Source organism: Carettochelys insculpta, chromosome 19 (genome assembly GCF_033958435.1).
Source record: "Carettochelys insculpta isolate YL-2023 chromosome 19, ASM3395843v1, whole genome shotgun sequence".
In the NCBI taxonomy this organism is placed as follows: domain Eukaryota; kingdom Metazoa; phylum Chordata; order Testudines; family Carettochelyidae; genus Carettochelys; species Carettochelys insculpta.
This window is the reverse complement of record NC_134155.1, coordinates 6,444,954-7,513,164: the sequence shown is the minus strand read 5'-3', so window position 1 is coordinate 7,513,164 and position 1,068,211 is coordinate 6,444,954. Positions and strand designations below refer to the sequence as shown.

General features: G+C 42.3%; 6 protein-coding genes and 1 long non-coding RNA gene across 27 annotated transcripts; 5 read left to right on the top strand and 2 right to left on the bottom strand.

The window, feature by feature from the left end:
* Nucleotides 1-1,583: 1,583 nt before the first annotated feature.
* On the bottom strand, nucleotides 1,584-41,387 carry APPBP2 (amyloid beta precursor protein binding protein 2). Of its 4 annotated transcripts, none has more exons than XM_075013847.1 (15): nucleotides 41,036-41,387; nucleotides 26,473-26,561; nucleotides 23,950-24,101; nucleotides 22,121-22,244; nucleotides 15,867-16,035; nucleotides 14,035-14,124; nucleotides 12,888-12,955; nucleotides 12,707-12,812; nucleotides 11,665-11,789; nucleotides 11,332-11,417; nucleotides 9,215-9,405; nucleotides 8,165-8,330; nucleotides 7,154-7,326; nucleotides 4,226-4,369; nucleotides 1,584-2,526 (listed from the first exon to the last, which is right to left on the bottom strand). In XM_075013847.1, the coding sequence occupies exons 1-15, from the start codon at nucleotides 41,174-41,176 to the stop codon at nucleotides 2,428-2,430; spliced, it is 1,923 nt and encodes a 640-aa protein (XP_074869948.1). In that variant the 5' UTR covers nucleotides 41,177-41,387; the 3' UTR covers nucleotides 1,584-2,427. The 4 variants fall into 4 exon arrangements, with proteins under 4 accessions (XP_074869948.1, XP_074869952.1, XP_074869947.1 ...); XM_075013851.1 differs by adding an exon at nucleotides 28,350-28,447 and having other exon boundaries at nucleotides 1,584-4,369; nucleotides 41,036-41,171; XM_075013846.1 differs by having other exon boundaries at nucleotides 1,584-4,369; nucleotides 41,036-41,386.
* Nucleotides 41,388-59,010: 17,623 nt separating this feature from the next.
* On the top strand, nucleotides 59,011-102,708 carry PPM1D (protein phosphatase, Mg2+/Mn2+ dependent 1D). The gene is made up of 6 exons (XM_075013604.1): nucleotides 59,011-59,897; nucleotides 73,580-73,808; nucleotides 76,958-77,082; nucleotides 89,505-89,695; nucleotides 90,689-90,931; nucleotides 101,254-102,708. The coding sequence occupies exons 1-6, from the start codon at nucleotides 59,435-59,437 to the stop codon at nucleotides 101,806-101,808; spliced, it is 1,806 nt and encodes a 601-aa protein (XP_074869705.1). The 5' UTR covers nucleotides 59,011-59,434; the 3' UTR covers nucleotides 101,809-102,708.
* Nucleotides 102,709-109,432: 6,724 nt separating this feature from the next.
* Nucleotides 109,433-658,289, top strand: BCAS3 (BCAS3 microtubule associated cell migration factor). 9 transcript variants are annotated; one of them, XM_075013779.1, is made up of 27 exons: nucleotides 109,433-109,479; nucleotides 111,478-111,565; nucleotides 113,833-113,887; nucleotides 114,747-114,822; nucleotides 117,334-117,440; nucleotides 131,604-131,685; nucleotides 154,781-154,853; nucleotides 202,595-202,702; nucleotides 208,446-208,522; nucleotides 225,709-225,785; nucleotides 227,577-227,660; nucleotides 237,055-237,225; nucleotides 250,982-251,075; nucleotides 271,834-271,967; nucleotides 289,331-289,595; nucleotides 310,434-310,584; nucleotides 318,268-318,312; nucleotides 327,392-327,516; nucleotides 328,229-328,394; nucleotides 330,090-330,190; nucleotides 360,929-361,029; nucleotides 365,923-366,119; nucleotides 367,927-368,024; nucleotides 617,853-618,020; nucleotides 620,515-620,577; nucleotides 627,042-627,107; nucleotides 657,329-658,289. In XM_075013779.1, exons 2-27 carry the CDS (start codon nucleotides 111,495-111,497, stop codon nucleotides 657,475-657,477), a joined length of 2,904 nt encoding a protein of 967 aa, XP_074869880.1. In that variant the 5' UTR covers nucleotides 109,433-109,479; nucleotides 111,478-111,494; the 3' UTR covers nucleotides 657,478-658,289. The 9 variants fall into 9 exon arrangements, with proteins under 9 accessions (XP_074869880.1, XP_074869881.1, XP_074869882.1 ...); XM_075013780.1 differs by lacking the exon at nucleotides 318,268-318,312; XM_075013781.1 differs by lacking the exon at nucleotides 620,515-620,577.
* A 34,984-nt stretch (nucleotides 658,290-693,273) lies between these two features.
* TBX2 (T-box transcription factor 2) lies at nucleotides 693,274-707,561 on the top strand. Its single transcript, XM_075013596.1, has 7 exons — nucleotides 693,274-694,044; nucleotides 695,360-695,627; nucleotides 698,854-699,000; nucleotides 700,502-700,578; nucleotides 700,843-701,012; nucleotides 702,626-703,146; nucleotides 705,715-707,561. The coding sequence occupies exons 1-7, from the start codon at nucleotides 693,680-693,682 to the stop codon at nucleotides 706,159-706,161; spliced, it is 1,995 nt and encodes a 664-aa protein (XP_074869697.1). The 5' UTR covers nucleotides 693,274-693,679; the 3' UTR covers nucleotides 706,162-707,561.
* Nucleotides 707,562-708,987: 1,426 nt separating this feature from the next.
* LOC142023156 (uncharacterized) lies at nucleotides 708,988-764,815 on the top strand. Its single transcript, XR_012648134.1, has 3 exons — nucleotides 708,988-709,133; nucleotides 735,244-735,308; nucleotides 761,860-764,815. It is a non-coding gene; the product is annotated as an uncharacterized LOC142023156 (long non-coding RNA).
* A 6,925-nt stretch (nucleotides 764,816-771,740) lies between these two features.
* Nucleotides 771,741-837,062, top strand: TBX4 (T-box transcription factor 4). Of its 10 annotated transcripts, none has more exons than XM_075013912.1 (9): nucleotides 771,741-771,783; nucleotides 777,948-778,106; nucleotides 781,818-781,912; nucleotides 797,111-797,230; nucleotides 800,759-800,906; nucleotides 823,088-823,240; nucleotides 831,122-831,210; nucleotides 831,972-832,213; nucleotides 835,082-837,062. In XM_075013912.1, the coding sequence occupies exons 2-9, from the start codon at nucleotides 777,951-777,953 to the stop codon at nucleotides 835,699-835,701; spliced, it is 1,623 nt and encodes a 540-aa protein (XP_074870013.1). In that variant the 5' UTR covers nucleotides 771,741-771,783; nucleotides 777,948-777,950; the 3' UTR covers nucleotides 835,702-837,062. The 10 variants fall into 10 exon arrangements, with proteins under 10 accessions (XP_074870013.1, XP_074870007.1, XP_074870012.1 ...); XM_075013906.1 differs by lacking the exon at nucleotides 771,741-771,783 and adding an exon at nucleotides 771,798-772,012; XM_075013911.1 differs by lacking the exon at nucleotides 771,741-771,783 and adding an exon at nucleotides 772,077-772,097.
* A 90,204-nt stretch (nucleotides 837,063-927,266) lies between these two features.
* BRIP1 (BRCA1 interacting DNA helicase 1) lies at nucleotides 927,267-1,067,842 on the bottom strand. The gene is made up of 19 exons (XM_075014013.1): nucleotides 1,067,750-1,067,842; nucleotides 1,066,508-1,066,619; nucleotides 1,063,129-1,063,323; nucleotides 1,061,847-1,061,974; nucleotides 1,058,966-1,059,091; nucleotides 1,035,303-1,035,593; nucleotides 1,027,167-1,027,388; nucleotides 1,025,933-1,026,132; nucleotides 1,022,952-1,023,084; nucleotides 1,015,806-1,015,960; nucleotides 1,014,699-1,014,870; nucleotides 1,014,001-1,014,141; nucleotides 1,013,432-1,013,593; nucleotides 966,903-967,062; nucleotides 960,022-960,143; nucleotides 938,536-938,648; nucleotides 935,238-935,320; nucleotides 932,694-932,966; nucleotides 927,267-931,481 (listed from the first exon to the last, which is right to left on the bottom strand). Exons 1-19 carry the CDS (start codon nucleotides 1,067,840-1,067,842, stop codon nucleotides 930,592-930,594), a joined length of 3,771 nt encoding a protein of 1,256 aa, XP_074870114.1. The 3' UTR covers nucleotides 927,267-930,591.
* Between the last annotated feature and the right edge of the window lie 369 nt (nucleotides 1,067,843-1,068,211).

The window sequence follows — 1,068,211 nt, the reverse complement described above, 5'->3', positions numbered from 1 at the left end:
TGGGGAAAAAAATTTTGTCATCATCAGATCGATGGACCACCATTATTTATTACTACAACTACTTATTGAACCTCTCTTGTCCAGCACCCAACTGGTGCCAAATGAGAGAATTTGCCAGCCACAGGAGGTCAATATTTTCTAGCACATTACCAACATTTCCACTGCTTACTGGGCTCTTAGAATAAGACATTTGGGGTAAATTACAGCTAAACAGTGGCACAGAACAGCAAGAGCCAGGACTGGTGGCTGAAAACAAACTTTATGGGCCCACAGAATACTTGACCTCACCCATGATAAGTGTCCACATGGCTAACTAAAATCATTCTGGGTTACGTAAACTGTTGCATGAGGAAGTGAAGGATTAGAGAGGTTCAACCTGTAGTTGAAAAGAGTGGCGACTCATTCCTGGTTCTTCAGGGTGTCTGTTTAAATCCCCTTAGACATGAAAATGTTTGTAATAGACTGTGTGTGTGTGTTTACACCATGGTTAGCACATTGTAAGTAATAATAAATAGAGACGAGGAAGAAAGAAAAACATGATGGCCTGGAAGCATATGAGTTGTCTACAAAACAGTGAATCCCTACAAAACAAGAGTCAAACTATCAAATTACTCAATATACAATAAATCCCAAGATAAAACTTAAGTTTCCAAGATTTTTTTGCTTTTCTAATAACTGGAGATTTGAGCTTAGGCTGTTGTGACCAAAGAAGTCATGTATAGTAGTCAATACATGGCAGAGGGCATTAAAAGACAATGAAATGTAAGTCACTACCTACAACCAAAATATCTGCAGGACCTTCTATCCAATTCCTTTTAAAAAATTCATCAGCTCTCTGAAGACAGGTAAGTTAGTTTCATTTAGTGTTTTTTCCTGGGGGAAAAAAAAGTTGATTCTACCTAGATGGCCAGTTTGTTCCTTTCAAAGCCAAAATTACTCTGCATAGACATATAGATGGACAAAAGTCATGATCTACACACAACTTCCTGTTCCCCTGCAGTCTGTGGCTCTTTTAAATATCTCTTCCTGTTCCAAAAATATGTACATATAAACACACATCAAGAAGTGTATGCATCTATGTACACGTTCTCTCTCAAGGCTGAAGTCTGGTGTAAGTCTATACAAAAAATAAACTTGAGAAACCCTCAAACTTTATTAAATAAGGCAATGGGAGTTAGATTTAGCTCTCTGTCAAACCCAAGACTGCTCATAGGTCTCCCTTGTTACAATCACAAGAGTTTAAACTGATCAGCAGAGTCACCCTTAAACTTCTCAAAAGAAGATAAGGCCCTTCTTCAAGTCTGAGCCGCACTCATTGGAATCAAAAGAATATTCATATTTTACCTCCCAGGAAAGAACACGCAGCATTATTACACTCACTAGCTGGTTAAAAATGTGCTGTAATGCACCCTTTGGCATCACAGAAGGGTACTGCTTTTTCGTGCCATCAGTGGAACTCGCTTACAAAGCCATGCAATCCACAGGCTGAATATTCAATTTGACCGGTGTCTATGAGGTAGAGGCACAGGCTTTTATGAACATACAATTATAACTAAATTCAAGGCAAATACTAGGAATGCAGGAACACTAGATTTATTAGGTCAATAATTCATTTTAGCAATACAGTTACAGAATATCACAATGCTGGTTACAAACATACTCAGTATGGTTTGATGGTTACAAATAATGTTGGGCACTGCAGTTTGAGAAGTAGGATATGAAAGGTTATTGACACAACAAATAGAATGATCTTCAAAGCCTAGCAATGATCAAGATACGTTCATATAAATTACTGTGGCACTGTAAATGGGGATTGCTGTTTAAAAGGTTCTTTGTCTTAGTATTTTGTTTAAACAGTACAAGCAACATCTCTTCAGAATGCTATTTAATTAAAATCCCCTGTAGTACAATAAAGTATAAAAATAGTACTGAACCTGGTAATAGTCAATAAAATGTAGAGTTCATTCACATCAGAAGGTAAGAAATAAATGGTAAAGTTTTAGTTACCATGGCAACATTGCTTCCCATAAAGGAATATACATAAAAAGAAAGTGTTACACATATGGTACCTGCAACAGTTATTTAGTGATCCAACACTTAACTTGTGCACCACAAACCAAGCTTCTAGATATCTCTCTATATATTTATATAGTATATATTTTTCATCTTAAAATTTACTTTTGAAAAAAAAATGTGCACTTCAACAAATTCACTAAGGCAGAACTGCGATGAAATATTGTGAACAAGATCCTTAAACACGCATCTTGGTATCAGTGAAGGGAAACTTATTTCACTGCCTAAAACACTCCTGAGATTTGGGGACAAAAGCATTACTAGTGACGTCAAGTGTGTATGTAGAGTCCAGATCTCTGGATAAAATCCATCCTCTTCATTCACACAGCAAGAATCTCCAAAAAGGCCAAGAACTTAAATGTGCAACAGGCCGTGCGTCAAACATCGAAATATCCACAACAAAACAGAATATTCAAATTTGCAATTAGAACTTGGCCAGCGACACTTTTTTTCCTAAAATGTTAACAATAAAATAGTAAATACGATAAAGTTTTTGCACAGGCAACAGGACTAGAACCTTTATTTAGAGACCAATAACAGCAACAGCCATCCAACTACCTTTGCTACCATGCTATAAAGTAAAAGCCAGTCAGTTTTAAACATCCAGTAAAGCTTTGTCAACATATTCCTTCATGTTTTAGGCACAATGCATTTTCCTTTTCTGTAACTCCACCAGTATGTGCGATTATAAAAGGTAATTAAATAAAGTGTGCATTTTTTGTACCATAAGAAGCAGCACAATGGCACCATTAGCAACTTATAGATCGCAGCATTTTTAAATTTAATTTTTAAAGTTATAAAAAGAATGTTATTTTCCTAATAAGTTAGAATTCAAAAAAACAAAAACAAAAACACAGCTTTCAAAATTATTTATCAACAAAACACTTGTGTGCAAAAAAAAAAAAAGGGGGGGGGGAGGGGGAGGAGAAAAAAGGAGTTTAAACAATTCGTATCTACACAACCTAGTAGCGAGCACATGTAAAGACTTCTATGAAGGAGAAAGGCAGACAGTTGTTGGTTGCAAGTAACATCCTAAGTGACCACCCCTTTGGAGCACAATAGTTCCTAGCTATTTTACTTCAAGTAACTGAGGGATATGTGTTTTAAACATCTTGTGACATTTTCCCCTTGCCCATCTTAATGTGAAAAAAAACATCCATTCTTACACTTGATTGAGATGGTTTCCAGTTCTAAGAGCAGTGGAACAAAGAATGGAGGAAACTCGGATATCCCTTTCTTTTCAAATTGCCATGTTTGCATAAAAGAAAAGACACAGATAAAACTGATTCACAAAACAAAAGCTTACATTAAAGCAAAATGAGCTTCAAATTTAGAACCAATGTTGAGAAGTTTGGTGCTGAGATTGAAATTCTGTCCTGGACATTCTTGTGTCAAGGTATTGCAGGTGATTTTAAAATACATATTACTTACCTGTAAATTTAGATCTTTGGAAAACATTTCACTGGATTTCCACGTTTGGGTCTCCTCTTCAAGTCTAAGACTAGGCATCAATTCCTCAAAGTTATTGACTCGTTGAGGAACTACCAAGGGCACTTCGCACAAATCAATTGCTAATGCATCAGTTCTACCAGCCCAAGCTGTTCTACTCTGCAAGTAATGTGCTTTGACATGAATCCAAGTACAGACCTGCTAGGTCAGTTAGGCCCCAATTCAGCCATATCCTTAAAAACATTCAAGTAGTTTCATTTATTTATTTGGGGCCATGTCTAGACTGCAGGTGTCTGTCGAGAGAAATTGTGTTGACAGAGCGTGTGTCCAGACTGCAGATCTGTCGGCAGAGATCTGCCATTCGGGACAGTTCTGGTGACATCCCTGTACACCTCATTCCATGAGGAAAAAGGAATGGCTTGACAGAGGTGGTGGGTTTCCCGACATTTGGCCCCAAGTGGATGGGCCAAATGTCGGAAAAGCTTCTCCTGAGAGAACTGTCAGCAACCTAGGTATAGCCTGAGGGTACTCATGGGCTCCAAGTGATGTTTCTCTAGGTCATGTATCTCCTGGCAGAAGAAAAAAATCTGGATAACTTTTAGGGTTTCTGATTGACTCTAGACAAAACCCCCCAGGGCATTACAGAATATAGGAGTTGCTTCAACAGCACATACATCTCCATCTGAGTGATCACATAACGTACCTGTGGCACTGGCTGAAATACAGCCATTGTGTGCTGGAAAGCAAGAATTCTTGATCCAAAAAAGAGATGAATTTTTTCCTTGGTGATCAGAATAAAAGACATTCCTTTACAGAACCATGGTTGTGCATCCCCAACTGCCAATCCCTTCAGGCAAAGAGAAAGGAGATGCTTTACAATTCTAATAAGAAGATACTGTCCATGCTCCCAGAAAGTCTATCACTTAAATTTTAGGCTAGCGGTAACAAGGGAAAACAAGAGTCCTTGAGGCAAAATTAAGTTAATCAGGAGAGGTGCTGGAATGATACTGGAGCAATGGCAGCTGTCAGAAGATGTTGTTGATTGTTGTTAGAAAGGAAATGATCATGGACAATAAACGACCACGAGAAAGGGGCAATGGTGACTGTGCACAGGACATCTACCAATATCTCAGAATAAAAAAACAAGACCTTGAGAACTTGGAGCAACCTCTTAGCTACAAACTAGAAGCTGAGACCCAAGATTAGGAATCCAGAGCCTGTGGGAACTGCAGAGACAGTAAGATTACTTGCTAATTGGAGGCTTCTCAGCACTTCTGCAATACACAGATCACGTTTTTGTTTCAGACAGAATTTTAAGCATTTTCCCTCAATTTCTGAGATTTAAAATAAAAGAAAAGGTATTATTTTAAATAGGTTTAAAAATGATTTTATTTTTTAAAAAAATTAAAAGGAAACAAGATCTAGTAATAGTGGTATCAATTTTAATGCATATTATTTACCTGATAAACCATAATTATTCTTAAAGTGTAAACAACTGTTTAGGGACTAACTTATTTAGCTGCATTTTACCTTGCAAATGTGTTTGGGGACATTATAAAAAGTCTAATTTTCACTGGAACAAAAATTACTAGAGAGAAGTTAATTAAGATGACATAAAATTATGTAAAGTTGGCTTCTGACAGACAGTAATAAATCCTTAAACACTGTTGGAGTCTTAATGCCTTTAGTTATTCTACTTGTGTGCACATGCCATCCCTTATTTTTAAATGAAAGAATCACAGCTACACACATGCTAAAGCCACATTTCCAAATTTCATAATTAATTGTTCAGATGATCTCTCTCCCCCTCAAAAATACCTGAAGGCACTAGTTTATGAACTATTGGCCTGCAACCTTTTAGTTTAAAACCAAATCGATTATTAAAATTACAGAAGTTTGAAGTGTCTGAAATTAGCAATTTCTCTTTTTCTTCCCCCAACTGAACACAAAAACACCCTCCACAACCTTCATCATAAAAAAAAAAAATAAATAAAATTCACTCCAAGTACTGTATGAACTTTGCCATGCTTCAACCTGGACTGAATTTTCACAGCCAAGTTATAAACCCCTGAAAATAGGGGGGAAAAACTGACAGACCCTTAAATATAGAGGCACTGTTTGCACCACTATAATAAGAATTGAGGTAAAAGCAATGACTTATTTCTAGTTTTCTATGCTACGCAGATTTTTCAGTTTTGATTATTACCTCAACATTAAAACAGACTTGGTTCAATTAAACAAAACAACAACAAAATTGCAAAACAAAAATTAAGACAAGCTAGTAAGATAGGCTTTCTTAAGGGATCTTTACATTGGACTGATGCTTTTTAAATTAATATAAAGGAATCAGTTTCTTGTTGTATTATTGTTTAATGCATAAATGAAGCATCACAAAAAAAAAACCTGTTGTGCTTTTTTGGCATTTTCCACTGGCCCCTGCAAACTGTATCATAAGTTGTGATCTTCAGAAACATAAAATTGAACTGGATTCTAATATAAAACTATTAGTATAAACAAGTTACAGCTTCAATTATTAGAGTAAGCCCATTTAAAAAGAAAACAAATGGTTGAAGCAAATAGTTAAGCATTTCTAGTTTTTGCTTATGGCATTGACATTTTAATATCTGTAAAAGCTTACAAGTTGAAAACATGCCATCATATCTGCTAAAGACGTTCAATCCTAATTTTGTATCTATCACATGAATATATTTTTGCATCGTCACTGATCGTACACCTAAATGAAATAATTCTAATGTAGAAGTGAATGCAGGGGCAGAAATATTCAATTAAAGCCACTGGTCCAAAACTCTTTTCTAGACAGGCTGGTCCACTTTATATTCTCCTGGTCCTTTTATGGAAAGTTACTACAGCTCTTGTATTATACCAAAGGAAATTTAGATTGCTGGTCTACTGGATCTTCTCTCACTTTACAGATGAATGCTGGTCCAATTTGGATGATTAAAAAACACACGGTGGTAACTTCCATCACAAACTAGTGTGGTTCACAACATATACATTTCTTTCTGGAGTGGTTCTTTGCCACTTTTCTTCATAAGGCAGCAAACAAAGCAAGAGCTTTTCCTCTTTCGTTAATATTTGTCATTAGCTCTGTTAAAATGCATAAAGTATAAACAACTTTTTCATTTCTTACAATAGAGTACTTATTACTTCTACTTGTTGGAAGAATTTTCTTGCTGAAACCTTCCTTTCATAATAAGGATGCAACTCTTTTGAACTCAAACAGTTTTATTTATGGTTTGTTTTGCAGATTTCCTGCAAAGTAGCTTCTTTTGCCAAGAAGTGGTGGGGAGGGGATTCTGGTGTTTGGTATTCAAATTCAATAAGCCAAACTAAACATGCCATACACATGCTGATAAGAACTTTAACTCATTCATCTGTATGGGCACTTTTCAATGGACTGGACCAGTGTTTCAATGCAAATCCCAGCCCCCAGAAAACTACATGGTTTAGATTTCACAGTATGACTTCCCCTTGTAATCTGGGGGGAAAGGAAAAAAAAAAAACTTAATTGGTTAGTTGAACAAGTTCTCTAGCTATTCTGTCCATCAATGTTCTGAGACATCAGAAAAGACTGGACTACTTCTTCAGTGGACTGAGGGCTGGTGCTTACATCCTCCAGTGCATCCGTAACGGAGAACTGCCGATCCCGCAACCGGTTCCAACTGGCTAAAATATTGTGGTATTCAAATACTTTCTCATAATTGCCAATGGAATTGTACAGTTTAATGAGACCTCTGTAATCATATTCTAGTCCACTGTAACCTTCACCAAAAAGCTTCTTTCCTAAAGAAATCCAAAAAGAAAAACAAAATTGAATATTATTTAACTATGTTTAATTCTTCTTCTCAGCCCATTTTGCCTTTGATAATATGAACTGCATATTCAGTTTTTTTTTTTAAATCACAAATCAAATTTATCACTTAAAAAGGAATGCAATGTCCAAGTTTCCTTGACACTGTTCCCCAGTGTATTTCAGCCCCTTTACTCTAATACCCTACTTAATTTCTGGGGCTCTGTAAATCAGATTTCACCTGTGATCCTAACCCAGCACGAAAATAGGGAGTCTAGAGAGGTTATCTTGTGCCATTTCTCCACCTTCCTGCACCCCAATGAATTCTGAGCACTCAGTGAGCTACCTGATAAGACTGTGCTAAAACTGACATTACAAATTGAATTTTGTCTTAGGAAAATTCACTGCAAGTGGTGGATGACTTGGGAAAGTGGATGCAATATTATAAAATAGCTGCTGGACATACTGGTTTCCCATTTCTTTGAAGCTCTGGCTACAGTTCACACCTGAAATCATGATTAAAATGAACCTCTAAGTAACAGTCAAAAGAGCTAAACTCCAAGGTAATTAACTGGACTTTCTAAAGCAGTCACTTTCCTAAATATTTCAAGACACATTCAGTTTAAAACGAAAAGTTACTGTTTTGTATCTACTGGTAACTGGGTACTCTTGGAACACTAAAATACATGTTTCGCTGTTCAAGCATCACAGTTAGATTGAATCCACATACAGGATGCATAAATTTTACATCAAACTTCTTTTATTCATTTATACATTGTTTTATTCTGTCACCAATGCTCAGTATGGTAATTTGTTCTGAAAATTACACACCAATTGCTATTGATCTCAGATAAAGCTTTTCAGCATTTTCATATTGATTCATGTCATAGTTATAGAGAGAAGCTAGATGTCCCACTGATAGGGCGACTTCATAATCTTCTTGACCAAGAAGTTGCTCCTTAATCTGAATTGCTTTGATGTGCATTTCTTCTGCTTCCTGAAAGATCCAAAGCCACAAAAGATATTACTGACATCCCCCCCTAAGAAAAGACAAAGATTGTAATACATCAAATGCAAAAGAAAGTGGTGTAAGTTACAGCTAATCTGGAGCTGATCTGATGAAGTGGGTCTGTCCCACGAAAGCTCATCACAGAATAAATCACTTTGTTAGTCTTTAAAGTGCTACATTTCTGCTGCTTTGTTTAGCAAATCTGAAGGACTCCATAATATTTATGCTACAGAAGGCTTGAAAGAATCTGCAAAAAACTGGTTATCTTACATTGACTTGCTGTGTAATAAAGTAGTTTTTGTTAATACAGTAGATCCCCAAGTTATGCGAGTGGTGCACCCTCACGTAACTCAAATTTAGTGCAAGCCAGAGGGAAACCAGGAAACTTACCAGCACACAAGCGCTAGTCAGTTTCCTGGCTCCCAGAGTGATGCGGAGCTAGGTGCAGCTTTTCTCTGACTTCCCCCAGCTGGGGGAAGCTGGGCAGGCAGACAGCTGCTGGCAGAAGCTGTGGAGAAGCCACACAGCCATGGCTCCCTGACTGGCTCCCCCAGCTGGGAGCTGGTGTAGGAAGCTGGGGAGGGAATTTCACCTTGCACCAAACTCGTGTTAATCAACTATATCAAGGGTTTACTGTATCTGTACAATCCTTTGGAGAGGAGAAGTGCTAACTATTAAGAACTTTTTCCATCTATAAAGGTAGCAAACATGGGTACAGTCAGGTTAAAACAAATCAGAAGAACACTAAAAAAGGCAATACTCAACTGTTTTTATGGTACTGATAGGCTTTGCTGCCTTTAGAGCTACTTTCTGTAATAGTTACTGATTTATTTATTTTCTAAATGAGAAATTTAATAGCCATCTGGTCTTACCTTAAATTTTCTCATTGACTGATAAAGTCTGCCCAGGTTGCCGTAGTGTTTTGCTGTCTGTACATTAAACTCCCCAAAGGCTTTTTTAGCTAACTGGAGTGAAGATAGGTGCAAATCATGAGCTTCTTGAAGTAACCTCTGCTCAGTTTCCTTATTGTGACAGTCAATAGCAATCTCCTCCAGGATAAGTGCTGATTATGGAAGAGAGGGAGGGATTGAGGAGGGGGGTGAAAAAAAAAAAAATCACACTAATGTGTTCTAGACACACAGCAATATCAGCAAGAGAAAGCAGAATACCATAGGGTTATATTCACAAACCATCACCATATAAAATCAGAGAGATTTTTAGTCAGGCTTAGCATTCCCTCTTGATTGTTTCCCATTAAGATATAGGTTGGGTTTTGTATCCGATAGCTAGAGGATTTTTATATTTTCAGTAATTTTTACAAGGGCTTATTCACACTTTACAAATATTATCTTTGTGCAACAGACAGCATTTGAAATGCCTTTTAGCTTATCCTGTCGAAACTAATACTTCAAAGCAAAACAGAGTGGCAAGAAGAGAGTGGTTTAGGCATTATAAAGAATACTGTGTACAAAGACTCATTTCCAGCAGTACTTCAGTGATAGAAACCCCAGCAGATTAAGACTTTTCACAAAATTTGCTCCCATATCCTTCAGCCAAATTCTATGAAGAGTGTTAATTAAAACTAGTTCACATCTGTTAATGACTATTTCTTAGTGCTAGAGAGGACAGAAGAACTGGAATAGTGAGAGGAAGGCAATGATGGAAAAGGCACCTCCCTCTCAAGAGGTAACCATAGTAAGAGCTACTAGCAGACTAGTTGGTTTCTTTCACTACCAAAGAGTTGTGCAATGTAACTTTTATGTAATGTTCTTGATCCCTTCAGGCTAACCTATTCCTCAAGTTCTCAGGCACAGCATACTACTAAGCCTGTCAATGCCACAGCCAGGACAGAAAAAGGCAATAACAGACAAAAGCAGGAGGCGTTTTTAATCTTATCCCTAAAATCATAAGTGATTCATCTGCCATGCTCCCAACCCAGAAACTGAACTTTTTTATTTCTTTTTCTTTTTTTTTTGGGGTGGGGGAGCTCCCAGGTTGTGCATCAGAAAAAAACTCCTACAGATACCTCCACTCCTAAACTCTCGTCTCTTCCCTTCAGCAGCTACAGGGATGGGTGACATTAAATAATAAGATGACAACATTAAGGAGAAGAATTAAAGTAAATTCACTTCAATCCTACTGTCACAACAGTATGTTTCATTTTCTCATTTTCCCTGCCTTCTCTTTCATAGTAATTGATGAAGTTTATTTTGTCTCCCTGGCTGTAAGCTTAAATTAACATTTATGAGTATATAGAAGCTCTTCTCATTGCTTGAAGTAGCCACTGCTCTAATATCTCTTGATCACTTTGAAGTTTGGTTCTGTCTCCCATGTATTTGATGCTGCCTACAAATTTGATCACAGGTGTATTTACAACAACAACAACAAAAAAGTGTGCTTTGTTGCTTCAGTTAGTCAAAACAAGCCTCTAGATATCAAATGGGAGCTGTGAACTGGTCCGCACCTTGTAAGAACTATTGCCGCTTGAAGACTGACTGTTACCATGGTAACAGAAATCTGCACCAAAGGCAAATGGAAATACTTTGCACACCACTGGTGGCATTCACACTCTAGTCTAAGAAACTCCACTTACAAGTAAATGCTCATTTCTAAAAAGAAAGATGAAACACTGCCCGGAGGCAGAAGACAAGGCCCCAAAGCACTTTCAGGCCAGAGAGAGACATGTCAAACCCGGCAGCACATTGTACAACCTCAACACAACCTGGCCAACACACCAGCTAATTCCCTTTAACTCTACATAGACAGATGAGTGTATATAACTGGTGAAAACGTAAGAACAATTATGTACATCTTGACTTTCTAGGAAAGGACTTTCAAGATACAGTTTGTATTCTCAGACCAATTAACAGATCTGTTACTTGGTAATGGATAGCAATAAGGGAGCACACCAGTATTACACTACCTCTATCGGACAACAGAAATAAATTGCAATTCAATTATGCCCCAGCACTGTAGCTAAATGGGCTACCTTTAACTCGCTTGGAAGAGGCCAAGAGAAGATGATCTTCAGGAAGAATGTGTGTGATAATGCCAATAGCACGTTCAGCATGGAATCTGAAACAAGTTCAAGTGCATACAGTCTTGAATTAATTTTCCTAGTTTTTAAAATGTACTGGTCAAACCACCACCAAATATTAAAACCAGCAATTCTAAGCCAAAAAAGGAATCTATAAAGTACACGGACCCAATTTAAACTTTACAAAATTTACATATATGTAACTGATTTATGGAGTATATTTCTTCCCATTTACTGCACTAAATGAGGGAACAACATTTTGCTTAAAACAACCAGAGTACTCACAGTGCATTGTCAAATTTTCCAGAACTATACTGGTGAACATACGAAGAATAAGCCAAGTCTTCATGAGCTGTAGCTACGTGGATGTTTTTACCTCCAAACACTGACTGTCGAATATCAAGAGCTGTCTGAAAGAGTCAGAAGAAAAGCCCCTTATATGTTGTGAACACTTCCTGAATTTCTATCATGTTTCTAAAACTCAAGAACTATTACTGCTGTACAGAAAAAGCAGGCTGAGAAATTTATAATTAAAGTGGGAATTCAATTTGTGTGTATAAAAGTAAGGACATCTGAAAGATAAATGCAAAATGCTTATGTAAAAGTATAATTGAAACTTCCAAGACAAGATAATTATACAAAGCTCTTTGCAAAACAAACATCCTATGAATTTTATTGTTTTTATTAGGGTACCATATTAAATGCTCCTGCAAGATTAGTTTCTGTTTATTTGAAGGGAAAAAATTTAAAAAAAAAAAAATACTTTTCAGAGATAACAAATACTAAAAAAATACTTTTCAGAGATAACAAATACTTACACAGCAGAAAAACTTCAACATACTCCACTTTAAGAACACTCTACTAGCCTGCCTTAAATTATTGGGTTTAGTTTTTCACCAGATTAAGCTAAACCAAAATAAATCACTCAAATCAAAATGGGCACAAATGCATGCTACTTAACCTTTTCCTACAAACATACTGTAAGAAAGATTGTGATGTGATCTAAGATGCCAATAAATGACCAATACCTAGAGTTCTACATTTGAATATGATCACACCCATTTGATTAGTGACTTCTAGTTCAAAATATTACCGTGCCAGAAAAGGTACATCCGTGTACACATATTCGTACTGCAAAAACCAAATGCTTCAGAACTGGAAAATGTGAAACTACAATATTGAATACCAAAAGCTTTTAACTATTTTAAAAAACCAAACTCCCCTTCCCCAAATTCTCAGATAGCCTCAAAAAACTGATAAGCTCAAATGGAAATTTTTGAATGACTATCGGCATTAAAAAGGTAACAGACAGAACACTGCAATTTACCTGATAGATTGCAACAGACTGGCATATGTTATCTACGTTGAGCAAGTAAAATCCATAGTCTAAGAGAGTGTCAGAGTATTTTGGGTGTTTGGCTCCAAAATGCTCCCTGGAAAGACAAAACTATTAACAAGTGGCAGTAACAAAGGATAGTTTGATTGGTGTTTTGAGCAATGCTACTTACCGTGCTAGATATACTGCATGTTTTATTAACTGTTCGGCTTTCTTAAATTCACGTTTTACAACACAAGCCTAAAGAGACAGGAAATAAAGTTGATGCATGACTATTTTTAAAGCACGTCTGTTCTAGGTATTAACTTATTCATTTACTACAGCTTGAACCTCTCTCATCCAGCACCCTTGTGACACGACCGGTGCCAGACAAGAGAAATTCCCAGACCACAGAACGTCAATATTGTCCAGCACATTACTAACACTTCCACTGCCTAGTGAGCTCTTAGAAGACATTTCAGGGGTGAATTACAGCTAAACAACAGCACAGAACACTGAGAGCCAAGAGTGGTGGCTGTAAACACACTTTATGGGAGCACAGGAAACTTGGCCACACATATGATAAGTGGTCATCCAGCTAACTAAACTCCTGCTGGATTACAGATGTTACCAGATGACAGCGTTCCGGATTAGAGACGTTCAACCTGCAGTACCTCCAGTTTCAAAATATTCACCATGATTATTAAAGAATCTTCAAGTTAATTCAAGAAAATGTTCCCAGACATGTGCCATTACTTCCAGGTAAGTAACAAAGAAGAGAATACGAATACAGGAGGAGTCTGTGCCCTCAACTTGTGAATGGCCCGCTATGTGGAACGCAGGAAGGCATACTGTGCAAGTATGGAACAACAGGCGGTACTATTAAAGAACATCATAAGAAGGGGTTCCGCACCCCCTCCACCATGTCTCCCCATCTAGGGTTGGCTAGGGCTGTGTGCTCCGGGGCACCAGAGATGACTTCCTGGCCAGGGCCCAGGAAGCTGGCTCCGCAACAGCCTGCCCACCTGCTCTGCAAGAGGGGCCCAGGCAGCCCCCCCTTCACTGCTCCCCCATATCTCAACCCAAAATGTTGGCTAATTTGGAAGAATCTGAACATCAGCTAGTCCCAATTTATCGGATAATTAGGGTTTTACTGTACCTGAATTTAGATACTAAACAGTTTAGTAAATTAACTAGTTAAACAAGCAACCACACCACTGAACTGGAACAAGTTATTCAAGCGTTCTATATGCTTTACAAATATGCTAAATTTCATACAAGCTTGCCATGATAAATCTTATTTCTAAATATGCTGTAACTAATCTCAATGTTAAATTCACCTTTGATGCTTGTCTTAAAACATCCACCACTACTTTTATTGGCAATCCAACTTTGATCTCCTTCATAGCTTCTATACACCACTTGTAAGCCTGCAGAATAAAAAGATAAAATAAACTTTGAACTCAACTGTCCTGAAATATGAAGAAAATATAACTGGACCCTCAGAATAAAACACACTGCTTTTATAGCACCATCTGATTTAGAAATTAAATTGCTCTGAAACTATAACATAAGCCTGAATTCTGGAATTTTTCTTAGTCTTCCTAGCTGCAAAAGAAGAGGGAATAAATGACATCCTCAAATTTATAAAAAAAAGACAGTTACAGAGTCAGCAACAGAACTCGGGGCCCTTTGGAAACTGTTCAGTCTTGTATACTAACTATATCATGGCCCAGTCCTGTTCTCTAGACATTCTTTTTCAGAAGGAAGAGGACCGAACACATACATATTTGGTGGCCCTAAGAAAGCCCAACTACAAAATTTTACTTAATTATATAGGATAAATTTATTCAGAGATCAGTTCTTAAAGTGTTTTCTTTGATTTCAAGTGGAGAAAAATCTTAAATAAGCCTAATTTATTTTCAGCTGTACAAATTATGTTATTTACTCTGCAGTAACATTAGAAAGTATTATCCTGCTCTAGGCAAAAGGAAAATGGTACAATGCATATAATATTAGGACTCTAGGTCAGGTTTCAAATATTTATAACTGAAAGCAGGCACAGCTTAATATGATTTTACTGAAATCAGATTTGCACAAAATGGCTTCAATGAAGTAGTCAACTTGATCTGCCATATTCATCAATAAACTTGTAGAGTTTTTTTTTTTTTTTTGGGGGGGGTGGGGGGTTGTAAGAGTAGACCCTCAAAGGTATAAGCAACTTGTGGATGCAAGTTATTCGTAACTCTATATAAAACATTACAGTTCTTTCAAAAGTTTACAACTGAATATTAACTTAATACCATTTCAAGACTTTACTGTACAGAAGAAAAATGCTGCTCTCTCTTTTTATTTTTAAAGTATTTTACGTTTAACGCTGTCCTATACTGTATTTGCTTCTTCATCTCTGTTGTTTCCTCATTTCTGTTTCCAAATTAGGTGTATGACTGATGGGCCAGTTCATGGTGCTGGTGGTTCATAGTTCTTGTGGTTTTACTGTAGTTATTTGTGTAATTATTGCAAAATATGTATCAAAAGACGTTACAGGCAAATATCAAATTTTGCTTTAAGTTAGCAGATCTACAGAAACATAGAAGAGAATTTAAGAAAATGAAGAGGGAGAAAAAAATTGAATACCTTCGAGTATAAAAAAAAATATTTAGGAAGTTTCTTCATTGAAATATTTCTTAAAGCCAAGTCATTTTAATTATTGGAAGCAAACATTTTTAATTGTATAAAACAACATGACATCTTTCTAAATGTTACCAGTAATTGTAGCTTCTGCAACCCAACTGTTGTTCTGGCAAGGCAATTTGAAAAAAAAAAAGAATGCAAGTTTAACTTTACTAACTAAAAAAAACTAATTGGTCCCCTTGTGGTTCATGTTAATTGATTAAAAAAAAGAAAAATACACTACCAGAGTTGCATGCATGTGCCAACTCCCATATCAAATATTGTTTTAACACCAGATGTAAGATTTCTCTCATATAGCACAGAAAATATAAAAATCCCTCAGTAAATAACATTTTTTCTGTCAATCTCACACATATGCACATCCGTGTTTGTTCAGGAGTCTTTGTCAGAATACCATCCCAGACTACCCACTGAGTCAGTGATGAGGAAATCATAACAAGGCTAATGAGAACTTCCATAAAGAAAGAATACAACTCACCTCATCATAATGGCTCTTTGCAAAGAGCAATGCACACAACTCCCCATAAAGTGCTGCTTTGTTTGCCTTTTGACCATGTTTTGCTAGTTTATCCATGTAAGACTGAGCTTGTTTGAATGTTTCTTCTCCCAAGTGGTATTTGCAATTGCCATTTCGAACATGCAACAGCCTGAGGAAAATATAACAAGCAATCATGGAATAGTTTCTTTTATTTCTAAATAATTTTTCCTAATGGATTTCAATGTACTGTAATACCAAAGATCTGTAATCTGATATCCTCATATTGTATTTGGGTTGGGCTATCGTCACCTCACAAAAATAATTTCTGCTTTGAATCTAGTGTTGCCAAAGAAATGTCAGATAGCGTTCTAGCAGTTGTGCTCTGCAATGCCATGTTTTCTGCTGAATCTTATAAAACAATTTTTACTGTTCACATGTCTTAGATATCTCAACAAACGGTTTACATGTTATAAAACATTCAAAAACTTGGGCTTTTTTGAAATCTTATTAAAATCCATTCTGCCCCACAGGGATACAATTCTATCTTCAAAGTTCTATGTTAAAGGAAAAGCTATTTGCTAACTCTCTTTACCACTCCGCATCTAAAACCTCTTCATTCTCTCCAAGTGTATCAATACTCATTTTAAAGAGTACTGTAGCTCTCAAACATGGAAGTTATTCCACAAGAGGCGTGTGTCATATCCCTGACACATTTGAAACCATATTCATCTGAAAGAAACTCTGTACAGTAGTGCCTCAATTTACACAAGGGTTGCGTTCCCATGCACCCTCACCTAACTCAAATTTTGCTAAAGTTAAGGGGGCTTTTTCTCCAGCAGAATGCATATTCTGCAGCTGGAGAAGCAGCAGGAGCACCTGGAGCTCCTTTTGGTAGGTAAGCCTGGGGTTGGGGGGGTGGGCAGCAGGGGAGGGTTAAGCCTGGCGGTGGGTTGGGGCCATGGGGGAGAGGCAGGGAGATTAAGCCTGGGGTGGGTTAGGGCTGCGAGGGGGAGGAAGGGGAGGGCAGGGTTGGAGTTGAGCCAGGGCCACGTGGGGCGGGGGGCTGAACTAGAGCCACATGCAGGGCTGGTGAGCCGCAGCCATGCTTAGCTCATGAGCTGGGCCACAGAAGGTTTGCACTGGGGCTGCATGCAGGGGGATTGAACTGAGATCGGGGGTTGAGTGGGAGCTGGGCATGGGGGTGAGCCGGCCATAGGTGGTTTGAACTGGAACTGGGGCCACGCAACGGTGGGTTGAACGAGGACAGTGGGGCTAGGGGAGCGGAATTTTGACCTGTGCCTTGCTCGCATTAACAGGAGTTAAGCACAACAACTCAATCACACATTTCGAGGATTTGCTATATTTAGAAAGGCAGGAATGACACTGCTCTTTGGTCCAGATCTAGGCTCTGTGTTAAACATGCCCATGATAATGCACTGCAGCCTTTAAATGCATATACTAATAATGATAACAGACAAAAGAATAACTTCTCCTCAATTGTTTTGATCATCGTATCACTAGAAATACACTAAAAAGGTAAAACCATAAGCCCTGAAGAAGTGGGTCTGTCCCACAAAAGCTCATCACCTAATAAATAATTTTGTTAGTCTTTAAAAAGCGCTACATGAATGCTCTTTTGGTTTTGTTAGAATACAGACTAACAACGGCTACCTCTCTGTTACTAGATAGGTAGATAATAATACTCTGCATTCCAAATATTACTAAATGTTTCCCACGTCTGAGAGTTTGAACCAGTTTTGTTAACAGTGCAAGCTACTGAAAAGTACAATGAGCTACATAGAACCCTACAGTGAAAGCTGTGTTATCTGGCATTTGGCTAAACAGGCACACTCTGTTAACTGGCATCTGTGAGGCCAGCAACTGCAGGGCTAGCTGCCCTGTGGGGGCTAGCAGCACCACAGCTGGTGACCACAGGGCCAGCTGCATCACTGTGGTAGGCGACAATGGGGGTGGCAGTTGTGGAGCTGGCTGCCAGGCTGGGGCTGGTGGAGTGGGCCTGCTGCCCTGCTCCACCAGCTGGCACATTTGATTATCTGGCTAATAAAGCTTCTACAGTATTTATTTGGTATAGAAATTCTTTGAAGAGTTTACATACATTTATAGCTAAAAATAAAAATAGTAATGATGATGATGATCTATCTAGTAATGTACAGTCTGAACTCTTATTCTCTAAGCTGCTGGGAGATGGAAGAATTACGCAATTGTTTGTCCTGTTCCGCTAGCATCTGTATCTAAATGACTACAGATGCAGCTAACTTCAAAGTTTACAGATTACTCCTCAAAGCCACTCAGGGACAATCACTAACTGCATGCACGAGTAACAAGTGGTGGATGAAAAACAGTGGTTTCCACATTGAGCCTTTTTGTATGACAATAATCATCACTCTACACCACCAATAGGAAGTGATCATGGTCCTGGAACACCCACCCCCATTAGGGACAGAAGCAGTAGGGGGTGAATAAACGTCTGGGGGGATCCATAAAAAACAGAACAGAAACTCAGGTTTTTCCGCAACTCCCATTCTGGCCCTAGCAAGTTTCAATTTACAAAGGTGAACAAAGGCTTCTGGAGATGAAGATACCAGCTGCAGACAACAAATGTATCAGGTTAAAGTCTCCCCTCTCTCTCTCTTTTTCAAACAGTTCCGGGAGTTACCTATTTAAATTGAGGTTTATTCACCTTTTCCTGTATTAGAGATATGTCTCTCATGTCATCTCCCCAATATAAAAAACCAGAAATGTTTCCTTATGCAATCACAGGCTAAGAAAAGAGACAGCTGTCCTTCCTCAGCTACAAATGCCTTTCCTTCTAGAACACGTGATGAATTTTTGGAAGACGCATGTCTCTGTTGTAAATCAAGAAAATCTGTTATGAGGAAAGAGGTAATATACTTTGACAGTAATATACTTTGACAGATAGCACAACCTATTATAGGAAATATGAGAAAACAATGAAGAAGGTAGACATACTGAAAACAGGGCCTGGCCCTTTTAAAATAATATGCTCTGTCAATCAACTGCACAGCAGCCACATAACACACACACTTTGCATGGGCACATCTACACTGCAGTAAGACACCTGTGGCTGGCCCATGCCAGCTGACTTGGGTTCATGGGCTCAGGCCAAGTGGGTGTTTAGTTATGGTGTACATATTTGGACTGAGGCTGCTCTTACCCTCTCACTTCACAAGCCAAGTTCCACCCTGAGCCCAAATACCTGCACTGCAATTAAACAGCTCCTGAGCCTGAGCCCTGCAACCCTAAGTGGGCTGGCAGAGGCCAGTTGCAGGTTTTTAATTGCAGTGTAGACACCTTACGAGGTTATAGTGGATTTTCCCTTTTTCTCCTGCATGGAATATGAGAAGTATGAAGCTTTTGGCTGGATGCTTCTTCTCCTCCTCTAAATCCAATGTCCTGCGACCAAGAAATAGAGGATTTTAAAGTTATGCTGTAGCGTTTCCAGCAACAGCTATGTAATACAGCCAACTCTACCCTATAAATGCAGGCATCCAGCACAGTTTCCCCCTAAAACAATCTGCCCTACTGAAATGCATCATGGTAAATTCTAACACTAATTCCACACAAACATCTACTTCAAATTGTCATTGAGTCCAAGCCCAAGGCAGGTGTTTTCCAACCATATGAATTGCTACAAAGAAAGAACAAGCCTTATAAATAGATACCAACTTTTCAGCTAACTGGGTATTTACAAATGACAACAACGCTAACAAATAGAAAATGTGATACAGAATAAGGAACACTGACTACATTAAAATCTTAACATCGAATTGGGTGGCAACAAACTTGGCAGCAAAATGAAAGCTATGCAACAAATAGATAACAGTGACACATACCATCAATGCAATTCATGCTACCCAACTTTTATCACCAAGTGTAACAGGAATACCCATATGCAGGGATGATCTACAGAGAAACTTGCACAAATATAACAAAATATGTGAATTAAAAACAATTTATTTTGGATGCTAGTTTGCCAGTAGGCACTTATCCGAGAATGAAAGCGACTAAAGGCAATTTCTCTACAGTCTGAGATAAGAGAAGCTGAAGAACTCTTGCGAATTATGCCCATTAACTAAGGTGGCCAGCTTTCAAACACCCAGTTGAAAAAGGATCATTCTCAGCCCAGTGAAACTGAGTTACCAAGGCTGGGAGAGCAAGTGACTGGGGCAGGGAGAAGCAAACAGTGAGTAGACCAGGGCCTCAGAGAATAGAGGGTAAGGGCATTTGGTTTTGTTTGTTCAGAAAGCTGGCAACCCTAATACTAAACTCGGCTTAATTTAAAATTAAACTCTTAGGCTGTGTCTACAAAAATAACTCTGAAGTTGCTTACTTCGAAGTACAACTTACAAGTAAGCGACTTTGAAGTTGAGCATCTACATACACCCTACTTCTAAGTTAAACTTCAAAGTAGGGCACTACTCCATTCCCAAGAATGGAGTAAGAACTTTGAAGTTGGGCTCCCAACTTCGAAGTTAACTTTGAAGGGAAATGTGCGTAGACTCTCTGCTGGTTACTTTGAAGTAGAGCCAGACTTCAAAGTCAACTTCCAAGCTAGTTCCTAGTGTAGACACACGCTTAGACTCACAGTACACTTCCACTTGCCCGAGAATTTGTTTAAGATCTGTAAAATTATCTGGGTTTTTTTTTCCATTACCCAAATGCTCTGTATCAAAACTTCAGGGTCTGTTAAGTGCTAAAATTAAGCTTTAAAAACTGCTGGTTTGATCCAATAAAAGAATCTACTCTACTCACCTTGGTCTCTTTAAGACTAAGTTACTCTATGACAAAAGGCATAGAAAAACATTAACATTATTTAAATAAATTCTAACATTTATTGTAGGAAAAATAAAGTTCAGATAAAATAAATTAAAACTCATCTGAAATCCTGAAGGCAGGTGAATTTAGCACAAAAACTGGGCATATACTCAAAATATAATGTTGCATTACATATATAGAAATATATGTATGCAATTCCTACTGCAACAATGAACTATAATCAATTATTAGAACAAAGAAGGAAATGCATCTTTGCACCACTTAATCACTGCATTAGATTAACAGTCAACAACAGACTGCTGCGGGAAGGACACTGCAGCAACAGATCTCCATCTCGCAATGTCACCTTATACATTGATAAGGCACAGAGCCAGTTAAAGGAAGGATATTCCACTATTGGCCACTTATTGAGAATATATTTATCCAATTGTCACAAGCCATGGGACAGCTGCTTGCCATCAAAGAACAAGGATGTAATGACCAAAGGAAGGTAGAAGAAAAAATAGCTTGCAGAAGAACACCTTCCAGTCCAGATAAGGCCCAGAGTGACCTTGACAAACTGAAGGATTGGGCCAAAAGAAGTCTGATGAGATTCAACAAGGACAAATGAAGAGTCCTGCACTTGGGACAGAAGAATCCTAAACACAGACTGGGGACCAACTCGCTAAGCAGCAGTTCTGCAGAAAACAGCCTGGGAATTACAGTGAAACAGAAGATGGATATGAGCCAGTGCATCCTTGTTGCCAAGAAGGCTAACAGCACATTGGGGTGCATTAGCAGGAGCACTGCCAACAGCTCTAAGGAAGTGATTCTTCTCCTTTACGTGGCACTGATGAGGCCACACTTGGGAGTACTGCAACCAATTCTGGACCCCACATTACAGAATGGATGTGGACACACTGGAGAGTCCAACAGAGAGTAAGAAAAATTATTAGGGGGCTGGAATACCTGACTTATAGGAAAGGCTGGAGGAATTTGGGCTTATTTAGTTTATAAAAGAGAAGAATGGGGGGGATTTGATAGGGGCCTCCAACTACTTGAAGCGGGGTTCAAAAGAGGATGGAGAGAGGCTTTCCCAAAGGTGACTGATGACAGAATGAGGAGCACTGGCATCAAGCTGCAGTGGGGAAGGTCTAGACTGGATAGTAGCAAAAACTAATTTCACTGGATACATGGTGAAGCACTGGAATAGGTTACCTAGGCTGGTGGTAGAATCTCCATCTCTTGACGTATTTAAGTCCCAGCTTGACAAAGCCCTGACTGGGATGATTTAGTTGAGACTAGTCCTGCTGTTAGCATGGGGGGGACTCAATTACCTCCTGAGATCTCTTCCAACCCTATGGGATTATGATTCGACAATTCAGAATTCTTCAACATAAGTTATATGCAATGTACATTACACAATATAACTCAAAGTAGCTCAAGTCCAACCATACCTTACGCAACATTCTACTGCGCGACACCAGTGGGGCATTTCATCGTGAAGGGCACATAACTGATGGCAGGAATTAAACACTTTCTCAGCGTCACTGTACCAGCCAGCATCTGATAGGAACCCTCCTGAAATTCAAGAGCAAACAAGTCATTGAACACCACTGAATCACTGTAAAAGATTATTATTTTCATAATTAGAACTGCATGTGAACTATGTACTAATGGGCCCTTACACTGCGGATTAAGAGTAAGAGAACAGGAAGAAGTGGGTATCCTGTGCCCAAATTCAAATACAGGAAGTCAGTGCTATCAAAATTCGGAGACACGATGATGCTTCAGTGACATATCCCTATATAACATTACAAAAATATGGTATAAGCATCTATAAAATTGCATCCATATAATGGGGATTCTCTTGAGTTAAAACTCCATTTTGCAATCAACCTCTGTGTAAAGGGGATGAAACGTACATAAAGATGAATCCTTCCACATCAAAATATAACTTACTGGTATTACATACATTTCTCTGCCTCAGTTTTCTGTCAAAAATATAATACTAAATTAACAAACAAACAGTCTTCAGTAACATACAGGCCACTATGTCCTTCTCTATAATTAACAAGGTGTTATTAAAAAACAATACCACTGAATCTGAAGCTAACAAAAAATAAACATATTTTAGAATTGTAAGAGAGAGGAAGCCGTGCTAGTCTACACACTATCAAAACAAAAAGCAGTCAAGTAGCACTTTAAAGACTAGCAAAATGGTTTATTAGGTAAATAGAATAATCCAGGCTGCTGCTCAGACGGTGTGTCCGAGTTAATGAGGTCCCGAGTAGCAGCAGGGAGCTCCTTCAGTAGCAGCAGGGAGCTCCTTCAGTAGTAGTTGTAATTTCCTTTGGAATTCCAAAGTGGGATCAGCGGAGAGAGGTCTGTAAAATGTGGTGTTGGAGAGCTGTCTGGCTGCCTCCTGTTCATAGTCTGACCTATTCAGGATGACAACAGCACCCCCTTTGTCAGCTGGTTTGATCCTTTTCCCTGCAACAAAGCCCACTGCCAGCTTTGTCCACATATCTTCTCTGGAAATACCGTCACTGGACCTAACCAGGTTACTCACAGAATCACGGGCACTTTCTCATGCTCCTCTACTAACATCATATATGCCATCATGTGCCAACAGTGCCCAGATGCTTTGTATATTGGACAGACTTCTAACTCCCTTAGACAAAGGGTCAATGGGCACAAAACAGACATCAAAGCACTCCAGATCCACAAATCACTTAGTCAACATTTTAATGGAATGGGGCATTCTGTCAATGACCTAAAGGTATGTGTGTTACTGAAAAGGAATTATCACACTGTTTTGGAAAGGGAAACAGCCGAGCTGGCTTTTATATTCAAATTCGGCACATTAACACATGGTTTAAATCGTGATGGGAACTTTCTGAATCACTATAGGGGCTTGTCTGCATACTTGCCTCAATCTAATTCTTGACCTTCCCCCCCACCCCTCCACTCTCTGATTTGCTCACCTTGATTATCTTTTTCTGATTTGTCCTCCTTGCTTACTGTTTTTGGTTCTCTGCGCCTTAAATATTGAGTCTGTTCTGGTCTGGCTATGGTCTGAAGAAGTAGGTCTGTCCCACGAAAGCTCACCTAATAAACCATTTTGCTAGTCTTTAAAGTGCTACTTGACTGCTTTTTGTTTTGACATTTTAGAACTGTTTCACACCATAAATGCATATCCAAATGCTCTATTATGCCTTTAATTCAAGTTTAATTTAAGATAAACCGGCATAGTTAATTAGTCTTGTACTTTGTCACTACTTACCTAAAACAAACCCAATCTGGATTGCTTTGTCTTTTACATCAGAGTCTGATTCTGCTATGTAGGAGCACCATCTACTGAAAGAATAAGCCAGTACAGAAGCAACTTTTACTCCATGATCCATCAGAGCCTGAAAACAGTGATGAAGCAAGTGTCTGAAATGAAAAACCAACACAGTATTTAGTATCATTAATAAAAAACCCTATTCAGTTGGTTCTTGGGCATTACAGAATCAAGTGTGATTAGTAAGTAATAAGCACTAAAAAAATCTGACCCCACGCACACTGCCCCTGAAATGGGTCTGAACACTATCTACCTCAAGACCAGTGGTATACAATTGTTATATAGTACATTATTAAGTTGATTTATACAGTTTCCGAAACAGTTCAGGGTGTTTAAAACAGAAGCCACCCACACTTCCCATTAAAAACAGCAAACAAAATTTAAAAACAGGTAACAATTCATCATTCTAAATTTCAACCAAAAACCAATTTCACAGATGTGAAAACATACGAGAAAGCCTGGTTCGAATGTTCTTCATTAAAATGGCATACAAACCAACAGTAAAAAGAAGCTTATTAAGATTCTAAGACTAGGAACATACAATAAGAAAAAAAGATGATCGCGTTAAAAAAAGGAAAAAAAAATTAGGGTTTATTCTGGGTACGGAGCAGACCACAGCCTGAAGAGACCACTTATAAGCCTAACACAATGGGACTGTCAGGAACATGGAGTTCCTCAGCTTGATGAGTTTTTCCTCTCTTTTTAGAAGACAGCCACATCTGGAATTAAACGGGCATAGAGAGACAGATCATTTATGTATCTCTCATATTTTTATTCGTTTGATGTGGATCTTTCAAAAAGGGTAAAAGTGAACATGCATATAGCCTTTCAATTTAGTGCATATTCTGCATTTTAAAAGACAACTAAAAAAAGCTCTGTGTCTTCAATTTAATGCATAATATTATAGGGCTGCCAAAACTACCTCAGAATTCATGTCTAGCATATTATAATTCAGTAAACTAAGAGAATTTGATTGGGGGACCAAATGTTATGAAGATTTTAAAAGACTTATCCAAAAAACAAGACATGACAGAAACAGTTTGATCTGGAATTCAAAAACCCTTGGGCAAAGTTGGAGAAGAGTTCTACTGTTCATCAGTGAGATGAACAACAGAGATGAGATGAGGGGGGAAGGGCATATGCTTCAAATTTAGGAGCAGGAGTGAAGGATAAGAACTCAACAACCAGGTAAGCTGAAGACACCTTAAGCTCTGAAGGATGGCATAAGTCAGCTTACTTATACCACTTTTGTACAACTTTAAGGACCAGCTGATTCATAAAACTAGATTTGTTTCAAACGTGTGCATGCTCTGTGTCAGTTTTACGCTCGCAGTGTATCTGTGCATTTTTTTTTGGTCACATAGCTAGGTAAAGCTCTTATTTTTCCTAGCTTTACCTAGCTTGTCTAAATGGCTGTTACAGTAATTTAACACATGTACCTTATATTGATTCTTCAAGTGCCTCATGAAGACTGGAAATATAATTTTAAATGGAATATTTAAAAAGCAGCAACTTTAACTGTGATTTGCACTCAGCAACATGTTCTGTTCTAGCTGTTATTTAAAAACAGCGATCAGGAAGGATTCCTCTGTCCCAAATGATATAAACACAGTGACAAGGGAGCAACAAGCATATTTTTGGTGGGAGGAAGGGAGGAAAAAGATCTAATTTATTGATATTTTGGGTAATTTACTATAGGATAAAAAACCCTGCCCTGGCACATACAGGTACCTGCTGTTAATGCATAATTATATAAATAAATATATTTTACACTGACTGCATTGTTATACCATTAAACATTTTTTTTAAAAAGAGAGTAAACAGAACCTTAACACAGGATGTGTAAAGATGTGTATATTTACTTAGCAACACAGCCACCCATTTATATTCTTTTTTGGCGAAGGGGAATCTGAGTGTGTTCTGGGGGAGAACTCCCACAGGATATATGGATGGTTTCAGAATACACAGAAGGGCATAGCCCACTTGAAATGGCTAGGAAAAACAGCTGTTTCGATACATGAAATTTTGCCCCTATAGTCTGGTGCAAGGCAACAAGACAAGCCAGATAAAGTAACGACAGGTTTAGAGTCTTGCTAGTCACCTCAATCATTAAGTATGCAATTAAACCTTTTTGTTGTGAGAAACAGAGAGAAAGAAAGAAAGAAAATATCCTGCCAGGATTAAAAATCAGATTTTCTTTAGCATCCCTGAGATTTCAACATCCCAAAATGAGGAGGATGAAAACAAAAAGCAGACAAGTAGCACTTTAAAGACTAGCAAAATGGTTTGATGAGTGTGAGCGTGAGGATGAGGAGATAAATGTGTGTACTAGAAAGTAGCCATAGAAAAAAGATACAGAAATGCATATTTCAATAATTTTTCTGTAACATTCCCCAGTAAGTGTGATTAAAGTAAGACTTTAAAAAAATTAAACATAACTGAGTAATAATCTATGATAATTACCTTTTATCTAAAGCTCGTAACACCTTAGCAAAAACTTCTAGTTCACAAAATTCACTACCCAACTGGCATAAGCGACCTTGTTGGTAAAGCTGGAAGAAGCAACAAAGAAATGACAAATTTTAAGTTATGAAATCTACTAAAATTATATTAATAGTAGAACAAATTTTATATTAGTGGTACAATATTATTCTAAAATCTTTACAGGCCACATGACCCGTGAACTACAGCAGACTAACTAAAACAAGACTGAATAATCACAAGGGAAAGTTCAGTTCCCAAAAACACAACAATGTACCACCACTATATTCTGTACAAAAACAGATATAAAGTTCCAAGAGATAAGGTGATAAGTCACAAAAGGAGTTATCCGGTACTCTGTAGTAAAACATCCCATCTACACTCATCACTCCTTAAACGAGTACTTTACTTATGAGTGTTTGCTTAAACAAGGGACACACGTACTTACCTTTGCTCACTAGATGAGAGAACTCCCCCTGCTAATATGAGCCTTAACCACCTCCCTGCAGCTCCAACCCAACACAGCCTGACCCCTGCTGGCTCTGCAACCCCACACAACCCCACCACCCGGCCCGCTCCCAACACCCACCCAGCCGATCCCCTAACCCACCCTCCCAGGTATGTTAAGAACTGATTTACTGCTGGTGCAGCCCAGAGTAGCTGCCAGTACCTCCAGCTCCGCACGTCAAAGCGGCTCCCGCTGCATGGCGGGGCAGACGCACACTGTGAAGCGGCTCCAGACACATGGCAGGGTGCCTGCAGCCATGTGGTCAGGCAGCTCCGGCCACACTATGCAGCTGCCCCTGTACCCTCTAGCCCAGTCTGCTCCCAACACCCTCCCCCTGGCTCGCAGCACGCCCCAGCCCAGCCCACTCCCAACACTCCCACAGCCCACAGCACACCCCTACCCGGCCCACAGCTCCTCGCACACACCCCAGCCCAGCCCGCTCACAACACCCCCGGGCCTGCCAACCTCCTCCTCCCCCCCCGCCAGGTACTGCTGGTGCAGCCAGGAAGAACGAGCCGCCACCAGGTTTTAATCCTCCCTCTCCACTCATAGGCCCAAACTGCCCTCAGCCTTTAACCCTCTCCAACACTCCCCTCCACCCATTCAAGGTTCACTTAACTTTCAAAAGCAGCGCCACATGCTGGCACTCCTTCGCCGAATTAGGAGCCCCAGGAACCAGAGACTTTAATGTGTATTTAATGGTAATTCAGTGTCCCTCTTACAAGTTTTTGCCTACGAGCAGAAAACTGGGAACCAATTGTGCTCATATAGCGAGGGATGAGTGTACCCTATTGTCCTTGTTCCTTTATTGTGCCAATTATGACCACAAAGACATCAGTTTGCTGGAGAAGGGATGGTCACAGGGCTGCAGGTGGAAGCACAGTGGGCCACGGGAGGGCCGCTCATGTGGCCTACTCACGATTGGTGGTTGCCCATCACTGCCATAAACCAAAATGGAAGTGAGTAGCCATTCTGTGCACTCCCCCAGCCAACTACATTACTTCAGGTTGATAATGTGACTGTTTTTCCTTTGAAGACTATAGAAAGAAGCATTTTTAGATGAAAGAACTATGCTGATTTGAAACCTGACCATTTCTCACTGCTGGGAAAAATGAGTCATTGCTTGCCAATTCTCTGGTTCTTGTGGCACATCAGCAAAGATGGTCTGTTTACTGCCTTATATAGTTTTCTATGCTCGTCAATGCACTTAATTCTGAGGAAGATTAGTTAAGAGATTCTGTTGGGTTCTTTTGGTCCAATATTTAAGTTGGGTTAAAACAATTTTATTTAATGAAACAGACAATGTTTGCATTACATTTTTATATAAGTTATGCAATACACATTTGTTTACCTATATTTTTTTCTGCAGCATTTGTACTCAGACACTTCAGTGTTGATACATAAGAAAAAGAAACCTAATCAAAACAGGATTGATCTTCAGTTTTCAATCTACAAGTGCACATGGAAAAGAAATTAAGCTACATAAATGAAGACTAAATTTAATTTATAAAATTAGCTAGCAATCATAAGAAAAATTCATTTTACAAGTTGTAGAAGTATGTTCAACATCTTTATTAATGACCTGGATGAGGGACTGGATTGCACCTTCAGCAAGTTTGCAGATGACACCAAGCTAGAGGGAGAGGTGGATATGTTGGAATGTAGAGAGATAGGATCCAGAGTGACCTGGATAAATTGGAGGATTCGGCCAAAAGACATCTGATGCAGGTCAACAAGAAGTGTTAGAGTCCTGCAGTTGGGAAGTAAGAATTCCAAGCACTGTTATATGCTGGGAACCAACTGGCTAAGCAGCAGTACAGCAGAAAGGGAACTAGGGATTATAGTGGATGAAAGGCTGGATTTGAGCAAACAGTGTGCTCTTGTAGCCAAAAGGCCAACGGCAAATTGGGGTGCATTAGGAGGAGCATTCTAAGCAGATCTAGAGAGGTGATTGTTCCCCTCTATTCAGCACTGGTGAGGCCGCATCTGGAGTATTTTGTTCGGTTTTGGGACTCCCAGTATAGAAAGGATGTGGACGTGCTGGAGCAGGTTGAGCGGAGAGCAAAAGAAATTAGGGGGCTTGAGCACATGACCTATGAAGAAAGGCTGAGGGATTTGGGCTTATTTAGTTTGCAGAAGAGAAGACTGAGGGGTGATTTAATAGCACCCTTCAACTTCCTGCAGGGGTGAACTAAAAGGGACGGAGAGAAACTGTTCTCAGTGGTGACAGACAGCAGAACAAGGGGTAACGGCCTGAAATTACAGAAGGAGAGAAGTAGGTTGGATATTAGGAAAACCTACTTCACTGGGGGGTCGTGAAGCACTGGAATGTGTTGTTTAAGGAAGTGGTGGAATCTCCATCACTAGAGGTTTTTAAGTCCTGGCTTGATGTAATCATGGCTGGGATGACTAAGTTGGGGTTGATCCTACTTGAGGCAGGGGGCTGGACTTGATCACCTTGAGGTCCCTTCCAGTTCTGCGATTCTATGATCAACACACTTTTAATGGACAGAAATTTAATTATACGCATAGCAGCACCTAATGTTGACTATGAATTCAATAAATCCTCCAACAAACCAAAAAGCTCTCTGCCCTAATAATGTCAAACAAACATTTGAAACAAACATTTTCCTTGGAGTAATTTTTTGTGGCAAAAATAGATCAACCCTTTTTACATGATGTAAAGGTTCATATAAAGTTGCCCGTTAGATACATACTACATTTCTTCTGTACTTCAAAAGGCTAGAATCATCAAAGAAGGGGTGTAACTCATTGCATTAATAAATGTTCCTCTTTTGTCAGAGGGAGGACTTTGTTTCAGAACAAACTTTAAAATAAATGCATAAGAGTACTTCCATTTTTCCTCAGCCTAGCTGTCTAAGTCAATGAAGTAACAACTTTACAAAGAATCTGAAATATATTTTCTGTAATTAAAGAATTGCTCAATCACAACTGGCATTTCAAAAACACTGGAGGTGGATGTATTGCTGAAGCTTGAGGTCATTTATGGCAAAAACTGAAGGAGTCTCCGAACAGCTTTAATACGACCCTAGTGTTCAATATTTACATTGCTCCATTTAAAAAAGATAAGGTCAAACCTTTCCCCCCACCCCCCCAACACCAAAGCAAGTCACTGTTAAGACAGGTTAAAAAGCTTTAATCCCTTCCTTGGTATCGCTTGCACCATAAACTCAAAACCACCACCCCATGCCCGTAGTTCCGCACATCCCTCGTAAATAAAATCCTCTTTGTAATAATATTTATAAAATATGGGCATGCAACCTTATAACATATTTGATGTAAAATTTAATTTGTGTTTTTATTTACATGCTGATTAACAGATGCATTTTTAGTCACTACAGTTATACAGATTTTAAAATTATGAATACATGTATAATTTGGCTTGGGAAAGATACTGATATTTGCTTTTCCACAACGATTCCTGCACATCTCTTTTCCCGTTTCTGTTGTATATACTTACACTCTTGCAACTCAAATGACCAACTTTCATCTTCCCTAGTATAACCAGAAATTATGACAGCTCAGCTTACTTACTATCCACCCATTTTCTGCAAAACAATTTAAAGTAACAGATTAAGTCCATTTAATCTGTGGTGGTGTGAATGCTGCATTTTTCAAACATATGATAACTGATACTAGATTTAGAAAAGAAAGGAAAACTTCAGTATAATGATGAGTGTCAGGCACTTCTTCTATAAGATTCACTCCTTCTAACACACACATGCAGAAATCCTTGCAAACAGGATTTTCACTGTTATACAAGTATCTCAAACCTGAACCATGTGATCCCAGAAAGGAAGAAACTGTTCTCTGTTGCAAAGCCACACAGACTGAGAATTCATGGTTACAAGGCTATCTAGTTTATGTCAAACAAATGCCCAGTTCAACAGAAATATCCATTGTTGAGCACTTCATAGGTCTGAACCTCAGAATATTTGCTTCTTTAAAGAAATACTTTTTTCTTATATAATCTTAAACCATCTGCTGATTAAATGTAAATGCTTTCAGAGGAAAAACATCAACTGGACACAAAAGCATTAGAGAACAATTCCTTCAGAAATTTATATCTTATTTTAGCATACAGTTGCTGAATTTTTAAAATACTGCACCTAACTTTAGAAGACTTACTAGTATTCATTCAGCTCCCATTTACAATGATCAGGGAAATGCAATAGGGCTTGTCTACATTACAGGCACAACAGTGGAACAGCTATGGTGCTGCAGCTATGCTTTTTTCAGCACCGCTGCGTACACCTTTTTTCACAGAGACGGAAAAGACTTTATTGTTGCTGTAGCTAATCCACTTTATGAGCTCTGGAAGCTGGGTCAATCTAATTTTAAAAGCCGACCAGGACCAACTCAGCACCTTTCTAGCTGAGCACACTTACATCATCTCTTGGTACTAAGAAGGTAGGCTGTGATTTTTGTCAAAACTCAAGTTCAACGGACCAGTCAGTACTTGGATATGAAACCTCAGAAGGCTAACGTAAAGTCTTCTCAACAAACTTGCACTGGTTTTATGAATCAGTGTGGTTACTGCAAACCCTCACGTGGGCACTCTATTTAACAGTGGCTTTTTAGTTGCTTTAGCTTAAGACATTTGGAGGCTGCACTACTTTAAACTATTTTAAATTCACACCTGGATTTAAACCAGAGCAACTCACTGTACTGACAACTCTCTGGTGCTGGCAATGCCTTTGGCACTTGAAGGCAGTGATCTAGCAAACTCACTCAATTTTAAGTGCTTTATTAGTTTATTTTATGTAAATGAGTCTACTCATGCACACACTTTCACAGGACCAGAACCCAATTTGGTAAGCCCAGTAAAGTACTGATGGCTACATATGCACTAGCATTTCTCTTTCAAAAGAGGCGTGCAAATTAAGGAAATTAAAAATGCAAATGAGACACAGATTTACATATATAGCACCTCATTTGCACATTCTTCTTTCAAAAGAACAGCATTGTAGACTCAGCTCTTTCAAAAGTAAATCCCATCTTCAAAAGAACCCTTTCGAAGATGGAGTTTACTTTCAAAAGATCCGTGTCTACACTGCTTTTTTCTTTTGAAAGAAGCATTTTTGAAAGAATATGCAAATGAGACGTCAAATATGTAAACATGCCTCATTTGCATTTTCAATTTCCTTCATTTGCATGCCTCTTTCGAAAGAGGAACACTAGTACAGATCTAGGCATTACGTATTCGCTCCAGACACTTCAGTATTCCCATTGAAACAAAGACAACCAACCCAAGGTCAAAACCCAGGATGAGTTTCTCTTTCCTGCCCACCTCAAATAAAAAAATTCCAAATAGCTCTAGTTCTTATTAAATAGTCCACTGTGCTTCTTGTTAGACTATGGTTGTGGCCACACTTGGCCAAAACTTCGAAATGGCCATTTTGAAGATTACTAATGAAGCGCTAAATTGAACATTCAGCACTTCATTAGCATTAGGACGCTTCCGGACGTGGCACTTTGAAAGCGCCGCTTTTGAAAGCGCATGGCTTGGCGCGGCTACACAGGGGTCCTTTTGAAAAGGACCCCGCTCCTTTCCAATTCCTCTGAATAAGAGGATTTCGAAAGGACCGGGGTCCTTTCGAAAAGGACCCCTGTGTAGCCTCGCCGAGCCACACGCTTTTAAAGTGCCATGGCTGGAAGCATCCTAATGCTAATGAAGCACTGAATGTTCAATTTAGCGCTTCATTAGTAATCTTCGAAATGGCCATTTCAAAGTTTTGGCCAAGTGTGGCCACGGCCTATGTGTACTAATTACTAGTACAAAGCAATACTTCTTTCACTCAGCACTCCCCTAACCTGTCAATTGCATCTTGTAGTCCCTTTCTCCCTTCCAACCTCCTCAGGGGATTCTGTATGCTATTAAATGTGCTGAATTTGCCCTTAGAGCTGGCAAAATTAGGCAATTCTCATAAAAGGCCTGAAAAGTACTTTGAGACCCTAAAGGAAGAAAGGGTGTATTTTATAAAATTATATTATCCTATATAAAATGCATAACAATGTAAATTTGCTAGTGTGACCACCATCGCAGATGCTCAAAGATGTGACATGTAAAATACTTTCCTAAAGAAACTGCTTTGTGCACTTTACTTTTTATTGTGACATGATTTAAAAAAAAAAAAAAAAAAACCCACCCACATTATTCAACTAAGCATAGGTAACAGCTAGCATTATTACAGGGATTACACAATTTTTTCTTGTTTTTCTACACCATACACTTCACAGCACTCTGCATGCAGTTTCATTTTTTCCCATGAATAGTCAATTTCCTCTAATTGGGCAAGTGGTCACAGAACAAAGGAGGAGAATCATTTTCAGGGATAGGAGAATGTACTTTTAAAAAAATGGCTGTGGCATTTGAAACTGTTGTACTACTTAATTTATTTTTTCCTTTAAATGGCTAAGTTGAGTTTGGGGTGTTCCTTCCAAATCAATCCTCCTCTATTCATTTCTAATACTACTGAAACTGTTTATAAATAAGACAAAATGGGGAAGAGTCAAGTTAATGACATCTGGCGATAAGGATAGCCACAAACATTTTTACTTTAAGGGCTTGTCTACACTACCACCTTCCTTCGAAGGAAGGATGGTAATTAGCGTGTTGGGAGTTTACTAATGAAGTGCTGCCATGCATAGGCAGCACTTCTTTAAGTAAATTCCCCCCCTCACGGCAACTTCAAAGTTTTAAACTCAAAATTTTGAGGAGTAAGGGGACTTCCAAGTTGCCCGAGCACTTCAAAGTACTGGCGGGTGAGCCATGGCTAGACATGTGCCAGTACTTCAAAGTTTAAAACTTCGAAGTTGCTGCGGGGTGGGGGGGGAGGGATTTGCTTAATGAAGTGCTGCCCATGCACGACAGCACTTCATTAGTAAACTCCCAACACCCTAATTACCATCCTTCCTTCGAAGGCAGGTGGTAATGTAGACAAGCCTAGGAGTAGAAAAGTTATATTGCATCTGTATTTTGCACAGGTATTATCACCACTAAAACACTCTAACCTATTCTGGTGACCACAGTTCAGGAAGGATGTTGAAAAATTGAATGGGATTCACAGAAGTAGAGATGTTTAGCTGGTTAGCCAAGAAACAGTCTTAGCAGTTTAGGTTAAACTCCACTACGACCCAGAGCCTAGGACCTCCATCACCACCCAGTAGGGATGGGCAGCCAAGTCCTAGCAGGAGCTAGAGTAAAATGAAGGGAGCCTGCAGCATCCCTGCACTCCTGGTTCCCTGGGTACTTTTTAACTGGTATTTACAACCTTACACAGAAAAGCCATAAGAATGACTGAAAGATTGGACAACATCATATCGCAAGAGATTCAAGGAGTTCAATCTATTCAGTTTATCAGAGAGATGATTATAGGCTGCTTCCCTCTCACAGGGAAGAGATATCTTGAAATTTGAGGTTCTTCAATCTAACAGACAGGAGTATAACAAGATTGATCAGCTAAAAGTTGAAGTTTGGAATAATTTAGTTTAGATACATCATCATCACTGGACATTACAGAATCAAGAACTGAATGTTTTTCTAAAAGAAGTGTCTTCGATCAAACTCAAATTAATTCGGGGCACTCCCATAGCCTATGGGCCAAGCAGGGGGTCTGCCTAGATGAGCGGTGGGCAACCTGCAGCCCACTGGGACTCCACCTGTGGTCCGCAGACCCTCTAACTGTCCCTCAACCCTCACACGTCTCTTATGAACCATGGCATCCAAGCCCCACACTTCCATGCTCCTTCCCCACCCTCCCAGCACTTTCAAAATCGCCAGTCGTGCCTTGTCCCCACTCCTCTCCTTCCCCTCCCAGAGCTGGAATGCTGTGAATCAGTTTTTTGCAGCATTCCAGTTCTCTGAAGAATGGGGAGGGGCAGGGACAGAAAATAAATCAGGGGATTTGTGGCTCCAAAAGTGCTGGGAGGGAGTGGAAGGAGCAAGGAAGTGTGGAGTTCCAATGCCCTGGTGTATGAGAGGCACCTGGAGGAAGTTGGCAGACTGGGGGCCTGCGGGGCCACAAGTGGAACCCCAGTGGGCTACAGACTACTGTGGCCCACTAAGGTGAAGAACGGATACTCACAGGGACTTTCACTATTCACGGTTGCCCATCCCTGGCTAGACGATAACAACAGTCCCTTCTGGCCTTACAATCATCCGTGAACCCTTCCACCCTAACACTGGTTGCTCAACTGAAAGGTGCTTTTCTTGAACAAGTGAAGAGAAGAAAGGGAGTCAGTCTTTTCCATTTCACACTTGATTACTCCCCAAGAAGTACAGCATGCTAAAACCCCACAAACAAGTTTTATAAAATTTTTTTAGAAAAATCACTCTGAACATTCACAGCGAAAATCCTACAAAAGAAAGCCTCAACTTAAGACTTTTTTTGCTATACCCTAAGATACAGCACTTATTCACAGACTTGTTTATACTACTCTGGTCAGAAACCCTCAATCTAAAGGAATAGCTGCTGTTACTTTTACAGTTTTTGTTTCCTGTCCTCCCTCATTATACTAACTGTCCAGGTGTCATCAGCCCTGAAACAAACAAGATTTTTGTTACTAACATTTTCTAGGAGACTGCAAGGAAAGTCATCTCAGGCAGACACATGATTGAAGCAAACTCAACCATAGGATAATATCACCAGTGCTAAGAATCATTAAACACTGTTGCAAAGACAGAGTTGATATTGTACTGCAAACGTGCTGTTTCAGCAAATTTCTATTTATTCATATTGTTTTGCTCTAGAGAAGAACTGATTAGACACACATAATACAACAGCTTTTATTATGTAGTACATCAGCTACAGTCATAACAAAATTGTGGCAATTCTAGATTAAGTTAAGAACATACAATTTGTTGTTTTTAAATGCTCTCAAGTTTCACCCCATAACTTCAATTAGACAAAGTGATTACCCTCATCTTGCTCTCCCCCAAGTAGCTATTCTGATGGTAAAAATTAATTTTATTGTAGTGCAATTACTGAATGTTATAGGTTTACATACAAAGTGTGGGAGCAAATTAATGCCATTCCTGAGTCACACCTGAGATTAAGGATCTCATCAGAAGTCCTCAAAAGAGTGATTTTTATAAATTAAATTAGTCCAACAACTTCCTTATTTTAAAAGGGGAATTTTGAAAGAACCACTTCAGGCTACATCTACACTACAAGTGCATCAGCATCAATGTGAATACTTGCTAAAGAGACAGACGATTTTCCATCGCTGCAGTAAACCTAACCCCATTTTAAGACTACGAAAGAATCCCTCCATTGACCTGGAGGTGTCTGTAATGAGACATAGGTCATCTTAACTACACAGCTCAGGCACATGATTTTTTCCATACACACAGGGCTTGTCCACACTACTTCCCTACTTCGAAGGGAGGATGCTAAATAAGGTGCCGGGAGAGTATTAATGAAGTGCTGCGCTGCATATGCAGCACTTCATTAACCTAATTCTTTGGAGTTGCTGCATATCCAGCACAGCACTTCATTAATAATCTCCGGACACCCTACTTACCGTACTCCCTTTGCAGTAGGGAGGTAGTGTAGACACAGCCTCAGTGTCATGGCAAGGTAGACCTAAATTTCAATTTTAGACTAGGCCTAAGAATTTGAGGACATTAGCCAATATAAACCACACAGGTCATCCTCATTAATCTGTACAAAATTACTGTCCGAGAATGTAAAAAAAAAAAATCCACAGACAGACAAAAATAGCAAAAACAACAACAAACACAGTTTTCAAACTGTCAAATGCACCAACAGAGCAAGACAATTCAGGAAAAAAGCATACATGGTCAGAAAAATTCTATCTATCATTGCTTACATAGACAATGCCCTAGTGAATCAGACCACTGGCCCAGCATCTGTCAGCAGCAAAGACCAGATTTTTCTGCCAAAAATTTTTAAAAAGTATCTTGTTTTATGGGGTCCCCTTATTTTATAGCTCTGTGAAGAATTAGCAATCCTTACAGTCTTCCAAAGGTTTTAACCAATGTGAAGAATTGTGCCACTGACAAACTTCACCAGCCTTCTGCTTACTTCTACTATCAACCGCTGGTCATTACTGCCCCAAAACAAACCAGTATCAGCTCCATTAACCACTACGTACCAGGACTATAATGTCCATTCCCCAAAATTAATATGGTCACATTGAAATATAAACAATTTTTAAAAATAGTTAAAAGTTTTTCCATGTATGTACATATTCTTCCTCTGCTGCCCCATGAAAGATGCCACAAACAGGGGAAATGGACATAACTAATTATACAATGAAGCAATGAAACTGGGATATGCACACAGTGCTGGCAAGTCCACAAAGGAAACAAAGGGAAAGAAGTAGAAAAATGTTTTCCCTGTAATCTCATGTTATTTACAATAAAATAGTTTTAAAGCTTTTCAAACAGAAATGTGATTTAAAATAAGTAGCCCTTTAACTAGCTTTTAATTTACATTGCCACTCTGTGCCCAAATCCACCATGATTTTGCTTAACAGTCATCAGGGTCAGCATTAGGCATTTTGGCTGCCTTTGAGTTTCAGACCAGCAGTGTGGCATGCGGGGCACAAGGACCAGCTCCTGGCTGCAGAGCCCTGGTGGACCACTATACAGGGATCAGTTTCTGATCACAAGGACTTGATCAGCCATACCTGCTTGACTAGCAGGAGAAGAGCTAGTGTGAGGCCACCACTCATGCCTATGGGAAAAATACAGGTTGAACCTCTCTTGTCCAGTACCCTCAGGACCTGACTGGTGCCAGATGTGGAAATTTGCTGGACCATGGGAAGTCAACATTTTCTAGCACATTACCAAGACTTCCACTGCTTGCTGGACTCTTAGAAGACATTTAGGAGTAAATTAGAGTTAAACAACAGCACAGAGCACTGAATGCCAGGGTTGGTGGCTCTAAACAAACTTTATGGGACCACAGGAAACTTGGCCATACCTAAAATAAGTGGTCATCCAGCTAACTAAATTCAAGATGGATTGCAGCGTTTGCTGGACAAGAGAGTTTTGGGATAGGGAGGTTCAACCTGCAGATGCTAGCCCACTGGGTCAGCAGGGGTGATGCTATCCCATCTGCTATCCCACTTGACGTCAACAGGAGAGACACCATATTGACCACACAATCTATATCGTTTAATATTTACTGTTGTACATATGAAAATTTGTCAGCTAGACAATAAACTTTAAAAAAAAAAAATCCCACTGCTCCCATCCCATCCAGCTGGCCACAGGTTCCAGGCGTGAGCTCACCTGCACTCACTCCTGTTCCAGCAGCCCAGGCCCTCCCAGCTCACAGTGCTTGGAAGGCACCCTCCTAACCGTATTAGAGAGGTAGACGTGTTAGTCTGTAGCTTCGAGAACAAGAAGTCTTGTGGCACCTTCTCTGCTTTGGGTGCTAACAGCTCCCCATTAGACTCTGACAAAGGGTCAACTCCCCCTGTCTGACCTAACTTGTTTTCCCCTCTTTTGACAAGTACTGTTGATACTGGGCCATTTCCACCTTTCCATGAGCAGATGGGAATAAGGGGACTTCAAAGTAGCCGGGGTCCTTTCGAAAAGGAGCCCCATCAGGATGAGCCGCCACGTCAATTTTGAAGCGCCGTGGGCGCCCGCATGCTAATGAAGCGCTGAATATGCATTTCAGCGCTTCATTAGTAAACTTCGAAATGGCCATTTCGAAGTTTGGGGCTAGTGTAGACATAAGCCATAAAACTGCTCTCCAGTTGCCCAGCTCTGAAGGAAGCACAGAAGAAAAAGTAGCAATACTGTGACTCTCATAAAATAATCTTAGTTCCCCTGTAACTCCCTTTCATTCAGGACCCCAGGTTGAGAAGCACTGCTCTTCCCCAGGAAGTCTAATAGTATAGGGTAAAAGAACACAAAAGGCTAGATTTTACGTCCCTAACATGTTTTGCAAGGCTGTGAATTTGGTAGGGCCCCACTCTTTGTATAGGGTACTCTAAAGACATGCATTAAAAAAACAAAAACAGTCATTGCTCCAAAGCGTTTATGGTCTAGGCCTGATTTTGCAAAAGAACCCCACACAAGTACACTTTTGCATCTACATGGACCTCTCCTGCCCTCTGTAACTGATAAGAAGAAGGCTGTGCACGACTGCAGTTTCTTGTCACATCAGACCCTAAGGTAGGCCAGAACCATGGTTAAACCAGGCTTAAGGGCATGAGTAAAAGGCACAAGCAGAAGAACACAGAGGACACCAATACAAACTTCTGTGCAAGACATTCAAACAGCATCATGTACATATGGAAATTACGCAAGTCAACATTTTTAGAGGGCATGCAAGCTATATGCATTTTATGGATTCCTGAGCATCTGCATTTTGATTTTTGATTTTTGATATAACAAAAATACATTATTTAAAACAGATGCAAGTTGGTGTATCAGAACATAAGCTCTCCCATTGGTGTAGCAGAAAAATTATTCTTGAGGTCAGTTAACACTGCAGTAAGACTTGCATGTTCACATTGCCACTTCCAGCAAGCGTAAAATTCATGTATGTGAACATAAATGGGAGACTAGAGAGAATTCTCATCAGTAAGGCAGACTGAATTGTTTGATAATGGAAAAAGACCAATCAAAACAAATTAAGTTCAGCCTGAATACATACAAATATTTTAGTAAAATAAAAAAAACTAAAAACCAAACAAAAACACTAAAATAAAACAAAAAACTAACATGGCTACTTCTCTGTTAGTGTTTAGTAAAATAAGTCAATTACCTATTAACCTCTCCTGCAGATCATATTTCAAAGATTCAGGAATAAAAGCAGCAAATATAACAAAATATTTCAGTAATTCTACCCCTAAAAGCCCCTGTTCTTTGTGTATCTTTAGTGATTATTGTATTAAGTCCACTGCTTGTGAAAAAATACCAAGAGCGACATCACCAGTAAATCTATGTATCGGCAGTAACATCTATTGGCAGTTTAGTAAAAAACCAAAACAATCCTTCACGTTAATCACCAAAATATTTTAAATTAACAATTCACCATAAAACACCCTGTAAGTGAGACCATAAGTGTACACATGGGAGAGACTTTTCCATATCACTTAGCCTAACACCTAATACAGATGAATAATATCTAGCATATGTTAATTTCCCTGCCTGTCTCCTTCTGGTAGGAAAGATTTTCCTGTCTCAAGTGATCATCTTTACCTCTCAATACTGCTACTCTGCTGACAGGAGGGCCGTGATCTGTCTCAAACATATTTCTGAATACATCTGTTTATTTTTTCCTTTACAACACATCAGTTTTCTAACCTGAGAGCCAAAAAGCAATGCCCCACCACAGGTGCCCCCATAGGGCTCCACCACCTCCTGCTCCCTAGGATGCTCATTTGGAACACCGCTTTGATAGGAGCTGCCAATCTAGTGGATGTCGCCAGCGAGGCACAGGTGCCTTTTATAGGGACTCCAGATTTAGGGGAGAAAGAAAAGCATCCTCCCCAGCCCACCCAAAAATGACAAGTCCAAGGTCAGGGAACTGGGGGAATTTAAAGCAAGGTCCCAACCTTCCCATCCGCCTGCAGTCTCGCCCCACCAGGTCAGTGGCAAAAGGAGGGGGCAATGGCTCGCTGACCCTTACCCCCCCCCCACAAACCCAACACACAAAAGACACCCCCCCCAAAACTAGCATCTCTTCCTCCCTAGAAATAAGACACGGCCCCCGCCTCCTCCCAGCACAGGCTCAGTCTTCCGCACAATCCAGATCCTTCCCCCCAAAACTATCTGGGTCCCCCCACAACGCGGGATGCCTCCCAACCAGCCCTCACACCCCCCTACTGCGCCTGCCAGGCAAAGGAAAGTAGCAGCAGCAGCCGTGGGCCCCGCCTGAGACTCGCACCCCGGCACCCTCTCCCCACCACCTCAGCTACGAGCGTCCCCCACCTGGGGCCCACTACCCCGCGGCCTCCCCGGGCGAGGCCCAGGGCCAGGCTGAGGCGGGTAGGAAGCGGCTCGGCACCAGGCCCGGCTCCCCTCACCTTGTAGTACACGTCGAACTGGATGTTCTCGGGCAGGGAGCGGATGTCACGGCGCCGGGCCCGGCCGTAGCTATCCACCACGGCCGAGATGGCCGTGTTATAGAGCGTCTCGGGCACCCACTCCAGCTCCACCGCCGCCATCTTGGGTGTGCGGCGCCACCACCGCCCGCTCCCCCCCTTGCCCGCAGCGCTCTGGCGCTCTCCGCCCCGCGGCTGGGGAGGGCTAGGAGCCGGCGGCCGCGGCGCGCGCACGGCGAGGGGTGAAGGGAAGAGACGGGCGGGGGTCGCTCCCGCTGGGCCGCAGTCGGGCGGCGGGGGAGATGTGAGGGGCGGTGCGGCCGGGAGTTGGAGCTGAGGAGGATTCAGACGGGGGAGGGGTCGCTCCCGCCGGGCACAGCCGGACGGGGGGCGCGGAGGGACGCGCGGGAGCGGTGTGGGGGTGGGACCTGGGGAGGTGTCGCTCCCGCTCGGCCGCAGCGGGGCGGGGAAGGCGGGAGGGGCGAGCGGGAAAGGTGCGGGGGGCGTCAGCTGGGAGGGAGTCGGTCCCGGTGGGCTGTAGTGGGGGTAAGGGAGGAGGGACAAGTAGGGGGTGGGGCTGGGGGGTCGCCCCCGGTGGGCTGCAGCAGGGGGAGGAGGAAAGGGCGGGAGGGAAAGGCAAGGGGGCGGGGAGTCGGGGGGGGGCGCAGGAGCTGTTGTAAGGATGGGGCAAGAAAGGGGGACAATGGGGCAGAAAGTGGGGCTCAGGAGTGGGGAAGGGGGCAGCAGGGATAAAAGTTATGGGGAGGATGTGGGGTGAGTGGGAGAGACAGCACCAGAGAAAGGAGAAGCCAGCTCCTCAGGTGAGGAAAAGGTGACGACTGATTCGCTGGTGGCAGCTGTGCCCAGTGTCCTGACCCCACCCAGCTGGCTTCTAAATTGTTTTCCCTATTCATGCTGTTAGTGTCCCCAAAGCTCAGGGTACAGTCCCTGCTGGGGAGGAGGTGATGAGAGGCCCAACGTTCCTGCTAGTCGTTGCCATCCTTGAACGGATTTCTTCCATCCATGTGTGGAATAAAATTTTATGGACACTAAGGCATGTGGGAGTGTGCACCACACAGAAACAAAAAAACCTACCTGTGGGTGCTCTGCTAATCAACTGGGCAGCACTGGAATCTCACCTGAATAGCCACAAAAGTGCACAGCTTACAAGGAACACTAGATAGGACCAGCATTTTTCCTTGCATGCTGGCTTTAAACATTCAACAACTTCCTAACCTAGTTAACAGACTCAGGGTTGGCAGTAGCCATATTGGCTTGTAGCGTGACAAATAACAAGTAATCCTGTAGCACCTTATTCCTGAGGAAGCGTGTCTTGTCCAAGAAAGCTCACCACCTAATAAATGCATTTGTTAGCCTTTAAGGGTCTACTGCACTGCTTGTTATTCCTAACCTTGAATTGTAATTTCTGTTTTTTGTGTTGTGAGCTAAAATGCAGATCCTGGTACCCTTCAGCTTTGCCTTCACTAAGAGGAGGTGCTTGGGGTTAACATGCATTAATTAATACATAATAAAATTGTAGTGTAAACTAGATTATTTGCTATTTTCGCAGGTTGCGGTCACTGTGCTCACTAACACTAGGGAGGTGCTTAGTTTTAGCTCAACTTGCCAATGTGTTAAAATCACACCGGCCTTGGTCTTACTGTAATATTACATTGTGTAAATTGCTGGGTGTTAGCAAAAACTGGGTAAAATAATAACTCACCACCACCACAGTGGATGCACTTTTATTATGGAAATGATGCTGTCCTGCAGTAATGCTCTATGTGGTTCAGCAGCTTGTCTCTCTCAACATTAGAAGTTAGTCCAATAAAAAATATTACATCCCTCACCTTGTCTCTCTGCTGTCTTTGTCCCGATGCCGTCATCAGGTTTTTTTCAGTTATCCCTAAGTTGCCTTCCTTATAGGACCTATGAATCCCTTTAACACTTGTGATAACAGCTAGTTCTCTGCAACAATTCATAGACTGTAGGAATACAAAGAATGTTAGGAGAAGCAGGTGGGGAACTTGTTTAATGCAGGCCATGAGCCCACAGAAAAAAATCACGAGCCACACATGTAAAAAACAATTTAGGGTGGATTTTTTTTTCAAACCAGAGAGAGAGCAATATAGAAAGTTAACTCACTGGCCTAAGAGGACAAGGAGGGTTGGGTGCTGTCTGCTGCAGTGGGACGAGCTGTTGCTTGCAATCCAGCCCCAAAAGGGGAGAGGAAGGCAAGGAGAGTCTGCTTCCCTCCCATGATGGGGTAAGCCAGCACTCGCAGCTCCAGACCCAACGGTGGTGGTGAGGCTTGCTACACGTAAGGTGAAATTAAGCAATGGACTTCATCTTGACTATGGGCCATAGGTTCCCTACCCTGTATTAGGATCATTAGTCTGAAAAAGAAGGTTCTTTGCAGTCACCTACCAAAGTAGAATTCAAGCAGAAAGTAAGAATATGCACAACAGACATTCTCAGAAATCTACAGAGTAGGAATCTGATAGTATGGCTCATGATTAATGGCTGCAGCTAAATGCCCTGAGTTAAATCATGACTTTGATTTAGGGACTTCTATAAAGTGTTTTTATTGCAAATATGGATAGATAAAAACACAGATCTGTTACATTGTTTGGAAGTAGTGTTCCGCCTCAATCCAGGCTTAAGTCTATGGCCAGTGTGGGATTGCTGCCAACAACAATGTATTATGTTATCCTTTCTAAAAGTTCTGGATGAAGCTTTCATCTATTTCCAATAATCTTGTAATGTCATCATCAAAGGGGTTTGTTTTTCAAAAGCAAGTTGTGACAAGATACTGTCTTTTTAGGATATTTCTCCTTGACAGAATTCTAGTGGCCATTGTTTTCTCTTGTTGTCTTAAATTGTTGGCTAGCCTACTTCTATTTTTGTCTGATGACTCTACAAAGTGGATTACTGGGTATATCCTCTCTGGGTAGGAATGTGTTCCCCCTTAAGAATGAATGAATTGATGAAGGTATAAAACAATTATATACAAGGCCAGCACAATAAGTTTCATAATGCCTATACTTAATTTATAATCTGCTTTATTAATAGTCTGTTATACAAACTTCTCAAAATATTAAACATCAATTAACCCTCGTAAAAGCTCTTTGAGGTATCCTGTCCATTTCACTGATTGAGAGAAAAAGCAGTTGACTTACCGAGTCATAGATTTCAAGGCCAGGAAGGACTACTGAACATCTTGTCCAGGGGTTCTCAAACTGTAGTGTACAGTAACTCCCTTTGGACAACAAAAATTACTGCATAACCCCGGAAGCGGGGACCAAAGTCTGAACCTGAAACAGCTGAACTGTCTGAGCCTAATCCAAACGAAAACCTGAGCCTCATCAGCCAAAACACACGGGCTTCATTGGGTGCTTGAAGCTGAAGCCTGAGCTCCAGTTGGTAAAGCTCAGGCTTCGCCCCAGGCGGTGGTGTTCGGGCTTTGGCTATGGCCCCAGGTCCTAGCCAGTTGAATGCCAGATCTGGTGACCCCATTAAAACAGGGTCACAACCCACTCAGGGGTCACAACCTACAGTTTGGGAACCATTGATCTAGTCTGACCTAGTGTATAATGCTGGCTTTAGATCCTCCCCAAAATAAAGATTACACAGTGAGTCAGTTCGTTTTTTATTCTTTTAAATTTTAGTGGTTATTGACATTGTTAAAATGTCTGCCTGTGGATTTCCTGAATTTGTGTGTTGCTCACCATTGAGAGAGATTTAATTAGGGAAATGCATTTCTTAACTCTCTAGAAGATGTTCAATAGGAAAGGATATTCTTATTTCTAATGATGTTATCTAAGTTTGATTTTGAGCTAGATTTACTGGTCTTAACTCATTAGTATGCATACTATTTCATGTCTATGAATTCTGTTGTTTGAAATTTCTCACTTTGTCTTATTACGTCTGACAAATATGCCTGCTTTCCCCACTTAGCTGGCTTTAATTATAGAAACTGTCTGACCCACTTTATTCACTGTAGCTATTCTGCAATGCATACACTGCGTATCTGTTTCCTTTAGTAATAATCATCTACCCTTCTGTTTGCTAAAAAATAATTTACTCCTCTAATCCATATTATGAAATTATAAGAAGAATATGTGTCATTCAATGAGTTGTTTGATACACATATAGGATTTCTATTATGTTAATAATAACTATGCATTCCCAGGTGCCAAAGTCAGAAGACATCTTTGGGTATGTCAATAGTTTGGAGAGTAGTCTAGCATAGTAGGGAAATTTACATAGGTACTTATAGACTATTGAAGTCACCCCTTTATTAAGCTAAATAGATGTTAATCTTTGAATCTGTCAGAATAAGGCATGATTTCTAATCCTTTATCATTTTTCTGGTTATTCTTGGAACCCTCTCCAATTCATCAACATTCTTCTTGAATTGCCTGCACTAGAACCACAGCTAGTATTTCAGCTGCAGCAGGCCCACTGGAAGTAGGGGCAAAGGAGACAGTTGCCTCCCCAGATCTCGCCTTTCAAAGTAGCAGCAGTTGTAGCCAGAGTTCCAGGGTCCTTTGAATTTGCAGCTCTAGCTGCGTGCGCCAGAAGGGGAGAGGAGACAGTACCATGGTCCCAGCTGTGCTGAGGGCCAAATGCCTTACACCCCGTCACTTCTGCCATTGGCCCTTGCCCCAGGGCCCTAGGCAGTGCTGAGCAGTGGTCACACCCATGTCAAATACAGAGATAAAATAACCTTTTTAGCACTACTTCATATTCCTAGTTTGTGCAGCCCAGGTCAATTACCTCCATCTTGTAAGACTTTTTCACAGTCACCACTTCCTAGAAGAGAGTTCCCCACCTTGTAAGCACGGCCCATCATTCTTTGTTCCTAGACAGGGCCATCCATAGGCATACACAGAGTACACAACTGTGTAGGGCACCACTATATTTTGGAGCACCACCACATTGCACAAATTAGTCAGTGCCTTATGCTGTCCCTGTGTATGCCCAATGCAGCCGAAGGCCAGTGCTGCCTCAAGCAGCCCCAATACGCTGGCCTCCACTCTGCCTCCTGGATGCGACCATCCAGTCCCCCAGTCCCTGGACTTCTAGTCTGCCTCCTGACCCAGTGGCCCAATTCCCCAGGCCCTCAGCCTCCCTCTCTGCCTCCTAGCCCCAGTGAATGAATTCCTCAGCCTCCTAACACCCTGCTCTGATGGCCCTCCAGCTCCACTGTCCCCCCTGCTCTGCCTCCCTACCCACAGCACTGATGGGCTGCACCACTCCCCCTTCCATCTGCTCCCCCGCACCAGCCTCCCTGTCCTGCTCCTGCCTCCACAGCCCTGAGCACAGCCCCTCATCTGCAGAGCCACCGTTCAGCTCCCCAGCAGGGAGGGAGGGTGCAGGTGGTCAGCCTACGCAGGACACCTAAAGTCCTAAGGATGGCCCTGTTTCTAGATGTACACGTTTACATTCAGTAGTATTAAAATGCACGTGGTTTGTCTATACCCAGATCTCTCAGAATCAGTGACCTGTCCTCTTTGTCATTTGCACTTCCCCATTTTGTGCATCATCTACAAACTTTTTTTAATAATGATTTTGTTTTCTTCTAAACCATTGATAAATTCTTAAATAGCATAGGGCCACCAGCTCATCCTTGCGGGCTCCCACTGGAAACACACTTTCTGTCTGACAATTACCTATTTATAATCATTTGAGATGTAGTGGCTGGTGTTTAATCTATTTATTGTGTGCTAATTTGATATCATTCTAGTTTTTTAATCAAAATGTGCAGTACCAGGTCAAATGCACTGGAAAAGTCAATATATGAAGTCAACATTTCACCCAGACTGCTAACCTCATCCAAAAAAAGATATTAAATTAGTCTGACAGGATGTATCTTCCCTTGCATTACCCTTATTTAATTCTTTCTTAATTGAGACATATATCCGCTACTCCATTATCTTGCTCCTGATCAATATCTGCCTAGGTACATTGGCATAATCCCATAGTATAGAGTAAACCAGTGGTTCCCAACATTTTCGGTAACATGGCACACTTCAGTGAGACAAAGAATTCCATGAACAGTTGAACAGTTCCCATGGCATACCAGTGTGCTGTGGCACATGGGTTGAAAACCACTGGTGTAGACAAACTTACTCAGAAGGGGATTTTCCATTGGTACAGGAACAGTATATTGTCAAACCATGCTGACAGAATCATTCCCCACTGGCGATAGGGATGACATAGCTTTGTCATTCAGGGATCTATTTTGTTATAATAAAGCCACTGGAGCTATATCCACACTGCAGGGTTTTTCGGAAATTGCTTATATTGACTTTCTAACGTGGAAATAAGTTATTTCTGAAAAGAGCGTTCACACTGCAAAAGCATTGTGAAATTGAGCATTTACACCAGAAAGCCCATTTTTAAAATAAGAGCAATGATGGGATACCTCCCTGGAGGCCAATTAGGTTGTAATTACCTCTGCTTAGTGCAAACTGAATCAATTTCAAAATCAAAAGGCGGGGCGTGGGGCGCAGAAGTCATTTGTTTCACTGGCATTACTAGTTCAAGTTAAATGCCCTGTTATTCCAGAATAACAAGATTTGCAGTGTGGACACAAGCACTTTTCCAGAAAAAAGGGGATTTTCTGTAAAAACAAACACACCAACAACAACAACATCCAGTGTAGACAAGTCCCCAGTAGTTCTTCTGCTAGCATATCAAGGAGAATATCGATTGGTGATTTGACTGCAGAGCAAGACCCATCTTCAGAAAAACCCTTATATATGTTTGTGATTTGGGAAAAGAGGAAGTGTGATACCTTTTATAGTGCCTGATATTTTAAATTTGTGTGTACAGATGTATTTAAGTAAAGAAAAAGGACATTGGTCATCTTCTGAACATTTTGTAAACAAACTTCCTTTTCCCTAATGCCTTGGATTGTTATAAGTTATTTTTTAAATAATACAATACAAGGAACATGTTTCCTCTCATGTCTGTATTTGGTCTTTCCCTGTTTCAGTTTGGCCTTTGAACAATCAGTGAAGAAACGGATGACCCGAACAGTGGGGATAAAGGGAATATCGTATAAGGAAAACAGATCAGAACCTTCAATTTTTAGTGTACTCTGAGAGCAAGCAAGACCTTGATTGCTACAATATCATTTATAAGCTCCCCTTGGAATAAATGCAGACAGGAAGGAAATATGGAGGCACGAGTTCACGCTGATGTACTTTAGACCTGTTGTTCCTATGGGCTAACTGTGCTGAGATCACTAGAAAGTTATCGCTTCTGGCTAACATTTGACAGTTTAAATTCATTCCTTACATACCTGAACATTGGACAACGTGGTAAAACTGTTAGGCTCAGGTTTCATTTTCTACCACAGCTGGTGTACATAGAGGAAAAGATCACTTTTGGCTGCATAGAGGCAGGTTTAATCATCGTAAACCACTGAATTAATGTTCTACCATTTAGTATTCAAGCCTGAAAAGAAGAGAGGGGGCTTGCCTGAATTTTTTACCTTGACACTGAACTCAGAATAATGTTGCCTGGTAAATTAATTCCACACATTATATTAATTATATTTATTCTATTGATATAATATTAGTTATTACTTCATATACCTGTGTTTGTGAATAGAGGGGTTTTAGGGTTGGTTTTAGGGTTAGAGTGGAGGGAGGCTGGGAGATAATGGGTGCCCTATTCTGGCATCCCTATACTCCTCCTGCAAGTTTAGGCAGCGCTACATGTTGAAATAGCCTATTTCAAATCACCTAGAAATTAGCTACATAATTTGAGTAGCACAAATTGTGTGGTTTATTTTGAGGTTAGGCTCAGCAACCTTTATCACCTCATCACACACTTCAACATGCATTATAATCTCACAGCACACCCAATATATATAACCCACTCGTCCAGACCCAGGCACCCCACCCCCTAATAATCCAGTCCCCCCACCCCTCGGGGTTGGACCCAAGAGTCCTGGCTCACAGACCCTTGCTCTAACCATTAGGATAGACATTCACGTCTGTCCCCAGTAGGGGGAATAAAACCCAAGAGTCTTGGCTCCCAGCCCCCTAACCACTGGACTAGACTCACCTCATTGGGATAGAACCCAGGACTCCTGATTCTCACCCCACTCCTTGAGTCTGGAATAGAACCAAGGAGTCCTGGCTTCTAGCCTCTCTCCACTCTAACCAGTAGATCCCATTCTCCTACTGGTGTTGGGATAGACATTAACCCCTCCCAGGGGGGAATAGAGCCCAGGTAACCACTATGCTAGACATCAACCTTCCCCCTGCCCCTGAGTGGGTGATAAAACCCAGGAGTCCTGGTTCCCAGCTTCCCTCCACTCAACTCCCTGCTGCTTCTGGTGCAGGGGATAGGACCTGGTATTCCTGGCTCTTAGTATCCTGCTCCCACCACTAGGCTAGATTCCCACCCTTCTCCCAAGGCTGGGACAGAATCCAGGAGTGCTGGTTCCCAGGCTCCCTCCACACAACCCCACTCCCCTTCTGGTTCTGACTTTGGTCCCAGGGCTCCTAGCTCCCAGTCCTGTGCTCTAATCACTAGACTAGATTCCAATCCCCTTCCCAGTGCTGGGACAGAACCCAGGAGTCTTGGCTCCCTGCCCCTCCCTCCACTCTAACCACTACGTAGACACACTTTGCCATACCTAACACATGGATCAGCTCTGTCTCCTTGATGTGGACATTGCAGAAATCTTTAAAACAGTATTATGGGGAATTGTAAACTTCTAACAGGAAATCATTAAACTGCAGAGCAGCAGTCTGCTGCCCTCGCTCCTGTAAAACTATACAAAGGAGAGTATTTGTCTGAACGTCACTTCTTTATGCTGACATAATTCTTTGCTTGTTCCAGTTCAGACAAGTGCATTTAATTTTTTCTAGGTTTCATCTATACTGGTCTTCCAATCAAGTTTTGGGGGGAAAAATCAGCAGAGGAGAAGAGTGCATTGATCCTAGGGCATACAGCACAGTCCAGAGTGAAGAAGAAACTCTGAACTGCTGTCCGGAGTCTGCTCAGGGGAAGATCTTGTTTCTCTTTCTGAGTAATTTTTACGTAGGGAAATTAAAACAGCTAAATCAGTTTGCTCTCAAACTTCTTGTGATTATTTTTCTATCTGTAGATGAGCAGATAGGTACAAGGATGGTGCCTATGGCCCTGTATCTTGTGTATGTTTAAACCAGTGAATTACAACATGTGATTGGTACAATGCCCACAGCAGGATGGCACTATTTTATCCAAAGAACAGCTAGTACACACTGCCCCACATTCATGTAATTAGTGTACTTTATCCCCATCTGTACAGGAAAGAGTAGCAAGGGGGAGGTCAGGAAATTTGTAGTTTCTTCAGGGAAGTTTAACAGTAGGGAAGGGTGTTTGTTGAAGAGGGAGCTGTGACTAAAAGTGTGCCTATGTGGCAGTTTAAGGTGTTACAGTGGGCATATCTGATCTAGATTTAATTTAGCTAGTGTAGGTAACAATGGCAGTGATGATGCTGTGACAAAGGTTACTTTGCTGTGGTGGGCAGCCCGCAGGCCATCTACAGCCCAGTGGGGGTTCTATGAGTACCAATGGCCCCTCTAAATTTTACCATGTGTGGAATAAATTTTGTTGTGGGTGCTGAGGCATTCATGGATGTGCCCCACCAGTAGAAACACAGGCTGCCAGCTGTGGGCACTCTGCTAATCTCTCCTGGCTGGCTGCCCAAGAGCTCAGCTTACAGGGAACACTGATGACCGGCTCGCAAGACATTTTGTTTTACCGTTGCCTCTGGGTTCCATCTGCATGGGGTTTTAACTAATGTAACCCACATGCCCAGGTGTGTGCTTCACTGTCCCATGTAGTGGCACCTAGACCACTTAGAGAGAGAGACAAAGAATAAGATCTTTCTTCAGTGTTAGGTGAGAGGCAGATGGATTTTAGCTCAAACTGAAAAGGCTGCTGCATGACGTTCCAAAGGAACCACATTTAAGCCCACCTGTGGACAGTTACACTGTTACTAAAGTATTACTAAAGAGACATCCACATAAAGCAAAGGCACTTGAAGGGACATGAGTGCTGACTGCACAAGATGTTGGCTGTGAAAGCCATGTGCTCCCTCTGCATCCAATCAAAGCGCTGCTACAGATTCAATCTTACACAAGCACGGTTAGCAATACTACCCTATCCTGGGAGCCTGGCTTGCTTATGACAATTTTGCGGCCCACTGAGATGAAGGAAGGCCACTCGAGCAGCCCGCTCACTCGCCCGGGTTGCCCATCAGTGCCACAGTCTGAGCTACCTGCCCCACTTCACGTCCGCCAGGGACCCTGGGGATGGACTCAAGTTGCTACTTATGATGGGGTCTGTGCAAGCCTGCTGACAGGGTGGGGAAATGGACCCGGGGTCTGGGGATTCAAAAGGGCCAGGGGTTCCTAGCTGCGGCCGCTGCTACTGCAGCATTGGAGGCAGCAGCACCGAGAGCCACCGCAGGCCTGGGGCAAGGTGGGAAAGGGACCTGGCTCCTGAGAGGGCCATGGGCAAAAGGGGAGGGGCTCAGGGCACACAGCCCTGCCCCCACCCCACACTCCCTCAGAGCCACACATGGAGCAGTGGCACAGTGCTCGGCGGCGTTTCAAAGGGACCTGGAGCTCTAGCACCACTGCTAGTGCTTTGGCAGAGGCAGCAGCTGGTGCTCCAGGCCCCTTGGAAATGCCAGGCCTAGGGCCAACTGCCCTCTTTGCCCCCTCCACTGATGGGCTGAATGGTGGCCTTCAGAGCCCCGGGCCACGGAAATCACCACTGGAGCCCCGCATGGCACATTCCAGGTGGCTCTGAGGGCTGGCTGCCCTATTCCAACCCCCACCCCTTCTGCCCAAAGCCCCACCCTTTCTGGGAGTGCAGAGAGATCCCTCCCCACCTGACCCTGGTGCCAGGCAGGTCTACCACCCCCACCCCTGGGCCACGTCTGTGTTGTTGCATTTTCACAGCTATGGTTATCCACGTCAACTGTATAAAAGCTAGAATAGATTTGCCTACCATACTGCAATTACACCTCAATGTGCAGAGTAGATGTACCCACAGATCCTTCCCACTAGCAATTCTACTGAGACTGCCAATTCCCTTCACTTAAACCTAGCAACAAGCAGAGGATAAATAACCTTTGGCCACTCTCAACCTGGTTGGATTTCACACTTGCACGTCACGTTGTCAAAGCACCGCTTGCTAATTAGCTAACGTGCACAGCAGTTTTGCAGAGGTTAAAGGCTTCATCTCCCTCTGCAAAACCCTGGAGGCTTTGAGTCCCTCATTAATTTTAAATTAGCAACAACACAAAGTCAAAATGTTTATATCTTCTGTCTCTCTCACTAGAGATGGAATCAGGTGAATGAGCGTTGAATGTATTGCATACCACTGAGCATATATAATATGGAAGACTTGGAAAACATTTCACCAAAGAGGACTGAATTTATTTACCAATTCCTCCTTGAACTAGGGAAGGAGCAAGTGTTTAGATATTTGGAACATTAAAGGGGACAGTATATTGCACATGCCTGTGCCTCCACTGAAAGAATTCCAGTGAGTTTACCCTCCAGTTCATCAGAATTGGGTTGGGACTGAGAGAGTGCCTGGCCCTCTGTTGGCTCTGCGCTGGCCATGTCCCTGCTGCTCAGTAAGTTCTTCGTCCCAGTGCAGTTCGAGCTTCACAAAGGGCCCACTGCCACTCATGGGTTGGTGGCAGAGATGCTGCCCAGTCTGGCATGTAGTTCTGTCGCCTCAGTAGCTCTGAGGAGCAGCACCCGATCTGTTTGTTGCCCTCCTTTTGGTAGGACTTTGCCCAGCTTTGGAACTCATCCCTGTTCTAGCCCCACCTCTGTATCTCCTTGGCACTGTTCAGATCAACATCTTCGTCTTGTGGGAATTCTCCAGCTGTGCTTGTGCTGCTCCTTTCCCCAATAAACTGAGAAAATCCAAGATTTCCCTCCTAGAACAGGCAGAAGCAGGAGGTCTAGCTGCAAGGTTCAGTTTAGCTTTCATTGGAGAAATACCTGTGGGCTTGCAAAGATGAGCGAATAGGAAGAGAGGTATTTCCGAAACATGCCTGGGATTTAAAAGTGTGTATGTGCATAGCTTCTGGTTGCTGTGACCCCCGTAGGTTAGGGTTTCCGATAGTCAAATTAATACCTTTCTATACTGGAAACCCCCTGATCTGCACTCTTACTTACATGCTTCCAGCTTGCATTGAGGACACATCACAGGATCCATTGTTTACAGTCAAGCTCTAAGATACACCGCATCTGCTCCAATCCCACTGACAGGGATAAAAGACTTAGTGATCTCTACCATGCATTTGTAAAACTTAATTACCCACAGAGAGAAGTAAAAAACCAGATTGACAGGGCCAGATGAATACCCAGAAGCCAGCTACTTCACGATAGGCCCAAGAGGGTAAACAACAGAACACCGCTTATAGCCCTCAACTTTAGCCTCCCCAGCACATTATTGACAATCTATAACCTATACTGGAACATGATACTTCACTCTCACAGGCCTTGGGTGACAAGTCTGTTCTCTCTTACGGACAGCCACCCAACCTCAAGAAAATACTCACTAGCAGCCACAAACCATACCACAGAAATACTAACTGCGGCACCTTTCCTTGCAACAAACCCCACTGCCAGCTCTGTCCACATATCTATATCTATATTAGAGACAACATCACTGGACATAACCATGTCAATCACAGAATCAGGGGCTCATATTCCTGCACTTCCACTAGTATGATATATTCTATTTTGCGCCACCAAAGCCTCTCTGCCATGTACATTAGGCAAAGTGGACAGTCCCTACACCAAAGAATGAATGGATACAAACAAGACATTAGGAATCTGAATACACGTAAACCTGTAAATGAGCACTTCAAACTCACAGGACACTCTATAAAGGACTTTACAGTTTGTGTATTACTACAAAGAGATTTTAGCAGCAGATTACAAAGGGAGACGTGAACTGGAATTCATTTGCAAGTTCTCAGTTATCTTACATGTTACAAGGACAATTTTCTGACTTTTGATATTTGCATGGATGGGTACCCATCCCGCTTAACTTCAGAATTTTCCAGATCTGACAAAGTAGGTCTGTCTCAGGAAAGCTCATCACCTAATAAATTATTTTGTTAGTCTTTAAAGTGCTACAGGACAGCTTTTTTGTTTCACCTAATTTACTGTTCAATGATTTTCTCTCCTTTTTCCCTTTCCCTCTCTTATTTTCTCTCTTGCTTTCCCATCCGTCTCCCCCCACCCACACCTTACTTTCTATTTTTCACTGATTTCTCAGTTCTGCTCCAGAATCTGAAGAAGTGGGTCTTTCCCAGGATGTCTTGTTGGTCTTTAAAGCTATGTCTAGACTGCATGTTTCTGTTGGCAAAACTTCAGAAGTTTTGTCAACTGAGCACATATCCAGAATGCAGATCCGTCACAAGACATCTGCCAGTCAGGAGTGTTCTGTCAACATCCTTGTACACCTCGTTCCACAAGGAAGAAGAGATGTGTCTACAGAGGTTTTTTTTCTGCATCTGGCCCTGTACGGATGGGTCAAATGTCAGAAAAGCCTCTCCTGACAGAACTGTTGGCAAAAGATACCTAAATGCCTTGCACAATCTGTGTATCTTTTGCTGACAGTTCTTGGCAATCTAGATATAGCCTAAGGTGCTATAGGACTACTTGATTTGTTTTGCAAAGATACAGACTAACACGACTACCCCTCTGAGACTAAGTAAACAGAATTAAATCAGAATAAATGGCAACCTTGATGTTGCTATTTCAGTTTAAACAAGGCTTATTTTGATTTTGCTTAAATCTATAAGGAATTTGTTAAAACTAAACTGCAATCAGTCAGTCTTAAACCAAATTAAGTGTCAAGTTTAACTACCTTGATTTAAAAACCAATTTAGAATATATTGGTGCTACTTTTTTCCATGTAAACGAGCCATTTTTTGTTGTCTCCCCCCAAAACAAAACAAAACAGAAACACCAAAACCAAAACTACTTTAGCTATAAGAAGTTAGGTGCATGAAATATCTCAGCTCTTTTTCTTTATACATACCTCACAAAGCTGGAAGGAACCTCAAGAGGTCATCAAGTCTAGTCCACTTCTCTATCAGCAGGACCAAGCTCCCGCCCTGTCAGTTTTTTTTAAAATTCCATTTGACTCACAACTCTGGGTTTACAAGGCTAATTAATGCTCAAATCACTGAGATATGCCTCCCTTCAGTTAAGAAGAGAGGGCACTAGGAAAAGGAAATACATCCATCTGAGTGCCCATAGAAATAATTAATTACACTTGATATATGCAAACTATTTGGGTCTTTCAGTGGGGGGATCTTCATTAAGCATCTTTCTCTCCCCACCCACCCACACTTTGTATTCAAATTTAAATCATAACAAGATTACTGTATCTGGTAGGAGTGAACTGAGCTTTTTGGAAGTATACAAGAACTTATTATACCAGACAGAAATGTATTTTATCATGCTGCATAATCCTCAGTAGCTCCACACCCAATACATTTTATAGAGTTTATTTTTGGATTGTTTTGTGCCTGGTTACAAAACTAGGGTGTGGTGTTTATACAGCAAAACCATACCCACTTCACTCTAATGTGGTTCAATGGTCTATGTGAGATAAAATGCTTTCATAATAATTAATAATATATTTAATTCCAGTCACAAGACACAAATCAGTTTGGCCCAGATATAACATCACTAATGAATTATGAAGTGTTGGAATTCATGTGGAAGCACACATCAGAATCTCTCAAGATCATTCAGATTCATTAATGTTTGGAGAGCTTTGGACACTATGGAAGTTAAGTATCATTGGGAGTATCACTGACATTTTGGCTACATCATATGGACATGAAGCTGTATTTCTCATTTTGAGATGCCATCAGCTTTCCTCATGTGAAAGAAAATTCCAAACTTCTTAAACTACTTCTGCCTAATCATTAGTCATCCCTATTTTAGTGATGGTTTAGTGGTTAATTCAACAACGTTTTGAATACTCTGAGATCTTCTAGGTGGAAGATGTGACAGCAATTCAAAATGGAAGAATAAAGTTCCTGGCACAAGTTGTTTTAAAGAAAGGTCTTTCTGGCAATGAGCATAAATTGTTCTGTTGCATAACCTGGGAGTAAATCCAGCTCTAGCAGTTCTGTCGGTCAAGGAGGACCCTATTCCGTCAATTCCGTAGGACCTGCTGTCACAGCCAGGAGACTCAGAGAGGTAGCCATGTTAGTCTGTAGCTTCACAAGTAACGAGCAGTCCTGTAGCACCTTAAAAACTAAGAAATGTATTTAGTGGGTAATGAGCTTTCAGGGTAAAACCCACTTCCTCAAATTAGTGAAGAGACAGTCTTCCAAGTGAGGTGAGCTAAAGTCAATCAGGGACAGTGGCGTATTAATATAAGGGCAAACAGGACAGTTGCCACAGGGCCCTGGGTAACTGACATCCTACTGAGTAAGGCTGCACACCTTGGCTGTAAAACATTTGTCCATTCATTGTGCTAGAGCAATCTTCAGTAAGATTAAAATGTAGGTCTTAATAGAGAACTACAGTGACCCTATGAGAGAGGTAGCCCTGTAAGTCTGTATCTTTGCAAAACAAAGAAAGCAGTCCTGTAGCATTCTAACTTGCAGGACACTCAATTAATGATTTACTGGTCTGTGTATTACAACAAAGAAATTCTAACACCAGATTACAAAGGGAGATATCCGAACTGGAATTCTTTTTCAAGTTTGATGCCTATCACCTTGGACTCAACAAAGATTTAAATTCTCTTACGCATTACAAGGACAATTTCCCCACTTTTGATATTCACAGTGATGGCAGACCTCCCACTTAACTGGCACTTGGCAGAAGTTTGTTTTTTTTTTTCTCTTCCCCCTGCCTTCTTCCTCCCATTTAGCTGATTCTTTGGTTTTCTCTGTTTTTTTTCTCAATAATACCCTAAATCTGAAGAAGTGGGTCTTTCCCATGAAAGCTCATCACCTAATAAATACAGTGAAATCTTTCATATCCATAAGCCCAGGGACTGGGAGTTTGACAGATAGTCATATATTCTGGAAAATAGAGAGGTATGCCTAGCAATGCATAACACTAAAGACAAACAAGATTAGCTATTAAGAAACAAACACGAATGTATGCAGAGTACTTCATTTAACTCTACCATGAAGACACTAGGGGTTCCATGCCAGGATAAAAGAGGAGGGTTGGTCAGACGAGTGTCGATGCGCTGATCGTAAAACAACAATATGAATGAAATCTGATGCCAGTATGACTAACTGATAAAAGATGCCGGCTTGGACATTGCTCAAATAAACAAGGTCTGCAATACCAATCGAGAGATAGAGGTTGGGTCGAGAAATTGGCCTCTGAAAGAAAATTACAACTAACACATGTACTATCAATCAGAACTTGGAATGCCTGAATGCTATGGGTGACTGGAAAGCTAGAGCTGCTGCAAAAGGCAGTGGAGAGATACCGATGCTATATACTCAGACTGGCACATATGCATTTGACAGCACTGGGAAAGATGTGCAGTTGAGAAGTCATTTGGTCAGCGAACAAAACAAAGCATGAGTTTGAAGTCAGATTCCTTCCTAGCAGAAGAGCTAGAGGAGTATTGTTAAGACTCAAACCGGTGAGTGTGAGAATGATCAGGATTACTTCATTTACCAACCGAAGTATTGTACACTGTAAACTTAGACTGTATTTGCTGTATTTATTTGTACTTACTTTCACTGTACTGTACTTATGGAAAATGTAATTAACATTTATTTTGGTTAAAATGATGGTTATTTGAGAGTTCTGGATGATGGAATGCCAGATATGAGAGAGTCTACTGTAATATTGTTAGTCTTGGAGGACTAACAATATAGTCAGGACTAACATCGTCAGTACAGCGGAAAGGGACCGAGGGGTTATGGTGGATGAAAGGCTGGATATGAGTAAACAGCACGCCTGTGTAGCCAAGAAGACTAACAGCGTATTAGGGTGCATTAGGAGGAGCATTTCAAACAGATCTAGAGAAGGAATTGTCCCCCTTCATTCGGCACTAGTGAGGCCACATCTGGAATATTGTATCCAGTTTGGGGCCCCCAGTATAGAAAGGATGTGGATTTGCTGGAGCAGGTTCAGCAGAGGGCAACAAAAATTATTAAGGGGCTGGAGCACATGACCTATGAGGACAGACTGAGGGATTTGGGGTTGTTTAGTTTACAGAAGAGAAGACTGAGGAGCGATTTAATAGCAGCCTTCAACTTCCTGAAGGGGAGCACTAAAGAGGGTTGTGAAAAACTGTTCTCAGTGGTGTCAGACGGCAGAACAAGGAGCAATGGTCTGATGCTAAAGAGGGCGAGGTGTAGGTTGGCTACTAGGAAAAACAACTTCACCAGGAGGATGGTGAAGCACTGGAACACGTTGCCTAGAGAGGTGGTGGATTCTCCATCCCTAGAGGTTTTTAAGTCCTGGTTTGACAAGGTCCTGGCTGGGATGACCTACTTGGGGTTGATCCTGCTTGAAGCAGGGGGCTGGACTAGATGACCTCCTGAGGTCCCTTCCAGCCCTATGATTCTATGACTGTAATATGAGCAATATTAAACAGGACTGCTTTCTTTGTTTTGGGAAGATACAGACTAACTCCCTGAGACTACTCCCCAAAACTGTTCTTGGACCCAATCACCCCACCCCCAATGGTTCACGGATTCCCATCAAAGCTCTGGCCGCTACGTACACTTAATTAAATGAAAAAGCAAAACCACAAAAGCGATTGTCCGAGAGCGATTAAAAACACTCTTGGGAGAAACCGAATTTTAAAATAACAGTCGATTGTAACTTTGCCATTTATTTAAAACTTATTTTCTAGAATCTTTTTACATTATCTTTTTTTTTTTTTTCACAGAGCCCCCTGGAGGCCCGCTCCGCGGACCCCACGTTGCGAACATGCCCTATGCTGACCTATGTGCCTCGCCTCGTCCCGTTGCCCTCAACCGCCAGAGCACCGCACAGAGCTCTGCAGCTGCGCCGGAGCCGGGGCCTGGCGCAGGGGGCGCTGTTCCGCAGAGCAGCGCTGGAGGTCCAGTGAACCTGGAAGGGCGGCAGGGGGCGCTGTGCCTCGGAACGCTCAGGTTCTGCGGGTTCCATCGGGGATTGTTACAGGCGCGCCGCGTTCTGTGTCCCGGACATGCCCAAACAGCGCTTCGAACATAAACAATAGTCACCAGCCGCGGCTGGCGGGGGAGCGCGCTACAGCCGCTGGGGCGGAGACTCCGCGCTGATTCCTGGGGGGCCTGCTACAGTCGGAGAAGAGGCGCCAGCCCCTGCTCCGGGCCCCCCCATGGAGGCTCTGTACTCGCTGGGGGTGAGCGTGTTCTCCGACCAGGGAGGCAGGAAATACATGGAGGATGTGACCCAGATCGTGGTGGAACCGGAGCCGCCGGCTGAAGGGGAGGAGGGCCCCCCTCCCAAGGGCGGCTCGGTGCCTGCGAGCCCGCGGGTGACCGAGTCCAGGGCCAGACAGGACCCCCTGCCCGCCGGCTGTCGGAGGAGAGGCGCTAGCCCGAAGGCGGCGGAAGAGGAAGAGCAGTCCGCCGGCTCCGGCCGGTGCGTCCGCAGCTCCGTGGCCTTCTTCGCCGTGTGCGACGGGCACGGGGGCCGGGAGGCGGCCCAGTTCGCCCGGGAGAACCTCTGGGCTTTCATCAAGAAGCAGAAGGGGTTCCGCTCCGCCGAGCCGGCCGAGGTGTGCGCGGCCCTGCGCAAGGGCTTCATTGCCTGCCACCGCGCCATGTGGAAAAAGCTGCGTAAGTTACGGGCCGCTGCCGGCTCCGCTCAACTTCTCCGCCTCGCTCCCCTCCAAGCAGCTAACGGGGCGGTCGCCTCCCCCCGGGGAACTGGCTGGGCAGGGATCGGCGGCTTCCCCTGTTCTCCGCTGGGAGCAGGGCAGCCACCTTTGGACTTCTCTGCTTGCTGCTTTCCCCCGATCCCTCCAGTTTGCCGCCCTCGTCCCCTCCCCCCGCTTTCCTACTTCACCCCCTTGGAAACAGGTCAGTGCCCTCCTCCAGCGAGAGCAAGACCCCCCTTCCCCAGGCGCCAGTTCTGAGAATGGGAAACACCCCCCGGTTTCAGCCATTTCTTTCTTAGCTTCAGCCCCCCCCCCCTCCTTTTTTGGTACACTGGGGAGTTAGAGGGTTGCAAAGCTTCGTTCCCTGGCTGCTGGAAGCAGGACACCCACTCTTGTCATTATAACCCTTTCAGTCCACATGTGCTCAGTGCTTTTTTTTTCTAGGGAAAAAAGTGCCAAGACTCAAATCCTGCTGGCAGGCCCAGGCCAGGGGTGGGGGAGACCCCTCAGTCCCATGGCTGGGAGCCAGCTGGGGTGCAGAGCCCTGCCAGCAGCACCAGCCATGGGATCCCTGGTTGGGGGGATGAAAAATGGTGCTAGAACTCGTTTCTGGTGTGTTGCACCATAAAAAAAGCCCTCTCTGTGCTGTAAATTTATGGCAGGCGCGTTTTTTTTGTTTTTTTGGGTGGGGGGAAAGGACCCCGTCTTGTGAGGAGACATTGTGAGGGGTGAAACGCACCACAGGTTGAGACATGGGATAAAGGAGGCTGGTGTTTGTGAAGCGGTGTGTGGCTTTGCTAACAGAACAAGTTGGGATCCTGCCTAAATCTGCTCTGTGGATGCTGTTTCAGGGAGTTCTGCATGTGGTTACCTCCAGTCTTTCCTTACTCTTTATGCCCTGTGAGGGCGTGGAGGGGGGACATGGTTTAATACAATATAGGATCCCTTCTAAAGGACCTGGCTAACGTATTTCCTCCATTGCCCCATCTCCAGTTTTGCCCATTGACTCCTGATGGAAGGATTCCAAGCATGCCCAGAGTATTATTGAGCATTGCTTGGTTTACTATTGGCAGACCCAGGAATATGCTCAGTGCGTTCCAAAACAAAGAGCAGACTCTCTCCCCTGCCGACCGCACAGGCTAATAATACAACATGACGCAAGTGGGTGTCCCAAACAGGCAAGAGCAGAGGGAAAGGCTTCGGTGACAAACAGTATCATGCTCCCTCACCCCTCTGGTAGGGGAAGGTACATTTCATTAGGCTTTTGAAGGTGGTGAGGGTTGTGGCTTATTGATGACTTTGGGGAGGCCTGATGCCTGTGGGACAGCATGGAAGAAAAGCAAGGAGACAAAGGCAGTGTGGAGGCTGGCGTGGAAAGGGAAATACACAATGCAACCTCGTCAAAGAGTGAATATTGGGCCTTGAAGTCGTGAATAAATTAGGATTCTATTCCAGCACCCTGGGGAGCAAATGAAGTGATTCAAAGGGAAGGACGTGTTTGCAGAAACAGTTGAGGCGTTTTGCAAAAAGATTCTGGAAAGAGCAAGGTTGTCGGGTTAAGAGAAATTCTGGAAAGACCCTGAAAGAACCCGTTGCCATAGTTGCGGGGGTGGGGTGTGATTAGCGTGTGGGTAGTGGCTGTCGGGGCAGAAAGGAAGGAGTGGATTTTAGAGCTATTGTGGGGTAAGAAGCAGCAGAATTTGATCACAGCCTGCGTTTTTGGGAAAAGAGGAGTGGCAGCTGACCCCCAGATTATGGGCTTGCATGAGAGGGAGCAGGATGGAGATAGTGACCCAAACAGTGAGGGGTGGGTGTGGAGGTGAGAGATTAATGAGCTTGGTCTTCCAGTTGTGTCTCCGCTGAATATAGTAACCAGGGGGTGTTTTTCATATCACGTGGAAAACCTTTCTCACCCCCTCCTCCATAACTGTGGGTGTGATGTAGGACAGGATTTCTTAATCATTTTGAGACCACAGAACACCAAACAATAGTATTTAGGCAGAATACCTATTGTTGTTGGACCAAAAAAACCCAAACGGTTACATATCCAGCAAAACCAAAAGGAAGTAATTTAATTAGGTACCATAGCAATGAAGAAGTAACATCGTATCTGGTTTTAATACCAGAAAATCTGTACCGTCAGCTTCTGATATCCAAAAAGTGTCCGATGCCCGTGGGACACCTGCGAGTTGTTCACAGAATACCAGTGTTCTGCAGAACATAGTTTAAAGAACATTGATATAGGAAATGGTGTGAGCGACAGCAGGTCAGTAGTAAACAAAGCTGCTGGTGTAGTATGATTTAAATTTTTTTAAAGACAGTTAAAATCAGAGCACTTTCTACTTGATGATAGTTCTGTAGTTTTTGTGTAAGGTCTTCAGTCAGCCTCTCTCCAGTTTCTGGAGCGCATGCTTGCTAACTTCTGCAGCAGGAGTAAGAAAATTTGAGGTTTTCATTGGATAAAACATTAAATCCTCTATAGTGAGGTTGACTTAACTCCAGGGGAGGCACATCAGTCTAGGCTCTCAGAGAGGTGGATTAACAACACTGAGTGGGGAAAAAAACCTTCTGTCAATACAGGATGAAACTAAGCTACTGTGGAGAGGCTTACCGCTGTAGCGCTCCTAATGTACGCATGCCCTGAGTGACTGTCCATGGATACCATCAATAAGCTATTGACTGAGAGATTTCCAAGCCAATGACCAAGGTCCGATGCAAAGAATCTGTCTCTCATTGTGCATGAGGGCAGAACAAAGTTGAGGTTGAGAAGCATTAAAGTGGATTATACTGCTGGGTTTAAAGCAAAGACTTTGTTGGTTGAAGAGAAAGCAGGGACAGAGAGCCAGTTTAGGGGGACTAGAAACCAAAACTGTAGGTATGTATGTGCTTTTAATACTCTGCCATGCATTTGCACAACTATAATAACAGTTAGTTTTTCTTTCACTCTTTTGCTCATTTAAAAACAAATGAAGGAAAAACTGTTCCACAAGAGTGCAGGATTTTAGTGATATTTTATGTGGAAGGAAAAAGGGCTTGCTGTTTGTGTGTGTGTAGAATTAAAACAATACTTTCTTCCTTGTGTTTTATTAAACTCCTTGTTGTACAGAGATTACAAAAAGCTTATGTGTAGTTTAATGGCTGGCTTAGAACATTAGTGTTTCCTAGAACCAGCTGTTTCATTCCCAAAAGAGTTGATTTACCTGGTTCTACCCTTTCCAAGATAGGTGGATTGAGTTCCATATAATGCTCTGTATGAATCTTTTGGAGGAAACTTAAGAGCAGTGTTTCTTAAATTACGTTCTACAGAACACTGGTGTTCTGTGAACAACTTGCAGGTGTGCTGCGAACGTTGGACTCTTCTTGGATATCACACACTGATGTTATATAACTTGTTATTAAAGCCAGGTACAATGTTACTACTTCATTGCTAGGATACCTGATTAAATGACTTCATTTGTTTTTTTTGCTGGGTATGTTGCTGGTTGGGTTTTTTGCAGTCTGACAATTTTTATTTTTGAAGAACATTTTCATAGGTGTTCCGCATAGAAAATAGTATTGCTTTGTGTTCCATGGTCTCAAGGAGTTGAAGAAATGCTGCTTTAGACAATGAGATCCTGCTGAGTTGGAATGAAAGTGTTTAAAAAGCAAAACAAAATAATTCTGAGGTCCTTTCTACAAGAGAAGGGCTTTATTCTATTCTTGTTCAAAATTCTTCCGTTGCCCACTAATGCTCACATTTGGCTGGCTTCCTCCATTTCTTTGTAATGTGGTGTTTCATTCCTCAGCGAGGGGGGGGTGTTGATGTTTGTGACACCTGTGTAGTACTCACTAGCAATATTGCGTGAATTTCTAGCTTGCAAACCCTGAAGGATTTTTGCAGGTGGAAAGAGTAGGTACATGTCTTAACATGTCTCCAAGCACTTTTTCAGCTTTCCCATATAAAATTTGGCAGGAGAAACGTTCCAAATAGTGTTACTAAATTGCTCTGGATCATGACTGTAGAGCAGTGCTCAGCAACCTTTATCACCCTGTGGCACATTTCAGCACTTCTTATAATTTCACAGCACACCCAGTATATATAAGCCAATCTCCTCCCCCTTGCCCAGAGCCAGGCACCCCCGGTTCCCGCCCTGCTCTAACTCGTTGCCAGTGACTTACCAGAGCCACTGCTGCCATCGCCCCAGAGCTGCCAGCACTGCTGCCGCCGCATGGGTCTCCCGCCAAGCGGTGGGGCGCGTGTGCAGAGCGGTGGATGGCACTCAAGGCACACCCAGCGCCGCTGCTGTGGAGTACTTTATGTAGCCTTGCATCTGGAAGGGCTAGTGAAGCTTTGTTCGCCCTGTTAATCAGTTTATGCATTTCTCATTTGGACTCTGTGTGCACCAAAGGTAGTGGAACTAAGGTAACACTAATAAAGACCAGCTCAGGGTTACGCTCAGCTGTGTTTTATTAATGCCATTGTTGTACTAAAGGAAAAGAGGAACTAGCTTTCAAGCACTCGTCCATACACACTCCTAGCCTCCTGCGCTCATACGCTTGCACAGGCGAACTCATGCAGATGAAGAGTTGCATAGAGACAGCGGAGAGAGCCAAGGCAGAGTGGGTCCAGTGTGTCTGCCTGCAGCCACAAATCCAGGGTGGTGAGTTGATCATATGACCCCCTTGTCAGCTTGTGCTCTTTTGTCAGCATAGCATTCAGGAGCAGTCAGTACTATCCATCCTGGGGCGAGGGGGATGGGCCCAGGGCCAAGGCTGCCTCCTGCCTCCCCAGCCAGCCAAGACTAATTCCTGTACAGGGTGGTGGCGAGAAGAACTCCTGTATAACTTTGCACCCATCTGTTATGAGTTTTGGTCCATAGCTCTCATCCTGTCCCACTGCTCCTGGATGATGTATGACCGTGAGTCATCAGCCAACAGCAGATAGGACCTTGATTTTTCTCTTCATGGGGCCTCTTTGCATTTCTTGGCTAGTTTCTTGTGCCAGCTCAGCTGGTTGCCCAGACAGCCTGGCTTCCAGGCTGATTCCATGGCTTGTACTCCCACATCTATACTTTCCTCACGCACAAACAAAATATAACTATACATGGGAAAGTTAAATCCATAAAACAAAGCTACAAGACTTATTACCAACTGTCAAGGCTGTTCCCCACTCTAACACTCCGAGTGCAGAAGGTGGAGACCTGCAAGAGACCTTAAAAATACCTTGACTTCTGCTTAAAAGCTTCTCAAAGTTACAGATTTCCTGACCCTGGGAGGGAGCTACCACCACCCAAGTGAGGAAAGGCCCCTTTTTAAAATCCAGGAAGACACACTTGGGATGTCTCCTGTGGGCTAACCCCAAACTTTTACCCCTCCCTTAGGACAGAGCTTAAAAACAAAGAGGAAGAAATTAAGCTGCAGTCTGATAGCTGACCTCTCAGTCTTAAGCATGCATCTGCACAAACCCTTCTCTAGGACACAGGGATCAAATCAGTGCCTTATGAAAATGAAAAGAGATGGTTTACTAACAAAACAAAAGAAGGATGTGATAGTGTACTTGCTTACTAGGTGTTGCAGAGCAATTAAAAAGGTAGATTTAAAGCACAGAGAATTGCTTCCCTGGCTTTCAGTTTAAAAGTGACAGTGTACATGGGGGGTACATCAGCCAGTCTGAGAAGTCCCACATCAAACCCAAAATAAGAAAAGAACCTAATTGCATCTGACTAAACATTTCCTTTCTACTTATATATCTGTATGCTCGGATTTCTTTGATGCCTGGACATTTGTTGACTCCTCCAAGCCTGCTCAGGCTTAAACCATCTCTGTTTCTCTCTCCTCCAGACACACTAGGGAGACCCCCTCCCTCCAGCAGGTAACTGATTCCATTCAAAAATCCCCCTTTCTCTTCCCATTGGCTCACCTGGCTGCTGGCCAACAGAGAGCCCACTGTCTGGGCTTAACCCTATACAGGCATTCATTCATGACACCAATGTACTTATATTCTTATTCAAGTGCTAAAATACACACAGCGCACAGTCAACCTGTGGAACTCCTTGCCGGAGGAGGCTGTGAAGGCCAGGAGTCTATTAGGGTTTAAAAAAGAGCTCGATAAATTTTTGCAGGTTAGGTCCATAAATGGCTATTAGCCAGGGATAAAGTATGGTGCCCTAGCCCTTAGTACAAGGGCAGGAGATGGATGGCAGGAGATAAATCACTTGATCATTGTCTTCTGTTCTCCTTCTCTGGGGCACCTGGCATTGGCCACTGTCGGCAGACGGGATACTGGGCTGGATAGACCTTTGGTCTGACCCAGTATGGCCATTCTTATGTTCTTATGTTCTTACATCTTGGCTCCATTATTTCTTACAGAAATTCACACTCCCTGATCATGATCACACTACCTGCCTCAAAGGTTATACAGGCAATGACTGCTACAAAGCTGCAGAAAGTTACAGGACTTAAAACCAACAGTGACTCAAAGTTGCAGAACTTACATCTGTATTGTACTAGGCTGCATGGAAGCTTCCTACAACAGTTAGCATATTTGTCTTCTGCTGTTAAGGACATTCTGAAATTAATGTTTAAAAAAATGTTGATTCTCTGTGGGCAAGGGCTATATGAAGGTTAACTTTTAGGCAGATCGTGGTGTTTTTGCAAAGTCAGAGATGGATGCTAACACTGAGAGTATCATCACAGGACAGTAAATTTAAAGGTTGGGATATAGACCCCCAGAAGCAAGTAAACTCTAGTTGAATAACATTACTTAGACAGAATGGCAGCTTCTCCTAATTCCTGTTGCTGAACATGTAGGAGAAGTTACATTTCTTACAGGTCATGCAGGTATAATTCTGAGTGGTGAAAGTAGCTGTTAGTACGTTGCAGTCTTGCCTAAATGTTCCTGTTTTGACCACTGTGTTCAAGCAGGCAGTAATTTATTGTGAATTTAATGATGTACAACTTTGCCTTTAAAGTTGAGTCATTTTGATCTTGCTTTGCAATAGTCTTCCAGCTGTCAGGAATATCCGTACATATCAAGAATCTGACTGACAGTCCCTTAGTCTTAAAGGAAAATTACTAACACCATGGGATGCGGGCGTTTGTGCGTGTTTTTTTTTTTTTTTAAAGATCAAGAACATGAGCTTGTTAAGATAGAGTAACGGAGTGAAAGCTCCTTCTCAATGTCCCAGTAGGGTAGAGGACCGTGTTCTCCATAAGCTGAGCTCTTGGGCAGTCTTCCCAGGAAAGTTTGAAGCACTGTCCAGCTGATAAGCAGAGCAGCCACAGCCAGCATCTGTGGCATATTTCTACTGGTGGTGTACGATCACGCATGCCTCAGTGCACATAAAAATTTATTCTGCACATTGATGGGAAAAAAGTAGAAGGACCATTGACAGAGGAGGGAAGATGCAAGGAACATTTGGAAGCCATGGCAGTATTTTGAATGAAGAGGGACAGCTGTAGCTGGAACCAGGATCTTGGGAAGCTTTTGCAGCATTTTGGACAGGGAGAAAACTTAATACTGTCCAGAACAAATTGTGACTTTTAATTGTTGAAGTGGCAGGTGTTGCTGGTGCCTCTGATTTATGAAAAAAGCTTATGTCCACCATACTGTGTTGTCTAGAATATTGGAGTCTGGTATAAAACCAGTAGGGTGCACTGTATTTATTAAAAGGAAACTTGGTCTTATGTTTTACATGTAAAGTTGGTGGAGGGAAAAAGCTTGAAAGATGCATTTTGCTGGCTTGAGATAATACTGATTGTCAGGTTACTGAAGTCCTGTTAAGTTATCCCACTGAAACAAATACTGAACTTAAGCCTCAGTTCCAGGTCACCAGCTCAGGTGTGGTTAGGTTTGTGCCTCAGCATCTGGCTTCTATGCACTGTAGAAAATGTGAAATTACTGGGATCATTGCCAATTATCTTACACAGCTGTTTCGTGGCCATGTATCCTTTTAAGACAATGAGCTGCAGCTCAAGAGTTAGCCACAGAAGAACAGTTGGGTAATCAGTGGTAGAGACAGCCTGTTATGTAAAAAAAAAAAAAAAAGGCTCCAAAACATTAAAAAAAACCTACACATGAATAGGAAAACTTAGGATCATTTGTCTGACCATCTGGTGCGGTGGTTGTAGACACACCTGTAACAACTGGTTATGTCTGTAGTTTGAATATGGCAGGAGAAAAAATAAATTTTACATCTTTATATTTTAGAGTAAATAAAGTGGGGTCTGTATAGTCTTGGCTTGACCCTTGTTTTTGAATCAACACAGATACAATTTATGCCAAGAGTCTTTCTTTATTTTGGAAGTAAAGGCACTTACCTGACTACTCCTGAACCTTTTATTTAGTGTAAGAAACCAGAATAACTACATTGGTGTTTAAATTTGCGTTGGGGTTATGAAAAGCTTGATATTTTTAAAGTGGTTAAATCAAGGAAATGAGTTAAAACTGCTGCTCTTAACTCTGGGCATCATGTGGGTCTTAAAATAAGGAAGGGAGAAGGGCATCTGTTGGCCAGCTTAAACTTGGTGATCTAAATATGAATGAGGTTCCGTGTGAAATGGCGGGTAAAATCCTCCTTGTGTTAGTTAACAACATACCTTTGCCCCCTTCTTCCAGTGACAACAAAGTCAATGTCTTTCACAAGCATTCAGCATGATTGCACTTTTCTCACATATGCAGATTGCCTCCTTTTCGTGTAGTGGGACAGTTGAGGCATCTAAGTGCCTTCCCCAGAGTTGTGTAGTTTTGAGTAATTGATTTGGAGTTTTGACTCATCTACTGATTTCTGATGCAATCTGCATTCTTTGAACAAGGGTTATGTTAACAGAGAGAGTGTGGAATAACATCAAGTTGTACAGCCACACCAAAATGCAACTCTACAGAGCCTGCATCCTCAGCACCCTCCTTTACGGCAATGAGTCTTGGACCCTGTACGCCCACCAGGAAAAGAGGCTGAACCTCTTCCACTTGCGCTGCCTCAGGCGCATCCTTGGAATATCGTGGAAGGACAGAGTGTCCAACAGCGCTGTCCTTTAGCAAGCTGGAATCCCAACTATGCACATCCTCCTCAGGAAGTGGCGGCTCCGCTGGCTTGGCCACATCCACAGGATGAATGATGGAAGGATCCCAAAAGACACCCTGTATGGCGAGCTAGCCTCTGGCAAAAGACCTCCCGGCCGCCCCCAATTCCGCTACAAAGATGTTTGCAAGAGGGACCTCAGGGAGGTAGACATCGAGCCGGACAGCTGGGAGGAGCTGGCAGATGATCGCAGCAGATGGAGGCAGGAACTACATAAGGGCCTTCAGAAGAGTGGGATGAGGATCAGACAGCTAGCAGAGGAGAAGCGAGCACACAGAAAGCACAGTAAGGACCTGCCAGACACCCATTACACATGCAGCAGATGCAGCAAGGACTGTCACTCTCGTGTGGGCCTTCACAGTCACAGTCGACGCTGCAAATGATGATTCCAAATGGAACTACGAAGGGCGCGATCCATAGTCTACGTAGATTGAAGGATGCTTACAACTAGTAGTTCTTTGTTTCCAGCTGTGTACAAGTCACCGAATGCTGCATGACAGACCCATTTTGGGCTAATGCTTGTAGATCTCCGTTCGCACATTTGTTTCAGCTTTGTAATCTATAATCTCTTTCATAAGAATGGCAATACTGGGTCAGACCAAAGGTCCATCTAGCCCACTATCCTGACTTCCAACAGTGGCCAGTGCCAGATGCCTCAGAGGTAGTGAACAGAACAGGCTGTCATTGAGTGATCCCTCTCCTGTCATTTTTTTGCTCTGTGTACTATACTTTAGTCCACCTTAACACAGTGTTGGGCAACCTAGCCAAGTGAGCAGGCTGCGAGTGGTCCTCCTTCATCTCAGTGGGCTGCAAGATGGTTATACCCAAGACAGTCTTCTGGGCTCGGGTAGTTTTACTAATTGTACTTGTGTCCCTAGAGCTTGAGGGGTTTGCTGAGTGAATTGGAGCAGTGCTTTGAGTGGATGCAGAGGGAGTACATGGGTCTCACAGTCAGTTCCCCCCAGCTGTGGCAGAAACCTGCATGATCTTTATCAGAATTCTTAAAACTTAATCACCTACCTGGGGAAGTAAAGAAACAGATTGATAGAGCCAGATGAGTACCCAGAAGTCACCTGCTTTGTGATAGGCCCAACAAGGAAAGTAAGAGATCAGCGCTTCATTCCCTCCATGGCATCAATGACATCCGACAGCTAATACTGAAACACAATCCCTCATTCTCAGAGGCCTTGGGTGAGAGGCCAGTCCTCTCCTACAGACAGCCACCCAACCTTGCGCTTCCACTAGCGTAATATGTGCCGTCATGTGTCAGCCATGCACCTCTGCCATGTACATTGGCCAAACTGGAAAGTCTCTGCACCACAGGATGAATGGGCATAAATCTGACATTAGGAATTAGAATACACATAAACTTACAGGGGAACGCTTTAGCCTCTCTGAACTTTCAATGATGGATTTAAAAGTGGTCATTTTTCTAAAAAGGATTTTACCACAAGATTACACAGGGAGTCATCTGAATTGGAATTCAGTTGCAAATTTGACACATTTAACCTAGGCCTGAACAGGGATCTCCACTACCCAAGTGTAGAAACCTTTCTGAAAACCCAGGAAGGCATTCCAGCCCTTAACCTGCCCTTAGGAGATAGCGTGAAAACAAACTGCAGTTTGTTAATAACTGTCCTTTCAGTCACTGGCCCCTGCACCAGAACCTCCTGTGTTCTAGGATCACAGTCTTAGGCTATGCCTACATGAGACTAAGTCATCCGCAGATAAGCAATTCTAACTACGCCAATTGTGTAGGTAAAATCAGTGTATCTGCGCTCAGCTAACTTGGCTGTCTATACAGGGGAACGTTGATGGGAGAGTTTCTCCCATCAACCTCCTTTACTCCTTGCGTCTCACTAGGAGTGCTGTGAACCTGAGAGGTCAATTTTTCAAGTCCAGACTTGGCACGCAAAATCAAACCCCAGAAGATCGACCCTAGTGCAGATACGCAATTCTAGCTACGGCAATTCCATAGCGAAAATTGACCTATCTGTGGTCTACTTTCTTAGCTGAGTGTAGACAGCCTCTGAAACTTACCCAGCAGCAGCCAGCACACACACACTCTGTGTCACTGTCACACACACACTGCAGCTCAGACTCAATCTGTCACAAAGTCTGTCTCATGCACAAAATGTTTCATACACTCGCTTTGTCTCTCTCTGCAGCCCCCGGCCCTTCTGCCCAGGGCCCTGTCACTTCCAAGGGCCCCAGAGCCGGCCTGTGATTGATACCAAAATTCATGGAGTGGCCTCTCTGCAAAAAAAAAAAAATTTTACCTGCCCCTGGTCTAGATGGTACGTGGTCCTGTCGTTAAGTGCAGGTGACTGGACTTGATCAGCTCTCGCGGTTCCTTCCAGTTCTTTGAGTCTGTGATTATAAAGTGGTGCCCTAGGAAAGTACATACTGTATTAGGGTATTGACTATACTATGGTATTTCTGATATGTAGAATATATGCTGGAGTGGAGCATGTTGTACTGTGTAAATGCAGGCTCTCGTTAATGGTAACCGTAATTAGTGTAAATTGTAGGACACAATACAGCGAACTCTTTCATATCCAGCATTCTATCGTCTGGAACTCTAATAACCGACATTTTAACCATAAGTAAATTTTAGTGACGTTGTCCATAAGTACAGTACAGTGAAAGTAAATACAAATAAATGCAGCAAATACTGTATAAGTTTGCAGTGTACAGTAGTACTGGTGTTGGCAAATAACATTTTTGTTGGCACACATTTTTGTTTTTCTTCATATCTAATCTTGGTTGTTTTTTTTTTAGTGTTATGGATTGCTAGGTATACCTCCTTGTTATCCGGAATATTTCACTATCTGGCAACCTCTTGGTCCAGGGGCTGCCAGATATGAAAGAGTTTGCTGTAAATGAAACATTCCAGATAAATCAATTCCTTTTCTGAAGAGTTTACAGTATTGAGTAGGTACGGTACAGAGCCGGCACAAGATGAGGTGGCTCTTGACTGCTGTCTTCATGGAATCGTGACCTATTTGATATTGTTTGAAGGAGGGAGAGAGATTGTGGGGCTCATTGCATCTGAGCCATGGAGCTGCCCCAAACGTTAAAGGGGCTATAGGAACAAATCATGTCAGGGAGTGGAGATGAATTAGATTAAGGGAACAGTTAGGAGAGAAATTTGGGTACAATATTTGGAGCAGGAGTAGAGCGTAGGAGGAGATGAAGATAAATGCATGAATTTAATGTGAAGAGGCATGAGTTTAATGGGAAGTGGAGGAGGAAAAGCGTGTGTCGATATTTAATGTGTGTTTAGTTCTGGATTGGAGGAGGACCACTTTGGTTGTAAGTTTGACGTGGGGTTGCGGGATAGCAAATGTAAGAAGCTGATACAGTTCTGTTCTCAGTGTGGACCTGTGAATAAATTTCCCTTGGGTAATAAAGCAAATCGACAATTTATGTTGAAACCCCATTCAGAGTATATTTAAAACCAGCATATGCTCAGTTGTGAGTAGCTTTAGCCAAGAGCCGGCTGGCTTTTAGCTCAAACCGTAGAGGCTCCTGCACTAAGTTCTAGAGGTCCCAGGGTTGAGTCCATCTGTTGGCAGTTACACATTTTAGGAGAAGTAATACTTCAGTGATTAGAGTCCTGGTCCTGGTCAACCAAGGTTTTTGAGTTCAATCCCTGTTGGGGCCTCAAATGTATTTCATGATAACAGCTGTCAGGTACCTAAGGGCAGGTTAAATGAGCATTGGTAAGGGATGATATGGATGGTGCTAAGTCCTGCTGTGAGGGCAAGCGACTGGATGTGATGACCTCTTGAGGTCCCTTCCAGTTCTATGATTCTCCTCTATGAAGGCCGGCATTCTGTTCCCTTGAGGGACTGTAATATCTAAGTGACGTGATTTGTCTGACACTCCTACAACTTTTAACCTGGAAGTGAACATGAGGCTTCACTGAATCTTGGGAGACTTTCTCAACTAACAGCCCATCTCTTGTTTTCCACACTTATTTCTTCCAGCAGCGGTCAGACAGACAAACCCTGGGAGATACCTTTCACAATCCCAACTCGGTATTCTGTCCTCTGTTTCGATTACTTTTTAATCTGAAGCTTTTTAATGTTATGCTCCAAGAGGAAAGGGTCTGAGGGTACTGATGTGAACCATCCACAATGTGATCATGCACAGACTTCGCTGTAAATATTCAAACCTTTCTGGCATGCTCCCCCGCCCCTGCTTGTGATCTGCCATGCCCCTGCTTTCTTGGTTTTTGTTTCTTTATGAATGGAAATGAACAAGTGTGCTAAAACGTGTGGGTTTTATTTAACAAGGACGGACGGAGACTGTGAAGGCTATTTTCAGTCACTTGTGGTAAGACTGGAAACAGATGAAGAGGAAATACCTAATCAACCACTTCATTTCCATTAGTGTGCCTGACACTGGCATGGGGGTGGCCTGAATTTTAGTTATTAATCTGTTCTTGGCACTGCAACGAAGTATTTTTTTCAGGTAGTTGTAATAGTTTGGGGCTTTATTGGCAGGTTTCTGAAGGGTGAAACTAGTGACATGTTTCAGAGAACAAAATTGTAGATGATATTATTTCTCTTTGCAGCAGAGTGGCCGAAGACCATGACTGGCCTCCCAAGCACATCTGGGACTACCGCCAGCGTGGTAATTATCCGTGGCTCAAAGATGTATGTGGCGCATGTTGGCGACTCAGGAGTGGTGCTGGGAGTCCAGGATGACCCCAAGGATGACTTTGTTAGAGCTGTGGAGGTGACCCAAGACCATAAGCCTGAACTTCCGAAAGAAAAGGAGCGAATCGAAGGGCTTGGGGGCAGGTAACTGTGTTTTTGTTCCTTATTTCAGTCTTTCAGCTCCTTGTCCTGTTCCTGCTGATTGAATGGGTTCGTGTTTACTTTTTCATCAACAGCTTGGAGAGACTGTTTGAATCTTTCTTGTGTTTGGGCTCTGACCATCCAACTGGTTGGCTGTTGGGAAGTAGCTGTGTTATGTTAGTGTCTGGTACCAGTGCCATTTTGCTGGTGGTTTATGGGATGGGGCAATTTCTGATGTCCATATGCAAATCTCAATGGAATAGAAGGATGGAATGGAATGGATGGATGCAATGCAATGCAATGGAATGAATGTCCAAATGGAAGCCCAATGAGATCTCCAAAGTGAGACATCTATTTGGGGTCCTGAAAGAAGAGAGAGGGAAAGGAAATGGGTGAAGGTGGTGTTGCCAACTGACCTTGTCCTCTTTGGATTAAGACTATTAGAAAGAGAAATATGTCTTCCCGTGTAACCATGAGCTGTAGAGCGCTGCTTCTATCAGTGAAGAAAATACTAAGGTTTTAGCAGCTCGGTGGGTCTTCACTGAAATGCAGGCATGCCCTAAGGTATGGACATCCACACGTACAAACAAAAGCTCACCTGCACCCTCAGGCAGGATTGTTCTTAAGATTTACTCAATGCTATTAAGCCAGTGCCCTTATGCCCAGTATCAGAGAGGTAGCCGTGTTAGTCTGTATCTTTGAGAACAACGAGAAGTCCTGTGGCTCCTTATAGACTAACAGATGCTTTGGAGCATAAGCTTTCATGGGCAAAGACCCGCTTCATCAGATGCATGAGTCATGCATGTGATGAAGCGGGTCTTTGCCCACGAAAGCTTATGCTCCAAAGCATCTGTTAGTCTATAAGGTGCCACAGGACTTCTCGTTGTTCTTATGGCCAATAGCAGCCTTGCAGGGTGTGATTTTTTTTTTGAGCTGTGATTTCATAATCAATAACACATTAATGAAATATTTTTAAAGCAAATTTTAAACTCAGGTCTTGTAGACTAACACAGTAAGTTTCAGAAACTGACTGTGTACCTGGGGTTGGCAAATGCCTGTTAAATAGATTCATTACCACTTGAATAGATCTTCCACAGGGTTTGGTGTTCTGCTAATAGGCTGGGCAGGCTCTTCCTTGACCTGAGGGGGGCAGGCAAGAGGCACAGGTGGTGGCCAGAGGGGTAGGGGGAGGAAGAATGTGAGGAGGGACAGTGGCCAGGGGATGCACAAAAGTCCCCTTCAGAATCTCCACCTACCTCCTTCTCCTCTTTTAATTAAACCTGCCTTTTCTCAAGCACCAGCATTCAAGGTTAAATAAAACAAACAATTTCTACCATTTTTCATTGTAAAAGTACATTATTTCAGGTACATAATGGAATAAATAAGCCTTCGTGGGCTAGCTTGGGACCCTAACTATCATTTGTAACATGGGAAAATGTGTTTGGAGTTCCAAACAACCAACTTGCAAACCAGCTTTTGAAACACAACCTGTTTGTAAGCTGGGGTCTTGTTGTGTATTACCCTGGCAGAAGATGGTATCTTCCATAGCTAGTTAGGATCTACATGCTCTGTAAAATTAAAATTTCTGAAGCATTTTGCGTTGCCCTTGAGGTAACGATACTAGTTGCTAAACAGGCATGGAAAACTCTTCTTTAAAGAAAATGAAGCTCACAAATTAATAACAGGACATGGATGTATATTTAAACACTAAAACAAAACATGAAGTCAGAGCGTTTGAACGTTGCTACCTCCTCTTCTTGCTAGAAATAACTTCTGTGACCTGACAGATGTTAAAACCTCCCAAAAAGACTTGAATTACAGTTCACACATGTTTCCCATAGCTGGGGGGCAGGGGAACAGGCAGGAAGCCTTGTCCGAGGCCACCTGGGCTGTGAAACCAACCTCAGGTCTCAAATCTGGCATAGTATCACAGGAGCCCTGTACTCCTTTGTTCAACAGTCCTGTACCAGATGGATTGGCCCCATTCCCTTCTTTCAGCAACTTGGACACAGAGATCATGGAAGGTTTTCCTGTTGATGTTGTTTGCCCAAGAACCCTGTCAGCTCTTCAACATTCAGATATTTATGTCTTTAGCTGGTGGAAGCAGATCAGCTGGCTGCGTTTGGGATAAGAGGCTTCTGAAATAACTTTCTTTTCTTAAGCTACAACTGCACTTCCGGGAAGATAGACCTGGTCAGGGTCTGTCTTCTGGAGCTTGATTTGTTGCGCATGGTAGAGAAATGCGAAATCAAACTGTCTGAGGTTGGCAGTCGTGAGGAATATGGGAAGTTAATGGGAGGTTAACAAGAGGGTTTCTCCCTCTGTGAGGATGGCAGGTAAGTCCATTCTAGCTACACAATTGCCATAGCTAGAAGTGCCTGTTTGCAATCGACTTGCCTGCCTAGTGAGGACGAAGCCTCAGTAGGTTAGTGCCCATAGACAGCAGGGACAACAACTGCAGGCCCAGGGTAAGGGGTGTGTGGGGCCCAGCTCCTTGCTCATGGAAGGGGTGGGGCCTCTGGCAGAAGAGGAAACTCCTCAGGGTTTGGAATCCTAAGAGCCAAATCACATTAATGGTCTTTTTGCCTGGAAGAAGCTCCCATGCCACAGTGATCTCAACAGATGACTTTTTGACCAACTGCAAGTGGACAGGTCCCAGAATTTCCTTTTTTGCAGGGGGTTGTCTTGTTTGTGGTCCTCCAGTTTTTTCCAGGGTTGCTAACAAAAGCGGGTGGTTGGAATCGAACCTGGGACCTATGGAGCTTAGTGTACAAGGTCTCTATCGCTTGAGCTAAAAATTACCTGGTTCATTCTCTCTCAGGAAGTGGTCTAAGTGCTGCTGTATGGGACAAGAAGATGCTTATAGGTGCTTTGTCAGGTAGGGATCTTTGCCCACAAAAGCTTATGCTCCAAAATATCTGTTATTCTATAAGGTGCCACAGGACTTCCTGTTGTTTTTGAAGATACAGACTAAGTCGGCTACCATGCTGCTACATGGGACAGTGAACAACAACCAGTAGGTGTGCGGGTTACAATAGGATTAATTCCGAATGCAATAGGAGTAACTGTTTCTGCCATGTAAACCACATCAAATCAGCTGGGTTGCAACTAACTTCTTTTAATCTCCATCTCTTTGTCTCTAACACCTCTAGCGTGATCAATAAGTCGGGTGTCAATCGGGTTGTGTGGAAGAGGCCGCGGCTGACTCATAATGGCCCCGTGCGCAGGAGCACAATCATAGACCAGATTCCATTCCTGGCCGTGGCCCGAGCACTTGGTAAGTGGAGCCTGGGCACAGCACAGGGGAGCAAGATGTTGAAGCCACGAAATGAGCAGGGTGTCTTTTTTTAGAAAGAGAGATGTTAGTGGAGACCAACATGATCCTTCTTCAAATTATAGTAGTACCCTTCATGCAACACCTTGCAAGTTCATGATTCTCCAAAACCCTCGTGCGAGACATTATCCTTGTTTCATAGATGGTGAAACAGAGTCAGGCTGTCTAGACTAGCCTGAGGAGCGTCCAGATTCCCAATGCATCCTGTCAACAGTAAATTGACAGAATTTAGCATGTTTGTCGACAGCCTTATCTCACTCCCCACGAGGCATAATGCCTCTATCGACGGAGATCTGTTGACAGAAGGATGGTCTGGACGCTCTAGAGGGCCTTCTTTCGACAGATATCTTGCAACGAAAACTTCTGTCGACTAATGGCTGTAATCTAGACGTAGTCTCAGAGAGGTGAAGTGACTTGATCAAGGTTATGAGAAACAGTAGAGCTGTGGAGGAGCCCAGGAATCATGACTTTCTGTTTTGCACTATAGCTACTAGGCAAAACATGAGTTTGCTCTCCTTTCTTGCAAGTGGGCATGTATTGAGACAGTAAAAGGCAGAAGGAATTTTTAATTTGGTTACAGGTGCATTCTCTCTTTTCCTTCATTCTTTTTGTGGCTTGAACCCTGTCCTGTGAATTTTCCAGAAGGCCCAGTGGTGTTAGGGTCTGATTCCTCTCATTAAGTTAGACAATAGGGATTTGGCTGGCGACTGTGTGCAGATGGGGATTCAGGGAATGATTCGTTAGGCACGTATTGTGGCCTTTACAATCTCATGTGGATGAAAAAAGATAACTGGAGAGTCTGGGTGGAAGAGAGGAGAAAATGAGAACATTTGTCCTGTCACAGCAGATCTTGGACTCAAAGTCCAGCATGCGTGGATCTTTGCAAATGTTTGTTTGTGACCAGAAGATGCCAAGTTCATACTGGCTTGAAAGACTATGTTTTGGTGCTTGCTTGCTGGGTGCTGCAAACTCTTCACATCCTGTCTTTGCGTGAGATATGGCCAACCTCTTGGGAAAAGGAACACAGCTGTGTTCCCTTCCCTGAGATTCAGATGGTGCACAGATGCTCCATTTGGAAACCAGGATTTCATTCCACAAGGGGCATTATAGCTTCAAAAGCTGCTTATGCAAGATCTACCAGAACTAAAAACATTGGTATTCACGCTACGAAACCCTATTTCACCACTTGGCTGACACCCAGAATTGCTGCTCTAATTGGCACCACTACTTCGTTCCTTGGAGAATCTCCAAGCAATTCGGTTTTCTCTGACATTAATAACCAGGTTAACCCTCACATAGTTTTCTGTTACCAGCACTGTAGTCAATTTCACTAGTTACTTGTACAAGGAATGGCTCCTCTGTGCCCAGAATTAGGAATTACACTATTCTTTGCAGGATGATTGTAGCATAAAAGATAAATACCAGGTGTCTTGGTAGCAAAATGATCTTCTAGGCCAAGTTTTTTACCAGGGAATATCAGTCTGTTAAATAGTTATTCCCATCTGCCTCCAACAAGCAATGGTACAGAAGTGAATCTGCTTACATCATTAAAGTGAGCAGATCTGGTAACAGACTGGGAGTTTCTGAATACAGGCAAGGTAATTGTATTTTGTGTGTGTTCCAAGCTTGTGCTCTTCTGACGCTCTACAGTGTGTTAATGGGTCTTCCCATCTTTCTACAGCTTGTGTGCTCTTTAATATGGTTTTATTATGATATAAAAATGGGAACATGTTGGTTTTGATTAATGAATGCTGACCTATTGATTTTTTTCCCCCTTCTCTAAACCTGGTGGTTGCTGTAAGGAATGCAGTGAATGTTTTAACTATAGCCAATGCCATAGAAAATCAAATATTTGTTTGGCAAAGATGAGCTGGCATAGTAAAGGAGCCACCTTGATGAAATTAATTCTCTCTGAATTCTCTTTATTCTTTTTCTTGGACACAGTAATCTTTTGCCATGACCTACTCAGTGGTGCTTGTATATTCTTAACCAGCATTTGCTGGCTACTTCAGGGTATTTGTAATTAAGTAATATTTGTAAGATATGTATAGATTAGGTCATACATCACATAGAGGGGTTTAAGTTTTTAATTAGTTACTTCTCTGTAGAGTGCCTACCTAGCATGTTCTTGTGGCTATACAAGTGTGTATAAAGTAGCCTTTGATCTTCTAATTACATGTTATAGAGGTGGAAACTACTGTAATGTCAACAGCTATATTTGCTCTTCACTCTGCTGAAGAAGTCCACCTTACAGTGGATTGTGCCCAGTTTGGTTTGTAATGGCTAATAATGGATGGTACACAACTCTAGGAAACTGTCAACTCCTCAGGTTAGTAGCGCAGTCTCAGAACCTGGCACCACCCAAGTGACTCCAATGGGAGTTGGGTTTTCTAGGCTCTACAGAACCAAGTGTTTGTGTCAGATGATCCACAGCCGCCTCCTCCCTGCTGTGGATTTACAAGCCCTTTCCATTTCAAGAACCCTATTGCAAAGCCTCTGTTGACCATGCTCATAGCTGGCTCAAAGTCGTCGTCCCCCCCCCCCCGTCCCCCCCCCCCCCCCGGCAACCTCCTGTGTGCAGGCCTGGCCTGAACCTCTCCTGCCCCCCTGCTTGAAGCCAGCATGATGCCCCCCTCTGCTCCCTGCAGGTGGGTTGGCCCAATTCCACCCCCCCCCCACGCTAGTTGCCCACATGGGCTGGCCTGGCTTGAGCCGCTGGCCTGAGTACGTCCTTCCGTGCAGCAGTAACATTGCTGCTCGCGCCTCCTCCCTGCATATCCCTCCACAGCCTGCGAGGGGTCACACCTCACTTTCTTGGAAAACGGGACACATGTCTTGTTCGCTCTTGGCAACTGATGATCAAGTCAGCAAGAGAAAAGGATGGGCTGGGGCTAAAAAAGTCAGGATGGCTGGGTGAGAGCTTAAAGAGGGGACTGTCCTGGCCAAAACAGGACCTATGGTCAGGCTGTGGTAGCTTCTGGCATCGACAGTGACTGGTGTGACTCAGCATGGCTGCCTTTCAGTGTTCTGTGGTGCATAGGAGGAAGTTCTGGGGTGCAGCTCTTGCTCCCCTGCCCTTGGTTCAGGTGGAGGAACTAGAAGCTTTGGTATTGAAGTAATAATACTGAAGTCAGTTCCTGGTCTGTTTTTATGTTTGGTTTTTTGGTAGTATGCAAAGGCCCCAGTCTCTCTACTGTGTTATATTCAGCAGGGCCAGTGCTCCTGTGGGGGAACAGAAGATCTGTGCCTCAGAAGGGGCGGAGCCTCAGGTGGAAAGGCTGGGGCCAAAGGCAGTCAGCACTTAACGCCACCTGGAGTACGGCGCTGGGCCTTAGAATCTGTGCGGAGTGGCAGGGTGGCGCACCTGCGACATTTCAAAGGGGCCTGGAGTGCCTGGCTGCTGCTGCTGCTGCAGTCCAGTGCAAACCAAGAACGAATGTGGTTTCTGCTGTGACTAGCTTATGTTCTATTCAGTGGTTTGAGCGTTGGCCTTGGAAACCCAGGGTTCTGAGCTCAGTCCTTGAGGAGGCCATTTAGGGGTCTGGGGCAAATAGATTAAAAAAAAAAATCTGTCGAGGATGGTGCTCGGCCCTACTGAGAGAATAGGGGACTGGACTCAATGGCATCTTGAGGTCCCTTCCAGCTCTATGAGATATGTATGTATGGGAAACAAGAGGCAGTCACAATATGACAACAGTAAGAGAAGAGATTCAAGCAGTGATAAAATAATGCAGTTACACAGGCCGTCTTGATGCTTAGGAATATTTCTTTTGCTGGTGTTTTTCTCCATAACCTAACTAAGATTAATTGGCTAATATTTTGTGGGCATCGTGGCGGGAATGGGTCTTGAAAAAGCCTTGCAAATCCAGTTGGCAGTCTCTTGTTGGGGAAGTGGCTGGGGTCTGAACCTGGTTCTTCCCTTCTGTAGGACATCCTTTTTTTTGGGCCCCACTGGGGTCTGGTCCAAAGCCAACATCAGAGGCTGTTAGAATACCTAGCATGGGAGGCCTTGGTTCACTGTAGGTGAATAGTCTGTCAGCAGAAACATTAGCAAGCTGTTCTAAAGGAAACCCTCCCCCCACACCATTGCAGCATACTCTTATCAGTAGCAAAAAAGCAAACTCACCAGAGGTGCCCTCTCCAGCATCCAGGTTTGCCTCTGAAGTTGCCTCATCAGATAAGGAGACAGGGTAGAAGTCTAGAAACATGTCCTGGCTTGTAGGATCTGTTTCTGTAGTAGACTCTACCTCGCTGTTGTCCACCTCTTCTTCACTCAGCACGTCAGACCGCTCTTCCTGCCAAGGAAGACTCTTTAATGAGGAGTCGAGGCATCTTCTGGTGGAAGAAGTTGTGTCTGTCCCTTGAATAGAGTGAAGCTCAGCATTGTATCAGCATTTCTGGGGAGACGCCCCAGGCCAACTGTTTGCTTCTTTGCATTTCTGGTAATTTTGCCTTAGCTCCCTGATTTTTACATGGCAGTGCTCAGCTTCCTTGGCACAGCCTTTCAGAATCATGTCTTGCAATACTTTCGCATAAATATCAGGCTTTCTTTTGCTGGCTTTGAGCTGAAGGAAGATGGCATCCCCGCCCCCCACACTGCAGTGGAGTCGAGGATCTCCTGATGGCTCCATGGTAGGGCTCTTTTGTGATCCTGGGAACTTGTGGCTGTTAGGTTTGCTGCAGAAATGTGATCCAAACGTCTGCTCACCACACTGCCCAGAGAGGAAAGGAAATGGAATCAAAATTCCCAGGCTGATGACCACAGCTTCCTGTCACCTGTTTCCGGCTTTCCTGGAGAGCAGTGGAGGTGGAGTGAGGACCAGAAAGGACACATCAAAGGGCATTGTGGGACATTTTTGAAGGCTAATAAAATTGATTTTAATAATGCTGGTATCTGCACTTGCACAGGTTGACATTGTACAATCGACTTTCCCGCAGAATTCCCGGGGAATTCGGCATTACAAAAGTTGACCTTAGAGCCCCTTAAAATAGATGAACATTTTGGTGTAAATTGATGGTTTATAAAATTGACCCTAGACCTTTAAAGTCGACTTAATCTCTCAGTGTAGACAAGGCCTGAGTGGTGAAAACTATTGTCTAAGAATAGCCAAGAGTGCCGCTTACTGTCCCTTTATAAGGCTTTTTTTTCCCAAACTGAGACTCTCTTAATATTTAATTGATAGCATGAGGATTGTTCATCCAAGGTGAAACCAAAGTACTTAACACATTTGTGTGTATTTGTAGGTACACACTTGCACACCAGGAGGCAAAAAGATTTGTGCTCTGTCTCTGGTGAAACTCAGCATATCAATCATTGTAAACAAAACAAAGCAGCAGAAATGTAGTAATTTAAAGACTAACAAAATCATTTATTTGGTAATGAGCTTTTGTGGGACAGATCTGATGAAGTGGGTCTGTCCCACGAAAGCTCATCATTGAATAAATCATTTTGTTAGTCTTTAAAATGCTACATTTCTGCTGCTTTGTTTTGTTGGAGTACAGATTAACATGGCTACCTCTCTTACTGTGGATTCAGAGGAAAGCCATCCAGATTATTTGAAATTAGCACATTCTTCTCTCTCAAGAACTATGATGTCTTTCAAGCTTGCATGTCTTTAAGTTGCAGGGAAAAAAGTCAAGAAAACCCCCCCTGAAAGGCTGAAGTTCAACAATTCTAACTTTTCGGACTATTTCTGCTATTGACTGTGACTTTCATTTAGCTCAGGACATTTTAAAACAACAAGGTACCATTGTTGTGAACCTAAAAGAAATCTAAAATATTTTTATTTTCAGAAAAAAAAATTGTCAAAGAATTATGTTGTCTTCCTGTCATTCTTAGAGCTGTCATCCATCAGTCTCAGGAATTCCCCTTTGCCCCGAAAGTTTTCTGTTGAAGAAGATAGTGTAGAGCTTTGTATAAGGTGCAGAATTAGGCATTTCAGTTCCAATCTGGTGACAAGTCTGTGCTGTTTTATTCGAGTTCTTTGATTCATGATGGAGCACATGTGGATCTATTTACCTTGAAAGAGAATTATTTTTCCTTTGAGGTCTCCCTGGGGTTCCCTGTGCGTGACTCTCTCTCTTCCTTGAAGTTGTACTAGAAACAATAATTGTTATTCTTAAAGACAGAATCTCTCCATTTTTGGCCACTGTGGTACCCCTTGTGTTGTTGTTTTTTCTCTGTTCGCACAGCTGGCCTAAATACTGTGGCGAAGTAGCTGTCCCTTTGGGGGACGCAATGCCTTCTTAGTGCTCACCCAGGGATGTGATGCCAGGCCAAAAGTCACAAGGCAGCCTTTCATAGTCACTTCTTTTGCTCCTTTCTCCCATTTCCACATCATAATATGTAACTTTAATTTTTTTTTAACTAACCTCTGCTCCCACCCCCGTTTTCAGAGTTCTTTTTAGGAGAGCATCTGGCCAAGTACACCTCTGTGGCTTGTTTGTTCTGCAGGTATAATAAAATTGTTTATGTCTCACTGGTGTCTGTGTAACTTCCCTCTTGGCAGTAGCTACCTGATAGCCCACCTCTTCCTTTTTTCTTGTTTTAATAGGTTAGGTTGTTTCCCCCTTGTAAAAACACATTATGTGGCAGTTTCATGACCCCTACCTCCCAAGACTGTAGTAAAGATGCCCCCTTGTGGCTGTAGAAGAAATAGTTAAGAAATAGTAAGCCACTCGTTTTAGTGACAAATCCGTTTTCCATTTCCGCATGAGTTATATGGTTACTGTACAAATTCTAGTAGAGATTTAATTCCTAGTAAGGTCACCTCATGGAGCGTGGGAAGAAGGAATTCTGTAGCTCCTTTGCTTGCACTGGTGTAAGATGAATAGTAACAAAGAGATAGTCTATAGGCTAGCATGGCTATCAAAACAAAAAAGCAGTCCAGTAGCACTTTAACAAAGTAATTTATTAGGTGATGAGCTTTCTTGGGACAGACCCACTTCAGATCAGAAGAAGTGGGTCCCTCCCACGAAAGCTCATCAACTAATAAATTGTTAGTCTTTAAAGTGCTACTGGACTGCTTTTTTTGTTTTGATGGTATAAGTTCAATTCATGTTATTGTGGGAGAAAAGAAGTTGAGGTTGCCTTTGCTTTTAAAATGTTTTTAAGTAGGAAAGCATTCCACATACGGAAAGGGAAAGGCTGCGTTTGAACACTTTTTTCATGTCATGTTTTTGCTTTGAGGGAGATGGGAGGACCAGAATGGATAGAAGTCTGAGAGCATTTTTTTTTAAATCACTTTCCTAGCCACAGTTGGATGTGAGCGGATTTTAAAATGTGATCCAAAAATAGAGCAATAAGCAGGGAAGGGGCGAATACACTACATTCATACTTTTCTGAACGTGCTGGGTTAAACTCACTGATTGCATAGGGCAAAAAAGAGTGTCTATTTTAAGGTTTACTGAGTACAGATGAGTGCATTTTGTAAGTGTGCCCTGAAATCTTATAATATTAATATAGTCTAAGCATCATCATTGTGCGTATTGTATATACAAACATACCGGCTTAGCTCCAGCCCTGGAAACTTAGGTTTTGCCTAAAATGCAGGCTTTCCCTACCTGTATGCCACTTCACCACCACCCTAGCAGATGTTCCAGTATCCAACTGGCTACTGGAAAATACACAGTTAATGTTCACATTCTGTCTGTGCAGCATCTCTTATAAGCATTGGTTTATCCTCTGTTATAATATGGTGCTCCAGTTGCGCCCAGCGTTATTACACAGGGAAGCCACATGACCCTAAGCACTGGGACCAAAGAGATTCTGCATTTTTAAATGAGATTTAAAGTCACCTGTGTATTCACTTACATCATAAGTTCTGGGGCAGGAGGGGGGAGAATAGCTTAGTAGTTAGAGCATTGACCTTGTAAACCCTGTGTTGTGAGCTCAATCCTTGACGGGGCCTTTCAAGGGTCTGGGATGGTGTTAGGTCCTGCTGTGAGTACAGGAGACTGGACGTGATGACCTTTCATGGTCCCTTCCAGTTCTATGATGCGATTCTGTTGCTTGTTTTAATAACTTACATGCAGGATGGTTTGTTAATGTAACTAACGTGATGTGTTGTCTGCACATGCACCATTTAAAAATAATAAACCCAAACACATTACCCATTGATAAGTACAGACTGCAACCACTGGACACTAGTTATGTGGTTAAATAACCTAAGCTGAAATACAAACCACTCATAGCAAAGACATGCTAAGACTGGTGCTCCACAGTAATTCATCATCACATCTCTTCTGTAATGTAAATGAAATGGCAAATACAAAAATACCTATAGGAAATTCACAAATATAGTGTGAAGGTGCATTATAGATACAATAAAAATAAACTATTGCCTTTCTGTAGTGTCCTCTTCTATCTGAGGTGCTCAATGAGTTTTATAAGCGTTTAGTGATAATATCTCTGAGGTAGGGAAATATCCCCTCAGTTTCCACCTCCATAAAGTTGGGATAAGTGACATTTCCAAGCTCACAGAATAGATCAGAGATTGGAAACTAGAATATGCAAGTATTGAAACACAGAGTGCTTCTCTAGTTTTTAGATGACACTGCTTTTGTAAGTGCCAACAGGCAGAACTGAACCTGGGTCTTCTGGAGCTTAGTGCAGGAGTCTGTACATCATCATCGTCAATAACTGTGGGCTCAGCTCTCATTGGTGTCTGATGCCTCTCTCACTATTTCCTTCCATCTTTCCCTATCCAGTGCAGAGTGGCTTAGTTTCTGTAGACTAGCTCCGTACCAGTCTACATCGTCTATCCAATTCTCTGTGGGGGTCTGCCTCTCCTATTCGAACCATCCATTATGTCAAATACTAGGGTCTTGATTTTTCGTTCATCGTTCCTTCTGCAAATACATCCAAATAGTTGTAGCTTCCGTTTTATAACCTTCTGCAGGAGGTTCTCTTTTGGATGTATCTTCCTATATAATTCCTCATAAATTCCTATATAAATATAATTCCTATATAAAACCTTCTGCATCCATCCTATTCTCAGAACCTTTCTATAACAAGTCAGTTGGCGTTCAGCTAAGGCCAGAACAGACTCATTCTTTTTCTGTTGAAGCGATCTGAGGGCAGGTCTACACTAGAACTGAAAGTCAATCCTAAATACACAATTCCAGCTATGGCAATTGTGTAGCTGTAATCAATGTATCTATGATCGACTTACCTGGCCGTTCTCATTGAGGGAGGTCGACGGGAGAAACTCTCCCATCCACCTCCCTTATGCTTTGTGAGATTGAGGAGTACAGGGATTGGCTGTGGAGCCCTGATAATTTGGTTTTCTGCATCCCCACAAGGCATGCTAAATCGGAACCCTTGTGTCTCCTGCTATTATGACACACTGACCCTTGTGGCTAGAGAAAGGCGGACTCCTATTTGTTAAAATGCAAAGTTCCAACACACTGCTGTGTTACCTGCCACACACACAAAAATGATCTTCAGGACAACAGCGCTAAGCTTTTGTACCCTGGGAGAAGCCATGTGCTTTTGTTGTTACATAATAAATGTTCAGTGTTTAATAGCTCTCAGGTCTTCAGATCCCTTACCAGTAGCAGGCTACCTTTCATAAAGCACAGATAGGGTACATATTCTAAAAGGAATACTTCTTCAAAACTACTTAGAAATCTTTGGCTTTTGTATGCTTCTTGCAAGTTTCCTGGGTGTGCTGTTTTACTACATCTCTCTTTGTCTCTGGCTTGTGTTGTTAAAATATATTTAAGAAGGGAGACTAATGTAGCTCTGTAACAAAGGTAAGCTGGCTGAATCCCAGTAAATATTATGCACCTTGTTTATGTATAGTTAAACTTGCTACACACCTGGCTTTGCATTTTGTGTCTCCACCTTTGAAAACCAGCTTACTGCCAGTAAGTCACAGATGTAGCTAGACACAACTAGAACAGGAAAAACTAGAAATGGGATTGTTAAGAGTAAGATGGGCATTCTTAGTTTGGCCGTACCCAAACACACCTTCTCTGTGGCTCCAACAAGGGCCATTGTGAACTAATATGCCCAAAGTTGGGGCCAGCCACCTTACAAAATTGTTTTGACTTATCCATGACAGATCACAAATGTTTCTGTCATTACTGGTTTCCCTCCTCCAACGAAACAAGCAGTTATAATAAAGCAAAACAACTACAGATTGAACCTCTCTAATCTGGAACTCTCTTCTCCGGCAACATCTATAAAACGGCATGATTTTAGTTAGCCAGACAACCAGTTATTCTGGGTGTGGCCAAATTTCCCAAGGTCCCATAAAGTTTGTTTACAGCCACCAGGCCTGGCTCTCACTTTTCTGTGCTGTTATTTAGCTCTAATTTACCCCTAAATGTCTTCTAAGAGCCCAATAAGCAGTGGCAGTGTTGATAATGTGCTAGACAATATTGATCTCCCCTGGTCCAGCAAATTCTCTTGTCAGGTTCCGAGGCTGCCAGATGAGGGACGTTCAACCTGTATTTCCATCTTTCAGTCACCTGCTGCCATTGACTTCCATGGCAGGACTTCAGTAGGAGGCAGGAATGGATCCTGATGGAGCTATAAAAAGATTCCTAAATAAGTCAGGCGTTAAGATCTTATCTCTTGTAGCTATGGCAGGCAAGATTTGAACAAAAACTTCTGTTCTGTGGTAATTACATGGACAATAATTGCTGTGCTGGAGCTCAGCTTGACTGCTACAGGGTTTATATTGATCTTGTTGCCAGCTGATGAGCTTTGTTGTGCTAGTCTGCTGATGGAGAGAGAGTGCCTTTATTCAAGTAGGCAAGGTTTTAATTAGCATTTACTAGAAGTGTATGCATGTTATCTGCTGCTGCTATGAAGGTGAATTGGCTCTTTTAGGATAGCCCATTGCTGTTTGCTGCAGTGAAGTGGCATAATTGATTTGAAGTATTTCTTATTCTGTTTCTGAAAACCTTTTTTTGTACTGGTTGATAGCACTGAGTGGAGCTATAGGAAAAGTCTGTGATTCAGGAAGCAAGAAAACAAAGAGCTTAGTTGTATTTCTTTAAAGGTTAGGGTTACCATATTTGACCTTTCAAAAAAGAAGACACCCCTGAGAAGTATATCTGTATCAGCATCTACCAACTCACCTTTTATTAATAAATTACTGTAGTATACTGTAACACATTAATACAAGGTGAGTTGGTAGATGCTGATACAGATACACTCCTTCTCTACAATTACTTTTTTTTATATTGTAACCCTATTAAAGGGGCATGGTGGGATGGGGAAAGAAGTCAGAAAGAAAGAACTGTTAAAAGCAAACAGTTACATTTCTTGAAGTCCCAAGATGAAAACTTTTTGTTTTTTAAAATGGAGTAGTTGATCTTAAATTCTTTTTCACTCTGGCGTGGAATGAATTCCATGAAGAGAATTGCCAGTCTGTGGGAAAGGGTATAAAGATTATGTTGGATTCTCTTTTAACTCCTTAGAAAGGCAACTGAAGGTTTGAAATTATTTAGTAGACTCAAGTGGAGGATGCTTTCTATACAAAAATAATTTTTCATTTTGTTTCTACAATTGTAGGGTGCTACAATATAGGGCAGGGTAATGTCCAAAAGACTGACTTGTGGAATGTGTTCCCTCTAATTTTTTTTTCCATTTGTGGGTGGACTAAATTTTGTGTGCACCAAAGCTTGGGTGGATGTGTACCACCCCAAGCAACACATGCTGATGGCTGTGAGCAGCTTTGGGCACTCTGCTAATCAGCTGGGTGGTACCGGTACCTGACTCTGTCCTGGGCTGCCGCCCAAGCACTCAGCTTACAGGGAACACTGCTTTGTAGAGGTTAGTCTTGTAGAAACTGCTCAGGTCAGGTCTGGGAGGAGAAGGCAAGAAAATGTTGAAATAACAGCATAATGGTGCCCTTTGATTTAAAGGGGCCAGTTGGAAAACTACATTTGTGTCTGAAAAATTTACTGGTTTTACAAGTAATCTATAAAATTATTTTAACTGAAAGAAATTAATGAGGAAAATGCCCTTTTCTGTCTCACAACAGTTTTACTTTGTGTATTTGCCAGTAATGTTGAATATAGTCAGTTTCATTGTTTCCTCTGTATTGAGTCAGCTTTTCCCCCTTCCTGAAAAGACCCTAACAAACATCAACAGGGGACAGAGAATTTCTTTATAAACATGTTTTCCAAAACAAAGCTTATAAAAAATAATCAGTCCGTATTATTGAAAAAGTGGACTACCGGAAAACAGCAATTTAAAAAAACTTTTGTCTTGCTAAGGGAGTTGCATGGCCAGATTTCACAGAAATTTATTTCCTGGAAGGCCAGTGTTCAAGACTGCTGTAATAAAAGGACAATGATGACCCTGACTGAATTTTATTAAACATTTTCTTTGTTTTCCTCCTCCCCAGGTGATCTGTGGAGTTACGATTTCTACAGTGGTGAATTTGTTGTATCGCCTGAACCAGACACTAGTGTATATACGCTTGATCCCCAGAAACATAAATACATTATCCTAGGTAGTGATGGACTGTGGAACATGATTCCACCTCAGGATGCCATTTCTATGTGCCAGGATCATGAGGAGAAACAATGTTTTATGGTGAGACGATTTTCATGCTGTGAACTTGTCAACTCGCTTTTTTGCTGTGTTACTCTATTGCAGTGTACTTTGAAAGCATATTCCGTTGTGGTGTCATCAAGTTATTACTTAATCATACCGCCACCACATATATGAAGCTATTACAGTGGTGGTAAACTTACTGGCACAGCATGTTATCAAACTTGTCGGTTATGATGTGCATCAAGGCCACTTATGAAATGTCAGTAGTAACCACCCATTCCTGTTTTCAGATAAATACAGTGGCTATACCATTGGGGAGACTAAATAGCAGGATGCTGTATTTTTTTAAAATATTAGAAGCCTGATGCACAATGTCTCCAGATAAAATATTGTTTGTTAGATCAGAACAATATCATAGATCCAAAAGAGGATTTTATGTGGCTTATTTTAAAAAATGGAATTCATTTCAGTGCAGCTTTGTTATAAACAACAGAGTGAATACCTGTAGGTGGGAGCCCTTGAGCATCAGTTTGTTGAGGATTTGTAAAACACCTTGAAAATGTTTGTAATGGGAAGGAAGATGGGCCCTGCATGGTCACAATCATGCTGTAATATACATAGAAGAATAAAAACTGGTCATCCAGTTTTCATAGATCTCTGCTTCACTTGAAGAGTTTAAAGCATTGTATTTTTTAAATAACGCCATTTTGCGTTAATCTCCAACACTTTTTTGTTTTAAGTAGGTACAAATGTACAACAGTTTGTTACTTTTTTAAAAAAATTGTTAAAATGGATTTCCTGCATGTGATGTCATTATGAATGAAGTTCCACTGTAACTCGTGTCTACACACTAACTCATTCAAACAACTTTTGACTTCCGTTCTGTTTGTTAGATGCAGATTTGTCTGAATTCTGGTGCCTTAGCACTGTGATGGAGAGGGAGAGAATTGCAAACTCGGCTATAATTTCTTCACTTCATGATCACAGTTAAAGGGTGATGGATTTTCTGTTTTATTCCTCTTAAACCTTAAGGGAGAACACAGACAGTCCTGTGCCAAAATGCTGGTGAACAGAGCACTAGGTCGGTGGAGGCAACGCATGCTTCGTGCAGATAATACTAGTGCCATTGTAATCTGCATCTCGCCTGTGCTGGACAGTCAGAGCAACTGGGAAAATGAAGAGGAACTGTATCTCAATTTGGCAGAGGGCCCCTGCTATAGCAGCCCTGATATGTGCATGATGACACCCTCTCGCTGCTGTACCCCTCCTATCAAGGTAAAATTATTTAGAATTCTAAGTCATTCCAATTTTAAGAATGAAATCCACAAAATTTATCGCTGATTCTTCCATCCCTCTCCTCCTCCTTTTCCCTAGAGCAGCAGTTCCCAATCTTTTCACTAGTCTGGAACCCCAACCTTCCTGAAAACCATTCATGGACCCTATCAAAGCCAATTCTAAATGCTGTGTACACTTCATTAAATGAAAAAGGAAATCCCAACTTAGATTTTTCGGACAGCAACTCATAACATTATTGGAAGATATTAAATTTTAAAAATATAATTGATTATAACTTTCCAATTTATTTAAAACTTTTCTATGATTGTTTTTAGTTTTTATTTTCTTCATGTACCCTCTGCAATACCACAGACTCCAGGTTGGGAACCACTGCTCTACAGAGCCTTATGTGACATAAAATGTAATTCAGGGAGCTGAATTTGTGACTACTTATTGTTGTGCCCAACTATTAAAAAGGTCACACGCTTTCTCCTCTTGTCATATGTTCTTCAGTTGTTTAGTCCTGGGAAAATGAGGCAGGAGTGTAAAGTATGAGTTCAGAATTACTGTATTGGAGGACATTTAAAGTCTCTGAATAATCTTAACACTTTTTGAATTATCAGTTGAATGTTAACAACTGCATTCCATAATCTTAGAATGGTGGTAGGTGTATTTTTAGATTCTCTACAAAAGGCCAGGATTTAATTTGTGCGTACAGCATCCTTTGTGTTTAGTCACATTTCCCCATGCTACTTAACCAGAGAAATGCTTCATTGTTTAAAAAGCACTTTTATTTTCAGGTTGGGGGAGCTTATCTGCATGTATCTGCCCATTTAAATTTCATCATTAAAAGGCCTTATTTTACAGTATCTTCCTTTGACTGAGAAGCTTGTCCATTAGCACAGAAGGGAGGTTCTTGGAAGGTCTTTACCATTTTGTTCTCAATGACTAGGGTATAATTGTGAGTGGATGTTTGTTTCGATAATTGCCAGTTTCTGTGTACTTGAATAGTTCTATTGCTTTGATGGTCTCTAATGTCTTTGAATAACTATCCTTTAGGCAAAGTAAAATGGAAAAAACAAAGATTAGCATGAGAGTGCTTAGCATATGGTTGATAGAGAGACAGCTAATAAAACAGCAAGTGGGCTTTTTCCATTGAGGAGAAGCAGAATGCATGAAAGGAACCCAAAATCCACTGAAAGGAGTAGAAATCCCAAAGTGTTCTGTGGCAAGAGATCATGTGAACTGTAATTATTCCTGTTAGTGGATTTCTTTGTAGAGCTTCTGAATTATTTCCATCCTTTTGTCAAGTATGTTGATTGAAAATGTCCCAGAACTAGCATTTGAAGTAAGTACTCTAAATATTCTTCCCACCCCATTTCACTCATGTAAACAAATTCTGAACGTTTGGTGGGGTGTAGAAATCTTTGCGGCAAGAATGAAACCAATACAGAAAGCAGTGGAAAAGTTAGGTCAAAACTTCAGAAGGGGCATGTCATTCCTTTCATGGCAATTTTCAATCTGCTCTTCAGTTCTTTGCTGGGGCTGCAGGGCTCTTTTTTAAAGAACTGCAAACGCCCTCCTTGAATTCTTCTTCCTGCTTTAGAGCATGCAACGCATGTTGCATTTGCCTGGATGATGAATCTTTCATCTGGAAGATCAGCACTAAATTGTTACTTTTAAGAGTTCAAAGTGGTGTTTAGCACTGATAGGAATGTAACTTTTTAAATTTTTTTGAGGGATTGTCTCTACAGGGAAAACGACAGGAACAGCTGCAGCAAAATAAGCTATATTGCTTGAGCTGTTCCAGAGTAGCTCTCCATGTGATTGTGTTCTGCAATAGAAGTGAGTATTATAGAATAATTACTCCACTTTTCCCGTGAAGTAATTATTCTGGAATAAATTCTTTTATTCTGGAACAATGTGTTCACATGGGGAGTTGTAGCAGAATAGCTTGGTTTTTTTGGTTTTTTTTGTAGTCAGTACGGTCAGTTCCCCACATAGGTGAGGTCTTTTGTCTTTTTTTTTCTTAGCAGGACCCTGATGGTAAAATTCAGTTGGCCACAGGCTTACTACAGTGGTTACTGTTAACTCTGCTGGCTCCATTTTTAGTACAGGTAGAACCTCTCCAGTCTGGAACTCTATCATCTGGTAACATCCATAACCCAGCATTATTTTAAGTTTCCTGTGGTCCCTTAAAGTTTGTTTACAGTCACCAGTCCCGGATCACAGTGTTCTGTGCTGTTATTTATCTGTAATTTATCCTTAAATGTCTTCTAGGAGCCCAGTAAGCAATGGAAGCATTGGTAATGCTGCTAGAAAATATTAACCTCCCATGGTCCAGCAAATTCTCTCATCCATCACTGGTCAGGTCCTGTGAGAGGTTAGAGAGGTTCTACCTGTCACCTTTTTTCCTCTTGTTCTGCTTTACAATTTTAGCTTCTCATTTTAGAAATATGTATTTATATATTTATTTTACTAAATTCATTCTTGACATGCTGCATTTCTTTTTAAACTGAAATGACTTTTGGGAGAGGGGGAGCCTATACAGGAAGTATGGGCTCCACCTAAATCAAAGGGGATCCAGACTGCTGGCACTGAACATTAAAAAGGTTGTAGAGTAGTTTTTAAACTAAGAGATGGGGGAAAGCCAATTGGTGCAGAGGAGCACGTGGATCGGACAGAAACTCCTCTTAGAGGAGAATCCATCAGTAGAGATACTCGAGGCTTTAGTGAAAAAGAGAGGGGAGATATCAAACAATGAGCTAGATCAGACAAACAATCATGTATAAAAGAATCTAATACATCTGGGATGGGAAGACAAATAAGCAGAGGCAAATCTTTAAAATGCTTCTGCACAAATGCTAGAAGTCTGACTAGTAAGATGGGTGAACTAGAGTACCTTGTATTAAAGGAGGAAATTGACATAATAGGTATCACGGAAACCTGGTGGAATGAAGACAATGTATGGGACACAATCATGCCAGGATATAAAATATATTGGAAGGATAGAATGGGCCATGTGGGTGGTGGAGTGGCACAGTATGTGAAAGATAACGTAGAATCAAATGAAGTAAGAATTTTAAAGGAATCAAAATGTTCCCTAGAATTACTATGGATAGAAATTCCAAGCTCTACTAAGAACATAGCAGTAAGGATATATTGTCGACCACCTGATCAGGACAGTGATAGTGATGTTGAAATGCTAAGGCAGTTTAGAGAGGCTACCAAAATAAAACATTCAGTAGTAATGGGGGATTTCAGTTATCCCCATATTGACACTATAATAAAGGCACAACTTAAATGTATACCCCAAATTAAAAAAAACATACTAAGAGACCAAAAAATGAGCCACCATGGGTTAACTCCCATGTAGAAGATTTTTGAGGAAGCTAGTCAGAAGCTCAAAAAGTAATAACAAAATGCTTTTTAAATACATTAGAAACAGGAAGCCTGCTAAAAAACCAGTGAGTCCCCTTGACAATACAAACACAAAAGGAGCAATCAAGGACGATAAAGCCATTGCAGAGAGACTACATGATTTATTTGCTTCAGTCTTCATGGCTGAGGATGTTGGGGAGATTCACAACCTGCACGGCTTTTTTTGGGAAATGAAACTGAGGACCTGTCCCGGATTGAAGTGTCCTTAGAGGAGGTTTTGGAACAAATAGATAAACTTAACGTTAACAAATCACCAGGATGGGATGGCATTCATCCAAGGGTTCTGGAAGAACTCAAATGGGAAGTTGCAGAACTGTTAACACTAGTTTGTAACCTGTCCTTTGGATCAGCTTCCGTACCTAATGATTGGAAGATAGCTAATGGGACACCAATATTTAAAAAGGGCTCTAGAGGTGACCCTGGCAATTACAGACCAGTAAGTTTAACGTCAGTTCTGGGCAAATTAATTGAAACAATAGTAAAGAATAAAAGCGTCAGGCACATAGAAGAACATAATTTGATGGCCAAAGTCAACATGGTTTCTGCAGAGGGAAATCATGTCTTATTAATCTGTTAAGAGTTCTTTTGAAGGGGTTAACAAACATGCAGACAGGGGAGATTCAGTGGATATAGTATACTTAGATTTCCAGAAAGCCTTTGACAAGGTACCTCATCAAAGGCTCTTATGTAAATTAAGTTGTCATGGGATAAGAGTGAAGGTCCGTCCGTTCATGGATTGAGAACTGGTTAAAAGACAGGAAACAGAGGGTAGGCATAAATGGTAAATTTTCCGAATGGAGAGCGGTAACTAGTGGTGTCCCCCAAGGGTCAGTCCTAGGACCAATCCTGTTCAATTTATTCATAAATGATGTGGAGAAGGGGGTGAGCAGTGACGTGGCAAAGTTTGCAGATGACACTAAACTGTTGAAGATAGTCAAGACAAAGGCAGACTGTGAAGAACTTCAAAAAGATCTCATCAAACTGAGTGACTGGGCAACAAAATGGCAAATGAAATTTAATGTGGATAAGTGTAAGATAATGCACATTGGAAAAAATAACCCCAACTATACATACAATATGATGGGGGCTAATTTAGCTATAACTAATCAGGAAAGAGATCTTGGAGTTATCTTGGATAGTTCCTTGAAAACATCCATGCAGTGTGCAGAGGCAGTCAAAAAGGCAAATAGGATGTTAGGTATTATTAAAAAAGGGATAGAAAATAAGACAAGGAGTATCTTACTGCCCCTATATAAATCTGTGGTATGCCCACATCTTGAATACTGTGTACAGATGTGGTCTCACCTAAAAAAAAGATATCCTGGCACTGGCAAAGGTTCAGAAAAGGGCAACTAAAATGATTAGGGGCTTGAAACAGGTCCCGTATGAGGAGAGGCTAAAAAGATTGGGACTTTTCAGTTTAGAGAAGAGGAGATGGAGCGGGGACATGATAGAGGTATATAAAATTATGACAGGTGTGGAGAGGGTGAATAAAGTGAAGTTATTTACTTGTGCCCATAATACAAGAACTAGAGGACACCAAATGAAATTAATGGGTAGCAGGTTTAAAACTAATAAAAGAAAATTCTTCATCACCCAGTGCATAGTTAACCTGTGGAACTCCTTGCCAGAGACGACTGTGAAGGTAGGACTATAACAGAATTTAAGACAGAGCTAGATAAATTCATGGAGGTTAGGTCCATCGAAGGTTATTAGTCAAGGGTAGGAATGGTGTCCCTGGCCTCTGATTATCAGAGGCTGGAAATGGATGGCAGGAGACAAACCACTTCATCATTGTCTTTGGTCCACTCTCTTTAGGGCACCTGACACTGGCCACTGTTGGCAGACAGGCTACTGGGCTGGATGGACCTTTGGTTTGACCCAGTGTGGCCAGTCTTATGTTCTTATGAATGCATATATACCACAAAGAAAATTGTTAGCATTAATATAGGTTGCTGCTTTAGTAACAAATACCATCTGTTCTCACAGAATTCGAATAGAAGTGGAAGGAGAGGAAAAAGTGGAAGCAGGACGTGGAAAAAGAGAGAGAGAAAACAGTGCAACTGTCCTATCAGAATAATCTTGAAACATTTAAGGAAAAGCAAACATCTCTAGGCAGATTAGAATAAATTGAATTACTCTGCATCTGTGTCCCCTTGTGTATTTTTGTGAGAGTCCAAAAAGGAACTTCCCAATACTTTCAGGTTGTTGTTCTAGCTTGACTAATAAGTAACCTTTTTTATAACAGGAAGGGAAGCAGCTTTCCGTTGCAGTCAGGTGTAATGCTGAAAAGAGCAAATTTCCACACTTGGATTAATGTAGTGGTAGGCCAGATGGTTTTTCTCTTTAATTAGTAAATGTTTCTAAATAAATGTTATGGGTAAAAATCAAGTGCAGGAGTCAGATCTGACTCATTTGCTTTCTATGACATTTGAATGACATTAAACCTAAAAGTAAGTGGCATGGGACCCAGAGAGTGGGTAAATGAGGGCTGCATTATGCCTTGCTTCAGAGATAAACAGCAGCCTTTTAAAAAGACACCAATTCAGTTTTGGAGAGAGAGTTAAAATAGCCCATGAGGGACACAGTTTTCTTCATTGGATCAAGTTGTCAGAGCTGGACTTGGGCCTTAAGCACTAACTTCTGGAAAAGGCAACCTCTGCTGCCCAAACCATACATTATATGCCCTTGTTGTATAATTCTGTACACAAGGAGGAGGGAACAGAATTGCTTCCTGTTCCCTGTGATGATCATACTCTGGCCTTTTAAAAAAACGCATTATTTGATTCTGATAGTGAATTCGGCTGGATATAGAGTATTTTGTATACTACGATATATCATGTATTTTGTTTGGTGTGTTACGTATCTGGCCTTCACTTCAAGTCACTCGTTTCATCCTTATGAGACACCGAATTTTTTTTACTGTGTTCTTTAAAATTTAAAATCTCAAATATTCAGTCTTAAATGAAAGTCATTTGTATAGATTCACCACCAGTATGTCTGGCATGTCAGGAGCAGACAAAACCCTCTTTTCTACAGTGTGTTTTTTCAGATGTGATCTCCTGTCACTTTTAATCAGTGTGTTGGTGACCTAACCTTTGCAGAAGTATACATAATTCCGGTAATGTTTGATTTTTGACTTTTCACTAATTCCTCCCAAATAGCTGCAGAATTGCTTTTAAATACTTGTTTTCTTGTGAGAATTGTATGCAGGGAAAATATTAGAGAGGCAGACACAGATGATCTAATTTAATGGATTTAAAAATTGGAGCCTTCCTTGTGCAAGGTAATGTGAAAGTAAGGGAGGCCATATTCTTCCCGGGATTCAATTTATTTGAAAGAAATCATATGGTACAAAATATGAACCTGGTGTGGGGGGAATCCTACGTATGAATATCTTTGTGTGAAAAAAGTCTAGTGGTGGTCATATTGTCTCAAAATTTGCACTTCTACCTCATGAAGAACTGAGATGTCACACTGGGAATTCATGTACAGCTTATTTCTGTCCTTTTAAGTAAGAGCTTCTTTATGTAAAGAATCTGGCATTTTCATGTATGGAGAGAGCTTATAATTACTCATCCTCCACATGAAAAACATCTGTCTTTGCTCCCGTTAATAACCACACCAGGAGGAAGATCAGTATCACAATACCTAAAACCAGAGGGAAGTACCGCAATCCCAGTTTGAGACCTATCATCAAAACTCTGCATGTGGGTGGGTAGTAGATGACAGCCAATGGTAAAATGTTACCAATGATGGTTTTTTATGCTCCTTTTACTCCTGTGGATTAAGCCTTGGGTGAAAGACTTGGCCTTTAAAACTGGAGCGTATAGATTAAAAACAAACACCTTTCTTTGTTACCTTCAAAGAACTACAGAAACATTTGTAACCTGGAGTCTTGATCTCAGGTCTCCTATGAGCAGGTCTCCATTAATGTCAGCTTAAGGTATGCAACCCCAGCTACGTGAATAGCATAGCTGGAGTCAACATACTTTAGGCCGAGTTGCCACAAGGTCTCCACTATGGAAGGTTGACAGTAGAGTTTCTCTTGTTGACTTTTTACCCTTCTTGTTACAGTGGAGAGAGTGATTGGTGGTCAGTTTAGCAGATCTTTAGTAGACTCAATCACCCAGGAAAGTGATTGCTGCAGCACTCATCTTTGGGTTAGAGTAGACCTGCCCTAAGTGCACCACTGAATAAAATGACGGCCAAAGCCAAGTTCCAGATTAAATAAGAGTATGTATCAGATCTTTTTGGTATCAGTTGTTATTGATGCATCCTTGAGATATTTCTAAGATTTTAAAAATAAAGAGACTCTCAGTTTGCAAGTGCTGTCAGTGGCTGATTGTCCAGGAATGGATTTTGACTGGTCCACACCCTATATCCCTTTTTTTCCCTCTTGTTACCTGACTCCATCCCCAATTCCCTATACTGTCTCCTAATTCTCCTATTTAAGTGCCCCAAATCATTGTTGCTTAAACTATCTATATTGAGCAAGGGGCTATTGGTGATGAGAACCATAGCATGGAGGATTTGGCTTAGCACAATGGACTGGATTAAAAGTCTAACAAAGAGCCAGTCTCAAAAGTGTCATTAAGCATCTTAGGCAACAGTTCACAAAACATGTCCAAATGTGTAACCTACATGGCTTTTTTGGGTTGTTGCTAGAACTAAGTGAAAGAACAGCTTCTAAAATACTGTCCATAAATGTCTGTCAAATTTATTGACAGCATCTCAAACAGTTCAGTTCATAGCTATTACAAGTTTCAATTTGTCTTTGTCCAGTAACTGTGTAAATTTGATTTACATTGGGTAATCAAAAATACAATAATCTTTTGGTGATGTCCAGGTTTTTCACTGGAAAAAAATATCTTTGATATCCCAGGCCATCTTCTGAAATGCATTTTTAAAAATAACTTAGAATCTAATTTTTCAGATGTTCTGAGGAACTATACACGAGCTATGGTTCCTCAAGATTTGATTTCAGATAGATCTGTATTTCAATGAATTCAGTTTCATTTGCAGTAACCACAGGTGTATTTAGTCTACAGTATAATACAGCTTCTGGAATAAGATAGTTACTGGGTTATTTTCCTTACATTGGCAGTACATAAAACGATGTGGCCTTGAAAAATCACTTTGAAGAGTTCTCATTGACTACATAGGAATTTCTCCACAATTTGAATCTTTAATTATTGTGCCAGTGCTTTCATGCAAAGGGCACTGCATTAACAGCTGTTTTTGCAACCCTTCTGTGAGATAGTGAAGTCTTTCCTGATGGAGAAATTGAGATAGAAATGAATTACTGAAGGCCACAGAGCGCAATAAAGCCAGGATTAGAATTGGGAAGTTCCTCGCTTCCAATGCATTGTACCATTCTCTCTTCTCAAATTACAGAGTAACTTTGCTATGCAGAACACAGCCAAATTTACTTTGCTGAATAAAGAGAAGTGTTAAAACACTAGGTCCTGGCCTTTTATTCAGTCTTCCACCATTGTAAAGAAAAAGGGCGCCTCTAAGCTTTCCTGCATCGTCTATCTACTTCAGCTACATGGCATCTTTTGTGTGGCAAGGTTGATGGGCGCTGCTCTCCCATCGATACCGGAAACTCTTCCCATCTTGGTAGAAAACCAGCATTGATAGGAGTAAGCTCAGAGATTGATTTATCACGTGTATAGTAGCTGTGGTAAATCGATGGCAGGTGGCTTGATCCTGCTTTGTTAATCCACCGTGTAGTGGAAACCAGGCCACAAATTCAGAAGTTAACATATCATCCTGGGGATGTCCTTATTTCATCGCCTTTTACATCATTTGGGCTATGTCTACACTAGCCAAAAACTTCAAAATGGCTATACAAATGGCCATTTCAAAGTTTACTAATGAAGTGCTGAAATACATATTCAGCACCTCATTAGCATGCAGGCAGCCGCAGCACTTTCAAATTGATGCGGCTAGCTGCCGCACAGCTCGTCCTGATGGGGCTCCTTTTCGAAAGGACCCCGGCTACTTCGAAGTCCCCTTATTCCCATCTAGTCATAGGAATAAGAGGACTTCGAAGTAGCCAGGGTCCTTTCGAGAAGGAGCCCCATCTGGATGAGCTGCGTGGCGGCGAGCCGCATCAATTTCAAAGTGCCGCGGCCGCCTGCATGCTAATGAGGTCCTGAATATGTATTTCAGCGCTTCATTAGTAAATTTCGAAATGGCCATTTCGAAGTTTTTGGCTAGTGTAGACACGGCCTTGAACTCCTAAAGCAACAGAGGATTGCTTCAGGCACCTGATATCTTATGCAGCAGTGATTAGAGAGTTTAAGTGTAATACGGTTCAGGAGAAAGTGCCTGTTCTGCTGTTTGTCGGAATAATACTTGGCAATTCAATGACATTTTTAATCTTCAAAGTGCTTTGCAAACATCTTCACAAAAATATCTGAAGGAGAGCAGCAGTATCTTCATTTTGCAAAGGACACTGATGAAGACTGGAAGTGTGTGGCATTCGCTGCAGACATCTTTCTCAGTGTTGGGGTTCCAAAGTAATGAAAGATGCAAGTAGGTCCCATAGTTTGGTGATTTATTAACTCTGTGCCAGTGAGAGTGAAAAACATATGCTAAAAAAGGCCAGACGGGCCTCTGAAAGATCTAAGGGCAGACATAGCATCGTAGACTTACTAATGGAAATTAACAGGCTTTCATAAGGTTGGAAGGCTAAAACTGCTCAGTATCAATCCAGAGCCTAGTATCACTCCAGAATTAGACCTGTCTCTTGAAAAAGCTGTAGTATCTGCTGTCACGTATAGTATCTCACCCACATACTTGAACCATGGTTTGGGGTAACAAGTGGAATAATGGTATTTATGGATAAATAATTCCTTCTTTTTTAATCCCAGCTGCTGGAAGAGGATCTGTGGCCACGACTGAACTCCTCTGAGCCTGTTCCTTCTCTTGTGCATAGCAGTGCAATCATGGATAAATATTCTGAGTTGTCCAGTGAGATTGCTAAAAGCAGTATACCATTGGCAGTAGCATCCTCTAAGGATCCAGGCCCACAGGAGGAGAACTGCAGCAAAGCACTAGCTTTGAGGATTCACGAGTCTTATAGCAATGGTTTGTCAGGTACCCTCTCTCCAGCCAACTCAGCAAATTCAAGCATAGACCAAAAAAGCTTAAAGATGTCTCCTAATGGTCAAACAAAATCCCAAGAAGCAGAGAAGACAACTACAGGAAACTTCAAAAGGACATTAGAAGAATCTAACTCTGGTCCAGCTTTGAAGAAACCGAGACGTAGCCTGAGTCGAAACATTAGTGTCCAATCAGAAAGCCTGTCTACATCTCCACAGCGCAAAAACTCAAACAAGCTCACCATGCGGCGAAGCCTACGGGGGCAGAAGAAACTTGGCAATTCATTGTTCCACCAGCCCAGGAAAGCAGTGTGCGTTTGCTGAAGGGTTTTTGTGTGAGGGAGCGCATTTTGGTCTGATTAGAATTTTGAAGTTGGTGCAGGAGTTTGAAATTCTTCCTGTTTTATCTTTTTTTTAAAGTAGAAAACTTTTTTTGGTATCGAACAGTTTTATTCTCAGCCTTGTACTGCTTGTATTATAACTGTGAATTTTGTAGATGTGTAGGGTATAAGTTGCTGTAAAGTGTGTGTAAATTTGTATTCCTCCATACAAAATGTAGTCTTCTCCCCCTTGTATAATTGTTACAACAGGGCTAAACTTTGTTTTAAAAGAAAATGTTTAATCTCTTTGTTAATTTACTAAAGTAATGAATTTGTATAAGCTTCTTGTGATGAATTTCACAACTTTTTAACGAAAGTAAATTATTAAATAGAATGGAAAATACGTATTTTCGTAGTACTATATGTTCCACCTCAAGTGTGTCTTTTAGAGAATACTCTAGGCCTATTTTTTGTTTTTAAACTTGAGATTTCTGTATTCAGAAATGAAATGGAAGCAGAGATGTTATTTTACACAGCTCAATATCAATTTCTGCATCTTATTAAAATACTATGCAGTATCTTATTCAGTTGTATTTTTGTAATCCTAATTGTGAAAGTATTTAGCAAAAAAAGTGTGTATTTTTTTTTTAAATTTCTGAAAACCCCAACCCTTTCTATAAAACCCATTTTCATCTCCTGAAGTAATTTATGGCATTTTTATCCAGGCACTTGGCAGTGGTATTCCTTTTAATATATGTGCCCTATAAAGGCATTTTTTTTGTTATTCTAGTAAGTGATGGTACCGCTAATTTCTTTCTAATGTAAGTCATTAAATTATTTTATGATTTACAGTTTTCATTGCGTATGTGGACCATATGTATGTTCACCTAAATAAAACAAGTGAAAACTTGCTGGGTGTGCCTTTGTTCTTTAAGCATGTTCAGTGTCTTGAGATGAAGTTCTTTAAACATTGTGGTTTTCTGTAATTATGACGTGGCTCCTTCCCTGTCCTTGGAAAAAATGTTTTAATCAAATGGTTTCCAATGCTACACTTCATTAAAAGTGGGGGACTGTAGAAAATGTGGAGAACAGCAGAGGGCTTTAGGAATGACAAACAGACTAGATTAGAAGTCTACTACTTTTCTGCAGGCTTTGCCTAACCCGTGTGCCTCTGCAAGAAATTGATCAGGAAAGAGATGCCCACCTGGTTTTTTACAGTCTTTAGTCAGTGCTTCACAGGGAGGTAGAGAAACCTGAAAGATTTATGCCAGCATAGTGTTGGGGAAAACTTTCTTTACTGCAAACATTTTGATCCTGTGCATGTTGAGTTCAAAAAACAAATTGATTTAATGCCATTTATGGTTATTATCATAATTATATCTTGATCAGTAAAGATTTTAGCCGCTAATAGCAAGAGGGAGGTGGTTTTAGTCATCTGGGTAGGCTGCAGTTCTATACAAAGCTGTATGATTTATTCAGTCTTCTATTTTATGCAAATTATGTGCAGTTTTTATGAGACCTCAAAAGCAAATTGAACAAGTTAAAACCATTGAACCAGGCTTATTTTTGTGCCCTGTAAGAAGTTACAGACCAGTTCCTCTTAATCTAGATGCTTTAAATTTGATCAAATGCCAATGCTTAATCTTGAATATTTACTCAATTTAAAATGGACATTCTACAGTGTCTTTTGACAGAGCACCTCACAGGTTGCTTTCCAAATTAATGCTCACAACACTAAATGAGGTAATTACAACAACTTTTGTTAGAATACATATTTTGTTAGGTCTCTGCAACCAATGTTAGTATTAAATTAGCACTTTTGAGCTGAACTCAATGAGTCATTAAATATATTGATAGTACATAGATTGACTGACTGGATTTGTGGTCACATATAATTTTCCTGTACGCTCATCCCTCATTAAATGAGTACTTCATTTACGAGTACTTGCTTAAATGAGGGACACACTTACCTCCCCTAGTTCACTCAACAAATGAACTCCACCCGCTAATACAAGTTATTCCCTCCCCATGTCTCCAATCCACTGCAGCCTGACCATCCCGCCAGCCCCCGTGCACGCCAAACGGCCAAAATTTAAACCCCGCCCCCCCCATGCAGCCCCAACCAGTGAAAAGTAAATGCCTACCAGCCCCTGTGCACCCAAACTGCCAAAACTTAAACCCCTCCCACTGGCCTCACAGACCCAACCTGCAGCAGCCTGAACCCCCGCCACCATGTTTTAACCCTCCATCCCACTCATGTCACTAAACTGACCCCAGCCTTTAACCCTCCCCAATCCCAGGCTCACTTACCTTTCAAATGCAGCACCATCTGCTGCCACTCCAAGTGCATGGAACCAATCAGAGACTTTTACAAGTAGTTTAGTAGGAATCTAGTGTCCCTCTTACGAGTTTTTGCCTATGAGCAAAAAGTTAGGAACCAATTGTGCTCATATAGTGAGGGATGAGTGTATCTGCATTTTTCAGTTGGAGGATAAAATCTGTATTGTTCCTATAATCCTTCCTAGAATTTTTAAAGGGACACAGGCAAATGCAGTGTCAATCAACTTGCTATATTCAAACAGCACATACTAGTGCTGGACACTTGACTTGATGACTTAAAGTACCTTCCACCTTTAATTACTATGCAAAATTAATTCCATAGTAACATGTTAATTTTGTCTCTTTTTAAGGCATTTACAGTTAAATTAGGTTGGCTTTATTTCCGTCTCAAGCATTGGGCTGTGAGCAAGATCATACTTTAGAAATAATTTGCGTTTTCCCTAAAAGTATCTATTAAAGCTAACTATCTGTCTTTGAGGAGTGTCCCAGTTTGATCAGTATTTTTATGGTCATCTGACAGACTTTTTTTTTTTTTTTTTGGAAGAAGGTATGTTTTCCTAATCTAGTCAAATCTGTTGTCTATTTTTTTCATCACTGACTTGCTTTATCTTTATTCTAATACAGGTTGAACCTCTCTAGTCTGGCACTCTGCTGTCCAGCAACACCTGTCGTCCACCATGATTTTAGTTACCTGGGTGTCTACTTACCATGGTTGTGGCCAAGTTTCCCGTGTCTCATAACGTGTTTACAGCCACTAGTCCTGGCTCTCTGTGTTCTGTGCTGTTATTTAGCTCTAATTTACCTCTAAAAGCCTTGTGTTGGTAATGCTGCTAAAAAATCTGACTAGTTGTCTGACAAATTCTTGTTTGGCACCAGTCAGATCCTGAGGGTGCTGGATTAGAGAGGTTTAATCTGTATATGTTTTATGATACAGAACTTCCCAGGTGCTGGTTTTGCTGAGGACTCAATATACATTATGGCATTTTATACTAAATGTGTTTTGTGTTAGGTAGGTATGTTAAGGTCAGAAGGCTCCTACATGTGATTTCTTTTAAATGTGTAAGGAAAAGGCCAGCATTCTAGAACTATATCCATGGCCAGGATTGTATTTTTGGAACCTAATTCTTTAACAGTGGAACAATAAAACCATGGGCTAAAATTAGCTCTATCTACATGTTACTATGGCTACAGAAACCTCAAATGGAATCACAGGCATTCTGAAAATGTATAATTCTCTTTCATCCAATGAACATAGTAACATCTCTTACAGAAAGAAATGTGTGGTCCACTAGACCAATAGGTAACAGTGTTTAGTACAAAACTGAAGTCCTAGTATATACTGGCACATGCTGAAGCAAAATTTGAGTGTTCCATCAAGCACGTTCACTCAAAGTGCAACCACTCTTCCCTGGCCTTCCCCTGTTCCCAAAGTACTTGTCTGATGCTGCAAGATTTTCTCCATTTGCATCAGGTGACATTAATTTTGAATAGCTAAGCAAACAATTATTTAAAAGGAAGAAGTGTAGTACAAATAACTTTTACAATTACAGATTTCCCACAGCAATCATTCCCTACCATTTTAAAAAATGTTTTGCCAGCAACTGTAAACTGTCTTTGCCTATTTTGATGTCCTGTCTCAATGTAAATGAATCAGCCAGGGTAAGGAAAAAAGCAAATGTACAGCTGCCAGTCCTCCTTAACTGGAAGCACTAAATCATATTAGGTCTGTTGAGTCAGAGCCTTCACTCACTTCTCATTGTGAAACAAAATTATGGTATGTGCAAGGGGGAAGTTGTGTGTCAACTAGTGGTTTTAAGGAGATATGTGGTTCAAGTCACAATTATGCAGCCTAGTCAATTTAACTGAAACCTCCAGGTTTTTTCCTATAAGAGCAACTCTCTCCTTCTATGGTGAGGCAGTTAACAGACAGAAAAACTTGGCATTTGAAATTTTGTTCAGACTGGGAAAGAAAAGAAGAGTCTGTGTTATATGCGAACTCAAATTGTAATTAATATTGTTATATAGCAAGGAGTGGGGGTGGGGCAAGATGTGGCCTGCAGTTAAATATGGTGCTGGGAACCTCAGGCACACAGCAGAATTGGGGTTACCAAATAAAAAGAGGACACCCCTGAGAGGGAGCGTCTCTGTTTCATTGTCTACCAAGTCCCACTGCCTTAATGCATTCTAGCTGGGCTTTCTGTCTGTGGGAACACAGTGGAACTGAGTTCTGGCACCTTTTTCTTCCCACAACTGGGGTTCCCACAGCTGACGCTGCTGGCCAGGGCTGCATGCCCCAGCTGGCTCCCAGCCATGGGGTTGCAGGTTCCACCACCATCCCCCAGTCAGGGTTCCCACAGCTAAGGCTGCTGGTTAGGGCTCCATGCCCCAACCAGCTCCCAGGCATGGGGCTGCTGATCCCTACAGGCAGAACTTGAGTTCTGGCCTTTTTTTTTTTTTTTTTTTTTTAAAGAAAAAAAGCACTGTGTTCTAATATATATAGGACATTAACACAACGTAAGTTGATAGGTGCTCATACAGATACACTCCCTCTCAGGGGTGTCCTGTTTTTTGAAAGGCCAAATATGGCTACCCTAAGGAAGTCACTTAAAGCAGCACGGGACTTGGGGGAGCAGCGTGTGAAGCCTCACTCTGCTCTTGGACTCTGAAGCAGAGAGCCACATAGAGCAGGCTTGACTGATCAGGGGCTATAGCAGGCCTAGGGCCTGTCTTAGAGGTCTGCTGGACAAGTGCCTCCTTGCTGAGCACCTCCTGGATAGATCCTAACTCTGCACCTCTCTCACATAACTCCCTTCTGGACTTTGCACCTCTTCTTAGGCACCTGCCTCAGGCCAGAATCCTCTCCTGCACCCATATTCTGCCTCAGGTCACAAGCCCTTTCTTCACTCAAACTCCCACTCAGACCTCCCACTTTCTCTGGATCCCAGTCCCCTATCCCAAGCTCCCTTCTGCACTCGACGTCCATCCAAGACCCAGCACCACTCTATAGAAAAGTGCATCCCTTGACTATGTTACCAAAATCTTGGAGGGGACCCCCCTCAAAACTTACTGTCCACCCTGCAGTATAATAGGTTTCTTAGAAGCATTGCCCCTCTCTCACCTGAGTGTCTAGTCCAAGTCTGGGGTATTGGGGACATTGTACCTTGTAACAAATGAATGGTATTTTGTTGCATGTAATCTTGGTTTGTTTAACAATAAATCTATACCATTCTGCCTTTCTGAATGCAGGAAGAACTAGGAACAGTACATTAGCTTACACTTGCCATATTTTAGTAACACAAACACACCCAAAAGGTCTTTGTCTAGCTATCTTCCATTATTGTGCATATGTGTGGTTTCTGATTACCTGCTCCTGACAATTGTTAATTGAAGGACATGCTTATAACCAACCTCAAAGAGCCTTGTGATTACAGTCCCCAGTACCTCTTAGCTTAGCAGGTTGAGTTATTCAATTAATGCTTGTTGTTGTTGTTGTTGTTGTTACTGCTTTGATACTTAATTAAAATTTCTTCCAGTTCAGGATCCTGTATTCTTCTTTTTCTGCTAAGTGCCTAACTCATATCAACTCTTAACTAACAGTGTAGATCAGTTATCACGCTGTTGAATCCTTCCAGATGATTGAAACTTGTGGTGCTGTCACTGACAATTTTTGAGTATGACTACCCTTATTGGGGACAGGTGGCTCTACAAGAGTTGCAGTCATCTTGTATGAGTAAAGAAAAGGGATGCCAGTGCTTACTCTGTGCATGACTTTCTCCCTCAGACAACACAGCTGTCTGATGACGTGACTGTGTTGGAAGAAAGTTATAATACGCCCTCTGATAGCAGTGCTTGCCTAGAGTTTTTGTTTTACACACAGCAAGTTTCCAGTGATTCCAGAATTTATGTATGTAAGGAAGGAGGACACTATTTTCTAATTAATCAATCCCCTTAACAGGACTGGTGCCAGGAGAGTGGCAGTCATAGGCCTGCTTTCCCCACACCCTGTTTTGTTAATATTCATCCTACAACAAAGAGACTTTAAAAGCAGATTACATAAGATTTGTTAACTGGGGTTCATACTCAAGTTTGCCACGTTAACACTTGGTATGAACAAAGACAGCCAGTATCTCGCACGTTACAAGGACTGCTTCCCTTCCTTTGATGATCCCAATTATCCCCCACCCCCTCTCCTCTAGTTCCATGTATTTGATTTGTCAGTTTTCAGCGCAATTTTTCGACCCCTGTGCTATATAACTGAGTCTGGACTGGAAATGCTACAGATCTGAAAAAGTGGGTCTGTCCCATGAAAGCTCATCACCTAATAAATTAATCTTTAATGTGCTACATGACTGCTGGTTTGTTAGGATACAGGCGAACGGGGCTACCCCTCTGTAACTAACCCACGTGTTTCCACGGTCAATTTTTGTTTGGCTGCACCCGGGCGCCAGTTACTTTGGGGCTCCTCTTGAGACAAAAGGGCCGAGAGTTGTCGAATCAAACTGTAAACCTTGAACATAAGAGAAACCCCTTTAATCCTCCCCCACATGCCGAGTGCCTGCTCCTATGAGTTCAGGCCCATTCTGAGGCCGCCACCTCCTCCGCTTACCAGCGAAGCAGTTACCACCGCCCGACCCCGTCCTGTGCTGCTCAAGCGCCGGGGCCTACGGCGGTCTCCCACCTCGCCTGCTTTCCTTTGCCTAGCCCGCTCCGCTCCGTTACCCCTCCCACCCCTACTGAGCAACCGCCTCCATTACACCCCCCACCCGTCCGTTTCGGTCCCGCCCTCGCGCTCATGTGCCAGCTGCCTCCCCCACTCCGTGACTACCCGCTCCAAGCCGGAGATGAGTGTCCTTCCTGCGGGTGGGCAGGGCGGCCCGAAGCGTTGCTATCCTCCTTCACGCCACTTCCGCCTGACTTCCGGGATTACATAACGAAGAAGCAACCGGTAACGTAGGAGGCGAGTCCCTGGATGGGGGCGGGGCTGAAGACTTTTTTCTGATTGGTCCGTGACTAACGGGCTGCTGGGTTTTGCCTCTATGCACGTGCGTTGGGGTCGGTGTCGTTCGTGGGGGCTCTCGCGAGATCTGGATGTAAACAAAGCTCCGCAGCGGCGCTCTGTTCTCTCAACCTAATTTGACCAGGGGGCGGGTGAGTTATATCAGCGGAGCCCCGCCCACGGCTCTATATGGGAGAATGGGATTGGGCGACAGCAGAGCGGGTCCTGCCTCTCCTGCCTGGTGATTGGATATGGGTGTAAGCGTGGTCTGGGTGACAGTCCCCGAGAGGTTCCCAGACACTGTCAGTGAGGAGCCAGGGCGAAGGAGGAACGCAGCAGGTAAGTGAGGCCGGAGAGGGGCAGGTGGGAATCGGGAGCGGGAGGGATAGAAAGGGAGGAGACTGGAGGGGGCGGGGGCGAGGGAAGGGGGGTGGGGGGGAAGGGGCAGGGGTAAGGGGGTGGGACGGGAGAAAAGGGAGGGAATGGGGCAGGGGAGAAGGGGTGGGATAAGAGAGAGGGCGTGGGAGTGGGGTAGGGGAAAAGGGTAGAGGTAAAGGGGAGGGTGTGGGAAGAAGGGACAGGGGTCGGGGTGGGGTGGGGAGGGGTGGGAGTGGGGCTGGCACGGGGCAGGGGTTGGTACAAGGGTGGGTCAGGGAGGAAAGGGCAAGGGCGGGGAAAGGGAGGCAGGGGCAGAAGATCAGGGGATGGGGGCAGAGAGGAAGGAGAAATGGATGGGGAGAAGTAATGGGAGTAGGGTGGAAAGGAAACAGCCAAGGTAGGGATGGTAAGAAGGAGAAGGGCTAGGAAGGAAGGGTGGAAGGTAATGGGGCATGGCAGGAAGAGGAGTGGTCTGGGTAAGGTCGATGGAAGAGTGGTGGTGTAAGGGGAGGAAAAAAAGGGGTGGGAAAAGAGGGAGGAGTGGTGGGAGTTGGGGGAGGAGGGGGAAGGGTCTGGGAAAAGGTGATGGGGTGGAGGAGGCTGGAGGGATTAGGAGTGAGGTTAATGTGAGACAGAAGGAAAAATAGAAGATCTCTGAGTAAGGAGGAGGAAGACAAATTGTACTGGTCTGGTGAATTTCTGTACCTGAGTGGCAATTTGGAGATCACAAGTGGGTGAGAATAGTCAGCAGTGCATTTGTACAACTGCTCAGAAGAGATTCCATTGCCACCCAGCTGATTAGCAAAGTGTCCACAGCTAGGCTTGTTTCTCCTGGGGGTGTACATTAGCATATGCCTCAGTGCACATAACAAAATTTTATTCTGCAAATGTATGGAAAAAGTTTGCACATGAACAGAAAATATGAGAGGGAACACTGCTGGTCACATTCAGTCTCCTGCCCCTAGGATTGCCAGTGAGGATTCTCCAGACTAAACTGGTGATTCCCAAAAGTCAGGCACTTCAGAGTCTTTTCCACTTTGGGACTCTGGTGACACAAGAGCCCGAGTTTCTTTGCAGCTAGCAGTGCTCATGGCTCAATGATAGATGTACCACTGGGCTAGGAAGAACTCCTCTCCTCTGTCTGTGAGATTGTAAAATTTTGGAGCATAAATCCTGATTATACTTTAGTCAAAGGTGTCAGGCTCTCATCTTATGATTTTATTTCCTGTACGAAGTACCATGTACACACAAAACACTACATAATGACTACTTCCTCAAATAATGTAGTTGCAGGACCTGAATCTGACTTTGTTGTTGTTGTTGCTAAGTGGATGATAGAAGCTGTTGGGAGGTGGACTTGTGATACTTACTGGTGTCTGGTCAGTGCCTTTTGACTTGTGGATTAAACTGTTTTGTTTTTCTACCCCAGAGAACTGATTTGAATTGTTCTGAACAACTAAAAGCAGAATGCTTTTGTTTTATGAAATCTTATTCATTGGTTTTAACTTCATCCTCTGTGATTACCTCCTGAATGTCATGTTTCCCAAGAGCATATTCAATGTCATTAAGTCTGTGTGTCTGTAATTTATGTGTTTATTCTTCCTGATGAGTTTCTCCTCGTGTAATGCAGTTAGTATGTGTGTAATATTTGTTGTTGTATTTATTTTTCCTATGATGTTGGTGTATATATGAGTTTATATAGTATGTAGTTACTTGAAATAAAACTAATTTTATCATGCAAGATTTTGTTTTCCATTTTTTCCCCTTTGGTTTAAACTGGGATATTGCCCAGTGTAGAACACTGTTTAAACAATGCCACTGGTGGGTATAGTGATTTAGATGTATCTGAGGGAACGGCTCTTCCTTGTGAAGAGCTTACAGTTAACCTAGATAAACTTACTAACATAAATTAATTATTTCTCTGTGAATGATTATTTAAAAAAAATCTACTGCCCATAGGTATCTGCAGAGCAGCAATGGCAACAGAATCTCCTCGCCGCCCTAGCCGATGTACTGGGGGAGTTGTGGTTCGTCCACAGGCTGTCACGTAAGCACGTTTTTAGATGACCTGTTACCTTTGTTTGAAATCCCTAGCATGTTCCTTTGCAATATGTGTATAGCACTAATGAAGTCTTCTCAAAATCAGCAGCAGCTTCCTGTCATAGACAGTACAATGTTGTTGTGCTTAGTATTTTCCAGCAAAAGAAAATAAATACATCTTTTGAGATTTACACGATGGTGCACAACAGGCATTCTCTTTGAAAGGGATACATTTAAGATTGGTAGGCCAAAGTGTTCCTCAGTCTTACACGTTACAGGGTTGATGTGTGAATAGATTTACCCTATTTTAACTTTCAAAAAAGAAAGCACCTGACAGGTAGTGTAGCTGTATCAGTATCTACCAACTCACATTGTATTAATGTGTTATAGTATAGAGAGGGCATTAATACAAAGCGATTTGGTAGATACTGAAACAGATACACTCCTTTTCAGAGGTGTCCTCTTTTTTGAAAGTTCAAATATGGTAACTCTATGATTGAACACTTTGTAAATCAACAAGAAAAGATGGTAAAACGTGTTTTGCTTGCTAAACAAACTGCCTACGAGATACAACTGAATGATTTAAAAAACACTTGTGGTTCATGGACATTTGTAGATTTATTTTTCATCTGCTGTCTCTGTTACATTCTTCATATTAGAAGGTAATAAAAGATCCTGTTAGCTGCATTGCCTCATTAAGGCTGCAGCCACACTGTATCTGTAACTCAAAATAACTTACACAAGTTGCACAACAAATTGCCTAATTCATTTCAAGTTAAATTATTTTGAACTTATAAGTGGCTATTTCAATGTTGCTGCTACCTCTCATACAAGGTATGGTGAGGGGTACCAGAACCAGAATACCTTGCTCTAAATAGCACTGCTACTTTGAGCATGGTGTTTAGCCGTGGAGTTCCTATTTTGGGATACATTTGTGTAGCTATAGCCTAAGTGGGTTGTTGTGGATTTCAGTGTATGGCTTGCTCAGGAGAACAGAGAAGACGAGTACAGAGAAGGTTAAAAAAACCAGTGTAGTTACATGTGTTCCTCTAAAATAGTGTACGTAATAGTCTTTCTTGCCTTTACTAGGTCTCATTAAGTTTTCCCTATTGATATGTGGTGGAACTTTTTCAATTGTAGTATCTAGAAAACTTTTGGAGTCTTGCCTTTGCCTGTCATAAGTTCTTTTGTAGAAGAATAAGTGAAATTTTCTCAGTGGTGGCATTATGTTGCTGAATAGTTTTTGTGCTGTGGTACTGCATTGATATGTTGTGTAATTTTTTTTGCAACTTGTACTTTATTTGTAAGAGCTGACAACATAAACAATGGTAGTGATGGAGGTGGCTGTCTATTTAGAACTCAAGATTCACTTGATTTTAGCAGGAATAAATAAAATACAGCTGTTTCTGTAACTCTGAGTTGCATAAACAACTGTGTCTTTGTAACTCAAGCTAAAAGAGAAATCCGCTATAAGAATATTTGATTATGTGCTTTTTGTGTGGTATTTTCTAAGTTATGTTTGCCCAAATGCCACATCTCAAATATGGGTACATCACTCATCTTTTATCTCAGAACTGAACTCTTTTTTTTTTTTTTTTTGTTTGTAGCTTGTTACAGACTTGAATCGCCTGTTCTCATTTTCAATTCATAGATAATCATCAAAATGGCAGAACATATTAAAAATCCACAAAAATGACAAATGTGTGCAACAGAGGAGCTATCTTCAGGGGTACTTCTACTATTGATTTACCAGTTACCCTGCTTTAAAAACTAATTTGATGTTTCAGAGGGTTTTTTTTTTTTTAAATTAAGTGCATCAAAGAAATTCTCACAGAAGTTCTTAGCCTTCAGCATTCAGCCTGCTAACTATTGCTTAATTTCTTTCCAAGAGGTTCAGCGCACATAAACGGAAGGAAACATTTCCAAAGCATGCCTGCTTGCTTATGCATTAAAGGTATTCTTTGGAATGCATCAGCACACGTTTATGCAATAAAGATATTACCACTTTGTTAAAACTGTTTTACGTAAAGAATGATGATATTTTAATTATCCTGTGGAATAGAAAAGTTTACAGAGGGACAGAGATCATGACCTGGCCACCTGTCAAGGCAAATGTAATTTTCTGTGCAATTACCCATTTAGTTGCCAATCATTATTTTACAGATAATCTAAACCAAAATATAGCCAGAATAATTTTTCCTCAGTGTTATGTAGCAGTTAATATTTTTATGTCTGTATTTAAACTTCCATATTAATTATGGATTTCTTTTCCAGGGAACAGTCATATATGGAAAGTGTTGTTACATTTCTTCAAGATGTTGTGCCACAGGTGAGTGTAAACTATTTCACAGAGACTAAAAAACAAATAAACAAAAGCCAGTACTCCCTCTTCACAGTGCTAGTAATGCATGTAGGTAAGTAGCCACTAAATAATGATATTCTGGTTCAATTTACACACAGGACAAAGACGAAAAACCCTGTTTTGTCAACAAAACTGTCTAGTGTGACCGTAGCCAGAGTGTTTGGAAACATCAAGAAGATTCATTCCAACATCTCTTTGTACCTCATCCCTTGTAGGGCATCTGTAGAATGTATCTAACTTAAGTATGGATTTGTTTTGCTTGGGTTACAGTGCATTCTCTTTCAAACTTAAATCTGTTGGTTGTATTAAAATCATCATGTGTACAATTTAAAATGTTGCAGTAGGAATGAGCCTCTGTATTTGCAGCCATGCTTCTAAAATTTTTAAGAAGGTCAAAAAGGAACTGAAAGAATAAACATAGCTCTCGGTAAAGATCTTCTGTTTTAAAAATAATTTAAACTGACAAAACCAAGGATTACAGAAAAAACTGTCTTCTGTTCCAGCCACTTTAATACAAGGCTTGTATTTCTTAGAAGCCAGTTGGTTTTTATTTCTTGTATCCAAAAAGTCTTTTGTTGTGTATATCTTGCCACTTTTGGTTTAGTAAGTGTTGCTAGACTACTTGAATCATATTTAATATTAAATGTGTTGAGAAGGGAACCACTCATCTCCTAAACCTCCCAGAAATACTGAGAGCATAAGATATGTGCAACAAGTGGTGGTGTTTTTTGTTTTTTTAATTACCTGATGTTCTGCACACAGAAAGCAAAAAATAAATGTTATACTTTTTTTTTTCTTTTCTCCCTTTCCCTCTCTCTTTGTGCAGGCATACATTGGTACTCAAGCAACAGAAGAAAAAGAAAAAATAGTCTGGGTCAGATTTGAAAATTCAGATTTAAATGGTATGGTTTCATTTTATTTTTTCAGTTTTAATTTTGTATCTTTTGGGCCCATATAGAATATTTTTAAGCTAGCAAAATTTAAAAAACATATACTACAGATAAAAGTTGACTCAGACAGAATTTCTTTATCCCTCCTTACTAACCAGTTCTTGTATCAAATCCTGAGTGAAAAAGACAGGTCTTTACTCAGCTGATTTCTTGAAATGTGCTTTGAAGGTGAGCAGATTCTGGTTTTGTAGGCTTTATGAGATAGAGCAAAGCCCCTGGGCCTCTCACAATCAAGATCAGTTAAAAACCAGCCATGGGGTTGAGCGTAGTGCATGTACTCAGAGGTTTGTAGCTTAAATCGCCTGATTATTTCTCACAGTGGCTTCATGCATACATACTGCATGGCTGCAGTGTCAAAATAGACCTTTGTATTACCCAGCAGTAGAGCGTTGTCAAGGCAGATGAGCAGTAACCTAACTCCATCTTTTATCTTGCTGAGAAGGGAAAAAATTGAATATGGATGTATTTGCCTCTTTTTTTGGAGGCTGTTGAATCAGCTTGGAGAACTGACTTGGACTCTCACACAGTCATTGCAGTCTTTGTGCCTTACTTAAGCTTATAGCCATATTAAAAGGTGCAGAGGAAGTTAGCTTTTCAGTTAAGACATCAGCTGTTTTGCCTCCATCTTCTCAACAACATTTGTCAAACAAGGAAGATTAGAAACTATGTGGTAGGTGATGGGACTTCAGTATGTGGTGAATGAGGGTCATATGACCACTTGCTTGAATGAATCCAATATCTTGGTCTCCCCATGTGGAGCTGTTAACAATGTACATGAATGGTGGGCAACCTGCAGACCGCATGTGGCCCATCAGGGTAATATGATTATGGGTCCCAAGATATTTTATGGATGTTGACCATCCACAGGCACTGCCCTCCCCCCCCAACCTACAGGTCCCACTGATCAGCAATGGGGAACTGTGGCCACTGGGAGCTGCAATAGGCAGTGCCTGCATGTCGTCAACATCAACAAAAGGTTTCTCGACCACTATCAAATTACCCTGATGGGCCTCCCGTGGTCCGCGAGCTGCAGGTTGCTCACCACTGATGTACATCAGTTTGCTTTTATTAGCAGTGGATATCTAAATCTGTCCTCCAGGCCATAGGCTGCAGCTCTTCAAATGCTTTCAGAAACTCCTGAGGTTTGCTGCCACCTCAGTGTCCTCCTCCCTACCCCTGTGGTAAAGGCTTACTCTGATCCAAGATGGGACATGAATGAGAATCTTTATGTCCTGGCAAGTCTTCTGACCTATGGTTGTTGGAATAGCACAAAGGTTTCTAGTTCACAAATTTACCAATGTTTGAGATGGAAAAACCCCGTTAAATTAGCTTGTATATCTCACTGCTTGATGCTCAAGGCCAGTGTGTGATTTTATAGAGCATTCACTACTTCCCAATGTTTGCTGCAGTATAATGGAAAATGTAATGCATTCAATCAAACCTTTACTTTTCATATTCACTCTAATTTAACCTTTGTTCAGTTTAATCTTAATTGTTGTTATACTCTTGTCCCATCCTGAAGAGGTCTTCCCTCTACCCGAAGTTTACCTGTTTTTAGAAGGTTGTGCTTCTTTCTAACGTTAGGGTAGAGCAGCCTTAGCCAAGATACAATCATTTGTTTGTTTGAGTCTGTCTTGATATATTTTCTTTAGCGACTTCATATTTTAATGGGAATTCCTTTTTTCAGAGGGGCATTGTGAGCATTGGACAATATGTGTAAAAAGCTTAAATCATCAAAGGGCTACATAACCATAATCTTTGTTTATATTATTTTGTTGCTCCTTTGTGATTTTTTTTTTTCTTCTGATTTATCCATGTACCGTTACATGAGCTGTAAGCTACACTGCTGTCAGTTCATTTAGTTTTCCTAAATAAAAAGACTTATCTCTACTTAAATAGACCGGAGTGTTTCTGAATAAGTACTGAAGAAGAAATTACTGATCCCTCTATTTTCTGTCTGTACTCAGTTGCTCCATCTAAATTCACAAATAATTCCTGTTGCTAAGTAATCTTTCAATTAGCAGAATACTGTAGACTGCACGAATTTTTGTAAACTTGGGTTCAGAGTAGTAATAGTGAACTGTGAAGAGGCGCATTTACAGAATTTCATGGTGCTTATAGAAAAATCATTTGATTGTTGCTAATAATCACAGATTGTAGGCATATAGATACCTCTGAGTCCGCTCATCATAGCCTCCTTTTTATGTTGTGTAGGAAGTTTCCCATCATCACTCCCTCTAAATTGGTATTTTATAACCTCTCAGATAAAACACTCTATTTACAGAGAATATTTTTGTATGTAAGGAACATTTTTCATGAGTTAAAGATTAAAAGACACATTACTTCAGTTATAATATGGATTTAGAAAACTGTATCCAGTATTGCAGATATTAAACATAACTTGTCCTAACCGAATGTTTGTTTTGATTTTTTTTTTTTTTTTTTTTTTTAAATCCAATTTAGATACATCGAGGAATATGGAGTTTCATGAGATACATAGCACCGGCAATGAACCACCCTTGCTGCTAATAATTGGGTACAGTGATGGAATACAGATCTGGAGCATACCTGTAAGTACATACTAACTCTGTCTTCAGAAAACAAGCCTCTTTGAGATGCTGTTTTTATGCCATTATTTAATGTTTCGTAATAGGCTAAATTACTTTAAACAATAGGATGCAGCATATTTTGTGCCTGTAAAATAGTTTAACATAAGAATAATATTTGCTCACACTCTTAAATTTAAACTACCTATTTTAAATTTGATGTTAGTTTTCTTAATTTGGACACTTGCTGAGACAGTCATTTTTCAGAATGTGATTCGGAGAAGTGTGTAATATTATATAGCAGTTATGAATATAAAGGTGTGGGGAGGAAGCCCACCCTAAGACAGAAGGGTAAATTTAACTATTACATAAAAGATCATGAAAAGGTTTTTCTTTTCCCAGGAATGCAAGCATGACAATATTAACAGCATTTTACCATCACAATGTGTGTCTGTCATGTACATGATTTGCAATTATAATTTTATTAAAGTCTATATGTGCATGTGGATTTAATTTGTTCTGTCATAAGCAGCATGCAGTTTGTGTTTCAGAATGGTTTGAGCACATGGACTTAATTTGGGAAATTTTCTCCAAATTTTTTGAACTCAGAAAAAAGTTCAATACTGTATGTGATAAAATACTTAACTCATAAAATCTCCAATACCTTGTACTTCAGAATAAATCCAGTGAGCAACTGAGATGAAATTTATCTTCCTTGTAGAATACAGTGCCTTTCTGGAAAATATTTCTCTTTTTGTATTGCTCCCCGAGTGTGAGAGAGAGTAGTTTTTATGCTGCAGGCTACCTTTTAGGAAATGAAATGGAATTTTTTTTTTCTTTGAAAGTACTTTTGTGTTCCATCTTGGGAGCTGTGTTAAGGACTGACAATTTTGATTTACAGAGGGAGGCAGAACTGGAATTTTTCCTCACAATTTATATCTTTCCTGCTAAAAAGGAGGAAAAAAATTTTAAAAAGTTCAGCGACAGCAGTTTTGGGGATAAAATTAGAGACAATAATGAACCCTAATGTACTATATGTGGAATTTGGGGAACTAGCATATTATTTTAGATTTCCTGAGGAACTATAGTTATTTCTTGCATTCAAGCCTAATTGTGACTGGAACATTTGGATGCTGCTACTTAATTGTCTTTAAACCTTTAAAAAAGAAGTATGTGGTTATTTACTTGTTGAGTAAGGAAGTTGCTGAATTCTTATCAGCTATACTACGTGCAAAAGATGTTTGATACAATGAAAACTTGAAAAATCTTTGCATTCTTATACAAAACTTGTTTAAACCTTTCAGAAAAAAAATCACTGTGCTTTGTTCATCATGTGTATTTCAGAGAACAAACATTAGGTGTCACTAAGATATCAAGCTAAAATATAGTAGTGCTTCAGTAGTAGCAGGGATTCTAGCAGAACTCTGAACAAACAAGATAAAATAATGTACAGATAATGGCCGTGATCGCAGTTGATGATTTTCTGTAGCTTAACTGGTTTGAGCTTGCTCTGATGTATTTATTTAAACAGATAAGTGTTTACTGAAGGGTGTACAGAGGCATACACCTGGTTATGTGACATTGGACTTGTATGGGCTAATTTACAGTAGAATAGGTTAAGAGTTTGGGTCATCATCTGGCATGGGATCAGCTCTCTGCAGAGGTAGTATATTGCTGCCTTGTGCGTGAAGTGAGAGAGTGCCTTGTTTTCTTCTCAGCTGACCGTCTGTAGTTGAAGAAATGATTGTCTATGAAGGAAGCCATCTGTGGCTCATAACCAAAGGGTCTTATGTCTGGGGTGGAGGGGAGGGCAAGAGGGGTAGCATAGAAATTTCTTGGAGAACTCCGTTTTCCCTCTTTTGTGGGGGAGGGAGTCTATTTATTTTTGCCTATAGGTATCTGTTCAATCAATGACACATAACTACTAATTTCTTGTCTTTTGTGTCAATAAAGCAGTCTCCACAGCAGCCAGTCTGCATGTTTTTTCCAATGTATTTCACTAGTGAACATTTTCTATTTCTTTTTCATGTTAGTCTACTAAAAAGAATAAGAAAATAAAACTATGAAATCATAAAACCTATTGATATGGCTTATTTTTGTATAAGGAAGCCCTTCACTAGCTCAGAAATAACTTGTTGAAAGCTGGAGACTGTATCCAAGTTTATATACAAGGTGTCCAGCTTTGAGAATGCTCAGCTTGGGGCAGGGCACAGGCTGTCAAAGTAACACCTGTTCTAATACTGCAAACTGTGTTCTGACCATGTATGAATTTAGTCTCAAAGTGAGGATATTCATTGCTTTGCAGACTCGGGTAAGTGACCGACTGACTCTTTTTGGAGCATGTTCACAATGAGTTTGAAATCCGTTACCTGGAAGTGGTGTTTGGTACATGTGTCTTGGCAGTGTGAGTCACTGTATCTGGGACAGATGTCAGGAGGCTTGCAGTGCTTCAGGGTATCAGCTCTCCAGCAGCATTTGAGGCCACTAAGCAAGAGAGAAATATTTTGGAACAAATGTGGAAACATGTATTATTTGTGTGCTTTGTGAAGGAGAGTGGCACCACTTGGAAGTTTCTAGGTCTTAGAAGTCAGAATCCAGAGGCAAGCCTTTCCTGACTAATTGATTTGTGCTTTGAGGTGCTATAGTGACCCATCATACATTTTGGTACATAGGTTAGATATATTACAAAAGAGAAGTCCAGTGTGGTTTCTTTAGGATCAGTCATTGGCAATTTGGTCAAAAAGGTTTATATGCTATGGAGATAGAAGGGTGAGTGTTATACAAAGTTGAGGTGGAATTTGAAGAATTACATCATTTCTTTAATTGGGCAGGTGTCAGTGGTATGTATTCTTGATTGAAATTAAGTCTTCACTGTTGTCGGGGAGAGGCAGGGAAGAGTACCAGCTACTGAATTATCATCTCTACTTCCTGCAGCAGCTATAATTTTCCTTTGAGGCGTCCTCTTCATACATCTTGTGAGATCTGATAAGATCACACCCAAGGATCATGTAGTTGCAGATCATATGAATAATACTGCCCACTTACAGATGTTTGACAATATAGTGTTGGTATGCTTTTATTCCTTGGTGTTCATATAATCCATAGTGTGATTCTTCCCTCTTTCCCCTGCCCCCAGTTTTTTGCAAACTTTGGTATTCTGTGGAGTGGGGATTTATGTAGGAAACTTGCAAGAAGAATGGGCGCAGCATAATCTATGCTTGCTTACCCTCTTCCCGCTGCTTTTTAGGGTCCTGGTACAAAAAGAATGGGCAGTTAAGTGTCAAAGTGGCCTTATACACAAAGTTATGCCATTCCCTTGATGAATGCACGTGTCCCGTGTATTTACCATTTCTACATCATCTTAGGGCTTGACTACACTGCAGTTGGGGCACGCCTCCCAGAGTGGATGGGCAGACATGCCAGCTCAGCTTCACGTAGCATGCTAAAAATATCAATGTTGACTGTGGTTTGGTTGCGGGTACAAGCTAGCCACTCGAATAGGGCCCTGGAGGGTCAGGCTGGCTTTTACCGGGCAGCTAGTTTAGCCTCTGCTTGTGTTGCAGTGTCCGCACTTCAATTTTAGTACTCTAGCTCCAGAAATCTGAAAAGAGAAATCAGTAAGATTTTAGTATGTAGAACCTCTTAGATTTAAGAAGCAGTGGTTCCTAGCTCTAAGGCTGCATCTACATTACCTTCCCCTTTCGGAGGAGGAATGCAAATGAGGGGAGATCAGAAATGCAAATGAAGCACTGATTTACAAAATCTGGCACCTCATTTGCATAATCTCTTCCCATCATGTTTCCGAAAAAGACTTTTCCAAAACCAAAAACAGCGGTATAGATGGGGTTCCTTCAGACAAACAAAACAAAACAGTTTTTGAAAGAACCCTTCTTCCTATTTTGTTTCAGAGAGAGGGGTTCTTTTGAAAATGGGCTTTTTTGTGAAGGAACCCTGTCTACACAGCTGTTTTTGTTTTCAGAAAAGTCTCTTCCTGAAACATGATTGGAAGAGATGCAGATGAGGCATGATATTTTGTAAATCAGTGCTTCATTTGTATTTTCAATTTCCCTCATTTGCATTCCTCCCCTGAAAAGGGAATGTAATGTAGCTGTAGCCTAGTGAAAACCTTCACTCTGAGGCTATCTTATGTAAGACTGTGCTGTCTTTCCTCAGTTAGCTGCACCCTTATTCGGCACATAATAAAATAGCATGCTGCAGGCAGCCCAGTTTGTGTCCGAGTGATTATGAAGTGTTTATGACAGCTACTAAGCTGACACTCTCCATAATGGTGTTACATTGACTTCTAAACACCTTTGCAGTCTGCCTCCAGGAGTTTGTGTATGTGTCTGCAGTGTGAGTGGTTTTACATGAACATTTCCTTGGAGTAAGATCTTTGACTACAGAAGTGTTACTTGCAAATGGAAGATCCCATTTGATCTGCTTCAGAGTACTGAAATAATGTTTGGACTGCTGGGTGCTGAAGTAATGGCTGGAGTTCTGTGGTGTAATGTCTAAATCTGTCTCGCATAAGATGCGGAAGGTATCCATCCAGACTAGCTGTCTTTGATCTTTTGTTTTGAAATGGGGGTGGGAAGGTTAAAAGTCTTTTTGAAGTACGCCTTTCAAAATGGGAAGAAATCTGGGATTATACAAAAGTAATGAGTACAAGTTCCTATTCAGTAATTGTGCAGTGTGGTTTTGTGTTGTGTTTGGAATTTGTTTTCCCTTTGCCCCTAGTCTTGTATTTCAAATATAGTGTCAGAACCAGAAAGCAGTTGGAATTGGTTTCTGCTTAATGTGGTTTACAAGAATCTGTTTTAGATAGTTGTTCCTATACACAGAAATGGATTTTGGCTGCTTTTGTGGGTGATAACTTTTATTTATTGTACACAAGAGGCTTCAGAAGTAGAAAGTGACATGAATTGAGTCTTTTCTCTTCAGTTAGAACACAGTTATTGGGCTTTAATTTTCATAAATGAGGAATTTTATTGACTGTTCAAAGGGTACTGCGTAATAGCAAACATAACATTTAAATAACGCTGTTGAAAAGGTTGTGGTACAGTGCTACTACTTCAAACTCTTGGTATGGCAGCTCATGTAGATTATATCCACTGATTAGACACCCTTCTGTGAATTATTTTCCATTTTTTCACTTCTCCAAAAGCTGTACATGATGGTGGCTGGGAAAACAAAATCCATTCCTCCCCCCAGTTTACTCAATGCTGGTAAAAGGGTGAATTACTTATGAGGGAGGATACTAATTACAAATGAAATGCTTTCTTGCCAGCTTGTTCTGACCGCAGGCTCTTGGGACCTGAACAGTCTTCCCCACTGTGGAGAACATGCTGCAGGTTTTCAGCAGACACATAGTCTCACATTTTTCTAAGATATGTAACCCTTAAAAGCACTAGAAGACTTGGAGGTGGGCATAGGGACAGGGTCTGGGCTAATAATTTTCAGAGGTTGTTTGTTTGTTTGTTTGTTTTTTCCATACAGCAGCTTTTTTGAGCTATGTAAGGTTTTAAAAGAGTACTGGTTCTAATACACAACTTGCCCAGCCAGTTGTGTTCAAAAGCTAAGTGACTTACAATGTAACATCCCTACAGCAAACTGTTTGACAGATGGAATGGTAGCATCAATAGGTTTTTGTCTGTGCCTCCACTGCTAAAAAAGGCTCTCTGTAACTGAAGTAACAAACACACGTGAGCCATCTCAAGGCCTTCTAGTTTTATTGGGGTGCAAGGCTTCCCCTAGTTGACTGTGGTGAGTTTACCGTTGGATAAAACTGTAGTGCCCGCTTTTAACTGTTTTAACCTCGGGATAGCTTGAATATGTTAGCTACTCCAAGGTAAAAAACCTGTTTGAACAGTGAAAATAAAGTTCAGGGACTCCTCCTTGGTTAGAGAGCAAAGCCAGAAAGCAGAGCCTTGAAGTACCTTTTGACCTGTATCCTGATGGCTCCCCGCACACCTGTTTCTTTTCTTTTCTTCTTGTAGGTAATGAGGGAAGGGGTAAGGAAATACTGTTCCAAATTACAGCCGCGTATGTAGTGAGCAGGTTGAGCATGTTACACCTCCTCAAAACATGTTACACTTACGAGGGGAAGGTTGATGCATATGTCACCAAATACATTAGCAAATTGCTTAACTACTCTTCATACTTCATTTTGTATCTTTCAAGGAGGATGCATTTTTAACATTTCATTCAGTGAACAGCATAGTATTGTGTACTGTGTTTTGGAAATCACTACTGTTCCATTCTCTAAGCAAAGGGAGTACACACACCTGGCATAAAGAAAGTTTATACCGAATGGGGCAGATGAGAAGGGTAGCTTCACTCCAACTGACTGTTGCAAACAGCTATTGTACAGTGTACATTTATATTTACGTCACACATCCTTGCAGAGTCTCATGTTAAAATGTTAATATGCCGAGGAGAAGTATCTGTTTCTCCAAAGGGCTGTGTCTGGTGCAGGGGGATGGGAAGGCAGTTTCATTTTAAGACACAAACGGTGTCTGGATATGTCTCCACTGGATACACCTAATAGTGATGCATACCATACTCCCACTGTATGCTCCTTATGTAGTGAACTACATAAATAAGCAGCACCTCTTCATCTACTTTCCTGCTTTTAGCAATGTAGCATCCCTCTGCCTCCCCAATATTGGAGCCTTTCCCTGCCACAGGGAGCTGCCGGAGCCTTTCCCTGCCGCAATGAAGGACTCCAGCAGTGGGGAAAGGCTCAAAAGGGTGGAAACAGCAAAGAAGTGTTCCGGCAGCTCCCCGTGGTCGTCCCATGCCAAAGCCTTTCTCTGCTGAGTATAGTTTCACACTAAAGTGTGAGCACAGCTTGTTTTGTTCTATAGCGTGCAGCCACACGTATCCTGGACACCACTGCCAGGAGTGTGCAGGGCAGACATGCCCTTTGTTACTAATCATGGTTTGGGTTCTGAAAACAAACAAAAATTTTACAAATCTGATTTAATTTTGCATCCTAAAGACTTATTTGTCCACTTACGCAAGAAAAATGAGTAGTAAGTTTCCAGCTTTTTTGCTTTCTATTGCCATACTTTTGCCTGAGGGAAAAGTAATTCAGCTGTTATCATTAGAGAGATCAGTTATTTTTCTGAAAGCTAAAATCCTGGCTGCATTCTCCCTCTCCTTTTCAAGTATCTTGTTTGATAGTATTCTTCTACTTGAAGTGGATTATGTCACAGAGTAGTTCATAGGGATCTCAATAATAATTCAGGTTTTCAGAGAAGGTGGAGATTCATTTTCATACAAAATGATCATAATTCAAAACAACATACAAAACCAAAAGGGTAGATTTCTGATACCTTACCCAACATTTTCACTAAGCATTAGTATAACAGTGCTGTTGTTATATACAAACAACTTGCCTTTTTATTTTGTGTCAAATTTCTAATTAATTTTTTTTTCTCGGTCTTTTTGTTTGGTGTATGTTTGGCCCTTTTTTGGTAATTTGAAACCTATTTTCTGTGGTAGGAAAACATTCTTTTCCTTTAGAGTTTAACAAACCTTTTTGTTTTGTTATGGGTTGAAACTGGCATGGCTTAAACAGAAGTTTGTCATCAAAAATTAAGTAATCGTCCAGATTGACTCTTGCTCTGCTGTACTTACAAAGTAGTAGCCCAAAATGTCTAAGGGAAGAGGGGACGGTTTCACTCCCTTTCCTCAATCTGTTCTCCTATCAGGAGAAAGGAACCAGAGGGAATTGAACTCAAGTCTGATGGATTCTTTGCTTGCACTCTTGTGTAGAGAAGGGAGGCATTAAAAATGCAATCAACCTGTGTCTTGACTCCTTGGACTGTGGAAGCTGCAAAGTCCCACCACACCAGCTTGCTGCCATCATTTTTGATTCACCCTTTCAATAGACAGAGTACCTGAGGCTGCTTTTAAAGCTTCATTTTCAATTCTTAAAACCTGTTTGGAAATGTTCCTGGCTTTTGCAATAGGAAAGATAACCTTTAAGATCTTGAAGGCTGCCACAGGGACTCACTACTTAGCTGGAGCAAATCCACAATGGCAGCCACAGGCAAGGTTTCTGTGCAGGTGCTTTTTGAAGTATTTAAAGTCTATTTATATTTTGTCTGTATTTGGAAGACTAGGTTGCTTGGGGGATTGGTAATGGGATGTGTAGCCTTTCACTTTCTGGTGTACAGCTCACAGCTAGCCTCATTTGGTGGTGAGAAAGTTAGCCATTCAGTGACTGTAATGACTTATGTGATGGTTTGTCTCAGTCTAGTTTCTAGCTGGATAGGTTTCCAAGTTAGAAAATCTTGTTCCTCTTTGTTGGCGAGGAGATAAGGAATTGGTGGGGATGTGCAGCGGCAGTCAAAAAAACTAACAATGGTGGGATATCATTAGGAAAACGGAGAGGTAAGACAGAAAATACCATATTGCCTGTGGGCGAATCCATGGTATGCCCACATATTGAGTATTGGTTGATTGTCCTATCTCAAAAAAACATATTGGAATTTTAAAAAGGCACAGAAAATGGCAACAAAATGATTAGGAGCATGGGACAGCTTCCACATAGTGAGAGAGTAATAAGACTGGGATTTCTCAACTTGGAAAAATGGTCTATACCAGTGGTGCCCCAGAGGAGTTCAGTGATCTCCACGCTTGTGGTTGTTGTCATCTTTCTATATTCACCACATTATATTATACAAACTTTGTAGAGCCAGGTTCTCCCAGCCTCTCATTTCCCCGACTCTAAATATATGCCATTTTCCAGAGCTAGGCACCCCTAGCCTTCCCCCCATTGTAACTCAGTGACGGCGACTCACCAGAGCCCCTGGAGCTGCCGCTGGGGCTGCTGCTGCCACCATGTGCTTCTCCCACCAAGCGGTGGGGCATGCGTGCAGAGTGGGCAGATGGCACTCCCCACGTGTGGCTCTCAGGTGGAGCCGCACTTCACCAAGAGCCACATGTGGCTCAAGAGCTGCGGATTGGCCACCACCTGTCTTATGAGTTAGGTATGCATGCATTCACCACAATGCAGTGTCCTATCTGCCACATATGGCGAACGTATTGGACACCCCAGTCTGTACTGTCATGGCTTGTGTGAAGAAAGTAGATAATAAAGTTTTATTTACGCTTTCTCCTAACACAAAAACTAATGGCCACCAAATGAAATTAATAGGCAACGGATTTAAAATCAACAAAAGGAAGCATTTCTTCACGCAGCTCACTGTCAACTTGTGGAATTCTTTAACAGAGAATGTTGTGAAGCCCAAGACAATAACTGGTTCAAAAAACCTAGGTAAGTTCATCAATGACTTTTAGCTAAAATGGGCAAGGATGCAAAACAATGCTGTGAAATGTCACAAGCCTCTGTCTGCCAGAACCTGGGAATGAGTGACAGGGGATGGATCACTTGATTATGTTCAGTTCATTACCTACGAAGCTCATGACATTGTCCCTTGTCAGAAGACAGTATACTGGGCTGGAAGAACCATGGTTCTGACTGAGTACAGCTGTTATGAGACCATGCAAATATCACTTTCTTCTGGAGATGGTCCCTTCTGGTTAGGATTGACATATGTTAGAAGGGCAAGAGTGATAAAACTTTTACCTGTTCTGTGGAAAAATAAAAAATATTGATCTCCAGGGATGTTGAAGCAGGACCTTTTTACAAAGTGCAAAAACAATTAAAAAAGGTGGTTTTAGGTGGGACTAATCTGTTTGGAAACTCATTTGTTCTAATAGATAAATTATAAACTGCAAAGAGACCACAAAGGTTCCCCCTCTAAACAAACCTGCAGAGCACCCAGAATTTTACTGTTCTGTCATACATAATAACAACCTTCCTCTTGTACAACATCTTGGTTAGTAAAACACTTAAGTTGTTTTCAGCCTTACAGTTTCAAAGAAAGCTAAGGATTACCAACATTTCTGAAGTATCATGTGTCTATATTGTATCTGATCTTTGTGCTGCAATATGGTTGTTTTTTTTTTCCCCAGTTCTTAGAGAAACTTAATTTCAAATAAAAGATGACCAGGGTTTGACTAAACAAGGTGACTAATTTGTCATCTGTAATGGCATGACAAAATGTACAGGAAGGTGGGAGGACATTTTATAGTCAACCACAACATTTTTTGTTCTTTTTCCTCCAACCAAATTAGTTGAGCAACACGAGACCTGCCAAGTATGTGAACTGCACAGTGACACATATTTATCTAAACATTTTGATACTGAAAATTCGCATCTTCATCCTGTTTAAAGTAGGAGAGAAGGACATGCTGTGGTGTGGCGTGGGAGTTGGTAACATCTGAGTTCTAATGTTGGCTGTGCCGCTGACTCGGTGCCTATGAACAAGTCACTTCACCTTCTTTTGGTTTAGTTTTCCTTATCAATAAAATAGGAATAATACCTGCCTACCTTCCATAGTTGTGGAAGACTAGTAAATAAATGCTCATGCAACATATCAAAGAAAAAAACAGCATACCCATGGGGGATTTGGGTTGGGATTTTCAAGGAAGCCTAATGGATTCATGTGTCCTGCTACAAATGAGTTTAATTGGGATTTTGGCACCTAATTCCCTTATGCGTCTTTGAAAATCTTAGCTTTAAGTTTTACCCTCTCTTCACCATCCTAGACCAAATATGTACATGCATTTTGTAAATGTGTTATAGCTGAGAGCAGAAACTAAGTGGGTTTGGCCTCGTTAACTGTTTTTCACTGTTGGGTCTCTTAGGCTGTGTCTACGCTAGCTTCCAACTTCGAAGGGAGCATGGTAGGTAGAGTGTCGGGAGATTACTAATGAAGTGCTGCGGTGCATACACAGCACTTAATTAAGCTAATTCTCCCCTGCAGCAACTTCGAAGTGGCAAACTTCAAAGTGCCGGCCTGCGGGTAGCCCAGGCACTTCGAAGTACTGGTGGGTTAGCTGCAGCTACACTCAAGCCAGCACATCAAAGTTTGCGGCTTCAAAGTTGCCGTGGGAGAAAATTAGCTTAATGAAGTGCTGCGTATGCACCACAGCACTTCATTAGTTATCTCCCGACCCTCTAGTTACCATGCTCCCTTCGAAGTTGGGACCTAGCGTAGACACAGCCTTACTTTGTTCCACACTAGAGCTGATGTGCTGGCATGTTCAAAAAGTAGCACAAGGTGACTGAATTGGGTTATTATCATATGTGGATCACTTCTTCTGTGCTTATGTTAGTTCTTTCCTTTTTGTTTCATGTGTAGTCATTTGTGTGCATACTCATAAGTGAACCACTCTTTCATGGTTTTGGAAATAGAAGAAAACCCTTAACTGCCAATAATAATAGTTTCAGAATCTTACACTTTTCCACTTTTCCCTTTTTATAGAACTGGTTTGTTCCCACAGATACAAAACCTACTCCTACCTACATCTCTGTTTTTTATTTCCTCCCCACACCCCTCACTTTTTTACTTTCTCTAAGCTTCCTTTCTAACCAGAGGCATTGGTGCATTCTTCCATCTTACCTATTATGCTTGGGATAGGCGCTCCCTGTTCTCTCTTCCTTTTTCGTGACCCAAAACCAGAAACCTCATGACTCCTTAAAGAATGTAAATCTGAGGAGGAAGTAAGGAGGAGAGGATAGCTGCTCCAGTTTTGACTTTTGAACATTATCCAATCTGTTTGTTTGTATATAACTTGATTTCCAAGCTCTTCAGGGCAGGGCTCATGTCACGTGCTATAGGGGAAGCAGCACACTGTCCTCAAATAACTAATTGGTTAAATCTGAAATTATTCTGAATAAAGTAGAATAATTTAAAAATGTATTGTACAGGTATTGCTATTAAGTGGCAGAGCAGAATCCATGACATTGATAAATCTACACAGTAAAAAGAGCAGGAGAGATTAAAGATCTGAGTCTCCTCTTGTGAGTTTTATAGCCATCTAGTTCAGGAATAATGTTAATGACATAAATTGGTATTATTCTTGACTCATTCAGTGTGAGACTGGAATAGACCCCATGTTCCTGGGAAGAAAATATATGGACAAATATTTTTCTAAAATTTTGTCCTGTCGTGAATGTGATTTTAAATTGGAGAATAACAGTAAGTGGAAAACTGAAATTAAGGTGTCTGTATGTAATGCTTAACTATAAAAGGATGGAGTACTATCGGAAGCATCATATTTGCATATAAGAAATAGATGCTTTAAGGTTTCAGAGACGTAGCTGAGTTAGTCTGTATCTGCAAAAACAACGAGAAGTCCTGTGGCACCTTTACAGACTAACAGATTTTTTTGGAGCAGAAGCTTTCATGGGCAAAGAGTTACTTCGCCAGATTTATTCATCATGAAGTGGATCCTTCCCCACAAAAGCTTATGCTTCAATACACGCTCTAAGAGGGTAAGCAGCAGGTGCAGCAGTTTGTCACACACAATCTATAACAGTGGTGTCCATTAGAAATGTAAAGATCACCACAACCCCTTCTCCCCACCCCCTCAAGAGCCAGGCAGTCCCCACCGCACAAGCTGGTAGCAAATCTCCAGATCTGCCCCGGCTGGAGGCACTGCTGTGCCTGGGGCTGCTGCCACTGCACAAACCACACCTGGAGTCCTGCCAGCCAGGCTGCGTCGTGGCTGCTGGAGGAGCCGCCGCCGCCACCATGCACTTGTCCCACCAATTAGTGGGGTGCGTGTACAGAGCAGGCAGAGGGTGCTGTACGTATGCACCTCTAAGGAGCCACATTTCGAAAGCGTATTGGAGACTGCAGAGCTATAACAATGGTGACAAGCTGTAGTTAAGCAGTTGCAACGAAATGTGTGTCGGAGGTACTGGTTGTGATTTGTTGCTCAAATAGTAGTGGATTTTTATTTTTCCAACTTGTCATCTAAACTGCAGGAAGTAATTGAAGACATAAAAAGACATTTTAAAAAGATTGCGTTAGATTTATGGTTTAATATTTATCAAGTTATGAGGTCTTTCTTTCAAATTGTATGCATTTCTGATACTGTAAAATGCTTGTTTGGCAAACTGTCTTCCAAATATAGTATGCCAACATGTTGGTTAAATTTTTAGCTTCATTACATCTGTTTTAAGTTCTTAGTTATTTGGAAATGAGTTTCATAATGTTTGCCATTTTCCTTAAGTTTGACATTCCATATCGGATCCATTACCAAGCAGTTATGAAAATACATTGTGACCGACCATTTACAGGAAGTCTGGAAATTCTTCTTAAGTACTTCTGATTTAATCTTTTCAAGATTTCCATTAGTGACTGACAATTAGTTTGACTTCCTACTTTTGAAACAATTTTAACATTAATATTTCAAGTTCTCTGACCCTTTAAACCCAATATTTGATTCTCTTAATCAGAGATTAATTTGCCTCTGCTAATAAAACATGCAATGTGTAGAACAAACCCTCTGTTAATCTGTGGCCAAGTTGAGGGCTTGTATCTCCTGAAATGTGTACAGCATTCTTCGGAAAGTTGTATCACTCTATAATATTTTACATAGCCTAATGTAAGGCATGCGTTTCTTGATGTGAAGGACCTCTGTTACTATAATTTGTCAGTTACTTTTAAAGAGCTCTGAAATGTCTGCTATTGAGTAAGGGTATATAAAATTTAACTTTTGAGGGGCAGAGGTGGGTTTGAGTGTGCTTGGCTGGAAAGATCATCTCATTTCTATTCCAGCTTGCTATACAAAGTCTTGGGTAAGCCAAAGTTTAACTTAGTGTGTGACACATTTTAAGTTTGCTGAACACATATGGAAATTACTAAGGAAGTAAGAAGAAATGCTTCCCCTGAAATTTATTTCTAGTGAATTCCTTTTTGCCTCTGATTTGTTAATCCATGCCTAGCTCAGAAGAAAAGCTACAGCTCAACTAGGGGATCAACACACAGTTCTTGCACTAATTTAACTAAGTTTTTGAAAAGGTAATTAAATCAGTCAACTGCCTAATGTGCATGCAGTTGTATTGTTGCAAATGTGATTACATCCTAAGTATCTGTATAGTAATTAACCTGCAGACCCTTTATAGCTTCAACAACTATTAATAGGACATCATATGACACAAGAACCCCTTGAAACTCTGCAAAGTGGTTTAAACAGTGATCTTCGCAAGGCATGGAAAAACTTACGAAATGATATTTAATGAATTAGGTGTGGGAAGATGGAGGTTTTTATCATTTATTAAAACTAGTAATATTCTTTATGTTGTTTATAATTATTCAGATTAGTGGTGAAGCACAGGAACTCTTTTCTGTTCGACATGGTCCAGTTCGAGCTGCACGAATATTGCCAGCTCCACAAATTAGTAAGTATGTTGTTGTGACACAGTTCACAGCTATATGTATGGTTTTTTTTTTCTACCTATTGAATGAATCAAAATTTCTCTTCAAAAGCTTTACTTAAATTGATGTTTTACACTAGTATGTTAGTTTTCCATTTTTGAGAAACTTAGTTAAAAAGAGTGAATGTTTCAGAATAGTTTGTTTACTACTGTCACTATTCCTTGATTTTCTTTTTTTTTTTCTTTTCTAAGTCTGTTTGTTCCATGCTCCAGTTTTGACTTGGGGTCTGTTTCCCAGACTTCTTTTGTTACTTTGGTTATCTGACATGACACAGGATTGAAATATAATTTTGTTCACTGTTAAGAACTAATCAGTTGTCAGTACTAGAGACGCATAGGAGATGTTCTGTGATCTATGGACTCTTTTTTTTTTTTTTTCTCCCCACACTAGATTTTGGTCTCAGCTCTCAAAAATGTATATATCCTTTCCTAAATGCTTTTAATTTTCCATAACTTTGAAGCACTTTAGTTTTTAACTCCTGTTTTTAAGCTCGTGTTGCTTTATTAGCTCGAAGTGGGCTGTATTTATCAAATTTCATAGAACACTTCAGAATCTCTTCTGCTTTTCTTTTAAAATTATTAGTGGTAATCTAAAATACTTTTGGACGAGTGATTCTAGATAGTGTTTGTTTAAAACCACATCTCACATCATCTGAACAATGTTAGACTTAATACACTTAGGCTAAGGCTACACTACAGTTTTGAGTTTTGAGCCCGGTTTCTATTTTGGGATACAAATAGCAGGGCTATTTCATACAAAAGTTACCCGAAAGTTGGAAATAGCCCCTTATTTTGAACTGTGATGCAGTGTAGCCTGCACTTGGTTCGAAATAAGGTAACTCAAAATAAGTTACTTAACTTGTTTCAAGGTAGGGCCTTAGAATTATAGAATCATAGGACTAGCAGGAAGGTGGAATGGTCCCTTGCACTCAAGTGAGAACTAAGAATAATCTACACCATCTCTGACAAGTGTTTTTTCTAACCTGATTTTAAAAATCTCTGATGATGGAGGTTCCACTGCCTTACTAGGCCATTTATTGCAGTGCTAACTAATCTGGTGGTTAGAACATTTTTACACATCAATCCTAAACTGCCCTCATTGCAGTATAAGTCCATTGCTACTTGCCCTCTCCTCAGAGTTAAATGAGAAGGTTTGTTTTTTCTCCCTCCTTGTAGCAACTTCTTATGTACTTGAAAGCTGTTACCGTGTCCCTCTGTCTTCTTTTCTCCAGACTAAACAAACTCAGTTTCTTCAGTCTTTTCCTGTAAGTCATGTTTTATGGATTTTAATCATTTTTATTTCCGGACTTTCTCCAGTTTGTCCACATCTCTCTTGAAATGTGGCACCCAGAACTAGATTCACTAGTCCAGTTGAGGCGTAATCAGTGGGGAACAGAATGGAAGAATTCCTTTTTGTGCCTTCTTACAACCCTCTTTGCTAGTACCTCCCAGCATGATTTTTTTTTTTTTTTTTTTTGCCACAGTATTACACTGTTCTCTCATTAGGTTGTAATTCATTATGACTTTCTGCAGTAGTCTTTTACCATTTTATATGTGCACAACCAATTGTTTCCTTTTGAAGTGGAGTACTTCAGAATATCGCTCCAGTTAGTCCAGGTAATTTTGAATTGTAATCCTATCCTTTAAAGCACTTGCAACCCTTCCCTGTTTTGCTGACAAAGAGCATATAGAATGATGTGTAAGAGTGGAAGGCAGGGAAAAGTTTTAGTCAAGGACACTGAAGCAAACTCTTAGGAAAATTACAATGGGATTTTTAAGACCTACATAAGGGAGAAAAGAATTTTATTTTAAAAGTCTCATTCATAAAAATGCCACAGTTTTCAGTGAAGGAAAATTGAGAGAATATTTTTAAACCATTGCAATTTTGTACTTGTTATTAATAATAATTATTTATACAATTGACCTGGGATTAAATTGTAATCATTTACTCCAAGTATCCTTTTGTTTTCCTTGATGAGATGGTGGTTGCTAGTAATAAAATTAGAAATGCCATATTCATATTGAATATGAATGCCAGATTCATATTGAAATATACTGTAAAGTTCATTCATAATTTGTGATTCTTCCGTTCTCAAACTTTTCAAACGCTTGGAATGAGTAAAAGATCTTAAGTTTTCTTTGTCATCAGTTCAAGAGGCAATGCTGGAGAACCAACCTAATATATACAAGGAAATAACTTGTAAACATGTAGTGCAAATAATATAGCATGCATTAAATTCAAGAAGGCGTTTTGTTGTGTCAAAAATAAGTAGGTTTTCCTGAAATTCAAAGATTTTTTTTTTTTCATTTCACATATGGAGAAAAATTGCCATTTTCTACATCTTGTAATATTATAGCAGCCCACCAAGGAGCTCCTGAAATATCAGCTGTTGCAGCTTCTTGTAGCATTAAAACACAATGCTACTTTCCCATCCCAATCAGCAAAATAAGCAGATTTTGAATTTTTGACAGTTTCTTCTAGTTGGAGGGGCAGTAGCTTTTAATTTGTTCCTCTTTTTTGTTATTTTAACTAAACAAATTAATTGACCTTTTCCGTGTTTGAGTTTTTGACATGTCTCTTAATGTACAAATAGCCACCTCCTCTCTTGCAGATTACTTAAGCGTGGTTTTATCAAGTTCTGAGACCAGCTGCCTTGCTTGCTCAACTCAATTGTTTCAGAAATTCTGAGTAACTCCTTGGAAAACATAAGCCACTATACATAAACAAGCAAATCCTCTTGAAAACTCAGACTATTCAACCCAAATACAGGCAGTTCCCAAATAGCAGGCCAGTTCACATTTGTTTATAATCATCTCCAGTACTTTGAGAGTAGATCTACTATGCTCCTAGAAGAGAGAACCAGCATATTAGCATTTAACTTGCTAATAGCCAAAAGAATGAGATAGTTTCATGAAAATATCAACTGCTGTTTCGTTGTCTTAAAGTTTTTCTGTTTATTTGTTAATTATTGGTTAAGCAGTCCGGTACAGAATTAAGACATGGACAGTTTCTCATCCAGGATCCCACTGCACTCCTTTTTAAAGAGCATGGGGAGTTATTCTGTTAGTGTCTTGGCTGAACTTCAGTTTGGGCCATGTTTTCTTTGTCCAAAACTCACCCTGTAACATCAATTGGGGAAGCTACTCTCCTGCTGTCCTCCTGCGTACAGCTGTGGAGTAATGTTTCTTACGTAAAGTGCCTTCTGTGCTGCACTGCCCTCTGTCTAATTTGAACCCCTATTAATTTTCTTTTAAATTTGGGGATTAAGTGGGAAAGTCCTATACAAGTTAGAAATCTATGCAATAGGATTTTTAGATCTATTTTTCGGAACTGTTAAGATGAGCCTGTCCTGCACAGAACTCTAAACTAAAGTGAGGTTTAAGTAGATCTTAAATTCAGTTAAAAATGGAGTGGAGTGTGTTAGAGTAGTAGCAACCTACAGTTAGAAAAAAATTGCCCAAACTTTATATTTGGTATATTAAATTCTAGGTGTTCACTTGAAGAAAAATTGGCAACTCTTTTTTTCATGGGAACATGGTCAATTTATAAGTAGCAGACAAAATACAGCTATTTTTGCTCTTGTCTGTGTCATTTAAATATTAGCTCTCTAGGGCTGCTTGTATACTAGCAAGTTCTTTTGGAAAATGCAGCTCTTATTCAAATGAGCACATGGAGTGTCTACACACAAATGCACTCTTTTGCTCTGAAATCAAAAGAATGTGGCTCTTCTTCCAGAAGCCTTCTTTGACTCCTGGATCAGGAAGAGCTCCTTCTTTCAAAAGCTTCTTTCAAGAAAAAGCATGTGTAGATGCTTCATGGGCCATTCTTTTGAAAGAGCAGTCCTCATGGTGCTGGATTTTTCAGTTCCTGGCCCATTCTTTCCAAAGAGCAGGAGCTATGTGTATGCTCTCTATCTGAAAAGCAGATCAATCTTTCAATCCGCTTTTTTGTGTGTGGATGTGATCTTTTGAAATAAGGTTTTTTTTGGAAGAGATCTCCTGGAAGAATTTCTTTTGAAAGCTTGCTGCAGTGTAGACGTAGCCTGGCAGTTGTCTTATTTCAAAATTGGTAAATCTCATTCTGAGGAATAGTGCCTTTTTCAAAATAGCTGCTGAAATCAGCTATTACAGAATAAGCAATTTCTAAATAACACAGCTATGCAGAAAATATATTTTGAAATAGCACTTAACTATTTTGAAATACAACATCTACACACACACACAACCTATTTCAAAATGGAGCGATTGGACGCACTATGGCTTATTTACAAATGGGCTCTAGTTCCTGTCTTAACAACACCTATTTTGAAATAACAAGAAGTCCTGTGGCACCTTATAAACTAACAGATATTTTGGAGCATAAGCTTTCGTGGGCAGAGACCCACTTGGTCAGATGCATGAGAAATAGGCACTATTTTGAAATAGACACTATTCCTCAGAAAATGAGGTTTACTAATTTTGAAATAAGCCAACTGCTATTTGAAATTATTTCAATATAGTGGTTGTGTTGTACAGGCACTTGAATAGTTATTTTGAAATAACTTTGCTGTGTAGACCTACCCTAGGCTTTTTTGAAAAAAGAAAAATAATGAAGAGTGGTGTAACTGCAAGTGAAGGAAGCAATGGTTAACTTTCCAGTAAGTTCTGTTTTTTAATGATGGTAGAAAAATGCTTTGTGTTGTAGAGTCTAGCAAGCAAACTACACTACTACTTTATGAATTCTGTTGGGCAATTTTTCTCTCTATAAACTGCTTATTTTTTATCATTTAACTGAGATAGTTGCTGCATCAGAAAGCTTTCAAATTGGTTCATGTTAAATTAGGTTAAACTTTCAAAAACATGTTTTGGTCTCTTCTTACATGGTATGTATAAAATAAACCTTTGATTAAAAATATACAAATGTATAGTTGACATACATAGAATTGGACTTAGGTAAAGCCAGAATAAGAGGCCTTAGATAACGAACGCACGCAAGCTTTAGTGATTTTTGAATAAAATAAAACGAATCTGTGAAGGCGAAACTGATTTATCGGTAATTCTCCAGCCCTGTTTTACTGTCAAGAGAAGATTATTGAATGTGAGGCTCATGGTGGATGAATTTGGCACAAGGCTAGAAATAGATCTCGGTTTGTGACAAGGAATTCGTTCCCAGGTGTGAAAGGAGAAGTTCATGGTTTTTAAATCACTATTCAGCAGCATAACTTAATAGTTTGAGGAGTGTTTTGTTAAAAGTACTATAATCCTTTGAAGTTTAGTGCCCTGCTGCATCATGTATTTCACAGTACAATGTAAAAATATTTTCCAAGAATGAAAGAAGACCTCATGAAATCTGATTTAATAAGTTGCATAGTGGTATGGACCTGTGCATTTAAACATTTTCTATTGTTTGAGGACAGGAACAAGTGGTTAGTGTCAAATTTATTTTGTTATGGTGTTTTCAAACTTTGAGAAGCCTTTGAAGAAAATAGTTTCTTGAAATAAAAATTTAAAATTTTTTTGGTTTAGTTGATTAACACATAAGAAAATTATTTATCTTTAAGAAAAATTGGCCCTGAATTAGAGGGTAATAAGACTTTTCTCCATTTTGTTATTTCTGAAATGTATAAAAATACATTGTCTGTATTAATTTATGCTATTTTTCTTTGTACATATTTTTAAAATTTAGTATCTGAATCCTCTTTATATAATTTCTCTTTGCCAATTACGCAGACATTTACCATAGTCTCTGAACCTGCAGCAGTTCAGTTGCTAACTTTAAAGCACACAGAGAAAAATCTTGTGCTAGTAATATATACCAGGGGTATCATTAACTGGAAACCAGGATGCAGGTGACTTATCTCATGTTCAAAATGTGGCAAAGCTTAAGCTTAAATGCCTTTGAAATATGCTCTTGGAAATACAAGCATCTACTATTGCAAACTTTTGGTTCTCTTTTGAGTCTTGCCCTTGAGGTAGACAAATGAACTGTGAATGGTGGAATATAGGAATTGTAACAGGACCGACTGGAAGAAGTCAGAGGTCATACTACTTTGAACTTGAGCTAGAAATGAAGTGATCATCAGTGAAGTATGTGGTATACATATGCAATGAAAATGTACTTTCCAAGCTGAACTTGCCAACAGATATGCAGATACAGTCTGCTGTAGTTGAAGCTTATGGGTAACCTTGAAGGTTTCGTTAGTTGAAGTTCATGATGGTCATTTAGCCTTGAGATAACAGAGGCATGTATATGTCTCTTGGTCAGCTGGAGGGCAAAAATGTTCTTGACCAGTGCTGACTGTGATAACAAACTTCCTGATCCCTAGAAAGTGACCCATCTTCACAATAGCTCAACCGATACTGACAAAGAAGGGAGAAGTTATAAATGTCATCTGTTCTTCAGAATGCTAATTTCATCAATGAGCATCATTTGTGTAAGGTAAGAGGCTAGGTTTGCCCGGCCAACTCTATTTTCTAACAGTGAATACTCTTGGCTGGAGATACAGTAGTGAGCTGATGAGTTTCTTGGACAATAAGACTTTCTTGGATGAGCTTCTGTTTTCCTATCTTTGTACAGCATGTCTAGCACGTGGTGGACACTCATGATAGAAATCACAGCTAGGCCAGAACCAGAGGTTAGCAGTTGAATATGAAACACAAGATGGATTGTCTTTCAGTGATGCTTGAGAAGATGGAGATAAATTGCTTACAAGAACCACTTTATGCACTTGAAAATTGTGATAACCATAAAGAAGATTGTCTATTAATCTTTTTTTCCTTTTTTTAATCCACCTATTTACACTAGGGATAGTGCTGAGTGTAGCCTTGCTTTATCAGAGTGGTGAGTCTGAATATGTATGTAAACTAGTCCAGATAGAGTTAGTTTGGGATTTACCTTCCTGTGCGTTCTTCAAACCATAAAACAAAATAGGTAATATATACTTAATAAGTGTGGTTGTGATTATTCTCTGCACCTTAGAATACAGAAGGCTTTTGTGGAGACTGAAACGTTGCTCTGACCAATTTTAGGCTTACAGGTGAAAGCAGAGTTGCACGTTTGGTAATCAGGCCTCTTCCTTGATGCCGTCAGTTTTCAGAATATGAATCCTAAGACTCAACATTTTGCATGACTGCATTCTTCATTTGACTTCTTAACCAACCCAGTTCCTCTCTGGTTTAATCCTAATGCTGCAGTTGATTTGAGTACTTATTTTGTATTTGTAAAGGTGCTTTGTTTTACCAGGGCTCTGAATTTCTCGTTGTCTCCTCAAACATTCAGAACATTTTTTTGTTTGTTTTGAAGACATGTTTGTTGAGGTGTGTGTGTCTGCGGGGGGTACTCTGCCAGTTAAATTCCAGTGAAACAGAAATAGTTGGTAACACTGTCACAGGTTGGGTAGCCTGGGAATAAAAAGCAAAAATCAGGGAATACCATAAATCCTCAAGATGCGTGCAACCAAGCTGCATGTGTCTCGAGTTAATGTGACTTCTGCCCCTGACGGAGCAGGGTACCTGCTCTTGTCAGGGTCGGCAACAACTGGGCTGCCACCGCTGACAGGAGAGGTTCCCCTGCTCCTGTCAGGGATGGTAGCTACTCTTATCAGTGGTGGCAGCCGAGACTCCAGGTCTCAGCTATCGTAGAGGTAACCATGTGAGTCTGTAACTTCGAGAACAAGAAGTCTTGTGGCACCTTATAGACTAACAGATATTTTGGAGCATAAGGTTTCCTGGGCAAAGACCCGCTTTGTCAGATGCATGAGTGGAGGGGGGGCGGGGTTCAGGGGGGTATTTAAAGAATGGGGTCCCAGAAAAAGGGAAGGCTAGAGCTGACAATGTTTATTCAGCAAGGTGAAAATGGCCCATTTATCAACAATAGTAGGTATGAAAAGAGGGAAAAAACAAGTCAGATCAGACAGGGCGATATGAGTCGTTGTCAGTCTAATGGGGAGATCTTAACGCCCAGGGCAGAGAAGCTGCCTTTCTAAGCTGCGAGCCACTCCCAGTCTCTGTGTAATCCTTGGTTAATGGAGTCAAATTTGCAAATAAATTGCAGCTCAGAGATTTCTCTCTCCATTTGATTTTTGAAATTTCTTTGTTTCAGGACTGCCACCCTTAAATCTGCTACTGAAGCTACATCTACACGTGAATGCTACATCGAAATAAGCTATTTCGATGAATAACATCTACACGGCCTCCAGGGCTGGTGCCGTCGACGTTCAACGTCGACGTTGGGCAGCACCACATCGAAGTAGGTGCTGCAGGGGAGCATCTACACGCCAAAGCGGCAGACATCGAAATAAGGGTGCCAGGAACAGCTGCAGACAGGGTCACAGGGCGGACTAGCACTTCCGGGGCAACAGCAAGCTGCTCCCTTAAAAGGGCCCCTCCCAGACACACTCAGCCTGCACAGCACGCGGTTTGCAGCTCCATAGGCATGCACACCTTGGTGAAGCAGTTATGGACCCCCAGCAGCAGCAGCAGCCAGAGGTCCACCCAGCTGCCCCTGCAGGAGCAGTGCTTGCCCTGCTCAATGCCATGCAGGAGGCAGCTGATCACCTTTTATTCATGGAAGAGGAGCTGCCCCCAGGGGAGGAGGAAGCAACCCCAGACCCTGCTGTCCTCTGCTCCCCCCCGCCCGCCCCCGCTGCACATGGCGCCGGCTGTGGAGCTACCCCACGAGCACCGACTGGTGGGAGCAGCTGGTGCTCGGCGAGTGGGATGACGACCGCTGGCTCCAGAACTTTCGCATGAGCTGGCAGACATTCCTGGAGCTCTGCCAGTGGCTCACCCCCACACTGAGGCACCAGGACACCTTCATGCGGCGTGCCCTCAGCGTGGAGAAATGGGTCGGCATCGCTGTCTGGAAGCTGGCCACTCCAGACAGCTACCAATCCGTGGGGCAGCAGTTTGGCGTGGGCAAGGCCACCGTCGGGGCTGTCCTCATGGAGGTAAGAGGACCCATGGGGAGGGGGAGGCAGCCCTGGGGGTGGAGGGGAGCCCTGGGAGGAGAGGGGAGGGGAGGCGAGCCCTGGGAGGGGAGGGGAGCCCTGGGGGTGGAGGGCCAGACACACCCTGCGCACCCCTCACTGGTGCTCTCCCATGTCCTTCCCCTGCAGGTTGTCCGCGCCATCAACGTCCTGCTCCTCCACAGGCTTGTGCAGCTTGGGGACCCGGATGCTGCCGTCGCGGGGTTTGCCACCCTGGGCTTCCCAAATTGCTTCGGGGCTCTGGATGGGACCCATATCCCCATCCGTGCTCTGGAGCACAGTGGAGGACGCTTCCTGAACAGGAAGGGCTACCATTCGGTGGTCCTCCAGGCCTTGGTGGACAGCCGGGGCCGCTTCCTGGACATTTATGTTGGGTGGCCTGGCAGCACCCACGACGCCCGGGTATTCCGGAATTCAGGCCTGTGCCGCCAGCTGGAGGCGGGGACCTACATCCCCCAGTGGGAGATCCCTGTGGGGGACACCACCATGTCCCTCTGCGTCATCGCAGAGGCGGTGTACCCCCTCCGGCCCTGGCTCATGCACCCTTACACGGGCCATCTCACAGCCAGCCAGGAGCGCTTCAACATGCTCGTGAACCATGCGCGCCAGGTGGTAGAGCACACATTTGGCCGCCTCAAAGGGCGCTGGAGGTGTCTCCTCACCCGCCTTGAGGCGGGCCCCACCACCATCCCCCAGATTGTGGGAGCATGCAGCGCACTCCACAACCTGGTGGAGAGCAAGGGGGAGGCATTCTTTCAGGGCTGGGCTGTGGAGGCTGGCAGGGCTGACGTGCAGCCACCCGCTGCCCCCAGTCGCCAGGTGGACTCCGAGGGGATCCGGGTCTGGGAGGCCCTGCGGGCCCATTTTGACCAGGCCATGGGATGAATGCTGGCAGGCCCCCCACTGCACCCCCCCATCCTCCACAACATTCCCTGCCCCTACGCCCACATCACAGAGCACCCAAGAGCACCCCCCCCGCCACGTTTCTTGCAAATAAAAATAGACCTGTTGTTCGTGAAACCACAAAACAGTGAATTCTCTTATTATATTATTACTACAAATATATTATATATTCTATGATAAACAAACAGTGGAACACAAGGAAGGGGAGAACTATTTACATGGGGGGGCAGGTATCATAAAATAGCAGGGGTCTAATACAAACTACATACAACATAATGGGGATATGTACAAAGCAGGGGGGCCACGTCCTGGGCCCCGCACCCCGTAATGTTCATTGCTGGGGGTTGGTGGGTGCGACCCTCACCTTGGCCTCAGCCCTGGCCGAGGCTGGCTGGGGTCTGGGCGAACCAGCAGATACGGCTGGTGGGTGTCAGCAGGCCCCAGGTCCCCCTCGGCGGAAGGCCCCTCGGTGGTGGACGGTGGTGGGACGGCGGGTGGAGCAGCGGGTGGAGCAGACAGGGCAGGCAGAGCAGCGGCCGGCGTGGCATGGGGGGCCAGGTAGTCCGTGATGCACTTAAAAGTGCGCATAAAGGCCCCCCCATGCCTCCTGGCACCAGGCCAGCGCCTGCTCCTGCAGTTGGAGGTGCCACTCGTCCATCCGCAGGCGCTGCTCCGAGACCTCCAGCTGCCGCCGGAGGGTCGCCAGCAGCTGGGGGTCCGTCGCCGTCCGGTGGTGGTGCTGGGTCCGCCGTCGGCCCCGCCCTGGGGCTGGTTGGTGCTCCGCCGAGGGGCTGGCCTGCAGTGATGGCCCCAGTGGGCTCTCTGGGACCACTGACACCTCGCCGGCGCTCTCTGGGCCCTCTGATGGTGCAGCTGCGGAACACGGGGGGAAGAAGAGTGGAGACAGCCATTAGTGTGGCCCCTGAGCCGTGGCCCTTGTCCCCCCACCCGTCTGCTGCTGGTTCCCCATCCCCGCCCCCGGGAGATGCTGCTGCTGCTGCTGCTGCTGCTGCTGCTATTGCTGGGTGTCCCACCCCCTCCCCCCGGGGGACCCTAGGTTCCGCTCCCCCCATCCCCAGGGATGGGGCATGGCACTGTACTGCTGGCGGGGCAGGGGCTGATGCACTCTTCTGAGAGACATGCTACTGCTGTCCTTGGGGCCAAGGTCATCTGGGCATGTGGAGGTCCCTGGTCATGTCTGTTGTCCCCACCCCTCAACCCTGGGGGTGTGCACCGGGGGGATACATACCTGACGGTCTGCTCCCACGGTCAGGGGACACCCTGTGGGCGGACACCCTGCTGGAGCTCCGGGACGGCAGCGTGATGTGGAGCCCCCCATCGCTGGAGGAGGATTCCCCCTCCTCCTCCTCCTCCTCTGGCATCCCAGGGGTGGGCTCCTGGGTGGGCCCCTGGGGTGCGGGGTTTGCCTCTGGGGCAGACTCTGCCTCTGGGGCCTGCTGGGGCTCGTCGGCTGAGGTGTCAAGAGTGGCCGGAGGGGAGGAGGTGTGCCGGGGGCCCAGAATTTCTCTTAGCTCCCTGTGAAAGGGGCAAGTGGTGGGGGCAGCCCCAGATCGGCTGGCTGCATCCTGGGCCCAGGCGTAACCCTGCCTCAGCTCCTTGACCTTACTCCTGACATGGTCAGGAGTGCAGGCAGGGTGACCCCAGGCGGCCAGGCCCTCGGCCAGCCGAGCGAACGCATCCGCGTTCCGCCTCTTGCTCCCCATTACCTGGAGCACCTCCTCCTCACTCCAGAGCCCCAGCAGGTCCCGAAGCTCGGCCTCCGTCCAGGAGGGGCCCCACTGCCTCTTCCCCAGCTGGCTGCCAGCCTGGGAGCCCTGGCTCCCCTTGGGGGGGGTGCGCTTGGGGGGCTGGTGGGCGGCCATCACAGCGGGGGCGGTGTCCCTGGGCTGCAGGGAGGCATGCAGGCTGGCCGTGTGGCTGTGCTGCCACCTGCACGCTCTCTCAGCTTCCTGCACAGGAAGGCGGGGGGCGGGGAGCTTTAAGGGGCCGCTGCACACGGTGACCATAGAGCTCAGGGGCTGGAGAGAGCGTCTCTCAACCCCTCAGCTGATGGCTGCCATGGCGGACCCCGCTATTTCGATGTTGCGGGACGAGGATCGGCTACACATGCCCTGCTTCGACGTTCAATGTCGAAGTAGGGCGCTATTCCTATCTCCTCATGAGGATAGCGACTTCGACGTCTCACCGCCTTACGTCGATGTCAACTTCGAAATAGGGCGCTATTTTGAAGTTGGCGCGGCTACTTCGAAGTAGCCGGCACGTGTAGATGTGGCTTCAGTGTCCAGGGAGATTGAAGTGTTCCCCCACAGGCTTCTGTACGTTACCGTTCCTGATGTCTCATCTATGTCAATTTATTCTTTTGCGTAGGTCCAATTTCTTTTGCATTAGTCCAATTACTCAGATTCTGTATGAAGCATAGATGAAGTGTTTTTATCACTTTTTCCAAAATTGTTACTCATGCCTTAATCACTGCCTTTCTGAACTATTATAGCTCTGTTAATTGTTTTCCTGTGATTTGGGGAACATTTGCATGATTTATACGTTCTGGTTGATATGGTGTTATTAAGAAGCTGTTACAAAAGATTTTATTTCATTAGGTTCTGAATTTCCATGAGTGTTATTCTTTGTCTGTCTACTTATTTTGAGGACTGTAGTGCTAGAGTTGTAAATATTGACAGTTGAGCTAACATAAATGGCTTCTTACTGTTCTTGTAACAGAATCAGAATATTATGTTTGCTTTAAGAACTGAATTTGTTTGGTAGAATATCTTGTTTTTCCTCTTCTGACCTATCTCAGTGCCTGTGGCCGCACTTGGCCAAAACTTCGAAATGGCCATTTTGAAGATTACTAATGAGGCGCTGAATTGAATACTCCAGTGCCTCATTCGCTTTCGGACGCTTCCGGCCACGGCGCTTCCAAAGTGGCGCTTTCAAACGCCCGTGGCTCTGCACGGCTACATGGGGTTCCATTTCGAAAGGACCCTGCACATTTCGAAATCCCCTTTACTCCGCTCAGCTGAACAGAATAAGGGAATTTCGAAATGTGCAGGGTCCTTTCGAAAAAGAGCCCCGTGTAGCTGCGCCATTTGCATGGTCATTTGCACGGCCATTTCAAAGTTTTGACCAAGTGTGGCCACAGCCAGTCTGTTACTCTTGTCACAGTAAATACAGGATTTTCATTGTATCAGCTTAAATCCTGTGACTTCTATAGGTTTGCACAGGGTGCAAGTCTCATCTGAGCAATTAGTATTCCAAAGTATTGAAAGTTTGGAGCTCAACACTGGAATAGCAGAGGGTACTATAGTTTAGGACTAATGTGTGGTGGCTCAGTTGTGTGTAGGAGTTATCTTGAGCCCTTGGCTGTTACACATATTCCTAGCCCTCGCTATTATAAAAAAACAAATTGAACAATTGAGTTCAGCAGTTTTTTTTACCAGTTTCTGTATCATGCCACTTGTATGTGGGTTTTTTAAACACTGTGCAGAATTATTATTTGTGGTTCATCAAATTTACCACGAAAAATAAAAAATTGTTAACAAAGAATAATGGAAAGTATTAAGCTACTGAAGTTTTAAAAGAGAGATGAACCAAGAAAGACTGTAGAGCAAACCCTTTAAATTAGAATTAATTTCAGAGTTAAAATTGAGTTACAAACTAGTTTTGAACTTGAAAACCACTTCATTATGCAATTCAGGTTTTTTTTTTCTGTTTAACACCTTTTATCGGTATCTCTGTCTTCTGTTTACATTTTTAATTTTATTTTCATTCTGAACCTCAAAAGCTGACGTGGCTTAATCTGCAAGAATACTTAAAGGACATATGTAATATTTAGACTAGTCTCTAAAGGAAGGCAGATGTTAATATTCTATATATTCAGCTACTTGGGTGGTTTTGTGGTTTTAGGTCTCTTGAGACAAAAATACTTGCCTAAAGTGTACAATACAAAAACCCACCCTACAAGCTGACCAAACAGTAGCAGTTTGTAGTTAGAATTGACTAGAGCTTGTGCAGGTGTGCTTTTAAGCTTTGCTGTCTTCTAAGTGGTATAGGGTTGATTTGTGGTAGAATGAAGTCTGATGCATGTGGGTTAGAGAAATTATAGAACAGAATTCTGATGTACCAAGTAATCCTTTCATAGACTTTGTAGAGAAACATTGGAATGCTTTCTGTGATTATACCAATTTTAAAATGATTAATATTCAAAAGAAGACTGGTCCACCAGACTGCTTCCTGTTCACTTTTAGAAACATTGCACTGGTGCATTAGGCCCACAGGGCTCCAACTTTATTGGCACCACGCTCTTGTGACTCTAGCTTTGGCAGTACGTAATGTGAAATTGCAGACTATTTCCTTCTAAGTTTCTGTTTCTTAAATAATATCCAATTCTTTCCTCCAGCTAACAACATTAAGTTATCATTAATAAATATTTCAAATATTTGTGTTTTGTTGGAAATTATTTGCTGTATTGACGACCAATAAAACCGTTGTTGCAGAAGAAAAGAGCAGATATCTGTGAAAGCTTGTTTGGTTTCTTTGTGATTAAGATTTGACTTTGAATTCAGAACTAGAGCAGGTTAAAATAGTCTTCTCTGCCGTGATATATCCTTTTGACTGCTGGTTGGCTTCTTTATGATGGTCTTTTGGCCAGCTTGTCTAATGCCCTCAACCACCCTTAGTCTGTTCCTTTGGCCTTTTTATTTGCTTTCTCTTCACACCACATCTTAGAAAGGTGAAGATATCTGAATAAAAAGAAAAAAGTCCTTACATTCCTAAGCCATTTACAGCACTCTCTTTTTGCAACTGACTTTTATATTCTCTTGGTTTTTAGAAATGTCTTCCAAAAATTTAGGCTACTTCAGCAAAAATGCATAGAAATCAATCCTTCTGCATAAAACTTAGCAGTTTCCACAAAGGACTTTTTCCTTTTGTAAATATTTTCTCTTGTTCATTTTTCAGCAAGTCTGGTGGATATTAAAGGAAAGAAACTTCCGGGCAGTGAACATATTACAGTGTGGTGTGGTCTGCAATCTTTTTTTAAAGTAATATTCATTTGCTGCTAATGCAGCTGTGGCCGAGAATATGAAGAAGATAACGTCTGGCGTGAAAGACAGATATGATGTGGGTAGAAAAATCAGTTTGTGGAGAGCAAGTTGACTTCAGTATTAAGCTAGTCTCAAGAAAATCAAAGGAGCTAGAATAATATCTTCCTCACTGAGGGAGTCAAAAGAGTGTCATCCAACTGTACCATGTAGTAAACCGGAGTATTGTCAGTGAAACCCTTGTCTTCAGTGGAAGGAACAGGCAGACTGGCCTTTTAATGTTTTGAGTGCACAATTTCCAAGATTGGAAGGCAATACCTGCTACAAGGAGGAGTCAGTCACAGAATATATTCTATTTGTACAAAAGAGTTTTATAGATGCTTGAAGAATTGCTGATGCTCATGCAATTGTGTTTTAAGTACTTTGAAAGCAAAGATTTAAGGTCAGATGTGTACTGTGCAGGATATCTTTGGGCATAATTTTTGAGTCAGTCTGACTGAGCAGATGCAGGTACTTGTCAGAGAACAAGAATTGCAACTTAATATTGCTTAGAGGAGTAGTTTTACTACAAACTATTAATCTGTGAACTGTTAAATTTCACAGTTTTAAAATGTGTAGCATTTTTGTCCTTTTTAGATGAATAAGGTTTTAAGGTGCCAGAAATCTAACCCACTTATTAGGTGAAATTAAACAAATCAGCTAAATGAAGATGAATGAGCTGAAAGTTAATTAAACATGTACACAGATACTGCATACAGGCAAATTTTGCAGGTATCTGTATTTGTGAAATGACAATGTATGCTAAATGTCTCCCTATCGTACAATTTTAGGTATGTTTTTCTTTTTTTTTCTTTTTTGTATTTTTTATGTTCCTTGCTAATAGAATGCATTGCTATTTGATTTTCTCCTTTATTTCAATATTGTAATGTAAATGACCAGTTTTAGAACTATAAAAACTTTCCTTAAGTATGCTAGTCTAATGGGTGGCCTGGTATAAATAAGATAAAATACTAGATTTCCTTTTTCTTTGGTGACTATATTTCCTTGATTAAACAGCTTTCCCAAGGAGAGTTGACTATCTGAAGTAATCTGACAGTCTCAGTTATTTTACTGGGGGTGTGTGTGAGAAAAGGTTTAGGAAAATGATTTAAAGACTTTCTAGATTATTTTTGGTTTCTTCTATTTATATTATACAAATTTGCCAGAATCAGGTTTAAATACCTCAAATGCGTTTTTGTGTAATAAATATTAAAACTGGCTGCTTAGAAGACAGTGGATTGGGATGTTTAAAATAAAAAAAAAATTATTCTTTTAGGCGCTGGCAGAAATGTTTGTGATTTAACAAAAAAGCCTTACTATCATGGGTTTCATACGATGAAGTATTTGGTTCATCACCAAGCCTTTATTTTGCTAGCTAAATATGCCATAATACATAAAGGAGTTTGAGGTGCAGAAAATGTTTGGAAATTTTTACCATATGTTCTGGTTCTATTCCTCTGTAATTAGTCTGAAGTAATAAGTAAAAGTTGTTTTGTACCTTTTTCCAGAATTTAACATATTTTTTACCTCATGACTCTATTGTGGCTGGACAGGGATCTACATCTGAAGAGTTCAGAGAAAGTGTTATTTAAATTTCTGTTTTAGGCCAAGAAAACCATTTTAAATTTGGATTAAAAGCTAAGCGTAATATTTGATTCCCTGGAAGAAGAGATGTATATACCGAGAGATTTTAAAAAATGAGGCGTCAGACAAGTTTCTGCATATTCCTGTTAGGAGACATGATTAGATTAAGTTTAAATGTGTTTGGGGCCAGTTGTTTAAATGAAGGGTGAATGTGCAATTGTGTTATACACCCTGGGAGAAGGCTACCACTGTTTCCCTAGGTACTAAGTAAAGTGCATGGTTATTAAGGCAACTTTCAGCCATGTTGTCAGTTCCTCTGTAGACTCGAGGGTTTATTTGGGGTCTCCATATACTGCTTTCTCCAGAGCCCAACACACAGAAAAAGGACTTTTGGATTTAGAGCTCAATTTTAAATTGACTTGGCGCCTTTGTTCTGATTCAGCAAACAGAAATGACCTTCTGCCCAGGGACTTTGGGACAGGGGTGCAGAGTGTCAGGGAGAATCCTTGTTTAATGGCTGGAAGAACTGACGTCTACTAGAGTTCAAGGTTGGAAGCTCTTTAGTGTGCATATATGTTTTTATTGTTTTAAATGCATTATTTCCATAAAGCTTTCAAATTAAGAACAGATGACTTTTCTTACAAGGAACTCTGGCAGTTTATAGCTGTGAACAATTGATCTGTTTGTAGCATTTGGAGAGAGAGCAAAATACAGAATGTTGGCTTATTTAGGCAGTCTGACTTGCTGGAGATACAACAGTAACAGGGAGCTGTGCAGCCTAGGAAAAACCTTGGTCAGCAGGGAAGGGGATGTGGGCTTCTCCCCAAGAAAGGTACTTTGTAGAGTAGACGAGACCCTAGAGTTACCGTTCTTCATATTTGCTGAAGTTGAATGTAATCCATATAGCACCTTGGAACAGAGAATAAAACTGGAGAAATTTTGAAAGATGGGACTTATACTGACTGGTGAATATTATTGTTTAACATACATGTGCTCGATGCTATGCAAGAAAAACAAACAGATATTTGTTTTATTAGTCAAAGGTAAACTTCCTATTAAATAAACCCAGCTTCCAATAAGTACTAGGGCTTGTATGGAAGATGTGTTGTGTTGAATTTTTTAATAAAGGAAAAAACCTCAAGATGTTTAACTTCTGTGCCATTTGCATCGGTGACCCCGGGGATGAAACCTTAGGAAACTCCAACTAGTACTCAATGCAGGAACATATTGTTGTAACGTAGGGCACTGTGTGAGCACATGATTTATGCTTTTGTATTGCCATAGCACCTAGAAGCTCCAGTTGTGGATCAAGGCCCTGCTGGGCTGGGCACTGTATAGCACAGAACAGAAAGGTGTGATTCATGCCCCAAAGCACTTGCAGTCTGAACATGTCAGGCAGGTCCTCCACAATATTCTGCGAAAAGCCAGTATTAAAAAAGTCAAATTGAAGAACTGTAATTTTTAAGATGTTTAATGACTTGATCTCAGTATACCTACCAGAAGCTCAGGGATGATAACTGTCATCAGTAGTTTGAGGATAGGTCTATACAGCAAAGTTATTTCAGAATAACTATCCTAGCACCTACACAAAGCAACTGCTATTTCAGAATAATTCAAAATAGCAATTGGCTTACTTTGAAATTGGTAAACCTCATTCTACAAGAAATAGTGCTTGTCGTGAAATAGCCATTTCAAAATAGGCTCTGATCAATGTCATAACAGCACCTATTTCAAAACAAGACAGTGCATCCAATGGCTCTATTTTGAAATAGGCTCTATAGCTGTGTCTACACTAGCCACCTCCTTTCAGAGGGGGCATGTTAATGAGGCAGTTTGGAAGATGCTAATGAGACACTGATATGAATATGCAGCACCTCATTAGCATAATACCAGCTGTGCGTGATTCGAAAGTGCCACTTTCGGAACACTGCCGCCCGTGTAGACAGGGGCCTTTGAAAAGGATCCTCTTGACTTCAAAAGCCCCTTCTTCCTATTTGGTTTAGCTCTTCTGCAGGTGCTTATTTCAAAATAAGGCCGCTGTGTAGACATACCCAAGCTCATTTGACATGGTGAAACTCTTCACCAGGGGAGAGCTAGTCTGTGCAAGAGACGGTATTCTTAGGGACTGGTCTAAGGCTGAGGAATAAACTCTCACAGGTTTTAAGAACCACTGCAAACCTTATCAATTTCCTTTATAACTGTGAGGTGCACTTTTAAATCCTGCATTCAACAGTAATATGCATAGCACAGCAGATATGAAACAAACATAAAATAAGAACAGATCATGTCAGTTACCCTTTGGAGGAAAAAAGGGAGAGAGAATGAACCGTGTGTGATGAATGCTAGTCAAGTTCCTTAACGCCTTTATTTCAGGCGGTTTCTGGGATACTATGCTGATGAGAGTAATATAAGGACCAGAACTAAGCTGCGGGTTGAACCTCTCTCATCTGGCACCCTCGAGACCTGACGGTGCCAAATGAGAGAATTTACCAGACCATGGGAGGTCTATATGGTCTAGCAGCATTACCAACACTTCTGCAGCTTACTGGGCTCTCAGAGCACACGTAAGGGTTAATTAGAGCTAAACAACAGCACAGAACACTGAGAGCCAGGACTGGTGGCTGTAAACAAAGTTAAGGAGACCACGAGAAACTTGGCCACACCCAGAGTAAGATCATGCCAGGTTACGGATGGTGCCAGATGAGAGAGTTCCAGATTAGAGAGGTTCAGCCTGTAGCATCAAATAGATAATGTAGAAATAAGCATGAACTTATACTGTGTATTGTCAAAGCATACATGCCATTGCTAAGGAGACTCATACTTGGCATTATATAGTGCATTTCTCACTCAAGGTACAGTTAAATGCTTTACAAATCAATGGGGGTAGGTGAAAGCAGTGAAGTGACTTTTGGCAAATCTGATCATGGCTGTATACTCAGGGAAAATATATTGCCCTGTTTTTATTGGGAGAAAACATTCACAGATGCCAATGTTCTAATTTTTGGAGGTGCTGAGCATACACACCACTTGAAAAAGTTCCAGGGAGGCACAGAGCTGAACTCCTTCAAAAATTAGGCTGTGGGTTATGCTGCTTTATCTCTTGAAAAAGCGTACTGTTGTTGTTAAGGTGCTAGCAGGACTTCCATCTCATTGAAAGTACAGTACATGAGGTCATCTGACCAAGTCAACATTATTACTACGTGGAAAACTTCTTGATTTCCTGGAGATCTGGAAGTTGCTTTATATTAATTTCCATCTAGATAGGGAAATATGTTTTGCATATTTTCAAATAGACTGATGACTTTTTTTTTTTTCCTCCTTTCCATTTAACTAAATAGAGTTGCAGATAAGGTGGTGCCTTGTTGGCAGGAAAGGCAGTTTTCATTACTTTAATTGAGTGATTTATCAGGATTTCCAGCTTTTTATAAATGCTGTAGTGTTATATGACAGAATTAAAAGGATTTAGAATAAAAGGAGTTTAAGAAAAGGACTTTGCAACAGGATTGCAATACTTTTTATATTTGATGGATTTAGCTAGCTGTTTTTCATTTCAATCATCAGACTACATTCTGTTAAACACTGTGCAGAGCAGGTGTGTATAACATCAATATATTGCACATGTGAATAAACACAATTTTATATATAAAAATTAATCCACCATAACTTGAAGGATTAAATGTCCCCCACCCAGAATGACAGGGGAGTACTGATGCATTAAGCATCATGGAGAACAACACATGTTGTTGCTTGCAATCTCATGAACAGGACTGCTGTTAACCTGATTTCATGCCCTGGAAGGTTCTTATACTAATGATATTTCTAGAGTATTAATACTTGCATCCTAAAGTATAAATTGGAATTAGATAATGGAAATTTTTTGCACATTAGCTCGAATCCTAAAATCTGAAAGTAGAAGTTGAAACACCCATTGTACAGTTTTTACAGATATGTGCAGATAGTGATGATGATATGCCTGTTGATTCTGTGCAAATGTTTTCCTCCGTAATCCATTTTTTTTGTATGTTCTGAAATTCTTTCCCTTGTAATTCTCCTTATTCAGATAGAAAGTTTCTACTCCAACTTAGACTTGGACTGTGTATAAACTTGTGAACTGATGTCGCTAGTATTTGTGTTTATGTTGAAATCCTGGCCCCACTGAAATCAATGGCAAAACTCCCATTGGCTTCAGAGGAGCCAAGGTTTTTCCCTTAATGTAATTTCTATTGAGCCTGGCTGGGTAAACAGAAACAAATGGAATTCATCTGTTCCACATATTGAAGGCAATGGGGGAGGAGAAACCAATAGATTGCCAGGTTTTTAAAAAGACTTTACATGTTTTGTATATTAGTTTACAGATCAGTAAAACAGTACAGGTGTGACCCATAATAAACCTTGCAAAATGCAGAATAAAATGAAAATACATTTGACTGTTTTAAGTAACTGGTAAGCCTGTTGTTGATGGTGGAAACTTATTGATGTGAGCCACTTACCATTATGCATACCCCAAACATGTAGGAGGGAAGAGTTAGTCATGTATAGACAAGATTGCTGAGTAGTATTATGTTATAAGGTAATTGCCTTCGCTATTAATAATTAACAGAGACTTTTAAGTGAAAAAGTATATTGTTGTACCTTTCTGATGAATTCACATAGTACAGCTCAATAATTAATTGTGAATTAAGGTTTGAACAGAATGTGTTACCAATACTTAAGATACATCAAAGAGGTGTGGTGTTTATTTTCTTAAAAAAAAGTTTTCCTGTAATCTGGAAATTTACTTAATTGAGATGTGTGTGTTGTTTAACTTCAGTAACAAACATGCTGGCATTCAGCAAAGGAGTAGTACTCTTAGGGGAAAAAAATCACAAAGGCAAGAAATTAGGTGGTTTTTGTTTGACTTTATTTCTACTTACACACTGGGTGAATTTTTTTGAAAATGACTATGCTTCATTTTTAAAAGTGACTTGGAGCATAAGTCTCACTGAAAGTCATTGTGACTTACTTTTCCTATGTCGCGCTTGAAAATGGGACTGTTGCTGCTATATATGAGAGAGGTAGCAGTGTTAGTTTGTGTCTTCAAAAACAACAAGAAGTCCTGTGGCACCTTACAGACTAACAGATATTTTGGAGCATAAGCTTTCGTGGGCAAAGACCCGCTTCGTCCTTGCCCGCAAAAGCTTACGCTCCAAAATATCTGTTAGTCTATAAGGTGCCCCAGGACTTGTTGTTGTTGTTGTTGCTGCTATGTTACTTGTGGAAGAAATGGGATGTAAGCTGGGTATGACTATGTTTTAGGCAAACATTAGCATCCTGCTTGTCATTCACTAAAGAAAGAGAATAACTACACTTATAGGCTGTTTCTACACATGCCACTTTCTTCAAAAGTGGCATGCTAATAAATGACCCGAAATATTCTAATGAGGCACAGATGCAAATTCCCCATGCCTCATTATCATAAGGTCACGTGAGTTAGAGTCTGGAAGACATTCTTGTGGACTCCAAAAGGCCGTTTGGAAGTGTGGCCCCCAGGGGGTCTTCCAGAAGGAAGTCCTTCTTCCGGAAGACCCCCGCCCCCCGGGGGCCGTGCTTCCAAACGGCCTTTTGGAGTCCAGAAGAACGTCTTCCAGACTCTAACTCACGTGACCTTATGCTAATGAGGCACAGGGAATTTGCATCCACATCTCATTAGCATATTTTGGGCTGTTCATTACCATGTCATTTTTGAAGAAAATGGCACATGTAGAAATGGCCATATTGTGCCTCCTTACCAAAATAAATCGGGGTTGCGGGGATTGTGAAGTCTTTCAGACATAGTACCATTCATATTTTAGAACAACTTTACAAAATACAAAAAAGCTAGTATTACTTGGATCTTAATAAGAAATAACACTCTGAAAAGACTAACAATTTTATTTATTAGGTAATGAGCTTTTGTGAGTAAGACCCACTTCATCGTTACCTAATAAATAAAATTGTTACTCTTTGAGGTGCTACAGGCCTGTATTACGAAGACACAGACTAACACAGCTACCCCCTTTGAGAATCTCTGAAAAAAGTGGGCAATTAGCTCAGTTTTCTGGCCAAATTTTAGTGTTACTTTACACCTATCATGATGCTTCCAGGAACAATTGTTCTAAAGTTCCTGACTCTGTTATGAAATGTGTTACTGATACTGACCTTGTTGTGGTTGCTACTCTTTGTCTATATAGCCACTGGCCTTCCAACATCTTATCCTTTGCTTTGTAAAAAAAAAAAAAAAATTGAGGACATACTGATTGCTCTAAGTATTCAAATCTTTTTCCTTTCCTGCAGAAGAGTTCTTTTCAAGTTAGTGATATGTGATTTAAAAAAAAAAGTATTCTGAAATGCGAATAGACTTTTGAAAATATAATTGCTATACCTTGTCAACTCATTTTATTTCCATGAACTAGTAAAGAGTATGGTAAAAAATAAAATATAATGAATACTTTTTATTGAGATTTTTGTTGCTGTTTTTCTTCTAAACAGGTCCTCAAAAATGTGATAATTTTTCTGAGAAGAGACCTCTTCTTGGTGTGTGTAAAAGCATTGGATCTTCTGGGTAAGGAAAATTTTCAACTTTATATACTTGACAATACATTTTATTTTACAGAAAAATATTTTTTCTGTAACTTTCTCTGCTCTGTATTCAGTGCTTTTTTTTATGTTACAAAACTGTGAAAAGTTCTCTCTGTAAGCTCTCAATCTGCCAGTACCTATTTTTAGGATACATGCCTTTACAAACAAAACAAATCTCTGTGCTGAAAGACCTATGTTATGAAACCCAGTATAAAATAACTGAGGGAGTATTTTGAAATTGTGTGGGATTATTTTGTTTTAACATAATCTCATTGTCATGTTCACTGTTTTCAAATGGTAAGGGAAGAAGTTATCAAAACAGGCCGCTGTGCCTCTAATAACTAAAAGATGTTTGTGAGAGATGATTCGATATTCTATGTATAACAGTGTCATTGACTGTTCTGATGTAAACATTGACCAGGTATTGGCCAAACGAATATTCCTCTTTTTGTTCAATTAGAAGAATATCTGGAGAGAGCTCGCAAGGGATCTGAGCTCAAGACCTACATTCCTTTTCTCACTTCTGTCTTGGCAAGGACTGGTCTCTCCATTGGTAGATAGTTTTAGTGGTCCATATTAAAGTAGTCCTTGGCATACATCTAAATAAGTTAATACCCATACTCACACAGAAGAACCTATTCTAAGAAGCAGAGGCTGAAATAAACCAGGGAATCCTAGGTGACAGTAGGGAGTTTTAGCATGTCTGTTTCTCCTGTTTCTGGGTCCACTGTGGCTTATATGGAACACTGAACCTAGTAAAGATTTTAGTGCTCTTTTTAAAAATCTATAGAGTATTCTTTTTGTTTGGTAATGAATGTGTATCAATCTCCCTTCCCTGAAATGTGTTTTGCTGGTTTCTAAGTATTAGCTGGACATTCTTCCTCATACAAAGAAGTTGTTTGTCTATGTTATGATGTCTGTGTTAAATGTGTTGACTCAGACTGCACTTTGGGCTTATACCCCTACCTAATGGAAAATACCTACTTCTTAAGGATAATCCAGCGCGCAGAGATTCAAAGGCTAAACTGCTGAAGCAAATCTTCTTACAATAATTAGACTAATTCTGTGCCACACCTTTTTTAATTAAGAATTTAATCACTTTGGGTAGGAGTGAAGGTTAATAAGTAAACCCAACAGAATTCCTCAGAATGTTGTTCAGTGTGCACTGTTAGTTTATTAACAAAGAATATTAATATTATTTTAAAGAACATAACCACAAATAAGCATGTCTAAACTTCTTTTATGCAGAACTATTCACAGTGCATTATGTGCTGTCAAAATGTTTATAACCTTATTAACCAGTTCTTCTGCCTAGAACTGCATGTACTATTTGATTATAAAAACTGCATTAGAGCAGTTATCTGGCAGTATTTCCTCTCTTAATCCAGGTCATTGGTTTGTGTGTGAAAAATATGCTTCATAGAACTTTATTTTCATTGATGGTTTTCTGGCATAAGTGAGATGTTAACAAAAATAGGCTCGAAAAGCAGGCCACTGCTTTCTCATAACTGAGGGGCTCCAGTAAAGCTCAAGACTTCAAAAACTATTTTAAATTTTCTGTCGAAAAGGCTTTACATAAACAAAAAATGAGCAAAATCATGTATTCTGCTATCGAGCCATTATTTAATTAACTGTAAAGACAATGCAAGCTTTTAAATCAGTTCTGTAGCTTTGACCACATAGTAAGAATCTGATTAAAAGAATGGGACTGTTATACCGGCTCCATTTTCCATTTTTTCTGTCATTTGAAGGAAGCACTGATTTGTATTTCATGATGACTCATGGCTTGAAGAGTCTACTACTAATAACAAAAAAAAAAAATCAATCCTCGTTTTTCTGATCTGGTAATTATTTATAGATGGACTCTGTGGGGCCCATTGTCAAGTACCTTTCAGTAGCCTCTGAACTGAGAGTTTCTGCTATTGCACAATCTCACCACAGTGGTTCCAAACAAATTGTGATTTGTAAGGTATTGTTTGATGTGCAAGCGACCCCAGGCTTACATACCTCTCTCTTTCTGTTTAGTAAGTGCATCATGTATTTGAAACAACAATGTAATCACCATTAAAAACCAAAAAGAGCAAATATCAGTTTGGATATCAAACTTTAAAATTTGATAAGGGGTGGGAAGAACTGCAGGGTTATAACTTGAATTCTGTTTTTAATTTGTGGTTTTGTGCTTTGCAGCAACAACAGTAACTTTTTTAATACGTATCTGCCTCTGGACAGATAGTACATCTGGTTTAAATCTAGTTCAGTGAGAAGGTGTCTGCAGAGAAGTCCTACATTTTTGTAGCATCTTTTTTTTTTTTTTTTTTTCCCATCAAGGATCCCAAAGCACTTGATAGTATCTCTGTACAGTCACCCCTCCTCTACTGCTGAAATCAGCCTAGTTCTAGCGTGATATACAGGAGCAGTCTAGCTGTGCTGCTGCTGTGTGCTATTAAACCTTTTAGGACCTAATGTAGGACCACTACTCTATTATAATTGAAACATGAAGGAAAATTAATAATAACAGCACCGACACATTTTTCCAGGAATACATCTCATAGCACTTTACAAATAGGGGTTAACCTGTACCCCATTTAACAGAAAATAAGAGGGTTGATTGAGTGAGGGTGTCACCTGCATGTGTCTGTGCTCACTTGGTGTGCTACAGTACCTCTCCGCTGGTATCTAACCCCAAAGACCTCAATGATCTGACCCAGAATGATGATAAATTTTGTTTCGTGATAAAGGTACTCAGATAAATGTATGGTTAATGATGCCTGCTTCTTATGCTCCAGATGGGCTTTGGGTACGTTAAATGCATGTTTACCAATTACAGTGGACCAGCTCAGTCGGCAGTCAGGCTGTTTGCTACTTCCTATGCTGGACAGAGATTCCCTTCTTGTGATTTGCGTATTACCTTTCTGACATAGTCACCAACCACCCTACACCTTGCTGCTGTTGGTTCAAACAGAACATCATTTATTATCCTGAGTTTTACCTTCTAAAGGGTCGGTGCGTTCCTGTGCTGCCTTCAGAGAGGGTGTTTATGTAACTGTTCAATACCTAGAACTTAGGGGTGCTAGTTTTTTAGCAATGCTGACCATGGTTTTGCCAACTACATGTATCCAAGAAACCACTCGTAAGCAAGTGTCTGCTTCATAGCACAGACTTGGTTTGGGTCATACTGACTTTAATTTGAGAATCAGGCCTTGCACCAGACCCAGTGCACCATGCCTTCTCTCTGTACTACAGGTGGCTGAGTTTATGCCTATATTGCGGCAGTGTATGTAGAGACCATATCTATAGTCTGGACTTGCACTAGAACACTAAAAACAGTGTAGATTTTGTGGCTCAAGTGCTGAAGCCTACCCTTCTCTCCAGGCTTCAGAGCCCAAACAACAACATCTACACTGCTGTTCTTAGTATCCTAATGAGAGCCAAAGGGTGTGCCAACACAAGAGCTCCTACAGAGGCACAGTTGAACTTCAGCAGCTGTGCTGCTCTAAGGTCTCCCGAATAACTGCTCTATGCCAACAGGACAGAACTCTCCCTTTGACATATTTAAATCATCCCCAAGGAGCTGTGAGAGCTATATTGGTGGGACAGCATCCCACTTTGACACAGTACTGTCCACAGGGAAACTTATGTCAGTCAAGGGTGTGGTTTACATTTTTGCATGCCCCCGGCTGACAAAAGCACAAGTGTACACAAGGTCTAAATTGTTTTCCTGATGGCAATGATACAAAGACAGAGCTAGGAATAGAACTGAGGTTTCTGGATATTCAGTTTGTAGCACACATACGTTGGACTATACTGTCTTGCTTTAACGTAAACCAAATGTAATAGGAAAGCATTATCAGCGCAGCCTTGTGGTGGGGTGAGGAGCTCCAGCATCTGACACTGTCCCTCTTGGGCCGTCATGTTCTATGTTCAAATCCTTGTTATAATCCAGGCTTCTGGGTGGGTTCTTAATAGTCTTTCCCTTTCTTGGTAACAAGTAGCTGGAAATTCTGTCATTCTAAGGGGTTTAGACAGCCCTAGATCTCATGGGTTTTGAGTTTGGTTTTCTAAAATCCTTGGTTCCCTATTCAGAACAGCCAGAACCAATCCTTTTCTCTCCTTCGCTGCTCAGTGATCTTCCTCCCACCTCTGCTCCCTTAACCTTCCCCAGCCTCCTGCCTCACTTCTCTCTTTTTGAGCATTGGCTTCTCAGGCAGATTCATATCAGTCTCCTGAAAGAGCCCTCCCTCTGCGTTCCCGCTGTTTCTGTGATACCTGCTGTTCTCCCTCAGACTTCAGTTTTTAACCTTTTATCAAGCCCAGATGCTTCCCTGGTTAATTAAGGGCCTCCCAGTTACCCATTGAATCAACTGTGCCCAGGTGAATCTTAGATCCCTTTTCCTCCAACCTTTTCTGAAGGCCAGCTACTCTCTGGCAAAACCAAAGGAGTTTGGATCTGGTTATGAAAAAGGGTGCTCTTTTCTACCTTTGCAAAATGAGGTTTAATGGGGTCACTCCAAAAGACAATGCCTCCGTCAGCCTTGTACTTCCAGTGCCGTGCTAAAGCATCTGGTCATCACCTACTTAAAGGGAAAGCAGTCAAGTAGCACTTTAAAGACTAGCAAAATAGTTTATTAGGTGAGCTTTCGTGGGATGGACCCACTTCTTCTGAAATATTGATCGTGGTTACTTCTGTGAGTTCTGACTGGATCACAGTCTGAGGTAGCATGGATGTAGCTGTTGTAAAAAGAAAGAATTGTAACTTCTTTAGCTTGGACCAACCTCTGCCTTTTTCTGGTTCTTTAAACCTTCTGGCTTCTTTACTGCCTGTGTCTGATGCTCCCCAGGCCCTCATTGTTCTGTCCTTGCTTCTTTCCTGGCACATTCTACCATTTCCTTGGCTGTTTCGACTCTTCCAAAAATACGGAATTTTGTAATACCATGCTTCCCCCCCCCCCCCCCGCACCCTCAATGAGGGAAATGCCCTTTGTTTTGGAAGGGTGAATGTCTGGTATAGTGGTTTTCACTGCAGAGGGGGGAGTACTGTATGGTGTGTAACATCACACATTGATCTTGAATCCCTGCTGTCTCCAGACATAAGTATCTTAGTTAAGCTTTCTTCTTCTCAGCAATAATTTATGTAGCATTCATTTTTCATAGCTCTTATAAAACCTAGCTTGAAGCTATTAACTTTGTGGGTGTAAGGCAAAGAGCCAGCACATCTTACACTTGACTCACAATAAAACCTCAGTGTGTTACTCTTGTATTACAGTTCAGGGAGGGGGGTAATGTAAGCTATTACACATGTTATCATGGAAACTTTTGAGCATGGGAAAACTTTTTTAAAACATCAGAACTGCGTGCACACATTCCTATGTGGTGTGTGAGAGATTGTATTTACAAACATGGTAATATACAATGTAACACTCACTCATGATTCCAGGAACTTGTGCAGATGCTCTTGAAGGCACAAAAGATGTGTCTGACCCATTGAAAGTCCAGTATGTGTTAGAATTGCATTTAGAAGTTTTAGACTTTACCGAGACACTAGACTGTTAAACTAATAAAATTTTGATAGAAAGCAGTTCATACATAAATCCACACCTGCACAGTCATTTCATAATAGCACTTTATAGCACTTTATCTAGTAGGACTATATCAGAGAGATATTGACACATTTAAGTTAAGGGCTGGAATTTCCTGATTTCTAACCTCTAATCTGCATTAGTGGTTAGTCTCAGGAAATTCATCTGCACTCCTGTTGCTATAAAGTAAATATAATACAGTGAAGGAGCTGTGATAGAACGGTATTTTTATTGTATTTTGATATAGGACATTCTGTGTTATTGGAATGTGAAAAATTCTCAAGTTATGAATGAGTGATTTAAAACTATAGCTTTACCATACCATTAAGAAATTCATTCTATTGTGATATCTCATGTGCTGTGGACATCCAGGACTTGTTTCCTTGATTATGAAAGACATAGATGTTGTGTATAAAATCAGCGTTGAATTAATCTGTGGATTTATTTTTGAATCATGGCATCTTTACATTGTCCTGCCTGTCATCTGTTTGGTAGCCGTTAATATATGCAAGCAACTTTATACTGAAAGCCCTAACATCTAGCTGTACTGTAGATTGTCCATTGACCCAAGAATGTCTTATTAAATGTAAACCTTTTGCTAAGAACTTTTTGGTTAACAGTAGGAGAGTATGGAGAACTGAATGAACATTTACTGTAATATGGCCTAACAGGTAGGTAAAGCAGTTTTTAACTCCATTGATGTAATGTACTTTTAATTTAGGAAGCTTTACTAAAATACAGGTTGAATTTCTCTAGTTCGGCACCCTTTGGACCTGTCAGGTGCTGATCGAGAGAATTCACTGAACTATGAAACGTCAATATTGTCTAGCAGCATTACTAGCACTTCCATTGCTGACTGGGCTCTTAGAAGACTTTTAGCAGTAATTTACAGCTAAATAACAGCATACACAACTGAAAGCCAGGACTGATGGCTGTAAACAAACTTTATGTTGGCCACACTCATGATAAGTATGTTACTCTTGTATTACACCCGGCTAACTAAATAATGCTGGATTATGGATGTTGCCGGACCAGAGAGTTCTGGATTAGAGAGATTCAACCTGTACTAAAGCTGTGTCTATGCTAGAATAAAAAAGTTGACCACAGATGCACAATTCTAGCTATGTCAATTGCATAGCTAAAATCGCTGTATCTACACCCGGCTAACTTTTGTCTATACAGGGGAAGGTTGACGGAGAAATTTCTCCTGTAGACTTCCTTTATTCCTCGCATCTTGCGAGGACTAAAGGTGTTGACTGGGCATGTCTACATTAGATGCACAGAATTGAATCCTTGAAAGTCAGCCCTCAGCAGGTCGATCGTGCGTTATGTTGTAGATGTAGCCTAAGATGCTAAGCACCTACTGATGTAAATCATCAGTTTTCTTATTGGTTTAATCATGTAGCTTTAAGGATAGTCATGATTACAAGACTGCTTTACTAATTTTATCTTGAAGTTTAAGATTTCTGACACACTTCAATAAAACAAGATAGAGGTCTGTTCCCATTTGGAGTAGACACTGTTTATTTTGTTGATTATTCCAAATGGTTTGAACAGTTACTGAGTTCACATTTGAGGAGGAGTTAAGTTTAACCTTTTGAGCTTGGCATGGAGGCTCTGAAATTATACATTTCGGCCACATTCTTTAGGGTTTGATTCTGAAGTTTCTGTGAAATTCTGAATGTGGCAGAGGGCAACTTTTCCCACCTCATCCATAACAGCAACGAAGGGTCCTGTGGCACCTTATAGACTAACAGAAAAGTTTTGAGCATGAGCTTTCGTGAGCACACTCACTTCTTCAGATGCTCTGAAGCATCTGAAGAAGTGAGTCTGTGCTCACGAAAGCTCATGCTCAAAACTTTTCTGTTAGTCTATAAGGTGCCACAGGACCCTTTGTTGCTGTTACAGATCCAGACTAACACGGCTACCCCTCCGATACTTGACACCTCATCCATGTTCAGTGCCCATCTACAGTTCAATGTATGTCTTTTTCTATATCATTGTACTCCACTGCACATATTTTAAGTTCTTCGATATTACTACAGATGGTGGGTTTGTTTAACTCTGATTCAGTACTTCATATTTTTAATGAAAAGGCTTAAAATATTACCACAATTGGTAGGAGGCCAAATAAGTTTAAATTTACACTTATTTAAATATGAAAACCTGGACTACCAGTAATTGTCATATAACACACCACAAATGTAGCCTCCATCTGAATTACTTCTGGCTTAAAAAGAATCCCTGCTGGCTCCGAAGGGCTAGAATTTGGCTTTAATAAACTTGCCAGAGAGCCATTCAAGAGTGTAGGATGGAAAAGCTTATTCAAATAAATATCCTCCTGACAGCCCACTCTGTTTATAAAAAAGTAAAATAAAAAAAAAAAAAAAGCTCTCCTGGTCCAGCTACATGTCTTTTAAATAGGTCAGCCAAAATTTGCGGCCTTTCACAGTATAGAATCTGACAGATGATTTTAGATGAATTGAACCCTCTGCTATTAGGAAAGTGGTAATTTGTTTATATCCTCTAAGGAAGCTCACATTGTGTTGGGCAAAACATCAGAAACTATTTAAAAAAAAAAAAAGTGGCTAGTGCCCAATAGGCAAAATACATCTTTTTGTAATGGGTCTCTTTGAACTGAAGTGATTAATTTACTTTTGTACTAAGCTGTAGTGGAGACTAATTTTGGTGCTTTGAAATACCCTTCTGGCTCAGTTTTAGGTGACATCAACTGCACTGTTGACACTGAATTCATTACAAAAGTTTTGCGCCATGCCAGCTCTACAGCTTACCTAAATAATTATATAACTAGAGATGTACTTACATGTTCTCAATTCAGTCTTTTCCTACAACGTGGGTTATGAACTGGTTTTCTAGAAACCCATTTTATTTTCTTAAGTCAGTTTTTCCATTGAGAACTGAATTCATAAAATTACTAAAGGCTTGCACAGTTTCACTGTATAATCATTTCAAAATAACTGTTTTTTTCAGCCACCAAAAAGGATGCAGTCCTGACACGTAAATGGGAAACAGATTGTGTTTTTTGGCTGATATTGTGGTGCTGGTTTAGATGTTGGTTCAGTCAACTTTAGTCTTAGATTACAAGATTTGCAAATTAAAGGAAAACCAAAAAAGCACGAACATCTGCGTAAATTCTGTCTTAGTGGAATTTCGCATAGGCATACTCACTGCGCTTCTGGTTATAGGAGGGACAATAAAGTTGTTACACCAAAAAGAAAACAGCAAGGGGCCTGAGAACATATTAGAAGACAATTTTAATGGGTGTAAAATCTAAATTAGAAATGTATGACATTAATGCATTAATTCTCTATCCTCTACCCATTAATATATTTTCCCCCATAATAGGTTTATGTCAAAGAATGGCAGTAATTTGTACTGGGGAGGGACGCTTAGCTCATATAAAGACCAGATAATTCTTGCCAGTTGATTTTTGCCTGTTCTGTTAACGTACACTGTGCTTGTGTGTTTTACATGTATCAGGTTTTGAAATCCTGTACTGGAATTCTGACAGCAGCAGCCCTATAATCTGTAAAGACACCTCTGCACTACAGCGCTCTTTCGAAAGATGCTCTTCTGGTAGATGTCTTCCAGAAGATCTTCTTTTGAAAGATCACATCTACATGCAAAAAAAGTGGGTCAAAAGATCGATGTGCTTGTTTGATAGAGAGCATCCACACATTTCTCCCCCCCTACTTTAGAAAGAACAGGCTAGGGATCGAAAAATCTGTCACCATGAGGACTGCTTTTTCGAAAAAAAGGGCCTGCAGAACAATCTACGTGTACTTTTTGTCAAAAGAAGATTTTGAAAAGAGGAGCTCTTCCTGATCCAGGAGCAGGAGAGGGCTCCCGGAAGAAGAGCTGTGTTCTTTTGATTTCAGATCGAAAGAGCACATTTTGTGTGTGGATGCTCTGTGTGCCCTTTTGAAAAAGGGCCTGATTTTTCTGAAAGAACTTGCTAGGGTAGATGCGACCTAACAGGAAAGTGCTGTTGCCTCTGTAGAAAGTGTATCTCTGCAAGTATAGTGATTTGTTAAAACATTTTGGCCTTGATTTTGAATGTATAGAGTCTATGGTGGTGCGCAAGAACTTCACTTTACCTTCTAGTGCTAAATTTTGTCGCTTTTAAATGTTTGAGGTGATATTGTACAGTACAGTGATAGGAACTACTTTTAAAACAAGTAGTTGATTTTTCTTGTACTTGTAGAGAAGTACTGCACAGCTCAAAGTACAGGGTGCTGAGCCCTTTGGTTGTCTGATATTTCATTGTGTGTATAAATCAAACCACAATTCAACTTCTCAAATGACTACTCAATAGCACAAGTCTGTGCTTCACCTGAACACAATACCAAGATAGGGCTAATTAAAGATGTGGCCACATTGGTAAAAAAAAGAGTGTGTGTTCTTTACACTGACAACTTTTTGCTATATACAAGTAACAAGAAGGTTGTCCCCTCAAGTGTAAACTAACTTGTTTTCTCAAATGAGAAGCTGTCTGTGACAGGGTGATTTGCCCCAAGGCTGGGGAAGTTGGGCCTAAGCCAGCACTCATTACAGGATGAGCCATACCTGGTTTAAATCAGGTGATGCCAGAATAAAAAAAGCAGGAAGTGAGGAGGTGTAAGAAACTACGGTTAAGCCTGAATATGTGATCCAGGGAATAAGAAGGCTCCTGAATCAGCAGGGAAGATGTGCAAAGAGCAGGAGAAAACTGTCGAGGTCAGGGAGGGCTAAAAGACACCTCACACAAAAGGCAAGAAAGCAAGAGCATCAGAGAGATGTGTACTGTGCCGGCTGAAACTGGGGTGAAGACTGCATGAGTCAGTGCCGTCTTTTTTTTTTTTTTGCAAGACTTTATATTACTGTAAGTTTGTGACATTTGTGACTTCAACATTCGTGAATTCAATTATTTGTGAGCAGGGGGATCTCCTGAACCTGCCATGGTAGTGGTGGCGGGAGCTGCGCTGTTCCTTTCCCTCCCCCTTGACATTGGGATCTTGTGGGCCTGCTGCGGCAGCTGGATCTGAGCAGCTTCTTTCCCTGTCCCTTGAGTAGGGGATTGCCTGGACCCACCGCAACAGCAGTGGCTGGAGCTGAGCAGCTCTTTTCACTTACCCTTGACAGGGGGATCACGTAGTTTCAGCAGCATCCAAGAGTTCGGGTGTGCTTGCTGACTGTGAGTGAGGGAGCTCTGGAGCCAGGCAGAAGGCAGCAGCTTCCCCAGCCCAACACACATGTGGGAGTGCCCAGCATATGCTCACTAGAGACATCTGGGGTTTAGGAGCAGAAGTGAGGTGGGCACCTCAGACATCCTGGGGCACTCCGCACAGGAAGCCTGAGCACTGAGGTAGCCTCCTCCCACCTGGCCACCCTCGTCTGCACAGTGATACTGCTCCTGTCAGGAGCTGGGGCTGGAGGTTCTGCCACAGAGATGTGCATGCATGCATCTTGAGGGTTTACTGTGTCTGGAACATTCCCGAATTCAAGTGTCCCCAGCCGCTAGCATGTAACCCTCTTCATCCTGCCAGACAGCATTCCAGGTCTACACGGTCTTGTCTTGCAGAAAGATGGCCTCCAAAAGAGATAGGAGAGCTAGTGGTCATGGGGAAAGTGCCCCTAAGGAGAAAAGGGGCAAGCATGTGAATAACATTGACGTGAAAATTGAAATTTTAAACTTATTAAGGAGAGGTGCCGCTCTGGGAAGGCAAGGAGCAGCTTTTAGCCTTTTAGGAAGATAATGAATCGGGAGCAAGTCAGTTTTCTTATTTTAACCTGTAATGAAACTGTGATGGGGGGGCAGGAAATGTGACACTGCCACCAGCCATAATTAAATGGTGCGAAGTAAACCCTAAATAAGCTTGGTTTAAATTAAACTGCAGACATCAGAGGAGATTGTCCAAGTGCTAGGACAGTTAGCTGCAATTAACATGGGTTGGTGGGGAGGCTAAGGTGCCACTGATGCTGGCACTGGCGCCAGGCAGATGGGGAATTGCACTCTCTCTCCCTCTGTCATCCCCCGGGGGCCAAAGACTGCAGGCTTTCTGCAGAGGCTGGGCCCCAGGCAATCCCTCTGGCAAGTGGGAGGGGAAGAGCCGCTCCGTTCCAGGTGCCACTGCTGCAGTGAGTCCAGGTGGTCCCCCATCAAGGCGGGAGGGAAGAAGCTGCTTAGCCCCAGCTGTCGCTGCTGCAGCGGGTCCAGGCGACCCCCCTGTCAAGATTCCTGTCTCCCCTATGGCATAAAATGCTATTTGTGAAATTCAACATTTGCGAGGGTTCTCAACGCTGAACCCTCGTGAATGTCAAGACCCTACTGTACACTGTTTTGGGGGAAGAGACACTGAAGTAGAGCTGAGGCCTGGAGGATGCACTTGAGGACTACATAAATGGGATCTTCTCCAGGAGCTTTTGAATTACTCCGGGAGCTGAGTTCTTGAAAGGTCTCTGAAGGGATGGGATGACTAAAAGTCAGGAGTACAGAAGTGAGCTCAGAGGTGCTTAAGAGCTAATCAGTGACCACTCTGCTCAAGTACCCTCCTAGCTTCTGCCACATTCTAAAACAGTGGAAAAAATGGAACTCTGTGGGTTTTTGTTTACAAGTAGTCATTTTAGTAGGTTGCCAGAGGTGGTTATTTGCTAGATGAATAGTCATTGTAGTTAAACATGTGCCTACGTGGGTAAAGGACTAAGCCAGTAGAGTTGCTTCTGTATATCAATGGTGAGTGTTTAGTCCTTACTGTACCAGTTGATCCATAAGCAAACAATGAAATAGTGTAAACAGTTTACCCGGACATTGGTGTTTATCGTCAGACAATGACTCATTCCACGCCAGACAATAATAGTTTTCTCAAAGAACTTTGCATTCTACAACAACCAAGTTCTAAAGCTCTATATTGATGCATTGTAAAGCTACAAGATTTCACAATTACTTTTTAAAATGGTAAATTTTAAAGGCAAAAGGTATTTTATGATCAACTAGCCTGACATCCTGTAAAACATGGACCAAAGAACTTCTCAGAATAATTTCTGAGTCTGGAGTGATTTGATGAATGAAATGGAGGTCACTTAAGTTTATGACAAGCAAGAAGCACAGGATGTGGCATTAGATAAGGTTGAGTTGGAGGAGAAAGTGATGGAAAATATATGACTTAGATAATTAACATTTCTTTTGTTTCAAGAAATCTGTTTACAAGAGTAAACAGTACGAGCAGCTTTTCAGGAAATATGTAACTTATATAGTTACTTTGGATTGAAACCTACTAATATGTTAATACTGGTTTTATTGAAGAATATGTTTAGAGAAGTGTTAATGTTGATCAAAAAGCTGTTTTTCCTGGAATACAAATATTATTAAAACTAAGCTTTAATAACCTCCTACATTAATATTATTTGAAGATTTTATGGGAACCTGACATTTATCTGGCAACAAGCTTTTCTTCTAGTTGATGCTAGAGTCAAACATCCAATTTGCAGAATTTGTGGTTTGTAACTTTAAAATTAGCTAACTGTGAAATTATTTGGAAGTGACAAACAACATAGCTTTTTTTCAGGATCACCCAGGAGAAGAAAATTAACTGTGCTGAATGAAGTTCTTGTTCATAGTTTTCACACTGCTCTGAGTAACCCTCTCTGAAACATTTTAACTGGAATGCCAGTGCAAATGCAGTGGTTATGCCTTGGAGCCATTAGGTGATGCCAGAGATTGAATCAGGGCTGGATGTGTGAGGAGAGTCTAATCATCAAGAAGATAAGACAGCATATTTTTTACCTTTTTAAAATTTTAAAATAACCCATGAAATAAAAAATAAATTGGACACATGGTGTTATGATGTTCGATTTTTATTGGACACCATCAAGTAGATTTCATAAAATTTGTAAAATATTAGCTATGCTTTGTGTTTGTAAGACTTTTTGTGTGATTCACAAAGTGCTGTAAATTCTCTCTTGTCACCACCATTGTTTTTTCACAGCCATCATGGTGGTTAAAAAAGTTTTAAATTAAAACCTGCTTGGAGGCTACGTATTTTCTTTATTTAGGGCCTTGCACAAGTCCAAAAACAGACAGCAAATGTCAGCCCAGCCAGTAGCTTCCTCCCAATTCACTGTCTTATATGATTTTAAATATGATGAGTAGAGCTCTCTGAGGGAAGGCGATTCCAATTTGTGACAACTTTTGAGGCTTCCAAATTTGGAGTGAAAATATCTTTTGAATGTTTCTGGAAAATAAAATTGTTGAAACTGTTTTCAAACCGGAAAGCAAAGGCTTTTGTTTCAGCTCCCTCTCTTCCCTGCCTAACTCCTTCTGGTCAGAGGTAACCAGAGACCCTGGGACTGCAAAAAGCTTTCTTGATTAAACATGCCATCTAATTGATCTGTGTCCATGAAACGTGTTGGCAGTGATGAAACAGCATATTCTGACAAAAGTCATAAAGGCTACGTCTACACATGCACGCTACATCGAAATAGGCTATTTCGATGAATAACGTCTACACGTCCTCCAGGGCTGGCAACATCGATGTTCAATGTCGACGTTGGGCAGCACCACATTGAAATAGGCGCTGCAAGGGAACATCTACACGCCAAAGTAGCACACATCGAAATAGGGATGCCAGGCACAGCTGCAGACAGGGTCACAGGGCAGACTCAACAGCAAGCCGCTCCCTTAAAGGGCCCCTCCCAGACACAGTTGCACTAAACAACACAAGATCCACAGAGCCGACAACTGGTTGCAGACCCTGTGCATGCAGCATGGATCCCCAGCTGCAGCAGCAGCAGCCAGAAGCCCTGGGCTAAGGGCTGCTGCACACGATGACCATAGAGCCCCGCAGGGGCTGGAGAGAGAGCATCTCTCAACCCCTCAGCTGATGGCCACCATGGCGGACCCCTCTATTTCGATGTTGCGGGACACGGATCGTCTACATGTGCCCTACTTCGACGTTCAACTTCGAAGTAGGGCGCTATTCCCATCCCCTCGTGAGGTTAGCGGCTTCGACGTCTCACTGCCTAACATCGATGTTCACATCGAAATAGCACCCAACACGTGTAGCTGTGACAGGCGCTATTTCGAAGTTAGTGCCGCTACTTCGAAGTAGCGTGCATGTGTAGACACTGCTAAAATGTTGTCGTATTGTCACAAGCAATTCTAATCAATAGAAATATGGGATTTTGTTGTGGGGGGAAAAAAGGGGGTTGATTGTATTGAATTTTCTTATGAGAGTACAAGAAAGTCCACAGTTTCTCTAAACCCCTTAGCTACAGCTTTGGACACTAGCCTTGGGGGGCGTTTCTGAATTGTCACCAATTCCAATTAGAAGAGCATCTTACCTCTATAATGCTTCCAGCCATGAGGGTTTTAGAAATAAGTCAAGGATCCTGTAGTTTCTAGAGCAACTACTAGACCTCTCCTCACCTTTTGTTCTTTTAAAAACTTCTTTGTACTTCTAGAAGTGATTGGAGCTTTTTCTTTCTGTCATCTGAAATATAGACGGGCCTCTTGCAGGTAGAAGTGAAAGTCCTCTTTTATACACCATCATCACTTTGAGGGAATTTATTCTAAAGGGATTCACTTGGTACTGCAACAAACTGACGAATCTCTGTCTGCTGTGGCATGTTTTGTCCTATCATTTGACCCCTAGAGCTCTCTTTCAGTCCTAGTAGATGAAAGTGATGTCATGACTGGTTATTGCAGGAAGTTTACTTTTTTGTCTTTACAGCTCTTGTGGCAGTTTTTATATACTCAAGAAATACAGTAATGTTACATTTTATTGTTGCAATATGCAATAAAGATAGCAACCTTTTATTTTATTTTTTTTTAAATATTTAAGGCTGGATTAGGGTTTTAATTTATTTTTACAATTTCATATAATTCCCTTCCCTAGCAGTTGTGATAAATAACATAAATATAATTATTTAATTATTAATTTAATTAAGAAAAGGAGACAGAGTTTTGAAAACATCTCTTAAAATATCTTTAGTGGAATATTTGGAATGTTGATGGTGAGGGTAAGAGAGCGCTGAGGCAGTGACATGCTACAATCAATGTTGGAGGCAGGTTCAATCAGGTAGAACTGGCTTGATCTATCATAAGGAGTAACAGTTGAATTAAAATATATTACGATGATGATCCAATGGCAAATGTGCAAGGAAGCAAATGAAAAATTTGGGGTAAAATGTTGACTAGTAAATAACCCTGAGTGTTTCTGAATTTTGAAATGTCTGATGTGTGAAACTGCAAATAAGCTAAACTTTTCAAAGTGATTTTTTGGAGGACGGAAGGAGGGGGTACAGATGCTTTCCAGATTAGAGTATCGTTTCATCCAAGCACTGGTTATTGGTTTCCTCCAAATGTATTATGAGAAGGAGGAGAAGTAGTTTGCATTAAGTGCGTAGCCAAATAAAAACAGCTGAAGTGCGTACCTTACCTCACTTGTCAAAAGAAGCGCTGCAGAGGAAAAGATAGTTCAGAGTGCCATGACATATACAGCTGCTGGTTCTTGGGCCACTTTAAGTGCCACTTTAAATTATTAAATAGTGTAAATGTTATAAAGTTAATTAGAAGAGGATCAAACTCTACAAAGATAAATGTGTTTTCAATATGGTTCTCGGGGAGGGTACAGTAGAAACCAGTGAATAAGAGGAAATTTATTTCTGGCAGCACTCTAGACATGGAACTGTGGTTGAACTTTTTACCCTAATTACGTCCCCGCTAATGCCTGCAGCGGTCTGGAATCAAAGCGGCCCTTCAGGTCCTGGAAAGTCTCTGATGTGGCCAGCGTTTGTTGTGTGTGATGAGGGTTACTTAAGAAAAAAATGGAATATTGTGACAGGATTTTTCAAAATTTCTCAGTTACCACCCACCTCACTTGTTGCCTACAAAAATAGAGTAATTGTTTGCATCTGTGTGTTTTTGTCTCTCTTAGAAATAACTGTTATAAATCAATGTGACATACACCCAAAGAAGCTTTTCTAGGATAGTGTTTTCTTCACTTATGTATTCTAGGGTCATTTTTCGTGTAATATTACCATAACCTGTAAGACTAACTAAAAGTGCCTTGTAAAATATCCATGCTTGAAATCTCAGAGATGATACCAACATTTTATTCTGTGACTACTAACATTAGTATGTGAAAATTTTCACAGAGATAGCCATGTTGGTCTGCATCTGTAAAAACAATGAGGAGTCCTGTAGCTTGCTACACACGAACAGACTTCTTTTTGCAAACCCTATCTTGGGTAAAATGCACTTCTTCAATGGACTGGAGTGAGGAAATTAAGGCAGATATAGATATTTATGAGTTCACTCCCTAGGGAGGTCATTTAGAGGTCTGGGTCAAATAGATAAAAAAAAAAAGTCAGAGATGGTGCTTGGTTCTGTCAGGAGGGCAGGGGACTGGACTCAATGACCTCCTGAGGTCCCTTCCGGTTCTATATGAGAGAGAGAGAGAGAGGGAGAGAGAGTGTGTGTGTGTAAGAAAATTACTGCAAAAAAAAAAAGGTTACTATCCATTGTAAATTATTCACATCTCCCTATCAGCTAAATTGAATGGCCACAATCACCCTAATTTACAATGGATAGTAAGGTGGCTTTTGTTTTTGTTTTGTTTTTTGGCAATAATTTTCTTACATATATATCTGCCTCTTTATTAGTTTGTGCCTTAATACATCAATTAGTCTCTCAGGTGCTACAGGACTCCTCATTTTTTAATGTTGTTGTTGTTGTTGTTGGTTTTATTAATAAGTGATTTAATTTCTCAAAATAATTTTTAAAGAAATTGGAGAATGCTTTTTTGCCTATAAGGTAAGTGTTATTTTTTACCTTTTTAATGGGTCTGTAGTTAGTGAGACACATGAATTTGCTGTGATTTGCGCTATATTTATCACATAAATAAGCTCAGTAGTAGCTTAGGTTTTTGTTTCTGTCACTACTTTGTGTTTTGTCTCCTAAAGCAGTGTCTTTTGGCTTTCAGAATTATATTCAATTATACTAAGGGTTTTGCCTAGCAGATTAAATATTCATTTGTAGATTAAAACTGCACTGTTTAAATCAGGGGTCTCAAACTCTATTTACCTTTAGGGCCAGTGGCAGTCCTCGAATCCTCCCAGTGGGTCCATGGGCACCCTGCTCTGGCAGGGCCCCAGGGAAGCACAGGTTTCCGCATACTTGCACACCTCCCCCTGTGTATAGTTCCCTGGCCCCATCTGCCACCCTTGGGTCATTTAAGCCCCCCGAGGGGTCTGTACAGCAGCACATAGGGGCTAGAGAAGCTTCCAGCTGCTAGCCCCATGCCACTGCTGGCACATCCTTGTGGCCTGAGGGGAGGAGACTACAGAGCTGTCCCATCCATAGGACAGTTCGGAATGCCACCCAGAGTGCCACCTCCCACAGTTGTACTCATCACTGTAGCATCTGCATGCTTCACAATCTTTAACTAATTTATTTTCCCAGCATCCCTGTGAAAAGGGGATACTTTTACTGCATAGATGGGTACCCGAGGCACAGAGAAAGTAGCATTAAAAGTTGCCACTAATTTTGGGAGCTCAGTTTGAGAGCCCTTAAGACTTGATTGCTTAGCATTATATTAAACTTCATGGCTGCATCTACACTAGAAAGCTCTTTTGAAAGAGCCCATGGAGTGTCTACACACACAGAGCATTCTTTTGAAAGTAAATCAAAAGAATATGGTGCTTTTTTTTAAATCACTCTTCCTTTCCCATTTCAGGAAGTGTTCCCCCTTTCAAAAGCTTCGTTCCAAAGAAAACGTGTAGACGCTCCACAGAGCCTTTATTTTGAAGGAACAGCCTTCATTTCCAATCCCTGGCCTGTTCTTTCAGAAGAGCAAGGGCTGCGTGGATGCTCTCTTTCGAAAGAGCAGATTACTCTTCTGAGTCGCTTTGTTGTGTGTGGATGAACACTTCCAGAATAAGTTCTTTTGGAAGAGATCTTCCAGGAGAGCTTATTTCGAAAGATCTCTGTAGTGTAGACGTAGCCCATATGTTCAAAGCACAATTCCCATTGAATCCAGTTGCTGCTGTAAGAGGAAGTATTTTAAAACGATACTTAGGTGCCAGACTCACATTGAAATTCATAGAATCATACAACAACAGAGCTGGAAGAGACCTAAAAAAGCCATCAAGTCCAGCCCCCTGCCCTAGGCAGGACCAAACCCATCAGATCAGCCCAGCCTGGGCTTCATCAAGGCGAGACTTAAACACCTCCAGGGATGGAGACTCCAGTACTTCCCTGGGTAGACCATTCCAATGCTTCACCACCCTCATAGTGAAAAGTTTTTCCTAATGTTCAACCTGGAGTTTCCCAACCACAACTTGAGATAATTGTTCCCTGTTCTGCCATGCATGACCACTGTGAACAGCCTCTCTCCAGCCTCTTTGCAACCTCCCTTCAGTAAGTTGAAGGCTGTTTTCAAGTCCCTCCTCAGTCTTGTCTTCTGCAGACTAAACAGTCCCAATTCCCTCAACTTTTCTTCATAGGTCATATGCTCCAGCCCCCTAATTATTTTGGTTGCCCTCTGCTGGAGCCTCTCCAGCATATCCACATCCTTCCTGTAATTGGGGGCCCAGAACTGGACACAGTACTCCAGATGTGGCCTGACCAAAGCCAAATGAAGAGTAACTATCACTTCTCTGGATCTATTGGCAGCGCTCCTCTTGATGCAACCTGATATGCCATTAGCCTTCTTGGCTGCAATGGCACACTGTTGACTCATGTCCAGCTTCTCATCCACTGCAACTCCCAGGTCCTTTTCTGCAGAACTACTACCAAGCCATTCAGACCCCAGCCTATAACAATGCTTGGGATTCTTCCAGCCCAAGTGCAGGAAGCTTAGTGTCATCCGCAAATGTGCTGAGGGTGCAATCCAACCCCTCATCCAGGTAATTGATAAATATGTTGAACAGAACAGGACCCAGAACCGAACCTTGGGGCACTCCACTAGAAACCAACAGCCATCCCGACATCAAGCCGTTGATTACTACCCGCTGGGCCTGACCTTCTAGCCAGCTTTATATCCATCGTACCGTCCATTTATCCAATCCACATTCCTTTAACTTGCTGACAAGCATATTGTGGGAGACCGTATCAAAAGCTTTGCTAAAGTCAAGATAAATCACACCCATTGATTTTTTTCCCCTATCCACAGAGCCAGTTATCTCATCGTAGAAATTAATCAGATTGGTCAGGCATGACTTGCACTTCATGAATCCATGCTAACTATTCCTGATCACTTTCTCCTCCTCCAAGTGCCTCAGAGTGACTTCCTTGAGAAGCCCCTCCATGATTTTTCCAGGGACTGATGTAAGATTGACTGTCCTATAGTTCTCTGGATCATCATTCTTCCTTTTTTTTAAGATGGGCCCTACATTTGCCTTTTTCCAGTCATCCAGGATCTCTCCCAATCTCCACGACTTTTCAAAGATAACAGCCAATGGCTCATCAACAACATACGCCAACTCCCTCAGAACCCTCAGATGAATTAGGTCTGGGCCCATGGATTTATGTACGTTTAGCTTTTTTAGATAGCTTTTGACCTGTTCTTTCCCCACCAAAGGCTGTCCACTTCCATCCCACAGTGCATCACTTATCGTATTAGTTTGGGAGCTGTCCTTGTCCATAAAGACAGAGGCGAAGAAAGCATTAAGTACTTCAGCTTTCCCTACATCTCTCACTGGGTTACCTCCCTCATCCAGTAGGGCTCCACACCCTCCCTGATCATCCTCTTCTTGCTAACATGCCTGTAGAAACTTTTCCTGTTATCCTTCACATTCCTCGCGGGGCTGGTTTGGGGCTGAGGCGGGTTAATCCTGGGGATGCAGGGGCAGGTTTGGGTCTGAGAGGGGTTAAGCCTTACATAAGACTGTTATTAGGGAGTTCTGCAAAATTCTTTTGCGTTTAAAAGGGTTCCATGGCCAAATAAATTTGGGAAACTCTGAACTAGAGAGTATTTAATCTCCCATAGACTGTTCTAATGCTGATGTAATGCAAAAGAAAATCCGGTGATTTAGTTCTAATATAAACCTTGATATTATGTAGATCTCATAAAGGACATGGCAATTAACGTTCTAATAATACAGGAAGTCCCCAACTTACAAATGGGCTGTGTTCCAAAAGTTCATTTTGTAAGTAGATTGTTTGGAACTCTGAATGCATTTTCCCATAGAAACAATATTCTAAATGGTAGTTAAGTTCCCATGCTAGCCCACAAAAGCCTATTTATCCCATAGTGTAGCTGAAATATTGCATATGTCCAATGAAAAAGAGTGGCAATAGTTTCTTATTTAACCTTGCAGTCTGCATCCAGCCCCTACTTAACAGGAAGCAGCTAGCATTGCAGATGCAGGCTGGAGAACTCCTGAGGACACAGGACAGCTGTGCAGCAGGCAGCTGGAGAGAAGCAGTAATTTCCCCATCAGAGTGCCTCTTCACCTGTACTTCTTGCCTGCTCTGCTGAGACTAGGGCTGTACTCACCCATGTGCAGGATAGACAGCTGACTTGGGCACCTGTAAATATGAGTCATCACTGGGTCTCACTGTCCACCATACTCTTCCGATCCCTGTTCTATCCCTGTTCTGTGCCTTTTCTTCCTCTGGACAGGATCTTGTTAACCGAAAAGTGGAAAAGCCTGCCAGGCCAATTAGCAGAACACACTGAATCTGTGAAATCACCATTCAAGTGGTAATGAACCCACTTAACAGGCATTTGCCAACTCAGGGTGTATATTCAGTTTCCGAATTTACTGTGTCAGCCTACAGGACCTTAATTGAAAATATTTGTTAAAAATATTTCATTACAGGTTGAACCTCTCAGGTCCAGCACCATTGGGACCTGACCCATGCCAAATGAGAGAATTTGCCAGACCACAGGAGGTCAATGTTGTTTAGCAGTATTCCCGATGCTTTCACTGCTTGCTGGGTGTTTGGAAGACATTTGGGGTAAATTAGAGCTAAATAACAGCACAGAACACTGAGAGCCAGGGTTGGTAGCTAGAAACAAATAATGGGACCACAGGAAACCTGGCCACACCCTTAAGAGGTTGTCTGGCTAACTAAAATCATGCCACATTATGGATGTTGCCAGATGAGCGTGTTCCAGACTAGAGAAGTTCAGCCTGCATTATATTGCTGAATATTATAAAATCCCATCTCTAAACAGTCATTAACACTGGACTGCTGTTAAGCATGGGGCACCAGTTCAATAGTACTGCGTAGGGTCCCATAAATCCTGAGGAGATCCCTGATTTAGTTCCATTGGTGAGCCATTGTTTGTATGTGCAAATATTTGTGAGTTGGATGTTTGTCACTTGGGGAGTGCTTGTAGCTGTAAAGAGTTAGGCAGGATTTTGATGAGAACTGAAGTCAGATTGCCAAGTCCCACAGGTTCTCTTAACTTTTATCCTTTGTGCTTTTAGAATTATAGTTCTGAAAGTTTAAGGTGGGGTAGAATTGTAGCTTAGTCACTGCATAAGAAGAAGTAATATGCAAAATACAAAGAATTAGTGTACATGTACTGTGTTTATCAACAGTGATATATACTAATTCTCCCAGTCTCTCGAATCCTTCTCAGATGTCATTGAGCAGGAAGTATTGCCTTTTAAGGTATGCTTCAGACTAGCAAAAGAAATGTGACTATTGATTTGCAGTGTTATGTATATTGGCAGACTTAAATTGCAGTGCCCAACATAGCTATAAAACTTTAAGTGGCTTCACAAAATGCTGTGCTTGCTTGGAAACGTAGCCTCTCATTGTGATCTTTCATTATGAATTAGAGACAGTTTTTAGAGCTGCAGCTTCCAGAAATCCTGTATTTTCCTATTAAGCTGTAACATGTGGATGTCTTTCAATATACAGGAAGTTTCTACATTATGTTTGTCATATTCATCCTATCCTGTGTGTCATTAGAGATCAGGCTGTCATTCTGTAAAAAGAAATAAAACATTAACATGTTTGTTTATATGATGGAACTCTATCTCTTGGATAGCTCAGGTTACATTTTAGTTTAATGTTTTCTGCAGAAACTACTTCAGGGTAAAAAAAAATTACAATTTTTACTACCCCGGCTTAATCTTTAAGAGAATCAGACAGAATCAAGATCTCTCAAATTTGAGCTCTGTATTCTAGCCATCAGACCATCGTAGGTCATATTCCTAGAAGAGTTATAGAAATATATACACAGACACATGCTCATTCATGTAATGATCAAAGGCGGCCAAAATCTGCTCAGCTCACACAGAAGTCTGGTCTGCTTACACTCAAAGAGCAGAACTTGGTCCACTGGTTATGTCCTAAAGCACCATAAAGAACTAAATTTTTATGTTGGATTTTCCAGATACATTACAATCTAAAAATTGAAAACAAAATATTTTGTCTTGGGAGATGGTTATCCCCAAGTGTCATTAGAGACACAAATGTAATTGGAATATGTTAAAATATTGTTCTATTAAACCACTCGCATAACCTGACTCCCCTGCTCCATTTTACGTACTTGTGATTTAAATATTGGCCAATTTAGAGATCAGAGTGGGTAGGGTCACATTGTTTTGAAGGACTTTGAGTCCTCAATTTTTTTTTATTTTGATCCATATTAAATTGCTTATCGTCCTATATTAACCAATCCAAAACATGATGAGACAGCAGCACTTTGTGACATGTGGCATGTCTCAGTCGAGTGGAAAGCATGCTGCGCTCAGGGTTTTCAACTGAGGCATGCCACAGCTGAAAGGCCAGCTTGTGCTATACTTTACACTTCAGTGACAGGCATACCACATGTCACAAAATGCAGTAATACAACACTATCAAGTGCTGCTATCTCAGTGGGGTATGAAGTATTATTTGGCTCTGTATACTTTCATACACTGGAATAATCCTGTTTTGATTTTGAGCTATTTGGTTAAAGAAAATGGCTAGAAAGCCTCTTCTGGGTCAGGTAAGAGGAATGAGTAATACGATGGGCAGAATACATGCTAACAGAAATGCACATGTTCGTAGAAACACAATCTGTGTTGTTGAAAGGGTAGAATAAGAGAACTTCCTTCCTCTCCTAAAATGGAGGAGTGAGTTGTCCATGGTTTGCTTCTCTTGGAGCATGGAGAGGAGCTTGCCCCTAAGACTCCAAAACATCTTTTGTGGCTGCTGGTGAAAACTCTGTTTTAGGTTATGTGGCTGCTGTAACTTGTTTCCTCTTCCAAAGTCTTACCCTTCCTGCTGTTTCCTCTTCTTCTTCCCTTTTACGAGCATGTATTGACTTAGTATGTAAAGCATTAGCACCTCTCTACTGTTATGGCTACATGCTTTCCAGGGAAAACAGGCTACATATATATTTACACTTTTCAAAAATGAACAAACCCAAAAAAAAATCACCTAGTAGCAAAGATATATACAGTATATTCAAATGCCATCCCTAACATTCTACCAGCAGGTGGCGGCTGGCTGTGCCAGGGTTACAAGAGAGAATGAGGCTTCTGCTCTACCTCTCATACTTGTTGGTAGGTGCATAGTGTTAATGAGAATTTGCAGAGATAACATGTCAGAGGGTCACCCTATCCTCTCTTAATCTGTCCCAGAATCAAAACCCCCTTTTTTTAAAAAAAAAAAAAAAAAAAAAAAAAAGGTAGCTAGGCCTGGCACCTACCCATTTCCCTCTCCCAGATTGGAAACTGGTCAGTGCCATGGTTCGCCCTCACCCCTGGGTGTTTATACTGCATCCAACACAATGGAATCCCAACCCCGATTGGTGCCTTTTAGTGCTATCTTAATATATGTATGTAATGACAGTAAATTACATAAACATTTATTTCAGTTCATCTGAGGGAAGAGGGGAGAAGATATCTTTTTGGTACAATAGAGCACACACTAAAATTGTGACAAAGAGGGAGATTTGAAATTGGAGGACAAGTTGCTGACTGGTTCTAAACTGTGTAGATTTCACAGAGATTCTGGTTAGGTGGCTGAAAAAAACCTGAAGTTATCTGTTGTGATGGGCAGTAGTTGATAGCGTTAATATTTTTCGTTTCTCTAGGGCCTTTCCACTGAAGAGCTCAGAGTTTATAGGGGTTATTGATTTAAACTTTATAATCTCCCCCAGCAAGATAAACAAGTTTTTTATCTCCATTTTTCAAGTGAAAGAAATGTAGGCAGAAACCTTAAAGGTTCAAGAGTCTGGCCTTCATATAGAAGGGCCACCTTTACTTTCAATCTCAATGACGTTTTGGAGACCCGAGGGAAGTCCATTCTGCCACAAGTGACCACCATCCCTCTTGGTCCTTTATGATTGGTGAAAACTAGTGGTTCATGTCTGGGCCTCCTGTTCTTGTTGACAAGTTACCAAACACTCTAGTCTGAAGCTTGATGAGAAATGAGCACTCAGGGTCAGCTACTATCCTCCACTGCTCTATGTTTCTGAAGTTATCGGCTTTCTCCAGTGTTACGGAGTACTTCTGGTTACACCACAAATTTTATTGTGGCAGTGAATGTGCCCTGGTGGGTGATTACCAATTTTCTATGGATAGTGGTTGTGTATCCTAGTGGAATTAAATCGTTTTTGACAACATGAATCACAGAGTTCTGCTATCTCATCTCTAGGATCTGACGAGGAAAGATGAAGTGCTAAACTGGTCCAACAGTTTTCTCTTTAATAGATCCTACACTGCAATAAGAGAAGCTGCTTGTTTTGTATGAGGACTCTGAATGGAAAAGTTCTGCAGAGTTCAATTTTGATCTTCGTCCATCAGTAGCTCAGTAGTACTTGTGCTTGTGACTGATAGGGAAGGTCAGAAGATGCTATGATGCTCAGCGTGAAGTCTCTTTATTGCAGAAATTCTTAAATTATTTATTTTTATGTTTAAACTTGTTTCATAAAATCTTCTACTTTGCTCAATGTGACATACAAGGAGCATTAATTGTAAGTATTGTTTAGCACAATGAGAAATTGCACTGCAAGTATAGATTTTTTTTTGTAAATGCTCATTCTTTATAAAACTGTCACCTTTGTGATACATAGCAAGCTGAGATTTTTCAAAATTTCTGTGTGTTTAAGCATTGTGGTACATTGTACAGTGTGACCCTTTCTGTGGGTTACATTTGTTTTTTCTTCTTTAGTATGTTGTATCAAACTGAACGTTAATGAACAATTTCAGTGTATGTGTATCTCCTGGAAACAGAATCTGCCATGCTTTCTAATTGAGAGAGCAGGTAACCCTACCTTTTACAATTGGTTCATAGGTAATGAACATTTTTAAATGTGTAGAAGCTGTGTCAGGTTTGGGTGGATATACTGATTGTATAGGGTGGAAGATGGCAGCCTTTATGGGGCCATTCTGTTAAGGGGAATTCACAGCAAATGTCATCAGCTTGGTGAGTGAATACTGCTGAGCTATTCCATGGTCATCAGAGCAGCAACCCATCAAATATTATAAGTGCTTTTCAGGGCCACAAAATGTGCCAAATAGACCATGGAGCAAGAATCCTGCAACTTAATGTGGAAGGGCTTTCACTGAACATTTTGAGTACTTTAGAAATTTGCTGAAGACTTACATCATCAATATTCTCATGTGGCAAGAGACCCATGTTGGGAATGGCTATGGTCTAGGTCAGTTTTTCTCAACTGGGGGTACACCAAGGTCTTCCAGGGGGTACATCAATTTGTCTACATATTTGCCTATTTTTATAACAGTCTACATAAAAAACACTAGTAAAGTCAGTACAATCTAAAAGTTCATTCAGATAGTGACTTTTTTCTATTGCTTTGTATGCCTTATGCTGAAATGTAAGTACAATATTTCTATTCCAGTGCATTTACTTGATAAGATGGTAGACAGCAAGTTTTCAGCAGTGTTTTTCTGTGATATTTTTGCATATTTTTGTAAGTAAGTAGTTTTTCAATGAGGTGTAACTTGGTATGCAAAACAAATCTTAGTCCTGAAAAGGGTACTGTAATTTGGAAAGGTAGAATGGGACCTATTTCAAGACCTCAGATTACCTTAGAAGCATGTTTCTCAACTGGTAGTACACATAACCTTAAAAGGGTACTTTATTTAAAAAAAATGTTGAGAAACAATGGGCTAGGTGTTATATCAATGGATACAACTGAACGACTAGCAATCATCATTCTAAAAACGGCTTGGCAATATACCTCAAGGAGACCATCACAGATGTTAATGTTATCAGTGGAAGAGGAGATTAGATTTACCACAACTGTCAAAGTCTGGGCAGGCCTCATTACCAATGGCTATAGAGCCCTAGCACAACATGGCCAAAACCAACTAGCCAGCATTCTTAGTTCAGGTGATCTGAATAATCATCACATTATTTGTGGCTGTAAAACAAAGAAACCGGTGACAAAGATTTCATGGACTGGATATTTGCGCAAGACTTAACTAATTTGTGAACTGAAACAACAGTCAACATTCCATTCAGTCTGCTGGCAACATGGGTACAAGGCAAACCTAATATTCATGATTTAAGGCCAAAGAGATAAGGCTCACATTGTAACATGTGAAGTACTGTCGACATTTCCAAACAGTCAGCACAGGCTGATCAATATTAATGATCTATGTGGGCATTGAAATTCCTATGTTCTTTCCGAAACAGGTGCCATGATGGAATTTGCTAAAGCTGATTGGGGTGCTGTGGAAGAGTCCGCACGACTCTGCTTTGACAATATTATGGCTCTGTAAGCATTGGTCCTGCTAAAGTCTGGTGCAGACGTGCAGAGGCAGGACCTCAGTGAGCAAATATTTGAACATCTAACCTCTTGCCCTCAGTCCTTTGGGTAAGACATAACTATAAATAACGAGCAGAGCTAAAATTTTCCGGAATCTTGCTGGCAAAATATCAGACACACCTTGCATTTTATAAGACATGCCTGCCACAAATGGGCGAGCAACTTCAGATAACTCTGGATGCTAGGGGCTGTAAAGATAAGGTAGGATAAAAGTCAGCATAAACAGAATTTGAAGAATAGGGAACTAATTTTAGTATGTAACATGTGGCAGTTGGAGGTGTAGATGACCAAGTCCAGCTTTGCTATAAAACTAGTCTTTACAAAACACTTAATTGAGAGGGCTTGAGCAGGGTAAATCCATGCGCCTTACTTGTTGCAGCTAGAAGCTGAACCATCCATCCCAGCAGGCGTAGTGCAGGTGTCTCAACACGTGTACACCAAAGAGGCCATGACCTCTTGTCTGGCATTGTAGAACTGTGTTACAGGTGAGCTGTAAGCGAATGAAGTCTAAAGACTGTAGTGATTGGCTTGCAGTAAGAAATATGCTTGAATAGTGTATGAAACTTTACATTACTTGATCTTGTATTGTTTTCTGTTGTACTAATGGTTTGTAAGGCGTATAAGTGGTAAGTGTAAAACTGTATTAAGACCTTTAAAAATTGCAATAAATAAAGAGTTCTTTAAGTGTCTCTGGTGTGTCCTGATTCCTCCAAGATTGAAATAAACATGACTATGCAACATGCCTACATACAGACTGTTATGAAAACTGTTCCAAGCATTCCAACAAGACTATCAACAGTTTTCAGGGCTGCTGAAAGTAGTAGGAAAGAAGAACATTCCTTTACGCTTCTGGAAGTTGCATTCTCCCTGGTGGACAAGAGAGGCACGAGTTGCTCCATCGATATAAATAGTTCAGGAGCTCTCATAGTGCCAAAACCCTGCTACGTTCCTTCGACACAGCAAGACTCCAGTGCTGGCTTGATTGTGTGCAAAACCTTTATTTATTTAACATGTTCAAGTTGTCAAGCCTAAATGCTACTATGTTGTTTTGGGGCCACTAATCCTACAGCATACCAGCCACCAAAAATGCAGCTGTACTCAATAGCCTACGAATTGGTGAGGAACACAAAAGGGCCATTTGATAAACACAGAAGAAGAGGAGTGTATCAGCAACTCCTCTGAACACTTGCATCAATCCCATGAGAACCTTCCACTGTCAGCATTGAGGAAGTGAAAGACATGACGGGGTGGGGGAATAGAGGGGAGGTTGCAGTCCTGAAGGTGTTCTACCAGGATTCCTACACCATCTGAGCTCCAGGGTCTCCAGTGGCTAGCAGTGTTGTATTCCATTACCATAAGGACAATATGGATCCTTAAAGTATGCCATGAGGCAATGGTAATTGACATTCCAAAGCCTCGAAAACCTCTAATGAAGCAGAAAGCTATAAGGAAATTTTTCTACTATGCAAGACCCATAAACTTCTTGCACATATTCTCCTCCAAACAATACACCCTTTTACTGAGCCAGTTTTCCCTGTCCAGCAGGCAGACTTCTGGCAAAAACCTAGCTATTGTGATCAGGTTCTGGCACTCACAACTCATGTTGAGTGGGGTCTATTAAAAAAAACCCCTAAAGGCTGACATAGCATTTGTTGACTTGTCATTTGGATATGATTCTGTATGGATTAAGGGCAACCTGATGCTGAAGCTTGCTAAAATTTTATCTTGCTACCAAACACTTTGCCTGTTGTAGACCATGCTGAGTAGTAACATTTCAGAAATGGAGACTCAAATCAAACCCTGGTAAAACAATAGCAAGCACATTTTCATCATGATAATTAGAGTTCAAAAAACGCATCAGAATAGCTTTCTGTGGTACAAATGGGCAATGCATCTACACTCCTAACATAGCATGGAGTGGAACTCAACTACACCCTCTCCTTTCATGATCATCTTCAGACAGTAGTTGCAAAGGTGAGAAAGGAGAGCCAGAATAATCCAGAAACTAGCAGGTACAACCTGGGGTGCATCAGTTTTGAGAAGATCTGAAATAGCACTTATATGTTCAATAATGAATATTGTGCCTGGTATGGAGCAGATGCCACCACACATGATTTATGGATACCTAGCTGAATACAGTGATGCAGTACATTGTGGGAACTCTTGACTCCAGCATCCTGGTTTCTGAAATAACATTGCTCCCCCAGTGATATGCCAAAGCTCATCGAATCCAGGAAAACAGATGTCTTCTTGTTCACCAAGACCTTCACAGTGCCCTGCTAGAAGTTCCTCAGGCCTTTCTCGGAACATTGATTTAGCCTCATGTAATCAGGTTATGATCAGAAGCAGGCTAGGAAAGCAGATTGGGTTAAACAAACATACAAAAAATGAGCTCCTTGTGCCAGATTCCATGCAGAAGATTCCTGTGTTTGCTCTTCTGTGGGCGTCTTGGGTAACTCTCTGAACTGAATTCAAATCAGTCATTGTACATGGGAATATTTAATGCACAAATAGAAAATCATAGATTGTCCTGTGTGCGAGTTTCTGGTTCCTTATGACAGACCATCAAACCTATCACATCTACAGCCCAATTTACAAACATGAAGGAGGCATTACTGCAATAAAATCTGCTATTCCTGAAGTAGCTATTTGGCTCAATCAGTTTCAGGTGACATTGTACTTGATGGTGTATGCCAGCAATACAAAAGAAGATAAGTGATTGGACCTTATGGTCCATTTCATTGTCTTTTACAAATAAAAAGCCATATTTGCACTAGCTGAGGATCTGACCTGTAACATGTTGCTTCAGATGTCTGAAATGTGTCTGATTCATAGATCTCAACTATAGCATATCCCAGCTGGAGTATTGTGTCCGGTTCTGGGCTCCTCAGTATAGAAAGGATGTGGAGGCATTGGAGAGGGTTCAGCAGAGGACAGCTAAAACGATTAAGGGCCTGGAGCACATGACCTATGAGGAAAGGCTGAAAGATTAGGGCTTGTTTAGTTTGCAGAAGAGAAGGCCGAGGGGCGATTTGATAGAGGATGGAGAGAGACTGTTCTCAATAGTGACGAAAGAACAAGAAGCAATGGTTTGCAGTTACAGAGGGAGAGGTGTAGGTTGAATATTAGGAAAAACTATTTCACCAGGAGGGTAGTGAAGCACTGGAATGTGTTATCAAGAGAGGTGGTGGAATATCCATCCCAAGAAGGTTTTTAAGTCCCGGGTTGACATAGTAATGGCTGGGATGATTTAAAGTCCCTTCCAACCCTAGAATTCTATTATACTATGATAGCATGTTACAGTGTGCTAGCAGCCCCCTTGTCTCACAAATGAGAGACCTATGTATGGCTAAATAACTTTGATTTTTTGCCTGGAGATGATCCAATTTCAAATATTGAACAAACACAGGTATCCACCTTGCTTGCTGTATTATTGATATGTGGAGTCTTCCCCGTTCCCCCCTTTTCCCTCCAAACTGTTTTTCCCTTTTTTTTTGTTTGATCTGAGTTTAGAATGGATTCTTTTGGTGTAGGAATCTGCTTTTTTTGTGTTTTATAAAATGTCATTTGTGGTCACCAAATGGTGCGTATATGTTCTGTGCATGTTGTGTTCTACTCTTAAAGTAAGTAGATGCACTTGATCTTTTTTAGGAAGTGCTGGCCTGGTCACTTACAAGCAGTACTTGGCAACTGATTCTTGGAAGGGTAGTTACAACAACTTCACAGGACTCCATACATCCAATGCTCTTGACTGAAAGTATCAGCTAGTTCATTATGGATAGCGATAAAACTATGAGGGGAAAAAAGCCATCCTTGAATTACAAGTACAAAGTAGTTACAGTTCACTATACTGTCTACATGGAAGGACCATGGCAGGAGGCTGTTTGGGCATAACATATATAATTTTCTGTAATTGGGTAGAAGAAAAAATAAATGCAAAGTTGACTTTAAAATCATTATTCGTGTTAAATAAGACAAATATATGTATATGCATTTTTATATGAATTCTGCATTTCCACATTTGCTGAATTCCAAACACAGGTTCACTTATTCTATCTTTACTATTGGAGTAAAGCAGGGGCATGCAAATTTTTATGCCAGGCCCCCCTTTTCATCCCCACAATTAGCAGGGCCCTTCCGACCCATCTAATGTAATCCAAACTGATGGAAGTTTTGGTTATGTTCATATGAAAAAAAAACCAAAAACCTTTTGGCACATGTAAGAAAATGAGTATGTAGAACATAAAATGTTTATTAATTGATGTATAAATGTAGCAGTAACTTATTACTCACGTGAGAACGTTGTGGTTGACGCATCCCTCGATGCCGTCGAGCTCCTACCAGTAATGGACGAACTGGATCAAGAACCGACTGTGGATGAACTGAAGAGAGCCATCGACAGCATTGCAGCAGGAAAGGCGCCTGGTCAGGATGGTATACCACCAGAGGTAATCAAATGTGCCGCGGACACACTCCTGGAACCCCTACATGAGCTACTGTGCCTGTGCTGGAAAGAGGGTGAGGTTCCACAGGATATGCGCGACGCTAACATTGTAACGTTGTATAAGAACAAAGGAGACAGAAGCGACTGCAACAACTACTGTGCAATCTCCCTCCTAAGCGTCACTGGTAAACTGTTTGCTCACGTCATCCTTGGCACACTCCAGAAGGTTGCTGAGAGGGTGTACCCCGAATCACAGTGCGGATTCCGCGCAGAGAGGTCTACCGTTGACATGGTCTTCTCTCTAAGGCAGCTGCAGGAGAAGTGCAGGGAGCAGAGAAAGCCACTCTACATAGCCTTCATCGACTTGACCAAGGCTTTTGACTTGGTCAACAGGGATGGTCTGTTCAAACTGCTCCACAAGATAGGCTGTCCTCCATGGTTACTCAAGATGATCCAGTCGTTCCACGAAGACATGAGAGGAACCATCCAATATGACGGCGCATTATTGGATGCTTTCAGAATCAGGAGCGGCATCAAACAAGGATGTGTGCTTGCTCCGACATTGTTCGGGATCTTCTTCGCACTCCTCCTGAAGCATGCCTTTGGATCTTCAACAGAGGGCATCTTGCTGCACACAAGATCTGATGGGAAACTGTTTAACCTTGCAAGGCTGAAAGCTAAGTCTAAGGTGAGGGAAGTCCTCATCAGAGACATGCTGTTCACAGACGATGCTGCTGTAGTGTCTCACACAGAAGACCAGCTTCAAAAACTGCTGGATCAGTTCTCCAAAGCGTGCAAGGACTTTGGGCTTACCATCAGCCTAAAGAAGACGAACGTACTCAGTCAGGATGTTGCTGAATCCCCATCAATCAGCACTGACAACTATACGTTAGAGATCGTCCATGAGTTCGTTTACCTTGGGTCCACCATCACTGACACCCTGTCATTGGACACTGAGCTAAACAGGAGGATCGGAAAAGCGGCCACAACTCTGTCCAGACTCAGCAAGAGAGTGTGGAATAACAACAAGCTGTACACTCACACCAAAATGCAAGTCTACAGAGCCTGCATCCTCAGCACCCTCCTTTATGGCAGCGAGACTTGGACCCTGTATGCCCGCCAGGAAAAGAGGCTGAACGTCTTCCACTTGCGCTGCCTCAGGTGCATCCTTGGAATATCATGGAAGGACAGAGTGACCAACACTGCCGTCCTCGAGCAAGCTGGAATCCCAACCATGCACACCCTCCTCAGGCAGCGTGGACTCTGCTGGCTTGGTCACGTCCACAGGATGAATGATGGAAGGATTCCAAAAGACATCCTGTATGGTGAGCTAGCCTCTGGCAAAAGACCTCCCGGATGCCACCAGTTGCGTTACAAAGATGTCTGCAAGAGAGACCTCAGAGAGGTAGACATCGAGCTGGACAGTTGGGAAGAACTAGCAGATGACCGCAGCAGATGGAGGCAGGGGTTACACAAGGGCCTTCAGAAGAGCGAGTTGAAGATCAGACAGCTAGCAGAGGATATGCGAGCGCACAGAAAGCACAATAAGGACTTGCCAGACACCCACCACATCTGCAAGAGATGCAGCAAGGACTGTCACTCTCGTGTGGGTCTTTATAGTCACAATAGACGCTGTAAATGAAGTCCTCAATTGAAACTTTAAAGGGCGCGATCCATAGTCTATGCAGACTGAAGGATGCCTACTCTAATCAGCTGGATGAGCCTGAGACCAGCAGCTGATCATGCTGCATTCCCCATTTGGAATTTCATGGCCCCTGGGGGCGCCTGGCCTCCACTTTGCCCCACCCCTGGTGTAAAGAGTTCTGAGACAAAAAGTACAGTAATTCCTGGCATCACAAAGGTTTTTTATTAATAGTAGTTCATAATCTCTTCCAAGGATGCACTTTTGTGAACTCTTTTTGCTAGAGGTAGGCATATCCTTTGCTATATCCCTTTAACTACATTCAGCATGTAAAAGGCTAACTCATAGCATAAATATATGTCTCTGACCTTTAAAATGAACTTGCAAAACGGGGAAGAGTAAGAAAGAGGAGAGCAGATTTAACACACAAGTACATATGTACATTAATTTTATATTAAAACATATGTACACACATGGTTTAAAACCTCTGATTTAGTATCTTCTGTACATGTTAGGAAACATATTCTAGAACTTGCTTTTTAAAATTATTTGCAAATTGCATTATCTATGTGGTGTTTCTGTCTTTAAAACCACTGTAGTTTCTGTTGTTATTGATTTTGGTAGTGATAGAATGTACATTAATTACATCAAGTATCGGAGGGGTAGCCGTGTTAGTCTGGATCTGTAACAGCAACGAAAGGTCCTGTGGCACCTTATAGACTAACAGAAAAGTTTTGAGCATGAGCTTTCGTGAGCACAGACTCACTTCATCAGATGCATCGTGGTAAATAAACATAGTTTTCTTCTGTGTACTATATACTTGGAAGAACTTGTCTGTCAGTCTGTCTGTCTGTGCATTTGTTTGTTTGTTCAAGAACTCCTCCTAAACTTTAACAGCAGTCATGTAGCACTTTGAAGACTAACAAAATGATTTATTAGGTGATGAGCTTTCGTGGGACAGACCCACTTCTTCAGATCTATAGAATTTCTAGTCCAGATCCAGAATTTCCAGTCCAGACCCGGTTACATAGTACAGAGGTTCAAAAAATTGCAGTAAAAACAGTAAGAACTGGGATCACCAAATTTGATACACAGCTTCCTCTTATCCTAACTTAAAGCAAGGTCGGGGTTGCTTGTGATGCGGGGAAGGGCACCAAAGCTCCCCTGCTTCCAGATCTGTTGTTTGTTGTTCCCTTTCTTCACTGTCAGGGAGTATGGGAAAAGCGCATAATGTGCTGCATTCCTCATTCTGACTGGGGAGGGCAGGAGGCAGGCAAGTTGGACACTTTGGTTTCACTCCCTCTCAAGGTCAGGAGGAGGAACAGCAAGTGGTTGGGGGTGAGTAGGAGCTTAGGGCTGAGAGCTTGGTTGGCGGGGGCTCAAGGTAAGCAGTTGGGGTGTGTATGGTGGGGAGCAGGAGTCAAGGCAGAGGGCTATTTGTCAGGGGAGCTAAAGGCAGAGAGCTTGGGGGGGTGCAGAGGTTGGGGAGGGGTCAGGAGGGCCTCTCGGCAGGGGGCTGGGAGCGTGAGGGGGTTGCAGGCTTTGAAAAGTACGCTCATTTGAGTAAAGCATGTATATTTTCCTTTTGTTTTCCAAAAACAAACATGCCCCCAAACCACACATATTGTTATTGACTAAGGACCCAAGCAACCCCAGATAAACAGAGCAGTTAATCAGCAATATAATAATTTGCACATCTCTATTAACTGTGGTTACTTTAATCTGAGAATGGATAATATTTTACAGACAGGGGAAAGGGGCACAGTGAATTTTTCAGGAGTATATGATGAGCTACCATTTGAGACTGGAACACAGTTTCTTGCTCTAATTATTAGCTGTGCTGTCCTTATGGAGAAATGACTTAGCCATGAAAATTTAGGAAGTCAGGGTGTTATTTTGCAACTCAGTGAAAACATAAAATGTAAATTGACTGACGCTGCATAGCTATTTGTGTCAGTCCATATATAAGGTTTAACACCTTAAGAGTTGCCTTGACCTGCCTTGTGAATTGTCAGCTAAGGACATGGACAGCAATGTTACACCTTCTCCCCCAGTCTCCCTTACTGCTTGCAACTGTGAACATAAACTGGTGTATGTAAGCATATCTCTGTGCCTACTTCATTCCTTGGCTCTAGAGGAACAGTTTTTGTGAATACTGTGCACGTAATTGCTCATATAGTATGAATCAGGATATGAGCAGTTGGGGTTTTGGCTAAGACACACCACTTCCTTTTATTTTGCAAACAAATACACACACACAAAAACAGAACAGTGTTGCTTTCCCATATTTTATTTTCCTAGCTAGAACTCAGGTTCCTTGTTTACCTGTTAGAGAGCTGTTTCTGTAGAGCTGATGACTGGTTCTAATAATTTCCCAATGTATGTATGGCTATAAAGGCAGGATTTAGCCCCTCCTTCCTTTTCTGGAAGGATGGAGGAGAGGATATGGAAGTTTCCATTTTACTTGTGTGTGAGATTTGTTCTATTTAATTAGTAAAGATAGATACAAGTATAGCACTTGATCTTTTTGGAGTCTACTGCAAATAATGTAATGCTAAATCAAATATGTTCCCTTCTTGTATTTAAAAAATTGGATTTAGTAACATATGCCTGTTTGGTCCAGCTTTTTCTTATTTAAAAATAAGAAAATTGCTTCCATGCTTCTGCAATTTGTGGTAGGTTTAAAATGTCTCTGCCGTTTTGTGTTTCCCTGATACGTGCACATTCTTGGAAAACGTCATTTTTTTTTTTTTCAAATACCTTGTTCCATTTTTCACAACATTGAATGACTCTGTTATATAGCATGAATGGAAGTAGTAAAATCTGTTATGTGTTGGGGAAAAAATGAAATCAGTAACTGGAATAAATTAATTTGGCTACTTGCAATTTTGATAGGTGAGGCTTAAGCTATTGCTTGGAAAAAAAAACACAAACAAAAAAAAAAAACGATGTAATAGTTTGTGTCATTCAGCAGTATCTGAAGAAAGTGCCCCTCTCCATAAATGTGTTGAATCATAAAGGTTGCGTACTAGACCTGAACATGTATAATTTTACTTTTGAGGTCCTTTAAAATTTGCCATTCTTTGAAGCACTGTTTCAGTATAACTAGTATTTGCAGTGCTTTTTTGTGCTCTTGTTTGCTGGTACTGAGTACTGGCACCTCAGCAGCCCCAGCTGATTGACTGAGGGGAATCAGTTCCTCTTTTATTTAAAAAAAAAAAAAAAAAGTCACTGAGTATTTATATTCCTTGTTTAAACAAACAGAAACCATCAGCAATACAGATGTTGTACATAGCAGTTTCTGAGTTGAAGAAATTTAAATTAGTGCCACTGACTGTATTAAACATGTAAAATATCACTAAAAGAATGAAATTTAGTCATTGAGTGCTAGTATTGTGAAGGCTGTTGGCAGAAATTTGTTCTTAGTAGAAGAGTAGTTTACCAAAAAAATTCAGCATGTCCAGGAAGAGCTGGAGCAGTGACAGACATATTCTAATAGTTAGATTTTTTTTTGAACAGAAACAAGATTGCTTTGCTGAAAATTAAATTGTGCTTCAAAATAGAATAATCAAATAAAGCCACCTGACATCATTTTGAAACAGTGCAATGGCAAAAGAGCTTTTTTTTCCTTTATTATTATTATTGCAAAACAGACTTTCATAGACAACTGCCAAATGGAAAGAATAGTTTCCAGATTTTTTTTATTCATACGTTTCTGGTTTTGTGTGAATTATTAATAGATATGTCATTACTCTGTGAGAGAAATGACAAAATGTCTGATGCTTTTAACTGAAAATAGCTTTAGAAAGTTGTTTCACATGGATAGTTTTAAACTTACAGCCACTGAATGTACCAAGTCACACAAAATAAAATGTATTAATCCATCTCTGTTAGTTGCTCCAATTTTTAAAAAAAATATTTCTCAGAGTAGTTCCAATGTGTGAAATACTTCAGTAGATATCAGTGGTACTACTAATTAGTCAGGCAAGCAGGATTTGAACTTTTAAGTACAGAATGCTACTATGGGGTATTATATTTACAGTTCTAACTTTTCATTATTTTGTACAGAATGTTAGTAAATATACTGTTACATTAAAAACTAAAATTAATTTGTTACAATAAAGAATCTAATTACACTTGGTGACACACGTCTGCTCTTTTGTTGTGTCTACTCACTTAGATCAATCCATTATCATTGAAGTCAGTAGGCATGTGTCCATTGATTTTGGTGGAGATTACGTTGGGCCTCTATTAATTTTCACACACCAGTTATCTGCAAATGATGGTCCGTTTACCTCTGGAGTCATGATTTAGTCCATTATTTTTGAATGTTGGTTTCTATGTGTAAAACTAAACATTATTAAAAAAAATTGTAAGATCACTTTTGATTGCAGTGTATTATTAGAAGAGTCACACTGAGTAAACATCAATTTCATGTTTATTTGCCATGGATGTACTTGCTGGTAGAATTGCTTTTTCTAGCTGTACAGAACTCTTTCTGCTGTTTATGCTGCCTTGCACATTAGTGCATAAAATATAAGGTCATTATATGAAGAAGGGAAATAGCCTCTTTCCAGCTGCTTCTTGTAAACCGATACTTGCTTGAGGTGCCAGCATAGATACACTACATGTCCCTCTCTGTATCTGAAATACCATCATTCTGAATTACATTACATTTAGCTCCATCTTCCCTTAATTATGCACCGAGTTGCATTACATCAGCCTTGCTGTATGCTTGCAGGTGACCTCTTCCTTCATTCACTTAATGGATGATGCACAAGCAGCTTCTGAAAGGGATCTATCCCCAGAAAAGGATTTCTCCTTTTCTCTTGTGGCCTGTAGGTTTAAACTGTCCTCTGGATTCCCAGTTATTAAGGTCAGCTTCCTCTGATAGATTTTTGTGGTGGGATTTATAGATAATGGTGAGATTGCAAAGAATCTGTCCAATACACTTGCTGGGAGATGCTGGTCTTGAATTTGCCAATTGCCATAATTAATTTAATGAAATTCCAGTTGTTCATTCTCAGAAGTGCCTCTTTGGAATTTGTCTTCCTTTGGGCTAGCTGTGTCTCAATCGCCTTGACGAGTTTGCTGATTTATGGTGTACTCACACAACTCTGTCTAACAAGTATTGGTAGCTTTCGCTCCTCTTTTGATTCCCTCTAGGTAGAATCTGTGGCATTTAGTGAAGGGGTATTTCGTAGCACCTGCAACTTTAAACAGATTCTATATACACTTGAAATCTTTCTCTCACTTTGGTTCTGACCTACTTAGTCTTCTGTGGATTTGCTAGATATAAATTTTGTGGCCTTCCCTTATTCATCTAATAGAGTTTTTCCTGTGCTTCATCCCTTGCGTTTTCACTCTTGTTGTTTAAAGTTCTGGATCTTACCTCTGACCGTAGTTTTTCCTTTTCCTCATTATGTCTTTTGATTTCTTAATAAAGAAAACATCTGCCTGCATTTACAGTTTCCGTTATATTTTGTTTGATCAGAACCTGTTCTCTCTCATCAAGCATCCTTGTTGATCACTGATTTGTCATGTTGACCTGACCTATTTTTATTTTTTTTAACTTTTTGGTTCATTTTGAGATTGTGGTAACTAGGTCAAAACAGTAAAGTATTCATTCATTGGGAAGAGAAACTTTTAGTATGCAAAGGTAAAGTTAAATACATCGTGAAGATAAACTGTAAAGTTGTTCACAGGCATCGTATTATTATGTGATCTAGTTACCAGACAGGAGAGGGCATGAGTTAGTTTGCAGTTATTAGGAGGTAATATTGTACCATAAAAACCTATTATTATTATTATTATTATTATTATTGTGTTTCCCATTGAAGATTCTTTCTATGTAATGTAGGTTCATCATCATTTATACGGCTTGCACTCTTGATACCCCAACTTCTGCTTGCTGTTCCTCAGAGCTATCACTGTATGTCTTGTCAATAAGATATGCAATACACCTGTCTTGGGGCAATGGCTAAGTCTGTCAACAATAGAAACAAAAAGTTGTGGTCCTGAAGTTATATTTTGACACATGCCTGGATTTTTAAAAATTCTGGTTACTTGACAGTTTTCTTTGACCTTAGTTTCTGAAAATCCAGACTCCAACCTTTGCAATGACCATACAATATTTAAAATACAGTAAACCCTTGATTTAATGGACTAATGGGGGAAGGGGTGTCCGTTAATGCCAAAGGTTTGTTTAAATCCGAATGGCGATACTGTGTGATGATGCACTGACCTTCCCAGCCCGTCACTCACTCCTGTCCTCTGCCTCCCCTTTCCTTTCCCCTTCCTGCCCCATTCTTCCCCTCACATCTCCATCTCCAGAAGAGTAGCTGCGTGCCACCTCCCATGGCTCTCAGCCACTCAGCATTTTGGCTTCTCCCGCCCTAGTGGTCCCAGCCGCTCTGGCGGCACCTCCAGCCCAGCCAACTCCAGTGAGTCGCTGGCATTTATGGGTGAGAAGGGTCTGGTGGACAGTTTCCATTATTTCTGAAGTCCATTAAATCAGAGCCTGTTAAATCGAGGGTTTACTGTCATGGTAGATGGTGGACTATTAACTTCGTTTTGGAAACAGGAATTTTATTAAAACTAGACAGTTAAGGAGAGAGGTCTCCTGTAAATAGAAGCCTTTCTGAAGTGGTCTATTAGTTTTACAGAAACTATGTATATTCAGATTTTACTTACCCAAAAATTTGGTTTTATGTCTCTAGACTTGTTTCATGTTTTCTGCTTTCCTTGTTGTTTAATATGGATGGTCACACTTGTGACATGAGAAAGTTTGCCTATTTGAGCAGATTATTCCAAGTCTTTCTGTGCACAAGATATGGTCTAAAGTCAGGTCCTTTCATCTGTTCTCAAAGAACATAAGATCGCTGACTTTAATTTTCTTTCTATTCACATATAAAAATGAGGATTCCCGGTAGTGTTTTTAAGAAGGTTGCCATTACATTTTTATAGCTACAGAAATATATAATGGATGGTATATTTGCTATATGGCAAATTTGTGTGTGTCCATTCATCTTTCCACACAACTTATTACAAATTAAGCGATACTTATATTTTAAGAAGAAAAACCTGTGAGTAAACAGTACCTCTACGATGATCCACATGCCCAGATACATTAATTTTCCAGTTGTACAAGAAACCTGTTGGATTTTTTCCTCCCGGTATCTCCACATGGCAATGATGAGTCGGAGAAACCAAACCAAACCAATCCAAGAGCCTGATGGAATCCTTACATTTTATGTTTACTAAGGGAAAACTTTTTAAGTGCTGTTGGTGAATTTGGGGCTCACAGTCTCGAATGGTTCATTTCATATCTCTGTATTAAACTTCTAGATGGACAGCTAAGATACAATAAAATATGTATCATCTGCAGGAACTACTGTTAGTGTTTTATTTTATGAGAGACTTATGAATATTATTACCCCAGGTAAGTTTCTACATTCCTGTTTAAAGATCTCCATTTGTCCTCTTGGGTTACTTTATATAACTATCTTTGGGACACTGTATTATGATTGATCTTCTAACCAAGGAGAATTGGATGAGCTGTTATCTTTTATAAGCTAGAGGGTTTTCTGTTTATCTGAAACTTCACTTGTTTTATAGTTTCTTGGGGACATCAGCTTGTGTTGTCTTAATCCAAAGTAGACCTTTAAGTAACCAGTGTATTTTGTATTAATTAAGTAGAATAGGGAGCATATTTGACCTATTGGTGATTGTCTGGCTATCCTGAAAAAAGGACAGGAGGCATTTGATACAGGTTTAATCAGGCTGCAACTTTATTAGTAGATGTCTGGGACTACCTGGCAGATAAAATGTACAGTGCAGGTAACCCTCACCCCAATTTTCTATAATTAACCGGGGGGAATGCTTTTACTGGCACCTTCCGTTTTTCATCCATGTCCTTCCAGCATATCCATTGCCATGAGTTTACCAATCCCTCTCCCCAGCCTCATAGGAGGGTTAAGATGGGCTATAATAATGGGACTTGGCTCCCTGCCATACCAGTCACAGGAGTCACACACAGGCCCTCAGTTCTCTCAGATACAGACCACCTCTCCTCAAGTCCTTTCCCAACACATTTTTCTGTTTACTGTATATCTTCTTTTATGGAGTACCAGTACCTGGACCAGACATCCACTGTACACTTAAATAATGAATTCTGACACATGACCTGTTTCTTCTCATGTCATGCACAAACAGAGCCCATCTGAACCTGCTGTGAGGAAGGAGAAAAAAAAAACATTGCTGCCCCTAGGCCAGCATCGTGACAAGGGAAAAAATTCCTTCCTAGCTCTCCCTCAACAAGACAGCAGGAAAATAAAGCAAATAATGTGGTATATTTTATAATATGAATAGAGCTGGGAGTGGGTGCTACCTAGGCTGCTCCCTGTGAGGAGGGGAGAATCAAGGCACAGTCTGACATTGTTAAACCCCTCATTCCTAAATGGTGAGTCAGCCACCATGTTGAATCCTTTTTAGCAGGCTTTTATGTCTCCACTCCACCCTCCACCTCCAGGGTGATTTTATTACCTTCTCAGTTTTGTGCCATGTTGCATTCCATATGCTCATCAACTTCGTGTTTTGGTTTTCAGTCAAAAGTCCTCAAATTCTTTTGGAAAAGATTGTTTCCATGCAGTGAAGTTTGTAATGCTGTTCCACAGTAGTTGAGATACCTCTGTTTTCCTTAATACAAATTTAAATGCACCGGTGTTAATTACGTGAACATAATCAATGTCATTTCAGACACCTTCAAAGTTTTGAGCGTGTATCTGTTTGGGCATTGGTTGCTTAGCAGAGAAAATTCCTACATAAAGAATATTTTGCCTAACTACACTTTCTAAGATCCTTAGAGCCTCTGGTAAAGGGTATTGTTTTTCAGTGATTACTGTGTATCCTGTTTATGTCTTATTGAACAAACATTAATGATTTTTAATATGAATAGGCATAGTATATTAATATTTTCTCTCCATTAGTAATAGACTCCAGTAGTAAAATGATGTGCTTGCAATAAATGAGACAGAGGGGAGAGATTAATGTTCTTAAATCTCTACCTCTGTAGGCCTGAATTTAGCCCATTAGCTTATTCCTGATCTTCAGGGCATCTCATCAGAGGTACACATCTTTTTATAGAATTAGTTGCAAGATGTAGTGGTTTAACAAAAGTTTCTAGGCACCTGGATGACATTAAGTAGCTGAATATGGTAGTAACCTAAAATAACAAATGTAATTGTAAATGTGTAAGCTGAGTTTTAGAATGGTAGCAAAGGATATGTAAATGTTAACATTTTTATATGTAACATTGGGGTGTGATGTACAAAACTTGCAGAACACTTGCATCTCTCACTGACTTCACTTGTTGCTGCTCCTGTTCAAAAATTCTGATGATTGGGTTTCAGCATCTTCAGATTTTCATTGTTCTAAAATATGACTTTCCTGTTTCTTTTGCGGAGAGGGTGTCAAAAGTAAAGAAAAAGTCATAGGAACAACAGCCAAGCCATCTGCAGCAATGTAATATGGGCTTAGAAGAAAAGTATGGTTTGCAGCATTGGTGAAATGATATTGTCATGATGCACAAGTAAAAGAAGTAGAGAACATTTAGACATCGAGGAGACAGAGAGTCTTAACTCACTAAGTTGCCAGCCTGAGGGATATATATTAGAGATTGTTCTGTTTTTGTTCCAGACCGTTCCAGGGATACCATACCTGAACACCAATATTTCTGCTAAGTCTGTGTCACCAGATAGTAGGCTTGAACCTTTGCAGCAAATTATTTTGACTGCTTTACTTACTGCCTGTAATGCTGAGAATCCCAAGCATGAACTCCAAATGCCATTGTCAAGATGATAGGGCTGGTGTGCAAACAGATGGCACAGAAAAAAGAAGAGGTGTGACTTCACCTAAATCAACCTTAGCCACTTCTTTTCTGAAATCATAGAATCATAGAACACTAGGACTGGAAGGGACCTCGAGAGGCCATCGAGTCCAGCCCCCTGCCCCAATGGCAGGACCAAGTACTATCTAAACCATCCCTGATAGACATCTATCTAACCTGTTCTCAAATATCTCCAGCGATGGAGATTCCACAACCTCCCTTGGCAATTTATTCCACTGTTTGACCGCCCTGACAGTTAGGAACTTTTTCCTAATATCCAACCTAAACCTCCCTTGCTGCAGTTTGTCCATTGCCTCTTGTTCTATCCTCAGAGGCCAAGAAGAACAAGTTTTCTCCTTCCTCCTTATGACTCCCTTTTAGATACCTGAAAACCGCTATCATGTCTCCCCTCAATCTTCTCTTTTCCAAACTAAACAAGCCCAATTCTTTCAACCTTTTTTCATAGGTCACATTCTCTAGACCTTTAATCATTCTTGTCACTCTTCTCTGAACCCTCTCTGGTTTCTCCACATCTTTTTTTGAACTGCAGTGCCCAGAACTGGACACAATACTCCAGCGGAGGCCTAACCAGCGCAGAGTAGAGCAGAAGAATGACTTCTTGTGTCTTGTTCACAACACACCTGTTAATGCATCCCAGAATCATGTTTGCTTTTTTTGCAACAGCATCACAGTGTTGACTCATATTTAGCTTGTGGTCCAATGCACAGACTTGTACCAAAATAGCTAAATGGTTTCTTTACGAAACCAATTTAATTAGATCAGGGCAAAGTGGCATGTAGATCAGCACTGGCTTTCCAACACTTTCTGGTAGTAATGGTGAACCACGAATTGAAGGCGGCTACTCTTGTGTCCAATCCTTTGACCTCATAAATGGTTGACGCTGAAGGACGCCCCCCTGCCCTTAATTATTAAAATAGGTTAGGTATGTGCCTGGGACAAACTATTCTTTCTGAACTAATTTCTGTGGGAGCATCTTATGTGTATTTTTTTAAATTGCAATGTGTATATTGGTTCTCGACACCATCTTGGTAATTTGCACACCATATGCTTGTGAGATTCTAGATAGAAATAGAAATTTGTGTCTGTAGGTCTCCAGTCTGGGTCCAAAACACAAGCAGGCATTGTCAGGGATTGTGTAAAATGCTGTAGAATAAAGCAGATCTATGCAAAAGGAAACACACACTTTTACCCATACTTAGTATGTTTATTCAGCTGGCAATTTATGCTGCTTCATATTCGTTGACCTAGAAATAGCCATCATTTTAATGCACTCTTGGAGGAAAAAAAGGTGTTATAGAAGAGAACTGCCACATCAAAGCCTCTCTCCAGCTTGTAAAATGGTATCTACCCCTACCCTTCGCAACTCTGTTGTAACACTCAGCACTTTTTTTTCTATCTAAAGAAAGTTCAGCCTTTTATTAAGAAGCAGCTGTACAGTTTTATTTATAGTGAAATGATAAAAGCAACACAAACTATTTGAAAAGATCTGTACTGTTTAAACACGAGTCTACAATAAATGTAATGTGGGTTCTACCCTGACTCAACTGTTGCCATATCATACAATACGTATCCATTTAAGTAAGTGTGAGAGAGAAATCCTATGTAAATAGCTAGACGAAGTTTAGAACTGCATACTTGTCAACTGACCCATATTGTGTGGGTCAGGTCTGCTGTTCCAAAGTTGACTTTGGAATCAGTGAAATTAAGCACTTGGCTGACTGTGGTTGTACAGAAGATTTTTGTAGCTATTGATTATGTCATGGAATCAGTATAATATTCTCTCCCTTTCCAAATACAGGAAGCCCACGTCTATCCTTTCCTTCTGAAAAATTCTGTGTAGAATGTTGAAAGAAGACCCCTTAATGACACCCTTCTTATCACTGGAGCTTTTAAATATGTTTTAAATCTGTCCCTAATAACTCGGGGGCGGGGGGGCACACACCTTTTTTTGCCCTGTGAGAATTAGACTTTAATTTGTTTTAAAGGTGAATATTTCTTTCGACTTTTATTTCACTTGTGTAACATACTCTTTTCTCTACTTTTTTTCAACTACTTGACTGCGAAGAACAGTTTGTTTTGTACAACTTAGGAACGTTTGACTATACTTAAAAAAAAATCCAAACTAAAAGATTTTAATTGTCTTAAAAATACCAATACAAAATACCTTGAATTATGGATTTTTTTTGTGGAAGTTTAACAAATATATGAAATGCTGGTAGAGTTGAAAATAATATAAATTTCTTTATGGCAGGGCAAGGCTTTAGGAAGGCTGGGGAAGCTGAAGCCCCTCCCCCTCACTCCTAGTGACACTTGTTGCTTACTCTTCCCCGTCTGTCACTGTCAGGGAGTGGGAGGCAGAGTCAGTCTCATTCCTGGGCCCCAGGTCCTCCATTCAGTCCACTGGCCCCACCATATGAACCCCGTCACCCTTGCTGGGGCAGGGGGATGGTCTGGGGGGAACCTGGTCCCCACACACTCATTCTGGGTTCCGGCTTTGGATGGCCGCTACCGGTAAGGGCTGACTTCCTTTGCCCTTGCCCCTGTAGTACTTCTCCCTGGGCCACTTCCCCAGACGATTCCTCCTGGTACCTCCTAGTGACAGTGGTAGCCATGGCATCAAGTCCCCTCCTTTGTTTGGCTCCTGCTGCTGACCAGTTCCCCACAGTCGCTGGTTGAACTTCAGGTCCCCTGGACTGGGGCAGCCTAGCCCCTGGGTTGCTGCAGCTCTTCTTCTCTTTTACGGCCTCTGGTGTTCCTCCAAGTTTCCTTTCCTCTCCTCACTCACCTTCCAAGCTCTACTTAACCACCCTTCCTCTTGCCCTGCATGGAGAGAGGCTTATAAAGGTCTCCCTGAGTGGGATCAGCAGGCCCTAATTGATTTAGGGCCACCTACTCCTCAGCTCCTCCCACTCTGATTGTCAGCTCCATCTCTGCCCTGTTTATACTCCTGTCTTTCCGCCCCGGCCCCACCCTGCCACAGAGGAAAATGCATAGCATGGGTCACTCACTCCTCTGCCCTCTCCCTGCATCAGGCTAAAGGGAGAGGAATGCCAGGACACTCGGTTTTCCTCTCGGTCCCTGATAGTGATGGAAGGGGAACAGCAAGCAACGAGCAGTGTCGCTAGGAATGGGGGATGGCTCCAGCCCCCTTCCTACATCCCAAAAGGGTGCCCTGGGCGAGTAGGGAGCTGGGGCAGCCCCAAACCATTGTGGGGGGGTGCCTCCACCAGCCCCTCTCACCTGCTTGAGGCTTAGCATGGCAGCCTGCAGGAGAGATGTGGGAACCTGGCTGAGAGCAAGCCATGCCTCCTTCTGCTGCCGAGGGCCCCAGCAGGCTCTTACCAGAGCGATGTGCTGGGGCATGCCATTCCATTTCCATCTCTAAATGCTGGGAATGGACCTCATGTTATTCATAAACAGTTTGATTTAATAATCTGTACGCATTGGGGAGAATCTTAAAAAAAATTGAGACACAGATAAATTTAGTTGAAATCATTTCATTACTGAACCATGAGTGGAATGCTGTTGCCTGGCCTTTGGGCTAAAATCCAGCATAATAAGTTTAATAGCACTGTTCATGGCCTAGAGTTGATATCTTTCCTGTGCCATATCTGGGGGAGAAGTCATGTTATGTCGTGTCTGTTGCTTCATTCTGTGTTACTAGCATGTTTGAAATGGAAGCAAAATCTTGCCTATCAGAGACTGATTTGTTCAGAGAAATAAGTTGTGATGTGCTGTAGCTTTCTTTTCATGACATCTGTTTTGTAGCTTATTACAGTAATGATATAAATAGCCTGTATTTTTGTGTAACTTAATTTAAATGTTATAAAGCTTGTTTTTCATTACAATGCAATTACAATGTAATTACACTGTGGTTATAGTTTTTGAAATCTATAATTATCACTGCTTCTTATAAGTGCTGAATTTATTGAATCATTTATCATTGTCCATTTAGTTTCAAATTTGAAATGATGATAAATTTTACGTTATTCATTTTATACCTTTAGCTAGACTATAACCAAATAATCCCAGGAAGTTAACTACCTGTGTTGCACTGAGCCCTAGTCATTGACAGCACATTGTACTGGATTGTGTAGAATTATAGGAAATACCTTCTTTCAACACTGATGTTTGAGATCCTGGAATTTCACTGCGAGTCACACTATTATAATAAAATCCAAAAGAGCTAGATAAGTAAGGAACAGCTTATTTGTCTAGCTACTTTATCAATTTTATTTTACAAAAGATAAAAAGGTTGAGCTTTTTTTGTATAGCCTTCACATACTTTTCAATTGATCAGGCCTGAAGGTGTTAAGAAGGGGGAGCAGAAGGCCAAATCATGAGTAGTTTGGTTTTAAATGTTTTAAAATGTACGGTATCTAAACGTCTCTTTCTATGATTCTTTTCAGCACAAGCCCACCTTACTGCTGTGTGGACCTTTACTCTTTACGAACAGGAGAGATGGTCAAATCCATACAGTTCAAAACTCCTATTTATGATCTGCACTGCAACAAAAGGTAGAAACTTTCTTTTGCTTTCTCTGTATGTTGCTTTTTTTTGCTAGTAACATACATGGTTTTATCCAGGTACTGGCTTTAGAATTTTAAAACATCATGCAGCCATCTCAGCTCAGTTAAAGTGGAGCTTGGGTTTTCCCCTTTTCAAGGAATATTTTACCTTAGAATTGAACAATAATACTTTTATCGTGCCTTGTGTAAGAGAGTGCAGTATCTTCATTACGAATTGGGAATCTGGGGTACAGCTCTGTTAAATCAATTTATATCTGTAAGTCGGAGTCTGAGTTGTCAGCAGCCTCGTATCCTGATACCCAGTTGTCCTAAGCAGTAGTACATGCCTCCTGCCTGTATATAGAATGTATATATGAAGATCCCGTATGTATTCTGAGTTGTATGAATAATAATTGTACTCCTTTACATTAGAAGGTGTGAACTGGATAAATCAGTGTGTTTCATCTGGAATAACAACACATTGAATAACTAAATCCAGAAAGAGAATGGTTTTGAAATATTTAAGCATTCGGTCTAAAAGACCATGATTGTCTGGAATCCTAGGTTCAAATCCTGTTAGGGTTAACTCAGCCTTCACATTTCTGATATAGATAAAAATGAATATCCAACAGTGTGTTTTTCACCAAAAGACTCTAGAAGTGCAAGGTCAGTCGGTCGGTCGGTCGGTCTGTCTGTCTGTCTGTCTGTCTGAGGACAGAAAAGATCCCTTTGTGCTTTTAGTAAGAGAGTTTGCTCTGATGACATTTGATCAAAATTTCCTTTTTCCTATTGCCACTATTTTATTGCTTGCATGGATGGCTACTTCCTTCTATTTCACATTATTATTTATAGGTTTTTATGTATTAACTTTTTCTTTGCAGCACCCTTCACCTTTGTATACAAAGGTGCTTTATACAGGAAGGAACAATGCCATTTTCATGTTATAGATGGAGAAAGTCAGGCACAGAGAAATTGCTGCATTTCAGTTGTGCTATAAGTATAGCTTGTGATATACCGTGGGATCCTTCAAGGTGTCAGGTGCTATCAAAATGTAATTTATTATGAAATTTAATATGTTTTAGCAAGAAAACTAATTTTTAAACAGATAATGGGGTGTGGTGCAAAGTGAGAACTGAGAAAATGAGAGATCATCAGGTGGGAACGGTCCAATTTTATTTTGTATGTTGCATAAAAAATAAATGACAGGGTTGAACAAAATATCAGTTATAAAGGAAGAGAGAATAACAAACTACATCGAGGAGAGATGATGATGAAATTATTAAACGAAAAAAAGAGTGCAGATTCTAAGGGCACTAAAAATTTTAAGACATGTTTCTCTAGCATGGCACCATACTTAAAATATCAGTTTTTAAATTAGATTGAAGATGAATAGTGGAAGGAGACATTAGGTTATAGAACAATTCAACAAACAAGTAGTTTCATAACACCAGAACTTCATATAATTTGATGCTATTGTAGAGTTATAAGACTAAATAGTATGTTAATATTAACTAGCCAGAATCAAATTCTGTATCAGTGGGACAACATCAAACATCTGAGTTGAACTGAAGAAGTTAAACTGAAGAATAGAAAGAATTTCACAAAATAGGTCACTATTCCTTTAACAGTCTGTCAAAAAGAGTTCAGTATGTATCTGTGCAACTGTCTCTTTAAAAATTTAGAGTTCCCTTGCGGACAGTGTGATGATAGTAAATCTTTCCAGTCTAGCCTTTTTTAGCAGAAGAAAAATCCAATTGTAAAAACAGTCAAAAGGCAAAACATCATTCAAAGTCTCTCAGCTAAAAAACTCTCTCCAGGTGCTAATGTTTCTTTTTTCTAAGTGGTGAAAATGGAAAAGCTACTCAAAGTTGTAGGGCTTTATCAAGGGTAGTTGGTTTTTCTGGAGGATGTCAGATTCTACTCTCATCCAAGGAAAGTTCACTGTTTCAGACTGAAAATTAATGAAAAATGGCCAATTAAAGTCATAATGGAGCATTAGCTATACCATAGACTAATGCAGTATAAAAATTGAAGTTCAAAATAAACTTTGAGTTGCAGAAGAGCATAAAAGCATTTATTACTTATATATTTGCATTCCAAAAACATCCACAATCTGTTAGGCGCGATCCATACAGGCAAGTACAGTCTCTGCCTCTGAGAGCAGAAGACGGGAAATATTAGAAGAGTTGGAGAGAGTGTTGTGATCCAAACACATACAGTTTTAGATACACTGTGCTAAGCCTTCCTCCCCCACCACCATACTTGACTGTCCTTCAGTCTGCCCACGATTAATTGGCTACGTTCTTAGTGCCTCCCTGGAAGAAGTTACTTAAAATTGATACATTTCCGTGTTGTTTTCCTTTCCTGTGATTTAAATAGGTGGAATTAATTTTGTTAAACTTAAAATAGTTTACGCTAGAAGCAATTAGCTTTAGGATTCAAAATTACTATTCATTTCAAACAAGACCAAGTTGTAAATTATTGAGGGTCAAAAAGAGCCTGTTGGAACAGAAACACACATGGACCCCGAACTATAATTGTCCTTCATGACATTGCCCATGTAGATTCTTGCTGCGAGACTGTACATCCTGCCATTTGGCAACAGAACTCATTTCAAAGAAGTTAGCCAACGCGGGACTGTGCGCATACTTTCCTGTTCCAGCACTGTAAATCTCTGGCCATGAAAGCCCTCCCATCCCCAAATCGTCCCTGAGTTCCACTTTTTCCATCATCCCAAGATGACGCAAAACCCAATTTTCCCCGTTGCTTCTGGATTTGTTTTAGAATTAATAAATTTCCTATCCTGGTACAGTAGTTCTAGACTCTTCGCCCATGAGGGTTTTGTCGACAAAATTTGTGGAGCGTCCACATGCAAAATGCGTTCTTCGACATACGGTCGACGGGACTCAGCACTTTTGTTGAAAGCCTCTTCCTCCCACGAGGCAGAATACCTTTCTTGACAGAATCCGTCAACAAAAAAGCCACGTGGATGCTCTGGGAGGCCCTCTGTCAACAGAAAGGGCCTCTCGATCAGTGGGCAGCTCTGTCTGCTGTGCTTCCTGTCTGCCATTCTGCCCAGAGAGTGCTGGGCAGTCTGGCCACTCTCTGTCGGCAGAGTGGATAGCTTTTTTGATCTGCTTTTGTGTGTGGATACACTCTGTAGACAGAAGTTTTGTTGGAAAATCTCTTCCTATAGTATCTTCTGTCAACAGATCGCTGTAGTGTAAACATAGCCAGAGGCATAGAGAAAAAGATCCTACTCATCTGGTGTCAGCAGTTTTTTTGAGTTTTAACTTACCACATTTAGCAGAGAATGAGCCTAACCATAGCTAGGGAGAGAGGAAGCCGTGCTAGTCTATACAGTATCAAAACAAAAAGCAGTCAAGTAGCACTTTAAAGACTAGCAAAATAGTTTATTAGGTGAGCTTTCGTGGGACAGACCCACTTCTTCAGACCATGGTTCTGGTCTGGCTATGGTCTGAAGAAGTGGGTCTGTCCCACGAAAGCTCACCTAATAAACTATTTTGCTAGTCTTTAAAGTGCTACTTGACTGCTTTTTGTCTTCATAGCTAGGGAATTTCTCTAGTCCATCAGGACAGAAGTTTTTTGGATCTTTTGCCTAAGAGTTGAGCAGCTCGATCTTCTCAAAAGGAGCACCACAAACTTTCACAAGAAGTCTCTCTGCTCGTAGAAGAAGAGGCAACGTTGGGACAAACAAGCACCCATTTATATGTGATAATCCTCTGGAGCTAATACAGGTTGATATAAAAGTGTTTGTTTTTGATTATGTTCCAGGACAGCCAGCCCCCTTTGATCATAGAGATCCAAAGATAATAGAACTTAGGTGGATCCAAATTACTGAGATCTTTTGTTGGGATTGGGCCTAAAGCACTTGTCTTTACAGATCCAGATTGCTCAGATCCTTTGTCTCTTTGCTTGTGGGCTCAGCATGCTCAAAATGGACTCTGCAGAAGGATTGGTTAGAGAAGACTCTTGGACTAGGAACACAGTAACTACCCATTAAGGGCCAAGGACCTTTTGGTGGAACACCTTTTTCCCAGAATTGCCCAAGACTTAGAATTGAAAGGGATAATTAGTCTGGAAAACAAATATTTTGTAGGTTACGAGAGATGTGGGCTGATATCTTTGTCCAACCATGAAGTTATCCCAAGAATTCTGTGTCAGATTCTTGGATGGTGGTTTTGGGTTTTTTGATTCAAATAAACCACTTTTTACAGCCAATATCTTTCCTGAGATTCCTAATGGTTTGTTTAAAGGTTGTTACTCACTTTGGACATTGAGGACTACTAGGCATGTTCTCAACAGGACAAACATTTCAAATGGAAATTGATATAACAAACATTATAGCATACACATACATACACAGTGCTGCCTGTCATCAATTAAACAGTAACTGTCATTTTTCTAGCTCTGTAGTAAGAAAATAATCAGATTTAAGAGAACCATATTTCTATATTTGAGGAAGGATTGTATTGAAGTGAACAAATGGGTGATAAAGCTTACAAACTCATTCGCCGGTGCAGCTTCTTTGCAGATTGTTTTTTTTTCCTTTTGAAAATAAAGTTGAAATGATTACAGGGGCCTTTTCAGTCTGAATGATGTAAATCTTAATTCTAAATTTTGTACATTTTTAAGCTGCACTTTTATGTTGTGTTGAATACAGTGTACCACTGCCTAATCATTTGCCATATGACCTATCTTTTGCTTCAAATAATGAACCAGTACAAGATATGTAAATTTAGTGGGTGGAGAGGGTTAGAGTTGTACACCCTCCAAAATATATGTCCTTTTATTTTAAAGGCTTAAAAATGAACGACAGCCAGCTTTTTTGCCAGTCTGCAAAACTGCTGTGTATTGGTATTTGCATGTAAAGCACTGAAATTTCAAAACATAACTGAATGATAGCTACCTCCTTGAATTATTGTCATTGTCCCTGCATTTAGGATGCTGGCAACCACTGGCATTGATTTTTATTGTATAAATCCTGTTTCCCTCATCTCTTAATTCAATGGTGATATGCTTTCATCTACGGAATACAATTCACTGTTAATAAATACTAAAGTTAATAGATGGGTCTAGTACAGATTGAGCCTCCCTAGTCCAGCACCCTCAGGACATCAGTGGTGCTGAACGAGAGAATGTGCCGGACCACAGGAGGTCAATATTGTCTGTCAGCATTTCAAACACTTCCATGCTTACTGGGCTCTTAAAAGACATTAAATGGTAAATGTACCGCTAAATAACAGCACAGAACAATGAGAACCAGGACTGCTGGCTGTAAAAAAAAATTTTATGGGATCATGGGAAACTTGGCCACAACCCATGAAGAGTGGTCATCTGGCTAACTGAAATCATGCCAGAATATGGATGTTGCCAGAGGAGTGTGCCGGACTAGGGAGGTTCAGCCTGTAGTTGGACAGATTTGCAGTGAAATAAACAATGTGATTGTTTCCAGAGCAAAAGACTTCCTTTTAAATTAGTCTGTGTGCTGACTGTGGATTTGATTGCTATTTGTGACACTGAAGACAATACAGGATCCTTGTGCTTGTTTTCTTTCTTACTTAATAAGCCTTTTATTACAAGAGTTATATCACAGCTGCTGCCCTGCTCTGTTTTATTTGTATACTACCTGAACAGCCGGTTATGTGGTGGGAATGAAATTGTCTTTAGCAACTGCCCATTATTGGAGAATTCATGTTTCAAGTACATGTTTTCATTTTTGTGTTTTTAGGATACTTGTTGTAGTCTTGCAAGAGAAAATTGCTGCCTTCGACAGCTGTACATTCACAAAAAAATTCTTCGTTACAAGTATGTATGATATTAGATTCAATTTCTGTTCTCTGGTGAATAGCTGTAGTCCCATAAAATAGACTTGGAGTTGTCAAGAGGATCAAACTGCAAGTCAAAAAAAAAAAAAAGCAAAAAAAAACAACCTCACATTGCAACAAATGTGAATCCCTAAAGGCCTATTTTTCTCCCCAAAATGCTAAGTGTCTGCAATTCTCAGTGACTTCATTGAGAGTTGCAGGTGTTCCCTTACGCCCCAGAATCTACTTCCATTACCTCCGAGTTGTGAAGTTTTGCATATTTGTCATTATCGCTAAACTTTTATTTATAGTGAAAAGTACTTTTATTAATGATCTTTTTATTATCAGTCCATTAAATTCTGCTCTGATTACTTTAGGTGGTCTGTGTTTTCAGCTGTAGATTTTATGTGGAATCATCTGTTTGAAAATGTGATCCTGTAGCAGTGGTCTGTCAGTTTTTTGGTTGTTCGTTATCTGCAGTCTCAGATCTGTTTTCTCTATTAAGAGTGATATTGCACCTCCTACAGACTAATGAGGTCAGAACTACACAGTGTACTCTTCAGTGAATTCGGTGCTTCTGCACAGTGCAGAATTTTGCAGTAGTGAATGTTGTGCATCCCAGATTTCCTTTCTCCTTCAGAAATTGCTGCAGTGCTGTTGGCCTCCACTTGGGGCTCCTGGATCTGGTAGAGCCCAGGTCATACATAGAAGATACTGGTAGAGGGAGGGAGCCAGAGGGTTTTTGGCAGCTGCATGCTTTCAGGGAAGGAGATAGGAGGGTGTAGGGTAGACTGTGCAAACTTCAGACCAACCAGTATCAGGCTGTATCTCCCTTTAGATCCCTGTGTTCTGAAGGTGGGAGAGTGTTTGGTCTGAAGGTCATGGCTGGGCTCCTGGGGTGAGAGGGAGGAAAGTGCCTGGGCAAGAGGGACTCTGCAGATGGGTCATGGGGGGGCATATAGCTGAGCTGGGGGCCCCTACAGCCAATCTCGGGGTGGGGGGTGTTCAGGTATATTGGCTGGAGAGGAGGTGTGGCTGGGTTCTGAGAGGGAAGGGGTTGTATGTGCGTGGCCCCCTGGCTTGGCTTCAGGGATAGGGGCAGGGAGATGGCAGAAAAACAGGAACTGGGTGGTCAGAGGGGTTTCTCTAAGTCTCTTGCCTTCTGATTAATTTTTGTGTCTATATTGTTACAAACATACTTGCCTACAGGTATTTTGAAATCAATTACCAATATAATTGAAAATGGCAAGTTAATTTTGACACTATTTGCAGAATTTTGCAGAATATTTATTTTCTTGGTGCAGAATTCCCTCCTTTTTCCCTGATGTTGCTGATGCCTTTAATGCCATTTTTCATTATACACATTGACGATTGATCCTAACTTATAAGGTGCTCTCCTTTGGGAGGATCCATTTGTCTGACACTGGTGACTGTACTAGAGTAATTCATAGGCTGGTTGGAAAAACAGGAAATCAGGCAGATGTGGCTGCTGATTTGTCTGTGGAGGTTACTTAAAATGATACCTGGTACCCTGACCTGAAGATTGAATATATAACGTATGAAACATTAAACTGTTCTGAGTCCCAGAAGTGACATGTAATCTTTCCAATGTGTTGGTGAAGATTGCTTGGGATTGTTCACTAGGATGGTGTCTTCACATAACTGTTTCCTGATGTTTCCAGCGTCCGATTGTATCATAATTACACGGGTGGTGTTCGGTGTTTTAAAGGAAAGCATTAAAATACGCTTGGAATTCAGATGGAAAAAAATCCTTCCTTTTAAGTACTCATATAACGAAAAAAAATTAAAATCTCAATTCCTTTTATTGAAAGTTCTCCAGGTATTAGAAATATTTCTTATTCCTTTGAGGGAAAGTACTATTTTGCAGTAATATTAAACTTGCCAATAGGTGTCAGTTTCTCCCTACATGACGGACATACCCGATTCCTAGGACTCTACTAACATTGACTAAATAGAACTTCATGGAAACAAGCTTTCAATTAAGGTTTTTTTGTTGCTCCTCTTTTACCCTCTAGAATCAAGGAATAAATTCAGCTTTATTTTGCTCAGGGCTTCAAACATAAAAGCTTTTCAATAGGTATTTTACTAAGTTCCTCTAAATTTTTTTAAAAGATAATCAAGTTTTGATTATTCTCAGGAAAAACAAGAATTGATGGAAACTTGTTTCTAAAATTTAATGGGCTGGTTGTGTTAACCCACAGAAAACCACTCTATGATAGTTAGCACTGGAACATCTATTTCTGATGTTGAAAAACATTGCAGCTGACAAGAAAAAAAGGTTACGTCATATTAAACCAAACAACATTTTAAAAAATGCCTGAGAAAGTAATATTTTGTTTCTAGAAAGCAGAAATGAAACAGCTCAACCCCCTAAATCCCTAGCTAAATATTTTCGTTATGATTTTGATATTGTTATATGTGTATACAATATATGCATAACTATTATATGCTTATTTTTTTATATTGAGCTTGATTTTTTTAAAACTGTGCTGTTAATGAAAGGTAAGGGGAAATGGGGACCTTGTTTGTCATTTTGAAACCACCTGAATAAGCACACTTGCTGCTCTGTTCAAAAACGGTAATTTGATTAACTAAATTATTTAGGGTAGCTTGTAGCCATGTTATTCGCAGGATTTTAGAGAGACAAAGCGAGTGAGGTAATATCTTTTATTGGATCAACATTTACTTGTCTCTCTCACCAGCCAAAGTTGGTCCAATAACAGGGACTACCTCATCCAAATTGTCTCTCTAATTAACTGTATTACTCACTCATTAAGAATATGCGAGATAGCAGTTTGTCATATTTCATCCTTAACCCTTCTCCAAAGCCATTGGATGCCTGAAGCATTCCTTTAATTTTCCCTGCATTTTCCATGGTAGTGTAGCAGAACCATTTTGTTATGAAGACAGGAGATAAAAATGTGAACGTTTTGTGAATGTTTACTGAGCTACTGGAAACTGAAAATTTTGAAACCTTGGAATCAGCAGGATTTTTCTCCAAATATAAATGGTTTACAAGACATATATACACCATACGTTTTAGTTTTTAATGTGAGATGGATAAAGTTTTTCACATCCTCCATTGTATCTGAATGGACTTTGGTGCCATGCAATTTTTTTATATACACTTGGTTACACTGAGGACTCTAACCAGGGCTCAGAAGCTCTTTGCTCTTCATAGTGTATATGCTTACTACAGCAGATAGAAGTCCTTGCCATATGATCTAACCATAGAAACATTTCAGTTATAACCTTCAGTTTTCACATGCACTCAAATCACAGACAAAAATGTTTGGGGCTGATGCTTTTAGCAGTGAGGGGATGTAACTCACCTGTGAAAATCAGTCGATGTAAGGTGCCTCTCATTGTTTTGCCTCTGAAAACATACTTCTTGGTCTATACTCAGGATTTCATTTTTTAGAAATTTTTCTCAGAATTTCTTATGATGCTTTTTAGGTGAACAAAAAGAAGGGAAGTACATTCCCCTTGATAAAATGTCTAAACCACACTGTTAAATAGAGGGCAGCAGAAGGCATGGCTGAAGTTTTGGAACTCGCTGTGGAGAAAGTTCACAATGAGGACTAGCATCTTGGTTTGATCTGAGGGGAAAAATAAAAAACATTATATTATTGGAAAATCATTAATAGGAATGCACAATGGGTATTTTAGAACTTAAAACCTTCCTCCTTTTGGACATCACTAGACATTGTCCAGTCTTTTATTTCGCAAAGGCTGAGTTAAGGATCATCTCCTGCTAGGATAATTTTGGATGAGGTGAGATTCACTTGAAAAGCCCACAGCAGAATCATTTGCCTTTTTTTGGTAAATAATTTTATCCCTCACACACCCCAAAAATCTGCTTTAACATCAGGGACAGGAGTAAATCACTGGTGTAGGGAAGAAAAATTGTACATCTAGTAGTTCTAGGGTTTCCCTGCCTTTTCACTGGATACCAAAATATTTGATACCGTCTACATTTTGAAACAGAATGTTTGTTTGTGGTCCTAATTCCGAGCAGTGCCCTACAGGAGGTGCAGCTCAAGAAAGGTTGGGGGCCAGACAGAGGTGGGCTTTTAAGCCTTCTTTTGCATTTTCTGAATTGTAGCAGTTGACGGTGACCATCTGTCCTGTATTGGATGGGACAGCCCTGTATTTGGTACAACAAAAAGGCATCTCAACTTGTTTTTTAAAAGGGATTCATTGTCCCATATTTGGGCTGTCCCCCTCTTCTCCCATACTTCCCTGAGCCCTGGGGAAGCAGGGGAAGCATGGGCAGCTGCCACTTCCCCAGGGCTCAGTGAGCACTGGGGGCTGCCACTTTCCCGGGCTCCCAAGGAGCTCTGGGGGCTGTGGCTTCCTGGGGCTCCTGGGGATTGCCAGGGGCTGCCACCTCCTTCCTGGCTCCCCGGGGCTTGGAGGAGCCAACCCTCCCCCCATATCTCCCCGTATTTGGGACAGGGAGATATGGTTGCCCTGTAGCAACCATGCATTGCAGTGCTTCCACCATACCACTCTGTGCCACTGGACTCCCCACCCCACTGACACAGTCTACCCTGGGGGCTGATGGAAAGAGGATAGTGTGGGGTTGCCGAGAAAATCTCTTTCCTAGGAAAGTTCCTAGAAAAGGGATCCAGCTACGTGCGATCTCCGTTATGATGAAGGAAAGGCATAGCGGGGGGAGACCAAAGACCAGAATTAGAGCTCCAAACTGTCTGAAGATGATGCTGTCGTAACATAAACCAATAAAAATTGTCTCCAACTCAGGAACAGAAGCTGCAAGTATGGGAAATCACCCATTTCATCTCATTAGCGTATGAACCTCAAACGCTGATTGAAACCATTTAAATGCTAATATCATTAAACAGAAACAAAGTGTATCCTACTTCTTTAATTGATTTTATACTCTGCATTTAATTTAAATAGTTAAGATCGTAAACTCAGGAATTTAGAAGTTTAGGCTCTGAAAGCAACGTTAGTGCAGCTATGTTGTTTATATATGTAGTACTTTGTATTTCTGTTTTTTGGGGTTGAATATAATACAGTTGTAATAAATGCCCCATAGAATATTCAAAAAATACAACATGGTCTTGTTCATGCTGCTGTAGGAATATTGAATTCTGCATTTCCATGTTTTTTTTGAATGAGGTTAACTGCCACTTTAACATTGCATTAGTACATTTTTTTCATTTAGTTTCATGTCATAGGGGCTACGTCTACACATGCACGCTACATCGAAATAGCTTATTTCAATGCAGCGACATCGAAATAAGCTATTTCGATGAATAACGTCTACACGTCCTCCAGGGCTGGCAGCGTTGACGTTCAACTTCAACGTTGGGCAGCACCACGTCGAAATAGACGCTGCGAGGGAACGTCTACACGCCAAAGTAGCACACATCGAAATAAGGGTGCCAGGAACAGCTGCAGACAGGGTCACAGGGCGGACTCAACAGCAAGCCGCTCCCTTAAAGGGCCCCTCCCAGACACAGTTGCACTAAACAACACAAGATCCACAGAGCCGACAACTGGTTGCAGACCCTGTGCATGCAGCATGGATCCCCAGCTGCTGCAGCAGCAGCCAGAATCCCTGGGCTAAGGGCTGCTGCACACGATGACCATAGAGCCCCGCAGGGGCTGGAGAGAGAGCATCTCTCAACCCCTCAGCTGATGGCCACCATGGCGGACCCCGCTATTTCGGTGTTGTGGGACACAGATCGTCTACATGTTCCCTACTTCGACGTTCAACTTCGAAGTAGGGCGCTATTCCCATCCCCTCATGGGGTTAGCGACTTCGACATCTCGCCACCTAACGTCGATGTTCACATCGAAATAGCGCCCAACACGTGTAGCCGTGACGGGCGCTATTTCGAAGTTGGCGCCGCTACTTCGAAGTAGCGTGGACGTGTAGAGGTATTCCTGTTTCTTCAGCTGTTAGCTAAGTAAAGACACACTATCAATTTGCAAAGAATTTATGTCTGCAACTTTCCTATGGCATTCCCCTCTCCACTGTGCCTACATTTGCAGACAAGACAGCTTCATCACAAAAAGGCCTGCATCATTGAAAGGGGGAAAAATAACTTCAGAACCCAGGAATGGCTGCGAAGTCAGTGATTTTGGAATATTTCCTTGTAGCCCAGCCCCCTGAACTCGGCTTGGCACTTACATTGAAAATGTTCCTTTTGCTTGGTGTGAGTGCTGAAGTGGAGATTTTAGATCATTGGACTTGTACTCTGGTACAGATCCGTTTTGGTTCAGAGACTCTCTTTTTGACTTTTTTGCCTGCAGCTGCAAGATAACAAACTGGCATTCAAAATGATGTGCTGGCTTTTTTTGTTTTCTTTTGGTAAAGAATAAATGTGACACAACCGTATTTCATTGATTTGTATATCATTGATACTCCCAACAACTGACTCTCCAAAAATGCTTAGTTTAATTTCACACTGATGATTTCAAACATGGCACTATGGATACTTTAGGCTCTGTAAAGAACTTCCTCCCTCCACCTGAAAAGAGATGAGTATACAAAACCTCATACATGTAGTATTAGCTTTGCATCCACTGCTTGCTCAGTCTCCCTTGCCCTTCCACTCCTCATATTGATATATTCACAATCCATTATTCTCCATTATCTGGCACCACGTTTCTATTGATGCTGTCCAGCTAGCCCCTTAAGAGGTAATTTTCCAAAGAGTTCAGCCAGTCTGCTTCATAACCCATAAAAGTCAGGAAGAATTTTGCGTTAACAGTTGGGCTGAATTTATTCCATATATACTGAATGTCTTTCTACCCTTCGGATAAAATAAATACGCATGTTCTTTGCAGTTGATACTCTAATCTGTGAAATCATGGGTTACCTTATTTGTGTGCGGTGTTCATGTTCAGGAAATGATCTATTGGTTTCAGCCTGCCAGAGGTCAGCTCACTTAGACTTTTTTTTTTTTTTTTTTGTAAATTTGTTAGAATTCCTCATCACTGGTAAACAAATCAACCTCTGAGGTAACCTCTTTCCTACACAACAGAAGTGTTTGATGAAACTCACTAGAGAATTAGGCTTTTAAAGGAGTTAAAACAAGGATTTTTTGGAATAGAGTGACTCTTGTTCACGTCTTGCATTCCTTTCACTTTGGAATCAAAATTGGTGGATATTGCTACTAGTAACTGTCTGATCTGGGAGAATGGTAGAGTATATGATATGAGTCCAGATTACAGGAAACCCCACTTCTCCAGAATGCACTGCTCTTACTCAGTTTTCTTTGAACACCGAGAAATGCTTCTACCAAATAACCTGTTGACATGTTGCTTAGTCATTGGTATGTGGACTCAACTAACAGTTTGAACGTGAGCATTATCAAAATTCTTTCTGTTGATTGGCTGCCTGTACACGTGGCAGCCAGGAAACTCTTTTGGTCCAGGACAAAGATCTGAGTTTCAAGTGAGCATTAAGTATGAGGTTCAAAATGCACTTTTTGACTGTTAAAGAGCAGCATATACTTTTCCTGTGACAAGTCCATAGAATGTTTGCAGCAGTTCTTCTATTTTCACATCTATAAACAAGTGTGCAAGATAGCTTATGTCTGAGCTGTGACTGCGTTATGTGAGATATGCTAAAAAGCAGTAGGGTGATTAAAGCTGGTGGATGGTTTACAAGGTTTATGCTGCATCTGGAAACCTGAGCTATCCTACCCCATCAAGATAATTATTCCACTTCTTGGAAGGTCTACAGAACATGCCACAAGAATTGCAGAGACTTAATATTCCGTCAGTGTTAGTCTGTTACAAGGTACTACAGTGAAGTATAGGTACAGCATGGGGGAAAAAAACTTGCATAAAGACAAAAGGCCAATTTCTAAACCCAGATTTCTCAGTTAAACTGATTGTTCTTGGCACATTTTAAAAGGAACGTATAACATACTGAGTGCTGTTATACTGTTATCCTAAGTATTGGAATACAGAATGTGAAACCTACAAACAACAGTATCTCACTCACAGCCAATCAATTTAAATTATACAACCTTTTGAATTTCCTGAGCACAAAACAAAAGCAGAAACCAAAACTGAAAAAATCATAACTAAGCTTTAAATCCAGCATAGTGTTCTGAAGGGTACCACATTTGTGCCCTGGTTAAAGTGACATGTCTAGCAAATTTTAAAGGCCAAGGTCCTCTGTGGCAAAACTTGGTCACTTGTCCTGTAGAGCTTAACTCCGATGACCCACAGCAAAATTATCTTAACAGTTATATAAGTTGGGTAATTCAAAATGATGCTGTTCAGATCCTCCAATGAGCCTGGCCCGGTGGACCGTGCATCTCTGCCCGTCTTTGTAGTGTTGGGGTATGTGTGAGAATAACACACACTGACTGATAATCTTCTGCTTGAATTGTGAAGAGGAGACCTAGGAGTGGTGGATGTACTGCTTCATGATCTTTCTGGGCTTATGTTTTGATAGTGATAGTTTTAAAAGGAAAAAGAAAGCCATAGTTACTAAGCCTGGTTTCACAGGAAGGGTCTGCCCTGTCCTCGTGATCTTTTGCTAGATTGCATGGTTGATATTTAAACAGAAGGAAGTGAAAGAACAAGATGTGAGCTCAGTGAAGTATGTGACAGTATGAAAATAATAACTTTCCTTTAGAGCCTTTCATCTAGAAGGATCCCAAAGGAATTTCTAAACAATGTTGTTTTATACAATATATAAACAAATAAATTTGGTTTGCCTGATGATTCTAAAAACCCCTAAACAAACAAATCTTAGACAAAACAGCTTCTGTGATTTGTTTTCCTTTGGATAAACAGTGTTCCTGTAACTACAGGATCACTGTCTATTATTTATTTTCTCTCTCCTTGCTACAGTCTCTGTCTACTTCTATCTACTGTCATTTAGCTTTTTATCTGGACAGTTTAGGTTCCACTGTTCTGTAGGGGAAAAAAATATTTTAATTTTACAGGATTGTGAAGCTCTACGTATGCTACAGGACTCTAGAAAAATTCATATATTGATTTATATAATATAGGCTATCTATAGAAGCTTTAAGCAACTGAAACACAGCTACTTCTAGAGTAGATTATTGTACCTAATAGTGTACAGCAGTGCTACTTAACTTTTGATTTTTGCGAAAAGGGAATACTTTGCATAATTGCTATAAGACAAACATTTTTAGACAATAAGGGAATTCTTCACTTTGGACTATGGCCTGGAAATCCAGTTTAAATCATTAATCTTAAAAAAGTGTCTCAACAGTTTCAGTGCTCCCAAGAAACCAGAACCCCTACATGCTGAAACCTGTACTCCTGGCAGAACATGCTCGAGCAACAAGTGGGGCAGTTGTTCAAAAGTAATACAAAGGGATATATGCCACTTACTAAATCATAAGCACAATTTTCTGCAGTATTTAAATTATCCTCTGAGGTCTCCTGTAAATGTACTGACCAGTCTTGACCCTGGTTATCTTATCAGCTCTGGCTTGATCTCAAACCAGTGTCATATGGCAGATTCAAGTCCAAACAAATGCAGTTCAGTTCACAGTTTGGGATTAGAGACCGACTGATGCTGTACAGGGAACCTTTCCAGTAGTGCTAGTCAGATATTGTATAAAGGGTAGGAAAAAGGGGTAGTCTGAAATGAAACTGTCTGATACAGTACACAATCCTCACCCTTACGTGAATATGATGCATGGAACAGCCATTAAAAGAAGGAGGAATGTCTGTTATAACCATTATTTGAGGAGAATCTTTGCTATTAATAACAAAACGGAGTGGGGAGAGAGGGAAGGAGGAAATCAGAGAGAACCTGGGAAAGGAAGGCAGTAAACATTATGAGTAAGAGGAGATTTTTATAGTATGGTCACATAAAAAGGATTGGCGAGGCAACTTACTGAAGAGGCTTTCACTGGAAACCAGAAACCAGAGCTAGATGGTGGAAACAAAAGACCAAGACTGATAGATGTCATTACCAGACATTTTTAAAGACTATAAAATGGCTGTAGATTTGGAGTCCCTAGTGTATACTATAAAAGTCAGAACATACCCAAGGTGTCTTGAGATAACCCTATGGGCTCAGTTTGAAAGAAAACGATGATGTTGACATGGACAAGTCCATTCTTTTCCTCTTAAAGTTTTATTCTATTGCACATAAATCTGAAACCGTTTTAACAGCCTATCCGCTTACATTGCATGTACAAGGGAGACAGAAGGGCACATACCTTATCTCTGAACATGGAGCCATACTTAATTGTCCAAATGCCATTTGTTTTATATAAAAAGTACAAACTAAAAAATAAGTGTCTGTGGCCATTAGAAATGCCTGGTCTTCTAGAGCCAAATAAACTTGTGTGCCAATTTATGTTTAAATCCAAAGGCTGCAGTGAAAGAGCTCTGTTTAGTGCTCTTGACTCTGATTTTGATAAGAGTTTCGTATGAGTAAGAAGCCGCTGAAGGGGAACCAAACTAAGCTATTACTTGCTTAATCACAATAAGCCCTTGACTGTGAGGGAAAATTGATGTTGGAATGTTGCCCTGTCACATACTTACACAACTATAAGCACTGACTCTGTGGGTGCTCCACGGCTGGAGCACCTACGTGGAAAAACCAAGCTCCACCCCACCCCACCCCACCCAGTGACCAGCTCTTATTCCTCCCAGTGTCTCCCACCTGCTGCAAATAGCTGTTTGACAGCACTAGGGTCTCTCTGGCAGAGTTGTGGAGGTGTGGTGTGCTTAGGGGAGGAGGAAGGGCAGGGGCTTGGGTGATGTGGTGGAGTGAGAGCAGGGCAGGGGTGCATAGCACCCCCTGTTAGAAGGGAATTCAGTGCCTATGTATACCTGAATTTTTCAGTCAACTATGCAGTGTTATTCCTCTTACTTCTGAGAGTGGGGAGGGGCGTGAGGTAATATTTTTTATTGGACCAACTTGTGTAGGTGAAAGAGATGGTTCACTCCCTGCATCCCATTTTTCCAAAACCTCTTAGCGAATAATCCTGGAACTTAATGGAAACTTACCTGTGCTGTAGGATTAAGGAAAATAAGAATGGCCATACTGGGTCCAATTAATGCTCCATTTCAGCTTGTTACCACTCTCCTGATGGTGGTAGGTGCCAGATGCTTCAGAGGAAATAAACAAAACAACAGTTACCAAGTGAGCCATCCCCTATTACCTAGTCCCAGTATGTGGCAATCAGAAACTTAGGGACGTGGAGTGTGTGATTCGTCCCAGACTACCTTGGCTAATGGCAATTGATGGATCTGTCATCCATGAACTAGTTCTTCGCTGAACCCAGTTATACTTTTGGCTTTCACATCATCCCTGGCAATCAGTTCCACAGGGTGACTGTGTGTTATGTGAGGACATTCTGTGTTGTTTGCTTTATACCTGCTGACTATTAGTTTAATTGGGTGACACCCCCCCCCCCGGCCGGTTCTTATGTTTGTGTGAGAAGTAATTAACACATCTCTAATCACTTCTTCTGCAGCATTTATTATTTTAGAATCATAGAAATAGAAATATAAGCCTGGAGTGGGCTTGAACCAGTTATCTAGTCCAGTGGTTCCCAACCTTTTCACTAGTGGGGAGCCCCAATTTCCCCCCCCCAAACTGTTCATGGACCCCCCAGTCGCCCACCCATCCCGTTGACGAACCCCCATCAAAGCCACTTCTAGCTGCTGTGTACGCTTCATTAAATGAAAAAGGAAACTGCAACATAGACTTTCAGACAACAATTAATAACAGCATTGCTGCTGTTTATTGCTTCAGTTTTGAAGTTTAGCAGAAGTCGAAGTTAATCTTCAAGAGAGTCATGCTTATAATGATTGGATAGCAAAGCCTGACATGCATCTGATGAAGGGGGTCTTTGCCCATGCAAGTTTATTCTCCCAAAAATCTGTTAGTCTGCAAGGTGGTACAGGACTTCTCGTTGTTTTTGCAGATACGGACTAACATGGCTATCCCTCAGAAATGTCAGTTGTGTTCATATGAAAAAAAAAAAACCCTTTCAGCAAGTGTAAGAAAATAAATAAGTAGAATGTGGAATCTGTTAATCAGTGTGTAAATGTGAATACACATATGTAAAAATAGAGCATTTTTAACAGGATGGGTGATCCTGAGACGCAGCAACTGATCGTGCTGCACTCTCCCCCATAAGAAATTTCATGCCCCACAAAGAGGGCCCGCCCCCACTTTACTCACCTCTGTTCTATAGAATGATTCAGACTTTAAGGGTAAATCTGGGAAGCTGGATTAGTTAAATTTCTATTATATATTGTGTGTGATTTACTTCAGAATGGACCTGTTCTCCCATTCACTGATTGTGTATAAGTTGAATGGGTGGAGAGGTGGGTTTTACTTTCTCCTCTGAGCACCCTTTCTCTAGTCATGCTACTGTTACTGAAGCTGGAAGAGGAACTTTTAAAACACAGTTTAGGTAAAAGGAAAAATTCTTGCTGAGAATGGACGTGCCTTCCTTTTTTCAGGATGCGAAAACAGGAGGGAGATAGTGTGTGAGAGTAGTGGGAGTTTGTGGATTGCCATCATGAGAAGGAGAGGTGGCTGCATTTGTGTGTCCAAGGACATGAGATTCTTAATGCCAGTCATCCTGGGAAAGCTCAGGGTTTTAAGAAATAATACAACTTATTCCCCTTTCCTTGTTGTCACTCCATGTGCAGGGATTTCATAATTGCCAAGAGGTTTACAGTACCTTATTGGTTTAATCAGCATTCTTGTACTATGGTTGAGATCATGCCATGTCCAGCAACATTAAATGTATAAATTTAGTGTAACAGTAAACAGACTAAACCCAGCTTTGGGCTGAATGATGACAGTTATTTTGAGTGTATATTTTAAAATAAGGTAGTTAAGTCATTAAAAAAAAAAACAATTTGACATATGTATATTGTCCTTTTTGCTGAAAATCTTAATGGATTTGGCTTCTGTTACCATTGTGAGGTAAGTTAGTATTCTTACCATTTTACTGATGGGAAGAATGAGGCACAGACTAGGTAATTTGCCGAAGTTGGTGCAGGAAATCTGCAGCACTCTGAGCATAGAGCCTTACTCCTAAACTGAGATGTTTAAAATCTGGTTCTAGTCTTTTGCCTTAGCCACAAACGGCAAACTAATATTCTGTGTCAATTAATTTAAGCAAAAAGAGAGTATTTGTGTATTTAGAACTATTTAAATTGGCCTCTCTTGTGTGCTCACCTTCTATGGGGGGCGGAGGGAGTGGGGAGGCAGTGCAGTGCAGGGGGAAGTAAACTTCCCAGCAAAACTTGTTACAGGACCTTGTGTTGCTAAGTGCTTACATGATTTTCTGTACTTCTGGAAGGGCTTTACCATAGTGATCTTTCCTGGGTGACCTCTTAATACCTTCATTAAAACTTGGAAACTTTGGTCTTCTTGACAACTAGCACTGCTTTCTCATTACATTAATTTTCATTGTAAACATGAAAGCACTGCTGCTGTTATTGGTTCAGTTGTTTTGAAGTTTAGTTGAAGTCAAAGTTAATCTTTAAGAGAGTCATGCTCATAATGACTGGATAGCAAACCCTGACAAGTCACGCTGTTTGTCTTTACATTTGCCTAGTAGAAGATGTTCTGCTGACTCCAGCTCTTAAGTGTTCTTTTGGATAGCAGAAAAACAAATTGCATTTCTTCCCATAAAAGATAAACTTTTGTTTATTCTTATGGTGCAATCAGATTTCAGAACACATGGAGTCACAAAGGAAATGAAATGAAATGAAAATTACTGCCTTTTTTTAAAGCTTCACTGAGAGAAGAGAGTTTAGTATTGAGATGAAGTGCTGACTTCAGTGGAGGTCATTATTGGAACTAATGTGCGAGTAGAAATGTATTAATTTGACCAAAGCTAATTCGCTTAGTGTACTACCTCTGGTGTGATGCAGCTAATAATGCCTGCTACTAGATATGCTTTAAATTTTTTGTATGAATTTATTTCAACTAAAGGAATGAGGCTTTTTACTTTACCTTATTTACTTCAATTCATTCAAATGATCTGGAACAGCTTTCTTTTTTCAAAGGAGAGTTTGTCATTAAATTGCTTACTTTTTTGCTAGGGGTATGTGTTTTTTGCTATCAGTTTCATTATCAGGTTAATAACAGTTTGTTCTTTAGGTATCTACTCTAGAGTAGTTGTGGAGTTTGAGAAGCACAGGGAAAGACGTATGAGTCAGATCTTAACAATTAACAGCTTTTCATTGATATATAGGAGACATGGAATTAAAAATTCAAAGGACCTGCATTTTTTTATGGAACCTGGTAGCAAATGTACGAGCTGAGGTCAGCATTCATTTCTTACTGGTTTAGAACAATAATGCCTTTGGAAGAACACATTTGTATTTATAACCTTAAGAAGGATTTTTTCATTCTTCCCTTAAGAGGCTCTGACTTACCCATGTTTTATGCCCTTTCAGAATGTAATAATAATTGTGGCATCTTACTCTCCTCTTTCATTTTCCTTCCTGAGATCAGGAAGGTGAAAAGGCATCTTTTAAAATGCTCAATTGGTTTTGCTTTCCTGGCTTGAGATAGGTTTAGTGGGATGAATTGCTACTATTTCTGTTTCCATGGTTTCATGACCTTTTGAAATGACTTATTACGGTTTTTTGAACTTTATAATACTCCAACTGCTACTCTTAAAAATTGATACTGAGCATAATTTAACCCATGTAGCATGAAGAATCTCATGTCCACTTTTGCATGTGTCCACAAAGAAGTGTCTTCAAATACATATTTGACATTTGTACATAAGATATGTGTTTGAGATTTTTAAATCTCACACTTTGTTTATAATGTAGTATAATAAAAAAGTTTAATCTATGTGTGCTAATACATTACATTTAAAACTCTCTACGCACTGCATAGTCTAGAAAATAACACCATAGGCAAATGTACTGGCCAAGTGGCTGTTCTAGAAGGAGATGATAAGGTCTTCAGCTCGTATGAAAAGGATGGTGTACTAGGGTCATTCTTATCTGTAGTCCCCTTCAACCTTAGACAAGGAATAGACTTGCTTGTTCTTATTGTAGTTAACTGATCAGTATAAAAGAATTTGACCCATGAAATAAATGGGTCAAATAGAAGTGTAGCTATATTTAGCTTCCTCTTTGTATGTCACTTCTCCACCAGCAACTGCAGCACACGATATTCTGCAAGTCCTTCCATTCCTTTCTGTTGCTAAATGTGTCCTATTTTAAAATGCATTTGACTGAGCCTAGTCTACCTTTTATGATTTGGATTAACCGAACCGCCAGTAAATGACAGAGGCTTAACATTTAAAATGTAATTGCTGTTTATCTTTTATTTTTGGTCAGCCAGAAAGAAAAAACACTCAACTTACATAGCGTGAATGATTTTTAGGAAGGTAATTGAGGAAACTATGAATGGTTAATCCTTTGATAGGTTTCATAGTTTAGACACTGCCAATGAGATTTCTTCTTAAAACTGATGTGTAGTTTTCATATTTTGTACTCCTTCCCCACCTCCAAGATTGTGGAACATAAATAAATCTCCCTTTGCGAGCCAGGCCCATGTTTAGGTGCTGTGTTATATAGTAGCAGTCTCAGTCCAGCAAATCGGACTGTTTACATGGTTAAATGTGCTTTACTGGCTTGCAGCTTTACTTCATTAACCTTTCTCATTTGGTCATTCAGAATCAAATCATCTGTCAGGTCCCAGTTCTGCAAATAACTGAGCTAGAACTACTAATGTCTATGTGAAATCCCATTGATGATAGTGGCAGAATGTATTGGAGTTAGGGTAAGCACAGGTATATCTATTTGCAGGACTGAAGCCCTAACGGGTGAGCAGAAATGTTAGGTATTATTTGTGGTGTTGTATTACTTAATTGCCTCAGTTGGGCTGTGGTTGGATTTCATAGTACGTGTGTGTTCTGCACAGATAATAAGAGAGTCCCTGCCCCAAAGAGCTTACAGTTTAAAATGACCATGGGAAAGAGAATAGGACAGAATATACAGCAAACTGACCCAAGTGCAATCGTAAGAATGCAGCTTTTAGTTCCTGGTTTTTTCCTTTTAGGCTTTTTATTTAGGTTTTGCTGTTTCCTATTTCTTCTTTTGAAATGTTCAAAACTTTGTCTTTATAATATTTATTTTAATTCCATTTCTTCTAATTTAACACCAGCATTGTCTATATTTGTTAACTTCTGACTCTTTCTGTTAGTTACATTTAGCAGCCCTACATATTTTAAGTGAATTTTTAATTTTAACTTCTATTTAGTACTGTTATTTTCTGTGGTGAGGTTTTTTAACTTTTAATTCTGGCCTTATACATCTGTATTTTAAAATTTTAAGACTTTGTGTATCTGCATGTGTACTTACTCACCTATTTTCCTTGGTAACACAGACAGGGAGTAACAGGTTAAACCAAGTGTGGTCTAAATATACTTGATCCTGCCTCACTGCAGGGGCCTGGACTAGGTGACCTCTCAAGTTGCCTCCCAGTTTTCCTTAACTATGATTCTGTGATTGATGGAAAGATTTTATTGTGAAGCTAACTGGAGTTCTGATGCTGAGCTTGAGTAAATGAAGGTGATAATGAACAAATAATGTGGCAGGAAGAAACCACGGTTTTATTAACACCCCACAAAAAAGCATGCAGTTGGTCATAATAAGCAATCTGAGAGAAGACCTATAAACACATATATTAAAAACAAAGAAATAAAACCCACCCGCAGACTCCTAAAATGATTTTTTACCTCATTTCAGCAGGCATTCAGTGAAATGAACTTAGTGAGTGTGTAAATATATAGAATTCAGTGGTTCAGTGTGGAGAAAACCATTTTCAGTACACTAAAAATACCAATAATTTCAATTTAAACTTAATATCTCGTACAGTTTTGAGGGATGGATTTCTTAAAGTTTAAAACTTTATTCTCCATCTCTTGCCTTCCCAAATGATAGTTTAAAAAATAAGAAACTCAAACATGAGGAAAAATTAGCATTTTCCCTTCATTAACTATTAGTTAATAACATGGTTCATCTAGCCACAATCTTATCTTCAGTTATGAAAATGTGAGCATGTGCTGAGTGATATTAGCATTTGAAGGCTCTTTGTTTAGACGTTTTGTTTTCTTGGCAAACAGTAAAATTCTTTGTAAGAAGTCATTAAGATATTTCTCAGTGCTGCCTTTTGAAAATTTTCAGGCTGCTATCCTTGTCCTGGGCCAAACATGAATCCCATTGCTCTTGGGAGTCGTTGGCTTGCTTATGCTGAAAATAAGGTAAGGAACGGTTTAAATGTTGTTTTCTGTAATGCGGAAGCCAGAATGGTTTTATCTAAACTACAGGAGCAAATGTGCTTTAAAAGAAAAAGTTTCATTCTTTAGAAATACATTGACGATGATGGTAGGCCAAAAATTAGGCCCACCAGCTGTGTTTTGTTTGCAATTATATCATCCCTCTGCTCTGTGTATTTTATTCAACTGTGTGAGTTTACAGGGGCGAGATATATAATAGTGCAGGCATAAAAAAAGGAGAGTTTTCAGTGAACGATTGCATCATATAGCTCACTCAGCAATTAACATCTTAAGTTATCTCTTTAAACAGCAACTCTCAATACCCCTGTAAGACAATGCATGCTTTTTTTACAGTTAGGGGAAACTGAGTCACAAAGTGGTCCAAGAATTTGTCTAAGACCACACACAGAAAGTGAGTGGGTAGAGCAGGGATTAGAACTCAAAAATTCCTGACTGACTCCCTCCAAGTTCAACCCATTAGACCACAGCTGTCTTCAAGAATATAAAATATTAAATTAGTTACGAATGTTTTCAGAGTCAAAAGAGAATGTCAAGGAAAGTAATTAGTACTCTTTTTATCCACTGTAGCCCTAAAAAATAATGTCAAATTTAAAATAAGATGTGTTTGAAAATTTTGCCTTTGGTTACCAGAGTATAGTTTGTATTTGAAAATGGAAGGACTTACCTTGTTCGTGTTCACCCTGGGTTACATTACTGTGACAGGAATAGCTGCTTGTAAGAACTGAGCCAAAGACTATCAGAGAGGCAGCTTTTACTAATTTGCCTGTAGTTGTACCTCTGTCCAAATTTAGGTCTGCCTCTTGATGAAACACCACACCCATCGGTCAGCTACAGTGTTGTTCAATTTACAGGCTGAGTTGTAACTTTTGCAAGTGCTGCTGCAAATTTAAACAGCAAATTATTAAATAAATACATCATAAAATAACTTAAGCTACTGACGTTTCCCTCAGACACATTCATTATTGCCCTTTCCCAGTTTCAATTTTTCTTTTTTATCCATTTGAATAGAATTATAAAGAGATGTTTTCAAGAGAAGATATAGTTTAGTGTCATTTTTAATCTCTCCTCTTTTTTTTTTCCCAACAAAAATGATAGAAGGGAGCATCTAGAGAGTTCATGTTTTCTGTGCGGGAACAATAAGCATCAATGGCTCATTTGCCATTTTATTTAACCAGAAATCTTCATTAGTTGTTTGTTAGGGACTAGAGGTGTCCTGTTTTGGTCCATTGATAATAATGAAAAGGCAGTCTAGATGCAATGTAATTGGAGACATACAAAAGTTCTACAAAGCCCAAAGAATTAGCAATGTGTGTCCATCTAACTTTTTTCTTTTGTCATTTTTCTGCTCGCTGGAGCCTGTATAATAATAATACTAATAAGAAATATAGGAGGAGGAGAAGCCACATCCAAATTCTTAGGATGTCAAATATTTAAAGTTACATAGACATAGCTAAAGCCGTTGATTATGTTTATTTAAATTTATTTGCAGTAACGCTGCCAGACCCAAAATCCCACCATTTCAAAGTTTATGAATTCTTAGCAACTACTCATCTTGTAATTGAAAACCAAAGCTGAGCATGCGACAGTCTGGGTGGCACCCAGAAGATTATAAAAAGGGGTTAGAGTCTCAGCAGGGCTTTTTGCTCTTTGTATGAAAAAACACGCCATTGTACATGATAAATAAGAACTATGCTAATGGGTTATGGGGTGTATAGTTTAATAATAGTGACTTGCTGGCTGTCTTTCTTCTTGCAGCTGATCCGGTGCCATCAGTCCCGTGGTGGAGCCTGTGGAGACAACATTCAGTCTTACACTGCCACAGTCATTAGTGCTGCCAAAGTGAGTACATCAGCAACCGCTGGAAGAAGTTATCATGTGCAGTAATGATCAGATTCCTTTGCTGAACTGAGAGTTCCCTTCCCCTCCCTTTCTCATTCACAAAACAGAAAAGAATCTATGAAAGATATTGGAAGTGCTTTAATAATATTAAGACAAAATATAGGGGCCAGATCCTGCACATTTTTGTATGGCCATTGCTCAGTGTCTTTCGATAGGCACTCAGCGACATTTAGGATAGGACCATTTATATTTTAAACCTTTATTCATGCTGCCAGCTCTTGTTCATGGGTTCATTTTGCAGTTAAATCTACTCAGGCAGGACCAGTCTCTTCTCATGTTGATACTCAGTTTATAAACACAGTAGTACCAGTGCTTTGTGGGGTTATTTGCTTCAGTACTTTTTTTTTTTTTTTTTTTTAACATTTCCTGTATTTCATGGGTGATAAAATTGTACTTCAGGGATAGAAGAGCTTATTAATTACATACTTGTTAGTACAGCTGGCTGGATTTCTTTTGCCAAATTGGTATGAGCTGGCAAACAGTTTTGTCTGAAAAAACTGAGGAGAAAATACTAAAAACATTTAAATGTTTCATTTCAACATTTTCATAATTAAACAATTAGACTGTATTTAGAAACAATATTTGTTTGGAATTTTAGTAAGATTTATCGACCCTCGACCCCAAAAATTTAGTAAAAAAAAAAAAAATCACAGTCCTCTTCAGCCCCTGAAAACTAATCATTTCAGGTTAAAGGAAACATTCTGTTAGACCTGAAGTTACTTTTTTGTTGTTTTTTATTGGTAAGAAGAACATAAAAAAATTGTTTCAGGTTGACACAAACTAAATTATTTTTCAGCTTTTTGAGTACAGTCACCAAACTAAAAAATCATTTATTCACCCTGCTCTAGTTATTGTAACCTAAAAAGGCTCTCAGTGGTGTTAATAATGTTTACATTTAGATATGAGTGCCTTTGGTTTGCGCAGTCGTAACTATGTTCTGCTGTGCGTAGGGAAGCTTTTCAGTTTTCATGGAAAAAATCATAGGCAAGCCAGAAGAGCATGTTTTGTTTTGTTTTTGTTTTTGTTTTTTTTCCTGGAAGTTTTTACCTCTCACATTTGGCCAAGTCCATTCTTTTTCACACACAGAAAAGTGAGTTTTACCGTTGGCTGGCAAACTTCATGCTGATTAGTAGTTTTTCTTAGAACCACAAGCCTTGTGATTTGTGAAATGCACAACAAAACCGTTCTAATCATAGGGATTACAAAGAGAATCTAAATGACAGCATGGAATAGAAAGCACAACTGCGCTGAACAAAACAACAATTTAAAGAACCCACAAAGAGAAGCAAAGGTCATGGCGTTTCATATAAAAGTGAATAAAACAAAAATGAATGCATTCCACCAAGATGGCTTTAGAACCCAAATGTGCTGTGGTCGGAGGGGGAGAAAAATCACAGGTTTTTACATTGCTGAAGGGAAACAAAGTTCTTCCTTCTTCTGCAGATACCAGGTTAAATCTGTAATATCTACTTGGAGTTTCTTCACACTCATTGGAAAAAATACTTTCCCTCTCATCAGCATTACCATTAAAAAAGGGAGGGTGGGGAGAATGGGCTTCAGTAGCGTTTGGTATAATTGCGGTGAAATAGGCTGGATTGTTGTTTATAGGAGGGTCACTTTACACTGCCATAGCAGTATAAAGTGGCCTTGATGTAAGCAAGAGTCTGGTCTGAGATGTCATTAGAAAGAGCAGGCTGCAGTGTGGTTAAACCCTATGAATGACTGAGTAGCACACATTCAATAGGTCCTGCAGATCAAAGGCTAATTTTTTTGTTTTGTGTTGAAAGAAACAGCCAAAGAGTGTCTTTTAGAGACGAAAGGGTTCCCAGATAGGACCATATATTAATAGTTTATAAGGCCAGTAGGGATCTTTATGATGATCTAGTCTGACCTGGATCATAAAAGCCAGAGAATTTCACCCAATATATACAAACCCAATATATTCAAACTTGAAAATAAGTAGGTATTCTGGGGAAAAGATTAGTATAATCTCAGGAAAGGAAAATGTAGGCGACCCTATAAAACATCAAGGAAACAGTCAGCTGTAAAAAGGTACAAAGCCATTACCTAATATGCACTAGTGCATGCTACTAACCCTTGGGGAAGGACAGTCGTACATCGTGGATAGCAGACTAATATGGTTGTTGAAGGATATCAGTGACAATGTGGAGGCAGTGATGAGAACATGCAGGGAATTGGGAAGTTGGTTTAGAACGAGTAGAGGTGTGAGACAGAGATCTGATATCGCCAAGTATCTTCATCACACACCTAGAGGGAGCGATGGACAAGCTCAAGAAAGAGGTAGAAGAGATATCTGTGCATGGGAAAAGAATTGACTACTTGAGGTTCGCAAATTATATAGTTACCACTGAGGAAGAAGAGGAGAAGCTAGCCAAAATGGTGCAGGTGCTAAACAAGGAAGGGGAGCGGTACAGACTGATTATGAAAATTGATAAAACAAAAACAATGGTATTGGGAGATAATGAAATAGGAAGGAAGATCAGTGTTGATGGGATTGAACTAGAGAAGCTCACATATCTGAGGAGCAACATAATGTATGATCTAGACTGTAAGAGGGAAATAGTGACTAGAATAGCGAAAGCAAGAGTGAGTTTGAAGGCAATGGATAAGATCTGAAAAAGCAAAGTGATTAGCTTAGGAACAAAGCTGAGCATCTTGAAAAGGTATGTATTCAGCAGCATGTTGTACGTTTGTGAGACATGGGTGATAACGAAAGATATGAAGAGAAGGATATTGGCGTTCAAAAGGAGTTGTTATAGAAGCATCCTGAGAATAGGATGGATGTGGAAGGTCATCAATTAGGAATTATATAGGAAGATGCAGCCAGAAGAGAACCTACTGCAGAAGGTTGTACAATGGACATTACAGCTATATTTGCAGAACGAATGACAAGTGAAAAATCAAGACCCTGGTATTTGGCAGAGTGGATGGTTTGAATAGGAGAGGCAGACCCCACAGAGATTGGGTAGATGATATAGTAGGTTGGTGCGGAGCTAGTCTACAGAAACTAAGCCACTCCACACTGGACAGGGAAAGGTGGAAGGAAATAGTGAGAGAGTCATCAGACGCCAACGGGCGCTGAGCCCATGGTTGTTGATGATGACAATGATGATGATTGCAGGGAATAGTGGAAATCTTCAGTTACATGCAAATGCCATGATGCTCTTGTCAGTTGTTAGGGTGCTTGGTTATCTGTGGCCCCATTGTGTAAATAAGAGTGGGGGAGATTGAAGAACACTTAAATACGGTATATTGGTGGTGGTTAGGCCTGCATTTAAATGAGGCATCAATGTGTAATGTAGAGTTGTAGTATGCCCTGCTGGCAAGCCAGAGTGGGATTGGTGTGGGATTGGGAAGAGTGGAGACAATCTTCTGGGGCAGGAGATTTTGGCCCAGGTGACTTAAGACCGTGTTCATCATCCTTCCTATTCTGTCCCCTCTTTTTTCTGTAGTAGATGGGGAGCTGCTGCTCCTCACTTTTGCCCCCTTCTTTACTTCATGCTACGTGGGTTGATAAAATCACAGGCAGAACCTGGGTTCAGGCTATGGGGCTTATTTCACCCACAGCAGTTGTCACTAGGCAGCACAAGCTGCGGATCCTGGCTCTTGCCTGTTGCTGACACTGGAGTAGCCCTGCATGTCCTGTCTTTCACTAATATGATGGATTTCCGAGAGTACCAGGGGCTGGTTACATCCCCAGTTATGGGGCTTGAAGGTGCATTTTTCATGTGTTAGGAAACTGGCAAATAGCTGTGTGGATTTTTTTCACATTTTATTTGGCATCCAGGAGGTTTGGGTTTTGGAACTTTAAATTACAATTCTCGTAACTATGCTGGGTTCCAGTGCAGTTGGTGGGTTAGAAGTCATCTTCAATTGGACCCTAAAGCCTAATGGGTGGCTTGGACGCAAGTCCTGAGGACTAATGAGCCATAATGATAGGGGTGTGCCTCTGCTGTTGCAACATTTAGCGCTTCTCATTTATTCTGTCTCTGCCAAGGAAGAAGGGAGGAGATTGGGAGTGTGGTATCCAGTCAGAATTCCTTGGTTGGTCTGAGTGTATATACAGAAGGCATGGCGTTCACATTAGCTTTCCAGATAGAACCTCAAGGTCTATTGGTGCCAGTTCAGATCACTTGAACGTATGTGTGGGAATCATTGGGTGTGATATTCCAGTTTGCTGTTCATAATATTGTAACCTCCTTGTTGAACCATATCATTTCGTTATTTCAATGTCCAAATTGATGGACAGTAAATATTTTCAATCTGAAATGTTGATAGTCAGGAGGCTTCTTTATTGTTAGTTGACCAGGGTCCAGCTGATTAGTACCAACCCGATACAAATATATGCCCCAGTTTTGCAATACGTATGTATGTGCAGAACTTACATCAATAGTCCGAGTGAAGCCATTGGCATTACTTAAGTGAATGAAGGCATGTACATGTGTAAGCATTTGCTGGGTTGGTGTTTGATTGTGATTTTGCTTTTTCTTAACAAATGTTTAACTTCTCTGAATCTGTTAGAAAGTGTGGAGGTATCCAACAAAGTTAATAACTTGAGACTGGTTAAGTCAAATTGTATGTTTGTGTCATAGTGAGCAAAATATCGTGTCCTGGCAAATATATGTTACGATTATCTGTTGCCTTTTGCCCTTCCCATTACCTCACCATCAACCTTACTGCTTGTTCAAGTAAGCTTTCTTTTACAGGCCTCAGCTTCGATTATACCTTATCTGTATAAAACAGTTTAGGATTCATCCCTTTCATCAGTGGAGGTGTTGGCTACTTTGAAAGTGGATGTCCTGTTTTTATTTCCCACTCTGTCACTTTTGAATTCAGAGTGGGCCCATAAAAGTACTTGTTTTCTTGAATGACTTGAAATTTTAACCTTTCTTGGGTCTTGAGTCCAATTTTTAATTGAGGGAAGTGGAGGAACCTTTACACAGAGAAGGAAGATATTTTGCAAAGAAGTAGTGGCATTGGGACCCAATCTGAGCACTCCCACTTTGACATCCTCAGAGAAAACATTCAGGAGCTGCGCAAGATGTTTGCTGTAATGACATTTGATATGTTAACTTGAAAATTGCCTTGATAGCTAACAGCTTTTTTCTTCCTAATATGGTTCAATGAGTTTATCATATGAAGAAGGCCTCTAGTTTAATAAACAAATTCAACCAGTTATCCTTAAATCCTCTCCCTGGCAGTGCTAGAGCTACCGTGGTTAACGTTTAGTGCCAAGTTCAAAATCACAGTCACATTAGGAGACATGGACTCCTGATGCCAAAGGGTTAACCTCTCTCTTTTTAGCCTGACAATATTGAAGAAAATCACAATGTTATGGCTCTTGTATTTGATGATCTTTATTTTAGAAGTCTAGAAGAATAGAGTTTTGAACAGAGTAAAGTATTCACTAATCCCATTTGAGGGAATTGACAAAAATTTCCTTTTCTGCTGTTGCTGACTTTGCCATGTATCATATTGCCTCATTGGTCTTATTTTCATTTCTGTTCATTTTTTGGAGATTCTTACTATCGTGATCTGCCTCAGAACACAGAGATAAAGATAATTTTGGTAGCTTCACTGAATGCAGTACCCCAGCAAAAGAAAATTAGCACATTTTAAAATTCTGATAACTCAGTAGAGTGGATCAGCAAAGTTATTAATGTTCACAAAGAAGATAATTGCTTTGTGTGTTATCCTTCATGTCCCTAGGATCTCTCCACTGCCAGTAAAGTCAATGAAATGGGGCTGAAGGTAGTAGCATCTTCCAGGAATGAAGCTTATTATTATTGAGTGATATTAGTGATTGGTGAATTTCCAGGGGTTGAGTTTAACTACACATCCAGATGTGAAGCTGCTTATCTGCAGTGTTCATGTTTTGAGGGGGCATGACACATTTTTCCATCCCCTCCTTTGACTTTTTCCCATTTATCTGAAGAGAGACCCAGCTTTTTGTTAACCATTGTGTGTTCAGAAGGCAATCAGCCAGGCCAGCTTGTTCTCTAGTCTGTTTTAGAGGTGTCCAGATATGCCTTCTGTCTCCTAATTCAATCTTCCTCTTCATATCTCATGAGGCCATTTTAGCACATATGGTTATCATCATTGCTGGAGAAGGGAGATGCCAAAATTTCATATCAGAACTTCGTTGAAAGTTTTTGGTTCAAGTTTGGATTTAAAATTGGTTGAATCAAAGAAATTGTTCATTTTTTCAAACCATATTTTCAATTTAATTATTGGTTACCAGTGTATCAGTAGAAACTTTAGTTCTTTCAAATATTCCAGCTTCTCTTTTCAGAGAAACAGTTAAACTTTTAAACTTTTAATTTTTAGGTCTATTGACTTGTTGGGAGAAATAACAATACATCATTTTATCACTAAAGTGACATAAAACCTTTTAAAACTAAAAAATTCAACAATAATTGGATGATGCATTTTAATTTTCTCAGTTAATTAAAAGATGTGGTCTTTTTTAGATTAGTCAGTGGATAAGTGCCTACATTTTAATTTAAGTGGTCTGTTTGTATTTGAATTAAGGTGAACAGGGTTTTTTTCGTCTAGTTTAATTGCAGAAAGTTTGAGGTTTTGCATGTAAATATTGTGCAGCTTGTTTACAAGAAAACATTGAATGAAATGGTGGATTTAATTTTTAAGAAAATGTGTTCACTCACTACCAATTCCAATCAACAGTGAAAGAAGTTGAAAAGTGTGAACTCCTAAATTTATTTAAATTTAAAACGTTTTTTGATGGTCTGCCTAATATCTAACATCAAATTATAAACTAGTTTTCTTGCCACCTAATAACTGCTTTAGTTGATTCTTTCTTGGTGTCTCTTAATCCCAAGGTGGCAAAGTGATTTAGCAAAAACTGCATCTGTTTTCTCTTGTTACCTGATAACTTCTTAATGAGTACTAACAGCTAATGTGAGAGCAAGGCCATTAGCACTAATGGATAGGGAGGACAGCTGATATGGCATGGGAAAGGTTAAAGATTACCAGGGAAGTTTTTTTGCAAAGATACACATAGCACAAGGGAATAAGTACCATAATGGTTTTGCACTGATATTTATGTACTTAATGGACTGGGCCAAATCTTTGTACACCTATTATTTTTCAGAAGTCTTGCCATCACAGTCTGTTATAACATATGACAGTAGTTCAGTTTGTTAGATAAACATGCCACATTTGTTTCATGGAAAGATTAAATAGCGTGCTTGTCACTATATAATCTAAGTTGGTATAATATTGCAATTACTTTCTTAAACGAGGCTCTTTCTAACCTGGTCTTGGCCACATAATCTTTCTGTGTATTTTACAGCTTCTGTAATGCTTATATTTTCCGGCTGTATAAAATACCAGTGCATTAGAGTATGCTCTTAATTACAAATGTATGACACATCAGCACTGGTCAGTTTTTTTTTTTTTTTTCTCCTGAAGGCCTGTGTGTTGTGATACAGTAGCATGGTATTAACTTTTAGGTCTTTGCCTTCAGAAACCATTGTTTGTTTGTTGTTGCATATTATTTTTCATCTTCTGGACGAAACACTACCTGTTAAAATTTGTTTTGTCTTACTAATTGGTATGAAAAGAGAAGATTAGCAAATATATCCTGCTGTTTGCTTCTTAAGATATTAAAACCAAAAGACATTCTGTTGCTAAAGGCATGGCTCAATTTTAAGTGGTATCATCTCCATTAGCATTAATGGGGTAAGTACATCAACGGAGGCATCTCAGAGGTTAATCAGGCTTCCTGGCTAGATATTGCCATCAATACAGTGTGGCGCCTAATTCTGTTGGTCCTTCAGAGGCTTTCCTGACAGCACACTAACAGACTTTGTGTAAGTCGTTTCCTATGAATTATTAAAACAAACGTTTGGCTGCTAATTGATGAACACTAATGTGTTTTCTAATCACTGCAGTTTGAGTTTTTAGCACTAAACAAAGCAGTTACAATTGATTTGTGGCTTAGTTTTGGTTTCAGTTTGCAATCTGTATTTTTTTTTCCACTTTTCAATTTAGCAGGCAGCTTTGCTTGTCATTTTAGTTAAGAATGTGTTTGTTACAATGTCATTGTGTGCTGAACTCCAATTATATAGTCCCTGGGTCCAAGAAAAGACATTTCAGAGATGTAGCTTTTTTAACTTATCTTTTCCAAACTGCTCTGTTCCTCACACACCTGCAGGTAAAGAATATGTGAAGTATAAATCCCTGGTGCAAAGCCAATGAGAAGAGCTGTCTCATCTTACAGACTAACAGATTTTTTGGGGCATAAGCTTTCATGGGCAAAGACTCACTTTGTCAGATGCATCTAGATGCAAAGCTTACACTTTCAAAACAATGTCTGGGAACCATGAATAGTAAGTCCTGTTACTGGTAGTGGGATTTCTTGCTGGAAATTCTCCTTCCCACCTCTTTGAAGATGTGGCCTTTTAATGTTACTGGTTTTGCCTCTTTTATTCAAATAGCATGAGAATTCCAAAAAGAGAATTCTTGAGCAATACCTCTTTTATATGCATCAGTGAGCGCTACTCTTCCTGTCTTACTCATCTGGGTACCATTGCCTTCAATAGGTCTGTTAATGTCTGAGTAAGTCAAGCAATATTTAGTCCAAGTCCGTGTTCTTCTGTGTAGTGGAAATGGGTGATGGGGGGGATCACTCAGTTCTCTCTGAGGAAGCTGGCATTGGCAACATATCAGATAGGAAGACAGGATACTGGGCTAGATGGACCTTTGATCTGACCCAGTATGGCCATTCTTATGTACTGAATGTGTAATGCTTTATTCGTCTCACTGCAGCTGCAACATACATTTGATTTTGGAGGTGACATATCATGTGAAATGAAGGACAAGATTTGTATGTTTTTGTAGTTCATGATCATGGAGGATCATAGTCATATGATAATAGAAATGTGGTGTGTGTACTCATATTGTACTTTTATAAGTGGATTCTAAGCACCTATCCCCTTTTATTGCAATACCAAAGTCTGGTAATAACATTCTAGGGAATACTTCTTTCTAATGAAGCCCCTGGGTAAAATATGTGAAATTGTTTTATTTTCCAAGGAAAACTAGTTCACCAGATAGATACAACTCTACTGATAGGTTGCTAAACCTTTTAAATAGCATATTATCCCATGTGGCATCCCATTCAATTAGTATGTCAGTTACAAAAAACATTTAGTTTTGTTTAGTGTGTTTTCAATACATGGTGATAAGCTATCTAGTCAACCACATTCTTTGTTCTGAGCGAGAAAGTTCAGTGTTGATCTGAAAAAAACAGCCCTAATACTGTATTTATTGGTTCTCTTTCTTTTTATAGACAATAAAGACTGGACTTACAATGGTTGGAAAAGTGGTCACACAGCTGACAGGGACATTGCCTTCAGGAGCCACTGAAGAAGAGATTGTAGCTCATAGCAATACGCGCCGAAGTCCTCTGGTGCCCGGGATCATTACTGTCATTGATACTGAGACAGTTGGAGAAGGGCAGGTAATATAACTTGCAATAAATAAATAAATAAAGCAGAAGTGCCTTAAGTATCACAAGGTTTTTGAATTAAAAATGCATTTTGTACTTTTCCATTTCCAAATGAAAACTGTAACCCTGATTTTTATAACGTCAAGCAAATTTACAGATGTACATTGTTATGGCATAAGAAGTGTTATTTGGGACTGAATTTAAACCAGCATGTGTGTAACCTGTAATGCTCGTTTACATGACATTTTGACAACATCAAGTGTGAAGTGTTGCATTCTGTCCCTTTAACACTTGATTTATGTTGACCAGTTGTATGTGTGTATGGTCAGATTACATTTAGTAATACATAATGTAGCAGGAAATTTTGACTGTGCTCTAGAAATGTGGTGGATTGTTTGCGATGGTGTAAAATAGTAATAATTATGAGGCCATGGTTAGGTAGGCACATGGATAATTTGGGTACAAAGTTTGAGATTACCCAACTTTTCAAAGCAAAAGTTTGATAGTCCTAGCCTCCTCTTTAATATTGTTTTTGACAAAATAATTAATTTAAAGAATACCATTGTACCCTGTAAGATTATCTGTTGAAAAACTGATGTTAACCATTTACAACAGAAAGTGATGTTCCAATTAAGTTTCTTTATGAAATAAAGTTGTCAAAGGTTTCTTACTGATTTGCATCTATTAATAATTTCTTTAATAAGGGCCTGATCCTAGTGTCTCTACTCATGCAAGACCTTGAACAGATTTAATTACTTACAACTGTTCTGCAAATTGGTGTATTATAAAACAGAAAAAACAACCCCCCCAACCCTCATTTCTTCCTGTTTCTCCCAACCCCACTATTGTTCAGGATGCACCAAGTACAGATTTATTATCTTGGTAAGATTTTTTTGAAAGGACTAATGTTATGTGTGATTCCTAACTCATGGTAAAATATTTTCCTCTACAGGTTTATAATATACTGTCTGATATTTCAGCATTAGCAAAAATTAATGTAAAGATAATTAACTCCATGTAGTGTTGTCAGTAATTTGATATTGAAGTCTCCTCTCTTTTAAAACAAAACCCGTAGAAAATAGAAAATAGCACATTTTATTTGATTTTTTACAAGAATCTATTAGTAAAATAACACCACTGGCCTGTTGGGATTCTTTTTTGTTTCCTGGAAAACCTTCTGTTGCCTTTTCTTAGAATACCAGAAAAAAAGAGAAATTCTGCTTCATAAATTTCTCATGAAGCCTTGTTTAATGCAGTCATTATATCTGCTGCTCTTGTCTGTGCATTGACTATTCTGCATAAGCTCAGAAATAAAATGATTTATCCTAGGTTTTTAAGTCGTCTTGTTGATTTAGAGGTTTTTATGAACTTGTCCTCTGACCTTACAAGTAGCAGGGAATAATCAAACCAAAAGGACATTGTGCAAAAGTAGTTGTAAAAATGATAACAGTTGCCTTGCCCAAATAATACTGCAATATCATAAATAAGGCATTATTGGTAGTGAACATTTTTTGTCTTAATTCCCTGAAGTAACAGGCTTTAAGGAATACACTGTCCTGAGATCATTTGAATCCTGAAATAACTTTATGGTGTTTGTATTTTTGTGACCTGTCATATGAAAACCCTGTTGGGGCTCATAATTCATTTTCAGTGTGGTGGTTGGGTGTCAGAAGTTTCAGCATTATTTTTTTCTCTAATAAGGGGAAAATAACCTTTCTTTTATGGTGCTGTGGTGCTTTTTGTTTTTCTGTTTTTGGTTTTGTTTTATTTTTGGCCACTAAAGGCCTTTTTATAACATCAGGGAAGAGTCTAACTCCATCAGTGAGGAAGTTTGATAAGCAAAAACTTAGGAGATATTTTTAATTTTTCATGTGGCTTAGAAAAGTATGTTGTTGTACAATGTTGTCCCTGTTAGGGTACTAAGGGTGTATGGTTTACAGCTGTCACTCTTTTGGGTCATTGCCAGATGCTTGTGCCCCTCCCCAACCTCCACTTTGTTTCCCCCTTCAGTTAGTTGAACTAGCATATTTTATGCATTGATCCAGTCTTAAACATGGCAGGTTCAAATTCTGATGGCTGCATGAGTTGACTAATTCCAGAGTGGGAGCCGGTAGGAATAAGTGTCATTTGATGAGATATTGGGAGTGTTTCTTTTTCTCTCAAGCTGATGGGACCAGGTATGTCCATGGGAGGTGACAGATTACAGCTTAGATGACATAGGATTCATTTGCACTAGATCAACGAGCAATGGATAGTTTATCACATAATTAATTCAGGCTCAAGTTCATTCACACTTCAGCACATCCTTGGCTTGAAATACCTGAAGAGTATCTCACTGAAGTAAACAGGAGACTGCTCAAATCCTTAAACGTACTAAAGATATTGGTACAATAGAGAACAATACCTTACCTGCCTTGTCTCTCTCATATTGTGGGACTGACATGGCTACAACTGTATTGCATGGTTAATCAGTTTGCTCAGTTCTTCCTAGATGCCTGTCTGAGCTGGGTAGATCCTTCCTTGTTTTATTAAGTGTTTGGTAGGAATTGACCCTGTCAAGGCAAATTGATTTGTCTTGGTGGGTTTCACCCCACCTTCACACCTGCCCCAATCTCCAAACCTCTGCTGGGTTCACCCAGGTAGAATGGAGAGTAGTTGAGCCAGACAGTCAATGTGGGTCTAATGGAGTAGATGGATGGAATTTTGTGAATGGATGGATGGAATAATATTGTTCTACGTTTCCAGATCACATCCCTTTTCTACTTTTATCTACACTTTCAAGACTGAGCTCCTGGCAATGATTAAGTGGATGGGCACAGGACGCAGTTTCCAGATCTAGACTCAGATGGGGAAATGAATGACAAAGTAACATGGAGGCGTCATTGGGTAGAATCCCTGATTCCTCCCAGGTGGAAAGGGAAAGATGAGGATTTGTGGTTTGAGTTATTATATCTCTGTTGACTTGTGTTGGATGTGCTCAAGTGGTAGCTTGGGTCTTCCTGAGTCTCATGGAAAACAACGGGAAATTCCTGAGTCCAGATAAATTTGTATTTTGGATTGAGTTGAGCCTTTCCAGACGCTGTAGCAAAGCCATTTAATGCTGGGATCTGTGCATTTTGTGTATGGGTATGTAGCAAGGCCGTGTGTGGCTCTTATTGGGATAGTCAGAAATAATAGCAGATTTGGAGGCAAGTTTCAGAGACATGAAGGGGAGTCAGGTGCCCAGCTTCCAATAACTTTCACTTGGGCACCTATTTGCCCTTTGTGAATTTGCAAATCTCCTTAATTAACCATGTACCACTAACCCCACCTCTGACAAAGAACTTGATGCATTGTACTATACAATATAATGGAATGAAAACAATTACCGTATAATAAAAATAATGAAATGACATCTGTAAGAGGGAGAGATGTAAAAATAAATGATGGGTCCAGTTTAAAAAGTGGAACAAAAAGCATTAGAAAGGCAGATGATAGGTATAAGATCAACAGTGGTTCTCCTGGAAACCTTTTTGAAAGGGAAAGATGTTGGTAAACGTTGATTTAAAAAAAAAAAAATATCACTGGGAAACTAGTTCAATACCATGTAGCCTCCAACAACTTCTTGACTGTGGTTTTGATAGTATAAACCTTTAATTTTGTGTGTGTTTGTGTTTGTGTTTGTGTGTGCATGAAAACTTATGTTGCAGAATTAGTTTTAAGGAGAATGTATTGAACATAGGCAAGAAGTGTTAGAAAATTAAATTGACATTAATCTCTCTTTTTAAAAATCAACTTACCCCTTTTCGGTAGCCAGTGTAATGAATGCAAGATAGTACTTGGTGCATTTATGAGATATATTAGCCTAATATTGCTTAATTTGAAACATTATTAGCTTTATGCAGAAATATATACACGTTTGAATGCCTAAGAAATCTTTGTATTTAACCACACAGAGATGTAATGTTGTAAATCTCTGGGGAAAGTATTTTTAGAAAATCTTATTAATGTAGCTATATTAGTGCAATTTCACCTGTGGCAGTTGTTTACGTGCTAGTTCCTTCTTTTAAAAACAGTGTTACTTTGAGAAAGTTTGAACTGTAGTGTTATTAAAAGAAAAGTGTGGAAATATTGAATTATTTGGTTATTTAGATTATATTTTAAAACTGAATAAAAATAATTATCAAGAATCCCAAATAACTTTGTGGTCAACCAAAATATGTTACCATGGTTCATGTGCTTGTTTAAACTTCGCTTTAATGAAGTGTTACCAAACTTTTCAGTTAACTGCAGTGGCTCTTTATTTGGATCTGTTAATTAGTTCAAATGGATAAAAACGATCCTATACAGATGTCCTCTTTTTTTCTCTAATTGGAATTAAATACATAAACCTTTAGTGGTTTGCGTTTTATAGAAAAATTATTTTCTTTTGACCTTTGATTCTTTATTCTTAATTAATTCATCAGCTAGGCCACCCACATTTAGTCCCCAATAATGACCTTTTTCAAAAGCCTGAAGTTTTGTGACTATATATAAATCTGTTAAACATCTAACATGTTTCTTAATGTTTTTGATAGAATGATGGGATTAATAATATCTCATGGTTGTTACTCATTGATCATTCAAAACACATGAAAATATTTGAGGAAAAAATTCTAATGTTAACTTCTAAGAATTAGAAGGTAGAGAATATGTTGGTCTTTTTATGTTTTAAAATGTGATTTGTGTTTTTTTCCTGTTCCCTATTAAATTTTTATTGCATTAAAGAGGAATTCTCAAGGAAAAAAAAAAGCAGACTGCTGCAGTTCCATAAGTTTACTTACATTTAGTAAGGAGTTGATAACAATTGAACCAAATAAAGATGCTTATCAAATAGTAAGAATCATTGTGAAACCCTATGATAAAACAAAAGGCTTAAAGAATAGAGGGTATTCACTAGTTAAACTTTAACGGCATATGCAAGTCCATTGGGTATTAATGCAAATACTTTTACTTACAACAAAATACAATGTTTACAATGGTTAATTTGATAGTCTAACACTCATTACATACTTCACTTCATATTGAGAAGTATTAGAAAAAAGTGTGTGTGTGTGTGTGTGTGTGTAAATAAAATATACCAACAGGATTCCCTCTAAGCATAATACTGTCTGCCTTACTTTTATTAAAGGGGATCTGTTTTTTGTCAAGAAGACATTTTTGTCTCAGATAAATGATTCAGGCTGAGCGCAAGGCTGTTTTGAGTTTATGCTGGATTCTATTAAAAGGAGTGCAGTAGTTAATGCTGCAGATTTATCACTTTTAGCCCTTTTTTACTGAAGTTTGACCTTAGCTATAATGTGTTTTTTCGTTTGCACATACATCTTAAGAGCTAAAGCTGACAATGCACTCACTGACTTTAGCTATTTAAATCCACTGAGACTTTAATGAAGATATTTCTGTATGTACAGTAGTTCTAGAGGATTTTATTCATATTTTTGTTGCTAAATTGATTAGTTTGATTTTTATGATGATGGGATCATTCTTTCTTAATTGTGTTATGAATAAGACTGACTTAATTAAATTTGTGTCCATTTTTATTTGTGTTACTTTCATATTTTGTTTAAAAGCATGTCTCTACTGGGGTAAGTCTTGTAATTTACCTTTAAAGATTAAAATAATTAATGTCATAGTTGTCAATGGTTTCTGTTCAGTAACATGGAAAGGTACTCGAAGTAAAAACCAAGGCAAGCAATAAAAAGGCTTTTGCTTAAACTATCTCTTGCCCTCAAAACAAATGCTGTATTATAATAGCAAATGTAATGATCCTTTAGGTTTTCTGTTTTTCTCTGTTTAAAAAGATAGAAACTATTTTATTAATCTTTCATCCATTAGTATTCTGTTGAACTTCAGCATTGCCAGCTTGATGGAGCTACAACATTGGTTCATCATGCTCACTTAAGCACTAGATAGACTGCTTCTTTTGAAAACCATATTGCAATTGTCTGGTTGAGGGGCTGGTTGGGTCTCTTGACGGAGATGAGTGGTGATTTTGAAGGCCTTGCCGGAAAAGGCCTACAATTATTTTTGTGGGATTCTTGATTTCTGGTGATAGGGATATCTGCAAGGAAGTTATTTTGAGTAACTTCGAGGTACTGAGCCACCATGGATTTGTGAGGACTGGCCAGATTTGTGAATCTATTGCTATAAGTGACTTTGTAATAGACATTTAATCTTAGCATCAAAAATAGTGTGTTTAGAGGTCAGTGCCATGGAGATTCAAAGAATTCCACCATAAAAATAGAGGGGAGAGGAGGAGTTGTCACACAATCTCTGTCGGCTTCCTTATTCTCTGGCAGCAGGTGAAGACATTATTTGGCAATTTGTGCCATCCTCGGCTGCTGACAGGAGATGGGCAAAGGAGGTGGTTGCCTTCAAGTCTGGTGCCACAAAAGAACCCGGAGTTTCTGGCTGCCATTGCCACTACTGCAGCTGAGTTGTCAGCTGGAGCCCTGAGCCCTTTAAATCATTGCCATGCTCAAGGCAGCACTGAGGACTTAAGGGGTGGGAGGAACTGTTGTCTGAATGTCATTGAGGGCTGGCTGCCAGCAGCCTTACCCATTTCAGTGGTGTGGAGCAGGCCCTCACATCACTCCATGCCTTGACCTGGAGTATGGTGAGGCTGTTGGCCCCACTGGTACTTCCAGTATCAAGAAAGGATTCTCACTTTGACCCTTCCTCAGTTGCACATAGTATGAACTCGTGGAAACGCATCACAATGTTAGTGTTGATTTGACATGCTTCCTATTAAACCATGGATACTCCTCAACCTACATCAGCTCTTCCAGGACTCTTGCAGACTTCTTTCACTTCACCATCAGCATGAAGTATTCTCATCCCATCATCTGTGAAGCCTATGTAGAAAAATTGTCTGTGTTCCAAATACCTTCTTCATTGCTTCAGAGCTGCAGCCTTCAGCCTTGTTTTATAAATGCAAATTGTATCTCTTGAAATATACCCATATAATAGTACAGGACACCTTTCCCCTAGTTTAGTTGTGTCCACACTAGGGCTTTTACTAGATCAGTAAAACATTTGTATCTAACTGAAAAGGTTACATGGGCACAAAATCTTCAGGAAGACCTTCATATTTTGCTTTTGGGAGTGCTTTGAAAAGACTGCAGCCCAGAGTTCATTGCTGGGCCCTTTTTTGGCTGCAAAGATTTATCAGGACACTGCGGTAGAACCCTTTGCCTCTATCTTCAATTGCAGAGTAGAGATGAATATAGGCCAGGGGTCAGCAACCCCAGGCATGCATGCCAAGAGTGGCATGTGGGCCAATTTTCATCCACGTGCGAGCTGAGAGCTCCACCCCTCCCCACCTCACTTATGCAGCTGGGAGCTTGCTCAAAGCCATGCCACCTGTGGATTAACTAAACACTAGCTAATGCTACCAACCACCCCCAAATGGTTACGTTCTGCATCTTTATTTATTAATTAAGCTGGTGTATGAAGGACTATTAACTAATTTAAAAAGTATCACTGGCACTTGGACCGTACATAGAAATCAAAAGGTCAAATTTTGGCACTCTGCCTTGGCAAGCTTGCTGAGCCCTGATACAGGCATTAAAAAGGCCTTTCTGTAACTTACCATAACTGACCAATCAGCCATGGAAAAAGGGGTGAGAAATAGTGAAAATTTTAGTTACAGCCAGAAGATTTTTAAATAAAAGTAAATGATAAACAAAACACCTCCCATTTCATTTTCCTACTAACCTCCCTTCTGCATTCCAAAGTAAGTTCCTTTTTATGTTGACTTTAAAAACATGGGGGATATGTCTTTAACTGCATTATTTCCCCCACATTGGTAGGTAGGTGAGACCACTAATCTCATTTTGTTTGTGGCTGCCGTGGTAGGGAGTGAGACATATTAGATGGAAAGACAACGTGCGGCTGAGAGCTTTGAGAGTTGAAAGGTCACTTGTAGGAGCTCTCCACCTTCTATTAATGCCTATATTTTGAGTCACAAAAATTTGAATTCTTATACTCTATTAAGCTACCCTGTGATGCTGACGTTTCTGTTTGAATAAGACAACTTTCCAGAGAGTCAGACCTTCTAGCATTTGGGGTTTTCAGTCTTCGAGGCCTGTTATTTGTTTATGAATGTAGAATGGAGACAATAGAAATCAATTCATTCTTATTTCTTTTAAAAAAACCACAAGGCGTAAAATAGTATATTCAAGTAAAAAGATTAAAGGGTATACCATGTTATATGTTTGTAAGGCAGTTTTCTGTGAAGAATCAGGGATTATTAAGAGACTGATTTTTAAATCATTCACAAATTAAATCCTTCCAGGAACAGCATTTTAAGAAAGAGCTGAAAAACTTTTGAAATGTGGACAGCATTAACTTAACCTATGAATGATAAATTTTCGGCTTTCTGGTATAATCAAATTAGGGTTCCTAAAGCACTTCACAATAACTAATAACAGAGAGGTAGCAGTGTTAGTCTGTAGTCTATCCAAACAAAAAAGCAGTCCAGTAGCACTTTGAAGACTGACAAAATAATTTATTAGGTGATGAGCTTTCGTGGGACAGACCCACTTCTTAGGTCTGTCCCACGAAAGCTCATCATCTACTGAATTATTTTGTTAGTCTTTAAAGTGCTACTGGACTGCTTCTTTGTTTTGATCACAATAACTAATGATGTTGTGGCATCCCTGTTTGTCATTCTACTTTAAGACCGAAAGTGTTTGTTTTCCTAATAACCAGATGATCTTTGAGCATTGAACAGAGACTTTTAATTACAGAGATAATGACCTTGGTGCAGTTTTCATTGCTTTAAAAAGAAACCAACACAGTATTAATTATGTTTGCTCTTTATATAAAAATTTACGCATGCAACAAATCAGATAATATATATTGCCGGTTGAATCTCTCTTGTCTGGCACCTGGGGACCTGACCGGTGCCAGAGAAGAGAATTTGGCACATCGTGGGAGGTCAGTGTTTTCTAGCACATTACCAACACTTCCACAACTTACTGAGCTCTTAGAAGACATTTAGGGGGTAAATTACAGCTAAATAGCATCGCTGAACACTGAGCACTAGGACTGGTGGCTGTAAACAAACTTTATGGGACCATGGGAAACTTGGAAACACCCGTAGTAAGTGGTCATGTGGCTAAGTAAAATCATGCCGGATTATGGATGTTGCCAGACAAGAAAGTTCCAGATTAGAGAGTTTCAACCTGTAATTTGTTTTAACTGAGCTTTAGATGAATAGTGATGTCTGCAAATTTCATGTTATTAAAAAGTTGTAACATGAGTGGATTTAACAATTGGCGGTTTCATGTGTAATACTGATTTAGGGTGCAACTGCTATCTTTAATTCTGATGAGGGAGTCTAGAGTAAGACTACATAAAAGTGGAAGCTGTGAAAAGATTATATAGGAGTTACTCAGTGCAGTTTATATAGACTGAGAAAAAGAACACAGTTTCTTTGAAATGCTCTTCAGAAGATCTCCAGACCCTTTGGTTAGTGGTTCTGGAATCAGTATGGAATGCTGACAATGGAAAGCAAAGCCATAATTGTCCATATGTGACCATGCCAAGTAGTTTGAACATTTAAAATAAGTCAGGCACAAGTCTCCTCATCTTTATTACGTGTCTTCTTAAAACTTTTTACAATGATTTCTCTTTTGAAGCATATTTACAATAGTTTTTTTCAGATTATCCAATAATTTAAGGACAGGATGTTTGAAATGCCTTCAGATTAGTTTGGAGCACAACAAATTAGTAGAAACTTAATGTAAAATTGTTTCTTCCATCTTGTTAAGAAAACTGGAACATTACATATTTAATGTAGATGCCATTCACTTAACATGGGATACATTGTTAATAAATGGTCAAATCTTTTTCATTAATGATCTGGGGTTATTTTGGTTTGGTCTGAGTTTTCTATCTTTAACATAACTATTCTTTTAACTTAAGAATAAAGTACCTCTCTGCAACATGGTACACTCACAGAAGACCCATTGGGATGTTCCCTGATGTGATGATCAGACCACTGACACCTGCCTTCTTGCTTTCTGGGGCTCCCCACCATTCTGCTTCTCTGCAGAGTGATGGAGACACTGATTAACCACAGCTCTGGCAAGATGCAGTTCTAGGGCACGACACCTGGAAATCCAAAAGGGATCAAAACCCCAAATAAATTTCTGTCTCTGTGCAAAATATTTGCACAGGGATGGCTCATTAGGTAAGCCCCCTTTGTAAATGAAAGGAAGATATGTACAGTGGTAACCCTGCCTGGAAAATAACTATTTACACTGGGCTTGTTGGTAAACTGTTGGTAAACAGTTGGTAAACTGTTTGTTTATTAAGCAAAACAGTAGGAGTTAGGTAGTTAGAAGTAGAACAGGCAGCTCAACGTGAGTTATCAAATTAAAATGAAAGAAAATGCATAGCTTGTTCTATTCCACTGAGACTCTAGTTACATGTGAGTTCTTGCCCTAAACAGCTGTTCTTATATCAGGTGAAAGCTTCAAGTCAGGAATGATCTTATCCTGACCTGGGTCTCCAGTTTACTTTAAAACTCTTTCTCCCTCTTAAGGTGTGTCAGGCAATTTCCAAGGCAGGCTGAACTCAAAGTGGCTGAAACATTCCTATTGCTTAAATAAACTTTCCTTCTGGGCAGGAATCCTCTGTTTTAGCATCCCGCCCTCCTCCATGGAAAAAACCTGAATTCAAAAATGGAGGGCCTGTTTCAGGTAGCATGATCACATGGCTTTGTAGTATTAACCATCTCTTAGGCTTGCAAGACAAACAATGCTGTTTACAAGTCATTAAGCTGATTGCTCGGTCATTTGGGTTGATAACCCAGGTGTTTGCGTTGATCCAGGAGCACCAGTAACTGCTGTCATTAGCACCTTTAAAGACATAACAGACATACACTTCATATTTTTAACTTCACATGGAAAAATGATATATGCATAAAACATGATATACAAAATAGGCAGATTATAATATTAAAATGATAGGTTACAAATAGTGTTTTGTCCAAAGCATCTCTGAGTTGCTGATATTTACATTCATAAGCCATTTTCCATAAAGGCATGGGGGAGGAGTGTCTGTCACACTCTCCACTTATTCTTCTTGCATCTTGTAGTGAAACCATGCAGCATTTTAATTCCATTTTCTGACACTTAAGAATGTATTTTCATATATTCACATCATGAGTAACTTTATGTAACAGTTTCAGCCTGAGAGATTGGTTCAGCTCTTATCTGAGGCATAATTTGGTCCCTGATTCTGTTATGTTGCAACATAATAATTCAGTTAGAAATTTTCCATGTCACAATGCAGGTTCTCAGTATTGGCATTGGTAGGCTAAAGGCAACCCTCGACAAAAATAAGATTCTACGTATAATACATGCCAACATGTAAGCACATCTCCGTTTGGGAGACTGAACATATAGGACCTGGAGTTGGTCAAATATACGACTTTTAAAAGCAGCTGACTAATGTTGATAGTGAAGTGGATACTTAGGAGGATTATAGGCCAAACCTCCTGAGTTTCTCCAACCTAAGTAGTCCTGTGGTAGGATTTTTTTTATTGTGCTGTAATTGAAAATCCATCACAAGGAACTTTCAAGATGGAGAAGATCACGCTACTAAGAATCACAGAAATGTAGGACAGCAAGTGATATTGAGAGGTCAGTTGGTTCAGCACCTGCCCTGAAGCAAAATGATTCCTGACAGGTGTTTGTCTAACCTATTCTTAAAAGCATGAAGTTAATGGGATTCCCGAATCTCCCTTGGAAATCTATTCCAATGCTTAAGTATTGTCAGCAACTAAAGTTCTGAAGACGTTGTTTTAGTGTACGCTCTGAGCCCACCTCTCCTGCATGCTAGGGTGTCTGAACCACATTAAGCCCTTGTCATTCAAGGGAAGGACACAAATCACAAAGCTTACAGATGGGAAGGACAGAAAATTGACAACCAAAGTTCATTGCTCAAAGTACAGTACAAGCTTTTTTACTCAGCATGCAGGGGGAATGGGAGTTGCCAGTTAATCAAATGTGCTGGTCACTCAAGCTTTTTCACCAAATGCAAAAATGTTAAGACTAAAATAATCTTACTTAACATTACAGCCTGTAACACTAGTACAGTATATAGTACAGGCTGAACTTCTATAATCCAGAACACTCATCCAGCAACATCCGTAATTTGCCATGATTTTAGTTGGCCAGATGACCATTTATCGTGGGTGTGGCCAAGTTTCCTGTGGTCACATGAAGTTCATTTACAGCCACCAGTTCTGGCTCTCAGTGCTCTGTACTGTTATTTAGCTGTAGTTTACTCCTAAATGTCTTCTAAGAGCCCAGAAAGTGTTAGTAATGCTGCTGGACAATATTGACCTCCCACGATCCAGCAAATTTTCTCATCTGACACCAGTCAGGTCTCGAGGATGCTGGGTTAGAGAGGTTCAACCTGTACTGTCATTTACTGCTCCCCTACCGCCTCAGGGCTATCAAGCAGATGAGCCTTTCAGAAATTCAGGAAAATGATGCTGGATGGCCATTGGAATTTTTCTGCTTAAATTGAGGGGGAAATGTATTGCTGTCTAGGGCAGATGCCAGCCAGTTAACCGAGTTTTCCAGATACTGAAATACCAGATAACAAAGCTTGTACTTTTGATACTTTATACTCTATTTTGATATTTTAACTGGCTTTTGGTAAACAAGATTATACTAAAATAATGGAAATATATTGCACTATTAGGGAGTTGAATCAGATGACCTAATAGAAGTTTTCCAATTTTTTTCCCTTTTTATAAGCAGTCTCTGTTTCTTTCTTGTTGACTCTTCTGCCACATATACTTTAAATATTACAAAGGAAGAGGTTTTCCCATGTCATGATTAAGTGACATCCTTCACTTTACAAGCCCCAGTAGTGCTACCTGTTCTTTTTCTCTCATTTTTATATCATCTTGCTAGAGAAATTACATGTAGTTTACACTTAAGATATTATGGACACTTTTTGGCTGGAATTGTCGCTCATCAGTCTCTTTTGGACTGGATGAAACAAATTGTCTTTGTTCAGGACAAAGTCCACGTACCATTCTGAGAAAAATGTGAGACAGTTCCATGGCTTCTCTGCGGTTACTGCTTGGGTCCTCTGGATGTAACAAGATTGTCTATTCTGAAATAGGAGGTTGCCATTGGATCCTCCTAATCATAGACCTACTGGCCGTACTCCTACCTTAGCCTGCGGCAATTTAGACAAGCAACCCAGCTTCATAATACCCAGGATACTGAATCCTATACAAACCTGTTCTGCAGCTACCAGCACTTCATGAAGGAGAGGAACAGTAAAGTTAGTTACATCTGTAAATAATAAATTAATGGGATCCTCATGACTCATGTAATATGTCCAGTTTTTCCTCTATGGAACCTGTATGCTTTAAAAAAATCCCTCCAAATCACCTACAAAATAATGCAGAAAACTTAGCAATACTATCTGAATTGTTCTGTAGTTTTACATATATTAATATATTCTCATTCACACTAGTGTATATCTTTTGCAAAATGGATGTTCAAATGTTTGTAATCCCAACATGAATTTCCTCTGCTTACATAGAGGCCAGTAGATTTTTTTACTCTTCAGGGATCAATCTACGCAATCTTCAAAATTTTGTAGAAAAGTACAGAAATGTTTGGTTGTTGAATGTCTCTGCAATTTTGATTGCATAAATATTGTACCACGCAGAAGTACCTAACCTTTCTTTGTTTCCATTCATAACATGCAGGTGCTTGTTAGTGAGGATTCTGATAGCAACGGTATTGTGGCCCATTTCCCTGCACATGAAAAGCCTATTTGCTGCATGGCTTTTAACCCAAGTGGTAAGTTTCTTTGCCATCATTAATTTTGTATCCTATCGTATGTGAAGAATAAAAAATGTGGTTCTTGTGTATTATGTTTTTTGTTTTCAGGGAATTGAAAATTACGTAAGTCCTTTAGTAGTCCAGTATGGTACAAGTACACGATAACTTAGTAACCACTGGTATTGGAAGTCATTTAGTTGAATGCTGAATATCAGTTGACCGAATCTGCAATTAAATTTTTTCTGGCAGTGTCAGTCTTAAACAGCTATAATGCATGAAGGAAGAGTATGACTACTATCTGTAGTAATAGATACAGCTGGAACATTAATGGAAATTAACTGGTTATGTTTCATAATACACTTTCATACCAGGAGTTAGGGACCATAACTTTCTTAAAACGTTTCTTTATTCTAGATTTGAGACTAAAATGGGTAATTTCAATTCAATTAATATTGTTAACATAGTTTATGGTCACAATTGATGTTTGTTAATATGTAACTCAAGATTCAGCCTTTTCCTTTCTTTGGCTGCTGTGAGTCATGATCTGAAAATATTTTAAAAACCTCAAAGAAAGTACAGTTTCCCCCACCTTCCTCTTTGCAGGTGAAGAATGGTTGTGGGCGGGTGCACTGTATCCTGTTAGTGAATCTTGTCCAGTTGACAAGTAATATGTTTATTAATCTTAAAAGCAAGAAATAACTTTTTGATTGACTGCACAGTGGTCAGTAAAAGGGCCAGGGAATGAACATCTTCCGCTTGCCTAAATGAATGAGTTTGAAAATGTAGTAAATGCCCTGAAGACCTCAAGGATGAAGTCACATTTCAAAGAACTAAAACTGAACGTGTGTCTTTTATATCTTCACTTGTGGTGACCAGTCGGACTGATTTTGACATCCCATCTGTTATGTCAAACCTGCTTAATAGTAGTGTGTGGTTCAGAGCATCCTTACCATTAGTGCTTTTGACATAAAAAGCTGTATTCTTATCTCATAGTTTGGGGCTTTCCTCCTGTAACTGTCTGCATTAAGATGAGAATGTACTCTGTACATTTTGAAAAGGTGATATTTCTGTGCAGTGTCTTGTGTGTTTGATACAAAAAACAATATCTAGAGCGTAGGTGGTGCTGATAAATTGAAATAAATCACTCTTATTGTTGGAATGTAATAAACATTAATTAAAAACTCTTTTCAAAAGGGTGTAAACTGGAAAAAAGGAAAGTATTTATGCAACAACACATTTTGTGTTACCTTTATAATTCAAGATATCAATGTGTATATATACTGCAATGTCTCAGCTTTTTTCTCTTTATGTCTGGTCATACACTTGAAGTTGTAATCTTTTGTCTGTGGATCCATAGTTAAACAAGGTGCTTTGTGAGGAAAACATTATTTTCTAAACTGAATTATTGTCTGTCCACAATAGAAGAAAGACATGAGACCAAAACTTTTCTGTTAGTCTGTAAGGTGCCATAGGACCCTTCGTTGCTGTATGAGACCATAGTGTGTTAAGTGGTTTAATTAGCCTACAACTTTATTCATTTACAAAATCTGGGAGTACCAGTGACATATCATTCAGTGCCTGGAAGAAGAAGCAGCTCCCAGCTGATCCAGATGTGGAAGCTCCAAACCCCCTTTCTCAGCTCCGTGAAGAAGGCTAGGAAAGGGAAGAGTGTTGGCTCCTCACCGATTTGACTTAGGAGATCCTGTACTGTGCTCTCATAAGGGATGTTTTCCTTCAAATCCTTTTCCCATCCGTTTTATCCAATAATCATTTCCTTTCCAGAGTACCTGTACTGGACATCCACCACAAGGAGTTGCCAGAAAAATGGTTGGCCCCCTTCCTCCTAACCCTGCTGGGTTCCAAGATAGCCACAGATTCTGTACCTGGTTTCTGTTTCTAGGCTGCCAATGAGTATACAAGTTGGACAAAGACCCACCCACAGTAAGGTTGCAGTGGGCCCAATGCTGTGTGTCTTGAAACTCTTGTGGAAGTGAATGTCCCCCAGCAAGATATTAAGTCATGCTGCCTGGCCTGTGTTTTTCCAGTGAAGTTCAGAAAAGGTTCAATATGATCACTTCAGCTCCATACACGATGGAATTACCACTTACCGCCAGTAACCTGGATTCTTTATTTAATATCCAGGTGGGGTTGTATTTGATGTCAGCACTATGACATCATTTAACCCAGTTACAAAATTAGCATGTTGCCATTTAGATTAGTATTGTTACAAAGCATAATGAAAACAAGAAGTGGCTTTTGCTACCTGGGTCATCATCTGACTATTACATAACAATAAGCCACTAACTACCCATCATGTTATACTATGAGACATCATACCTCTACCTAATGGCTAATGTTCACTAACCTGTGAGAGTGATAGACACTGAACATATTTACATTTAGATTTATGGCTAATCAAATAACAATCTGTAGTGGCTCGGTACCAACACTCTTCTGAAAATATATTTAAAGTAACTCAAGTGTTGTGAATCACAGAACACAGAATTGTTATACAGATCTTCTGAGTACCTCTAAATAAACTTAGCAAATCACCAAAAGTTAAAACATACAGGAAGATTAATAAGTTACATTAGTACAGTTTCTGTGCAGTTAAAGCTGATTGAGTTAAGCAGTGTAGTGCTTATAAAGAATTCTTATGCGAACTGGATTGCCAGTAGAATGTATTTATGGTCTGGCAAGGATATCCACTTCAAATACAGGATGAGTCTCTCTAGTCTGCCACTTTCTCATCTGGCAACATCTATAATCCAGCATGATTTCAGTTAGCTGGACAACCACATCATAGATGTGGCCAAGTCTCCCGTGGCCCCATAAAGTTTGTTTACAGCCACCATTCCTGGATGTCAGTGCTCTGTGCTGCTGTTTAGCTGTAATTTACCTCTAAACATCTTCTGAGAGCCCAGTAAGCAGTGGAGGTGTTGGTAATGCTGCCAGACAATATTGATTTCTCATGGTCTGGCAAATTCTCTTGTTCAGTGAGGTCCTGGGGGTGCCGAATTAGACACCTTCATCCTGTATTTGTAATGCACTCCTTTGTGCTGTACAAGGCACTAGTTTGTGAAATTTAATGAAAGGTGATAGAGCAACAACTACCAATGCTTAGAAGCATCACTCCGTAAAAGTTTCTGTGATGTGTAGCTAGCATAAGTTTGGCTTCGTTATAGAACAATGATTATTAAAAAGCCTTAACGAAGAGGAGCAGGAGGAGGAAGAAGCATAGATGCCAGTGGGTTAGTGCTAGCATCTTATTTGACCTAGTAGATTTTTCTTTATTACTGAAAAAGAAATACTGCATCTTTATCTTTCTAGCCATGCTGAATCTCGTTTTGTGCCTGATTCAATGGATCAGGCACCAAAAGTGTGTCTGCTTCTGATTGGCCTTCGCCAATGTGATTTTTTTTTTTTTTTAAGTTTGAGGCAAGTCTATTTTGTGCCCTTCTCTGCCCCCCCTTTCCCATTTGTACAAGTTACTATGCTCCTCATGCACGAAACACAAAAACAGGTGATCTTTGAAAGGAAAACTTGGAATATAATTAGTGTTTATTTTAGACTAAATCCCCAACCAAGTTTAAAAAATTAGTTGGCTAATACAGTAATAAGCAACTGACTCAGCACTATGGGGTATGTGAAGTGGGCTGCTTAAATTTTAGCAGAATCTGAAATATCCTAGTGTAACTTCCCTGGATCATCCTGGTAATAGCAGGCAGCCACTGGAGAAGCTAGCATTGTGGCCATCTTTTTTGCTGTGTCCCTATCTCCTAATAAATCTTCTGTTTCACCTGCTGAATGAGACTCACGTCTGTCTGTGGATGGGGTGCAGTGCCTGGTGACCCACACACCTGTGATGTCTCAGGAGGTCTGCACAATCCACTCGGAATAACAGCTCATTTTGGCAACAGGATTCACTGGGTTTGGGAGAGTCCTGCCACTTCCCCTGCTTTGTCTGTCCTCAGCCAATCAAGGAGACAAGGCCAAGGAACAGGGTGTCTAAGGGTAGATCAATCTAAGATATGTAACTGTGAAGTATGAAGCTGGAGTTATTGTACCATAGATCAAGTTGCTGCGGGGTATCCAGTGTGGGGTGTGGATGGGAGAAACTCTCCCACTGACTTCCCTTATTCTCGTTCTGGTGAAGTATTACAGTTGCTGAATGATTCATGATCAATTTAGCAGGTCTTTATTAGACCTGCTAAATTGACCCCTCCTGGTAAGTGTAGACTGCACTAAGCCCCTTTGTACTTTGTCAACTTTGCTGTCATTCAGTATGACTAACAAGGCTCACTAAAGGGAACCCAAGATCAAGGAGTCTGAGTGTATTCAGGCACCAGTGAAGGGGAAGTGAGCCAAGACGAGAGAGCTCACGTATGTTTGTATTTTGCGAATCTGCACAAGTGCCTCTCTGATGGGAAGAACTTGGAAGAGTATCCTTTTTTTCCCTTTCTGTCTCTGAATTAAAGACCTCCAGCTGTAACAAAATTATGAAAAATATTTTAAACTCGTGAATAAATTGTGTGGTGATGTCACAGGACAGTCGCCTTGCTGAAGCAACGCCATCTACCTGGGTTTTTCCTTTTTTGAAGACTGTTGTTGATTGTTGCTCCATTTGTGGTCTCCCATTCTGTGCATAAACAATGTCCTTAGGCATCAGGTTGGGATCAGGGTCAGCATTAGCTAGACTATCATATCAGTGACTGTACCAATGATAACAGCAGCAAAGAGTCCTGTGGCACCTTATAGACTAACAGAAAAATTTTGAGCATGAGCTTTCATGAGCACAGACTACCTTCATCAGATGCTGGTCTTGGAAATCTGCAGGGCCAGGTATAAATAAGCCAGAGCAAGGGTGGGGTGAGTCTGTGCTCACGAAAGCTCATGCTCAAAACTTTTCTTTTTAGTCTATAAGGTGCCACAGGACCCTTCGTTGCTGTTACAGATCCAGACAAACACGGCTACCCCTCTGATACTTGTACCAATGATGTGATCCTTTCGTTGCTTAGACTGTATAGACATAAATACTGAAGTTTGAAGTTTTAGTTGTGCATAGCCAGAAATTTACTGTTGTGCTGTGTAAATTCACTGCTGGGCAGTGTAGGCAACAAGTAGGAATTCTCAAATGCATCCAGGATAAAAATTCTCACAATTCTTTTTTTCACTGCAGAATTTTTTTTCTGTGAATTTCACGCAATATGATGATGTACACTAAGTTTTTGTTAGTACGGGTTAAGCTTGGAATCTTCTTTTATAATGAAATATTTAAATAGGTACAAACAGTTTATAAAATGTCATGGTTATTATAATACCATGGGAAAAATGTTTGCTACGTAATGTAAATTGACAAGAGCTCATTAAGTAAACTGTATCAAGGCATCTTGGACTCAATTTTGGGAGGTCACAAACAGAAGGAATACACCATAGGGGGCTATGTAATTTAAGATGTTTATGAAAAAGCCTCCAAGATTTTAATGTGCTGATGATTGTCTGCCAGGAATTGTAATTGTGTGTAAAGTTTAAAACACAGTGGAGAAGAAAAAGGATTACCAAATAGAATATATTTCTCCATGATGATCTGGACTAGACTAAACTAGAGATTGTCTAGACTAGAGACTGTAGGGGCCAAGCAAATTTCCCATTTATTCATGAAGTTACATTATTTGATAGGTTATAATTTAGGAAAAAATTACCCAATTAAATGTCAGCAATAGCCTAGTAAACTAATTGTGTTTCATCTTTCCATACAGATGTATTAAAAATCTTATTTGCCACTTTCGGGCTACGTCTACACTAGCACCTCCCCCCCTTTCAAAGGTGGGATGCTAATGGGACATGTTGGGATATGCTAATGAGACTGCAGTGCCCCATTAACATAACGGAGGTGGCTGCGGCACTTTGAAAGCGCCGCTTTTGATCACACATGGCTCGTCTACATGGGATGGTTTTCAAAAGGATACCACACACTTCAAAATCCTATTTCCTATTTCCCCTATTCCTGTTTCAAAGTGTGTGGACCCCATGTAGATGAGCCACATGTGATTGAAAGTGCCACTTTCAAAGTGCCAGTGCTACCATTATGCTAATGAGGCGCTGCATATTCACACTAGCACCTCATTAGCATATCCTGAAGTGTCTCATTAGCATCCCCCTTTAGAAAGGTGGGGGCTTGTATAGATATATCCCAGTATCCTGTCTCTGAGGCCAGATAGACCACTAGTCTAATCTGTTGTGGCAATTCCTATACTTCACTGTTTGAAAACTTTTTATTTTTCTTCTGATGCCCCCATCACCCTGCCGTATGACTTCAGGTCTAAAGCATTCACTCTGCCACAATTGTTTTCATGTGATTAGACCGCTGGCCCAGACCTAAGACCTCAGTATGTGTAAAAGAGAAGTGGTTTTCAAGTTTAACAAGCTTACAATAAAAAACAGTGTTGAAATTTGGAAGGTAGTGCTGGCATGCTTCTTTTTGTTACAAGTCAGCATGGAGAACTTAGTGCACATCTTACAGGTTGCTACTCTTCATTCTTTCATCTGCTAAGTCCTCTCACCTGTAAATGGGCAATGAGATTGTTACAGATTTACAAAGTCCATAAACTTGCATTGCTTCATCTCCATCAAAATAGTAATATTGTCATTTGCACTGGGGAAATTTCTTAAAATCAGTTCCAAATTCAAGTTTTAGAGCTTTTTTTTCCAGCTTTATCACCATCTAATTTTTAAGCTCCTTCAAACCTTCAGTGTTTGGCTAAGTTCTCCCACACCTACCGACAGTCTCTCTGTTCAGCATTTCTGAATGGATTTCTTTCAAGATCATTGAGGGTTCTAATGCTGTAACTACTTAGCCTTTAGTAACGAGGCACATTCTGGCAAGCTATTTTCATAGGTTATATAATAGACCCATTAAGAACAATAGTACTTGTTAAAATGTATTGCAATAAGTTTGGGGAAGTCTGTAAAATAACATAAGCAGGCCACTTTACTCCTTACTTATACCTAATTCTCTGTGATTCCATGAAGCGTTCTTCATAGAACAGCAGAGTGTACGCGTGTGTGTTTACATGTCAATGATCTCGAAACAAATTGTGCACCTTTGAATGAAGGTAAGACCGAAAGATCATAGAAAAATTATGCAAATACCATCCATTGCTGAAAATGAGGCACAACCAGCAAATAATTGACCATTGTTTTGCAAGCCAGAGCTGAGAACAATCTCCAGGGAAAAGTTAAAAATACAGTAAAATTAACATGACGGAGTAACACTGCAAAATGAATTGGAGAGAAAATACTGCTTCGTTGACTCCCTGGCATGCAATCTGTGCTGTATGGTTTCTATTCATAGAAGTGAAATTAAAGGATGCAGTTAAACACAGTTGTGAAACGTTCAGTCCAACAGCTGCATTTAGTTTGTTTTTCAATTTCTCGTTGCCTTTCTTGTTTATTAGCTGTGACTCTGAGGTCGGAATTAAAACAAATATTTTAATGGCAGTATTTATGATGTTGGCAAGGAGTGTGATGGCTTAGTACTGTGATCTGGACAAGACTCGATATGGGTGGTGTGAGGTAGTCCCTTCAGGCCTTAAACAGTCACGATTGGTGAGACTTTTCAAAGTGTAATGCCTGTAAATCACGCAGCTGATAAGCATCATGGAATCTGTACTTTTCAGTTCATTAATGACCTGGGCATGCTTAAAGGAATTTTGAAAGGGCCACAAAGGGAAGATTCGTTATGGATATTTGCATGTGAAAGGTTACAAAATTCCTTGTTTCGTTTTGACAGCTCTGAAGTATAAAAGCCTTTTATGAACTGTGATAATTAAAACCAACTTAGATGTAAATTATGCATATTTGTTTAGAATTCAAATATTGTTAATGTGCTTTTAAGAGCGCTTTCAAAAGCATGGTTTCCTTTCGAATTAACCCTATGTACACTGCTTCCTCCATCCCCCCCCGCCAAAACAGCACTTCCAGAACAGTGAGTGGCTGCCATTATGCAAATGAAACATGTGATATGTAAATAAGGGCCTCATTTGCATTTCCAATTGGCCGCATTTGCATTCCCCTTCTAAAAGGGGAATATCGTGTAGATGCGGTCTAAGTGCTTATAAAAATAATAATGATATAAGACAAAGGATGTTCTTTAATTTGTTGCCCAGTATTTATACTGTAAATAACACCAGGATGTTAAATGTGACAGGAAGCAGTTGTATCACCCAGTGTATGGGAAGTGGTATGAGCAGGCCGAGCTATAGCCAATAAATGTGTTCTTTGGCTCTGTGCATTGAATTTTTGAATGTGAAACTACAGTGTACACAGTGAGATCTGTTTTTATGTAATGCACTCCTTAACATGAAACCAAGTTCATTAGAAAATTGTCGTTTGGGAAGAGAAAACACTTTTCTGAGTAAGAAAATATTTGTATTCTTTGTTGCGCACAGCTTTATTGGTGCGTGTTATAATCTAAAACTGGGATTTTTAAGAATTTTGAAGCATAAAAATGTTTCAGTTTGAATTAGCTCTGTATTTTGGTGATGTGTTTAAACCAAAAGCTGTCCTTTGGCATTTTGGATTGAAACTCTCTTTAAGGAAGCTAAACTGGACTCTTTGGGGGCATGGCAGTTCAGAATTCTTAATCTCTACCCCTACACATATCACATGTAAACAAAGAGTTTGATAAAATCAAGCCTCCTTTAACAAGACATAAAATAATTTATGGTCATATAATTTTTCAGGCCTTGGATTTGGTTGGCTGCCTAGACAAAATAAATCATTGCCAACTTATAAGAATCAAGCATTTTAGCCACTCAAAGTGCTGTAGTGCTGTCCTTAATTTGTTTATACTTACACCTTAGAATAACACAAATATGTCCCTTCTAATTTGCTCACGGAGGAGCACAGCTAAACGTTTTATTAATTATTATAACACTGCTTTCCCACACAGATCTCAAAGTCCATTTCAAAGGGAGGCATGAATCATTATCACCAGTTTACTGAAGTGTGTAGATGTTAGTTTGCTTTTTAAAAATTACCCTCTAATTTTGGGTGCCTTGGTTTTTAGATGCCCAACTAGATTTTAGGTGCTGAGACCGCTACAGCACCAGTTGTCTTTTGTGGGAACAGCTGGTGCTCATCATCTTTACAGTGTTGCGTAAAACCTCTGGAGGTTTTCAGGGGCAAGTTAGACAAATATCTGTCAGAGATGGTCTTACATATACGTCATCCTGCCTCAGTGTGAGGAACTGGATTAGATGAATTCTTGAGGTCCCTTCCTATCTAGCCCTATGTTCTTATGATTTAATGGAAATAATCTACTTCAGTAGGACTCACCATGTGGTCATCCAAAATTAATGGACAGTTTTGGAAGCTTAGGTCTCAGTAACTTCTCCAAGTTCACATGGAGACACAATGGCAAAGCTGGGAACAGAACCTATTCTTAGTTCTGTGTCCCCTTTTGTAATGTCTTTTCTCCTGTGATGCACAGAGGGAACAGTCACTGCATTCCAGAGAGGGCAGGGATTGCAGTTCTACTTGGCTCCTTCCCGGGAGAGAAGGTTGGGGAGCTCCTTATCGCCTTCTCTCTTACTTTCTCTTGAACATCCACATAGCGTTTGGGACCCGACAGTCAGGGCCCTGAAACATTTTTTTTAAATGTCATAGAAGCATGATTTGTTGCTCTGTTGCAATACCGCACAGGACATCCTAGTTCAAGATTTATGCTCTTGCCCTCCATTTCTGAGCTGACAAGCTTGGGAACATCATGGTTGTGTAAGTGGAATCTACCGGAGAACAGTGAAGCTTTCATTTGCTTAATGCAGCTGAAAATGTGCAAGGCAAAAGGTCTGTGTGTGAGCTGATTCCTCGGTATGAAAAGCCTTCACACAGTCCTATCCATAAGCAACGTTCAAGATAGAAATAGATTAAAAGTGAAAGGTGTCCCCTTTGCTAATGTTTGCACCACAAATATCCAGTAGATGGCTGTGGGTAGCCAAGGAGGATGAGGAAATTAAACTAGGGCTGATTTTTTTTTTTTTGGAAAACATTTAAAACGGGTATACTAAAGAACTAACTGGGGCCTACAGTCTCTGCAAATTGCATAGGTTAGGGGATACTTTTCCCTAGAAAACTTTCCATTCGGTCCCTTGTACATCTGCTGTAGAGGCATTGGTTTCTATATTGGCCATTCCCCATTGTGCTGGCTTCAACAGAAGTTGTTCAGCACAAAGGCTTAAGTAAGAGCTGGCAGTGTTACCATACATTTAAATACTAACGTTGCAGTAGGTAAGCACTCTTTCAGTTCGCCATTAGAACTAAATTTGGAATTCTCTATATTTTGCATTAATTTGTATTGATAATTATTGGGTATGAAAGTATAAATGTTCACAGCAATTTTACCAGTTTAGAATGGGACATATTTCTAACATTGGTTAGTTTGTTGTGTAAGACAGACAGGACACAAAATAGTTTGAAGTAAGAGGTTGTGGAAAGATTATTAAGGTGGAGAAGAAGTTAGCAGAGCTTCCTGGAGGAAATTGGTATGAAGAAAGAGAAAGAGGGGTTCTTGGTGAACAGGAATTGGGAGAATGTTTCACATGTAGGGCCGCATGAAGCCAACAATACAAGGAGGAGAAAAGGGAAGAAGCAAAAATAAAATAAAATAAAGCTGTTCAGGGAGCAACAGGAGCAATATATGGAAATGAAATCAACTGTATACTTGGAGATGAAATTAAATTGGATTAGGTAAGAGAGAGGAAGCCTGGAAAAGGATCTGATGGGACGAGAGAGGGGTTTAAAGGAACTTTGAACTTGCAGAAGAGTGACATGCCAGTGTAAAGATAAACTGAGAAAAAAGGAAGATGTGACTTGCTCAAGGGCACAAAGTGAATCAGTGAGAGGGAAGAAGAGACCCCAGGAATCCTGATTCCAACTTCACTGCTCCAACCAAGAGATGACACTCCAAAGTTATTTAATTCTTACACTTTAAAATGGTGTTGTTAATTATGTAAATATAGGCATTAAGAAACTTTTTCAGATGGGAATTAAAATCATAAACTTCAACTCACTTTTAAAAAAGCCAATGTTTTACAAATATCTGTTTTTCTCTCTTTAATTTAGTAAATAATTGATCTCTTTTCTGAAGGCGTTACCTCTTCCAGCTGAGCAGCTGAGAGCTGCGAAGTGCAACACATCTAAATTTTAAATAATTACCCCTCCTTGGCTAGGAAAGAGCTTTTCCATCCATTAATAACAAGAAAATTAATGTTGGGCCTGCAGTAAAACAGATTAAACTGTGTACCCCTTTGGATGCCTGACTGCACTTCTAACGGGCCTGAAATTCCTTTGGTTACTTAAATGCTGTATATTGAAATGTGATGGTGGTCTTGGGTTAATAGTTAAAGAGGTTTAAATTGGACTTTCTCTACAGAAGTTTCCTCCATTGATAGAGCAAGTGGGCAGAAAAATGCCTTGCTTGACTGTTGAGCAGCATTGATAATGCTTCACAGATTAACTGAGGTGTTCTTTTTCCCCCTTCATCTGCCTAGTGTGTAAAATCTGAGTTTTATTAAACAAATTGATTAGCTACTATTTGGGCATCTCTTTTAAAATGGAAATTGCTAAATAAGGGCCACCTATTGCAGCTCTAATGTGAATGCAGCCAGCTAGTTTTTTCTTGTTTGTGGTTTTAATAATGAAGAAACTTCCTTCATATAATTTGCGCAATTAATCTTGACCTTGGAATCTCTCAAATGTCATGTCATTTAGCATAGGTTGACCTCTAATTATTTAAAACTAAAATCATTCTTTGCTTTTCCGCTCTTTACTCTGGCTTTGTTTTTCAACTTTACCCGTTGTCTCTGAAGACAATGATATACCATATACAGCAGATTGAAAAAGCTGAGCAGATGCTTTTTTATATGGCATACGCTGTGTATGTGAGAAGTAGGGTTGCAAAATAAGGGGAGATATGGGCTATTTTTGATTAGCTTATTAGGGGAAACTTACCTAGGAACTTATTTTTAAGAAGAACAAAAAAGTTATTGTAAAAATAAGGTTTAAAAAATCAAAAAAGTCTCCTCTGCTGAACTGTAGCAGCTGTGGTTTGAATGTTATCAGTTTAACTGCCTCTTCATGTTAATTAACTAGCTTGATACCAATGAGAATGTAGTATGTGGAGTACAAGATGTAATTACATACAGCGGGGGCGGCTTGAGACAAGGGGTGGGGGGCTGTGACTCTGTGCGGGAGCAGGACCCCAAATGGCAGCAGCGCGGGGATCCTCTCCCACTGTAAGTTCAGGAGGTCTGTGAGTCTCCAGATGGTGGCGATGTGGGCCCTCTGGAGGTCATCCTTCCCCCCCATCAACAGACCCTCCAGCCGCAGGCCTGCCCTTGCTGAGGTGGGGTGCTGGTTGGTGCGGGTGTTTGTCCTGGGCTGCCTGGCTCCAGTTCCAGGATGGGGCTGGCTAACCCTGGAGGTGAGGTGGGGCTGGCCCAGCTTTCGGATGGTGCAGCTGTATGGAGGACAAGGAGGCGAGACAGCCATTCCTGCAGCACAGCCCGTGAGGCCCTGCCCCCCCACCCACCATGGGCAGCAGCCACCACCACCACCGGGCCAGTGGCCGGGGATGTTCCAGGAACACTGGCATGTATGGTCTGCAGAGGAATCCCCTGTGACTTGGGGACCAGCCTGACCACTGCACATGCCACCCCCTGCCCCCACAACTCCTGCTCGATGGGCTAGCAGATGAAGGGTGTGTCCAGCCACAGAGGTGTCCCCCTATGGGTGGTGGCTACTCCGGGCATAGTCAGACTCTCCCTGGGGTCCCCCACATGCTCATGCTGCTTTGTAGTGCTGTCCGCCAGAGCGGGTGCTGATTGTCGCCTGCGGGAATGCCCATATGCTGGGAGCTGCGCTCCTCAGTGTATTTGGGGTCAGGCCGTCACCCATGTTGCTGGCCCGTTTCCAGACAGGGCAGGGCCTGCCCCCACACACCCTGGATGTCCCCACCCCATTTGTGTGATGCACAGGGTACGTACCAGAAGTCCCTCAAAGAGGTCTTGGGACGCTCTGGACGAGTCCTGGCTGAAGGGGCCTGAGTCCAGGGTGCTCACCAGTGTGCTCTTGCTGGCCTTGAACCGGCTGGGTTCCAGCATGCTGCTTCTCCTCCTGTGGCTCCAGCGGTGGGAAGGGGCCCCCTCAGCCATGTCAATGGCAGTTGTCAGGGGGAAGGAGTCCTTACCCCTCAGGAGGTCATGCAGCTTATGGAAGTAGGAGCAGGATGTGGGTTCTGCCCTGACCTCATAGCAGAGTCCTGGGCCCTTGTGTACCCCTGTCTAATCTCCTTAACCTTTGCCTGGATTTGCTCCGTTGTCTGGGTGGGGTGGCCCCAGATTGCCAAGGCAATGGGCAGCCAGCCAGCTGTAGGCAGGGGCATTCCTCCTCTTGGGCCTCCTCAGCCTAGAGGCCAAGGAGGTCCTGCAGCTCATGTCTGGTCCAGGATGGAGCCTGGTGTTTTGTGCACCAGGGTGGATTCTGGGACCCCTCCGGGTGCTCCCTTGAGGGGCTCAGGTGGGTCTTGTGTTCCCTGCTGGTCTGCCATGAGGAATGGCTTTCCAGCAAGGTGTGGCTGTGAGGGTGTTTTAACAGGAGCTTGTAGCTCTGCTACTGCCATGCTCTCAGCTTCTTGTCGTGGGGTTTCTGGAACTCCTTGCAGCTTTAAGACTGACCACAGGCAGGGAGCATAAAGCTGTGCTCCCTGTGGAGAGGGCATCTCCCAGGACCAGCTGGTGTCCATGGAGGACTTTTCTGTCGACAAAAGGCAAACCCCCACCCCCGGAGCATCCACACTTGATTTCTGTTGACAGAATCTTTCAAGAAAGGCCTCTGCCTCATGGGGGAAAGGCAAAAGGCTCTCAATAAAAGTGCCACATTCTGTCAAATTACTGTTGACAGAACGCATTTTTAGTGTGGCTGCTTCCATGAATTTTATTGACAAAATGCCGGTTTTGTCAACAAAACTCTCTAGTGTAGATGTTAGCTAAAGTGTTCTGTTTACCAGTGTGATACAGTTTTCTAGGTATTTTGCTCAAATCATGTAGTCAAGAGTACAGAAACAAGCTTAATTTTTTTAAACTCTATGAAATTGGGAACAGGTGAAGAAAAGTCATTAAAATATTAATAACCTTAAAGATTTGACTGTATATATGCAAAGACATCTTTGTTTATGTAGAAATAATTGGCCACTTTTGAAATGAAGTAGATTGGTTTAAAGGTTAATCAAATCAGAGAGGAGACAATTGGCCCAGCAGATATTTTTCATTGGAAATGTCTACTAGGAGGATAGCTTAAAAATATTCGTGACTCTCAGAAATAAACAAGTATATGCACAAAAGCAATAAGACGTCCTGTGGCACGTTATAGGCTAACAGATTTATTGGAGCATAAGCTTTCATGGACAAAGACCCACTTTGTCAGATGCACGTGACATCTTCAAAAAAAAATCTGTTAGTTTGTAAAGTGTCACAGGACTTCTTGTTGTTTTTGCTAACATGACTGCCCCTCTGATAACTGTATATAGTAGCTGAAATCCTGGTTTCATTGAAGTAAATGGTAGAAATCGTATTGCTTTCAGCTGGTTCAGGATTTCATCCTCTCTCGTATATGCTTACCTTGATGTTATTCTAATATATAAGGAATAACATAATATACATGTTTCATCCATAAACAAATGTGCATACTGTTGGCTGTAAGCTTTTGCAGTAGGCAAAAACCCAGAATGCTACCTCAGTGGTAGTGACCATGGATTTGTGATTCTTTTGGAAGGCAAATGTGGGCAGAATTAAATGAACAGTTCGTTCCCTTGGATCTCTTGCTGGGATGTTCTCTTGGATCGCTTTGCTCAGCTGTTCTTAATGTGCATTCAATTTAGGGAAGGAGAAAACCTGATGAAGATGTAAACTTTACTGGGCTGTCAACTGTAGGTCACAGTAGTTGAGGTAAATGTTAGGTAGTGTTCTAGTGAATAAAGCATAACTTGAACCATGTGTTAATCAAGGCAAATTCACCTACTGTTTATTTCCAATTGTCCAGCTTATCCAGTTTATTTCATACAAAGTTTTATTTCTTATAAAATTGTCCAGTTTATTTCAAATTGTCCACAAATGGCCACTTATGCTTCTGAGTAGTCATTTGCATATGCAGATAGATAAATTGCATGCTTAAATTACACATGTTGTAGGATGCATGTTTTACTTTTTCAGTTGTGTCCCTGACTTTTCATTTGGTCCTCAATGTTCCTAAAAACAGCTCTGGGGGGCCTTGGGTGTGTGGCATTGGAACTACAGGATGATATTATTTTTTTGGCAGGGAGACCTTCTGTTACATTCAAAGATGCCATTGTTTAAAGTGAATTTACTCATGAAACCTAATCCAAGATGAAATTGTTTTTATCTCATTTATGTGCCTGTAATAAGCAGCAATACAATTAGATAGGTGTTAAAAATAGGATGTGGTGGAGATGCTTAAATTACTCAGGTTTCCTAAATTTTATAGCAAGTACCCTACTGAGATTTGCTGCTCTTTAATTTTGTCTTTGGGGCTAACCAGCTGACGCCTAGTTGAAAAGACTTATGTTCCTACAAGGCCACAGAAAACTTAGTATTCAGTCTTCGTCTCCTTGGATTTCAGAGAACTCTGCGTACCATCAGCAACTTCAATCCCACCCTCTAGACCAACCCTCATCTATCAAACCCAGGCTGAGAGAGAGAGAGAGGAAGCTCCCAGATAAACATACAGCAGCGCCTAAACTCCTAATCACTCTAGTCTTCCGCTTCCAGGCCCTATAATTAGAAGTCCTTCTTTTCCTTGTATTCCCAGTTGACGCAAATGCTTTTTGTGGCTTGGCACCTCGTTTAGGGCGTGGGTTTAGTTTATGGCCAGGCCAGAGTCTGGTTTAGTTTTCTGATACTGTATAAATAGCTCTTCAGCCATAGTCCACATCTGCACCAGTTTTTCCTTTTATGTATGTATTCGCTGTACTTCTTAAATTCTTTTTCCTGAAAGAAGTTGATGGTTTCCCAAAGTTTATGCACAAAAAATAGGAAGCTGTAAATAAAGGCAAATGTATCTGTTAGCTAAAACAAAGATAAACTACCTTTTATTTAAAATCAAGGATATCAGTTCCTTTTCAACTGGATTTTTAATCTTCTTGGTGGATTTCAGAAACCACAGAGTAAAACACAGTCGTTAATTTAACATAGCAATTTCTGTCATGTTATCGATAAGAAAATCAGAATGTTTGCAGCGAGATGCATATAAAGTTATATCTGGTTGACACACAAATTCTCACTGGGTTATGTGTATGCAAGAATTTGAATTGGTTTCAGATGTTATCTGTGAAACAGGGATTATTGCCAGCCTGAAAAACAAGCAGGAAATCCTGGAGAATTATTCACTTTTTATCTGTGATTATTCATACAAAATACCTCCATAAGAGAATATACTTTTGGAATTAATTTAAGACAGTGCTAACCTATATTTCCATCTGAACTCAATCTTTGAGATCTGTTAGAAAACTACATTTAAAATTGGCTGTGTTTGAAAATGAAACTAAAAATTAAGATTCCACTTCATCTCTTTCTCTGCTGGGATTGTATGCTTCCCATGTGGTGCTAGGGAATTGCACAATGTACTTCTGCTGCAGGGAGCTAGAGTGAGAAACTAACTTGCTGAGCTGTGGGAACTGGAAATTGAAACTCCTTGCTATGAAGGCGCGGGGGATGGAAAGTGCCATGTGCTCACATGTATGTGCACACCAAAAAAAGCAAACATTTAAACCTCAGTGATGTATTGTTTGAATAACAATAAGGAAGATATTTTAAAATATTAATTGTCTTATAAAAATGTACTTTGGTCTAGCATGTCTGTGGTATTGTGTCTGAGACAAACACATTACTGGGGTTTAGAGAAGCATGAAGCCATATATCAAATGTGAATGTCGGCATGATGAAAGAATTTTGTTCACCTCCTGAAAAATGGTACTAATACAGCGAAGGCTTGTGGCACCCGGTAATATGCATTCAGTCCATGTGAAGACATACAGCAGAATTGGAGATGGAAGAAGTGAAGTGCCAGATCAGATAATCTCTTTCTTTCCATTTTAAGACACATTCCTTTCTTCCTATAGATGTTGTATTATCTTTCACTTCTCTACTCTTCTGTAAGTAAATAATACAAAAATTAAAAGACAAAAAAGAAGGAAGGTGGTATTGGAAAAAATTACAAGCTGTGGATCTGATTATAATTCCAGATATCTGAGCACATTTCCCTGCATAATTTGTTCAAATAATATTCACACAATTCAAAGAATGCACAGATAACCCTGTCGGAGTGCATCCTACATTAATTTGCAGTGATTTTTAACTGATTTTCTGACCAGCAACTACAGAGGCAGCTAGGGATTGGAGGTTAGGATTAGACATTTGTGAGAAAACTAGCCCAAGTAGGAATTTTGGACCAGCATAAACTTTGTTTTATTGTAAATGGAACTTTTATTGATAACATGTAAAAGCAGTTCTTTGCTTCAAGTGAAAGATTGGTGTGCAAATCATCATTTTATACCCAGTTGAGGACACACACTAAGTCCTTAATTCTGTTGCTTTAATGGATGGATGACAATCTGTCCTGGATTAGTTAAATTGTTCCCGTGTACTGAGAAACTGTAAGAAGATGTATGAGCGTGTGACAAGGTTGCTGCCTAGGCTGTTAGCTATTTTTATGATCCTTCTTAAGCCTATAACACAGTAGTGGGCAACCTGTGGTCCACAGGCTGCATGTGGTATACAGGACCCCCCCAGTTACCTCCCCCTCATGCACTTCATGTGCACTGATGCACTGGGGCCCTGCACTTTCTGCTCCTCCCTCTTCCTTCCAGCACTTGCAGAGTGTGTGCATTGCCTGATTCACACTCCGGCCCCACGCCTCTCCCTAAATCCAGAGTTGGAACGCCATGTATCAGCTTGTTTGCAGCTGTTCCAGCCCTGGTAGGGAAGGGGAAGAGCAGGGATGGAACGCACTCGGAAAGTGCTGGGAGGGAGGGGGAAGAGCTGGTAAGTGTGGGGCTCCAGTGCCCTGCTGTGGGAGAGGCACGTAAGGGAGGGGGCAGCCGGGGGGCTATGGGGCTGGAGGTAGAACCCAGCGGGCTGCTGGCTGCTGTGGCCCACTGAGATGGAGGGCCACCCATGTGGCTCACTCACAATTGGTGGCTGCCCAACTCTGCTCTAACAGGTGGTGATACCAGGAGTCGGCCTTCTGGCTGTCTACCTCAGATAAAAGGTTGTAGGCAGCCTTGTAACTCCTGCTTTCTATTCTGAGGGATCATATGAGGTTGCAACAGCAGTTCTTCCAGACAGTGGTTGTTCTGAGCAGGACTTTTCAGAGAAATCTCAGGACATCTATCTTGACACGGACTGGGCTGTAATGACTGTACCCAATGTGGGTGGACCATCTAACTGGCCCCCAGACTGTGAAGGTGATACTGGAAAACAGAGTAAATGGGAATAAAGATCAAGACAAAACAGAAATCTGCCTGATCTCTTGATCCATCAACAATCTCTGAAGCAAGCATTCCCCCTTATTTCCCTGAGAATAGGGAAGAGGTGAAGACTTCAGTCATTGGCAATGCTAGCCTGGCAGCTTGCTACTATCCGAGAGACTATAGCAGCAGCAAGCTCTGTGACAATGCTACTCCATTGACTGGTTCCCAAAACTAGAGTCACCGTTTTCCAGCATCTGTGAAAAATATCACAAGAATCTAAAGTAGAAGAAGTTCAAACCTCTTTTCTCTTAGATATCTTACTTCCCCCCACCCCTTAATTTTGTTTTTCAGTTTTATTCATTTATTTTACAGATTAGGCAAACAATTGTCAGGGATGGGCTAGAATTATGGTGCTTGATGCTGCCCTAAGTGCAGCGGGATGGATTTGATGACCTCTTGAGGTCCCCTCCAGCTCACTGATTCGGTGATTGAGTCATAACTTTTTTCTGTTTAACAGTACATTTTAAAAAAGTGGCCTATATCAGTGATGGTGTGTACATATGAGAGGCTTTGAGCTTGTGGTGAATATGAATGATTAGCCACAGAAGAAGGGAGAAATACTTTTGTGGTGAAATAGTTATTGACTTTCCCTGAGAAAACAGTGACAGATAATGCACATACCCTTTGAACAGTGTTTGAGCTAAATTTGGAGACTCAGATTTAATCACTGAAAGTGGAGAAGCTCAACCTTAACTCTGGTGTTGCTGTAAACGCCTTTGAAATACATCATTCATCTCTTTTTTTCAAGTGATGCCCTCACCGTGAAATGTAACCTTCCTCTTTCTGTAGGTACATTAGTGCCTTTTAAATAACGATGAAGATATTGTAGCTATTAAAAAAACCTGTTCAAGTAAACTGATTTCCACTTTAAATGTGTTTAAACATCAGAATCTCACTGTAAGTGATAACTTATTACATTACTGTGATAAGCAAGATAATACAGATTTACTATAGAGGAGAATGAATGTGAGGTATTTTTTGTACAATCTTCTCAAGGTCTTCCATAATGCCTCACTTTTATATAAGCAAAAAGCTCTCAATTTTAGTGTAAACAACTGTATTCTGATAACAAACTGACCCAAAATATGTGCTTGCAAATGTCCAAAAACTGGAGTATAGATTAACCTGTAGAGGGAGAAAAACATAATTAGTATTTACAATTTACTATCATTCTACTGATCTTCACTCTGAATAATTTCAGCAACATACATTAGAGCCCGTTTTCTGCTAAGGCAACATAATATTTAACATGTAAACTTGTCCTCTGATTTTCTAGCTTTTCATGCAGTAAATCAGACCATTTCTGCAATACGGCTTTATGAGAAAGAGGCTCCTTTTGGATAATTTTATGGAGGGCAGTCTTTAGTCTGTGCTTAATGTGTTTTCATTTGCCTGAAAGAGGGGAATTGTGTCAGAAACACCAATCTCCATTATATTGACTATGAGCAAATGTTTACTTTCCCAATGGAGAGATGTAGGGAGGTGAACTGCAGCTTGCAGTAACTGTTGCGCTGCATAGGCTGAGTCTGCACTTGCCCCCCACTTCAAAGGTGGCATGGTGATCACGGCCATCGGAGATTACTAATGAAGTGCTGCAGTGAATAAGCAGCACTTCATTTGACTACTTTTGCCCTGCAGCAACTTAAAAGCTTCAGACTTCGAAGTGCTGGCATGCATGCAAATTTTGAGGAGGAAAGGGACTTCGAAATAGCATGAGCAGTTCAAAGTGCCCGTGGCTACACTCATGCCCGCACTTCAAAGTTGCCGCAGGAAAATTAGCCTAATGAAGTGCTGTATATTCACCCAGCAGTCCATTAGTAACCTCCCGTGGCCCTGATTACCATGCCCCCTTTGAAGTTGGGGGCAAATGTAGACAAGCCCATAGTGATCAAGAGAGATATTAACTTTCAACTTGAGTGTCTTGACTTATAATTAATTGACCGTCCAGCTTAGTTGAATGGTGTCTGATTTCTAATAAGCTTCTGCTTAGATATGAATTATTATCATTTGTGTGAAATTAATCCATTTAGAATGAAAAAAATTTCTGGCACCATTTTTGTGTCCGTGTCTAGAAAACAAAGTGAAAAATTTGATAGATATTTTAGACCCACATCTTTAAACTCCTTTCTCTGCACTGATTAATCCATTGTGCTATTTCTTGTCTTTACTCAGGGATGCTACTGGTCACTACTGACACCCTAGGCCATGATTTCCATGTTTTCCAAGTACTGACACATCCTTGGTCATCATCTCAGAGTGCTGTACATCATTTGTATACGCTTCACAGGGGAGAGACTGAAGCCAAAGTAAGTTAAAATATTAAATGAAGATTAATCTTCAGGTAGAACGAATTATATATTTTATACGTGGTGGCACTTTTGTGTATAATGTTGGTTTTAGCAAGGAAAAGAGTCTTCCTTACATTACGGCCACAAGAAGAGAGAAGAGGACAGATTTTAATTGGGACAATAATGCATCTTTTGCACTTTACAATGAGGTGATGTCATATGTACTCAAACATGCTGTCACCTGCAAAGAGTCCAGATTGCATTGACTGCATTTAACCTTTCCTCCTGTTGCGTGTTAAACATTTTGCTTAGGGAATTTGAGGCAACTGTTAGTTTGCTATGCTTTAGTGGGAAAAGCCCAAGAAATGTAAGAAAAGTTGGGAAGGGGGAAAGGGAGGGGAAATCAAGGTTATAGATTTGGCATAATGCCATGCATAATAAGTGAATTGGAATGAATTTGAATAAGAGAACTTGAGAATAAAATAAAAATTTAAAAGTTTAATAAAGCTTATTTAACTTCCTAATTTCAAGTTTTTTTTCACAGCTTCTTTTGTGATCATACTCCTGGTTAGAATCAATCTAGTATAGGCAGTACCCTACTCCCGAGTCCTCCACAACTAACTTTCCAGGCCTATGTAACTATTGAAATAAAACATTTAAAAATTAAATTGAGTTAAAAATCTCACCACATATAGGGAATAAATTTCACATCAGCTAATACCATAACTCACAATATGGATTTTTAGACTATGGATGTAACCTGGACTGACCGGGAGAGACCTTAGGCAAGACCTTTTGTGGCCCTCATCCTGGAAGCTAGGATCGTAATACTGCCACAATTGTTGTTCCTTAGACAATGTTTTTTCACAGGGTTTTTGTTTATTCTCTTCCCATCTCTCCTGGTCACAGACAATTAAAACTGTAATAAAGAGTGTTTCATAAAAGAATTTTTTCAGAAAATAAAATTACAATCCAACTAAAAGTCTTGTAGATCTATAACCAACATAAAAATGAAATATGCAGTTAATGTATTTAGCTCTTTATCTGTGTTTTTGTTGTGGATTCATCAAAGAACTATAAATATATTATAGTCAGCTCCACATTTTACCAGTAAATCATGTGTGGTACATTCTTATGAGTACTTTATTAGCATATATGCTAAAGCACTGTATTAAAATGTTTCAGAACCAGAGATATGTTTGAAAATTCTCCTTGTTTGTAACATTCTAATTTAAAGCATGGAGATATTTCTCTTGGAGTGGGTGTAAAGTACACAAAAGTCTAACCAGCAAGAGTCATACTGGTGAGTTTTATAGCTCCCTAGATATTAAAACAGTCCAGCAACAATATCACACCGGCGCCTGTGATTGCTAAGGCAATCCTATCATTTGAAACATACATAATTTGAATGTATATGTTCTATCTCTGGCTTTGTGAGTAATGTAGAATTTTTAGTTTTATGGTGAGAAAACTGTTGTGTGTTACTGTTCTCTAGTCTTTTGTTTGGATAACTGCACATATGAATTGCATTTAACCTATAAGTATTTTTGAGGCTGTTTGATTTGTAGCTTGTAGTTCAAATGCAGATATTTTAAGGCACACATTAGAAACTGCCATACTTTCTTGACTATGATGGTATTTATACACTTACAGCGTACGCTCTTTTTTGTGCTTGAATTAAAACTGGCTGTGAATCAAGCCAATGGTCTGAAAGATCACTTTCTGTAGGCAGCTATGAGAAATTCTAATTTGTATTGCTATATACCAGTGATTATTAGAGTGACAAAATTATTTTAGTTTTTACCCATTGTAAGTTGATCCAGCTGCACCAGATGCCTATTTACTTAGTGTGTTTTTTAAAATTTTGGCTTTTTTTTTACCTTTATTCATATCAATATCATCGGCTTTTCTTTCTAGGATATTGACCAAGGGTGTTTACCCATCCCCAAGGAAGTATCCTGGTGTATGACTGTAGTGAGCAAAATGAACAGTTTAGGTCCAGTGCAGCTTTGTTGATCAGTTAGGGTCTGCTCTTGCACTTGCTAGCTAGTGAGCTTAGTGCTTACCACCTGGACTATATGACTTGCTAAGGGTGGACCAATAGATTCATACACTGCTATAGATAATATGCATAAAGGCCCACTGTGTAACTTGATTCACCTGTGATGGAGGACAGCCAGCATATTGCATCCCATTCTGTCTCCCTAAGGGAGGTACCAAGAAGGTCCGGCGATCCTTCATTGGTAGAAGAGGTCCAGGCTACATGTTGCATTTTCACTGAGAAAACAAAATAAGCAATAGCAACACATATACCCCATTTTCTGTGTGTGTCTGCCAATCACTGTGCCTAGAAGAAGGAAACTAGGGCTTCGGTATACTTCTCCAAAGTACCTGGATCCCTACCTGTAGTAAGTTGTGTCTCTAAGAATAGTCATCTGTCTGTCCTGATCCTTTAGGATATGTCTGCACTGCAAGATGGAGAGGGGACATGGTAACAGCTTTCAGGTACCTAAAAGGATATTACAAAAGGAGGGAGAAAAATGATTCTTAACCTATGATGATAGGAAAAGAAGCAATGAGCTTCAAATGCAGCAAGGGAGGTTTAGGTTCCTAACTGTTGGGGTAGTGAAGCACTGGAATAAATCGCCTCGGGAGGTTGTGGAACAACCATCATTGGACATATTTAAGGGCAGGTTAGACAGATATCTGTCTGGGTTGGTCTAGATGGTGGTTGGTCCTGCCATGAGTGCAAGGGACTGGGCTTTATGACCTGTCAAGGTCCCTTCTAGTTCTAGTATTTTATGATTCTGTGTAAACAAGCACCAAATCTCAGAGCCTAAGACAGCTGACTTAGACTTATGAAGCTTATACTGCAAGGCTAAAAATAGTAGTGTAGGTGTTCTGGAGCCTGGGACCTGAGGCCAGGCCCTTTGCTGGGTTTCGGAGCCTGAGCTCCAACCCAAGAAGGAATATCTACACTGACATTTTTAGCCTCATGGCACAAGCCCCACAAGCCTCAGCCAGCTGACCAAAGCTTTAAGACTTGCTGCTTCTGAGTATTATTTATAGGGTAGGTGTACTCTTATGGTATGAGCCAAAGCCTATTGAAATCACTTGAGTAGCTTTCTAATGAAAAAACATTAGAAGTCCTGTGGCACCTTATAGTCTAACACTTCATCTATAAAGTGCCACAGGATTTCTCATAGTTTTTGCGATACAAACTGGCATGGCTGCCCCTCTGACCCTTGTCACGATGCAAGGCTTTGTAATGAGTCAACATCACCTATGCTCTACCTTTGTGCCTGTAAGGGAGTGAGAGGACGGTTGGGCAAGGCAGGGTTAAACAGGGCCGGTTTGCCCAGTTAGCCCCACCCTGGTTCACCTTCAGCCAGTGTCAGGCTTGGAGGCAGTATGAAAGAGGAGAAGCTAGCCCAGTTTGGGGCTGACCAGCCCAGGGCAGGAGCTGGCTCTGGCACATGCAGGCCCTGAATCAGAGCTACCACCAGGTCGGTCATCAGAGGAAGGAGCCTCCAAACCCTTCCCCAGGCAGAGAAGAGGAAGAACCCCAGAGTCCAGAGGGGAAGCTAGACTCTCAGGGCCATGCCCCAAACTAAGACCACAACACTTAGGGGTGGGCTGCACACCTATGCCCTGGGCCTCTAGGCTCTGCAAGGGGCCTAGCCACTGGGCCACCCTGCCATCAGGGGGAACGGCTTATAGTGCCTTAGCGCATTTAAAAAATATTGGGATATCCCTTCCTGTTTGTTCATTGTCCCAAGTTTTCTAGAAGGCCAGCTCTGCTTTTTGAACTACGAACTCACATGAGAAACTTCAGCCCCAAAGGCAGTTTTCACCGAGGGAATATACTAGGGCTAAAAATACTGTCGGAAAAGGTTTGTTCCTTTTTTGTATTGACTTCGGTGGGAATGAGACGGTGCCCTTGGGGAAAAAAAGATTACTGCCCCAGCTATGCATGTAACAGCAATAAAATGATACAGTAATTGAAATGTTGAAAGTGAGAAATTGTTAATTTGATTTTTATAAAAGCAACCTAACACTTTGTGTCAGTGCAGAATGTTGTGGTTATGTCTAGTTTGGATGGACTTTTAAGAGCAATGAGTAACAATGACATATGGTTTCCCACTAGAGTTTTGTCCTTTTTTTTTGGCATAGTCTTATTTGAAATAGTCACCCTTTATTATGAATGTAATCCATTGGTTTCTACTACTGTACTTCTTGCCACATTTTTTGTTTGTTGAGTTCAATCAGTTTTAGTTTCTAAGGAGCGAGAACTTTTTTCCAGCATGTCTGTGTGTCTGTATATCTGTCTAATATATCTATAGCAATATTTTTCTAAAGGCTTTTTATTGTTTTAAAGAAGGAAATAAAAGAGCTCAGTACATTTTTCAAAAATGGAGGAGTAACTATCTTTAGTCAGTGTAACATAAATATTATACTTAATATTGGAAAAGATTCTTGCTCTGGTCAGCTGATGAAGGTCTGTCTTCCCTCTGGGTATGCACTTGCATATTTGCATTTTCAATAAGGATTCTGTCATGGAGTCATTAATCTTTTAGAAATATAGTTTGGAGGAAAAGTTACTGTACTTTTTATTTGAAGTTTATTCTGAAATTTGGTAGCGGTACATTCAAATGCAGTCTAAAAAAAAAGTTTTCGGTTAAATTAAATCCAGAATTATCTGTGTCTGAGTGGAAGATGTCCTTTCTCTGTAATCTAGTTCCATAGTTCATTTGAGGTACATAGGCCCCTGGTCTTGCAAAGATTTAGGAATGTACCTGACTTGAGACTACTCGTGGGAATAAAATTACATACATACATGAGTTTTTACAGGATCAAAGCCTTTTGTTTCCTCTCTTACAATGGACTAACAGATATTTTTTTCTGCTTTAAAGAGCTCATGTATCTTCAGTATATAAGAATTAAAATGATATTTACACACAATCTTTTAAAGTATAAATGTGATTAAATATTAAGATTAAGGGCAGGTCTACACTACAAAAGACATAAGGATCTAAGATACGCAATTCCCAGCTATGAGAATTTGCGTAGCTGGAGTCAGTGTACCTTAAGTTGAAGTTCTGGCATGGCCCCACCATGTGGGAGGTCTGTGGGAGACTTTCCCCCATTGACTTCCCTTACTCCGTGTGACAGCAAAGTTGATGGAGGTGCCTTGTGTGTTCAATTTAGTGCATTCCTACAAGACACTAAATTGAACTGCAGAAGGTGGACCACAGTAGTGTTGATCTTCCACTTAGTGATGACAGACCCTAGGTGACCCAGTCTGAATGAACTAGACCTTTAAACCAAAACCTGGAACAACACCCAGGTTCAAAAGGTTTGACTCATATTCTTTGTTTTCCTCACCACCTCTGCACTGCTGGGTTTTGAGCAGAATCAACACAGGCAGTATACAAATCCTGTATTTAAAACAAACACCAACTAAAACCAATCCCCCCCCCAAATTAGAACAAATGAAAATCAACAACTTCAATGTCTGTAACGGTGTTAATTGCAAAGATCAGATTGGCCAGGAAATGAAAGTATTCTTCCAGGCTTAACTCAGATAATACTCTCCCACATGACATTCCACTCACAGGGTATTGTGGGACGTGCAGCAAATGTCCACGTGCTCTGAGCTCCTTGGGCTTAACTAGTCTTCAGTGGGGTCCAGATACACCCATGAACTCCGTTGGTCTTCCCTCCTTGCCTTCCCTGGGGTTAGGCTATTTTTTCTGCCCAGTTTTTTGAGGTCAGCTCTGCCTTGCAGGGGGAGACTCCAGTGTCTTGCTGGGCTCTGCTAGGCTTCTTGGGTTTGTCTCCTTCTTGATGTGGAGAGGAGGGGCTAGAACATAGTGGTATTTCCCAAATCCACTTACTCCTGTTGCTATAATGAGCTGTCACAGTAAATTGTTCACTTCTTTATACAATGAACCTCCCTTTCCTTTCTTGTGTGTTTTCAATAGTGAACATGGTAACAGTGCTGATATATAGGGTTGCCAGATATCCCGCAGTATGAAGGGCAGTCCTGAATCTCCATGACAAGTTCTGCATCTGGCATTTACTCAGAAATGTCCCACGGGGACATTTTTGTGTAAGTGCTGCAAGCGGGACTAGTCGTGGAAATTCCTGGCCCCCATCTGGGGTTCCCACAGTTGGGGCTGCCAGTGGGGCTCCTCACCCCAGCCAGCCCCAGCTGTGGGAACCCTGGCCACGGGGAACAGGGGGACCCCAGCAGCCCCATGGCTGGGAGCTGACTGGGGCACAGAGCCCCCCTGGCAGTCCAAGCAACAGCAACCTGGGGCAGAGGGACCCAGGCAGCCCCGCAGCTGGGAGCCAGCTAGATTGCAGGGTCCCTGCCCAGCCCCCAACCATGACAGCCTCCCAGCTGTGGGGCTGCTGGGGTCTCCCTGCTCCCTCAACTGGGGATCCCATGGTTGGGGCTTCCTGTCCCGCAAACATTCCCCAAAAATCTGGCAACCCTATTGATATCTGAAGTATTATCATTGGTCATTCAAGTTACACCCAGAGAGATGAATGAGGAATGTAGGAAGAAGGATGGTCTAGGAGGCTCATTGTATTGGCGGAATTTAAGAGGTTTCAGTCCAGTTTGTGGCTCAGCTGCTGGTTTCCTGTGTGAGTTACAAAAACTCCCTGAGGTCTTGTTTATGTGAGGAGTTTGTACATGCCAAGCTGAGATATAAATCAGCAGTGAGCCGTTGTCTTGCGCACTGTCTGTGTAGACCTTACTACTGAGTACTTCACATCTCCAAGTGTGTGTTGAGCTATAGCTGTTATGAGCATGCTGCAGTGCTGTAAATTTCACCTCCGGTCACTGAGTACTAACTCCATCATATAGACTGCGTCTGCTGCCTTGATTTCTGGGGATGGTACGTCTCCAGTGAGTTGGGAGGATTGAGGCCATTTAAGATTTGTGAGGTGCTCAGATGTTGTGGTGATACAGGCTGTAGTTTGGTCAGAACCTTTCAGAGTTATTGTTTTGGGTTCTGCAAACAGATGGCTGTTACTACATCAGTTACCCTCTGCGGAAGTTTTGGAGACTATCTCAACAACCATTTGAATTAGAGTTTTTAAAAAATTAAATCTTAGATTCTGGAAAACCTATACTGGAACATGATCCCTCACTCTCACAGGCCTTGGGTAGCAGCCCAGTCCTCTCCTACAGCCACCCAATCTCAAGAAAAAATACTGACCAGCAGCCACACACCATACCACAGAAATCCATCCCTGCAACAGACCCCATTGCCATCTCTGTCCATGTATCTGCACAAGTGACACCATCACAAGACCTAACTATATCAGCCACACCATCAGAGGCTCGTACACCTGCGCATCCACTAATGTGACATGTACCATCATGTGCCAACAATTCCCCTCTGCCACGTACATTGGACAAACCAGATATGTGCCAAAGGATGAATGGACATAAATCAGACATCAGGAATTGGAATACACATAAACCTATAGAGGGAACACTTGAACCTCTCTCTGGCCTTTTAGTAATGTATTTAGAAGTGGCCATTCTCTACAAAAGAATTCTATTACAAGATTAGAGAGGGAGTCATCTAAATTGGAATTCATTTGCAAATTTGACACATTTAAATTAGACCTTAATGCAGCGCTCAGCTGCCTTATGCATGACAAAAGCATTTCCTGCAACTTTTGATATTCACAGGAACGGGACACCTCCTATTTGTTTCATCAAATCGTTCTCCTGGTGACAGGTAACCCCCCCTTTTTTTTTTCCTTTCCCCTCCTTCCCCTCGTGCTATATAAACCCTGGATTCTATTTTTCTGCTGTAGTCATGAGGGAGCAGGTCTTACCCACAAAAGCTCGTGACCTAATACATTTGTTAATCTCCAAGGTGCTACAGAACTGCTTGCTAATATGAACCCTGGTTATTTAAACCATTGCGGAAGGTAGCTTTCAAAGTCTTAGGAAATCTGTGCTCAGCAGAGTCCGTTTTCCGATAGTAATCTTGCCATATCGCCAACTGTTCGCATTTACCCAGAATGAATCTATGTTTACATAATACGGTAGAACTTTTTACCCACATGCATTTTGGATCGTAGGAACCGAAGATGCAGTGTGTTCTGAGATGAGCAGTTTTATTTGCTTGCAGATGAAAGTGAGGTTGTCTACACTTTCTCTTTGATCTTAAAGTGTAAACAGAAAAAAGGGCCTGAAAACAGCGTTATCTCAACCTAGAACAAATAAGTGTGGTGATAGCACTTGTGGGCTGATGGCCAGGGTCCTGTGTAATCTTTCAGGCTGTCGGACTTTCGCTAGTTATGACTCACATACTGCTGTTATAACTGACCTCAGCCAATGTATGTAAATAGAAAGAATGATAAAAATATACCTGCTGCCAAAAGATATACACTACTTTGCATATTTACAGGGAATGCAAAAATGTCTTTCAAACATGATTTCAGAAAGTATGCTTAAGGTTAAGTGACACTGTGTCCAGAAAGCCAATCATTTAAATATTTTACGGACAACTACCACACATTTAGTATGTCTGTTTTTTTTCTAATATAGATATAGTGTAGTCACAAATATTGGATCAGTCTGTTGAAGGCAATATTTCTGGGAAATAATCTTGCCTGGGAACAGTCTTGAAATAGTAAAAATTGATTTAGAATCATTAATCATTCACTGGTGAAACTTGCCAGTAGATAAAAATGCTGTCAGCTGAATAGAAGGGTCTGTGTTCCACTTCATAACTAGACTGTGAAGATAGAGCTGTAAAGCAGTGACCTTTCTGAATGTACTTGCACTTTATTATTACTGCACTAACTACTTAGACTGAAGAGATGTGTAGGGTTGTTCTCTGTGGGCTTAAATTTGCCATCATTTCTGTCCAAGTTAAAATCAGTGGCATTCGTTGAAGTGTAAGGTACTATTTACAGTGACAAAAGAAAAAGCAGTCAAGTAGCACTTTAAAGACTAGCAAAATAGTTTATTAGGTGAGCTTTCATGGGACAGACCAACTTCTGAAGAAGTGGGTCTGTCCCGTGAAAGCTCACCTAATAAACTATTTTGCTAGTCTTTAAAGTGCTACTTGACTGCTTTTTGTTTTGATAGTGTATAGACTAGCACGGCTTGCTTTCTGTTACTATTTAGAGTGAGTGTGACCAGGCCCAGGGATTTAAAGGGGCCTTCGGCTCTGATCTCTTTAAATCACCATCAGAGCACTGCTGCGGTGTTCTGAGCAGATCTTAGCCTACTTGTGGAAGCAGGAGCGCTGCATGGTGCGCTCCAGGGAGGGCTGGGGAGTCGGGTGCCACAGTCCAGAAGGCGCTGAGGGCCAGGTGCCTTTGGCCCTGCCCCTTCCGCACTTGGCCCTGCCTCTTCTGGGAGCAAGGCACTGTGTCTTTCCCACCGTGCCAAGGGGCCTGGAGTGTTTATCAGCCACCCTGAGAGTGGCAGAACTGAGACCTATGCGTCTAATAAAATTATTTTTGGTGTCCATGGCTTTATATTTTTCATCTACACTTCTTATACAGAGTCTCCCTTTATATTTCTGGTGAAAAAAATATAGACCAGGATTTGCTAATTTTATATTAGCCCTGACTTCATCACTGCTGTGTCAGTGCCTTCTTCCTGTGTAAAATAATAAGATCCCTTGGTCATGTAATTCAAACGATGATGAACATTATGGTCTGACACTTAGCTACAGCTTTACTAAAATATCTCTGAAACTGAGAACAACTGGGAAGCCAGTAGCTGAGGGAGAGAATTGCAGGTTAAATGCCTGTTGAGATAACGCTGATAATGCTTGTCTGTTGGTTAACTTCACTATTCAGGTAGAAGACAATTTAGTAAAGATTGTTGAAACTTTTCTTCCCTTTGCCAGCCCTCTTAGAACTCACTTATAAATACAAGGCTTCAGATAGCACTAAGAAAATCAAAAGGTGTTTTGATTCCTTGTTTCTTTTAAATGTCATGAAAATATATATGCAGTATTGTTATAGCAGTGTTGGTCCCAGGGCGTTAGGGAGACAAGGTGAGTGAGGTAATATGTTTTATTGGATTGACTCTTCTGTTGAAGAGACAGACAAGCTTTTGTGTGTACGAAGAACTCCTTCAGGGTAAAAGGTATTTTCTTGCCCACCCTCAAACCCACTCGCCAACACAAAAAGCCATTATCAAACACCGGACTGTAAGTTTAGTGTATCGAGTGTTGTCTTACACTGAGTATAGAGTCTACTGATTTGTTTTTAATTAAAATAGTTGATTTAAATATAGCTGTAAGTTCTGTATGCACAGTTAGTACAGTATTAACTTTTAAAAGCTCTGGAGTATCTGGGCTAGATGTGAGCTGCCAGTCACTTTCAAGAGTAGTGGTAAACAAGGTCAGCATCTGTCCATGTGATCATTTGTGTAATTAGCCTTACCTCTTCACTGTTCCTCTTTTATCAACTGCTTTGAAAATAAGCAATTTTCCAGGTGCTGCAGTAGACTTCCTTTTGTTTTATTTCATATTAGAATTCTGATCTATTTAGTCTAATTAAAATTGGTTTTAAATTTCCGAGGAATAATGGTAAGGGGGTAAACAAGGAATGGTGATAAGAAAGTTACCTAGCTTCGTGTTGCTGGGCAAAAGGAAACCCAGAGAGTATGATTATTGTGTATGCCAGTTAGGATGCCCCAGAATCCGATAATTCTTTATGGATTTTCATGAACCTGTTCATGTGACATTACCCCCAGTTACTGCATTTTTGAAGCATTAGCTCTAAAGGGTCACTGACAAATCATATGTGATCAAATTCCAGATATTACAATATTCATCCTGCCCCATAGTGTTTCTGAACCCATAAGCAAGGTTTCTGCTTCAGATTTCAGAAGGTTGTGCGGTCAAAGTACATAAAACACAGAAAAATAGATGGGGGGGAAGTAAAAAAAATGACGTACAAGAGAGGGAACTGAAGAGAGACAGGAAAAGAGAATAATGATGGAGAGAAATGAAGGAAGGTGAGACAGATATGATTAGAAAGATGTTACAACATGCAGAAATAGCAAGGATGGGGAAATTGTGTAAACAAAAAGAGTGAGTGAAACGAGGAAGAAGAGGAGTCACTGTGTAATGCGTGGTCATTTAAAACTTTCTTCATTATGTATCAGTTAAGAAACCAATTCACAGACTGTTGTGCATCCCTTCCTTTGCAAACACTAGATTATTTCCTCCCGGGGGCTCTCACAGTGTACCAGAATATTTGGAAGCGTTGTTTAAGTGACTGGGTTTGGGAAAGCAGTCTGCAGACACTTGAATATAAACCAAGAGGAGATCTAGCTGTTCCATAAAATGACTGATTGCTAAATGAATAGATGTTTCTACAAATATTTAACTAGAGCAGAAATAATTTTGTCAGAGCCAACTTCAGTACCTCAGGGTTTGATTTAGAATTACTTGGACCAAAGAATGGGAAGGATTCCATTGGTACAGAAGTTTATTCTGTGTTCTTCACAAATTTAAAAGACTGAGGAGTGTGAGCAGTGGTAATTGAAAAGTGTACATCATCATGACTGCAGTACTGTCAGTGCTGTGTGTGTGTGTGTGTGTGTGTGTGTGTGTGTGTTAAAGGTGCTGATACTCAGCCAGCTCCATGGCTGGGGCTGCTGAGGTGCAGGTACTCAGTACCAGCAAGTACCAGCACAAGAAAGCACCGACTGTTATACTAGTACTTAAAAAAGGTGAGGGCAGTTAAGCCCAGACAGTAATGTAGTCCTTTCAAGAGATTACAGCCAGCAGAAGCACCTTCAGGATGCTTTGCAGCACCTTTATGGGTTGATAAATTAATGGTTTGGCTCTTAAAAGGTTCTGATGCTTCAGCTGCTACCAGATGTGGAACAGTGGCTCGGCCTCAAGTCTGTACTCCAAGGCTATGTCTACACTTGCCCCTTCTTCAAAGGGGCATGGTAATCAGGCAGATGAGGGATTACTAATGAAGTGCTGTAATGCAGATGCAATGCTTCATTAGCCTATTTCTCCCCCACGGCAACTTCGAAGTGTTAAACTTCGAAGTGCCAGCATGCCATGTAGCCAGGGGCACTTTGAAGTGCCTGCAGCTCTATGGCATGCCAGCCCTTTGAAGTTGCCGTGGGGGTGGATTAGCCTAATGAAGTGCTTCATTTGCATCACAGCACTTCATTAGTAATCTCCCGTCAGCCTAATTGCCATGTCCCCTTTGAAGAAGGGGGCAAGTGTAGACCTAGCCTAAGAGAAATATGGAAGCAATCTGACCAGGGAATTCTGTTGATAAATCAGCAGGGTTCCAACGGATGTGTGCAAGCTGGGTATTCCATGAAACAAATGCAGGTGTTCCAGGGCACATGTCCTGAATCAAGAATCAGTGAGAATAGTGGAGTACTTTCTTGACGTGATGGAGAGTGGGGGAGCTGTGCTTCATCAAGCGTTCTGCATCTATTTCTGTGATTAAGCCAGAAATGGAATGAGTCTCTCTCTCTCTAGTCACCATTTCATCTGTCTCTTGCCCGTTTTTTTCAAAGGGACTGCTCAGCATACAAGAAACGTGCTCCTCAGTACCGTAGGCTGGGATCTCACTTTATTCAGACACATAACAGTGTGGGAAACACCCATTAACTAAACAAGAACCAGGGGAGGGTTGAACATGGCACTGACCCTTAATACTTTGAGAAACCCTGTTAATCCCTTGATGATCACTTTGCTACACCCATAGTGGCTACATTCCTTTGCCTTAAAAAGCTTTGTATGTTACTGACCAGGGAGAAGGGTCCTTGTGTACCCTCCCACACAGTGATTTCAGTGGGAATTTGGGATGTGCAAAGCATGCTATTGGGCCCCAAATGACTGAGAGATCTAAGCCAAATTGGCTATGAAGAAATTGCATTTAAGCCAGAGGAAAACCCTGACATTCTCATAAAGTGCATTAAATATTGTAGCTGATACATTTCAAAGCAGCCTTGGCTTTAAAACTACCTGAACTAGCCCCAAACCAAGACATGTACATTTCCTTTTTGGGAAGAGAGGTATCTGTGAAGATATTATGTAAAATTTAAAACAATAGGCAACTGTTAAATCTGATGCTGACTTTGAGTTACATAGTAAGCCCCATGAGAGGTCGACTGTACTTTTTACTTTGTCATGTGTTAATAGAGAACTGATTGATTTTCAGTATCCAAACATTACATCATAATTAACAACAAATGTAGAAATATATTATAAATACATGGAATAGTAGTACATTAACCTAAAGAACAGCAATAAATTGCAACGCTTAGCATAAACTTGCAAACCACTAATGGGACACTGTGCACTTTGTTTATACTATGAGCAGTCAAAAACTCTGTGTAATGTACAGTAACAGTACAATGGATAACAGCAGGCGCAACATGATAATTTAAACTTCTTTCACAGACACATACAACTGATCTTTGAAGTGATGTGGAAGGAGATGATGCTTAGCCCTAATAGTCTCCTGAGGTTACCATGGTCCTTTCCTTTCATCCAGCACTTATTGAAAAACAGCTGACTAAAAGTTCATTTAAATTGTTTGCACACAACGATTTGTGACCTTGGTATGTGACCATAATGTATGTAATGCCCACAAATGAAATTACAAACTGAACAATATTTAATTCTTCTAATTTTTCAGTGTGCTGTTAGTTGTCTTATATATGGTAAAGATGCAATGCAGCTCTTAAGTTACAGGACAGTCACATAAGCAGAAAATGCAAATCTGCTGTCCAAAATATTTGCTTTGGTTCCTGGAAAATAGGCTGGCTGCAGATATTTTCTTTGCATTTTTGATAATTCATTTCCATTTCATATGTGAGTATCACTTCATAGAAAAGGCAGCTGTGCTCTTTGCTACCTCTTTCTAAGTTTCCGTGCTTTCCCAGCCTCACTTGTTCCAGCTCGTCACCACTATACAATTGAGATTGAAAGTAGAGATCATTTGCAGTTCATTTTAAATGGAGCATTTAGGATGGTGCGTGCTGTAGCTTCTCTTCCTTGAGTTTAGGCACATTTCCATTAGAATCTACAGTGATTACTTCCTGATTTTGTTTTCCTCCATGTTGTCATGTGTTCAGATTTTTGTGTTATTTGGAATATTTTTTCAGAATATAAAATGGGGAATAAATGCTGAAAACCATTTTAGTATTAAATTGTACATTTTCCCCTTGTTTAGAACAGTGATGTAAAGAGTTTGTATGCTGAAATAAGTTATACCAGATACCAAGTGGGGAGGGAGGGACTGAAAAGACACTTATGAGGGGGAAAGTGTGTTTTTCTGGTGACAGTGTGAAGTATGGCTATCCAATTCTCCGGTATGTTAACAAAGTACTCCACTATTTTTTTGCTGATTCTTGATTCACAGTGTGCACCCTGCAACTCCTGCACGTTTTATGGAATACCTAGCTTGGACACTTTCTTTGGAACACTGCTGATTCAAAAAATAGAATCCCCTGATCTGATTGTTTCAGTATTTCTCTTGGAATACTTGAGGACTAGCCACTGTTCCAAAACAGTATCTATTTGGCAGAAAGGAAGTAGATTCTCAGAAGCTGCAGAGAAGAGCTCTGCAGAGAAGAGCTGCAGAGAAGACTCTCTCGTACAAGGAGCATGAGACTGTAGTAGAGCAAGGCTGGGAGATGGTTTTGTATGTGTGGAGGGAGTGAACAGAAGAGTAGAGAGCAAAAGTATGGATCCTTTTGGAAACAATGAGAGGGACTCTGATCTGAGTCTGAAAAAGAACGGCAAGTGCATTGAAGGTGTTAAAGGTGGGATTGATCTGCTCTGAGATCTGCTTGCATAAGAGACCAGGTATCATTGGGCCTACTGGAGACACGAAAATTAGGTTTGGGAACAAGTGATTTGGAATATAGACTTGCTCTGTAAATGAGCATGTTAGTCTGTAGACAGTTTCTGGGATTCTGACACATGGAAGTTGTCGTCTTTTCTCATCCTGTGATTATGGGGTTTTTCTTCTTTTGGCTCTTGTTCTTTGGTATTGGGCCTGTAATCCATTCTGAGCATTCTATAAAGATGAAGCTCTTTAGACAAACTAGGAGCTTTAAGTGCTTGTGGAATGATTTTATAGCAGTAATATTAGAGTCACTGAAAGTGCTAAACCTGTCAGATTTTTAGGACCTTGTTTAACTATATTATCAGTGGATAATTTGGATATGTCACCATAACTGAAAAGAGCAGGTGTGTAGTGGTGTTTTTTGGATTATCTGTGCAATGTTGGTGAAACATTTTTGAATACTGACCGTCTGTCAGACAAATATCTTGTCATGTGTCACAAGACTTAAATCCCCCCACCCCTTTAACTTCAAATGTTTCAGAGCTCAATTGCAAATGTTCACTTTGGGTGTGTCCACACTTGCATTCCTCTTTCGAAAAAGGTATGCAAATGAGGTAAATCGAAAATGCATATGAGGTATACATTTGCATATTAGACACTGCATTTGCATATTCTAATTTTGAAAGAGCTTCTTTTGAAAGAAGAAAGCCAGTGTAGATGCTGCTCTTTCAAAAGTAAACCCATCTTTGAAAGAATTTATTTATTTTATTTAGTGGGGTTTATTTAACTTTATTTAGTGGGAAGAAGGTTCGGTTTTGGTTCTCTGTGCCTTAAATATTGAGTCTGTTCTGGTCTGGCTATGGTCTGAAGAAGTGGGTCTGTCCCACGAAAGCTCACCTAATAAACTATTTTGCTAGTCTTTAAAGTGCTACTTGACTGCTTTTTGTTTTGATAGTGTATAGACTAGCATGGCTTCCTTTCTGTTATTATTTTGCTTATGTTTAATAGTAAAATGGAAACCTAGTTCTTCACCTTCATGTTTGTGTGCCATGTTAAATCCCACTCATATATACTTTTTTACTCCAACATATAATTTTTAAAACATTTTTACGAAAATTGTTTTAGGACTTTTCTGTAACAAGTTAAATTAAATATCTTGTTTTCATGATTGTCTGACAATATGGTTGGGTCTACCCTAGCACCCCCCTTTCAAAAGGGGGATGCTAATGAGACACTTCAGGATATGCTGATGAGGTGCTGCAACGTATGTGCAGCCCCTCATTAGCATGATGGCAGCTGCAACACTTTGAAAGTGTGTTGTAACCAAATAGGAATAAGGGGATTTCGAAGCGTGCAGGGTCCTTTTGAAAAGGCCCCTGTGTAGACGAGCTATGCATGATCGAAAGTGGCACTTCCGAAGTGCCGCAGCCACCCTTATGGTAATGAGGCACTGCATATTCACTGCAGTGCCTCATTAGCATATCCCAAAGTGTCTCATTAGCATCCCCCTTTTGAAAAGCGGGTGCTAGTGTAGACATAGCCTGTATGTTTTTCTGATGTCAAATCTGGAGGTGATATTTAAGGAAGAGGCTAAAACCAAGACCCAGGCTTCTCAAAGTGTCCACATTGTGAGAGTACTCCAATGCATAAAAGATATTTGAGCTTTCCTTTTTGTTTATGGCATGCGTTTTATCAGTTGATTCTTAAAAGGTCATTTCTCATTTTATAGCAAAGCAATTTTAACCACAATTGAAATAATTTTTCAGTGATCCCACAAACTGTGGCAGTGGTTTTAGGCCAAACATTTCAGAAATGCTCTAGGTTTTTGAGGGCCTCAGTTGTGACAATGGGGGCCTGATTTTCATTGGTGCTTAGCACTTGCTGCTTCCATTGACTTCAACTGAACTTGGGGGTGCTAGTGTATTTAAAAATCAGGCCCAGTATTTCTCAAATTCAAATTCAGTGACCAATGGTGACTAGTCAAAGCTCATGCATTTGGGGTCAAAGCCAATAAGTCAACTACTGACACTCCTAATCTTTTCTTCTAACTGCTAGACCACATCAAAATACTTGGCATGAATATATGGTTCTGTTGGTGATTTACTACTTACTTATCATATTTCTTGAGACGTAAAATGAGCAAGGAAATAACGTGTGTCTTGCCTGCTCTCAAACAAGCAGTTACAATGGTTTTCTGAATCTTTTTGTTTTGCGTGGGAGGCGACCAGATTTAGTTAAAAAATTATACCAGGCTCCTATGGTTTTGTGGGGGATTACACAATTTGTTTTGAGTGGGGCCCTTAAAAGAAAAGCTTTAGAACGCTTTGAGAAATCCTCAAGGTGTGGAATTGTGTTAAACAGTATTAAAGCAAAGATCTTCAGTTGCTGTTCACTAGATATATAAAATCTAACTACTGATTTTAACTTGAAACTTGGTCGTTATTAATGTTTTCTGTTCAGAGTTGTCTCCTTGGTTCTAACTCCACTTGTTTCCATAAATTTATGAAACACCACATACCTATCTATGTGATTTTGCATTTTTTCAGGTCCAAGATATCTCCTTCAGCCCTGACTGTCGCTGGGTGGTGGTCAGCACCCTTCGTGGCACTTCCCATGTTTTCCCCATCAATCCTTACGGTGGTCAGCCCTGTGTTCGCACACACATGTCACCCCGGGTGGTCAACCGCATGAGTCGTTTCCAGAAGAGCGCGGGGTTGGAGGAGATTGAGCAGGAGCTGACGTCCAAACAAGGAGGCCGCTGTAGCCCTGTCCCAGGCCTATCCAGCAGCCCATCTGGCTCGCCTCTTCATGGTAAATCCCATTTCTCTTTTCTGTTGTCGGGGCACGTACTGTGTTGTGTTACTAAGCTATTGGCATTCAGCTTTGATTTCATTGGAGATTTCAGTAACGCTGGAGTCATATAATTTATATTTGCACATGCAGGTGATGCTATTGGAAATGCTACTCTGCTTTGTATTGAACTGCTGCAGATACAGTACTTGCAACCTGTGTTAAAGTATAAATTTACAGGCTATCTAGATATCAAGAGGATCGCGGCCACTCCCAAATGCTTGAGACACGGAGTTTATTACTTTAGAAATTTCTTAAATAAACTATTGGAAAGTGGGGATTTACAGAGTCTCCATTGTAAATTTAAAATATTAGAGGCTTTAATATTTCAGATTTTGTTTCACAGCTATCCCAAGATCAGTAATCTGGCATACCATGTAAATGCAGTTATTTAAATAGCTCATTGTTCGTCAGCTCACTGGTCATGGAATACCTTTGGTCATCCAGAAGACTAATATTTGTTGCTTGTAGGGAAAACTTAAAAGGCAGGTGCAGAGCAGCTGAAGTGAAGGGCGAGTGGGGAAGGAGGCAGTTGCCCCAGGCATGGTGATTTGAAAGAGCCCAGTCTCCAGGCTCTCTAAATTGCCACCAGAGCCACATGCAGCATGGTCCAGGTGGCATTGAGTAGTGGATGGGCAAGGCGTGGCGTGGTCTGGATGGCTCTGATGACTTGCTGGGGAGGCACAGTGCAGTCCAGGTGGTGCTGAGGGCTGGCTTTCCCTAGCTGCATCCCTTCTGCCAGAGGTCCTGCCGCTGGTGGGGGCCCGCAGCCAAGCCCCTCTCACATTGCCCAGGGCCCAGTGAAGTCCATCGTCAGCCCTAGCCAGGTGTGATGAACTTGACAGGACATTCTTGTTTTTGGTTTTGGTTTCCTTTTAACTGTGCAGTTAATAAATGTACAAAGAGGAAAAAGGCTTCAAAAATTGGCTTTCCACATCTACTCTGATGCTATGTTGCTCCTGGGAGCCATGACCTGTGAAAGCAGACTCCACCACCCAGGAGATCAAAATTTGGGGAGTGAATTTATGATGCTATCCACAATCCTAGTTACCCTCAATTTCTTCCTTTCTTCTCTAGGCTTTGGGAGCATCTGTTCATTTTGCCCTACTCTCTGATGACCTAATTTGTTAGTGTGCTGATTGTTGTTTGGATTTAGAATGATTGCTGTTTATTCCAGCTGGCCTGCTGTAAATTAGTGAGGGTCACAGGTAATTTTAATTTACCCAATCCCAATATCAATCTAATTTTAGAAACTATGGCCTGTATAGGGATCCTGTACCTCCATTATTCGGAATAAGTCCCCTTCGAAAGGACTCCTCTGACTTCAAAAGCCCCTTCTTCCTAACACCAAATAGGAAGAAGGGGCTTTTGAAATCAGGGGGTCTATTTGAAAGGTCCCTGTCTATACGGGTGGTGTGCATTACAAAACTGGCACTTTCAAATCCACATGGCCACTGTTATGCTAATGAGGTGCTGCCTATTCATGTCAGCACCTCATTAGCATCTTCCAAACTCTCTCATAAACATGTCCTGTCCAAAAGGAGCGGGCGTGTGCAGACGCAGCCATTGTGATCCTGATGTTCTGGGACAGTCAAGCAGGGTCCAGGAATAACAGAGCCGCCTTATTCTCCCCAGATATTTTTATACATGCATTGGTATAACCAATTCCTCTCACTACCCTGCAGGAGTTCAGTGTGACATGCTTGAAGCAGACATCAGATTGCTGTAAATAATTATTGTAACACATCCAGTAATTTTTAACAATTGATGTCACGTAGCGAACAGGAAGGAACTCTCAACTTCTGTAACTTTCATCCATCTGAATCTGTTTCTTGTCAAGAGAAAGTACAGTAACTTGCGCCTTTACCAGTTTCCTAAACACATTTGAAATTTAAAGGAGATTTAGCATTTGATATTCAGAAAGAAACTAAGAGGTTTCATTTGGCTTTGATTAGTTTGGCCAGAGATTTCTGTAATGGGAAGAATTTCTGATCTGGGGAAATAGCTAACACTTTCACACCACAGCGTGGTAGTATTTCCAAAGAAACAGAGGCCAGGTGTTTCAAAAGTGACTCCAGAGTTGCAGTACTTTTGATTTTGGGGTGTTTTTTGTGAGGTACATTTAATAGGGACTGCTTTACAGGGTCTGGGTGTTTGAAAGTTTGGCCCTTTCAGGCCTCTTCAGTTAGGTGCTCAAAATCGAAGGACTCAAAAAACTACTAGTTTAACAATTCTTAGAAGCCTCCAATTATGGATTCACAGGAAAAGTATGCAGGTCCTCACATACCTGATTTGAAAATGTTCCATGAAAATGATAAATGATTGAATAATAATTATTTGGTGTTTTTTTGTTTTTTTCTGGTTTTTTTTTTTTTTTTTTGTTTTTAAAAAAAAAAGGAATTTTTCAAACTTAGAGGAATGCTGAGCTGGTAAGATGTTTTTCATGTATTTGAAAGAGAAGCCTTTATCATAATGCCTTGTCTGGGTGTCACTGCTGTCAAAGCTATGGCAGAGTCAGTCAGTTGGCAAAAGATCAGCAATTTGTATTGCCACATGGAGAGTCACATGGAGATCCCAGTGTGGTCCTTCACTCCTGAAGTTTAACAGCAGAAATGAAGCACTTTAAAGACTAACCAAATGATTTACTTGGTGTTGAGCTTTCATGGGACATACCCACTTCGTTTGATCTGATGAAGTGGGTCTGTCCCACAAAAACTCATCACCGAATAAATCATTTGGTTAGTCTTTAAAGTGCTACATTTCTGCTGTTTTGTTTTGTTGGAGTCCAGACTAACACGGCTACCTCTGTGTTACTACTCATGAAGTTTAGTTAGGGATGGGGAAGGTAATGAAATGGGAATTGGAAGGAGGGTGACTGAGGAACTGAGGCTAGTACATCCTTAGCCTATTTTTGTAGTTTGAGGAAAGAAGCATGACAGTCTGCAGAGAGCCACGTTGCTTTTCTTGTGCATAAGTGTGTGCTTTAGTTTAGGGTCTGTCTAAGGAAGAAACTAGGGATACCATTAATGCTGAAAGGTTAGTGGTGCATTGTATTGAATTGGAATAGTGGGGAAATGTAGGAATGTGGAGAGAACATTGTCACCTTTTTCACAAAAGCTACAGCTTTTAAAAATTCCTGTGTTCCTCTTCCTTCTCTACCTGCCACCACCCATGCCACCAGCTGCTTATATTCACCTAATACAGTGAGAGTTTATGGTAACTGCTATGCTGGAATATGATGTTCAAAATAAAAGGGGGGAAGTTGGTGTCTTTCAAAATTTCTGGGACTCATCTTGTTCTGCTTCAAACTTAGATATAAAATTTCAGACCAGAAGCAAATGTATGGAATTTAAAAAAAAAAATCAAGTCCTTGAATTAAGATAAAATTTGTTTAGTTCTAAATTATAGGACTTGGGAAACCAGTGTGTTATTTTATATGTTTTTGTTATGCCTATTTACAGTTTGAAGAGTACTTAGGGAGCTGAAAGGATACAGATGGTTGATCTGTATTATGTGCATTAGCTTTTTTTTAAGACTTTTATCATATACTTTAAAAACATAATTAACTAAACTTCACAACGACTTTCATTGCAAAATTTGGTGCACATGTGCAGCAGCTGGATTAACAGGAAACTGTGATGACTATTTTAATCCATGAACTAAGAAGGATTGACACAAGATTGTAACAGCTCCTTGGTATTGTATATGGTTAAATAGGCAGATACTATGTATGGTTTTCATTTGAAAAAGTTATTGTTGCCTTGAGGCATACGTGAGGTCTAGTGGTGAGAGAAGAGCAGTGGCTTTTGGGTTTTACAGGAAGCTTCTCCACTAATTTGCTGTGTGACCTTGGGGGAGTTACTTATTTGTGTGAAAACTTCCCCCACCTATAGAATGAGAATAATAATCTCTGCTTTAAGGGTGTTGGGGTTTAATTAATACTTGTAAAGTGTTCTGAGATCCTCTTCTGAAAGAGAGGCTATTTAAATTAAAAATATCATAATGTATTTAATTGTGTGCGTTTGTATCATGATGTAGCATGGGAAGTAAGAATGCTTATTTTCTGTTTGCTCAAAATCACAGTAAATTATAAATTAGCCCTCTCTTCTTATTTTATGTTTGTTATGTACTGGGTGAAGAAGTTGTCTGTGGTGAGCATTTGGCATAGATGCTCATGATAGCTGTCTCAGTTAACGCTGTTTTATGTATTGTTGATCAAATGATAAATGGGCTGGCAGCTTGGTGTAGAATGCTGTCCTTGTCAGTTGAATTTTCTTCATTGTACAATCTCGACATTGTGATCGTAATAAAGGACCATCTGCAATTTTGGAAGTATTTCATTTAAAGTGTAGCAACGTGCGTTGCACTTGAATAAATTTTTAGACCTTGTTCTTAATTCTTCTGTTAATACTTCTCATATATTAGAATGATATTCATATAATCCTACTCCGGAAGAATGGATTTTAGTGACCAAAAAAGATTTATTTTCTGCTCACATTAGCGTGAGCTTACTTTTTATGGCTATAATTATTTTCTGAGTGTAGTCCTGGTAATTTTTTTCCAGCTCTCTTTTTCATACTAGTGTCAAAGTCAAAAACCAAAACCACCCTTTGCCCCAAAACAAAATAAAACAACTTGTCATATATACAGTGGAGAAACAATCTGTTTACAGTTTATTTAGGAGATGTACAAATTGTTTATCCACATAGTGTAAACCTTTATCAGGGTGGGATTCATCTTGGAATGAATCATTTTTTGGCTTTACTGTTGTTTGCCTGTACTCCTTTGAAGCAGAGTGAAGCAAAGGAAACTGTTAACTCAGAGTTGATAAAGAGATACTTCCTTTGCACCTTTTATAGTCAACACAGATTTTGTTTGGGTTATTTTATCTGTTAATCCACCCTAAGTATATTTTTGTCATTCAGTTGGGTTGCCAGAGAGCGTTGTCAGTGATACCAGTGTCAAGTTGGTGTCCTTTTATGGGCTTTGACTATTATAGGACTCTTGTGAGATCAGTGGATTTAAAGTTAGAGCAGAATTGGGCCTTCCACGGCTGTTTTCCATGTGTGAAGTGACAATAGTAGCCCTTACCTGTCTCACAGGCACACCATGGGGATTATGTCATTAAATAGTTAAGAAGGACAAATTCTGCACTTGATTACACATGTGCAGTGCCTGTTAGCTCCAGTGGCAGCCGTGTGTATGTGCCCAAGGGTAGCATTTAGCCCTAAAGTGTTAATGCTTGTTTTGAAAATGGAAAGCCTTATGCAGATGCTCAATATTTTTATCATCCAGTGTAAAAATTACAATACAATGCAATGCATATTTCATTTTTTCACTCTGCTGACAATAAGTGAAAAGTCTTGTTTAACCTACGTGTGGCTTTTTGTTTTTGTTGATCAGCAATTTTCCTGTGAGTCCACATCACAAATGTAAACATAAATTAACCACACATTTGAACCTTGTACTGTGCAGTTCCACCTACTTAGAAAAATCAATAACAATATGATGATTCTTGAACTTGTTTTTTCTGTATCATTTAATTGTGTATTGAAGTTTTTATTTGGATTTTGTAGTTTTTGCCAAAAAAATCAATCACAGACAGATTGGTTCTGTTTTAAATTTTATGCCTCGACTGAAATACAGTACATACACTTTGAACTCAGGAAAACAAGTCTTATACACAAGCTGTGTCTACACTAGCCCCCGTGGAGACAGGGGGCTTTCGAAAGGAACCCCGAGTCTTCGAAAGCTCCTTCTTCCTAACACCAGATAGGAAGAAGGGGCTTTCAAAGTCCAGGGAGTCCTTTCCAAAGGCCTCCGTCTCCACAGGTGGCGCATGATTCAAAAGCAGCACTTTCAAATCATCGTGGCTGATATTATGCTAATGAGGTGCTGCATATTCATGGCAGTGCCTCTTTAGCATGTTCCGACCTCACTCATTACCATGCCGAAAGGAAGGGGATAATGTAGACACAGCTATAGTGTCTTTGGACGTGGATTTCACTGTATGGAAACATTCTACATTTTGCAGAATAATCCGTTTTCCATTGTAAAACCTTTTTTTGTTGATTTACAGTAGGTCTTCCTCCACATCCTTGTTCCTTCTTTTATTTGTAGTGGGTGCTGTATCATTAAAGGCAAAATCCAACAGTTTGATAAATGCACACATCTCAGATGCTTTAAATATTTTTCATGTCACTTTTCACTTTTTCCCACAGAGAAACTTCTTTTTATTAGAAGAATTCTTATGGGAAAGAGGAGTTGAAAGGAGTGACGACATCAAGCCTTCCTGAAAAACAGATTGGTTTCCCTTAAGTAACACTCACTTGAGAAACCACCTATTTAGAGAGAGGCAGACAAAAATAGTTTCAAAGAAAATTAGCTGTAGAATAACTTAAAGCACTGGAGGGCAGTTCCCTTCTAAGTTTAACTTAATAGCCAGCACTAAACATGGATCAAAATCAGGCTATCTGAAATGTCTCATGCTGGCTTTTATTTTGCTTTGTTGTAAATTGTAGGCTTTATCTGGTACAAACAGGTTTTCTAAATTCACAAATAGGCTGAAGGATATCATTGTGTGGGCCTGACTCTTTCTTTATCTGTTTGAAATACCTGCATTCATTTGATGAATGCAAATAAGTCTCTTTAGAAAAGTATTGTAATAACATATTTTCCTCTTTAAATATATTGACAATTAATTTTCTAAGTTTGTCTATGAATTCTGATTTGTTTGTTTCTTCACACCACTGTTCTTTACATTGAGCAGTGGAAAACAAAAGACTTCCTTTGAACTAGTCACAGAGAGGTAGCCGTGTTAATCTGTATCTTCACGAAATAAAAAAGCAAAAACAAACAAACAAACAAAAAACAGTCCTGTAGCACTTTAAAGACTAACAAAATAATCTTTTAGGTGATGAACTTTCGTGGGACAGACCCACTTCTTCAGATCTGGAAAAATTCCCTTTGAACTGAAATGGTTAATTGGACATCCCTCTAGAGGGCGATGTTTTCTCAACTTTATTAAATGCAACAGATCCAACTTCTCTCAGTGTAATTGGGTGAGTTAGGCTGATGGTTTATGTTGTGATGACATAGGAATAGTCTTATTTATCATCCTGTTTGCCTTGCCTTTCTGTAAAGTTGGAAACTTAGTTACATCCATTCATTGATATCTATTTGCAAAGTTTTAACAGAAATTACTTTTCAAGCGCCTTAGGAAGAATTTGCATCAGATTATAGTTCATTATTTTATACTGGCAAAGACTCCAGGCAAACTACTCTTTTAAAATAATGTGCTCTTGGTTATCTTATATCTTTAGTATTCTGTATGTCAGAAGAGTGGACTTTCTTTCCTTTCTCGTTAATCCAAAGGGGATTCATGTTGCAGTTGGTGATGTTACCCAAGTAATTCTTTAGTGTACAAGTTGGAGGATGGACTACTTACAATGCATGATGATTCAGTTCTTTTCCAGTCCTGTTCTGAGTGTGTCTGTAGACGTAGCTTGATTCCTCTTCCTCCCTCTCTTCCTCCCACCTCCTCCTTATTCTGGCAGTCTTGAATCATGTTGTAGGCCATTCTGTTCTGGACTGTAGACTGTACTCCAGCAGGCTGGTGCAGGCCATTCCATTCTGGAAAACTCAATCTCATGCCCAGCAACTTTATACAGAAAGCTCACAATACTTATCAGTTACAATATGATGGTGGGTTGCAAATGTGTAGAGTACATGAGAGGATAGATTAGGAGGTAAATGAACGGTTGTTCATTTGGACACCAACCAGCAGTTTTACTGATTGTAAATAAGCTGCATTGTAATAACAGGGGAAGAACCAGTGAAGTAGATAAGATTTGTAGTGTCTGCTGGTGAATTTCTGCATGGTAGAAAAAGATTCATTGTACAAACTAGAGGACAGGAGACCAAAATTTAGCATATCAGAAAGTCCAGTAGGGAAGTAGGCTGAGGAATTGTACCATGGGGAGCAGGATCATAAGGTGCTTGAGTGGGGGAGCTTTGTAGTTGGTACAGATGTGCTTGGGGGAACAAACGTAGGTTTCAGAAAATGGGACAGATGTTTCTTTTGCACCTACATTTAAAAAAGGCATGTGTTAGCATTCCGAAGAGGACATAGCTTTGGATGACAACTACTTCAGGAGGGAATTGTAGATACTGAGGCAGGAAGTGACAAACACATGCCTGAATGATTTACCAGAGTAAGTGTCAAGGCAATGGCTGATGCAAACAATGTTTTTTTGGAAATTTTTATATGTGGACTGGCAGAGGACTAATGGCCCAGCAGAGCCAGCAGTCAGTGGCAGGCTAGAGTTCAGCCTGAAAAGGAATGTTCTATAGTTATGAGGTCCTCGTTGGAGTTTTCTTGCAAAGGTGGACGATCTTTTGCGTTGGTGACATAGCAATGAATAGAATTTCTATAGGATCAGGTTTTGATTTGTCAGAGGCAGGTGGAGGAGGGACTCGAGTAAAAGAGATCAATACAGCTCTACTCTGAAAAGTAACCCAGTAAAATGGCATTGCGAGGTTCTTTTATTTGCACAACTCATAAATTAAAAGATATTTTTCCCTCTGCAAACCCTGCCAATGTGAACTGAGCTGTGCAAGTCAAGTTTGATTGTTCTTCTTGAGCATCACCAGTGATGAGCTTATCCCACTGCTGATTTAAGCCCTCAGTGGCACCTGTGTTATCTGATTGTCTCTGATGGGGTTGCACAATTCATGTTGATTGAAATTAGGTGAACAATTGTATTGGTGGTGCACAAGAAGGCATAGAAGCCACTGATTTAGATACTCTGTAGGAAAAAAAAGTAGTGAAAACTTGTAGTTACTGTGGACAGCAGAGGTGACTACACAAAGGGAGGAGATGACTGATTGCATTTTTGCATAGCTGCTTTTCAGAGCAGAACTGCATTTCAAAGGAAAGAGTTGTGTGTCATTAGAATAAAAGCCAATCACTAAGTTTAAGCTGAAATAATGTGCTTGGGTAAAAAGAGCTAGCCTGGGGCAGAGGGTGGAGTACAGAGCCAGGGGTCGGGGGTACTTCGACCAGTTGGTCAGTATCAGAAGTATAGTTTACCACCAGAAGTAAAGAAACAGAGATAGGAGTAAAACCAGGTGAGAAGAGCAAGACAGCATGTTCTTGAGGATAGCGTGGTTGGAAATCTCAACTATTGGTTGGAAGTCAAGGAAGATAAGCGGTTTGAGAGAGATATGATCGGTGAAATTAAGAAGGTTATTTGGCACCTTGGGAAAGGTGGTTTCATTGTTATGAAAGATGTAGAAGCCAATCTGACAGGTGGCTGCCCAGGACATGAGAAGGCTGGTTCCATCGTTTTGGCTTTGTTTAAAGCACAGCAACAGCAACAGTGAAAGCACTGGGAGAGAATTCTTCCAGCGCTCTGTGTAAACCACCTCCACGAGGGGAATAGCCAACGGGGGTGTGGGTGCAGCTCCCAGGGCTGTAACCTGGTTTACACTGGTGCTTTACAATGCAGTAACCTGCTGTGCTTTTGGGGGCGGGGGGTTCACACCTCCAGAAAGTTACAGTGCTGGAAAGTGCTAGTGTAGAGTTAAGCGTGGCCTGCACCAGGCAGGTAAGTTGATTGTGACTACGCAGTTCTAGCTATGGCAGTTGTGTAGCTAGAATTGATTTCTCTTCAATCAGCTTACCTGGCTGTCCTCACTGAGGGAGGTCGACAGGAGAAATTCACCCATTGACCTCCCTTAGTCCTCATGATAGTGAGGAATACAGAGATTGACTGCCAACCCCAGAGAGATCGATCTCTTGTGTCTCTACCAGTCAGGGTTGATCGAGACATAACCTTAGCTGTAGTAGAGAATGGAGTAAATCATGTGAAAGGATATGAGGTGGTGATGTGACAGCTGAGGTTTTGACGAGTTAAAGCAATAGATTTTTATGTACCTGTTTGTTGATGGCGGTGGCTAGAATGGGTGAGTTACGATTAGAAGTGAATAGAAGGTAAGAGTTGCAGGAGGTAGGTTTTAGTGCTGGAAGCCAGAGGAGGACTCTTCCTGCTGTCCCTAGTGATGGATTCCTCTAGGAAACTGCAGCTGCCACTGTTGTAGGGGGGAGATGGGCAGTATGGAATATATAGCCTTGTGCCTGGGAGGCTGAATCAAACCCTGTGTATTTGTAATCAGTGATGGATTATGCAATAAAAGAGGTGCATTTTTTTTTTTCATTCTTAAGTATTTGACTCAACTGTGCCTTATTTGGTTGCCTAAAAATTTTAGGGAAAGAATGTAATCGTTAAGACTAGAAATAAAATATGCTTGTATCTGTTAAAAGGTATATCTTCGCTCTTCTTAAATATGCTGATTTGGCGTATTTTATTTGCTGAGTCTTTGCAGGCAGTTGAAATCAGTTACTGTTTTCCCATCTGAAGGAAATGCATCTTTGACACTTCTCATGACCTGAGTCATGCTGCTGTCACAGAGCCAGAAAACATCCTTAATAGTCATGGGTAAAAAAACAGAGCCAATGAGGGCATGTGTGGGGGGGAGAGACAGAAATATTCCTATAACCCCCCACCCCCACTTTTAATATTCTGTGGGTTTTAGACAAGTCCTTTTTTGTAATTATTTTCCACTGATGACAGGCTCAAGTTCTCATATGCAGTGGTTATCAGAGTACATTATTTTATATCACTTAGAAGCACTAAAAGATGGGCTGTCTAAGTTAGATATCTGCCTAGAACTACCGTAAACATAATGTTTTTGCTAATTGCTGCAGATGTGGACATAAATACAAGGGAACACAGCCACAGCTTTATTAACATGCAGCCATGGGCTTGGCAGAATTTGATTTTTTAAAATAATTTTGACAGGTAATCTTAAGGTTTATTTTTGAGCATCTTTTAGTCTTGATAGATGTAAATTTTTACATTTGTGGGAAATTCTGGGGAGGCTGTCAGAGAATCATTTAATGACAATCAACTTTGAGATTCAACAAGCTAAACCTTTTAAAACCACGAAACACCAATTATCATCACATACCAGCATATGCAGAGTACATATCCTGAAGTTTAAACTATGAGCCACATTTTTCTCACATTGCCTACCTGTAAATTTTGCTGATTTTATTGATGGTAATAGTTTTGTCAGTTTGTGTGTGCATGGTGAAATGCATGTTTACCAACATTTTTCAGTAAAAATCAAATCCTCTTATACTAGTATAGGAGTAATCCTTAATATTAGGTGCCTGCAAGGTAAAAATTGGGGAGAGCATGCTTTTATTTTTCCTCCCTATACTGTATCCAATAGTAAGAGAGAGGTAGCCGTGTTAGTCTGTATTCTAACAAAACAAACCAGCAGTCATATAGCACTTTAAAGACTAACAAAATAATGTCTTAGGTGATGAGCTTTCCTAGGGCAGACCCACTTCTTCGGATCTGGTGATCCAGAGACAAGGTTGTTCTCTACTGCACACACACAGGTCATACAAAAGGCTATCAAGCCAGTTACCTACATCTTCTTATGCAAAAGTGACCCAGAGCTCATGATGAGGGATTGTGTTTTCAAACAACCAAAACTCCTGTAGTTTCTGGCGGTCAGTTTGTTTTAATCCATGGGACACGGAAGCCCCTTGTTTGACAGCACCACAATTGAGGGCCCTCCCTTGTCTGAATTACACCAGTCTCTCCAAATTTCCTGCAAGTATGCACCAAGACGAAGAGGTCATTGAAATTTGCATGTGGAGGAGGAGGAGCAGCAACAGCATATGCCTGTCTCCCCATGCCCTGCACCACTGATTCTGAAACGCACTGCATGAAAACATCTACAAATGGACACTTATTAAGAAAACTTAATAAACGCAGTGATTATGAGCAGCCAAGCCTGGAATCCGTGACTGAGCAGAATGAACCCCCGAGACCTTCCCTGCCTGGCACAAGCTTTTACTAGACATGATTCAGCCCATAGGAGGCCGTTTTAGCCAATTGCTCTGGCAATCACCATTTGGGGTGAACCTGCAAAAATATCAGTGATACAGTTTGCTCCTACCTCTGCAGGGAGCCATGGAGTCCACAGCTGGCTATTAGAAGGAGTAATTTCTTTTTGTTTTCATTTTTTTACATCAGTGTAAGTTTTGCCCTCAGGATTGTAGGTTTGGCCCAGCAATATTTTCAGTGAAAGGGACCTTGAGAGATGATTATGTGGTCAGATTTTTGACCTGTTTCTTGATTTACTTTTAAACCTGTTGCTAATTCAGTGCACGCTTTAATTTATATTCTCTCTCTGTCCAAACCCAAAGCTTCAGTGCTTTTTTATCCTTGCTGCTTTTACCAGCAACCTTAGCATAACAAAGTGTTCTTGGTGCACGGGAGGAGGCAGGGCAGTTGACATGGGAAAAGATCTTAGTTTCAAGATATTTTTTAAAACATTAGTTAAAATCATGGATGTTTTCCCTGACAAGGTCTCATAGCTGCTAGAATGGGACTTCACATATATGCTCAGGAGGCTCTCTGCCAGATAACCAGGGCGACTTCAGGCACAGCTGCCTATGTCTCCACCCCTGTGATCATGTATGTGCTGCCAAAGATTTAATTTCCTTCTAAAAAAAATGTGTAGAATTAGGAGCATTGTCTAGCTGTATATCACCAGCAGTTTTTACAGCTTCTCTGGTGGTGAGTTCTAATTCCAAGCAAAGCTAGAGCTTTAAATATTTCACCCATAGGATATGTCTACAAGACAATGAAAAACCTATGATGGGTGCACTGTCTTACTGTTTAATTGCAGTGTAGATGTTCAGGATGAGCTGTAAGACCCTGCAAGGCTTTAGGGTCCCAGAGCTTTGTTTGCCTGCAGTTCAGCATGTCTGTATCATAGTTAAACAGCTCCTTAATCTGTGCATGGGCCAGGGGGAGGAAATAGTGAATGGTATAAGTTCCTCTGTCCCTACCTCCAAGGACCGGAGAGGATTTGAGGGCATCAGAGTATTTAGTGGTTGGGGCCAGTGTTTCCTGTAAGTTGGGCAGCCACCTGGGAGAGATTCAAATGCTGCCCAATTGATTAGCTGGCAGCATGTGTTTCTGTTGGTGGTGCACATCCATACATGCTTTGGTGCATAAAGCAATATTTATTCTTCAGATGGATAGAAAAAGTTAGAGGAGATCCTGGTTGGGGCAGTCCAGGGTTTCTTGGGAGGGAAAGGAAGTAGTAGAGGCCACAGATGAAGAATGTGGAGAGGTATAAAGATGGGTGTGGTGTGAAAGACTGAAGGGATGAAATCCAGGGCCTGAGGTGAGACTTCCCTCCACCAAACAAGTAATTGAGGGTAGAGAAGTGTTCCTTTGCCCTGTGTCTGGACACTTGGACTATTGCATGGCTCTCAGGGTAGGGTATGGTTGTCAGCACCCTGGCTTGCCTCTTGGAATCAGATGTTTCTTCTTCCTCCATAGAGAAAGAAGGGGCTACTTTCCCAGTACACTCATGAGCAGATGCAGCCATTTTATCAAAGATGAACAAAAAAAGTGGTTTTAAACTTCATGAAGACAAAAGGCCAAATTCTGTTCTCATCAGCATAAATATTTCTGACTTCAGTGATTACTTTGGATTTACATTTGTGTAATTTTGAGAAAAGTTGGCCTAATCTGTACATAGACACTGCAGTTATAACTATATATGTTGCTCTTGAAGCAGCTCTTCAAAGCATTGCTACAAATATTCAGGCCTAAGCTGTGAAATAACTCTTGTTATTTGCAGTTTGCTACATGAAGCAGTTCTGCAATGGGAAGAGGTAGAGGTTATTTTAATTAAGGACTATAAGGTTTCCTGTTTTTGCATATCCAGTTCCCAGGGAAAATGTAACATTTTGGGGAGATTTAAATATATCTGTATGGAAAGTATTGTTTGGCAGTAATCAGCATTGGTGTGTTAAATTAATTAACATACTATTGAAAGATCTGTTACACCCTCCTAAACGATTTCTGTGAGCCAACATTGCTTTCATAGAATTCTCTATTTGGATCACAAGGCAGGGTTTCTCACCAGGGCACTGTTGTTTCCTCTTCCGACTCTAGTAGATTACACATTATACTGGAACATGTCTGAGGAAAGGTCAGCAACAAGGGTGAAAGTCCTGGAACTGTATCTGGGAAGCTTTTCATTCTCATCTATGAAACGTCTTGTGTTGACTAAAAAACAAAACAAGCTGCCACATGCATGATTTTTTTTAACAAGACCCTTTCTTATATTTAGACAGGATTTTATTTGTCTTTGCGTTGAATAATTAGCGAGTATTTGGTTGAAGAGTCTTTTACAATAGGCACACATGAAGGCTAAGCATGGCTTCGTTTTCTCATTGCCTGCCTGTGACTGTGTAACTCAAGTTAGCGTGTGTTTTACGTACAGTCAGTAAGTTGCACAATATCTGATGTTAACTCTGTTATAATATTTGGCGCAGCTTGAATTTCAGTCTATTTAGTACAGTAGGATATTAAAATGAGACCAAGTGCTTTTGAATTTAAATGACATAATATATGACTTATTAATTTTATTGGAATAAAACAAGGAAGAATGAGATCACAAAGAAATATAGGTTTTTTTTTTCTAAATCTTATCTTATTATGTAGCTAAAAGAAATTCAGTTCTCGTTTTTTTCCCAGAAACAATACAGAAAATGTTGAATGCTTATTATTCCCAACCTACTAATATAAAACCTTACACAGGGCCAAAACCTGCTTGTCTTACTTATGTGTAAAGTGAAATTTCACAGTGCTCACCACCATCCCACAACAGCTGACATTAGCCAGTGCCAGAATACCTTATCCAGTTGAAATTGCATGGGGAAATTTGATAGGTATCATTATATATATGAATTTGAATTTACCTGGACTTTGGTGTTTTATACCCCTTCCTGTATTAGAAAGTGCACCTGTGATTTTTAGAGATTGGCAGTGAGTTTACTGGGTATCTTCTTCTGTAGCTGATGGAAGCTGGTGATAATCAACACTTGGTGAGATTGCTCCTTGGGTAGCCAGCACTTTTTTTTGTCTCTTCTAAAAGTGATGTTTTCTACCACGAGGTGCACCTAGGTATACCACCTGACTGCAGGCCAAGCCCATATCTGTGTTGAGTTCATTGTCAAATGATCAAGCATTTGATCAATTTGGTATGCTGCTTGTTTTTATGATGTATTGCAAGCTAATCCAATGTGTTATGATCAAAATGCAGTTTTCTCATATATCTGGAAAACTTCATTCTCAAAATAGTAGAAGTGTGCAACTTGCTCTGTCATTTAAATCTGACAGATTAGTTCTTTACTGTATGTTATTCTAGTTTTTATTTTTTAAAGTGAAATTTTAAAAAAATTGGAAAAGTTCATTTGTAGCAGTCATCAACCCACTGCCCAGTTTCCAGACGTACGTAGGTCCTGGTCGTTTGCCACTGTCACATCTTCTCAGTCACTGCATTCAGCAGCTAAGAACCACAACTCAGTATAGTCTGCTTTTCTTTTTTTTGAAAAGGGTGGGCAAAGGTAAAACTGAAACATTAGCCTTGCAATGGCATTACCTGGGAGTTGCGACTGATGTCTTTTCCACAAATGTCCAACTTTGTCAAAAACCAGTAAATCTTGTGAAGCTTATTTTCCTTATAGCATCTGTGTTTTATAATGGTGCTTTTAATTTGTTTTTACTTTGTCTTTGGGGATTTCTTTTGTCCGGCGCTTTCAGGCCTCCCTTTTTTAGTGGAAGTGAGTATGTTAAGGATGACTGGTTTGGGAATATACCCCTGCAAAGTTGACGTGACAGCTTGTTTGCTCTGTGTAATAACAAAGCCCATTGTTATTTTCTCTCTTCACTTTTATCCTCAACTTAATCCATTTCTCCTGTGAGTATTTGGGGTATAAAATGCATGAAAAAAGCCATGGCTCAGAACACAGAATGGATAACAGGAGGTTTTCTTATCCCAGACTTTATGTCAATAGGCACTCAAGATAGAACTAATGAATTATTTTTTTTCATGCCTCGGTAGGCAGACTTTATCCAATGAAATGTTGTTCTTTGTAAAAAATGTCTACTGTGAGAACACTTTTTAAAAAGGCAAGAACATCCTGTGATTTTCACCTCAGTTTACAGCGTGTTCTCTGTCTATGTGCCTATGTATAAACAGTCATAGATAAAATTCAGTAGCAGCTTCAACCAAAACAAGAGAACCAATTTCAATAATAGAAACCTGAAAAAGCTCATTTTGGATTTGGGGAAGAAAACACTTAAGTTTGGGATTTGGATTTAGAACAAGAGTTTGAATGCTTATCCCAACTGTCTTTTCCTCTTGAACCTGTAAAATTTGGCTCAGAGTTTTTGCAAGAGCTGCTTTTTGGGTGGTGTTCTGGCCCTTGCCTGGAGCCTAGGAATGCCAAGATACAGGGAAGTGACACGATGTACAAAAAAACCCACCTTAAATTAAAGTGCCCACAACAGGCCATAAACGCAGCTCCTCCTTGCACAGCCTCACAGAAGAAAAACCTCTCCAGTGACATCCCATAGACAGATACTTAACACGTGTCTTCCTCTGACCTCTGGAGGTCAGTGAACTCAGACACTGGCAGATCACCAAGGAGGAGAGAGGCACGGCTAAGGACACTCTAGTGAAAATGTTCTTACGGGGGCATGTCTTTCATGAAGGTGCCGGTACCCTGCCCTGTTTACATGCAATTATCAGTATGAAAACAAGCTTCTAAAGTTAGACTGTCATTTCAAGCTAAATTTTCAACACTTAGGGAAGCTGTTCTGTTAGAACTGTAGTCCTGCTTTTTGTTACATAGCAGTAGGTGAATCTGAAGTGTTGATGTATCCTTTGCACAGGCTGCAAAATAACGTACTATGCTAAAGGATTCTTTATGGTACATAATTATTTCGATATTTCTGCAGGACTTAAACTTTATCGCTGTGTTCTTTGACAATGAATCAGCAACTGCTTGAACTGTGGAAATAATGTTGATGCTTGACTGCATTCTTTATGCTTTTTTGGCCTGATCCTACTGTCTCTTGCAGAAAACTCCCATTTGCAGCAACGGGAGTGGCATGCTTCTGTGGGCTAGAGGACACACGGAATGAATTTTTAGTGCGTTTTTGGACAGATACAATAGTATACACAAAGTTTTAGAAAACCCTGACCTGTTAAATGTAATCTGTGGAACACGACTTCATTCCAGTAGTGGATGTACAATGTAGGTCTTGCTGAATGCGTGATAAAGAAATCCTAGCCACAGAGTGCATTTACTGTATCCCTACGGCTATGCAATTAAGAAGTCAAGGTTATATCTTTATGATGGGACTGAGGCAACATTGTCCAGACAATAGAGCTACCACTTTATAGAACATTTCCATACTAAAAGTATCTAAATATAATTCAAATGAAAGCTATTATTATTACTTTTTCTATATAAAGTTGCATTTTTCTTAATGTGATTCATCTGCACTAAGTAGACCTTATTTAAAAGTCAAATAATCAAACAAATTGCTCACTCCAGAAATAACATTTTTCTTTTAACCCTTTTGTACCACTCTGATTTTTAATTAGATTTGCACTGTAAGAGATTAATTTAATTTTAAAATTATGCAACTAAATTTTGCTTAAAAGAAAGTCATGTAGATTGGTAGGTTTTTGGTGGCAGATTAGATGTTTAAAATAGTTGCATCTGTTAAGTTTGGATCTCTTACTTTAGACTTCATTTCTGCTGTGAAATATTGAGTTTTATGATGACCGTGTTGGTTAATTTTTAATTTAAACTACTATCCTGTCAGTCAGTAAAACTTTATTTTTAAAGTTAAGAACTGAGATGATACATCTGTCTTAGAAATTATGAACAAGCAAAACATCCTCCTCCTCCTCATCATCAACAACCATGGGCTCAGCACCCATTGGTGTCTGATGCCTCTCTCACTATTTTCTTCCATCTTCCCCTGTGCAGAGAAAACATTCTCCTGCTTATCCACATTTAGTTACTTTATAACACCCTCTTTTTACCCCAAAGGGATAATCTCTGTTATCACAGTCTGAAGCTAGTGCTTGTGAGTAATTAAACTTCGAGTCTGTTAATACTGTTATTTTTAAAGCAGTTTTCAACTGAAGGCGATGAATATGTTTCTGCGGAGAGTATCTGCAATAGGTTATAACAAGAGCATCTTAGCTCTAGCATAGGTTTAAATAATGTTGGTGACATTTTAAAAGGAAAGTGTTTTCATGAAATATCAGAAATGGCATAGTGTTTTGTTAGAAACAACAGAAAAGAATGCATGAAGGATTGTTTTTCAAGGTGGTTTAAAGATTCTGATGTCACAATCTTGAAAACAAACCTCATATATTCAAGTATCATTTCTTTGTTAATTCTGACTGGAAGCGAATTACAAAGGGATTGCAGTATGATGTAGGCAGGAATTAAAATAGGATTTTCAGCAACAATTTTTTGTACAGTGCTTCTGAAAAGGAGTAAATAAATAAATGCTGCTTTAGTGCATTCCTAAATCACAAATGAACAAGTACAAAGGAATTTTATGTTTTGTTCTAATTTATCATGTCTGAAGCATCTTTATTTCCCTTTATACATCTTTGTTCTTTCCTTTTTCCTTCTTGCCTTCCTTTGGTTGTCATTAAAGACACACAAAAATACTTCCCGTAAAAAGTTAAGTAATATATAATGTATCAAACAACTCAGAAAAATGTTGCTCCTCCTTAGATCCTTCACTCTATAAAACACAAACGTGACAGCGACTAATTGGTGTGTATTGGTATCTTTAAGATTCCTAAAGAAGGCTCTAATCCTTCAAACTGCTGTGTCCTCAGCTGCCCCACAGGATCCCTCAACTTTAATGGGAGTTGAAGGAGCTCTGCATCTTTAAGCGTAGATCTAATTTATGATTACTCACTTTTTCTGCACTCAGAAATCCTATTGAATTCAGTGGCAGCTTCGCATTGGGAAGGCTAATTAATTGCTGCATGGTACTGAGATTTGAGTGCATTGACTAATTGTGGATTCATGGTGTGTACTGTATACAAATTAGTGCTGCAACAGGCAGATGGGATTCGGAACTTGATCAGGGTGGGATGACAGTGAGCCATCCAATTCCTAACAGAAAAAAAGCAAATAAGGTGTAGATATTTACAAGCACTTTTTTTTAGGAATTACTGTTTTCCTGTGTTGAAGATCTCTGCATATGTTGAATACATAGAGAGGAACATTTTATTAAAGGAGATTTGATGACATATAACAGTAACTAAGTACACAAAAATGCAGGAAATCTTTATACACTCTTTCCTCATGAACAAAGAATGAATGTTCAAGGAAACTAATCAGAATTTAAAGGAATTTAAGCTTCGGGGTTAATTTAAACATCAGGGATTTTTGCTTTCTTTCTTTTGTATTTCCTTTCCAAGTTAGTTCAAGAAAATCTCTATAGTTATAAATGAAGTCTGTACTCAGAGCCTATTCAGTAAGCTGGTTATTCATTATAGTTGTGCTGTTTCTCTTAAAACATATTGATTAATGCTCAGGCCGGATACCTAACATAAAATACTCTTTGTAATTTCTTCTGGTTTTTGTTGTTGTTGTTGTTGTTGTTGTTGTTGTTGTTTGTGTGCTTTCCTCAAACACAGAGTTTTACATACTAGGTAGAAAAACAAATAAAGAGCCCCCAAGCTAACGGTTATATAGTAATAAAAGGAGGGGAAAGGAACCTCTGAGCGTCTTTAGGAAGAGATGACATTCATTAAGATTTTTCCGCCTTCCTTTTCCTATCTTCAATCCATCTGAAGTACCATTATAGCTTTTCAGCCTGCTTCCTGTGAGAAACTCTTTTCTTTGCTGTTATTCTTCCTTGAAAAAAGGTGGCTGCACTTCAGTCAGGATTGTATGGATTTGGCCTGGGATTTGTGTAATATCTATGTAGAATGCATTGGTTGTTTAGGAACTTAATTCTCAATATGGCTTCCTTTTTATTAAGGACAAAGCCAGCATTTCACAGCATTATAGGAACACAGAAAAACAAGTTAATGATCTAAACCTTTTAATTCACAGTGGCTTGTCTATTTCAAGTACTTTTGATTCTATTATAAACAGACTGGCTCCCTTTTGTTTAATTTCTTTTTTTCTTTGGCTTCTTTGGTTTCTTTCTTTCTTTGGTTTCTTTTTCTCTTTGCTTTCTTTCTTTCTATGGATTCTTTCCTTGTTGGCCCTGAAATTTGTAACTAGCTTCCTTTTCTAACTAACGAATGAAAGGCTGTGATTGCAGAATGATACAGATGTAGGGAAGCATAACTAAACTAAGCATATGTCCAACACGGGCCTTCTGTCTTAGTAATTTGAAACAAGTTTAATGTGCATGGGTGGGGGTGGGGGTTCATTCCCTTTTTAAAATACTATATTGTGGCTCTTTTATTTCTCTTGTTTTACAGGACAGTAAAGTTTTTCTTTTCACAATAAACTCTTGACTTTTCTGTTATTTTAGCTCAACTTTCCTTCATTTTATTCTTTATAAATAAGTACCGTGCATTTTTCTATCCCTTCTCCAGTGCAGCCTCTTGTAGGTACCATGCCTTCACTCATGGAGACAGCAAAAATGTTCTGTTCAGAACTTCTTAATGTAAAGCATAGAACTGCAGATAGTTCTGTAGTTTTAAGGTGAATTCTGTAAAGATTTTTTCTTCATCAGTAGAAGGCTATTATCGTATATTTAAAACTCTTAATTTTAGATGGTTATCTGAAAGGATAAATGGGGAAATTTTTCCAGTAATACATTTCTTAACTTTTTCCATCCCTTCAAGGTAAACTGAATAGCCAAGACACTTACAATAATTTTACTAATAATAACCCTGGGAACCCACGACTCTTGCCTCTTCCAAGTTTGACTGTGGTGGTACCTCTTGCACAAATCAAACAGCCAATGACGTTAGGAACTATCACCAAACGCACAGGGTAAGTGCATCTCCATGACATTTGTTGTTAACCTTGTTTGTGGTGGTTCAACAAAATACTCAAGGAACTAATTCATTTGGTTAGTGATGCTTTTCTGATTTATCCTTTGTGTTTTCGGCGTGTGTGTGTGTGTGTTTGTGTGTGTGTAAAAAAAAAAAAATTAAGTGGCTCAAAACTAGACAGAAAGGAAGAATAACAATGCCAAGTATTAAAAATACATAAAACAGACCTGTCTAAGAATTCAGAAGCATAAATATTTGTTTGTTTGGGTGAATCATTTTCTTGCAACCGCTCTATGGTCATATTCTACATTGACATGGGTAGAGGTTTTGTATAAGGAAAACTATAAAATATAAATTGGTTTATATTGAATCATATACTTTGAGCTCTTGAATAATTTCCACTTTGAATAAAACTTACTTGTAATGTGTTTTTTGATTTCTTTTAAATTATTCAGGCATATTGGTAGCTGTCTGTCACATACGGAAAGGCAGCAAGCCAGGGTGAATATGATATAGAAAAATCATATGCATATAAGTCTATGTTTCTAATGTTTTGCTGACAGCATAATTTGGTTGGTGTACCCTATCGAGTCAAGCTTTTAATAATGATTTTTTATAAAACATATGTCGTTGGTACTCCGAGAATCCTCCTCATTTTCAACAGCTTTTACACAGTCCAGGGCCCTAGTGTTAAGGTAAGGAGGACTAGACTAATTTTCTGTGGATCTCATTGATCAGTCACAATGGTCATTGCTGGGTGTTTGCAAAGGAACTGTCTTTTTTTCCTCTTTGTGCAGCACCTAGCACAGTGGAAAACCGGTTCACAATTAGGGCTGTATGGCACTGTGGTAATTCAAATGATATTAATATCTCTTATTCAGTGGACTACCTCCACAGCACTTCTCATCCAATCTCTTAACTTGGTACAGTTAGCTAAGGCTTGGGTTTGATGTGTATACATCTGGAGCCACATGTTTAAATTCTCCTTTTGATAGCTGTTATTAAATAGCATATGGAATTTTTCAAAGATGTGAAAGTTTGCTGCCATGTCCTTGATCAAAATTTTCTTTTCCATTTATTGTTCTACAGTGTGCTATTCGCTTCTTGATTTTTGCCACCCATCCAAGAGTCAACTACATTTTAGTAGTTTTGTCTGTATAGTATATAAACCACTTCAGGATCCTTTGGTATGAAAAGCACTACTACTAAGTTTACATTGCTATTATTTCTTATTATTTTATTATTAGATAGGACACTTAATAAATCCTAGTAAACCAACCACACTTAGAAGAGAGACACAAGGTCAATTCAGCTTTCACAGATTTTAAAGTTTTGAGGTTTTTCATACCTGAAATTGAGCAGCATCAGTTGACAGTATTTTGTATAGCCACTTGTCTCTGAAGAAATCAGAAAACTTCTGCAGTTCATGAGCAAACTCTCTCAATGATAGATTTCCCCACCTGAAGGGCTGGCATTTTATTTTGAAAGTTTGCCTTAGTCATTCCATTATTGACTGAGGCTTTTATCTGTAAGAGAAGCATGCTTATGTGGATACTTTACTGTAGCTTCGCCCACATCCTATTCATGGAGTTTGGGCACTGGTAAGTAAGCACCATCTTGTCATCCCTATTAGGTTCCCTGCTCAGTGCCCCAGTACTTAGATTTCAGACAGGAACTAGTGAATTTCACCTTCGTGCCCATCAGTTGGAGTAAACACAAATAAGGATTTCAAGATTGTGACCTTTATTCTGGTTAATTATTCATTCTCTGATGTGATATCTTATATTTATTTTTATACTTCATATAGTTCTACAGATGTGCCTTCCAAGGCCTTAGTGTCATATAATCTCATCACCCAGTTGTGCTCTGACTGATGCGAATGGGAATTTTGTTAGGCCTTTGTGCCGACTTACGTGCAAAGCTAAACAAGTGTGCTATCCCTTGCTTTTGGTAGGAGTGTAAGTGCTCGTCACCTCAGATAATTTGCCCCTAGACTGCACAGAGAATTGTAGAACTAATGTGTGGAACAACAGACAAGACACGGATAACGGAAAACTGTAGTTAATTCCTTCCATGCATACATTGTAAGTGCTTGTTACCTTTTTTTCGCAATATAATCACAGATAAGGAAGTAAAATGGAGTGTGGAGGTGAGTGCTGGATAGACAGTGAGCAAGGAAGAGGAGTAGGAGGGAAGAGAAGTGTCCAGGAGGAGGGAAGGCATAGAGTGTGCATCAAAAGAGGAACTAAGTCATGAAAGGGAGAAGGAGACAGGAGTTCAGCAAAAGGACTGGGAGGAGCACAACAACAGGAGTAGGAGGATCTGAGAATTTCCACTCTTGAAGATAAGTCCAGGAACTGTGAACCACAATGATAGGCCTTTTAGTACCTGAGAATAAGAGAGATGGTTGAAGGAGACAAGAAGCCAGTGGAGACTGGAGGAGAGAATGATATGATTGGAGTGACAGAAGAGGAAGGTAGTAAAAGTCAGTTTTGCACTTGTGTTAGACCCACTTATTTGTTTGCAGCAGTTATATTCGCTGCATTTTCTGAGATTGCTGATTAGAAAAAGTGCTGATGATGCCATGGAAATTCAGTACTAGTAGTGAAAAGTAATGCCAATCTTTCATTTTAATTCTACTTATTATTTCTTACTTCTCTTACATGTTTAGTCCATGCTCAGGTTTTTCCACATGTACATTTCCGAGTTACAAATGTTGCCCTATCCAGTTATTTTGTGCAATTTTTTAAATGAATTAAGTATAAAGTATTCAGTGACACTTATGTATGTACAATAAATGGACATGGAAAGGAGCCCCAGCTATGTAAGTATACTTCTCATGAATGGGCTGATAATTTTCATCAAATCCTATAAATGTGTAATACTAAGCTCCTGGCTGCCTTCTTTTGTTCTTTGTCCAAAATATTTGATGAACGTACACAAAATTAACATGAAAAGCCCTGTTTACAAAGCAGAGATTTAAGAGGAATGCCTAGGATCCCAGAAGCCTGGCATGCCTAAAATGGCCACATTGAGACAGCAGCCTTAACTTAAACCTCCAGGGGGCAAAGCGTGTGTTTGACATATTTAACATCTGCCCTCATATTTCTAGAAACACACAGCAATGTAAGGCTGTACAGTGTAATACTTAGACAGGACAGGGACCATCTGCCTAGATGTGGGAAGTGTAGGAGGCATGTATTACTACAAATGGCAAAAGACAGATGTATTTACACCTACATGGTCAGCACCTTTAAGCAGTGCTTCAAGGAAACAAGGCACTCTTTGGAAGCAGCTGTGTAACCTTGTGATTGTGCAGTCATCAGGGGAGGAGGAAAAGCTTACAATCAATTGGATTTTACAACTGCTGTACAGTGGTCATCAAAACAGATTCTCTTTCCATGGATTTTAAAAAATCAGATTTTTAATCTGTTATGGGACAATTCCTGAAAAAGGCAAGATTAAAACATAACTGATAACGCCTATGGTAATAGAGTTTAGCCCCTCTTTGATTAGAATTATAGCTGGATTTATCAAGCAAATTGGTGTTTTTGTTCTAGTTATTCCCAGGACAACAAAATGCAGGTTATACCTCTAGTATTGAATATGTAAGAGTGAGCTTACCAAGAAAAATGAGATTCCTTGTTTCCCAAAACTGTTCTTTGCCCCCTTCCTTAGCTTCTTCCCTTGACTTTTTTCATCCCCCTGCCACTTTCTCTTAAACTGTCTATTCCCCCATCTCCATTTGGCACTTCACTCTTACCCAATTTTTATAAGCCTCTTGACTCACTTTCCTGCAGTTTTTCCTGTCAACACTTTAATACCGCTAAAGGTTCCCCAAAGACTCTAAACACTTTCCAGGAAGAAGGACGATCTAGTAGTAAGGTATGGGCATGGGGGTTGGGAGGTGTAGGTTCTGCCACAGATTGCCACAGTATCTTTGGGGAACTGAGTGAACCTCTGTCTCAGTTTCCCTATTAAGAGAAAGGAACAGATAATACTGACTTCTTTTGGAAAAGAGGTGTGTGTCCTGATGATTTTTTTTTTATCTGCAAAGTGCTTATAAATCATAAAAGCAAGGTTGCTATATAGGGACAAATGATTTATTTCCTGAGAGAAGCAATAGAAAACTGGACAATCGAATTGTCTTGGGACCATTAAAAAACACTTGAATGTATTAATTGGAGGAAAGCTTTGTGTTTGCAGTTGGCCTATTATAAATATATCCTGTTTCAGTGGTGTGGAATTGTATGTAGTTTCAAGTTCATACAAATGTAGCAAAATGCATGAGCTGTAATAGAGAAGAGGAAATAAATGATAAAGTAATTACTACAAAAGAAAATTCTTGTAAATGTTTGCTCTTTTGACAGAAGCATTCATTTTAAATTTCTCAAGGGATGGCCATTTATGTTAGTATCATACTTCAGTCACAAATATAACATAGCTACATTGAAAACCTAATATGTCAATTTCTGTAGTAGATTCTTGTCAAAACAAAGACTTATAGAGTTCCATATAAGACCAGGAACAAATCTGTTTTTTCTTCTTTGAAAGATTTGAGTTCATGTATTTGAAACTTTATCCATATCCTCTCCACCCACTTTTTTAAATAAAGAGAAGAAAATGTAGATAAAGTCTCTGATGCTGAAAAGAACTGAGATTTTATCATTTTAATGTTTCCAATCTTGTGTACTATTTGTTCTGAAAATCACTGATAACCGTTTGATGAATTTGACTCCTACGAGTTTAATTTATCCCAGGTTAAGTTAATGATGCAAACAGAAGTGAGAAGAATAATGCCATGATCCAATTATGTAGGTAACAGCAACTGAAAAAATCAAGTATGCATTAAAATGCTTTATTGAAAACTTTCTATTTTGGGCAAGTTTTTAATTGTGGTCGTATATCATCTGAACAGTTAATATACTAAACTTTGGTAATAAAGAAGTAGCTCTAACGCTCTGTGGTTTGTATAAAGTATTGTGATTTATCCTACATTTTGCTCAAATGTCACAATTTCTTTATGCAGTATCAGTGAAACCTGTTAGTACTGGGGGGTTAGGCCAAATAGATATTATTGTATTTATTAACATGTTGAATAATTGCATATTTAAAAATAAGATATGCTAATGTAGCAAATCAAATCAAAGCTCATGATCAGATAGAAAATTAGTCAAAGAAATAAAAATACTGTTTCAATTTTGAATGATAATCACTGTCATTTCGTATTTTTTGCCATAGGAAGACAATTACCAATATACTCTTATGTGCATTTGGCATTAGAGACATTGACACATAGAACTTAAGTGGCTTTTTTCCCCTGCCTTGACATTGCTGTGTTATTGTCACCCAGCACAGCCATCTGCTGCTGTCAGTTCAAGGACGGGTTATCTTGTAATATGTACATTGTCTTTTTTATTAACACACCAACCATGCTGTGCGAAGCAAATTGTAGAACATGTTCTCTTACTCGTGCAAAAGGTCACAGAAATGAATTGGAAATTAAGGAAAGTAGGGAACTCTTGAACAAAAAGTGCTGTGCCTTCTGCCATATATACAGACTTTGTATTAAAAATGTAAGCTATTTTTAGTGTAAGTTCAGTTTGTCTTGCAGGAAGAAAGTCAAGCAATACTGAAAATGTGCAATTTGAGTTAAAGCAGCACCAGACACTTTTATTTATTGATTGATTGATTGATTGATTTAAGGACAGTGGTAATTTTGACGGTTAAAAAAGACCTCATGGTAACATGTTCCATTTAGTAATAATTTATAAAAAAAAAAAATCACCAGATATTTAATTGTTTCACTGTCCTTCTATCTTAGGTAAATGGAGAAACTGAGGCAGAGTTAAGAAAACTGGTTTGCTGTAGGTAGGTCTCAGCCAGGATTACAACACAGAAATTCTTAGCTGCTTCTCTCATGGTTAGACCACTGGCTAGTGGCTTTCCAGTTTTAGACCAGGAAGATCTTTGGCTGTTGAGTATGTTGGTAGAGGATCGTACGGAGTAATGGAGAGTTCGGTGGGAGGGGGGTGTATTTGTTTGTTTTTTGTTTTGTCAGAGTTTTGTTACCTGTAGCACCACTTTATCTGTTCATGAATCCTTGAGTGGCTTTTGGATCAGAGTGGCAGCAACTTGCTGTCTGTCTTAGAAGTCAGTTGATCCAATTGAACTGGGTTCTAAACTGGTTAGGCATTTTCTGAAGAGCAGATGGTTTCACTGCAGTGGACCTAGATGTAGAACTGGGACCCCAGTATACAGGTGTCTGAAAATAATGTAATCAAAAGAGATGTTACTATAATAATAAAGTTGCAGAGCTTGTAGTACCTTTAATTTGGTCATGGACATAGATAAGTAAAATGGAAAAAAAATAATGTATGGGTTCCTTCTTTGTCCCTAGAAATTTTCTTGTCTTTGGATAAGTATGTCGTCAGCTCAGTAAGTGTGCAGGTATAACATTTTCATTTTCTTCACTTCATATAGCTATTTTCTTAAGAAGACATCTGTGTTCAGTGGTATTGCTCTTGTGTCAAATTGGTATAAATTTAAGTGAAACCCTACAGCTGCAGGCCTAATGCTCCCATTTTTGATAGCCTTTCGTCTTATATGGGTGGCTGAAAAGATTTCACTTCAATTTCATTTAGGATTTATTTACCCTTAACTCAAAGTATAGGAAAAAATAAGGTCACATCTGCATTTCAATTGACAGCAGCAATTATACAGGTAGTGGTAAACATCCAAAATAAAAATTATAGAAGCCCCAAGCATATAACTAACCTTAAATTTACCATCTTCTTTTTTCATATTGTATACAAATATTGGTATGGTTATGGCTTATGCTGAGGTGATTTAAAACAAACAAGCAAACTGATTAAAAACTGGTTATGTGGGGGGTGTTGGTTTTAAAAACTATACTGAACATTATGAAAAATAATGTTTAAAACTAATTTTGTGCTGTGGAGAACATTTTAATGAGCGATCAAACATATTGTGCATCAGTCTGAGATTTTTTGCTGTATTCCAAACTGGCTTGAAAGGGGAGAAAAGTGCAACTGTTATGCATTTTAATGTCCGAGAATGTATTTTTATAATGGGGGAAAGAGGAGGGAGAACTTCCCTAAAATAGCGTTGTTCTACCTGAAATTTATTTGTTGTAGGGACCGATCTCTTTTTTGGTTTTTTAAATTCTCATCAGGTTTTACACATTTAATGACAAATACCCAGACATCCACTGCTGTTGATGCTAATTGACTTTGTTAATCTGGTTATTAATGTTTACTTCAACATTGTTTTGAGGCCCTCAGCTTAAAAATATTTCCTGAAGGAAAATGATACTATCTAACTTTTCAAAATCTGTCCACATTAAAACTTATAGCAGCATGTGGATACTGTATTTACAGCAGTTAAGTGCATTGAAGGGGCTGATTCTGTAAACAGCTGCTACCATGTGTAGTCACATTGATCTCAGAGAAGCTACTTACATGAGTAAGCGTTCGGAGGATCTGGTCCTCAGCATCATGTTTATTACATGAAAAGTCAACATACCTTCAGGGGCCTTGCAAACAGTGATGAAAATTATTTTCTTTACCTTTATCTTAAATCTTAATAGCATGATATATATTGTACTTGTTAATAATGAGTTTTCATCTAATTTTTGTGCATTTTTCCCCTTTACATGAAGACCTTACCTGTTTGGAGCAGGATGTTTTTCCATAAAAGCTCCATGGTGAGTTCTGAGTTCAATCCCAGCATGCCTGTAATTCATTTGCTGTACTCACTAAAAATAAGTTTACATTCCAGTTGTTTTTGACTGCATGGGCTGGTACATAGGCAGAAGCACTGCATACTTATCTCTTTTTTAAACTATGGTTAAGTACCCACCATCGAATGCTCAAGAAACAAACGTGCACTCTTTTTCTCTCCTGATATTCATTATTTTAAAGGAGCTATTTTAATTAATATTTAAAGTAGAAAAATTTAGTTTTTAAAGTAAACTGCGGTGTTAGGAAAGCTAAAAAATTGTCTGGTTAGGCAGAGTTGAATACAATCTGTTCTAGAAACATATTCTCTCTCTCTCTCTAATATACACAGATAGGTACGTGCACGCAACCTTTTCATACCGTAGTGTCTACAAACTTTCTTTGCTTTCCGATAGAAAACGCCCACTACTGTAGACTTGTGTGTAGTAAATAAAATTAGGTAATCATAAAATATTATACTAAGAGGAATGAAGTTACAATATAATCATGACTAATCCTTTTCCAGTCAGGAAACCACTTTAAATGGTGAAAGATTTTTATGAACAGTAAACAAAAAGACGTTTGCAAGTTCTTATCACTGTGTCAAAAGACATGTTGTTCCTTAATAGTCAGCACATTTTTGTAATAATACAGTATATTTTTAAACATTTAACATTGCAGCATCTTGCCACAACCAGGTTAAACAATACAGTATAGCTATGGGGGAAAAAAATAATTATATGAAGTTGTTCCATGCAAGAAAATGGTGCAGCTGCTTTTGCAGTACTGTGTACCCTTCTACTTACCTTATTATAAAGAGTCTGATGGGGTCGGTGCAGATTTAGATAACTAGAACAGTATAGGGCTGTTAGTGTCTTAGAACGTTTCAAGAGCTTTTGGGGACTATGTACTTCAAGTATGCAATGATTTATGTATGCAGCTCTCCTTACCATTAATGGGAATTGTTCTCATACATCTCTGTTGCATCTAGGCCAGAATATTACCCCTCAGTCTATATTCAGTGGAAAAGTGGGGCTACTAAGCGAATGGAAAGGATAGATGCCTAACGGAACATTTGAGCTAACTCAAATACAAAAACAGTGCGGCACGAATTTCTGTTAAATAAGGACTAAGAGCAAAAGGAAATAAGGCGTAATTTCTTTATAGTGGGCATCGTTCCTATGGGTGGTTATCCTAATGTGTGTACTGTCACATCAAAGTAGTTTTTAAAATATAAATAAATTATGAAAGCAATTGTACTGCAGATATTATGTGAAAAAATAACTCAGAGTACTGGACAGTTGAAGATGGGGTAAAATAAGCTGCCTTTTTGTGTATGTAACAAAATTATTTTTCTGAAATTCATTTGTAAATGCAGTTTTCCATGTAGTTGACCATTCCATCTCATCGTTTTTCCCTGTTAACCATAGAGGCGTCAGACAAAAAATTTTGAGTGTGGATTATCTAGCAAATGGATGCGTCCGCAGCCTAGATTCATAAAGCGGGCTCCCGTAGCTTCAACAGAGACAATCATAGATGCTTGTCAACCAGAAATGATTTTAGAGTGAAACAAGATTAAAAGACTTAGATTAAAGAGAGGAATATATGAAATATAATAGACTTTAAAATCGTTGCTTGTCTTTTACAAGACTCTTTTGTGGTCTGTTTGATGCCAGTGTTGGCTCACGAGAAAATAATGTTTACTTGCCTGTACGGACATTGGGAGAAAAAAATATACTGGGGCAGGGAATGAAAAAGACGTGAGGCATGTTGTTTCTATTAAAATTTTAATGAGACTTAAAATTATGTCAGCAAAATGAGCTAAGATTTGACAACTTATTTTCTGTAGAATTTAGGGGCCAGTACATTTTTTCCTTATTTTCTCCATGGAATGGGAACTGGAATCATGTCGGTATTTACTTGTTGTTAGTCAAAACAGTGTACATTAATTTATTTACTATAATTTTAATTTAAAATCATTCTGGTTATTTGTGAGAGATATACAATTTTTTAATATTCTTGAACATCTAACTGTAAATTTCATGCAATATTTTTGTGTTGGCACTTAAATTAATTTTAAATAATTTAATTTAATTTTGAAAGAAAAAGATATATCTGCAATAAATTAGTTATTCTTTCAAAATTAATTAGTGGTTTCAGTTGTTCACCAGTTTTAAGTTACAGATAACAGTTGTCACTTAATATCTTTGTGAATGTGGCAAACATAAACATTTATTCTGTGGTAATATAATTCTAAACAAGTAGAATGAGATTAATTAATCCACATACAGTGTAATGTGTAGCTCAGTTCTATTGTATCAATTATATGTAATTTATTTCTTTTACCTAATTAGTAGATATTAATCTCCTAGATTGAAGCTAAAAATACAGTAGTGCAATATGAATGTCTAGCACTTTTTCTTTTTGAAAATGAATTTTAAAAAACTTAATGTAACTGTTTAACTTATAAAACCACAGTTTTACGACTCATTTGAAAGGGTAGAATTTATTTTTCAGACAGATATAGCTGTTTGAGAAACCTTGTATGCCTGTTCTTTGGTACTGTGTAATTTTATGCTTAGATTAAAAATAAGTTAATACTTTTAATTCACCTTACATTTCATGCAACAAAGACAAATAAAACAAAAACTTTAAATTAGTATCACTCGTATAATGCTTTTATAGACACTTGTACAGTAAGGCAACAAAAAGACATTAAGTCTAAGTATTTTGTATTTGTTACAACAATCAGCAGTTATCTTAATTTCTAAAACAGCATTTTTCCTGTAATAAAGTAGGTATAAAAAACCCTACATGTTTTCTCCAAGTCTCTTCTTCGGAACATCTGAGGAAATGGGACCTTTTTCTTGTATATCAACTGTTTTGCTTTCTTAAGTCCCTTTCTACAGTTTGAGCCTCTCTATTCCATCACTCTTCCGTCCAACAACATCTGTAATCCAGCATGATTTTAGTTAGCCTGACGACCACTTACCATGGGTGTGGCCAAGTTTCCCATGGTCCCATAATGTTTGTCTACAGCCACCAATCATGGCTCTCAATGTTCTATGTTGTAATTTAGCTGTACAGTAGACCCCTGACTTACACTGATGGAACCCCCATGTAAATCAAATTTCAAGCATCTCGGGGGAGCCAGGGCGCCTGGTCACTTTGCTGACTCCAGTGAGTGGAGGGGAGCCAGGAGCCAGGCGGCAGCAGTGCTGGTCAGTTTCCCTGCCTCTCAGTTGCGGTAACCCAAGATACGTGCAACTCGAGTTGACGTATTTCGGGGATCTACTGTAATTTACGCCTAAATATCTTCTGAAAGCCCACACTGTGCAGTGCAAGTGCTACTAGACAATATTGACCTACCATGATTGGGCACATTTTCTCGTTCGGCACCAGTCAGGTCTTGAGGGTGCCAGATTAGAGAGGTTCAATCTGAAGTAGCAGTTGCTTTTCACATTTTCCCAGAACATGTGCCAACCTTACAAGCATTTAAATAAGTTATAGGCCGTCATTCAGGAACATGTAGATTTAGAAAAGCATTGCTGTTTGAGTACAGAATCTTAAGCATGTGTTTAACTTTAATAGAAGCTAATGGGACTTAAGTACTCTCCAGAATAGGAATACACTTAAGTGTGAGCTTAACTGCTCCCCTGAATCAGGACCTAAATGTAAGGGGATATGAAATATTTATTGTGTAGTTTTGACACCACACTAAAAGTAGGGTTCTTATTGTTTTTTGACATTTTAACTGCTGAACTCATGAACATTTTTAATTTTAATCTTATAGTAAGTGTAATTTCTAGTGGTTGGAGCATTGGACTGGGGACAGGAATTCCTATGTTCTGTGCACAGCTTGGTCACTGTCTCAGAAAAAACTTGCTGGCATTTCTTTGCTTCTCTGTAGGACAAATTTGGTTTTAATAGGAGGTTTGCTGCTGCTTTTCAGTTGGACTAGAAGCAGCCCCACTGCATGGAGAATACTCCAAGATGTGGCATTTAGGGCTCTGTCTTGAACTACTAATTCAGACAAAACTTGCGGTGGAAGTGAAGAAGGGGGAAGCCCAGAGTGCTAAATGTTTTATTATTATTCAGCTAAATAGGGCTCCTGAGATCCATGTGCAGAGGGGACTCCTGTCCACATAGATCTCCCTCCCATTCATGAAGTCACTGTCGTCCTCCAGACCTTTAGGTCAGACCTAGGAAGGGATTTGTATGGTAAGAGGTACAGTCCGGAGTACGTCCATTATCTCCCTGACTCCGTAGTGCCTCACACTACCCCATCTTCTCCCTTTCCCCCGCTTCTGGCTTCTAAAGTGGGTCCATTGGATTCAGAAAATGGTGAAGTGTTGTGCGGGCTGGGGACAGGAACAGTGTGGATGAAGGTAGGTGGCCTGGCTCTCCTGGAGATCCCAGGGATCTGTAGAGTTTGTGAGTTGGGCCTTGAGCCTGTTCATGGGGAGGGGACGGGAGGGCAGAGGAGGAGAGGGGAGAGTTCTCCGTAGTACCACTAATTAGAGTTAGAAAGACGTCTCAGATAAAGCCTCTTAGAGATGTCTCCCACTTCTCTGTCCTTTCCCGCCAGAGAGTGGTATGGGTCCCATTGTTATTAGTTGTGTCCTTTCACCTTGCTGGGTCCACATACAGTAATTTGGAAAGACCCAGACCTAGAAAAATAGGATCTTTGAGCTTTGTGGTAGCTGTAAAATATAATGCAGTCATTTATCAAGGTGACACATTGACATAAGGACAATGTATACTTTACACCCATTAGTTTCCATTCTTGTTTTAAAGTGATTGATTCTTTGTTTTAGCTTTATCTTATTGCAGTATATCCATTGTAGTAAAACGTATGGTTTAACGTGTTGAAAGTTTTTATACTTCAAATATTCATTTAATTTTTTAAAGTTGATGCCAATTGGCTTAAAATTCTAGTACTCAGAGAAATTTATGAGGTGTTGACAGGTTAAGGGGGAGTAAAGAGCAGAAGTTCACAGCAGAAACAAGTTAGTCACCACCTATCGTCACCATTACTGTTATCATTTATGAAGCTTGAAAAGCTGATCAGGTACACATAATAATTAGGATTTCTATTTTTCAAGAAGACATTAAAGAATTCTTTGTTACAATTACATGGCAATGTATTTCTTTAAAAGTTTTACCATGTGTGTCAATTTTGAAAACCACTGGAAGTCGTTTCAGGGAAAGTAGTTTGGGAATGTATTAATGAGAACTCTCTGGTAAATTAGGATGTGGGAGGCAGGTGGGAGAGGGGGATAGTAAAGATTTCAGTGTTGTTAAACTTTCTAGTGTGGATTTGTCGACATCATTGTATTTTTATTTTCAGAAATATGTCTAAATCAAATCCGATACGCACTTTTTTAACAGTACTAAATTTAACCACATGAATAATCTTGTTTTACAAGGTCTCTGCTTTCTATGTGCAAAACAACATTCTTGAACAGAAAATGTTTTGGCACTGAAAACCGACACTGAAGTGCATGGCTTGAAAGACATATGTTATAAAGATATGGTGTAAATATAATGCAGTCTATACCATTTCCTTTAAATATGTTTATATTTGTATTTAGATAAACATGATTCTTTGGCCATTGGGATGGAAAAGCTCTGATAGAGGTTTTCATTTGTAATGATTAGAGGACCAGATATATTTCTGTAAATTCATAAAACGCTACTGAAGCCAGTTAAGTTAGTCCAGAGTTTTATCAGTGTAACTGAGCAGAATTTAACCAAAAGTGTATATTCCTGTTTTCCTATCTTTTTGATATATATTCCCCCCCAACCCCACCAATATTTTTTTGTTGTTCTCAGATTTTACTATAAAAATGTTCATAGTTATCTGTAAAACTGTTGACAGGAAAAAATTAAAAATCTGGATCGTGCTCTCACTCAATTTTTGCTTCATATTCTACCAGTCATATGCAGGTTGCTCTTCTAATAGACCCTCCCGGCTCTCTATGAAATAAAATCATTTACTAATTGAGGTGCATTTCAATACGTAACACTATTCATATATGCATACATTTAAGCTTTTATTTGTGCAGGAGACGCTAATCATGTTTTGTTAATCAGATAGGTTTTCCTTGGAAGTTAAGGAACTAAAAAGAAGCAATTGATACGTTGTTATGGAAATGGTAGGAAATCTTGCTTTTATAGCGGAAGCTATTTTTTAAAAAGTGTAAGAAAATGTAGCAAATAGTTTAAACTTCCAGTGCCAGTTCTAATATTGTAAGGTAGAAGTTTCACCTCCCTGGGTGGGACCTGACCAGCCGCGAACATGAGAATTCGACAGACCATGGAAAGTTCCCTGCCACTGGCCCCTAAGCCTCCACCCTCTCCCCAGCTGGCTGCTCCTTCGCCTGTTGCTGTGCTGCTGGACGACCACCCATGTTGCCCCACTCCCAGTCCCAGAGGCTGCCAGGAGAAGCCAGGTCCGGCCCGTGCTGGAGATGCAGCACCAGCCATGTGTGGCTGTCTCCTGCCCTGCAGGACTTCTAGGGGAAGCTGGCTCCAGCTCTGGCCCTACAGGGCTGCCGGGAAGAGTCAGCTCCAGCCCTAGGGGGATGTGGGCTCTCCCACAGCTGCCCTTCCTCCCACCCTTGTGGGCCTGTAGGGGATGCCAGCTGCAGAGCCCCACGGCGGCCTGAGGATGCGGGCTGCAGTCTCCTGCCTGGCTCTCTGGTCCAGTGACATCCCTGTTCCTGCCAGATGAGGGATGTTGCTGGATTAGAGAGTGCCGGTTTTAGGAGTGCCAACCTGTAGATTGTATCAGAGGGGTAGCCATGTTAGTCTGGATCTGTAACAGCAACGAAGGGTCCTGTGGCACCTTATAGACTAACAGAAGAGTTTTGAGCATGAGCTTTCATGAGCACAGACTCACTTCATCAGATGCTGGTTTGTTTGCTTTTGGAAACAAGGCAGTTGAATTCTTCTATAGATTGGAACCTTTTTACAACTCAGATTTTTGACCCAGTAGTCTGTAGTTAGAGCTGTAACTGGCTGATGGATCAAGGGCTTTGTGACAGTTTAGTATTGGGATTATTGATACAATACATTGTGGTTGCTGTCTTGGGACATTCTGGTCTCTCACACATGCGAGAGCGCTAGGGTCCTGCTCACAAGCCCCCTGAAGTCCCCAGGAATCTTTCCATTGACTTCTGTGGCTTTGACAGAGGCCCTAAGTCAGTGTGATGAAGAGTTTTTTTCAGAGGGTTTTCAAAACAAAACACTCTCATGTGACCACTGACATGCTGTGGGTGACCTGCAGCAGACCATTTACTCTGTCTGTGCCTCAGTTGACCCATCTGTAAAATAGTCATAATGCAGTCTTCCCAGATGTGTTGGGTGGCTGTCTTACTGCTGTCTAGGAAACCTTTTGAAATGTTTGGCTGAATATGCAGTAGCCTGGCAAACTATTAATCCTTTTTCTTAATCTTAAAAATGACAAAGCCAATTTCCCCAGTGTGTTGTAGAAAAAAACATTCTCTCCTTAGATGAGTTCTTGCTGAAAGTTTAAACAAGACTGTTTGAGTTACAGGAGAATGAAAATGCCTTTGGGAGGGTAGAGCCTCTGCAGTCAGGGTCAGAGAAGGCTGTTCAAAGCCCAGCTCAAGGAATCCTTCTCGTTGTTATATTTACTTTTGTTTATGGTAACTTTTTTTTTTTATGATGATGATTTAAAAATTTTGTCCTGTTGAAATCAATTCTTGCTGTCTGTGGTTGATTGATTTCTGCTGAGCCACATCACCAACCTGAAAGTGGTTAATTATACAAAAAATGCCAACTGCTATGAAGGATACAAGTGCCTTGATAATTATGCACCATATTAGGGTTGTTTTATTATCAATTGGTTTTCTGTTTGGTTTTCTGCCACTTGAGCCCATGATAATGTAATAAAAATATGGTCTTGCTTATACCTATGGGGGTTGAAAATCACATTGTACAAAAATGAAGGGGAATGAGAGCAGGGAATATGATTGATTCAGCGCTCACAGGGAGGGGATAGTGTTTTGTGGAGTAGCTAAGCAAGCAAAGAACATAAGCAACTTGGGGTAGGTGGCAGTGCAAAGAAACAGAGGAAGAGAGGGATATGAAACAGTCAGACGAGGGAGAAGGGAGACTGTGGTAAAGGGAAAATAGCATCCCAGGCAGCCCTTTTGTTTTGTGGTTAAATTAATTGAGGAAATGAGCATTGCTCCGAAAATGATTCTAAATGCATGTAAAACAGAACATAATCCTCCAGTGTTTGTGTTTTAATTAATCTCCGGTTTCCTGGGTTAGATTGGCCTTTGATCAATTTCACTCAGGCAAAATGATGAAAGCACAATTTTTTTAAAGGACGCAAGAAGGAAAATAAAAGTTTGAATGGTGTTGTCACTGAACATAATTACATACCATTGGATCTTACATATTATCATGCACTCTGTGGTGTCCCCAAGGACAGCACTTCTTAATTTCATTCTGTGCAATTTTGTTTTTTTCCATAGCATTATTACTGCACATGTTGTCTCCATTGCCTGGTATCCTCTGCATGTTCCTCCCTGCTCCCCATCTCATTTCTCCCACAGCGGAATTGAATATAAACATAGGTGGTCATTCTGCACTGCAGAACTTGTTAGGGTTGTTTGTAAGTGTCTTCTCTTTAAAAATGCAAGAAAATGGCAACCAACTAAAGTGATTGACCCAGAATTTAGACTGACTTTCCCCAGAGACTCAATAAAAAGATGTGTAAAAATGTTTGCACTTGTTCTTGGCTATTGGAGACCTGCAATACTGAGTCTTTCCAACACCTTAAACAATTCTGCATTATTAGACAGTCCTGTTCTTAAAGCCCAGCAGTTAAAGAACATTTGGGGCATGATTTTCAGAAGTGAAGTTCTCTCAACTCTTGTTGAAGTGGGTGGGAGCTGGAAACGCTCAGTAATTCTGCAAATCAAGGCCATGGGACTTAGAATGAAAGTTGAATGAGAGACCCCTTTGGTCACTAGCAAATATGTCTTGGAGAATTACCTTGCGTTAATTTTTCTTTGTTTTTATTTTAAGCAAAACCAAACCAGCTCCACAGATTTCACCTAGTAAATCAGTGGGAGGAGAGTTTTGTGTTGCTGCAGTCTTTGGCTCCTCGAGATCCTGGTTTGCAAACAATCCAGGTTTAAAACGAGAAAAAGGTTGGTTTGTTGGAAAAGAATTAGGTTTGCTCTTTTGTGTTTATCTTGGTTTTGATTTCTTTCCCATTTTAAAATAGCCCCTGACTAAATACAGTGTGCCTGTTCCTTTTTTAATTATTAATTATCTTTGCAACTGTATATGATGTGTTTCAAACTTCTGGAAGCCATTGGAAACTGAGGGTATCGGGAGTGTGCTCTTATGGCACAGGACCAAGTTATAACAAAATCAAAATTGCAAAATGAGCCAGTTTATATAATTATGACAACAAAGACACTTGTGATCCTATATGGTACTGTTCAGAGATGCCTTTGGCATGCTATTCAGGAGTGCTCCTGCAGCCATTTGGGAAGCTGCTCTATATTTCTAGGATGAAATACCTGTCAGAAATAGCTAAGTAAACATAGATTTGGAAATATGTGACTATCCAAACATTCTCCATTCCCAAGAGGCAGTCAGAGACTACACCCCATATTGTTGCCATACATGCTAATTGGGCCTTGTGAATTTCAGTGAAGAAACAAGTATGTTCTGTGCTTTACTTTCCCATACCTGTCCAGAATCTCCCCTCATGATGTTAATTGATGTGGTTAACCAGGAACATTTATAAAAAGTCCTAATGCATTTGTAAAATTTGAAAAAGTCACTGCTGTTGAAGATTTTCTTTCTACCTCTGCTATTCTGCTGTAATAACAGATATTTTCTTTCCCATAGATCAGTCAAAACAGTTTGTGGTGGAATCGTTGTACGTTATCAGTTGTTACGGTACCCTGGTAGAACATGTGTTGGAACCACGTCCACTCAGCACAGCTGTGAAGATTAGCGATGACACGCCTTTGGAAATGGTGACCTGTCCGAGAGCCAGCTGGACCTTGGTTAGGTAGCTCATCCCTTTGAATTACTCTTTACTTTGTCTTTATTCTGTAGGTGGCGAGGCCATTTTAGGAAGGGCTAGAATGACCTCAGCCCATATTGACCATAGTGGGACATGAGGGTGCTGAGCTGCATTCACCACACTGAGTAGGGCTGGATGTCTGGCAAGGACCAAATCCAGATCTTTTGGAACTCAGTAGCAAAATCTTACGTGAGTGCACTCCAGATCAGAATTTGGTGCTATATTTTTGATAAAGCATGAAATTTTGCCACCCCTGTAGACACACAGACATTATACAGTAGAACCCCTATGTACTCAACTTCGACTTGTGCACTACTTGGATTAACATGAATCAAAATCATGAGTGGTGGGGAGCTAGGAACCAGGTGGCTCCCAGCTTCCCTCCGCTTGTGAGAGCTGGGCAACTGCACTACTGCGTTGGTCAGTTCCTCGTCTGCAGGAGTGGCGGGGAGCTGGAACCAGGTGGCAGCCTGACTCCTGGCTCTCCCCTGCTCCTGACTCCCCTTCGCTTGCGGGAGCCAGGAAACTGACCAGTACAGCAGTACTGGGCACTTCCTTGGCTCCTGCAAGGAGGAGAGCTGAGAGCCAGGCTGCCGCCTGGTTTGTTGCTCCCCACCAGTCCTGGGAGCCAGGAGACTGACCAGCGCAACAGCACTGGTCAGTTTCCCAGCTCCCCTGACTTGTGCAAAATTTGACTTGCACGTGGTTGCCTGGGACCACAACCTATGCATAAGTCAGGGGTTTACTGTACACAAGTTTAGAATTAACTGTCGAATGGTATAGAAATCAATGCTAATTTCCTTTAAAATAATCAGATATAATTTAGCTCCTTTTTCGTTATTCGGACGAGAAATAGTTAATTATTGTAGCAGTAAAAATATAATACTGAAGTTCTTCACTGAGATGTGTGGTTGGAGCCTGCAACATACAGAAAGAAACTAGGCAAGATTTCCTGTAAGTAGTTGAATGCAGAATCATATCATCCATAGCTGAAGAAATTAATTCTGACTTGTGGAATAAAACAAACAGAAATTGATGAGAAAATGTTGTCAGTGCTTTCGACGTTTTAAAATATTTTTCCATTGATTTTTGTAGGCTCCGATATTCTTTAGTAGTACTCATTCCTGGACTGGACTAATCAATACTTGATTTACCAAGCTATTTAGGAGTGGCCAGCCATAATTAAAATTACAACACAGTCTTCTAAACCATTATTGTTGAAATGAGCAGGTTGAAATGGAATTGCAAATTCTAATTGGATCAATAGTCCATAACTTTACACAGCTCTGTTTTCACAGTTTCGTCACTGCTTGATTTCCTTTAGAGAACAGTAGAAACAGTAGTGTAAGAAAACACAAGTGTTCATCAGGTTCTGTTGTGTGTTAATATTAAACAGTGCTAGCATGACCTAGAATTGTTCCAACATTCATTCACCAACATATTCTAAGCTGTCTTGATCCCTTTGTGTGTTCAGTATATAATACTGTCAGCAAAAACATGTCTCCGATTCCCAGATTGTATGGGTTTGTCACATTTTTTCAGCTAACTGCTGTGTATTTCAGTGCTTGAATAAGCTCATTTAAATAATTATAAACATTGTACAAGCTTGCGCTGACACAGACACTGATTTACGTTCTCCATATTAGCTTAAATATTAATATTCTTGTCTTGTGTCCTCAGAACTCCTCAGTGGAATGAACTGCAACCACCATTTAATGCAAACCATCCATTGCTCCTAGCTGCAGATGCAGTGCAGTATTATCAATATCTGCTCGCCGGCTGTAAGTAGTTTAGAACTTTTTGTCTTTTTTATATGCAAATTTAGTGTAACTTACTAAAACAGTTTCTTAGCTTATGTTTTTAAAGCAAGATAGCATTGATATCAACAATCACATATGCAAATATTCGTGATTGGGAAATTTTTATTTTATAAAGCAATAGATGTGGAATGAGTGATAATTTAGCGGCTTCTTAACATGAAAAATTTTAAAAGAAATGCAATTTCAGAAGTTTAGCACCATAGTGGAACTTGTGTAGTTCAAGACATGCCAAATGCCTCAACATTTCCATTACAAGTTCATATTCTAATGAAAATAGCTGCTTATGTCTCAGCTGGAAAAAGTTACTATGGGTTAAAAATGTGACATAAAAGTAGGGCTGCCAATTAATTGCAGTTATCTCAAGCAATTAATGTAAAACAAATTAATTAAATAAAAAGTGGTGATTAAATAGTTTTAATCACATATTAAAGAATTATAGAATGTTCATTTAAATTATAATATTACTGGTTGTTTTTCTACATTTTTAAATATTTCTTTCAGTTTCAACACAGAATTTAAAGTGTGCAGAGCTCTTTTGCCACTATTTTTATTACAAATATTTCCACTGTAAAAAAGATAAAGAATAGTATTTTTCAGTTTGTCTCATACGAGTACTGCAATGCAACCTATTGTCATGAAAGTGCAATTTAAAAATATAGCTTTTTTTTTGCATAACTGCATTCAAAAACTAATGTAAAACATTAGACCCTCAATCCTACATCTTAGGCAGTTGCTACGACAAATATGTTTGTTTACAATTACAGAAGATAATGCTTCTGGCTTCTTCTTTATAGGGTCAACTGCCAGTGATAATAGGAGTTTGCATGGCACTGTTGAAACTGATGTTGCAAGGCACATTTAAATGTGACAGGGCAGTTCCTAAATGAGCCACCCCATTGTATCTAAACACAGGAGAATGTATAGTGCATCTGATCCTGAATAGCAAATATTCTGTTTTCAACTTACCATGTGACGGTCTTTATTTACTGGTGCATTTCTTTGGGTGGACCCAGAAGAGAAACTGGGGAGAGGACTTCTGGAGTTCTGGTAGCTTAGAACTGAAGGACGCAGTGCTTTGGAAGGAATTTGCCAGGAAGGTACTGCGTACTTCAGTATGGGATCACTAGTAGAGTTTTCATACCACCAAATGTACTCACAGAGTATTTGTTAGGGTTTCATCTAGACTAGAACTGAGATACTAAGAGAGAGTTCCGTGCAGCCCTGACATGAGCAGAATCCAGAGAGAACACCATGTGGTCTTCTAAGATCCTTAGGCTCCTGTAATGTCTTTCCTTTTCTTGTTTGTATTATTTTCCCTGATGAATCAGGTCTTTGCCAACTATTCTTCCCACTCCCGTGGAATTCCTGATTGCAGGGCTATTTGTAGCCCACATCTCAAGTGGCTGCTTTGCTCTAGAATCTTGGCAGCATTTCCAGAGATGTCTGGCTACCTGCTACAAACCGTGTGAGATCCATGACCTCATTGCAGGGAGAAAATACATATTGCATTATATGTTAAGTAATGATACATACAATTTCTTTTCATTAATATAATATCAAATTTGGGGATTAGTATGGGAATATAGTGAGTCTCTGTTTTCTCAATTGGGCAGCTGAAATTGAAATTCTGTAATTATCATCTGGAAGTCCTATGAAGAGGAAACTCTTTGCATAGGTAAAGACGCTCATGGGGAAACCAGACCCTCTGCTTAATTGACAGTGCAGACAATGCCAGTGTATTCGAGCAATTAAAAATGGAAAAAGTGGACATCTCGGTCAAAAGATTGTAAGCCTGAAACATGATGGATAAAAGCAACACTGGCACCAAGTTAGGGATATTACCTCTACCTGTCCATCTGTTGCACACTTTCTGGAACTCAGAATATTGGAGAGGCCTACAAGCTTAGAAAATATTTTGTAGTTACTTAGGAAAATATTCAGAAGGTGTAGTAATGGTTGGTTTTAATTCCACATACCTTGTATTCTGTACTTTGTACTGTATTTTCTCGATGCAGTAAGCCTTTCATATTTAAGATGAACATGTTTTAGCTCTACTAATTCAAAATGTTGCTCACCTATAAAGGATGTGTTTTCTGAGTGCCCAGTTTTAAAAACCCAGTCTAAAGTTATGGAGTTTCATTTTCTTTATATATGGGAAATGATTGACATAGACAGTGAAGGCACTTAGCAGCTTATAACAAGGGCGAGGAAAACAGTGATGTAAAAGCAAATAGTAAAGAAATTGTCCATTCGGGAAAGGAGAGTGAGAGGAGGATGCAGAGCCACCTCATAATTCACAAACAGAATAAATAAGATGCAGACAATAAACAAAATTCTACCTTTGTTACACAGAAAACCCTCATCAGAGTCACTTTTGTGTACACTTCTGTGGCTGGTAAACACAGACGTTAACTTTTAGCTTCCCTTTCTTGCCAATAGAGTGTCTTCCAATTAAAGTCCATTTTACTGTTCTCTTGTAGTGGGTCAGCACAAGTCTTGTACACTTCTTAAGTCCCAGTTCAGCCCTCAAAATAGGGCTTACATTGAATTAACATAATGCACAGGTTTGTGCTTGCTTTCTATAGGTGTGCAATTAAGGAAGAATTAATAATGCTTTTATGAGAACAGTCTGGAAATCTGCATCATTGAAAGTCATTAGAAAAATCTAGAGATTGTATTGGTAAATTCTATGTCTAATTTGTACATGAAAACTGAAAATGGACCAACTGTAATATTTTTGCAACACAGTGAAGCATTAATTCAATGCAGTGTTTTGATAGCAGACCCACTGCAGTCTATTTGCAGCAGACATCTTTGGAATTATCTAGTGGAGGTTGCTATGGAAAGGATGACCAAGCTGTAAATTAGTACTGTTTTTGCGAGAGCAGAGAACAACATAAGACCTTTTTTGCCAGCCAGAGAAATTATGCTGAATATGATTTTGTAATAGAACAAACGACAATGAACAGAAAACGTGAATTTGCGGTTTGTGAGAACCAAAAGGTTTGATTTAGTCCATTTTATGTACCGAGGGGAAAATGGTTAATTTTAACAAGTTCTATGTGAAATAAAAAGCTCTGCACAAAATAAATTCATTGCCCTAGTTACTGTAAAAAATTGGGTAATAGCAAATTTCAGACTAGAGCTACCAACTGCTACTTAGGATACTTCTATACTTACCAGAAGATTGACACTTTCAGGGTTGATCTTCTGGGATTTGATTTAGCATGCGTAGTGGGGACATGCTAAATGGAAACATCAGGGCCAATAGTTGGCCATGGTACTCCTTATTCTTGAGAGGAGTAAGGGAGATTGATGGGAGAAACTCTCCCGTCAAACACCCACTGTGTGGATCGCCTGATAAATTGATCTTTGATATGTTAATTCCAGCTATGCAGTTGTTGTAACTGGAATTGTGTATCTAAGATCAACTTTTGGGTCTAGTGGACACCAGCCCTCAGGTGATTAGATCTGATCATCTTCCTTTGGACAACATTCCTTTTTCTTAAATATCGTTGTGGGACTGCAGTGCCTTTAGACAAATTACGGGCGTATGTTGTGCTTCATAAAATAAAAACAAAACCTGTAGAAATAGGTCAAAACTACACAAAGACAAATCCAGTAATCATCTCTTTTCAGCCATGATGACTTCCATAATGCACAAGCAGGTCTTTTTGCTGGCATTTGACTATGGATGTTTTCAAATAAAAGTACATGCATTCTCATTTGTTGGAGTTTGGGGGATTATTGTGAGGGTGCATGCTATGCAGTATGGAAGGTATTAAACATAGAGAGAGGTCAACATTTTTAAATGCAAATATGAAAATTTAGGCACCAAGATCCCTACTTAAGCACGCAAATAGTCTTACGTGCCAGGTACCCATAGCTCTGACCGAGATAAAAAAGAGATGTGGATAATGGTCCCTACTGATAGTCGGGCTATTCATGTGGATAACTATATGTGAAGTTGGATTCCTAGCTCTGGGAGACGTGTACTTTTGCTCCAGTAGTACATAGGTCAGAGAAACTGGTTTGTTTCGTAACACGGTGAGATAATTGCTGAGACTCCGTATACTCATGCTGCTGTTGATTTGTTACAGTCCTGATACCTTTCAGTCTAAGTGCTTGTGCATCCTGTGCTGGTCTTGTCATTTCACATCTTTTGGGTAACAGGACCAAAAAAAGAATACATTAGGGCTTCGACTGCCAAAGTGAGGAAAAATAAATGAGCGTGCTCCAAAGAAGTAATATAAGAGTCTCATCTCTATTTCATCCTTACGAGCAGGACATGGTATGCTGTCCCATATTTTGCCTCTTTCCTAGGGAATAAGTGTTCCAGTTGTACTGTTAATAATGACCATGGTAAAAAGCAACAGCTCAAGAAGACTTCTTTTGTAGAATAAATGCAAAACATTTTAAAGTTCCTTTTTATGTATAGAGATTGTTCCATAACGCTTTCAAGGTTAATGCCTTGTTCAATTACTTAAAAATTGGAGAACAATGGTAGCTGCTGGATGCTGAGCCAATAGAAATCTGGCCAAGAGAAATTTTAAGTTCTGTTTGTGAGTTTATGCAGCTTGACTGTCTGGGCCAGACCTACTCCTTTTCCAGTATTTTCCATTCATTTGTAGATGCACTGAGTTACAAGTATTTCCACTGCATACTTTTATGAATATAGAGATTTTTGCATTGCATACACTTATTCTACAATGTGTCCAGAAATACAGAAGACTGATCTCTGAATTTAGGTAACTTTATGTAACAGTTATAGTTATGTAGTTTTTCAATTTCTGATTAAATTAGGAGTAATATATAAATATGGTGAAAATAAGATCCTTTAATGTTACACAAATATCTGAGCCAGATTCATCCCTAATCTTGAAATTAGGGAAGAACGTAGATACATTGTTTGCTTTAGTAAATGCCTAAAAAGCTACGCCACTCAAATCACCGCTTCTACTGAGAGAGCTTTTTTATATTTTTTAAATAAAATAAAACTCCACATTGAGTGTATTTTAATATTTGACATCTCTTTCAAATCCTTTAGTTGTTGTAAACATTATCTATTATTTTATAGTGCACATTTTGTTAATCTAAAAATGCTGGCTAAATGTTTATTTAAAATTCATTTGCATTGTTTGAGTTACCATGATTATTTTTAAAACAATCAAGTTTTAAGTAAGAGGGAACAGATTTAAGAGGAAAGATCTATAGGGGAAAAAAGAAAATCATAATATTGCTTGATTTAAATCAAGAAAATGGACAATAAAGAATACCATTAAACGAGAAAGTCTTGTATGGCATCTCCTGTTCTAAATTTTGTTTGTTATGGTTTCTTTCTAGTTTTGTTGTGCTCTGATGTTGAAGCTATACTGTAAAGTCCTAAGCAAGTATATTCCATTAAAAAAAGCAGGATTTTTAAAAAAAAAAAAAACTCTCTTGTATTTTCCTAGGAAACATATGCTAAAATGGAATTATCTGGCTTTGCTTACCTGCAGTAATGTAATGGGTTGACATTAGCTGTAGCCTGTGGTTTGATGTGCTATCACTTCCGTCAGTAAGTTTAATTGCCAGCAAATGGCTAAATGGGAGTTTAGGGTGAATGCTACAGCTGTCTGCCATGTTCGTGGTAAAAGGAATTCTGGCGCCGTTTCAGGGTCACTATTTGTATCTGTCCATCAGAGTTAGAATACAGCAGTTTCTCTCAGTTTCAGTCTTCTGTATAGCATTTCTGCCAATTGTTTGGCTCCATTAAGTGTGCAGGAGAAACAAAAGCCTGAATGACCAAGTCACAGGGGGCTATGGATAGACCCTTTCTTTGTCCACACTCAGAACATTGCATTAGGTCTCATTATCCATTTATAATAAGTGACCTTTGCCCTCAGGTCATTGAAAAATACTCACTGTGCTTTTCTAACACAGGGTACCTCTATCAGCAGACGGATGCAACAATGAAACGTCTGGTAGTCTAGATGAGGGGTATACTTAGCAGCTTTTTGTAAATACACAACTTGATGCCAAAGCGGAATAGCAAAATCTTATGCTTTAATCTTTGGAAAGTTCAAAGTAGGCCAGTAAGATCTTGGTTACAGTAGGACAAGATAATGGTTTTAAAATATTGGATTTAGTTATTTATGTTCAGCTTTCAGCTAAATTTTTTAAAAAAGATTTTAAAGCTATATTCATAGTTAGCTAAAGTTATAAGCACAGTTAAAAGGAACCATTGTTTGAAGAAACACTTTGTTGAACAAGTGTCCACGACCTTTATCCCAAGGGTAGTTGCAAGGGAGTTTGCACAGCTGTTTGATTGCTTTGAGGTCATCTGTGACATCTGCTGCAAAAACCTTGATCCTGACTATATGTGGTGCACTTCTACCTGTGCTCTCTAATAAGCAATGTCCGTTTTATCACAGCATCATAGATGAATGGGGAACCTGGGTGAGGAGGGAACTGGATCTTTTTACAAGTTCATGGCTCCTGAATGACCTGCGTTTTAAATTCATAACCTGCTGACCTAGAGGAAACGTCAATGTCCTGCTGATCACTGCTTCAGGTCTCTTGTACATTTGGTCAAAATGGAAAATTGTGGTTTTTCTTATGGTTCACCCTCAACAGGGTTTGGACCAGTTTGATTTCACAGGCTTCATTTGAAACTTTGTTTGAAAGGCTGGCTGGTCATAACACATGCCCTTTTCCCCTCACCTGCTGCTACCAACGTTGCAGCTACCACAATTGCTGATAGCAAAAAGTACTGCTGCCCACTTTATTTTGCAGTGACCCTCTCATTCCTTCTCTTTCAAAACCAATCTCACTACAGCAAGAGAATTGTTATCAGTATCATTCTTCCTATGTATTACAGTGAAGAAATAGTAAGAGAAATAGAAGTGGGTGGCAACCTGGACTGCAGTGATCATGAGATGGTAGATTTCAGGATTCTGACAAAAGGAGGAAAGGTGAGCAGTAAAATACATACCCCTGATTTCAAAGAGCAGACTTTGACCCCCTGAGAGAACTGAAAGGCAGGATCCCCTGGGAAGCTAATATGAAGGGGGAAGGAGCTCAGGAGAACTGACAGTATTTTAAAGAGGTCTTATGAAAGGCACAGGAACAAACTATCCCAGTGTGCAGTAAGAAAAGCAAATATGTTAGGCAGCCAGCTTGGCTTACAAGGGAAATCCTTGGTGAGCTTAAACTCAGAAAAGGTGTGTATAAGAAGTGGAAACTTGGACAGATGAGTAAGGAGGACTATAAATATATAGCTGGAGAATCCTGGGGAGTAATCAGGAAAGCAAAAGCACAATTGGAATTGCAGCTAGCAAGGAATGTGAAGGGCAACAAGAAGGGCTTCTACAGCATGTTAACACTAAGAGAGTTATCAGGAAGGTTGTGGGACTGTTACTGGATGAGGGAGGTAACCTGGAGACAGATGATGTGGGAGAGGCTGAAGTACTCAAGGCTTTTTTTGCCTCAGTTTTCATGGACAAGAGCAGCTCCTAGACTACAACACTAGGCAACGCAGTATGGGAAGGAGATGGCCAGCCCTCGGTGGGGAAAGAACAGGGTAAGAACTATGTGGAAAAGCTAGATGCACACAAATCCATGGGTCTGGATTTAATGCATTCAAGGCTACTGAGGGAATTGGCAGATACCATTGCAGATCCTTTGGCTATTATTTTTGAAAACTCGTGGAGATCGGGAGAGTCCCAGATGATTGGAGAAAGGCAAATGTAGTGCCCATCTTTAAAAAAGGAAAGGAGGACACTCCAGGGAACTATAGACCAGTCAGCCTCACCTCAGGCCCCAGAAAAATCATGGAGAGAATCCTCAAGGAATCCATTTTGGAGCACTTGGTAGAGGGGAAGGTGATCAGGAATAGGCAACATGGATTTTCCGGGGCAAGTCATGCCTGACCAATCTGGTTAGCTTCTATGAGGAGGTAACTGGCACTGTGGACATGGGGAAGTCAGTGGATGTAATATACCTTGACTTTAGCAAAGCTTTTGATACAGTCTCCCACGCTGTTCTTGCCCATAAGATAAGGAAGTATGGATTGGATACATGGACTGTAAGATGGATAGAAAACTGGGTTGACAGATGGGCCCAGCGGGTAGTGGTCAGTGGCTCACTGTCTGGTTGGCCATCGGTTTCAAGTGCAGTGCTCCAAGGATCAGTTCTGAGGCCAGTACTGTTCAACTTTTTATTAATGACCTGGTTGAGAGGGTGGATTGCACCCACAACAAATTTGCAGGTGATGCTAACGCAGAGGGTCATTGGAAGGTAGGGATAGGATCCAGAGTGATCTAGACAAATTGGAGGATTGGGCCAAAAGAAATTTGATGAGGTTCAACAAGGACAAGTGCAAAGTCCTGCACTTCAGATGGAAGAATCCCAAGCACTGTTACAGGCTGGGGACCAACTGGCTAAGTAGCAGTGTGGCAGAAAAGGACCTGAGGATTACAGTGGATGAGAGGCTGGATATAAGTCAACAGTTTGCATTTGTAGCCAAGAAGGCTAATGGCATATTGGGGTGCAGTAGGAGAAGCATTTCCAGCAGCTTTAGAGAAGTTACTATTCCCCTCTACTCAGCTCTGGTGAGGCCTCATCTGGAGTATTGCATCCAGTTCTGCCCCTCACCCCCCAGTGTAGAAAGGATGTGGACGCATTGGAGAGGGTTCAGCGGAGGGTAACAAAAATGATTGGTGGTCTGGAGCACATGACCTATGAAGAAAGGCTGATTGGTTTGGGCTTATTTAGTTTGCAGAAGAAAAGACTGAGAGGCAATTTGGTAGCAGTCTTCAACTTTCTGAAAGGGGGCTGTAAAGAGGACGGAAGAGAGACTGTTGTCAGTGGTGACAGACGACAGAACAAGGAGCAATGGTCTGAAGTTACAGAGGGAGAGGTGTAGGTTGGATATTAGGAAAAACTGTTTAACCAGGAGGGTGATGAAGGACTGGAATGTGTTACCAAGAGAGGTGGTGGGAGGTTTTTAAATCCCGGGTTGACATAGTAATGGCTGGGGTGATTTAGGTGGAGTTGATCCTGCTTCAGGCAGGGGGCTGGACTAGATGACCTTCAAAGGTCCCTCACAGCCCTAGAATTCTATGATTCTATGTGGCTAACAAATGCAAACTGTGGAGGGAAGCTGTGGAAGTGTGCTTACTTCCATGACAGTAAATTGTAGTTATGAAATTAGAGCAAGTTTCTGTGTAATGAGTAATTTTTGTTCAGTTACTGGTGAGAAAAGCAATTTTTCTCTTTTGTGGCATGGCTGAAGGATTTACTCATCTAACTTACTCCTCCTTGTATTACATGCTTACATGCATATAGATAATCCTGCATTGCATTCCATTAATTACTATGGCCATATGTAATCCTGACTACGGTCAGAAACGTATATCTCCTCTTCCTCAGTCCCTCACCTTTCCAATCACTGTATAACATTACTGTATGGGATGAATATGATAGTTTCAGACCATTTTGTTAATCCGTTCATGCATTCTGGGTTCCTTGATCTGGATCACCTTTGATAAGGGATCTCAACAAAAATAAGACAGCTTATCAGTGCTAATATTCCTGGCTTCTTTCAGCTAGCTAGTAGCTTAGGGATATACCTTTTGGAATATCCCTGCACATCAGTGGCTAGTTTCTAATTTTGCCATCAATGAGTTGTCAGGCAAAAAGAGAGATCCTGCACTATTTATTTATTGCCATTCATATTAAAGCATCCATTCATTGTCCTAGGTGTTTTTACTGTGGTTAACACATAAAAAAATAAAACTTATGTAGCTTCAAGAAGCAGTCATCTGCCACAATAATGGTAAAGAGCACCCCAGCATTGTACCGATAATCAAAGCAATTATGTGCTGTTTAGTGTGTGAATTTTTTTCATCTCTAAATCCTGCTTAAATCAATTTCTGGTCATTGTTATTTTTGACCTGAATACTTTAAAGCAATTTTATGTGTGAATTTAATAGTACTACCAATGATATTGTGCATGGTAATTTCTAGGTTCTTGAATGGACCAAAGTGATCTTGGTTTTTTGATATGTATCATACAAGAGTGTAAGTGAGAGTGTTTTCCAGAGCCTATAGTAAAAAGAGTGGTTTTCAACCTGTGGTCCACAAGTCCCTGAGAGTCCAAAGGCTATGCCTAAGATTTCCAAAGTGAGGTCTGCATTTCCATCTGAAAATTTTTAGCAGTCTGCAGGTAAAAGTCTGAAAACCACTGGTAGAAGCCTCTTGGGCCTAAGAACACAGAAGCTATGTAAAGAGCATCCTATGGTAATGATGGCAGAGTCTTGTTCATAACTTAAGCAACATTTGATGGCATAGGACAGATTCAGACTGCTTGTTTTTTGTTCATAATGATTCTTGTTATTGTAGGCAGTTTATGAATTTCCCCAATGATTAGCAATTTCCTCCACTAAAAATATATTTTAATACAATATTGTACCCACTAGATCCAACCTAGGCTAGCAAGTGGCCCTCCTTCATCTAAGTAGGCCACAAGATTGGCGTAAGCAAGACGGTCTCCCAGAATAGGATACACTGCGCTTGTATACCTACAATTTGTGGGGCAGGGGTGCTGACTGAACCAGAGCAGCACTGTGATTGGATGCAGAATGAGCACCTGGCTCCCACAATGTTGTGTGCAGTCAGCACACAATGACTTTACGTGCCCTTGTTTTAAGTGTGCAACTTTTTTAATAACAGTAGGGTTAAAAACTGTGCGGATAAAACCAACCAGAATCGGGCAACACTGTGCATAGGCAACAGTGAACAAAATGTCTCGTGGGCCACACCTAGAACCCCAGTGGGCTGCATGTGGCTCTCGGGCTGCAGGTAGCCCACCACTGCAATAAACTGATAAATCCACAGCGAACCTGAAACTGAAAGCTTAGTTTCAATCTAGTTACCTGTGATTGTGGAAGCATGGGATAAAAATAACTCCAGACACTTGACACACCTGGGCCTAACATTTAAAAATAAGCTTTACTCTAAATCAGAACAAAAATAGACCATACATGAAAGTTGTTTTTCATCTACAGTTTTGTATAATTTCTGTCTTGCTACCACAGCATGGGGCACCTTCAAGTTCCGGGCAACAGTTTAGGCTCATCAAGAACAATTTTCTGGAGAGGCTCTGCCGTTGTCAGAAGCAAGTCTATGACAAGAATTAATATATTAACTGGTCTGCAGCACTTTTTGACAAATTGCTTACTAAATACATCAAAATTGATTGGACGTTCTGTGTTTAAATTGACAAATGGCTGCATTAGGGGAAGGAGGGAAATCCATTAATTACAGCTGCCCTCAACCATAGGAAATGTAATCATATAAATATAGATTTTGTTAAAGCAAAAATCTCTACTTGATTGTAGTGTTGCTCGTAAGTGTACTTGCACCTCTTTGCTATTAAACCTCTAGTAGGTGGCTTTGGAGGCAATTCTTACTAAATGACTTTTTGAATAATCAAAGACCTTTTCTGTTGTGTTAAAAAAAATGACACAGTGTGTAGTTATCTCATGACAGCCACTTCTGAAAATATGTTTATTCCATAGATGGGTAGATGGTGACTGGAACCATTGAAGTTGGTTACCGTTTCATTAATTGTTCATCAAGGAAGGCTGTTTGATTTACATGACCCTGACTCTAGAATTCAAAGGCCTGAACTGGGTCAGTCCTCCCAAATGCTTTGACCTCCTAGCTTTCAGTACTGGATTGGTTTGCATTACAAGGGTAATCTCCCCACCATTAATATTTGCAGGAAAGAGAAACATCCATCTTAATTTGCTTTGTTAACTGGTCCTGCTAGTGACAGGTAACTTCCCTCCCCCAGCCCTGGATTCTCTATTATCCCATCTGATGAAGTGGGCTTTTCCCAGGAAAACTCATGACCTAATAACACATGTATTAGTCTTTAAAGTGACATAGCTTGTTATTTGGGTTAATTTGTGCTTAAGTTATTCCTGAAGCCACTGAGGTTTGTAAACTCTATAAAACACACCTTAGATCAGTCAGAGGATTTGCTGCACGTGAATGATGTTGCATATCATGATTTTCCTCCAGTTTCAGCGGGGGTGAAGTTTTATCTATACCAACAACCTAAGCGTTGCCGTCCAAACCAAGGTTCTCCTCCAGATCAAAGTTCTGTTAACATCAGTACTGTCTGGGCTCTTGGATTATAACACCACAAGCCATTTGCACCTCCACCCTACCAAAACACTCTTCCGTCTTCAGAAATGTGGAGCCCACAAAACATCATCTGGTGTGGGATGTTGCTTGCCTGCTGCAGGAATCCTGTCTACATTGGAGTGATGCTGGACTGCATTCTCTCCTTCAAGACACACACAGAAAAGTCAAAGGCAGCGTTACTGCTCCGAACAACATAGGAAGCTAGCATATGCAAATAGAGAGCCAACCCATCATCACTAAGAATTACAATTCTAGTACTTCGCTATTTGGTGGCCAAATTTGCATGTCTGGTGTGGGAAAGATGTGGTTACACAAAGAATCTGGACCTGCGCTAAACAGCAGTTACCACTATATCACAGGTGTGCGAATAGGCTCCATGTGCTTGCTGGAATGGCTCCACCAGAAACTAGGAGAGCAATCACAAGCAAAACTGAATGATTATGATAGGTCATAGATACCAGACATCTGCCATATGGCCACATTACTGTGGTTAGCCACCCGACGTCATGGAAGATCTGCCTGCCTGTGACAGAACTTGTTTAAAAAAATCACTGAAGTCTACATGATGAGTAATGTGGTGCATTTGGTTCAAAATACTCAACAAGGATGACAAAATGCACATCATCATTGCTGAACACCTTCCCACAGAGAAGGACTGGGCTGTACAAAAATATTTAAACTGCCTCTGAAGAGGAGACATGAAATTAAAAGTTGATATGTGAAAGTGAGGCTGTTCCAACAACTCAGACAGGTGAATCTGAGACCACGAAAACACAGAGCAGGGAACATCTGTTGGTCTCTCAGCTTCTGGAGGAACAATGCACTATGGAACATCTCACTGGGCATACAGAATGGGCCATGTCATGTGCCCAACCCTGCGAAAACCTGTGAGTGTGGTGTAAAGATGAGCAAGGTAGCAGCTAGAGTGCCATGGTTAACCCTCTGGTAGTTGCTCCTGTAAATGGCTTGAAGCTAGGGGATCACATTACATCAGAGTTTTTGCATTTCACAAAACTGGTCAACAGTTTGGATTAGATGTACTTACCAGCTCAATAGATACTTAATTTTTCCAGTCAAAGAGGAAGATTAAATACTCATATTTTCTAGAGTGTTCCTTTGATGTTATGTTTGTGTTTGCTGAGAAGCATTGCCTTTACCTAGTGTTGAGTGCTTTTTCTTGAAATTACACTTCATTCCTATAACATGAAAAGTACAGTAAACTCTTTTGTAGCCAGCATTCTGTCATCTGAAACTCTCAAATAACCAGCATTTTAACCATAAATAAATTTTAGTTATGTTTTCCATAAGTACAGTATAGAGAAAGTAAATACAAATAAGTTACAGCAAATACAGTGTAAGTATACAGTGTACAATACTACTGTTGGTAAAGTGCTCTGCATACATTGTTTGTTTGTTAATATCTAATCTTGTGTTTCTATAGTGCTGTGCATTGCTAGCTATACCTCTGTATTATCCAGAATATTTGAATATCCAATAACCTCCTGATTTACCATACAGAACATTCCATAATTATGATTCCTCACAATAGCTACAAGTTGTTTTAAAGTAAAGCTCTTTCTAAAGCTTTCCTTCTGTAAGGTTAAGAACTCTTCAGAAGCAGTGTAACTTCTAGATTCTGAATTATTCTGCATCATTCAGAAGCAGCCTAAAAATCCGAGGCATTCTGGAATTAGTTTAAAATTCCTCTGAAGTCTAGAGAGGGTGTGTATTGTAAACAAGCATGGTGAGAGTTATTGTCCTGATTGGCATATCCCGTTGCTACCATAATACAAATACAGTAGAAATGAGAGTGGAACTGCATATATCATTCTTTCTTTTTTTAAAAAAATAAATGTTCTAACAAAACTTAAAGTGAGCTTAAAAGACATCTGATTTTTGGAAATTTGTTTATACGTTTTAAAACAGAAATTGAATTTTAAGAGTGCTTTGTTTACATGAGTATATTTTTTTTTTGAATTTCCAGATTAAGCAGAGCCTAGATACACTGTTCCTCAGAAAATTGATAGCTGGGTTGGCTTTTTTTTTTTTTTTTTAGACCTTCTGTAGTAGTTGATACAATACTGAGCATTTTCATGATTATAGCCCAGCCTCCTCTGAAGCAGTCAAGAGATTAAAGAAGAGCCTCTGCCCACAGGTAAAATACTTTGTTATTGTTTCCTGGCTTCTGTCTACTGCTTATCTCTGCCAGGGTATTTATTTTTATTTCCATGGTATGTAAGCGTTCGTCATGATCACGTTTCTCTCCTCCTCTTCATTTCACTTTATCTTCATCGTGTCTTTTACAGGTGTCTTAGAGCCAACACCTACCGCAAAGAGTACTGATTGCATCACAAGAGAGCTAGATGACGCTCTTCCACAGCTAACAAACCTAATCTGCTATAGTTAACATTAATGAAGGGTCCTGTGGCACCTTATAGACTAACAGAAAAGTTTTGAGCATGAGCTTTTGTGAGCACAGAGTCACTTCATCAGATGCTGGTCTTGGAAATCTGCAGGGCCAGGTATAAATAAGCCAGAGCAAGGCTGGGGATAACAAGGTTAGCTCAGTGAGCAAGGGTGAGGCTTACTACCAGCAGTTGATCTGGAAGTGTGAACACCAAGGGAAGGGAAGCTGCTTTTGTATTTAGCTGGCCATTCACAGTCTTTGTTTAAGCCTGAGCTGAGGGTGTCGAATTTGCAGATGAATTGTAGCTCAGCAATTTCTCTTTGGAGTCTGGTCCTGAAATTTTTTTTGCTGTAGGATAGCTACTTTTAAGTCTGCTACTGTGTGGCCTGGGAGATTGAAGTGCTCTCCTACGGGTTTTTGTATATGGCCATTTCTGATATCCGATTTGTGTGCATTTATTCTTTTACATAGAGACTGTCCAGTTTGTCCGATGTATATAGCAGAGGGGCATTGCTGGCACATGATGGCATAAATTGTATTGGTAGATGTGCAACTGAATGAACCCACAATGGTGTGGCTGATTTGGTTAGGTCCTGTAGTGGTGTTGCTGGTGTAGATATGTGGGCAGAGCTGGCAACGAGGTTTGTTGCATGGATGGGTCCCTGAGTTAGAGTGACTGTGGTGCTAACTTTTTTTGGTCTCTGTGTGGAATAAATTTTATTATGTGCACCAGGAGGTGTGGATATGCACCAAACTGTTGGACAAGGGGTTTTTTAATGTGTAAACCAGGAGTTTAAGTAGTGTTATTTTCAAAACACATTTTTTATATCTTTCTCATTTACCTGATTATTCTTTTACTTTGTTTTGTACTCTCAAGTCATAGCCAATTATGGGTTGCTGAACAAGTGAATTCTATAGCTTCTTGATGAGTGTCTATGATAATAATCACAAGAAGTGTGGAATGAAGCTTGGTACCCAGTCATTTTCAGAGAGTTAGGGTTTTCATGTTTGCTTCCTTAACCATTGCGTGGCGGGGGGAATAAAGAGTACTATTTTCTTATCCTCACAAAATGGTTTGCATGGTAATCTAAATCATCTCTCCTTTCTTAAAAAAAACCTTTTACAGTGGAAATGTTAGTTTATGTTTTGTGTGAGTGGAAATTAAATTTCCTTGGTTCTCTAACATTGTGGTGGCATGGAGCTCACATTTGCATGCCTCCTTTCAGTTGTGCATGGCTCTGCAGGTGGGCCTTGCCTCAGTTTCCCCTCTCAGGAAGCCAGTTGCTTTGCTCTCTGCTCTTAACTCAGGCATACACTGTTTGGGGCTCATTTATTTTAAGCCTTCATCTAAAATAATTGCAAATATCAGACATTCTATATGAGCATAGGTTCATCTAGCTTTCATGGTTCCTGTGTAGCCTGCCGTCTGTGAGTTCTGTTCCCGGTCCTCTCAGGCTGACCTCTATCTCAGTCTCTGTCTCCATGTAGCAAGAATCTCAACCCTCCTCCTGGAGATGGTTAGTTCAGGTCAATTGTACCTCTCTCTGTAGTCCAGAAGTCCCAGCTTTCCTTCTGGAACAGGATATACTTTAATGAGACAGTCCCTCTGTCTCTCTTGATGATAGGAGACCTTGTCCTCCTTGTGAGAAGGGGTAACTGGGACAATTATTATCCCTCTGCTTAGACCATTAGTCTCCAGCTCTCTCCCAGAGTTGTTATTTAGCTTAGTGCAGACAGATTTTTCCTCAGCTGATCCTTTCATCCTTAATTAGTCCTCAGAGGCTCAGGGTTCAGCAGGCCCATCTTCTCTTGTTGGTGTCTGCCCTGCAACGAGAGGGAGTCAGCTTTGATGCTAGTCTCTTTCTCCGAACTTTTTCCCAATTGGCTAACCTCTAGAAGGAAAGGGGAACTTTGCCCTCCCTCTCTGTGCTGGGCTCCTAGCCATGAGCCCTTAAAGACACAGCAATGGGATTTCTTCTCGAACATTTCTTACATTTGGAACCACTTCCTCTCTCCCATTGTTTCCCAAATCTTGCTCTGTGTGTATGGGAGGATTGTTTCAAGTCTTAAAGAGCCCTGTGGCATGATGGGGGAAGCTCACCACTAGACATTACTGCCCTTAAAGGGCAGTCTGCCCCATGACAATCTGCTTTTCACATTTACTGATCAGAACAAACCTAAGTGGTAGAAGGGCAGAAATTCTGTTCTTTTGCTGAGTACAGGTCTGAACAGGATAAGTACTAGCAAGGCAGGTGCCATTTCATAGACATTATCTTACAAGGAAATGAAGCTCTTCCAAGGCAGACTGTAATATGTTTAGCCCTTGATCAACCTTTCTTGTCATAATCCTGTAAAAGTGGACAAAAATGTACTAAATTCAGATTAAATTCTCCAAGTCCATCAGCATTATTGGGGCAGTGTATGCATGCATAGATGTATACCCGGCCACATCACCCTAGTGAATATTTCCCCATCGCTGCCTGCTTTTCAAATGCTAAATGCTGGAAACAGCAGCATGTATAAGAATTAAAATCTTTCAGATGTGTACAAACAACAATAATGAACAAGGGCACATGCTGAAACATTTCTTTGCTGTTCTTGCATGGTCATCTGGAACTTCTTAGAGAGGGGTCCATCAACACCCAGGGGTCAGTTTTCAAAGCGGTGTATAGGGATTTAGCCGTGCGACTCCTATTGACGTTAATGGGAGTCAAACGGGTAAATCCCTCTGCATTGCTTTGAAAATTTACTATTAAGCCTCTTGACTTCTCACTGCATGCTTTGATTGTAACAGTAATCCATGGTTAACATAATTTTCCCGACAATAATGTCAATTGTACTTTTGATGTCAGTGAATTATAGAAATAGTTACCTCTTCCATAATTCCTTTAAGATGGTCATCTGATGGATTTCACAGAAGGTCTTTGCAGCTGAAATTTATATTTTTAATACAGGAAAGAAAGTATTTATTACTCATTGGTAGAGAATTGATAGTCTGCTGCAGACCCTAAGTATATAAAATTGTAGTTCCATTCCAGTGCAATATTAATACATTGCAAATGGTACAATATATTCTAGGTGTGCCCAGAAAGTGTTTCATCTCCTTTTGCAAGAATCTGGAAAAGGAAGGTGGAACCAAACATGGTGAAAATTACTTGTGTTGTAACACAATTGAGAGAAACATTGAAGCCTGATTACCTAATTTTTTTAACACAAAAAGTAACAGGGGGTAGCCAAGACCACAGTCAACACAATCACTGGAATTTAAAGAGCTTTTAAAATATATAAATATTCATCACAGATCTTGGGAACTTCAGCGCTTACTTAGCTATTTTCTATAGATTGTAAACTGTGTGGTATGGGGATCAAGTCTTTTGTGTCTGTACAGTAAGCTTTTGTTTTCATATAAATAATGAATAAATAAATGCTTTTATAAGCCAATGAGTGTGGCACGATAAATGTGTGTTGCTAAACTCCAGGGTTACAGAATTTCTTTACGTAATTGTATTCTCTTTGTGTGTAAAATAATTGAAAGATCATTCATAACATGGAAAATGTTTTGTTTGCTTGCAACTGGGGATGAGCTTTTCATCAAGAGACAAAGAAAGGAGATATTTGAGGTTGCTTGAAGTGCCTTTTTAACAACTCTACTGGCTGAAAACTCAAAACAGATGTTTGGTTCCTTTACAGGGACATTTAGTTGTCATTAATTTTACCTCTATAATCAACTAACATACAGTTTATACCATATATTTAAGGTTTTACAGATAGTTTTTCCAAAAGGGGAAATCTAATCCTTGTTTCATTATAGCCGCGTCTACACGAGCCGGCTACTTCGAAGTAGCCGTGCCAACTTCGAAATAGCGCCCGCCCTGTCTACACGTGGCGAGCGCTATTTCGAAGTTGAAATCGACGTAGGGCGGCAAGACATCGAAGTCGCTATTCCCAACCGGAGATGGGAATAGCGCCCTACTTCGACGTACAACGTCGAAGTAAGGCACGTGTAGAAGATCTGCGTCCCGCAACATCGAAAGAGCGGAGTCCGCCATGGTGGCCGTCAGCTGAGGGGTTGAGAGACGCTCTCTCCAGCCCCTGAGCTCTATGGTTGCCGCGTGCAGCAGCCCCTTAAAGCTCCCCGCCCCCTGCGTTCCTGTGCAGGAAGCTGAGAGCGTGTGCAGGCGGCAGCACTGCCATGCAGCCAGCCTGCACGCCCGCAGCAGCTGCAGCCCAACACCCTCGCATCAATGGCAGCCAGCCAGCCCCCCCAAGCGCCCCCAGGGCACCCCTGCCAAGGGGAGCCAGGGCTCCCGGGCTGGCAGCCAGCCGGGGAAGACGCAGCGGGGCCCCTCCTGGACGGAGGCCGAGATCCAGGACCCTCTGGGGCGAGGAGGAGGTGCTCCAGGTAATGGGGAGCAAGAGGCGGAACGTGGCTGCATTCACTCGGCTGGCTGAGGGCCTGGCTGCCCGGGGTCACCCTGCCCACACTCCTGACCATGTCAGGAGTAAGGTTAAGGAGCTGCGGCAGGGTTACGCCTGGGCCCAGGATGCAGCCAGCCGATCTGGGGCCGCCCCCGCCACTTGCCCCTTTTACAGTGAGCTCAGGTCCATCCTGGGCCCCCGGTACACCTCCTCCCCCCGGCCACTCTTGACACCTCGGCTGACGAGCCCCAGCAGGCCCCGGAGACGGAGTCTGCCCCGGAGGCAAGCCCTGCACCCCAGGTGCCCCCCCAGGAGCCCACCCCTGGGATGCCGGAGGAGGAGGAGGGGGACTCCTCCAGTGACGGGGGGGCTCCGCATTGCCCTCCCGTCCCGGAGCTCCAGCAGGACATCCGCCCAGAGGGTGTCCCCTGACCGTGGGAGCGGACCATCAGGTATGTACCCCCCCCCCCCGGTGCACACCCCCGGGGTTAAGGGGCGGGGACAAGAGACATGACCAGGGCCCCCCACATGCCCAGATGACCATGGCCCCAAGGACAGCAGTGGCATGTCCCTCAGAAGAGTGCATCAGCCCCAGCCCCCCAGCAGGACAGCGCCATGCCCCATCCCTGGGGATGGGGGGAGTGGAACCTAGGGTCCCCTGGGGGGGACACCCATCATCAGCAGTAGCATCTCCCGGGGACGGGGATAGGGAACCAGCAGCAGAGGGGTGGCGGGGACAAGGGCCACGGGTCAGGGCCCACACTAACGTCTGTCTCCACTCTTCTTCCCCCCCCGTGTTCCGCAGCTGCACCATTGGAGGGCCTGGAGAGCACCGGTGAGGTGTCCGTCGTCCCGGAGAGCCCACCGGGACCATCCCAGCAGGCCAGCCCCTCGGCGGAGCACCGACCAGCCCCAGGACGAGGCCGACGGTGGAGCCACCCGAGGATGGCCACAGACCCCCAGCTGCTCGCGACCCTCCGGAGTCAGCTGGAGGTGTTGGAGTGGCGCCTGCGGGTGGAGGAGTGGCGGCTGGAGCTCCAAGAGCGAGCGCTGGCCTGGCGCCAGGAGGCTTGGGGGGCCTTCATGTGCACCTTTGAGCGCATAGCGCAACACCTGGCCCCCCCGCCATGCCACCCGCTGCTCCGCCTGCCGTCCCTCCACCGTTAGCCACCCTGGGGCCTGCCGCCGAGGGGGACCAGGGGCCTGGGGACACCGCCACCCAGCCGTATTTGCCGGTTCTCCCGGCCCCCACCCAGCCTCGCCCAGGGCTCCAGCCGAGGCAAGGGTCGCGCCCTCCCACACCGGGCGGTGGACAATAGAGTGCGGGGCTGAGGACGTGGCCCACCCCTCCTTTGTACATATCCCCCATTTGTATATAGTTTTAGTTGGACCCCTGTTTTGTTAGCTGCCCCCCCAAGTAAATAGTTCCCCCCTTTTTTTCTAAGTTATTAATAAGAGGTTGCACTGTTTGGTTTGAAACAACATTTCCATTTATTTCAAAGAAAAGTGGCGGGGGGGGTGTGCTCTCGGGTGCTCTGTGGTGTGGGCGTGGGGGCAGGGAGTGTTGTGGAGGATCAGGGAGTGCAGTGGGTGGCTCGCCTGCAGCTGGCCCTGCCAGCGTTCACCCCGCAGCCTGGTCAAAATGGGCCCGCAGGGCCTCCCGGACCCGGATCCCCTCAGGGTCGACCTGGCGACTGGGGGCAGCGGGTGGCTGGACGTCGGCCCTGCCAGCCTCCACAGCCCAGCCCTGGAAGAAGGCCTCTCCCTTGCTCTCCACCAGGTTGTGGAGTGTGCTGCACGTGCCCACAACCTGGGGGATGTTGAGGAGGTCTGCATCCAGGTGAGTGAGGAGACACCTCCAGTGCCCTTTGAGGCGGCCAAAAGTGCACTCGACCACCTGGTGCGCATGGTTCAAGCGCGTGTTGAACCGCTCCTGGCTGGCTGTGAGATTGCCCGTGTAAGGGTGCATGAGCCAGGGCTGGAGGGGGTATGCTGCGTCTGTGACGATGCAGAGGGGCATGGTGGTGTCCCCCACAGGAATCTCCCCCTGGGGGATGTAGGTCCCCACCTCCAGCTGGCGGCACAGGCCCGAATTTCTGAAGACCCGGGTGTCGTGGGTGCTGCCAGGCCAGCCAACATAAATGTCCAGGAAGCGGCCCCGGCTATCCACCAAGGCCTGGAGGACCATGGAGTGGTATCCCTTCCTATTGAGGAAGCGTCCTCTGCTGTGCTCCGAGGCACGGATGGGGATATGGTCCCATCCAGAGCTCCAAAGCAATTTGGGAAGCCCAGGTTGGCAAACCCCACGATGGCAGCATCCGGGTCCCCAAGCCGCACAAGCCTGTGGAGGAGCAGGGCATTGATTGCGCGGACGACCTGCAGGGGAAGGACATGAGAGAGCACCAGTGAGGGGTGTGCCGGGTGTGTCTGGCCCTCCACCCCTGGGCTCCCCCAAGGGCTCCCGCCGCCCCCCCGTGGGTCCTCTTACCTCCATGAGGACAGCCCCGACGGTGGCCTTGCCCACGCCAAACTGCTGCCCCACGGATCGGTAGCTGTCTGGACTGGCCAGCTTCCAGACAGCGATGCAGACCCCTTTCTCGATGGTGAGGGCATGTTGCATGGAGGTGTCCTGGTGCCGTAAGGCAGGGGTGAGCCACTGGAAGAACTCCAGGAATGTCTGCTGGCTCATGCGGAAGTTCTGGAGCCAGTGGTCATCATCCCACTCGCTGAGAACCAGCCGCTCCCACCAGTCGGTACTTGTGGGGTAGCTCCACAGCCGGCGGCGTGTGCGGCTGGGGGGCGGGGGTCGGAGGTCAGCAAGGTCTGGGGCTGCTTCCTCATCCCCTGGGGGCAGCTCCTCTTCCACAAATAAAAGATGATCAGCTGCCTCCTGCATGGCACTGAGCAGGGCAAGCACTGCTCCTGCAGGGGCGGGTGTGTGGACCTCTGGCGGCTGCTGCTGCTGCTGCTGCTGGGGGTCCATACTGCTTCCACGGGGTGTGCGTGCTTGTGGCTCTGCAGACCGCGTGCTGTGCAGGCTGAGTGTGTCTGGGAGGGGCCCTTTAAGGGAGCAGCTTGCTGTTGCCCCAGAAGTGCTACTTCGCCCTGTGACCCTGTCTGCAGCTGTTCCTGGCACCCTTATTTCGATGTGGGCCGCTGTGGTGTGTAGACGCTCCTCTGCAGCGCCTACTTCGATGTAGTGCTGCCCAACGTCGATGTTGAACGTCGACGGCACCAGCCCTGGAGGACGTGTAGATGCTATTCATCGAAATAGCTTATTTCGATTTCGCTACATCGAAATCAGTTATTTCAATGTAGCATACCCGTGTAGATGTAGCTTATATGAGTTTATCAGCTAGGAAGCTAACAATCAGGATTTGGGTGAAGGAAGACAGAATTTTGGAACGTGGATTCACTGTAATTATGCTACAAGGATTGATCAAGTGTTAATAGAATTCAACTACTTGACAAACTTGCATTGTTAAACTCTGGGGCTCATGGAGCCCAGTACAAACTGCTTATTGCAGGTGAGAGATGTTGAATTCAATGTAAAGTTGCATCAAGGAGACCTGTATAAAATTTTCATATTGGCTCTTGATTGGTATTCATTGTGCATAACTTAATGTCGCTCATGCTGTCAGTATCAAGGGTAATAGTGTTGTAGATCACCTGAAACACATAGCTGAATCTTAAAAGCAATCGTACTTATGAAGAATTGGTTGAGGAGTTTGTGATTTGTTCAGCTCTCATCTTGTCATTGTCTGTTATAACTCAAAATGCAAAGACAATCCTTTGAAATCAGATTAAGGGCCATTGTGCACACATCTCCCACCTGTTGTTATCAGTAGAGTTTGCTCATGAACCAAGCGTAGATAAATGCTTTTGGAGATTAGTTATGAGTAAATTTTTCATGTCTTACAATCTTTTTGTATTAGAATCTTTCGTATTAGAATCTGCTGTAATCCGTTTAAAATTGCAAATGACATGAGTGCAAGTGAAATAAGAGGAAGGCTTTTAGGTGGCATTTTTCCATCAAACCTTTTTGTTTGAGGTTAATTTGGATGTATTTAGCTGGACAACTTTCTTGCACTAGCAGTTGCACTTATTTCTCCACTGTGACTTAAAATAGCATTACCTTCGTACAGTAAACTCTATCATATCCGGCAGCCCCAGGCCTGGGAGGTTGCCAGACATTTAAATATTCTGGATAATAGAATATACCTAGCAATACATAACACTAAAGAAAAACAAGATTATATATTAAGAAACAAACAGAAATGTATGTAGAGTTCTTTATTTAATAACAGTTGTATTGTATGCTGTAAACATATACTGTATTTGCTGTATTTATTTGTATTTACTTTCACTATACTGTACTGATGGAAAACATAACTAAAATTTACTGATGATTAAAATGCTGGTTATTTAACAGTTCCAGGTGATAGAATGCCGGATATGAAAGCGTTTACTGTATGTGCCATAATCATAAGCCTGTATCTCTTATAGGGAATCTGTATGAGGTGTAATAAATATATATATGGCTTTTCCAAAGTTAATTTAAGAGCAGCAGCTGTTTGTGATAACCACCTGTGCAACACCTGTCTTGAATGATCTATTCATACTGTGGATCTGCTCAGGTAGATGGGGAATGGGTAATTTAAAATAACCCAAGAAATGTACTGCTGCTATAGGCTGATAGGCACAGGTTAATTATTCCTGAAGCAAGTTGAAAACCAGGACCACAGTGTGGCTCTGAATCTTAGTATTGTCCCCCCAGTCTGCTCCTGAGGCAAAAACTATCCTTATGGCAGTGGGAAGGGTTTTAAAAGAGTAACCACTGTACATGTGCAAACCCATTCATTCTTGATTTGTGCTCATAAGCATGTCTTGAAGAGGCAAGGTCTGTCATTGTATACATGAGGGATTGTGTCCTGATGAAAGCCATGTGTGCCAAATTTGGCCCCAGATGTTTAATGCCTATGTACTTTCCATTTTACACATTACAATAGCTTGATATACTAGAGCACACAAGCTAAATTTCAATCTGGTGTAGACTTTGAATTTATTTGAACTCAAGATTCATGTAGGTTTGTTAAAGAAATAGGCATAACTGCAGCAAAAAGTTAAGATTATACATGTGCAGAAATAGTATGTTTTGTTGGTTTTAATAGAAAACGAAGCACCCACATCTGGGATGATATCTCTGTGAAGTAGTGAAATGCCCTTTTCACACTTACATATTGCCTGTGAGTGTTCTTTTAGAAAGCATAATGTGAGTAAAGTAAAACTAGGTACAAGTTGTGAGTTACAGTTAGAAAATTTAGTTACCGAACATCCTCATGTATATTATCTTGATGCAGGAAAGACCCTTGACTGATTTTATAAAGAAAATGAGCAAAATATACTCTTTATATCTGATATTGGTGCAACCTTGTTTCTGAAGAACTCAGAAAGCCATGTTGTTATAGCACAGCATTAGCTGAGCTATTATTAGTGCTGTATCATGCTTCTCTGCTCCCTGCACTTCTCCTGCAGCTGCCTTAGAGAGAAGACCATGTCAATGGTAGACCTCTGTGCGCGGAATCCGCACTGTGATTCAGGGTACACCCTCTCAGCAATCTTCTGGAGTCTGCCAAGGATGACGCGAGCGAACAGTTTACCAGTGACGCTTAGGAGGGAGATTCCATGGTAGTTGTTGCAGTCGCTTCTGTCTCCTTTGTTCTTATGCAACGTTACAATGTTAGCATCGCGCATATCCTGTGGAACCTCACCCTCTTTCCAGCACAGGCACAGTAGCTCGTGTAGGGGTTCCAGGAGTGTGTCCGATGCACTCTTGATTACCTCTGGTGGTATACCATCCTGGCCAGGGGCCTTTCCTGCTGCAATGCTGTCGATGGCTCTCTTCAGTTCATCCACAGTCGGTTCCTGATCCAGTTCGTCCATTACTGGTAGGAGCTCGACGGCATCGAGGGCTGCGTCAACCACAACATTCTCGCGTGAGTACAGCTCAGAGTAGTGCTCAACCCAGCGCTCCATCTGTTTGGCTTTGTCAGTGATGACTTCACCAGATTTGGATTTCAGAGGTGCCATCTTGTTCTGGGTGGGTCCTAATGCCTTCTTCATACCCTCGTACATTCCTCTGAGATTACCAAAGTCAGTACAGGTCTGGATGCTGTTGCATAGCTGGAGCCAGTGGTTGTTTGACTTGGTCAGCAGGGATGGTCTGTTCAAACTGCTCCACAAGATAGGCTGTCCTCCGCGGTTACTCAAGATGATCCAGTCGTTCCACGAAGACATGAGAGGAACCATCCAATATGATGACGCATTATCGGATGCTTTCAGAATCAGGAGCGGCGTCAAACAAGGATGTGTCCTTGCTCCGACCTTGTTCGGGATCTTCTTCGCACTCCTCCTGAAGTATGCCTTTGGATCTTCAACAGAGGACATCTTGCTGCACACAAGATCTGATGGGAAACTGTTTAATCTTGCAAGGCTGAAAGCTAAGTCTGAGGTGCGGGAAGTCCTCATCAGAGACATGCTGTTTGCAGATGATGCTGCTGTAGTGTCTCACACGGAAGACCAGCTTCAAAAACTGCTGGATCGGTTCTCCAAAGCGTGCAAGGACTTTGGGCTTACCATCAGCCTAAAGAAGACAAACGTACTCAGTCAGGATGTTGCTGAATCCCCATCAATCAGCATTGACAACTGTACGTTAGAGGTCGTCCATGAGTTCGTTTACCTCGGGTCCACCATCACTGACACCCTGTCGTTGGACAGTGAGCTAAATAGGAGGATCGGAAAAGCGGCCACAACTCTGTCCAGACTCAGCAAGAAAGTGTGGAATAACAACAAGCTGTACACTCTCACACCAAAATGCAAGTCTACAGAGCCTGCATCCTCAGCACCCTCCTTTATGGCAGCGAGACCTGGACCCTGTATGCCCGCCAGGAAAAGAGGCTGAACGTCTTCCACTTGCGCTGCCTCAGGTGCATCCTTGGAATATCATGGAAGGACAGAGTGACCAACACCGCTGTCCTCAAGCAAGCTGGAATCCCAACCATGCACACCCTCCTCAGGCAGCGTCGGCTCCGCTGGCTTGGCCACGTCCACAGGATGAATGATGGAAGGATTCCAAAAGACATCCTGTATGGTGAGCTAGCCTCTGGCAAAAGACCTCCCGGATGCCCCCAGTTGCGCTACAAAGATGTCTGCAAGAGAGACCTCAGAGAGGTAGACATCGATCTGGACAACTGGGAAGAACTAGCAGACAACCGCAGCAGATGGAGGCAGGGCTTACACAAGGGCCTTCAGAAGGGCGAGATGAGGACCAGACAGCTAGCAGAGGAGAAGCGAGCGCACAGAAAGCACAATAAGGACTTGCCAGACACCCACTACATCTGCAAGAGATGCAGCAAGGACTGTCACTCTCGTGTGGGTCTTCATAGTCACAGCAGACGCTGTAAATGAAGTCCTCAATTGAAACTATAAAGGGCGCGATCCATCGTCTATGCAGACTGAAGGATGCCTACTAACATGCTTCTCATTAATCTAGCTTTTTATAAGATTACAACTTCAATATAAAAATTACCCCAGGCTCACATTGTTGTAAACTTTCCCCTGGACTTAAATGATCTTGGACTTGCCTTGGAACTGTGTATTTCTGTAAGTAATGTGATGCACAGATGCACAAACAATACATTTTATGTTTGTAAGACTTGTTATGCATTCCTACAATTCAAAGCCTTTTGTTAAAATAGAAGCATTTCCCAATACTTATCTGTCATGAGGGATAAAAGAGGCAAATCTCCAGTAAAAAGATCTACTTTGTTAGAATCAGCTCTCAAAAGGGGGTTACATGCCTCTACCTTCCCCACAGGGTTGGAGAAGACACATTGTACTTCATGGGATCAGTCCTGCTGTTAGGGTATTCTGCTATCAAAACCAGATTTTTTAAGTGGCCACTTTAATTATGTGTTTGGAATATAAATGCTGTTTTATTAAACAACAAAAAATGACAGACATTTGATCATAGTCAAGGTTTTATCACTGCTGCCCTTCTGATGAACTCTGAGGCAGAGTGGCTTCATTGAATTCATTATGCCATCATATATGTTCTTTTAAAGCTTTGTTCTGAGGTATACTAAAATTTGTATTGTTCTGTGTTTGCTGCAAAAGGAAGAGTCAGCATAGTGGATGAGCAAGACTGTGTGTTCATAAGTTTGACTGTTCCTTTTTCCTTTCCAAAATACAGGCTTCTGAAGTCCCAGATAAAATACATGCTCAGTTTTCCATCCGAGTATTTTAAGTGGACTAATATGATGACATAGCAGTGTTGCTGCTGCTGGTTAAATCAATATTTTTGCTGTTAGCCACTGAATAGCAACTTCCCTGATCTTGACAGCTCTAGCGGTTGCCCCTGGGAAGGAGGAGGGGGAAAAACAGGCCATAAAGTTCCCATTGGTTTGAAAGCAGAAACATCTGCTGGAGTTATGAACAGTGCGTTCATGAGTTCCAAAACAGGAAAGCCTGCAGTTGGTCAGCTGTGCCCTGAAAACAGGCATCACTGTAGTCAATAGAATTTATTGCAGTGAAAGTTTAGAAGATATGGAGAAGATTAGGGCAGGAGCAAAATCTGTAAAAATATGTTTCTCTCTCATTGGCTAAATAAATAAGGAATTGCTTGCCATTACTTGGTGAGTTGTGTAGCTATTGCAATCTACAATAGGTGTCTTAATTTATTAACATAAAATGTGGTCTGAGAGAATTAGAAATCAAATTTAAATTAGAAATGAAAATTAAATGAATTTGTGATCGTTAGAATCATGCCTTCTTGATTAAGATTTACCACTGTGATAATGGAATAAATAAGTGAATAAAGTTTTACTATAATATCCTGAAAAGGCATGCTGCTTAAATGATATTCTTAATTACCTACTGACCATTATATTGACTTGTGGCAGATGCTTACCCCCTCATGGAAGAATCTCAGCACCTTGCACAATGAACTCCGTAAAGAGTATAAACTGTATGTAATCTTTAAAAATTAGGCGCTGGATTTGTTTGTTTATGTTCCAGCTTTAAGAATGAAGACGTGGTATTGTGAGGGTGTCTGAAGAGATGCACTTAAAACTGCATTGAGAGTACTGTATTTCACATGGTATTTAGATTTATGAATACCCTGTGCTGTTTACGTTATAGAGGCGCCGCTCTCTCTTTATGGTTACAGTTGTGTCTGCTTTGCCATTATAAACCCCTATTGTTAGGGGTTTACAGCACGGTTGTAAAATTCTGAAATGTGTGGAAGCCTGGAACATAAATTTCAACCCTTAAGCGATATTGTAAATCCATTTTTTTAAAAAAATATAATTTTTGATGATGCAGATATAAAAATATTAGTTTTAGCTTTAATTAAGGTTGTTCAGTGAGCCTTGATAGAATTGCAAAGCTCTTTTGTGTTACCAAAATAAAAATATTTTTCAGTTACATGGGCTATGTCTACATGGTGTGCTGCTGCTAGCAGGGTCATGCAAATGAGGGCACTCGACAATGCAAATAAGGTGCTAATTTACAAATCATGTGCCTCATTTGCGTACTCTTGCATGATCACTGCCCTGGCAGAGGCTTCTGTCACCACAAAACAAGCCATGTAGATGGGATTCTGGCAGCCAAACCCCCTTTGTCAACAGCCCTTCACCATTCATTTCTGTCAGGGATAAGGGGCTGTCAGTAAGGGGGGTTTTGATCAATAGAACCCCATCTATATGGCTTGTTGTGTGGCGACAGAAGCCTCTGGCGGGACAGCGATCATGCAAGAGTATGCAAATGAGGCATGTGATTTGTAAATTAGCACCTCATTTGCATTGTCAAGTGTCCTCATTTGTATGATCCTTCCAGCAGCAGCGTTCCATGTAGACATAGTCGTGTACTTCTGTGTTTCCACAATTTGCTTTTTCCAGTGCCTTCTGCTACCCTTCACCACCCCACGGAGGGTATAATTCCCCCGGTGTGAACTCCAGTGCCATAACTTTCAGGCCATTATTCACAAACAGGTTAAAGAGAGTGAAAAGCTCCCTGTCATGTTATTTGAGACCCTGGTGTTTTGCTCCTTTAAAACCTTTGGTCCTTCCTCCTCCAGTAGAATAATGTAGGATAATGCTGCTGATACCAGGAGGTGCAGAGAAGAGGTCCATATATTGACCAAAGGAACATCGTCATGAGATGCTATCATCCTTGCAGTGGCTGTCCCTGTGAATGATGAGGCACTACTGCAATTCCTTTTTGGCGCAGGCACACTGTAAATTATGTACTCTGCAATTATATGTACAAAAGCGTTAATATTGATGGTGTGAAAATTTCTCCAAATCAGTCAGACGTGGTTGCAGTGTGGAGAAGTGGGGCGTCCCATTTTTTTTTTAGCAGCCTGCATGTGAATGCTATTAGATTGGAAAATGGTTATGAAACTATTAATAAGCTGGCAAAAGGCCCTGTTATCCTCCCTGTGTCAGAACAGTTCTGTTGTTTCTGTCTTTTGGATGACAGAGACATAAAACTGAAGTATTAACTCCTCTGCAGTAATGGAAGAGCCAGTGGCACTTCTCAGAAGAGATACTGTCTTAATTCTAATGATGTGGTCAAATTCCAACTGAGGTGTTCTGCCTACCTAATTTCCTGCAATAGTTTCAGGTGAATACCTCATTCTGTACAGAACATTAGGCAGTCTTACAGCGCACTGTTAATCAGTGGTCACAGAAGTCGTATTTTACTGGCAGATGAAGCACTTTCTAGCTGTGTCTACATTTGCATTCCTCTCTCAAAAGACACATGCAAATGAAGGAAATCAAAATGCAAATATGGTACTGATTTACATATACGGTGCCTCATTTACATATTCTTCTTTTTGAAAGAGCTTCTTTCAAAAGAAAAAAAGCTGTGCATTTGGGGCACTTTCAAAAGTAAACTCCATCTTCAAAAGCACCCTTCTTTCTGAAACAAAATAGATACTTACAATAACCAATACGTCACGTTTTCCATGAACAGATTATTGGTATTATACAATATAGTACTTTTATAGAACAGCTGCAGTCGTATAAGTCATCTACTCCAACCTGATTAAAAAGAAATCAAATGAGTTGCCAAGTCAGCATCAAATTAAGTGCGTTAGAGCCAAGATGAGATGATCATATTCGTTCCTGAAGCCACGGTAAAAAACCAAGTATTCAAGGTTGGTATGCATGCCAGTGCCTCAGGATAGGTTTTGTCATTGTAGCTTAACATGATTCAACTTCTCTTAAAAGTGGACCATATGAAAAGTTGGTGCAGTGAGCTTATATCATTGACTGTGGCATATTTGTCAGTGTGAAATCCCTCAAGACGCATGGAAAGCTGTCGTTTTTATTGAAGCTATTTTGTCTGCTTGTGTAGAGCTTCAGGCTGAAAGAAGAGCAAGTTGGGTTATCGTAATACGTGCATAAGAATAAATCATATAAATGCTTCTTAGTTTTCAGAAGAGGAACTTCTTTAGCATTTTACGCCATCTGAATTCAGACAGAGCTTTCTCTTTGTTCCAGTATAAATAGCCAAAGCTTTGTCAAAGTATGCATATTATCATGCTATCACCTATATGAGAAAGTATATTTTAAAAAATTGGACTGAGAAATCTCACTTCTTTCTTTGCCCAGTGGTTCCACCTGGGAGTCCTGGACCTATTACACGACATGAGTCATATGACAGCTTAGCGTCTGACCACAGTGGTCAAGATGACGAAGAATGGCTTTCCCAGGTATGGAGTTCAGATTTTTGGCGGGGTTAGAGGTTGGTTCTGTGGCCAGTTCTGAAGAGAAATTCATTCTATCCAGTAGAAGTAAAGTCTAGCTTTATTTTATTTGTAAGTTTGGAATGTGTGGTATAAGGTTGGGACCATAAACATTTAAAACAAATTTAAGAGAATAGAAAATGAATTTCTTTGCAAAACCTTTCTAGGTTACATTTAAGTCATGACACAGAAAAATAATTTTGTTATTTTCAATGCATTGTCTAATGGCTGACAAACTCTGTTTTTATAGACTATCCTAATTCAAGACTGGAAGGTTAGTTCACTGTAGTACTTTATTATGATCTCAGTATGAATTAACTACTTTGCATACTAGCCCAAACCTTTAAGTTTTTACTTGGGGAATATTCTCATTTTACTCAGGGAATATTCTCATTACATTTAGTGGACATTTTCGCTTAATAAGAACAGTGTAAGTATTTCATGTTTTGCTCAATGCGAATGTAATGCTTACGAACATGGAATACAAACAATAAAGTGAATTTTAATTTCTGTGATTTTTTTTAGATTGACCTTTCAGATTTATTTTGTGCAGCTTAAAATGGTGAAAAAACATTAATTTACCAAAGCAGTTATCCAGCACTTTCAGAATTCATCCTGACAGGCAGCCTGAATTTTCTTCTTGTTGCCTGTATTACATGCTTTCAGCACTTATATGCAGCTTTCACATTTCAGTTTGGCACTATTTCAGATACATTGCATTGTATTGCTTCGTGGCTATGTTGAGGATCTGCGGTATCCAAGGACTTTAATCCATATCAAATGAGATTTCAGCCTTGCAATGGGTCTACACAGATATTTCTCATGGCACTCCCATGACTCCAGGAATCCATTTGCAGTGATCCAATTACAAATCCATGGCCTAAGATTTCAATTTTGGTTTCCCTTTTAAATGTCAAACCAGGTGAAGCTGTATCTATCTGGTCAAAGCATAAAGACAAAGGGGCCTTTCCTGGCAAAACCGGGCTTTTGCTGGAAAAAAAATGCAGTGTCTACACGGCAAAAGCACTTTGTCGACTGTTTGTCAACAAAACCCGGCACATCCGTCATCAACGTCATACCTCTCCTGGTTCAGGTATAAAGCCTTTGTTGACAGACGTGGCTTCCGGTTTACCAGGCAGCTCTGTTGGAAGAGCTTCCAGTCAGCCATTCTGTTGAGAAAGCGCCAGGTAGTCTGGCTGCTCTCTGTCGACAGAGCGGATTGCTCTTTTGATCTGCTTTTATGTGTAGATGTGATCTGTTGACAAAAGTTTTGCCAGGAAATCCCTTCTGCCAGTCACTTCTGTAGACAGAGGCTTCTTGTGTAGACATGGCTAAAGAGGGAAGTCCTGCCCCCATTGAAGTCAGTGTGAGTTTTGCCACTGATGTCAATGGATCTAGAATTTCACCCAAAGATTTCATAGTTTGTCAAATACTGTAAGTACGATACAAATGTTGTATCATGAGCCCCATTCCAACATTTTTTAGTTATTTTATTACTTAGCTCGTGTTACTTTTTAGGTTTTTTTCAGTGTAGCAGGTGGCTTGCAGAGTAAGAATAAAGTGGGCATATTTCCAATGGGATTGTGTGTTGCTGATACAAAGATTAATCTAAGTAGTAATAGGAGCCCAAGTCTTGTCATAAATACTCTGTAAGAGAGCAGCAAGTACATTTTATATGAAAAAGATTTCTGAATAAGGTTTCTTATTTCATGAAAAGAGAAATCAGGGAGTACACCAGGAAAGGTTAGTTTTTGCTAAGTGAAAAGAGAGATGATATCTCTTGTGAACATGAAGATCCTAGCTTTCCTTAAGCAAGCCACTTTAGATTAACCCCGAAGAGCATGTATGTTTTTCAAAATTAAAGTGTTGTGATCAACAGTAACCGCATGCAGTGAAAAAACACTGCCCTTCACTTCAGCTTTTCAATTAGAACAGTGGGTAATGTGTGCTGTCAGTGTGAAGTAGATACAATATGTTTGTCCTGCACACAACAGGAGAGTGAATAGGAACATCTGGCCATCGCCTCGGTAAAATTTCATAGGCATCTGTTTACCTCTCGGCTCTGTGACACTGATGGTTTCAAGCTTAAAATATACAGAATGCTTTATCTGTGGCCTAATTTACGTGGCTGTATGAAAGCTACTCAAATTATAAACTTTTACAGTTGATTTAAGTTTACCTGGAGATAGAAGGAAAAATGGAGGTACTACACAGACTATGTTTTGGTCCTCCAAGGCTTGCAAATAATTGCCTTAGAACAGTATTTTCTAAGCCTTTAAAACTACCTTGTGTAAGAATCAGAAGTCCGCTGCAGCACAGAAATTTGATATTAGTTAAAACAGCAAGATGTTAAGCAGCAAGGCACATCTATGTATAACAAAGCTACTGAAAAGTATAAATACAGCTGTCTTCAGTGTTCTGCATTCTGTTTGTGGAGTTATTATTTTAATTGCTTACCAAATTCCAAACATTTTCTGTTTTAGTTTGTGGTTTTGAAAATATCTGTTCCCTGAAGTTTAGAAATCAGAAACTCTGACAGGAAAAGAAAATATTAAAGGTTCAGACTGGCCATGGATTAGTGTCTCATTAAGAGCAGGTATCCTTGAGTTAAAGGAAGAAATGTGTTTAAAGCTCTTTGCAAACATCAGAAATTTGCACATTCTGCATGCGCTTTCTACACTCTCTTCCCCACTTTAAAGTATGTATGGAAGTATGGGGCCTCACGTTATGTATATATGCCTTATGTATATATATACCCTTTTGCCTTTTGAATAGCAAGCAGTCCTGTAGCACCTTAAAGACTAACAAATGTATTGGGTCCTGAGCCCTCACGGGTAAGACCCACTTCTGAAAAAAAGCTTTCTTACCCATGAAAGCTCATGACCTAATACATTTGTTAGGACTGTTTGTTATTTGTGAAGCTTCAGACTAACACAGCTAATGCTCTGAGACCTTTTGCTTTTGTTTAAATTGTCAGACTTTCAACTATATGCATATGAGATAAACATTTAGCTGTCCTGCCAACATGTATGATATATACGTGATTGTATTGTATGTACATAACATTGTATGTATGGCTGGAGCACTATGATCTGTTACAACTGGACTACGTCTACACTAGCCAAAAACTTCGAAATTGCCATGCAAATTGCCATTTTGAAGTTCACTAATGAAGCGCTGAAATACATATTCAGCGCCTCATTTGCATGCGGGTGGCCACGGCACTTCGAAATTGATGTGGCTCGCCACCACGCGGTTCGTCCAGACGGGGCTCCTTTTCAAAAGGACCCCAGCTACTTCGAAGTCCCCTTATTCCCATCTGCTCATAGGAATAACGGGACTTTGAAGTAGCGGGGTTGTTTCGAAAAGGAGCCCCGTCTGGACGAGCTGTATCGATTTCGAAGTGCCGTGGCCACCCACATGCTAATGAGGTGCTGAATATGTATTTCAGCGCTTCATTAGAGAACTTCGAAATGGCCATTTGCGTGGTCATTTTGAAGTTTTTGTCTATTGTAGACACGGCCCTGATGTTGCTTTTCAGGAAGATGGTCTCTGCCACAGCAGCTTCTGAAATGCCAGCAGTTATTATCAACTTTGTTTTAATATACTGCTCACACTTCATACATGTGAAGCAGTGTTTTGTACAGTGTGAACTTTCGGAATGATGCACTAAACAAAATTATAACAGCTTGTTCTTAAAAGAGGTCTCCCTGACCTGGTCAGGATTAAAATTGCTAACAAAGATGTATGGGAGAAGGTTTTGAGTTGCTTCATTGGTTCAGTCTTTGTCCATCTACAACATGTTCTTGTTGTTAACAAAAATTTTAAATTGTTACTCTTGAGTGTGTGAAATTAATTTCACAATGGTAAAAATAAGGTGCATACTCGATCATATGAAATAATAGTGGTGATTAATTTCATGGGATACAGAACCATTTAAGACGCCACCAAGATTTTGTCTCCTAGAAATTGAAATTATCAGAAGTTATGTTCTGATCTTGAATAACATATAGGCCTCAGTTTGCTAAGTCAGATGCCTTAATAACATTTCTGACTCCTTCATATCAATATTCAGATTAGCAGACAGGTGAATAGAACAGGCATTTGAGTGCCTAAGTGCCTGTATGAAAATCCAGATACAAGAATTAATGTGTAGGCGCCCAAATTTGAAAATGCGATTCACTGTAAATTTTTATTTTGAAAGGTTAAAATCTTACTGATTTCTAAAATTCTTTAACCCTGAATCCCGTTTACACTTATTTTTTCCTGATCATTTGCTGTATCCTGCAAGGTACAGGTTGAACCTCTCTAGTCCAGTACCCTCAGGACCTGACCAGTGCCGAATCAGAGAATTTGCTGAACCATGTGAGGTCCGTATACTCTAGCAGCCGCTGACTGGTCTCTTAGAAGACAGTTAGGGGTAAATTACAGCTAAATAACAGCACAGAATACTGAGAGTCTGGGCTGGTGGCTGTAAACAAACTTTTTGGGACCACGGGAAACCTGGCCACACCTCTGATAAGTGGACATCCAACTGACTAAAATCATGCCAGAATATGGATGTTGCCAGACCAGAGTTTCAGATTAGAGAGGTTCAACCTGTACATAGTGTCTCCTTGTACATCTCTGAGTATCTTCATTTCCCCCCAAGCCCATGGGGTTAAAGGTTCTCAAACCTTTGAAGGCCACCCTTTACAGGATCAGATCATATATAAGCAAAGCCGTTCTGTATTTTGCTCTCTTGAAATGTTTTCTAAGGAAATGGAGGAAAATGCCTCTCTCATATTTGGTTGTCTTGGGATTCTAGAAGCTTCATGAGATCAGGGGAATTGCTCAGAGTTATGTGCAATATTCTTCTAGGTTGAAATAGTGACTCACACTGGACCTCACAGACGCCTGTGGATGGGCCCTCAGTTCCAGTTCAAAACAATTCATCCCTCAGGTCAAACAACAGTGATTTCATCCAGTTCTTCTGTGCTGCAGTCACATGGTCCAACTGACACACCACAGCCTCTTCTAGACTTTGACACGGATGACCTGGATCTCAACAGTCTCAGGTAACACTAAAATTAACTTTACAGAAAGGTTGCGTTATTTACATGCAGATTAGCCAACTGCTCAAGTAAATTCTTCAATATAGGTGCATAGCAGTTCACATCCAGCTTTCCTGGATCAGCGTCTGAGATGATCATGTGCCTTGTTAATGATAAAAATTCATCCAGGACAAAGTGATGGTAAAAATTTCTGTCCAAATGTCTTTAGTGGACTCCTAGATTCCCTTCTGGTTCCACTTCTTGCTTGACTAGCACAGGAAGATGTGCAAAGTCCAGTTGTCTGTTCTGCTGCATTTAATCCCTAAAACGTTCAGTGCTTCATTGCCTGTCAGTTTCTGCATTGCTTAGTAACTTTGTTTGCTACAACAGGAGTAGAAGCATCAGGGTGTAGATTTATCACCTGCTGACTGTTAAGGGGTCAGCGTGTTGGAACACTGAGTGAACTGCTGGAAAGCCTACCCGCTCCCCTTTTCTATCTTCTTTTCTTTCCTTGTTAACTGTATTATGTAAACTTCTGGTACTAGATTTCAACATAGAGATACCTCAAGTAACATTTATGCTTCGTCTATCCTACTTTTTAATCATGGGCAAAACAGCGTTGTATGGGTACTTTTTTCTGCCTCATTACCGACTGCAATAACATTTCAATACAACAAAATACAAAAATTGGAGCTTGAGTTGGTTCATGACTTCTGCTTCTTCTTAAAGAGTGAGTCACACTCTTGCGATTTTTCAATTTACTTTTTATTGGTTTTGCTTTGTTTTCCTCCATTCTTATTTTTAGACTTCCTAACTTTATTGACCTTTTTCTCAGAGCTCCTGACTTCTTTGCAGTGTGTCAACAATTGCTGTTAGATTATCAGAAGAGGCCAAAGTGAAACAGTGCTTTTTCTTCCCAGAAAATGAGGATAATAAAAGAACCAAGTAGTTTATCTCAATATGTTTCCCAAAAACTTTTAGATGTTAGTCATTTTCAGTTTCATTCATTTAAAGTTATCAGTCTTTAGTGTGGTTATTTTTTCCAGGGGGTTAAGGGGGAGGGGAGTATTTATTGGTAGAAAGCCTACATCTTTCAGATGATTCTGGAACCCAAAGCTTTATGGCTCTCTGGGTTTCAGACTGCATTCCCATCTTCCATGTGTAAAACAGTTGAAGTGTTGAAGATGGCCAACCCTGCTGAAAATTATGCAAACTCTCCTGGTGCATGAAGTTGATGTCAATAATCTTTGCTCATGTGAGTAGGTCCAATGACTTCAACATTGCCTCTCTGAAAGGATATTCCAGATTGGACTCTTGCACTGTATACCTGGCTTTCTAAAATTCCTTGGATCCCAGGTAGCTGATGTCCAGATGCCAAATTCTTTTGTGAATTATCTATATAAATATAAAATCATTGATTAAATGAAAAAAGATACAAGCTGGGAAAAGCAGAGGTTGTTAAAAACACAACTTTCCCTCCCCACACAAATCAGATTTTCACACCAAGTCAAAGAACTTGAACCATATCTGGGAATAATAAGAGGAATTTGTGGAGCTAAGGTTTTCTTTTTCTAATTTTTGTCTGTGACTTCTAAGACCACTAATCCTAAGAAAAATATAGACACATTTAATTTTCATGATTTTTTTTCCTCTGAGTTATCTCATCCGTTCCTCAGATCCACATGCCAGGGAACAATAAAATCTTTCAACATTTGCTTGATTTTAGAATAAGTAGTTCTTTGATTGGACTTGTTCAGCTTTCTTCATTTAAGAACAACTTAAATGAGCATTGATTTTGATGCAGGTGACATAGAGATGATTTAAATTTTAGGATCCAGCCTGTTCGCTCTGAACCTGTTAGCATGCCGGGATCATCGCGTCCAATTTCAGATCGCAGAGGAGTTTCAACAGTGATCGATGCTACCTCAGGTACACAACACGTGTTGATTTCATGTTTTGATTGACATTAATGGCATCCATTTAACGTCTATTGATTTCTTATTAATATGTTGTTAACTAACCAAAACCATTGATATAAAGAGCTGTCAACATTTTCAGATCTACGATAGGGTCTGTGCTATCTTGCATTTAATGAAAGTATATTGGAAGTTATCAGGGATGGTGACTGGTTTTGCCTTTGATGACTTCAATGTGGAGTAGCAGTACTGACATAAAATCTAATACATTCTATTATGTGTTCCGTTTACTTAAAGAGAATATCTAAGTGCCTGATCTAAGGAAACAGAAGGTGTGTCAGGGCTAACACAGGAATGCTTTTATTAGTGAAAACAAAGTTTAAAAAATGATTACACTCATAATATCTGTCTGTCATGGTTATAACTTATCTATTGTTGAAATATATCCCCCTGTATGTTAGCAGTGTCTGTCTGTGAGTTAACTCTAATTATTGGATAAACTAACCAAGGTTTCTTTAGCAGGAATATTTTTTCACTGACTCCTTTTGCAATGGAGAACAGCCTCAAATAAACCATGGTTATTTCCATACCATCTTAACAATATATTTACTATAAAGTTTTCTCTCCATGTCTCTTAGTGCCACAATATACTTTGTATAAAGAAACAAGGGCAGTGGGGTTTTATACTCCAGTACAGCTGTATAGAATCGGACAGTTCCACACAGCAGGATTTTGTCAGATAAAATCTCTCACAAGTAGAATTATTAAACACACGGCATTAGTCAAACAGTGGAGTCAGAGAGGATTTTAATCTTTAGTGATTTGAAAATCCCTGGAGACTGCTGATTGGATTGAGGTTTAAACTGTAAAAGGAAACTAACACATACAGAAACTGATTTGTGAAGGTTGTTTTAAAGAGAGTTAAAATAAAAGCTCCTGTTCTGGACTCTGTTTGCTGTAGATATTAATTCTGAATCCAAGATGTTACTTTTGGTTGCCACATATATTTATTTTGATGTCTTTTTCCAGATCAGGGTAGTAATTATATTCACTCTTCGTAGTTAAGGTTGTGTCATTACTGACATTATAAATCTCTATTTTCAGAAATTTAAAAATTGTTAAACTAACTCTTCTTGAAAGTAGGCAGACATCTGGTGCTGTCTCCTGGGAATATATTAAATAAATGTATGTGAGATTTTGAGAAAATTGTCCTGGCTGTAAAGGGAAACCTACAAGTATTAAAAGCGGTGCGTTCTTCCAACAGTTCACCTGAAAAATGTCGTCTTTTAAAAATATAACAGACTTAGAACAGAGTGGTAACCCTGGTCAGTATATTTGAAATTTTGAATACCAAATTATTAATGTTTTAAGCTATTTCACTGTACAGTTTCAACCCAGACAGCTGTCCAACATAGTTAGGGACATCTACAGGGTAGCTATAACAATGCAATTAAGGAACTGTGACCTAAGTCCTTAGCTAGTCTGTAACATGATTCTCCAGTGTGACTCTTTAATCAAATAGTTCCGTTTACATATGGACAATAAACTCTGCAAGAAGATGGCTACCTCTCCATGCTAAGTAACCCTTTGCTGTAGCGAAAACTTTGTGTAAATTGGTTCATAGGAATGTGTTAAAGCTTTTTTTGTTAATTCTTTTAAAATGTGTGTCCACATTAAAATTACTACATATTGTTGTACGACTAAAATATATTGCAATATGATGCCGTTAGATTCTTATACCTCATAAGTTTCTTCCAAATACCATACATGGATTTTGCCAATGATATGCTAATAGCAATATTTTATTTCGCTCCACTGCCACAGTTTGGATTCAGAAACAAGAAATCGTGTGTCACCTTATAGACTGACAAATATTTTGGAGCGTGAGCTTTCGAAGCAGATCTTTGCCCACGAAAGCTTATACTCCAAAATATCTGTTAGTCTATAAGGTGTCACAGGACTTCCTGTTGTTTTTGAAGATACAGACTAACACAGCTACCTCTCTGATACAGTTTGGATATAAATTTTAGAGTTTTAATCTCTTTTTGAAGCTGTTGTATTAGCTGAATGCTGGTTCATTTCTATTTAGAAATTATTACTCGTTAGCAAAGATAGAAGGGTTTGGTGGTTTAGTGATATGGTCACTCCTGAAGGGTTAAGGAGACACAACAAGACGCATGTACTTTTCCTCAAGGTTCATTTTGCACTTAAAACAGTGTCCAGAAGATGAGGGAGAGAGTATTTTGCACTCTCTCTCATCTTTTCATTTAAAAGAAAAATGCTTAAAAGATGTGCAGCAATTTACATTAAACTCAGCTTTGAGTTTAAGGGTTTCATTTTAATTACCATACTTGAGCTGCATGACATTTTTGGTCTCAAAAGTCCAGTACTGTAACTATTTTTATGTCCTGGTGATCTTCCCAGTGCACGTCCTAAATGGCTTATGTGCTTTACGACAACAAGTTTATTGGAAAATACCTTTTTAGGTTTGAAGCGCCTTTTTTTTTTTTTTTAAGTAGGCCATAAATTTTTATTACCTAACCTGAACCAGGAAGTGATTCTTCAATTCAGACCCATACATTTGAGTCTGTTGCACTTTATGAAGATGCTTATCTGGTGGTTTGATTGCCTGTTGCTTAGTGATGTGGTCAGTGCGGCGCCCTCTTATCAAGCTCTATCACTTGGTCTTGCCATCAAAAGATTGTAAGCACATGTTTATCATCTTAAGTTGTTCTTGCAGCACATTCAATAGCACACACACACACAACCCCACCCACTAACCCCTTTCAAGGGACAGCTCTGTCTTTGTGTTTAGCCCGACAATAGAGTATTATCTTTATTACAATAACATTCATAGCTGAGGTGGCAAAACCATGTTATCAAGTAATATATTCTGGCACAGAGGAGTTAAAATAATTCTTAATTTTAAAAAGTATAAGCTACTTGCACCGATGTAAGTCAGGAAGAAATCTAATGAGAGCAAGGGAATTATAGCAGAATAAAATCAAAGTTACTGAGTATCAAATCAGACTCATTTCTGTAGTTAAGACAAGAGATCTAAGTATCATCTTAGACAAAAATCAGTAAATTATGTCTAAATTATGGAAAGGCTACTTTTAACAAGGCGATTTGAGGTAGGTTTCATTTGGTTTCTTTAATGAAAATGACTATACATGTTCAAGTTATATTTAAATCCTTTCTATTGGGTTAATGTTTTGATAGTTACCTTGGGTAAAACTAAACATTTGAGTTTACCTTTTGGTAAAGTACAGATGATTTTTTTTTTCAGTGTGCAGCTGAGTTTGCACGCATGTGTTGATTTCAGTCTGATGTTGGCACTTGTTCAAAGTTACTGCAACATGATGAGGATATTTTGTTTCTGAATCACTTGTTTCTGTGCTTAGAGAAGATTCTGGGTACCAGAAATTACAGAGAGCTACCACCAGTCTAAATCTGCACTTAGAGCAGACCAGATACTGCCTTTACCTGAGAGTACCTCCTTATTGTAGAAGTCTGGCTCATATGGATATAGTTATCAGTCTGGGTGGTGTGCATAAATAGTCTTGTTAATTATCTTCTTCTGCTCTAGAGACCCTAATTCGTGCATCAAATTATACTGTGCTCTGGGGGTACTCTATAAAATCAGTCTTTGCAACTTACCCCACTAGAAAAGCGTGCATAAAATGTATATGTTGCCTAGTCTAGCCATTAAAAAAAAAATATATATATATATATATATATATCTCCTTGCTGATTTCCCTCAGTCTGTGCTCAGTCTGTAATTTACAATGTACTGCCTTTGTGGGACTTAGAATAAGCATGTATGTAGCACAATGTGATTTCCATGGACTCCTGAAAACGGAGGGGAGGTGTGAGTTGTTGTGAGGTATACAATAAAGAATTTCCAGGCTGCGATTTAGCTTGAGCCAGATGGAGGGAAGTTGATGGATGTGGGTCTAAGAAGAATTACAAAAAGCTTTGACAGTTTCATGTGATAGTTTTTAAAGGAGCAAAAGGAGCTTGCCTGCTGCACAAGGAGCATATGCAAGCCTATATGATTGTGAATTTTTTCTGCAAAATACAAACAACACAGCTGGGCCTTAGCGGATTATATAATGAAAGGAATCTCTTCATTTTCCAATGTCTACGTTCAAAGACTTTCAAAGATTTATATCTTCTCTTTAGAATTCTATGATAATGTTTTCAAAAGCACCTAAGTGCCTTAGCAGCCTTTAAGTTATGTTTTCAAAAGGGACTTAAGTATTTGGGACCAAAGTGCCGTTGACTTTGTTAGACTTAATTCACATGCTTTTGAAATTGTTACCCCTAGCTCACAGGTAGTATTTCAGAACTGACAGTTGAGCCAGGAGGCAGTACTATATGTGATCCTCATATTGTATTAGATTATGATTAAATAGATATAAGAATTTTAAAAGAATTTGTGGAAAATTAAAGATGTAGATGAAAAGCTTAGACAACATTGCTGTCATAAGCAATGCATTAATTTATATAAATTATAAATCAACGGTGGATGTTCAGAAGGGGCAGTCTACCAGGGTTAGTCCTGCACCTCCACAGATATCAGGCGATTGCAGCTCTCATTGGCTGCGGATCACTATTCACGGCCGATGAGAGAGGTGGGAAGCAACGTGGACCAGGACACTGCTTCCTGCCACTCCCATTGGCCCTGAACGGTGATCCACAGCAAAGGAGAGCTATGATCGCCTGATACCTGCGAAGACGCAAGTAAATATAGAGGTGGTGGCCTGCCAGAAACAAACCATGGCTGACTGGATCTGGCCTGTGGGCTGGTATTTGCCTGAAAATTCCTAGGGAACTGGGTAGAAGTAAATGAAATAAATCAAACTGAAAGTAGCTAAACAAACGATCCTTCAATGCAAGTGGTAACCTCAGAAAAGTACGGTAGTATAGTTCATGGAATCAACTATAAAAAAAATTGATATTTTGTATAAGGATATTAGTTTGTTGCATTCAGATATTTATATTAATATTTTGTCCTACTGTAAAATGTTGTAATGCAACAACTTTGGTTCCCTGAAAAAAATCGTAGTGTAAAAAAGAAGATAAAATGAGTGATGGTGAGCATTATGTGAGTCAAAAATAGAAAAACAGTATTTAAATATGAGTGTTATCTAAATGCAGATGTGAATGGTTTTATTTCTTCTTTATTTCAGTAGGGCCTTTTTAGATCAGTGAGTCATACAATTGAAATGTAACTAACTTTATATCTTTAAATAATAGAAGAATTAGCAAAGGTGTTGTCAGTAAGATGTACCATGTGTTTGCCTGTGAGTACACATATATGACTCACATGCACCAGGAGGAGAATGTCCCTTTAAGAATTTAAGTGCCCTATAATTCCAGATTGACAGTGACATTTAAACTCAGTGATAAGACTTCAAAAAGGAGTAGAGTTTAGCCTAAATTTTCACAGAGTGCATAGAAGTGTTTAGGAGTATACAACAACATATGTTAATATAGCCGTCTGCAGTTATAAATAAATATAAACATAGGAAAAACAATGTATTTTTTTGCCAGAAAAAAATGATTGTTTCAAAATTTACCCATGGTCCATGAAACAATTTTGTTGCATTACCACTTGAGCAACAAAATAGTGACAAGAGAAAGCACTTGGCACATTGTAACCAGCTGAGTCGTTTTTTTCTCCCCGGTGAAGTAAGGGAAAACTTTAATTCATTTGATCTTTTATTATTCATACTAACACCACTGAGGTAACAACCACATGGCAAACTTGTACTGTCCAGTAGTACTTTCCCTTGGAATTTAATAAATGCCTCTGTTGTCACACCTTAAAACATCCAAGGTTTTTTCCGTTGTGTGCGATCAAATATTTATTCCTGAATACCATACACCTAGGAGTTTCTCTGTGGCGTAGCAGAGTTCATTTATTCAGGTAGTAAAGACGTGTGAATGCAGCTGGCAGATGAAGTAACCCACATTATGAATTCCCAGTCTGTCCTCCTTACCAGAGGCAATAGCTGACAGGCCTGAGTGGTCACTGGTTTCCTGTTACTGGCGTTGATAGGTCCCGAGGAAACCTGGCGGCATAGATACCTAAGCTATCCTCCTGCATGAGTGGAGACGGCCGGTGCTAGAGGGTCCTTGTTGCACAGAGATGTAATCAATATGTGCTGGAGTCCTTGACCTGAATCTGTAATTACCTGGATGGTATAAAGGTAGTTTGTTGTTACTGATAGTGATTTCATTCAGGTCCTCTGATTGTGGTACTGATCTTTGAGGTGAGGTGGGGAATATTTGGCTCTTTTTCTGTTCTCCACAGTAATCAAGAGGTTTTAATAATGATCGTATAACAAGCTATTCTTATAAGGGACATCACCTGTTCACTGCCAAAGAAAACATTAACCCAGCAGAGCACTTTTTGCCATTTTACCTTCTGTTGCTTCATTAAAAGGGATGCCTGAACTGTGAAGTCTAGCTCTTCTAAATAATACCTTTTAGAAAAAAAATGTTAGTAGCACAATAACTATTTGAATAAGTGCTTTAGTATGCCATTATTTGATAAGTATTTTTCTATAGTTACACAACAGAAGTCAGAAGCCGTGGGGTCTAAGCAGTTTTTAGTTTTTTGTTTACTGAAATATGCTTTTCTTGAGCAATGAGGGGTTTTTGTGTGTGAATTGCTAAGTGCACAATGGGGGCACTTAAAGGGGGGGGGTGTTTCAAACATGATGTCGTTGATTCAGTTGGAAAAAAATGTTAACTGATGATTTTTTAAAGACAGCCTTCAGTCAGAACTGACTGCAGTGAGGCCAGAGAAGCCAGTGCAGTATACATGATTACTTCTAGGAACAGCGATGCCCTATAGACTATGGAGATGTGAAGAGAAATTAAAATGACTTGACACTACTGAATGGGCACTTGCTGTTGGATCAGTGCCTGGCTTGGAAAAGACTCCGCTGGAGGGACGCATGAAGTAACATTTACATCTTGCAACTACTGGTGGGCGATACGCTAGGCAGCTGTGTAGAAGGAATAAATTGACAGCTGGGACTTGAGTAAGTGAGAGACTAACAAAAATAGATTTACTTTTTGCCTTTCTAAAAAAAGGGATGGGTGTGATGCTTATGGAAGGTTGAAGGACTGAAAGGCTGCTCCTGAACACAGAATGAGTTTCCTATGCATCTTGCCCGAGGGCTGTGTGAAAATGGAAGGACTCTATCTTTATGGGACAGACGGTAGTTAATCTCTGTGACACTTAGCACTGGCCATTTCTACTGAAACTGCCAACAACTAAACAAAAGTCTCGTTTATCCTTGAGGTGCAGGTGCTACTCAACTAGAAAACACTGTGACATTTCTACAAGTTGAATCTCTCCAGTCCGGTACCCTTGAGACCTGACTGTTGCCAAGCAAGAGAATTTGGCAGACCCTGGGAGGGGCAGTATTGTCTGCCAACGTTACCAACATTTCCACTGCTGACTGGGCTCTTTGAAGGCATTTGGGGACAAGTTACAGCTAAATAACATCAAAGAACACTGAGAGCCAGGACTGGTGACTGTAAACAAACTTCATGGGGCCACAGGAAACTTGGGCACACCCATAAATCGTCACCTGGCTAACTAAAATCATGCCGGATTATGAATGACAGAGTGCCGGACTAGAGAGTTTCAACCTGTAGCTAATTTCAAGCAACTAGTAAAATAACACATGGCCACAACTTCTGGTAACTATTGACTCTGGGACGTGATGGTTTAAAGGGAAAAATTCCGTATTGCGAAAAATCACCTGAGCCGTTCAGGTCTCAGAACACTAATAATCTTGCTCACTTGTTGTTAGCATATGGTAGGCGTTATTCTTCAAAAACCTATTCTCATTTTGCTTGCCGCTATAGCGAATGAACATGTATTTTCTAGATGCAGAGAGTACACAACCCTTTTACATCTTTGTGAATCACGAGCAAATGACATAGCCTCTTTTGTGAACAAAGGACTGCCACACATAAGGGAAGGCTGCTCCTGGACAATAGAGCTTGTGATGCTCATTGAGGCACGAGAAGTCTGACGTTCCTTTTACATTTCCTTTCTGGACATTTTGAAGCCCATTAACTGGTAAAAAATATAAATCATATACACAGTGAGATTTGAAAAAAGTCTTTGATTCCGTTATTAGCAGCTTGACTAGGCCCCCTCCAAAGGTAATGCCATGTTAGTCCCATGGCTATAAATGTTTACATATGCAGTTCACCTTCTCTGAATTTAAGTAGATTTAAAGACTGTAGAATATTGATTTCCTCACCTTGTGTAATTGAATAGATAAATCAAACTAACTAACTCCAGAACAACTTTGTTTCCATAATATGTGTATTCTTCTGATATTTTCTAAGTAAATAATAGGGTGGGTAGCATATAAAAAGGTAAAGAAAATCTAAAAGGGGAAGTTTATCATAGTAAAGGCAGTGGAGAGTTCTTCTAGCTTTTATTAAATAAATTAAAATTATTTGCAGACATAGAATATTGTAATACGTGTGTTTCTTCTTCAGTCGTTTTGTTTAACAGGTCTTAGACCTGAGAGCAGACATACAGCACAGACTTTGGTATGTCTACCCAGCAGGCTAATTTCGAAATAAGCTATGCTGGAAGAGCTTACAGGAAGGTCTCAGAGTATGTGAATCCAGAGTACGTGACCCCGCTCCTACCCGGTTGACCCCCAATTCATACGGAAAGCCCTCACTTTAGGTGGCTTCACGTTCACACTATGGGAAGCTGCTGGGCTCTCAGCCTGCCTAGCCAGGCAGGATAAGTGTCCCTTTCCCCTGCATTCCCAGATCATCACTAGGCACTGCTCTGAGAAGGTAAGGAGAAGGCTCTTAGCTTGCCTCACTGCCTGCCCTTTGCGGGCAGCCAGGCAGGCTAGAACCCCCTTACCCATGCTTCCCAGAGCAGCGCCACTTGACAGCCACGCTGGTTCATCCCCCGTAAACTCCCCACGAGCTCAACCCCCCCAATTCCTCCACCCACATGGCCCCAGCTTCCCTCAGCAGGGGGCTCCAGATGCATACCCGGGGCTCCCTTCCAACCCCCGTGCCCCAGCTCCCGGCACACCTGGGCCTCAACCCCTCATGCCTGGGCTCCAACCCCCTGCAGTTCCAGCTCATCTTCCCCGACCATGTGGCTGGCTTAGCGTGTGCAGGGCTCCAAACCACTCCCCTGCTAAAGCACCCTGCCCTGGTCTACCCCCATTCAACTCCTCTCCCTGCCCTGCTAAACCCCCCTATGGCACCAGCTCACCCCCCCCCACCCCCTGTGCACACAGGGCTCCAGCTTCAGCCCACACTCAGGGCTCTGGCTCCCAGCCCCCCAGTATGCTGTGGGGGGCTCCAACCCCCACCCCACTAAACCACTGTGCCCTGGTGCTCCACCCTGCCTGGCTCAACCGCTCCCCCCCGTGGTCCCAGCTCACATCCCCCCGACACAGGGGGCTCTGGCTGTCAGCTAATGGTGGCAGGCACAGGGGCTCTGCCAGCTCAGACCCCAACCCCCCGCAGCACCAGCTCAAACCCCCCAGCGCACGGGGCTCCGGTTTCAACCTGCATGCAGGGCTCCAGCTCCAACCCCCATGCCCACCACCACTGCGGTCCTGACTCCACCCCCCCGGCTGGGCTCAACCCCCTTCTAAACCTGCTGCTGCACAGGTCCAATCCCCTGCATGCCCCAGGTGAACTGCGTCTTCCCCCCATGCTGCCTTAACCTACCCCAGGCTCAACCCCTCCTACCCCCTCCAGGGCCCCAACCCAGCCATCCCAAGTCCTTCCCGACTCGTGCAAAATTCAAGGTACGTAAGAGCTGCATGGAACGCAGCCTCGTGAACCTCAAGGGATTACCGTATTTCAAAATAATGCTGCTACACACACAGGCTTTGTCTACACTAACATTCCTCTTTCAAAAGAGGCAAGCAAATGAGGAAAATCGAAAATGCAAAATGAGGCACAGATTTACATATCTGCCACCTCATTTGCATATTCTTTCAAAAGAGGAAAAGTCATGTAGATGGGGTTCGTTCTAAAGTAAACTCCATCTTCGAAAGAACCCTTTTTCCTAAAAGGAAAAGAATAGGGTGAAGGGTGCTTTCAAAGAGGGGGGTTACTTCAAAAGAGCTGTGTCTACACTACTTTTCTTCTTTTGAAAGAAGTTATTTTCAAAGCATATGCAAATGAGGTACTAGATATGTAAATCTGCCCCTCATTTGCATGCTTATTTTGAAAAAGGAATGGTAGTGTAGACACAACCACAATGCATTTTGAAATAGCCCTTTTTGAAATACAGCTATTTTGAAATACAGCATCGACACACACAGAGCTTATTTCAAAATATAGCCATTGGATGCACTATTGCTTATTTAAAATAGGCTCTATTCCCTGCCTAAACAGTCTTTATTTCAAAATACTATTGCAAAATAGGTGCTATTCCTCATGCAATTATTATTATTTCAAAATAGCAGTTGTGTTGTGTGGATGCTCAGATAGTTATTTTGAAATAATGGCTGTTATTTTGAAATAACTTTGCTGTGTAGTCCTGCCCTTTCAGACATACATGTATGTGCAATATTGTACAGTTAATCATCTCAATCATCCTTTCTGCTGCCCTATATCTTGTCATATTTACTAAATTCAGGGTAATATTGCCTCAGTCTGAACTACTGAAAAGCACCCAAACTTTATACTGTGGCTTTATTATAGTAAAAGCATCATATAGTTTCCTTAAGACAGATCTTCAGTTAAACTAATAATTGTTTTTAGAAAGTAAGATTTATGCGTTTTATTTTGTAGTTTGTGCAGTAACTTGGAATTATTTTAATACCGTGATGCATTGCTCTCTTTTCACAAAACAGGCATAATACCATTAATAATTGATTTGCAGTTCAGTGCAACATAAGTCAAGAGTTCTACATAAGTCAAGAATTCTGAAGATAATAGCTTAAGCAGAGTTGTGCAATGCTGATTGGATTCACAGACACTAAGAGAACTTTTTCCCACTTTCAGTTAAATTTCACTTAAAATTCTGTATCTTTCTACATATATCCCATTTTGGGGTTTAATTTCAGAAGATTAGCACAGATATATAAAATAATGGTGAGATGTTGAAACAAATTATTATTTATTTTTTTTGTCCTCAAAATTCTAAGAAAGCAGCGAATGATCTTAGTTAAGGGTCAAGGGATTAGTTGTCTTTTTTTTTTTTTTTTTAAAGTCAAAATTCCACAAATACAAGCAATAGAGCTTCAATTTTGTTGTTTCTACAGGAAGTAAAAAGGCTGTGCTTTGAAAACAGTAAATGGCTTTGGAAGTGGGAGTTCCTGACAGTAATGAAGATGTGTAAACTCAGCCTGCCTCTCAGATTTAAAAAAAAAAAAAAAAAAAAATGTTGCTATTTCTTATCAGTTTTCTCATTGCATATCTCCTGGGCTAGTTCTTTGTGTCGCTGCGGTATTATTCCTGGGCTCTTGCTCTCTTTTAGCTGCCCGCGTGCTGCAATGATAAGGCTGTCAATAACATTTGTTCAGGCTTCACCATTAGATGTCTTCACCTCACATTTCTCTCCCGGACTACCAAGTCTCTTGTCTCACTCCACAAATCTTACAAAGTTGTGTGTGTGTGTACATGTGTGTATAGTATCTTATATCTGGGAATTCATGATTCTGCAGTAGCTGTGAGACAAGTTAAACCTCAATTACTTTGAGATGAAAGCTTGAATGTGATTTTTGAAAAGATCTTAACCCCTAAAGGAAGATTATTTATGTTCACGCCTACCTTTAACCAAAGGAAATCCCAGGAAAATAGTGCCTTTTAATCAAGAGGTCACAAGAAGCGGTGATGTGAAACACGTCCGTAAGGCTTTCACTGCATTCTTAAACATGCTAAAACCCTCTTCTTTTCCACTGTCAGTTTTCTCCTTTAATAGATAATTTTTGTAACAATTACTAGACAAGCTCAGTTGGCTGCATAGTACTGGAAACAGGGGCTTCTATTGTCTGAGCATGGGATCATAGGTATCTGAGCTTTCTCAGCTGGTAATTCATGTAGGTGAATAATCATGGACAGATTGCTTAGCATTGCTAATTGAGCATTTGTTGTGTTAAATTAATAATTTGAGGAAATCTGATTGTCTAATTTTACTGTTCTTATGACCATTTCTAGTCATTTAACTTGGAAAGAAATGTGCAGCTTTCAAACTTCGTGTTGCACATTGTTTTTAGTTTAGCCTGTGTATAAGTCATGAGCAGGTGTGGGGGGGACGGGTGCACAGTATTTTGTTTATTTTCTGATTGCCTGTACCACAAAGCACCATCAGAACACAGGACGGGAACCCAGATCAGCATTTTAGAAATAAGAAGAAATGTATAGAAATGTTTCTTTCCCTTTTGTATAAGCTGCACATCTTTATCTAGAGACACATCCAGACAAGTTGAATGAAATAAAGTTTGAGGAATCAACGTTCTCTTATGTTTCAGTTCATCAGTGTTCTTTGTTAGACATTCTTCTGTTTCTTGGAGTATTGCAAAAAGCATAAAATACAGTTTTAATATTTTAGATATTTTAATTATCAACAATGTTTTAAATGCAGACTGCATTCTATAATATGTATTTTATTTGCTGACATGAATCCTGTAGATTGTACCAACCATATACATTTTGCATCTCTCCCATTTATTATGCCCTTTAATGTACAGTCATGTTTGATGGGATCATATGGATAGTTCCTGAGGCTGAATTCAGTGCAGTTCTCCCATAAAAGCTTAATGCTTAAAATGTAGAAAATTCCAGTCTCGTTGCCCTAAAGAAATGGAATTAGTTGGGCCTGGTGAGTAGCAAACATCCTGAGATGAAATTCAAAGGATTTCCAGTGAAGATGGCTCATTAAAGAGAAACAGAAAGGAAATTTAAAAAAAAACACACACATCCATCATTGTTCCTTACACAGGACCAATGACCAAAAACATCACAAGATGAAACCCTGGCTCCATTGAAGTAACTGGCAAGATGCCTGTAGATTTCAGAGGGTCAGAATTTCACTTAGTTCTCTTCTGTAGACCCTCTATGATCACTGCATTGCCTGGCAGTCCTGTACTAATAGGACTGTTCATTGCTATTCTGTCCATTTTACTATGTATCTATCATCATTTCTTTGCTGTTAACAGCTATATTGTTTATATTTCCTATCAGCAAGTTTACTTCCATGGGCTTTTTACATTTTTTATAATAGGTTTATCCAAGTTACCTGTGATGGGGCGACTAGAAAAATAGTTTAGTAGAGGTGAAGAGAGGCAGGATGCTTACATATTCATTCAGTACAAAAGTTTGATTTCCCATTGTTAATAGTGATTTTATACTGAGCCACTATAGAAATATGTAGCAGACTACCCTGCCCCAAAAAGCCCCGAGAAGATTTAGACAGTGAGAGAAACCTCTTGTCTGATTCTCCTTTCATTTACTGCAGTGCAAATTATCCGTAAACCCACTGCTGTCGGTGGACTAACACGGGTAAGTGAATGGAGAATCAGGCCCCAAATCTCCAAATGAACATATGTGGGGAAAACTTGATTTTTTTTTGTATCTCTCAAGCACCATACTCTCTCTTATGTGTATTTTTAAATACACAAAAACAGAGTGGCTAACCGGCTGAGTGTGCCTTTAATAGCCCATCACAGCTATGATAAAAAAAAAAGAGAGAGAGGTAGAGAGAGAGAGATGGATGGAAAACCACAGTTCTGAATCAAATGGACCATCTCTTTTTCAATACCCAGGGAAAACAAATGGCATGAAAAGAGCTGTTCTAGGTGTTGGAGAGTGTATTACTCAGTATTTAAGCTCTAACTGTGAATTGTTTTGTGGTTTTCTTTCATGATAATGTAGTTTTTGTTCACATACTTGATTTATTTGGATAGGAAGAGGAGGATTCATGCAAATCTGTGCTTAGCTCTGTGTATTAGCAATACTAAATTATGATCAGCGTCTTATTGGAAGTCCACAGGACAGCCCAACCTATTATTGGGTGTATAAAATCAGATTGTTTCCAGTGGAGATGATCCAGTGACTCTGGAAGTCTGCTAAATTTGAATCTAAAATATGCTATCGTTAAACTGTTTAGATTCGCTCTCAGAGGCAGTTCCTTCCAAACTAAAGTCTGGGGGAAGTCCAAATATGCTAAGGTTATTTCTGTCTAGTTTGGTTGACTTCTTGAATGTTGATCGTACATTCCAATGAAAAGTCTTTGAAGGGAAGCATTAGTGTATTGAGGTAATTGCCTTCAGTCCTTTCCAGTATAGATGATTTATTATAGTGGCAAGTTAAGGTAAACATCCGTGTAACATAGTTCTCTTTTGAGATGAGTGAAGATGAACCTCTCACCTGTTCTTCTAAGTACAGTCCCCACCAACTGGTGTACACTTAGTGAAACTTGTCTTAACATAAATAATTTATAACTAGATAATAAATATTATCACCTATATCCTGAATGTACAAGAGCAAGTTTTTTCAAAGCATGGTTACTCTCAGCCAAGATAAAAATCTAATCACCTGATTACATCACAGGAGTTTGGCAGTCATAAATCCCATGGAAGTCAATGGGGACTACACATGATTAGCACTTTTAAAAATCAAGCCATAAATTCCTGCAAAAATATGGAACAACAAAAAGGCAAATTGAGAAAACATATCTTTAGTGTTGGTCCTGCTGTTAAAAAGGTTCCTGAGTTGATTTCAGTCAAGATTCAGAGAAAAAAATTGGAGTACCAGGCCGAGAAACCACATGTTGAATTAAAGATGAGAAGAAGTATTTGTGGCAAAGATATAGCTGCTAGGAAAATAGGGAAAATTAGAAAAAGATTAGCATGAATGTGCTGAACCCAGTGTGGACTTGCAAATGTGCTATTAAAATGAAAGGTTTGCTCTGCACTCAAATAGGCTATGTCTGCATTGGCAGGCAGTCAGCAGAAGTCACTGTCAACAGAGAAACCTCAACAGTACCTCTGTTGGCAGATTGCATCTACACATAAAAGCAAATTGAAAGAGCAATCTGCTCTGTCGACGGAGAGCAGCCACATTGCCCTTCCCTCTCTTAACAGAATGGCTGATCAGAAGCTCTTAATGTAGGGCTGCCAGGGAACCGGAAGCCCTCTCTATCAACAGATCTGTCTACACAGCCACTCTGTCAACAAAACGCTGTCAACAGAGGTGCTATTCCTGATTGGGAACCAGGATAAAATTGGGGACTGAACAGCTGAGTTTTGTTGACAAACACTCAAGAGAGCACTTTAGCCATGTAGACACTTGGCAAGTTTTGTTGACAAAAGGGCTGTTCTGTCAACAGAAGCTGCCTATCTAGCATGGCCATATTATTTAACCAAGAGGTCTAGTCTGCTTAATAAGAGCACACATGGTTCTTTACGATTTGCTTTGTGAATGTTACCAGGGGATAGTTTTTTAAAAGACTTGCAAAGATGTGAAAAAATAGTTTGCACTTCTGTGGTGATAAAGGAAATTAAAGTGCTATGTGATACAAATAAAATACTCAACTGGTTGGGAAATTCAGGCATACAAAGGAAAACTATCAGAGCTGGGAAGTGACAGAGCCAGCCTAAATTTCAGAATGCCTCTCTTCCATTCCTCTGATGCAACCACCAGACCATGTTCCCTAACTTGTGACTTTCGCAGGTGAAAAATGTTCCATATTGAAAAGGTTAACAAAGATTTCATTGTCCACCTGTGCCAGGAGGAGGACCGAAAACATTGGGTGTGGTTTAATTAGGCTGCAGCTTTATTCCTAAACGTCTGGGAATATCCAGCAGATAAAATTGTACAGCGCAGTTAATTCTATAATCATTCACATATGCTGACTGGGGGGAGCTGCTGGCATCCCTCCTTCTCACCCATCCTAGTCCTCAACCAAGGTACTTGCTGGGACATCACCACCCTTCCCTTCAAATGAGGGTTAAGCGGGTTATGAAGACAGAGGTTTGCTCCTTTCCATACCAATCATAGGAATCCCAGCCCACCTCTTTCTGCTCCTTTTAAGAATACCTCCTTTAAACTCTTTCTCGCTCCATTTTATCTGATGGCTGTCTCTGTTCCCCATGGAACTTCCTGCACTAGAAAGCTCACCCTGTGCTCCAATAACGTGTTGTGACATCATTGCTAACATCCCTTCCCCCGTTTATGCATTATCCCTTCAAGTCCCCCACACCGGCTCTTGGCCAGTGTGGTGGTGAGAGAGAAATTCCTTCAAAGCCTCCCAGGAAAGGAACAACTACCAAAATGCTCACAGCAGATCATAATGGAACTTTGGCATTTCAGCTATTTCCTTGGCTGGGAGTGTGGGCACAGCTCAGCTTATATATGTGTGAAAAAGAGGGGAGGGCTGTCACTGCCCAAACATGAGCATCCATAGTCCCCTTCTCCTCTGCTCACCTGCTGGGGGAGATGTAAGGTAGCCAACTGTCCTTTGTACCAAGCGACATCCCTCATTTTTCCATCTCTGTACAACAAGATTGGGAGTTGAGTGCTGCTTCTTATTGTTGATGATATCAGGAGGGTGGATGGCGTAGGGATGCGAAGAAAACAGTCCTTTATATTTTAAATGCGATGTCCCTATGGAGCTGAGTCAGTGTCCCCACCATAACCTGGGATGGAGTTTCCTCCATGCTGCAGATTACTCACTGGCTCTCCGGCTACCCTTAAAGGGACAACACACCATCTTCGCCACGTGAGACAAAGCCCCCCACCACCACTTAACATGCAGGGAGGTCCTTACTGAATAAATCACCTCACAAATGCACTTGCCACAGAAATGCCCTCTTGTGTTGTCATTTATATCAATGGAAAAACTTCCTAAATAATACAAAGCTGATCCATGGTTAGAATACAGATTAAAAACTGACAGTCTCAAAAGCAGTGTTTGATCATTCTTCAGTTTACATCGTGACCATAAGAAATCATGGCTGTGACCTCACTAGCATAATAGCTAAATAAAACATGATTGGGGATTCTACTTTCTGTTTTACAGTATAGTGACACTGAGCCCTTCAGGGCATCCGCTAATGGTCATTGGAGCAGTTCACTGCAGCTTGAAGACAGTTGTTCTTGTGTCACACAACTCATCTGAGGCATGTACTGGTGGCCCGTTAATGCAAACTCTAGAGTGTCTTACTGCTCAAGTGATACATATTTATTTTCATCTGGGAAAGCCACCTTCAGTTTATATAATGGTTTTGCCATCTGAAAAATAACAGTGCATTAACAGATGGTGACTACCCAGTCATATATTTTAAGAAGAAAATATATACTATAGGTGACTTGTATATTGGTAGGAAAAACACAGACTTCTCTTGAACTCAAGGTTCATCTAAGTTCTGATGTCTGGTCAACTATTAACAGGTAATTGTTTTGTATAGATTGGATTAAAGCTTAAAATAAGTAAAAAGTGTTGATTTTAATTGGATCTGACACCTCGATCTTCAGTTGTGGAGCAACATGTGAGCAAGGATTCCCAATGGGCTCCTGTAGTATGAAATATTTATTATGTTCAAGATCTAAGAGCTCTTAGCTACTGTTAGATTTACGAAAGATCCTGAAGCCCCATTGTCCTTTCTTGTATTTTTATGAATTGCACAGACAAAAAGACACTATACAATGTTTGCAAGGATCAATGTTTATTGAGGAGATTTCTGTTCCTTTTATGTAATTACTCTGAGGAATTAGTTTTGTAAAAGCTAATTGGTTTGTTTTTTAATGTTCATGACACCTTTATACTATTTTAGATGTTTATTTTTAGATTTGCATCAACTGTGAAAGTTAAAAAGAAAGTTATCTATTTGCTTAGTTAGTTTTACATGCCATATACATATTTTTATGCATAGATTTGATTTAGATGTGGTTTTCAGTTTACAGAAGACACATTTTCCTATTCCTACGTCATGCCTAGAGAGGTGGTGGATTCTCCATCCCTTGAGGTTTTTAAGTCCCTGTTGGACAAGGTCCTGGCTGGGATGCTTGAAGCAGGGGGCTGGACTAGATGAGCTCCTGAGGTCCCTTCCAGCCCTATGATTCTGTGATTCTGTATTCAGCCATCTTCTTCTCTTCATCATCCAAAAAATCTGCCCAATCTGCTCCCTTCTCACCTTGAAAACCCCTATCCAGACTCTGATTATATCTTGTTTCAGGTGTTGCAACATCCAGTTTCCACAGGAAATTTTAATTCTTTGTCCTCCTCTTCAAGGACCTTCACAGCATTAACTCCTCTGTTTCCACTCTCTTCCTCACCAAGCTCCACCAAAGCTATCCTTTTTGTCTCCTACTACACCCTTTGTGGTCCTTCTCCCAAAATTCTTTTCAGGTCATCCTGTATGTGGCTTCCTGGCATGTGATTGTACCTCCAATCTTCCTTCAAAATCTATCCCTAAAACCAAGTATTTGAGTCACTAAATCATAATCCTACACCTTAAATTTCACATATTTTCCAGTGGTTGCTTCTTGATATATGGGAGAAGGCTTCAGACTCTGGATTTAGAACATTTTTAATGTTTATAAAATGCCATATGTATAGGTATAAAAAATTTTAAAAATGTTATTTTTGTTTGATAGTAGTTTCTTTGTGAGGGACATACATCAAACCACAGAATCCCAGGTGAAAGGAGGATGCAGGCTCTTAGAAGTTTGGGCATTACAAAGAATGGCATGTAAAAAACAATTATTTTCGGGAAGATTTGCTTTCTTTAACCAGCCGTGTGGTACACATGGTGTTTTACCTCAAAAATTGTCCAAAGTACAATCATAAGGAAACAACTCATTTAATTAAAATATAGCTTTTTGCTTATAACCATATTATAAAATAAATATGATTTTACTTACAAAAACCATTTGTAACAACAAATTAGTTGCACCAGAAATAAAACATTTCCTAAGCTTTTTTGTTCATTTGCTCTGGTATGAACATATTTTTGTTGAAAACCAAATATGGAAAATAAGGTAATATTTGGTTTAGAAGGGGAAACAAGGAGAATGTCCAGCAAGGGACAAAATTTGGATCTTGCTATAAACTTCCATTTTGTTTCTTCTGTTTAAATGCATTAAAAGGGCATCTGTCACTACACAAATCTGTCTGCATGGTAAATAAATGATACTACTTAACATTAATCTAGTATTTTTTTTATTCCTTAGACCTCAGAACCCTTTTTCAGCATATTTCACAGCAGTGTGGAAATAAAAAGAACAATCTGTTTCTAATTCCATGAAATGGTTCACTGTTACAGTTTGATTTTTGAATTTGTACAAATTAAGAAAAAAAAAAGATGGTCAAGGTGATAGCACTATGCAGTCTGCAAAGTCACCCAGCAAACTCTCTCCACCAAGATTAGCCAAGAAATGTCTTTAAACTTGTTCACATTAATGAATAGTAGGCTTTCAGGAATTAAAATGTATCTGTCATCCTCCTTTTCCAGATATTTTTCATTGCCTTCAAACTCGCTCTTGCTTTCACTATTCTAGTTGCTATTTGTTTTTTACAGTCTACATCTACCTTAGGAGTGAAGCTGAGCGTGTTGAGAATGTGTTTATTCAGCAGCATGTTGTACAGATATGAGACATGGGTGATAACGAAATATTCGAAGACAAGGATATTGGCATTCGAGAGGCGTTCTTACAGAAAGATCCTTTGAATAGGATGGATGCAGAAGGTCACCAATGAGGAATTATATAGGAAGATACAGCCGAAAGAGAACCTGCTGCAGAAGGTTATACAATGGAACTTACAGCTGTTTGGGAATATCTGCAGAATGAAGGATGAACGAAAAGCGAAGACCCTGCTGTTCAGCATAATGGGAGGCTCAAATAGGAGAGGCAGACCCCACAGAGAATGGGTAGATGATATAGTAGATTGGTATGGAGCTAGTGTACAGAAATTACACTACTGGACAGGAAAAGATGGAAGGAAATACTGAGGGAGGCATCTCATGCCAATGGACACTGAGCCCATGGTGGTTGTTGATGATGATGTTGTCCTCTTTACATCAGCTAAAATAAAGGATAGATGCTTTTCAGAATCAGCTGACACCCGTGAAACAGAGAGCAGTAGTATTGAATCTGCTGAATGAACAATAAACAGCCAATTGCATCTCTTGGAAAACAGTCTTCTACTAAAGGGATGAAAGGAAGGATCCTGAAAATATAACCCATTATACAACTCTTGGATACATGCACTCATCATGATGCATTTCTAAATTTTATATCAGATATATTTATAAGTTTATTCTCATTTTTATAATAAATGTATTCTTTCTTGGAGGAGGATTTCATACTGTATTTGAAACCCAAATTATATAAAATTTCTCCCTATTTCCAGTTCAGCCAAAATAAAAACCACAGTTCTGTTCTTTTCAAACAGATACTGTAATGTTGGATTACCTCATAAAAACATTGTTTTATGATGACTGTTAAACACAATTGCAAAGGTAATTTTCCATTTCAAAATTCATGATTCGTAATCCATAATAGATTATACTTTCTCGAAGGGAACATCTGTACTTGTCCAGGGTGGCTCTTCTGGGGTTCAGTTTAGTGCACTTAGTGAAGATGCACTAAATTGAACCATCAGGGCTCAGTCATTCTCTTGTGGCATACAGAAGGTTGACAAGAGAAACTTCCTCTGTGTGGAAGGCCTGATAAATCCATTTTTGATACCTTGATTACAACTATGCAGTTGCCATAAATGGAATTGTGCCTCTAATATCGACTTTCAGGTCTACTGGAGACCTGCCCTGAGGCTGGAACAGGTTTGAAATATGTAGCCTGTTAGTGCAATACTTACCTCTAATCACTCAGTAGTATATACCTGGCTAAAAGCAAAGGCTAGCAATGGCCATATATCCAGATGGAGGATCTCTTTTCTCTGCTAAATAAAAAAAAAAGTTCTTAATTTATTACTGAAAATATGCAATAGAAGATAAATGACAGTGATGCGGTCTCTCAATATGTGGAAAACAGTGGAGGCTTGTATTAGGGCTAGAGTATTTAGCACTTTTCCATGGCATAAGAAGAAACTGAAAATTGAAAACAAAAAGGAGTTACTGGCCTTCGCAGCTTGAAATTCTATAGCTGTGCAGCTGTAATGCAGAATATTAGGAACTGGTTTATATTTTACAGAAACTCAAAACAACTGCCGTGCATGGCAAAGCACTGGAGCAACATCGAATGCTCCTTTCTTCTTTCCAAGCTGATTTATGGCAAAGACACTTTGCTCCCTCGGGATATCAGACAACATCCTATCCAAGGGCCTACTCTGAAATGTGGAAAAAAGCAGTCAGGTTCCTTGGTTTAGTGCCAAAATTCTCACTGACATCCTGGATATGAAGGCTTTCTATCAGGCTGGGAAGGTGCTAACTCTGAAGAACAAGTATCTGAGGGATAGCCCTGTTAGTCTGTATCTGCAAGAACAATAAATCCCATGGCACCTTATAGACTAACAGATATTTTGGTCTCTAAGCTTTTGTGGGCAAACACCCGCTTTGTCAAATGCATCAGCAGATCATTGCCCATGAAAGCTTATGCTCCAAAATATCAGTTAGGTTATAGGTGCCGCAGAATTTTTCCCTTTTCTTTTCTTTTCTTTTCTTTTTTTTTCCAAAACAAGAACCCAAAAGACTGTTCCAAATCCATAGGAAACTTATTACAGGGCAAAAGGCCACTTGGGCCATCAAATTCATTAAATCTGTGTTGTGGGGGTTTGCATGTGTTCTCCAAATTAGACCCTTTTCTGGGCGTGGTTGCTGAAGGAGGAATGCCACAAGTGGAACGGAAAACAATTAGAAGAAGAACTCATATAAGTGCCTGACCTAAATGAACTTCCTATTTTTCACTGCACAGCTTCCTCAACCATAAACATTTGGGAATGTCTGCCTCAGGTTCTGAATCTGGGACTCCACATATTAAGAAGGCTCAGAAGAAAAGCCAGTGCCTCTCCAAAACCTTCATAAGCAAGGTTTACAACTACCGAGGTCCTTTATTTTGAACGAAATGTAACCAGAGCTGTACTGAAGAGTCCCTAAATGTGGTCATGACCCACAGTCACTCATATATTGCTTATTGCACTGTCATTTCATGCAGCAGCTAGCTCATTGATACACCATTTCATGTGTTCCAAGTTGCAATTGATTCAGTATTTAACGCTCCCATCAACCTCTCTCACTCATGAGAAGTACAGGGGTCAACTGCTGACCCCTGATAGGTGGATTTCGTGCACCTCTGCTAGATGCATGAAATCAAAACCCAGAAGATTGACCCTGAGTGAGTTGATCTTCCAGGCTAGTGTAGACATAGTCTTAGATCAGAAACGGGGTGTCTGAGGCTTTACTGGCTGAAACTCTGGGATACTCTGGTGGGAGTGGTCTCTTAAAAGTGGAGTAAGATCAGGGAAAAGATACAGGTGACAGTTTAACTAGCATATGATTTATGCACAATTTCATCTACAGGTATCAAGGTTTAACGTGGATTCTTGTGACCTTTTGTATGATATACAAATGTTAACATGGAAATCTTTCCATGTGCATTTCACAAACATTTTGATTATGATCATCCCGTCACAATCCTATGTTGCTAAAACAAGTGGGGTGAAGGCTCTTCCCTTTTGATACTCCAGATGTCCTGCTTGTCCTTTTGTCTGATCTTTTTCCCCCCACCCCACCCCTTTTTTTTTCCCCCCATGGAACCACCTTGAAAAATGGGGAAGAGCCCCTTGCTGGCACTTGGTACATTCTGAAGCATGCTTGTAGGACGTAAGCTTAGCTTATGTGCCTTTCTGAAGTATCCAGCACCAGGGTATTCGCACAGATTCACACTTGAGTCCTGGGAGAATGGGGCATACACACACCCCAACATTCTCTCTCCATTTTCTGGGCCATTGTCCCATATCCAACTGGTTGTGACTATTAGTATGACTACTTAGGAACTACAGGTGGAGATGTGTTGCTGTAGCTCTTCAGCATAGCCTCCACTTCTGGCAACAGGAGGGTCCTCCTTTCAGTGTAGGCAATCCACCTCCCGGAGAATTAGTAACTAGGTTGATGGAAGAATTCTTCCAATGACTAAGTGTTGGCTACATAAGGTCTTAGGTCAACTTCAGTACACCACTCAGGGGTGTGTATTTTTCACGTGCCCTGACCAATATAGTGAAACTAACCTAATTTTCTAGTGTAGACCAGGTCAAAATGTAATTGTTTGTATTTCTGGGTAACTTGTAGAGGTGCGTGGACACAACCTTTGTTCTCGTGTGGGCTGATGAGCCTTTGCTTGGTTTTGGGGGGTTAGAAAATCTTTAGTTTGAACTAACTTTTTATTCATAATAGGTACTCATAAGCAATGTTCCCTATAAGCTGAGCACTTGGGTGGCTGCCCAGGAGAGAGTCAAGTACTGCCCTCAGAGCACCCACAGCCAGCAGCATGTGTTTCTGCAGGTGGTGCCCATCTGCTCATGCTTGGTGCACAAAGCAAAATTTATGCTGCCCATGGATGGAAAAAATTAAGAGGGAACACTGCTCATGAGAGCTGTGTGAGGCTGATGGCACTGTCTGCCTTTGGTATTGCTTCCCTTGTCTTTCCTCTAAATTATAGCACCAAAGAGTGGGAAATAAACTACTTAATTTGTGAAAATTTTGAATAAATAATTAAAAGTATTCTGTCCACGCAAAGAGTCCTGTTAAAACAATTATGCCAACTACTGGAGGTGACACCTCCAGAAGGACAGAACAATATACCTGTGATAAGATACTCCAAGAAATAAGAAGCAAAAGAATGAATAGAAGAAAATAGTCTTACTAGATTTTTGCTATCGTAGAAATTGGCTGAAGAAGGTATATTTTGGGGCGTAACCCTCGGGTGCTATCCCCACAAATATTTGCAAATCTGTGAAATGGGATCCCATTTGGTCATGATTTTTTAAAAAAACCAGTTATTTAAAAGAAACCTATATTCCTTTTCCTAATCTTATTTGTGGGTGACTGACATAGTGACTGCAAGTAGGGCGTCTAGGTTTGATTTTTAAAACTCAAATGAAAGTCACCATAGAACACTTTGAGTAAGAAAGGATTCTCAGCACTCTTGTTTTATTTTTTAATCTTGCTTTTTTCTCTTTTAGTTTTTAAATATAGTATACTGTAAAACACTGACATGGAAATATGTTTTACTGTAGAAAACTTAGATAAAATATTCACTGTATCATAAGTGAACCATTTCCCCCTTGATTTGTGTCCAAAACAAGAAGAAAAACATTACAGATGCATTATGCATTTTACAAAAGAACATATGCATACATTTAAATCATTTAGATTTCATCTTTGCTTTCTGTTATTTTTAACCAACATGGTAGTGAACTACAGTGTGTTCACAAAAACAGAGGTTGAAAGCATAGTTTAAAGTTTTATGCACAATAAGATAAACTAAACTGCAATTGATGTTCACTATTTTATGATTTTATTGCAAAGTTTCACTTATGCCTTTTCTTCCCCCCAATGGAACATGCAACTGGAACTTTTAAAATCTGTTGGTGGCTAGATCAGGTTACGTTGTGGATAAGATGTACTGTCCCATAGTGCCTGGTGAGGAAAGCGAATCTGTATTCACTGAAGATCTGATTCAGGAACCGTTTTCAGGCAAAGCGCTTAAAAGCACATGCTTAGATGCTTTCCTGAATTGGGGCCCAGTATGGGTATGAAGAATGTGAGCTACAAGGTGCTAGAGCAATAATACAAAATTTCATGTTGTTGAAGTCTTTTTGATGTGACTGTGAGAGTCAGTACACCATCATTACTGCTTTTCAGCATTACTTGAGGAGTTTGTAAAAGCAGTGTCTTTCAACTGAGTGCTGAAGCAGACGTGAAAATTTCAGCTCTAAAAGTGAAGGGTGCATTTTTATCTTTTTTAAATCTCTGCCTGCATGATTATTAAGAATCCCTCCCACACTGCAATCAGAAGGCAAATAAAATTCAGCTTGTTGTCCTAGTCGCAGCTTGTACGGGTTGAACCTCTCTAATCTGGAACTCTCTCATCTGGCAGCGTCCTTAATCTGGCATGATTTTAATTAGATGGATGTCCACTTATCTTGGTTGTGGACAAGTTTCCTGTGGTCCCATAAAGTTTGCTTACAGCCACCAGTCCCAGCTCTCGGTGTTCTGTTCCGTTAGTTAGCTGTAATTTACCCTAAATTTCTTCTAAGAACCGAGTCAGCAATGGAAGTGTTGGTAATGCTGCTAGACAATACTGATCTCCTGTGGTCTAGCAAATTCTCTTGTATGACACCAGCCAGCTCCCAAGGGTGCTACACTAGAGAGGTTGAACCTGTAGTAGCATTTCTCTTTTGCTTCACGGAGGGGCAATTTGCATACCATGAAGCTTCTGTCTACAGTGAACTGATGTAATATTTATTAGTCATATATAATATTAAACTTATATTATTATATTTATGTTGACTGTCAGAATGGAACACATGGTAGCTACCAAATGCTTAATGATATAGGTTCATGGGCCTACATGCGGTTTTTGCACTGAATTTAGGCTCAGTGTAGCAAGTGAGTAGTGTAGCACTTAAAATGATTTCCATGAGCGGCCAGCAAATGTGGGGCTTACTGGTATTGTGTTTCTAGATGCAGATCTTAAAATCCCTGCTATAGTCAGATCTGCTCACACATTTATTAAATACAGAGGTCAGAAGTCAGAGTAACTTTGTCCTTCCCAACAGCCAAGGGAAATCCACCTAATTTGTTTTGTCTTAAAGATGTCTGTATTGTCAAAGGGCAGAAACACAGCCCATTTTTTAGTTAATCAATGCTGGATCAAAGCATACAGGGTATCACTGGAAGAGCAAGTGGGTTTTTTTTGAATACTGACACCCCCATGTTTAAAATGCAGCAGTAAATAAATGGTTATAAAAATATTTCTAATACTGCACTATAGCTGCAGAACATATGCTTTACTTTTAAATTTCTGCTTCTGAAAGGTGACAACTCCTCTGTTTGTCATTTACTTTAATATTCTATATATTTTTAAACGGTTATATGGTTGGAAATCTCCAGATGCAACCTTTTATGCTAAATGAAGTCGACAGTTCAGTGATGTGGAAGGCCATTATCTCACCTTTGTGCTTCTAAACTACAGCCACTTGCCTTTTCCTGTTTCATAATACATTCATTGCACTAGGGTAGAGGAACTTTTTAACACCTACTGGAAACATTAAATAATTAGATATGCCATACTGCTGGTCATTTTGAAAAGAAAGGAAGGTCAAAATGCTTTCCTGCTTTTACTTTTTAAAGGCTGTTTTTTATATTCCGTGTGTGTATGAATACATATATGTGTATATATTCCTGTTGCAAGGATACTCACCTAACCCCCAGGGGTCATAATCTAAAGTCAGAATGGGGTTAGATCTGTGAATCTTCAATAATTAACTTAACTCACATACTTTTGGACTCTGAAAATAATAAATGAAGAGCCACTGGATTCTCATACATGCCATGTAATACTGTATCTCAAGTATCATATATCTTTCATGTTAGGGTTGACAGTCCAAAAGGAGATGACTTGGCCAAAAAAGAGATGGTTGTGGGACAATACAGGAGTAATTTGGTATGTTCTGTCTTGATAAAGGGTTTACAGAAACGTAATTTACTTAGAAGACTTATTCTAATCTTTAGGTTGATCAACCACCACATACAGCAGCCTCCTCTGACATGGAGTTTCTATCAGGAGAACTGGTTACATGTATTTCACATACTTTTGTTCGTGTAAAGGTCCCAGTGCAAAGATTTGGCAGACAAAAGCATTATGTAGATTTGAGAAACACTATGTTTTTTTTTTTATGTGTGGGCTTGTTATAATCAAATTCTCATGTATTTGGATCTCTCAAACAGAAATTAGTCCAGTTTCCTCAGATTACCATAGTGAAATTTCCAAAGACAAGAATTGCCCTTGAAAAATGAAGCCCGGGCTGTCCCAAACTCCTTGTGCTGTCTCATCAAGGTGCCCTAACCCTGAGCTTGTGGTATGAGGGATCACGGCTAGTTCAGTCTCCATGATGATTCTGACCTTTTCCTGGTCGCTAAGAATACCAAGGACTGTAACATGTACAGCCAGTTTTAACAGCAGGTTACAGCTGCCCGCTAAGAGTCCGACTGAGACCAGTTCACTTCATGTTAGTCATTTAGCAGTCATTGGTGGCTTTGTCTGCAGCAACATAGGTCAGATAAAAAGCAAAAAAGTGCAATTACACATTTGTCTGTCTTATCACTATTCCCCTGAGACATGAGGTATCCTATGGAACCATTTATCTGTTAATTTAGAACTTGTGTAATTCATCATTTATATCTTAAAATTCAACCAGGAAGGAAAAAAAAACACCCTGTAGCCCTCCAACTAATATGGTCTTTGATCACCCTTCTCTCTTTTTCTTCAGCACCGGGACCTAACTTTTCAGTTTTCAGTGTGACTAGGTCAGATTTTGTACCCTGTGTTCTTTCACATCTGATACTTGTGCTTATGTTCCATGAGAGTTAGATCGGGGTCAACAACCTTTCCGAGGTGGAGTGCCAAAATTTGACCTTTGAACCTCAATGTACGGTCTGAGTGCTGGGGATACTTTTAAAAGTCACTAATAATCCTACTTACAACAGCTTTCTTAATAAATAAATGAAGATGCAGAGCTTTACCAATTAGGTGGTGGTTGGTGGCATTAGCTGGTCTTTTGTTTATCCACAGACGGCCTGGCTTTGAGCAAGCTGCTGACTGCATGGGGGTAGAGGGGCAGGGCTGAGCTGCCGTGTTGTGTGCTGGTGAAAACTGGCTCACGTGCCACTCTTGGCATGCGTGCTGGGGTTTGCTGACCTCTGGGTTAGGTGAGTGCTTAACATTTGCCATCCACATATAGCATGAAGACGTCTGGATAAAATATTCTTATACATTTTTCAAGCAGCAGGGTCAGAGAGGTTCCTAGATTCTGAATTTTGTTTTATTTCCTTATGCTTGCTCTATAAGGAACTTGTAAAAGAGTCTGTATATGAGGGATGGAAGGGAAGGAGGAAGCCTTTTGTTGTGTAACTTTGGGAGTACCATGCATCTTGGCCACCTTCAAATCCTGCCACGTATTCTTCCACAGCACTTCTCAGAGCTGAACTTTTCTTTCTGCCCCTACAAGTCAAACTCTTTTTCCACTCCCCATGCTCATCTCCCATCTTGATTACTAGAATAACTTTGTTCTCTCTTGCTTCCCTGTCACTCAGAATTCCCTCTCCCCTCATCTGTGCAAACCACAGCTGCTAAAATCATCTTTCTTGTCCATCATTCAGGCTATGTCTAGAGTAGAGGGTTTTTCGACAAAACCCGTGGAGCATCCAGATTCCCAAGGGTGTTGTGTTGACAGTAAGCCAACAGAATGCAGTACTTTTGTTGACGGCTCTACCCCCACTCACCCTGAGGAAGAACCCCTCTGTCAACAGAGATCTGTCAACAAAAAGCCAGTCTGGACACTTTGGGAGCCCTTATTTTGACAGGTCTTCTGTGCTTCCAGTTGCTGTGCTTCCAGTTGGCTGTTTTGCCGGTAGAGCGGCTGGGCAGTCCAGCCACTCTCTGTCGACAGAGTGGATTGCTCTTTCTATCCACTTTGGCAGTCTGGATGTGATCTGTCAACAGACGTTTTGTCGCAAAATACCTTCTGACAAAAACTTTGGTCAACAGGTTATACCAGTCTAGATGTAGCTTCAGGCCATGTCACCCTGTTCCCCATCACCCTAAATCTCTCTGTTGGCTCCCTCTCTGCATCACAGCAAATTTAGTATCCTTGCCCTTGCCGTCAGACCTCTGCGTATTTGCGCCATCCTTGTTTATCTTCCTTTGCCCCAGTGACCCTGTAGTGGCGCTTCCAACATGCTTATCTACAGGTGTGTGCTACTGGAAACGAGTATTAAACAGTAATTATCATTAATCAATAAAAATAGTTAAAACGTACCTTCAGAAGATTTCCATACAAAGCTACTTTCTGGCTATCCATATCAATTCCAACTAAGACAGTTATTTCTGCATCATGTTGACAGTCCCCTTCATTTTGATGGCTCAGGATCTACAGGGTTTTTTTTAAATAATTAGTTTGATTTCACTTGTCCTCACAACATTTGTGAGCTGCTTGCCAAATGATCCCAGGTGTGGGATTGCAGCAGGTAATTTCCTGCACTATATTTGTACGGATGACTTTCTGTGTTAGAAGATGATATCGCCTCACCTGGCCTCTCAGTGACAGAGAAATCCTTTGTTTATTCATTTAGTAGGCAGATTAACCCTAATGAATACGGCTTCCTGGAAATAGATACATGGGACAATAGCGAAGTGAGGTCTGGGGAGAAAAGGGGCAAATTCCCTTTTCTTTCTTCACTTTTAAATAATGCCAGCTTTCAAAGCAGAGTGTTTTAAATCAGAAAGGAACGCAAAATATGTCAACCAGAAATTCTTGATTTTTTTTTTTAAAACAACGTCCTTTCTTTTATGCTTCAAAGAGGTACCAGGCTTTTCTGTGACTTTTTTTAAGTTGGCCTCTTGCAATTTTATATATTTAGCCTTCTAGTTTTCTGTGAATTTTCTCCATTTAAATGGAGCACCAGAAAGCATTTGGCAAAGTGTGTAAAAATAGGCTTATGTAGAATGCTTGTTAAATCCTCACTTTGGGGGGGAAATATGAGTGCATGTTTTATTTATCCTTCACTGTGTTTCACTCTATAATATTTTTGTTTTCAGGAGATATTAATTTATCATATGATCTGTACCCTAAATAGACCACACATTGTAATTCCTAACCAATGGAAAAGTGTATTAGAGTGTCCAGGCTATGTGATATGTTTAAAGATGAGATTACTTTTTCTTGCTGGAATTTTTATGCAATGGTCTGCATGTTAATGGAGATAACATTATGGCTGTAGAGCATCTGTATTATAAATGAGAAAATGTTTGCAGATATAAAGAACATTTATGTATCTGATTTTTTAAAAACAATCTCGTGTTTAAGGCTGATGCTGGAAATGGGCTTTATTTTTCAGAAACAAGTACAGAAATTATAGTTGTATGCCCAGTTTTCTGTCTGTTTCTCTCTCTCTCTCCCTGCTGTGACTGTGAGTGGTTAACATGGGTAAAGAGCGCTAAAGATGGCCTGTTTCTGGTTTCACTGATGGCAATGAAGTGACTCTGGATTTACAGTGGTGTATTTCAGATGAGAATCTGGGTGGAAGAATACTGTGATCCAGACCCAAAATCTGCTGAAGTCAATGGAAAGACTATCAATTAATTTAAATGGATTTTATTCAGACCCTGTATAAATACTTGACTGTCTTATGCCTAAGGCTTGGTCTATGCTAGGGAGTTAAGTTGATTGAAGATATGCAGTTCTAGCTATGGCAGTTGCATTGCCAGAATCAACTTATTTGCAATCGACTGACCTGGTCATCCACACTGAGGAGGGTTGACAGGAGTACAGGGGTCAAGTGCTGACCCGTGGTAGGTCAATTTTGCGCATCTCCACCAGGCATACAAAATGGAACCCTGGAAGATCGAACTGAGTAGTCCGTTCTTCCGGATAATGTAGATATGGCCTTAATATATACTGCCACTTTACGGCACTGCAGCTGTCTGGCTCAGGGGTATGGAAAAACACCCCACTCCGGACCTTAGCAAGTTACCATGCCATAAAGCACTAGTGTAAACACATTCCCAGCACTGTTAACTACTCCCTTTGTGGAGGAGGTTTATGTGGCGTGCTGGGAGAGCTCTCTCCCAGCGCTTCTGCCATGGCCACATTTTCAATGTAAAGTGCTCCTGCGACTGTGGTTTAATTTTGGAATTGTAGACAAAGTCAGGCTATTTCACTCTTTGTTACTCCAGTCTTATACCAGCATACCATAGTGGTAAAACGAATTACACTAGACTCCAAGTAGAGTTACGGCAGTTTTGAATGTGTCGAATGCACTGGGAAACGTGCGGCGGCTAGTTCAGATGGTTTATATGTATTTATACATAATGTTATGCACATACATATTGAATATGAAGTATTTTAACATTTGAGGAAAAACGTTTTAGGCCATTACCTCAGATTGTAGTGCTTCGCTGCTAGTCAAACTGTAGTCATAAGTACAATGAATGGTTTTGCTACATTTGAGAGGAACATTTTCTCACATTTTTATGTGAATGGTACTTGAAATGCATTATTCCCAAGGCAAGGATGTGTAGACACAGATGTGAAAATCTCTTAACTTCCAACCAAACTTTTCCAGATCTTATCACCATAACTTATTCTTTATTCTCCAAAGACTAGAAATATGTCTTCTTTCACGCTGGAGGAAAAGGGAAGGTCTCTTCCACCACATGCTAAGTGTTGAAGATAGAATATTGTTTGCATTAGCATGCTGGCTTTTGTAGTTTTTTCTAAAAACTCTAGAGTTTCAGGAGAAAAATGAAAAAAAAAGAAAAACAACCTTTTCATGAAGAGTAAAAGTTTAAACGTTTTCCTAGTTAGATGGCTGAAAATGTACATGTGCAATAATAGATAATTTTCAAAGACATGCGTGTGTGCGTGTGTGTGTGTAAACGCATATGTATGCATACACTGAGAGGGAGCAATACATTCTAAATGGATTTGTTTGCATTATATGTAGATTGCTTTGCCCTTCGTAAAGCTACTGTTTATACAACCTTTAACCAAATGGAGAGACTAGCCAAATATTTTCAAGGGTGAGAATTGTGTTTCTGGCCAATTTGTATAATAACTTAATTCAGTCCAGTTGTATGGTATAGTGTATGGACATGTTGTGTGGTAACTGACCGTGGTGACATTCAGATATTTTGCCAAAGATATTGTATGCATTTCTTAGCTCAAAATATGTATGTGTTGCATTTGCCGTAAAAATCAAGACTGAGGTAACTGAACAGTGAAATTCAGTAGTGTTTAAATGCTTTGAAGGATGGTAAAATAATTAAAGTTGAGGAATGTGGCAGATTACATTTGAAAGCAGTGCGGACTGTCTGGGCTAACTGGATTTTTTTTCCCTGTTTAGTCAAAACCAAAAGGACAACAGTCATTATACGATTTTGTATTTTAAGTATTTTCATAATCCAACATAAATTGGCCCACCCAAGGATTATGTCTGTCTTATAAAGATGTGTTTATATAGCCATTGGGTGAAAGATTGCAGAAGTTGAACCACTAGTTTTGAAAGTTGAGCCAGACCAGGAAAAATCAGGATACAATTTGGCACTTATGGAGACTAAATGATTTCCTTTTTAGCTGCTGATTTCTACTGGGAAATGTATCCTTGGACTGAAAATTGCATCCGGAAAAATGTTTATGTAGTGTTTTTCAAATGACTGATTATTCTTCTAACCTTTAACACGGACTGTGTGTAATTTTGCTCCTTATTAACTCTTTCACAGCCAAATGAATTCTCTTTTTTTAGTTAGTATCAATTTTTATTTCCAATGTATGCAATATTTTAGTTTGGTAACACTGCACACAGTAGAGAGAGCAGAAGTTTTGTTTTATTTGCAATAAAGCTAAGAAATCAAGTGCACCCTTTCTACCTTGTCGTCACAGCAAGATATGCAGAATGAGCTGAATCCTGCCCTGACGATCACAGAGAAGGGGAGAAAAAAGTGCTGCCCATCCTATGTGTGGACAAGGGTTCCTGCCAGACAGAAGGATTCCCAAGGGCAGTATTATTACACTGCCAACTACTGGCTAGTGGTGGCTGCAAAAAGAATCTCCTGCCCTGCTAGAAATGACATCCTGAGTGAAATCCACATGGATTCAAAGAGAGCGCAGCAAAGTTAATATCTGTATTTGTGCCAAATCATCCTCTTTAAAAGGAACAGTTTGTGGCTGAATGGAAGGTGAGCGTGAAACTCCACAGGGAAATCATGTTCTAGCCCTGCAGATGCTGATGCATCCATTCAAGGACTGCCCCTCTATACTGCCTTTTGGGCCCCACTCCAGGAGGTAGCTCCCACTGCTGTTGGATGCGATCTCTGTGCATCTGGCACAGACTGAAGGGACTAGAATTGCAGAACAAAGACTAACATTGCTCTGGCAGTGTTAAATTTAGCTGAGTTTACAGGCGGCAATATTCTGGTTCCTGGCAAGGTGAGGGTGAAAGAGAGTTTGGCTTGGAGATGGTTTCCCCCTTCTTACAAAGCATTGGAATATTTTGCTCTGAAAACTTGTGTTATGCTACAGTTTAGGAATGATTTGTATCTTTTTGAGCCTACATAAACTGGTGGTACTTGCTTCAAATAAGTACCTAGAAAAAAAGAGTCATGTTTTCCAGACAGCGGGCTGCTGTCTTTTCCTGTCGTGAGGTAATAACTGTTTTAGGAAATTCTCTATACTGGCAGTCAAAGATCTTTTAAACAGCTATTTATGGATAGGAATTTGATGAATGACAAGAGAACGTTTAGTTTTATTCTTTACATTCTAAATAGTTTGACAGATGTGAAGAATCCCCGTTTCTTATGAGATTTGAATGTTGGTTCAGTTTTCTTTACTTTCTTTTTTTTTATAATGTGGAACTCAGCACTCTCTGACGGAAACTGTTGACCCTTCTTTGTGCTGTTTCTGTACAGTCTGGTCAAACATCTGGAAATCAGCATGTCTGTAGTCGTTTCACAACATAATTTTGCGTTTACATCATTGTGTTTTCTGGTAAAAGTTTTCTTGTTTTCAGCAAGAAATAAAGGAGAAAGGGAAGAAGAAAAGAAGGAGAGACTCCTAGAATCCTAGGGCTTGAAGGGACCTCAGGAGGTCATAGAGTCCAGCCACCTACTCAAAGCAGGACCAACCCGAACTAAATCATCCCAGCCAGGACTTTATCAAGCCACGACTTGAAAACCTATAGGCATGGAAAAAGAAAGGAAAGGGATGCAGAAAGAAAAACAATCTAAGCAGTCATGAGGTCAAGTGGTGAGGGGTGATGCTGCCTGTATTAAACATATGTTTAGCTCAGAAAAGCTAAGGCAGATCCCAAAAATTTGGTAACCATTACAATACTTCCTAAGTCAGTTCCGGATGTCAGGCCCAAGGTGGAGCGGGGGATGGGGCTGTGTTGAGTTTTCTACAGCTTTCCACAAAGGGATTTAGTCTGGCAGCTGATTCAGCCAAGGAGCAACTCACGCAAGGCAGAGCTAGACAGGAAGTGCTTCTGAAAGTGTTGTTTTGATAGAGGATCATGAGATCAGGCAAGAAGCTGTGAACTTTACATGCAACCAAGGCCAGACAGCATTGGACTAGCCACCTGAGGGCTTAGAAATAAGAGAGGAAATTAAAGGATCATTTCAGGCGAATGGGGCCAGACAACTTTAACGACAATTTTCATCTTTCAGAAAGGAACAATGAAAAATACAGAATTCTTTGAAGTAAAAGATTGTGATTGAAGTAGAGGAATTTTTTTGTTTTGCATTCCATTCTCCAATTTAACAGCATCTCTAGTACAATTTCTGTACCTAATTCTTATCTCTGATAAATCACCTATTTATAGCACTCCAAGTATTTGATTTACAAGCAGATTGTAATTATCTGCATGGATTGCACATTGTGTTTGTTTTTGTATGTCTGTAATTAGTTGCTATACTTCTAAGATTGTTTTAATTCAAAATGCATAAAATATTAATGAATGTGGTTTCCAGAATATTTATTTTGATTAATGTAGAGTAGTGAGTGGCTTCATGTTGTTTCGCCCTGACCCCTAAAAATGTGGTGTGTGCTCTTTGGTGCTTAGGTGGAGTCCTTGAAAACCTCACTGTTAACTATCTGTGGGGTGGGAGGGTAAATCTGTTTCCTTTCACCCCATTTGGCCATCAGCACCCAATCTTCCCTAGATTGCAGTTAGTGCAGTTTCATGAACAGTCTGCAAGGGGTACTGGAGAAAGTAATGTTGGCTATGCCTTTCTTGGACTCGGAAGAGGTTCACTCGATGGCATACCAGGGGCCACTCTCATACCAGAATCTCTAGAAAAACAATACAGAGCTGCTGAATTACTGGGCCCCTTATCTTTTATTATTCATGTATTTAGAAGTTTGGATACAAACAGTGTATGTGTAGTCAGAAACGTACAAAATTCAGCAGAGGAATGGCCCTGTGCATCAATGGCATCTAGATACTGACATATGAAAGTGTTCACAAGTGTCCCACTTTGCTTTTCTAATTCCAGTTGAATCTGAATAGTAGTTTGCATTGTCCATAATTTCTAGAAGATATGTAGCTTAACAGGCATTTTTATATGTTTGTTCTTATGCCGAGTGATTTTTCTACACTATTTTATGGCTATTTTCCTAGGCATTGGAGTCCAAACTTAGAGGATAAACTGGAAAATTTGGTCTTTCTTGTGCTTTGCAGTGAGAACAGCAAAGAAATTTCTTCCTTTAGACTTTGAGGCAACGTCTTGCCCACATACTCCCTTTGCCTACACAGGCCAGGTTTCATGGAGATGAGCCTTAACAAGGAAAAAAATGTGTGAATGGTTGTGGATGTGGCCTTGGAAAAGTTTGCGCCAGGATTTTTGTTTTTGAACTACTGGATATGAGGGCGCTTAGTTTGCTAATTTACATGCCAAAACTAAATGTGGTTTTACAGCCACAGTTATTTCATAGCAGTGCCGGTGTCCAAACTATTTGGGAACTAGCGGAAAAAAATTGGGTGTGCGTTTGTGTGCTTTTTCTACAATGTGCTTGGCAAGTGTTGAAGGAGACTTGGGAATTTGTACAAATTTAATATACACTGATACTGAAATATTGATGATTTCTGCAGTTGGAACGTGGAGCAGTAATAATAGAGGTAGCAGAAGAAGAAATAGAATAATGGGAACAGGATGCCCAACATCAGTATTTGGCTTTTAAGATGGCAATTGTTTTAAAATACATTTTAATTTTTATTAATACCCTTAAATACAAGTTGGACATCTCTAGTCCTGCACTCGCTTAACAACATACATAATCCAGCATGATTTTAGTTAGCTGGACAACCACTTATGGTTGTGGCCAAGTTTTCCATGCTTCCATAATTTACTTAGAGCCATTAGTCCTGGCTCAATGTTCTGTGCTTTTATTTAGGTGTAATTTACTCCTAAATGTCTTCTGAGAGCCCAGAAAGCAGTGGAAATGTTGGTAATGTGCTACACAATATTGACCTCATGTGGTCCAGCAAATTTTCTCATTTGGCACCGGTCTGGTCCCAGGGGTGCTGAATAAGAGAGGTTCAACCTGTACCATTTTTCTTGAAGGCATTTCATTGCAATAACTGAAGGGGGGTGGAAATATGTCTTATAACTATTGAATAATTTCTTTATTTACTTCTCTATCTCTTCATCCTCTTGGCCACACCCCATAACAATCATTGTTTTGTAATTTTTCAGCATTCCAACAATAGGTGTCTGTTACAAAGCCTGGTTTCTCAGCAGGTACTAGGAAGTGAAATTCCCCAACTAAGCTCATCATTCTGTTTAAACATAAACTGAATTAACAGAATCAGGCTCAAGGTTGATAGTGTACTTGCATTTATCAATAAAGTACTTTTAATACAGTGAGAACAGTTTGTGTTTGAGGAGCTTTTAAATATTTTCTGAGAATGCAAGTCCTATTAGCCCAGAAGGTGTAGTGATGGTTCACTGACTTATTATTTTTATGTATGCCATTCTTCCTTGAGGCCACTAAGTCTTCAGGTTTCTCCAAGCCTTTAGCGGTCTGCACTTTGCTGTTATTCTTTCCCTGAGAGTGCTGATTAGTGACTTGCGGTGTGGACGCTGATTTATCGCAGCTGAGAGTTTCCCCTGGGGGGCTGAACAGAAACACTCATGAAGGAGCCTTGATTAAAAAGAGTGGTAATGAAGACAAATGTTTCAGAGGGAGTCAAGAGCAAACCAGGCCTTGGCATTCCCACTGATCCTCCGAGCTTTTGGAGAGGAGGTAATGCTGGCCAAAGGAAATATTTCCCCCCTTGTTGTTTATTTCTCATGGCACTGGAAAAATTTTTCTTTTCCTCCTGGGTGTTCTAGCTCTCACTTGTTAACTGCTTTTCATGCAGAGTTGCAATTAACCCTTGGCAGATATTTACCATGTTCCCTTTATACTCATTCTCTACCTAAAGAAGTTTTTTTTTTCCCCTATGTTTTGACCTGTTAGCCATTTTAAGATCCTTTAAAGTTGACGGTTTCATCTAAATTGTACTTAGTTTTCCAACAATCCATTCACACACACTTAATCTTTGATGTCTCAAAGCATCTTTTTTTGTCCACTACTTTTGTTAATAGAAGGAAAAAAGAGTGAAAAATAAAAAAAAAAAAAGTCTTATTAACAGCTTAGTTTGAAATTAGGTGAGAAGGTTCCCATCAGATACTGGACATGTAACTAAAGACAGACGTTGAAAAACTCATCTCTTACACAGATAGAGTCTGGCAAATCTGAGATGCCTTCTACTAAATCATCTTCTGAAAGGTACATAATGAAAATAATGATTTCACCCTATCACAGTTGTACAAATACAGGTTGAACCCTTCTAATCGGCACTCTCTCATCTGGCAAACTCAGTAATCTGGTATGATTTTAGTTAGTTGGACAACATCATGGATGTGGCCAAGTTTCCTGTGGTTCCATAAAGTTTGTTTCCAGTCACCGCTCCTGGCTCTCAGTGTTCTGTGCTGTTTATCTGTAATTTACTCAAAATGTCTTCTAAGAGCTCAGTCAGCAGTGGAAGTGTTGGTAATGCTTCTAGACAATACTAATGTCCCATGGTCCAGTAAATTCTTTTATCTGGCACTGCCCAGGTCCCAAGAGTTCCAGATTCGAAAGGTTCACTCTGTACTGCTATTTCATTTTGAAAGAATAGCATTGACTGATCTTAGGGCGTGAAACAAAACCAAGTTAAGCATCTAGGAAGAGTCCCATTGACTTCAATGGGCTTAGTGTCAGGCTTTTGATCATACCTAATTAGAATCTGTTCTGAATCTCCACAGTTACTTTCTATTCAGCTTTTAGTTCATGCCAGTAAACACATGTATACACTGTGGTGTTTGTCAGCAAAGGAACTTGTGGCAATGAATTATACCATAGGGCCTGATAAGTGTCATAAAAACATAAGAATGGCCTCACTAGGTCAGACCAAAGAGCCATCTAGCCCAGTATCCTGTCTTCTGACAGAGATCAATGCCTGATGCCCCAGAGGGAGTGAACTGCCCAGGTAATCATCAAGTGGTCCCTCTCCTGTCATCCATTTGAAATGTCTGACAAACAGAGGCTAGGGACATGATTCCTGTCTATCCTGGCAAATATCCACTGATGGATCTAATCTCATGAATTTATATACTTCTTTTTTGAATCCTGTTGAAGTCTTGGTTTTCACAACCTGTCAGTCCTTTTACTGTGTTCCTTTTTGCTGGATCTGAAGCGCAGGTGACTATTGTTGAGTGCAAGTTTGCCTTGTAACTTTTGGATGTCCTTGCCACTCTGCAGAAATTGAAAATTGAGTCGGTAGTATCACTAACTTCTGAGTGTTTGTCTTTTGGAAAAGGGTGATGGTGGTTACAAACAATACAGAACAGCAACATGGAGAAGAACAAACTTAATCTTGGATCTGAAGCACCTTGAAAAAGAAGGTGCTATTGGCAAGTAGGACTGTGATCTCTAACCTCAAACCAGTAAATCCGATTTAAAAAAAAAAAAAACAAAAAAAACCTAGAGATGGGAGCATTAGGGAATGTGGGAAGCATTTATAAGTAATCCATGCAGCTTTACTAGAAATGTTATTTCCCCCTCAGGAAAGGAATGGTGAGCTGAACCCTTCTCAGGCGGTTAGAAGCACATATAAAGTCAACCTATTCTAATCAACATCAAAGGTTAAAGATCAGAGGATTTGATAATGCCTTTTGCACTTGGTGCCCCACTTGAAGATGTGAAAGCTGTTAGAAGGGCATGGTTCAAGCACGCTTGTGTTGTGGCTGCTGTCGAGTGCAAGGTCTCTAGGAGAGGTCAAAAGTTGTTACAGTTCCTCTGGCATAAGATGAAGAGGATTTAGGACTCTAGATTTATTGCAGAAGTTTAGGATATTACTTAGAGCTGTATACCAAAAGAAGAGAATTCTGCTTCACGTTGGGCAGTGGGACTGACTTTTTGCTGTTGAATGTAGGAAAAAATGTTTGCTACCCTGTCCAAGAAACTGACCTTTTGGGGGCTCCATCACAGTACCATTGAGGTTACTGAGAATTTTGCCATTAGCTTGAGTGGAAGCAAGCTCATGCCTTGTTTTATGTTTCAATGTAGAAAATGGGCTTTTTTAGGATTTTGTCATGCTCTTGATCATTCTTGTATTATACTCTAACTTGGGGATGGGGCTGTAGAGGGAACCAAATAAAGAAATAATTCCTCAGTCATACAGTACCAGAGCATATATGGCAATGTATCCCAAAATATGTGCTACAGATTATAGCCTCGTTCCTCAAACAATTAACTTTACTAACATGAGTATTCATGTTGTCATGAATGGGACAACTCATTTGTAACATTAACCACATGCAGAAGTTTCTGCAAGGGTCTGTGTTTGATTTGACTGTTAACAAACCATTTGTGGTCTTTATTGATGATATGCCTATTTACGTGCCTTAAGGTATGTCTACGCTTACCGGGGGATAGACCTGGTCAGGGTCGATCTTCTGGGGTTCGATTTCACGCACCTAGTGGGGATGCGCAAAATTGAACTATGAGGACTCAAGAGTTGACCCTTGTACTCATCATCGCGAGGAATAAGGAAGGTCAATGGGAGAGTCTCTCCCGTCTTTGAGGGAGGCCAGATAAATTGGTCACAGATACATTGATTCTAGCTACGCAATTGTTGTAGCTTGAATTACATATTTAGGATTGACTTTCTGGTCTAATGTAGACCTGGCCCCAGTTAGGGATGAACTTTTCCATACTTAGTGGTTGTGAACTAGAGGATTTAATGTTTTTCTCTGCTGCTTTTTCTGCTACTGGTGGAACTAGCTGTAAGTGTGACGTTGTGGCCACATGAATGAAAGCAGAAACATTGTTTTCCTTAGTGAGCATGTTATGACTAACCATCGCAGAGAGGGTTGCCAAGGCTAGATTGAGCAGAAGTACAATTTAGAGAATGAAATAATGACACTGTGCATCTAAATAAGGATCTTCCCAAATTGTACTTAACCTGCTTACTCTAAGGCTGTGTCCTACACATCCTCCCTACTTCAAAGGGAGGATGGTAAGTCGGGTGTTGGGAGTTTATTAATGAAGCGGTGTGGTGCAGATGCAGCACTTTATTAAGCAAATTCCCCCCGTGGCAACTCCGAAGTGTTAAAGTTCGAAATGCCAGCTTGCATCTAGCCGTGGCTCACCTGCCGGTACTTCGAAGTGCCTGGGCAACTTCAAAGTCCCTTTACTGCTCAAAACTTTGAGGAGTAAAGGGACTTCGAAGTACCCCAGGCACTTCTAAGTACCAACAGGTGAGCCACGGCTCGACACGAGCCAGCGTTTCGAAGTTTAACACTTCAGAGTTGCCGCGGGCGGGGGAGTTTGCTTAATAAAGTGCTGCATATGCACCGCAGCACTTCATTAATAAATTCCCAACACCCTACTTACCATCGTCCCTTTGAAGTAGGGCGGTGGTGTAGACAGAGCCTAAGAGTTGTTCAATCCATTTTACAGATGGAGACACTGAGGAAGAGACAAGGTAACTTGGGTTAGATATGGCTCTTAGTGACCCATACTCTGTGCTATCTCCTAGAAGTGAACTATGTCCCTCTGAAATAGAGTAATGAAGGAACAGAGCACCACAGGAGAATGGGGGGAAAATTTAGATTTACATGTGATGGAGGTGGTGAGTCCCCAGAGGTTATATTGAATATGTTTGTTAAGCATAGAGTTAAGTCAACCCTGTCAGTAGTTCTACTCTAATTCTTCCATTTAGTTCTTGCTAGTTCAGATTCAACTAAACTCACTTTATTAGAACATATGTGGCTTTTATTAATTTAGTTCTGTTCTTCTAAGGAAGCAAAATATAAAAATATGGCAGCTTTTAAAATATAATTAGAAATAAAACAAAAATTAAGAAACGGTTGGATGAAATAATCAAGGTGCAATGTTCTGTGTAATGGTGAAACTTGATGAAAAATATCTTAAGCCTGAGTATGCAACCTGCAAGGAATAAAAGAAGCTCCATAAGTGCAGTGGTAAAGTTTTCCAAAGGACCCAGTCCTATTTTCAGAAGAGACATGGGCACTTAGTACATAATTTTAAAAGTAAATAGGTGTCACTCTGCTCAGCATTGTAAGGCCTAAGCAACTTAGGAATCTTGGTTTCATTTTCAAAAATGACTAAATCACCTTTGAAAATGCAAGTTAGGTTCCTTAGTCACTTAGGCCTTGCAATGCTGTGTGGAACAATGCCTGAAAATACCTTTAAAAATCTGGGCCTTAGGCACATATAAACATTTGTCACAATTATTTTTGTTTTTCTACAATGCAGGTGTTTTTAAAATGAATGCATCAGAGGAGGGTGCTTTTAGTATTAATAAAGCTTTCTTTTTAGCAGTAATATAAAATTAATAAATTACATTTGAGTGAGAATTGGAGTAGAATGTGTAAGATTCTAACTGTTGACACATCGCCAGTTGGGATATGAAGTTAGTTGCTGGTGGAAACCAGAAATGGTCAAGTACCAAGGTGAGTAAATCTAATCAGTAATGGGAGTGTGGAACATTGAAAATTGACCACAGCTGGTGACAATTGTATAGCAACGCCCTTTTTCTCCAACTCCCAGAGCTGTTGTGCTGTTCAGAATTTGGGATTTTTTTTTTTTTTTTTTTTTTTTTTGAAATCTGCACAACTTGTGGGTGTTGGAGAGCTAGTTTGAGGCTGGCGTGCTGCACTAGTCAGATTGCATCACTGTCAGCCATCCACTAATTATCAGGAAATTTATAGCTGCATTAGGTAAATGTCACTTCACCGCAGTGGCCTGGAATAAGAGCGTTTTCTGCTCTGAGTTAGCACCATCAGCACGTCTCAGTGAGAGTCTATCCAAGCAAGCTAAGGGCTTTATTTATGCACAAGCATATTAGTGTTTTTCATTAACCATAATATATCTCCACCAGAAGAGCGTGCCTGTTTATTCATTCCGTAGAATGTCAATTTAAAGTTTTTTAAAATATGGTTTGTGAATTTCACCATGGTTGCCTGTACACTCAAATAACAATATTTTACCTGATTGTAATCTGTAGTGATTTTACAGAAGTGCATGCAGAATGGCGATTGTTCAGGTTATGTTCATTTTGGTAAGAATATTTGGTACAATATTTTCCATGCCTGACTAAATGGCCTTGGAAGGTTTGGATATAGTAGCATCTCTTGTATTGCATTGTCACGATTATTAGAATCTCATTTCTAGGCTACTATGTACAGGATGCATTTGACTGTGGTTCTGGCAAATTCATAGTTACCATTCTTGTTTAGTCATGTATGGAGAAGTACTCACTAGTCCATTTCAAACTGCAAAAGCCTTTAAGTTAAAACAAGCTGAACAGACTTGCTTAAACCCCATAATAACAAGGTCAAGAACATTACGAGTTAAAGATACAATTTCATCCATAAATTCAATGAGAGTTCGGTGCTTACCCTCTGAAGGGCTTTTTTAAAAATCCTGTTCTAAATCCTCTGTGATTCAGCATTATGCCAGCATACTTAGGAGAAGAATATGGCACTGTGAAGTTATGATAAATGTCACTATGAACAATGATGCTGATGCACACCAGCCATTGTTCTTTAAATATTAATATCTCAACTCAAAAGGTTTTATAGCACACACGAAAAAAGAGCAGGTTGCTAAAAGAGTTTCTGACCACACAATAGGCTAATCAGCCATCATATTTTACATATTGAGTAATTTTAGTGGGTTGTTTTGCATTTTTGTAACTTAAAATTGAGCACACACTTGAACATTTTTTTTTCCATTGACCTCGTCTTGCACAGAGCCTGGAATGAATTTGTATAGCTAGAAGTCCCTTTTTGCAGAAGTCTATGTGAAGGATATTTAAACTCCTGACTGTTGTGCTGCTTGCTTGCAGCACTATTTTAAGTGTTTCAAAGATGAGATTCATAGTTTATCTCCTTCTGTGCCATTTCTGCTTACTGTCACAACCTAGCATCACACATACTTAAGTATGTGCATACTTTATTGCATCCACAGCTCTAATCTGAGGTATTTCCCTTTTCCCTTTGAAAAAATGCTGTGATTTAAGAGAAAAACAAAAATGCAAGACCTTAATTTTATTTGCTAATCCCCAGTTTACTTGTTTGATGTTTGCCTACAGAGAGGGGATTTAGCATAGGGTGTCATAATACCTTGGATTCTCTGTTTATACAAGGAGGAAAACATTAAAGAAAGCCGCTGTCCCAACATTAAACACTTGGCAGCTATCCCATTCTTGTTCTTAGGGTCCTGTATTGGAGTATACAAATTGCAGACTGGACAACACTGGGTTATCAGACTAATGTGGGGTCTGATGGCCTTATATATTTGGAGATATATGTATCTCATAGAGCCGGAAGGGACCTTCACAGGTCATCAAGTCCAGTCCCCTGTCCTCTTGGCAGGACCAAGCACCTTCCCTGACAATTGGTTTTAAACCTATTTGTCCCAGACCCCTAAATGGCCTCCTCAGGGACTGAGCTCACAACCCTGGCTTTAGCAGGCTAATGCTCAAGCCACTGGCTGTCCCTGAGTCTGCCCCACTGCACCGGCAGGAGATGTCAGTGTTGGAGAGAGCAGATTGAAAAGGACAAAGCCAGATTAGTTAGTGGCAAAGCATTCTTTGCCTCAGCCTACTCTTCCATAAAGGGAAGGGAGGACCTGTTGTGTATCCCCTTATGATGGGGCTAGTCTTTGCCACTAACCTGTGAATTTAGAGTGTGAGCTTTTCTGCAGAACTGCTGCTTAGCTACTCAGTTTCCATCCTGTAGCAGTACTTGGGATTCCTCCATCGTAAGTGCAGGACTCTGCACTTGTCCTTGTTGAACCTCATCAGATTTCTTTTGGCCCAATCCTCCAGTTTATCTAGGTCTCCATGGACCCTATCTCTATCCTCCAGCTATTAACTCATCCCACCCCCCACCAGCTTATTGTCATCTGCAAACTTGCTGAGAGTGCAATCCACCCCCTTATCCAGATCATTAATAAAGATGTTGAACAAAACTGGCCCCAGAACCGACCCTTGGGGTCTGCTGTCCGATACCAGCCAGACATTGGGCCATTGATCACTACCCATTGATCCTGACAATCTAGCCAGCTTTCTGTCCACCTTACAGTCCATTTATCCAATCCATATTTCTTTAACTTGCTGGCAAGGAAATTGTGGGAGACGGTATCAGAAGTTTTGCTAAAGTAAAGGTGTATTACATCCACCACCTTCCCCAAATCCACAGAGCCAGTTACCTCAGCACAGAACACAATCAGGTTGGTCAGGCGTGAGTTGCCCTTGTCCAGTCTGTGAACAGGCACTTCCCTCCTGCCCTGTGCACTCATATTCAATAAAATGCTTGTGATCCAACTTACTTATTGAAAAGGTTGTGTCTTACTGGTGGATGATTCACATTGCTCTGTTTTTGTGGTCATCTTGTTAGCTCTGCCCAAATCTATTCATTCTAAAGAGAACTCTGCAAAGGCACCATTTATAAGAAATTATCCATTCCTGCAGAAGGTCACATGTCCCCTAAGGATATCATTGACAAGAAGGTTGATGTGGCTGTGAGTTATCCATTGCAAGACTGTGTTGATCTGTTTGTATACTGCAGCACACTTGACCTGTCATATTGATGAGGCTTTGCTGTCCTTACTTTCTTCCCATAGAACTGTGCGTAAAAAGAAAGGGGAAGAAACCAGATCTGAATCTGCTTGCTGATTCCTTTCTTTGCTTTTCTTGTACAAGATTCCTGGAGATTTCGGCTTAGTACCTAGAAGGCTGTGTTTTATAGTGGATAGGAGAGCCCTCCGCTCATTAAAGGTCTGATACAAATCCCATTGAAATAAATGGCAGTCATGCCAATCTATCAGGGGGCTTTGAATCAGATCCCAAAAGGCAGGTTTTCCTCTGGAGGACATTTGTGTTATTTCTCATTAAAAAGGCAGTATTTAGGGTGAAGATGTGGAACAAGCCCTGAAGTTGTCATCTGATTCTGTCTCTTGGGCTTGAGGAGCTAAGTGTAACTTCAGAAAAGTTTGCTAGACAGAGAGAGACCATATGGGGCAAGGAGTGTTTCCCCTATGTCCTGCGCTTCTACCTGTCTGCCTTTGGTAATTAGAATCCTAGGACTGGAAGGGACCTTGACAAGTCATCTAGTCCAGGTCCCTGCACCCATCAGTTTGGTATCTAGGTGCTATTTGGGTATTTCTAATTCTGTACAGTATAAATGGCAAAGTTCTCATAGCGTCTTGCCTTGTTTGATGTCTAGATCTCCAGGCTTTTGCAGTGAACAAACCAGCCAAGAAAAGTTTTTGACTAGAGTGCAGCTGGCTTCTTTCCATCACTTTGGTTTGATTTTGTTTTTTCAGAAATTTTTCTAAAGGTGCTTGCACAGCTGGGATGCAAGTGGATGGTTCATAGAGGAGCATGTAAGCACGGAATGTGTGTGCAAATAAGATACAAGGATAAAGTATATGGATCTTCTGTTATCCTATCAATATATCCTGTTAGATCAGGGGTGAGCAATGGAATGATGGCAGTTTGCCAGGGTTAGTCCCTGGCAGGACAGTGCTGCTGTTTTTACTTCTATCTCTGCCTATATGGCTGATTTCAGCCCGTTGTCTGTGGATCGCTGTTCCCAGCCAATGGACACTGTGGGAAACAGTGTGGACCAGGGCACGCTTCCCACATCTCCTGCTGGCTGGGAATGGTGATGCACAACTAACAAAAGCAACAGTCACCCATAACTGCAGAGACACAGGTATATACAGTGGTAGCAGCCCACCAGGGGAAAACCCTGGGGAGCCAGATCCGTGGATCCATCCCTCAGTGGGTGTTTGCCCACCCCTTCATTAGACCCTCCCCTTTGTTCTTACCTCAGCACTTTTAATATCCCATAGAAATATAGAAATCCCCATAATGAATCAAACTGGTGAGAGATCCATCTGAGTATTTTGTCTCCTACAACGGCCAGCTTTGGAGAAAAGCGCAAAAAACCTTATAATGTAAAACTACCAAATAATCTGCTCATGGGAGAAGTTTATCCGTAAAGCATCTGCCCTGAAGAATAGTAGTTCCAGCCCTTATGGTTTTTGTATCCTTCATAAATTCTTAATATTCCTGTAAATGTCTAATAATTTTTAATCAATCCTGCTAAACTTTTGGACTCTTAATCCTACTGACCCCTTTCCTCTGCCCAGGAAGGACTCACTGCCACTCCTGGAGTCTTTTAGGCCCTTCCTTCAGACAATTTTTTTATTCTTTGAACAAAAAACACATGCAAAATATCAAACAAAGCATCACTTCTGCCCACCATAGGCTACAGCTCTCAGAGCCTTTTCTCCTTGTCTCTCTCACTGTTGAAAGGAAGATGCTCCTTTCCCTGCAGTCAATCCCCTCCTGCAGCTCCCCTGCAACTGAGCCACTTCCTGGCTTTTGTAGTCACTTGCTCCTTTCCCAGATGGGTCTGACTATGGAACAGGGCTGGGCGGCCCTTAAAAGGGCAAACCATCCTATTACAGCCTCCATAAAATCTCATGACAATGAATTCCACTGATTCATATGGAGTGTAATTGAAGTATTTCCTCGTGAGCTATAAATATGTTACCTCTTAATTTCTTTGATGGTTCCCTTCCTCTAGTATTTTACATTTCTTTTGTAGAGTATTGATTAATTTATACGACTTGTTGACAAAATAATTTTATTTTCTGGACCACCAAGAATTTTCTTGAGAAGTGAGGGTGATACAAAACACAGGCCCTCCCTATTGATACTGCCAGCAGGAAGATTATGTTCTCTGGGTCTAATTGTTACCTGTGCAGCCCGCCTTGGCTATTCCTTTTTATCCTAGATTTATAGAGTTCTAGCGACTGGACATCACCGTGTATTCCTTATGCAAACCAAGATCTTTCTGTGTCTCAAAAGTTAAAATATGCCAGAGATGGTGAACAGATTTTCAAAGGACCCTATATACACATGTTGTACAATGTGGACATAGGGTTCGTGGAAATGCAAGTCTCCTGGGAGAGAGGTACATACAAGACAAGCGTTGTGGGAAGAAGATAGTGCTTCACATTCAGAGACAGAGAGAAGCTCACAGTTTGGCTCCATGCAGTTTGTGATCCTAATGACTAATTAATGTTTTGTGAGCTTTTTCTTGAAAAATGACTTATTGCAAAGTACAGCTTTTGTATGACTTTGGAATGCAAAAATGTATTGCATATGTCCTTATAACAATCAGTGAAGAGCTTCTCATCTGTGATTTTAAATTAATAAACAGCCAGACTGTTCTTGCGTAAAACTTTTATAGTAGTACTTTTCTATAAGAAATGACCTTATATAATTCCGTACATTTCAGTAGTATAAATTTATAATATATATAAATAAAATTCAGCATTTGGATAGTGCATGATTTAAAATACTATTATGTTCTAATTTGAAAGCATTGTGACAATTGCTGACGGAGCAAAAAGCACTTTTTCCTCTAAATTTAATCTGATCCGTCACTTTGAAGATGTTTTATCCATTCACTGCAAGCAGAAGACAGACTGAAAATGAGAGAATACTGGATAAAATAGTTCTTTTCATACAAAATAAATGCCCTTTTTTCTTTGCAAGTTACTGCTAACTTTTAGGATGCTTCATGTAAAGTTGCCTAGTGCTTTAAGAGTATCCCCCTAAAAAGTCGCCAGATCTTGTGTAATTGGGAAACCCCTTTATTTATTTTCATCTCTTAGTGGGTGGTGTATTATAGTGTATTTGTTATGTAGCTCTGAGTATCCTGTGCATGCAAGCAGAACAGCTACTAAGCACTCAGGATTAGTTTGCACTCATCCTTCAACATTCGAACCTCATTTACTGGTTAAAAGCGGCATTACTGAGACACTGAGCTTATTCCCTGTTGTTGTTTAAAGGTACCTTGGGATCTTTAATTGCCACCAGGACACCTTTGAGAGATGGTTAGAAAATGTGTCTCTATTTTGGTTTGATCTTTTAGGTTGTCGCCTCTTAAGAGCTCTGCATTCCACTCGATTGTTTCACCAGTGAGTACGAGTTTGAGTTCCAGTGTGGAACTTAAGTATTCAGCCTTTACGTAAGAGTGTTTTTAACCTGAACAGCACACTCATGGCACTTAAATCTGGTTTAAATTATATAGACAAGTGAGCCAGTTTGAAAAAAGGGACCAGATGTTTCGACAACTTCCAAAACCTTCTTATTTAAAACAAAAAAAAGTGTTGGTGCTGGAATAGCTCTCTTTCGACAAACCAATGTATAGAATACAAATAACTAGCCTTAATGTAACCTTTTTGCTGTGAGACACAGACAGCTAAAATAAAATAAATAAATCAAAGCATGACAATAGGCTAGAGAAAGATAGATTGTTTGTGTCATTTTCTTACACGTTAGATCATCCTTCACATTGAATTATCATTTTTGTTTGTGTTCTTTATTCTTTCAAACATCTCAGTTGCAAGCAAGAAAGCATTCTAGTTAAATTCAGTCTTTCCTTCTAGGTGAGAATTCTTGTATGTTCCATAATTATAAGTTATTTAACATTATTGCTTTTCCAGTGCTGAAACTGAGGAGTGGGGGAGTTGGCTGCAAGAGTTGGATGATTTATCTCATTTCTCTTGCAAGTAACTTAACTTTGACATTGTTCATGAACTCAAAGCCTTGCTTGCGTTGTTATTGCTAGTAGAAAACATAGCTAGGATGTAGTTAGTAATTGGACCCAGCTGTACTAAAGGTTGCTCAGCCAGACTGTTATTCTAGCCTACACTAGTACGTTTTTAAGACCAGTTTGACCTTACTTTGAAACATTCTCAAAATACCATACTTTAATATCAATTTATACACTTTGGTATTAAGACAGGACAAAGTCATTGGGGGAAAAATAATGAAACACTTTCTGCTCATAAATATAGTGATGTTTTAAAAGCTCATATATCTATTTGAGCAATAAGTTGTACAAGCTGCCTTTCCACTAGCAGTATTATCATGTGCATGTATTTAGGACCCTTATTATCGAACATCAGCAAAACACTGTATTTGTCAGCTTTGTAGTAAAGTTCTCAGTAGCATTTGTCTGCACTTAAAGCAAAGGAAGATATTATATTAGTATTTTGGTACATATGCTATACAGATTTATGACCAATGGATTTTAGTAAAATACCAGAAACAAAATTTAATAACTGCAATACGTATTAATCTTAAAGGTTTTTTTAATGTGGTGCAAATGTTTTGGTATGTTTGACGCCCCATCAGTTACGTGCGCCAGAAATGCATGCATGCTCTTTCAGAAATGTTTGATTTAATCTATATTACTGTAGATATGGTTCCAAAACACGTGGTGAACACTTTCCTCATCTGCGTTACATGTTTCCTAAAGGTGGAACTGCTCACGGTGACACATATGGTACCTATGAAAAGCTGATATTGTTTCCCTAACTGATGGGAAAACTTTCAAGACCAACTAAATGAAAATAAAGTGCTTATATAGAATGAAATGTGTTTTGAAGGCAGCACATTGCTTTTCCCAACTAATGGAGAAGCGTTTGCTATAAACAGAATAATTCAGTGAAAATTTGTTTTCTATGTACACTTTCGGTATCATGTCAATGTGCCAAGTCAATTTTTCATCATGACGTAATAACATAATTAGTAAAAGGTTTGAATTTTACTTCAGTCTCTCAACAGCTTAAAGTAACTATTTGAGTGGGTCTTGTGTTACATGCTTAGATTTAAACTTATGTAAATTAACCCTTTGTCTTTTTTTAACCTTTTTCTCTCCAGATAATGTTAACATGTCTTTTAGAGGTGCTGAAAGGGCTAATGTTGGGTTTGTTTGTTTGTTTTTTTGCCTCCCATTAAAGTACTAATTTATCAAATGTTCATGTAAAGTAAGTTTAATTAAAATACTGTTGTTATTTTAGAACTATTGTTAGATGGTCACATTAAAAGGAAGCTTTAATCAGACCGATGGTGGCAAACTGTTCTAAACCTGTTTGGCTTTGGGCTGTGCAGCTTAAAATATAAAAGCGAGAAATTAAAAATGGTTTAGTGCTTTTCTTTCTGTTCTCTTATCAGAAATGTTCATTCAGACTATAACAACTGTTAGAACAAGATAACAACTTCAGGCCAGCTGTCAAATGTTTACCGTTATCAAAACTCTCCCTAGGGTAAGATGCGACTTTGGCTCGCCTCACCGGCAGTAATTTAATTTTTCCTTCATTCTAACTCGGAAATGGCAGCATTTTTCAAAGCTTCCTCCCACTGATGGCTGAAATTTTCCTTGTGAAATGATTTCCACCAGTCTTGAATCTTTCTTGCTTCTGCCGTCTTCACCTTTACTGATGGTTCTGCAACTCATCACCAGCTATGCAAACTGACAGTTCACATCCTGGGGCAGCAGCAGGGTCTGGCCTGCAGAAAGGAGCAGCCTGACCAAATTTACGCTCACAAGATCTCTTAATTCACAAAAGCATTTGCTCTAGTTCCTGTTCTCTGCTGCAGGGGCTGTTGGGGGGGCTCGCAGGAGAATGTTCTGAGGGAGAAGAGAGGCTCTCTTCACACTCTACTGAGTACAGAGTCTTTTGAGATGAAAAACAGACGGAAAGAGACATTTCCAGCCATCTTGCTGATCTATGCAGGGGTTCATTGAACTGTGCAACGGAGCACCAGACCCTTGTCTCATGTAACAGGCAAAAAAAATTTTTTTAAAGTGGGGAGAGATTTTCATTTTGTTGATAAGTGTATAAAAATTAAAAGTGGAATCGGGTAAAACAAAACTTGAAATATAAACACTCTGTCCACTGGTTATTTCCTACTTTGTTGTCCAGAGGAGAGATCTGCTTAGTTTGGAAATCCTCTAACTAATGAGAATAGTCAGAGTAAGTTTTGCATTTGATCTGAACGGCATGCATGGAATGAATTTTTTTTTCCCCTCCCTCACAAATTGGAACACATGCATAGCTTGTAGAAATGCCAAAACCTTTGCCATGCTGTATTGCAGGACAGACATGAAATTTTTGTTACATTCTTTCCACAGGCAAATATTTTTTGTTACTTTCACCTCTCAGCTGCTCCCTCCCACCCAGGGCAGTTTGCAGCCACAGCAAGTGATGCTTCATTTTAGCAGTCCATTAATGCAGCCATTAACACAGCCAGGATGTTGTGGCTCAGTAGCAGTAGGTCACTGAAACACCTTCTTGGTATTCTTTGACTCTCTGTTGGAAGCAGCTCCTAAGAATAACCCATTTTATATTAGTATGATTACTTTGGAGAGAAAATGTACCGTAACACCATATTAGAAATTTTTCTTTGGAGAGAAAAATAGTCCATGAAATTTGATTTACTTGGTGCTTTCTTATCCTTGTTGAGTCAATTGTTTTACGGGTAGCTGCAAAATTTGGTACGTATGTTGTGTTCAAAAGCTTAGACCTAATTAAAAATTAACTTGTTGAGTTTTAATCAACATATATTTTGATCTTTAGAGCTGTTAATTTCTTCTAATTGGATGTATTTGGGGGGGGGGGCGTGTTTCACTTAAAGAGTGGTCGTATCTTTAAATAATAGTAAAGATTTAAAAAGACAATAGATTTGTAAGGGTATCTTGCATTCTTAGCATTAATTTAATATGCATTTTTTTGTTCTGAGCCTTCAGACATTTTTGAGAAACATATGAGAGATTTGCAAACAGGGGCAAAGAGGGGTCAAATGTATCAAATGCTTGGATTCCAGCTAACATAGGATTTCAGGAAGAGCAAAGTAGCGCACATGTTTTAAGGAAACTAAATTTAAATAAAACTTGGGGTTTTGCAGAGGTTTTTTTTCAAATGTGCATAAAGTGGGAGTAACTCTTTTAGGTATTTGTCTTCTTAATAAATTGACAAAATATTAAAATAAACATTAATCTTATCAGCCTGCCTTTTTGTTCAGGATGAAAGTGTTTGAAGAAAAATCATAAAGGACTCCATAGTAGCTCAAAGAGGTTAAACTCTACAGTTGTTTCCTTTGAAGTGTATGGCCATGAGGTTAATTGCCAGAACTGCTTGTGGAAAAGGTGGTAACAATTTAACAAGACTGTACAACTGCAGCAACTCAGATGAATATCAGGTGTTTGCAGATGTTTTTTGCCTAACAGGAAAAAAGAAAAAAACAGAATGAGAAACAGGGGACAGAGGAGGCAGAATAAAAGCCCAACTAAACAGCCAATAATTCTTTGTTTGCTTAGCCAATCACCCTGTAATTGGCTGGGAGGTTAATAGGAGCCTATTGATTGGTCAGAAGGACTGCTGACTGCTGCTATTTTTACAGTACGCTACTAGACAGAAGATTGCAATTGTTAGAGCTCTTGCTCTATTCTTCAGGCTCACTTCAGGTCTGATTTATTAATCATAGAAAGATTGCTGTGAGCAGTTCAACTTTCCAGCATTGCTTCTTGTACTTTTGCTGTTTACAGTTAATTTTGAGTATCCAGAGTTTTCTTCTCATCTGTTGAAAAACTGAGGCATTTATAGTTTATTGAAACTGGCACAGTTTAGAAATATTTCTTTAGGAAACAGAGACAAAGTCTTTAAACCAAGTGAGTGGAAACAGGCCCCATGAACAGATTTGACATCTCAACCCTTCTTCTGCCCCTTCAAAACCAGTTGAAATAAAGACTCTTATCAATGGAAGACACGAGCATTTAATTTTATTTATATCCAGTTAGCAGGCTTACATACTTTGGTATCCAGATTGTAAGTGATACAAATTAGGTTAACATCCCTGATCTCTCATCTTTGTACTTTCATTTTACCTTGAAGGTACTCTGAGTCACGTAGTGACTGACTGCCTGTTAACAGTGTTTCCACCCCCACTGCTTTACAAGCATATCTGTAACAATTCAGAGTACTTGGGAAACATGGTTTTCCACTTTTGGCAAAATCATTCCTGAGACAGGAGAGAGTGTCTTCTATAGAAGTTCTATCAATGTGGACTGACACTCCGTATCTGTTAATGTTAAAGTCCCCATACCTCAGACTTGATGCATTCCTTTTCATGTATTCAACCAGTCCAGCAAATTTTTAAAATTCCTTTGAAAATTTAGGTTATCTAACTATTTTGTGCTTCCAGACATACAGGAATTACCCTGTATACCTCTAAGAGCCATTTTCCTCATAGTATTTCCTCAGTTATTCTTTGGGGTTAGAGGAGAAATTGCAGGGGCTGAAAACGAAGAAACAAAATTAATGAAAACTTTAGGAAGAAAAATTCAATTCCCTTCATTTCATGCACATCTGCTCACCAATCACCAGTTCATACATATTTAGCCTTCTTACCATGAAATAACCTAAGTGAAGTGCGTGCATCTGTCATTCTGTCATTCAGAGTTCTCAAACAACTGGCATTTTAACCATAAATAAATTTTAGTTAGATTTTCCATAAGTACAGAATAGTGAAAATAAGTACAAATAAACACAGCGTTACGTTTACAGTGTACCATACTACTGTTGTTAGTAAATAAAGTACTCTGCGTATGTTTTTGTTTAGTTCTTAATATCTTATCTTGTTTTTCTTCGATGTTATGCATTGCTAGGTATACCTTTCTCTTATTCAGAATATTTGAATATCCAGCAACCTCCCAGTCCAAGGGCTGCCACATATGAAAGAGTTTACTGTATTTGCTAACAATTCAAATATATATGCAGCAAACGACCTTTGTGACTGCTATTTTAAACTTTCCTAATACAATGTGTTTGCATGTCTAATTGTAATGCCAAGAAAGCAGCATGAATCCTAAATGTATTGCATACTATAATTTTTCACATCAAATTCTGCCTTTTTCGAATTCCTTTTATCATGTATTCAAAGCACAGTGTCAACAAAAGAGTCCCATCCTTTCATAGTGGTCAAAATTTACTTTCCAATGGGAGCACAACATTCTGTCATGGCAGACAAAATTTATTTTCCTATGGGAGTACCATTGCGTATATAGCTAGCTATCATTCAGAGTAGGTAGAAAATTTTGTTGTCTCATCTATGTGGTTAATTTAGATGATCACATTGTTCTTGATGTATTTAAGCCTGATAAGTTTGGCTTATCACCGTCATCCAAAAATGACATTTTGAAGTACCCTCTTTGACCCATCGTTTGCATTTTCTGAAGGGACAACTCAAACCATGGAGAAAAGCCTTTAAGATCCATGTTTGACAACTCCAAGAAGTAATAGCAGCTAAAGAGCACATCCTGTAGTATTTAGAAAAGTCTCTAGGTTCATCCTTTGCTACGGATTCCCACAGAGTGAAAGATTTAGTGTTATCTGTAAAACATCTGAAAAGTTTCCACTGACTTTCCTGTCATATTTTTGAGTTGATTGTTGCACTTATGCCCTTCATAGGTGATGGATCACAGATTGCAACTCCTTCCCTCTGTTCTATGTGTTTCACTGTATAGGTAACCCATCTCCTTGCACTGTATATGGGTACTCTATTTAGTACTATAAAATTTTAAACTATATTAAACTATAATCATTTTTACATTAATAATTCACAGTTCTCAATTATCTGGTCATAAAAACTCAAAGTTCATAAACATACTTTAGTAGCCTTGAAGTACCCACTATAATGTGTGTATAAAAAAATTAATTTTGAAAAGCAATGTGCACATAGTCAAAATACAGCCTGGCCAACAGTGTCTCCAGAAGCAGCCACTGGGCCAAGTTAACTCTATTTTGTCCCTTTTAGTGAGGTTCTTTGCAGTGCTACAGGTTAGCCATTAGGGACTGGCCCAAGCAAGACTGTTGGAGAGCCAAAGTTTGGACATACGTTTCTTGACTCTCATTTCTGGGGGTTTAACCTTTGGATCTGCTTTCAGCCTGTGTCTGTTTTAACATTACCACAAAAATGCAAGTATTTTGACAATCTGCATATGCAAATCCCACAGTTTGTCACTAGGCAAGAGGAGATTATAGCTCTTGGTAGGTGTTTATGTTCTGAACTGGCAACAGATATGCAGAAGAGAGAATGTTCAAATTACTTCAGCTCTCCTTTTGCCTTCATTATGTCCGGCTAGCAGATCACATATGGCATTATGGAAATCAGTAAATGAAAACCACATTGATCAGCATTGAGAACAAATGTAAAAAAGCTGGATTTGAGGAGGAGAGGTGGAGAAGTGTGCTCTGCTATTCAACCTGATAGGCCCTTGTTAAGGCCTTTAATCATTTATTAATGTAAACCCCCCTTTAACCCTCCACTCAGATTACCTCAGCCGTAGAGCATCCTGCTCCATTTATCTTTTAATGTTTCCTTTATTTAATTTATTTTAAGCTATACATTACACTTCTATGACAAAGTCACGTTTTGCCTTTTTTAGAAGAAATATGTAGCAATCAGATTTGAGATAACTTTCCCAGCAAGCTTGCCTGAGAATTAGAAAGAAGACCAGTGGTTGAGATTTGCTTTTTCTCAAATAGCAGGGTTGATGTGCAACGTGGCTGAAAATGAAGAGTGAGAATTTCCTCCAACTTCTCACTACAGTAATTAAGACTCTGTCAACATTTCCATATAATTCAGCTGTTCAAAATTGCTTAAAATTTAAAAGAGAGGATTTGGCACATGACGGTGGTGCTTCACAGCTAAAGATTGGATTCCAGCCTCCCCTCCCCACCCTCCATCCGCTTCAGCTGTTTCTCTAAAACATAAAAGTTGAAAAAGAAGGAAGTGGTGCCAGGCGGGTTTGTGGAGCCTTAGTGGGTTAGCATTAGTTATTGGGGCAGGTCCTGATCTCACTTGATTCTGCAACCTTTATGAGGATGAACACCACACGTCTGACTACATGCGGTATTCTGCATGAGAAAAGACTGCAAGATCTGAACCCTCTTTTTCAGTCAGTCCCATTAAAATCAATAAAGTGTGCTTGAGTAACACATAAAATTTAATCTCTGTGTTGTCCCTCTGGTTTCTAGTCAGTTTCCCTTTGATATAAATTGCAGCAAGGAAGGTTTAGATTGGACGATAGGAAGAATATCCTAATGATCAGAGTGGTTAATTACTGGAATAAATTGCTTAGGTTGATTGTAGAATCTCCATCACTGGAGATATTTTAGAACTGGTTAGATAAATATCTAACAAGGATGATATAGATGGTGCTTGGTCCTGCCGTGAGTCCAGGAGACTGGACTTGATGACCTCTTGAAGTCCCTGCCAGTTCTACTATTCTGTGATTCTATAAATAGGGAGTTCTCCATAAGAACCAGGGACATTTTGTAAGTACTTCAGTGTCTGACCCATTGGACATTCCAGTCTGCATTTCCATTGTCCAAGATAAGTTATTTCTGCAGTTACTAATGCTTTCTCTGCACTGCAAGTCCCGAGACCATATGCTTTCTTAACATAGAAATTGCACTGATTTCTTGCTATCCATTGATCAAGGAGGATCTAAAATCGTCAGAAAAAAAGCAGTCATGTGACACTTTGAAAACTAACAAAATACTGTATTAGGTGATAAGCTTTTGTGGGCAGACACACTTCTTCAAATCTGGAAATAGGTATTTGAGAAAACAGCAAGTCTACAGCATAATAGGAAGTTCATGTAAAAATGTTTAAATAACATAAATGTTGGGTCAGTCTTCACCTTACCAATGCTATGATACTCAGAAGTAAGGCTGATACTGTATTATTGACATGTCTCACTGTGCCTATGTTTTGGCTAATACTACATGCCTTATGGGCTGCAATGCCAAGGCACGGCTTGGTACAGGCCATTTATTTATTTATTTATTTATTTATTTAAAGAAAACCTCTAAGCCATAGCTGTGAATTTCTGAGGTATTGTCTGTTTCAGTTCAATTCCTCTCTCTTTAACTTAGTTGTATTCTATGTGACTTTGGATTTCTAGTCTCAGTCGTGTAGATGTCTCCTGATTGATATGGGTGTCTGACTGCCGTATGTAGATCTAATTTGTTTTAAATGGTATTCCAGATTTTTGTGGGGCTATTCCTATGGGGCTACAAAGATCCACACAGTGATGTATCTATAAAATATGTGTGTAAAATGTATTCTGTCCTTCCTCTTTCTTGCACACTCACTCACTCACTTCCAAGTTCTTTTCCTCTTTGACTCACATTACGATTCTACTTTCCTTTCTCTGCTCTAAACATCAAACAGTATATAAATTACAGCAGGAGTGCTGTCTGTGGCAGAAATACAGCTCTTGTTTGTGGCAGAAGAGCAGAGCATTAAACAGTGAGTGGACTATGCAAAGAGCTCTCTCTCTCTCTCCTTGTTCCCAGTGGGAGTGTTGTTTATAGAGCATTATAATTTATAACTGAAGAGAGTGGATTTAATTTCAGTGGAGGGGGCTCGCCAGCAGGGCGCCAGCCTGCAATCATATGAATCAGCAAGCTGCAAACTCTATTGAATGGAAAGTATTATCGCTGGCCACAAACGGACACTGTTTCTCCTTAAACAACTCCCTTGATGGAGGAAGACGTTGTCTTCATTCATCTATTTTACATATCTACTCCTGTTTTAATTTTGCTGTTTCCTAAAAGTGTTTTCTCTTTAGAATGCATCTTTTCTTTAACTGCCTTATTTCCTGACCTAACATTGGAAACTGATTATTCTATGTATGTTGCTGATTTTGTAGATCTTAAATTGCCCTCTTCCTTTGAGGGAGACAGATTTGGTTTTTCAATTCCATTTTCTTCTGATCCTGTATACAACAACTTTTATGGGAGCTGAAGTTAAACATGCAAACAAGAGTATGATAATCCATTAGCATTAATATTGTAAAATGGTAGTCAGATTCAATCACAGGAAGTTTTATTTAATCATGGATGTTTTATGTATACTTGTTTTTTTTTCCCTGCACAAATGGAGAAATCTTTGTATCCTTTCTTATCTGTCAAAGTATTTTTGGTCTTTTAAAATAAGATCAGTCAGATCCATGATTAAGCTTTATAATCTGTTGTTGATATGCTTTAAAATCTTTATTTTTATTATATTTTGTACCAAATATTTTTGTTTCATTCCATACAAGGTCCTGTATGTAATTAAAACTGGTGTATCTTCTATCTAGGGGTTTTATGCAGCTGGTATGATTCAATGGATATTTTAAAATAGAGCCATAACACAGTGCATTAACATCACATGTCAAAGATCAACATAGTTTTATCAAGTCCCACTTTTTTTTTCATCTGACTTCATTGTTGAAGAAACAAGTTAGAAGAAGAAGAAGAGGAATGCATAGCAGATTGGATGGTGTCATGGACCTGTTCACTCCAGGTTCTTGGTGGATAATTGCCGTAACAAATCCCTTGATAAGACCTCCCTGTCTTACTCCCATAAAGAAATTTCTGTTGGGGGGAAATATTGGGGAAGGTTATCCCCAAAACCACAGGCGTCACAAGGGTATTGTTGCAGAAATCTGCCACACAATTGTCTCCCAGGCCTGTGCACGTTTCTTGATGTTGGAGCTGTGCTGTCAGAGTTTCTCCTGGCAGCAGCTCCTTCTTGGACTCCTGCCACACCCTCCAATGGGAGATTTCCCTTGCGGGGGGCGGGAGGGAAGATCTGCTCAAGAGTTCATTCAACCTGGGCATATATTAACTGCTGAGTGGGTGTCTCAAAGAGATGGGTAAAGATGATGCCTTCCCTTTTCTACCCTTTCCTTACATGTTGATCTCGAGATCTGTACAGGGAGTGCCGCATGCCCAGCTATGGTGACAGACACAGGTGACGTTTCCCTGTTCCAAGCCTGTACTTCCAAGGACAGATCTCTGCTTGGAGCTTATGCAGGCCGCGGGGAGAGGGCTACCATCATATCCATTGTTTAGTAGATGGTCTAATCCCATAGTCACTACTCTTGCAAACCTGTTCTCTTGAATCGTACATTTGCCTGGGTAAGGATTTGCAGGTTCAGGTCCTAAAAGTATTTCTTAGACTCCTGTGAAAAGACAACCCCTATTTTATATTCCACAGTGTGAAGCAACTTATTCAATTTATTTCCTGCATTTGTGGCTCTTTCATTATCTTCTATATTTTTTCAGGTAATCATTGTTTATTCCCCTCCCCCAACTAAAACATGTCTGTGGCTCTTCTGTATTTCTGCTGTAAACATCTAATTAAATGACTATCCACTGCTCTCCCAAGTAAAAATAGTACATGTCTTTGTTTGCTTTGCATTGTATTCATGAGCGTAATAATATGTTAGTTCTCTTTATTTTCAAGGAGAGGTTATACTGCATTAGCAAAGAGAGGACATAAATTATTTGCAAATGAGTAGTTTGATTTTGCTTATTGATTTCCTACATGTCGCAAAATGCTTTAGCTTATGTTCATGACTGGTTATAAACTGTAAAATGTGTTTTCCTCTAGAAGTGTTGACACAAAAGGGTAAGAATTGTGAAACTCTTAAAAACTTTCTTCTTATACTCTCTCTTTCACAACCTTTGAAGCAGTCTGCATGTTTCTCTCAGCTAAGCTCTACATTAAAATTCAAATAAGTGAGATCATGAAGTTATGGATGACTACGTAATATATATCTCTGTATGTAGAGCTCTTTGTATCTTTGGTCCCCTAAGGGAAAAAGAGTAGTAAAGCACAGGTCTTTGACCGGGTTAGAGTGACATAGCTATGCAGCTATTGGTTTCACCTTGCTACCTCTTTTTACTTAGATGAGAAGAATGTCTTACACTGCAGAATGACATGTTCTTCACTAGCAATTTCTGCTTATTTAAATCTGATTCTATCTGAACCTGGCATTGTAGATATTGGTGGCATACCAAAGTTTTAACTTGTAGAAAACAAGTACATTCATAACAAAGATATGTAGAATCTGATGGTGTTTCATTTTAAATGTATCAGAAATCAGTTAGATTTGTCTTGTAAAGAATACGTGATCAGATAATTCGAATCAGCTTTTTTCAGACTAATTTAGTAAATATATTTTTAAACTTTTCTTGTCTGGTCCATTTAATCTCTGAAATATCTTTTTGACCCTGCCAAATAAAATACTTTACATTAGCAATAACTCCAATTACAGATGAGGCTATCTTTTTTGATGGACATCTTTAGTCTAACATGGCTGCAGCATTCACATGCAAGCAGAGAGATACAGTGTGTTGGAAACGAACAAGAGGAATGTCATACAAAGCACAGAAAGCAGTAGAATTTTGCAAGCAGAAAAAAAAGATCCTTTTAAGGAAGTGCAAAGTTAGGGAGGTCCATTTGTTTTAATGTAGTACAAAATTAATCATAGAGTTTTAATTAATAAAATTTAGAAGTAAGCTTTACTGCAGATATAGGCATAGTTTACTAGGTAACTTGCTGTATATGCAATACTGCTTCTTTTCAGAGACATATTCTCCTACTGTAGGTCCTTCTGTAATGCAAGACCTTTTTGGTTTGGCTTTGATGAGACTTCACAAGGCCTGCGAATGGAATAAACACAGCGTCTTCTCACCCCCCGCTCCTCCAGTTTCATGTACTCTGTGGTGCATTTGACACAGTTAACCAAGTCAAATGAACGGCATTCGTGCGATCTGACTTTGTTGTACCAGGAGCTAATCAGTGCAGTGCTTTAAACTTTTGCCTGCTCGATTGTTCAAATTTGCTGCACAGCTCTGCTTTTCTCCTCAGACGGTAAAATGAGGTAAGAGCAGTTCTGGGGAAAGCAGTCGGTACAGTCCCTCCCTCCCCCCTTGTATGTACCTCAGAAAGAGGTCATGTCCTTATCAGTGATTGTAATTGATAACAATGTGGTGGTTTCAGTCAGAACTGCGACCTTGGTACCACAGGGGGGCCTCTGCGCTAGTTGTTGCTTTCCTCACTTACTAGCGCTTTGATGTGTTCCGGCAGCTGATACAGATGCACGTAGGTCAGGGAAAGGCAGCTGGCCGGCAGCGACAAATTAAAATATTTTTGACCCACAAAAGTAACCAAATGCCCATATTTCTTCATTTAGCATAATTAATACCTTGTATTTCCATTGACTTTGATAAACAGGCCTTTTTTCCTTCTGCTTTTTTCTCTTTTTCCCCCTGTAGCCTTAGTCGTGATTGCGGGAGATCTGTAGTTAAAATGCTTTACAGACGAAGAAGAATACCATGTCTTAAAAAGCTAAGATCAAAAGTCTCAATTAGGTCACAGCCTAGCAGGAAGCTTATAACCACATTAAAATGGGGAAGTTATTTCATTTTTAGTGTACTGTATTTCAGCAACAAGAGTATTAGTCCAAGAGAGAAGTGAAACATTTTAGAGCTGCTGCCACGTAAATCCTCAGACTATCATGAAAGTGTAATTAGAAAAAAAGGATCTAGTAAATAAAGCGTTAAACTTACATTACTGCATTTCCTATGAGGGGACGATTTGGCGTTTTTAAAAGGGCATGTGAAGGGATTATGGAAGCATTTTTATAATTTTCTTTCCTCAGCTGCCCTACCAATAAAGTTTGCTTTGAAATATCTTTGTTAACAGCCATGTTTAAAAGGGAGTTTGGCGATGACTTTCTATTGGTTTCTGCATTAGCTCCAGTTATTAATATAACTACCAATAAAATTTGGAACCTGAGGGAATCTGTCTCAGGATTGACATAACCAATGATGTCTTTAATTTTATAAAAAATTAAGAGAAACAAAGGCTGAAGAAGCCATCTAGAAAGGTGGTGTCTTCTGATGCTCCTGGCTAGTGTTCTTTTTTTATTTTGTATGTTTGTTTTCTGGTTTCGTGACAAAAAAAAAAAAAGTTGTTGTTCAGTTACCTGAATGTAGGTATTTGATATTTAACTACATGTTAACCGCTCTAATCTGTCACACTCAGGACATGAATAAGAGAATTTGTCCGACCATGGGAGGTCAATATTGGCTAACACATTATTGACATTTCCACTGCTTACAGGGCTCTTAGAAGACATTTGGGGTAAATTACAGATAAATCACAGCACAGAACACTGAGAGCCAGGACTGGTGGCTGTAAACAAACTTTAAGGGATCACTGGAAATTGGCCACACCCATGATAACTGATTTTTCAGCTATCTGAAATCATGCTGGATTACAGATGTTGCCAGATGACAGTGTTCCGGATTAGAGAGGTTCAACCTGTACTCAGTTTCCGATGTGATAGTGCGTTAGTCTGTGATCTCTGTAAACAAAACCGGTGGACAGAGAGAGACAACACTAATGAATGGAATTCAGTTGTGTTCCTCTTGCAAACGGGAGTATGTTTTATGCTATAATGCCGCTGGATTCCTTCCTTCTAAGAAATTTGGAATTGCACTTAACAGCCAGATAAATGTTGAGCTGCTTTACATGTGAAGGCTTGACGTTACGTTCTGTTTAGTCACATAAATAAGTAGTTCCATTGAACTGCACATAACAGCTACACAGCATCAGCACAACAGGTTTCTTTCTGTATCAACAGGTAGATTAAAGCTGGACAAACTAACTCTTTCTTAGAGCTACTGTAAAGCTGGTTTTGTTAAAAAGGAGAAATATTTCTCCAAACACTGGAAGTGAGCAAGTGTAAAATAGGCTATAAAAATGCAACGTGCAAGATTTATATTTCACAAGGTGCCACTTAAGTGATTTTGCCATGCCTGCAGTGTTCTCTTGTAAACCGAGCCCTTGGGTGGCCACCCAGAAGAGATTCAAATGCCTCCCAGCTGATCAGCACAGTGCCCACAGCCAACAGCACATGTCTCTACAATTGGTGCACATCTACTCATGCCTTGATGCATGTAGCAAAATTTATTCCACACAGGTGAAAGAAATTAGATGAAGTATTTCTTGCCACATTATGTTTGCCAAAGCTAATGCACTGCAATGGCTTTGCCACAGCAACTGCAGCAAAGTGAAACTTTTAAAACAACTTTCATGATATGTCCCTAATCATAGAGAAAATGAAGAAACCTGTACTAGGACTAGAAGGCAAAAGGAGAGTGATCCTACGGGGCCAATGGGCTTTACGGAGTAGATCCTAGAAGTACAGAGAAAAGCATTCTTTCTTCTTCATAATAATAAATATATTTCTCAATGCAAATATAACTCAGACATCTAAAATGTCAGGCCATTCCAAAAGAAAAAAGAAACATTTACCATTGCTGCGTCGTGTGCATAGAGGATCATGCCAAGGCCCACTCTCCTTCTCACAGGGATATCCCTGCCATTTAACAATGTGTGAAGGACTGGGTGATTGTGACGAGGGACATAAACGATTAACTAGTTGGTCCACGATAGCCTGGGGAGAACTGTGGGCAGGGGATCGCCAGCCCAAAAGCAGCCTTTGCCCCCTTCCCTTTTCCTTACAACCTCCCCTTTAAATTTGTTAACTGTTTAAACTTAATTGTGACATCCCCCCTCCCTGACATTTTTTTGGCCCCCTGGAAGGTCACAACTTCCATCCAGCCTGAGAAATCTGATCTAATGGATTCTTACAGTATCGTATGCAATGTTTTGCCATGTTATAAATATTCTCAGGAATATTCAGTAGTACCAAATGGAGTTAGGTGACCAAATTGCATAAGCACCCCCCCTCCTAGGTTTTGGTTTGTTTGTTTTTGAAATGACTGCCTTTGCCCTATAGTCCTGCTCCTTTCTTCACCAGGTTCCGTAGATGGTGGTGCCATCACCAGCACGACGTACGTTAGGTCAAAATTCACTTTGGAGGATGGTAATCTGCAAACCTGGAAAAATATTATTGGGATGAAAGACCTTTACATTCCTATGAGAGCTCCTGTTCTGTTAGGCTCTACACTAGCTAATTTTTTCGAAAAAACTGGGGTTCTTTCAAAAAAATCCCATGGAGCATCTACACACGAAATGCATTCTTTTGATATTAAATCCATTAAATTAAATTTAAAAAATTAAATTACATTAAACTGATATTAAACATGACACTTTTCCTGGTGGCCCTTCTCTGTTTCCGGATGTGGAAGACCACTTTTTTCCAAAAGTTTCATTCAGAAAAAAATATGTAGACACCCCAAGGGCCCTTTTTTTTGAAAGAGGAGTCCTCCATAGTGCTGGATTTTTCAACCCACAGTGTTTCCTGGCCTGTTCTTTTGAAAGAGCAGCCAGCGTGCGGCAGCTCTCGATCAAAAAAGTGGATCGATTTTTCGATCTGCTTTTGTGTGTGTGCTTGCAATCTTTTGAAAGAAGTTTTTTCAGACAAAATCTTCCGAAAGAGCATCTTTCAAAGGACCGCTATAGTGTAGCCGTATCCTTGAATTAAATGGGAAATTTGCCATTAGCTTCAACAAACTCAGGATAAATCTCCTAGTGGCTGAATAGCTCCATACTCAGATTTCCTGTTGGCATTCAGCATGTTGTACTAAAGCTGCTTTTTGTGTGTTATTTTTGACTGTCTTTTTAATCAAGCATGTGTCTGTTTTAATAGCGGTGCTAGCAAAGAGGCAAGGAAGTACTGTTGGGATATGAGTTATGCTCTGTGAGGGGTCTGAGTTCTAAGCTGAATTAGTACAAGACTTGGGGGTTGGTTACAGAAAAATTAAATCCATTCTTACTAGACTTCAGCTGCATTCAAATTGGACCTGGAAAATAGGGTCTCACATCTTTTTTGGAACCATAATTGTGGGTAGGAGCATCTTGAGGTTCATTAGGAGGCAATCTCAAGCTAGACTGAAGCTTAATTGACTACTCAAACCTTCAGGGATGCGCTATCAAGAATATCACGATCTTCTTCCATCTCCCTTGGCTGAAGCTGAGGGAAAGTGGGTTCCATGGGGCATACAGGAAGCGTCATGATGTTCTTCTCCCAACAGGAATATTTGATCAACCAAACAACATCTGCAACCCAAGATGTTCAATTATGATTCTAAATTTTGCTCCCACTGCATTGGAGAGGATGCTACTTGTGCCACACCTTCCTTAGTTTGATTTCAAGGCTTTATATCTTGAGTAACTCAGTGTTATTACGACCACAAAATAATTAAATGCAGCGAAACTAAAATTTTCTACTTTAGTGAGTTACTACATTAGCCCTGTTCTTTAGGTTATATAAATGGTATCTTAGAGAAGTCATACATGTCTCAGATGTTTTCTTCATAAAATCTGCTCTTACCAGCCTTGTTCCTGGCTCCTGAAGTTGAATCTTGGACCATCAGTGAGATGATTCAGACTCTTAAGATTACTCCCAATGATTGTATGTGAGATCTCAGGTTGCCAGGCATGAAGACATAATGCAAAATTCATTGATTGGCGGCTGTTTTTCATTTTCTCTTAGAACTTACCTATTTTTGCCTTAAGTGAGCTTTTGTGAGCCAGACCCTTCGAGGTGCAGAGTGCCTCCTGGAAGGTGCTGTGTACCTTCATTTGCTTTGGTTCTGCAGTTAGTGAAGGTGTTAATTGCCCTGAAAGATCATTCCTACTTGTAGTCTTTTCCATCGGATGGGTATTAATCTACTACACATTAAAAACCAAATGTACAAGAGAAGACTTCAGCATTCCAAAGAGAAGAGTATTTTGTCATTTGTTAAGACCAAGATGATAAAAAAGAGCAACCTTCAAGTAAGGCTCCTCCATGCTTAGACATTTCCGTAAGTGACCTGGTTTTGAGATGTGCTAAGGACCTTCAATCTTGCAGGAGACAGTGGCATATTAATAGTTATTTCTTTTGAAAATCAAACCCACCCTAAGTAAGTGCCTAACTGTGAATTTAGTACTCTAATGTTAGACTCAAATCTTATTTATTGGTTTGTTTTTTAGACCTGGGAATTTTCTGAGAGTAAGGGTAAGATTTACAAATACACCAAGGTGATTTAGGAGCGTGAGTCACTTGGGACTCTTGAAAACCCAAGCCATTTTTATGTGTATCTCTGAAAGAGAGTATATACAAATGGGCAGCCAATTTTTTGCTATTTTTTTTTTTTAGTGGCAGCACTTTGCTTATGTTCACAGGGAAATTTGTCAATATATGTATTGCTATAGTAATCATGGAATAGTTATAGCCTTGTAACCCCTTGTATGGACACTTGGAATAAGTATATTTTTTGCTTGAGTTTATGTGACTTCCAAAGTGATGTGATATGAACCAGAAAAAAACACTTATTTCAGAATAAGCTATTACTAATGTAACTATAATGATACAATTATACCTATGTAATAATTCTAGTAAATGTCCTTCTGGAGACAGGCTCCTTCGAAAATCCTAGCCTAAAATATTGGCCTCATGTTTTAACCCTCTACACAAGTGTCATAGTTTTGCTAATGTAGTGACAGCAGGTTTGCATGTTAAAATAAAAAATCTGAATAGGATGGAAGAAGAGCAGTGCCCTGCCCTTAGATAGGTACAGCATTTTCAAAATACAACAAAAACTGCAGAGGAAAGTAAGACTTTGGCAGTATAAATATTGTCTCTTTAGAATCCCCATATGTTTTGTGTCTCCTTTACCTCTCCACCGACTACAGTAAGTCTGAATGGAACTGCATTCCAGGATGTTGTCTTCATGTTTGAACATTAATTTTGAAATTATTAAATACTTAAAAAAGAAAAATAAAAAAGAAATAAGCATTTCCAGCTAGTCCTGATATTTAACTAAATTTACAGCAGAAGTCCCTTATAAAATACTTTTATGAATGATATGCAGTAGACCATGATACATTTGAACGACTGTTGTTAACATTTGAGGAGTACCATAAATGTAGATGTTGCACTAAATATGGCACTGATCCTGCATCACATATTTTAAGCACTTGAGTAGCTTAATCAAAGTCAGTGGGGCTACTCACAAGCATGTGAATAAGTGTTTGCAGGTATAAGGGCAAACCTAGAAGAGTTGTCCAACACGGACAATATAAAACACAGGGCAATGTTTCAGCAAAGGAATTTATACACAGGTTGATGAGGAGTTCAAAATAGAAAATGTTGAAGGAAGCAATAAGTTTTAAGGGGAAACTTCATGGATCCTCATCTTGAGCAGCACAGCTTTCTATAACTAACTTTTTTGTTTATACTGAAGCATTAAAAACTAAATCCATCTTGGGTCCGCTATTCATATAGTCAGCATTTCACTATATTCTTGTGCTAATTCTTTTACGTCTGCTTTCTGAGCTGTCTTCATTCAGTAATTTAATTTGGATGTGGGGTCTGAGATCTGGTGGCTGATTAGAAAACATGATCTGCTTGAGCGATCAAGAAGGTAAATTGATAAATGTTGTAGCAAAGGTTGACAACACTGGAGAGGGTAGAAGCTGCCTTGTGTGCTGGGCTTTGACACTGAACAAGGTCAGCTCCAGTTCATTAAAATGTTTTTAGATTCAAGTTCATTGTAAATATCGCCACATACTGCTATATGTGTATTGGTTGTTCGGCAGCATTTCATGTTGTTTCAGGTGTTTACTGTGGTATTTCTCAATATTATTAGAATACTAGTGGTAAGAAAAATATTATTCACCTGTGCTTTGTTGAGTAACAATTTCGGTATTGTGAAGACGTTATGATTAAACTAGTAAATGAATTATCCAAATTAAGTGTCATAATGTAGTAAGAAAAGCCAAAAAAGATTTTGAGGAACAGCTAGTCAAAAATTCAAAAAACGATAGTAAAATGTTTTTTAAATACATTAGAAGCAGGAAGCCTGCTAAAAAAGCAGTGGGGCCCTTGGACGATAAAGGTATAAAAGGAGCGATCAAGGAAGACCGTGCCATTGCAGAGCGATTAAATGATTTCTTTGCTTCAGTCTTCACGGCTGAGGATGTTACAGAGGTTCCTAAATCTGAGCCAGCCTTTTTAGGTGACAAATCTGAGGAACTCTCTCAGATTGAAGTGACATTAGAGGAGGTTTTGGAGTTAATTGATAAGCTGAATAGTAACAAGTGTCCAGGACCAGACGGTATTCACCCAAGGGTTCTGAAAGAACTCAAATGTGAAATTGCGGAGTTATTAACAGTGGTTTGTAACCTATCCTTTAAATCCACTTTGGTACCAAATGACTGGAAGATGGCCAATATAACGCCAATATTTAAAAAAGGCTCTAGAGGAGACCCTGGCAATTATAGACCGATAAGTTTTTAACATCAGTACCAGGCAAATTAGTAAAAACACTAGTAAAGAATAAAATTGCAAGGCACGTAGAAGAGCACGAATTGTTGGGCAAAAGTCAGCATGGTTTCTGCAGAGGGAAGTCGTGTCTAACTAATCTATTAGAATTCTTTGAAGGGGTTAATAAACATGCGGACAAGGGGCACCCAGTGGACATAATATACCTAGATTTCCAGAAAGCCTTTGACACGGTCCCACACCAAAGGCTTTTATGTAAATTAGGCGGTCATGGGATAGGAGGAAAGATCCTTTTATGGATCGGGAATTGGTTAAAAGACAGAAAACAAAGGGTGGGAATAAATGGTAAATTTTCACAATGGAGGAGGGTAACTAGTGGTGTTCCCCAGGGGTCAGTCCTGGGACCGATCCTGTTCAACTTGTTCATCAATGATCTAGAAAATGAGGTAAGCAGTGAGGTGGCAAAGTTTGCAGATGACACCAAGTTGTTCAGGACAGTCAAAACCAAAAGGGATTGTGAAGAACTACAAAAAGATCTCAGCAAACTGAGTGATTGGGCAGCAAAATGGCAAATGAAATTTAATGTGGGTAAGTGTAAGGTAATGCATGTTGGAAAAAATAACCCAAATTGCATGTACTACATGATGGGGTCAAATTTAGCTACGACAGATCAGGAAAGGGATCTTGGAGTTATAGTGGATAGTTCTCTGAAGACATCCACGCAGTGTGCAGCGGCAGTTAGTAAAGCAAATAGGATGTTAGGAATTATTAAAAAAGGGATCGATAATAAGACAAAAGATATCATACTTCCCCTATATAAAACTATGGTACGCCCACATCTTGAGTACTGCATGCAGATGTGGTCTCCTCACCTCAAAAAAGATATATTGGCATTAGAAAAGGTTCAGAAAAGGGCGACTAAGATGATTAGGGGCTTGGAACGGGTCCCATATGGGGAGAGGCTAGAGAGACTGGGACTTTTCAGTTTGGAAAAGAGGCGATTGAGGGGCGATATGATAGAGGTATATAAAATCATGAATGGTGTGGAGAAAGTGAATACAGAAAAATTATTTACCTTTTCCCATAATACAAGAACTAGGGGACACCAAATGAAATTGGTGGGTAGTAGGTTCAAAACTAAGAAAAGGAAATTTTTCTTCACACAGCGCACAGTCAACCTGTGGAACTCCTTGCCCGAGGAGGCTGTGAAGGCCAGGACTCTATTAGGGTTTAAAAAAGAGCTTGATAAATTTTTGCAGGTTAGGTCCATAAATGGCTATTAGCCAGGGATAAAGTATGGTGCCCTGGCCTTCAGAACAAGGGCAGGAGATGGATGGCGGGAGATAAATCACTTGATCATTGTCTTCTGTTCTCCTTCTCTGGGGCACCTGGCATTGGCCACCGTCGGCAGATGGGATGCTGGGCTGGATGGACCTTTGGTCTGACCCAGTATGGCCATTCTTATGTTCTTATGTTATCCTCCTTCCCTTAACTTTCTGTGGCACCTTATTTGTTATCATTGTCCTAGGGAATAACAGTGTGAAAATATGTGGAACAAATTATGTGGAACAGGCCATGGAAATATGTATGGCTATATCACTAAATAATATGCTATTGGAGATCTTCTAGTCAGTGCACAGAAATTGTTTTTTGTTGTTGTTGATCAAATACCTTTCTTTTCGGCTTTCCCAGGCTCTCATCTCTTGCCATGAGGTTAAATTATGTTAAATCAACAAAAAAGTGCCTACAGAAATAGTTCCAAAGTGCTTTTCTTGAAGCATAACTGTGAATCATTTTGAGCTTAATGGTTTTAAAAAATCTAGAACAAAAGAGTTTTTCCCCACAACAGCTGTGCAGTTTTATTAAAAATTTAAAGAAATCTTATGTGTCTAATCCTTTGAGCGGATGTGTAATTACTTGGCTTGGGCTCTTACACATGGATAACTTAGCTGTACTGTGAGACAAGATTCTTATGTTTAATTTAAAGAATCATGGGTGTGCTTTGGAGATTATCAACACCAAGCCTTGTACAGGAACACAAAACCAGAACAACCGTTATACATTTTCATTTGTTATACAGATGTTACAAGCCATCTGACTAGCAGATAGTGGAATCTGCAATAGTAATAGCAAACAATGGCATGAGATGTAAAATGAAAATGAAAATCTGTCTTGTATTGGTAGTTTTCACTTATTTAGCTTTAAATGGCTTTTTTTGCTGTCAGTTTTTCCCATTTGACATAGTCTTCCCGTAGGTAGACCCGTCATTTATTCCATTGGTTGCTAACATTTTCCTCTGTATGAACTTTACCAGCAGCCACTCCCTTCTTTTCCACCTTCAGCGTCATTTGTTAGGAAACCTGAATCAATAAAATTCTGAAGTTGGAACAGACCACTGTCAAAGATGTGAGCTCATGCAGTAGCTTTGCTGCATTATGGAGTATTCTGTCTGCAATTGTTCTTCATCTATCAGAATAAAAATTTTTATATTTTAAAGTCACCAGAACATAATTTTGCAAAGACAGACATTAAAAAAGGAACTGTTTATTTTTAAATACTTTCATCCGGATACAGCATGCTTAATATTAAAGATTTTACAGAGCTAAGAGGTATCAAAGTCAAAATGTTACTATTCCAATATAGTCTGACAGACTAGTCAGAATAAGGTGCAACTCCACTGAAATCAAAACCAAGCCTTACTTTGGCCAATGGATTACAGGTTCTTTTTTCCCTTTACAGTTCCTTATATTAATAGCATTTGTGTTACTGCATTTGGTGATAGTCACTTTGGTAGGGCAGACTCATATCATGTCATGTCCTTCCACCGACATCGGATGTGGACGTTATTTTCAAAATCTGTATTTCAAAATCTTTTATCCCTTTATTAGTTTAGTACTTAAGCCTTAGACATAAGAAAGAAGCCTATCAGCAAAAATCAATTGAAATGCAGTTAGATGAAGATCTGATGTACTGTGCAGGAGGCTTGGGCTCTGCACAATGAAATCAATTAGAGCCTTTCCAGCCCCATACAGTTTTACCCATCCAATCACTTTTCACACATTCCCTGCATTAGCGTGGCTAAGGTTTTTTTCATGTGAATTATGATGAATGAGAGCCTTGTTATAGATAGATGGATCGTTACCCTGTGGAAGCCAGACTGTATTGGTGTTCAGTGATTGAGGTGTGCTGCCGGACCATCAAGAAAGTCCAAATTCATCTGCTTCAATATGTGATAGGAATGCTGTAGCCATTGTTGTCTCACTTACTTGCAAAGTCATAAGTGTGATCTGTTTTATGTTTGTCACAATCTATATAAACTCTGTAGTATTTGTTTATAATCTGGTTTAGTCATCAGGCATAAAAGGTGATAGATCAAATAAGCAAAGTTGAAATAAAAATAAAAATTAAGGGACTTTACATGGAACAGATATGAAGGCCAGCTTAAATGTTAGTTGGATACAGTGCCTAAAAATGAAGTCATTTGGACCTAAAAGCTGAAGACATTAGAAGGTATGTTCAGTTAGATTATGTGAGTGAGGTATATGAGTTTACTGTCTGAGCTCTGCTGTAATTACTTCATTACTAGAAACCTAGTGACTTTTTTTCCCCCCCCTCTTCGCTGGAGTGGATTGCTTAATTTAATTTGAATTTGTGTCATATGACTCAAATATTAACCAAGCAAACAGGGACAACTGGAATGGCAGCTCTGTTATGTGCAAGCTTTATGCAAATGAAGATGCAACTAAAACAAGGCTCCTTGAAAAATCTGCCCTAGTAAATTAGTGGAAAATGGGCCGCCATAAACAGCTGTTGCATTTTAATCAAGCATCTGTAGAGTATATTTTGCTTTGCATTTAAATAAAAACAAAAATAAAAACAAACAAAAATCCACACCCAGATTGCACCAACCCCATTTTATATTCCAGAATTAACCTGTTCTTCACTGATAACATGTAACATTTCCAGCTCAGTGCTTTAATTTTGTCAAGGGAGCTGGGTCGGGTATGTTTAATTGATATTCTTATAACACGGTGGCTTTAAAAGCATATTAGGTTCAGAAATAGAAGAATAATCCACTCCTTTTACTTCAGCATAATTACTATGTCCATTTTGATGTTGTATGATATGTAGTTTGAAGAATATTGTAGGATGACATTGATCCAAACTGGTTTAGAGATTTTTTTATTCTTCAGGTGTTATAATTTTGTGATTAAAATAGAATTAACCTTGCAAAATAGTTGAGTGGTCAAAGCTAGTTAGAAAAGTTCCTTTTAATTCTTGTGCAGAGATACCAAATCATAAGTCTTGTCATTTAAAGAGTTAATAAACACCCTGAGCTGTCCTGATCTTGTAGCTTTAGTGAGCCTTAATCTGTAAGCTTGATTACCTCCGAACCCTCAGTCGCCTGCCTCCCTCCCTCCTAACACAGTGGGAGTTTTACAGCAGCATTAGTGGCATTTTGCCCAGCTTTGGCTTTAGGGAAATCATTCAGTGAGAAAGAAAAGCAGAAGGACAGGATCTGTCTACTGCTGCGAGGTCATTAACACAACAGTATGGCAGGACAACACTTGAGGGGTGTGTAAAGTGGCAGTCCCTACTGCTAGATTCCATTGTGTCTTTCAGTGTTGTATGTGCATTCTATTGTGGACTGATCAGAGGGTTTTTTGGAAATGATGTACTGAGGCTATTTCAGAAGAAAGTGTATTTTCATTGTATCTGCAATGTGTGCATGTGTGCACGTGTTTGTTTCTCAGTAGCAATATAACTATAGATTTATGTGCACTCCATTTTTTGTGAGTACAAGAGTAGAGATGGATGTTTAGTAGGTGTGCTTGCACTCCAGGAATACTCACAAATAGGAGCATAGCCATCTTACAAACTGAGTGCTCTGTATTTGTAAATCTGACCAAAATTTGCAGCCTGGTTCTAACTACTTTATTTTCACTTAGGACCTAACTTCACATGAAGTTCCCTTGTGTTAACTTGTCCAGTTCCACTGAATTGCTCATGGACTTCATTGTGATAATGCTCAACGTGAGTGAAGAGAATCTGACCCTTGTATAATGGATGTTACATTTTAAGTACTGATTAATGACCACATAGGTCTTCTAAAAGGCCTTTGTGCATTTTTGTCGTACTGTTTAGGGGGATCCTGCCTCCTCTGTCCCTTTCATCAGGATTCTCATGAGAACTGCAGATGGATACTTCTGTTTTGATGGATTATTTATAAAGCAATGGCATATGCTCAGCTGGTATAAGTTGGCAGGGCTTTCATATAAAGTTAGTGGACTTATGCCTATTTAGGGTAGCTGAGGATCTGAGCCCAGGCATTTTGTTGATGAGAATTCTGTATAGGTCAAGGAATACATGGTCCATATTGTTCCTGTGCAAAAGTGCTACAGTGGTCAGATGTACAGCACCTGAGGAATTTACTGGGAACCATTGGCTGTACAATATTGAGGCAAGGACACACTATCTGCTGAAACTCCCCAAACTAGAAAAGCAGATGTAAGCCTAGCTCTGAGCAAATGGTGCTTGCATGTGTCATGCCCAAAATGTTCCAAAAGAGTCATTGAGTCATTTGGCAGAGGTGGCTGCCGTGTAGTTGGTTTGAAATAGTTTAAAGAGGTAGGAAGTACAATGGTTTCTGCAGCTGCTGAAGAACCATATTGACCTGTGTAAACCGCTGCCAACTTGATGACCAAGGAGATAGGTCAGGATGCTGGATGCGTATGTCTGATAATATGGTTGAAAAAATAACTGCAAACCTGACAGACCTTGGTTTAGCAAGAGTTTCATAGATGCTGCTGGTGGCAGCAAGTAAGGCTATTTTAGAATTAGCTGTATCAGAGACTCTTCATAGGAAAGCCATGGACTTGTCCTGTAAGTTCTTGAGCATCTTAGTGGTTCTCAAATTTTTTTTTCATTTTGTGAACTATGTCTTTCTTGATCCTCCCTGGGCAGCTCCTGTAGTTCTTAGTTACAAAGAAAAGTAACTGAAGAGATTGGTAAGAAGTAACATGAAAAGAAGTTTACTTTAATGCAATGCATGTGACCAGGTTTTGGACCAGGTTTTGTCCTTACATTTTGTAACTCTTGCCCCTTCTCTCACTGTAGGTCTTTTAACTTATTTGTATAGAAGGTCTCCTTGTTGCCTGCAGCTTCTACTTCTCCCATCTCTGCAATCCTGTGTTGCATTTTTATTGTTTTCGTCTGTATTTTTGCTGTCATTCTAATTTTGATGCCATATGTAGTCTTCAGGTATGACTGTGTATGCACCAGATGATCTTGGGAAGCATCTGTATAGGTCTCTGGAATTCTTAAAAATCTCTTGGACTGTCCCTCGAGTTACATAAAGTAGCAACATGGCATGAAGGCAAAGATGCTTCAGCACTGTCACAGAAAAAGCTCTGAGAACCACTTGTTAGCAAGGAACAGAGGAGACAGGATGCTGAGCTGTGATGAATAGGTTAGGAATTCTGTTACTGGATTCAGGTGATTTTAATTTCACATTGTACATAAGGAGAATGACCATACCATAGTTAGTAAAGATGAAATGCTGTCCCCACCACCAATATAGTGAAGATCACTGATTACTAAGAGAATGAAAAATATATACTTTTCAAAAGTTTCATATACTCTTTATTCATTTTACCTATAACACACTAATTTCAAAGTTATGTGAATTTCATGCACACCCTGAGCCTATAGCCACGCTACCACAGAAGAGCAACTCGCTCAGGATTGACCTTCCAGGGTTTTGCACATGCGCAAAACAATGCATTCTGCAGTCACAGTCAGAACTCCTCGGGAGAGGTGAGGAATAAGGAAGGTCAACGAGAGAAATGCTCCCATCAACCTTCCTCTGTGTAGACAGGCATCAGAGTCCACTGTCAATATGTCAATTTTAGCTACTCAATTGGCGTAGCTAAAATTGTGTATAGGCGGTTGATGTCTATGTCTAGTGTAGGCATAAGCAACATAAGGAATGCAAGCAGTTCTCTCCTTCATTTTGGGTATTAATATCACCAGCTGTGGAAGGAGAAATTCAGAGCTATGAATTCAGATCTACTGTGGAAAAGGAACTTTTCTTCATTTCATGGAACATGTCGCCTTGAGTGCTGGTCCTAGCAAGTTCAAAATAACCTGAGGCAACTTGGATCACTAAAAGAGAAGAGCAAAAAGAGGCTAAAATTGCTCAGGGACTGAAATCAGAAGAAATTGGGATAGAAGAAAATAGAAAGAGGTGAAAGAAGTATCCATGTAAGATGTAGAAGTGAAAATCCTACTTTAACTCCATTGCACTTCTTAAGAAAAATATATCACTCACAGGGAAATACGTCTGATAATCACAGGTCTCAAAGCTTCATATTTTGAAGGGTACAGAGCAGTCTCAACTTGTAAAAGTGTCTGCGGCTACCAGATTGTCTTCTTTCCTCAGCCCCAAAATATCTAGGAATAGGGACAGAATTGACCAGTCTGGCCTGAGAACAACTAATTTCCTTGATAATCTTTCTTACAGGTCTCATATTGAACTAGATTATTCTTTTGCTGCCATTAAATACAGGTCATCTTTAGATCCTCAAGGGAAGTGAAACACTGATGTATTTTCTGGAGAACATGGTATGTCCTATACTGCCTTCTCTGCTTTAAGAAGTGGAAGCCTCGAACATGAAATGGCACATTCCATGCAATATTTTGAATATCATTCTGGTGGTTGGCTGAGAAATCCTTCCCTGACTCTTCAACACTTGTTGAAGTCCTCCCTGCATCAGTAGTTAGTGATGGAATAAAAATGGATGAGCTCATTTCCAGTAGCAAGTTTACAAGGCAATTGTAGCCTAGTGGGAGGTGGTTCTAATAGGCACATTCTGTAAAGCCCCACAGTCCTGCAGAGCTGCCAAGCATATGGCATCTCCAGGCTGCAACCAGCAGCAACTCTAACCAACTTGCACTCTGCTTCCCATGACCTCTTGTTTACATAGACCATGGGATATTCCACCTCGAGGGTTTCACAAACTGCAACCTCCTGGCTCCTGATTGGCTCCCTGCCCTATATCCAAAGGCCTTCCAGGAAGTGTCTAGGCAACAGTGTGGATCTCCTATAGCTGCTTCTGAGTTCCTGGGTTTTGACCTCATTTTGATTTAGATCTTGATACTGAATCTGGCCTGGAAGCCACATGTAAGCTCCTTTGCAACTCACACCCTTGAGTTTGCCTCTACTCTGACCTTTGACCTTGAGTGCCCTTGTTGGGATCCTAACACATCCTGTTTGTAGAGAGTATCATTAATCAGCATTAGGGATGCAAGCCTTTATCCCTGCTGTCATTGGGAGATAAGACTTTATACTCCCTTCACATGGATTAGGAATCATCCTAATAAATCCCAATCTTAACTTGAAATTTGGCAGTCCATCTGGCACCTGGCTGCCTTCCCTGTGCCAGACCATGAGTGGGCCTTTGGTGGTATTACATCCTCAGGACAATAGGATGCTCTGAGATACTGTTTGGTCCAGGATGGGGTCTTCGGCTGCTGGTTACTGTGTTTCTTTAATAAAAGTGCAGCCTTTTCTGCCATCTTGAAACACAACCCATGTGTCTGCCCTCATTTGAACATGCCCTGGGCAAGCATGTTCTTACAGGTGGTCTTCATTCTAGTTCCTTCCTCCATCTGCCTTAATATTTCCCCTGTTAAACAATGCAGCTGAGAAATGCGTTATGCAAACTGTGGTAGAAATGCATTCTCACTTGACAGGCGGTACACTACATTAGTGCATGTTGCCTCTGGAATGTCTAATCTGACATCCTTACTAAAAGGACAGCACTAACATTAGAATTAAATTCATCTTGTGTTATCTGTCCCAGGTGCTCATTTACCACGACACTAGCAAGGTCCTTACTGTATTCTATCACTTGAATAAATGGCACAAAAGTGTTAAATACATAACCCCTTTGATTCTTCCACTGTGTCTCTTTAGCAGTGAAAAACTGGTACCCGAGGGTCAGAATCCTGCTCTGATGATTCTGAGGTTTGCTGTATGGAGAGCCAAGTAGTAGCTGCCAATTTCAGGGTCTCAAAATATAGGTGAAGGAGGTTTGTGGGGTGAGAGAGGGTGTGCTTTGGAGAACGCTCTATGGCAACTTAAGAAAAACTAGATAATAGCCTTCTGCTTGTAGTGTGTAGGCATCCTTCAGTCTGCATAGACGATGGATCACTCCCTTTATAGTTTCAATTGAGAACTTCATTTACAGCGTCTACTGTGACTATGAAGACCCACATGAGAGTGACAGTCCTTGCTGCATCTCTTGCAGATGTGGTGGGTGTCTGGCAAGTCCTTAGTGTGCTTTCTGTGCGCTTGCTTCTCCTCTACTAGCTGTCTGATCCTCATCTCTCCCTTCTGAAGGCCCTTGTGTAACCCCTGCCTCCATCTGCTGCGGTCGTCTGCTAGTTCCTCCCAGTTGTCCAGCTCGATGTCTACCTCTCTGAGGACTCTCTTGCAGACATCTTTGTAGCGCAACCGGGGGCGTCCGGGAGGTCTTTTGCTGGAGGCTAGCTCACCGTACAGGATGTCTTTTGGAATCCTTCTGCTTACCACTTCTTTAACATCTCATTCCAGGGGTACAATGCATCCTGTGTACCTGTGCACATGTACATGGTGGATGGCTGCTCTCTGTAGCATCATGGAAAGCCACAGAGCATGTTAGCTGCGTGTTAGCCAAGTGTTCAAGAGACAGCTGGAGATTTTATTCTATCAGTTTTTATATTGTACCCACCACCGTGATACCTGAGCACCTGTTACATGCCTGATTGAGCTCCCCCACCCTCTGCCTCTTGTGGTAAGATGCCAGGTTTCTGGTCTGGATTCGATCTTTCAATCCCTTGTGCATTTAGTCCTAATGAGTCTGAGTAGTGATGAGAATTTACCTCAGTCCAGCCTTGTAGCATGCTGCTTGTGTGTGGGCCCCTTCTCTGAACATGGGACCGCAAGGTCCAGCTTCCCTAGGCTCCAAGACCAGTTCTGAATCCCATCTCTTCCTCCCTCTCCCTCCACCCAATGACTTAAGCACTCCCTTCTCTAATTTCTGCCCTCACAGGTGTTGTGGTTTACTCTAATCCTTTGGACCCTTGTAATGGTTACAACAAAGGAACAGACTGACTTTGCAAAAGAATTTCTAAATCAGACACACAGAGCCATATGAGTTACAGAGCTAGGCGAAAATAACAAACACATGCATCCCAAACCTTACCCTCCAGTGTCCTGACCACTCTGAGAACATTTTGGCATCAAGTTAATGGCCTTTCAGAATCCCAGGATCCTTTTGCATGGTGCTCTCCTGCTTAGTCTTTCTGCTGTCACTTACTGGAAAGCCATTTAGAGCCTAGATTGGTGACCACCCAGAACAGTTGCAAAACCCTTGCCAAGTAATCTGTTGTTGAATTCCAGACCAGTTATCCTAGGGACCAAACAAGGAAAAGTTATTCTCTTGGACTGCAGCCTGCCTGTTGTTCTAGGACAAACCCATTTGAATGGAGATGAACTTCTGATGGCTTTTCCATTTGTCAGCCCCTCTACCAGTGTTAGGTGTTCTACTAACACTCCCTGTGTGACCCAGCTGAAGATGGATATTATGGTGCAAAAGTGAAGGGTACAATACAATTTACAGTCAAATGGGATTTCACAAAAATAACATTTACAGATTGGTGTAGATTTATGCAGTGGATAGGAGAGATTTTTTTTTCTTTTTTTCTTCATTGTACCAGCTTCTGTTGGTAAGAGAGGCCAAGGCTTTGAGTTTACACAGTTTCTTTGGGGCAATGATTGTCACTAATCTATTTAAGGGCTGGACCTTCTTCAGCCTGGGTCTCGTTGCTTTCCCTACGGTGAAGAAGAGCTCTGTGTAGGCATAAAAGCTTGTCTCTTTCACCCTTGGAAGTGAGTCCAATCAAAAATATTACCTCACCCACCTTGTCTCTCCAAATTCTGGGATTGACCCAGCTACAATAACTCTGCGTAGATATTTGCGAACATACCCTAATCCATCATAGAACCTATGTATCCCGCAGGCCTTGTGTCTGTACTGGGGTTAAGAGGGAAATCTTCCCTTTCTTTCCCTCCGCTGATCAGAAACACCCCAAATATGAAGCAGTTACTCCTTAATTTTGTTCCTCTGGGATTACGCATATAAATAATCACAATGAACACTAGAAAATGGGGGATATAATCTGGATTATTGTGTAAAACCATACACATGGGCATGAGTCCCTCCTACAGAATGCCACAGTGTGTCTCCTCAGCCATACTGGTGATGGGGGAACACTACAAATCTGTCTTTCGCTCTCTTCCCATAGAATATCAAATCAAGTTCTCAGTCTGTCCTTCTCCTCAGAGAGCTCAATGACCTGAATTTAGGATATCTGAAAAGCTGTCTGACGTGCTAGAACGAAGACCTGGGGCAACTGCTTGTCCACAAAGGAATTTTCTACAGTAAGAGTCAAGCTCACCTGTGTGAGAGACAGAACCTTTGTGGTGGACTGACCGCAAAACTAGAATGAACTCCCCCAGCAGACTTTACCAGGTCCCAGTGCATGTACAAAACACATTTTTTTTACTTGCTTCTTCGAACATAAATGTCTAGCATGCGGCGGGGTGTGTGTGTGTGTGTGTGTGTGTGTTTAAAAGCCTATCAAAACAGAGCACTCTTCCCCCTGGAGAGAGGATGAGAGAGCAAACAAGTTGTGACAGATTATAGTCACCTCACTTGATGCAACACTGGAAGGTAGTAAGATGATAAGCACAGTATAAATACATATATAAAATAGAATCGAAGAACCTTTGACTATTATATCTTTTTGAATGGGTGGGCATATAGTGTAGACTACAGTTGCATTAAACTAAAACTTTGACATCAAGCCATATAGATCGCCAGAAGGAGGTTTATAATGTAATGTATATATGAATACAGTCTTTGCTATAGGCCTTGCACTGTGGTAAAATACTTGCCATTTAATATCCTCTCTATTTTCGATGACCATACCATGACCTTTTGAAATAAAAGTTGCAGCTCGGAAGTAACTGGCTGAGAATTAGTGGTTGGTATAGTTCAGTTTAAATAGAAATGTCCTCAGTTAAAATATGGTTCATTCATCGGTCAAACTGTCCTTACTTCCTTTAATTGAATTAAGATGGGCAAATGAGAGATCTGTGCAAGACAGAAAAAAATTCTTTTGCAAATCACTGTTATCCTTCTTTGGGTAGTGTAAAACGAATCAATTAGAGGCATGTCAAAGCGTCTTTTACACATACACAACTTTGAAGCAGACAACACTTCATAAAAGTGGAAATTTAAATTGGAAATAGGAGAATAAAAATTAGATTTTACAATTACACCTAATTTAATTTTTCTTTTTGAGAAAGATAGATGACTGCATTATTTGATCATATTTTATAGGCTGTTACATCTACTGTAATCATTTTTATAACTCGTACATCTCCAAAACACATCCACATATTTTTCCTTTAATTAAATTATAGTGGCAGCTACAAAAAAAGAGAAGAAAGTCAGTCTCCCACCATTAAAATGAAGGCTTCTGTTTTTTAGTTAAAAGATGTAGCTCAAAAAACAGACACAGACACAGAATTTAATTTATAAAGCAACAAACTCAAAATATTTATTCACATCTTGACTTTCTTCTCTTATAAATTCCTTTTTAAGCTTACTAGCTCATCAATAAGCCATTATTTTATTACAACAGAATTGTACGTTTTTTCTCCCAGTTGGATCAGGTTGTTGCTCCAGTATTTTATTCAGATTTCTCTCAAGTTTTTTGTTTTGTTTTGTTTGGGGTGGTGTAGAGGTATCGAAAAGGATTGTTTCAACCCTGTAATATTTTCAAACACTCCAGTGTTATTAAAACCACAGAGTGTAAATGTATAGCAGATGTATACACAGTAAATAAAGGGCACTGTCATCTAGGAGGAAAACTCCGGTACAATACAAAGGGCTGGGTCTATACTGGCCCCAACTTCGAAGGGAACATGTTAATCAGGGTTAGAGGAGATTACTAATGAAGTGCTGCGGTGAATACACAGCATTTTGTTAGGCTAATTCTCCCCTGCAGCAACTTCAAAAGTGTCAGACTTCGAAGATGTGGCATGCGTGTAGCCGGAAGCACTTCGAAGTGCCTGTGCTAATTCAAAGTGCCTTTCCTCCTCAACATTTTGGGGAGTAAGGCACTTCGAAGTAGCGTGGGCACTTAGAAGTGCCCCCAGCTACACGCATGCCAGCACTTTGAAGTTAGACCCTTCAAAGTTGCTGCAGGGGAGAATTACCCTAATGAAGTGCTAAGTATTCACTGCAGCACTTCGTTAGTAATCTCCCGTCACCCTGATTAACATGTTCCCTTCAAAGCTGGGGGCAAGTGTAGACAAGCCCTGGGAGTCACAACAGGTAAATATAGAAACAAAATCAAAGTTTTGCTTGTGTAAATAATATCACTAAGATATAATGTTCACTGAGAGATTGCTTTTAGAGAAACAATTGTAATATTTAGGCTCCTTTTATTTAAAAAAGATAAAAAGCTTTGTGTAAACACAGTCATGCATGTGGGCATGCATTTTAAGCCCTTTAGCAAAAGAAGTATAAATTACAGGGGTTTCTGCTTTGGTATATTTTGCATGGGTATATGAGATTCAGATATTTGGAGTTTCATAGATGTGTATTTATTTTAATCTCGGATGTATATGGAAACCAGATAAGAAACTCCTTTTGTCATTTGAACAACAAATGATAATTTATTATAAAACAAAAATCCTATAATTGAGTAATAAATATATATTATCTGAAAGGTACATTCTATCGACTCATCCTATGTCAAAAATGTTTTTTTTTTCTTGAAGAAAAAAATATAGTGTTTGCTTTCAGGAATCTAGCACCTCACATGCATTAAACATAGTTTTGATGTTTCTTTATGGCTGCAGTTAATCTTTCATAAAAATCTATCTAACTGATTGTTACATATATTTATATTTGAAGGTCCATAGAAAAGATACTGTTTTGTCCATTGTGTTTTCTAGCATATTGATATGATATTTAGATACTCAAAAAAGTCTGTCTGAAAGTGAAAACACCAATTACCGAGTAAGACTAGTGTCAAATCTGTATCCTGTAGTTGGTTTTATGCTGTGCTGGCTTGCCCAGTGAATTGCTTTTTAATTGGCCTGTAGCAGACAAAATAACATTCTACTACCAAAAACTGAATGATCATTGGTAGAATAAGTTTCAATCACATCAAGGAACAGATTTTGAGTTATTTATTGATGTTTTGCCCACTGGCAATGTAAAATGTGTGTCGGTTGTCATTGTCAGTAACAATTTCAACACATTATGTTCCTTTTCCTTTTGTTTACACCGGTGGCAACATGCTTATAAACGCCATCACCGATGGTGGGTCAGAAGGTCACTGCTTGAGGTTAAGAGTGGTAAGGGTCATCTGCTATTAACCTGAATTTAGCAGCAAATGGCCCAATCATGCTAGGCGCTGAGTTCCTTCGACTCCCACTGAACTTAGTATGATTTGACTCTAACATATTTTAATGGAATTTTTCACTTAATCTTGTGGAATTTAACTATTTAATTGAACCTCTTCATTTTTTACACTCTAAACTGTGTCACTTTTGACTACATGATCTGTTCACCAAAGACTAATTTATTAAGGTATGGCTTGATTTTGCTGGTTTTGGAGTTCGAGCATTTTTCATTGACATCAGTTGAATCTGACTAATGCAGACATATTACTATGTTCAAAGACTTCAAGAACAGGTCATTCAGTCATGACTGTGTAACATGATGTGAGTTAAGTAAAAACAGTTAAATATATTTGTACAGGTTGAACCTCTCTAATTTGGCACCCTTGGGACCTGACCGGTGCGGAACAAGAGAATTTGCCTGACCATGGAAAGTCAATATTGTCTAGCAGTATTACCAACAGTCCCACAACTTAGTGAGCTCTTAGAAGAAATGTAGGGGTAAATTACAGCTAACTAACAGCATAAAGCACTAAGCCAAGACTGGTGGCTATAAACAAGCTTTATTGAACCACAGGAAACTTAGTCACACCTATGATAAGTGATCACCTGGCTAACTAAAATCATGCTGGATTATGGATGTCGCTGGGTGAAAAAGGTTCAACCTGTATAAATTTGTCCAAAAACTGAAGTTTTGAATTGCTCCCCAGTTTTCATAGGCATTTGGAAATCCTGGAAATAGATGGTATCCACAGCCAAGTTTTTTAAAAGTGACTCGTGATTTTGGGTACCGAACCTGATGTCTTAAAGGTAAGAGGCTAGACTTTCAGGGACTGTTACGCTCCAGAAATCATACCCCTTTAAGGGACTTCATATCGGGCACACAAAATCACTCAGCAGTCTTGAAAATCTTGTCATGAGTGTGTTTGCTAGGAAATACTCAATAGTGCTTCATTTTTTGAAGCCATGCATGTAATGACAGTGCAAATGCCACAGGTAAGAACTTTCCTGTGAGATGTTCTTTTTAATGTTTCATTGACAGCAGCGTCTCTTCATATAGTAAAGTTTGTCTTTATAGCTTCTGATCATTTTTATGTAGTAAGATTTCTGAAACCGCTTAGAGCTTTAAAAGTTTAGAAACATATCAGAAGTACAAGGCTTCACCTGACAATTTGATTCAATTTTTCATAAAACTGCTTTGAAATCCATCACATCTGTTTAGGGACAAATTGTTCCTATTAAAGTACCCTGTATTTACAAGTTACATTGTGTTTCTGAAGCACATACATTCTCTAACATGTCCTCTTCATCATGCACTCAGGAAGTTTGTGTAATTCATTAAAATTCCGTGTTCCTATTCCTTTTGCATACGCTTAACACAATTCCCTTTCTCTGGGAACTGTTTTTGACAAGTTTGCCTAACAACCTCTACTACGGTGTCAAACTCTCTTCTATGTATAGGCTCATGTGAGAAAAACTGAAAATTTACAGTTGCAGTTAAACTGTCCAGCTGAAAATGTAAATGATGCCCAGGGGATTTGGATGTGTAGTTTCTCATACGTGTTAATAGAAATATACTTTAATGATGTGAAATACAGAAAAATTGTACATCTAGAATTGCAGGGATAAAATATTTAAATAAACTTCTTGAGAACACAGGGGGTCTAATTTGCACGGTTTTCTTCAAGTTACCTTTCTCTGCAGTTAATTATGTTCTTATCGGGTAAGCACTATATCCGGTATGATTTCATAGATGCTCTTTGGCTATGTCTACAGTAGAGAGTTTTGTTGACAAGACTAGTGTTTTGTAAATCGACAGAAATGCGGCATTTCTATCAACGGTGTACTGTCACTCCCCAAGGAGGAGGCAGAACAGCCCCATCAACAAAAAGCTGGTCCAGATGTTTTGGGAGTCCTCTGTCAATAGACAGGGCTTCCAGGACGCAGAGCAGCCCTGTCTGCTGTGCTTCCATTTGGCCAGTGTGTTGACTGAGTGGATCTCTCTTTTGATCCACTTGGCAGTCTGACCCTCATCTGTCAACAAAAATTTTGTTAGAATGTATCTTCCAACAGAAACTGCTGTCGACAGATAGCTCTAGTGTAGACATAGTATTTATGTTAAATAGCTCTGGACATTTTCTTTTGCAGGGGGAATCACATTCTCCTAAGCATAGTTATTAAGAAAATTGGCTGAGTGATCAGTGACCTTATCTTGTTATAGTTTAATGATCTGATTAACAAATATGAATATTTACCTGCCTGCTGTGTGGCTCTTCCACACAGAGGCCAACATCTGTGGTGTATCTGTTTCTAAAAGAAAACTTAAATACTTATGATAACATATTAAGTCATGTAATGTCAGTCTAAGGTAGGAACGAAGTTGCAGACAAAGCTTAGGTGCATGTGCTATATGATAATAGAAAAGTATTCTTCTTCCTGTCACCTAAAGGATTGAGCTCAAATGTACAACTTTCAGTCACTTTGTGCACTTTTTTCAGTTGTGAAGACACATTAGTAAATAGATTTCCTGAGGAAGATACTATTTCGCAGTGCCTTGTTCTATCACCTGTTCTGATAGTCATAGCAGGGTTCTTTTATCTTAAAATTTGCAGTAAATAGTTTAAACAAAAATGATTAAGGTACAAGTTACGGACTCTTAGTTTTTACATGCACATTAAATAGTGAATAATTTATTTCATTTTATTTAATTTGATGGATGAGGATAATACGTCATAGGCACATTTTGACTTTTTGTTGTTTGTTTTCCTTTTGCATTTGGGGGGGAATAGTTCATGGTATTGCAAAATCACATCATTTAATTGTGTAACAAACCTATATTTCTGGTTTGTTGCAATGTGTGCACACAAATGGTGTTGCCATTAATTTTCTGAATCAAATCCTGTGTGAGGAGACAGATGGTTTGGCAGCATCTTGTCATCCCCACTATTACAAACACATCTAGTCAGGAAAAAAGGAGATTGAATTGTGATTTCACAGATTTATCATTAGTTAATCTGGGTTAGAGAGGCTTCAAAGATTCCATCAGTTAATTCACTCAGTACTTGTGGAAATTTCTGGCACATGGTGCTAAAGCTAGTTTCAAATCCAAGCTGCACAGCGCTACTGAAAAATAGCAATGTATTGTATGGTTCGTGCCTGCATTTTAAAAACCTATTAAATATATGCGTAAGTGAAACATTTTCAAAATTATTTAAGTCTAACAGAAAGGAACTTGTTTGCTACAACTGTAGCTTTTAGCAACCATGTGCAGTAATGACTGACCCTTTCTTGAGCTTGCATCCAGGTTTTGCTCTTCATTTTAATGGGAACTGCTGAAGTCCAATTCTGTAATATAGAGAAATTGTGAAAGAAAATTGAGAATTTTTTTTTGGCTTGCTACAGTGCCACTTTCACCTTTGCAAATAGACATACTAAATAATAATCAGCTGCAATCTGTGAATTTCCCTCCTTTTGTCAATTATTTAATATCATAAGCCTTCTGTTTGGATAATCTTGGCACCACTTTAAGTGTCAACACTAAATTTATTTTTAATTAAATCTGTGCATTGAGAATAAAATGAGGATCTTCTGCATACTGAACAGAACACATAACGCCATCTTTACTTACTTTCAAACCTGATAATGTTTTTGAAAGTTCTAAAGAGCTACAGTTAATTGTCTGTTCCATTTAACTTAAAATTAAATAGTATCGATTCAAGAGAAGATGTCCATAATAGATCATTTACGTTTCATTTGGCAATGTTTCTGAAAGTAGTTCCCCACACTTCTTTTTTTCCATGTATTTCCTCAGCTACATTTATCAACTTTCTTGGTTCAGGAGAGCTACAGGTTTCCAGGAACTAAACATCCTTAAGTCTGATGGATGTATTTCTGAAGCAGGGAAAAGCAGTGATCTTTCTTTCTTTCTTTCTTTCTTTCTTTGTAAGGTATATTTGATGTGAAAGATTTAATTTATTGCAGAATTAGTTTGTGATTGATCTGTGCTTTTTAAGTTCACAATACAACCGGAGAAGTTTTCTAAAAAACCTTATGTACAGTATAGTAATTCAGATAAAGAGAAGACACTTCCTGTAAATGTTCTACTTGAATTTTTTAAAAGTACAATTTAGGAAATTTTCTTAAATTGATAGGGGATGTGGACCAATAAAAATTGTGTGTATGTGTATTTTTGTTAACCTTTTGCTAACACGAACAATATCTGAAATCCCCAAGTGCTTATTAACAGGAGAGGAAGCCACTCATAAGTGTTGTGAATCTCATAATTTATTTTTTCAACTGATACTTCCAGCTCTGGATTCTGTGACATTAGCCCAAAGGGAAACACCGGTCCCTTAGATTACACTGTGCATCCATTGTCTTAACTGTCACAGCAATAATGCGTAAAGCTGTTTGCATAGCGTGCTAACTCTATCAGGGTCAGTTCCAGTCTGTGGCCGCTAAAAATGAAAAACATGCCCCAACTGGGACAAGAGCAGGGTCAACAGCTGGCAAAGGATATGGCAATCATTTATATAAATATGCTTTCTCAAGCCCTCAAAAACAAAAAACCCAAACCTAACAGCTGGGAAGGGTTGGAAGTAGCCCCAAGGCTGGTTAGTTCCCTTCCAGATGGGGAGGTTAGACTGGGGCTAGCCAGACTGCTCCACATAGACTTCCGATTCGCATTAGAAATAAAAAAGAGTGGAGGAAAGGAAAAAGGAAGAAAAGCTACAAGCCTGACTGCTCTGTTTTTCACCTAACATAATCAAATAAGTGTGGAGTTTCCGAGACGGAAGGCTTGCATTTATTGGTATTCACGCTCAGTTTTGTGTGTTTATCATGATGTCTGATACACTCTTTAACTGTTCAAAAGGGAAGCATATTTGCAGTACATAATAGTATAGGTGAAACTTCATGGTCATTTGTAGAGAGATTGAAGCATGATATAAAGATTTATATTACATTTACTTCTGCTGCACGTTTATGAAGAAGATCCACTGGAGGGGAGGATAAATATTGTGATGTTGGCCTGTTCCATGAATTTTAAACAGAGAGGTTATGATTAATTTATGTAATTTTTTTACCTCTGTAGTGTGTACTTATATCGCATCTCATATGTATTTACCAAGGAGAGAATCCTATTCTCTGGGTTCACTTTAAGTTACATGTCATAAAGCAGAAAAGTATTTATTTCAAGAATTAAATGTTAGAAGCCCTTTTTTTCCCCACTATCCCACAATAGTAATTGAGATATAATGGTACAACAACAGATACCGATTTGGTGATTGAAAAAATAGTGGAAGCTATGCAAATGTAGCAAAATTTTAAAAATTAATATGTCTACGCTGCAATCATAGAAAACAGAGAAGTATACAAACACACAGTCACACTGAGTGGAATTATGTAGTCTAATGTAAGCATCGAATAACATGTTCATCAGTCATCTAGAATCCCATCCTGAAAGGTCCTGGGCACCAGCATTCACTGTAAGCTGAGTGCTTGGGCAGCAACCCAGGACAGCTTCAAATGCAGCTCAGCTGATTAGCAGAGCACTCACGGCGAGCAGCCTGTGTTTCTACTGGCAGGCCATAGCTACACATGTCTCAGTGCACATAACAAAATTTATTCTGCACATGGATGGAAAAAATAGTGGGAACTTCTCTCATGGGCTGTGGTACGATTTGTCTCCTCTCTGCATTTTGTAGGAAATGTTCTGCAACTTGTTCAATCAGACCCTGTTTTATTACATCATTAATTGGACAACAGTATCTCTTTAATCAATGCTTAAACATACCAGCATTAGGAAACTGGGAGTCTCAGATCTGCCTAAGGGAGTTTGGTGCATAGCTTGGGTGTCTAATTCCTCCTTTAAAAATCACGGCCTGAACTGTAATGGAAACATGGCAAAAAGTTCTCCGTTTTTCAGGGACTGCTGTTCATACAATGAAAATTGCAAAACACTAGCCGTTTTTGTAGCTAATGCCCAATCTATGCGTGTTTTACTTAAAAACAAAAACAGTCCTTTGTTTAGTATTTTGCATTCTGGCGTGGAGGATGATTTTTTCCTGTAATGGATTGAGAGGGCAAGTTTCAGTTTTCAGTTGCATCTGACAAAGCGGGTCTTTGCCCATGAAAGCTTATGCTCCAATATATCTGTTAGTCTATAAGGTGCAACAGGACTTCTTGTTGTTTTTTTCAGTTTTGTGTTTCCAAAAAAACAATTTACAAAACTTTCTGGAGTTTTTTTTATTCTGTAGTATGTGTTTTTTTTCTCAAGACTATTGTTAGTACAGCTAAAAAAAGAAGTATCTTTTCTGCACTGCATGGCACTGGTAAGTAACAATTGTCATTTCTTGTCCTTTACATTGACCTCTTCTTCTTCTGTAAGAAAATAATCCAGCACACTTCAGTTTCTTCACCAACAGACAACACTTATCTCCTCCGTGATATGTTTGAATCCACTAGCATGGGGTCTAGAATACTAAATCTCATCTTTCTGCTGAAATGTCGCTGCTGTCAGACCAGTACGGTGACATGTTAAATAGACACCTATACAATATGAACCTTTAAAGAGTTTTCCTTTAAAAATGATTTGGTATTCAGATGTGTATTCTGGAATCCTGCTTCCACAATTAGTTGTAGATGTTTTGTACTCTTTAGTTTGATATTCAGGTGGTGAAATAGGCCCTTTATGTCACCTGTGATATCAGTTCTTGGACAATTATATTATTGTTCAAGCAATAAAGGTGAAATTCTGCCTTGTGGAAGTTGCTGGGAATTTTGCCATTCACTTAAAAGCAGATAAGGTGTCAGGATTTTTTCCCTCTCCTTACTGTTACGTAGCAAATAGAATGTGCATAAACAATACTCTTCTGTCTGCAGCTCTTTTTTCCATATGCAATATAATATATTTTCCATGATAAACAGCTTACTTTCATAAATTTAAGCAAAGTAGGCAGTCATGGTATAATAGGGGAGTGTCCTCTCATGGATCAGTAACTACTTAAGATGGGAAACAAAAGGTAGGAATAAATAATCAGTACTGGGACCTTTGCTGTTCAACATATTCAAAAATTATCTGAAAAACTGTGTAAAGGGTGAGATGGCAAAGTTTGCAAATGATACAGAATTACTCAAGATAATTAAGTCCAAAGCAAAGTGCAAAGAGATACAAAGGGATCTCACAGAACTAAGTGACTGCACAGTGGATGAAATTCTGTGTTGAGAAATGCAAAGCAATACACTTTGGAAAACAAAGTGTGAGTCTGAATTTGGTGTCACTGTTCAAGAAAGAGATCTTGGGGAGTATTCTGGATAATGCTCTGAAAATATGTTCAGTGTAAAGTCACAGTCAAAAAAACTAACAGGAAAGAGATGGATAGATAAGACAGAAATGCCACTCTATAAATCCATAGAACCCACACACCTTGAATATGGCATGCAGTTTTGGTTACCCCATCTCAAAAAAGGTACGTTAGAATAGGAAAAAGTCAAAGAGAGGGGAAACAAATGAGTAGGAGTTTGGAATGCTTCTCTCTGGGGAGAGATTAAAAAGACTGGTATGGTGGAGGGGGATATAATGAGTCTATAAAATCCTGAATGCTGTGGATAAAATAAATAAAGACGTGTTTTTGCCCCTTAATGCATGAACTAGAGTCACCCAATGAAATCAGTAGGCAGCAAGTTTAAAACAAAGAAAGGTAAATACCTCTTCACGCAATGCACACACTACTAATAGAACATATTCCTCAGTGATGTTGTGAAGGCCAAAAATATAAGTAGGGCCAGATAAAGGAATTAGGTGAGTTCATGGAGGACAAGTCCATCAATGACTTTTAGCCAAAATAGACCAGGACCTAACCCCGTACTCTGAGTGTTGTAAACCTTTGACTGCTAGAAATTGAGCCTGCATGAAAAGGGATGGATCATTCAAATAATTGCTCTGTGTTCTTCATGCCCGAAGCATCTGGCACTGACCTCTGTCAGAAGACAGGACACTGGGCTAGATGGAGCAGTGAGGTGATCCAGTATGGCCATACTTAGGTTCTTATGTTTTAACAATACTATACAAGCAACTTATAGATTCATCTCTTATTTTTGAAGATAGTCTTACACATGCAAGAAAAAAAGGATGTCTTGGTTGATTGTTTTCTTCTGATTGTGCAACTACTGCACTCAATAAAGTCACAAATACGTTGTTAAGAGAGAAATATATTTTGTGTAATATTTTAACATACAATATACCCATTTACTCTATAATCAGAAGACAGTCATAGACTTGATTTGAATGCATACATGTATTCATGTATGCAATGTTCATCTTTAATGTTCGATGTTATCTCTCTTCCTCTTGGAAAAGACCAGTAAAATGAGGTAATTTAAAACTACCTGAAAAACATCCTTCCACCTTACTGTTGGGCCCTGAAGTCATAACCTCTTGACCCCAGAGGTTATAGGTCTAGTGCTTTTTTATCCTCCTTGATTCCTCAGTATCTACCCACTTCCTCAACAACATTAGAGCCTTGTTATATAAGGAAATTGGAAACACCAACAGGCCTGTCTAGGGCAGCATTCTCTTTCTGAGATAAGACTTGTCCTCTACTTTGGAGTAAGAAGGAGTGCTGATTTTAAATAGAACTAAGTATGAAGGATACTTTACAATCTAGTAACATTTCCTGGCCAGTTTGTAATACATCAGCTGAAGAACTGGATCAGATTGAAGGCTGTTATCCCACTTTCCTTATATTTATTTTTTTCCTGTAAAATATTCTTTTGATGTTTATTTTCTCTGTAAGACTTTTGGTTTGACATTTCAGCTTATTAAGAAAAAACTTACAATGCCACAGTCCTTCGAAGAAATTGATAATGGATTAACAAAAGTCAATTTTCACTGGTTTGAAGATTTTAAATATTTCTCTTAATTGTTGCTTAGTTATCACAAGTCTTAAGAACTCTCTCTATAAAGACAGAAATCATAGCTTATTTCAGGGGAAGGATATTGTAGCTGTGCTCTGCATGCCATCCCACTAGTCCAGTGGAAATAATTGAGTATGGAGGGGAAAAGAAAAGGAGCCAGTTCAAGCCCAAGCAGTGTCATCTATCGCAAAAGCAGCTCTTAGTTGTCTGTCCTGACAAAGCTAGTTTTGATTTGTGAAATGCAGAGTTTCTAGGTGCTGTAAAATCAAATTAATCAAAATAAGAGGAATGAACATTATAACGACAGACTACAGAGGATATTTTTAAGCAAAACACTGTTACTGTCTGTTAGGCTCAAAACTTGACAATATATTTTGTGCAGAAACATAATCAGCTGGTAGCTTATGCAGACATGAAAATATTTGCATTAATGCAAATACCATGCAGAATAATAATGCACATATAAACTACTCTTCCATTTTAGTATTTATTGTCCAGGAATCCTGGTATGCGTGAGAATAATGCCAGTGTAAACGGCAATCTCATCATTCTAAACCATCCCTTAAATGTTTTGATCGTCTTTATTTCAGTTTACTAACTGATGCAAACTTTTTTTATTTGAGTTTATAGTTTGCCAGCAAGAGACAGTATAATGAAGGAAGTAATATAGCAAAATTATTTCTAGCAGCTGAGACTGAAAGCATGGACTCTCGGAGACATGTTTAAATAACTTCAAATCCAGGGTTTAAGTCGAACAAATTTATCTTTCAGGGTACACTATCTTCTTTGCAAAGCCAAAAAAAGACATTTTCTACTTTAATTGTAACAAATGGGGTGCTTGAGAAGAGGGTTGACTAATCGCAGGAGTGGCCAGTTTTCTGGCCGAGTAAAATTTAGCTACTCAAATTGCGTATGTTTCACATTGTTACGTTATCTGAATTCCAGTAACAAGGCTATATATGTGAGTTTGTGAAGAAGTGAATTTCCCTTTAGAATAAACTTCAGTCCTGCTTTCCTTTACTTCCCCAGCAAGAGAAACACTAACCCAGAAACTAGTCACTGCTACAAACCTTGCTGCCAACTTTGTCCACACAGTACTCTAGTAACCCTATCATAACCACATCAGCCATACCATCAAAGGCTTGTTCAGCATCACATCTACTAATGTGATACATGCAAATTCAAACACCTCAAAGCAGCAGATGCCGCCATCTTGGCATGCCATCAGTTAAGCATGGATTGACATATAAAAATGTCAGCTAACAAAAATTCCTCAACTTCTCATATACAAAATAAAATTGCAATAAAATTAAATGGAAAGCATATTGTCTGTTAATGAACATCTTCATTTCTTGGGTATTCAGTAAGTCAGAAGAATTCTAAAGTACATTAGGAAAATTGAGGACAGTAAATTTTAATCCACATAATGGCTATTCAGAGAATATTGTTGACTTAATCTCATTAATATTCTGAACTGCTCAGCAAAAACAATTCATCAGATGACATGGGAAGTTGCACAGTAAAGACCAAACTTCTAATTAGCTGAGATTTAAAATACTCTAGGTAATGGTGGGGGAAATAGGAATTCACAAAAAGAAACAATGATTCCTTTTCTAGAAAATAGAACAAACAGTTTTTCTCTCCAGCATGCACATCAGGTTGATCAATACTCAAGTCCATGTTTTTTTTCTTTATATTGAAAAACAAAGATATGCATGTATCAATTTGAATGTACCAGTGTATCAGAGGGGTAGCCGTGCTAGTCTGCATCCACAAAAACAATGCAAAGTTCGGTGGCACCCTATAGACTAACAGGTTTATTGGAGTATAAACTTCCATGGCCAAAGAGGGGAAGGGAGCCCAATGCCAGGGTCTAGGCAGTGGTAAGGGTTGACTACTTTTGGCCCCACCTGTTCTGCAGGTGCAGAGCCGGGGGCCCCTCCCATCTTGTCCCAGGGCACACTGTGACTGTCGGACCCAGCTAGTTCAAAGTATCCAGAGTTTGGATTCAGCAGCTTCCACAAATTAAATATCTGCTTTGAAAAGGAAGTAACTGAACTAAAGCAAAAGAAAACTCCCATTGTGTGAAGAGAGAATATTTTATTTAATAAGATGCATAATCTCCCTGCTGTACTGGCCATCTGTCCGGTTCTATTCCTTCCTGCTTTTAACACTGGAATTCGTTAAGAACTGTGTGTGGTTTACCTTTTCAGTTAATTGGTTTGTAAACTTTATATTATCCCATTTATCTTGATTATATGGAATATGTGGGTATATATGTAATCCCATCTGATGAAGTGGAAAGTTCATGACCTAATAAATGTGTTAGTCTTTAGAATGTCATAGTTGTTATTTGTGAAGTTACAGACTTAACACAATTACACCTCTGAGACTTGTAATATGGATGTGAATTTTTGAGTAATATTGTTTCTTTCTCTTGACTGTCCAATCTTGCTCCAGACTCCTTGTTCCACTGTAGATCACAGCTTCCTATAGAAAGGTGGAATCTAGCTTGCATCAGATTAGTGTCAAATATGGCATGCTTGTCCTCAGTGAGTGAGTTAGACTGCTAGCACATTTGTCTTCAGAGTTCCATGCAGTATTCCCTATAGGCTGAGTGTTTGGACACAGGAGAGGTTCAGGTGTCACAGCACATGCACATGGCTGGGTACACATAACCTTTATTTTGCCCATGGGTGGAAATAGATCAGTGGGAACCCTGATCACAGCCCTCCTACAGTGTGTGCCAAGATCTTCTCTCACGTTCTGTTTCTTTCCCTCTCCCTTAGTAAGCTCCCTGCAGTTGAATGCATGGTTGTCAGCCCACTTCCTTAGTCTGGCTCTTTTCCTTCTCCTGTTTAGTGCACTTTGGGCCTATCCAACCTGTCTCTCTTCTGTTGATTCCAAGCAGAATGGTAAGTTTCACATCTCATGGCACAAATCAGCAGTCAGGGAGAGTTTCCAGCAGTAGAGAGGAGGATCTAGGCACTGCTATTCCAGGAAAGATTCTCTCATGACCACCTGTCATCCACAAAGTCATCCTCTACAAAGCAACTAGTCATTTGGTAGTGGCTTTGCTGAAGAGCTGTTCAGTCATGGACACAACAATGAATGTAAATGGAGAAGCCAGCTCTCAGAATCAAATGTCCGGAATTTATTACTTAGGCCAGGTCTACACTAGGAAACTAATAGTAATATTAAATATACTAAAGTATTTTGTTAAAGTGCTACATGACTGCTTTTTTATTTTGTTAAGTTGATTTCAAATATGTGATTCTAGCTATGCCAATTGCGTTACTAGAATCAAGTTATCTGAAATCGAGTGACCTGTCCATCCTCAGTATTGAAGGATGGTAGTGGAGAGGGATAGTTAAGTGGTAAGAGCAATCTGTCAGAGATGGTGATAGTTCTGCTGTGAGTGGCGAGGACTGGACATGATGACGTAGGAAGGTCCCTTCCAATTCTATGAGATATGCATATCTCTGGCTATATGTACACTAGAGAGTTTGTAGACAAAACTAGTGGAGCATTCACACACAAAATGTGTTTTGTTGATGGAAACTTTCCACAAAAAAGCCATGTAGATGCTTCAGGACGCCCTTTTATCAACAGAGTGGATCAAAAGGCCGATTCACTTTTATGTGTAGACATGATCTGTCGACCAGTTTAGTTGGAACATCTCTTCCAACAGTGACTTATGTAGACAGATGCTTCTAGTGTAGATGTAGCCTTCATGCTGCCAAAAGAAAAACTGTCCCATTGATCTCCCTTACCCCTCACGTCTCATGAGGAGTACAGGGGTTGATGCTGACTCCTGGTAGGTTGATTTTGTGCATCCCTAATTGAACCCCAAAGGATGGACCCTGAGTGGGTCAATCTTCTGGGGTAGTGTTAGACATAGCTTTAGTCATTGGAAGGCCTGACTCTGTGCTCTCTCTTGGGTGTCACTTGAGTGAAATTACTCCTGATTTACACCCAAGTGCCAGCAGAAAATCCCTCACACTCAGTGGAGCCTTGTTTAGGGCCCAGTAGGCTGCTAACTTTAATTTGTCATTCAACACTTCAGCACATACCAGTAATCCCGCTAACATCAACATCCACAACAATAAACGGGAAGCATTATGTTCCAAGGCTTCTCCCTGAAATAATGAAAAAGGTAAAAATGATACAGCAGCAGGTGAAATACTGATGAAGGTCATAGCTGTGTCATGGGAAGGCTCAAGGGAGAGAGAGATTTAAAAATATCATTGATATAACTCATTAGTGTGGTGGTTTTTTTAAAACATCAGTAAGACTTAATTTGAAAGGAACTTTCTCTTGTGTTATTTCTACATATAAACCCCATTCCACCAAAGCACTTCAAGCAAATATTTATCATTAAGCCTGTAAATAAGGTTGTTGAATTTAATGAAACTGTTCACAGGCTTAAAATTAAGGATGTGCTAATGGGCCTACTTTGCCTTAGTGCTTTATGGAAGGCCACACGCAAATCACTGTGTGATTCCACTAGTCTCTGAATTCTGCAACAGCATGTGATTTGCATTATAAATCCAATAGCTACATATCATCTTTTAAAAAATCGTAGCTTTTGTAAGTACAGATATTCACTAAAGTATAAACATAATGCTGTAAAGTATACAAACATTGATTATAGTACATGAATATGTATATTTTATATTATTTGTATCTTATTACTCTCTTTTTAAGCTAGTTTTCAGTATCTGTGGACTTTTCTCTCTCAATATGACTTTGAATCTCCTGCTGGAACTTTAAACCTTGCCACCCATACGAAGAGGTCCATCAGTATCAACCTTTAGAAAAATCAGTCAGACTACAGATAACTATAGTGTTTTAACATCTTGTGACAAAACTGAACAAGGAATTAGTTACAGAATTTTACTGCAGTGGCTTGCATTGCAGTGCACACAGATCTTATTAACTTTGAAATCTCTTCGTTTTTATTCTGAATAGGTTTTAAAGAATGGATTTTTACAAAAATTAAAAATAGGATGCGAAGAATAAATGAGACACAAAGCCATGTAAGTATTCGCCCTTTCACAGCTGGGGTTTTGGCAAAGTGTCCCTCCTGCTGTTAAACATGGTGACCTTGCTGTCCATGATTTACTAACTGTTTTACAAACATTTCCTCACTCTGTGAGGTTTGATATGTTCTCCATCCTCAACAGCTCAAGAGTTACCCAACTACTGAGCCAAACCTGCCTTTGTTTATAGTTTTTCCGGAAATTTTCACAGAGAAAAAAAAAATCTCTTCTTCCAATGTTTTATTTTTAAGTCAACACTTTCTTTAGTTTATTTGTGCAAAACAGCATTTGGGTACAAGGTATTGCACTGTATCCAAATGGGAATTACTGCCTTTCTAAAAATAAAATGAAGGTCATGTGAACCAGTAGAGAAAAATCAAGAGCTACTGAATTTTACAGGAACTTTACATTTGATAGTTCTTTTTTCCAGTCCTGGATTTTTGTAAATGGTTTTCCCACATCAGTGTCTATATTGGAATATAATGTAAAATGTTGAATCACAGGAAAATATCTGCTTTTGGATAAAATTATCAGTGTTAAAAATAACTAAATCTGTCTTCCCCCCAGCGTGCATTCTTATAAAAGCTTTGTTTAGTAGGCTTCAGACTGAACATATCCAAAGAGTAAAATATGTCAATGTTGTATTTATTTTTGCTACAACTCTGTTTCAGTCCAGAACTGGATTGGCTAGGGAACCTTAAAATTCCATTCATTTCACAGTGAATTTTAGGTGTTCTGTAAACGAAAACTCAGTGGCTGCATCTACACTAGAGGGTTTTGTTGACAAAACTGGCATTTTGTCGACAAAACATAGGGAGTGTCCACACAAAATGCTTTCTGTCAGCAGAACTCGCCTCTCCCCCGTGAGGCAGAATGCCTTTCCCGATGGAATCTGTCGACAAAAGAGCCATGCGGACGCTCGGTTGGGGGGGCCCTCTGTCGACTGACAGGGCTTCTGGGTCACCGGGCAGCCCTGTCTGCTGTGCTTCTGGTAGGCTCTTCTGTCAGGAGAGCAGCTGAGCAGTCTGGCTGCTCTCTGTCAGCAGAGTGGATCGACAGAGCAATTTGCTTTTGTGTGTGGCCGCAATCTGTCGACAGAAGTTTTGTTGAAAGGTATCTTCCCACAGTAATGTTTGTATTTTGTTAGTCTTTAAAGTGCTACATGACTGCTGGTTTTAATTTTGTTTAGGTACAGACTAACACTGCTACCTCTCTGTTAGTGTTGGTGTGTCAATGGATCACTAGTGTAGACATAGCCAAAGGGGAAGGGATGAAGAAAAAGCAATCCGTGTGTCATGAGTGAAGTATTTGAAATGATTGAGTAAAAGCTTAGCTCAAGTCAGGACCAACTGACCTACATTTCCAGGATATCTTCAGTTTTGATTATGGAGCCCAGTTGCTTTGAAACTTGAGATGGATGAAACACTGTTGAGTGTTTATTGATTAAGGGTCTTAACCTAGAAATACTTAAGCACATGAGTAACTTCAGTCATGGGCTTTAATATAAGTTTGACCAGAGTTAAGCATCCTTGGTGAGGTATATATAACCTGAGGGGTCTGTCTACCTATTTAATGCCGAAAGTTTATATCTAAGTTTTTTTTCCCCCTAAGATTTAATGCTTCTGGGTTCTGAAGTAATACAAAAAATCATAACAGTGATTCTTTTGCAAAATTAACTTTTTAGTGATCTGTGCTTAACAGGTACAGAGACCCCAAAATGATCTGAGTAGGACTCCTTGTCTTGAGAAAGAAGAACATGAGTTGGCCAGTCCTAAAGCCATCAGTGTTTCATATATCCATATCTCTAGAGGTGGAACTGATCTACAGAATTCAAATCCAGATCAGCTCTTCCCAAGTTAGCTAGTTCGACCATTCCATACTACATATTTAGTTGTTGCCGGGCTTTTTTTCTGGACAGGTAGTAATTTAAAATAAGCCCTTAGAAGGAGGTCACAAACCTCCTAAGCACAGATCCCAGGACCCAACCAGTTCCCTGCTGCAAACTCAGGCAGGAGAGCCCCACCCCAGTGTGCACTAGACCCCGCCCAAGCCGCCCAGCAGGGAGTGGCTGGCAAGGAAAGGCAAGACCAAGGACAAGGCAGAAATAGGTGAAACAAATTAACTATTTTATTAAAGCACACTGTTAAATAACAAACTAACAATACTGAACTAAACAATAACTATAGCTATAAACTTACGATGAACAGTGTTTGTTGGATCGTAGATTCCTTGGTGTAGTTATAAATTTTTATTTCTCCGGAAGGCAAAAATTCAGTTTATTAGTGATGGAAAGGTGAGAGGGGTGAAGGAATTTATATTATCCCTGCTACCAACTTTTATAGGCGGAGCGAGGGGTGCTAACCCCTGCTCCTGGCCGGGGGCAGGGCGCTACGCCTGCCCCAAAGATAGGCCCTTAGGGGTCAGTCGAGGGTAGCTCCTCTATTTGTGTAGGGTAGCTCCTCTATTTGTGGGAGGCCCTCCGATACCCCCTTTGTGGGCACTGAGGGCTGGCCTAAGGGACTCAGTGGACGCTGCTCTCACAGCCACGCTTCCCTATGTAGGAGTGCAGAGTCCTGTCTGCACCTCCAGGGGCCGCAGAGTGCTTCGCAGCACCTGCTTATATTCTGTGTCCTCATGTATTATTTATCATGCCATTTACATATTCATGATCTGAAGGTGAGGTTTTCAGCCAGGTCCTCCTGGGCATAGAAGGTTCTCAAAGGTCTTACCTTCACCCAATAGGAGGCCTGGAATTCAAATACCTGATTATGAATTATCCATGAGTTCAGGTTACCGGGGAAACCAACTGTCAAAAAGTGACCGTTGGTAATGCTGCCAAATGGCAGCCTGTGAGACTTTGGATTTTTCAAGTGCCTGCACTGATTTTTCATAGCCAAAGGCGTGTATTTCCTGGCCCACAGGGACGATAATGTCCTTAGATGTTATAAAATCATGACAGTTGTAATTAACATGATGCATAGAAGGCGTATTCAAAATCACATTTCTGATATATCTACAGACGTGGGTGGTTTTAAAAGCTTTTTTTATATCCTGTACTTAAACTATCAATACATTAGTAATTAGCATTGCAAGACACATGGAGGGTACCTATAGTAACTAGACACTCTCTGACAGTTGCCTGCCTTACTCTAAAGGCTAAAAAAGATCACTTTGCACATTTAGTAAGATTGCAGAATAACAGTATACAATTAAGTTCTTTACGAAATAATTGGAATTTTTAATGAAGTTACAATACCCTATATGTGTTAGTGAGATAAGTTTGTTTCTGGTCCCAGTCACTTAACAGTGGACCAAAGTCATAAAAGATTAATAACCCATCACATGATATGGGTCAGTGTATTATAGTAAGAATTTTTTCTTGTACAGTGTACACTTACAGTACTGTATGCTGGTCAGTGTACCATCTCAATGATATACTGTTCAAAGTGTGCTTTCAAAGCCATTTGAATAAAAAAGCTAAGCATTTTCTTTTCACTTGAAATTTTACAGCTTTAAAGTTAAATGATTAAGTAAAATTTAAATGATCTAATAACTTATTCACATTGAAGCAATATAGGGAAAAAAAGGACCTGGACAAAGTACCTTCCTGATGAAAGAGTCGTGTTTTGGCACAAAGTGTTCATACCCAGCAAATAGGTAGCCTGCTAGATAATAATCCAAATAGCAACTGAATCATAAATCTAAATTTGTCATTTTAATTGCTTTTTAAGTTTAATGTTGTTAAAGAAAGTACCATAAATGGAATTACTCACTTTTTGAAAGAATCATTTTGAGCTCCTCATGCATTAACATGAAATTTTCTATCAGCATATCAAGAAGCAATGGCAGAATCTTTGCAAAGTTAGAAACTTTTAGAAATTAATAAACTAGTTTTAAAATCAAGCAAATAACCTAAACAAGGGGCACACTTTTAATTTTAATATATACTCTGTGATACTTAATATTTGTTACTTAGTTCTAAGATTTAATGAAAACCTGAAGGACACCTCCTTGTTTCTCTTGCATATAAAATATTGAAACATTGTAGGGTTGATTCATTTGGTTCTAATCCACTGGAGTCCTGCAGAAACTCAATACAAGTCAGGGATAAGATCTCCGTGGTTTATGGCAAAAGACTTCTGCAAGCTCTTTGTCTTCCAGTTTCCTATCAGGCAGTAATGTGGCAGCCCTGGGAGCAGGGAGGAGGGGAGGAAGACCATCTGTGTATGCTTTCATAGGACGTTTCTTCTTGCTACCTGGTACTATGTAGTTTGCCCCAGACACAATGGGTGGTTCTACAGGAGCCCCCTTCTTTCAGAAGGGGCGTGTTAATGAGGGAGTTTGAAAGATACTAATGAGGCGCTGACATGAATATGCAGTGCCTCATTAGCTTAATGGCAGCCGTGGTGATCTGAAAGTGCTGCTTTCGAATGGCACGTCACATGTGTAGCTGGGGGCCTTTCAAAATGACCCCCCGGTCTTCAAAAGCCCCTTCTTCCCAAAACAAATGGGTTGTTTCGAAAGGCCCACAGCTATGGGTGGTGCACCATTCGAAAGTGGCACTTTCGAATTGCTGCAGCCTTCATTATGCTAATGAGGCACTGCATATTCATGCCTGTGCCTCATTAGCATCTTTTGAACTCCCTCATTAACATGCCCCTTCTGAAAGGAGTGGGCTCATGTAGACACACCCAATAATATTAGATCTGAGTTAACCCCCCTAGGGATGCTTCCAGGTCCAGCGTGGATTACTTTAAAAAAATTACTTGAGTGTTTTAGCAGAAAAGCTTTTTCTAACACTGGTCTTTTACAAAGGGAAGGTCATTCTGTGGGTTGTCTTTGGAAATGCTCTTCCATATCCTCCAAACAAAATCAGATCTTTGCCTTTTCCATTCCTGAGTTCACAGAATAATTCACCCAGGTCTTCTAAGCCATCAAGGAACTAAACTGCTTGACTGCAGTGCTTCCCAGAGAGCTCATGCAGTTTTACATCTGACACTTATCTACTGCTGTAATTGTTATGTTAGAAATGCCTGGAATAGATGGATGGACTTAACTGGGTTTAGAATTAGATTCATGAAGTGGTAGAAGTCTGACTCTCAAACAGGGTAGTCTATTAGAATTAAGGTTTGATAAGTCAGTGGGTATTTTGCACATCAAACAAGAATACTTGTATATTTATCTTATCTTAGAAAACCCACCTGATGTATTGTAATTCGATCTACCAGCTCACTTGTAGCACACACTGCATGCTTTATGGTACTAAATTTCTTTAGTAAATCAATAGTAATAAAGTTAATGAGTATAGTTGCCTTGCTGTACAAAGAATGCCACCAGTTTTATGGCTGTTAGAAAGCAGAGGAAATATGGTAATTTTGTATAAGCAACAGAGAACATCCCCACTCTAGCAAGAACCATATGAGGTCACCTGTTAATTATTTCAGTTTTTCGTAAATTGAGGCTTGAAGAGTAAATAATTACTGGTCAAATCCGCACTACAAAATAACTTCAAAGTTAACTTCAAAGTAAGGGGCTACTTCAAAGTAGCCTGCAGAGCCTCTACACATAGGCACCGACTTCCAGGCCCTGCCAGCCGCCACCCACCTGGCCCTGGTGGAGTGGCTGGTGGCCAGCGTGACGGAGGGTGATCTGTCCCCTCCTGCCGCCCATGGCCCCCTGCTGACCCCGATATTGTTGCACCCCTTCCACACTCCTACCTCCCCATAGTTCCAGTCCCATCCCTGCCCCAAAAGGGTCGCCAGACCCAGGGTGGCAGGGGCTCCCATCTCCATTGCAGCTCCCGGCCCACCACCCTGGTGGATGTGACCCCCTCATTCAAGCATCCTCTCCCAGTTCAGTCCCCTACCCCAATGATGCCCCAGGTTCTCTGTTGTACATAGTTCCCTCATATAAATAGTTTCACACGCTGACATAGTCATATGTTTTCAAGGTTTATTTTGCACAAAGTAAATCTGCATTCTTGCACCCCTAAACCTATGTCTCTCTTGTTTGGTGGGGGAGGGGTGTGCAGTGGGAAGGGTCATTGTGGGCCCCAGTCGAAGGTCTCCCGCAAGGCCTACTTGACCCACACCCCATCCCTTTCCACCTCACAGCATAGGACACTGGGCGGCTGTTCATACCCAATGGTGGTCTCGGCAGCCCAGGGCTGGACAAAGGGTATCCGTTTGCTCTCCAAGATATTGTGGAGAGCACAGTGGATCGTGGCCATGGCCAGCAAATTTGGGAGGCATCTAAAATTGCCCCTTCAGCTGCCTGAACACCTGCTCCAGGGCACTCCTGGCATGGTTCAGGTGCACATTGAAGCAGTCCTGGGATGGGTTTGTGTATTCAGTGTAGGACCTCATGAGCCACATGTGCAAGGGGTATGTGGCGTCAGCCACAATGCAGGAGGGGCATGGTGATGTCTCCCACCAGAAGCTCTGAGGGGGGAGGTAGGTCCCCTCCTGCATTCTGTGGCTGAGACATGAGTTCCTGAAGGCCCAGGCATCATGGCCCTTGCCAGACCATCCACATAGGCATCCGTGAACCGACTGTTGGTGTCCACAAGAGCCTGGAAGACCACAGAGTGGTAATGCTTTTTGTTTATGAAGGCCCTCGTGTCATGTTCTGAGGCACAAATCAAAATGTGCATGCCATCCAGTGTGCCAAAACAGGTGGTAAGCCCCAGGTCTGCAGAGCCCACCAGGGCGATGTCCAGGTCCCTGAAGATGGCCACCCAGTGGAGGAGGAGGGTGTTGACTGCCTGGATGACCTGCATGGGGTGCAAGAGAGATGCATCCATGAGTGTGTGTCCCAATGGTCCTTGGCCCCATACAGGGCTCCCTCCCAGCCCCGTGCAGGGCCACCCCTTGCTGGGTGCCCCCCATGGAGGATGTGTGTCTTTCTCCTGGCTTACCTCCATTAGGACTGCTCCAATGGTGGCCTTGCCCACCCCGAATTTATGTCCAGTGGAGCAGTGGCTGTCCGGAGTGGCAGGTTTCCCGAGGGCAGTGGCTGCCCTCTTACACAGGAGGAGTGTGGGCTGCATCCTGGTGTCCTAGTGCTGCGGGGGCTGGGGCGAGCCAGTGGCACCGTTCCTCAAGTGTCTGCTGGTCATCTGGAGGTTTTGCAGCCAATGGTCATTGTCCCAGTCTCCCAGCACATGGCGGTCCCACGAGTTGGTGCCAATGGGAAAGCGCCAGCATCGCTGGATCACAGGGATGTGGTGCAGCCACTCCCCCGGCAGAGGATCTGCAGGGTGGGGGCTATGCGGCTGGCCCTGCACTGCTGTTGCATGATGACCACCAGCAGTGCTACCAGCAGGCTGGCCATGATCTACAGGAGATCCCCCTCAGAGAGCTGCTGAGGATCCATGCCGGACCCCACAGTGGCTCAACTGTGTGCGAATGGCATGCTGTGCTGTGCTGTGTGCAGCCTGGCACCCCTGCGCACAAGCAGGGGGGGAGATATTGGGAGGGGTCCTTTAAGGGAGCAGCTGGCTACGAGCCCAGAAGGGCTTGTCTGCCATGCGACCTCTGCCCGCGTCATATCTTGGCCTCTTACTTTGAAGTAGGGGCTGTTGCTGTGTAAACGCTTCGCTTCAAAGTAGAGGGACCCTACTTTGAAGGAAGGGAGGGTTGCTTTTTGTGTGTAGATGCTCTACTTTGCAATTGCTTATTTCAAAGTAAGCAACTTCTAAGTTATTCTGTAGTGTAGACGTAGCCGCTGTGTACTACTTGAGGAGTAAGTAACTACTGCTGTACAACTACTATGTATTGTAGAATATGATGTTGAGAGTTTGCTTAAGTCCCTGAACATATTTCAGCAGTCATGTGCTGTTTTGAGGGCTTTCTTAGCACCTGCCTTTGAACCCATGGAGACTTCTGAATTTAGGTTCCTGTCTTACAAAAGTCATTCCTTTTAGCAGTAGCAGCAGTGGGAGTGGAAGAGCAAGAAGATTATTCATTGATTCTCACTTTCTCCCTAGTCAGATTGTGTATGTGTACAAACATTAAAAGTCTAAATTTTTTCATTACTATTCCAAGACTGGCCTACATGCCCTAGACAAGAAACCTGTTTTTTAAACAGTTGCAGGTAGTAAACCACACCAAGGTGCATGCAGTGAGGCACTAAATTGACTAGTCAAATGTTCTGCAGAATCTAGGCCAGAAAAATGATTTATTTAGGATTTGCAGCTTTCCCTCACACATTTATCGTGTGAGACAATGTTTTGTACATGACTGGAATAAACCAGAGCGTATGAGGTATTTTCCTTTATTATACTTCTGCCACATACACTGAAAAAGATGGCTGTCCTGGGAGCTGAGCTGGGGAACATGACAAGCACCTTTCTGAGTTCATCTTACAGGACATCCAGGAATTCCTACAAGATACTTAGGGGCTGTTCTGGTTTCCAGTGAAGTAAATGGAAATGTTTCTCTAGACTTCAGCGAGTGCAAGATCAGGTCTGTTGCTCATATGGCAATGCCTTCATCCACAATTTGACATATTGGACTTTATACTCCAGGTTGAACCCTAGCTACTCTGGCAACACCTGTGGTCCAGCATGATCTTAGTTAGCCCAATGTCCACTGATCATGGGTGTGGCCAAGTTTTCTGCAGTCTCATAAGCTTTGTTTACAGCCACCTGTCCTGGCTGTCAGTTTTCTGTGCTGTTGTTTAGCTGAAATTTACTCTTAAAGGTCTTCTAAGAGCCCAGTAAGCAGTGGACGTGTTGGTAATACTGCTAGAGAGTGTTGACCTTCCAGGGTTCAACAAGGGTCTCTGGTTTGGCACTGGTCAGGTCCTGAGGCTGCTGGACTACAGAGGTTCAACCTATAATGTGAACTTTTGATAGTGCTTTCCAGATTTGCTTTCAGTATGTCCAACTTGGGCAAGAGGAGAAGGGTTAGTCACCATAAAATAAGAAACAGCACATTGTAGTTTAGGAGCCATATGAAAGTTGCTAATGCATTTTTATTGACATTCAAATTGTGCCTCCATAATTAAGGTTGAGGTGAGTTATGCCCTTAAATCATGGGTATTGGTCTGAGTTGGTGTCACTATGTGGCCCATCTGAAAGTGGTGTGGAATTGATCTCAGAGAGAAAAGGGTTAGAAAAAGCTGGCAGCACACACAGGCGCATCCTGGTCTTCTTAGCCGCGTCTACACGTGCCGGCTACTTCGAAGTAGCCGCGCCAACTTCAAAATAGCGCCCGCCACGTCTACACGGGGCGAGCGCTATTTCGAAGTTGAGATCAACGTAAGGTGGCGAGACGTCGAAGTCGCTATCCCCATCAGGGGATGGGAATAACGCACTACTTCGACTTTGAATGTCGAAGTAGGGCACATGTAGCCGATCTGCATCCCGCAACATCGGAAGAGCAGGGTCCGCCATGGCGGCCATCAGCTGAGGGGTTGAGAGACACTCTCTCCAGCCCCTGAGCTCTATGGTCGCCGCGTGCAGCGGCCCCCTAAAGCTCCCTGCGTTCCTGTGCAGGAAGCTGAGAGCGCGTGCAGGCAGCAGCATTGCCATGCGGCTAGCCTGCACATGCCTCTGCAGCCCCAAGCCACCCCCCACCTGCTGCGATGGCCGTCGCCCACCAGCCCCCCAAGCGCCCCCAGGGCACCCCCACAAGGGGAGCCAGGGCTCCCAGGCATCCAGCCAGTCTGGGAAAAGGCAGCGGGTCCCCTCCTGGATGGAGGCCGAGATCCGGGACCTGCTGGGGCTCTGGAACGAGGAGGAGGTGCTCCAGGTAATGAGGAGCAAGAGGCAGAACGCGGATGCATTCGCTCGGCTGGCCGAGGGCCTGGCCGCCCAGGGTCACCCTGCCCGCACTCCTGACCACATCAGGAGTAAGGTTAAGGAGCTGCGGCAGGGTTACGCCCAGGCCCGGGATGCGGCCAGCTGATCTGGGGCCACCTCTGCCACTTGCCCCTTTTACAGGGAGCTCAGGTCCATCCTGGGCCCCCGGTACACCTCCTCCCCCTGGCCACTCTTGACACCTCGGCCGACAAGCCCCAGCAGGCCCTGGAGGCAGAGTCCACCCCGGAGGCAAGCCCCACACCCCAGGGGCCCCCCAGGAGCCCACCCCTGGGATGCTGGAGGAGGAGGAGGGGGAATCCTTCTCCAGCGACGGGGAGCTGCACATCATCCTGCCGTCCCGGAGCTCCAGCAGGGCATCCGCCCAGAGGGTGTCCCCCGACCGTGGGAGTGGACCGTCAGGTATGTACCGCCCCGGTGCACACCCCCGGGGTTGAGGGGCGGGGACAACAGACATGACCAGGGCCCTCCACATGCCCAGATGACCATGGCCCCAAGTACAGCAGTGGCATGTCCCTTAGAAGAGTGCATCAGCCCCTGCCCCCCCAGCAGGACAGTGCCATGCCCCATCCCTGGGGATGGGGGGAGCAGAACCTAGGGTCCCCTGGGGGGAAGGGGGTGGGACACCCAGCCGCAGCAGCATCTTCCAGGGACGGGGATGGGGAACCAGCAGCAGAGGGGTGGGGGGACAAGGGCCACAGCTCGGGGGCCACACTAACGGCTGTCTCCACTCTTCTCCCCCCCCCCCGTTCCGTAGCTGCACCATTGGAGGGCCCGGAGAGCAGCGGCAAGGTGTCTGTGGTCCCGGAGAGCCCACTGGGGCCATCGCTGCAGGCCAGCCCCTCGGTGGAGCACCAACCAGCCCCAGGGCGGGGCCGATGGTGGAGCCACCACCACCAGAGGATGGCGATGGACCCCCAGCTGCTCGCAACCCTCCGGCGTCAGCTGGAGGTGTCGGAGTGGTGCCTGCGAGTGGACAAGCGGCGGCTGGAACTGCAAGAGCGGGCACTGGCCTGGTGCCAGGAGGCATGGGGGGCCTTTATGTGCACTTTCAAGCGCATAGCGGACTTCCTGGCCCCCCATACCACGCCGCCCGCTGCTCTGCTGGCCCTGCCCACCCTGCCCACCGCTCCACCCGCTGCTCCGACCGCCATCCCACCGCCGTCCGCCACCCCGGGGCCTTCCACTGAGGGGGACCTGGGGCCTGCTGACACCCACCAACCTCGGGCGCCAGACAGTAGAGGGGTGCGGGACCCAGGACGTGGCCCCCCCTCCCCCTTTGTACATATCACCCATCGTACCTATTTGTTGTATATAGTTTGTGTTAAACCCCTGCTCTGTTTTATATGGTACCTGCCCCCCCATGTAAATAGTTCCTCCCTTTTGTTTTGCTCTCCCTCTATCTATATATATATATATATATATATATATATTTATTTGTACTATTAATAATAAGAAAAATCACCAGTTTTGGTTTCAAAAACAACAGGTCTATTTTTATTTGCGAGAAAAGGGGGAGGTGTGCTCTTGGGTGCTCTGTGGTGTGGGCGTGGGGGCAGGGAGTGTTGTGGAGGATGGGGGGGCGGTGCAGTGGGGGACCTGCCAGTGTTCACCCCGCGGCCTGGTCAAAATGGGCCCACAGGGCCTCCCAGACCCGGATCCCCTCGGGGTCCACCTGGTGACTGGGGGCAGTGGGTGGCTGCATGTCAGCCCTGCCAGCCTCCACAGCCCAGCCCTGAAAGAATGCCTCCCCCTTGCTCTCGACCAGGTTGTGGAGTGCGCTGCATGCGCCCACAATCTGGGGGATGTTGGTGTGGCCTGCATCAAGGCGGGTGAGGAGACACCTCCAGTGCCCTTTGAGGCGGCCAAAAGCGCGCTCAACCACCTGGTGCGCATGGTTCAAGCGCCTGTTGAATCGCTCCTGGCTGGCTGACAGATGGCCCATGTAAGGGTGCATGAGCCAGGGCCGGAGGTGGTATGCCGCGTCTGCGACGACGCAGAGGGACATGGTGGTGTCCCCCACAGGGATCTCCCGCTGGCGGCACAGACCCGAATTCCTGAACACCCGGGCATCGTGGGTGCTGCCAGGCCACCCAACATAAATGTCCAGGAAGCAGCCCCAGCTGTCCACCAAGGCCTGGAGGACCATAGAATGGTAGCCCTTCCTGTTCAGGAAGCGTCCTCCACTGTGCTCCGGAGCATGGATGGGGATATGGGTCCCATCCAGAGCCCCGAAGCAATTTGAGAAGCCCAGGCTGGCAAACCCTGCGATGGCGGCATCCGGGTCCCCAAGCTGCACGAGCCTGTGGAGGACCAGGGCATTGATGGTGTGGACGACCTGCAGGGGAAGGACATGGGAGAGCACCAGTGAGGTGTGTGCAGGGTGTGTCTGGACCTCCGCCCCTCAGGGCTCCCTCCACCCCCAGGGTTGCCCTCCCCCCCCGTGGATCCTCTTACCTCCATGAGGACAGCCCCGACGGTGGCCTTGCCCACGCCAAACTGCTGCCCCACAGATCAGTAGCTGTCTGGAGTGGCCAGCTTCCAGACAGCGATGCTGACCCGTTTCTCAACGCTGAGGGCGCGCCGCATGAAGGTGTCCTGGTGCCTCAGTGCGGGGGTGAGCCACTGGCAGAGCTCCAGGAATGTCTGCCGGCTCATGCGGAAATTCTGGAGCCAGCGGTCATTGTCCCACTCGCTGAGCACCAGCTGCTCCCAGCAGTCGGTGCTTGTGGGGTAGCTCCACAGCCGGTGGCATGTGTGTTGGGGGGGGGGGCAGGGGCGGAGGACAGCAAGGTCTGGGGCTGCTTCCTCCTCCCCTGGGGGCAGCTCCTCTTCTGTGAATAAAAGGTGGTCAGCTGCCTCCTGCATAGCATTGAGCAGGGCAAGCACTGCTCCTGCAGGGGCGGCTGTGTGGACCTCTGGCGGCTGCTGCTGCTGCTGCTGGGGGTCCATACTGCTTCGACGAGTGTGCGTGCCTGTGGCTCTGCAGACCACGTGCTGTGCAGGCTGTGTGTGTCTGGAAAGGGCCGTTTAAGGGAGCAGCTAGCTATTGCCCCGGAAGTGCTAGTCCGCCCTGTGACCCTGTCTGCAGCTGTTCCTGGCACCCTATTTCGATGTGTGCCGCTTTGGCGTGTAGATGCTCCCTTGCAGCGCCTACTTCGATGTGGTGCTGCCCAACGTCGACGTTGAACGTCGACGGCACCAGCCCTGGAGGACGTGTAGACGCTATTCATCAAAATAGCTTATTTCGATGTAGCATACACGTGTAGACAGCTCTTCAGTTGTAGATATTCATTTGGCAACATATGGAAGCACTATCGCTATCCAAGGGTTTTGGCCAATGGTTGTTCTTAGCCATGCCTCCTGTGACTGTAACGGAGAATAGATGGCATGCTTTGTTTCAGCATAAATGTGTACATTTTTGCACATTTAATCATTTAAGGAATTGCCTGAAAATGTGAGATTTCTTGGGCCATGCTTATTTTACCAAAAGAAAATATAGTAATTTTCCTTTTGTGTTGTTTTCTTTCAGCTACTGTGTTTAAAGCTGTGGTGATAACCCTTTCTAACTGATTCAGTGAGGTAGTTAATTTTTTTTCCTCTGAGGCTGTGTCTACACTAAGACAAAACTTCGAAATGGCCATGCTAATGGCCATATCGAAGAATACTAATGAGGCACTGAACTGAGTATTCAGCACCTCTTTAGCATTAGGATGCTTCTGGCTGTGGTGCTTCAAAAGGACCCTGCACATTTCAAAATCCCCTTATTCCCCTCAGCTGACCCCCTTGTAGCTGCGCTGAGCTGCATGCATTCGAAAGCGGTGCTTTCGAAACACCACAGCTGGAAGTGTCCTAATGCTAATGAGGCGCTGAATATTCAGTTCAGCACCTCATTAGTATTCTTCAGTATGGCCATTAGCATGGCCATTTCAAAGTTTGTCTTACTGTAGGCACAGCCTAAGAATAGCGTTAAAATTTTTTTATGTATTTTGGAGGGTGTGAGACTTCATACCAGGAAAAATAATACTCTCATACCAGTGTGAGGGCATGCACGGTGCAAAAATTCTTGGGGGGAGATTGCCTTGACTCTCTCATCAGTTATGTCTACATATCTCTGAAATGTGCCTGTTAATTTTGCAATATTTTTCAAAATAATGGGTGTGCTGTTTTCAGCATCCCTCTACTCCTCATTGCAGGAGGAGTAAGAGATGCTTCAAAAAATGCAATATTTTTACATTTGGCACTGTTAAACTCAAAATAAGATGTGCAGTTTGCATAGTGCAAATTTCATATCTTATTTCGCGTTCATGGTGCCATGTCAACATAGTCTTGGTTTAATTCTATAGTGCAATGTTATTCGTCATCTCAAGTAATCAGGAAAAGAGCACAAACTCCCTATTTTGGGGATTATATCAATGTTTTCATTCCAGTAATGGAATTTTTTTTTGCCTTTGCTGGATTCATGTCCCGCATGCTACTAAAAACTTGTTTTTATGGCACAACAAAATTGATGAAGAAATTGTGTTGTGCTTAGTCTTGGTTTTTGTTCTTAAGAGAAGTCCCTGATGATACACCCTTTGACAATTTAGGTTAGACGCCCCCAGATCAAGAAGGCAGGTATGAGTCCTGGCTGTAGATGCTTCTTGGAGACAACTCAGGATGAATTCCCTTCCAGGCAAGGGAAAAAAGGGTATACTTTTGCATCTCTTCCTGTTGGAAACACAGCAAGCCCCTGAAGGGCCGTAATGCAAACTATAGCCAGCTCACCGACGCTCTCAGCATGCTTGTGGTTCAAGTATATGATATAAGTAGTGTAGAGTGGTTTTGTTGCTATGGGAAATGTGCTAAAAAAGGCTGTATCTCTTGTAGAGCTTAGATTCTTTGGGTATTTAATGTACAGTTTCTTCTAAGGACACTCAGAATTATACCTCTGATTCTAAATTGCTTAAACATTGAAACATATGGTCTTGTGTTCTGTTCACTAGGAAACAACTGTCTGTAACCAAGCTGCCAAATTCAAATAAACTCGCCCTATATAAAAAAGGAGTCTGATGCAGCTCAGCAAAAATACGGAAAGTATTTTTAACAGAAAGCAACCCTGAAGATATAGAAAAGTCCTAACTAATCCAGTGTCATATATCAATACCAGATAATTACATGTTAATAGTGCTGATGATTTTCAATTAAAAATGAACTGTGTGTGTCCTCTAGCTTTCTTCTATGGGCCAGGTTCACACAGCTGTCATTTATTGTGTTCTCTGTTACAGTAATCATTTTAATAAAATGCAATTATCTGCATAATTAATTTCTTTGACTGCTCTCCTGTGTCCTCCTTTTTCAGAGGCCAAAATGTCAAAGATCAAGTAGACTGGGGGAAATAAAAATTCACATTGTCAATGGATAAAAAAAAATACTTGGAATTTCAAGGCATTGGCTTCTATTTATCTCAAATGTCAAGGGCAGTGTAAAATGTATTTTTAAAATGTGTTTTTGTATGGTTTGAGCCCATTCTTGGCGTAGTTGTGAATCAAGAGGGGCCATTGTTCTTTGAGAGAGTTTGAGGGGGTTTCTTTGTACAAAGTGACAAAAAGAAGACTGAGAGTACTGGGCTTTCATTGTTCCTGTGCGGCGCTGTAAAATTTGATTTGAAACTAGGACCTCAGGGCAGGCCCTTCAATAGCCAGTTTTTATTTTCTGCCAGCATTTTAATCACTCTTGGGTTTTAAAGAGGATGACCAGCATAATGCCTCTATGTTTAATAGAACAGCTCATATCTTGAAGGCCAGTTAACTGAATTCAGGGATCTGTCATCTGCCCAACATTAGTCTTTTCTGCTTCCTGTCTATTTTTGAAGATCGCTGTCCATTCCAGCCAGCGTTCAAAGCAGCGCAACTCTTTGTGTTCTCAATTTCTTCATTGTGGAAACATCTCTTTTACCCATCTCTTAAAGAATTGGAGTAGCCGTGCTGTCTTGCAAACCTGGGTCAAATCTTTGCACTGACAGCAGCCATTAGATTGTATTCATAAGACAGTTGACTGTTCCCCTAGCTGAGAAAGAGAGAGAAGAATTGCATTTAAGAGACATGGAATGAGAGGAAGAGAAAACTGATGTGCTGTCTTAAGCCTTACACACCTCATCAGGAGGAGCCTTGTAGAGATGTGTAAGGAGAAAAACAAGTGACTGTGGGAGGAAAAGTACAAACAAATGTGCTAAGGGAGAACCAATACAGAAGTCTTAAGGAGAAGGTAGTATCAGACAGTGGCACATTCCAGAATAATGTAGAAGAATTGTGGTTTAAATGTTTTCCAGCTCTCTGTGTCCAAGTGTGTACTTGGATTATGTGAGCAATATCAGCCCATCCATCCTGCATTATAGGAAATTCCTCAGTGCTGTAGATAAGATAGCAAGCTAGTGGCTTAGCTTTATTTTTAAGTATGTTAACTATAGCGAATAAAGTAGAATCCTGAAATGGCAAGGATCAATGGGATACACCAGTTTGGCTTGCAGGGATATATTTGACTGTAATTGTGAAACAGATCGGATTCTGAGGGGTTCATAAAAGAAGTTCAGTAAATTGGCATTAGTAAATGTGATGTTCTTTTACATTTAATTTTTCTTCTCTGGATGTTTAGGTCTTCCTTTACAGTCCTCTGTTAATAGCTGTGTCTGACATGGCTGATTCCCTTGCCTTTAACCAGATTTAACTTTCAGCTTTCCTGCCCCATAGCGATGATGTCATTTCGGGAGGACGGAGGGTGCTGCAGCTGCATTTATCATGATGCTGCTTGCTCATCTTCCCTTTCCCTTGACTGTCAGGGAGTGAGGTGGAAGAACCCAGTTGTGTGCATTCTCCTCCCTCGCAGCTGTTGAGGGGAAGGGGTAGAGGAGTAGTTCACACAAGCTGTGTACTTTTCCCTCACTCTCTGACAGTCAGAGGAGCGGGAAGAGGCGAAGCAGCATCCCAGTACGTGCAGTTACGAACCCCTGTGCCCTCCTGAAATGGTACTCTTGCCCTGTAGCACCCCTTCCTCTAAGCTGTGCTGCTCTGACTGGTAGTGTAGAAGTGTTAGCACTTGGCCGTCTCTGTCTAAAATGAAACATGGAGTTTGTAACTCTTCACACTTAGGTTGACTTAAAAAGTAGGGATCCTCTCATGGGTTACAAGCTTTATATGTCTTTTCTGGTGTTGTACTGAAAGACTTGAAAGTTGGAACCCATGTTTATTGGATGGTTTAGTTCACCCATCCTTAATCTCATGTCCACTGCCCACTGAGTCTGTGGCGTCTAAGCTGAGATCACTAACAAGACTACAATTATGATGGTGGCATTTGTGAATAGGAACAGGGTTTAGACCACCCAGTGATTTCATGTAAATCATTAAACACTTCACAGATGGTAATAACTTCTGGTTAAATCTAAACTTAGTATGATTTCAAACCAGTGGTCTAGAGTTGAGGTGAAATACTTGCCACCACATAACCAGTTCTAAATGGTTGTACATTATAACAGACTCTTAAGAAGCAAAAAAATTATATGAGGGTTTTAGTTATCCAGAAATGGAACAGTTTTCAAACACATGGAAGAATTGTGTTAATTTATTTCAGCCATTTTCCTATGTTTCCTATGTAGCTGCTCAACACTTTTCCCCAACACTGAGGCAGCATGAAAGTGGCTAAGCTGAGCTGGCACACAGTAACATGTTACCATATACATCATCTTCTAGCACAGCCTTTCATTCACTTTCAAACGTAGCTGTGTGGGTGTCGACATAATGTGGGAAACTCTTTTCATTGAAGAATCTGAATATTTTGTAAGGAAATGAATAGTCACAAATAATCTGCTCTGTAATACTGAAATAAAGAACAAACGAGCTATTCTCAGAAAATACTGAAGCGCTATTGTCTTCAGTCCTTTTACAAAACTCCACAGGAACAAAATATTCCAAACTTGACAGATTCATATCCGAACGCTTTTGCTCGTTCATCAGAGAACTGTGTGGTTTGGACAGCAGAGCTCAATTAAACCGGTACCAATTAAAGGAACAGATCTGTTTACAGTCTGTATTTTCTGTGTGCAGTGCTAAACTTAAAAAAAAAAATAGAATGAAACTTTCTAAAATGAATATCTGTAAGAGAAATGAGCCTGTTAAAATGACTCTCTGAAAGGTCAAATGCATTAGAAGAGCTGGCAGAAACCAGAAATCTAATCCATTAATTTTTCAAGATACAAAGGAGTTAATATGATCTCTCACGTTATCCACATATTCGTCATTTGACTGAGGTAAAACCTCGTGTTCCCTTTGAAGGAATACACCTCCTATAAGAATAGTAACAGAGAGGGAGCCGTACTAGTCTATATACTACCAAAACAAAAAGCAGTCAAGTAGCACTTTAAAGACTAACAAAATTATATTAGGTGAGCTTTCACCTAATAAATTATTTTGCTAGTCTTTAAAGTCCTCCTATAAGAAGGTTTTTTTCTGACAGTGAAATTTTGCATTTATGACTGTGCTGCTCTGTAGGAGTTCTTTGCTCACTTGTTATATTAAGAGCTTAACGGCTTGTTTCATATAACGGGCTGAGCACAGAGCTGGACAATAGGTACCCTGGAGTTTTAAACATCGGCACTGCCAGTGAGTTGTGGTCTGGTACAGAATAGCCCCCACTGGCTCTGGGGAGCAGCTGCTGGCTGGGCAGTGCAGCCCCCACTATGCTGGCCAGCCCTGGGCAGTGCAGCTCACACCATCCCTGGGAGCCCTCCCGCCCTAGCTTGCCCCAGAGAGTCCCCACACCACTCCACACCCCCTGCTCTGACTACAGAACCCCACATCCCTGCCCTGACCACCTCTACACCCAACCCCTACCCTAACTCCTGCGTTTCCTACCCCTGCCCTGAGCCCTTCCACACCCAATCCCCTGCCCTGAGCCCACCCCCCCAAGGAACACCAGGTAAATTCTCTCGTTTCCATTGATATCATACTGGCGTCAAGAAGTGTGAATTACTATTTCCATACTAGTTCAGTCATACGAAAGATGAAAGTGCTCTGTGTTATTTATCATAGGGTTTTCTGTACCCTCTCATCTGTTATGTGTGTGAATATATAGCATATATACATTGGTGTTTGTGTGTCAGCATGTAATTTAAACCAATTAGTCCTATATAGATAAAACTTGCAGTAAGTAAGAAGGCTCTCCAAGAAAAGCTTGAGTAGTCAAGCATTGCCCCTAACTAAACGTGATTAACTTTACACATCTCCTGACACAGTCCTTCCTAATCCACTCCAGTGCTTGATTTAATTTTCGCTTTATGTAAACTCAGATCCAGCGACACCAGCATGATTTCAAAGGCTCACTGCATATGGACTATTGCTCTCTTTATCCCTCCTGGGTTTTCTTACCAAACTCTCCTCAATCTATTCAGCTGGAGAAATATTTAAGAACTCGTTGATATAATACTTGGATCAGAGAGTAAAAAATGTAGTTGTCTTAGTATGAATGTTGTCAAATAACATGAGCCATGTTGCATGGCATTACTGTGTGGGTAAGATCCTCAGTATTTCAATGCTGAAGATTAATCAAGCTACATAGCTAATACTAGGTTGTATATGGCATTACTCCTAAGTCGTACAGATGAAAATATTTAGTGGGATTCAGACTGGGTGGGTTTTGTGTCTTTTAGACTGAGCAGTATATATTTAAATGCACTCAGTGGGTATTTTGTTTAAACATATGCTTGTTACAGACAGTGCCAAGTAAGAAACGGTCATGTAAGGATTAATAGAGAGCAAAACAACGTAATTATTCTAGAGAAGATAAATAACATTGTGCTAGTTCTGAAATAATCAGTCTGTTAGGCATCAATATGAGTGCGTCTTCTGTTTTATCAGGTGGCATTTGTTTTTGGCTTTTTATAAAATGTTTAAAAACCAGTCACAGTTATCTTAAAATTTTAGCAGATTAAGATTGTAGAGATATTTTATCAACTCATTTTAAACTTTTTCTTATCAAAAAGGGGAATTCTGTCTTTTTCCACAGTATTAGGTCTGTGATATCAGAGGTCTTTATTGAATATTTTATTGACCGTCTGCTTGCCCAATGCTAACCTGCCTGACATCCTAAGTTTCCCTCTCTCTAGAGATGCCATGTCAGTTCTGATTAAGCAGCAGTGCGTGAATTTTCTCTTCATATTTCCTGTGAATAAAGTTCATCCCAGCAGGCAGACACTCAGCCCAAGTGCATTATGGGAGTGTCCAGATTTTGAGCAGAGAACAAGGCACATGAATGGATTTAAGGTGGTATAGACGAGGGTTTGCTTTACAACAGGAGTATTTTCCCTGTGGGGCTTACATCAGCATTTTGTATAATTTTGCTTTAAACAAATGTAAAAGTATTGAAGGGGAAAATTTCTTCCTCTGGCAAGTTAATTATTTGACATCTTTTAGAACAAAGGCTTGAAGCACAAACTAAAGTGAAAGTACATCTTTTGTTTACAATAGCAACAAGAAGTCCTGCGGCACCTTATAGACTAACAGGTATTTTGGAGCATAAGCTTTCATGGGCAAAGACCCGCTTTGTCAAATGCATTAGTTGTATCTGACGAAGCAGGTCTTTGCTCATGAAAGCTTATGCTCCAAAATCACCTAACAAATTATTTTGTTAGTCTTTAAAGGGCTACATGACTGCTTTTTTGTTTTGATAGAATACAGACTAACATGGCTACCTCTCTGTCACTATCCAAAATATCTGTTAGTCTATCGGGTGTGACAGGACTTCTTGTTTTTTTGAAGATACATATTAACTCAGCTACCTCTCTGATACTTTTTTACAATAGGTAACCTATCTAAAAACAAAGATTTGATTTGTAGTATAATTTATTATGAATACGTTTTACTTAACTTAATTCACCTCCCAAAATTAAATGCTTGTTCTTCTATCCAGGATATTACATGTTGCCATTTTGTTTTGGTTTCCATATGCCTTTCTTTTGTGAAGACATTTTATATTTTACATCTCCTCCCTTCTCTTGAAAGGCAGAGTAACAGAATATCATGCTACACATTTTTATGATCATATAAACACTTCCATTGCAAAATATGTTGTTGTTGGCCTTTGGTTACAAAACTTATTTGTGTTTTGCACCCTTCCTGACTCCTGCACAGTAACACGGCCAGCAGACACATGGGCTCCAGGACATTTGCAAAGTGATTTTAATATGACATAGGTATAAATACAGCATAATTCAATGGAAGGTTGACAATTTTATTAATTGCGTTTCTCAGTATATAATGCTTTCTTGGCAAACTAGTTACAAGTATCTTAGTAAGGTTTCCAGGGCTAAGGGAGTTAGATGTTTATTCTCAAGCCATAAAATATTTTTTTTCAGTATAATTATTTCTCTTTGTGTTCTCTTTGAATTTTTGAACAAACTTTCTCTTAATAATTTGTGTGTTTTTTCTTTGGGAAATAAAAATTAAAAGCAGACACTCCTGAAAGAAAGACAAAGCTTTCAGATAATAACTTGTGTTTGAGTTTTGCTAAGGTTGTAAATCTCTCCGGGGTGAAAATAAAATTTTGCAAAAATAGAAGATAGCTTTGTATGTTGAAAACCATATTTTTATCGCTGTGGGTCTAACTAAGGAGACACAGTTAGATTAAATTTTACTGCCATGACACCACAGCATGACAAAACAAAATGCATTAACTGCAAAGTATTTGCTATGCAAAGTTTAATTTGGAAAGAAAGATATTAAATATTGTGATTATACAGAACAATGTATGTGACAATGATTACGTAGAAAAAGTGTGAAGATGGGAAAGCATGGTTCTCAGGTCTCCCATTCTTGTTAGAATCATGGTTTTGCAATACTAATATCAACAGGCAGATTACTTGCTGTAATGTATTTGTTTCCTTTTTACTGTTTGCTAAAGATCTGCCTCTATAATTTTGAAGAATTAACTAGCAATTTCTTTAAGCTCTCTTAACAATTTCCTTGCCCACAGAACAAAATGCATTGTATTACAGAAGTGCCAAACTATTCTGAAGATTTTATTGCCTCATGAATATCACACATTCTTTAAGTGTTAGCACAGCTATTATGTGCCACAGTTTATTTGCACTGGTTATTGACTGCCTGAGTTGTTAAAGTTATTTGATCCCATAAAAGTTATGCTCATCTTAAAATTGTTGTGATCTTGTTTATAATGTAGTTGTATGGGTTGTAATCTTTATCGAGTACAGGCAGAGAAAGCTGGGTGAATAAAGACACATATTTAATTTCTGGGCTTGTAGGACCAGGGTGAATGTATCACCCATCATGTGTTGATTTCTGTGCCCTAATGTTGAATTGTTTTAAACTTTTTTCATATAGGATAAAAAGACTAAAGGCCAGATTTTCAAAAGGTTCCTCAAGATCATGTATATGTACCTAGTGGGATTTTCAAAAGCACCTAAGCAGGTTAGGCACTTAACTCCCATTGATTGGTCGTAATTGCTGTCTGATGTGATGGTAGTCCAGTGGCACTGAAATAATGAAGCTAACACCAATTCCCTGCAGAAGGATTGAAGAGCATAGTCTCATGTATAAACTCTTTGCACATCAAGGTGAAAATATACCTACCAGGCCTCTTCCGCCTAGAAGGGATTGCTGAGGCCAGCACAATGGCTTTTTAAATTTCACAAGAAATCATTGGTTCTACACTTCATAAAGAAATTACTCTCCTGAACAGATGAGATGTCTTTGTGACTGTTTTCTCTAAGTCCTGAGTCATATATTCCAGTAGAGTTGGAGGAAGCCATGGGGTGAAGTAAAATGTAGATTATTTTATCCGCAAAGAAAGAGAGGAAGGAAGGAAGGGGCAACCACAAGCCAGCATCTCTGGTGTGGTATCATGCCATCCCAACTTGCATTGCCAAAAATTGTTCCCCAGCAAAGCTCCACTGTAGAATCCAGATTTGCACAAATGAAGTCAAGTCGTGGCTGAGAGTATGGGAAATGAATCAGAGGAAAACCAAATTATTATCTATAATGCACTGAGCAGAATAATGTACTTTACAGTGGAAGACACATAAAGTGAGTGGGATTGATTCTGTAGTCCTTTTACTTTTTTCTAAATAGGGACTGCCAGTTTGGTCCAAATAAATCATTGTTGCTTTTGGATGCAGTAATGTGATCTCAGCAGAAATCTTCAGCTCTTTATGAAAATGATACAAGCATGCTGACTGCACGCAGGGCCATTTGCTAATGCTTGGGGTAAGTGCACAGAAACTCTTTACTGTAAAAGTGTTGGATTAGCCACTGAATATTAAACAGGGAGCTTCTAATCTGACCCTGTATTTTCAATGGTGCTGCATAGTTCTCTGCCCTGTCCCCACCAAGATCCCCACATCTTTCAGCTCTCTGCATTGGGTGTTAGACTGCATAAACATGACACTGGTCTAAGGCAATGAATCCAGACATTTCACTATCTTCTACATTGAGGTCCTGAAGAGAACATCCAAGGAACAATGTCGCTGTTGATTAATTTGCATTCAGGTTCACTCCACTGAATTTTTGTCATGGTTCATATATAAATAATTAATCCATACCTACCACAATTATTTTTCAATGTTCTTTAAAAATGGCTGTCTTCAGTTAAAGTTGGAAAACCAAGCAGTGGGTAATTCAGTTATTCTTGTCATGAAATTATAGCCAAGATACTAAATTCACAGTTCAGCGTGTGTTCCTTGGCTACTACGTTGTAAGTAATTCCTTATGTGCTCTCTGTTTCTGTTGCCATTACTTAGCAAGAGAACATATTCATGCAAATAATAGCATGGAAGTAAATGGACCAGATTCTTCTCTCTTTATTCCTACTTAGTAACACCTTGTTTGGTGATTAGCACTTTGCATTTCAGCATAGTTGTGCTCTCTTAGCAAGTAAGGCAAGAGCCAAACTACAGGGAAGATTGAAATGATGCTCCCAGGGGTCAACGTTGACCCCATTCTCCTCATGAAAGGCGAGGAATAAGGAAGGTCGAAGGAAGGTTGACCTTCTGCCACGTAGACAGATGTGGAATTTGACTGCGGATAAATCAATTTTTAGCTACGCAATTGGCATAGCTAAAATTGCGTATCGGTTGTTGACTTCTATGTCTAGTGCAGACATAGCCTAACAGGCATACACTCTAGCCCAATGGGTCTACAGGTGTAGATACTTCAATGGCTTCTGAATTAGGCCCTTTTTAACTCAGTGCATAGAAATGTGAGAAGAAATGCATGTATACTACATTTATAGATCAATAAAGTTGACATTTGTGTGTGTGTGTATTAAATGCAACACTTTAAAACATGTATATATAAATATACATGCTCATTCATGCACACACAAAATTGCACACAGTGTCCATCTCATTTCTATATTTATGTATTTGAAAAAATTTTACAATAAATATGAGGATGGTAAAATGATTATGGGTATTTGATTAATGGACTTTCCTGTAACTGCATTTACTCTCCTTTAGATGCTGACTTACACACCATTGGTTTCAGAGCATAAATTAACTTAAAAACCTCAAAGGTTTTGGAAAAGATTCCAGATCAATGATCAGCTTTCCTGAATGATCAGCTTAGTCATGGTTTGCCCACATCTCTAGTTTCTACCAGCTCAGGGAGTTTATGAAATTTTGATGGAGAAATTAGGTTGTTGCTCATCTTGTACCTTCTTGCTCATAGTATTGACAGTACCACTGAACTGCTTGAGGCAGATAGCATCTCAGTGATCACTGTGCTATTTCAGTTCTCCACTGCTGACAACATCAGAAGTGTTTTAACAGGGTTTTAATGGGCAGCCTCTGTAGCTCCTCGGAGGGTTGCAAATAGCTGCTGTGAAAAACCTTTTCTGCCGCTCTGAGCTGACATGCCCTCCTTTTCTCATCCAGCTGCTGCTTGTTTATGTGACTGCAGCACTGGTGATAAGCACTTCTTATTTGTGCTGGGCACCATTGAGACTGCAACCTAGACAAGACTCTGCATCCTCAGAGTCCACTCTGAAGAATAAAGCCATAGCTACAAAATCACTGGGGGGAAATGACATTCTAAAAGGAGAGCTCAGCATTTCATTCTCTCCAGCAGCTCATTTGCAGATACATAGTGTGGGTTATTTAGATCATTCTGTGACCATGCTCTAAATATAGCTGTTGATCAGATCTGTATATTGCTGATGACATTGCAGGACTATCATTAGCTGTTTTTGAATCATTTTGTATGAAGGTTGATGACAACTGTCTTTATCCATTTAGCAGAAGACAAAACTTGTTAAAAAAAAATCAGTACTGCCCAAGGCAGGCAGTTATTGGCTTGTGCCAGTTTCTTGTTGACTGATTGCACTATTGGTTTCATCATCAGAAATGATGCCATGAAAACTTTTTCTGGGAATATGCATAGACCGCCTCCTTCTCATTAGGTCTGTTGTAGCTGGACTGTGACATTGGTCACACATCAAGATGAGTTAAAAAAAATAGTGTGTACATTTTCCATGGGAATTATAGAAACCCAGATTAGGAAAACTGTACAAACTAAATTCAGAAGGCTCACTGAAATGAAAACTTAATTAAAAAATTGTAGGTTTTCATTGAAGGTTCATGTTCTCAGCGAAAGAGTTTCTGTGACTTCTTCAGAACTAATGTTCTGTTGTGCATTCTTGAGAGATAATACCCTATAAGAGACTCAGTTCCCCATAAATTGTATAACGTGTCACTTTTGTGCAAACAAAAATATACTTTGTGTAAGAGGTTGAAATCTCACTAGCGAGGACACAATAAAGGGTTGTTTGGGGATATTTTTTTAACCAATTCATGAAATATAATATCTTTGTTAGCCTACATCACATGAAAAAATATATCTTAATTCAATGTTCCTTTATCTTCTTTTGTTCTTCATGGAAACATATAAGTTAAGGTTTGGATTGCATACATTGAAGGAATGTGTAATTATGTAAAGTAACTAATAGTGAGTATGCTGAAGGAGAGCTAGTCAGTACAAGATGCCATTGACTGAGAAGCACCAAATCAGTCAGAGACTTCGTATGAACAAGAAGGATTTCTAAAATTTTAGGAAATGCTACATCCACAGAATATTAAAAAAAAAAAAAAAGAAACAATAAAGTCCCACTCTTCTTGGCAAATTTCAGGTAGCATGGGAATATGGCATCACAGTCCTGTGGTATGCAGTTATGTTAAGTGAGAGCTGTTACCGATGGTTATTGGATGGAGAAAGTGCCCTGAAGCTCACAAGTATCTAAAATACCTGGAAATTCTCCTGACAGCCTTGGGTCTAAAACCATGAGTTTAATGTTAAAGTTAAACCTTGTATATACTAGAAGCTACAAATGAAATTTAAGGGTCATTTTAACTTACGAAGATTAAACGTTCTCCCTTGCTGAAGTCTTCTGCATACTCTGCTTACAGCAAATCTCTTCAAGAGTTGAAACGCTTAGATACCAGTGTATTATAGAAACCACTTATACTTAAGACCCATTATTTCAGTTTTTAATTCAGTGGAGCCAGTGTTTTTCACAATATCTTATTTATTTCCAAGCACCAAATCCATGGGTCAGGGCAAAGAGAAGAACATCTTTTCAGCATGGAATTTCCATGACAAATGGAGAAGCTTTTTGGAGAGTGAATTATGTCTAAATCCCAAAGTTCTTTCTGTCTCTGAGCTTGTAGTGTCTTTTTGTAAACCGTGCGGACATTGAAATCCTTCCCTACTTTTTTGATTCTCTGAGGTAATTTGTTAAAATGATACATCATTTATTGGCTTTTTGTTTGCAATGGATTTTTACATGGTGAACCTATTTGTTAAAGGGATTCTTTTAAAATTGTTGTTAACAAAAGAGCAAAATGAGACGTCAAACCTGGTAGACTCTCTGACAATCTTCTTGTCTCATGCTGGCTTTTTCAAAAGATTTGTGTCCAGAAGTGCCCTGTTTTCCTGATGTACACTGATCTCTGGCCTAAATTAAAAGTAAGATTTAAATATACCTTAAGAGCAATAGCACAATACAGTTGTAGAAAGTTTACAGAATCCTTGCTGAAATATACAAGTTTCAGGACTTATCTAGTTAAATTCCCAGTTTTATAATATTGTCTAAAATACACTATTACTTAGTTATGACCATATGTCTGAAATAACTGAATTTATCTTATTCATTTAACAATAAAACTGAAATGAGACAATGATATGATCTTTTATGTGCTAAAGTGTAAAGCTAATTTGTGTATCACGGAAATCAGACATTTACAGTACAAGCTTTATCCAGCATGCATGGGGACTAGAGATTTCTGGTTAATCAAATGTACCTGTTACTCAAACTTTTTCACAGAACTCGAAAAATGAGGCGGTGGGATGGGTCAGATAATATCTGATGACATCACTGTATTATACTGAGAGGCAAAATAAGAACAGCCTTTACTGCTGCAAAGTGACAAGCACAACTTCAGCAAGCAACAAAAAATGATGCTGGAGAGTTGTCGGAATGTTTCTGGTTGACAGAAGGGGGAATTGTATTGCTGTCTATAGCTGAAGCTAGTTAGCTGAGTTTTCCAGATATTGAAGTGCCAGATAACAAGGCTTTTACTGTGTTTATCTGATCACTTAACCTGTTTTGTTTTATACGCCTTTATAGATATAATGAGATCACATGTCTGACTGAAAGGCAGCATTGCCCAGAAAATTGGTATTTCGAGTCAGCAAATGTCTTCTATTCCTGGCTCAGCCACTAACAAATTGTATGACCTCAGACACTGCTGTGTGGGTCTGGTTCCCCTCCCATCCTTTGACTGTGTTGTCTAATTCGAATGTAAGCTCTTTGAGACAGAGATCACCTCTTAGGGTATGTCTACACAACAACGTTATTTTGAAATAACAGCCATTATTTCAAAATAACTGTATGAATGTCTACATGATACAAGTGCTATTTTGAAATAATTTCAAAATAGCAGACACCTTGTTTTGAATTTGGTAAACCTCATTGTACAAGGAATAGTGAGCTGTCTAGACAGGGAATAGGGGCTCTTTTGAAATAAACTATTCCAAAATAGTTTATTCCAAAATAATTCTGCTGTATAGACATAATATTTCAGATTAGAGCTGTGTCTGTAATCCAAAATAGGATCTTTTGTGTGTAGACACACTATTTTGGAATGTATTGCTTATTCCTGGGCTTCCCTGTAGTGTAGATTCATTCTGTAACAGCTTATTTTGGAATACCCTTACTGTGTGTATGTACCTCTGGTTTAAACAAGGCTGCAATGGGACTCAGTTGGAACTTTTAAGTGCTACTGTAATACACGTAATAATCCTAAACATTATTAGAGAAGCACACATGTTTTTAAAACAGTTGTTGAGTGGGATAAGGGAAGAACTTTGGTGACTTTTATTAGCATCTTTAATAAAAGTCGCCTGCACTATGACCAAAAACTCAAGGCACTAATTCTCAAAGCATAGGTCAACTGACTCAGCCCATTGATGTTTGAGCTGCAGAGCTAAAAATGGCAGCATAGCTGTTCAGGCTTGGTCTGCCTTTCCCCCGTGGTGGGTTCTCAGAACCAAGGCTCCTGCCTGAGATCGAACATCTACACAACAGTTAGATAGCCCTGTAGTGCAAATCCCATAGCTCCAAGTCAGCTTTCCCAGGGCTTTTATTGTATTGTAAATAGAGGGGTATTACATATACTCTCCTAAATAAAAGTTTTTAACTGTGATGCTGTCATTGCAGTATGAGTCAGTGGCTACGTCTACACGTGAAGCCTACTTCGAAGTAGCTTATTTCGATGTAGCAACATCAAAATAGCCTATTTCGATGAATAACGTCTACACGTCCTCCAGGGCTGGCAACGTCGATGTTCAACTTCGACGTTGCGCAGCACCACATCGAAGTAGGCGCAGCGAGGGAACGTCTACATGCCAAAGTAGCACACATCGAAATAAGGGTGCCAGGCACAGCTGCAGACAGGGTCACAGGGCAGACTCAACAGCAAGCCGCTCCCTTAAAGGGCCCCTCCCAGACACAGTTGCACTAAACAACACAAGATCCACAGAGCCGACAACTGGTTGCAGACCCTGTGCAATGCAGCATGGATCCCCAGCTGCCGCAGCAGCAGCCAGAAGCCCTGGGCTAAGAGCTGCTGCACATGATGACCACAGAGCCCCACAGGGGCTGGAGAGAGAGCGTCTCTCAACCCCTCAGCTGATGGCCATCATGGCGGACCCCGCAATTTCGATGTTGCGGGACGCGCAACGACTACACGGTCCCTACTTCGACGTTGAACATCGAAGTAGGGCGCTATTCCCATCCCCTCATGGGGTTAGCGGCTTCGACGTCTCGCCGCCTAACGTCAATGTTAACTTCGAAATAGCACCTGACACATGCAGCCGTGACGGGCGCTATTTCGAAGTTAGTGTCGCTACTTCGAAGTAGCGTGCACGTGTAGACACGGCTAGTGAGAGTCTTTTCATTGGCCTCTGTAGGCTGTGGACCAGGCTCCTTGTTCAGGATTCTTGCTTCCATTTTTCCTTCATATTGGAATAAATGATGCATTGCTTAATGTTTCCAGCCTTCATGATGATGCTGACAACGTTTTGTGGCTTTAGTTCGAATTCTGTGTTGATTTTGGTGACAGGCCGGAATGGCAGGAAATGTTGTCCTAGGTTTATTATAATTCCCATTATTTTGTCACCTCAGTTAGTTCAGTCGGTGCTTTGAAATTACTCTTCCATTGGTGTTTTGCCTTGGGCTAAATTGTTTACTGCTCCACTGTTCATGTTGTTATTTCCCTTGCTTTTATGGTCACTTCCATTGTATACTTTTGCTTCGCTAATTTGGCTGTGATTGTATGAAATGTCACTTTGGGTTTTATCCTGACACCTTTACTTACATGAGGAAGCCTTAAGCATTCAGGATGTTATATTGAGGTTAATAAGAATATTTGTGTGAATAAAGGCCATGGAATTAAACTTTGTGATTAGTGAATTTCCCATTTACAAATAATATTTTTAATCTTTATTCTTGACATGTCAAGAATAGAAGCCTTCATTTGGACAGGCCCAGTCTTAAGGCAAGGCAAGTAAGGCAGTTGCCTGGGGCACTGTGTCTTCAGTGCCTCATGCCCCCCTCGGCTAGACCCTCTTGTCAGCATGCCACTGTGGCCCCACAAACTCTTTGGCCCAGATTGCTCTTGAAAGGTCAAAAATTAGCTAGTCAGCCAGGCCACATTAATTTAAGAGACTGAGCTTAAATCTGTGGCCTGTGTGTGTTACATAGGTGCATTTTATGATTTCATAATTAGGTATTTCTGTACATCTCTTTGAAGGTTCAGTAGTGGGATCCTTGCAGTAACATTTTTTTCCTAAGAAAATGCTATCAGTAAGTCCCTGTTTCTCTAATGCAACAGAACGAAGACTGTGTAAAATGGTAGTTTGTGATCCATCTAAAATGATATATTATGTCAAAGTTGGTTTGGGTTTGATGTTTTTTAATGATCCAGATTAGATTGTGCTTAAGGAAGGAAGGTATCTAGAATTCTTTGAATCAATTAAGCCAACTTTTGTCATTTTTCTCTGAGATCAAAATGAAATGGGGAGGAGGTAGTGTTGAAAGCCACATGAGACTGTTGGAAATTCTGTCATACACTGGTAACCTCGACATAGAGACATCAGAGGCCGATTGCTGGTTTGCATTGCTCAGTGAAAGTGTGCGGGGATGGAGAGCTAACTGTGAGAACTTTGCAGGATGCTGCAATGAAACAAGTATATCTTTATCCTAAGTGCAAGGTACTGAATATCCAATAAAGGATATTTTCATAGTCCTTCATATGCACACTGTATAGTATGCCACTGGTCACACTGGAAATATTTTCCCAGAGTTGTTTCACGGTAGAAGACTGACAGGATTAAACACATCAAAAAGATTTCCGAATATCCTTTTCTGAAGTTGTTTTTATGTTTTCTTAACAGATGAAGGAAAATGTAAGATTCATAGCACTAACTTAATAATAATAATAATAATAATAATTCCCCCCTCCACACTCATGCAGTATAATATATATGTTTACATTTGGCCCAATCCTAAGAGAGTTCGAGCTCTTGAAAAATTAGTTGACCGAATGATAGTTTTGGTTTCTCGGGATTGTGCCCATATCACTGATTTGCTCACAACTGTTCTCTTAATTAATGCTTTTGGGCCTGCTCCTAGCCCCACTGATTTCATTGGTTTATCAATGTTTCCTGTCTCATGAAGTTAAAATTTAGGATGGTAGTTATGACCCAGTAGCCAATTATTCAGCATTTAGATATTCAGAATATACATGTTAACAATTACTTGATTAATTACGCTCACAGTTTTAGAATATCAGAACTTTTCTTTGCCCATGGAGCAGACAACAATTAACCCATCTGGACTGGCATTCAGACTCCTTTTCTTCTGTTTGTTACTAGGCCAAAATGAAATACTCTACCATTGCTGTGAATTCATTAGGGCACAAATGAAAAGATTCTTCTTGCAAATATTTGTAGTCACATGCTGCAGAGGTTTTTTTAGACAAATTTTATTAAGCAACTGATGGATAAACCCCTATCAAGACTAATTTTATTTCTATAAATCTCAGAATATTCGTCATTCGTTAACGGGGGTGAAAAGAATCATGTGTATCAAAGCCACACGTGTAATTTTTTGTGCTGGGAAATGAGTATCATCTCTCTTTCATTTACTGTCACTACTATATTTTCCTTTGTTTCCACATGCTAAGGTTTGGCAGTAGTCGGATTATTTATTAAATATAATATTTACCCTCTACTGCTTGTTACAAGTCTGCATATTCAGCGACAGAATTGATTGCAGTTGTTGCTGCTGCGCTTTTAATGTTACATTTTATGTTCATGTTTGTTCCAACCGCGTGGCCACTAGCACAGACAACATGAACTTGTATCACCCGCAAACTGACAACACTGGAGCCATCAGTTTGTCATTATCCCTGCTAGTGTATCTGGTTTAATTTTGCTACAGTGGATTAATTCTTAAAATTGCAGTGCTTTTTGCTCGTTAATAGTCAGTAAATGATTCTGGTGAATGGGGGAATGGAATTCATCAGTTTTGTAGTCATTTTAATTCTTCCAGTTTTAAGTTGTTCTATAAATATGTCTTTATGGATGTAGTTTTACTAGCTTAAAAACATCTAATTGAAACCAGTTGCTTAAATCTCTTTGGATCGAGAAGGCAGTAATGAGAGTATCTTATCCCTACAATCCATACTTAGTGACTGGTATTCTTGATGCATGTGTAATCAGTTTACTTCCAGCTTTTTGTTTCATCTAAACCCTTAGCTCTTTTGGTGTGATCTAATACTGAAGTGAAGTGTATGTTTGTTCTTGTCATTAAGATTGTCAACTAGTGAAAAAAAATGATGAGGGCGGTAAACAGCTCAGGATGCTGGAAGGTTAAAAAGCATCATATTAAACTCATTGCATCTTCCTTTGTGTCATGCATGTGCTTTAGAATATTATTGCATTTCCCAAAAATTAACAATAGGTTTCATTTGTGCAGATTATTATTTTGCTCCTTGCTCTTACAGGAGCCTTTCAGTACAGGAACTCTGTTTTCTGTGGTCATATGGCACCTAGCATAATGGAGCTATAGGATTTTGGATGCTATCATAATAAATAGTTTGCTACTTTTACTATAGCTAATAATAATAATAGCTCAAGGGCAAACTCCAAAGGGGGAAAAATTGTACTTGTACCCTTTTTTGCTATTTCCTGATCTACAAAGAAGCACTTACACACTTGGGGGGGGGGGGTTCCCTCCTGTTTTATAGGTTAGAAATGTGGGTGCTGTCTAGCCTGGAAGATATAATGGCTATCGAACTAATAGGAAGGTGACATGAAAGAGACAGGAAATTGAAAGTTGAACAGTTAAGAGGGGAAAGGATTTTTAGTCATACTGTTTAAAAATTTCTGGGTTTGGGTTTTTTAATGTCTTTTTAATGTAAGTGACTAGTGAACATTTTGGACAAAGGAAGGCTTTGTTAAATCTTTAACGCCTGTGTCTCTCCCATTAAAGTGTATGTTTGCTAACAATGCTTATCTTATGTGATCCCCAACAAGTTCTCTAGCAAACCTAGTGGACCTGGTGGTTGACATTCCTGGTATTTCTAACCAGGAAAGCAAGCAAAAACCAACTTACCAAAAATAAAAAGACAGTCACAACAGATGAACATCCCCAAAATTTTTAGACCTTTCTTGTAAATAAAGAAGGAAAACATTAAACGACACAAGCCCACTTTTAAAACATTCTTTTCAAGTAAACTTTCATAGTCTGATCTAGAAGCAAAACAAGCGCAAGACACAGGCATTTTATTTTGCATGTATGTGTGTATATAGCTCACTTACCTAAATGGGCAAGTTGTGACATGGACCTTTATGTAAAAATTATGTAACTTGGAGAGCTTTAGATACAATTCAAAATAAGCAACTCACAGGTGTTCTGTTCAGTTTTAAATATATATCTAAAGGCAGAGTTACTGTACGTGACCTTATTACTCTTAATGTATTACATTAGCTATTGCCACATAAATTTTCAGAATGTAATAAATCTGGAGCTTACTTTTTGACATGTTGCCTTCACATCATGTGTCTTAGACTGAGTATATGCCTTCTGTGCAGAAACATCTTATTCTGTTTTGTAGTGAAGAAGCAGAATGAGACTTCTAAAATACCTTCTTTTAGGATTCCAAGTAGACAAAGAAGTTCACATTTCACAGAAGCCCTTTCTCAAAAATCAGTGGCGTTTGCTAATTTTAAACCTATACACACACATATGGTTCATAAAAGAACCATCCACTATAACAATGATCAGAGATCTTTTTTCTTGTATCTTTCTGACATTCTGCAGATCCGAGGCATTCTGTGTACCAGGGATAGTAGACTTTGCTTTGGAATCATATGTTTCACTAAAAGCCAGGGACATATTTGTTACAGGAGGCCTGAGTTGACCTGTAAATAGAAGTTCCCATATCCTTTTCCTGGTTAGCTGGATTATCATTAGAAGAAAACTGAAGTATGAGGCCATACCTCATGATAATGTAATAAATCTAATATATTACAGGTTGAACCTCTCTAATCCAGAACTCGCTGGTCTGGCAACATCTGCAATCTGGCATGATTTTAGTTACCCAGATGACCTCTTATCATGGGTGTGGCCAAGTTTCCAGCGATCCTATAAAATTGGTTTACAGCCACCTGTCCTGGCTTTCAGTGTTCTGTGCTGTTATTTAACTCTAATTTACCCCAAATGTCTTCTAAGACCCAGTTAGCAGTGGAAGTGTTGGTAATGTGCGAGACAATATTGAGCTCCTGTGGTCCAGCAAGTTCTCTCGTCTGGCATTGGTCAGGTCTCGAGGGTGCTGGATGAGAGAGGTTCAACTTGTAGGAACTTTAACAGTTTGTGTAACAGTCTCCCTGTTCAAAGCACAAACCTACCCACAGTCTACCTGACAAACTTGATTTCTTACAACTTTCTTACGAAGGGAAAGTAATCAGTTTCCCGGGGTCTGCAACCTGCAGCTCTGGAGCCACGTGCAGCCCTGAAAGCACTTCTTTTTGGCTCCTGACACTATGATTGCAAAGTTTTTAAAAAATGGTTATTTTTGATAAACGGTGAATGTCTAAAAGCCCAACAATGAACAACTCATATCTAAATAGCAAATGATAATATGTGATCTCAAAATGTTGGGTAACTCCCCCTTCAATTTGTGCAGTGCGTTGTGGGATATGATACTGTATCTGTGTTTTGATCATGTTGCTAATAAAGTCTTGATTTTCTTGGTCCTGATGGGGTTGAGGATCACAGAACTGCCACAGTCCATAACAGTGAAGAATTGGAACCTGAGTCAAAAATAACTACTTAGAACATACTTTAAAATAACAAACTTTTTCAAAAAAAATTAACTGTAAATATGGGCCATAGGAACCCCAGCAAAAGCTGACAATGGCTAAATCCCACCCTTAACTCTTGGTTTCTTGACCTCTTCAGTCCATAGATGACATTCATGGTGGGATAGTATTATGTTATCAGCTTCAGTGTCTCCTCCTAATCCATTTTAAGGCCAGCCATGCTCGCTACTTGCTTGACATGTGACTTTTTGGCCAAATGGAACTGCATTAAGTACAGCATCCAAACTCACAAAAGTCAACTAAGTAGGTACATCTGCTCCTGCTTGGATTCGCAAGGGTCTAGGAAAGCTCGCTGTGCTTTCTTTTCTGTAAGGCCTGGTCTACACTAGGGATCAAAGATCGGTCCCAGATACATAGTTCTAGCCATGCCGTTAACATAGCTTGAATTAACATATCAGGATTGACTTTACCTGGTGTCAATCAGGGCTCTTCCAGCTCGCGTGCGATGTATCTTACACCATAAGGCAGCATGGTGTACCAGGGTCAACGGTCAAGCCCAGAGAGATTGATTTTGCTGCGTCATCACTGATGCAGCAAAATCGAACTCCGATGAATCGATCCTGGCACATCAAACCCAAAGTAAGCACAGACATACCCTTAGCTTCATAATATTGGGTCAGATTTGGCTTAAGCAAGTTTAGGATCACTGGAATTAGTTTTTAAAAATACAGTGTAACTGTTCAATTGTAATCATAGATCCAAGAAATAAATAAATATCATACTTTATATTATACAAAGCTCTGACTTTGTAAAATGTAATGTGTGCTCTGCTACTATATGTTACCAGATTTAACCCTCATTACAGAGCACAGAAGTCCTTAAAAATAAAGGGGAAATCTAAAAAAGGAATGGAAAAATCTCATCAACTAACTCTGTCTCCTAGATGCTGCTTCTGTGCCTTTGTTCTAGCATTACTTGAAACCTTGATGTAAGACAAATAGAAATGTTTTCCTAACGGGATGAGATGCAGTGGACTGTTTCAGCTGCAAAATGATGTTTCCTGTAACAGTTGGGAGTTTTGTGGAATTTGCTTCCATGTGACAGTGTTTCCAGATGGAAATAAACAACTGCTCTTTTTATTCAGTGGAATCTTCATTTAGTTTCAGGGTTGTTTTGGCTTTTTTTAACCTTGTGCCATGAAACATTATTCTAGTGGATCTGGAGCTTCTCATTCATTTCTGCAGTTCTTTTGTAACTGTTCCAATTGGATCTTCGCACCTCGGTGTCCCAGTAGAGAAATCAGAGATTGAATTTTTACAGGTTTGGCTGTAAAAACTGATCCTGACAGAACTTTTCATGACTAATGGATTTTGCAGAAGTGATTTTACTGCCCTAGATGTCCATTAGCAAGTTGGGCTTATTTCTTTGCTGAAAAAGCTTAACTGGCTGTTACTTGCACTTTTTTTGGACTTCTCATTGTTTCTGGACTTTTATGTGAGTTAAATATTTGCATTAGATGCCATGTGTAATTGTGGCTTATAAATGTACAGCCAATTTCAAGAGTAAAAATGAAAGCGAGACAGAAAATTGTGAATATATTTAGACATAACGTCTTTTAACTGTGGCTTAAAGCATGTATCATTACACTTTCTAGCTGCACTCATGATTTCAGAGCAAACTGCAGGCAGTCCTGTAATATCTGCTGAATCCTTTTACGTACAGCTTTGGTGGTGGTAAATTTTATTCAACAACAGCTCTGTTGTATTAAGTGTATGTTTCTGTGCTTTGTTTATGTATCCTACTTTAGCATAGGTGGTAGGATTTTGAAGTATTCTGTAAATCTAGGTGGTTTTCTGTTTGCTTGTTTTGTTTTCTTTGTTTTTGTTGCTTTGCTGTGGGGACGAGTGATTAAATATCTTTCCATCTTACCCAAACTAATCCTGGGTAATAGCCTGCTTTGTTAGACTGATACAGCTCTTGACCCTTACAACATCCTAGTGAATGAAAAGAAATGTTTATCAATACGTAAATAATATTTTATTGATGTAATTGCATGAGTGACCATGACATGTTGCAGCTAAATATGGAGTCCCTGCCTACACGGCTGTGCTCTAAAATCTAGAATGTTATTTCCTGCTTTATAAGATGATACTGAGCGAGATCCTGAGCCCAGCCTTTTTAACACCCAGTGCAGTTCATCAGTGATGTCTGAATGCAAATGTAGCTTTAAAATCATTCTGGCATTCTCTGAATCTTGGGGTCATCAGATAGTAGTTCAGGTCCCTAATAAAATATAGAAATTCCTGCAGGCTGCTCTACATTATGTCAATTGCCCTGGAGGCTAAGGCCATAAGTATGCACCTTATTCTGTGTTTAAATTGGGAAATTGGTCAGCAAACCTATAGCAGAATAGTTATTCAGGAATAAAGTCACTTTTGTTCTCGATTAGAGTGTTTAGTTGGTTGAGTTATACCAGTATAACTGTTTTAGTTCACTTTCTTCCATTGGAACAATATTAGTAAATTTCCCAATGTAAACAAGCTCGTAGGATGAAGGTGATGTTGGAGTTGCTGTGGCAGACCCTACATCATTTAAAGATTTTCCTGTGCTGGAGACATCTTAGACCGTTTCCTCTAGTCTTAAATCTGCTTTGTGCTGAGAGGCAGGCCTCAAACAGATGGCCCTGTCAGGGACCGGGGTTCTTGTTTCCAAAATGAACTTTCTTTTTTAGAACCATGAGGGTAGCATTATACGCAAAAGGTATTTTAGGTACATAGGTAAGGGCCAAATCCTGTAGTTTTTACTGAGGTAAATATCTCCTAAGAGTCAATGTCAACATCAGTCTCTGATTGATTCAGATCTGTTTTTTTTATTTGCTTAAGCAAGAGAACCTCAAATAAAGAAGAGGGATGAATATTATGTTCCGAAGAGCTGTACAATAAAATCACCTTCTGGTGATTCAGTTTTTGGGTGGAGGTTAGGAAAGTAGTACCTTTTTTCAGATCAACTCTCCCACTTCCATCCACACTGATGTCAAATGTGTTTTAAGTCACGATCACTCTGTCAGACAAGGGTTGAAGATCTGTTCAGTCTAACTCTCAAGTTAACAAAGTCGGTGGCGTGTTAGCTTGAACTATCATTAAGCTATAACTTGAAAGTAATGAGTGTTTAAACTTGGTGAGCACCTGTGTAGTTAAATGTATCTATATATTATTATTATTTCAAGTCAAGGATTCCGTGCCTTAAAAATCCTACAAAGATTTACAAAGGTCAGGGACATGAGCAAAACATGGAGCAGTAATTCAGGGAAGGAAGGGCAAGCTGAGATTATAGGTGAAGAGTAAAAGGGAGAAGGATTTTTAGATAAAGTTGGACTGTAGGAGAAATAATTGGAAACTGTTGGGGAGAAATAAGAGAAGGTATGAAGGGCAAGAGAGGAAGGGAAATGAAGGGAACAGGTAGACAAGAAGCACAAGTAGCAAGTGAGGTGAAAAGAGGCCAGTTATATATGGGAGAATGAGTTTATGAGAAGCCCAAGACAGCAGATTCTCCGCTGTTGAGAACTGTATTTACTGTATATATAACAATGATAGCTTACCCCGCTGAGGATCTGCTTCAAGGAATTTGAAAAGGATGAATTGAGGTCACATTTCATTCTTAATCTGCCCCTTTTTTGTTGGTTTTGTTTTTTTCTATTGAAATTTGAGCTTTTAAAATAGATTAGTAATTGATTTGAAACAAGTGAAAAATAAAACCAAGCATTAAACCTGTGGCTGAGCGTTTAGGGGAAAATGATAGAAGTTAGGCCCACTGCTCACTACAGAATTATCTTCATGTCAAGAAATGTCCTAGCTCTTAGCTTCTGAATGATAATGCAGTCTGGGATGCATAAACACAAAGGAATCTCAAATAGGAGTACAGAGGCACTATGTTTGGTACTAGATATACCATTACAGGTTGAATCTCTCTAATTTGGGACTCTCTCATCCAGCAACATCCATAACCTGGCATGATTTTACTTAGCTGGATGTCCACTTATCATGGGGTGTCCAAGTTTCCTGCAGTCCCATAAAGTTTGTTTACAGCCGCCAGTCCTGGCTCTCAGGGTTCTGTACTGTTGTTTAACTTTAATTTACCTCTAAATGTCTTCTAAGAGCTCAGTAAGCAGTGAAGGTGTTAGTAACATGCTATACAATACAAACCTTCCATCCTTTGGCAAATTCTCTCGTCCGGCAGTGGTCAGATCCTGAAGGTGATGGACGAGAGAGTTTCAACCTGTACTATATTTGGCACTAGCAACTGAGTCCAATTCTCTGACCACAAGTCAAGAAGGACATTGATACATTGGAAAGAGTTCAGAGAAGAGTCATGAGAATGAATAAAGTCTTAGAAAGCATGCCTTGTAGCGATAGACTCAAAGGGTGTGTCTACACTAGCCAGCTACTTCGAAGTAGCCAGCACAACGTCGAAATAGCATGCGTCGCGTCTACAAGTGCCGCGTGCTATTTCGACGTTGAAATCCATGTTAGGCAGCGAGACATCGAAATCACTATTCCCATCTGAAGATGGGAATAGCACCCTACTTGGACGTTCAGCGTCGAAGTAGGGCATGTGTAGATGATCCCTGTCCCGCTACTTCTAAATAACGGGGTCCTCCATGGCGGCCATCAGCTAAGGGGTTGAGAGACACTCTGTCCAGCCCCTGCGGGGCTCTATGGTCACCATGTGCAGCAGCCCTTAGCCCAGGACTTCTGGCTGCTGCTGCTGCAGCTGGGGGTGCATGCTGCATTCACAGGGTCTGCAACTGGTTGTCGTCTCTGTGGATCTTGTGCTGTGCAGGCTGAGTGTGTCTGGGAGGGGCCCTTTAAGGGAGTGGCTTGCAGCTTTGCTGGCCCCTTATTTCGATGGGGAGCACTTGTGTGTGTGGACGCTCTGCATTTCCTTCCAGGGCGGCTCCTTTCGACATTCTCCATTGCTACTTCGACGTTGAACATCGATGACACCAGCCCTGGAGGACGTGTAGACAATATGCGTCTAAGTAGCCTATTTCGATGTCCTTACGTCAAAATAGGCTACTTTGACGTAGTGTGCTAGTGTAGACGTAGCCAAAGAGTTCAATCTACTTAACTTAACAGAGAGAAGGTAAAAGGGTGATTTGTTTAGCAGTAAAACTAATTAACTCTTGGGATGATTTACCAATGGTCATGGTGTATTCTCCATTATTCTTTTTAAATCAAGATTGCATTTTTGATTCTAAAAGATGTGCTTTAGGAATTATTTGGGGCAACTTCTGTGGCCTGTGTTGCCCTGGAGGTCAACTGAATGATTACAACGGCTCCTTCTAGCCTTGGAAGCGAAGAATAATGAATAAGTGCTGTACAAAGTTGGTGGAGTAAGTCCTCCAGTTGATGTAAATTGGTAAAGTGACTGCAGTGGGATTAGGACAATTTTCATCAGTGGAGAATCTGGCCTAATATATACAGTAAGAACCACTTTACTCAACAGAAATACAACCATCTTGCATAGAAATGTTAGTCAATGATTCAGGCCCACCTCAGAGACTATTGGGAAATTTTAACATGGATCAAGTAATGTAATTACCCAACTTGGAATTTTGCCAAGGCGTACTCTAGGCATGACACCTTCTCTCCCTAAAGTGTCCAGTGGCATACATGATTTTTAGAAGAGGCCAAGGGATTCAATTTTAAGTCTCAATAGAAAATAGGACTTTCTGTTGCTCCTTGTTACTCAGAGTACAGAGAACCACCTACTGAGTAACCAACAAAATTTCTTCCTTGACTTACCACCTCCATTGAGCTGAGTGGGTGTCTGCAAACATATAAATAATGTAGAATTTGGTGTGCATTAAATGGCTCATTCTGTCTGCCATTTTTCTGGCCCTTGTATTGGCATTTTCTATTCAAATGTAAGGTTTAGAGTTATTGTGGCCACATTAATGTGGGATCCACATTCTGTTTGTCTCAAGACTGAATCCCTGGCCCTATCTCCTCTTTGTCTTTAATAATGAGTATTCTTGCACCTCCGGGTCAGAACTTAAACCAGAATCAGCCCTTCAAACAACTCTGGCATGACTTGGATGTGGGTGAGGCAAAGCAATTTGGAAATCACTCCCAGCTGACAGAGAAATGACTTCCAAGCAAGCTGGGTGGTTCTTGAACTGTTATTCCTCAGCAAAAATGAGATTAAAAAATACATTGTTGCTTTGACAAATAGGCTAATCAGCCACTCAAGTTGCTTTATGTATTGAATATAGTTGCTTGACATGTATTACTATTTTATAATTATATTGTGTTATAAATTATTAACAAGTGTTTAATTTCTATCTAAACAGATCAGACATAAGGGATCGTGCACTTAAGAATTGGAGCAAAATATAAAATTGTTGAGCCCTTAATAGATGCAAACTCAGAGACCCAGGTTATTTCTACCTCTTTCAACAGCCAGCTATGAAACTTCCTTGACCTTTTCACCTTTAAACTTTATTTGAACTTGGAGAGAAGACTTGTGAATTGTAAGGCAGTGAGCAGGGGGGAAAGGAGGACTGATTATATGTTACCGTAACAGTAATACTAGCAAAATAATCCTCCTCTTGTGTATGAGTTGCTGCTACTGCAGGCTTCAGGGTAATAAGCTCACATGACATGCCTAGAAGCTAATGCTGGCCCATGCTTTTTTTTTTTTTGTCCATATTTAAACAAAGGCTGATTATCCAAACAAGAATTTGGACTGCATCAACTGGACCAGCTTAAATTATAGTTAGTAAAACTTGGCGCCTTTGGAGCTTGGAATGTTACAATTACAGCTGGATCCTCATTTGTTAGGCAGCCTTGCAAAATAATAAAACTGGAGATTTGTATCTTTACTGGACCAAGCTTAACTCTTTGAATGCAGAACTAAGTGCCAAGTCTTACAGTTACTGCTTGGGAAATGGTTCTCCTTTACCACTGTAAATATGATTTTTGTTTGTATTGTGTAGTACCAGAGTCCAGGAAAAACAAGGAGCCGTTTTAAATCTTGTAACTTGTGTGCCAACCCTGGTATGCAGGCTGTGACAAATGTCACACATTTTGTGGGCAGTAAGGCTATACTTACACAGCAGTGATATTCCGAAATTATCTGTTCTCCACTAACTATTCTAAAATAGTTTATTTTGAAATAACACAGCTGCACACAAGAATGCTTTTCAAAACAGCACTCAGCTATTTCAAAACAGCATGTCCAAACACATGGGCTGTGTCTACACTAGCACTGAGCTTTCAAAAGAGGCATGCAAATGAGGAAATCAAAAATACAAATGAGGTGCAGATTACATATCTGGCACCGCATTTGCATATTTTCCTTTCAAAAGAAAAAAAGCAGTGTAGACGTGGCTCTATTGAACATAAACCCCATTTTCAAAAGAACTTTATTCCTAAAATATGTTCCTAAAAAAATTAGGAATAAGGATCTTTTGAAAATGAGGTTTACTTTTGAAAGAACCGCGTCTACACTACTTTTTTTCTTTCAAAAGAAGCCCTTTTGAAAGGATGATATGCAAATGAGGTGCCCTATATATAAATATACACCTCATTTGCATTTTCAATGTCCTTATTTGCATGCCTCTTTTGAAAGTGCAGTGCTAGTGTAGACGCAGCCTTGTGCCTATTTGTAAATAGTACCATTGGATGCCATCATGGCTTATTTCAAAATAGCACTCTTCCATGTCTTAACAACACCTATTTCAAAATAGGCATTATTTCTCCTCCAGGGAGGTTACAAAATTCAAAATAATGCATGTGCTATTTTGCATTTATTTTGAAATAGCATGTACGTAGTGTAGGCACTAGCAGAGTTATTTCAGAATAATGGCTGTTATTCCAAATAACTTTGCAATGAATGTTAGCCCAGTTGTCGTTCAGAGTTTGAGCTGAGTAAAGAGAACATGAACATCTTGTTGCTTAATCACCTTCATCTAACTGCTTCCTTATTGTAACAGTGTTGATTGTTTTTCTTTACACGTCATTTCTTCAGAGGGTTGCCAACTGCCTAAGTGTGCGAACTCTGGCCCCCGTGCATTGTTCTGCCTTTTCCTCTTCCCGTTTTCTGAAGCTGTGCTCCCCGCTCATTCCAGCCCTCTCCTTCCATCTTTCACTCTTCCCCATCTTCACTTCTTTCACCAGGCTGGGGTGGGGAGATTGGGGTGTGGGAAGCAGTGTGAACTCTGGATTGGGGGTGGGGCCAAGAGGTTAGGAGTGTGGGAGAAGTCTGAGATAAAGGTTGGAGTAGATGCAGGGGTGCAGGCTCTGGAAGGAAGTTTGGTGCATGAGGGGTCTTAGGGCTGGAATAGGGGTTGGGATGTGGGAGTGGGTGTGGGGGACAGGCTCCAAACAGCAGTTATCTTGAGCGGCTCCCAGAAGCTACCAGCATGTCTGGCTTCTAGGCTCAGGGGCATCCAAATAGTTCTGCATTCTGCTTCTGCCTGCAGGCCCAGCATCTGCAGCTCCCATTGACCTCAGTTCCACTGTCTCTGCATCTAGGAGCCAAACATGCCAGTCACTCCTCCGAGCCGTGACGTGCCTAGGCAGGAATAGAGCCCCACTGTGCCACCAGGAGTTTCCTAGATTGTTTTTACTAGTCATCAGGATATTGAGGCCGATTTCAGTATATTCTTGGCTTACCTGGGACAGTTGGCAACCTTGCTTCTTGACATATTTATGCCACTGAAACCAAGACTTGCACCTGTGCATATAAGCAAGTAGTGCGTCAGTGAGGTATGAATCTCTCAGAGGTTCTTTCCAGCAGAAAACATTTTGGAATTTTGGTCTTAGGCGAGCTCCTCCTTAGCCAGACACCTCTTAGGCCTTTCTGGTTCTTTCTTCTGTTATCTGTTGCAATCACAGTGGGATTGATTCTGGAATTAATAACAGGAAGTGTCAGGGTTTAATGTTAGCAAAAGTGGTCTTCACCATTTCAGTCTTAGTTTTTATTTTGTTTAGAGTGCAGAAGTCAGTTGCCTTTGGGTTAAGTCAACTCGGGGTATGCCCACACTACCCTGAAAGATCGACCCACTTCAGGGTCAATCTTCTGCGGCTGGATTTCGTATGTCTAGTATGGACATGCAAAATCAACCTGTCAGGGGTCACAGTCAACCCCTCTACTCCTCATGAGACGCGAGAAGTAAGGGAGGCCGATGAGAGAAATTCTCCTGTTGACCTTCCCCAGTACAGACAGCCAAGTTATCTGAGTGCAGCTATGTTGATTTTAGCTATACAATTGCCATTACTAGAATTGGGTATCTGTAGTCGACTTACTTCCCCTAGTATAGACACAGCCTGAAAGACCTACGCATATGGCTCACAAAAACAGTGTATGTGGCTCTTCCTTCATTAAAAATGTCACGATTTTTCTGAAACTAAGCATATGTAACTAGATCATTAGCTTGTAGAAGTCAACATAGTTTCATTAATTTATATGGACCTATTGCATTTTTCACCCACTACAAATCTGTCCGGGGGCTTTTGGCACACAAGTGAACTGTTTATTTTTAAACAACATCAAAATTATTTAGTATATGCATCATTCAAAGAAAGCATTTGTTGAGTACTAAGGACTCAGTAACCAAAACTTGACTGAATTATTTGAGGGCCTAGCTAACCTCTGCTGTACCATGTTACACCAGATATTTAATAGCAGAGCTTTATTTTTCATTGTAAATGCAGAGCATATAATCACTGCTTCACATTAATATGTGAACTTTATTTTAAAAGTTCTCTCATGTTTCAACATGCTATTTCAATTGCAGTTTAAGTTCTGAGTTTTGGTGTATTGAAAGAAGGGAGTTAGCTTTCTCTTATTTATAACTGAGAAGTTAAAGATTTTAAATGGAGATTAACTTGCGGATTCATAAAGTGCAACTGATTCTGGGAGAAATGGTACCACTAGAAATAAGAAAGACCTAAGGAAAAGTTCTGAGTTAATGTTTACTTTTTTATTACTATTGTAATGAAATGACTGTACAATTGACCTTTTGAATTGTAGCTGTTTTACACTCGTGTTATACTTCATCCAGTACAGAACAAGTCTGCCACTCGGCACAGTGCGAGCTCATCACATAGGTGCTCTGATCTCTGGACTGGTTCCTTGCTGAATAAAGTCCAATTCATGGTCTCTAAATCGGGGGCTGGTCTACACTATGGGGACAAGTCAATCTAAACTATGCAATATGAGTTACGTTAGTAGCGTAACTTCAGTTGATGTAGATGAGATCTACTTATTAGATGACAGAAGAAACTCTCCCATCAACTTTTCTTACTCATCTTGTTCAGGTGCAGTACTGGAGTCAATGGGAGTGATCAGCAATCACTCTTACTTTGCTTAGTCTTCGCTAGATCTGCTAAATCTAACCCCAGTGGACCAATCGCTACAGTATCCATCCGTTCAGTCATGGAGATAAGCCCTTATATTCAAAGTCTTCCATGTTATTGGTTCTAGCTGCCTGAGAGATCAAATTGATTTCTGCATTCATGACCTTCTGTAGCAGTTGTGTTCTATGGAACTCTTGACTGCTAGAGGAGACCTCTAAATATAAGGAACAGTTGGATCTAAAATTTGAAATGGGCTGGTTTTTGATTGCTTAATGGCTAGGAATTGGATGCTTTCTATGATATTTTACAGTTCATGCATAGGGAATTGGGAGAAGGAATTTCTCCTCTTTCCTCTCACAGTACATAGATTCCTGGTCTATGTTCCCCGTGTAACTTGCTCCCTTGTTATTAGTTCTTGCCATTGGACAAACGGGCTAGAGAGGAAGGGGAGGTTCCCCAGATGAGCTTTTCTTGTGAGCAGGATTACTTAGTAACTCAAATTTTAATTTAAAGAAATGCTATCAGACTTCTGGCCAAAAAGAGTCCTTACATCTTCACTGAATTGTCTCAACTTATGCCAAAGTGAGATGATTAAAATAGTGCTTTGATGATTTAAGAGGTTTATGACATAAGAACAAAAGTCTCTAGCACCCAGAATACTCATCAAGAAAATACCATTGGTAATAAAACAGAAATAAGATTAGCCTGATCAAATTAAGTATTGTAGATGAGATGATGATGACCTAATTGTTGACAGAAGGAATCTAAACTTTTACAACTTCTCTTCAGATGTAAAATCTGTAATATAAAAATCTTCCCAGCTGCCAAAAGGGAGTTGACAAATGCAGTCAACATGTAAATGAAAGCAACTTACGATCTCTGCGAGAAACTAAGTGTCAGTCCAACAGCCATGCTTTTAAAATTCCTCCATTCCACTTAGTAGCAGCTCCTGGATTAGACCTTCAGGAGCCAAAATAGTGAGTGTATTCAGGAATCTCTGTTTCCATTCTCTCATCTTTTGTCTCATATAATTAATCTTCCTTTCCTCGTCTCCCTTCTTCCTTTGGTAGATTTATCCCAAGGTCACTAAGGGAGGGAGAGGACATGAGATGAGAATTATTCACCATGGTAGGAGTTTCTCTGCCCCTCTTGCTCATAATTCCCACCTTATAATTTCCTTCTCTTCTTGCCCCATGGAATTATTCAATGTTAATTTTCACTTTAATCTTTAAAAAGCTCGTACTCAATAGCATGAAAAAGAAGGAAGAATGTGTATATTCCATGCTTTATCAGAAGTAAGAGGAGACTCTGGCTATGTCTCCACTAGGCAAAATAGGTTGACTGCAGATACATAATGCTAGCTATGGCAGTTAAGGAGCTAGAATCAGCATATTTGCGCTCGGCTTACTTGGCCATCCCTACTGAAGAAGGTCAACAGGAAAGTTTCTCCCATTGACCTCCCTTATTCCTCATGACACATGATGAGTATAGAAGTAAACTGCAACCCCTGAGAGGTTGATTTCATGTGTCCCTACCAGATGCATCTAGCATGGGTCAGTTTCTGTCCCCAGTCCTACACCACTGTGCTGCAAGGTGCAAGGGAGAAATCCCCTGGTTCAAGCACAGTGTAAAGAAGCCTACTGGAAAAAAATATTTTAAATCAACCCATATAAATTTTTCCTGTAAATGATACATTTGGCAAAAGTGCCTGGTATATAATAATATTATTTCTTGGTACAAGTTTTATTACTACAGTTGCTCCTGCACTCATAATTATAACCATCTTAAAATCATGACTGCTTTTTTGAAGTCTGTTGTGGGGGGCGTACTGTTGAAATACTAAGAATACTCTATTTCTGTCCAAAGTTAAGAATTCACATCATGGCAAATTTTATTTATTACTACTTTGGGATTCAGATGGGGCTGGAGTGGAGGGAGTGGGTGCTGAAGACCATTCATTGTACCGGAAATGAAGTTGATTGAACTTGGTACTTTTCCAGAGGCTCCAAAGGTTTTTCCCAACCTGCGGGTTTTACACGTGCACTGTATTTTCTCTCATCCCCTTGTTTAACATATTAATCATTAATTATATGAAGAACAATTGTCTCCTAATACTAGCTTATTATTGGACTCTAAATATTGATAAAACATGGTTTGGTTTCTGAAATTTGCACCTGAAATCTCCTGTGCAGATAGAGTGGCAGAGAGAGCTTAAAGATGAATGTGTACTGTTTGAGATCAGCTAAATATAATTTTTTGCATTGGTTTTCACATGCTGCTCTATAATCTCTTCCTTGAAAGAGGAAACACTTGAGGACTAATGTTGTCTATAGGAACTGTTTAATCAGAATTAATGTGTGGAGAGGTCACTTGTCAGAGACAGATTGTTAGAAATACTTATCTTTGAAAGGTTTCCAGTCTTTGAACAGAACATGTCTGCCATTCAAAACTATGAACGTAGCTGACTTTTACAGAACATGATTGGTTTACTTTTTGCTAGTCAGCTAAAAATAGCAAATAAAATAGAAGTCCTTTGTTCATTTATTCTCATGAAATTCTCTGTAGTAATAGCTGTTGACCACAATACCACCTACTGGTGAGAGCAGAGCTGATCGTAAACCAGCTGCTTTATTGCTAACCACAGCTGCTCTTAACTTTAGCAGATGTTTCTCCTTTCAGGCTGGCCAGTAAAACTTTATTGAAAAGCTCAACATCAAGAGCAACATGTTCTACCTAACTGGCAGCCCCAGATCTTATTGGGTTATAATGCCAATAAAACTTTTCAGTATCTATTTTTCCCTTCCCTCACTCTTCTCCCTAATCTTTCCATTTCATATACCAGTCTTTGTGAACCATCCAGTGATTAATTTATCCCAAGGTTGAGCCCCACCACCTTTTGGGCTAGGCAGTTCATAGTCCCTGAACCTCTGGGCTTGCCACGTTAGTTATAAAGCTAAAAAAATTGCTTGAGCCAAGGCATGTCTTTCGTTACAAATTAAGCACTGTAATCATCAGCAACAACACCCCCAAAGACTTGTGAAATCTACTTCAGCTGTTGCTGCCCCTATAACAGAGCATAAGGAAATAATGTCTGAGGCGTAATTTCTACAAAGAATATTACATTTGGTTATTTGAGAATAAAGACTTCCATGTTTATGTTTTTATTTCTCCATTCTGGCAAGTGTAGTTCCTTTCCACTCCTAACCTTGGTTCACAGCCAGTCCAGTGGGGCCCAGACCAAGGCGGCATGCTGTGAGTGGGGCCCTGTCAGTGGGACAGCCGGTGGCACTCTGACAGGAGACCCAGCTGGTGGACAAGGGACCTGAAGGTGTGAGCCTAAGGCAACTTCCTTGCTTGCCTTGCACTACAGCCTGGCCTATCTAGAGTAGAAAGTTTAGACGTTTAATTCCAGTGCTTGTCTAGATTTCTCTCTGAACCTATTTAATCTATAAATCAGACTACTAGGAAATCTCATCAGAATGGGCTTTCTTGTGAGTTGTCCAGCACTTTTTGGTTTTGACAAAGTCAAAAATATCTCAAGAATAGCTTTCTTTGAGGTATTGCTGATTCCTGTACCAGCCTAGCCAGGAAGTTCAGAAACAATGATCTTACTCTATAAACTGTTACCAAACTTTTCAGACCTCAGAAATTTGTACTGACGGGATGAATAAAGGTTTAAACCAGGTCCTATTTTATGAGAATCTCTTCACAGAACCATTTGTCCCATCATTTCTGCGAGTCCTATTCCTCCATTTTTGGTCTACTGCATACAGATGTACATGGATGAAAGTGTTGCTTCCATAATGTTCACCAGTGTAGGATCAGATAATATGATCATCAAACTAGTCTCTGAGTAGATGAAATTATCCTGGTAGTTATAGCAGTCTCACCTTATGCTGTGTTCTTTCTTCAGCAACAAACATATTTTGACCTCAGTCACTTTCATAACACTGAATGGAAGAATTGAATTGGCACAGTATATGTATATTAAGATTCCTGATGATACCACTTCAAAAGGCTCCTAATTGCTTAGAACCCCATAAACTAAAAAGAGGAAAATCACTCTCATGCTCCCAAAGTTACTACTGTTGGTAAAAAAAGAACACTAAACTCTACCAGTTACTACGTATCTTAGTGCTTGTCTACATGGACAATTTTCATACCAGTGTAACCTAAGGTGTAAATTTAAACCAGTATAGGTCCACTGATACAGTCCCTCACAGGTGGAAACTCCTATTCCATTATCAGTGGGTCTTTTTCTGTCGATTTACCTGATATCACTTGGGCGTTGAAATAAACCAAAAGAGCTATTCTTCTGCTACAGTACAAATGCTGACCAACATAGCTATACTGGTTTAACTATACCAGTATAATAGTACTAGTATGTCTGGTAAAATGTTCTTGTGTAAACAGTCTTTAAAGGGGCATTTCAGAAAACCGCAAACTTGGGTTTGGAACTGTGAACACACCAGAAGTAATGAGGTTTGGTTTTTCTCAGCATCGACATTCATAAGTACAGTAGTGGGTCACCAGAAATGGGTGGGTGGGTGAGCGTAAAAATGTGTGATATGCAATTTGATTTAATGTTAAAGCATGTTGTGGCGTGAATCCTGCAGTGGGCATTGAGTGTCATTTTAAAAATAACTTGATTTGTAATCCAGGACTTGAAGTACTGAAAAGCTGAGCATCTTTGACTTAGTTGCTTTTCGGGATGCGACAGGCAATTTGCAATATCTGGCCCAAAAGGAGTATTGATTCTTTTCCATAAATGTGCTGGGATACCAGCTGGCACATTAGGTAAATCAGCAATTTTTAATTGCAGAGTATACATTAAACACAATACTAGGCTTCAGAAGATCAGAGTTCAGAGTATTCAAAACAATTCTCAGTAGAAGTAATAATTACCAACACAGTTTTTTTTAAAAAAAGGTTGTGAAAGGGGCTTGGGGAAAGCACAAGAATAATTTCACATGAGGAGGGAATTCTTTCTGCATGCTCTATAGCGCTCAGTCAAGTTCTCATGTGCAGCATTATGAAAAATTTTGCTTAATGATTGCTTGCACTGATCTTGCTTGATGCAAAGCTTCATCGCTCCCAGTCCATTAATGTTCACAAACATATGTTTTTAGTGAAAAATATTTTTAAAACAACTTTGAAAGTAGAGGCGCTGATAATTTTAAAGCTAAAAAGTCAGATAAACTGTATTTCACTTACATGAGTCCCAGACTACTAGGTGAAAGAGACTTTCTTTGCTGTTTAAATATGTTTGGTATGAGTGGGGAAGTTTGAAAAGGGAATTGTTCTCCATGAAATGACTAGAGTTGCAACTGAGAAATACCCTGTCCTGTATGATATCAGGCAATAATATCCCACAAGTCAAGAAGGTATTAGGTTGGTGACACAGACATCACAGGAGGGGTTGGAGTCACTGTTCGAAGGGGTGAGGGGGGAGGTAATTATGATTAAAGAAATGAAAATTGGAAAGGATAAAAATATTCAACATTTGGAAAACAAACTATTGCTATTGACAATGTGGTGACATAGGTATAGATTGAGTGATCTGTCAGTGCTTCTCTGTCACATATATTGATATTCCACAAATAATTGTGATGTGAAGATGCTCAAATTGTTTAAACAAACAGCTGCTTGAGAGTCTAATAGCTCATCCTTGGAAGTTCGTTCAGTGAAAGCAGCAGTTTTAATGAATCCAGGTGGTTACGTAAATTAGAATGTCTACATATTTTAGCAAGTATCTTTGTAAACAGAGAAGCCCTGGAAAGCATCTCCAATTACCTATCTACCCCTCGCTCATCTAGCTATGATGTATTATTTCCGGGCATCGTCCTATAAAGTACTCAGCACTAGTGTTCCCTGTAAGGCAAGTGCTTAGGCAGCTACCCAAGAGAGATTCAGGTTCCATTCAGCTAACTGCCAAAGCACCCAGAGCCAACAACTTATGTTTCTATTGGTACTGCATATATGCACATGTATTGGTGCACATAAAAAATTTATTCTTCCTGTGGATGGAAAAAGTAGACAGAACACTGCTCAGCATTTTCAGTTCCCATTGCAGTCACTGGGAGATCAGGTTCTGAGCGCCTTGCAGATTCAGCTCCCTGAAATACTGATATCTGATTGGCCTACGGATTCTTCCTGTGTTTAATTCATAGTCCCGAATGCTTACTCTCCACTTGCAGTCTGGAATGGGGAACGCTGTGGTTTGCTTACGGCACACTTCTGATTCTCTATGACATACCCTCTAGCCTGAGGGATTTGAAAGACTTTCTTGGCCCAAAGGGCTGTGGTTGTGAGAAAGCTGGGGTACCAGCAATGGGTAAAATACAGGCAACCTAAGAACTCAGTTCAGAAAAACAGTTATTTTTGCCAGATGGGATATGAAACTCTTGTATAGAGCAGCCTCAAACTATGGTTGTTTCCAGAATTGACTTTCTAGACCCAGGTATTTAACAATGAGGTAAGGACTGTAAAGAAGCTGCTGAGAATGGAGTTTATCTTCAATGCAAACTGTTTGCCAGCCTTACAGAAATGATCTTAAAGAGCCTTACAATAGTGGCTGTTGAAGAAAGCAGAGTGGGAGGAGGAGAAAAACCTAATAAAAATAGCTGAGATCATTCAACAGTTATCAAGAAACAGATACTGCAGTTTTATAACAGAGAGCACTAAAAGTATATGCACTCTTAAAAGGCAATTAAAACGTATACTCCAAAACTATAAAACATTTTCTTTTCATCTGGAACGTTGAGGGCAGATTACAACACATTAATAATGTTTTGTTTAGAGTTCAGTTTCTGACGGCTTCCAAATGCAGTCTGTGTAGATTAACCAGAAGGAGTCCAGTTCTCTTTTAAGAGAGCTTGTAAAGGAAAGCAATGTGGTAAGATTGTTATGAAAAGCTAGTGTATTTAGGAAATAGCACTTAACAGGGTCTCTCTGAATGGCTGCCAGGTCAGGAAGCTGAAGTGCAAGGCTTGGCCCTCATTCAGGCCCCCCAGTTCCAGTTCCTTGACCACACAGTACGTCAGGAACATGTCACAAGCAAGCTGGGGAGATTTTGCCACGCCTACGGACCAGCTTGGCACAGACATTTTCACATAACCCAGGGCTCCAAAGGGGAGGGAGGCAGGCATTCCAGGGCCAAGGGAACATGTTGCTTTTTTAAAATAGAAATGAATAAATAAAAAGCATGGGAATCAAACCTTTGTTTAGTCCGTTTGCCACATTTAGCAGCATCCATTCCACAGAGCAAAACTGGCCATTTTCACAGAGGACTCCTCGCTGGTGCCAAAACTGAGGGAGCAAAACCACCCTCCTTTTAAGCAATATTTGTCCTGTCCTTTCAGTTGTTCTGTGTTGCAAGAATTGTACGTTGAGCAACATAAAAATGCATGAACTACATTATTATCGTGGATTTCTGCAGCACCTCTAAAGGGCCTGGTTCTGCAGAGTCCTGGAAAGATCCTGGTCCCAAGAAACTTATAGTTCAGTATAGAATGGTAATTGAATGCGTAAAAACAAGGAGTCCCATGGCACCTTATAGACTAACAGATATTTTGGAGCATAAGGTTGTGTGGGCAAAGACCCACTTCATCTGATGCATGAGTGCGGGAGCAGGGGCGTTCAGAGGAGGATTTCAAGAGGGAGTCTCGGTAAAGGGGAGGGCGAGAGATGACAAGGTCTATTCAGTCAGGTCTATTCAGTCGCCCATTATCAGCAATTAATGTGGAGTTGTGAACATGAAGCCCGTTTCTACACAGGCTAATACACGGAGCGAAAGATGCTAATGAGGCATGGATGCAAATTCCCCGCACCTCATTAGCATAACGTCACGTGATTTGGAGTCCGGAAGACCATTCTTTCTGAGTCCAAAATGCTGTGTAGAAGCATGGCCCCCAGGGGGGCTTCCATAAGGAAGTCCTTCTTCCAGAGGCCCCTTCTTCCCAAAAATTTTTGGGAAGAAGGGGCCTCCAGAAGGAGGACTTTCTTCTAGAAGCACCCCCTGGGGCTGCGCTTCTACACAGCGTTTTGGATTCCAGAAGAACGGTCTTCTGGACTCCAAATCACGTGACTTTATGCTAATGAGGCGCAGGGAATTTGCATCCGCCCCTCATTAGCATCTTTCGCTCCGTGTATTAGCATGCCACTTCAGAAGTGGCCTGTGTAGAAACGGCCCAAGAGAGGAGAAAACAAGTCAGTTCAGTCACAGGGGATGTGGCCCATTGTCAGTTGCTAATGTGGAGGTGTGAACATCAAGAGTGGAGAAACTGCTTTTGTAATGGGCCAGCCACTCCCAGTCTCTGTTCAGTCCTTGGTTGATGGAGTCAAATTTGCAAATGAATTGCAGCTCTGAAATTTCTCTTTGCATTTTATTTTTGAATTTTTGTGTTGTTGTATTACTGCTGCTTTTAAATCTGTTACAGAGTGTCCAGGAAGATTGAAGTGTTCTCCTACAGGTTTTTGTGTGTTACAGTTCCTTATTTCTTATTAATGTAAATGTATTCTTTAATGTAGAGACTGTCCAGTTTGGAAAATGTAAATTGCAGTGGGGCATTGCTGGCACCTGATGGCATATATTATATTAGTAGATGTGCAGGTGAAATTGCTGTTGATGGTGTGGTTGATGTTAGGTCTTGTGATGATATTGCTGGTGTAGATATGTGAGCAGAATTGGCAGCGAAGTTTATTACAGGGATTGGTTCCAGTTTTAGAGTTACTGTACTGTGGTCTGTAGTTGCTGATGAGAATTTGTTTAAGGTTGGCAGGCTGTCTGTAGGCAAGGACAGGCCTGCCTCCCAAGGTCTGTGAGAGTGAAGGATCGTTGTCCAGGATGGATTGTAGATCACTGATGATGTGCTGGAGAGGCTTTAGCTTGGGGGCTGTGTGTGATGGCTAGAGGTGAATGAATACAAATGCCAAGCAAGGGGTTCAAGTAGGATTCTTTGTTTTGTTTTCAAAATTCAGCCAGTGTCAAGCGCCACTGTAGTGGTGGTGGTAAATATATGCAACTTCTAATGGGGAGGGCATCTAGTTGTTGGAAAGACCTGGCCTATAAATCCAGGAGCTGCTCAAGAAATTTTACCTAGAACCATCATAACACTGAAAAAAGTTAAAAAATTAATGTTGTGGATTTGCCCTTAGAAGAAAATATTGAGCTGTAATACTTTCTAGATACGATTAAAAATACTTTAAAATAAAAACTCAGCGTTGATGGGTTTTGTCAGTTTGTTTCCTTTCTTCTGTCCATTTCTGTTCCCTTTTGTCTGTTCATGTGAGAGACAGTCCTGTGCTGTACCTCTTTCGTTTTTAATGGAAGTTGTGCTGACAAATCTCCTTTGCACCTGTTCTGTTGTGCAAAGTAGCTTCATTCATATTCTGTTCACATTTTTTCCAATGGCCCAATATTAAACTTTTGGATTTTTTCAGGGGGACCTACCCAGAGGTTCAGAAAAAGCTTTTCCCTCACTAGACCAAAGCATGGGAAGTCTTGGGCTATGTCTACATGAGCAGCTTCTGTCGGAAAAAAACCCCTGAGCATCTACACAGCAAAAGCACTTTGTCAACAAAACCAGGCACTTCCACTGGCAGCATTATACCTCTCCCCATGCAGGTATAACGTCTCTCTCAACCATGTTCTGTCAACAAAACAGCCGTTTAGATGCTATGGGGTCCATTTGTCGACAGACAGGGCCTCCAGTTCACCAGACAGGTCTGTTTGCAGAGTTTCCTGTTCATCAACAGAGCAGATTGCTCTTCTCATCTGCTTTTATGTGTAGATGTGATCTGTTGACAGAAGTTTTGCTGGGAAATTCCTTCTGACAGTAACTTCTGTTGGCCAAGGCTTCTCGTGTAGATGTGGCCTTGGAGTCCTCATTCCTTATTTCTGTACTTACCACAAAACTCCTCATCCCCCTCCGAATATTGCCAGCTCTAGGCATCCCCAGCGCTCATGAGCTTAGTATTTCAATGCTCAAGTGTGTTGCTGGTAAAGTGGTAGCGTTAGCACCACTGTGTAAAACAAATATCATATTGCCAAGAATTAGCACTTGAAACACAAGGGCCCTGATTCAACTAGGTATGTAATATTTTATATAATGTTCCATGTTTGAGATCCCACTGAGTTTGATAATATGCTTATGCACCTAAAGTTACACACATGCTTTGATGAATCAAAGCCTAACTAGCTTAGATTACTTTACTTACTAACAGTTTAGATGACTTTACTTACTAACACATTAGCCTGATTAATTTTTATTACTACATCATGTCTTGAACAGGTCATCATTAATGTGCGTCTGATAATATATAGTTCTGCAGCGTGTATATTGACCAGAACTTCTCTGATCCCACCATGTTATGGCTAAATACATTTATAGAGTGAACATAGTTTTCTGTACCACTGCAGACTTTTAGTTTTCTAATATGCTTTTTCATTATTTGTTATATGTTGATCATCATCATTCTTGGCTTGCAAACTTTTACCATTTGAACCTTGCTTTTGTCATCGTAGCTTGGGCTGGCTTCTAAGCTGTTAGCCATCTGATGGCTCTTTGGCCTTTTTAGAAATAAGTTGATGATCTCCATCCTTTTCATTGTCATCAAAATCTCCTCCACTGTTAATTGCTCAGCCCCTTATTGACACCTTTAGAGAGACAGTAAGCGAGGAGGTGGAACTACAGGTTGAACCGCTGTAGTCTGCCTGACTGCTGCTGAACCAGAGAATTTGGCAAACTATTGGAAGTCAATACTGTCTAGAAGCATTACGAACACTTCCACTGCTTTCTGGGCTCTTAGAAGAAATTTAGAGGTATAATTACAGCTACATAACAGCACAGAAGACTGAAAGCAGGCCTGATAGCTGTAAACAAACTTTATGGGACCACAGGAAACTTGGCCATGGCTAAAATCTTGCTGAATCACAGATGTTGCTGAACCAGAGAGTGCTAGACCAGAGAGGTTCATCTTGTACTTTCAGACGGATCCTCCTGGTCAGAGGTATCTGTCTTTCACATGCACTTAATAATAATACCTTTAAAAAGAGAAGGAGAGGGCTTAAATGAATGGTTACTTTAATCACACTTGCCTTTTTTGGAAGCAGTGCTTAATATATTACTGAAATATAAAGCATTGATAACACCTGCATTGGATGGACTATGTTGCTTGAAGTAATTTCAAACTGAGCAACTGTGTACGAAATTGAACATGTGTGAGAGTGCTTAACTTGTTTTGGTTCCAGACAATAAATCATTAAGCCATCCTATTGTTTTCTACATGCAGCAGAAGACTATCTAAATGTTAACACTTCTATTCTCATATCCATGCATAAGGATTTGCACACATAATTCCCTGAGATGAGACTATACCTCTTGATTTGTATTTATAAATATGTGCTGAACTGGTAGATGTTGGGGACTAGCTTCTAATGCATGACATTTTTCATTTAGTTTCTGATTAAAAACGAGTTTTGTTCCCCTTGTTCCCCCTTAACCCGGCAAGACAAATTATCAAATGCAAAAATCTTCAACTCTCTTCACAAACATGCCGCTTTAAGGCTAGCAGCAGACATCTTGAGATCTGAAAAATTACAGTTGCTGGAGGATTCTGTATATTTCTAAATCTCCATTAGAATGGTACTTCTGTTTTTCATTACCAAGGGCAGGGTAGGAGAGTGGAAAGTTCATGTGGAAAACTAATCCGTATTATCTTCTTGTGGAGGTAGGTATTCAAGTCCTGTTAGGGTCAGCTAACTGCCTTTGGCACACAGTTATGGTCATTGTTTCAGGTATGTGTATTCTTCTCACTTATTAGACATCAGCTATGACTTCAATATCTCTTGCTGCTAGCTCCCATCTATAGGAATTGAAGGAGCTGTGTGATGAGTGATCTGCTTTTAAGCACCAGGCAAAATGAAATGGCTTTGCTAAGCTGAGACCATATCTTATGTTTCAATCCAATATAATTTCTGAGGTGGCAACTGGCTATGTGCTTGAAAACTTGCAACTAAACCATTCAGTTTTCCAATAGTTATCATTCATGTTCTTTTCTGCTATTCATTGTTTCCAGCTGTAGTCTTTATTCATTTGTGAAGCGAAAGGGTCCTGTGCTGACCAGATAAAAATGTTGGATTTCTCTGCTAACATCCCTGTTTCATTCCACAGTTTTATGAACCCAGTTCTCTTTGGTTATTTTTGACGGTTAATTATCCACAGTGCATTATCTCAAAGAAAAATTTGGAGACGGAAAAGCACCAGGCATAGTTTAATCAGCTGATCTATCATGATCCAATAGCTTTATCTTTAGCATCTTTTTTGCTGCTACCTTGTGAAGAGAGATCACTCCCTGCTTCCTTAGAAAATCATACAGGCCATTTCCTGACTAGAATCTTCTGTGTTTATATGTGTTGTGCTATTTAATCAGCAATTGGAGGTAGAATAATAGTGTTATAAAGATCCCTGTAGTTCACATACAAGTTGCAAGATCATTAATAAGATTTCAAGGTGCAGATGTGTGGATGGCTCTTGTTTATGTGAGTTCTCTGTTGTTTTTAAATGGAACCCAATAAGCCCTAAATATGCAAACTTCAATGTAAAAGCCAAACTAAAATTGTTCATTTAAGGTCGTCTGTTTTTACTGACACAAAGGTCTAGAAAAACAAGTGAGCAAACATCATATTTCTTAAATACAAAATTTTACAGTGGGAACGTGTTATAAAACATTCTGCCAGTGTTGTTTCCCTAGGGATTTAGAGTGAGAGACATGAAGGCTGACAACTCTCTTCCTGTTGTAGGTCAGAGCTTCAAGAAACTCTGTAATCTTCCCACCAGCTTTACTCTCTCCTGGAAGTCACGGTTAAAATTAGATGCTGGCTGAACTTTAGTAGTTCAGTTTGAAAGCTTTCAGAGGCAAAGTAAAACAACTGCTGAAAAGACAGCTTTCTCACAGTGCCACTTTGAGAAGTCACTTTATACAGAGTAACGTGGTTTGCTGACCGATGGGTCTCTTACATAGATGTTACCATAAATCACGATAACAAGAAAGCCCCCTGTGGAGCGTGGAAGTAATCTGTACGTGTACTGTGTCTTGAAAAGAGGTATCCTTCTTTAGGAGATTACATTACCATTTGATTTGATTTTGTTCCTGATATTTCACCTTTTGCCCCAAAATTTGTCAGAGACGGAAGTCCATGAGCAGTTTGCTTCCTTAAGAGGATGCAAAGGATCAAACAAACACAGGAAAAATAATGAACAGCAGGGCTTTACAGTATTTGACGTGAATTATTAACTATTGAATCAAAAATTAGGCTGGTGTAGCTACAACATGAGGAAACCTGCATGTACAGTAAAGATGGGAGAGGTGTTCTGCTTAGTCTCTGTTGCAGGGTGCTTCACCCTGCCCCGTTATAAGTCAGCCTGGCTTGATTACCCTTTTTATTCAGGACTTGAAACAGCTTGTAATTTTTTTTTTTTTTATCATTCCTTACCAAGTTGTTTGTGGTGCTCAGTGGCATTCGCTCTCTTTTGCCCACATCTGTTTTCCAAACTTGTATGTTGTTTACATTCCATTTTTTAAAAACGGGTTTGTTTCCATCCCACAACTTAATTTTTATCATTCAAAATAATGAAATTGCCACATCAAATTATTTCATGTTTACATTAAATGGTTACCGCACAACGGTTTAAAGGGGTAACCTAACATTGGCTTTGTTAGTAGCCTGCAATCTGATGTGTTGTAAAGACTGCTTATAAACAATATTGTGCAGAAAAACTCCCTACCCCAGGCTAAGTCAAAGGGTACCAGTCTCTGCACAAAATAATGCTGTTGCTCATCTTCTGCCTCCTCTTTTCCTTGCTATGGTTTGTGGTATTCCCTTGTTACAGTGGCTTTTTACTACATGGTAAGCTCTCTGAGGCCAGGAAGGTGTCTCATTATTTGTTTATACAGGTTGAACCTCTCTAATTTGGCACTCTTGGACCTGACCGGTGCCAGATGACAGGAGGTCAATACTTTCTAGCACATTACCAATACTTCCACCAGTTACTGGGCTCTGGGAAGACATTTAGTGGTAAATTAGAGCTAAGTAACAGCACAGAACACTGAGGGCCAGGGCTTGTGGCTGCAACTGAACTTTGTGGGACAGCGTGAAACTTGGCCATGCCCCTGGTAAGGGGACATCTCACTAAGTAAAATCATACCGGGTCACAGATGTTGCCGGATGAGAGAGTTCCAGATTAGAGAGGCTCAATCTGTATGGCGTTTAGCACAATATGATCCTTATCTTCTTTGTAGCGTTGCCACAGTATTTGTAAAGGTCCGTCATAATTTGTTAAAACCTGATTGTTCCAATAATTGTCTTAGAGCTTTATCAACCCTGATATGCGTATCACCATTGCTTATTACACAGGTTTTAATTATCTAACTGCTACATGGTGCTCCTTCCAGACTCTTTTTTCTACCCACCTGTTGTCTCTCATTGTAGGCTCTTTGGGGCACAGGGCTTTTTCATTCTGCGTTTATACAATGCCAGGCATAAAGGGGCCTTGATCCTTTATAACAATATGCTACCCCAATGATAATTGTACATAATAATTATAACGCCCCTAGATAAGCCGCCTGCTTATAGGGGCAATGGAATTCTGATGGATGTGCATTACAGGTAAGAACAACAAAGCCACGCATTCTGCTGTGTCTTGTTAATTTCTTATTTTCCTCATAATACAGAGTGCTAACTAGAGCAACAAGGAGAACAGTGGCCCAGGTATAAGTAGTGATCCTCAGAATGCCATAACTCACTTTGATTTTATTACAACAGGGTATGGAAATAGTGTATTGTCCCCCTAGATTCTTTTGGGGGACTCAAGGTAAAAAAGAAGTGTAGTTTAGGGCATATCTACACAGCAGCTTTATTCCGAAGTAATCTATTCCGGAAGAGCTTATTTTGAAATAACACTGCTACACACAAAAATGCATTTTGAAATAAAATTTAGCTATTTCAGAATACAGTGTGTACACACTGGCTACATCTGCATTCCTCTTTCAAAAGAGGAATGCAAATGAGGCACTGATTTACATATCTCATGCTTCATTTGCATAATCTCTTTTCAGAAGAGATTCTTTCGAAAGAAAAAAAGCAGTGTAGATGGGGCTCTGTCAAAAATAAACCCATGTTCGAAAGAACCCTTATTCTTAAAAAAAAAAAAAAAAAAAAAAATAAAAAATTGGAATAAGTGTTCTTTCAAAGATGGGGTTTATTTGCTCCAAAATATCTGTTAATCTATAAGGTGCCACAGGGCTTCTTGTTGTTTTTGCAGATACAGACTCACTCGGCTACCCCTCTGATACTTATCTGCCTCACATAGCTATCCTGTGGATTATTTTCAGCAGAAGCCATTAAAAACATAGAGCCTGACTTTCTACTGCCCTTCACTCAAGGAAGTCATGTTAGAATTGTATCATTTTTCATACTTTGCACTGGTATAGCTAAGGGCCATAGAGAGTATGGCCTGGAAGTATTTGCCATTCATTACTACACAATTGTCTCAGACCCCTTACCAAGCAGAGGGAAAGCTGTAATCACCTCGAGTACCTGTATGTGATAATGGTAGGTGAATGCTGGCCTTTTAATGCCTGAACTATGAAAATTAAAATGTAAAGCTACAATACAGATGTTAACTATTGCCAGCATTTACATTCCTAGTATGCCTCAGTTATTAAATAGAATTAAAATAATAGGTTTCAAGCACATGATTCTTCCTTCCATGGGAAACTGTTTTTCTCTTATGCTTTATTCTGGTTATCCTTAACAGGAAAGCATTTTAACAAACTGAACTAGTGTCAGATGGTGAAAAGGAATTAGCTTTGTACATCAGGCCATATATTTGCATTTCCATTTTCGGTGGCCTAACATTAGTACTGATGCTTCAGACTCAAACACTTGTTTAGATTTTGTAACCCTTTACATACAGATTTGAGTGTGGCTGGAGGTATTTTTCCTTCTTCGTGTTTCTCAAGCTGTGTTTCTCTGACACCCTGAGAGCAATAACGTTACTGGTTGTAGTGGAGACCTGTGCCAGTTTCTCTGATCCTGTCCCCACAGCATTCCCGACATCTGCCTCTCCTCACCCCTGTCTCCCGCATGTTTTTGTGTAGTCCTGTTGGCTGCAGCAGGATTAATTCAACCAATAAACACAACTTTATTTTTTAATTTTGTAGCATGATCAGCCATCAAATGATCTTTATTAAAATAATATTTGCTACTCTGAATCAAGACAGAATTTTGTTAAGCACAGAGGGACTTCTATTACTCAAGTTCAACTAAGTATAATATTAGTTAACATATTTTACTGAGGTGAAGAAAATACTCTTCTGTGCTTCAGAAGCTATCATTGGCTATGGTATTCATTTTGCAATAATATATGGGTGAATGCAGATGCGTAGTTTCATAGCTAGCATAAGAATTCTGACTGATTCATTCTGTTTTTCATTCTTTTTAAATCAGGGTGGCAATCATTTGTTAAAATGTACCAAGTACAGTTACACAAGGGGAGTTTGGTTATATCACCATATTTTTAATGACAGGAAGTAACCGTTGACATAGCTTTCCAAGACTGGGGCTATGTGTACACTACCCCTGAAGACAGACACACTCAACATTAATCTTCAGGGGTTCAATTTCATGCTTCTGGTAGGGACGTGCAGAATCGGCCTTTCAGGGGTCATAGTCGATCCCTGTACTCCTCACAAGACGTAAGGAGTAAGGAATGTCAATGGGAGAAACTTTCCCATCCACTTCCTTCAGTGAGGACACGATTGCATTTTGTAGACAAAACTCGTAGTGCGTCTACACACAAAATGTGCTTTGTCAACAAACACTGTACACATAAAAGCTGTGTAGACACTCCAGGGGGCCCTTTCGCCGACAGAGTGGACTGAAAGATCGATCCGCTTTTATGTGTAGACAGGATCTGTTGATAGAAGTTTTGTTGGAACATCTCTTCTGACAGTATCTTCTGTAGACAGATGCTTCTATTGTAGACATAGCCATGGGTACAAATTAGAGCCCTGCAAATGGATGGATGTCTGCTGATACTCACATCCATGTATCAGGTTCTAATGTTTGTCTTCTTTGCGGTTCTGTTGTGGATCCAAATTTTGATACCCACAAGGCTGTAAGTAGGATGTGGATGTGGATACATATGAAAGGTGGGATTCAGATTGTGAATAACTCTCACAGATGGGGATTCAACATTTGGTATCCAGGCAAGGCTCTCTGCTAATTTCTTGTCACACAACATTTTCACTGGTGTAAATCAACTGACTTAATGGAGTTCCTGCAGATTTGCACCTGGTGTAATGGCTTAATTCAGTGCCAATGAAAGACCTGCTACAGAGCTCAGTGGGCTCAAAATGAGAAGAAAATTAGAATCTGAGTTTAAGAAGCTGAACTGACTAACCTTGTAAGTATAGTACTGATGGGAAAATTTAGTCCAAATTTCTGGAAAAGAATTCAGGTCAGTGAATTGTCTGAGATTGGTGATAGAGGCCTCATCAAGTGAGACACGTAAGACCAAACAAAGTATTATGGTATGGAGCAATCCTGCATTAGCAGGTCGGCTGAATTAGAAAGTCAATAGGGCTTGTCAGTCTGATTTTGATCAGATGCTTGGTTATGGGACCCCATACACAAAGCTAAATTTATGACCAAGTTTAGGGTTTGAAAGGAACATTCCTCAAGGCACAGTAGGTGGGGTTTAAATATTTCTTCCTCTGCAGCAACTGTTAGGAGTAAGTGAACATATCCTGTGATGGCACTGGTGGATGTAAATGCAAAAACTTTGCAAGTAATGGCTCTGTATTATGTAGCCTTTTCAAAATCTCGACAATGACTTAATTGTTCCAAGAAACATGACTCACAGCGGCACCATTCCTTCAGTTCTTCTGGTGCTCACCATCATCTATGCGTGGTTCAAAACTCGTGTTTTGATCTAGCATCACCCAAACATATTTGGTCTGTACTTTATTTTGCTTTGTAAACATGTTTTTTTTCCATAGCTGCAAATGTTTTCCTAATTATTTGTTTACATTTGTTTATAATTGAACAAAAGACTTCAATAAACAAAGTCCTGGCGCAGCCTCTCTTCAGCTCGTAAGGGAACACAAGCTATCTCATCCAAAGCACGGTGTCATTTGTGACCTGGGAATTCTCTGTAATCAGCTGTAAGGCAGTTTGGGGCCTGATGTAGGATTCAGAAGATCCATTTTACTAGTTAAGCAAAATGTTTAATTTCTATACAGTAGCTTTCTGACTATAAGCACTAAACCTAAAGAAGTGTGGATGCCGGCAGATGGTTTCTGGCTGTGCAGGTGCATTCACTAAAATAGCTCTCATCTGGGAATGACGGGACTGACAGCCAGGTCTGGGGGACTTTAGCAGTGACCTGCAAAAGCACTGCTGAAAATTAAAACTTTGTTTGCAGCTGTTGCATTGCATTTTAGCAGAAACCGAGGCAATCGTTGCCTCTTGAACCTGAGGAATTTGAGCTGCTGACTTACTGGTCTCTTTGTCAGAGTAAGGGCTGTCAATTCACAAGCACCGTGAACCTTGTTTAAAACATTCTGTTGCACAGACATGTAGGGCCAGATACTTTATGGGATCTTTTGCATATGAAGGCACACTTAGTTGCAGGAAGAAATTAAATCTACAGCGTACATCAATGATACTGCAAAAAGGGAAAATATAGCTCTTGGTTCAATTCATATTGTCACCAGGAAGGTCCTCCTCAATGATATATAATGAGTTCACATGATTGGAGGAAGAATGTGAATTTAAACCTCAAGCACATCTGAAAAGAAGTTAGGGATGCTGGGCTAGACTGCTCTGTGATCTGACCTTTTAGCAAGATTCCTGGATTAAAGAAATGCAAGTAGGAGAATAAGAGGCAAGAGTTAGAAGTCATAGTTCATTGGAAGTCCACAGTGGAGACTTTCTCTTTGGAATAAGGTCTGAGATAACCCAGCTCATTTTACACAGCTTCTCTTGTTGTTTCAATGAGGGCGAGCTTTGTGAGTTAAATCCAGTTGAAAGCCAGAAGATCATATGTTGGCCTTCTATTCAGCGGAAGTTTGGGATATTTCTCATTTAGGGAGTGCCAAGTATTATGGAAATAACTATCAGACTACCTGGAGGAGTGCAGAGTACTGGCATTCATTACCTGCATGTAGACATACAGAGACAGCTTGAAAGGGAGGCAGTGTTTCCTAGTGGACAGAGCTCTTGGAGTGGGACTTGACTTCTGTTCCTGAACTTGGTTGCTGGGTGACCAGAGGCACCTTTTTCCTTATGCTTTTGGTTCTCCATATGGAAAAGGGAGATAATGACACCGAATTCTTTTACAAAAGTACTACAGTGAACAGTGTTGTATAAGAGTTGTGTATTCAAAGGAAGCAGAATATCAGAAACTCCCATTGGTTTACCTGCGACAATTATTGTTCTGTGTAGCACAAAAAACATGCCTAACTGCGATGAGGAAAAGATATGGTTGTAAGTTTTCAGGGTAAAAGATCATTGTTATTCACAATTGTGACATTAACTCATGTAACTTCTCAGCTGTCTCCCAGTGATGACTAGTGTTTGCTACTCAGGTTTCCCTGGCTTCTTGTTCAGAAGACTGCTTTTCATATATCTTCCCATTAGCAGCTGACACTCCATGCCATATAAGCCATCGTTATCAGAGTCAGAAGCAGTGTCAGTCTAGGGAGCAGCAGCATCTCCCAGATGAAAAATGCCTTGTTTACCTTGAAGAACGCCAAGAAATTCTGCATTTTCTGGATGTGATGTTCGCTCGATAACAGTATCCAGCTGCACTGATAGTGGGTCCAGAGTGAACTCCAAAGGAAGGAAGGCTTAAATACCGTAAATCACAACAGGCTTGAGAACCCGTAGGGTGATCTTTTGACACTTTCAATGTTTTTTCATGTAGCTGTCCACTCAGAGTTAGGGATATTTTGTGGCTTGGCAGGGGATTTTATTTTCACAGTACAGTATGGGATACTGTTTAGCTCTTGGTCACCATTGATAACAGAAGCTCTGAGAAGAAGCGGTTGATTAAGACTGGGAATGGCGAACCCTTTTCTCTTTTGATCATTGCTGGCTGACACAACATTTAGATACTTCCTGATTGTCACTGATACGCAATAAGGCTACAGTGGCTATTGATAAATCTCGGATCTGGTGACAAAGCGCAGATGTAATGGGAAGGATTCCTCTGTACACTACTGTTAAATTGGTACACAAAACATCCATCTGCTTGAGAACACCAGTTAATGATGTCCTTTCTCAAATCTTTCCCTGAGGTTTGAAATTGTTTCTCAGAAGATAGCAGTGAGGGTTTCACTGACAGATCACCAGCTGGTTTTCAAAACCATAACCATAACCAATAGTAGACATGTATGGTTTTGACTGCTCCCAGTGGTCTTTTCAGCTTTCATGTTCTATTTCATGTGCTCATCCTATAGGTTGGGGGCTGTAATTTTTTTTTTAATTTTACAGGCTTTGGTGTGTGAGAAAATGTGGTAGAAATCATTGCTATATTGGTATCCTCTGTTGGATGCTACTTTCTGATTCCTGTGCACAAAGGCTCAAAGGCCATGTCTATACAGCATTCCCCTTTCAGAGGAGGAATGCAAATAAGGGAGATGGAAAATGCAAATGAAGAGCTGATTTACAACTCTCCTGCTGCATTTGCATAATCTCATGCGACCATGCAGCCGGATAAGAGGAGGTTCCCTCAGAAAAAAAAATGATTTTCAGAAGAACCCTTCTTCCTCATTCATTTCAGGAAGCCGGGTTCTTTCAAAAATGAATTTTTTTCTGAAGGAGCCCCACCTGTAGGGCTGTTTTTGCTTTTGGAAAAGTCTCTTCCAGAAGCACAGTCATGTGAGATTATGCAAATGAAACACAAGATTTGTAAATCAGATCTTCATTTGCATTTTCGATCTCCCTCATTTGCATTCCTCCTCCAAAAGGGGAATGCTGTGTAGAAATGGCCAAACAGTGTGCCATCTCTGCTGCTCTGGGGGTTTGGCTTTGGCCTTCTGACACTGTGTTTCTACTATGGGCTTCATTTTTGGTGCTAATAAAACCATGGACAAATTTTGATGAATAGGATGATTGCATTGACTTGAGGTTTCAACTTTCATGTCGTATCAGCTGCTGTGCATAATCTTTGGTAAACCAAAGATGAGAAGGGTAGCTGGTCCCTGGCAGTCACAGGCTTTTCAGAGTGACAGTTGGCAAATGGTGACTTTTGCACGGTCAAGTATTCGTCCACATATCAGTTGTTTCCTACATATGTTTACACTCACTCCGTTTTGTTTTACTAAGCTGGCTAGAGTGTTTATGCTGTGGGTTACAAAATACGTTCCTAAGAGTATACTAACCCATGGTGCCACAATGGCTGGGGGTTGTGCGAACCTCCTGGTATGCAACAAAGAGTAGGGCAGGTAACCACAAGCCATGGGGTTGGCCCTCTTTTCAGGAGACTGAACGATTGTGGTAGTGCAGGACTTTGCTTTCCGCTCAATGGTCTCCCTCAAAGTTAACTGTTTGCTTGGTTTGGCTGGTGGGTGCTGGCAGAAACGCTGCCTCTTGCTGAGATATGAGGCTCCTGTTTCTCAACAGGCTCCCCTCTGAAACTGTCACTGCCTTGTTACAGCAATTTTGCAGCGTCAAGATGGTTACTAGGCTTGTCGTGACTCATTCTTTTTGGCTGATAACTTTTTGTTTAGGCAGTGGAGGGCCGATGGGACTGCCAGGTCCCTGGGCAAGGTGGGGGGAGGGTTCCCCACGCTCACAGAGAGGGCTGGGTCTCTGGCAGAAGGGGTGGGTCTGGGGGCTAGGTCCCTCCAGCCCACCAGCCCTTCAGCCCCATCTGGAGCACACTGCTCATGGCTGCAGTGGTGATTCAGCCGGAACCCTGGTCCCATTTGGCTTGCTAGGCCCCAGGGCAGCAGCTGCCATCTCTGCCCACCCTTCTATTGGCAGGCCTATCTTTAGGCCACCAGGTAAAGGTGAATTTCCTGGTATCACAGCAACATACAATATTCCTTTTCATCACACCCCTTGTAGGACTCCCCCTGTCTCTAGCACAGTGGTTCTCAAAGTGAGGCCCATGGGCTACTAGTGGCCCATAACCATCTTGCAGGTTGGCCATGGGCTCATGACTTCCCCCCTCTGCATCCAGAAGCCCGTGCCGGCTCTCCAGCCCTGCATGTTACAGCCGCATATCTACATTTATATGCTCCAGTAAACTCATATGAATAATGTAGCATTTAAGATATTTAGAGGTAAACAAAGGCATTTTGTCATCAGGGTGGTTGGCTGGTGGTCTGCAGAAAGGTTTGCATTGACTAGTGTGGGTCATGGGCCAAAAAGTTAGAGAACAACTGGTTTAGCACATTAGAGTTGTGTGAGCTTCCTCAGATGCTTTACTCAGCGTGTGTTTGTGTTGAGTCTTGTTGAGAAACAAATACCTCACCAAGAGGCAGCGTGTCTGCCAGCACCCACCAGCCAAACCAAGACGCGGCACCTATTTTTCTTGTCCTCAGACATCTCTGACAACAAGATATCTCTGTTTCAGATGGTGTTGCGTGTTCAAGAGCTGCTTAAGTCATCTGTGGTCAGCTATAAGGGTTGTGCGTTTATCAACTATTTTAATCAATGAAGATTAAGAACCAACAGCTTTCTTGTTAAAAAGCATTTCTAGCGCCTGTCTTCAGACCTCCAAGAGGCAGAACACTCTGGGGAGACTCTGTTTGAGATAAACAGCATTTTAAAAATGTTTTGTATGATGCAGTAAAATACCTTTGTAGTTAGCACTCTCTAGGTTAGGTCTGGTGTACATCATATGGTCACATGAGGAGGCATGATTCTAAAAATGATGAGATTTCCCGTCATTAGAAAAGGAAGCTTCTTTGCATTTTGGCTTTTCCTTTACCACTATTTATTATGTCTCTTATGATAGTACCTATATGCCCCTCTCATTGAAGAGGACCTCCATTGTGCTTGGTGCTTTGCGGATACAGAACAAAAAGACAGTTCTTTCCTCAGAGCTTTGAGGCTTAATAAATCATCATGCCAAGATAGTAAATACATGCACAGCCAATAGAGTTTTATAATCACAGAATCACAGGGCTGGAAGGGACCTCAGGAGGTCATCTAGTCCAGCCCCCTGCTTCAAGCAGGATCAACCCCCATTAAGTCATCCCAGCCAGGACCTTGTCCAGCCAGGACTTAAAAACCGCAAGGGATGGAGAAACCACCACCTCTCTAGGCAATGCATTCCAATGCTTCACCACCCTCCTGGTGAAGTAGTTTTTCCTCATATCTAACCTACACCTCTCCCTCTTTAACTTCAGACCATTACTCCTTGTTCTGCCATCTGACACCACTGAGAAGAGTTTCTCACCCTCCTCTTTAGAGCTTCCCTTCAGGAAGTTGAAGGCTGCTATTAAATCACTTCTAAGTCTTCTCTTCTGTAAACTAAACAAGCCAAAATCCCTTAGCCTATCCTCATAGGTCTTGCGCTCCAAACCCTTAATAATTTTTGTTGCCCTTTGCTGAACCTGCTCCAGCAAATCCACATCATTTTTATACTGAGGGGCCCAAAACTGGACACAATATTCCAGATGTGGCCTCACCAGTGCTGAATAAAGAGGAATAACTACTTCTCTAGATCTGCTCGAAATGCTCCTCCTAATGCACCCTAGCATGCCGTTAGCCTTCTTGGCTACAAGGGCACACTGTTTACTCATATCCAGCCTTTCATCCACCGTAACCCCTAGGTCCCTCTCCATCGTACTGCTGCTGAGGCAGTCGGTCCCCAGCCTGTAACAATGCTTGGGATTCTTCCACCCCAGGTGCAGGACTCTACGCTTCTCCTTATTGAACCGCATCAGATTTCTTTTGGCCCAGTCTTCCAATTTATCCAGGTCCCTCTGGATTCTCTCTCTACCCTCCAATGAATCTATCTCGCCCCCTAGTTTTGTGTCATCCACAAACCTGCTGAGGGTGCAATCCAGGTCATTAACAAAGATGTTGGTAATAACACCAGCCCCAGAACCAAGCCTTGCGGCACTCCGCTTGAAACAGACCACCATCCAGATACTGAGCCATTGACCACTACCCGTTGAGCTCGACCATCAATCCAGCTTTCTATCCATCTTCTAGTCCAAGGATCCAATCCATATTTCTTGAACTTATGGACAAGAATGTTGTGGGAGACCATATCAAAAGCCTTGCTGAAGTCAAGATATATCACATCCACTGACTTCCCCATGTCCACACAGCTTATTACCTCGTCATAGAAGCTAAGCAGATTGGTCAGGCAGGACTTGCCCCTGGTGAATCCATGTTTAATGGTTTAATTTGTTTCCAAGGTACCGCATGACTATGAATAGGAAATATACATTGTGTAGTATTTCACTCTTCCCTGGTTTTTTTATTAAGTGCAAAAATAAAATGGGTGTCAAACAGCGTTTCTGGTAAGCTGAGCGCTTGGGCAGCCAGCCAGGAGAGAGTCAGATGCTGCCCAGCTGATTAGCTGAGTGCTCAGAGCCACCCACAGTGCGTAGCAGGTGCTTTCATTGGTGCCATACATCCGCACACACCTTGGTGCACATAACTTTTGTTCTGCTCGTGGACGGAAAAAAATAGAGGGAACCCCGGCTTAAACATAATATGGGGATGAATGTTCAGTAGGGATTTGCGGGAGGAGAGTTTTTCTTTAGGTCAAAAGTGTGTTAGTCCTGTGGCTGTGTAAAGTACAGACATTACTCTGCCAGCAGGTGCAATTTCAGTATGTGATCTTTGCATAAATAATGTAAATCTCACTGTCTTGGGTGAAGTGCAAACTAGGATTACACCTCTGAGCTAGAGCAATTTGCATGACTAGGTCACTTAAGTGTAGGGTTACTGATAAGCCTTGTTTACTGCCAGATTGGTTTTTTGTAGACCCAGAGTGCATGAAAGCCTAAAGATTTCAAAGCTGATTCCCTATTTTGTGCACTCTGTAACACGCCTCATAAAATGAGGAAGAAACACAAAATGCCTTCCGTCATCTCCTTCGGGTCTGCTGGTTTAAAATTCCTCTGTGAGATTCCTTTTCACAGAGCCACTATTAATGAAGCAGCATTCTAGATACACCTGTAAAATACTGAACATTTTTTATCAGAATAGTTAAACAGCTCTGCATGTCCACAGATCTCTTTAGAGAAAAGGAAGCTGAAAAGGGAGGTTTAATCTGCAGAATCTGCCCACCTATCATGGCTGCTTCTTTCTGCCACCCCTGTGCTTACTAATCCTGCCAAGAGAGCTGACCTCCTATGGCATCCCAGTAAATCACCATGACCCAGATCAACCCCCTCCCTACAGAGAAAAACACAGTAAGGGTCCCCGAGCATGGACTCCTGTTAGGCCTGTATGAGATCTAGAGTCAGGGACTGCAGAGGCAGCCAAGCCACCTTTCCCCCTTTCATGCCTGGATCTAGGTAGCATAGTCTTTTGCCGTGATCCTGCCATACAATTGAATACATATGTACATATATAGCAACAGGGCACCAATTGACAGCTCTGGCACTTATCTGTCTGTGCCACAGCAGGGCTGACCGCCACTGTGGGAACAGCAGTGAGGTGTGGGAGGGGCTCCACACCTCCAGAAGGGGCAGGGCCTTGGGAGGAAGGGGTGGGGCCAAGGGCTATCGGCCTTTAGCGCCACCCAGAGCACGGCACCAACACACACACCCCGCTGCCCTCACAAGCTGTGTAGAGCAACAGAGCAATGCTCACATTGTGCTTCAAAGGGGCCCAGGGCTGGTTGTGGGTGGGAACTCCGGGCCCCTTCGCAACGCCAGGCCCCTATGCAGTTGTCCCCTTCCCCTCCACCATCTGTCTCTCATTGTATCAGCTATACAGCAATGCTGGTCTGCAGCTATCTTACAACCAGCAGTAAATGTATTTATTCTCCAGCAGAATCCAAATGATTAGTACTTAGCAGAACATTACACCTCAAGTGTCACTGGAAACTGTGGTTAGGAAAAGATACACTCCTTCAGAACCGTCCCTCCTTATTTACCCAGATCTTAGTTGACATTTGTAAAGCTTCTCTTAAACGTCTCGGTGCAATCTTGGGCAATTTTTAAAATGCAGCAATATTCAAACTGCTGTTGCCTTCTGAACCTGCAACTACAGGAAACATTTGTGACACTTGAATTATTTCCTGTGTTTAGCTTGTCTAGTACCAGTCTTTTTTATTTTTTTCCTTAAAGCATCAACATATGCCAAATTATGGCTACTCACTAGATTAAACAGAAGATGTTCTGAATAAAAATGCAAGATTATACATTTGCCCAAATGTTATTTCCCTTATGGACAATCATTGCTGGTTTGCATGAGCCATCATACTATTTATGCAAAAATCCTACTCTGTGTCTTTGCAGACAGTATTTGTCCACGTGCGGTGGGGCTGTCAGTCACTGCAGGCCATGGGGCAAGGTGGTGGTGGGGCCTGGATCCACACCCCAGAAGGGGCATAACTGAGAGCAGTCAGGAGTCAGTGCCACCTGAACCATGGCGCCACCCCTGCTCCCAACAGCACTTCAGTGGCAATTCAAAGGGGCCTGAGTCTCCAGCTGCCACCTCTGTCACGTCAAGAGCTCTGGTCCCCTTTGAATTCCCGAGTCCTCTTGTCCCCCTCCCATCGGAGGGGAGGGCCTGTCTATGCGTCAGCACAGCCAGTTTCTCATACGGCTACTTTACAGGCACCCCCCTACACACACACTTTTCTTTACAAAGGCAGGTGTAATGCTGGGAGAATCTGTGGCAGTAGGAAAGGCCTGAGCTTGTCTTACCCACTTTTCCAGAAGTGGGGAACATGGTCTCTCTTCGTGAAGTGATTTCAGCCTCACTGAGTGTAGTGGCAGGACAGAGGGCAAGGGATGAGTTAGTTTGCTCAAAACAAAATACAGCCCTCTAGCTAACATGCAAATGCCAATCGTTTGGATGGACTGCAATATATTTGCTGAATGGAGACTGGTGCATCCATGTTTACAGTCCCAGCAGTTTATAATGGACACTGCAGGGCAATTTAGTACCAATTCGAAAAGCTAAAAATTATTTCTGCAGGGAGAAGTACAACTCTGTGGAGTCAGACTGTGTTGGGCTGAAGGCACCCACGCCAAGTAATCATGGCCCAACAGTGTAATAACCCCTTCCAGAGCACTAAGGAAGGCACAAGCAGGGGTGCTTTGTGCTCCACCTGTCCCACAGGTGTGTCCAACATTGCCCCACTCCAGAGGAATCAAGGCCAGCTAGTGCTTCTGTCAGTGGTAATCCGACTGCCTTGTTCTCGTCGGTGCTGGGAGATGGATAGTGGCTGAGTTCCAGGTGAGGATGCTAGAGAGGGGGAAAGGCTCAGGCATCTGCTCATCTGTGCAGGGAAGGCTTATTCATATTAAACCATTGGTGTATTATATAGGGCCAGATATAGTCGTCCCCTTCCCTTCACATACTTGTCATTCCAACTGCCATCAGTGGGAGTTATGGGCACGTATCTCAGGGCAGAGCTGGGGACAACAGCTCAATGACATTTTCAAGCTTCTAATGCAGTGTGTTCTGCAGTGTTGACAGTGCTTGGAGGGCAAAGTACGGTGTCAGCCCTGTCTTGCCATACCTTCCATACAGTGCATGATGCATACTGTCCCTTGGGGAAAAGGACTTTTCTTTGCTGATTGAGGTTTCCTTCGGGCAAACGCTTACCCAAATGCTCAACTTGGATCCTCTGGATAGTCCCGTGGATCTCAGTATGACCATGTGTATGAATAAGTATTTGTGGGAGAGGGTCTTAAAACTATATCCTATCCAATTCAAGTCTGTTTGAACCAACTGAGTTCTTCAAAGTTCATCTATGAACCTTATATCAAGCTTGCATTAAAAATACCTTTAAATTTCTGAAATGACCGGAGATCTGTCCAACGGTTTTAACTGCAAAAGACATGCTCAAGTAACTTGTCATTTTTCTAAATTGTAGTATATCTGCAACCCAGTGAAATAGCTCATTTCTGCCCTGTGACATGAGTTTAATACTTTCTCGGGGCACTGGTTAGAAGCATATTCTTTGTAGTTTTGTGTAACATTCTACCACAGCAAGGCTAACATTCTTCTCCAGTTGGTGATAGGCTGTCTGCTATCTGTAATTCAGCTATTTAGCTTTAAAATGAACTGTATACATATGTGAGTTTCTAATTAAGATGTGTTTCTCCTCTGTGCATTTCAGTGCTTTTTCAGATGAGCATCAAACACTACACTGTTTGGGTCTTTGCTTTGTGCTTATTAGCTTCTCTTTCTCTGCTTATAAATTTCTGATGACAGACATAAACATTTACCTCCATAGCCATTACTTAACTCTGAGCTCATTTTGTTCTATAAATACAAACAAATAAAGACCTCTTTAATGGGTGCATTGTATCCCAGCAGCGAAATGGTTAAAAGTTTTAGCAGACTGGCCAGCAGGAGTTGGCAGTGCAGAGTAAGGGGGACGCCAGGCTGTCTCTAAACTTTTTGGCCCTCCCCAAGTGCAGAGATGAAGGAAGAGCCCTCTATAAATCACTGGAGATTAGAGACCCTGTTCTTGCCGACTCTGCAGGGTTGCACTGCTTAATGTCAAAGCCTCACGTATTACTTTAACAGCACTCCTTTTCTGTATTAAATCCACTCTGAAATAAAAAAATGATGATCTTTCCAGTAAGGAGGAGAAAGCCTGAAAGGATTTAGAATGAATCTGTTACGTTACATTACTGAGACTAATAACTGTGCAGGGAGTGGGTAACCTTTTTGTACCACTTCTGAAACTCAAATGAAAAGATGTAAAGGTTTCTTCGTTCGACATGTTCATTGCTTTTGACTTTGCCTGGTGTTCCCAGGATTCTTAGCGGAGAGTGACAAGAGTGTGAACACTCACTGGTGTTGGCTTTAAGGTTTGCAAAATTAAGTTTGCGGCTTCGTTTTTGCATAGTTTTCAGCATCTGGTTTTAGATATTTAAAATGTTTTGTTATAACTTTGAATTTATTCAGTCTGATCTTTATTCTGTCTTTATCTCCTTCATGTGACTAGGATGAAGACATATTTTAAACAGCTGTATCTGTGTCAAATGTCAATGTTTGCTCTTAGTTTCATCTTGAGGGCATAAGAAGGTCTCTCTGCTCATTGAGTTTTTGTCATTACGGCTGTATTTTCCTCTAGCTTTTAAGAACCTACAGAGACAACATGAAGTAAGAAAAGAAATTTTAGCAAAACTGATTTTAAAATCCGCGTGGTTGGGATGATAGTTTGGATTTAAAATTTTATAGAGTTAGTTTATTATTTATAAATTGATTATCTTGGTGTCTCTGTGTTTCTTTTTTGAGCGAGTGCCCCATACACACTTTCTGAATGTAAAGGAATTGCACATATGTACTTTTTCTGCACTTAAATGTTTCAAATCCTCCAAGTCATTTAGTATCCATTAGAGCCTAAAGCTTCTTACTGTTTTCTCATTAGTAGTCAAGTCTGTTACTACAGCAAACCAATTTCTAAGAGACAGGATTCTCTTATAAACATCCTTGATGAAACTCCTAGAAATCCGAACAACAAATGTTGGCAAGTTAGGCTGTAACCATGCGTTTCTTTTCAATTTTCTTTTTAATTGTGCCATATGCAAATGTAGTTTTGTCTTTTAGTCTTAGGATCTCACATACAACATTGACACAAGCCCCCTTAAGAGTAATGATTTGTCAACTTACATTGATGCATTATATTTAAATGGGGAGGGAGCTGAATGGTGAACATATTTTCAGTCTCTAAACATATTCAGAAGTAAACTGATTGTTTTAATTTTGTACATGTAGAGTTAGTTTCTTTGTTTTTACTCCCGTTCATTGTGTTTTTGTACCCTTTCACAGCTCATTTAGGATACAGTTTCCATGTGTAGTTTGACGTTTGAAAATAGTTCACACCTATAAAATGTGGCTTTGCATTTGCCAGGGAAAATTAATATTGTTTTGCAATGTATCTCGTCCAAAAGTTGACAAGTAACAGCTTTTCGTCGAGTTTATTCTGACAGCTTGAAGATATCACCTTCATAGGCATCTTTCACAATGAATTGCAGATACTCATTTATAACTCTGTGTGTTCTTTCATGTGATCAGGAATATTGCCCAGTTTGCAAATATGAGCTCTTAAAAGAAATGGAGATGGAGTTAAGATACTGTATAAACAGGACAAATATCTGGGACTGTAAATGTGCATATTTAACAGTACAGATTCGGTGATTAACATTTCACAATTGCAGTTTTTAGTTGTAAAAAAGAAAGGAGCACAAGGTTATCCTAAGATTGTAGCCAATGGTCCTGAAGCAGACTCATAGCCCAGCAGTTAGTGTTTTATTAGGAGAGAACAACTCTATAAAAGAACAGGAGATTCAATCATAATACAGTGGGGTGACATGAAGGCAGCTGACAGCATGGCTTCAAAAACCATTTCAGATCCAAGAAAAGTTGCCACAACTAATACACTGCAGCTGGTTAAATCATTCTGGAAAAAGCAGAACCTTCCATAGGCCTGTGGGTTTGTCCTGTGGAGTAGACCCGTAATGTTCCACAGAACGCTCAGGTTAGGAGTTCGTTGCCACACACAGAGTCAAAACTGGGAACGATCACTCAACATGTTTTTGTGTTCTCATTTCTGAAAGTGGTTTGGGGGAAAGTAGGAACTAAGAACCAGATCAGCGGTTCAGGTTGGAAAGAAAGTGAATAAAATGTTAGCTATGAAGTGAGGTAATCTGTATTTATACAGGGTGTTTGCCGTTGTAAGCAAATGTTTCCAAGAAAGGCCATTTTGAGAAATTGGAATGCCACGATTCACAATTATTTTAAAACACAACTCCAAGCAAACAAGAACCTATTCCTCCCCTCCCAGAATTCACACTAAAACTCACTAATTTTGCCACAGTCAATAACTGAGATTTGAAAAATCCCCCATTTTTCTCATGTAAATCACACTTCAACTATGTTAGACTAAAAATAAGGAGCACCTTAGAGACTAACAGATTTATTAGGGCGTAAGAGTATGGAACACTTCACAAATTTGTGTGTCATACTTGTACAGGCTGGACTAATCTTCTAGAATACCTACTGTAGTGTATCCTTTATTGGATAGTTCTCTCAGCTTTCTTTCCCTGCCACTAAAACTGCAGTTCAAATCTTGAGAGTTGCTGAGCATTTGCAAAGCTAATAGAAAGGGTGAAATATTTAGAAACTGCATTTTGGAGTATTAAGGACTTTGGTCTGACCGATGTTAGTCTGAATCAGAGTAACTACTGAAGGCAATCAGATCAGTATAAATGGATCTTTCTAGGGATGTAATGCATCTCAGAATGTTTCATGCAAGAATAAAACAAAACAAACAAACAGGCTGGGGAGGCCAATGTGTGATAGAACGTTGAGTCTTGTCTCTCCAAGATCTGACATAAAGATCTCCCAGTTAGACAAAAAGATCAGCCAAATATGAAAGTAATGGCACGTTCCCTTGTTCATGATCAAGATTAAAGATGATAATGGCTGAAAATAACTTGTCACTTGCAGAACGTAGGGTTATTTCCATGTAGAGGAGAAAAGAGAATGTTAAGTTGGGAATACAGCAAAATATTTAATTTATATTTTTCACTAAAAAGTTGTTACAGCTGAAGGGAAAAGTGTTACAAAAGAATCTCCAACCATCACTAACCAGAGAAGACTTATTAGCTTTCCTCAGTAGAAAGCAGAAATATGATCTCTCCTTCATGTCCCCTGGTGCAGGGACAATAGAAATATGCTGTAAAAGACCCTGATTCAGAATTAACCTGCAGGCTTTATTGCTTTCCAGTGGCAATGGGGAAGGATCAGGTACTGCAAAAATCACCAAAAAACAAGCAAATCTTCTGCGTTTAATTTATCTCTACCAGGAGCAGAATCAAAAGAATTATAGTATGTGTTTGGAATTCCTTTTGTTATTAAAAAATTCCAGGCTGATTATATTTTGCGAAAAAGTACAAGCAGGAATGACTTTAGGAAATCCAAACTGCCACTGTCAACTACTGTGTTGTAATGAATTAACTTTACCGTACCTACCTGGTGATATTGACACAGATGAATAAAGAACACACTCTGCAGTGTGACAGGGAATTTTTCTCCCCATCTCTTGTAGTGGAATAAATGGCTCCAAAGAATAACATTTGGCGAGAGAGCCTGTCATGGTAACACTGACATGGTACAGAAGCCTGAAATACCGCCTTACCCCCTAGAGCATGGTTTCCCAAACTGGGGAGTGTGGGGGCATGAAGAAATTCCAGGGGGAGCACAAGGCGACCCAGTCCCCCCCCGCAGTTGTTCCCCCCACCCAAAGAAAAGCCTTTGCTTCCAGATCTCAACCCCAGCCATTTTACATGGGCAACCCAGTGCAGCCGCTATGAAAAGCGGGCAGCCAGCGAAGACCAACATGGAGCTAGCTGCCTCCTGCAAAGGGGAGTGAGTGTGACTTGGAGAGGGGAGCAGGAGGAGCAGAAAGATGGGGTTAGATGGGTACTAGGGGTGCATGGCTTGCAGGAGGAGGATGGAGTGACTGGGGAACTGGGGGTGCCTGGCTTTGGGGGAGGGGAGTGGCTCGGGCACGGGGGCTCGCGGAGCTCAAGCAGCCAGCTTGCAAGGCTCGTGGGACTTGGGCGGCTGGCTGCGGTATTGCAGGGCTTGGGCTGCTCAGGCTGGCAGTCAGGTGGCTGGCCCTGGCAGTGGGGGGCTTCGTCAGCTTGAACAGGTGGCTCTGGCAGCATAGGGCTCAGGCGGGCAGGCAGCTGGCACAGGCAGCTCTGGTGGCTGGCACAGGGCTCAGGCAGATGGCCAGCTGGGGTTACACCAGGCACCTGCAAGGGGTCAAGAAAACTATTTGTACTTTATTTTTAATTTCAAGTAGCAGTTTTATACCAAGTTTTTGTGTTTATTTTAAATTACAAATTGAATTGTTTTGTTAAAAGTGGGGTTGGATGATGGTAAAGAAGGGGGGGGTCACGAGGGTTTCTCAAAAATCAAAAGTGGGGCAGGGTGCCGAAAAGTTTGGGAACCACTGCCCTGGAGATAGTCCCTCTAGCTTTGGGCATGAGCACATTCTGGGGGCAGTGTGGAGCCAGTTTATACTGCACAGGTTGAACGACTCTAGTCTGGCACCCTTGGGACCTGCCCGGTGCCAAAGCAGAGAATTTGCCAAACCACAGGAAGTCAATACTGTCTAGCAGCAGCACTTGCACTGCACACTGGGCTCTTAGAAGACATTTAGGGGTAAATTACAGCTAAATATCAGCACAGAACACACAGAGCCAGGACTGGTGGCTGGAAACAAACTGTGTGGAACCACATGAAACTTGGCCACACCCATGGTAAGTGGGTATCCAGGTAATCAAAACTGTGCCACACCATGATTGTTGTTGGATCAGAGTGTGCCAGACTAGAGAGTTACAACCTGTGCAGTGTGCTTGTTTTGTTACGTAACAGAAGGCTTGTTAACCAAGCTGTCAATTAGACGCCTTTTATGAGTGCTATATTCACGCAAGTTTATTTTTTTTAAAAGAGTGAATGAAAGAAAAGTATTTTTATGTTTCTGCTCCTCTGTCATCTGATTTTTTTCTTCTCCCTCTGGTCTTCCTTAGTAGCTCTAATACTGTGATGGTTCTGTCTCTTGCAGCAGAACTTGCATGCACGTTCCTTCTCCCACCATCTTTTGCATGCATGAGTAGCAAATTTATCCACATGTTCATTTTTTGCTCTGTGATTTAGCAGGTGTTATTGAGTGCTGCTTCCCAGTTTGGTTCATTCTGAGAACAGGCCTGCAAAAAGGTTAGGTTAAATTACAAAGAAAGTGTCTGTCATCCTGAAAACAAGATGGCTTGAGGCTTATATACCAATTTCACACATAATGTATGCCTAACCACTGCTGGTAGGGAAAATGTTGGCGAATAAGCTGACCCCTGATTTGCACGTCAACCTTCAGATGGGTAATGTCCTAATAAGTTGGCTGAAATAGGATATCTGGAAAATGAACTAATTTTTAAGTGGATCACAACATCTGTGATTATCTTGTTGGGATTACTAGATGGTCATGCTGTGGTATCGTTTACTCTTTCCTGTAGACCTCGTCATTCAGTGCCGACGTTTGCAATGAGTACATGTAAATGGCCTCTGGCTTGGAGTGCACTAGTGAATCCTGCCAGAACCTACAATTGCTTGCCTCCGTGGGTGGAAAGTAGAAAAGAAAAAAAAATCTATCCCTGTAGTCTCTAAATATTGGAGGTATATGAATCTAAATTCATCCCTGGTTTACCAACATTGACTTCAGTGGAGTTAAATGAGAGATGAGTTTTGACTCATTATCTTCTGGCTAATTATTGTAGAACACCCCTGGAACTTTCTAAACTTATGTCCTCCTGTCCTTCCACCCTCAATTTTCAAACCAGAGAAACAATTAACTTACTCTCCAGGGGACATTGAGAAGAGCAAGACTGAAACTAGGTTTGAAAAAGAACCAGGAAAGTTCTTGAAGGACAGATCCATTGAGGGCTATTAGCCGGTATAAGCAGGGATGCAACATCCTGTTCTGCGTGTCCCTAGCTTCTGTTTGCCAGAAGCTGGGAGTGGATGACAGGGTGGATTGCCTGTTCTGTTTATGCCCTCTCTAGCACCTGGCATTGGCCAAGGTCGGAAGAGAGGACACCGGGCTGGTTGGACCCAGTACAGCTGTTCTTATGTTCAGAGAATGTCTAGCAAATGACAGGCAGTTTATTCTGCTAAGGAGTTGGAGTTGTGGATTAAAGTGCAGGATGGGCCTTCCTCTGTTTTCAGTAAAGTCAGTGTAGGAGCTCCTGCAGATTTCAGTAGGAGCAGGATTGGACTCATTGTAATTTAGGGGTGGAATAAAACAGCATTTCCACATGCAGTGCAGACAACAGTCTAAATGGCAAAATTAAAGGAAAAACAAACTGGCAGTCAAAAGCCTTCCAAGCAGCAAGGCTGTCCTTGGGCCTGGAGATTCTAAAGGCCCCAGGGCTCCTGCCAACACCACAGCCCTGGGCCCTTTTTATCACAACCAGTACAATCTGTGCTTGTGGGGGAGGGCAGCGTGGTGTGCTTCAGGTGGCACTCAGGGCTGGCTGCGCTGGCCCCATCCCTTCCTCCGGAGTCCCCATCCCTTCCAGGAGTGTGGAGTCATCCCCTTCCCCACCCCCACCCACCGAGGCCTGGTGTGTCTGTCAGCTCCCCTGCATGCAATAACAGTGTGAACTCTGAGACAGAAGACTGAATTTAGTGGTAGTAGTTTTATTATTTATTTGTTTTAAATCTGCACTCTTGCAGCAGTTACACTGCATATTACGGGGTAGGAAACAAGAAGTATATTTTACTGTGGCTATTCTAAATAATTTGAGTATATGTAGGGCATCTTTGCTTAAGCAACACCCACATCCCTGCCCTCTTTAACCATTGGCACTAGATTGCTTTTCTCTTGAAAACCAGTCACCTCCATGCATCACCTTCTCATTCAGTTGGCTAGGTCATCCTGGTATGTGCAAGGCTTCTGACAGTCCCCCATGCTCCTCAGGTGGAAAGCCATGTATTGGTCAATTTGGATTTACACATAGGATTTTCTTGCTCAATCATTTCCTCTGTTGTATAAATCAAAGGACATGATTCTTCTCCATCTTTGGATTCTTCCTTTCTCCTGTCTCATAATCTCTCATTAAATTTCCCACTTGGGCTTGTCTTTGGGACAGATTACTGGGGTGTCTTCACTTCCACTTCACTGTGGTGGAGCTGTGCCCAACAACCTTTTCAGTTAGGGGCCTACCTTGTCAGTGCAGATTATCAAGTCCATTCCCACCCCAACCCCTATCCTCCCAGAGCTTCAGGCCATATGCCTACATCTCCATCTGTACCATGTCCCTGTGAGTTGTGAGAACTGGGTGGCAGTGGCCTACATGAACCAGGATTCCTCCAAAGCCTGGGCTGGGAGCCTCATCCTGGGCAGCTTATGGTTATCTTAATGGGCTGGGTCAGCGTGGGCCTCCTATACGTAACAGTTCTTGGCAATTCAGGCTCACATACCCCATCTTTTTTCAGATGTGTTAGCCTCTGCTCTATCATCTACATTTTGATTTGCCTTCACCCAGTCAGTAAAACTGCCTCATTCTTGCTCATGATCCTTGAGATCTGGGAAAAGCTGCTTTCTCATTAGGCAGAGAAGTAAAATTTGGCTTCCTTTCCCTAACTTCTGATTGAACAGGTGCAGGACAGAAAAAGAAACAGAAGAGGATGGAGGTGGCCTTGCTGTCCCCAAATTGTCCCAGCTCCTTCTGTCTAGTGAATTTGGCACTCCTCCATTACTTCTGTCTGCCTCTTCGGTAGGGCAAATTGCAGACTTGTCTGTTATCCCAAGTAAAGTGACTGTCTTAATTTAAATATAAAGTTGGCTGAAAAGGCTTAAAATAATATATAATAGCCATACAGAACAAACATACTATTTGCTACATTTTTATATTTTCATTTCTCATTTTCTAATCTACATTGAACATCTCTTCTGTATTACATTGGTTCCCCTTTAATGCCTCAGTAATTCTAATTTACATTGGCTGAATGTAGCTTCCTTAAGCAGAATTCATGTTCAGGCAATCCTGTTGAGTGACATTCAGTTGCTGTGATATGGCTGAATGGGCCCCCATTTTAAATAGATTGTTTTGTATATGCAATAGCAATTGACTTCTCAGTCATCTATAGGTTATTTCCCGTCACATAGGAAGATGTCCAAACATCATTGTTTAAGGTGAGTGCTAATTCTAAACATCATTATGCCCACAAGTGATTGTTTAGTTAACAATTTTTTCTTTATTTTTCATTTCATGCCACATGACTGTTTCTGTTCAGGCTCCCACAGGATAAAACAGGAAATGGTAGAATAGATAAGAAGAAATAAGGAAAAAATACAAGAATGAGGAGGAAAAATTAATTCTGGCTGAATCCTGGGAAAAAGTCAAGTGTATGCAAAGATTTATCAGAACCACAAACCCATGAGCCTTCCAAATGTAATGTATCAACTTTGAATACAATAGGCTTTTAATTGCTTAATTGTTTTCAATACCTGAAATACAATACCGACAGGCGTAGATAGTTGCATTATGACATGAGATTTATGAAGGAATGGTCTGAAGAGAGTTTAATCTGTAGTCTATAAAAGTCATCCATATGTAAATCCACTGTGTTATCCACAATAACCCAGAAAGCAGAGGCCTTGTCATGAAGCATGACAAAGCAATTATTGATCTAACCTAGAGAGGTTGTGCCAAAGGGGAACAGAAAACAAATGAGAGGAAGACACAACATGAAAAGGGAAGAGAGTAAGAGGTCAAGGACAAGTTACACAGAGAAGTCAGCCTGAATCAAAACCATAGATCCAAATACCACGTTTGGTGAATGTGGATCAGGATCAAAACTCTACAGCTGGTCTCCTGTTTCTGTTAATGGGATAAACCAAACCCTCAGATCTGAAAATGTTTGAGTTTGGAGAAGTTTCGATGGAAGTATGGAATCCTGAAGAAGTAGATTTGCAGGGATGGCCTATTTCTGAAAGCTGTCATCTTTGGCTTAGCTCAGTCTTCTGTCATCTCAGAAAGATTTGACATACCCCAGGTTTTAAAGTAAGAAAACACGATATGAAGCTAATGGAAGAGCTAGGGCTTTCTGTATAGAAAAGACCTTTCTATTACTAAAAATGCTCTGGCGATCATATATGAATTAGTTTATGGACACTATCTAAGGCGGTGGTGGGCATCCAGTGTCCTGTGGGCTGCATGTGACCTATCTGAGTTCAATGGATGGCCTGCACCATATTTGGTTTACTGTTGCCCACAATGAACAGTAGCCACATTCTGCTGCCGCATTCCCCTGGTTTCCATTAATTTTTTTTTTCCTATCAGCATTAATAAAATGACACATACATAAAGCAAGGGCCCATCAAGTGAGGTGTGTGCTAATTGCACAAAACGACTGTGAGGGCCCTGCACTCCCTGTCGCCAATCAAGATGCTGCTATGGTTCATTCATCCCACCATGCAAATTCCAGATACACAAGTGCAACTACCAAGCTATTCTATTTCAGAAGACCATTTTGTTTACAACAGTCTTGCAGCCCACTAAGGTGAAGGAGGGCCACTCTTGTGACCCCCTAGCCCAAGTTGCCCATTGCTTATTTAAGACACCCCTTTGAATCTTCCAGTTTCCCTGTCAGATATATATATGTTTTTAGCTTTGTAGCAATACTTTACTCTTTCAAATGCTCCCATTTATGCAGGATACATTTTCAAAGGCAGAGAGAGTCAATTCCGCCCTTGGTTTATGTTTGAACACAATATTCTTGAATATCAAAAAAAATGCCCAGCACATGGTTAACTTATGAATATCTGAAGTAGCAAACTGCATCTATTTGGTAGGAAGAAAAATGGACTAGTAGTGATCACCAGAATCAGAAAAGAGGACTAGGAGGCAGGTGGCGTGAGTTCTGTTCCCTCTTGTGGTGCTATTATGGGATTATAAACAAGTAATTTAAACTTCTTTGCCTCGATTTCCTTATCTGTAAAATGGGGGTCATAATCATAAAGCACATTGACTAGAACACACTAAGTGCAAAATATTATGTAGTATTAGAACAAATCTTATGTATGCATTAATGCACCAGCTGTTCTCAATTATTTGAAATTTGATGATGTAGAAGCTTGCATGAGATGTCATTGAACATTTGACAAACGATCTCTTCCTGATCCAGGCTTTATTATTCTTCAGCTAAATTTAGGAAGTCTTCACATCAATCCATCTCTCTCTTGTGGTTCGATACAATCTGCAAATCAAGACACTAAATGTTCCAATTTGTTAATTTCATGTTGTATTAGAGTAAGAGCAGGAGCTACTGATCCTTGTCTCATCATCTGGGCTTCTGAGGTGTCATGGTTTTTCCGCAGTGGTCTCTAAGTCTCAAGAAGACAATGAAGCGCCCTACATTTGGGTGCATGTTACAGACTAAGGAGTCTTTTTCTTCTCCTTGTTAAACCAGTATTAAATCAGTTTGCAAGTTGATTTACAATCTCTTACATAGGGCTCCCATGCTGCCAGCCTTCCAGATTTTTAGTCCAATCCTGCAAGGTCCTGAGTGCCTGTCACTTTCTCCCATTGACCTTAATGGTTAAAGTTTTCTCTTAATTCACCACCGTTACCCTCAGTGGATTAGTTTACATATAATAGATTTTGTGACTGTCACTATCTATTTTATGACTTGTCACTGTCTAGTAAAGTCATCTGTACAGCATCTGCCATGAGGCAGCCAGATACGCAGGCTTTCATAATGCTTTGTTTGAAGAGCTTTGGCAACGGTATGATGGAGAAACTGAAAGCACACATCTCTGATGAGCTGCGTTCATAGGAAATAAAAGTTTTACTTGGCAATGGAGGCAAGGGTGTTGAAACCAGATACAATTGGTAAATGGTCTTTGTAACCTGGTACCAATTAGCTAGCTAGATAACAGCCTTGCTGCAATGTAAATTCTCGTTTTGCAAAATGGCTCAAGAGCCAAATCCTGAAGACTTTATTCAGGCAATGAAGTCAATTGGAGCTTTTCCGGAATAAGGTCTCTGGGCTCAGAACCTAAATTGCAAGTGTGCGGCTTCCTTGTTGTGCTTTAGCTTTAGAACTTACAGGATAAAATCAGAGCTACGTGTAAGTCAATGGCAAAATTTCCATTGACTTCAATGGGACTGAGATTTCAGCCCATGGCTTCACTAGATAGGGACTATATTACATTTTCTTACAGCAATATCATCTGAATTGGATTGAGAAAAGTTTTATTTAACAGATCTTGACATAGAACAAAAAAGATGCACATTTTTGGTGGTTGGTCTCTACTACTGCGAATCTTGAAGCAGCATTTCTTCTATGCACCATTTATGTCTTTAATCTGTAATTTCATAGAGTCCAAAACAGACTTCCCTGTAAGCTGAGTGCTTAGGCTGCTGCCCCGGAGAGATTCAGGTGCCGCCCAGTTCATTAGCAAAACGCCCATAGCCACTCACAGTGAGCAGCATGTGTTTCTGTTGGTGGTGCACATCCACAGATGCCTTGGTGCACATAACAAAATTTATTCTGCTCATGCATGGAAAATATTAGAAGGAACATTGATCCAGAATGCCAGTTTCTTCCCGGGGAAGTGTTATGGTGTTTGGTCTTTGAGCTCTTGGTGATAAAGTTCACTGAAAAAGAGAGAGAACTTTTAGACTTCCGTATAGAGCTGTCATTGTTCAGACATTAATGTTATTGTCTTACCAACATCCGTAAAGAAGGCTCTCTCTCCACTTAAATGGTTAGCAAGATTTCTTTAGTCACAGGTTTGCAATAAACACTTAAAAGATATTTTGTCTTTCATTAGTAAATATAACATTTAATTTTGTTTCTGCTTCAGATACATGTAAAATAGTAGACAAGGAACACATTTATACAGCCCCTTCTTTCAGAATCCTTCTTAAACCCAACATCAGGATATTTTTCCTTCCTTGCTATCGCTAACAGTCTCTCCTTTATCTGTTGTTCTATGTCCTAGTCTCACAGTCTTCTACTGTAAGTTCTCTGGGGCAGGTGGTATGTCTGCTCTGCTTAACTTATGCCATATAAATATGCAGTTTTATATAAATTAAATTAGTAGCAATGCCTTTAAATAAAAAAAATCCCTATCTTATACTTTTCATCCAGAGATTTGAAAGCAATTTACATTATCCCCATCTTACACATGGGTAAACTGAGGCACAAAGAGATGACACAACTATCTATATTTACAAAATTTACATGTCCTGATTCTTATGTCTCACCAGAGTCATCTGGAGTAACTTCCTTGAACTCAGTGCTGTTACACTGGTGTAAAATTGGTGCTGAAAGATTCAAAATGAGGCCCATAGTTTTATATTGATCATAAGTTACACATAGATACATATATAAATATACGTGGAAGATTAGAGAACTGGTAAATTAAAATATATGTAGCAGTGTGTTAATCTGGTATCCTGGAGGTTTTGACAAGTCAGTTTATTAGACTAGAAAATGTAATGCAAAACTTTTTAGAGTAGAGAGCACTGATTTCTTTTCTTTATGTTATATTTAATCATTTCATTATTAGAGGTAAACACTGCTTGTACTTAGGAACACAACAGCTGGCCTTATGTGAGAAGGCAATCCACAGATTAACTTGCCAAATGTATTACCAGTTCATTTCACTAGACTGAGAACCTAAGGGTATTTTAATAGAGATTTGACCTTGATCGGACAAAAAATGCCCTCATTTTCAAGTCTAACCTGTAATTTAAACATTATTGTGTTCTTCTGCTGTTTAATGTCTGCCTGTTGCAATACTTCACAAAACAAAAAAAGCAGTCCTGCAACACCTTAAAAGCTAGCAATATTATTTATTAGGTGATGAGCTTTTGTGGGATAGACCCACATCTTCAAATCTGAAGAGTAACTGAAAAGTGAGAGAAAAGAACTGAAAGAAAAAAAAACTGATAGGAAAATAAAGAAAGAAAAATAATTTTTATCAGTTTTTTTTCTATCAGTCTTTTTCCCTCTGTTTTTTCTCTCAGTGATCAGTTATTCTCCAGATCTGAAGATTTGGGTCTGTCCCACAAAAACTCATCATGTAGTAAATAATATTGTTAGTCTTTAAGGTGCTGCAGGACTGCTTTTTTTGTTTTGTGACTATACAGACTAACACGTTGTCTACTCTGAGACTGTTGCAATTATTGTCAGCTTCAGTGTGAGGCATGCTTTAGGAGCCAAGCGCTTTACAATCTCAGAGTGAGATTATCTGTTAAAAGGCATGATTATGATTCATGCAAAAAAAGACAGAGCGAACCTTTGACTCTTGATTATTATTTCATTATTTTATTGTCTTCCAGCTTTAAAACTATCTTGCCGCACAAATAGAAGAGAACTGGTACCTTTAAAATGTGAATTCTAAAAAGGGATGGGGACTTAACAATGCAATTTTCACAGCTGATTTCTCAAACTGAACTATGCATTCATGCTGTTTCTTGCATAAGGAATTTCCTTGTTGCGCTTAAAACTGAGATGAGAAGAGAAGGCTCTGCAGTTCAAAGCCAGTTTCCTTGCCACATGCATACAGATTTGTTGTCCGTGTTATAAAGGCCCAATCTGATCACAAGTCCTGGGTGCCAGATTTTCCCAAATATGAAATACACATGCTGGTATGGGGACAGATACCTGTAGCAAGAACTGTGGGAACTATGATTAAGATGAAAGTGCAGCTGCTGTTCAGAAGAAAAATGTATTTCATGGACTGCCTCCAGTCCCTTCCTCTAATTTTTTCCCTTCTGTTTCATGGTAGCCTCCCTTGCAAGTAATCTCAATGCTGAATCTTGTTTGTCTCATGACAGCTGGCAAGGTCACACCCTTTGCTGTCATCTGTTGCTCTCATAGAAGAAAGAAATCTGGCCTATTGGGTATTCTCTTATTGTCACCCATCTGCATATTAACCAGGTCCAAACTTGCATAGCTTTCAAAACCAGGCAAGATCAGGCCTATTCGGCTAGGTAAATCCAACAGTTTGGCATCATCCAGGTGTAGTCCCTTGAACTGTAGCCTCCTACGACTCTTAAGTATCTGGCTACATGTCATGAGAGCTACTGAGCAGCTGCTGTACTTCACTGGAAATTGCATGTGCTTTGTCAGCTTCTGAGTATTTAGGATGGGATTTCAGAAGCATTCAACATTGGCCTAACTCTGCTTCCACGAAAGCCAGGAGGAATTTTACCATTTACTCCAGTAAGAGCAAAGAGGCCAATGCGAGGTGTATTTAAAATTTCACCCCTGGTTTCTGCTATTGAGGAAAAAGGATACCAAGCTAACTGATCCTGAATCCAAGCTGTGAGCTCTTTAGATAAGTCCAAGAAACTGGTCAGGTTTCCTTTCCCTCCCTGTTTTCTCTTCTCTGATTTCCCCCGTGTTCTTCGTAACTTCTTCCTTCTGAGTGTAAGGTTGATATAATTTATGAATGCTAAGTGATAAAATGATAAACATTGAGAAGCAAAAGTCCTTGCTGTGGGTCACATCAGCCTCTCTCACATGCTGTGTCTGATCTGCCTCTATGATTTTATTTAGGCCAAAGGATGACCATATTTTAATATTAATTTTTTTTTCACTTTTATTTTTAAATCAAATATTTTTTCAAACATGTCACTTTCACCTGCCTTTATTTTTCTTAATTGCTTGTCCAGATTTCTTGAAAATTCCCCAGTAAATTTGCCTTTGGGTTGAGATAAAACATGACACATATGAGGAGTTTTTGTTCTTATTAAAGCATATAAATGCGATAAAATCGGGGTTAGAGTGCTGCACTGTTTTTGACCTCAGACAGCTAACACAAAATAAGGTTCAGGACTCCTTGATAATTTTTAGTGTATTCAGTGGCTTAGTTCTTGCCAGAGGAAGACAGATCCTTGAACTTAGATATTTATAATACATAATATAATTCCATATTAATTGTTTGGGTATTGTCTACATTAGGCAACACTGTGCATTAGAGGGGTGTGATTTCTAGAATCCTAGCTGGTGCATATAGACCCTGCTAAAAACTAATAACATTTTCCTAGTGCACATTAATATGGTGCTTTATAAAAACACAGGATAATTCAGAATATAGGTTTATTCAGTCTTTAGGTTGCACTTTATAGGATGAGGCAAGTATATTTTTTCTTACTGTATTATTATTGAAGCGTGTTTGAACTGATTTGTTATTGACAAGGGTGTGTATGTCATTAGAATGTCAAGGTGCTTTGTGCATCAATTGATGTTTATTTATGACCTATTTTTACTAGTTTTGGTGTGTAAATTCCTGGTTACAGTGACATTCTATTCTTCGTAGCTATTTTTAAGGGAAATGTTATTTCACCAAGACAAGTTTTCATGTTTGTTTGGTAAATCCACTGTTTGATTCTATTAGTTGGAGGAGGGACAAAATCAGTTTGCATTATCAGATTGGATCAATAAATCTGAAGGAGAAATAAGAGAAAAACTCTGTTCAGGGAAGTCCAAGGCGGCAAACACTGCCTGATAAAGAAAACACTCGTATATCTGACACGTCATCAGCTCCCAGTGTTTGCTTTCTCCCAAAGTGCTTGTCACTACAAGAAGAGACTTACTGCTACTGGAGCTGTATTTCCAGAGTCTCCCTGAGAACAGCTTTTAGTCAGATCTTTGTTTATGATTCACTGGGTGAAGTACAGCAAAGTGAAGACTGCTGCTTTTTCAGGGAACGTTCCTCAAGTCATCGACTACCTAACAGGACCCTTTCAGAAGCCTATGTTAATTTAGGACACACGACAAAATCTCTTGGATGGTAATTATTTTCAACTAATAGTTTATAGAAAAGCACGATTATTGTATTGCAGACATCTTCTAAAACTGCACAGTCACAATGGTTGGAACACTTAGCAAAAAACCAAAAAAAAAACCTCCATACTTATATTAAAGTGTGTTTGATTCTCTTACTCTATCATTGCACTGTGACCCCATGTTTCACACCACCATTAGATTTAGGAACTTGTTAAAGAATAATTGTGGAGATGGAATGGGACTGTTTTGGGGAAGAAAATCATGCAAGTAAAGAATGACCCTCATAATAATATAGTAATACAATAACATAGTCCAGTCAGCATCTCATCATAGATACACTGCAAATAGTCCTTTAGTCTTATAATCCAAAAACTTTGGAAACAAATCCAAAACTACCATTAACGTCAACATCACCTTGGTCATAAGGTCTGCATAAAAGACAGTTTAACAATTCTTTGGGCCTGTATTTAAGTATGCTTGGGTTGGAATTATTTGTGAAGGAAAGAGAAAGGTCATTTTGCTCATTTTCAACAGTGTGTTTGTGTAACTGTTCAGGCATACAACTTCCTTAAGAGAGGAGAAGGCCTCTTTTTGTGACTCTTCTTCTTTCCTTCCTGATATTCTGGCAGTTATGCAAAATATAAGCATTAACTGTTAAAACGCTAACAACTGTGTAGGTTGTTTCCTGTTTCGTACAAAGGCATTCATCCAACATTCTTTTAGTTTCAATGTTTATCTAAATCCAGAAATTAACTAAACTAACTAACTTTCTTGCTTTCTTGTTTCCCATTTATGTGGAAAGACGGCCTAGCCAGCTGAGTTTCCCCCACTTCCCCTCTTTTACTGAGTTATTTTTATTAAATCTTATTATATTATCCATCCTTTATATAGTTTTTCAGGTCCTCTCTGCACAGAAATTTGAAGTCAGGTTAGTTTCTCTCCAGACAGAATCACGTTTAAAGTTCTATTCCTATTTCATATCTTCTTAGAAAGGGGACCTAACAGTTTTATAAAAGAGTTTACAGGTAATGTTACACCTTACATAGAATTTATAATATGTTTCTGTGTATTTTGGATAGTCCCTTAGGCCAGCCAAACTCGATTAGAATTTTCTAGCAAGCAAGGATAGTATTTGCACGCCATTTTGTGAAAAGGAGGCAATCATGGCTTCATATCTAAATTCAATTACCGTTGAGGTTTTACCTATTTTAACTTCCCTTATTTTAAAGAGATTTCCTATGTACTGTGATTTAAAGCCTCCCAGAGTAATTTGTGTAAAAGTCAAGCTCTTCCCTCAGAAAATTGTAGACCTCCCATACACTGGCGTTCCTAGTGTTTGTTCCTTATTTTTGCAGGCAAATAGAGATTTATCTTCGTTTATCTGTGGGATTAGTTGTTGGCATTGGCTTGGAAGCTGCAAGGATTATATTATTATGTATATGCACAACACTTCAGAAATCTTTGCAACCCAGCAATTTTTATAGCCTGAGCTGCCCCGGAGGTTGAAAATTATAAGTGAGTATAGTGAAGATAAATATCAGGCTGTGGGCCCTGGAAGATGAAATGTTCCATACAGCCATTGCAGCATGAGACGCTTTCCCACTTCATTCCCTGCAAAATGTTTCAGGTGGGATGTGACGATTCCAAGTGTAAGGAGCAAAAAGGCAGTTTGTCCTCTCTGTCATTTCAGTCCTTGGCAGAGACTGTCGGCTGAGACAGATCAAAACTGTGAGGTGTGCATTTGTCCAGTCAGAACGAGATTGAGACCACCTACCCGTTCCGCAGAGGCCACTGCTTTGACAGATGGTAACCACTTTCAGTCACTACTGACCTCGTCTGGATTTAAACTAGTGATTTAGAGCTGAATGTCTCTGCATATCAGTACCCCTCCCCTGAGCCTTCAAGTCCTCTCAGCACACTTCATCAGTTTGGAGTGCGGCTTTGATTCTGCAATTTTGCCACATTCGTCCTTTTTGATCCTGTTTCTCTGAGAACTCTGTTTGATGGGATTTGCACTGTCAAGCTGATTTGAGATTAAACTGGTAATAAGAAGGGTCTTACTTTAATTTTAGGAAGTCTGTGTTCCATGCAAAAAAGCCCATGATGAGCCTGCATGATGTGGAAATTAGACATATTTCTTCCAGAACTGAGCTCAAGGTGAACGGTTGCTTTCTAGAGGCATGCTATTTTACATGCAGTTGCATCTTAAACTACTGTGGTTATAGGGCCATATGAAGACCCAAAGTAGATAGAGCATCGCTTGATCTGCTTAGGTGCACAGGGCAACACAGAACCCCACATCTAGGGATTTCCAGAAGATTTTATTGAGAAAGTTACTTAGACTGATGCTATCAGTTTCAGTTCACCTGAGTTTTGCAGTTGAGGTTGAATCTCACCATTTGACACTGTAATCATGTGTTGAACGGTATGTATGGCTGTGTAAGGAACCAACAAAACCTATTTTCTGTTGACCTAAGTGAGAATGCACCTTGCTATCCCAAGGAGTAATACTTGTTACGTCACTACGGTTAGGTAACATTTACACACTCAGATCAGCACTTAGTAACCAATACTCCATAATACAATCAGAATTAAGGTCAAGACCCTAAAATGTTTTTTTCAATTGAAAACGAGCCATTAGGCTGTTGAGAACTGTTACTTAAACCACCGATAGCATCTGAGCTAATACTCTAATAATTTCTTAAATCACAGCAATAGGAATGGCCATATCCATTTGGGAATAAGTCCAAACAAATCTATCTGCTTTACGCCCCTAAAATGATTAAAAAAAAAAGAAAAACTTAGTAACTAAGCAAATGACTTTTGAGATTTTTTTTCCATGACAATCTTCATATTTGTGACGTGCTTATAGCATTGCCCTATTTTGGATTTCAGTGTTTCCTTTTGCCGTGCTTTCTTCTAGGAATGATGAAAACCAAAAATACCACACATTAATGAGAAGCAATAGTGTACAACACTAACGTCACAAGCCCATTGCTGACCTCAATAACATGTTTCAACATTTAGTTTTCATTGTAATGAAACTTTTTCTGCATATTTTAACGTGAACTTCTGAAAGAAAATAAATGCTGGAGCTTTCAAACCATACACACATTGGAAGATACACAGGGTCTTCTAAACACAGTTTTACACATATGCTAATTACTTTTGCTGAATGTATGGTATTAATTATTTCTGAACACAGCAAAGCAGCTTAAAAACACTGAGTGAACAAAATTTATCTCTGATGTTGAAACAGGCACATCCCATGCATTCTTTGAAAGTGTGTGCTGAATTTCAAGCTATTTTGCCCCTTTGAATGGTGAAACAACGCTCTGTTTTTAAATTCTAATTGTGAAAAACATTACTCGCATGGGCCTTAGGAAAAAATAGATAGAACAGTTTGATCTGTAACACTATGTGCAGTCTGTTTTCTATCAATGATTCCTAGCCAGCTTATTAAACAGATTGATACAATGAAAGAATCTAATAACAAAAAACATTCACCTCCTTTATTAGTTGGCATTATTTATGGCTCATAGTTTTTTAGCTACCTTTTTATGTATCAGAACTTGTCCAGATTATATGTATAAAGTTGGGTTGGGATTGGAGTTATTTTGCATTTCTTTCTTCTAGAAGTTTTTGTTACCAAATCCTATATGCAAAATTTTATTAGTTCAGAAGAAAAACAACATTCTGCACATGTGATACTGCGATCTCTTTGTTGTCCTTTCATTTTACATATTCCCATGTTCTTAACCCAAACAATCACATTTATTGTGGTGTAGTAACAGAGAGGTAGCTGTGTTAGTCTGTGCTCCAACAAAACAAAGCAGCAGAAATGTGGCATTTTAAAGACTAACAAAATGATTTATTCGCTGATGGGCTTTCGTGGGACAGACCCACTTATTCAGATCAATTTCATTTCCAATGCAAACCGACATATATAAGTATTTATATATGTCAGTCTGTATTGGAAATGAAATTGATCTGAAGGAGTGAGTCTGTCCCAAAATTTATTGTGGGGTTATTATTTGGCTCTACTGTGTTTTGTGGTTCCAAGAATCTTGGTGCTCCAGGGATTGGACGATCAGGAAATGCGTAAATGCTGGGAAATTAAAAGGTTCTCTTCTATGGCACTATCCATTGAAATCTGTAAATATCGCCAATTACTATCCAAAGAACAAATTTGTCCTGAAGAGGTTCCTTTCTTTCTTTCTTCCTTCCTTTTTTCTGACTGTCTTAAGGCAACTGAGGCTACAATGAAGTGTTTGTCATTTTTAGATAGAAACTTAATGAGAGTCATCAGACCATTTCGCTTGATTCAAAAATGCCAGTTCTCTGCTTACACATTTACACAGCAGCATGTGGGCAGGGCTGAGCCTGGCACAAGTACAGGCATGAAATAAATATAAATTCTTCCTGTCCCAGAGATTGCTCCTGCCTGACAAGGAGCTTCCAAAGAGGCCATAGCATGCTCTTTCAATAGGCCTACACAGGAACACGACATCCTGGTTCTAAGAACCAGGCTGGATCACTTGTATGCAACATAAAATACCTATAATTCCTCTGAACAAAACCGGACAGGCATAATAGGCACATATACTTGGTAGGTGTTTTGAATCCAGAGCACTCATTGTCTAAGGGGAAACAGTAAGATCCCTGTGGAATCTCATAGCAAGCCTAGCAGATGATTGGACCCTCCCCGCAGATATAAATAACTGCAATGAGTAAGTGGAAACAATGCACTAGGGAATAGGAAACACAGTAAAAAAGCGAGACTAAAAACCACAGGATCCTTTTTGCTGAATTCACATGATTAAAACCTACTTTTCACCTGATTAAAACCTACCTTTCAGAGCACACTGCAACAATGTTTTCTCAACAAGGTGCTCAGAAGTAGGATGCATGTCATGTGGCTGAGATAAGTATCTTTTTGTTCCCCACCCAAAAAAATTGAGTTGTGATGGGGTTCAGGGGTCCCCCTGCACTGCACCCCATCTGCTGGCAGGAGAGACTCTCACTCAGCAGGTACAACAGCAGGTTTATTAGGCAACAGATGTCCAGTTTCTCACAGAAGCAACAGCATAGCAGCCAGAGACAGTCCTTCCAACCTGTCCTGGGGAGAAGACCCCGAGGGATGCCCCCTCTGGTGTGTAGCTTCCCCCTCCTCAGGCTGGCTGCCTTCCAGCTCTCCCTTTTCCTAGCCTCTAACTGCCGCCCCCGATTCAAAAACCCAGCTCAGCTCCTCCCTCCTCTTTGTTCAGGCAGAGGTGTCACCTGCCAGTTGTAGCCCCAGGGTCATCCTTAGCCACTGGGAGCTGCTGCTTGCCTCAGACATCCAGCCTGACTCACACATGCACTCCCCCCACTCCATTACATGAGTACAAACATTAACAGTTTAATGAATTTTCATATGACCTGCTAGAATAGACGTGCTTGTTCCCAGCTGTCAGTTACAGCTTTGGTTCCTGCCTACCACAGTGTTGTTTCTTGAATGGGAACATTTCACTTAGTTCAAAAGGAAAATCTTTTTCTGAGGTGAGCCAACCCTCATCCTCTTTAGACGTGCCGAGCAGTTAGGGCCAATGTATGCTGTAAATAATATTTTGAAATTTAATTGTAGTAAAATATGAGTAAAGAAACAAAATAATCTGACTTCTTTTTTCATTGTAAAAAACACTGAATATAAAGTGGTAAAGAAAATGACTTGTTTTCCAGCAATTAATTTTAGCAGCACTGTTTTTCATCCACTATGTGGTGATGCAGAGGAAATAATGTGAATCAGATCAGATGTTTCATTGAAATATGTTGCCTGCCTGTATTTGTGTCAGGATGGGAAATGCTTTTGGAGCACTTCACATGATGATAAATTAGAAACACGTAATTAAGAAATTCAAGAGTTCCAAATAAGGAGGTCATGACTGAAAAATGTTGGCAATGAATTACAACTGCCTTTGAGTTTAAGAGCTTCAAATATAAACCTAGGCTTGTTAAAGGGAGTCTTTACCTTTAATTGTAAAAAGCACTGGGAGGGGCAGGAAAGAGGGGGAAGCTGATTTTAATGCCAAGTCAAAAGGAAACAACACTTTAAGAAATCTTTGGTTTTCTTGTAGGTTGTAGAAAATATATACGCATACCTATGTTCACACCTTACAAGTAGGGTGTGTCTACACAGCGAAGTTATTTCAGAATAATGGCTGCTATTCCAAAATAACTTCGCAAGCATCTACACAGCAAAAATACTATTTTGAAATCATTTTGAAACAGCGGGTGGCTTATTTCAAATTCTGTGAGCCTCATTCTACAAGGAATAGTGCCTACTCCAAAATAGGTATTTTGGAATAGGAGCTGTATAGACAAGGAATAGGAGCTATTTCAAAATAAGCTACAGTGCTTCCAGGGGCTCTGATTCAAAATAGGCTCTATTGTGTGTGGACGCTGTATTTCGAAATAGCTGAATGCTATTTCAATTCATATTTTGTGTGTAGATACGCTATTTTGAAATAAGCTGTTCCGGAAAATCTCTTCCAGAATAGCTTATTCTGAAATAACGCTGCTATGTAGACACAGCCTTAGTGACAAGGGAAACTTTTATAGGCCATGTCTACACTAGCAAGTTCTTTCAAAAATTTTTTTGAAAGAAGGGGGTCTCTTTTGAAAGATCCCATGGAGCATCTGCACACAAAAGAGTGTTGTTCCGAAAGTAAATCAAAAAAATACAGCGCTCCTTTCGAAAGCTCTCTTCTACTCCCATTTCAGGAAGAACATCTTCTTTCAAAAGAAAGCATGTGTAGACATTCCCTGGGGCCCTTTTTCAAAAGAGGAGTCCTTATGGTGCTGGATTTTAAAATCCCTGGCCCATTCTTTTGAAAGAGTGGGCACTGCATGGATGCTCTGTATTGAAAGAGTGGATCGATCTTTCGATCCGCTTTTTTGTGTGTAGATGTATTCTTTTGAAAGGAGGTTTTTTTCGGAAGATATCTTCCAGAAGAACTTCTTTCAAAGGATCTCTGTAGTATGGATGTAGCCATACAGTCTGTAACTCCTTACCGTAGCTAATAATGCTCATTTCTTCAGGTGCTGCATTGAGTGTTTTCTCCATCTTGTGGCAAATTTTGTTGCTTCATAACTGTTGATTTAAATCATGGGTGTCCAACCTTTTGGCTTGCCTGGGCTGCATTGAGTAAAGAGGAATTGTCTTGGGCCGCATATAAAATATATAATATAGTTAATGTATATAAATCACATAATAATGTTAAAAGTTTACGATCTTGTGGGGCCGCATTACTAGCTGTCCAGGGCCGCGGGTTGGACGCGCCTGATTTAAATCAAATTTGTATTTTCTCTCCCTGGCATTTGTAGCATGCCACAGGGCACTTCTGTGCTATACAGAAGGCTACCAGTCCGAAAGGAACTTAGAAAGTGAGATGATCAGTGGTACTACTAATCACAAATAAGGAAGCTGAGCAAGTTCTTGAAACATCTCCAAAATGTCAGATGTCCACGTTAAACCTTGTATGAAGGCTGGTTTTATTTGTGCTGCTGGCACCTACACAGCCAAAAATCCAAGCTGACACTGACCTTGGCAACATTATTAGGGCAATCTTAATTTAAGGATGATCTATTCTTGAACAATTTCTCCACTGTGTCAGCCACAAATAGGCTTTTCTTCCCCACCAAACACAAGTCTTCTTGCTCCAACTATTTTTTTCTTGAACAAACATATGTATTGTAGCCAGTGCAAGGAAAATCCTACTCACTATTTATGTCTGAATTCCCTGTGTTCCTTTGACAATTTTGCAGTATATTGACAGCAACACCGGATTTTATTCCAAATCCAGATCTACTTCCTGGATTCCCTTCTGGAGATTTAAATTCCAGGAAGCAATTGGTGACCTACACCAGTAAGTGTCATGTGGGTGGGTGGAAGTTGGGAATTGAGATTGACTTCTCTTCCTTTTCGTGATTTTTGTGAAGATCTAGAGCAGTGTTTCCTAGAGTATGTTCTGTAGAACACTGACATTCTGTGAACAACTCGCAAATGTGCCACAAGCATTTGGAAAAATGCACTGATGGTCTGTATTTTGTTACTAAAACCAGATAAAATGTTACTTTTTCATTGCTACGATCCCCGATTAAATTACTTCATTTTGGTTTTGTTGCATATGTTGCTGTTTATTTTTTTTTTAGTTCTGACAACCATTTTTTTTAAAGAAAATTTTCACAGGTGTTCTGCTTAAAAACAATATTATCATTTGGTGTTCCATGATCTCAAAAAGTTTAAGAAATATTGATCTAGAGCACCTCTCTTAACCAGATCACTGAAGAAACAGCGCACATCACAACTAATGACAGAGCGTGTGCATTCAACAAACCTGACAACTTCTGAAACTTTATTGTTCTGAAACTTTATCTGCACTATGAAAGCAGTTCCTCTACACTGCATAGTGTTGGAAGGTACCGATAAGAAAGGGGTAATTTTTTTCCTTAACCTAATCGCATTATATGAAACTGGATGTAGTATCTGAGGTGCAGCTAGACCCCTAAGACTTGAGAATGGCCTTGATCCTGCAAATATTTATACAGTTCTTTCAAGGTAGTTAAAGTGGGAGCAGAGAACACGTGGAGATTCAAGTAAGGTTAAGTGCTAGGCATAAACCTTCATGCTGAGTGATTTTTGGTTTTGAATAATGCTATGAATAAAAATGAATAGAATGACATGTTTATGATACAGTTTTGCCACAAGTTAAAGAGAAAGGTAGATACTTAAAGTGCAAAGTGTCACCCTGGAAACCGAATCCAGGTAAAAATCCTAGTAGAGTAATGGTATTCATGCAAAAGCAAACTCATTCAATTAGGCTGAAGGCAAAACAGAAACATGACTTTGTACAGAGTTCTATAAATGAAATAGAACCCAAAATCTACCAATTCTGGTTAGACAGTGTCTGTCCCAAGGATTTTGCCATCTCTCTTCCCTGTATTTTGGCTAGTTCTACAGATCTCTGAAATAAAACTAACATTTTCTTTCATCATTTGAGAAACTCCCTTCTCCGCATTCAGATTCCAGTGACAGTGTTTGTTTCACGGTCAGAACTCTGAAAGGAAAGCTTAGACCTCCTGTTAGCATCAGATTCCTTCTGTTCACTTTTGATTTTTGTGGACACAAATTGATTTAGTTGACTGTGACCTCCAGACAATACAGCCAGGCAGCTCCTGGGTGACTGTTTGAATCCTGTCTGACACCATGAAACACACCCTTCCCTTTCACCTCTTTGACGGCAACAGAAAAGCTTGGATGCACTGCAAAAGATTTGGTGACACCAGTCAAAATGTTTTCAATTGAACATAGCCCAGTAACAACCCCAACAATAAAGACAACATGAAAGAGTGATGCTAAGATCAGACACAGCAAAGACAGCAGTTAACCTCTGGACCCCGACTGTTAGGCTGTCTCTTAGCAAGAACAGGCTGCTGTATTTCAGCATCTAACAGTAAGAGATGTGTAATTAATATCCTATTTGGACAGCCTTTCATATATTGTCCTTATTAGCCCAGTGACCTAACAGTCATTTATACATATAAAAAAAACTACTGGATTATATCGTAATAATCTTACATACTGTAATTACCTTAATTGTAAAATGTAACATTTTGGTTTCTTATAGCAAAACACACTAGTGTATTATTACAAGGCTATACCAGGAATGAGCAACCAGGAATAGTGGGTGGGCCGCACAAATAGCCCTCCTGCGCCCCGGTGGGCTGCAGCAGCCCTTGGCTCACTGGGGTTCCATCTGCAACCCCACAGCCCCCACCCCAGTTCCCCCTTGCTGAATGCACTTCTCACACACTGGCCACCAGAGCCCTACACTTGCACTCCCTCCTGGCACTTCTGGAGCATACAAATTGCCTGATTCCCACCTGTCCCCATTCCCCTCCCTCCCTGAGCTAGAACAGGGTGAACAGCTGATTTGTGGTGTTCCGGCTCTGAGAGGGAGGGCGAGGAGCAGGGACAAGTGAGAATCAGGTGGTTCACGCCACTCTAAAACAGCTGGGATGGAGGGGCTCCTGTGCCCTGATGTGCAAGAGACATGGGGGCAGCAGGCAACCAGGAGTTTGTGGCACCGGTGGGGCTCTAGTGGCCCTTACGCAGCTTATGGGACACAGCTAACTCACCACTGGGCTATACTGTTGAATACAGCATGGCTGTTTCTTTTTATTAGGATTTGGTTATAAGATGTTTAAAAACTACCTTCCATTTTCTATTCTTTACACTGGATTTATCCAAAATGTTGTATTGTCACACAACTTTGATTTCTGTGATCTCATTCTACACTGTGGACAAGCAAGCGTTTCCTAGCTGCTAAAAACAGCTGGCCTGATCTGTAATGGTTTTGGTTTAGTGGCCAATTCTCGGTCATTGCACTATTATAACATACACATTAAATAAATAATTGTTTTTGAAATGGCTGTAATTCAGCCCTTCTTAGGAAGGATCATGGTGTTCTTCATAAATAATTTTTTGTTTTATTTTGCTGTTTAGGGAATAACAGTACTGTAGCTGTGCAGTTGGTTTATGAGGTAGTAATCTGGTTCCTATAAGGATAAACCATGAGGCCAAAAGCAGAGAAGTTTATTTCTCTATTAGCCAGTTATTGCTCATGCAGTCACTACAGAACATCAGTCATCATCATTGCAGTCCAAGTTATTCAAATGATAGTGTTCTAAACTGTCGTGTCAAAAGATACTGGCCCGACAGTGGAGAAAAACAAGTTCTTTCATACAAGTAGACCATTGAGCCAAAAGTAATCAGACGGACAATTCTCCCTTGAAATTAGTTTGGGTTGTTTTAATAAATGTTTATATGAAACTCACAAGCCCAAACCTGCAAAGAAGAAGAGCCATTTTTTCCAATTTGGTAAAAAATCTATTAATTCAAGAGCCACGATGCATGTGAATATGAGATGATCCTTAATAAATAACGTCAAACCATACTTTTCGTAACCCCTGTTTTGAGAACAGTGCACATGCAATGATTTGTAATGCGGTACACGTTTACTGCAGAATGTTCACAGACTTTTTACATTTTCTATTTCCTCACACTTTATGTGTGTGTTTGTACCACTGTTGTCGTGAATTTCACTCCCGAACCTTCTCTCTCTCTGGATGATGCTAGGGGGACTTATCCAACATTTGGAGATTATTTGCTATTTAGATATGAGTTGTTTATTCTGGGGCTTTTAGAAGTTCACCATTTATCAAAAATAATCAGGAGGGTGGGTTTTGTTTGTTTGTTTGTTTGTTTTTTTACTTTGCAATTATAAGACCAGGAGCCACAAAGAAGGCCTTAAAGAGTGAGGCCTTAAGAGTTAAGTGAATCAAAGTCTGATTTGGCTCTCTGTTAGTGAATTAAACTACAGCCACAAAAATAAGGTAAAATGGAGACTGAAAATTGAGAGTCTAAGGGAATTATGTTGTTAGAAATAAGTTTGTTTAAATCTTTATAATTCCTTTTATGTACAGAGGCAATTTCAGGAGTCTTATGTCTTTTTTCCTGTTGCATAGCCCCATTGGAGTACAGTCTTTCAAAATCTTCAGAACTCCAAAATGTTCAACAAAGTACCTTGCCCAGTGTTTTTGCAAAGGTGCAAAAGATTAGGCTGTAGCCCAGGACAGCACAGAAATGCATAGCTGAACTAGGACTTTTCTAAATACTCACCTAGACCTGCTTGTGAAGTGAATGACAACACATCTGTTGACTTCAGTGGCAGCAAAATCAGATCTTTGTTGTATAGTCAGTGATAACAAAACCATGTGCATGATTTCACATCCATTCTTAACTCACTCCATTATTTCTGAACATAAACCTATGAGATGAGGAAAATTACCAGTCTGAGACACCTTTGACATTGGAACTACAGAATAAATTAAAGATGGAACAGCTACCTTAACATTGAATTTAGTTGCTTTTGTTTTACATCAGGCCAATAATCCTATTTTATCTTGTTTCTTTTAAAGAAAAATTTTGAAGGTATTCAGAACAGAGGACCATGCTGCAATAATCATAGAGCTAGATTTGAGTGCAAAAGGTAATTGAGCTATTAGTGTACAATCTATCAAGCAGAAAGCTTATACTAGTTTAGCAAACACACTTTTTAAGGAGTGCCTATCACTCAAATTGGCTTTAATGAAAAGGTACACATACACTGGTGAACAGTTAAACAGACTGCATTGGTGCAAACCAATTCTCTGTGCTTAAGAGGTTTATTCAATTAACAGTTTAAACTTTCATTATATTTTGCCATTTGGCACAGAGGATTCTCATGCATTTAATAGTTTTATGCATTTAACTGCTAGTCCTTTAAGTGGACTCTGCTGGATATGGCTCTGCCATTTTCTTACCTTCAGGAAAAAAAAAAACCAAACCCAGTCATAACAGACAATGATACATGGCATGTGTCGGGGTTGTTTGTGTTTTCCTGACCTCCTGGATCTGCCTGTTTGGATGTTAGTGTTCTTTAAACCTGTACCAGCTGCTGTATCTGTCGTTCCAACCAGTGTTAAGTAATAGGGCAGGTGGCAGAAGGTTCACTTAGACTGTTCACATTTGAAGATACAGAGTAGCTCATATTGGCAAGATACTTTCATCAGGGCAGAAACTTAAAAGACAATTAAATATATTCTTTAACCCAAAGACCTCTGATCATTTTAAATACTCTAAATTAATCCATCTTCTTTTGTTAAAACTGTCATCATCCGCTTAACCACTAAGATTATATCATTTTGTACTAGGAAAAAAAGCAAACCCAGACACTGTGAACATTAGACACATTGAAAAATCTTGTATTCATTCAGGGTATGTTTACACAGCAAAGTTATTTTAAAATAGCAGCCACTATTTTGAAATAACTATGCAACTGTCTACACAATGCAACTGCTAATAGTGAATGCCTTATTTTGAAATTGGTACACCTCATTGTAAGAAGACTAGCACCTAATGTTGAAAGGGGGCTGTGGAGAAGGGGCTGCATCTACACTAGCAAGTTCTTTTGGAAAATCAGGCCCTTTGGCAAAAGAACACATGAAGCATCAGAAACAGAAACCAAGTGAGTTGTGCTATGGCCAATCAAGTAGATTGCTATCTACTTTAGACATAAGCTAGGAAAATTATTGAATTGTTAGGTGAAATATAGGCATGAAGATTGTGGGGAGAGAAGATTTTTTTATTTGTGATTTGTTCCTTTGGAAATGTGCTTTTGTGCAGTTTCTACTGAGGAGTTGAGAACACACTGAAATGTTGAATATGACGACGGTAGATTCTGTGTGGTTTTCCTGATTGTGTTTTTCAGTTCACTCACTGTTAAAACAAGAAAACCTGTTGAAATTCTTTGATTTCTTGGAACTGGTGATAGTTTTGTCGACTTTGCCCTTGATCCCTTTGCACCATTTTCTATGTGAACAAAGTTGACTGAAATTACATTAGGGTGCATTTAGAAGCAGTGGGAGAGATATGTTCTGTGTTGTTTAAAAGAAATGTGTCATTTGCCCTAAACATTCTGCCATTTGACTGTAACAGCAGCATTATGTCTCGCATTGCTTTATAGCAGAGTTGGTCTTCTGCAGATGTACTAAATCCAGCCAAATATGGCCACCTGCAAGTTTGCACTGGTGTTAGCAGTTTCGTCTCCCATTATTTGAATCCAGCTGGCTTTCCTTTGAAGTTAGTTCCATAATGTTAACTGTAATTTCTCTTGGCCAAAAACAGTGTGTTCTTTCCTGTCTGTATGATAACAGCCCCAAATGTGCTGGCTGGATTTTGTCTAACCCACCTCTGTAACTAGTTTCTTTCCCAGAGCAAGCAAAATGAAAATTCTGCCTCTGTTATAAAGAATAGACTTTAAGCTACAAACATTCAGCTTGGAACAGAAATTGAGTAGATTCTACATACCCGAGAGGTCAGAAATGTTTAAATTTAGGGATTTAGAATAAACACAGGAGCCTCCTGCAAAACTCATATCCATGCTTAAATTTTGAAGAACCCCAATGTTCAGCATTTTATTCAGTCCATGGTTTTGATTCAGACATAAAAGAGGCAAGTGATTTGTTTTTATCAGCCGTAACAGTATTTTCCTAAATATCTACTGCTTATCCTTGCATTAGGTAAAATAGTAATAAAAGGGGAGTCTTCTGACCATTTGAACTTGAAATCCCCAGAGAGCTTTTTATTCTAATAAAACAGCAAAATATTGGATACATGACACCCCCTACATCAACTTCTATCATATTAAGGAAACCTTAGAACTCTCATCTGCAGCATGGCCTGATACATTACAATTCAGCTGGGATCAGTATAAGGAATAATTGCATCTATTTACTTATTCCACTGTCAGAATGTTGACACTAGTTTTTCATATTCTCTCTGTCAATAAGAACCATAATTAAATAACATGTCAAATGCATTGATCATACATTTATAAATTTGTTTGATATATCATAGAGGTCTTTTGTTATTAAAAGAAATCGCAAGATTAAAAGAAAAGTTTGTCAAACCAGCTAGCTCACTTTGCTAGAGAGATTTTTCCCTGATTAACCGCAAAATTTTGATGGCTTGTCATATTGACATTAACTAAAGTAATTTCTTCATTTTTTTCTCAGGCTCAATATACCATATACTTTAGACCAAAATCATACTGGATGCATAAAATTATATTAGACTGGAAAATGACATGTGATTTCTTGCATTTCTGATTTTTTCCTTTCTCATTTCTAAACTTAAAATGTTCTATCTTCTCACAAAGAAGGTCACATTATTTGGGTTTTCCATACAAAGCATATGAAGGATTTAAAAAAAAAATCTTTGCTACCATACCTCATTTCCCTAGCACATAGTCACACACACGAAATAGTCCATGGCAATTGGTGTCCGTTTTAATGATACCACGAGTGTACCTCTGATAGCCCCAGTCCTCAAACACCATCTCACATTTGGGAAAAGTAGAGTATATTATAAAAATGACATGGCTTAATAAATCAGTATCACATATGTCTAAATGATACCTTATCTTCCAGATCACTTATAATTTGAAAAGAATCATATTGCATATGTGTGGGGTGTTCTATTTCAAGCTAAAAGTGCTATAAATATAAAAAGGATAAATATAAATAGTCATTTGTAGTCCCTTTTTGAAGTATCTTCTCTCTGTTTTCTGTTAAGAACATAAGCTAGGAAGATTTTACTCAGATTTGGTGGCAGAATACATGCATTAAGATTAAATTTCTTTGTAAAATTTGTGTTCTTTGCATTCTGTGTTTCCTAAATGGGGCAAGAGGGTTTCTTCTCTTAGTCCTCTGTATGTCTTAGTATTAAAATCTAAAGTAACAGACCTTCATTCTAATGAGCTTTGTAAATCTGACCTAAAAAGTGTCGCCTAGAGTCTGTGAAATGAGTTTCCTACAACTTCCTCTGATCTGATTGTGTGTTTTAGGGGAGGTTAAATGGGTTAAGATTCTTAGCTGTCCTAAAGCCATTGGAGTGATTCCTTATTAATCTTTTTCACCCCCTAAGACATCATCTACAGATCTAGGCGGATTTAGTACATAAGATAACATAGTCAGCCCTGCCATAACTATCCACGCAGCTTCCGAAAGAACAAAAGGGTGACAAAAATATAGAGAAATCCTTGTAACGTTTGATTATGAACATTAGTTTCCACTGATTCCATCACTTATACTCTGCTCTTAGCTGTTGAGTAAGACAGGTTCAGTCGTCATCAGATGATACCACATGTAGCTTGTGACCTTCATTTCAAAAGAAGTTTGTTATGTTCTGTCCCCTATGGCAAAACTTGTGAGCACAAGATACTGTCTCCAATTAGCCTTATTACAGATGATCACCAAAAGGGCCTTGTTTTCATGGTACAGGGTACAGCTACAGTTAACAACAGCTGCAATTCCTAGGTCATGTAGTAACACCCCACAGCAGCTTTTACTGTGACTGTCTTGCTCCTCCATGATTGGTAAAACTATTAACTCCAAGAATGAGCAGGAGTGCCGATGTGTAAACATCCTGGAATGTTAGTGCAGGGAGAGAAATTTCCTTTTCAGCAAGTGAATATCAAAAAAGTGAAAATCCAGAGATACTTACATTCATCTAGATGACTCAAGCTTCTGTCTTTCAGACATTCTTTGACATACTCTGACTGTTCAGGGTCTTTGCTTCTGGTGGGAAGGTCACATAACTGTTATTAAGATACCAGCTTCTCACAGTAAAGTTTGTCTTCTTTTTCCTAAGAAGAATCTAGTTATCCATTGACTCTGACAGTCCATTTTGCATAATTCCCTTTTTCTACCTTCAGGCAGGCTAGAGCCAAACTACAGCAGAAGATCGACCCACTGAGTGTCGATCTTCTGGGGTTTCATTTCGCACATGCGCAAAATAACACTCCTAGGAGTCGACGTCGATGTACTGCTCATGGGAGACAAGGAATAAGGAGAGTCAATGGGAGAAACGCCACTATAGCAGTGACTGTGGGGGAAATAAGATTTTCCTCTTCAGGCCTCTTGTTCTTTTATTGGCCTTATTTGTTGATAACCATTTGCTCAGGGTTGAAAGTTTCATATGTTAGGTCTCAGCCCAGAAGTAATTTTATAAATACAGGTCCTGATACAATGGGAACCTCTTCCTTGATGAGAATGTGAAGTATTAATTGTGCTAGAAATGATAAATAGCACATTTCACGGATCAGCTGCTGTTTAAAAATATCAGACATTTTCCCATATACTGTAATATCTGTGCTTATGAAAATGCAGAGTGATCTGCAGTTAAGAACAAAAGGCGACAAGACATGAGTTTCTATTTAATCCCTGCTGGGTTTCATAAATTGAAAGCAGAAACATTGAAATATGGCAGTATTTTAAAATAATTTTCTTTGGATTTTAGAGTCCTTGCCTATGTATCAAATTGCCTGTTTACGTACATGTTTCATAACCAATTTGCAATTGCTACTGTAGCCTTGCATGAATCTTGCAAACCCTTTCCAGTGTTTCAGTTTAAGTAAAAATAAATTAAAATATTGAATGGCTTCATCAGTTCTGGACCTTCTCAATAAGTAATCAAAGAGTACAGATGTTCATGTTTTAATATTAGTTAAAATGTACAAACTCCCTCCTGCAAACATAGGCCTTAACATTTACTGTCGTGAATAAATCCATTGGTTTCTCACAACAGTAAATATTTTGGCCCCAATTCAAAAAAGCACTTACACACATGCTTAGGTCTATCTATATTTTGAAAATTACTTAAGTACATGCTTCAGCCTCATATATGCTTAGGTCCCCATTGACTTCAACTTAAGCCGATGCTTAAGTGCTTTCCTGGATAGGAATGTTCTCCTGAATCCCTGCCTATGTCTGATGATTAGTGTTTGCAGAATAGGACTCTAAGAAATTAATTTGCATATGTTAACATAAAATAAGGTCCTTATGAGACGGGTGTGTGGATTAGTCATTAGAGCAGGGAATTAAGATGCCCGATTCCCCTTCCTGGATCTTCAACAGACTCAGTTTATATCTTAGGGCAAGTAATTCAGTTTCTCTGCACCTGTTTGCCCATCTGTAAAACGGGATTAATAATAAACATACTTTCATATCACACCAGAGGTTGCCAGGACTAATTAATGTCTATCAAGCAGTTTGAGGTCTTTGTTTGAGAGTCACTCTGTAAGAGTGTGTCTGCACAGCAAAGTTATTTTGGAATAATGCCCGGTACTCTGAAATAACTTCGTGAGCAACTACATAGCAACCCTGCCATTTTGAAATAATTTTGAAATAGCGGACAGCTTGTTTTGAATTCTGTAAACCTCATTCTATGAGGAATAGCACCTAGATATTTGGAATAGGGGATGTATAGACAGTGAATAGGGGCTATTTTGAAATAAGTTATATTGCTTCCAGGGACTCTAATCTGAACTAGGCTCTGTTGTGTGTGAACGTTCTATTTCGCAATAGCTGAATGCTATTTCGACATGCATTTTATGTGTAGACACTCTACTTTGAAATAAGCTGTTCTGGAAAATCTCTTCCGGAGTAGTTTATTCCGAAATAACACTTTTGGGTAGACGTAGCGTAAGTGTGCAGTATAACTTCTAAATTACGTACATTTTATAATGGAGCTATAATAGAAAGATAGCACCTCCAAGAAGTGCTCAGCTGATGTTTCTCCTCATTAGTAATACTTGAAGGGAAGCAATTAAATTATACTATTATTTAAAAAGCAGTTAGACCTATTTGTGGCAGGACATTTAAAAAAAACCCTCCAACTTCTTTTTTATTTTTTGCCCTTTCAAGGAAAAATGATAACTCCTGCACTCTGCCTAACAAAAACGTCCCGCTCCCATAATCCTCCTGCTGGCCTTTTTGTCACTGTCACACTGGGGACTTTTGTCTCCATGGAGAATTCCTCTGAGTCTCAAGATATTTCAATCAGGACCCGGAAGTGCTGTGGAATGTGCTGCATAGTAAAATATATAGGCGACGGTTTAGATATTCAGCCTCAGAAGCATATATGTGTGTCTCTTAATTACTTATAATCTGACTTTTCTTTCTAATTGGGGCTCCCAGCATCTGTCTAGCGAGCAATACTCTTAACTACTAATTTACATTGCAGTTGGCACCTGACCTTACATGACACACATAAGACTCTTAGACAGATAATCCTGGCTTCTTCTTGAGAATTATGTCGCCACTGAAGGGTCGGTGGTGTGAGACAACACAGCTTGAGGTGCGAAGTGCAGCAATGGGTAACACACTTTACCTAGCTGAGACTGGGAATCTCTTAAATGGCTGATCCGGGGTTTTAACGAGAGAGGCCTCCTGCTTCTGTCCTGGTTAGGCGTTTCCTGGCCTGTCATTTACAGGCCTTTAAGCAGCATGTCCATGTTAATTAATTCTTCAACATCAGCAGACACATTTCACACTAAATCCCACCCTGTGGGGCTGTGTCTAATTGGACAAATTTGAGCAGCAGGCAGAAAAGCCACCACAGCATGGAGCACTGATATATGGACATGAACAAATTCTTAAAGATACAGTGCCACAGTTAGGCAAGGCCCGCCTAAAACATGAAGCAGAGCTGGCCTCATGAAAGAGATTTTCATACCCATATTGATAAGATTACTTTGGTGATATGGATTTTTATATAGCAACGAACATCCGATTTCTTTTTAAATAGGCACGTTTCTGTCTTCATGTTCATTGTGTGAATGTAGAAAGAAAGGAGTGAAAGTATTTGCAATTTTTCAGTATGTAAAGGTAATGTTTAGTCTGGCTTAAACCCTTTTAATTAGAGGCTTGTGCAGCTTTAAACTTTACAGCTGTGCTCCACATTATGATTTCTCTCTGTGCGTTTCCTGCAATATCTCAAAAAGTGGAGGAGAGCCAGTGAGGCCTTGTCATTAGCGAAAAGCCTAAAAACTTCAGAACTTTGGCAAAGTAAACCAAGTGAAGGGTTGTGTCTTTTCTATTTTATGTTTCTTATGTATAATAAATGTCAGAAGATTTGAGTAGCATTTTTAAGTGGATTTGGGGCTCATGAAAGGATCTCTGATGGACAGCAGCGCAAATAGAATTTCTCTCTTTCTCCAGGAAAAAAGCAAAGTGGGTGAAGTGATCCCTTCTGCCTCAAGTCTCTGGCCAGGAGAAACCACCCTGCAGAGTTGAGAGTATAGCCTTCAATCCTTGCTCATATTCAGTTCTTGATGTCTCTACTGAGACCACCAAGAGTGTCAGTTAGTTCCAATTGTGACAGTGGGTCCTGAGCTTTACATTTGGAGATGGGGGAAGGGTTGTGTTTTGGATACTTTTACTAGGAACTGGACTGAGGCCACCAACTCTCTCATCATGGAATGGCCATCAGATGTTAATGTCTTCCCGTCATTACTGATCTGGACTGGACTTAAACACCTGACCTAGATGACTCATGAAAAATCGGAACCCTAAGTGTGTTGTTTTGGACTCCTGTGCTACAGGATATTTAATGTAACTTGCAAAGTTTTAAAGCAGTGAGATAATAGATAGAAGTAGAATATGTGGGCTTGTTTTAGGCTATGTCTAGATTGTCAGCAAAAGATAATGCAAATTGTGCAACACGTTTGCGTATCTTCTGCCAACAGTTATGTCAGGAGAGGCTTTCCCAGCATTGGCCCATCCACATGGGGCCAGATGTTGGGAAAACCCCCTCTGCTGACACATCCCTTTTTCCTCGTGGTACAAGGAAGATCGGGATGTTGGCAGAGGGCTCCTGGCACAGCAGATCATAAAAAAATAAGCCCTCCTCCTTCATGTGGTCAGGAGCTTGCTCAAAGCCATGCTGCCTGTGGATTAACAAAAGACCAGCTAATGCTACCAAACACTACCTAAACAGTAAAGCTGTGCATGTTAGTTTATTTATTAATTAAGCTGTTGTAAAGAGGACTATTAGTGCTGTTAAAAAGTATCACTGGCACTTCGACTGTATATAGGGGTCAAAAGGCTAAATTTCAGCATGCCACCTCACAGGGGTTGCTGACCCCTAATATAGATGGTACTTGGTCATGCCATGAGGTCAGGGTACTGGACTTGGTGATTTGTTGAGATCCCTTGCAATTCTAGTATTCTGATAGTTAGTAATTCTAGTAGACAATATTGACCTCCCAGAGTTTGGCAAATTCTTTGGTTCAGCACCGGTCAGGTCCCGAGGGTTCCAGACTGAAGAGGTTCATGTATTGCTGGATTTCCCAACCTATGGGTCGGGACCAGCATCTGATGAAGTGAGGCTGTGCTCACGAAAGCTCATGCTCAAAACTTTTCTTTTAGTCCATAAGGTGCCACAGGACCCTTCGTTGCTGTTACAGATCCAGACTAACATGGCTACCCCTCCGATACTTGACCCAAACATGGGTCACCATTAGATTTTCTGAGGGTCACTGGCTGAGCAGCTCTGAGCCACATGTGGCTCTTTAAAGAACCATTTATGGCTCCCACTACTGCCGCCACTCACTCCTCTGGCTCCCAGTTCCTGCCCTGCTGTGCAGAAATGGAGCTCAATTTAATTGGTTTAACAGCCAGCCAGAGAGAACCAGCCATTAAACCAATTAAATTGAGTCCATTTCAGCACAGTAGGGTAGGGAACTGTCCCACCTGCAGGTGGGGAAGGGGAGTAGGAGGGGTGGGGGGAGCCATGCGGAGAAGGCAGTGGCCCGGCAAAGGAGCAGCAGGGGGCAGCACCAGTGCTCATGTGAAGGAGGTGAGGGGGTGTTTTGGGCCTGCGAGGGGTTTAAGCCTGGGAGTGGGAGGGCAGTTTGGGGCTGAGAGGGGTTTAAGCCTGGGGGCAGGGGAGACAAGTCAAGATTTATAAAAAAAAGTTTTTCCCAGGGGCGAACCTCCCTCCTCCTTGTTTTGAATTACCTTGGGTCACAAAGTCTTACTGAATTGTCAAAAGGGGTTGCTGTCTCAAAAAGGTTGGGAACTGCTGATGTATTGCGTCCCTTTTTGGGTGGGTGGCAGAGAGAAATACAGACACTTTTTATTTAAAATTGAAGACTTATAAATGACCTATACTCCACGTGGAGTACAGGGGTTAAGTAGTAGTAGTAGTACTTATTTGTGCTTGTATATTTTTCTTTATCTTCCACCCCTTTGATTTGTTGAGGATACAAACTGGAAGAGTGGAATAAAAGGCTCTTTTCCATTGGTGATATTACGGATCTGCCTTATTAGACCTTTGAGGCAGGAAGGCTGTGAAATGGGAACAGCAGTATATGCAAGGAGAGTTTCAAATATCACCTTTCCATTGGCTGAGTTGTGTTCGTACTGAGGAACAAAACACCCTGAATTGTCACCCATAGGGGGAGTGCCTCCATCTCTGGTTTGAGCGTCATTGGCAGGGCAGCATAGAGCAGTGATTCCCAACCTTTTCAGTCACATAGTAACAGAGAGGAAGCCATGCTAGTCTATACACTATCAAAACAAAAAGCAGTCAAGTAGCACTTTAAAGACTAGCAAAATAGTTTATTAGGTGAGCTTTCGTGGGACAGACCCACTTCATCTGAAGAAGTGGGTCTGTCCCACGAAAGCTCACCTAATAAACTATTTTGCTAGTCTTTAAAGGGTCCTGTGGGATTGGGATTTCCCCTCACAGTGGCTCTGCAATGAACCACTGCAGGGTGGGTGAGGGAGTGGGGAATTGATGAACCCAATGCCAGCTGGGATGGAAATTGGGGAAAATTAACAAAATTTCATGGCATACTTGGACAGTTCTCATGGCACACCAGTGTGCCGTGGCACACTGATTGAAAACTTCTGGTATAGAGGAACAGTGAAGTGCTGCTTCCTATTCCTAACCTGTGCTATCGCTAGAAACCTTTGCACCTGAGGGCTGCCAGTCCAGTTCCTACCCCCAGCCGTGGAGTCAGCTCCAAAACATACATGCTTTTAAAATGGTGGAATGCTTTAATGACAGCTTAAAACACTGGTGTCAGCCCTGTTAAAGAATGCCTTGTAATCTCTTTACATGGTCCCTGGTATTTACCTGTTAGAACCTCAGCGTCTCACTGACAGCAGGGTAAGTTGGTTACTGTAACAAGATAAAGGCTATTTCTTACCTTTAATTTAAAATGGGAGGGAGAAAGAGCCAAGCTGATGGCATCATGTAATGGTACCAGAACTGAGGAGGGTGCGAAATGGAACAAAAATTATGGGGCAAAAAGTGTTCAGGATGGTTTTTTCCATTTTTGGTCAACATTTGAAATGTTCTGAACTGCTCCAGCTAGGCTTAATAGAAACTATCCATTGAAAAGAATCCACTGATTTGTTTCTGCAATAGCAAAACATACACCCCAGCGATCCGTGTTGCGTTTTGGAATTGATATGTACATGGACTTTAAAATTTTTTTTCCCATTCACTTAAGGCATCAGGAAAGAAAAATGGTGAAAAGTAAGTTTTTAGGAATAATGGGCCAGATCTTCAGCTGATGTAGATCAGCTTAGCTCCAGTGAAGCCAAGAGAGATGTGTGAGTTGACATCAGCTGACGGGATGGGCTGTAGGACATAATTCTGCAAGTTTTCTAAGCTTACTAGGAATGGATTTGAGTGCAAGTTAATCACTTGCTGAATCAGATTCATAGGCTCCATCTACATTACAGTGATCTGTTGACGAAAGTTACTGTCAGAAGACATCTTCTAACAAAACTTCTGTTGACATATTGCGGCCAAACACAAAAGCGGGTTGCTCTGTCGATGGAAAGTGGAGAGCTCTCAGGAAAACGGCCGGCTGAAAGTACAGAAGGTGTCCTGGAAGTCTGTCTGCCAACAGAGCCCCCCCCCCCCCCCCGAGCCCCCGGCGCATCCACACTGGCTTTCTGTCAATAGATTCTGTTGAGAAAGGCGTTCTGCCTCCTGGCGGAACGGCAGAATGCCACTGACAGAAGTGCCATGTTCTGTCAATTTACCGTTGACAGAACACATTTGTAATGTGGATGCTCCACGAATTTTGTCAACAAAACGCCAATTTTGTTGACAAAACTCTCCAGACTAGGCGTAGCCATAGTTACACGGATGGTGAATTCAAGCCCACTCACTGCTCACAACACCTCTGCAATATAGTGCTAGGCTTCAATATGTCAAAGAATCCAGGAATAGTTCACTGAATGCAGAAATTTAGTCGACCTGCATTGCGTTCTACATAGCAATGAGATCAAATACATTGCTCACCTATTTATTTTAAATATCACTTGAATATTGGTAGTGATGGCTATGAAGTAAACAGACTGATATTTAAAGAGCATGGTGCCTGGTGAATGTCTGACCAAGTATTTACCGAGCACAGGAAGCCCTTTAGTCTATTAGCTGGGCTTTTCCCCTGTTGTTGTGACTGGGTGTAGCTTGTGGCTGATCTGTTTAAAAATAATTAAGTGAACATATGAAGAAGCAACATGGAATCATAGCAATGCACATAGTACACATTAGATGGAAGAAAATAAGCTCTGTTCCATATGTGATCTGGACAGCTCGAAACTTAAATTGTCCTCATAGACAAATGGGTACAAATAGCTTTTTTAAACTGCATGTTGTGGATTAAGACACTTGCTAACAAGCATGTAAGGAAGACTTCCCATAGATTGGAGTTTGTTGCTCAGTGGGGAAGCAGCATGAGCTAGTTCAGTGGTACCCAACAGAGATCTACAAAGGTATTGCAGGAAGTCCATGAAAAATATAAATTATAAGTAAAAATGATCATAGAAAATAAGTTTTAAATACATTGCGAAGTCACACTCAAGTGTTATTTTTAAATTAAATATCTTCCAATAATGTTATTAATTGCTGTCCAGAAATATATGTTGCGGTTTGTATTTTCATTTAATGATATGTACTTAGCAGCTAGAATTGGCTTTGATTGAGGTCCATGAACAGTTTGGGGGGTGGTTGGGGGTCCACGAATGGTTTGGGGGGCAATTGGGGGTCCATACTAGTGAGAAGTTGGGAACCACTGACCTAGCAGCTACAGCACAGGACCGAGGCACCTCAGTCTTTTCTGCCACTAACTCACTGGCTGGCCTGAGTCAAGTCATTTAACCTCTTTGTTGTACTTCTACTATCTGTGCGAAGGAAGGATGCCTATATTCACTTTACTTTCTTTGGGTTAAAGGTAGTATATAAGTACAAAGGCATTTTAATAGTAACAGAGAGTAAGCCGTGCTAGTCTATACACTATGAAAACAAAAAGTAGTCAAGTAGCACTTTAAAGACTAGCAAAATAGTTTATTAGGTGAGCTTTCGTGGGACAGACCCACTTCTTCAGACCATAGCCAGACCAGAACAGACTCAATATTTAAGACGCAGAGAACCAAAACTGTTTTTGGTTCTCTGTGTCTTAAATATTGTCTGTTCTGGTCTGGCTATGATTTCAGTAGTAGTACTCCATTGCAGACAATGAGGAGTCCTGTGGCATCCTGAAGAGTAACACATTTATTTAGGCAGAAAGTTTATAAGATGCATCTGATGAAGTGGGTTCCAGCCCACAACAGCTTATGCCCAAATCAGTTTGTTAGTCTCTAAGTTGCCACAGGACTCCTCATGGTTTTTGGTGAAACAGACGAATACAGCTACCCTTCTGAAATTCAGTACTCCACTAGGTTCTTGTTCACTTGTGTGCTCTGTTGAATATGATTGTATCTTTATTCCTGGTATTCCTTCATAGCTAAGCAAAAACTGAAAGAGGAGAAACTTTTTAAACAAAAAATTGTGGGTACATAAAAAGTCCATTAATCATACTTAACTACAGGTTTGGCTTTGATAGATTGTTTTGTGTTCTTTCTTTTCTTTTTGAGCAGCAGAACAGCATGCCATAGTATTAACAAAAGGAATTTAGTTGCTAGTGTAGACTTAAATGTTGAAGACACTGTCTGTAAAGTCGTACGTTATTTGGACAGCCTGTCTTTGTAGTAATCATCCTGACCGTGTCTACAGTACAGAGATCTTTTGAAAGAAGTTCTTTGGAAGATCTCTTCTGAAAAAAAAACTTCTTTCGAAAGAGTGCGTCCATGCACAAAAGAGCAGATTGAAAGACTGATCTGCTCTTTTGTTAGATTGCAGCCACACAGCCCCCGCTATTTCAAAAGAACTGGCCAGGAATCGAAAAATCCAGCACCGTGAGGACGGATCCTTTGGAAAAAGGGCCCCCAGAACATCTACACATTCTTTTCTCCAAAAGAATCTTTCGGAAAAAGGTGCTCTTCCTTATTTGGGAGAGAAAGGTAGAAAAACGCTGTATTCTTCCAATCTGAGAGCAAAAGAGTGCATTTTGTGTGAAGACACTGCATGTTTTCTCAAAAAATGGCCTGCTTTTCCAAAAGAACTTGCTAGTGTAGACGCAGCCCCTAGGTATTAATGCAACCAGCTGACGCTTTCTAGATAAGACTAAAAACGACTTCAAGGCAAAGAAGAGCAATTCTGTGGGTAATGTGAGGAAGTGTGTCTTACCCATGAAAACCTCAGTTGGGGTGTGTGTTTGCGTCTGATGATTATTAGTGTCAGTTTGGCTACATCTACATGGCATTCCTCTTCATCATCATCATCATCATCGTCAACAATAACCGTGGGCTCAGCGCCCATTGGTGTCTGATGCCTCTTTCACTATTTCCTTCTATCTTTCCCTATCCAGTGCAGAGTGACTTAGTTTCTGTAGACTAGCTCCGCACCAATCTACTATATCATCTATCCATTCTCTGTGTGGTCTGCCTCTCCTATTTGAACCATCCATTCTGCCGAATACTAGAGTTTTGATTTTTCATTCATCTTTCATTCTGCAAATATGTCCAAATAGTTGTAGCTTCTGTTTTATAACCTTCTGCAGCAGGTTCTCTTTTGGCTGTATCTTCCTATATAATTCCATATTGGTGACCTTCTGCATCCAACCTATTCTCAGAATCTTTCTATAACAACTCCTTTCAAACGCCAATATTCTTCTTTTCGAGTCTTTCGGTATCACCCATGTATCACATCCGTACAACATGCTGCTGAATACACGTTTTCAAGATGCCCAGCTTTGTTCCTAAGCTAATTGCTTTGCTTTTCCAGATCTTATCCATCACCTTCGAACTCGCTCTTGCTTTCGCTATTCTAGTCGCTATTTCCTTCTTACAGTCTAGATCATACGTTATGTTGCTCCCCAAATATATGAACTTCTCTATATTTTCTAGTTCAATACTATCGACACTGATCTTCCTTCCTATTTCCTTTTCTCCAAATACCATTGTTTTTGTTTTATTGATGTTCATAATCAGCCCATACCGCTTCCCTTCTTCGTTTAACACCCTCACTGTTTTTGCTAGCTTCTCCTCATCTTCTTCAATGATAACTATATCATCCACGAACCTCAAGTTGTTAATTCCTTTCCTGTGCACAGATATCCCTTCTACCTCTTCCTTGATCTTGTCCATCACTCTCTCCAGATGTGCGATGAAGATACTTGGCGATATTGGATCTCATTGTCTTGTACCTCGACTTGTTTTAAACCAGCTTCCCAGCTCCCTGCATGATCTCACTGCTGCCTCCGCATTATCATTGATATCCTTCAACAACTGTATGAGTCTGCTATCCACTCCGTATGACTACAACACCACCCAAGTCACTTTCTGATCTATACTGTCAAATGCCTTTTGAAAATTGATGAAGCAAGTACATACATTTTTGTTCTTTCATCAAGCTTTCTCCGCTATCAGTCTTAGTGCCAATATCTGCTGTATGGTACTTCTGTCTTTTCTAAAGCCTGCTTGCTCATCTGCTATATGTTCTTCTATCTGAGATCTTAATCTCTCATTCAGTATCATCATTAACACCTTACCTAGAAGATTCATTAGGGCAATTGTTCTGTAATTCTTGCACTCCAAGGTACTTCCTTTCTTGGATGTTATCACTAGCACAGATTTTGTCCATTCCTTAGGCGCCTTCCCTTCTTTCCATACTATATTACATAGTTGGTGTATTTCCTGAATCATGCTTTCTCCACTGTATTTGATCATCTCTCCCATGATTTTATCATTTCCAGGGCTCTTGTTGTTGTTTAGTCGTTTCACTGCTTTTTCTACTTCCTCCTTCGAAATATTGGTCTCGCTCTTGATCTCGGGGGAGATATCTCTTTCAATTCTTCAATCAGTCTCTCTGAGACACTCATGTCCAACTGTGCTCTGTATAGATTGGTGCAATATCTCGTCCATCATTGCACAATCTTCTCCCTGTTCATGAGCACTTGTTTGTTCTCATCTTTGATCATCATCTCCTTCAGTTGCCATTTCCCATTAATATTCCTAATTGTTTTATACACCTCCCTGGTCTTACATTTGCTGTAATACCTCTCTATATCGTCACATTGCTCTTCTAACCATTTCTTCTTATCCTTTCTGGCTGCTTTCCTTACCTCATTGGATTTCATCCTATATTGCTGTTCTGTCATCTCAGAAACACTTCTTCTGATCTTCAATGCTCTCTTCTCTTGAATTAACTTCAATGTCTCCTGAGTAATCCACTTCTTATTGATCTTTTCTTCTTCTGGAACAGTCTGCTCAATTGCCTCTCCTATAATGATGGCTATCCCTGCAACTCTCTTATCTAGGTCTTTCTCTGTGGCGATATTCTTAATCTTCTCTTTGAGCACTGTTCTGTATGCATTCCCTGTTTCTTCCTCACATAGCCTCGCCACATCTCTTCTTTTCTTAAACGGTCCCTTACATTTTCTTTTGAGTTTTATCTTGATGTTTGCAACCGCTAGTCTGTGGTCTGAGTCTATATTCGCTCCTTGGAATGTTCGGCCCTGCTGTACTGATGTTATCCATCTTCTTCTTATCAAAATTGTATCTATCATGTTCTTGGACTTCCCATCATTTCATCACCTCGTCCACTTCCTACAGTCTTTTTGTTGGAATCTCATGTCGCAGGTCACCATCTCATGCTCTGTAGCAAACTCTAGCAGTTTCTCACCTTGTTCGTTTCTTTCTCCATATCCAAACCTTCCCATGACACTCTCCCAACCTTCATTATCTGTTCCAACCTTTGCATTCCAATCTCCTCCGATGATCAACACATCTTTCTTTGGTATCTCCTCCACCATCTTTGTCAAGTCTTTATAGAATAGCTCAATCTCTTCTTCCATGCTGTCCGACATGGGTGCATACGCTGGAATGACTGAGATGTTGAACGGTTTTGCTTCGAATCACACAACCACCATTCTTGCACTCACCACTTTGTATCCTAATAATGCTCTTCTAGCTGTTTTGCTAAGAAGGAATCCAACTCCTGCTTCATGCTTCATTTTGTTTCCTCACCAAATGACTTCGCAACCACATATCTCTCCTGATCCCATCCAGCGCATCTCTGCCAGTTCAAGTATATCACCTCAGTATCTCTCCATCTCCTTCCAAAGCAGCTCTAATTTTCCAGTTGCCCACAGTGTTCAGACATTCCATGTTCCAATGGATAGCATATGTGTTAGCTGCAATTTTCTTTCATTAGACAACTTACTGACCCAACCCCAATCGCTCAATTGGTATCGTGGACCTTGTTTATCCAGGTGATGGCCGAGCCGGCATCTTTCAACATTTAGTTGTACTGGCATCAGATTTCATTCGTATTGTTGTTTGACAGTCAATGCATCGACACACATCTGACCAACCCTCGTCCTTCATCCAGACTTGGGACTGGCATGGAGCTCTCAGTGGCTTCATGGCGGAGTTGGCATTCCTCTTGTGAGAGAGGAATGCAAATGAGTGTACCTGACATCGCAAATGAAGCACTGATTTTCAAATCTCATGGTTCATTTGCATAGTCTCGCACAATTGCGCTGTTGGGAGAGATTTTGGCAAAAAAAAAAAACAGCCATATTGTCAGGGTTCTGTCAACAAAAACCGCCTTCATCATAGCCCCCTTATCTCTGAAAAAAATGAGGTATAAGGGTCTGTTGACAAAAGGGGGTTTTCGCTGACAGAACCTCATCTGCACAGCTAGAGGTTTTTCTCCAAAATCTCTCCTGACAGTGCGATCACACAAGATTATGCAAATGAAGTGCAAGATTTGTAAATCAGCACTTCGTTTGCAACATCAGCTTCCCTCATTTGCATTTCTCTGTCACAAGAGGAATGGCATATAGACATAGCCTTTGTGTTTAGTTAACTTCTGTCTTCAAGCAGTTTGCCGCAATTGCCGATCCTGCAGGGTTTTTATCATTTGAGAATTTATGAGATTGCACTTCAGAACACAAATACCCATTTCTTTGGCATTCCTTAGAAATGTATTGGTTAACATATGCACACTCAGTAGTTTTCCTTTTAATAAGCTTTTGCTGGTACCTAATCACATTATCCCAAAATTCACCTCAGAGCATAAACAAATCCAAATATGTAATCGTATGGAATGCATCTAAACTCCTTTTAAACATTTGGTTATATTATGTAGATCATATCAGTGCTCAGATACCAAGGTGACAGGCACCTTATAAATACCTATAAAACAGCTCGTACTCTCCTGGCCACAGAAAAATAAACTGTGAGATGCTGTAATCAGCATGAGGAAGCCTTTCCAGAAGAACTGGGAGCACTGTTCCCTGTAAACTGAGCTCTTGGGCAGCCACCCAGGAGAAATTCAATGGCCATCCAGCTGATTAGCAGAGCACGCACACCCACCCACAGCTGGTAGCATATGTTTCTCTGGTAGTGCACATCTGCACAGGCCTTGGAACACATAACAAAATTTATTCTGCCCAGGGATGGGAAAAAATAGACGGAACATTGACCAGAAGTAAGATATTTGAATTTTCAACCATTATAGGGCAATTTGAAACCTCTGAGCCAAATGTACATTTCATAATTGAAGCCCAGCTGACCATACATTGTTATAAACCTAAATTCAGAAGGGCTATGAGATGCCTTGGAAGAATAGCCATGTGGGTTAAGGAACTGGGCTAGGACTCTGAAGATGCAGGTTTTAATGCCAGCTCAGCCACGAATGAGCTTTTGGGGGGATGTCACTTAATCTTGATGTGTTTCCGTTTTTCCATTAGTATCTGAATACATGAACCTGCTTGCAGAGAGAATTCCAACACCTCCCAGGCATGCTTTGAGGATAAATCAATTGTTTTTGTGAGGTGTCTACTCACACGTTACATTACTGAGCCCCACAATAAGTCTAACATGGTAACTCTGCCAAATGAGTGTGGTGTGTTTTCTAAAGAGACAGAAATTGCGATCTCAATCTTGTAGACTGTGTCCACACTTGGCCAAAACTTCGAAATGGCCGTGCTAATGGCCAAATGGAAGAATACTAATGAGGCATTGAACTGAATATTCAGCACCTCATTAGCCTTAGCATGCTGCCAGCCGCAGTGCTTTGAAATTGCCACTTTTGAATGTGCGCAGCTCGGCGCGGCTACAAGGGGGTCCTTTGCTAAAGGACCCTGCACTTTTTGAAATCCCCTTATTCCTCTCAGCTGAGCACCTCATTAGTATTCTTCAATTTGGCCATTAGCGTGGCCATTTCGACATTTTGGCCAAGTGTGGCCACAGCCGTACAGTTTTGTTCCCCTCTCTCCAAACATTTGTAAAAACGAATACACCTCTGCCTCACTTGCACAGAGTGTCAGGCAGAGGTAGCTCATATGGACCTTTAGATGGAAATTCACATCAGCAGAAGGCTTTGTGGACTTTATCTGGCCTGAAATATAGTAAAAATAAACCAACATCAAAAAAATCGATAGTATATAAAGCCATCCTAGTTTTATCTGCTGTCTTTATACAGCCATCTGAGTAATTTATTGGATGAGGCTGAGGCTTTCCCAAGTGCATCCTCTCAGGCCAGCCAGGCAGCTGTTGTTTACTCTTGTGAGTTGACATTGTCCTTTCCCCATACTGTAGTCTTCAGGTGGACAATGCCACGTTTCTTTAAGATTCTGTGGAAAAGAAGCATATTTCAAAGCACCCGTCCAGAAAGAGACATTTCTTAGTGATGTGCAGTAAGCTGACTAGTCTTGCAGAACTGGGTCTGCTCCTCCTAATGTACCCCAATATGCCATTAGCCTTCTTGTCTACAAGGGCACACTGTTGACTCATATCCAGCTTCTCATCCACTGTAATCCCCAGGTCCTTTTCTGCTGCGCTTCTGTTTAGCTAGTCGGTCCTCAACCTGTAACAATGCTTGATATTCTTCTGTCCCAAGTGCAGGACTCTGCACTTGTCTGTGTTGACTCTCTCAAGTTTTCTTTTGGCCCAGTCCTCCAATTTGTTTAGGTCACTCTGGACCATATCCTACCCTCCACCATATCTACCTCCCCTCCTAGCTTAGAGTCATCTGCAAATTTGCTGAGAGTGCAGTCTCTATGATAAAGTGTGGAGAGTAAGTCATGAGTCAATCTCACTATTAAGACATTACCCATACTGAAAACAGTGTTGTGAACCCTGCTAAGGTATAGCACAGGCAGTAAGTACTGCGTCCAACTCACAGACTGCACCATTTCACACAGGAGAGAGAGAGCAAATTGTTCTTTTGTGTAAGAGGGGGGATTCTTACATAATTATACTCTTCATTCTTTGCCACACTTTCCTTTCTTTCGTCTTCAAGCAGATCCACACGTTCAGATACAAAGCTGGAAATTACACACATCTGGATGTCCAGAAATGATAACAGGCTTTTATTTGCTGTTTTTGATATATAACCAAAGCTTTGTACCTTGCCAATTGAAGAGGTGGACTCCCAGTAACATTTTTCCTTACCGAAATGTACTTGTCTATGTGCCATCATCTGATTCCAATATCTGATCTGTCAGGTCCATCTCCACCATGTGTTTGTTGTAATCTAATACACGTGTAAGCTGTTTTTTGTGTGTGTCCTGATCCACAGTGAGAACTGCAGTTAGACTTCCATCATGGATAATGGTGAGGAGTTACGGTGTTTTTAGCCACTGGCAGTTTCTCACGGTGCAGATCACTGATCTTGCCAAGCCACAGGATGGTCATTGTTTAGGGTAGTTGTTTCTGTTTGCATTGTGGTACAAGATGCTATTTTTTCAGTATATTACAGAGTCCTAAGTATAAGAGAATCCATACCACAGATAGAAAGTGTTTGGATACATGAAATCTACAGCCTCACCAGGAGAAGCTACTTTCCCAATGTTTTCTAATTTGAACTGAAACCTAATTGACGTTAGCCCTTTCCACTATAGTTACTAGTCTTCTCCAATATACAGTGTGTACAAGATAGATTTTGCAAGGTGCGGTTAGATACCAGGATCACTTCAGTCTTCAGTGAAACACAACCTTCTCCATCACAGGAGACAGCAGGCTTCAGAAGGTTTACTGCAACAAGTCAGAGAATATCTTATTGCCTCTGTATATATCTGCCTCTGCCTTATTGTCTCTATATAAATACTGCATACAGATATGGTCGCCTCATCTCTAAAAAGATACGTTGGCATTAGAAAAGGTTGAGAAAAAGGCAACAAAAATGATGAGGGACACAGAAGGGCTAAACTGTTGCACGATCTCACACTTGCCTCCTGTGTACCGAAATAACATTTCACAACTGTGGTGTTTCCTTCCTGCGGTAAATAATGGAACAAATTCCTTATACTTTGCCTACATTCATCATCAAAGCATTTATTTACAGTTATTGTTTTGTTTCATTGTGCTTCCTTTCGCAAGAAGGCTGAGATGGTCCTTTTGGCTAGCAGTGAGGTGGTGGGATATGCTACAACATATCTGGGGACTTTTCTGTGCCACTCTATAGCTGTATGACTGCACTAAAATTACTAATATTTATACCTAAGGGAAGAGCTGATGCTGGTTTTGTCTATGAACACACTGTTTTCTCTAATGTGGTTGAAAACAAAAAAAACTATCCTTCAAGCCTTTATTGTGTACCAGATGCGGTGCAAGGCAGCTTTATCTGTCTGTGGGTCCCCATCTCTTCCTTTTGAGCATCCTCATGTACAATTTTGAACAATGTGAGATTCAATGTTAAGCCCTTCCTGACCAACTGAGGAATGATTCCTAATGTTGGAATTGTTTTAACAAAATTAATTTAAAATTATTATTCATAAATGCACATCTTACCGCTTCATTTGCTTCGTGTCTTTCTTTTACAGCCCTATAAATTGCATGAACAACACAGAGGCCTTATTTCTCAAATAAATGTTTTGCAGCTGCCATAAATTATCTTTCTTGCATTCATAATGGAATAAAAGTTCAACTGTTTGATGTTTTATGGTCCTCATCTCTAAAATGTAAAATATGGTAGTTGGAGCCAGATAGTATCTCATTTGAAAATAAAAGGTTCATGTCCTGCAAATTTGCTTTTGGAGTCCTGTGTTTAGAATTGTCATGAAATCCTGTCCAACCTGCTAGGCACGTGATATTATAATAAACTTTGTGTTAGCTGAGCTTTTGTATTTGAATTATAACACGTTTTAATGGTTATCATCATAAAATGAGTTAATGCAACCTGAGGTGTTTTCTTTAATGCAAGTTATTTTTCATCTCTTTCCACACACCCTGAGCCCCTGCATTTAAACATTGTGCTGTTGAACTTTGTGTGTGTTATACCTACATGGGTCCTGCCCCAGCATTGCTGTCCTGGAAACAGGCCTTACTAAACTCCCAGCTTGCTGGTTTGCAAAGCAAACTTCAGCCTTGTACTATTTACCTTGGCAAGGGCCCGACCAGATTGATGATCTGTAAAGTGGATTTGTTATTTGGCTGTTTTCTTTGGCAGCTCTTAAAAGCAGTTTGCTGATTACAGTCCCAGATGTCATTGCATACATTACTGTTCAGTATAAGTTTCTTCTGAAGTTTTCATTTCAACTACAAATACTATTAAGCTTTTTGCACCTCTCTGTCTTTAGCTCATGGATATTAAATCCGGAAAACAGACAGCCTTGTTTTCCCTATATTGCCCTTATATTATCTTTGTCTGCCTCCTCCAGCATCTCTGTAGTACTAATAGCCAGGAAGAGAAAAAAACAGGTATTCCAACAAGATCCGTAATATGTCCTCCTAAGGCATCGGCCCTTTGAAATCTGGGAGATACTGGCTTGCTTTTCTAATAGCAGGTAACTTTGACTTACTCTCTTCCTAAGGTTTCATATTTAAATGGCCAAATGTATAAAGCTGTGGTGCTGAGAAGATTGACAACATCACTGAGCGAAGCCAGCTTTATTCAATGTTTCTATTTGTTGGTACCAGGGGTATGTCTACATACCCCTTATTTCAAAATAAGCTATTCCGGAAGAGCCATTCCAGCATAGCTTATTGTAAAATAAGGCAGCTACACACAAAATGCATTTTAAAATAGCACTTCGCAGTTTTAAAGTACAGCATCTGCACACATAGAGCTTGTTTTGAAATAGAGCCATTAGATGGACTATGACTTATTTCAACAGAGGTTCTATTCTCTGGCTAAACATCCCCTATTTCAAAATGGCTATTTCAAAATAGGTGCTGTTCCTCATGCCGTCAGGTTTGCCAATTTCAAAATAAGCAAACTGCTATGCTAGCGTCATAATTTCAAAATAGCAGTTGCATTCTGTAGCATGGTTATTTTGAGATAATGGCTGTTATTTCCACATACTTTTACTGTATAGACCTACCCTTGGAGAGAGAGAGAGAGTTGCCTTCAAAGCTATTTTTGTGGGTTATATACAATATCCCTAAGCTATTAACTTGTGTACTAAGCGTTTTCAAACCTGGGATGTGATTCAGTAGATTGACAAGATGCAGACACAATATTCAATTTGTTTCTAAGTAAGAGCTTTGGCTGTAATGGTCCCAAATACCTTCTTGCCCTCTTACTGGAAATTCTGCTTTTTACAAGCCTGTATGTTCTGTCCTGCCCTCGGGGTGTCAACATTGCTGCGGTTTGCTCTCCAGTAGTACATTGACAATGCTACCTGCGCCTTCGCGTCTGCCTTCTTTGTTCTCGCATCCCACCAGACGCCAACCTTTGTGTGCGGTAGGATTAAGGGAGAGGGATACCTGTATGTTTTATCTCCCTGGTGCCTCCGTGTAGTTTTCCCTCCTGATGTACAATGAAAGACATAACAAGCTTTGCTCTCTGTTTGTTATTTACCTAACTCAGCAAGCATTACAGGAAGTGCTTCTAAAGGAAGCAAAATGGGACAGGCCTCAGTGCAAAGCTGAATATGTTCTCTGGTGTGATTTGGACAAGTGGTTCTTTAGTGCTGGATTTGAACAGTTAAACCTTTGTTGGCGGATGGGAGCAGCTTGTTGGGGGTGGGAGTACTTTCAGCTATGAAATATTGAAGTGGAAGAAGCTAATTCACTTGAAGTTTATTTTCTGAGGGGAGGCTGTCGAAGTATTTTGGCCACTGCTCTAAAATTCCTCTAACCCTTTTTCTCTAATAAGCAAACTGAGCAGATTAAAGACATATTAGGCTGCCAAACGTCTTGTCTGAGCTGTTCGAAACTACTCAGGGTGACATTTTTTTTCTCATTGAAAAGGTTGTGTGGGTTTTGTGAGCCACAGTGCTGCTTTTAGCACTTCCTGTTTTATTGTGTTTGAACTATCTTTGTGGTGGCCTGTTCGGGTAGGATTCTTCCATATGGAAATGTTTCTTTGACTTTTTAATCATTTCTTTTTTAAAAAAATGATCATTAAGCCATTTTGCAGATGTTTCTGGTTTTGTCTGCAGAGAGCTACTTCAACTCACTACGGTATTCTGCAAAAATTCTGCTACTTAACTCTGAAGAAGTGAGTTAACTCACGAAAGCTCATGCTCTAAACTTTTCTGTTAGTCTATAAGGTGCCACAGGACCCTTCGTTGCTCTACAGATCCAGACTAACACGGCTACCCCTCTGATACTGTTCAACTCACTACGGTATTCTGCAAATATTAGTCATGATGAAGCGGTCATGTAAAGTTTCGAAGAGGGTGTCCAGACATTTGTGTCTGATACAGTTAAAATGGGTGTTCACGAGTGGTCCCTTCACTGTATGTTTAATGTTTTTCATTTCCAGGAAAGGAGACATTCCTTTCATTAAGTACATTTAAAGTCTTGAGACCAAACCCTGGCTCCATTTAAGTTAATGGCTAAACTCCTAAAGGTTTCATTGGGGCCAAATTCATCCCTGGTGTAGCTTCACTGAAGTCAGTGAAATTAGAATAAGGACCAGTTTTGCCCTGTGTCTTCCTGGAGAAATTTTTTTCTGTATTTACATGTGAAGGACTAATGAGATGTGTGTTTGTTTTAAAATCCACAGAACCAAATTCTGCATTCATTTAAACCTGCATAAATCTTAATTACAGTTACCTTGGACTTATAGTGTACAAGTGGACTTATATCTGACAGCAGAACCTGGAACACAGTATTTGTATTATAGATGCATTCTGTTTCCTATTAGTTTTGACATCAGCATCTGAATTTAAGATTTCTTCTTGTTTGACTTCAATTACTCAATTGGTATATTCAAGGGACAACTTGGGACTTCTTTGCAATAGTTTACCCTTGTTTAGGTTGCAAGGGCAAAAGTTGGCGTCTGCCTTAACAGTCCTGAAGCATCACATATATTTCGGTTGGTGGAATACAGAATGTGTCATTATAGTAACAGCTGGTGTTGTCTGTCAGACATGTCCAAGACTTTCCCCCAGATCATACCCTCAACATTTTAGCCATAAGAAAACTGTCTTTGACAGTATTTTTGAGCCCACATGTGAATACCACATGTTGAGGTTTCATGTCTGTAGTTTCACTCCTAATTCAGTGTAGATATAAGTCATGGGTACCTTATTGCTCTTAGCAACTCGCCACAACCATCTAGTTTCCACTTCCTTTGTCCTGAATCTGTTCTTTATATGTGAGTGGTAGGTGGACTTGGTTGTTCTAAGTCTGCGGGATTGTCATATTTCTGTTTGCCACATTTGGTTTAAAGTCTTTGAGAAATTTGCTGTATCAGCTCTTGCTAGAGTGGTATGGGTAACATTCCTTCCCGGTCAGAGGTCTAGCCCAAGCCCTATGCACAACTAAAAGGATAGTTAAGCCCCCATAAGTGGTTTGTATGCTCTTTGTTGACCCTCTGGACTAGGGTGACCAGATAACAAGTGTGAAAAATCAGGATGGTACCTGTATGAGATAGGGATGTTAAACAGTTAGCTGAGGGAAGGTAAAAGGTTAACTGGTAAGCATGAGGCTTACTGATATGCTGACTATTTTACTGACCCTTGCTAGTGAACTCTGGTGGCAGCCACTCCTGCTGCACTGGAACAGCTCTGACAGAGGAGGGACCCACCAGCCATGGCAGGTCCTCATACTAGGGGCAGGACATTATGGCCCCATCATGGCTGTGGCTGAGATGAGGCTGGGCGGAAGGCCCTGATTTAAAACAGTAAGCTAAGAATATCTCTAGGGAGGTCCTGTGAGGCATTCAGAGCTAGAATTGCAACCTTAAAAGACCAGGTATGTGAGGAGTAAATGTGCTCCTCCCTGGGTCACCACGATGGCAACTAGAGAGCTGGAACTCCTACCGTTCCTGCTCCAGTTTCAAGGGAAGAGGTGATTAGGACCTGCCAGCTGACCAGAATGTGATGCCCTGTAAAGTGAGATTCTGGGCCAGAAGACATCCCCTGCGTTCCCCAGAGTGCAGTGCCCAAATGATTCTGAAGTTCCACAAACGAGCAAGCCAAAGAGCAGATCCTGTTGTCTTAAGTAGGTTTCCCTGGTGACCCCTTTTCCAAAGTAACTATGGGAATGCTGGTAATTCACTAATTTCATTTTCCAAATGGAGGAGACAGGCGAGTGGTGGTAAGGGACCTACCAACTGAAATTCTAAGTAATTCCTACCCCAGAGCACAAGGTATCACCCTGGGTCTGTAAAGGTGCTTGCATAAACTTTGCTGCCTGAAAGGGAAATTCTAGCTGCACTGCATCCCCTGGTGAGAGGTTAGCTGACAATGTGGAAACTGAGTACGGGGTGAACCTCTCTAGTCCGGCACTCTCTCATCCAGTAATATCTGTACTCCAGCATGATTTTAGTTAGCAGGACAACAATTTAACATGGGTGTGGCCAAGTTTCCTGCGGTCCCATAAAGTTTGTTTACAGCCATCAGTCCTGGTTCTCAGTGTTCTGTGCTGTTATTTAGCTGTAATTTACCTCTAAAATGTCTTCTAACAGCCCAGTCAACAGTGGAAAAATTGTTTTTGTTCTAGACAATATTGACCTCCCATGGTCCAGCAAATTCTCTCATCTGGCACTGGTCAGGCCCCAGCGGTGCTGGACGAGAGAGGTTCAACCAGTAACTCCTACAGTTAGTGGTTCCCTAAAACAATAGCAATTACTTCTCACTTTGAGAGTTCATGAATAACCTTTGTTGAAGGAATAATTTGGGGTCATATAGGCTTCATTGTTTGGTTTTTGATTGTGTTGAGGAAGAGTTTTGATCAGTTGTTGATTTCAGTTCATAGTCCTAAGTTATTGATTCACACTTATGACAGTAGGCATCCTTCAGTCTGCATAGACTATGGATCGCGCCCTTTATAGTTTCAATTGAGGACTTCATTTACAGCGTCTACTGTGACTATGAAGACCCACATGAGAGTGACAGTCCTTGCTGCATCTCTTGCAGATGTGGTGGGTGTCTGGCAAGTCCTTAGTGTGCTTTCTGTGCGCTCACTTCTCCTCTGCTAGCTGTATGATCTTCATCTCGCCCTTCTGAAGGCCCTTGTGTAACCCCTGCCTCCATCTGCTGCGGTCATCTGCTAGTTCTTCCCAGTTGTCCAGCTCGATGTCTACCTCTCTGAGGTCTCTCTTGCAGACATCTTTTTAGCGCAACTGGGGGTGTCCGGGAGGTCTTTTGCCAGAGGCTAGCTCACCATATGCCTCATCTAATTATTTGATCAATTCATCTGATTCCCATTGTGGGCACCATTGTATTATAGCATTGTTTTAGTGTTTTAGGGAAGTATAAGAAATTAGTTTTTATATTGGCTTGTTTATGTTGTCAGTAAAAAAAAAACAAAAAAAACATGCATTGGCTTCTACTCAGCTGCTTGGACCAAAGAACCTCCACGTGTGTATAAGGGCCATTGCCATCCTTCTGAATCAAGCCTCATTATTACTACTTCTTGCTCTTATAAGTCGTAGGACTATTCTTCAGTTCAAGCCTCTGAGACTTTGGCTCACATAAAAAATTGAGGGCTTCCAGACATGGTGATTGGACAATGGGCTTGTTTGAAAGACACATGGTATTTTAGTTGATGCAGTGGGGCTGTAACAATCTGAAGAATGGGAAAGCTGAGAACCATTGACCCAAATTGTACACCCTGGATGTAATGGAAGCCAATTCAAGACAGTGGGTACAGCAGCATCCCCTGCAGTCCTTGTTCCATCCAGCACCTACACGACAATGGGCACAAAACAGACATGATATGGATGGACAAACTGAGGCACAAAGGGCATATCTGTGCTGCTAAAAACCTTCATGGCAATGAGTCATGGAGACCAGTGTACAGTCTCAGGCATGTGGAGCTCATGCTCTGGCAGTAAGAATAGTGGTATATACATTCTGGAGCTCAGACTCTGAGACTCACACCTCTTCCCCAGGTTTCAGAGCCCAAGCTATTTTTGTCAGACTTGCTGCTATGTATTTGGGGTTTGTTTGTTGTTGTGGTTTTGTTTTGTTTTTTGCAGTTTAGACACGCCCAGAGGAATAACTTCCCTTATATGTCACAGTGAGTCAGTGGGAGTGTGAGAAATGTAACATGAGTTATTTTACTACATTCAGTAATATTCAGAGACAGCTTATGGGCAACAATTCTGCCTTGCATGGTAACGGAATCGTCAGCATTGTTTGGATTGTGTTCAAGAGTGGTAGCCAGCTATAACTTCTTCCGATATTTTTGTTGAATAATGCTTTCCTTGATTCACTCAACAAATGTAAATATTTAGATATGAGATTAGGTTTCCACCTGACCTTCAGAATTAAGAATAAATACTTATTATGAGTGGACTTGTAGCTATGTAATGAAACAGGACTTTTCCTGGCCTCTTGGTTTGTGCTTCAGGGTTCCCTGGAGAGCCAGCGGATTTTTTTCTCAATGACAATTCTCTGCTTTAAATATTTCAAAGAAACAAAAAAATTGTAGTTCTCATCACTCATCTTTTATGACTTCCTGAGCAACAGAAAATGGGGTTTTAAGTAGTTCATGCCAAAACTATGCTCAGACTAGCTCATTTCTAAGTACTGTAGCCAGTGTTTTAGTTGCAGAAGTACAATAGTCTCTGTGAGGTCTAAGGTGCCAAGATGTTAAATCTTTAACTTGGGGTAATGTGTTATTTTTCTGCTCAAATGAGTCAGAGATTTAATAGGCCTTAGACATTTTTATTTGTGCTTCACACTTTGAATGCAACTTAATTAATTCTCATGTAATTACAGAGAGGATAATCAGCTTCCTGACAGAGTAATGTTTGCATGCTTCCAGCATGGTTGCATGTATTTTCCTAAGATCAGTTATGATACGGAGCTGTGTAGCAGCCCCACACAGGCTGAAAATGTGCTAAGGAAAGCACTTACCATTGCCACAGACACATCTTTCACAGATTCCTTAAATCTCCTCACACACCACTTCCTGCACCTTCTCTCTTGCTGTCTTTTTTCCCACCTTTTGGGGGTTGCTGAAATACAAGCATGTAAGTATTCCCAGCAAGAATGCACAACAATCCTCACACGACTGCACTCCTTATCTGAGGTGCCATTTTCTGACAGTTCCACGATCAGCACTTCTGGGGCTTACAGAAGGGCTTTTTATAAAGTGTAAAAATGGTGTTGTGCTCTGTGTTTCCAAACCCTGCTTCACATCATTAGTGAACATAACCTGAGTAGGCAAAAGGGCTACATTGTCATTTTCCCCATGACCTTAAATATACTTTGAAATCCCCTTTGAGCCCTGTCTCCATGAGGATATTAAATTAACTAAAGGTGTGGCACTGTCATAAACTAGCTAACCTATATTCTAACCCTGTGTGAATGCTTTCATTCCAAATTAAAGTGGCCTGTAGCACCTTAAAGATTAAACGTTTTATTTAATAGGCAATGAGCTTTTGTGGGTAAAACCCACTTCACTTTGGAAGTGAATTAAACTAACCCAAATTATGGTCACTTTAGTTCTGAATAACAGCATCCACACGTGGATTTAATGTGGTGTAACTAATCCACCTTTAGTTAATTCAGATTAATTTTCCTGTATGCCCCTGTGTAGACAAGCCTTACAACTATTCATAACCCTATTGCCGTGTTTTCCAATTGTATTTGGCCAGTGAACCCTTTTAAATGTGAAAGAATTTTGTGGAAACCCATTCCCAGGTTCTATCCCGCCTCAACCACAAAGCCCCCCATCTGCAGGCTTTACCCACCTGAGGCCCCAAATCCTACCCCCCCTCCAAGCTTTGCCCCTCCCATCCCTAGGTTTAACCCCTCTTGGACACAGTCCCCTCCCCATCCCCAGGATTAACCCACCTCAGCCCCAAGCTGGCCCTCAAGACGTACGGAAGGAAGGCTGGCATGGAGGTGTTTGACTGGCAGGGGGTGAGCCCAGCCATGCCCACCGGAGAGGTGAGGTCACTCAAGTAGCAGAGAGAGTGAGGGGCTCTCTGCAGCTCCCTGCCCTGCTTCCGCTTAAATACTGGAACTGAATTCAGCTGGTTTATCTGCCGGATCTCTCCTGCTGCCCTGCCAGCCGTTAAACCAATTGAATTCCGTTCTACTGTTTCAGGGGCAGCAGGGCAGGGAGCCACAGAGGAGTCAGCTGCTGTAGTGGAATTTTCTTGCGGAACCCTGGAGTTCCATAGAGCCCCATTAAGGAAGCACTCCCCTATTGTAATCTTAATGTATGAAATGTACACGTCTGGGTAAGAGGACTTACTTACTCTGTCTTTATCCAATAGTATAAACTATCTGTTTGAGGAATAGTAAATGTCTTTAATCACTGATTTAGAGGTCATTGTGTATGCCTCTGCGCAAGCTGTGTTCATCATATTGAATAATTGGTTCACTCAGGTGCTGTTCTCCATATTGTCCGTGTGTTTACAGCTGCCTCCTGTGCCTCATCAAATGTCCCACTTCCTCCTCCTTGCCTTCCTTTAAGTGAGGAGACAAGTTTACTTGGGATCGGCAGATACGCTCCTTCCCTTCTAATGTTTTTTTTCTAGTTTTGTAGTTCAGTACTGAAATGATAGGTTGACGTTTGAACAGGCTATCTGTGTTTCAGAAAACTGTTGTATTTGTTCCAGATATTCCTGCACAGAATTTCTTTCCGTATTGATCTTTCAGCAGAACACCGACACATTTGGCAAGTGTTGTGGTGCATTCTTTGCTGCTATCCAGGTTTTGAAGAGGTTCCCCTTGGACAGCTTCCACTTTTTAGCTTGCCTACTGTGGAGAGTATTTTCGCTTATTTTTGTGGAATTCTTATAGCCATGTCATAATACTAGATACTTAGCTCTCTGATCTTCATTGCTAAGTATCCAGTCCCCCACTTGATCAGGGCTACAAACTCGATATCATTAGAAACAAGTTTTTTCCTGCCCATACTTTGTCGCAAGTATACTTGTAAACACAATGCTGCTTATGAAAAGACCGTTATGTGATTGGTGCTTTCTTCATCATTCTGCTATCCAGGAGCAAGACAATCCGGAGCTCTGGCAGGATCTAGGCTCTCCTCAGAGGGATGAGTGTCCAGCTTCACAATTTTGGATAGTTCTGAACAACTGAGAAGGTTTATACTCTGCTTGTGCCTGAGATTTATTTTCTTGCTTAGACAGATTTCTTTTCCACACTAAATTGAGCGGGAATTCTTGATTAATCACACTGTCATGCATTCAAAGCAATTTAATTCTACTGTAAACCTGTCAGCCATGATTTTTTTGAAAAGACAGATTTTGTTGGGTGCGTGTATGTGTGTGTGTGTGTGTGTATATACATATATATACACACACATACCTACTCTTTTCTAAATTCTGACTCAGCCAAACACACTTGGCCTCTTTCAACCACAGTTTAATTCTCTACAGCCAGGATAATAAATTCCGTGTTCCGATTCTTGCATGTTAGACATAGGCTTTCATCATCCATGGTGTTCTTTCTCATCGTGCACTGAAGATTTTTCCGTAGCTTTTTTGGTGTGAAAGCTTTTTTGACTCCTGAGCATTACTAGCAGGTTTACCCTCTTAAAATATCTGCAAGCTCTGACTTTAATAGCATACCTCTTGTCAACAATGCTAGAAGAACTGCAGCTATGGTAATGCATTTTGTCCTAGAAAGCAGCTTGGCTGCACTCGCTGTGCCATTTACACTAATTCAGTTAGTCATCTTCCTAGCTAAACTGTTAATTCACAGTTGCATCTTGGGTTTCCTTGCCTCGCTGCTCACGGGAGAACACCTCCTTGGCATCAACACACAAATTGTGGATTTAATTGGAAAAGAAAAACACATCATAATTATAACAACTCATGTCTTGTGGTTTTGGTTTATGTAAGACTAATAGATGTTCGCAGTTGTACATAAATAATGCACAACTACTTTTAAAGGACCATAAGACATTTCCCTTCTTCAAAATACTTCCGTAAATCTTCTCTCCTTGTTTGATTTCTCAAGAAGTTAATTTTCTAAGTGATAGGGAGAAGGTCATTCCAATAACATGTACGTTTAAAGGTTAGATCTTTGACTGGTATAGATTGGCATATGCTAATTTAGATGAAGTGAGTTTCTGGCATACAGCAGTAGGGTTTTTCTGTGGATTGTTGCCTCAAGACATAGACAGGTAAGATTATAATTATAAGGTAAGGCAGTAATGACGAAAGCCTACAGGCCTCAAAACCTGTAAAAACAATCTCCTTGCCAAGTCGAATGTAAAGACTACGAAGTGTAAAGCATTAACCACGAGTAACTTTAGATCATAACGTATCCTAAGAGAGAATGCTGTAATAAACAAGTATGAAATTGCTGATAGGTAACTACAGAATGCCAGTTATTACTAGCCCAGCTTTGGGTATTTCAGGATGAGGACATCAGGAGATGGTCAGCCACAAGAATGCCCTGGTAACCAGTAGACATACGTTCCGGCAAGTTTGGGCTAAATGATGTAATGATCCGTGAAAAGAGCATCCCAACTTCATTAGAATGAGGAAGAGTAGCTGTGGAGAGAAGATAATGGAAATCCTTTCAAATATTTCATGTTGGCCATAGAATCTCATTACAGGGCTAACCACGGCCTGTGCTGTTGAGCTCTTTTCAGCATGCCACCAATAGGACTTCTCATGGATACCCTGTCTCCCTGCTTATAAATCTCTGCAACAGATGGTGTGACTATGCAGGTGCTCAACAGGCAGAAAGTCTTCAGCAATTGTGAAGACGGGGTCGGAGTGTGTGCTTTTGCTAAGTTTGCTAGTAAAAGTGTTACAAATTCCAGGGGCCTTTCCGGAATGTGAGACTCTTTCTCATGCATATCAGGGTTCTTATCCCGATAACTTTTACAATTCTGGGTCTGGTACTAAGGCAGAACCCTGCCAAACTATAGAAAGTTAAATTGGGAATTCTGATTTAAGAGGTCAGGCAACATAATCTAGGATCAGATCCACGAAGCCGCATTATTCTATTGGAGTCCAAGAGGCTATGCCAGTATAGCTGAGCATTTAACTTGTCTTTTTTTTTTTGTTGCTTAAACTGTGAACGAATGGTCATGTGCCTTCTTATGAAAATCTGTTCCATGCTGTCTTTATTTCTACTTTGCAATCAGATGAGAGAAGACAGCAGAAACACTCATTAAGACAATTAATTGCAACTGGAAAATATACCAGTAAAAATAAAGAATTATAAATACACTACATTTGTAATCCTTTGTATTTCCTTTCCCATTTAGGGTATGTCTACATAGCAGCCTTGTCTTGAAATAAGGTATTCCAGAATAGCTTACATAGAAATAATGCTAGTACACACAGAATGCATTTCAAAACAGCACTTAGCTATTTTAAAATACATTCTCTACACAAATACAGCCTATTTAAAAATAGAGCCATTGGACACACTATAGCTTATTTCAAAATAAGCTCTATTCCCTGTCTCAACAACCCTTTATTCGAAACAGGCACAATTCCTCAAGGTTTACCAATTTCTAAATAATTTTGAAATTATTTTCTAATAGCGGTTGCCTTGTGGGTGTGCTAGGATAGTTATTTCGAAAGAACAGCTGTTATTTTGAAATAAGTTTGCTGTGTAGACCTAACCTTAGTCACTGACTAGCAGCTGTCAGGTAAAACAATAGTGTAATTATTCAAGTGGGTTGCATAACCCCTGTATATTTTTTAAAATTCACATCCATTCACTGAAGCTTTATATTTAACCATAAGGAAAGAACCCTTGATTCCTAATCCCAGTTTGCATTTGGCATTATTATCCCAAATTACCCAGTGCAAACATGAGTCATGTAAAAGGGTAAATTTCCTGCCCTTTGAGTAGAGTCTGTTCTAAGGATGAGAGTGAGATGAGTTAAATGGCTGAAAGCCTGAGGCCAGGACATGCCAGCTGCAATAATTTTTTCACTCAATCATCTCACCTTGCAATGCCACTCTGCCTTATACAGCCACCAGATGTCTGATGAATAATATAAGTGACAAGGGCGAAACCTCTTGAATGTATTCAGAAGGAAGCTTGAGACAGTGAGCACTGGTCTGTTGGCTCAGGACCAGCTGGGCTTTGTGTATAAGCTCTGTACCATACATGGTTGGAATGAAATAGCCTGTTAGACGTGATTTGGTAGGAAGTAAGTGCTTGATCCTGTAGGTTGCTGAACACGTAGCAACCCAGCATCCCATTAAGCACACCCTTAACTTTAAATGTGCATATTGCCGTTGAAGTCCATGAGGCTATGTGTATGCTTAAAATAAAGCATGTGCTTAAAATCTTTGCTGAACCTAGGCCAAAATGCTCAGCAGGCTGCAGGGTCAAGCCCTAAATTCAGAGCTAGGTGTTCAGTAGGTGTAACTCCAAACTTGCGGTACGGTGCCATCAGGACCTGGACAAAAGATTGAGACAATTTTTCTTTCCTGAGCCGGGAAACTCCATGTTAGCTCTTCAGATTGCAGGCAGATTGAATTTCCAGGGAGAACAGGTATGGCACACAGGTAGTCTGTGTTTGAGCTAAGGATTTCGTGACTGACCATATCGCCTTGTAAGTGATTGGAGAATAAGAGCAGGAATCAGAAAATCTTGATTCCAGTGGTGACCTTGCCAATGACTCTTCTCTGACCTTGGACACATCACTGTAGCCACTCTGTGGCCAGATCCTTGCCTGTTGTAAATGATCATGCTCCATTTATTTCAGTGACAATGGTCTATTTATACTAACTGAGGATCCGGCCCAGTGTCAAGGGGTACTGAGATGATTGCTGGGCCCCTTAGCAATGCGGGGGAGGGGTGCCATCTCTCCACTCTTGGAAGGCGTGGGGCCTTGGGCCGAAGGAAATGGGGTGGGGCAGCCAGCCCCCCGCACCACCCGGGTCATGCAGGGCCCCTCCGTGCTAGGTCAGTCAGGCATGGGGCTCTGGAGGGCACCACATGGCTCTCCAGCAGCAAGTCTGAAGTGCCTGGGGCTCTGGATGCTGCTGCAGTAATGGCAGCAACCAGGAGACTTGAGCCCTTTAGAATCACCAAGGCCCCAGGAGAACTGCCCCGTATCCACCTCCACATTGGCCTGTGTGGTTTGCGATCTGTAAAACGGGTGAGACCTACTCAGTTCGCTGATGTGTTGAAGCTTCGTAAACAAGCTAATTTCCAGGACCTTTACTGCTCTTGACTTGAGTACCTTCTGCCTTGAACTCCAGCTAAACTGCATTTTTTTTTAGTTTAGCTCTCTCTCTCACTATTTGTGAAGCACTTTATTTGAAAGTTATTGCTGTAAGAGGCTGAGCGAAGGTCATTAGATACTTTCCCAACAACATTACATTTTAACTCATGAAGGTTTGCTACAGAAGGTGTCAAGGGAAGACCATTATCTCTCCAGGGTTCCCTTAGGAAAATAATTATAAAGCATATGCTGGTAGAAATTGTAGAATTAACAAGAAAATCTCTGCTGTGAATGGCTGAAAATATCCTAATGTCTATTCAGCTAATGAAAACACCCACAGTGTCCCAAACTCTGAATGATATATGGCTGGGGAATTAAATTTATTCTGGGAAATTGCTACATGGGTTGGATGTAACTACAGTAGTATAGACTGTGCAAAGAGAGGGGGCCATTTTTGTGACTGTTGTCATAATGAAAGTGAGAATGTGAGTGAGGTTAAGATTTGGACCAAGGTATTGGACCAACTCCTGTTGGTTGGGGAGAAACACTTTCAAGCTGCAAGGAGCTGTGTCTTCAGGTCTGGGAAAGGTGCTAAAAGTGTCGCAGCTGAATATAAGATTGAAAAGCCTAAATAATTAGCACAGGCCCAGCCATAGGGCAGGGTGAGCAAAGTGGTTGCCATGGGTGCTGTGCCTGCTGGGACCAGTCTACTGGCTGTGCCCTGCTGTCAGTGTGCCATCTTGAGTTCTACAAAGACTTGGACGAGGCCTGGGTTAGCACATATTCTAAGGGACCATTCAAGGTGAAGTGGCCTGTTAACAGCTTTACAGTCATAGAATTAGCAAGGATGCTTATTGGGATACAGGTTGTTTTAAGAAGCCATAAAGCCAGTGACTTTATTAAGACCAAGTTTTTTAGTGTCCAGCAGAGTTATGAGTTTAAGTAATCTCTCATCTCTTAACGGTGATGACTGATAGGTCAGACGCAGGGTAATGGTATCCAGCGCCAGGTGATTGTGGTGTGTTTTGTCTTACTATTTTTCTGTGTGAATTCATTTGAGGAGCATAGTGATTGTCTCATTTCTCCCACATTGTTGTGGGGGCAATTCGTGCACTGTACGAGGAAAGCAACACGTGACAAGCATGCATGGGACTCGGGGATCTTGAAGGAGGTGTGTTAAGGGGAGTGTTTGTTGTTGTAGTAGTGGAGATGCAGCTGCAGGTTTTGCATCTGTTGTTCTGGCAGGGTTTGGTCCACTTTGAGATGATGTGTCTTAGGCCAGGTCCTGAAAGTTGATCTTAGATACACAGGTCAATCTTAAAACAAAAAAGCAGTCCAGTAGCACTTTAAAGACTAACAGAATAATTTATTTGATGATGAACTTTCATGGGACAGATGTACTTCTTCAGATCATAGCCATACCAAAACAGATTCAATATTCAAGGCTCAGAGAACAAAAAATAGTCATTTTTGTTTTGAAAGTATATAGACTAGCACAGCTTTCTCCCTGTTACTCGGTCAATTTTAGATGTATCCAAGATCGATTTATCAGGCTGTCCTCACAGAGGCGGGTCAACAGAAGAAACGTTCCTATTGACCTCCCTTACTCCTCTCGCGAATGAATGGTACCGGAGTCGACTGTCAAGCCCTGATGATTCGATTTAGCATGTTCCCACTTAGTGCACTAAACTGAACCCGGAAAGATAAACCCTAATCTTCCAGTCAGTATAAACATACCCCTAATGCATGGGGAGCTTGATACCGATGATGACCTTAGATAGATTGAGGAGTTGTTTGAAGGCCAGACATGGATGTTCAAGAAAGATTTCTTTCAGGATGCAGTTGTAAGTAGCATTCTTAAATAGCAATTGGTTTCAGACGTTCAAGTCCTAAAGTTGTATTATGGGCTCTGGCAGAGACAGCAGGAGAAACAGAACTCCTTAGTTGCTCATCTCCTCTTGCCCCAGTTTCGAATGCACACCAATTGCATGGTTTTTATGAGTATTTATCTGTGTGCTAGCACTTCTTAGGCTACATCTACATTGCTGTGGAAGATCAACCACTCACATTGACCGCATATGCAAAACAACACTTTTCTGGGGCCATTGTTAACCTCATACCTCTTCACAAACCTCAAGGATTAAGGAGTTCGACAGGAGGAGCGCTCCCATTGACCTGCTATGAAGACAGCCACAGAAGTTGCTGGCTGCAAAGTTGATTTTAGGTACACAATTGGCATACCTTAAATCGCGTAGCAGCTGTCAACCTTCCAGGCTAGTATAGGCCTGGCCTTAGCCAATAGCTTGAAACTGAAGCATACGTTATCTCATAGTGAAGTAAGACCAATAAATTTTAAATTTGGGGTCGTGAGTGGGATTAGTGGTTCACCTTAAAAAACTACTTTAGTTTCTATTTCTGTATCAGCTGGCTTTTGGAAACCTTCGGAGTTCAGAAGTGAAGAAAAACTACAGTAATGTGACTTCATTGTTTCATTTACTATATGTATGTACATTATTCTCACAGTGAATGCCTGGCCAAATAGCCTACATTTGGTTAATAATGTAGTAAAATCATTCTGATTGGTAAATACCTTAGATTGGTTAATAATTAAATCACACCATGTTTTAGTATTGCAAGGTGCAGGAGACACGTTATAGAGACATTTCCAGCTCCTGACTTTCTGTCTAAATGTCACTTAGGTATTCCTACATTGCAAAAAAAAATTTGTTTTATTGTTATCTGATCGTTACTGGTATAAGACAACCATCACAGTTCTCCTGGGTACTTGCCTGCTTGTGTAGTTCCTTCTTCTGTTTTACTTGTAGCAAATTCTAATACACAGATGATATTCTCTTTTCTGGTAGGAAACTCTTTCTTTTTCTCTTTGCCTATGGACACAATATATAAAAATGTAGTCTGTTTTTTTCCAGAGAGAATTTTTTCCAGCAAAGTTCCAAAACTTCATTCATCTCTAGTGCAACTGAAACGTGAGGAGGATGCTAGCTACTATTTTATCTCAGCATCATCTACCAAATTCATCTCTTATGTAATGCCATTGAGATCAGTCTCTACCTGGGAAGCTTTCTTACTGGTGTTACTGCAGTATTTAGGATCTCTAATAATGGACCAGGATACCACTGTGCTGGGTGCTGTGCTAAGAAAGAATAATAAGACTGTGCCACAGGTGGCTGTCATTCAACAGACACACAAGCTCGTTATTAATATTATTGGCCAGTACTTGCGCAGTCACAGTCTTTGGGCTTGTCTCTGTTATGCCAGGGATCGACACTGCAGCAATCGATCCACCAGCAATTAATTGATCATGTCTGCTTAGACTTGATAAATTGATCTCTGAGCGCTCTCTCATTGGCACCGGTACGCCACCAGGATGAGAAAAGTAGCCCGCATCCACAGGAAAGCAGCCCCCACCTATCCTACCGCACATAAGACACCGCGGTAAGTCATTTGCATAGCTGAAGTGATGTACATTAGATCAGTGGCAGGAGTTAGTAGACAAGGCACTGGTATTAAACTCCATACCAAGACAGCAGTTTATCAGGCAGTTGTCCTGAATATCCTGCTGTGTGGTTCGGAGTCCTGAACAATATACCAACTCAATGTTTTGTAACTCAATCAGTTCCATATGCTCTGTCTGAGGAAGACTGCCCACATGAATTGGAGAAACAAAATTCCTAGCACAGAAGTTCTTAAACTGTGTGGTGTCATGGGCGCAGAACCAAAACCCGTGAACAAAGAGGTTTGCTGGAGTGGTGATGTTAGGAGGATGGATGATACACGGATACTAAAGATGGTCTTCTATGGCCAGCTTGCTCATAGAAAGTGGTCTATCAGTGGTCGGTATAAGTGCTATAAAGACATCTTAAAGGCCAATATGAAGTCATGTGACATATCTTCCAGTGATCTGGTAGCTCTAGTTCAGGATAGATTGTCCTGGTCGCAAACCGCTGTACAGTCTTCTAACTGCGCTGAGAATCAGCGTATCCAAGCGCTACAGGAAAAGTGCAGGATCCGAAAAGAACGTACAAGACCGGCAGTTGGCATTTTTATATGACATCTCTAATCAGTTCTGCTCATCAAGGATTGGTTTCGTCTCTTGCCAATGGCATCGTAGAAGATGAGATCCATCAATCGATGACTCAGTCCAAGAAGATAAGGCCAAAGTTCCAGAATTGCAAAGTATTCTTGGATCCTGTGCTAGGGAATTAAAAGTTAGAATAAAAATTAAATTAATGTTTTATTAACATTAAAATTTCATTCCACAGCACAGAGCAGCTGATGGGTCAGCACAAAACTCCTTTACAATCCGAGTGGCACTGAAAAGTACTTTGGGCAGTAAAGTTGCAACCTGCAGTCTCCACGCAGAAGAAACTGATTATACTACATTGCTCTTAGTGAGCACCAGGGTGGAAAAATATGCAAGATGTGGGAGGAACCTAATTTAACAGCAAAAATTGAGCTATGGTGTCCCAGTTTGACACTAATGGCTTTAAATCGGGGTGAGCAATAAGCAGCCTGAAGGCCAGATGTGGTTTGCCAGGATTAGTCCCTGATGCATTGCTAGCCACTCTGGCTGCTCACAGCTTCTGTTGGCCACGGTTCAGTGTTCCCAGCCAATGGGAGCTGGGGGAAGTGGTGGCCCAGCCTGCCCCACTTCCTGCAGCTCTCATTGGCTGGGAAACAGCCAACGGGCGCTGTGAGTGGCCATACATGATCTGGTGCAAGTAAATAAAGCGTCTGGCAGTTTGCCAGGTTCCAAAGCCACCCCTGCTGTAAACCACGTTCCACGATCTTGAATTCAAATTTGCAAACCCAGTGTGTACTTTACATGCTACATTGCTAGACACAAGGAGTATCCTGTTACAGTTTGAATGGTGCGTTAATACATAACACTGCTCCATTTTTTACAACATTTTTTAAATTTAAATGAAGCACAATCAAAATAAATTCCTTGGCTCCAACAAAGCCCATTAAGTCTCAAACAGTATGACAAATCCATGCTTGTGTCTCAATGTGTAATATAAGAGCTCAGGTATCCAAAAAATCTGATGAATTGACAGATCTTTCCTTACCTGTGGGTAAATACAATCCCCTTCTAATCTATTATGTGTGCTTCTCTCATACCTATGTGAACTTGCACGCACTAGAGGATTGGTAATGAGATAAATCCTTTTTTTTTCTTAACTGAAGTAAGACAATATGTTCAATTATGTGCAAAAGAGTTGACATTTTTTGATCCTGTGCATGAAGTCACTAAGATAACGTATACCTCCAAGCCCTTTTTGAGTAAATTAAGACATTAACAGTAAAGTAATCAGCCTGTAAGTGAAATTGAAAATGGCATATTGTCTTATAGTGGTAACAGACTTATTCTCACCAGTAGGGGCCAATCAAATCCACAGTCCGTTTTAGTCAATTTCACAGTCATGAGATTTTTTAAATTGTAAATTTTACCATGTCTGAAATTTCACAGAGTTGTAATTTTAAGGGTCCTGACCCAAAAGGGACTTGTGGGAGGGGTTGCAAGGGTGTTGTGGAGGAGTTACTACTACTGTGCTGCCTTCAGAGCTGAGTAAATGGCCATCTGTGGCTGCTCATTGGGAGGCCAGCTCTGAAGGCAGAGCCACCACCAGCAGCAGCACAGAAGGAAGCACAGCATGGTACGGTATTGCCACCTTTACTCCTGTGCTGCTGCCCAGAAAGCTGAGTCCTCAGTAGCCGCCACTCTCCAGCTGAATAGCTCTGAAGGCAGCAGTGCAGAAGAGTGGCAGGGTATGATATTGCCATCCTTACTTCTGTGTTGCTGCTGGCAGGGAATTGCCCTCAGAGCTGGATGCCTGGCCAAGAGCTGCGGCTCTTTAGACTTTCCAGCTTTGAATGCAATACGCACCTCAAAATAATCTTGTGGCCCTTCTGCAACTCCCTTTTGGCTCAGGAGGGCCCCCAGTGTGAGAAACTGGTTTCCCCCACACGCGATGAAATCGGTGTAACAGAGGTAAAAGTACACAAAAGACCAGATTTCGCCAGGCTGGGGGAGGAGGCCCACTCATCACTAAACAGCAGCACTGAAAATCTGCACACACCCTATGCAAATAGCACTGCTGAAGTCAACGTACTTGGACCTATTTACCGCGGTGTCTTCCATGCAGTAAGGTCAGCACATAATGTTCTCCCATTGACTCCACCTATTGCTCTCATCCTAATGCAGTACCAGAGTCAACAGGAGAGTGCTCGGAGATCAATTTATCACATCTAAGCAGACACAATCAATCAGCTGCCGGTGGATCAATCACTGCAGCATCGATCCACAGTATACTAGAGATAAGCCCTGTCAAATACTTTTCGGAGGAAGCATCACAACTTTTATACACCACAATTACAGTAAACCCCCAGTTTAGAGAGCCCCAGTTCAGCAGACTTTGGGAACAACAGACATCCATCCACCCCCTGCCCCCATTGGTCCTGAAGTCCACTGAATCCTCCCCTCCTCCCCGCAAAGAAGATACTCACTGGACCCTCCACTGGCACAACTGCGGCTGAAGCCACCACGTGCTCCTCCCACAAGGGGTGGGGTGTGTACATGAGTGCTGTCTGCCAGCGTATGCACCCCACCCCTGGTGGGAGGAGCACATGGCAGCTCGTGCAGCTGCGCTGGAGGCTCCTGCGGCTGGGGTGTCTCCTCCAGCCAAAGCGAGCCTTCAGCTGTGGCAGTTCCTCCGGCCGCGGCGGTGACTCTGCCTTTGGCTCCGGCAGCTCTGATGAGCCACCCATATATCTGGGGGGGTCTGGGGAAGTCTGGCTCAGGGAACACTAGGACGAATACAGTAAACCCTGGCATTTAATGGATTTTCGGCATTAATGGACCCCTTCCCCTCATTATTCTGTTAAATTGAGGGTTACTGTATTGCTTTAAAACATCCAGTCATCAGTCAGAATTAAACGTGATGGGACAATGCTCTGTAATGTTATTCCCTGTTGTTTCTTATTACCTTCTCTGCCTATTGTGTTCTTGTGAGAATGGAAACCATTGAAACATTTGAGGATCTTGGTGACTCAAATGGAGGTATGTAGCTGCAAAATGCATCTACATTCTTTTTTGGTTCCACAGAGTAAAAGTCCCTGCTGGTAATAGATTCATTATAAAGATATATTAGATATTTAAAATAACAATTGTGATTTCCAAATAAAGTATAATTATTATAAGACTTTGCCTTTTCTTTCTTCAGTAAGGGATAACAGAGATTTGTTACAGAAGTTTGTGTGCCGTATTTCTTAAAGGTAGTTTGTCTTTAATATGTGGTACTGGCTTTCAGGTTACATGAACGGTAGCCTTTTTCTAACTTTGACATTGATTTGTGATTGTATAGCACAAAGGACAGGTGTACACCAGTTAGAAGAGTAAAGACCTATTTAAAAAGGAAAAAAAAAAAAAAGGCCTATGCAGCATTCTGGGCCAGATCCCAGACTGATGTAAATTGGTGTAGTTCCATTGATTTCTATGGAGCTCTAGTGATTTACATCAGCTGAGGGTCTGGTTCCCACCCTCTTCCACTCTCCTATATCTTTAGCTATTTTCAGTTACATAGATCCTTGCCTCTAACCTTTAATTGAAAATAAAGGATGGAAATCCACCTGATGAGGAAAAACAGACACAGGCTGATTTGTATAACATGCTCAATAAGTGTTGCTTGATCCCCTCTCCTAGCTGGTGCTTACAGAAAGTAAAGGCTTGTGGACCCAGAGTAGCAATGTACACAAGAGGTGTGTGATTTCAAAAATGCACCATCCTGTTGTGCACTAACTGACCCTTATGGACCTTGCTGGTGCCAGGTAAATGTTCCTTCGTGCACATTCATGCTTGTTGGTTCGTATTAGAGATCATTCCCCTCTAGTGCATGTTTCTGCCCCGCATATAGAAGCATAACCTACTGCTGCTACTAGGTCATGGAATTGCTCTTTTAGGCAGTGTGGCAGAAGCCCGTACGTTTGGGTCTCCACTGACAACCGCTCAGGATTGTTGCGTTTGCATGTTTTCTTTGAAGTCGTTAAGCCACCTACTTCCCTCCCCTGTTTGTTCTTGTCCTAATTCCAGATTTCCAGCCTGGAGGAGAGAGAAGTATGGACTCCTCAAGGTGAAATCACCCGGTTTGCTGGAAGGGCCGTACCTCTGGCCCCTTTTATTAGATTGTATTAGCTGTGTGGCTTTGCTCAGCCTTCATAAGCCTAAGACCTGGTCTCCTATGTAACAACCTGGGTCCCTCATTTGGTGACTAGATGGTATTACTACCAATGTGGTGTGAAACTGCAGTTTGGTGGAGTGCAGAAGAGCTGCAGAGAGCATTCGAGGCAAAGGCAGCTTTTAATAAAGACTCTTAATCGTTTATATTTTGACCTTAACCCAGACTCATACTCAGACATAAAAATCTGCAAGATGAAAACATACTTTGTCAAGGCTTCTTTGGTTGATAGTGTGGCAAAACAGGGCAGCCTTGCTTTGAGGAAATCCAGATCCTTTAGAAAGGAGAGTAAAAGGTCACAACTAATCCGAAAGGACAAGCAGTGTATGTCTGTGTGTATATTGGGTTTCACATATGAAATCCAGTCATGATAAATCTGATGGCTTTAGAAACATCTACTTTGATTAATGAAAACATAGTTGTCATAGACGATGGGTTTCATACTTCAAAGTTCTCCTGGATTTAGAACCTGGGGTTTGCTTATTCATATAACGTGCAGGAAACTATTTTTAAATGAATGGGGTTGGGGAGGGTGTTTAAAAATGGCAAAGCATTTCAGCCTCAGTGCTGCAGATCGGCTGGGCAAGCAGGAGCAAAATGAACAAACAGCCGACCTTTTATTGTGTCTTTTACAACAATGTTTACATTCTTTCCTCTGTATTTGTTTTGCCTTGAATGTATAAAAGGAGCTGGCTGCTTCAGCTCTGGGAATTGAAGTTCGCTCACACTAGAAGAGTGGGACGGTCTCTGGGATATCTGGTTAGTTCACAAGCTAATGTTCCAAAGCATCTGCCATGCTTGTCTAAGACGAGATCCTTAACCCCTTTCACTGCGTAAATGGGCTTTGGGTCAGGGCCAGTGTTCCCTGTACGCTGGGCGCTTGTGCAGCCACTCAGGAGAGAGATACATGCTGCACAGCGGATCAGCAGAGCACCCCTTGCTAAGTTTTGATTTCTACTGGTGGTGCACATGCCAGAGGGCACATAAAAATTTATTCCACAAAAGGATGGAAAAGATTAGAGGGAACATTGCTTAGGATTCTCGTTCAGAGGAAGGTGAGACAGAACCAGCATATTCACAGCTTAGCCCCTACTGTTGTCAGAGGTCTTTAACATCCTTAGTCCGTGGACTCTCCTTTGAGGGAGTGTTTTGGCCAATGGAAGTGTATGGTCTCTGAAGCACCATGTGTACAAATCCATATGGATTTCTCCTGCTAACCCTGCTCCCTTCCCTCTTCCATGGAATCACTCAGTTTCTGCAGTGGTTTGGGCTCCGCTGTGCCACTCATGTAGGCCAGGTTTTACTTTTGATCATGCACATTCTCTCTTTCATAACTGTTTTTCTCTTGCTTATAATGAAATAGGCAACATAATCTGCTGAAAGGGAACATATGAGCCCAGACAGTCAAACTGAGCAGCCTTAGTCTCCCAGGATTTCAGAAGGATTTGAAGGTACTCAGCACCCAATAGAATTGGGCCCATAGTCAGTAAAGTATACATAATTAAAGGTACAGGCATACTGCAGCAAGGGTGAGTCATGCCCTGTTTCCAGCATGAGTGTGAACAATTTTAGAGAAAGACAGTATGGCAAAGAGAATGGAGTAATGGCCTTACCTTCATATGTAGCCCGTTAGTGCAACCATAGCCAGAGCTGCTCATTAACACTCGAGCCTTGAGCTATTAAAACCATACAGAGGGTGAATTGTTTCTGAAGTTTGTCAGAAACAACTAGAAGTGCACATACCACATAGTGAGTTAGAAAGAAATATATGAACCATACTCCGGCTACAGCCCACATAGCATGCGACTGAGCGTGGATCCACATATAAAAGTCAGATATTCCGCCGACTGGGGAAGGCTGCATTTCCTCCACAGCTAGCAGTGGAATTTGGACAGGTCCCTGTTCGAGTAAACTAAATGCTGCTGCTTTCTGGCAATGGAGTAGTAGAGTTATAGCATGGAATTGAATTGGCAAACACTGTAGGAAAGTTCAACCGTTGCTCTTTAGATGTTATAATTTGCCTCTTTATTTCAGGCAGGGAGTTTCCACACACACGCGCGTGCACATACATACCCCCGTGGGGGTCTCTCCCATAACTCAGTGGTACAGACATGTTGGTGATGCTTACATTGTGGTCACCAATATTTCCGGTCCAGAATGGGATGGGACTGCCTTCAGAGCCCATCCATACTGCTTAACCAGCTGATAGTATAGTGAAGGAGAGCATACCCTCTCCCTCAGGGACTGTCTCAATAACACTTCCAGACTTTGCCATTTCCAGTACAGTCAAACTCATGTCTCTTTCATGGGAAGAAAGCATCTTTTCTTGATTAAAATTGTCGGGTCATTTCCTTTCCTATTTACTCTGTTATTTTTGCTCATGTGTGTGTTGCAATATGCAAGGTGAGGCTTCGAACTGTCAAACCATTACTATATTTTTGGACGATGTATTATTTTTGTTTGACTTTTCCTCAGAAGACAGGAAATGGAGCTACTTGATTTTATATTTTAACTAAAGCCATCCTAGGAGTTTAATGAAAAAAAATTCCCCTGGCTTTTGAATTAAAGGGCCACAGTGAAAGATATAGCGTAGCAATTTTGACTTAGAAAAATAACATAGTAGAAACATTAAAATACTTTTAAACATTTTCTTAAGCCCCAGGTCTTTTTTTCCAAGAAGAAATAAAGCTGGCCCAGTTTTCTTGGGCGTTAGTGCTGCTAAGTGTGAAAATCAAGAAGGTTTCCAAGGATTTGAGGCTTTTTCCCATTGGTGGAATTTGATTTAATTTTTCTTTTATATTAAAGGCCTGAGACAATTATAATAATAAAGAAAAACATGCAGGAGAAGCAAAATGGTCTCGTTTGAATAATAAGAGAAAGTCAGGCAGTTAGTTGAGAACTGTTAAGCAACAGATTGTGTCTGGTTCTGATTTCACTTTCACTGGTGTAAACAAGGAGTAACTATAGTACAAGGTCAGCATCAGTAGAGTTGCACAAAGGTAAAACTAATATAAGAGAATTAGGCGTTCTGAAGAAAATGGTCTTCACAGGTGCCTATGTATTAGAATCAGTCAGAGTTGCCTGGGGCTGTCTGAGGGCAGAATTACTCCAGAATGTTTTTTGGGTAGTGTGAAGATAAACAAACTAGAGTTGCAAAGCAAAGTACTCTTGTTAAAGATGGACCTGAGCTGAAATAATTGAGAATATTGATATTCAGATGTAGGTATTTAGCTGCAAAATGTATCAACGTTCGTTTTGGATTTTACAGAGAGTCTTTCCTGGCAATAGATTTTATTATTAAGATATGTTAGATTTTTCAAATAACAATAGTAATCTTCAAATAAAGTATAATTATAGCTGTGTGCATTTTGTGTAATAAAGCATATCAGGTGCAATGGCTGGGTTCAATAGGGGCCAATCATCAGCACGTGAAGAGAGAGGTGAATGTGCTGTTTGTGTCAAAGGTATCTGCCCAGAGGTTCTAAAATTCTAATTCCATTGAAGTGAATGAAATAAATGGCAAAACTCTCAGAGCGACCAGAACCTCACCTATAATCTTTTGTGGCTAAAATGGTACCAGATTTTGTTTCTCTCTTACACTGTTCTAAATTACTGTAACTTCTCCAGCTAGATGGCAACTTGTTCACCAACAGAGAAAGTATGTTAGTAGATTAATACAGCAGAAAAGGCTGATTTCACACATCACAGTCTTATTTTTGTGGCTGTCAGTAAGATTTCAACAGTTGTCAGTAAACACGCCCTTCAAAACCTGCTCTCTGTCAAATGTTTTGTAGACTGTTAACCGGCATCATGCATTCCCAAACCATATCCCTGTTGCCATAAACTTCTGGATGTTTTCTGTGGATTTTGAGAGCAGAATGGTGCCTTAAATCTTATTCCTAAGCCACAACCTGCCCGGTGATGAGAAGTTTGATGAACCTAGCTCTTCAAAACCCAGACCTTCTGGTACAAGTACGGGAAAGGGGACATTGGAGCAAACAGTACAACATAAAACAATTTCATAAATAGCTAGGATGCTACCAGTTTGTATGGAATTCCATGGGCTTTCTTCACACACTTATATTAGTGTATAAAAGGCATAGAACATTAGAAACTGTTTGGAAATAGCCAGCCAGTGATTTCACACACTTTAGAAAGCTGTAGTCCTAAGTGTAAAAATATCCAGTTCCTAAATCTGCAATTGGAGAATCATTTCCCTTTAATAAGCTTTAATGTTGTCTGCTGACCCAATAACAAGGCATATTTGAAGCTACATGGCAAGGAAATCTTAATCTTCCTAAGGGAATTCAAAAGAGACTTTTGTGTGAAGGCCAGCAGAACTGGTGATTCTGGCTGAATAGTACAAAATAATCCATTTGGTTGAGGGTTAGGTTCCATTTTATCTGACTTGCTGAGGATCAGGGAGTGTGTGAGTTATATAAATGGCAGCAGTTATGACCCATCTTTACTCCTTGCTCCATTGTGTTTCCTAGATAGTACTAGGATTGGTGCTATGGTAACAATGATAAATGGGTGGATAATGGAGTACCTGACCTACAAGGAGAGGCTGAGGGATTTGGGCTTATTTAGTTTGCAGAAGAGAAGAGTGAGGGGCGATTTGATAGCAGCCTTCAACTTCCTGAAGAGGGACTCTAAAGAGGATGGAGAGAGACTGATCTCAGTAGTGACAGATGACAGAACAAGGAGCAATGGTTTCAAGTTACAGAGCAGGAGGTGTAAGTTGGATATTAGGAAAAACTATTCCACTAGAAGGGTGGTGAAGCACTGGAATGCATTACCTAGAGAGTTGGTAGAATCTCCATCCCTGGAGGTTTTTAAGCCCCAGCTTGACAAAGTGCTGGCTGGAATGATTTAGATAGGTTTGATCCTACTTTAGGCAGGGGGCTGGACTTGATGACCTCCTGAGGTCACTTCCAGCCCTAGGATTCTGTGATGCTATGATAAAGATGGATGGATTCCATTTTTTATTAGATTATGAATAACTGAGATGCTCACACGCTCCATAGTACTGTTGCTTTGCAGCGTAGCTGTGTATTGCTCTGGTATACAGACAGTTAAATAAATCAGTGTTTATATAATAAAGGAAGAATACGTTGGTGGAGCCTAGTCCACCAGGCAGCGCTTATCTGCCAGCACAAAGCCCCTTTGCATGCCCACTTAGTGCTATTCGCAGACAGACTGGTAATCAAGTTTTGGGCCTATGGCTGAGGAGGCTGAATCGTAGCTCGTTGTCCTGACATGAAATTTATGACCAGACTTGTGCACGTAATGTGGAAAAGGAGTGAAAAGGGAGGAAAAGATAACACGGGAGTGTCACAAGCCATTCTGTTTATTTTACAAGAAAGCATTCGCTGCAGTTAATCCCCGTAACCTGCATTTACATTAACACTTGCACCTCACACATTGCTGCTAAGAACTTCTGGCAGCTCTCGGGGCCCTGATTTCAGAGGTAATGCTACACTTGTCTCCTTTGCTCTCACTCAAGTGTCTCTGGAACTAAAGAGGAGCACTCGGTGAAGTTTCGACTTGTGCACGTAGGCAGTCGTCTTGGCATTCAAAAAACATTGGCTTTATTTTTCAGATGTCTGCTTAGAGGGGCAGAAAGTGTTTCACGTCTTGCTTTCAGAATAAGAACTGATGCTAATAAAGACAAGATCTCTTATTATCATTCTCATGCTCAGTGGGGAAAACCTGTGGGAGTTTCTGAAAGTCCTCCCTGTACCATATTATTTTTGCTTTCAGTAATAAAAGTCCCATAATGATTGTCCAGGTATTTACACAGCCCTAACTCAAGTTATTTAAGTCAGTGCGGGAGTGACTGAGGTGGAGCGGAGTGAGAGCCTCAATATTTGGCCTCCTAAAGCAACATATGAGCATTCCGAAAAGAGAAGTATTTTTACAAAAAGCCAAATCTTGCTATTTCACAAACAGTTAAGGAAGTTGGCAACATAGAAGTGATGCATAGATCTGACTTCTCCCACCTCGCTGCAATTTTTTCAAAGGGCTTTCCTTCAAAAACAAACTAAATGCCTGGAGAAGCCAAGTAAACCCATTAAAAAATCCCATTAAAAAGCTGAAATATTTGGTTGTCCTTCCTATAGATTGAACCTGGGATTCATCCAGAGTTCAAGTGCATGTGTCACGCAAGAGCCACGTTCCCATTCTGTAGAGGCCCGTCGCAGTGTTGATGGTTTTCTAGTGCCAGGAATCTCCTCTGCAGCCAGTCAAAGAGATAAATCAAAGCTGTAGGCACTGATGAAATTCAGGAGCCAGAAGTCACCACTGCAGCCCATATAAATCCCTGAATGCCATCCTCTGTGCTTTTGTCCAGGCTATTAGAGTTCAAAATTATCTGCCCCTCTTTGCTGATGTATGGATTAACTGGCTCCCCGAGTGTTTACTAACGGTTATCACCCAGTACTTTGGATGTTATCAGAGGAAAGGACGCCTGCCACAGGGCTTGGTCTCTCACCCTTTCTATTACCACCTGTCATTGGCAGAGAGTGTGCTATGAAACTGTACAGTCACAGTGTACAAGTGTAGATAGTTTCTGACGGCTGATCAAAGGGGAGAACCAAAGACCTGATAACAAGGACGTGTTTCATGTACTTTTAACTTTGAGAAACTTTGGCATTTGCATTTTTTCTCCTCTGTAGGCTGGCAGAAACCAAGCACAATAAATGCTGCATCTTTGGTTTCCTAATAGTTGAGTAAATGGTATGTGCTCGAAGCAACAAAGCGTAACTGTAATCTTGCTCCAAGTGGGAATGATTTAAAGTAAGCCTTCACAGAAGCCTTGCTGTATATTAAAGTAGAATCATTTTAATTTGTACTTTGAAGTGATCTTGGATTCAGAAGCTAATCTTTGCATTCACCAGAACATCATGTACTATTACGAATTAGGAAACAACTGTAAGTTAAGGAATTAGTTTAAGTATCTTTTCTGGAGACTGTATCGTTGCACTCTGTCACAACAGCCAGCAACTCCAATATTGCGTCACTGATGAAAGAGACACTGTTTAGATCTGTTTGGCCTAAAATGCCATTTTTGTAGAAACACATTCACACAGCAACTTAGATCAATAGAAACGCTTTTGTGTTCCACTGGAAGGATTTTTTAAAGATAGCATTCACATTACACACTGCCCTCAAAAGCAACCATCAAAGTCCAAACATCAGAACATTATTCTGGTGCAGGAGAAAATGAAAATGAAATTGACTAGAAATTTTGATTGTTCGCAAAGAGAAAATGAATAGTCTGTTTTCATTGTCCAAGATAGGAGGAATGGAAAAAAAATTAACAAATATATAGTAGAAGAAAAGTCATATGTTTAAAAAAATAATTTTAATTGTCTATGGTGCTATTAATGAGATAGACATGGATTTTTTTAAATGGTCATTTACACTACCTTTACACCATTAACTTTACTGGTATTGCTTTACGCTAGTGTGAGAACAAAACCTGGCCCATGATTTTTACCCTGATAGTTTTGCTTTTAATTGATTGAAGAAACTATTTGCTTCCTGTTGCTAGAAGCTACTAGTTGAGGCTGTAACTAATTATTCCTGCAATGATTTGTGTATGTTAACATCACAGTTTTAATTAATATGCCAAAATGGGTTCTTCAGATACATTGTGAAATCAGAATCCAAACAGTTCTTCCTCTTCTTTGTAAATTATTACAAAGTTCATATCGGTATGGAGATAGATTAATTCTGGTGTCTAAACTAGTCAACAAGCATTTCCCGTCTGTTTCTTAAAGGTGCCTTTGATCGGAGTGTGACGCTGCTGGAAGTCTGTGGAAGTTGGCCTGAGAGCTTTGGTCTCCGTCACATGTCTTCCATGGAGCACACTGACGAGGGTCTTCGGGAACGGCTGGCTGATGCAATGTCCGAGTCACCCAGCAGGGACATAGTGGGATCAGGAACAGGTACAAAGAAGAAGTATGATCAGAGATCACATACATCTCACCCAATGGTGATTTCTTTTAACTCATTAAAATTTTGGCTTACCTTTTTTCTCCACAAACCCACACACATGACACCTCTGAGAAGATGTGGCTTTTGAGAGAGTCTTCCTCCCAACCACAGGAACAACCTTTAGTAGGAAGAATATATTGGCAGATCACAGAATCTTGCAATCCCCAAAATGACTTATAGAGAAATATTCACCTTTTAGGCTCTTTTTCTGTATTGCTCTGGAGACATGGACCCAAAGACATGCAGACAATGATCAAAATGACATTCAAATTAGTTTCTGTGCATGTTATTATCTGTTCTCTGTAAAACCACTCTAAAGTGCTGGTTCTGTAATCCAATTTAATCCATCTTCATCACTATCCATTATATTGATAAATTATACAGCGTATTTACCTAAATGGAATGGCACTTCAGAGATTACACTGCTCACAGTAGCTGTAGAGACAGGAATCGCTCAGAAATGCTAGTGCTCAAAGTAATTGTGGGGTTTATATCTCTTGTTAATTTCAAATTGTTTTAAAATACCCATTAGTAAAAGGACATAGCTGTCTATGATCTGTGCAATGTTTGTATTGTGACCACCAGCTCATATCAGTGGTAGCTTCTATTTCCATATGGCCACCCATTAGTCACCATATCCTTGTTTTGACGAGATGCCTGGGAAGGAAAAAAGAATGCGCTATAACAGTAAGGCTACATCTACATCTCCTCGTGAGACACAAGGAATAAGTAAGGTGGAGAAACTCTCCCTTCAACCTTCCCCTATATAGCTAGACAAGTTAGCCGAGCACAGATACGTTGATTTTAGCTACGCAATTGGTGCAGCTAGAACTGAGTATCTTCAGTCAACTTTCTTAGTCTAGTATGGAGAGAGCTTAACATCCGAACGAGGCAACATTATTGTCGTTGCGTAAGGCAGAGTAGATTAGAAATTGTTTTTTTCTCTTTCTGCTGTATCCTGCTGATATTCCCCTTTCCACTGCCCACTCCTCCACCCCATTCAGTGCTGGCCTTAATTTGCAACAGCGTCACTGCTGAGTGACACAAGATGCTCCGCCCTCATCCCAGGGCTGCCAGCTATTGCTGTCTCAAGGAAGAAGGGGCTGGTAATAGGAAACCTTGGCCTTCTACATGTCACTTCAAATAGCTAGAAGCTGGTTGTTTGCTTGGTCCAGAAGCAACCTTTACATCCTGCTCTGGTAATCTTGGCCCTGTTTGGAACCCCTCAGTCTTTTTCCGTTGCTGCTAAATGCAGCTGGAATTAAGCGATGGTTTAAGATCAGCAGCTAAGAGAAAGAGGGAGCTGTAAGCACCAGGCCTGAGTTCCAAGTCCAGCTCTTGTACTTATTCCCATTCTCGCCTGGGACAAGTTACCTAACGTGTCTCTGGCTCAGATCCCTCCTCTGTAAGATAGATAATGTCGCCTCTCAGGCTGGCTGTGGAGCTTAGTCCTCTCGTATTTGCCAAGTGCTGTAAGAATGCTCTGAAAGTGCTGTGTTTATTTTGGGCTGTAGCGATACCAGCTAGGAGGCACTGTGGAAGGGTATCTTCTGTATAAAGCGATGAGCCAACTTCCTCCCACCCTGTGTGTTTTACAGCCTTCTTGAAGGGTAGTGGATATTGTAGACTCTTGCTTGCTGTTAACAGCTAACGCAATCTGGAGATGCTGATTTAAATGAGTAGTGACACCGCGGTTTGTGGGAGCTGACTCTTATCCTTTAGCTAACCCTTACACAGGCCTCGAGTGCCCTGACAACTCTTGGGCCAGACCAAAGTTCCCTCTAGTTTTCTCCATCCACGTGTGGAATAAATTTTATTATGTACACCAAGGCACATGCAGATGTGCGCCACCAGTAGAAACCCGTGCTGTCAGTTGTGGGCGCTGAGCTCATCAGCAGAGCAGAATTTAATCTCTCCTGCATGGCCGTCCAAGCACTTACACTGGGCCACACCCTTCTGCATGGCCACTTTGCACCACATCACCAGGGTAATGTGGCCGTAAAGTTGCTTTAAGTAGCCCAAGGGACATCTAACCCCAGTTTAAAGAGGAACTGATAGTGGGTGGTTAGCTCATATGTCACGCAGTCTTCCTGTTGCTGCACAGCAGGAAAAAGGAGGACTGGACAGAGAAAATGGGACACCTTTACACTATGCTAATCCTCAGCTGTGGTTTCCAGGCTTAGTGGCTACCACAGCTGAATAATATTTAGAATAGCCCACACTCTGCAGAATAAGCAAGGGACTCAAGAGGCGAGCTTCAAGCCACTTTTACAGACACCTCCTTGCCTGCAATCTTTCCAGCTCAGTCAGGCCCATTCACCTTCACAAGAGCCTCAAGAGCTCTGGGTCCAGTACCTGGAAAGAAGTTTGGTTTGGCGTTTTTTAAAAAGTCATCTACCCTCAGAAAACTTGCATTCTGGCAACAGGCTTGCTTTGTTGTTTCAGGTAGTTCTTCCAAAGAAGTTGGAATTTCCCCTTCAGAAACTGATGTCTGTTCTTCAAATATTTGTAAGTGCACCCAGAGACTCTGGTGGTGGCAGATCAGAAATGAACAAATAAGAAAGGAACGTAGAGCTGTTATTTCCTTTCAGTTTCACCAGTGCATCCCCATTGATTGTAATGGGCCTCAGTTTCGTTGGGGGGTTAAGCTCATAGAACACAGATCATATTTAGGGCTCAGTATTTAGCATATAGAAAATGTATATGAGTGAAAAACAAAGGTGAGCAGTTTTCAGGGAGATGTAATCACTGCATTAAAAGTCTTACAAAAAGACCGTTCTCCCCCCATACACATACATCTTTCCTACGAGTCATCTTTCTACAGTGTATATGTATCATACACAAAAACATGAACTGTAGGTATCATAGTGCAGTAGTGGCATTACCTCAGCTGTGCGTAATGTGCGTAGTAGCCCTCTACTCTCTTGGTGGTGGTGTTTATGTTATGCTCCGCACATTTTTCTGCTTATCTCAGGGCTCTGTCTTGTCAGTACCACTTTTTTATCTCTGGAACTGTGATTCCAGGCTCAAATCCTGGCAGGAGTTGGCTTAATACAGACGATAAAACAGATTCCTCAGGCCAGGTCTATACTAGGCGGTACAGTTGATTTCAGATACGCAAGTCTACTATGGCAATTGCGTAGCTAGAATCGATGTATCTGAAATTGACTTACCTGACTGTCTTCACTTAGGAAGGTCGATGGGAATGTTTCTCCCATCAACCTCCCTTAGTCCTCGTGATAGCAAGGAGTACAGGGGCCGACTGCCGACCCCAGACAGATTTCGTGTGTGTCTACCAGCCGCATGAAATCAAACTCTGGAAGATCAATCCTGACCAGGTCCGTCTTCCCAGAAATGTACATGTGCCCTAAGGTTCTGAATGCCTGTTCATATCCTCCTCTTACCCCATAATAATGTCTGAACTCAGCCCACTCCTTTCATAAGATCCTCTTTAGCAGATGACCTTACTAAGGATCCTGTCTTACTCTGCTGAGATGTGAAAGATCCACTTGCCCAGGGAGTCACCCAGCATCAGTACCATGGGGTGGTTTTTCTCAGACAGACTGGCAGCCAGCCATTTGCCAAACAGCTGCGTGTCACATTAAAGTGTTAGCAGCTCTATACTGGTGAGGAAATCAGAAAAAGATAAATTGATGGTGTATCACCCCAGATCAAACAGAGAAGTGCCCTAGTTGGCTTCTGGTAAGTAGAATTATTTTAACCCCCACACACATCCCCAAAAGCTAGCTACGTCTTGGCAGTCTATGGCTGAATTAGCCATTTGTCTCTTTTATAAAAACACACAAACTTTTAGCCCGGCCCTCGCTTCTTAGAATTCCTCTCTGCCCAGCCAGCCGGATGAAATGACAGCAAAGACATCTGTGTTGAAGAACACCATACATTTGCTTTCCCCTCCCCCATCATTAGTTTACGTATTGCTACTGACTCCAAATGCAGTATTTATAGTGCTGCGTTGGACCCAAAATGAGCCACTTTATAATCCGTATCTCTAATTGTCCTAAAAAGTGACTGATTATGATTTAAAGTGCTGTGTGGCTTTAATCCTCGTTTATGCGTCCTGAATACTATGCAAAGACAGTGTTTAAAGGCACCTACAAAAATGCAAAATGTAATGTGAACTGCAGTGTAAAAGAATAAAAATGGCTGGCACTGCGTTGGCACACGGGCTGTATGCCTAGTGCACAGAACTGCTGGATGGATAGAAGGATGAATGGACAATGGAATGGACAGGGAGACATTATCAAGTTTTCCATTGGCTCTGACATGCTCTTACTGGCAAGAGATATATAGATTCTTTTAATGCCTAAACAGTTAGGCCATAGTTGTCATGTGGATTTGTGTTGTAATCAGGATTGATACTTATAATCGTACAGATGAAACACATGCTCATAATTCAAGGGTCCATTTTTTGCAGTAGGTATGAACTAATTAATTCTTTGTTTCTGATTTATGCTGTGACTTGGAAATGCAGCTGTAGCTATGTTATTTTATCAGTTTTCCTGTTTTAGAGCTAAATATGCTGAGTACCATAGGGGCAAATTCCATCCCCTCCTCTCTAACTGTTCCTCAGAAGCAAAGAACCCAGGTCAACTGGATTCTGTAGAGGACAAGATCCAGATGACACCACATGACAGACACGCCCTATGCATACAGTGGAACCCAAATCTATAGGGTAAGGGGTCAGCAACCAAAATAGCAAGAAGGGACATTTTTTTTTGAATTTGGTAAAAGACGCAGTAATTCAATAGCTGCAGTGCATGTGAATAAGACTTTATTAGCAACGTGACCAAAAACAGATACAGTATCATATCCCACAGTGCACTGCAGATATTAAAGGGAGGCGATATCCAACGTTGGAGATCACATATCATCTGCTTTTTGGATATGAGTTGTTCATTTTGGGGCTTTTAGATATTCACCGTTAAGCGAAAATCAGGAGGGGATTTTTTTTTACTTTGCATTTAGAGTGTTAGGCACCACAAAATCCTTAAAGAACCGCATGTGGCTCCAGAGCCAGAGGTCACAGACCCCTGCTATAGGTGCTCCCTTCACTTCCCTGAGCAGCTGTGGTAAGGGATGTTAGGAGCATGATGAGGCTTCAATGGCCATGGTTGGCTTTGCTGCAGCTTTGCAGCAAAGTGGGGAGGCAGGGGGAAATTGCATCTCGGCCCCTCCTCCACAGCTTTGGCTTGAGCAGGTGGTTTAACCTGCAGACTGAATTGCCTCTGCACCATTGACTTGCATGCGCCTTTGCAGCATGTGAGTAATTCTCAGCAGTTTTGCAGGTTTACCGTTGTTCATATAATGTGCAGAGATAATTCAGTGAAAGGTACTTTCAACAGAGTTAACTCACTATGACGTCTAGCAAGGAGAAACTTGTCTGCAAAGAATAAATCACGAATCACCTGTAAACCATGTGTGCACACAAAGACCACAAGTATATTTCACACTGATTTGGGGTATTTTCCTAGAATGGGGTAAGGGAGTCAGCCTTCAGGCTGCTTTACATTGATTGTCTTGATGCTGGCTGTGCCGGTATCCCCATCAAATGCAGTACTATGAGCATAATGGGACTTCCTGTCTGACTCACTATCCTCAGATGATTCTAAAGTCACGTTACTGTGCTATTCTACTAAATCTTCTTTAATAGGCGGATGTTTAAAACAAACAAAAGGAAATATTTCTTCCTGCAAGGCACAGTTAACCTGGGGAACTCCTGGCCAGAGGATGTTGTGAAGACCAGGACTTTAACAGGGTTCAAAAAAGAACTGTATAAATTCATGGAGGATAGGTCTATTGGTGGCTATTGGCCAGGATTGGTGTCACAAAAGCCTTTATCAGAAGCTGGGAATGGATGACAGGGGAAGGATCACTTGATGATTACCTGTCCTGGTTACTCCTCTCATGCACCTGGCATTGGCTACTGTCAGAAGACAGAACACTGGGCAGGATGGGCCTTTGGTCTGACCCATTATGGCCATTCTTATGTTCTTATGTTTCAAATTATTGTGTGCATCTCACCCTCAGTGTTCTATCGCTACCCGTATAGCTACTTTATTTTGCAAATAAGACCAAAGTGCATATTATTTGGCAATCTTGGAATACTTGTGTTGCTATATGCTTGTCAGATTTTTCTTTGTAAGGATTTTTCTTTGTGCTTTCTTACTGATCATAAAACTTAGAGTCTTATGTTAAGTCAGTTTGCATCCTAAATCATACAGCTGAATAACAATCTGCTTCTCTAAAGTAATTTGGGTCAAGTGTCAGGAGTACAGATGTATTCCAGGAAAAATCCTGTATTCCGACACTGCAAAAAAAAAAAAATCCCAAGTGTTTACAGGTTGGGCTCACCTCTAGCTCCCAGCAAACTTTTATCATTGCCATTATCATGATCAATGAACCAACCTGATTTGTATAGAGCAGTGAGAACAGGAGATTTATTATATTGGAAACCCATGCAAAAACACATCTGTTAACTACCAGCTTTGGAAGTTTAGGAATAGAAAAGGTCAAGGAGTCAAAGTTCCCCCAAGATGTGGTTAAGGCACAGCTGTTTCCTAGGCAGTGGAACACCAGAGCATGAGGAGACCAACAACACATCAGACCTTCTCTGGCTGCCTTCACCCTGTGGATCAGGTACCCGTTTTGCAGTTGAGTAGCTGTTCACTGTGAGATCGAGCAAAACTTAAAGCCACAGTCTTCAGGACTGATATGAGAAAACGCACCATGTTTTTATACATGATCCACGTTAGGATCTGTTGTGGAGTCTTGCTGACTTTAAGGACCAGGCTCATGCTTTGAAGACTGAAATGCATTTGATGGAAGCTCCTGATCTGAAACTAATCTGATGAGTGGAATGTAGGTAGATGTGGCTAATTGAGCTTACTTCTCAGAGATTGGCCTAAACTGGATCTAAAACCTGGATCTGAACCTGTGAACTTTAGGAAAGTTCGGAATCAGCCTGCGTGTAGAACCAAATGTGACATCTGGTTACCATAATCTTACCCTGGGCTGAAACAAAATCCCAGACCTGAATATTTTTGTGTTTGGGGAGGAGAAGTTTTTAAATCCTTATGTGATTTTTGTGGTTTGTGCCTATCTCTTGAAGTTTCATGAGAAGGAAGAAGGGACACAGTGTGGGCATTTATTGACTTCAAAAAGATGTTCATCAGCCCAAACTTGAGGGATGGTTGTATCTCATTCTCATTGATCGCAGCTGCTGTTGATCCTCTGCCAATGCCGAACAACTTCCATATAGAAAATATGCGTAAGGTCGAAAGCTATGCATGTGGAGCGCCAAGATGACTAGACACCTATCTTGGGATGTTTACTCCATGGAACAGAGTTAGCCACACAGTGACTGTCAGAGCCTAAAATGAATTGTAAATAGTTAAAAAGAAGAACGTCCCTTTCTTCCTTCCTGCTCTTTCCTTTCCTTCTTCCTTTATTTTAACGCAGGGAATGTTGGTCCTTCTCTTCTGTGTCAGTCTTTTCTCAGTTCCAATCTTGAGCTGGGTGGTGGACAAAACTCTGACATAACTTATTTGCTCTTGGAAGTGCATTTTAGGCAATCAGGCATATGCTCAGGTTTGATACAAAGGCAGCTTGGGACGCAAACACATAGACGCATAAGATGGAATTTCTGCTAATAGTGGCCTTTGAATGTCTGGGACATTCATCTCAGGCTCTGAGACCAAATACTCCACTTGGAGAACTTCAGGAGCACCAGACAATTTCTATATCACAAGATTTATCTGACTAAAATCTCAGCATTTTCTCAAGTTATAAGGGTATTTCAGAGGTACTTTTTTCAAAGAACTGCATGGGAGAAGCACACATTTACCATCTTTATCACATTAAAAGATTCTCATTCAGTTACCTCTCACACAGTGTACGGCAATGCAAGTTCCTCCAGGTACATTATGAGCACAGCTCAGGGATATAAATGTGTATCTCCCATCAGTAGTGTCAGCCATCACACAGCAGTTCCTCAGTTAGTGAAATTAATGCATCTTCACCATTATCCATGGAGCTGCACTGATTTACACTGGGAGGGCATTTGGCACTGAATGCCACATTTCCTGTATGTCACACTGCAAATGTACCCACGACACATGGTATTTAGTGTTGTCTGTTCACTTTTAAATTTCACCCTGTCATTGGTGAGATCTCACTCTCTGAAATTTCTTCAGGATAATACGTCATTGCCCTCCCTCCAGTTTTCTTCTGCACTGTGTCTGTGGATTCTTATCTCCTTTCTAACGCACCCTGCATCTGCTTTCAAGAGCTTCGTCTCTTCATGTGCCATGTGTGTATGCCTGTCTTAGCTGGTAAACTGTATACATCCTGCTAAATACATTAGAGGCCCTAAACTGGGGTTCCTATGATCTTTGTCCCTGCACAACTTCAAGCTGTGCACAAGCGTGCATTTTATGTGACTGTCCATAAACTTTTCCTTAACAGACAAATGATACACACTACGGGGCCAACGATGCATTTTTAACTTTATAAGTATTACAAAACTCTTGGAATGTTGGCTGTTAGCCCCTTTTAAACCTGCACTGTAGAGAAACAGCAAAGGTCTTCAGTTTTATGCCACCAAATCAACTGTTTCCCCCTTAAAGCTTCTGTTAGCTGCACAGAGCTTCAAAAGAGCGACTACATTTTTCACTGAAGTTTTTATTGAGGGGTGCTTTGAATAGAGATGAGGATGCTGATGCTAAAAATATTTCCAGTATGAATTTAGGTTCATTGCCATTTGTAGAAAAAACTGCAAGTCTCATGATGTTTCCAACGGGAGTGGACGAGCCAAGAGCCCAATCTGGCTTCATAGCGTTCGATAACCAGTTGGTTGATCTGCATTTATTTATAATCAAATGTTGTGTGGGTAAAATCCTTCTTCTTTTTATTATTTAAAAACAAATTAAAGAAATATTTTATTTTTGATACAGACACAGCCGTTGAAGTAGCAGTAAAAAGCATCTCCACAGAGAGGCACATGGCTTTGAAATGTTTTGGTATGTAATATAACTGCGTTGTTATCAGGTCTTTAACTTTTGCACAGAGAATATTTCTTATTGTTTCAAAAGCAAAACCTCTATCAGATTTGAAAAGGTTTTCAGAAATGTCCGGTACACACATAAGATGGTAACAAAGGGAAAAAAAATGTAAAATGCTTTAAATCTTTTGACAGACAACATTGGTTTATCTCTCTTCTTACCCAAACAAGAGTTTCTTTCATTTTTTAAGTCAAATTTAGGATTCTGCTGTTCAGAGCAGGGAGGTCACAAGGCCCTAATCCATTTAGCATTGACTGCCCTCTCTTGTAGTGCGTCTATTAGTCAGTAATTTGATTTGTACCTATTCATTTGCAGTCCCTGCAGGAGCTCTGAGCTGGCCCCAAGTATAATTGGTGCTGTCTCTATTTTTACATCATTAGATTAGCCCCGACTCCTGGCCACTTGTTGTCTGCGCTTGTCTGTCCATTTATACAACCTAATGTAACACAAAATTCATTACTGATCACATTACTTTCAACTCTGAAACCAGCCTTGTGATAAACATTTGGTTAACCCTTTCTTCCCGGTGTGCCAGCTTAAAGGACAGATGCACTTTCACTGTGCAGGAAAATCAATATAATAATAAAACAAAGTGGAATCACATTTCTAGACTTGTCATTCCTCTTGGAGGAAGAAATGGAAAAAATGCATGAGGTGATTAAATAATTACCGCATCCATGCATCAGCCACGAGCATATGTGAAATGAGGCCAGAGGCATCCTTTCTGTCATAATATGAAGAAATGGCACAGTGTAGGAGCAGCACTTAATTTGAAACTTAATTTCTTACTCATTGTTCTCCAAGTGTTTTAAGTCTACTGTGCAGACTGTAATCAAGTTATGAGATTATTGGAACTGGATATTTGCTCTGTCTCAGAGCAGTTAGCAGGAAAACAATTGACTTTCTCCTTAGAGATTTGTTGTTGTTGTCTAATGATTAAGTAGATTAATTCTCTTACAACGATACACTTACTCCTTATGAAATTCTGAACTACACTTCTTTTTAGCATGGCTTTGCTTGCATTTTTCTGTCCTGTGCACTAGTCTGCTTTTAAAGAAATAGCGTTTTGGATCACTGGGGCTTTCGCCATTGATTTCAGTGGGAATGGGAGCAGGCCATTGTCCACCTGATCCATCAAAGAGCTGAGTATCCTTTTGGCTTCTGTACTTGGGGGCACTCAGGCACCATACTGTGTCATTCCCCCAAGATAGTGTTTGCTGCTTAATGGCATATAGGTTGGTACCTGCAAAAATCTGTTGGTTTTTAACAAGTTTGAGTCATTTTCTAATTGCTTTGCGTGGTTTGGAGCACTGTCAGTTGACTTTTTTTTAATATGTTCATTCCTTTATTATATCTTCCTTTTGAAAGTGAAGGACAGACCTCTAGAGCATCGACTACAGGGAACAATCCTGCACTGGCTAGCCAAATAGGACTCCTTAGTCTCTAACTTCTACAATTCTGTTGTTCTTTGTGGTTTGGGTGACCATCCGTCCCATTTTTGGCAGGACAGTCCCATATTTCAGGTGCCAAAAAGGCGTCCCAACTTACTTTACCAAAGGGACTAATTGCCCCGTATTCGGTGCCCTCCTGGCACGCAGGCGCAGCTGCTGGATGGTGAGCACATACTCACACGCCCTCCAGCCACCAGAGGGAGCCAGCAGGGGCTCTGCAGAGGCAGAGGTACCTTGGGTTGTGGGGGGTCAGGGTGCTGGCTGCCTCCTCCTTCCGAGCTCCCCAAGGCATGGGGAAGCCGGGAGTCCAGCCCCGCTGCTCTGGCAGAGGTGGCCAAGAACTGGCCTGTGAGGACAGGGTGCACCAGCTGCTTTCTGTGGCTCTGCACTGCTCAGCAGCCCCACAAGCTGCTCAGGGTTTGAAAAGACCAGCACCCAGCCCGACGCAGAGCAAGGGCCATGTGCTGCCCAGGTGTCCCTCAAGCCATGGCTCCTGGGGCCCCGCACATGTGCCCTGCTGAAGCTAGGGCCTTTCCCATGGGGGCAGCTGTGGGGTGTGACATGCCTGGCCCATCCTGCCCCGCCCCACACATGGACAGCAGGCAGCTATGCCCTGGGTGCTGCGCTCTGCTGAGTTGCCAGGCTCCCAGAGGTGGGTGGGGCACCCGGACCCCCAAAACCTGTGGGCTGTGCGGGGCCAGGGGGCTGGCACAGGCAAAAGCAGCAGAGCTCCAGGCCCAGCCAATGGGGCTGGGGCGGGGCACGGGGCTCTGCTCTGGGCTCTGGCAGGTCTATGAGGATACCCGCGCCCCCCACCCCCACTGGCACCCTGACGTGGGACAGCTTCTCCTGGGCAGGGCAGCGCTGCCGTGAGCTTCCCAGGAGCAGTGACACACCCCTGCCCCCCCGTGTGCTCCAGGCACCCCATGGGATCCAGCCCATGGAGCATTCAGTAAGTGCCCCTCACCTGGCTGGGATCCCTCGGCTTCTCCTGGGCCCTGGGGAGCAGCTGCTCATGGCCCCCTCCCTGCTGCACTCCAGCCACCCTTGCCAATGGCCCCCTGCCCGCCCCCCCATCCATGGCTCAAGCTGGTCAAACAGCTGGGGAGCCACCCCCCAACCCCCATATCTCCCTGTCCCGTCTTTGGGATAGGGAGAGATGGTGACCCTATTTGTAGTGGCCGTTGCAGCTGTTTGTGCGCAGGCTGCAGCTTGGGGTCTGACTGTTTCTAGGGTGGTGTAAAGGCCCCCACTGTCCAGGATCTGATGGTTTGCCAATACTTTGTGAACCAAATCCTGCTCTGCCTGGTGCTGTGATAGCAGAGGGAGGACAAAGGCATGTGTGTGGTCTGTCCCAGAGTTGGCAGGCCAGGGCTGCACCCCAGGAGGAGGTACATGCGTACCTGCAGGTTTCAACATCCTGTGCATACACCATCGGCGGGCAAACATCTGCTGCTGATAGCACTGCGGCCTGGCATGTGGCGTCTCAGAAGACCTGAGTTCCCATTTCAGCTGTGCGATAGACTTCTTCTAAGTCCCCCCAGGCTTCTCTTGCATACCCCTAAGGGCATGTGTACCACCAGTTGAGAAATGTGGTCCTAAGGTAATCTGAGGTCTTGAAATAAGTGCTGTTCAGCCTTCCCAGATCACTCTCCCCTTTTCAGGAGTCAGAGTTGGTTTGCATACCACCAAGTGACACCTCATTTAAAAACTACTTACTTAGGAAAACATGCAAAGCTATGACAGAATACTACTACTGAAAACTTGTTGACTTTCCTCCACCTTATTATCAAATAGATGAACTGGAATAGAAATATTGTACTTTCATTTCAGCATAAGGCATATGAAGCAGTAGAAACAAGCCACTGTCTGAATGAACTTTCAGATTGTACTGACTTTACTAGTGTTTTTATGTGCCTGTTGTAAAACTAGGCAAATATCTAGACTAGTAGATGTACCCCCTGAAAGACCTCGGTGTACGCCCAAAGGTACTTGTAGGTACATCCAGGTTGAGAAACACTGACGTAGTAAAGTACTTTGAAAGCAGTGGGTGAAAGACGCTACGTAAGTGCCGTAGAACTGAGTCACCACTGTGCTACGCCAGCTTTACGTCTGTGTAAATATACCAAACTTGTCCCATCAGTAGAATACTGGAGTGCAGCAGTGAAGAATCAAGATGAAGGCATTCGTTAGTATAACACCCAGCTGGCTTGGAAACAGGAGCAGCACTTCATGTAATTTTTTCCATCCCTGTGCGGAATACATTTTATTTTGTGCACTGAGGCATGTGCAGATGTAGAAACACAGGCTGCCAGCTGTGGGCACTCTGCAAATCTCTCCTGGGTGGCCGCCCAAGTGATCAGCTTACGGAGAACACTGGACAAGGAGGCACAGGGTAGTGTACTAAATTAGGATACGCCTGTGCTTTATGTCAGGGTCCTGCCCCCCTGCTTAAAGAAGATTGCAGAGCCCTCTCACCTAGCTCCTTGGACACCAGCAACTGTGGTTTGGCACCATGGGCTCTGGGGCAAGGTGGGGGGGACCCATTCACTGTGCCCTGGAAGGGGCGAGGCCAAAGGTGGAAGGGGCGGGGCCTAGGGCATTCAGCCCTCAACAGCATCTTGACCACCATGTGGGGGCATCCTTCCTCCTTCACAGCTGTGCACAGCAGCAATTGAAAAGGCCCACGAGCTCTGGGCCCATTTGAAATGCCAGACCCAGGGGCAATTTCCTCCTTTTTCTCCTCACCCCTTCCACTATCAGCAGGCCTCTCATAGAGACCACAGCAGGAGATTGTACCTCCCTTCCATGCCGCAGAGACTTCAGGGCAAGTTATAGCAACTGAGTCTGGATCACCGATCCCCTGGCCAACGCCCCTGCATGTGCCAGGCCACCATTGCTGTTATAATCCAGTTGGTAGGAGAGGAGGGAAGGGCCGACAAATAGTTGCCCAAGTTAGGAAAGGCACTTAGTCCCTCTGGGTATGTCTACACTTCAGTTAAACACCTATGGCTAACCCAGGTTGGCTGACTCCAACCCTCAGGTCCCAGACTGAGGGACCATTCCATTTCAGTGTAGGCTTTCAGGCTCAGGTTGGACCCTGAGCTCCTGAATCCACACACACACCCTCACGGTGTCCAGTGCCCCAGCTTTGCCCACACCCCAAAGCCTACCCCACCTCTAAACAGCCCCTTAGCCTGAGTCAGCTGACATGAGCCACTCACAGTTTTTAGTTGGAGTGTAAACATACCCTGCTGTGCCTCAACTTACCACCTGTAAAGTGGGTATAAAGCCCTGTTCTTCCTCACAGGGTGTTACAGGGGTAAGTATGTTGTAGACTGTGAGGCATGAAGGGAATCACCTATAAGTATTTTAGGTAGATGGATGGGTGCTGATGCTGGAGTAGTGGCAACAGCATGTGTGGAGAAGGGCTGATCAGGGTCCAGGTTGGTGAGGGGAGAGGATTCCCCCTTCAGGCTCCCCTTTATCTATCTTAATGTTCTATACTGTTGCCCATATTCCTAGTATCTGAGCATCTTCCACTACTGCAGATTCCAGCATGCATTTTATTCATGCTTTGAAAATCTATCTCCTTGCTTAATTTGAAAGCATGCGCTAACAGAAGCTAAATCCTTGTTCTGGCCTCTATGTAGCATGTACGCCAGCCTCTGGTCATTAATGTATTGCTGTCTGGGTTATGAAAGGAAAAGACCCCAAGTTATTGAAAAGCCCTTATAAAGTATGCATTGTGCTCATTAGGGGAAACAGGAGGAGGAGATCGAATGGAAACCATGTAAGCGATGCATTGTTAAGCAGAACTGTTAAATGAGCACTTCTTGTTAGAAAGATACAGGAAAGCATGAGTCACATTAAACAACAAAATATACAGTAGCACGGCGAAATCCTTGTCAGTAAAAAGGAGGTCAAAGATCAAACAAGTTAAAATGCATCCATACAGGCCAGTCTCCATGTCACGCAGCCACAGGGGCCTGTGCTTCGCCACTGTGTCCGGTCTGTTGCTCCTCAGACCTACGGCCACCGGGAGGGCTGCAGAAGCAACTCAGCTCCTGAGAGCAAAAAATACCTTTGGGAATACTGCGGCTGGCTCACGTCAGTTGACTCAGGCTGGTAGGACTCAGGCTAAGGGGCTGTTTAGAAGTGGGGCAGGCTTCAGGGTGTGGGCAGAGCTGGGGCACTGGACACCGTGAGGGTGTGTGTGTGGATTCAGGAGCTCAGGGTCCAACCTGAGCCTGAAAGCCTACACTGAAATGGAATGGTCCCTCAGTCTGGGACCTGAGGGTTGGAGTCAGCCAATCTGGGTTAGCCATAGGTGTTTAACTGCAGTGTAGACATACCCAGAGGGACTAAGTGCCTTTCCTAACTTGGGCAACTATTTGTTGGCCCTTCCTTCCTCTCCTACCAACCGGATTATAACAGCAGTGGTGACCTAGTACACACTCACTATGCAGGGGCCTTGGCCAGGGCTAAAGCACCATGTAAGCCTCCTAAGCCCACAGGGGACAATAAGGGTTTGTGGGGTGGAGAGAAATCACAGGAGGTTCCAAAGAAGACCCTACTTTCCAGTTTTGGTGCACAGACCCTTTTCTGTTCTGGTTTCACGTTGTCGGCTGCCTGGCTTTTAACTGGGTGAAAGTTGGATGTCGATCATTTCCCTAACAGGCTTCTCAGGAAGGCTGTCAGATCAATAAGCTGAACTTGCCAACAACCTGGTCCTGCTAGCCAAGCTCGGCATTCTACCGCAGTGTCTAAGAACAACAGGGCCTCACTCTGATGACTTGTTTTTTCACCCCACTCTTGGCACCTGTTCTGGATTAGGCCCAGGGCTCCATAACTCCATTTTGTTTAAACCATTCGCTTTAATGGAACAAAGGAAATGTGCCCTGGCATTCTTATCTTAAAATGAATTGAAGTGTAGTTTTATTGCACATCATGAGTAATAACAAGTGTGAATAGATTTGAAAGCATAAATAATGATGTTGTATTCATATTTTAATCTGCTGTGCGGGGGGTGCCTTGGACTGTGTCATGCCAAGGCCCCACCTGTTCTTAATCTGTCCCTGCTTGGCGCGCTGGCTGTCATTAGACACAGAGGTGACTGGTGAGGTGGGACTTGGGAGACCGTCGGTCATGTGACTCCCCTTCCAGCCTGGGGAAAGGCTGGGACAATCTCCCCTCCACTCCAGACCCGCCTCTCCCCATCCCTGCTCTGCCCCGTCCCCTTCCCCTTGCAGTGCCTCACCTCTTCCCCCAGCCATATGGCCTGGGGAACAGGCAGGGGTGTGGGTCCCCACTCTGTCCCACGCTCCCAGGTGGCAGCGGAGGAAGCGGAGCAAAATGGTCCCAACTCACTCTGCTCCTCTGGCTGCGTCACTCCACTTCCTGCCGGGGAGTGTGGTGGGGCTGGACACCTGCTGTGGGTGCCAGACTCCCCCACCCCCTACTAGTCCCTCTGCTGGCTGCTGGTTGCCCCTTTGCCTCTCCCACCCATGGCATTTGGGGGCATGTGAGCCTTCATACCGCCCCCCATGTGTGGTCTCTGATTAGAGGGGAATTAGTCAGGAGGCATTAGCCATTGGCAAGGGAAGTAAGGAAGGATCAACAACCGAATGAGGGGGAGGGGAAAAGAAGAGTGATTTACCTCAGGGGAAAACCTTATTGTCTATCACTTCAGCCACCTCCTAATGCTTGGGACTGTCTTTCAAGAGGCCACACTTCTCTCTGTAACCAGCAGGAGGTATATGAATCTAACTAACCCACCTACCTACCTAACTAACCAAACCTCATAACTAACCTAGCAGCCACGCAATGCAACCGCTACTTCAGAATAGTTTCGAAGTAGCATTTGGCTTGTTTTGAAATAGGTAAACCTCATTCCAAGAGGAATTGCCCCTATTTGGAGATAGCTATTTCAAAATAGGTGCTTTTAAGACAGGGAATTGAGCCAATTTTGAAATAAGCCACGGTGCATCCAATGGCTCTGTTTCGGAATAGGCTCTGTGCGTGTAGGTGATTTTGAAATGCGTTTTTGTAGCTGTGTCTACACTACAAAAATAACTTGGAAGTAACAGACTTCAATGTTGAGCATCTACACACACCCTACTTTCAAGTTAAACTTGGAGGTAGGGCACTACTCCATTCCCGGGAATGGAGTAAGCACTTCAAAGTTGGGTTCCCTTAACTTCAAAGTAAGGGAAAATGCATGTAGACTCTCTGCTGGCTACTTCGAAGTAGTGCTTAAAGTCAAAGTTAACTTCAACGTTAGCTCCTAGTGTAGACACACCCTGTGTGGAGCAGTGTTATTTTGAAGTGAGCTCTTCCGGAATAGTTTATTTTGAAAGAAGGCTGTTGTGTGAGTGTACCCTATGAAATAAATGGTGGGAGGTGCTAAGTACTTTTTACTCCTCTGGAAGTCAGTCACTCATGATCTGAAAATATTATCCTTCCCCACTACCCCGTTCCTTTCCTTTGCCATGCATAATCAGTGCTTTTTTTGAGCCGGTACTTGCTGGTACTCAGTACTGGCGCCTCAGCATCCCCAGCCATGGGATTGACTGGAGATGGGGGTAGCAACCAGCTGAGTACTGGCACCTCTCTTTTTTTTTTAAACAAAAAAGGCACTGTGTGTAATACATAAATCAATAGAAAAAGCAGTCAAGTAGCACTTTAAAGACTAGCAAAATAGTTTATTAGGTGAGCTTTCGTGGGACAGACCCACTTCTTCAGACCATCAGTTGGTCTGAAGAAGTGGGTCTGTCCCACGAAAGCTCACCTAATAAACTATTTTGCTAGTCTTTAAAGTGCTACTTGACTGCTTTTTGTTTTGATAGTGTATAGACTAGCACGGCTTCCTCTCTGTTACTATAAATCAATAGACTTTTAGTCATTAACATTTATGGGAAAATGTTAATATTAAACTGTAAGTGCAAAGCTGTATCTTATTGAATTCTTCTGCTGTGTTATTGCGAGTCTAATTACATTTTGCATTTAAATAGAAAACAGATGACTTTCTGGACACTCAGGCAAGCATTTTGTGAGTGAGAATTTATCTTGCCATCTAGGTAAACAATGTCTCATCATTTAACAGCTATTATAAATAATGTGGTTTGAAGCACTTTGCTGGGAGTTCATATTGGCTCCACACGGGTTGCACTAAGAGGAGGAAGAATTCAGTGACATCTTGCAGGCATCCGGTCAGAAGAGATTATGCCCTTAGCTCTCTCCTCACGCTGCAGCATTTTTCATCCTTCTCTGTTTATAGTTGCTCAATACTCTCTGCTGCTACCCTGGACAAAAACAATGCAGATCTAATTTTGTTGTCTGTCTTCTTTGAAGATGGACAAAATCAGCCAACCCCAAGGGCTGCTCAGCAAAAATGGAATTTGGTTAGGAGCACAGCATCATTCCAGACAGGTAGATTTAGAGGGAACCTTCAAAAGAAACGTTCTTTATAAAAGTTTGTTAGGTTGGAGAGCTTCAGCTTTTTTTTTGCCTGAGCTAAAGGGGCACAGAGACAAAACAGCTGTTTTTTAAAATAATTTTTATTTGTATTGCTTTCACCTCCTTGACGTATATCAAATTCTGCGATGATACCAGGCAAGAGAGATAGGGCGTTTAGAAAAATTAAATCTAAATGACTTCCCCTATTTTTGCTCTTTATTTCCTCTTTACACTTTGTTGTCAGCAATGACAAGAGATGAGTCTGGTTTTCATTTATTCTTAGCCAACTCCTAAAGTTTTGCTTTATGGTTCTCATTCATTAGCAGGATTTTGATTTCCCAACATTCAGTTACCAGACTAGCGTCACTCAAGGGACCTACACAAAGAGGAGAGGAGGGCCACTCCATCCGCAGGCCCACCAATGGGGAGAGGGCAAGGGAGACAACTGCAATGGGATGGGTGTTTCAAAGGGCCCCAGAGCTCCTGCAGGCAGGGCCTCCAGGCCCCGTTGAAACACTGCAGGGGCGTCCTCGGCTGCTCCGCACAGCTTCTGAGGGCTAGGGGGCATGGCCAGCGCCGTGCTCCAGGCAGTGCTAATGGTTGATTGCCCTTGGCCCCACCCCTTCTGCCCAAGACTCCCCCACTTCCAGGGCATGGAGCTGGGCACCCACATGCACACCTTGCCCTCAGGCCAGCATTGGTTGTTGGCCCTACTGCCCATGCCCAGCCTCACCTCCAGCCTGGTGGCAGGGGGAGGGATTGCCTGAACCAGGTGCCTCTCCCCGAGACTGAAGGCAGCCATGGCCTAGCCGTAGGCTCCCCTGCTACAGCTGAAGTATCCCAGCCCCCAAACTCCCATGCGGTAGCGGAGCAGGCTGAGTGGCCCATTTCTGGACCCTCCTCTCCCCCACCAGAGCCCTTTTCCAGCCTCACCCGGCTGAGGCCCCTCCTCAGACACACACACGCTGCTGCGGTAGAGTGGCCCAGGCAGCCTAGATCCCCCCATTCTGCTGTGGCCCCAGCAGCCAGGCCTGGAGCCTCTCTGCCATGTCCTTGCCCCAGCCCCACCCCAGAGACCACACCCCCAATCAGAGCCTTTGCGCCCCAACCCTTTGCCTCAGCCCCTGCCCACACGCAGAACTCTTGGCCCCGCCTCCGCCACATGTCTTTTGTTGTGTGCACCAATACAAATGCAATGTGTTTCACGTCACCTCCACATCACACGTTGTCACCACACCAGCGCATGTAACAAAATTCATTCTGCTTGGGGGGTGGGAAGAATTCGAGGGCACACTGGTTACCCGTGGTACTTTTTGCTCACGAATTACAAAGCCTCCGTGTGGTTATGTTGCTTTTCGTACCGTGCGTCCCAGGAGAGAGGGAGCTGGTTTTCCTCTGCTGATAGAACTAAGCGGATAGACATTTTACAACAGTTGTTCACAGCTGCTAGACTAGAGAATGGGTGAAATTGTGCCCCAGTTGGAACCCTAGGGGAGTTTTGTCATTGACCTTGTTGGAGCCAGCAGCCCCTCTGATGGCGGGAAGGGAGGAAGGAAGTGCACGGGGACAACTGCACAAGGGTCTGGAATTTCAGAGGGGCCTTGAACTCCCAGCCCATTGAAACACCGGAAACGGCCACCATGCTGGAAGAGTCACCCAAGGCTCTGCCCCTTCTGCGGGGCGTGGAGCAGGCCCCCCTCAAACCTGGCCCTTGGGCTCACGGTGGCTGTCTGCGAGCCAAAGTGCCTGATCCAAAACCCTTTACATTTTCTGAAAATCTCCCATTGTCCTCAGTGGGCCTTGTCTCAGGCCTCGATGTGTAGCCGTTCAACCCTACTGGCTGCCTTTTTGTCAGTGCTGCTTTACACACTGACAAGCCAGGAGAATATTACAGCAATTTCAGTTCCAGAAAACTTGGAGAAGGCCCCCTCAGCGAGTGCATTCCTAGTTCAGTGCGTGGGATTTCCCAAACCCTGCTAATCAGAGGCCTAGGATTTCCAGCAAATGTAGCTGCCATGTGACTCTAACTCAGCATCAAGAATTGGCTGGACTGGGTGTTTTAGAACATCCACAGAAATCCCTTCGCTGCCATTGGCACAGCAGCGTTTGGAAACACACGCTGGTTAGAAAGCTCTGTTTCCTCCTAGGAAGTAGTTTGTATTATTTTGCCTTGAAAAGCGTGTTAGCCCTTCTCCCAGGAGCACTACCAGAGCTAATGGATTATCAGCAGCGCTGTTGTTCAGTAAGGGTTTTCAAGATCTGCCCAGCAGTTAGACATTGAGTCTCATGCTGAAGACTATGCTGTGGCCTTGAAAGGGCCACTGGCAATGGGACACGGCACCTACAGCAGTTCCTGCCAGCATGTTGTCTAGGAAAGCTAGCGGCGGGAGGCGTGCTCCCAGCAGGCTGCTGATGGAGAGCACACAGAATTAGCAACTGCTCCATCCATGTCACGAGGATGTGCACTCGCCCTGCTGGGCCCAAACGCTCCAGGGTGGCATATGGCGGGAAGGTATGAAAAGACGTCCTGGGGAACAATGAAAGCAGAGTACATTACAGAGCTCTAATCTAGCAGAGAATGGCCGTGTCTACACATGCACGCTACTTCGAAGTAGTGGCGCCAACTTCGAAATAGCTCCCGTCACGGCTACACATGTTGGGCGCTATTTCGAAGTTGAAATCGACGTCAGGCGGCGAGACGTCGAAGTCGCTAACCCCATGAGGAGATGGGAATAGCGCCCTACTTCGAAGTTGAACGTCGAAGTAGGGCACGTGTAGCCGATCCGCGTCCCACAACATCGAAATAGCGGGGTCTGCCATGGCGGCCATCAGCTGAGGGGTTGAGAGACGCTCTCTCTCCAGCCCCTGTGGGGCTCTGTGGTCACCGTGTGCAGCAGCCCTTAGCCCAGGGCTTCTGGCTGCCGCTGCGGCAGCTGGGGATCCATGCTGCATGCACAGGGTCTGCAACCAGTTGTCGGCTCTGTGCATCTTGTGGTGTTTAGTGCAACTGTGTCTGGGAGGGGCCCTTTAGGGGAGCGGCTTGCTGTTGAGTCCGCCCTGTGACCCTGTCTGCAGCTGTTCCTGGCACCCTTATTTCGATGTGTGCTACTTTGGCGTGTAGACATTCCCTCGCAGCGCCTATTTCAATGTGGTGCTGCCCAACGTCGAAGCTGAACGTTGACGTTGCCAGCCCTGGAGGACGTGTAGCTGTTATTCATCGAAATAGCTTATTTCGATGTCGCTACATCGAAATAAGCTATTTCGATATAGCGTGCACGTGTAGACGTAGCCAATAAGAGCAGGTGTATGGCAGACCTGCAGGTAGATCCTAGATATGTGATTCCAGCTATGGCAATTGTGTAACTGGAATCCACATATCTACGATTGATGTATCTTGCTGCCCCTCACTAAGGAAGGTCGATGAGAGAAACTCTCCTATCAACCTCCCTTACTCCTGTGATAAAGAGGAGAACCAGGGTCAACTATCAGGACCTGATCACTCGATTTGGAACATCCCCCCTAAGTGCACAAAATTGAACCCCAGAAGATCAATCCAGACTGGATTGATCTCCCGGTGAGTGTAGATGTACCCTAAGAGATGGGTAGCTGTTTGGAGAGAGAGAGAGAGGTGGTAGCCTCCTAGCCAGCCTTATAGCTCGTGCAAAGCCTGCAAGCTCTCAGGCCTAGTGCAGAATCCAGAAGCTGCTTTCTCCCATGTGCAGAGTAGGAAGTCTCACAGAGTCCCATGCTGAAATGCTCCTTGTTCCCTTTTGCTGTCCCAAACAAAACAACACACCCTACAGCTTCCTTTTTCCACTGCCAGAACACTTTGTGCGTGGCCTGGTCGGGAGACCTTCACATAGGGACTCTGTTTATATAGAATTCCCTGGTCTGGCATTAACTCCTCTAAACTTCAGGCAAGAGTTATTTTCACTCAGCCGCATGCTTGTTCAGTCTGCAGGCCACGCCACACATTTGGCAATGTTTTAAAATGTGTATCTTTTTTTAAAAAAAAGCCTAATGCGTTAAAATCAATATTTTAATTATTTTAAAATAAGATTTTCTAATAAATGGATCCTTATTTTAAGCAGCTGGCAGCTGCCTTTTACTTTCACAAGAACTAATACAGGTTGAACCTGTTTTGTCTGGCACTCTCTAGTCCGGCAACATCTGTGGTCCGGCATGGATTTTAGTTAGCCAGATGTCCGCTTATCATGGGTGTGGCCAAGTTTCCTGGGGTCCCATAAAGTTTGTCCAGAACCACCAGCCCTGGCTGTCAGTGTGCTGTGCTGTTACTAGCTCCCCTTCCTCTTGGCGGTCACTGGATAACAGGTAGGACGTCTTCAGGGCACTCTCCTATTTGTGAGTCTGTTGATGGCTGATCAGCCCAGTTCTGGAGCCACAGATCATATCACAGAAGGGACAGGTGTTGATAGCTGTGGGAGGGCCTGCGGAGCAGTTTTTGATGTTCTTTTCTTCTTCTCCACCACTCCTCATCTGCACTGCAGTGGGACCTCTCAAATTGTGCCACCCCCTCACAGATTACCGTTCTCCACTGGGGACACTTTGGGGCAAGGTTCTCCCAAGTGTCGATACTGATGCTGCACTTTTCCATGTGTGCCTTCAGCATTTCCTTATATCACTTCTGCTGGCCCCCAACGCTCCTCTGTCCTTCCTCTAACTTGGAAAACCGAATCTGTTTGGGGAGGCTCTGATCAGACATCCAAACCATGTGATCAGTCCAGCGAAGTTGGTGGGGAATGATAATGATTTCAGTGCTGGTCATGTTGACTCTTCCAGGACACTAATGTTCGTGCACCTGTCCTCCCCAGCGATATTTAGAATTCTCCTGAGGCAGCGTTGATGATATTGGTCAAGTGCGTTCAAATGACACTTGAATGTTGTCCAGGTTTCACATGTACAGTAGCATTGGAACAACCACTGCACAGTATACAAGGAGCTTTGTCTTGGGATAGATGTCCAGGTTCTTGAAGACCCTTTGTCTCAGGCGGGTGAAAGCAGAGCCTGCACGGCTCAGACAATACTGGATTTATCTCTAATTTACCCCTAAATGTCTTCTAAGTGCCCAGGAAGCAGTGGAAGTGTTGGTAATGTTCTAAATGATATTGACTTCTTGTGGTTCCACAAATTCTCTGGTTCGGCGCTGGTCAGGTCCGGAGGGTACTTTTCTAGAGAGGTTCAAACAGTATGAATATGCTGGGCAGAACAGAGGGCCGCATGATGCCTGCAGAGATAGCTGCTGTCAAAGCTCCTTTGCACATGTATTTCCAAGGCCAGACTTCGGTGTTATTTGGGTCAGACACGCCGCAACCTGTAATTTTTGTTTTAAAACAGTCCTAAGCCAGCTTTTGACTTTGTGCCTAAAAATAACTGAATCCATGGGGTGCAATTATTTCTGGGCCCCCAAAAGTGAAAGGGTATTTCTGAAACTCAGGCCTGTGTTGAGAAATTCAGCTGCTTAAAGCAACACTGTTAAATCTAATTTGGAGCAAATGGACTCGTTTTTAAAACGTTGAGCTGCTGACACAGCGGATGAGATGGGTTTATTCTTCTTCTATCATTTCCTCCTGCCCCGGACCCCAGGGATTCATCTCGACTTTCTAGCAATGGGGAAACTTGTTTGGACAGAGTATGTGCATAAGCGCCAGCCTCCCAGCCCCAGGCCTGCTGGTGGGGGTGGGGGGCAAAGATGGCAGTTGCCCCAGGACCCAGTGATTCAAAGGCAGTGACAGCAGCCAGAGCTCTGGACCCTTTAAATTGGCGCTGGTGCATTCACAGTAGGCGACTCTAAGGGCTGGGGAGTGGGTGTGCTTCAGGTAGTGCTGAGGGCCAGCTGCCCTGGCCCTGCCCCTTCCACCCAACGCCCTGCTCCTTCTGAGACCACGAAGCCACCCTCTTCCCACCTTGTCCAAGGTCCCAGGAAGGCTGTTGGCTCTGCTGCCCAGCCCTCTTGGAGCCTCTTTATAACCAATCCAAGCGGAGTCCCTTTGGAGGTTCTTTGCAATGCTTGGCTACACACCTGGGGTTTTCTGAACTTTCTGTTCCTGGATGGGCCTGAACCACAGTGGTGGAAATACCATTAAAAAACAACCCCTTTCCTCCCAGGGGATGTCTGCCTTCATTTTTTGGATTCAAGGAGCTAAGATAGTTTAAATAAGCACCAAGGGCAGCTGGATCTTCAGCTGTTGTGACTCCATTGACTTCAAAGGAACGATGCTGAGTTTCGCCTGATGCTTAGCTGGCCTCAAACTGTTGGTCCGCTTCTCCACATCAAAGCCAGAGTCAGGCTCGTTGGCGCTTTCTCCACCGTGGCATCCTCTACCTGTTCAGGAGACCAGCAGCGACTCCTCCTGTAGCTGTCCCAAATGGTCCAGAATGGTCACTGGATCACAGCTCTTCTGTAAGTAGAATCTGTACCAGGACGCGTTTGCTGTGTGATGCACCCAAATGCATTGTCGAGGTGTGTTTTTGGCAGAGGTGCGCAATTTTCTCTAGCCCACGGACACAGAGAAAACAAAGCTGTAACAGCACGACATGCCCGTCTCCAGAGTTACGCAGCTTTGTCTTTTTCTAAATTAGGATAGTCAGGGAATCCAATTATCTGGGGGCAGGGGAGAAGCAGGTCTTAGACATGAAAGAAATTGCTATGGTTTTGAGGTTTGGGCATGTCTGAACTCTCTTGTTCAGCGTATCAGTGAAATGATGCCCAGACTGTGAGGTAATCTCCATATTTATTATGTTGACATTCAAGAAGCTTTTTCCATGGTCAGATTGTTTCCTAGGACTGCAGAGGTGGGGATGGAGTAGCAGGCCGTGTTCGTCTTCCCACCCCTTGATTGACACGAGCTGCTGTGGTCAGAGGAAAATAGGACAAGCTGTGGTATTCCTGGAGGACACAGGGTCCCAGTCGCACAAGGGGCGAAGTATTTTCAGCCCTTCTTGACTTTGGTGAGGACTGAGGGTGCTCGGTGCTTTTAACTATGAGGATTATATGGAATAGAAATGCTTTGGGCCCCAAGTTGAGGGGAAAGTGGTGTTTCCGCAAAGGCTCTTGAGCACGGCCAGGGAACCTGGAGGTCTGCTTCCAGTAAAGTCATGGGACAAAGTTTTTTTTAATAGCATGGAGTTGTTAAGAGTTGGGAATCTCCCTGGCAGAGTCCATGTCTGGGAGAAGGGTCACTGATGAACCATCAGAGGCACTTCCACAACCCTGGGAGCAAGAGAGCGGAACTGGTAATTTTAATATAGCATTTTCTCTTTAAACATTTTTGGTCTCAGATACACAGACTGGATGCTTGTGTAATTGAAGATAAAAGATAATATTGCTTCAATACATTAAAAACATATATGCACACTGGCTTGCAACAGGAAAACACATTAAATATGACGGTACATTGTAGATATCAAGATCTGAAACTAGTTGAGATGCTTTTAGAAGCAGCATTTTGTAACTTTGAAGTACAGGATTTTGGGTTTTTTTTTTCCACTCCTCTTAAATCAAAACAATTACATCAACTTCTTCATTTACAGGGGGGAAAAAAAAGAACACACGGTTCTGGAAATCTTTCATAAACGGTACATTTCACACTCTGTCCTTCGGCTGCAGAAATCTGTTTTCTATAACCTTGAGATTAGATTTTGAAACGTCACATACATGCTAAAATGGGCAACTTCTCTTTTGAAAATGCCATTTATGTACCAAAACATCCTAAATCTCTTTATAAAAATATACAGCTGTATGAAACCTGAGATTATTTTTTAAAATGTTACAGTCATCATGAAAGTGCCTCTAATGAAGAGTATTGTCTCTCTAAGTGCTTAGTTCTTTATCTGGTGCACTTTTAACCTTCCATAAAATGTTGAGAGTTGAGTCTGGCTGTATGCCAAAGATTTGGGTATCTTACTGTTTATGTACCTGCTTGTTGGGGGTTTTCTATGTTTTTCTTTTTAAAGAAAACACAACACGCTCCCTGTAAATATATTAAAGGGCCACACATGAAAATGTTTTGTTCTTGTCCAGCAATCTCATCCAAGCATTTATGTAAGTTCAGATGTCCTCTTGTGTTCTGTAAGTGTTACTCATTTGGCATTTCAGCATTAAAGTAATGTACTACGTAATAATTGCACAATCTGAGGGGATTTTGGATGTTCAAAAGATTCTGTCTTCAGCCTTTGAGTTACATGTTGTCTTCCAGATTTCCTCATCCGACTTGTTAAACCTGACCACATTTTTCCTGACACACCAGCTTTCATCTCCAATGCCTTACATTATAGATAATTCTGTATGGATTCAACATTGAGTTGTAAGCTAATTCAACAGTCACTAGCATTTTGCATAGGCCACTGATTTCCAGTTTCCTAAGCAGTATTTACAAGTCTTTTCTACTTTGCAAATATAATGTCGCAGCTTCTCCTGGTCTCTGCATCTCTCTTGTTGGAATTGCGTGAAACAGATTCAATACTGTGTTCGAATTTCAATATTCGCGTATCAGATCTCTGCATTTCAAAGTTATCTGAAGTACATTTTCTCAAAGGACTTCTTGTACCCAGAGGCACCGAGACCTCATCTGGGGTGAGTGAGGTCTCTGCTCTATAGCCTCCACTGAGAGCTGCTTGGCCTCTAGCTCACGTGGTAGAGTGCAGGGCTTTAGACCCTATGCTTGCAGGTTCTATCCCTGGGGTCAGCAGCCCAGGTCTGTTGGCATTACAGACTGATAAAAAATTGCTACAACCTTTAGTGCTTAGGAGATCTTTGCACATGCTGCAACCACCTGGAACTTCTTTCAAGCAGATATGGCTAGTCACACTCTGGTCCTGCTTCTCCAACTTGAGCTCAAAGAGAATCTTCATTAATGGTTGTCAGGCCTCTGACATAAATTTCAGTAGTTCTCATTCTGTCTAATAGAGAGCCATGGTGCTCCTGGATGCTGCCAGTTTCCTTGCAGTAAGAAAAAATCTTAACACCTGAGAAGGCTACAAGTTTTACTCCTTTTAAGCTTTATAATCTGATGAGAAACATCCTCCTTTCCTTAACTGCTGATGAATTTAACACAAAATAGCTCAAATAGATCTGAAAAAAAGAATGTGCCCACCATCTGACTGTGTGGCAGCTATATAAACACAGAAGTGACACAAGCCCTGTGATCTCCAGATTGAGGAGCCGTACGTGCTACTAACACCAGAACTGTAGTTCTGGTAACATGAACGGCTGGAGCTCTTCGGGGACATATCTTCCTTCTTGAACTGACTTCTCTTTGGGTTACGCCACTTCTGTTTTTAGCACACTGGTTCAGCCAGAGCTAGCGTGAGTATTTCTCAGGGAGGTGGAATTTACACCCCCTTACTTATGCCTGGCCATCCCCTGCAAGTAGCTAACCCTGTAAATGAGAACAGATGCTGGTCTGTGAGGCTTCGGGAAAGTTCTCTTAAGGGAATGTTTCCCCTTTAGTAATTGTAGCAACGTTACAGTACAAATGCTTTACTAATCCTTGTGTTAGGAAGAAGCATGTTGTTCATAAACATCTGCAAAAGCTGGTCTTCAAGACTTCCGCTGTGTTAATATAAACTGCCTTTTACCCTACATTATCCATGGGGCTTTTTTAGACGTATGAACCCAGATGGCAGAAGTCGCCTAATTACTATTTATTGTTTGTCATCAACAGCGCTTTGAATTCAGACGTAGGTGACCCATTGTGACAAACACTGCACAAGCATGGATTAAAACTGTCCCTGCCCCAGGCCCGCAGATGGGGGAAGAGGGGAAAGGAAAGGGAGATGGTTGCCCCAGGGATCTCAGTTGCCACCACCACTACTGCTGCAGCTGGAGCACAAGCCATTTAAATCGCCACCAAGTGCTACGCTTTGCGCTCAGAGCCTCTGAGAGAGCTGGAGAGGGATATGCCACACTCCTGGCGGTGTGAAGAGCTGGCTGTTCTGGCCCCGCCCCTTCCACCTGAAGCCCCGCCCCTACCAGGAGCCCAAAGTCAGCTCCCCCTCGACTTTGTCCAGGGACCTGCGCAGGCTGTCAACTCCCCTGCCCTGCCCCAAAGACTTTACAATCTAGATCAGTAACAGGAGCATTCCTACTGTCGAATACTTGGGTAGTCTCATCCAGAGAACATACACAGAAGAGTTGCCTGTATTCCCCAAGAAGTGTCATCTAAAGTTCGGGTGACCATATGTCCCATATTGGGCGGGATGGTCCTGTATTTGGGATGCCAAAAAGATGTCACCAAATTTTTTTTAAAGTGATGAATTGTCCCGTATTTGCCCTGTCCCCCAGCTTCCGGGAGGTTAGGGGAGCGTGGGCAGCTGCTGTTTCCCTGGGCTCCCAGGGTGCGCCAGAGCTGCCGCTTTCCCAGGGCTCTGGGGGATCACTGGTTGCTGCTGCCTCCTTCACGGCTCCCCAAGGCTTGGAGGAGCCACCCCTTCCCTCCCCCTATTTCCCTTTTGCTTTGGTCATCCTATCTAAACTTATTTCTCTTATCCCAGGGTAAGATCAGATACCGGTTTTGCATTCAAATTTTGCAAAAAGCCAGTGAGTAAATTCCTGGGCTTCTGAGCACTTTTCACTTAGCTTTGGCTCATAAAGGACCCTGAGAAATTATCTCAGGGTATGTCTATACTTACGGGGAGCAGGGGGCAGTGCGCAGCAATTGATCTTCTGGGGATCGATTCTGCTGAATCTGTGAAGACAGCTAAATCAGTCTCTCAGCTGTCAACCCTGTCAACTATTGCATGGAGCAAGGGACATCAGTGTGAAGAGCCCCGATCTACGCAGGGGCGAGAAGTCAGTCCTAGTACGCTGATTCTAGGTACTCTAATAGTGTAGCTAGAATTGTGCATCTGGGATGAACTTTCTGTCCAGGTGTAGACCAAGCCTTAGTGAATGACAGAACTGGAACCCAGAGCTTCAAAGCTTAGTTGTAATGCACCAGACCCCAGCCTTGCTTTCCTATCAGTTGAGTAATTTCTAATGACTCTTCTGCTGTCCAGTAGACTTTCTGGTATACACTAATTCTTGCACTAACCTCTCTTCCCCCAACAACACAAACTCTTGCCGGAGACCTTGTTCCTTTAAAGACGCCCTTTCTGTAACTCAAAAATATTCAGGACAGAAGAAGAAAAAGGGAACTTGGCATTAGTTGAGCTTGAAAGGTTTGGTTCTGTGAAAAGTGACTGACGTGTGAAAAGAGGCTACAATTAGTTCTTTCCCCGAGCACTCTTCCATTCAGTCCAGGGTCACTCCTCCAGCAAGCAGAGGGCTTGAGTTTAATGTGTTGTGACAGCTTGAGATGATGAAGAATAATTCTTGTATTCAGACTTGCGACTACTTCCCCACTACCCTGACACATCAGGCTGGCTGGCATTGTATCATTTATCTGGGCTGCATCTCTGCCATGCCGTACAGGAGTCTGTGCAATTCTCAGTAAGGTAGACTAAAGGGTCAGCTCTTCCAGCAAATGATTTTTCAGGGTATTCTGAAAACTGCTTAACAGCCTGCTGTAGGGGATGTCAAACAGAGAGAAAGGAAAAACCATTAGGAGAAATAATGCACTAGAGATGAGATTTTTGAGTAGACATAAAGGAGATACCGGGGCTTCAAGTGGACCACTACAGAGAGCACAAATAAGAAAGGCAGCATAATTTATGAGTGTTCCGGGCAAAAGGGGGCTATATAGATTTTCTCCAGGCATCAAATTAATGTGCCATATAAAATGGCTTCACATTTAGGCTTGGCAGGGCTTTCTGGAGTTGCTAGCATCTTCTGACAGTTCCTGAAGCTTTTCAGTGTACAGCAACCTGGCTTGGACTGGTGCCTGACGACGCTTGTTCTGCTCTGACACTTACCTAAGGACAGGGCCATTTCCCCTTCCTTCAACCCCCATTGGTTGCAAAGCTTAATAAAAGCAGAGGATTGTTTCTGCAGACAGATGGGACTGCAGGGTAGGCTCAGGCAGGGTGTTTGATAACTGGAGCTAAGCGTTAATGGGAAAGAGGAGGTAGTACCAGTTTCTCTCGGGTAGCTTACTAATGCAACAGCCTGCAGTGTGACCGTATGTGCTGAGGGAAACGTATCGTGGATGCAGTTTTCAGCCTTTGGCAGAGGGTGACAACGGACGGTGAGGGAAAATAGTTACTGGACCAGTCAGAGCCGTGCATTTGAGTTCCCATTGCTCCGTTAATCAGGTGTAGGTTGCTAAGCACAGAGGAGACAGGCCCTGGTGCCTCAATGTGAGCCACTCACTCGCTGCAGCTGGCAGATGGGCTCAGTGGTTGTCCTCTCGCTAAGCATTCCACAGCTCTTAGGCCTAGTCCCCAGTTTAACCCGGCTGATTCAGCAGAGCGACAACACGAGTGGCAGGGGACTGGTGAACAAAACAGATACCTTCAGAGGCCAAGCCAAGCAAGCCTCTTCTACTCCTAGATCTTGGAGCATAGGCCACTGACGACCATTCACCAGTGTCCCGTAACCTGGGCGATCTTTTCCATTTCTAACAGGTGTATCCCATCCTTTCAGTGTCTACCTTCAGGTGTCTACGCCTGGTGTTTCTTGGGCGTCCTCTTTTCCTTTTTCTTTGTGGGTTCCAACTTAGGGCTCACCTTGTGATGTTGGTGGGTGGCTTTCTGAGGGGATGTCCAGTCCATCGCCATCTTCTCTTCCTGATTTCTTCTTCAGCAGGAAGTTGGTGAGTCAGTTTCCACCGGTCTTGGTTGTTGATGGCGTACAACCGGTGGATCCAGGGGATTTTACAGAGGCAGTTAAAGGCCACCAGAAGATCATTATTGTAATGACATGCCTCTCTGAGGCACCCATTACCGTGCTGTTATCTCTGTATATACATGAACATGGATGTGAACCAAACACTAAGGGAATGCCTGTAACCCCTTGCTGGCCTGGGCCCTAATAGAGGCAGCCTATATATAAATGAGAGTGGGGAGCTCATTTCATTTACTTGTGGACTAGAGGCCAAGATGTCATCCAACATGTGACTCCCTGAAGGGCCCTAATCTCCAGAAAGCACTGGGGCCCTCACCCTTCGGAAGTCAGGCCCTCTGAATGTGTCTGAAATTGAGCATCCAGAACCAGACTTTTCCTAAACCCTCTCTCACTTTGAAAAGCCTGGCCAGAGTGAAAACAGAAAGAGACCTCAACACAAGTGACCAGGCAAAGGGGGCAGTGGCCCTGGGGTCTGCTGATTTAAAAGGGTCCAGGGCTCCAGGCTGCTACTATTCCGGCAGCAGTTGGAATCTGGGGCCCTTTAAATTGCTGTCTGACCCGCCTTTAGCACAATCCAAGCAGTGCTGGAGGCTGTTGGGGGCATGGTCTGGTCTCTATCTCCGCCCCTTCCACTTAAGGCTCCGCCCTTTCCATGGTGCCCAGAGCCAAGCCACTCCTCCAAACAGGTCTGGCACCATCTGTTGTCCGCCCTGCCTCTCAGCATCAGTATAAAGTGAGGTGAGGAGCCGAGGGATTTATTCATCTGTGAATAGTCCTTTATGAGCATCAGCTGGCTTTTCCTAGGAACAGATAATCTGTTATAAATGACCACTGACCAAACAAATACCTGGTCGGGGGGCGGTATACAGGCTTTCCACCTCATGCCACTGTGTGTGTTAGTCAGTGTCAAATCTGGGAAAATATCTGCCATGTCAGTGTGTCTTGTTCTGCAGGTCCGAATCTTGCTGTCAGCGTTTTGGTTTTGCAAGTCTTGAGTGGCTGCAGAGATAGCTGTATAAGGAGCGGTGGGAATTTGCTGATCTTTTTAACTCAGCATGAGGAAATATGATACGGTTCTTCTCTGAAGTTTTACAATGAAATAAATCTCCCATCCCTGTTCTAGCCATGAGGAACGTGGCTTCCTGGAGCATTTAGACTTATGCCTCTTCAGTCCTGTAGACTTTTTTCCAGGAGAATCTAATTCTCTCTCTCCTTCTGTGGTGGGAAATATTGGTCGTCATCCTGGTCTGTTCTACACTAGCAGGACTTACTGATTTCAGAGGAACATAATCCTGATTTGCACAGGAGAAGAGCTGGGAACCAGTTCCTCAGCCTCCCAAGGCCTCAGCAAAGGAGGTATTAGCTGATAGAGAGTAACTGTTGACGTTTCTCAGAGGGGTAGCCATGTTAATCTGTAGCCACAAAAACATTGAGGAGTCCTGTGGCCTCTTAAAGGCTAGTAGATTTATTTGGGCAACACCTTTTGTGTGAGTTTTAGCCCATGAAAGCTAATGCCCAAGTAAACCTGTTTGTCTTTAAGTTGCCACAGGACTCCTCGTTGTTTTTGTTGACATTTATGTCTTTCTTCTCTTGTTCTTCGAGCTCGATCAGCCCTTTGCACTCTGGTGGCTGTGTAGCTCTGGAGATGAGATTTTTTGTCGTTTCTCTTGGTACAGTTCAGCTCACATGTGCCCCGAAGCTCTTATCCTGTGGTTCCCATTTACTCTGCTGGTGGCCATGACAGCGAGCGTCAGAAGTGAGGGGAGGGCTGTGCTGAGCTCCCCTGAACTGGCTGTCGTCCTCATCAGCTCAGCTGATGTTTCTGCCCCCCCCCCACCTTTTTTTCTTAAGGCCAATCAGAACTTTGTGAGTCATGTCCTCTCCGGACATGAGTGTGTTCTAATATTTATGTTCCAGTATTGCTGTTTGTTTGTATTTGTGTTTGTTTTTCACAAGCTGTTTAATGCCTCAGGGAGCCATTTGTGAGGCGGGAATCATGCAAGTGCCGGTCTTCTCACAGTTTCATTTCCTTGATGGTGTATACATATACATACATATCTCATGGAGCTGGAAGGGACCTCAAGAGGTCATTCTCCTGCACTCACAGCATGACCTACCACCATCCCTGACCGATTGTTTTTTATTTATTTATTTATTTATTTTTAAATCTAACCCAGAACCTTTAAGGGCCCCCTCAAGGATTGAACTCGCAACCCTGGGTTAAGATGGCCCATGCGCTAACCACTGAGCTATCAAAATGCTAGGAGATGAGCATATCCTGAGCTATTTCAACCTCATAAGTAACTCGTGGGGGTTCCCATCTTCCTTCTCTCCATTTTGTAGAACCTGAAGTCTCAGCCCTGGCTTTTTTACCTCAACAGGAGCAAACTGAAGTTATCGCAAATAGCCAGCAAATCTCTCAGACAGGATGTGTTTTATGTGAGACCCAGTTTGTTGGCTAATGTACAGGGCCATTCAAGTGCATCATAAGAAGTTGTTTTACTGCTACATTTAAGGAAGTTAATACGTCTTGGCAGTAGATACCTGCAGAAATGAACCAAGTTCATTTCTTGGCATAAATCTTTGAGACGAAGTTCATTGCTGGCATAAATCTGTGCAAGCCAACAGAATCACACCCGTGACAGCTACGTCTCCCAGGGTTTGAGCAATGTAAGCTTGTGACCTCACACAGCCAACAGAAGGCCATCTGCCCTTCTGCCCTCTTCCTTTTGCAGGCGGACTTTAGTTTTGGGTTTAGTTGTGAGTTGAACTTAGACCTCTGTTTATCCACAGAACAATCCCAGCCCAGGCACCAACTGTGCTCTTCCAACTCTGGCTATGCAACAGCACAGCTGTAGTACTTTTTCAGTGAAAACATTACTTGTGCTGACAGCAGATGCCCTTCTGCCCTTGGCCCTGCCCCTTCCAGGGCACAGACCTGGGCCCCTTTCCCACCTTGCTCCAGAGCCTGTGGTGGCTTTCGGACCCGCTGCCTGAGAGGTCATCCTTTGACCTAACGCCGTGGTCACGTGGTGTTAGGTTGGTTTAATTGCATCTCTCAGGGGGTGGATTTTTCACACCTCTAACCAGCATTGCTATTCCATGACAAAGTGGGGTGTGCGAGGATTTTATTCTCTGGGTTCGGATGCATGTGTTTCCTACTGTCCTGTAGTAACCTGAAGTGTGTGCCTCAGTTTCCCTAGGCACAGCACCAGGGCATAGTTGGTGATTGGAGTTTCAGTGGGTTAACTTCTCCCACGTACACAGTGGACCTCCTTTGTCATTTGTAACTCCGGCAGACGAGTGACACCTTTCCTGCCTGGGAAGCAAGACACAGGAGGGAGGAGGGGCCTGGCTGGTTTGAATTGGAGCTGGGCTATTGAGTGGGACAGTGTGGTCTGGCTGGAGAGGGAGGAAGGAGGGCCAAGGCCCTGGCTCAGGAACCTCCTCCAGGCCTCTCTGCTGCTGAATAAGTGTCTGCAGATGAGGCTGGCTGCAGATGAGGTACAGGGCCTAGTGAACCCCCCCACACTTGTGACATATACCAGCTTTATTTCCTAGTGTAGACAAGGCCTGAGACTTGACCAGCGTCACATAGGAAGGCAGTGGCTGGGTAAAAAATAGACCCTAGGTCTCCTGACTCCCTATCCACTCACGATCCTCTGGCTTCAGCATATAGGCTCACACCCCTTCAGTGCTTCAGCTTCCTGCTGAAATTGCCAGCTAGGCCCGCCTGTGAAAGTGGATGGTTTTTATTTAACCATGATTGCTAACCATGCTTCACATGGGCCACAGGATAATGGAGATCTCCCGGCACCACCAACTTGGGCTGCTTTTGAATTGGCAACCTAGCAAAGCTCGCCCCCAGCATGATGTCACTTTTGAGGTCTGTGCCTGTCTGAGCTGTGTGCTGCATTTACACCTCCCTGCCCCGGCTGTGTCAGCAGAATAGATCAAAACAGAACTTTAGGGGAGAAGTTCTTCAAAGGTGCAAAAGCACCCAGTTCCCAGCTGTGCCCTGGGAAATCTCCCCCAATTCACTGGCTTTCCTTGGCTTGGGTCACACCCTGAACATCACTTACAGGAGTTTTGGGTTTAATTTCTTAGTATTTGTCTAAAAGTCCATTTTAAAATGATGAAAAAGGGAAATCCCCATTTAACATTTTTCCCTGGTTCAGTCATGAACATCTAATTTTTGAGAGAGTAAAACAGTCTCAGACTAGGAGCCTTTTATTTTCTTTAAAACACGTATCAGTTAAAAGTGTGTCTGTCCTTGGATAAATGAAGTCCCACGCTAATGCCTAGTTTCAAGGGTTTTTCCCCCTGAACTGTATTTATGTGAAGGAAAAATGTGGTTTTAATGGACATGTTGAAATTTATTTACATAGACACTTAAGACTGATTTGAAAATTGTTCTAAAGGAGATCTTTGTGTGCTCATGATGACTCATAGAACATTTGAACCTCTTTAGTGCGGCAACTGTGGGCAACGGGATATGCCAGATTGAGGAATTTTTCAGACTAGGGTGGGAGGGAGGATGGGTGAGCAGGGGTAGGGGCGGGGCACTTATCTGGTGCCCCGCTGCCACGGACGCACACAGCTCCATGCTCCCCGCTGCTGTCATGCGCTGCCCCCTGCCGCTCTGGGATCAGTGGGGGAAAAGAACTCTAGTGAAGCAAACCGCTGTGCTGCCGTTCCCCCAGCTGGGGTGGGAGGGAGATGGTAGCACACAGAGCCGCGTCTTCCCCCTCTGCCTGGGTCCATACCACAGGCGTTCACAGGGATATACAGAATATGGAGGTTCAGGGGTTTTCTCCTTGGAAGCTTAAGTGGCTGTTTCACCAAATTCTGATTTTGGCTCTAGTACAGCTGCACTTTGCTTTTGTATGGAGGGTTCTTAATTAGCGCTTCTCCAATGAGTATGTACTGGTTTGCAGTGGAAAGGGCTTCCATCTCATTGCATCCCATCCCTCGGGGGCCTAATTTCCAAGGGGCTGAGCCCTTTCCCCTCACATTGAGAGGAACATGAACTAGAGTCACAGGGTGAGCAAGATTTTTACGCTGAGCCCCGCATTTCATCCCTGCAATTAGCAGTCCCCTCCCCCACAGCCTATCTAATGTAATTCAACCAGATGGAAATTTCAGTTTTTTTCTTAAGGGGAAAACAAGCCCTTCTGGCACGTGTAAGAAAAGAACTATGGAGTATGTAAAAACGTCAATCGGGCTATAAATGCAAATACACAGACATAAAAACCAGTAAAGTATTTCAATATTTTTAATGAGATGGACAAGCCTGAGATGCAGCAGCCAATCATGCTGCCCCTCCCCTGGGGAAATTTCCTGCCTTCCAAGGGGGTCTGTGCCACACTTCGTGCCCCCCTGCAAATCGGACCCTTCAGATGTGGATTCTCAGAAAAAAAAAAAGTCCCACTTTAAGGTCGTACGTAAATCCCGGAGGAATGGCACATATATAACCTCTGCTACTAAAAAAGGCTGGAGTTATGGCATATCTCAGCCAGAATCTGTAGTAGTCATGCACTGCACCGATAAGCTTGCATTCTGCTGCTCTTTGTTTGGGCTTTGGGCATCTACAGTGCTGAGGAAAAATAAATGCCTCTTCTTCCCTTTTTTTTTTTTTTTTCTAATGTTACTGAAAATGCAGCACTTGCCTGAAAACCAATTAGGGTTTTTAAAAAAAACGAAAGAGGCAGGAGAGAGCAAAGTAACCTCAGAAGGAGTTCAGCAGCCCTAATGACGTTGGATTGGAGCTTGCCCATGTTTTCTCTTATTGGTGATGGCAAGTGTGAGTGACAATTCTGACATGAAACATTTAACCAAAGCCAGCTGTGTGTGAGGGGAGATAAAAGCACAGAGTCAGACAGGATCAGCATGGCATTAATGTGGGATACACTGCTCATTTCTGATTTAAATGATTGGTTTTAGCTTCCTGCGCTCAAGGGGCAGTCAGTATATGAGGGAAAATGAAGAAGTTCGTACGTTGTATATTTCCTAACAAGATGCTGACGAGAAGCTCAAGTCATGGTCACAGCTTCTTACAGGTTGACAAGCTTCCTCCAAACTTGTTTTCTGGTGTAACCCAGGGCAACTGTTTCCACCGCAAACTACTTCCATGATCAAGGACTAAATGAGCCACATCTGTCTTGTCGAGGTGTCAATTTGAATGGCCCTAGGAGTGCACATGTACTTTATATTAATGCTAAGAGGAACTATGCAACTGTGTAAAAAGAATTGGGGGGGTTGTTTTAGTAACAAAGCTTGTCATGGGGGCTGCTTCCATGTCTGTCCTTATCTCTGAGTCTGTGTGCAATGAAGGGACTGGTGTCATGTTTGTAAAGCAGTTAGAATCCCATTGGGAGCTGAAGCCTGCAAATGGCAGAGGTACCTTAAAATTTGGCAGGAATCAAAATCTAGAATCATTCACCCAAACCCTGTAGTCCTTTACTCGCTACCTGTCCAATCCTTCTTCTAGAAAAAGCTCCCGTTGAAGTCAATAGGGAAAACACTTTGTCCATCTGCATGCCCATACGTTTCTCCTGTAGCCATTACCATAGGACCCTGAGTGCCTGTCAACATTACACCAACTAGTCAGTGGCCAGCAAATGGTGTGAGATTTATTTTCCTCTCCCTTCTTTCCCACAGCTGACTTGTTAGAGGTTTCACATTGTTGGTCTTACCTGGGTCAGGCAAGATAGGCCTGTAGGCTCAATCTCGCCTGCCAAGCCGTTTAATCCAGCCCATGACTGGAGGGGGAGCTTTGCATGCTGCCCTGCCCAGGGCAAAATCTGTCTGCTCCTATTGGTCAGAAACTGGCCAGTGGGAGTTGAGTGAGTTTGCTGGGTCAGAGGGAGGCAGTGCAACACAGTTTCTCAGCTCCAATTGCCTGGAGACCACCCAATAGGAGGCAAGAGGTTTACCTGGGGGCAGGGGCAGCGTGCGAAGCCTCTCCCACAGCACAGGGAGCCAGGCAGTCAGGAGCTGCTGGCAGGCAGGGAAACCTGCCTTAGAGCACCACTGGCCAGGAGCTGCTTAGGTATGCACCTCCTGGCCGGAGCCTGCCTCTGGCACCCCACCCATTCCAGCATCCCAGCTTCCTCCCTGGCCCTGCATCCCTCCTCCTTGTCAGAATCCCCTCCTGCCCCCATACCTCTACTAGGCCCTGCACCCTAGTCCGCTGCCCTCTTTCACCCAAACTCCCTCTCAGACCCCACACCCTCTCCTGCACCCCAGCTCCCTAGCCCAAGCTCCCTTCCACGCCCAACCTTCATCCCAGACCCCGCACCCCTGCCACAGAAAACTGCAGCCCTCGATCACTCACCAGAATCTTGGAGCGCCCCCCCACATCAAAAATTATTGCCCATCCCTGGCGTGACCCTTATTTCATTCTTCCAGCTTGAGTACAAGGTGAGGAGAAAGAGAGTATGGAGTGTGGGCTGTGGCCCTCACTTTGCAACTCACCAGAATATTTGTTCTAATGTGTCACTGAGTGGCTGGGAGAGGCCGCTCGTGCTGTCCCTGTGGCCCTGCCTAATATCACAGCTGCGTTCCATCGCTGAGTGCTAGAGAGTGTGATATTGCCCAGTTGCCTTGCCTGCACACTGCCACTGAGCCAACATTTGGATCCCTGTGGGTCCCACAGACTCAGAACAAGTTGTGATGTTCTGCCCACACACACACAAAAAATGTATTAACGTTTCAAGAGCAAGACATGCTTGAAAGGTTGTAATACGTGTGTGATTGCCAGCGGGAAATAAATCATGTCCAAGGGTTGGTAACCTTCAGTCCCTGGGCCTGTTTACAGGCTCTTCCAGCCCTCTGCAATCAGCACAGTTTCAGCACCTTTTTAGTGAGGTAAATTAAACGGATGCTAACCACGATCCTTTCTGCTTTGCTTTGAGGCATTAGTCCTAGCAGACAACGACACAGGAAAGTTGGTTATTTCTGTTTGCCTGGGAAACCCCAAAGGTGCCTTCTGCTGTGCATACAGCACAAAACAGTTGTGGAAAACCCTTATTTCAATAGGCTGTCGAGTTGCGTGGGTTGAGTGTGATTTTTGCTACCAGTCACCCTTAGCAAGTGTCACAACTGAAGTCTTGTTCTAATCCCATCGTACCACCAGCTCTGCCTGTTAAGTGAAGTTTGTCCATAGGACTTCTCTAATTCTGCTTAGTTCCATCTTGCAGATCTCCAATTTTGAATCTTAATATATTACGAGTCGATATATTCATCCCAGTGGACGTGATTGCACATCATGTCTGCAACGCAAGGTTTAAATGCCTTAAAAAGTCTCCATTTTTATTCAGACTGAAATATTAGCCTAGCAGAGAAATATATGTGATGTCTCTGGAGTGTTTCATCAAATCACCCAGTAAAAAGGTAGACGACAAGTGAATGCAACACTAGACCAGCAGTACAATAAACAGATTTGTCAGTAAAATGGCCGTCTAATGGCAACCGTCGTTCTTTTATCTGAAACATTAACCAGGTCCTGTTCTCTCGTTCTATTTCAGAGCTTCAGCGAGAAGGAAGCATAGAGACTCTCAGTAACAGTTCTGGTTCCACCAGCGGAAGCATTCCACGCAATTTTGATGGTTACAGATCTCCCCTCCCGACAAACGAAAACCAGCCTCTAAGTCTTTTCCCTACAGGATTCCCTTAAATTAGCCAAACCTGTGAGCAGAGATTCAGACTGGCTAACCAAATGTCGCTTCAGCTAAACCCGTTTTGATGTGCATTTCATCCACCAGTTAGCTGCAGTGCTGGATGGTTTTCGTTACACTAATAAATATTGACGACTCTTCTGCTTAAAATCTTCCTAAAATAGATTGACAAAATATTGTTTTCTTGTGCAATATTGATAAGAAGAGACTCATTTCTTCAGTCCGGTGGTTTCTTTTTGGTGTGTTCAGGAAGAGGCCGTTCAGAGGAAAAATACTTTTAAGACTATTTTTGGTTGAGTGCGTGATTTTTCCAAACATTGCCTACTTTTTTGTGTTTCAAAAAGGACATCCACATAACTTTGGCAGTGAATACGCCATTCAGCTGGTGGATTCTGCTATTTCCAAAACTGGGAAGCATTGAAGAATGACCTCATGGGAGTGAAAACTGGAGGACTGTCTACAAGACAGATGGTGAATAGGACTGATACGTTATTACTTTGTTTTTGCATCTCTTTGCTGTCCTCCTTTTGTTCCCTGCTGATATTAATTGATGCCAGGAGTATTACAAATAAAGAAGGGTTTTTTTGTTCTTGGGAAGAATTATCTTTCTTGCTCCAGTTTTATTCTATTCATGTATTTTAGAAATGTACTTAAATTGACTAAAAGTCATAAATAGCTCATATTTGGTTATAAAAATTGTTCACTGGAACTTGAATAGCTGTCCAAATGTGCATGTGTCATTGAATAAATCTAAGTTTAAACAAACCCGTTTTAGTGACATTGTTCCCGTGATGTTAGTAGGCTGTGTGTAGGCTCCATACGTAGTCCTGTATCAAATACTAGGTGCATATTGACCAACATTCAGACCTTCCAGGCCTTAATTAAGTGCACCTACAAGCACCAGACTAGATCTGTTGCCTCCTTAACTGTCAGCCATTTATGCTGCACCAAACTTTTCAAACTGGATGGCTTAAATTAGGTACCTATCATCAAAATAAATGGATGTCACTTTTGAAAATCAGACTAACGAAGTAAATGCCTACATATGGGTTTAGGTGCCTAACTTTAGACTCCCAGGTAAAAACATTTTGGGCAAAGTTCATTTTCTGTTCTTTTTTGTGAAAAAGTAAGTTATTTTTTAAACATAATCTCAGTGGATGCATGTTACAACCTGATATGCTGTTATTCCTGGAGATAATATTCAGTGTTGACTGTACAGGATACAGGTACCTCTTTTACACTTCCATGAGATCTGAGTCGCAGAGCCCAGGAAACTCCATGATGAGACCTTTTGTGGAGTCTCCATTGAATCATTCTCTGTGTTCGGAGACACCTGGCATTTGAAGAGGTCACAGGCCAAATAGACCTGCTAATCTTTACAGACTGGAGAAGCTTCCACAAGAGAGGTCTTTGTGAAGAGCCTCTGCTCTCACCTCGGCTGACTCCTGCTGGTTTCAGCGTAGGAGCTAGGACTCATACAAGCTGAGGATTTGGCCTGTTGAGTATGCTGATATACTTTAGTTGTAAGGGCCTGACCCTTTGTGTTTTGGACTACAGGTTGAACATCTCTAGTCCAGCGCACTCTGGTTCAGAAACATCCATGGTCTGGCATGATTTTAGTTAGTCACATGTGCACTTGTCGTGGATGTGGGCGTGTTTCCTGTGGTCCCATAAAGTGTGTTTACAGTCACCAGTCCTGGCTCTCAGTGTTCTGTGCAGTTATTTAGCTGTAATTTACCCCCAAATGTCTTCGAAGAGCCCTGTCAGCAGTGGAAGTGTTGCTAATGCTCTTAGACAACATGACTTCCCATGGTTCAGCACATTCTCTAGTTTGGCACCAGTCAGATCCCAAGGGAGCCGAACGAGAGAGATTCGACCTGTATTGACAGCACAGCCATTCCTCTATTGTATTTGATTAAAGCGTTAAGTATAAAGTGAAAGAAGCTGTAAACCAATATAGTACACAGATATGAGTAGGAAAAAATTCTAGTAAACCAATAGCCACATAAACCTCAGTATTTCAACTAATTTTTTTTTTTCAGAATTAGAAACCCAGAAGGGACTAAAAGCTTATGAAATTTCCTTCTGACTGCTTTTTTTTAATATAACCCATTTTGAGTCATGGAAATGAAAGGAAATTATCTAAACCCACAAATCTTTTTTGCACTCTTATAGCTTAAAAACAACCACATTGACTGATGCAAAATTGGCTGTCATTTTCCTTAGCCCCAGCCCCAAAATGCCAAAAATCAAATTCACACTCAGGCTCAATTTTTTTCCCTGACTGCCAAACCTCTGGTTCTCAGCAGATGTTGAGTTTTGGTTTTTGTTTTGTTTTTTTCTCCATCTGTCTTAGAAACAACTATAACCAATGGGAGTTTTCAGAAAAAATTCAGGTGTTTATCCAGATTTTAATGAGTCTTTTTTCAGGCAAAAACACTCACTAGGCACGTGCCTGTATCGTTGGGGAGGAAGTCCTTGCAGATCTAGCCCAATAGCGAGAGCTGCGTTAACAAGCTCTGCTGTACTGCTGCATTTGTCTGTAAAATAATGGATTGAATTACGCGAATTAGGCCAGGCCTGGCTTTGTGACCCAAAGGACCCACAGGGTCAAGTCAGTCCACACCCGTTCAGATTTTTAACGCAGTTCAAGCCAAGGTCAGTTCCAGACTTTCAAACAAAATCCAGATTAACACATACTGAAGGGATCGTGTTATCACCGTGATTCTTGCTTCCTTTCAGTCTATCTAAAGAATGGCCCTAAGGGATAAGGGTCTCTTAAGGAAGACAACTGCTGTAGCCTCCAGCAGCTTGCTTGTGAGGTCTTTCTGAACACGGATTTGTAGAGTGGTTTCCCTGGAAATGTAGTTGTTGTTAGCAGGCATTAAGTCGCTTTTTAGAAGCGCTGCCTTACTGCCATGTGGAAATTCCCAGTGTGTAAGGAGCACCTTTGACTTGGGATGTTCTATTTAAAGAGAGGGTGTGGGAGGGAATTACAGAGCGGTATCGTGTCAAAATTGTGTCAGCTTCGTTCATTGCGAAGATTGCAGTGAATGCCCCATTGGCTATTGCCCCATGGCCAATCAGAAAAGGGCTAGGTCTCTAAATTGCACGAGTGCCTTGTTTCCTCTTCTAAGTTAGGCTTCATACAGCTGCTTTCAACATCGACAGCAGAGTGGCTTTTTCCCCAGTGATATAGTTAATCCACATCTGTGAGAGGCAGGAGCTGGGCCCAGGGAAGAATTCTCACATTGACCTATAGCTGCAACTATCTGAAGTGTTAGGTGAACCTAACCCCAGTACGCAGTATGAATTTACCTCTCGTGATGTAGCTAGGTCAATCTAATTGTTAGATGTAGATAGGCCTGCCAATGACTGGGACCAAAGGGACAGTTGCTCAGGGACTGGTGCTTCAAAAGGGCCCGGAGTTCCTGGCCATTGCTGCTATGGCAACTGGAGCCCCAGGCCTTTTAAATTGAGGGCTGCCTTGGGGGTACATGGCAGGGTGCACTCGAGCAGTGCTGAGGGCTGCCTCGCCTCAGCCCCCTTCCTTCCACCCGAGGCCCCACCCCTTCAAGGAGCACAGAGCCAGGCCCCACCACACACCTCATCCAGTGAATAGTAACAGAGAGGGAGCCGAGCTAGTCTATACACTATCAAAACAAAAAGCAGTCAAGTAGCACTTTAAAGACTAACAAAATAATTTCTTAGGTGATGAGCTTTCGTGGGCCAGACCCACTTCTTCAGAGCATAGCCAGACCGGACCACACTCAATATTTAAGGCACAGAGAACCAAGAACAGTAAGCAAGGGGGACAAATCAGAAAAAAAATGATCAAGGTGAGCAAATCAGAGAGTAGAGGGAGGGGGGGAGTCAAGAATTAGATTAAGCCAAGTATGCAAATGAGCCCCTATTCTGAGTCGCTATAGGGGCTCGTTTGCATACGTGGCTTATCTAATTCTTGACTCTCCCCCGCCTGCCCCTCTACTCTCTGATTTGCTCACCTTGATCATTTTTTTTCTGATTTGTCCACCTTGCTTACTGTTCTTGGTTCTCTGTGCCTCAGATATTGAGTCTGTTCTGGTCTGGCTATGGTCTGAAGAAGTGGGTCTGGCCCACAAACGCTCACCTAATAAATTATTCTTCTTCGAGTGTCCCCGTGGGTGCTCCACAATAGGTGTCGGGCTCGCCCAGCACCGCAGATCGGATCTTCCAAGCAGTTTCTGCTGGACCGCGCATGCGCTGGCGCGCGCCGCTCCCTTGCACACTCCGTGCGCGATCCGGTCCCCGCCAATTCCTCTTAACCGCCGTCGGCTGCAGACGGAATCCGAACTAGGCTAAGGCCAAGTTAACGTATTCAATGGTTTTAACTGTTTTTTGTTTAAAGTTTTCAAGTTCTTAGGCTACTGCAAGTTAGCCAGTTGTTATTTTTCAAAAAAAAAAAAACAAAAAAAACAACAAGCGGGACGGCATTCAGTCCAGTCCCAGTAACAAGCGGAACACCAGAGGCCAGGAGCCGAGGGCCATCAGCCCTCCTGCCGTGGCAGGCTATCGGAGAAGGGGAAAAACAACAAAGAGAAGGTGCTAAGTACCCATTAACAACTGAAAGACTCACCAACAATGTCCTCTTCAGGATTTAAGAAATGTGAGTCCTGCCGAGAGGCAATGCCAGCGTCTGATGGGCACAGTCTCTGCATAAGGTGCCTGGGGGAGTCCCATGTCACGCAGAAATGCTCCTTCTGTGCAAAACTAACAGCCAGAGCAAGGAAGGACAGGGAGATGCGGCTTAAAATGCTGCTCTTCGACAAGGCCCTCCAGCCAGACGTGCCGGAGCGGCCGCAGCAGGAGGGACCCTCCAGGGCCCATAAAAGGAAAGCCGCCTCCCTCACCCCATCAGCGCAAAAACGGAGGAAAGCCTCCCCAGCCCGAGCCCTGCCGGCAGCAACAGCGAGTGGGACGGGAGGAGCGCGCAGCCCCCAGCCGCAGCAACAGCTGATCGGCGGTGGCACGGAGAGCCACGTGGAAGCGGCTCAGCCTCCGATAATCAAACAGCCGCCCCGCACCACAGGCAGGGCGGCGGCTAAACAAGCGCCGGTACCGGCGGCACCGCAAGCAGCGGCACCGACCCCCGGGGAACCGGCGGTGCAGAGCGCGCAGGCACGCAGCCTGCAGGCACCGGAGGACACCACCCGTGCGGCACCGCCCATGAGCGTGCCGAGCACGGCGCGGACGGGGCTGAGATCCCCTACACGCCAGGGCGCGGAGTTACCTCCTCAAGGGAGGGGGAAGGCTGCACACGAAACGAGGCACCGCAGCCCCTCTCCAGACAGGGCTGCGGAGTTGCTTTCTTTCAGCCCTCCGCTTATGCTGCAGACTCCAACCAGAAGGCAGGGGTCCCCCCTAGCCTACCCGGAGCCCCCGTCTCCATTTTTACAACCAGCCTCGCCCTGGCTGGGACCACCTTCACCCTTCCTGGGGTTTGAGCTGCCGGAATACTATCCAAAATCGCTCTCTCCAGTGTCCCAGATCTCTTGGCGATCTCGCTCCCCCAGACGCAGAGGGTATGCACCAAGGAAGTGGTCTAGGTCACCTTCCCAAGAACAGTGCCTATACTGCCATGGTCGCCCGTATCACACGGGGCATAGACACCACCGGCAATCTACCAGGGAAAGATCCCCACAGACAATCTCGTATCCCCGAGGGCAATCGCGAACGGGGACAGAGACTCAAGCATCTCAGGGGGGACTGGTTATGGAACCCCGAGATTTTCCCTCGCAAGCCTCTAGCGAGAGGGTGTACCATCACCAACAGGAACCGGAAGGGTCCAGAGAGGCGTACCCCAGTGGTTCCTCGCTCTCCTCCCCGGACGAGGCTATGGCCCTGGGGGACGTCCATCCTCCGGACGATCTCAAACAGTTTCAAGAGCTGTTTAAGAGGGTGGCCTTCACGCAAGGCATCCAGACAGCAGAGGTGCAAGAGAAACACCATAAGCTCCTCAAAAATCTGAGACCTCCGGCCTCCTCCAAAATAGCAATACCGCTTGATGAAGCAATCTTGGAGTCCGCCACTACGATATGGCAGACCCCTGCGACTATTCTGCCTGTCCACAAGAGAGCGGATAAGAAATACTTCGTGCCAGCGAAGGGCATGGAGCTCCTGTTCAGCCACCCACAACCAAATTCCTTGGTGGTGGAGTCGTCGCAACAAAGATCAAAGACATCTCAATTCAGGACAGGGGGAACAGACAAAGATGCCAAGAAGCTAGAGCTGTTCGGCAGAAAGGTCTACTCCTCCTCCACTTTAACGTTGCGAATGGCAAATTACGCAGCGCATTTAGCGAACCATAATTTCGACAACTACGCTAGGTTAACCTCCCTCATGGACTCGCTTCCAGAGGACAAGAAACCGGTGCTCAAGGCCATTGTGCAAGAAGGCTACGCGGCCTCGAGGACGGGAGTTCAGATCGCCCTGGATGTTGCGGACACAGCAGCACGTTCCACAGCTACGGCAGTGGTGATGCGAAGGGAGTCGTGGCTCCAGACTTTGGGTATACCGAGGGATCTGCAGGCAAAGATAGTCAATCTTCCCTTCAACTCGCAGAAGCTGTTTGCTGAATCAACTGACTCGGTCCTTCATTCCAGTAAAGATTCAAGAGCCACACTTAGGACCCTGGGGATTTACACCCCTCCATACAGAAAGAAAAAGTACTACCCTCAACAAAGACGGTACCAGTACCAGCAACAGCGTCCCCAGTACCACAGGGGTTACGAGCAAGGGCGACATCAACAGCACCAACAGTACAGAACTCCCAGGTGACGTTCACAACAGAGCCGTGCGTCCTCGGGGCAGGGCCAAAGGCCACAAGTTTGACACACAGATCCAGGGCTGCGCCATCACTACCATCGCACAAGGTCATCCGAAGCGGCTATTCCACCATCGCCTCCGACCATTCTACGACCAGTGGCAAAGGATCACCACAGACAAATGGGTGCTGGAGATCATAGCCACGGGGTACGCGATCCCCTTCCAGTCACTCCCACCACCACGACCTCCACCCAGGCCCCACCTCCAGGAGGTCTCCCATGTAGCGAGACTCAAGCAGGAGGTAGACCATCTCATGCTCATAGGGGCAGTGGAAAGAGTGCCGGAGCAACTGCAAGGAAAAGGGTTCTACTCGAGGTACTTCCTCACGGAGAAAAAGACAGGAGGCTGGAGGCCCATCTTAGATCTTCGAGGCCTCAACCGGTACCTGCGCAAGCAACGCTTTCGGATGATCACAATCGCCTCCATCCTTACGGCACTGGACGATGGAGACTGGTTCGCAGCCCTCGATTTACAAGACGCGTATTTTCACATAACTATCCATCCGGCTCACCGGCGATTCCTCTGGTTCATGGTAGGCAAAGAACATTTTCAATACAAGGTCCTACCATTTGGCCTCTCCTCGGCCCCCAGAGTCTTCACCAAGACCTTGGCAGTGGTGTCAGCCTACCTGCACAGACAGGGGGTATTTATATTCCCGTATCTGGACGACTGCCTACTCAAAGGGGCCTCGAAGGAGGAGGTACTACGCATGATACGCGTCAGAGCAGGCACGTTCTCTTCGCTCGGCCTGGTTATCAATCTGGCAAAATCAAAGATAGACCCCACACAGGACATAGAGTTCATAGGGGCACGCATAAATTCTATTACAGCGAGAGTATATCTACCAGAGACACGCTTTCGGGCCATCGGCTCCCTCGTGCAGGTCATCACCTTCAGCTCTACGGTGCCGGTCCTGACGTGCTTACAGCTGCTGGGCCACATGGCAGTGGCGACGTTCGTAGTACAGAACGCCAGGTTACACATGCGCAGCATGCAGCACTGGCTGGCGAGCGTATACAAACCGGCAGCACACACCGTTCACAGGGTGGTGTCGCCCACAGCAGAGGTGCGCAAATCCCTGCAATGGTGGTTAAACCCCAAGAACTTGCTAACAGGGGTACCCTTCCACCAACCACAAATATCGGTTTTTTCTTATTACAGATGCCTCCCTCGTAGGGTGGGGAGCACACATGGGCGAAGAGGTGACCCAAGGGCTGTGGTCCTCCACGGAGCAGTCACTGCACATAAATATACTGGAGCTCAGAGCAGTGTTCAACGCCTGCAGACACTTTCGAGACCATATACAAGGCAAAGTCGTCGGGATCAGTACAGACAATACCTCCACCACGTTTTATATAAACCGGCAAGGAGGAGCTCAGTCCCGTGCCTTATGTGCGGAAGCAGTCCGGTTATGGAACTGGTGCATCGCCAACAATATAATCTTGAAAGCCTCGTACTTACCAGGCACTCACAATGTGAAGGCAGACCAGCTGAGCAGGCGTTTCGCACTCACGCACGAGTGGCAGATCCGTCCCGATCTGCTACGACCGATTTTCCACGCATGGGGTTTTCCCCAGATAGACCTGTTTGCCACTCAACACAACAAGAAGTGCCCACGATTCTGCTCCAGGGCAGGACTGGGACAGGGGTCCCTGGGGGACGCGTTCGCGATCTCATGGAGGGGCCCCCTGCTTTACGCTTTTCCTCCCACAGTGCTGATCCACAAAGTCTTGCAGAAAGCCAGGAGGGAAGGAGCCCGAATGATCCTGATAGTCCCAACGTGGGATCGACAGCAATGGTTCCCCCTACTCCTGCGCATGTCGGACCGTCCACCGATGCCCCTTCCGGTGGCGCCGGATCTGCTCACGCAAGCCCAGGGGTCCATAGTGCATCCGCACCCCCAAGGCCTGCGACTACAAGCGTGGTTAATCCATGGCTCAGCTCCCTGGAGAGCACATGCACAGAGGAAGTGCAGCAAGTCCTAGAAAGTAGCAGGAGGACTTCCACCAGGAAGACCTACAAGCAGAAATGGACTCGCTTCGTGACATGGTGTTCTACCAAACAGCTGGCCCCCCTTTCGGTGCCTATACCTGTAATATTAGAGTATTTACTGGACCTCAAGAGAGGAGGACTCTCACAATCCTCGTTAAAGGTCCACCTTGCCGCCATTTCGGCATTCAGACACGAGGAGGAAGGGCACACGGTGTTCGCCCATCCCATGGTTACCAGGTTCCTCAAAGGGTTGGTAAACCTCTACCCCCCTTGGAAACCGCTTCCACCTTCGTGGAACTTGGACCTGGTGCTTAACGTGCTAACGGGACCACCGTTCGAGCCCTTGGCCACGGTTTCCCTCCGCCTCCTTACGATAAAGACGACCTTTCTTCTCGCAATTACGTCAGCTCGCAGGGTGAGCGAGCTTGCGGCAGTTATGGCAACACCACCCTGCACTGTTTTTTCCAAGGAGGTGGTAACCATACGGCTGCATCCAGCCTTTGTTCCCAAGGTTTCTTCTGAGTTTCACATTAACGAACCTATTGTTTTACCCTCGTTTTATCCAAAGCCTCATAACTCTAACAAAGAGGCGCGCCTACACCTCCTGGACGTGAGGAGGGCGCTAGCCTTCTATGTAGACAGGACCAAGTCCTTCCGGAAAACGGATAGACTCCTAGTCTCTCTCGCTCCCAAATCGAAAGGAGAAGGTCTCTCTTCACAGAGAATCTCGAAGCACATCATATCCTGCATAAAAATGTGCTACGAATTCAAAAAGACTCCTTTACTGGCCACTCCCAGGGCTCATTCCACTAGGGCGGTGGCGGCATCAACAGCCTTTTTCAAGGGTGTTGCGCTAAAAGACATTTGCAGAGCGGCGACCTGGTCATCCTATGACACCTTCGCCAAACATTACGCCCTTCACAGGGTATTCCAAGAGGATACCCATCTCTCTGCAGCAGTCCTCTCGGGGACAAGCTGCACATAATCCAATTACCCACCTCCTATCTTGGGTTACTGCTGGGTAGTCACCTATTGTGGAGCACCCACGGGGACACTAGAAGAAGAAAGAGAAGTTACTCACCGTAGTAACGGTGGTTCTTCGAGATGTGTCCCTATGGGTGCTCCACCACCCGCCCATCCTCCCCGCTTCGGATCTCTGTTAGTGTTTTGCAGGAGCATCCGAGGCGGTTGGTCGAGGAACTGGCGGGGACCGGATCGCGCACGTGGCCAGGAGCGCGCAAGGGAGCGGCGCGTGCCGGCGCATGCGCGGTCCGGCAGAAACTGCTTGGAAGATCCGATCTGCGGCGCCGGGCGAGCCCGACACCTATTGTGGAGCACCCACGGGGACACATCTCGAAGAACCACCGTTACTACGGTGAGTAACCTGTCTTTTTGTTAGTCTTTAAAGTGCTACTTGACTGCTTTTTTGGTCTCAATCCAGTGACTCTGTCAGCCCCGCTGAATGCAGACCAGGCCCAAGAGGTTTCTGGATCAGGCTCTTAGCCTGTAAGTGCAGGAGGACTGGGACTCTTCTTGGTTGGCCCATTTGATCCACTGGACAACGGAGCCCCCAGGGTGAAATCCTGGCCTCCCTCAATGTCCAGGGACATCAGAATTTCACTGGCAAGGCCCAATCCAAAGGCCAGGAAAGGAAAGTGGATAAATGCCCTTCGGCTTCAGTGAGGTTTGAACTGAAGCCTTACAGCGCAACTCTAAATAATGGACGGCACATTGTCGACGGGCTGTGTTTCCAGACAAAGCGGCTCGCTGACTGTAACATGCCAAACCGCTGTGTCACAACCTAAAATACCATCGCTAAAGGAGACCACGGGACCTGCTGGACTTGCAGGTTTTTAAACAGCTTCCAGTAGTAGTAACCAGCGGCCCTCCTGCTGAGTTCAAAAGGCAGCATGTCTCATTTAAAGCAGGACTGACGGTATATCATCCTCAGTATAAAGCAAACCCCTTCTATTAAAGCTGGGGTTGGGTTTCATGAATTAACCTGAAATATTGCTTTCTTGTTCTGCTCTGATTTTTTTTGTAATAAACAGAATTCTGTATTGCACGTCAATCAGATCTGGGGATCATTTCACGGCAGACTCAGTGCAAAGAAAAAGATTCTCCAAATGTGGGCATATGAAGTTCAAATTCATGTTGTTTTGGATTCAATATGAGACTGAGGCCTGGGCGTAACCAGCAGAGACAGTACTACAAACCGTAATGTTTAAAAACACAGCCCATGGTTGTGGAAAATGCTTTCTTAGAATAGCGAATCGTTAGGGCTAGATTCACTGATTTGCTTTGGCTGCCTGATGATTCTCTGGCACCACAAAGCAGACAGAAACCCAGCTTAATTGGGTGGTTAAACCATGTTTACGGCTGCTTGCGTTGCTGGAATGGCACAATGCTGTTAGTAACTTCGGCCTTTAATATTCAGCTCTAAGAAATGGTGATTTCCGAATACTTTGCTCCCACCCAGTTAAGGAAGCTGTGTTAAACACGATCACTGGTATTGGGGCTTCGAACACCTCAGTCGACAAAATGAACTGACCAAGTATGAAGAATCTCAAAAATGTGTACATAATGAGTTGGAAATAACCCATCTAAAGTACTCCTGAAGCCGGAGCTCTGTTTTTAGGGGGAAAAAGTAGTAAAATAAATGAATACACACCCTTCCCCTGTAAGCACTCCAACAAATGTGCACTGATAATCAGTTCATTAGGTTATGATGGGTGTTTTTATACCTATCAAAACTAGGTGACTGTTTCACTGGATTTTGTGTTTTGCTGCTTTGGAAAGTAGCGAGACTTTAGCTTGTTATCACACAGGGTTTCTACATTTCCTGTTGTCTTTCTCTGATGCTCCTGCGCTATGGGAAAAATGTTCGGCATCTTCCTCTAGGTTGTAATCATGCCACCCTAACAGTGCACAGCTGCTAAGGGGAGCTTTAAACGGACCCATCTGAACACTTGCAATTAGCAAGGAAGGGAAATAGCTGTGGCTGAACATTAAAACAACAACTAAATTTGCTTAACTTTGGCCAAAGTGGGAATAAATGTCTGGAATTGCAATTCCCTTTTTCTTTGGTAGACCGCTAAAATTATTCGAATTTTATATAATGGAGAACAAAAAAAAAAATGGAAAATACACAGACTAAGTTGACCATGTGTTTATTTACACAAACAAATAAAAAAAGACTATTGGGTAAGTCCATGTGTCTCTAACTGCAGATTCTCACCTTTCTGAAATGTGCACTAAAATTATGCTTTCCAATCATCAGTGTTGCTTTCAATCTACATCACTGTCATTGGCATTAAAAGCCTAGGAGATGATTTAGTCCCTGTTTTTGGTTGTACTTGTCACCTATCCCTTCCTCAGCTGCTTTTGAGCTCATGAGTAATAATACTGAAGGGCAGTGACTGCTGGTTTGAATTTTTCATGCCATTGTTACACCAGTCATAGGCTGGTACGGTGTCAGGCTGGTTTTTCTCTTGCTGCAGTACCAGTTTATGGAAGTGTTGTTAATACCTGTCCATAATGCATAAGAGTAAGGAACTAGGAAATCAAGGTGGTACGTGCCAGTTCTCTAGGGAAGCAGGCAGGTAAGCAGAAGAAATGCCAGAAAGAGCTATTCACCAAGCATAGTGGCACATACCAGGGCTGAGTATCTGTTTGCAATGTGTCCATTATTACCCTCTGAATAATCTGGACAGTGTGCAAGCTAAGCCTGGCCGTCGTCAATTTACTTGTAAATCACACCAGCCATCTGGAAAGTCTCCAGCCTGCTCCACAGGTAAAATAAAGTCAAAGATGCACTGTCTGGCGGGCTGACCTGTGTTTGGTGAGCAGATTTTATGCAAAGATGTTTGTAAATTCCTCCTAGCCCTTCTAAAGAAATCGTGCATGGGCAATATAGTAAATGTGAGTCCTTAAGCAATAATTGACTAAAGGTGAAAACTGGGTCTGGAAAGCCATCACTGATTCAAGTAGGCCAGCCTGTACTTTTCCAAAGCTAAGACTACGAGATAAAGGCATATATTTAATTGAGGTTAATTCTGTCTTTTTCTGCCCCACAGATTTTTAAGGTGAGCAGATTACAGTAATATCAGAAAATAATATTACTCCCAACAAAAGTAAAGTATGCTTGTTTAAAATGGGGCTAAAGTGCAAACTCCAGAACTGGATTGTCTCCCTGCCAGAGCATGGGAGTGTTTCAGTTCACATTCTCCATGAATCAGTCGCAGAATTCTGCTAGAGATGGAGGTTCAGATCGGGCAGTTCAGATCTGAGATTTTGATTCATTCCCATCTCCCCTTAAAAGTCATGGTTCTATTAACTTCATATGTGTACAGCCCTGAAAATCTCCCGTTATTTTAAAGCCATCAGTTAATAAAGCTTGAGCAATACCCTTGTGAGCCAGGCAAGTATTATTCCCATTTTACAGGCAAGCAAACTGAGGCATAGTAGTGCCTTGACTTGCCTATTGTCACACTGGAAGTCAGTAGCCTGATTCAGGTTAAAACTCAAGTGTCCTCACTCTCAGACCTCTAATATAAGACCTAGACCACTTGATCACTGGTTCCAGGGAGTGGTACAGGTGTTATAAGGAAGCTTGGTTTTATTGATAAAATTTGGAAAGAAAGTATACTATAGTGCCTTTGTCATTTTGAGCTTACATATCAGTCCTTCTTCATCCATGGTCACATATTTTCACTGACATTTAAAGGATGATTATAAGTTCCAATTTAGTCTTCTACTTAGCGTGTTAGAAGCATCAAATGACATAAATCACAATGAGTGTATTAGTGACAAAACCAACCAAACAACCCCAAATCCCCTGGATTTAATGTTACATTAATTCCCGGGTGCACTTCTCTGTAGGTTACTGGGCAGATAATCTCCACTTTGATGAGGGTCCCTGTAGAAAAAGTAGGGTCAGTAGATAACTCAACCTGAAATTTGTGGCTTCTTGTGCTCTCTATGTGAGTAACAGGCAGGGGTTTAAACCCAGAACAAGCAGAAAGTGCCGGTGAAAATGAATTGCTTTGTATTCTTTTTATGTTCTAAAATATATTGTCAGAGAGGGCAGAGTTTCGAGGCAGCAGATTATTTATTACTCTTTCTTATTTGTTTAATATTTATCTTGCTGGATCCAAAGCTCACTGAGTAAGTGGGAGTCTGTCTATTGACTTCAGCAGGCTTTGGATCAAGGCTTAAGAGTGGATCTGTTTGGATTCAGTCTTACTCTCTGTAGCTCAAGAGAGTCAAGCATTCTAGCTGCAGCACAAGTGCAACACAGCAAGAACTGGTGCTAGTTCCTTGACCACTGGTTCCTTTAACAAGGTGTCTCAGCCCTGTCCTGGAGAGACCACCTCTAAGGAGTTTAGTCTCATGGAACATTTTAATCCCTAGCTCCTCTGCAGAGAATGAAAACAAAGGTGCCAGATAAAACTGTCCACCACTACAGCCCCTGACCAGGCTTCAATTGGGCTTTATGTTTCTGGGGCATTTGTTGATGAATAACCCTCTAAGACATGAGGATAACGCAATTTTGCAGTGCAACCTAAGAGAAGTAAATTCTGTATTGCACCAAGATACTAAAACCTCTCTGCAGATCGAAGAGAGGGAGAGAAAAGGGTGTAGACAGCACAGGAAGACCTTCTGCTCTTGGATTAGGTTGTGGAGAAATTGGAGAAAGTCCAAAGAAGAGCAACAAAAATAATTAATGCTCTAGGAAACATGACCTGCAAGGGAAAATGGCAAGAATTGCATTAGTCTAGAAAATAGAAGACTGAGAGGGGACATGATAGCAGCTTCCAAGTACCTATTACAAGCAGGAGGAAGCTAAATTATTCTCCTTAACCTCTGAATATAGGACAAGACGCAAGGGATGTTTAGGTTGGACATTAGGAAAAACTTCCAAATTGTGAGGATTAGGGTTAAGCACTGGAATAAATCACCTAGGGAGGTGGAATCTTCATCATTGGAGATTTTTAAGAGCAGGCTAAACAAACACCTATCAGGCATGGTCTAGGTGGTATTTGGTCCTACCATGAGTGCAGCAAAAGACTTGACCTCTTGAGGTCCCTTCCGATTCTAGTATTCTATGTACCAGCCAAGAGCTAAGACAAACAAATGTAGGACTACATCCGCTAAGTCAATGGAGCCTGGTCCACCACCTATGGGATCTGGCCCAATGTATTTAATCATCAATGGACTTTCCAGCACAAGCAACACAAATGATTGTCTAGGTGTGCACGCAGACTTATCACTCATTTGTCAGACCAGTGTCGTCATCCTCCTGGAAGAGAGGGTGGGAGTTATTGCTCCATTATCTCCCCATCTTCCATTCCAGCAGTGGTACGAAAGGTGGTAACTGTCCTAGCAATGGCACTGGATGGGAACGGAGCTCACAAGAGGCTCCACTTTGCTGGAAGCCATGTGCAGGGGAGGGCCTGCCCTGCAAACTGCTGTGGCAAACTTTAGTCCCAGGAAGCAGAGTTTCTCTGAAGTTGCTGGAAGCGGCAAATGCTCAGCCCATCAGAGGAGGCACGCTCAGTACCTTGCAGAATGCAGCTCTTTGTGTGATTAAAAAAAGGCTTCCCTAGATAGCCACGATAACAAATTCAAGTTCTAAGGCCACCTCTTATCTGGAGCTACATGTCATCAGTGTATGGCAAAGCACAGCAGAACAAATCCAGCCCTGCCCTAATCAGCTAAAACGCCCGCTGAAGTGAATGGGAATGGTGGCCTTTGACCAGGACGGTGTTTGGCCCATCAGAAAGCCGGTCCTTCGTACTGAAAAAGATCATGCCATCCTGCAAAGGATCAGGTGTTTAACAGGCAGCCAACGTGAAGCTTTCATCACAGGGGATGTATCCTGTGAAAATGTTGTCTGAGTGATAAACCTTGCTCCATGGAGAGCCTTCTGGAGTCTGGGTTATCTAAGAGTCCTGCAAGCGCAGCAATGTGAGCTAGCTAATCGTAGCTTGGAAGTGACAGCCCATGCCCTTGTAATCAGTGGAGTAACAGCAATCACAGACAAGCAGTGAGCCTGGGGTAATAAAGGGTGGATTTATATTAACCATGGAAAGAAAGCTTGGGTCATGGATAAGGCCACTGACCAATGTCCACAAACAGCCACTTGTTCTCACCAAAGGAAGGAAACCTAACTATCTCTGCTGCATTTTGAGTCCAAAGGAGCTGATTCACCTGAACACCTCTGCTGTGCTGCTCAGGGACCCCGTGCATGAGCGGGGTGGTTTTGGTTCAGCAGCCACACTGAAAAAATAATATGAAGTTCTTTAAATTGGTTCAGGCAGCGCTGAAATGAAACATGTCTACACAGTGAAAGCCCTGAAAACAATTTGTTTGGGGCCGAACAAAACATTTTGTTTCCATCTTGAAGGTGTTAGAACCTTTGCAAAGGGTTTTCGAATAAAACAGAGCAACAGTTCCAAAAACACACCTGCCTGAAATGAACCGTTGCAGCATTTCTTTTTAGAAATACCCAGATGAACTATCTGCCTAGTTGCAGCTGACAAAGTGGGTACTTGCCCACAAAAATGCAGGCTCCAATAAATCTCTTACTCTATAAGGTGCCATGAGATTTCTTGTTTTTATGGAAGGACTATGGCCCAATTTTTTTTCTTTCGACTGAAACCTTCAGCCAAAATCAACCCAGCTTCACAAACTGGTTCAGTTAACCCAAAAAAGTACTTGCATGAAAAAAATTTTCCCAGCTCCAGTAAAGTTTACCTTGCAAGATCAGGGAATCTGGCTATCACAGGTGCATGATTGTTACTATGGTACAAAATCTAGGCATCAGAATGACAATGCAACACAACTTATTGTACTGGTATCTTGTGCACCCACGCCAACGCCCTCATGTGGTTTCCTTGTCCCTGTTACACGTTCTCATAACCTAGATTGTGGATGCCTGCAGGCAGCGGCTTCTTCCTGGGAATCTGTGCAGCTCCTAACACAATGGGGTGGCATCTTGGCTAGAATAATACCTAATAAGGGCCCACATAATCAGCAAAGACTTTGAACTATCTGAGACACTTTGCGATAACGCCATGGAAAGAAGAGCATGTGGTTCAGCAAGAGCTGGGCGGTGGGGGGCACTGTGCACCGTCTGCCTCTGCTGTGCCTCTACCAGGCATGTCAGCAGCTCTGTTTGCTGCCCCATGAACCTCAATATCTCCTCTTGGGTCTTGGCTTCTCCCTCCCTGAATGCTCTCCTAACCTCACGCTCCATCCTCCTCTCCTGCAGCGTGGTTCTCCTCCATTCACTTAATTGTGCCCCGGCCATGCAGGCAGCTTGCGGTTGCTCAGGGAACACGGCATCCCAAGTCCATTTTTGCCTGTGGATCTGCACAAGCCGAACAGCTGGAGGAAACAAGGGAGCAGGCAACAGGCTCGCAGTTTCACCTGCTGTAGCGAACACGTGAAGGGGAGGAGAAGCATTGTGAGCGTTATGGAGATGTGCCAGGAGGATTCCCACTCTGTCTCCAGACACATTAACAAACCGTTCTAGGGAGCCCCTGCTGTGGAGGTGGAGTGTCCCCACAGATCAGACCCAATTGTCTTAACCCACTTGTAGAATCCCATGCAGCTGCTCATAGAAGCAGCAAGTTTGTGTCGATGACCCAAACTGTCCATTTGCCTCCTTGATTTTCTGGTACGCCTGCCTGAGCTCCTTTATTTTCATGCGGCACTGCTGTGCATCCCTGGTGTATCCTGTGTCCACCAGGCCCTGTGTCATCTTGGCATGGATATCAACATTTCTTTTGCTGCTTCATAGTTCTGCCAGCACAGCTTCATTCCCACTGCCCCAGCAATCAGGTCCAAGATGGCTTGCATTCTCCATGCTAGAGCTCATCTGGACCCTGGGCATTCGTGGCCTGGTGTGCTGCTAGCATGTGCTGCCTGCTCCGTTTGCCACACTGGCCAAATCGGAAATGAAAATCTAACTTTCCTGGGCCTTTTCCTTTGCACCTGCAGAGCAGCAGAGTTGAAAGTGCTGGCCAGAGCAGTCAGGTTGGAGCACTGTGGGACATCTCCAGGAGGACAAAAATGTTGACTTTCACAGTGCTGCATCTGCACTTTCCTAAAGTCAATTATGCACGGTCATATTTAGCATTACTCCGCAGGAAAAGCAGGAGCACCCAAATCGACCTTAACAGCCCTTAAAGTCACTGAAACAAGCTTGGTGGTGTGGACACATTGTTAAGAAAATTGACTTAATACGGCTAACTTCAACTTAAGCTCATAATGTGGACCAGACCTTAGATCTCTGCCATGTGGCAAGTCACTTAATGTCTTCCCGTCGTCCCCTGATAGTGAACATGTGAAAATTCTGGCTTGTGTCAACTTCCTTGTTGTGTGATGTGATAACCAGACTAGCCCATTGAAACAAAACAAAAATGTTTTCCATTTTTGAGCCAGGCGTCATACAAAGTCATGAAAATACCGGTTTCTCATTTCTGTGATGATTCCTGTTAAACATTTTAAAAGAGAAGACGTGTCCCTGACTTTCCCTCTCAAAGACATTAAGAAACCAGTAAACTACTCTGACCGTATAAAGGCTAATAGTTGTATTAAATTACATTAATTCTCAGGATTTCCCTCGATATTTGATATTCAATCATGTAAGCCAATATGCTAAAAAGATAAGTGAGCATATCAACATTTAGACAATCTGGGAAATGACTTTGGCAAGACTTAGCGAAGCCTGAAGGTTGTGAACCAGATTCTGGCCAGCAGCTGCAGCACCTGCAATGCATAGCAGAAACCTCCTCCCTAGGTTGTGGAGAAAACTGCTTTGAGGGTATTCCATGGCTTAATCATGGAGGGATCTGGACCCTGATGAAATGAGGCCTTTTCAGCTCCTTCACTTCCATCCTCTTTGTAAACAAACCTTCTCTGAACTTTGGCTTACATGCAACTCCCTTGTGCATCTCTGCGAGTCCGGCAGCTTAACCAATAAAGGGGGGAAGTCATTTCCCCACATATCCAATTTCCAGGAGCATGCAAGTTCTCCTTAAATTATTCCTACATTACAGTGGTCAAGTGAGTTTGTGTAAGCCCCACCATAAGCCCTACCCCTTAAAATCAGGAGACTGGCCTAAAATTCAGACTTTTTTAAAAAAACTGGGGGCGTCTTTATTTGCCTGTTCGATTATGAGCTTTTAAGCTGCACATGGGTCATATATTTCAAGTCCTGCATACATCTGAAAGTTAGAACATGCTTTTGATTTTTTTAATGAACATTTAACCCCACGATTCCCAGAGCCAGCGCTTCAAGACAAAGCCCACCTATTTTGAGACAAGCCCACCAGGTTGCAGCCCCTATTCCTCCTCCTTCAGAACCTCCTCCTTAGATTCTGGCTGCATTTTTTCCCTCATCTTTTCATTTATACGTAACATCCATGGCCCCACAACATCCCTGGATCACCCTGTCAACCCTCTGCTGGCCTTGGCTGAGGTTGCCGTCTGTAATACCAGGAGGAAGATGCTGGATGAAGGGGCACTCTGTGACTATGGGGCCTATTTCCACTTCTCCCTCGTCTCACTTGGCTGAACAGAGTTCCCCTCAGTGTCCACTGGCTTCGAGGAGCAGTGGGCGCTGTCTGAGGGTCTCTGCTCGGCATCCCCCTCTGGTTCCCACATTCTGAACCTGTGACCTACACTCCTGACCCTGTTTTTTTCATTAGCTGTCCCACAGAATGGGTTGGTCCCTAGGTCCACTAGCCCTTCCCACTAGGCAGGGGGAGGGGACTTAGATGTGGGTGGGCCTATGCCTGTCTACCCCCGGGGTCTTTATATAGTAGGAGGGTGTGGCGGGGGCAGTATTAAAGCCGTGAGAGTTGGTGACATTGTAGTGGATGAAGACATGAGGTTGTTACTTTTGCAACGTGTCTGTCAGGAACTCACTTGCACTCTCAGCTTGGTCAGGAGAACCAACCAATGACTACATCAGCCCTGTAACGACAGTAGCACAGCGGCTGCTCGGTGCAGTCCCTACCTGCAGCTATACCACACCTGCTTTCTTTGCTCGCCCTAGTCCAGCCCAAGTCCCTCCTTGTTACAACCTGGTATGTATTTGAAAAGCTATTTCCCCTCTTGGTCTAATATTTCCAGACTAAACAAACCCAATTCTGTCAGTCTTTCCTTCCTCGGTCGTGTTTTCTAGAACATTAATGCTTTTTGTTCCTCTTCTCTGGACCTTCTACCATTTGTCCATATCTCTCCTGGAATGTGGTTCCCAGAACTGGGGCCAGCACTCCAGTTGAGGCCTAAACAGCACAGAGTAGAGCCGAAGAATTACTTTGCATGTCTTGTGTGTGACACTCATGCTAATACATCCCAGAGTGATATTCACTTTTTTTTTTTTGGAAGCGTTAGGCCAGGCCTACACTAGGGGGGAAAAAATCAATTTAAACTACGCGACTCCAGCTACGTGACTTGTATAGCTAGAATCGACATATCCTAAATCAATGTTTCCTACCATTCCCACAGCTGGAGAAATTCTCCCCTTGACTTCCCTTATTCCTCGCGACGGCGAGGCATACCAGGGTCAACAGTAGAGCCCTAATTGTTCAATTGAGTGCTGCCCCGCTAGGCGGGCTAAATTGAACCCCAAAAGCTTGACTGCAACCATGTTGGTTTTCTGGTAAGCATAGCTATAGCCTTACACTATTCATTCATTCCAGACCTCTTTCTTCCGTACTCCTTCCCAGGCAGCCATTTCCCACTGTGTACATGTGTTGCTTACTAGGTGGCACACTTTGCATTCGTCCATATTGAGTTTCACCCTGTTTACCCCAGACCGTTTCTCCAGTTTCTCCAGATCCTTTTGAATTTTACTCCCATCCTCCGAAGCACTCGCAACCCCTCTCAGCTGAGTATCACCCACAAAGTGTCCTCTCTGCGCCCTATGCTAAATCACTGCTAAAGCCACTAACCAGTACAGGACCCCAAACAGATCCCTGCAGGACCCCATAAGAACAGCCATATTGGGTCAGACCAAAGGTCCGTCTATCCCAGTTTCCTGTCTGCCGACAGTAGCCAGTGCCACATGCCACAGAGGAGGTGAACCGAAGACAATGATCAAGCCATTTGTCTCCTGCCATCCATCCCCTGCCTTCGACAAAAGGCTAGGCACCATACCTTACCCCTTGCTAATAGCCATCTATGGACCTAACCGCCAAATATTTAAACTCTGTTAGAGTCCTGGCCTTCACAGCATCCTCTGGCAAGGAGTTCCACAGGTTGACTGTGCACTGTGTGAAGAAAAACTTTATTTTATTAGTTTTGAACCTGCTACCTATTAATTTCATTTGGTGCCCTCTAGTTCTTATATTATGGGAACAAGTAAATAACTTTTCTGTGTTCACTTTTTCCACACCATTCATGATTTTATATACCTCTATCATATCGCCCCTCAGTCTCCTCTTTTCTAGACTGAAATGTCCCAGTCTCTCTAGCCTATGGGACCCTTTCCAAACCCTTAATCATTTTAGTTGCCCTTTTCTGAACCTTTTCTAATGCCAATATATCTTTTTTGAGGTGAGGGGACCACATCTGCACACAGTGCTCAAGATATGGGAGTACCATAGTTTTATATAGGAGAAGTAAGATATCCTTCATCTTATTTTCTATCCCTTTTTTAATTATTCCTAACATCCAACCCCACTCGTTATGCCTTTCCTGCATGACTGTCCCACCGCGAACCACTCTCTGGGAACGGTCTTTCCAAGCAGTTTTATCCCCTCTCAAGGGGCAGCCGGGATGCTCCCAGCATCAGGCCCTGTGTAAGACAAGACAGTGCTCATGCAAACAGAGGAGGGATTTCCTGACTAGGTAGTGTTCTAAGGTGAGATTTGAAGGCTACGAGACAGAGAGTGGTAACTAGAGAGGCCATCTGCACCAAGGGCAGGGTTTGTTTTCAACACAGAGGAAGACAATAACAGAGAGGCGGTTATCGTTGGTTATAAAATCAGGGCTATTAATCTGTGCAACGTTTAGAGGTTCACCTTAAACTCAGCAAGACCTGATTCCATGTCAGGAGCAACTGCAGACACCACTGCCATTTACAGCGTGCGAGTCTATTTTCTCAGAGGAGGCGACGATCTGTATCTGGTGCTGAGTGCAGGCACCCAGGAGGGTTATGACCAGGTTGGCTGCCTGACCTAGTGCCGTTTGCCTTTTCTTCCCTTGCTTCAGGTTTTCAGGTACCAGTTGCCCTGGAGATTAGTGACCCATCTGCAAGGCGAGCTCTTGATTGGTGCATAGCACTTGGCAGGGCATCACTGGGAGCCTGGCCAAAGGAAATGAACTCTGTGAGCCGTCTTGCCACGTTGCATCACAGGACAGCTGAGAAGCCAGATACTTGGAGCAAAGTTCTCCTTAGTGCAGGGGGGATGTCTGTGCCAAGATGGGGCTGTCTGCAGATGCTTGGATTCAAACCGGTGCCAACGGAAGATCCAGGGACATACACAGTAGCTGGGGGGAAAAGGCAGATGGGGGGAAAAGCTAATGAAACACAATGCACCTGGTTCACTCGCCCTGATCTCCCATGGCCTGTGAATAGCACTCAGGGAAGGCGATGGGATGCATTCCTAGATCACAGAGGTGCTTTTGAAGGTGCCACTGGTAGCAAACACCCAGGCACAGTAATAGACAAGGTAGCAGTTGTACAGTGAATACCAGCAGCAGAAAATCCTGTATGCCATTCAAGTCCATCTTTCGCCAACGAACAGGGCTCTGGCTGCACAGGTGTATAGTGCAGTCCTACTGCCAGGGCATTAAAATGGAGCTCATTAGCTAGCAAAAGAAAGACGAGTTATTCTATGAATGCTAAGCCAGTGCTCCCTAGGATATGTTAATAGACGAGGCAGGAGCATAGAGCCCTGGACTGGGGAGCCAGGAGACCTGGGTTCTGGCTGCTGACTTGGCCAGGTATCTGGTCTTGGTCCCATCACTTCACTTCTCTGTGTTCTCCTCAGCCTTTGTGTGTTTGGACCACACGCTCTTCTGCGCAGGGGCTGTCCCTGGTCTCGCGGGGAGCTTGTGGGCCTTTTTGAAACGCAAGTAACAATCTCCATCTGATGCCCTCACCCCGATCAGCACAGTCCTGAGCCAAAGAAAGGACAGACGCTGAGCTTGAGGGGATGGGGCAGCACAGCTGGAACCCTCTGGCTCCCCCTGCAGCTTTCTGTGTAGCCTGAGCTGCTTTTTATCTGCACTCCGTTGCACCGGGTGGGCAAAGCAGAGCCCTGGGGGTGGCCGGAGAGCTCCTGCGGGGCTTGGAGCAGGAATTAGCTACTTTCACCCTGGAGCCAGAGTTAACTGGGTGAGAAGGAGACTTGGGCAGCAGGGTGGGCGCATGGAGGGCGCCCCTGAGCCTTAGACCTGACCACTGGCCCCCCCTGTGCCTCCCATACACCTAGCGCAGCACGTTTCCATAGGAAACTGAGCGGAGTGCGCATCTCCCCTTGGTTTGCCTTGTCTGCGGTAGTGAAGTGAGGGCGGGGTGTGAATGGCTTTGGGGTCAGATATTTCACACCGAGCCAATGAGCTGAACCTCTCGCTCTCTCGCACAGCGGGTGGGTCCTGTATTTCCTCAGCTGGAGTCCTGGTTCGCCAGTTTCGTTGTTACAGGGATTGACCAGGGACACTGCGAAAGGGCTGAATACCGACGCCCGCGCTCTGCGCTGCTTTGCGTGGCCAGCGGGGTCAGATGGCAGGACTTGTGTTCCCGGTTGGATGTGTTGTACAAAGCATGCCGGGTACAGATACAGCCGGGACAGGAAATGTTTGCGGGCAGGGAGGGCGTTTGATAATTCGGGCACCAGGAAGTTGCGCGCTATTTTCAAAAATTCCCTCCTCCTTAGAGTTGGAGTTGGGCTTCAAAATTTGGTGTGTCAAATAATTTCCGTAGGGCAGGGCAGGGCAGGCGCACCTTCCCCAGCGTCCGCAAGATCCAATTTGCTGGCGCAGTTATTGGGGGAAACGAAATTTAAAGCGAATTGCTCCCACTTCCCCTGTTCGGGAACGCCGCGCGTTATCTGCCCTCTGCCGACACAGCTGACGTGGAAACGCTTCCTGACCCGCGCAGAGAACTGAGAGACTCACGCACACCTTCCCTGGTCGGCTGATTAACGCGGGCGGGACTGAACCGAACCGGCTGCGACTCTTCGCGCAGGAATTAACCGAACCACCTGCCGCTGTGACCCTTCGGGCCGGGCTTAGCCAAACCCGCTACCGGCTCTCTTCGCTCAGCCCTGGAAATCAGCCCTTTGCTCCCATTCCTGTGTGAGCTCGTTCCCCGCGAAACGGATTTGAAGGTGGGACACGCAGAGGGGCAGCAGCCCCTGCCGGGTCCGTCTCAGCCCAGGCGTTCATTGAACCCCGCCGGGCGCCGTCCCCTCCCCGACCCTCTGACACACAACTTCCCGGGAGCCTCTCTGCACCGCCGCTTCGCCGGGGGTTCGGGGCTCCGCGGCCGCGCCTGGTTCGGGCTCGCCCCACGGCACAGCGCGGGGGGCTCTCGCGCAAGACTGTTCCGCGGTAGCTCCCGGGGGGCGCCCGATTTTCCTTTGCAGACATTTAACTGACCGGGGGATTGTATTTATTGCTATAGCTGACGGGACCTGGGGGTTAGAGCACATAGAACCGTGCTTCTGTGGAGAACCAGCCATACTAACGGGCCCCACACCCACCCACAGACCCACATACACCCATACACTCCCCCAGACACACACACACACACACACACACACACACACACACAGGCCCACCCCCCCCACAGACCCCCACACACAAACAGCCCCCCTCCCCCGCTTTTTAGACCGGGAACACGTGGTGGGTGTGTTCCAAACGGCTCCCCCAGCCGGCAGAAGCGCAGGAAAAGGGGCGCGCGGCAGTTCACCTCCTTAATTAGTCTCATTACGGTTCCTCCCCTCCCCCCCCTTAGCCAGACCCGCCGCAGGTTCGGGTGTCGGGGCCGCCGCTGGCGGCTTTGCAGCCCCACCCCAGTTCACCCGCAGGTAGCGGCGGGGGCAGGTGCCGGGGGGGCGGGGCTAGCCGGGGAGGCGCAGTGTGTTCTCGGGGGGCGGGGTCGGTGCGCCCCGTTCTCAGCGGGGCTCGGGAAAGGGCCAATAACGAGGCCTGATCCCGCGCGGCGCCTGCCCTGCGAGATCGCGAGCTGGTGAATTGCGGGGGGGTGAGTGTATCCCCCCCCGCAGCTCCCCGGTCATTCATAAGTTTGACCCCCGCCCCCCGGCAGACAAGAGGCGGCGCTCCACTTCCAGCGCCCGGCGGGGGAGCCGGACCCCCCGGGAAGCTCCGGGGCCGCCTCTGGCTCCTGTCCGGGTGGATGCAACGAAATCCCGCTCTCCGCACCGGCACGTGCACCCCCCCCGCGCTGGATCCGTGCGCGGACGGCTCCCCACTCCCCGCGTGACCGCGACACTCTCCGGCTGTCCCCGCGTGTCACGTCGTTCGGCTCCGGTCGTCCCCCCACCCCCACCCCGCTTTTGTAGCCACCACGAGGGCGGCCTCTGCTAATTGTGACTTGCACGCGCCAGCCGGGTGACCTCGTGTGTGTGCGTGCGTGTGGTGTGTGTGTGTACGTGCGTGTGCGCGCGCGTGAGTGTGTGGTGTGTACGTGCGTGTGCGCGCGTGTGGTGTGTGTGATCGTGTGTGTGTGTGTGTGAGGGATTTGTAGGCCGTTGCTGAGGAACCGGTGTCTAAACATTTATCCCCAACACGCCCTCAGACACCCCGAATGACTCCACGGTACTTTTAATTATTATTTTACTTCATTTTATTTTCATTTAATTTTTTCTGACTCCAGCAAAATCTTGGGCGTCCGCCGGCGCCGGCGCAACCGTGTGGACGCCCCTGTGAATCCGGGCAGCGGCGCCGGCGAAAAGCCGGCCAGAGGCAGGCGGCGTTGAAAAGCTGGCGCCGAAGTTTGCACGCGCGCGTGTTGCACGAGGGCGCGCGTGCAAAGGCGAACGCTCTCGGCCGACTTCGACGCAGGTGTGCGCGGGAAGTCCCGCACCTCTGGGCGGGTGGTTGTGTGAATTGTGTCTGGATCCCAATGAACCCCTCAGCCCCGGGCTGGTGCTGCTGGCTGGGCTGCGATCTTTCGAAAGAGGGGGGGAAACAGCCGCTGCTGGTTCACGCCGGCGGCGTCCCCCCCCACCCCCAGCTCCGCGCCTGGAAAGCCTTCGGGAGAAGCGGAGCCCTGGGGATCCCCCTGTCTTTGGAGGGCACGCGCCCGGCGCGTGGCTGAGGCCGGCTTTGTCCCCCACGCGCGGAGCGGAGCCCCAGGGAGGGATACGCTAAAGGGGGTTCATGTGGCCCCCACGCGGGGAAGACTTTTGTAACTGACCATCAACCTCCCGCTGCGGGCGGCGGAGCGGGTCGGAGCTCGGGGGTGAAAGCCGAGGAGGGGCGGGAATCCCGAGACACGGGCTTGGCCGCGTTAACGGCCGAGTTTGGTCCGCACCGCGCGAGTGGGGCAGATGCGGGCGGGTCCTTCCTTAGACCCCCCGCCCCCAGGCACCTGCCTTCTTCCCGGGGCTGCCCCGCTCCGGGAGCGAGGGAGGACTCCGCCGCCGAGGGGAACAAGCGGTTGTCTCCCTCCCCCTACCCCTCCAGACTTGGTCGGGTCACACCACAGAGCAGCTCCCGAGGCCCTGCGGCACCTTACGGCTAACGGGTGTTTTGGAGCATGAGCTTCGGTGGGAATTTATTTTCTAGAGTAAAACACCCTCCCGAGAGGGACGCCCCGACAGAAGCAAAGCCCCGTTCGAAACCCGCGTCCCGGCACAGCGCTGCCTGGTTCGGATTAGCCCCGCTCCCGGGGGGTCCAGCCCGAAAGAGCCTGGCCAGCTCCACACAGGCAAAAAACCGAACAAAAGCAGCCCAAGCAGCAGCCCTGGAGCGCTTCAGTGACTCGTGAGCGGCTGAGCTTTCCCAGGCCAGAGTCACTTCTTCAGAGCTCTCACGTGGCCAGGCCAGGGTCGATTATATAGTACAGCGGGCCACACAAAATCGCAATCCAAAGTGACAAATCAAATACCTGGGGGGTGTTAAGTGCTTTGCCTGAGATAATTAGGAACCTCAAAGGAAGGGAAACAGGCCTTGTATCGAAACAAAAAAGCAGTCAAGGAGCGCTTTAAAGACTAGCAAAATAATTTATTAGGTGAGCTAAAGCTCACCTAATAAATTATTTTGCTAGTCTTTAAAGCGCTCCTTGACTGCTCTTTGTTTTGATGGTGTATGGACTAGCACGCCTCTTTCTGTTGCTATTCAACGCGCAAGTCCTTGTAATGTGTGAGATATAATTGCTGCCCCTGTTCATACCAAGGGTTGACGTGTGTGATTTGAGTGCGAACCCCAGCACACAACTCCCTGTGCAATCTGCTTCTCAGCTCTCTTCGGTGCAGGGCGCGTATTCTCAGGTCTTTGACGGCCCACTCCGCTGACCTGCTCGCGTGCATGGAGATGGCTCATGCCTGCTCTGTGGCCGTTCACCCTTTGGTGAAGGGTTTGCCCAATGTGCATTGCAGGGGGGCATTGCAGGCACGTGTAACATTGGTGGGAGTGCAGGAGAGGGAGCCCCGGTCTTGTCACGAAGGGGGTTAGGTCCAGAGATGGGCTCTCCAGAATAAATACGTGGCCAAAGCTGGAACTCAGCGGGGCTGTAGGGAGGAAAAGTTCTGGCTCCGCTAGTTGGGAATTATGGCCAAAATCGTGGCTGCCTTTGAAAAAAGCGCCGTGAAGCTCACGGGAGGAGCGGGACGGCCCCGCGGCTGAAATAAACTACCCCGCCTAACGGCTCTGTTTGGAGGGAGGCTCCCCGGGTGCCGCTGCTGTGTTTCCAACCCGCTCCAGGGCTCTTGGACGCGCGTTCCGTGCCTAGCGGAGCTATTTTTCTGTTTCGGAATAAGCGCGCCTGGAATATTTCAATCCGGAGTCGCACGGCTGCGCCCGCCGCCCTGCGCCTGCCCTGCCGCAAGTCCCGGACCCTGGCAGGCTGCGGGTCACTGGGGTATGAGCCCGGCCGGTCTCCGCCTTGCGGGGCGCTCTGGCTGCGCCTCGCCTGACTTCCGCCCCCACCACACTCGACCAGCCTCGCGTTTACACGAGCGGGGCCGCGCTCCCGCTTGGCCCTGGGCTCCGGCGGGCGGAGAAGCCCCAGCGGACCCAGCCGAGGGGTTTCCGTGCAGCTTCGGTTCTGGGACAGAGCGTTGGCCCCTTGCCTGAAAGGCGGCGGAGCCCGGGTCCGCCTAGCTCCCGCCGAGGCTGGGCTGCGGGACACACCGCCCCGCCAGGCGGGACAAGACCTAACCGGGCTGCACAGCGGAGCGGGGGGTGAAAGAGCTGAGGCGCTTTCCCCGGCAACGGGGCGCAGCGCCCGGGGGCCTGGAACAGGTGTCCTGGTCAATTTCACAGCGCGGTGCTCCGGGTTCGGCAGCCGCCGCGGCTCTTTCCAGCGGAGTCGCCCTTCCCCGGCCAAGCAGCCAGGGGAGCGGGTCATTGGATGCCACCTGGGCCGCCGGGTGGGGGGCTCCGCGGCCTGGTGCAGGCTCCCTCCCTGCCTGGCTCTCAGGCATCACCACAACCCTGCAGCCGCCCCGGCTCGGGCCTTGCAGCCAGTGCGGTACCCCCGCTCCCCTCCCCTCCCGCAGCTGCCTGGGCGAGCCCAGACCGCACAATCCTCCGCTGGGCCCACGTGGTCACCCCCGGTCCAGGAACAAACTGGGGAGGGGGGTGTCACACCCTGGCCGGTGAGAAGGCCCCGGGTAGAGGCAGCCACCTTCATCCCCCACGCAGCGGGTCCGGGCCCTGCTCACGGGTGGGAACTGGGTGGAGCCTGAAGTGGCTCCTGTTTTATCCTGGGTTTACAGTTTGGTTCCGCAGCTCTCAGCCGCCCCAGCCCCACCCCCGCCCATTATACCAGATTCCCCCCGCCGGGGCAGAACCCAGGCGTCCGGGATCCCAGCCCCGCCCCCCTAACCACTAGACCTCCCCCCCATAGAACCTGGGCGTCCTGCTCCGGCCCCGGGGAGCGATCCCGGTGGCCACGGGGCTGGCGGGGGCGGCTCGCCCGAGCCTGAGCGCCTTTCCCAGCCCGTGCTGCAAAGCTGTGAGCTGCTGAGGCGCGGCTGGGCCTCTTCGCCCCAGAGGATCCGAGTTCCCGCCAGGCCCGTGTTCCTGGGGCGGGTCCTGCTCTGCCCAGGCCCAGGTGAAACCCGCCAGCGCCGCCGCCCGCCTCTACCTCCCCGCGGCGGCGAAGCCCGCTCCCAGCAGCCGGCGCCGTGTCTCGGTGTCCGGGGGATGGGGGGGTCCGATGGCTGCCCCCCCCTTCCCGCGGGAGAGGCGCCCTGCTGAGCCTGGGGCTGGGGGCGGAACCGAAGCCGGTGAGCAGCTGTGGGCCGCGGCTCGCAGGGAAATGCGATTTCGGAGCGCTGGGTCTCGGGGGGGGAGCACGCCGGGGGGCGGGGAGATACCTGGGGGCGGGGGACACCTGGGAGCGAGGGACACTTGGGGTACGGGGCCACACCTGGGGGCGGGGGACACCTGGGGCGGGGGGGACACACCTGGGGGCGGGGGACACCTGGGGCGGGGGGGACACACCTGGGGGCGGGGTTCCACGCCTGGCTGGCCCCCAGCCGATCAGCTGGCGCCTCTGCCCTCCCCTGTCTGCCGGGATCGGACCCGCGGAGCCCTTTGTGCCGGGCCTGGGGACGAAGCCGAGGACGGGGAGGGGCGCGGCCGGTCTCAGCCCCCCGGAGGGAGCCAGCAGCCGGCGCGCTGCCCCGCACCCGGATCTCTGCGCCGCGGCCGCTCTCCCAGGAGTTCCCCGCGTGCCGCCTCCCCGGCCGGCCGCGAAGGAACCGGGTTACCCCGCGGGGGCCGCTGGCAGTCACCCCGGGGCGCTCGGCTAAGCCGGGCACCTGCCGCCCGCCGCCCGTGGCGCCTCCGGGGCCCAAGCGCGGAGCGACCCGGCCCGACCAGCGGCCGCAGGAGCTCGGGCTCCCGGGGAAGCGGCTGCGGCGGGCCGGGCAGGGAAGCCGCTCAGGTCGGGCGGTCAGTTCCCCCCGTTGCCCTGCGCCCCCGCGTGGGACCGGCTCGGGGCTGGGACACGCGTGGATTGCCGCCCCCTGAGCCCGCCCTCCCCCGGCCCCGAGCCCCACCGGGGGCAGAACCCGTCCTTCTCCCCCACCTCTGCCCCGCCCCCGCGCCTGGGGGCGTCCGAGCCCGGCCGCGGGGAGACGCTTCGGTTCTCAGCCGGGCGCTGTTGGGCCCCGGAGTTTTCTTCCAATCGGCTCCGGCTCAGCCCCGGCTCTGCCCCGCTGGCCTGGCCGCTCCTTCCTCGCCCAGCGCCCGGCCTCCCAGTTAGGGGCGTCCGAGGCAGCCGGCAGCGCCGGGGGGGCCGGGACTCCTGCCCCGCATTGTCCCCCCCAGCCTCAGCCCTGACCCCCAAGCCCCCGCGTCCGTCCTCCCCCGACTCGCCCTCCTTGCCCACGCCCCCCCAGCCGCAGCCAGGATCCCGGTCTGCCGCGGGGGCCGGTCCGAGCGCCCCCGGTGTAAATCCCCGCGGATTATCGCCGCCTGGGCCAGCGGCTCCCTGGCTCCCCTGCCGCAGCTGAGGGCTCTCCCCCGGGGCCAGTCCCGGCTCCCCGCCGCGCTCCGGGACGCCCAGCCGCCAGTTCCCGCTGCACAACTAGCTTCCCCGGTCCCCTCCCCCCAGTTACAGGCCGGGTCCGGACTCCTTCCACCAGCGCCAAGGCCGGGCTGCAGCGTTCCCACTCGCTGCCCAGCGCGCCGGGGCTGCAATCGGTCTCTTTCATCAGTCACACTCCCTCTGGCTAAGCGCGCAGGACGGACCCCCCCCGCCAGCCCCGCAAACTGCCCCCCCAAGGCCCCGAGCCAGGGCACGAGCTTGGCGGAGAGGGACGCGAGGCATTAGGCGCCAAGGCCTGAGTCTGGGACCTGGGACTAGCAACAGGACCGGGGCGGAGACGGGCAAAGAGGGGCCAGAGGCGGGGAAGCGGCTTCAAAGTTCAGGTGGCTGCTTAAGCTTGGGGCGAGGCCGAGCGCTCCCCCCGGCAAACGGGAGGGGAAACTCCTGGAAACCCAGAGATCCCGCGGCGGGACCTCAACCCTGCCCACCGTCGGCAGAGTGATTTCCAGCCACACGCAGCCTGCGTGCGCCGGAGCGGCACCGTCCCCCCTTTGCAAGCAGCGAGCGCTGGAGGTGCGGCGGTAACCTAGAGACGGCCCGTCCGCTCACCAAACAAATCAGTTCTTAGGGGACACCCAGAAGTCCTGCGGCACCTTGGAGCCCAACAGATTTTGCAGCAGCAGCTTTCGTGGGCAGGTCTTTGCCCACGAAAGCTGATGATCCAAAATATCTGTTAGGCTCCAAGGTGCCGCAGGACTTCTTGCTGTTTCTGAACATCCAGATCTGTAGCGCAGCCCCTCCAGACCCGGTGACCCAGCCCAGAGGTCTCTGCCGCTCTCTCTTTGATCGCTGCAGGTCTCTATCTCAAACAACAAGCGGTCCTGGGGCACCTCATAGGCGGACAGATATCCGGGGCATAAGCTTTCGCGGGCCAAGAGCCGCTTCGTGGTTCTACATGAGTCCATCTCGATCTCTATCTCGCCAGGTCTCCTACGGGGCTGGTCCAGGAATGCGGGGTTGTTTTGGAAGTCACCGACTTTGTCTCCTCTCTGCGCGGCGCGTCTCGGCTGGTGAAGGCCCTGACCCGCGGGACGGGCTCCCTTAGCGCCGGGGAGCTGGTTCAGAGAGCGCCCGCGTGTGAGCCCCGCGCCCTGCAAGCCGGCGGGTGCAGCCCCAGGGGCAGAGGGAGAGAGGAGACGTGGGAAGGAATCCAAGCCCGGTAAACAAGGGGGGGCTTTTCCCCTCCCGATTCCCCCCCCCCCGGCCACGGCTTCGCCCCGAGACTCGCCGCTGCTGTTCGGAAGCCTGGAGGAGCCGGCAGCCTTGGAAAGGGACAGACCCCCTGAATGGGCCAGGCGCAGGAGCCCCACCCGCAGAGGGGAAGCTGACACTCCCACGGGCTTCCGAGAGCCGGTCCTTCGGGGGCGGTCAGCCCAGCCCCTGCGAGCGCTCCGTGAACCCGGCCCCAGCCAGAGACCGGGCTGGTTTTCTCGGCCTGCGACCCAGCCCAGCTCCCCGCAGGCAGGGGCAGAGCCGTCCCCGCCGGCGCTCCTGCGCTGGGCCAAGCAAGTCACCCGCAGGCCCACAGCCGGGGCGCACGGACGGGGGGAGATTTCTGCAAACGAAACGACGCGGGAAAGGGGCGCTCCTGGCTTGCCCCGGCCACGGGCAGCCCGGCCCCGGCGGGGGCCCGGCTCTGCAGCCCCGCAGGCGGCGTTCAGCTATTTCCAGAGGAGTTTCCCCCCCCGGCTGAAACGCACGAGAGCCACCGCTCTGCCCTGCGCGCTGCAGCGCTTCGGCCCGAGCAGGGAAACCACCCGGGGCGGCCGAGATTTTTAGCCGCCTTCGGTTCGCGCGGGGAGGGGGCGCGCAAGCCCCGCGGGGCCTCCCGGAGCAAGGGCGCTTTGGTGGGCGGGGCGGTTGCTCGGTACAGCCGGGCGCGGAGGAAAAGGTCGTTTCGAGGCTGGCGCTGGCACGGGGCCGCCGCGCTCTGCGGCTGCTCGGCCTGGCAAGGGGGCGCCGAGCTCTGCACGTGCTCCGGTCAAAGGGCCGCAGAGACGCGGCGCCGCCGGCTTTGCAGCGGGAGTGTGGACGCAGCTGGGCGGCGCCTGACCCGCTCCTCCCCCGGCGTCACTGACCAGCTGAGTGAGCCGGGCGGTGCGAGGGGCCGCGGCGCGCTCCTGCGCTCCGAGACGGAGCGGCAGCGGCACCAGGGCGCGGGGGGCCCCGTGAAAAGCCAGCCCGGCGCGGCCCGGGGCTGATGTCCCCGGCGCCAGGGGTTGCGGTACCCGGGGATCCGCCTGGCCCGGCTCTCGGCGCGGGGGGGGCGAACGCGGCAGCGGGCTCGGGCTGAATTCACGCCAGCTGCGGCCCTCGGCCCGCCCGGACGCTGCGCGCTGCGGAGCAAAGGCCCGGAGCAGAGGGGGCCGCGCTCGTGGTGCGGGGACCCCCGAGTCCCCCGCCCCGCACAGCGGCCGCCGGAACATTTCCTCCGAGTCGAACCCCGAGTCAGGTGTCACCGCGCCCGCCCAGTCCTCCGCCGCGCCCCAGGGCGCCCTGCACAGCCGGGGCCGGACCCCCCCCCGGGGTAACCGGCGCGGCGTTTGATCCGGGTCCGGTGTGGGCCAGGGGCTGCCCAAGGGCGCTGCACGCCCCGGAGCCGACCCCGCGCGGCCCCGCTGACAGTTCACCCGGCAGGTGGCAGGTACCCAGCCCCGCGGCGGTGCCTGCGCGCCGGCCGCCGGAGGGAGGAGGGCAGGGGCCGCGCCTTACCGCCGAGCCCTGCGGGAGCCAGTGCCCCCGCGGTGGGCAGGGGCTGGCGGCCGGACCGGGCCGGGCCAGAGGCGCAAGCCGAGGGCTGTGATGCGGATCCCCGGGGCGCGGAGAGGGGGACCGGGCTCCCGAGCGCACGGGGAGCGGAGCGGAACCTACCCAGCCCCGGGGCCCCCTGCTCCACCCCGCGCTCCCCGGGCTCGGCTCAATCCTCCCCGCTCCCCTCCGGGCTCGGCGCTGCGGGGTCCCACGCTCCCGCCCGCCCCGCCGCGGAGCGCAGGGGAGAGGCCTTGCGCCACGGCGCCCCCCATTCCTGGGGATGGTGCAGCCACTTCCTGGGCTGGGAGGGGCTATGGCCCAACCCCCCCCCAACGGGGTAGCGCCCGGCCCCCGCTCAGCCTGCCCTGGGGGGCGGGGGGCTGGGCCGGCTGACGCTTTGGGGGCAAATCCGAAGTGACAAGAGACGAGACTTTCTTGTGGCCTCTCAGCCGCCTGGCGCCACGTCCCGCCCGGCCGCGGGTCAGCGGAGCCGCTCTCCAAAGGGGCCGTCACCCCCCCGGCCCCCAAGCGCCTTTAACCCCTCCGGGAAACCCCCGCGGGCAGAGGCTCTCGCCGGCGGGCGGGCCGGGGGGGCGCGGATGCCCCTTGGCGGAGAGAGCCAGGATTTCCCCTCCGCACCCGTCTCCGGGGGGACAAACCCGAATCGGCCTTCCTGGGGGGCCACCCCATCCGGGGGGCTCGGGGAGGGCAGAGCTGCTTTCACCTCCCGCCTCTAGCTCAGCACCCCCGGGGGTGGGGTGAGTTCTGGGAGGGGCTCCCCTCCCACGGGCGGCTCTGACCCACGGAAGCGGGAGCGCGTGGCTCTCCCCGGGGCTGGTCTCTTTCGAAGGTCTCTCGGAGGCGCCCCGCCATCCCTGGGGGACCCCGCCTCGGCCTCGGCGCTCGGAGCCCCCCTCCAGGGCGAGAAGAAGGGGCAGGCTGCGCCGGGCGCTCGGTCCCCCGTGGGTGGGGGGGCGAGAAAAGGTCCACGCAAGACGTGACTCCTTTCACAAGTTAACAAAACCAAGCAGCCCTGGAGCCCCTGAAACACTCACCCTTTTATGGAGTGGGTCAGGAGCTTTCGTGGGTCGTAAGACCCACGAAAGCTCCTGACCCACTCCATTATAGGGTGAGTGTTTCAGGGGCTCCAGGACTGTTTGGCTGTTTGCAAAGCTGCAGCTAAACCCAGCCCCCCCCAGACGTTGTCTGCTCCGGTGTCCCCCCTGCCCCGGGAAATGTAGGGCCCCTCGGGTGCGTGGTGGACCCCCCCCCGCAGCGTGGGGGAGGTGGGCGCGCGGGGCCGGGGGAAGGCAGCGTGGCCTGCACTCACCCCAGGGCTTGGCGTGCGAGTCTGCGACTCCATTCAACTCCGGCCCCTCTGCAGCGCCGCGGTTCCCACTCGGCCGTGCCAGGGACCGCGGGGAAGGGATTTAAAAGGGCGATGCGGAGAGACTCCGCTCGCCACCCCCCATCACGCCGAGGCTTTTCGGGCCGCCCAGGGGCTTGTTCTGCCGCCTCCTGCTGAGGTCCCGGTGCGTTTGGCAGCGCCTCGACGGACGTGCCCCGCCGGCGCGGGTGGGCCCCACCGGGATGCGCCTTACAGCCTCTGGCATAAGGGCTTCAACCCCGAGCGTCTCTCCCTCCCGGCCCCGTCTCCCCTCCACGTCCCATCCCTGGGGGGGGGGTTGCAAATGAGAGCCGAGGCTTTGCACGAGGCCTCCCTGAACTTTTATTGGTGCCTGAGGTGCTGGCGAGGAAGGCGGAATCCAGGCAGCTCGAGGGCAATGCACACGCGTGTGTGTGTGTGTGTGTGGCGCGTGCGCGCGCGCGCGAGCATGAGCGCGAGTGTGTGTGTGTGTGTGTGTGAGTGAGCGCGCGCGCGTGTGTACGGTGCTTGCACGTCTCTCTCCCCTTTGCACACGCCGCTCGCTGCCCCGCACCTGCCCGCGGGCTGCCGGGCCCTGCACCCCGCAGGTCTGAGCCCGGCCGTGCGCACGCCCCGCCCCGCCCCGCCCCGCGCCCCCTGCCCCGGCCGGGCCACTCCCGCCCCGCCAGGCGCCGGGGGCACGTGCGACGCTCGCTCCTCTCCGGAGGTTTCCACGCCGCGGGCCGGGCGGCCCCGAGCCGCTCCCCGCCGGAGACGCGCGGCCGGGCGGCGGCGAATGGGGCGCCGAGCCGGTGCGCGGAGCGGCGCTGCGGGGCGGGGTTTCGGGCCCTCCCCTCCGCCATTGGCTCGCGGGCCCCGCTGTTGACATGTTTGCGCCCCGCCGGTGCTTCCGACACCTTCTGCTTTCCCCTCCCCCGGCCCTGCCCCCGGCCCGGCGCTCGGCCGCGGCTGTCAAAACCCCGCCTATGGCGAGCCGCAATTGGCCCGAGACGCGTAAAATCGGCAATCAAGGGGGCTCGGCTCATTAGCGGGGCGATCCGCGCGGGCAGGACATGCGGCAGAGTCCCCGGTTCCCAGCCAGCCGAGCAGCCGCGCGCCCTGCCCCAGGCCCGGGGCGGGAGGCCGGCGGGCCCTCCTGCTGACTCCCCGGCGGCGAGTGGGGGGCGCCCGTCCCCCCGAGGCTGGCGGAGGCGGGGGGCGCTCGCCGAGGCCCCCCCCCCGGATCCCGGGCGCCGCCGCGGTCCGGCGGCTGTTGCTATTTCGGGCTTGGCCAGGGCTGGGCGGCGCGCGTTCGCTCGCTGCAACAACAGGGGGGAGGGGGGAGAAAGCCAAGCCCAGGCCAAGGAGCTGCCTCGGAGCCCGCTCTGCCTTTTCCTCCTTCCGAGGCGGGCGAGGAGCGAGCAGCCCTCCGTTCTCCCGGCCGGCGGATGCCCCGATGAGAGACCCAGCCTACCCAGGGACTGCGATGGCTTATCACCCCTTCCACGCGCCGAGACCCGCCGACTTCCCCATGTCCGCCTTCCTCGCGGCCGCCCAGCCGTCCTTCTTCCCGGCTCTGGCTCTGCCTCCGGCGGCGCTGGCGAAACCTCTCCAGGATCCCAGCCTGGCTGCCGCGGCCGAAGCTGGGCTGCACGTCTCGGCCCTGGGGCATCACCACCAGGCCGCCCATCTGCGCTCCCTCAAGAGCCTGGAGGCGGAAGAGGAGGTCGAGGACGACCCCAAAGTGACTCTGGAAGCCAAGGAGCTTTGGGACCAGTTTCACAAGTTGGGGACCGAGATGGTGATCACCAAGTCGGGAAGGTAGGAGCCCGCCCCGCCCCAAGCTCACCCCGGGCAGCCGCCCCAGGGCCCCTGAAACCGCCTCCGACCCCTCCAGCTGTGCACCCCCTCCTGGCACCTGTGAAACTGATCCCCCTCCAAAGAGAGCCCGTTCCCAACGCGTCAGTTTCACCCAGCGCGCAGCCCGGCCGGGGGCTTTTCCTCTCTTCTTTCGTTCCTCTTTCCTGACCTTTCCCCTTCCCCAGCTGAAGGGGGAAAGTCGGGCTGGGGGGACTAAGTCCAAAGGGGCTCTCGGTGCAGACGTGGGTGCTTTGGGCTTCCTGGACTTTTGTTTTGGATCCACTTCTATTTTTTGTCGAAAGAAAGTCCCAGCGCCAGGCGTGTGCGGAAGCGGGTCTCGGAATCTCAGCCTGCCTCGGTGGGCCTTTCGCTGCTTTAATTTCCTACCGCGCAAACCAGGGGGGAGAGATGGACTTTCAACAATGCCTGCGGTGCCTGGCTGGCCAATATCGACAGTTCACCCCCCCCCCCCCCCGCATTTCTCTTTACTTAACTCGCATCCGCACTTTTAACAATAAATCCGTGAGCTGCTTAAAACGGGTCGGCCACAGCTCTGGTAGCCCCTTCCCCGGGGCTTCAGGCGTTTTCCCTCTGCGTTAGCTCCCTTTGATTCGCCTTTAGGGTGGGCTGGGCGGGGGCTTTATCCTTTCAACCCGGGCGCAGATTTGGTACAGATCGGACCCCCTTGCTCCGGGAAGGCGGTGGCAGGCAGGGAGGGCAGGGTGACGTTTGGACCCAGAGCGTGTTTTCTAACCTCTAAGCTCAGCGTCCCGAGGAGCCCAGCCCCAGATTTCCACCTGGGTTTTGCTCCTTTTGGCGAAGGAAGCGAAACCGGGGATTGCAACCGGCGGGCGGCGAGAGGCGAAAGGAGCAGCCGGGGGGTGAGCTTGGCCAGACTCGGGCCGCCTCCCTGCTCCCGGATTTAACCTCCCGAGGGCTGACACCCCGCTCTCTTCCCAGCGACAGTTCAGCCCCGTTTCCTCTGCAAACCGCGGCTCTGTTTGCCCCCTCGCGCAAGCGGAGGCCCGGGCTCCCCGCCCAGGTACGGGCCAGTCTGACTCCAGGGCCTGGGCCAAGCTCATTTCGCTGCGGGCACCGGATGGATGCGACCCCGGGGAGGCGGCGCACGCTGTCCCCACCGCCTCCATTGCCCCCCGGCTTGGCTGCTGCTTTTCCCAGGCCGTGTGGGGCCAAACCTCGGCCTCCCCCGGGGGCTCGGGCGTCTTCCTCACCCGCAGCTCCTCTCCCGTTTTCCCCTTGTCTTGGGCTCTCGCAGGCGGATGTTCCCCCCCTTCAAAGTGCGCGTCAACGGCCTGGACAAGAAAGCCAAGTACATTTTATTAATGGATATCGTGGCTGCGGACGACTGCCGCTACAAATTCCACAACTCCCGCTGGATGGTGGCCGGCAAGGCTGACCCCGAGATGCCCAAGCGGATGTACATCCACCCGGACAGCCCGGCCACCGGGGAGCAGTGGATGGCCAAGCCGGTTGCCTTCCACAAACTGAAGCTCACCAATAACATCTCGGACAAGCACGGATTTGTAAGTTTCCCCTCCGGGAAGGGCGCCGGGGCGGCGGGGGGGTGGGGGGCGTTTGGAGGGTGATTGTGCAAGGGAGCTTCGTGTTTTGCACAAAGCTGCCTGGGAAGTGTATGTGTGTGTGTGTGTGTGTGCGCGTGTGTGAAGGATCAGCAATGCACAAGCGGAACAGAAATTGATGGGGGGAGACAGCCGCTCTCTTTTCCTCGGTGCAATCCTATTTCGCGGGGGGGGGACCTTTCCAGCCGCATCTCTCGGGCACGGGCAGCTGGAGGGAAGTTTTAAAACGCCAGCAAGAGTCAAAATTCTGGGCGCCCCATAGCCCCCCCCCCCCCGGATTGTCCTTTACCGGTTGTCCATTGACTCTAAAATCAGACCCAGAGCAGGCGGAGGTGGACAAACCCGAGGCAAACCAGGGGCCCCGTGCCAGGACTTTCACCCCAATTTTCAATCGTCAAACGCCCCCCCCCCCCGCAACCAGCGCAGGTTGAATCTGCGCGGATCCGCCGCGAAGAGTAAATCACCGCGCGCTCCTCGGGGGGGCTCATTCATAACACACATCACGGGCCTGAAACTGCAGCCCCCTTCCCGAAGCTGGACCGCCGTGCGGCGCGTGCGCACGGCCGCCCCGGGCAGGCGGCCCCGGGCCTTGGGGTCAGAGGGAGTGAATGGCGCATCTCAGACGCGCAGGGCCAGGGGCCGGTGTGTCAGGCGCAGGGTCATTTCAGCGCCTCGGCTGGGCCCGGGGCGCGCCTAAGTGGTTGCAGATGGTGGGTGTCAGGGGCTGGGAAGCGGCCGCGGACCCTGATGTCTTCCCGAGCCAAGTGCCAGGGTGAGTTACGCAAAGTCAGGCGAGACCAGGCGCTGGGGGTCTGGGCGACAAAGCCACGGGAGGGTTTAACACGGGGCCGTGGGTTCGATTCTCGCCCCCGACGGCTAGGGCGGTTCCATGCGGCTTCCTCCAAATAAGCCAGGTCAATGCCCTTCGCGGGGCCCGATCCTGCTGGTCCTTAGAGCCCGGCTTCCCGCGTGGGCTGGCCTGGGAGCGGGAATCATTCAGGGCCGGGGCGAGGGAGTACGTGTGCTGATATTCGTAAGTGCAGAGGCCGGGGTGATGCCTGGGCAGAGCCCGCGCCGGCCCGGGGGTGTTTAATGCGAGTGGACAAGTGGCAACGGAGCTGTGGGGTCCCTCGACTCCCGAGGCGGGGGAGTTAATTACCCTGCCGGCCTGGGTGGGTTTTGCTTCGTTCCGGAGGCAGAATCGCCTCCCTGGAGCTGCAAGGGAAGCGGACGGCGGGGCAGAGCCTATGAAGCAGGTGCCAAGTAAGGCCAGGTCACCGCGCGCAGGGGCCAGGCTGTAACGCCCACAGACGGGCGCTGGTATATTCCAGCTGGGAGCTGGCTGCAGCTGCCCCCTGCCCGGAGTTTCCCCGGGAGAAGGGAAGGCGGATTTCGCTGCTGCAGGAGACGCGCTCTCCTGGCAGAGGCGGATTTTGAGGGCAGCTAAACGCCCCTATTTATTTGTTATTGATCTTCTTCCTCGCCGGCTGCGGCAAGAAAAAAATCAAAGCGCCTTAGCGCTTCGCAAATCCCCGCAGCGTGCGGCGGCTCGGGCGGAGGGAGAGAGACGGTTGTTCTCCCCTGCCTGCCCGGCGGGGGGACTCCGAGCCCCCAAACCAGCCGTCTTTAGCCTTTGGACAGGCCTTCGGGGCGCTAAAGCGAAAGTTCAGCGTCCCGGGGCTTTGCTATGGTAGTTAACTGGGATCTGGAGCTGGGGCGAGGGCAGGCCGGCTGACTCTGCGCGGGGGCTGAGGATTGCAATGGGGGGAAGGAAAAAATCTCACCCATGAGGGGTCAAGGAGGATCCCTGGGACTTGTCCCAGCTGGGGAAAAAATGGCGTGTTAAATAATTCACCTCTGGCTGCGGAGAGAAGGCCGCGGAAGCCGCAGGCTGCGAGCGTAATCCCCAGCTCCGCGCCTTCAGGAAAAGCGGCTTCGGTGGCACATTTTTAACTGTTCACCTTCTTGGAGTCAGTGGGTTTTGCTGTGGGTTCTCCCGAGGCCGGCGTGAATGAACTCGGAAGGATCCGGGTTTAGTCCGTGCCATCTGCTTCCAGAAGGGGCGAATTTTGTTCAGGGGATGCGGATTCACACGCCTGAGTGGGAGTTTTTGCCCCATTTCCTTTACCAGTCCCGTCTAGATTACAGCAATATAATATTGATCTGACGGGTCAGCGGCAGGTGACCATGTGAGGATTAAACCTCGGATGCGTTGCGAAACGAAGGGCCAATTATTTCGCCGCTTGGGAGCTGGTATTTTTACAAGAACTAAAATAAAGATTTCACCATTCCGCAGCCCTTTGGGGTTTAGGCGATATTGGGATTAACCCCGAACATTGGGACTTGCAGAATCGTTAAAGCAAAGGCAGGGAGGGAGCTGCTTTCATTGTGCGCTTTAAAAGGGAGGGAAAGTTATTTCAAATTCGCACCGCGTTCTTCTTCTTTTTCCAGAGCAATTTATGTTGCTTAAAATGTGTGTTTCGGAGCCGGTTCGGCCCATTAGAAACGTCATTGGATTGGATGAGTTTTCTTGCAAATTGGGGTTCTGGTTTAAGAAATCCTCCCACCCGCGCTGAAGTAGCTACACTTGCGAGTTAAGGAACAGGGAATTGTTTTGACGGCCGGCGACGTTTGAGACGCCTGGTTGAGGAGAAAACGCTTGTTCGCCTGTAATAGCTTAATCTCAGACATAAATTACCCGTGGGTCGTGGCGTGTAACCATTTTTTTCCCGCTGCGCCGCTAGCTGCTTGGGTCAGGAGCGCATTTTCTGTTGCGCTCTTCGGCAGGGAGCGAATTCAGCGCTGCGCGGTGTCAGGTGATTTTAAAACGATCTTGCCGGCTGGAGAAAATCCCAGTGGCTAGAAAAACGTGCCGGCAGCCTGGGTTCTCCCTTCGTTATAAAAAGCGGGGGAGAGCTACTTGGCCTGCCCAGCAGCATCCTGCCTTTCTGGAGAGGGCCGTGCAAAAAGCGGCGGCGCGACCCCCTGCTGCCGACTGACTTGGTCAGGAGAGGCCAGCTTGGGGCGCGTTACGCTAATAACTTGGCTGGGAAAACGCCTCTGGGGTGAACTGGGCCTGGCAATGCGCTGAGAGCCCGGCCCGAGGTTAGGCTTCCTCCCCTCGCCCCGGGCTGGGATTTGAGAGCTTCTCCTCTTCCCTCACCCCCAGACCATCCTGAACTCCATGCACAAGTACCAGCCCAGGTTCCACATCGTGCGAGCCAATGACATTTTGAAGCTCCCCTACAGTACCTTCCGCACGTACGTGTTCCCCGAAACGGACTTCATCGCGGTCACCGCCTATCAGAACGACAAGGTAGGGCGGGGCCGGGGCCGGGGCCGGGGCTTTTTTACGGGCTCCTTGTGCGGGATCCGATCCGGCCGCTGCTGAAAGGCTGGGCTGCAGCCTGGGCTCGGGATCGGCCCCAGGGGCAAGCCGAGGGGCGTGGGAAAAGCCTGCGGCGGTCCTGCCACACCCCCCCACAAGTCCGCTTAGCTCGCGGGGTTCCCGTTCGTTGCTCCCACGGGTTGCGCCTCGGGCTGGCTGAACTCCGGCGGGGGATCGGCCTGGTTCCCGAGCCCGCCTGAGCCAACGGGCGAGACAACCCCCGGCCCGGGGGAGCCGAGGAGGGGGTATTGCTTCACCCCTCCAGCCAGCCACCGGCCTCCCCGGGCAGCGTTTGCTGCGGCCCCGCTTCGAAGGACGGAGGGGAAGCGGCTAATTCAGTGTCTTTTCTCCAGCGGCCAGGCTTAGCTCTGCACGGGGAGCCGGAGGGCACAGCCGAGCTGCGGAGGGGGGAAGGAAACCTCCGGCGCAGGGGCTTTCCTGGGGGTTTGATGTTCAGAGCTCCCCCGCCCTGAAAAATGAGCCGCGCCCCTGAGCCGGGCGGCGGATGCTCAGGACGGGGCCGTCGGGGGGTCCGGCCGGGCTTGTTTCCCTCGTAAAGTTTACGACAGAGAGTCCCGATGGATTAAAGGTCACTGCGGGTTGCAGCTGGCCCGCTGCGAGCTTCTCAGGCCAGCTCAGCGCTTGCTCCAGTCCGGGTGGGGGGCAGCAGTGAGGCACGTCCTGCAAGGAGAAGAAAGGACCCCCCATCACCCCTCCCGTCTAGCGTCCTACACAAGCGGGGGGGGGGAGTCGCCCACCCGTCCCCGGCTGCAGAGTGACCCCACGCGCGGGAGCGGGGATTCGAGCGCAGCAAGGGGGATGGAGACGGGTGAGTGGGGCTGGAAAGGTCAGAGCTGTTCCACTAGCCTTGATGGCAAACAGCCCCCACCCCACCCGCGGGCTCCAGGTAAAACCCGCGGGCTGGGGGAGCTCCGGCGGCCAGAGGGGACCGAGCCACGCGGCGTCTCCTCGCCAGACTCAGGCGGAGAAGCGCAACGCTGCGCTTTTAAGGGGCCCGCTTTGAGAAGCATCAATTATTGAGGGGCCGCTGTCGCCAGGCTGGGGCGGGAGCCGAGCAGTTTTTTACCCAGCGCCGAGTCGCCAGCTTCTCCCCGGGGGGCCGTGAGAAATAACTTCCTCTCGTTAAAGGCCGATGAATAATTCAAGCCAAACCTCAGCATGGTTTTTAATAACGCCTGCGGTGTGTTAAAGCGGGGGCGGGGGGCTCCAGCCCGTCCCGACCCGACCCAAAGGAGGTCCGGCGCGCAAGCTCCGGGCGGATCCTGCTGCTTTCCCACAGTCCGGCGACCCGGCCCTGCTCGGGCGCCCGGGCGTTCCCACGCCTCCCTGCATGAGCTGCGGGGAGACGAGGGACCCGCTCAGCCCCGCTCTGGGGGACCGCTGAGCCCGGCGCCTGTCTTGCTTCCAGATCACCCAGCTGAAAATCGACAACAACCCCTTCGCCAAAGGCTTCCGAGACACCGGGAATGGGAGGCGCGAGAAGAGGTAACTCGGGGAGCGGCTGGGTCGGGGGAGTTCCTGGCCCCCTGGCTCATTTCACCCGCCCAGCGCGGCCGGAGCGGGTCTGCCCCGCGGCAGCGCATCGCCTAACTCAGCGCGTTAGGGTCTAAAGCGCCCCATGCTCCCCGGGTGGGGTTTGGGCTCCCGAAGGGAGAACTCGGACCCTGCGGGCGGCCACTTAAAGGCGAGTCCCCGCTCCCTCGGGAGGCGCCCGGGGGAGCGTGCTGAGAAACCGCTTTGCACCCGCAGGAAGCAGCTCGCCCTGCCCTCGCTGCGGATGTACGAGGAGCAGTGCAAACCTGACCGTGACGGGGGCGAGTCGGACGCTTCCTCGTGTGATCCGGCCCCACTGCGGGACAGACTGCGCTCCCCCCTGGGGACAGCTCCCAGCCCCCTAAGGCACAGCCGCAGCAGCCGAGGTAAAGGGCCCCTTGGCGCCCGGGCTGGGCGCGAACCGGGGCCCACCTGCTAGCACAGGAAATCGGGGATCCCCTCCCCCACTTGCCTTCTCCCCCCAGAACCGTCCGGCCTCCTCGTGTGGTTTGCAGCCCTGCTACGGAGCCAGCCCCGTGCGCGGGGGTGTAACTGACATCCCCCGCCCCAGCCGGGCGCACCGGGGGAGGTTTAAGCCCAAACCCAAAGGGAAGAGGAGGGAGGACAGCCTCGATTCAGACCTTGATATTGACCTGACTTTCTTGCCAGGTGCCGGGGAGGAGGTCGGTCCGGGCTCCTTACTCCGGCAGCGCCCCTGTAAACACCCAGTGCAGCCGGCCCGGGGCTGAATCCTCTGCCGCTCCAGACTGATTGCTAACTCGGGGTAGCCAAGTGAGGCGCCCCGGGGTTCCCCCCGGGAAAGGCACCAGAGGGAGCATGCTTAGACACCGCTTTTCCCTCTGAAGGAAGCAGCTCACCCTGCCCAGCAGGGCGGGGGCGGGCCAGGACTGAATACCCCCGGGGTGCCCAAGGACAGCAGTGCAGCTGGGCTGGGATGCAGGATCCCACCCTGCCTTCCCCCTGCTGTAAATTGGTGCCAGCAGCCGGCTGGGCCAATGCCCTGAGCTGGTGCCGCTGGCTGGGCCTTCCTGGGCTCAGCTCTCCCCACCCGGGCCTTCAAGCTCTGCGGGAGAATTGAGGATTTTGCCAGGGGAGAAAGTCAGGCCTAAGCGACCAGACCGGCCTGGACACGAGGCGGATCCGATTCAGCCGCCCCCTGGCTTAGTTTCCACACCCGGCTGGGCCCTGACGCGCTGTCGGTGGATTTGCTGCTGCTTTGAAAACAGAACTTGTCCGGTTAATTTAGGCTCCTGCCTTTGGCTGGCAGCCGTGGGATTTCCCTAAGCTAGGGCACCGCTCCCTCCCCCGAGGCGGCCCTGGCTGTGTACCCCCAAGGCAGGAGCTCCTTTGCTTCCTAGGGTCCCTGGCTCGCAGAGCGGGGCTGAGTCCGGCTGTGTGAAAGTCAGTGCCAAGGCCCCGAGATCTGTGCAGGGCTGAGGGGCCTCTTTCTCGCCAGGAAAGGGAAGTGCTTTTACCGGGCGTTCTCTGTCCCAGGTGTCTTTTTGTCCGAGCTTGCCGGGCTGGGGGGCTTTGGTTTCGCCGTAGGGCCCATCCTGGGCCAGGCGGAGCAGTCTGGGGCTCCAGGGGGGCGTGGGAGGAGGCTGCTGCTGTCTGACACTGGGGTCCCCCCAGCAGCCCTGCTTGGACAGCGGGGCGGGCGCCCGGCGCTGCGCTTGAAAAGACTTAATTCTCTTCTGCCGAAAGAGATGCGGGTTCTTCAGTTAGGGACCAGGGTCCACCCAAGGGTGGAGGTTTTGGTACTTCCCCCCCGGCTGGAGAAGGCAGGAGGGGGATGGGATACAGCGGGGGGGGCGTCGGAGGGGGGCGCGGGGCGGAGGTGCCGGGCCGGCGGGGGGTGCGGGGCGCAGGTGCCGGGCCGGGGGGGGCAGGTGCGCGGGCCGGGGGGGGCGCAGGTGCCGGGCCGGGGGGGCGCAGGTGCCCGGGCCGGGGCTCACGGCCGCCCCTCGCTGCCTTGCAGAGGAGAAGTCGGAGAGCGAGCCGGAGCTGGAGAAGCTGCCGGAGGAGCGGCCGGCCCGCAGGCCCAGCCCGGGCCCGGAGGAGGGCAGCCCGCGGGCGGAGGAGGAGCGCGGCCGGGGCCGAGGCAGCCCGGAGAAGGCCAAGGCGGGCGGCGCGGCGCCGGAGCGGGCCAAGGCGGAGGCGCGGCGGAAGGAGGCGGAGGGCGGCGGCCCGGCCAGGGAGCCCTTCTCGCCGCTGCTGGTGCAGACGGACAGCCCCCCGCAGCTGCAGGGCCTGGCGCTCTCCGGCCTGCCCGGGCCGCAGCTCTTCCACCCGCTGGGCGCCGGGCAGCCGCTCTTCCTGCACCCGGGCCAGTTCGCCATGGCCCCGGGCGCCTTCTCCGCCGTGGGCATGGGCCACCTGCTGGCCTCGGTGGCCGGCGGCGGCGCGCTGGAGAACGGGGCCCTGGCCTCGGCGCAGGGGGCGGCCGGCACCGCCACGCCCTTCCCTTTCCACCTCTCGCAGCACGTGCTGGCCTCTCAGGTAGGGCCCCCGCGCCCGGCCCCGCCCTGTCCCCCCTCCCGCCCCCTGCAGCCCCTCCCCATCTCCCCTCACGCCTCCTGCAGCCTGTCCCCCTCCTCCTCCCGCCCCCACCCCCCTCCCCCCACCCCTACAGCTTGTCCCCACTCCCACCTCCCCGTCCCACCTCCCACCCCTTACAGCCTGTCTCCCCTCCCCTTCCCCCACTCCCCCTCCTGCCCCCTACAGCCTGTCCGCCTGCACCCCTCTGCCCCTCCCCCATCCCCCCGCACCCCGCTCCCCCCCCTGCACCCCCCAGGCTAGCCCCTGCCCCGCAGCTCTGGGAGTGTCAGGGCAGCGCCCCCAGCCCCTCCTGCGTGTGAGATCAGCCCCCCCCCGGCAGCTGGTTCATCCCCTATGGACCCGCCCCAGCCCTCTTTGGGGGTTCAGTTTGATACCGACTTGCTCCCCCCAGCTCCCGAGTGCAGGATGGTGCTGGTGAGAGCAGGGCACCGGGGATGGTGCTGGTCAGAGCGCCCTTCCTGCGGGGTGCCCGGCCTGAGTCAGGAGGACGGGGGGTGGTAACCCACACACCTCGGGGAGGGGGTTACTGGCCCATGTGGTGGCGCTTCCCCCACGTCAGTGAATCGCCTCTGTAGTCAAGGGGCCTTTAGCCCAGTGCCGGAGGCTCCTGCCCTAAGCTCCAGCAGTGAGAGGTTGGAGTCCTCCAGCCAGCATTTCTAGCTGTGCTCAGGGGGGTCTTTGCTATCCCCACTGTGGAAAAACGTCCCAGGCCCCCTGCCCAGGAGGGCGCTTCTAAACCTTGACCAACGAGAGGGTGCTGGTGTGGCTGGCTGGCTTATGGAGCAGCCCTTGCTCACTGCAGTGGTTTGGAGCCAGCTGGGAAGGGGGACCTTGTTTTAAAAAGCCCCCTTGCCAGGGGCCTTTAACGAACACCGGATAACACCTGCCCCACTCCAGAGTGGTGGTGAGAGCGAGTCTGCCAGGGCGGTGGCAGAACTGACCTCCCCGGGCAGGACTCCCAGAGGGTTGACGCTTCCCCCGCAGGAGTTGTTACTTTCTGGCTGCTGGCGCCAGCAGGAGTTATGCAGGAATTACAGGCCTCTCCCGGAGCAGGGAGGATGGACGCAAACCCAGCTGGGTTGGCTGACAGGCACTGTAGGGACAGACTGAGTGGCTCTGGGGAGTGGAAAGGGCCTGATCCTGCCCAACAACTTCCCTGGGCCTGAGAACCAGCCAGGAGCACTTATGTCCATTGGGCCACAGCAGGGTGGTACCAGGCACCAGCTCTTTGTGCAGGTCCTGCCCAGCCCGGGGAGGGAAACACACCAGGAGGGGCTCTGAATTCTCTTAACTTATCCACCCTGCTTAAGGACGGCCTCCCTGGGGAGGATGCACAGACCTGGCAGAGAGGCAGAAAGGAGAGGGCTGACATGCTGCTTGATGGGAGAGCTGGGAAAGGTCTCGCCTGGTTGGCTTTTTAGCAGGGCTTTCTCTGGGCAGGGTTTCAGGGCCTGCCTCGGTGCCCAGCAGATGTGCCACTTCACTTCCTTTGTACGGGCCAGGTCTGAGCATCCTCTTCCCTACGGTTATTACAAGAGCCTTGTGGAACTGCACAGGTTCTTCTCCTCCGTACCGATCCCTGGAGCAGCGGCCCGGCCTAGCAGCCAGGGCGTTGTTTCGGTGCCCAGGACTGTTTTTACAGAGGGATTCCTTCCAGGGTTCCCTGCCGTCGGGATCTCCGGCTGGGGCAAGTGCTTTGGGCTGGTAGTTGGGTGTGAGTGGCTGCAGGCTCTGAGAGCAGAGATGTATTTGGAGACAGGAGGCACAACTTGGGGGGGTCTCTCCTGCCTCAGGGGGGTGGGGGCAGAGAGTGCTGAGCTAGGGAACAGCCTGGAGGGAGAAGGGCGTGTTTGAAGAAAGCATCCCTTTGCCACAGGGGAAGGAGTTTGCCTCCCTTCCCCTGGCTGCTTGTGGAAGGTCATAGATGCCCCCAGAGGATGGAGATGCTTGCCCAATGACAGACAGAAAAAACTCTGTCTCTTGGGCCCTGCGCGTGAAGTGACACATAGAGGAGTTTAGCTTCTTTGCCTTCCTGGGCTTAACCGCCTGCTGCCCTTGCTGTGCGGCACTGGGTGGTTACCCAGCTCCCTTCCAGTGAACTGGGTGCAGGTGTCACCCAGTGTTGCCTCTAAGCTGAACGCTTGGGCAGCCACCCAGGAGGGACTTAGGTGCTGCCCAGCTGATTAGCAGAGCGTCCCAGGCCGACTGCATGCGTTTCTATTGGTAGTGTACAACTGAACATGCCTCGGGGCACTAACCAGATATATTCCACACATGGATGGGAAAAATGAGAGGGAACCCTGGTGCCAGCCCCCTTCTCACAGTCTGCCAGCCTGGCCTCTTCCCTGGGCAGGAGATTCTCTCCAAATGCCTGGATTTCCAGGGCCCCAGGGGCGCTCACCTGCCCATTCTGGCTTCCTGGAATTCTGCCTCCTGCCCCAGGTGTGTGATGTCACCACTTTCTGCGCCAGGCCCTCTTGGAACGCCCCTCCTTTGTCTCTCTTGCAGGGAATTCCGATGCCCACCTTTGGCGGACTCTTCCCTTACCCGTACACCTACATGGCCGCCGCTGCCGCTGCCGCCTCCGCCATGCCAGCCACCAGCGCAGCCGCTGCCAGCTCCCTCTCCCGGAACCCCTTCCTGAGCAGCAGCCGCCCTCGCCTGCGCTTCAGCCCGTACCAGATCCCCGTCACCATCCCACCCAGCACCAACCTCCTCACCACCGGTCTGTCTGCCAGCCTGAACCCAGCCTCGGATGGCTCCAAGCCCGGCAGCAGCAGGGAATCCAGCCCCCTGCCAGACCTCCCGTTGCACAAGCCCAGCAGCCAGAGGGGCTCCCTGTCCCCGAAAAGCTCCCTGAAAGATTCCATCAACGAACTGCAGAATATTCAGAGACTGGTCAGTTGCTTGGAGAGCCAAAGGGAGGTATCACCCGGCAGGGAGTCCCCCAAGTGACTGGCGGAGCTGCTAACACGCCAGCCCGAAGGGCTGAGAAGCACTGGGATTTTGTACAGCACAGTATAAATATTTATTTAAAAGACAAACCAAGGGGGGAAAAGAAGCGGAACAGGAGGGGACAGGCAGGCAGTTCAAGCCAGGGAGACAAGCCTGATCCCGACAGACACCCAGACAAAGCAGAGGCCAAGTGAATGATAACAAACAAAATATCCCATGGCCAGGAGATATTATGGCAGATGAGTCCTTCTCCTCCCCACTGCAGCTCCACTCCAACCCAGGAGAATATAACAGACAGGATTTCCAGGCCCTAAACCCAAATCAGGAGGAAATATGGAGAGTATGCGTCCCTCCTGCTCACTGCCTCGCATTTGGACTCAAGATACATCTGGAAAAGCAAAAGGATGCCCACGCTGTAGGGTAATTTCCTTGATCCGTGGATTGACCAGAGCATGTACAATTCTGGGATGGTACCAGCCATTCCTTTAACGAGACTGTGGACAAGGTGACTGACGTTTTCTATAGGGACTGACTTCTGAAGGGATGAAGTCGCTTCCACACTCCCACGCCTCATCCAGCGCAGACAGTTTTGAGAGGAAAATAATAACTCTGGGAAAACCTAATGACTAGAAACCTGTGTGGCACCTGATTTGTTCCGGGGGGGAGGGAAATGGAAATAAACTCTCTTCAGGGTTGTTGCATCCGCCACTGAGTTCCAAGGCCACCAAGACTCAACATTGGTACCAGCAGTGTGACATGGCCGTTTTGGAAGCTACCTGTGTACCAGAAAAAAATATTTATGAAATAAATGCTAATTTGTGTAAATAAGCTATAAGGATCCCAGAATATGCAAATTGGTATTAATTTATTCAGTTGTACATTGCGTGTGTACATAATATTTAGAGTTTAACTCATCGCAGTTAATTTTTTTTCATTTTACATGAACATATATATTGTAAATGGAAAAAAATATTTAGCTCTTTGTGATTGAAGGAGATATGGATTTCTTTAACTGTTTCAAAATGTTGTTTATCCCGCCTTTTCTCCAGGACAATCATGTGCCATCCGTTTACACTTTGCAGTCACTAAAATCAGAGTTTGGTTCTTTAAGGAGTTTGGTTCTTTAAAGAAAAAAAATATCCAAAATGTAATGAAAATCTCTGTACAGTGTGCGGTATAGGAAATGCAGGAATAAACCTCAGGTTTTTATTTTTCACTCCAGAACAAAAAATATATATATATATATATAATAAATTTAAATACCACAGGGCCTGTGTGCTCTATTTGTTTTAAAATAAAAATATACATAATTTGAAATGTGCTGGTTATCCGGGTATCTATCTGTTCAGTTTTTTTGATGAATTCTCTCACATCTTTCAATAAAAAAATATCCTACCAAGCTTTACAAGTTTGGTGTTTTTCATCTCTGCTTGCATTTCAGAATGATTCCATGGGGTATATTTATTTTAGCCTAACTTTTGGGAATAGGATATTCCCAAACTTCACCCCTGAATAATTTAAAGCCTTGTAGGTTGATTTCTGAGTGGAGCTTTGGAGAAATCTACACCACTCTGTGGGGGCTAAACGCAGCTGGGGGAGATTCTTGTTACCAGTAAACCTGAAAGCCTTCAATGCCCTGCTGTAGGGTGGATTCAGCCCCTGAGCCTGTGTAACCCACACACCTATGTGCGATTCATTGTCCCACGTTGTGGCACCTAGAGCACTTCACAGAGGAAGAATAAGGGTTCTGTCTAAGCCGACCAACGGCCTTTTAACTCACGCTGTAGCAGCGTCTGCATGAAGCCCCAGAGCCGGAGGTTCGAGACCCCCTATGGGCAGTTTCACCAGCATTTACGCACGCGCATATCTAGCCAATCAGGCGCTACCCGCTCCCCCTCCAGTTTGCAGGGCCGGGGGTCTTGCTTGTGTTGCAATGAACGCAAACCCTTTGTGGGGTGGGTGCGTGTGGCTCTGAGTCACCCGCTCTTGCTGCAGTCGGTTTTAAACCATTACTAGCAGCCATCTAGCTCGTCTCTCTTTGGAGGGCCTATTTCCTTGCGTTGCGTATTGCCCATTGCAGGCAAGGCCTAGCACAGGAAAGAAAATCCCCCAGCCCTTAAGAGAAGCCTTAAATTACCCTATAAAGAGTTGGCCTCCGCAGCGTGGGGACTTGGTTACGTTCGGCCCCTTTAACAATGAGTTCGCTGTTGTTGGCAGGTGGAGGATGCGTAGGGAGGCGGCGGAGCTGCCTCTCACTCCGCTCAGGAAGGACGAAAACGCTCCAGTGCCTATAAACATCCGCTTGGCGTTATGGGGAGACCCAGGAGGAGAAGCCCCCCTTGGATTTAAAGCGGCCGCGGCTGGGCTCGGTCCGGCGAGCGCCTGGCCACGTTTTGTGGCACTTTAACTCCAAGCACACCCCCCACCCCCCGCGGCGGCGAATCGGAGCCGCTCCGCTTCCTGCCCGTGTAAACGGCCGCCGGCGCCTGGTGCATTTGCGATCCCGGTTCCCGGCTGCGGGGTGTGGGGCGTCGGGGGCGGGGTTAGCAGGCAGCGAAACGCCCCGTCCCCCCAAAAAAGAAACCATGGGCCGAGGGGCAAGTGGGTGTCCCCCGTACTGCAGCCCCCGGGCCCTGCAAGCGCGAGTTTCTCCCCGGCCCGTTGCCGCCCCGCCCCGAGCTGCGGGCGATTAATCATCGATCCAATTAGCACTCGGAGCTCCCGCTCGCGCGGGAGAAGGGCGGAGCGGGAGCTGCACCGACTCTTTCAAGCCGGGAGAGCGGGAGTTTCCCCTCCACCCCCCCCCCCCCCCCATTGCACGGGGCCAGGCCCCTCGGAGCCGGTTTGCTAACAGGTGGGAAGCAGCCGGGCCGAGGCAGAGGCGGGGGCCCAGCCGTGGCTGCAGCGGGGGCCCTGCTGCCGGCTAGAGACTGGCAAAGGAAAACTCGAGCGGAGTTTCCAGCGGCTGCCAGGTAACGCGTTACGAAGCCGCGCCCTGCCCCTGGCTGCTACTCGGGGAGTTTCACCGACGAGCCTGGGGGCGCCCCCGAGCAATCGGGTTCTCTTTCTTTCGGTCCCGGGGCTGGTCTGCATCCCTGACCTCCCTCCCGCCCAGCTTTGCCCGCTAAAAACAGCCCCACCCCTAAGAAATGTTTCGCTTCAGCCTCCAAAGAGGTCAGCGGGTCCTACTGCCGCAGTGGGGGGAAGAGAACTTCAGGGCCTTAGCGCTTTGCCATAAACAACCCCCTTTTCTTCACCAATTACCCTCTTCTCAGTCGCTGGGAGATTTATTACCCACGTTGTTTTGTTAGGGCGGACGTGGGCAGGGCTGGGGCCGCCGGCGGAGCGGTGTTGTGCGGAGGGCGCCCTCTGCTGGCGAAATGGGTGAACAAAAGGCAGGCTTGCCACCGAGCAGAACTTTCGGCTTGGATATTGGCCCTGTTACAGGTCCTGGCGAGTTTTTGTTCTCATTGATGCAGTTGGTGATGGTTTTTCCTTAAAAGTAACTGCCGCTCCCCCATTTTATTTCAGTTTATGTATTATAATTGAAATAGTCTCTGGCCTGTGTTAAACAATTTCTAGCAGAGTCGAAATAACTGTTCAAAACCAAGCAGTCCTGGAGCATCTTAAAGACTAACAAATGCAGTGCGTTTTTTGTGGGGAGAAAAGAAGAAGGAGCTGGTACTCCTCTCCACTTCCAGTCCCATGGCTGGGGCTGCTGAGAGGCCAGTACTCAGTTTTCTCTCCCTCGCTCTCACACACACACACAAGGCGTTGGGTTATGAGGTGTACGAACCACTTCATCAGATGACTGGAGTAGACACTTACAATACAGGGTTTGTATAGCATGTCACTCATGGATTTCAACTCCATAAAAACATACTCCTTTAGATTCACCTTCCTTTGGCTACAGTAATCTTGCCATCCCAGTACTGTCACATTGGTTAATTTGATTATCCTGAATTTAAACAAAAGTCTTTCTTTAAAACAAATGCAAATGGCTCAACTGATAAAATATTTAAAGCAGAGAAATTGGATGTGTGGCTAAGATAATAGAATGGTGACGTTGCAAGCGCAACCGTGTTCGTGTGACTAATGTACACTGTAACAGGCTTGGTTCTTAATATATCTACAACTGAGTAACAGTTCTCACAGCCTGGAAACTTCTTTTCTATGGAGAAGGAAATGAAGTTACTGACACGGGCGCTCTCAGTTATTTCTGAAGAAATATAATTCAGGATGGGCGATATCTGGAGTCTGCCTTTAGGAAGTGGAAGGGATCTATTATAAAGAGAACCACTTCCCAGGTAAATAGTTACAGAGTGGTAGCTGTGTTAGTTTGTATCACAAAACAAAAAAGCACTCATGTAGCACTTTGAAGACTAACACAATAATTTGCTAAGTGTTGAGCTTTCATGGGGTAGACCCGCTTTTTCGGGAAAGCAATGTTTCTAGTCACATTTAATCAGAGAAGCGCTGGCTGGCAGGAGGGACAAGGAAGGTAGGTTTAAAATAAAATATCTATAGGGAAAAGGCTCCTAGCCACATCCCCAAATTCAAGAATAGAGCCATCAGAGCTATTCTGAGGTTAGGGCTGGTAAATTGTTTAAACATTTGCTTCCTTTTTGCAGTGTGTTTGTCGAGTGTTTGGGGTATAAAGCATCAGGGCTGGACAAAGACTATTTCTAGACTGGCTGTGTATCGCAGGAAGTTCCTCTGTATCCTTTATGCAGGAAAGGAATAGGGTGTCCTTTGTGCTTTCCTTGTAACAAATCAGTTTAGTGGAGCCAAGCTAAAAGGAATTGTGCTGCTTCGGTGATGGAGGGACACTATCGTGCAAGGCCTGGATGTAGCAGGGAAATGTGTGGTGGCAAAGCCCCACTGAATTCAGGGGGCTCTGTGTGGGCCCAGTGTCTGCCCACATGGCTTGCAGTGCAAAATGATGAGGGGTACGTGGGGCGTAGATCTTGGCTGGTACAGGGTCTGGTCACGAGGTGCCATCAGACTCTAAACACGTGTTTGTTTCTAAGTGGGTGAGTGCTTGGTACTTCTGCATCAGGCTCAGCCTCTTCCTCAGGCTGAAATCGGTGACCAGCTCCCTCTGACCACAATGAAAGGTGAGTCTGTCCTTTAATGCCGGGGCAGCTATGGACAGACTCTGACCCCAGGTGCATGAGGACTCAGTAGTTATGCAGTACTTGGGTAAAATTCCCACGGAAGCTCAGCATATAAAGACTAGAGAAGCCTGGAAGTGTGACCCTCCTGGAGCAGCCTGATCTCAGTGCTTACCAACAGAGGGCAAAGGTGCGGCGGGGGGTGGGGGTGTGTGTTCTCATTTGTGGCAGCAGAAAGCGTTCCAGCAACAATAAATCTCTCTCTCTCTCAGCCACACAGAATGGGAGCCGCTGATACATCCTACATTTAAGGAACTTTAACATCATCAGTAACCATTGGCCACATACTACCTCTTTTTTTAAATAAATGGATACGTGAAATTACTCTGGTCTGACACACCCTGTAGTCTAATCTTGGTATAAAGCGACATGGAAGATGCATGTAATTCTGCACATCTCCATGCCTGTGGCAAAGCTGGGCTGGGCTCCACCTCGCTCTTGCTCACAGTAATAAGGTGGTGCCTGTTCTGCTGATCATCTACTGTCCTCAGGTGTTTTGTAAGATCTAGTGGTATTTAAGCATCGTGCACAGGAGTACTCCTGTATGCCCCATTGCATTTGGTGAGGCCAAAAATGTCCAAAGAGGCTTTGGATGACTGAATGTTTTAGGGGGTGTTCCACTTGAAAAACGGTAAAGGGGCTGATTTTTCTTACCACCCCCTGCAGAGGGTGAATGCTCAGCACTGGCTGCAAATCAAGCTCAGGTAACATCTCAAGTAAGGCTCCTAAAATTATTAATGGCTCTATATCCTGGCAACAGCCAGGAGGAAGAGATGCCAACCCTTGTGGGGGCTGTCGGAGGGAAGGGACAATGGTGTGTGACTTAAGAGGTTGGTAAATGGAGTCTTCTAGCATTGTAAAAACTTAGTGACATAATGTAAAACTGCATATACCTGTGGTGGGAAAACAAAGGGCGCAGGCATGACTGAGATGGTAAACTGGCTTCAGACAGGCCGTAAGAGGCTGTGTGGCCAGAGGTCTCCTTAACAGTGTTGGAGAATCAAAAGCTTTGTATTGTTGGGAGGGAAAATATGTCTTATGTTTGTGTGAAAGAGAGACCTAATTTCAGGGTTTTAAAAAAGCTGTCTGGTGTGTATTCACAAGAACAGGGCACAAGGCTCTTGTGAATACTTATTCAAAGGTTTGAACAAATCTCAGGCACCCAATTTATACTCCTCCATCTTTTCTCTATCTGTGGACACTTCTGCAATCAAGTTTTTATTACTGCAAATGTTTATGGAAGGTGAATTTTAAAAGCCTTTCCCTTGGAGTATTCCTCCCAGAAATCTAATTGCCACACTCCTCCAAGCAGAAACCGGATCACGACTTTTAAACCCTGGCAAGAGCTCACATTTTGTCTGGCAGCCCATGGAGTAAATGAAATGCCCAAAAGGACACTGAGAAATCTGGCATGAGGAACAGTTAAAGAGAAATCATACCTGCTTTGTGTAGTGAGCAACAAAGGACAAAGCCATTCATCATGTTATTACTGGGCTCTAATAATGCCTTCTGGTAAAATTTACCCACTTGAAAATTATAATTTTGCAGAAGGCAGCAGGGATCTGGAAACGTGAGCAGTGGTGGTAGTCAGGAGGTAGTGGGGTAATTTAGATTAGGAGGTGGTGAGGGTTAATTCCAGCTCTGACACTGACTCACTGTTTGGCCTTGGCCAAGTTGCTTTGCCTTGTCTAAAACTGGCCCTGATGTGTGGGAGGTTTTCTGGCAAGCCTGCTGCTGTTACTCATCTCACCTGCCTGCCCGCGGGGGTGCTGGGCAGGGTATTGGCATCCTCCAGCGTTTTCTGCTCTGAATGCAGGAGCCAGGCACTTGATCTGGGTGAATTCACCCCAAGGTTTGGAGCAGGAGGCCCTGGGCTCGGCTGCATTTTTAGCCCTGGAGAAAATAAACTTCCGTGGGAAGTAGTCTCAGAGGGGTGGCCCTGTTAATCTGCAGCTTCCCCAAACACAAGGCGTCCCCCTAGCGCCTGAAAGACTAGGCATTTATCCATGAGGGCAGCAGCCTGCCCGGCTAAGGCTGGAAGGCGCTACCAGGACTGTTCGTCTTCCCTGGGAGGCGGGTGGGAACTGGGAGCTACAGGAGAAGCCCCCGTCCCAAACGGAGTGGAGCCGATCGCAGGGCCCTGCCCAGGGCCAGGCCTGTCTCCACGCCGAGGGCCTGCGCCCTGGCGGGGCCGCGAAGGGGTTAAGGCTGGCTGGGAGCTGGCCGCCTGGCTGCAGACAGCGCTTTGTCCTAGAGCTGGCGCCTGACGCCTGCCGGCCGGGCACAGCGGCTGCCCTCCGCGGGGACAAAGGCAGCGCGGGCCGGTCCCTCCAGCTGCGGCTCCCCAATTAGCGAGGCGGGCCGCCGCGCGGGGGCTTTTGTCTGCCGCGATCAATGGCTGATCAATGGACGGGTCAGCTGCCTTTAACCCTTCGGGCGCCGGCGGGAGCCGCTCGCCGGAGTCCCGGCCGAACTGCAGGGCTCCTGCCAGCGCGGACCGGAGCCCCTGGCCCTGCAAAGGGGGAGAGTTTAAGGGGCGTTAGGGTTCGGCCAGATCTTCGCGGGGGGCGGGCTGGGGGGGTTATTATTTTAATTAATAATTTTAATGATGCTCTGAAAAAAAATGCTTTGGCTTGAGAAGAATAATGCAGCAATTGTTCTTCTGCTTCGTTTTTGAGCCTTCATTGTTCAAGCCAAGCGTAGCCGTCGTTATTTTAATTAATAATTTTAATTATTCTCTGAAAAAAAATTGTTTTGGATTTAAAAAAAAAACATTAATGCAGCAATTGTTGTTTTCCTGCTTCATTTTTGAGTCTTTACTCTTCAAGCCAAGCTTAGCCTGCCGGTAGCCAAGGGCCGGGAAAGGCAAGGCACAGGTGGGACCCTGGGACATCAGTGCCACAAGCCCCCCGTGTTATAATATTAAGGCAACATCAGCATTTGTGCATTAACATCTAATCGTGCTGATTATTCATGATGCATTGTGAAATTTCCCTTTGATTGATTTTAAAGCAAGAATTCAAGTGACTGGTTGACGCAAGCCAAGCCAGCAGTCCTGCAGTGCTTTAAAGACAAGCAAAATGATTTGTCAGGTGGCGAGCTTTCCTGGGACAGACCCACTTCTTCAGATCTATAACAAAATGGAGTTATGGAGCTGGGGGATCCTTCCCCTTTTGCCTTTAGGTTAATCCATCACTGCATGGGTGGGTAGCATGCCGCCCTAGCTCCTGGAGCCTCTGCCCCATAGACACAGCCCTAGTGTGTATGTTGATGGCCCAGCAGTTCCTTTCGCTAGTAAAAAGCAGACCTGCTGCACCTTAGCGACCAACAGACTGATTTTCCTTGGGTAAAACCCACTTGTTCCGATGAAGGTCATTTGTCAGATGAAGTGGCTCTGACCCACCAAAGCTCAGGACCAAATAGATCTGTTAGTCTCTCAGGTGCCACAGGACTGCTTGTTATGTGTGAAGCTAGAGGCTAACAAGGCCGCCCCTCGGACACCTTCAGCTGGTGCAGAGGGAGCCGCTTTCTTTGGAGAGGCGAAGACCAGAGTCTTGTAATGCCGTAGAGGCTAAGGGAAAGGCTGCATCTAGATTTAGCTTGAAGGTCAACAGCTGTTATGCCAATTAGGTACCAAAAATTGACTTTGCAGCTGTCAACTTCTGCGCCTGTCTTCATGGCAGAAGGTCAACAGGAGCGCTGCTCCCGTCACCCTTCCTTACTACCATGCAGCAGTAACAGGGTCAATGCTGACCCTGGAATGTGCCTTTCATGCATGCGCAGAACAGTGCCCCCGGAAGATCTACCCGGAGCAGTCGGTCTTCTCCAGTAAGCATAGAGGAGGCCTAGGTGGATTTCAGATGCGCAGTTCTAGCTATGGCATTTGCGTAGCTAGAATCACCGTATTGGAACCAACCTACTTCCCTAGTGAGGCCGAGCCTCTTTAGTCTCACATCGACCTCCCTTAGGCTACGTCCAACTAGACGTAGCGGTCGTTGGCTGATACGTGATTTTTAGCGACGCCAATTGCGTCACTAACATCAACTTTTCAGCCATCGACTTCCGTAGCTGTCTTCATGGAAGAAGGTCGACAGCCACGCTCCTCCTGTCGACCGTCCTTGATCCACATGGCTCGCGAGGCGTTACGGGGTTGATGTTGAGCCCAGAAAGCACCGTTTCCCATGCACGTGAAATGGCTCCCTGGAAGATTGACCCTGAGCAGGTCTATCTTCTGAGGCAATGTAGATGTAGCCTTTCTCGACGCAGCCTGGGCTACAGTAGGGAACAAAGTTGATTCCAGATATGCAGTTCCACCTACATCATTCTCATAGCAAGAATCAATGTATCAGGATTAACTTTGTTCCCCGGTGTAGATTGGGCTCTTCGGCTCGTGATGATGTCCCTACTCCATGCGATAGCCCAGAGAGATCAATTTTGCTGCATCTTCACAGATGTGACAAAATCAAACTCCAGGGGATCAATTGTGGTGCGTTGAACCCCCTGTACATATAGACCTACCCCCAGATAGCATGGAATACCAGGGTCCGCAGCCGAGCCTAGAGCAGTCCATTTTGCTGCATCTTCACCAAATGTGCAAAATCAAACTCTGGAAGATCGACCACAGTGTGTTGATCTTCTGGTAAGTATAGACAAGGCTTAAGGCAGCGTTTCCCACAGGGTGGTCTGTGGCCCAGTACTGGTCCTTGGGAGAAAAAAATACCAGTCCTTAGAAAATTATGGAAGTGATCACTGTGTACTATTATTATCATGATTAAATAATAAACAGTAAAAATTTATTCATTTTTCACTCTTTTTTTTATATGCGTTTATGTTTTTGGACCGCAATAAAAGGTACTGAAAAAACTGGCCCCCAACTATATAAAGTTTGGGAAACCCTGGCTCGAGGGATTTATTAGGGCATGAGCTTTCCTAGGCAAAACCTGCTTCTTCAGACGGAGTGGAGAGGAAATAAAAAGGCTCATATCTACCTTAGAAAAATGACTGGGGGAAAAAAGAGTTTCTCTCCATTGTAAGTAAGGATGATCTGTCAGGGTGACTGTGGCCACTCAGTGTAGCTGATGGAGAGATCTGAATATCTGCGGAGGGGAAGTTGCCTCTATAGAGTGCTCATCAATCGAGAGCCTTATTAAGGCCTAACTGTAGTGTTTTGAATTTGCAAATGAATTCCAGTTCAGCTGTTCTCCTTTGTAATGGAGTTCTGAAGTGGTGTGGTTTTGTTTTGTTTTTTTTCAAAATGATGGTTACTTTTAAATCCTCTTCAATGTCCAGGGAGGAGGTATGCGTCTCTAGGTAGACAGGCCGGTGCCTACAGAGGCATTAAAACAGGAGTACGTGTTTGCAAAGCAAGTAAGCGTGCAGAGAGCTTTGGAAGCCAGTTCAGCTTCTGTAAGGGACGCCCACAGCGTGTATAGGCAAGGCAGTGCCTGGACTGAAAGCTTTTTTCTGCTCCAGTTTGTGTGTGTCAGACATGTAGCGCACTTACAGATGGCCTATAGTCAATGGAAGCCCTTGTGTGTAGTTAGGCAACATACAAACACACACAGGGTGAATCAGACTTTTTTATTGTGTGTGTGTGTGTGTGTAAAATATACATGCACCCTATGTAGCCCACATAGACAGAAAACTTCTGTTCTGCCCTGTATATGTTGTTTACACACACACACCCTACTGCTGATTGTATGTAAATTTGCATGTCCCACAGAACACCTGCATGTGCCTTTGCAACTAGCGTAGACTGGGGTAGTTGTAAAGAGCAGACCACCCATAACACACCTGCCAAATTGCCTGACTTTAACCAAGCCCCTGGCTTTCTTCACCTGTGTGGGATGCTTTGGCCCCCTTTGGCATCCGTTGTCTGTGATTTCAGAGGATACTGGGATTAAATCGGTGTGATCCAAGGTGAAGGGAACTGGAGACAGCTTGGGGTTTGAGTGCAGCTGGAAAGGGGGTGGTGTTTCAGTAGCCCTTGCACTTCGCTAATACCCTAGGGAGTGAAACTGACCACTGATGACTTCTGCAGCCCAATTCATACCTTGTCTTAATTCCAATCCATTCCCTTCTGATTTCTCCTCCTAGCTGGAGAACTTGGGGGGTTCTGCTGCCTAAAGTGTCCCCCTCTTTTTATTTTGCTGGGGATTTCTGGGATGCCTGGAAGAAAGGAAAGTGAGACCATCAAACCCCACCAGTAAGATATGGGATTAGAGAATGGAATTCACTAGCAGGCTATGTATGTAATATGGAGCTATACCTGTCTCCTAGAGCTGGAAGGGACATCAAGAGGTCATTGAGTCCAGTCCCCTGCCCTCTCAGCAGGGCTAAGCACCATTCCTGACAATTTTTTTAAAGCTATTTGCCCCAGGTGCCTAAATGGTACCCTCGAGGATTGAGCTCCCAACCCTGGATTTAGCAGGCCAATGCTCAAAGCACTGACCTATCCATCCCTCACATGGGTGAAAACCAAAAGCTGTTTCCAACATAGTTCTGCTGCCTCCTCCCCCATGATGGATCTTACCACGCCCAGGAGGAATTTGGACTGAAACTTTTTTTTCTTGGGCTGTTCCTTTTAGGAGTAAATCAAAGTTATTCCAGGGCCCCAGAAGGGCCCCCAGTGTTTGCCACAGCCCCTTCTGGCTAAAGCAGATTTTCTCTTTTGTTCCCCAATTACTAATCCAGGGACAAGGTCATTAGGTTGAGATGCTTTAAGATTTCTTTGGTCTCCTTTAAAAATAATGGCCGTTCCAATTGGCTAGCAATTCATCTAAGGCAGAGCTGCATGCTCAGCCAGCAGCCAAGGAAGGGGATTTGTAAACGCTTACAAACATTTAGGGCAGTTAGAGAGAGCTGGCCGTGCTCCTGTCAAAAAAGGAGATGGATATTGCCAGCCAATGACACAGCCTGAGCAGAGCAGAGCAAAGCAGATTAGAATGGTGTGTGTGTGGGGAGGGTTGGGTTACATTGATATGGAATTAGTCAATTGCAGTGAACACCCATTTGGCCAGCTGTCTGGTAAATTCCACAGTGTTTCCCCGTGTTCCCCCTCTCCTCCTTTGCCACTGTCTCTCTCCATAAAGACAGTTATTGCATCCTGCTCTAATTGTGGCTGAAAATCCAGGTAGAATCCAGGTGGGGGGGTTCTTTCACTCTGGCCCTGTGCCACCCCTGACTGGGCACGGGAGGCTTTTGTTGAGCGCTGGAGATTTTACATGGTGGTCACTATTTTCTTTTTGCCTCTCTGTAGAAGTGTCTTGGGCCAGCGGTGTTACCTGGCAGCTGGCTTTGTTTGTTTTTGCTATACCCTTTACTTTACTCCTGGTTGTAGGGCAGCTTTGACTTCAGACCCTAATGGCTTTGCAACCCAGTTAGTAAACCCTAACTTGGCTTGATCATTGTGGTTTTATTTCTTCAGTGTCAAGGCCTCAAAGGGCACCTCAAGTATAGACCAAGGCATAACAACCAGTGGTCTGGAGCTTATTCAAAGCCCTGAACTCTTGCATTGGTCAATATTAAACTGTATCAGCCTTTTCAAAGGAAAACTGAACAAGACTGTTCTGCTTTCAGTGCTCATTGGGCTATGTCTACATGGCAGAGCTATTTCTGGCCTCGGTATTCTGAAATAGCTGCTCCGGGTATGTCTGTACTAACCAGGCATTTGACGCACCACGATCCATATTCCAGAATGTGATTTTTGCCTCATTTGTGAAGATGCAGCAAAATGGGGCTTTGTCTACACTAATCATTCCAATTGAAGGCAGATATGTGATTTTAGCTATGCCAATTGCATAGCTAATCAACTTTTCAGCCGTTGACTTCTGTGGCTGTCTCCACGGAAGAAGGTCGACAGGAGTGTTCCTTCTGTTGACTTTTCTTAATTCTTGCAGCTTGCAAGGAGTTACAGGGTCCACGTTGACCCCAGAAGGCACCATTCTGTGCATGAGCAAAACGACACCCCCAACGATCGACCCTGAGCAGGTTGATCTGCCACAGTAATGTAGACATAGTCTTGATCTCGCTGGGCTTAGCCATTGACCGTGGTACTCCACGCTATCCGTGGAGTAAGGGAGGTCAGTGGAAGCCGGAAGAGCCCTGATGTTCTCCAGGGAACCAAGTCCATCCTGATACCTCGATTCTAGCCAGGATGCGTATCTGGGATGGATTTTGTTCCCCAATGCAGACCAGGCCTACGAAACACTCCCGCTATTTCAAAATGTTTTTCGAATGATGGGTGCGCTAGTTTGGCATCCCTGTAGCACCAAATGCCGAAAGAGCCTATTTTGAAATAAAGTTAAAATAAGACACTCTCTCAGTCTGTGCAGCAGGAGGCCCTGCTTGGTGCTTGACCTGCTCTTGTGTCATTGTGGAAGAAACCTGGGCTCCAGGAAGAGGGCACAGTACCTCCTAACCTCCATAGCCCCATTGGCTTCTCCTTAGCATCAGCCACTGTTTGGAAAATCTGAGCACCTGGCTTTCACAGCCGCTCAGCACCCAAAGCTCCAGCTGTACTTGGTGGGATTTTAACTCTCTGGCATATGCACCCTGGGGCATGAGTGCAATCTTGCTCCTGTACAGGCGTGGTAGCCTATACACGTGCGGGTGGATGGGTGTGTGAATAACACAGCTGTTTGCTTGCAGACAGAAGAGGATTTGAATTCCCCGTTGCAAGCAGCTGAATCTACTGCAAGACAACAACTCGGTTTTGATTCCCAGTTGTAAGCAGGATCTGGGCTGCAGAGGTAGCAGCAATCGCCACTTTGATCTTGTGCTCATGACTTGGGATGGGAAGCAAAACCACTGTTTACTTACAGGCAAAGCTTATTCTAGCGAAAAGCAACATGGGCGCTGAGAACAGGATGTTTGAGGGGAAAGGGGAGTCTCTCAGTTTATTGAAATGATTTATACATGCTGGGGGCAGTGAAAGAGATCGGTATCTTTTTAGGGCTCAACTTATATATACTGTATATCTCCAGATTAAACAGGAATTCCTATGAGCTTTCCCAGGGAGAGCCTGCTGCTAGGGCGTGTTGTTTAGAAAACGAAAACTTCATGTTCCAGCATGAGGAGCGAATATGTCCCAAGAGGGGCTTTTTTAAACAGCAGGAGGCTGTCTGTGGGTATGAACTCTGAGCTTCTCACCTGAAACAGCGAAGGTCTTGCGTGCACTCCCCCCCATGAAACAAGAGGCCAGGCACAAACGTCTCGGCTCAGCACGGGACAGGCTTGTGCTGATACAGAAAAGGAGGTGATAACAGAGCCTTAATAAGAGCTAGCGTTCTGGATCCGAAAACCCAGGATCTCGCCCCTCCTGTCAGAGGAGTGGCGCTTACGGAAATGAGATCTCTCTCTTTATTCTGCCTCGAGCTCTGCTTTTAAACAGGCGCTGTTTGTTCACCCCCAACCCACTTCCCAGCGATCCTGCATCTGTGGGGATGACCTCGCTCTGGGCTGAGGAGAAAGTGGCTTTGCAGCCCGTTCTGGGACAGCCCAGCAGGAAGCAGAAGGATCCCCCTTGGAGCTTGGTTTTGAATATTTAGCCCCTTGGATCCTTTTGTCTTAACTGTTCCCAGTAGCACCAGAGGACACCTCCTGGCCTGACCGCTGCAGGGGCCATTGGAAGTCACGTAGGGAACTTTGTTACTAAGCAAATATGTGTGTGTGGGGGGGTGTCCAGCCCCTAGCACCACCACCACCACCACCACCATCATCAACAACCAGGAGCTCAGTGCCCCTTCGTGTCTGATGCCTCCCTCACTATTTCCTTCCATCTTTCCCTGGCTCAGTTTCTGTACACTAGCTCTGCACCCATCTCCTACATCATCTCCCCATTCTCCGGGAGGTCTGCCTCTCCCCTTCGAACCCTCCATTATGCCATATGCCAGGGTCTTGACTCCTGGCTTCACTCTGCAAATATCCTCGAATAGCTGCAACTGCTGCAGACTAATTCTGCAGAAAACAGTTCCGCCTTTGCCCACCAGATGTCGCCCGACGTCAAAGCCCGAAGGGGCAGGGCTGACTCAGGCGCACCTGCGGTTGCTTCTCTGCTCACTGCCCATAGACACAGTCCAGTCGCTGAATGGACACCAGGATCCCGTCGGGGGAAGGTGGGAGGGGTGTGATTTCTCTTTCACGGCTGGGACCAATCCCGAGCTGTAGCACTTGGCTTTCTTACAGCTGTCGACATTATTTAAAGAGCCCTAGCTAGCCCTGAAAGCCCTTTCCTAGGGGCAGAGAAGCAGCCGGGAGTATTGGTGAAAACTGGCCTGGTCTGTAGCCCAGTGAAAGCCCAGCACTCGGAGGCCCTTGTGAAATGGGTTTGTTGAGTCTCAGTGTTCCCTCTAATTTTTTCCATCTGCAGGCAGAATAAATTTTATGTGCAGCAAGACAGGTGCACCACCAACAGAAACACATGCTGGTGGCTGTGGGTGCTATGGGCACTCTGCTAATCAGCTGGGCAGCATCTGAATCTCTCCTGGGCAGCCTCCCAGGTGCTCAGCTTACAGGGCACACTGGTCTCAGCCCAGTTCCTAGTAGATATGAAAAAGCCGTGGTCACGACTGGGCCGTCTGACTGGCAGTCTCAGCAGAGTTAGAATGCAGGCGTCGGGAACGCCGATGTTCAATGTGATCCCTCCAGTTCAGGGAGGAACATGATTACGAGGGCCAGCACTTGCAGATTTTGTAATGCCGTTGTTCTGGCTCTACCTCTTCTGTGCATGAATAAGGCGCTTTAATTTCCATTGCTGTCAACCCAAAGCCCTTCAGGAACAGTGAAGTCATTTCACAGTGCATTTCAAGATGATTTCAACAAGCAACACATCATGCATGTAGTGTAGCTCAGCCAAGGTAAAGATCCTTTTGGCTCTAAACTCAAGTGGTTTTATTCAGTGAAGACAAATAAAATTGGCTGTGGAGGTGTTTGATGCTGTGATGTATTGGAATACCACACTTTAGACTTTATAACCCCTAAGGTGCATGTGGAATTAGGTGAACAAAACTTTTTGTTCCCCATTATAAAGTCACCCCTTCTCAGATGAAAATGATTTGCTGTTTGATTATTATTAGGGTGTGATGATAAAACAATGGAATGGCTTAAGATGGGGAATGAAGAATTGTTTCATGAATCCAAAGCAGAAGGTGAGCAGAGTTAAGACTGGAATTTGAAAGACCCTCATTGGCTCAGCTGTTTCAGCCTCAGATGCAGACATCTGTGGCTTCCTGCCTGTGGGGTTTTAGCTATTTCTGAACTCAGTCTAACTCATTCATAGCAGATCTTTCTGGAGCCGTTTTCTCCCTCCTCCATTCTTTGTCTCGCTTCTTTCCAGCTTTGGGCCCCTCAATGCATTTTTCTTGAAAGCAAAAAATGAGATCCATCAAGATCCATCCCCCAGAGCAAACCAACCATACTTGTTTCAGGCTTATGTTTTATATGCCACTCTCAGAAACATCCACGTGTCTAGCATTCACCCACTGTGAGGGTGCCAGAGTAGTACAGGATAAGGGGAGGCCCCGCTACGTGCCATTGTGAAAGTCACCAGACTCTGAGATTAACTGTAGGATCCTCTTGCTTTCCAGTGTGGCCATGTGATTGTCCAATGCCCCATCTAATTTCCATAAGTCTTTCTATATACTGGGTAGTGAATCATAGGCAGAAATAAAAATGGAAATAAAGAAAAACAAAAAGAAAACTACGACCCTTCTGTAACTGATCATTTGGAAAACAGTATTTTAAGCAAGGGTCCTCTATCCCCCCGCAGTGTCCTGGCTGGCTTTTTAGGTGTTTCCACCTTTGGATTGCCTGGCATTTCACTTTTCTCTCTCTCGAGCATGGGTGTCAAACTTCAGACTGAAAATTAAGGGCACAGAGGAAAAGCCACTAGATTTAAATAAACAAACACATAAGCAAAGTACTGTTCAGTTTAACATGGATTCCCACCTCCCTGCCTTCCAGATACCTCTCACTATTTAACTTCTACAGGCTGGAAGTGTTTTGGAGTCACTTCCTCCCTCGAATTCCACTGATTGCAATGAGATTTCCTGGATGGAGGCTTACCGCAGGTGTTGGTCCCTTGAATGGAACTAAAAATGAGCACTCAGAAGCTTTTGTTAAATTTACAACTGTTACCACTAGATGGAGCATGTGTTTTCTCCATTATTTTCTGGTAGAGAAATGTGCCCCCCAGTTACTAGCCAAGATGCAGGCCCGCCCATGGTAGCTGGCCTATGTATATCTGAAAATATTGGGGTACGCAGGATCTCAGTGCAGGGCAGCAGCTAGTTGGTAACATACTAATGTGGGTTTTGCAAGGCATGCAGGTGTATGTAAATAAACAGCTCTTTGCATTTGCCTGGGAAGGAGGATGAATTGTACTGAAATCTAACATGCATGAAAGCTCACTGGAATACTCACTCTTGCTTTTGCCTTGTCTTAACACTTGAGACTCATGCCAAGATCAAGTGACCTGCCCCTGGGCTTTGCCACTGGTCAAGAGGGCCAGTGTTCCCGCCAACTTTTTCCATCCACGAGTGGAATAAATTTTATGTGCACCTAGGCGTGTGCAGATGCGCACCACCAGTAGAAACACACACTGCCGGCTGTGGGCGCTCTGCTAAGCGGCTGGGTGGCACCTAAGTCTCTCCTGGGTGGCTGCCCAAGTCCAGTCCAGCAAGGCTGGGTGCACTGGCCCAGTACATGTTCTGCTCTGAAGGCTGGTGTGGAACTGCAGAGATGTCTCTTAGTTGACAGGACGGCCCCTGGCTTGGTTGCTACGGTGTTAAGGTTGCGGGTGCTGTTGTGGGGCAATACGGTGAATTGCGGCTGTTGATCGTGTGCGTTTGGGAGACCTTTCTACGCGGACAGGAAGGGGAGAAGGAAATGGGGAGATCACTCTCAAAGTGAATGAAAAATAAGCCTAGAGGGCCCCAAGTGAGACTAATAACATCTATTTCCAGAGGCATTGAGAAGACTAATCAGGGTGAAGGGAACAGAGGTTACACCCTGGAGACATTCAAATGCCTCCTATCTGATTTGGCAGCATGCCCACAGCCGGCAGCATGGTGGTGCACATCCACGCATGCCCTGGTGCACATAACAGCATTTATTCCACACGGAGATGGGGGGAAACAATAATAGAAACATTGGTGGGAACATTGGCAACGTACTGTCCTATCTCCCTGCTTCATTTAACCCAGTCTACCTCACCAGGGACATATCTGAGCTAGTAATCGATAGGCTGGATTCTGCTCTCTCCTGCTCCCTGGGGAAGTTGAGGGAGCTGGCTGGATGCAGTACAACGGGGCATACATCTGACACGTAATAGGCTTCCGATGGCACAAAGCAAAGAAGAAGTGAAATGTGACCCAGAGTAGCTTTAGAATGGTACAACAAGCTGGTTCCTATTCAACAACTGTTGTTCATATGCAGCACGTTACGTGGGAGGGCTTCCCACTTGTGCTCGGTGACCCCTGTGAAAGGAGCGAAGGTACAGATCTGCCATCGGCAATAACAGACCTCTGCGCCACAGCGTTCACCATTTCCATGGGCCCTAACTGAGCCTATGCCTGTGTTCCCTGCAACCGTACAGGCACACTGACCCCAGTCCACCCAGAGCAAGGCTGCTGACCGAGTGGGAACACCACACCAGTACAGTCAAAAGCCCACCGCTGAGGACCAGTGTCTCCCGGACCATACAGAAGTAGCGGGGTGCAGGGCAATGTAACCAGATGGACTGAGGGTGTGTTTGAATGACTGGGGATTTGTTACGACATATATCCATTCTCAGTTCGGCCCCCTTGATTTAAGGATTCAAAGCAGGTTGTTTTCCCTTGCAACGTTTTGCAGCATCCTTTCCCGAATGTGGAGCATGCTTTATTGACACACCTCCCTTCCTCCATCTCCCAGTGAGAGTCCAAATGCAGATGGAGGAGGAGGAGGGTGTGGTGAGGTGAGAGGCTGAGCTCAGGCGGTCCAAGAAGTTACGTAATGCCTACATGTGTCAAAATCATCTTTTACGCCCAGGGACATCTTAGATCACCAAGTTTTTCTCCTTGGAGCAAGGGCCGGATTGGTCCCTAATGATGTTTGTGGAGGTTTTCCCAGTTGAAGTTTCAAACATCCCCAGTGATGGAGCTTCCACCACAGTTGGGGAGATTTTCCAGGTGGTTGACCTCTCGCTCTCATTCCAATCAGCCTTCATGTTTTCCAGACGTTAATTGTATACGCTTCCCATCACTCAGTGCTTCAGTGGCCTGACCACGAGAGCGAGAACTGCCTGTGGTCAAATCCCCGTTCTGTCACTGCCTTGTGGTCGATCCCTGGGGAAGTCACGCTGACCCTCTGCCTCCCCTTGCCTGTTACATACCATCCAGGGAGGTTGGGTGGGGACTGTGAAGCCCTTTGAAGACGAAAAGGCCTGTTTGAAATGGCCTACTAAACACCTGATCCTCCTCTTCTGCTGTCAATGGGAAGTGGCCATCAGCTCTGCTGGGTGCAGGATCGGGCCCCAAGCAGGCTGGGTAGAACAGGAGGAAAAGGACCATTATAAATAATTTAGGGCTTTCCAGGAAGGTGGAGTGAGTGGCCCAGAGGGGAGGGGCTGGGAAGTAGTTTTTCTCTTCCCAGCCCTGCCACGGCCCCCACCCCCTCCCTCCAAGGAGCTCCTCTGGAGCCTAGCACAGTCTGAGCACGCCTATCTGCAAAGGGTGGAGCAGATTATCAGCAAATGCTTCCGAGATTAGAGACCCATATTTATGTCTGTCTCCCAGAGAGCGAAAGTTCTGAGCCGAATTTGATGCAGACTCCTTGGCACCAAGGCCTGATTACTGGGGCAACCTTTCCCTTTTCTGGTAGCTGGTTGAGGAGGCTTTGGAAAGATTACACACACAAAATGGAGTGGCATCTCTGAACTCTAAGCCAACTGCTGCAACAATGAAAGAATTAGAGTCTGCCTGACACTGGGGGACTGTGCAGTATTAATAGGTCAAGGCAGTATTTTGCCAATGTCTCTATTTCATAGTGAGGAAGAAATTGCAATATCATCTAATTCCTGAAGACCCAAATCTCCCAGGGTAATGAGCTGCATATGTACACATGCCACAGGTTGTCAGTAGGATTTGAAGGTTTGATCTTCACCTGCCCTCCCAATGTTCCCTCTATTTTTTCTATCCATGTGCAGAATAAATTTTATGTGCACGGAGGCATGTGCACCCATCTGTAGAAACACCTGCTGTGGGCACTGTGCTAGTCAGATGTGTGGCATTTGACTCTCTCCTGGGTGACCACTCAGGTGCTCAGCTTACAGGGAACACTGCACCCTACCCCTGCACCTTGAGTTACAGAAGTAACTTCCTGGTGCTATAGGGCTGTCTCCTGACTATTATAAAAGCTGCATGTTTGCAGTTAGGGTATATTACAAAAAGTGCCTCTGATGCCTCCCCAGGGAGGAGATGAGATCACAGAGTTACTGTTGGGCTCAATATTAAAAACTTTTTGTTTTTGTGTGTGGAGCGTCCTTATTTTTATCTTTCCCATTGGCCGTGGTCTCTGTCTGCAGGTGGCCATGGTTCATCGCCTTTGTTCATACAACACATAGACAGCTCCGGCTCTGGCGCTTGAACCACTTTTCAGACCGTTGTCAGCATGGGATGAAATGACTCCTGTATAAACCGCACCCCTCTGATAGGACGCAGCTGCTAGCAGAGTGCAATGAGCTCTTTGAATGGAAGAGGTAGCAGAGGAGCAAGTGTTTTACCACTGTACGTGATTGTTCGCTTGGATGACATGCATGGCTGGGCTTCCTGGAGCAGGCTGTGAGCAGCTGAGCTGGTCTGTACTCTTGCAGCTACACACGGATCGGAAGGCAGCAGCTGATAGCCCAGACAAGCTTTCGTGGCTGTTACTGACTTCATGCAGAGTGCTGTTTAGGAGTGATAATGTGAATTAGTCCAAATCTCACGATGGGATCGTTTCTCCTGGGTGCTGCTTCTGCTGATGGAATAAGCACCTCCACAGAAGAGGTGGAGATGTGATGCAGGAGACGCCTAATGATGTTCGTCTTCTGCAAAGAAACCTCTCTCCTTAACATAATCCGTAGAGTTGGAGGATAAATATTGAGCCTTTATCAATGCAGTCTTCACAGCAAATCCATGAATTCTGCCTGACTTGCTTCTTTATGCTTAACGGGCGGCAAGACAGAAATCCGTTGTAATTAAACATACGAACGCGGCAAGAGATTCAGCAGTCTTGCTGGGGGGGTCAGGTCCTGAGTGGATATTGGTTGTCCTGTCTTTGTTGCAAGTGGGTGTCACTCCACTGATTTCAGCAGGTGAGGAGCTCTTCCTTCTCCCATACTCAGGGTAGGTTCTTCGATTGCCTTCATCACCATGTTAGCTAAGTGCTTTCCACCGGCGGCGAGTTGTGGGAGGGAAGAAGGAAAAAAACCTCCTGTCCTTGCTGAAAATGAGGTCTCCTGTTTATCCTGCCTTCGTTCAATTTGTTTGTAGCAGCCATCAGCCACTTAACCTGGTGCTGAGACTCCCACATTGTGCAAATTGTGAGCTGATTTAGGATGAATTGGGGAATAGCTGCTGTAAAGTTCATATAGCTGCTGAGATTAAGAGCACTAGATGCCACTGAGTCTAGCCCTGGGCCCTGGGTCGCCCAATATCATTGTTTCTTCTGGGGAAAGTTTGTATGCTTCAATTGTTTCCTGTATTGTGCCACGCGCAGTGCGGGCTGCCAGTTTGTGGCGGTGTCCAGATGGTCTTTAATATTTTACATTGACAGAACTTCTCCATCTACTTCTTCACACAACGTGCACCCAACCTGTGGAACTCCTCGCCAGAGGATATTGTGAAGACCAGGACTTTTTAACAGCATTCAGAAAAGAGCTAGATAGGTCCATCAGTGGCTATTAGGTAGAGTGGACAGGAATGGTTTCCCTGGCCCCTGTTCGTCAAGAGCTGGGGATGGGTGGCAGGTGATTATCGATGATTACCTGTTTTGTTCATTCCCTCCGAGGCACCTGGAATTGGCCACTCTCAGAAGACAGGATCTTGAGCTAGATGGGCCTTTGGTTTGACCCAGTATGTCCGTTCTTATGTTCATAGCCCTTATAGGAATGGCTTCAATCCTCACTGAAATGCAGCCATTTCTGTGGTGGAACACTACCCATAAGTCTTTAGGAATACCCTGGAGAAGAATCCCCTATCCGTTTCCAATTAAAATGAACTAATTACCTCAGGTGGAATTTGGCCAAGCCACTTTGGTTAACATCCATACTCTCAGGCATGGCAGAGAAACACAATGCATGGGTCATGACAAAAATGCTCAAGACCTTGCTTGCATTTCACCAATGAAAGCTGATCACAATTTTTATGTCTTGACTGAGCCAAGATAGAAGACTGGAATGGTGTCTGAGGATGAGCTTGAGAAAGCTCATCCTCTGGGAACCTATCTGGGGTGAAGAAGCTCAGCATAAGCACACATGAGAAAATCCGGCCCCGGTCACCCCTTAGATGTTTTCTGCTTCTTTTCATCTCGCTTGGGCTTCACCAGGCCTCTGAGCTGAGGCACAGTATCAAAGCCAGAACTTCCCCAGGCAGTACTGGAGGAAGAGCCAGCAGATCGGAAGAGTTGTCTTGTGTCGAAATGCAGCCAGGAAGTTCTTCCAAGTGAAACGGAATCTGATCTCCTTTGTGTCGAGTCCCTTCCAGATGCGAGCCCAAGTTTCCAAAGTTGCTTTCAGGAATAGCAACACTGATGCAGCGCTGGAGTGAAAGTCTCGCTTGGGGCTTGGTGGCAGGATGGGAGGCAGCAGAGCTTATGGGAGCTCTGTATGACCCTGCTCCCCCTTATCATGGAGGGTATGTCTGAGCGATATCACAGTATGGTGAAGGCTGCCTTTATCGGGTAGGTTTTCCTCGTAATGTCTTCTCTGGCACTGGCGTTTACTTAATCTCTGTGGTGCTCACTGGAGTAGTTTTGAAATCCAGGTAGCTCACACACACCCCACCTCAACCAGGGATCGTTAAATATACGATTGATTTACCTGGTGGTGCTCAGGTCCTTAACTCAAGTTTGTGGATTTTTTTTTTTTTTTAAATAAAAGGAAAATGTACAGGTTGAACCTCTCTAGTCCAGAACACTCTCATCCAGCAACACCCACAATCCAGCGTGATTTTAGTTAGACGAATGACCGCTTATGGTTGTGGCCAGGTTTCCCGTGGTCCCATAAGGTTTGTTTACAGCCGCCAGTCCTGGCTGTCAGTGTTCTGTGCTGTTAGTTAGCTGTAATGTATACCTAAATGTCCTCTAAGAGCTCAGTCAGCAGTGGAAGTGTTGGTAATGCTACCAGGCACTATCAGTCTCCCAGGGTTGGACAAATTCTCTCGTTTGGCACTGGTCGGGTCCCCAGGGTGCCAGACAAGGGGTTTCAATCTGTACATGCTTTATTTAAATTACATTTTTAAAAAAATATTATTTATGAAGTTTATTTTTATTTGAGGTCTTTAAAAAGGTATTGTTAAAATTTGCCCCTTTTTAAAATTATTTTTAGTAATTTTTTAAATCATGAATTCCATCAAGAATATTTTTTCCTCCATCCCTATAAACTTTTATCATTCGTCGTGTTTTAACAAAAAGGGCTATAGTCTATTTGGTCTCCAGTAACATTTTCTTCTCATTTTCAAATCTTAACGTAACTTAAGCTGTGCCAAAAACAGAGCACTACTCCAAATTTCTCAGTTTTATCTTGTTTCTGTAACATTTATGATAAACAATCCTATTCCAGGTTCATCCTATTTTTCTGGCTCATCTTGGTTCAGTCTCTTTTAACATATGCTCAGTTATGTCAGTTTTGAGGCCTGTACTTGATTTGGTGATTGTCCCTTTAATGTCTGGTTTTTTTTAATCACAATCCCATTCCAGGCACATCCCATTTTCCTGACACATTTAAACTGTTATGTTGCTTTAAGTTATGAGAAGAGGAGGCTGTATACAGAATTTGGTGGTGCTAGCTCTTACTGTTTTATGAGGAGTTCTTGATCAAACAGACAAACCCTCTAAAACATATAGTAGATTTGGGTTTTGTCTGCTCCACGGTAGAACTTCAGAATGTTGCCAGCAGCAAAGGTCTGAAGCCTGTCAGGTCAGCACATCTGAAGATGTTAGCTACCAATCGAAGAAACCAAGATAAAAAAGCTCCAGGTGAGTCCCAAAAGCATTAAGCAGGACCAGGCAGCACGGCCAATGCAAAACCGACATACAGATCACCAGGACACATCATGGAAGGGTACGAATTAATGGAAAATACCCATAATACAGTGACTTTTCAGCTACACACAACAGCAGTTAAGCACCATAGCTTCTGTTTCAACGGTGAATTCTGAAACCATTTCTACTGAGGGGAAATATTGCCCAGGATATTGAAGCTGCCCGTAGTCTTTATGTAAAATGTCATGGGACCTTTATGTTGTCATGGGATATACCTGCATGACTTCAATTTAACATGCCTTCCACAGGACAACTCTTCTGCCAAGACTTGCTTTCGTAGTGTGAACTGAAAGACTTGTGCCTTTTAGCCTGGAGACCAGTGAGTTCTACTGACTGTGACTTCAGCGGGGCTTTGGATCAGGATGTTAATGATCTGGCTCAAGTGCGGAGCACCAGGTGTTTAGGCCCCTTTATGACCAAAGTGCCATCATCTTACCCTTGGGAATAGCTTCCCACTTGCAAGGCCCGTTCATGGGAGACAAACGTCCTCCCGGTCATTGAAATCTAGAGGATCAAAACTGACGGGATGTAAGTCCACGGGGGTTGGGTGCCCTGGTCACCTCGTTGGCTCAGTCCCTGGGCAAAACGTATGAAGCACTAATATGAAAGGTCCCTTTTCAGTGGGAAGATTTAAAATATGAACGTACGTTTGTCCAGAATTGTGTTTGGCACAATGGTGCTTGTGACTTTATTTTATTTAGTGCACAAATGTGCCTGCAATTTTTTTAAGACCATTTGCTTCATAAATTAACAGTAAGCATGCTTATTAGCCAATGATAAAATGCACCTGGAGATGGAACAAGCAGTCTTCAAGGAAAACCTGATAGTTCATTGGAAAAGTAACTGTAACCTTTCTAATGTTAAAGCTATGGCTTGGAATGTTTCCACGGGGCTTGGAAATCGGAGCTGAATCGTCTGTTTGCCAGATTTAATTACATGCTCTTTACAATTTCAAATTAAGTAGACAACATCATTCTGCCCTGATGGATTTTGCCTAGATTGTTTCCAGGGCACACGGCCCTGCTCTCTTCTTCTCCCATAAGTGGACTATAAATACGTTTATCATAGGAATTTTACATAGACATAATAAATGGGTTCTGAATTGATTTACATATCCTTTCTTGCCTCCCATTATTGCTGTTTACGGCCCTTAATTCTCTTCGTACACATGCTTCCAATAAATATTGCCATCTATGGATGTTCACAAAGTCGTTTCATGCGTCGTCGTTTGTTGAGTAATTTGCCACTGTTAGTTTAAGCTGGCTTTATGTTTGACGGGTATTGGTGTGTTGTTTTTTTTTAACCCCCACCACCTCCTGCATTTTCAATATTTCCAGCCACGGCTCCATGCCCAACTGGGGACGAGTCCACAAGGAAGTCAAGTGCCATGCTGCTGCGCAGCCTGTAGGGGGAGCACGAGGTGGTGACGGTTAGTTTGAAACACTAATTTCTTTTGAGAAGAGTGGATGAGCAATATAGCTATTGCCCTTGATTATTCCTTCAGCAGCAAAGTGATGGATAAAGCACACGAAACAGACATAAGTTGGAGAATATGCTCCATTCACGTTCTAACTCTTTTCAAGATTGATTGTAAAGTTTTTACCTGCTAAGACCTTTTGGGCTTTTTACCTGCTAAGAGTTTGGGGCTCCACGTTTCTCTTGCATCAGTGCATGCTGTCACTGACACCTGCAGCAGAGCCGAGAGCTGCGGTCCTTAAACTGCCTGAAGCGTCACTGAGAACCGCCACTGCAGCAGGGGAAACGGAGCCCCTTTCTCTCCCATCAGGTCAGGGATGGAGGAAATTGTTTTAAAATACTGCACTTGGGAGCCTGTCTTTCTAACAGAGTGGGGATGACTCTTTGTGGTGGTGGGAGGGCAAAATGCAGTGACGTCCAGGGGAAAACTTACCTATGAAAAGCCTTTGTCCTTTAAAGATGTGAAACAACGGGCCCCATTCTCCTTTCTCTTATCCCAGTACGAACTGGGAAGAAATCCACTGATTTCAGGTGTTACACCAATCAGCGTAAAGGTGAGGAAAGTCACATCCCTGATTGGTTAAGCTCCCTTCTCTTGGTCAACCTTGGGGCATGCTAATTGGCTGAGCTCTTTTAACCTTTATAAAAGCAATTAATAGGACAGGCCCGATCCTGCTGAAATAACTCCCATTCCAGCCAGTGGTGAGAATGCATGAGTAGGAGGTGGTCCTATCCTACTGTAGCTTTATAACTATTTCCAATAGCTCTTTCCCCAGTGCACCTTCAACATCTCTTGGTCCAGAACCGGGAGATCCCTTTATGATTTGTATTACAGTAGCACCAAGAGCCCCACCCGAAATGAGAGCTGGTTGTGCAAGCTAGTGGACAAACACCAGCAATAGAGTTTGACAATCTAAATAGAAATGGCAGCCGGGGGGAGCAGGGACAGGGGTAGGGGGAGATAATTATTATCCTCTTCTACAGATGAGGAACTGGGGCAAAGAGAGAAAGTGCCTTGCTTTGGCCCAGGCCTGCACAGCTCTGAGGGAAGGAGGGGGAGCCTCAGCCCCACTTTTTGAGTGGCACTGAGGGCTGACTGCTCTAGGCCCCACCCCTTCCACTCTTGGCCCCACTCCTTTGGAGGGGCACAGAGCGGGGCCCCATCCCTCCTTGCCCTTGGCCTTGGGTGGCTGTCAGCTCTGCTGTTCTGGGCAGGGGAATTGACAGATTCACTATGCCCCTGCGCAAGGTGTGGGCGGGGAGGGCTGGGGGTTGCTCGTGCTCCCGGTAGGAGCAGAGCCTTGGGAAGAAGGACAGAGCTGCTGGCAGCCGGCCCTCAGCACCACTCAGACCACCCCGTGATCCTTTTGCTCCCCAGCCAGCCCTTGGAGTCTCCTGCGTCCCACTGTGCAGCATTCCAATGGCAACTCAGAAGGCCTGTGGCTCCAGCGATCGCTGCTCCTATGGTTGCAGCGGTGGCTGCTGGACCGTAGGGCAACTACCCCCTTTACTTTGTCCTCCCAGTGGGCCTGGCTGCAGTAGGATGGAAATGGAATCTTATCCCAGCCCAGAACCTTGATCACAAAAGGCTTTCAACTTCCTGAAGCGGGGGCTCTGAAGAAGATGGAGAGAGGCTGTTCTCAGTAGCGATGAATGGCAGAACAAGGAGCAGTGGTCTGGAGTTACAGCAGGAGAGATGTAGGTTGGATATTAGGAAAAACTATTTCACTAGAAGGGTGATGAAGCACTGGAATGCGTTACCTAGAGAGGTGGTGGAACCTCCAGTCTCTAGAGGTTTTTAAGTCTTGGCTTGATATAGTCCTGGCAGGGATGATTTAGTTGGGGCTGATCCTGTTTTAGACAGGGGGCTGGACTAGATGACCTCCTAAGGTCCCTACCAGCCCTAGGATTCTATGATTTCTCTTATTCTATGAAAATCAACCTTCCTCTCTAATCCAGCAAAGCACCTAATAGAAAGAGGTGTTTACATTTGTTTAAGGGGAGGGCAGAGGAATATGTGTCTGGAGGCTAGTGGTACGATTTTGGGGGGTGGTCCATTGAAGGTCAGAGAAAACATGTTAGTGGAACAAGGCCCCTCCCCTAAACAAGGTAACTCAGCACTGCTGCAGAATGATGGATTTTAACCAAACATTTTCTGGCCAATTAACCCATTACCACCACGTGTACAATTCTGAGAAACGATCTTCTCTCAGATGACCATGTCCAGCGTAGAGAGAAAGAAACCCTTGTAAATTGGAAAGCTAGATGAGGAAGGACTCCGTTACATCATTCAACAAAAGAGCGTGTGGCTTTTGTAAGGTGCCTTCCAGGTGGTGGTCCAAAATCTCGTGACAACCGTTAGGAAATGCACTTTGTCTCGATGACCTCTGGTGGAGATCTGGGGCCCACGGGAGCCAGTGGTAGAACTGGGAATTGTACCTCGATTGCTGGGGTGCCAGTTTTGTGTTTTAACCATAAATCCATCCTTCCTTCCCCCATGTAGTGGAGAGGTGCTGGAGATGCTCTGTGTGCCCACGGCTCTTTCCCAGGCAGATGGCCATGTGGATGGGGAGGAGACGATGGGCTTTCAGGAGCCTGGGCCAGGGGACTACATGCATTCTGTGTTCCTCAGCTTTGCTTTTGGCGCGCGCTGCAGCAGAGCTTGGCAGGGGCAGGCAAGGGGGTTCCAGTACATCCAGCGCATCCACAGCCTGTCCGTGAATTTGCGAGCAATTCTGCCACTGTGGAGAGTGGGCAGAGGTTGCCTTCACCAGCTGTACAGTCTGGGATAGAGAGGTCCCTTCCCCCCATCCTCATTCTCAGCTGTGGGCCCCAGCACCCAGCCCAGTTGTCTGGCCCGTGGGAAGTTGGGGCAGGCTTTTGAGTCCAACACTGAGTTCTACAGCTGCTTCTCCAGGAAAATCCCCAGCTGAAATCAGACCCTTCACGCAGGAGCAATGATGAAGACCCATCACTTTGATGGGGATGTACCCCATGGCAATATACGGTCCAGGCTGGGATCCCAATTACAACCAGAGACAGGCTCCCCGGGACCCTGCTGTAGAAGTTCTTTCTATCCTGGTCAGAAAGAGTTTTCCAGGACTGGACCAGAAGAGTTCTTTTACATTAGTCACTTTCTTTTATGCTGTAGGTAATTTCTCTCCCCCTGCCTGCCTGACCGAGCCTGGGCCAGGACTGAGCTCATCCACCGTCTAGGTATGTATTCCATTTTTCAGCCTTCTTTCTGCATGCTGTTCCACACTGCTCAGAGGAGAAGCAGTAGAACGCAGAGCTGTCAGCTCAACCATCACTGTTTTTGCTACCCTCCTTGCTGAGCTGGTTTAGGCTCTATGTACTTCAGGGCAGGGAATGGATTTTCCTTCCTTGTAGTGTATGCAGTGCTCCTCTGCTGCCCTGTCCAAGGGGCTTGATTTGGAAATCCTTGAGGAATTAACCACTGGCACTCTAGGCTTTGAGGATATTTTCCTCTCTTCATCATTCAACTAAACATGGTGATGGCTCTGTGCTCCAGACATGAGCTTACCCAAAGGGGTGACTTAACTCTGGGGAGGATGGGGGACCTCTTTTCTTCCAGGATGAGAGGGAAAGCAGCAGCTCAGGCTTATGTGGTTGCTGCTGCGGGGATCAACCAGTAGGGGGAGAGCTGAGAGCATCGTGCCTGTAACACAAGCCTCCAGTGACCTGGCTTGGCCAGGAGAGATTTTAAAACTCTCTCTCTTCTCTTACTTCTCTAAAGAATGTAGAAGTGCAGTTGGTTTGGTAGGTCCCACACTCTGGACTGCTGCTTGTGTGAGTGCTCGTGTATTCACACCACACTTTCTTATTGGTCGAAGCAAGGGCTGGGAGAACTTTTCGCAGGAGGTTTTGAAAAGTTTGCAGGGCTCAGCTCCCCAGTTCCAATGAATAAACACATGCGATTTCTCTCCCCCCGCCCCACCAAGTAGGCGGTTAGCATCTCAGAGTCTTATATTCTTCTGTATCAAGTTTGCAGGTTACTTTGAAGTTTGAGATTCTATTAGCTTTCAATGTCCTCTTTTTGGAATTAATAGCAATAGGCATTTCCCTCTGGGGATCGCTTTTGGCCAGGAAGCAGGGGACTCCATGCCAAATTCTGCTCTAAATGCTGGTTTTGAGAGAGTTTAAAACTGTTTGTGATTTAAAACTATATGGTATTTCAGGCTGCACCCGCTTATTTGCCAAGTCATTTGGATGCCTTCCTTTGATCACCCTGATTACTGAGCCCCACTGTAAAAGATGTACATGAGTTTAATGAGGACAAACTGTCCGGCTCATAAAAGGTAGCCATGGTGAGTGAAATATCTTCTGTCTGTGACAATTGGAGAGGCTGCACGAGAGGGACTGTTGTGCCTGAGCCATTTGGATGTGGCAATGATTCTGTAGAGTTTGCCTCTCAAAGCCAGTAAGGTACAGACTCTTGGCTAGAGGAACAAATTGTATATTTCTTCTGCAAAACCGGCAGCCTAAACAATTCAGCCTTGTTCTAGCTCTCTGTGTTAATGAAGTAATGCGATTGTCCTGGCTGAAGCTTTTGCAGAGGACTGTTGGGCCATAGACTTTTGTACAAAGGAATAATCTTGACTTGGGTCTTCTTTAGACTGCAGAGCTCAAAACGAATGTCCTCTTATCGGTTTGAAACAAACGAATGCTCTACACCGCACCCAACAGTATGCTGAGTGCTTTAGAGAACAAGCAACAAGACCCTGCCTTAAAGATTGTACAGTCGAAGGCCCCAGTCGTGCAGCTTAATCCAAACAGACACGTTCCTGCACTGATAGGGAACCCGCTGGCTTCAGCCGGCCTTTGTGAGTGTGCAGATCCTCCCGTCTCACAGCTGTCCATGGCAAATCAGGCTGCATGATTAAGGCTTAGTTTTAAACATGAGATGAAGAGTGACTGGTAACAATGGGAAGACTGAGGACAGGGCTGGGAAGGAGAATGGTTGGTTGTACCATTGTTACTTAAGGTTATTTAAGATAAATACACACTTTGAGGACTCCCTATCAGCGTTTCTTCTCTTTTTCCATCCATGGTGGAATAAACTTTATGTGCACCAAGATGTGTGGATGTGCACCATCCACAAACACACGCTGCCCACTGTGGGTGGTTGTGGTCGCTCTAATAATCAGCTGGGCAGCACCTGAATCTTTCCTGGGCGACTGCTCAAGTGTTCAGCTACAGGGAACACTGCTCCCTCATAGAGCTTTGTAGGAAGTAAGTGACAAGGAAGAAGTGGGTTAATCAGCTCCTGCTTTCCAGAGACGTTGAAGCAGGGAACATGCATGTTCTCTTCTGTCTCTCTGCGATTGCTCGTGGGCAGGTATCATAGAATTCGAGGACTGGAAGGGACCTTGAGAGGTCGACTCCAGCCCCCTGCCCTCGTAGCAGGACCAAGTACTGTCTAGACCATCCCCGATAGACATTTATCTAACCCCTTCTTAAGTATCTCCAGTGAGGGAGATTCCACAACCTCCCTAGGCAATTTATTCCACTGTTTGACCACCCTGACAGCTAGGAACTTTTTCTTAACGTCCAACCTAAACCACCCTTGCTGCAGTTTAAGCCCATTGCTTCTTGTTCTATACTCAGAGGCCAAGAAGAGCAAGGTTTCTCCCTCCTCCTTATGACACCCTTCTCGATACCTGAAAACCGCTATCATGTCCCCCCCCCCCAATCTTCTTTTTTTCCAAGCCCAGTTCTTTCAGCCTTTCTTCATAGGCCATGTTCTCTAGACCTTTGATCATTCTTGTTGCTCTTTTCTGGACCCTATGCAATTTCTCCACATCTTTCTTGAAATGCGGCGCCCAGAAGTGTGGGAAACACCTGGTGAACAAAAGGATCAGAGAAATTAATATTGCACGGCCCAGTTAAAAATGGACACCCAAGAACTAAAATGGACACCTGAAGAATTTTGATGCTACCTCATCACAGTGATGCACTGAGCAGCGTGCAGGTTAGACAACGGGCTAGATCTAAATGTCTACTGTAAATGTTCCTGTACATGTAGAAAGACTATACATCACATGTACATTTAGATTCAGCTCCAAATCCCACTGAAGTCAGTCGATGGAATCCAAACCACCAAGTGTCCTGCAATCCAAATCTGGCCCGTTAGCCGTTAATGGCGTAATAAACTCCGAATAAGTAATGATTCATAAGCTTTTTGATTCAGCTATAACACTGTGGAAGTTGGGAGTTTTGTGCCTAGGCTAGCATTCCAGTGGAACACAATGGAATTGTGGACACAACTTGTCCTAGCCATAGGTTGAGGCAGTTGAGTGAATATGCCACCACACTGGGATTACCCACAGAGCCTAAGATTTTTGGTCGTATATCCATACAATACGACAGAGAACCTTTGAGAACCATTTTTGTTCAAAATCCCAGTCTGGTGACCAATCTGCAAAACTGCTTTTGTTCTGAATATTAAGCATAGCAGCAAGGAAATGCATCACCCTCCTTTGCTCGCAAGAGAAAATCCTATAATTCGGTGGCTAAGCAAAACATGAGCTATGGAATAGCTCAGAGCTCAGTGGCTTTTTACCAACAATCTGCCAAAGCCAGAGCTGTAATCCCACAACTCTCAACAGACACAATGCTGCGCATAAATTCAATGCAATGGCTTTAAAGAGCTTACACTGAGAATTTTAGACTCGCCTTCCTGAGCGAAGTGGGACCATCTAATGTAAGACGTTTGTACAGAACTATGTGGGTCTCCCAGTATTACAGGATCTTGCTAAAATGTACATTAAAAAAGGAGACTGACTTTATACTCTTCTCCAAAGCAAAAAAACAGAAACTTCAATGTCTCAAAGATGTGCTTGGAAGCCATATATTGTTTTCCACTGGTATTTCAGTGGCATTTTTGGCATTATTTTCACTGCGATGTTGTTATCAAAGATCACTTTTGGTGGACAATGCACTTAATATTTCTGAAGAAATACTCATCTGTATCTAGCGGTCAGTCATCGATGTTGCTTATAAAACATGCCAAAGAATTGAGCTACCAATCACAGCGATGTACACTGACAGCAGAAAGCCTGTTTCCAATTTGTTAATGAAATGAAAAGATTTGATTTTTGTCTTGTGAAGATGGAAGATGGGAAGGCTGTTACAGGACAAATCTACAGTATTGTTGATCCTAATTTCAATGTTAGTTCAGATAGCAGGTAGCAGCATTTTGAGTTTGAGAGACTTTTAAATCAGAGTTCACTTATAATATGCTAAGAAGTTTGGTCCATGGCATGTGGTGCTCATAGAAGGTCTAATTCAAAGCCCACTGAAGTCAGTGGAAATATTTCAGTGGGGTCTGAACCACTGTTAACCTCCACTGAGAAGAAACTCAGCATGAGAATCATATTTAGTTCTGTCTTACACACATCTAGCTTTACTCTTCTCAATTTTTTTCAAATTATTGGCTTTGAAGCTTCGGAAGAAAATGAAATTGTGGACTGTGTATGTGTCCCATAGAAATTAATTCCGGATCATATCTCATGTTTAAATTTGAGAATGCCAAAGGAAAGTCATCCCCGTACACATACGTTAAACCTACTCCAATCTTAGGTTGTGCTTGGGCCTTCCGCATGTTCTGTGGGAACCGGCTCAGCAAGTTGCAGTGCAACTAACTTCAGACACTGGACTTTAGCATGAGGAAGTATCTCTTAAGTTCAAAAGAAACATCCCAGGTGCATTGGATGATTTCTACATGCTACCTTGAAAAGTGAATATCCCCGTCTTAATTTCTGGTGATTGTTTTCACTGAAATAATCTGAACCACTTTTGTGTATAACTCACTGATACTTGTATCTTGTATGATGCTGAATGAAAGTTCTCTCTCTGCTTTGGGCTTGATTTAGTTTGGTCTGAGGTATCTGCTTTATTCTCCTCTCCAGTTTCTCCTTTTTGGTATCGCTGAGACAGAATTAACTTCTTCTAATGAATTTTTCTTGGTGCAATAGCTGAAATGTTCTTGCCCTTATGGTTTCTCACCAGCCAGTTTATAAACCTGCCCAGTGCATTAGTTCACTGAAAACTGGGAACTTCTAGGACTAAGTGAACCAGATTTTTTTTTTTAAGATGAGACAGGTCCCAATTTACTGTTCTTACGCCAGTCCTTCTGAGAGTCCCACACCACTGGTACGTAGCCTTCCTTACCTCACTGAACAGCAGCAGTGTTCATAGCTTAGGCCGTCTACACAACAGCGTTATTTTGGATAAGCTATTCTGGAAGAGATTTTTCGGAATAGTTTATTCAAAATAGCACATCTACACACACTATGCACATCAAAATAGTGCTCAGCTATTTTGAAATAGCATCCCCGCCCAAGCCTATTAAGGATTATAGCTCCTGGAAGCAGCTTATTTCAAAATAGCACCTGTTCCAAAATACCGGTTTCAGAATAGGTGCTATTCCTTCTAGAATGAGGTTTACAGAATTCAAAATAAGACATCCACTACTTCAAAATAGCAGTTTTGCTGTTAAGACGCTCACAAAGTTATTTTGGAATAGTGGCCATTATTCCAAAATAGCTTTGCTCTGTAGACACACCCTTCATGTTACAGCCTGCTTGAAAGCTGCGTGCAATGTCATGGGATGTTTCTAATCGCCTTATTTTTACTCTGTTATGCTGCTGTCCAGTCCTTTTGTGACTTCGCTGCTTTCTCTTTCTTTTTTTCCCTGACATTCCTTCCACCCCGCATCTTGGGTCATGCAATTATATAGAGCTCAGTTCTTTTCCTCTTTCATTCAGTCTTGATCAAAGTACATAGGCTACGCAGAAATCAAGCCACAGAGTATGATTTTTCCTGGAAGACTTTCAACTCTCGGTTCTTACCCCGGTCCTTGGACAAATGTACACCTCCAATCTGCTGGTGTGTAATGGCACAAAATGTACCACAGAGAGGTGGCAAATCGGAAAACTGGCTTTTTTTTTTTTTTTGCTGACTCAGTTGACTGTGTTGGACAGGTTTCTCGTCCACAAAAGATCCCCATTTTTCTCTCTCATCCAGAGCCGAAAAGTGCTTTGAGATCCTTTCATAAGAGGTGCTGCATGCAGTACTCTTCGGCTTCACGCTCTACTACAGCTGTAGGTCACAATATATTTTTAAAAACCCAACAACAAGATTTCAACGAAACTGATTTATACTGCCATTTAAAAGTAAAATTGGAACAGGCTGCCAAAGCTTTTCCCTCTCTCTTGGGTGCCTTTTTCCCAAAATATCTGAGTGCTTCACAACATCTATATGGAATAGGTCTGAACTACTATCCCCATTTTACAGACAGGAAACTCAGGCATTGAGTGACCAAAGTGGCTGGCCCAGTCTAATCAGTGGACTCTCCTTCCTTTATATACTTGATGTCTCATCAAGGAAAGTCACGGGTCACTCGGGTGAAAGTGGGAGTCACACAGAGAGAACTTCTGCAAGACCTCCAAATCTTGCAAGCCAGCCCACAGCTGATGGGTTTTACGAGTGATTGCTGAGAGGGACAATAACCATTCTTTGCGGGCTCCATATGCAAAGCCTGGACTGTAGGAGGTAATGTTATTCAAGGGTTAACCCAAATAACTGTCAGATGAGTGTAAAATTATTAGTAAGGCTGCTGCAGTTTTTCTAAAATTAGAATTTACTGTAGTACTCACAGCTGAGCCATCGGATCACTGCAACATCCCACCTTGGAATGAAAAAATAAACTAAACAGACTGTCTTAAAGAGTGTACGGAACGGAGTCCAATTCCATTTATTGCATTTAATCAAAACTTGGTTTGGTTAAATGTATTCCATATGATCGCCAGATCAATTCCTAGCTCAAACCAGTTGGGAGGCTCAGTAAATACTTGGCTTTTAAACAGAAGGGAAAAGACACATGTTGTGATATTACACATTAGCCAGCTGAGCGGTACTAATTTGCATATGTTGTAAACGCAGCATATACATCCGCAGGGATGTTTACTGCATGGAATGAATGTGTGTTTAATAGCTCTAGATCGTGCTCCACTCTGAACCAGTTTTAGTCTGTTAGGCACTGAGTGCGAAATTCTCTTTTGTGCAGAGAAGCAGCCCAGCGTGCAGGCATCCGCTCAGGTCCCCCTGGAAGTCCTAGTTTGAGGGTTCCAATAGGATGTGAAGAGGGGCAGAGGCCTCTTGCTGGACTGTCTGCACAGGGGGAGACTTCACCCAGCAATCAGCTCCCTCTGAGCAGATCAGATCAGATTGCCATTGAAATCAGCCAGTCCAGGCTCTGGATGAATGGGCCCAGTTGCAAGATGGAGGCTGAAAGGAGTAAATCCCTGGGGGCGGTGGGGGGTAGAATGCATACATGGAGCGCGTGGAAGAAGAGGACTGTCGTGAATTCTCCAGGGTGGGGTGCCGGGAGATGCCACTTGAAACACAACGCTCTGTTCTGAGCCAAGCCTCTTAGCGCTGTTGAAACATGGATTCTGTGCTCTGACAACAGCAACATAATATAAATTTCAGGCTAAACTTCCCCCCTCAGCCTGTCTATTCCTACAGAACCTTTTTGACCCTACCATTGCTGTAGGAGAGGCTTCTGTGCAACTTGTATCCTTCTCTGTCCTAACAGAGCCTGTCTGATTTGGCAGTCTATAGGCCAGGTGGTTCAGATGCCTCATGGGAGTCCTCGCACGCTCTCATCTGGCAACATCCATAATCTGGCTTGATTTTAGTGAGCCGGACAATCACTTCTCGTGGGTGTGGCTAAGTTTCCCACGTTCCCATAAAGTTTGTTTCCAGCCGCCAGGCCTGGCTCTCAGTGTTCCGTGCTGTTATTTAGGAGTAATTTACCCTTAAATGTCTTCTAAGAGCCCAGGCAGCTGTGGGACCATTGGTGATGCTGCTAGACAATATTGACCTCCGTGGTCTGGCAAATTCTCTCATTCGACGCAGGTCCAGTCCCAAGAGTGCTGGCTGAGAGAGGTTCTGAGTGTGCTAAGTGCAGTTTATCCTCTGGCAGGGGCTCCCTCCAGCCCACTTCAGCCAAAGCAAGGCCTCAAAATGAGAGGCAGGGGACAAATCCCAAGGCAGCTTTTGCAACCTCCTATTAACTTGCCTGTAGAAGTCTTGAGGACCCCAGGAGCAGGCTCCCAAGGGAAGAAATTAGCAGCAGTGGTAGTAGCCTCTGTGGCATATTCCCCATGGAATCCCTTGTAAACAACCAGCAGAAAAGGATCTGATGCTGGTGAGATGCTTCTGTGTCCGAAACATGAATTTGCACAGCAAATGAAGCCAGACCAGCTCCTCTAGGAGAGTTTGCAGAGCCCAACTGGAAGAAAAATGAGAAAATAATGAATTGCCCAGCTTGACTATTTCTAAACATGCCCTAGATTGATGTGCAAAGTCTTCTCCATAATGCAGAAGGCATGAAATAAATCCTGCCCTGCTAGAATAATGAGGGAATCAATAGGATTATGAGGTTAGGGCTGGAGTGAACCTGAATGACAGCTGCAAAATAAATTTTATTTGGAGGACATGACTGAGGTTAAATGAAACATCATAAATAATGTGAAGTATTTGGAGCGGGAGAAGGAATAGCCCAGAGAGGTGAGGTCTAACGGCAGTCCCCCCCGAGCGCTACATCTGTCCAGTTTATACCAGTTGCCTGCTTGCTTAAGCAGCATGATATATGTCGTGCCCCAGACTTGATTCTGTTTTGGGGGAGGCTGGGCTGGGGGTTACGTTTGCTAGATCTCTCCTCTGCCTGTCTGCCATCAGCTTGGAGTTGGACGAGCTGATGCCAGGTATAAGGACCAATTTTCCCTCCGTTTTCCATCCATGTGTGGGTTTTTTCCATTTGTGTGCAGAATAAATGTTATGTGCACCCAGGTACGTGCCAATACACACCACCAGTAGAGACAGACAAACAAATAAAATCTAACTTTAGCTGCTCTGCTAATCAGCTGGGCAGCACTGACCTCTCTGCTGAGCAGCTGCCTAAGCATGCAGCTCACCGGGAACACTGCTAAGGCTGTAGGAAGAGGGTGGCAGCACTCCAAACTGTCTGTGAGCCTTCCTGGGGGCTGCTCTGTGTTTTCTGCCTGTACAAGCTGCCCAGGCCTGGCCACAGCAGCAGTGTGTATATGGAGGTAGGCCTTGGGTGTCGGGTCTGTTCTGTAAATACAGGTAGTTGCAGCCCTCTGGGCTCTTTTATTGCTCCTTTGTGATAGTATTGTTGGGTGAAGACAAAAGACCCCAAGACTGGTAATGCAGCAGTTGCTAGAGAGAAGCTGAGGTTCTGGGGTTCTTTGTCTCCCATCTTCACTCCTCCACCTTGTCTGGGGAGATCTGCTTCCCCCACACTGGGAAGATGCACATATCCATTTCTCCTTTCCTACCCTGCTTCCTTACTTAGCTGCTGAAGCAGCCATCCACAGCACACACGTTTCCTGGGCTCTACAAAGCCCAGAGCCTGTTGCATGTTCTGGAGTTGTTTGGCCCCACCTCATCTGTGGCCTATTTACATACCTAGTGCTGTCTCTCTGCCTCCTGTATCGCCCACTGAGGTAAACGGCCCATCAGGAGAGACCTGCATACCAATGGGGGCTTGGGACCAGATCCATGGAGATACACATCTCATAGAGCTGGAAGGGACCTTGGGAGGTCATTGAGTCCAGTTCCCTGCCCTCTTGGGAAGGCCAAGGAGCATCCCTGGCAGATTTTTTTTTTTAATTTATTTGCTCCAGACCCCAAAGTGGCCTTGTCAAGGATTGAGCTCAGAACCCTGGGTTTAGCAGGCCAGCGTTCAAACTACTGAGCTATCCCTCCCCCGCTTAGCCTGCCCTCACACAGCCACTGTCTGGCATCACTATGGCACTGAGTGATCCTTTGGGGAGGTTCTCCCAAGCCCCAGCCCTTCTGCCTGAGGCTCCACCCCTTCTGGGAGCATGGAGCAGCCCCTCCCCCCTCGCCCAGGGCCCTCGCAAGACGCTTGCCCCACTGAGCCCTCGTGGTGGACCACAGCACCATGGTGCCGGCTGCTGTCAAAGCCCAGAACACAAAGCAGAGCGTTGCTTGAAAGAGCTCACACCGTAAGCGAGCTCCTAACTCCTGAGCCTGCTGCCGTTCACGTTACAGACCCCCTGAGGCTATGTGCTGTGGAGAACTTGCTGGGTGCACCTGGGGAAAATTCACCAAGCTTCCCATGCGGGGGCAGAATCAGAGCTCCGGGCTCTGCTTTGAGGGTGACTTTTCCCGCTTCCCACTCCGGTGTGCTGTATGGCAAAATAGATGCCAGCTCTGGGGTAGTCAGGGACATGTGCAGCCCCCTGTATTGAGGACCAAGTCCTTAGGCTGGCACCTGAATGCAAGTGTGGGTGTCAAGCTGCTCCTTAAGGCCGTCTTTAAGATTTTTGCTGCTCTACACTGCTGAGCACCTGCACCCTCCAGCCCCTGCAGGCAGCACGCCTACTAATGCAGCCCAATGCGCCGTTAGCCTTCCTGACTACAAGGCTGCATCCAGCTTCGCGTCTCCTGCAATCCCCGGGTCCTTTTCTGCAGAACTGCTGCTTAGCCAGTCAGTCCCCAGCCTGTAGCAACCAGCAGTACACGGGGTTCTCCCATTCGAAGTGCAGGACTCTGCACTGGTCCTTGGTGAGCCTCGGCAGATTTCTTTTGACCCAATCTTCCAATTTGTCTAGGTCCCTATCCCTGCCCACCAGCATGTCCACCTCTCTACACCTCAGTATCACCTGTGTGCTTGCTGAGAGTGCGCTCCATCCTCTCATCCAGATCATTAGTGAATGCTGGCTCCCTGTCCGCAGGGATTATGCTACTTGCAAGGGCTCGTCCTCTTACGCTGCAGTCTGAGTGTGAGGTGCTGTGCTCTAGGTAAGACTCGCTGCCTCTGGTTTTCTTCTCCTTAAGCCATCTGACCAGTGGATCTTCTAGCTGCACAAAGCCAGCTGACGATAGGTATTCCTGAGAGGGGAGAAGAAAAGGACTTTTAAAAACTCCCTTCTGTTAGCAGGAGGGGTGTTTTCGCTGTGGGTATTCGCCTCTGCACACTGGCACTGTTGGTAGACTTGGAGGGTAGGAGCCTGGGGACATGCTGACTTCTCTCCTACACAGTTAAGCCTCAAAGGCTGGATTTTTCTACCTCAGTTCAGTGGTGGTGGAGTGTACCCAGCAACATGCAGTTTCAGGTGTCTGTCTGAGAGGGGCTGGGGTTCCCCGCACAAGATCTGCCAGTTTTCTGAATGTGTTGCCTCTAAAGAGGCCTCGGGTTAAAAATTGTTCATTGATAAAACCCATTGTTGTGATTAAGGGCCAGATTCTGATACTTATTGTGCTAACACCCAGCTGTCAGGGTCGTCCCACTTAAATCACCTTCTGGAGGAAGTTGCTGCTAAATTTGTCCCTAAATTAATTGATGAAAGTCATGGATAGCAGGCTTAAAAGAAAAGGAAGAGTTTTCACACAGCTCATGGTCAGCCTGTGGAACTCCTCGCCACAGGGTGTTGTGAAAACCAGGCCTGTAACAGGGCTCAAAAAAGAGCTAGATACATTCATGGAGATGAAGTCCATTGATGGCTATTAGCCAGGATGAGTAGGAATGGTGTCCCTAGCCTCTGCCAGAGGCTGGAAATGGATGACAGGAGAGGGATCACTCAATGATGACCTGTTCTGTTCACTCCCTCTTGGGCATCTGGCATTGGCCACTCTCAGAAGGCAGGACACTGGGCTAGATGGATCTTCGGTCTGACCCAGTGTGGCCGTTCTGAGGTTCATAACTGATTTTCGATATTAATACAGTGTGATAAGCAGCGCAGAGATACAGCTTTCCTCTCTGGCTTTGCCATAGTTTTGCTGTATGATCTTGAGCTGAACGCTTACGTTTCTTAACTTTTTCCACTGGTAAAAGTCAGATAACACTACATACTGTGAACCATTGGGATCCTGTGAGGCAAATCTCTTAAAAGATACAAAAAGCTCATTTGAGACTCTCTAGTGGCAGATGCTAAAGCAAAAGAAATAGACATGTAAGTTTATAATTGCAAAGAACGTTTGAAAGATTTCATTTGCTTTTCATTACTGATGCTGCTAATTTACTACTTACACTTTATTCATCTCGGGTAAGGAAAAATGAGTACTTGGCTGTGGTTTTCAAAGCAGTCTGGGATACTTAGTCAGTAGATACACAACTGCTATTAATTTCGAGTTGTGTTCTCTCCAATTCCCCCAGTTTGCTTTGAAATTCTCTTCTTTTGCTTTCACTGTTGCTTGTAGCCAGTTTATAATTACAGGTTGAACCTCTCTAAATCCGAAACACTCTCGTCCAGCAAACTCCGTAATCAAGAATTATTTTAGTTAGCTGGATGACCACTTACCATGGGCATGGCCAAGTTTCACATGGTCCCATAAAGTTTGTTTCTAGTCACCACTCCTGGCTCTCAATGTTCTGTGCTGTTTATTTAACTGTAATTTACCCCTAATGTCTTCTAAGAGCTCAGAAAGAAGAGGAAGTGTTGGCAATATGCTAGAAAATATTAATCTCCCTTCATATGGCAAATTCTCTCATCTGGCACTGGTCAGATCCTGAGGGTGCTGGATGAGAGAGATTCAACCCATACGTTTGCTTCCTGATTATTGTGGACCAGAAGAATGTGCCAATGCGGTTTGGGCCTCAGACTCTGCAAGGGCAAAGCCCTACAACTCCCTGGTCTTTTCTGAAATTTTGGAAATACACAAACTTCTGGCGTCGCTGAGATTTTGTTGTGTTACCAGATTACCATGTAAAACTATTCCTCCCGAAATTGAAAAATCTTAGATTTGGTTCTGTAAGAAGAGGTGTGAGTTACATGAACATTAATGAGGCACTAGATGGTGCTGAGCTGGAAATGGGATATCTACAGTCTTTCGGTGCATTGACGCTACCTGGGAGTTGGACCCGGTTAGGGTCGATCTTCCAGGAGTCTATTTTACATGCCTAGTGGGATGCACTCCTCAATCTCATGAGGAGTAAGGGAGGTCAATGGGAGAGTTTGTCCTGTCCACCTCGCTCAGCGAGCACGGCCAGGTAAGTCGATTGTAGAGAGGTAGATTCTAGCTACACAATTGCCATAGCTGGAATTGTGTATCTACAGTTGACTTTAAGGTCTAGTGTAGACCTGCCCTTTGATATCTTTGTTGCTGGCATGAGAGCCACCCAGGTCATCAGTGGCCAAGCCTTAATACCATCTGACAGCTGATTGGTGGCCTCGGTGAGAAGGGTTCACATAGGCCCATGGCAGTTGATGCTAATTGATTCTACAGCCCCTGTAAACCTGAACAGGCCTTGGTGAATGATGCATCCTCGGACCTGCTGAGCTCTTGTCTGATCAGGATCGAGGCCTGTGGTGAGACCCCTGCACGGCCGTGCGGCCTGTGCTGTGCTTTGTGGATAAACAGAGCGCCTCGCTCTGCAAGTTGGTCAGGCCCAGCAGCGTTTTTTATGAGCAAATGAGTTGTGCGCACAATGGAGCAGAGTGCTGAATATCACAGGGGAGTCAAAGGTGTGAACCATGGCACATCTCACACCGGGGGGAGGGCTTCAAACTCGCTCCCCTTCCTTGCATCCTTTCCTCCCCTGCCCCCCACTTAAATGACATTGATTTCTGTTATCCAGTATCAGCAGAAAGCCTCCTGCTGCCCAGCTTTGGCCTCGGCTCTGTCTCTAGGTGTATATGACTGAGTCAGGTGGCCTTCTGTGGGCGGATGCATGTGCGCATTGCAGAACCAGCACTCCTGGCTCCACTCCTTGTGATTAGCAGCCTCTGCTGAGAGAGGCCCCTAATGGGAATAACAGGAGGTATTGCAGGTCAGGCTGAGGTGCATTACCAGATCTGTGCGGGGAAGCACCTGCCTGGAAAGCATTTGCCCCCAGCCAGGGCTGGCTTGATCCCATCTTGTTAGTCTCTCACTTTTTCACAAGCCCCAGGTACACGTCGTACAGGAAGGAAATGCACAGAGTTCTTCTGTATCCCTGAACCATCTCCCCAGCGTTGGCGTCTTCTCCGAGTTCCACACCGGCTGTTTTGAGAGGACAGAATAGGTCTGACGTCATGGAAAGCAAATTAAAAGGGCCTTGGGGAATAACAGAGACCAGTAGACCAGCTGGGCAGTAATGAGTTGAACTGCATGGTGAGTCCATTCTTGTGCAGCCACACCGGGTATTCCTGAGTTGGGATCTGCTCCAGCGCACACCTAGACTAGTGGTGCATTGTTTAATTGAGGTTCCTGGGGTTTGATCTTTCACAAAACCCTCCACAGGCCTTTTCCCACCTCTCCTGGGGACATCCGCAGGTATTTCCTTCCTTCCTTCCTTCCTTCCCTCCTCCTGTGTCAAATGCCCTCTTCACCTGGTGGGTGCTAAAATGGTATATGGGAAGGGTCACCGGTTTTTGGATCCTGAAGTGTGCAGCCTGCTCCAAGAACAAGGGAAATTGTGATGCTAGAATTCTCTCAGACAGCAGCAATGCCTTCCTTGCTCATCTGAGCCTGAGCCAGCTCGGTTGAGGTCAGTGAGCCTTACCCTTGGATTCAGTGAGGATAGGTTTGGAGCGCTGCTGCTTCCAAGCTACAGAGCCCTTTGCTACACTAGTTGTTGTGTTTGTCTGCTACTTTAATTAGACCAGGGGCTTTTCTCTGTCTTACCAGTGAGTCCAGGCTCCTGACGTGAGCAGCCAGTTTCCTGGCATTTTGTTCCTTTCCCAGGCTTCAGGCAAGAGATTGTGCTCAAACCCAATCTAACTTGGCACCAATTCTTGGTGAAATAGCAGGAGCTACATATATATGAAGAGGCTCGGGAAGGGCTAAAGTTTCTACTCTGAGAAAGTGTCATATTAGGGCCAGTTTTGATCCTCCTGAATCCAGTGGGCATTTGACCATTCAGTTCAATGGGATCAGGACCTGGGCTTTAGGGTTTGTTTTAACACATGAGAAGTCCTGGTTTAACTGAACTTCATGAGGTTAAGCTGGAGCAAACTCCTGGTGAGTGAGACCGAATTTTATAGAAGCCACATTTAAATTGAATTGGGTGTCCACATGTGGCTTTACACTGGTTTAACTTAAAGTGGTATAACTCCGTGTGTAGACGGACCCTTTGAGGATGAGGCCTTGTTACACTACGTTCAGAATAGGAAGTGCAAGGCAGTAGGAAAGAAATTTTTACCAATATACTTCCATGTACTTGATTAGGTTTGCTAGTTTGTAGCTTTAACACTGGTTCTTTCGTTTTGTTTTTTTTTGCCCTCTCCCATTCTCCACAAATATGAAACTGTACCTGTGTATGTCTTGCAGTCGTGCATGATTGTACAGACATGAGAAGGTTCTATACATTCTCCTGCACATCCATTCTGATGCATGCATGTATGTATCTCACACACATGAATACCCACATGCATGGTCATGTGTTATGCAAACCCACAGGCATGCAAGTTAGTACAAACACGTGAACACTCCCCTGTGAGATCTTTGTAAGAGGAGATAATGCAGAAAATGGTTTGCAGTTTTTTCCTCTAGACATAGACTGATCCTGCAAAGCTTCGAGCTAGTTGTATTTTACGTAAAAGTTGAATATGAAATGTTTAAAGGTGATAACAGCATTCAGGATACGTTGCTTGGAAGAGTCAACACTGGTGAATCATTTGTATAATAGAAAGCTCTGCACAATCCAGTTCTAGTCCTGGGGCCTCATCCTGCCAGCAGTCACGTATGTGAGCAATTTAACTTACCTAAGTCTTGCCAACTACCTAATCAGCAGGATGTAAAACCATCAGGTGCATGAGAGTTTTCAGACTTGGATCGTTAGTGATCAACATTCTACACTCTGATATTCTGTGCCGAACACGTGTCTGCAGAAGAACAGTGGTGTGGTTAGTTAAGGTAATTTCCTCTGCTTTACAATGGGAGAAAAAGAAGAAGGAATCAAGCAGCAGAAGGAAAGGGAGGGATGGTAACTCCCTTTCAGTGCCACTCCTGCTTTGGGAGCGCAGCAGCAGCATGGGAGCAAAACAGGGGTTCCTAATAGAGCGTTACATCCTCTGGTCCTTACAGGTGCGTTGTGGGAGAGAGAGTGCCATGGTTTGAGCATTGGCCTGCTAAACCCAGGGTTGCGAGCTCAACACTTGAGGGGCCCATTGGAGATCTCAGGCAAATAGATTTTAAAAAAAAAAATGTCTGTCAGGGATGGTGGTAAGTCCTGCTGTGAGGGCAAGGGACTGGACTCCATGACCTCTCGAGGTCCCTTCCAGGTCTGTGAGGTAAGGCTACACAGCAGAGCTCTTTTGGAATGAGGGCTGCTATTCTGAAACAAGTCAGCGGGCGTCTACCCGGCAAAACTGCTATTCTGAAAGAATTTTGAAGTAGCAGATGCCTTATTTCAAATTCGGTGATAAATAGCACCTATTCCAAAATAGATAGTTCAGAACAGGGGCTCTACAGACAGGGAGTTATGGGCTATTTTGAAATAAACTATTCAGGAATACGTTATTCTGCGATAACGCTGCTGTGCAGACATAGCCTCAGAGTGCTTCCAGGGGCTCTAATCTGAAGTAGGCTCTATTGTGTGGGGACAAGTTAGTTTGAAATAGTTTTGTTTATTCCAGCACTTCTCTATAGTGTGGACGCATTGTTCTGGAATAGCTTATTTCAGAATAATAACTCCAGAATAAGCTATTCTGGACACTAACTCTGTAGTGTAGACATACCCTGCTACAGCACATCACCCAATGTAGCCTATGAGCTACTGTCCCCGTTCTTTGCCCTCAGGAATGCCCAATTGACTTTCAGGATGTGCAAGGGAGACTTCATTGGAGTGAAGGCTGAACAAGCCTAAGGATCCAGATCTTGAAGTCTTTGCACAGAGCTTCCCTGACCGTTTTACCTGATGACCCTTGTTTAGTCCATTGTACAGGGACCTTATGATGGTAGAAGGAGAACTTGTATCAGAGCATGAAGGCAAGTTCTGCCAGAAGCACCTACATGGCTGTATAAACCTTACCCGCTATGCTGCATGTTCTTGAAGATGCTGCACATTCATTGCACATGTAAACTGTCTTAAATCCCACCTCTGAGGTCAGTGGAGAACTGGCCAACACCTGCATTCTGAACTCAGCTCTGCCTGGTGCATGAGGCTTTGTGCTGTGTCCCTAACTGAAAAGTTTTGGGTTGGGTTTTTAGACACGGTGCTCTTTAAGAGTGAGCTAACGGTGGAGGTTTCATACAATAAACAAAATCTCAGCTATAAAGTTATCTATCTGGGGCTGTTTTCCACTGTGTGGAATATTAACAAGTTATTATGCACGCCTCCTGGGGCAGCTTCTAGGTTAAAATGTAGACATCGATTGCACGTTAGGCTGGGTAACATACTGGCAGGAAAACACATTTAGTCTGTTAATTGGAAAAACATACACCTTGTTTTATCACCCAGAGGTCTGGACTCTGCAGAACGACAGTCCAGTGCAGTCAGTGAAGCAGAGTGAGAATGTCCGGGAAGCACTTGACAGTATGGTGGGAAGAGCATTCGGAGTTTGATGTAAACACACAAGTGAGTGGGTTCCCAGTTAAGGGTGGAAATTGCTGATCCCTCTTAATTTTTTTTTCCATCCATGGGTGGAATAAATTTATGCACACCAAGTTGTGTGCGTGTGCACCAGCAATAGAAACACACGGGGCCTGCTGTGGGTGGCTGTGGGCACTCTGCTAATCAGCTGGGTGTCATCTGAATCTCTCCTGGGGCACTTCAGTTTACAAAGAATGTTGGTGGCAATCACACCCTCTGTTAGCATGTGCTGTGCTTATCCATTGGCGTTTTTTACACACACACACACACACAAGCCATCCTATAGCACCTTAAACACTAACAATTTTATTTATTAGGCCATGAGCTTCCATGGGTAAAACCCACTTGATCAAATTTTTACCCATCATCCAATAAAATTGTTAGTGTTTCAGGTGCTATAGGACTGCTTGTGTTTTTTTTGTGAAGCTACTGACTAACAGCACTCCCCCTCCGAGACCATCATTGGGGTTAATTTGCTGGAGCACCCAGCCCTGTGTTCCACAGGGCTGCTCAACTCCCTGCTAATATCTGAGACTGGGTCCATCAGCTTCTGCATGTACACATCACTCCCTCTAACCAACCACCTTGTCTTCAAGACCTCCCTTCCCAAACCGAGGTGTAAGCATGTGGGACAAGCTGGGGGACCCAGGGTGACAATGCATGGCATCTTCTTGTGAGGAATGTCAACAATACAGCAAAAGGCTGGGGATGGGGAATAACACCCTCCTCAATAGTCTGGTTCTAGGTCTGGCTTGTCCCACAGACGTTCACCCAGGCCTGAATCCAAGATGGTGTCAAAGAGCATCTTCCCAAGAGGAGAACTAGAGTGGATGGGCCTGGAGTCTGACGGGAAGTGCAGGTGGGGCTCCAGCTGAGGAGGCCAGGTGTGTGACTGTGGTGTGCGGGTCCTTGAAATGCAGGACTGCGCTGGCCTTAGTTCTTTGCTGCTTGTGGCTTTGTCAGGCTGGTGCAACCTGGCCTAGAGCGTGACCTTCCTGCCTGTTGTGATGTTGCACCTCCACAGCCACAATATGAGAGCAGGGAAAGAACTTGCTTCTTTTTGCTCTAAAATCCTCGGGTCCAAACAGCTGAACTGAAGGAGACTCCCTCTTGGCAAGTCAGAGTAAAGGTCATATGCCACACAGTTAAGCAGTTCTGTTCCATGTCGCGTGTCTAGGTACAGTAGAGAGTGTGTATATGTAAGGGTGATTGATGGGCATGTAATTTTTGCATATATACATTCAGTTAAATAGAGTGGGAAATTACTAATAACACCATCTGAAAGGCATCTTTTCTAACTCTTGACGGCTACGTCTACACGTGCACCCAACTTCGAAATAGCTTATTTCGATGTTGCGACATCGAAATAGGCTATTTCGATGAATAACGTCTACACGTCCTCCAGGGCTGGCAACGTCGATGTTCAACTTCGACGTTGCTCAGCCCAACATCGAAATAGGCACAGCGAGGGAACGTCTACACGCCAAAGTAGCACACATCGAAATAAGGGAGCCAGGCACAGCTGCAGACAGGGTCACGGGGCGGACTCAACAGCAAGTCGCTCCCTTAAAGGGCCCCTCCCAGACACACTTTCATTAAACAGTGCAAGATACACAGAGCCAACAACTAGTTGCAGACCCTGTATATGCAGCATGGACCCCCAGCTGCAGCAGCAGCAGCCAGAAGCCCTGGGCTAAGGGCTGCTGCCCACGGTGACCACAGAGCCCCGCAAGGGCTGGAGAGAGAGTATCTCTCAACCCCGCAGCTGATGGCCGCCATGGAGGACCCCGCTATTTCGATGTTGCGGGACGCGGATCGTCTACACGTCCCTACTTCGATGTTGAACATCGAAGTAGGGTGCTATTCCCATCCCCTCATGGGGTTAGCGACTTCGACGTCTCGCCGCCTAATGTCGATTTCAACTTCGAAATAGCGCCCAACACGTGTAGATGTGACGGGCGCTATTTCGAAGTTACTGCCGCTACTTCGAAGTAGCGTGCACGTGTAGACGCAGCTGACATCTTTCAAGAGTGTGAAGAGGTAACTCCTGAATCTGTACAGCATCTCTGCTGGGAAGGAGAGGAGAGGAGAAGCAGTAGTTCTCTTTCTCAGCTGGAGAAACTGAGACCCTTAGGCCAAATGACTTTTCCCAGGCCACAGAGATGAGTCAGTATCAGTCCTGTGGTCAGACCCCAGCCTTGACGCTGCTCTCGGGCCAGCTGAATAATGCACGTGGCTGAAGGTGAGGTTGAAAGCTTTGTGGAGAAGGTACAGTCTGAGGTTTAGAAATCACAAGGTGTGAAATGAAGCCACAGATCGAAAGAATCACCACAACTCCTGCAAGGTGTTCCTGAAGCTTTCAGAAAGTCATCTTCCCGCTGGCCATTGGCGAGTACCTGCGTAATAGCACGCTGTGACTGAAAGACCTAAAGGAGCCGTAACTGGGAGGAGAGAATCCCTTGCAAGCAAACGGCCCACCAGCTACGCCTGTCAAGGTGAGTTCTGTTGTACACGGCCCAATGCTAAATAGACCAAGCCCTGTAACAACTGCAGACAAGGCTGCCAATGCTGGGCAATCGTTCATGGACAGAAAGGGGAGAGAAAGTACCTGGGTTGTGCAAGCTTTCTGCAGGAGGGGGAGGAGGGAACCAGCCTTTTTTCATGTAGTTGCAATTGAGGAAAACCTCACTGTGCGAGGGCCTAGCTCCTCATAACTCATCTGGGGGGCAGTCCAACGAAAGGGAAACGTGCCATTCGCTGGGAGGGAGGCACAGCCGGCTCCAGGGCACAATTTATGGCCCTTGGTTTCAGAAAGAGAGCGTTGCAGAGCGCAGCCAGCCCCCAGAGTAGGCCTGGTTCCCATTTGATCTCTGCAAGCTCGTAACCCCCGCGCTGCCTTCGTGAGTCGCTCTGCACCGGGCACCATAGCAACCCCATCAAAAAGCAAGACCCATGCGCCGCCACCTCTGAGGCACTGCGTCGTTTTCTGCAAGGCATATGCAGGCTTGATGCTGGAGGCCGTGCTTCTGCGTTCCGGCCCTGGCCCTTTGCATTTGCTAAGCAGCCTCTCTGAAGGCTTGTCTACACTACCACCTTCCTGGGAAGGAAGGATGGTAATTAGGGTGTTGGGAGTTTACCAATGCCGTGCCGAGGTGCATAGGCAGCACTTCATTAAGCAAATTCCCCCCGTGGCAACTTTGGAGTTGTAACATTGTGAGGAGTAAGGGGGCTTGGAAGTTGCCCTGGCACTTTGAAGCACCGGCGGGTGAGCCATGGCTAGAAACGTGCCAGGACTTCGAAGTTTAAAACTTCGAAGTTGCCGCGGGGGGGAATTTGCTTAATGAAGTGCTGCCTATGTACGACGGCACTTCATTAGTAAACTCCCAACACCCTAACTGCCACCCTTCCTTCCAAGGAAGGTGGTGGTGTAGACAAGCCCTGAATGACCAGGGAAGTGAACTCTGATGTCCCAGGCACATTCCCACTTGGCTTGGAATTAAGCGCTGCCTGTCTGCAACTGGCTGAAGTTCCCAGCCAATCGACTGCCGCGCCATGTTCGACTTGCTCAGAGGGGGCTGTACAGCCGTCCTGGGTACATCACTTGCCACGGGATTGTAAGCGATCACAAGCCAGATCTTACCACCAGCACCACCCCCTGCATCTTACCAACTGCTCTACATTGCTCCGGGAGGCAAGCTGGGTACTTGTGGCTTCTCCAGTGCAAGGGGTGTAGAGCTCTTTGTTACCCATGTTGCTGGTCCCCAAAATAGTGGGGGGACACGTGGCCCCTGGGAGATTTCCTGACCAAACGTCTGTGGACGGAGGTGGCCACACACAAAAGCCAATCGGGAGAGCGCTCGGCTCAGTCGACAGAGCGGCCAGACGGCCTGGCTGCTCTCTCGACAAAACAGGCACCTGGAAACAGAGCAGACGGGGCTGCTCATTGTTCTGCGTGCCCTGTCTGTCGAGAGACGGCCCCCCGGAGCCTGCACACAAAATCTGTCGACAGCAGCTTTGTGCCTCCTGGCTGAGAGCCCCAACGCTGCTGGCGGCAGTGCTGAGTTTTGTCGACAAAATGCATTTTGCGTGTGGCCATTCCACCGGTTTTGTGGGCAGAACTCACTCATGTGACCACAGCCGTAGCGTAACTGAGGAAACCCAGGTATTGGTTTGAGGCTTTTTGAGCACCTTTGCCAGCTCCTGGGCTGCTCAGAGGAAGCATGGTCGGCTGATAGGCTGCTGTCCTGGGACTTTGAGAGCCCCAGCTTTGATTGCTGCTCTGTCGTGGCTTTCTTGCCTGATCTTGGGCAATTCCCTTAGTTCCCCTGTCTGTGAAGTGGGATAGTGGTATTTTACTCCCTTGGGTGGTTCGGTGAGGATACGTGCACTGAGGTCTGGGAAGGGTTGAGTTGCCATGACAACGGGGTGGGGAGAAGGGGCAACGATTCCTCTTCTATCCCAAAACTCCTCCACACGCAGGCAGGCCCGAGACATGTCTGGGAGCGGGAAAGGAGGGCAGGTTGTCCACGTGGCACTGGGACGCACCAGCAAAGCTGTTGCTGCAAATTGGCACTGCTTGCCTCCAACTCTGCCTGGTGCCAAACTCTCCCCTTCCATGAGCGCTGCAGTCGGCCTGCAGTTAAAAGAATATTTGTGGAAGGAGCAGGCCCCTGAGTGGGTAGCCTGAAGCTTATAAAGCTCCAATTCTTTTAGCTTCCCACAAACCTCTTCTATGCTCTAGCTGCCTCATTGCTCTTTGTACCTGGGAAACGTAGACCCTTGTCAAAAATGCCCAAGGAAGACCCCATGGACAAAATGTTGCTTTAATTTAATTTCCTGTTCCTAATGTGCCCCAATTAATGTCATTTTGTTTGATTTGCTGCCAACATGCCAGGATGGCCCTTACTTTGTTTCTCAGCCTTGATGGGAATCTTGCAGTAATAAGATATCAAGTGTACACGTCATCATTAGTCACATTTGAGCCTACTGCCACAAGAGCCTTGGCTTTTTTTCCTACGGTAGGTGCTAAAACTGTAATATCCCATTGACTCCCCTGGGACTGAATAATCAGGACCTCTGTCCTCAGGAGGGAAGCATGGGTGAGGTTTTTCACAGTGCTGAATAGAACAGTGGGTCCTAATCTGGGGTCTGCAGACCCCCAGGGCATTGAAGGGAGTCCCTGGAAAAAAATTAAATAAAAATGATCATAGAAAATAAGTTTTAAATGAATTGCAAAGTTACAATCTATTTTTAAATCAATGTATTCCATTAATGGTAATTGCTGTATGAAAATCTGTATTGTGGTTTTAGAATTGGCTTGGATGGGGGTCCGTGAATGATCTGAAGGTGTGTTTGGGAGGTCTGCAATAGTGAACTGGTTAGGAGCCACTGGCCTAGATGGTGGTGAGAGCAATCTAATATGTGAGAGGTGTTGGGTCAGTGAACTTGATTTCCACTTTACAGAGGGGAAACTGAGGCACAGAACGGTGACCTGCTTTGTCCATGGGTACCGAGTGAGCGAGGGGCAAAGAATAGCTCCGAGGACCATGGATTTTCCAGGGCTGGGCTCCAGCTTTCAGGGATTAGTGTGAGGGCTGCAAAACCCCAATAAACTGTTCTGATGGCTTTACCGCAGACCAGTGCAAAAGAATCTGAAAAACAAGGGCATCTGCTTTCCCTGTAAGGGCTGGTGTCTTTTCAGATCTTGCTCGCAGTGAAATCAGGCGAATGGCATGGTATGAAAAGTCACTAGCAGGTCATACAGAGCAGCAAGGAACCCTGCTGCATCCCTGTGAAACAGGGGAGCATCCTCTCATCACTGTTACCTTTACAGGTGCAGCTGTGGACACCACAGGCTCATTAGTCAAGAGCAGCCTCTCCTGCTGTAGCGTCTCTGCTGAGTCACTCATCCACTAGCCCGGGGTGCACAAACTGGGGGGCGGGCTCCCTCAGGGGGTCAGCACGGTCGGCTGCTGAGTCTCGGGCTCATCCATCCAATAAAAATATTGAACTATGGTACTGGTTTTGTCTGTAGATTCACACTTATGTATCCGTTCATAACATTTTTACGCATTTTCTTGCACGTGCTGAAGGGGCTTTTTTTCCCGTATGAACACAACCGAAATTTCCCTCAGTTTGGATTACAGTTTGGGAGGAGGGGCTGCCAGCTGCAGGAAGTTTGCTCACCCCTGCACTAACCTCACCCTGTTTGTACCATAGACGTGTCAGCAGCTGCCATGGGGTGGCCAGCTCCTTGGCCGTCCCTTCTGCTTTTTTTGCTGGGGAGTTCACTCGGTTTCCAGTCCCAGGTAGGAAAAGCCCTGTGGCGGCGGGTGGTTTATCGAAACGTCTGCTAGAGGACCGTTCCCTGCAGAGCTGCAGCCCACGGAAGAGGTGAGCTTTTTTAACTCTTCTGACCTGAAATCTCTGGCACCCTGCTTTTGTTTATCTCTTCCACCCTTTCTTCTCTTGTTAAAACAAAGTGGAGGTGTGAGAGAGGAAGAACTCCCTGTTCCAGCACTTACCTCACTCCCTTTCCTCTGTTTTTCCCATTCTTGCCCCTCCTGTAACTTACAGGGAGTTTCGGATCCCAACATAAAACAGCTTCCTAAGGCTAGGAGAAAATTCCCAGCCTGTGGGTCTGATCCTACCATGTGAGAGGCACCCCAGGCTGCCGCTGAAGTAAAGCAGGGATTTGGAGGGGCAATGCCTGAGCCTAGTCTTTCCTGAGAGAGACAATCCACCTTAAACTTGGTCCATAAAATTAACACTCATGCTCTAGTCTCTGACCTGCAGCAGCTATGACTGGGGAGGAACACCCTCAGGCTGGAGAACAGCTCTTCTTTCAAGACCTGGCCCTCCACCGCTGAAATCAATCAGAATTTTAAATTGCTGTCAGTTTCACCAGGACAGGACAGAGAGCTGGGGGGTGTTCCCTTGGTAGGGAGAAAGGGCTGGCACCTCTATAAATGGGAGTCCATCCCTGTGACAGCGCCAGCCTCGGTTTGGCTCCGGAACTGTTGGAGTAGCAGGTTGGATTCCTGTTGGACTCACATTTGAGTGGTCCAAATGGTGAAAACTGCTTGAATGTGGTTTTGTCCCTTGCCTCTCTTGGGTATGTCTACGCGAGAGGAGTTGTTCCAGATTAAGCTGTTCCGGCATAAAGTGTCCACATGCTACAGGGAAGCCCCCAAAATAAGCGAAATTTAGGCTCTATTGCATGTGGACACTATTTCAGGGGCTCTGATCCAGAATACTATGTCTACACAGCAGCTTTATTTCAGAATAAACTATTTCCAGAATAACTTATTTCAAAATAGCCCCTATTCCCTGTCTACCCAACCCCTAGTCCAAAGTATCTATTTTGGAATAGGCACTGTTGCTTGTAGAATGAGGTTTACCAAATTCAGAATAAGCTGACTGCTATTTCAAAATAGCGGTTGCATTGTGTAAATGCAAAGTTATTTCGGCATAAGTGGCTGTTATTTCAGAATAATTTTGCTGTGCAGACAGACCTCTTTGTACTTAGTCTTTGCTTTGTCCAAAGTCCCTGCAGAGATAGAATCGTAGGGTTGGACGAGATTTCAGGAGGTCATCAAGTCATGTGCCCTTTTCAGTTTCAATTACATTCATATGAAAAAAAAACCAACCTTTTGAAATGTGTAAGAAAATAAGCATGGAGAACGTTATTAATTTGTATATAAATGTGAATACACAGGCAGAAAAACAGTAACATAGTTCAATGCTTGTATTGAGATGAATGAGCCTAACACAGAGCAGCCAATCGAGCTGTGCCCACCTTTTTGAAATTCCATGCCTCCAGGGGGGCCAGCCCCCCACTTCGCTCACCCCGATAAACAACTTCAGCTATGCAAAGAGAGTAGCTGAACTTGACATACTTACTGCTGTCTCTTCCATGTGGTATGGTTGGCAGGGGGTTGCTCTCCCATCCACTCCAGCTACTCTTCTTGTCCTGATGGAGTACCATAGTTGACAGGAGAGAGCTCGGGGGTCGATTTATCACGTCTACACAGACCCAACGTGTTGTAAAGACCAGACCTTACTCATCTCGTTCTGCTGGAGTATTGGAGTCAATGAAAAAGTGACTAGCAGTCAATTTTAGCGGGTCTTCTCTAGATCTGCTAAATCAACCGTAGCATCAGTCCATCCTGAAGTGGGGACATACCCAGCAAAAGTTCTCACGTCATTTTGACATCAAATATTTATTTTATGGTTGGAGATTTGTGTGCAGCAGCCCTCTGGATGAGGGCTTTCCTCTTTATGTTCCATACGACGTTGTTACATATTCGTTCTGGGCAGCATCTGTTGTTTTTAAATCCAGTTTTCTGGTTGATGATTCCTACTTGTTTATGATCTTTTCCTCTCTCTCATCTTGCTCCTCCAGATGGAGGTGAAGAATCTATCCTAGTGCTGGCAGACAGCATGAGAAGACAGACCAGGGTAACTGGTAGAAAGGACGATATTGTTCTCTGCCTTTCTCTTCTGCTTTTCCCTGGAGGTGCACGTAGATGTCTCTGTCCCAAAGACACTGAGCATTCAATAGTAAAGCTGAAAATCTTTCATGCTACTTTTTATTAACATAAAATTGTGCCTCTCAAGCCTGTCTAGCTTTTGCATTTGGTCAGAGCATTGAATTTAGGCAATTTGCTGAAATTCAGGGCTGAATTCTGACCAGGGTTATACCAGTGCAGCTTCCCTGGGACTGGGCAGGTATGATTGTGAGGTATCCTACTTCAGTAAAATGAAACATTGGACTAGGACACGCAGTATGGGTCTGCCCCTTTCTGACACTGATCTGCTGTGTGCCCTTGAGTGAGTAACTTTGCCATGCTGTGTGTGGTTCCCCCCCACCCCGCCTGCCCCAGCCTGCAACCTGTCTTGTGTATTTAGATTATAAATTCTTCAGGACAGGGACTGTATCTTATGCCATGTATATTACCTACCATGATGGGCCCCCAGCCTCAGCTAGGGACCTCTAAGTGCTACTGTAACACACATACTTATTACTATGAAGTTATAAAGTGCCTCTATAGTCCTGTTATCTCACAGCTTGCACCTCATTGTCATGGAACAGAATTGAGGTTATCATGCTGTAAAATGTCCATTTTCTCCCAGGCTGTGAGGCTTAGGATAACTTTAGCTCTGTTTCTCCAGTGCTTTCAGCAGATGTCGGGAGCTGAGCAGACAGCACGAGGTTTAGAATCCTAGAACTGGAAGGAGCTTTGAGAGGTCATCAGATCCAGTCCCCTGAACTCATGGAAAGACCAAACGTCATTTGGACCAGGGTTCTGCGTCCTGCAGCTCCGGAGCTGCTAACGGCTCTGTAAGGACTTCTTTGTGGCTCCCAATGCTATAATTGCAAAGTGTGTATAAAAAAAAAAACAAAAAACCTTCTGATTATTATCTATAAATGGTGAGCATCTAAAAGCCCAACAATGAGCAACTCCTATCTAAATAGCAAACGACGTGTGATCTCGAAACATTGGATAACTCCCCCTTGGATATGTACAGTGCATTGCGGGATATGATACTGTTCTGATTGTGTTGCTAATAAAGTCTTGATTTTGCAAAAAGAAAAGGAAACTTGAGGCTTTCCTGCTGTGAAGGGCAAAGTGTATTTTGAGGATGAAAACAAATGAAATGGGAAATAAAATTGGCATAATTAAGGTGGGGTTTGAATGGCTTCAAAAAGAGGAAAATCGACGATGAAAACAGAATTTCCAACTGAATGGACCCATCCCTTTGCATTTATATTGAGTTGGTCTGGGATCCCTTTGTCTCATTTGCAATGAGAAATTTGCCAATATCAAAAAATACAACTTCGAGAGACTATGTGGAAAGTTTGTAAACATGTATTGCATTACAAGTCATTGCGTGTGTGCGGTTTTTAAAATAGGGGTTACAAAAAGTATGATTTGATGTTATTTATTAAGCACTGTCTTGTATTCACATGCATTGCGGTTCTTGAATTATTGAGGCTTTTACTGAATTCGAAAAAAAATGGTGGTTCTTGCTATTTTGGTTGCCGACCCTTTATCAAGACCATCTCTGACACCGATGATGGAGATTCCGCAGCCTCCCTAGGCAATTCATTCCAGTGGTTAACCACCCTGACAGGAAGTTTTTCCTAATGTCCAACCTAAGCCTCCCTTGCTGCAATTTAAGCCCATTGCTTCTTGTCCTATCATCAGAGGTTAAGGAGAATGATTTCTCTCCCTCCTTGTAACAGCCTTGTAGGTACTGGAAAGCTGTTTTCATGTGCCTTCAGTCTTCTCTTTTCAGACTAAACAAACCCAATTCTTTTAATCTTCTCTCTTTGTCGTGTTTTCTAAACCACTGTTTCTCAGCCAGGGTTATGAGTACCTTTGGGAGTACACTGAGGTCTTCCAGGGGGTACATCAACTCATCTAGATTGTTGCCTAGTTTTACAACAGGCTACATAAAAAACATTAGGGAAGTCAGTACAATCCAAAAGTTCATTCAGGCAATTTACTTGTTTCTACTGCTTCATATGCCTTACGCTGAACTGTAAGTACAATATTTCTGTTCCAATTCATTTATTTGGTGGTAAGATGGTGGAAAGTCAGCAAGTTTTCAGTAATAGACTTCCGTGACATTTTTGCATATCTTTGTAACCAAGTAGTTTTCTAGTGAAGTGTAGCTTTGGTGGTATGCAAAACAAATCTGACTTCTGCAAAGGGTACGGTAATCTGGAAAAGTTGAATGGCACTTGCCTTAGGACCATGTTTCTCAACCGGTGGTGTGCGTACCCTTAGAGGTACATGAGAGAAGTCTGTGGGAACTTATAATTTTTCTTGAAAAAGAAGTACCTTATTTTAAGAGAAAGTTGAGAAACGCTGTTCTAGACCTTTAGTCATGGTGTTTGCTCTTCTCTGGACAACAAAAATGATTACAAGTCTAGCAAACATGACCTAGAAGGAAAGCTCACTTTGTTTTGTAATAGACGCTGGTGGCTCTCTTATGTCTCTGTCATGCCTGTTGAGTTGCTGCCCTTGATGGCATAGTTTGTAAGAAGTCATCATTGGGTATTCCCTCCTCCATGTACCCAAAGACCGTTTCTGGAACCAGCGCAAAATCTTTGCATGTTGAAAAGAACCTTGTTGTGTTTGTGCAACCCCCATGTTTTCCCATATAACACACACACACCTGAGAGAAACTTAACCTAAAGATTTTCTAAGTCTTCCTCCTGTCACCTGGTGAGCTCTACAAGACACTCAGTTGGCCAGAGTTGAATGATTGCTTCATCCACTCCCTCTTTCCTGCTTGCAGCCATCAACCTTTTTGAACATCAAGCTTTTTCTTCTTAATGACTCCGGAAGTCCCTGCACTAGCTATATAGCCCTTAAGGGCTGCTCAATTCAGGAACTACTAACTCAACTGTCTGAGCCTACAGCATACCTAAATCCACGATTCCTCCTCTGCCCAGAGGAGGGAGAGCTGTAACAGTTGACCCATTGACCTGCCTCTAAGCTGTAACCCCAGCAGAGGATGCTGAATGGGAGTTTCAGCAATGTCAGGGTCTGGTGTGATGTTTCTAGAGAGACACATCATTCAGATTTCATTTCAGAAGTGTTGTGAACCCGTGGTCATTAATGTTTGTGGATCAGTCACAGGAAAATTCATTCGGTGCCTAGAGTTTTGTTTTTAAAGCTGCTAAAAGATGTTCCCTGGTTTTTGTCTATTTCCAAATGGAGCCCCACGTCCAGTTTCACATCCCAGTAAACTGCAGTTTTCAGTTTATTTGCAGAGTGAAAATGTGATTGTAAATATCAGGCAGATTGCAAGATTCTTTTGGAGTGTGTCTCAGTGAATCAGGCTTGTAGCTGGAAAGAAGGATTACGTGTTTCTAATAAAGGACAATGTAAATCTGGCATTCACTGGTGTAATGACCTCTAGGCTTTTCCTTCCTGAATAAGTTGTTTCAAAATTCTCAATTAGCTCTTTCATTTTTAAGAGTCAGTTTACTCACAATATTTCATGTAAATGATTTCCTGCCCATGATTTAAAAATAATTCAGTGACAACCCAACTTTAACTCCAGAATGGTCTTGTCCAGATTGTTAATTTCAAACATTAAAATGAATTCTGATGTAAACATTATTTGGAAAACCTTGTGGTTTGTTTTTTTTAATCTCTAGACCTGTGACTTTTCCGGATCATGTTTTCATGAGAAAGGTTTGCTAAACTACAAAAACAAACACCCCAAAATTTGGATCTACGTAATTTTTACTTGAGACTGGATATATTTAATATATATGCCTCAGTTTATAAATTCTTAAAATAATACAATTGCAGTTAGAAACATCCTTGTGAATTTGATTATCCTGTTATAGTGCATGCTGTTAACCAGCTTGCAATTATTGCATGAATAACATGTCACTATGTAATAATCACTCTAAATTACTCATTTAAATATTCCTTCAGTAGGTCTGTATCAAAACAGCTCCAATCCTGCAACTATTTGCTCACATGAGAAACTTTACATATGTGAATAGATCCATTGTGCATATAGTTACTCGCATAAGTGTTTTCAAGGTCATGGCCATAGGGAGTATATTTTACATTTTCATGAACATGCGCTGGAAATTAGAGAGCTGCTTATCAGATATGATTTATCAGTGCTCTAAATTTGTCATTTCTCTCTGATTTGTTTTTGTGGGAGGGTTTTTTTTTTTCCACGTTAGCCTGGAACTCTCCGTTACCTAATACAGGCAAAACTCGCTGAGGAATGAAAGAGTATGCACAGTGAGGTGTGGAAACCCTTGTATGTTACACAGTTTCTATTAATTTGGCAGAGTTAAACTCCAACACATGGCATTTAGTATGTGCATTGAAAATTGTGACACAAGGTGACGTTAAAGGGTGTGTAATACCTGTGGAATACAGGAGGATGGTAGTACATGAGGATTATCTTTGAATCTCTGCTCCTGACTCAAATCTGTACCCTTGACTCAGTTCTCACCAGCTCAGAACTCCCCCTGGGCAGGAATCTGAGTGGCAGGACTTTGGGGAAGTTCCATTAAGCCCATTGAAGCACATACACACCCGTGGAAGCTCTGTTCAGTTCCAACTGGGGTTCTAGGCCACACCTAAAACCTGATCCTCTTCTCACTAGCAGTGGTGTAAATTGAAAGTAATCAGAGTGACACCTAATGCAAGTGGAGTTACACTGAAGAAAAACTGGGGTGAGGTGAGAGGAAGGGTTTTTTTCGGTATACAAACATAAGGATTTTACCCAAATACTTTCATGCGGGTTATTTTAAATGAAGGACTGACTCCTGCTTTAGTCTGATGAGGAGGGTGACGGCGGAGGGGAGGGGGGTGATGGATTCTCCCTCTCTGACAATTTTTTAAAATTAAGGTGGGATGTTTTCTAAAAATTTTTGCTCTAATTCAAGCCAAAATTTGGAGGACGGGGAGCAGGGAGACCTGGATAAACTATCCTATACTAAACTCCAGATTTCCCATAAGGTAAGTAGATATATTCTGTCCCCACTTACATACACTCAGCTGTACCAGTGATTTCAGGGAAGAGCTCTGAAGTGGGGTTTGCAGGAAGACACAGTGGGCAAGTGGTCTCTCCTGCCTTTAGAGGCTCTGAACAATAGGGCTACGGCTACCTTAGAAGCATCAGAGGTTGCCATCGGCAGAGATCTTCTGACAAAACGCCGGTCGCCGTCACGTTGTTCTGTCTGTCTACTCTGCAGCGAACAGCCAGGCTGCCCAGCCACTGTCTCAACACAACAGCTAAAAGTGGATAGGGCTGCCCGGCTACCTGTGAACCCCGTCTCGGCAGAGGACCGCCAGGAGCCTCTAGTGGCTTTTTTGTTGACAGATTGTCAACAAAGGCATTGTTTGTCCTTGTGGAGGGGCAGAATAGGGTCAGCAGAAGTTTTGTTGACAACTCGCAGAGCATCTACACACAAAATACATTTTGTGGACAAACTGTAGGCAAAAAGGTGGTGCAGATGGTCTGGGGAGGGCCCTTTTGTCGGCAGAAGTGACCAAAGATCGATTCACTTTTTATTTACAGATATAATCTGTTGACAGAAGTTTTGTCGGCACAGCTCTTCTGCCAGTAACTGCTGTCGACAGATGCTTCTAGTGGCTGTAGCCTTTGTGTGGAGCTGCTCTGCAGGTTTTGTCAACAACACTCCAGCTTTGTTGACAAAATCCTCTAGTACAGAGGTAGCCTAAGAGTTTTACCCTTGCATTTAGCCAGGGCACAATTTGATCCAGTGTGGGCACCTTTGCTGAGCCCTGAATTTTCGAAACCAGTGAGCTCTTGAAGCAGGAGCTTCTGTGGGGCTTGGTGCTCCGCAGTTTCACAGACTGGAGGGAAGGTTGATAGGGTTTCTTGAGCAGGGGGGAGAGGCGAGCCCAGGCAGCGGTGTCACGCACTTTGCAAGGGCCAGGCTAAATGCCACATCTTGGAGAACATTAAAACATCACAGCGGGCCCCTGGCAGCCTTGATCCTGTTTATTTTTCCATTCCCAGCGCCTGCGTGTAACTGCAACTGTTGGAACAGGGCAAGGCTGGATTTGAATTCCTCGCCGGCAGTGAGGGCCGAGGCTGACTAATAAGACCTGGCCCCGCTGAGTGATTTTTGACTGCCTTTCGCTGAAAGGATGACCCCCGCGCCGGGAAGGCCCTGCTGATGAGCAATGAAAGATCCCCGCCCGCCCTGTGCATCTAACACGTTTTATCTAACGGGCGCTGAAAAGCCAACCTGAGGATGGATGGCTGCAGCCGGCGGAAAGCAGCCAGCGGCTGTGCCGGCCCTTTGGGCGGCGGGGGGCCGGGGGCTCTTTGTTGGCTTTCCAACCCCTTCCCGCTTCACGCGTTTAGCAATCGCGGGCGCCGTTCGGCGCGGGCATTGCAAAGGCGCAAACCCAACTTCCAGCCGCTTTGCGGGGCCTGACTCCTCCGGCCCCAGAGCAAATCCCGTCTGTGCTCCCGACTCGCGCTGAAATCACGGCGCCCTTTGCAGGCGCCGGGCGGCGCGTCTCGGTGCATGGGGGAGCCGGGGCGCCCCGGGAACAGGCAGGGCCTTTTTGTGTTTCTTCGTGTGTTTTGTGTTTTTTAACGGCCGAGGATTTTGTGTGTTAAGCGAGGAGTTTTCCTGGGCAAAGACCCGCGCCCTGGGGCTGCAAAACACACCTCGGGCTGCGGCGTTTTCCGGCGCGGAGACAGCGGGTCCTTCCCCCGTTGCCCAAGAACTGAGATCGCTGGTCTGAAAGCTGCCCCCGGACCGGCGGCTGGTTTGCCTGGAGAGGTTCTTGGTGGTTTTCTTTGTCTGTGACGCTCCAGACTAACCCGGCTCCCGCCTAAGCCTGCGGCCTGGAGCTGGTCAACGTGAAATCTCAACAACCCCTCCGCCTGGGAGCTGGGTCACTTGGCCTGTTCCCCGACCTTCTGAATTAGCAGCGAAGGTCCTGCACCGCGGGAAGAACCAGCGAGTTGTCCCCTCTGTAACAGCGTCCCGGGATCAAATGGGGGCTTATTTACGCCTCAGAAGTGAGGTTCCCCCGGGGAAGCGCGTGGCTAGGCCGGCTCGGCCTGCGGCCTTTGTGCAGTTCGCAGTATTGGCACAGAACCCGCCTCTCTTCTGAGCCCCAAATGAAACAATGGCCCGGGCAGCGCCCGATGCGAGGGGAAAACCCCGCGCTCCTGCTCCGAGCGCTCTGCCGCACGAGTCAATTTCGTTCCCCAGCTGGCGCGATCGTTCCAAAGCTTAGGAGCCGAGTCCCGGGACCGCGGGGCAGCGCGGGGACCCCGTCTCCCTGGCGGCCCTTCCTCCGGGTGGGGTGTAACCCGGAGCCGAACGGGAGGCTGCGCTTCAGGATCACCCTGGGGTTATTTTGTAGAAGAGGAAGTTTGGGTGCGGGGCGAGGGGGGATTCGCGAGCAGCCCCGAGTCCGTAAACGGCCGCGCCCCTACTTCTTTGCCGGCCTCTCAAAAGCCTAGTTCCAGCCGGATCCCCCCTCCCCCGAAATCCTTCCCTGAAACTCCGAAGGAGGCAGTTCAAAGCCGCGAGCGCGGCCCGGCTCCGTGCGCCCTGGCTCGCTGCGCTGACGGAGCCGGTCCGGTTTCACCGCTTTAAAAATAGTTGGAAAGAAGTTTTGAGGCTCGCGTTTTCGCGGCTTCAGACCCGCCAGCTCGGGCCGGAGCCCCAGCATGGGGTGGGGGGGCGGGGAGCCAGGCGCCAGGGGAAGCGACTTTGCAGGGCGATGGTGCTAGAAAAAAATAAACCCGCTCTTCAAAAGCTCGGAGCACCAGGCGCTTCTCACCCGGCGCGCGTGAGACTGGAGGCGAATGTGTCTCCCGTACAGAATTAATTTTTTCTGATCGCATCGAGCTGAGAGCGCCGCAGGATCCATCCGGGGGCTCCTCCGGGTAGATGGTTCACCGCCCGTGTCAGTTGCAGGCGGGGGAGAGCCCCCTGGGTTCTGCGACCCCCTGGCACGTGCTCCGAGGAGCCGGCTCGGCTGTACCGCAAAGCGGAGCCCAGCGCCGAGACCGCTCGGTCCTAAGGCGCAGGGCGGCGACTTGCGCCGAGACGGCTGTGCGGTGGGGCTCGCTGCCTCGGCTGGGCCCTGGGCGGAGCGGGCAAGGCAATCCCGCCCGAGCGGTGCTCCCTCGGAGAAGCCAAAGGGGTGGCTTTGCAGAGGGGAGCGGGGCTCGGCCCCAGAGCAGCCCCGCTGGCTGCCCGCTCGGGACGAGGAGGTGCGGGGCGCAGGGGGCTGGGAGCGGGGCGGCCGGATTGGATTCAGGGGGTTCCCTTGTTTCTCAGCAGCCTGCCCAGTACCAGCGCTGGGCCTGTCGCCGGCCGTGTGGGCGCCTCGGGGCCGCCTGGCATCGGGAAGACGCGGGAACGACCCAGGAGTGAACCCAGCAAAATCAAAGGCCCCTTCGGGCGCGGGGCCCAGGCGGCTCCGGTGCTCGGTCGGCGGCAGGTCGCCGGCTGGAGGTTTGCAATGGGGAAATGCGCCGGGCCCTGCCCTGAAGGACACCGGGGCTGGAGCCCAGCCGCCAGGACCGCGCGCGTGGCCCCCCCCCGCCCCCCAGAGCTCATGGATGAACCGGCAGGGCGGCCGAAGCGCGGCTCTAGCCCCGGGGCTGGCTGCGAGGCTGGGCGGAGACCCCGCGCAAGTCCCGGGGACGAGGGCGAATCTATAACCGCAGCGGCCCCAGGAGCGAGCCGGGCCGGGGGTCGCCCCCCCCCACGTGGCTGGTTTGATTCGGATCCATTCCGTGACCGGGCCGCAGAGCGCAACAGCGGCCTGGCGTGGGGGGCGGGGGGTCCCGGCGCTGGCCCGGAACTGGGGCGACTTTTCGTTGCAATGGTAAGGCCGAGCCCCAGGCCTGCTCCGCAGAGAGGTGCCGCCCGGCCCGGGCTCAGCTCAGCGCCAGCGGTGGGAACGTGGGAAGTCGACATAAATGACACCCTGGAACTGGGGGGCTTCGTCCTTCCTGGGGGGAGCGAGACAGAGGCGCCGGTGGGTTTTCCCCTCCTGGATGCCAAAAGTTTCCAGCCCAAGCCCAGGCGTCCGGGCGCGGCTCACGGCTTCCCCGGCTCGGCTTGAATAAGGGTTAGCAGTTAGGAAGCAAACCCCCGGGCTAGGGGGGCGAAATGCTGCAAGGCCAAGCCCCAGCGGCCCCTGTACGTGTTCAACAGTGCGCGGTGCAGCGAGTGGAGACGCTGGCGCGGGCCCGGTTGACCACACGAAGCCGGGACGCAGCACACAGCCAGGCGCTCGGCTCCACCAGATTGTGGACGGCGCAGCAGGTCTCCACGACGTCGGAAACATGCGGGGGGGGGGAGGGGAGCAACCTTTTCGGCTCTAGCCCGGTGGGTTTGGCTGCGCGGAACCGACGCTGTTCTGCAGAAGCAACAGCAATGGGGCACAACACACTAACACCCCCGCGCCCCCCAAAATAGCTCGGGACAACTAAGTCCCTCTGGGCCCGTCTCAACTGGAAAGTTAGCGTGAGCTCTGCACCCCCTCCCCCAAATGCCCGGACAGCTCCCCAGGGCCAACCTGACCCCTAGGGGTAGGAAGGCTGGTGCTTTATTCCGGGATCGGGGGGCGCAGCCCTTCCCAACCCCCAACCACTCGGGCTCCCCTAAAACTCCTCTGACCCTGAAGGAAAATCGTGAGTGATCCAGGCCCGGCGCAAACGTCAGTCGCGGCGCGGGGGGAGGCGAGGGGCGCACACCCTTGTTGTGCCTTCTTCCCCAGCTGTCAGCAGCTTGCGGGGTGAGCTCGCTGCGGCGGGGGGGGCATCACTGTGTGGCCCGCCAGCGAGTGGCATTGGGGGAGGGTCCCCGCGCTGCGCTTTGCAGGGAGCCGGGACGAGCAAGTGATTTGGACTCGCTGGACAATCACTTTTACCCCCGGGTTTAGCCAGGGCCAGATTCGCTGCGACCCAGGGCGGACCCGTGCGAGCTTCCCACGGGGTCGGCTCTGGTGCGGGCCTAGGGGTCGCTTCGCTTTGCGGTTGGACTGTCGCGGGTCCCAGCGCCCCAGCCGGCCACTCGCCCTTCCCAGGCGCTGCCCAGCGGTCCCCGACGCGCTCCCCGGGTCCCCCCCCCCGCGCTCTGCTATTCCCACGGCTGCAGCGGAGCCCTCGCCCTGGCCGCTGGCATCCCCTGGGCATGGGGAGCCGTCCCGGCCGCGGGCAAAGCTCGGCTCGGCTCTGCCTGAGCATCACATGCGCCCGCCTGGGCCTTTTTTTTTTTTTTTTTTTTTTTTGGAGTGGGAAAAGGGTTCATCGCGCGCCTGACCCCGTCGTTTGCCTCCCGCTCCTGCTCCCAGTTGCGGCGTCACGTGACGGGGGGAGTGAGTCGGGGGTTTAAATTCACTTTCAAGACACCCCTGATAAAAATCTTGCCCCATAAAGTAGCGGTAGTTTTATGGCGGCGGCTTTTTTTCCAGCCCCGGCTGCTCGGGCATAGAGGCCATTTGGCAGAGTCAGATTTTTTTTTTTTTTTTAGGGGGGAGGACGAAAAAGGGGGAAATCTCGGAGCCCTGCGAGGACCCGCACACGCGACTGGTAAGCGGCTTGGGGGGTTCATTCCGCAGCGGTTTGCAGCGACGGAGAGCCCAGGAGGTGGCTGGACGGGGGCTCTTATTATTTTTTTTTCAACCAAATAATTGAATGGGGCCGGCGCGCGAGCGGATCGCTTTGCACGGGGCGTGATGGAGGCACCGGTCCGCGGGAGAATTTAAGGCACTGGGGCGTATTCTGTGCGTTCCTGCAAGGCTCGGCTCTGAGCTCAGAGGTGCGTATACCAGGAGCCGAGGTGGGGTTGGGCGCACGCTAGATGCAGACGGACCCAACGCAGAGCCGGGCACATTTGCAGCTGGGTAACCTACGCCCGTATCGTGGAGAATATACACCCGGGTGTATATTTCCGAACACATCTGGGGCGTCGCCGCGCGTTCTGACTGCGGCTCGCGGTTCGGTGGTTCCCTTTAGCCGATCCGTTTGCAAATCGCGGGTTTAGCTCAGTTCTGTTTCTGCAGCCGCGGAAGACGAATTAATTGGAATTAAACCGTAACCCTCAGCTGTCGAAAAGCCCAGCCCGCACCCGAGGGGGCCGGTGTAACTTTCCAGCAGCTGCTGCCCAGCCTCTGGCTTCTCCGTGGGATTGAATTTGCGGTGGGGAAAAAGAAGAGCAAAGTTTCGGAGCGTTTGTTGGCGGGAGGGGAGTTCCCTGAGCTTTCTGTCCTCCGCTAAATTCAGAAATAATCTGCCGAGGAAAGTTCACCTTCCTTTTGCATCTGTCTGGGTATTTAACCAACCAGAAGCTCAGCGGAACCCGGGGGCTGGTTTAATTGGCCTGCACAGCCGATTAAAAAAGCGCTAGAAAAGGCTTTAAACCGGGGGTATTTGTTACAATCCGGCGGCCGCCGAGCCGCAGGGATTTTTCTCTCCCCCTCCGAAAGTGGGACCTTGTCCCCCGCTCCAACACGCAAGGGCCTGGGGGTGTTTTTTCTTGCAAACCACAGAAGCGCTCCTCGCCTCGCCGCTGCGTGTTACCTCCAAATCGGTCTTTCCCCCTCTTGCGCCTTCCCTCCACCCGATCTCCCCGCCACACTTCGGGGATTTTCCCCGCTGGCGGGTGCTCCTGCAGGCCATGGGGTCGCGGGGGCCTTTCTCTCCCCCTTACAGCCCTCGGGGTCCGCCCCCGCCCCCGGGACCGGCTCAGCTGGCGGGATTGGAGCCGGCGGTGGTACCCGGGCCCGTGCGGGATGGGGAAGGTGAATTTCTTTGGGGCGTTTCAGGCTCGGGGACCCCAGGGCGAACCTCGTGCAGAAGAACAGGAATGAATTGGACAATAACCACGGGAACCCGCCCGCCTGGGCCAGCCCCAGCGCCCGGATCCGAAGCCACCTGGCGAGGCGGAGGGAGGGGGATCCGAACCGGCACCAAACAAAACAATCCGCCCCCGCCTTCAGCCACCAAGGCCAAGGACCACGGCCGACCCGCGAAGGGCGGTTGGCAGCGCAACCCCGCCCGGTGCGCTCGGCCCCCGCGGGAACCGCAGGGCGCCCGTCCCCCGGGCGTGGCGTTAAAGGGACCCCGCGCCGCGCCGCGCCCCACCCGCCCCGGCTCCACGTGTCTGCGGCGCGGCCCGGGCCGGTGCTGCGGGGCTGGGCTGGGAGGGGAGCTGGAGGCGCGGGCGAGGCCTGGCCGCGGGATTTGCACGTGGCTCGAGCAGGAGCTCCAGGGGATCCGCGGCCTGGCCCCTTCCCCGGCCATTCGCCCTCCCTGCCAGCCCCCCCGGCGATGTCCGCGCGGTTCTCGGGCTCGCAGCGCGGGGGGGGTCCGCTCCCGGGCCCGGCGCGGGGAGGAAGGGGGGTCCGCTGCCCTGGGCGCGGGTTCCAAGGGGCCCTGCTCGCCCTCGGCTGCCCGGGCAGAGCGGCCCGCGGCCCAGGCGAGGGAGCCAGGCGGCCCCGGGCCGAGCTGCACCTGCGGAAGGTGAGCGCCGGGCGGGGGTCGGGAGGGCCCCAGGCTCGCATTGAGCCCCGGCCGGGGCTGGGGTGGGGGGCGGGGGCCCGGGTGGGGGTGGGGGGTGGGGTGCTCCCCGGCCAGGAGGGGGCGGGGGCGGGGGTGGGGTGCTCCCCGGCAGGGGCTGGGGTGGGGGGCCGGGAGGGGGCGGGGGCCCGGGTGGGGGTGGGGTGCTCCCCGGCAGGGGCTGGCTGGGGCTGATCTCGGGTGATTGACAGCAGCGTCAGCGCCGGGGGGTGGGAGGGGGCGGCAGGCGAAAGGCCCCGAACTGGATTTTCCCGGGCCAGTTTGGCGACAGCAGCCCGGGCCGGTGAAGCCGTGGCAGGGGGATGGGCGTCCCGCGGCGGCCCCTGCGGCCCGGGGAGTCCGGCTGCCCCGCCTAGCGCCCAGCCCAGCCCCAGGGCTGCAGGATGCGAAGCACCTTCGGATGCTCCTGAGGCGGCCGAGCGGGTATCCGGAGCCCCCCGCCGCCGGCCAGCAGCGTAAGTGCCCCGGGGCTCCCCCTGCCCACGGCCCAGCGGGGCCGGGCTCAGCCGGACACGCCGGTACCTAATTCCCCTGGGCCCCGGGGCCTCTGCCCGGGCCAGGGGGAGCCGACGTGCCGAGGTAGGACAGCTGCGTTGGGGCCCCGTCGGCCCGGCCGGGGGAAGGGGGTGGGGCCCCTCTGGGCCGCCCCGGGCTGCGGGCCGGACCCCTCCGAGCCCTGAGCCCCGCAGGGCGGGCGCAGAACGGCCCCAGCTCGCTCCCTTTGCCCGGGGGCTGTTGGTTTGGACGGCGCTACAGAGGCCCGCGGCCGGGGTGTCTCCCCCCGGGGCTGGCGCTGGCGCTGGCCCCGGCCCCGAGCCCTGCGGCAGAGCCCGTCCGACGGGGGGGGAGCTGGCGGCTCGGATCCGACCCCCGCGGTGCTGCTCCGATTCAGCCGCCCCCGGAGCCCGTCTCGGGCCGCCCCGAGGAGTGAGTCCGGCTCCCGGCGGCGCCGGACGGTGGCCGCGAGGTTTGTACCGCGGTGGGAGCCTGGCCGGGGCTCGGGACGGGCTGGGACCCCCGCCAAGCGCCTGCCCCCCCACCAGGCCTGCGGGCGTGCGCGGTGCTTCAGCCCGCTCCGCTGTCTAAACGCGCAGCCCTCGCGGGGAGCCCAGCCGGGCAGGGAGCCGTCGGGCAGAGCCGGGCTCGGGGATGCCCGAGTCCGAAGCTGTGGCCGGTTCCCGGGGGCTGCGCTGGGGCAGCGCCTTCAGCCAGACGGGGGCGACCCGGCTGGACCAGGGAACGGACCGACCAGCGCCGCTCAGTGCAGGAACCGCCCCCGCCCCATGTAGGATCCAGAGCCGCTTAGGCTGGTCCTGGAGCGAGAGAAACTCCTTTCCCCGGAACAGCTCCCGGGCCGCCCTCTGCCAGCTCCCCGGGCCCCCCTCTGCCAGCTCCCGGGCCCCCCTCTGCCAGCTCCCGGGCCCCCCTCTGCCAGCTCCCGGGCCCCAAGGCAAAGGTCCCGGGGCCTGGCTGGGGGATGCAAGCGCGCGGATTTCCTTTCGCCTGGTCGCTTTCCCCCTCCCCCCGCCCGCCAAATGTCCAGAGGCAGCTCAGGCAGAGCCCCCCGTTTCCCAGAGGGCGGCTTCCACTCTGGGCCGGCGCCCCCCAAAAGCCACAGGCCGGGCGCCCATGAAGCGCGTCTTCCCCGCCGCCGGGTGACCCGGGGTTTCCTGCTAAGTCGGCCACGCTCCGCGTTTGAAACGCCCGGGTGCCTGGCGGAGACGGGCTCCAGAGACGCGGGTCCTGTTCCCCGCCCCAGCCCCTCAGATCCCCGCGGTGCGGGGCTGGCGCTTCTCGCCGGGGAAGAGGAGACCAGCCGGGCGCCGGCGGGGAATGGGAACGTCGGAAGCCGGGCAGAGAGTCTCAGCCGTTCTCCCCCTGTCCCCGGGCCTGGCCTGGCTGTTGGGGCGGCGGCGGCTTCCCGAGCTAAGCGCGTTGCAAACGCCTCTCGGGGGTCCCGCTCCGGTCCCAAGGCGGCGGACCTGTGCATTGCGCGGTCGGGACTCAGGGCGCCCCCAGACAGGCAGTCCCGCGGCACCTCCGCTCCTGAGCCCCTCGTGAGCTCTCGGGGGCCAGGCCCGGGCTCCCGACGCTGGAGCGGGGCAGCAGAAGGACTGAGGGAGACGTAATGCACTAGCCGCGTGTAGGGACCGGCCTGGAGCCCCTTCGCCAGCGGACACGCGGTCCTGGAGCGCCTCCGAGACTAGCCCTTGTCCTGGGCGGGGGAGCTCCGGGGTGAGCCAGTGGCCAGGCATTCAGATGCTGCAGGGCGGCTGGTTTGCGCCCCGGCCCGGCTACCCGGGCTCCATGTGCCAGGCAACCTTTGGCCGGCTGGAGCTTTTACCGGGCCCGGGCGGGATCCGGCCTGACGCCTGTTGTGCGGGAGCTGGGAAGGGCAAAGCCCCCGGGGAGGCGGACGGGCGCTTCGCAGCGATCGCCCGCCCGAGTGAGGCGCGGGGCCCGGGCGGCTGGTTCCGAACGCCGCAGCCTCGCCAGGTTCTCTGCCCCGGGAAATTGACGAGAGCCGGGTGGAAACGCGCTGCTCGCTCGCGGGGCGCCGCGCAAGCCCCTTGGCCCGGAAAAAGTGCCGGGGGATGCGCGGCGGCCTCGGCGGAGCTGTCAGGCCTTATCTTTATGGGCTTTTCCCAGCCTCCGGCCGAGCTGAAGCGAGGTCCCCTTTTATCTCAGGGAGTTTGCACTTAGCAGGTTGACCCGGCGCAGCCTTGTGCTGGAGGTTGAAAACAGACGGGAGATAAGGGGGGAGCGGGGAAGGAGGGCCCGCGCGGCCGCTTCCCGCAGCAGCCGGTGCTGGAAAGGAAAACCCAGCTGCGACACCTCCTCCTGGCGCGGCGCGGCCCGGGAGACGAGGAAGGCGCGTTCCCCGGGCGAGCTGGTAAAGGCATTTCGGTGTCGCGGATCCCGGCCCGGGTGCGAAGTTTCGGAAAACACCTGGCGCCAGGGCCGGGCTCGGGGGCGGGAGCGTTTGTGGAGCTGTGAGTGCCCCGGCTGGAGAGACCGGGTGAGGACGGCCGAGGTCCATCTCCAAGCCCGTCTGCTTAGTTGGGACCAAGCATGAGCCTGGAGATCGAGCTCAATGGGGGCCCGGTCTGGCGCTGGTGCTGAGTGGGGACTTTCCAACCAAGTCAACGGCTTTCCTGGCTGGGGAGCAGCCGCTGCAGCTGCTTGGTGCTCGGGTCGGTCTTAGCACCGGCGGGAACGAATCCGTCCTTCCTTCGTCCGTGAACCTCCGGACCGGAGGCTAAAAACACCCCCTGTTCTTTGTGCCGCTAGGCCGAGACAAGGGGAACTGCTGCTCAGTGGAGCCATCGGGGTTCCCAGCCAGCCCTGGCTGCGGGGAAGGGTTACGCTAAACAGCGAGGGGGAAACGAAAGGTTTTGTTCTCTAGGACGCGATCCTGGCGTGCTCCGCACAGGCCCTGCGCCGGGCCTGCAGCAAGGAAAGCGCCGAGCTATTGCCAGGGTGCCGCAATCCGGGACGCGGGGCTTTGAATCCGAAAGTTGAATGCAAGAGCCAGTCGGAGGGGCTTGCACGCGGGCTTGCACGCGGGGTTTGCACGCGGGTTTGCACGAGTGTGATGTCACCTCCCGTGCCGAGAAATGGGCTTCGTTCGAGATGTCTGTGAGTTGGGCTGTGTCACCAGCTAGGGAAACCTCCGGCCCCGTTTACCAGCCGGCTCAGGGGAGGAATTAACCACCTGGGGCTCCAATCCAGGGGCCAGCGCCTCGCCCTTGGCAAACCAGCGGCCGGGGGGAGGCCGGGGCGGCGGCTCGGCTTTTCCCGGCTCGGCATCTGAAAGGACGGGTACAAGATCGCCCGCGCAGAATCGCACCCCCGGGGCCCGTGTCTCGCGGGGAGCAGAGTCCCACTCCCGGGATCGGGCCCCCCGCTCGGGCTGTGCCGCCGGCAGCGCGCTGCGGGGGTGGTGCTACCCGCCCGCCTTCGGCCCGGGTGACTCGGCTTGGCCTGCAATGGGCCCGATCCCGGCGGGAGGAGGCGGGCTGGGACAGGGCTGCGCTGGCACGGCGGGGCCAAAGGGGGACAAGTGTGCGTTGCCGCGGGGGGACCCCCGGGAAGCCAGCGGGTGTCACCCGGCGCCGCTGCGCTGCGCTGCGCTCCGACGTGGCACTAACCCCGCGCTGTCCCCTCTCGCAAAGGAAATGCTCCAGGAGAAAAGCCTGTCTGAGACGGAAGAAGGGTTCCCAGCCGCCCCGGCCCCCGGTCATGCCGAATCCGCCGCGGGCTCCCCGGTGCTCGCCGTGGCAGGAGTCAGCGGCACGCCGCTGAGCAGCCCGCAGGGCCAGGATCCGGAGCAGGTAGGCGCCGCGTTTACACGACAGCCCGCGCTCGACCTCTCCACATCGCCCGGGCAGCGCAGCCCCTTCCCGGCTCCCCCGGGAGCTCCGATCGCTGGAACCTCTCTGGCCCGGGAGCTGAGCGAAACCCTGTCCAACCCCCGCGCACGCTCCATTTTCATTTGCAACCCCCGTTTGCAAGGGGCCGCGCAAGGGCTCCCCAAACGCGGTGCAAGCGCGCAGCAAAACCGGCCCCTTTCCCGCAGCTCTCCCCTGTTTCGCTCCCCCCGGCCGCGCGCTTCCTTTCTCTGCCTCGCTCCAAACCAGTCATTCACCCCCACATTGGCTGGCCCTAGCGGGCTGGTAACCCCCCTGCAAAAAGGTGATGCGGGCCCAGATTTTTACACCGTCATTAAACACAGTGGTGCTCCTTGGGCCCAAAAGGTCTGATTGTAAAGCCGGTTGCAGCCCAGCCTGCCTTCTGATTGGCTCGGGGTATTTTTATAAAGTGTTGACAACTTTCCCATATCAGAATTATAACCTGCCAGGAGGTGGGGAGGGGAAGGAGAGATGTAAAAGGAGGTAATTTGTATTTGTTCTTCAAGCTATTTGTTTTAAACCTGTCTCATCAGAAATGCATTAATAGTCGTTATGCCTTGGGCTTTTTAGCTCCATTTAGATCAGTCGCTGGGCTTGTCTTCAAAACCCTTTTTTCCGAACAAAAATAAATAAATAAAACTCCACCCCCACCCCCTTGCGTCCACACTGCAAAGCCCCTTATTCTGGAATAACAAATAAGGGCATTTAACTCCAACCAGTAACGCCGGCAAAAAGGAAGGAATTTTGCTGACCCCCTTTCTATGTCGAAATTGGCTCGGTGTGTACTGAGCAGCGGCATTCCGACATGGGGCTTTCTAAGGTGTGGGCTCAGTTTTGAAAGGCTCTGGCAGTGGAAACGTTCTTTTCAGAAAGAAATAATGTGGACAGGAGAGCCTCAATATATAACTTCTAAAAGAGGATCCTGAAGAGAAAGGTAACCTGGCCATGAAATGCAGACGGTTACTGAGGGGTTCGAGAATACTGTAGTATCAACAGAAAGAAAGATAACAATGTATGTGTAACCCTCTGCCTCTCCTCCTCCTAAGATCTGACTTGAAGTCCTCAGCTCAGTTTCTTTGTCAGATGCACTGCCCAGTGCATGGTCAGGGTTTCGCCTTTAGATTTCACACCCAGCTAGGGAAGATTAGTGGGATTAAGCAAATAATAAGAGGATTCCAAAGAAGAGATAGGAAAACTGCTAAAGTCAAACATCGAGGGCTTGATCCTGTGTCTATCCGCTTCAGTGCATGAAAGCAACCTAAATGATGCCGGAGAAGGTAGCTAATACTGAGTTCCTGCTACCTAAACCTCACTGTCCAATTATTTCCATTAACTCTGTTCTCCTTCTCATCTGTTCCCTTTTAAGGAATGCATCCCCCAGCCCTCTGTTGTGTGTTTAGCTTGCATATGTACCTACAGACCTATTCCAACCTTCTTGTACAGGCAGCTGAATAAACACTAGTCAGGAATTCTCTACCGAGAAATTATGTTCACTGAAAGTGTGTGTGTCAGATATATGTGGGTTTTTGTTTACCGGATCAATTCTGCTCCACCTGAAATAAGTGGGACTTTTGCTGCTGATTACATTAGGCGTAAACTCACTCCCGGTATTTGTAACCTAACATAACAGAAATATTTTCAAGTCCGGGTGGTTTTGCTTTCAATTTTTTCTGCTATTTACAAAGTTTGACTGACCGGGCTAGCCCATGCCCTGCCTTATTTTTTTCTTGTATTCAGGGCCTGATCCTGCTTTTACTGAAGTCAGTGGCAAAATAAACTAAAGAAGTCAGATTTGGTTTGAAGTGCACATTTTAGCATGGTGGGCTACATTTTTTTTAGTTAGATTTTTAGGAGAAAAACTAGCTTTTAAAAACGGAAATAAAAAGAATGTAAATATGACAGGTGAGCTATGTTTCAGCAACACAGTTATTCTGTTATTAAATTGCATATTCATTGGCGTTATTTTTTTTTCTGGAGGATGCATTTATCATGAGCTGTATTCATAGCTCCTTTTACAGTTTATTACCTAGATAATTCAGATTTGTAAAAATGAAAAACACTTTTTAATCTGTAGTTCTGTAAACTCTACTTTCAAAGCAATACTGAATGAAGCAATGGAGGAGTAATGTAAAAGTAATCTAACAGCTGATAAGACTGGATTATCCAACATGTTTTTATATGGGATTGATCATATAAGAGTTTGACTACGTGGGGAGTTATTTTAGACAAGCTAGTTCCCACTTTTATTCTGGAGGGCGAGCACGTAGGACTGAAGTTAGAATCCCTTATTCCTAATTATCTCAATCCCCTTTGAACATGGATTCTGCACACAAAGTTAAGATGGAATGGTTAATCTGCTTTCCAGGCACACGTTCCTTTATTCTGGATTACTGCTCAAGTATAGCTGAGCCCTGAGTGTGGTTTCTTGTGCATAAGTATTTGCAGGATCAGGCCGATCGTGTGGAATGAAAAATCACAGGGCATTTCAAGAGGATCATTTATCATGTATACCCATCATGTCATTTATCATTGATCTCACTGTAAAAATCATAAACTATTAATGAACTAACTTGCTGCTAGGAGGTGGGGGTGGTGGCTTGCAGGAAATTTTTTTATGTCGGGCCCCACTTTTCATTCCTTCGGTTAGCAAGGCCTCCCCAATCTGCCTAATGTAATCCAAACCGAGGAAGATCTCCGTTGTGTTCATATAAAACAAAAACAACATTTGGCACTTGCAAGAATATAAGTACGTAGAATGAAAAAACTTTGTCAATCGGTATATAAATGGGAATATACAGTCATAAAAACAGTAAAGTATTTCAGCATTTTCCACGAGATGGATGAGCCTGAGACCCGGCAGCCGATCCTGCTGTTTTCCCCTTATGAAATTTCACACACCCCATTCCCTGGGGGCCCTCCCCTGACTTTGCTCACCGCTGGCTTACGGGACAATCGTGTCACTGTTTCTATGAATTTTAACACTGTCTGTTCTGAACAACGGAAAAAAAGCAGATTTCTTTTCAACCTGAATGTTGTGCAGTCGTCTTATGGATGACTGAGGAGCCACCGGGGTGGCTGCTGGTTTTTTTGACAGCTAATTTAAAATATGCACATAATAGGTAAACATTTTCCTATAGACCATCACGCTCCCTTGCTATTCCACCCCCCCATTACCAGACTATCCTACAGCAAAACATCTGTCTGAATTTAATTTAATTATTGAGGCCAAGCATTTTTCTCACCTTGAACTGAACAGACAAATAAAAGTCTGGATTTTTCTTTTCTTTTGTTTTTACCTGTACCTCATCTTACAAGGTGGGGCTCTATGTACTGATACACTGTTATATGTAACATTGTCAACAACTCTTCGAGACAGTATTCATATGTCTTTAAAAATAATAATAAAAATGTGGCTGCAATATCCTCGCTGAATACAAAGCAATCTGCAGTTAAACTGGGTTCAGTTTGTTTCTCTCATTTTTGCCAATAGGCAATGGACTCTTTAGAGCGTACTGGGGTTTGTCTTTCTTTCCCAAAGAACGTCAGCTAGCAGCTTTGGCTTGAGGGGAGGGATCGCAGCCCGATTGTGCTCCTTGTGACGGCGATTTTGTTTTGTTTTTGGATTCTTTTTAGACAATAGAAAACATCAAAGTCTATCTCCATGAGAAGGAACTATGGAAGAAATTTCATGAAGCTGGCACCGAAATGATCATAACCAAAGCAGGCAGGTGGGTGGAAATACATTTTATCCCTTTGGTGTCTCTGTTCTGTATTAAATGGCACTAGCTGCCTACAAGAGAAGCTTTGTAAGGACTGGAGACCTAGTGCAGATGACTGAATTGTAAGAAAGCAGGCCTGGAGTTCAGACTTTGTAGGATTACGCACACGCTTAAAGTTATGCACCCCTCTAGTATGCAGCTGAGTATGGTCAGAAGTGAGCGGGCACTTTAAGGAAAGCAAAGGTTGTGTCTTAGCCCATATACTCAGGTCACCTGGTAAGTCTAGTTTAGTTCTCATTCTCTCTGCTAAGATTTCATCTGATTGTTTGTATTGCTGATACCTTAATGCCCATGGTGATGCTAGTTCTATGCAAGACAGTAAAGCCTTCAGATTACCTGCTCTGTGTGGGACAGCAGCAGTGCTCTGTGGCTTGTGGACGGTACGAAACTTTTGCAAACAGAGACGTGGTTCTGAGCTGCAGGTGTTGAGTGGAGGGCAGAAGCTGCCATTTGGTGCGGGGGAGGGATGGCAGGAGGCGGAGGGCTGGGCAGGTGTGAGTTAGCACAAGTCCGCGTTAGGATGCCTGCCGTTCTTTTGCATTAAATGTGATCCACATGTCAGTAAGCTCGATGGCAGTTTTAACTACTGGTCGAACCTCTCTAGATTGGCCCCCTCGGGACCTGACTGGTGCTGAACCAGATACTGTGCAGAACCACAGGAGGTCAATATTGTCTAGCAGCATTACCAGCACTTCTGCTGCTGACTGGGTTCTCACAAGACATTTAGGGATCAATTAGAGCTAAATAACAGCACAGCGCATTGAAAGCCAGGACTGCAAACAAATGTTAGGGGCCTGTGGGCCATGCCCACGGTAAGTGAATATTGGGTTAATTTAATCATGCCAGACCACGGATGGTGCCAGACCAGAGAATGTCTGTTTAAAGAGGTTCACCTGTACCATCATCTTGGTAATGGTGAAAGAGGAATGCTGAGTACTCTCAACTCTCAGTGAAGCCACTGGGATTTGAGGAGGCTTGGCATCTTGCGGGAGCACCCAAGATTTATTAGGCCAGGGCCCAGAATCTGCTTTACCTTTCGCATTTTACCCCACACAGGTTAGGTGGCTCTCATTGTGTAGCCAGAATGGAATCTTGCAGGCTGTAAGGCCCCGGTCTCAGAAACCAGGCCACCAATGTGCCATGCCCAGCAAAGTTAGTGGAAAAGTTGCCTTTGGCATCTAGGGAACTGGATCAGGTTCTTGTAAAGGGTTACCATAAAGATGTTTGACAAAAACCTTTTAATCTGTTTTAGCGCACCCTTCTAGAGCAGCCTCTGATTCAATCAGAGTGTCATAAAGGTGTACAGAAGAGCACCAGAAGTTGTGTGAAATCACTAGCGGGGGGGGGGGGAGCTTTACAGTGGTAACTGTTTCTTCTAGGAGGCCTGATCCCTAGTCCACTGAACTAAATGAGAGGCTTCCTCTAGACTTCTGTGGGTTCTAGATCAGGGCCAGGGTTCACGAGGGCTAAATGGGTCTGAAAACTCTGCTCCAACGTGGCATATGAGCGGGCTCTGCAGGGCAGTATCATTCAGCTCTCAACCCATATGGAAGTATTGTGTGCCTGTGTCCTTGTAGGCAGCCTTTCCTCCTTGCTCTTGGAGCACTGAAAGGCTGGTTCACTCTTTCCCCAAACCTCTCCCTCCAGAATGGTGCTGCTCCTCCACAAGGGGGGCACGATACACTAGACTCTTGCTTTGGCATAAGGGAACCTATTCCACCAGGGAGACAAGATGAACCTGTGTTTGTAAAGAACTTTAAAGACACTCACATATATGTACAGTGGATCAGGCCTATGACTGGGCCTAACAGTTCTTACATAGGTTAGGATCTCCCCTAAGACAGAAAGTTGCTGTATAAAGGCTGGGGGTCAGCTATTGAAGCCTTTATTTGCATTCTGACTCCTATTAATTTTAGGGGGTTGCTCCGTACGAGAAAAACAGCTGAAAGACCGGGATTGCAAATCCTGGGCTTTTCATTGCGGGGGGGAAGGGACGGGAGGGGGATTTTTACTAAATTCTAGAAACTAGACATCGCAAATGTGTATGTTATCTCCCTGTCAGTCCTAAATTGTTTAAACAAATCCATATGTCCAGGACCCCGTCCTGCATTCTTTGGGGGCTTAGAACTCCAAGTAAAATTATATTCACGCTTCAAAGTTGCTCAGCGGGGACAGGGTAGCTCTGGTAATTGTCCCTGGTATGTGGGGCCTTTCACTTCCAGAAGACCAGGGCCAAAATCTCTGCTGGCAAAAAAATGCAGTGTAGCTCCATCAAAGTCAATGGAGCACTGCCAGTTTATGCCAAGCAGAGAATTTGGCCCTCCCAATCTTTGTCATGTTTGACCCTTTCCTGGTGAGAGGGGGGCCAAAGGGAGATTTTTTTATGTATTAAAAGATTCGTCAAGAGATACAAAGTTTATTTTAGCAATGTTCCTTGAACTTTGCTCAAAACTCTTTTTGCCGCCTTGGCAGATAAAATGCCATAATTCGTTAACGAACTATATGAAATAAGGTCACATCTGTTCTGCGTGAATGACTGTGATCAACATCAGCCCAAATGGCAACCATAGCGCAGTCCTGAGAATCTCAGCAGTGAGGCCAAGGACTCAGTGGACCTTGTTACTTCACTTCTGCGTAACACATGGAAGGATAATGCACTCACTGAGGCACTGGCTGCTACAGGTGATCCCTCAAAATTAAGGATGAGGCCTTTTGGCAGGGATGTGTGTGTGTGTGTGTAAGAGAGAGAGAGACATGGATTGTGTGGGTGAGCGTCATCTGCCAGCGCTTGTGCCTGTCCTGCAGTAAGAGGAGATATCTGTCTCCACTAAGCCTGTTCCTCTGTCAATTCTCACCAATGCGGAAAAAAAATACCAGTAACAGGTAATGAAAGAACTGGTCTTACAACAAGGAAACAACACAGTTAAGCTACATAATGATGCAGCTGATTTAGTTGCACAGGTCACAGGTCCTCAGCCCTAAAAACCTTCTTGAATTAGAACAGTCCAGCAGCACAAAAGCAGACTTTGGTTCATTTGTTGTTGAGACCTTTATTTCTCCCAAACTATTTAAATACATATTAATACGAAACTCAGCATACCCCAATGACCCAATTTTAATAAAGACGATACAGACACTGATGTTTAAAGGGGCTTTATAACAGGCTGTCATTCTGGGTCTGCAAAAAATACAGGCACAGATGGTTGGGACTTCAACTATGGTCCTGATCCTGTGACAGCCCTTGTGGTTGAGATCGAGTGAAGGGAGGCCAGGGTCTACCCGGGCAGAGAGAGGCACTCCTGTTCACTCCATTGAAGGATCAGGTCACTTAATTGTCTAATTATTTGATTTCAAAATTTAAACAGGAGTCTGGGGTTTTTTTTCAAATTCTAACTTGAAAATGTAACTTTAACGACCCCTTATTTCGGACGAGGGTGAAAAGCAGGATCAGTTGGTGATCTAGTTCAATGGTGATCTCTAATTATCAGCCAGATCCCAATAACTCAAGACGAGTGTGTTTATTTCATTTGTTGTCAATCTGTATCACTCCTCAGACCAAGTCAACTATAAATTACCAGGAATTTAGGACGGAGAATTACTTTGGGGGATTATGACTCCCTCTTAGGGCTGATCTGTAGGAGACATTTAGCAAGCTCAGTACTGCAATAGGAAAGATGTTGTTGCCAAGAAAGTTTGATTTATAAAGTGGAAACATCTTTAAAATGCACTCACTATCTTTTTAATGTTTGACTCTTTCACTGTGGGAGAGGGCAAAAGGGAGATGGTTTTATATTAAAAGGATCATCAAAAGATAAAAAGTTTATGTTAGCAACATTCCCTGAACTTTGTACAAAACCATGCGCCACCTTCATATATAAAATACAACAAAGTTTCAGGGCCTGTTTGCATCACAGGGTACGCAAAGCAGTCCTTTCGTTGTGTGCAAAACTTGGTTCTGTTTAATCCGTATTGTATTGGTTATTGTAAAGGAACACATTCAACATCACCCAACAATCACGAAGCCACCCTGCATTGCTTGAACACTTGCAATTCCCAGGCATTTTTTTGGGCAAATGCAGGATCAGGCCTAAAGAAATGACAGAAAATTAAAGTCAAAGTCAGGGCAAAAAGAACAAATCAAGATTTGCATTTTATTCAGTGTAAAAGGAATACATCTGATCTCACGGTGGAGGAAATGCTGCCCTCATATACACACAGTTCCACTGATTTCAGTAGTTCAGACTCTGGAAAGAGAAGCTCTTAAGGGGAACTCTATTTGCACAGAGACCTGGGGAAGTGAACGGCCATGTGTCGTGATGTGGTTCTTTCTGCAGCATTATAGCCGATAGGTGTATCATTGTGGTAAATGTTACACACCTGCCATTCACCCCATCTGATAGCTTTAGTTGTTGAGATGTAATACAATTTCTTAGAAAGATAAACCACGTTTTCTGACAGGAAGATAATCCCCAAACATAGCAGCCGTATTGGGAGGGGTGAGGGCGAGGGCGTTTGTCTTCCTTGTCTATACATGTGCTCTAGGATGTATTACTGTTAGGTGTATTTATGAAGCTTGCTCCCAATTAATAGGCACTCCTCACTTCAGGAGTAACCTTTGCTTCTTTTGTGTTTAAGGCATGGAATAGTCACACACAGAAAAGGCCGCACAATGTATATCAAGAGTAAATTGTACAACTTCATTATAAATTGCTTTTCTATTCTGTCCCCATGCTCTGTCCCGAATAGACAAGTCCCCTCACTGTAGCTATCTTTGGGGCCTAAATCAGTCTCACTCCTCCAGTGGGTTTGGCCCTCCAAACCCGCATTTGCTCAAGCAGTCTTTATTCATGCACGTAGTCCCATTAGGTTCAGGATTTCCTCTCCCCCTTTTCCAGAGCTTGTGTTCGCTATGAGTGGGGATTTTTACTCTCTTGAGGTGCTGATCTTTACGGTTCCTGCCCAGCATGTTTCCATGGCCCAAGCGAACAGTCACACAGCCACACCACGGGCAGTGTTAAAACAGCTAATCAGCAGGGAACACCAGTCCCAGGGCATCTGACCTGCTTCCTGTGGCTTATAAATGTCAATTTCTCTACACTGACAAACACCCAAATGAGGAAATTGGTGGGTTTATCGCCCTGGGGTGGGGTACAGAGCAGAATGGATACAGAATCAGCTTCAGTCTTTACTGGAACATCTCTTAAAAACTGCATGATTGAGGAATACCATCTTAGGCTCCTCTGCGAACCTTCTTACCGTATACTGCACCAAACATCTTTCACCCCAGTGTACCAGGACAATTTGAAAACAGCAGTGTGATTTTTAGATTTCAGGTTATGAATGGCTTATTTCAGGTTAGCTTAAATATGTTCACAATTGACCTGCAGTAAACTGAAATCCTTTACTTAAGATCACAAGGGTTTCCACCAGTTCAACGAAACAGGTTTATATTGACACCGTGGATTAAGCTGATGAAACTCGTCTTATGTAGACAAACCCTTGCAGGTTAAGTTTTTGAGCTACAGATGCTTAGTTGTCATTAAAATGACAGGAAATGCCAGACTCTTTTCAGGCAGTTTTGAAAAGTTCATCCCAAAGTATTAAGTTTAAGAAAGCAAACCAGATGGCACCATCCATTTAAAACCTGGAAATAAATTACAAGTTGAACCTCTCTCATCCAGCACACTGACCAACTGCTGGGTGAGAGAATTTGCCGAACCACAGGAGGTCAATATTGTCTAGCACATTACCAACACTTCCATCTCTTACCGGGCCCTTAGAAGACATGGAGGGGTAAATGACAGCTAAATAACAGCACAGAACACTGAGAGCCAGGATTGGTGGCTGGAAACAAATTTTATAGGGCCAGGAGAAGCTTGGACACACCCATGATAAGTGGACATCCAGCAAACTAAAATCATGCTGGATTACAGATGTTGCTAGATGGGACAGTGCTGGATTAGAGAGGTTCAATGTGTAGTAATTCAAAGAATGTTCAACCTACAGAGCCCTACATTCAAGGTTCTGCAAGTTTCCTCTGTGGATAAAATCAGGCTCCCAGTGAAATCAATGGGACTAGAAGAAGGATCCAGCTGCTCTTGGCTCTGTTGCTGGAGATGCCAATGACTCCAGGAGGGAACATGCAGTTTCTTGAAATTGGAACAAGCCAGGGAAGTGTAGGACAATATTTTTTTAAGTCTCCTCTTCTTTTCTGTTCAGGATTTGCAATGTTAGTAGTTAAATGTGTTCCCTAAGCATTTGCAGTTCACTTTTTGATAATGCTCATGCTAATAATCCCTGGCAAGGCCGGGCTCCAATACCCAGACTGCTTGTGAGTCCTTGCTTTCATCCTTTATGCTACACGCATGAGGTGCCAGCCCACCCTGAGCAACAACATCAAGTACTGTAAGCGGTCAGCGGCGTCAACGTTATAGGTCAGATCCGTTCTTCTTCCTAGTGATCCAACAGAGGGTATAACACTCAGAGCGTCCTACATAGGCTAAAGTTGGCTTTCTTTGGAAAAACATTTCATATCATTAGCAACCGGCGCAGAGTTAAGTGCCAGCATTCTTGTGCAATTTCTTTATGAGTTACCTTCGTACTTTGCTATGTGGGCATCAGTAAATGTAATTTAATTTTAGCTCACCCATCCTCTGTTATGGTTTGGCCCTTTACAAAGGAATGCTAGAAGTTTTTAAGCTTTCATGGTGGGGAATAGGGAGGAATCAACCTGGAGGTAAAGCATCTTGTTGCAAGAAGTTCGTCTAGGTTTTCATTTGTTATGGAGCAAAAAGAGGAACTGATACTAGATCATTAAAGCAACTGCATAGCTCACCAAGCTCTCGAGCGTGTGAGAAACAATGTTTTATTTAAAACTTGGTGAGTTAGCCAGGAAAATTTAAAAATAACCTCCATTTACTAAACTAGAAAAATTCCCTAACTGTCTGACCCCCCTCATCACTGGGTCATGGTCCTGCCACCAGATAAATCTCTCCTATCTGTCCGTAGACTGTGAGTTCAATGTTGCTTGTGTTAGTGACAGTGAATTTGGGGCTGAAAAATGAACTACTGATGAGAACTCCTGTTGAACCTGTATTGTTTGTTATTCTGTAGCAAGGATCTGGCCTGGGCTAATCCGGCACTTCAAAGCTAACTGCTCTTACTTTGTATACAGAGCGTCATAGCCGAGTGGCGCGGGTGATAAGAGAAATAAGGGACTGGAGAGTTCGGATTCACTGGGAAAGTGGGACCCTGCTGAAGAACTCTTTGATCTTTTTAAACTATTTTCTGAAAGGAGGAATCTATCACAAAGGAAATGCCATTAAAAATGGTTTAAAGAAACAGTTGACATGACCAAACTTGTATTCATTTGCCCCTGGAAAACATTTTTTAAAGATGCTTTATGTTGAGAGGGGAATTTATGGGGGATAAACAGAAGAATAAAGGCAAATCATTAAAAAGAAGAATGGCGTTCTTGCCGTAGCTACACATCGTTAGTTCATCTTCCGGATGGTAAAGACAAAATATAAAATTCTCACACACGCCAAAGTCCTACGTCTCAAAAAGGCCAGATTTCCCCATCAGGGATGGGGGCTAGCTTGCCCTGCAGAGGTGCTTTTTTTCAGAACCCATTAAGTCCCCATCTGGCCTAAGTATTTTTTGAAAAATCTGGTACATTAGGCACCTAAATCTTAGTGAGAGAGCTTTTGAAAATGGCATTTAGGCCCCTAAATCACCTGGGTGCTTTGGAACATTTTACCCAAATGCAAAGACTGATTTAAGTGCTTCATGGCAACTGGGATGTCTTGTGAGCCAACCAGTAATGTTAGTAGGGCCTAATCCAAACCCCAATGGAGTCAGTGGTGTAAGACTCCCATTAACATCAGTGGCTTTGGATCAGACCCTTGGTGAACAAGTTATTTCTTTCCAAATCTGCACAGAAAAAATTGGTGCTACCAGCAACGTCATGCTGTCAGGGTTAGACTTTTGCTTCCATTCACTCTTCCCAGAGAGAATGAGAGGTAACAACCCTTCATGATTGTACTACAGCTTCCTTTTCAGCATGCCACCACAGGAAGTTCAGAAAAGAAGGATATCTTTGCTCGAGAGCTGCCTAGCATCTTCAATGATGAGCCACTCTTTGTCCTGAAAAGCAAGGTTAGATCAAGACTCTTAATGGGTTAAATGGTAATTAAGAGTCAAGGGATGTATAGAAACCACATCATGATTCAGTCTAGACCAAACCATGATGTGACATCGTTGGCAGAGAGCCACATCAAGCTTCTTGGCATGTCTAGCATCAGCACGGAGTACACAAAGGACAGCCAAGCCTCACATCACTGTTTCCAAACTGCTAGGTCCTGTACTGATACTGGTGTGTTGCGCCCTGGCACACAAGGTTCCACTTTGCTACCTCATCAATAAGACACTACAAGCTCTTAGGGCACTCAGCTATCCCTCTCCTGTTTTAATATACGTACTCCTCTCCCCGCCTTCCCCCTGTCTTCCAAACACATTGCATCACCCCAGCTCCTGCCACAAACGTCTTCCAAACACGTTGCCTTATGGGAACATGCAACAGAATACATGCTGGGGTGCCTGGCTGGTACCACCAAACTTTTAAACTAGTGCAGTTGCCTAAAAAGCTGGGAAGTCCTGCCTTAGAGGAATGAGTCAGTCTCCCTCTCCTTCAGTGGCCTAACCAACAAACCAGGCAGTTCAACACCAATTAAACTTTGTATGAGCATCAGAAGTTCTGGCTTTGTGACAGTAACTGCTCATGGTAAAAGGGCTTGGACTGTAAACGCATAAATAAACAAACAAAGGGTGCTTCTGCTAACAGCTCTTTTGAAAACAATTTGTGAATATCACGTAGAGATGAAACGTGCAAAGCCGAAACTGAGTTAAGCAAAGGCTGTTTCATTATTGGAGCACATTATTCACCAGCATGTCAATGCGAAAGCTTGTGCGGGCTACAGCATTGTGCTGCTTGCTTATTTTTCTTGCTCTTGCTGATTTTGTTACACTTCAGCTGCGTAGCACCACAGGGAAGAATTTAGCTGGGGCTCTGCTGGTGGCCTCCCAACCTTTTCATGGCGGTTCCGAGCCCTGCTTCAGCTTCCAAAAGCAACATGTGCCGTGCTAGCCCAAGCCTCCCCAAAGAACATCGATCTTGCAGGTTATTTGTTGGCAATTGAGAAAAGGGATAGTATTTTAACATAAGGTGCTGGACTGCACCAGGGGTGAGGCAAAACGTTGACAAGTCTTCTTTCTTCGCCTCTTTAGTCTATTGCCTGCATTATAGGAACAGAAAGACAACTTTAATTCTTCACCACTAAGCCATGGTGATTGCTATGGTTGTTACAAAACAAGAGCTTCTGCACATGTGCCCATTGTGCGAAATCTACAGAGGAAGATTAGAATTTAAAATCCATTCATAGGCCAGAAGCAATTTTTGGACGGAATGAAAAGGAAGAACAGTCTGTACTGGACCAAAAAGACTGGATTGTCCCTTCTTAGGTGTATGGGGGTAAGAAGGCACGTGAGAGTCTTAGGCTTGGTCTACACAAGACCTTACAGTCAAATGCAGATATGCAATTCTAGCTACAGCACTTGCATAGCTAGAATTGCTGTATTTGCAGCTGAGTGTAAGGTCTGTCTGCACTGAGGGAGGTCAACATGAGCATGTCTTCTGTCGACCTTCCTTACGTCTTGCGAGAGGAGTAGTACGGGGGATGGACCGCGGACCCCGGAAAGATTGATTTTGCGCGTCTTTACCAGACACAGGAAATAGAACTCTGGGAGATTGACCCTGAAATAGAGCGTGAACATTCCCCCAGTCTGGACTTCTTGGGATCTGGGTTTTATTCCACCCACTATAGAGAAGTTGGGAGCTTCCTGCGCAGTTTTGCCATCTCGAAGTTCAGAGGGGTTGGCGCTGGAATTGGCTCTGAAGGGTCCCTTAGACCCAGATGTGCTTTGGAGTTGGCTGCCATTCTGGCTAACACAGCAGGCCTTGAACCGATGACATCTGGACCGACATGGATGAATGTCCACAGTGTGAGCTAAAAAGCCATGCTTCGTAGCTTGGGACTGTCGCAGATTCAGGTCCTCCGTGCATCCCAAACCAAGGGACCTGCTTGGCAACCACTGACCACCTTGTTGCCTATGAGGACGCTGTGCAGAGGGGCATTCAGTGGCTGTGTTGAAAAGGGATAGCAGAGGTCTATATGATCCCATGGTCTTAGCAGCCATCCCTGGGGATAGTAGATAAAGTAGTCCCAGAACCTCTTGAATCTCTTAAGGCCTTGCAGTGTCCAGTCCACTTTGCTTTGCAACACGCAGTCTTCGGTGTCTGTCTCTCTCCCTTACCCCAAACTTTTTGATCTGTCTCTCTCTCTTGTTTTGGGGACAAGAACAGTGGGAAGTTTAGGACCTCGGAGGTGTAGAAGCTTGGTGAAAGGGCAGCTGCCACAGTTCTCTTGGTGCTGACATTTCACGGGGCTGCTTTGTAACAGCAGCAAAACAGCAAAACAGCACACGCCGGCCTCCTACGCTGATGGAGAAGGAGCTGGGACTCTGGACGCCTCATGTTTGGGATGTGACTGGGAGGCGGTTCTGCAGTTTCTTCTGTTTCTGGAGCCATTATGTTGACAAATGCACTAGGCCTGGTAATGCAGTGCCCTGGAATCAGCCTTTTGATGAAGCACCTGGTCACAGAAGCGCTGGGTTAAAAAACAAACAAAGCAGCAACTAGCCTCCTCCTGAACGGGCAGCCCATCCGCAATGGCAATGAAGGCTAACGGACATGAAAGGCCGTTTCATTGCCCTCCCGGAGCTGTAACAGGGCTGATGTTCAGGCAGCAAAGGGTGTGAAGTGCAGCAGTTTGGAATTTCTGCATTTCCTAGCCACAGATTTTTCTTATCTTGCAAAAATCATGGCATTTACGACAGATAGGTGGAATCCATTGGCCTGCGCGCACAACTCTGAGGATACGGACTATGTGGCATTACTCCCATGTCTGATATAGATTCAATTTGTGGCCTCAGGGGACTTATGAATAGCCACTTTATACAGTGTTTGTAAATTCACTTCATCTTGTTCTCCAATCTGTAAGCTGCTTGCAGCAGCAACCGTCTGTAACCCATGTGCCTGCTGGGTGAGGTTCACTGGCCCATGTAGGGGGACCTCAACTGCTTACACAGAGAGGAAGAATGAGACCTCTCTACAGCCTTAGCTTTTAATTCAAGCTAGAGAGGTTCATGCACTAAGCTCTCATATCAGATGTTCACGGCCCACAGCTCGGGCACTGGAGTGCTGTGGTGAAATGCGTAATAAGCGAGAATAGAACCACAGAATATCAGAACTGGAAGGAACCTCTGGAGGTCATCAAGTCCAGTCCCCTGCCCTCATGACAGGACCAAGCACCAGCCTGATGCTCCCTGTTAGATGTTTATCTAACCTTTTCTTAAATAGCTCCAATGATGGAGCTTCTCCAACCACCCTAGGCAATTCATTGCAGTACATAAGCACCCTGACAGTTAGGAATTTTTTCCTAATGTGCAACCTAAACCTCCCTCCCTGCAATTTAAAGTCAAAAAACAAACAAACTACTCTTACTCCTTCTTGGAGAAAGTGTTCCTTAGTATTAATGCCTGTCACTTGTCTGCAGCCCTAGCCGGGAAAAGTTCCCAACAAAGCCAAGGAGCCTGCGTATGCACCGTCACACGGGGTTCCTCTCTGTTCATGGCTTTCCAATGACGAAGTACAGTGTGAGCGAGGGGGCCAGCATGGATTAAAATCCTAATCCGTCTGTGTCTTCCTCCAGATCTCAAACCAAATTCTCCCTGAGCCCTTTTTAGCATGGCGGGAGGGGCGTTTGTGTGCGTGCATACCCTGATTAAGCAGCTTCTGCTTTCGGCGAGGCCAGGACCTGAAAGCAACGGCATGAGGTGTTCCTCACTGTGGCAAAACGAATGTGTCCCACAAAACAATCTGGAGAAAGCCAGGCTTGCTACAGGGCCACAGAGCCTCTCAGTCTCCATGTTCAGCGGTAACTATTTGCAGGATCAACCCCTCAGCCAAACCTTGTCGGACAGAAACTCTCCTGAGGATAGGCTGTGCAGGCAGACTTTGGACGCTTACCAGGCCTTGCAAGCGGCCTACGCAGCCTCACTGTGAGAGAGGCCTCTGCACACAGCTCTCACCAGGCGTGGGTTCCCTTTGTTCACACACAAACTGACCAGCCAGCTAAGAACTGGAACAAAACTGCACAGCTTGAAGATCCACTCGCTTTAATTCTTGACTCCATACGCTAAATTTTTGGGCCCAGTTCCTTGATTTGCTATGCAGCTGCCCCAGAAACACATGGCCCGTGTTTGCTGAGTATTGCACGGCACTTATTTACTAAACTTGACTTTGTCAAGGGATTGAGAAATCCATTTTCATTAAGAAATTTAAAGTGACAAGTCCCTGGACAGCATGTTTGTTGCATATTTTTTAGTGCCAAAATGCAACAGCTAATAATGATGATGATGATGATGATGATGATGATGATGATGAAACGTCCATGAAGAGCCAGAATTAAAAACTAAGACTCAGTGCTTTCCTGGAAGCATAGGGTGGGAGTTGGCAGATCCCACCATGTCTCAGTCTGTTGACTTGTGAAATGTAAAACAACCACTGCTAGATGCTGAACGGCTTGCAAGTTAAGCAACATCTTCAATCAGATGAGTTCCCATTTGTTATCCTTAAAGAATTTCAGCTGTGTATATTATAGTAGTACTTTGTCCCTTTGTATTTATTTTAGAGGGCTATTCTAAAGAACATTATAAACCGAGGCATGTCTACACTCTATGAACTCCATATGCTGATGCTTAATTTTCAATGCCATTAAAAAGCACTTAACATTTACAGTAGATCAGGCTGGTTACTTCAGCAGCTCGGATGTGATTCGGTATGTGACATGGTTGAGGAAAAAAGAACTTCAGAAGCTGCAGGTTATTTATTAAAAAAGCTCACCTTCTACAGACGTCTTTACAGAAACATCTCAATACGTAGCTAGATTCCTATTGTTCTCCTTTCTTCTTTCAAGTCCATTTTTTTGCTTTCATTTCATTTGAACGTATAAAGTTAAGACCTAATGTTAAAAAAAACTTGGCGTTCGGCTCGGCTTCCTTGTGTAATTTTTTTTTTTTTTGCAAGTGTGAATTGGGCTGTGTATTCCCAACCTGAAATGTCCTACTGTCTTTACGCCGTTGCTTACCTGTGTGAGGAGCGGGTTAAGAGAAGTGCACAGGCGATGAATGAAAATCAAATATGGACCTTGGTAAACCACCCTGGTTAGTCCCAGCTAAATACAGAATTAATATGTGGAATTTATGCAGGATGTTAAAAGAGTTGATTCAAATGAAACCTAACAGGGCCTGGTTTGTTGCTTTTTCCCTCAGCCGTTACAAAATGGTGGCAGGGACAACAACTGCCACCCATCTCACAGGCCGCGACTGTTTGGCTGTCCTAGCACTTGCCACCTTCCTTAGCCACAAAGACAATGGGCCCTTTTATTGGCTGGAAGAAACACGTTCATTAAAAAAGAGAAAGGAGGTTAAAACGCCAGGTCTATCCAAGGGCGGGGGATGGCTCGTTCTGCCAGCCAACCTATTAATCCGGAGTAAACACTCATTTAAGTTGTGAGGCGTGTTGACAGCGTAATGCTGTCCAGATTTGACCCACCATTGCTAATGCCGATCGTGACGATGGTGCCTCAGGATATAAATATTTTCATCCACTCTCCCCGGATTTCTTTTATTTTTTCTCATGCAAACGGGTCGCTGCGGATGTTGATGGATTGGCTAGGTTTGCCTTCTTGCTTAAAGCCCACGGAAATAAGCTAGTTTGCGCAAAGAACTTATTTTTATTGGATCAGGAGAGGCTTGGTAACGTGCAGCCAACAGAAAAGTTATTGAAGCTGCACGGGCCTGCAAATTCTTAGTGTGTCCTGGGTGTTTATTTCCATGGAACCCAATGGAAACACTCACCTGGATCAAAGCTACCAAACCAGAAAGCACTTACGTGGACTGCAGGAATTAATTTCCCTCTCCCATCGAGCGGTTTGTGTTCACACTGTAAATACCGCACAGTAATGTAACATCTTGGGAGGGGGAGTTTTCTCCTTTGGAAATTGGCACAACTGCTACAAAAGTATTGTGCCAGCTGACACAGGCCGAGAACTGGACTCAGGCATGCCGTTCTCGGCCATTTATTCAATGCCTGTATGGTAAAGTCGATGGAGCTACACTGCTTCACAGCAGCAGAGATATTGACCCTTAAACTGTCCTTCCCTCAGACAGAGGAAACATGGGGTCTCTGAGGCATGGCTCAAGGTTGAGGCAGTATCAGTTAGTAAAAGGTTTTTTACCATAGTATTGTTTTTATTGTCATAGCAGCCTGGAGCCCCTGTCGTGGCCCATCACCCCATTGCGCTTGGTGCTGTACAAACACAATCTAAGGCTCGGATGGGCATAATTTTTGATAAAAATTCAGTGCATGGGGACTGTGTGTACAAATTCTCCTGAGATAACTGGCCCCTTTTATTTCATTAACCTGAGTTTGGGAGGCAGTGATCCCTTCCCTGGGAGACTGCAGGGTGCATTGTTAGCTAGTTCCTTTGCTGCTCTCAAGCCCATAGTTGTTGTCAGCACTCACTGTGCTTGTGCCCCTTGGAAGGCCCTAAGCCAACCAGACGCATTCCCTGATGAGCCAGAGAAGCTTTTAAAATCGGCTAGTACATCAGTTTTTTAGGGTGATCATCTCTGGCTCCCAGGGTTAGGCTTGCACAAGACCCAATGCACCAGTTAAAGGCCCCTTACTGCCCTGAACATGCGGTTGGGATTATGTACTGAAAAACGGTCAGCGCAAGGCCTATCTCCCATGTAAGCCCTTAGTTTGCTGTAGGTGGTGCCTAAACCTGGCGCTGTCTCTCTTTGCAGAGATGAACGTTATTTAAGGGGTTCAGGTGGCCCACAAGGTGACTCGTCGTCCTTGGGGTGAATTTCATCTTCCGGCGTTTGCACTATGTCAGTGAAATCTGCTGTTCCATTCATGTGTCAAGTGACGGCCTAACGTATTAACCCTTTGCTTTCCATAAGGAGGATGTTTCCTAGCTACAAAATTAAGGTGACCGGGATGAACCCCAAGACCAAGTACATCTTGTTGATCGACATTGTCCCAGCCGATGATCACCGATACAAATTTTGTGACAACAAATGGTAAGAGACTAGTTGGTCTTGTTACCAAAAGGGATATATGCGTATCTGGGACAGCTGTTTGCAGTGAGCCAGTGATGCTAACAGCTGCTGCGGGCCTGGAGGCAACATGGGAGTGGGGCCTTCCCAACTATCCCCAGAAGCGGCAGGGCCAAGGGCAGAAGGGGTGGGGCCTAGAGCAGTCAGCCCTAGGGCCCCTCCCACCCTCCCTCAGAGCTACCCACGGTACAGAGACTCGGCGCTCTTCAGTGTTTCAAAGAGACCCAGAGAGCCGACCACCATCGCTGCTACTTCAGCAGCAGTAATGGCTGGAGCTCTGGGCCCCTCTACCCATTCCCCCCTCAGTGGGCCTGCTGTGAGCTCTGAGGAGATGACAAGTTAGGACTCCGATTGGGAGAAAATGCCGAAGTGCTGATTAACCTATCCAAGAAAGGCAGAATTAGAATCAGTGGCTGGAAGTTAAAGCCGGACAAATTCAAATTAGAGATGAGGTGAAAGTTCTTTAATAGCAAGGGCAGCAAACAAACTGCTAGGGGAAATGGAGGCATCTCCATTGCTTGATGGCTTTGAATCAAGGCTGGATGTGTTTCTGCAGGACATGCTTCAATCAGACACAAGTTATTGGGGCCACTCCAGGGGTACCTGCATGGACCTCTGTGGCTTGAGAGCTACAATTTAGACTGGATAATGGAATGGTTCCTTTTAGCCTTAAAAATTATATATCTAGAAAACCTTAGTTTTGAAGTGGATTGAACATTGACCATTTCTTCTCTAATTCTATTTTTTCTGTGGGAAAGAGCCACAAAGTAAAGATTTGTGGGACGACCCAATGAATCTTCCTTGTGTATCCAAACTGGTGCAATTTCTCTTCAGCACCTGCCAGCTACTCCCAGCAGAGCTGTTGATGGTGGCCATCTTGGATGTACATCTTTTGAGCAAAAAAACACTTGTTGTCACTCCTGGGACATCATTATCTCTGGGAAGTATCCTACGTGGTTTAAAATAACTAACAAGCACACCACCACCAGAGAGTTTTTGAGGCACCTGCTCTCCTTTCCTGTTGCCATTTTGGAAACACCGGCGTGACAGAGAGCTTGCTATTCTTGTGGTGGTCGGGGCCCCGTAAGAACTGAGGCCTATCCCAGATTGAAAGTCACAGCCCCTAGAGTCTGGGTAGTTTAAAACATGGGACTTCCTTGTGCTCTCAAAATCAGGGAGGCTATGCAGAATAGATCAGTCCAGTATAGCCCAGTTCTGAGCTATTTTTCATCCTCCCCCCACTTTTTTTTTTCTTTTTTGCTCTTTTTCCAGATTTTTTTTCCCTTTGGGCAGGTCTGCACTAGGCCTTAAGGTTAATTGTAGGTACATAATTTCAGCTGCTGCAGTTGCGTAGCTGGAATCAATGTATCTACAATTGACTTACCTGGCTGTCCTCACAGAGGGAGGTTGGCAGGAGAAACTCTCCCATCCCTCTCCCTTACTCCTAGGAGAATGAGGAGTACACAGGTTGACTGTTGACTCCTGCTAGTTTGATTTTTCGCATCCCCACAAGGTTGGTGAAATCAAGCCCCAGAAGCCCGACCCTGACCAGGTTGATCTCCCAGGAAGTGTAGGTGAACCCTTTGTCTCTCCTCTCAGTGACAGCTAGATGACACAGCACGGTCATGGGAAGCTCATGCATTTTGTCACCTGAAAATCCCTCCTTGCTGAAAATATGCCAGTCCCTTTCTAGAACCCTCCTGCTTTCTTTGTGTGGAAGGTCATCTGTGCCACCATGTGTCAACGTTGTTTCTAAGGGCATGGCAAACATCCCATTGACTTGGAAGGAAACAGAATTGACTTCTCCACAGTGAGGTTCCATACACATGTAATCTATGTGCACGTCTCAGGGAATTGTTCTAGTTTCTTAATTGTCCCCGAAGTAATGCTTGTGTCTGGCGGCTTTGGAGGATGGGAATCATATTAGCTGAGAACCTAACACGACCCATGGCCAATTTGTTGCTGTAGCCCTGAAGCCCTAAATGATGTTAACTCTTTTTTAATTTAACTTTGGCCAGTCACCGGAACTGTTTTCTCTTTCAATTTTTTATTGCTGCTGGAAAAGCGCCACTGGTTTTGGTAATACTGCTTTTACTGATGTTTTATAGCATCAAAACAATCCACAGCAAGGGGGGAGTTGCTGTCCCATGCTGTGCGAGAGTATTAAATCCTTGAAACCAAAAGGAGCTTTGGGTATGTGAACAAAGGTGGCTGACGGGGAAATTGAGGACAGTCTGAGAACTGGGCTTCCACAGCAGCTGGAAGGGGAGAAGTCATTGTCCAAGAGCTTCTACTGATCCGGCATTGAAGCCGCAGCACTTACAGTAGCTGTTGTTCTTGTTGCAGCCCTTCTACGTTAGACCTGTCTCCTGGACCCCTTTTCCAGATGCCTCTCTCCTCAGGAGGTCGCAGGGAGCGCCCCCCCCCCCAACCCCCAAGAGCGGTGCTGGCTCCTGCCTCGCTGCAGAGTGCAGCCATGTGGCTTCCCCCATGCTCGAGGCCCCTGAGTGGCAAAGTGAGGACTCGCCCATAGCTGGTTCTAATACTGTTGCCTTGTAGAATCACTCAGGCAGTACTATGTGTGTGGATAAAACCTTGCCCAGGCAATGCAAGGCTGCCCCTCCCCTTGCTTCATCTTCACCAGATCCAGCAGCAAGACCCTCAATTTTCTTGTGTTTCTCCACATGGCCCAGCCCCTCTTACAATACAGACTGTAGCTCAGGACTTGGGTCAGGTGCGGCCGGTAGGCCAGAGCCAGCCCACTAAGCCTTTTAATTCAAGCTACTGCTGGCCCCTAGGGCTGCAGAATGGAGAGCGCTTTGAGTGCTGCCTCCACCTCTGGCAAAGTCTCTCAGCTCCCATTGGCTGGCTTCACACACTGTCCCCAGATGCCAGCCAATAATAGCTGAGAGCTTTTGCTGGGGGCAGTGGCAGTGTGCAAAGCCCTCTGCCCTGCTCATACAGAGAACCACATGGACCAGCCAGTGGGCTGGACTGCTGGCAGGCAGGGAAGCCTCCCTGAGAGGCCTGGTGGCCAGGAGGTGCTTAGATAAACGCCTCCCAGGCAGAGCCTGTTTCTGGCACTGCACCCCAACCCCTTCCCAGACTCTGCACCTGGTCCTACACCCCTCCCCCAGGTCAGACTCTCCTCTGGCACCCCAGCTTCTCCTGGACCTTACACACCAATCCCCTGCTCCACATCACAACTTTTTCCTTCAACCAAACTCCCTCCCAGACCCCACACCTCCTCCAGCACCCCCATCCATTATCCCAAGCTCCCTTCTGCACCCAACCTCCATCCCAGACCCTGCACCTCCTCCATTAATATCAGGGAAGAGTGCGGCCCTCAACCACCTTCCAGAGTCGTGGCGTGCCACCCCCACCAAAAATTATTGCCCACCCCTGCACAAGACAGTTACTACGCTCTATTAGCGGCTGACTTGCTCTGAAGTATTCACTGGCCAGGAAGATGTCATCCATCTTTGTTCACAGGATGGTGGCTGGGAAAGCAGAGCCGGCGATGCCTGGGCGGTTGTACGTTCATCCAGACTCTCCCGCCACAGGAGCTCACTGGATGCGGCAGCTGGTGTCGTTTCAGAAGCTAAAGCTCACGAACAACCACCTTGATCCATTCGGCCACGTAAGTTCTGGACATGTTCTTGCCAGAGGTGGGCGCAGGCGGGGTCTGAAACTCTCGAGGCCCCTTCCAGTTCTACTATTCGATGAGTCTGTGACTTCCCGGCTTTGATGCTGGATTCGCTCAGGTGTTCCATTTAGGTGTGGCCTCAAATTAATTAATTTGTGCAATGATTAGTAACATTTCTTTTATTCTAGTAAGTTTTCGAGCACGGGGGATGTTTTAATTACATATGATCAGGCGCTCCCTGGTGAGTCCATTTCTTCATCGACATACTGCTATTGGGCATCCATTCGCCACGATGGAATTTTCAAGTCAGTGTTTTCAAATGGCTCAGCCAAAGCCTTTGATCTCTCTATGGTATGTAGAGTGCCCAGAACCAGGTTACATAAACTCGTCTTTTTCCAAGCTGGCTTCTGCACGCCTATAAAAGCTGAAGCATTTTATGTGGAAACTCTTAATTCCTGTGCATTGCAGATGTAGGAGCAGGCAGTCCAACATTATCTACCCCAAAACTTTAACTTGCTTCAGACACTGGCCTTTCCAGCTGGCCCATCGTGTGCGTGCAGGCGTGTACATAAATGCAAGCCATTGAGCTGTCCGGTTTTCACTTTGAAGTTGAATGATGTGTCAAAATAAGCCGTGGTGGCTAGAAAAAGGTGAGGTTTTTCTAGAAGCCGAAAATTCTTTTAAATTTGAGTGCTCTTGAGCACTTTGTCCCACAGGTAAGATGACTTGCTTTGGAGAACGGCCTCTGATTTTTACCTGCTGCTCTGTGAAATAGCTGTGGCGATCTGAGGGGCCTCACGGGGAGAATGCAAAGTGAAGGCAGGGTGGGTCTGAAACGGAGCACATAGGGACACACTAATGAGCAGCTATTCAGCTGTGGTCAATGGTCGCAAACATGAGCTATGCACAGTGTTAATTGCCAAAATTACATCAGACAAGGAGTTGCCCGGGAGGATTAAATTCTGGACACAGACAGTCGTTTTCAAAAGGATCTGCACGGGCAGAACTCTGTTCCCATTTAAGTCAGTAAGAGTTTTGGCATTAACTTCAGCAAGATCAGAGGCTCGTGCTAATGCTTTGTCCTTCAGAGCAGTGTTTCTTACACTATGTTCTGCAGACCACTGGTGTTCCATGAACAACTCGCAGGTGTGCTGCGAGCGCTTTTTGGATATCCTACATGGACAGTATTGATTTCCTGTTATTAAAACTGGATACAATGTTACTTCTTAATTGCTGTGAGACCTGATTAAATTACTTCATCCTGTTTTTGCTGGATATGTTGTTGTTTGGGGTTTGTTTGGTTTTGGTTTTGGTTTTTTTTTTGTTTTTTTTTGCCTGACAACAATTTTTTTAAAGAAAATGTTCAAAGATGTTCTGCATAAAAATATTATTGTTTGCTGAGCCGTGGTCTCAAAAAGTTTAAACAACACTGATTTAGAGTAAAAAGGAAGAGAGTAAAAACCAAAAAGACCCATCCCATCCCCAAAATCAAGTGCTCTTGTTAATATATTTCTTCCACAATATTTGGAGAGAAAAATTACTTTTAAACATACTAAACAAGAGCATTTTCCAAAGCCTGTTAAAGTCAATAGGAACCTTTCCAATGACTTCACTGCATTTGGATTAAGTCTATGGCATGCAAGGTTTCAGCAGAACCTAACAAAATTCTTTGCAAAATCAAATTTTGCACGTTCTCCCTGAGCGGCTTGAGCAAAAGTGAGTGCTGCTCCTGGGCTGTTCTGCATCGGGTGATTGTAAAAGTCGAACAGAAACGCAATAAAATTCTAAACCCAAACCAAATCCGGAATAAGCAAATTCACTTTGCAGAGAGCAGAATGTGGCAAATCCCCATAATAGTGCAGACCCTGTAATTTTAAGGTCTGTTTGGAATTTCTTCTGCATTTTATGGCTCTATGCAAATTCTAAATTATCTTCCTGTTTCTCAATTTCAGTGTTGTAAAGATCCCAGCCACCCCAGCGTGAGGCTTGGATAACCCAGCTTTACAGAAACCAGTCAAGCAAAATTGGGAACTTGACTCTCTTCTCCAACCTATTGACCCCAATGAAATGTGTGTGAACTTCAAAGACTAATCAGGGCCTTTTAAATGCTTACGTTATTAAGCTCAGGCTTTCTCCCCCAAACACACTCTCTTCTTAAGGGGGGAAAAAAACCCACCACCATGGAAATTAAATGCAAGCAACTATGCTAAAGATTGCATGGCGACAAATGTCATCTTCAGAAAGTACTGAAGTTACTACTGGCTCAGTGGCAGCGGTAACTTGACTGCTTTGAACACTTCAGGTTGTGTCTCCTGTTTCTTCCTCCACAGTTAACCGTGTATTTTAATATATTACTGTTTATGTCATAAAATGTATATGTAAAATGTACAGGACATTCAATGTGGTCATAAAAAAACTCAAATATCTTGTGTTACTGGTGGGACGGTCAAGTATCTGCTTTTCCTGCTTCACCACCCCCAACCTTTTTGGGAAGTGCGGGAGTGGTTATTTTTAACTTCAATTTTAACAGGATATTTAACACAAACTGAGTTGATGGTTTTTTCATTTATGAGTCATGCTCTTTGACGTTCTGAGGACACGCTGATAATACAAAATGGATTCTATTTAGATTCTCTGGGTCAGCTCCTCAGCTCGTTTACGCCATCGTGACACCACTGACTGTAGTAACGCTCAACACCAGCTGCACATTTAACCCTCTCTCCTCATGTATTCTGTCCTCTAAAGCCGTATTTCTTAAACTTTTTAAGACCACAGAATACCAAACAAGACTATTTTTTAGGCAGACCTCCTATGAAAATTTTCTTCCAAAACAATTGTTGTCAGACCAAAACAAACTCCCAAACCGCAACATATCCAGCAAAAAAACAAGTTGAAGTAACTGAATCAGGGCTCATAGCAATGAAGAAGTAACATTGTATCTGGTTTTAATAACAGGAAATACAGACCATGAGTGTGTTTTTCCCAACGCTGCATATCCATAGGGGTATGCTCAAAATTCTGCCTTTTAGCTATGATTTTACCATGGGGAGTACATGTAAAGAAAAATGCCTGGAGTAAAATTTTCTAAGGTCCCTAGGTACCTTTTTCAAGTGGGATTTAAATCACTTTTGAAATAGGAGTTTTAAGGAAGGCAAGACTGGGCCAGTTAGGGTTTTCCTAGCTATGCAGGATATTTGGAGAAGAATTTGCCTTCATTGACTCTATTACACCTTCACAGGGCTTGTCTATCTCAGGAGCTAGCCTGAGCTAGCAATTCCCTATTTAACTCTTCCTGATTCACTCCAGGTGTGGGCGCTGTTATTCCGGTGCTTTATTCCAAATGAGCTTCATCAGGTTAAGCCGCTTTGAATCCACGCCCTAATTAATTTGCACAATTATAGACAAACCTTTACACCATAAGCTCTTCGGGGCAGAGGCCGTGATTTTGTATGGGTCTGTAGAGTCCTGGTGGTAATCAGAGGCACCAGTTTTGAGTGGGGTCAAGGGATACTCCTCCTATTTCTAAAAAAGTAAAAATAGAGTTTAATTTTGAGGACCTTGCTGTCAAAGTATTCACACACTGTCTATTAATGCCCCCTAAAAACCGGCCAGAACCCTCCCCCTCAGCGTGCTTGCCTTCCATTCTGGCTCTAGTGAAGCTAGCCTGCCACTTCATTTTGTCTTTGATTTTTTTCCTAAAACCTCAAAACCACAGAGAGCGGTTTCTCCATGCTGTGATTACTTCCTTTTTTAGTTCACAGAGAGTGACCCAGAAAGAAGCTTCTACAGAGGCTCTCTCTGGCAGCGTTAGGTCAAGGGAACCAGCTAGTGGCAGCTAGGAGCGCTAACGTGGGGTTTGTTACCTAGAGAGTCATGCCACCAAATCTCAGCATGTGGCGAGTGACTTGTTTAAGTGAGCAGTCCTAGGGTATGTCTACGTAGCAAAGTTATTTCAAAATAACAGCCGGTATTCCAAAATAACTGCGCTAGCGTCTACACAGCGCAGCCACTGTTTCGAAATAATTTTGAAACAGCAGTTGGCTTATTTTGAAATTGGTAACCCTCATTCCAAAAGGAATCGCCCCTATTCCCAATAGGGGCTGTATAGCCAGGGAATCGAGCCTATTTCGAAATAAGCCATAGTGCATCCGATGCTGGTAGTTTGAAATACGCTTTATTGCGTGTAGACGCTCTGTTTTGAAATAGCCGCAAGGTATTTTGAAATCCAATTTGTGTGTAGCAGCGTTATTTCAAAATAAGCTCTTGTGAGTAGCTTACTTTGAAATAAGGCTGCTGTTCAGCCATATGCCTAAATGTACTGCACTGTCTGTTGTGGAATCTCTGTAGCAAGGCTACTGTACTCTCCCCTAGCCAGTAGCTTTGGTATACGCATCAGGCATCCCTTTATAACTTGCTTTAAGATGCAGTACTCCTACAGACTCCTTGCAGACCATTTTTGTTCTCAGGGCGGGGGCGGTGGGGATTTGCCACCTTTAACGACTCCATTTCTGCATGACCCTTTTCTGGGTTTGTTTTGTTTTGTTTGTTGGAAAACACATGATTGGAAAAAAAAAATCCTTACAACTCCCGTTTTGTTCACTGAAGAGCTAAGATTGAGGGGTGCTAGGGTTTTTCCCTAGGTTTAAATCACGTAGGCCATTGTTTTGCGCTCACAAGCATTTTCTGGGCATCATGCCTGATCTTTATAGGACTGTTGTAGTAGAAACTCATGAGGCACGAAAAATTGTTCTGCTCCCTACGTCCCTCCCCAGCCTCCATTTGTAATTGTTTGGGCGACATATCTTTGGGGGAGGCGGTTCAGGGTGCAGCACACATCTGATCATTTAAAGTGGCAACTAGATACCTTCTAGCTAATTTTTTTTTAAACATGCATACGCAAATCATGGCGGCCTCTTGCTTACTTCCTCAGTAAGTAAATCCAGCCCCTGACTCAATGCACTCCACTAGCTGGTTAAGGCCTAGATCTTGCAACTACTTGTGCATCTGTGTACTGTTACCCATGATTGGCCCACGGAGTTCATAAAGTCACCCGTGTGCAGGAGTGCGGTTTAAGTCAGTACAGTGATTCATGGTAATAAAACGCGCGGAGTTGCAGCATGGCGCTTGCTTGCTGGACTCAGTGAGGTGTGACTGAAGCTTACGTGTGCTAGTGAGGCTTTATGGGCTCAGGACCGGAGCATTTGCTCTGAAAATGTTGATTTTGACCAGGGCCAGCCTTAGGTATATGCAGCGCACACAGCTGTATAGGGCATGCATCAGTGAGGCTCCAAATTTAATCATGTCTTGTGCATGCCTGGTGCCACCACTGGCAACAGGCAACACCGCCTCCTGTGGCCCAGTCCCCCAGCGCCTGCTCCACCTACCAGCTGACTGGTACATCTCAGTCTGTCTGGCACCCGCTCCGCCTGACCTCCTCCTACCCATTCACCCCAAACCCCCCCCCACAGAGTCGGGCACCAAACCTCTGAAGGACACCCCTGATTCTGTCATTCACTCACTCAGTAGGAAGTCATTCAACCCCGGGGAAGTCTTGGGACTTGTCACACACCTTTGGGGGGCTAGGCCTGAGTGTGCTCTGCATTGTGTGTGCGCCTCAGCCCAGACCCACGCAGCCAAACCACTGGGCACCGGCTTTAGTCTGTAAAGCGCACAGAATGCCTCAGCAGCCGCCTCTCCACTTGCAGCCTCTGTGCGCCCAGCTCAGTCAGTGCTGAGCTCCTGGGGGGTGGGGGGGGTGTGCGCCTTAGGGTACATCTGAAGTTCTCCCACCATGCCACAGTTTGTAGGCCACAACTTGTAGTTCCCCATGCTCCATGACTACGGCTATGAAACAGCTGATTGGCTAAAACATTCACGGCTGATCCTAATCAAATCCATACATTTGTCACTGGTTAATTATCTGCTGTTGTTAAGTCTTTGGGCTATGACTAGGGACAGCAATAAATTAGGGCCACGGTGGCCAACACGCTCACCACTAGCAACATGTGGTTGTTTGGCTGGTTGTGTGTGGCTTAGTGGCTTGAACACTAAATATATTTTCAGAATAATGTGGGTAGTCCACAATAAGGGAAGCCACATTATTATGGTGGCTACTACTTCAGAACTAGTTGGCCACCATTGTACAAGATGCTATCCAGGCATAACAAGGTATGGTTGCTGCCTGAAAGAGGGTCACAATCTAAGGGCTTGTCTGCGTAAGAAAGTTGCACTGGTGTCACTTAAACTGCTAGAAGTCCATTTGTGGGGACATATGTAATTGTGAGGGGTTTATTTCAGTTCACATAAGCCTGGTTTGAGCTGCCGCAGGAATCCACACAGGAAGCTGGGACCCTTTAAAAGCCCACCTTTAGTTAAATCCAGTGTAAGTTGCTCATGCAGTTGAACCCTGAGATGACTGTGGGGAAGGAATGGTCTGTGTTATACCTCTGGCTTTTCAAGTGAAAAATTTTCATGCTGACTGGATTGAGAAGACTTTGGTCACTCAGCTGGAGAGAGCAGGGGTCTGATATGCACTGGGTGGGTCTGGCTCTGTGGCCTAAGAGATCAGACTAGATGCCGATGGTCCCATCTGAGTTTAAAGTCAGTGAGTTATTGAGATGCCATCAAGTGTCTTTGCTTTTCAGCCAGAGAGTTGATCAGATCCCGAAGAAACCATTTTAAGGCACTTACATGGAAAGCCAAAACCTCTCCTCTTCCAGTCAGACCTTAATTTATGTGTTTCAAAACTTTACATGCACAGATAATCAGTCTGACAGAACTTCTGATTTATAAGCATGTCCTGAGGCTGTTTTGTCATATACCAAGCTAATTATGTTGACAGATTTGGGGCTTTGCCTACCACGTAAGTGATTAGCAGCAATGTACACTTTCTTAGACAATATTTTCCACTTTCCAAATGTGAGCGTCAGAATGCTGACACAACAGTAACGTAGCCATTAGAATTACTGATTTATTCAGGCTACAGTTCCCATCCAGCTACTGGTTCCAGTTGAGAATTACTTCTTCAGAACACTAACCATAAGCTTTAGGGGGATATGTTAATTAATTTAGTAAATATTATCTGTATCTCCTGATAATTTTACAAAAATGGCTGTATTGAAAAAACCTACACCATAATCGTATTTCTTGCATGTTTTTACAGAGCATGAAGGGAACCCTGACAACTATTTCTGTCAGGTTAAATTCTTGTGAATGGAATTCCATTGTCTTTTAAAGACCATGTATCAATTCTCGGAGTCCATGTCTGTTCTTACAGAGTGTAACAAAGGCATTCTCTTTCAGGTTCTCATTCACCCTGAATTCACTGGTTTTTGGATCAGGCCCACAGTGAATTTCCCACCCCCTCAGAGACCAGTTTTACTCTGTGCCAAGGCCTCACTACAACCAGAGCTTAAATGTGCAGGGTATTGACTTTCTTTTTGGTTGGCTGTTTCCACAATGATATTTTGATTGTGAGCCCCTTGGGCCCAGGACAGTCTGTCTGGTGTGTATTTATACAGCTCCTGGCACAGTAGGAGCTCTGGGTCCTACCACATACAACTAATCCATAATAATACCAGCTCACAGGAAACAAAAGCCCCGTCCCAGAGTACAGGCTATGAACTTGCTTTCGGTTCCTAGTGCAAAAACCAGGCAAGTCTCTTCATTTACTTGACTGGGCTGTGAATCAGGCCTTGGGGGGGACAAATCTTTTGGGAGCCTGGATCTTCTTAGTATTAATCCCACCACTGGCATCCACCTGACCTCAAGCTTCAGTTCAGCCGTTTGTAAAACTGGGGTGACCTTATTGCCAGAGTACTTTGCCAATAGTAGTAGCCAGGACTGAGTGTTAACATTTGGATGGTACTTTGCAGTGGAGCGCTAAGTATTTTTCTCAGGGTAAGGGATGTATTTTCAAAGCCCTGAGTGTATTCATTCAACCACAATGTACCTATTATTAGTATTATTTTAATCTGTGCAAATAGCCTTTGGGACATTGCGGGTGAGCTGGGCGGACTCTCTTCCATGCAGTGGGATATTAACATTCGTCAAGGGACACCCTATGCTTTTAAACTATTTTTTTCGTGGTGGTTTTGGACCTATCAAGGACTCATTTCCCTTGAGCGCTGTGAAATAACCATCTCTAGAAAAAGCCAGTGTGGAGGCAGATGCTTATCCTGGTTTGCTACAGCATGTTTTCAGATTATGTGTCTCAGCATGTAGGACTTAAAGCGACCTTTAAGTGGCTCTTTAAGATGCTGATGTGATGAGCACAAGACCTCCTGAAACCAGACAGCTCTGGGAGCAGGGTTCCCTCTATTTTTTTCCATCCATGAGTGGAATAAATTTTGTTATGCTTAACAAGGCATGTGCTGATGGGCACCACCAGTAGAAACACACGCTGTCAGCTGTGGGTGGCTGGAGGTGCTCTGTTAGTCAGCTGAGCAGCACCTGCATCTCTCCTGGGTGGCCACACAGGTGCTCAGCTTACTGGGAACAGTGCTGGGGGAACCTTCCACAGGAAACAGGCTTTGCTGCAGACACACACTGGGGTTGGCTTTACTGCAAAGGCACAAGCATAGCTCAGGCTTTCTGAGGCTATGTCCACACGAGGGAAAGTAAGTCTATTGCAGATATGAACTTCTAGCTATGCCAGTTCCATAGCTAGACTCTACGTACCTGCAGTCAACTTGCCTGGCCTCACTGAAGAAGGTCAATGGGAGATTTTCCTGATGCTGACCCCCTGATAGGTCAGTCTTCCAGGGTGGTGTAGGAATAGCCTCAGTGTTTCTCACCCATTTCAAACCGGCTCTGAACACAGGCCCGTGGCAGGCTCCCTTTCATGGGCCTGTAGTGAAACTGGAAAACTGCGAGGAGGACAAATGCATCACATCACAATCGTTGGTTGTTCTTCTTGTGATTAATAAAAGAACTCCACTGAAATTAAAACTACCCCAGGGTTTCTTACAGACCTCCCTGCCAACTACACCAGCACTCCGCAAAATCTTCAGGTGTAACCAGCTCAGTTGGAGGGTCTTATTTTTAGACAAGTGTCATTACCCACAGAAACACCAAGCAGTCCTGTGGCACCTGATAGGCTAACAGATATACTGGACTATAAGCTTTTCTGGGCAAAGAACCACTTTGTCAGATGCAGCTTATGCTCCAAAATATGTTAGTTTACAAGATGCCACAGGACTTCTTATTTTTAGAGGGTGGCTAACATATTCATACTGCATGGAGACAACTGAAACAGGAAGATCCCCAAAATGCAGGCTGAGAAAGCTCAGTATTGTGGAGGTGCATTTCTTCTTCATATGGTTCGGAATTTCGCCTCATTCTTGTATTGTCTCACTTGTGTCTTCTGACTCCAAGGAGCTTTGTGCACGTCTGTTGCTTAATCCCTCTCTGGTGGCTTGTTGCGCTTTAATTCCAGTGTCATGGTTTTATTTTAAATGCACGTTACTGTGTGAGGAGGGGCCTGTTACAGTTTGATGCTCTAGGATGTTCTAGGTGAGTTACCATTTGCAGCGGTGCTTCTGGTTTCTTTGAGCTGCATCTTCTGGGACGTCTTTAATGTGTTTTGCTGTTTGCTTCCAAGAGCTCCTGTAATTTTGTCCCAAACTTACTGCTCCAGATTCTATTTGCCTCTGTTTGAAAAGCTTTCCTTTTTCTTACCTTAGAGGTATCTTGTTTTTCTAGTCAATTGTTTTTTTCATTTTCTGGCTCTTTGTGGGCCAGTGTGCTCAGCATTTTTAACCATGTCAACAGCCTGTTGAGCTTATGAATGACTGAATCTTTTAAAGTTTCATGGTTAATTTTAGCAGTTTGATTTATGATCCATCAGCGGTACGTAAAGGTAGGTGCATATTTTACCAACACCATTTACATGTTCTTTTCTGGAGTACGGGCACCATTCAACATTTTTGAGGGGCTTAGTGATTAGCCTGTGAAAACTTTGGTCCAAGTTCCTGGCTTGTAGGAAAGATTTGTCTTACCCTCTTAACCAGGGCTGACTGTGTCCTGCTGTGCTCAGCAGTAGATGCGCCCAATGTCCTTGGTCGCTGGTAATTTATGGCTCAGTTAGATTCACTTTTCCAAGATAAAGATAAATTTTAGTCTAGCACTGTTTTTTGGCAACTCATCTGAGGCTTTTGGATTGCTTGTGATAGGTTGAAACTCTCTAATCTGGCACTCTCTTGTCTAGCAACAGCCTTAATCCGGCATGATTTTAGTTAGCCAGGGGTGGGGCCAAGTTTCACATGGTCCCATAAAGTTTGTTTCCAGCCACCAGTCCTGGCTCTCAATGTTCTGTGCTGTTATTTAGCTGCAATTTACCCCAAATGTCTCCTAAGAGCTCAGTAAGCAGTGCAAGTGTTGGTAATGTGCTAGACAATATTGACCTCCCATGGTCCAGCAAATTTTCTTGTCCAGCACCAGTCAAGTCCCAAGGATGCCAGACGAGAGAGGTTGAACCTGTCATTTGGCGCTGACAGTAGATATATCTGGGTGAGCAGCGGCACCACGGGGTGTGGGGGAGGAGGGAAGGACAAAGGCTCAGGTGCAGCCCCAAACGCCATGGGTGGGAGAGGCCAGGGGCTGGCCAGCAGCTGGCAGGAGCAGAGCCTCTTGATAGACTAAGGACTAGAGAACGGGCCTGGTACCTGCACCCAGGGCCCACCTCCCACCCCCTGCCCTCTGGGAAAGAGAAGCAACACAGCGCCAATTCACTCTGCAATGCCAGCATGTCACTAAGGGGAGGGGCAGGACCACCCCTGCACTCACAGGCGGGAAGTGGAGCAATGCAACCAGAGGTACAGCGCAAACTGAGACGATGTTAGCCTGTAGCCTCTGAAGACAGGACGAGAAGCAGTGAGCATAAATTGCAGCAAGGGAAGTTTTGTTTGGACATTAGGCAAATTTCCTTACAGCCAGGATGGTTAAACGCTGGAATAAATTGCCTAGGGAGGGTGTAGTATCTCTATCATTGGGGCTATTTAAGACCAGGTTAGACAAGTATCTAACAGGGATGATCTAGGTGGTGCTTGGTCCTGCCATGAGGGCAGGGGACTGGATTCAATGACCTCTTGAGGTCCCTTCCAGTTCTAGTGTTCTATGAGGCTAAGCTGCCCCCTTCCCACAGTGCTGCTGGGGAGTGCAGGGAGCTGGACCCCCGCCCCCTACTGCTGGGGCCAAATCCTTGGCCCTGCTAGTTTTCCACTACATCAGTTGGAGGCAGAACATGGGGCAGGGAAGAGCCAGGGAGAGGGTGGACCAGAGGCTCGCAGGGGGCAGGGCAAGGCAGGATCTGGAGCAGAGTGGGTGGGAATGGCCTGATCCTTCGCTGGGTTGAATGAGGGGGTTGGTCAGGTGCCCCCACCCTGTCACCAATCACCTGTGTGCATAAAAGGTTTTATTTTCAGCCTCCTTTTTTGGGTTGAAATTGACTGGATCCCCAGGCGTGCAGGGAGACTGAGTTATAAAGGCCTTTGGATTGTCTGAGTTGTGCCTGTAGAAAAGACCCTAGTCTTGTGCTGATATATTGTATGGGACCTATAGAGATGAGTTAATGCTAATGCGACATGGATAAGAAATGGCTGGTGTGATTCCTGATGGAGTTTAAATTTTATGGGCTGGGGTGAGGCTTAATAGTTGCTGTTTCTGTGCTCACACTTGAGTTAAATCAAGCTAAAGGAGGGCAGTCTTCCCCCCCGTAGTACAGCATACGACCCTGAAGCCTTCATTCTGGCTTCAAAGGAAAGTTTGCCTGAATAAGCAGTGAGTGGACTATATTAAGATTTGCTTTGCTGTGGGGAGTGACATAAGCCCAAGTTCTAGCCATTACTTGAGTGGAAACTTTGCCTGAGTATGGCCCTCCACATTTGCTCTGTTTGTGACCAGTATGGGAAAAAAAAGGACTTCTGTTGGTGAAAAAGTGAGAGAACTGTCTGCCCCCAAAAGCCACACACCACCATGGTCAAAACTCAGGTGTTCTTCAGGGAAGATTCCTGTGGACTGCCATGGAAGGTAACGGGAATAAGGGCTAAATGAAGACTTCTGGATTTGACCTTTGAAAACAGCGATGGGCAATCTAGGCTAGTGAGTGGGCTGCATGAATGGCCGTCCTTCACGGCAGTGGGCCCCAAGATTGTTGTAACCAAGACCATCTCCCAGGATAGGGTAGTTTTGCTAATTGCACTGGTGTAGCTAGAATGTGTGGGGTGTGCTGATGTAACCCACGCACCTATGTGTGGCTCACCGGCCCATGTTGTGGCACCTACACAACGGCACAGGGAAAGAATAAGTGTCCTCGATGGCTTAAGCTGAGAACCAGCTGGTCTTTAGCTCTAACTGTAGCAGTGCCCTGCACCAAGGTCCCAGGGTCAAGTCTGCCTGCTGGCAGTGACACTGATTGCACCATAGCAGCACTTTGATTGGCTGCAGAGGCACCTCCCAGCGCTCAACCACTGTTACATGCACCTCACGTTGCTTGCCCTTGCTTTACGTGTGTGTGTCACTGGAGTACTACTGGTGGGGGCAAAACCCTACATGGACAGAAACCAGTGGAATCTGTTAACCCTGCACGTGGGCAACAATAAACAAAAATGTTTCATGGGCCACATACACAAAACCACAGGATGTCAACCAGTGCTCTACAAGGAAAATGTGATTGCTTTCTTACACAATCTTTTCCCCAAGGTTTTCTACTTTTCCCGCTCTCTCTCCCTAAATTGTCAGGTCACGTATATCATTCGGAGCTGCCGTCTCCTTTTCTGCTTGTCCCCGTGGTAGCCTGCAAGGAAACAGCACAGAAGGATTCAGGGCTTTGGCCATGTGGAAGAGACAGAGTGCTCATGATTTAGCAAGGATCTCCCTTGCATTAGGTCTCTACTCTCTGAGCATATGGAGCCCATAAGACATTTGCTTTTTATGCTGGAGTATATTTTATCCCAGCTCACCTTTCAGGGACATTTCAAAATAACTGTGAGGTCTACAGCAGGCCAGGGAAGCAAAGAGGCCTTTGAAAGAGGGGAACAAAAGAAGAAGGGGGCTGGGGGCACACATGTTTCAGAAGTAAAGCAGGCGACAGGTGATGCTTATTTATAGCACTTAAATATGGACTATAAAAACTTCTTGAGAGGAAACGTGGAGTTTATGTGCAGTGGCAACAAGGCTTGGTGCTGTTATTTGGGGCAGGAGGGTTCAGATCAGGGTGAATTTACTGAAACTAAAACCTTCACGAAAATCATAGACCTGGAGGGGTGAAAGAGGTCTTGTGAGTCATTCAGTCCAGCCCCTTGTGCTGAAGGCAGAACCAGGGAGACCAACACCAGTGGATCCCAACCTTTTCACTAGTGTGGACCCCGCCCCCAAAGCCAATTCTAGCTGCTTTGTGCCCATCATTAAATGAAAAAGGACCACAACACGGAGTTTCAGGCAGCTATTCATAACACTACTGGAAAATATTTCATTCAGAAGTAATAGTGGATAGGAAATTTGCAATTTATTTAAAACTTATTTTCTATGATTGTTTTTATTTATCTTTTTTGTTTTCCCCATGGACACCCTGCTATGTCCTTGCAGACCCCAGGTTGGGAACCACTGAATAGTGTGTCCTGGGCAGACATTTGTCCAACCTGGTCTTTAAAACCTGCGATGACAGGGCTTCTGTAACTTGCTTTGGAAGATGACTTCAGTGCTTAGTGCCACTTACAGTAGGAAGATGTTTCCTGCTAACTAACCTAAATCCAGAGGTGACCGGCGACCGGGATATGGGACCTGGGGGAGGTGGGGAATGAGCCATATGGTAGGGGATGAGCCTCAAATACAGGACAGTCCCAGCCAAAATGGGATAGATGGTCACCCTACTCAGAGAGGGCGTGTATCTGCATCAGTATCTACCCACTCACATTGTCTTGAGGTACCTTATATACTATAACACATTAATGCAACATGAGTGGGTTGCTACTGGTACAGATACACTCCCTCCCAAGGGTGTCCTCTTGTTTTGGAGGTTCAAATATGATAACCCTAATATTTTTTTAACTTAGCAATTTGTCCTTGGTTTCCATTTTGAAGAATTTATTATAGATTTCATGTAATTAAAAAGCATCTTCAATGAGTAGAATTGAGAGCTTGCTTAGTTTGTTTCAGCAGGAGTTATTTCATGAAAAATCTGAACACAGTGTCTGTAAACACCTTGCTTAGGCATATTTCAGGTCTGCAGGCTCAAGAGCAGTAGAAACAGCTCCTACCCCAAGGTGAATGGTATTTAATTTCCAGTTGGTATGTGGCAGGGTGAAGTAGATTGAACTATAATTGTGGCTGGTTCATATTCTGAATGGCAAAGCTGGGGACTTCCATGGAACCAAAATTCACAATGGGCTGGAAGCTAAAAGCTGTTGGCTGTCTGTAGAGACCTGCTGAGTGCTGTTAATAGTGAGATAGATCAACATTTCTCAAGAGGCTCTTGACACCTTGCAGAATCAGGTGTCATAAAAGCCACACTAGTAGCTGGTAGGTCAAATGAGGACTTGAAAAGGCAGCCCAGGAGGCGGTCAAGCATAGCCTGATATTTTGGTGATTGGTTTTCTTAGTTCTTTTTTCAATAAACACTAGAAAGATCACTTAAATAAGCAGCTCCCGAAAGCAATCCAATTAACTTTCACGCACCATAAATATTCAAAAGTGACTCGCACTGAATGATTTAAAAACCACATGACAGCCATTCTCAAGCGTGCCATGCTCTGTGAGGCAAAAGTGAGTGAGCAGAGGGAGACAAACACCTTGTTTTCTAGCAAATATGTGGGCTATAGATGGACTGAGTTGAAGTGTATCACCTGAAGAGCCAGCCACAGATTCTCCCCAGTTACTTCCAAACCTGGGGGCCACAACCTTTTTATCATTCTTGGGAAGCACTCAGGTTAAGGAGGGACATGTTAAGTTTGGTGCAGCATTGTGGCTCATTTTGGCCATCTGTACTTGACCTGCTCTGATTTGTTTAGACACATTTTTTCTTTATGCATGATTAAAAAGGGCTGTCTTTATTACATACCTGCTTGAGGCCTCAACTTAAGTGGGCAAAACCATCGAAGACCAGATCCCTCCTTTGTGCTAAAGCTCCTTCATCTGAAAGGGAACAGACAGAAGAAAATACATTGAAATGAAAGATTTGACATAAATTGCAGGATTCCCCAGGGACCAGCCATAAAATGATGTGGCTTTTATGTAGCTATTTACTATTCAATATAAAAAAGCTAATTGCCATGACAACCCCTGCATCCCACGATACATGATATCTTGGCGACATAGCACACACTCCTAAATCAACCCCCTCAAAATGTCATGTGAAAGTTATTACGCTTTACAGTGATATGAGGGAAAGTTTGCATTATAGGCAGTGGGCCCCATGTATGTTTTCACGGTCCTGCTAAGCGCTCAAGCCTCCCAAGCGCCAAACACCTTCAAGTGTTGGTACTGGTGCTCCACAGCATCTTGTGAGACTCAGCCCCAAAGCAACGTTTTCCTTGAGAAAAATAAAATAACTGGAGCAACTGATGCCATTTGGTGCCGATTAGTGAAAGCAAGAAACAGATTATTTCATCAAGCCACATGAAAGTGTAAATTCCAGCTTTCAGCCATGTGATGAGTGCAAGGGAGGGTTTAAAAAAAAAAGACAATCTGTTTAAGCGCCTATTGTTTTTAGAAGTGGAAACAAAGGCTGTTTGTCACTAAAGGCTCACTAAAAGAGCAAGAAGTCCTACAGCTCACTGAATGCTAGGCTAGGAGACTGGAAGAGTTACACGACTCTGGACAACATGTGTGTAAAATGCCCCCCCCCCTTTAGCACGTATCTTAAGCACTAGCACAAAGGGGAGTGCAACTCAACAGCATTACTACACCCTTATAAACCAAGTACGTTTCTTTTCTTTCTGTAAATCCTTGTACTTCAGGTGGAGCACAGGTCATCCACAAGGCTCCTCCACTTCCCTCTGCCTCATGACAAAACTTCTAGCTGCCCTTCCAAGTACCCCAGTTGTTGTCCTTCAGTCGCAGTAGGGCTTTGCCATGGTGTCCGATGTCTCCCTTGTGTGGCCGTTTGAGAGCCTGACGGACTGTGTTGGATGATGGTTTTTCTGAGAGTGTGGCCTCGCCGTCCCCACTTTTTTCTCGAGTCGAACATCCATTGAAGAAAATGGCTGTAGCATACTGCCCACGTGACAGACAAACCTATTTGGCATGTGACCCACTTTCAGCATGATTCTACATTTCTGGAAAGATTTTCTGTTGCCAGTAATTGGTCTCATACTGAAGAACACAAGTCACTGTGGCAATAGACTCAGACTGGGGAGATAATTGGTCCTCTGTGCACTATTAAAAGATATAAATAGACTATATGTACCAGTAAAACTCTCTGCATAAGAGGGCCTGACTCTGGTCTCACTAAAGGCCCAGCACCTGCATGTCGCATCAGCCATTTTGTTTTCTGAAAGCATGATGCACAGGCTGTGCAACCAGCTACCTTTTTTTCCTGAGGTTTCAACTAACCATGGACATTACAGTGCTGAGGAATATGCAAGGCCCTAAATAAGTAGACAGTACATTCTATTAGTGAGTAAGATGATCTGTAAGAAATAAAAGCTCAATGTGCAGAATTTAAGAAGCATTTTCAAAAAAATCGCCTTTGTGGTTCTCTCTTAATAGGGCTAAAAAAAGTGCCTGGTCACTTAGCACTCTCTCAAGGTACCACTCAGAATCTTTTAAATTTAGATACTGAACTAAAAATGACGATTTTTTTTTTCACAGATGCTGAGCAAATGAGGTTCCATTGTAAGACCAAGGCATAGATAATCAGGCTAAGCTCACATGGCCAACTATGGCTTTAGTGTTTTCAAGAGTTTGTTACCCTTAGTCTATTAAAAAAAAAAAAACAGTTCAGTAAATACAGTGGAATGAGCGGCAAAATAATTTTTCAAACATATACGTTACTGTTTTATATTTTACAACTATTAATTTTGCAACCTATTTACAAAATGCAAGTGAAGGAAAATATAAAAAGTTCAGTATTCTCATCCCTCCATTTGGGGGGACTCGGCACGGCACTCCTAAGTGAGTTGTCCAAGCTCATGCTCAGCATTGGAATGCAGGCAGTAAAAGGCCTGACTCTGTCTAGTGCTGAACACATAGAGAAAGCTTCCTATGTGCGTCCTGCAGTGTGTCATATGCTCTATCAACTCAGGTATGTCTCATCTGGGCTCTGACTGTTTAGGTTAATGTTGCCATTGATACTGGTCAGAGGCGCAACTTTTCATGGCCATGTTTGTAGTTTTAGCCAATGCCACAAGCTGGTGGTTTCAACAGAAACCTCCACTAGCATGAACTTTAGATTGCTAAAGGCTTGTCGGCACATGTCGTTAGCTTTACACCCCAGCTTGCAATGACACAGCCTGCTGTGCACCCGTGTTCCCTCTCATTTTGTCCATCCGTGGGGCAATACATTTTGATATGTGCATCAAGCTCTGGGCAGATACGCATCACCAGTAGAAACACAGGCTGCTCACTGCGGTTGGTGGTGGCACTCTGCTAATCAGCTGGGCAGCACCTAAATCTCTCCTGGGTGGCTGACCAAGAGCACAGCTTAAAGGGAACATTGGCCGGGGGAACTCTACGAAAATGCACAAGAAGTACCACGGTGTGTAGGGGAACAGCTCCAAGCAAGTTTGGGCTCTTTTATTGCCTTGTAGCAGAAGCCACACAGACAGCAGGCGCGGTGTGGTAGCTTGAGGCCCAGTTTGCCATGTGCTAATGTCGGGTAGAGGCAGGCTGTGAGTTTTCACATGTAAGTTGTCAGGCTTTAGAGGAGGAGAATCCATATACCCTAAATCAAATACAAGAAAGGAATGTTTGTGTGTAGGGATGTGCAAATAGAGGTTGAACTTCTCTACTCTGGCACCCTCGAGCCCTGACCGGTGCTGAACCAAAGAATTTATGGTCTGGCAGCGGTCCCAACACTTCCACTGCTGACTGGTCTCTTACAAAACATTTAGGGGTCACTTACAGCTAAAGAGCAGCACTGAGAGCAGGACTGGTGGCTGTAAGCAGAGTTTTTGGGCCCAAGAGAAACTTGACTACACCAATGATAGGTGGCCGTTCGGTAAACTAAAATCATGTTGGATCACGGATGGTGCTGAGCCAGGGCATGCTGGACTAGAGAGGTCCAACCTCTATAACGTACATGCACAGCTCCTTGCTTTTGTACATACAAACCATTTTGATGACGAAACCTCATCAAACACACATTCATGCACCGCTTCAGGCTTACGTCTACACAAGGGGGGGACTTCAAAATGGCCATGCTAATGGCCAAATCAGAGACAACTATTGAGGCGCTGACATGAATATTCAGTGCCTCATTAGTGTGCTGCTGGCCACCACATTTCACTTGGCTCGTCTGCACAAGCGGCGAAATTCCCTTATTCCTATCAATAAGGGGATGTGGATGTTTGCAGGGGCCTTTCGAAAAGGATCCCCATGTAGACGAGCCGCATGCAAGTGAAATGCAGCACTTTCAAAGTGCCGTGGCCGGCAGCATGCTAATGAGACACTGAATATTCATTTCAGCTCCTCATTAGTATTCCCCACTTTGGCCATTAGCTTGGCCATTTTGAAGTGTTCCACTAGTGTAGCCTCAAAGCATGATAACGATTGTCCTTCTTTACCGGGGGCGGGGGCGGGTGTGTGTGTGTCTATAATTTGAGCTGTTAACTATTCTCTTTCATGGTGTCATCATCTACATGTGGACGGGGTGCGGGGGTCATCTTCCTACAATCCCAAGTGGTATCAGCTGGAAATTTGGCATGTGAGAACAAGATGGCAGGCTTTAAACCATTTGACTGACAGGAATACCACCAGTGTTTGAAAAGAATACAGGAAATAAGGCCCACTCAGAGCTCTCAATGGCTGGAGCATTCAGCACTTTGTAAATTCTGTTAGGGATGGTACAGACGCATCAGAAGGCAGACAGACATCAACAGACTGGTTTAAAATATACATGTTTCAAGGAAGAGAGTTATCTGAATTCATCTTCTGGGGCACCAGCCATTCACAAACACCTGCTTTTCTACCAATTCCTTATAATTCATTGTGAAATATCTTTGGGGACTCTCTGGTGATATAAGCTATCTTCCTCCATCACAACATGAGAGAGCGTCTTTACTAAATGTGCTTACGGCTAGAGTTATGCTTGAATGTATTTTTTCCAGTGGTGGTGTAATCATAAAACTCAAGCGAGTGAAAGAGAATGAAAAGACATTTTGCTAGCCTCAGATTTTTGGCAAACACAGATGGCGATTTTTTTGCTGTTGTCCTTTGGTCATGAAAAAATGCTTTTTTTAATTGCCTTTTTCATCAAGAAAATGGCACATTGCCCTTCTGGACTGTTGGAGTCTGTGCTTTTCTGCTCTCTGTTGAAAGCTGCTCTTCAGTCATGTCCATGGCCGCTGACTCAATCAAGTTAACCTCCGTCCTCTGTGTTTCTCATGTATATTCATCACACTTCAGGTTGAGGGCTCATCATGCTGCTTTGATGTGGCAAAGCTAAGGCTGTGTCCTTTCATGTGCTCCACACTATACTGTTTGTGCATTTTCCTGAGCAGCCATGACGTTTCAGTTTGGTGCAGCAAGGGACAAAAGTAGGAAAACCTCGTATGGAAGCTGGGCCGTAATGCTAGTGTTTGTGTCCAGAACGAATCTCTAGACAGATTTACAGTCAAACCTGTGTATCCTTTAGTGGCGCTATAAATTATCCGTCTTGGGTCAAACGCTGAATACTTTGTAAGGGCCTACACAAGAGTAATATGGGCTTCAGCCAGATGTAGTCCTAGTTGGGGGGGTCAAGCAATGCACTGAAGCAGGCATCAGAGGGGCAGGAGCCGTGCTTGGCAGTGGCTAAGGCACTGGAGTGGGCATCAGGGGCTTTAGGCTCAGCTGTGCCCAGAAGCTGCCAGTGAGCTTGTGCAGCCCAATGTCATGTGAGTCGGGTCCCTAGAGTTTCCCTTTGAAAATTATCCTAGAGTCAAGTTCTAGTCCTGGTTCCTCCACTGACCCACTGTGCAATGTGGGCAGGTCACGCCCTCCCCTATGTCTTCAGAACCCAGAACAGTTTCAGAGTCATTCTTTGGCCTGGGTTATCCAGGAACGTGGGCTAGATCAGGTGGGGGCAAACTATGGCCCACGGGCTGGACCAGGCCTGCCACGCCGCTGGATCTGGCCCCAGGGCTGCAGGGGAAATGTTGAGGTCAGCCAATGGGAGTTGCCTGTTTGAAGAAAGGGGCAGTGTGTGAAGGCCCTCTGGGCTCTCCCTTAGTGCTTGCAGATGTTTAACATTAAAACAGAGCCCCTCACCCAGCCTGAGTGGCTTTCTGGGGCATGGAAGGCAGGGAACCTGCTGGGCTTTGGGCCAGGAGTTGCCCTAGTGTCGTTTGTCCAGGGCCTGCCTGTGGCACCGCTCTCCTCCAACCTACATAACCTGAGCCCCTCTGGCACTTCCCCCACCCCACCACACTCATACCCACCCCCAGGCCATGCCCCAGGTCACAAACTGCTCTGTCATCCAAACTTCCACCCAGATCCCACACCCCTCCACCTCCCCCCGCCCTGTCCCTTACCCCCAAGCTCCTGTCTGCGCCCTACCTCTCCATCCCAGGCCATGCAGCTCCTCCATTAATAGCATAGAAAAGTGTAAACTGTGACCTCTTACCAATTTTTGGTGTTGTCCCTGCACGCGCCCCCCCCCCCCCCCCCCCCCAAAATGCACTCCTGCATTAGATGGTTCTTCAGGACTAGGAGAGGCTGATGCTGTAAAACAAGACTAATGAAGTGTGACGTGAATGGAACCTCTGACCCAGGACACGCTGGCTCTGGGGAAAATGCAGCTCCGAACTGGATTTTGCAGCTTGGGCTCCATACTGATGCTTAATAACTAAAAAGCTTCTCCTCATGAAAGCCGCTGATCTCTGCCCGGGCTTATCTATGACTTTGTGCTGCTGGGGTTGAGTCCTGAAAGGGCAGTGAATCCTACAAGCAATAAATGACCCTCTTGCAGCTTAGCCCTGCAACTGAACAGCAGCAGAACGGTTAAGCGAAAGACGCAAAGCTGATAAAAATGCCAAAAATTCCTCCTTCTTCCCCTTGGGGGAGGGGGAGGAAGGGAAGGCTGTCTGGAAACCGTCAACAATAAAAATTGCATTTCAATCAGCTATAATGCAGCCAGCTACTGTGGGTAGAGGGATGTGCAGCCAGATGAGGAGCCTTGAAAGCCTCAATGCTGCCATCCGGTACCTGCTACTTTGTCTGAACTGCAGCATTTGCTTCTGGTGCGTGTCAGTCCTGAAGGGCACTAAGACAGACAATTTTTGCTAACCAAAGCCGCGGATTTCCCCAAAGGTGTGGAGCCCCCCTTGTGTTGCCATATAAACCAGGCCAGGGCCTTGCCTTCACAGGCAGCTTTGGGCACCAGTGTTTGTGGCAGGGGATATGGAGTTTGAGCAGACTGGGGCAGAGGTGGGGAGACTGCGGCCATTAACGCTGAATGGGCCTCCTGGGACACCGACCCTGAATTGAAGCAATACCGGGAATAAGCCCAGCACCAGGAAGCCAGATGAGGGTGGGTGGAAAGCAGAAAACAGAGGAGGGAATGTTTGGGCCCTAAAGACAGCAGCCAGTGCATGCCCGTATTTTTGCAACATGAGCAACTAGATTGTTTGTGAAGGTCGAAGGGGCTGATAACGCAGGCCAGAGCCCACTGTAGAGGCTGGCTGCTGAGCTAGCTTTGGCAATATAACTCAGTTCCAATCTGCACAAAACTGCGATTCTACAGTGCCGGGATTCCCCATACACCTCTGTTAATATACCTTAGTTCTGGCCCACAGCCCTCCTGTTTCCTTCATCCTTCCCAGGCAGGTCCACTGATACAGCCCAGTCCTGGCCATTATTAAGTAATGTATGTCTAAAGCCTGTTTCTGGAAGTCCCCCTACTCTGGTATATTTGTTTCTCGCTGAAGGCAAATCCCACCGCTAACGTGATTAGTAATGTTTTATTGCATTCAGTGAGTCCAATGGAACAGCTCTGACGGTTTCAACAAACTTGCCATTTTTTTTTAAAATTCGTTTTTCAGATTATTCTTAATTCAATGCACAAATACCAGCCGAGGCTGCACATTGTGAAAGCAGATGAAAACAACGCCTTTGGGTCTAAGAACACAGCCTTCTGCACGCATGTGTTTCCAGAGACATCATTCATATCGGTGACCTCCTATCAGAATCACAAGGTATGGTGCTCTTCCACAAAAGGGGCTTCAGCTTTACTTAGGATGTGTCATTTTTTTGCAGCTCTTCACTGGTGACTGAAATGAAGTAGGCTAGCCACAGTACTACCAGGATGGGCACTCTGCTTTAAGGCACAGTTCTTCATGCAGTAGTTCTGCACCCAGAAAGGCGTGCTCTAAAAGCAATATGTTCCTGTCCACGCTCAGTGATTGGCTAGCAAGAACAGAGAGGCAAAGGAGACAGTTAAGGTGGTGCATGAAAAATATATTGGGTAAAAATATCTTGGCAAGCTCCACTAGTATAGTATCTAACGAATCTGAAAGCTCATAAACTCTCAAATGTCATTCACAACAGCAAGCACATCTAATAATGACTGGTAAAGCTTACTCATAAATCTACATGGAAAGCAATTAGAGGGTATATATTTAGTGGGACGTACAAGGCATGTGCTGGTAGAAGTGCCGTTTAGAGCCTGACTTGGGGTTAGGCCATGAGGGACGGTAGGGTTTGTGTGTGTTTTGGGGGCAGGATATAAAATTCTAAGGACTAACTGCAGCAGCACATAAGGGCTTCCCACACCTTGGCAGACTTGGTTTGGGGCATTGGATGGAGTTGTTTATGGGACAGGGTTACAGCAGGAGGGAGGGGTGACATTTTACGTACTCCCATCTGAAAGGAAGAGCCGTGTAAGGTGCCAGACAACCTGTGAAGGAGGAGGAGGCGAGAGAGGTCTGGGGAGGGGGAGAAAAGAGAGAGAAGCACGTGACCAATTACTTAGTACACGTTGTCTTCCTCTCTCTCTCTCCCCCCCGCTACTCGTTTAGCCCAGACAAAAGATGCCAGCACAAGATGCAGCTGTCCAGAGACAGCACTTTTTGGCGTGGGGGGATCATACGTACCCAAATGACCCAGCAAGTTAGTTCAAACAGGTTTTCCCGGGGCTGCAGGAATGCACATCCTTGGACAGAGATGGTGCTTCTGGGGGGGAGAACATGGGGCAGACTCATTACTGGGTAGCTGAGGATGTCTGCTCTCCCAACGAGGCCAGCAAAACAAGGGGGGAGGAGGCAACAGATTCTGCAACTTGGGGAGCATGGTAATTGCCAGTATTGTCAGGCCAGATAGACAACACTGTAGCAGGTCAGCTGCCATCTTCCCATGGCTCTTCAGAGTAGTTCTTGAGAACAGTGCTTGGGCTGTAGAGACAGGTAGAGCTGGGGGATTTGGGCACCGAGGTTTTACTCATAGGTGGGGTGGATTAAGAACACGTGGGGCCCTGGCCAACACAGGCACAAGGGGCCCCCTCAGTATATTATAATGCTAATGTAACATTATTTATGCTTTACAATCTATTCATGCTTATTATTACTCGATGCATAATAAAATTACACTTCAGTTAATTTTAAAGTAAGAATGACACAACACATTTCTTTTGTTCCATGAAAGCAAACAGTTTGAACAAAATGGACTTATGGAGCTGGGGGTGGGGTGGCCCTGGGGCAACTGCCCTTGTGTTAATCCACTGCTGCTCGTCGTGATCTGCTTCTTCTATATTATATTAAATAATCCTTCTTAATTAGGGATGACAGTGCTTATCTTCCTCCATGAGTTCTGGTAAACGCTTGAACTCCTTGTGTGAAAGTCGCCGTGGAAGGGCCAGGTCTCGTTGCTAGGGCTGCCTGAGGGGGCCCCTGTGAGTGCATGTGAAAAGCACACGGTATGACAAGACAGAGACTCCTCCCTTTCCTGTCGTATAAAAGTAGATTGCCCCAAACCTTTGTGAAATTCCTGCCCACCTTTGGCCTCTTAACTCTTTTTCTTACAGGAGTAGGAGTTTTAGTTTGCCCTTTGAAGGCCAGAATTCTGTGCTGATTATTAGCTGAAGAAGTGGGACGGCTCTTTACCAAAGGAATAAATTGGTTAGCCTTTAAGGTGCTACAGAGCTGCTTGCTTTATGTGAAGCTACAGATTAGCATGGCTACCCTGCTGAGACTGACTGTGTGGTGACTAACCCTGGGAGAAGAATTGCCATGGAAACCTGGCTGTATGTGTCAAAGTAAAACAAGCAGAAGAATGCTAATATGGATGCTAGTTACAATAGCACAAGTACAGCAGTACACTCTGGGTCGCCTATTACTGGGCTATTTTTAGCTGGTATAGTGTAATGGAATAAAGCAAGAGGGGCCAGCTGCCCCCCTCACATCTCCTCTCTGGCATGGCTGTATGCAGCCCTGCCCTTCTACACAGCTGCTGCTTTCCGGTACAGAGCTGAGGCTGGGGCTAGGAGCCCCATCCTTGCCCTGCCCCTCAAGCTTGTGCTCCTGTCAGGCCACACTGCTCTGCGGGAGAGGTGGACCCACCCCCTGACTCCCACCCCACCACTCAGTGATGCAGTGTGGCACTGATAACGAGTGGGGGAACAGAGAGGGGGTGTCCTTCAGGGCACATATGACCCCTCACACAGCCCCATACATAGCTGCTGGGACCCAACAAAATGCCGCAGTTGGAGGTAAATTCAACAGGACGAACCGCTACTGTTAGGAAAAGACCTGAGGGATCGCAAGGGCCAGATTTGCAAAAGGACTCAACACGCAGCCTGTATACGGAGCCCTACGACAACTGCGGGGAGCTGAGGCCTTCAGAAAAACAGGCCACGTCACCTTGGTGCCTGAATGGGAGCGGAACTCTTTTGAAAATCTGACCTCCACTGCCCCGGCCACTGGCAAGCGTGTTGTTAATGCTGCCTCTGAAATGTCACGATTGCATAAAACAAATGGAATTCCATGTGCCTCCCTAAAAGGCTCTAGAGTTCCCTAGCACGGCCCAAATTTTAACCTGCTCACTGCCCCCCCCACATCTAGGAAGCACAGAGGTAGAAGACTGGGCCGCAGTGACTCCTGTGAGTCAGTCTCAGCCCTGCCCTGGACTCACTGTGTGGCCTGGAACAAATCACCGCCTCACTGTTCGAAATAAATAATGAGTTCTTTATAAAACCATCCTATCTGGCAGAGATAATGAAAACCACAGGAATTGCACATCATCTTGAGAAAGCTCCATTTTCAGCCAATCACCAAACACCTTGGCTTAAGCAATATCCAATTAGCCAGTGGTGCACTTATCAATAACGGCAGCCTTGCTGAAGGAGCCTTGAGAACTTGATTTAATGGTTTAACAGGAAGCTGAAAGGAGCAACAATACTGGGTAAAAGCCTCAGCACCCCACACAGGGCAAGACAGTAGAGCTTTCCTGGTCTATTTGCCTCAAACACCTCTTTTGGGGCAGATGCCGGCAGGGATGAAGACCTGATGCTGTGGAAGTCAGTGGCAATATGCACCTCAACGTCAGTGGGACCAGGATTTTACCCTACATTCAAAGATTTTTCACTACGGTGGGTGAAAATTTCAGCACCAGGACACAACTGAGCTCCCAAAAACACTCTCAACTGACGTAAAAGTAAAGGAAAAAAAAGACAAACAGGCATGCATTGGAAAAGGTTATTTCTGCGGCTGCAGAAAAGAAGTTTGTGGTGCATGTGAAGCACAACCGTGTCAGGCAGCATGCGACAGCATCACTAAAGAAATTAAATTAAGGCTTACGTGGCTGCATATTGGGGGGACGCAGGCAAAGTCCCAAGCATCTGGTGGTGCCGTAGATGATTGTTAGGCTACCACAGAATCCGCTACTGAAGCAAAGTGGGGGGAAAACCGAGCCCTGACTCCACCCAAAATGGAGCCAATAACATCAATGCTAGGCTCACTTTACAGCCTGGCTAGAGAATAGCCTGACAGAGCTATTGAAAGCTGGAGCAGATGCTGGCTATGTTCACATATTGACATGGTCCTTCTTTGATAGCTCCTTTATGACAAGGAAGAGACGCTTGTTTATAAAAATTTTCTTAAAATAATTTAATTTTAATATTTTTTTCTAATGCCATTTTAGAATACTTCTATTTGGTGAGGGGGTTTTTTAAGTGTTATTGAAAGTGCAGATGCAAATTGAAGTAACATTTTTGCAAATTCACTGAAAGAGGAGCCAAATGCTGGCTGGTACAGAAAACCACACAGCCAGCTGCCAGTGGACAGGGGAAGATGGGAGCTGGCTATACAGGTTCTGTCCCATGTCACAGAGAAGGTACCTTGTGGGAGAGGCTGGAGTTCAGGCCCACAGTATGTGTGGATGCTCCCTTCCCACCCTCAATAGCCTCATCATCATCGCCTTGCTATGGAAATTAGTCATATTTTCATCTGAAAGCAAATGCCTGGGGAGAAGTGATTGATTGTGGCTCTGCTCTTACCACAAGAGCACATTCACCAAGGGCCAGCTATCGATAGTATTTCTCAGACGTTGTCTCAAAGAGTGTGCACATATGACCTTTTGGAAAGAGCTGCAACACCTACTTCCAAGCACCAGAGCTGGGTCAGTATTCTGATATAAAATAAAATATCACTTTTAAGTGAGAAGGAAGCAGAGGAAGAGCATAGAATTGTTACCAGGTTTTCTGGAGGAGCTGAGGGGGCAGGGGCCTGGGAAGAGATGAGGCTGGGCAGGTTGAGTAACCCCAGAATATTATTTTCCAACACTTGCTGCCTGCCATCGGAACGCATCAGGAAAAGTACACCACAGTAACTCTTCCTTGGGTTTGACAAACACAGCAGCAGACAGGAAGAGGTCACCCGACAGCAACATTTAGCGGTCAGGAGCATGAACAGTGTGGCTTTAGAAACTACTTTCTAAAGGAGGGCCCTGGAGGCGGCCACCTTGGAAGGCTAGCCATATGAACGGTACAGTCAACAACAGGAAGAACTGAAGGACACGCTACACAAGAGAGCAGAGAGAAGAACAGCGCACGGGTAGGGAGAGAATAGAATGCAGAAATTTTTATGGAATGAGGAGAGTGAACTTTATTGCAAGTGGGGAAGGTCCATCAATAGTCAGCGAATCTAAGCATATTATAGAGGACGGGAAGCAGAAAAATTAAAGGCCTGTGGGAAATGCCCTCATAAGATCCAAGTGTTCCATGTCAGGGCAGGAAATGAGCAGAAACGTAGAAAGTCCAACTGGCAAGTGTGAACAGCAAGCCCTAATGTGAGCAAGGACATTATTGGTGAAAGCTTTATAGCCTTGTAATTCACAGTTGTCTAGCATTCAGCCTCTGTTGCTTCGCTATTTTGTTTCCTTGGTATCCCATTACATAGGAACCACAAGAGAGGCGCTCCTGAGCTCTGGGATGGAGCCATAAACCCTGAGATGACATTGCGAGCTCTACCTTACACCTTTTGAAATCACAGGGTGTTTTGCCATTGACCTGAGAGCAGCAGACCCAGAAGCTTTCCCATTGTTTTATGTGGCTGGGCTGTCAGTTTTGAAAACACACATACATCTTCAGAGCCAGTAAAGATGGGCATAGCCAGAGTGGTGTGCGTGTCACGGCTTCAAATCGGTAGGCAAGTTATTAAAAGCTTTTACCCATGCACTGCATCCTGCCTTGAATGTTCTGCTGTATGTGCGCATGGGCACACAAAGCTGCCAGGGGTGTGTTTGGTGCTTTATTGTTCCTGGAAACATTTAAGCAACTAGCATGAAAGATACTGACAGATGACTTTGGGGTAAACTCAGATTATGGGCCAACTTTAAAAAAAAAAAGAGGCTACTGTGGCAGGTCAAATGATTCACACTTACAACAGCAGTATAGATGTTTGAGTTTGGTCTAGCCAGTTAATATGGGCTCTGAGGCTGTGCGTGTTTGAGGTTTTTGTTTTGCTGTATGCGTGTACTCTAAGGTCCGCTTTAACCTAGACTCAGTGAAGGCTGCTGTGCTCAGTTATGATGATGTAAAAACCAAGGAAGACAGAGTTATTCTGAGTTTAATGGCTCAGAAGCTGGCCTAGTTTCTTTATCAAAGGCACATTCTCACTGATACCTTTGGCACGGGCCAGGTTATGATTGTTTTTAATTAAATTAAACTTGGGTCTTTACTGCCATTGCAATACAAAGGGGCAGAAACATGCCTTTGAGAACTGAAAAGCCTCTTTACTTGCTAATGGTTACGGTTTTTTAGCAACCAGAACAAAACTATAATATGGATATGAAAAAAACAATAAAATAGTTTGTACAGAATTTCTAGTGCTCCTGACTGAAAAAGTGGATCGTGGCACTTTTGAAACCAAACAAAAAAGTCCAAGTAATAACTGTAACTCGCAGAAGTGCTGAACTAAACCATTAACATCAGTGACTTGACTCCAGCCAAAAAGGGGACAACTGCTTCTGAGTACAAGGTTGGGTTGATCACCTGGCGCTTTATCAGGTGTGAGTTCAGAAAGGAACCATGGCTGGTCACTTGTGGGCTCACCAAGGAAAATGCTGGATGCTGCAAGGAGGCGGTTTGGTGCCTCCAGAGATATTGAACCACCCTTGGAACAACTTACCAGGGAAGATAGCGCAGGTGGAATCAGTCTTTCAGTCAGCTGTCTGTCTCAAAGACAGCCTTTAGCTCAACCACAGGCTGCTTGATGAAGAAACAAAGTGAAAGGCTAAGACCTATGCTAAGGCAATGTAGAGAACAATAATGGTCCCTTCTGACAATCTATGGAGCTCTGTGTTCCTTCCCCTAGAGGTGGGCTTGGCCCAGCATTAAGCTAGAGGAGATGTCCTGTTTCTTGAGAAGTAAAACTGAGGACCCGCTCATTTCTAGGCCTTAAAGATTCCCTAGTGCTACGCACAAGGATAGAGAGAAGCAGGATTGCTTCCATCTTTGGTAATGACAGTCTGTCCCCATAACCCCTCCTGCTGGAGAGCCTCTTCACTCCTCTGTTGGACAGCGATATTGTATAAACAGCACAGCCTGTTTCTGCATATTTGCATTATATGTTGGGTATATTTTTAAGTACGTATAGTTCATAAAGGAGACATTAAATAACATTATTACTAAGGTCTTAAGAAAAAGGGAATTGAATGGATTTGCCCTACTTTTTCTATTCGGATGAGGGCTCATGTGACATTTCCCAGCTTCTGAAGCCCTTCCTGCATTCTTTTCATATTCTTCTTCTCAAAAAAAAAAAAAAGCCACATTTGTTAAAAGCGATTTTAGAGACCTGCCTTGCAGCGGAACACTTTCCTCTGTCTCTGCTTGTACGTGGCTTTAATTTTATGTGTGTGTTTGCTGAGGTGGGGGGGAGGGATAAGCAAACAGGTTTAGTTACTAGTGCTGTTAGCACAGTGAAACTAGGGAATGTTTTTACGTTAAATTTTACACAAGTCCCCCTAGCATCCCTTTATTTTTTTTTTCAAAAATTTCGTAACATTATTGAATTCGATCTCAGTCTGAAAGGTTTGGCTGACTGTGGTGGACTCAGTCTCTGGAGAAGGCTAGCCTATTTCTAGGTAACAGTAGCCCCTCAGGGCGTCTTTTCAGGGTGAAGCAAACATGGTTAAAGAGGGTGTGGGGGAGAAGAATAATCAGCCAGGCATTTGTTCTGAAGAACTTTGCTTTAAGCCACAAAAGGCACATTTTAAACAATGATAACATTGCATAAAAACAGTGAGCCCGAACGTGGGGCGCAGCTGCTATTTGGTGCCCTTATCTCACCAAAATTGAAGCCGAAGTCTTCTGCCTTCAATCCTGGAACATAACAAAGAAGGCCTTTGGGGAAAGTTCAGCTTAAAAGCCAAATTTTACACCTCACATCTCTCTGGCATTCAACTTATCCAGCGCTGTCTGCTGTAACATCTTTAGGTGACTGACACTGTACAGGAAATAGCCTTGAACGCCACTGGAGAACACACGTAAAAAAGCATCTTAGAGCTCCACAACCCCTGTCCCACAATCAGACACGTGGTTCTGATCCACCATGAACTGACTCCTGTTTTGTTTCATTCTTTTCAAGATAACCCAGCTGAAAATTGAAAACAACCCATTTGCCAAGGGATTCAGGGGAAGCGACGACAGCGATTTGCGGGTGGCACGACTGCAAAGGTGTGGATAAAAAGAGCAATGAGATGGCAGCTGTGTAGAATGCAGTGTATCGTTTTATCACCAGGTCTCTCATTTGCCATCTGAGGGCTTTGAGGCAATGTGTCTGTAGGTATTAAATGCACTATGTGTTCGCATTCAGAAAGAGAGAGAGGTTTCCAATCCAGTGATATATGATAAGAGGGCAAATGTGGGCTTTTGATTAGGAACAAGAGGCACCACCATTCTAAGGGCAGGTCTACACTCGACCTGAAAATTGATCCTAGATAGGCAATTCCAATGACAACTGTGTTGCTGGAATCCATGTATCTAAGACTGACTTATCAGGACTTCTTCACAGAGGGAGGTCAACAGGAGAAACTCTCCTGTTGACCTCCCTTACTCCTTGCGAGACTGAGGAGTACCAGGGCTGACTGTAGACCCCTGATGGTTTGATTTAGCACATCCCCACTAGGAGCACTACATCAAACCCCTGGAGCTCAACCCTGACCAGGTCGATCTTCCAGTCAGTCTAGACATACCCTAAGCCTCGCTCAGCCACCAATTTGCACTTGTGCAAGTCTCAGCCTTGCCGTGGCTCAAGCTGTAATAAAGTGGTTATAATTTTTGCCTACCATCACATGGTGGGTGTGAGAGTCAGTTAATTCTTCTAGAATAAAACACCTTGAAATCCTTGCCTCTAAGGCTATGGGAATACTAGAGTAGTAGTAGTTTCTCCTGCCAGGCCCGCCTGCTAATTAGTCTGTAACATTTCTCTCCTGCAGCAAAGAATATCCAGTGATTTCCAAAAGCATCATGAGGCAGAGGCTGGTTTCCACTCATGGCCAGCTTTCAACAAAAACAGACGTCAACCCTCTCCACGGGAATCACCAGACACTTCAGCATTATCAGTACGAGAATGGCGCTCACATGCAGTTTGCTGCTTCCGACACGCAAGATCTACCACTCAACACCTTCGCAGCACAGAGAGATTCAGGGCTCTTCTATCACTGTCTGAAAAGAAGAGGTAAAAAGCTATTTACAGATGGGAAAACAAACCTCCTTCCACGGACAAAACACACGAGTCGATTTTTTTGATACCTTTTCCTGTCTCCCCAGGAACTGCAGAGCCATGCCGGGCTATTGCAATGCACATGTGACACTTCTGATTGGCTAGTATTTTGAGCCCAATCCTTCCCGATGCTCTGCACCCGTTGCCTTCAGTGCGAATTATGAATGCTGAGTGGTTTGTCGGGTTATACAAACCCCTGTAGGGTCAGGTCCTGAGAGGACAGTGCTAAGCGAAGCAATATTCTTACTGTAGGAAACTCACATACTAAGTTATCTGAGTTCAAAATATAGTCTACAAGCAAAACCATCTGTATGCTAAATCTGTGCCTCAAGCTGCCTTTTGTCTGCACTTGTAACGTGTTCTGTGAAAAGCACTAATTTTATAAGAAAGGAGACTCTAGAACTGGCAATTATGATGAGGACCCTACCAAATGCACATGCTGTGGTAGTCAAGTTCATGGTCATAGGAGTTCTACAACGGTAAATGTCATGATTGCAGTACTGCTGCCTTTACTTCCGTGCAGCTGGTGGGGTACTGCACCCAGCTAATGTTACACCTACAGCTCTCCAGTTGCTCAGCTCTGAAGGCAACAAAGCAGAAGTAGTTGTGGCAGTACCATGACCCTTTTGAAACCACCTTGTGGTCCACCTGCAACTCCCTTTTGGTTCAGGACCCGCAACTGGAGAAACTCTGGTCTCCCCCATGACATCTGTACAGAGTAAAAGCACACAAAAGGCCAGAGTTCACAGGAATTCATGATCCTTGGTGCATTGTGCATGGCCATGAACTTGGTAGGGACTTAATTATGACCCACTAGGGACCCAACTCTGCCATTGTTACACTGAGTAGCATGCGTGAATGGTCTTGTTGAAACAACCAGTATAAGGCCCATGTCATCATAAAGGAGATAGGCTATTGCTCTATGTGACTTAAGTCTCTTTTTTCTAGTGCCACAGTGGCACTGGTGATTTACTAAAGTCACATTTACTTCCCTGAAAAGCCATAGGCATAGGAAGCTGGGGTGCAGGGGTGTTGCAACACCCCCAGGTTTTTCTACCCAGCTTCCCTTTGCTTGGGGGTGGCACACTCCATCTGTGTCATCCCTGGGTCCTAGCTTCTGAGAGACCTCCAGGGGGTCCTGCCAGGCCTCCAGAGTCCACTCAGCCCCACTGGCTTTACCTCTGCCCACCAGCCTTGTGGACTCCCTTGTTTCTGTGGGTTCCATAGCTATCTGGCTCTGGAAGCCCCAGGATCCAGGCCTCCAGACCTGGAGGCATCACTGCTGCTGAGGGTCCCACCTTCAGCACATGGCTCTGCTCCTTGCTGTGGCCCAGTGCTCAGCAGATGCCTCCATCCTCTGGGGTCCAGCCTCTGGGCAGCGAGGGGCTAGAGTTGCCAACTCTCCAAGACCATATGGACCAGACACTATTGCTGCAAATGGCATCTGGGTGATCCAGTCTAGGACGGCTGGCAAGCATTAGACAGGCACAAAACCAGTGTAAGAGAAGGGGCATAACTCAGCACCCCACCAGCCTAAGAACTATCCCAGTGCCACCAGGAAGAGTAGGGCAGAGCCCGATCCAGAGCCACTGAAAGCAGCACAAATCTTTCTGCCAAGTTCAGTCGGTTATGGGTGAAACTGAAACCCTGATTCTGTAAATGCTAGTGAGAGGTGCACTTATTACCCTAGACCCAGAGAAGACAGACTAAAACAGAGCAAAGCAGCTAAGCAGAGCATCACAGCCTGAGTCTAACGGGGTGAGATTGCAGTGGTAAATTATACAAACAGTTACAGGTGTCTATTTATAGCCAGTCAGCAGTTTATTCAACTGAGGCCTGATTCTGAAATGTGCTGAGCTCCTCTAGCTGCCACTGAGATCGCTGGGAGTTGTACGTGCTCAGCACTTTTCAGAACCTAGCCTTTAGTGTGTTTGTTAATATCTGGCTCTCTTTGGTTTCAGTTGCTAACGGGAGACATTTTCTTTGCTTCGAGCCAGTTTTTAAATATAATCAACCTTTAAGCACACACTGCTGCCCTCAGTCCGGTATCAAATGAGACCATGGCATCATCTTTTGTTTGCCAGTGAAATGGAAGGGCTTTGCAGAGAAAACTCCTTATACTACCCTGTCTCATTTGCTGCTAATGCATCTCAGCCTTAATAATCCTTTGTCCATGGCAAAGTTAAAGGCACAGATAAGAATTGCAATGCAAAACTTTAATAATAGCCTTCTTCTGTGGATGCTGCTGTTGTGTCTCCAATAGTGACCGGCCCCTGATGATAGAACGCTGGTCAACAACACACTCAGCACTCCAAGCCCATTGAAAGGAGACAGTTTTTCAGCGCATAGAAATCCTTACCAGAGCACTCCCTTTGGCTTTATCTTGAAATATTTCTGCAGCCCTTGACACAAATACCTGGTAAATGTATAGCAATTTTTGCGAGGCCAGGAAGAAAGGTTGCGATAAGACATTTTAAAAGACTTCTTGAATTTGTCAAGTCGTGGTCCTCAGTTATGTGGAGGAATAAAAAGGCCTCTCTGGCTCTGACAGTAGTAGCCCAACTTTTTTCTTTGATCTGTGGCCAAAAGTGCTTGAAGGCTGATTGGCTTAGACTAACATTAGAAATGTAAGGCCTTTTTGATAGTAAATAGTGTTCTTCAAAATTAAATGATTTGTTTGGCTTAACCAGAATAACAATACAAGCACCTAATACTGTAAGTAAGATTCACTCACTTTGTGAGCTTTTGGAGGGCTACCCCAGGTCATGTTAGAGGCTGTTGTACCCAAAGCATTTCCCTCAATGCATGTTTCTTTGTTTGCAGAAAGTGCTCGACATTTAGACCTGCCCTGCAAACGTTCCTATCTGGACGCCTCCTCTTCTGTAGGAGAAGACCATTATTTCCGCTCGCCACCGCCATATGAGCAGCAATTATTAAGCCCTTCTTATTGCAGCGAGGTGACACCCAGGGAAGCTTGTATGTACTCAGGTTCTGGGGCTGAAATTGCAGGGGTCTCAACGGTGGATGACTTGCCACCTCCTCCCCCTTTGAGCTGCAATATGTGGACGTCTGTTGCACCTTACACCAGCTATAGTGTTCAGACAATGGAAACTGTGCCTTACCAGCCTTTCCCTGCTCATTTTACTACCACCACCATGATGCCAAGACTCCCCTCTATCACAAGCCAGAGTTCACAACCGCCAGGTAATAGCCCTTTCAGCGTCTACAATCAACTGTCACAGTCTCAGGTCCGGGAGCGTGTTCCTTCTTCATCCTTCCCCAGGGAAAGGGTGCACCCATCGGTTTGTGAGAGGAAGCCCCCGTCCCCGCACCTAAACACGGCGAACGAATTTCTGTACTCACAGAGCTTTTCCCTCGCGAGGGAATCTGCGCTACCATATCATTCGGGAATGGGGACTGTGGAAAACTGGACGGACGGATGAGAGTCTGCTCTGGAAATAGCTAGATTTACTGCTCCTGAACAATGTTACTTCAGTGTTAATCCCTGTGGGTAACTTGCACTTCAGTGAAACCAACGCAAATGTACATTTCCGAAGGAGTTGGTGTGGGTGAGGCATTTGTAGCTTTACACACATGCAACTGAATGGAAATAACAGTTCTGTACACTCTTGGCTCAATGGCCTGGATTCACCAATCTCTTCTAAATTAAGGCGGTCCTCCTGGCTCCAAAGAAGCATCCAAATGCTTCAAGTATGATGGGGGTGGCTTCTTTTTCTATGTTTAAAAATGGATTTGGGGGGCGGGAATCATTACCCTGCCTTAGTGTGCTACACCAAGTCACAGAGCCATAACACTTAAAGACAAGCCCTTCAATTAGATCCAAGGTTGGCAACAGTCACAGCTCTTTTCTGTAGAGCTCTCTTTCATTCTCTGTCCTCAGCAGTGGATAAGCCATTCACTTCTCTGAGATTCCCAGGCTGCATATGCAATTGCAGAAGTAGGACCAGATTCCCTCACTCCCGGTTGTGTGTCACCTAGCCCCCATACTGATTCCTGGCAGTATAGTGGCTTGAGATTTGTCCAGTCCATTTTTAAATTTAAATGGCTTTAGAAATGGGGTTGCCATCATTCCCCTTTAGGGATGCTATTTCACAGCCCTTAAATACATATTTTCTTTGCACCAAACTCAAAGTTGTCATCCTCACAATTGTTTCCACAATGGCGGAAAGAGTGACCATTCTTCTTTCCCCTCCCCACCCCACATTTACATCTTTTTTCAATTAAATTCTCAGTTGTCACATTTTGCAATGGACAGAAGTATCAGTGGAAGCAGGGAAAGCTGTGACCAGTATATTTATTGCTAATGTTTTTACTGTGGAATAACTTCCAGGTGACAAATAGAAGGATGCCTCCTTCAGTGGACTGGATGCTCGCAAGAATACGACCATGGATCAGCAATGGATTGAATGATTGCAAGAATTTGTCCATCCATCCATTCAATAAAAACCAGAGAAATGGACACTTGGGCGGGGGCGGGGAGGGGGTAGGAAATGCTGCATTCTTCATTAAACAAAATTCCCACTGATTTCAATTGAACACTTTTGTTAGGCAGAAATTGCACCTTCCTCTATGTACATTCAACACAATGGCTCTCCAGTCCCCTTCAGAATCTCCAGCTGTTACTGTAGCACAGGTACATAGAAATAACAGTTTAAGAATCAGTTCAGTTTAAGAATACAGAAGACCCTGTAATAATTTTTTGCTGTTTCCCAAGCAATCACTGAGTAGGTGAAGAACCAAAAAAAAAAAAAAAAAGGTCACGTCTGCGCCTTGCTGAATCCATTCCAATGATGAGAGACTGCTAAATAAGATGTTTAAGCTAGACAAACCAAAGGGTACTGAAGTGAAGGTTATTTTTAGCCATGATGGTCATATATACCTATTCAACAGACAGTATGTGTGGATTTTATAACCAGAGTTGGGAAATCACTACAATTTTTGCATGCTGAATAGCTATTTATATATATATAGATATATATATAAATATAAAAAATATATATATATATATATCACAAATGCAGGCCACCTGTCCGATTCAGCTTTGCTTTTTCCAAATGAAATACATAATAAAAATGAATGTTGCAAGGGTTTTTTTTTTTGGAAAGACAGCTATTTAAGATTTTTTTTAATGACACACCTTGTAAAAATTAAGAATTGGTTAGAAAAAAAGCTATGTACGACAGATGAAACCACGTAAGCTACAGGTGGTGTGGAATTTTTAAATGTTTTGTTACATAGCATGGAAATCTTATTTTACATATCAGAACATAAAGCCATTTTATTACTATAACCTGTCTCTGGGTGCATTTCAATCATTATTATAAAATGAGCTGTGATGAGTCATTGGATAGCTGATCCCCCCTCCCCCACGCTGCTGCAAAATAAATCTTACTCTTTCCTAAGCTGCACACTTGACCTTTTTAACCAGCTCAAAAGCCACTCAGTAATATTTTTAAATGTCCATTTAAGGTTTTGTGTTTTTTCAAATTGAGACGTTTGTGCTCGAGAAACAAAATGTTGATGATAATATAGCCCATGCTGTGGGAGAGAAGAATCTTTATCCTCCGTGGCAAATGAAAGCACCAAAAATGGGTGTGTTTAAATGGCATTTTCAATAAAACTCAATATCCCAGGACTTAAGGGGTAAAGAAGACAACGGAGATGCCACCAGGCATAGGCTGAAGGGCACATTTTCATTTGTCATACTGACACTGAATCAACACTAAAAGAGACTGGTACTGCCACCGCTGCCTAAGATTTATGGGGCCATGAGCCTACAGTCCCCAGTGACCATCTATTCTGGATTCTTATGTCTGTTTTACAAATTAGATTTTTTTTTTTTTGGTAGAAACAGTGCTCCCCTCTCCTGAACCACTGTCCTTTCCATTTTTAGAGCAGTTCCGTGCCTCCTGGTACTTTCAGTGCACTGTAAAGAATCTGCACTACTACACTAAGTGGAAGATGGACTCTTTGGGTGTTTGATTTAGCGTGCCTAGTAGAAATGCACACAACCAAGCCCTGAGAGTGCTCCCCATTGGCTGCACTACTGCTTGCTGTCACAAGGAATAAGGGAAGTCGATGAGTGAATTCCCACTGTGGGGAAATTTGACTTAAGGTGCATCGACTTCAGCTACACGGTTCTCATAGCTGGAGTAACATATCTTAAGTGGAATTTCTTTTGTAAGCGAGGCTGCCCTCAGTGTGCTACTGTGCTGGGGGATGGAGAAGAAGATCAATCTAATGTTGAAAAGTCCTATCATAGTTAGGAGGTGAGCGTATTGTGGAAGTAATGTGGTCAGCCCTCTTGTGTAGGGGCTTACATTAAAGTGAACATTGAGCAGGGTGGGGGGAAGCTAGATATGTACTGTTGTGTGATTTCCATTGATAAATTAATAACATTTGCATGACTCCCATTACCTTTTTGTAAAGGTTGGTGGTCCAAATCTATATTGACGCAAACTGGGCTGAGTCTTCTGGCCTTGAACAGTGCTTATATCAACAACGAGTGTGGCCCTCACTCTAGCTATATTAGTATTAGTCTACAAATTGATCCGAATGTCAGAAATTAAACCTGCTAAAATTAATCCATGCCAATACCTCACTAGTCTGGGATTATCAGCAGGTCGTATACGCGATAGAGGCCGAACATTGGACTAGCTGGGGTGATGTTGGTGCATGCACATACACAGTGTTCCCCCCCCCCAGCCCCAAGCTCAACTGCATCTCCACAGTTTGGAAGATTTGGGCCTTCTGTTTTAATTTATGAGGTCATTAAATAATTCTTTCTGCTGCTTGTATATAAAGAAAGTTTCTTTTGATGAGAAAGCCTCTCCCAGTGATGGTTTTGTGGAACATTCCATTCGGAGCAAAAGTCATCTCTTCACTAGCCAGTCAAGACTGCCCATGGATTATGACCCGCGAGAGCTGGTAATTTTAGAAAATAAGGGCCTGATTCAGGCTGATGCTCTGTCCCTCCTCTAGCACAGTGGCTGACAAACGCAGTGGGTGAAAAAGGTACTCAGACTTTGGTGGACAGAGCTCTAAGAGTGCTTGAGGATTTCTGGGAAGCCAAAACAGGGTCAACCTGCTGGTGAGGAGGGTAAGGCTTTTAAATCTCTCTCTTCTCCACAAGCTATCCCATGAAAAGTGGGAGGGATAGCTCATTGGTTGGAGTATTGGCCTGCTTAAACAAGGCTTGTGAGCTCAATCCTTGAGTGGACTACTTAGGGATCTGGGGCAAATAGATTTAAAAAAAAATTTTAGGAATGGTGACAGGTCCTGCTATGAGGGCAGGGGACTAGACACCATGACCTCTCAAGGTCCCTTCCAGTTCTATAAGATAGGTATATCTCCATATATTATTTAAAAAGGGGGGACCAGTAAGACAATCCTACTCAGTAAAGAATGTATCGGAACCTCAGCAAGACACTGGGAGTTCTGTCTCTCTCTTTCAGAAAGAATAATTTTAGAATCAAGTTGTGGAGTCAGGTAAGAATCAAATAAGAGTTTAAAACAGTGGTTCTCAACCAGGGGTAAGGAGATACACAGCTCTTCCAGAAGGTACATGAACTCCAAGTTTCTGAACCTTTTTTTACATATACAAATTGGAATTATTTTATTTTCATCAAATTTTATTTAGCCTTTTGCGCAATCATAAGTATGACGGCTAGTTTATTGCTTATGAGGAATGTCTCCCACCCAACCAGTTACCATTAAGCTGTTTAAACAAATGTATTGGAATGGTAGAAAAGAAATGTGTCTGACAATTGTAGTTACCGGGAGGTACTGATAATTTTTTTAAAGGAGTACTTTGTACAAAAAAGCAGTTTGAGAAACACTGATTTAAAATACCCCTCTCTATCTGCATTAGGGATCAGCCTCTCATGCTTAGTGGTGGCTTTTGAATCCTTGTTCTGTTTTCTGTTATAAGATTGCAAGCAAATAGCCAGCTGTTAAAGAAGTAGTAGGTAAGTGGAACGGGGATTACAGCCACTAAATAGTGGGAGCTATAGAGGGTCGGTATAATCTGGTTGCCGTTTATCTTCAGCCTCGTTTAACTTGAAATGTGATTTTTAAACAGTTTTATGTAGTTGCGTTAGAGCAAAAGCCTGACACCATTATTGTGATTTAAACCAGGCTTATCTTGGGTTTACTTAGGAACTTGTTGAAGACAAACTGAAACAACCCACTCAGATCAAAACAAATATCCAACAAAGCTGATCACGAGAGGGTTTTGTTCCAGGAAAAAAGAAGGGTAACAAAATGATTTTTTTCTCAAGCTTGATCTGCAGAAAGTAACAGGATTATGCCCAAAAAACAAAAAAAGTTTTCAAAAATGTTAAAAGAAAATATTCAATTTTTAGCTTAAAAGTTGGTTTAATGAAACAGCTGAAAATTTCCATAAAAAATACTGTTCCCACCCATATTTCTATTCTGATAAAAAAAATAATTTTTTGTCAAAACACTTTGAATGCAAAAATTGACCTGCTGTAGTAGCCATACAGGAGTTTGCACTGTCTTCCCTAAGCTCGTTTAATTAAATCACTCCAAAATTGTGCATAGCCAAAGCCTGACACATTGTTCTTAAAGATGGGGGCTAATTTAGTTATAGCCACTCAAAAGAGCGATCTTGGGGTCAATGTGCATAGTTCTCTGAACTCGTTAAAAGGGATAGAGAATAAGACAGAGAATATCTTCTTACCTCTATACAAATCCATCGTACGCCCACATCTTGAATACTGTGCACAAATGTGGTGCCCCCTCAAAGAAAATATATTGGCACTGGAACAGGTTCAGAAAAGGTAAACAAAAACAATTAGTGGTTTGGAATGGGAGCCATAGGAAGAAAGATTAGAAAGACTGACTTTTCAGCTGAGAATAAAGGAGATGAAGAGGTCTATAAAATCATGACAGGTGTGGAAAACCTGATAGAGAAAAGTCATTTACTTATTCCCATAACGTAAGAACTAGGCCATGATCAGGACCTTTGTTTTGTTTTCAACAGGCCCATGCCCATCTCTCCCCCAGCAGCTGTAGCTCTTGAATGTACACAAGGGTGTTGACCTGCAAGGCACAGGGTATAATGTTTTTGATGCAGCATAAAACCCCAGATTCTAATATAGAATCCCAGGTCACTCATTTTCACTGCCTCTGAATTTTGCTGATGGGATTTATATACACAACAAAACCCAGACCTTAACTCACTTTACTGTGCATGATAAAAATCATAAAAGTACACAGTACCCCAAAAAAAAGAGGAGCCTCAAGCATTGCTAGAAGTATTACAACTCATGGAGAACACCTAGAATAAAAGTGAGAACAACCCCAAGCAACTAATTTCAGCCAGAAAGTATAGAGCAAGTCCACGCAAGACATAAGGAATCAATCAGGAGACAGCCTGGAAAGGTGATGAACTTGCACAGTGTATCAGAAGTGATGTGAACCAGTCAGGATGGAATGGGAAAGGTGACAGCTCCTAAGCAACCGGCTCTAGAAGAAAACTGACGTGGGGATGGGTAATCAATTCAGCTTAAACAGGAGACCAACGTACCACCGTGTCTGTCATAGCTGATTAGGCATCTTTGGCCAAGGCTTCCTCATAAGAGCCAGCAAAGGTCAGAAAGTTAAACAAAATCAGTGCTGACGCCCCAGACACAGAGATTCTGCTTGATGTGAATCACCATTCCTCCTTTCTGGCCTTTTCAAAAGCAAAAAGTGTGATAATGTTCCCTTCCCCCACTGGCCCAGCCATTTATTATTACAAAAGAAAGGAGCTCAGTTAGACGTATGAAAAACATCCACTGAGATTTCTGTACAGGATCACTAAAGAGGACCAGCTTTAGGTTTTACAGTTAAAACAAAGCACATGAAAGTTACAAAACATTTGGGTGAGTTGTAGTTCTAATACATTTGTCATGTGGGGGTGGGGTGGGGGGGGTATTAATTATTTCCACTGACATTTCCTAAGCATTGTAAGGCCAGGTCTACACTAAGGGCAATGTTAACTGTGGTGCACAACTCCAACTACATAAATGGCATAGCTGGAGCCAAGGTACCTTAGATCAAGTTACTGCACCATCTCCCCTCCGAGGGAAAAATGATGGGAGATACTCTCCTGTCAACCCCCTGAAGCTTCTCATTCCAGTGGAGTACTATAGTGACTGAGTATGTGATCAGCGTTTGATTTAGCATGTCTTTACTGGACCTGCTAAAATCAACCTCTAGTGGCTCGATCCCCACAGAACCACTCTTCTGGTAAGTGTAGAACAGGCCTGAGAGTTAGAAGCAGTCAGTGAAATCAGGCTATGCAATGGTATGTGTTTAATAAAAAAAGAGAAAGGGAACCCTAGTTATCTGTGTTTTTATGTACTATGCCAGGATCACCATGAGGAAACCGAATCAAGGCATTTCTATTGCTCTGGAAAGGGGATAGAATTCCAAAAGCCTGCAGAGAGGAGCCACATACTATGGGTCTATGCTCTGGAGCAATGTTCTCTGTAAGCTGAGCACTTGGGCAACCATCCAGGAGAGATTCAGGTGCCACCCAGCTGCTGTGTTTTTACTGGTAGTGCACATCTGCTCGGGCCTTGGTGCACATAATATTTATTCTGCACACGGATGGAAAAAATTAGAGGGAATATTACTCAGGACTATTTTGGGGGCAAGGATCACTGGTCATTCTCCTCGCTGTGGAGTGGAGCCACAGAGGTGCTGCTGTGTGGTGCTGGAGTGGCTCTGCCATCTGGAAAATAGCGTAAGATAGTCTCCCCGCTCCTTGCTCCAGTGGCACTACCCTAAGCCCGGGCAGTTGTGCAGGCTGTGGAGTGAGGCTCAGGTTTGACAAAGTCTGCTTAGAAAGAACACACACAATGAATGGCAAACCATGTCTGATGACCAGGGAATAGCGTTTGGTCTCTTTAAGTGGGAATCCTCTGCAGGCCCCCAAAGACCACCCCCCACATCATTTGTTTAGCCCCAGTCACCATCCCCACCCTTTACGGACCCCCAAGGCCACTGTGAACACTTAATTCAATGAAAAAGGAAACCACAAGGTAGGTTTTCAGACAGCAACTCATAACATTATTGAAAGACATTTAATTTAAAAGTAAGAATTGATTGTAACTTTGCAGTTCATTTAAAACTTATCTTCTATGATCACCTTTATTCATCTTTAATTTTTTTCCTGGATCCCCTGCAATACCCTCACAAACCCCCAGGGGTCCGTAGACCTCAGGTTGGGAACCACTGGAGTAGGATATAAAGGTGTGTTGCTGGCCCCTGTTAACCAACACATCTGCCCTAGCATAGACAAGACAACCTGCCTTCTTAACATGAGCTAAATTGCCTGAGCTTATGCATTAGGGAAGCTATTTTAAAATCATAGTTTAGACCAGGCCTGTAAGGAAACAAGCAAACTGTATCTGTTGGTGTGCCTCTGACCTGGGAGCTTCAGAGAGTGAGAGTGGCATGAACCAGTGATCTGAGCAGAAGACTGGAGTTATCACAGAAACATAGAATCCTAGAGCTGGAAGAGACCTCAGGAGGTCATTGAATCCAGACCCCTGCCTAAAGCAGGGCCAAGCCTGACTAAATCATCACAACCAGGACTCTGTCAAGCTGGGACTTGAAAACCTCCTGGGATGGAGACTCCATCACGTCTCCAATGCTTCACCACCCTCTTAGTGAAACACTTTTTTCTAATATCCAACCTAGGCCTCCCTCACTGTAACTTGAGGATATTGTTCCTTATTCTGCCATCCGTCACTACTGAGAACAGCCTCCCTCCATCTTGCTTACAATCCCCCTTCAGGAAGTTGAAGGCTCAGGAACTTCTGAGTACAGCCTAGGAGTGAGCCCTCCTGTGGCCTTCAGGAAGACACTTCCTCACCTGTGAAATGAAAACCACACCCATGTACCTACCTCACAGAGATGAATGAAGACTGATGGACAGGAGAAACAGGCAATTACAGGAAAAGACAGGAAATCGGTTGGGTGGAAAATGACAGGGAACGAAACAGAATGGAGAGGCAAACAACAAACAGTTTGTCAAACAGCCAATGCCACCAGCTTTCCAGGCCTTTTGTGAAGCTTTGATCCTGCACAGATTTCTGCACATATGTACACTTCTGCAATGCAAGCAGCCTTACTTCCTGAAATAGAACCATGCACAGTAAGTCAAGTGAAAAGTGTGTGCCTAAGGGCTGGTCTTCACTAGGGGAGAAATTCGACTTAAGATCCTCAAATACAGCTACGAGAATAGTGTAGCTGGAGCCAACTTAGACACCCTCCTTACCCCCAGCCACAGAGCAGGAGGAAGGTAGGAGAAACTCTCCTGTAAGTAGAGACAAGCCCTCATTCTGTGCAGGATCTGGAATCTAGTTTGCTCTGTTGCGTTCACACATTGCAAGGGTCTTTAAGCTGTGGGTGGCCTTATAAACCCAATTCTATCTGAGACAATAGCTACTATTGGCCCAACAGTGACAGTGCTAGGCTGCCCTCCAAATTTCCTTCCTTTGACCACTTGTGGTCTTTTAACATGTAAGAACTACCGATGACATCTCTTGTTAAAGTATAACATTTAAATCTAGCTGCAGCCCCACTCCTCGGTACTGGGTCACGTAAAAGTACAGGTCTCTGAAAATGTGACGAAACTGCAATCCTAGCTGAAACCATAACCTTCCTTCTGGACTCTCTGGTTCCCTCATTAGCCAATTCTCATTTGCTATTTTTAAGTCAACGGCAAGCCCATTGACGTTAATTCCAAAACTCAACCTGGTTTCATTGGGAACAGGACTGGGTCCACAATGTTTTTTCCACATCTCTTTCCTGCAAGACTAACATGCTAATTGTTTAATTTTGCTACACACTTGTTGGTGGGCATATGTTCCATTTTGGGGTTCTCTCAACCCTACTTCTGCGTTTTACGCCAGTTGGGGATTTTTTTGTTGTTCTGAAAGGGAGCCTGGTACTGCTTTTTTTGTTTTTTGTTTTGTTTTGTTTTTCTTCTATAGTAAAACACTTGGTGTTCATGTCTTGTTCATTTTCCTTATTGTTAGAAGCTGGAATTGCAGAACACAAATAGTTCAAGATTTTAACTAATAAACAGAGCCCTGCACCGATACAAAAATGTCGATCTGCATCCACCTGGCTCAACTCTGCATCCAGGCCACAATCCGTATTTTACTCATATCTGCACAACAAACCATCTGGAGTGGAACGGGAACTGAGCACAGATGAGCAAGGAGCGGGTAGGTGCCTATAGGGAAGAGGCAGGCAACAGAAAAGCAGGGACTGGGGGTAAGGGGCAGCAGGAACCCAGAGCCAGGGACCTGCAGGTCAGTGCTCACCAAGTGGGAGGGAAGGAGGCCAGACAAGACCAGCACCTGGCCCCTCAGGCAGTGAGATTTAGGACAGAGCTTCTTGTGTCTTTTCCCTGCTGGCAGAACATGGGCCTACCCTGCCACCATAGATGGGTGGAATGTGAGGGAGAGCCCTGCATGGGTATCCACTCATCTATCCAACTCTGCACAGCTTAATTCTTGCCTGAAATGAGATTGTAAGCTCTTCAGGGAACTGATGGTCTCTTAAGATGTATCTGTGCAGTACCTAGCAGGCATGTGGGTTTCTGTGTACTAAAACTGTAACAATGCTAAAGACCCTTTGTCTCCACTTAGTACATTTTGCTTTTATATTGTTATTATTTTGGATGGATGGCTTGATCGATCGATGCCCAGAAGTTCTTGCAACCATGGTCAAATATAAGAAATAAATGAGACTTTGGGAGATGTTCCTTAATTTATTTTCTTGTTCAAATGCCTTCATAATGTTTAATTGCTATCAAAAAGTTGTATCCCTCTTGCCAAAACACAGGCTATTTGCTAGTCCAACACAGAGACTGGTATCATGGCATATGGTTTAACAGACAGATATTTCATTTCTGGACCATTTGTTTACTAAGCCGCATATTTAATTAGAGAAGAAAGGGGATGACAGAGAGAGGCCATTCTGACTGACCACGGTTAAGCTACAGCAAGACATAAAAACACAAATCTAGCAATTATGAAGAAATGGATGGGTCTCTTTTTCATAGTATTCTCTCATCGTGCTCTCAGAATACACATGCCTAGTCAATAAAATCCTAGCGTAAAAGGTCTAAAGTGTTGAAAATTTCATATACAGAATAAGGAGCGGTGTTTCATTGCCATGATATAAAAGCTCTTCTTACCTGGAAAAGGGACCCATTCTCTTTAGAAAAGAGTATTTGTTCAAGACATGCCGAGTATTTGCCCGCTGGTTCTAAGTTGTAATATCAGTAATTGTGCCACTTCTGTTGTCATCTAAACAATTGACTATCTTTATTTTTTGTTCTCAACTCCTTAAGTGGGTCACAGTGTTTGTGGTTTTTAACTTCCAGTGCTAGTTTGCATGTTATGAGATCTGCATTCCTGATAGATTCCTTTTTAAAATGTACTCACTCTCCTTTTTTGAAACAAAAATGCGCTGTTTCTTCTACATGCTCTGGGGGTCTCGTTCTCCCAACACTTCACGCTTCACCAGTGTGCCAGGTGGCATCTTTCAAATGGATATTTTGAAACCCAAGCTGGTTCATTTCTTTTCCCCTGAATCTTTCTGGTTCCCCTGGAAAACGTCCATCTTAACCGAGGCCCAAAATACAGCCAGATTCATGCTGTCTGAATTTACTGACAACAGTCAATTAAATACCCTGCCTGATCTCAAAACAAAAGCTCCCAGCAGCAGCATTCTAGAAAAAACAGCAGAATCTAAGAATCTTTAGTTTTTCTATTTGCAGAAAATTCCATCTAAATGGTGCCTTTATAGAGAATGTGTGAACCATTATCATTCATTAATCTCAACAGAGTTTATAGCTCTTATTTATGCAGAGCTTTTGCTAACTTGTAAGGATGAAATTCAACATTTCTGTAGGAAATATGCTCTTCACAGGTGGGGGGAAAATACCCTATGCAATTTTGTGATGTTGACACATGATTTAGAATCATCACCTGCCTTATCATCCTCATTCTGGTGCCTGAATCCTCAGCTTTTGATTAAGCCAATTTCCTGAGTGCACGTGAAAGCCTGTGGCTGTAGCCAGGAACAATCCTACCTCAGTGCTTCTCTTATGTTGTTGATCCTTTAATTTCCTCCAGCCGACTCCTGCAGGGGACTAGTTCTAAGTTTTATGCTAGTCTTTTGGACTAATCATTTACAACAGCCTCAGAAAAAAAAACCTGCCATATAGGTACCATTTATGACTTTGGATACAAGGGATACTAATTGGGATGTACTCCTAGCCAAAGGGCAACACAAGCCTTTAACAGCAAGTTTGTTGGACGCTAAAAGTTCTGCCCAACCATAGCAATTATCGATAAACTTAGAATCTTATCCAAAAATTCAGGTTTCTATCTATGGATTTTCCTGGGGTGCACTTTTTCTCACCTTTAAAAGTTGTGCTAGCAGCAGAGCCATATAAAATCTCATTCATAAAAACACAGTGAGGTTTAAAGACCAAGATTCACCTTCTATTTTGACTGGTTACGTTAAGACTGGGTTGCCTGATCCAATTCTATATGTTAAATATAAAAACCTGGATAAAATATATGAGTCTTGGCTATTAAAAAAAGTAGGAAGAGCATTCAACTGAAAGTTTCAAACATTTATTTTGTTGTTGCTTACTGAATACTGACAAACAAAATAAAAATTATAATAAAAGTATGTTCATTATTTCTTCAAAATTCTTAAAGGTAACATAAGGGGAACTGGACACAAGAACATCTCAAAAAACATGTTTATAACACACTATTGTTGTGATAAAAGCTGATAAAAATCTATGAAATTCAAAGTGACATCTGATAATCCAAGACTCCTTCCCTAAAGCACTTCTGTTTTACCTATTTCCACAACCTTAACATATATTTAAATATACTTTTTAAGTTCAGCCTTCTTGTTTCTTTTATTTATAAAAATAGTCATTTGGGAAGCAACGTACAAAATACAGCTTTACAAAACCTTCCTGCATCCTAGTCACTGCCTAAAAATTGATTGTCCAGATGTTTGCCTGTTTAAATAGTGGAGACTCCTTGGAGTCTGCAAACTGGGGTTATATTTACAACAATAAGTGTGGCACAAATGGGAAGCTATAGCCATACTCCCATATTTGCAAGCATTAATGGTTGCTGAAAATTACTCCCAAGACATTTTGCTACAGTGACAGGGTGAATTTGTACAAATGAACATACAGCAGCTATATTTGCAGACTATTGTTCAAAATTAAAATCAATGTTTGTACATTACTTTGAGTGAAAGTGAAGTTGTACTATGTTTTGTAGCTCCTAAAACAGCAATGGGCTTTGATCCTATTCCTGGCTGTATCTGTTAGACTATTAGCACTACCCATACACTGGGAGTAAAAGCTAGTGATTTATTTGTTTCACATATTCATGATAAAAATCTGGGGTTCAATTAACAATATGTTGGGGCATAATGAACCAAATTTTTTTTCAAACACCACAAGAAACAGGGAGAGGGCAATAGTCTAAAAGGACCATTTACATGAACGAGCACGTGTAGTGGAAATAGAACTAAAAAGCTCAACGAGCAGCCCATTTACACACTAATTTCTTCCTTATACAATTGGACTTAGACTGGCCTGATTTCAGCAGGAAAAGCTTTATATAGAGATCTATGCTAGTTTTAGGCATAAGATCCTAATTATTCGAAAGGCATTTATTTTCATAGTTTTTTTATGTGTCCAAGTCAATAGCATTTTAATGCCTTATATTAAATGGTTGTTTTACGGCAGTCCATCTGTTCAGTCTCTGCGCTCAGGCCTGTGTATGGTGGTGCAGGATTTTACTTTTCATGTTAGCCAAAAAATTTTCCGAATTCCCCATAAAAGATTGATATTTCCTAAGACAAATAGCTTTGTTTGTTTGTTTGTTTTTGTTTTAAACATAGCCTAAAATAACAATGATGTGTATCTGTCTTTTCTAGTATATCCATTTATGGTATGTTTGCAAAAAGGACTGAAGGTTTGCTTTCATTAAAGGGACACTTTCAGGTAATCTGAGCCAAATATTATGGGATATTTTTAAAATCAAAGTTACATAAACAGATGCTAATGTTTTCACAATTTTTGTTTAAAAATTTCAGAGCATTTGCATTATGGAGATTTAAACATTCCCTTGAAATGTTTGGAGCTCAAATGCTACAGTGCTGGGGCTGCAAATTCATGAAAACCAGAAAAGGCCAACTTGAAACTACCTGAAAACAAGCGATACTGACAAGGCTGCTTTCATCTTATACTCTGAAGAGCAGATAAATAAACAGCCAGAAAATGAAATCAGATTTTTAAAAAATTCTTGACTTGCATTGCTAGCACCTTCAGTTAACAGTAAATCCTTCTTCTTAAAGGCTCTGTTGATGTCTAGGTATAACTTTCACCAACTTCAATAAGGGTAGGAATATACCCATCATTTGTAACCCAATAATTCATTCCAATCATTTTACACGTGTACAGAGTAAGTGCTGCTTCTGCAACTACACTGAAAAGTAGTCTGAGTAGACTTTAAAAAATAAAATCCTTTACTCATCTGTCTTATTAGTCCTGGTAACTGTGTGGCACACAGCAGGAAAAGTTTTCAAGATAGCTTATACTCCAAACAGCCTTTTTTCAGCTCTTGAGGGATTTGTAGGAGTAAGCAATAACAGACAGATGAGGGAAGGAGCCAGACCTACAAAAGAAAGTATAGTAAAATTACTGCACTTAGGGGAAAAAAAACTTGCCTTTGTACATAAAGGGCTCTATTCATTAAAAGAACTTTTCACTAATGCGTGTTAATTTGAAAAAGTAAAAAAAAAGTTTAAAATACACTTAAAATAAGTAAAATAGTTGAGTTTTCCTGTAGGTTAAATGTTTCATGGTCTCCTCATGCCTTCTTCTAATTTCAAACCATAGCTATCAACCTGCAAGGTGCTGTTCTTCCTTCACTCCTGTTTAAGTCAATGGGAGTTCAGGTGCTCAGTATTTTAGACCCATAGTCATTAAGTCCTTAGTCATGCAAAGATTAATACAGTCCTAGATTCTAAAGGGTTTGGAAGAGATCATCTAAGGTCTAGTCTACACTGAGAACTCACTGGGAGTCCACACTTCTGAGAGATGTAGTAATGCTAACCTAACTGTGGGTGCAGACGTCAATAGGGCCAGGTCTGCACTAGGAGGTAAATTCAATTTTAAATGCGCGAATCCAGTGACCAGAATTACGTAGCTGGAGTTGATTCAGCTGAAATCCATTTTTGCTGCTGTCCCTATAGCAGGAGGTCAACATGAGAAACTCTCCCATCGACCTCCCTTACTCCTCATGACCACCAGAAGTACCAGGGTCAATGGCGGCGCCATGACAGTTCAATGTAGCTCATCCCACTAGGTGCATTAAATTGAATCCCAGATGATCAACTGTCAGCAGGTTGATCTTCCCACGAGTGTAGACATATCCTGACCTCATGGAAGAACTCTCCCCCTTCCAAAGAATTGGATTAATGAGAGGAATGGGAGAATCCCATCACTGTAGTAAGTGCCTGCAATGAAACATTTCAACTGTGCCACTTAGTGTTTTAAGCCCAGACACACCCTAAGTTTGACCCTTCTGTATAATGTTGGCCATAGAATTTCACCAATAAGTCCTATATCAAATCCATTGGGAGACTTATATGCTCCAGAAGTCCTATTGCATTTAACATGAGTATTGCCTTGTAGCACCAATACACTCCAAGAGTAGTTGCCCTACTGAGTATTTAGGTAGACACACTGAAGGTGACAGAAGAAGATAGTGTATAATTCCAAGAGTCCATACCTCTCAAAGGAACTCAGAACAATCAATAGGAGAGAGAGTTTCCTGTTCAAAGTCTCAGAATCCAGAGATACCAAGTCTGTACTGCTAACCATCTTAATCTGTCATTAGGTGCCCATATGCACCCAATCCATGAGCATCCAGACACCTCTCATGACAGTAGTAATAGTATCCTCAACATCTCTGGGAGACAGGGAAGTATTATCTTCAATTTTCACATGGAGAACTGAGATTCACTGTATCAAGGTCACAGAGGAAGTCTCTGCAAGTAATTCAGACAGAACCGAGACTTCCTGACCCCAGTCCAATCTCTTAATTATTTGACTGTGCTTCCCAGCTACTGTACACATTTTATTCTGCCACCTTATTGTCTTGTATTAATTTTTCCTTTTTCTGTTTATAGCACTATGAAATTTACTAGCTGATGGGTGAATGCACCTTGGGATGACTGAATTAAAGATGCCAAGTCTCAGGCACAAGCACTTTTCACCCAAATCTGTGAAATATCAGCAAAGAACATGCCTGGAGTGGTCTTTCAGGCACAAAGGCATCATTTCCCTTCTAGTGGCAGATGTTTTTAAAAGGACTTTCTCCCTTAACATCACCATTATGATCAATATAATAATTATTTTGACAGTTTAAATCCTGCAAATCCTGCTTTATATTTTGTGTGTGAAATACATAATAAATAAGTCGAAGCTGACACAAATAAATGCAGCTGGATAATTAATAGTAACCATGTGGAATTGTTTTATAGCACTGTTACTTTAGATCTGAGGGATTTGCATAGTGTCACAACAGGCAAATCTCTTTCAACGCACCTAAGAACATAACATAAGAACAGCCATACTGGGTCAGACCAAAGGTCCATCTAGCCCAGTATCCTGTCTGCCGACAGTAGCCAATGCCAGGTGCCCCAGAGGAGGTGAACTCAAGACAATGATCAAGCGATTTGTCTCCTGCCATCTATCTCCCGCCTTTGACAAAAGGCTAGGCACCATACCTTACCCCTTGCTAATAGCCATCTATGGACCTAACCTCCAAACGTTTATCCAGCTCTTTTTTTAAACTCTGTTAGAGTCCTGACCTTCACAGAGTCCTCTGGCAAGGGGTTTCACAGCTTGACTGTGCACTGTGTGAAGAAAAACTTTCTTTTATCAGTTTTGAACCTGCTACCCATTAATCTCATTTGGTGTCCTCTAGTTTTTATATTATAGGAACAAGTAAATAACTTTTCTGTATTCACTTTCTCTGCACCATTTGTGATTTTATATACCTCTATCATATCACCCCTCAGTCTCCTCTTTTCTAGACTGAAAAGTCCCAGTCTCTCTAGCCTCTCCTCACATGGGACCTGTTCCAAACCCTTAATCATTTTAGTTGCCCTTTTCTAATGCTAATATGCCTTTTTTTAGGTGAGGAGACCACATCTGCATGCAGTACTCAAGATGTGGGCGTACCATAGTGTTATAGAGGGGAAGTAAGATATTCTTCATCTTATTTTCTGTCCCTTTTTTAATTATTCCTAACACCCTATTTGCTTTACTGATTGCTGCTGCACACTGTGTGGATGTTTTCAGAGAACTATCCACTATAATTTCAAGATCCCTTTCCTGATCTGTTGTAGCTAAATTTGCCCCCATCATATTGTATGTATAATTGGGGTTATTTTTCTCAACGTGCATTACCTTACACTTAGCCACATTAAATTTCATTTGCCATTTTGCTGCCCAATCACTCAGTTTGCTGAGATCTTTTCGAAGTTCTTCACAGTCTGCTTTGGTTTTGACTATCCTGAACAGTCTGGTGTCATCTGCAAACTTTGCCACCTCACTGCTCACCCCTTTCTCTAGATCACTGATGAATAAGTTGAACAAGATTGGTCCCAGGACTGACCCTTGGGGAACACCACTAGTTACCCGCTTCCATTGTGACAATTTACCATTTATTCCTACCCTTTGTTTCCTGTCTTTTAACCAGTTCCCAATCCATGGAAGGATCTTTCCTCCTATCCCATGACCACCTAATTTACATAAGAGCTTTTGGTGGGGAACCGTGTCAAAGGCTTTCTGGAAATCTAAGTATAGTATGTCTACTAGATTCCCCCCATCCGCATGCTTGTTAGCCCCTTCAAAGAACTCTAATAGATTAGTAAGACACGACTTCCCTTTACAGAAACCATGTTGACTTTTGCTCAACAAATCATGTTCTTCTACGTGTCTGACAATTTTATTCTTTACTATTGTTTCTACTAATTTGCCTGGTACTGACGTTAGACTTACAGGTCTGTAGTTGCTAGGGTCTCCTTTAGAGCCCTTTTTAAATATTGGTGTTATATATATTAGCTGTCTTCCAATCATTGGGTACCAAAGCTGATTTAAAGGATAGGTTGCAAACCACCGTTAATAGTTCCACAATTTCACATTTGAGTTCTTTCAGAACGCTTGGGTGAATACCATCTGGTCCTGAAGACTTGTGACTGTTTAGCTTATCAATTAGTTCCAAAACCTCTTCTAATGACACTTCAATCTGGGACAGTTCCTCAGATTTGTCACCTGTAAAGGACGGCTCAGATTTGGGAATCTCTCTAACATCCTCAGCCATGAAGACTGAAGCAAAGAAATCATTTAGTTTTTCCTCAATGGCATTATCTTCCTTGATTGCTCCTTTTATGTCTCTATCGCCCAGGGGCCCCACTGCTTTTTTAGCAGGCTTCCTACTTCTAATGTACTTAAACATTTTACTATTGCTTTTTGAATGTATGGCTAACTGTTCCTCAAAATCATTTTTGGCTTTTCTTATTACATTTTTACATTTAATTTGGCAGTGTTTATGTTCCTTTCTATTTGCATCACTAGGATTTGACTTCCACTTTTTAAAAGATGCCTTTTTATCTCTCACTGCCTCTTTTACATGGTTGTTAAGCCACGGTGGCTCTTGTTTAGGTCTCTTAGGCCATGTCTACACTAGCCCCAAACTTCGAAATGGCCACGCAAATGGCCATTTCGAAGTTTACTAATGAAGCACTGAAATGCATATTCAGCGCTTCATTAGCATGCGGGCGGCCGCAGCACTTCGAAATTGACGCGCCTCGCCACCGCGCGGCTCGTCCTGACGGGGCTCCTTTTCGAAAGGACCCCACCTACTTCAAAGTTCCCTTATTCCCATCAGCTCATGGGAATAAGGGGACTTCGAAAAAGAGCCCCATCGGGACGAGTCGCATCAATTTCGAACTGCTGCGGCCGCCCGCATGCTAATGAAGCGCTGAATATGCATTTCAGCGCTTCATTAGTGAACTTCGAAATGGCCATTTGCGTGGCCATTTCGAAGTTTAGGGCTAGTGTAGACGTAGCCTTACTGTGTTTTTTAATTTGGGGTATACATTTAAGTTGGGCCTCTAATATGGTGTCTTTGAAAAGTTTCCATGCAGCTTTCAGGGATTTTACTCCAGTTACTCTACCTTTTGATTTCTGTTTAACTAACCTCCTCATTTTTGTGTAATTCCTCTTTTTGAAATTAAATACCAGAGTGTTGGACTGTTGCAGTGTTCTTCCCAACACAGGAATATTAAATGTTATTATGTTATGGTCACTATTTCCAAGTGGTCCTGTAATAGTTACCTCTTGGAACAGATCCTGTGTTCCACTCAGTACTAAATCAAGAATTGCCTCTCCCCTTGTGGGTCCTGTACCAGCTGCTCCAAGAAGCAGTCATTTAAGGCATCAAGAAATCTTCTCTCTGAACCCCGTCCTGAGGTGACATGTACCCAGTCAATATGGGGATAACTGAAATCCCCTATTATTACTGAGTTTTTTATTTTGATAGCCTCTCTAATCTCCCTTAGCATTTCAGCATCACTATCACTGAACTGGTCAGGTGGTCGATAAATATATCCCTAGTGCTATATTCCCATCAGAGGAAGGAATTGCTGTCCATAGTGATTCTATGGAACATTTTGATTCATTTAGGATTTTTATTTCAGTTGATTCTATATTATCTTTCACATACAGTACCACTCCGCCACCCGCTCGACCCATTCTGTCCTTCCAATATATTTTATATCCCGGTATGATCATGTCCCACTGATTGTCCTTATTCCACCAGGTTTCTGTGATGCCTATTATGTCAATCTCCTCCTTTGATATGAGGTTCTCTAATTCACCCATCTTATTAGACAGACTTCTAGCATTTGTGTAAAAGCACTTTAAAAAACTACCACTATTCATATGCCTGCCCTTCCCTGACGTATTGGATTACTTTAAAAGTGGTTGTTTCTAATCTGATCTGGCCCATACTTTATCATCTCCCATCTTCTCTTTCTGACTGAATTCTAGAGAACCTCTATCAATGGAGTCTCGTCTAAGAGAAGTCTCCAGCCGATCCACATGCTTCTCCGCTCCAATCGGCTTTCCCCCATCTCTTAGTTTAAACACCACTCTACAAACTTGTTAATGTTTAATGCCAGCAGTCTGGATCCACCTTGGTTTAGGTGGAGCCCATCCTTCCTGTATAGGCTCCCCCTACCCCAAAAGGGTCCCCAGTTCCTAATAAATCTAAACCCTCCTTCCCTACGCCATCGTCTCATCCATGCATTGAGACTCTGAAGTTCTGCCTGCCTACCTGGCCCTGCGCATGGAACTAGAAGCATTTCTGAGAATTGGCCATCTAATGGGGTCTCCTCCTGGCTGCCTGTGGCTTCATAGCCCCCATTGTTTCTTGGCCCTTCTCAACCACCAGCTTCCTGAGCCTGCCTGCTGCTACTCCACTCCAGCCCTGGCTGCCACTCCAGCCCGCAGTCAAGGCTGAGACCAACTGCAAGCCGCACTCTTCACGGGCAGCCTGCTGCCTGGCCCCAGCTGTAGTTTCCCAGCTGCTAGCCACCTGCTTCCAAGATGCAGCTTCATGGCCCAGCCACTGCTTCAGGCTGCAGCTCCCTCGGCACTGCCACTCCCCCCTGCTGCCACTCCAGCTATGGCAGCTGGGGTCCCTGGCCAGGGCAGCCAGTCCTCACCACCCCAGCCACTAGAGCATCCCAGATTTCAGAGATTCAACCTGTAGTTCCTCCTGGTGGCTAGAATGATTGCTTGCGAGCAGCACAAGGCACCAACTGGGGTTCACCACACTGTCTCTCACACAATGCTCCCAATTCACAGCACTGACTTGTGTCTTCCCAGTCAGCAGCTCTGCCTTTGGGAGCTCTTTTTCCCTTCATCAGTCAGAATGTACAGTGTTTCTTCAGTATTCTTTCCCCTATTCTGCCCTTTTAGTGCTCACTCTTCTCATGTGATATACACATCTCATAGAGCTGGAAGAGATCTCGAGGTCATTGAGGCCAGGCGCCTGCCCTCCTGGAAGGACCAAGCACCATCCCTGGCAGATTTTTTTTTAAATTTATTTTTCTCAGACACCTAAATGGCCTCCAAAGAGCTATCTCTGCCAGGTACTGGGGCTGCGGAAAACCAGAGGTTAACAACATTTTCTTCTGCAACTAAACATGTGCAAAGTACTCACAGCCTTGGACTCAAAACATGGAAAACTCTCCTTGAAATCATATTGACACTAGAACAGTGGGCCAACTCAGATACAGCTTTCTCAGAAAAAACACCACAAACAAATGTACACAAGGACACCTTTCTGGTTATCTACTAATACTAATTTACAAGCATTGCATCATTGTCAGTTCTTATAGCCCTATGAAAAGGTGATAAGAAACAACATGAATTTCTCAAGAACAAATCATGTCAAACCAGCCTGCCTGTGACAGGGTAATAACCTCATGAATGAGGGGAAGTGGTAGATGTGGTACCTCTAGACTTCAGTAAGGCTTTTGATATCATGTCACATGACCTTCTCCTTCACAACCTAGGGAAATACAACATAATTGGAGATACAATAAAGCGGGTGCATAACTGGCTGGATATCCACTTTCAGACAGTAATTATCAATGGCTAGCTATCATGTTGTAAGGGCACAACAAGACGGGTTCTGTGGGGAGCAGCTCTGGGTCTGGTTCTGTTCAATATTTTCCATCAATGATTTCTATCATGGCATAGGTAGCACACTTATAAAGTTTGGAGGTGATATCTTTAGTTCAGTGGTTTGAGCATTGGCCCGCTAAACCCAGGGTTGTGAGTTTAATCCTTGAGGGGGACATTTAGGGGTCTCGGTCAAATAGATTAAAAAAAGGGATAGTGCTTGATTTTGCTAAGAGTGCAGGGGACTGGACTTGAAGACCTCCCAAGGTCCCTTCCAGCTCTATGAGATATGTATTTTTTTTTTTTTGCTGGTAGGGGTTGCAAGTGCTTTGGAGGATAGGATTAAAATACAAATTGGCCTGGATAAACTGGAAAAAAGGTCTGAAGTAAATAGGATTAAATTCTACACAGAAGTATTCCAATTAGGAAGGAACTATCAACTGCACACATACGAAATGACTGTCTAGGAAGCAGTACTGCAGAAAGGGGTTTGGGGATCGTAGTGGACCACAAGATGAACATGAGATAACAGTTTGACACCATTTCAAAAAAGTGAACATCATTCTAGAATGTATTATGTTGAGTGTTTTAAGCAAAACAAGAAAAATTAGAAAAAGTCCAAAAAGAGCAATAAAAATTAGAAGTCTAGAAACATGACTTGAAGGAAGATTGAAAGAATTGAATTTGTTTTGTCCATAAAGAGAAGACTAAGACGGGACATGATAACAGCTTTAAAGTATCTAGAATGTTGTTAAAAGGAGGAGGAAGAAAAATTAATTCTTGTTAATCTCTGATGATAGAATAAGCAGCAATGGTCTTAAACTGCAGCAAGGGCGGCTTAGGTTGGCCATTAAGTAAAACGTCTTAACTGTCAGGGTGGTTAAACACTGGAATAAATTGCCCAGAGAGGTTGTGGAATTTCCATCATTGGAAGATTTTTAAGAGCAGGTTAGACAAACACCCATCAGGGATAGTCCACATGATGCTTGATCCTCCCCTGACTGCAGACGACTTGGCTTGATGACCTCTCAAGGTCCCATTCAGTCCTATGATTCTATGTAAACTTATTCAAGAATAAAAAGGCATAAATCTACACAACCCTTTTAGAGGTGAAATGGAAACTCTTCAACTGCAGAACTCTGGATTTACAAATTGTTCCTTACACGAGTTCATGATCAAGTGAATACCTCGTTAATCCGCTAACCGTATCAACTCTTATAAAGCTGAACACAATAGGCTGCTACCACAGAGGACGTGACATGCTTCAGGCAAAAATGCACTCACTACATGGAGTGATATTTTACTATTAAAAACAAGAACTTGCATTAATCTAAAAGCGTATTAAAATGTCAAAGTCTCTCACAAACAGTTCGCTCTTCAGTGAAATGGAATCATCTCTGGAGTGAAGCACAGCAGCCGTTTAACAGGGCATCTCAACCAGAGGTGGAATAAGTATTCAAAAAGTTACTTGAGGAAAAGTACAGCTGCTGGGAGAGGTGTACTTAAATACAAGTCACCGGTGTCCCTCTGAGAAACCACTTCAGTAAAAGTGCATGCATGTACATACACACACACACGCACATCACATCTAGATTGTACTCAAGAAACCACATGTGAAAGCTGCTGCACTTTTACTCAACTGACTTTCTAGGTACTTCTCCCACCTCTGATCTCAACAGGTTAGCTTAGGACATGCAGAAGAACCCTGTATCCACTTGCAACTTTATACCAATCATAGATAGTGAGAATTACAGGGCTTGTCCTGGACAAAATAATTTACATCTCTGTCATTATTTTTAAGTACCACACAATTTCAAATGACTCCAATTAAGCAGGATGCTCAGTTGACATAGCACCCAAAAGACCTTTGGCAGCACAAGCCTGTTAAAGTCACAGTGCAGCATAGACTCACTGAGGACTCAGTAGGAAGAGCGCCACCTATCGAATCTGTAATACCATATCTCACATCAGTGTGCTGGAGATTTCCCCTCCAAAAATTATCAGGCCAAACTTCATTAGCTTGTGAAGGCTGATGAAATGCACAGGGTGGACTCGTTGTGGCATAGATCTACGTAAGATTTATTAAAGAGGCACAAGAAAATCATGGAAAAAAGAACAGCCTAGGAAAAGAGAGTCATGCCCATTCACCAGCAAAGGCACAAATGTTACCTGCCTGCCACTAGCATTTTGATGCTGAGGGGAAAAAAAAAAAAAAGCGTGGTACTCACCTTTGGAAGCAAATTACTTGTTCCTAGGTGAGGGGGTGAAAATAATTTTACAATCCAGCATTGGACTTAAAATTGTGAGAAGAATCCAGTGGGCAGATTGAATGTGCCATCACCAGAGAATCTGCCACCTATCTGTACACAGTAGGGCTCATAATTCTAAAGGAGTAAATGTGTGTGGAGAGGATGGTAGGTTTCCCAGTATTATTTATAAGGCACTGAAAAGGTGGTCGGTACTTTGCAGACAAGTGAAAGAACATAGTTCTTGTCCCACAGTGTGGAAAATCTGAACAGATGAGAAACAAAAGATCGTGGATTTTTCTTTCCAAGCAGGCTACTAATCTACTCCATTGCAAATTTAAGCTTCCTCTCTTCTTAATGCACAGAGCAATTAGAAGCCCAATTAGATGAGCTACAACAGCAGATTATAGTGCAGCAGGCTTATTTTATGCAAAATGTGCATTGAATAAAGACAGGAATAAAGGCAACAAAATTATAGATGTCTGGAGAGGAAGGCAAATACTTATTAATTAGGCTCCATACCTTGGATTCCAAGACCACCTTCCATTGACACTGCTAAAAGATTTAACGCAAATAAACCAGCGTTTGGAAGGTTGTGCAGATGGGGAAAAGGGAGAGCCTGGCGCTCACTAGTTGGTTGCAATGAACATTTTAAAGCTATATGTAATTCTACTTGTATCATGAGGATATTTTCAATAAATCTGTACACTCAGTGTGCCAATTGTTAAAAGGCCCAGGGTTCATTTAGAAGATGAGTCACTGTAAGAGTCCCGAGACGCCCAGCCCTTGGCCTAGGGCGGGCGGCACCCAAAAAGGGGTTAGAACACCAGCCCCGCACTCAGTTCGGGGCAGTCAACAGCTCACCGTTACAATACACTACAGGCCCCAGCCCTCAGTCTAGGGCAGGGCAGCAGTTCTCAATAGCAATACAGTACCGGCCCAGCCCTCAGTTCAGGGCGGGCAGCCATTCACAATAGTAGTACAGTACAGGCCCAGCCCTCAGTTCAGGGCGGGGCAGCAACACAAGGGTTTGAGCACAGGCCCCAGCCCTCAATTTGGGGCGGGGCAACAGCACAAAGGTTTGAGCACAGGCCCAGCGTAGGCTGGCCCTGTGAAGGACAGGGTAGGGGGTCGCAGGCCCTCCCACTCCACTGCGACCTGGCCCGGGGCCCTGGGGGTCGCTCACACACGACCACGGCAGTGGGGATCCAGGCCGCACCACACTGCCATGGGTTCGGGAGCGTCGTTCCCCGGGCCACTTCCTACCTCTACCTCCACTGGCGGAAGGTCCCAGTCCATCTGGTCAGGGGGTCCCGCAGGGTCGGTCTCCTCCAAATCGTCCACCTTCGGGGGCTCCGGCCAGTCGCTCATGTCAATGTCATTGGGATAGTCAGGCGGCGGTAGCACGGTGGATCCGAGGCAATCCTGGGCCTGAGGGCTGCAGGGACCCGCCAGGACTCTGGGGCAGGCCGCTCCTGGGCCTTCTTCCAAGGCGGGGGGTCTCCGCCGGCGTGAGGGTCCTGGCAGGTCTGGGAAGTCTGGGTAGTCCCCCTGGGGCATCTGGATCCGGGGTTGTTCGGAGCCGCTGGGGGCTTGCTCCTCCGGCCCAGCTGGGCGGCAACAAACCCTCCGCCCTTGGCGCCGGGGAGGTCTTGCAGGCGCGTCCTCCCTGCCCGGAGGCCCAGGCTTTAATGGGTCCCGAGCCTGCCCTTGGGCCTTTCTAGCCCTGGGCCCCGCCCTCTGAGGGGCAGGCCTCTGGTGTTCTGGTTCCAGGCCCGCCCACCAGGGCCTCTGCGCAGCCTCCTCTGCCTCTGAGTCAGCAGGAGGCCATACCGACTCACTACAGTCACCAAATGATAAGCCACATTTAAGATGCCTAAAATGATCGTGCGTCACTGGCTAGGTAATCTCCAAACACTGAGAGCATCACAAACATACCCTTTGCTTCTGTAACCTGTCCTGTATCCCATCTCCCTTTGTCTATTTAAGTACCTGTTACATATGGTCATAAACCTTGACTGTGAGCACTCTGTTAGGGATTACCTGTGGTTTCCCCTTCTGTACAGTAGCTTGCACTATAGGGTCCTGATTTCCAGATGTTACTGCAATAGAAATGCATGAAGAGTAATGGTAGCGTCACAAGTGCTTCAATGTATAATTTGCTGGTACAGGTTGTAGCTCCCTGGGCTGGCACCCATGGGACTTGAGTGGTCCTGAATGAGGGAATTCGTCAGAACTGGGGAGGTCAGGCCTCCAGGCTTACCTAGGAAGGAGGTGCTCCCCCTGGCTGGCACAGGTTCCCTGTCCCCAGGCTGCTGGCGGGGGGAGTCTCCTGGTGCTCACTGACCTTGTCTGGACTCCCCACAGCCACAGGGCCACAGCAGCAGTCCCTATCACCAGCAGGAGCCACCCACCAGCCAGAGTGGTTCCAGGCAGCTGAGGTTCTGGTCCAGGTGCTTCTTCATCCAGTAACACCAGAGATGTTGCTGGATGAGAGAGTTGCTGACAAGACAGTTTCAATCTGTACTAATGTTGGTCCTTCTGGTTATTTTACTCACGTTTCCCCTATTGGTCTCCAAAATTCCAGGGATGGTTCTTTGCTGGCTGCCTAGCTGTGATTTTAGTCATGGCTTCAGTGAGGTAAATACATTTATCTTCCCTTCTTGATTTGCATATGAGGGGCAAACTCTAGGTGCTCAGCACATTTTCAGGATCAGTCTCTTGGTATGTAAGAGTTTTATTAGCAGTCCAAGGGCTCAAACAAGCGCTGTGAATACCCAAACTCTCTAAGGTAAAAGGGTCTTTGGAGCAATGCCTGAATATGGGAGGTGGGAAAGTGAGGTTTTTGGGCATGTTAGCGATACAAGAAATCTGTATGATATTAAACAGGATCCTTCTGGTTCCCTGACATCATCCCAGGCACAGAAAGTCATTGTCAAGTCCTCACTGGAAATAAAGGATTTAAACAGAGAGGGACAATAAAGTTGCTATTTTGTTACCTACTGGAGCCCCATGTACCATTTCAGGAAATGAGGAAACAGCAAGTAATCTGCTGCAAAAAGTGAAATGTGGAGCCTGTCAGAAGAAACCAGCACGTGAAGCAGAAGTGAATGAAATGAGTTCAAACTCAGTGGTTAATTAAGAACTTATATGCTGCCAGTTCTTGAGATCACAAGATGGTTCAGTATAGGGCAGTGCACAGGAAATTATGACCAATATTGGCCAAATTGCTCCAGAATGTGTTTACATGTGGTCTTAAGATACATTATTATGGTGCTCAGTCAGTGCTATGAAATACTGACCTCCTTCAAGTTAATAGTTATTTTCATAGAGAGTTTAAGGCCAGAAGGACTGGCAGATTATCTAGTCAGACCTCCTCTACCTCACAAGCCACACACACCATCCAACACCAGCACACTAAACCCAACAAGCAAACCTGGACCGCAGTATTGTACTTTGCAGGAGACTTACTATGATGTGCCAGAGGCAGATAATAAGAGGGACCAACATGCGCCAATGCCTCTGGTCCCTGTAATGGGAGGGATTTTCACGTCTGTGGAAGAAAAAGGATGGGAGGTGGAGGATCCTTCTGGAATTTGCCCTTCCACCTGTTAAAAAGAGGCGGAGTTCAAATAGCTCTGTCACCTAAATTGTTCCAGATTTCAGAGCTCCACAGGGAAAAATTATCCTTTTGCAACCTCACTGCCAACCTGTTAGCCATAATGTGGGTCCCAACTGCATATTCTGCCACATCCAGTCATTTCAATGAGAGTTCTGGGGATTCAAGGGATGCATGATCAGGTCCAAGCAAAACCAGGTTCTCAGGGGAATGGTCAATGACAGGAGGGAGTGAAATATACCAGTAGCTATAGGCAAGGCCCTTATGCAAAGTGATTATCTAAGCAGTGAGCAGAAACTGAGGCTATATTTACACTGCCCTGGAAGATCAATCAGCTCAGAGTCGACTTTCTGGGCTTTGATTTCACACTTCTGGTAGCAACGTACAAAATCGACCTCTCAGGGTTCAACATCAACCCCTGTGTTCCTCACAAGATATGATTAGTAAGGGAGGTTGATGGGAGAAACTCCCCCATTGACCTGCCTCAGTGACGATGGCCAGATAAGTTGATTTCAGGTAAGTCGATTCTAGCTACACAATTGCCCTAGCGAGAACTGCATATCTGATATCAACTTGGTTTAGCCTGAGTTGGTTAGTTCTGCATGGTTCTTTTTGTATACTTCAGGTAACTTTTTAAAACAAATTATAATTTCTATTTTAATGACAATCTGGATTATTGCTGAATCAGGCTCCCCTGTATTGGTAGGTGCCCAGTTTGGGGCCTTTTTTTTTTTTTTTTTTTTTTAAAAAACAGCTGCATGCCCTACAATCTGAGCAAAGGGAAGAATGGTAAATTCACTTTAGAGACTGACAGCTCCCTCAGACCAAGCCTCCAAATCCACAGAAATCACAATGCTTTAATTGGATCAGTCCTTCGCCTTTTATTAATGAGTTAAAATAATGGGAAATTGGATTCACTTTTTTAAAAAAATCTGTTTTGGTGTAAAACACAGAACCTCCTGGAAGCAACATTTCAGGTTGAATAATTAGGCGAGGTTTTTACTCCTGATGATTCTGGTCTTTTAAAATTTCTCATGGAAGATATGATAAATGAAATGGTGATGTTTAGATATGGTGAGCATCTTGATTTTCCCCTTTTCTCCTGTTTTTAAAGTAGTTTAAGGTGCTTGTACAAAGTAGAGGATTGTTAATTTGAGAATACTACTGGAGAAAGATGTGAAACTTTTACCAAGGAGAAGAAAGGCACAAATTCTCTATACGTTAGCTGGGCCTTCTCTAAAGTGGTTGATGAGGTAAAGTGCTGTCATACCCTCTTGCCTCTCTCAATCCAAAAGGCAAAACATTTGGTTCATTTCTATTACAGCACAAAAATGCCAGATATAGCTACCTTCAATGGTTAGTGCAAAAAGATGCTTGCCAGCAGGATTCCACTATGCCACTGTTGAGGGACAATTTGAGCAATGCTCATATGGATCTAACATCCTCACACCTTGTGTGAAGTGAGTACAGCTCTTATAGAAGCTAATGCAGCTGTGAGGGGATCCCACATATTTGAAGACAGAACTTGACTAACAACATGGCCAACAAAATTATCCAGGTTAGAAACCCCATTCAAAGTAACTCAATCCAATGAATACACATTGAAAACCACTAGAATAAGGAGTAATTCCATACTATTTCCCTACAAAAAGGATCTGACTTAAATCCAAGAGCAGAACTAAGCCTTGTGCACCAACTTCCTCTAACAGTCTACGTAAAGCAAACGTACCCTATAGTTAGGGAGCACGTGGACATGTAATGGTATCATCCAAACCGCCTGTGGGAACATTATAACGTTTATAAGGAGAAGAGACACTTGGAAGGCAGTGTGGGTTAGTGGTTTACAACAAGGAGGATGTCTGGAGAGCTGAATTGTCTTCCCATGTTTGCCACTGAGCTACTTTGTACCTTTGGATACGCCAGCATCTGTCTCAATTTCCCCACCTGTAAAACACCAATCACTGTTACTTAGCTTTGGCATGTACATCCTATGCTATATTCATGTCATGTGCTATTACACATAAAACCCAATTTGGCCCAATGTCTACACAACACAGCTAACACCCTTCACATTCTGAAAACAGTTTGTAAGTGTGCTTCTACCAGTGAAAGCTGCTCCATAAAAATGCCATCATGTGGTCACATTTTTATTGTGTCTAAATGATGTACAGATCAGTTTACCAGTATAAAATGTCAGCACTACAAATCTTACCTGGGATCAGAGAGGCAAACTGGGTTCCTTCTGAGGAGGACATAACTTACTTGACTTAAAACCCTTGTACTCCAGGTGGAGCATAGGTCATCTATAAGTCTCCTCCACTTCCCTCTGTCTCGGGACAAAACCTCTAGCCGACCCCAGGAGTACACCAGTTGTTGTCCTTCATCTCGTAAGATCTTCTCCACATTATCTGAGGTCTTCCTCTTTTGCATTTTCCTTGCAGGTTCCATTTGAAAGCTTGAGAAACCATGCTGGATGATGGTTTTTGAGAGTGTGGCCTAGCCATCCCCACTTTCTTCTCTTGATTTGAACGTCAAGTGGCTGTTGTTCTCCCACCTAAAAGATTCTGTGGCTCAAATTCTACAGCCAGAGACCCCCATACAACTCCGGTGTGTTCCAGGGGCTCCACAGGTAAGGCAGAGGGGAGAATTTAGATATGAGCTTGGATCTAAACCTGTGTCTAGGGCACAGCCTGAACTGACATTCTGAGACTGATCCACTGGCAGTTGATTTAGTAGGTCTAGTTAAGACCAACCAAATCAATCACAGATCACGCAGCAATTGATCCCTCTGCTCCACCCCAGATCAGAAAAGAAAAGGAAATCAACAGGAGAGGTTCTTGCACCAACCTCCCAACGGTGCAGACTCCACAGTAACACGACCTAAGATATGTCAAATCCAGCTACGTTATTCACATAGCTGGAGGTGCGTAGTTCAGGTTGATTTACCATGGTAGTGTAGATGTAGCCTTAGTTAACAGTTCTGTTGGTGAGACGCAAGCCAGAAAAATATTCTGCTCTCATTTTCAGAGCTGTGCTAGTTCTACCGTGAAAGCAGAAGTGTATTAAAAAATCCTTAAGTTTGCCACTGAGTCAGCTGATGTGACTGAATGCATGTTAGGAGCAGAAATGGTAACAATCTTTCATGGTGCCCGTTCAGTATAGAGCTATACTTAAAATCTAAAAGTCAACAAAAGTAACATGAAGGCCGAATCTGACGGCAACATCATTCTTCCATCTGTTATTTGTCACTTGACATTAGGCAGTAAGCACTTTGATGTGGGGGCTTTACGTGGAATTTAGTCAGGAAGCCCAGCAGCGTTCCTTCTATTTTTAACCATCCATGTGCAGAATAAATTTTGTTATGTGCATCAAGGCATGTGTAGACATGCACCACCAGCAGAAGCACGTGCTGCTGGCTTCGCTAATCAGCTGGGTGGGTGCCCAAACACTACTCTTACAGGTAACTGTGGTGCTAAAATGATTTAAAGCCACTTTCAATGTCTAGTCCACCTGTGATGAGAATTATGTGCTTCACCTCTCACAGGCAGCACAAAACCTCTTGCCTCGTCTTCTTGGGTTTTGTATGGCATTCAGGACATTGAGGACCAACTCTCAATTGGGATTTCTGAACACCACAGCAGTATAGATAGTCAATATTCCTATTTTTATTAGGAACAGGCAGGAGTGAAATTAATAATTTGCTTCCACTCAAAGGGTAGCATTTGTAGCAGCCCCTTAATCTAACTTTCCCCTCATCCCCTTGTGCAGAATAATTCCTATTCACTGAAGAGAAATGGTAAGAAAAAGAATCAAACCAAAAAAAAAAAAAAAGACTTTTGCAACACTTGTCTGATAAATATCAAAATAAACCTGGGTTTTGGACAGTCTGCCTTTACTCATATTTTAGGGTAATTTAGACTCATGGCTGCCAATTAAAAGATCTCTGCATGCACACACTATACAGTTTAATATTACTGTGGAGTCCAGTTGGATGTGAAAAAATAAACACATTCTACAGTTTTAACAAACTCCATTCTCTGAATTGTGTTTCACTATCCGTTAGTCAAACATAACAAAAGTGTATTTTCCAGCAGTGCTAAAATTGCATTATATCATTCTTTTCTAATAAAGCTTACACGGTCCTGAAACATTATGGGGTTAACAGGACTTATTCACATCAGAGACCTTGGGTGTGATATTAAAATATTCAGAAAAGTACCATTTCATGTTTTCAATAGTGAGACTTCAAATCCAACCTCAGACCTCCAAAAGTTCATTTACACAAAATATTGAAAGGTGTTAGTCCATAAGATTGTCTACGTGTTTGCAAAATTACTTTACATATATTAATTGTTTAAAAGGGTGATAAGAGAGTCCTATGAAACAAGCAAAGGTGAGGGGGCAGGGAAATCTCTGCCATGCTTTAGCTACTTATCCTGTCCTCCTGGCATCTGACCATTGCAAGGGACATCTCCAGATTGTGATCAGGATATTGAAACAGCAAGCAGACTGCCTCTAAGGCACTGAGTTGAGTATTTCCTGGTGCAAGGCTGGGAGCTTAATAGATGCTGGGGGGATACTAATGAAGTACAGATATACACTGAGATTTTCAAAGCCAACTAGGGGACTTAAATGCAAAATTTTCATTAAAACTAACAGGGTCTATATCCATCAGTCAGGTTTGAAGATCTTGACCATGATCAATTAAGAGCACAGTTAAATACTTCTCTATGAAGTCCCAAGGTGGGATTTTGGTATTTTAAGTGACAGTGTCTCACTGGGACTTGTGCTTCTAAGTCTCTTAGGCCCTTCAGAAAACTCCAGCCCAACTATTTTTTCTTAAGGAAGCTTCAATCTGGAACATAACATGAGCCCTACTCTAAAAATGTATATGAATAGACAGCTTGAATATTAAGTGCACATGGCATGTCCACTGCCTCAAGGTTTACAGCCAACAAACTATAAAGACATAAAATCAGATGCTAATATTGACAGAAATCTTAACAAGTACAGCCCAGGGTGCCTTATTTAGAAGTAATACAGACTGCGGATTTTATTCTGTGAGCATTTACTAATGTGGGAAATGAATGAGGGACTACTGACATGGAATAAGTGTATTAAGATTGGACATAATGCATTACATTCAGTTTATATTACCAAAGGGACTAGAACACTTCTACTGACTAAGTTTTCTGATGTACTCTTTGCCAGAAGACAAGAGCATTCTTTTTGGAGTGCACTTCTACGTATTCCAAAGGAAGAGTGCATTCCCTAGATCACAAAATGGGATGTTTTTCCTGAAAACTGATTTTTTTGCAACAGTCTTTATTTTGCCTGATGCAATTTTCCTCTACAAATCAGTAAGAAACATCAACATAATCCAATTCACAAAACACAGAATGAAGAAAAACAATAAAAAGTCATTTATCCGATGAGAGGGAATTATAAGGACCTAAAACTCAAAATTTTCCCCAACACATCAACAAAACAGAAAGACAATTGATGGCAAAAGATAACAAAATTAATTAAATGCTTCTTAAAAACTAACACACACTATCTCTGTAACTTCCCAACAGAAATCTCCATCTGGAATTTATTTTTTTAGGATGCTCACTGCTTCTCACAGGTTCAATGTTACCCATTTCACATCATTTAAAGCTATTGAAATTCTGGATCATAGAAGCCAGAGCCAGCGTATTTCACAGTGATGCAGCTAATGTGTCAGACTTGTAAAATAGCTCTTAGTGGTAGACCTCCATTTAGAAAAAGACAGAAACTAGCTTTAAATACTTAAGGCTTTAATATCTAGTCCATTACGCTGCAACAAGGTCTTGTAAAGAGTCAATTATGGGATACTTCTGATTTGATCCACATGCAAGGGAAATCCGCTGCTTTGCCTCTAAATCCCTGTAAGTAAGTGTCCTGTTTAAATAATTAGTGACACTTTTTCTTTGATCAAATCGATTCACATTGTTATTCTTTTATGTTAATTTAAAACCGAATCCACATAAAACGCAGGACAGCTCTTAATCCATCCTTCAGAGAGCTTTCTGCCAAAAGGACTGTCCTGAGATTTTCCAGAAAACCATGAGGGTTAAAAGCATCAACTAATTAATTTGAAAAGAAGTGTTACTTGGTGCACAATGTGAATCACAAATCTAAATGATATTGGTAGCCTGGTTAAGCAGCGCAGCTGTTTGAAAAATGGTGCTGAGCTGAAATATAAAGTTAGCTACCATGGTCATAGAAATGCAGCTCAGCCTTTTAAAACATGAAGCCAGAATTTGTGCATTTCCTACACAATACAAAAAACATTGGTTAATTCTGGAAAATTTTTAATAACTTGCACACCTAATCACTAACATTATGGCTATTATCTTTGCTCTCTCGTCAAAATCCACCTGTCTAGGTTGTTTGGAAGCTTAAGCAATAGCAATCTTATTTCAAGTTTATGAGCAAATCATACACACACAATGGGTGTAGGGACATACTCCCTGCTTAGGACAGGACAGACTAACGAAGGAGGGGTGACCATGAAGTCCATCCATCATACCTCCAGTGAGGGGTGTGAAGACCATGGAAGCTATTGCAACTGCAGAAGGTCATGGATGAAGTAGGAAAATTCCTTCCTCCTTTGTTGCCATTAATCCTCCCCAGTGTGGAGTCCAGTTATTTGCATAACCCAGCATGTTTTCCTATGACTTAGACTTGGGTTCAGAAACCTTATCACATGCATGCCTTTGTACTTATTAACAGATTTCTATTAACCATTGCCTGAGCCGCTGGTAATACAGTTAAATTTAGAAGAATTACACTTGGATTACTGCAAACATGAAAATTATGTACTGGTCCACAAATTCTGAAAAATCTGCAAATTTAATTTATATCAGTTGTGTATTTGTGATGCACCTCCAAGCACGGAGCATTTTGACGTGAAAGATCTGTGGTGACAAGATAGACCAAGGATAACATGGAAATGCACAACAGGAGCAGAACTGAAAGCTATCAATATAAATAGCATGGGAAGAAGCTAAGACTGAAGTAGAAGGCAAGCAAAGATGGCAGACAGTGGTGAAGGCCTTAATTTCCTCAGGGAATACAGAAAAGTAAAAGATCAGTTACACACTGACTAGAACACAGACTGACAGTTTCTAGACAGTTGAGTTAAACTTTGCCCTCACATGAGGCTGCACAGCTGCAAGCGAGGGCAGAATCGAACATGGCCGCATTGCTACCTAATATCAAAAGACAACAATGGAACTTCTCTCTCCTAAAAAATTGTGTCATTTTTCTTCAAAAAGGCTTGAGAGAGAGAGCACCTTTTAAACCCTATCAGATCTTCCACAGTTAAGTCTTTTCTGTAGCATTATTTCCCGTTAGAAAATAAAAATATGGTTATGTACTAAGTATTATGAAACGTTTAAAGAAAGCAAGATGAAATTACTTTAATTGCATGGCAAAATCTCTGAGCAATTGCTGTATAATTTATGTTACCATAAACATTTTAAAAAAATCAGATTAAAGACATGCTCATCACCCTTGCTAAAAAGCGAGGTCTGGAGGACCTCTACTGTTCATATGATGTACTGTAGCTATGACAGGCTTAGAATTATTTTACCAAATGATTTGAAACTTTCCAAATCCACAAACCATTAATCAATGAAAAGCCTACTTCAAATCACTGCAGAAATATTTAACTCTTTAGTGTCAGTAATACCTAACAATATGTTCTTTTACAGGGAATTAAACAAACCCAAAAGGAAAAGCACTCCCATTGCTTCTCATATAATTGTGTGTTCTGTGCCCAATGTTATTATATTGCATTTCATTCAAGATACTACTACCACTTTGCTCCTGACTACATATCTAACCTCTACCCCACACCTTTTCCGCCAGTCATGCCATTTATATATATGCACATATACAAACATACGTTGGTTATGTTGCTTTCCCCACAGCAGCCAGAATTTCAGTCAGTGTTGTTTCATTTGTAATTCTTAGGCAAGTTTTTTTTGTGAACTGGGAAAAAGTGCCATATGAACGTCAGAATCATAAATTAAAACTCTCCATATGAAGATCGGTATTTCAGTTGAAATCTGGAGTAGATCAGAGACTTATTTAATCCATACAATGAAATGCTGGGATATGCATCTAAAGCAGCATATTGTTTACTCTCTACTTTTTCAGGGGATGAAATAGGGAAAAGAAAAAAAAAGATTAACGTGCTCAGATGGGTTGAGGTGCCCCACTTCCGAGATAGCAGATATGGCACGCTCTAGCATTCTGATGCACTTTTTATTGGTATACCCAAGCTGCAAAAAAAGATTAATGTCTAAATATACGAGTTTCTCTTGCACAACTCTAAAAAGTGTTTAGGAACAAAGCGAATGTACATAAATGACCACATCTTGAAGAGAAGAACCTGTTGATAAAATCAGTATCTTCTCACTCAAGTTTGTGGCAAAATAAGTGAACTAGGAGCCTGCTGCCATTCAAATCAAAGACAGGTCCCAAGAATTGGCTGATTTCTCCAACTTATGTAAATCTTGGCTGACATTTTTGGTTACTAGTTGGTTCTTGCCTGGCTCACTCTGCTTTGCTGTTTTTCTTTTCTGCTAACTCAGTGGGTAAACCTCAAGACCTAACTGGAGAATATTCAATTGAAAAAGTTGGGACCATGTCAGCACTGGGGTAAAAGGCATTCCTAAATGTTTTGTGGTGTCAGTCATCATTGGTTAAACGTCTACAGTAGCTAAACTCAGTAACTATATTTAATCATTTTGTTAATTGTTGATTGTGTGTAACTAATGCTGCTGGTTGGAACCCACAAAGAAACTTTGGGCACATACACTCTTGTAACAATTTAAGAAATGTGGTAACTCATGATTTAGCCAGACTGGTCATTGTCCAGTAAATCAAAGAATCTTAAAGATAAACTTCGGTTCATAGACTTTCGAAGTCCACATGGGACCAGCATGATCGTCTAGTCTGATCTCCCTCAAATTGCAGGTCATAAACCTCACCCATCCACTCCTGAAATGAACCCCCTAACCTCTGGCTGAGTTACTGATGCCTTCAAATCATACTGAGAAGACTTCAAGTTACAGGGAATCCACCATTTGGACTAGTTTAAACATAGAATCCTAGGGCTGGAAGGGACCTCAGGAGGTCATCAAATCCAGCCCCCTGCTTCAAGCAGGATCAACCCCAACTAAGTCATCCCCACAGGACATTGTCAAGCCAGGACTTCAAAACCTCTAGGGATGGAGATTCCACAACCTTTCTAGGCAACACATTCCAGTGCTTCACCACCCTCCTGGTGAAATAGTTTTTCCTAATATCCAACCTATTCCTCTTCCTCTGTAACTTCAGGCCACTGCAAGTGGTCCATGCCCCAGACTGCAGATGAATGCAACCATGTCCCTGCAAGCATCTCTACCAAGCTGGCCTAGGGGAATATAGTCATCAGATAGCCACTGACACACTGACATTGTAATTGTGTGCTCGTAATCATAGATCATTTAATATCTTTTTTTTTCGGAGGTTACCACACTGAGTACTTGGTGCTGCAAATACTAGGAACTTCAAACCTTTTAACGTGATCTTGAGCTACCAATTTATTGTGTGTTTTCTCTTCACATCTGATCTGCTTTTTCATACATTTAGAGCTTTGAGAAAATATTTTTGATAATTCCATACTAATGAAGACATTTTCTTTTTTATGATGCAATTCTATGTTTGTTTGCCTATGTATTTCCAACCTAACTCGATACGGTTTTACAGTAAAGTCTACTCCCAAGACAGGAATGATTTTCTGTCCCCCGCCTCTAATGCATTAACAAATGCCACCCAAGGTAGCCTTGAGACGCCTCTGAATTTCCACTGCCTTGGAACTAAAATGCATCTGGACCTCAGCAGCTGACAGTACCCCCTTGAGCACACCTTTTTACAAAAGCTAAAATAAACCTCGCTGAAGTAGATGGTGCATTGTTCATGAGCATAAGTTGCTAAAAGCATCTGTCTGCTGGAATAGCAACGCACTTAAAAATGGAGTGTGTCTGTCACAGTAAAGATGTCAAAATGTGAAAACTAGTCATAGCCTGGAGTTAATAATCCATCTATCCAAGTGGTGCGTACAACCTCTAATACAGCTTTATCTCAGCACCGCAGATATTCATGAAGTTACTCTCTCAACATCCTGTGAGGGAAATAGTGCCACAATTCTCAATGCTATTTGCGACGTATCAGAGCTAGGAATTGAACCAAGATTTCCCAAGTCCTAATCCACTGACTTAACCACAAACGTCAGTATTCCTGCAGTATAGAAAAACACCCACTGCGTGAAGACTAAGCATTAAGTAAGGTGTAGCTAACAAATGTCTATGCAGTCTAATTCAGTGCACAGGCTAAATGTAGCAAAGATAAGGAAAAAGACCAGCCTTAGAAAAGAGTCTTCAAGGCATGGAGCAGCAAACACAAGTTCTATGCTCACGATTGTGAAAACAGGTGCTTTAGCAGCACCGACAATGCCCCTCAGACAAGTATCATCTTTTGGTGTGAAGCTTTCTAGAATGTTGCAAAAATGCTAGTTGGGTCCCAAGGATGCTTACATGAATTTACATGAGAAAGAGTGGGTACAGCAGAGCATATGTATCAGTATCCTTGCAGTTGAGAACACTTCCCTCCATCCACAGGTGGGAAACACTACGGATGTTACAAAATGTCGAGACATGGTTACCAAGAATTAATGTGCAATCATATAAAAGCAAGGAAGCTGCTGGTGCAGCTTGAGCAGTAAAAAACACACACTGCCTTAGGTTTTCTGATAATTCCTAGCACTGCAATACCTGAGCACTGTACAGAGAGGGTACTTGTCTAACTCACTGGGTGTATGTTACATGTGTACAGCATCTGCCAGGAGATATGATCTTCATTAGCCTAGTAATTGCTCTTCACTTCTAAATGTCACGTGAATGATGCAATTCTGCTGTGGAGGTGTTACTTTCCTTTGGGGGATTTTTTTTGTCATGTCTGTTCAATCAAGTTAAATGCATTGTCCTGGCCACAGCCTAGCTGTCCTGCCCTTGACCAGTATGCTCCTTTGGGAGGTATTAAATCTTGGCAACATCCACTGCAGTTCCCACTTAAGCTGAAGTAAGTCCATGTGCAGAAGGGCTCTGTCAACATATCTGAGTGGAAAGATGTTTGGATTAGCTAAGAAAACCTATTTCAAATCTCAGATAATAAAATGTCCTCCCAAATCCTAATTGCAACTTTCATCTTGCGTCTTAGACCTCGCCACCAGCTGATGTGCCGAGATGGATCAAGTGTTTAGTTTGATAAATGCGGCTTACTTGGCCCTTGGAATTGCTGACTGACAGAGTAGCTGAATAGGATCCAGGCTTCTAAAGGTGATTATCTGCCTAAAGAAGGAAGAAGATGAGCACAGGACAACCTTGTTTGTCATTTTGCGCACTTAATCAGACAAAGCTCATAATGCTAGGAGCTTCTCTGTACTATCAAAAATAAAACAAAAGCAGCTTTCAAACAAATTACACTACCATTTTGGACGTGGGAGGGAGACCCCCAGGAGCAGGCATCTTTGGGTTGCTATTTTCCTGCACAAGTAATTACAATCTGAACACTTCATCAAACTCACAAAGACTCATTTCCTTGGAGTGGTTGAATTTGGAGTTTATTACAGCAGGAGTTCACTATATAATGCACATGAAATGGTACTCATTATAAACAATGTGAAGCCACATAGCAAATCTATAGATTGAAGTCCAATCTTTTTACTGCAAATTTTTACATAGCATAGTAGCAAATACAATGCCCCTTTGGTAAGATACAAGCCTGTCAAAGCTACATCACCAATGTCCCCTAATTACACTAAGATAATACGAAGGGTATAAGTTAGTTAAATTATTTTTTTCTCTGTTCAGAGGGTGCATAATGTGATTCTAATGGAATATGATAAAGTCTATTTACTGCTTTATGAATTTAATTTATGATGCATTATTTTTAAACAAAATCTATGAGCAATAGCCTATTCCATATCTCTTTTCAGCTTTATTCAATGCAAATACAAAAGAAGGTAAGAATTATTTATTTTCATGGTTATCTTTAGCTCCAAAAGAGCAAATGGGGCAACATGTTTAAATTAAGAAATTTTTTTTAATCCTGCTTTAGAGTTAGTATATCATCAACCTTTATGTTACAATATATTTCCTATCTATTCTGCGATCTTTGTGTCTTTAAATGAGAGTTTATTAAACTTATTTAATCAGATCAGGAACATAAATTGAGCATCAATAGCTGACATAAAAAACAGTTTTCAGAGGATCCCCCCTTTCAGAAAAACAAAAACAAAATCCCAAACAAACCCCAAATATCTGTTTTCCCTGGCAATTGAAAGACAACAGGCAGGGATAAAAGTAAATCTTAAGATTTTAAAGCCATTCTTATAATACTTTTGTATAATTAGGTTTATCAGCCTTAAACCACCACTGTAAAGAAATACTGAAAGATAGTAATAAAAGTACCTGAGTGATACTGCTGTAATAGTGGGGCTGATTCAGAAAGAAAGAGAAATAAAATCTTAAGAAAAATGCATCATATCTGAAGAAAACAGAGTCTGATCCAGTAACTTATGTACTCAGAAAAATTAGTTATTGCTGTTGAGTCATAACTTTGTATTTTTTTAATAATGTGAAGTTGTAGTCTTCATTTGTACATTACATATGTCAAAACATTTAAGTAAACAATCGACACACACACAAAGATAAAACTAATTTTCAAAAATATAGGCCATTTCCTGCAAACCCTTGGCCATGTGAGTAAATTTAACTCACACAAGAAGTCCCATGGATGTTAGTAGCACTATTAATATGAGTAAGGGCATGCAGGATCTAAACCTAAAACTAGAAAGCTGCAACTAATAGTTATGCATTGGAGTTACAATGCAAGTATTTCAATTCACAGAAGGTCCAAAACATTAAAACTGTCAGAAGGAATCATTGCAAAATGAGACCATATAGAATTCTAAATTGGTAACAGGATTTTAGATCAGAAATCTGTATCTTGTCTGGTTCAATATTTGGAAGGAAAAAAAAAAGGAAACATACGATTCCTGTTTTCCTAATAATTTTTTGCTTCTTTCAAAATAGGCATCAAGCACGAAGAAATCATACTGCTGTATTTCATAGCTAAAGGTTTTTCTCAATTCTAAACTTCAAACCAAAAAACTCCCAGTGTCCTGTACTCAGCCAATTTTCAATTTGAACCACTAGAAAGATAAAGCTGTTATACTTGTAATAGTATTTGTTCTACTTTGAACATTACCAAACTGTTTTGTCTAATCCTTTAGGAAACACCATAATGAGGCTCATCTCATGGCTTCAGCTAGTTAGGAACGCAAACTAAAAGATTTAGCTCCTCAGTCTGTCTCTAAATCTTCTAAGTGAAAGATGATTTATAGTTAAGCTAAGAAAAATGTGACCACTCAAGTCTGGAAAGCCTCAATCTGATTTTAGCAATCTTAAATTACGAGAAAAGATTGTGTCTAACTATAGATTTGCTTACCTAGGGCATTAGCATCTGTTGCAAAATATTCACTAAGTTACAAAAGGCTCGTAGAATTTTCTAAGGGGTCACCATGGGAAGATTTGCCGTGTTTGTAGTAGAAATAATTTTTAGCACAGGCAGGGACAAACTATATGTAGAAACATACTAGCCTAAGCCCTTGAATAACATTATCATCTAGCTAAGAATTATGTTTCATCCCATCTTCCAATATGGCACAAATCAACCAAAACATCTGTAATTTTCAGCAGGAGAAAAAATGGTGTGCTCAAATATTTCAATAAGTATATTAATAAAAGTAGAGACAGTAAATGTACTAGTGAGATAAAACATGAAACATAACTGAGAATGGTCAGCCCCTTGAAATTGCTGGTGAAAAATTAAAACCATTGAAACATTACAATATGAACCCTGAATGGTGCGAGCCATTTCCAGGTAAGTACAGTGCCTTTTCCTTAAAACAGACCTGTAAGCATGAAATTTAAAAATGAAGCAAAACATCATCAGAGCAAACAAATGTTGAGACAAGAAAGGGAGTGGGATAATCTGAAGCACTCTCTTTGTACCTCAGACTCAGTCAGGCAATGTCTACACTAGCCAGTTTTGTCTACAAAACTGGCATGTTGTTGACAAAATCCGGGGAGCATTCAGATTCTCAAGGTATTCTGTTGATAGTAAATCAACAAAACGCAGCACACTGGTCAACAGCCTTATCCTGCTCCCCATAAAGAATAATGCCTGTCAATAGAAAGCCAGTCTGGACATTCCAGGGGCCCTCTGTTGACATAGCCTATACTGAGCCTTGCACTTGTGGGTTGAGGCTTCTCTTTTCCTTAGCTGGGGATCATGGCTTTGCCCTGATCCAGCAATTGAACCTTTCGCCAGTCAGTCCGGTGACTCATCCTTGAAGACAGCGATAGCTAGATGTTCAAAAGTTCTCAGCCCCCAACCCACAGCTCCAGTTAGGCTCCCAAGACAGCTCGGCATCCACCTCTCGACATTGCTAATAGCGTACACTATGGGTGCCAAACAGTTTTGAGAATTTGGTCACTTTATAAAGTGCCTAAATGTAAGATGATGGAAACTGCTGACTTGAAAATTCAGCTGCCAAAGTATAAGAGTGAGAGTCCTGGAGTATGGAGGGGCAAGAAATAGCTAAGCTGGCAGTTTAGAGAAAGGTGGTGTCTGTGCTTTCAGGGAAGAGGAGATGGTTGCATTTCCCAGAAGGTTCATTTTAACAAAGTCCAAACAAAATGACAGAAGATGGTTTGCTGAAAGGAACAGTAGGGATCAGAAGATTGACTGTAACCAGGTAGTGCCAGTTGATCTTCCAGGCAGTGAAGACATACCCCCTCAGTATTCAAAAGAAAAAGGGTTGATTCCACTGCCATAAGCTTTTTAAGGCCCTGCAGACCCAGCACGTACCCACTTCTGTACGGCTGTTTCCCTCAGCCTCAGAGCTTTTACAGCCCACAAAACCTCCTTAGAATGTCAGATCCCAGGGACACCTCTGAGTAATAATCCTAATCTACTCAACATCATTCCGATCCCAAATGGGCCACAAGGCATCAGAACAAGCCATCTTGGGAGGGAAAAGATTGCAAGGTTATGTCACAAAATGCCTGGCAATAAATAGGGTATGGTGCCTTTGAAGTTCTGAAAAGTTGCTTAAATGTTCCTGTTACACTGACGTTTGCAAATGGCTAGAGTGCATGTATAAAACGTGCTCTGCAGTTTCACAGTATCGTGTGTTTCACCAGTCTTGGTGAACCCCAGTTAGGATTTAATACAGGGCTCTCCAAAAGAATAGTCCTACACTATATGCCAAGCTTCTTCCAAGATGAGTTGAGCACCCTGAATTCCCAGTAGGAGACATGCTAATTTTAATGCCTCTGGCACTACTGGGCCCTGTAATCATTCCAAGATGCAAACTAGCAAGTGGTTACCAATTCTTATTCTCCCATCTCTCTTCCTCTCCCCTAATTTGAATCTGTTAAATGCTTTGGATACATGAAGCCACAAAAATGTAAATTTCTCTATTTCAGATGCTTCTGTTATCAGACTACACAAGGTTTAGGGCAGCACTCATGAGGCTAGAAGTCAAAGATTGACTTGAAGGAGGAATGGCTACGATTAACTCAAAGGGGACGACATATACTGTACATTTATCTGTAGAACAAATATAAATCTTTAGGAAAAACTGAAAGTTTAATTCAACAGAATGCAAATGAAAGGCAAATAAAAGTCTCAAAAGGTTGCAATTTATAGATTCGTAGAATGGGTCAATTGGCTTGTCTTCCTCCCATACGCCTTCCACCCACAAAATGGATCTCAACCAAAATATGGAAAAGAAAACATTTCCCTGAATTGTTCAAAGGGCTAAGCTTTGAGAAGTGTTGAGTAGCTTTCAGTATGAACAGCAAAATAAGCACACCTGCTGAAATACTATTCTACTTTTAATGTTTCCTTGGCGCTTCGGGGTGGTTTTATTTTTTGTGCTATGACATTATAGAAAAACAACTTACAAAGGGTATTTCATTAGTATGTTTTGAATTATCTGCAGTTGCCTGTTGGCCTGTTATGGGTTTTTAATCTATTGTTTTACTGTGCACACAAAATGTCTCCATTATTAAAGAGGTAGTATTGATCTAACCTGTGAAAAGCTCAGTATGATTGGCCATTAAATGAAAACATCTCTGAAAACATTACAACTTTTGTGTTAGTGGGTGTAACCTAAATTACAGACCTGGTGAATATTCTCTTATGTATTATGACTTCACCATATTAATACCATAAGTAAATACTTACTAGACGGAACCTTTATCACACATGAAAAGCCCTTTAATGTTCAAAGTATTACAAAGCTAAAATAATTTTTCTGTTCAATAAAGTGATGACAATAACAAAACAAAGCAAGGTATGAATAAAGCAGCTCAAAATGATCAGTTCAAGTATTCTATGAAAGCTGTGAATGGGCTGGGTTTATTCCAAAGAACTTATTTCAATTTGCTTTGAACTTCTTTTCGGTGTGAACAATGATTGTTAAGAGCATCAGAAAATGAAGGGATAGTACAAAATTCATGTTGTAAACTGCAACTGCACAGAAACCTCATTCCTGGTCCCTTCCCTCCACTTGATGCATCAGGGAGAACTGTATTTTTGAAGGACAGGTAAATCCAACTCAAAGACCACCTTGAAAACATTTGACTCGTGCGGTAATTGATTTCACATGCGGTTTGTCAGTCTGCTCACTTTAATTAATCTTGCTGACTTACAGTTCCATTATGATTAACCTGAGTAACATTTCAGCTATGAGAAAGTTGGATTCTAATGTCATGTCCAAACACTTACTTTGGGAATTTATCTGAAACAAACAGGCTATCTAGTTAGAGGATCAATACAACCACAGCGATCTTACTTAAAAGGGTGCCCAAAGCTCTGAGGATTTCAGGAGTTGTGATTCCACACTTAAAGGAGGCCCAATAGGATTAATCCTGTTACATATACACGTTCTGCCCATTTATTTCAAAAAATTTAGACAATGCGTAAGTTGCTAGCCAAGCTCAGCAGCAACAAAGAGCGACAAGTTATTTAGAAATTACCTGCACAGGCTTTTTTAGTCTGTAAATATACAGCAACATTCTCAGGTACCTAGGCCAGATCAGTTGCAACTGGAGTGTGTGTGAGTAAGAAGTGAATAAAGTCAGAGCAAGAACTTCATGGTTTGGCCCACATACTGTATGTAACCCCAGAGGCACTGAGACCGCTGACAGAGAAGAGTGCAGTCTCTGCTCTACAGGCTTGGCTGGCAGCTAGCTGGCCGTTAGCTCATGCAGTGGAGTACAGGGCTTTAATGCCCATGGGGGCAGGTTCCTTCCCTCATGTAGATGACCAGAGTCTGTTCACCTTACAGATACGTTATTTTGCAAAATTTCCTCCACAACCACCTTTTTGGCCATCTTTCTAGAGATAACAAGCAGCCCTATGGTACCTTAAAGACTGACCATCTTATGCTTGCGCATAAGCTTCCCTGGGTAAAAACCATGTCATTATATGAATGGTCTTTACCCACAAAACCTTATGTCGTCATATGCATGGCACAAAAGAGTATGTCAAAATAAAATGGTTAGTCTTTAAAGGTGCCACAGGACGCCTTGTTGTTGCCAATACAGGCTAACATGGCTACCCCTCTGAGGCTATGGTTACACTACAGTGATCTGTCAACAGAAATCACTGTCCGAAGAGAGTTCCTGACAAAACCAACAGAGTGCAGCCACACACAAAAGCCAGCAGCAAGAGTGCTCTGCTCTGTTGGCAGAGCAGCCAGACTGCCCAGCTGCTCTCTCAACAAAACAGGCTCCTGGAAACACAGCAGACAGGACTGCCCATTGCCTTGGACACCCTGTGTCGAGAGAAGGCCACACTAGAGCATCCACACAGCTTTGTTGTTGACAGAAGCTGTCAGCAAAAGGCGCTCTTCCTCTTCTGAGAAAGGCAGAAGGCTGTCAGCAGAAGTGCCAATTTTGTCAACATACTGTCAGCAAAATGCATTGTGTGTGTGAACTGGCAAAACTCACTACTGTAACCATAGCCTGAGACTGGTCTCTAGAGAAATAAGGGCAAAAGTTGGGGAGAGGGAATAACAATGAGAACTTACCAGTGGAAGACAAAAATGGAACAAACAGTTGCCAGTTGCAAATGGCCACTTTAGAATGCTGGGTTCTGCCACCTTGAAAGGGGCAGGGCCCAGAGAAGCATGTTGTGTAAAAAGTTCCTGTAAGTGAACAACTCTGGACTGGGAATCATTTGTCAGGACCAGGAAGCTGTTTCTGGGAAAGGGTTTGCTTTGATGTTGTGGTAGGGTAGCTACTAAAGGCAGTCCAGGCACATTCTGGGAAAAAGTTTTAAGGAGTAAAGGGACTTCGAAGTACCCCGGGCATTTCGAAGTACCGACAGGTGAGCCGGGGCCAGACGTGAGCTGGCACTTCGAAGTTTAACACTTCAGAGTGGCCACAGGGGTGTGTGTGTGTGTGGAATTTGCTTAATAAAGTGCTGCATATGCACCGCAGTACTTCATGAATAAACTCCCAACACCCGACTTACCATCCATAGGGTTTGGTTTTGTCAAAGGCTGTCTGGAAAGCCTGCTTTCCCAGAAGCTGCAGACTGCCTTTAGAAGCTAACCTTCCACAACATCAAAGCAAACCCTTTCCCAGAAACAGCTTCCTGCACCGCAGCACTTAATTAATAAACTCCCAACACCCTACTTACCATACTCCCTTCGAAGGAAGAAGGTAGTATAGACAAGCCCTGTATGTTGCACATAAATCCTCAGAAAATAAATACTAAACCTACCTACCACAAGGTTAAACAAAAAGTCCAGGAAAGTAAGTTCAAAAGAATGCTGCCATGACATGAGCTCACTTTCCCACTGAGTCTCCTGCATAACTTTTCTGGGCAGCTGGTAGGGGAATGCAGGTCTTCCCTCTTCTCCGTATTTGGGGCCCTGTGGTTAAAGTCTGCTCCCTTAAACTCCTTTGTTGCCTCTCTGGATTTCTTTCTATCTCACCTCTCCTTCAGGCTCTTTCCCAAAGCTCCTTCCTGGGCTTGCTGTATATTTACCTCTCTCTAGGATCTTCTTCCGCTCTGCAGCAACTAGAGCTTTCAGAGCTCTTCCCTTGCCTCTGCGGCCCCCTTGATGCTCACCACCCAGCTGGGTTTCATCTTCAGCTGGACCTGGCCCACCCTCCAGGTGCCATCAAAGCACCTTAACTGAACTTTCTAGCTCCAGATAATCCTTTTAATGCCAGTGCGGGGGTATATTCTCCTTGACCACCTGGAGACTGGAATCCCCTCATCTCTAAATGTGGTCCCACAAGATCAGAGTTCTGTCAAGGTAGCGAAAGCATGCTGTTCTCTTGTCCATGTCATACTGAACACGTGGGGGCTGAGCGCCCAGCCCTGTTACACGAATACCACACTTTCACTTAGAACTAGGGCACATACTTAAAACAACATGTTACGTATTTTTCAAAGGAACAAAGAACACTCCAATAACTATTGGTTCAGATTTTATTCCTAACAAATAGTTAGTTATTCAAGGTCTGTAGGCAATTTTCCCATCAATGTTTGTTTTTACTGTGCATTGACAAATTATTTTGTTCTTTTAAAACCCCAGAGTCCCACCAAGAGGCAGACCCGTACAGCGTGGAGGACTGCACACAGAGAGGGAGGGAGAGTGGTAGTACACAGGGAAAAGTAAATATTTGTTTCTTCGTCTATCCTCAGGTAACACACTGGGCTTGTTTCTACAAGAATCCTCTCTCTCTCTCTGAAGTGGCTAACCTCAGTAATGCTTGCTGTGCTAAGCAAACTCAGCTGTCCAATAACATTCAGCAGCCAACATGTCAATGTGTTCTATGAGACTTGTCATTCCCATCCCACTCCCCGTGCATGCATGCTCTTCTTCCCTCAGACAGCCTTTTGAAAATGAGGTTAGTGCTGGAGAAAGGTGCCTGGCTGTTGGCGCTGGAGAACTCTAATCTTCCATTAAGACAGTTCCATGTGGACTACTGCAAACTATCCTATACCTGCTTGCCAATCCAACTCTTCCCTGGCCAGCAGGGACCAAGCACCCCTTGGGGTGAAAGGAGAGCTCACGCTCCGTGGCCCATTCACCCCTGCTGAGGCTGCCACAGGGAGAGGAAGGTCGGGTTTTGTGAGACAGTCATGTATTAGGCAGTTCACAAGGATCACCAACATCATTTCACAAACACCATCCAATAATCTTCAGACCACACTAGTTCAATACAGATATGTGCCTGTGACCCCAGAGGCGAAAGGCTCCTCATTCCCTTATCAGTAAGGATATGATTTAGTCACAGATGGAAGCAGTGGCAGCGCACATGCAGGGCAGCTAGATCCAGCTAGAAGAGTCTCCGATCTGCAGCACTTCGACAAGCCCAGCACCTACAGTGGAGCACCTACGGGGACATCACTCAAAGAACAAAAGTTCAAGAAAAAACTCTTAGGCCTTTTATCAGTTCTCCAGACGCTGACTCTAGGCCAGTGGTCTTCACACCTTTCTTTCAGCATTTTAAATCATCCTTATCCACAGATAGATTGGGGAAAGGGCAGGGTGGAAGACCTCTGCTCTACTTTCCTCATGACTAATAAGGGAATCAAGCCCCATCTTGTACACTGTGTTCCATTCCAAGCTTAAGAGGATGAGCAGCTAAGGGCTGCTCTGACAGACACTGTAACACTGCCTCCCCAGGCTCTTTTCTATCCACCTTTTCCCTCAACAACTGTCTGGGCTCTTTTGAACACACACCACCTGCCATAGTTTTTTCATCTGGTTCCTATTCTTGTGTTAATACCACAGAAGTTCACTACAATCCTGTGTCTTGCAGATACCTTCCCTCATTGGCCTTCATTGCTGCCCTGCAGAAACCATCCCATAGGTTTCCCCATTCGCTAGTGTTACAAGAAGGGCTAGAGTGCTTACCTTCCTCCCCAGCTGGGCTTCATCCTTAAGTATGCTAGTAGCAGTCATGTGAGTATTAACCCTTACAACACCATGTAGATACCCCATCACAATTCTGTTGTCGGAAACAATACACAACCGAATTATTCTAATTTCTCATACCTTAAAATTCATCTTGTTGGGATATTGCCCCCTCCCTCACAAATACACCAAAATTTGCATATATTTAGTGCGACCTTCTGTGTCAGAAATTTCCATTCTGATATAGTCTTAATTTTCCATATGGTTCAACAGAGCCTACCTCAGTGGTTCAATTGTTTAAAATGCTGCATGTCTGCAAATTCCATAGCTATTTTGGCCTTAAATGAAAGCTAAGGTTGACCCTATTTTATATGGTTGGCCTTCCAAATTACAATTTTACCAGATTAAAATGCTGCAGTATGTGGAGAGTCTGCCCCATTTACCGGGTCTTAGATCCAGAAAATCCCCAATGTCATAAATTCACCTCATATTGCCTTAATTTGTGGCATAGGTCAACATGTCTGGTTGTCAGATGAACATGAACCTCTGATTGTATGAGAGAGGCATTATCAGGTCAGTTTTAAAAGTTAATAACTACCTTCACTCCATCACACATATTTTTGGCTTTATATGTTTTACAAATTAATGCATTTTCAGATTTCATTATACGCACTCAGTGTGATATGTGCAGAGGGCACAGTATCATACTGCTTGGATATGTTTCAAAGAAATTTCAGTCCCTAATAACATTGTATTGTGCTTTTCCATCACTAGACTGTACTTCAAACTAGATGCCAGTGCACTGTAAACACTTACCCAAAAGCTAAATGTTTTCAAGGTCAACTTTTCAAAGCCTTCAAGAAACACATTCATTCAAACATTTTAAATCTTCCCAAAGGGCACAGAATGTTTTGTGATGCTTCCTCTTCTCCTCCCCCCACAACCCCCAGACTAATACAAGCCTCAATCTATTGCTGGGATGAAACAATTGAGCAATATCAGACAGCGATATTGTGGAATGATTTAGAACAGGAAATAAAAGCTTTATAAAAATGCCTGGCAGTTACTTCCACTTGGAATTAATGATAATTAAGGTCTAATTCTGCAAATACCTAATACTGGCTTCTTAGGAAGTCCTTTTGATTTAAAATTAAACATGCATCTATGTTGAAGGACTGGGACCTAAAATCTTACACCACCTCACTGTAATATCATCTGTTAAGCTTTTGTGAGTGCATTTCATGCCATGCCTTACATCACTGAGGAGTGACATCATCTGTTTATCCCCAGAAAGGGTACAGCATAGTCACTCTATTCCACATACTCAACTGTGGTGCTTATTTTTTGATGTTAAAGCCAGAAAATTAACAGAGACTCATTTCAAACAGACCACTGAACAGGCATCCAATGGTAATAATTTTCAGTCAATTGACACCTGAGGGAGATGGCCTGGGGTATTTATGTATGTAATTGTGCAACTGATTGCTAATACCCATATAAGTGTATAAATAACGGTGCCAAATTGGCCACACGCACATATAAAACATGTGTTACTGCACAAATATTTACAAACTAGTTGCACACATATACACTTAATTGTTCACATCCACCTTTGAAAGTCTGGCCTATGTGATTAACAATAAGAATCATACTAGCATAACAAGCAGTCCTGTAGCACCTTAAAACTTAAAATTTATTAGGTAATGAGCTTTCATGGGAAGATCCACCTCTTTATACTGGGATAGATTTTTACAGGTATTGCCGCATATCAGTGGGTGAAGGATCTTTAGGTTCCTAAATACCTTTAGAAATCTGTCAGCTAAGATAGATCTTGTCTTTAAAGTTACTCAAGTGCTTAAATATTTTTCTGAATTAAGGCTGCACTGAATACATTTGTGTCTCTTTCTAAACTGATGACCTGATCCTCCTGTCACTTCCTCTGATGTAAATCAAGAATAACTCTCCAAAAAGGCAACGCAGCTATACAGGTGGAAAAGACATAAAAAAGGACAACCAGACCTTACAATATCTTGTAGTATTTAATTTGGGACTAGCTAAAAATAACACTGATGTTATGCTGCCATCTACAGTTAAACATGGGTATCTTTAATGAAAATTCAACTTCCACTGCACATTCTTAGTTATCGATCTTTTCAAATTGTTGCAGGTTAAAAGGATGACGCTCTAGTGATGCTCTCCAAAGGCCTGATTGTCTCCATAATACTGAAGTGAAAAATAATGAGAAATCACTGAAGTAGGTCCTGCCACTGGAAGAATACAGTATAGAATGAAAGAGAAGAAACAACTGAGATCCTTCGGGAACTACGGTATCAAACATTTTTATATGAAAATGATGTGAGTGAGCTGCTAAACATTCAGATTTTTAAAAAATTTGAAAGATGACCTGCAATACTTTGCAATTTTCAAAGAGAATTACAACCACTGTTTCCAGAGACTGGCTCCTTCATTACCTTTACAGACAAGCCTGCTAAATGTACACTGTAATTTCAATGAGTTTATATTTGTTGGGTCATTGATCAGACCTAATTCATGATCTAGTAGTTACAGAAGGAAGTAGGGAATCAAGACAGCTGGGTTCCACTCCTGGCTTTGCAAGCAGCTCTTCATGTGGCCCCAGGGAGGCATGTAATTGTCTCGTGCCTCAGTTTACCAATAGCAAAACTGGTCTAACAGGATGTGCTCACAGAACTACTGTGAAGTGTGACACCATTACTCAGAGGTCAAATTCTGCAGTCTTGTAGCCAAACTCCCACTGCAATCTAAGGGAAGTCTTTACTGGAAACTCCATGGATTTAGTTGTTGTTGTTGTCCTAAGTTTAATTTTTATTTCCGTTCATCTTAATTTTGAAAATTGATGTCATAGTAACGGCAATATTGCACAGAAAGCACATTGAGGAACTAGTTCATTACAGAGTTACATCAGGGATGAATTTGGTCCTGTATAGTTTGTGAAAACTAGGCATTACATAATTAACTATCCATATCTGACAATCTACGAGATTGGATATTTTTGGGAGGAGGATAGGGTAGAGAATTAAATGAGTACTTTTACAGTGAATATATAAGTTACTTTGTTTTACTGTTTTCTTCAGATTAAGCTACGAATTGAGTAAATATAGAAATAAAACATGAGTAAACACTGTACAGTGTGTTTGATAATTACTAATGTTAAAAAGAAATGTGTTAGCTAGTGATTACTTGGAAAACTTTTTTACATGCCTTGCAGTCTCTATCTTAATTTGTTAGTGCTATTTAAAATAAAACAAAATGCCAAAGGAGGCTGTAAAGATTGTAAGGTTGCAAATTAAACTGAAATCTTTTCCATAACACACCAACAACTTTGAATAACAAACTGAAAAACAAATAGGATCATATACATACACACACAGAGACACAGACATTATAGTTTTTTCTATTGGGTAAATACTGTACAAAATTATTTCTAAAAATAGTTTGAATGAATAGTCAATTCACTTTAGTAATATTTTGCAACCTTCTATTTTGTTCCAGAAATTATTTATGTAAGTCTGTTTTTGCAAATGTGAATGTTTGCAGAAAGCAAAAGGCTCAGATTCTCAAGTGAATGTATTTGCATAGTTATTTCAATATCTCTGATTTCACACCCACTTCATGCTTATAAATTGCAGTCATCCAGTCAGAGAGCACAAACAATACCACATGACTTAGCCAACCCATTACATACTACAAACAGCCAGCAAAGTATCAAGAAGCAAACACAATTTGTTGACAAATCACCAATATACTTTTCTGACATGCTTCTTAAATAACTTTGAACAAACATTTTCCAGCAACTACTTGGTGATAATTCTCAAATAGAAGAGAGGGCAAAATTTGCTTAGTACTCATAGGTTGGCTAGCTCTACTTTAGATTTTCACTTCAATATAATCCAAAAAACATAGGCTATTTAGTGTAGGCTAGCCATGGAGATAGACATCACTGAAAGTTTGCGCAACATGCTTTAACAGGCAGCTAAGGATGTGAAATGGGGAGAGCATAAGAACAGGACTGCTAAAGGAAAATAGCCACATTTTCCTCTTAATCACACTCCACTTTTTAATGTATCCTAGTTTTGCAGTGATATAGAGAAAGTAAGAAAATTTACAAAAAAAAATAAAAACCACCCACAAAAAAAATCATCATACAGCTGTAACGTATCTTTTTTTTACCCAAAAGGCATTACTGAGCAGCGGGCTGTATTCTTGGTATGTACTGTATCCACAGCCACCCTTCCAACTTAACTGTTAAGTGTCCTGTGTTACTGCATCATGCTTAGCTGATACATGATACAATTTTTCAGGCTACCATGGGATATTATTCTGGTCCCCAATTGCTTATATATACACACCTCATTTCTACATCTGCTAAATAAAGCAACATGGGCTATTTAAAATAGTTAGCACTTCCCATAGTTTGTACTGTGGACGATCTTCCTCTTTTTTGATTCACTTTATTTTTTTCTTCTCTTTGGACTAGGGAATAACCAAACTGGGAACAACCAAACTAGTATTAATAAACCATAGGCACGATTACCCATTAAAACATTGCTTTGAGAAAGATACAAAACAGGCGAAGCAGATAAATATTGATGGCTGTGTTAACACATTGGCATGCATATGGGACTTAAAGCACACATCCTGTTGAAAAATATGTTGTGATAGTAGCCCATATGTTTGAAAATTGAAATATAGAATGTGCCCGATATCAAATAATGTGACAGGTGGCATTAACGCATGAAAATAAGTACCCCATTTGATCCTAAGAAAATGATCCAGGATTGCTTAATACTTACTTGCCTGCACACCCTGTTTCACATGCTGAGATAGTGACTCTATTCACCAGTTGCAAATGACAGCTCCCTTCCCACATAACAGTCTTATCTTCCAACACTGGAGCCGTAAAAGACTTTTTACTAAGGTTTCCTAACTCTGTCAGTGCTACTCATCTGCCATCTTGTGAAATGAAGTGAATCCTCTCATGATCCCTTTAATCATGTCACAAAGGAAAGCAGACAGTCATACTGACAGCCTATGATGGACATGGCCTGGATTTCTGCTGTCAAAGATTTGCATGTCAATCCGTTGGCATCCATATGGCATCTGTTTACAATGATCATAAATCACTGGCCATCGGTGTCATTATAAGTATTTGACTGAAACAAAGTTGGATCCATGCCCTGTATTCTTGAATGTATGAATTACAAGATCTCCATTAACAATACAAGTATATAAGTCAAGAGAGCTGGATGTGATGGCACACATGGCTAATGACAAAAAGCATGTGGGGTGACTCTTAGGGTGGCTCTTGGAATGAAAGACAACAAAAACAATGAAGAGACATCTTCCGCTGGCACTTGGCTTAGCAACCATTTGTATGGATTTTGCAAGTTTTTGTTCTCTGAAGTAAAGCACCTCTTCTGCATGTGTGTGATGACATTACCACCTCTGGTAATGTCATCAAGCACTACCGAACTATTGTGGAGCCACATCTAGATAACTTTCCAATTTTCTTTTGGCATTTGACATGTTCACTTCCACTTTCCTCACAAAATATTGCACGACTATTAGCTTAAATTTTGAATACTGTTGGATAACAATCAGATTGACAGAAGGATCTGAATATTAGATTCCAGAAAGAAAAGTGACTTATCACGCAGATGTCCTTATTGCTTCAAAGATTTGGCATGTCTTTCAGTGCGAAATCATTTTGGATCAGTGCCACTAAGACGCACATAAAGTCATGCTGTTTTTTATTTCAGATCCTTGATGGTCTAAAAATGTATGTCTGGTAGTAATCACAGTTGGGCATGATACCTTCCTGTAATGCAATTCTAGTCACCTAAAGAGTGATAAAAGAGCTTTGACTCTTGATATTCATGAATAAGAAGTGTGCAAAATTCCCCATGTGTATTGCAAGAGTAATAAAGCTTTTTTCCACCTAAGTAAATTTAATGTACTTAGTCCTGACTACATACTCACAGGTCATATCTGACCATTCTTTCACACTGAAACTCCAATAATAAGTATACCAAGAAGATTGCAGACCTGTACAATTCTATTTAATTTTGGGTAGTTTTCTCATTTCTTCACACACAACCTTTTCTGAGGAGTAGTCACCTATGCCTACTAATGCCATTTCTTGCAGTCTTGAGGTGTATCAATTGCACACAAAACTTAATTTCAACATTGTATTGGGAACAGCACAGGAAGGGACATCCTGAGTCATCAGGTCCTATCCCCTCCTATCACAAGTAACTCCCTCATGTAATCTCATTCCTAAATTCACCATGCTCTATTTTAAAACTAGCAAGGTTGTTTGCCCCCTACTTTTACTGGGAGACTCTTCTAAAAACGTCTTCCTCTGATAGCTAGAAACCATGTTCCAATTTCCAGCCTAAATTTATTCAGGGCCTGTTTATAGCCCAAAGCACAAGGTGGACTTATGATATAATTACAGGGTCAGCACATTAGAAGGTGAATAGCTCTCAGCACATTAGTTTCTTCCCAGGAAATGTGCAACTGTAAAACCGTAATGAGTAACCATAATTCAGTATAATTCACAACAGTATGGTAAATACACATTTTAAACTTTTTATCAAGCGGTTTCAAAAGTCGGTAAGGCTTATAACTCCCATTTCACAGATTTGGAAAGGAAGCAAAAAAAAAAATCAAGTAACTTACTCAAGGCTTCATTAAACAGCATTGTCTAAGTAAGGAAGAGACCCCAAGTCTCTTGAGTGCCAGTTCTTAGTTCAAAACTTCAGTCCATAATGACTCCATTTAATATTATTAGCTCATCCTTCTAAGTTCAAACATTATGTGCCAGGGCACGTTTTGCTTTTAAATATTTATTTTTTCCCTTTTACTGGGGTAAGTACAACATAGTGGTGACTCAATGTATGTGAAAGAAATAGATGTGTTTTTAGTTTGGTTAAGAATTAACTGACTATTGAGTAGCAGCAAGTTTTTCTATATACACAAAATGCTTTTTCACTTTAATGCACCACTCATTTTGACCCTAGTCAAAGAGACTGATGAAAGTAAACACCTGTGCTAATCTGTTGTTGGGGAGGCATTTGATCACAAGCTTTGCTCTGCATTTGAACTAGGACAGTCTTTTACAAGATAACTGGCCACTCCCAGGCTGGTATGTGGATATCCAATTCCTGTTGTCACTATAGACACACTTAAACCTCCTATTGTGTGTTCTATCTATAATTGTGTGAGTTTTTTTATTATGTACCACATCCTGCTCTGTAAGCTTGTACCTACTCTAATCCTCTGGAAATGAATAATCCCAGTTCTAATACCTGTGGATCTTACTACCAACAATTACCAGTTTCTCCCTATTTTCACTGCACTTAAGGATATAAGCATACAAAGAAGATTTTAAAGATGATCTTTAAAAAAATTAGAAATCAATAACATTTCAGTTACTCATATTGTATGCAGCTGGATTAAATATATTTAGCCACGATCCCTTTCAACAAGGCTTGAAACACTAAAGCTATGAAATGCAATACAGAGTATATTTTCACTCTACATTAAATATATAGCGAAGGAATATAAATTATATTTCTTTAAGAATGCACTGAATCATGTGCAGAAAAATCCTGGAAGCCAAAAATGGGGAGGAAATACTTTGCTCTTAATCTTATAGATAATTAGGGCCCCACAAAATTCATGGCTGTGAGAAACGCATCATGGACTGTGAAATCTGGTCTTTTGTGTGTGTTTTACCCAATGTTACACAGAGTTCATAGGAGAGACCAGCATTTCTCAACCTGGAGATCCTGACCCAAAAAGGAGTTACTGGAGGCGATCATAAGTATTGTTTGGTTTTGCTTTTTTGCAGTGGGTGATGATATTGCCACTCTTACTTCTGCACTGTCTTCAAAACTGGGCAGCTGGACAGTGGCAGCTATTGAATGGGTGCCCAGGTCGGAAAGTAGCTCCACTAGCAGCAAAGCAGAACTAGGGAGGCAATGTCATTCTATACCATGCCTGCCTTACTACTGCATTGCTGTCTTCTGAGCTGGGTGGCCAGACATTGAAGGTTGCTGACTGAGGGCCCAGCTCTGCATGTAGCAGTGTGAAAATTAGGTTGGCAGTATCATACCATCCCATCCTTACTGCTGCTGGCAGTCGCTCGTTATCCAAAACTGGGCTTCTGGCCAACAGCTGCTGCTTTCCAGCTGCTCAGCTCTGAAGGCAGCGCTGCCACCAGCAGCAGTGCACTAGGAGGGGCAATAGCACTACAGCCTCCCACACAATAACTTTGAGGTGATCCGCCTCCCTGCCCCCATTAACTCCTTTTTGAGTCTGGAACCCTACAATTACAGTACTCTGAAATTTCGGATTTAAATAGCTAGAGTCATGAAATATATAATTTTCAAAACCCCATGACCATGAAACTGATCAAAATGGAACAAAAATTGGTAGAGCCCCAATAACAATTACTAATTTGTGTTTTTATTAGTTTCATGGACTGTAGTTACTAATGCCATACCAAACCTAAAGCCTTACCCGACTACATAATAAAAAGCTTCCCAGAAAGTTTCCAAAACACTTAAGTCCCACAGATTTTCAATGAGATTTAGGTTCCTAGTGCCTAAGTCACTTTTGAAAGTGGGAGTTGGGCACTTTTGAAAATTGTACCTATGATCCAAAACAACTTTATTCAGGCTGAAAATTTAACATGCTCAAAACTCACTACAGGCCAGATGCTGACATCCTCACTCACTGTTTACTCAGGCATACTCTAAGGAACTACAGAGGAAAAGATACTCCTTCTCTATCTCAGTTACCCCTGCAGGAGTAGGATTTGCAGAACGAAACCTACACAAGGTTCACCACCTCACAGAGCTCCTCCTCTACAGTTTTGTTGGGGAAGGGGGTTGGTCTTTTCCCTTCTTGGAATAATTTACCTCAGCTGCCCTGAAACCTAACAGTTAGATGCTCCACACTGGTTCTAGCTCCTGGTGCCCCCACTAACTCCTTTGTAGTGCAGTTGCAATGAAGCTTTGCTGTAGAAAATCCGGCCCCTTTCCTCCCCTTTGACTTGGTGCACTCAGAAGCTCCAAGTGGGAAGCAGCATTATAGAAACCATAATACTTGTGGGTTTTTCATTTGTTTGCCCAAAAGCTTCAAAGGGCAGAAAGAAAAATGATGCACATCTCCCTGGGCCTTGTCCGTTGCCTGATCTTGTCAGCCTCTGTCCACTCATCTCATTCAGCCACCAGAACCCCAGAACACCCTCTATTGTCCAGCAATGGGTGCATCTTAAGTGTGCCTCTACCACAGTAAAATTCATTCTACAGATGAATGCTTTATAGAGCAATTTTACCATCCAGTTAGCATATTAACTACTTTGTCTTCCAAATCACAAGAGACAATTAATATACCTTCCATGTCTGAGTGCACGCCTAGAACATAGGTAATCGGAATATATAACAGAATAAAAATAAAAAAACACTGGTATGCTAATAAAATTGTACAGTCCATAGCACACTTATTATTTACTACACTGCTCTGATGGCTTGATTTTCTTCCTTCATTATTGATCTTCTCCACCCAAGATTGAGTTTACAGTGACCACTATTTTCAGACCCCCAAAATCAGACAGCGGTGAATCACAATCAAAGTGGTAAAATGACCTGTGAATGCCCTGTGACTTCATTGACATATTCAGTATTGTTCTAACACATTTTTTGTACTGAATTATAACAAAGCACAAATAAACAGCACAATATATACAATTTCCCAGTGACAGAATCTTTTGATCACTTTCTGCATACACAATGATACAGTAAACACTTTCATACCTGGTGTTCTATCATCCGGAATTCTCAAATAACGGGTATTTTAACTATTAGTAAATTTTAATTACGTTTTCCATAAGTACATTATAGTGAAAGTAAATGCAAATAAATACAGCAAATACAGTCTAAATTTACAGTGTGCAATACTACTGTTGGTAAATAAAGTACTCTGCATAATTTTTGTTTGTTTCTTAATATCTGATCTTGTTTTTCTTTAGTGTCATGCATTGCCAGGTATACTTCTCTGCTATCCAGAATATTTGAATATCTGGCAACCTGCTGGTCCTGGGGTGACCAGATATGAGACTTTACTGTATTATGTAACAATACTAAATTCATAAACAAAAGGAATTAAAGTTTTAACTAGGGATTTAGTCAAATTCCATCAGTATCTTATTTGCATGGGCCAAGCGGAACCAGGGAAAGTTTTACTGTCAGCTTACACAGCATGTTGAGTTACTAATCCATATGAAGTCTGTGAGGTACCCCTACAGTCCATTTTCAAATGTTGCAGTGTGTTTATAACTGAGGCTAAGTGCATTTGTCAAGGTATAGATTTGTCCCCTGACAAGTCAGAAAAACAAAACTGGGGGGTGGGATATCTGAACCATGTATCTGCTTTAAACATAACAGGCAGCATAAGAGAGTGATTCTCTAACTGTGGCTCTGGACCCCAAAATAGGTTGTGATCCTGTTCTAATGAGGTCAACAGGACTGGCAATAAGCTTGCTGGGACTCGGGGCTAAAGACAAAGCTCAAGTCCCAGCACTTGTACTAGGCAACGGGACTCAGGGTACAGGTCTCCTGCCCTGGTTTGAAGGCCTTGGGTTTGAGAATTGGGCACCCTGCCTTAAACGGCAGGGCTTGGGTTTGGGCAGGGTCAGGCTTCCATCCCCCTTTGTGAGGCTGTATAGTAATTTTTGTTGTCAGAAGTGCAGGGTCATGGTCTGTATTCCCTGTAAACTCAGTGTGGCCACCCTAGAGAGAGATTCAGATGCTGCCCAGCTGATCACCAGGGTGCCCACAGTGGACAGCATGTATTCTATCAGAGGTGAAAATCTGCACCTGCCTCGGTACACATAAGATTTATTCTGCCCATGGATGGAAAAAATTAAAGGGAACAGTGGTCAAGGTGCAATGAAGTTTGAGAACGTCTGGTGTAGGATGTTATAATTATGTACGTACACATCATATACATGTTATGTGTATATATTGCATACATGTAGGCATACACATTATACATATCTGTTTATGCTATTTTATATTGCACCATTATTTGTAATACAGCAGCACATACAGGCTCCATCTGAGACCAGAGAACTATTGTGCTACATACAGGTAGCCAGAAACTATATTTACCTGTAATTGTTTAAAATCTAAATAGACAAGACAGACGTAGAAAGGCTTATTATCCCCATGAGTGCATATTGTACATATAAACACAATACACATACACACAGACATTTCTACTTCTGAGTAGCATTTCAAGTGTGTGCCTTTGCATACTGATTTACAAACAAGCACACAGTGCCTATTGAACATTGTGACAATTCTTGCTATTTCCTTCTAACTGAATATCACAAATAATCAGAGGGCGACAACATAGGAATTTCCAGTGGAAAAAAAGGTGAATATGAGCTAAACTTAAAATAAGCCACATAAAACTGGACTTCTTAAAGCCACAAACTTCCCAGTCTATTAAAAATAAAGCACGTTTGTATTTAAGAAGCTTTTCCAAGGGCAAGCATGATTTACATTGTTCAGACACTTACAGCTATTATTCATTTCCGTGAAGTAATACCCAAGAGCCTGGTTTTGCATGATTCATGGCAGACTTGTGCCAGTTCTACACTTTCTGTTTACACCTGTGTAGATGGCAAAATTTTCTGGAAAAAAAAAGTATTTTCCTTCTGGGCAACCTAAACAAAACACTATTGATGCATCTTTAACAAATACCTAGTTGCCATTTATGTTGAAAATTTGGTATATTCCAAGGGGGCTGCTTTTACAAAAATTTTGTATACCAGTCAAAAACCGTCAAGGTTATTTCCTCCACATGAGTTATGTTTTGACTGGATTTTGCAATTTTTACTATGGCAACATTTGGCCAATCAGAATAAGAGAGTCCCATCTGTTTGCAATTGGTTTCAACTATTCTGTTTTAGTTCACTGGTAATATTTTGCATACTAAGCTAAGTATGCTTTAAGTGAGATTTTATTTTTTAAGATAATACTCTTCTGTGCAAAGGAAAAGACCACTTAATTTTAATTCATCCCTGACAATGAGTGGAACAGTTTCATAATTTTAAATCCTCCCTATCTATTAGTTCACTTCTGAAATAATTTTACAGAACTTTACTAAAAGTAAAGATATAAAAGTGGAGAAAGTTGCAATCCCACCCAGAACCATAAATGTCTCTATTGTTTATATGAAGGTCGTATACAGTGTTCATTGTGTTGAGAGATCACCAATAATTGTCTCAAGCTGTGATTTCAAGCATTTACAGGCAACGGTTTATAACAAAACAAGATTGCTTTTGGCATGGAAACTACATATTGGGGGTTTGTCCAACTAGCTTTGTGTGAAATTCATCTCTCATCACTTTCCAAGATGACTTCCCACTAAACAAACACCTGGGTTGAGAGACTGAACCAAGACTGCAAGCCTGGGCTACATTCATATTTACTGGATTAGTTTTCATCTGTGCCATTGTTTCTTTTCGAAAAGTATTCCATTTTAATATTTTAAAAGCCTTTTTAACAAAACACAGGCTATGTCTACACCAGAGGGTTTTGTCGACAAAACCCAGAGAGCATCCGGATTCCCAAGGCACTGTGTTGACAGTAAATGGACAGAACACAGCATTTTTGTCAACAGTCTTATCCTGCTCCCCATGAGGCATAACGCCTCTGTCGATAGAAAGCTGGTCTGGACATTCGGGGGGCCTTCTGTCGACAGACTGGGCTTCTGGGACAGTGGGCAGCCCTGCCCGCTGTGCATCCAGTTGGCTGTTTTGAGAGCGCAGCCAGATAGTCTGGCTGCTCTCTCCCAATAGAACGGATCACTCATGCAATCTGGTTGGCAGTTTGGCTGTGATTTGTTGACAGAAATTTTGTTGGAACAGATCTTCCAGCAAAAAGTTCTGTCAACAAATCGCTGTAACCTAGACGTAGGCACATTGTCATATTTTAACACACTTAAAATGCTTTAGACGATGTTACCATAAGAAGATCAATCATTATAATGAATTAGAAAAAAACAGAGGGTGGCACTCGTGTACTTGAACTTATAGTCACACACTAATATATTATAAATTACTGTTAGAAGTTACTAGCAAAGTAGTATTCCAGATACCATGAAAGCGTGACTTACCAGATGTTTACAGTAAATTCTTTTATATCTGGCAGCCCCGAGACTGGGAGGTTGCTGGATATTAAAATATTCTGGATAATAGAGAGGTATGCCTAGCAATGCCTAACACTAAAGAAAAACAAGCTCAGATATTAAGAAAAACAAGTATGTATGCAGAGTACTTTACTAACAGCAGTATTGTACACTGTAAACATACTGTATTTGCTGTATTTATTCGCATTTACTTTCACTAAAATTTATTTCTAGTGAAAATGTGGGTTATTTCAGAGTTCCGCATAATAGAATGCTGGATATGAAAGAGGTTACTGTATATTTACTCGACATCAACTAAAAACACTATATATTTATAGAAGCGGAAAGTTTTTAATATGTGTGTCTGAAAAGGAAATAAACCAACCACATACTAAACAGAAATAGTAATAAGAGCACTTACATTATTAAATCCACTGTGCAACAAATCATTTCACCATTGTATATGATGAAACCCTTAAAAAAACACAATAAATCATCCTTACAAAGACACAATTGAATATAAATACATACAATATGCACAGTCAAATGACAATATCAGGACAGATTTATTAGCTTGTGGATATTTCTAATTATTTCAAAACTGTAGGCTTACTCCCAATAGCAAAAGCAAACAGTAACGGGCCCTAAATCTAAGGAAAATGAAGTTGTTTACTGAAGAAATGAAGAATCAGAGAGAATGAGAAAGAACTAAACCAACCTTGCAATGTAAAGCAAACATATGGCGGATAATGGCAGTGTTCCACAATGGTATCACTTGCACCAGCACTGTAATCATGTCACTACCAACAAGGTTTGCTGTAAGTACTAACACAATAGATACAATGCAGAAGGTAAATAACAGGAGAAAGCAATGGGGGCCGGGGGGAAGATTTACTGCATTCAATTATTTTTGTTAAGAAGTTTCCTCTAAGGCACTTTCCATTGCCAGGTACAAACATAAAACACAGCTGAAAAATTCATTTCTTCCTTTAAAAAGTATTAAAACAAGTCAAATGTCATGGCATTAGTCTGACAGATTAACTGTAATTTAGTAAGGTTGTACTATATTAGTTAACAACAAATTAACATCAAACACATTTTACTACCTTTACATTTAAAACTGAGAGAGGGAGCAGAAATCCACATGAATTTCTGATTTTGATTTCTGGGGTAGGTCTTTGAGACTAATAAAGGACTAGATGTGTAACAAACATACAACAGTTTGAAAATGTAACATTTAGAATTTAAAAAAACCTTTTTGCTACCTCAGTCAGTTCTTGAGATTAAAACATTTTTTATTATACATGTTAACCTAAAACCCTAGGTATTTTTCACTGTGATATCGATTTGACTCAATCTGACAGACACACGTGTGCTTTTTATGAAATAGCTCAAACATTTCATCTTTTCACCAAGTTTACTCTAAACGTCCCACCTACATTTTGAGGCACGGCTCTTTCACTGACATCCAGTTAAATAAATTTCACAAGCACAACAGATTCATGGTTATTTATGGTAAAAAGAACAGATGATTAGTATGATTTTATATAAATTTTATTTCAATATGCTAATTTTCTATACGCCCCGATCACCAGGAATGGACACTCATCTCACTTTGTTTTTTTTGTTCCCTCACCATTTTTCTTCGGAGTATACGAAGAAATATTAAGCAACTTGACATGAAACTCAGACAAAGACAATTAAATGTCTGAACACTTCTATGTTTAGTGTTTTATGTAGGGCAATGAGTTCATAGTTTAATAAAAATAAAGCCTATCACATTGATACATTGCTAAGTGCCACTCCAGGCTCCATCCTAAAAATAAAACTTCAGGCATATTAAATAGGTTAAAGATTTCTGCCTGAACCTTTAATTGAAGTAGCAACTCAAACTGCAAACCCAAATAAGGATAAATGGTGCACTGCAACCATCCTACTCTTGTGATCTATCAACTCAGAGAGGATGTACCTTGAAAACTCAGTACATGCTTTGGGTGCTTTTTATTTGCCTTTTGGTTTGAGCCTTTAGGGTGCAATCGGCTCAAATTTTCCCCACTATCCTAAGCTTTTTAAAATTAAAAAAAATAAAATAAATTCTCACCTATTCACTCACAGCTTTCAGGAATTGAATCTAAGGGAAAAAAACCCAAAAAACAAAACAAACACAACCTACCATAAAAGAATGGCCTCTTTGCCTCTGTGCCATTGGTATGCAAAAAGGATGTAGCTTTGCCAGAGCCACGATTCCCACTTGGCCCTTTTGAAGAGAGTCAGGCTCTGCATTAACAGATATGAGAAGTCATTCTTCCGCTCTGTTCTGCACTGGTTAGGCCTCAGCTGGAGTAGTGTGTCCAGTTCTGGGCACCGCAGTTCAAAAAAAATGTGGAGAAACTAGAGAGGGTCCAGAAAAGAGCGGCAAGAATGATTAAAGGTCTAGAGAATGTGACCTATGAAAAAAGGTTGAAAGAATTGGGCTCGTTTAGTTTGGAAAAGAGAAGATTCAGGGGAGACATGATAGCGGTTTTCAGGTATCTAAAAGGGAGTCATAAGGAAGAAGGAGAGAACTTGTTCTTCTTGGCCTCTGAGGACAGAACAAGAGGCAACGGGCTTAAACTGCAGCAAGGGAGGTTTAGGCTGGACATTAGGAAAAAGTTCCTAACTGTCAGGGTGGTCAAACAGTGGAATAAATTGCCAAGGGAGGTTGTGGAGTCTCCATCGCTGGAGATATTTAAGAACAGGTTAGATAGATGTCTATTAGGGATGGTTTAGATAGTACTTGGTCCTGCCATTGGGGCAGGGGGCTGGACTCGATGGCCTCTCGAGGTCCCTTCCAGTCCTAGTGTTCTATGATTCTTTTAAAGAGCATAACACATATCACCTGTAGGCAGCACTGAGGCTGCTGTCTCCCACTACCTCCAACTCAGCTCAGGTCCACACTGAGAGCCTGGATAGAAGGCCGCCCTTTCATTCCAACCAACCTGCAATTCCTTTCACCTATCTTTACTGCTGCCACCGGCTAGCCTTCAAACCAAGCCACATTTTTTTCTGAAAAATCAAATTCCTTAGCAATTAAATTTACCCCCAAACAGGTTATCACTATTAAAACAAAGAGAGAATGATGAGCCAATGTGATGATGGGAATTCCTCCTTGCCTCCCTGAATATGACATAACCTAGTGCATGCTGTGGAGACCCCAGGCCCTGAACGAAAAGGTTAGCTGCTAGCACTAGCTGACACTGCCAAAGCATAGAGATGAAAAATGTGGTGAAGGTGTAAGGGAAAAGCTCCTGATTGGCCACATCTCCTGTCCCAGCAAATTAAACCCCTTATATAATCTTTCCAGTCACAGGTCCTTCAAACAATTACTGGGTATGCTCACCCCAGGTTGGCCAGTCATGTAGCAGACCCCTTTGAGCAAAGCCCTGACCCCTTTCCTTTTCACCTCCAGGGCATATGAGCAGATGGAGATACTGTGAATCATTTTTATTTTCTGCATGAGGCAACAGGGAGAGGTAGACTCTCCAAAAGCTTTGTCTCCTAAGCCAAGTGACTCAGTAGTTCAGAAGTCCCTGTGGTGGGGAGAAATTGGAGGAGACAGAGCAGTAAACACTGTCCGCTCTCAGAAGACAAAAAAATCATATAAATATTTTATGACAATATTTTACACACACACACACACACACACACACACACACACACCCCTACAGAAAAATCCAAACCTCAAAGTAGACAAAACATTCTCAGCAATATCTTAAATACAGATATACGTGCAGTGATTAAGATAAAATATTTATATTTAATTAATTTAATTCAACAGCTTTACAAATGCCACAGATTAGCTAAAAAGATGCTTTTGTGGAAGACTATTATGTAATTTACAAGGGTGATACAAAATACAATACCACCTCAAATTTGTGACAGACAGAATTAAAATATGAAACATATGTGAACTTTATGTTGCTTTATGAGTTTCTTTTTCAAATATGAGTAACTATAAACTGCCAATTCTGTTTTTCACATAATTTACTTATTAAATTCTAAGTGAAAACTTTTTAAACCAATAAAAGATGCACAACTATAAAAAAAGATTGTATTGCTGATTAAGACACTACTTTAACACCTGGGCTGTATTTTTTTTTTTTTTTTTTTTTTTAACTAACTTTCATTACCTCTGAAATATGATTATTGCTGACAGTCTTATGAAGGAAATGGTGAAAGTAAGTAGCAGTCAGTCCTCATGGAATTTTCCACTGAGGCAGCCATTTTTTAACAAAGGCATGTGGCGAGTCCATCAGTATTCTGGGAGTTTTCATTTTCTTACAGTTTTGACAAATTTTTGCACATTCTATATACTTTTAGATATATTTTATCTTCCTACTGTTTATTGGAGTTCAATATCATAACATATATTCAAAATAACTACAACTATTTAAAGGAGAGATTTTCAGAAGGAAAAATGTGCCCAAACCCCACAAAAATCTACATGTCATATTGTATATTTCATATAGACTTTCATTCTGAAGGAATCTGTAGCATTTTTTAACCTGTATGTAAAATAAAATATTTACCAATTCACCCACCACTGAAATTCAGCTACCTCTGGAGTAGCATAGACCTGTTATTTGAAGAGAGAAAGTGAATCATCACCATACTTAACTGAAACTACTAAGGCTATGTCTACACTATCCTGAAAGAGCGATCCACTCCTGAGACATGAGTAAGGGAAGTCGACTGGAGAAACTCTCCTGTTGACCTCCTTCAGTGAGGACGGCCAGGTAAGTCTATTGCAGATATGTCAGTTCTAGCTATGCAACTGCTATGCATGTCTGCAATCAACTTACTTTCAATGACTTAAGAGTTTGTGTCTTACTGAAGAGAAATTTTCACACTACTTTGGCAAGAGAGGCTGCTGAACTCTCTTTTATATTTAAATTCGACACATTAACACATCGTTTGAACTGGGATGAGAATTTTCTGGGACATTATAGCGGCTTTTTTCTATACTTGGCATAATCTAAGTCTTGACTCCCCCCCAACCACCTCTCCACTCTCTGATTTGCTCACCCTGATAATTTTTTTCTGATTTGTCCTCCTTGCTTACTGTTTTTGGTTCTCTATGCCTTAAATATTGAGTCTGTTCTGGTCTGGCTATGGTCTGAAGATGTGGGTCTGTCCCACAAAAGCTCACCTAATAAATTATTTTGTTAGTCTTTAAAGTGCTACTTGACTGCATTTTTTTTTAAACTTTCCCCAGTGTAGATATAGACTCAGAGTGTGGCTGTGCACCGCAAACCCCACCCCTGCCCTGTCCCACCTCAAAACACAACAGTAAGGTCTTAGAGACCAGGTTAACTGTGTCAGGCTTGTGGTATGGGACTAAAATCAGCAATGCAGACATTCCAGCATAGCCCAGACTCAGAGGGATCCTAGACTCCAGGCTGAGTGGTAATGTCTACACTATGTTTTTAGCCCTACAAGTGCAAATCAGTTCATCCAGGCTCTGAAACCTTCATTCCTGGGAACTTCGTTTCAGTACAGATGTATCCTCTGGGACGAAGTTGTTTGGAGAAGATATGCTTTTTTAAGTGATCAGTTCCAGTTACTTCTGAATAACAGAACATAGGCTTCTGCAGTATCCCACCTGACTTCCTGTCTCTGAAGCTCGGCTACTTAATGGTACAGTTCCTGCAGGGAAAAGGCACAAAGCCACAGGTAATAGAATTATACGACTGGAAAGAAACTTGAGAGGTCATCTAGTCCAGTCCCTTGCAGTCATGGCAGGGTTAAATATTATCTCAACAAGTCCTGACAGTTGTTTGTATAAGCTGCTCTTTAAATTTTCCGGGGAGGAGGAGTCCACAACCTCTCTAGGCAATTTAGTTCAGTGGTTAACTACTATGATAAATTAGGAATATCCCAATATCCAGCCTAAACCTTGCTGCAAATTAAGCCCATTGCTTCTTGTTTCATCTCAGAAGTTACTGATTTTTCTGCTTCTTCCTTACCACCTGTTACGTACTTGAAAACTGCTACATTCCTTCTTAATATTCTCCTCTCCCAACTAAATAAACCCAATTTTTCCATCTTTCCTCCTTGGTCATGTTTTCTAGACTTTTAATTATTCTTCTATGGACTTTCTACAATTTTCTGACACCTTTTCTGAAATGTGATTGCAAGAACTGGGTACTACCTTCCAGCTGAGGTCTGATCAATGTGATGTAGAATGAAAAAATTACTTCTTGTTGTTTGTTTACAACACTCCTGCTAACACATACTAGAATTATGTTAGCTTTTTTTTGCAACAGTGATGCACTGTTGACTCACCTTTAGCTTGTGGTCCACTATAACTGTGATGGAGTGGGGGATACCTGTGTATGTGAGTGGCTCACAGAGGGTGGGGGGCTCCTGCTGAGGGTAACCTTGATGACCAGGTAACACCTTTTGTACTGGAGACAAAGGAGGAGGTGGAGCCTGAGGGGTTTGAATTGGAACTGGGAGTTGGAAGCAGTTAGTCTGGGCTGAGGGAGAGAGAGACAAAGGAGGGGGCCAGGCCCCAGCTCTGGGGGCCCCTCGGGGCCTCCTCTCCCCAACATGGATTGGACTGGCTGTCTCTGCCTGCTGTACTGACTCCTCTGTACGATGCTGTGTCCTGTCGGCTAATAAACCCGCTGTTTTCCTGCTGAGTGAGAGACTCTCCTGCCTGCGGACAGGGTGCAGAGCTTTGGGGACCCCAGAACCCCATCACAATAACCCTTAGCTCGTTTTTCTGCAGTACTTCTTAAGCAGTCATTTCCCATTTTGTATGTGCGCAACTGCTTGTTCCTTCCTAAATGAAATACTTTACATTTGTTCTTAATGAATTGCCTCCTATTTTTTCTGACCATTTCTCCAATTTGCCCACATTGTTTTAAATGTTAATGTTATCTTCCAAAGTATTTACAACCCCCGATAAGCATGGTATCATCTGCAAACTTTATAAACGTACCCCATATGCCATTATCTAAATCACTGGTAAATATATTGAAAAAAACTAGACCCAGAAATGATCCCTGATAGTCATTCACTGATAACTATACTCCGCCAACAAATTTTTCAACCAGTTATGCACCAACGTTATAGTAATCCATTTAGGTTGTATTTCTCCAGTTTATTTATTTAGGTCATGCAAGACTGTATCAAAAGTCTTACTAAAAGTAAGATATACCAAACCTACTACTTCTCCCCATACAGAAAGCTACTGGGTAGGTTTGACATAACTTATTCTTGACAAATCCACACTGAATGTTACTTATCACTTTATTTTTGTCTAGATGTTTGCAAATAGATTGTTTAATTATTTGCTTCATTATCCTTCCCAGTACTGAAGTTGATTCTCCATGGCCTTATGCAAACAAAATTTGAATAATGTAGTGGAGAAAGAGCACTAAATATTGTCAATTTTGTTTGACGAGGACAACAGAGGTATACAAACTAATACCTCTAACTTTTGCAAAAAGTTCATGGGATCTTTAATTACCATAATTGGTTGGTTTGAAAATTAAAAAAGCCAACAAGCTGTCAACATTGAGAAACAGGATTGTATGCTGCAGTACATAAAAGGATACCAAGTCCACAATTATTACTCTAGTGAGTGGTCCCAGTATTGCCACTATAACACCTGGCATAAGTAGAATCTATTTCTGAAACCAGAGATTACTTCAGCAAGATACACAAGATATTAGCAATATGATAATTAGCATAGGAAAAAAGGAAGATACACTTTAGCTAAATAAACTTTTCCTGTAAACCAAAATCCAGAAATAACACTCACAATGTTTGTATCTTCCAGTTCTGGGATAAGGGCAGGAAGAATAAGGATTGAGTATGTGGGCTCACAGGAGTAAAAAAAAAAATGTGTTTCACCTATACACATTCATAAATAGCAGCTTGCAGTTGCCTCACTCCAATGGCACCACACCTGCACAGCATTTTGACCCTGCCAAGCCTGTCCTTCATTAGTATCCCCTAGCGCTCTCCCCAGAGGAGTATGGGGAACTATTTTACTGTCACAAGACAAATTAATTGTATCTGGAATACTTTTATTGCTGTTTCCCAAGGAAAATTTATTTGTTGAAAAATATTAGAAAAGATTCTGGCTTCTTAAAAAAGAAATCTGCTGCACAGAAAAATGAAAAATTGCTTTCATGCTGGTTTTCATGTTGATGCTTTAAAACGCTAAACAGAAGTTGGTTTTCATGTTGATACTTTAAAATGCTAAACAAATTCAATTATATTATATTTTTCTACCCATTTTGAACAACAACAAAAACTTCACCAAAATTCCAGTTAAGATTCCGCTAAATAGAAAGGAAGATAAGATCTCTTCAGGAATTGTAACACAGTCAGTCTCCAGAAACCGGCAAAATGTGCAGCATAGTGAAAGGTACGTTATACATGGATAATGGCACAGCAGTAATTTAAAAGCAAACAAATCCTGCTAGAATGAAAAAATCAATGAGCTTGGAGAACTTTTGACAATGAAAGTTCTCTCTTCCTGTGGGATCAAGTGAAGAAGCCCCGTTAACAGGGCAACCATCTGCTTTTTCTTTATCTTTGTGTATTGCTTAACCATTTGTATATTTTTCTCCCTCCTCTTTAAGGGCACAAGGGACTGGACAAATAAGCCCAACATCCGCAGGAAAAAAATACATGGGTGAAAGAGAGGAGAGCCATACAAGAGCCATTTAAATGAAAAAAGAGTACTGAGAAGTGAAGTCAACCAGCTCTTAGCATACACAATATTTCTAAGGTAGGAGATGTCAAAGCAGTTTGTTTCTGACCCTGGCATATTTGCTAAACTTTACTCACCTTGGGTAATTGCACTGAAATCAGCGGGACTGCTCGTGTGGCTGAAGTTAAGCATTTGTTTAAATATTTACTAAGTCCTTTCTAGACCTCTGACATAGCACTGGGCAGAGGAGTCAAAACTCAAGGTTGGAGCTTAATGACAGCTTTAGATGCAGTCTCACAAAACACCATATCTAGGAAGAAAACAAGAAAGAAAGAAGTGTAGCTTCCTTTTGATGATGCATGCATTCACTTCAAGGTAAACTTTCAGGATTTTCTGCAGAGGTCGGGACTCTAAAATGACTGCTGGCATACGTGCTACAGAAGGAAAAACACCACAAGTGTGCCTGGGGGGTCAGAAAAAGACTAGATAACAGAAGGGTGAAACAGAAATGAAGACTGAACAGGTATCTTTTGATGAAACATACTTGACGCTATCTCCAAGGGAAACACTGGAACCACAGTCAACTGTATGAATTACAGGTTTTGCATGTGTTTCACCAGTAGACAGCTGACACAGCAGCTATATGAAAGGAAATGATATACCACTATAATTTTGTTCCCTCACAGAGATCAGACAAAAGCTGGAGTGGCAGATGAGAACAAATTAAAGATGACAGTCTATTCACTTTAATGTACACTAAAATCAAACTTGGCCCTTTTTTTTTTACTGAAATATTTGCAAGGAGTTTTTTGCCACTAAAATTCTGCTGCTTATTTCTTTCTTATCATATCCACCAACACAATTCAACTCTTAATTGACAGTTTACTGGAAATAAACTGATTTTACACTATAATTGTTGCACAAACAAGTTTATGAAACATGAGAGAAATATTCACTGTTATTATCAGTTTTAATATAATTTAAATGAATAAAATGTATGTTATTTTAAACGTCTTCAGATTAATGTGGATTGTATACTTTAATTTCACTTTCATTTTCTAAGTAAATTCTCTATAGTTCCTCAGCATAACTAACATGTTAACCAGAAAAGGAAACCCAGGATTAACATTTAATCACATTTGTCAATTTTGATATAAAACTTGATAAATCTTAACCTGTATATGTTCTAAGATCACTGGAGTGATGAAAAATTTGGCATGAAATACCATATGTATTAATGTATTTCCCAAAGCTAAAATGGACAAATAATACTTACTAGTTGATATTCTTTTAACCTGTCAGTAGGCTGATGGTGCTTTAAAAAGTGAAATTAACTTTAACAAATACCTCTGCATCCTACATATTTCTTATACTGAGAAATAAGGCCAGGATTATTGTGGTTTTATTACAATTTTTCAGATGATTTCCAAATGTTTCATTACTACATACTAAGAGGATACTGTTTCTGATCCAGATGCTTAAAAGAGCAAGTCTAACCAAGAAATTTAATCTGAGCTGGACTTGGCAAAGGTTTTTTTTGTTTGTTTGTTTGTTTTGTTTTTTTTCTCCCCACAAACCTGTAGAATGATGCTTTGGAAGCTGCTCAAGCAAAGGCCAAAATAGAAACATGCGTCTGTCAACTGTACACGTGGTTGCTGTTAAGACACATTCCCCACAAGCATGAACTGCTGCTGAGGTTTATAAAGTATAAAATTTAGATACCAAAACCACACAAATTGTGTGTTTTCCATTTTATCTACAGTAAAAGTAACCATTTAAGAAGCATTAACACAAAAGACAAAAGGTACATGAACTGTTTTGTTTATTTTTCACCATTTATAATATATATCTTCATTACACAATTTTAAATTTCTGAAATCTTTGAAAAATAAACTATGTAGAATCATGTATACATATGGTTGTAATTTTTGCATGGTTGCCTTTAACAACAAAAATATGAATGTTACAGAAACTTCTACCTAAGGCTCTCAAAACTTCACAGATAAGACTATATGAATTTTCCTGTGAGGTAAGATTTTCTCTCCATTTCACAGATGACGAAACTGAGTTACAGGCTACATCTACACTAGAAGCATCTGTGTACAATAGTTACTGTCGGAAGAGATGTTGCAACAAAATTTCTGCTGACCCATCACATCTACACGTAAAAGCGGATCAATCGTTTGATCCACTGTGTTGACAAAAGGGCCCCCTGGAGGCTCTATATGGCTTTTTGTCGATATTTTCTGTTGACAAAATGCTTTTGTGCATAGCTGCACTGAAAGTTTTGTTGACAAAATGCTAGTTTTGTCTACAAAACTCTCTACTGTAGACGTAGCCACAGTGAGCTGAAGTCACTTGCCTGAGGTCATATTAGAAATATATAGCGAAGCCAGGAAAATAGTATTTCCTAAGACACTGCTTTACCCGATGGCCTTTCATCCTTCTCCTGAGAGAGATAAATACAGAATTTCTGCTCAGCATTCAGGATGTCTCTGCACACCATTCAAAATCTTTGAAATCTTAGCAAAAAGTGTTGAGTGCAAGCCCTTTACAAAGGGCAACAGACACGAAGAATACTAAAGATAAATACCTGACAAGAATTACAACTTTGTGGAGGTCATCATGTTTTTTTCCACACAGCCTTATATGCGTGTGTAGCATAGAGGTCTTTTGAGGGAGAGAATAGTCCCAAGTAATCAGCACTTTTACAGTATTCTAGTCATGCATGTTTGATACAATATGGCCTCACTGTCTAAGATTCAACAGTGACTTTAATTATGTAAGTGTCTTGTACGTAGGTATGTTATACAAATCAACTTTATTCTAAATGTCCTCAAAGGGGTAAATGGCTTACCAAACCCAAAGATATTAGATATAGGAAACATCTCAATTCTAACTTGCTCTTTCACTGTTCTACTATAATTTGGCTCCTCAGGTGGAAAAAAATGGCTATTACCGAGTAAACTCAATATAAAAGTACTTGAAAGAAAATTCATTTATGAATTTAAAAACCTCAAACTACAAACTACATTGTAGCAGAACAGAAACTTACAAGTTCAAAATATTTAAAACAATTTTTTTTAGACATCATAGATATTTCTATGGGAAAAAGTTACATGACATTCAGATATCTTGAGTTATGTTTTTATTTACGATTCAATTATATACAAACATACGTTCAAATGATAATTTCATGGCTTCGTAAAAGCTCAGTGATTCATTTTTAGGACCCCAAATGTTTCCTATAAGTGGTCCTTTCAATTTTTTTCTGTTGATGAATGTTGCTCTGTTTTGAATTCACACCCACAACAGCAGATATTTCCCATACAGATAACAAAGGTTTTTTGTTAGTGCTGACTGAGGGGTCAGTGGCAGCTGCATGATGTGTGCAACATAATCAGTATAAAATACAGGCTTGTAACAATGGCTGCTCATTAGAATATAAAACAATTAGAATGTTGCATTGGTAATCTCAGCAGCTGTTCCTGTATGCTTTAAATACAGCTTGTTACGCACTGGACGCTCTTACTTTCTGCTTCTTTCCCTTCAAAATCACAATAAAAGACCTACTTAAAATATGGATGGTACAACTAATGTGGACAGCACTCTTGGAAATGTGAATTTGGCTTTTCAGGCTACAGCAGTCAAACTGTAAAACAAATTAATTTTTTTCTATAACTGACTGTCATGCTTCATATACCAAACAGCATATCAAAGATTTAACTTGCAATTACTAGGAAGCAGAACTTTAGCAACCTACCTACTTTGCAGTACAAATATGAAGACGACTTCTTGTACACCATGAACGTCAGACATCATATTAAGAATTAGGGGGAAAAACTAAATGATCATAATTTCAGACCTGAATATTTGCATAAAGGGAATTTGGAATGGTATATTGACTGACAGCATTGGCAATTTCCCTGGTGTCAGTTAGAAAAGATATCATGTAATCAACATAGCACAGAACTTTAACACTATATTCAATTCCAATAATTTGTAGATTGCTGTTTCTTCACAGAACTCATTGCATGGTGAGGGTCTAAATATTGGGATTTTAAAATCTCCTTGCCTATTTCTTGTTAGAAGGCATGCAAAAAAAAATTGACCATTGTGAATTATTTGCTCTGCCTTATGGACACAAACATCCTATGTATCAAATTAACCTAGATAAATCTTCATTGTACTACCATATTCTTAGAAAGCATACAGAATTCTATATTATGTATGTATTCTAAAGAAAACTTTAGTCAAATAGGCTATCTTTGTGACAAAAGATAATCTGCAACCACAGTTCCCAGTCAGCAGTTGGATCCAAATGGATACAAGGCCCAATCCACTGATTGTAGGACTGGCACTTTAAATTGTACACAAATTGCTTTTATCAATGTTCTCATTAGGTACATTTATGCACAATAAAAATTACAATGAAACTTTATGGACTTTTAGTCTATTTAACGTTTGATATCAGTTCATTCTCAAGACATTATTTCACATCTCAATTTTCTTAATGACAATGTTATTTCTTTATAATGTTCTTTCTAGTTTATAAATTAAAATCTCTGCATATTACACTTGGATACATATGGAGTCTTATAACTAAACAGCCATCATCTTTTATACTGGGAAGTAATAACTACTGGGATTTCTAAATTTGCAGGGATGACCACAACAGTAGCGAAATACATTAGTTAAGATTTTCTACAATAAGGTCTTAAAGTCAGGCCCACTGAAATTAACAGAAAGTCTTCCACTGATTTTGGTGGGTTTCAACAAGGCCTCGGGTGGTTTGATCAGAGATGAACAGACAACAATTGTCATTAAGGCCACCAGGAGCTGTTGCTTGCTCAATGTTTTTGGAAAGCAGGGTAGAGATTTATCTGTTGTTTTAGGAGTCTCAGATTCTTATATTTTAAAATCTTGGTAATTGAGCACAACTCAGTTTAAAATGCAAATCAAAGTTTAGATGAATTCTGATATTTTAAAGCTAATATTCCACTGGGGTGGCATTCAAAATGGTTTGGCAACAAAAGCAAGGAACTGATACTTGAGGAAAGATAAATTAATTAGATACAATAAAAAATGGGTTCCAGTCAAAGTCGGAAATGCCCACTGCCATAAAGTCCCAAAACAAAATTAGACCACCAGGAGAACACCAACTCCTCAATGCCTCTCACAGGTGCACCTTGGCAGCAGCTTGTGTAGTGAGATGTGCCTTGTAGCATGCTCCGCATGTTAACAGGTTTGAGCTATTTCAATGAGGAAGCGGGTAAATATGTTCCAGACTACTCTGCTACAATAAGCTAGTATTGAGGTAGCAAAGGCATGGATCACTGCAGTGTGGGCCACATCTTCATAATCTCCTGGATACTACTGCTGTAGGATTCTCCATCAGCAGCTGGGACGCAAGTACAATGCCAGAATTCCAACACAGGTAATGAATGGGAGGAAAACACCCTCAAAGGGGGAGATAGATTTTCCATAGCTTCTGGGAGCCTCCCCAACCTGCCATCATCACATCACTCTTCTCCACATTCAGCATCAGCCAGCTAGTTTTCATCCATGGCCCATACCTTGCTATATAATCAACAGCACTGCCAGTATCAGCAGGGAGAGAGCTATAAAGCTGCGTGTTTTCAACACACTGAGAATAATGCAGCCTGTTATCTTCTCTCTAACCCTCTTAAAAGGCTCATACCTATAGACACACTTTGTTTATGCACCATGCAAAAGATTTCCTGTCAATGAGATCTAAGAGATTATAGAAAAAGTGGAAGACCTATCACTTAGAACATTTAAAAATCAGACTGGACAAAGCACTCAAAAATGCAAGGTGGGAGTCCATTGGCTAGAGGACTCGGGCTAGCTGTCCCACAGGTCATTTTCCCTCTCTGGGTTTTATAAACCATGTTGTAAACTCTTTACTTACCCTGCTTAGCAGTTACTCACAGGTGTTCCATTGATTTCAATGATCACGTTAGTGCTCACCATCTTGAGTCAGGTGTTCACGATCTTGCCCTATGATTCTAGGAAAGTAAGAACAACAACAACAAAAGCAGCCCAGAAGTTTTGAAAATTACTCTGGAGTTTCCTCAACTGCCAACTGACAGAAGCTGTTACCGATGTTCTCTCTAATCTTTGCCATCCATGTGTGGAATAAGTTTTTATGTGCACCAAAGGACGTGTGGATGTACATCACCAACAGGAACACAACCTAGCTGTGAGCTTTCTGCTAATCAGTTGGGCAGCATTTGAATCTCTCCTGAGCAGCTGCACAATGCCCAGCTTATAGGGAACAGTTATCCTGTTCTGCTCATGTCCTTCAACGTGGGCTTAGATCATGGTTTCACAACCTGGGGGGCATGAAGAAATTCCAGGGGGGGGTGAGGCAACTCAGCCTCCCACTCCCCATCATTTCCCCGACCTGAAGAAAGAGCCAGCATTTGCTTCTGACTTTCAGTCCCTGCCATTTTACATGGGTGACCTGGCACAGCTGCTATAAAAAGTAGGCAGCTGGCAAAGACCCATCTGCAAAGGTGAATGAGTGTGGGTTGTGGGGGAGGAGGATGGGGTTACATGGTGTGCTGGGGGTGCCTGTTTTGGGAGAGGGGGATAGAGATGGGGTAAGAGTGGGGGACTGGTTGTGCCTGGCTTTGTGGGAGGGTAGGGGCTCAGGTGGGTGGCTCGTGGAACTTGGAGGGCTTGGGCAGCTGGCCCCAGCATTGCAGGGCTCAGGCAGCTCAGGCTGGTAGGTGGGTGCCTCAGGCCGCCAGGTGGGTGGCTGACTATAGCAGTGTGGGGCTTGGGCTGGTGGGTGGATGGGTGGCTTGGTCGGCTAGCCTGTGGTTGGGGCAGGTGGCTGGTCCTGGCAGTGCAGGGCTCGTGTGGCTGGTGGGTGGGCGGGCAGCTGGCCCTGACGGCTGGCAGACAGGCAGGTGACTGGCCCCAGCGGTGCAAGGCTCGGCAGGCAGTTCTCGCAGTGCAGGTCTCAGGTGGACAGGCAGCTCTGGCAGCTAGCACAGGGATCAGGCAACTGGCCAGCTGGCGTTGCACCAGGCACCCGTGAGGGCCAAGAACAAATTTTGTGCTTATTTTTAATTTAAAATAATATTTCTATATCAAGTTTTGTGTTTATTTTAAATTATGAAATGAATTTTTTGTTAAAGGGGGGTTGGATGATGGTAAAGAAGAAGAGAGTCTTGAGGGTTTCTCAAAAATCAAAAGGAGGTAGGGCGTGATGCCGAAAAGTTTGGGAACCACTGGCTTAGATGGAACATTGGTCTCACTTAGTTTAGCTGTGATGTTCGTAAGTTAATAAAATTTACAAAACAAATATATTCTTTCAAACGTTCATATGTGCATAAAACACCAGAAAACAAGATAATCAAACAATATGTGAGCACAATTTGGGTTTTTAAAAAGTGAAACTAAGCAATGCATTTTTATCAAAAATTTATTACCTTCCACATAAAAGGACTGTAATATGATCTGTATTTTTCTGCAAAATAGCTCAAAATAGGAGTTATATTGAGTTGTATATATAAAAGGTATAGGGAAACATTAACATGTGGAGTGAAAGGAGCAGTATTCATTTAATGCTGAGTTACCAGTTCTGAGATGTCCCAAATCATCTGCTCTCCTTTCCAGTAACCCAGTTGAGCAGTGCAAATGGCCGTCCAGACTCCTTAGAAGGAGAAAGCTTGTTATATTGCCTCCAGCTTCCAGAGATGAAGTTATGTCCTTCTTTACTCAGATTTGCTCCTGTCAGTGCTTTGCAGTAGAGGGGAGCATAAAGATCTATTGACAAAGAGCAGCGGGAAGGGCAGCTCCAGAGGTTCACCAGGCCCTCCCTCCTAGAGGTACACATACGGAGACTCAAAAAATGGCCATCCTACTGAAATCAAAGCTCACATGAGCCAGCCTATTCTATGGCCTGCTAAGCTAAGGTACGAAGTATGCTACTTCCCAGGAACTGTCACCTAACTTCAGAAAAAGTGCTCAGGAACAACTTGTCAGGCTGTGGCCTACATCCACTTGAAGCTTAACCCAACAAATAACCCTGGCATGTGTTTGAACTATTAAACTGCAAAAGTACAAAGAGCAGAAGGAAAATGGTTTAAAATGTTGAATGTGAAAATAAAATTTTAGAGCACCTTGCGCATGCAAAATATCCTAGTGCTAACTGTTTACACTGCATCTTCCGGAAGAGAGTAATCAACAGAAGAAAAATGATGGATTATATCTCTGAGTTTGGGCAAAACTGAGCCCTGCTAGGAGCAGCACAACTATATTGACTTCAATTATGTTACATATTGCTCTGCTGTTTGATTGTTTTATGAGAGGGGGGATGTACAATACTGAAGTTGAATTAGCTTAACTGATTGCTGCTGAATGATTAAACTGCCTCAAACACACAAAAGAACAGCAAGGATACTGGGGTAAAATATCACCATTTTTGCAGTGTGCCTGAAATTTTAGTACATGTAGGTCCTATTTAGTCATACATCTTAGCTGATTACAGAACGACAGTAGTGCTTGCCAATGCAAATTTATTTTAGTGATTTGTTGCTACGTGTGTTGTTTGTATTGTTCTATACACACACATACATTTAATAGGTATAAAGTCTCTGTGCTCCCTTTGTACTACATTTCACCTACAAACATACGTCTCATACTGCATTTAAAATTCTAGATCTGATGTCAAACTAAAAAGGAGCACTTAATTTTGCTGCACAATGCTTAAACAATTTTAAAATTAAACGAAAGCAGGGCTATAGAGTATTCTTGTTGAAAATGTCCATGGTGTTTGTCAAAGCACTATTAAAAGTTAGTCATTTTAATAAAAATCAATCAGATAATTAATCATATAGATATCATCAGTATGTCTCAGATGCTGGCACAATAAAGAGATGTTTGCTTAATGTCATACTATGGACAGAATAAATCTATCCATTAGAATAGTCAAAATCACCTCCTTAATAAAATTACAAGAGTACACTTAGATGAACATGTTTGTAATTAGCTTACCTATAAGGTTTATTTCAACTTTTATCAGTAAATAAGGGTCAAACATCCATATTTAAACTACTAATACTGACTTTACTGTAAGCAGCTGTGTAACAATCAGTACAACCAACAAACAACATGCTTTGCAGTATCACAATAGCAAAATTGCTATCCAAATAACACTATTACATATGCGAGTTTCCAACAATAATTACTATTCACAATGGAAGACATGGCCAACAAACAACAGAACTATTTTCCCTGTTTCAGAAATAAAGGCATTATATTATTTAGTCTCTGCTGTCAACCACAGTGTACTATGAAACTTTAAACTGATCTACTGATTTTCATTCCAGACTTTTGAAAACAATGTTAGTCTCCTTCTAGAGCTGTCTACTCACAATTTCTAAACCTGATTATAAAGCTAAATCCATGCAAACCCTTAATGGATCAGGATTTCATTTCTAGTGCTGCAAAAACTTCAGTTGTGGCCAAGTCTTATCAGCTGCAGCAGCAGACAGATTACAGAAGATATGCTATGGATAAGTCTGAAGCACTATCAACTTAAACCAATTACACACTTCAGACAAAGTTGTCAAACCACAGATGAATGCCAAATCCTAACATTTAATTTCTTCTGTACTTGCATATTTTAAGAATTATAATACTGTAAATAGTGGCAATCAGAAATACAAAAACTGGTGGGTAAATATAACACAAAAGCAAATATTTAAAAATGTTATTAAAAATATAATGGCCTGTAAATAATGAACCCAATGTCATTCAAGGTAATTTAATAATAAAAAATGTCTACCAGGTACATGATTTCATTTCTTCTGGAAGTCAACATTTTAATATGGTACCTGTGTCTACTGGATGATTTTTCTATTAATTTTTGACAACCAACCAATCCTTACTGTTTTTAAAATAAGAAGATACAGGTGAATTAATCAGTTGCAAAACAAGCCATAGTTGTCCTAATTGTGCTTCATACAGCTGCAAGAAAGAAAAGGGGCAATAAAATGTGAGTGTGTATATAATTCAGTTTCTATGATGTACTTGCTTCAGTACTGTTACGCTGTGGCTTCTTCATGATGTTCTACATTGTTCTCAAAATATTCAAAAATTATAATTAAGACAGGCACTGTACAATTTAATGCACATAATTAGCAATTGTTTCTTCTATACTTCAAAATAAAAACCTGTTGTGAACTAAGGTAAAGCAGCATTAATGAGCTACTTCTGGTGCTGCTCTGTGTACTGTGTTTGCATAATAATGAGGTCCAATCTGCTGGAAAACACATAAAGGACAAATTAATAAGGTCGTCATTTTTGTCTAATGATGCTTAATACAGTTTTAGCAATCTGCTCAAGACAAAAGGGAGTCACTCAGACACAGCCGATTATGCATTCGCGTGGCAGATGAAATCTTTATTAAACAGAATGATGAATCTGATTAACATGCGATAACAAATATACAGTCTGCAAAAATGACTGCGCCACCTCCTGCAAGCATCCCTCACGTCGACTATTAAGGCTTTACTCAGATTGAGGTCAGACTGGTATTCCTGAAAGGCGCATTAAGATAAAAGTTTGCCAAATGTGTTAACACGATGAACAAAACAATATCCTGTTATATAAAAGCTGCTGTTGTCTCAACAGCTGACTGTCTAATCAGTAATAGCAATAACTACTTAATACGTTACACATTTTTTATCATCAAAACAAGAGCTTGATTTTACTTTTAGAAGTCAACAGAAGGTTTATTACATTAGCTGGACTGGATCTCAAAGCACTGTGAGTGCTTTTGATTTGTAGTGCAAACACATTTCTTATAGATTTCACAGTGCTCTCAGCTAGGAACAGTCTATCATTTTAACACAGAAGAGAACACAAAATATGTAAAATTCTTTGGAAAACTTCCAGGAATAAAAATGAGCCGCATCTACACCAGCAAGTTCTTTCAGAAAATCAGGCCCTTTTTCAAAAGAACACATAAAGCATCCATACACAACATGTGGGCTGTGTCTACACTTGCATTCCTCTTTCGAAAGAGGTATGCAAATGAGGGAAATCGAAAATGCAAATGAGGCGAAAATTTGCATAGCCGGCACATACTTTGCATATTCTTATTTCAAAATAGCTTCTTTTGAAAGAAAAGCAGTGTAGACACTGCTCTTTTGAAAGTAAACCCCATCTTCAAAAGAATCCTTCTTCCCTTTTTTAATGGCTACAACCAGATGTGAAAGTAAGCCAGTGCACCCCAGTCAGAAGGTGGCTGACTGGGGACAGAGCTTTAATTCTGTCCAATACAGCTGAAGTTGGCAGCATGGGGTGGTGGCAGGAGAACTCCAACCAGGCAAGGCTGACAGCTAGGATCCCAAGTGCTGTGCCAGAGTCTCAGGAGTGCTGCATCACCCTGCCCACCTTTTGCTTCCTTCTAATGCCTAATAGCATCACCCTGACCCCAACAGCTCCCATTTGGCTGGGAACAGGAATAGCACAGGGTAGGGTCTCCACTGGGGCTGCTCTAGTCCTGAGCCTCCCATCCCGCACTCCATCCACACCCTTGCCCTGACTCCTGCACCCCACTCCACACACCTCCAGCCCCCTGACCTCAGCTCCTCACATATGCGTCCAGCCCCTGGGCCTCAGCCCCAGCCCCCTGCACTGACTCCTGCACCCTCAACGCAAACCCTCTGCCCTGAGCCCCTCAAATACCTAACTTGGACTCCTGCACCCCCCCATATCTACAACCCCTACACCCTGACTCCTACACTCCCTCAACACCCCAACCTTCTGCCCTGAGCCCCCAGCGCTCACCACCACACTGAAATTTCTGACAGGTCCACACCTTGCCCTGAGCCCCACACAAAGGTGGCAGGCTGTGATCGGACAGTACCTTTAGTAAATTTAAGTTACTATCACTCCTTGCTACAACAGTCTCATGGAATCATCTGTTTTCACTTTCAGGAGACATTGTAAATGAGAAATGGGCAGTATTTTCTCCTGCAAATGTAAACAAACTAGCTTGAGCAAGTGGCTGAACATGCATTAGGACTTAATGGCTTTATATACAGTAAAGTTTGTTTGTTTTATTTTTGAATGCAGCTTTTGGTATGTAATTGTATGTTTGTAAGTTCAACATTCATGGTAAATAGCTTGCCCTATTGTACTTGTAATGGGGGGGAACAGAAAATGGACTTTTTACCCTGCAAATATTTGTAATAAAAATAAAAAGGGAGGACTGTTTACTTTGTATTATGCATACTAATTTAAATTAATTTGAAAATGTAGAAAATTCATAAAATAAATAAATGGTAGTTTCATTATTGTTTAACAGTATGGTTAATCATACAATTAATTGTGATTAATCTTAATAGCACAATTAAGCATTTTTTAAAATTATTTGACAGTCCTATCCCACCTATACCTGACTTAATACAAGAGGGTATGAAAGAAGCACTGAATCAGAATGTTTTGCCCATCTGGAGAAAGGTCACAAAGGAAGACAGCAAGTAGATAGCACGTAAGTTGTCTGCCTCAGTCTATAAATGTTAGAGTACCTCACTTTTGTGAGGTTGAGATGACAGTAGCAATTTCCACTGCTCACTGTACCACACTGTCACAGGACACTCATGTGTTAATGTACCTGCAGATCTTATATGCTAAGACTGTGGCTTGAGGGCAATAAACCCGGACACTTGCCTTTGTCACCAAACGGTAGCTGTGGTCTTTTTTTTAAAAGACTAACACCAAGGTCTGCTGAATTAGAAGGCTGAACACACTGCTAGAGCTGATAACACCAGGCCTCCAAGAAGAAAAACACCAGCAGCTATAATAGCTCAGCAGCCTGGATACCATTATCAAGACATTGACATTCCAACCATCTACACTTCACAGCTATTCAGCTAGATCCTGTAGCCTGAAGGATGTCCAAGAGTTTGTGTTGTGAGGTCTGGACCTTGTCAAAGGCAATCCACAGCTCTTCTACTACTTTTCAAAGCAGCTTTTTGAATAGTTTGCGGTTGTCTGGCAAGGCTGGAGCAACTGCTTCATGAGGAGAGGAAGATTAAATATTTGTTGGTACTGATAGTATGAATGGATCTGGTTCATCTTCCTCGTCCTTCATAGATTCAAGAAGCTTTGGTTGCTTTCTTGCAGGGCAGAGGTACTATTGGATCATGGAGACTAGTAGCCATGTATACAGGTCCTCTGGCCCCCCAGTAAGGACAACATGAGGAGGGAAAAACAGGTTACGATTGTACCCAAGGCATTGGGTACCGTAGTCCTGAGAAGGGGGTCCCTACTTGGAGAGATGAGATTGGTAGTAGAAGACTCTTGATCCCTTCTGTGCTGAATGCCCTCAAAGGACAGGAAAAATATTTTACCATTATGTCCAATTCTTAGCATGGAGCATGAGGAGAACAAGGGCACAGGGGTGGACCAATGACACTATGTGCCAGAATTCTCCAGTCTCGGGTGTATGATGCATTCCTGCTTCACGGTGTGGAACACATAGGGAGCATCACTCAAAGAAAAATTAACATACCTGTATTTCATTTGCAGCCCCATTGCTGAGGCAACATCCAGTTATTTTGTTAGCGGATTTGTAACCTCTTTTACTAAAACCTACTATGTGTCCTTGGATATTTTCTAATTTCTAGATCTCCTTTTTTTTATTTCCGCTTTTTATTTTATGCCTCCACAGACAGTTGCATTTTGATTTCATAAATTTTTGCCTTTGACATTATACAAGACTAATCATGTTTTTCTTGCAGGAAAATAAGGATATACCACTTCACCAGTAATGATCTCATATGTTGGGAGAGCTATTATATTATATCCAGTGCCTTTTTTGTTTAAAAAAAAGAAAAAAGAAATAGGTGCTGGTACTCAACCGGCTCTCTGCCCCCAAGCAATCCCATGGGCGGGGCTACCAACACAAAAAAGCACTGGATTATGTCAGCATATTGTCACTAAATAAAGTAATACGTAAGGTGTATAAACTAGTTCAGTTACAATCTTCAGAGGATGATTATATTGGATACACAACATAAACCAATTTAACTTACCGATGACTGTGCATTGTTACTGAAATCAATAATTTCAGCTCTTATCAAAGAACACGGAGAAAGAGACTGGATGGCACAGTTTCTGCACTGCAAATAGCTGGTTAGGGAACATTTCTTCACATTCCAGATAGCATTTAAAGATAAACTTGTGTCAAAGTCTTCCAAAAAGAAATAAAAAATACTTAAAAATAAATACTTAAAAAGAAGTATTACAAGTGTGATTCACAAAATGTTTCACGTGTGCAAAATAAAAACTGAAATTCAGTTTTTTGTATGTCAATAAAAAGAGGGCAAAATGATGAACAGGAAAACTTTGTAACAGTTACTAATTTAAAAAAAGAGAATAATTCATTCAATTAGAATTGTCTGACAAAATTATATATAATAGCCTATGCAGTCCAGTAACAAAGCAGTGCAAACATTAACAAACTCCCATTTCTTTGCTTTTGGTCTATATCAGCTAAATGTACAGTAAAAAGGTTATTACCTGTAAATAGATCACATCAAATGTGTTGCCTTTGCAGATCCACATTCTTGAAGCGTGGGATCATGCATATGGCATTTGACAGATCTGCATATTTACTGTAAGGAAATATGGTATCCTGGCTTCAGTTTCATTTCACTAATTCAGAATACCAAGGAATGACTTGAAAAATTGAGGAAGAGAAGATGGCTTGGTACAGATCATAAGGTAACTGGTCAAATTCATTGCTGGTGTAAACTGATGCTTCTTAAGAGAAACCAATGGATTTATGATTGCATACAACAGAAGATGAATCTAAGTATGGAGCTCCATCTATAAGCGAGTAACGTACCTTTTACCACACACAATAGAGTGTGTAGATTCCTCAGTTGTGGGAGGTTGACTCTAGCATTAACAGTCAGTACACCTTAGAAGAGGAGTGAGTAATCCTTTGTTTAATACAATGAACTCTTTCTTCACTGGCATTCAATTATCCAGAACACTCAAATAACCAGCATTGTAACCATAAATAAATTTTAGTTACGTTTTCCTCAAGTACATTATAGTGAAAGTAAATACAAAATAAATACAGTGTACAATACTACTGTTGGTCAGTAAAGTACTCCGCATACATTTTTGTTCATTTCTTAATATCTAATCCTGTTTTTCTTAGTGTTATGCATTGCTAGGTATAGCTCTCTATTATCCAGAATAATTGAATATCTGAGTTTTTATTTTCTATTACAAGTACTAACCTGATGAGTGACTTTAAATCTATTTTCCTTGCATTGCTTTTATGTTAAATTTTCAACAAAACATGACGGGTCACACTCTTCACCTAATCAACTGACGCCAGGAGTCTAATCTTCATAGTATTGCTTCCCATATACCTATTGCTTCCAACACACACCCTTGGTGCCCACCAATGCTAAAGCACCCTAGAGTTTTGGAATAATTCCATTTCTTGTACCATCCTTCCACTTCACTTTATATGCATTGCCAAAGGCAGAAAAACAGACAATTTAATGTTTAAAAAACAGATAAAGGTCAGAAATTCTGTTGATAAAATTAGACTATATAATCCTCAAAGTATTCATCTTGTTGTCACAATGCTCCTGATGTCAGAATCAGCATCTCCAGTGCTCCTGTTAGCCATTTCTTTGGTCCTGTGATAGCTTCTCCCTGGCTAGGTCTTCCATGGCTTATTTAATTTTTTATTTAATTTCCTTTCCAGAACTGTCCCTTCCAGAGTAAAAAGAAACAACTGAAGAATCCATTCCAACATTCAAACAAAAGATTCTTTTACCCTTTACAGGCTGGGATGTTCCTGATGCTTGGCCACTATTCCTAAAGACTGCAGAGCTCCTTCTTTGCTGCTTCGGCTTTGCACTACTTCCTTAGACTTTTTTTCCCTGGACATCCTCCTCCTTAGGTTTCTTCACTGCCTCCCCTACCTGGGAATGGCGATAGCTTTCTCCCAGGGATCTCCCTTCTTCTTACAGGCACTATGTCAGCACCTTCCACAGGACCCTAACCTGCTCCCTCTGTGTGTCTCCAGCCTGCCTTCCCCAGCCCCTTTTCACAGAGAAAGACTACCTCTCCCCTGCAGTTCCCTTCTCCTCTCTCTCTATGCTGTCCTTCCTGAACCTTTCACAGCTGGACTCACTAATGGTAAATAAGCTACCAAACTGGGATCTCACGGAGGACAACAGCTACATCCCAGGGTGGGCTGAGCCTGACTCCCCTTAAGGGCAAGCTAGCTCTGGGGAAGTGGACGATTCTTCTGGCCTGACCTTTTGTATTAATAATGCTCATTTTGCTAGCCAGGTGCAACTCTGATCCCTCCAGAGACACTGGGGAGGCTCCTCAATTCTCCTGCCCTGGGTGAAGGGAAATTACCAAGTGGGAGCAGCTGGGGAACTGCTCTTTGTGCTCTTCCAGATTTCTTTCCCATCTCTGAAGAATAAGTGCGTGGGAGAGTGTGCTGTTCCTTTTTCGTTCCTCCAAAGCCCTTTCCATGCTGGGATGAGAAAGGCTATTCCAGCTGGTGGCCAGGAAATGGATTCTGACCTACCTACTGCAGCTGATATTGGACATGGGAACTATAAGGGGCTATCTACATAGCCCTCACTTGCTGGCTGGTCTCTCTTTATCTCTGTTGATGGGAGTAGCCATTCTGACCTCTTTACCTTTCTGCTTTCAAGGTGCCAGTTTGGTTCTGTTCAAGCCCCACTCTGACGCTAATCACCATTAGGCGGAGGGGTGTGGTTCCCAGTTTGCACGTGCGTGCACACACACAATAGCTCTCCTTGAGCTATTTTGAATAATAGCAGCAATGTAGCAGGGGAAGAGACAAGGAAAGAATGGCTTAGACATGTTGAGTACAAACCTGCCTGAAACTGGTGGGTAGGTACTGGGCACAGTCCTGCCACTGCCCATACCACCAGAGCTATCCTGCACTCAATGAAAACTAGTGAGCATATGTGGATGTAAGAAGGAATCACACCCCTACTTCATAATGAAGCATAGCCTTACTCTCCCCATGTAACAGGAGAGATCTCCAGATAATATAGGCTCACTGCCAGACCTTTTTGGAGATCTGGAAGGTTTTTTTCCCATATTACAAAATTGGTAAATTGCTGTGTGGGCTTTTTCACCTTCATCCAGCATCTGTGATGTTCATTTTTGTGGATTAAATTACATTTTGCAACTTCAGTGGGTTACAGTGCAGCTGTTAGTGAGATAGTAAGAGTCTGATGGGAATACCCTGTAACTCAAGCGTCTTCTTCAGGGCATGGGTCCAGAGTACAATATTTGCACAATGAAGAGGGGAATGTTTCCATGTGTCATGCAACATTTGCCTCCCCTCATTTAATTTCTCCTACCTTTTGTGTATAGGAGGGGAGTGGATTGGGACTCTGGCTGCCAGTGTAGGTTCCTAAGCAGGCTGGAGGGTGTTAAGGGATCATAGCCCTCATAGCTACTCTCAGGTTTGTAGAATCCAGGGCCATTGATGCCAAGTTGAAATCTGCACTAGAACAGCCAACATATGTAGTTGGTTAACAGTTTTATTAAAGTTTTAGCCTCTGCATATAACCACACTATGGAACACATGCCTCATTGCTTCCATGTCTGCATGACGACTAAAAACACAAGACCAGCTATACTGGGTCAGACCAAATGTCCATCTAGCCTAGTATCTTGTCTCCCAATATTGGCCAGTGCCAGATGCCCCCAGAGGGAATGAATAAAACAGATAATCTAAGTGATCCATCCCCTGTTGTACATTCCAAGCTGCTGGCAAAAAGAAGCTAGGGACAACATCTCTGCCCATCCTGGCTAATAGCCATTGATGGTCCTATTATCCATGAACTTATCTAGTTATTTTGTGAGACCCTGGCCTTCACAATATCTTCTGATAAGGAGTTCCACAGGTTGACTGTGCGCTGTGTGGAAAAACATTTATTTCCTCAGCTACTTGGCTATTTTTTCCACAACGTTGGTGCTAACATCCTGACCTATGCCACTAGCATATATGCTTTAGTAGCAAAAGAGGGTTACATGTCTCACAAGAATAAAGTCACAGTCAAAAAAAATTCATAATCCACAACTGACAAAATGCAATAACTGAGGGTTAAAAATAGAAAAAAATTAAGCAGTGGGACAGAGGGGAAGAATGATAATAAGATCATGTTATAAACATTGATAGTTCCATCAAAAATATATTTTTGATCTTTGTCAAATTACTGTTCCATAATACCAAATCTCATAAAATTGTATTCATCCCATATAATGATAACACCTAACCAGGGGGAAGGCATATCTCCTAACTATGGCAAGGTTGGGAGGTAAAACACCCCTCACTCATTTGATCTTGCTAATTTGGGGATACTGCCAAAACCAACTGCCACAGATTGCACTGTCCAATGAGCTGGCATACTCCACTTAAATAGATGCCAGTTGTGCTCCAAGCTGAGGTTTAAAACACAATCAAACAGGCAGAGCAACAGCAAGACTGCTTCCATTAGCCACCATTTTCAAGGACAGCACCAAGCAATTCATTTAAAATTCTTAACCAAGAGGAACCATTTAGAAAAAGGCACACGGGACAGAATGTAATGCTATTTGACAACCAGAGACCACAGTTCCACTCGTTCAGAGTGGGTCAGTTATCTACAGAGAGACTTCAGGTGAGAACAAAGATACTGTAATAACATCAGTGGAAAAAATGCTGTAAATGTAAAATCTACCTGAAAGAAATAATTCGTTTACTAATTACCTTATCCTTCTTATTAACTAATGATTATTCTAAAACATACTTTGAGTATTCAAAGGTGTAAGGTAAAAACAATTTTACAACTTCCCAACACCATAAGCAAAGTGAAAATGAGCTGACAAAAATGAAAAAGAAGTCCTACCCCTTGCTTTTGGTAGTATTTCAACTCCACAGAAAATACAATACAGTCCTGATCTACACGGCTGGCTGTGTTTCTCCTTCCCCAGTATAATATGGCAATACAATACATTAAGTATTAAACATTTCATGTCTTAATATGTAGACCATATTATTAAAAAAAATTACTATCAAGTAATGTATAATGAAAATTATTTCTTCAAATATAAATTAATCATATTAGAAACAAATACATTTGAATCAAGATTTAATTGCCTTAAAATTTACATTAATTGGTAAAATCTAGCATACTAACATAATAAAACTGACTAGCTTACCTTACATCTATTATATGTGAGATTTTATAATATTGAAGTCTTCAAAATTGAGGTTGAACAGCAGATCAATTAAGATAAAACAATAGACTAGGCATCCTATTCTCCAGACGTAACTTTGAATGCCAGATTTTAATACTGATTATTCAAAGAAATTAACAAGCATTTTGTATTTCAGATTTTTCTCACAAAATTTAGTGAAATGTAAAGCATCAACGTGGTTTTCTTTTATATTAAGAGTTTTATTTAATATTTTAATCTGAATAGATCAATAAATTTGAATAGGTTAATATTTCCTTTAGTTACAGCACACCATAAAGTATGGCTTTATACAAGATTAGGGCCCAATCCTGCACACCTTACTTATACAAGTAGTTCCACAGTCTTGATCACCTATACTAATGTGATAAGGGCTCCAGCCTCCAGTCCTGGAATTTTAAAAATATAGTAATGGAGAACTTCTAGAACAGCAGCACAAGGAGACAAGTTAATCTTATGGCTCAAAATTACAATCAATTTACCATAAAAGTGTGAAATATTCACATCCAGACTTGTTCGGCCAATGAGTAGACACTCAACTACTACTTTAATAGAATTAATTTACCAGTCATTTTAACAAACAGACTATAATTTTAAGAAAATACAACTAAAACAATTAATTTTCACAGGTAGGACTGCATGTTCACTAGATGAAACTCTAGTGCCCCATCTTACGTCATATCACATTGCTCCTTTATTGGCTTCTGGAATGTGACTTGCAGCGAGTGTTTTATATCCAAGGCATTAACAAAACCGCTCATTGATAATGCATTTAAATAATTTCCTCCAGAAGAACCCAGAACACTTTTACAAATGATTGATAGTTTACATGAGTACCTTCACCTGATGACCTGCCATGTTAGGACATTCAGACTAACACACTCTCAAGAAAATGGCCAGTGATATTTAATAACCACAAGCATTTAGTAACTTGGCTTTAAGTCTCAGACAAAAACAGGGACTTCGCAGTGCCAAAATATTCACTTGCACCATACTGCTGGAGTACTCTTTTAAAACTATTTAAGGGCACAGAACCATCTGCTCAATCATCCATACAATATCTTGTAACATATGGGATTTTCTTGGTTTTCCACCCAAGTACTGACCCTTCTCATCTTAGAAAATCATGTAAGATCACAGAGGCAATGGAGGCTACAGGTTACAGAACACTTAGCCTGGAATTTTTCAAAGGATCTATAGGCAGTTATGTCCTGGACTTCCATTGACCTTCAAAGGAATTTGGCAGCTTTTAGGCTCTTTTAAAAAGAATCTGCTTTAAAAATTACACACTAATCAAAAATAGTAAAGGCTGCTTATGTGGACACCTATGGCAAACAATGAGCTTCATTGTGCAAAGTGCTGAATACCCTCAAAACCCACTGATGCTAATAAGGTGCTCAGCACTCATTACTACAATTGAAGATCCCCTGTGCAATTTTTCAAGCCAGACGTGTCTCTGTATTACTCATAGAAAATTTAAATTACAATAATTATGTTAATCAGTAATACACCATACAGAAATGTGCATGTTATACTTTATTTCACCACAGGAAAAAGGTAGCACATATGATTGAGATATATATAATCAATTTAATTGCCAGGACTCTGGTGGGAGGGTTGGGGGGTAGCCTTGGGTGGAAGGGCTGGGGTAGCCAGTCCTCAGCACAGCCCAGAGCACACCATGCTGCCCCCCACCAGCCAGTCCTGAGAACCACCTGGAGTGTGCTTCACAGCTCTTTGTGGTGATTTAAAGGGCCCAGGACCTTTTGGATAATTTGGCCACAAGGCAATTGGCCCCTCCCTGTTGGGGGCCCTGTATATATATTTGCTCTTATATAGTATCAATAGTTGTCCCTACCACATTCAATAACTTCATTTAATTTACTCTTTATGTGGTACCTTTCACTGATGTAGCCATTTCCCCTAATAGTAGCTTTCTTGGTTCTTCGTTTGCATGCTCTTTGCACATTCAGTCCTTCAATAAATTTGGGATTTGGTTATTTTAGACACAAAAATTAATATTAATGATTATTCCAAAATAAATGGTATACTTTCTCTAATTTAGATTTCACTCAAGAGTTCAGACACAGTTTTAAGTTAGTTTTCAGTTATGACAAAAATGTTTACATGCTAAGTAGACGACTAAGTATCCAATTTATGTTTATTGATTTTAGCCACCACAAGTCTGATACATTTAAAAAGAAAATGCTTGTCACCATTGATGTATGTCTACAATGAAAAAAACAAGCTTGTATGCCCATGCACACGTGTAAGACTGAATGTATAGCTTCTACATTTAAAAAAGTCAGCAATACTATCTACAGCTATTATCCCATCAGTTTTCCCAAGCAACTGTCTAAAAGTCAGGATTTATGATGGCCCTGGTGAATATTTGGATAGTGTACTCCAAGGAAAACCCAGTATCTAATGGCAAAAGGGATGATACTTCAGGAGGTGGCACTTTTCCTACGTCCATGTGATATATATTGGTACAACAATTATATATTAACACAATGCTTGAACACAGGTAAGGCTAGTTTCATGCTTCAAAGAGTTTATAATCAAAATAAGACAAAAGCACACATACATATGTGAAACACAGATTTAGGAGAGGAAGGGTCTAGAGGCTTCCGTATGGTAAGGAAAGGGAGGAGAAATTTCGTATGAAAGACTTGAAATAGGAGACAGAGGGTAACTTGTGGTCCAAGACACAAAACAAAAGTTAGAGAAGATTTGTATTATCTATTTTGATTAAAACACGAAAATATAAAAAATGCATTTCTCATGTGAGCATCAAGATACAATTACAAGATGTTTTTAACAGCAGCACTCAAAACTCCACAAGGAGCAGAAGCCTGACAAACCAGAGAATTAAGTATTTTAGATGAACTATAAAACTGCAGGTAGCATTTAGATGAAGATTGGTAACTATTTCAGTAGGCCTAAAAAAGATGTCCTATCCCCTCACCCAGGGTTGCAGGAGTTGGGGAAAAAACACTCAGTTGCTATGATATAAGTCTTAGCTGCTGGCTTGAAGAGAAAGAGAAAGAAAATGAAGACAAAGACTCAGCCAGATAGTAGTGATAAAACTATTTTCATGTTGAGGGTGCTGAGCTGCACCCCTTCCAACCTATTCACACCCCTCACTACCTCAGGCTGTGGTCACATCCAGAAGTGCCAATTCTCTCAGATTGCATGGCATTGCTGGAAATGGCATCTGATCTATCTGCTTCAGGAGAGTTGGGAACATAGTCATAGCTGGAGGCAGTTACAGAGCCCCATGGCAGGACCCAGAGCAGCAGCACAGCCTCCAGGACTGGTGGCTTGAACCCCATAGACAGCAGGCTGCACAGCTTGCGGTGATAGTGGACAGCAGGAACCTGAGGAGTGCTGAAGCTGGTGAGACCCTGGATGCTGGGAAAGGGGGCTGGCAGGACCCCAGAGGGTCTGTCTGGAGACCAGACACAGGGCTAGTAGAGCCAGCAGAGGGGCTGGCCCCTGGACATGGGGAGGAAAGGTAGAAAACCTGTGGTGCTGCAACACCTTCCACACCTTTACTTTCCACACCTGTGCTCAGATCTTCACTGAAGTTTTATTTTCTTACCCAATACTAGCCCTTTGGTCTACCAATCCCATACAAAAAGTTGCTGTTAGCTGAAGATAATTTCAATGAAGGTTCAATAAAGCAGATACAACATTAATCTGATGCATTGGGATTTTATGGAGCAATTATGAGGCAGACTAAATTTTAGAACAGTGACTTTATGTGAAGATTATTTTATGCAATGTTCTTCATCTGACGCTACAGAAGAAAAGAATTTTAGTCAAAGGTTATGGAATGAATTATAAGTTGGGCTGAATAATCTAATGCAATATACACAAAAGAGATTTAATATTCTATCTTTTATCATACTTGCATATAGAATATTTCATCTTTTTAAAGTAATATTTAATGTAGAAAAAAAGAAGCTAGTTAATTCACAATACTTGAATGCCAATTTACAGTTTTGAACACCAGGATACCAGAACATCCTTTAGTCTAAATTTCAAAGAAAACATCACATGTGCCATTCCAGTTCAACTTGTGTGACAAATAAATAAATATCCAGCTAAAGATTGTCTACACTGTCCCAGGATTTTTTTCTCCCAAACATGCTCCATAAATTAATGACAAACAAACTAGTTTGGCCTCACTCACATGTGTCACGATGTTTCATTGCAGTAAAATCTTTCCTCCTGCGCTCATTTTCAAAGTCAAATTGTTAATTCATCATATTAACCTGAGATACATGTGAAGTCCTGGAAGTAATTATTCCAAATTTTGTATTCTTTAAATATCTAATAGACATTATTGCTTTATTTTGTAACACATACTCACTTGGCTTTTCCATATGTAATAATGGCCCTAACTCTGGTCCTGCTGAAATCAGTAGGATCAAAATTTAACCTTATATAATAAAATTGAAACATTTAAAAATAAAATACACACAGCAAGGTTTCAAAGTACATGTACTATTTTACTTGGCCAATGCTACATAAGTAGTGCATTTACAAAGTAGAAAAGTGAACCCTTGTTTTGCTGTTATTACATATCAGGTGACCATAAATAAGAAAGATCATCAAAGCAGCAAATTTTGAAGAGACGTTAATGAGACGTTAATGATATGAGCTTTCTTAAACTTTCTATTTACACATGAAACAAAGGAATGCATAATATTATTAATCAGCTTTCAAGCAGTCTGCTCAGTACTGCTTAGCTACTGCTATGTTCTTTTTGACAGAAAAGACGAAAGAATGGAAAAGGACTCACCTAATTTGGGTATCTAGGGTTGCTCTAGCAAATTACCTGATGTTCATGGAATATGCCTGTTCTGCATATTAACATTTTTTTAAAAGTATAACAGTAATTGCTTGCTAGAGCTCAACAGATGAATTGAGGAGAAAAAAATGATCAATTTTATCCTCATCCTAGTTTCACATAATACTACTGGGTCTACAGTCTATGATTCCCTGGAACTTGTTTGTAAAGAAAAATCTTAATCAAGTCTGAAGAAAAATAGCAGAGCAGTATTATTTGCATATGAAAAATAAAAAATATTAAAAAAAATCAAATCTGATAGCGATAAAATGAAAGTACAATTCCACCACTTCTCTACCGGTGAGGCTATGTATTGAGTAAAAAGCCTACCAGAAATAAGTGATTCATAATGAAGTTTATTATGAAATTTTGTTGTAAAACGTGGTAGCTATGGACTAATATTGCTCAATGAAAAGGAAGACACACCTTTGTTTCGTGATCTGGAAAGTTTACTTCTCTTTTTTCTGGTATCCACTTCCTGATATTTTTTCTGTTCCACTTCTACTCTAGTAATACATGCAGCATCACTAACTGCATTACCTTTAATCTTGTCGTTTTGCACTATAAGATCTAGTTCTGTGCTCACATTATTACTACTTTTTATTTCTCTACTTGACCTTACTACTTTTGAAGTACTGATTTCAAAAAGATCTTCAGCTACAATGCAAGCACCATATTCATTCTGATTCACAGTATTATTACAAGTTTGGGTTAATGGTTCAATTTGCTGTTCCTCTGATTCTAAATCATCATAAAGTTCAGGTGTAAAATAGATACTGTCATCCTCAGCTTCTGCTTCCATGGCTACACTTAACATTGAAAGTCCATTTTTTCCTCTTACTGGAGATAACTCAATGCATTGATCTATGACTTTGAAAGTGCAGAGCTGTTGTTCAGCAGGAAGTCCTGCAGCAGCTGCATCCTCACTCTTTATTGAGGAGCTAGTTGTTTCTTGTTGTAATGATGGTCCGCTTGGTGTATGTTCTATAAGCAATGATGACTGGCACTGACGTTCATTAACAACTCGCTGACTAGATTCAGAAGTACTTCTTTTTTGTTCACACACAGCTTTGGAAATGCATTTCTTTTCATTCACAGGCAGAGGTGTTGAAGTCAGTGGCTTACTGCTGAAGTACTGTTTCATAAGATCAGCATTAGTCCAACTATTCCTTTTCTCCCTTTCTTTTTTGATGGCAGGTCTTGCTGGTTTGGAATCCAGATGTTTTTCTCTCCACACAGTTTGGTACAAATGACTTTCTGCGCCAACATTCTGACCATCTGTGAGAATCACACAAGTATACAATAGTGATTGATTTAATTTTTTCCCTTATTTTACAATATATTTTGCACATACATTTATTGAGCTTGCAGACTTACTTTTATTGTGTGAATTGAAATACAGTATAATGGGACAGATCACCAAATAATAATGTTTTAACTTAAGTGGGACAACTCACATCAATCCAGTTAAAGCATGTATTTGAGCCTGTAGGATTCCAAGCCACAGTTAATATTTTTTACTTTAAGTTACTATGTTGTCTACTTGCAAATTCTCTTATCTTCCATAAATGGTTATAACTAGAGATGAGCTTGACACCCCAAATTCAGATTTGGAGTCGCACTTTTTCAGAAATGTGATGCTATTTGCATGCATAGTATTGATTTAGCCAAGCTGTTAGAGGTAGGGAGTACACAAAGTACAATTCTTTAAACTTTGGAAACAATCTGGAGACAAGGTCACAGCTCAGACTCAATTCTAAAATTTCAGTGAGTAAAGTTTAAACAATGATACAATATATGAATTCAACCTTTTCTCCCCCTACAACGTCAATACATATTTAATCTCTGGTGTCTCGCAATGTCTGTGGTCCAGCATGATTTTAGCTGGATGTCCACCTATCACGGGTGTGGCCAAGTTTCCCATGTGCCCATAAAATTTGTTTACAGCCACCAGTCCTGTGTTCTATGCTGCTATTTAGCTCTAATTTGCCCCTATATGTCTTCTATGAGCCCAGTAAGTAGTGAAGTATTGGTAATGCTGACAGACAATATTGATCTCCCATGGTTCAGCAAATGCTCTGGGTCAGCATTGGTCAGGTCCTGAGGGTGACAGTCTAGAGAGGTTCAACCTGTATCAATAGATGTAAACTTACTTGTAATTATCCTTATATTTTTTTAATAAGAGAACCAAAATAATGTGAGAGTTTAACATTTTAAAACATCCAGTATAGAGTTGTTAGTTTAAAAGACAACTATATAGAGTAACTAATCATGTAATCACCTGACCTAAGTTTACATACATTTATGAGAAGGCCATTTTACAGCACAGCACTTTATATATTTTAACATGTCTCTTTAAAAAAAGATGCAAGATTTCACAGGTTATACAAAAATATCAGTTCTGAGAATTGATAGTGAAAGTTTAACAATGGAAATAAGCATACTTTTCTTTGTCACCATGATGTTACTTGATTGATGCTGTAAAATTACCTGTGTTGATTGCTGTAGATGAATGTGCTTCCTGGACCAAATTCTCTACTTTACTTTCAACAGGATCATCTGGTGACAGATTAATAGATGTCTCCCATAATGAAGTTGGTGATGGATCTTTTGAACTTGAATGCCCAAGCAGAAATTCATTATTACACTTGTCTGAAGAAACAGTGTCGTCCTGATTTTTTTTAACAAACGCCTCCAAGGAATCAAGTGCAGTACTAAAGTTCTCATGGTGCTGGATCTGTTGACGGATCCATTTGGACAATCCTAATGAAAACAAAAAAGGCAACAACCAAACTTACCTCATACAGTAGCTATTGCAAGTTACTAAACTGGTCCTGCAAACACTTACACATTTAACTTCACTCATGGGACTAGTCAGAGTGCAGGGGAATTAATACCATGAGTAAATTAAGCATTCGATTGCTTACAGGACAGAAACCTTGATTTGTTTATACCTTTCTATGAATATTTTTCAAAAACTAGAGTACAGATAGTGTTATCATTTGGTTTAAAATATTCTCTACCTCATTTTATTATTTTTCTTTTAACCTTCTCAAAGTATATTTAAACTGAAATCTACTGGTAAGGACAGCAGCAATGTTGCAGCTTTCCAAAACTTTTATTACTGTTGTCCTCTGATATCTGTATAATGCCCCTCTTGCTTTCCTTCCTGTGATATAAATTTAAAGATCATGAATAATGACAAGAGGAATTTATATATATAGACTATGTTTGTTAAAGTTGTTTCACTACATGGCAAAACAGCAGTATTTAAATAGTTTTCACGTTTTGCATATTAGAAAATGTGTCTCAGATTTTTTGAAAGAATCACAATCACTTAAAACTTCAAAATATCATACAAGATAACATGAACCAATATTAACTTTTATAATTCTTGTATATCTGAAATCTTAAAATGTTTTGCTGAATCTGGAAAATCAAAGATAGTGAAAATTAATTTTTGTAATAAAAATACCCCTTTTAATCCCTTAAAATACTTTGTTAGAAAGTTTTCTTTAATTAGCTTTTATCCTTTGAACAAAATATTACTCTTACCAAATTCACAAATTTTCAGTGTGTCAATTATGATACTATGGTCTCTCCTTTTTGTTTCTGCTCTTTGGTTATCTAAGCTGTTGCCTCATGCTAAATGACATGTCAGAAAACTGTGCATATGACAGAATCTGAGCTCCACCTGCTGACTGGACACCAGCATTATCTCTTTTACATTATTGCTTTACTTGTGGTTGTTCATGCAATCTATTCCTAAGAAATTTCTCCTTGACTAATGTCATGTAATCCCTATTTTTGTTTTAGGTGCATTATTTTACTAAACATGAAGAAACTGTGCTGATCATGACAGCACAAATAAATGCTCAATGATGCACATAAAGGAATGGTTGAACCAGCTGGTTAACTCTCTAATTGCTAACTTTAGCCCATGCAGTTCACTATGGTTGCAAAACTACTCATTTAAATGAATTAAAGAGAATGAAGGTCAATACCTTCATTTTTATATCTATCATACCATTGATAATAGTTTTTACGTTATAAATTTCATTTTGAAAAATGTCAGTTCAATTTTGTAAATTAACATTTCCTCAACAAACCTTACAACCAGCATGTTCTGATAGGAGTTAAAATACCAGAATGAACAATTGGTGTGTTTCAGTGCATTTTAAGTCTGTTGACACTCAGAAACAGAGTTTTAGAGTTGTGCAGAATTCTAGCTGCACAAATCACAGAACTGCTGAGTTTAACGCAGGGCACAGGGGGCATCTGTAGCTCAAGCAATTCCACAAACCAGCCTGTGCATGACAGTAGCACATTAGTCCCTGTGGCCCTGGGAAGGAAAAAGGAGGGGTTTTTATCCTTTCCCCAAGTCCAGCTCTGCTCCACCCCTGCCCTGCCTCTTTCTGCCCATTCACTACTCTCTCTCACACATCGCATCCCCTATGTCAAGCCTCTTCCCCTGAAGAACGCAGCCTCAGGGATTACCAGGGAGTCTGGTGCGGGGTGGCCTCAGGGGTGGGTCCCCCTGTACTCACTGAAGCAGCAGAAGCTATGAAGAAACAGAGAAACACAGCAAAGGCTGGCTTGGGAGATGGTGGATTTGTGCAAGAGCTGGTAAGTGGGGAGGGTGGGCAAGTACATGTGCTGGCAAGTAGGTTCAGGAGGCGCATGGAGGAGAGAATACATGGGGAACCCTGGCCTCCATAGCCCTGCCAGATGGGGGGATCTGCTGGCCCACTAGGAGGATTTGAGGACTGGCATTGGCCCTAAGGCTAATTAAGTTTGAGCGCCCTGGTTTAAACAGTACGTTTTGCTATAGCTTCCCCTTCAACAGTAACAGAGAGGTAGCCGTGTTAGTCTGTATCCAAACAAAACAAAAAAGTACACGGACTAACACGGCTACCTCTCTGTTACTATTCCCCCTCAACAGTTTTCTTTGGGAAATCACCCTCCGGAAGCCTAGATTTCCCAATACAACATCCTAGTATTAGAAACTTTCCCAGGAGTATCTGAGTAGCTTACCTGTTATATATTTATTAGGGTTACTCCTGAAGCGATCATCAATCAACATAAGTGCACCCCAATCCTTTTTGTGACGAATACACCTGCAAGAGAACAATGGAAGATAAATATAATTAAACAAAATAGCATCTAAAACCAAGTGATTTATTTGTTGCATATAGTTAGAAGCATCAAAGATGTGTAAGACGTGCTTTTCTACGCTCTCAAAGAAGGGATATCTAGCAGAGAAGGAATGTAAAAACTACATCAGAAGGTAGGTTAGCATGGACATTGCATTTTCACAAAATCATAAGAGTGACCATGTGTTGACATACAAACTAGGAGGTCACACTATTTCACAAACTGAACACTTGACATCTAATAAATATACAACAAACATGTTATTTATCTGCCAATTATCTCTTGTGGGAAATAGTGTCAGGAGGCAGCCACATTAATCTGTAGCGTCACATAATACAAACAGTCATGTAGCAACTTAAAGACTAACAAATTCATTAAGTCATGAACTTTCATGGGCAAGACCCACTTGAAAGGAGAATTCAGAAGAATGTGGGGGGGAAGATAGGTGAATGTAATGAGTGTGGTTGTGCGAGATTTATATAAAACTATGTACTTGTTTTAGTGTCTTCTTGCTAGATTTTGAAGTTCTGTTTCTTGCCAAGGTTTGATACGAAGAAAAATTAAGATTCAAAGTAACAATGTGTTGATTTTGTAAAAAAGAGTGGCTTTCAGTAACAATCCATAAATGTCAGAGAGATAGCCGAGTTAGTCTGTATCTTCAAAAACAATAAGAAGTCCTGTGGCACCTTATAGACTAACAGATATTTTGGAGCATAAGCTTTCGTGGGCAAAGAATCCTTAAATGCCACTTCATATGAATCAAAAATTACTTCTGTAAGACACTGACCTTCTACAGTGTCTTTCAGAAAAGATTTTCAAAGCACTATACAAAAATAAGTGAACAATATTACACAAGCCCATGAGATATACATAAGAATAATTATCAGTTTAAAAACTAAGGAAACCAGACAAAAATAAGTCTGATTGGATATACAACACCATTATGTCAGGAATGGAATTACACCCAAGAACTTCTAATTCCCATCATCCTGACTAGGTCAGCAAATCATTTTTCTTGAATATCTTAGGAACTATCAATTCAAGGCAAAAGATTTCTTCTGAGCTCCTCAGTTTTGGTGCTTAATAAAGTGCTCTTTTAACTTGCCATTGAAATGAATTATACCCACTGGAAACATATTCCACACTTTTAGTAAAGCAGCATTGCAAGGAATTCATCGTACAGTTGTCACCTGGTTATGAACACCATCTGGTATATTCCCAAATGTTATTTCGTTTCATGGACTTACATTATTTCATACACTGTAGCAGCACTATATTAAAAAAGAAGTGCCAGATTCAAGACTAACATGCTTCTGCTCACTTCAGTCCCTGCAGGCATCTTTTACAGAATGATGCTAGCCTATGTGCAGCAACCACTTCATAGGGCTATCAGCATAGGACTATATTTGCTCTACATTCTATTTTGATGAATGCACTGAAATGTACTTGCTTCCTTGGCCACAACTTGTAACAAAATCTGGGTCAAATTATAATATAAAACAGAATTTTTCTCCCTTGCATGCAACTGAGCCATTCCAAAATACAGCAGTAGAGGAGTCTGTTTTTCCATTTCAGCTCTGGTTAAAGTGCATCCATTTAAATTGCCAATTACACATTGAAGACCTTTCATAATCAACAAATTTTAAGTGTTTCTGTATATTAAAACAAAATATTCTGTATACCAGGCAACTACATGCTCCTCCTCAAACTCACTTCCTTCAGTAAGTCTTCCATCACTGATCACCACTCTTGCACTCTCAGGTATCTAAAATTTTTAATTTTTAAATTACTCTCACCTTCCAAAAGAACAACAACAAGATGTATACCTAACAATGAGGATACCGCCATCTTTTACTATTCTCCGTCATATTCCTCCCCACCAAACACTTCCCCTTTCGTTATATAGATAAAATCCTCTCATGCTGTATTAAGTCACACTGAGGATACTTCTGCACTGCATGTTTGTTTGGGTGGGTGGTGTGCAGACTACATACCTGCAGAGCTCCACCGCACAAGTATAACAGTAGTGTAACCAATAAGTCAGTTTTGGCAAACAAAGTAAAGGCATATCTGAAGGGGGTGGGTGGTGGATATGTACGTGAGTACAGTATTATATAGGTCCTCTATTCACCCAAGCTGTGCCTCCCCATCTACACTGCTATTTTGGCAGTGTAGGGTCCCCCTATTTCTGAAGCCATTCCCTACTGTAGGAAAAGACTCCCCCAACATGGAATGGCTTTGCCAGCTCCCATTGCTGGCATCTTCCCCTACTGCCTAAATCCTCTTCCTTCCAGTGTCTTTCACTGCAGTCCAGGAAAGGATCTGGCAGCAGGATACTATACAGCTAAAACAGCAGTGTTGATGTGGGAAGTGATGCTTAGGCACATAGAAAACCAATACATACCCTAGGATCTAGCATGTGTCTACTCTCCAAAGCAGTGCCTTGCTGCCTACACTACTATTTATCCCCATTCAAGCTGTGGGGTTGGTTTCTGTGCTCTACGTGCCACAGCAAATGTAGACCTCCCCTCAAAGTTAACCTCAATTTAGTGCAAACAAACATTACTCTTTTTGAAAGTCTTATTAATCATAGTCATACCAAACACTCCGTTCCAATGTAGTCTCTTTAAAAGAGTATGGAGGACAGTTTGGTTACAGTCTCACTCCCCCATCCTCTTTCAGCATAAACATCAGCTTGTCAACTATCTAGCCACTTGTTTTGCGATACATCAGTCCAGCTTTAACTGTGTTAGCTGTTACAAGACATTTGGTCCATAGGAGTACGCAGGGCAGAAATATTTACAAGGTAGAATTCACAGAATTTTTTACTTTGAAATGAAAGAGCCACTGTCTTAAGTGTCAGTCAGAAATCTAGGCATTTGATACTTCCAAGATCTTAGCTGATCTATAAAATATGAAAGAGTTCCTGAATTTAAAAAGTCTGCTTCCTGAATAATATTTGCTTAATTTTTAAAGTGTTCATGGCAGCCCCTTGGATTTTACTGACACCTATCTGAAGAGAGCAAAAATCTGAGTATCTGTGTTTTTAAACAATTTCAAAAGAGAACATGAAGATGATATGCACAGATGCCTCCACAGCTAAAAGTGAGAGATTTATCATGCATGAGAAAGGAGTTTAAAAACTAAAATATTTAAATGATCATTCAAATCCTCTCACCTGCCCAATGCCTGATTGAGAGCCCTATAAGCTTGAATTTCATACCACTGGCTACCTGGCAAAAGGCCTCTTGTCTTTGAGTGGTGGTCATTGTATTTTCTCTTTAACTCAACCTAGAAACAGAGTTAAAAACATTTTAAAATATTTCCTTTTGCAAAATTGTATAATAAAAGGAAAAACAGAACAAAGTGGTTAAACAACTGGGCATGAGACACAAGTATCAGAGAGGCAGCCATGTTAGTCTGTGTCTGCAAATACAACAAGGAGTCCTGTCGCATTAAAGACTAACAGATTTATTTGGGCATAAACCCACTTCATCAGATGCAAGAGTGAGGAAGGAGGATGTCAGGTAGAATACTGGGCTAAAAACACCGCATTCTTTTCCAGAGAAAACATCACCCAAGTCCTGATTAAACCACAACTGAAATGAGTCGGGTGGTCTCATCTTGGAAGCCATTCATTCACATCACAGCACTACTAACCAATTAAAGACAATGACTATTCTTTGCTTAAGATTAAACCAAAACCATCTCAGACTAACAGCAGAGCATTGTGTCTGGTAATAACTAATATTAGTGTTGTATGCATATGAATCCCTGTTCACCAAATTTATTCAAAGTATTTTGATACTAAACATCTTTCATTTTTCAAAATTATGATAAAATTCTTACTTGAAAGGTTAATCACAGATTTTGAAATGTGCAAAGTGGAGATAATTTTGGACATGGATTTTTCAGTGCTTATATAATTCAATTGTACAGTAAATATTGTTGCTGTAATTTCCACAAAAATACAGTTTGACTTTAGGACCAATATTCCAGACTTTGAGAAACTACAGACCAGCCTATCAGAATGAAGAATTTGTATATTTGATATAAAACTTACAATATTGAACATTGAATACTGGCTGAGGGATTTGGGCTTATTTAGTCTATAGAAGAGAAGAGTGAGTGTAAGCCTCACCCTTGCTGACTGAGCTAACCTTGTTATCCCCACCCTTGCTCTGGCTTATTTATACCTGGCCCTGCAGATTTCCGAGACCAGCATCTGATGAAGTGAGTCTGTGCTCACGAAAGCTCATGCTCAAAACTTTTCTGTCAGTCTGTAAAGGTGCCACAGGACCCTTTGTTGCTGTTACTAAAATACTAAAATATCCAAAACTTAATTGATTTATTGTTCTTTATTATAATTCTAAATAATATTTCTATTTTTCAGGTATATTCCTTCTCTTTGCTCGTTGTTTTCATACATAATATGTGATTCACTCAGTGATAGCCTACCATTTGCAATACAGTAATATGTTTTATACAGACCTCAGTGGCCTGCTGGCAAAGAATGGATAATCATTAATACAGTCATTTCAGTAGTTTTCAAGTTGTTGTATAAGACTGAAAGGCACTATGACTCTTGACATGCTATACATTGCCATTCTCATCTCATTCGTTACAGCAGGTTGCAGTTACTCTGGCTACTACAACCACGTACTAGCCAAGCTCACCAGGCTACTAGAACACACATTTTTATCAAATGCAATTAGTTTTCATCATGGCATGCATAACTGACAGGCACGTAAAATGATTTATTATTGGGAATAATTCCCTCATCACATGGCAGAACTGAAGAAAAGAACTTGTGGCTGTGTTGGGTACCAGGGTATTAAGAGGCACAAGGTGGGTCACGTAGTACCTTTTATTGGACCAACCTCTGGTGGCAAGAAAGAACTGACTTGAAGAACAGCTGTGCATAAGCTCAAATGCTCATCTCTTTCACCAAAAGAAACTGGTGCACTAAATGATATTACCTTGTTCACCTTGTCTCTCCAGTAATCTGACACCAATATATCCCCACGTATATTGTAGTTTTGTAAAGTAGATGTACTAGTTTGGATGTGAGCAAAGGAGCAAGTACTTCTGAAGTACAAAGGTGCTTTTTTAAAGAAAAGGGCAAAGTAAATAATAAATTTCTGTCCCAGAAGCTGAATTCAGAGGTATTTCTTAATATAAATGCTGGATTGCTAGAGCAGAATTCTAGTATGTCAAGTAGAAAAAGAGGGCTAGGGTGTCCTGCAGCAGGGTCAGTAAAAAATAGAGTTCCTCCTGGGGGAAGAAGCCAGCTCTTCCAAGTAAATGGAACCTCTCCCCACTAGTCAACAAGCTGACAACAGCTGCAAAAGAAAACCCTTCCCATACCATTTCAAACAAGGGGATAGTGCTTGTTATAAGGTCCATTCTGAGAATGTGAAAAAGGATCTCTTATATGGAGAATATATCTAGCTTCAATATATGTTTTCAAAATGTACTGGTTAAAAAAGGCATAAAACTACAAAAGAAAGGTTCTTTTCACTGCTCTTTTGCACAGTATTAACCTTTTTAAACTGACATCTGAAAGGACACGCTTCAGGAGAGAAAACAGCAGACTTCTAACCACATCTGACAGGTAACTTTCAACTTGAATTTGGGTAAGAAATTTTATTTTGTGTACTTATGCCCTTTGAAACAGCCTGTCAAATTTACAAATTCAATCTTTATTGCCAGAAAGTAAATTCAGTTTGATTTCACAGATTTAATATTTGTTCCAGTCACTCAGAATTTGTTGACTGGGGCATGATGGTTTCCTGTATATTTTTGCAACATACAGAAGCTTTTCCCCCCCAAATAGTTTATAAACATTACTACAGCTCTTCACAAAAGAACTTTGACCTGTAATTACACCTTTCTGTTTATCATCATAAATGCAGTTAGAATAAGCAAAGGAAGTACTTTCCAAGGATTTGAGGCAGAGAACAAAATTTATGAAGCCATATAAGAAATGGGAAACTCTCACTCTGTATTTTAAATTAGGAAGTAGTGAAAACAAAATTCTTTGGAAAATATTTTATGACTCATTTATCAATAGGATTTTTTTTCAGAAAGCATTTTGTCGAAATTAATGAATTTAGCATGTCTGTAATTTCTTGCTACTTTGAAAGAGAGTCAGTGAAGCAACGTTAGAATTATTCATCATTCTGTTTTGCACCAAATACAATTATTGCAGTTAAGTGTCACATTTACACACAGAAGTACACTCATATAATAACTGAGTTCGCAAAACCACTCATATCAGATAACAAACACTGAGGCCTATAAATGTAAGAGGTAGTAACTTAATTATATGAACAATGAATGACGAAAAACAAAGTATTCTTTTTTTCATTCTAAAGATCATGTTTCAGCATGAAGTGACTATTCAGACTGCCAATGGTTAAGCCTTCATTATAAGTCTAAGAAAGGTAAAGGGCCACTGCATGTCATTTTAATCCAATCAGAATCTATTTCATTGTATAACTCTGCATTATCAAGCATCAAATCAACACCCAATTCGAAATGACATGATGCATATGTGAAAAAGCCAGTCTCTCCTGCTAGCAAATATCCTAAATGTGCAGTAAACCACAGGCTAGAAGGGATTAGTTAAAATGTCAAAAGACAGCCTTTTACTTTTACCTGTTCATCCTTAAAAATATACTCTTAGCTATCAGGCATGCTTTACAGACAAATAGCTTCAACAAGCAGCAGCAGAAGGCCTGTGGCAAGCTCTGCCATCTTGCAGCTGTCACAGAGATTAGTCTTTGATCTGTCTGGGAGGTCATGGTCACAGTCACATTAGCTGAAGTCAAACAACATTATACCTGTTAACCACTCTTTCTTTTAATGCTTAATTAGACAGACTTTTCCCCATTATGGAGCTTTACCTGGAAAATTCACTGAATTTCAACCAAAACTAAAGGCCAAAACCAAACTTCACTTATTGTGATTTGTAGTGATTTTGGGGCAGCTTGTATTAGAGTTCAAATGCATTTTACAATGATTTTCTAAACCAGAAAGTTACAGAAAGTTAAACATTTTACTAGACAAGCTCTCTTAGAATGGTGTTGAAGGGAGGATGGAGAATGGGTTAGGTGAAATAAAAATGCTTTATCTGTGAAGACCTGGATTCATCTTTGATTCAGGTGATACGAGGAAAAATAGCCTGTATTGTTCATGGAGAAAACAGCATGAAATTACTGTATTATTCATCATATGCTGAGGTGATGAGAGAGTAGTTGGGGTGTGGCAGGTCAGAGTGGAGGTTTACTTAGAGTTACATGCAGAAACTTGTATAGCGCCTTAACTTGCATTGTATCGAAGCAGCACATTTACTTTAGCAAAAACCCAACAAATTACAACAATTCTAGGGCATGCAAATGGCAGTGTATTATGAATTAATAGCTTCTGGAATAAATCAGAGGGGAGCTGATATAGCCACAGCAATATTTTATCCTGTAAATTGTGTTTTTTCAATTTAACATCAGTGCAGTAAATAAGTTTCTCTTTATGGCAGTTTCATATAAAACTGAGGTAAATATAAGTGTATATGACACTTGAAGTTTAAGACACCATCACATAAACAACATATTTGAGAAATATTACACTCTTTAGCCACTCATGATAAGCTTTTTTAGGACTTAGTAGTCAACCCATAAATAAGACTAAGAACTAATCTGTTAAAACTACTGATTAAAACTATTAAGAAAATTTTACTTCAGTAAAAATAAACACATTGTCCACCAGACACTCATGCAAAATGGTTTTATCTTCAGCCAAGCATAGGGCCTTAGACCTAAACAGTTTATAGCAAAACCAAATTGGAAGAGAGAGAGAGAATGTACATTAGGAGCATTACTGTTCAATATCAGCGTATCATAAACACACGTATCAGTAAAAAATCACAATATAAATTACAATGGCTAAACCACAGTACAAGGTCTTGTATGCTGAATAACTTCAAATAGATAAAATCAGTATGGCTGTGTTTTCTCTGGCATATATTCAAGATTTTTTAGGCACTACTTTATTTAACCAAATACAGTTATATATTTTGCTAAAATGGGAAAAATCCTGGGCCACCGCCAAATGTTAAGAAGTCAGGCTCACTCTTTGATACAGCAGCACTTCAGAAACTGTTTTTCACAAATACTCTCTATCTTCCCTTTTAAATTACAACGTGAATCACAAAAGGAGGAATACAGAAGACAAGACAACAGTTTGGCTCTGTAATGACACTAATGTTAACACAGACAGCAGCACAGATGAAAACCCTGGCCAGAAACCTTCTTTGTTCTTTATACTACCAAATGGTGGTGGTGTGAGAATCACAGTTAAAGAGATTGGAAGCAGGATGACTTGGGATTGAGTAAGGCTAAACTAATATTGACGATATTAATTTATTTGTGTGTTTATATACATAGACACATACACACTTCTCCCCTACATTCATCCACCTCAGATTTAAAAAGCAAAATATATATAATCTTAAATACATCATCTTCAAATCTCATGTCCAGTTAGGTTCCCTTTTCCACCTGAAAGAGCAATAATTATACACATTCAGAAGATACCTGTCATCCAGTCACCCTCTTGATGAGTTCCAGTTAACCACAAAGGTTGCAAGTATAGGAAAGTGAAAGACATTAATACTGTATTTTTTGAATAAAAATATTAAGTAGAAGTAACATTACACAGCGCAGCATTAACTTTTTCCTTCAAAATAAGCATCATCATCATCATCATCTGTGAGAATTAAGACTAAATAAAGAATGTGTAAAGACCAGGGTAAATCACAGAACACATTCCATTCCTTACTAAGCTCATTGAACACTGTATCTAAACATACAATCTCAATGTACTAACAATAAAAACTGACATATTGACAGCAGAACGCTGCCTGTAAACTGGTGCAGTTATTTCATGCGCAAACAATGTTAATATATATTAAAGGGACTGAAATATGCAAATGAACATCACCTCTATCTTGTCAAATCAGGTTCTGTCATTGCTGTATAATAACCTATTTAATAATCATACTAATCTACTCGTAAAGCACTAAAGATAAAACCCAGATTATTTAATACAGATCATTCTATTTCACTTTCACACAGTGGCTATATTTTTCAGTTTTAAAAAAAAAAACTATACACATTTATAATATTAAAAGATGATGGTGATCACTCATTGCCAAGTATGATCATCTTCCATGGAAGTTGTGGATCCTCAGGTAACTGATAAGGCCTATTCTTGAATCACAAGTTCTATTACAGTGAGGATAGATGTTTCCAGGTATGGCAGGAGGCTGTTGACCATGACTGGGAGCCAGTCTCTCCTTCCTCCCACACTTCTTGTCGTCCTCAGCTTGGCGGGCAAATTCATAATGCAGGGGACCATCATGTAGTACCTCTCTCCATTTTGAGAGATCCTGTGGGAGTATCTCCCAAGCATAAATGTCAAGATTGCACTTCTTTAAATTACCCTTCAGCAAATCCCTATGGCTGCTTCCACTGTCCCCCTACGTTATGGTACCCTTCTTCCAGACGAGAGAACAGGACCTGTTCTGGGAGGTGATGGTCTGGCATCTGGACAACGTGACCAGTCCAGTGGAGTTGATGACAGATGATCATTGTCTTGATACTGGTATCTGTCTCATCCAGAAAACTAACATTGGTGTCTCTGTCTTCCCATTTGATCTTCAAGATCTTATGGAGGCAGCGTTGGTGTTGCCTCTCAAGGACTTTCCAGTGATGCTTGTAGGCTGTCCAGGTATCAGCACCATACAACAATGCTGAGAGAAGCTTGGCATCTGTTCCAAAGTCGAGATCTTCAAAATCCCTGTCATTAACAAGAAAAGGCTGCACAACTCAAATGGTGTTGGATTTCTGCAACAATATCTGCCTTGGATGAGAGATGACTTCCAAAGCAGATGAAATGCTTGAAATTCTTCAGTACTTATCCACAGATTTTAAAACATGAAGTGTGTGATACTTCATTTGTAGAGGGCTGACAGAACACTTTGGTCATCTTGATGTTGAGCGTGAGACCAAGACATGTGTAAGGCTTGGCAAACACATCCAGGATAGTTTGAAGATCTTTCTCAGAGTAGGCAAAAACTGTCACCAGCATACTGAAGTTCCATGGTAGATGTGGTGGAAACTTACACTTAGCTGTCAGCCTGATAAGCCTGAACAGCTTTCCACCCATTTTATAAATTATTTCAATGCCAAATGGGATCCTACCAGCAATTTGGTAAAGAAAGATGGCAATAAAAAAACCGCAAACATGGTTAGGGTGATGACACAGCTCTGTTTCCAACCATGTCGTGGAACTGTGGATATGATCTTCACAGCATGACGGCTGCAAGAAAGTGTCAGAAAGATGGCTTTCATTGATCTAACAAAAGCCTTTGATTCAGTGAATCGCCAAGCCCTCTGGATTATACTTTTGAAGACTGAATGTCCAGATAAACATAACAAATGTCCTAAAGTTGCTTTACAGCAACATGAAAGTGGCTGTTCTGAGTAGTACTGGCTCTCAGACTGAATCTTTCAAAGTATGAAGAGGTGTCAAACAGGGCATTAAAAGATACGCTAAAGGTCAATACTGTCTCAATATAATCAAGTATTTGGTTATCTATAGAATGCTGTGGTGTCTCTCTGTTACCACCCACTACATTCTATAGCACATTTTGGTGCTGGATAAATCAGACAGACTCAACTGTGCGGACTCATATCACCTTCTAGTGGCTAACCACTGATCTATCGCCCCCTCTACTCCCTTTTTTTGGCTGCCAGTAAGCTGGCCAGGAACCACCCATCCATGCAAGTCTCCACATCCTCAGCACACACATTTTAGGTTTTGTTTCTATACCAGTAATGGAGAAGAAAGGGATAAATGTCACCTCTGCATTTATAGGTGCAGCTCCACACCACAGAGCCTATTTATTGCCCTACAATTCAAAATGCTAAATATGAGGGAGCACCTGTAGACAACTATCATCCTAGAGCTTATCATTTCTCCATGTATCTTTCTGTGACAGAACATTAATTACTACTACATGGAAAGGCATATACTTCTCTTATTTTTGATCCACAGAGTACCCTTCCGTTTGAAGAACTTCACTCATTTTCAAGTATTTTCACTTTTAATCCCAGTGACAAAGACAATAGGAAAGTCTTACATAACGTTGCAGCCACTGAACACTTTTACTATTGTCACTACAGCACGGGGCATCTCAAACATCTTGAAGTTTTATGGTTTGACAAATCATCTAGCACATTCACCCCAGGCCCATCTACTCATGTCAGTCTTGTAGGCTTTGAGGGACTGTGAACAAGTGACTTGATTAAAATCTAATGCAACCAAAACTCTCCTCTGAAGAGAAAATTCAATCCATTTCCAGTGAAGCAGAAGTGAAAAAAATCAAACAGCTTCCCTTGAGGTACAATGCTGCTGCATACGCTCAGTGCCACTGCGTCTAAGGTGAAGTGATAAGTGTCAGTCATCCTTACAAATCCCCGAGGTGATAGCTTCACTTTTAAAGCCTTCAACATTCTTTGACAGTAAAGTAAAAACTTAAAGGTCAACACTACTTGCTAAGGACAAGATAAACACAAGAAAATCACTTTGAAAGTTTTCATGGATCAGAAAAGTGAACTACTAAAGGTAGAAGAAAAGTTTTGATTTACTGTGTTATTTAACCAAAGGCTTAACTGAGGGATATATTTAGGGATGACTTTCTTAATCTGTGCCAACATATTGACATTACTGTTGCACCAATAGAAGAGAAATGCCATCCACTAGCTTTGCCTGATAATCTGAACCTAAATGTTATCTTTCTGAACTACAGGAATTTTGTATTTCACAAATGGTTACCAAAACCAGTCTCCCTATTACCTGTAATTTTTAGTTTACATGAAAACTGCATCATAATTAGTACTGGGCATCGTAGTGGGAAAGGAGTTATTCAGAAAAAAATATTTCAGGAAAATAGTGTACACTATCTAAAATTTCTGCTTCTGGCTATTATGGAAAATTGTAAGCAAGTGGAGCTTACACTTGTTGAATGGCTTTTAAAATTTTAGAGCCATGAAAACTAAAAGCACTTTGAATTAGTTTTCAACACCTTTTCGGCAACATTCTCCACACAAAGGCTATGTCTACAAAGTAGCTTTATTTCGGAAACAAGAGCTACCTGTTCTAGAATGGCTGTTCAAGATGTGTTGCTCATGTCCATTCCAAGTTGGGTGCGCACTGGCACATGCCCAGTCACCAGAAACTTTTTGGCCTAGCCAGTAGCCATATGGTCATTGCGGCGCCCCCTGGAATGGTGCCTATATGGCGGCCAATATATGCACCGCCCGACAGCTGTCCCCCAATTCCCACTGCCCCCCCCCACTCAATTCCTTCTTGCCAGCTACTTCAACAGTGGGAGGGTTTTGCAATGGACACAAGCAACACACCTCGAAGAACACCAGTCATAGAACAGGTCACTGTCTTTTCTTCTTCCAATGATTGCTCATGTCCATTCCAAGTTAGGTGAATACAAGCCAATGTATAGGAGGTGGGGTCAGAGCCCCAAAAGGAATGCAGGACAGCCCTGCCCACTGCAGCATCTTCCCTTGCATGATGCGTCAAAGCATACTGTGCTGTAAAAGTATAAATTGAAGACCAGGTGGCCATCCTACAAATGTCCTGGATAGGCACATGTGCTGGATATGCCACAGAAGATGCCTGTGCTCTCATGGAGAGCACCTTAACTGGCCGAGGGGGAACCTCCCATGCGCTTGTAACACTCCTTGATGCATGTCATTATCCAGGAGGAAATCTGCTGGGAGGAGACAGGAAGGCCCTTCATCCTATCAGCAACTACCACAAAGAGCTGCTGAGTTCTTCTAAAGGGCCTAGTCTTATCCCTACAGAAAGCCAACACCCTTCTAACATCCAAGATATCCCAAAGGGAGGCACGGGGCTTTGGGTAAAATACCAGTAGGGAAATGTCTTGGTTAACATGAAACGCGGAGACCAACTTAGGTAAAAACGTGGTGTGAGGTCCACTGAAAGTGCCCTCAACTCAGATGCCCTCCTGGCTGAGGTAAGTGCCATCAAAAACGCTCTTTTGTAACTCAGAAAGAGCAGGTAGCAGGTAGCCAGGGGTTCAAAGGAGGCCCCCCATATGCCTGGTTAACATAAAATTGAGATCCCATGGGGGCAATGGTGCCCGAACCTGGGGTTTGAGTCTTTCTAAACCTTTCAGAAACCTTTTCACAACAGGGTCTGAGAACACAGAAGACACTATGACCCGGGTGAAAGGCTTTGATAGCAGCTAAGTGCACCCTAATCGAGGAGAGGGACAAGCCCTCCTGTACCAGACCCCATAGGTAATCTAAAATCAATGGGATGGGGGCTTGTGAGGGAAATAGCCCTCCGTGAGACACTCACACCAAAAACCTTTTCCACTTAGGCAAATAAGTCACCCTTGTGAAGAGTTTTCTAAAATTTAACGATACTTCCTTTATGGGATCTGAACAGGCCAGCTCCTGGTCCCTCAGCCATGGAGCATCCACGCTGTGAGGTGCAGCAGCTGGAGACTGGGATGCTGCAGTCTCCCCTCTTGCTGCATCAGAAAGTCTAAACTTAAAAGTTTATTATCTTTCTACATTTATTCACATAATGGGTTTGAATGTTTTTGCAACATATTTTTGGTAAGTAAAGGTCTCAGCTGTTATAAAATATTTTCCACTGCAGCAGAAACAAGAGTATCCAGGAACATGTGAAATCCTCCGTGGTAAAGTTAGCTTAATGCTTGCACGTCTGAGTTGCCCATTATCAACATTTTGTAGTAAGTTTCTTTATTTTTAGGCCCCCATAGAAAGAACAGTATATTATGACCAACTAAATAAGTCACAGTTGGCTCCAAAAATCAAATTTTCCTCCCTCTATTTTCAGGTCCCCGAGGTGGGCAGAGGAAATCCTGGTCACAGCCAAATAAGTCATTTTTGGCTCTGAAATATATTTTCCTGCTTCTGTAAAGCCAAATTCTACCACTGAAAGTACCACAGCTTTACATAACACTTCAATGTTTTTCTTTTTATTTTGGCTCTAGCAATCAAATTTGTAGATAATAGTATTTTATCTTCAGCAGAACACTATATATCTTCAGTAGAAAATCATTTTCAACAATACAAAATCAGTCCTACAGTCTCCTGTTTTGAAATACATTTTTCTTTTGTTGAGGTTCAGCATACTTTAAAGTCTTAATTCTTTCCATTTCCATAAGAAAGTAGGGGTAGACTTAAAAAGTTAAGACAATGTGTGTCTAGAAAGCCAATGGGAAAAGAAGGTCAAAATAAATAATATTCTAAAAGGAATCTTTTTTCCCAAACATTAAGTGCATAATATGAACGCCAATTTAAAATTTCTTATTTAAATGGGCTGAACATGTCATCTGAAAACTTTAAGTAGCAGCTTATATTTTCTCCAACAATTTGGAGCAAATTATATTTAGCATTAAAGAGTCTATTTGAAACACACTTTTACCTGGGTAAAGATTGTAACACTGTATCCAGAACACCAGAATTCTGTACATACAACAAAAGGTATTGAAAATTATTTTAGCATCCGACATGTATTTGGGATGACACATATGTCGTCAGATGTTCAGCTGCATGTGTGTGTTCTCCCTTTATGCTGCCCCACCCTGCCCTGCACAAACATTATCTTTTCCAGTCACTTTATTTGTATTCTAACAACACAGTTCCCTAGTCTTAGCATCAAATTACAATAATAAAGCAGATGTAAATAGCAGGTTGATTAGAGACAAGTTATATTATCAGTGGAGATGAGCCAACATCAAATGGACAGTTTAAAATACTGGTGTCTAAGGATTCAATCATACAAATCCTTTTACTTTTACACAATCTTAGTGAAACTAATGGGATCACTCAGAAACATACAATTTCTGTGCAAATACGAGGGTTTGTAGGATGGAGCCTGAAGAGGCCTTTTATTAGCCATCTAATAACCTGACCCGAAACTGTATTTTCATAAAGCATCAGTGATTTTTTTCTTTTTGGGTGATGAAGAAAATCACTGGGTGATATGCTTTAGGAATTTGCCTAATAAACATTCAACACTTGCACTTCCTATTTAAAAAAATTACGTTAGAACTAACTTAAGTATCTTCTGTCTTCAACATATGTTCAGTTGTCCAAATTCTCTGTTCTGTCGTGAGAGAAATATCCATATAATTTTGTGATCTATACCTTTATAATATTATATTTATTAAGAATTTTCTGCTGTCTATTCAAAGCACCTCCTAAAATTTGAAAGTTTTAAAATTTCTAACACTTTTTAGCTCATTTTTCAATTGATAAACTCTCCCATAAAATCTGCAGATACACTACCCAACTATATCATAGAACAATACTCCTAAACTCCACTTGTGAACCTTGAATTTCCCTCACTACTCACAAGCAAGAAAGTATCCCCTGAATGTTAAAAACAAAAACAAAAACCACAACTGGATTCTGTTGGACTAAGAGAAAGTAGTTTCATGATAGACAAGTTTGGGCATTACAGATTAAAACCAGCACTTTCAATTTCACCCAGAAACTTATTGGTAGCTGAAATAACTCTGAGTAGGGTTACTGCATATTAAAGCACTACATACAGAGAAGGGTAGCAAATTCTGGCTCTACATAAGCATATGTAGATTGTCTGAGCAATAAGATTTTCTATATAGTTACAAACATATCCATTATATCAATTTCAACATAAAAAGCATCGTATTCTAGTTTTAAAACATCTTCTATTGACTCTGAGGTTTAAATGACAAACAAGCACTGAAATGACACAAGTATAACCACATAAAAGTGGAATGGATCATCAGTCCCTTCCAAAAGATGGGGAGGGTGGCAAAATCATTCCGTCTGCCCCAATGTGGCTGGATTAAGTACCACGCTGATCTGCATGTGCCTCAAGATTTTATTATTCAGTGCAAACATATATATCTGCTGTTCAAGAAGTAAATTAGCTTCTAATTCAAGTAGTAAAAAAAAAAATGCTAACTTAGCTGTATCCAAAGAAATCCAGTGCCTTAATCCAGTTCTGATGCAAACTGATCAAAAGATCATAAACTGGCCTAAAGGAAAGCCATTACAATGGCAAAGAGTAGGAAGAGAGAATCCAGAATTCTTTTCTGTCTAGGATCAATCACACTGTTATATTTTTTCTGATTGCCCTGTCATACATCATTTTCAGCATTTCGTGGCAGCAGCAATGAAGGCTCAGTCTCAGATAGCTCAGTGGTTTGAGCTTTTACCTGCTAAACCAAGGGTTGTGAGCTCAATCCTCGAGGCATTTACAGGTCTGGGACAAAGAGATGTTAAAAAAAGAAAAAAAAAATCTGTCAGGGATGGTGCTTGGTCCTGGACTCGATGACCTTGCAAGGTTCCTTCCAATTCTGTGAGATGTGTATGTATCTCTCAAATGTCTGGAAACCCTATGCCATAATTCTACAAATTCTGCTGTACCCCACAAAGGAAGGAAAAAGAACTGAAGCCTGGCAAACCTGAAATGAATCTGCATTGTACGCAGGATAGCAGTTTCTCTAAAAGCCAAGTATGATTTAACCTTTTGGCAACAGGGCTTGTGATTTTTGGATGCTGACTGCTAAAGGATACACTGACAGCCAGTAAAACTCGATCATTTATGGCAATGGAATAAGGCTCAATTTGGTCTAACTGTCTATGTGATTATTTAAGAACCTGTATCATGCACAGTACTGTTTAAAGTCATGAATAGATTAGAGAGAGCAGCCCTCCAATTTTTAAATATATTTTCTAAGTACAATAAAAGCTTTACTATCCAGCATCCCTGGAGAACTGCGGATGCCAGATAATAAAATGTGCCGGTTAGTAGAGCTAAGGCCAACAGCCCACCCCGCTCTACCCCCGCATCCCTGGATGAGGTGCGTGCAGCCAACCCCACCCAGGACATTAGCCCATGGTTGGCAGTCCCAGGTCAGCATGCAAGTTAACTACATGTACCGGTCTGCTGAATGCCGGATAGTGATCCAAAAAGACTGTGGTAGAAAATAAACTGTAGCTGTTAAATCAACAACACCCAGAATTTTTTGTAAGCAAACTAATTTCTTTCTTATATTACTATTTGTGTATATGTATTATTCTGTGTAAATTCAACAGTTGTGGAAAAGAGGATGCTTGCATTTGGCATGTCTCCTTCATTACCACCAGCCAATTTCATTATAACTGCACTAATTTCTTTCCTCCACTACAGTGCACTTCAGAATTATTTTGCAATCACGCATGCACTCCCATAAGGCTACAAACAAACCTTTTTCAGTGTGAAAAATTACCCCTGTAAGGGTGACAACCTCAATGCTACTGGCAAAAGGAGTAATATGTGAGGCTGATCCAGAACTTTCTGAAATATCTGACAAAGTTAGAGACAAAGTAAAGCATTCCTCAGTTGAATTTACACAGAAGCAGTGCTAACTAGATGTCACTTTGAACATAAGTTGCCTTTTGCTCAACAACAATTAGCTTAGGAACTAACTTAAGAGCATCACCACAAACCAGCTGATTCTTCAAATCTGATGCTAAGAGACTGGACCATGCCCTTCTCTCATCTAGAATTGATCACTGTGGTGCTTTGTGCAGTGGCATATCTAAATATATACACAGAACTTCAGCCTACTGGCAGCTAGCCTTGCTGAAAAATTTAGTTTTCTTGAATCTAACTTTTAAATCTAAAAATAATCTCTAAAAACACTGCTGTTTGGTATCTAGTGAACAGTAATTATTTGTAGGGTTGCATCCAATATAACAGACTATAAAAATCACTCAGTTTTGGACATCACCTACTGCAGGGACAATGTGGGAGGGCTTCAACCATATCAAAGAATAAGTGTTGCAAAATTTCATTTTAATACATAAAAGGTTTCTAATCAACTCTAACTTTAAAATGAGGAACAAGACTTATCATCTGTACACTGAGTTTAAAACAGTGTCTCAATCTTTTAGCCAGATGCCAACTTTCTAATTAAGCAAAACTGAATATCCTTGTCTCACTCCTTACGAATCCCTGCCCACAATTACTCAAGCTCCCCATCCCTCACTCATTTTCACAGGGTTGGGGCAGGAGGTTGGGTTGTGGGAGGGAGGGAAGGCTCCAGATGGGAGTGAGGGCTCTGGAGGTGCAGGATTTGCAGTCCAGAAGGTGGCTCCAGGCTAGCACCACGGAGCTTGGAGTATGTCAGTGAGGTGCAGGAGGGGTTGTGGGTTCTGGCTGGGAGTGTAGGCTCTCTGATGAGGCCAGGGATGAGGGGTTTGGGTGCAGAAAAGGTCTGGGACAGAGGGTGGGGTGCAAAGTCTGGGAGGGAGATACAACGTGGGAAGAGGCTTAGGGTGTGAGTTCTCACTGGGTGGCATTACCTCAGGCAGCTCCAAGTCAACAGTGAACAGAAGCTGAGGCAGGTTCCCTGCCTGCTCTGGCTCTGTACTGCTCCCAGAAGCTACTGGTATGTCTAGCCTCAAGGTACAGGCACAGCCACTCCCACAGCTCTCATTGGTTGCAATTCCCAGCCAGTGTCACTGGGGGAAGGGCAGCGCACAGAGCTTTCCTGATCATCCCTGTACTAATGACTGCAGGGACACGCGAGCCACTTTTGGAAGCTGCAGGGATCCAGGTTAGGCATGGAGCATGCCTTAGCCCCATTGCACTGCCAATCAGACCTTTAACAGCCCAGTCAGCTGTGCTGATCAGAGCAACCAGGGTCCGTATTTGACTGGGAGTTCTGGTTGAAAACCAGATGCATAAAAACCTTATAGGCAGGAGGAACACATTATGGATGAACAACAAGTGACTGGGGGAAAAAAAGATTAAGCTAGAAATGCAAAGAACACTGCACTAGCAGGCACCACTAAAGTAATATAATTTTACAAGTCCTCATAGGATGCACTTTTGTTTTTATTTTAACCCAGGCAGTAGCTATACGTGCATATGGACAGCAAAGAAATCTTTGATTATGCATGTAAAATGCAGAATGAATCCTGAAAACTAAAGAAACTAAGTCAGTTTTGACTGTCAAGACCAAACTTATTACCCATTTATTAGATTTGGCTCTCTTATAACCAGTGTCTGACAGCTCTACTATTTGTTTATTATGTGATACTTCATTTTGGTTGTTAGCTCTGTACAGCAGTATGAGGTTATTTTACAATGTACCTTTTCCACTTACATAGTCTAAACTGTGATGACTACTATACATGGAAAAGAAAAAGAATAACTGGGTGACTGTTTAGTTGGCACAGAAAACATACATAGTGCTACTAATAAATCTGAAGAATATGGACTCTTACGTTTCTTTGGTATGGCAACTTTTATATTCCTAACTGACCTCAAGCCACGCTAGCCTCCCCTTCACAAAAAGGTAGAAACTGTGGAATTCTATGCTTAAGTGAGATAGTTATCTCTAATTAGTATCTCAAAGAATTCAAGTGAGTTGTACATAAAACATTTAATTTCCATGTGAATCAATTTCAGTGTTAATACTCTTTGTATACGCAGATTCCAAGAGAGGGAAAAGCCCTATTTATTTTAGATTATATTGATAAGGATGAGCCTCTGGCTTTACATATTGTAGGGACCACAGTAATTTTTTTTTTAATAAAAAGTTTCTTCTTAGCTCATTAATCAGCATTTATACCTGCACAGTAAGTAGTCAGACACATACATGCTAATATTTTCCCCTGTATTGCTGTATCCCCGAGTCTTGATGCTATGGAAGACTATGCTCACTGAAATATTGACTTGGAAGGATAAAACTGGTTGTGTTTAAACAACTCATTTTAGAGGAGTTGCATCCACATACCAGCAGTGTTACTTTATTAGGGTGGTCACATTTTCAAAATAAAAACAGAGACACTTAGATGACGGTATTTTTAGGGCTGTGAAACAGTCAAGGTGAAAACAAAAGTACCCTTTTAAATGTGTGCAGCTGTTGCTACTGCCACCTTCTAACTCCACAGATCTTTCTAGAAACTGGAGGATACTTTCCAGTAAGTTACTGTGCTAAATTACTTTATCATGAAACAACAACAAGAGTCCTGTGGCACGTTATAGATTAACGGATATCTTGAAGCATAAGCTCCCATGGGCAAAGACCCGCAGGACTCTTGTTTTTGAAAATACAGAATAACTCTATCCCTCTGATACTTACAATGAACAGTGAATGTGTGTCATTAACATTGACTTTAGGCACAAGAAGAGCTTTGCTATTGCTCACACTCTTGGCTTTTCTCTCTTTACTTTAAAAGCTTTTCACCACACTGAACATTTCTTCCAGTGGATTATTTGTTACAGATAAACTAAGAGCAAATTCTACTTTGTGTAGCAATATATCTTTGGGTGTAAACTGGGCACTCAATTATGGCAATAATAGAAAAATACTTGCAATGTTTTAAACTGAAAGATGATAACTACTCTTGAGTTATATCTAGCAAGTGTCCACAGCAGTTATCAAAATTGCATGTAAGGAAAACACACTGATTCCTTCAGATAATAAAGGCTTATGTGAAAAAAAAACCCAACAGTCACCTATTCTGGTCACTGAAATATTGTGCTTAGATTTTCAGTATTAAGATTGGCAGTCCTTGCTTAACTGAACAGTGAAAGAAATGGCTTCAGACAATTTGGGAAACTTTCACTTATGGGAAAGCTGATGTATATTTTCTTTATTCCTAAATTAGATTACAGGAATCTATTAATATAATTTAATAATGCGATTACCTGATTTATCTTGCTCATGAGGTACCTAGTGGAATTTTTTTCTGGAGGATGTGTCAGAGTTTTGTGTTTTTTTATGGATATAAAGCAAATAGACCAGAGTTATGTAGTTGTAGGGAAAGAATTAAAAGCATGAAAACTAAATTTAAAGATTCTATATTCTGAAGTCTAACTAATCAATTGTTATAAATTTTTCTGCTTCCATAACACCTAGAAGCCTTAGTCATGGACCAGTTCCCCATTCTGCTAGATGCTGAGGTAAACAGGATGAAGTTTAATAAGGACAAATGCAAAGTGCTCCACTTAGGAAGGAACAATCAGTGTCACACATACAGGATGGGAAAGGACTGCCTAGGAATGAGTACAGCAGAAAGGGATCTAGAGGTTATAGTGGACCACAAGCTAAATATGAGTCAACAGTGTGATGCTGTTGCAAAAAAAGCAAACATGATTCTAGGATGCATTAACAGGTGTGTTGTGAACAAAACACAAGAAGTCATTCTCCCGCTCTACTCTGCGCTGGGTAGGCCTCAGCTGGAGTATTGTGTCCAGTTCTGGGCACCGCAGTTCAGGAAGGATGTGGAGAAATTGGAGAGGGTCCAGAGGAGAGCAACGAGAATGATCAAAGGTCTAGAGAACATGACCTATGAAGAAAGGCTGAAAGAATTGGGCTTGTTTAGTTTGGAAAAGAGAAGATTGAGGGGGGATATGATAGCAGTTTTCAGGTGTCTAAAAGGGTGTCAAGGCAGAGGGAGGGAACTTGTTCTTCCTTGCCTCTGAGGATAGAACAAGAGGCAATGGACTTAAATTGCAGCAGGGAAGGTTCAGGTTGGACATTAGGAAAAAGTTCCTAACTGTCAGGGTGATCAAACACTGGAACGAATTGCCAAGGGAGGTGGTAGAATCTCCATCACTGGAGACATTTAAGAAGAGGTTAGATAGATGGCTTTCAGGGATGGTCTAGAAAGTGCTTGGTCCTGCCATGAGGGCAGGGGGCTGGACTCGATGGCCTCTCAAGGTCCCTTCCAGTCCTACTCTTCCATGATTCTATGCTGGTACAAAGAAAGAATCAAGCTACAGAACAGGTAGGAGATAAGTTGTGGAATTTCATGTCAAATATATGGCAGTCTCCACACATGCCCTTGTTTTTGGAATTCAGTTCCACTGGAAATGTCTCAAGCATGTCCACCTCTACCATAAACTGTAAGAAATATGTTTATTTAGGTTTGCAATTAGTCCATCAATTGGGTTTCCTCATTTCTGCTTCTTTCAGGGGAGTCGCTAAGCATCATAGATATACCACCACTCAGTGCTGTGAAATGACTTATCAAGCACTTAGAGGCTGGTGACTCTAAAAGCTGCAAATAGATCTGAAGTATCAGAGGGGTAGCCGTGTTAGTCTGGATCTGTAGCAGCAACGAAGGGTCCTGTGGCACCTTATAGACTAACAGAAAAGTTCAGAGCATGAGCTTTCGTGAGTTAACTCACTTCTTCAGATGCTGGTCCTGGAAATCTGCAAGGCCAGGTATAAATAGCCGAGAGCAAGGCTGGGGATAACAAGGTTAGCTCAGTCAGGGAGGCTGAGTTGTATTGTCATCAGTAGATCTGGAGGTGTGAACTCCAAGAGAGGGGAAGCTGCTTTTGTATTTAGCCAGCCATTCACAGTCTTTGTTTAATCCTGAGCTGAGGGTATTGAATTTGCAGATGAATAACTAGATAGATCTGAGTTATTTTACTTCAGTTATGTAAGTTCTGTAACTGAAGTGTAGGCAACATAGGTTGACTTACAGTGGTATCCACACCATACTAGGTCGATAGGAGACGCTCTGGGAGCTAGCGTACAGACAATCAATGGGAGAACACTGTCATTAGCTTATCTTCACCAGAACTGCTAAAGTAACACTGCTCCATCCGACTGCAACAGTGCCAATTTAGCTGGAAGTATAGAAAAGTTCCCAAAACCAAATATCTCATTGATTTTGATTTACAGAGAACCAAAACAACAACACCATGAGCAATGCAAATGAGGGCTAAGATATACTGGCAATTATGCACAAAACTGCTGTTTGTATTATGCCACAATTTTGCCAGTTCATTAGGTCCTGCTTCTTCATGAATACTTAAACCTTCCCACTGACCACTCCCCACTCTTCTGGAAGGCCTGAAACATCAGTATACCTGGGCTGGTGCCTTCGTACCTTAACGGATCTTGTAGTCATTGTGTTATTCACTTGAGTTCTTCCACGCCAGCTGTTTGCACAGAGCTGGGTGGGGGAGCATACAGGGAGAACACACACATGCAGCTGAACATCTGACGACATGTGTCATCCCAAATACATGTTGGATGCTAAAATAATTTTCAATAACTTCTATTGTATGTTTGGAATTCTGGTGTTACTATCTGTACTCACGTAAAAGTCTCTGTCAAATAGACTGTTCAATGCTAAACATAATTTGCTCCAAATTGTTGGAGAAAATAGAAGCTGCTACTTCAGGTTTTCAGATGACATGTTCAGCCCATTTAAATAAGAAATTTTAAATTGGTGTTCATCTTATACACTCAATATGTTTGAAAACAAGATCCCTTTTAGAATATTATTTATTTTGACCTTTTCCCATCGGGCCCAATCCAGAGTTCTAGGCACATATTGTCATAACTTTTTAAATCTACCCCTACTTTCTTTGTCTTATGGAAATGGAAAGAATTAAGACTTAAAAGTATACTGAACCTCAACAAAAGAAAATGTATTTCAAAACAGGAGACTGTAGGACTGATTTTGTATTGTTGAAAATGATTTTGTACTGAAGACATATACTATTCTACTGAAGGTAAAACATTATTATTTACAAATTCGATTGCTGGAGCCAAAATAAAAAAGAAAATCATTGAAGGGTTACGTGAAGCTATGGTACTTTCAGTGGTAGAATTTGGTTTTACAGAAGCAGGAAAATATAGTTAATTTAGCCATGCCACTATAGCTAGAAGACACTAAAATTTATGCCTCAAGTCAGCTGAACCTGAATTATCAATAAATACAAATAAATAAATAAAAAAGTAATGCTCAGTTTCCAGGAAGAGTATTTTTCATATAGTAATTTCAGACCCTGAAGAAGCAAGCTAAGCACCAAAAAACATTAGCTTTTCAAAAAGATTTCGTATTCTACTCCCAGGCTAAATGAAGAGTGCTGTACCCGGTTTTACCAAAGGAGGCAATGAGGACTGAAGAAGGGAACATGCAGTAACAAACCATGAAAGAACTTTAAGATAACAGTTGATGAATATAAATCTTATACCACTGGGTCATATCTCCCTTTGCCTCTCAATTTATTTCATTTTAACATGCCTACTGTAATTTGTGTCTGTTATCTTAGGAAACCACCTCATATAGATTAAAACTTATGTAGATTAAAAAAATTGTTTTCCCCTCATTTACACTGGACCTTAGCTATCACATATGCTGTAATATCAGATAAATCAACAACAGTCTTTAGTTGTGAAATAATGAAATATTGTACTGTATCTTGTATCAATTGAGCCAGCTGGACACCTTGAATGCAAAAATCATCATGACTAGCTCTGCTCAAACAAAGGATTAAAATAAAATGCTTGTAGTATGTTTGTAGAAAGCAGTATTAACAGAGGGTAAAACCTAAAAATAGAAGCCACACAGCCTCTCAATTTTAGCCTGTGGAAAACATGCTGAAGCAGTCAAAATGAAGTAAGGTGAGAGTCCTGATCAAGACTGGGTAATACTGCACTGCATACACAACAGAGTATTTTAGACATAACGAAAGTTAAGTTACATGTTTGGGATAAGTGCTGATGTCCTACCTGAAGGTCTTTCACATTTGGAAATGGAATACCAATGGTTATAACAGCACGGGCATTGTCATCAGAAAAATCCAAGCCTTCACTAACTTTACCCCTGCACACTGCTATGAGAAGTGCTCCATCTTGAATAAAGCAAAGAAGATTTAACAGTCACTCTGGGAATAAATCAATTATAAGACGACATTTTTATAGTATTCTTTGAAAAGAATAAAGTTAACACAGCATAATACAATACAGCAGTTTGAAAAAATGAGCTGAAATAAAAATACTGTTTTTTCCAAGTCTTATGATACTAATTTAATTTGGACAAATACTGATGTGCTCAATTAGCAATTTTCCTATTATGGTTATAGGAGGCACAGTTTGCTACAGAAGTGAATTATAGGGGACCACTATACCTCGCTATAGCATTAATGCTTTAAATTTATCATTTCAATAATGATATTCCCTTGTTCTCCTACTATCATGTTGTAATGACTGCTCTATTTATTTATTTATTTAAATTAAAGGTTAAGTTTGTAAAATAATGCACAGTAAATATGTTTTTATTCTTTGCACATTGGTGGCTTTGCTCAGAAATTAACAAGTTAAGCATGTTACATTCACTGTACACATTGGGAGTCGACACTGAAAAGAGTCTAGTATAAGAATAATTCAGGATCCAGTTATCCAAGAGACTGTTGCTGCAGTTAAATTAGCAGAATCTTGCTGTCAGTTAAGGGGTTGAAGTCTTCAGTAATGTCAGCAGTATCTTCTCCGTTAATACAAGAAATTTACTTGAATGCAAAATGGATGGGAGCCAGGCCAGGAGGGAGGAGATGGCAGTGAAGAGAGGAAATTGGAAGCAGGTGTGGAGAAGAGAAATTGGAGACAGAGGAGCAAATGGGGTTGCTTAAGATTTGGGAGAAAATAGGACAAAGCTTACAGTGGATACAGGTATGAAGAGCCCAGGGAACATGGGAGGCAGACAGAGTAGGAACCTGAGGACAGAGATAAGGATCCTTCATAGGAATTGAGAGGGAGAAACTGGGACTGGCTAGGCAAGGGGTCAGCAGGTAGAGGCAGAGGGGTAAATGGTTATTTACCAGTATATTAAAAACTGCTGTTCTTTGAGGCATGCTGTGTACATACATATTCCATAGCAGAGATATGTGCACTCAATGGACTAGCATCAAACTTTTGCCAGAAGTACCAGCAACTGGACACATCCCTGGTATCCTTAAGCGCACACACTCAAAGGTATTTAAAGGGGTATGAGTGCTGCTTCTTTCCTTTTCTTCTAATGAATATCTAAAGTAGTGGGGAAAGTGGGAGGACTGTGCACCGCATATATGCACAATGCATCTTGAAGAACAAGTTACTGTATAGGTAATTTTTATTTTTCTTTGAGTGATTGTGCACATATACATTCCAAAGCAGATGACTTACCAGCAGTTGCCTGGCAGTTGTCTGAACTTCGATTTACTTGAAAAGAAGAATGTGGTACCAACCTGCTCAAGTTTGCTTCAGCTTCAGAAGCTTAAGTAATTCTGTGGTGTCTGATTTGACAACAATATTGCAATTTTACAAATGTCTACTGTTGATATGTTACTCAAAAACATTGATGACGTTGGAATGAGCCCTGAAGAAATGGGCTGTTAGAGGAGAAGACCTTTGCTCAATCATAACAATGCCTGATATGGTCAGCAATCCAAGGTGATATATACTGGAGCGAAATAGGTTGCCCTTTCATTATAGGCTACTAAAAGGCTTGGAGATGACCTGATTGTACAGTCCAGATAGCCCTTCATATGCCTAGAATATGCAACTTTTCCTCAGCATTGCTAGAGTGAGGCTTTGGAAAGATTATTGGGAGATGTACAGTCTGGTTGAGTTAGAATGCTGCCACAACCATAGACACACACTTAGGGAGTGACCTAGGACAGTGGTTCTCAACCTTCTTCTTCTGAGCAACCCTCTCAACATGATATAAAAACTCCACTGCCCACCTGTGCCATAATAATGCATATAAAAGCCAGGACCAGCCTTAGGGAGTAGCAAGCAAGGCAGTTGTATGGGCCTCGTGACAAAGCTACCTTGCTCAGGCTTCAGCCCCATGTACTGCTTCATGCAGCAAAAGGTTAACAGGAGTTGTGGGTGTTGCACTGGCAGTGCCAGTCAAAGCAATCGAGCAATCCAGTGGTATTGATGGGCTTAAAGCTGCATTAACTGGCATCAGTCAATTAAGAAATGGAAAGTCAAGCCAGAGTGAGACATAAGAGATCTTTTAACAAAATGAATGCCCCTGTCATCAATGGTATTGGTATCAAAGCCAAATGTTCTTTTATGAGCGCCAGGGTCTTCAGATCTTTCTTGTAGAGAAAGGGAAAACACCAATCAACTCCCCTACCAGTGCCATGTCAGATGTTGCCAGCGAATGGCTCTGTTTGTAAACAAAGGTGGACTCAGCACCAGAGGATTTTTTAGCAGGTTTGTCATTCTTTTTGAGCAAAGAATGAGACTTGGATGGTCTGTTAGTCTTAGAGGCTGAAGGTGGTTTCAAATGCTTCAAAGAGGCCTTGGGATAAGCCAGTGAATTTGTTTTCCCCTAGTTCCAGTTTTGAGATGGACAGAGATGAAGGAAAAACGAGGAGTCTTGTCACACCTTAAAGATTAAAGTATTCATTTGGGTATAAGCTTTTGTGGATTTTAGCAACAAAAGCTTATTCCCAAATAAATTTGTCAGTCTTAAAGGTGCCACAGGACTTCTCTTTCCCCCCACCCGCCACCCGAAACAGACTAACTCAGGTACCCTTCTGAAACACAGCTGAAGAGACACCTCATAGAAGAGCTCTCCATCCTCCTATGGTCAAGGTCAGGTTCTGCACAGGGATTTTATCACTTTTCTAAGTAAAAGCACCTTATCCATGAGTACTTTTACTTCTTCATCCTTAACTGAAATCAGGTGCAAATCAGACATTTGTTCTTTACAACTCCCTCACCTAAACCAAACAGGCAACTGTTGAGCCTATCACTCACAGGATTTATGGTCCTGCAACTGGCACATTATATAAAACCTAGAGATCTTTTGAGTTACGCTTAGAGGTGGAAGTAACAGAGGAGATGTTGTAATTGGTGTCTATTATAGACCACCAGGTCAGGGAGATAAGATAGAGGAGGCTTTCTTCAGGCAGCTAAGTGAAGCTTCCAAATCACAGGCCCTGGTTCTCATGGGAGACTTTAATCATCTGGACATTTGCTAGGAGACCAATACATCAGCACACAGACAATCCAGGAAGTTTTTGGAGAACGTTGAGGATAACTTCTTGGTACAAGTGCTGAAGGAACCGACCAGGGGTCGTGTGCAACTTCACCTGCTGCTCACAAACAGGGAAGAACTAATAGAAGAAATAGAAGTGGGAGGGAACCGGGCTGCAGCGACCATGAGATTGTAGATTTCATGATCCGGACAAAAGTAAGAAAGGTGAGTAGTAACAGAGACCCTTGATTTCAGAAGAGCAGACTTTGACTCCCTGAGAGAACGGATGAGCAGGATCCCTTGGGAAACGAAGATGAAGGGGAAAAGAGTTGAAGAGAACAGCAGTATTTTAAAGAAGTCTTACTGAAGGCACAGGAACAAACAATCCCCCTGCATACTAAGAAATGCAAACATGGTAGGCAACCAGCTTGGCTTAACAGGGAAATCCTTAGTCAGCTTAAATTCAAAAAGGATGCATACAACAAATGGAAACGTGGACAGTTGACTAAGGAGGAGTATAAACATACGGCTAGAGAATGCCGGGCAGTAATCAGGAAAGCGAAAGCACAATTGGAACTGCAGCTGGCAAGGGATGTGAAGAGTAACAAGAAGGGTATCTACAGGCATGTGAACAATAAACAGGTTATCAGAGAAGGTGTGGGGCCATTACTGGATGACGGAGGTAACCTAGTGACAGATGATGCAGGAAAAGCTGAAGTACTCAATGCTTTTTTTGCCTCAGTCTTCACGGACAAAGTCAACTTCCCCATGATGGTCCTACACAATGCAGTATGGGAAGGTGGAGGGCAGCCATCTGTGGGGAAGGAACAAGTTCTGAACTATCTAGAAAAATGATGTGCACAAGTCCATGGGTTTGGATTTAATGCACCCCAGGGTACTGAGGGAAATTAGCAGAGGTCATTGCTGAACCTTTGGCCATTATCCTTGAAGACTCTTGAAGATCAGGGGAGATACCGGATGACTGCAAGAAGGCAAATGTAGTGCCCATCTCTAAAAAAGGAAAGGAGGACAATCCAGGGAACCATAGACCCATCAGCCTTACCTCAATCCCTGGGAAAATAATGGAGGGAATCCTCAGGGAATCTGTTTTGGAGCACTTGGAAGGTGATCAAAAGTAGCCAACGGGGATTCACCAGGGGCAAGTCCTGACTGACTAATCCGATTAGCTTCTATGACGAGGTAACAAGCTCTGTGGACATGGGGAAGTCAGTGAATGTGATACACCTTGACTTCAGCAAGGCTTTTGATGCGGTCTCCCACAACATTCCTGTCCATAAGTTAAGGAAATACAGATTGGATCCTTGGACTATAAGATGGATAGAAAGCTGGCTTGATGATTGGGCCCAACAGGTAGTGCTCAATGGCTCAATATCTGGATGATGGTCTGTTTCAAGCAGAGTGCCGCAAGGCTCGGTTCTGGGGCCGGTGTTATTCAACATCTTTATTAATGACCTGGATGAGGGACTGGATTGCACCCTCAGCAAGTTTGCAGATGATACAAAACTAAGGGGAGAGGTAGATTTGTTAGAGGGTAGAGAGAATCCAGAGTAAATTGGAGGACTTGGCCAAAAGAAATCTGATGCGGTTCAATAAGAAGAAGTGTAGAGTCCTGCACCTGGAGCGGAAGAATCCCAAGCACTGTTATAGGCTGGGGACCTACTGGCTCAGCAGCAGTACGATGGAAAGGGACCTAGGGGTTATGGTGGATGAAAGGCTGGATATGAGTAAACAGTGTGCCTTTGTGGCCAAGAAGGCTAATGGCATACTAGGGTGCATTAGGAGGAGCATTTCAAGCAGATCTAGAGAAGCAGTTATTCCTCTTTATTCGGCACTGGTGAGGCCACATCTGGAATACTGTGTCCAGTTTTGGGCCCCCCAGTATAAAAAGGATGTGGATTTGCTGGAGCAGGTTCAGCGAAAGGCAACAAAAATGATTAAGGGTCTGGAGCACAAGACCTATGAGGATAGACTGAGGGATTTGGGCTTGTTTAGTTGACCAAAAGAGAAGACTTAGACGTGATTTAATAGCAGCCTTCAACTTCCTGAAGGGGAGCTCTAAAAAAGAGGATGAGAAACTGTTCTCAGTGGTTGCAGATGGCAGAACAAAGAGTAATGGTCTGAAGTTGAAGACAGAGAGGTGTAGGTTAGATATTAGGAAAAACTACTTCACCAGGCAGGTGGTGAAGCATTGGAATGCGTTGCCTAGAGAGGTGGTGGATTCTCCATCCCTCGAGGTTTTTAAGTCCCAGCTTGACAGAGTCCTGTCTGGGATGATTTAGTGGGGGTTGATCCTGCTTGAAGCAGGGGGCTGGACTAGATGACCTCCTGAGGTCCCTTCCAGCCCTGTGATTCTGTGATCTTTGTATAGTTAAAGACACTAGGAATCAGGCTATATGCTAGGGCAAGGCACCTATGGAGGTGTGGCTTCTAAAGTGCACTAGAAGCTTTCAAAAGTGTGCTTTATCATAGTGTTATTTCAAACAGTACTATGGTAAAGTGCATTAAGAACTTTTAATGTATACAAGCCTGGTCTATATGGGGAACTTAAGGCCAACACATTAGTATGCTTTAGAAGTCACATCCTTGTAGTATGCATTGCTGCACTGTGTAAACATGACCACAGTTTAGCTAAAAAACACTAAAATTATAGTAAAACTCAATTAAAAAGTATACACAGAGAAGGTGGGTTTTTTGGGCTTTTTTTTTTTGGTAAAATGACTAATGAGCTTTTATTTTCTTCAAAAGCAACAGAGTTCACCAGCTCTCATCATGGACAGTAAGGAGGAACAAGAGCTTGTGGGGAGGCTGGCCACAGTCATTTACACTAGTGGTTCCCAACCTGTGGTCTGTGGACCACCGAGGTTCCATGACGATATTGCAAGGGTCCATGAAAAAAATTAACTAAATAAATAAAAATAAAAATTATCATAGAAAATAAGTTTTAAATAAATTGCAAACTTACAATCTATTATTTTTAAATTAAATATTTTTTTAAATGTTAATTATTTACATCTCCTTTTTCATTTAATGAAGTGTAGAATTGGCTTTGATGCGGGTCCATGAACAGTTTGGTGGGGCTGACTGGGGATACACACTAGTGAAAAGGTTGAGAACCACTGCTTTATACCCTTCGCTCTGTAAATAAGGATAAAATAATCATACGCACTGCCTGGTGGTACTGCTGGCAAAAGTGTCTGCCTTGAGAACAATGGGCATGCACACATCTGCACAATCACTCAAAAAGCAGGGCCCTTGTGGACGGACAGTATGTAATAATGTAATTAAAGATTCTATCATATTATATATGGACAAGGGGGCTGAACAAAAGTTAAGACTGGCATTCCCTAACTTCAAAGTGCTTGTCTTGCATCCTTAAAGTTATTTTAACTATTTTGTGTGTTCAATATATGAATGCTTTACACCATGATATGTACAAGCCATCAGGCACAACTTCTCTCAAAGGCAAAATTACCACATCATAGTAATATAAATTCCACAATACCACGTTAGTCTAACTTGAAAATATTTTATATCTTCAGCCACAGTTTCTACCTGAGAAGTTTACACTAACTACTTAATGCAAGTAAAAAATTCATTCAGATATCTTCATCCATCTGATTACCTTTTCCTCCTTTATATTTTATTGCATCATAATATATCTGCAGCAGTGCATCAAAGTCAGCCTTGTCTCCTCCTTTAGGTTCTGCAATGACTGTCTTAACCAGCTCCAGGTTTCTCCATAAACCAGTGTGCATCCAGCGATCTTTTAATTTATCCAACAACTAAACAAACATACAAAAAAAAAAAAAAAGAGTGCCACAGTGAATATTTGGTCACCTAATTTTTTCAAAATGTTCTAAAACATATTAACCATGTCCCTACTAAAATGAACAATAAAAATGACAATCACAATGTTATAAAATCCCTATTATTCAGTATTAGTCAATATTATTTGTAATTTGACACAATGGAAATTTGCGCCATTCAATGTGAGCAACTGCTTTTCAAAATTCAAACATTTATGCTCTCCACTGCTGAAACTCAACATACTTATGACCTTCAATTCTCAAAAAAGAAATGAAATATCTTGTGACAGGTATTGCATTGATGGATTCCATATAAATACATTTTATTTATTTAATGATGAATTATGAAATGTGCAAAAAACCTCACAACCATATTTTTCATCTCTTTCCACAGATTCCCTCCCCCATCTTTGACAGGTCCCTGATGATTTTTCATCCTTTCATCTCCCCACTTTACACAGTATTCAAAGCCATAAAGCCAATAAACCGCATCATGATATAATGCTATGTAAGGCATGATGGCCATCAGTTTTGTAGCTGAAAAAAGATGCAGTTTTGAGAGTCTCAGACCAAAAGGACCTCTTGATGCCAACTAGCCAAGTGCACAAGAGTGCGTCAGAGCTACAGGGATTTCCCTATCCCTATCTGACTGGAGTGTAGTTTGCTTCTTACAATGGAAGTCAATTTGCATACTGAGTGAACTGCTAATAAAAAGACTGCAGAAACATCAAGAGAAGAAATTAACAGGAAGTGATAAACAGCAGGGAAGGGAACCCTGTTTACAGGTAAAGAACAAAGAACTAGCCTAACGTACTTGGGGGGTACAGAAAGATGCCCTTGGATCCTTCATCTGGAGAGACAAGCTACCAGTGAGCTTGGTCTCATAAAGGTGGTCTCAGTCATCCTAGCTGAAAAGTGCTGCAAGGGTACTGAATAATGGTACTTTATTAGACAGGAGGTCATCTTGTTAGTTATGTTTAGGCTCTAGAATGTATGTTGGGATTTTATTTTACATGTATCCTTTCACTTTCTTTAATCTCACTTGGTATCTTTTTAATCTCTATTGTTTGTTAAAGATAAACTTGATTTCTCTACAACTGGAGCTGAGCCCTAAAATGAAGCTAATACACTGGTATGATTTTTTTTTGGCGGCGGGGGGAGGGGAGTAACAGATCTATGAATGTGGTAAGTTTCCTGCAGAACAGGGGCTAGACACTCCAGAGGGCACTCAGACAATTCAAGGGCTGCAGTGTATCTATTTCTAATCTACATGAGGGACAGCCTCAGGCTAAAAGGGGAATACTTGTGCTGTATGCTGCTGGGGTTGTCAGGGAACTGGCTGCCTCACAATAAGTGCAGAAAAGAAAAAAGTAGGACTATTTCGTTCTCAGACTGTCAGCTACAAAGGTCAAAAACAGGAGACACCCATGCCTAAGGCTGAAACCAAAAGTGCTGCATTCATCTGACATCTTCTGGATTCTAAAAGCTTGAGTTTTTAATACTTTCAAATTATCTCAAACTTAACAGAGATAGAAATAAAAACTAAGGCTATATCATTTAACAACAGCCTCTGCTTCTAAGACCAGTAAGGCCATACTGGTGAGGAACCCTGCTATACTTACCAGATTGCACTTTCTGAATTTGTTCTCCCAAATTACCACAGATTAGACCCTTTGCAAGCAAACACTTTGCTTGCTTTAGATGCTCTCTAAGCTTTGTGAAAATTTGCATTAAATCTAACACACCAAAAAGAAGACTGGAGTGAAGACAGGCTCTTGCAGCTTGATTGGCTTGAGGGCAATTATGCCATTAGTCATTATCCCTTTCCCTTCTCCCACTAATCCTCAACCTGAATATCAGCAGCCCAGGAAGCAAGACACCCAGAAATCCATTTCTTCCCCTGACAGTTCTGTCTGATGATGCAAAGCATAGCTCTCAAGACACCAGAATGGCAACAAAACGCATTTGACATAAACAGAAATTAAGTAGATCTGGTTCAATGGATTGATTTTTAATATCTATTACTGTTGAACGTATTTTTCTTAACAGTTCTGCAGGACAGATACCCAATTTCATATATTCAAAGATTAAGTTCACAATTCAACTCTTTAATGAGGATTAGGCTTTTCATAGTCAAACTCGGACTTTTTTGTTGCTCCTGTTCCCGCTTCAACTCCACTCATTACAGACTCTCTCAGTCCTGTGCCTGAGGCTGTACAAACTGCTCCCTCTGAAGCTGGAATGAGCCCTAACTCCATCTAGGTAGGAGAGACCTACACATGAACTGATCCCATCAGGTTTGGGATCCAGAGTGTGGAGCACAAAAATCCCTAACAAAGGAGAAACAATCTCTTTTATGCTCTCTGGATCCTGATGCTGAAATATTCTTCAACATAAGCAAAGAGATCCCCTTGCTGGTTGTTATGGGATAACCTTGAAAAATACCTTGAACTGTCAGATTATTTACAACTATATCACCTTCTGGATCACAAACTCATTTGTGTATGTATGACTACTGTCCTAAACAGCAAACATTTATTTTCCTAGCTAATAGCCTTCAAATAGTTTTTTTTATAGGACTGGATACAAGCTTTGCCTTTGGTATGAAATCCAAGATTCAGCTGGACGGGGGATAAGTGACTGGCCTCCTGGAATTGAGAGCAGCCTGTATATTTTGGACTTACGGTGCAAGTGCCCATTTAACACTTAGTTCGGCTTGCCTGGGCAGCAAAGGAGACTCCAGTGCCTAAGGGGAGTATCCATGACTCCATTGTAAGGCTACTGTAGTAGCTCAGATTTGTTTTTGGGTTGGTGGACTCTAATTATAGGACACAAAACAAATTTGGGGCATCTGCCTTGCTTTTAGACAATCTACCCTGAAGCTGGCGCACTCAGTCATGGGCCATTTCAGACAGCATTGACAGTATTTGTCTCTAGCGAAAAAAAAATGGGTAGATTTCATCCATTATCCTGTAATAAGGAGACAAGGTTTTGGTATTATAATACGTAAAACACTGATTCCAGTTCTTAAATTAACTACTAGAACTCTGGAACAGAAAGTTTACTAACAGAATGATTCAACTTGTAGTGATTCAAAAGAAACACTAAGAATGACAAGTTCTGTGGCACCTTATATGGCCCTTTTTCATTTCAAGAGATGGTGGTTAGCAGCAGTGGTGAGAATCTATGGGCAGTGTTTGAGTCTGCAGCTTCTTTCGTGGCTTACCCATCCAATATTGGATTTGCACAGTCGATTGCAATAACTGCATGTCAGTCTATTTCCGAATTCTTGAGTCAGAGTTCTTCCTTCTAAGACCAAGTTCTTTCGCGTGGCTTGCACATATACACTAGCAAAGGATGATGTGCCCTGTCGTAGCAGTTGTTACCAGGTATTTCGATCTGATTATGTAGATTCCTAGGATTTTGGATTGATGTTGAATTTTTTCATGGCGTTTTTGTATATATCTTTGAATCTTAGCTTTAGTGTTCCTCTTGTTCTCAACCCACATGACAGTTCACTGAAGAAGATTTCTTGGGGAAGACGTTTGTCACCCACTCTTCTCACATGACCAAGCCATCGTAGTCTTCTGCTGTTGAGGACTGCTATGAGGCTGGGTATGCCAGATCTTGACAGGACATATGTATTTGAAACTATCTTGCCAGTTGATATTCATAATTCTGTGGAGGCAGCGAAGATGGAAGCTGCTCAATTTTTTCTCCTTGTTCAAACAGGTGGTCCATCCCTCAGAATCATATAGCAGGATACTCAGTACACATGCCTGGTAAATTAGCATCTTTGTTTTCACTGTCAGTTTAGGATTGTTCCATGCTCATTTCGTAAGTCTGCCAAAAATTGTAGCTGCCTTCCTGATTCTGATGTTCAGTTCTTCATCCATGGATAGGTTTGTGGTGACAGTAGATCTAAGGTAACAGAATTGTTGAACCACATCTAAATGGGCTGTTATCCAGAATGATATTGAGTCGCTGAGGTATACCTTGAGTGAATATAACAGTTTTCTTCATGCTTATGGTCAAGGGAAAACATCTTGTAGGCTCTCGACAGCGAATCCATCAGTGACTGTAGCGTATGTTCATTATGAGCAAAGAGCGCTGCATCATCTGAGAAGAGGAGCTCCCTGATGAGGACTCTCTTGAACTTAGTTTTGGCCTTGAGTCTTGCCAGGTTGTAGAGAGAGCCATCCAATCTTGTGTGGAGAAATAAAAAGCTGCCTGAGTTTTGAAATGCACAATTTAGTAGAACTGAGAATACTATGTAGAAGAGGGTAGGGGCAAGAACACACCCTTGTTTGACTTCGCTGTTCTTTGCAAACGGTTCTGACGTAGATCCATCATATTGCACTGTTGCTTTCATGTTTTTGTGAAAGGATGTTATGAGCTTGAGTAGGGTCAGTGGGCAGCCGATCTTGGTTAATACTCTGTATAGTCCTGATCTCTGACCATATCAAACGCCTTTGTTAAGTCCAAAAATGCTATGAATAATGGCTTTCCTTGTTCTTTGTACTTTTCCCATAGCTGTCAAAAAGTGAGAAAATCACGTCCATTGTTGTTTCTGGATAGATTCAGTCTGCGAGTTTTTGCAGGTATTTGAGAATGACACAGGCCAAAGCTTCGCCTGTGATGCTCAGTAACGAGATGCCACTGTAGTTGTTGCAGTCACCCTTGTTTTTATAGGGAGTGATGATGTTTGCATCCTTCATGTCATGTGGGACATCATCTGCTTTCCAACATATTAGGAGTAAATCAGAGGAAGGGGAGGAGCACAGCCTTGTTTGCCTTCAGGACTTCAGCTGGAATTCTGTCGTCTCATGGTGCTTTTCCATTGGAAAGCATCAAGAGCTTGAGAAAGTTCCTCCTCTGTAGGCTCTGCATCTAGCTTGGACATTTCTGGAAGAGTTGGGATGAAGCTGTCAAGTTCAGGATGTATTGTACACTCGTGGGAATAAAGACTTGAGTAGTGTTCCACCCATATGGACATCTGCAGCTTTTTGTCTGTGATCATTTGTCCTTTTAAATGCTTCAGTGAGGCGAAGTTGGTAATGTTTGGCCCACGTGCTTTCTTCAATCCATCATACATGGTTTTCACATTGCCCAAATCAGATGCCTTTTGAATATTAGAACGTAAGTTTGCCCAATACTTGTTCGCACACTGCCTGGATGCTCTCTGAAGAACAGATCATGTGTGTCAAAGTTGATCTCTTGCACTTTGAGATGGGTTCTTTATGTTATTCAGATGTGCCTTGTGTTTTTCTTCAAGAAGAGGCCTAAGAATGTCAGCATTTTCATTGATCCAGTCTTTGTTAGAGAATTTACATGTTCCAAAGGCAGATTTGGCACATTCATATATTGCATCTCTCAGCATGGACCACGTTTCCTCAATGGTTTTTTGGTCAGGTTTGTGTTCCATTTTGTGAGTGAGATCATCTGTGAAAGACAGAGCATTTCCGCACATCTCTGGTATTGAGGATATTGATTTTTGGCTTATTGCACTCCTTTGTCACCTAGAGTTTCTGTGGAATGATTTTCACTCCGCTGATGACCAACTAGTGATTGGTGTCACAATCTACACTGACACGTGGGTGTAATTTTGACAGCATTGAGATATTTCCCACATTGAGATGTTTGTGGCACCTTATAAACTAACAGATTTATCAGAGCATAAGCTTTTGTTGGCAAAGACCCACTTCGTTAGATCAAGGAAAGCTTATGTTCCAATAAATCTGTTAGTTTATAAGGTGCCACAGGACTTCATTGTTTTTTGAGGATACAGACTAACATGGCTACCCCTCCAATACTTGCCACATAAAAAGGAGAATTAAGGTGCAAAAGGGTAATCAATCCCACATTAGGTTGCTTCAAAATTTAATCCTTGATCAACAACAAACAGTATCCACTTTCACATATCTATATCTATATATCTATAGATATCTATAGATATATATATGGATGTGCAGACCCTGCATAAATCTCTACGGATATTTTTAAATCTCTACAGATATTTTTTCAAATCTTGACTTCACCTGTTCAATCTTTCTGTATTCTTCTCATTTTAAAAAGAAATAACTTCCATTCCATATTGGCAAGTATGGGAGGGGTAGCCATGTTAGTGTGTATCCACAAAAACAATGAGAAGTCCTGTGGTACTTTACAGACTAACAGATTTTTTGGAGCATGCATCTGGCGAAGTGGGTCTTTGCCTACGAAAGCTTATGCTCCAAAAAATCTGTTAATCTATAAGGTGCCATAGGACTTCTTACTGTTTTTCCATATTGGCAAAGATTTTACTAGAACATCTTAAGCCAGATATATCAAAAAACATCTACAAAGTCAATACTCTTTCCACTTTTATGGATTACACAGTAATGTAATCAGTATTAGCTTTGCACTTTGAGGCATACATTCAAAGCCTCTAATGGCCCATGATTACTTCAGTTTTGTATTTTAACTGACAGCTGCCATGACACTAGCAAGTCTACCTTCACATGTAAATACGCAGATCTTGAATATAATTGATATTTGACAATGATAAAAGAAAATTTAATGAAAACATTTATTTCATTTTACTGGTGTTTACCATATACATGAACTATCTCATCTATAGAAAACATATGCAAACATTTACATAAACATGATGCACACTACACATACAGACACAAGGAGAGCTATAGAGATGCCTATAAATAAAAATAAATAAAATATAGCATACATCCATCTTCAGAGGAACTATGAACTCAAGTGCAGGGTTAGCACAAAAAACAATAGCACTTTGGGTTGGGAAAAACACAAATGAGAGGGTATATTGCCAGAAACCTCAAAAGGAGACCATTAGTGCCCATACTCAGTCACTCTCTCTGCCCAGGGGAATAATAGTTTTTTTCTAGGCAATACAGTCTATATATGTTTTATTAAATCCTTTAAAAACTGACTCTCTAATGGTTCTGTAAATGAAATGAGGTTGTCCTCCAAGAAAGCAGAAAATCTTGCTAGGCAAGTAGAATCTGCCATCTTCCCAGTACCTGATGGATGTTTATTTGCTATTTTCTATTTGTAATTTTAAAACCATTGCAAGTTCTTCCCCAGGAACTGAGTTTTTAGTAGTTACGCTCGTCTCCCAACTCTGCCATTTCTTGTCTTTTAGACAGCCACTGAAGCTCTCCAGTAACTTGTGAGGTACAGGAGAAGAGGTTTCCTGGGCATCTTTTACCATCTCTCTCCCCTGCCTCCAGGTGTGGTCCTCATATTCCGCTTCATGGAATGATTCGCTTCCAAATTCCTTTTTTCATTTTTCCAGTCTTAGGGACAAACTGCAGCAATCATACTGCTGTACTACACTATGATGGAAACAGTTATTTTCTTTGCACTATCCCCTGGTTGATTGGTTTTTGAGACATAGGTCCTTGGGAATGGATGGGGAATCTAAAAGAGAACACAGAACTATCAGTTAACCATTCTCTTTTATATGCACCTACCCTAAGGACCTGTAACTGAGAAATTCCCTACACAGAATATGCATTTAATATTTTAATGCAAATTTTAAATGTGGAATACTTCCTTATTTTGCCAGTAGAGTAAATGGGATGAAATGAAAGAATCCTTCCTCAAGCGATACTTAGAGAGCGAACAGTTACAGAATTTAACAGAGGATGTACAAAGAGCAGCCCAGGATAACGAAGGAAAGATGGTATGTTGTTCAAGACCTAGGAGTCATCTGATGGCACAGGAACAATTCAGATAACAGCTTTGGATCTACTCAGTAGTTAAGTAAAAACAGGGTTTATTTACACTGCCAACTATAGCAATGAAATAGTGTATCCTTAACCGCAGTGGGCTTGTCCCCACAGTATTTATATTCATTAATCTTCTAAAACATGTGGCTCTTGAAATGATTTTTAACCTCTCATTGGACTACCCATACGCCTATTCTTCTATTGCCTATGTACCTATCGATGTTAGACAAATATCTAGTACTGCTTTGAAAGCTTGCAATCTTATACATAAAAGTCCTGTCTTCAGACTTGCACATTTTCTTCACCTCATTTGTACAGGAGGGTTTCTATAAAGCTACAAAGTGCATTTTATCAAACTGACCAGTCTAGTATTTCTGAATCCATTTAACTATTATTTGGAAATGGGATATGGCAAAGCAGCCACTAGGCTTTCCTTAATAAAAATCACAGCATCGGCACCATTGTTAGTGCAAAAAGTCAGGGATCCTCAAGAGACTAACATTGATCTAAAAGCCTTTTCCCATGCAGAGCTCTTCATGTGTGTGCTACCAGAATTTTCTTTTTGAATAAGCATTGCTTCAAAATCAAAGTGTCTCTCCAGTGGGCTGGAAACATGTTTTAAGGGTCAAATAGAAGTTCTACACACAGTAAGCATAAAACTTCAGAAATGGAAAACACAGATGCACCCAACCCAGTAGCTTGGCAGCCGAGCTTCAAAAACACCTAATGTTGGTGAAACTCGAATGGCTAGAGAATATTTGGGACAATAAGGACACCCACTTGCTGAAAAGGATCATACCAACCCATCTGTCAACATGTAAGAGACACACAAAAGGATGCACAACATTCTTACAATACCATATGCCATTACTTCTTCAGAATCCCCTCACCAATATCATTTTATTAACTATTGATAATAAAATGGAGGCTGATGGGAGCAAAGCAGCTAAAATTCCACACTTTGAAATATTTCCCTTTAATTACAGGGCCCTAAATATATGTTTAAAATACTCACAAATGTTTATGAATTTCAAATACATTTGAAAAATCTTTTAGTTAAAAAATCTGTGGCTTAGTGATAATGCTTTACACTGCTGTGCTGCAGTTCTGGGTTCTATTTTCAGTTGTGGACAGCAAGGGCTGGGGTTTCTGGGAAAGTGTGGGACAAAGATTAAATTTGTGCGTCTCCCTAGCGAATGCCTAGATCTGATACTGCTGACTGTTTCCAAACTGAGGCTGCATCTACACTATGACATACAATTAAATTTATTTATATCGATTTTCTAATACTGAAATTTAAGTTCAATTTTGACCATCCTCAATTCACACCATGCTCCCCACAAAGTCGAGTCATTGCTGCCACACACAAATTGACTAACATTGACAGTTGCAGTAGTGCATTGTGGGAAGCTATCCCACAGTTCCCTCATCCCCGTAGCATTCTGGGTATGCTCGCTGGTCTTGATGTCATCATCCCCCATTGCATTTTTATCATTCCCCTTCCAATCCCTGAAAATATGTCGATCCCTAGAAATAACGCCAAGATCCTCAAATGTAGAAGAATTTTTAGTTTCCCCACACATTACGTTCCCAACATGGTGCAGTGACTGTATTCTCAACTGGCCATCCACTGATGATTGCATGCATGTGATCCTTGAAAATAATTCAGGGGCCTGGATTTTTTTTTAAATTGAGAAGAATGTAGGAAAAAAGAATTTTTGGTTTCCCTGTTTATTATGTTGTTATTGGAACGGGTATTTGGCTTTACAGCGCACTATAAGGCTTCCGTGCAACGGTTGTGTTCTCAACTGGCCATCCACTCAGTATTCCACTTCCCATCATTGCAGAAATGTCATTCCTGAGAACAATGCAGGGGCCCGGAATGTTTTTATTTGAGAGGAATATAGGAAAAATGAATTTTTGGTTTCCCCATACATTACATTGCCAACACGGGTGCAGCAACTGTATTCTCACAAATGGCCATCCACCGAGTATCCCACCTCCAATCACTGCAGAAATGTGATCCCTCAAAATAATAATGTGGTCCAGAATGTTTCTTAAATTGAGAAGAATGTAGGAAGAAAGAATTTTTGGTTTCCCCATACACTATATTGGTGTTGGGGAGAGTCTTAATGTGGGGTCCCAGACTGTATTTTAAAAGTTAGAAGAAAGAGGATAGAAAAGTGCGGAAAAAGCCCTGGTATGGGTGAAGTGCAACCCCCACTTCACCCATACCAGGGCTTTTCCTGCACTTTTCTATCCTCTTTCTTCGAACTTTTAAAAAGCACTCTGGGACCTTCCTTCCCCAGTGGCAACAAGCCAATCAGCCACCAGAGGAGACTTTACCCCGGCGGCAGCAGCAAGCACTTTAGCCACTGGGGGAGACTTTTCCCTGGCAGCAGCAAGCACAGGTATGAGCCAGGCGTAGGGGTTGTGTCAGGGGATGATCACTTGAGTTGTTCCTTTCCCAGAGGCAGCAGCAAGCCCTTTAGCCACCGGGGGAGACTCTTCCCCAGCAGCAGCAAGCCCAGGTATGGGGCGGTGGGGCTGGGAGGGGAAGGTGTTACCGGATGACCAGTTGAAGTGGTCCTCCCCCAGTGGCAGCAAGCCCCTTAGCCGCCAGAGAAAAAAATTTTCCCCAGCAGCAGTGAGGCCTGGTACGGGTGAAGGGGAGGATCAGTAGTTGGGAAGGCAGTTGAGGTGGTCCTTCCCCATGGCAGAAAGCCCCCAGTATCTTCACTACTGGGGGGAGACCTCCCCATGGCAGCAGCAAAGCCCAGAATGTCTTTTCTGCCTTTGGAGTCCTAAACACATGACTGGCAGCACAAAATGGCAGGCACATCCTTTTATTGGGTTGCACTGGGGCTACCATGTGATGTGGCTGAGTGCAGAAAAGACCCAGACTGTGTGGTGACTGGGGGAGGCAAGGGAGTTTGCACCCAAATGTAAACCGCTTCTCAGCATGTTATGCAAGCACAACCCCTGGCACAGCCTTGTTCTCACTTGTATGGCACGCCAGGGGCTGGCGCCAGGCAGTGCAGAAAAAAATAGCAAGTGTACAGACACAACTGCGAACTCCCTGCAGGGGCTATCTGAATGGATAGATGCATGCACGCCACTAGCAGCATAGAAAGAAAAGCCATTTCTCAGGCTGTCATACTAACATGAGCCCACAGCTAAAGGCTGGCTGCTCCTGCTTGGAAATTCAGGCTCTTCCCATTACTGGAAAGCAGAGGCCAGAGCAGAGCACTGAGAGGGGCATTATGGGTTACATGCAGGACACCTCTGGAAGTTAATAAGTTTGTTTTTAAGGCTTGGCACATCCACATTTGCATTTAATCAAACTTTAGACTTTGAGCTTGACACTATACCCATCAGGCAACTGTGATTTTGTAATCTCAATATTACTGCACCCAAAAGTCGAGCTAACGGTCTTTACAGTGAAGACAGTCACACGGTAAAATCAAGCAAACTGATTTAAATTCGATTTTATCTCATAGTGTAGACGCAGCCTGAGTCTCAACATCCAGTCTGCATTCAGTGGGGACAAAAGGTCCTAAAGATCAGGGTATCAAACAAAGGGGAGAAAGGAATGCCTCAAGGCTCTGACACATGAAGAGGACCATGGTGTAACTTTTAAATTACTGAAAGTTTAAGTATATAATTTTGGTTCAACACTTGGGAAGTTATAAACTGTCTCAAGTCTATCAAAAATGATTTCTCTCTCTCACTCAAAAACAATTTTGGAACAATCTTTTAGCCTCAGAGTACTAGAAACATTTAAAGAACTGCAGATGTATGGAAACCATATCCAGCTGCATCTACCTGTACTCATACACAGTGCACAAGTATTTCATCAATGACTGTGAAATTCATGGGGAGACAAGAAATGCTGTCAACTTGAATTTGAGTTCTTCAAGCCCTTTGATAATTTATAAATTGTGTAAATGGCCATGAATTCCACAGGTTCATGAAATCAACCACAAGCATCAGACGAAAGAAAAACACACAAAAAGGTAATTTCAGCTGCCTGGAAATCTTACTGGGGAAGAGGGCACAAAACCAGAACACAGTCCAATTAAAAAAAAAAGTTTAATTTCACCCTTTTTTCATCTTTCAAGATCGTGCTCTATTCATATTCAGCTGTGTTGCACATAAAACTGTTTCATATGGTCACATAAAAAAATTTGTGCTTGAAATTAGTATTTCTAGTTCATACCAGAAAGCTGTAGTAAGAGAAATCTGAAGTTGCCAATTGCCACTGTCATTTTCTTATTTTATATTACGTAACACATGCCCCTGATTTTGCAACATCATAGTCACAGACCATAATGGTGATGCCATAAGTCTAGTCACTATTTTACTTCAGTATAACCTAGCTTTTCCAAGGGAATCTCATTCTATACTTGTTTTCTCAAAAAACAAAAGTACCAGTGAATTCAGTGGGGCTTACTCCAAAATTAAGTGCACTCTATGTGCAGTTAGTCTTAGACTTGTTTGGTAATTTGATTTAAATCAATTATTTTTGGCATTTTAAATCATTATTTAAATTGTCTTGATTTCAATCAATCCACCCTGCTAGTCATTTAACAAAAACAACAAAAATCAGACTGTACTAGAGATGTCAAATTTTATACTAGATTATACTTAACTATGCTTTGCATATAGCATTTTTCTGCTAGATGGGAAATTACACATTCACATTCCTGTATTTGTCTGACAGTTGTTTTACTGATCTTTTCACTATGTTTTCATCAGTACAGATACCAAAACAGTAGCCATAAACCTCTATTCTACTTGAGCCGTGTCTACATGTGCACGCTACTTCGAAGTAGCGGCACTAACTTCGAAATAGCGCCCGTCACGGCTACACGTGTTGGGTGCTATTTCGATGTTAACATCGACGTTAGGCGGTGAGACGTCAAAGCCGCTAACCCCATGAGGGGATGGGAATAGCGCCCTACTTCGAAGTTGAACGTCGAAGTAGGGCACGTGTAGACGATCCGCGTCCCGCAACATCGAAATAGTGGGGTCCACCATGGCGGCCATCAGCTGAGGGGTTGAGAGACGCTCTCTCTCCAGCCCCTGCGGGGCTCTATGGTCACCGTGTGCAGCAGCCCTTAGCCCAGGGCTTCTGGCTGCTGCTGCTGCAGCTGGGGATCCATGCTGCATGCACAGGGTCTGCAACCAGTTGTCGGCTCTGTGGATCTTGTGTTGTTTAGTGCAACTGTGTCTGGGAGGGGCCCTTTAAGGGAGCGGCTTGCTGTTGAGTCCGCCCTGTGACCCTGACTGCAGCTGTGCCTGGCACCCTTATTTTGATGTGTGCTCCTTTGGCATGTAGATGTTCCCTCGCAGTGCCTATTTCGATGTGGTGCTGTGCAACGTCAATGTTGAACGTCGACGTTACCAGCCCTGGAGGACGTGTAGACGTTATTCATCAAAATAAGCTACTTCGATGTAGGCTTCACGTGTAGACGTAGCCTTTATGTTCTAGAATACCAGTTCACAAGGAGACTGATGTATCCATTTACCTAGGCCACAGAATGAGGTAATCACAATTGCAGATGTCAATTTAAAACAAAAAAGCAGTCAAGTAGCACTTTAACAAAATAATTTATTTAATTATAAATTATGTTACTCTTTATTGTCAAAACAAAAAAAGCAGTCAAGTAGCACTTTAAAGAGTAACAAAATAATTTATAATTAAATAAATAAATTAAAATAAATTTTGTTAAAGTGCTACTTGACTGCTTTTTTTGTTTTGACAATATATAGACTAGCACGGCTTTCTCTGTTACTTGTCAATCTAAAAGTTCATTTTAACTAATTTAACCTATCCAGCACTCCTTACTGACTCCAGAAGAAACTAAATTAAAATCAATGTTGTTTTTAGCTTTGTCTAAGGCGGTATGTGTTTGCCATTACCTCAGCAAGTGAGGCAGACAATTTACTGCACGTGTTTCATTTTTTCATATGTAAATTAAAAACTTGTGAAGAACACCTAGTTAAGAGCCCTAGAAACGGAAAGCTTAGGCCTAGTCCATATTAGGGAACGAAGTCTATCACAGATACACAATTCTAGCTGCACAATTAGTATAGCTAGAACCAACCTGTAAGGATCGACTTTGTAGATGTGGGCTCTTCAAGTTCACACTGACAACCCTTATTCCATGCAATAACATTGAGTACCAGGGTCAACAGCTGAGCCCAGAGAGATCAATTTGGCTGTGTCTTCATACACGTGACAAAATTGATCTCCAGAAGATCGATCACAGCACATCAAACCCCCTTACGTACAGACACGTACTTATTTGCATTCACTGAACTGGCACAGTATGGTCTACAGCAATAGAAGTTCTCCCAAAGTCCTCAAACCTAACTGAGAAATAACAAGTTTGAGTGAGCAGGCAGGCAGTCTCCAAGGTGTCTCGATTTTTGGCCCCTCTAATAAAACTGCCAATAAGGACACAAATTGACAATTGTGCTGGTGTACAGGATAGGCACATGTTCTCAAAAATGGGACAGACACCAACATCCAATTTTAACAACTGTCAACATGGCCTGGGTTTTCATTGCTGACCTGTGAGTCCTACGTTCTAGTACTCAGCTACTATGTAACTGGAAGGCATCCACATTTCTAGTTATAACTACAGGTTAAACCTCACCAGTCTGGCACACTCTGATCCAGTAACATCTGTGGTCTGGCATGAATTTAGTGAGCTGGCTGTCTACTTATCATGGATGTGGCCAAGATTCTCATGGTAAAATAAAATTTGTTTACAGCCACTGGTCTTGGATCTCAGCATTTTGTGCTGTTATTTAGCTCTAATTTATCTGCTAAATGTTTTTTAAGAGTTCTGTAAGCAGTGGAAGTGTTGGCAATGCTGCCAGACAATATTGATCTGCCACGGTTCAGCATCGGTCAGATCCCAAGGGTGCAGGATTAGAGAGGTTCAACCTGCACTAACTGTACGGAAAACACTGTGGCCAGCTCTTGCAGGACCAGTTGGTATAATTACCAAAACATTACACTTTCCACAAATGCAAAGCTTCTATAAAAATAGTTGCAACACATATTTTTAAAATACAAATTTACATTTTTTCTTAGCAGGGATAACCATAAAGCATATGATCCTCTTACTCCTCCATAGAGGATCCATTGATGTATGTTTCTGCTTCAGCACAATTCCAAAAAATAAGTCTTTTGCTCTCAGAAAATACTCAAATTTTGGCAGAGAAATGAATGGAGAGGCCACTGGGAAAAAGGGTTTCTCAGTATACCACCTTTCATAGTCCTGGTCTGCGTAGATAGGCAAGAGGAAGAAATACAGTTTTCTTTTGTTACTAGATGAAATCTCTCACCATTTGGACCACCTGCTAGAGCTAGTCCAGGTTGCTTGAATACCATAGCATGGTTGCATCTGCTGCCTTTTCCCTTCCTCTCAGAAGAAATCTAGCCTAAGCAGACAGGAGCATGGTGAAGATCATATTTTCCATGAAAGTAATCCTCTGATTAACTAAGGATGGTAAAATATGTCAGCTTCTAGTTCAACTGATATTTACATTTATTTAATAAACTTGCTGGATGATGAGATTTGCTGAACCACCTAGTTATCTATAGCTATAACACTTTGTCCAAATTACTCTCCTATTGGCCTTAGGTCCTAGTCAGTCCTCCACAGTGATTAACTGCATGGCTTTATGTTTTAGCATTGAACTTAGGAATGAACAAAGGTAAGAATGGAAGGAGGATACTGAACAGCAGCATATATAGGAGCATGGAGAACTGGGAGGGGGAGGCTGATAGAAGTGGGACTGCATAGGAGAGGAGCGGACAGCAGTTGGACCAATGTATGTCTTATGATTCCTGATGTAAGATGAAGAGGTCCTCCTGTCCTCTCTTTCCCCTGTATCACAGAGGTAGCCATGTTAGTCTGTATCTTTGAGAACAACAAGAAGTCCTGTGGCACTTTATAGACTAACAGATATTTTGGAGCATAAGCTTTCGTGGGCAAAGTGTTTGTTGAGGAAATTGAGCCCATTAAAAGCCAGTGTAGAAGGAAGTGGGTGAGGGTATTACATTTGAACAGGGTGGGGTCAAGCTGTAGCCCCACTAGGTTTCAATATATCTGTAATGATAATTAATATGGAAAACACTGAATATTTAATAAAGTAGGTGTCTTGCCGTTTTCCATCCCTTCCAAACACATATCGGCAGAAAATATTCTTTAAAAGCCGCAACAAATTTATGTCATCTATACCACTAATATCATAGGTATAATATTTCAAAGGGTGATCACATACATTTTTCACACAAGTTTCATATTGAATTTCTTTTTATAATGTTATTTTGCAAGTCCACTTTTAACTTATTTTGCTAAATAAAAAGTTTGTTGTTGGTAGCTATGACAATTAAGAAGTGAGAAACAAGGCAGGCAAGGCAATAGCTTTTCTTAGACCATCTTCAGTTGGTAAGACAGACAAGCTTTCAGGCTCATAGATGACCTGAAAAAGAGCTCAGTTTAAAATGCTCTGACTTGTGTCAAACTCTGCCTCCCCTATTTGATTTAAATTTGGAGAATTAAAATGAATGTAAAGAGCACCTAAATTAACTAACAGTACAAGATGACAAGCCTATAAAGTGAAAGCTTGTATATTTAAGTGAAAAGAGTTAAAAGAAAAGAGTTTAAGAAAGCTCAGGCTGGCAGTGATGCACAAGATTTGAAAAAATAAGTTGATAACAAGCACTTCATAATTTTTTCTTTCCTAAAAGAGAAGTTAAATATTACTTTTGAGCTGTTACCAGTTTATAGATGGGATCCAAAAAGAGGAAAACAGATCTTTATCCAAAACTCAAAGTCCTTCTGGCATTTTAAATTTCTTCCAGTGCTATGGAGAAAGATCACACAAGCTTTTAATTTTCTTAACAAGTGGGCCTCTGTATTGTGGAATATTTTGCTCTCTTGCCTTTCTCCTAGCTCATCCCAGGAGAAAACTGCCCTCAACAGGAAATCCATATGATTAAGTGCTATCCCAAGAGAATGATAGATTTAGGCCTTTCACACCCTATTGCAACAGAGAATCAGCTTAAAGATAAACCTTCTCATAGAACACAAGTACAGGTTGAACCTCTCTAGCCCAGCACGCTCAGGACCTGACTGGTACCAAACAAGAGAATTTGCCAGACCATGGGAAGTCAATATTGTCTAGCAACATTACTAACACTTAGGGGGTAAATTACAGCTAAATAATAGCACAGAACACAGAGCCAGTACTGGTGACTGTAAACAAACTTATGGGACCATGGGAAACTTGGCCATATCCATGATAAATTGATAGTGGGCTAAATAAAATCATGCCAGATTACAGATTTTGCCAGTCAAGAGAATGCTGGACTAGAGAGGTTCCATCTGTATCTGTAAACTTTAACAACTCCTTTGAAAAAAGAAAGCATCTTTTCATTTCAGAAATACAGTCTCTCTATATGTCAGGAAAAATTTCTTTCAAGCAAAAACTACCAGATACTTGTCCCACACAACATTATGACCAAGATGTATGCAAGAGACATCTGCATATGCTAAGAAACTTGGGTAAAATCTGGGCTGGCCCCACACAGGCTTGGCACATATACTGTGTTAAAAACACAACACAAACTACATAATTAAACTAAACCCTGTACAGGGTGGAAAAACTCTAAACTATGAACAAGGTTAGGATCAGTGTGTATACACACTAGCACAATAAAAAGTGAATAATTCATCATCATTTTTGAAGAAAGAGTATGCATCACTCAACTTGGGGAAACAAGGGATTTCACTGGTATGATTTTTTCTTTAGGGACAATGACAAAGTGCCGCTCACCGGCAGGAAACTGAAGTACTGAACTGTGTTCCATGTGCCATAAATCAACACTGCAGCCTACAGGATGTCTCTCTGGTAACATACCATCAATTTTTCAATAACCCCCTTAAATAATGGAAAATATGAACGGTGACAACGGTAATGAAAAATGAAATGTTTTGCGCGCTTACTACTCCAGAATAACATGGTTAATATGTTGCTACTATTGTTAAAATAGCAACTTACGCAAAATCTGTACTGCCGCCCCCAATCTACATATTTTTTGTTAAAATAAATTTGCAAACCTTTGAAACAATTATTTAGAGCTATCTGATTGTATTCTGGATCAAAGTCTACCAAAGGAAACAGCTTTTTGTGCTACAATAGCACTTGTATTTATAAACATTTACCTTAGGTGATCTATATTGTTTTGCTTGCTAATGAGACACACTTTCATGAACAATTCTGTCAGTGAAAGTATTTTAAAAAGGACTATTTAGAAGTTGCTTCCAACTCGATCATGACTTTTAACTACAACATACATAATATGACAAAAGTCAGTAGTCCACACTGCTGTCTTCTTCCTCACCAGCTGTCATAAAACAAGTTGAATCGTCCATTGACCTCTTTTTTCCAGAGCAATCAAACAAAAAAGAAAGACAAAATAGGCTTAGTGGCATGTTAGCAGTGAAGCACAGTGCCATGTGGGAAAACTGATTCAAAACAGACTTCAGTCCTAGGCCTTGGGCCAACCCAGCCTGAGAATGCTGTACTGCTGCCCAGGTAAGCTGAAGTAACTTGATGTGTGTCATGGCGAACTGGTTCCAACAAGAGGACAGTAGTAGCAGGATCTGACTTTCAGTTGCCTTTCCTTGTTAAGAGGAAAAATAAAGTAAATATTTATAGTAGCACCTTTGATTTATAGATCTCAATGCATTTTATAAAAAAGTTTGCATGACTACCCCTCATTTACAGAATGGGAAACTGAAGAGAAGACAGAAAGATTAAGTAATTTGCCTAGTGTCATATAGTAAGTTAGCAACATAGCACAATGTAAAATCCTCCCATTCTCAACCCCTGATCACCAAATTTTGCGTAATGGTCTGTATGGCTGGGTAACATGAAGGAAAGTGAATTGCAATTTAAAAGGAAAATATCAGACTGGGCTCCCAAAGTGGGTTAAAAAGTATCTGTTGTGCAGGAATGTGGTTAATTTAGGATAGTTTTGGGCCCAATTTACAGAATAAAACCTATGTTAAAAGGTTAGAGAATTAAACCAATGTTAAAATACTCAAATGCACAGCAAGAAAGACTTCCCACAAGTAAGCCAAAGCAAATGATGATCCTCCACAGCAACATACACATTAATAACAGCAACATACACATCAGTCAACAGCAATTAAGCAAGTAAGGTTAAATCTCTCTCATCTGGCTCCCTCAGGACCTGACCACTGGCAAACGAGAGAATTTGCTGAACCATGGGAGGTCAATGCTGTCTAGCACATTACCAACACTTCCATGGCTTACTGGCCTCTTGGAAGACATTTACAGGTAAATTACAGCTACACAACAACAAAGAACACAGAGCCAGAACTGATGACTGTAAAGAAACTTTATGGGACCACGGTAAGCTTGGCCATGGCCATCATAAGTGGTCATCCAGCTAACTAAAATCATGCCAGATTACAGATGTCGTTGGACAAGAGAGTCCCAAATTAGAGAGATTTAATCTGTAGAAGATACTATGTAAACAGCCTTACCCTGTGGGAAACTACATAATTTAAACAAAACCGATGAGGACTCCCGTGGCACCTTAAAGACTAAAAAATTTATCAGAATAAGCTTTCGTGGGCAGCAACTCACTTCACCAGATACATGAAGCTTCAGGTGTGGCAAGAATATATACATTCATACAAGGACAAGAACATTACATTACTATGTGGAAGATCAGTGCTAATGAGCCTAATTCAGTCAGGGTGGATGTGGCCCACACGCAATAGTTGATAAGGATACCTAAAGGGGGAAATGTCTCACTGTAATGAGATAGCCATTCCCAGTCCCTATTCATATCCATTCTGATTATGTTGTTTGCATATGAATTCTAGCTCAGCAGTTTCACACTGCAGTCTATTTTTGAAGTATTTGTGCTCAAGTATGACAACCTTTTAGTCTGTTACTGTGTCTTCTGGAAAACTGAAGTGCTCTCCTACTGGTTTCTGAATGTTATCTTTCTTGACATCTGACTGGTGTCCATTTTTTCTTTTGTGTACAGACAATCTGGTTTGTCCAACGTACATGGTAGAGACACATTGCTGGTACATGATGGCATATATCACATTAGGAGATGTGCAATGAACAAGCCACTGATCGTATAGTTGATGTGGTTAGGTTTTATAATCGTATTCCTGGTGTAAATACATTGATAGAGTTAGCAATGGGGTTTGTTACATGTACTGGTTCCTGGGTTAGTGTTTCTGTTGTGTGGTGTGTAGTGGGTGGTATATATTAGTTTCAGGTTAGGGGACTGTTTATAACTGAGGATAGGCTTTGCTCCCAAGGAACTGTGTGAGCGAGGCACCATCATCTCAGATAGGTTATACATTCTTGATGTGGCGAGGTTCTAGCTAGGGACTGTAGGTAATGGCCAGTGGCATTCTGTTGCTTTCTGTGTTGGGTTTGTCCTGTAGTAGGTGATTTCTTGGTAAACCAGTTTCCTCATTTCTCCAGATAGTTATTATGGTTTTAAGAATGCTTGATAGAGATCTTGTGTTTGTCTCTATATGAGGGATTGGAGCAAGTGTGGTTGCATCTTAGGGCTTGGCTATAGACAATGGATTATTTGATGTGTTCTGGATGAAAGCTGTAGGCACATAGGTAAGTAAAGATGTCATTTAAAGAAAATTACATAATTTAAGGACTTAAGGGAGGGGTCAGGAAGGTAGGAGCAGAAGCCGGGTGTGGGTGGGGAGCCTGGGCAGGAAAGGGGTGTGGAGGGGGTTGGGGATCTGAGCTTGAGGGGGTGGAAGGTTTGGGATGCAGGGTCACGTGAGGTGGGGAGTCAGGGTAGGAGGGAGGAGCAGGAGCTGTCTGGGGATGTGCAGTCTGGGCAATAGGCGTGCACTTACTTTTGCATCACCCCTGGATGCATATAGCTCTGCTGCCTCCTCCCCCCTGCTCCAGGAACTGTCCTCCACTGCTCTGATTAGTTGGAATTTCTACCAGCCAATCACAGAAGCGGTAGTAGGCCACTGCTGTTCTCCCCACTTGGGAGAACAGCAGCAACCAGTAGCGGAGCCAGAGCCCAGAGCCACTTCCCACAGCCCCCAGAAGAGCCCACAATCTGTATCCAGAGCATGGGTTGCCTGATCTGGACCGTGAGGCTTGGGGGTTCTGCACCCTCCACAACACTGCAGGTTAGAGGTCATTGACAGGAGCCCCGAACCTCAGGGTCTTCATCCAGACGTGCTGTGGTCCTGATTCGGACTGGAGGCTGGGGGTTTCCCTCTCCTACGCTGAAGATTCACACACCCCTTCATGCTTCGACCACCTTTCCAGAGGACTTAATGTTAATGATGATTCTCCCTGAAAATGACTCAAAGCTGTATAGACCAATACATGTTCATTTCTGTCATCTGAGTCAGATGCCATCAGTAGATGGCTGATTTTCTTTTTTGGTGGTTCAGGTTCTGTAGTTTCTGCATTGGAGTACTGTTCTTTTGAGATTTTTTGAATGCATGCTCCACACATGGATTCTCTCAGATTTTGGAAGGCACTACAGATTCTTAAAGCTTGGGTCGAGCGCTGTAGATATTTTTAGAAATCTCACAATCTGTGTTTTGAAACATCTGCAGTGAAAGCTCTTAAAACAGATACTGAGTTATCATCCAAGACTGTTACAACATGAAATATATGACAGAACGTGGATAAACAGAGCAGGAGATGCACAATTCTCTCCCCTCTCCCAGCCCCGGAAGGAGTTCAGTCACAAATGTAATTAACGCATTATTTTTGTAATGCATATCAGCATGTCCAATGAAATGGTAGCTGAAACATGAAGGGGCATATGAATGTTTAGCCTATCTAGCATGTAAATACCTTGCAATGTTTGCTACAAAAGTGCCTTGGTGAATGTCTTTTCTCATTTTTAGATGACATTAAGTATGAAGTAGGCCACATTATTTCCTGTATATATAAACAAATTTGTTTGAGTGACTGGCTGAACGAGAAGAAGGATTGAGTGGACTTTAGGCACCAAAGTTTTACACTGTTTTATTTTTGAATACAATTATTTTATGCATAATTCTGCATTTGGAAGTTCATCTTTCATGATAGAGATGGCATTTTAGTACTTGTATTAGGTGAATTGAAAAAAAAATGTTTAACAGAGCAAATATTTGCAATCAAAAATAAAGTACACAATATACTTTGCATTCTGTGTTGTCACTGAAATGCATGTCCTTGAAAATGCAGAAAACATTCAAAAATATTTACATAAATGGCATTCTATTATTGTTTAACACCAAAATTACTCACTTGGTTAATCAAGACTAATGTTTTTAATCACGACATTTTTTTAATTACTTGACTGCCTTACTTTGTAACATTCCTTGTGACTTTCACTGCAAGAATTTTCAAGCTGTTCACAAATGTTAAGCCTCACAATAGGGTCCTTTTACAAGCAGGTGAAGCTGAAGCATGAGAGATTGAGAGTGGCCAAGGTCACTCAGTAAGCCAGCAGCAAAGCCAGAAACCTAGGAAACCTTAACTCCAACTCCTGATCGAAACACTAGCCAATATTCTTTTCCTATACGATATATTAGCAGAGAAGAAAAAGAAGCCCATGTTTTATCCTTTTGCCTACCAAGCAAAAAGAACTAGAATACAGTCAGCATAACCAAGGCAGCATCAGTCTGGATAGTCATTAACTGTCGAATTACTTCCTTCCTTTGAGTTTAAACACCATGTTAATATGATCAAAATTATACAAGTGTTGATTATGAAAAATTTGTTTTCTTGCCACTCTTTATATTTATATAACAATTTAAACAAATTTAAAAAGATTTTGTGAATTTGCAGTGAATATGCTATATAACCGTCTAAATTTTAATGTAATTATAAACTACTTCCCCCCAGATTCACAGCTCAGTTTTACGCATGGATTTCAAAGGCCTACTCACATAACATTAAAATAAAAAAAAAAATTAACAGGACACCCAAATATATAACTTTTTACGTGCTGTTATATGTGGTGATGCACAATGTGCAGCTCAAATATGTATTCTCAGGGCTGTCTTCTCTTTTCTTTTGCGGGAACTGTGTCCATGAAAGTAACAAGCCCCCTTAGACTCTTCGTTAAAATTGTTGGGGTTTACTACAGTCACACACAAATCAGGATTTTTTTAATGTGTATGTGTGTGTATGTATTTTTTATATATCTATATTTTAGTGATAGTTTAACATAACTGGAGAGTCTCCCTTCACCCCATGTATGGCATAGCATGGGCTGAAACAGTAAAAACCTTTTTGTTCGGTCTCAAACATGGCTTGGAAAAAATACTAAGGGGTGAAAAATCAGTCTAGTCTATGTGCCAGTGCAATCCTCTGTCTCTGCCTTAGGCTCTCAGAGATGCATAGAGTTATAAGAAACTAGAGACTGTGCATAAGATGAAAATTAATATTAATTGCATTTGAAGGATGCAACACCAGTCCTTTGGACTGAGTGCTGACGCACTGAAACCTACATAAATTTACAAGGTCACTATCAACACCGCAATAAATTGTTTTACGTTACAAGTTTATCTCCTTCAGCTGACATCTTACCTTTGTTCATTAATGCATTAGTAACAAACCTCAAAGACAGGGGTTGGAATATAAACATCGTAAGATTGTGATCAGTCTAGTGGTACATTGATTTTTCACATCTCAATCACATCAGGCAGTGAACCTTTAAGAAATGCCAAAGGGAGTGGGAACTCTGTAGGCTGCAGTGGTACAGAACAATGGTAAGGTCAAAACAACCGAGGCAAGATGTATACAGCAGTTTTATTTAACAAAGAAATGTTCCTAGGTTGCACTGTTCTTTATTACTAACTCTTGTTTTTATTCCTGCTTCCTTTGCAGTTAAAATACTGAATAATACAATGATTGCAAATTATTGTTTAGACTCTTACATTCAATATTTGAGTACAGCATTTTGACTTGGACAAACCCTAATTTCCCATGCAAATTCTGCTTAAATGGTAAGAACAACATGCAAGTAAAATGTAATCCAACTGAGTGTTATGTAAGATGCTCCAATTCAGCTTGCTGCAATTTAACAAGGCAGAACCAAGAAGAGAGAATCAATAATGGATTTTTACTTTATTTTCTTGACGCTGTATGGTCAAGATATTGAAACTAACAGTGCAATAAAATATTAAACTACATTGCTATGCAGCATATGAAATTCAGAGGAAAAGTTAATCTACCCGCATAGCATGTAATTTTTGAGACATGTGTCTAATAATCAGTCACTGAATGTCACTACAAATTCTCCTTTACGTGCTGTGCCGATGTTGCTGGAAAACAACTGCCCCATGTAAAAAGCAACCATCACAGGGCACTTCAGAAATTGCAAGCCCCTGCTGATCATTGTAACCATTCAATAAGCTGTAAAAAGAACCCACTACCATTCACAGCATGAGGATAGGGTAGCACCCAAAGCACACCTCAATCTCCTGAAAGCCAACAGCACCATATTGGCATTATGCAAGGGAGACATCAGACACCAATGAGTGCTGAGCCCATGGTTGTTGATGAAGATGATGAAATTAAACACAGATTTTAACTGCTATCAGTGTCTACTGTGCAGAATTCTAGCAGCTGGCCCACATGTAAACGGCCCAATCGCAGAGCATATTTATTATGTCAGGACTACAACGGCATCCCCATAATCAGGGCTCTGCTTTTATTTTCATATCTTCAGGAGTAGTTGCACACTCCAGTTTTCTAACAGATGACAGTACACTGTATAAGTTTTTTTCCACAGAAAATAGTGACTAATTAAATGCATAACCTGACCTCAAACACTAAATAATGTAAAGGATAAAATCATATTTATAGACCACTAGTAAGTCTCATATATATTATACATAATCTAAATACACTCACTTCTCATTGTAGCATCAACTCCAGAATAGGAAACATTTAAGATATTATAAAAATGTGTCTTCAACATTGAGAGTGAGGTTTTGCTGGGTTCCCAACTAAAGTAAAATAGATTATCTATGAGAAGAACTGTTGCAACAGACAGCTGTATAAGGAGAGTGGCGCTCACATGCAGATATCCTCCTACCTTATTACAAGTCTGTTCTAATAAGGGAAAAAGAGTTAAAAGTGACCTTACACTTCTTTTCAAAATAATTTACAAAATCAAATAAAATCTTTACCCTTATATGATGAGAATTAAACTACAAAAGAATGTATTTTAGACTGAACCATCTAAAATTTAGATGGTAGACAGGAAAATGTAAATCTCCTTTTGCTGGGTTAATGAAATAGTTATCACACAGTCACCACAGTAATTCCCCTAAGCCATGTCTACACGTGCACGCTACTTCGAAGTAGCAGCACTAACTTCGAAATAGCGCCCGTCACGGCTACACGTGTTGGGTGCTATTTCGATGTTAACATCGACATTAGGTGGTGAGACGTTGAAGCCGCTAACCCCATGAGGGGATGGGAATAGCGCCCTACTTCGACGTTCAACGTCGAAGTAGGGACCGTGTAGTCGTTGTGTGTCCTGCAACTTCGAAATAGCGGGGTCCGCCATGGCGGCCATCAGCTGAGGAGTTGAGAGATGCTCTCTCTCCAGCCCCTGCGGGGCTCTATGGTCACCGTGTGCAGTAGCCCTTAGCCCAGGGCTTCTGGCTGCTGCTGCTGCAGCTGGGGATCCATGCTGCATGCACAGGGTCTGCAACCAGTTGTCGGCTCTGTGGATCTTGTGTTGTTTAGTGCAACTGTGTCTGGGAGGGGCCCTTTAAGGGAGCGGCTTGCTGTTGAGTCTGCCCTGTGACCCTGTCTGCAGCTGTTCCTGGCACCCTTATTTCGATGTGTGCTACTTTGGCGTGTAGACATCGAAATAGGCTACTTCGATGTAGGCTTCACGTGTAGACGTAGCCCTAGTGTGTTAGATGCTCTTATCATTACATAGCAACTGTTGTCTAATGCTGACTTTTTAGTGCTGACTGTCTCTCTCAAGCCCAAACTCTGGCTTTATTATTGTAGAACCTGCAGCCTCAGTGGTGGACCAAAACCCCAGAGTGGTAGATGCTGTGCAAACAAAACAAAACAAAAATTCCCTGCCCTTACCATCTCAGCATAAAATAAAACAGATGGATAAAGACAAACTGATGGATGCTACAGGGAAACAAGAAGACAGGTTTGGTCAGCATGTTATGCAAAGATCTAAGTAAGCCAGTGGCCCAATCCTTGTCGAGTTTCTCACACATCAAGGCAAAGGAGAGAGTTTTAAGAAAGAATCTGAAAGAGGTTAATGAGGTAGCTTTACAGTTGTTTAAGGGGAACTCCCTTATGCACAAAGAACAGCATGGGTTTTAAAAACAAAGATGTTTGTTGAAAATTTAACCAGTTGACAAAGGAGACTGATATTATAAGCTGACCAGAAACAGGAGTCAACGTCACAATACTGAATTCAAGATGGTAAGTTAGGGGGACAAAGGATGTGAACAGTGTTGAAATGACATATGTTTGATATGGCATAGATAGGGGAACTAGAGGAATGACACAAAGGGAGCAGTGGCACCGTCAAAGTAACGCAGCAGCATTTGAATGGATATGGACAAGATAAGATTGAATTTGTCAAGTCTGGAGAAAAGAATAATGCTGTAATCAAGATGTTGAGAGCCTGGACAACAGTATTGGCTATGTGGATGGACAGGAAAGGCTGTATCTGGGAGACGTTACTGAGAACAAAAACAGCAAGATAGAAGGTACATTTGTACTTATGCAGGGGTAGGAGGGGTCAGTGCACCACGATCGATCTTCTGGGCATCAATTTTGCCACATGTGAAGATGAGGCAAAATCTCTCTCTGGGCTCGGTCATCGACCTTGGTACTCCACGCTGATGCGTGGAGTAAGGGATGTCAGTTCGAGCCCGAAAATCCCTGATCCACGCCAGGGAACAAAGTTGAGCCTGATACGTCAATTCTAGCTATGCTAATGGCATGGCTAGAACTGCGTCTCTGGGATCGACTTCGACCCCTAGTGTAAACCAGGCCTTAGACTCATCCAGTAGGCAAGGATCCAGAAAGAAGTATGAGTCAAAGACTGAAGTAATAAAGAAAAGGAGAAAGGCAGTAAGGTGGTGTCCAGTAAATCAAGAAAGGGGGCGGGAGAGAAGGCTTGGTAAGGTAAAGGGGACAGGCTGCTGCATATTTAGTAACAATCTGTTCAGGGGTAGGAAATTCACACTTGGCAGAGTGGTCATGGAGATTTCCAAAGCAGTTAATGTTGTGTTGTCTCCCACGGTTATAAAAAATTGAAATATCTATGAAATAATTGTGGGTTTGAGTGGCTGTGCTTCCCAACATGTGCTAGTGTGACTCATGGTATGCATATAACCTCCATATTCCAACCACTTCAAGCAAGGACATTATTCAGGCCTTTGCAGATCACTGAGGCATATTCATGGCCATCTACATCAGATATACTGTCAGTGTGCATGGTGCCAGGGTACTCCAGAAGTGTGACCTATTTCAATAAGGACAAATTGATGTGATGCTCTCCACTACCATCACAGTCAGCAATGAGCCACTTGTGATTTTGGATAATGCAGCCTACCTTTAGAGTCCCTGTTTAATGAAAACTTACCCTGATTTTCTGCTGAAAATTTTTCAAGAGGTATTTTTCTTCAGGATTGACAGGAAATGGTTTAAATAAAATACTGGATATCAACCAATGGATTAGGGTCACTTTTTTGCAACTGCTTTCTCAGTATGAAACCTGGATGGTCAAAACCTGTACTAGCCATTAGTAGTAACCAACCAAGCAAAGAAACCAACTTGACAGATTAAAAAATGATCTGAGGCAAGTGAAGAAATAACTATTCTGTGCAAGAAAACAGATATCAGCTTTTAAAAATTAAAGTTATTTTTTGGCTATGTACTTAACAGCATTTCAGTTATTCATTTGAAATGCTATTCTGAACTTGTTTTGCCTTTCTGAAACAAAGGAAATATGGTTGCTGTGGGCCTCTTGGATGGTACAGAAATTGATCGTACAGGAATGTGAACTGTCAGTTCCTTCCTAAATTGAAGATTGGTGGAATGACTTGAATGAGTTGATGGCATTAAAGTAGGGGGCTTACAAGAGACTATTTGAGGACAGAGATTGTATTTCAGGTTACAGAAGACCTAGGGTCTAATTCAGCTGTGTCCATGGAAGCACCAATTCCTGCCTCCCGTCCTGCATACTGGATTTAATATCACTCAGATTTGCTCTCCCCACCCCCACCTCAGGTGCTAATTTTAAAGGATGGTTGAGGGTGTAACTCCTACCATCCCCTTATTTTAGATGTTGCAGATGACTAACTGAAACACTTTATCACCATATTGTTCAACTACATCCAAGCAAAACAGAAAAAGTTGAAACTGCAGATGTTTTTAAATTTCAGGAATCACAATAAGATGTGTAATGGCTACCCTATCTTGCAGAATTATGTCAGCTAATGTTACACAGTAAGTCTGAAAATTGTTCCATGAATTGAGTTGAATGCCCTCAAGCAAGTTAGTTATATTACAGAGCCTTGAAACTGTTAAATGAGGAAAAACATGAGGCTAAAAACAGTGAAAGTAAAGATGCAATTTATGAGTAGGGTCCTAGCAAATTCATGGTGCATTTTGGACTATTCACTGGTTATCGGATTTTAAAATGGTAAATTTCATTTCAGGTGTTTAAATCTGAAATTTCAGTATTGTAATCGTAGGGATCTTGACCAAAAAAAGGAGCTGGGGTGCAGGGGTGTTGCAAGATTATTTTATGTGGATTGTGGTACTGCTATCCTTACTTCTGTGCTGCTGCTGGCAGCAGCATTACCTTCAGAGCTGGGCAGCTGTACGTCTCGGCTGGCCAGGAGCCAAGCTCTAAAGTTAGGGCTACCACCAGCAGCAGCATAGAAGTAAGGACAGCATGGTATGGCACTGCATCCCTTATTCCTGTGCTGCTACTGGCAGAGCTGGACCCTTAGTCAGCAGCCACCAACCTCTGGCCACCCACTTCCGAAATCAGCAGTAGAAGAGTATGGTATTTCCACCCTTACTTCTGCACTGCTGCTGGCAGGGTGCTGCCTTCAGAGCTGAGAACCTGGCCAACATTACAACCACTGCTCTCCAGTTGCCCAGCTCTGAAGCCAATGCAGAAGTACACCTTGAGCATTCTAAAATAACCCTGCAACTCTTTTTCAGGTCAGGAGTCCCAGTCTGAGAAACATTGGTCCCTGCATGAAATCTGTATAGTACAGAGTAAACACACACAAAAGGCCAAATTTCAGTAGATGACGCCAGATTTCATAGTCTGTAATGAGTTTTGCATGGATGTTAATTTGATAGGGCCCTTAATATGATTTATAGGCATTTAACCATGTATGGAAAAAGTAGAAGCTGAGCTAAAGATCAGAGGAATTCACCAGTAAGTACTCTTGAAAAACAATGGACACCTATCAACAAATTCCATGTCTACATTAGGCACAAGTGCAGATTTAGTCACTATAAATCTGGCTGCTATGGTCCCCTTTTTTGTCCTTAAAACAACACCTCTTGCACCAGGCATAAAGTATCAAATTAAATACTCTTTACTAATTTAATTATATTTCAATTATGTTATAATATAATATTACAATATTTAATTACATTATATATATATTTCTAAGGCAAAAGACACAGCATTAGAAATTGGCAACTGGCCCTCCTTTTCTATCAGTCTTGACCAGAAAGTGATCACCTAACAAGCACTCTAAAATACTGGAAAAAATCCACTGGATTGTCTCTTTAGCGCTGGCCAACTGACGCATGGAATTTTCTATATGCCGTTTACTCACTCTTCCAATATCTCTCTGATTTTGTTTAGATATTTATACAGAATTTGGATTAGCAAATATGATAGCATAGTGGTTCCCAACAGCCTTCACTAAAAATATAGATATATTTTTTTTTATTTTGTACTTAATGAAATTGCAGCTGTTTGGCTCAAACAAATTACGGCTATACTTATACAGGAAGAGAACCCCCTGCATTCCAGCATAATGAGCAAAAGCTATGTAGAAAGTGAGCACCAGCATTTATTTATAAGCATATCTGTCGCATACCAGCCTATTTAGAAGCATACCTAGCTCTCATTCCACTCGATAGTTTTCTATGCCAATGCCTAATGTTCTTCAGTCAACAAAATATACAGACTAGTGAAAATTATACATAAAACTTTCCCCCAGCATTTCCATAAACAGCCTACAAGGTAAAATATTCTGTAATATAACATGCTTGGTGCAAACAAAGGTATCCCAACCTGCAACATTTAAATGATGTGAATAAAGTTATACATTCAAATACTCCCACTTAAGTCACTGGCACTACTAACATAAGTGGAGTCATCTGCATTCTTTAGAGTTTGCATGATTGCCCGCAGAAATGTTTAATGACTAAACATCAGCAAACAAGATGTTGCACAGGAAGAGGAAAGACATTGTTTTCTCTTAAAATGCAAAAGGAAAACACCATCCAGCATGTAATCCAACCTAAATTATCCATAATTACAGTAAGTAATTATCAGGTCCCCATACATAACTTGAAAGTTCTAATGTGACAGCAAGTACAATGACATGAGGTGTGAATTTATCTAATTTTCATCTTTAATTCCAAAAGTCACCTTCTGACTCCACAAACTTAATGATTTCTCATTTATTTCCTTACATCTCACAAAGACACACTGTGGAATGCTTATCTCTTATCTGGATATTGTCATTTTACTGTCTTAAACTTCTTAAAACAAGCATCTCGCTAGGGAGGAAATCAGTCAGCATCAGACCTATTGGGAAACTCTGCACTTGCTCAATGTCTATGGCTCTTACACAGTTCCAGATGTTTGGCACATTAATAATGTACTAACTCAAAACCTCTTTTTGAAACTTAAGAATGTGCAAATTGCATTAAAACCTCTTTGCCCTCATTAATGGTATTGTTACAATCCCAGTACTCTGGAAAATGTTTTTTGGCATTTGTTTAACTTTGTAATATTGCCATTTACTCATTTTAACAGCGATTGCTCAAATCTTAATGCTTTTAATAGGCCTAGCGAAACAGACTACCATCTTTTGTAAATTTATTGAGGTAATTCATTAAATAAGTAGAAGCTGTCAGAAGGTTTTTATCTTCTTTTTGTCAGAGTCAGGAAGAAAACAAGGCAGGTTTGGTAGACTCCTTTACAAGAACTATGTCTACAACAGTTGGTTGAGGGCAGTGCCTCTGATGGAAATCTAGTCAACACCTTTCCATTGTGTTAATAGATACAGTTCAGAAGAAACTGAAGATTTATCATTCTCCTTCCAATCTGTCCATCACTCCAACTGCTGAGTCCCTCAAAAAGTTATTTCTACTACAAACCTATCAACAAGGAAGAGACAGACATTCAGAACAAATACCAAAACTGTATTCTCAATTTGTCTGTAGTACACAGGGATGACGTAGTTGGTAGCATATTTACAACTCTGGACAAGCACACTCAAGACTTTTTCATCAGATTCTGCAGAGCTACACTGGAGGAGTGCAACATTGTCCGAGGTTAAATTCAGGTCATTTCTACTTCTCACCAGTGACAGCTTAAATTGAATCTAAAGAGTCTCCTGCTCTTTTTTGGAAGTGGCAGGGAATAGCTCCATTCTTTCAGCCATCATTCCCTCACGTAATAAAACTAGTTAACATCTCCAAAGATGTCTGTCAGGGGCGTGTACTGCTGCCAAGAATTTAATGACCGATACTTCCGCCTCTACCTCTAGGATGCTGCATGCAAAGCCAGGCCCTCAGTCTACAGGCACCACACATTAGCTGTCCAGCACAGATGTAAGGGTGGCATGGTATGGTATTGCCATCCTTACTTCTGCACTGCTGCTGTCAGAGGTGGGTGCCTGGACAATATCTGCCACCCACCCAGATCTGAAGACAGCACAGAAATAAGGGAGGCAATATTGTAACCTCTCTGAGAGTCCCTATTGGGTCAGGAACCCCAGGTGGAGAAACATTTTTTCCCATGAAGTCTGTATTGTAGAGGGTAAAAGCACATAAAAGACCAGAGTTCACAGTCTGTGATGCATTTTTCATGGCTGTGAATTTGGTAAGGCCTTAATCACCACCCACTTTTTGCAGTTCTCAGGAAACAGGACAATGATGAGCTCTGACAGACATAATGGGATGATTTCTAAAGGACTTAAGGCCAAAATCTGAATTCAGAGATTCTGACAATCTATCATGTAAAGGCATACCTGAAAAATTAAATTTGGTATTTCCTTTAAAGCAAAATAAGTACCTGTATAAATGCCAGATAAAATATACATGAAGTCCACTATGCACACAGCAAATGCAATAGAGAGATCAACAACGCCGTCTTCTCCCCACACTATCCTATTGATGTCACAACCCTGACCTCTGTGAAATACAGACCAGTCTATCCCAAACAATCTGCCTCTGCCAAGGCTAGAGCACAGAGTGGTGTCAGTTAAAATTATGGGGATATGTTTTCTAGTGACTGGACTGAGATTAATTTATTTCACACAAGACAGCTGCTTAGCACCCAATGGTTAAGTTGGTCACCGTGAAACTTGGATTGAGATTAGTTATCAAGAGATGAAAGGTTCAGTTAAAAGTGCCCTGGGACCATTTATTCCACGCACTTAATGAAAGTTACACAGATGCAGAAGTTATAAGTAAATGAGCAATATCAAGTTTTAAATAAGTTAGGATTACAAGAGATAGGGCTGGTGAACTAAAGCAATGTTTATCATTTTAACCAATCAATACTTCTGGCAAGATATGAAAAATCACCATTTCCGCGAATACTACTTATCCACTGTTTGCAAGATCAGGTCATAGAAAACATTAAAAACTTCAAAAATTTGTAACACATTCAGTATTTATAGGGCTTTTCTACACTACCACACTCCTTCAAAGGAAGGATGGTAATTAGGCTGTTGACAGTTTACTAATGAAGTGCTGCGCTGCATATGCAGCATTTCATTAAGCAAACTACCCACCGCGGCAACTTCGAAGTCCCTTTACGCCTCAAAAAAGCACCGACGTGAGCTGGTACTTCGAAGCGTTGCGGGGGAATTTGCTTTGCAGTGCAGCACTTCATTAGTAAACTCCCAACACCCTAATCACCATCCTTCCTTCAAAGAAGGGTGGTAGTATAGACACAGCCATAGAGAAAGCAGCAAATGGGAGGAAAAAAATGATTTATTCAACCAAAAGAATAGAACAAGCTAAAAAGGTCCTTGGTTTTGAGCTACAGATTTATGGTCCTGTAATATTAAAGTAAACATAGAATTACTTCTGTAGTCTGTTTCAAGTGAACCTCAATGAGATACCACCCCAAATCTGATTAGAATGGGTATACAATAATCAAGATGGTTTTGTAAAGTTTATTGGAATTATGAAACTATTCAATTCTGTTATATCATGTTACCATGACAACGTTATGGTCTCAAAAACACAAACTATCACTATTCTCTATAAATCTGGAGGTCTCAAATAAAGTATGATATACCATCAGAATGAGATACTTATCCCAACTATTAGTTCCAAACTCCTGATGTACTGGTTTCACAGGGAACATCGCCCTTATAATGTAATGACTAGAAAGAGAAAACAGTTTAAATTGTGCTCACTATTTTGAAATCAGCACTGACTGCAAGAAGTACCTTTGCGGAAATGGTTCATGCATCAGACAACAGGCAGACACACTGAAAAGTGCCAAGGGGTACTCAAATCCCAGATCTGTCCAAGGTCCCACTCCTGCCTCATCTATTCCTGCCCCACACCTTCCCATCCAGTTCTGCCTCCTCCCCTGAGCACACTGCATCCTCTGTCCTCCCCAGTCTTGAATACCACATAAGAGCTGATTGTGGTCAATATCAGGTGATAGAGCAGAGGTCAGGGCCTGCCAGTGTGGGCAGCAGACAGTGTGCATGGGGGGTGGGAGGGCGAAGCTGATGGAGGCACACAATGATTACTCAGCAACCACAGTTCTTTTTCCTATGGGTGTTCCAATCCCACAGCACCCCTGGAGTTATCATCTATGCAGACTCAAAGGTGCAAAAGGTAACAAAGGAAAGTATGTACTGAACATAAAAAATTATCCAAGTCTGGACTCTGGCATCAGAGAGAAAGACATCTTTCCAGTGCCATTTAGTCAAAACTTGATAGCCACAAGGCAAACAATTTTTTCTGTATATGCAAATGTTTCTCAGTAGGCTGTAAAACACTAAATGCTGACAGCAAAAGCAGCAGAAATTTTTTTTCTTAACACATTATTTCAAGTTGTACAACCTCTACCTCTCAACAGTGAAAGTTTTTGCACTTAAACAACCGAGAGAGTAGGACTGCATAAATACCCAATGACAAAGTACTGAACCAATTTCACTCTCCCAGCTGCACAAGAAAAGCAATTTTTTAAGTTTCATATTTGAATTGAATTTGTCCCAGAAGAGAAATATTTGGTTTATAATTTTCGACTTCAGTAGAAGCTTTCATTATGGATAGCTGGCCGGCCTGACAGTATCAACTAAGATTTTTAAAATCTTTTCTTCCAAAACTTGACTCTGATTATTCCCATTAGTATCCTATTAGATACCTGTTTTCATGCAAGTGAATACAACCACCACTTTGTGAGCCAACGCTTTTTCCTAAATTCTTTCATACTTTATCTGCTGGTGGGCGTTGGGGGTGAATGTCTTCTGACAGGAAGGTACTGTCCACAGTTAAGCTACGAGATATGCATCAGTGGTCTATAACTGAGGACACTGTAGATATATTCCTCTCTCTAGATCCTGTACACATTTCTACCGAATTACAGCAATTCAAAGAAAGCCTGTGATAACAGATACCATGACAGACTTTTGTGCTGATCAACCACTAAGATCTCCATTTCTTCACAAAGGAAAGTTTCATCTTAAAATGTACTGTGTCAACAAGCAATATCATACATTTAAATCAAGATTCAAGACCAATATGTGCAGTGAAGACATTGTTGCACCTTGATTCTGTTTTTAAGATCATTTTGTTTTACAATAAGCCACAAAAAGAATAGAATAGAATTCAGAACAAGTTTTAACAAAAATCCTCTTTTAAATAATCGATCAGATAATAAGTCAAGACTCAGGAAATTGACTATTAAAAACCTTGTTGTAGACAAATATTGACTCCTTGTTAAAACTTCTTTTCAACAAATTAATAAATCAGTTTTGTGGAATACTGGTGAGTTGTACATCTGTAAACCTTATTAAAAGAACTACCTATAAGGGAATGGATGCATTTTCAGACAATTATTGTATCTATTACCTTTCTCACTGTACAAATTCCAAATACTGTGCCTAAAAATTACATTTGGAACCTAAGGTGATGTGAACTTTCAGAAAAATCCACACATCCTACGGATTGCAGGTAGCTATATTTTTGGTCTCAAATTCATTTCCATCTGTGATAGTGGCCTAAAAGTTTGTTTATTAAATCCCCCTGACTAAGGGAATTACTATTTCGAGGACCAAGCTGGGGTCATAACTGGGTAACTTTCTATGCTTCTCCATGATGGAACCAGAGTTCAACAGTTACTTGTACCCTAGAAGTAGCATTAATTACTTTCCCTATTCCTCCATTTACCTACTGTAAATATTGACAATTATTCTGATGCATTTCCCTTTTATGTTTTCCCTATTGAAATGCCTGGTGAAGAGTCAGGCAAACTCCAGCAGGGACAGGACTGTGCCTTTAAAATTAAGATATGGTGAGAAACTTCTATAGGATATATATGGCCAAGCTTAGCTCAAAGATCTGTCTAATGGAGGTTATGGACTTTTTTTTTGTTTGTTTTGTCTTTATATTGTAATTGTTAGTATGGAGAAAGTAAAATTATTTTTCAAATTATACTGAGTCAGTAAATTATATAGTAGGAGATCTGGACCTCCAGACAACTCCATAACAACTGTGTAGCACAGCTGACAAACATATAAATTGTTTAGAAAAACACAATCAAGTTGAAAGCCTTCTACATTTTTTTTCCATTACAAAACCACCCCAGAACAAAAATTGGATCAATTGCTGGAAATTATATATGGCTGAAGGGACACTTGTGAAAGTAGGATAAAGGATAGCTGGATTTTCAGATTTTTTTTTTTATTCTATTTGTGTCATAATGACTACCACTTTTGCTATTGATCTGTCAGACCAAAATGATTCAGTATGACAACAGTTACAGACTGAACCTCAAACAACTTTCAGTTACGTATTACAACACACAGCTGTGAAAATTACAATTTAAAGGCAGAATTATGGGTGTAATTTCAATACAGGCTTTAGATAAACTCGTTTTAAGGCCTGAAACAAGTTCAACAATCTCTAAGAGACTCTCAAGAAAAAAACCCTCAAAACTATTTTATATAATTTTAGATTGGAAATTATGATGTCACGGAAATCTCTTCAACACACAGTATAAACAGCAATTTGGTACCATGTACTGTACAGTACATACCATCACCCCACAACTGTCAAGCAGAACTTTGCCAGACCAACTGAAAAGTTAAAACATATTGGAAAAGGTTCTGAACATCACATGCAGAGGAAATATGATTAGAGTCTGAATCAGTGGAAGACATTTGCCTTTTGAAAGGTGAAGAAAATCAGAGAGAAAAACAAAAGCTATATACCATGCATAATTGTCTAATAATTTTCTTCATATTGGTGAAACTTGTAAACTGAAACTCGAAACATTTAGAACAACTGTTTTATTTTTAATCATTTTAATGAATCAACATTCAAGGGAAATCAACAAGGGCTCATAGACAGGACTAAAATATTACAATCTATTGTAAACAGCTCCCAAAGAAAGGTCAGTTAACTCACCATGATGGATCATCACTAAAATTTATAAGTATTAGCATTCTTCTCCTTGCTGGATACTTTGACTTTGATATGACACATATTGAATGAATCATCTCAGATGCAGGCACCAGGCAAGATATATCTTAATGCAGACAGGTCGGCGACATGAACCCTAATGGCCCTTATCTTAATCTTGTTTAAAAGCATCTTAGATTTCTGAGTAATCTTTTCACTTTCTGATATTCTCTTTTATAGAGTGTTTTTGGTAGAGTTGCTACTGATTTTAACATAAATGCATTTTTGTTGCACAATATCAGTTTGTTTCCCAGTAATGTATTAGCCTTCAAAAACTGTCTACATTTTCATTTTAATAAATGTAAAATGTATCCTAATTTAAAAATACTTTCAAAATACAAGTGAAAGGATTGTGTTTGTACATTATTGTACGTTTAAGATGTAAGAATAAGACATGAAGCTAGGAGATAATTTTCTGTGTGAGATGCACTGTTTCCATCTTATACGTATGTTTCACTAGACTGCAATATTAATCTGGCATTTGTTTTTTTCTAAATAGTAGTTGTACTAAAAAAGGGCATTTTATTTACTGAAATACTATTAAAATAGGGTAAAAAGAATCACACCTCCCTGCTACTGCTTTATCTCTGTTCATATTATATTTAACTTACCCCATGTAGAAAGAGCAGAACTATAGGAATATTTCACAGCTGCACAGATATGAAGAACCAGACCTGATGTAGAAGTTGCCTTGATAAAAAATTCAACTTCTGCAAAAATTCAAAGAGAAGTTCTGAAGAATTTAAAATTCAGACTGAAAATGGCAGCAATTCTCTGACATTGAAAAGAACAGACAAAATTGAAGTGAGTGTGAGGCGTGGATCACAAATGTCAATGTTTGTCTCTTGCAGGAAGGAAACCTGTCAGCTTAAGGCTCCGAAAGAGCTCTAAGAGTATGTCTACACAGCAATGAAAACCCAGTCTCAAACCTAATCTTCTGGCCATGCTGAGTCAGGACTTCTGCTTCTCTCCTTCCTTGGAGGGCAGTTGGTTGGTGCCACTCATTCTTAGGCCTTGCTTCTGGGCTTTCCCTACCTTCCTCTGCTGTGTGGACAGCAGGACCCAGGCAGCCAGCTCCAAAACTTCCCCCACAACAAGAAGGAGCTGGATCCACAGCTGCGAGAGGCTGGAGGGAGGTTTTGGGGCTGACTACCACTTGCCACCCTAATAGTGCATGCAACCCAGACAACCTTGCACACACAGCCCCATAGAGGGCAGAAGGTGCTCAGGTACAAAAGGTCAGAGTGGCTATTCTGCAGGGAAGGGAGTAGCAGAACTCCCAGCTCAGTCTGGCCAGGGAAGGGAGGACCCACAACATACTGGCCACTCCCCATTGTTGCAGGGCAGCCACTCCACTCGCCCTCCCTATAGATCCATAGTCTACTTTCTCACCACTGCCCCAGCCCTGCCTCTCAAGGCTGCATGTGCAGGGGTGCCCAAGAAGTGTGCAAGGCCAGGATGGCAAGTGGGAGCCAGCCTCGAAACTTCCTCATGGGCTCTCATGGCATTAGCTTTGGCTCCTCCTTTGCTGCTGTGTAGAGCTTGACAGGCAGGAGCTGGCTCCCAGCCACCAGCATTTGGGAGGCATCCCTTCCCAGACATGCTGGGTCACGAGCTCAGCTGTCCACCCTCTTCACCCTCCCTACAGAGCAGCCAGTTGGTCCCATTCCATTCTCTGTATCTTGTGCCTGTCCTCCCAGGGCAGAGAGCGGGAGCCAACCTCCAAACTTCTGCAAAGCCTCCCAATGTAGTATAAAGCCTTCTCTACCTGCAATCTCTTGCGACAGTTACCAAGAGAGCTGATTGTCCAGTTTGTCTGCTCTTTATAGCACCTAAGTCCAATCAATAATACTGTCACAGTTTGGAAACAGTTGGGCAGCAGAGTTTTTCCACATCTGTAGTGACAGTGTGAAGAGTGAAGTAGAAGGGAACACTAGAAGCTCTGTGACAGTGTTACTTTGACTCTGGTCTGTGCACTGCAGTGTGGACACCAGAGTCCTTGATTTCAGCATGAGTCAGAATATCCTTAACCTAGGGTTAAAATGCACGTAGATGCTCAAGCCCAGAGTTCTCTGACACAGGTCAGCTGACTTGAATCCCACTAACTCTAGGCTCACACTGCTGTACGGACATACTTTATTAAAGTGCTTTAAATTCAGTAATTGTTCTCTAAATACATTACATAAAGGAAAATTATGTGCCATTCCCTTTCCAGCCCCTGCCCACACTAATTTTCCTTTCTTTTTGTGAGCATATTGATAAAAAGTTCTGTAGCTAACAAGTTCAAACTTATGGTGGTCTATTGAAATATACAGAAGCTGAATTTACTTACCAGCCAATCAGTTCCTTCCCTCAGACAAAGCTATTTTACATAGAAAATTTTAAATCTCTAAGTAGGTATCTATTGATGTTTCATATGTAATCAGTATTAACTATTTCAGCATCTCTCTAAATTTTATATTAAAAAGTAACGTTTTATATGCTGTATATTCTTAGTATGTATACTTAAATATAATTAAAAGTAATGCTCAAAGGCCATGATCATGAATGGGGTTTCACTGTGCTAGACACTGTACAAACACACAGCTAGACATGGTTCCTGCCTCAAATCTACCATCTAACTGAAAACAAGATACAGTGAGTGAATATAACACAGTAATGGGGAAGAGCAAAAGAAGACAAAAGTAGAACAAGATATATACATGAGCTAATATACATCACTTGACTCCACAAAATCCTTTGAACTTTTAAATAAAAAAATGTATTTAAGAAAACTCAAACCCCCATATGTTTTAGCTTTAAAATTGCCTGCCTATAAATCCTCATGAGAGTGTGACCTGGACTCACTTATGTTAATTACTTATATAGGACCATAGATCAACTGTAACAAGAAATATAGCAGATGGAATGTATATTCTGTATCCTCCCCCCGCCACATCCCTCTCCTTCACAGTTGAAAGGCTATGAAGAGTATAAGCTCTGAGTGTTTACTATTATGTTCAGAATGAAATTTTATATTCAGGAGGACAATTGTTTCTGCTATAAGAAATCGTGGGAATTTTTCAATACAACTGCTTATGGGTCTTGTATATTAGACAATCAGCATACAGATATACACTAACCTTAGATGTCACATTTCATATTTTCCTTTTTAGAGGATCTTACTGAACAATTGGTACATGAGCCAGATAAAACAAGACTTCTCATACACTTTTGATCCTAAACCATAATTTGGGGCAAATAGGGAGCTGTTCTTGATTAATAATTAAATCACAGGTGTCCATGCATTGTAAATCTTTCATCAACCTTTGATACTACCATGGAAATATTGTACCTGCAGATGCTAACAGAAAATAAATGGAAGCTGCACATGAGCAATTCCATTTCCATTCTTTCCTTTAAGAGGGAGGTATTGGGCAATTGCACATCTGCCCAGAAGGCTCTGTTGTCTTCCTTTTCATCCTTTAGCGACGTAATTAAATTTCTAAAAGCACATGAGCAAAGGGAGGATGGGTAACTGCAAAACAATTTAGGCTATTTGCCTTCAATCTAATGACAGTGTATTTCCTCTGGAGCTTGGATGAGAGGTAGAGGACTGAAGATGAACCTGGATAAGGTAGCAATGATGCTGATGGAATAGATGTTGCTATTTAGGGTATCAATAAATCAACACATTCGTGGTTTTCAGATAGATTCCTGAAACAAGCTCTATGTGCTCTTGAAGAGCACTCGCACTTTAACTAGCATAGAATGCAGCTTCCCACCCATTTGGTTTCTGGGCACAATCCAGGGTGCTGTTATATCCACAAGGGTCTTGGCTATGTTATGAACCCTCCCCTGTCTTCGTGCTCCATTCCAACAGTTCAGAGAAAAGTTACTATAAATTAACTGTGATGGATTGCAAGTAAGGTGTTTCTCAATGAGGACATGCAGGGAGCCACAATCTTGAAATAACTGCTCCACTGATCAAACAGAATGGGATCTGCCCTGGTTTGCTGAACATCATCTCCTTTTTCTTTCGGATTCAGGGAGTTGGATTTTCATTTACAGCTTAGCGTCAAGTTGACACACTCAGTGCCATTATGGTTGAAATTGTATTTTTGAATATATGTATGTGTTTAAATGCTGTGAAAGGTACTATTTTTTAGTACAAAAGGGTGCCACTCTTATGGAGCAGGAGGAATGAGGTCATTGTACTCGTGCCATAGACGTTGCTAAATTTTTCCTATAACTGCTTCATTGGGGCTTCATTCAAAAAGAGCTCTTCCTGCTTGAAGCATGAACATCTAGAATTTATGAAATCATAACTGGAAAAAAAGGCAAAGTTGACAAGTATATTTGAATTTAATTTTTCATTATAATATATAAGTTGTATGCCAAACAACATATAGTGAAATCTCCACTTCCCATTGTTCACAACTGACCAAACACTAAAATCTAACAATCAAAACAAAAAGCAGTCAAGTAGCACTTTAAAGACTAGCAAAATAGTTTATTAGGTGAGCTTTCGTGGGACAGACCCACTTCTTCAGGCCATACCCAGACCAGAACAGACTCAATATTTAATATTGTCTTAAATATTGAGTCTGTTCTGGTCTGGGTATGGCCTGAAGAAGTGGGTCTGTCCCACGAAAGCTCACCTAATAAACTATTTTGCTAGTCTTTAAAGTGCTACTTGACTGCTTTTTGTTTTGATAGTGTATAGACTAGCACGGCTTTCTCTCTGTTAAAATCTAACATATGTTTGAAATATTTTAAATGTGTATGTATGTTTCCAGTCACAGATTAATACGTTCTCAATGTTTTGTTAGACCAACAGTATACTTTCTGTGCAAGCATAGCACAGGAGAAAGCATTTTTAGTGGAATACTATAGTCTCCTTTTACCAGAAAATATGATACAAGAAAAGTTAAAGAACAATTCAAGCTTGATGAGCTGAATAATAAAATGTGTAACTATATGTGTTCTTTTATTAATCCAGTTAATGTGACAAAGTATATGGAAATGGGGAGAAAAACAGCTCATATTACAAGCTTGGAAAAACATCTACTTCAGTTGTCAAAAATGTTTGGGTTACCATGAAGTACTTCAGGTTCAAAATTTTATATACATTGAAATCTTCACAATATGGCAGGGTAACATACCAGAGATCTGCGTTTCTTAACCTTTTTGTTAACAGAGACCCATTTGCTGTCTTCCTAAATTGTCAAGGAGATCTCAGGGAGTGGAGCCAGTTGACAGACTGGTCATTGAGAAATACTTCTATAGATTCTAAAACATTTATTTTTAAGGGCCCTGTCTTAACCAGAATGTGGGCAAATCACTATTCCGATTTCATGGAAGTAGGAGAAACAACCAAGAGACTGTAGCAGCAACGAAGGGTCCTGTGGCACCTTATAGACTAACAGAAAAGTTTAGAGCATGAGCTTTCGTGAGTAAACTCACTTCTTCAGATGCTTTACTTTACTCACGAAAGCTCATGCTCTAAACTTTTCTGTTAATCTATAAGGTGCCACAGGACCCTTCGTTGCTGCTCCAGATCCAGACTAACACAGCTACCCCTCTGATACTTAACCAAGAGACTGATTTCTCCCCAAAGGAAAGTCTACCTAAATTGAATACTTGCAACCGATAGAAAAAATGAGGCCTTTAATGGATGCTTTTTGCACCTGTTAGCACTGGAAGCTGTAAATAACTGCCATGATAGTTTCTATAGCAACCAGCATTGGTCACAAATCTTACCTGAGAGATTTTATCTGTAGCAGACAGCTCCTCTCTGTATGTTTATTATAATGCAGTCTTTGACTAGCACCTCTCCATATAAGCGTAACAACATTTTTTGCTCGTACTTGATTGTAAGGTGTTTTTTTTTTGTCTGATAGAATTTTTATGGGCTCTAGAGTAAGTCACTGGATTCCCTGGCACCTTACTTTGCACAGCAGTAAAATGCGAATAAAAGTTTACTACCTCACAAGATTCTGGAAGGACACATTCATTAATGTTTGTAAAGTAATTAGAAATCTTCAGAGAGAAATATACTTTAAAAAGGTAAATATTACTTATACTACAGCTGATTCCTCATTATTTATTTCCAGACTACAGGATTCAGGTGGTTTCATTTGTTCCACTTCCACCACAGTTTCTTTTACAGGACATTAAGTAATATAGGTGCAACACACAGGTACTGATAGTACACTAATGCTTACTTTCTGGTTCTAGACACTTGATGTTGTTCATAGGTACAAACTACATCAAGCAGTATGGTTCCTTCGTTTCCCAAAGCCAATAACTACTGTTACAGCTGTAGACATACCCCTAGCCTACCCTTAAAGAAAAGTTGAACCCCTTGAGTGTTCAGCTAATTAATGGGGTACCTTCATGGCACTGTTTATAAGCTGAGACACAGCACACATAAAATGGCTCCATGACAATCCTATAAGAACTTCCTGAAACTTCAAAATACAGACACATCTACAAAAGAAAGACCACTGTTAATACTTCCATATGAGCCTGATTTTAAATAGAGACATCAGGACATTTAATTACAGTTTCCCACCCACAACTTGATTTCAATCTCTTAAAAATATTTATTATTTTGCTATAGGTCATGTGGGGTTAATTGTTAGGATTTTATAAACAACATATTCAATAGGCATTATGGTTACTATGGAACAAGTGACTTTTCAAACTTTTTCACATTTAGTATCATAATGGTCCATGGAGCATGAGCTCCAGATAAATTCTTATCTATTTAAGTACATTTTAATTTATTAAATAGTGCCAACCAATATCTCTAGGCGCACAGACTAAGTTTTTCCAACTGAGGGGTCTAAACTGAGGCACTTTGAAACATTTAAGATTTTTCTCCATTTTTGACCTAATTTCCCAGATCTGCATGATAACAGCCCAAGGCAGAATGAACTAATGGCATAAGAGAGGCAACAGCAGAGAAATATAGGAAATGAGATTTGAAAATATCCAGAAATTGTCTGGAATTCATATTTACCAATACTTTCATTAGGCCCATGGAAGTGCCTCCTTAAAGAAAAAAACTTACAGGGTATGTCTACACTTCAATAAAACACCCACATTTGGTCTGGGTCATCTGACTTAAGCTCAGAGCGTTTGGACTGCAGGGCTCTAAAATGCTGTGTATACATTTGTGATCAGGCAGGAACCTGGGTCTAGAGATCCCAAAGGTCCCACAAAATACATACCCTGCAATGTTATGGCTCTGCAGCCTGAGCTGACAGTCACCAGTGCTTTCGTGTAGGCACACAGTTCATGCGGTTTAGTCAGTAGTCCTTTCAGTGAAGCATAAGGTCAACTGGGATATTAAGGGGGGAAGGGATAACTTGAGCTGATCAGCAATTTCTTTCACTCTTAGTAAATATGCTAGTTATTACTCTGATCTCAAAAGTCTAAGCATTTTCAATTAAGATAAATACTCTCAAAACAGAATCTTTCAGCAAATGTTTTGTATATACACACAAACAATAATATCCATGCAACATATGCGGTACTATTGTCAATTATTGCTCTACAGAAATAAACTGAAAACATGCTTGGGATTCAATTTTAGATATGAAATGAAATGACAAATTAAGATTTATTTTCACCTTGCTATTCTTGCACATTAATTCATGAGGTAGAATGATGGCTTACAGTTTATAGGGTGAACTGTAACTGCCATTTGCTACCAATTTTATATTGTATGGTCTAATGTGGTCACCTAATGGTTATTTCCAGTAACTGCACAGATTGCAGCTCTTTCCCTTCAATATAACAATATACATAACATAGGTAGTTGTCACCCAAAAGGACTTTTTTTTTAAATACATTAATTCAGGCTTTAAATTACTCTTTCTGGTGGCACTTCTGATATCAGCAAAGTGGTCAGAAATTTTGAACTGCATAAAGTGTCTCTTTTTCCAGTGATACCAGTTTTGATTTTAAAAGGTTTATATTAAACCACTGTTGATTTCACTAAATTGGTTACTGTGACCCAAGAACAGCTACAGTTTGATGAGACAAACAGATCTGTACTTATCACATTCCAGATTTATATTACTGTTCCTCAGATTTGAGTTAAGTGCAAAAATAAAAACTATGGGAAAAGAATATAAAAACTTACAGTTTTTAACACTGAAATATAATTTTAGCCAATCAACAAAATTTAGTAATATATGCTTTGAATTAAAGAAAATTTATTTGGGACAGTGGGCTTTGTGCATTTCCACCTGATTCAATAAAACACTGCTAACACACATAGTGAAGTGAAATGAAACAGAGGGCACAGGGAGAAGAAATTAAATGATTATATATTATATACAAACAGCATACAAAGAAAAGGCCAAAGACGTCCTAATTGCTGAATCAATGAACATTACAAAGTTGCCTTTTACAATGGGCAACTGAACAGTGAGAGTTTTCTAAAAAGTGGTTTTAAAAAGGTAGACCATGGAGACAGTTCAAGGAAAAACACTGAACAGCTCACCTTTCTGCAAAAAATACAGCAATTTCCTGAAGTACCCTGAACAAACCATATTGAATTGTTAAATCTTACTCCATTAAGTTTATACACCACTGTGGGCCAGACGGTATATATAATTCCATGGAGGGAGGGACACAGAAACAAAGAACAGAGGGGGGAGGGTTGACTGGGCAGTCACTCAGGTTGTAACATGTCCCAAGTGGCACCACCACCTGGAAAGACTTGCGTATACTGGTTCCAACTGGATTCTCTAGAGACCAGAAACAGCAAAAGGACTTTTGGATAAATAGCGTGACTCGGGGAGCTCTTTCTGATCCAACAAATGGATGTAGCCCTCTGTACAAGTGAAGGGCTCCAATCCTCAAGAGAAGAACTGAAAGGACTGACACTGACCAGAACCCTTGTGAAGTAGTAAGTGATGATTTCTGGTAAGCTTACCTGCATGCATGTAGGTTCTTTGATTGTTTTAAATACGGTTTTGCTTTAACAACAAATGAACTTGCTTAGAAAGGGCTGTGAGGTAATTTAACCAGGGACCATTATGCTGCTTAGAGCCTCGGAGTAGAGGGCAAAAGGAGGTTTGCTAGGCAGTCTGTCTTGCTGGGGATTTCACAGTATAGGCAGGCAATTGTGCAGCCTGGACATACCATAGTCTGAAAGAAGAAAGGTGTGTCTGCCCAAGAAAGGTGATAGCTGGGGAAATGGAAGTTTAGGAGTTTGCTGTACTAATATAGGCAAAGTTGCCCTGAACTGTGAACAATTTCTATCAAAGATTTATTTTTATACTGAGAGCCCTTTTTAACAGATGCCAAATTCACATAAGCATGCTTGCTCTGAGGACCAAGCGAGTCTTTCTGGATGACTGATCAAAACAATACTCCTATAATGAAACAAAACGTATCTTCCAAAAACAAACTTGTAACCAATCAACCACAGGATTCAAGCAATTCCCGTATGAACATAGCTGTTGTCTCTATGTTGATATATAGGGATAAAAAATAAATCTTTAAACAGGGTTTAAAAGAACGAAGAATATGAATTAAAATTTCCTTACCTTGTAAGATGGCAAAAAACATAAGACCCCTCGGCCAACAGTTTCACACACTGAAAGCAGAAGTGCTCCTACTTCATCCTGGAATTCAAAGGTCTCTGTATGCTGGAATGTGGCGCACAGTTTCCGACCCTTGGGTCCTGCCGCAATGGTGCCAACCCAAACCTGTTGTATTAATATTTCAATGTTATATACATGTTTATACTAAATTAATAGGGATATATAATCAAAATAAATAAAAGATTTCTGAACAGATTTATGCCAATGAAAAATATAAATTCAACAGAGAAAAATTCAGAGTATAGCATGATATCAGATTGAGAGCTGCTCTTACTAGTGGTATTTACGTTTTAGCTATAGTGGTGAAATATTTTCCTAAATATATTATATGTTATATTTCATTTAAACGTTTAGTTGACAATTTTCTTAATGTAAGTAACTATTTTACTCCTTTCAAGTTCTAGAAATAGAACAAATTTATATGGTCCTCATTTTAACTTGCCATTTATTGCTTATTTTGTAGTGAGTATCATTCAAGTTTCACGAGTAAAAGCAACACTTCAAACATTTACCTGTGAGTTATGAACAACATGATTTGCCTCAAGTTGGATAGCGAACTTTACACCAAGTTCTGAAGAAAATGAGTCCATTGGAGAGAGTGTACCAGATGTTAGAACAATTGTCCTGACATTACCACTTAAGTCTGAAAAGGCCTAGAGAAAATAATGTAAAATCAGTACAAACTATCATATATATTATTTTTGTTGTGTCTGTCCATCTGTCTGGGCAAGGTTCTACCATGTGCCCTTTCCCCCCGACCCCACACCTCACTATGCAATCCCAGCCCCTCCCCTGGTCAGAGCAGAGCACAGCCCAGCCCCCTGACAGAGGCCCCTAATTGAGCCTTGTCAGCCCCTCCCCCGCCCAGCACAGGCCCCAGCCTAGCCCCTCAATGGAGTCCCCCCTGCAACATGACAGCCCTAGCCTCTTCCCAGCCCCCCAACACAGTCTCCCCCTGCACCCCACAGTGCTCTGTGCCAGCCCCTCCCCCTGCCAGTGCATGGTCAAGCCCAACCCCCAATGGAGCTTCTCCCCGCATCACAGGGCCCAGCCCATACATTTTGGATGTGGATTACAAGTTTGTCTAGAATTTTCTTCCAGGCCAACTTCCGCTTGCAAGCAGAGCTGCAACCAGGCCTGTAGTTACATTTACAGTTGTAATCAAAAGAGATTGCTAAGAAATTGCCAGTTCACTTTGTACTTAGCTCACCACAGCTGGATTCAAGCACCAAAAGTTAAGCATATGGACTGCAGTTTTCTGCCGGGAACTCCTCTTATGTTTTGGTTGTGCAAAGAAAGCATTTTTATCTGAAATATCAAGTTGGCTTTCATTTGTCCAAACATACGTTTGTTGCAAAGCAACTCTGTAGTCATCTGCAAATCTACATAAAAATAAATTAATATAACTGCTAAACAGATGTGACCTGCATTTGTGTTTGTTAAATATACTTCATAATATCTGTCATGTGGGGTCAGCATTAAAGTCTGAAAAATCAAAACCAGTGTTGCCACAATGTGGTTCTGCCTTAAGCATCCAGCCTAATGCTGCACAAAATTTTGCCTACAGTAAAATGAACTTGCAATTGTGGCACCACACAGTACATGGAAGAAGATATTCTACACTAGAAACAGACTACGATTTATGATGTAACATTCAAAAGCTATATGACTTTCCTTTTAAAAAACAGAGTCCTATAATTGCTAAACCATGTGTTACAGAATTAGTTCTAAAACGTTATTTAATAGCTACAATTAGCTTTAATAGTGAAGGTATTCAAAGAGTGGTTTAGACCATTTTAATGTTAATTTAAAATGCTTGATGTCCATACTGAAGTTAGGCACCATGCCAAGAAAATATTCTAATCTGACCTTTAGAGAAACGATAGTCAACGTTTTAGTTATATAAAAAAGCAAATTAATTTGGTGATATTAACCTACTTCTTTCTGGATGTTTACCCACATGAGATATTTTTGGCACAATCCTGTTTAATTGGTAGTTTTAGCTCAGGAGAAGCCTGACGCTAAAATAAATAGCAGAAGTGCTGAATAATTGAGACAGCAACAGCTTGGCAAAGAAACAGGAACATGTTTGCATTAAGCATGTCTCCATTCTGCTTGGCTCCTACAAATACTCATTTTTTTCTTTATAACGTGTGCCAAAACTTTCCAAATGTCTTAGGGAAAATATTTATATTTGCCATCTTTCCATCTTTATATAAACAATAAGATGCTTACAAAAATGCATTTAATATTTAAATATAACTGCTAGGCAGGAGAAAGAAAAAGAATCCACAATTCAGTCTATGTTTCCACCAACCTGTTGTTATCTTTAAAAAGAAATAGCAGAACCATGAATAGTCCTTTTAGCACAATCTGAGTGGCAGAGCTCACAATAGGAACCTCAACAAGCTCATCTCCTCCATGAAGATTTGACACTTTTTCTTCTTTTTCAAGGACAGCAGCAAAGTGTTTCTACAACAGGCAAACTCCTCATTAATATCATCCTAAAATTTTTCCTAAAATAAATTAATTCAAAACTGAAGTTTTCACTAGAGTATTTTAAAAGAATTTCTCTCAATACATCTGAAGAAGTTAGATTCAAGATAAAAAAAATCTTAGTACTTAACTCAGTACTTTCAAAGTGATAGGTACTGTACAGAAAGTACTGACTGAAGTATGCAGTAAAGAGAAGTTACTCACCTGTGTAGTAATGATGGTTCTTCGAGATGTGTCCCCGTGGGTGCTCCACAGTAGGTGTCGGGCTCGCCCCGGCGCCACAGCTCGGAAAATGTTCAGCAGTCTCCGTCGGGTTGCGCATGCGCCCATGCGTGTCAGCTCTTTGCGCGCTTACGGTCACGTGCGCGATCCGGTCCCCGCCAGTTCCTGATCAACCGCTCCGGACGCCCCTGAAAACACACAAACAGAGCTCCGAAGTGGGGAGGAACGGGTGGGTAGTGGAGCACCCACGGGGACACATCTCGAAGAACCATCGTTACTACACAGGTGAGTAACTTTCTTCTTCGAGTAGTCCCCGTGGGTGCTCCACAGAAGGTGACTACCCAGCAGTAACCCCCCCCCCCGAAAAAGGAGGTGGGTACCCAATTTATGCGCAGCTTGCCCGTGAAAGGACTGCTGTCGACAGGCGTGTATCCTCATCAAGCATCCTGTGCATGGTGTAGTGCTTGGCGAAGGTGTCATAGGAAGACCACATCGCTGCTCTGCAGATCTCTCAGCGCGATGCCTTTGAAGAAGGCCGTTGATGCCGCCATCGCCCTCGTAGAGTGGGTTCTTGGCGGAACTGGCAGAGGAGTCTTGCGACTCTCGTACACAGTCTTATGCAAGACACAATGTGATTTGAAATCCTCTGCAAAGATTGCGCTTCTCCTTTTGACCTGGATGCAATGGACACCAGGAGACTGTCCGTTTTCCGGAAAGGTTTAGTTCTATTGATGTAGAAGGCTAGTGCCCTTCTTACGTCAAGTAAGTGCAACCGTGCCTCTTCATTTGAGTTGTGAGGCTTAGGATAGAACGAGGGCAGCACTATTGGTACGTTGATATGAAAATCTGAAGAGACCTTCAGAACGAAGGCTAGGTGTAATTGTAAGACCACCGCTTCTTTTGAGAAGATCGTGCAGGGTGGTGTGGACATTATGGCCGCGAGCTCACTCCTCTGCGAGCTGACGTGATTGCCAGGAGGAAAGCTGTTTTAATGGTAAGTAGTCGGAGGGGGACTGTAGCCAATGGTTCAAAGGGCGGTCCCGAGAGGGTATGTAGAACTAGGTCTAAACTGCATGACGGCGGTATTGGTTTCCGAGGGGGGTACAGGTTCACCAACCCCTTTAAGAAACGCGAGGCAACAGGATGGGCAAATGTGGTTGATCCATCCTCTTCATGCTGAAACGCTGATATAGCCGCCAGATGCACCTTTATAGAGGATAGCGAAAGTCCCTTTTGTTTGAGTTGTAGCAAATAATCCAGAATCGTAGGTATGGTGGCGTCCTGGGGTATTAGTTGCCTGGAGGAACACCATTCGGAAAAACGCGACCATTTGTGCTGATAAGTCTTTCTGGTGGAAGTTCTCCGACTACATTCAAGGACTTGTACTCCCTCTGAGCATGTAGTCTCTAAGGCGCTTAGCCATGGATTAGCCATGCTTGTAGCCGAAGTCTCTTCGGGTGCGGGTGCAGTATTGACCCCCGAGCCTGAGAGAGAATGTCCGGTACTGTTGATAGGGGAAATGGCTGATGTTGAGCCATGCGCAAGAGCAATGGGAACCACTGTTGTCGGTCCCAGGTTGGGACTATGAGTATCATGCGTGCTTTCTCCCTTCTGGTCTTCTCCAAGACCTTGTGTATAAGTGTCGTGGAAGGGAACGCATAAAGTAGAGGGCCCTTCCATGGGATCATGAAGGCGTCCCCCAAAGACCCGTGTCCCATGCCCGCTCTGGAGCAGTATTGGGGACATTTCTTGTTTTCTCGGGTGGCAAACAAGTCGATTTGGGGAAAACCCCATCTGCGGAACACTTGGTGGAGTAGGTCTGGATGGATCTGCCACTCGCGAGTGGGCGCAAAGTGTCTGCTGAGTTGGTCCGCCTTGTCGTTGTGGACCCCCGGTAGGTATGAAGCCTTTAGGGTTATATTGTTGGCGATGCACCAGTTCCAGAGCCGGACCGCCTCCGCGCAAAGCGTACGAGACCTGGCTCCCCCCTATCGGTTTATATAAAACATGGTGGTGGTGTTGTCGGTATTCACGCCGACTATTTTTCCACGCAGATAATTGTGAAAATGCCTGCACACATTGAACACTGCCCTGAGCTCTAATATGTTTATGTGCAGTGTCTTCTCCGCGGGGGACCATAATCCTTGAGTGGTTTTGTTGTCCATGTGAGCCTCCCCATCCCATATGGGAGGTATCTATTGTAATGAACACCGTAATTTGCGGTTGGTGGAAGGGCACCCCTGTTAGGAGATTCTTGGGGTTTCCCCACCATGTTAGCGAGCTTCGTGCCTCTGTTGTAAGTGACACCCTCTTGTGAACGGTGTGGATTGAGGGTTTGTATATGGTTGCCAACCAATGCTGCAATCCTCGCATATGCAACCTGGCATTTTGCACCACAAACGTGGTGGTTGCCATATGCCCCAACAGTTGTGAGCACGTGAGAACTGGAACAGTGGGGCTGTACGTTAGTAGTTGTACGAGAGATTCGATGGCACAAAAACGAGCCTCGGGTAAATACACTCTTGACATGACTGAGTCTATCGGAGCCCCTATAAACTCTATATTTTGCGTGGGGTTGGTCTTTGATTTTGAGAAAATGATGATGAGGCCCAGTGAGGTAAATGTGTTTGTGGTGATGTGTATCATCCGTAATACCTCCTCCCGGGAAGTTCCCTTTAGCAGGCAATCATCCAGGTACGGGAAAATGAAAACTCCCTGTCTGTGTAGGTATGCTGATACCACCGCTAAGGTCTTGGTGAAGACTCTGGGTGCTGAAGAGAGTCCGAATGGGAGGACTCTGTACTGGAAATGATCCGTACCCACAAGGAACTGGAGGAAAACGCCTGTGGGCTGGATGAATTGCGATATGAAAATACGCATCCTGTAAGTCGAGGGCTGCAAACCAATCACCATGGTCAAGTGCCGTGATTATTGAAGCCATCGTAGTCATTTTGAAGCGCTGTTTGCGTAGGTACTGGTTCAGTGCGTGTAGATCCAAAATGGGTCTGCACCCTCCTGTCTTCTGCTCCGTCAGGAAATACCTGGAGTAGAACCCTTTGCCTTGAAATTGTTCCGCTACAGTCTCCACCACCCCTATGAATAGGAGGTGGTCCACGTCCCACCTTAATTCCGGTAGGTGAGAGGGGTCTCTGAACATGGGTGCGGTGGGAGGATTTGGTGGAGGTAAAGACTGGAAGGGGATCATGTATCCCGTGTTTACAATCTCCAATACCCACTTATCCGACGTGATGCTTTTCCATTGTGGGTAAAATGGCTTGAGTCGGTGATGGAACATGTACTGAGATTGGCACTGAGGTACAGTCTTGGCTTCGCGGCCCTCAACATATCCGTCAAACTTGCTGTCTTGCACTTTGCCCTGCGGAGGCGCTGCCCTGCTGAGGCCGGCGCCTAGGGCCCTTATAATGTGTTTGTTGACGACGTCCCTGATCACACCCCCGTTGAAATTGGGTATGTTGCTGTTGGTAACCATAATGGCATTGCTGAGGATAAAATTTCTTCCTTCTGAACGGTGGGGTATATATCCCCAAAGTCCGAAGTGTCGCTCTGGAATCTTTGCTGGAGTGTAGGACTGAGTCGGACGATTCAGCAAACAATTTTATTTTGTCGAAGAGGAGGTCTGCAATTTTGACCTGTAACTCCTTTGGAATGCCAGATGTGTGAAACCATGACTCTCTCCGCATTACCACTACAGTGGCCACGGCGTGGGCCGCTGTGTCCGCCACATCCAGTGCAATCTGCACACCTGCTTGAGAAGCAGCGTAGCCCTCTTGCACAATTGCTTTAAGAACTGGTCTTTTTTCCTCTGGAAGGAAGTCCATGAGGGCAGTAAGCTTGGAATAATTGTCGAAATTGTGATTCGACAAATGAGCAGCATAGTTGGCCATGCGGAGCAACAGAGTAGAGGAGGAGTAGGCTTTTCTACCCAGAAGATCCAGCTTCTTTATGTCCTTGTCCAATCCCCCAGATTTGTACTGGGACGATTTGGACCTGTGTTGGGACGATTCAACCACTAGCTAGTTTGGCTGTGGATGACTAAATAGAAATTCCATACCTTTCGCAGGGACGAAGTACTTTTTGTCCGCTTTTTTGTTGGTAGGAGGAGCGGATGCTGGGGTCTGCTATATATTAGTGGCTGCCTCCATGATTGCATCGTCCAGAGGAATAGCAATTTTAGAAGAAGATGGAGGCCTGAGGTTTTTAAGGAGTCTGTGGTGTTTCTCCTGCACCTCCGCCACTTGAATATCTTGGGATTGAGCTACCCGTTTGAACAGCTTCCAGGAACTGTTTCAGGTCATCTGGGGGAGAAATGTCTCCAGGGACCACGGCCTCATCTGGCGAGGATGAGGAGGCATCACTATGGTATCTCTCCTCCAATTCCTCTGGATCCTGGCTGTATTGATGTGATTGCCTTTGTGGAATTTCGAGGTGGGGTTCAATGTCTTTAGACCCAGCCTCTGACTGGGGAACCTGTGGTGTTCCCCCAGGTGGAAGCAGAACACTGTGGCGTTGAGGAGTGGTCGACGGGGATCCATAGTGAGATGTCAACCTCCTATGATGACGCCCCGCATAATGATGGCAGTTGTAGCAACAGGGACAGGGGCCTGGCGATGGAGACCTAGACCATGACCCAAGGATGTAAGGGTGGTGCCTGGAATGTCGAGACCTCTGAGATGATACCGACGTACGAGGAGAGCCTCTGTGAGAAGACTCGTAGGGATCTCTGCTAGATGCTGGAGAAAAGCGTGCAGATCCCTGTGATGGGCTCCGAAGAAAAGGAGAAGGACGTCTGTGGCAGGCTGAAGGTGTTGCTGCCCGTCGAATCTCCGGTGGTGATCGTGGTGACAGAGGCAGCACAATTACCTCAGGAGAGGGGCTGCGGTGCCTGGTCTTCGTTTTAGCCTTTACCCTGTCAGGTGGTCCGATTGGTGAACTTGGTACCGGAGCAGGTGTCATGCTGATTTCCACTGCTCCCGGTGCCGTTGTTGTCAGTGCCGTCGTCGCCGGTGCCGTCGTCGCCAGTGCCATCGTCCTCGGTGCCTCTGGGGAAGTCTCGATCAGTGCCGCAGTAGCCAGTGCTGAACTGATTAGTGCCCGCATGGCTCTTGGTGCCGTCTCCCCGGTAACTGCAGGGCCTTGAGTGGTTGCATGCGCCGCGGCTTTACCAGTGGAGGAAGCCAGCATGTGCGGACCCTTTGCTACACTCGTCCCGCTCCCAACAGTAAGAGGCAGGGATCGAGTAGGCGAGGCTCTTCGCAGGCCCTTTGTTACACTCGTCCCGCTCCCAACAGTAAGGGGCAGGGATTGAGTAGGCGAGGCTCTTCTTTTCTTCTGCGCAGAGGAGGTCAAAGAGGCAGCCTTCCTCTTGTGCGGTCCTGAAGAGCCCTCCGCATGCGTTGCCTTCGATGAGGCAGGATGAAGTGCTTTGTCAACTAACAGCATCTTCAGCCTCATTTCTCTATCTTTTGTAGCTCTATTAGTCAACTTGGAACAATGGGAGCACTTCTGGGGAACGTGCGTCTCCCCAAGGCACCGTATGCATCTGCTATGGCCATCCAAAGCAGGCATGGCCTCCGACAAGATTCACACTTCTTAAAGCCGGGGGATGGCATTGTTAAAACTTAATTCTGAGTCCTTAGGTACTAATAGCACACTTAACAGTATGTTAGGTGATGTTAATAACCGTTGGCCTTTGAAGGACGACAAACAAAAGCAGCGGGCCCGCCCGGAGGCGGCCGCTGCGGTTTTAAGATAGTCTTTAACTTTTAACAACTTTTAACAGAGTAACTAACTATAATAACTATAGGACTGCTAACTATGAACTGTTAAAAACTATTAACATGAGAAAAAATAAGACTTATCTGTCTCAGGCATTGGAGCCGGAGAGGATTCCATCTGCAGCCGTTGGCGGTTGAGAAGGAACTGGCGGGGACCAGATCGCGCACGTGACCGTAAGCGCACGAAGAGCCGACGCGCATCGGCGCATGCGCGACCCGACGGAGACTGCTGAACATTTTCTGAGCTGCGGCGCCAGGGCGAGCCCGACACCTACTGTGGAGCACCCAGGGAACCACTCGAAGAAGAAATATTATTTGTTAGTCTGAATGCAGATGGTCACAAAAGGCAGAACTAAATCACCACATAACTTGGAATAATTTTGCCTGATCAATGTTATTCTTTGTTAAAAAGGAAAAAATGATTACATAGCTCTCGTAACTGTTGGTCTTTGAGATGTGTTGCTCATAACCCCAAACAAAGCTTAACAGCACTACTCTAACTAAAACTTAAAATTATTTACAACTAATGAGGGTAAGTAGAAGTAATGCAAGCACAACTCCAGTAGTCTCTGCACCCAATCTGACTAGTACCACTACGGTAAAAACTTTTGGACAATTATGCATGTAGCATGCACATACCACTATAGGAATGGACATGAGCAATCACTCAAAGAACGAAGTAATTATATGACCAGTGTAACAAGATCAGTGTTAGCTACTTTGAAAATAAATTACTCTAGTAGATTTAGAACTTGATTCGCCATTCACACGTTTTTTATACTTACATGACTTCAGCAGTTTCAGTGGATTTACATTTTGTGCACGATGAATATCAAGTCAGTTTCGAGAAACTGGACTCAATTTAAAAGAGCACAAGTAGTATAAGGGTATTTTAAAACATGAAACCAAATAATATTATGCATATTAATTTCTGTAACATAAAAGTCTACCTGTAAAATCGGAAACGTAGCATTGGTTATTCCCATATTGTGCAAAATAGTGAGCATTTCCTTTCCACTCCAAACTTTACAGGAGGTTTCATACCCCCTTTCTTTAAGCTGACCAGAGCTGTCGTGTAACCAACTGTAAATGAAGCAAGTGAAAGTAATGAATTATTCATTCATTAATTTCAATTATTGTGCATGATAATTTTCAGGAAACTAAACTGAATCAACTTCACAAATTGTACTACACTCCTATGATATTACAATCATTTCAACAAAAGGCTGATGCCTCTACATTTAGGGACTGAATCTATTCTCCTTTATGCTAGCTGTACACCATTGAACCACATAAACTGATTAGAGACACTTGTGATATAGTCTGGTAGATGTCAAAGAAAAACCTGTCCCTTAGTTTTGACAATCTCCCCAATCCATGCATTATTTTTAACTTTAACAAAACTAACATACAACTTGTTTCTTTCATGTGTCAGAAATGCATAGGAAACATTTGTGTAGCCTTGCACCAATCCTCATTTTAAGTTATTATGCTTTACGGACAATTCATTACCTTTGTAACTGGTATGATTCCAGAAAGAGTGACAACCTGCACCACATAGCTTGTTGTTAGGTATTTCCCAGTGAGTTAAACCAGCCTAATTAAGCCACATTCCCTGTATCTCATCTGTCTTTCTCTGTGGCTGGAATGAAGAACTCTTGCTAATATAAACTGAATCTCCACTAGGAGAGCTGGCAAACCCTATCAAGTATAGGAAAGGGCACTAAAATATGTGCTTAAGTGCTTTCTAGAATCAGACATCTCAGACTTTTATTAAATGGACATTGAATTTTTCTGGTTTACTTAATTGGCCCAGACCTGGCAGTTTCTGCAAAAAGATATTACTAATTATTTGTCATTTACACCCAGTCTCTTACTTTCAACCATTGCTTTCTCTACAATTGGCAGACTTGACAAGACAATCAACCTGAGTTTTTCTGATAAGGTTAAAAGGCTGGAGGCAGTCAAATTTCTAGCTTTGCTCCTTTCCTCTTTTGCTAAGAAGTTTAACATTTAAAGACCCAGCAAAGGAGAATTCATAGCTATAGGGAAATTACTGTGTCTCAGTGGCACACAAATGTTAACCCTTGGCATCAAATGGAGAACAGGGTGAAGCTGAAAGGACTCCTTATCTCTAATATAAACAAGGATTTCCTAAACAAGCAACATTCCTAGACAAGTAGTATAACAAAATGTGTCCCAAATGTAATTAAGATAAGCTCAATTAATATAAAGTCACTTATTTTGTTATTTTTTATTGCTGTTCCACTAGTCAGATAGGTTTCTGATGTAGAGCTAATTGCTTAATTGGAATATTCGGACATGCACAGTCAGGTGCTAGTTATTTATTAACTATAGTACTGTAGCAACCACCATGTACAGTCCCATACAAACAAAACACAAACAAAAATGAAATGGTGGCAAGTGGTGGACATTGGCTGCTGTTTTATTTATGGGACTTGCTCAAGATTACATAGAAACAGTGTAGCAGGAGCAGAAAAATTTGTGTTCTCTCTTTCAGGTCATTGGGAATTTTCTGACAGGACATTAGCTTTCTACAAAATTTAAAATTTTCTTCAGGAAAATGTTAATATTCTGTCAGAACATATCTCTGTGGCTCACAAATGGCCCAGAGACAATGAGGAGCAGATATGGAAAAGTATATAAAAAGGGAAGAGGGGAAATGAATACAGAAGTGTGATGTGCACCTTTATATAACACTAGAACAAGGGGTCACTCATGAAATTAATAGGCAACAGGTTTAAAACAAAGTAGTACTTCTTCACAAAATGCAGAATAAACTATGAAACTCACTGCCAGTGGATGTTGCTAAGGCCAAAGATACAATTGGTTTTCAACAATAATTAGATGTGTTCATGAAGGAAAGCATCATAATGGCTATTACCCAAGATTGTCAGGATTGCAACCTACACTGTGGGTGTCCCTAACCCTTTGACTGTCAGAAGATGGGAATGGGTGACAGGGCATAAGTCAATTGATAAACCACCCTGCTCCATTCACTAACTCTGAAGCATCTGGCACTGGCCACTATCAGAAGACAGGACATTGGGCTTAATAGACTGTTGGTCTGTCCTGGTATGTCCATTTTTATGTTCCAGGTCCCCCAAACTGTTCAGCTCTCAGGTAGGTGAGCTGCTGGAAATCTGGGCGGCTTTGTCTCGGACTCCTCAAGAAGCTTGGCTTATCCAGGCAAACCTGGGAGCCTTGGAAACACTTAGGCTACGTCTACACCAGCCAAAAACTTCGAAATGGCCGTGCAAACGGCCATTTCGAAGTTTACTAATGAAGGGCTGAAATACACATTCAGCGCCTCATTAGCACGCGGGCGGCCGTGGCACTTTGAAATTGATGCGGCTCGTCCAGACAGGGCTCCTCTCCAAAATGACCCTGGCTACTTTGAAGTCCCCTTATTCCTATCTGCTCATAGGAATTGCTTAATTTCAGAATTTTCCATGGCATGGCAATTCCAGTTTTCAGTCATCTCTGTGGTGGCATTCAACTGCCTTAAGCATAAAACTGTGCTTTCTCTTATGTCCCCCTGCCTCATCCACCATAAACTTTCCATATTCTGCAACAAATGAGGCACAGGTTCTACAGGTAAGAAATTCATTCACTATGCAACCATGATTCAGTCCCAAAGTACCATCCACCCTGGGCAATAAAGCGCAGATCCTGCAAGGGGAGAAAAAGTAAAACCAGTATTGCATAAGTAGCCAGATTTCTGGCATTTCCTATCTTAAGTGCTCAATTCTGTAAAATTGGCATTCGTTTAACGTAGGAAATTTTAACGAAAAACTTACTTTCAACTATACACTGTAGCTTTCAGTATATGATATGCACAAAAAAACTATGTATAACTTGTAATGTTGGTGGGGTTTGTTTTTGGGATTTTTTTTTAAATAGGCCTTACTTCGTCAGACTGTAACACACAGCCCGCAGAGGATCATGGTCCTTCCGCCTGATGTTGTTGATGACCATGCTATCAAGTTCTTCTCGAGCAAATCTCAGTTGACTTTCTGTAACACTGTAACTGGCTGACTCACGTGCACAATCTTCTATATTATGAGCTTCATCTAAAATGACTACTTGATCTTTTAGGTTAATCTCCATCTGCAAAAGACAACTGTCCAGTAAAACGAAGTGATACACATAAATGAGTAGCAGACCCATAGGGATAGCCATGTTGTTTGTGAAGCTACAGACTGACGAACAGTCCTGTAGAACCTTACAGACTAACAAAACTATTTATTAGCTTTCGTGGTCAAGACCCACTTCCAAAAGATTTATTAAAAAAAAACAATTTGTCTAGACTGCGTCAGTTGAGCAAGTTACAGAAAGTGATTTTTTTCAAGGCTTAATTGAATCTTGGCGGCGTAGGAACCAGCTAGGTTTTTCACATAAATGACAGAATTTTGTCCTTATCTGTAAATATTACAGGGGTAAAGAGTTTGCAGAGAGCACTTGTATGTTACTGTACAATTAACAGCAAAAAACAAAACAGGATGAAACATGTATTTTAAACAAAACTATTTTAATTTTTTACTCTTCTCAAAGTACCTATGCCCACTTTTTGTAATTATGCGATACTCAAATTTTCACTTCTGTTGTATGAAAAATCCACACAATTGATTTGCTACAATGGAAGAAAAAAATGACTATTACCTGAGGTACTGTCATATGTACAATATAAGGAAATTACAAAACTAAAGAAAAATATTCTTTAATCTCTTTAATTTAGATACTACTTAATACCATCAAGCATTCAAACAGGAATGTGATTTTAAGTTGATCGTGTCTCTATCACATTTTTATTCATTTAATTTTAACTCCAGTCAACGCAACAAACGAGACCTAGAGATTGTCTATTCTTACAACACTGCAGAGGCACGGCACCACTGTAGTGTTAGTGAACGCACTATTTAGGCTGATGAAAGAGCATCTCCCATCAAATAGATATTCTTCCTCCCAAGAGGCAGTAGCAATGTTGATGGGAGAAGCCCTCCTGTCAACATAGTGCTGCGTACAAGGGTTAGGTTCATAACCGTTGCGCACAGGGAAGGTGGCGAGGTGGACTTTCCTGAGCAATACAGTTATATTGATGTAAGTTCCTAGTTTAGACCAAGTCCTAATTAAAACATACTTACACTCTCTCTTATTTGTGGGTCCAGCAGATAGTTGTAAGGACAAAATATTATATCTGCCCCCACCATGAGTTCTCGAGCTGCAAAATAAGCACATGCACGTAGTTTCTTTCCCAGGCTCACTAGATCTTCTATATCCCACGCCTGGCACTTCTTACGTGCAAACTGCAGACTGTGATGTTCACAAAGTTTATGGACACCATGGTAATAAACACAGGAGCTGCCCTAAAAAATAAATGTGAGTTTGAAAAAAATCTCATACCAGGAACAATGTCAGAGGAAGTTATTCACCTTGTACAGTAATGACGATTCTTCGAAACGGGTGTCCCTGTGTGCGCTCCACTCTGGGTGTTGGTGTGTCCTTGCACCAGCAACTGCAGGTTTTTCATTAGCAGTGCCCTGCCATGTCATGTATACACAGTCCCCAGCCCTTACTTCCTTCTCTACCTGGGAGTCCCAGAAAAAAAACTCCAAGAAAGAGGGGAAGAGGGAGTGTTGTGGAGCACCCACAGGGACACATCTCCAAGAACCCTCATTACTGCAAAAGGTGAGTAATTTCTTCTCTGAGTGATGTCCCAGTTGGTACTCCACTCTGGGTGACCAAAAAGCAGCATTCGCTCTTAGACAGCTGATTTTCAAGTTGTATTATTGATGAGAGGACAGGGTGTCCCACTGAAGAAGTGGGAATTGGTCTGGATGTAATTTCACGTCTAGCAAATATGTGATCAGAGGATGAAGTGGTTGCTCTGCACATGCCTTGCAGCGGGATGTCTGAGGAATGCAGTAGATGTCACTACGGCTCAAGTGGAGTGTGCTGCTACGCTCTGTGGGGGTGTCTTCTTGCGGATTGCATAGTAGATGCGTATGCACATCAAGATCCATTTGGAAAGACACTGGGATGAGACTGCTTCCCCTTTGGAGCCTTCAGCTCTGGAGAGGAAGAGCCTCAGTGACTTGGTGTCATGTTTTGTCCTTTCTAGATAAAAGGCTAGAGCCCATCATACATCCAGCGTGTGGAACACTGTCTGAAGGGGGTGCACTCAAGTGGTTTTGGGGAAAAGGCAGGGAGGTAGATAGGTTCGTTGATGTGAAACATTGGGAAGACTCTGGGGAGGAGCTTTGGTTGTGGCCTCTATGTAATTCTTTCCTTAATAAGGACGGTATATGGGGGATCCACTATATGGGCTGCTATTTCCCCAACTCATTGGGGTGACATGACTGTGACAAGGAATGCCACTTTCACATTATGTGGGAAAGAGCAAATCACTATGGGCTCAGTGGGGCCTCCTGATCACGATTGAGGTCCCATGGTGATTTGGGATCATTTATCAGGGAATGTACTCCACATCCCACCACAAATCACTTTGCAATAGAATGGGCAAAGACTGATATGACATCAATTTTATTGTGGGAGGCCACAAAAGCTGCCATGTAAACCCCAAGGGAACTGCCATGTGACTTCTGAGCCACAAGCCAGAGTCTTTGAGGGGTAATACAGATTCAAGAACGATCAGGAGAGGTGTGGTGGAAGGTGGCATTAATTGCCTATGTTGACACCATGTTGCAGATCTTTTCTATTTGCACAGTAAGTTTTTCTTGTTGTAGTGCAGCAATTATTCATGCGTTTCTTTCAGTATGTGAGAAGGTCTGTTCACCACAATGGAGCCATGGAATTACCGAGCTTTGAGACTAAAAACAGTTGGGTCCTGATGTCTCATATGATGGTGGTATTGGGAGAGGAGAGGTGGGTGATGAGGAACAGGACATGGACTGCGGATGGCCAGGTGACGGAGGTAGAGGTACCAAATCTGTCTCATCATGGTTGGTATTATGAAAATAACTCTAGCTCTGTTATCACATATCCTCCTGATCACCCAGTGTATCAATGGAAGGGTGGGAAGGTTATGACACAGAATGGTGTTTAGATTTTGGAAGGGAGTCCACCATTTTAAGAAGAAAGGAATTTGGGTGGGAGCATGACTGACTTGTTTAGTCCATCCTGGGACAGGGTATATATCATGTTGAGTCAGGCTTGAAGGCAGCATATATGGAGCCTGGTGAACTTGACTATGTACTTTGTAGCAGCTATGTAGCAGAGAATTTGCAAGCAGGTTCTCATGTTGGTGAAAGGGCTGAATTTGACAGTAGTAATGAGGGAACAAAGGGTGTTGAGCCTGTGCTGGGACAGGGTTGCTCTGGCCTATAGAGAATCTAAGGCTAGGTCTACACTGGCCATGGAATATCAAATGCTTAGGTCCAATCTGGGCTAAGCTGTCCCAGCTACTCCCCTTCCCCCACCCTGGTCTGCTCTGTCCAACCAGACTGAGCCATGGATGAGGGATGAGCAGGGGGCTGCTGTGCAGGGTGGATGGAGTGCAGCAGGGAGGGGGCCGCAGGCAGCTGCTCCCCAGGGGTACGGAAAAGTTGAGGGACCCCAGCCAGGCAAGGGGCACTTGCATGCTCCAGGGGGAAGACCCCATGGGGTGCCAAGAGCATATGGATGAGAGGGGGTAAGACAGGGTAGAGTGCATCACTGCTCCCAGGAAGCTCATGGCAGCACTTCCCTGCCCAGGAGAAGCAGTCCCACTGGGGGTGGCGAGAGCAGGTGGGCACCAGTACCTTTGCAGATGCTGCTGAGCATAGAGCCCAGGCACAGGGCGCCCAACAGGCCACAGGCCCTGCCCCAGCCCAGCCGCACCAGCTCGGCCTGGAACTCAGCCACTTCTGCCTGCACTGCCTCACCACATAGCCCATAGGTTTTGAGGTCTGGACACCCCTCTCTGGCTTCCAGGAGCCTGGCAGCTTGCTGGGACACTGTGCCTGGGGCAGGGCCATGAGCTGCCCATGCACAAGGCAGGCTGAGCATCTCATATCCCACAATTGCCCCTGTAGGAAAGGCCCTGGCCCCAGCAGGATGTACATGCAGGGCCCCAGATGCTCTGGCTCCAGCCATGCACCCTGAGAGCCACACTGGGACTGCTGGGAAGTGTGTGGCCCTTGCTCCCCATTGGGCTGGGTGCTGGTCTCTCCGAGCAGCTTGTAGGGATGCCAGGCAGCGCACGGCTACAGAAAGCAGCTGGGGCACCCTGTCGCCATGGGCTGGTGCTGTGCAATGCCTGGCACACACTGCCTCCCCTGCCACAGGTGTGGGGCTGGACTTCCAGCTCCCCCACCATGCCTTGGGGAACCGGGAAGGATGATGCAGCCACCCCTTGTGCCCCAAAGTACCTCTGTCTGCAGCACCCCCTGCTGGCTCCCTCTGGTGTGGCCAGAGAGCGTGCAAATACATGCTCTCCACATTCTCTCCAGCAAACTGCTGTGCCAGTGCACCAACAGGGAGCTGAATATGGGGCAATTAGCCCTTTTGTTAACATAAGTCAGGATACCTTTCTGATGTCCAAAATATGGGGCTGTCCCACCAAAAACAGGATGGATGGTCATCCTATTTTCATCCATCTATCTAGACAGAGATATAATCTAATATGTGGCTCTTTGCTCTCTATCCATATGGCTCTTAGTCCCAAACTGGTTGGCCAATCCTCATCTAGACGCTTATGTTCTTTGTTATGAGGAGCCGAGCTGGCCTGTGGCAGTTTGGAGTCGTGATGGACTACATCAACCACTAGGGAATTTGACTGAGGATGGGAGAAAACGTCCATATCCTCTGTGGGGACAAAGTAGTTTCTATTGACTTGTTTGTTCATGGGAGGAACCATCCCCTGAATCTGCCATATTGCGTCTGCTGGTTATTTTAAGGCCTTGTCCATAGGGAGGGCTCTTTTTCTGCTGGTGGAAGGCTGGAGGATTCTCAAAAGTTTGTGTTGCTTCTATTAGAGGTTCATCTCCGGGACTGCAGCAATGCTCTTAAACAGGTATCGAAACTACTTCAGGTAATTGATTAGAGTTGGTGTATCTAGAATAACAGCCTCATTGGGTGAGGACAATGAATTACTTTGAGGGAATTGATCATCAGTCTTGGGTTGTTCAGGGCCCTCTTCTTCTAGGGGTTCCTCAGCTGCCTCACTTTCAAATGAAGTGGCAGGGGTTCAAGGTGGTGGGGACTGCGTGGCTCTCCTCATCAGGGTTGATGGTACCAATATTTGGTGTTTGTAGGAGACCAATGGATCCCACGGTAGTCAATCAACAGGTTATGGAGGAGGTGCCCAGTTTATCGCTAGAGCTAACTCTGGAGGATAGAACTGCAGGTGGAGATGTTGCTGGGGAAGAAATCTTGCGAGGGTCCCAGTCTGGAGTAGAGAAGGCTCATTTCCTCACAGAGGAGGAATTTCAAGCCTTGTCTTTAGGTACAGTTTTTTGATGGCTGGAAGGAGTTTTCCAATAAAATTCATCTTGAGGCACAGCTCTCTGTCACATCTTGCTCTGGCCTTGAGATTGTTGCAGTGAGAGCATTTTTGTGGTATGGGACTCTCAGCTAGACATCTGATGCAAGAACGTCCATCTAAGACGAGCATGGCATCGTTGCAGGCGTCACATTTCTTGAAATCGGATGAACCAGGCATGGTAAGGGAGGACTGGCTCTGCAAGGAGTGCACAACTTTTCCTTTTTTATTTTGGCAGGGACGAAGGAGGACTCAAAAGGGCTGGTACAGGAAAGGAAAGGTTGAACAATTCAGTTCCTTTGCTTTCAAAGGTGAAGGGGTGACTGCTGGAACATCGTCTGCTGCTGAGGATGGTAGAAAAGGAACTGAGGGGACCTGCGCTCAATCAATGGGCATCGACAGCAGCATGGCACTGGTAATGAAAAACCTGCGATCGCTGGTGCAAGTAGGCACTGACACCTCAAGTGGAACACGCATTGGGACATCACTGGAAGAAGTGAATTTACGGTTTTTATTAAAAAACAACCAAAAAACTTACTTTGCAATCTTGTACTTTACCTCAGTCACTAAGGTATTTTTTTTGAAGTATTTGTTATATTTTGGACTACAGTAACAACAACTATAATGGCAGAAACAAAAGGTACATATCAGAGTTGTATCCCAGTGAACCCAAAGAAATTTCTTATCTCTTTTACAAATAGCAACCTAGCAATGGAAGAGGGCGGGATGGATTCTAAATCATGAACAATTAATTAATATATCCAAATACATATGGTTACTATAATCAGGAAGGACAGAAAAAGTATGGCACATTCACATCCACTCACCAGTATATCAACAAATTATCAACCAGAAATATTTAGTGCATTTAAATCATATTAGCATCCACCTGATCTCTTTGTTTGATCTATCTCCTCTGTAATAATAGCTCAGGAGGGTATCACTAACAATCAGAGCAAACAACAGTAGTTCTGCTCATGACTGACAGCAGTCCTTCCACTGCTGTTCACGTGTGTTAAAGTACATCATTCATAGGTTGGTCTGGGTTTGTTACTTTTTCTGGAGAGGCAGGGGAGCAATTAGACGAGCAAAGCTTAATTTACAGGTCAGAGATGATATCCAGGAATTACAAGGAGGAGTAGAGAATTTTAAAATTTTAATACTGATTAACACAGGTGTTCCTAAGCAATAAGTGAACAATTATTTCTGTTAAGGTCAGAATACATTTTTTTAAAAATATAAAATTAGTAGCTGCAAATTCTCTTTTCTACGATGAACTTTTAAATAAACAAAGCCACCAAGAAAGGAATAAATCCCTGGAAACACACTTTGGAAGCAGTTAAGGCCACCTAGTCATATGTGGACTGATAACATGAACAGGAAAGCCCATCTCTTTTTAACAGAGTAACTCAACCCTAAGGGGCAGATTGTCAGTTGAAGTGTTATCACACTTACTGCCTTTACGCTCACAAATTGTCAGTTATCTATTTGTCAACTCACTTATATAATACAGTCTTGGTTAACACAGACACCTAAAGTGACAGTGTAATTAGTTCTCATTACCACTATGGCTTACCCTTATGGCCTGGGAGCATAAAAAGTAATGGCTCACGTACCCTGGATGAGTACAAAATGAACCAGAAGGCCCAGTAAGAGGAAACAAACTAGGTACATTACAGTAGGACCATATATGTTTAAAACAGTAAGTCAGTGGCAACAAAAGCTGTTGTTACTAAGCTTATGTCACTCATGGGTTTTTTTTTCCCTTTTTTTTTTTTTTTTTTTTTTTTTTCCCCCAATAGTCTGAGCTGTACATTGGAAACCAGAAAAAATATTTTACTAGAGGAACACACAATTATTAAAACATTTAATTTGCTTATAAATGCACAATATTTTGACATGATTTCAAATTTAATCTTTTTATGTTTATGAACAATGTATGCGTAGTGCTGATGTATTTTAGAAGTGACCAACAAAGAAAAGTGAGCGTGTGTGCGTGCGCGCGCACACACACACACACACACACACACACACACACACACGTGTCCCTTTTCAACTGCCTTACAGGGAACAGAAGCAACTGGAAAACATTTTCTATTTGCACTACTACCATCACTATCAAAAGTTTTTACTCTAGGATTTACTGAAGGACTAGAAAACAGGAATGAAAGTTCCTCAGCTCACAACTAAAGAGAATGGGACTATGTAATGCAATGAAACGTGAACAAAGAATTTCTATCTTAATTACTTTTCAGCAGCTTGAATTAAAACAAAATGTTATAAAATGGTTTTAGACAGTAATATAAAATTCCACTGTTTCTTAAGATTTAGTCTTGCTCAATCTGACCTGCAGCCAAGCCAACTATTTTCTCAACCTCCAACAAAAACAGGAAAGTCAAGACGTGATATTTCTAACGTGAAAAAAAGCAGAAACACTTTTTTGGAACATACATTTCAAGACTTCTATATACATTACGCAGCAGCAAAATGTGGGTTGATTTCAACAGGCTTTGCAGATTACCTGTAAATAAATAAATTCTGCTGTTCTTTCGTAGTCTACCTTTATTAATTTAATTACAGGCTGCAAGCATGGAAAGGAAACTAAGTCGTCTTAAAGCAACCCTGAAATGGCATGCACAAATACTAAATTGGGTTAACCAAGACGATCATGAACAAATTTTATCAATAACACTTATACCAAAGGGTGAGCAAGTACAATGTATCTCTGCTAACATCATTAGCAGATAATTTGTTCAATATTTGTGAAGCGTTAACATGAAAAAGGCTCTAAATTACTATAGGCTGAACCTCCCTAGCCTGACACTCTTGGGACGTAAATGGTGCAGAACAAGAGAATTTGCCGAACAACAGGAGGTCAATATTTTCTAGCAGCATCATCAACACTTCCACTGCTTACTCAGCTCTTAAAAGACATTTAGGGGTAAATTACAGCTAAACAACAGCACAGAATGCTCAGAGCTGGGAATTCGTATCTGTGAACAAACTTTATGGGACTATGGGAAACTTGGCCAAACCCATGATAAGTGGCCACCCAGCTAACTTAGGCTGGGTCTATACTCGCCACGGAGGATTGATATTGACCCTGGTACTACTTTTGAGTGGCATGGTATTAAGGAAGATCTACCAGAGAAGGACTCCTGTCGATTTTCTGCCATGAATACAGGCACAGAAGTCAAGAGCCACAAAGCTGATTTTTGGTATGCAATTGGTGTACCACAAATTGTGTAGCAGCCGTCAACATTCCAGGTAAGCGTAGACGCAGCCTCAAGTCATGCTGGACCCCAGATGATGCCAGACAAGAGACTGCCAGATTAGAGAGTTTCAATCTGTACTTGCATAACACAGGAATCTCTTAATTTTGAAGAAGCAGACAGTTTGTTCCAGCTCGAGAATTATTACAATAATTTTAACCCCCATGCATTCTAATCATCTTCAGCACCCAGAAATGCTAAATGAAATGAAAGAATACGTTGAGATAAATCAAATAAATTGATTAATCCTTATCAGAACATTTTTTAAAAAGAAACAAGTTTTAAGAAAGTAAAGGTTATTGCAATTATAATTAAGCTCCAAAACTAAAATTATCACATATTACCATAATCCATTATACTTTTACATATTCATGCTGCGAACCAAGATTTACTGAAAATTAACAGTGTAAAGCAAAATGAATTATAAATTGCAAAATACCTTCCAATCAGTGTGCAATAAATGTTGTTTAATCCAGCTGCTCAGACAACTAAATCTTTCGTTAATTTTTTGAAACAAAGCTACTCACATTTTTTCCTTCCAGCAAGTCTACACATTTTTCGTTCCTGTTACTACTGCTGGACACCACTGGATGAACACAGGTATGGTCCCGGCTAGAAAGAATTGTCATACGGACACTGGAGTACACTGTCCTCCGCAACTCTCTCGTAATCTGAACTATTTGCTTATGTGTTCGAGTTCCAAAAAATATTTTGGGGATGTGCGGCTTTCCTCCACTTTCCTTTTTCTTTGCATTACTAAAATCTTTACTATTTTCTTTTGCAGAAGAACAGGAACACTGTGTACAGGAGCCAGAAGACTGTAACCAAAAAGAGAGAGTTTATTAGGACATTATCATTGCAAACTGCATATACCCAATCCTAGTACCAACCATTGAGAGTTTTCCTCCAGGATGGCACAAAACAGCTAATTAATCATCTAAAAGTATACCTAAATCATTACAAAATTGCAACCATTTCTCAGTCACCAGGTAATTTTTTTTTAAATTATAAAGCAAAAACAGTACCTACCAAGAAAGAAAGTTTTTATCAAACTCTCCTTTTGCTCTTTTATTTACATATTCTTTACCAGTCAGTATAATATTTCCCAGGTTAACATGCCATTGCTTTAAAGTTCTAGTACCACTGAAATCAACATACAAAATTTAGTACTAAAGTCGATCCATGTCCTTCATTATACCATCTATTAATCTGACAGGTAGAGAGGTTTACTGGTACTATTCACATTCTCTCCAGGTTTTACACAACTCAAGTTCTATGCCAGTAAAATAACATTATTTTGTACATGAGATTTTAATTTGTTTACTCCTCTATGCCAGAAAACAAAAATAATTTTAAACTAATTTTTTTACAGTACATGAAGAAAGTTCTTCAATTTTAGATTTATCTTCGATCATCAAGCATGCCTAACTGCCTCTAATTTACCTGTGATAAATTACGACCATGAAAAAAGCCAGGACAGTTTTGTAGCAAGTTATGCAGGACACCTACTGTTAGTTCTCAGCCCTTAAGGATTAAGTCATAGCATGTTATACAAGAGACGTATGTTGTCTTCAAACCAGATGCCAGCCTTTGTTTCATAGGAAACAAATGAAGAAAAAGTGAGAAACATTAATGTGGGGGGGAAAACGATTGTTTATTATACAAGAATTCTATACTGACTGCCAGCTAAAGGAAATCACTTCCACTGAGGGCTTGAATCCTATAAGGTACCAAGCACTCTGGCCTCAGTCCAGTAAAGCACTTAAGCATGTGAATAGCGCAACTGAAGTCAAAGAGACTTCTCACATACATACATTTAAGCATGTGCTTAAGAGCTTTGCTGGATCAGGACACAAGTTTGCAACACCTTTTGGGATCAAGACTTGACTGGACAATCAAATTAAAACTAATACTGAAAATTTTTTTATATTGTTTCATCTGCAAATGAAATTTCACTCAACTGGCTTCAAAGCATATACTCCATTACTAATACACTCATCATGGTGTTATGCCATTGGTCAGTTCTAGTGAATACTCCCATTTTGCCTTCAGTTTCATAATTAACTAACAGAACTGAATCCAGGAAAAATATTTGGAATAACAGGGCAGCTTGTCTTTCTTCACTAAGTATTTTGTCGCAGAGAAATTCATCCTCCGTGATTTCTTCCACAACATAAAATTTTGGGAAAGCTTATAATTAGGATGTAGATAGAGGACACAAAGAAAATGTTAGAGTATCTGTAAGAAGAGTATCTTTTCTTTAAGAGCTCCAACAGTGAAAAATTGATCAGCAAGTCTTAATAGCAGAAAGTAGTTCACACTTAGTTTTTCATTTGATGGTGCAAATGGCAACTCACTGTACTTGACATCCGAAAGTTTTCCCGCTGATTTGGGAGGATTATCCTTCATAAACAAATGCTAAGTCATGGCATGTGTTACACCACAATACTGGGGATCAAGCTGTCTCTTAGCCTCTACTCTGTAGAAAAGCAAGTTCAAATTACCTTGAGTCCCACTCAACCTTGTCCACCATTAAATATTACAATACATGATAGAATGGATGTAAATGTGACCCTTCTGGAGCTGTCACTCACTGGGATAAAAGGTTCACTGATGTGCCAAATAAACAGGCCGTCAAAGCAGATAAAGTTACAGCCATGCTGGAATTGTTACATTCCCTTCTCAGGTTGCCAGTAACAGCAGATTTCATTACGGTGTGCTGCCACATTAAATAGCCACTTCCAAATATCCTGCCTTCTATATTGAATAATTACTTATTCACTGAAAGGATAAAAAGAAGAGAGTTATGAATGGGGCTCTTGTCAGGAGTGAAGCAGGAAACAGCTGACAAGTGGTGTATGTTACATATACGGCAATATCCAACTCAGTATACACTCAGAAAATTGGAATGCAAATTATATCATGATATTTTGATATATATTTTAGTTTGGTCTTTGAAATAATGACATTTATTAACGCACAAAGAGAATTAATCTAAATAAGCTGCTGAATCAGTTTACTTTTGCCTACTGTGTAGACCTTTTTGTCCATATCTATCCCTTCCATATGAATTCATTCTTCCCCCTCAGAGATGATGCAATATCATTAATCCTCTATAGGAGGATAATGCAAGGCCTAGACATTTACTTTACTAAAGGTAAATTTTAGAGAAATCTAGACTAGTACAACAATAGTTTCCCAAAGCACAGAAATACTTGCTGTCCTATGCAGTATTTATACAATTAAGATAACTGGAAAAAATGCAATTCAAATTCTTTATGTACAATAACAGTGGTAATTCCTTTCACTGTATCTTCGGAGGAAAAATAAAATTCAAAGAAACTTTTAAATAAAAAGTTTATAAAAAGCAAAATTTAAAACTATAGTGCCTGAATGTGTGTGGGGTATATATAACAGTATTTTACAAGTGACCTTAAAGTTTTACTTTAAAGGGCTGAATTTGGCATAATACTGGCTTTAAGAAGCATTTCACTCACTATTGCACATTTACCTTTTACTTAAAAAAAAAAATCAACACCAGGAAAGCTGTAAACTCAGACTGATTTTATAGTAACCAGTAAAAGTATATAACCGCTTTGCAGCAGTCATAACATTTCTGAAAGCCACAGACGCCATCAACTTAAAAAAAATTTTAAAAAGGTGCCTATATAACAAAAAACCACACACACACACACACCCACCAAGGAGGCTCTTGTTTTAGATGGCAAACCTTTTACTTGCATTAAATTGGAGTTTCACACTTTCCAAGGCTCTTTGCCTGTTAAAATTTTTTGGGAAATATCTTTCAAATATATTACAAATTATGAATGTTAATTGACATACCTATAGGTTAGGCATTGACACACAAGAAAATACTTCATAAAACAATTAACTTACTGGTTTGTATGAGTTGCATGGTAAGTGGATTAAAGTAAATAGCATCCAGATCAATTAGTAAAGAGGACTGTCTGTTTCAGGAAAGTTACTCCCCAACCCTGTACTATGAATTTATGACCCAGCTGCATATAGTTACATAATTTTATGGTTTAGTGTGGGTTATTTTAACTTTTATTTCTAAAAAACACATTTGAGTCAAAACGTTCGCCCATCTAAGCTTAACAATTAAAAATAAAGATATTGTTCACGCCCTCAAAAATCTTCCTTCTGTGCAGATTAATTTGGAGCAAAATTCCTGAGGCATGTATTGTATGTGTGTGTGTGCACAAGAGTGCGTGCACACACTTATTTTTTCATATTTAAAATATTTTTGGGATGCTGAGGAATAAATTCTTATATTTCCGTTGCTGAGGACCCAAACAAGCCTTTAAAAATAAAATCTAAATCTCATCTTAAAAGAATTAAGATTTGGGACTTCTACAAGCTAGATTACTGGCAGATGATAATGTAAAGAAGTATACATTTTATACCTTAAGACACAGTAGAATCAGTCCCAAACTGACAAATATCTCTGGAAATGAAACAACACAAAAGGAGGAATAATTAAGCCAACAGGATGATTAAAGCAGCACCTTCTCCTTCATGTTATCATACATCTTGCAAAACTCAGTCATAAAACTTCTGACAAAGATTCTCTTTAAAGAGAGTCTGGTGGCACCTTTTTAAAAAAATAAGTATGTTCAATAAGATATGAAACAGTTGCACTTTTGAAAAATTTTATCAATAACACTTTGGATTCTGCATTTCTGTACCAGAAGCTATTTATAGCCTTGTAGTTGCAACTTAGCATAATTTATGACATTGCAGTCTCCCATTACTGTACAAAGAGAGAAAAGAGTCCTCATTACTTTTCACTGTAAGAGTAAATAATTATTGTATAGTTGGAGAGTAAAGCAAAAAAATTATAAACCTGCATTAAAGGAAAAAGAGGTGCTTGCTAAGCTACAATAAAAGTAGTTGTCTTATCTCTTTCAAGAGAACTGAAAAATAGTGAGGAAAGAAAGTTAACTTGTATATTACAACTTATTCTACTAATAGCCCAAATTTGTTAACTTCAGGGCAAGTTTGTCAAACACAAGGCCAATGCTTGTGTGTGTTTTAGGCTGGAAGTTGGAGCAAGGGTTCAAATGCGACTCCCATGTTTCAGTTTTTGTTATATTTACGTTGCTGCCACAGTAATGCTCGAGTTTCTAATGAATTGTACAGCCTATTACTTTATTTTGACTGTAAACTCCCTGGGATGAGGATAAGGTACACCAGAAGTGCTCAATAAATACCCTTTCTCCTATATATTATATAATACTTCTATGGAGTTTTAAATCTTCTTATTTTAAGAATATTTAAATACGTACAAACAGTTACTGAGGAAAACAGGAGAAATATTTGGCAGAAATAAAACTTATCTACATTATCATTCTGTAACTCTCATTAGGCTATTTACAATTAGAAGAATGTTACATTTTCTTAAAGGAAAGATGAAGGACAATACCTAATTTTTCCCATAACCTTCTGTTCCACACTATGGAAACAGCGAAGTTTACCCAGAGATGTTAAATATGACTGTGGTCCATCTGCATTATTGTTTGGTCTGGAAAGCAAATGGTTATAACTGGTTTAAAAATACCAACTGATTTAATCCTAATAAAAAAATGCTAAAAAGTAGTTGAGCTAATAACTGTTCACTGATCTATGGTCAAATTTTATTTTCACAGTGTGGCATTTAGCAAGATTCTGAGGGACTGGACAACAAGAATTGCCAAAATTATAGTAGTTAATGCTTAAAAATGTTTTGTAGGAAATATAAAATCCTCAGGGTTCGGGTCTTAAATCTATTTCTAATTATTACAAGGCAGGATGGGACTTCTGAGGGATTGGAGGGGTGGGGAAATTATCCAACATCTACCTTCCTCAGGTTTCTTGAGCCTTCTTTAGAAGCATCTGGTACTAATCCTTGTCAGACACATGATACTGGACAGGACAACCATGAGTCTGATCCAGTTTGGCAATTCCTTTTTCTTAGGTAGAAGAACTCAAGATAAACCACCTTTCTGCATCAATACGTCAACAGTAAATAATGCAAATGTTAGATATGTACACCCTTCCACAGTGAAAATGTCCATAACAATATCCAGTTTCTTCTTGGGATTTCAATTATAAAAGGTCTACACAGCCTTGCCTGAGGCTTTTAGGGTTTCTTTTAATTGAACCCACTTGTCTTCTTCCACCCACATTATTATGCGAACAACAATCACAAAAACATTGTGTCCTTTCACTACCTTCTCATCTCACAGGTTCTCTCCTAGACCTGAATGACTCTCATACTCAGGAGGTAGATCTCATGATCTCCTGCTCCCTTTTTACTGCTCTTGGAAGGTGCTCTTCATCTGCCTCAGCTCAGTATAAGGCTCAACTTCTGGCACATCTGCAACTACTCCTGGGCAGACCGAGGTTGACTCTAGGACAACATCATCTTTAGCTGATTTGAAGGACAAGCTTTCTGATTGGCTCAGAAGGACTGTGACACTGTTTAGCTTGCCTTGAAGTCTGGTAGCCTTCCTAGCCAGCTCCATTCACATTACTTTGCAGTCATCTAATTTCACCTTACCATCTTCGTGTTCGACTACTATTTTCCTGCAATTGAATTCAGAGTCCTCTTTGACGTGCTGAAATATGTTCACCTCACTGAGCAGCTCTGCTTGCGCGCTCTCCAGAACCTGGCTTTGCCTTCTCAAAGTTTGTCACCATCTACATGGCATGCTCCAGCTGTTCTGTCAGCTCCTTCATAGCGCGTAACTGCTTTGGTCTCATCGCCTATACCTAATGAGTCTTTGCATCACCATCAGGGTCTTTCAGAAAATCCACTTCCTAGTCTCACTTCAGTGAGAGTTCCTGTTGTACAGCAATGCAGTTTATTGTGTCTTTTTAGCTTCATTTGCAGTCCTTCAGCTTTTTCCTCAGCTCCAGCTTCTGGGGTTTTGCTTTGTTTCTATGTACATGCTCATGGTGTCATTGATGTTCATTAAACAGATTTAAGCTTACAGATTTTTTTCTTCTTGGACATATTCTACTGGTTTTCTTCCTCTTCCACCTTAGTCAAGGCTGCTTGTGTTTCCTCCTCCTTCTGAGTCAGCCATCTTTAAAATTAGATGAGTTGCAAACTTATGTTGGCTGTCTGGTCATATGGATGGGTGGAGTCCAACCCAAGCTTCCTGTAAGTTATCTCAAAAATCACTGTTCTTTGTGATATATGTGCTCTTCCACAAATGGGATCATGATGATGTATTTGTTCTTGAATTTCACGTGGTTATTAGCTTTCTCCTTACTATCTGGAGCAACCTGCTCCAACTTCAGCTTCCACCTTGCCTTTTCCTTTGTATTTGTGCCACAAGATATCCTGGCCTGATTATGTCCACTGGCAGTGATTTACTGCTGGTGGTCTTATTCCTGAAGGAGTTTTATTTCCAAAACATGGATGTATTTGGCTTACAAAAGCCTGCTCGTCTCTTTTCAGGGATGATCCCTAGTTGCTTATTTCATTCTTGCTGCTCAGCCAGCCATTAGGGGTCAGACCTGGATACAGTACTGGTGAAGATTAGCATTAATGATCTGGATAATAGAGTGGAAAGTGTTCTTATAAAATCTGCAGCAGACACCAAGACAGGAGGGGTTGCAAACACATTAGAGAAGATTAGAATTCAAAATGACTGTGACAAATTGGAGAATTATTCTGAATTTAACATGATGACATGCAATAAAGATAAAAAAGCAAAGTACTACACTTAAGGAGAAATCAAATGCACAACTAGAAAATGGGGAATAACTGGCTAGGTGATACTACTGCCGTAAAAGATCTCAGAGATATAGTGGACCACAAACCAAATATGAGTGAATAGCTGCAAAGAAAGGTAATATCTTTCTTCAGTGTGTTAACAGGAGTGTTGTAGGCAGCACCCACTCTAGTCATCACCAGTGAAACAGCATCTTGGAGTATCGTGTTCAATTCTGGGTACCATACATTAGGAAAACGGTGGACAAACTGGAGAGAATCTAGGGAAGAGAAATATCAGAGCCTGGCCTCGGTGGAAAATGTAAAAACACTAGGAATGTTTAGTCTTGAGAAGATTGAGGAGAGATCTGATAACAGTCTAAAAATATGTTAAGGGCTGTTATAAAGAGGATGGGAATCAACTGTTCTCCATGCCTGCTAAAAGCAGGACAAGAAATAGGGCTTAAATCAGCACCAAGTGAGATTTAGGTTAGATATTAGGAGACGCTTTCTTACTATAAGACTAGTTAATTTCTGAAAGGCTTCCAGAGGTGGTTGTGGAATCCCCATCAATGGAAGTTCTTTTAAGAACAGGTTGGATAAACACCTGTCAGGGATAATCTTGGTTTACTTGGTCCTGCCTCAGTGCACTGGGCTGGACATGATGACCTCTTAAATTTCCTTCCAGTCCTGCATTTCTGTGATTCTATGAATAATAAAAGAAGAGTCAAATACATTGAGAGTTAAGTGTAAAATAAGGCTAAACAAACACTGAGGCTATGATCTTTGAAGCATAGAGATAAGAGGACTTCTTGATATCTTCTATATTTCATTGATTACAAAGCCATCTGAATGATACTGTGACAAATACCTGTTGTGTGAAATCTCACACAAGCACACCCTAGTAAGATACCAGAAGTTCAAGGGACATTACTAGAGCTTTTCAGCTATTCTTTTTTTAAAACTCTTTTAAAAGGAGTAGTATTCTGCTGCTACCGTCTCTTGATTAAACTGCACAAAGCAGCTGTTTATCCACTCACAGTAACCAGCAGGTGAACCCGATTCAATATTTATCACAGGCTTTCACAGATCACTGCTAACCAAGCAAACGTTTTAATTAAGCTGGAACTTGCTTCAAAGAGCTCATTCAAGATGTCACTCAGCAGGTAAGGGATCAGATATGGTGTCAGGTGAGAGTGTGTAATACAAATCCACAACTTTCTTCATCCCATCGCTGTAAATTAGCCTGCTTTAGAGTCTGGGCTCTGATTGTAACAGACTGCCAGTCTCCTGGAATGTGTAACTGAAGTCACTCAAACTCTATTGTGAAGGTTGTAAGCAATATGTTAAACTGCAGTGGGCTAGCACATTAAGACAGATTCTTTTCACAGTTGTTTTTTGATACCCCAAGTGTTTGTTACACTACTCTCCATTTACTGTTTATTTTTTTTACCTAGTGTAAATGGGGATTCCTTAACACAGCTGTCCCAGTTTCTCAAAGTCAATGCTACTGCATAATTAATCAACACAGTACGACAAGGGTATAGTTGCTCATCTAAATTTATACCAGAACTGTACTGTTTTGCAAGAATATCTAGTTCAAGAAAAAACATGGCTTCCCAGACTCAAAGAGGTTAAAGACAGTCATTTACTTTAGACAGGAAGGGCCCGGCCTTAGAATCACAGAATCCCAGGGCTGGAAGGGACCTCAGGAGGTCATCTAGTCCAGCCCCCTGCTTCAAGCACGATCAACCCCACTAAGTTATCCCAGCCAGAACCTTGTCAAGCCTTCGTCATGTCTACAGACATGCCCTTGATTTAGCACTCAAAGTTGCTTCTCACCCATTCTCTCATGTTGACTGAAAGCAAAAAATGGGGCTCACAAGGCTAAGCAGAGTAAATAGTCTAAAACTGTGGTTTTGAAAGAGATTATTTTTGTATACTGAATGAAGTAATGAAAATAAAGATCAACACAGTTATTGATAAATAACATGACAATTTAAAAAAAAAAAAGATGCTGAAGTCATTAATTCAATAAATTTGAAAGTCTGGCTTCTCAGTTTCCCAATTAATTAAACTGGTGTGTCTTTAATTGCACTTTTATTAGCTATCAGTAAATAAAAAAATAATTTTAAAAATTTAGAACATTAATGAGAGAAACTAGTTAACATATTTTCTTCAAACCTTACCTATTATAATTATTGCAATCTAGTGAATTTAATCAAAACATTACTAGTATCACAAGAGCAGGTGTTTAGTCTGTGTTAATGTCCAACAAGGTTTATAAAAATTTTTACATTAGACAGATGTAGACTGAGAGGAGAGCAGTTCAGATTCTGCATTGATAGTTTCTTCCCCTGTGGTCTGCCCTCCCTTGTCCTGTGTGCCATCACATGCAAAAATCACAGGTTATCATTTTGTTTTCTTTTGGGAAAAGGGATTAAGTTAGAAGCTACTTAATAAATATGCTTCGATTACTTTTAACAGCATAGTTAATATTATGAGTACAACAAGCTTGCCCATCCAAAGTTAAAACATTTCTGACCTTCATTTAGAGTTGACGGCTGCCTTTCTCCTTTCAGAGTATGCTTCAGTTAACCAGCACCACCACAACAGCGATTAGTAAGCAGTTTGATATATCATGTTATGTTTTGTTTTCTTGTAATGAAAAAGTCTACTAATCAGCCAAGCCTTCTAAACTTAGAGTTGTGACAAAGTTACTGAGAAGTGTAAGAGCAAAACTCTTTTCAGCCCAAAAGTGGCCTTGCACATTTAAAGGGGAAGTGCATTGGTGTTGAGCAGTACTGCCAGCATCTTTGCTATAGTAGCTGTCAGTAAGCACCTCATCTTGAGTGAAGTCAATCCAGCACCCGCACTAGCATCACAACGCACTAACTGTTATACATTTGTTCAAAAAACAGAAAAAAAAATCATGCATTACTATTGGCATTAGGAATACCTTCTCTAATATGAGTCAACAGTTGAAAGAAAGGATAGTATCTTTTCACACTGTATTAACAGGAGTGTTGTACGCAACACCTGAGAAGCAATTGTCCCACTCTATTCAGCATTGGTGAACCCTCATCTTGGAGAACAGTGTTCAGTTCTAGGTTTGTTCAAGGTCTTCTTTAATGCAACTTAAGTCATATAGCAAAAGCTGAGATTAACATTCATGTTTCCCGATTCCCAGATTTGTGTCTTACCCATTGAACCATGCTGCCCTCTTGCATTGGATTTCCATTATGCCACCTCTTTTTGGTTAACTCTTTCACCTCCCTACTTTGACAATTTGCCACATTACATCATTCCCATAATTAACTTCCTGTTTCGTAACATTTGAGATTTTGCATGAATTCTGAAATTTAAAGGGGATTTTTTCTAAGGAATCTGTGTTTTGATTACAGTTAAGCTAAACAGATGACACTCCATATTTCTGAGTCAATATGTAAAGTTCCACTGACTTCTCTATGTAACAGAGGTTTTGGCTAGTCCTCTATTGAGGAGGACATCTCCAGCTACTTCACAATTTAATCACTATGGATACATCTACACTATCACTTATGTTGCCACAAGTTGTGTCACTTGGGGACGGGGGGGAGTGAAAAAGCTCACCCTCTAGACCCTGGGCTGCAGAGAGACTTTGCTGGCCCCTGGGAAGGGTGAAGGAGGCCCAGCTCTGTGCCCCCAGAAGATGTGGGTAGAAGGGACAGTGCTGAGGCTAGCCTCTGCCAGCCAACTTCTTAGGGGTGTCTGGAGCATGCCCTAGGGGCTCCAGCAGCTATTTGAGGGGTTCAGGGCTCCAGCTGCTGCAGTAGCAAAGCAGCCACAAAACCTGGATGTTTTCAGATCACTGGGCCCCAAGGCAGCTACCCCTGCTTTGCTCTCCCTCCCCCAATCAGCAGCCCTTCCCTTGAGTAATAAGTTACAGTGAACTAAGCACCAAAACGGACAGACTGCTACCCCAAAATAAAGAGCCCTAAAACAAAGATACTAAGTGTTGCATGGCTCCATGGCCACAACTCCCATGAACTATAACAAACACTGCAAACTTAGGCCATGTCTATACTACCTATTTATATCACTCATGGGTATTAAAAATAACTAAACCCCTGAGTGTCATATGTCTTGCATAAGTAGTAATGTGCACAGTGCTATATCCAGGGGAGAGCTTCTCCTGCCAATACAACTACTGCTGTTCATTAAGTTGGTTTTATGTTGATGGCAGAACTCTCTACTGTTAGCATACAGCAGTTACATAAGTGATCTTCCAGTTGCGCAGTTGCATCAGTACAGCTGTGCCACTTATCTCACTAGTGTAGACATTACCTTAGGTTAGGCCAGGCATCGGCAATAAGCAGTCTGGATAGAGCTCACTAGGGTTAGCCCCGGTGGGCCATCTGATGCTTTATTTACTTGAACATCTCCAGGTATAGCCACTTGAAGCCCCTGCTGGCTGCAAACTACTGTTTCAGGCAATGCGAACTGCAGACAGCCAATAGGGGATGCAAGTGGACAAAACTGCAGACATGCTGGTAAATAAAGTGCCAGGTCACACGTCAGGAGCTAATTCTGGTGAACCATATTTGGCCCATGGGCTATTTATTGCCCACCCCTGACTTATACCTTCTTGAAGAGTCTGTGCTGGAGATTCTTACTGGCATACATTAATCAGGATTAGGCAGAGAAGACAGAATGCACCCTAATTCTTAGAGATTATTTAATTATCAATACAGTGCCTTTCACAACCCTGTTCCCACCCTACCTCTCCACAGTTCTTTTTTCAAGTCCCCACCTTTGCCACCAACATATTGCCAATAGCATCACCCACGTCTCAACTCATTACAAAGATCCCTATCAGCGGGGTAGCCAAGTAAATCTGTATCTTCAAAAACAACAATAAGTCCTGTGGCACCTTATAGGCTAACAGATATTTGACAAAGTGTGTCTTCGCCCATGACAGCTTGCGCTCCAAAATACCTGTTGGTCTATAAGGTGCCACAGGACTTTTTTGTTTTTAAAGATCCCTATATCTTCTTCCAAAATACCATCTATGCATGGAATGAACTCCCTATTTACCTGTAAGCCCATTACACTTTCTCCTTCAAATATCTTTTCAAAAACAATCTGTAAATAATAAAGCCTATATTAAATTAGCTATTTAATTAAAGTTAAGGAACAGATGGGGGGTAGATGAATATTTATATAAAATATAGACATTGTGTGTATAAATGATATGTTTGTCATGTCTTTGTACCTTTTGTATGTTATTTGCTTGAACTCTTCTGGATGGAGAATCCCTTCATAGGTGTTTGATTGTGATATTTATATAACAGTAGCACTCAGTAATGGTCCCAAAGTTGTATTCACAATCTGTTTCCACCCTCCCACCCCCCAAAAAAAAAACAACTCAAACACATAATTGGGATATCTATAAAATTAACTCATCAACAAGTAATGGCAGACAAGCACCATAACTTCATCCAGCATACAAAAATCTCTCTTTCAAAACAATGGGGAGGAACAGTTTAACCATGTATGAATTACAAAAGCAATCACATGGTGTATAAGAAGATCTAATAATGCACTACACCATACACTGTTCCATGCCTTAAATCAGTTGTCACATAGATCTCTCTCAAATGTAACTGAAAACAACTTGGCCACTTGTATTGACAGGGCTAACTGTTTAACACCTGACATAAAAATCATTAGACTGCAGGATCAAGTAAGGTTTTTTGGAACAGGTTGTAAAACTGGTGACCACATCTAGATCAGTGGGCCAGAGTTTTCAGTACCACCCTGGGGTGCTTTTGGAGGAGGAAGTATGATGTTATAATATTAACTATTAAAACATGAAGGAGTTGAATTTGGGGCATCTGCTGTTATTAGGTCAAGGCCCTGATAGTGTAAATTTTGTTTGTATGATACAAAAACAACCAAGAGCTATTTTGAAAGGAAGAGAGTTCTCAGAAAGAAGTATAATTATATTGATTCTACCTATACACATACTCAACAGTACATTATAAAGCCCCTATCCTGTAAAAACACATACAAGTAGTCTCATTAGCCATACTGCGATTACTATGAGTAAAATTAAGCATGCAAGTAAGGTTTTCAGGAACAGGACCGTGGTACAAACTGGTTCAAGTCTTAAAATGCATGTGAAAACTGAGATGATGAAACTAATTTTGAGATTACACTAACTCCAATATTTTTGAGAGAGATTTTTAGTACCTAAAGACAATTTTCAGACACTATTTTTAAAGTTACATGTTTCTCAGAGCTCCCACAGCTCCAGGAAGGGTCAGTGAAAGCTCTTTCGTTCAGTACCTAAGAAAATCAAGCCACTTTTAATTAGATGCCTAGAATTAGACATTGAAATTTGAAAAATGTGGACTATGCTACGAGTATCAGCTGTAAAATGAAACTATTATACAGCAATTTAGACTTGTTAGAATTGTAACATTGTCTGGCTACAGGGTAAGCAGGGCAGGAAACATTTGACTATGGTTTAATCAGGCCACAAGTTTATTATTGGATGTCAGAATTGTAACATTCTCCTGTTTACCAATATACTGCATCAACAAACAAGACCAGAAGAAACCATACCTTGTTTTTAAACAACTCTTGGACTGGAAATACAAGTATCTACTTAAAAAAAATTCTAAGCAACAGATAACCTATTCTCTCTCTGGTAGGCCACAAAAAGGGATTTTTTAGAAAGAAAATTTAGAAAGAAAATTACAGCTCAGCTTAAAAATTTCCTTGCATGCAGGAATGATCAACTAGGATAAAACACTGAGATGAAATATAGAAAGTTTCATTTTCCCACTGGATAACAAAAATAACTTTGTAAGAAACATCCTCCCACACACACATGCACACACAAACATTGTAAAAAGACACCGTATTTTTTTCCATATATTATATATATATCATATGATATATATGACATATGACAAAAAAATTCCATTTTCTTTTACTAAACTATTAAAAACATAAGAAAACTTCATCATTTGGTAACATAGGAATTTATCCTCCAATCAAAGGCCACACACAACCTAATAAGAAATACTTTCATGAATAAACCCTTTATTTCTAAGCAATGTCAAAAAAGATGTTGAAATTAACATAGCCCTTTCTATTAGCTTTACTTTGTACTAGAATCAGACTCATCAGCACTGACTGTGAAAGAATGTTTTAGTTAACTGCTCCTCTATAAGTATCAAAGACAGCATATAGATTATATATAATCTATCTTGTTTTGTCCCACCAGAAATGACAGTTGAAGTTCTGTTTAAGTGAGCACTGAACAATATGCTGTGTATTGTTGCATTAACTCCAACATACATACATAAATGAATTTTCAGTCCAGAATTAGCACTTAGCCCATGCTAAAAATAACCTTAGCTTTTCAGACAAAAAAAATGCTATGGCTAATTAATAAGAGGTACCCATATCCGGGTAAGTGGAATGACAGAGGAGAAAGAGGATATTTCAAAAAAAAACAAACAAAAAAAAAAAAAACCCATAGAATAACATGTTTCCCAACATCCATTAACCTGATCATTCTGCTTTGTGTGTTGAATCCTATACCTTTTTCTTTCTTTTATCTTTTGTTCTTAAAGTCCTCACTGTCTTGAAAGTTCAGCTTGTAAGGCCTTCACAGCTGAGACCATGTCTGACTATGTGTTACAGTTCTAAATACAATAGGGTCACAATCCTGGCTGGGGTCTCTAATTGCAACCACAGGAATAAATATCAAATCTCTTAATCTATATATTTCTTCATAAAATACATGTTAAGATTCTAAATTAATGGCACAAATGTGTTAGTTTAAAGATGTTTTAGCGTTTATTTATAAAGACATTTTAAAAATTAAAATATGACTTAAGATTCTTTTGTTAAAATTAAGTCTTGCTCCTGAAATTAATTCCATCCTGGGAGTACCATGCACTTATACAGTGACAGTTGCAGGGCCTAAAACCTTATTAGATTAACTCAGAAGTGAAATTAAAATATTAGGCCTTTTATAATTTTACAGGTGTATAAATAGTTTGTTTTGTTTTTGTGGGGCAGGGGTTTAACCAACAGTTACCCAGTAAAAGCCTAAATGCAGGTGGTACTAGTATAAAAAGCTCTATGCTGGTATAGCTCATTCCACTTTGGCAAATGAAACTATTCCAGCATAAGCACTTTTCTACTGATCCATGTGGACACTGGAAGTATTTTGCCTCTTTAACAATGTGGGCAAAATTAAAGCAGCTAAACTTTTAAATGAAGGCAAGGTCTTACTATTCCAGAACTGCCTACTGCTACCAAAGAAATGCTCCTTTACAAAACTCCCACCTCCATTTTTTCAAAAAGCCATAGTTGGTAAATAACTTCATGCCCTTACAGTTTTAAAAAGAAACCAATGTCCTTTTAAAAAAAAAAAACAATTCTGCTCCCTCAGCTCTATCTCAAAAAAGTAAAGGAAAAGCAGATTTATTTATTTACTAAATATGTATTTTAAAAAAACTGTTCTAATCTTGATTTGAGAGATCATACCATTCCACAAGTATTCCAAAGTATCATAAAGTGCTACATGGCATATTTCTATAGTATGTTTTCATCAGCATACAAAATTTCAGAGCATAAATAATGAAATGACATTACCCATAATTTACAGTAAAAACAAATATGCACACCAAATGCTTAATCTACAGAGGAGTTTCAAGGCATGACAAAGCCAATGAGAATGAAGAATTTAGATCATTATAGTACTTCTAATTTTTGTCTCTATTTCTGAGCAGAGAAACATGTTTTAGATTCATTGCCAGATGAAGTGTATTTCTACAAAAAAGTGAGACTAACTAGTGGATACTTTACTGATTTTTCTCATGACTATTTCAGTGGGATCAAAGCAAGCTACTGTATTTAGGAAATTACCCTTCTTTTCCCTTTCATATTAAGACAGCGTATATTTTACGACTCCTCTGCTAAATTGGGTCCCCCATGCCTTTCAGAGCTATGCAAACGGAAACTTCTGAATAACTATGTCCTCCAGAAACCAAGATGTTTCTTCCCCTGAAAGACTAATCAAAGCCACACTACTGAACTTCTGAAAATCTCCTACCATTTCACCACAGAAGAAAATCACATATTACAAAAGGGAAAAGATTTAGGTGAACTGGCCAATTAATAATACCTTAGACTCCCATTCAGGAGAATCAAAACCAACTCCAATTTCTGCAGGATAGATTGTTTTCTGGTACCAGGGGCTAAAGGTCTTTCTGAGACTACACATTCAGTTCCTAAGAACTTTGAGTATCTTGCATTACTCAACGATCCTAGCCGGTGACACTGAGAAGCTCCTAACCTAAGCATCAGCCACAGCTAGAACAACAGTGATCTGATGTAGGACTGTACAGCTATTTATTAGAACAGGGGATTACAAATAATGAAGACAGGTTCTAGTTCTGACAATCATGTTACCATGTTTCCTTGCAGTCTTTGATAAATCACTTACTTTCCCCTTTACCTCAATGTATTCATCTGAAAATGGGAATAAAATTCACCCACCATTCTAAAAAGTGTCTCTCTCTTCCTGAAGTACAGAAAAACACTGATATGTATCATTATTATGGTCAAGTGGAGTTCGCTTAAAAATATGCGAGAAAGATCTTCAATGGTCAGAGCACTGCCTCAACTCTCCATCCCGCTATTCTCAAAATGAGGGAAGAAAAATATTAGACAAACAGCTTTGAAAGTTTTATGGTACTTTGTGTTTATGAAACAATGCCAGGAAAATGTTGTCTAGTAGCCTAATATAATGAAAAACCTAATAAAGCCAAGTGACATTTAGGGTATGTTTACACTCAGGCTAAAAGACTGTTTAACTATATTATAAACATTTGGGCTCAAGCTGCAGGCCTGGACCTGAAGAATCTCTACACTGCAGTAAAAAGCCCCATGAGCCTAGGTTAGCTGACACAGCCCAGCCATGGTTATCTAATTGCAGTGTAGAACTTAAGTACCGTCTACCGAACATTTTGGTTACCTGTACTTAAAAATCCTAGGAGCACTGACTTACCACTATGCCTGAGCTCAGGCGAACAGGAAATCTGGCCTCACACTAATTCCCAAATTTAATGCCACGTTTCAGGGCAGAAAGAGCATGAACTACCTAGTCTGTCTATTTAGTCCACTCTACTACATTTCTAAATTTGTCTGGCTCTGCTCAGTCACCTGGAAGACTGTACTGTAAAAGGAATGCACATCAATAACCACTTTTCAGCCACAGGTCAGGTTTTCTAGTCCATTTAAACACCCAGGATTAGGAATCATCTGATTAGCAGACTGCCAAACACATTATAATTAAAAACTATACTTTATGTCATGAAAATAAGACACATGATCTTGCTGGCCAACCAGATTTGAAATTCAGACCCTCAGTGGCAAGTCTTCATTCCATTAAAAAAAGGAACAAACACACAAACCCCTTTCCTTAGCCTGTTTAAAAACATTTCCACCATTATGTTAACCACCCAATCAACTACACTACACAGTTTGCATAAAATTCTGTACTGCAAAACAACTATGATTCAAGGAGCATCTTAACTGGGTGTTCAAAAAAGGAGTTAATTTAATTTCTGCAGATTTACATTAACTAAACCACATGTAAAATTTGGAAGATCATAATGGCAAAAGGAGTTTATTAATTGATAATCTTAGTCTTACATGATTAGAAGCACTCAATCATGTGTTCTGCCTTACAATACCCTAGGGGTTTGAATGGTATGCTTCATTACCTGAATGTAAAGAAATAAAAGGGTAAGTATGTGTGTTGCCACTTGTTGGCATAATCATCAGCATCTTCCCAAGCAATATTCATCTGTATGCGCTGATAGTTATAGAACATTCTCAGTTTTTCACTTGCACTTTTATTACACTATTTGATGCAGATGTTTCTTTATTGACATCTTTTACCATTACAGATGGTGCTAAAATGGGCATTTGTCAATTTGTTTGCTGTTCTTTACTTGCAAATGTCTTTATATTTTTTAGCTCTTTGAAGCAGTGATGTCACCATTTATGTGGTACTATGTACAAGGCACTATAAAATAAATACTTATCAAGATTTGTCTCCACTTCCTTTTCATGCCATCTTAACATTGTATTGTTATGTCAATATTTTTAAGATAGCCCCCCCTCAGGTCATGGTAGTATCTGTCACTACTGCTATGCAATAACATAAGTAACAGATCACAACTTCTCATTCACAGCTGATATCCACTACTTACACCATTAATTATTTTCTTATAACAGTATAAATGAGGAAAAGGTATTGCGCCACATACCCCTGATCATGCAAATATCTCCAACTATAACCCTTCATATATATATATATATATATATATATATATATATATATATATATATATATATATATATATATAAACAACTGAGGAGACAAATACTGGTTTGCTCCAGAATCTGATGAAATGGGTCTTTCCCACAAAACCTCATTACCTAATAAATAAAATTGATACTCCTTAAGGTGCTACAAGACTGCTTGAGTTTTTTTTTGGAAGTCTAGTCAGATATAGCAGAAAACAGAGGTGGAAAAAGTACTTCCGAAAATACTTGATTAAAAGTGCATCTGCTTTCACTTCTGAATACTTGAATGCAATCGAGTGTGTGTGTGTGTGTGTGTGTGTGTGTGTGTGTGTGTGTGTGTGTGTACACACACATTTTCTCAGTTAGTGTTCCACAAGGACACCAGTGACTTGTACTTAAGTACTTCCCCCCCTCTTCCCCTTTACTCAATTAACTTTTGGAGGAATCCCCCCACCCCCCTGAAAACTCAAAGCTCATCTGTTTTACAATCAACTGCAAATGACTATTTTTGAAGCAGTAAAGATCTGCCTCCTAGATTTCAAAATATACATAATCTCACACTGAGCCCAAATACGGACTTCCAGGACACTTCAGATTTTTTTTTTTAAATTATTTTTCAATTTTGACTTACAGGGTCTAAAAGAACCATAAGAAATGTGAAGGAAAAGTTGATAAACATTTATCAAGAATTACTATGTACTATAACACAATTATATAAATTATCTCCCTTTTTTTAATCCTTTCACTAGAGAGTGTTGCAATCTGTGTGTTCTCCAAAGAAACCCCATCACCTAACATGGATGTCTCATTTTCCATATGAATTTTACTTTTTAAAACTTGGCATTTAAATACTTAGTTAATAACACTTCTAGTGCGGAGCTATTCATTATCTTAGTTCATCTTTTTTCTCCCTGCCTTCCATAGTCCTGAAATAATCAAACTCTTTATCCAAGGCAGTAATTGGGAAATGGATAAGTTATTTTAAACCCAAAAATTATTTAGGAGAAAGTTACACAGACTTTAAAATCTGAGACATCTCTCTTGCAAACTTAGGAATTTCAAAAGACAATGAAACCAATTTCATAGGCTGCATTTTTGTTCTCTCAGAAGCATTATACAAAATTTGCAATATTTACTCCCAGTGCCAAAGACATTCCTAGAGGTTTTTTTTCTTCATATTTACTGTGCCAAAATACATTTATTGAAGTCTTTATGGTTTCTTTTTTATATTCCATACAATGTGTCCAAATAAATCTTCAGGATGCACACCAATGACTTTTCTTCCTTTACTGTTAATCTCAGACACATTTTCTGTTATTTTAGCTTATCTTAATTTTTCTGACTTTTGGAGATGCCACATTTATAATCCAGAACTAGCTTTTGCACCACTGCAAAATACTAGAGGCACAATGTATCAGACCTCAACTCGTCCCAGGAGTGACACCACACAAATTGTTACCAAATTTGGAAACCTTCACATAACCATGAATGTCGGCTTTCTGAACTTAATTATTGCTTGAATAGCCTTATTGACATCAGGATTATTCAGGTAGTAAGCATTATCTTTGTAAGCATATGTAAAATTAGGCCTATACATGACATTATAATGCTCTGCTCAAATGTTATCTCAAAAGTAATACGGATTTCTTTCTGACATGAAGTAAGATTATAAATCTCTTATTCAGTGTGGTTTTTTAACTATTTTGATGTAAGTAGTAAGTTACCTTTAAAATGAGTTCCAAAATGCTTCTCAGATACTACATCTTGTTAGTTACCATCACTACTTACGAACAATTCTAAAACCTGAAAGCATAGTTTAATTTTTAAGCAAATCCACAGTGTTCAGAAAGTCAAAAAGGCAGGAAAGGATGTTTATTTTAAAACCAACAGCACACTCTGCTGGCCTTCTTATTTCAAAATGCCAGTTGAATTTCAGTGACAAGAGGGATTTAAACATCCCAACTGAAAACCTCAGAAGCTTTCCAAACCAGTAATAAAATTTACTTCCCACTCTTCTCTAAAGAAAAAAAAAAAAAAAAAAAAAAAAAGAAAATAAGTAACTACCAGTTTAGGGCAGTATCACAATTTGGCTTGTTTTGTAAGTCAGAAAAGGAGGTGCAAATAGGGACTAAAATATACATTTAAATTAAAAAAAAGTTAATTCACTATTCAGAAAGACGTATACGAAAGGTCAAAAAGCATATCAGACACAGAAAAGAGGCTCTGGCTGGCCATCAGCTTGGGAGTGCTTTCAAAGACTTATTCTGTACTACATGCTGGATTACTTGTAAATGCCTATTACTTGGGAATTATTTAAAAGTCAAAAAAGCAAATGGAAAGGAGAGAGTATCCTTAAGAGTTTTGAGAAAACGGAAGAGTCTGCCTCCTCTTATTTTTATCTGAAACACTCATGCAGCTCTTTACTTTCATTGCACTTTTAACACTGATGTAGCATTTCAATAAGAATCCATGTGAATGCACTGTAGTAGCCTCACATATCATGGAAGCGATCTAGCTTTTCCACATCATCCTTGTAGGACTAATTTTATGAATTTCATATTCATTTTATTTTGGATTTACTTGAACAATAAGGTTGTTACTACCACACCCTCCACTACCTCCCTTATAATAAAGCAAAGATAACTTGAACAGTAAAAACTACAACAAATTTCCAGTAGGGAACTCTGAAAACACCACTGCTATTTTTGAGCCTGCTTCCTTTAAAAAAAAAAACAAAAAAAAAAACTTGCATTTTCTTAGACATTACACTATGAAAAGTGACAACTGCACATTAATTATTCATATGACAACGTAGAACACATTTTTCATTCTTTCACCTTACCTACTCTATATTCAATATTTGCTTCCTATTTTATCATGATCATATTCCAATTGTAAAAGAGGCTGAATCTGATAATTACAATAAAATTGTCTAGCATTGTTCCCAGTTTGAAAAGGCACAAATAGCGCAGTGCTTTACTGCATACACAACAAAAGCAAAGGTTGGGTGGGGTGAGGAGAAGAAGAGATCTACAATTTCCAGGAGGCCCTTGTTTATTCCCACAGTCCTGGTTTTAAGATTTCCCATAATGCTCCTTAATACAATAAATCGACTATACTTTGTGTTAAATCCATACAGATTCAGACATGTTGCTGCAAACTCCTATTTGTAAGTGTAGTCACGTTTTCAGAATCTGAGTACCTGCCCTCTTGTGGGGAAAGGAGGAAGGAGGGAAAAAAAAAAAATCAGACTCCCTTATTACATCATACTGTATGTCCAAAAACCAAGACATCCAAAATTACCATTTTTTTTTAAATCTTGGCCCAATTCTTAAAAAAATTAAAAATTTAAATGTTTCATCCAATGTAAGTATCTAGTTCATTAACACTATTTGTTGGTGGAATGTTTGCTCAATTTTATACATCATAGAAGATTTATCTTTATTAATGTTATTTGGATAGAAAACAATACAACCAAACTCAGATTTTAGAAAGGTATTGAAGATGTCACAAAACCTGACTTTATCAAAGCTTTTCATACAAGTGAAGATGTGTTTCTGTAAAAATACTGAATAGATAGTCTCCTAATCCAGGACCTGAAAAGACATAATTTATGATTTATCCATATTTAACCAGTACCTCAGAAGCAGTTGTACTGAAGGCATTCCCATTGATTTTCCATCACTCCCCGTCTTCTGAAATACTATACACTAAACACGGAAACGATTTCAGTGTGCAGTCACAGGTTTAAAGTTAGATACTTACAGGTGAAAAAAAAATCAATGTTTCCTAACTTGTCAGTGCAACAGGTTTGAGGTCATTAACTCAGAATACAGAAAAGCACTCATTCACATGATTAGAGTGTATATATGAAGCCCTCTTAAGGAGGAATCATGCATCAAACACCAAAAGAATATGCTTGTGCAAAGTCCTTTGAAGACACAGAAGTCTGTATGTGAGGCTGCCTTAAGAGAATAGTGGCCTATGACAGTGACATAAAGCTATGGCTCCCAGGGATATCACAACTGAAATATTATATGAACACAGTTTACATTAGGATTCTGCTAAGGGTTCATTCTTGCTCTTTACTATGTGGCATGAAGCACAGCACAAGCACAGCTTCAAAAATAAGCGACCATGCACCTATGTGTAAGTAAAATTTTTGACTTTCCAAGTTACATGGCAATGAATGCACCATATCAGAAGGCAATTTCAAGGTAAACCTATATCCAGTTAATAGTGTAAATTTGTAACAATGTTAGAAAACAGTAATAGAAAAGAGTTAACTTTTTGGCACCTGTGCCCCTTATCAAAATTTTACCAAACACAGAACAAGTGTCAGACAAACAAGTGAACATGATTTCTTGGGGTTAGGGGGTCCACACAACTTTTTAAAGGGAAGACGTGGCACACCAATCCATTAGAATCCTCTCAGGGTGTGAAGAAATGTGGGTTGGGGTCCAGGTGGGGCGTATGGGTGCACGAGAGGATTCTGGCCTACGGGAGGGGTGTCAGATGGAGTGCAGGATCTGGGAGTGAGTTGGGGCAAAGGAAGAGGGGGTGACAGAGACAGCCTCTGGCCTCAAGGCACTTATCTAAGCAGCTCCCAGCCAGCAAAACTCTCAGGCAAACTTCCAGGCTTGCTAACAGTGCTAGACTCTCCATGTGGCTCTCTGTGTTGCGGGGAATCATCGCATGCTGGCCAATGGGAGCTGAGAGATCTTACTGGGGTGGGGGCAGCACATGAAGCCTCTACCTCTGCCCCTCTCTATAGTGCAGAGATCCACAGGGGAAAGCTAGCCACTTTGAACAGTGCTCCTCCGTGCATAGGGGCAGGTCACTGGCCAAATTAAAAGGCTTGGTGGCCCAATTCCAGCCTGCAAGCCATGTTTTGCTTGCCCCTGAGTTAGTAGAAAGGGCAGCTGCAGACAATTATCAGAAGAGTTTGCCTCCAGTTCTTTCTGTTTTATCTTGCGATGATTCTGAAGCAGCAGGATACTTTCTGAAAATGATCTTATAAACTGGCCTTTTAGATACAATTTCTTTATAGCAGCAAAAACGTTCTACAAGACTCATGCTACTTACTGTTTTTGGAGAGAAAGAAGCAATTTTTTCTGACTGAACAGTCAGCTCCCCATTTCTTCGCTGTTGATAAACTTCTAGAGCATCAACTAACTTCACTCCTTTTGCAAAACAATGCCGTTTTCTTATCTGTTTGGAAAACATACAGATACTCAAATGGACAATAATATACAAAGATGTGGCATTACATCAGAAACATACTAAATTAGTGGTCAAATATTATTGTATTTTTTTTCTTTCATTTTGAACCTGTTTCCAAAACTCAGTGCATTGTTAATACCTATCAGTTTCACCATGTCTAACATAAGCCAACCAAAAATGAGTAATTTACAGAGAAGTTACTATAACATTGTACATCTTGGCTATCAAGACAAATACACAGTTTAATAACTTCTTAAAAATCATTTTGTTTTGCACAATAAAAGCATAAATGAATAAGAGCAACTTCCTATAACCTTAAAATTATATTTTATTGAGCCTTCCTTAGATAAAACAGTACACCCCCACCACCTTCCCCATTACAGACTTCAGTCACACAAGGACTTTCATAAGCAACATTTACATTTAGTTTTACAGATGCAAATGGATGGCTTTCTTGCAGAATAAGGACACAATCTTCCAAAGATACGTAGATCCCAAGTCCTATTGATTTCCATGAGTATAAGTACCTGTAATAGTTTATTCCGATGCAGGATGTGGGCCTAGCTGGTAGTGTTACAAATGATAAGTTACTAAAAACTACTACATAAAGTATTACACATTTCTGTGATACATTTCATCAGACTAAGACAGCCAGGGCAAAGGAAGAAATTATTGCAGAAGAGAATCATGGGGTATGAAGTCAGCTTCCAACATCCTAAATTGCCAAATATTTTGGAGACCAATAAGCAAAAAATGTATATATAATTAATTAAACAGAAGCTGGTTTGACTGCTGAAATTTCCAGAAGAAAAATGAATAGCATGCCAACTAAAAAGAATTATAATCCTCCACAACTACACACTTTTTCTTTAGTAATTAACAAATATCACTGAGTCACTCTCATCTACTGAATGTCTCCTCTTGTTATTTCCTTTTGTTACCTGCACTGATAAAACTAGTAGGGCTAGATTACGCAAGTGGTTGAAATAATTACTCCTGATGTTTGAGCATAACTGTGCTCAAAAAAACTGTAGAATACCATTTATATACTATTTTTGGATGTTTTTCACATTTCCAACCATATTGATTTCAATTCCAACACAGAACGCAAAATGCACAGTGTTCACAAACTCCTCCGAACTGTAAAATCTAGGACCACCAAATTTGGTATGCAGCTTCCTATTATCTTAATTTAAAGCAAGATCAGGGTTGTTTGTGCCAGAAAAATGGGGTATGCCTGGAATCCGATGGTCTTCTATAACATGGAAACAGAAGGGGTTCAGGTGAGGTAGAGCCCCCCCAACCCTTCCCCAGAGGGAATGCTGGAGGAGGAGCTGGGAATCAGGGCCATGCCTCCACATAGAAGGGACACTGGTGAAAGCTGGAAACTGCCCCCCTCCCTTCATGGAGCAACACTGTAGTGGCCTGAAATACATGGGCCGGTCCCCCAACCACAGAGCAGATACTAGGGGAGGGGGCTGGAAACCATGAGCTCCTGTCCACCCCGAAAGAGATACCAAGGGGAGCAGGGAACTGCGGGCCACCCCCTCCAGAGGAGAAGCCATGGTCACACCCCAGCAAGGAAACACCAGGGCTGAGTAGTGCAACACTGCTCTTCCCTCCTTCCCCCGGATCAATGCTACCTTCACTGCTGCAGGTGGTTCCAGTAAGACCCCCAGACCTCTCAGACCCTTGCCCTATGCTATGCCACTTATCCAACCCCCATCCCCTTCCTTGGACCCCCCCTCATAATGAGCCTCCCCAACAGCTGTCCTAACTCCTACAACTCCACTCCCTGCCCTGAGTCCCCACACACCTAATCCCCTGGCCTCAGCTGCCCATTCACTGCCCTCACTCCAGTACCCTCTACTCCCTGCCCTGAGCTTCTCACAGCCCCTGCCCTCACTTCTGCACACCATCCCTGGCCACAGCCCCCACTCTTTCTTCCAATCCTCTGCTCTGAGCCCTGCAAGTCCTGCCCTGACTTCTGCACCCTGCACCTCCACCCTATACAATCATTTAAATACAGCACAGATATTTTTCTTTTAATTTCCCCAAATGACCCACCTCACATCGCTCCAATTAAGGACCTGAGCAACACAGGGTATGTCTGTTATAAATATTTGCACTATAAAAATAAAACATAGTACTTTTCAATTCACCTGATACAAGTACTATAGTACAATCTCTATTATTAAAGCTGAACTTACAAATGCAGAATTATATACAAAAACAACTTTATTCAAAAATAAAACAAGGTAAAACTTCTGAGCCTACAAGTCTGCTCAATCTGACTTATGGTACTTGTAATACCAATGCTGACAATGTAACAAAATCTTTAGAGAAATTTCACACCATGTAAAAAGCTAGTGAGAAGAGTTTACTAGGTTATCAAGGGGCATTATAAGGTATATTAGATTTTTAGCACATATGTGGAAGTGAATTTTAATGCCTATGAATTTTCTTTGACTTAAATGTTTAAAACCAGGCTTCAGAGAGTGTTTACATTTTCCATGTACTAGTGCATATCAAGTAATTCATCTCTATGATAAGCTATTGTGGAAACTAAATACAACAATGGACTCCTTTGTAATATGAAATAGTAAAAAATGAAGAAAAAATCTAATTTATGGCTGTGACATTATCAGCTAATCACTATTTTTATAGTACTGAAATGTTGATATTTGACAAGCTTGTTCAGCTCTTACAGGAGTATTTTTTACTGCCAATAAATTTTGCTCACCTGTTGCTCAGTTTCTAATAAACGTATCCTTTTCCTGTCTACTTGAAAGTCATTATTTTCATCTTCATGTAAAGATGCCCATTTTTTTGCAGATAATTTTGAAGACAGTGTGACTTTTCCACTATGTTCTGTGACAGGAGTATTCATTAGTAAAAGAGTATTAAATAAAAGTAACAATTTTCTAGTCATAAAACTCATTCAGAAAAAATAATTGAGGTTTAAGGTGGACTGTAATATTGGTAAATATTTCTGGGGCCAGCTTTCTTCACTACAGTGTAGGCAGATTTACATAGGAAGAATTATTAGCAAAGTAGCAAAATACTAAATTACATAGAAAAAATGATTGATCTAAGGGAGGCCTCCTAAAAGGAAAAACATAATAAGCATAACACTAGCTATTAAGTTTCCCCATGTAAAACTGATTTTGGCTATAGTGGTAAGGAATGAAAATATTACATTTTTGTTAAAATGCTTCAAAGTTGTCACCTATTAAACAGGTGATAAAATAACTGACTTCCAAATTACATATATTCATTCCATTGATTTTTCAATCATTTCCCCTGCTATTGTGGCTAACTACAAGAGATTCTTATTTTGAATCAGAAATAATTATATCCTCTTCATAGCCAAAAACCTTCTATTAAATCACAGGTGCTGACTTTTTGCTTTCCAGGTGGATGCTCCACCTGCTCTCTGCCCCTTTGACCATCTCTTCCTGCCCCAATGCTGCTTCCTGACCTCAGCCAGGCCTCGTCCACCCAGTGCCTCCCACCAGCTTCCGAACAGCAGATCAGTAGGTAGCTGGCAGTTGCTGACCATCCACAATTTGCAGCCCAGAGTATAGTCAGCACCTAGGACTATAGTCACAATATTGAATTGTGACAGCACAATCACTGAAATAGCCACAGACTGTCATGAGTAACAAAGGAATGTGGTTTCACTGAAGAATTAGGCAGGAAGAACAGTAGAAAAAAGCTTAAATAAAAATCAAAGAAATTCAGAATAACAAAAAAAAACAACTCATGCCGATTCTTTAATTTATAAATCCATTTCCTCCACACAAATTAATTTTACTTGGAGACTTGGAAGAAAGGGGGAAACTTTAAATCCAGGAGCAATCAATGACCCAGTAAGAAGGTGAAGGGTGACAGCATGAGGAAAGTTGCACTTCTAATCAGTTGTTGACTTGTGTAGCATTGGCAATCATAGGACAAATGAGAACCCACAATCTGAATATCCATGTAAGAGGTCCACACCGGAAAGAAAGTTGTTCAAAAGTTACCTTTGCCTGTTGAGAGTGTTTCACTTCTTACAGAAGTTGCTGCTTTACAATTAGTGAAAGAACAAGAAGCGCTTTGGTTTACATCTGCAGTAGTGTCATTAGTCACAGCCTGGGAATGGCATTTACATCGACATGGCAACGAAGTCTCTGGTTTTTGGCATTCTTTTTCACCTGAGAACTCATCCAGTGATTTCTCTAAAAACAGGACAGGAGAGGATCATTCTTCTTCTCTTACAAAATCATAACCACAGAGCCATATTGTAGAATTAGGTTCTCCCATACAATAGGAATAACTAGACCAGGGGTGAGTAACTGTTTTACGCTGGGCCCCACTTTTCATCCCTGCAATTAGCAAGGGTGCCCCCGCAACCTGTCTAATGTAATCAAAACTGACAAATTTCAATTATGCTCATATGAAAAAACCTTTTGGCATATGTAAGAAAATAAGTATGTAGAATGTAAAAACTTTATTAATTGGTATATAAATGTGAATACAAAGACATATAAACAGTAACATATTTCAACATTTTTAACGAGCTGGATGAACCTGACACATAGCAGTCAATCATGCTGTGCCCCCTTATGACATTTCATGCCTCCCCACCCCCATGAGGGGGCCCACCCCCCAGTTTGCTCAGCCCCAAACTAGACAATATAGCTATAGGGAAGACATTTACAGAAACCTTATTGATTCAGCTACTAAAGTAGTACAGTAGGCCATCTGAGTTAATGTGAAAATTATATAATACACAGCTTAAAGAAAGTGTCTGTACATCTGGGTTTAGTGCTTAAATTATCCAAGAAGTACAGAGGTCAGTTTAAAAGGAATACAATATAGATAGAGTACATAATCAGCAATAACCCAAATAAGATCTAAATGGTTAAATTTTTTAATATTAGCAATTAGTATTTGGTACATCACTCAAGAAAAGAGAGTTGGGATGCAGAAAACAAAGGAATGTGTGTAGATTGTCCCTCAGCAATTGAGCACTTAGGACAGGTTTAGCAGATATAACCCATCAGAGAAGCATTTCAATTACTTTATGATTTCGCCTCTCATTGGCACTCCAGCTCACCACTTGGCATTGCTAGGCCCTATGATGTGCTCTATTTAGATGGCCCCTCAACCATCTGATTAGTATCCAATAACATGAATTGCTGTATCATCCAAACATTGCATTGACTGATTCTGCATTCTTCCAACACATGCTTGTTAGGGCCAGGGCTTTGATCAGTGTGTGCGTGTGTGTATGACCCTTAGAGCCCCTAGGTGGCTAGAGGGGCATATTTCTCCAACTTTTGAGACTGAATGTTGTAGACGAACAGTGTCTGTTTCAAAGGGAACCATGATGATGATGTATCTTGATGATCTAATGTTCCTTGACGAAGAGGATTGTCTGGTAACAGTTGGCTCTCTCTTCCAGGGACAGTGGAGTTCACAGGAACCTTTGCCATGGATGGCAGGGAAGCCTCTAACCAGGCAAGCTTGCATGGCATTGTGGCACAGCTGCCAGGCTTTGGAATGAGGCTTGCAGCTACACAAGACGTATTAACATCTCATTGGCATAGCAGCACTTCCTGCATTGCTTGGCTTCAATCCTCTATAGACTGGCTCCATTCAGCGGGATGCAGGTGAGAGGGACCCTGTGGATGAAACTCCAGTTGGCAAACTGATGAAGCTGCCCCCAGAGAGAAAATGGTTGCTGGTGTTCCATTTGCAGGTTACCTTGAAGGCTTTGCCCTGGTCCAGCTTCCATTTCAGGTTTTTCATCTATTAGCAGCAGACAGTATCCTTCAGGGTAATTGCCAGCATGGTTCCAGCTCTTGATGTGATGACTACGTGTTCTGTATTCTTCACCTGTGGCACCAGGAATCCCAGCTCCTGACGTTTGTCTCACCATGTCCAGTGGCAGCTGATATGCTTTTCCAGTCGTTGTGTGGCATTCCATTCACAAGTCTAGAGCAAAATGGAAGTTCACCCCCGCCTTGCAAATTTGCCTTCTAAGGAACCACTTGGGGAAAGTGGCAACATCTTAGTTGGGGGGGTCCTGGCATTTTGATTCCTGATGACATTTTGCATAGAACTCTTCACAATATTTCTGACCATGGCATCCAAGACAGCAAGCATTATAGAGAAAATGGTAAGACACACATATATAGATAAGATCCATCACAGATCCTCTGAATGGGTATATCAGCCACACTGAACACAGTACTATAGTACAAGATTGTACTATAGTATAAGAAAAAAAATGAAAATTACATTATGTGGAAGGTTTTTAGTCTTATCCAGAAATTAGGACATTACCTCCACGACATAAAAAAGACATGTCAATAATTTACAGCGCTGGAAAATACATTTTTCAGTTCAAAATGTTATCTAATTTCAGATAATCAACAACATTTTAAAATATCCTGATGTTAATATTGCCACCTTAATATAACATCCAAAGCCCTATCCATTTTAAAATGAAAAAATCACACTGAGTATGGCTACGTCTACACGTGCACCCAACTTCGAAATAGCTTATTTCGATGTTGCGACATCGAAATAGGCTATTTCGATGAATAACGTCTACACATCCTCCAGGGCTGGCAACGTCGATGTTCAACTTCGACGTTGCTCAGCCCAACATCGAAATAGGCACAGCGAGGGAGCGTCTACACGGCAAAGTAGCACACATCGAAATAAGGGAGCCAGGCACAGCTGCAGACAGGGTCACGGGGCGGACTCAACAGCAAGTCGCTCCCTTAAAGGGCCCCTCCCAGACACACTTTCATTAAACAGTGCAAGATACACAGAGCCAACAACTAGTTGCAGACCCTGTATATGCAGCGCGGACCCCCAGCTGCAGCAGCAGCAGCCAGAAGCCCTGGGCTAAGGGCTGCTGCCCACGGTGACTACAGAGCCCCGCAAGGGCTGGAGAGAGAGTATCTCTCAACCCCCCAGCTGATGGCCGCCATGGAGGACCCCGCTATTTCGATGTTGCGGGACGCGGATCGTCTACACGTCCCTACTTCGATGTTGAACGTCGAAGTAGGGCGCTATTCCCATCCGCTCATGGGGTTAGCGACTTCGACGTCTCGCCGCCTAACGTCGATTTCAACTTCGAAATAGCGCCCAACACGTGTAGACGTGACGGGCGCTATTTCGAAGTTACTGCCGCTACTTCGAAGTAGCGTGCACGTGTAGACGCAGCCCATATGTCTACTATTTTGATTGTCCACGAAACTGGCATCAACCTCTATTTTAAGGACCAACAAGATTTTGGCCTACTTCCGAAACTAGATTTCTGAGGTTGCCCACTAACTTTATTTATTAATGCAGACAACCCTTGCTAAGTGAAACTGGACATATTGGCATTTTGAGATAACTTACCATGCAAAGACTGCTGCCATGACAATACAGAGCAAAGTAATGCCAAACTTTTACCACTTCCTGTGGGGCTCTCCAACAAACAGTGTTGCCTGGAATTTAACCCCTTAACAATCTGTAAGGGAAAAAGAAAGCTACCAGCTCAGAAAAATTAAATAAAATTGCATATTCTGTCTTTGAAAAGGAATTAACTTATATACATTTATCACACGCCTGTCTGAGAACTGCAGTAAAGCTCCTGGGTCAGCAATAAGACAGTAACAAAGAGAACATCTCCACCTGAAACCATAGAAAATTTTTAAAGGCATGCTGAAAGTAATTTCCTGAATGGAATTTGATGAGGTCATCAGAAGTTCATACTTCTTGGGAAAAAAATATCTCAAAAGACCACCCACAGTAATTATGTCCTGGTTTTCTCTCAACTACAGACATTTGCAACATCTCTCATATACCGAGATATAGGTTGGTAGTGACTCGGATGGGATTGTCAATTATCTCCCCAAATAGCAGTAACAGCTGGTAGAGGGCTCATCTACCCCTGAAAGATTACAATGGCATAGCTGCAGCCCTTCTACTTGTACATAAGTAATCTACCTACTTGAGACACAGCAGCTACATAAATGAATTCTTCTGTTGAGCTCTATACTGAGGTTAAGTCACCTAAATTACATTGTTTAGGGGTGCAGATTTTTCACACCACTGGGTGATGTAGCTGGATGAACCTAACATTTTAATGCAGAGCAGGCTCAAGTGAGACTGTTTATCCTTAATGTTATTGGAGCAAAGAGGGCAGGCTATTAAAGGTTTCTATCATACAATTTATTAAATTTAATAAAAAATAAAAGTTAAAACAACTACTTCAGTAAAATGAAGACTTACTGGGTTAGCAATATATCTTTTGATTGAAAGATGGCAGATATTTTTCTGAAACCTTCCCTTTCTGCATTTGCAATATCAAATAATTCTTAACATATAATATCTAGTTAAATAGGTATGCATTATGCACACTTCTATTCAAGAAGACATTGGGTATAAAAGTGTAGGAGTATGTATTCATTCTAGTACTCCAAAAATGTAGCTGAGCTCTCCCCCACATATGAGCAAACACAGCATGTCTGTATTGCAGTGGAAACACTGGAGATACTGGAGGTCCTGAAATTATATCTGAATTCCTGCCTATGTGTTCAAAATTATTGAGCTACATAAATTATTAAATCAATAGATTTTAATGTCAATTCTACTTACTGCATTCATCATAGCAAGCTGCGAAGGGTAAGCCTTGCAAGGAAATGTAATCTTCACCCCACCAATGGTATATTCTGACATAACTGAAGACATTGTATGGGTTATTTTCCTTTATTTATTTCAAATTTATGTCTGCAATAAAAATGAAAAATGTTGACAAATCAATTTTACCTCAGCAGTTATCAGAAATCCACAAAAAACATAAGGCAGTAGATGAAACTGAGCATAAACGATTAAGGTGATTTGGGAACTAGGTGGTTCAGGATATTGGCTATGGTGGGATATAGTGCTTTACACCTACAGGTCACCAGTTCAGATTTAGCCCATCTTAGTAATGACAAAATTATTAACATCTGATGACTTTTCAGTAACATAAATGATGTAATAATAATTACTAACATATAATCTGTCTTACCATTGGAATGTAGCCACTCATACAGTATATGACTTTGGCCAGGATAT

Excerpts from the sequence above, each read along its gene's own strand:
- BRIP1 (XM_075014013.1), bottom strand. The coding sequence starts at position 1,067,842 with ATGTCTTCAGTTATGTCAGAATATACCATTGGTGGGGTGAAGATTACA. Across the intron at positions 1,015,961-1,022,951 it reads CTACGTTTCCGATTTTACAG|AAACACTTTGCTGCTGTCCT; the intron begins GTAGACTTTTAT and ends TGCCTGTTGTAG. Across the intron at positions 960,144-966,902 it reads AAAATATAAAGGAGGAAAAG|ATGGAGCACTTCTCATAGCA; the intron begins GTAATCAGATGG and ends GCTTTATTCAAG.
- PPM1D (XM_075013604.1), top strand. The coding sequence starts at position 59,435 with ATGGAGGCTCTGTACTCGCTGGGGGTGAGCGTGTTCTCCGACCAGGGA. Across the intron at positions 77,083-89,504 it reads GGCCGTGGCCCGAGCACTTG|GTGATCTGTGGAGTTACGAT; the intron begins GTAAGTGGAGCC and ends CCTCCTCCCCAG. Across the intron at positions 90,932-101,253 it reads GCTGTACCCCTCCTATCAAG|CTGCTGGAAGAGGATCTGTG; the intron begins GTAAAATTATTT and ends TTTTAATCCCAG.
- APPBP2 (XM_075013846.1), bottom strand. The coding sequence starts at position 41,176 with ATGGCGGCGGTGGAGCTGGAGTGGGTGCCCGAGACGCTCTATAACACG. Across the intron at positions 12,956-14,034 it reads TTTTAAGACAAGCATCAAAG|GCTTGTGTTGTAAAACGTGA; the intron begins GTGAATTTAACA and ends CTGTCTCTTTAG. Across the intron at positions 7,327-8,164 it reads TCTGAGATCAATAGCAATTG|GAAAGAAGCTTTTTGGTGAA; the intron begins GTGTGTAATTTT and ends GGATTTCTTTAG.
- BCAS3 (XM_075013779.1), top strand. The coding sequence starts at position 111,495 with ATGGCAACAGAATCTCCTCGCCGCCCTAGCCGATGTACTGGGGGAGTT. Across the intron at positions 366,120-367,926 it reads CTGGATCTCAACAGTCTCAG|GATCCAGCCTGTTCGCTCTG; the intron begins GTAACACTAAAA and ends TTTAAATTTTAG. Across the intron at positions 620,578-627,041 it reads TGTCTGTTCTTCAAATATTT|ACACAGCCGTTGAAGTAGCA; the intron begins GTAAGTGCACCC and ends TTTTTGATACAG.
- TBX4 (XM_075013902.1), top strand. The coding sequence starts at position 773,524 with ATGTCCGCGCGGTTCTCGGGCTCGCAGCGCGGGGGGGGTCCGCTCCCG. Across the intron at positions 800,907-823,087 it reads ACCTTGATCCATTCGGCCAC|ATTATTCTTAATTCAATGCA; the intron begins GTAAGTTCTGGA and ends TTCGTTTTTCAG. Across the intron at positions 831,211-831,971 it reads CGGGTGGCACGACTGCAAAG|CAAAGAATATCCAGTGATTT; the intron begins GTGTGGATAAAA and ends TCTCTCCTGCAG.
- TBX2 (XM_075013596.1), top strand. The coding sequence starts at position 693,680 with ATGAGAGACCCAGCCTACCCAGGGACTGCGATGGCTTATCACCCCTTC. Across the intron at positions 694,045-695,359 it reads GTGATCACCAAGTCGGGAAG|GCGGATGTTCCCCCCCTTCA; the intron begins GTAGGAGCCCGC and ends GGGCTCTCGCAG. Across the intron at positions 703,147-705,714 it reads AGCACGTGCTGGCCTCTCAG|GGAATTCCGATGCCCACCTT; the intron begins GTAGGGCCCCCG and ends TCTCTCTTGCAG.